The 1,153,433-nt window shown below is 38.4% G+C and overlaps 5 protein-coding genes across 14 annotated transcripts in view; 4 read left to right on the top strand and 1 right to left on the bottom strand.

The window, feature by feature from the left end:
* The window catches only part of LGALS8 (galectin 8), a 20,885-nt gene extending 15,561 nt beyond the window's left edge, over positions 1-5,324 (top strand). For 2 of the 4 annotated variants that reach the window (XM_058542965.1, XM_058542966.1), the window contains exons 7-10: positions 399-524; positions 1,050-1,138; positions 1,924-2,089; positions 5,097-5,324. In XM_058542965.1, coding sequence (XP_058398948.1) covers positions 399-524; positions 1,050-1,138; positions 1,924-2,089; positions 5,097-5,246 — 531 coding nt within the window. In that variant the 3' untranslated portion in view covers positions 5,247-5,324. Of the gene's footprint in view, positions 1-398; positions 525-736; positions 788-1,049; positions 1,139-1,923; positions 2,090-5,096 lie in introns of all 4 variants that reach the window. The other 2 variants (XM_058542967.1, XM_058542968.1) reach the window with 2 other exon arrangements.
* Positions 5,325-7,893: 2,569 nt separating this feature from the next.
* Positions 7,894-56,369, bottom strand: HEATR1 (HEAT repeat containing 1). 3 transcript variants are annotated; one of them, XM_058542962.1, is made up of 45 exons: positions 56,282-56,369; positions 55,816-55,989; positions 55,052-55,268; positions 53,036-53,177; positions 51,425-51,526; positions 50,552-50,692; positions 49,688-49,899; positions 49,401-49,534; positions 48,087-48,189; positions 47,029-47,139; positions 46,499-46,616; positions 44,856-44,963; positions 42,074-42,169; positions 41,539-41,627; positions 40,463-40,674; positions 40,003-40,124; positions 39,238-39,429; positions 37,573-37,756; positions 37,287-37,423; positions 36,327-36,519; positions 32,054-32,223; positions 31,496-31,654; positions 29,630-29,872; positions 29,222-29,353; positions 27,996-28,099; positions 27,686-27,829; positions 26,910-27,028; positions 26,692-26,813; positions 24,961-25,089; positions 22,700-22,930; positions 21,801-21,927; positions 20,414-20,574; positions 17,215-17,261; positions 16,992-17,115; positions 16,239-16,379; positions 15,445-15,734; positions 14,587-14,737; positions 13,452-13,610; positions 13,161-13,295; positions 12,558-12,662; positions 12,310-12,478; positions 11,432-11,586; positions 10,753-10,911; positions 9,206-9,314; positions 7,894-8,186 (listed from the first exon to the last, which is right to left on the bottom strand). In XM_058542962.1, the coding sequence occupies exons 2-45, from the start codon at positions 55,955-55,957 to the stop codon at positions 8,098-8,100; spliced, it is 6,429 nt and encodes a 2,142-aa protein (XP_058398945.1). In that variant the 5' UTR covers positions 55,958-55,989; positions 56,282-56,369; the 3' UTR covers positions 7,894-8,097. The 3 variants fall into 3 exon arrangements, with proteins under 3 accessions (XP_058398945.1, XP_058398946.1, XP_058398947.1); XM_058542963.1 differs by having other exon boundaries at positions 51,425-51,523; XM_058542964.1 differs by lacking the exon at positions 39,238-39,429.
* Positions 56,370-123,914: 67,545 nt separating this feature from the next.
* Positions 123,915-189,994, top strand: ACTN2 (actinin alpha 2). Of its 2 annotated transcripts, none has more exons than XM_058542959.1 (21): positions 123,915-124,132; positions 149,315-149,429; positions 150,365-150,484; positions 151,275-151,361; positions 155,856-155,943; positions 157,695-157,773; positions 160,939-161,020; positions 165,319-165,404; positions 166,818-166,910; positions 168,666-168,896; positions 171,187-171,334; positions 172,915-173,065; positions 175,866-175,974; positions 177,382-177,522; positions 179,259-179,441; positions 181,677-181,811; positions 182,659-182,838; positions 183,471-183,617; positions 186,865-186,930; positions 187,878-188,036; positions 189,484-189,994. In XM_058542959.1, exons 1-21 carry the CDS (start codon positions 124,007-124,009, stop codon positions 189,640-189,642), a joined length of 2,685 nt encoding a protein of 894 aa, XP_058398942.1. In that variant the 5' UTR covers positions 123,915-124,006; the 3' UTR covers positions 189,643-189,994. The 2 variants fall into 2 exon arrangements, with proteins under 2 accessions (XP_058398942.1, XP_058398943.1); XM_058542960.1 differs by lacking the exon at positions 165,319-165,404 and adding an exon at positions 163,864-163,949.
* A 25,744-nt stretch (positions 189,995-215,738) lies between these two features.
* On the top strand, positions 215,739-317,243 carry MTR (5-methyltetrahydrofolate-homocysteine methyltransferase). 4 transcript variants are annotated; one of them, XM_058542956.1, is made up of 33 exons: positions 215,739-215,825; positions 221,467-221,678; positions 225,934-226,023; positions 228,314-228,383; positions 230,169-230,261; positions 232,422-232,528; positions 236,013-236,072; positions 237,118-237,212; positions 243,601-243,701; positions 244,825-244,886; positions 245,980-246,047; positions 247,996-248,075; positions 250,318-250,430; positions 253,285-253,425; positions 255,704-255,889; positions 266,293-266,472; positions 268,529-268,645; positions 268,965-269,105; positions 275,117-275,206; positions 276,293-276,445; positions 278,270-278,377; positions 279,510-279,610; positions 288,766-288,833; positions 289,421-289,541; positions 296,828-296,909; positions 300,738-300,836; positions 301,881-301,956; positions 304,811-304,966; positions 306,365-306,561; positions 309,196-309,396; positions 310,118-310,310; positions 311,529-311,641; positions 312,395-317,243. In XM_058542956.1, exons 1-33 carry the CDS (start codon positions 215,792-215,794, stop codon positions 312,479-312,481), a joined length of 3,795 nt encoding a protein of 1,264 aa, XP_058398939.1. In that variant the 5' UTR covers positions 215,739-215,791; the 3' UTR covers positions 312,482-317,243. The 4 variants fall into 4 exon arrangements, with proteins under 4 accessions (XP_058398939.1, XP_058398938.1, XP_058398940.1 ...); XM_058542955.1 differs by having other exon boundaries at positions 221,464-221,678; XM_058542957.1 differs by lacking the exon at positions 236,013-236,072 and having other exon boundaries at positions 221,464-221,678.
* A 126,092-nt stretch (positions 317,244-443,335) lies between these two features.
* On the top strand, positions 443,336-1,126,908 carry RYR2 (ryanodine receptor 2). The gene is made up of 103 exons (XM_058542954.1): positions 443,336-443,434; positions 628,076-628,195; positions 677,056-677,160; positions 709,286-709,300; positions 716,695-716,769; positions 719,630-719,708; positions 722,615-722,727; positions 730,381-730,480; positions 731,176-731,272; positions 756,143-756,217; positions 761,946-762,102; positions 775,808-775,972; positions 781,283-781,404; positions 789,106-789,289; positions 791,658-791,793; positions 806,235-806,330; positions 826,715-826,833; positions 827,181-827,314; positions 828,792-829,033; positions 832,813-833,005; positions 834,637-834,853; positions 836,643-836,747; positions 841,126-841,229; positions 850,973-851,056; positions 868,258-868,417; positions 871,809-871,956; positions 887,304-887,512; positions 889,351-889,525; positions 909,108-909,316; positions 909,791-910,143; positions 911,992-912,106; positions 913,076-913,236; positions 915,043-915,202; positions 915,581-915,667; positions 918,913-919,139; positions 924,013-924,817; positions 927,383-927,583; positions 932,850-932,955; positions 934,275-934,418; positions 935,075-935,348; positions 939,934-940,048; positions 941,408-941,540; positions 941,751-941,854; positions 944,903-945,038; positions 945,577-945,763; positions 947,990-948,095; positions 950,015-950,135; positions 954,663-954,832; positions 956,048-956,268; positions 957,593-957,683; positions 959,714-959,854; positions 961,540-961,703; positions 964,244-964,322; positions 965,895-965,984; positions 966,792-966,929; positions 973,630-973,707; positions 974,885-974,960; positions 979,501-979,624; positions 980,112-980,227; positions 983,506-983,570; positions 986,006-986,127; positions 992,656-992,705; positions 1,003,278-1,003,338; positions 1,004,773-1,005,011; positions 1,006,787-1,006,868; positions 1,010,971-1,011,101; positions 1,014,236-1,014,556; positions 1,015,831-1,016,071; positions 1,016,461-1,016,548; positions 1,018,795-1,018,887; positions 1,025,358-1,025,528; positions 1,026,886-1,026,945; positions 1,029,581-1,029,715; positions 1,033,404-1,033,516; positions 1,034,717-1,034,813; positions 1,036,712-1,036,815; positions 1,038,378-1,038,429; positions 1,045,634-1,045,687; positions 1,058,002-1,058,101; positions 1,059,358-1,059,437; positions 1,062,510-1,062,586; positions 1,063,383-1,063,456; positions 1,073,238-1,073,318; positions 1,074,135-1,074,223; positions 1,075,652-1,075,780; positions 1,081,091-1,081,195; positions 1,083,774-1,083,855; positions 1,086,019-1,087,316; positions 1,088,623-1,088,690; positions 1,090,293-1,090,440; positions 1,093,482-1,093,568; positions 1,094,171-1,094,389; positions 1,095,887-1,096,017; positions 1,097,240-1,097,282; positions 1,101,068-1,101,201; positions 1,105,141-1,105,201; positions 1,109,323-1,109,469; positions 1,111,707-1,111,841; positions 1,120,009-1,120,165; positions 1,121,566-1,121,630; positions 1,123,618-1,123,718; positions 1,124,659-1,124,710; positions 1,125,457-1,126,908. The coding sequence occupies exons 1-103, from the start codon at positions 443,387-443,389 to the stop codon at positions 1,125,550-1,125,552; spliced, it is 14,847 nt and encodes a 4,948-aa protein (XP_058398937.1). The 5' UTR covers positions 443,336-443,386; the 3' UTR covers positions 1,125,553-1,126,908.
* Positions 1,126,909-1,153,433: the final 26,525 nt, after the last annotated feature.

The following is a 1,153,433-nucleotide window of genomic DNA, read 5'->3' as shown; positions in this document are numbered from 1 at the left end:
TAGTCCTCTGAAAACGATTAACTTATGGTGGAGGACGCAGGATTCAGAGCAGCAGGACTGTTGGACTGAGTAGCGCTTTACTGCTGTATCCCACGCCATCAGAAAGCACTGGCACCTGGATGTCACACCCAGGGCAGGGCAGGCCTAGGTTCTGGCCAGTACAACCAGTGAGATCTGACTGCTCATATTATAAAATGTATTTCTTTCTTTTCACACATTCTCATGTTATCTTTCTCTTGCAATGGGTACAAAAGTCTGGCATGTCACAGTTTGTAAATATTTTTGCCTAGGTTATAACAAGTGGAACATTTTATAAAATTGCCCAGTCAATGAATAGTTGAACCTTGGAAATCAGCTTCATTCATTCCATACCTTATTGCAGAACTGTTTCCCTACAGCTTAGTAATAGAGAAGGAGACAATTCTAAAATCGTACCCAGAACTGTCTACACCAAGAGCAAAGTTTCGACTGCCAATCACACTTTGACTTGCGCCAAAATACTACCTACCAACTGTTTGTCAAAGGTTTGAAAAGCCAAAAATTTTCTTAATTCTGTAAAAACAAATTAAGTTTTAATTAACTGGTATGTGTAACCCTACCCTCAGTAGAAGCCTAAAGCAGCCACTTTGCCTTTATATGCTGGCCCTGGACAGATATCCGTCAACCAGGCATCAAGTCTCTGAGCCATTAGTATGTATTTCCTTAACTCCTTGCATCTTGGCTGTTTCCCCTTCAGGTAGAACATGGAGCACTGCTTCAGAGCCCAAGTACGGGTGCCTTTCTCAGAGTGAGTTTTACTTATACAGAGGATGTCAGGTCCCACTCCACGTCCATTCATTTCAGTGTCTAGAAAGTACTCGATGAGCGCTTGCTGTGAGCCAGGCACAGTGCTGACTGCTGAGGACCCATCTGGGACCAAGGCAGACTTAGTCTGTCCCTTCATGGGCTTTCGAGTCATGACCTTTAAACATTCCCCAGGGTCGTTGGACAGTTTTCCCGTGAGATCCCTTTGTGCAGGCTTCCTAGTGCTGACTATGGTTTCTTTTCAGACTCTGCCATTTGTTGCAAGGTTGAACTCCTCAATGGGCCCTGGACGAACTGTTGTCATTAAAGGAGAAGTGAATACAAATGCCAAAGGGTCAGTATCAGTAAGTTATCAGTAATAGTGTCAGTGCTTTCCCTGTGTGTCTCTTATTGCCTTATACTCCATAACAGTCTTGTGAGATATAAATATAAATAGGGCTAGTGTCATAATCCTCATTTGAAAGATGATTATATTAAAGCAAGAGAAAGTTAGACTGCTAATGCTAGTTGGTGGCAGAACCAGGACTAAATTCCAGTGTTCTGACCTAGGTTTTTTGTGGCCAACAAGAGGGTGGCATTTTTGTCCACGAGGCCCACCCTCACCTTGTAGAACTCCAGGGCAGCCCTGTGAGATCAGGTAACTTTTGTTAGGGCTCCTCTTGTCATGTGACTTATAAAATTCTGCTTTAAGAACCTTCTCCAGAGATGTTCAGATTTCTGAAAAAGCTTGAGATTAGAGCTATTTTCTAGAAAGCAGTATATTTTCAAGAATGCAAAAATGTATAAATGTTACAAGAGAATGTCTGCTTGAAAGGATCCCGTACTCCTGCAGCCTGAAGTCAGTGTCTGGTTTACTTACTCTCACCCTTCAGTTCCTTCCCAGCCAGATCTGTAGTCTCAACATTCATTTTCAAGTTTTTCTGTTTCTATTTTGCAAATAACACACTTACATCAATGGAATGCTAACTCAGAATTTAAAATTTCACCTTCATCTCCGTTTCTATGTCAGTGTGCGTACGTTTTCTATAGTTATAATCAGAGTTCAGTTCTGATTGATAAAATTGCAGAAACTGCACTACTCTCTTGGTTAATTAGGTTTTTTTTTTATTCTCTCAAAAGCTTTAATATTGATCTAAAATCAGGAAAATCAAAGGATATTGCTCTCCACTTGAACCCACGCCTGAATACCAAAGCATTTGTAAGAAATTCTTTTCTTCAGGAGTCCTGGGGAGAAGAAGAGAGAAATATTACCTCTTTCCCATTTAGTCCTGGGATGTACTTTGAGGTGAGATTATCTTTTTTTGAAAATGGGACAGGAAAAAGAATCCTGGGATCAGGGGTAGGATAAATCGTCCATTTAAATCAAGTCCTAACTTAATATGTGTAGGTTGTGTGTGGTTTTTGTTTGTTTATTTGGAGGTTGTATTTTGAAGGCCCCCTTTTATAACACAGTCAGTAAAAATGGCAAAGCCAGTAGAGTACCATGTTATTTGTGTGTCAAATTATTTGATATTTGTTGTCATACTGAAAATTACTGTGTAGCCCCTTATTAGTTAATAGGAATTTTGACAGGAACCTTATCTCAGGACTTGGAGTAACATGTTTAATCCTAAGTGAACCTGAGGACATAGGAACCATAAAGCTGCCTGTATTGTCCGTCGTCTCCCATCTTGCTTATACACAGTTTTAGGTGGCAGTCCTGTCTTCCAAGGAGGTAGTCCTGTTTGTATATATCCAAGGAAAGATATGTTTAGATCATTGGAACTTGAAGGCATGTAGTCCTGAGTCCCCAAATATGTGAATATTATGATACCACCACCTTTCTCACATAACACAATCTGGATGCTGAGCAGAGAATAATCTCCTTGACTTGCAAATGCTGAGTGGTTGACTAGGTTCACTCACTAGCTTAGGTGACTCACTGCTTCACATGGTCATTTAGGGTCATTGATTTAGGTTATACTTCTACAACATTTTAAACTGTCACATGCTCTGGACCATTTGAGTTCTTGAGGACTTATCAGAACTAGTTGTTAAAAGCATGAACATCAAGGCTGAATAGAAGATGGTGATTTGACATTAATATTTATTCACAAGTTTCAGTCTAATGCATATCCTGGTATGTGGAGTAACAGACAGATGTGAGCTAATCATAGGTTCCTTGGAAACTGGATATTGGTTTGAAATTCAGAAGGATATGGGAGGTTGAAAGTAAAGTTGGGTTTTCCAGATTTAGGGGATGATCTGAACAGGTCTTTGGAGGTGAGAAGGGCAGCACAAGGGTTTGGTGACTTGGCAGGAGTCAGGGTATAACGGGTGTCTGGGGGTTCACTGGAGGGAGATAGAGGTGAATGCTCCAGGAGGAAGTTGATCCTTGTGGTTGGTGATAGGAAACCAGTGACATAACTTGTTTTTTGACTTATCTGAGCCCCAAGTTTGGAATTACTGTATTAAAATTAAAAAGGACAATAATAATAATAAATTCCTTTAAATAATCATTTTTCCTTTTGCTGGTTTTCCACTTCAGGAACAGTAATTATCCTCGTGTTGGATCATTGTTGTCTGTTTTCTGTAGTGATAGATTTTTTCCAATTGCTTCAAACTCCTGCCTTTTTAATATGCTTTCATTGAGATTCTCAGATCTTTCCATTATGCCATTACTCTGATTTTAAACAGTATCTTTTGTTCCTTGCTGTTTCAGATTCACTTATTGGTTCCAGCTAGTCTTTTAAAAAATATCTTTCAGTTTTGTAATTTCATCTGTGAACTCTTCTGATCAAATTCATGTTCTTACCAGCTATTCTATAATGTCAGATGGTTGTGAGAGATTTTGTTGTTCCATGTTTTCCTCTAAGTTGGGTGTTTTTTTTTTTTTGCATGTTATGTATTTTTATTCTCTTTTGCAATAGTATGTTCATTGGCTGCATGCCATCTCTTTTCCATTTATTCATAATGCATTGGCTCTGCACTTGCTCTGATACAATATAGGTAACTGATTGACTCTTTTTCCACTGTATCCATCTAATGCCAGCTTGTTCTCCCTTCTGAGCAGGAAGCTGTGTTTTGTGTTCTTTTGAGATTTTGTTACATGTACATTCATTACCAAAGGTCCCTTCCACCTGGTTGAAACTGGGGTTTCCACCAATGTTGTGGGGATATAATCCCAGGTTATGGATATTTTCGCCAATTCTCTATGTAGCCCTAGAGCTTTCTGTCAGCTCTGTTGTCCATGGGATTTCCCCCCCTTCCTAATTTCCCCCAGCAGCCATTTCCACTAGTCCTGTCAAAAGATAGACACTCAGTTTGCTTCTTTGCAGATTCAGATTTTATACCTCAGTCTACCTCTGGGGATGGGGCCAGGTTAGCAGCATGGCTGTGCTGCTCCTCCCTGCTCTTCTGAAGCCTTGATGGAGGCAAGGAGCATAGGGGAGAACACAGTGCAGGTTCACCAGACTGGCCTTTTCCTTGTGGGTGGGAAACAGATGGTAGACTCAGTGGCCAGACTGGCACTGGGAACGTGCTATCAGAAGTATGAGGTTTAGGTGTAGTGACTTAAGAGGATAGTAGTTTCTTTTGTTTTTTACTGCTTTGAGTTTTAGGCAAAGACAACCCTGAAGTGCTAACACCAGTGATGAATCTGAACTGAATCTCTGCCAGAATGCTGATTCCTCCATAGATTCATAGAATATTGAACTTTGAAGAGCTTTTGGGAAACAGACTGAGGCCAAGATGTGCTGAGCTGGGATGGAAATGAGGGTCACCACGCAGCTGGGCAGTCACTAGCAAGTGCTCTAAACTTCTGAAATTTCATAGTCTGATTTGTCCAAGACCCTAGAATTTGAGGCAGAAAAGTCAGGATGCAAGTCCGTTGGTTCCCAGCCTGTTAGTTGGAGTCAGCTCCTCCGTGAATCAGGGTCAGTCAGCAATTTTCCTGCTTCATTCGAGTTCTCAGACATCAGTGGGGAGGGGCAGCTTTCCACTTCCCCAGGAGCGAGGAGCAGGAGAGGGAGCGTGTGAGGAAGGGAGGGTGAGCCAGGCCCTGGGGACAGTGTGAGGTTCCATGCATGTTGAGAGTCACTTCCTCTCAGGACAAGGCAGAAGGTGCCAGTACCTGATACACCTTAGTTAGATTAGGGTCTGAGAAATCACAAGAGGGAAGTTAAAGCAGCAGGCTGGGAAAACTTCTCTATGTATAAAGTAAACCAAATGGTTTACTTTTTGACACTCAGAGTACAAGAAACAAAATTTTAAACCAAGGGGAAACACTAATGTTGTGTGTCCTTTCTTTCCAGATGATAATTTATTGTGATGTTAGAGAATTCAAGGTTGCGGTAAATGGCGTACACAGCCTGGAGTACAAACACAGATTTAAAGAGCTGAGCAATATTGACATGCTGGAAATTGATGGAGATATCCACTTACTGGAAGTAAGGAGCTGGTAGCTGACATGACTGCCACAAAAACTGAAATGCAAAATGGCTTATGTAACACTGGCCTTGTTAAAATGCATCTTACTATCATTTATGTTATGTCGTCTATATATATTGTTAAATTGAGGTAGCATACCAACATTAAGTCCTACTTACTGGGTGTTCTCAGTGCTTGCCATGAAGAATGACTTTGTCTAGCCCAGAATGAGGAAATTTGAGGCAACAACAACTTTTAGCTATTATTAAGGCCTTTCTAAGCTCTCTCTCCTACACTGGCCTCTTCTTTTTTAAACCCACTTCACATTCAAGTATTTAAGTGCCTCTTACAATACAGTAGCTAACAAGCATTGAGCACGTGTTTTTTGCCAGCACTGTGCTAGGAGCTGGGGATATATACACAGTGGTGCACAAAACTACTGTTCCCTGTTCTCTTGAGCTCAGAATCTTCTGTGCTCTACCACTGTGCCACTGTTTTTTCTGCAGGCATTGCATAAACTTACCAGGGACTTAAAAAGAATTAGCCAGTAAATTACCTAAAGACACTAATTTATAGAGACACTACCCCTTCACCAGTGATTGCTTTCTTAACCAGTGTGGTCATATCCTGTAACTGAAAGGATTGATGTTGACTTACATCTGGCAGTTTTCTTCAGCATAATAAATATCTAGCTCTACTAGCTGAAAGCATTACCAGATAATTAACATTATGAAATCTGAACACAGCACGAAGGTTAAGGCAGAAAACAAAGAAAAACAAATGGTGTTGAAATTAACTTGATACCAGTCTCAAGGCCACTGATTTCTGTAGCAGTAAATGCTTATTTTAGAGTATTTGAATTTAGGGTGAGTCAGAGGTCTGCACATAATTCCTACAGAAAGTTTAAGGTAGATGCAAGAGGAATTCAATTGATAAAATGATTATGGGTAACAGGGCAATGTCAAGATTAGACTTACTGTTTATAAAATAGGCACTATGAGAAAGTAAAATGTACGAACTGAGACCAATGAAGAGGCAATGTAAAATCTGTTGCTTGTCCACATGCAAACCAACACTGCCTCTCTGCTCTTCTAAAGATTAGTCCATCATCATTAGCGACTGAGATCAAAACATTGTTCTACTTTAAGTGATTAAAATCAAACCTGTATCAGCAGGTTAAATGGTTGCATTTCTGTAATTTTTTTTCTATTATTCTTTGAAGCGAGTTGGCAGAAGTTCTTTGTAGAATTCTTACAGGTCAGATCTTGTTACGGGAAATATCAAAGGCTTGGGATTGGGGAGGTAAAAAGCTAAATCAGTCAGATCATTTTATCATATTAAATTGCTGGGCTGAATTCTGCCAGGATTTAGGAATATTTTCATAACACACTTTGGTTAGACATTATTTGTATCCATATATTGAAAAGAATACTATTACCAGTCTTATTTTTTAAAAGTAGTGTAGAAACTTCTAGCTCTTCATTCTTTTCTACCTTTTCATGTTAATTAATTTATTATGCTGTCTTGCCAAGCTCAAAAAAACATTGGGGGTAGAGGTGTTTGGGAAAGTTGTAGAAGGCAAGAAGGCTGTAGAATCCCCCAGGTTATTTTTTTCTTCATTAAAGACCATCAGAGGGCATGACTGAGATGTTGGAGACTGTAGGCCACTTAGGAAAAAATAAAAGCCCACTTACATTGTTTCCTCTAAGTCCTCTAAGTCTTAAACAGTTCATTTACATTTTTGTTTTATGTGGCGGTATTACTAAGACCTAAGATTGATTCTTTGATAGAATAAATACAAAATCTTAAGATGTTTTCTGAAAAGCTATTAGCATTAATCTTACCAACACATTTCTTAAAGAGAAATATGCATTCCTAGCACACCTCTCTCAAACTGCAAGTTAGCCTTTTGCTTTGTCATAATTCTGCACTAAATTTCTATATTAAATCAGAGCAAAGGCTTTCAAACTCAATTAGAACATTCTATGGGCCATTCTTAGATGCCTTAAATTTTAAAAAGGCATAAATAAATAAAATGCCTTGGGCAGATTTAATTTTATTTGAGCCCTCATTTTCCAGCTTCACCATGACATAGTATAGCAATTATAGAACTTCAAAGCTTTGAAAAAAATCTGATATTTACTTTCTTTCTCATACAAGTAATTCTTGGTTAACCACCAGTGGAAATGTGATCATTTCTAATCCTAGGGGGGATCCTTCATGCCACCCAGCTTTTCTGGGCCCTTTCTAGTTGTGGGATCAGTCAGGTGTGGGTTGTTTTATAAATAGCCTATTGCCTCCACCCCCTCCTCCCCCATGAAAGACAGAAGGATAAAGAAGACAATCATAGTCCTGAGGGAAAGACGCATTCCAGAACCACTTCCCTCTATGGGTACACACACACACACAGAAAAATGATGGCTGAAGTGTCATCTGCCCAAAGTAAAAGGTAAAAACCCAAATGTGCTGAATAACTGTCATTTTCTTGAAGAGCTACTTTGAGTGAAATCTCTGACATGGATACCATGTACATAAAACATTTCTTTACAGAAGAGGAGTTAAGGCTTTACAGTCTAAATGAGGTCCTTTTAGCTTTGGGTGCTGAAATTAAACATGTCTGTAATATTAATAACATTAATCAGAAAAGACTATAATAAAGGTTTAAACAAACAAACACAGCAGTCTGTATAAAAACACCATGTATCATTTACTCTTTTTGTAATTCCATACAACTGGTGTGGTAGCACAAACCGGGTGGGAATTTTGTAAAGAAGTCCAAGTAGGTGTTAAGGCACCAAAAGTAACATGGTACCAAACAACCAAAAATAAAAATATGAAAAATAAATCTGAACTCTGAACAGAGTATGAAACACCAAAAAAACAGTTTTAGAAGTAGCTCTGGAGTGGCTCTCCCAGTATAGCTTCCAGTTGCTGAACAGTCTTTTGGCATTGACGTTCTACTTCTTCACATTCATCTAGAAAAAAAATCAAAATGAGTGAGTCTTCCTGCCTCAATTATCAGTAGCCTAATTCTTCACGTCTTGCATTCTTTGGCCATCGTTCAATCAAGAGAGAGAAATGAAGCACATTATTAAAGCTGAAAGCATCACGGAATACCTCCTCCGTATTCTTCTTTCTGCCTTCATTCCCTTCTTATACCTTAGACTCAGAAGCTAAGTTAGAACCTCCAAAATAGCAGTACACAGATGACAATTCCAAATTCCTAGTGATGCCACTCTTTAGTAGCTCACACAGCCCCTCTCCAGGATGTAAGAAACAAAAGTGAATGTACTTTGTTTTGGATAAGCAGTGAATCATTACTATGAAAGTATTTGTTTGCTTCCATCACCCCTGCTTAAGAATAAGATGTACTGTTATTTCTTGGGGTGCATGGTGGCGCAGTGCTTACTGTGCCACAGGTCCAGAACTGCACAAACCTGGACTTAAACCCCAGTTCCACCTCTCACACACACTCTGTTAGTTTATTAAATTACTTAATCCTTTTAAAGCCTCTAGTTTCTTCCTTTGTAAAACAGGGATAATGGCACACTGTATACCCTGTCGTGAGGAGTAAATGCGATCATCTATGGAAAGCACTGAGTAAACGCTGGTCATTATTAACAGGCAGATATCCTATTGCATCCTTAATGGCACAAGCCATTTGACACAATAACTCTACATCTGGGGACCAAAATTTCAATCATATAAATGTATGAGGTTAATGAAAAACAATACTGTAGTCTGTACTATCACAAAAAAAACACAGAAGTAAAGATAGTGAAGATTACACTGTAAACAAAATCTCAAATGATCATGAGGCTGTCACTTCCTAACATGCTCCCTCCACCCTACTCAAAGTAGGAACTCGGCCTCCTGGGAGCAGGGCAGATGACTGGAGTCCAGGACTAATCACATTATATCCAAATTTGCATTATCACTGGGCACATTTTCACAGAATTTTACTGTAATTATTTCTTCATAATTTGGGAATTACCTTCCATCAATTCAGCTAAGAAAGGAATGGATTCTGGTAGCAAAACAATATAATTCTCCTTTAGTTTTTCAGCCAGTGCTAACACAGTAATCAGAGCAGCAAATCGAACCTGAAAGGGATAAAATGGTAAAGAATGATAAAAAACAAGTATTGCTATATTTATTATCTTAAGATCTGTCTAACGAGACAATGTTATTTCACGTGAGTTTGTTTGACTTTATGTCCATTCAACCTTCATCTTAGAAAACCAGTTTATTTACCAATTGGGATCTGTTTACGGTATGGCTTTTAAATCAGTGTTTTTCAGACTGTTCCAGTACTGCAGGCCTTTAATGTGAATATCTTTTTATAACATTTTACTTTAAAAAAATAAATTTAACTGCACTAGTGCTCACCAGCTCGCCTGGTGACAGAGATGATGCTGACCTGGCAGTCGGTTGGCCCTGGCCATCTCAGGCAGGACTCCCCTCCCTCAGAATCCTGAGTGTGGTCCCCAATATAGCTGTGTGAGGGGCCAGGGTACCAGCTCTGGTCACACTCTTATCTCAGCCCTGAATAAAAACACACTCACTCTGTCACGATGTCCCAGTTTTGGAACTTAAAAAAAGTTCAGTTGTTTCTCACAAGACTTGTCTATGACAAGGAATGCAAGCAGTTGCTTTGGTACTGTTAGCAATTCACTTTGAAACAAAAGCTGTACTAGTCCTCTTTCTGGTTTGGGTAATTTAAAGAACATTTGGATATAACAAAGTGAGTTGTTTAAAGAAGATTCGTAACTACCTATGTTCAATCAGGATTTTCTTGATAAATTTAACACTGAAACTTTATAAGAACCTACAGTTTAAAATCTGGGGGTTCATCAAAATAGCCTCATTGTTCTCATTATTTCCTAATAAATAAATGTTATGAAATTTCACCTAATAAATCTATTAATAAAATTCTGCTTTGGTCTTTTATCTACTGGGGTTCTAGTATGATAATTAGTTTGAGAAATGGTGATTCATTGCTAGAACAGTTTGAAAACTTTCGACCCTCAGGTATGGAATTTTAACTTCCACTCGTGCCCGTTCCCCCATGTTAATGGGTGTCAACCGCTACCACTTAGCCTACCTTACTTCCACAAACTCCTAAGCATGATGTATACATGGAGATGATACACTGCTCTAACTCAGACGAATGTTCTGTGGACAGACTGAAAGCATTTGTCTCAGGAGCACAATGACATTTAAATGGTGCTTAAAAAACACATGGAAATATTTCAAGTCTTTTCAAGATTTAAAAGTATTTAGAAAATATTTTAGTACTTGTGTCTAACACAACATGGGGTGGGGGAGGACTATTCTTTTTAAATAGCCTAAAGTAGAAAGCAAAAATTTTTCAGGCTCAAACTTCTGCCTAACACAGCCCGACCTCTAGTCCTAGAAGACAAGCAATGGTATTTGTCCCTGCTAGTTTACCACGGTCCTACATCCATGACCACTTCAAGGTGGTTTAGGCTATACAGTGAAAATGTGCAGCGTCAGGGCTTCTCAACCACAGCTCCTAACCCTGGGTGAGGAGTCCCTCGTCTTCAGCAGAATCTGGTAGTTCAGTGGTTTCCAAAGAGAGTCATCTGCCATGGCCACTGAAAACTGTGCGATGCAGGGTATCAGGTGCTTCGTCACCCGTTCCTGGAACTTCTCTTCTCCTCCAAGCCTGTTTTCCAGCTATTGAGAATGAGACAAACACTTGAGCAACAGGTCTCATTTCTGTTTGAAAAAATAGCCCAATGTATAAATAATATTTTACTATCCTTCATGATATTAGTGGGCTCAAAAACCAGGTATTATTCTAATACTCTCTCTAGAGCAAATCTACCACCTTATGGAACTCAAATGGAATCTCACAGCCCTTAGCTTCATCCCTTTCCCTCCAGCAGGACATCTTAGAGGAGTTTTTCCAGAGGGCAGCAATAAACCCAGTTTTAAAAAATTAAAAATGTAACCATTAGACCTTCTATCATGCCTTTCATTTGAAAAAGTAAGAAGTAAACACCACTATGAAGATAAGTTATCTCCATGAAAAATGAGAAATTGGTTCTGAAATAAAAATTTTGTAAAAAAGGAAAAATAAAACACGGAGGAAAAAAAAACCCCAGCAAGCTGTCATTTTGGTAGATATAAAACTTGTAAAAATTTAAGTGATGGCTTCCTCATCTTTTAACAAAAGATGGTTCTTTTTGGTTACCTGATCCACCAGGGGCATCATCAAGGCTTCTGCTCTCTCTTTACTTAGAAAATGCTGGGTGTCAAAAAGGAAGATTTTATATAAACAGTTCAAAATAAACTGTAATAGCAAGCAGCACTTTTCAGGGTCATTTTCAGAGTCAAAAAATGCTTCATCTGTAGATAGGGGAGAATGAAAACAAAAAGAAAAAAACCATATTTTACAATTTGATCTCCAGTGTTTAAATTCAAATTGGTATTAAAAGAATCAAAAAGGTTTTTTAATAATTTTATTTGTTTTTCCCCCAAAGCCCCAGTAGATAGCTGTATGTCATAGCTGCACATCCTTCTAGTTGCTGTATGTGGGACGCGGCCTCAGCATGGCCAGAGAAGCGGTGCGTCGGTGCACGCCCGGGATCCAAACTCGGGCCGCCAGCAGCGGAGCGCGCGCACCCAACCACTAAGCCACGGGACCGGCCTGAGAAAGGTTTTTTAAAATGACCCGGAAATCATAGAATGAAGGTAGAAGACAAATAAAATGGATGGTCTCTCGGATAAATGATTTCTTTTTTTAGAGTTAAGATTCTCAGTTGTTAAGACTGCTTAGTTTCGCCAGGTACCAGTTGTCAAGTGGGTTGATTAACAGCATTAAAGAATAAACCAATCTTAACTTTAATGTTTTAAGTCACTTCCACTAACTTATAGTAATGCCCATTTTACTTTACCCTCCCTTCCAAGTGAGTCAATTAATAATAACGTGTTTTCATTATGCTAAAACAAACACTTCAGTGCTTGACGACTGACTATAAAATTCACCCTCCTTATGCTTATTATTCTAATTGTACCTTGTGTAAGGGACACAGAGCAAGGATGTCAACAGAACTGGAGTCAGCTACCAACCTGTTTTGGAGATGTTCACCTGGTTCAGGGTGTCAGCAAAAGGCTTCACTAAGTGGCCAGCAAATAGAGTAAAAAGTCCTTTCAGTTTCTCAGCAATGCAATCTGCCAAGTTGTAAAACGTCAACAGTCTGTCCTTTGGGGCATCCTCTGTTTTAGCCCAATCAAACAGCTAAAAAGATAAACCAATTATTAGTTTCTTCCACACATCCTACGCAAGCACACAGGAGATGTGGAGGAAGAAAGCGTACCTTGAAGAACAGGGGTCTGAATGTGACTTCAGAAAGTTTCACAACCATGGCTACTAGACAGCCAATGATACAATTTTCTGTTTTTCCAATTTCCTCCAGTTCATTCTGGAAATAGAAGAGCTGATTTATTAGAGTACTGACATCTAGCTCTAAATAATTTTGGCAAGTACAACAGGTTACACAGCTAGATTTTTCTCTGGCTTTTATTTATTTTTTTATTTTATTATTATTTTTTTTATTTTATTATTTTTTGTGTGTGTGAGAAAGATCAGCCCTGAGCTAACATTCATGCTAATCCTCCTCTTTTTTTGCTGAGGAAGACCGGGTCTGAGCTAACATCTATTGCCAATCCTCCTCCTCTTTTTCCCCCAAAGCCCCAGTAGATAGTTGTACGTCACAGTTGCACATCCTTCTAGTTGCTGTATGTGGGACGTGGCCTCAGCATGGCTGGAGAAGCGGTGCGTTGGTGCGCGCCCAGGATCCGAACCTGGGCCGCCAGCAGCGGAGCGCGCGCACTCAACCACTAAGCCACGGGGCTGGCCCCTCTCTGGCTTTTAAATAGGTAGATAACTTTAGGATTTGGGGGAGCGGAAAGACGCTTACCTCAGAGTGCTGTGCTCGGAAGTCCAGGGCCTCCAAGAAAAATACGGTCAGCTGAGACTGATGGGAGGTGAGCTCTTCCTTCTTCATGACCCCAATGTGCTCTTGCAAGATGCTCATAAACGGACCCATGTGATTCTACCAATAACACAGTAAAGAGATGTGCCAATTTTCAATATTTCTAGAGTTCATTAATGCATATATAAAGGAATTAACCATATTCTTCAAGTGAAAATTTAAAAAATTAGTACCATATCTCCCTTCTCCAAAGTCTAATACCCAATAAGATCTAACCTTCCAGTTCTTCTCAATTTGCTTGTACGTTTTGTTGATGGCTGGTAGTAAGACTCGGGGTGAGAGCGTGGTAGCCAAAGTCGTCTTAAGAGATGTGAGATGGATATGAGCCTGTGAGGCAGAGCCCATTTCACTAGTGATTTTTTCCAAATGAATCACCTATAGGAATATAAAAACAGTGATCAAGGCCATTACGGGTGCTCACTGAGAACGTCTACACACCTACAGAAAGTCATAGTGATGATGTGAGAAGTCAATCCAAATGCTAGTGATTAGGAAAAGCTCACTGCATTTTAGCTTCACACAGAATTCCTTTTAAAGCCAACCCTTGAATGTTTGTAGATAAAAATGGACAGATGCTTCCTTCCCAACTGGGAGTCAGGGATGTAGGTAAATGGTGGAAGGCAGAAGGACAGAGAGCACCCGGACTGAAGATTTTCTTAGAGGACGGGAATCCAGGGACCATGAGAAGAGTCAAGTTCTTCCTTGCTAATCTAGAAAGCTCCTCAGATGTAGAGGTCTGTTTCTGTAAGAAGTTTACTTTTAAGCCTTGGGTATAGAGTATGTGAATTGGTTAAATCATTTGCATCGTGGCAGTTAAGGCTCTTAACCCCATAAATGGCAAACGATCAGTACAAAAGAACAGAACGAGGGGTCATTCTCAGGCATTTTCGACTAGAAATGCCACCTGCCCACTGTCTGTTTGCAAGTAACCAATGGTCTGCAATACAGGAATTCTGCTTTGAAAGACATCTTAGGATTAAGAAACCTTTCACATTAGAAACAAATAGGGCACACCAGTTTCTACAAGAAGTAATGAAAGTCAGCTCGACCAGCCCAACTCCAAAGATCTCTCAGGGGGAAAAAAGCAATAAAATACATTCTGCAAAATCAAAAAAGAGAAGAGCCTCAAGAGAAAGTGACACCCATATTACTGTCATGATGAAGCAGACAGGGATGACGGAAGTGGATGAGAAAAAGGAACACATACAGTAAAAACCAGCACATATCTTTTCAGAAATAATCTTCCTGCCAAACAGAAATGAAAACTTAAAGAACAAATAAAATTATTAAATTTATAATCTTTCCCTTTGCCCGCCACCTCAAATAGCATGTTGTGGTCACTGTGGCTCACCTGTGACAGAACACCTTCCAGGTAGGGGCTGATGAAGTGTGGGAGAGTCTCAACAACCTTCTGCAGGGCCGCCAAGGCGCTGAGCAGATAGACCTCGCCCGAGACCAGCTCGCTGCTGTTTTTCATTGTGGTCAGCAATGACGGCATCAGGCTACATGTACAGAACAAGGGTTTTAGAGTGACTTTAAGCAGGAATGGAGAACCGAGCAGAAGTCGTTATGAAAAAATCCAAACAACTGGGCCCGTTCTCTCTCTCTGTGTATGTCACAGCTTACAAAATATCGTCTACACATTTGATGTGACTAAGGAGCAAGAAGTCTCCCAGTGCCGATAGTACTGACACAACAGTCATTAAAAAAAATAACATCTTTCAATTTAACACTTGCTAAGTGTCAGGCACTGTGCAAAAAGGCTTACATGCACTGCCCCGTGGAAATCCCATGAGGTAGGTGCTGTCTCAGTTTTATAGACGGCAAAGCTCTAACAGGCCGAGTAACCTGCCCAAGCCTACACAGCCAGTAGATGCTAGAGCCAAGGAGAGAGCCAGCAGTATCCAACTTCCAAATGCGGGCAGCACGAGGCAGCTTTTGCCCAACTGGATGGGCCCCTCTAAAGGAGCATCACCTATTGCTTCCTAGCAACAGCTGGCCAAAGGGGAGCGAAAACTGGGGGATAATAAACATCATAAAAGTAAACGAGAATGTTCTGTTTGTCAGTTTGAAGAAAACATCAGTTCTTTAACAAATCTAATTTTATGCGGCTTTTACTTAGAGGCAAAAAAGTCACTAAGATATCATTTTTCAATTTGTACCAGAAACCCTGTGTGATGGTACCCGTGGCAGGTCCCAGTCAGCATACCTGGGAAGCTGGGGGATGGCCAGTGCTTCCAGGGTGGAGGCCACCTCTGCTATGCACAGCAGGGCACTTCCCAAGACATTCTTCTCTTCCTTCGTCTCTGGAGCAATCAGTCTCACTGCAGTGTTCAGCACTGGGACAAAAGGCTCTGGATGTTCTCTACCAAAATTCTTGCACAAAAGCTTTAAGGTATACAAAGCTGTCTGTCTGTTTATTGCTTGTTCTTCTACTGCCTTTTTTCTATGCTGCGCAATGGCCAAAAGGACTGGAACAAGTTTTAGGAAACGGTAAACCTGCAGAGGACGGCCAAAATTCCCAAATAATTAAAGCTGCAGAAAAAATGCTAGTTCATGTTTACATTTTTATTGTTTGAAACCACCTAAATGGAAATCAGACCAAGGTCCTAAGCCACAGAATTATTCACAAGCAATTGTTTCTCCATCTGCTTTATTTACCACTAAGCGAATGCATGTACTGTGACCAGTTTTTGATTTATATTAAGCACCCTACTAGTAAAAGAGAATTAGAATTATGCCAAAGCCAAGGCAATGTATGGTCTATATTAAGCAAGAATTCCCTTAAGCGGAAATTCCATTCTAAGAGCTCTTAAAACATATATACACACTCCTCTTAGAATTAATATCATATTTCTAAAATGCATACACACATCACAGCATTATACTCAGATAATGATACACTTATTTAAACTGTACCACTGGAGAAACCTAAGGGAGTTAAATGCAACCTTTGGTAAGGCAAAGAACGGTAAATGGGTCCGATATATAGTCTTCACTCACAATTTTCTTCTTCCAGGACGTATTTCGCTGTAGCTTGTTGTTCAAAAGATCCAACGCTTTCCGGCGAACTGATGGCAATGGGTTACCCAGCAGCCCTCTAATCACAGGAATGAATGTTTCTGTGGGCAGCAAGGCATTGACCTATACGGCAGTTTTACATTTAACAATGACAACAAAAATAATAATAATAAAGGGAAGATCAACTCAGATTAAGACAGACTGCTATTCATTGCATATCTTCTAGGTGTCAGGCATTTTAATACACATTGTCTTATTTAATTCTTACACTAACCTTTCAGGTAGGCATTACTAACTACATTTATTTAAAAAACAAACAATAACAACAACAACAACAACAACAAACTGATGCTAAGTGAATTGCTCAATGCCATATAGTTAAGTAATTTAGCTAGATTTTAAACAGTGATCCTAATGTCCAGGCCAGTGATATTTCTAATATACCACACACTCTACCTAACAGGTATTTTTCTTTTATTCCACGTGAATAAACATTACACAGTATTACATGACTGAACATTTAAGCATCATTAAATATTGAGGCACATGTTCTCGTAATTGGTACAGAAACAACTGTTTTTCAGACAAATTTATTTCTAGTCATCAAGAGATTCTTTTCCAAGAAAAATCTGAGCTGCTAAGTTTATTCTTAAAGTAAAACTTTCTGTTAAATAATTTCACAATGACATAAAAACAGCAACAAAACACAGTAGATGGGGAGAAAGGAAAACCTACCTTATCTAACATGTCATAAGCTTTACTAAGGAGCGCTCGCCAAAACTTCACAGTTAGTTTGTCTACATTTTTCTCCAAGGATTGTGCTACGGCATTAATATAGCCAAGAACTGTTTCTAGCAACCTAAAACACAGGAGACTCAGATGAGAGTTTTGTGTACTATTCTTCCAGCTTTTTGATTAAAAGTTTGAAATAAAAATTTTAAAAAGAAAAGTAACATACCTCTGTTCAAGGCCTTTTAAAACCTGAGGACCACCACTTTCAACTACCTAATTTTTAAAGAAGGCATCATTAGAACAATATGGAAGCTGGTAATACAAAATCATTTGAAGTAGGCTCAATAAAGCTCATCTAAGACTATTCAACTCAAACCTCCCACAGCTACTGTTTTCTGACATTACACTTTAATCAGGTTCAGATCATCCCCATCATACTGTAACACTTCTATTTCTGTTAATTTAATTATTCTATTCATTTATTTTAATTATATTCTACAGATATCTGTAATATCTGTAAAGTACTACAAAGATTCAGAAAAACACGGCAATCAATAGCCGTTTACCTACTAATTTTATGAAATGCTAATCCTTCGTTAGCTCATAACTAATCTTAAGATGTTAAAGATCGATACAGCTGTCTTCCCCTATGCACTGCTCCCTAATCCCATTCTCCCACTACCCTGACCCCACAAAAGTGAACGTACATATCAGTCAGCAACATGCTTTTTGGATAATATTAGATTTTTGAGATCTACCTGTGATGACTTATGTTGTTCTGGTTCATTCATTTTAACTGCAAACAGTATTCCTCTTATACTTTTTATTCATTCACCTCTGTTGGCAGACATTTAGTCTACGTTCATTTTTTCTTTTGGTTAACAATGCAAAAAAGAATATTTTTGTCTCCCTGAGCATCTAGGCAAGCTTTCGTAGAGCACATATACCTGAGAAGCGAGTTGCTAGATCACAGGAGACGAGCAGCTTCAACTTGACTGGAAACCGCCAAGTGCTTTCTAAAGTGGTTGTACCGACTCACGCTACCCGTCACTGTGTAAGAAATGACTGTGTCCTCACAGCCTTGCCACTTCTTGGTATTAAAGCTTTTAAATTTTTGCCATTGTGATGGACATCATATGGCATTTCACTAAGTCTGCATTTTCCTTATTAGGGAGGTTGTTTTGTCACGTATTAACTGGCCATTTGTGATCCTCTTTAGTGAACTCATATTCTTTGCCAGTTGTTCTAATGGAAACTGATGGTATTTGATTTATACACGGTAATAATCTACTCTTAGTCTATGGCTTTCTCTGCATTTTGTTTATGGTGGCTTTTTGTTGAACTGAAGTTGTTAAGAAATTTTCCTCCATCCTCTGGTCATGATGATGCTCCCCTTGATTTTCTCCTCAAAGTTCTAAGTATTCCTTTTCACACTGAAGTTTTTAATCTACCTAAAATTGTCTTTTGCTTAGTGTGAGACCAGTCTTTTTTCCATATATGGAAAACAAATTGTGCTTGGAGAAGTCTCGTTCCCCACTGCTTTGTGACGCCACCTGCCACACGAATTCCCTACATGTGCATGGGTGTGTCAGGGCTCACGCTGTCACACTGATCCATCTGATTGCTCTTCCAGCACCTCTGTCGTCGGGTAGCCTGCTTGACACAGAGCAGTGTCCACGCCGATCCCTATTAAGCAAGCTTGCTAAACTAATTATTACTTCTGTGAACTTACTGATTCTCTTTTTTCTGCTTCTTACACTTCATTGCTTTTGCTGAATGGAAACAATGACAGAGAACACCCTTGTTCCAGACTTCAAGAGGCACACTGCTAACGTCTCATCATGAAGTGTGATGTAACCTATAGGTTTCTTTTTTGTTTTTTGTGAGGAAGATCAGCCCTGAGCTAACATCCATGCTAATCCTCCTCTTTTTGCTGAGGAAGACTGACACTGAGCTAACATCCATTGCCAATCCTCTTCTTTTTTTTTCCCCCCGAAAGCCCCAGTAGATAGTTGTATGTCATAGTTGCACCTCCTTCTAGTTGCTGTATGTGGGACGCGGCCTCAGCATGGCCGGAGAAGCGGTGCATCAGTGTGTGCCCAGGATCCGAACCGGGGCCACCAGTAGCGGAGCACGCACACGTAACCGCTAAGCCATGGGGCCAGCCCCTAACCTACAGGTTTCTGACAGATATTTTTATCAGGCCAAGGAAGCTCCCATCCATCTCGCATTGCCAAGCAGATTTGCTTTCTTAAATCATGAGTAAGTACTGAATTCGTTGAATCTTTTTCCTGTAAATATTTCAATGATCATACGGTTTCTCCTCTTGATCTGTTCATGCACTATAACAGATATATAAGATAGATATTCTGATGTTTAACCATTCTTATATTCCTGGTCATGATCTCGGTCCTTCTTTCTCAATGCTTCTTCATTTTGTTTCTCTATTTCCTCCTTTCTCTCTCATTGTTTGAAGTTAATCACACAAACAGAAAGACGCATAAATCATATGTGAGAGCTCACTATATTCAGGTAGAGAAATAGCATATTAGCACCTCAGATTCCATCCTCTACTTGACCTCCATTACTAGTCTTTTCCTCCTTCCCAAAGATAAACACTATCCTTACTTCTAAAACCATAGATTTGTTTTGACTATTTCTGAACTTTATACAACTGGAATCAAGGATTCATTCTTTTGTGTCTGTCTTCTTTCCTTCAATAATATGTTTATGAGAGTCATCAGATGGCTGTGTATCACTGAGTTCACCTGTGTCCATTTATGAAAACAGACACTTCATCCACTCCAGTGTTGACAGACACTGGGGTTGTTGCCAGTCCTAGGCTACCATGAATCATGCTATTATGAATAATCTTGTAGATGTCTTTTGATGTACATGTTCATACATTTCTGTTGGGTATATACCATTTGAGAATGGAATTACTGAGTCACAGGGTTTATGTATGTACAACCTTAGTAGATCATGCCAAACAGTTTTTCACCATGAATTGTATTACTCTTTTTCTACTATCTACTATCTTTAAAGGCATGTCTCACGCTTTCACGAGATATTTACCAAGCTATTTTTTTTGAGTATTTGTGTGAAGAAGATCAGCCCTGAGCTAATATCCCTTGCCAATTTTCCTCTTTTTTTGCTGAGGAAGATTAGTCTTGAGCTAACAGCCATGCCCATCTTCCTCTATTTTGTATATGGGATGCCACCACAGCACGGCTTGATGAGTGGTGCAAAGGCCTGCACCTGGGATCTGAACCTGCAAACCCCAGGCCGCCAAAGCAGACCACGCAAACTTAACCACTACGCCATCAGGCCGGCCCCTTACCAAGCTATTTTTACTAGTTTAAAATACAGTTCCTTTAGAAAAAACAAAATCATTTTACCACAAACACATTTAAAGAACACATCACCTTTCTGAGAAAATTACTGGAAGCCAGGAGCTGAGACATGAAGGACACGGACAAAAATTTAAAATGCCGCAGCTGCTTGCTCGTGTGAGCGTCTACATCAAAAATCTGTGGCATCTGTTCCTGTGCTTCACTCTTATTAGATACCGCTCTGGGAACGGTTTCTGAAAAAGAGCAACAAAACAAATGACTGCACTCATCTTCACCTCAAGCTGTAGTGTAGACACAGATACAATGAGCATGGTAAAATGGGATACAATTCTCAGAGAGAAATTTGTTAATCTATTACACCCAGTTTTTCCTCTTCTAAATTAGTGAAAGATGTGATTGTACTTACCAAGAAAGCACCCAACAGCCCTGAGAAGAGAGTGTGTATGACAAAAACAAACAAAAAAACAGGGCAACTGAGACAAGCAAATGGAATACAAAGGCATTACAAGAGGAGTCTTTAAATGTCGGCTCCATACCCAACTTCTGAAGCCTCAGAGGCATTTACTTGGTGGCCAACAATTGACTGAAGGAGGATCATCTCTAGCCTTCAATGTTTAATTCTAAATGTTTGAAAATGTGTGTCCTAAAACTTTGTAGAATCCCATATTCCAATGCGTCTATTACAAAAGGGGTTAGGGGTGCAGTGTTTGGGGTCCATGGTGGGCCACTTAAAAATCACTGTCCGAGAAAAATGAAGACTTCTTCCCACGTCACCACATACAGCTCTCTAGCACCTTCTGGTCTGTCCCTGCCAAACCTGAGCAGAATGCAGGATGAGACGGACCACTGCCTGGCCAAGCAGGGAGACAGGGCAAACAGCTTGCCACACAGGTAACAGCCCCCGCGGAGCCCTCAGAACCTCCTTTCTAATGCACTTTGCTGTTCCGCTTTGAAGGGCGGAGAACTAAGAACGTTCAACACATCAACCCTTTCTCAAGCCAGTCTCACTGATGCTGCAATTAGTGGAAATTTCAAGACTGCCATACATGGTAAAATTTTAATATTTAATTACCACTGCTGTGGTACCTACTTTCTTTCTTCTTGTAAATGTCTTCACAGATATTTTAATGGGAAGCTAAGAGACAGCTAATCAGGGCCTGCTAACCGTCACTTTACCATGATTCATCCTTGACCCTCATAATACCCCACAGCTAACACATCAGCTAAAGGCACAGAGGTATAGAAGCCAATGTGTGAGGAAAGGCATGCAGAAACCCTACTTACTGTTTCCCATAAGGATTTGAGAAGATACACAACCATACACTCAAATTAAAAATTATTAACTTACTGAACGAAATCTTCTACAGACATACTATGGGTTCTAAGGGTGACCCGCACTGTCTTCTGCTTCTCCTGGGCTTTCAGGTTAAACAACAACTAACACCTGATTCAGGTTTACCTTCTTTTTCTTCTGGCAGCTTTATTAAGTACCCGAAGATATTCATCAAGCTTTGTATCTGATGCTGGACACTAAATTCACAACAGACTGAAATCCAAAATTCAGTGTCTGCCTCTAAAATAGCATCCTGTACAGAGAAGAGACATAGGTAATAAAACTGTGCCTATTAAATTTACGTTTTAATAAGTACAAAGAAAGGAAACGTTTTAAAAATATTTCTTCACACACAGTCACTATATATTGTTCCTTATGGTCTTATGTATCACCAGAGGAATGAGTTACCGAGCTCCTTACATGAAAACGCCAATTTATGAGAATTATGAGGGCCTAATTCCAGGATAACCTGCATTATGATTTCTGGCAGAACTGAACATACAACTTTACTTAGAGTAGGTCTAGATCTATTCCTAGATCCCATGTCTAAGAAGTCATTTAAAAACAGTCCTGGACTTAAAAGTTCTACTCTCATCCATCTGAACAGGGCTCTCCAAAACAACAACCTGCACCTTGCTGATTCCAATGATACTGACACTCCTCCCTTTCCCCATGCAATGCCCTCAAAACCACTTTCAAGAGACACAGTTTAATTACCTTACAGCAGTACTCTGTTAGGCTTAAAAGAGAACCACCCAGCATGGCACCAGCATCAAACCTATTTCCTAGAAAAGTCAAATCACCCTGAGGAGGTGTTTTGCTGCTACTGAGGATATTCAGAGGGCCACAGGCTGTGACAGCAGTTTTAAAAAATGCCAAAAACATCTTTAAAAGTAGTTCTGAGCAAGCACTGTTAAGTAACGCACATTAAGCATTCATCAGCCCCATGTTTAAACTGGAAAATACCACAAAATCTATGTGAGACATCACCGTTTCCTTTCTTATCACCGCCCCCATATTCTCACCTTTTCTCCATAGGCAGCCGCCAGCACTGTTTTAGTGACATACTGTTCAAAAAGCAAGATGAGGAGAACCCAGAGGAATCTTTCTGCACCCAGTGTATCAACTAGTTGAACAAGGATGGGCAGGCGCCTGTGCTCTGGAACGTGTGGCAGCGCGTCCACAAACACATGAATGATTTTCACCACGATTTCTTCCACATTTCTTGTGACTTCTACAGAGTCTCCACCATCAGACTGCACAAGAGCAAGCAGGGACAGTGAGTAGGAACAAATAACCCTCACAAAACAAGCTTTAAGTGGACATGCAAAGCCCTTCAGATGTGCCCAAAAAAAGTTACCAAAAGAATTTTAATAGGGGCTGGCCCCGTGGCTTAGCGGTTAAGTGCACACGCTCCGCTACCGGCGACCCGGGTTCGGATCCTGGGCGTGCACCAACGCACTGCTTCTCCAGCCATGCTGAGGCCGTGTCCCAAATACAGCAACTAGAAGGATGTGCAACTATGACATACAACTATCTACTGGGGCTTTGGGGAAAAAAAGGAGGAGGACTGGCAATAGATGTTAGCTCAGGGTCGGTCTTCCTCAGCGAAAAGAGGAGGATTGGCACGGATGTTAGCTCAGAGCTGATCTTCCTCACAAAAAAAAAAAAAAGAATAAAACCTTAAAAAAAAAAAAAGAATTTTAATAATCAAAGACCAATCAGTACATATTCAATGAGTACAGATATGTCCCCAGCACTATTTGGCCCTGAAGGGAATACAAAGCGTAGGATGTGAGCGCTATCCTGAAGGCAATTTATCATCCTTACGAAACAAGAAACACATGTGAAAAGATAACAACAGGAAGCACTAAATGGCAGACACCAAATATGCACCATCTGGGAAGCTGCAAAAATCAAGCAGGATCTGTGTTGTGCCTCAAGGAGAATGGGTACAATCTAGATAAGCAGAGCACAGAAAGGCCAACCCCCTGTTGCTTTCAGAATCAAGTTCAAACCCTTTTACCCTGGTACTGGTCCTCCAAACATAGTTGTTGACTGGAAGAATGAATAAATAATAGAATGTACTACTAAACCAATGCCTTCTACTTCTTCTACCTGTCTCAACTGTTTGCTCTTCACCAAATCGATCTACATGACATTCTTCACACACATTGTGCACATTCCTAGACCGTGCCTTTTCACATGCTATTGACAGCTCTGCCATGTCACTGAGCATATCCTATCCTTCTTTCATACCACTTCAAATTGGTTTTTTTTTTTTTTTTTTTGGTGAGGAAGATCAGCCCTGAGCTAACATCTGATGCCAATCCTCCCCTTTTTGTTTAACTGCTGAGGACGGTTGGCCCTGAGCTAACATCCGTGCCCACCTTCCTCCACTTTACATGGGACGCCGCCACAGCATGGCTTGACAAGTGATGCATCGGTGCACGCCCGGGATCTGAACCTGCAAACCCCGGGCCGCCGAAGCAGAGCACGCACACTTAACCGCTTGCGCCAGCGGGCCGGCTCCTCAAATTCTATTTCTTATGAAACTCTGTGGTCACCCCAGCCCATGTGGACTTTCGCCTATTCTGAACTCTTCAGCATATTCATCTATTCCTCTGGCATATATCATGTTAATGCCTATAGCTATTTTTCTTTTTATATATGTGTCCTGTACTGGCTCATCTGTTGGACACAGAGAACCCCAATCTAACACCAAGACTGAAAGGAGAAGGGGCTGAATACGGCTGAACAGAAAACTCAAGCAGATGACCAAGCTCTTTCATCTTCAAGGCTGCTTTTTAGTTCCAGTTTTCATTCCTTATGGCAAAGACCACACCGCACTCAGCTCTTTGAGTACCTAGAGCTTAGAGAACGCTTGAAAAACGTTTGTGGAATTGCATATTAACAAACTTGCCAACGTAGCTCTAGAACTTCCTATTTTTGTTGACCTGCATAAGGGTATTATCGAACTCACACAATGTCCTGAAATACACAGTAAATGTAAATCCACTTTGTTAGAGCAATGTGAAGGCACTTTTATAGTTATACCCATGAAGCACAGCAAAACCTGCTAGGCATGTTTACTCATATTTTTGGGAAAGACATTATTTCCAAGATTACTTCTTAGCATCACCATTCTAAAATTTAAGAGGCATGAATAGTCGAGCATTTCAGAAAGGCTTTTAATGTCACTTATTTACTACTACTTGAACTCCATACTATGCAAAATTTTAAAACTTAAAAAAATAATACTAATGATGGTATAAAGGCAGCTTACCTGAATAAGTGCTGGAATAACCATTTTCACTGTCTTGTTAATAACTTGAAAACTATAAGTATCATCTAAACGCATGACGTTGGCTCCCATAAATGTAAAAATAGACATAATATTGTGTAGAACTTTATCCTGAAAAAAAAACACATCTTTCAACATTTTATATTTTAAACACATCAAATATCAAAGATTCATTATAACTCAACAATAATAAGAGAAATAACTCAATTTAAAAATGGGCAAAGGACTTTCAAGATTTCTCCAAAGATAAACAAACGGTCAATAAGCACATGAAAAGATGCTCAACATCATTAGTCACTGGGAAACACAAAATCCAAACCACAAGACACGACTTCACACCCACTAGGATGACTATAATAAAAAAGATAGTAACAAGTATCAGGGAGGATGTGAAGAAATTAGAACCTTCACACTGCTGCCGGTGGATGCAACATGGTGCAGCTGCTCTGGAAAGTACTCTGGCAGTTTCTCAGAAAGTTAAAATTAGCATATAACCCAGCAATTCCACTCCTAGGTATATTCCAAAGAGAACGGAAAACACGTTTACACAAAACCTGACACACAAATGTCCACAGCAGCACAATTTTATCATAATAGCCAAAAAGAAGAAACACCTTAAATGCCCATCAACTGATGAAGAGATACACAAAATGTGGTATAAATACACAGTGGAATATTATTCAGCCATAAAAAGAAATACTGAGTCAAGCTTCAACACAGATGAACCTTGAAAACATGCTAACTGAAAAAAGTCAGACACAGAAAAGGCCACATATTATATGATCCCATTTATAAGAAATATCCAGAACAGGTAATTCCATCAAGACAGAAAGTAGATTAGTGGTTGCCAGGGGCAGGGCTAGTGGTGGTAGAGAGAATTGGAAGTGACTGCTAACAGGTATGGGGTGTTTTTTGGGGTGATGAAAATGTTCTGGAAATAGATAACGGTGATGGTTATATAACTTTGTCAATATACTAAAACCACTGAATCCACACCTTAAATGGGCTAATTTCATGGCACATGAACTATAGTTCAATAAAAACAAAGGAAAAATATCAATGATTGTTTCTTTATTATCAACCAGTTTGAGAGCAAGTGACTGTTGCAAGAAAAAAAAATCCTATACATATAAAATCTCGCACATGATTTTTTAGTAGATTAAAAGACCCCCTAAAGTTCATGGAGAACCCCAGGTTAAGAACCTCTGGCTTATATCCCCAATATAAAAATAGTTTCAATCTCTTCAAAAATCTTTAAATGATGTATTTCTATAAGGGACAAAGGATTTGCAAAGATTTCTTTGAGGTAGTTCATAATCAAATTAATTTTCTTAAGTCACTGGTTGAAAGCTGTTTGAGGATTATCTGAGGATTCATAGGATAGTAATTTTTTCCAAAAACACTAATACCACCAGTTATTAGATAGTTACATTGTGCCAGGCACTGTGCTAAATGCTAACTGTAAATTATCCAATCCCATGCTCACAATAATCCTATGAAGAAGGTTACTATTATTCCCCATTTTACAAAAAGGGAAACCAAAGCTTACCAAGATCAACCAGCTCACACTGTCTCAGCTATCAAAGAGGCAGGGCTGAGAGTCCTACCGGTGTTTAATATGCCAAATTGAATTCAAACCAGTAAGCACCTATGCATTTTCATGGAAGTAATGACCTGAAATATCTGCTAAAGTCTCAAATCATTAACACTTACAGGAAATATTCCAGCAACAGTACCCAAAAGTAAGAGGGCATGATGATGGGTCTGAGGCATCTCTGAAACACGGATGCACTGAACTATCAATTCCACATTGAACTTCTCCTCATCAAGAATATCTACAGTGGCGAGAAATAAAAAATCTCTCAGCGGTAGGTACACTGACACTCAAAGTAAATAATTCTTCCACACTTTCCTTCCAATAAAGTACCTACCTTTTGGTATTTTGCCGCCATCTGGAGAGAGCTTTTGGCAGATGTTGAGCAAACAACTAAGAATTAATTGTTTGGTGTATTCCACATTTCCCTGCTCTGGTAGCAAAGGTTCTAAACACCTTTGGGACCCCCGGAAGAGGAATGATGGAAAATGAAAGAGTTGTACAATTTCAGTGATACATTCATGACCATTGTTCAGAATACATGTGAAATAAGGAATAAACTAAAATAGTAACATTAAACATAAAGTCTATAAACAAGATGTAAGATTTCTAACTCTAATTTTTTCTCATATAGGCAGGTGCTTATGTCAAATTACCTCTCCTCTCTCCTGCACTTTCCATCAACCTATTTGAAGTCTTCTTAGAGGACAACCTTTAAGAATTCCTTTGCTTTCAGATGAAAGCACAAATCCACAATCCAATGTCATACACTGTAGCTATCTAATGATGTTCACCTACAGAATATAGTAGGTGTCACACTGCGTCTTTAAATACAAGTGATGATGCCCCAGGGACATACTATTGAAAGTTAAAAAGGAAAGCAGGCTGTAGGGTGAGTGGTCATTTACTACATAATACAGGATGAAGGTCAGTTTTGGTACTGGCAACGGGTACCCAAAACCATTCTTTAAATCTTTGAACTACAGTAATTTGCTTTATTTTACAGGTTAGTTAAGCAAGAAGAGAATATTTTGAAAAGAGAATGTTAAATAAAGTAAGATGAGCAATCAGTAGAATCCTATTCTCTCATAGATTGAGGGCAAGTGTCATTACCTTGATAGCAGGTTAAAAAGAGTCGGTATCAATATCTGAGGACTTTTGAGTTTCTTTTTGTGCTGCAGTAATTCTAGGATGAGGGTTACTCTTTGCCAGTAAGAATCTCCAACTTCCTGAACAGATTCCAGATCTTGTGATTTTCTAGAAAACAAATAAGACAAAAATTTGGAAAAGCAAACACCATGCTAAGTAAGAATTATCATACCTGATTATGCCAAATTGATGGGTATCAAAAAACCACAACTGTTTCATAACAGTCCAGGCCTAGGGAGCAACAGCACGCTCTCATTGCATTCACAGCTCTTACTTCTGCTGCATTTTTTGCCTTCTTGTTTGCTGAATTGTGCCTAAGGACTTAGTTTTATCTGGTGGCTCCAGTTCTATTCTGACTTGTTCAGCATTAACAGAAATCTGAAATATGAAGGAAAAACGGTTGATGATACAATTCCATGGGATAAAATTACAGCAGTAAACACTAATTAAGAGATACAATGAAAACGTTTATGTCCACTTTTATGTCTCCCAACGACTTCTAGGGCCCAGCCCAATCCCCAAGGCAAACACCACTGACAATTTCTTATGTATTCTCTTGGAAATTTTCCATATACCAACAGCTGTATAAAGATTAAAAAAAAAGAAAAAAGAATACAAACAGGAGCATATTATATACATTGCTCTGTACCTTAATTTGTTCCACTTAACGTATCTTAGAAATCTAAATAAATATGGTAAAATTCTAAGAACTGCTAAATCTGGATACTAGGACTTCACCATACTATTATTTATTTTGTGAATGTGTTTTCCTAAAAAAACACAACAAAACAAAACACAGAATAACCAGGTAGGAGGCCGGCCCAGTAGCACAGTGGTTAAGTGTGCACACTCCGCTGCGGCAGCCCAGGGTTCACAGGTTCAGATCCCGGGTGTGCACTGACGCACTGCTTGTCAAGTCATGCAGTGGTGGTGTCTCATATAAAGTGAAGGAAGATGGGCACGGATGCTAGCCCAGGGCAAATCTTCCTCAGCACAAAAAGGAGGATTGGCATTGGATGTTAGCTCAGGACTGGTCTTCCTCACAAAAAAAAAAAAAAAAAGGAATAACCAGGTGGCTATTTTGATGTACACCTAGGTTTCAATCTACATATAAAGCAATGAGCAGATTCTCAATTCGATTATGTGTGTCATTAAACAACTATTTAAATTAAGAAGAGTAATCTGTTACCCAGGTGAACATCAAGCCACCACTCATTCCTATTCCTTGCATAAAACAGGGAGATCCCACCCAATACAATTAAGATCAAACTAACACATGCACCCTACCTATTTAAAACTATAATATTTCACACAATAAAAATAATGGTGAAGACTTACAATTATGATTTTGTACTTCTCTCTGACCTACTTTTCCATGATTCTTGTTAATGGTAACATCTCACTTTCTAAAAGCACTATAAAGTGGAGGATGCTTAAACATGGTGTTACTTGGAAGAAAACAAACATGAATACACAAATTACAGAAAGTTTGCAACTTACCCCTTTAAAAACACTGCTAACAGTCTGAGCACAATGTGAATTTTTGCAGTTCACCAATAAATCAAACAACATACGCAAAAGCTTCTGCTGAACTTTTTCATCTGATATAGATGCAAAAAATGGCTTTGTAATCTAGAGGTAGAAAAAAGGCAATTGAGCTCAATGAACAAACTTGAATTCCAAAAATGATCTTTATATTATTCTCTCTTACAACGTAAAATTGTTCCCAATTTTGTCAGTTAAAATGCAACTCTTTTTAATGGTCCATGTACATCATGTAGTTTTGTAAAAGGGTCAAATAGATCATATTCCTTTAAAACAGGTCCAGTCCACTTATCTTCTCCAAATAAAACATTTCCAATCTCTGAAAGCTTGAATATGCTTTAGTTTCTGAAAGAAGTCACTGACCTTTTCGAGGGCTGTAATCTGAATGGTTGGCATTCCTGTGTAAAGTTCCTTTGTTGTGTGCACAGCTTTTATAAATATATCTAGACTCTTTGGGTCCTTATGTAGAAGGGAAGCTGAATATTCACTGTATTTTCCCAGAGTGAGATGCAAAACAATGGCCTCATCTTTCAGGACAGCTGTGGGCTCCTTCTGAATCTTTTCTAACAGTTGTTCAACCATAGGCAATAGCTGAGAAAGCACCATCTAAAATTTGGAACATTTATTAGTAAATAGTCATCTATACTGATAATGTTTTTGCTTGCCTTACAAAGACATCCAAAGATATCATGTTGGAAGACTGGGAGCTTAGCCTAGAGAGTTAACGATGACCTCTTCGACACAGGGATGGCTATTAATCCAACTAAGGCACTCAGGACCCCTCTGATAGCACAGTCTGTAATGGTCAAAAGCTGTAAACACTTCAGAGATGAGAATAGAAATAATCTAAGTGTCCCAAGACTTTCTGAAAACAGGAAATACAAAGTAAACTAAAGTTTTAGACTACAAAAACGAATTTTAGCTTTTCTAAAATACTGCACACTTCCCCAAACAATGTTTCCATTTTGGTATAATTAACATTAATTCAAGTTATGTATGTGAAGTCTTTAATAACAAACCAGGAGCTGGCAAATTATGGCTTGCGGGCCAAATCCAGAGGACCATCTGTTTTTGTAAACTTTGTTTACTGAAACAGCCATGCTCGTTCGTTTACATACTGTCTACGGTTGCTTTCACAATGACAGCAGAGTTGAGCAGTGGCAACAGAGACTGTATAGCCCCCAGAGGCTAACATATTTACTATTTGGTCCTTTACGAAACAAGACCATCAACTCCTAGTTTAAACTATACCAGGTACAACGCAGAGTTGATAAAGGCCATCTGCTTGCTTGCACCAGGAAAATAAAATCAAATGGTTTTTACTCCACTTTACCCCTCTTTTAGTTCAAGTTGCAGTCAGTCCAAGACTGGTGACAGACACAGGCATTTGTGGAAGGCAAAGATGAGGAACTTTTTCTCTGCTCATCAGCACATACCATCATATAAACAAGGGTTTCATAACCTCTTTCTTTTGTATCATAAGCTTCCTTGATAACCTAATGAAAGCTATGGATTTTCCCCAGAAAAATGTACAACCACGTACATTTTAAAAATGAGCAAATAGGGGCCGGCCCAGTGGTACAAGCAGTTAAGTGCGCACGATCCGCTTCGGTGGCCCGGGGTTTGCTGGTTCAGATCCTGGGCATGCACCGACGCACTGCTTGTTAAGCCATGCTGTGGTAGCGGCCCATATAAAGTAGAGGAAGATGGGCACGGATGTTAGCTCAGGGCCAATCTTCCTCAAGAAAAAAGGGGAGGATTGGCATCGGATGTTAGCTCAGGGCTAGTCCCCCTCACAAAAAAATAAAATAAAAATATTAAAAAAAATAAAAATTAAAAATTAAAAATGAGCAAATGATTTAGAATGTTTATAGACTCTTATGTCCAAATATATTACCTTGTGGAGAATTTTTACCTAAAGAATAGACACAAAACAACAGTTCTTTCAGCTGTGCACTTCAGTGTTTTTCCCCACGTGACTTTTAAATTCACTTAAAACCAAGTCAATGATTAGACAGGGATAACACACAATTTTCAAATGGAAAGAAACTCACCAATATTTGCTTTTCGTACCCTGTATCTTTTTCTCCACCCCAACTCTTCCACCTCCCAAATTAATAAGAAAATTTTCACTTCTGAGTACATATATGTAACTCCTGCAAATGTTTTCCTTACAACAATCTTTAGTAACATCACATGAAATGTACAATCCACTCAAATTGCATATACCTCACTGTTGACTTCCTGAAGTACTTTCATCAAATCTTTTGCAATATAAGATGGGCAACTATATACACAATAAAGTAGGTTTTTCAAAGTTTCAGACAACTTCTGATGAGATTTCAGTTTCTTTTCTCTCTGTAGTTCCTCAAATAAAGTAGCCAAATCCTAAGACACCAAAAAGAAAATTGGATAAAAAAGGATTAAGGAACCACAAACATTACATGTACTAATTATGGATGATTCTTTCCCAAACGATGTGACATTGCTTATAATTTTTCATTTCCCCTTGAAAGCTTAATAGGAAAGATTATCAATATCTCTCAGTTAGCTTACTATCAAAAGCCAAAAACTGCTCTTTTAGCCAATGAAAGGATAGCAGAATGGAAATATGGTATTGCTATCTTTTTAAAATGAGGGGAGAAAGATTTGCAGATATTGACATATCAGTTTCTAAATTCAATGACTTAAGATCAAAAATCCCTGCAAAGCAAAACGTCAAGAAAAGAGAAAACTGTTCACGTGTATACACGTACATGCTCAAATCTTCCTTGCTAATGAGTTTACCTGAACAACGTAGGTGGCATCTGAGGTGATTTCCTCTGCTTTAGGAACCAAATGATCTATTATCAGATGAAACTGGGACGCCACGCCACTGAGGGCATGCAGACAGTGAATGGCAGCCCTACGTACTTCTTTTACGGGGCTTCCCAAATTAACGAGTAGAGACGTTACCACTAAAACCAAAGGGAAAAAAATTTAAGTAACAATTTTAAAAACTGAACCATTCAGTACAAAATTTAAAGACTACCAGAGGGTAAAAGATGAAAAGTTTTCCTCCCAACTCAAACTCCCTCTCCAAAGACCATTCACTGTGTAATTATTTGTTTACAATACTAGAAAAATGTTAGACATACACGAGTATATTCTTTTGAAAATACTCAAAAGAGAGCATAGTACATATACCCTGTTCTGCACCAACTGCTATCACATCTCAATGTATCTGGAAGTGTTTTCCATATAAATACATACACATCTAACTTAAATCATCCTTTTAAGATCGTACAGCTCTCCGTTGTATTTTCCATATTTTTAAACCAGTACCTTACTGGTGCAAGTTTAGGTTGTTTCTAGTCTTTGGTATTAAAACTGCTGCAACAAACACACCTATACAGAAGTATGGAGAGGAAATAACCCCTTTGTGCATCATGCTTTACAAGCATTTTGTCCTGAATTGATGTTTGCTTTTACTTTTTGATGCAGAAATTTTATAGTCAAATTTTTCTTCTAGTTTTTTATGTTGCTTAGAAAGGCCCTCCCCACTCTAAGTGAATTTAAAAGTATGTACCTCTATGTTCAGAGAGAGAGCATATGTACTCCATGTTTTCTTCTAATACTAGAGCTAAGTCATTTTTATGTGAAATTGTTTAGTTCACATGAAATTTCTGTCAAGGAATGAGGTTGGAGTCAAACTTTTCTAATGTTTCCAAATCGCTAACGAGATGTTCTATTTAATAATCCACCTAAGAATCTCACAGATCTGGGATGCCAGCTTTGTTATTCACACATTCCATCAGTATTTGAAACTCATCTACTTCTGCCAACTAGTACTTCTAGAACCATTTTCAGTAATAGTGACGAATTTTACAGGAATGCTTTTGTTTCCCCAATTATGCAGTGAAAATACTAGCTTTTGATTTGAGAAGTATTTTCATTACATTACTCTCATTTTGCTGTCAATTACGAATAATTACTGATTTTTATCTAATGCCTTTTCAGATTTTTGCACATGATCATATAGGTTTTCTCCTTCAACACTCATATGGCCAATTATGTTAACAGAGTCCCTTATTTTGAACCAATTTTGTATTGTTGGAATGAACTTTATCTGGGTAAATGTTTGGTTTTTCCAATATGCTGTTGGACTCTATTTGCAAATATTTAGGATTTTTGCATTATTATTCAAAGCCAAGATGGCCAATATTTTTGTTTTTGTCTGCAAGCATTGTCAATATTCAGTGTTATGCTGGTTCTAGACAAAGAATCTGGAAGCTCTCCTTCATTCTATGCACTGCCCAGCTCAACAGCATCAAAACAATCTACTTCAAAGATCTGGCAGAATGCATCTGTGAGATCAACTGAATCACGGTTTTTCTTTTAAAAAAGTCCCTGGGATAAAGAGATATATAAATTCCTTTTATGGTAATTATTTAAGCTTTATTCCATGCTATATTTGGTACAAATTTTGGTGATTTTTATTTTGCTATAAATGATTCATTCCACATATTCCACTTCTGGAATGCTAAGGAAGAACTTGACAAGCTCTCAAACTTTTCTGAGAAGGTCATATGAAAGCTGGAAATCCTTCCTGGTCTCCATAACATTAATTTATAAAATAAAGTCAGAAATGAACAGCTGGAAAGTTGAATTCACACCAAGGCCAGCTTTAGGCCAAGATACCTATTTGCTAAAATTCCCTGTATAGTGGAGCAAAGCTTCCAAGAAAATCTAAATTCAAAAACAAATTCCAAGTACAAACTACCTTGTTCAAGTAAGGTAATGGAACTCAAGACAAGTCAAAGTTACATTGTTTAAGCAATCAGCTTTTAGGGGAATGTTCTTCCATTAAAAAATCTATGTGGGGGTCGGCCCGGTGGCGCCAGCAGTTAACTAACTGCACGCGCTCCGCTGCGGTGGCCCGGGATTCGCCAGTTCAGATCCCGGGCGCACACCAATGCACCGCTTGTCAAGCCACGCTGTGGCGGCGTCCCATATAAAGTGGAGGAAGATGGGCACGGATGTTAGCCCAGGGCCAGTCTTCCTCAGCAAAAAGAGGACTGGCAGATGTTAGCACAAGGCTGATTTCCTCACCAAAAAAAAAAAAAAAAAACTATGTGACTTAATTCTCCCAACTAATTTTATTTAGATTTAAAATAGCATATTTTGCATAAAAAATTGAAAAAAATACTTGAGTTTTGCTTTTAAACATGCAAATAAATTTACTGTATTGATCAGGCATAACAAACCAAAAGCAGCCTCCATCTTACAAATGATGTTAAATGTTTATTCACTTAACAAAAGTTTCCTATATTCAAGACTGAGCTGGAATACATATCTGCACATAAAGTAATAAACGGTGGTTAGAGTCCCAAGCCACTGACAAAACCTCAATTCATATACTGCATTATTATAATATTGCAATACCTTTTTCTTTTGAACAGATAGAATTTTTTGTAAATATATTAAAACAATTACCAACCAACACTTCCTAGACTCCTCAGGGACAAGGTATGGCTACCAGCTCACTGTGGACTTAAAGAGGAGAGCACTGAGGACAGGGGCAATGACCAAGTGGCCTTCTACTTGAGGCCCTCTGGGCCTCTAGTATATGGTCCTTGAGCCTCCAAGTAGAATAAGGTGCATCTCTCCTGTTTTCAGTGGAATACTGTGACATGTCTAAGCAGCACAAATGAAAAAGTACTTTAAAAAGGGGGAGGTGACAGATGACAAGGCAGCAGGAGTTGGCAGGGAGCCTGTCTTGCAACAATACCAGAGGAAAAGTTAGGTCCTTTGGTTCTCCTATTTATAGACAAAGAGACATATATTCCTCAGGGGCCACTATATTTAATGCCAAAGCATAGTAGACATTTCATACCTAATTAGAAAATCAAAATAATTATGATCTCTAAATAAATAAATAAAAACTTTCTGAAAACTCACAAGTTTAACACTAGATAACCACTTTAACAAATTATGCTATCTCCATACAATAGAATGCTTTGCAGACATTTTAAAAAAGATAAATTTCTATATTTATTTATCAAAATGCATATAACACATTAATTGAAAAATTAAAGTTAAAAAACTGTACAAGAAGTTCTCATCCAAAAGAAAAACTGAAAGAAACCTTCTAAAAAGTAAATCCACCTAAAACAGGGACTGTAATTTTACAGGAAGTAGTAGAGAAATACTTACATTTATGGGATTTTATTTTGTAAGTAAAACTTGAAATTAGATATCTACTTTACCTTATATTTTACAAAATTTTGGTTACAATTGTAATTATGTGCTCTTTCAAGGAGGTAATAAAAGATAAACATTGAAAAATTGTTCTGGGAAAAGTGTATGATCATTCACTTTGCAATTCTGGAATTGAAAAAAATGATCAAGAACATCTGCAAATTTCCCAAGGGCCACTCTTATTTTTATGATACTAAAATCATTCCATGATCCTCATCAACTTTCTCATTTTCAATCACTATATGGTCTAATTCTGCCAGATACTCTTATCTGTCAAAAGCTTTGTAAGTCAATCCACTTTTCAATATCACATTCATTGACTTCATGAAATTCTGCATCTCTTGCAAAATTTGCAATTTTACTTTATAAAAAATATAAATTTTATTTTTGACTATTTCATTAGTAAGTGCCCAACCTGAAAATGACTTATACCTGATAAAAAAAGAGATAAATCCAGGAGAGTTGAGTGGAGACCTATTTTGTAAGTAGTCAGTTGCATACTGAATTGTACTATGATGGTTTGGCTTCCCTATATAACCCTGTAACTCTTGAAGCTCAGAAAATGAATAGTTGGATATTAAAAACCCATGACTAATCATCTGCTATTTCTATGATTTGTTTTGGTGAGACTTTGCAAATGACCTTCATAACTTAAAAGCAATACTTAGAAGTAACCAGAAATAACTGAGAGAGCGAGAGAGCGCTATTTCAAAAAAAATTAAAAAAAAAAAATTCTCCAAACTACAACCTTCATATACTACGTATAGAGAAGGCATTAACAGTTGGTCATGACAGAACATAACAATGCCATTTGCAATACCTGGAGAAGATATGGATGCCAGTTTGTGTTTACACTGTGCCTTCTGAGAAGAGAGCATCGCACACCCTATATAAAGAGCTTGAGTCTGCAGCACTGTTCCCACGCTGCAGTTAAGTGGATTTGAAAGGCTAGAACCGTAGGTCCATAAAACAGAAAAGAACTTGAATAACTGAAAAACATCTTCTAGGTGTACCTAAATTGAAAAAAAATACAGTGAAGTTTAATTTTCACTCATATAAAGTGGTTCCAAATCCTCTTTTCACTAGTACGATTACAGAAAACAATTTAATGCAATGTTTTGCTTTGTCTAGTCACTTAAAATTATTCTACATTTGGTATTTTAACCAATTGAGAAGGACGTAAATGAATCCAGAGGACTGATATTCAGAGGACTCGCTATAATACTGCACTTGAACACATTTAACAAAAAAAAATGATGACACTAAGCAGAAAACCAAGACAAGAGTGATGTCGGGGAAGCCTGATTAAGAAAGTACTTCAAAGATGAAGTGAGCAATGTCAACTGTGTTAAATGCTGCTGAGAGAGCAAGTAAGACAAGAACAAAGAACCTGCCACTGGACCTGGCAACATGGAGGTCATTGGTGCTGTGATGAAATTTCTTAACTGAGTGACTTTGCATATGCTAACTCACCTCTCTAAACATCAGTTTCTCATTGGTAATGGCATCAATCAACCAAACAGACTGACTGGGCTGTTGTGATTATTAAATACATTAATATGCCTAACACATTAGTAGGCATGCAGTAACGTTAGCCTCTGTCCAACTTCCTGATTAGTGTCATGATTACAGTACTGCTTTATATGGCCTGTATTTATCATCACATACTCTTCACTATTTAAAAGTCTACTTTTGTTTTCATTAAAAATTGTTATTACAAAAATAATCTGCAATATCTTCTGAAAGGCAAGAGCATGCCTGAAAAACATGAGCTTAGTACCTTTATGAAAAGTTTCATCAGAACTCTGAAATGAACGGCATCAGCACCACTCAGTATCAGCTCAAAGAGCCCAATAAGCAAGTGCAGATAGTCTCTGCTGTCTTCTTTCAGTTGTTCAGGGTTCCACCAAATGTCATCTACGTGGACATGAAGAGAAAGAGAAACGATGCATAAACTTACGTGGACACACTGCTAGGAACTTTTCACTCAAGACAAAAAACAGTCGTGAATTCAATAACTCAGTTTTCCAAAATATCACATTCATGAGATTCAGATCTTGTCCTACCTTTAGGAAAAGATTTAGGAGCCTTCAGTGCATGAATAAAATTCTTCAGTGAAAAGACAAGCAAAACGGAGTCCTCCACAGCAACCCTCTGGGCAGTGTTGAGCTGTTCTACGTAACGTTCCCACAGCTTCACTGGTATCCCTCTGTCCATCATCAGCTCAAAATGCCATTCTGAGGGGATCTCCTGAAACGGTAAAGGAATCAAAAACAGTACAAATTGAAAGGGGTTCTGCACATGGGTTATATAGGTGGACTTCGATGGATGTATGACTGGGTAATATGCAAAATTTTGTCTATATGCGCATTTAGGTGGGGAGAGGATTAATCAGATTTTTAAAGAGGTCTAACCATCACTATTCACAAGAAAAGATGTAAGTTAACCACGGCTTCATTTTATCTACGTTTACTTAAAACATCATCCCTAAAAACAAACATTATTCATATAAATTGTGTTTATTAAATGGCACGTTTCTAAACAGAAAGATAAGGAGTTGCATTTCCAAAAGATCTTCAAAGAGACTTTCCTCATTTCACATTTTTTACTGCTAATCTGAAGAAGGTACATGATAAAAATCTCCAAACTTGCAGATGATTCTAAACAAGTAGCAAAATGTTAAGGTGTTTAGAAATAATACTCCAAATGCCAAAAGGAAGCATGAGAAAAGGTTCAGGAAAATGACAAATGAGACTCCGTACAGGCGAGTAATAACTTGGAAGGAAAATAATCCAAAGCCAGACTTATAATGTCTTTATAGTGAGGGCTTTCACTGGCTCAATACGCTGCTACAGCTGAAAAGATGCTTGTGACTCTCAGAAAGGGTATTCAACACAAAACAATGTTATCTAGGTATATATAAAATACTATCTGTCCACATCGGGAACAAATACATTTCACATGTTATCACACGACAAAAGATAATATAGAATGAAATTAAAAAGACCCTATCTGGGCTACTTTTTAGAATATGAAGATTCACTCTTTTTAAGTTTACATAATTTTAGCTAACAACGGCTATGACCAGAACTTACAAAATAGTGAGGGTATATGTAAATGTGAAAAAGATGTGATTTGTTTATTAGCAAATCCTATAATGAACAGTCCTCTGAAGTTTGGAGGACAAATAAAAACAAAATACTATCCCATATGGCAACTATTAAAAGAAATAACCTTATTACCTTAAGATGTGGTACTAGGTAAAAAAAACAAAACAACTGAAACGTTCCTTAGTAACACTGTCAGAGACAACAGTAGGCTGGCAAAATCCAAATCTAATGTAATATTAAAATAATGCAAAAGATCTATTTTTAGTAGACAGTAGAATAAAGTAATATTTTGTTCAAGCACTAATATATTAGCGAATTCTTCATCACAAGAGGTAGTTAAGTATAACTTGGAAAATTACCCAATAAAGATGATACAGAGGAGAGTCAACCATCAGATACAAAACATTACAACACTGAAATTCTATGATTCAATTACATTTTCTGCAAAAGGAAGAGAGCACCGAATTCACTATCTACTGCTACCCAAGGTTGCTTCACATTACATCTCTAGTATCCAAAGACTCAGCATTTCAGCCTCCAATTTTCAGTTATGCTGTGATTAACAGGCCAGGCTGTCACTTTACTCAATGTTCAACTTTCCAGACACTTTGCACTCCTTACCACTGCAGTAATGACACTTTCGAGCTTCTTTATTTTTTTCTGCAACAAATTGAAGACTCTTATCGCAAATGGAAAGTGAGTTTCTTTCAAAGATGAACAGCAAGAGACAAGCACAGCCATGATCACGTGAAAAGTTACTTTCTGCTTCAGGGTAAAGCACTCCTTTTCTCCAACGCTTATTAAATCCTCCACCTTGAAAAATAAACATACTCCATTACTGGCAGCTCTTGGTTTGCATAAAACAATTTTCTCTACTTTAGGCCTATCTAGGTATTATGTGTTTTACATTTAAAGTGAGATGACAACTATAAAGCCTTAAAAAAGTAGTAAGCACTGATTTCTAACTAATTATGAACATAAATAATTTCAAAAATTATAATGAACATAACTGCACTTGCCAATTGGATAAATGTTTTAAAATTATACACCTAATACCATCACAAAGGTTTATTTACTAAGGCAACAGAAATTTTCTTCTCTTTTAGATTATATTTTGCTATCTGAACAAAAAATGACTTGAAGGTGAAAAAGTACACATTCTTACTCGTCCAATATACAACCACAAGGAAGAAAAATTACATAAAATGTTAAAGATTGCAAACAATCTGCAGAATCTACTAAACAACACTACCCATGTTTAAAATAAAACAAAGTAGTCAAGAATGCAAAAGTTACTTAAAAAAAGAATCTAGCAAAGCAAACACTGAGAATCTACTAAGATTATGAGAAGGAAATCTAGGGGGTGGACTTCAACAGCATACCTACCATCTTTAACATTGAAGAAGGATCTCCAGAATTTATATTTTCAGCCAGCAACTCAATTATCTTTTGATTTGCTACACCAATTAGCTTTCCTGACTTTGTGCTTTTAATCACATTTTCAAGAGCTGTTGGAGAAAAAAAAGAATTGAACATCAGAGGCCCCTTATGTCACCAACATTCACCTAAAGAATCACGTAGAGTCAGGAATTCAGGTAAAAATTTTACAGTTTTCCTATGGTTTGCTTTTTATTTTTCCTTTTATCAAATTCTGAATCTGTCAATGGGTTAGCTTCCTTTTTACTGTATAATTTTTATCTTAGCAAAATATTTTTTAAAATTTTGCTGGCATATAACATGACAAACATGATTTCAAATAACAATTATAGCCAATTTTAAATTGTAGTTATCTTCTTTTTAAAGTGTTACCTGTTCACTTTTTCTAAAAAACAACTGAATTTCTTACCTTCTTTCCAGCCTCTTAATATAGGGTGCAGAGAGCAAATTCCTGATTTTGATAAATATATAGCGATTTTCATCTCAGCAGATTCCATATCATCGTTGTCGATGATCATGAACGGCAGCAGATGCAATACCACCTGATTTGACAACTGCTCGTTTTCACTCAGTATCTCTTCTTTAATTAGTATGTCTGCTACTATCTCAAGTACCCTGTACCTAAAAGATATGTAAGCACATCTGGTTGAGAGACACACTAGAGACGTCAACTGAGCAAAAAATCATCATTATGTTATGTCAGCTCAACTGACATTATCCTGGTCCCCTTACCAAACACGTTATTCAGAGACACCAAAACATTACTTAAAATCCATGCTAATAAAGGAGTTATTTGGGACAGTAATTTTAAACTAACTCTGTCAAATCTTTTTTTCTAAGAAATCATTAGGTTAACTAGAACATAAAACATATATCACACTACATGTCTCAACTCCACTAGAAGTCAGATTCACTCATAAGTTCAAAAAATATTATCTGAACACATAATATGTGCTAAGAACTAAATATGATAGATACAAATTTCTGTAAGACACACTCTCATCCTCTAAGCTTAGTCCATGCAAAAAGCTTAGATGCCAAAAATGAAATAAACAGAACTCATCAAACACTACAAAAGGTATCACGTGCCTCTGAGCTTATTTTTGTTTAATATGTTTGTATTTATTTTTAATTATAAAGTAATATCCTTGTAAAAAAAGTGAAACTAGGATTATATAAAGTAGAAAATTAAAGCTCCTTCCCATTCTATTTTCCAGATGTCAGTATTATATCATACATTATATCATTTTTTCCATTTTATTAAGAAAAATTTCAAACACAGAGAATAGTATAATGAACCCATACAAACCCAAATTAATTTTTTATAGTACAAGAATGTTACATTAAGATCCATTCTACTCCCATGTCCAAAGGGTCACATAACTAAATTGTAAGTTGCAAAAATGCAGAGAAAAAGAAAATCAAAGTGAACTTGATATAAGAATTCATCAATTCAGAATAGTATGAGGAGAAATGAACACATACCATCCCCTATTATTTGAAAGTTCTGCTCTTCGAAAGAGATTCAGAAGATTTGAAACGGTCACTTCTGAACTAAAGTGTTGCTTGAAAATCTAAAGAGGAAGAAAATATCCATGAGAAAATTTTTACTTGCTTCAAATACATATTGTGCTTGTTAAGCGAACTTTTAAAAATAATGAATTATAAAGAATTACTCTTCCAAGAATCCTAGTATAATTTCAAAGTTTTGAGAGCAATTTCTCAAAAGTGGCATTCATGAGCCAATTTTCCACGATCCCAAGGTATTTATTTACTATTAATAAAAATTCAAAAAAGCACTTTTCCTTTTTGAAGAACTTCCATATGCATAAAATTGTGTGGTCTAATTACTCCCACGAGCTTTCCCCACCTAGGCTTAAGTCTGTGCTCTCAAGAGAACAAATTTCCAATGGAAGAATAATTTCCAAATATATTCCTGCTTAAAGCAAAGAATCGTGAGAAAGGAAAGAAAATATTTACAAAAAAAATGTGCCCTTCAAAGAACAACAAATTCACTCACCTGAAAAGCACTTATAGCTGACAAAACAACGTCTATATTATCATCGCCTAATCGGGTTAAAACAGCTTCTTTTATGAAAGACTCATCGATACTCTCCTGAGCAATAGAAAAAAAATATTAATTTAGTTGTTGCTAAAACCTCTTAAGACTTTACACCAGAAAGGAAGCATGGTTTTGTGAAAAGCACTCTAGAATACTCGTCAAGGAACACACGCTCCGCCCTGGATGCAAATTCAAACACTAGGCAAACTTGCATTTAACTAGATAATCTCTAAAGGTCCTTTTTAGATGAATAATTATTTGGTACAAACTTTTCCTAGTTTCCACTAAAAATATAATAAAATATGTAGAATCTAAACATAATTTTTTCATTAAGGAGTTCATCTTGTTAACATAAGAGCCCAGATACTGACAGTGCATAGACTAAAGAACCGCAAAACGTCCAGGTTTAAATCTTAGCTCTAAGCACTTCCTAGCTGACCACGAGCAAGTTACTTAACCTTTCTAGGCCTCACTACAGTCATGCATCACTTAACGACAGGGTTATGTTCTGAGAAACGCTTTTTTAGGCCATTTTGTCGTCGTGTGAACATCATAGAGTGTACTTACACAAACCTAAACGGTATAGTCTACTACACACCTAGACTATATGGTACCAATCTTACGGCACCGCCATTGTATATGTAGTCTGTCATCGACCAAAATGTCATCATGCAGCATGACTGTATTCTCATCTACAAAATAGGGCTAATAACAGCACCTACCTCAAAGGGTTGTTACAGAATTAAATAATACATGTCAATGCTTAGAACAGTGCCTTACACATTGTAAGTGTGTTAAAAGTAACTATTAAAAGTTAGCTGTTATTATCATCGTCAATATTTTTACAAGGATAAGGACATGCACTGAGAAGCCAGTCTGCCAAAAAAGAGATTCTATTTTTTTTAAGTAACAAAACAAATCATATAAACATTCACAATAACAGAAAAATAAGACTGCTAATCAACCTGAATATATATCCCTACCTGTAGGTGATGAAAAAAAAAACTAAATAATCCTACAGAAAAAATATAGGTCACTCTGTTGAGAGACAAAACTAAAATCTCTAGAATTCATAAAACTGAAGGCAAAGTTTCACGTATCAAACACCACCAAAATTTTCTCAAGAGCTAACAAGTAGCCAAACATTCCCATCTGGAATTCTAGAACAGAACCTAAGTCCTGTCACTGATGGAGAAGGGAAAATGAAATCAAAGCATGCAAAGAAAGATGTTAACTGCAATTACAATACTGAAGTCTGTAGGTCGAATATATACAGTGCCCTTCATTGAAAAACTAACCAAATCCAGAGGACGGGGAGGAAAGGATTAAGAGTAAAAGAAAGAAGGATGAGAACAGCTTCAGGACTATTAGGAGATTCCAGGAATTCCCTTTTTATTCAAGGCACTGAAATCTTCCTATTATAACAAAGACCTATACTCAATGAGTTTAATTACCCAACAAATCAGTAATTTTAATTACCCAACAAACCTATCAGCAATCTGTGAAAGAAACATAATTCATGCCAGATTGGAAATGATCAAATAAAGAAGTATTTTTCAAATTTGAGTACTATATCAACCATTTTTTAAAAAACATTCTCAGAGATCCTAATGTTGCTTTTATTATTTATATATCAATCTAAAAACTAAGTATAACTTTTTAAAAATATAGAAAAATAAAACAAAAAATATTAAAAATATAAAACAAAATGTTTATAAGTCAAATATATTTAAAAAACCCTACAAAACCAATAAAATTCAAATTGAGATGAATTTAATGTAGTAATTACAATTAGCTGAAATTAAACTCTACTTGTAATATGACTCTGGTTCTAATTGCCATGACACAAATTCTAGAGTTCAGCATGCTTATATTGCCATGCACTATGGGGAAACTAATTTCTACTACTTCTTTTCTCTATTCCAGAAATTTTCCAAATACGCAAATAGTGGTACATAAAATGATTTTAGATACTATACAGAGGATCATTCCTATTTTAATTATGGTAACTACAGTGAAATGCATGTACAATTAGCACTTCAAACCCATGATTTGAAGGCTATGTAAAAAAACAGTCCACCTAAAACTAGCTAAAGAAAAATTTTAAGAAAATAATATCAGTGGTAAGCTAATATAGCAAAAATTGTGGAAGTCCTGCTTGAATTACAAAAGTTCAGAAAATACTAGTCTATTTGAATCACTGCACAGTCTTTGTAACGTATCATTTTGGTATAAAGGCATTATTTACAAATTAAGTGAGCCTCTGTACTTACTATTTGGAGCCACCAAAATTTTAAACACAAATACAATCGCAGGTACTGAAATCACGGAACAGTGCTCCAAGAGCTATCATTCCGATGTTCTCAAATATGCTCATGTTAAACTTAAGACTACCAAAATCAAACTTCAAAACTAAAAAATTCTCAGATAATTTGTGAACCTCTGTAAATTGATCTATAAATTCCAGTTTGACAAACACTGAACCGAAAAGCTAACTAATAATCTGCAATGTAGAAACATAAGAAAACGGTTGTTGTTAGAGCACATACAGGTTAAAATGGGGGCTACTGGCATGTAAGGTTCTAAATCTTTGTCTAATGTACTCTCATCTGCTTTATTCCACTTATCTCTACAATCACACAATATCGATTCTAGTTGGTAGCTTCAATTTCTTATTCTAGAATTACACTATTCAACTTAAGGACAAAAACTCCACAAATGAAAGCTATTTGACACAAACCTTTGATGTTTTCATGATATTTTTCAGATGATTAACGGCCAGAAGTCTGACAGGAGCAAGCGGATGATTCAGACTGAGCATCAAGGAGGTATCAGAATCTGCTAAAAACTATAGGATTCATCACAATTACCAAATGATTTCACCACTAAATCTGAGCAGCATATGATCAAGAATAAAAACCAGACAAAACTACTCCAAACTGCCCAACATATTCAATAACAACCATCTAATTTCAGAAAGCAAAATGTAAAGCAAAATCTTTGTCTCCAGGGCCAGCCTGGTGGCACAGTGGTTAAGTTTGGCGTGCTCCACTTCTGTGGCCCAGGACTCGCTGGTTCGGATCCCGGGCGCAGACCTACACACCACTCATCAAGCCACGCTATAGGGATTGGCACAGACATTAGCTCAGGGACAATCTTCCTCAAGCAAAAAGAGGAAGACTGGCAACAGATGTTAGCTGAGGGCCAATCTTCCTCATCCCCCCCCAAAAAATAAATAAATCAATCTTTGTCTCGAGAACATATGAGTTACAACAGATGAAAAAATTTGTATTGTTAACGTTGGGATTTTGTGTATACTTGTGTCTATATGTAGGTTTAATTTAGTGAAGTAATTCTATGAAGTAATTTTGTAGTCTTTATGTATATCTGATTCCAAAGTGAAAAGCACCTGAGATAAATCACTATATTAGCATCTAAATGAAAATATAAATGTAAAAAAATTGACCGTTAAAGATACATTGCAAGTCATATAAATGATACAACAGTGACATTCAAAATTAGTGACAATTTACTTCACTTGTGTAATTAGACTAAGAAGGAAGTCTGTCTATCAACCTAAGATTGGGAAATGAAACACCATTAAAGATGAAAGTCTAGGGGCTGGCCCTGTGGCCAAGTGGTTAAAGTTTGGTGCACTCCTCTTCGGCGGCCTGGGTTTGCAGGTTTGGATCCCAGGTGCAGACCTCCTCCACTCACCAAAGCCACGCTGTGGCAGCAACCCATGTACAAAACAGAGGAAGATTGGCACAGATGTTAGCTCAGGGCGAATCTTCCTCAGCAAAAAAAGAAAAAAAAAAAAGATGAAAGTCTAATTATGGAAGAGAAAAACCAAAACAATCATATTTCTCTTCATATTTATTTTCAAGGCTAATTATAAGAACTGCTTAAACATCTAACTTCTAGTATAAAGATTTAGGGTGAATACCAGAAAATTTCTGAAGTTCTAACATGATCATGAAATAAAATCCACCTCCCTTTTCCTAATCAATGATTAAATAGTCACATGTGGCTAGTGGGTATTGCACTGGAAAGTGAAGATACAGGAGAAAGGGAGGGAGCACCAGAAACCTAAGTGAGGCCCCCTTTTGGTGACTGCTAATGAAGATCATACACACAATTTCCAAACAATACTTCTCCTGAAATAAGTATCATATTCAGTTATTTAAATTACTGTACCTTTCTCCAATTATTCAATTCCTGCCTCACAGCCTTACTTAAGGTAACTAGGCAAACTGTTTAAAATCTCATTTCTCCATGAAACTTTCCAAAGAGAGGAATGAAGTAGCCAATTTCCTTCCGGAGCTCTTTCAGTAACCACAAATATACTCCTAATTGTCATAATTCATCTGAAGAAAAACTTACCTGATACTTTCCACCACTTGTAGAAAGAGAGATAAATTGATGAAAAAGCTCTTGTTTTTTTAGATCTGTAATTTCCTTTAGGCGCTCCTCTAATACAACATCTAATGTTCTGGGATATCTGGGAAGAAATTAAAGAGTTAATTTACTATTCTTAATAAAGTTATTAACCACACACACCATACACATAGAAAAGACATAAAATTTTAAAAATTACTGAAATTGAGACTTAAAATTTTAACAAATGGTATACGTAAAACCAAATGATACTGATCAAGTTTGTTACTATGACCATTCCAACAACAAAAGTCTCTCCATAAAAAAATTATACCCTCCACAGTCCCCACACAACTCATATTTCCTCTTATATTTCAAATATATTTAAATCCTATACCTATCCCTTCCTCAAGGGAAAAAAAAAAGGACGGTCTCTTTACAATTCATTCACTATATTAAGACGTGACTTGTGAATCATCTCTTTATAAAACAAGAGGTACACATTAAAGAAGGGCACAAACACACACACAACTTACTTGCTTTCTAAAAGTCTGACAAGTGGAAGAAACTGTTCATTAAGCAAAGATACTTTATCAGGATCAATTTCTTCCTGTGAAGTGTATGAAATATACTCTTCAAAAAGAAGGCTGCAAAACAAAACAAGTATCAGCAGACATGCGAGTTATGATTTATTGAGTACCTATCATGTTCTAGGTGCTTTAGAAATATTATCTCTAACTGTCATACTTCTACAAGATAGAAATTATACTTATTTTACAAATACAAAAACTAGGGACAAGAGGTCTTATAATTTGCCTGAGGTCAAATGAGAACAGCAACAACAGCCAACACCTAGTGAGCCCTACTGTGCCACAAAAAGTAGAGCAAAGTTTTCAACCCTGGTCTAACTGGAGAGCCCAAGCTCTCAACAGTACTTCACGTGTATACTCTCATTTAATTCACAAGCCGACCCTGTGAGCAAGGGGCACGAATGACACACCAGCAGACAGGTACCTGCCCAATGTTACGTAATGGCAAAACCAGATCCAGGCAGTCTGACCTCAGAACTTAACTACTCTACTCTCCTGGAAATGATAAAGGCAGGATTCAAACCTACGTCTGACTGCAATGCCTACAGGCTTTTCACTGTATCAAGTTGCCCGTTAAGTAAGAAAAGAAAATGGGAGACTGACTATCTTTACAGAAAAGGAAGAAATAATCTTTACTTCACACCAACCCTCAATATTAAGTTTCTAATTGATATTTACTGAATATCAACTGTGATATATTGTTTCAGGCATTTTGGTCCGTTTACTCATAGGAAACTCTAAACAGCCACAAATTAGATGTAGCTATAACCCAAATTTAGCTTATGAACTTTCTACAATCATGTATAAGCACTAAAGACAAGCAAGAGAAATTACTTTTTTTCCTGTTGCCACAATTATTGGACAAAGTACTTATAATTAATAAAATGATATGGACAAAGCAAGAAATACATTATAAAGGGATACTGGAAAACTGCCAACCAAACCTGAAAAGTATATGAGCCACAAAAACACAAATTAAAAGCATGTCAAAAATAATAGCTTACCTAGCCAACAAATGGTCTAGATTGTTCTTCAGTGATATATTTCTAAGTATAGCTTCTAAGTGTCTCCTGTAGATCTGACCATCTGTCCCTTCAGTTTCTTCTCCTTAGTATACAACAAATTAAAATTGATTGGGGAAAATTTTTTTGCATGCTTACACTATTAAATTTATTCATAGCAGAAATACTTTCTATAGAAATCACTTTAAAACATATACATCGATATCCAGCTTTTTACCTATTTCAAAAGTGTATTCCACTATATATAGTCTTTTATATTTTTCAAAGCATTTTTGTATATATTACCTACCCTCATTTACCCTTTACCTGAAGTTCTCTATATTTTTAAAAACAAGTATTATCATGCCTACCTCATTAATGAAACACAACCCCCAAAAATACAGCCTTTCCCCAGGTCCCATGACAAGTGGTGAAGCTGGGACTCGAACCTAGAACTCAGTCAACTACCTCTGAAAACAAGCTAAATTTTCACCTCAATACCTCCTTACTGAACCAAGAGCTGTCACCTTCTACTCCACATTTACCATAAATGGATGAATCACATGTTGGCCGTCCCTTCAAAGACTGGGATCACATTACTCATCACCATCAGAATAGAAAAAATATACTTTCATTTATGCTAGTCATGTTTCTGAAATGCATGTTCAAACCAAGATTTGGTTAAGCAAACCTTATTTTGCAATAGATTGACATAATTTTAGAGATGTCTTTTTAGTATGTTTTTCCTAATTCAAGTAGCAAAAGGACCAAGTATTTTTGCCTTGTCTTTCTGTATTTATTGAAGAGTAAAAAACATATAATGCAAACAATCAAATCACTTTCTAATTAATCTTTTGGCTTTTTTTTTAACTTGGATTTTTATGCATGAGATTTTCTTGGTCTTACATTTTCAATGACTCAAGGAATAAAAACTCTTTTTGGCAACTGGATATTTATTGTAAATGAATCACTAAAGTTCATTGAATGTGTAAATGAGAAGGGAAAGTTTTACTTGGTAATATATTTTAATTGTCTTAAAATAATTTCATAGTCTTTTTCAGGTAGAGACTGCTTAAGAACACACATTTTTAAAAAAACAGAATTCTGAGTATATCACTCAATAAGGATCTGCCTTCAACTAACCTGCTCCCCATTCCAAATGTTTTTCACAAAAGAAAAATAGAAAAATTACACCAAAAAAATCAGATAGCAGAAACTTTAAGTACCTTAAAGATATTAACAAAGGTATGGTTCCTATTTTAAGAGAATCAAACCTTAGAAAATAAGTTTCTGGACACAAAATGTAAAACCACATACCTGTAACATGATTAATGATGGAGACAACCAGATGGGGAAGCATGTAACGCAGAAGAGGACTGATGTCATACATTTCAGAAATCCCATGAAGTATTGTAATAAGATCAGGAACATTACACAAGTGAGGAAATGGCCTTTGAAGAAGCAAGAATGCAAGATATTGACTTTACAAGTTAGACAATGAATGGCAATTTTAAAAAATAGTGTAAAATTTATCTTATGGAAAAAATTATTCAAAATAATCTCATTCATCTCTAATTATTATTTCTCAATTCAATTATACGTACTTTTTCCCAAGGCTCTCTGGCTTCTGTCTCTGCAGGAGTACTATCAAGCAACCTAATCCATCCTTGATCAAAGAGGGAATTTTGGTCAATGTTTTGATGATCTGTGAAGCCAATGAATTAACGAAGGTATCTTCCATTGTCACTTTCACAGAAATCTGACATATTATCATGTATGTTGCAGCTCTGTAATCTGGTAAAGGTGATTTCAGTCCCTAAATATTTTTTAAAATATAAGGGAAAATGATAAACTATTATTATTTCATTCTACTTAAAATGTTGCTTTACCATGACAAATTAGAAATATCATAAATTAGAGATTAATACAACCTAATGCACACTGAGAGTCAACCACTCCTGAGAAGTGAAAAATCAAGATGTTGACCCCTTTTCCCTAGTGGATGTGGAGATGAGACAGGCCTCTTGGACAAGAGAAGGGATCTCAGAAGGTCTGCCAACTCAAACATCCACTAGACCTCCTAACAGCACCTCTGTGGGGAATCTGGGAAGGTGGAAGGCAACACGGCACTGGTGAAGAAGAAACATTAGATGCAGAAATCAATGCAAAAAGAATGATAAGAGAGCCTCTGCCTTGAAGAGATTTTCTAATCCATTTTCTTTCCACGACGTCACAAGTCTGTCAAGAAAATAGATCTGGGAGATAGTGGCAGGGTCAAATATCCAACATTTTTTCTTAAGGAGCCCTTAGGACAAAGTAAGTCATATTTTTTAGCTAAAAATTAAATCTCATCAACCGCCTGAAAAAAACTATCAATTTTAAAACATTTATGTCTAAGTGAAATTTTCAAAGGCAAGAAAATTCCTCCAAGTACAAAATAATCTACTTTACACATGAGCAGGGCCAACCTTTTGGATATATGGAAATAGCTTGGCGACTATATTGTCTGATATGTCCTCAGCAGTCACTAGAGCAGACACGATGGTAGAAGCATAAAAAGTTAAGAGCACCCTCAACTGAGCTGAACTCCCAGGATACTCAGCAAAAACCTGAAACAAGAAACACAAACAAAACACATTTAAGAGTGAAAGACCAATCAGATAAAAGTATAGAAATGTTTACAGCTCTCAACTACTTCAGGCTGACATTAAAATTTTTTTTTGACATTAACGTTCTTTCCTTTCCTTTATTTAAATTTTTTTTTTGCAGGAGAAGATTTGCCCTAAGCTAACATCTGTTGCCAATCTTCCTCCTTTTTTTTCTTCTTTTTTCTCCCCCAAAGTCCCAGCACATAGTTGTGTCTAGCTGTGAGTTCTTCTGGTTCTTCTATGAGAGCCGCCCCACAGCATGGCTACTGACAGACAAGTGGTATGGTTCCATGCCCAGGCCTCTGAAGCGGAGAGCGCCCAACTTTAACCACTAAGCCATCAAGGCTGGCTCCTGACATTTTAATTTTTACCATATGCAACATTAAATAAATAACAAATTCAATGGTTCAATTAAATATGACAAGAATAACATTTCTAGATTGTCTTTTTAAACTGTTTAAATAGTCACTATAAATAGAATTTGGTATGGAATAGAATAATTTATTTTTGTAGAAAAACACCTTTGGTGACAAAAGAGTGATCAAACCATTTATGTTCCTAAATAGATCATTTAACAAAAGGAACTTCTTCAAAGTACCATCATTATTAGGGAAGGCCTTAGTAAGTTTTCTTCATTTAGAGCAAGCAACCTTCTAATGGAACTACACATTCACGAAACAATATTCCACTCACCTTTACAGATTTTGTTACCAGACTACAAATAAAATCCATGAATCCAAGATCTTTGTAGCAGTGGGTAACCAAAGTTCCTTTAGCTAAGGGCACTCCAGACTGCTGTTATAGACAGAAAGAATCAGCTATTACTAAGAACATTCATCAAGTGATCATTAGTTTTAAAGTACCTACCATAATAACAGCTTTATACTGCTGCAGTTCATTAATACAAAATATAGCCTCTCCTTATAATTGGTGGTAGAGATGAGACTACCAAATAAAATTGTGCAAACTTTAGAAATTCAAAAGAGAACGTTAGCAATGAGGGTGGAGGTACTCAGTGAAAAATGCTTACTTACATGTATTGCATTTTGATACGTATTTATCTAAATCTGGACTCTCTAGATTCTTAGTAACTCTACTGGTTAGAGTTGGTTTTCGAGCCAAGGTGATAAGGTTTTGTCACTGTTTTACAACAAGGTTAGTAATAGAAATAGACTAGGAACCTGACCAACTTATACTATTCCCCAGGCCTATCATTGTGCATGATATGTATTACATGTTCAATAAATACCAGAAAATCAAGGAATAGAGAATTTGAAGTGACCTTTAATAGATGAGTGGGATTTGGACACCTGAAACAAGCATGTCTAGAGAGCAGCAGGGTCTGTGTGCAAACGAGGGAAACAAATGATCTTGATATTAGCAGATTTGAATACTGAAATGTTTGATAAGAAGTTTTATCACAGGTTGGCCTTCTCTTATTAAACATTCTTTAGTTCAAGTGCTTTACATCCAAACTCCTAAATTTCTAATTAAAAATTCCCATTCCTCTCTTTTTAATAATTCTGATCACTGACCTCACTACTATCATCCATAAGGTTAACTCTTTCCACAGTCCCACAGTCTGTTAACCTACTTTCATCCCCATTTGCCCTCCTCCTAGCCTGAATCGCCAGGCACAACATTCAGTAAAATTCCTACTAACAACATACATCTACTTTCCTCTACATGTGGAAAACAAAGTGATAACAGCAAGTCAGTTGTTTTACTACAAAATCATGCTATCTGATCTTAGCCAGACCCTTCCTGTAAGAAAACCGACCTTTTATTCATCTGTAAATTAATTCCTAGCATCTTCTTTACAACTTCAATAATTTCCTGAAGTCCTTCAAGTTATCCTTATCCTTTTAATTTTTGTATTTTCTGCTTTTCTTCACCTCCAATTATTTTTAAGCTCTTCAGTTCCAAAATTTAAATGCCAGACAGCACGGTACAGTGAAAAGACATAAGCTTTAAAATCAGATCTGGATTCAAATCTCATCTCTATCACTTTATAGTTATGTGAACTTTGGCAAGTAACTTAATTCTGTGAGCCTGTCCTCATCTGCAAAAATGGAGTTTTCTGAGAATCCAAGATAATACAGTGTAAACTGTCTAGCTTGATGTCAGGTACTAAATAAAAGCCAGCTATTATTCATAATAGTTTCAACTGGAAATTAGGAAATAAGAGTGATGGACGTAATACTTGGGCTACCCTCAGGAGCACTAATGACTTATTTTTTCCAAATTACATCTCTTAATCAAGATTTGTAATGATAACAGATATGTGTCATTCAACAATCATACCTTAATTGGCAACAACCAGAACCATTTGTGCTTTGAATTATTAATTTTTAGAAGCTGTATAACTCGCACAAATATTCTTGTCTCGTGGTATGGTAGGACACAAGCAATGAGGCTATCTTGATTATAAAGATGGATATGGAACCTGGGGAAAAAAGCAAACAATTCAAACTGACACAAAACTTACAAGCACTTACTTCCTTATATATCCAAATTGTATTATCAATGAGCTAAAACTACTTACAATGAATATCAGTAAGAATAATCACATAACTATAAGCAACCTACAGGGTACTTAAACGTAAGCCCTCAACTTTGCATTAAAGTACTCCTCAAGAGGGTTCTGCCAATCCTTATACAGTAATATATTTTAATATTCAATATCAAAATTTGTATCCCATTCACTTCCTCCCAACTTTTTAAACTTATTATTACATTAACATAACTGTGGGATCGTTGCAGTCAAAACAACAGAAAAGCAACTGGTCAACTAGGCAGCAATACTCAGCTTCTCTCCATGCTCCCAAGTTCACCTTTCATAGATTCCTCAGCTTACCTAATTATCATAATTCTAAAACCAAAAGACTAATTAAAATAAAAATCACGTTACTTTTTTTGAATAATTAAAAAAATTATCAAATTACAACCCTATATAATTTGTCCATGAACTTCACAAAACTTTGTATTGGTCCCTCCACCTTACTAATAACATAAGACAGATTTATTAATTCTGTCAGATACATTAAATCCTTTCTAGCCTTCAAGACCTAGCCCAAATGCCTTTTACAAGATGCTTTTCCTAATTCTGCCAGCCAAGCAATCCCTCTCACGTCTGTCTAAACTCTCCTATCCTTTTATCTGTACCTTTCTTGGAAGACCATGCCACTCTGCCTTTTATTGGTTATAAATACGGCTTTAGTACTAGCCACGATGTTACCTTCCCCATGAAGCTTTCCTCAACTACTTCAGGCAGAGGTACATGCCCCAAACTTTGCATACACCTTTATTATGGCATTTATTTCAAAACAGTTACCAAAGGTAGCCTACTCATCCTTGTATCTAACTTAACGTTTGCTAAATAAATAAGTTACGTGAATAAGCACATGCAAAACCAAATGCAAAAAGTACTTCTTACATTAATGATCTATTTGGGGGAAATTAAATGCTACAAGACAGAGGGAAATATTACAGACTTGATTCTTTTTTTGTCTGATGAGTCTAACATTCTGATAATCGGAAGATCCAAGTTAAATTTATGTTTTCTCAATGACTCACTTGCTTCCTTTACTGCCATGTCTCCAATTAATGAAGTGGAAATCTTTCTACTTTTAAAACATATATATGGGAAAAAAAGCAAAACTGTGTAAGCTGTGATGTGATACTAATGTGATGTTAACAAGTGAGACAAACTGAGTAAACTTAGAGACAATTTCTAAAGTGGATAGAAGATCAGACCTTGGAAACAAACTTGTGTCTCAGCTTACTAGTTGTGTGACTCAGACAACTTAATCCCCCTACACCTCAGTTTTCTCAACTGTAAAATGGGGACAATACAAGTATGCTGTGAACACTGAAATAATGCATGCAAAGTGCTTACCATAAAGTCTGGTGTATAAACGTTCAACACACATTAGCTATTATTGTTTTTCTTAAGTTATGGTATTTCAGAGGACACTATTACCCTCTTCCCAAACCACTGTTATTATTTTGGCAAGAAAGGAGTTTAATACCCTTTGCCACAAATATGCGGTAACAATTTGTAATGGCAAAGTGACATGAACTCCTTAGAACTAATGAGGTTAGATTATTTACTCAAGATCTTCAGTAGTTCAATTTTTCACAATCAACAAAAATGAGTTTAATAGTAGAAGGGCATGCTTAGCTCACCCAACAGACACTGTGTTAATCACTTAATATACCTAGTTTTTCAGCTTTAAATTGATAAATGTTCTCAATACTTAATTTTTTAAAAGATCAGAGTTGTTAGCCCATAATTATTTCTGTAATTCCATTTGTTACCTGTGAATCAACCACTCCAGACACTTCTGTGCTGGCTTCAGCAGGAAGTAAGGGGACAAGTGAATAAGGAATAATGAAATGTTTTCATCCAGCTGCTTGTTCACTGCTTTGGTCTGAACGCTGCGCTCCAAGGTTTTTGCTAGCTGGCTGAACAATGGTGCTTCAAATTGCTCAAAGGAAGGATCGATTCCAAGCAGCTCTTCCAGGCCAGTGCATCCTAGGAAAAGGCCAGTTTACTTAACAATTCTTTGTAAGCAAACTCATCTCACCCCTCTTTTATGGTTTTACTTACCCCTAAAAATCTCTGAACTCTTTTAGCACATATAATCTCTAATACAGTCCCAAACATAGATTTCTGGCTTTCAACATAGAGAACAAATCACATCTCATCAACTAGGAGAACAGAAAGTACTTCCTGGCAGGGGGACATTCCTTTTTTTTTTTTTTTAAACATTCCCCCCAATAACTAGGCCAGTCCTCTGGGAAAACACCTCCTCCACCCCAGCCACTGACTCCAGTCCCTTAGGCTGTTCCTCCTCTCCATACATTAGTTGACCTCCCTAAGCTTGTTTCTTCATCTGTGAAATTCAGATACCACTACTTATGTACATTTAAGCATCCAGCACGTAGTTGTTATTTTTTACCTTAACAATGTAAGTCAACAAGTTAGACACTGCTAAGGAAGAGGGCGGGCCAGCAGAGAAAACAAGAAAATACAGCAACAAACGCTTCACAGAGCTTTTCTAAGTTACAGGGTAGCTCACCAATAGCAAAGGCAGTGTCCCTGTCGATGGTGGCCGCTTCCTTGGGGTCAAACAACAAAGATGCAACTTCATCTTTAGATAAGAGACTGGGATCACTTTGAGGGAGGGCGAGTCGTTGAAGCTGCTGGGCTAAGGACGTCATCTCTCACGCCAGCGGATTTCTAAAAACACAAGCTAACAAACATAACCACTGTAAGAAGTCTCTACAAAACTATAAGGTGCCTTAACTGCAAGCAGCAAATGCCTCCCGTACAAGCAAGTCTCCTCTGCACTCAGCGCCGTCGCGGACACACAACCGGCTGTCCGCAGACTCGCGGACTCCGGAGAGGCAAACGCTGCAGCAACAGCGTTAAGAACGAATTACAGCCCCCGGGCCGCGCCAAGGCTTTCTCCAGCTCCGACTCGAAAACCCGCGGACACCTTACCCTCCCTTGGGATACCTCCCGGATCTACAGGTCCTACTCACCGGGAGCTCGACTTCGGGCAGGACTACCAAGCCAAGAACTCTTCACAGCAGCTCCCACATGGTACCAGAGTCCTGCTCTCGCCCGGAAACCTAGAACACGCCTCAGGGGAACTTCCGGCTTCAGGCACTACGGCAAGAGAAGAGGGACAAGCTTGCCGGAAATGCGGCAAGGTGACTCCGCCTCCCTGCAGCGAAGCCCCGCCGCTCCGGCCTCCGGGCTCAGGCGGTGGGTTCCGGCTACCTGGCGAGAGTCCCGCCGTCTGCGCTCTGGCGTGTGTCTGCAGGTTTCAGTCTCTGGGTGGGCCTCTGGTGAGCTTTAAGGATCTGTAGCCGGAATCATTCATGCAACATTTACCTAGCCAGCCTTTACTATGTGCCAGCAGCGTCGCGTAGTGGATAAAACTATGAGCTGTGAAGTCTTGTTGCCGCGTTTAATCCCAGCACTAGCGCCCCTGGGCCGTGAGCTCCACCGAAATTATTTCGTCTCGGAGAGTTTGTCACGTCCTCTATAAAGTGAGAACAGGCTGCGAATTTCATGCGATGAGCTACTGATCGCATTGCGAGCCGATCTGTAAGCGCTGGAGACCACCGCCCTGGAACTTGGGGGCGATCTTGTCACTCCGCTGTGTGTTCCTGGAGGACACGTACTGTATTTTTTTTCTTTTAAAACGAACCCTGTCGAGATATAATTTACAAACCACATCACCCACTTCATTTTAACAGTTCGATGAGTTTTAACAAATGAATATATAGGTGTCACTATCTCCCCAGTCAAGATATGGAAAGTTTCTGTCCCTCCCAAAAGTTTCCTCTTGACCCTTTGCGGTGATGCCCACCCCCACTCACGGCCCCAGGCAACCATTGGTCTTCCTGGCGACAGTATAGGTTAGTGCTGCCGAAGAGAGTCCCATATGGATGTACCACAATCTGTTCCCACAGCAGTGTGATATGTGCTACAAATGGTGTGAACTGGCCTCTGCAAGATGCTGCACGGGAAGTGGGAGTGACGCTGGGTATCCTGTCTTGTCCGTATGTATTCATTTCTCTCAAGAGATAGAGCTCTTCAGTGCCAGGGTGTCAGTCTTTCAGTAACCCTCTTTCCTGGAGAATGTTGGAAACACAGTTACCAATGTGGGGGCTCTCTTCTTCTGTACTCCGTGCAGATTTTCTCACTTTTGTTAAAACAATCTTTTGTTGTTTTGCTTTAACAGCATTTAAAACAACCAAAAAAATCTCTGCAGTTGTACATTATTAGTTGTACAGTATTATCTGTACAGATAATAATCTCCTTTTTCATGTGGGTGTTAATTGCTTGCAGAGAATAACATGATTTTTTAAATTCGGGTGGGGTGGTATCTATTTCATCCTTACAAACATCTCTCAAAGGACTTTTTTTGTCCTTCTAATGTGTCACAGGAATTTTACCTTTACAAAAGCAATCAGCTTTGGGAGAAATTAAAGTAGTAGTAAGATATGAAAGTAGTGAGAAATGAAAATCAGGCCTGTTTTATCCACAAGACGTGTTTCCTTTTTCGCTTAAAAAAAATCTTCAATGTGTTTTTAAATCAAAGTGAAAATAAAAAGAAAAGTGCTATAGGTATTTGGTTCGCTCTTTCTATGTCAGTTTCAATGGTATATTGTGCCATACTGAATTTTACTTTGGAAGTAAACTAGGAAAGGAAGAAGAAAACAAGTCAGAGATTCATAAATATAATTAAAAAAAAACAAAAAACTTTGGTTTAAAAAAATATACCATGATCTTGAATTATATCTTTTTCTGCATTTTAAAAGAATCTTTTGGGTATATTTGTTTTATGTTTGTATCTATTTGTATACATATTTGTATATATTTTTTCTGATTATTGCATCAAGGACCAAAGCAAACTTACTCTCAGTTATTATTTGAATTTAAAATATCAGTTATAGATCACATGTAGTTCTGCAATTCTGCTATGTAATAATCCTTTTCATGGCTTTTGCTATTTGACATGCATTAAATCCGTAATTTTAGCTGTAACTGATACATATTTCTTAAAGCAAGGATAAACATTATTTTCAGAGATGGTATTTTAACCCTATATTCATTTATCTTATGGGGGATGTTACGTGTAGAATGAAAAATTCTACTCCTCATTTCAATCACTGTTCATGGCAAGGACTCTACCCAAAAAAAGCAAATTTGTAAGAGTTATTTGAATGAATTAATTGTTTTTTCAAGGATATTCTCCCTCCTTCCCCACCCCCCACTCCTTTTAATCCAAAGTACAGGTACTTTGATTCATTCTGTGTGTACTTTACACCAGGCTAGGCATATGGTGGTGAACAAGGCAGCTGAGATCTCTGCTTTGTGGAACTTAACATTCCACCAGGAAGAGACAGGCAATAGGTAAACAAATAGATAAACCAGAAAACCATCAGGTAATGTGATAAGTGCTCTGATGACAATAAAACAAAGTCCTATGATAGGGATGACACAGGAGAGGAATTGTTGGTTTGAGTGATTGGAGAAGGACTCTCTGAGGAGGGAACATTTAACCTGAGACCTGAATGAGAAGTCTTGAAAAACTGGAGATCATCCCAGGTAAGGTTGATCTTAGCATTTATTCTACTCCAATCACAACAGAGCTTCTTTCTGCCCATCAGGTATACAAAGCTTGTATTTTCTTCGTAGCACTTATCACTATGTGAAATGATCTGATTTGTTTATCTGTTTATTTCTTGTATCCCCTCACTGGAATACTGTTTTCATGTAGGATGACATGAAGCCCACCCCTAAGATTTGTGGAGCCTGGACAAGAGTACAAATGGAGACTCACCTACTGTCAGTCTAAATATTTAAGTTATAACTCAGCTTAACCCACTGTTAGCCAGGATATGTTTATAACCTCCAACTTTGACAAGTAAACATTTATAATGACAAAATAAAAATGTTTTTATATAGCTGAAAGACAACAAAATGTAAGAGATGACAGCACTTTATTATTATTGTATCTGTCTAGGTACAACGTTGATTGATGATTTTGGATGAGTGATAGACATACAAAGCTAACACATTTCCTGTATATTTAGCCCATAAAATTTTGCCTTCATTTCAGCAAAATCATCAATTATGTTCTTTAGTCCAGATTTTCATGAATGGTGTTCTATTGACAAAAATGATCAAAAAGATTTTAAAATTAATTTAATTATATTCAAAGTGTATTTTATGAATATATTTTCATAAATTAAGTACAAATTCAATGTATTTATTTTTCACTTGTTTTCAAAAGAGATATCTTCTCAGAAGACAAAATACAGATTATGTATATTTGTCATTATAATTAATGATAAACATTTTAATAAACTTAAAGCTAATTTTTTATGAATATTACCTTATTAAATATTTTCATAAAAAAGAAATTATTCACAAGTTTATCATTCAGTGTCCATCTAGTTGCCAGTGTAAACAATCTGTATTACCCTTCATTCATGTTACGTCTATATCTGCATATTTTCAAATTTCAGTCATATGAATTATTTAATATTGTTAAATGATCCTCAGCTACCACATCCAATTGTTGAAATACTACACTAATTCGTGAATACCTCTGGAACAATAAATTGGAAAACAAAAGGAAACAAGAACTTACATGTTTGGATCTACTTAGAGATAATACTCATTATGCAAAAATATATTACGTTCATGCAGTCTGAGAGGCAGAGTGCGACAAGTTAATCAATTTGTCTTTTCTCTTACCTAAGCACTTCCACATTCAAATCCTCCCTGTGCTCTGAAGCAGTGTCCAGAAGCAGTACAATCCACAAACCTTCAGAGCATTCAAATTGTCTTTTACCTGAGGACACAGGGCAAGAGACCTGATTCCCTGAAGTTTAAATGCAGAAGTCGGAGACTGGATATTCAGAGTTATAGGTTATGCTACAGCAGTGCTAAATGGAAGACATTGAAGGACGGGCTCCCACATTTGTTAACACATTTATTTTTTATGTATTTATGATATGCAGGGTACAGGCCTTACCCTGGTCCAAGGGTGGTGTTGAAACCAGGGCTTTCTCGTGTCGACTGCTGAATTCCCGCTAGGAAGTAAAGTGTGTGGGTCATGGTTGACAATAAACATTTATTAGCAGAACAAGTGAATGAATGAACGTAAATGTGTGTAAGTTCTGTTATCACTTTCCTGTTCAAGAAATGTATGTCAGAGTGCAAGTGAATGAGAGTAGCATTGTTACAGGAATAACTTACATTATTCTAACTATAATAAAATAAGTTATTCAGAAACTTAAGAATTTTATTAGTAGATTATTTGCATCATATATTGCAACTGATGGGATTCTATCTACTTGACAATATGTCTATTGATGAGAAATGAAATAAGATGTATATAATTAGCAATGTAAATTCAGCATGTGAAATCTACATTTTAGTCAAGTGCCAACAAATACATGACGAGTTCAATGACTGAGAAGTTAGGATTTGTTTCTTCCTATTGTATCCCAAACAAAGTCATTTACATTATTATGAATTCGAGCACTTGTGGTCTTGTCACCAAAAATTACAATTATTTTTCTGGTTATTTTGAAACGCAGTGGTAGCCACCTAGCTGGGAGCTGAAAAAAAATGATTTGGAAATCAACCGGAGCAAGTACCTGGTATATCTTTAGGCACCTGCAGATGGCACCAAAGCATTTTTCCTGAGCCCCAGGGTGCATTCAGCAGAACCTTATGTGGAGCAGCAGTTTTCAAACTTTTTAAATTTGAAAATTATGTGCAATTATATAAAAATTGGTTCATTAAATCTTCCATATATTATAAAAAGGAATAAAAAAATAATGCTTTTAAATGTTATTTAGAGAACCATAGGACTTAAAAATGTTTAGATTTTCTTAGCTAATGGGAATCGTTTGAAGTCATCTGTTTAATACACTAAATTGTAGGTGTGGGTGGCCTGAATCTCTTTCTCTTCACCCCCTTCACCTCATTCTAAGTTAATTTCTATTGAATATCTCCCACTGGGGAGATTTTTGTGTTGATAAGGGTAATGGTGAAGTAAAGAACTGGGAAAGCCAGCAAGGCGAAATTAGTAGAAATATAATGGCAAATAGTTATCAGAAGATCCAAGAAAGTTTGAGTGGTGCTGGAGGGGGAAGGACTTGGCTCTATGTAAGATGGATTTGAAAAATTTAGGGTAGAGAGAAGAGTTTTGGGGATAAAATGAAGAGAAGAGCAGCTACCTGTGTGAGATGATACTAGATAGATAGGGAGTAACTAGAGAGAAAAAATAAAATTTTTGCTTTGTATTACATTTGGATTCTCCCTTTGGTGTTCTTAGAAGACTTCTATGAAGATTTCAATTTATTTTCAATTCTATTTGGGAACCAGACTAATATTTCTTGTAGTATAACTCTATGCAAGTTAATTTACATACTTAGTTCTGTCTTAAGAAAAATCCCAGAACGGTTTTTTAAATTTGACAAAATGTTTCTTAAATGGATATAAAAGAATAAGTATAACAGAATACATTTTAAAAATTGTCAGAGGGACACAACGGAAAAATATAATAGGGAAGATTAGCATTATCAGATATTAAAAATATGTGAGAAAGCAGCTGCAGGTAAAAAAGAGTATAGCTCCAGAGCAAAAATAGACAAATAGATCTCCAGTACCAAAGAGCTAATCCAGAAATAGACCTCATTTAATATAGTACAAGGTAAATATCAAAAACAATCAGGGAAGAAAATATTCACTAATTGATGTCTGGAGTAAATAATTTGAGTGGAGTAAAAAATGTCAGAATAGATATTGACCTCAATCCGTACACAAGAATGGATTCCAGAATACCTAAAGAAATTATAGTTCTGAACAGAATGGAGTAACAGGGACCAAATTTACACTCCCAATTCTCCAAAATTACACTGGAAACAACCAAAACATGGATAAAATATGTGAAACAGTGGTTTTTAAGACACTGTACATCAGGCAACTAAGTTACCAGTGATCCCAGAGAGACATGAGATAAACGAGGTGAGCCCCACAGTTGCCCCAGTTTACTGCCTTTGGAGAGTCTCCTGGCCACAGCCCAAGGAGAGGAAACCCAGGCAGAGCACTATGGACTCTCTGAGTTGAAGAAATGGAGCTAAGAGTCCAGGGAGAACAAGGCAGCTAGAGTTTGCAGGACAGAGTACTGAAGAAGAGAGAACCCCAAAGAGAGAGAGCTCTGGAGATCCGCAGAGGGTCCCCCTTGAGTACTTGTCAGGGCTTGCTTGTGAGGAAACTACTAAAGCAGAGGAAAGAACCATCTGAAAGTATTAGAAGGAACAATACCTACATTCACACAGGGCTGGGAATAGAGCCTATTCCTAGAGTGAGATGAAAACCTGATTGAGTAGAGTTCACAGAAGGGTCTTGCTTCAGAAGTGGGGGATAATTGGCCCTAGATTGAGTTCTTTTCCAGTCCTACCTAACACATCTCAACAGCAGGACATGGAAGATAAAACTGTTTCCAAGTAACCTAACTGCATTCCAGAGCAAAACTCAAGAATGTCTAAAGGGAGTCAGCCCTGATGGCCTAGTGGTTAAAGTTTGGTGTGCTCCACTTCAGCAGCCCTGGTTCCATTCCTGGGCGGGGAACCACACCACTCATCTGTCAGTAGCCATGCTGTGGCGGTGGCTTATATAGAAGGACCTAAAAATAGAATATACAGCTATATATGGGACTTTGGGGAGGAAAAAAAAAAGGAGAGGAAGATTGGCAACAGATGTTAGCTCAGGGCGAATCTTTAAAAAAAAAAAAAAAGAATGTCTAAAGGAATACAAAAATATCCAGCTCCCAACAAGGTAAATTTCATAATGTCTGGCATCCAGTACAAAATTATAAGGTGTGCAAAAAAGGAAGAAAATACAACATGTAATGAGGAGAAACATCAACTGAAACAGACTCAGAACTAACACAGCTGTTCGCATTAGCAGACAAGGACAATAAACAATTGTTATAACTGTATTCCATATGTTCAAAAGGTTAATAGAGACATGGGATATTAACAAAAAAGACCCACATTGAACTACTTGAGAAGAAAACTACAATGTGTCAGATGAAAAATACACTGCATGAGATTAATGGCAAAGTAGATCTCATGGAAGAAAAGACTAGTAAACTTGAAAGCATAGCAATAGAAACTATCCAATGAAACACCTAGAGAAAAGAGAATTTTTTTAAATGAACAAAGCATCAGTAAACTATAGGACAACTTCAACTAGACTAATGTATTTGTAATTGGAGTCCCCAAAGGAAGGGGGCAGACAAAAAAAAATATTTGAAGAGATAATGGCTAGACATTTTCCAAATTTGATGAAAAATGCAGAATCCATAGATCTAGGAAGCTCAATAAACACCCACACAGGAAACAGGAAGAAAACAACACCAAGTCTCATCATGATCAAAATGCTAAAAAATGATATAAAAACTTACATAGTAAAAAAACCAGAAAATAATGGAATTGCATATTTATCAATTTGGGGGACCATGTGAGAGAGGACTTCCTAGAAGTTTCAGAAAACAATCATTGAGGAAAAGATCAGCATATATAACTATATATAAATTACAAATTCAAGTATCTTCTGCTTTTTAAAATAATGCATAAACAAACTAAACAAACTTAAAAGACAAGTAACAGAGTGAAAAAACAACAAATATAGAAGATAAAAGGATATAATCATGTATGTATATATATAACACATATCTCATACTAATTATGAGAAAAACACTACTGTTTATCACAGTCAAAAACATAACCAAATGTCACACACACAAAATCCATCTATTAAATTTATGGGAAAATGTTCAACTCTGTTAGAAAGCAAACAAATGTACATTAGAATAATGTACCTTATATTTACTGAATTAGTAAATTTTTAAAAACGTAATATTGTTTGTTCCTGGATAAAGCAGATTTTAATTCATATTTTCATGCATTACCAATGATACTATCAAGTGGTGTCACCCTTTCAAAATCAATTTGGAAATATGCGACAGGAACTCAAAGTATGTGCATACCCATTAACTTACTAATTCCAATTCTGGAAGTCTATAACAACCCAACATTCCACAGCCATAAACAGACTGTTATCACTTTGTTGTGTGGGATGGTGGATTTTTAAAAATATAGTTATATATAATATATAAATAAGGTTAATATAAGTACATATTTTTAAATATAAACTTTGAAAAACTATAGTTTGATAGTTTTAAACAAAAATAATCAAAGACCTTTTTCTAATTTATCTATGCATACCAACCTTTTTTACATGATGTCATTTTCCATTTTAAATCAGCCTCTAATATTTAAATCTTAATAAATATAGTTAACATTTTTCTCCATAAATAACTCCGTATAGGGCCGGCCCCGTGGCTTAGCGGTTAAGTGTGCACACTCCGCTGCTGGCGGCCCGGGTTCGGATCCCGGGCGCACACCAACACACCGCTTCTCTGGCCATGCTGAGGCCGCGTCCCACATACAGCAACTAGAAGGATGTGCAGCTATGACATACAACTATCTACTGGGGCTTTGGGGGAAAAAAATAAATAAAAATAACTCCATATAGCTTATTAGAGACAATATATTGACAACTATTTAAATACCAATGCACATTTTGGGTTATACTATTTTAAAGGGTTTTTTTAGCCTGGAAACAAAGAACATACTTTGAAGAAGACATTCAGTTCTGGGAGTCAGGTTTCTATAACAGAAGGAATAATGGAATAAATTCTTTCCGTTTAACATAGTTACAAAGACATTGGGGAAATTTTTCATTACGTATCTCAGAGGACCTTTCTACAAAAGTCATTATACTTGTAAAAATTTTAAGCTACAAGTGTAATTGCAGACATTAAAGAATTTAAGGCCTTAGATTAAAGAGAAATGTATTTATATATAAGGCAGTTATTATTTTGGACTGTCAAAAAGGTAAAGGGGGAAACCATTTCATTAAAAGTTCCAAAATTGGTCAGTTCAAAATTATTTGAACATTTTGAAGGTTGGAAGGATGGTAAAATACCTTTATTTTTATTTTATTTTATTTTTTGTGAGGAAGATCAGCCCTGAGCTAACATTTGCCAATCCTCCTCTTTTTGCTGAGGAAGGCTGGCCCTGGGCTAACATCCGTGCCCATCTCCCTCCACTTTATATGGGACACTGCCACAGCATGGCTTGACAAGCAGCGCGATGGTGTGCGCCCGGGATCCGAACCCCAGGCTGCCACAGCAGAGTGCACGCACTTAACCGCTACGCCATTGGGCCAGCCCCGGATGAAATACTTTTAAAAAATTAATTGGATGAACACTAGCAAAGTGAGTCCTATTGTACTTCTGACATGTTGTTAGTCGTGTTTTCATTGAATGTGCTTTCAAACATTTCAAAAGATCACAGGATCTTTAGGGAGCCTTGGCTATTGTACAAGAAGAATGTCAAAGAAGACTATAAAAATGACAATGAAATCTTTCTCATACCTCCTTCTTCCAATAACAAGGAGTTTGGGATCACTGTGCCAGAGACGTGATTCGTTAGCAGTTTGCATAAAATGTAAGTGTAGCTTATTTGACAATGCTTTTTTGGAACTTATGGCAAGATCACCGATAAAATGAGTTTCCAAGTAATGCCAGATTTGCCGTTATGTCATTCAAGTCCATTCAATTAACAGTAGCTATGTCTCTGAGTATGCCTGGCACTTTCATAAATGGGGGAAAGATGACCAATACACAGGGCCTTTATTTAGCCAGCAAGAAGCATTAGCGGAGTCTAGTACAGAAGGCAGCCACTTAAAATAACCTCTGCCATTCTCTTTAACAGGCACGAGACCAGAGATTGAGGGCACAAAGGGGCCAGCTTTCCCTAGGGAGTTCATCTTCCCAGAGAAGGTGACATTTGAGCTGCATCTTGAAAGGTTGAATAGAAACAAACAAGGAGATGACATGCTGAGGACAAGTCATTCCCGGCAGTGGGTCTGCCTGTGAAAAGGCACGGAGATAAGAGGCAGTGTTCAGGAAACCACCAGTCTGATATGATTGGAATGTGAGGTGTGCTAGAAGGAAAAAGGCAAGGAAGGAGGTGGGATTGGGAGATCGAGGTCAGCTAGGGAAGGTATTCTAAGTCAAATCTTCCCCTGTAAGGCAGAGAGGTTGTAGGTGGTAACTCTGGCTGCGGAGTGGAGGTCAGGTCACAGAGGCGAAGGCTGGCAGCGGAGAGACCAGTGGGAGATGACTCCAAGAGTTCAGTACCAGGAGTATGTTAGCATTTTTAATAAATTTCCCTACAGATGCCATCTAGAAATTATTTCCTCCATTCTTATAATATGATTGATTGACATTTTAAAAGCTAGGGGTTTTAAAACTGCACAAGGATTTTATAAAATAAAAAGAACTACCGGAAAGGAAAGTATCACTCAAAAACTAACTGTAATTAAGATGTCAGCCTTTGCCTCCATTGGGAGCTTGAGGGAAGCTCACTAGTGCCTTAAATCTAGGAGATGGCTTCCAAACCACGACTGAAAAGACACGGTAACTCTCCATGGAACAATTGAGTGCCGAAGGCAGAAGGGCACATCCATCAAACCTTCCCCTGGGAAACTTTCCACTGCTCTGTCATAATCTTTTTTTTCCCCTAGGGCTAACTGAAAGTTTCGTTAGCATTAGCGTAATATCTACATATCCAGAATTTAGCCAGAAAGAAGACATTAACTGAGATAGCTTCGTCAGTAGAATTATCATCAATAGTTACGGAGTCCCTGTCGAATGCTAGATTTTAAATACTGAGCTCCTGTCGTTGCTTTATAACATGTAGCACTAGGGAAGTATTGTTTTTAACCTTTTTGTTCCTTTTTTTTTTTTTTGGTACTATGTTTTCTCCCTTTTGGTTAAAATTGCTGAAAATAGAAACATTTGTCTTCCTTTACTTCACATGAAATTGACAGGTCCCCTCTCTCTCACTGGATGTCCCAGCCTCTCTGAAGCTCTCAGCAGAAACTCTCAGGACTGCGAAGTATAGTTTTGCAGATGAGTCAGGAGGGGCCCAGAAAAGTTCATTATGATGCTGGACATTTATATGTTTAGGGAAAGCAATTGTATTTTCCACGTAATTCCACATGTAGCATTTTTGAACCCAAAGTGTCCTTAGAGATCATGCAATCGAACTCTTCATTTTATAGATGAAGAAAGTTTCAGTAAGATTCCATTTTCTCTGATCAGATTGGCAGAATATAAAAAGATATAGGATATTCTGGGCCGGCCCGGTGGCTTAGCGGTCAAGTGTGCGCACTCCGCTACTGGTGGCCCGGGTCGGGATCCCGGGCGCCCACCGACGCACTGCTTCTCTGGCCATGCTGAGGCCGCGTCCCACGTACAGCAACTAGAAGGATGTGCAACTATGACATACAACTATCTACTGGGGTTTTGGGGGAAAAAAGGAGGAGGATTGGCAATCGATGTTAGCTCAGAGCTGGTCTTCCTCAGCTAAAAAAAACAGGAGGATTAGCCTAGATGTTAGCTCAGGGCTGCTCTTCCTCAAAAAAAAAAAAAAAAGATATAGGATATTCAATGTTGGTATAGGTTGCAGGAGGAGCATTCTCATACTCGATTAAGGGGAACATCAACTGATAGGTTTTTGGGAGGCCCGTTTGGCACTATCTATACAAATTTAAACTACGTATACGTTTGGACTCAGCAATTCCATTTTTAGAAAGCTATCCTAAAGAAACCTACTACATAGACATAAGGATATATGTACCAACGTGCTTGTTGCAAGATTTTTAGATGGTGAAAAATTGGGATCAATCTAAATGTCCATTAGTAGTGGGAATTGTTATGAGTATCTCTGCAGTGTGAATTATAAGACTGCAGTTGGACAGAATGTTCATGATAAGTTGTGGAAAAAGCAAGTTATAGGACAACATATAGAGTTTGACCCCATTTTTATAAAAAATATATATATACTTAAATGCTTATAGAGAAATGTATAGAGTGATATACATCAAATTTTTAACAGTGGTTACACCACGGAGTAGACTTGGAAAGTGAGGCAAAGTACATTTTTACTTTATATACTTAAATATTGCTTAAACTTTTTACAATGAGGATGTATTACTTTTGTCATTTTTTTTAGGAAGAAAAATATGAGCCTCTGATAATTGAAATAACTTTTTCAAATCACTCAAATAGTTAGTAAAATTATAGGACCAGAACCCAGGTTTTCTAAACCCAGTCAGGTGCTTTTTCTACTTAAGAAGGCCTCGAAAGATCTTCACCTGAACATCCGGCTTCCTGCGGATCTAGTCAGACCTCATATTTCTTAAGAAAGTAAGTAAAATATATGGTTTCCTGCTTTTATCAAGGCAAATAAATTTCTGAGCCTCCAGGTCAACAATATATCCTTCTCAAGATTTTTTTCTCTGTATACTACTGTAATCATCACAGAAATACTCATTTGTAGTTGCTATACTTTACTCATATGACCAACTCTGACCATTTCCCTAACCACTAATCCACAAAGATAGGATTGAAAATAACTTGGATATTATTCTGTAGTTGAACAGAAGACCCAGACTTTCCAACAAAGCACACACGTCTGTTCACAAACTACAGAGGAATTTGCTATCATATTTCCTCATCTGTTCTGAGAATATCTTCTGCAGTCTTACTCAACTATGGTTGTTATTTTTAGCTGCGTTTTGGTATTCATGATGGATACTGCTCTCCATTAAATAAAATATATGAAATTTTTGTTTATGTTAAAATCTACAGCAATATTAGCTTTTTCCATGTGTTTATTTTTTGTTTAATTTTAGTGGTTAAAAATTCAAAGTGTAGAGTATAATTTTCAAATTTTAGGAGTGGCCATAATTATTGGGTTGATTTTTTTCCCAATTAATAAATGAAAGGAAACATCAGAAAGTAGTTCAAGGGTAGACTTTAAAAATAACATGTTTTCACCGCTCATCAAACTTTGCTGTGGTGGCGTCCCATATACAAAATAGAGGAAGATTGGCATAGATGTTAGCTCAGGCCAATCTTCCTCCAGAAAAAAGAGGAATATTGGCAACAGAAGTTATCTCAGGGCCAATCTTCCTCACCAAAAAACAAACAAAAAACCAATTAAACATGTTTAAAATAATATTTAACTATGTTGGAAAATATCACAACACTATGCTAAATAAAAAGAGATACAAAAAATGTGTATCAAATTATCCCTATTCAGAAAGTATTGCATACTTTCTATGCAATCATATATGCATAGACTAGATCTCGAAAGAAATGTATGCAAATATTAACATTAACTCTGGATGATGAGACTCTGATTTCTGCTTTCTTTATACTTCCTTGTGTTTTCTCATTTTGTCAAAAGAATGTTTACTTTTGACATCAGAAAAAAAATTTTTTTTTTGAAGATCTGGAAGCCACTGTAATCTAAAACAATACTTCCTGAATGTCTTGTTCTGGGAGTAATTGTCAACTTTAGTCACTCCTAGAAGAGAATGAAATAACCTCATATTAATTTGTGCTTACACTTGCTGGTGGAGAAGTCAAAGTGAAGTCTGACCTTTAAAGAAAAAATAGACTTCAGTAAAGAGAGATAAGGAGACTGAAGGGCAAGAACAGAGGAAAGGCAGGTAAGTAGGCTGACTGCTGATTTGTCTGGGTGGAGCTCAGACTTCAGATGTAGGATGTACAAAGCCAGTGGACTTCCAAGCAGGGCTTTGATGGAAGAAGGTAGAGAAAGAAGATGTGCTACAGAATGAAAGGGAAATGAAAACACTCTTCTGGGCACAGGAAAGGAGCAACCGTAACTGGGTTGTCTCCCCTTGGTTTTCCTTTCCTCGCCGCCTCCTTCAGCCAGGACTTAGTGCACTGTCCAGCACATGGCAGGCTCTCCACGTTTTTTCCAGGATGATCAATAAAGGAAAGTGCAGTAGCTGTCTGAACCTAGACAGGATTGAGGGTGAAGCTACAATCATAGGGGAAAACCCAACAAGAGGAAATACACCAGGGAACGCTTGCTGGCATCATGACATTGGTGGATAGCTCTGTTACTTAGCTGAGACTAGAAGAGTCTGTAATTGAAAGCACTCTCTTGGGTCCTGACACATTTGTTGGGCAAAGAGTAGACTAAAGAGGGGAAATTGAGCTAATCATCACAAAATGTTAGAATCATGGAAGGAAAAAGAAAAGACCAACTATCTGATTAGTTATTTGTTGTTTTGTTTTCTTAGGGATCAAGAAATTGGTGAGTAGGAGGTAAAAAGATCTTAGCCACACTGACACAGATAGATTGATCAAAAACATTTATATCTATTATTTATGGGCCACTAGGTTTCCAAATCATCTAGTAAAATTTCTTTAGCCTCTTTCTGTGCTTCAATATTCCCTTCTGTAAAATAGAATTCAAGTTATACTTGCCCATTATCCTTAAAAAGTAATGTAAGCATTAAAGGGCAATGCCAAAATAACAATTTATAAACATATTGTGATATGTTACCATTTAGTATTCTTGGGGAAAAATCTCTTACCCACTTACTCCTGGTGAGTAACAGTTTATTTTGGGTGAAGTAAAACATAGCAAGGAATTATTGATAGTAAATCCCCAGTACTACCAGGGTTATTTATTTGGTCCCTTATTTTTCATCCTTCTCCATCCTAAAGTTCAAAATCAATTGAATGCTCATTACCAACTCCTACAGTGATGGTCCAAAACAGGAAGTGTAATGACAACTCCATCAATTTTCCTTCTTATTAGTACTCATTTGAAAAGTTGAATTAGGGAGGATGGTTGAAACTATAGATTAAAACAAGAAATATTAGATTATCTGTGAATTTCACTTGTCTAAACCATCCTTAACCAGCAGCCATGCCATCTGTATGTAGCCATGCCCCCCTCACCTCCTATAATAGTTGACTGCATTGGAGAAGACAGAGCACAGTTGGTTCCTTAGAAGAAGTAGAGCGCAGGTTTAGGGGATTTTGTTTTTGTTTTGTTTGTAAGAATGTATATAAATTAATATTGTTTGTATATTCCCACAGAATATCTTGATATTAGTTTTAAATCTTCTGAAATTCATATGTTTGTTCAAAAGCATTTATTAAGAGCCTAATATGTCCAAGGGAGTTATGCTCGGGGCTATAAATACAGAGACAATACAGTCCTCGATCTCATGTAGATTACAATCTAAAATAAAAACAAGCAAAAACTGTTAAAACTTGGTCCTTTAACACCAAAGTAATACATTTCATTATATTTTTTGATAGGGCTAAGTTAAAGGAAAAAATATAAAATCACCCATTATCTTTATCACCTAGAGATAACCACTTTTAACATTTATACACACATATATGCATATATTTAAAAGGAATCATGTTTGAAATATCTACTGTTTTTTAAGCTGCTTCCCCCCACCCCTGGAACATTTTTCCATGCTAAAATCTCAGTTAATAGCAACATAATTTGAGGGTACTATAATTCATGGGTATCATAATTTATTTAAGAACTTTCCAAACATTTAGGCTGTGGAAAATGTTCCATGTCATTAAAAATATATACAGGAAGGGATTCTGGGTATGTGCCCCCTCAGTGAGGCTCATTTGTAGCCTTACTTTCCAGGCCTCGTCTGGACCAGACAGCTGCAGGCCCAGCTAGCAGAAGTAGAATCTTTGCTCTGTGTGAGGTTTAGCCATCTCTGGGTGCCAGGGAAGAGCATGGAGGCTAATAACATTGGGAAACTCTTGCATGAAAACCATTTACCAGAGAGGCTCCTGGGTAGAACATGTACTGCTAAAATCTATACACCCTCTTGTGGTAGGTTTACTTTGAATGCATGAGTGTGTCTAGTCTTCCTGGTCTCAAGGAGCCATGAAGAAGCTCGTGGCAGACAGACTCTAGAGTGGTCCCCATAGCCCCTGTCCTGGTATTCATGCCTTTAGCTAATTCCCTCCTTTTGAGTGTGGATGAGACCTGTGACTTGCTTCTAACCAATAGAATATGGCAAAGGTGACAAGATATGTGCGATTGCATTGCATACAATTGTAACATCAGTCTCGCCAGGAGACTCTCTTCCTTGCTGGCTTTGAGGAAATAAGTGACTGTTGGGAAGACCCACAAGGCAAGGAACTGAGGGCAGCCTCCAGCTGACAGCCAGAAAGAAACTGAGGCCCTCAGTCCAACAGCCCACAAAGAAGTAAATGCTGCCAGCACCACATGAGCTTGGATGCAGATCCTTCCCCAGCCAGCCTGAGATGAGCCCGCAGCCCCAGCTGGCACCTTAATTGCAGATCTGTGAGATGCTAAAGCAGATGAGCCAGCCTAGCTGTGCCTGGACTCCTGACCCACAGAAAGTGCGAGATAATAAAGGTGTGTTGTTTTGAATCACCAAGTTTGTGGCAGTATTGTTGTGTAGCAATGATTACTAATACAAAGCTCGACAATGCCCCTGACCCTGAGGCTAGGAAAGTAAGAAGAAACTGAGAATAGAAAAAATTTGTCTGTGATCCTCAATGGAACTGTTCACCCGCCTGCTTCTACGTTGCCAACCCATGGGCATAGAGACAGCTTCAGCTTTCATTACAGGAAGAGTAGCTACCAATTTGGGCAATCCAGTATTAGGCAAGAGGCCCAATGAGCCAAAAAGAGAAATACATCTTATTTAAGGAGAACTACTAGCCAAAAGGAGGAGTATAAGTCAGAACTAACAAAACGCATATCTAGCAAGATAGAGTTACTAAAGACGACAGACAACATCTTGAATTAAAAAAAAAAAATAATGAAAGAAACCTCACTTCTAGTGAGATTTGTGGCATAATAGCTAAGATGGACTAATTTTCTTGCATATAAAAATCAAAAATATTTACACACAAAAAAACCCCAAAACAATAACTTCAGGTACTAGAGAATGACCCAAAGCAAGCAGACACTGGAGAGCAGTTGACCCTTGAGTATTGAGCTGTGCTCCAGTAAGATTGCTCAAAGTGATCTCAGCCCTTTTTCTCACTTATTAATTCTCTACAAAGCCAGCCAGGCGCTGCTGAGCCTCCCACATCCTGGCCTTTCCCTTAATCTTCTCGTCTCTATGGACCCAGTGCTCTCCACCCCCACCAGACAGACCCCTGGTTCAGTGGTATGGCCCCTAGCCCTCCCTTCCCATGGTTGTTCTATCCTTTTCCTTCAGGGCTGCAGCATGCTGTTCTTAACAACTACCAAGTTACAGCCGTCTTCCTTATCTACACATAAGGAGAACTTGGCCTCTGAGCATCACCATCCCAAGTTAGGATAGCCTTATGTCATGCTGTAGGTCAATGACCTCTAACGCCCTACCTTCCTTACATCTCTTTGACTTCTCCTTGCTTTTCTCTCTCAACTCCAGATACACTTGCCTCTTTGCTGCTCGCTGTTTTTCTAACACAAGAGACACACTTCCAGCTCAGGCCCTTTGTACTTGCTGTTTCCTCTGCCTTAAGTGCCCTTCCCCCAGATATCTCTACAGCTCTCTCCCTTTTTCAGGTCTTTGTTCAAATATCTCTCTTTTCTTTTCCTTTTTTCTTTTTTTAGTGAGGAAGATTGGCCCTGAGCTAACATCTGTGGCAATCTTCCTCTATTTTGCTTGTGGGATGCTGCCACAGCAAGGCTTAATGAGCGGTGTGTAGGTCCACTCCCGGGATCTGAACCTATGAACCCTGGGCTGCCGAAGCAGAGCACACGAACTTAACCACTATGCCACCAGGCCGGCCCCCAAATATCCCCTTTTTGATGAGCCCCTACTTGGAAATCCAATCTAAAACTATCAACCCACTACCACTGTCATGACACTTTTACCTCCCTTCCCTTCTTATCCAACATACTAGATGTCTTACTTGTTTACCTTGTTTACTATCTGTCTCTCCATCTAAAACCCAAGTGCCATGTATGCATGGATTGGTGTCTGGTGTGTTTTTTTCATTTGTTACTTCTGTAGTGTTTGGAACAGTGATTGACACATATCAGGCACTCAATAATTATTTGTTGAATTTCTCAATTTCTCAATTTGGCTTACAAGTTTCATTTTCTTGTAGTATGATCTCTCCCATGGATTGGTAGGCTGGTACTAAATTGCAGAGGTGTCTTAGTGATCCACAATCATGGTTTTAGTGTTTCAGTTCCTTCTAGAAGAGTTACTTGATCCCAGAAGGCAGAAGGAAATAGAACATCTAGACCTCCCCCAATGTACAAAGTCATGGGTTCAAAGTTCACGTATAAGTCAATTGTTTGGACATCCTGAACTTATTTTCAGAACACGATTGGGCACAGCTACAGCTAGTTAACTGCAGGGAGGCTGAGAAGACTGGAAGGTGCCAGAACTTGGAACCAGATCTGCCCACTGAGATGGGGCAGGCCCTGGAAGGATAGGAACAGGTGCACTGAACTCTGAGGGCATTCAATGCAACCAGCAGGAGACATTGTCCCAAAGGCAAGGGCACAGGCGGCAGTTAGCATTACAGAGGGCCCAAAGGAAATGAGGTGACTCCATTGGGAAGTAGAGTTTGGAAACTGGCCGTCTAGGAGTAGTGATACTTAAAAAATAGTTTTATTGAAAAACATCGTTAAGACAGTTCAAAGACAAGCCAAAGAATAAAGAAAATATTTGCAATATGTATATCTGACAAGTGACTTGTACCTAGAATATTTAAGGAACTGCTTTAAATCAAAAAGAAAAGATACACAGCCCAATAGAAAAATGGACAAGACTTTAACAGCCACTTCAAAAAAGACAATATCTGAATGTCTAATAAACATATGGGTATGTTGTCAGCATCAATTATAAGCAAATTAAAGCCACAGTAAGATTTTACTATACATCCAACAAAATGGCTAACACTAAAAAGACTGACAATTATATGGTATTGGCATAAAAACAGACACATAGATCAGTGGAACAGAATAGAGAGACCAGAAATAAACTCACACATATATGGCCAATTAATTTATGACAAAGGAGCCAAGGATGGGGAAAGGGACAGTCTCTTCAATAAATGGTGTTGGGAAAACTGGACAGCCACATGCAAAAGAATGAAACTGGACCACTATCTTACACCATACACAAAATTGACTCAAAACGGATTAAGGACTTGAACATAAGACCTGAAAGCAAAAAACTCCTAGAAGAAAATGTAGGTGGTAAGCTCCTTGACGTGGGTCTTGGCAATGATTTTTTGGATATGACACTGAAAACAAAGGCAACAAAAGCAAAAATAAACAAGTGAGACTACATCAAACTAAAAAGCTTCTGCAAAGCAGAGGAAACCATCAACAAAATGAAAAGGCAACCTATGGAATGGGAGAAAATATTTGCAAATCATATATCTGATGAAGGGTTAATATTCAAAATATACAAGGACTCATACAACTCTATAGCAAAAAAACAAACAATCCACTTAAAAAAAGGGCAGAGGATCTGAGTAGACATTTTTCCAAAGAAGATATACACATGGCCAACAGGTACATGAAAAAGTGCTCAACATCACTAATCATCAGGGAAATGCAAACCAAAACCACTATGAGATATCACCGCACATCTGTCATCATGGCTATTATCAAAAAGACAGGAGATAACAAGTGTTGGTGAGGATGTGGAGAAAAGGGAACCTTTGTGCACTGTTGGAAGAATGTAAATCAGTGCTATAGAAAAGAGTGTGGAGGTTCCTCAAAAAATTAAAAATAGAACTACCATATGATCCAGCAATTTCACTTTTGGGTATTTATCCAAAGAAAGCAAAAAAACTCACTCTGCACCCCCATGTTCACTGCAGCATTAGTTACAATAGCCACGATATGGAAACCATCTAAGTGTCCACTGATGGATGAATGGATAAAGAAGATGTGGTATATAGACACACAATGGACTATTATTCATCCATAAGAAAGAAGGAAATCTTGCCATTGGCGACAACATGGATGGATCTTGAGGGCATTATGCTGAGTGAAATAAGTCAGACAGAGAAAGACAAATACTGTATGATCTCGCTTGCATGTGGAATGTGAGGAAAAAAACCCCAAACACATAGATACAGAGAACAGATTGGTGGTTGCCAGAGGCAGGGTGGGGTTGGGGGGAATGAGTGAAATGGGTGAAGGGCATCAAAAGATACAAACTTCCAGTTATAAAATAAACAAGTCTTGAGGATGTAATGTATAGCATTTATAATACTATTATGTGAAAGTTGCTAAGAGAGTAGATCTTAAAAGTTCTCATCACAAGAAAAAAAAATTTGTAACTGTGTGGTGATGAATGTTAACTGGACTTATTGAGATAATTTCCCAATATATACAAACACTGAATCCTTATGTTGTACATCTGAAACTAATATAATGTTATATATCAATTATATCTCAATAAAAAATAAAATAAAAATAAATAAAAAGACTGGTAATACCAGCTGTTGGTAAGGATGTGGAACAATTGAAATTCTCTTACACTGCCGGTGAAGTGAAAATTAGTACAAGTGCTTTGTATAATTGTTGTTTCATAATTGCTAAACCTCTCAGGCATAAATTCAACAGAAATGTATGCATATGTGCACCAAAAGGCATATCCAAGAATGTTCGTAGCAGCATTATTTGTAATAACTTAATCCGGAAATAATCCAGATGTTTATCAACAGACGAATGGATATATATGTTGTGGAATAGTTATACAGTGGGACACAGTTCAGCAATGAGAAGAAACAAAGCATCGCTTCACACAGTAATACGAGGGATTCTCACAGGCATAATGTCAAGCAATAAGAAGCCAGATACAAAAAAATACAAATAACATGATTCTATCTATATAAAGTTCAAAAATAGTCAAAATTAATAATAAAGAAAATAATAGTACTAGTTACCTTTGTGGAGCAAGGATAGCTAGTAACTGGGAAGGGGCATGAGGGTTTCTGGGGTAATGTTCTATTTCTTGATTTGAGTGGTAAGTACATTTTGTAAAAAAAATCATCAAGCTATACAGTATACTTTTCTGTGTGTAGGGTATACTTCAGTAGAATATGTATTTTTTTCTTTTTAAGGAAAGTAGGCACAGGCCAGCACTAGGAAGCATCTCGGCACTTGGCAGGGCCCAAACTCTAGGCAGGGGATGAGGAATTAGAACCTAATCCAGGTAAGGGGACCTGACAGGAGTTATGCATTGCCGCCGCCCAGGAAGAGCAGGGTAGAGCTTGGGAATTATGCAGACAGCTTTTAACGCAGACAACCTGGGCTCCGATTCTTGCTCCGCCATTTATGACCTTGGGCCACCTAACTAACACTTCTGGATCTCAGTTTCCTCATTTGCAAAACAGAGATAATGCAAAACTCTCAAGGTTTGCTTGGTACAGAGAATGGGTTTAATAAATATTAGCTATTAATAATAATAGTTATTTTACCTCAAGAGGAGCAAGAAAGAGACTTAGTCACCATACCTGCAATAGAGTTTAAGCTTTGGGTATTAGGAACAATGTGGAAACCCACTAATGTGAAACAAGGGTCAAAGTCAGAGCTGAACATGCATCAAGAGGGACTTAAGTGAATTCCTGAGTCCTGACTAGAGATGCTCATAATTTTGCAAGGTCTCAGGGGAGGGGACGGAGGGATGCAGAGAGTGGGCTGGATCTGATAGGGGAATTTGTCCTATACATATGACTACTAACAATTTCTCCCATCTGTGAAGGCTCCTCCCATTGGGAGGTGGGGTCTGTTTTTTTTCTCCCTGAATCAGTGTTGGCTCTGGGACTTGCTTTGACCGATAGAGTCAAAAAACAGTGATGTTGTGCCTGGTAGTTTCCGCTTTGCTTTCTTGTGTAGCCATACTGTAAGGCAGTCCAGACCATTCTGCTGGAAACAGAGGCTACATGTGGAGGCCCTGGAGGATGAAAATACCACATGGAGAGAGAGGCCACGTGGAGGAGAACCAAGATGCCCCAGCTGATGGTCAGCCCCAAGGCTTGAGATGTGAGGGAAGTCTTCCTTCAGGAAAGCTAAGCCACCAGCTGAATGCAGCCACATGAGTGAACCTTGGCCAATAACTTGTAGAGCAAAGGAATTGCCCATTCAACCCATAGAATCGTGAGCAATAATAAACAATTATTGTTCAAACCGTTAGAGTTGGGGCTGGTTTTATTATGTATCAATAGATAACTGATACACAGGTGGGTACCTGAAAGTGGGGTGCTGCTGTAACAAAAACCTAATGTGTGCCATTGGCTATGGGGTCAGGCAGGTGGAGGCTAGAGAGGTGATGAGAAGACTAGTGGAGGCTGGGAGAGCAATGCAGTGAGTGCCCCTGGAAGCTGGAGAAAGGATGATGAGTGCTGCAGAGCAGCAGAAGGTACTAAGCTGATACATACCTAATGTACTTGTCAGGCTTACCAAAGAGATTTTCCAGCAAAATGTCGAAAGTGCCAACTGACTTATTTTAACTTTATTTTCTTTAATAAAGAAAAGGAAGAGGGAGATGAGCTAAAGAAGGAAGTATCCATTTTCACGCAAAAGTTAGGGGATATATTTCTGACCTAGGACTTGTGGGGTTGGAAAATAAAACTATTCCTTATTTTCAGCATTCCCAGATGAACAAAAGGTTCTCAAAGTAAGAAAGAGTCTCAGGGCAAAGATCAAATCCAAGGTACTGATGGTTAAACATGACCTTAGGATCAAGATAAAAACAAGAGTCTCTATAAGACCCTTTGCTAAGGTCTCATAAAGTTTTAAGGTGGTGTCTCATAGATTCTTTCTCTTAGGCTTCTGAGAACCTTAAGAACATTGCTCCACAGCACCCTGACTTGTAGCTCCAAGTGGAGAGGGGATTGTCTTGAGAAGAATCATGAATGGGGTTTTTGTCCAATGAAGTAGATTGTAATTTGATAAACAAAAGACCACAAAGAGTTTAAGAGTTGTATCAGTTTAGACTAAAAGTGACAAAGACAATTCAAGAGGACAAGAGACTTCAGGGACCTGACTTTCTTTGGATGGTAAGAAGACTGAGAAAGCAGAACTAGCTAGAAGCGTTGTTCAATCACTATGGAAAAGGGAGATGATGCAGAGGGCAAAGTCAAGAGCTCAGAGGGTGGAGCTAAGAGCAATGGAGAATACTGGATCAGGAAGCCACATGTGGAGAACAGAACTGGGCCCTAAATGAAGAACTTTCTGTGCCCTTCCAGTCCTGCCACTGGAGTCAAGGGATCTCATGATATGTGCTTGGCTGGATTTCATAATTGCCATGGACTGGTATTGGCTATGGATTGGAGAGAGCAACTATCTCTGTCATACCATTAGATATTGATGACAGGAGGTAGATAACATATAATTCATTGGTAGCTAGAGGAAGAGGAGTCATACCTGAAGAGCCTTTCTACATCCAGACCCGATAAAAACCACAAGATCCTGGACTTCAAGCCTTGTGCCACAATTGGATGAGATTTTGAGGAGTATTGGGAGAGAAGTGAACAGTTGTGGCCAGAGGGCAGACTGTGAAGGATAATTTCTGAAATTGCCACCAACAATTTCTCCCATCCGTGTATGCTGCTCCTCCCATCAAGAAGTGAAATCTATTTTCCCTCCCTTTGAATACAGGCATATGTGGCAGAAGTGACATTTTAAGGCTTCCAGTCCCGGGACTGAAGAGGCATTGTAGATTCTGCTTTCACCCTCTTGGGATCCAGGTGCCTCGAAAGGAGTTCAAGCTAGAATACTAAATCGTGAGCAACCACATGGAGAGTGAAAGACTCAGCCAGCCCCCGGCCATCCCAGCTGCCTTGGCTGAGGTTTAAGGTCTCTAACATACCATTAATGAAGCCATCTTTGTTGTTCCAGCCCCAGGGAAGCCTCCAGCTGAACACAGCTCTATATGTGACCTCAGTCAAAACCTGATAGAGTCAAGTTGTCCCCACAGAGCCCTGCCCAAATTGCAAAATCATGAGCAAATAAATGGTGGTGTTTGTTTCAAGACACTAAGTTTGTGGGTGGTTTTTACGCAATAAGAGACAACTGAAATACCCAACACTAGCCAGCACACAGATGGTAATGAAATTTTCATATTCCTTACCCCAATGCACAAGTCCTAAAAGGTCTGGCCCTTTGCCTGCTGTTCTTACTTCATCTGGTATTACTCCCTGTGTTAGCTCCGGCTGCCACAACAAAATACCGTAAACTGGGTGGCTTAAACAACAGAAATTTAATTTCTCACAGTTCTGAAGCCTGGAAAATCCAAGATCAAGGTTCTGGCAGGGGTCAATTTCTGGTGAGGACTCTTCCTGGCTTGCAGATGGCCGCCTTCTTGCTATGTCCTCACATAGCAGAGATAAAGCACGTGAGCTGGCTGAAGTCTCTTCTTATAAGGGCACTAATCCCATCATGAGGGGCCCACTCTCACAAACTCATCTAAACTTAATTACCTCCCAAAGGCCCCGTCTCCAAATATCATCATATTGAGAGTTAGGGCCTCAAGATATGAATTTAGGGAGAACATAATTCAATGCATAGCACTCCATCTCTCACTTTTCTCCAGCAACACTAACTTTCCGGTTTCTCGAACATGACATACTCGTTCATACCTTGGGCTGTGTAATTGTTGTTCCCTGTCTAGAATGTTGTGCTTCCCAGACCTTCACTGTTTCACTCCTATCATTCAGTCTCAGAGCAAATGTTACTAATACTTTCTCAGAATGGCCTTCCTGACCACTCGATGTAAAGTATGCCAAATGGCCACTTGATCACATCACCTTGTACAACCATGTGTTGCTTAACGACAGGGACATATTCTGAGAAATGCGTCGTTAGGTGATTTCATCCTTGTGCGAACGTCATAGAGTGTACTTACACAAACCTAGATGGTATAGCCTACTACAGACCTAGGCTATATGGTACTGAACTTATGGGACCACAGTTGTATATGCAGTCTGCCCTTGACCAAAATGTCATTATGCGATGCATTACTGTAGTCTTTCATTCACAGAATCTAAGACTCTCTGAAATGATTGTATTCATTTATTTGTTTACTTGCTCGTTTGCCCATCCCCCACCATGTGATGTCCATGACTGTAGGTACCTTACCTGTCACTTTTATGGCTATATCTCTAGTGTCTAGAATAGTTCCCAGCATGTGCTAGGTATGAAAATTTATTTGGTGAATAATCTACAATACACCTACGTTGTAGACCTAATAAATGATATATCACATATTTGACTCTGCTCAGCAAACGCACACTATAGTTTACCACACACTAATTTGTTGGAGTTTATGATGGATCAGATATGCTCCTTGACCTTCCAAAAACTTTGCCTGGATGTATCTTGTGCATGGAGGAGGGCAGAACATAAAAAAAAACTTTCCTACAATGTGAAAAACACTCTCATAGATGTATGCACGAGAAAAAGTATGGATTTTCAGGTTAGGGAGCAATAAATTCTGCCTGGAGGGAGAGAAGGAAGCAGTCCATGGAGAGCAACAGAGAGGACATTTTAGTTGCTCCTTGAATGGGTAGCAAATGGGTAAGAAGGTGAAAGGGCAATCATTCCATACAAAAGAAATAGCATGAATGAAAATATAAGTGGTGTAGTGACTTGAACGCAGGGAGGGTGCAGGAACGAGGGACAGCAGCAGATACAGCTGGAGGGAAGAATGGAAGTAGGTTCTCAAAGGCTTGTGTGTTATAATGGACTTTGTACTTTATCCTATAGGCATTGTGGAAGTGAGAGCAAACCCCACTTTGACAGAGTCCTCACTCTGGATGTCAAGACCTTATGTCTCCACTACTATAGTCCTAGAATTGGATTAAGAACCTCCGAGGTCAACGCGGCCAGCAAAGCTCCCATGGCCTAGGGTAGAAGTTGCTGAGCCTTGGAGCCTGGGAAGAAGTGGAGAACAAGGATTCGGGATCCTAAAGAGGAAAGGACTATGGCAGGAGTTGTTGGAGTGGAGAGGGGATGGGAAGAGACAGCAAGGAGGAGGGAGTGGAGGCCCCTTTGGGTGGTGATGGTAATGGTGTGGCCCCGGGGATCAGCAGCAGTGAGGGATAGCACTGGGCCTGACCCTCTTGGGTCAATCCTTTCCCTATATTCCTCTCACCAAGGACACATTGGGAGAGGGAGGTAATGGGGAGGGGAGGAAGGTGCAGTGACAAGACGTAGGTGACAAGATGAGAGTCTTCCCATTCTTTCTTTCTCCTCTCCATATTCAGTACCAGGCACTAGTGTTGGGGGTGAGAGGAATAGAGGGGATGGGGTAGGGATGAGGAGAGGGAAACTCTCTTTTCTTCTCCCCCTCTCTCTCTTTTCCTTTCCTCCACTGAGGGTCTTATTTCCAACATACTCACACTGGAACCAAAAGAGGAGCTTGGGGAGTGTGTCATGTGGTAGATAGAAATGGCTGAATTCAGACACGGTATTATGCAGCGATGATTCTGCAATGGCAAAGGAACAGGGCAAGGAGAGGTAAAGTGTGTGTGTGTGTGTGTGTGTGTGTGTGTGTGTGTGTGTGTGTGTCTACCTCTAGTGTTATGGAGTGAGGGAAAGGGAATCTCTGGACTCACCCTGTTGTGGAGGGACAGGTACAAATGGCCAGCCTAGGTCAATGTACTGCAATCAGGGACAAGCAGTACCTGACAGGAGCCTCCTAGCAGACAGGAAGGCAGATAGCCTGGCGTTGTGGTTCTACCACAGTGACTCCTGAGGTTCAGTGCCAAGGGCTGATGGACTCCCACAGGAGTGACATTGGCCTTAGTGGAAAGAATGGCTCCCATTCTTGGTCCCAGGGCAGGACCAAGAGGGTGTAAATTAGAGAAAAGCATGCTAGTCATTTGCTGGTAAGCTTACCTTTTTTTTTTTTTTTTAATATTAAGAAGCTCAGAGGACATATTTCAAATTTGCTTTTAAGCCTTTTCACCAAACTTCTAGAAAAGTCCAACTTCTAAAACAACACAAAAAAGATTTTGGATTGCACACTTGCCTTCCCCACCAAGACCTCATTCCATTATTGTTAGAAGTAACTGTTTAATTTTTAATGGAGTCAGTTTAATTATTAAAACCTTATAAATGAGCAGCATTTAGATAAAAATAATGCTTGTATATATTTTAAAAGGTTCAAAATATAAAAACTATTTGGGTATGCAACACCAGTATTTTTTCATAGAACTGCGATATTAAAGTACGACCTTGGAGAAACCTTGCACTCAATCATCTTCTCATCATAAGTCACACATCCTTCTCACTTTATTGATAGAGCCAGCAGCAAAGGAAATCCTTCCATGTATCCTTGACTCGATGAATTTTGCATCTTATCCTCCCTCATCAGACCCAAGATGAGTTGGGGGAATGGTGTGGAAGACTAACCATTTAGCTACAGAGAGCCACAAACGGCTAAACAGTGAGCTTACCTTACAAAATCATCTCATAAAGACATCATTCATTCAATTATATAAGGAGCTATAAATAAGCTTATAGGGTTTATTAATTTTTTGAGCATTACATTTCACTGTTAGTTTTATTATACCAGCAACTAATATCTAATAAAAGAAGGTTCTGGACTCTTGCCCTGGCTTCCAGAATTCTGGGGGGAAAAAATTCTAAAAGCATATTCCTGTGCATCTTCCATAAAAATCACCCTGCTCACATGTATATGATTCATTCATTTATATAGAATCTACTTAACAGAAGGTACCATGGCCTCGACTCCGAGACATTCAGCTGTATAAATATATGTTTATATGTGTACGTCTAGAGTAACTCTTTATGTGTATGTCCTCTCCTGCTAGTTAGTGATCCTCTTTAGGGCAGTTTCCATGTCTGCTTTATCTTTGTACATTTGTCTGGTTTTAACACAGTCCCTTGACCATAGTAAGGACTAAATAGGTATTTGTTGGCTGGTGTACAGTCTGTGAAACAAAAATGTTAAAGATGACCACAGAAGAGATGAGTTTGGACAAGTTTTGCTAAAACATACTCACCCTTAAATGCATAAACTCTATTCTCTTCCAGAGCACATTTCCAACATCAAATATTAATGAAGTCTGCAAGCTTTATTTTATTTTCTCCATAACAAGTAGGCACGCTAGACAGGACATTTCAAGCAGGAAATAACATGACTACATAACATTCCCTGTCCACGATGTCGTCATAAGCACTTAGCCCCTGTCCATTCAGCTTATATAGTACTGGCTGCAAACATCAGCTGAGGTGACAATATCGTTCAGGTGCCTGCGTCATCACTTTCCATTCGCTCCAGCTTCTGGAGTCTCATTTTAGCTGTGGGGATCATGCGTCATGGCATGTCTGTAATGTAACTTGTAGAGATACCATGACTGTTTTGCCCCTACTGTCCAGTGCCCCCACCAACACCGTGTCACATACTGTGCGTGTGACTTAGAAGAAGAGAATTTAAGCAGAAGGCTCTGCCTGCTGCAAATGTCTCAAAAAGAAAGTATGAACAAGGCAATTTCTTGGCGTTCAGTGACAAATTCCGCCACAATACCTATGTAGCTGTAACCTATACCACATTTTCCCTAGAGTAAGTAACAATGGAATAAAAAGTTTCCCTGTGAGTAAGAGCCCCAATTATCCTGTGAATCCTCCTGCAATTTCATCCAGATGAAATTTCATCCAGATTGCTGTCCAATCAGTGGTGGCAGAGATTTGAGTAACCCGTTTTTCCACCCAGGAACATCTCTTCAGGACAATCACTTTCATTTTATTGCTATTCAGTTCCAGTCCCATAACGTAAAGAGGGAAATACAGAAATAGAATCAGAGGGACAAAGAAAGAAAGCAGGGGAACAAAATCAGTACATGGACTTTATGGAATGTCCTTTCTAAGTAATGCCCAGGATCATGAAAAACAGGTCCCAGCTGCCCTTTTTGGTCCTGCAGAGTTCTAGGTCTTATACCCCTTCTGACTTGAACACCAAGCTGGGCAGGTGGGCTTGCTCAGGGCAGGTGCACATAAGCTTCATAAACTGAGGTTTGCAGTCCTCCGTCAGCCGGTTGCCAGGTTTCTGGAATGTTAGAGTAGTAAACAGTTGCTTCTCAGAAACAGAGATAGGGTTATCCACAACCTCACAAGCTAAATTTAAATTTAATAAAGCTCTTTCCTAACAACCTAGATCAGTGATTTTCAACCAGGGTGGGGGCAAGAAGAGATCCATCTCCAGGGGGTTAGGGGGAAGGACCCAGCACGTATAGTTTGGAAAAGCTCCCCGGGTGATTCTGCTTCTCATCTGCAAACCCCAACGCCTCTTCAGAAATCCACTGGCACAGATCTGGGATGCTGATGGACGGCCTCGCTAGCTTTTTCCGCAATTTGTCCACAATGCTCCTGACATTTCAAAATTAATCTCAGAATCACTTAGGGAAGACCACATAGGAAGATGTTGTAAGTCCTTTGCCCCCCTCCCCAATGTTGCCCTGTGAACTTTCTCACAGTTATTGGGCCATATAAGCTAAAGAGGCTGAATAATATAATGAGAATGTGGTGGGTATAATTAAATGTTGACAATGGTTGACCAAGAGTCGTAGGTTTGATCCTTGGAGCTACCGAAGATTTAGAGTGTGAATTTGGATGGCATCAACCATCTCTTCCGTAGTCCCTGTAGAACTGGGATGGCTGCATAGATGAACAGCAATGAAGTCTGGAGCAAAGGCTGAAGGTGGATGTAGATGCATCCTTCCTCTGCCCAGGTCTCAGATAATCCTTCCACATCCTATTCTTGTGCTATGAGCTTGGGAGGGAAATTTCCTTCTTGCAGAGACTCCTGGGAAGAGGGGAAGCCCAGACATCACTTGTTTGAGCCATGACTGAGACTAACTTTTGAATTGGCAATTTAGATATGCAAATAAAAGGCAAAGCCCAAAATTGGAAATGGGGACCGAGGCAGACACTCTTTCATGGCTAACTCAGAACTTCCAAACTAATGATCATATCTGTAATGCACTAGTTCTCAAAGTGGTCCAGCGACCCTTTCAGGCGGTCTGAGAGATCAGAGCTATTTTTACAATAATACTAAGACAGTATTTGCCTTTGCTGCTCTCATCCTCTCATGAGTGTACAGTCAAGTTTTCCCGATGCTATATGATATGTGATGATGAAACAGATTGCAGAAGCCGATAGGAGAATGCAGTGGTCTTCTGTTAAGATACATAATAGAGATATGCAAAAATGCAAAACAATGCCACTGCATCCACTAAATTCTTTGGAAAATGGAGTTATGTTTCATACAAATACATTCTTTCTGTGAAATCTATATTTCCATGTAATTGGTTTATTATTGTTGATTTAAAATGAATTAATAAATGTTCTTAAAATTTCTCAGTTTTAATATCTAATATGGTAAATATTGATAGATATAAACCAGATAAATAAAAGCCCTTTATAGTTTCTCAATTTTTAAGAGTATAAAGGGGTCCTAAGACCAGACAGTGTGAGAACTGCTCCTTGTGTGCATGTGAGGCACAGTGAAGTGAACAGGGGATGGGCTTGAGGCCAGAAGCAACCAGCCTGAGCCTCCACCCAGCTGCCCCGAGGGGTCACTATTTCTGCACAGTAACCTGTGCCTTGGTACCCCTGCCGGTAAGCTCTGGGACCCGATAGTCATTCCCAATCCCCTTTCCCCTTGTCTGCCTCCCACTATAGAAATAGGAAAAAACAAACAAACAAACAAACAAGCAAACAGATATTTGCTTTCCTGGCCTACCTTGCAGCCAGTAGCTGCCATGTGTCTCAGTTCTCATCAATGAGACATAAAAAGAAGGGGTGGGAGCTGTGTCTGAGAAAGCTTTTGCTTCTTTACAAAAGTACAGGTGGGAGAGAAGAACGAGCTGACATCATCCCTGCCCCTCCCTCTTGCCTTGAATGGCTGGAGCTGAGGCAGCCATATTGCAACTGTGAGGAACCAAGCAGATGGCCTTTCAGACTGTGGAGTGGGAAAATTGGCTTAGATGGCACCATTGTGCAGCCTCCATATTCTTTTTGTCACATCAGAAAATAAATGCTTTTTGTTTAAGGTCCTGTTTGTACGACTTTCTGTTCTTAGCATCCAAAAGCATCACTAATGGATACAGTTACCTAAGAAGCTCTTAAAGTTGTGTACGTGGCAGGCGAGGTGCAGCTCTGCAGATTTTGGTTGCCTTGAGAAAAATGTTTCATTCATTTTTATCCTTACATATACCTAGAGATTACTCCAGTAGTCTAAAAAAAAAACAAAAAAAAACCACAGCAACAAAGAACAACACACAAAAAGGAAATCTGTACTATAGAAGGAGTGTGGGTTTTCTTTTTTGAGAGTTGCTGACAGATCAGTTGCTGGGCAGAGTTGGAGGAGTTGTCCCCCAGCTCTGGCAAGAGCAGTGGTGTTTGAGGTCCAGAGACAGACTGTGGGGCAGAGCAAGGATAGGGCCTCTTCCCCACACATCAGCCAAACCCCAGCACCTGGGAATGGTGGCCTTCCCAAGCATCGCCACCCACAGAACCCAACCTCTGAGTGCTGGAGGCAGTCACTCCAATCAGCCTCTCCCCGCTTCAGCCTCAGCTGCTTTGGCTGGGACACATGACTCTGGTTCCAAACTCGCAGCTCTTTGTCTCTGATTCCGGCTTCTCTATGTTGGTGTCCATCTCAGTTCTCAACTCCTCTCCGCGTGTGGAATTCAGGGTTCCTTCTAGCTTCACTCTTTCCTCCATCTGCTGCGTCTCTCATCAATTTAGATGAAAACCTCTTGCTCTTGGTCCTGGCTCCTGGAAAACTTACAACTCCCACAGGACCTCCTTGGTGCTTGTCTGGCCAAGCCAGCTCCAGCCCCCTGTAAAGGGGAGGAGCAGGGAACACCGCCACTTCTGATGAACTGAGGCAATCATCCTGAAGAAACGATGTGTGTGAAATAAGGTCTGAAAACAGAGGCACCCAATCATTAGTTATGATTACTATGGTCCAGAATTCTGATCTTCGGCAGGCGTCTTGGGGTAGAACCGGATGTCTGGTAAGTGCCCCTTCACGTTCCTCTCACATTCTTGAGACTGCACACTTCCTTTTATGCCTTATTTTTTCTGAAGATTTTCTTAATGTCTGCTGTTACTTTTTTCATTGGTATAAAATATGTGTGCATGACAGTGTGAAGGAGAAGGCCGGTGTACGTGTAGGGTGGGGTGGGAGATATGATGCACCATCTGACTTTCTCCAGACCCTGTTCTTCAAGTGTGGAGATTCTCCCAATTGTCAGAAATCGCCTCTAGGACTCAGGACAGAAATACCGCATAAGGGGTGGTGAGGGCTAGAGGATGGAAGCATTTCCTCCTTGTGTGACAGAATGTAGGGGATCTTCTGAATTCACACTCGTCCTGTTGCTTCTTTCAAACAGTTTCTAATTACCTGGTTCCTTCTTTCAGATATAACTGGTATAATATGCACTCACTATAATTCCATTTGTTTTCTAAAAAACCTAGTTTCTGGCTTTTATTCTTAGACATATCTGCATATTGAGCAGCAAGGCCCTTTTCAGACCAGGAGAATTTAGACAGTTAGGTTGTGAACACACTGTAATGAAGCGCTCTCTCTCTCTCTCTCTCTCATTGCTTTTTAGGAAGGAACTATTGTGTGCTGCAGGAGCTAACCAAGGAGGGGCAGAGGGTAGACATAGCCATCTACGTAGACAGTCTCAAAGACCTTATCTGGGCAATCCCAAGGAGGCAGTTGAGGGAAGAGAGCTGCCCCTGAGGGCTTTTAGTCTCCCTTTGTCTAATTGGCTGATCCATTTAGGTTTCAGCCTTGGTTCCTCTTCCCTGTGTGTGTACTGGGGAGAAGGTGGGTCCTGATTAAAAGCATGAAAGTTAACGAATCTGACTGGCTTAGTGGGAGTCTAACATAGGCTGCTGGCTTTATTACCTCATGGCCCAACCACTTAAAGAAACTGGTGATGAGAAAAGGATGGCAAAGATCTACTGAATTTCAGAGCACTCCAGTATAGTACCAGCTTTCAAGGCTCTTCAGTGCCTTCCCAAATTCAAACCCGAAATTTACCTAGACACTAGGTAAAACTGTCTTTTATACGTAATTTGGTATTGGCAAAAGGAAATATTATAGAAAGAAAAATATCACTGGACAAAGAAAGAAGGTTAAAGAGTTTCATTTAGGCTAACAATAAAAGAGACAGACTATAAACTAACTTCCAAACCTAAAGGAATATTCTTTTATCTCTAAGGATTACCATAAGTAATGGAAATCATGGAACTTGAATATTTATTTTATTTTGATGAAAGAAAGCAATGAAAAAAAAGAGGAAGGGGAGGAGGAGGAGGAGAAGAAAAAGAAAGAAGAAAAAGAAGGAGAAAAGGGCAGGAGGAAGCAACAGCAGAAGCAGCCATGAAGAATCTAATGTGTAGTAAAATAGTATTTTAAATATAATTAGTAATATATGGTAATATGCTATAAATATACATTCACAATTAATATATAATTATAAATATAATTTACTAGATCATTTGGTATCTATGTTTAATTAGAAAATATTTAATTATCGTATATATACTTACTTGTATAAAGTTAATAATAGAGTTCCTGTATTTATGGAATTAGTAAAAGTGCAGTTATACAGAGGTACCCTTTTAGTGTACTATTGGAGTATATACAAATGTGTGACTAAGCAAAGTGAATATTTTCTTTTTCCAATCCGCTTTCCATTATTTGTTTAAATAGGTGATGTAAGCAGAGCACTTTGCATTGTGTCAGCTCATAGTACTAGCCTCATAAACATTAGCTGTTTACATTCTATTCAGAGAATTAACCAATCAATGTGCATTTCCTGAATGGCTTGAAGTTCAGATTTGGAGGACAAAAAGCCAATTCCTAATCTACCAGGTTATTTACAATCTAGCTTCCGCATGTAGAATTGATCCCTCTGTCTTCAGTGTTATTCTAGCATTTTGCTTATACTTCTAGTGTGGTTTTTCATTCTTTTTTGTATTATATTTTGTTGCATGTATATCTCCTCTATTTGACTCCAAACTCCTTGAAGTCAAGCCTACAGCACCATTACCTGTGATTTGCACATAGAAACTATTCAATAAATGTTCTTTGAACAGAAAAGTTTGGTTTATTGAGTCCAACTTTATAGATGCCTTTTGATACACTGTTTTCATGTCACATGTACAGTATCTTAAAAGAATAGAGTTACCAAATTACACATTTTCCTCTGATATTTATTTATAAAATGAGGATGCACAAGTACAACATTTTCATGTATAGTTGAAAGTGTAAAGGTTGGCAAAAGGGTGAGATCAAGATGGAATTAAATAAAAAAACTTTAGTATACCTATACTATGGAATACTATGCAGCAGTGAAAAAAGAATGAAGAATATTTACATGTTTGGGTCTAAAAAGACCTCTAAGACATATGTTAAGCAACTGTCCCTCTAAACTTCCCTATTTTTAATAGTAGTCCACTCTTATAGTAACACAGGTTCATCCTCCTTACTCTCCTCACATCTAATTAGTTGTGCAGTCCTTTCCACTTCAAGATATACAATCTTAATTCCAGCCTACAGTACAGCACTCCATGTTGAAGTACTACAGTCTATTTTTAGCTTCTTCCTGCTCTGCTGCTGCATGGTACATCTTCCTCAGATGTGACTCTACGTATATCATGTCTGTGGCTCACATTTTTCAGGAGCCTGAATTTACTAGTTTTAGCCTAGCAGTCAGGACTTTTCATAATTTCATCCCTACCTAAGCTGGGTTTTAACATTATCTCCCATTATCTACTTGAGTTGTTTTCTAGCCAAACTCAATTATGTTTTGTTCCCAATACTCCACTCTTGTTCCCAGAATTCTGGGGACCACGTTGCCCTCCTCCACGTTGAGTGCTATCATGGAGGGCACTAGACCCTGAATTGGATCACCTCGCCTCTGTTCTCCATTCTGCCCTTCACTAGCAGTGATGTTGGCTGGCAAGTCCATCTCTTTGGATTCTGCTGCTTCATCTGTGAGGTAGAGAGAGTGTCTGCCTTGCCAGCCTCTCCAGGTTGCTATGAAGAGCAATTGAGCTATGTTTGCAGGAGTTTAAAGAAGTGTAAATAACAATACAATTGTAAGATTTAATAACTATAAAAATGCAGACGAGGTTAGACCTCTCCAACAAAACCTTTCCCATCCCTTAATAATCACCTTCTTATTGTCAATGGACCTGATTTAGCTGCCTCGCGGTGCGTTTCTTTTTTGTAAATATCTTCTCTCCCCAACTAAATTTTAGCCTTTTATTGAAGAAATTACATTTTTGGCCTCTTTGTAACATGTAACCTCTAACATAGTCCCTGTTTATAGGGAGTGCTCAATCAATAGGGTGGTTGTCTCCACCATATCTATTAACAGCCTGCTCTCTCACTTTCAGATGTATCCCAGTTCAGACAATACATTTTCTGGTCACCCTGTTAATAAATGACTGGGCGTGGTGATGATAATAGAGAAACATCCTTCATGCTACATTTTATCTGGCTTCTTCTTTTGCTCTCTTTTCTTTTCTCAATGTTACAGCCGGATTTTTGATGTTTGTTTCTGAAAACAAAACAAAACCATTCGTTACTGGTTATTTCACATAGAAATATAGAATTATAATTTTCGTCTCAAGTCCAGCAGTATGTTAGGATGAGATAATCATCTCCTGAGAAGCTGTCTTGCTTCCTCTGCTTTGGGCTTAGCTGACAGAGACAAGGGCAGAAGCTGGTTGGCACAGAGATGACACAGAACGGACTCAACATTCTTCAGGTAGCCTGAGCTAAGGCTTTGAGTCTGAATCTAAGAGCAGGATAAAATCAGCAGGTCACACAGGAGACAGCAATTTGGTTCTCTGATATTTTAAAACATCATTATAATGAGTTGCATAGGAGGACGTGTTTTCAGATATCAATTATCATTGGTATCAAAGGGATTAAGAAATTTAAATTTTGTTAGTTTCTAAGCAGCCGATTAAGATGTGATCCACCAAACCAATGTGATTTTAGGAGGTAGATTCTTGTTTCAATTCTTTTGAAAATAGCAGATATTGCCTTGTTCTGAATTTAGCATGGCCATTTTGGCAATAGGCACAATTTATGAGAATTCTCCCTGTGGCAATGACGTAGGCCATCTTATCCTCTGCATGCAGAGGGCTGCCTTTAAGTTGGGCACCTCTTTCAGCATAAGAACCTTTAATGTAAGAAACATGCTAAAGTCTGACTTGGAGGAGACAAAACTGTTACAGGACAGGAGGATTCAGAATTGACACTTGGGGCCAGGTTTCCCTCCTGGAGTATGTATATCTTTGGTACAAGTGATGCTCTGTTAGTGTTCAGTATGCTTAGACGCGTTTTGTAAAGCACAAAGTTTCAGAGGGGAGTGGTGTGTTCAATCATCCCTGTGCTGTAGAATAAAAGCCAACTTTTTTAAGTATCTTCTTGTTGGTTTAGATGATAAATCTTACCCCAGGTACAGGCATTCTGATACAAATTTTAATCCTCTTATGACTTAGTTTGATTGAATTTTGATTCTGGCCTCCATTTTTGGTTACCTTCTTCTGGAAAGTGTCTTCTATTCCCCACAAATATCCTGTAGGACTCATCTTCTGAAGCAGCTCTCAATCTATGCTCCTGCAAAACCACTGTTGCTCCGTAGGCTGAACTTAGGTGTTTTACTGCTAAATTCAAAGAATAGTGACTGCTTCTTAACTTTCAGAAAATTACAATTTAATGGATAGAATTTTCTCAGCTTTAAATTATTTTTTCCATAATTTTCTTTAAACTTGAGAACTTGGGTTGGCCAAAGACAAAATGAATAAAAATTTAGCGAATAAATGAAAACAAGAATCTCATGCTTTCATAGGTTTTATGTTTATTTTTATTTTCATTTTCATTTCATTTTTATTTTCATATTGATTGTGTAATTTTATTTTGCATCTATTAAATAGGGTTATCCTTTCTTTTAGTCAAATTGTCTTGGTTTTGATGAGGTAATTGAATATATCAGTAGGTATCAGAGCCTAGCATGGTGCAAGCACTCGATAAATGTATGTTGAATGTCTGATTAACGGATGGTCTTCCCAGAGAGCATGGCATCCTGCAAAAGAGTATCCTGCCTCCTGAAGAAGTTGGCAAAATCGCCAACCAACCAAAGGTGAGACACTGTTCTAGGCCTCCCTGGAAAGACAAAGAAGAGCTAAACAGTTTCCACCCTTCAGCGAATTGATAATCTTTAGCAAAATGTGATTGGTAAAATATGAGAAGAACACAGATTTCTGTACTACCATTTAGAGAAAGATAAGTGTCAAAAGAGAGGTATTTCTCAATGGCAGGATGAACAATTATATCTGATTGGAGGTGATCAGGACAGACTTCATAGTGGTTCTGACTCTTACTCTGGGCCCGGAAGGACAAATGGGATGTTGGTGAGTGTAGGCAAGATGTGTGGAATGAATTGCAGGGGCAAAAGCAAAAAGTGGGAAAGCCTCAGAGCAGATACAGCAAACATTGAATTCTGTTTGGTGTGTGTGAGTTAAAGTGAATGGGGCTCTTCTGTGTGGAAAGTCCTACAGGCCCGGGCAAGCGTTATGGTTAATTAGGTGAGCAACGGAAACCACAGGAAGATTTTGAATGGGGAAAGTGGTGTGACTGGAGCTGCTCTTTGGGAAGGTCAGTCTGTATGGGATGGATTAGTTCCTCACAGGAAGTGAGTAGGATCCTACAATCACCCAGGAAAGAAGTAATCACTAACAGCAGTTCTATGTTCTTTTGAGTCCTTATTCCACAGCCATACCAAGGTCAACATGCAATAAATACTAATTCTTGACAATGATCTGCAGCTGCTGCCCTGAAGGAGCTAGTAGCTAAAAGACAGATCTGTCTAAAATCCCTGTGACATTGAATCCTTAGAGAGGGCCTCTGCTTAAAGGCTGGGTAAGTTGTGCTGGCACAACTCCAAGGAACACCGTTCACTTCAGGGCATCACCAATTTATATGGCGATGATGACACTTTTCTGGCTTATGGTTACAAAGTGTCCTGAGGAGAGGGACGCCTTTTCTAAATTGCACAACATCTCCCTGTATGCAAACAGTGGGGCTCTGAGTCCATGATCCTTCAAAGGAAAAGAGGGTTAAATTTCTTAGTATTTTTAGAGTGGCGTCTCCAAGTTAGATGAAAGCTAACTAGTACCCTTCATTTCTGATCTGCAAACATCTCATCATTCCAGGCACTCTTTACTAAAACCAGTACCTCAAACGCTGGTCAAAGCACTCCTTTCTTAGTGAGCATGTCCTCGTGTGCCCTAGCTAGCACTCTGAGACCAAGAATCTTTCTCAGTCAGTCTGATAAAATCTTAATTTAGGTAATGGCTCTTTCAATCTCCCATTCTTTTGATCCTCTTGGCAAAACTTGTCTAGATTGTCTGTTTCTATAAGTTAAATGCCATTTACCCTAGGGAAGCAAAATAAAAGGATTTTGGCTTTATATTTCCCTACACTGTTGACTTGCACAACCACAGGACTATATAAAACCCTAGAGCTATTATCAGCTGTGACGGAAAGGAAAATAAGTCAAGAGGTATGCCGGTGTAGGAAATCCCATCCTGAAAAAAGAAGTGGACGTCTTCATTTTGCTTCCCTAGCCTTGACTCCTCTCACAGTTGGCTTAGCCATGTACGTGGTTGGTCTCTCCTGGGTGTGCTTTCAGGTTAGGTCCCTAAAGGCTTTCTCCTCTGAGGGGTAAGATCGTGTGGCAGCCCAGTCTGAGAGACAGGCTGGGGAGACAGTACTCTGCATGCTGTGATTCAAAGGGTGAAGTCCTCCACCCTCAAAAAATATGTATATTTACATGATAATATTGCTTTCTCCCTGGAAGTATTTATCTTTTGTAATGTGGACATTCCTGCCAGAGCCCTGAGGAAAACCTGGTCCACCAGGTGTGTAGAGGAGAGGAGGGGGCCAAAGAAGAGGGAGAGGCCCTAAGAGAGGAAGGAAGAAACTGGCCCTCACACTGCCCTATTGTGGCCAAGGGCTTGCCCGCCTCTGCACACCAGCCTCTGATGAGCAGATTAGCAGACTGGCAAAACGCCCGTAACTAAAAGAACAACTTCTAAATAAGCCTGTTTCTTTAAGTGTAGAAGCAGCTGAAAGATTCTTAGTACTTTTTAAGGTGCCTTTCCCAAATAACATTTTTCATTCACCCTAAGTTTATTTGTAAAACCAAAACTATGAACAAGACTGGCTACATAATTTACGGAGCCCAGCGCAAAAAGAAAAGGCAGGCGGGGCTGGCCCAGTGGCGTAGTGGTGAAGTTCCCGAGCTCCACTTCGGCACTCTGGGGTTCCCAGGTTCGGATCCTGGGGGTGGACATACTCGCTGTTCATCAAGCCATGCTGTGGTTGCGTCCCACATGCAAAATAGAGGAAGACTGGCACCGATGTTAGCTCAGGGACAATCTTCCTCAAGCAAAAAGAGGAAAATTAGCAACAGGTGTTAGCTCAGGGCCAATCTTCCTCACCAAAAAAAAAAAAAAAGAATAAAAGAAAATGCAGGGCCTCTTGTTCTAAAATTAAGCATTTCAGGTGGCTGGTGATAGCAGAGCATTAAACCAAGCACGAGACCCTTCTGAGGGGAGGGGGGGAGGCCTGTGGGACTGCACAGGTTGCATGCCCATGAATAAGCTTTATTCACCAACTCTCCTTTGACCAGTTTTCTCAACTGCCACAAGCTAGGGGTTCTCAGAGGTGAGGTCCCTGGAAAGCAGCATCAGCAACATCTGGGAACTTGTTGGAAATGCCAATCTTGGGCCCCAATCTGTGTTTTATTGAGCCCTCCAGATGATTCTGTCTCATGCTCAAGTTTGAGAACCACTGCCATGTGATGGATTGCAGTGAGGAAAATGATGGATTTCAGAATGGAAGCTACCTTAGGGATCATGCAGCCTAACCATCTCATAGGATGAGGAAATTAGGGCAGGTGGAGCAGAGTGAGGCCTCGAGTTCATGTTTAACTCTCTACTCAGCCACTGAATAATTTATAGAGCACCAAATGGTCTTTTTCATTAGTTAATCACTCATAGTCACCTTCCCAGTTAAAGCCAGCTCATATCCCAATTTTAAAGATGAGGAAATCAAAATGCCAAGCGTTCAATGAGTTGACAAGTGGAGCTGGGATTAAAACCCAGAGCTTCTAAATCCCCTATCCCTGGCCCTCTACTTGGCCTTCAGGTAATCTGACACAGCTGACAGGTGAGCTAAGCCACTTTCCACGCGCCAACAGCATCAAAACCAAACACGAACCAGCACAGCCCGATCGCCCCAGGAAATGTGCAGTTCACAGTCGCTCAGTGTGGTGTAATGACAAGGACTGATGGAGGGCTTGGTTGTTTTGAAGAAGCTGGTATTTGTGGGACACACTGTGGATTCGTGGGTCTCAGCACCACCACAGAACTGAGTGTTATAGTTTACTATCCTAGTCCAAGTGGCCAGCATGAGAGTGGGATGTGGCCCAAGGTCTCTGCACTCGCTGGTTTTTTGGGACCTCTGTAAGACACTCTTCTGTATCCTCAGGTCTGCCCCTTGCGTTCCTGTCATTAAGTCACTTTGAAAGCCTTGGCCCTGGCTTATCATTTTTTCCATTCTTAGGCCAAGGCTATTTGTAGTTTCTCCACCTGTCACCATATGTGTTAGGCTGCAAAGGGCGAGTGCAGCTTCATTAATAGCCTAATGTCAGCTCAAGCTCATTTGGAGCACCAGGCTTTCTTTGAATGTTCCTTTTCAGGGACTCTTTATGACTCTTCACAGCTTTTCAGCTGTGCAGTTTCACTTGGGTTGGGTAATACATATTGAGTTAGATACACATTAAGTTAGTTTCTTTTAGGTCCTGAATTATTTCCCATTTGTAAATGAAGAACCTTTGATAACTTACTAACTGCACAATATGCTCATGTTTAAAGAAACTATTGCCTGAGTCCAAACACTACAGATGTTATAAAAGGATTATAATAGAAGAAATACCTATGGAAAGGAAGCAAGAAAATATAGTGGAATAGAAAGTAAGAGAAAAACCTAATTTTCAGAGTACAATTTATAATGCAAAATGGAAAAGAGTCATCAATGCAATAATTAAAATGGGAAATTGTGGAGAGTATTAATCAAAAAAGAAAATAGAATGTATCATAGACCTAAATGTAAAACTCCTAGAAGATAACATAAAGAAAATCTAAGTGACCTTGGGTTTGATGATGACTTTTTAAATACAACAAAAGTACAATCTGTGAAAGAAAAAAATGGTAAGTTGTACTTCACTAAAATTAAAAATACTTCTGTCAAAGATACTGTTAAGAGAATGAAAAGACAAGCCGCAGACTGGAAGAAAATATTTCCAAAAGATGTATTTGATAAAGGATAGTTATCCAAAATTTATAAAGAACTCTTAAAACTCAACAATAAGAAAACAAACAACTCAATTTAAAAGTGAGCAAAAGATCTGAATAGACACCTCAGGAAAGAAGATAAGCAAATGGGAAATAAGCACATGAAAAGGTGTTCACAACATATGTCTTTAGGGAATTGCAAATTAAAATAATAATGAGATACCACTACACACCTGTTAGAATGGCTAAAATCCAAAGCACAGACAACACCAAATGCGGACAAGGATATGGAGCAACAAGACTTCTCATTCATTGCTGGTAAATTTTGGTAAAAACGCAAAATGGTACAGCCACTTTAGAAAATAGTTTGGGAGTTTCTTACAAAACTAAATATACTCTTACTATATGATCCAACAGTAGTGTTTGGTATTTACCCAAATGATTTTAAAACTTACGTCCATATGAAAACCTGCATATGAATGTTTATAGCAGTTTTATTCATAATTGCCAAAACTTGGAAGCAAGCAAGATGTCCCTTGGTAGGTGAATAGATAAACAAATTGTGATTCATTGAGACAATGGAATATTATTCAGTGATATAAAGAAATGAGCTATTGAGCCATGAGAAGACACGGACAGTACATATTGCTAAGCGAAAGAAGCCACTCTGAAAAGACTACATACTGTATGGTTCCGACTATATGACATTCTGGAAAAGGCAAAACTATGGAGGCAGTGAAAAGATCAGTGGTTTATAGGGATTTAGGGGGAGGAAGAGATGACTAGGGGGAGCACAGAGCATTTTTAGGGCAGTGAAACTACTCAGTATGATGCTATAATGGTGGATGTCATTACGCACTTGCCAAAACCCATAGAATGTACAACACCAAGTGTGAGCTCTAATGTAAACAATAGACTTTAATTAATAATAATGTATTAATATCGGTGCATCAATTGTTACAAATGTACCATGCCAATGGAAGATGTTAATAATAGCGGAAACTGTTGCACGGGTAGGTGAAGGAGTACATGGGAACTCTCTACACTGTCAGCTTGATTTTTCTGTAAAGCTAAAACTGCTCAAAGATGTGTATTAATTAAAAAATTATATACACTTATAGTAGAATAAAGGATTAAACAAGCTTGAGCCTCCTACCTTTGGATTTCGTGTTATGTGGGGCTATACATGTTCCCTATTGTTTAAGCGACTCCTGGGTGAATTTTCCATTACTTGTAGCTGAAAGTGTCCTAACATAAAATAAAGTTTTACTATTTGTTTTTGGTGGTGGTGTTGTTTTTTAGAATTATTCCTTTTATATCACTCTGTATCACTTCAACACATGCATTCCCAATGAAGGGTGAAAGAAAATCTTACTCTTTGTATGTATAAAGCACAGATATACACACAGTATATAAACACATATAAAGAGTATCTCTGGTATTTGTTTAATGGGGAGGGGTGAGATTAGGGGAAAAAGGTCTAAAAAAGGCTTCTTGGGGGAGTGATAATGAAAAATGGTTGAGAAACACTGCTTTCACATAAAAGATCTGAAATTTAGATAACAGCATGATGTACTGAAAAGAACATTGATTTGATATCGGAAGACTAGCTACATGACCTTAGTAAGTCATCTAAACCCTTTAGTTACATTTTCTTTGTCTGTAAAATATGGGGATTGATGATCTCTAAATGTGTATTCAAATTCTAACAGTCAATAATTTTGTTTTTTATTTTTACAAATATAAAATTTTCTAGCATTAGAATATAATACTATCAAAAGCAATCACAGTGCCAACAACACCATTTAACCTTACAATGAAGGAAACAATAGAAAAACAAAATATGTCACCCACAATGAAAGTGGTAATCCATGTATAGGGCCATGTACTAGAAAACTTAACTTAATTTATCTTGCTGATGGAGGCAGGGTTCTGAGAGCCAAATGCAACTTGTCCCAAGGGTGATGGATGTGTGACAGGACATTTTTGGCACTTTTGGTTGGCTGTTGCCAGTGTATGTGACAACTCGCGTCTCTCCTACCTCTAAACACACACATGTGTAGACATAGTGACGCACACACCAGTTCACCCCAACTGTTATGCAATTAGATTGTGTTTTGTAACAGAGGTGGAAAGAAGAGGTTATGGTTGGAGCGGGAACATTAAGAAAAAAGAAGAGGGAAAGGAAGCACTGGCTGCATCTTCTTCTTCTTCTTCTTCTTTTTTTTTTTTTTGGTGAGGAAGATTGGCCCTGAGGTAACATCTGTGCCAGTCTTCCTCTTTTTTCTTGGGGATGACTGGCCATGAGCTCACATCTGTCCCAATCCTCTGCTATTTTGTTTATGGGATGCCACCACAGTGTGGTTTAATGAGCGGTGCGTATGTCCACGCCTGGGATCCGAACCTGTTGAACTCTGGGCCACCGAAGCAGAGGCTGCAAACTTAACTACTACACCCCCAGGCCCGCCCCATACACTGACTTCTTTTATAAACTCAGGCATGTGAAGAAGTCTTGAGGTGCTTTGTGTAGGAGAGTGAAGCCTTGAAGCCTAGAAGTTGAAAGAACTTTTCGAGAACAGAGACTCTGGGTTCAAGCAGAGCTATGTGATGTTCCAGATGTGCAAACTGGAAAGGAAGCCCATCACGGTTCTCTGCACAGAATCTGACGGTGCTCTGACATCCCAAGTCCTGAAAGTGTTGGGGCTCAGGTGCCCTACTGATGGGAAATCACTGAAAGTTGCTTTCAGGGACATTCCACCAGACCAGTGGCAGAGGAAGGGCAGGCCTGGCACTTTTGGGTTACAAAGGGAAAGGAAAATTGTGTTCCAGTTACTTTTGTGATTTTTTTGTAAGGTAGGAGTTGCCAAATTTTTTCTTTAAGGGGCTGGATAGTAAATATCTTAGGCTTTGTTGGCTACATATGATCTCTGTTGCAACTACTCAACTTGTACTTAAAATAATATAATTAATGTACTTATAATAATATTCCATTGTATGCATATTCTTGATTTTTTTAACCAACAAGACACTACTATTTTTGTGTCAGAGTTTTTTTTTTTTTTTTTTAAAGATTAACTACACATTTGCCACTTTCTTTGTGTGTGCTTTCTTGCCTCTCACACCTTACTGGGTTCACCTTCCTTTAGTCTGAGTATATTCTTTAGCATTTCCTTTAGCGAGGGCTTACTGATGACAAATTCTCTCAGATTTTGCTTTCTCAGAAAATGTATTTAATTTTTCTGGTTCTTCAAAAACAGCTTTATTGAATAAGATTTAGATTGATGGTAATTTTCCTATAACACTTTAAAGTGTTATAGGTTTAACACTTTAACACACTTTTTTACTATCTTCTGGCTTCCATTGTTGCTGTTGAGAAAGAGTTGTGAATCCTAATTGTTGTTTCTTTGTGGTAATCTATCTGGGATTTCTAACTGACTTCTCTTAAGATCTCTTTCTCTTTGGTGATCTACCATTTAACTATGATGTGTCTAGGTATGGATTTTGTTTCATTTATCCTGCTTAAGATTCAATAAATTTCTAGAATCTGAAGATTAGGATCTTTCATCTGTTGGGACAATCTTATGTACAGTCATGAGCCCCATGGTGATGTTTCTGCCAAGGGCAACCACATATACGACGGTGGCGCCATAAGATTAGTACCATATAGCCTAGGTGTGTGGTAGGCTATACCATCTAGGTTTGTGTCAGTACACTCTGATGTTCACACAATGATGAAATCGTCTAACTATGCATTTCTCAGAACGTATCCCTATCATTAAATGACATATGACTGTAATTATTTCTTTGAATATTGCCTCCTTCCCATTATCTATTTCCTTCTACGACTCCTACTGGTGATATATTAGCCTGCCTCATGCACTCCTCCATATTTTTAAATTTTCATATTTTCTGTCTCTTTCTGTTTATGCTGTATTCTGGGTATTCTTTTCCCCCATGAATCTCTAGGTCATATATTTTCTCTTCAGACTATGTGTATTAGTTTTCTATTGCTGCCACAACAAACTACCAGAAACTTAGCGGCTTCAAAGAACACTAATTTATTATCTCACCAATCAGTATGTCAGAAATCCATTAAGCTTGGCTGGTTTTCTCAGTCCAACTCTCACAAGGCTGAAATCCAGATGTTGGCAGGATTGTGTTTCTTTCTGGAGGCTCTAGGGGAGAATATGTTTTCAGCATTTTCTAGAATTTTATATGAGTGGAATCATGCAGTATGTACTCTTGTCTGGCTTCTTTCATTTGGTATAATGATTTTGAGATTTAGCCATATTATTGTGTACATCGAGTGTTCATTCCTTTTTATTACCAAATAATATTCTCTTGTATTTATATTAGTTTCCTGGGGCTTTTTGTAACAAATTACCACAAACAGAGTGGCATAAAACAATAGAAATTTATTCTCTCACAGTTCTGGAGTCTAAAAGTCTGAAGTTCAGCAAGACCACTCTCCCTCCAGGGGCTCTAAGGGAGAAACTGTTCCTTGTCTTTTCCAGCTGCTAGTGGCTGCCCACATTTCTTTTTTTGTGGCTGCATCACTCTAGTCTCTATCTTTGTGGACACATTGCCTCCTCCTCTTCTGTCCATTTTCTCCTCTGCATGTTCCTCTTACTAGGTCACTTATGATGGTGTTGAGGCCCATCTGGATAATCCAGGATTATGTTTTCACCTCAAAACCCTTAAGCTAGGGGCCGGCCCCATGCATAGCGTTAAGTGCATGCGCTCTGCTGCTGGCAGCCCGGGTTCGGATCCCAGGCGCGCACAGATGCACTGCTTGTCAGGCCATGTGGCGGCGTCCCACATAAAGTGGAAGAAGATCAGCACGGATGTTAGCTCAGGGCCGGTCTTCCTCAGCAAAAAGAGGAGCATTGGCAGATGTTAGCTCAGGGCTGATCTTCCTCACACACACACATACAAAAAACCCTTAAACCCGCATATATGCAAAGACCTTTTTTTCAAATAAGGCAACATTCAGAAATTCCAGGCATTTGACTCAGATGCCTTTGGGAGACAATTTTTCAGCCTATCACAGTATGGATATACCACAATTATTTCATTCATTCACCTGTTGATAGCCGTTTAGCTTATTTTCAGTTTTTGGCTATTACAAATATGGATATTTATGTTTAAGTCTTTGTATGGACATGGGCTTTCATATCTCTTGGGTAGATATCTAGGAGTGGATTGGTTGGAACATATGGCAGGCATATATTTAACTTTTAAGAAACCGTCAAACCACTTTCCATCAGCAGTGTATGAGAGTTCTAGTTCTTCCACTACCTGCCCAATAGTTGGTATATTAACTGTTTTTAATTTTAGCCGTTCTATAGGGTATATAATGTTATCTCATTGTGCTTTTAATGTGCATTTCCCTAATAACTATTGATATTATGCATCTTTTTCCTGTTCTTATTTGCCACTCCTATATTTTCCTTGGTGAAGTGTCTGTTCAAATATTTTGCCCATTTTTAAATTGATTGTTTTCTTATTATTGAGTTGAAACATCATTATACATTGTAAATACAGGTATTTTACCAGATATGATTTGTAAATATTGTCTCTCAGTCTGTAATTTGTCTTTTAATTCTCTTAACAGTACCTTTTGAAAAGTAGAATTTCCTAATTTTGATGAAGACCAATTTATCAATTTTTTCCTTGTGTGGATAATGTCTTTGGTGTCATATCAAAGAAATATTTGTCTAACCAAAGGGCAAACAGACTTTCTCCCAGAAATATTATAGTTTTAGTTATTACATTTAGGTCTACAATCTACTTTGAGTTAATTTTTGTGTATGGTGAGAGATGTGGAATTAAGTTTATTTTTTCCTATGTTGCTTCAATTGTTTTAGCACCACTTGTTGAAAAGACTATCATCTCTCCATTGAATACCTTTGTAACTTTGTCAAAAGTTAGTTGCTCATATATGTGTGGGTCTATTTTTGGACTTTCTACTTTGTCCTGTTGATCTATTTGTCTATCATTATGTCAATACTACATTGCTTTGCTTACTGTAGCTTTACAAAAATTCTTGAAATTAGGTAATGTTAGTTCTCCAACTTTGTTTTTCTTTTTCAGATTTTTTTTGATTAGTGTAGATCCTTTGCATTTCTATGTGACTTTGGAGTTAATTTTTCAATTTTTAAAAAAAGGCTGCTATGATTTTGATTGAGATTGCATTGAATCTATAGATCAATTTGGGGAAAGGTACCTCTTAACAATATTGAGTTTTCTGACCCATGGGCACAGTATATCACTCCTTTTATTTAGGTCTTCCTTAACTTCTCTTAGCAACTTTTGTAGTTTTCAGTGCATAGGTCTTAACATATCTTTTGTCAGATTTATCCCTAAGTAGTTCATATATATATATATTTTTGTGTTTGTGTATGAGGAAGATCAGCCCTGAGCTAACATCCATGCTAATCCTACTCTTTTTGCTGAGGAAGACCAGCTCTGAGCTAACATCTATTGCCAATCATCCACCTTTTTTTTTTCCCCCCAAAGCCCCAGTAGATAGTTGTATGTCATAGTTGTACATCCTTCTAGTTGCTGTATGTGGGACGTGGCCTCAGCATGGCCAGAGAAGTGGTGCGTCGGTGTGCTCCTGGGATCCGAACCTGGGCCACCAGTAGTGGAGCACGCGCACTTAACCGCTAAGCCATGGGGCTGGCCCAGAAGTTCATATTTTTGATGCTATTATAAATGCAATTATTTTAAAATTACATTTTATGATTGTTCATTGATAGTATATAGAAATATAATAAATTTTTATACATCAATCTTGTATCCTACAACCTTATAAAATTTGTTTATTAGTTCTAGTAACTTTTTTGTAAATCCCATCAGATTTTCTACACAATCAAGTTGTTTGTAAATAAGAACACTTCTTTCTTTCAAATCTAGATGACTTTATTTATTTTTCTTGCCTTATCAAAGTGGCTACAACTCTAGTATAATGTTGAATAGGAGTGGTGAGAGTGAAATCCCTGTCTTTTTCCTTACCCTGGTAGGGGAAATATTCACTATGTCAGCATGGAATATAATGTTAGTTGTAGTTTTATCCTTTAGCATGTTGAGGAAGTTCCTTTCTATTCCTAGTTTTCTGAGACTTTTTATTAGGAATGGATTTTGTATTTTGTCAAATTATTTTTCTGTAACTATCAAGATCATTATATGTTTGGTTGTCCCTTATTAATTTTCAATATAATGAGTTACATGACTGATTTTCAAACATCAAACCAGCCTAGTATTCTTGGGGTAAACCCCATTTGGTCATGATGTATTCTCCTTTTTATATACTACTGGATTTAGTTCACCAAAATTTATTTTAGAATTTTTGCATGTAAGTCTATGTGAGATATTTTCTGTAGTTTTCTATTATTGTAATATCTTTGTCTAATCTTGGTATCAGATTAATGCTGGCCTCATAGAATGAGCTGGGAAGTATTCCTTCCTCTACAATTTTCTGGAGAAGATTGTATAGAATTGGTGTCATTGGTATAATTCATCAATTGAGCCATTTGGGTCTGGATTTTCTTTGTGGAAAGTTTTTAACTATGATTTCAATTTCTTGAATCAGGCTATTTAGGACATCTATTTTTTGTTGAGTGAGATTTAGCAATTTATATCTTTCAAGGAATTCATCCATTTTGTCTAAGTTGTTGGTTTTTTTGGCATACAGTTGTTTATAATATTCCTCTATTATTCTTCTAATATTCATTTGAGACTCGGGAAACTGGTGCAAAAATGTTGATACTCTGGCTATTTTATTGATGTGAGCAATAAAATCCTTTGTCTTTGACCCGGTAGTCTCATGTCTTCTGCCAGCATTCATGAAACTGGAGCAGGCTAGATTATTAACTTGCAAATAGTGTAAAAATCTCAGATCCTTTAGTTCTGACAGTCATGCTTTACTTTTAATCTTTTTGTGACTTTATATTTAAAGTGCATTTCTTCCATTAACAAAATGAAAAGGCAACCTACAGAATGGGAGAAAATATTTGCAAATTATATATATGTGATAAGTGATTAATACCCCAAATATATAAAGAACACATACAACTCAATATCAAAAAAAAAAGAAATCCAATTAAAAAATGAGCATGGGAACTGAATAGACATTTTTCCAAAGAAGACATACAAATGGCCAACAGGTACATGAAAAGGTGCTCAAGATCAAGAATCATTACATTAATGAATATTAGTGAGTCATCAGGAAAATGCAAGTCAAAACCACAATGAGATATCACATCACACCCGTTAGAATGATTGTTATCAAAAATTAAGAGATAATTGTTGGTGAAGATGTGGAGAAAAGGAACTGTTTTGCACTATTAGTGGAAATGTAAATTGGTACAGCCACTATGAAAAACAGTATAGAGTTTCCTCAAAAAATTAAAAATAGAACTACCATATGATTCAGCAATTCTGCTTCTGGGTATATATCTGAAGAAACCAAAATCACTATCTCAAAGAGATATCTTCACCCCCATGTTCATTACAGCATTATTTACAGTAGTCAAGACATGGAAACAACCTAAGTGGCCATTGATGCATGAATGGATAAAGAATATGTAATATATATATGTATATATATATGTATACACACACACAATGGAATATTATCCACCCATAAAAAAGAGGAAATCCTGCCATTTGCAGCAACATGGATGGACTTTGAGGGCATTCCACTAAGTGAAATAAGTCAGACAGAGAAAGACAAATACCATATGATCTCACTTATACATGGAATCTAAAAAACCAAACTCGTAGAAACAGAGAACATAAAAACATAGAACAATTGGTGGTTGCCAAAGGCAGAGGGTGGGGGAGATGGGTGAAGGTGGTCAAAAGGTACAAACTTCCAGTTGTAAGATAAGTAAGTTCTGGGAATGTAATGTACAGCATGGTGATTTTAGTTAACAATACTGTATTGTATATTTAAAGTTGCTAAGAGAGTAAATCTTAAAAGTTCTCATCATAAGAAAAAAATTTATAATTAGTGAGGTGACGGATGTTGACTAACCTTATTGTGGTAATCATTTAACAATATATACATATGTCAAATTACTATGTTGTGTACACCTAAAACTATTACAATGTTATATATCAATTATAGCTCAATAAAACTGGAAAAAAAAAAGTTTATTTCTTACAGGTGGTATATAGCTGAGTCTCACTTCTGTATGCAGTCTGATGATCTCTACCTTTTAAGTGGATAGAGACTTACATCTAATTAGTAGATTTATATCTAATGTGATTATTCATATGGTTAGGTTGAAGTCTATTATCTTGCTATTTGTTTTCAATTTATTCCATCCATTCTTTGTTTCCTTTCCTACTTATTTTACCTTCTTTTCTATCTATTGAGTGTTTTTAATGATTCCATTTTATCTCTTTTGTTGGTGCTTTAGCTCTAACTCTTTAGTTTGTTATTTTAGTGGTTGCTTTGGGGCTTGTAGTGTACATCTTTAGCTTATCAGAATCTATATTCGAGTTACATATTACCACATCACAGAGTATACAGATCTTCCTTGACTTACAATGGGATTACATCCAGATAAACTCATTGTAAGTAGACAATATCATAAGTTGAAAATGCATTTAATACATCTAACCTACCGAACATCACAGCTTAGCCCAGCCTACCTTAAACGTGCTCAGAACACTTACATTAGCCTACAGTTGGGCAAAATCATCTAGCACAAAGGCTGTTTTATAATAGTGTTGAATATCTCATGTAATTTATTGAATACCATATTAAAAGTGAAAAACAGAATGGCTGTACAGGTACAGAATGATTGTATCAGTTGTTCACCCTCGTGATCGTGTGGCTGACCGGGAGCTGCAGCTCACTGTCACAGTCCAGCACCACGAGAGAGTATCGTACCATGTATCACCAGCCCAGAAAAAGATCAAAACTCAAAACTTGAAGTATGGTTTCCACTGAATGCATATCACTTTCACACCATCATAAAGTCAAAAAATTGTAAATGGAACCATCATAAGTTGGGGGCTGTCTATATATAGTTTCTCCCTTCCTGACCTTTGTGCTGTTGTCATATGTTTTACTTTTACATATGTTATAAACCCCACACTACATATTATTATTTTTCTAAACTGTTAATCCTCTTTTAAAAAGAGTTAAATTATAATTTTAAAAAAATCTTTGGGGCCGGCCTGGTGGTGCAAGCAGTTAAGTGCACGTGCTCTGCTGTGGCGGCCCAGAGTTCGCCAGTTCGGATCCCAGGCACGAATCAACGCACTGCTTGGCAGGCCATGCTGTGGCGGTGTCCCATATAAAGTGGAGGAAGATGGGCATGGATGTTAGCCCAGGGCCAGTCTTCCTCAGCAAAAAAAAAGAGGAGGATTGGCAGATGTTAGCGCAGGGCTGATCTCCTCACACACACACAAAAAATCTTACAATTGCTAGCATTTTTCATTTCCTTTTGTAGATCCATATTTCCATCTGGTATCATTTGCCTTCTGCTAAAAGGACTTCTTGTAACCTTTCTTGCTGACGATAAATTCTTCAGCTTTTATGAGTCCAAAAAAGTATTTACCTTCATTTTGAAAGATATTTTCACTGGGTATAAAATCCTAAATTTACAATGTTCTTTGAATATTTGAAAATGTTGCTCCATTGTCTTTTAGCTTACATTGCTTTCAATGAGAAATCTGCTGTAGTTAGTCCTTATCTGTTTGAACATGTCTTTTTCTTCCTCTCTATATAACATGTCTTCTTTTCCCTGACTACTATTAAAATTTTTCTTTGTCTTTGATTTTGAGCAATGTGATGTAGTTTTCTTCATGTTTCTTGTGCTTTGGGTTTACTAAGTGTCTTGGATCTATGAGTTTATAGCTTTCACCAAATTTGGGAAAATTTCAGCTGTTATTTCTTCAAACATTTTTTCTGTTCCCTTCTCCACTCCTCTTTTTTCAGAGATTCCAGTTACTTGTATATTATGCTGCTAGATGTCCCACCATTCACAGATATTCTGTTTTTGTTTTTCAATTCTCTTTTCTTTCTGCTTTAAATTTTTTATGATTTCTCTTGCTAAGTCTTCAATTTCACTAATATTTCTGATGAACATTTTAAACTAAACTCTTGGTTTGAGATTTTTAGAAGTGTGATTTTGGGTTGCAAGTCCAAACTAATGTGAGGGCCAGCTTGTATTTAGAAATTCTTAGGGAAGAATTTTTTTCCCTTTCACTCAGCACCAACATTTAAGACACATGATTTTTTGTTGTCCTCTGTCAGTCGTTCTAGTTCCCTCTTCATTGATTGCATGACCTTTTGGAGTTTCAGTTTTTTGAGGAAGAGTCTTGCATTAGGCTTTCTCTGTTCAGTATGCTGAGATTGCCTTAGCCTTTGTCTTCTGTGCTTTGCATCTTCATGCCCAAGAAACTCCACTTTTTTTTTTCTTTTTTCTGGCAAATGCCCTCAGGATGAGATTTGGCTTTAGGTGTTTATAGCACTTCTCATAGCTCCTACTTTCACTTAGCTTTGCCTTCTGGATGTCTTACTTTATTGCCAGCTCATCAATGCGTTTACAGAGGCAGGAATTATTCACATTTTATAGCTGGGGAAGCTGAAGCTTGGATAACAATTTGTTCAGCATCACATAAGTAATAAGTGATTATGCTGGGCCTTGAATCTAAATTCTCAAATCCTGGTAAGGTAACATGTGAATTTGATCCTTATAGGAGGGCCGGCCCCATGGCTTAGCGGTTAAGTGTGTGCTCTCTGCTGCTGGCGGCCCGGGTTCGGATCCCGGGCACACACCAACGCACCGCTTCTCCGGCCATGCTGAGGTCGCATCCCATGTACAGCAACTAGAAGGATGTGCAGCTATGACATACAACTATCTACTGGGGCTTTGGGGAAAAAAAATAAATAAAATTATGATCCTTATAGGAAGTAATTTGTTTATATATGCCTCCAACTTATATTTTTTAGGGTTTAAACACATTAACTGGTTAATATAATTAAAGGGCTTATAATCAATAATGTAGCACAGAGTGTTTAATCACAGTGCATCTCAAACTTCAATGTGCATACAAGCCAGTGGTGGATCCCGGTAAAATGCAGATTCTGATTTGTGGGGTCTAGTCCAGGGTTGGGCCTGAGGCTCTGCTGTATAATAAGTCCCCAGGTGTGACCACAGGTCTGCAGATGGACCGCACTTCGAGTAGCAGGGGTTCAGCAATTTTTGTAAACAAGAACTTATGGTGTAAATGGCAGTAAAATGTGGCTAAACTGTCCTGGACTAGGAACCAGGTAATATTGGCTCTGATCTTAAAAAAACACACTTGGCTGCTCTCTGTGTGCACGCCCCTCTCCCTTCCCCACTGCCCAGTGCGTCCAGCGCCCGGCCCCAGGTGTTGGTGAACAAGTGAGCCAGGCAGAGACTCACACCAAGCCAGGATGATGATGCAGCACTGTGTGTGGAAGTGCAATTAAAATAAATAAATAAATAAACCAAATTAATCAACAAATAAAAAACCACTTGCAGGATGCCAGAACTTGAAATGACAGTAGAAATTTCATAACCCAGGTTTTTCATTTTCTACGTGTATGGAAATCTAGCTCAGAGACGTAGCTAAAGCTGCCTGAGGTCTCATAGCAGGACCAGAACCTGGGTCAACCTGGGTCTGATGCCAGTTCTTTTCTGCTACGGCACACGGCCTCTCCAGACACCAGTGATGATTAAGCTGGGGCAGACCCCTTAATCTCTCAGCCTCAGTGTCCTCACCTGTAAAATGAGAGGGCTTTACGTAATCACTAAGATTCCACTCTCTCTAATACTCTTTATAAGTTGTATCTCCTTTATTTCTTATATTGGAAAAGAGTAGAACGAGAAAAAATGGGTCCCTCTCCTACTATAGAACTTTAGAACTAAGGCAATTAACCCAAGCACCAAGTGTTGTTTAAAATAAAATTTCAAGCGGGAATGTACTCTTTCCACTGTTTGAAGAGAGTCCCCTGATTCTCAGACTCTGTCAAGTGAGAAAATTGTGTTGACTTTTGCCTCACAGCACTTCTTATTTTCAGCTGAGCTACCTTAAGGACTAAATTACAGGGGGACTTGGAACTCAGCTTACTTTCTGTGGCTAAGAGATAACAACGAACACGCATCCTCCTATTCCTTTATCACTGCCCGATTTCCCAGGAGGGAGCTTTAATAGCCCGTCAGTTGTGGTCTTCCTCTACCTCCTCCACTGCCTGACTTTTCGTTTTGTTTAGACTCTCCAGGTCCATTATGAGGGATTGGGAAAGAGACACAGTGCAATTGGTCTTTAAAAGATGTATTTGAAGATTTCTCTTTGATAAAGGAAATAAAAATTCCTAAGGATTTTATAATTTTCCAGAAAGCAAGCATATTTGCATTAACATTCAGAAAAAAGAAAGCGTATTACTCAATATTATGAAATAAAGAAAGAGAAAATGAGAATAGAACTGAAAAATTTCAGGCTGTCTGCCAAAGAAAAACAGCCAGCCTTTCGGTATATTCAGTAGATCCATACGTCCTGATTGAATTCAAACTAACAGTAAACTATTTTGAATCTCCACTAATGAAAGTTTGTCCCACCAATAGGCTTTGTCCTGAGCATAGAACCTCATCTATATAAACATACTTGAACAGCACATTTTCTATGAGCATTCTCATCTATGCCAGAGCTGATGCTTCCTGAATCTCTCCTAACCAGATCTCTCTCCTGTGCTCCCAGATCACAATTTGGGTCTGACTATTGAATGTATCCCCAAACTGAATGCACCATGTTCCCCACCCCCCTCCAGATCCCCATGTCTGTTGCTTTTCCTTTGTTGTCTCAAGGAGTGGTACATCCACCCACTGACCAAGTCAGGAACTAAAAGGAAGCCTAGATTCCTTTCTCTATCTTCCTCTGCCTCCATCTAATCAATTAAAACATCTTCTTCTACTTTCCAAATGTCTCTCATAGCCTCTGCTTCATCCCCATTGTCGCTGTCCTAGCTTCCACCTTATCTTTGCTGCTGGAACGATCTTTCTAACATGGTAATTCAATTATGAGCCCCCAACTAGACTCTCCAGTAGCTCATCTTGACTTACAGAAAAAACCTGCGCTGTCCAGTGTAGTACACGAGGTCCCTACTCAGGGTTTGTACCAGTCCATGTGCCGTGTGTCCAGTCTTAGTTCCTCTATACCCCACACTGCCACCTGATGTTAGACTCTCCTACTCAGGGCTCTAACAGGCCTCCACGCCTTTATATGTGTTGTTTCTTCTTCCTAACACTGACCCTCAGCGTATGTATCTAGAAGACCCCTGCTCATCTTTCACATCTCAGCTGAAACCCCACCTCCCCTGTAAAGTCTGCCTGTCTCGCCTAATCAGACCCGAGTCCTGTCTTCCTGCACACCCGTGCATTTGTACATACTTCCATTACAGCTCTTAAACTATTGTACTGTGGCCTTTCATTTGCATGATTCTGTCCCTTTTAGTCTGTGAGCTCCTTGAACGTGAGAACAATTTGCTTTTATCACCAGCACCTACCACGGTCCTTGGTATTTAGAACATGCTCAAAAAATATTTGCTGAATAAACAACAAATTGTTTGGCTGAGCCAGAGCTAATTCAGAGAAAATTCTAGAAATTCCTCCCTTGTTATATGGGAGTATTCTTAAATTGGAGTGGCCCAGGGAGGTGGGTCATTCAAGAACAAGAGTTGAACCTACTTTCCCCTAAGCATGTATTCGGCAACTACTTTTGCCTTGGGTTTTCTTATACTCTCTTGGGGAGAATCACTAGACTAAATTCAAGAATTGCACCAGAGGATATTTGACTAACCTGGATCACAATCAACCAGCTAAAGTGAGATAGACCAAGATTACTGCCTCTGAGAGAAGCAGTACAACACAGTGGCTAAGAAGTTTGAAATCAGACAGATCTATGTTTGAATCCTGACTGCAGCATTTACTAGTTGTGGGCTGATTTACTCATTGATTTGACAATCATTTTTTTAATGGCCTTCTATGCACCAGGGACTGTTCTAGATTCTGGGGATAATGAGATCTAACATTAGTGATGTACTTAACACATACCTGCAAATCACATGCCCTCAACACATGGTACATATTATTATTAGCAATTCCATATTAGTCTGTCATCCAAAATTCAGGCATTGAAACCCCAAGGAACCATAAATACGCCAATGGAATTAAACAAGTTTTTAAGGAATTATTCCAGCCACCACCCGAGTTCCAGTCAAAGCTACGAAGTATGCAAATGTCTTCGCCTACCTCTCTCACTTCCTCCTTCTCTTCTAGCACTGTGTTCTGTCCTTTATCATCTAACATCCTACATCCCACCCACCCAAGCATTTCCATTTTCCAAAAGTCCAAATTAAATCTTGCCACCTAGAACCTAAATTCAAATTCACCAAGTCCATCTCAGACTTTGTCTGAATAAAATAATTGGCACAAAGGGATGTTTCTGAATGGGCAAACTTAACCGTGTATGTCATCCAACCTCCCAACCCCCACAGGTATACAAGAATGCTCTCCTGGGGCTAATGTGGCTTGGGTGGATCCTAAAAGGCAAGTCTGGCAGGGAAAGAATCTATTCCCTGGAGATTCAAATTGGCCAAAATGGACAATAGGAAAAGTAGAGTCAGATGGAAGGGAGGGAGTCCAAAAGCATTGCCTGAACAAGAGCAAAAGCCTGAAGCAGATACTAAGAGATGGAGTAAAAAGCCAGGGCATGGAGGAGACTAGAACCTGGGTGGACTGAGCCTGTGGAAGGTGACCTCCAGGGATGCTTGCTACAGGGCTGCTGCCACCCAGGTGCTTGCTGGGCTGTGACTCAAATGTAACCTGCAGAAACAACACCTACATTCTAAATGAATTATCTATCAATCTAGGTGGCTCTCCAGTTAGTGGAATATTTGGGACACAATTTTTGAGCAGGTGAACTTCCAATATTCTTTGCCTTCTGAAATTTCAGGAGGATGCACATCCTTCCCCTCTCTACTCCTCCTTTTGGCCCCTTCTCCCTCACCCCTCCCACATACACACAAAGATTGACAGTCAAGAAGTTAAATCAACATTATTGAAACAATGCTGCCTTTAGGAAGAATGATCTGCAAGCAGTGATATAGAAAGATATCCAAGATATAGTGTTACATTAAAAAAAGGAAGTTACATAATAGTTCATATAGTTCAATCCTATTTAAGTTTTTTAAAAATAATACTTATGTATGTGTGAATATGTATACAAAAGTTCTGAAAGGATTCACAAGAATCTATCAACACTAATTGTTTGTAGGGTTAGGGAAAACTATTATATTTATAAATGTACATTCATAAAAACAAACAAATCGAAATACCCCCTAACACTGTTAAACAGCCGTATCTGTGCACCACCCACCTGTTCTTTTTCACTTTCTTAAGGCACTCTGAACCTCGTGGCAACTCAAGAAAACCATAAACCTCATCAATAGGAGAGAGAATGTGGGTTGATGCATGAATGACTGTTGAAAATGCCAAGGACTTCATGTTGTTTTGTCTGTTCTTAACAATAAGTAACAATAATTGGATTGAATTTTCTCTCTTGTTATTTTACCACGCTGCTTTCCAGTTCTGTGTAAAACCTAAGTGCCTTAACTGACGGCAAGTTCAATAGAAGCCAACTGTAGGCGGACAAAAATTGAAATGCAAAGTTAAGCTGGATTAATAGATGTGATGTTCAGTTCTTCATGATGTTTTGTTCTCTGAGCTGGCGAGAACACAGCTGGAGTAATAAAAGCTATCATTTATTATAAATGTAACATGTACTCACTCTAAAAAACAAATAGTACAAAACTGTATGAAATACATTGCTGAAGTTCTCTCATCTTTCCACCCCCTACCCATTCCCCGTGGTTGGCTGATACGAACCGTCTGGATGTTTTCTTCTAAATACAAACATTTTATAGATGTATATAATTTTCTTCCACAAAAGAAATCACTTTCGCAACTTGCTTTTCATTGCTAAATCACAGACATCAAAATTTAGACATGTTCTGTAACTTTAATCAGCCCCCTACACATAGACATTTGTGCATATCTATAGGCTAGATTCATAAAAATGGAATTTCTAGGTCAAAGGGTACATTTACAATTTTTGATAGGTAGTAACAAATCCTTTCCAAAAAAGGTTGCACAGAAAATACATTTTAGAAATGTTTTATATATACATGCAAAAATGTGTCCAGAAAAAAAAATTTTAAAAGGTAATATGACATAGCTGTTGAATGCATGCGTTTTATAACAATCCACTCCATAGTTGAGCTGTGTGACCTTGGAAGTGTTATATCACCTTTTCAATCTCAGTTCCCTCCTTTGTAAAATGGGAATCATAGCCACTCCCTCTAGGGTGACTGTGAAGATTTAATGAGATAATGTATGTAACATGATTACCACAGTGTTAATCACATACAGAGCCCTTAATAGATGCTATTATGGTGAATAATCTGGAAAATAAGTGTCATTAGATAATAGAAAAGAACTTTCTGTGTTCTACTGATTATCTTAAAATGATTGGAAGGCAATCATGTGGAATCAGATTAGATGTTTTCTCTGGAGCTCCCAAAGTTTGATGGGGCTACTAAGGGGTAGAAATTATATCACTTCTTCCAATAACAGGATGAGTTCAGAGCCTTGTAGATTATTCAATTTGGTGGAACTTATTTAAGAAAAATGAATACAAAATTATGAATTCTAAATTTGGTACAGTGTCTTGGGAAGGGCCGTGCAAGCGAGGGTCTCTGAAACTTAAGATTCAGTAAATTTACTCCAGATGAGTCATTTTGGAGGTAGTGAGGCTTCTGGACTGGAAAATTATTTTCAGGGTCATATCAGCCATGCCATAGGTCTAAAAATGATGCAAGTAAGCAAGTTTCTTTTTAATTTTATTTGTTTTTTTATTGTTCTGCAGTTGATTTCATACTGGGTGGGAGTTGGACTAGATAATATCTAATAGCTCTTAAATTCTTCAGTTTCTATGAATCTGAAAGTTATTAATATATACCAAAATGACCAAATACCAAAAATATATGTATTCAGAAAAAGAACGCACAAGTGATTCACAATGTTAGATATCATTCCTTAAACAATTGATAGTTTTTAAAATTTAAGTTTCTTTTGGGAACAAGAATAGTGTGATTACAGTGCAGTGCAATATTGGAAAGAGGACTGGGAGGACCCAAGAAAAGATGATGGGAAAGTTTGAATATTAACACAATGGAAGGAGGAAGCCAGCAGGGAAGCAAGCAACCAAGATTTGAATACCCCTGGGAGGTTATTTGGATTCTCATGCGTGTCAAGGATATTTCGGAGGCGTGAAAAAGATTGCAATTCTTGAGCCATGGAATTTTTCATTAGCTTGAGGTGAGGAAATGGCCGGGTGAGAGTTTAGGCAATTGACCTGAAAGAAAACTTGAAGAGGAGCCAGTGGAAATGGAGACATGACTGGTAACTGTGGCTCTGTCACTAATTAGTTGATCTCAACCGGGCCCCCTAATCGCCTAGCAGTGGTTAACAACAGTCCTGGGTTCAAGCTCTGATTTTACCAACTATTAGTCCTATGATCTTGGGCAAGTTACTTAATCTCTCTAAGCCACAGTTTCCTCATGTGTGAATGGGATGATTATACTTACTTCAGACATAAGGTTCTTGTGAGATTAAATTAGGTAGCATTCAAAACATTCTCCATAGTGCCTGGCACAAAGTAAGTGTTCCATAAATGTTGGCTATATTTATGAGTTTTTTTTTTAATTATGGACACCTACTAGGTACCGTTTTTTTGTATTAGGTGTAATGGGTATTCCAAACTGTACAAGATAAGATCCTCGCCTTACACAAGTGTATAATCCAGTAAGTGAAATGATATATAATTATTATGATTCAAGGAAGTATTTGTTAGTGATATAAGCTTTAGTTACATTCTAAAGGTTATTTAGAATGCAGAGGGGAGTCATTTCTGGCTGAAATTATCAGCTGTTGTTTTAAAGGAGAACGTATTATAGATGGGCCCCCCAAAATGATCAGAATTCTAAAAATTGAAATTTGTGAGATATATTGAAAGAACTACCATCAGTGGATGCTGAGCCAGTCCAGGTTGTAGAGACAACAGAAAAGTACACGGTTAATTTTTTAAACAGCTTTATTGAGATATAATTGGCATAAAATAAACTATGCACATTTAAAGTATGCAATTTGATAAATTTTGATATATGTATATACACCTGTGAAACCATCACTGCAATCGAGGTGAGGAACATACCTATCATTCAGTAACTTTTCTCATGCCCCTTGGTGATGCTTCCTTCCCACTCCCACTCAGATTATCCCATTTCCCAGGCAACCACAAATCTGTGTTCTGTCAGTGTAGATTAGCTTGCATTTCTAGAATTTTATATAAATCAAATCATACAGTATGGACTCTTTTATGTCTGCTTTAATACATTTAGCATAATTATTTTGAGATAGTTCATTACTTTTTATTGCCAAATAGTATATTTATGAATTTACTACAATTGTTTATCCAGTCTCCCACTGATGCACATTTGGGCTATTTCCAGTTTTTGGTTATTGTAAACAAAGCTGCTATGAACATTCATGTACTAGAGTTGGTAGGGACACATGCTTTCTTTCCTCTGGGAGAAACACCTTGTGTGGAATGGCTGAGTCATATGCAGGCATATGTTTAACTTTTTAAGAAATTGTCAAACTGTTTTCCAAAGTGGTTGTACCATTTTATATTCCCACCAACAGCATATGAGAATTCTACTTCCTCCATATCTTTGCCAACATTTGATGTGTTCAGACCTTTTAAGTTTAGATATTCTTATAGATGGGTAGTGGTATCTCATAGTGGTTTTAATTTGCATTTTTCGAATGACTAATGATGTTGAGCATTTTTTCATGTGCTTATTTGCCACGAGTATAGCCTCCTTGGTGAATTATCTGTTCAAGTGTTTTGCCCACCTTTTTATTGAGTTGATTGTTTTCTTAGTGTTGCATGAAGAGAGATTTTTACATATTTTTGGATATAAGTCTTTTGTTGGATATGTGATTTTCAAATGTTTTTATTCTTTTTACACATTACTGAGTTCAATTTGCTAATATTTTGTTGAGGATTTTTGTATCCATGTTCATGAGGGAAATTGGTCTAGTTTTCTTTTTTTGTACTGTCTTTGTCTGGTTTTGGTACCAAGGTAACGCTGGCTTCATAAAGTGAGTTGGAAGTTTTCCTTCCTCTTCTGTTACCTGGAAGAGATTGTGTATGATTGGAGTTACTGTTTCCTTAAATTTTGTTAGAATTTGCCAATGAAGCCATCTGGGCCTGAAGATTTCTCAATTTGATTTTTGTATGTTGATTTTGTATCCTGCAACTTTTATAAATTAACTTATTAGTTCTAGTAACATTTTTGAAGACCCCATTGAATTTTCTACATACATGGTCATTGTCTATGAAGAAAAACAGGTTTACTTTTTTCCAATCTGAATGATTATTTCTTTTTCTTGCCTGATTGCCCTGGCTAGAATCTCTAGTACAGTGCTGAACAGAAGTTGTAAGAGCAGACATAACTGTTTTGTCCCTGGTTTTAGGGGGAAAGCATTCAGTTTTTCAAAACTAAGTATGATGTTGGCTATAGTTTTCTTTTTTATAGATGCCCTTTTTCAGGTTCAGGAAGTTTCCTTCTATTCTAGTTTGCTGAGAGTTTTATCAGTAACAAGTGTTGGATCCTGTCAAATGCTTTTTTATATCTGTTGAGATGATCACATGGTTTTTTAGTCTTTTTTAATCTGCCAATATGGTGAATTAAATGGATTGATTTTTGAATATTGAAACCAACCCTGCATTCCTGGTATAAACCCCACGTGATTGTTATGGATCCAATTTGCTAAAATTTGGTCGAGAATTTTTGTGTCTATTTTCATGAGAGATACTGATCTGTAGTTTTCTTTTCTTGTAATGTCTTTATCTACCTTTGGTATCAGACTAATACTGGTCTTACAGAATGAGTTGGGAAGTATTTCCTTCTCTTCAATTTCTTGGTTGTGAATAATTGCTTAAATGTTCGATAGAATTCACCACTGAAGGCATCCGGGCTGTAAGAGTGTTTGTGTATGTGTGTATGAAAGTTTTAAACTACAAATTGAGTTTCTTTAATTGATATAGGCTATTCAGATTTTTTATTCCTTCTTGAGTGAGCTTTGATACTTTGTGTCATTAATTTGTCCATTTCATCTAAGCTGTTGAATTTATTGGCATAGAATTGTGAATAATATTCACATATTCTTTTAATATCTATAGAGTCTGTAGTGGTGTCACGTCTTTCATTTCTTATCGATAATTTTGTTTTTTTCTAGATCAGTGTGGCTTGAAGTGTATCAATTTGATGGATCTCCTCAAAGAATTAGCTTTAGGTTTATTGATTTTCTCTACTAGGTTTCTGTTTTATATATTTTATTGATTTCTAATTTGATGTTTATTATTTCCTTTCTTTTGCTTACTTTGGGTTTACTCTGCTCTTTTTTCTAGTTTCTTAAGGCATAAGCTGAGGTCACTAATGTAACAGCCTTCTTCTTTTCTAATATAGGCATGTAGGGCTATAAATTTTCCCTTAAGTACTGCTTTAGTGGCGTGTCACAACTTCTGATATATCATATTTTCATTTTCATACTGTTAAAAAAATACTTTCTAATATCCCTTTTGGTTTTTCCTTTGATTCATGGGTTACCTAGAAATGTGTTATTAAATTTGAAAATATCTGGAGTTTTTCTAGAGATCTTTTTGTCACTAATTTCTGATTTAATTCTATTGTGATCTGAGAGCATACTTTTAAGACTTGTATCCTTTTAAACTTACTGTGAGTTGTTTCATGGCCCTGAATGTGATCTATCTGGATGCTCATGATGGCTCCCCACAATCCCCAAGTCCCATTGGGTGATGAAATGGGCCCATTATGGAAGCCTGCACACAGTAGGTTTCAGTATAGGAGAGGAACACTGAGCTTGGGATTCGTGACTTTTATAGCAAGCAGAAGCAAGACTGCTCTTTGTTGGAGGGTAGACATTACCTCATCTGTCAAGGTTGCTTATTGCAAATACAATCCTGAGAAATGGCCTTAGTAGAAGCTGTCAGGGTCCCGCAATTTTGGCATACCTGCGAGAAGGTGCAGGCACACTCAGGACCCATGGTGGATTCCCCTCCAACAAAGTCACTGAAGCTCTTTTCATTCTTTTGGATTATTTTTTTTCTTTCTCCATTTCATTTTGGATAGTTTCTATTTCTATGATTTCAAATTCACTAATATTTTCTTCTGCAATGTCTAATCTGCCCTTAATCCCATCCAGTGTATTCTTCCTCTCAGAGACTGTAGTTTTCACTTCTAGATGTTTCATTTGGGTCTTTTTTTAAAAATATATCTTGTGTTTGTATTTAACTTTTTGAACATATAGAATACAGTTGTAATAATTATTTTAATGTCCCTATCTGCCACTCTAACATCTGTGTCAGCCCTGGGTCAGTTTCGATCAACTGCTATTCTCGTTATTATGGGCTGCGTTTTCCTGCCTCTTTGTATATGTGGAATCGTTGATTGGATATCAGATAATGTGGTTTTTACCTTATCAGGTGCTGGATATTTTTGTATTCCTTTAAATCTTCTTGAGCTTTGTTCTGTGATGTAGTTCAGTTACTTGGAAACAGTTAAATTACTTGGAAACAAGTTACGTACTTGGAAACAGTTGTATCCTTTTGGGTCTTTCTTTTATGACTTTATGATTGTTTTATGATTTGTTAGGTCGATTTAGAGCAGTGCTCATTCTAGGACTAGTCTAGCAATAATTAATTCCATACTACTACTAGTCAAGGAATAATTAATACCACACTACTACTACTCTAGGAATAATTAATTCCATGCTACTGGGGCAAGACCTTCCTAAGTATTCTACCCAATGCTCTGTGAATTATGAGTTTTTGCAGTCCTGCTGGTGGGAGCACGCACCCACGTGGCCCTGTGCAAATGATATGCACTGTTCCCTCTAATCCTTTCAGATGGTTCTTTCCTTGGACTCGAGTAGTTTCCTTACAAGCATGCTTTGATTAGTATTCTGCTGAATACTCAGGTGGGAAACTCTGAAGATCTCCAAGAGCTCTCTCCGTGCATCGCCCTCTCCTTTCTGATACTCTGTCCTGTAAATCCCAGCTGCCTTCTACTCCCTGGACTCTTAGCTTCATCTCCTCAACTCAGGGAATCCTCTGGACTCTACCTCAATGCTCTGGCATACAAGCTCTCTCAAGCCGTAAACCGAGGTAATCACTGGACTCTCATCATTTGTTTCCCATCTCTCACAATTTCTTTCCTTCATTGCCTGAGGTCCAGTGTCTTGAAAACCATTGTTCAATGTTTTGTCCTGTTTTTGTTTTCCAGTTGTTTCAGGCAGAAGGGTGATTCCAGTTCCCATTATTCTGTCTCAGCCAGAAGTAGAAATCTCCTTACTAATTTCTTGACTTTAGCCGTTATTTCTTCAAACATTTTTTCCTGTCCTCCCACTTTAGAGACTCCAGTTACACAAATATTGGGCTGCTTGAAGTTCTCCCACAGTTCACTGATCATCTGCTTATTTTTTTTAAAGTCTTTTTTGTCTCTCTGTGTTCACATTGGATTGTTCCTATTGCTACGTCTTCAAGTTCACTCATCTTTCCTTTTGCAATGTCTATCTTGTAGTTAAACCCATTCAGTGCATTTTTATCTCAGATGTTGTACTTTTCATTTCTAGATAATCAATTTGGGTCTTTTAAAAAAATATCTTTCATGTCTTTACTTAGCACGTTCAATCTTTCCTCTAGCTTCTTGAATATATGGAATGCAGTAGTGATTACTTTTGATGTTCTTTTCTACTAATAACTTTATCATGGGTCAATTTTGGATCAGTTTTGATTGATTATTCTCATATGGATCATAACTTTCCTGCTTCTTTGCATACCTGGTAATATTTGATAGATGCCAGAAATTGCCAACTCTACCTTGCTAAGTGTTGAATGTTTTCTTACGCCTCTAGATATTTTTGAGCTTTGTTCTGGGACATGGTTAAGTGATTTGGAAACAGGTTGATCCTTTCAGGTCTTCCTTTTGAGCTTTTCAGACAGGACCATTACATCATTTAGTTTAGAGCTAATTTCTGCCCCCTTCTGAATGCTCTATTTGACGCTCTGTGAATTATGAGGTTTTCCACTCTGGCTAATAGAAGCAGGAACTATTCCTGGCCCTTTACCAGTTCCAGTGATCTTTCCTTCTAATCCTTTTGGGTGCTTCTTTCCTTGGCCTCAGATATTTTTCCCCCATGCACTCACTGATCAGACTAGAGGGGGATCCTCTGCAAATCTCCAGGCTTCTCTCTCTTTGTGGCTCTCTTCTCTTCTGTAATTGACCTTGCAGACTCTAGCCACCTTGGTCTCTCTGAGCTCCCAGTTTAGGGAGTTGACCGCTGAGCTATGCCTGGGTTCCCCTTTATTGCATTGTATCTTGGAAACTTTCTCCAGGCAATAAGCTGGGACAATCCTAGTGCTCATATTGTTTATTTCCTGCCTCTTAGGGATCATCATCCTTTCTTGCCTGATGACTAACGTCTTGAAAATCTTTGTTTCATATATTTTTTTCCCCCAGATTTTAGTTGTTTCAGGCAGGAATGGTAAATCTGGTGCCTTTTTATCCATCTCATTTGGAACCTGAAGTCCCCACAGTTAACTTCTGAAGACCAAGATTAACAGTTTTTATAATTGTTGATCCAGTTTCTAACAGTTAAAATTTACTGATAGACTTGTTCAGAGAGTATGATTTTAATCCAACATATAAACTTTAAATTTTAAATTTAAATCCAAGCAAATTAGCTCAGTCACTGCTTCCAAGGATATTTATTTCTTCAACAAATATTTGAGCACCTACTATGAGTAGGCACACCTCTGGTTGCTGGGGATCACAGCTGTGAACAAGACAAAATCCCTGCCCTCATGACGTTCACATTCTAGTGAATATGTTTTTAAAAACGTTAATGCAATGTATTTGCTAATTTGTCAAAGTCTTTTTGCAAGAAGCCCAAAACAATAAAACTAAGTGATGTAAAAACTTCTAAGGAAGAATGATAAATCCGGGCATACTTTCAGCTTGAAATATGTCAACAAATTAGTAGCCCTGAACCACAAACAGCTGTGTGACATCTGTGGGCAACTTTTATTCAACTTGGACATAAGCTTCAGGAGGCAAGTGCCCTGTCTATCAGCTTGCCTCTGTATCTCCAGTGCTTAACACAGTGTCTGAATTACAGTGGGTGCTTAATAAATACATGATGAAAATATTTCAACCTACTCGTCCCAGGAGTCCTGGTCTTGGTTCCTTCCGGGGCATAACCAAGAGGGAACAGCTAACCAGCACCATAGGGATGAAAAGGCTTAAATGCAACACATCAGGGCGAGATGGAATCCTGAAGCTGGCTGCTTGTCCTCCATTGTCAGTTCTTTTAAATTTATGACCGGCAGGTGAGAGCTGACACTTCCTGCCTTTGGTTTGGTTCCTGACATTTTAATATGGTTGGTACAAGTCCCTAGCCTTGATTTCCCCAGGTGAGGGCTGGGAGGAGAGGGAGAGGAAAGAGGGGATTCCATAGCATTTAAACTTTACTTTTTAGGGGTGTGTGTGTGGGTGTGTGTGTGTGTGAGGGAGAGAAAGAGAGATCTAACAAATATGTGGAAATATAAGGAAAACGAGAATATGCAAATAATATATGGAAAACTTGGATGTGTTGGGGGTGGTCAGGGATCCAGGCCGTGGTCATCCCTCCCCTTGCCCGCGTACATCCACCCACCTGGGGAACCAACCCAGGCTCCCGCAAGTCAAGACGCGCCTGGAGCCAGAAGGGAGCAGGGAGGATGGGCGGCGTGGGCTGGCGCCGGCGGCCTCAACACACAACACCAAGGAGGTTTAGAGCAGCAGTAGGAGCAGGGACCCCGGAGCCGCCCGGCGCCCCTGCCCGGCGGCACGTGCTCACCGGCGGGGGCGGGCGCGGGCGGAGGCCCGGGCGGCCACGTGACGGGCGGCACGGGTATTAAGCGGCGCGGCAGCTGCTCGCAGCCCGAGCTGGTGCTTCGCCCGCGACCCAGCGTCTAGGTGTGCCGCCCCGAGAGCAGCCGCGCGAAGGTCACCCCGCGCCCGCCCGCGCCTCTGCCGAGCTCCGCGCGCCCCGCCGGCCCCGCCGCGCCTCTGTCCGTCCGTCCGAGCCCCGCGCGCCCCGCCGCAGCCCCGGCCACCTGAGCGCCATGAACCAGATAGAGCCCGGCGTGCAGTACAACTACGTCTACGAAGATGACGAGTACATGATCCAGGAGGAGGAGTGGGACCGCGACCTGCTCCTCGACCCGGCCTGGGAAAAGCAGCAGAGGAAGGTCAGCAGGGGCCCCGTGCGCACCATCTGCGGGCCTGGCCCGCGTGTCTGTGTGTCCCGTTCCCCCGCGGGGCTCCAGCCCGTGGGCGGCGCCGACCGACCGTGTGGACTAGCGGGAGAGGCTTGATGGAGGTGTCGTGTTGTCCGGTGTCATCGTAGCCTGGGTGCCCCATTAGAAAGGAGAACACGTCCAGGGACAGGCAGGAAACTGGGCGTCGTGTGTGTGTGCGCGCGCGCGTGCGCAAGTAACATAAGAGTTACAAAACGAGAAATGTTAATGGAAGAACAGTGCTGTGTAAGTGTGTTTCTGTTTTAACCTGGATTAGACCAGAATTTGAAAGAGTCTCAGGTCTGCTCCTGACCCCTTGAGTCTGTGACCTTGGCCGCAGAGTTTTATCTCCTAGTCCCTGTGCGTCCTTTTTCCCCTAGCCCATCTCTCCCCAAATAAAAGAGATCAAATGAACATCAGCTGTATTCCTGTTTTCATAGGGTTGCCCCAGAGTAATTGAAAATCATTTATTAAATGTGTTGGGTTCCGTAGGGATGCTGTATGAACCCTAGGCGTTCACCGGTAAAGTAATAATCATTTCACACTCTATTTATGGTTCATTGAGGTAAGCACCCGGGGACGAGGGAGTCAGCCAGCTCTAAGAGCTCCCTGCCCGTCTTGGTTGGTGCTCTCTGGGGGCCCAGTGGAACATTCCACCATTTGAAGGTTTCTTCTTGATCCTCTTGGCTAGAACAAGTAGGGGATGCTTACTAGGAGGCTAAATCCTGTCTCCTGTTTGACTGGGCACAGAGCCTGGCTGGGTCAGGCGTGCCAACACAGACCTGCTAACCCAGCCTTATGATGACAGGGTCATGGCAAAAGCAAAGTGCTCTGTGCTTTTCTCCCTCTTTTTCTGGGAGTGGAGTAAAGCGGATTTCCCTTCTAAGGGCCTGCTTTTAAGTGGATAACCTCTGTTGACCATATGTGTGCATGGGAAGTGCTCTGTGCAGCTGCCACTGTGGGTGATTGTGTGATAGTACATGGTGAATAAGTGTGTGACCGTGGAAAACACACACATCCCATGCTTTCCTCCCAACAAATGTGTTGGCTGGAGGAGAGAGGCCCTATATTTGGATAGTTATCAAATAACCATTTATTTTTGTTGTTTATTAAATTACCATGATATTTTTATGTCACGATTTCTCTTTTATCTGCCTTCTCTCTTAAAATACCACTTACTATTATTATTTTAAAGCTGTAATTTAGCTACATTTCATTCTCCACCTTAGTTTTCTAAGACTTCCACCAGCCCTACCTTCTTGGAAACAACAGAATGGGAGTGATACATAGAAGTTGAGTCTATAAAGGAAAACAGAATTTCAAACCTTCTACAATTTTTGAGATGACTCGTGAGGGAAACACTTGGCCTGAGGATTATTAATGTGTCATCTGGACTCGATGCATTGTCCATCAGCAAGAAGTTAAAAAGTGACTTTAATTTTTAGCAGTGAGTGTTTCTTTTTTAAATTTTTCCCACAATTTTGATTACTACATTTTTCATGGATTTAAAAAAACTCCTAAGTCTTTGTTTCCAAGATTGCTTTTTTTTTTCCTTATGAAGAACAGTAAAATAGCTAAGGAATTGGACAGGTACTGTCTGCCCATCGTTTTTGAAAGTAATAGTCTAATCACAGTGGTTTCTGTTGATTTTTTTTTAAGTACAGTACAATAGCAGAATAGAGCTAACGTCAGTTTCCAAAGGCCATATTGATACACGCTTTCTGTCATATTTAATTTTTCTAATGTATTTACAATATGTGTTTATATAATTGCATTGTTGTAATTTTCTCTGAGTTTGGGATTCCTGTGTGAATATATTATTATAACTGTATAGCACTCAAAGTATATTATTTAAAAAACAGACAAACTTCTTGATCCCGGTACAAAATAACGCTAAAAGTTTAAAGTGAGAATTCACTTTTTTTCTCAGATATGTTGAGTGTTGAAGACACTGGGGAAAAGCAAAACGAAACACTACATTAGGACATAGACCCAGCAGATTTAGAAGATACTCTGTTTCTACTTTTGGCATAGACCCTACTCAAGTCAGTAAAATAATATTGAACTGTGAGCTCAGGGCAGCCAGAGCAGAGGCCTCTATTTATGTCCTATGAGACAAACTGTTGGAACAGGTCAAGGATAAAATGCCATTGTTTCTATTGTGGGCTCCCTTCTCTACTCTTGCCATTTCAGTGATATGCTGGGTATGAGATCTGTCAACAGATGCTGGTAACACATGATGACGTCTGTAGTGTTATAATGGATGCGGTGCCTAATTATATCCACAGTTCAGAGAGTCTCATGTGCTGTGGTAATCCTTGCTCTCTGGTGTGGAATTCCTTGCTACAGAAGGACTTAGTAATAAGTGTAGTGCTTTTTTTTGAAGAGAGATTTTTTTTTTTAATTGTCATCAGATACAGATAGCATAAAAATTACCATCTTAACCATTTTTAAGTGTACGATTTAGTAGTGTTAAGTACCTTCACGTTGTTGTGCAACCAATCTCCAGAATTCTTTTTATCTTGCAAAACTAAACTCTATAAACCCATTAAACAATAACTTTCTATACCTCCCTCTCCCTAGTCCCTGTCAACCACCGTTCTAGTTTCTGTCTCTACAAATTTGACTCCTCTAGGTACCTCATATAAGTGGAATTTGTCTTTTTGTGTCTGGCTTACTTCACTGAGCATGTTTTCAAGTTTCATCCATATTACAGAATGTATCAGGATTTCCTTCCTTTTCAAGGCTGTATAATATTCCACTGTACGTATATACAACATTTTGTTTATCCATTCATCCATCAGTGGACACTTTGGTTGCTTCCACCTTTAGTTATTGTGAATAATGCTGCTATAAATGTGGGTGTACGAATATCTCTTCATGACCCTGCTTTCAATTTTTTTGACTATGTACACAGAAATGGAATTTTTGGGTCATGTTGCAATTCTGTTTTCAATTTTGTGAGACAGTGTAGTGCTTTTTCCAAAAGGAGGCAATTTAGAAGATGTTGAATTTAGCGTGAGTATGTACAGGCATTTCAAAGTGCTCCCCTTTTCTTTCAAGGGTGTTTAGTAAATAGGAGTAGGAATATTTCTAGTCACATAAATTAGGCTCTCTTCAGTGGACTTTTGAGACTTCTAGAGCTTTGATGTTTAGAACCAAGCTTCTCCTGGAACCAAGGAACACATTCAGCCTTTAATTCAACTGAAGCCTAATCAGGAGGTGACTTGTCAGAACAGCAATGCTGAATATGTGTGCTATCTCCGCAGCACAGGGCGCTGTCCTTCACCACTCTGCGAGGCTAGAACAGACCTTTTAAGGAGATGACTATGTGTTTCAATACATAAAGGGTCCTTACATCCTTAATCTGTAATCGGCTAGATCATTGATAAACTTTTCTACACTTAGTTATTGAGAGCCTGAGTGAGTCATTCATTTATTCCACATTTAGAGTACTGATTGGTTTTAATCATTCCTAGAGAAATTCAGGTTCTTCTGAATATTCACAGTTTATATGGACCGATTCACCATTCATTTTGGAGCACCTCCTGTCAGTCCTGTCATCCAGGCTAAAATGTTGCCATGTCGGGTCCAGCTTCATGGAAGGACACATGTGCGGGGGCAGCTGCCCACAGGGTCTGGATTAAGTAGAGAGCCTGGGAGCCTGAGAGTGGCCCCTGTCAGTGTTCTGTGAGAGCAGCTGCTGCTGAAGGGTGCGAGGTGAAGGCTCTTTGCCCTTGCACAGAGAAATATGCTCTTGGATGAATTTTTCCGAGGAGAAAAGGCATTAATTGTTCCAATAAGATGAACAGCTAACAAAAAGCTTGTGAAATTTCTCAGATTCATGAGATGCAGACGAATCTCAGCTCTGCCTGGTACTCTCTGACCATAATCAAGTCACTAAACCTTTCGAGTGTCCGTTTCTTCATCTAGAAAATAGAGATAAATGATACCTGTCTGTCTTTTTTTTTTTTTTTTTTTTTTTGCTGAGGAGGATTGGCCATGAGCTAACATCTGTTGTCAATCTTCCTCTTTTTTTTTTTGCTTGAGGAAGATTGGCCCTGAGCTAACATCTGTGCCAACCTTCCTCTATTTTGCGTGTGGGTCACTGCCATAGCATGGCTGACAAGTGGTATAGGTCCACGCCCTGGATCCAAAGCAGAGCACGCTGGACTTAACCACTACACCATGGTACCGGCCCTGATACCCGTCTCTCTTACCTCACAGGGTTTTTCAGGATCAAATGATTAAACTAGTTTATGCTGAAACGGCTTTGTATGTGTCAAGTGATCCGTAAATGTTCAAATAATATTATTATTATCCTCGTGCAGCAGATATTTCTTAATTTTATGAGGTGGTGTAATAGAAATCAGCACTATGCTTGAACTTGTGAGAGATGATGGAGTACAAGATTTGTTCCTTAGTGACTTGATGTACTTTTTTTTTTTTACTGTGGTAGAATATATATAACATAAAATTTATCATTTTAACTATTTTTAGGTCTACAATTCAGTGACATTAATACATTCACATTGTTGTGCAGCCGTCACCACCATCCATCTGCCGAACTTTTCCATCATCCCAAGCTGAAGCTCTGTGCCCATTAAACAATGACTTCCCATTCCCCCTCCCCTGATGGACTTTTAAAGATAGAATTTACACATTTGAACACTTAGAGCATAGGAAATTGTTTTGTATTAGGTTGCAGATGCTTTTATAAAGAGTAAAAATTATAGGTCAAATAAGGAAAATCATTGTGGGTGAGAATAATGAGGAAATAGCTTTATAAGGGAGTGGAAAGTGGGGTAGGCCTTAATTTGAGTAATAACTAAGTATTAGCTGAGTGGAGAGGAGAAAGAGAGCGTTCCTGGCTAGAGAAATAGAGTGAACAGCCTATTTCAGGGTGGTTTTTTTTAAGGGGGGAGTGATAAGTGTGATGTTGTACTAGTAATAAGTGTTTATGTAACCCTTTAGCACTGTGAAAGAACTTCACATCCAGTATTTCACAGGCCCCCCTCACCCACCCTCCGCTAAAGAGGCCAGGGAGCGAGCTCAGAGAGGTGAGAGTACAGGAGGAGAAAGAACCAGGGCGGCCAGACCAGGATTCGCGTCTCCTGACACCTGGCTGTGTATTCTTGGGTGTGTCTGCTGCTCATGATGAGTTTGAGGAAGTGTGAAGAGGAGATAAGCTGAACTGAAGCTAAAGATGTAGATTGAAATTCACAGAGAAAATTGGGTAGGTAAACTGGGGCCAGATGATAGAGGACCTGGCACGCCAGGGTGAGTGCGGGCTTCATCCTCCCAGCAGCGCAGGGCATGGGAGGTTTTTGAGCCAGGAACAGCCATGCTTACCGTAGTATATTGTTTGCAGAATAAATCAGACTGGGTAAGGGCCTGAGGTGGGGGACCCAGGCAAAAGCCGGGTAAGGGATTGTAAGGATAAAGTGGTGAGGATTAGAATGAGGGGGCTAATAGAAGCAGTGGCAAGGAAGGCATCAATTTGAGAGTGATCAGGAGGGATTATAAAAAGTATTAAATAACCCCATGTTGTTCCACACAGGCTGTTGTATAAATCCAATTAAGCAGGCATGATCTCACTGTGAGAGCTCCTGGACTTAAAACTCAAGACAGTGTTATTGACAAGTAACCAACAAACTAATGAGGAGAGTCTGTTTATCCACTAGGAGATTGTGTCTGGATGGAAAACTAAATATTTACAGAATATGTCCTTATTCAGTGCAAGAGAATGAGCTGCAGTGCTGTGGGGTCAGTGGTGTGTCCATGTGGCCATTGCTTGAAGGGAGGGCTGGAGTTTCAGGTAGCCTCTGATGTCCAGTGAAAGTTGATGGGCAGGCATATAAAGGCAGAATCTAGTATGCGCCCTAAGAAACACCAGCCCCCAGAGGGACTGTTGTCCTAAATATGCACTTGGTTTGCTGTGGAGAATCACAGGTGCCTGCGTGGTAAGGCAGAAAATCACTCTTTGTCTTTGCATCCTTTGTTAGGCACTGTGATGTGTCCTGGGCTCTTCCCTACCCCTTCAGCCAAATTCACTAAGGAAGAAACCTGAACCCAAAAGAAGATTTTCTGTGAGTGTGGGAGGAGGAATATGACTCTTAGCTGGGAAACTTAATTAACGCAGCTTCAGAAAACTGTCAGAAAGCACTGCAGTGAGTTGTCGCAGCTGGGAGACACCTACAGAGAAGGCACAGTTCGGGAGTGGGTGGGGGAGCCGCGAGGACGAGCAGAGGAGTTGATACGGAATACGTTGGAGGACAGTCAGAATCGTACCGCTGTTTCCCTGGGAACGGTACTAATTCTTCCAGAAAGAACAGAAAGCAAAGATTAGGGGGAAAGCTTGCTAACCACTGTGCTAGACAAATTTCAGAGGAAGCAAAATCTTGAGGGCAAGAAATTGGTCTTTCTATAGAAGTCTGAGGAACATTTTTTACACAAGGGTGTATCTGTCTGAGCACATGCACACACGCCTGCATGCACATACAACACCCCTCCCCACAGTTTTCTAGATCAGAAACCAGAAGATGTTTTTACCTGCAACCCTACTGAAGAACAGAATATAAACGGAGCACAGCATCACTGTTCATTCTTTCATTCCTTTGGCAGACATTTATTATGGTCCAGGGCCAGAGATAGAGAATTGAGTTAACAGCACCCTCGGCCTTAAGGAGCTTACAGCCTACTTCAAGAGACCAAAAAGGTTCATGAGAAGCACAGAGGAGGGACACCCAATTCAACCAGGCTGGTGAAAGAAAGTACAGAATATTTCCAAAGGGCCCCTCCTGCATGGTCCCCTGTCATGGTGAACGGAAACATCTCTCGATGGCACCCAAGCCGGGAACCTGGGCGTTATCCTTGATGCCTCGCTCTGTCCGATTCCTGTGGAGCCCACCTCCTAAGTCCTCTGGACTCTGCCTCTTCCTCCTGTGATGTGCTTTAAGGCCTTCAGACTCTCTGTGTTTCCTGCCTGGATGGGGGCGGTGGCCTCCTGCTCTGTTACCCTCCCACAGATCATGCTTGTCCTCAGGCTTTTTGCCGTGAGGCTGGCAGAAATGATCTTTATAAAACACAAGCCTGCTCATGGTATTCCCTGCTTAAAGTCTCTCTGTGGTTCTTTAGTGCCTTCAGAGAGAGTTCTGACCTCTTGCAGTGGGTTGTGAGGCCAGGCCTGAGCTAGCCTCTGTCCACTATTCCACTTTCCCCACAGGTTCTTTAAGAGCCAACCCTGCAGAGTGGCCCTCATTGTATTTGACTCCCCTTTGCCTTATACTCAGCCCCTACCTGCTCTGCCCCTCATGGGAGTTCCTCCTCCTTCAGGCCCCTCCTCTGGGAGGCCTGCCCTCTAGAACGTGGGTCACTTGGTGGTGTCTTGGTCTCCCCTATGAGGTCTATGAGCAGACGCTCTTCTCTGGGCCCTGCACTGGGCCTGCTCAGAGTCTGCACTCATATTTGTGGAGTGAAGGAATTATGAGTCATATTTCTGAAAAGAATTTAGTACAATTAAAATTTTTTTGCAATCTTTATAACTCCTTGAGCTATCAATGTATTAACTCCGACTCATGCTTGTTGTTTAATGCTTTTTAAAAATATTTTCTGAGCCAGCCCTGAGGGCCTGTTGGTTAAAGCTCTATGCTCTCCACTTGGGCGGCCCAGGTTCGCTTCCTGGTCTCAGAACCACACTGACCATCTGTCAGTTGCCAGGCTGTGGCAGCAGCTCACATAGACAAACTAGAAGGACTTACAACTAGATATATATCTGTGCTTGGGGTTTGAGGAGAAGAAAAAAAAAAGAGGAAAGATTGGCAACAGATCTTAGCTTAGGGCCAATCCTTTCCATCAAAAAAAAATTTTTTTTCTTAAAGCGTTTTCTCAAGTCCCCGAAATGATGGAGTTCTCTGACTTAATTCTTATTCTAAGACTGAGCCTTCAAAGGTAAGCTGCTTAATTTTTAAAAAAATAATTTTGCATTAAAAAAAATCATATATGGAGATTCAAATTATAATAAAATGTGCCACCATATTAAAGAACAAAGTTCTGGTAACCTAAATTTGATTTGAAATGACTGTTTTTTCCAGATTGAAAATCCACTTAATAAAGAAAATTCCAAATTTATTTATGTAAATTTAAATTTATGGTTTGTATATAAAACATGGTAAAAGAAATTTTTTTGGAAGATGTGCCGTGCTTCACAGTAGTGGAATTGGAAAATAGAAAATAGAGGCAGGTGATTCTGAAGAGTGTGTGTGGTCCTGGAAAAGAATGTGCCTGAGCAGTACTGACACATGCCAAGTCCACGACTAAAAAGTTAGCATGACTTTGAGTTGTTTTGTTTTGTTTGTTTGTTTTTGCTTGGGGGTAAATGTGTCAGTCATAGTCCTTAGAAATTACTATACATTGAAAATAGATTCTTGTTAGTGGCCATTACAACCTTTTCATTGAAAGGAGTGCTATCATGGAAAAAACACTCATTTTTTTAGTGATTTGTGAGGACGAAATGGAGGTCAATAGGTCAAGTAGGTCAATATGAGATTGTTTAGGGGGAATGAGAACAGTATTTAATATGAAGCTATGATTGAGTCTTTCCCCCCCCCCCCCCCCAAGCCCCAGTAGATAGGTGTATGTCATAGTTGCACATCCTTCTAGTTGCTGTATGTGGGACGCGGTCTCAGCATGGCCGGAGAAGCGGTGTGTCGGTGCACGCCCGGGATCCGAACCCGGGCCGCCAGCAGCGGAGCGCCCGCACTTAACTGCTAAGCCACGGTGCCAGCCCTGATTGAGTCTTATACAGACAATTATAATTGATATTGGCAAATCGAGAAATCCTATCTTCTAAAGTTATAAGTCTTTAAGTTACCTCATTATAGTCAAACAAGATGTGAAAATAGTAATTATTTAGAACATAGGTAATCTCATTGCTCTTTATTAGGATTTTGAGATATTTTACATGTATTAGGTTGACCCATATGACATTCTCAATACTGATCATTTTGTCCTCCAAAAATTGCAATTTCTTATGGTTCCATCCAATGAAACCATGGTACCAGTATTGTCCCACTATATTTGAGGTCCTTGACCAATACCACACAACAACCAAGCCACAAAACTGAGTTCTAATCATTTCTAGCCTTATCTCTAATGTCTTTGGTATTCATTTGGGACAGTAACAGGGTTGTTGGATTTTGTAGAAGTTAAAAATGTGAGGTTTGGATTGAGGGCTTAGTATCCAATGGAAATATCAAGAAGAAAGGTCAAAGCTAGAGATTTAGATATAGGAGTTTATAAGTGATGGTTGAAACTATTGGAGGAGAAAATGGAAGAAGATCTTCCTGAAAGGTGCTGAGGTGAGCTAAGACTAGAGGACCACCAGAGGAAGTAGTGACATTACCTGAACGTGGAAGCGTTGCTTCTCTGGATGAAAACATGCACGCGGTAGACGACTTGGGACCACTTGAACTGTCGAGATGTCTTTGATTTTCTTCCTGGAGAAATCTCACCTTGGTATTCCAGTGGAACTTCGCCAGTCAGTCTGAAGCTGGCATTTGAATTGGTTTAGTCGCTGGAACAGAAACCCAGGGATTTGGCACTGTGGAATGGGATATCTTTTAGCTCGTGAGATAAGTTATACTTTCAAAGGAAGTGAAAAGCTGTAAGAAATTATTTGTGGTGTTGTGCTCAAGTCTGTGACATAAAATCCTTCTGCAATTAGAATGGTCAATGATAGGCTTTGTTGAGGAAGTCTTTATTGAAAATTTCTGAGGACTACTGGTAAAAGTAGAATTTGTTTCATCTTTATGTACTAAATGTAGAAATTAAACCCCAAGATAGATTTCCTCCTCCTGTTTTATCATTTATAAAATTAAGGAAATGAAATGAATTAGTGTCCTCATTTAGGTGTTTTGTTTTAAGGTTTTAAAAAAAGATTATTGGTATTTTGGGTGTTGGAGAGTATCAGTCATGAAAATGGTAAAAGACATACTGGGGCCGGCCCCATGGCGTAGTGGTTAAGTTCAGCTTGTTCCTCTTCAGCAGCCCGGGTTCGCGGGTTTGGACCTACACCTGGGCACGGACCTACACCACTCCTCAGCCATGCTGTGGCAGTGACCCATATACAAAATGGAGGAAGATTGGCACAGATGTTAGCACAGGGTGAAACTTCCTCAAGCAAAAAGAGGAAGGTTGGCAACAGATGTAAGCTCAGGGTGAATCTTCCTCACCACCACCACCACCACCACGACCACCACCACCACCACCACCACCAAGACAGCAGTAGTGTGGGAGTTTGAGGGTCTGTCTAAGCATAGCTCATCTCAGTCTAATTAAAACTTCAGCCCAGACCCAGGTCAATCTGACTCTAGAAGGAATCTGAATAATCAGCCCTTCACCCTGTCAGACAGAGAGATAGGGCCTGCATTCTCTGAGAAATAAAATCGAAACATTATTAAAAAACAAAAGACATATACAGAATTGTAATCAATTTAGAGATTACCCGTAGAGGTTAATATTTTTCTATTTTCAAACACGTTTTTGAGGGGAGGCAGGGGTGAAGGTCAGGTTGGGCTGGGATGTGGGGAGAGAGAGATTAGCTGGAAAAATGCAAACCATATGTTCTACATTTTGCAAACTGTTTAATTTTTATTCTGTTATTGCAATTTTATGAAATAGATAATAAAATGCAATATTTTATTGCATACTTTGGTCTTTTATGTTAAATTTTGGGACATAAGGATGTTTTAATTTTTTTTTCAGTGTAACACCAAAAAAAAAGAACTCCAACAAGACAGTAGAAGTGATATTTTAATATACAGATTTTTGCCAGTAGGTTAAGGAAAAGAGGGGGAGGGGATTTGACATTTTGTTCCTTGTATCCCAAACTATTCACTCTATAGGGGAGGGCAACTATTTATTGAGAATTGCCAGGTGCTGTTTTAACCATGGGTATTATTTTCTTCGATCTTCACAACAATCTTGAGAGATGAATATTGTTATCCTCATTTTTTAGCTAGGGAAGTTAAGTAACTTGTCCAAGCGTGGTTGAGGGTGGGGAAGTGGTAGCTGAAAATGCACACAGAATTTTGTCTAAATTATGAAGATTCAGTTCTGTCTCGCAATTGAAATTTTATAAATGTGGAGATGCTAATTATTTTATTGCATAGTATGTTCTACAAATGGCAGAATTGAATTTTGGATACAGGCTGCTTAACTCTAAAGGCTGTGCTTTTAACTGCTAACTTTTTCTGTTTTTGTGGCTTTCTGCTCAGATTTTTAACCGACAACCCAGAGCAGAAGTCTGGGATTCAGTATTCCTAATTTCTCACTTATCAGTAACCTACTGCCTTTGTGGAAGGATGTGTGTGTCTGTGCATTTTTTATTTCTAAATGGGTACAACTCGGAACTTCGGATGAGAATAAGAAAATTAAATTTTGAGGCATGGTAAATATTGTCAAAGGTTTTCTCCAAGTCAGGCTCTAGCTGTTGCTTTGTCCAACAGAAATGCCAAAGTAGGAGGAAGGGACCACAGGAAAAGCCAACCAGACCTCTCCAGTGGGGTTTTGTAGGACGTGCTGTGAAGGGCACATCTTTGGGGTTAACTGCTGGTCTGTCTGACTCAGTTCCGAAAGAAGCCAGAGTTCAGGACGCCTATGTATTTGAGTCAATTCCCTTTGAAGACAACAAGACTGCCAGAGGCAGGAGCCTAGTAGATCGGAGTTCTCCTGCAGGCGCGATGATCTCTTAGGGAACAGAACGCTCTGTATGATTTGGGCTCCACAGAGGTTTAGCCTAACACGTTGTGAAATGGCAGTACCAACCTTTACTTTACATTAAAAAAATCCTGCTTTTATTTATTTAACTGCTTATTATGGAAAATTTCAAAGATACATAAAATCAGAGAGAATAGAGAATACAGTGAATTCCTCTGAACCCCACTGGCCAAGGAAAACCCAAGTTTCATGAATAGAGGATGCCCAATTCTTTTTTTCTCCAGCTTTATTGAGGTATAATTGACAAAGAAAAAATTGTATATATTTAAAGTGTACAACATGTTTTGATATATTGTATACGTTGTGAAATGATTACCGGGGATGTCTGGTTCTAAAAGGAAAAAAAAAAGTTTTTATGTTCAACAAATGTTTTATTCTCTACACAGAGTTTTGAAAGAAATTAGCCTGAAGCAAAACTGCAAAGTAGGCCTATTGTTCCCTTCCCCGTTTTGGAACTCCTCTCTGCCCACCCTAGAATCAGCGCTTTCTGCTACCCCTTCTGGCCGTTGAGGCCTCCTCCCTGCTCTGCGTGTATACCTCCCCTAGCCCCCAGATTCTCCTAATGATTTCTCAGATTCTTAATATTATAAGTTTATTCCTAAAAACTAAGGATTCCCAAGACCTGCCTTTCCAGAGATCACCAGTATTTTAAAGGTGACCTTTCTAAGACAATAACCCTGTTGTCTAATTATGGGAAGGACCCGAGTCGTGAATTTCAGGCCCAGTAGAAGAGGATGGAATTGTGCTAAGAAAGCACTTTTGGCAGAGGTGACGCCTCTTAGCATCCTGTAAACGTGGATGGTTAACCACTATTTGTGCCCATGTGTGAAGTCAGTACTGATGGGATCTATGCTCTGTGGAAGGAGTCTTTCCTCCCGCTGTGAACTGATCTAATAAACTGACCCTATAGCCTCTTCCAGGTTTATTGGTCTTGTCCTCTCTTAGCTCCTATGACCATTGCTTTTACTGCTTTGAGTGGGGAACTTGAATTTGAGACAGGAGGCGGGAACAATGTCTGAGGATGCTGAATTTGATACTTCTGCATCTTTATTTCCTCCACCACCCCCAGAGTACAGCTGGAGGAAGGAGCAGAACAGACATTTGAATGGTTCTTGGGGAAAGGTTATTTTTAGGGGCCGTCTTGCCAAGACTGCTTCTGGGGATTTTATTTAGACACACATCAGGCGCTTGCCCTCTTAGATGTGGGAATTTCCAGGGTAGCCCCGGAAGTGATGGGGGGCTGCGTGCATGCAGCAGTTCCAAACCTCCTCATTCCTTACAGAGATTCATTTTATTTTATTTTTTCCCCAGCTTTATTAAGATATAATTAACATATAACATCGTGTAAGTTTAAGGTACACAATGTGCTGCTCATCTCTCAGGCCTCTATTCTTTATGAAGGAAATGGTGAAGGAGGGTGGAGTAATTTCAGAGGTAGAGTGAACCCACATCTTGGTTCGCCCAGGACAGTCCCAGTGGTGGCTCTTGTCCCAGAGTAATCATCAATAGTGTCTCCCTTGGCTCTCAGAAGTGGTCCAGTTTAGACTGCAAACTCAGTGGTCACCCTGTTCAGAGGAGATAGATGCAGCAACGTCAGGGAAGGTTAAAATAGTATGGAGGCCCCAATAATTTATATAGGATAATATATATATACATATTATAAATATATGTAATTTATATAGGATAATAATGCCTTCTCTCAAAGGACTGGCCTATTTCTGAACTTTAAAAAATATAGATATTTGGGGCCTGCCCCGTGGCTTAGCGGTTAAGTGCGCGCGCTCTGCTACTGGCGGCCCCAGGTTCAGATCCCGGGCGCACACCGACGCACCGCGTCTCCGGCCATGCTGAGGCCGCGTCCCACATACAGCAACTAGAAGGATGTGCAACTATGACATGCAACTGTCTACTGGGGCTTTGGGGAAAAAAAAAAATGGAGGAAGATTGGCAATAGATGTTAGCTCAGAGCCGGTCTTCCTCAGCAAAAAGAAGAGGATTAGCATGGATGTTAGCTCAGGGCTGATCTTCCTCACAAAAAATAAATAAATAAATAAATATTGGTGAAGTGAGATTTCTAATACTTTGACAAATTTAAATACCAGAGTCTAGTAATTTCTGAGTCTTTTAATTCATGCATCCTTTAGAAGACCAAGGCTTGCAGCCAGCTGTGGGAGAGAGGGATAGGGGACCACCGACCCCACTGGAGCCCTCCTGGGGGCCAGGTTCCCCTCTGAAATGCATGTCACCATTAGAGTTTTGGTATTTTATATGCTATATATATGGTTTTATAAATATTACATATGCTCACAATTCAGACAATTTGATATTAATATGTGCTCTGCGTTAAGGATGCTTATTTTGCACACCTGAAAAACTAAGGATTAAACATTATTTAAATATCTGAACCAATTACCAAAGTCAGATCTCTAGGTTTGTTTTTATGACGGTTTAAGTCTTTTCTAAAAAAAAAATGTTTATATGTTCAGACACTTGAAAATCTGGGAGTGTAGTGGTGATCACTGTATTTACTGTGTGGTAAAATCATGTTCAATGTATAATTTTCCCGTAAGCCTATGATGAGACACAGTGGGGCAGTCACCGTTGGGTCCTTTAAGGACTTGGTAGGGAAGCAGGAAAAATCCTGTCAGAAATGCCTGGTGGGTGACAGTGGGTTCTATTGCTGTCACTGGTATCTGGGTAACTGGATATTAAAGACTCCAAAGGATTTCTATTCTGCTGTCCTAGAACTTGGACAGTGTGTACCGTCTACATTAGGATTTTAAAACGTGATGTCGAAATAGGGATTTTAATGTGAAACTTAAAAAAAAATCTTGAAGTAGCACTACATTGAGTGATGAATTTCAGAAATCTAGAGTTGCTGCATTATATCCAATTTAAGTAGTTTTTCAGGAAGAAATATGGATGATGAATGAAGTAAAGCTGGCTAACATAATTACAGATTACTCAGTGACAGCAAAGAATCTAGGCTAACAAATTGTATATATACTTTCCTGAGCTACTTTTTCAAGATACATTTTTAAATAATTGGGTAAATCATATGTGTTCACTGTAGAAAATATAGATAAGAAATTTTAACATCACAATCTAGAGAAAATTCATGTTAACATTTTGCCATGTTACCTACTACATCACTTTGTGCTATAGTATAGAAGCATATACGTATGTGTTTTATACTATTATATATAATTGCCTGAAATGGCTCAGGATACAAAGACTTTATTATATATTTGTATGAATACTTTTCATTCAGCATGAGCCCTAGGGAAGAGCTTCTTGATGGAGGAGATCCCAGCCTGGTTCCTTCCTGTGTGGAGTGGGCAGAAACTGTGGAAATGCCCAGCTTCCCTGTTTTTATTCTGATGTTATCCGGAGCTTTTCGCATATGTAGAGGAAACCTGTAGACGCACCTGACTGGGGACTGTTCCTGACTTAGAGTTGTGCTCTGCTTCAAACACCAATGCAGAGAGTATGGTGTGTTACAGAGAGCTGTTCATTCTAAATGAACACTTTCATCCCTCTGTGTAGGCAACCGTTTATTTGGGTCCCTGAAAGTAGTAACAGTATGGTGAACTTGAATTAAAGAATATTTATTTTGCTGTCTGTGTAGTACAAGCTGCTTCCCCAGTTGCCAGGATGGGCTGAGGAGGGGAAACATCAGTGTACTTTTCTTTAAACTCGAATTCATCCTCAAGAAGAGAAGAATGAAAGTACAATAAACGTTGCTATTGCCAAAAACTGAGCAGCAGTTGGGTCTGCCCTGTCGCCGAGCCCCATCTTGCACATAATTACCCAGGCTCCAAGGGAACAAGTTATTTTGAGAAGCATAGCTCAGGATCAATCATATGTAAGGCTGTTTGTTGGGAGCCTTAAATGCTCGCTTACCAGAAAGTCCCCAAAGGAATTCTTCACGTAGGTTGTGCCAGCTTGGGGGAGGCAGGTGTGACCCCACAGAACTCCCAGCCTGTGGTTAAGTCAGGCTCTTGGCCTCAGGAAATCTTGAAGCTCGGATGCCCAGGCACCAATAGCTTTCATGTAGTTCTTTGAGCTTACCACTTTTTTTTTTCCCACCTTTTAGAACAAAAATGACTTAGACTTTGATTCTGAAGATATTTGATTTGGTTAGTTTAACATATGCTTCCAGCTCTAAAATAGTTTGGGAAGAATCTGCGTATTTCTAATCTTAACTCTTTTTTCCATTTAATGGGGAGTTTCATCAAGATCATTTGTTAACTGTCCTTTAAAAGAGAGAATGCTGTAACATTTTTTTTTATAATTAAAATTTTATTTCAAAAATTTTAAAACACCGTTTGGAAATAAAGGCGGTAGCTTGGACTGAAAACTAAATCATGAGTCAATGGCTCAGAGAAATGTTTGGTGTCCTTGCCATGTTTTATCTCTACCTTGAGGACTGTAGAGATGTGGAGATGAGTAATTGCAGCTGAAAAATAAGAATTAGGAGAATGAGTAATCAGGACTCCTGTAAGTGGTAATAAAATATTTGTTGGAAATTTTCTTGAGCAGGAGGGAAATTAACAGATGGAAATAGTTTAGCTTCTAGATAAATGTAAGATCTTTATGAAACAGAGAAAAGTGCTAAATAATTCGGCCCAAATCCAGTAGTATTTATGGTGATTCGTATAAGAGGGAACGTCGGGACACATATTGGATTTTAAATGGAGAGTTTGACATGGAAAAGGAATGCGGTAAGCCGAGACTTAAGACAGTTGTCATCTTCACAGGACAAGGGAAGCATTTGCAATGTAAGACCAGCAAATGATAGACTTTAGTTAGTTCTGTGTGTCATTTTGGTGTATTAATTACTGTTTGTCTTCATTGAAATCAATAAAATTTAGATCGGAATAGTGAATATTTTAGCATATTTGAATGTTGACCTCTTTTTAGAAGAAATACTCTAACACTATGTATCAAAAGACAATTCTTAAGTAAAGGTAAACTCATGACTCCCAGACAAATAGAAAAATGAAATATAAGCAGGTTAAAGATGTTATTTAATTAATGAGAAAATGGAAGAGGTGTTACAACCAGTTCAAAAGAGAATCTGAAGAATAGGCACATTTATAGATCAGGAATATTGAAATGAATGTCCAAATGGAGGCAGACTCTGCTGTGGGAGAAGGGAGGGTTGTCCCTGTACTGAACAGAATGCATTTCTTGTCTATAGACAAGAATTATTTTGCATTGCTCTCTGTCATCTGTGACTTGCAGAGGTGTAGAATAGCATAGAAGGGGTGCTGTAGACAGTGCACAAGCTTCCCATTGAAGGTTGGATTTTTCCCAATATTAAAGTAACCTTGTTAGCCATTTCACCTTTCCAAATTCCATAACTTTAATCTGTTCCATCCTTTCTGGAGGTTATGGAGGAGATTCCACATATCAGAGAGGTCACTCCTCAAACTGGAATTAGTCTGGGCTGGATTTGGCTTTGTTAAAAAAACCTGAAAAGCATTTTTCTTTTTCCTGTTAGGCAGCCTTAGAGATTTTAGCACCTTTCTTTATGTATTCTGAACAGCGCAGGGACTAAATGGAAGTCCGTCCTCTGAGTCTGACGTTTGAAGCCTAAAATTCACAGTTCAGAATTTCTGATTAAAACCAGACCTGGATAGCACTGTCTTTTCAAGTGCTGGGAGAGCCATCTTTAACCTACCCACTTCGAGTCTTTTCCATTAGCCCGATTCTATTTTTAGATACCCTCAGTAGCGAGGTTGCCTTTTATTTTTTACAAGGTTTTTGTTTTGGCAAGATTACAGAGTCTTTTTTAACATTTAAAGGATTCTGTAGTTAAGTTTGACATGATAAAAATAATTTTTTAAAACCTGGAACTTGAGCACTTACAGATTTTCACCTCCTTGGTTTTTTAATTTTTTCAGTTTAAAAAATCTGATGGCTACCCTCTTTGATCTGTCCCAGGAAGTCTGACAAATAAGATGTTATTCAATAAATAGTTGCTGAGTGCCACTGTCTCCAGGCACTGTCTCAAACACAAACCGAAGATCCTGCTTCTCTGTCTGTCACTTTCATCAGCATTTTTAGAATGTTCAGGTGGTGGTGTCACACACCAGGTATGTCTGACAGTGTTTCTCCTCTTTCCTTAAAAGACTAATTGAGTTGTTTGTGGCTTTCTTACCCTTTAATTTGAGATTGTTAGGTATTCTAACATTGGATAGAAAGAAATCCTAAATCCTGCTTTTAGGCAGAATTTGTTGGAGGCAAATCAACGGGAAAAAGCTGCCTCTCTTATTTTCTCTTACTTTGTCTTTGAGCAATTAAATTTATATTTATGAGTATTCCTGGAACTCAGGTTAAAAGCAGTATTTGGGTACTGTTGAGGTTCCAATTTATTTATGCCTGAAATTGTCACAGTTAAAACTTGAAGTATTGAGAATTTGAATAGATACCAGCTGTGTATGTGTGAACACAGGTGCATGGGCTGGATGCTGGGTTCTTCAGGTGATACAAAGGTGAGTCAGGCAGATAAGAAGCCTCTATGTTCATATTTGGTTCTTTGATTCATAATATGTATGCTTGCAGGCATATAAAAGCCTGGGAAACGAGTTGTGAGCCTTCTGTTTGCAATGGAATGTGATGGAATTTGCCTTTTTACACGAGTTAATTTTAAGGCTCTTCGTACCTGGTGTATTATGAACCAAGTCCTGATGCGAATGTAGCCTGTTATATTAATTGTCGCTGAGCAATAAATTTTTTAAAAAATGCAGGGGCAAAATATTTTTACCCCATACTGGCAAAAACTAATGTTCTGAGCACTTTGTACCTTGAGGAAGTTAAGAAATGCTAATGATGTTCTTTGTTCTCTGAACAGTGGTGTGAATACTTGTGATAAATCGGAAAAGACGAAGACCTGGCATCGTTGTGGATTCTTGGATCACAGACCATCTTGCATCCCTTTTCTGACTGTGTACAGGAACAGTCTATGAAATGTGCTAAGCAACAGCGTGTTTATGCTTAGTTATTGGAGGTGGAATATCTCCTGTGCTCTAGTAGACTTAAATCGTGACTATGGGCTGTCTTTATTTTTCTATGCAATGACTTAATTCCCTTTCAATTTAAACCCCAAAGCATCTCAAGTTTTTTAAAATTGCCATCACTGACTACTGTTCTTTTGTGTTTCTATGGCATTTATATTTGTGAAATATTTTCCAGTCTCTTATAATTCATCATACTTCACAGCCAACTAGTTGAGTGAAGTTAATGTGCATTCCTTCGGGGGAGAAATAAACAACAGGAGAGCTGAGCTGACTTTCCCACACCAGACCCTCAGCTGGTCACAAAGCCAGGCTTCAGATTTTAGGGCTGCTGTTTTTCAGAGATCGCTAAACTGAGCTGTCACTTGCCATGTTATCTAGCAGGATCTTGGAGACTAAGCAGAAATTTGTGGGTGGAAAATAAAAGGGCTGCCCACTGTGTGGTTAGATGCCTGGTTATGCAAGTTATGAGAACATTAGGGCTCCAAATGGACCTTCAAGGCATCTGGTAGTTGGTTGTAGCACATGCAGGATCCTTAGAATTAACGCTCTTCTACTTACGTACTTCTTGCTTGGATTACATTTTTTAAATGTTGTGTGAGTAGTTGAAGGTGTACTTTGGCCCTTGGCAACCTTGAAGGTTTGGAATTTTTTCAAGATCAGATGATTATTCAGTATTCACTACGCTGAATAGTCAGTCACCACTGTGAGTGACTTCTGGATCCAGAGACTTTTTAAATGTTTTTAAAAAATGGTTGAGTGTCCGAATATTTAAATTTAAGATCATGCTGCTGATTTCTGATGTGATTCTGGAGTGTCCCATAGTTTGGGTCTTTGTAGCATTTGCAAGGATCACCCAGTGCAATTCCTCCTGTGATGTGTGGATAAGGGTCTTTCTGTCTGAGGGGGTTGTGAAGATTTGTCATGAACCAGTGCATTCTGCTTCTGCTGGCCATGTGTCTGGCAGCAATTTCTGCCCTCTCAGAGGAGCAGGCTCCCTGCTCTTTATAAAGGCAGTGACTCTTTTCTTAAATGCTGGAGCTGAAATCACAGTTAATTCAGAGAAACAGCTCTGACCCTCCCCTCCTACCTTAACCAGAGATTCCACAAATGTGTGCAGCATTCTAGAGCCCACTTACTTTTCAAATATTCAACAAGAATCAGGAAAGCGATTAGAAGGAATCTTGGCAAATTGAGAATTGGTAAAGTGGAAAAGAAAACATTATTAAAGCGATTATTGTAAATAGGAAAATATATGGAGCATTTTTAGAAAGTCAACTAAGCAGAGTTGTGGTTTTCAGTAGTTTTACATGAGAAGGTTTGCAGAACATTGTGAGAGGTATTGTTGGCCGGCTGGTTTTTACATTTCTTCTCCTCCTGATAACCTTTTGAACTATTTCATAGAGTTGATTATGACAATTATTATTTTTTTTATAGCTGGGAAAGTGTCAGGACATGAAGGACAAATAATTGCATGGTGTCAGACTCAGAAATAGAATCCGAGTTCTGAGCCACAACTGTGGGCTGGACCACACTCTGCCTGTCCTCTTGGCTCCCTCTCGGGGACCACTGCCCCTGCTCACCTGGGGCTCTGTCGTCCCACTCCACAGGATGCACGCCAGGGATCGACACAGTGAGCCTCTTGCTGTCTTTACTCATTGTGGAAAGTAAATGATATGCAAACTCAAAATCATAGAACACTCTGACAGTGCCCCAAGCCGTTTTTGACCTGACAGACATGCCGTTTTGTAATTGGTGGGTTTAAAAGCTAAAAGCTATTCAGACCTGCCTAGCCCCGAGCTTCATGCTGCAGGCTCTGCCTGAATGTCCCAGCCCTCAGTAGATTCTGTTCTGTTTCATTCAGAAAAGCCCCATGGCTGTAATGAGTCTCCATTTCAGAAAATGTGATCTGAAATTAGGTTTTTATGTAGTTATTATTAAAGTAAAAGCTGGCTAAAAAAGAATAAAGGAAATTTATAGATATTGTATTGCCAAATTTTTTATTTGGAGAAAATGGAATGGTAAATTGAACAGATAGTCTTATAGGAACCAGCCCAGGCCTAGAACCTTACTGCTAAAAGAGTTAATAATTAACTGATAGCATGAAATGGACTCATAACTCAGAACCATGTTAGACTCAGGATTGACTTTTTTGTCCTTATCTGCGTATCCAGGTAATAATCTCTTCCAGGTACAGATGTGAACTTATTTTATGTAAATAATCACAGATATTACTCATTTGGATTAAAAAAACCTTTTTTTCCCTTCTCTCAATGGAATAGTCTACAATGTAGGTGCTTATGTCTGTAGGCTTAATTAACTTGAAACCAAATACAAATGCATAGCATTCAGTAACACAAACTTATCTCAACATGTCAATAAGGACATAGGTGCTTTTTTGCCATTAAGTACATTGTGTTGGTTATCATATTATATAATTTAAATTTGAGAAATACAGTAGTCTTACAGTTCCTATGAACTAGGGACTTTGCTAGTAAGTTTTTCATGAAAGAAGGAATGGCTTTGCCCACCACTGAATGGGGCTAACAATTCTTGCTAACCAATATTCCTGGGAAACTCCTCCAACTGATATTTTTCTCAACCACCATGTTTTGGGGGTTGAGGAGCATTTTCTGGGCCTCCAGATTATGTTCAGATATATAACAGAGGAGAGATTGCTGATAATTTGAGTACTCCTCAGACTTTCTGCGTGAAAACATAATACTACAAGTCACAGGAGCATGGCCGTAATCCCCAGGCCCTCTTCCTCTCCGCCCTGTGCGTGGACAGCTTCCTGTCCTGCGACCAGGGAGGGTCCGTAGGGCAGGAAGACCAGTCTGTGCCTACAGGACTGCCCATCCTGTCCAGTGACTTGTGAGTCTCTGTGTTTTGGGAAGAGATGCTAATATTTGCTCCGGTTGTCTAAGGAATAAACATAGTGAGACAGTGACTTCCACTGCCTTTCTGTCTTTTCTTTCTGTGACTTGAACACTCCTTCCCTTAGCTTTGTTGTGAGTTTCTTTGGAAGGTGATACAGACTAGAAACATCAGCCTTTCCTTTCTGGAGATAGATGGTTCTGTGGTTTCCCATCTTGGTTCTCTTTGTGTGGCTCTGAAAGATTTTGATGTGCCTATTTTAGAGATGCAAAAATTTGTATTTATCACTAGGTGTAGAGGAGCAGGGAATGAGTTGTTCTTCAGGAGAGAGGTAGAGGAAAGTTTGAGTTGGAAGCAAGAGAGGAGGTTGGAGGAACCTCAGATGTGACTGGGCAGCTTCTGAGTTGAGCTGTGGGCTGGGAAGACATTGGCCTCTTTCCGTGATGGTCTCTGTGTGGTTCATAGAGCACCATTTTTCTTAAGAAAGGACATCCAGTTTGAACCTAGAAGCCTGCCTCCAAAACCATGTGGATTTACCTTCATTCTGTTTTAGTTCTCCAAGATTTAGTTCTCATGCACCTTAAAAAATGCATGTTGCTATTAAACAGCAAGAAAATCCACCAAGAAGCCACCAGGTAAAATGTATGGGGTTTGTTGCTGCTGTTGCTTTTGTTCCTATCTCCTCAATGATTAGCAGGCTTTTCACAGAAACAGAGGACGATGGGAAATGCATAGGAATAGTCTCTGTAGGGTATGGTAATTAAAACTGTAAATAGAATGAAAATTAAACATTCTAAAAAAGCATAAATTGCTTTTCAGAGTGCACTGGCCTCTTCGCAAGCTGTTATCACAGAGCTATTGGAGTCCTTTTTCCCATTTAAGTTGGTTAGTCACCACCTTTATTGGCTCTTAGGAATACTCATTAAAGGTAGGGAAACTTCATTAGACTTAACTAAATAAATTGACCTTTTAGATTAAATTCACTCTCTGGATTCGTACTACTGAATAATTACCTATGGTAAATTACCTTCATTGTATGTGTACCTATAAAAAGATGGTATCAAACAGACTTTCACAGTGTTCCATAGTGGGAGTCTGGAAGCTTGCATTGATTTCAGGAACAGCTTTGGGGTGATCTCCAGAAGTGCTTCTGATCCTTTTATTATGAAGGGACTTAAATGACATGGTAACAAGGTAAGGTAATTTGCACCAGCAATATTGCCTATTTTCAAGTAGAATGTAAATAAAGACAACTCTATAAATATTTTGTAACATTATATTTTTTCTCTGTCAATTCTGTTTTTAAAAGTCACAACCTGTTATTCTCTCGTGCCTTTCCCAAAAGGTTAGGTATGTGATTAGTCTCAGTAGTGTCAGTTAAAAACAAAAAAAGAAACAAAACACCTTTAAGGTAGATTTGCTTGCCGAAAATGGGGCTTGGGATGATTTTTACTCTAAGAACTTAGTTATCTGGAAACAATCTTAATGTCCATCCATAGGGAGCTAGTTACATCAAGTGTGGTATAGACACTACAGTGGGATACTATGCAGCCATAAAAAGGAATGACCTGCACTGGTATGGAATGATCTCTAGATTATGTTTTTTAAGTGGGTAAAAATAGCCAGGTGCAGAACAATGTATACTATGATTTGTATTAAAGGCACAAAAAAAAGATGTGTGTGTCTGTGTATTTATATATGTGTAGAATATCATTGAAGAGCTACACAAGAAACTGAATCTGTTTGTTCCCTCTGGGGAAGGGAACTGGGTGGCTGGGAACAAAGTGAGAGGGAGGCCTTTTACTATATAACCTTTTGTACCTTTATACCCTTATACCTTTTGTACCACTTGAATTTTGAACCCAGGAAATGTATTGCCTATTCAAAAAGCAAATACATAAAATTAATAAACAAATAAATAATAGACTCTTATAATAATCTTAGCTTCAAAAAACAAAATTTGATTATCTAGAGTGGCACTGTCCAGTAGAACTTTCTCTGATGCTGGAAATGTTCTGTATGTGCACCATCCAGTCCAGTAGCCTCTAGCCACATGTGGCTTTTGAGCACTTGAACGGTGACTTATGCAGCTGAGGAACTAAAGTTTTAATTCCTTTAATTCTGATTAATTTACATTTAAATGGCCATGTGTGGCTAGTGGCTACCACAGTGATTGGGTGCAGATCTAGAATATATGGCTTCGAGTATCTCTTCTGTTTAGACCTGACTAAAGTTTAGATGTGTTTTAGGAGAAATAGTTGTCAATTTAGGCTCTCGGGGTAAAATTCATTATTTGTAAATCCAAAAAAATGCCCACATCTTCTTTTTGCCCTAAATTTAATGCCATCACATATTTCTTAAAATAAGTGACTATTACTTTGATTTGAGATTTGAAAATCCTCTTTATTACCCAGGAAAATTATTTTTTATGGAAACTCTGTCTTTTTGTTGTCTCATTTGGAAGCAGTCAACTTTTGAGAGGTTCATTTTCTCATCTATAGCACAAACCCTGTTTGTGTGTCCCCCCCCAGTGTAATGTGCTGGGCACTTTGTTCTTGAGCCTAGCAGCTGTTGCGAGACAAGGGACAGTTTGCATTCTTAGCCAGCAGCTGCCAGAAGCATTTCTAATCTGGTTTTGGCAGGAAATAGTGCACAAGTGGAAGCCAAGTTAAAAGAAGCTTGAAAAAGAAACAGAATGACTTCGGATGCCACTTAATATATAGTTCATCTTTCCGCTGGAGTTTCCCCTAGTAATTGTCAACATGCCTAGACTGTGAGCCCCTCCAGGGCAGGCTGTATCTAATTGTTTTTGAAATCCAGGGTCTAGCCCAGGGCCTGGAATATGCCAATAGGAGGTCATGATTACTATTATAATTATTATTTTTTAATGATTGACTATACTGTAAATTTGTTTAATTGATTTAGTTACTAACTTAAAACTGTTGTTCATCCAAGATAAACTAGTTGTAGATAATTAGTGGTTATGGGTCCCTCCTCTCTTCTCCTTTCTGCTACACAATACTGCCCACCCTCTGCTCTAAAGTAAGACATTTTGAACATTCTTTAAACATTATTTATTCATCCATTCTGCAAGCAAGCTTATTTTTGTTGTATGCAGGGAATAAGCACATCCTGATTTAGTCTGTCTTTCCTACAAAGTAAGAGGTTTTCAGAAGGCATGGGTGTAAATGTGGTACCTTTTTAAACTGAAGGCAAAAATTCCCCAGGTTGGTATACCAAATAAATGATTTTTTGTCTCCAAAAAGGAAATTTTACTGAAATCTTACCTTTGGCCCTCAAATCATCCTCTGTCAAATTCTGTCTGCTTTCTCTAGAAGGTCCGAGAAGCGCCAGCCTCTTAGACTCGCTAGAATGTGCAAGATGTCAAGTGTTGTCCCCGTGGAGGGGGTCTGACTGCTGATGGGGCTGTGCTAAGGAGTGTTGGTTCTTGTTGCAGACTTTCACTGCCTGGTGTAATTCCCACCTAAGGAAAGCTGGCACCCAGATTGAGAACATCGAGGAAGACTTCAGGAATGGCCTTAAGCTCATGCTGCTTTTGGAAGTCATCTCAGGTTGGTCTTAAACATTTGCCATAGGTGTTATACCCCAGTCCTCTTCTTCTGTGTGTGAGCAGTAGATATGCATCTACTTAAAGATGACTGCCTCAGAAGTTCCTTTTGAACCTGGCTGGGCAAGAACATGGTATTATTGGCAAAGAAAACCTTTTCAGAGAGCAATCTGCCTGGAGTTATTTTTCTGGTCTAAAAAAGGAGTGAACTCTGTTTAAAATTGACTTATTGAAATATTTATACCACCCAGCTCAAAACAAAATGAGAAGAAAAAATGACATTTATATGACTACCCGCCATACTGCCTTCTCTACTCTCAGTCCAGCTACTGTATATTCCAGAAATTGTCTTTCATGCAAAAGCCACCGTATATGTTGGCATAACTCTGAAACTATGAGTTAAAATCTGAGAGGGGTTATGTTTTGTCCTGCATTTCAGTTGCCTGGTTTAGACTTTGGACTAGAAATGGATCACCCTTGAAGAAGTGTGACTGGGAAGGATGATGGCACGGCTGCCCTGATCCATATATTTTTATAATAAGGTGTCTGAGATGAGCCCTGGCAGCCACCACTCTGATTTGAACGAGGCTATCCTGACTTTCTCTGACAGCTAGTCGGCAGCTCCAAATGCTCTAGGGACACCAAACAGCTTCTCTCTTTACTCGTTTGTTAAGTTGGCTCAGAGACCAAACTGGATTCTCCCAGCAGATCTGAAATGCATATGGCCTTAACAATATCTCTCCACTGGTCCATTTGATCTTGAAAGTTTTTTGTTTAGTGTTCCCTCTGTACTGTGATTGGCAGAAGCTGAGGACACATAAGAAACAGTCAGATAATATTTCTATCTAAGGAAAGCACAGACTCTGAATTTTGGCATCTTGATTCTGCATCAAGGGGTTATTTTCTCTCTGTCTACACTATCCTTTTTTCATCTGACAGGGGAAAGGCTGCCCAAACCTGACCGAGGAAAAATGCGATTCCACAAAATTGCTAATGTCAACAAAGCCTTGGATTACATAGCCAGCAAGGGCGTGAAACTGGTGTCCATCGGGGCTGAAGGTAAATGAGGTGTGAGGGGAATACCCCTGACCGCCACACTGACCTCACAGCAGGAGTGTGGGCCTGCTTCTGGAGGAATTCTTCCCTCTCTCCCGCCATTTACTGTACTTGCTTCATGTCAGGCTCTCTACTAGGCTCTGGGTGACAGAGACGAGAACAAACGGTACCACAAATGGGAGACCAGGCCCTAGGATTATTTGCAGAGAATAGAGTCAGATATAATGCCATCATCTTCAATTCGATTATAGGAATGAGAAAGAACTTATATATCCCAAAGACTCTTAATAAGAACTAATGAATAGAAGGAGGTGGCCCCTTATTCTCTGTGGGAGATTGGGAGTCCTGGTGAGTTTGGCAGGAGCCGAGACTGCCCTGCCTCTCATTGTACGCAGCTGAGTCCCCGGAACCTGCCAGCCGGGGAGTGCTAGGGGAAGGATCAGTGTGAAGATGGACCTGTGTTCTCTGTGGTTGATTATTTAGAACCTTAGCTCATCTGGTCTTTAAACTTGGAAACTCCTGGGTTGTGTTCAGTGATTATACATATGCAAGATTGGTGCTTATTATTAACTCAGAATTCATTTAAACTGGAGACAGTTGGTTATGAATACCATATTTATAACTAGACACACAGTGACACTTATAAGAAAAAAACCATAAACTGGTCTTTCCGTACATATATTTCCCAATAGCTCTGAAGTCAAAACTTACAGGAAACTTGTAACTTAGAGGAAAAATTTATATACTGATTATGTTATCTTTATACTAATTTCTTGTTTTCTCTTACCTAAAGAAATTGTTGATGGCAATGTGAAAATGACGCTGGGTATGATCTGGACCATCATCCTTCGCTTTGCGATTCAGGATATTTCAGTTGAAGGTAAAAGAAATGGTTAAAAATCTCACTGTATGAAGATATTTAGAATAATTTGTAAATTGAGCTTTTAAATTAAAATTTGAATAGGGTTTTGTAAAATTGAACAGTCATTTACATGATTGGAGGAGAATTATGTGAGTTGGGTTTTCACAAGTTTTCTATTTGTATGGGAAAAGACCCCAGCAACGCTGCTTCATTCATGGGGGTGGAATCATTTCGGAAAAGATGAGCACATGTTCTGAACAGAAGTTGCTTTTTAAAATGAGCATTTTTTAAGCTTCGTTATTGCTTATCAAACTAGTAGGTTCATAACTGTAGCAGAATTCTTTAGGCTTAGAGCTGAGACACTATTTTTTTTCCGGTGCAAAAAAATAATCAATTGAAATCACAGTTCGTCTGTCCTCCCTCCCTCCTTTCCATTCTTTCCTTATATTCCTTCTTTTCTTCTTTTTCTCTCTCTCTCTCTCTTTTTTTTGTTTTTTTACAAAGTCTCTGTTGTCATTATATCTTTGGAGCTAACAACTGTTCCATTATTGTAATAGAGCCCTAATCCTTGGCACCACCACCAAAGATGAAAATCTTTAGTCTTCTAAACCCACTGCACTCCTATATATTTTGATGAATTCAGGACTGTTGAAAAGTGTCAAATTGACATTCTTAAAATTAGAATTTGCTTATTTAGCCCTCAAATCACAAAATGTATAGCTGAAGAATGTCTTTGAGGGCAGTCTGAATTGTCCAACCACCTCCTTGGTTGGGGGTGTCAGCCTCCCCCTCCTTTGTCACCCAAGAGGTAACCAAGTACCTGAATGGTGAGGGGCAGAGGCGTTGTTTATAATTCTGCTCAGGATGGAGTACCCTCTGACTCTGGTCTTTTTTAGTGATTTTAGTTACTAATCCACAAACAAACATTAAACATCAGCAGTTTGCCTACTGTTGTACCAGGCAACATGAAGCCAGCCATACTTGCCCTTAAGGAGTTTCTAATCCACTTAGACTATTCCCTTCCAGCACTGACGCCCCATTTATGTCACCTAAAAATCAAAGTAAGATATCATCATATTAAAACCTCAATAATTCAGGCTCAGGAATGACAGCCAGCTTGAATTAATAAATAATCTGAATTTGAAACTTTTGTACAATGTGCTTTTACTAAAGTACACTCCTTTCATGCTATGGAAAATAATAAAATGCTTCTTTAAAGTTCCTGCTTTATTAAAAAAGAATAATTTGTAACAATTTTATCAGTTTTGTATACTTCTAAATTTAAATATTTAAACAGTTGAAGCACTTTAAAGAACAAATACTGTTTTTAAAAATCTTCACACTGTTGCATTTGCTGACTGGCAGGTCCTTTTCTGACAAATGTTACAGAGATGAGCTTGACCTCACGTTGTTTTCTGATTGGTTACAAATTTCAGATTTGTGATAATATTAATTTAAAACATAATTCTATTTCAAGTGTAGCTATGAATGGTGTTATCCGTTAGAGATTCCCCCCAAATTATGAATGTGCCCCAAATGAGGTAATCAAGTCACTGTATTTTGTAAAATATCACAATAAAAAGATACATTAATCTACTTTTCAAAAGACTAAGAAATTAAACATTCAAAAGGAGTAATTTCATTAGCAAAGTGCGTAAATCTCTTCAAGCAGTCTTTCAGTGTCCAATACAGTAGATAATGTTAGTTTGTTAACTTATATTTTTATTTGTTTTATTTTATGGAGTCATTTCTTAACAACCTCACTTAATTTCTGTAAGTCTACAGAAAAATCATCTTAATTTGTTTTAGCAATGTATATTATATAGAAAAAGACATTGTTATTACAACTGAATTCTTTGAGGAGCCAGTCTCCTTCAACAGAATGATGGGCCTCTCTCACGAGAGAAAATGGGAGATTAATATATCTGTTGATGAGAGCAGTCCACATGTAAGAAGATGGGGTTCCTTGGTGTGTCATGTGGCTTGTCATGATAGAATGACAAATGACACTACCTACTTTTATACCCGTGATCAGGGTTTTGTGTGTGGATGTGTGTGTGCACCAAATGGCCGTGTTTCAGATTTAACCTACACCTGCAGGGAGTGGGGTGTACTACAGTCACATACATAATTGACACAGGCTTGTTACCCTTTTACTGAAAGCCTAAAAATGGACTTGGGGGTGGGAGAGATCAGCTTTGATTAGAATAGCCAATTGAATGAGGAGAAAACTTTTTCGACATTCATAGCCTAAGAGTCTTCAGATGCATTCAGACAGAAATTAAGTGAAACTCAATCTGTAAACTTGTAAATCTAAACTTCATTAGCAGTTATAGGATTTTATTGATCTGCTGTACCTCTGTTTATTTTCTAACTTAGGTTTCATTTAAACTTTATAAAATACAGTACATTATTTTCTCCTGATGTACTTTTTCTTATTAATAACATTGGCCGGGACCCCAAAGGCAGGCAGTTATGTATATAGCAGAACAAGTAGATATGGAGTTCTAAATTTCAACATCTGTACCAATTAATATTTTAATAAAGTCTTAGAACTTTCAGTCTTTTTCTTTATCAAGAATTTGCTAGAGGGCCAGCCTGGTGGCACAAGCAGTTAAGCGCGTGTGCTTCCCTGCGGCGGCCCGGAGTTCGGCAGTTCTGATCCCGGGCGCACACCAACGCACTGCTTGGCAAGCCATGCTGTGGCGGCGTCCCATATAAAGTGGAGGAAGATGGGCGTGGAGGTTAGCCCAGGGCCAGTATTCCTCAGCAAAAGAAGAGGAGGATTGGCAGATGTTAGCACCGGGCTGATCTTCCTCACAAAAAAAAAAAAAAAGAATTTGCTAGATAAGAGACATGAACGGGAATCATTCAAATATTCTTATAGCACATGAAATTTTGGGAGTGTGTTTATTTCAACTGGGTTATGGGTCAAAGAAAAGTCTGAATGAGAATAGACAATTTAGATAAATAATTATAGAATACTTATTTTGATTTGAAAAAATCAGTGTCAAGCCCTTACTAAAATGGAAGGCCAAGGCCCAATGTTAGTTAAATGTCCACATGTCTATAGGGCTTTCTAAATTGTTGACAGTTAAATACAGGCAGAATCCTAGGTTATGTAGGTGGCTTTGAGGAGCTGTTTGGAGGTGTGTAACTTTGGGTCCTCCAAGAAGCAAGTGCCAAGATGGTATTAGAAGCCTTCTTAGTCTGCTCAGGCTGCCATAACATAATACCACAGACTGGGTGGCTTAAACAACAGAAATTTGTTTCTCACAGTTCTGGAGGCTGGAAGTCCACGATCAGGGTGCCAGCATAATCAGTTTTTGGTGAGGGCCCTCTGGTGAAGGCTTGTAGATGGCCACCTTCTCATTGTGTCCTCACATAGCAGAGGGAGAGACAGACAGACAGAGTATGCAGCACACCAGTGCTCTGTTGGCTTTTTTAAAAGGGCGCTAATCAAGGGCCCCATCCTCATGACCTCATCTAACTCTAATTGCTTCCCTAAGATTCCATCTCTAAATACCATCACATTGGGGGTTCAGGTTCAACATATGAATTGAGGGAGAGGGGCACAAACATTCAGCCCATAACAGAAGTGTGAGAGTTTTGTTGGGGGAAATGCCTGTGGAGGATAAGGGATGGGGAGCAGGAGATGGCTGTGAAAGCCTTCAGGCCAAAGCGACCTGGCCGACATCTCTGCTGAAGAAGGGACAGGGAGGGCTTGGGAAAGAAGAGTCTCATTCTGCAGTGCAGTCCTCAGGGCGGTTCAGCCGGGCTGATGGGGAGTCCTTAAGCCTAAGTTGCTCTCAGAGGAGTCCCACATATAGCAGGAATGGCCCAGCTTTAGTGCCCGCCGCTTGCTCAGTCTTTGGCTGGAGCAGTCCTGAGGAAGTATGGCCTCTGGGGAATGCAAGGCTGGATTCAGAGTGTAGCAGCTGGGACATCAGTTGCTGCCCTGTGCTCCCCGCAGCGGGACATCTGAACAGCTCATCCTCATGGCTACCACAGGGTGGTGTTGTTTTTTTAACTTGGTCAAAACTCAAGTGGCCAAACTTGAAATTTACCAATAAAAGCCTTTATTATAAAAACGACTGGGCAAGGGAATAAATTTGAGACATAGTGGCCTCTGTGATTTCCATTTACCTAAGAATATAAATTATAAGTGAGATGAAAGACAGGGTTAGTTAAGTCTTAAACTATACACATTTTAAAAATTTTCATTAATAAAAGGTTAAGTTACCAACAACCCTGAAGTCTGGTTTTGTATTTATGATGTCATAACTTGCCGTTGCTCCTGCATTGTCCCATTTAAGCCCCTTAGGAAGTCCCATCAGAAGTCAGTCACTGGGAGCAGGGTTCCAGCTCCCAATCTCTTGCCGAGACTTCGAGAAGAGATGATGCGCTTGGCTGTCGGCCCCCTGGCAGGTCTCTTTAGAAGGGGACTAGAAGTTGAGTGAATCACGTGGTGAATTTTTCCTTGTGGACACTTTTTGTTGGCTGTCATTACAGAAACCTCTGCCAAAGAAGGTCTGCTGCTTTGGTGTCAAAGGAAAACCGCTCCTTATAGAAATGTGAACATTCAGAACTTCCACACTAGGTGAGCGCCCAGGGCCCTGGGGGCCTTATATTCTCGTTGGCATCCATGGATGGCAGGGAGAACAGTGTTTATTTACACCAGTGTTTTCCTCCTTCTGTCTGAGTGGCATTTTTTGTATGTAGCAGAATTAAGGCTATAGAATTTTTGATTCTTATAGTCTCTCAGGGGAAAACGTTTTATTAAGGTTTGGGGTGCCGGTAAAACAGCACTGTATTTATAAGTGAATATTATGCAGTGCCTGAATGGGTCTTCAGAACTTGGGGGTATAAGAATGCACCTTACTGGGACCTTCAGCTCATGCTGAGAGAAGGTAGCAGGAGTGGCTTCTCAGTGAGAAGGAGAGACCGTAGCAGAGTCTGTCCATATTCCCATGTACTAGCTACACCCCGATGCCTCCACTCTGTAGTACACGGAAAGGTACTTCATCCATCAGTTTTGTGTGCTGGAATTCAAGAGAAGTAGGAAAATCATGTTTGAAAAAGAACTGGATGAATGAAATCCAAATATAATGGAGAGCGTGACTTTGTCACTTGCTTCGGTCTTCTCTCTCATGCACATGTTTTGTGATTATTACGTATGAGTAGAAGAGTTGTTTATAGTTTCACCCTTCGTATGGTGGGTTACCCATGAATATAAATGGGTCCCCGGCCACCAAGATAATCAGAGAAATGAAAGATAAGGATGAGGCACAAGGAGGAATTGGCAAGGTTCTTCCAGGTAGACAAATATTAGAGTGTCTGCCAAGTGTCAGGAGCTGAGCCCAGTCTTCAGTGTACAAAGGTGAGAGAGAGGCCTGCCTGTCCCTGTCACACGCTGTCTGAAGGATGAGAGGAGCCGGGAAGGGCTGGGACCTCCTGCCAGTGTAAACGTGAGAGCGCCCAGACTTGTTTCCCACTCACCTGCTTGCTTTCTTCCTCGGGCCCAGGATCGGCCCATGCATTTCAACAGTGTTGCTCCTGGGTTTCCTCCTTCCCCTGACCCTTAGAGGAACTGAGCTCCCGGCCCTAGCCTTCAATGAACCCTCTGGTCGCCACTGGCAAGCTCACGGCCAGGGGTTGTCTAAGGGACAGTTAATGCTGGTGTTTCTGGGGAAACAAACTGGAAATCCAAATCCTCCTTGCAAAGACCCTCAGGTACCTATGTGTTTTTGCCTTTAAAAAAAAAAGAATAACCTTATGAAGAAAGACAGCGGAGTACCTGGGAGCTAATAGTGGCTTTTTAAGCGTATTAAGAACTCTTGGAGGAAGATGTCTCCTGGACATTTCAGGGTAGACGTCCTTGGGTATGTTTATTGGGCAGACCCCGTGAAAGGTCCAGAATGGAGACTTGGATGAGAGAGAGAGCAGGAAATCTGATCTGGAGGGCACTGACAGAGGAGGAGAGCAGTGACAGCAGCAGAGAGGCATCTTCCCTTCTGCCACTGCCGAGTCAGCCAGCACAGAACCAGCCTTGGGCAGGGGACAGGGAGAGTCCCAGGCCAGGGGGTCCTGAGCTGTAAATGGAAAGGAGATGAGCAAGGGGGTGGCAGTCCTCAGTGGACCCCAGGAAGAAGACAGGTGTTCCAGGGGCCACAAGAGCACTGGGTGGGATAGGGAGGAAGGCACGTGGGGCCTTTTGTGCATTAAGTCAGATAGAAGGAAGTTAGGGGCCACGCGTCCCAAATTTCAGGCTAGTATCTGACCAAGAGCAGACTGTTGCTGCTGCTTTCTCTCCATTAACACGTCTTCCTGTTCTTCTCGACCATTGTGCAGCTGGAAAGACGGCCTTGGACTCTGTGCGCTCATCCACAGACACCGGCCCGACCTCATTGACTACTCAAAGCTTAACAAGGTCATTCTGGGGGCCCGGCATGCGGTGTCCCGTCTGCCCCTCAGCATGTCGTCCTGAAAATGAGCACATCAGCACCATACAAATGCTGAGGCTGCCGCCACCGTGGCCTGCCAGCTCGCCTGGTACACAGGGAAAGCAGGAAGGGTGGCCAGGAAAACACTTATCTGTTACGTTAGGGCAGGACAAGACCCAGAGCCAAGTCACCCATTTTGCCCAAGTTAAGATATGTTGGTTGCTTTGGCTTGATTTACTATGAAGCCTTTACATATGTTTCTTAGAAGTTTTACATTCCCAGACTGTCAATATGAGAAGTAAAGTGTATATTTTTTTGAGGAAAGGAAGGTTCAAATACTCCAAGCCTTCGTTATTAATTTACTTGACCTTTTCTGAAGGATTTAGTTGCAGACATATTTATTCAGAATTATTAACTTGTTTCTTGCACAAGGAACACTTGATAATTATCTCACTATTGATACAAGATATTAGTTGTAGCCTTAGAAAAGTTTTGGGGATTTATTTTTTTTTTGGTTTCGCTCTTTGCAGAAAATTCAACTTAAGAAACTTTAATTCTCCCTTTAAGCCTTAGTGTACTTAAGTTTCAAATAGTCTTCAAAATCGTTCTCTAAAAATACTTTAAAAATGTAATCTGTGATGGAAAAGAGAAATCCGTGCCCCTTGTGGTGGACGCTCTATGCTGCCCCAGAGACAATGCCGTGTAGAGCTTTAAGACTGCAGGCACTGCCCGCGCCATAAACATTCCTCAGGTGGTGGTTACATACGGTTTCTTCTGGTTGCTGGTGTGCTCAGCCGGCCGCTCACACTGTGTTGCTGTGTCTTGGTGTGGAATCCGCCCTGCTGCATGCTGCCCTCACCCCTGTGGCATGCACGGTCGTTGGAACAGTGTCCTGCCTTTCACCACCTTTTCGGTTGTCGCTTGCTCACCACCTCTCTCCTGGCCTGTCTCCATTGACTACAGGGTCGCACGTGAAGAATTTACTTGCATCCTAGAGATTAATACTACAGTCCTGTAATAGAAGGTTGCCTAAGAGATGGAGCAGCCAGAGTTTCTCAACTTTTCAAAGCGTATATTCTCTTATTCCTGAGTCATTTTGAAATGTTTCAAACAGAGGCAAGGTGTATTTTTTTCAATGAATCTTTATCTCGTTTGCAAAATGAGGGGATTGTACCAGATAGGCCTAGTTTCATTAGCAGTTTATACTGGTCAGTTTTTGTTACAAAAGGTTAATAACCTGTGGTAACTGGCCATCTAAGATGGGTGAAAAAATGATAATTAACAATAGCAGCTGATACTTATATAGTTCTAGATAAGACACTATTTATGTTATAAGTGAATATTTATGTATAGATGTATTAATATGTATTTTATATTTACATATATGTACATTAATAATATATATTCATAAATATGTTTGTATATACATATATGTATATTACACTACACACACGTATTCATTCAGTCTTCATAATGCACAGTAAAATATAATGCACCTATACAGTAGGTACTATTATTATACCAGTTTTACAGATGAGGAAAGTGAGGAATTCAGTAATCTGTCCAAGGTCACATGGCCAGCTGCTGATCCCAGAAAATACTTAGTTGCCACATTTTATCTCTTTAAGTTACAGTCTAAATGAGATAGCTTTCACAAAGTCTCAGAATCATTACTCTGTATTTTTAATGCTGAAAGTTTTCTTACATATTAAAAACAAAAAGAAAGAAACTTTCATTCAGCTGTTTGGCTTTCTAAACATGTGCAAAAAATATCCAGGTAAGACTCACTTTATGATCTGGCTGCCTTCAATGAAATGATTATATGCTTTGTTAAAACAGTATGTGGTTAAAAAAAATTTGCTGGGGGCCCGGCCCGGTGGCGCAAGCCGTTAAGTGCGTGTGCTCTGCTGCAGTGGCCCGGGGTTCGCCGGTTCGGATCCTGGGCGCACACCGACGTACCACTTGTCAAGCCATGCTGTGATGGCGTCTCATATAAAGTAGAGGAGGATGGGCACAGATGTTAGCCCAGGGCCAGTCTTCCTCAGCAAAAAAAAACAGGAGGATTGGCAGATGTTAGCTCAGGGCCGATCTTCCTCACAAAAAAAAAACTTTTTGCTTGAAATAATTATATACTGTGTGAGGCCAGGAAGCTTACTTTGGTTTCTTCGTTGAGCACTGTGAATGCGTTTTTGAAGGCTGCACTTTTTAAATGTTTCACTGTATTCAAATGATTGTGCTCATTGCAATGTTTTGCAGTTTCTAAAGTGTTAAATGGCTTTGATGTTAAAATTCCGTAAAGTCATCCCTGGACTAACACTGCTTTACATTTTGATTTTTCTCTCTTACATACCTCCCCCCAATCCCAGATGCATAATGGTTAATCTCTAATAGATCAAAGAAAGAAATGTTAAATAAGTGTTTTAGTTTTTCAGTATTTCAGTTATATACCTCTGGTTAAACATATTTTGTTTACATTATATGTATTTAACCAATTTTACAGTGGAAGATAAATGTAATCTTAAGAACAAAAATTCCTTCACAATTTTCACTTATAATTTTAAGTTTTTGTAATTTCTCATAGTCGTTAATATCCTAGAAACGTAATCTTTGCTCTTTGTAGCCACCTCGTAACATTCTTTAGTGATCTAGAGGTTTTACCTAGCAACATGTTTACCTCGCCTCTTTACCCCTTGTCTTTCTTTTATTTAAAACAAAGATGTTGGACTAAATATTCTCCATGATCATCTTCAGATCTGGAAAATGTATGTTTCATGATTTCCTTCGGAATCATTTAAATTTTGTTATTAATAGAGTTGAAAATAAGCTCTGACGTATTTAGAGTGTTCTTTCCTGTCCTTGAGAAAATCTGTGACAACTTTCCTCCTATTTGCAAAGCATTTGTTCTCCTAAACCTTTTGCTTACGTTTTTTGAATTGGATTGTGCATGGATTGTGTGGTTTTGTATCATTTTTGATGTTTCTCTAAGTATTTGAAGTGATTGGGAAAAGGTAAGAAGGAAAATTATTTATATTATTATGGTTATGTGTAGATGGGAAGGTCTCTTTCCAAAAGTGAGGTATATAAAAAACATTATTCGTATGTCCTGTTCAAAAAAATATTTTTAAAAACTAGTTATGCTATTTTTCATGCAGGATGACCCAATAGGAAATATTAACCTGGCCATGGAAATTGCAGAGAAGCATCTGGATATTCCCAAAATGTTGGATGCTGAAGGTGAGATGACCTACAGAAAATCTATGGACTACATGTGTTATAGCCATGCATGGGGATTTGTAAAACTTTATAGTCAAGTTGCATCTGCAGTACTTAGGATTCCTCAATGAGTATTAGAGAATTTCATATGTAGCTTTTTCATAAATTATTTTTTAAAATCCTGCTCAAAAACAAGCCAGCAAAACTATGGTAAAAGGGTTTGTAAAAGGTTAAGCTTTGGCAAAGAAACAGAATGCTTTGGTTTGTGATTTTCAAAGAAAAACTTCCTATTTTAATTTTTTTAAGAACATAATATATTTTCCTTACTATGTAGAGACAAGTTTAGCAAATAAATCTTCTTGTGAAGTGCTCCACAAGGAAAAAATCCTTCCTTCCAACCAGAAGTTATAGAATCAAAATGTAGAATATAGAACATTCAGCCATCAGTGTACCTCTTGAAGTTTCACATTTCATTTTTAATAGTCTAAATTAAATTTAGTTTAGTTAGATCTGAAAGAACTTCTAAATATTCTGCAGTTCAGTATCATTTATGCTGGGGACTGATTTCAAATACCTTTTGTGCCCTTTATGTGTGATGAATTGTACGTGTGTACAATTCGTGTGAGTTGTACCTATGGCACACCATTAAAGCACAAATATAGGAGACCATTCATTCATTTCACTTGTTCATGATTGACTTGTCACTCAACAGACATTTATTGAGCGCCTACTATGAACAAGACCCTCTGCAAGATACTATAGGAGATAATGAGATATATATTAGGATCCTGACCTCAAGGAACTTACGTTACTGCATTTGTTGTTAATATTATTCCCTAATGGTCCATTGCTTCCACTAATTAGCATTGTTGGGGAAAAGGAAAGAACTTGATTATAGTCAATAGTCAATCTGTCCCTCCTCATTTTTGATCATTACATTACGGCTGCCATAACAAATTACCACCAGTTGGTTGGCTTAAAACAACAGAAATTTATTGTCTTATAGTTCTGTAAGCTACATCTGAAATCAAGACATTGGCAGGGTCATGCTCCCTCCAAAGCCTCTAGAGGAGGATCCTTCCTTGCTTCTTCCAGCTTCTTGAAGCCCTGGCATTCCATGGCTTGTGGCAGCATCACTCCAATCTCTGACTGTCTTTACGTGGCCATCTTCCATCTGTGTCTCTCTCTTGTCTCTTTCTTTCTTCTTATAAGGACACCGGTCATATTGGATTAAGGGCTCTCCCTCCTCCAGCATGACCTTGTCTTAACCTGAGTATATCTGCAAAGACCCTATTTTCAAATAGGGTCACCTTCACAGGTACTGAGGGGTAGGACTTCAACATATCTTTTGGGGGGACACAATTCAACCTGTAACAGTGATCTTTCAATTTGGATTCTAATGTTGCCCGTTTATTAAATTTAACCATTTTATAAAACACCTGTATTATTGGTATTAACACTTGGATACACTCTTCAGAATTCTACTTACGGTTTCTCCAAAACTCTTTAGAGGGAGAACGTCAGTAAAACAACGAAGTAGCAACATGGAAAATGTCCATTTCCTTTTTGTCCATCTGTCTTCTCTAAGCTAAGTTTACATTTGTGTGGTTTCTCCATTGACCTTTCCATATGGTAAGTAACTACCCAGGATTTTCCCACTTGAATTAAGAGGGAGGATACTAAAGAGAGGAGAAAACTAGTGAAATTTAGTAAGTTCATGTTCCAGGTCATTAATGCCTCCCTAATATATGAAAATTGAGGGTGAGTTCAGGATCACCAGCATCATTACTCTGGCATGCTAACATTCTTCTCCGTTCTTAGGTTTTTCCTTAGTCTCTGAGTCTTGGTCTGGGCAAAGGTTGACGGGATGCATTAGCACTTTGTTCATTTCGTCCTCCCTTGTGACACATTCTAGTCTCTTACTACATTTCTTCATCTTTCCTTTTTAATGGTTCAGAAAAACGCTCACACATTTATATTGTTCTCTTTGTAGGGCAATTTCTCGTAAGAATCTTCTGGCAAAGAGTCATGAACTTGCCTGACTTGGGTGTGGGTGTGCTGTGGTACAACTAGCCAACAGATTCCACCACGCACTACCCTTTGTATCTTTGCTGCCTGCATTTGGTATCATATTAACAGTATCATATTAACATGTTCTTATGTCTGCCGCTCTTTTATTGTAGTGTCATATACTAGACTCCTCCTCTCAGATTGCTAATCCCTTTTGGTGAATCCTTGCCTTCCCACTTGCTACTATTGAACTTACTTTCTGTCATTTGTGTTTGTATCTGAACCCTAAACAGAAATTTTTAAGTGGCTAATTGGGCCACTCATCCAGGAACCATTACCTGTGGTAAAAACTGGTGGAACTCTTCCTTGTATTAACTATCTTCCATGCTTTTGAAAGCTTATGAAAGTCGTTTCCCTGTTTTCTTCAACAAACCTTTTTTGAGGTGAGCATCAGGTTTAGATTTGTGGGTGCATATGTTCTGTGTGGACTTGCAAAAGGGTTCTTTGTGGACCCCTGGGCCCTCCATGTGTACGGTGATAGAAAGTCTTTGGGAATTCTGTGGAATTCTGGAGGTCTAATTCTTGCCATGGATGTGACTTACTTGCTAGTTTAGGGCTCTTCTGAGCTAGCCATGCCCTTCTTTTTGGCAATTCCTTTATTTCTGTTGGCAGTTCTCAAAAGTGCACAGATTAATGACTTTGCAGGTGTGACTTCTTTGATTCGAGCCAAAGTTTTAACAACAGAAGTGTGTGGGGGTAAAGGGGGAAGATTCATTACTTTGACTTCTCTGAGGTAGCACTAAGCCTGCTGGTATTAGAACATCCGAGCAGTTAACCTTCTTTTCTCCACACAGATTTAGTATACACTGCCAGACCCGATGAGAGAGCCATAATGACTTATGTTTCCTGTTACTATCATGCTTTTGCTGGTGCACAGAAGGTGAGGATGTAAAATATGAGTCATTGCTCACCCTTCACCTTCTGTGTCTGAATTTTTTTTTCAATTGTTTTTCTCTTTTTTTCCCCTCTCCTCTGAGTAAGGAGACCCGTCTGGTTCTGGGGAGGTAGTCATTTGTCTTTTTTAATCTAGTTTTCTTTGAAATTTACTTTCTGTCCATGCAGTAGTATGCCGTTCATGTTTGTTTTCCAGAAGATTCCATACTGTTACATAACCCCACATCCTTTCTATTAATATCCTCTGAAAACCCAATGACTAGGTTTCACCTTAGGAAATTACGAGGTATCTTTTTAACTTCATTCTGTCCAGTGACTGAACTGAGTTTCAAGTTAAAAAGCAGTTCAGCAAAAAATGGTGTTTCCAAGGTGGAGGAAGAAAGGATGTGTGTTCACATGGTTCTGTTTTCTCTCTTCCTATTGGTTTATTTCAGCAGCTAATACAAATGGTAGCAAGAGTTGTAATAAGCACAAACCATGTATACCCTTCTCTTTAGATATTTTGTAACTCTTGGTGATTTCTATAAATGGCATGGTAAGTATGTGTAGAAGACATTAAAAGACATGGCCTCCCCAAGGAATTTCATCCTCATCCAATCCAGGGGAGAGGAGAAAGCCAACAATTATGAGGGTGGGGGTGGGGAAGTAGCAGGAGAGATGGAGCAATAGACCTCTGCTAGCATTCCAGCATCTTGCAAAGTGACCTGTGTTGCTCATAGCAAAAGTGGCAGATGACCTGATACGGTCAAAAGACAAGAGGACGTGGGCTTCATGAGTCATTAGAATGCGGTAACAGCTCTGATATGCAGCATACGGGTTCCCATATTAATGCCCTGACAGCACTTTTAAAAGCTCATCAGGGGGGCCGGCCCAGTGGTGTAGCAGTTCAGTTGATGTGCTCCACTTCGGTGGCCTGGGGTTCGCAGGTTTGGATCCTGGGCACGGACTGATGCACTGCTTATCAAGCCATGCTATGGCAGCATCCCATATAAAGTAGAGGAAGATGGGCACGGATGTTAGCCCAGGGCCAATCTTCCTCAGCAAAAAAGAGGAGGATTGGCATCAGATCTTAGCTCAGGGCTAATCTTCCTCAAAAAAAAAAAAAAAGGCTCATCAGGGGGTGGAGGAGGAAAAAAAGCCCTCAGTTTGATTACTAAAAAAGCATCCTGGTTTAAATTATTCTGTTTATGGACCATGTCAGTACTATACAGCCTTCCTGAGATTCAGGATTGTGGGCCCAAGAAACACAGAGCAAATTGACCAGTGTAAACCAATTGTTCTTCCCTTTGTTCACCCTGGTTTCTACTCTTCATGTCTGTGTGTTTGTTTTCTGTGTTGTTTTTCCCTCCCTTCAGACATTGTGAACACTCCCAAACCCGATGAAAGAGCTATCATGACATACGTTTCTTGCTTCTACCATGCTTTTGCGGGAGCGGAGCAGGTATTCAACACTTGTCCATCTGCTTGCTGTGCTGCTCTTCTGCATCGGTTTTAGTTGTGTGTGTGCGTACCTGGATGTATGTTTGTGTGCTTCACATCTTACCTTGGAATCTTTCTAAGTGTTTTGTAATGACCTAATGTGGCAAGTTCCAAACTGTGAATACTTTTTTAACAGCTTTAACTTGAGACAGTTCCTGAAGTGTTTTTATCTCTTTCCTTCTAAGATACTGCTTTTATTTTGTTAGTAAGTTGTGGGAAACATTTGTGCTTTAGGAAAAAACAAGTGCCATGCAAATTGAGCTACATTCATTGAGCAATAAAGGGGAAATATGACAAGGAGAAATGATGCCTTTCCAGTGCCCTCTTTGTCTCCTCTGCCTAGAAATTCCTTTCATTGTTCAGTGATTTGTTGTGATATCTTAGTAAGACTAATCTTATTTTAACTGAAATAGTGAAAGGATAACAGTGTTAGAACCTCAACAAAAAAATCACATTCCTTAAGACAAACAGCCTGAGGGGCATTGTGGGTGAATGTCCTTCAGCTTTCTCCCTGTGCACCTGTTTCTGCCTCTCGCCCCTTCATATATAGGTACTTGGAGAACCCTGGTATACTGGGATGGGCAAAGGATTTCTTTAAGACCAACACCAGCAAATGATGATAAGTGGAAATCGGCCCATATCAGGGCTTTAGCGGGGAGGCTTTGGGACAGGCTGTGGGCCTGGAAGCCAAGCGGGCAAGTTGCTGTTCTTGATTCATCATGTGACCATGGTTCAAGGCACTCTGGCCCTCCTGGCCCAGTTCCCCTCACAAAACAATGATAGAGAATTATTTATGACCTCAATGACTTCTCATGTAGGCGAAACAAAGTTTGAAAGCAGTTCAGCTCTGTGGAAGGATCTCGTCTAGCAAGTTCTACATATTCATTTTAGGACACGAGGGTTTCAGTGAACTCAAGTGCAATGACATATATGTTCAGGACCCAGTCATTTTTGCTTTGATTTCCAGAGGCTAATATTATTCAGAGAGTTCTCACCCCGTAGTTATGAGGTCAGTAGAGTGCTCAGGTGGACATTTCAGGGACCAGAGGTTTTGGTTTCCTTGACCCGTATATTTCTGTTACTAACTTGCTTGATGTTTTACAAAGCTTGTGTTTTAGACTAACAGTATCTCCCCATTATTCCCTACAGTATATTCAGCCTGCCGTGTAAGTCTGTGTGAAAACTGTAAAAAAGGTGTGAAATGATTCATACTATTAAACAGCCATACTCTCAATCTTATTCCACCCTAACCTAGAATCTGCACCATTTACAGCACACCATCTCCCTCATTACCTCTCATGCCTCGCCACGTTCAGTTTTGTGTATGCACATCCCTGTCGACAGAGCTGTCCTGTTTACCTATTGTGTTTTACAGGCCGAGACAGCAGCTAACAGGATATGTAAGGTTCTGGCTGTGAATCAAGAGAATGAGAGGCTGATGGAAGAATATGAGAGGCTAGCAAGTGAGGTAAAGGAAACGGGTGACCTGCAGTCCTGTCCATACCCACCCAGAGGGTGAGGCACAGAGGGGGAACTCGGATTGTCAGTGTTTTTTTCCTTTGCATTTTTCATCTCAGATAGAATAAAAGCAGGAAAATACACGTGACCTCAGAGGTGGTTCATGTTATAGCAACATATTATTGACCCAAAAGTAATCCTGATGGTCTTTGCAACCATCCCAAATCATCGAGGTAGTTTGCATGTTTTGAGAAGTAGAATATGATTCCATCCTCAGCTATGCGTCTCCAGGGTCAGACTCCCTTAGACGACATTGTGTTACTTGTTTCTTCCCTGCTGCATTGGCTACTGACATCACATAGGATGCCCTCCACATTCAGAAGCCCTGCTTCACACAGTGAGCCAGCGTCAAAGGAACTTGCCCTGTTGTGAGATGTAACTCAGCTTTGTGCGTGTATATAAATATCTAGAGGGTAATTGGGGAAGACAGGGCCCTCCGTCCAAGATATTTGAGCACGAGTTTCCATGAGGCCATTCTACAGCTCTTCAGCCAGATTCTTGGTTAGAATAGCACTTTCCATGTTGCTCTTTTTTTTTTGTTCTTATTATAGCATAAATAGAACTAAGCAGTCTTGTCACTGCCACTACAGTGTTCCCCATACAAGATAGGGGCTCAGTGAGCACCACAGCCACATCCTCTCCAGATTGAACTCAATCACAGTGACACATATCAGAGACCAAATGATTTTTGCTCTGACTTAATTTAGCTGATACTTGGTCTGTACTGGGAAAAGTATCAGGACACTTAGAATAGGTCTTCCCAAGTAGTGGTTTATATTAATCCATTCTAATGATATTGAGTTTATATTCTCATACTGCTGCTATGGGGAAATTCAATTTGTTGGCATTGTTTAATGCCAGTGATCCACTTTAGGGTTGAAGCAAGACCAGGACCGAAGGACAGACCATCGTCAGTAATTATATCCCTCCTTTTCTTACTTGGTCCTTCATTTATCCTCCTCAAATCCTTAAACTATGAGGATGACTCCATTTTAACTGATTTTTCTTATCTGCTGCCATTTTCCAAGTGATCATAAGAGTAAATTATTAGTGGCTTTTCAGCAGGTCCTTTCTAAGGACATGGTAGTAATTCAGGAGAAGAAGGTGTACTTCATCCTTAGGAATTCACTCCCATTTTCACTTTTATTGTGTGGATTTCCTTGAAAGTTAGATATTAAATTAAAACTTACTTTTGCATTGAGTGAGTCGCCGATTTACAATACATTTGTTTAGTAAATAAATTCATTAAATTTGGGCTTATTTAAAATATAAATACATTTTAAGTTAAGCCCAAGTCTTTACTGATTTTATTACACTACATTCTACCATGTCAGATTTTTTCTTTTCTGTTTTTTCTTTCCATTTGAAAGCTCCATCTAGCATTTGTCTGCTAATGTCTGGTCTCCGAGTTTCTCCTGTAAATGTCACATTTTTGTAAAACATGGCTTGTTCTGACTTTCAGTTTTTGACCTGTGAATGGTATTGTTGGGGTGATCACTGGTGGCCATGGGTGGACAGTGAAGTTTTCATTCATGCCACAGTGCACAGAGGAGCCTTTCCTCCTTTCAGTCAGCAGTATTATATTCATACTTCTGTAATTTTAGGAACATTAGGTTAATCTATTCCAAATTGTTAGGTGCCTCTGTTTTCTAACCGGGGGCAGTTTGCTGGTGTTTTCAGCAGTATTTTTGTGTGTGGGGAACAGCTTTTGGAATGGATTCGTCGCACAATCCCCTGGCTGGAGAACCGGACTCCTGAGAAGACCATGCAAGCCATGCAGAAAAAGCTGGAGGACTTCCGGGATTACCGCCGGAAGCACAAGCCCCCTAAGGTGCAGGAGAAGTGCCAGCTGGAGATCAACTTCAACACCTTGCAGACCAAGCTGAGGATCAGCAACCGGCCCGCCTTCATGCCCTCTGAGGGCAAGATGGTGTCGGTGAGTAGCCCCAGGGTCGGAAGCCCTCCTGGCCCCATGGGAAGCTCTCTTTTCTTCACGAAGTCTTTTCTCTGATGGGCCACTGAGAAGGAGGTATTGACTTCTTCAGTCTTTACAGTTAATGACTATAATTTTGGCCCTGCATCCACTTCATTCTTGAGGTTTTCCTCCCCACCATCATGCAGTTCTTCACTCCCAACTGCTGTTGGTGTGGTGCCTCACAAGGAGCAGGCCTTTGATAAACACCTGGTGAAAGGCCCTGCCCCTCTCCTCCCTCCTCATGACCTGGCCTCATCTTCCGCCCGGGTCTACCAGCATCTAGATCACGTGCCCTCTATTCCCTGCTGTTATGACCTACCCATTGCACCTTCTCTATAGCTTAGTCCTATGTTTATTTCCCTCTCTTTGCATCATCAGTTTCTGCCTCTCTGCTGAATCATTCGCATCAGCATACAGAAGTACTCTAGAATATGCCAGACAAAAATTAAAACCTTCTATGACTCCACATCTCCCTATAGTGACTCTCTTGTTTCTTGGCTCCCCCTCACAGCAGAACATCTAGAAGTTCTTTGTGGTACCGATTTTCAGTTCCTCATCAGTCCTTTACTTCTTTTACTCTTCAACCCGCAGTAATTTGGCTTCTGTCCCTGCTCCACTGAGACTTTTTTTGTTAAAGTCAAAGGCGTCCATGTTGACAATCCAGTTGTCACTTTTATTTTCGTATTCTCTGTAGCTTTGACCCCATTAATCACTGCCTCCTTGAAACTCCTGCTCTTGAACTTAGGGTTTTCTTCTACCTCACCAATGAGTTCTTCTAAGGGTGCTCGAAGATTTGCCTCCTCTCCCCAGTCAGTAGATGGCTGGCTCCTGGGCTTGGTGCTGACCCTCTTCTCTATCCTTACACCCTCCAGGTCATTTCATCCAGACCTGTAGCTTTAATTACCACCTGTAACACCTCCCAAATTTTACATCCCTGACTCAGACTTCTCCCCGAGTTCCAGGTTCATATGTCTGCTTGCATGTCTCAAAAGCATTTCAAACCTAGCATATCCAAGAGTCCTCCCGCAGTGTTCTCTGTCTTTGGAAATGGCATCAGCATGTCCTAAGTTACTAGAGCTCCAAACCCAGGTGTCATCATTGATACTCCTTTTCTGTCACTTTTTTTTGTCCAGTTCCTCAGCCAGTCCCACTGGCTCTACTTCCAGATTATATCTTAAGTCTGCCCTCTCTCCACCTCCACTACCATCACCCTATGCCAAGCCACCATTCTCTCTCCTTTAGCCCTGCAGGAACCCCTCACTGGCTCTTCTTTTTCTTTTGCCCCTAAAATTCATTTTCCACAGGGCAGCCGCTGTCATCTTTTTAAAATGTAAATCAAGGCACGTCTCCTTCCTTCTCAAAACCCTCCAGTGACTTCCCAAAATATTTAGAATAAGATTCAGATTCATTTTCCTGGCCTATAGTATCCGATGTGATGTAACCCCCCTCCCCACCTTGCTGATGGCCTCTCTTGCCACCCTGCCCCTCACTCACTACGCGGCCACAGCAGCCTGCTGTGGTCCTTCCCACACGCGTGTGGAGCACATCGCGCTTCAGGCCTTTGAGCTTGATCCCTCAACCTGGGATGCTCCTTCCCCACTTCTTCACATAACTGGCTTTTTCTGTCATTGAGGTCTCGCCTCGGATGCCACCTCCTCATGGGTCTTCTCTAAGTACCTGCCTGAAGAAACCACCCCCCCTGGGCTCTCAGCATCGCTTGACCCGTTTTGTTTTTCTTTCACAGCATATCACTGTTGGAAATGAACTTGTTGTTTAAATACTTGTTTATTGTCTTTCTCCCCCGACTATCATGAAAGCTACACAGGGGCAGGGAACTTCATAGGTGTTGTTTACTCTTATATAAAAGTCTCTCCCTTGTGCCTGGCAGTAGTTGACGCTGGCTGGATGCGTGAGCCCAGTCACTAAGAGTCATTTTGATTTGAGTCACTTTGAGGCTTCATCTTCTTCTAGCCGGAAAATTAAAGCCCTGTAAGCCTTTGTCCACACCTGGAGAAGGTTCAAGTATTTACTAGCTGATGAGAACAGCTATATTAGTCTTAAAAGGTCTCCGTGATAATTAGGACATTTAGAAGCCAAAACAGTTGAATGGTTCTTTTGGGGTGGGGGGTGAAAGAAGGAAAAGAAAACAGAAAGGAAACACAGTCAAATGCGTAGTGGAGGGGATTTATAGAAAAGCCCAGGAGGCCGCAGCGTCACGCACGTGCCTTCGCTTGTCCTCGAATGCTCCCAGGATATCGCCGGCGCCTGGCAGCGGCTGGAGCAGGCGGAGAAGGGTTACGAGGAATGGTTGCTCAACGAGATACGGAGGCTGGAACGTGTGGAACACCTGGCGGAGAAGTTTAGGCAAAAGGCTTCAACGCACGAAACGTGGGCTTACGGTAGGTAGCCTAGACTCGGGTGGGGTGTTTGAAAAATTGGAGATGAGCTGTGGACAGAGCCACCACGATGTGCAGTTACTACTAACTCTGTCCCGAATGCCCGTGACCCTGTGGGAAGTCTCCTTGCCTCTCTCTGCTCTGCTGTCCCAGTAGTAAATTTCTTCAAGAGGTGGGTGTGAAGATGTATTTTCTCATCAAGCAGATAACGCATTTTTTCACAAAATGGCACTCTGAGATGCATTCTTCCCACACTTACCTACATCAAGCCTAGCCTCCTTCTGTCTTCCCCCATGTTTTTGTATTTGATTCCACAAGTATCTGTCTATTCCATAACTGTGGGTCAGACAGCCCTGGCCCAGATACTCACTTCTGCCAACAGAATGTCTATTAAATGCCACAAAGCAACATAATGTCCCACTTAGAAAATCTGCCTGGAAAGGAAGAATGCAAGGTATCATTTTCTATAGTCTTAACTGCCTGATTTCACTTAGATTCATCTGCCTCTTTCAGGCCTTGCAAACATACCTGTTTCCATAGCCATGATACTCTGGTCATATTTTTTTGGCTGTGTGGTCTTTGCTGAGGTAGAAGAACACCACGTTCTCCCCATCACGTAATCATCTATTTTGAGAAAGGTCAGGGAGGTTCCCCTCCTCCTTTGGTTCCCTTTTGCTATATTATTGTTTGATTGGTCACATGCGTGGACCTGGAGCTGGATAGTGGGAGTCCCCACTCCGACACTTCCCAGCTGTGTGTCTTGGACAAGTTCTTAACATCTCGGTGCCTCAGCAGTGTCCTCTTCAAAGTGGGAATAACAATGATACCTCCCTCACAGGGGTTTGATAAAGATTTAGTGAGTTCATATTTATAAAGTATTTAAATCAGTATCTGGCACATAGTAAGTGCTGTGTTGTTATCATTAAATATATGAACATTTGCTTTTCATTTCTAGCTTTCTAGAGTCAAGTTCTTAAAGGTCATCAACCAGGGAATAAATCTGGGTCCGGTTATAATCACGGCAGTTGCTTGATTTAAGAAACATTTGTGGGGAAATAGGGGGAGGTTCAGAAAGAAACACCTCTAATATTATCAGGAAAAAAACCCACAGGCTACATTTAACCATCGAAAGTAAAGCTTTCAAACAAAAATAATTGGGGTAAAGATTGAACCCATGGGTAGGCAAACAGAGTACAAGTATCTTATCTGACTATCCCAGGTAACTCTTGTGAGCTAATAATTACTAACTTAACGGAGCATCACACTGGAAAATCAGATACTTGTTACTCAGGATAATGAATAATGCAGATTTATTTTTTAGAGTGTACTCAGCATGCTTCTCCTACCCCTCCCTTTATTTGTAGACATGAGCTTTCAGAACAGAGAGGGACTCGGGCATCATTAGCAGAGTAACAGCCTGAATTCCAAGTGAAATATTGCCTCTGCATCTTCAGTCCCGTCCTTCCTTTTCCTTCCTTCTCTTGGTTCTTGGGAATCTTAACGATTCACTGAGAACTTTGCTGGCTCAGAGAAGCTGATGTGTGACATCAGAGTGTTCACACTCCTTGCTACAACCTTTGTAGGCAAAGAACAGATCTTGCTGCAGAAGGATTACGAGTCGGCATCGCTGACTGAGGTCCGGGCTCTGCTGCGGAAACATGAGGCCTTTGAGAGCGACCTGGCGGCGCACCAGGACCGGGTGGAACAGATCGCCGCCATCGCGCAGGAGCTCAAGTACGTGCTGTTCGCAGGCACAGCTGCTGACATTCAGCCAATGCAGTCCTCCCTGTGAACCCCATGGGCTATGGGTACCACAGGAGGTTTCCATCTAGGGCTTCCCCAGAGCATTCCAGGGAGGGGCAAGGGAGGCCTGCCGTTCCTTTCCTGTGCTAAATTGAGAGAGAACCAAGCTGGAGGACTCTGTGATGCAAATCGTCTTTTTTTTTAAACAGATAAACTGACTTCAGCTTTGGTTCTTTGGTTGTGGTAGAATCCTTTGTCCTCCCACCCAGCAGCACCCCGGGCCCCAGCACAGGCAGCTCCGCTTCCAAAAGGATGAGAAATCAGTATGGAGGACTGGGACACAGCTCAGAAGGGTGGCCCCGTTCAGGCCTCGGTGTAGGAGATGGGACCGCGTTGCCCGTCCAGAAATCAAAACAAAGCAGAAATTGCTGCCTCACCTCGGAAGGAGGAGACACTGTGGCCCCACTTTGCTTTATCATCAAATAAGTGCTGTTTCACTGTTATGCTTTTTATTTTCTGAAAGGAACTAGCGTGAGGTTGAGCCCAGGCCGGGTAAAGCCCAAGTGGGAATCAGTGCAGGGCGCAGCCTCTGGTGTGGCTGCACTCCAGGAGAGGGGCCTCCCCGCAGTGTTTCTAAGCTGTTTTTAAAGACTCTTGCCCCTTTGTGATAAATACAAATTTTAATGCCCCACTGTTTTCCCCCTTACTATAATCACTGATATCTGCAAAATTTTTAGAGTCTGTCACATGATAACTTTTTGAAATAAATAATAAATGTTTATTTTAATATGTTAAAATGTTCCTCACTTTTGACTAGAGCAAACTCCTTCATTAACAGATATGACCTCTTTTAAGAATATCCTATTTTTTAGCCTTGCCCAAAGAAACTCTTAATTATTTGTGGTCTTCATATCCAATCTGTACACTATATTTGTGGCGTTTACATTAGCTTATTTCTCATGCTTCTTAAATATTGGATGTTTGGCTGCTTATTAACAATTACAAATAAAATAAGAAACTCAAGCTGTTAATTACTCATGAGTAATTTGGAATGGTTTTAAGTGTTGCCCATAAAATTTAAGTAATAATTTTACATTATTATTATTCCTGGTATCCCCAATGCCTATTTCTTCACACAGTCAAGACAGGAAGCACATAGAGAATTTAAATCTGTGCTCATCTTAATGTTATTAATGTCTCTGTCCTTTTTACCTTTCCTAAAATAATAAAGTGTTTGTGTAGTTCTCAAAGTGCATAAAAAATAGTATGCACAGTTATGCAAACCCTAACTCCTTGAAAGCAGATATCTGTAGAACTAGTCCATATGAATTAGAGAGAAGAGGGAGCACTGTATACCATAAAGATAACCATGGAGAGATGAGCATCAGTGTCTCCATTATGGATCAACAGAAGGATTGCTAGGTTTTTGTTTTTGAAGTCTTTCTTCTCGTTAATATTTGCATTTCGAAGAGCCATACCTTCAATACAATATTTGTATTGAATACAATATTTGTATTCAAGGCTGTGCAAATTGCTGGTGTGTTTTGGTTGGTTTTGGATTTTTGGTTATAAGAATAAGCACAGAATCTTAGTCCATCTCAGTCTAGTGATGTGCATGTGTATGTAGAAGGCTGCTCTTAAGAACTGGACAGGCTTTAATTAGGTAATAGGGAGCTTCCTCCCCACTGAAAGAACACTCAGATAACCACCACATGCATCTCCTTGATTCCGTAACAGAAACAGTAACATTCAGTAAGGACAAGTTAATATTATGTAAGGGGGAAAAAAAAACAAGTAAGAACAACCGTTGCCTTAACTTAAGGTTGAAAGAAGAAATAAACAAACTTAAGAGTCAGGGAAATGGATTTGTTAGGATAGGAGGGAATTTCCTGAAAGTTCTCTTATCTTGGACTATTTTTAAAGGAGAGGTCTCCTGAAAATGTCTTTAAACCTCTGTGAGTCTCACTTTCATCTTAATTAAAAGAGTGGTTAAATTTTTTACAGGATTCAAACTTTTTTTATGCCTGGAGATACTAGGTTAACCTTTTAGATGAGAATTTGCTTGAATGGTAAGTTCAAATTACTTCACCTCTCAAAGATCCCATTAGTATGTACAGACCGGGCTAGGGAGGAATAGTAATTCTTCAGTAAGAAATCGTTTTGCTTTTGCTTGTCACACTAATGGCATTAGACAAGTCAGAACGTCTTTGTCCAGAAGAGGAAGGACTGTTCTTCCAGGCTTTAGAAGTTCCTCCAGTGCTAGACAAAGTCACAGTGCCCCTTCTGGACATGATGCTCCACCCAGCCATAAGGCACTGTGTCCTTCAAGAGGAGCCAAGGACACAATGAGGGTGCAAGCTGATACCTCCCTCCCCCTTGACTCATTTGATGTTCTAGTCACTGTGGCTTCAGCACAGCCCACAGGACTGTCCTCCAGGTCAGATAGTTGGCTTCATTTACAGGTACATTGCCACTTAGAAATAATGCTCTTTTGGGGCCTGGCCAAGAAAACAACGAAGGGAGAATAAAGTTAGCCTGAGGCACTGAGAAGATAGCATGTGTCTCTGTTTAGAATCTGTTGACCAGCAAGAGTTTTATTAATTTTTCTCATAATCTATCAGAGAATTGCGATCATACTTGCTATGGTGACCATTAATGAAACCCTGAAATACCCCGCCAAATCTCGATCAGATCTTTTATTTAAAAAAAACACTATCTGTTTATTTCGAGCTCATGTCCATTTTTCCTCATATTATCTGGGAAAGTTAATCTCTGTTTTCATTTCTAATAGTGAACTGGACTATCATGATGCTGTGAATGTCAATGATCGGTGCCAGAAAATCTGTGACCAGTGGGACAGATTGGGAACGCTCACTCAGAAGAGGAGAGAGGCTCTGGAGGTAAAGTCTTTAGCCACCTGTTGATGTGAAATCTTTTAATAGAGTCTCTTTAATTAAGTCACTGTTATTAATTTCCTGTTTTTTTTCCTGTGGCATTATGTGTATAAAACAAAACAGATTGTCTCGTCAAAGGAGTCTCTAAAGAGAATATGAAGAGTAGAAGAAAGAGGGAAATGGAAAGTTGGTAGCTTTGTACTATAATTTATCCATACAGCAATGAAGCGTACTTTTGAATTAAAAATCTAGGGGTAATGAGATTATGGTGTAAACCCATTTTGTATCAAGTAGTGATTACAGTGAATTTCCAGAAGCCCTTATATAAGAGTAAATTGAGCTGTGACTGAGTCAGGAAATCAAGAAGGACTTAACTTGAGATGTGCAAAGGGAAAATGGCAACAAATGTCGAAATAAGGAAAAATTGGTATGAAAGAGAATCAGGATGAATTCGGCCTTATCCAAGTAGCAGGCTTGGATAAACAGCAGTAAGTGGCTGGTATTTAACTGTTCCTAATTATCTTTCACCACGGAAGACTCAAACAATGTGAAGGAAAGAATCACTTGATCAGTTTTCTGAGTCTTTTCATCCTGATTCTGATGAGACTTTAAAAATACGTGCTATCAAGCTTCCTAGATGCCAACTGGCTGTTCCATATCTACCTAAAGAAAGAAATATTGAGAGAGAGGAAGGACCAGGCATGTAACAGAGACAGCTCAAATATTTTAGAACAGGAGAAAAAAAAAGAATCTAATTATGGAAGACTTCCAGATACGGCTGCTTTCCCTGTCTGCTCCCCATCATCTCTGCCATATGAAACAAGCATAGTAACCTCTGTGGCTTGAAGCCCTGTGCTTTCACATGCCCAGAAAGGCGAAGAGGATCTCTGTGTTAAATCCTGGACAAGGATTTGAGAACATTCAACTGTAGTTTCTCTGTCTTCACTAGGTGGGTGATTTTTGGGAAGGGCATGCATATGCTCTGCACACTGAGTGACTATAAAATGAGGAGGAAGCCCTGAATTTTCTGTTATCCAGCATGGTTCGGGAATCAGGTCTTCTAGCTTGTAAAGTACTGCTGTAGCGGAAAGCAAGTTACTATATATCGTATGTGGAGTCTCAAATTTTCAAAAAAGTAGCACGTAATAAGAGTACCTAATGTACTATCAGAACAAGGCTACTCTAGATGTTATTAAATTTTCCTTTGATTCAGACGGCACTTAAGAGACCTGCAGGGCTCAGCCTAATCATTTGAACATCGGTTAATCATTTGTATGCACATGCTCATGATGAGAGCATTGCGATTAACAAAATGTCAGATAATAGCTTATTGCTTTGGAATGCATATTTACATTTTCAGATACTTTTTTATTATTTAATTTATGATAATGCTTGCTTCTGTTTAATCTTCAGAGAACTGAGAAATTGCTAGAAACCATTGATCAGCTTCACCTGGAGTTTGCCAAGAGGGCTGCTCCTTTCAACAACTGGATGGAAGGTGCCATGGAGGACCTGCAAGACATGTTTATTGTCCATAGCATTGAGGAAATCCAGGTAATTGAACCCCACCTCTGTACTCTTACTGCATTGGAAATGAATTGTAATGTTAAAAACTTATAGGGTTTTTTGTTGTGTTTCATTTTTTTACTAAGAAAAATGTAGCTAGAAAGCTCAAATTACTCTTTGACCTTTAGGTTAAAAATGTGTATACTGCTCTTTGCTGCAACTAAATTAACATCAATCAGATAATGGTGAATACATTTAAAAGGGTCTGTTCTTTAAAAAAGAATGTGGAATTATTGAGCAAAATAGACATATATGCTCTTGGAGTTGTTCATGGAAAGTTATCAGTTTATTGGCTGCTAAAGTTAACTACTTCGCAAAATGTGTGCATATTACTGTTTATGAAGATCTACAGAGTTTTGCCAGATCATAAAGCGTAATAAACCACAAAATCAGCACCTTCTGCCTCCTACAATCCAAAATGTTCTGCTTCTGATTTCTTCTGGAACTTCAAAGTTGTAAACAAGACTTCTAAGTGGTCATGTTAGGGCGGAGGGTTACCCTCAAATAGCCAGGACCAATTTATTTAGAGACAATTGTACAGTGAATTTGATGTATAATAGAATATAAAGAGAAGATACTTTTTAATTCTTTTTTCAGTAAAAATAGGTCATCAAAAAGAATCAAAATATAAAGGAAATACTGAAGGTTGGGATTAGAATCCACATCTTCCTGCCAAGGAGTGTTCGAGAAGGGTTTGCACTTGGGTGTAAGGGGAAAGAAATTACTTCGTTGAACATTGCATTTGTCTTCTGAAACAGGATTGTGTTTCTTGCATGCACTCTTAAACAGAGGTTAGCAACCTAAAATCGTTTATATTTGGAATAAGTGAGACTTCTGAGTATGCCTTGGAAGCCACACCTGATGCATGAAGTAGTTTGTTTACTGAAAGGTGTGCTGGCAGCTGATCTTTGCAGCACCTACAGTGAATGTTAGCTTCGCACTGGAAGGTGGTCGATGTGGCACAGCTGAACTGAAGGGGCTGCTGTCTTATATGTTAGGGCCAAAGGATAGGTTTGATAAATGGAGGTTTTAGAAAACGTTAGGGAAAGAGTTGGTTTCTGAGGCCTTTTCTTTTTCAGGATTAGGGATGTACCTCCTGGTGGTCTTTAGGTAGAAAGGCAGTAAATGTTAGGTGCTTTTGTTGGACAACAAAGGTGAGACTGGTCATTAGAAAGGGCAGCTAAGTTACGTTGTCTTTGTCAGTAGAGAGGAAGATCTAAATAGGTGGGGATCAAAAATAATGAAAGCAGATACGATTTTTTTAAATAAAACAATTGGGGCCGGCCCCGTGGCCTAGTGGTTAAGTTTGGCATTCTCTGCTTCAGAGGCCTGGGTTCAGTTCCTGGGCGTGGACCACTCGTCAGCAGCCATGCTGTGGCAGCTACCCACATGCAAAATAGAGGAAGATTGGCACAGATGTTAGCCTAGGGCAGATCTTCCTCAGCAAAAAATAAATAAATAAAATAAATGAATAAGTAAAACAGTTTTTTTGAAGACTTTGGATTAATAGCCATCAATTAAATAGTCATCATGATATCTTTTTTCCATTTTCAAGGAACTTGACTTTGTGTGCCAAATAGCTTCTCCAAAACGTCCAGAATTTGTTTTCCTCCAGAGATTCCTGCTGTTGTAAAGGCATTTGCATGTGTGCAGAAGGGAACATCGAAGCCTATAAAATTCACACTAGAGTAAGATCGGGTTTTCTCTCCTTGTCTTTCTGGTAGAGTTTGATCACTGCCCACGAGCAGTTCAAGGCAACGCTGCCAGAGGCGGATGGTGAGCGGCAGTCCATCATGGCCATCCAGAACGAGGTGGAGAAGGTGATTCAGAGCTACAGCATCAGAATCAGCTCGAGCAATCCCTACAGCACTGTTACCATGGACGAACTTCGGACCAAGTGGGACAAGGTGGGTGACTGAGGATTGGGTGTGGGATGAGGGGGGCATTCTTGAAGCCGAGGTGAGGGAAGAGGTAAGAACCTTGGGATATTAGAGTGACTGCCTGATTTTGCATTATGGTCAGGGTTTTCATTCACCTCATATTTTACAGGCGTGTTAAAAGAAACCAAGGGGCACGTTAAAAATTTTGACAGTTTATTTATAAGAGCAAAAATGGATTCGAATCGGGCAGCATCTAACCTAGCAGATAGAAGCTCTGAGGAGCTGTACAAAATGAAAGACTTTTATAGCCAGAAGGGAGCAGGAACAAGGAAGCTATACTAGGCAAAAAAAAATGGGTTGGTTATTGCAAGGTCACTTTCCTTTAGGGGATGGCAGGGGCCTATCAGGCAGGTGACCTCACTAGTGCCAATCAGGTGATTCCTGATTGACTGGTTTAAGATTCCATTTCTGGGAGAGCCAAAACTGTAACTAAGTCTTGGTTTGGTGATGTGGGGCTTGGCATAAGTGACTCCATTTTGGGACTGTTGTTTTGTTTTTAACAGATGAAATATGTTAAACTTTTAAATGCCACTCAGCTTCTGTGATTTGTAAGGAAAGAAAGTAGAAATGATTTTCCTTAAGGAAAATCTTATAAATGTTGGCAAAATCAATACACGTTATGAACCTAATACCATAAGGCAAGCTAATTTTAAAACCCCAGCTGAAAATTTGATGGAATCAGCTTGCCTATAGTACTTGATTAAAGAATTTTTAAAATAGGGGATAGACGTGTCCCAGATGTATGTGGATTTTAAAGGCAAAAAAATTGCTTAGAAAACTATCTGGGGAACTAAAGTACTCCTGTGAACTTGCTGCCCTTTAAATTTTGGGAAGCTGCCCACAGATTTAATTATAGTCAAAATGGGATCATTTGAGCCTTTTTGTATCATTCTTAAAACAATTTATTTTCATGGTTTACATTATAACATAGTCATCTCAGTATGCTAACACATAGTCCTTTACGAATAAGTCCACCATGGGGATTGGAGGTGGCTTGCTATAAAAACACACATGGAACGATTGTTTAGTTATAAACAATGCAAAAGAGGGAAAAAAACGGGTATGAGAAGAAGGAGAGTGTCCATCTGAGGGACAGCAGTTAGTTACTACATTTAGCTCTGGTCTTCTGACGGCCAAAGGGAAAAGGGAAACACATTGAGATAAGTGGTTTTGTTGGGAAAAAATGAGAAATGAGACAAACTTTCCTCCCATCACTGAATTATAACGCAGACTGGCCACGCGGATTTTTGTAAAAGGAACACTGAATAATAACGTCTTTAGCAGCAGTTTTGCAGAAGACACAGAAAAGACTTCTGAAGTAGCTCTTTTGTCTAATCATTCAAAGAGAACTGAGGCATAGTGTTAAAATGGCAATCACAGGGTACAGATGGAACAGAAGACATGTGGGCAGGTGCACTATGTTCCTGTGGGCCAACAGTGCGTGGAGAGATTGAGCTCATGAGCCTCGCAGGGGTTCTTGAGTTCTTTGTGTCTTGGATCTCTTTGGCAGTCTGGCTAAGCCCATGGATCCCTTCTGATAATAATATTTGTAAACTCATAAAAAATACTTAAAGTTACAAAAGAAACAAATTATGTTAAAATACAATTATTAAAATATGTTTTTAAAGTTGGGCTATAGTAATGTATGTGCTTCTTGACTAACACATTTAAAACCAAGATCTAACAGCAGGTCTAATAATTTTGAAGTAGTGATGAGTGTACATGCTATTTTGAGAGGCAGGCAGTAACTAATGTTATATGAGAATGTCTGTGGTTTCTATTGTGAGTCACAGTACTGCTAAATACTACTGTGGATTTGCTGCCCACATTCATAATCGAAGGAAATGCTAACTTTCAATTAGAGATAGTGAAAATAAAGATGTTGTTTTCTCTCATTGAAGTTCACAGATCCTCTGCACTCTGGACCTGGCCCCCATGGGGTTAGTGCTTCAGGCCGAGAGTCCCTGTCTGGAGGAACAGTCAAGAGTCCCTAATGCAGACTGACTTAGTCTTCCAACAGGCACTCAGTGGCACTGGGTGGCAGTCAAGGCTAGAATGAGCTCTCCCTTTGGTCCCTAGAGTAGGGACTCCCACTCCCCTTCCTCCTCTTCCCCTCCCTCTCCTCTCCCACCCTCATCTCTTCGTCACTCCTATTGGGACCAAAGCTGTCCTCTAACTCTTGTTGCCCTTGGGCCCCAACAGGTGAAGCAGCTCGTGCCCATCCGGGATCAGTCCCTGCAGGAGGAGCTGGCGCGTCAGCATGCCAATGAACGCCTGCGGCGCCAGTTTGCTGCACAGGCCAATGCCATCGGGCCCTGGATCCAGAACAAGATGGAGGTAGGTCGGCGCCCTTCAGAGAGCTTTTCACAAGCTTTGAAATTAGACCCTGAGCTGACCCAACAACACGCCTCTTATGCTGTGGCTTCTGGCTGCCCTGCTCCGTGCTGTAAGAGCACCATTCCATGTCACTCTGGGCTGTGCTCCTTGAGGCTCTTCTTGTTGCCATCTTCATTTTGTCATTAACAACGATAATGGGCTCTTCCTCAGTTTTTAGCCTCTGCAGGACCTAGATTTTAAACCATCCATCCCTAAAGAGGACATGTGAAGCGTCACAAAACTTTGAATTTTCAGAGCATTTAAGGAAAAGTGATCTTTGATACCGATTTCTGGGTTCATTTTATCACCAAGAACAGCCAAGAGACATTTATTTATTGGCCCACTTATTTTTCTCCCAACCTTCCTTTTGGTGATAAAATGTTAACTTTTTTCTTAAAGAGGAGAACATCTAAAAATATGAATTCTTTTGACCCCAGTGGTCTTACCTCTGCCTGGCAGCCCCACTTGCGCAGCGCATCCCCAGCCGCCTCCAGGACAGGGCAGCTCCAACCACGAGAGGCTTCCACCTTCACTGGAAAAAGGCTGAATTGACTCATTTCTTACCCCTCTTGCTTTGCTTTTTTGGATCTTGGTTGATTTTTTTTTTTCCATTCTCTAGGTGGACTAGAACCAGAGCTTGTTTCATTCTGTTACTGCCTGTTTCCCACTTAATCTGAGAAAATCAAGTGATGTTGGCTGCTGCCTGACGCCGGCGTAGCATCTCAAGCAGAATTGGGAGGGGTGACTTCCACAGTTACCTTAGGGGCCGACTCACCTTGTTTTCTTGCCCTCTTCTTGCCTCCATCAGGAAATTGCCCGGAGCTCCATCCAGATCACAGGAGCCCTGGAAGACCAGATGAATCAGCTGAAGCAGTATGAACACAACATCATTAACTACAAGAACAACATCGACAAGCTGGAAGGCGATCATCAGCTCATCCAGGAGGCCCTGGTCTTTGACAACAAGCACACTAATTACACCATGGAGGTACAGCGGCCAGACAGGCCTGTGATTCTCCTGTTTCTAATTGTGACCATTTCACCTTCCCAGGGTATTCTCTTCCTGCACTTGTCTCTGTTTGTTCCTTAAGTTCTACAAGTATGAAAGTGAGGGATCTTTAAGCCTTTCCTGTCACTGTATGTGAAAAAGCTTTGGAATTATATCAAGCACTATATTATTGTTAGTTAGCAGCAGCAGCATTATTATCATGACAGGGAATTCATCGCACTGCTTCGGAGAGAGTACCAGAAATTGGACTGTTACATTTCTACCAATGTGGCCCAATGTGATCTCCCTGGGAGCCAGCGAGTATAATCCAGCGCCCATCCTGCTACTTGATATATGGAAAGATACTTCTAGTGACAAATAGACTCTACATTGTATATTTTATTCACAGAGTGCCAGTTGTCACTGTTAAAACCCTGGTCTTACTTCCGAATACTTCCCACTACAGAATCTTGCAAAAACTGGAAAAGTAGGATAAAAAAAGTATAGGGAAGTCTATAGTAAGCCCTACTTATCTCCCTTTGGGTCGACTCTCCTGATAAAAAAAAAAGGAGGAGGCAAGACTGACATGCTGGAAAAACCTAGAGCTGATCATTTCCTTTTCTCCTTGGTAGCACATTCGTGTTGGATGGGAGTTGCTGCTGACAACCATTGCCAGAACCATCAATGAAGTGGAGACCCAGATCCTGACGAGAGATGCAAAGGGCATCACCCAGGAGCAGATGAATGAGTTCAGAGCCTCCTTCAACCACTTTGACAGGGTACCTCACTCCCTCTAGTTATTTGAAAGGCGATACTGGGGACATTAAAAAATGTATCTGAAATAATATTCATGCTATTAGTTTAAGTCTTAATGCCCTATAAAGGTTACAGGGAAACAGGATGATTAATGCAAAAGGAAAACAGCCACCAAAGTGAAGTGTGCTAAGCTCTGATGTTGCTCAAGGTGACATGAAGTCTAGGGTTGTGTGTTGTTTTATTTAGATCACTTAATGAATGCCTTTGTAGTTGATAGCAAAGCTAGGTTTGTTCTAAGTGAAAGTGTTTCCTTAACAAAATGTGGTTGTTTGATTTAGATCATTTTCTAAAGACTTAAATACAAAACTCTGATGTACTTTTCCTAAGTAACTATTTAGGCAAAGCTCCTGATGAAAATTTAACCTACTCTTTTGACATATAAAACCTAATTTTCTTTTTTAATTAATAAAATAGACTCATGAAATGTTCTAAGGAAGATGTACCACTATGAAAATGGTTAGTAAAGGCATATAAAAAGTTAAGTGCTGCTTTTAAAATATTATCTAGTATTTTGATTTGAATAATATTGAGTAAAACCTGTATGAGAAAATTCCCAGTTTGCTTATCATATGGCTAAAAGTGAATTTTTTAAATTTTTATTTATTTATTTTTTCCCCCAAAGCCCCAGCAGATAGTTGTAGGTCATAGCTGCACATCCTTCCAGCTGCCGCACGTGGGACGCGGCCTCAGCATGGCCAGAGAGGCAGGGCGTTCGTGCACGCCCGGGATCGAACCCAGGCCGCCAGCAGCGGAGTGCGTGCACTTAACCGCTAAGCCACGGGGCCAGCCCTAAAAGTGAATTTTAAGGCCACGTTCCATTTGTTAAAGATCCCTAAAAAGGAATATTCCATTATCTTGTACAGGACCCTATTTATGATTTACAGATATCAGTAAATGGTTCTTAAAAAGCCTCTGGGCTAGGCCAGCCAGATTTGGGCCCATTAAAGAATTCAGACAATAGACTTCTGATCAGGGAGCTGAAGCATAAGTAAAGAATTAAATACAGAGATGGATATTGAAGTTAGCATGGTTTCAGCTAACTTATTTGTGCAGAAATGTTGTAATACTGACCTGACTTCATTCATTGAAGTTCAAGTCATTTTTCTCCTGTGGAGGGAAATAATTGATCATTGTCCTGCACAAATCCATCTGGGCTTGTTGGAGGACGTCTCTCACTCATTTGGGCCACCTCTTAGGAAAAAAACACATTTATTTGAAACCAAGACAATGAGACTATCTTTTGCAACAAAAGTCCGAAGGAGGATGACGCAGACCCTGCCAAGTTTAAAAGTTTGTTTAAATTAAATATTAAGGATTATATGTCTTGAGGGGAAATGAAATTTGCTCAGGTAGTAGGGAGAGGTGTCAAGGATATAGATCCACTTTGCTTCATCTTTTTTTAATTTTATTTATTTATTTATTTTTTCCCCCAAAGCCCCAGCAGATAGTTGCATGTCATAGTTGCACATCCTTCTAGTTGCTGTATGTGGGACACGGCCTCAGCATGGCAGGAGAAGCGATACGTTGGTGTGCGCCTGGGATCCGAACCCGGGCCGCCAGCAGCGGAGCGCACGCACTTAACCGCTACGCCACCGGGCCGGCCCTGCTTCATCTTCTCATTAAATAGCAAAGATAGGAACGGCAGGGGGCACAGAGGATGTCACCTGAGGGATTCTTACTGAAGCTGTGAGAGCATAGGTGTAACATGATTGGAGCTTTGCTTCAGAAGAATGTGCCTGGCAGCTGTGAGTACGATGGACTGCAGGGATGGAAGAGAGGAGACAAAGTGAGTGGAGGGTCAGACAGGAGCCTCTTGGAGGTGAGGGAGAGGAACATGAACCTCTGGGCTGAGGGACAGGAGTGGTGGGAGTGAAGAAAAGAGGACAAAGCTGAGATGAATTGAGACAGAGATGTCACAGCCCTCAACAACAGGATTTGGGGGCTAAGGGAGAGGGAAAGATTAAAAATGACGTGGAGATTCCAAGCCTTGAGAACACGAGAGAAGGGGTGCTGTTGAATTGGAGTGAGCCATTGCAGCAGAGAGGTCCGCTGGGCAGGTAGGAATCCAGGTCTAGGGTTTATGACCGAAACCTGTGGGAGTCACCACATAATGATCATTTCCAGCAATAGAGTCTGGAGAGTACGAAGAGAGTGGGGCCCAGATCTTAGGGAATTTACATTTAAATGCGGCAGAAGAGCCAGAGAAGGAACACTAAGAGAAGTCAGTGAAGAAGAAAGAGTGTCTGAAGGAGGGAAGCATCGCTTTAGAGACTGGCTGAGAGGGCAGGGGTGGTGACTGAGGGCTCAGCACACAGGTGTGAATACAGACACACACAGTTTCCGTTCACAGAGAAAAAGAACTTCTGATGTTAACTTTTTGGACTGGCCCTTTCATGGGCGAAGGAAAACACCAGAAAATTAACCTTCTATTTAGTAATTATGTTGGCCAATAATAAAAGTGTTTTCTTACCTTTAAATTTATATTGATGCTTGAACCTTAGCTCTCCTCTCAACACCCTCAAGAAAATCTTCAGCACAGCCGTGCACTTCCCATCACATTCAGGGCTTTGTGTTGGCAGCTCTGTTTCAGTAGAGTTTGGGTCGCTGTTTGTCCTGACCTGGCCTTTCTAAGCTGTGAAAGCTGTCGTCCACTTGGGGCTTCTTGCACACTGCTCTCTGTAGACCCTCACTGGATTTTCAGGGGCGGGTAAGTTTGCTGCACGGAGGGGCCACTCTATTCTGGCCCAAGGGCCTGAGAGTGGTTGTAGGGTGACTTTCCAGTTGTTTGAATTCTAAGAATGCTGTCATCTTTGGGGGAGTTTTACAAATTCGGACTCCCTGGGGCCATGAGAGCATCATAATTTCTCAGAACAGTTACAACATGCTCTGTCATCAGTGGTGGCAGTAGTTAGCTCCTGACTAGGTCATTTTCGATGGTACTAGGTGGTTCCTTCTGCCGCTTTCTTGAATGTGTAGTCTCCTTTCATTTTTGTCTGGTGTTTACCCTTCCTTCCTCCTTTTTCCTTTTTAAGACGTTATTTTGTAACATCCCTGTGTTGGCTCTATCCTTCCTATAAATCAATGGTGACCTTTACAATCTCCTTGGCAGAGCTCAGAGTGGCCCTTCTCTTCTTGGATTTTGTTTACTTGGTCAAGTCAAGTTGCTTATTTTGCCTCTAATTCTCACTTTCTCTGTTCTTTTGTTGGCAGAGGAAGAATGGCCTGATGGATCATGAGGATTTCAGAGCCTGCTTGATTTCCATGGGTTATGATTTGGTAAGACAGAGGTTAAAATTCTACTAAGATTTGATATTTTATTGAGTTTGGATTTATGTTACAGGAGATGATTGGCTTAAAGTATGATAGCCCATTTGGGATTGGGTCATTTTCATTATATAGGATGATATTTTTGAAGGTTTGCCTGCTACTATATAAAAATAATTTCACAGAGCCAGAACATACATTTTTATTCAGTAATTGGTCAGATTTTTTTTCTAGTGAAGGAAGAGAACATAAACTTTCCTGATGATTTTTTAATAGCTCTACTGAGATATAATTCACATACCATACAATTCACTCATTTAAAGTGTACACTCCAATGGCTTTTAGTATCCTGCTGATTTTAAAGTGCTTTTTCCTCTAATATTTTAGAAGATAAAACAGTTTTATTAATAAATCAGCTAAGAAAATGTTACATTTCCCTGTGGGCTGTGAGAGTGCCAGTGTACCCTCCCTTCTGTGTTACCCCTGAATGTGTATTTTGAATACGAGCTGCTTTTATTCCTCTCAGACCTTGAAAATAAAAATCACAAGAGCCATTTTCTGAACTGCCTTCTATTTAGCAATATTACTCTTCTCAGTTGTAGTCTGAGAAGAGGCCCAACTGTCCCTCTTGGAATTCCTCTTCCCTAATTGTGTTAAGGCCTGAAGGCAACAGGGGTCATTGAGGGGAAGGAATTTTGACATTCAGGAGCTTCTGGCTTGATGCTACAGCAGCTTTGTTTTTTAAATTATTTCATTGAGGTCATACTGGTTTATAACATTGGATGGCAGTAAACGTTAAGTCACCCGTAAGGGGAATATGTTCCAAAGATTGAGGGGAAACGCAGGGGATATTTGTTTCCAGACAAAGAGGAACTTGCTTGTCAATAGGTAAAAGCAGAATGGCCGTGCTGAGAGTCGTGTACGGTTGCAGTAAATATTTCTTTGCAACCTCGCCTCAGGGTGAAGCCGAATTTGCCCGCATTATGACCCTGGTGGATCCCAATGGACAGGGCACTGTCACCTTCCAGTCCTTCATCGACTTCATGACTAGAGAGACGGCTGACACCGACACCGCCGAGCAGGTCATTGCCTCCTTCCGAATCCTGGCTTCCGATAAGGTCTGCACTGACAGATTTCCTTCTGCTTTTGCAATAGTCCACCGCATCGTTCTAATAAAAAAAGAAACAGCATTGCAAGTCAAAACCATTTTGATACTGGTGCTTTTTATACCACATCAGCATTGAATTCAGAAAGCGGCCCGTGAACATAACAATGGTGTACCTAGAACAGAGAAAACACAGGCATTCTGTTCCTGGCATTTGTGCTTGGGCCTCACAGTGAGTTTTATAGAAGGAATCAAGAGTGTGTATTTTGTAGAATTTTTTGTGTATTCTACTGGTTCAACTCCATTTTACATTCTGGGTTGGTAGATATGACTCAGAAAGAAGAAACCATGCAATTCAGATATTGTGGAACTTGGAATCTTCTCTTAAAGTTCAATGACCTTGACTTTGCACCCAGCCACTGGAGCAAAGTCAAATATAGCCATTCAGTCATTCCAAAAATTGGCAAGCTTTTCATTACATGTAGCCTAGAAATTAAGTAGGAGTTTAATTGCAACTTCAAAATTTTTGAATCTCAACCCCAAAACAATAAAAACATCTCAGTATTTATAAATTCAATTGAGGATATGATTCTTTTACCCCATGTTCTAGCTGAGAGGGAAAAGGAAGTTAGGATGCTAAAACACACCAGCAGGGCCATGTTTATTACCTTAAAATATCAGACAAGATAAACTATCTTAAAAACAATAATAAGTTTGTTTTAAAATGAATCTTTTATCAGGGGGATGGGGGTGGAGAGGAGAGAGCCCATCTGACGTAGGAGGTAATAAATTATGGCTCATCTAACGCCCCAAAAAAAACCCCACTATAAATTACAATATGATATTTGTTATTTATTTATTTTGTCTCTTATCAGCCAGTCTGTTTTACCAGAATTATCCTATTTCTTGTTGGACATTTAAAAAAAAAAAATAAGATGTTAAACGTCAGTTTATTTTGTTTTAAAAAGAGGTTTTCTCCAGTGGCAACATGTTTCTCGTTTTTTAAAAACTGAGTAGGAAAATGACTCCATTTTCTAAAAGCACATATCACATACATTTAGAAAAAAACAAACACGTTGATTATATTAAGTTAAATATCCCTACGTTCTCATCAGTGTATGATGTAAACCAACTATCCCTTTGTCTTTCTGGTCTGAAATTTTGATCATAGTATTTTTCACTTGCATTATGGCTCAGTTTGAGAAATATTGATGATAGTGTTCCCTTTACCTTTATAAAGCATATGGAATTTTCTGCTGAAAAGACGAATCACCTTATAGATATGCTCTTATGAGCAAAACTCAGCCTGTTGTTGGTTGTCTGCTACTATGCCCATCAGACTCCCTGCCTTTAATCCTTTTTTCAATTAAACAAATGCAAGCAATGTGTAAGTATTAAAACCATTTACATTTCAGTGTTTTCTGTGATTGATTTTGCAAACACTTGTGTATTTTTTCCAGCCATACATCCTGGCAGAGGAGCTGCGTCGAGAGCTGCCCCCAGACCAGGCCCAGTACTGCATCAAGAGGATGCCTGCCTACTCAGGCCCAGGCAGCGTGCCCGGCGCCCTGGATTACACCGCGTTCTCTTCCGCCCTCTACGGGGAGAGTGATCTGTGATGCTGAGGTTCTGTAATTGTTGATCCCATCAGAACACAATAAAAGCAGAAGTCACAGTTTGTTTCTTGGAAACTTTGACAAGCTTTATTAAGAAAGAGAAAAAATTTTTTGTAGCTCAGTAATTGCCAGCAGCGTAACATGGCTGAAACTAAATTTCTACAGTATGAGACACAGTGTGCTTCATAAATAGGTTACTTTATTTCTGAATTCTTAGCTAAATGCAAGGAAGTATCAGGTTTTTTGTTTCTTTGATAAAACAAAGCAAATTACTTGAGTAGTATGAAATTAGGAGGATCTAGGGATAGAAGAAAAGTAAAAAATGGGAAATTCCAAAATGCCCAAGGTTCGACACCAGGGGGAAAAAAATTAAAAATTTGGTAAATGTTTAATATTGTAAAAAATATTCTTCATATCTAATATGCTTATGTGATTATCCCTAGGGGAATATATTTGGGATATAGCGTTTTACTTTCTTGATTGTCCAAAGATTAGCTTTATTTAAGTATAAATGGTACTGTGGTCTCTTTAGTTGAATTGAATAGTGTGAGATGGAACTTCCAGGGAATAGAAACAGACTACCTGAAAGATCTTTAGTACTTAAAATATTAAAATAGAGATTATAGTCAGCTCTTCATTATTTAGGACTACATCGTCCAGTTAGTGGGTTTCAATGCCTTACTTACCCTCCAATGTAGGGACCTCAGGAAACACAGAAGTCAGTGCAATTGCCAGGGAGGAAGATGAAAGCACTTGGTAAAATGAGTTTTTAGGATAATTTATTGATTCTAGGTTTCTGTGCTTTTTCTAGAGCTTGTTAGTACAGGTTCTCAAGAGATGACCATATATAAGAAGTGCTCTGGTTTTAAATAAACAGTTGTCTGTAGTAATAGTTCATAGCAAGTGACAAGTCAGAAACCAGTGCCCTTACGGCTCTCCAGGCAGAACTTCTCCTTTATGCCTTTAGTTTTATGACCTGGTAAGGAGGAGTTGTGTAGGAAGGGACTAATTCTCAACAACAGTAGAGGTAAGTTCTTTCATTGCAGACCCGTTACATATTTTTGGGTGAATTCATTTTGGGTAGTAGGAATTACTAGATGTTTTTGCTAGCATTCAGTGTGTGTTCACTGCTGTGAGAGGACAGTGTATCCTAACAAGTTCTCAGTCTGGCTCTGTCACATCTGAAGCCCCGTCACAGAGGGCACCACATGTGTTCCCAGCATCTTCTTGATCTCGTCAAGATTCATTCATTTTTTTGGCTTGTGCTACCGTACGCTATAACTCCCCTCTCTGTTTTTCCATCTTGTTGACAGCTTGTAGAGAATAAAGCAGGAATTCTTTTTATATCTGAGTCCTTAAGGATCAGGAAATGAATTATAAACAAACAAAAACAGTTGCAAACAGCGATTAAAGTGTTACTAGAAAAGCGGTAATGTGCCTATTACTTAACGGTCTGTTTCCTCAGATTTTTATAGATTTCCACCAACAGCTGGAAACGTGATATTTTCCATTCATAACTGTCTGGTAACTTAATACTTTGACTACATTGGCCCATTTAGAACCTTCAATCTTTATAAATTTTACTTAATTTGCTTCGTTTTATTAAGTAGTTTGTAGTTTGCAAATTCCAGAAGTATCAGAGTCCTTGGGTTTAATGCTGAACACTTTTGCTTTTGGGTTGGTGTTTAGATGAACTCTGACTCATTTTATTTCAAGCAGGTGCTATATTCCAGCCGTAAGCATTAAGGAAAAACTGGGAAGTTGTTCTGCCTTTGAGGCTACTAGGGAGATCTGTGGTGTTTTAGGATGGGTATAGGTAGCTCATCTACCTGAAATTTTAATTTCTTTATAACATTCAGGCAAGAGAATGGATCAGTACTATCTGCTAATAAATGAAGAAAGGAAATAAACTCTGAAAAACACTTAATAAACATGTTTATACTCTCATTTTAGAAGTTATTTTTATTTCTGAAGCTGAATTATCAATTAAACTTAATTTGTAAAAGAAAAAGCATCGCTGTTTTTTATTATTTCAAAGAATAAGTAGTTTCTTTGGTTAACCACAAACTTCCTCACTGAAAATTTCCATCATATTTAAAAACTCTTATTGGGTTAGTATTTGCCTCCCTTAAAGAATTAAAGACTGGCTTGTTGGGTAGAGGGTGAATTTGAGATGAGGAATTCAGGTTGACCCAATTAGAGGTGAGTGATGAATGGATCTGGAAACTAAATAGATCAGGAAGGAAATTTTTACCTAGGAGATCACTTCACAATCCCCAGTAGGTGTTTTAAAAATGTATGCATAACCAGCTCTAAGCCCAGCGTTTCAAGTTGTGAGGGTCTGGGTTAAGACCTGGACATCTGTACTTTTTAAGGGCTCCATGGAAGATTCTGATAACTCTCAGTTCAAAATGACTGGATTAGAGATAAAGGGTCATTAGTAATCAAGAAGTCTAAAACAATTAGAGAAGCTCTTACTGGAAAGGTTAATAGTAGGACAATATGAATGACCAGGCAAACTCCTGCGCCATCTGGTTGGTAACACAGAAATGCTTGGCAACGACTTAGTTATGGATGCGTACATTTGGCTTGGTGTTCTTTCCTGCTGTGTACCTGATTCATGTATGTTCATGAAATAAGCTGAAGATGAGCTCTCCACAGCCCTTAAGTGAAAGGAAACCAATTTAAATGATGATACAAAGTCAGAAACTTGTAAAAGTTGCTAATTGTTACCAAGCTGACTAAAATTCACCTAGTTTCCCTGGATTATTCAACAAGAAGGCATTGCGTGTGCCCAACCATATCCTTGAGCTTTCTCAAATACCCAGGAGCCTACGCAGGGATTATACTGGCCTGTCTGAGGCATTTTTGTATTTCAGATGGAATCACCAGAGACGGAGACAGTTTTTTTCCCTTTTGGATTCATTAATAAATAACTCAATACTTAAGTAACTGACAGACCATCATTCTTTTTAAGGTGGGAGCTGGATGGAGGTGGTTGTGATTTGTCAATGAGAATCCCTAGCCAAGGATTCCCCAGGGCCTTAAAGTCTATCCAAAGTTGTCTCCACAGCAGTGCAGACTTCCCCATTGGTAAACCAGATGGGCAGAAAAAATGCTTGGGAGTCCACCAAGGCACACTTTCACATCCTGTTGCATGGCTTCGGGCTTCCGGGAAACCACAGCAGCAGATATACAGATAAAGTTACGATGTGTCTTTACAAGACAAGCTACCAGAGAGAGAAAAAGATTAGCTATATAAATAGTAGTTTTGCGGGGGGAGAGACCTTTTGAATACTCAGGATGAGCAATGAAATGGTATTATGGTCAGCATTTAATTGTATAATTTCAAAATTACCTAGGTGAGCAATGGCCAAAACCACAAACGGCAGCCCTCATCAAAATCACCTTCCCCTTCGGTTGCATACTTCCTACCCCAGGCCCCATCCCAAGTGCTCAAAGCCATGATGCAGCCCTGAAATTGAAAGGGCCTCTCTTTGTAGCATTGCCAGGAACATTTCCGTCCCCTGACCTGGTTTTCCCCAACATGTTCCACTCCTGTGTCTCAACTCCAGATGCACATTAGAGTCACCAAAGATGCTTTTTATAATTACTGATGCCTGGACCCCACCCCAGACTGCTCAGATCAGAATATTTGGTAGTGGTTGAGATGGAGGTCACAGCCATCTGTAGTAGTCTTCCCCCAGACCAGTCTAATGTACCGTTGAAGCTGAGAACCACTGCTCTTGGCAATCAAGACATAATCCTTCTGTGCCTCAGGACTATGTTCTTTGCTTTGTGACTGTTGCTAATGACATGCAAATAAATACAAGGAAATCAATGGAATAATGTAAATGAGTGCCAGTAGGGAACCAGCCTTCTTTCTGGCCGCTATTCCCACATGCATCTCCTATCCACCCTTCCCTGAGCAGTGTTATTTCCAAAACGTCATCCTTTCTTCCAGTGGTTTCAAATGTTTCAGATATTGGAGAGGTTCTTTGCCCTTCTCCAGCGGGGACAAATCCAGTCATCCGTCCAGGTCTGTTTCCTCCTTTGTGAGTTCTTCCCTAGCCTAGCACAACCTTCACAGGCTTAATCTCCTCTCCTTAGAGCTTATCCCTGCTCCTGCTTTAAGCATCTCACACAGTGCGCTGGGTTTGTGCTGTGCTGAGTGGGCCTCCCCTGCTAGTGCTTAACCAAGCACTTTCTCTTATATAAGCACCCTTCCCACTTTTCAAAAGAGAAGCACACCCCTCACCCATCCTAAATCTTAGTAAGGTGCATTGTCCTAGGGTGTAAAAATCCCCAGGGCTCCAAACAAAGAAGTAATTTGAAATATTATTTTGGGGAATCCCTTATCAGGGTGCTTAATCAAGGCAACATACTCCCATCCTAAAACTTTCTCCCTTTTCCTGTCTTATTCGTTGCTCTGCTCAAGGTGAATTGTGGCATTAGGACTGGGACATTCTGAGATCAGATACATGTATTATAAAGTACTGGGGGGTGGCAGTGATGCCAGTTTTCACTTACTGACCTCACCTTTTCCATTCCTCATTTATTGTCAGAAGAATGAACTGCTCCTGAGGGAGATAGTGACGACAATCAGAGCATCAGTAAGAACTATTAAGGATCTAAATGGCTTTTTTTGGTCATGTATTTAAACATAAGCAATTCTTTTCAACTGCTCTCAAGAATAGTCATTAGAATAAGTTAGCTGATGAGAAAAGCACCACTGAACAACAGAAGCAGTGCAGGCCAGGAACAGGAATGCTTTCCAAGACAACCACAATTTCAGGTTTCATCAGTTAAAACCTGTGGTAATTTTTCACGATTTTTTTAGATTTGATGTGTATTATCCAAGAAGGTATTTAAAACATATTTATCCAAGCATGTAAAATACTCCAGTTACAATCTTGAACTTATTTCATCTTATAAAATATTTAGTATATACTGCTTCATGTTAGCAAAAAAATAAATTTATACTAGATACCAGACCAATTAATTTTTAGCAGTCTATACTTTACTCTTTCATTCAATACTTTGAAAAAGTTTGATCAGTATGTCTAACAAAATTAATGGAATTATTTCTTAATTTTATACATGATTTTTATTTATTCCTAAACACCAGAGTTCAGTACACATATGCACACACAGTTACCAAAGGAATACAATTCCTTTTAGCATCCTCCTTGCTTCATGAATAACTTAAAAATGTAGCTACATATTATATTGCATAAATGAGAAAAACTTACATACTGAAAAATTTAATTATATTAGCATAACAGCATTTTAATGTTGAGTTAAATGGTTTTACAAGACTTGCTGCATTATTTATCTCGTAGTTTTTATACTGTTCCTCAAAATGTGTTAACAGTTTATTTGAATTGAAAAATGAGGTCAGATTTCTCTTTCTTTTTTTTTTTTTGTTGCTGCTGAGGAAGATTAACCCTGAGCTAACATCTGTTGCCAATCTTCCTCTTTTTTTTTGCTTGAGGAAGATTAGCCCTGATCTAACATCTGTGCCAGACTTCCTCCACTTTATATGTGGGTCGCCGCCACAACATGACTGACAAGTGTTGTAGGTCCATGCCCGGGATCCAAACCCGCGATCCCTTGCTGCCGAAGCAGAGTGCACCAAACTTAACCACTACACCAGGATGCCAGCCCCTCTATTTTGCTTTTTTTAACAACAGTGAGTAAGGCTGAGTTAGTTGATCATTTAGCCAGACACTAGTAATTAGGCTACATGGGGGACATTTTCCATTATTTCACTTATCTAAATCTGCAGCTACAATGTTTTGATGAAAATACAATTAAAGCACATGATAATAGAAAAGCATTTTATTTTTAAAAAGATATTGGCAGGGGCTGGCCCGGTGGGGCAAGTGGTTAAGTGCGCGCGCTCCGCTGTGGCGGCCCGGGGCGGGCCGGTTCGGCTCCCGGGCGCACACCAACACACCGCTTGTCAAGCCATGCTGTGGCGGCATCCCATATAAAGTGGAGGAAGATGGGCATGGATGTTAGCCCAGGGCCAGTCTTCCTCAGCAAAAAGAGGAGGATTGGCAGATGTTAACTCAGGGCCAATCTTCCTCACAAAAAAAAAAAAATTAAATAAATAAAAAGATATTGGCAGATGTGTGTTGAAATTAATGATTTCCCCCTTACCCCTCCTGAGTCTATTGGACTAAACAGGGAGTCTTTAAGAGAAAAATAGCAGGTATCACTTGATAAGTCTGAGGGATGGAGCAGCTACAGCTTAGAAGAAATCTGGGTTCATTTGACAGATTTGCCCCAGTGACACAGCCTGCTCACCTCATGCCATGTGGAAAGAGAAACAGACTTATACATGCTTTAAGCCACTGTATTTGGGGTCTCTGCTGCAGCAGCTTAGCTTTACCCTAAATAACATTATTAACCTTGGTGGCTTCTTGACCTGACTGTACAGCTACACTTATGATATTTTAGATTGTACTAAACATTTTCACTTTTTTCCTCTCATCTTTATATGTGTTTTAGTAATGGAAGATAATGACATTTTGTACCAAACTCGACACATTCATACATTCCTTCATTCTTTATTTTACAACCATTGCATATCATTTCATTTTAAACACAATTTTCAGACATTCTTTGTCTTCTCTTCACATGCTTTATTCCTCTTTTCTAGAGAATTTTCCCCTCAATGCCCATCTGACTCTTTCCCATCAGAGTAAATGTGAGCAGTTTGCTGTCACAGGTACTTTTATCTCTGGGGTTAAGTTTCTTTGTCCTTCTCCTTTCCCCACCGATCCACCATCCTCTTTAAAATAATAATTTCTCTTCTCTTTTGAGAACTTTGTGAATATCTGTTTTTTTGTTTCTTTTAACAAAAGAGACTATGTGATATGGATCTTGAAGGATGAGCTGCCAAATGTCTTATCTTCCACTTGGGCCTTCCATTATTACATCCCTTTCCTGTGAGAAGATTTACAGATGGCATCAATGGGAAGGGTCCTGGCCAGCCTTGCCTCATTCCTTGTCATTTTCGTTTTTGATCCCTGATCACCCAGTGTGTTTGAGATGCTGATTCTACTGGCAAGTCACACCACATATACTTCAGCCTGCTACTCCTGCTGCATCTTGCTACTGCACTGCCTCTGAGCCCAAGAAATCAGCCACAAAGCTTAAGGCTACTGCCTGTTCCTTCCTTACAACTGCAGTGGGCCTCAGGGGCATGGGGCCCACACGGCAGTACCAGACTCAGCCCTCTGCCCTGAGATGAGGGGTCTACTTTGGGATTCCTCCAGAAGCTCACATGCTGAATGAGTCTACATGTCTGAATCCCAGTGGGAAGCTGTGTGGGCACCCAGTCGTCGCTATGGAATTAAACTTTTATTGGCTCTTCTTCCTATATCTGGTGGCCTCCAGGTGGTTATTGTAGGGGGAGGAAGACTATCCTCTACCCACTCTGGGTCCTTTCTGGCTGGGCTATAAATTAAATTGCTATGAGATCGAACAGCAGGAGAAAATCAAAGAAAGCTTTATAACATGTATACATGGGCGAGACGCAGGGAAACTGAGTAACTCCACAAAATGGCAGAGGTTCTCATCTTAAATACTATCGTCAGCTAAAGACAAAGGAGGATGTTGGGGGTGGGGAGTCAGTTGTGGGAGACTACCAGAAAAGCACAGTAAACAAGAGTAAGGTTAATATGCAGATTTAAGTCGTTGCCTTTCGCATTGATAAGAGTTTCTAGAGATAAGGTGATCCCCCCTTCTTTCTGGTATAGAGAGGGAAATACCTCTACAAATGGAGATTTCCCTTGTAAATGTAAATGTCTCTTACAAAGGATAACTTCTACTTGTACTTGGTTTTCAGAGCTTTGATAAGAATGGGCTTAGCAAGGACCCTCCCAGTCTATCCATACCCAGAGTTATCTATGGTGATCGCCTGTCCCGGGGACAGGCCTTCTGTCTTAAATTCTTTTAGGCAGTTAGTTGAGGGGGAAGGTCAAAGTTTCTTTCAGAGTCTTTTGAACCTTTATTGTCTTCAGCTCGAAATAATCCCTATACTAGTAGCACATCTTGGGGCAGCCTGCCCTGAACCCCCCCATCATTATCATAAAATTAACCATTCATTGCCCCATTTACTTTGATAATTATGGAAGGCTGTGGGGTAGAGTCTTGACAGGCAGCTGGGGTTTATGAGGCCAAGCAAATCTGATTGCAGGCCTCTGGCATATACCCTGAGCACTGCTGGCCCTATCTTTCCTTAAAAGTCCAGTGTCCAACAAGATTACTGAATTGGAAGTTCTTGATCCCCATTAGACTGCAAGTTCTTTAAAGACAGGGACCATGCCTTATTTATCTTTGGATCCCCACTGCTTATCACAATGCCTGCATACAGAAGGAGCTCAATAAATTTTTGTTGAATGAATGATAACGTCTAAACTTCTTCTGTTTTCTTTGGCAAGGGACACATGGCCTCGGTCAGTGCTTGTACCCGTGTCATGCCAACACCCACCACTAGCCAAAGCTTGTCTGTCTCTTTCTGTTTCTGGGCTTAGGCCCCCAGTGATTTCCCAGAGACCGTGGCTCCTGGATGGGGGTTGTCTCCAGAGCATCTCGTTGATGGAACAGGTAGGATGGATACTCCTTAGCTCACTGCCAACTTTCTCAAGGTTGATCTTGGACAGAAATGAGGAAGGCCGACTGGTGAATGAAGGAGGTGCTTGATGAGAATGGTGGTTAGGGGGACTGGTCAGACAGTGAGCATTGTGCAGATGCAGTGACCAGGAGAGAGCCAGATAAAGACCAACACCACCCACCTTCCACCCCCATACAGTGCTAAGGCAGTTTTAAGACAGAAAATTCTTTCATACATGGTAATAATCATTCCAAGATCCACTGACAGCAAAATGAAGACATACTTTTGAGGAGGCTGTTGCAATAGTCCAAATGTGAGATAAGGACCTGGCCTAAGGCAGAGGCAAGAGAACAGAGAGACCTTGGGGGAATCTTCCAATCCTAATTTGAAACCACCCAGTTTAGTGTCCCTGCCTAGTTTTATCTTCTTTGCCTAACATGAACTGGATTGACAGATCCCTTGCGAAAGTTGATATTAACTAACACTGGATGTCCCCCATATCTACTTAAATTCTCTTCTTATTACCCACCTATGAGTCACCAAAAAACGATTTCTTTTTTAGCCTTTAAAGTTTATGATTAGAATTTTTATACCTCACACCTATCTGCTCTCCAATAAACCTGGTTGCAACCTGTTCCTGTTAAATGAACAATATTCTTCATTCACCATATCTTTTCCTTAAGTATCCTGCTTAGTTGCATAGAGAAACTGGGGTAAACAAAAAGGAGACACGCTGAACTCTGATATTAATCTTGAATGGAACAATTCCTGAGTGCACCTTTCACATTTCCAGTAGGGCCTACTGTTATTTTCTGAGTATCAAGTATTAGGAGACCACTGTTTATCAAAGACAGGCATAGTGAAGGCTGAACCATACCATCTCCTGATTGGAATCCTTCTGAGGTCACTCTGTCCTAAGAAGTGAGAGCATCACCTACCAGATTCTCAATTTTTCTCCCATTCTCTTTGTCTCTGTCTCTCTCTAAATCATTCTTCATATACATGACAGAATGCTAGTTAATGAGAACTCAAGGCCACACTGTCTTAAAGGGTACTCTAGGACTCAGAGAGAGAGCCAGAGCATGCTGAAGACTCCTGATATTACAGAAGGGTAGAGTTATAAAGTTACTCAGTTTCTTTAACATGTAAACTTAATCTAAAATAAATCACATGGTTACATCTAGCATCTAGTGCTACTACAGTATATTTTTCTATGTCTGCTGATCTCAGCTAATTCCAAATAGATCATGCTACCCAGTAGACAAAGACATATCTTATTTTTATTCAAATATATGCTTAATTGTTGTTATATATTTATATTTCTACCACATCTATTTCTAAAAGTATTTGAGACAGCTTTTATACTTTGATGGCCAGTGGGCATTAAGGCTGTCAATATAAAAGTCATTATGATGTTCACAGAGGATCGTAGACTTGCCCCACCAGTACTGGGCTGCTCACCTCTAGACTGTTAGGTGAGACAGAAAATAATTTCTGACTTATCTAGTGTTTTTGGGTCTCTGCTATAACAGCCTGGCGTATATCCAAACTAATACAGTCACAAAGCTAGTAAGAAGCAGAGCTCTGATTTGCACCCACGTAAGCCTATTTCCAAAATGCAAGGTCTTTCAATGCTATGGTGTCTCTCACTAACATTTAAGAAGAATGAACAAAACGGAGCTTGTGAAAGAACACGGCAGTAAAAGAGAAAGAGAAGATAACCCTGATGATTCAGGGGAAGATCACCCATCTGAAAATTATGTACCCTATTTCTATTCTGTGATCAATTTTGTTTTTACATTTCAACATCTCTTTAACCTGGATGCATCTTACACGTGATGGTCTTACAATTGTTAGCCAGGTGCCAGTTATGTCAGTTATGTGAAATCTTCTTTTGAAAGCTTCTGGTAATATTTTAAAAAATAGCACAAAAATCGTCTTAAAATCAATGAAATACAATAATATAGGAACCATAGAAAAAAATACTAGGCTACATACAGAATGGAAGAGGAGCAGAAAGCAATTTGGAGAAATCAGAATCAGTTGAAAAGAATTAAGATACTAAATTTTTTTAAAAAGCTGACATAAAAACAAAGGATAGGTGAGAAAAGGATGAAAGGAAACTAACAACGCAATAGCAGAACTAAAATCTGCATCAGAAATTATTTTGAAAAAATCAGAAATGGAAGATGGAGATGTAACTTAAATTTTTAAAAACGCTAAACATTGTAATTATTCTGGAACAGCTGGAACAGAAGCAGTAATCAAAGATATCATTTAATAAGACTTTCTTGAATAAAAAATTTAAGTGTGCAAGGCAAAAGGGCACATGGTATACCAGGCAAAATGAATTAAAAAAACTAACACCTAAACACATTCTACATTTTTTAGAATTATAAAGATAAAGAAGGAAAAAAACCTATACAAGTAATGAGATAGAAAGACAAGAAAGAGAGAAAAAGATACTGTAAAATAATAAAAATCATTCTGGGCTCAGACTTCTCTCGAATATGAAATACAGGAAGACAACACAGGTGATGCCAGAGAAGATGGCAGAGTAGCAAGGTCCAGATATCTGTCCCTCCACCAAAACAACAATTCAATTGGCAGGAGCTGTATGAAGCAACCATTTTGGAACTCTGGGTCTAGCAGAACACTTGCAGTGCCTAGCAGAGAGCCTGATGAAGCAGCTGGTAAATTTAACCAATTCTCATCAATTTCAGGCAGTAGTAGCTACCATCTTCCATCCCTCAACCCTGCTGCAGGCAGCTGTGGGCACAGAGGCAAGCACTCCTGGTGCAGCCTGCTGGAGCAATGGTGGGCAATAAGAAACTCGTCCTCCAATAATCGGAGTTATGTGTTTTGATCGCTGATTGCTTCTTTTGATCACTGAAGAGCCAATACATAAGTCACTCACTGTTTTACCCCCACAGGTTGAAATCACTTCCCAGTGAGGAGGAGATTTAAAGAGACAGGACCTATTTTTTCCCGCTGTGGGAGCCAGACATTTAAGGAAATCTTTGTAAGGTCAAAGACTACAGATATAACGGAAGAGAAACTTCAGTGACCATACATAACAAGGAATATATATTTTGCAAAGTTAGTTTGAAAAATTCATAAGGCTCCAACCCTCAATAAGCAAAAAAATAGCAATCCCTTTGGAGTGAGAGAATTAGATTTCCAAAATTACCACATTTTACTAACGATGTCCAGTTCTCAACAAAAAAATTACAAAACATACTAAGAAACAGGAAAGTATGGTCCACTCATCAGAAATAAAGAATTTGACAGAAATCATCCCTGAGGAATTCCAGATATTATAATTATTAACCAAAGACATTAAATCAACTGTCTTTTTTTTTTTTGTGAGGAAGATCAGCCCTGTGCTAACATCCATGCTAATCCTCCTCTTTTTGCTGAGGAAGACCGGCCCTGAGCTAACATCTATTGCCAATCCTCCTCCTTTTTTTTCCCCTTTTTCTCCCCAAAGCCCCAGTAGATAGTTGTATGTCATAGTTGCACATCCTTCTAGTTGCTGTATGTGGGATGCCACCTCAGCATGGCCGGACAAGCGGTGCATCAGTGCGCGCCCGGGATCTGAACCCAGGCTGTCAGCAGCAGAGTGCGCGCACTTAACCGCTAAGCCATGGGGCTGGGCCCTCAACTGTCTTAAATATGTTCAATGAGCTAAAGGAAACCATGGACAAAGAACTAAATGAAATCACAAAAATGACATATGAATAAAAGGAGACTATCAATAAAGATATAGAAATGATGAAAAGGAACCAAACAGAAATTCTGGTGCTGAAAAGCACAATAACTGATATGAAAAACTCACTAGAGGGATTTAACAATAGATTTGAGCAGGCAGAGGAAAGGATCAGCAAACTTAAAGACAGGACATTTGAAATTACCCAGTGAGGAGCAGCAAGAAAAAAAGAATGAAGAAAAATGAGCAAAGCCTGAGGGACCTGTGGGACACCATCAAACATAGCAACATACGCATTATAGGAATCCCACAAGGGAAAGAGAGATAGAAAGGGGCAGAAAAAAATACTTGAAGAAAAAATGACCCAAAACTTCCCCAGCTGATGAAAGACATGACTATACACATCCAAGAAGCTCAACAAACTTAGAACAGAATAAACTCAAGGAGGTCCATTATAATCGAATTGTTCAAACCCAAAGACAAAAGAGAATTTTGAAAGCAGTAAGAGAGAAGTGAAGATTCATGAACAAGAGATTCCCAATAAGATTAACAGCGGATTTCTCATAAGAAACCATGAAGGCCAGAAGGCAGTGGGATGACATATTTAAAGTCCCAAAAGAAAAAAACTGTCAACCAGAATTCTATATCTGAAAAAACTATCCTTCAAGAATGAAGGTGATTAACACATTTCCAGAAAAACAAAAGCTAGGGGAGTTCATTACCAGTACACTTGCCCTAGAAGAAATGCTAAAGGGAGTCCTTCAGGCTGAAATGAAAGGTCAATAGACAGTAACTCAAAGATATAAGAAAAAATTAAAGAACACTAGTAAAAGTAGCTTCATACGTAAATATAAAAGCCAGTATCATTATACTTTTTGTTTGGTGTGTAACTTCTCTCTTTTACCTTTATGATTTAAAAGGTAAATGCATAAATCAATAATTATAAATCTATATTAATGGGCATACAAGGTAAACAGATGTATTCTGTGAAAATAACAATATAAAGAAGGAAGGACAGAGATGTATAGCAGCAGAGTATTCTATTCGTATTCAAATTAGATTGTTATTAGTTTAAGATGTTCATTACCAAGGTAACCACTAAGAGAATAGCTAAAAATATACATAAAAGAAGAGAATAAAAATGATACATCACAGAAAGCAACTGTATATTTAAAAAATCACTAACGGAACAACTGAGGAACAAAAAACATGAGACACACAGAAAACAAATAGCTAAATGGCAGACGTAAATCCTTTTTTCCCAGTTTTATTGAGATATAATTGACATACACCATTGTATAAGTTTAAGGTGTACAGCATAATGACTTGACGTATATATATTAAGAAACGATTACCCCAGTAGTTTATTTAACACCGTCACCTCATAGTTACAAAAATTTTTTTTCTTGTGATGAGAACGTTTAGGATTTACTCTCTTAGCAACTTTCAAATATACCATAGAGCAGTGTTAACTATAGTCATTGTATTATACATTATATACCCAGTACTTACTTACCTTATAACTGGAAGTCTATACTTTTTGACTACCTTCACCCAATTCCCCCACCTCCACCCCTACCCTGCCTCTGGCAACCACAAATCTTATCCTTTTTTCTATATAAATCCTTTTTATCAGTAACCACATTAAATGTAAATGGATTAAACTCATCCATCAAAAGACAGAAATTGCCAGATTGGATTAAAAAAAAAAAACCCAACAGGATTCTATGTGCTGTCTGTAAGAGACTCACTTTTTTTTTTTTTTGTGAGGAAGATCAGCCCTGAGCTAACGCCCATGCCAATCCTCTTCTTTTTGCTGAGGAAGACTGGCCCTGAGCTAACATCTATTGCCAATCCTCCTCCTTTTATTCCCTTTTTCTCCCCAAAGCCCCAGTAGATAGTTGTATGTCATAGTTGCACATCCTTCTAGTTGCTCTATGTGGGACACCACCTCAGCATGACTGGACAAGCAGTGTGTCGGTGTGCGCCTGGGATCCCAACCAGGGCTGCCAGTAGCTGAGTGCATGCACTTAATTGCTAAGCCATGGGGCCGGCCCTAAGAGACTCACTTTTGATATAAGGATACAAAGAACTTGAGAGTAAAATGATAGAAAAAGATATTTCATGCAAATAGTAACCAAAAGAGCTGAGGTGGCTATATTATTGTCAGACAAAATAGACTTTAAATCAAAAAAGTTTACAAGAGACAAAGAAGGACACTATATATTGATAAAAGGTCCATACAGCAAGAAGATATAACAAATATAAACCTAACAAAGGAGCCCCAAACTATATGAAGCAAAAAAGAACAGAATTTAAGGGAGAAATAGACAGTTCTACAATAAAAGTTTGAGACTTCAATACTTCACTTTCAACAATTGATAGTACAACCAGACAGAAGATAAGTTAGGAAATGGATAATAAGAACAACACAATGAGCCAACCAGACCTAACAGACATATACGAACGCTCTGCTCAACAACAACAGAACACACATTCTTCTGAAGTGCACATGAGACATTCTCAAACTAATCAACTAACTATATACCTTAAGAGACTAGAAAAAGAACAGCAAATCAAACCCAAAGCTAGTAGAAGGAAGGAAATAATAAATGTTAGAGTGGAAATAAATAAAATAGAGAATAGAAAAACAACAGAGGAAATCAATGAAACCAAAAGTTGATTCTTTGAAAAGATCAACAAATGGACAATACTTTAGCCAGATTGACTAAGAAAAAAAGAGAAAGACTCAAATTACTAAAATCAGAAACAAAAGTGGGGATATTACTGCTGATTTCATAGAAATAAAGAATTAAAAGAGAACACTACAAACAGTTGTAAACCAACAAAATAGATAACCTAGATAAAATGAACAAATTCCTAGAAACACAAAATCTATCAAAACTGACTCAAGAATAAATAGAAATCTGAATAGACCTATAACTAGTAAGGAGAATGAATCAGTAATCAAAATCCTCTCAAAAAAGAAAAGCACAGGACCAGATGGCTTCACAGGTGAATTCTACCAATCATTTAAGGAAGAGTTAACACCAGTTCTTCTCAAACTCTTCCAAAAAGCGAAGAGGAGGGAAGACTTCCTCATTCATTCTATGAGGACAGCATTACTCTGACACCAAAACCAGATAAAAACACTAAAACTACACACTGATATCCCTGATGAGTATAGATGTCAAAATACTTAACAAAATACTAGCAATCTGAATTCTGAAGTATATTAACATTGAGACTAAATGGAATTAGTTCCTGGAATGCAAGGACGGTTCAACACACAAAAATCAATGTAATACACTACATTAACAGAATGAAGTGCAAAAAAAACCATGATCATCTGAATTGATGCAGAAAAAAATATGATAATATTCAACACCCTTGCATGATAATAACAATCAATAAACTAGTAATAGAAGGAAAATTCCTCAATCTGATCAAGGCCACATGAAATGAAAAACTCATAGCTAACATCATACTCAATGGTGAAAGACTGAAAGCTTTTCCTCTAAGAAGAAGAACAAGACAAGGATCCCTGTTTTCACCACTTCTACTCAACATAGTACTGCAAGTTCTAGCCAGAGCAATTAGGCAAGAAAAATAAATAAAAGACATCCAAGTTAGAACAGAAGTAAAATTATCTCTGTCCACAGATGATATGATCTTATATGTAGAAAACCCTAAAGAATCCACAAAAATTGTTAGAGCAAATAAATGAATTCAGCAAAGTTCCAGATACAAAATAAACACTCAAAAATCAGTAGTATTTCTATATACTTGCAATGAACAATCTGAAAATAAACTTATGAAATAATTCCATTTACAATAGCACAAAAAATAATATTTAGGAATAGATTTAACCAAGGCGGTGAAAATCTTGCACACTGAAAAACTATAAAACATTGCTGAAAGACTTAAAAAAGACATAAATAAATGGAAAGACAACCTATGTTCATGAATTAGAATATTGTTAGATGTCAATACTACCCAAAGTGATCTACAGATTCAATGCAACCCATATCAAAATTCAAATGGCATTTTTACAGTAACAGAAAGCCTCACCTTAAAATTCCTATGAAATATCAAGGAATCCCAAATAGCCAAAACTATCTTGAAAAAATCGAACAAGGTTGAAGGACTCATACTTCCTCATTTCAAAACTTACTATAAAGCTAAACAGTGTGGTACTGGCATAAGGAGAGACAGGTAGGCCAGTGGAAAAGAATAGAGAACCAAGGAATAAACCCTCAGGGGCCGGCCTCATGGCTTAGCGGTTAAGTGCGCAAGCTCCGCTGCTGGCGACCCGGGTTCGGATCCTGGGCGCGCACCAAGGCACCGCTTGTCTGGCCATGCTGAGGCTGCGTCCCACATACAGCAACTAGAAGGATGTGCAGCTATGACATACAACTATCTACTGGGGCTTTGGGGGAAAAACATAAAAAATAAAAGAAAAAAAAAGGAATAAACCCTCACATATATAGTCAATTGATTTTTGACAAGGGTGCCAAGACCATTCAATGGGGAAAGGACAGTCTTTGCAACAAATGGTGCCAGGAAAATTTGGATTTCACATGCAAAAGAATAAATTTGGACCCTTATGTTACACCATACACAAAAATTAACTTAAAATGCATCAAAGACCTAAACTTAATAGCTAAAACTATAAGAATCCTAGGAACAAACTGAGGAGAAAATGTTCATGACATTGGATTTAACAATGATTTCTTGGATATGACACCAAAATCATAGGTAGTAAAACAAAAAATAGATAAATTGGACTTCAACAAAGTTAAAATCTTTTGTGTATCAAAGGACACTATCAAGAAAGTGAAAGACAACCCACAGAGTGGGAGAAAATATTCACAAGTCATGTATCTGATTAGGGATTAACATCCAGAATATATAAATAATACCCATAATAAAACAACAACAAAAAATAATAACCCAATTAAAAAATAGGCAAAGGACTTAAGTAGATATTTCTCCAAAGAAGATATACAAATGACCAATAAGCACATGAAAGGTTGTTCAGTGTCACTAATCAGAGAAATGCAAATCAAAACCACAATGAGACACCATTTTACTCCTATGAGGATGGCTATTATCGATAAAATGAAAAATAACAAGTATTAGCAAGGATGCAGAGAATGGGAACCCTTGTACGTTGCTGGTAAGGATGTAAAATGCTGCAGCCCCTATGGAAAACAGTTTGGCAGTTCCTCAAAAAACTGTACGTAGAATTACCATATGATCCAGCAATTCCAACTCCTAGGTATATACACAAAGGAAGTGAAAGCAGGGACTTGAACAGATACTTGTATCTCAATGTTCATTGTGGCATTATTTACAACAGCTAAAAGGTGGAAACAACCCAAATATCCACCAACAAATGAATGGATAAACAATACGTAGTATATTGGTACAATGGAATACTACTCAGCCTTAAAAAGGAATGAAGCTCTGATATATGCTACATGAATGAACCTTGAAAACATTATGCCAAGTGAAATAACAAATAGATGAACTGAATGACATGTGAATTATATCTCAATAAAGCTGTTAAAAAAAAAGACAACACAGCAATCAGTTCTGAGGAGGAAAGGTTGTGATTCAAGGATTTCCTAGGCAGTCAGCCAGTTGTTCATGTATATGAGCAGCAGAAAGACATTCTACATGTGGTAGATCTTAGAACATCTATTATCTATGTGCCCTTCTTCGAAAAATTAATTGCAACCAAAGAACACTCTTTTCTTTCCTATCCATTTGTCTTAGTCTGTTTGGGCTGCTATAACAAAATACCACAGACTGGGTAGCTTATAAACAACAGAAACATATTCCTCACAGTTCTGGAGGCTGGGAAGTCCAAGATCATGGCGCCAGCACCGTCAGGTGAAAGCCCTCTTCCTGGCTGCAGACTTCCGGTTGTGTCCTCACATGGCAGAAGGGACAAGGGAGCTCTCTCAGGCCTCTTTTCTAAGGGCCCTAATCCCATTTATAAAGGCTCCACTCTCAACCTAAGCACCTCCCAAAGGTCCCCCCTCCTAACACCATCACATTGGGCATTAAGATTTCAACACACAAATTTAAGGGGGAAGGGGACACAAACATTCAGCCCATATCACCAATTTTTTACATTGTAGTTCAAACCCATCTCCTTCCATGAATCCCTCTCAGTTCTTCATATTTTGAATGAACTTCTTCCTTTTCTCTAGTCAGTAGATTTTAATTTGTATTTCCCTTATTTCATGTATTATGATCTGCTTTGTCTTATTCATTTATAATCTATCTTGGTCTACATTGCAGGATCTTTGGGGAAGGAATCCTATTTCAAACATTTTTGTATTCCCCAAAGCACCTGATATAGTGCTTATCTACTTAAGGCACTTAATGAGCACTTTAATTGAATTTTCTAAAACTTTGCTGTCAATATCAATTATACATTTTGATAATCTGAACAATGCCATGGGTTTCAATTTCTTTGAAATTAAATTACTTCCTAATGAAAAAAAAATCCAAGATTTAACACACTACAGAACTAACCCTGCAAAGTAAATTAATGGTGTTTGACAAAGAGAATGAATGAATAATTGGTGACTAAATATTTACTTGAAGAAAAACATACATTGTTTAATTTTAATGTTTTCAGGCAATACTTCATTTTTGTGAGACATCCAAATTAATGCTTTTAATAAGAACTTTATATTAAGGTCCTTAGTACCAACTGGCCATCCAAGTGTAAAGGCTACCTTAAATACTATTAGAAGTACATGATACTGATACATGGGTATTCTTAATCATATACCAGGTATACTGTTGTTCCACTTTAAATGGAAAGAGCAATCCCAACACGGTTGTCTGTCACCAGAGAAGGACTAGCTGGCCATCCAGGCAGTAACTGCATGACTTTGAAGACTAGTGTTGTCAAACCATGACAGCCTGAGGTATGGAATCTCCATTATAGATACTGGCTGCACTTTCACCTCAGGAACAAAGTTAAAGATCCCACTAGGAAGGTGGACATTCCTGAGTTCCCTTCTCTGTGCCTCCATTCCTAACCAATACTCAGCCCCACTCCATCCCCCACATTTTGTGAGGGGCATGGCGTTTCTTTACCAGGGTTAATACCTTTCATCAAACTACAGTTAGCTCACCCTGGGGATTATTTTGCTTTATTTAATGTTAACCTAGTGAGATTTATCCTACCATTGGCAAATAAAGGAATCATATTTCCAATTTCAGAGAATGATTATAGCTGTCAAGTTACATCCTGGTTAAACAAAATAAAACAAACCCTCTCTCTCTGCCTTTTATAAAGAGTCTGTGGAAGTTAAGCTAACAGTGTTCATTTGATAATGTCCAAAAAATGGTGACTATCATATTTCTCCAGTAATTTATTCTTGCAAACATTATTTCTTCACTTGCCACTGGGTGCCAGGTACTACATGTTGCTGTAGATATAGCTGGGACCAAGCTAGAAAAAGTTTGTACTTAAACAAGACTTTCCTAAACTGAATGCAAGACTTAAGCACACAAGGCAAAAGGTACACAGTGTAGCAGGCGAGTTACCTGACTGACCACAGGAAGATCTTGTACTAACACTCTGGGGATAATGCTTGGTGATCTTTCTTTAAACATTAAATTTTTATCTGTCCCAAAGAGCCAAGTAGGAATATTTCCCATTGAAAATGTAGCATACTGAAAATGTCAGGGTTTATTAAATGAAGATGGCATTTGTTTAACTATAAGGCAACATTTTATAAACTCATGTTACACTGTAAATGAAGGCCAGGGAATCTGAGTAACAATTAAAATTACAAGCAATTTTGTGTCCATTTTTTCCAGGGAGAGGGCTCTTTCATCAGCTGTTCAAAGGGAGTATTAGCTTGGTGATAAAGCACATGAATACTGAAACCAGTTGTCCCAGGTTAGAGGCCCAGCGGCACCATCTATTAGAAGTGTAACCCTGGGCAAGTTGTTTAACTTCTCTCTTTTTTTCCTTTTTCTTCTAGGTTAGTCAAGTGAAGCAGTGGGAGTGGAGAAGGAACAAAGAAATCTGTAACTGGCTGTGATCAATTACTGGTAAACACCACTGCACTCTGACCTGCCAACTTCTCTTTTTTTTATTTATTTATTTATTTATTTTTTTATTTTTCCCCTAAAGCCCCAGGTGATAGTTGTATGTCATAGTTGCACATTCTTCTAGTTGCTGTATGTGGGACGCGGCCTCAGCATGGCCGGAGAAGCAGTGCGTCTGTGTGCGCCCGGGATCTGAACCCGGGCCGCCTGCATCGGAGCACACGCACTTAACTGCTAAGCCACGGGGCCGGCCCCCAACTTCTCTTTACTTCGGTTTTTTCATCAGTAAAACAAGGAAAACAACAGCACCTAGTTTATAGAGAGCCTCCTCCAGGACACTAATTTGCCTTATAATGATATATTTGATTATCGTCTGTCTTACCCTCTAGGCTGCAGGACTTGGGTCTGTGTGTCTCATTATTTTAGCTCCAGTGACTGGCACATGACAGTGTCGACAAAAATTTGTTAAATAAATAAATACTCCAACAATTCATAGGATTTCAACAATTGGATCTTTAAATGCCAGTATACCAAGAACTCTTTTAACGACTTTGAATTATGTCCCAAATACTACAGAAACTCTAGTTTCAACTTATCTTAATTCCACCTCACCTTCCAGGTAGGGCCAGAAAACAATAATGTCTAGTTCACTTAATTCTTTTAAAGCACCTTGTAAGTGAGTGTAAGCGAGGCCATCTTGTTACACTAAATGGCCCCAGCCCCTCCTCCATGTGACTACTCGCTGCTCTGCACCTACTCTAAAAAATTCACATGCTTTCCTGATTTATGGCCTCTGCTTACACATGTCCTCTCCAATAGCTTGATAAATTAAAACTTTGTTCTATGAGTTTCTCTCCAGGAACAGACTGACCACAGGCAGGAAACACACCTACAAGGGATCCATCACAGCTGACAGAAGAATGGAACAATGTAATGCCTGGAGCCCGTCATGCCTGGAGATGAACCTCCCTGGACCCCCTCCTCACTGCCCATTTTCCCTATATAACTGCCTCAAGATTCTGTAATCTCTGAAGATGGGTTTTTGAGACATTAGTCACCTGTCTTCCCATTTGCCAGCTAATCTAATTAAACTTCGTTTCTCGATCTTTCACTCATTGTCATTAATTGGCTAAGATTGCAGTGAGCAGAGCGAGCCCATTGCTCAGTATCAACTTGTTTTAAAATTTGCCCTTTAAAGGAATACAAAAGCAAAATATTAACTTGGTTTAGATTGCTGAACTTTTTAAGCATTGAACATGAATTAATTTCTTTCTGCAGTTATGAGAAAAGAATTTGTTCTCAATGCACTCTTTTTAATTTAAAAAGTATTCCTGGTTTTCCTCCTTCTTTATGATATAAATTTACAAGATTCAAAGATAAGAATTTAAAAAGTATGTGTAAATCACTTTCCCCTCCTTAAATCTCATTTATCAAAGATGGATTAGCAGTTAGCAGTTATCAAGTTTAGCTCTCAGTTCACCATCTTACGCTGATTAAGTACCACATTCCTGTCTATTAAACAAAAATATTTGCCTGTACTCTTAGGCAAAACCAAAAAAAAAAAAAAAAAAAAAAAACCCTCAAAACCAAAAAATCCAACCAAAGCACAAAAAAAAGCAAAACCCTCCACACTTTATTTGGATTTCCTGAAAAAGTTTTTAAGTAATCCTTGCCATTGAATTCACAAATGTTCTTCTCTCTGTCTTCTGAATATTGGTATTTTCAGCTTTTCAAATTCAGTTTTTGTGTAACCCATAACTGACTGCGTTGGTCTCTGGCATTGGGCTGCCTGGGTCCCCACTCCACCACTCTCTGGTTGTATGAGCACTTGGGTATTTTCTTCTCATTTAATTTCTGCCCCTCTAGGGCCGGTCCCGTGGCTTAGCGGTTAAGTGCGCGCGCTCCGCTGCTGGCGGCCCGGGGTTTGGATCCCGGGCCCGCCGACGCACTGCTTCTCTGGCCATGCTGAGGCCACGTCCCACATACAGCAACTAGAAGGATGTGCAGCTATGACATACAGCTATCTACTGGGGCTTTGGGGGGAAAAAAAATAAATAAATAAAATCTTTAATTTCTGCCCCTCTAAAATAGAGACAGATATATGTCTCTATATGGATCCTATTTTATAGAATGAAGATTAAATAAGAAATTGCACTTAAGACCTTAAGAGTTCAATACATCATAGCTAGTATTGTTATGTAACTAGAAGAAAATCCATTTTTGCATTTCATTTTAGTCAAATGATGTCTACATTCAGGTACTGGAACAATTAGCCAGGTCAAAGATGAACTATCTTTTGATAATTAAGAATGCTTCTGGAGTCAGTGGAGCACATTGCACAAACTGAGCCAACTGATTCTCGCAGGAGTCAAGTCCTACAGAGAGAGTTGGTGATTCTCTCAGTGCAGGAGGAAATGGGGAGCAAGGCATCCCTAGTGCTATTGGTCACAATAAAATAACTGCAGGTTTCCTTTACATTCTTTTTTACTACCTTGTACTTGGCACCAAGGCTATATCCCACAGACTCAGTAAATTCAGCTCATTTAGTACAATCCATGTGGGTAATCACAATGGTTGTTGACCTACGTGACTCTGAGGGTGGGTCTAAATTTTGAGATTGTGAAAGGATCTGAGGGAAGGAGGTAGTGGGTTCCCCTTTGTGACAAAGTCAGGGACCCTCTGGGGAAAGCCAATGGTCACTCGACAGACCCCAGGGGGTAGCAAGACCTTGTTTCAGAACTAGCCCTCAGTTTACATTCTCAGAACCCTTGACAAGCAGGGCACAAAAGCAATCTAATGGGTTTGACACAGAATCAAGCCCACAGAATAATATATAAATCTGGAATGCTGGTTTACTGCTTGGCATACAGGGAAAGTTGGATAATTAGGTTCACCAATCAGTGTTTTCTTCTGTGAAGACAAATCCACAGGGAAAGAAGCCCAAAACAACCAAGGGGTTGTGTGGAGCCTTACCTCCACACAAAGGGTTTGTGTTGGATGAGCTTAATGAGAGTGAGGGTGAGGGTGAGGGTGGGGGATGGGCTAGCAGACTATCACCAAAATAAGATAGTAGGTTCTCTTCTACAAAGATAGAGAAATGAGGCTTTGCCTCAGTGGTCCCACTCCATCCACAGATGTATTTGTATTAGTTTCCTAAGGCTGCTGTAACAAACTACCACGAAATAGGTGGTCTAAAACAACAGAGATGTATTATTGCACAGTTCTGGAAACTAGAAGTCCAAACTAAGGTGTTGGCAGGGCTGCGTTCCCTCTGAAACCTACAGGGGAGAATCCTTCCTTGTCTCTTCTAGCTCCTTATGTTTGCTGGCAATCCTTGGCGTTCCTTGGTTTGTAGATGAATCACACCAATCTCTGCCTTCGCTGTCACATGGCTGTTTTCTTCTTGTGTGTCTCTCTCCTTTTCTTATAAGGACACCAGTCATATTGGACTAAGGGTCCACTCTACTCTTGTATGACCTCATCTCAACTAATTACATCTGTGACAACCCTACTTCCAAATAAGTTCACATTCTGAAGTACTGGGGTTTAGGACTTCAACATATCTTTTTTGGGGGACACAATTCAACCTATAACAGTTTTCTTGGAACTTGTTCTTCAAGTTGTGTGAGTTTTTGTACTAGGAATTCACTGCCCCTTTAGGCACTATGTATTCCTTTAATTTTATTTGTTACCCTTTTATGACTAAGAAAATACTGGATTTGGCAGTTTTAGCTGAGAAAGTAAACTTCTGATGACTTGCTAAAATCAGAGACTGATACAAATTCCTGGAATTTCTGCTAGGATAGGGGCTGGCAAATGACCAGGTGGCTGAAAGATTATTTTTTAAGAGACACATCAACAAACTTTGTGAGATAGGTGATAACTTAAAAACTAGCTCTTACAGGGGCCAGCCTGGTGGCGTAGTGGTTAAGTTCACACACTCTGCTTCGGCGGCCCGAGGTTCAGGGGTTCGGATCCCAGGAGCGGACCTATGCACCACAGCCCCTCAAGCCATGCTGTGGCAACATCTCACATACAAAAAATAGAGGAAGATTGGCACAGATGTTAGTTCAGCGACCTTCCTGAAGCAAAAAAGAGGAAGATTGGCAACAGATGTTAGCTCAGGGCCAATCTTCCTCACCAAAAAACAAAAACAAAAACAAAAACACACACAAAAAAACTCTAGCCCTTACAATCTTAACAAGATCTTCAGCTATTCAGGGCCATCTCATCCCTGCTACCTTCTTTGCTTCATTCTCTCCCCACTCACTCCATTTTCCCCTCTCCAAATATGACCATCTTTGGTAGGGATGCTATACAATTATAACTATCTAGATTTTAAAAATTGAGGTATAATTAAACACAGGAAAATGAGAATGGCATGCAAATTTGTGCTTTTTTTTTTTAAAGCTTAGTAAATTTCATAATTTGGTCTTCATTTTATTTTTCTAGATTCATTTGTTTTTCCTCTCATCTACCACGCTCAGCCTTACAGAGCTGTTCTTTATGTTCATTCTCTCAAGAGCTGTGTTCTACCCAGGGAGTTTCTCCCAAGGCCTTACTCTTCCTTCAAGACCCATCTTGTTCTTTGAAGCTTTACCCCCAACACCCTTGGAGTACTGCAGCTCTTTTGGCACACAGCATGTGGTTCCCCGCCCCCCCCCCCCCCCCCCCCCCCCCGGTTAATTATTAGTCTTAACTAGGATGTGAGTTCCCCTCCTAGACAGAGGTGGGGGTGTGACGTGGCTTGTCTATCTTTGCATTCCAAGTGCGTAACCCAATGCCTGACACACAGTAGGTGCTCAATAAATGTTTACTGTCAATAAGTGACAATTAACGTGCACACGTGTACTTCAGAGTTCACAGTGTTCACACGATCTCATTTAATCCCTATTACAACCTTATAAAATAGTAATTACTACCACGGTATCATTTCCTGTTTTATACAGTTTAGAGTGGACACTAAGAGGTTAAGCATCTTGCCCAGCGTCAGTCAATAGCAAAATGTGCATAGAACCTGCTCTTCTGACTCGTATTTCAGGCTCTTGACACCACACAAGCTGAGGCCAGCGCCAACTTCGCACCACGACTTACACTTCAAGAGGCCATTCGAACAGCACTTAACGGATCCTAGGCGTAGAGATACGCAAAGCCTCCCCGGGAAACCTGGGACCCTGGACTACGTCTCCCAGAGAGCCCTGGGGCGAAATCTCAGGTGATTGGTTGAGATCGATCAGCCAATACAGCCGCGACGAGCTCGTACAGCCCAATCACAGGCCGGAAGGGGCGGGACCTCCCGCGCAGAGGCTAGATTGAGCGCAGAAACTAATAGCATTCTAAGTTGTCCCAAGACCCCAGGGGACTCAGAGCCCTACCTGGCGCCCTGGTAGCCACGTGGTCCTCTTCTTCGGGGCCACTTCCGCGCCCTCCCAGAGACCCGGGCTCTGGCCATGCGTGTCTGGCCGCCAGGCGTGCGCGGAGGACAGGCTGAGGGACCGGGAAGAAAGCACGTGCTTGAGCAGCTGTAGCGGCCACGGATCCGCTGTCATCGCGGGGCCGCGCCCTGTTCCCGAGCGAGGCCCCAGCGACCTGGGCCTCCGGGAGGGGCAAGTGGCCCTCGGCCTGTGTGGCAGGCTCGCCCGGCGCTGGCTGGCTTCGCTCTTGGCCGTGAGCTGTGGAGAGCGTGTCTTCCCCGCCGCGTTCCCGACCCGAGGAGGAGGAGACTCCGCAGCATGTCACCCGCGCTCCAAGAGCAGACGCCATCCGGTAACGCTACGTCCGGGTCTCCGCGGTTCCGTTGTTTGTTGACTCGTGCTGTGGCCTCCTAATCCCTCGGGTGATTCTCCTCCGGGCCTGCAGACGCCCGGCCGGGTTTACCCGGGCGGCACCGCAGAACATGTGGAGTAGCCCTGAGGTCCCACGTTTTTTGGCTGCGTTCCTTCCCCACCTACACCCTTTCCTTCCCAGGCAACAGACCTTCAAAATCCGCAAAGCACCCCCGCCCCCGTGCGCCCGAAACACACTCTTCAAGTCGAAGTAACTGAATTTTGTAGTTTGGTGGAGCATACTCCAACAGGGCCGTATGGAAGTTTTGCATGATATAACGTTGTTGTTCAATAAATATTGAGCACCTGCTCTGCTCAGCCAAAGAAAGTTCAAGTCCTGAGAGAGGAATAAGGAAACCTAGAGAACTATTTAAAACTACGTTGAACTTTTATTTTCCACTTCAGGGTTAGAACAGTTCTACAAACTCCAGTGTACATAGAATCATTGTGTTAACATAGATTAGCAGGTACTCAGTAGGCTGAGAGGTGGAGTGGGAATCTCAAGTGATTTTGATGTTGGTGGATTTTCATTGGAAAAAAAACGAGTTTAGCACAAGAACTGAATATAATTTTAGCTTTATAATGAGCTCTAGGTTTCTAAGGTCAACCCAGGTTATAATTTATGGACAAATACACTCATAAAAACATGTGAGGTGTGAGGTAGGAAGTGGAGAAACGAGAATGAGTAATAAGGATAGAACAGTAGCTATGCTGTAACAGAATGAGGATGTTCAGCTCAAGGAGGAGGGAGAATACTAAATTTATAACTCAGAAGGAAATTTTTCGGAGGTGAGCTAGTGACCCTCTTGATTCTAGGGTTCTGATAATTGGGACTGTTAGAAATGTTCATGAAACTACTGGAACTGTGACTGAAACATTTTCACTGTTGCTATAAAATACGGCCTATCGGGGCCGGCCCGGTGGCGCAAGCGGTTGGGTGCGCGCGCTCCGCTGCGGCGGCCCGGGGTTCGCTGGTTCGGATCCCGGGCGCGCACCGACGCACTGCTTGGCAAGCCATGCTGTGGCGGCGTCCCATATAAAGTGGAGGAAGATGGGCACAGATGTTGGCCCAGGGCCGTCTTCCTCAGCAAAAAAAGAGGAGGATTGGCAGATGTTAGCACAGGGCTGATCTCCTCACAAAAAAAAAAAAAAAAAAAAAAAAAATACGGCCTATCTCTCTCCTAGGGGTATCATATAGTTATTTGAATAATATCTCTTACTCGAGACTTTTGGCCATTTCACTCACGTCTCTCTGATAGCTAATGAGTTTGAGCATCTCTTCATATACTTGTTGATTATTCAGTTTTCCCCTCCGTCAACTAGCCTATTCGTATCTTTTGCCCATTTTTCTATTTGATTTTTTGATTAATTTGTAGGAATTCTTTGTCCATTATAGATGTTAGTCCCTTTCAATTTTAGACATTGCAAAATCTTCCTCCATTCCATAATCTTTCATAACTTTTGTCTATGGTGACTTTCATTTAACAAATCCTTAGATTTTGTGTGATCACATTCATCTTTGTTTTTTTTTATTTAACGTTATAGGTTGGACTTTTTGAGTCTTAAGAAGACTCTCTGTTCTAAGTAATAAAGACATTCTATATTTTATAAAAATTTTCCTTATTTTATGATATGGTTTTGTAGTATATCATGATATTTGGTGGGCCAAGTTTCCTCTTTCTACTTTTTCAAAGTTAATTTAGTGGACTTTTAGTCTTCCACATAAGTTATAGAATGTTTGTCAAGTTTCTCATAAAAAATAAGATGTTGTGTTTAGAGTTTTAAAAAAACTTTTGATCTCTTGTGTGTATGATGACTCTTAACAAGATCTCAGAATGTGTATGTGTAGGAGTGGGGTTGTTTTATGATAAACAGTTAACTGTCTTAAAGACTGGTAACAGTTTATGTTTCTGGATTGAAAAATGGATACAGTAGAGGCCCCATGGAAAAATGCTTAAACCTTTTGTGAAAATGAGAGGAAGAGCAGAGGCATACTCCATTGTCAGATTTATAGTGAGTAGAGAAATGCCAAACCAATACTGATGAGGTAGACCATGGTGGGAGAAGGTATGGCATTTCTTATGTTGTTATGTTAATTTCTCCTTTCTTCTTCCTCTCCCCATTAAACATGTGTGTACTTGCTCACTGGAGGAGATAGGACAGAGACAAGTAAATAATATGATATTGATTGACCATTCTGCTGATGCCAAAGGACATATTTCATTGTTTGTGGAAAAGATTGTATTTTTTTCTAGAAGGTTTGAATACTTTTTAAAATTAAATTTCGAATGCATGACCTACTACCCCGACGTCCACACCCTGTGCTCCCACCTGTCTGGTGATTTGGGCACCCACTTAAGCTCACATGATCTCATTTCAGGGTAGATTGCAGTTACATCCTTTTAAGAGGAAAGGAATTCAGTTGGGCATATAGGTTAAAGTTTTTAATCTTCTCTCTTCCCATTCCCCGTTTGAAACTATCTCCATTTAATTATTTTCACTGAGTGTTGTCTTCTTTGCCAGACTGATGTTCATTTCCAAACCTGCAAACATGCCCTCCCTGCCTCCTGCCCCAACATGAACAGGGATGAGAGCTGCAGGCTTATGTGATGTTTTTTCATGGCCCACTGGACTTTGTAGTATATAGAACACAAACTTTAGAGTTTCAGTCTTACCTCCACTTCTTATTAGCTATGTGATAATAGGGACATAATAGGAATAGTTAATATTTGTGGGGTGTTTATGTTAGTCAAACACATATGTCTCATTTCATGACTTGTGTGATTTGAGAGGCCCAGCTCTTAACATCTGAAATATGCCTTCAAACACTTCGTCTCATTTTATTATCACAGTTCCTCTGATAAAAGCAGGACCGATATTTTCCCGTTTTGCAGAAAACAGGAAGTTTTGTCCAAAACCCTGTAGCAACTTATGAAAGCTGGGACTAAAACCCGGATTTCTTGTCTTTTCTTATCCTATCACCATTAGCTTATTCATTTCAGATTCTGCGGGCTTCCTAGCTGATAGGACAGTCACATCATGGGGTGTCCAAATTAATGCCACGTCTTAATTTGCTTTGTTGACTTTAGCTTAAAATAACTCGACCACTGCCTGACGCCTACCATGTTTCTGTTACGCATGTCTCATTAAGCCCTACCTTTTCTCCACATTTCCCAAGTGATTTTTTTGCCTCTGGTACTTGAAGTACTACTGGTCAGATCATTAGATTTTGACTTTGTTCATTTTGCAGGGAGTGTTTCTCTCACCGGCGAGCTCAATAAACAGATTTAGCCAGTGAGTTGGCTTTGGAAAGGAATAGTACACCCTGAAAGAAACAGAATGCCCTTTGGGAAAGAAACTAGATATTGGCAAATTTGCCTTGCAGGTTACTAAAGCAACCTTCCTGAAGCCTACTTGGAATAATTCAGTCAAAATAACTCTGTAGCCACCATTTAGCCCCTGTTCCTGTATTGTGTACTTCAGAGTGTGGACAGTAAGACAAGGCAGGGTTGTAAATTTGCACCCACTGCCAGCTTACAAATATTCGTAGATTACTGGTTTGGGCTTTAAATGACCCCCTCTTCTTTCTCCTCTTCCCTCACTTTTTTGCCATCTCAGTTAAGGCGATATTTCTTGAATATTGCACACTTAGGTGCCAGGTACTGTCCTTAGCGCTGCTACGGATAGAGGTGAGTTGGTCTAGACACAGTCTTTTCTTCCAAGGAGCTCAGCTGGCTTAGAGCCAGTCCCATTTGACTTGAGCTTTGCTCCCCTCTCAGGGAGCGCAGAAGCCTGTTGACAAGACAGGCTGGTGTCATTGTGATTTGTTTTGAGTAACTTGTGTTGACTTTGGTGAGCAGTATGGAATTTGTGAAGGTTTTGAGCAGGGGAAGCAACTGGTTTAAAATCGTTCTTCAGGAAGATTAATCTGAGAGTGGTGCATAGGATGGATTGGAACACAGGGTGACCAGGTACAGTGGTGAGGTGGTGATCTCTTCTTTTGTAGGACATTTGATTGTTTACAAAACATCCTCACACCTATGATATCATTTAACTCATAAAACAACTCTGGAGGTAGATAGAACAGGTATTGTTATTCTTAGTTTTTATGGATGCAAACTGAAGCTCAGAGAGGATTTGTGATGTCTGGGATGTGTAGTGAGGGCTTGAAGAAAGGATTGGCACTGAGGATGGAAGGTGGGACTAGTGTGCATGGCATTTTGGAGGCCAAATCTGTAGGCCTTGAGATCTGAGTAGATATTGTTTATCAGGGAGAATAAAGAGTCAGACAATACTGTGGTTTTTCTGGTCAGACTTCTGGGAAGGGTGATGCCAGAGCCAGAAATAGGCAGATCAGATGGGGAGTGTAGCAAGTTGTTTGGTTTTGAATATTGGGTTGAAGGGCAGGTGTGTATTCTAGGTGGCAGTATCAGGTGGATGGTTTGAAATCTGGGTCTAAGATTGGAGCCAAGTGTTTTTGATAATTAGAAGGTCATTGGTGACTTTAGAAAACAATTTCAGTGGAGTGGTGAAGGAGGAAGCCGCATCAGGAAGCTAAGTTGAGGTATAACTGCTGGAGGTGGGAAGGGGTATCTGGGAGGAGCGATGGGAGGTGTTGGGATAGTGGTGATCGTGTGCTCTTCCTCAGGTGCAGAGAGAAGGAAAATAGAGTGAGCCAAGCTGCAAGAAGTTTGTTAGGTGAAGGGGGGTGATTTTGAGGAGCGTCCAACAGAAGACTTCTTTGTACAGGATTAGGTAAAATCACCTGTAGAGTAAAAAGGATGAGAAGGATTTGGTGCTAAAAGAGAGCAGAGGTTTGGGACAGCGCATGTGGGAAGTGTTGAGGGTAACCACGAAAAGGTGAACCAAAGAAGAGGCCCAATATTAGGAATTTTCATTGATTCTAATCAGCCTAGTTTGTGGTTTTCTAGTAGTTCTTGAAAACCAAAAAATAAGATTGGAAGGAGTAGGCATTGGGGGCTTTTCAGGGCCGGGAATTAGAAGTCAAGGATATGAGGAGAGTTGAGACGTTCTAGGATATCAGCCAGTTATTTCGTAGATGGAGCAGAGATGAGTAAAACCCTGTGTGTGGGCTATTATTAGTTCTGGCGATAGGTGGGAGAGACTGTCAAAGTTAACGGTTTAAGTGGCGGTTTGGAATTATTGATGGTTTTCAATTATCCATGCTAAATCTCCCTACTGAGGGAGCATGTGCACAAAATTAACAAAGAGAGCCCTGAAGACTCTCTGCAGCCTGTCCTACCCTTGGATCACTTGGCTCCTTGCTGCCTGTTTTCCTTCATCTCTGAAACGGGAATAACTACAGCCTACTTTAACCTTGGTTTGGTGCTTCATCAGTGATTTTGTGCCGTGTACGATCTTTTATTGCATTAGGCATTGTTGTAACTTAATGAAAACATTTTTGGGCAGCATTTTTCTGATGTTGTAGAGTTATGAGTATGTCTTTTATGAGCCCCATTTACTCCTTATTGTGAATTGTTCTAAATTACTCTAAACTTCCTCTCCACCCCTCTTTTTCTGCTTCGTTTTTTAAAGTCAAGTTTTTACTTTCTTTGAAGCAGGTATGAAGAAAACCCTGCAGGATGAGATTGAAGCCATTCTGCGGGAGAGGATTATGGTGCTAGATGGAGGGATGGGGACGATGATCCAGCGGCATAAGCTAAGTGAAGAAGACTTTCGAGGTCAAGAATTTAAAGATCATGCCAGGCCACTGAAAGGCAACAATGACATTTTAAGTATAACTAAACCCAATGTCATTTACCAAATCCATAAGGTAAAGTATCCCCAGGTTCTTATATTTTCATTCTGTCTTTCTGTAAACCATTTTGTACACTGAGGGCAGACCACTGTGCTGAGTGCTCTAGAGGATACTGAAGAAGGAGTGGTTTGTTCAGAAAGCAGGTGGTGGACACCAAATAAAAGTCATGCACTGTGTTGAGCACTCAGGATAAGGAGGTGAGGAAGGTAGGTTTTCTGCCTTTGAGGCATTTATACTCGAGTAAAAGACCGTAAAATCATGGACACATTAGGGTTTTCACATACACATTGTTATTTAAGTCACCACAATGGCCCTGATGAAGTAAAACTGAAAGGGAGTTGTTATTCTCATTTTGTAGGTTTGGAAAATGAGGATCACAGAGGTTAAATAACTTGCCTGATGCTATAGAGGTGTATTGACTGGAAATCCTGTGTTCTTGCATTGCATTTTTCTGTCTCCACTAGAAATGGCTAGCCAACATCAAGAGATCAGAAGCAAGTCACTGAGTAGTGCAAGACTTTAAAATTTAAAAATAAACATAGAACTGGGGCCGGCCCAGTGGCACAGCAGTTAAGTACGCGTGCTCCGCTGTGGTGGCCTGGGGTTCGCAGGTTCGGATTCCGGGCAGGCACCTACGCACTGCTTGTCAGGCCATGCTGTGGCGGCGTCCCATATAAAGTAGAGGAAGGTGGGCACGGATGTCAGCCCAGGGCCAGTCTTCCTCAGGAAAAAGAGGAGGATTGGCATCGGATGTTAGCTCAGGGCTAATCTTCCTCACAAAATAAATAAATAAAGAAAAAAATAAACAAATTGTTTTCTAGGTTATCATAGGAATGTCACAGAATTATGAATAGAAGAGATAATAAGGTGATTTAATCTGTTTTCTTGGTCTAGATTCAATTAGAAGGACAAAGCATAGTTACCAGTAAGTGAGAAAGTTTTATCTTCTGGAGAAGGGCATTGTTATAGGTGTTTCAGACTCTTCTTAAGGAAAAGAAAAATCACCTAAAGAAATTACTCAGTGATTAATTAATTGAGTGTGGAAGCGATCATTCTATTGGGTGGTCAAGACTGTTCTAGGTAAGATGCAGAATAGTTTTCATTTGAAGAAAAACTAAGAATGCCTTTCATTTGGTCATAATGGGAATTGTAGGTACTAGAAGATTTAAAATTGGTCCTTAAACAGGTTTGGTTCTGCAGGAAGAATGTTAACTAAGTTTTTCTGCTAGGCCTTGAGAACATGTAGTCAAATCCCGTTATAAAATCCCAGTGTATTGTAGATTGGGAAGGTCATCATGGGTATGAATTGCTTGGTATGGTTAATGGTTACAAATATCAGTTCTTATAATACAATTGATGAAATCATACGAAATACCATGCTATATGGCTTTGTCATTATTGTTCATGTGGATTATCACTAGAGTATAAGCTTCCTGAGGGCAGGAATTTATGCCTGTTTTTCACTATGAATACCCAATGCCTAGAACAGTATCTTGCACACTAAGAACTCAGTAACTATCACTAAAGGAGTGAATCCTTGTTCTATGCATTAGATAGGCATCCAGATAGAACAACAAGGTTCCCGTGAAGCAAAAATGGCTGTAAATACCATAAGGTATACCTGGCCATCCCATTCCTAGGGGAATATTTACTAGCTGGAGTACGTTGAATGTAGAGACCATGTCGTGTTCATGGACAAAGAAGGGAAAGAGACTGGTTATTTTCACACTTAGTTATTTCTAGTGGAGTTAGTGACTGTAGGTCAGATCCCCTGATGTTTAATTTTAATGGAACGTCCAAGTTATATTTGTAGTGAAAGTGCCTGGACAATAAGCTTTTCCGATTGTAATCCAAGTGCCTGACGTTAAGCTTGTAATTGGGGAGGCATCCATTTCAAAGACATCCATCTCGAATCAACATATCGCCAGTTCTGTGACACAGCTACCAGGTGAACAAGTGAAGAAGGAACCAGGCTGCTGCCTCCCATGAACTTCCCCTTTCAGAAAGCCCTGGGTAACCTAGATAACTGACTGACTGCTTGAGTGACCCTGCTTTTACCTTCTCGCACCCTGATTCCTGCTTTTATGTTTTAAATTTGCCAATAAAGGGTGAACCCTGGGAACCCTAGGCACGCCACCCTTGATCCCCATAAAGGCAGATCCCCATGTTCACACTCGTGCACTCGCCTTCCCCTACCCCCACCTGCCTTGCTGTGTGGCCCCAGGGGCCCCATGTCTGTATGCTCCAGGATTTGTGAGTAATAAAACTTGTTTTTTCAAAAGTTCCCTGATAGTTGTTGCTGAGGTGTGTCTTGCAATCATAAGAAACACAAGGGCCAGTCTAGCCACAGTGCTGGCTTCAGTGGGGCTCCCACAAGTAGTATAGGCCTACGTGAGTGCCTCAGGCATTTCTAGCTGAGATCCTCATTATCGATGGGCTGAGACCCACAGGAAACAATATTTAAAACATCTGTTAGCCTGTAGAAATGCTGTCATTAATGCCCTCCTTTAATTTTGTCAGCTTTCTCCATGAGAAAACTGAGGAGCAGAGAAATTAAGTAGCTTGCTCCAGATGAGGCATTTTTTAAATTGGTGAGAATACGATTAGACTCCAAGGGCGTCATATCCGGAGCCCATGAATGGGATAATGAGCCAGGAAAGAAGGTGGAGAGAGACAGTGCAGAGCTAGAAGAAACACCTTTTAAACTTTATATTATGGAGATTTTCAAATCTATACAAAATTGGGGGAAAAAATAACTGGAATTTAGAAATATTTTTCCACAACCATAAAGACAGTATGTGTTCATTGTTAAAAAAAAAAACAAACAAAAAACCAGGTCTTGCTAGATAATATAGAAAAGCTTAGAGAAAATAAAAACTGCTTATAATATCAATACCAAGACATAACTGCCATTCACACATTTTAATTTATATTTCCGTCTAGTTTTCTATACTTGGATTTTAAAAATTAAATTGGGGTTATATTCATACAGTTTTATAATTTGCACTTTTTACTTATATACAATGAGCATTAAATATTCTGAAATATAGTTTTAATGACTTCATAATAATCTATTCTATGTATATATCATCAATTACTTAACTAATCTCTTTATTCTTAGGCATTAAAGTTATTTTCAATTTTTCTTGCTTTTTTGGTAAAATCAAATTTTAATTAATCTATTCTTATAAAACAAAGCCTATGGATAAGAATAGATTCCCTTTTGACCACTACTCCAAATTTCTATTTTTTTCCCCAGAGATAACCACTTATATTAGTTGGTGTATATCTTTCCAGATCATTTTGTTATGCATTTATATATATGTATACATGTGTATACATATGTATATGTACAAATATATCTGTAGAAAACTCATATTACTGTTTGTGTGTATGTATGTCTTAATGGTGTCATGCTTTACATATCAGTCAATTTTGTTTTTCTACTCAACATACTTTTGGAGATCTTTCCATGTCTTTATATGTAGATGTACACAATATTTTTTAGCTGCCACATAGCATGTAATAAAATGGATATAGTTTATTTAGCTATTTCCCTATTGATGGATATTGAGGGTGTTTGAGACTTATTATAAATGTGTAAATCTTGGTTTTCATTTCCCAGCTTTTCTGCAAACAGTGTTCATCACTTAGGAGGGGTTGGGTTTACTCACTGTTGGAAAATCAAGGGGGTTCAGAGATTCCAGAGTGCTCATCAGATTGGGGTTGAGTTGGTCTCCAAAGAGTGAAAGGAGGAAGAAAGGTTTCAAACAGGGAGAACAGGAAGCTGGCCCCCAGCGTCCTCAAGATTCTAGTAAGGGTGTTGATCTGGTCCAGAGGGACTAGGAGATGTGGACGGGAACTATTGTGGTCAGAATTGAGATTTCAGAGAGAGTGCAGTTTTCAGTGGGGATCAGAAGCAGGGAGAAGGCAAGGGAACAGAACTAACGTTTGTTGAGTGCCATCCTGTGCCAGACACTTGGTGTGTTATCTGTATCGTCAGATAGCCACCCTGTGAAGAAGGCTTATAATACTTTCAAATGAGGGAACTGAAACTCAGAGAGTTGAAGGAACTTGACTCAATTCACACAACTTAGTGTGTGAACTTTGTCTGAATTCAATTCTATTTTCATCTCTAGCCTCTAGTGCGGTGCCTTACTTCACTTAGTAAGCGGTCAGAAGGTGTTTGGTGGTGATGATGAAATACATCTTTATTGTTGGGAGACAGGGATTCTAAAACTCAGTATTGACATACTCTCTCTTGTTTCAGGATTATTTGCTGGCTGGGGCAGATATCATTGAAACAAATACTTTTAGCAGCACTAGTATTGCCCAAGCTGACTATGGTCTTGAACATTTGGTAAGAATTCCATTTTTCTTCATCTCTAAGATGTTCTTGAGCATTTGCCACATTGTTAATTGCTAGTGAAAAAACACCCAGAAGCTGCAGAGTCAAGCTGATGCCTAGTTATCTATTGTTTGTGATCAGACAGGGAAAATGGTTTGAATCTGTACTGCTTATGAACACAGCAGCCCATTCATTTTCCAACTGGCTTCTTCTATGGGCAAGTAATAATCAAAAATGATACTTATTATGCAGTGTCTGTTGATAAAGGCATAATGATTGGCTGTGTACATAGTTTTGTGAGACCTTTTTAAGCATTGGGTGGCAGATTTGGTTTCCTTTTTTTTAAATTGTGGCAATATACATGTAACATAAAATTTACCATCCTAACCATTTTTAAGTGTATATTTCAGTGGCATTAAGTACATTCACATTGTTGTGCTACCATCATCACCATCTATCCACAGAATTCTTTTCATCTTACAAATCTGAAACTCTGTACCCATTAAACAAAACTCTCCCTTCTCCTCTACCAGCCCCTGGCAACCACCATTCTACTTTCTGTCACTATGAATTTGACTCCTTTAGGTACCTCATGTAAGTGGAATCATACAGTGTTTGTTCTTTTGTGACTGGCTTATTTCACTTAGCTTAAAGTCCTCATGGTTCACTCATGTTGTAGCATGTGTCAGAATTTCCGTACTTTTTAAGGCTGAATAATATTCTATTATATGTATATATCACAGTTTGTTTATCCATTCATCCATTAATGGACAGTTGGGTTTATTCCACCTTTTGGGTATTATAAACAATGCTGCTAAGAACATGGGTGTACAGATATCCATTCATATCCCTGCTTTCATTATCTTTGAGAGTATATACCCAGAAGTAGAATTGCTGTATCATATGGTAATTCTATGTTTAATTTTTTGAGAAATCACCATACTTTTTTCCACAGTGGCTTTTATAGTCCACAGAAATACAAAATTCCATTTTATATTTCTACTGACAGTGTACAGAGGTTCCAATTTTTCCACATCTTTTCCAACACTTCTTTTCTTCTGGTTTTTTTTGGATAGTAGTCATCCTGGTGGGCGTGGGGTGGCAGATTTGGTTTCTTTTTAATCAGCAGGATGCTTCCGTATTCAAATTTTGTAAATGTTATTGATGGAAATACATGGTAGATGCTGGGGATCCCATTTCTATGTGGGATTTTTCCAGAAACATACCTCTGTTTCCATGCAGGTAGTCCAGAGTGCTCCGACACTGATTTCTGCCATGATCTTGGGGCTTTGTGGGATTACATGCCTTTTGGCTTATGAAGGAAAATTGAATTTATGTTGCAGTTACTTTTGTGTTATTTTCGGGTAGGATTTGACAAACTTTTTCTGAAAAGGGCCAGATAGTAAATATTTTAGTCTTTCTTGGCTACATACAGTCTCAGTTGCAACTACTCAACTCTATCGTTATAGTGCAAAAGCAGCAAAAGACAATAAGTAAATGAATGGGCTTGACTGTATTCTAATAAAACTTTATTTGTAAAAACAGGCAGCAGGCTAGATTTGTCGTAGGAGCTGTAGTGTGCTAACCCCTATTTTAGGATGTTCTGATTTCTTAATGACTAGATATGAGGATCCAAGTCACATGGAATCTTAGAATTAGAAGGGATCTTGAAGATCACAAGTCCAGGACCTCCCAATCAGGTCTGTGGAAGGGCTTCAGGAGGTCCTCGAGCTTCCTTCAGTCATAGGCAGTACTTCATGTGTTTGTGTACTTGCTTTTTATTTGCTAGTGAGAGTGTTCATGGCCCTTTACCAGATTCTCAAGATGTTAATCATTAATCTACAGAAAGTTCAGAACCACTGATTTCAACTATGGTACAGTGAAGGAGATCAGGGCCTGAAGAAGTTGCTAAGGGAACTGCCCGGGCAGGCAGTAACAGAGCTGGTCCTAGAACTCAGGTCTCCTGTCTCTGAAGCCTGTACTTTTTTCGTTATTACTATACTTTTTTCTAATTCTCAGGATATTTAACTACACAGGTTATTCTCTGACATGCCAGATGTCCAGAGATTGCCCTTTTTCCCAGCTAGCTCATGGTTTAGGGGAAGAACCTAAAAGCAGTTCCCAAAGACTCTTGCCTTTCCTGCTGCCTTTAAGGCCTTCTTGGCTAAGATTTCATTCAGACCTCACATTAATTCCCTCTGTATTTCTTGCTGAGTAAAACTGGGTTTTGTAAGGTCATGAATTGCTCATTTATTGTGTGGAGGAAAAGAAGGACAAGCTAACATTGCGATTGATGTGTTAGGCCTACCAGATGAACAAGTGCTCTGCAGGAGTGGCCAGAAAAGCAGCTGAGGAGATCACTGTCCAGACAGGTAAGGAGCCTTTTCCTCCCCTTTTTACAGAGATAATTCCTTTGACATTCTCAGCTGTGATGTGCTGTCCTTATTGCTCTGTCTCCTTTCCTGACAGTTGGCTACTGGCAACACTGTAGACAGCATATTGTACTTGTTTGTAGGTGACTTCTCTGCAGTTTCATGATCAAGCATTCAATGTCTCTCTGAATTGACACCATCCCTGGGGGCCTTGGGCTCAGGGTTTATGCTCTGTTTACTCTGCTGGGGGTTATGTCCTAACGTTGTAGCTAGCACTGTGGCTTCCTTGTATATTTACAGCTAAAATAATTTTCTCTCCTTGGAAGCATACCATTAGGTTATTAAGGCAACAGCTGACTGTTTTGGTTATTTTGGTTTTCATTAAGGTATTTGATCTTATCCCTTTAAAGTTACCCTCATCCTTGTGATCAGCTTATCTGGGTAAAGAGATACTGTCTTTTGAGCATTTTCCACTTCATACCAGTAATGTCCTTGCAGGCTCTGTGTAGCGCACAGAAGAGTGTGGCATTAGGTTCAGTCTTGCTGGAACTTGAGAAGTGGCTCCTGAAATAACTAGCCTCCTGGCTGGCTGCCATCCTACTTGGGCACCAGCTGGTGGGGAGGCTTTGAGGGAGGGAAAGGAATAGAAGAAATATATGGGGCCCCTTAAGTTTGGAAATGTGAAGTTATTGCCGTCAGGAGAGATGTAAAGCAAAATTGTTAGGAAGTTAGACACAGCATACTAATGAAGACTGAAGTAATTTATAGGAACTCGGTTTCTGAGAGATAAAGTTTAAATCCATGGAAATGCATAGACTATTACCCCAACAGAGTTGCAGGTCATAGGATATATTAAACCAGCTAAAGCAGAGAAAGATAAGAACATTTTTCTTAAGCTGATATTATTGTTCAGCTTTGGGGAAGATAAAGAATATGTGGGCCTGTAAACTGTTCAAAGGCTGGGTTATCAACTAGTCAGTAGTCTTCTTCAGTTAAGTTGTGGAGCATAACCCAAGTTATTGAGTGGTTAAAATCACCAAAGGTAATGGGCACTATGACCCCTGGCTTCTGTTGTGATATGTAAATGAACACAATGTCTTTTTAGAAGCACCTAGACTCTAGCCTAGAGGAAAGGTAATTCAAGAATTATTAAGAGTTATTAACTAATATTTGGTCTGCTTCATACTTTAATTTCAGGCTTTATAATTGGTAATCCTGATCTGATATTTTCCCCCAGTAAAGGGCCTACGGTGCAATACCAGGGAGCGGTTCAAGTTGACTGCTACTAAGAGGAGCTGTTGCAGAACCTGTGTTATGTTCAGCATCTTCAGGGTTTCTTAAGAATAAAGAGAGAGAGAATTTGCCCAAACATAGCTTTGGTGATAGAAAAGGACTACTTACTGAAACGCTTTGAAGCCAGACACGTGAGAACTCAGAGAGTGTTTTGGATTGGCTTGGCAACAGTATGTGCACATCCCCTAAGTTTCGTAATTTCCCCAGTGGGATCTGGGACAGCCCCCATAACCAAACATACTTACAGTAAAATCTATGAATCCTGCCACTAAATGGGATCAAGACTATAAATAGCCTCTTGTTAGTTCAGGAGAGGTCAAGTTTTGTTGAATGAATTGAGAAAGAAATTTGGTCTTTGTTGCTTTTTGGATTTTAGAGTTGTGGACAAATGATTGTAGATCTGTGTTCTGGGGAAAATCTTATAGCCCATTGATTTTCAACAAAAAGGTCAAGCTATTTAGAGGTTTCATGCTTGTTTTTCTTTTCCCAAAGGAATTAAGAGGTTTGTGGCGGGAGCTCTGGGTCCAACTAATAAGACACTCTCTGTGTCCCCGTCTGTGGAAAAACCAGATTATAGGAACATCAGTGAGTATTTTTTTTTTTTAATTTTATTTATTTTTTTCCCCCAAAGCCCCAGTAGATAGTTGTATGTCATAGATGCACATCCTTCTAGTTGCTGTACGTGGGACGCGGCCTCGGCATGGCCGGAGAAGCGGTGCGTTGGTGCGCGCCCGGGGATCTGAACCCGGGCCGCCAGCAGCGGAGCGCGCGCACTTAACCGCTAAGCCACGGGGCCGGCCCTCAGTGAGTATTTATCATGTGTAATCATTGAGCTTGGGCAAGTACTTCTGTGTTTCTGTAATCTGTAAGTCTGCAAAATGGGACCAATAACTGCATCTACCTCAGGGTTACTCTGACTTGATCCACATGAAGGGCTTACGATAAACACCTAAATAAAAAGTTAGCTGTTATTATTATTTTTGAGCTTGCTTTAAAATGTACATGGTGTTGTGTTAGTGCTTCTTTATCAGCTATAGAAATAAAATCAATCAAAATTAAGCTTTAAACTGAGAAGTTGAGAAAATATGGATACCAGGCCTTGCTCTATTATGGAATAACCCACTAGACCACCATTTTACTTATCAGAAAGCAGTCCAAACTATGTAAACATACTAGCATTATAAACACTATAAACCAGCATATATAAACATACTTGCATTGAGATTTTATGAAAAATCTAGAAATCTAGGTCAATTTCTCAAGCATCAAGACTACAAAAAGCAAAAAGAATTAAATTATCAGAGCTGAATAGTAATGATACTATGTATGGAAGTGAATTTTGTGTAGATGACAAGTTCTGGCAAGTACCGTTTGTAGGTTTTGGTCCGAACTTTCCATGTAGTGACCAGGCTCTTTCACCAAGGGTTGCTTCTACTGCGCTTATGTGTGGTTGGTGCTCTCTTTGGTCTGGGCCTGACAATGAGGAGCTGAGGAAGACCAGCTCTGAGCTAACACCTATTGCCAATCCTCCTCCTTCCCCCCCCCCCCAAAAGCCCCAGTAGATAGTTGTATGTCATAGTTGTACATCCTTCTAGTTGCTGTATGTGGGATGCGGCCTTAGCATGGTCAGAGAAGCAGGTGCGTCGGTGTGCGCCCGGGATGCGAACTCGGGCCGCCAGCAGCGGAGCGCATGCACTTAACTGCTAAGCCACGGGGCCAGCCCTTAACTTTTCCTTTCTCTTGTGCTGTATAAGATGAAGTATACTTACACAGCAAGCATAAACATGCTGTTTAGGCTTCTTTATTGAACATCTGAGCATTTTTTCTTTTTTGGTAGGGAGGTAAAGTGGGGAGAAGAATGACTCTCAGATGGAAATAGACAACTCAAGACATTTCTAACAAAAATTTTGCCCAGGAGTGATCGAACACTTGTTTGAGACTGAATTTGCCCGTCAGGCAGGTTCCCTCACTGACAGTATTGGTGTCAGAGGGCAAGAGCAAAATCCACAGGACTGTAGCCTTTTACCACAGAGAGTGTGAGAGAATGTGACTCAACCTGTTGTGTATCCAAATCAGTGTGACATGTTTCTCTAGTTATTCCTCACACTCATCCCTTGATTGATTAAAACCATCCCTGGAGGGGGCTGGGCCCGGTGGTGTTCAAGCGCTCCGCTTCAGTGGCCCATGGTTCGCAGGTTCTAATCCTGGGCACCAACCGACACACTGCTTGTCAAGCCATGCTGTGGTGGCGTCCCATATAAAGTAGAGGAAGATGGGCACAGATGTTAGCCCAGGGCCAATCTTCCTCAGCAAAAAGAGGAGGATTGGCAACAGATGTTAGCTCAGGGCTAATCTTCCTCACAAAAAAAAAACAAAACAACAAAAAAAAAACCCCCAAAACTACTGTCCTTGGAAAGAAGGATCTATTTTAAAGATGTTGAAGGTAAGATACAGCGCCCAAGACATCATACCCCTTCCTACTCGCTCACTCATTCTTGGCTCATCCATGGGAAGTGGAGGCTGTGTGGTAATTGTTTAGGAGCAGCTGTGTTCAATTTACTGGGTTAGCTTCTGTCACTGCCGTATTTCTTTATGCGATTTCTTATGAAAGGTGGTGTTGACCTTACATTATGCATTATAAACCAGCAGTAGTCAGTTCCCAGGTGCCAGGCCTGAGCTCAGCCTGTCCTGGCCGATCAGAGGATATTGATGACTGATGTCTTGGGTGTGATTTATTTTTTGCAGCGTTTGATGAGCTTGTTGAAGCGTACAAAGAGCAGGCCGAAGGGCTTCTCGATGGTGGGGTTGATATCTTACTCGTTGAAACTATTTTTGATACTGCCAATGCCAAGGTGAGTTAAGGGAGAAAAAACAAACAGGGCTGGGCGGGGGCTGTGGTGAATGCCCTAATGTAGTGAGAAGGCAATAATAGCCATTATGAAAGTTAAATAAAATTCCTCAATTTTATTCTTGAATATTTTTAACTGAGGTCTGTAGAATGAGGGAAAACTTTAAAAGGTTATTTTTTAACTTCTTAAAAACGAAGTTTTTTTAATTATACAAGTATATATTTTCATATTTAGGTACTATATGTGCATATATGCGTAGGTAATAAATACATATGTGGTTCTAAAGTTAAAAGATACATAAATGTATGGAGTGAAAAGTAAATGTCCTTCCATCTCCAGTCTCTGGGTATCCAGCTCTCTTCCAGCTACTGTTACCGGTGTGGGGTTCCTGACAGAGATTCTGTGCAGATATAAGCACGCGTAAGCATACGTGTAAGATACTACATACGTGTACCAAGTGAGAAGTAAATATCCTTATACATATGTTTTTGCACAGTATTTCCAGAGGATACATTTCTACAAGTGAAATTGCTAGGTCAAAGGTATGTGCATTGTCGATTTTGATCTTTAGTGTCGACTTAACCTCCTTTGAGATAGTATTCAGTTGTACTCCAGTCAGCAAGCAGTGCACAGTAGTGCTGATTTCACCACACCCTAACAACATGTATTGTTAAACTTTTTGATCTTTTCCAAGCTGATAGTTTAAAAATGTTACCTCATTGTAGTGTTTTTGTGTGTGTGTGTGTGTGTGTGTGTGTGTGTGTGTGTGTGTAGGAGATCAGCCCTGTGCTAACATCTGCCAATCCTCCTCTTTTTTTTTGGCTGAGGAAGACTGGCCCTGTGCTAACATCCGTGTCCATCTTCTTCCACTTTATATGGGACGCTGCCACAGCACGGCTTGCCAAGTGGTGTGCACTCCAGATCCGAACCAGTGAACCCTGGGCCGCCACAGTGGAGCGTGCGCACTTAACCACTTGCGCCACTGGGCCAGCCCCACCTCATTGTAGTTTTAATTAGTATTTTTCTGACTATAAATGAAATTGAGTGTCTTTTTTAGTTTTACAAACATTTATATTTTCTCTTTTGTGATTTGTGTCTTGTGCCTTTTTCCTACTGGATTTTTGGCTTTTTTTATTGAGTCTTTTACTAAGGAAACCAGACCGTTGTCAGGGATGTGTAGCAAATATTGTCCTCCAGTTTGTTGTTTGACTTTTTTTTTTTTTTTTTTTTTTTTTGTGAGGAGATCAGCCCTGAGCTAACATCCGCCAATCCTCCTCTTTTTTTGCTGAGGAAGACGGCCCTGAGCTAACATCGGTGCCTATCTTCCTCCACTTTATATGGGATGCCGCCACAGCATGGCTTACCAAGCAGTGCGTCGGTGCGCGCCCGGGATCCGAACCAGCGAACCCCGGGCCGCCGCAGCGGAGCGCGCGCACTTAACCGCTTGCGCCACCGGGCCGGCCCCTGTTGTTTGACTTTTGACTTTATATGTAGTGGTGTTGGTGCTATTGTTGCGATGTTTTTTGTTTATTTATTTATTTATTTATTTGGTGAGGAAGATCAGCTCTGAGCTAACATCCATGCTAATCCTCCTCTTTTTGCTGAGGAAGACCAGCTCTGAGCTAACATCTATTGCCAATCCTCCTCCTTTTTTTTTTTTTTCCCCCAAAGCCCCAGTAGATAGTTGTATGTCATAGTTGCACATCCTTCTAGTTGCTGTGTGTGGGATGCGGCCTCAGTATGGCTGGACAAGCGGTGCGTCGATGCGCGCCCGGGATCCGAACCCGGGCTGCCAGCAGCAGAGCGCGCGCACTTAACCGCTAAGCCATGGGGCCGGCCCTGTTTTAGTTTTCTAATGGTGCAGGAGAATTTTTATTTTGTATGGTTGAATTTACAGTTTCTGTTTTTTGGGGAGGAAGGGAATTATATTTACAAGGGCACTCCCCTTTCCAAGATAATGAGAAAAGATAGTCTCTTTTTTCCCCTAGTACTTTACAGTTTCGTCAGACCTTTAATTTTTTAAATGTTGTGGAAATAACACCACAAAATCAGAATTTTTGGAACATTTTTAAAAATTTACTAAAATACTTGCAAACACAAAGAATGAGGGCACTGACTACCAGCCAGAAGCTGGATGACTAGCTGTCTCATTCTTAATACATCACTCTTGTGGTTCTCTTATATACTTGTTCAGAAATTTTGTGAATCTTCAGTAAACAAATTATAATTTGAAAAACAACTCAGGTATACATTTTGAAAATAAGAGCAATAACAAACATAATAAGGAATATATCTGAAATGAGATCCAGATATACATTTGAAAAGAGTCACAGTATTGTTTAGATTAGAAATAAGGGAGATATAACAGCAGGGAATAAAGCAGTAAGGACAAATTTTCTTAGTTCAGTTTTTAAGTTTTAGTATGTGTAACATAACATTCTTTTGATTATAGACGGACTGGTTTCCCTCATGATGCATCTGGAATTATTTTGGAGTGAGGAATAGGGTAGGGATCTGGGTAGAGACCTAACTATTTTTCTCTAAGGTTGCGTAGTTTTCTTAATGCCATCTATTAAACATCCTATTATTTCCCAATGATAGGAATCATGTGGAATGTCATATCACCCTAAATTCAGGAGTGCATCTGGGTCTGATCTATTCCAGTAATCTGTCTGCTGTTGTCACACTACTGTCCTGTTATTTACCATAGCATTGTAATTAAAATATGTCTGAGTAACTGGTAGGCTTTTTGTTACCCGCTCCCCTCCCCCCCCGAACTTTCCTGGCTATTCTTAAATGTTTATTTTCCATAAGATCTTTAGGATCAATTTGTCTAGTTCTAAAAGAATAAATTCTGATATTATTGATTTAATAACTTTCCATGGGAAAAAAAACCCACCATCACAATGAAGATACACATTAATTAAAGGTTGCATTCTAATTCCTGAAAATTAATTATGTATGAAAATACGCCCACCTTAGAATCAAGAAATATAATGATAAAAAGAAAGAGAAGATATGTTGCTTGGAACTTAATAAAACATGGACAATACAGAGTAACATGGGAATTATACCCCTACAACCCATTCTAAGCTCACACTCTTTTTTGCAATGACACACACTGTTGGTTCATATACTTACCACGTATATATGAGGATGTGGGAGGCAGAGGCATTCTTATTTATCTGTTTATAATTTTTATTGAGGGAAGGAAGAAAGAGTAGCTCTTCAGCTCCTCCTTGGAGGAAATGTTAGTTTATAGGTGAACTTTCTGTCAGCACTCTTCTTTTGTAGTATGTGCAGTGTTGTACTTGAGAAAGGGGCACTGGGTTGTGCACTATAGGAAGGATGTGTTTCTTCTCGCCAGAGAACAACATGTGTGTCTTACCTGAAGAGTTCTTGGAAAGGGGAACACTCTGATCAGCCAGTTAGACTGACCTTGGACACAGTCTCAGAAGTAAAGATCTTCTTCTTTTTTTCCGTACAGGCAGCCTTGTTTGCACTCCAAAAACTTTTTGAAGAGAGGTATGCTCCTCGGCCTATCTTTGTAAGTTCTACAGTGTTTGCATGATGAATTTTGTTTTTTTATTAATATTGTCATTTTGAGGGTAGGGTTTCTGTTTTCCTTGCTTAGTAGAACTATTGATGGTATCTTTTAGGAACCACCCATTTTAGCGTCCTCTGTTCACCTCCCTCCTACCACTACCTCTAGACAAGTAGCAGTCTTGTCTCTGGAAATGCAAAGAAAATGAATCTAGAGGTGGTTGGGGGAAGGCAAACTATTCCAAAGAAGCCTGGCTGAAATTGGTCTCCTGAAGCCAAAGGCTTAGAGACTCACTCTCCTTAGGCCCAAGGAGGGATGGACTTGACTGCTAATGGTACTGTGAAGTACCCAACACTGAAAACACCAGACTGCCAGTTTATTAACTCAGTAGGCAGACCCACAGATCACTTGGTGAGAACAGAATAGAGTCAAACAAGTTAGAAGACTCAGATGTACTGGTGGCCTGGGTTCGGATCCCGGGCGCGCACCGACGCACCGCTTCTCCGGCCATGCTGAGGCCGCGACCCACATACAGCAACTAGAAGGATGTGCAGCTATGACATACAACTATCTACTGGGGCTTTGGGGGAAAAAAGGAGGAGGATTGGCAATAGATGTTAGCTCAGAGCCGGTCTTCCTCAGCAAAAAGAGGAGGATTAGCATGGATGTTAGCTCAGAGCTGATCTTCCTCACAAAAAACAAATAAAACAAAGAAGACTCAGATGTTCAACAGCAGGAGGCCAGGATACCTGAGGTATCTGTGGGAAAGCCATAGTAGGGCTGGCTGTGTGAATTCTAAAGCTTTTCAGTCATTGCTTTTGCCTCAGTGACTTTCCCTTTTCTTTGTTTCTGTGACTTACTGACTCCTCCCCCCAGTCACTTTGAATTTGTCTATTTTGGCCCTTATAAAAAGTACTCCCTTTGAGTTCCACAGTTCTCTTCCTTGTAAAAGAACAAAGAAAGTCAGCTTGCTCATTGTATTTTGTCTTTGTGACTGTGTTCTTAATGTGAGTCTATATTGTTGACTGAGTTTACTTTGTTAATTCAGATTTCAGGGACTATTGTTGATAAAAGTGGGCGGACTCTTTCTGGACAAACAGGAGAGGCATTTGTCATCAGCGTGTCTCATGCAGACCCACTCTGGTGAGTGATCATTGTTTCCTTGACTCCATGCCTTTTTAGAGGATCTTTTCTGATGGCTACAAAAATGTGACCCAGAAGGGTTTGCTTCTACATATTTCCACTGTACCACTTGCGTGGGACGTTGGCTTTTCTTGAAGTACGTTCAGACTTTTCCTTAAGGGCATCAGAAAATCACTGCCTAAATGTATCAATTTGAAGGACTGCCAAATGGTTGCCTTTTTGTCTGTAAGTGCCACCCTTATGGTTTAAGACTGTGCTTGGTTCAGTAATAATGCTTTAAAACTATTTTCAGCACTTACACTTTTAGGACAATGCTTTCCAAAGTTTTTTCACTCCCCCCTTACGGAGCAACCAGAAGCAATCTAGTTTGGAATAAGATGGGAACTCTAAAGCTCAGATTTTTAGCTTCAAAATTAACATAGCTTTTACATTCTATTTTAAAATATCTCCCTATTTTTCTTATCAAAATGTTTTAAATTATCTACCATGAGTGAAATAGAAGCTCCAAGAGTATATGCTGGTTTTCTCCTGTGCCTTCTCCATAAGCATACTGTTCATTCTGCCGGGTAGCTGTGCCACCCCACCCCCCATCTCTCTCTCCGTGTCTCTGTCTCTGTCTCTGTCTCTGTCTCTCTCTCTCTCTCTCTCTCTCCTTAGCCTTTAAGACTCATCTCTAGAGTCCTCTCCGGGGAACCTTCCCTCTCTCACCAGCCAGGTTGATATTCTTCTCAGAGCACTCTGTTTACATTTTGCCATAAAAATAATAGTAATAGACATTTATTGAGAGTTTACTCTGTGCCAGGATCCGTTCTAAGAGCTTTATGTGAGTTATATCTTTTAATTCTGGTAACAACACCTTGAGGTAGGTACTGCTGTTTACGTTTTAATGAGAAGAGAACTGAGACTTAGAGGTTGTGACTTGCCCAATATCAAGTAAATAGTGGGTCTAGGGATAGGAGCGTGCTCTTAATCACTGTATTTTACCACATTTTATCAACTATGTGATTTTTTTTTCAAAATTTTAATGTTTCTAGTTTCAGGGTGTATCTTACAGTGGATTTAATGTGGTAGTTTGATTTCTTAAAAGCTGCTGTTAATTTAGAGTGGATTGTTATACCGTTGATTGGGCCTGGTAATTAAGAAAATAACTATTGAACTGAGTTGTGATTGGCTCCTTAACAGGTTATGAGCTTTTCAAGAGCAATCTCTTGATCATCTTTATTTCTCTAGTGCTTAATAGAGTCCTTGGCACATAGTAGGGAGGCAGTAAACATTTAACAGAAAAACTAAAGGTAGGAAAGTGTGGGGGTCTCTGAAGACAAACTTTATCTAGTTGTTTTTAAATTTTTTGTCTTTCCTCAAATATTTTGAGCATTCCTTCTTTCATTTTCTTTCTCTCTTCCCCACCTCCTTTTACTAAGTCTTCATTTGTTATCTGGTTGGAACCTCTAGATATTAGTTAAAACTCTACATTGCCCCAATGTCATCTCTAGTTTGCTGACAGTTTTCAAGGGTGCCCTTAGAAGATATCCTCCCTGCCCCTGCCTCACTTGCAGGAATCCAAGGATGAGATTTTATTGAGGTTCAAAAATTTATTTTTCTGTGCCTTAAGCAAACGTGCGGTTAAATCTGACTTTTGATCCACTCGGTGGTTAATTTTTTGTGTTATTATCCTATGATCTTTTCTAGGTCTTCAGCATTCATCTGTAACCCATTCACAGAGAGAATATATTTGGTCTCCATTTTGTTATGAATCTTATGGACTGAAGGGGCAGATAGAAGGCAGCCCAGAAATTGAAGAATTTGATCAGATCTTATTTATATTACTCCAGGTCTAGAAGTCTGAGTGGTGCCTACCTAGTTTTCTTCCTAGTATAGTACTAAGGATTGATCTCAGTATAGAGGAGTCTGGTTAAAAAAAAATGTTAATTAAAAAAATATACGTATAAACAAACAGTATGTAAAAAAGTGAATGTATAAGAAACTATTGCTTACTGATTTGTGATTGTCACAAACTGTATATGTGTTAACAAAGAACAATGGGACAGAACCTTTATATTATTATTATTATTGTTGTTTTTTTAATTCATTAAGCATTTATTGAAATCCTGCTCTGTGCCCTAGAATACAGGCATATATGAAACAGTCCATACTAGGAGAAATACATAAGTAAACGAAAATATAAACTATAAAGTGTTATACAGAAGTATGAACAAAAATCTGACAGTACACAGGATGGAGTAATGGTGTCCCTGTGAGATTCAAGGACAGCTTTGTAGAGAAGGTGACATTTGAGCTAGTTTTTAAAACGTGAGTCAGAGTTTGCTAAGCAAAGGCAGGATGGATGTATCAGAATGAGCAAATAGCAATATAAGAACTGTATAGTTCATGAGACATTTTTATATATCATATTTCATTTAAACTTTGCCATAACCATGAGAGCTGATTGAGCATTATTTTCTTCATTCAGCAAGTGAGGAACTGAAGTCACCTATCTATTAAAGAGATGAGTTAGGATTGGAACTAAGTTTAGAAAAGGTCTAGGATCCTTTCTAATGATAATGTTTTATTTTGTAATGATAATTTACAAAAATTTTAGTTTTTACCGGTATTGAGTCTCGATGACAGTAGCGTAACAGAAAAGAAAAAGTTAGCTTAAGAGAGTGCGTTGCAAGTGCAGCTGGTAAAATGGTGCAACTGAATGGGTCTATTCAAGGGTTGTAAGTTAGCCATGCATAGGACCTAGCAATCTTACCTGAGATGTGGCTCTGTCACGCACCAGAGATCACAGAATTATGTTTGTTTGTTTTAGATCAGCTTCAGGTTTACAGAAAAATTGAGCAGAAAGTACAGAGAATTCCCAAATATTCCCAACCCCCCAGTTTCCTCTATTACTAACATCTTACCTTGGTGTGATACATTTGTTATGATATGAACCAACATCAATATATTATTAACTAAAGTTCATAGTTTACATTAGGGTTTACTCTTTGTGTTGAATGAACATTCTATGTTGTTGTTTTTTTTTATTAGACTTTTTTTTTTTAGAGCAGTTTCAGGTTCACAGGAAAATTGAGTGCCAAGTACAGAGAGTTCCCATATACCCCTGCCCACCCCTCACCAGCTTCCCCCGTTATCAACATCCCCTACCAGAGCAGTGCATTTATTACAGTTAATGAATCTACAGTGACACATCATGATCATCCGAAGTCCACCAAAGGGTTTACTCTTGGTGTTGTACATTCTCTGGGTTTTGACAAATGCATAATGTCATGTATCCACCATTACCGTATTATACACAATAGTCTCACTGCTCTATAAATCCCTGTGTTCCACCTATTCGTTCTTCTCTCTGCCTGCTGGCAACTGATCTTTTCACTCTTATAGTTTTTACCTTTTCTAGAATGTCATATAGTTGGAATCATACAGTGTGCAGCCTTTTCAGATTTGTTTCTTTCACTTGCCTTTAAGGCTTGTCCATGTCTTTTCATGGCTTGATAGCTCATTTCTTTTTATCACTGAATAATATTCCATTGTCTGAATGGACCACAGTTTGTTTATCCATTCCACTGTTGAAGGACATCTTGGTTGCTTCCAAGTTTTGGCAATTATGAATAAAGTTGTAATGAACATTCATGTGTGGGTTTTTGTGTGGACATAAGTTTTCAACTCATCGGGATAAATACTTAGAAGTGTGATTGCTGGATCATATGGTAAAACTATGTTTAGCTTTCTAAAAAACTCCCAAACTGTCTTCCAAAGTGGCTGTACCATTTGATTTCCTAATAGGAATAAATGAGAGTTCTTGTTGCTTCATGTCCTCACCAGCATTTGGTACTGTCAGTGTTTTGGATTTAGCTATTCTAATGGGTGTATGATGGTATCTCATTGTTTTAATTTGCAATTCCCTAATGACGTATGATGTGGAGCATCTTTTCATATACTTATTCACCATCTGTATATCTTCTTTGGTGAATGTCTCTTCAGATCTTTTGCTTGTTTTTTTGGTTGGGTTATTTCTTATTTTTGAGTTTTAAGATTTAAAAAAAAATATTTTTAGATACCAGTCCTTTATCAGATATGTGTTTTGCAAATATTTTCGCCCAGTCTGTGGATTGTCTTCTCATGCTCTTAACAGTGTCTTTTGTTGAGCAGTAGTTTTTACTTTTAGTGAAGTCCAGCTTATCAATTTTTTCTTTCATGGATCCTACTTTTGGTGTTGTATCTAAAAACTCATTGCCAAACCCATGCCACCTAGATTTTCTCCTGTGTTATCTTTATATATATAGTTATATCTTTAATAGTTTTCCAATTTAAATTGAGATATATGATCCATTTTGAGTTAATTTTTATAAAAGGTATAAGGTTTGTGTCTAGATTACTTTTTTCTAGTATGAACATCCGATTGTTCCAGCACCATTTGTTGAAAAGACAATCTTTTCTCCATTGGTTTGCCTCTACTCCTTTGTCAAAGATCAGTTGACTATATTTTTGTGGTTCTATTTCTAGACCCTCTATTCTGTTCCATTGATCTTTTTGTCTCTTTCACCAATACCGTTGATTACTTTAGCTTTTTAGTGAGTCTTGAAGTTGGGTAGTGTCAGTCCTCTGACTTTGTTTTTCTCCTTCAGTGTTGTATTAGCTTTTCTGGGTTGTTTGCCTCTCCATATAAACTTCAGGATCAGTTTGTCGATAGCCACAAAATAACTTGCTGGAATTTTGATTGGGATTGTGTGAATGTATATAAAATTGGGAAGAATTGACAACAATATTGACTCTTCCTATTCATGAGTATGGAATATCTCTCCATTTATTTAGATCTGCTTTGATTTCTTTCATCATAGTTTTGTAGTTTTCCTTATATAGCTCTTGTACATATTTTGTTAGAGTTATACCCAAATATTTCATTTGTTTTGGTGCTAATGTAAATCATGTTGTGTTTTTAATTTCAAATTTCAGTTGCTCATTGCTGGCATGTAGGTAGACAGTTGACTTTTGTACATTAACCTTGTATTTTGCAAGCTTGGTATAACTGCTTATTTGATTCCAGGAGTTTTTTAGTTGATTCTTTGGGATTTTCTGCATATACCATCTTATCATCTGTGAACAAGGACAATATTTCTTTCTTTCCAATCTGTATACCTTTTATTTTCCTTCTTCTCTTATTGCATTAGCTAGGACTTCCAGTATGATGTTGAGTAGGAGATGAAAGAGGAGTTCCTTGCCTTGTTCCTGATCTTAGGGGGAAAGCATCTAGTTTTACATAATTAAGTATGATGTTAACTATAGGTTTTTTGTAGATGTTCTTTATCAAGTTGAAGAAGTTCCCCTCTATTCCTAGTTTGCTGAGAGTTTTTATCGTGAATGGGTGTTGGGTGTATGTTTGTTAAATAAGCTTTTTATTTTGGAATTATTTCAGATTTACAGAAGAGTTGCAAAGATCCTACAGAGAATTCCTATATACTCTTCATCTAGTTTTCCCTAGTGTTAACATCTTATGTAACTATGATACTTTTGTCAAAACTAAGAGTATATTTGCTATTAACTAAACTCCAGACTATATTCAGATTTCAAATTTTTCCACTAACGTCCTTTTTATGTTTTAGGGTCTAATCTAGTATACCGCATTGCACTTAGGAATCATAGTAAAAGAAAAAAGTAAAATACAAAAAAAGAAAAGATCACATAGTCCAGTAGCTTCTTAGTTAATACCTGAATTCCTGAAGGCCTCGGGGCCCCCCACTGAGAGCAGTGTTGGAGGGGTGTCAGGCGTTCCACTCGTGCTTCAGTTAGCGCAGCTCTGCTTTGATCTGTTTTATTTGAGTCCACAGTAAGTTTCATTTGCAAATCAGAGAGCCCCTTGGTTATACAGCTTAATTTATAAAGAAGCCAGCTTAATTTATAAGAGGGCAAATTCTAGGTCTAAGGTCATCTTGCAAGTTAGTTATGGAGCAAGGACTAAGTCTTGATCTTCTAGACTCCCAACATGGTTATGTAACATTAATGTTCCTTCTACTTCCAAGATTTTCCTTTTTCTTTCTCTTAAGTATTGTTTTCAAATCAGATGTTTGTTAGCAGTGATAGTTTGAAGGCATTTCTGTTTTACAGTATACTATTATCTAAACTGTGAACTTGTTTAAGGAGTTGCATTCATGGGCAGGGTCCTTTATTTATAAGATCATCTGAGGTTGGAGATGTGGGTAGAAAGATTTAGTGCTACAGGAGACTTTAGTGAGATGACTTTGACTGTAGCTGAATAAAGATGCTTTGAATCAGGAGATTTATTATCTGCTTGGTTTTAGATGTATTTCTTTATCATAACTTTTTATATTCATAAATATTTTGAATAAAAGGTGGTGCTTCTAATATCTTCTTTTTGTTTTTCTAGCATTGGCTTAAATTGTGCTCTGGGTGCAGCTGAAATGAGACCTTTTATTGAAACAATTGGAAAATGTACAACAGCTTATGTCCTATGTTATCCCAATGCAGGTATGGCTTTCAAGGGAGTTGCACCTGGGGAAATCCAGTACGCAGGACATGGGTAGATAAGGCAACAGGTCTTGATTAAAAGAGTCTGTTTTTCAGGTGTTGGTAATAGGTGACATTCAATAGGAATTTTCTAAGTGAAGCGTATTTGAGTCTAGACAATCATTTCCCTGTAGACTTGAAGGAACAGTTTGGCTCAGCCTGAAAGCTTCAAAATTGGACAAAACTTTAGGGAATGAAGCCTAGTCACGTAACTGACCAGAGCCTAGTGATGACAGTGCTCACCATGTGGACATGGCCAAAGAGATGAGTGCAAAGAGGAGAGGGAACCCTCTTCTCCATTCCACTGTATTAACAAAAGAGCTGATGAACCTTGTGTGTTGTTACCTTTTTCCTTTCTAAAAGTTAGGACTTCTGGTTTACTGTGTGTAAAAATTCCTAAGATATTTGTAGACAGTTCTCAGATATTCAGTTAAATATTGGTAATCCAGTTTGGGTTAACCAGATTTCCTGCTGAATGTTTTTGAGCATGGCTTAGCTACTTAGGACTAAATATTTTCCAGCCTTCTTTCTCCAAATATATACATTTTATCACACAATAAATTTTATTTCCCACGAGGAGTAAGAGAACTGGAAGGGGATAATAAATAAAATAGGAAATTGGATAATTGGATGCTAAAGTCTTACTTAGGAAAATTTATTTGAAAGGAGACTGGTTGTGTTTTGCTTGTTTGTTTTTAATTGCATGTCAGGTACTCGTTAGTTCACAGGATATGTAATACTTCTCCACCCCTCAGCCCCCACCCCCAAGCAGCTAGGTAACAAGAATGAATTTCCCTTATGGGAAGAGGATGGGGGTGGGGGAATTCTGTCCCATATAGTAGTGACTCTTTTCTTTCAAATGGGAAAGAAATAATACATGTTTGTTTTCCCCTGTGATTCTTTTTTGGTGTGGCATCTCTGTATTTACTATGTTTAATATTAAGAATTATTGTTTGTTTTTGCAAGTGATCATCATTTAATTATAAATATAAAATTTTATAGCTTTGAAACCTAAAGCTTTTACAAATACTGTGTCTCTTTGTTAAGGTAGTTTCCAGTAATGGTTGAAATATTACTTTCTTAGGTCTTCCCAATACCTTTGGTGACTATGATGAAACTCCGCACATGATGGCCATGCATCTAAAGGTCAAGAATCCTCTTTCACTTGGTTTTTAAGAAATAGAGAATTGGAATTTTAGATTTAGAATATTCAGAAGCAGAATTTTCCACTAAAGAAATCACAGTGTGTGTATAACAAATTAAAGCTTAGCTCCTCTGAATTAAGATGGTGGAAGCAGATGGAGGGGCTACCTGTCAGCATCCTTCTTCCCAGTTGGCGCTGGTGGCTGTTGAAAAATTCCCTGTGAGGTCCAACCAGAACTAATTGAACTTGGCTGTCCTCTGCAGCCTTCCCAAGTGGTGGTCCCCCCCCCCCCCCCGCAAAACTGCTGGGCAGACTTGATGTCCTCCTTGCTCCCCGTTGTCACCCATACACCGCCTCTCCCATACACCTCCCATCTTTGAATCCCAGGTCATGAGACAACACTACTCACTACCCTTCCTTATTACTAACCTCTGGGTCTCTTTTCCTCATTCCTTAATTTTTAGCTTCTGGCTCACTGACATTTTCTCCTAGACAATTTCTGACTTAATTCTTATGATTTCAGTACCTTATCTAGTAGATGATCTTTCTAATACTCTGACTCCTCGGTTCCTTGACTTCTTCTCTCCGTTATTGTCTTTCACTAACTAGTCTAGGGTTAAACTCTAGACCCACACTGTCCAATATGTAGCCACTACCACACGTGGTTGTTGGAGCACTTGAAATGTGGCTATTGTGACTAAAGAACTGAACTTTTAATTCTTTAAAAATTTTAATTAATTTAAATTTAAAAACTGATACTCACTTCATGCGTTATTTGAAAATGCACTATCCAGCTCACATTCATTCAGCTCAGCATATGGGTAAAAAAGTCTTTATTACGATCAGATAGGCAAATAAGTATCTCATTGCATTTTAAATGGTGTAAAGGATTTCATGGTATTTGAACCATTCTCTGCTTTCAACCTTATATCTAGGGCATGTGAAAGCTTTATATCTAGAGTTAAGTATGTTTAGCTCTCTTTTTTGTTTTAATATTAGTTATTCAGTAAATGTAGATCTTTTTCTGCTGAATTGGTAGTAGTGAGTTTAGAATTCAGATGAACTCTCTGAAACTTTTCTGTTTCCTAAATGCAGGACTTTGCTATGGATGGCTTGGTCAATATAGTTGGTGGATGCTGTGGTACAACACCAGATCATATCAGGTAGTAATCACTTCTAAATATTTTACCTTTTGTTATGGGATGAATTGTGTTCCTGCTCCCCCAATTCGTATGTTGAGGACCTACCACCCTTTTCCTCTGAATGTGACTACATTTGGAGATAGGGCCTTTGAAGAGGTAATTAAGGTAAGATGAGATCATATGAGTGAATCCTAATCCAATATGACTGGTGTTCTCATAAGAGAGGAGGTTAGGACACAGTCACGCACAGAGGAAGGGACCATGTGAGGACACGGAGAAGATGGCCATCCACAAGCCAGAGAGAGGGACCTTAGAGGAGACCAGCCCTGCCAACACCTTGATCTCAGACTTCTAGCCTCCAGAACTTTGAGAAATAAATTTCCACTCAGTCTGTGATATTTCATTATGGCAGCCCTAGCAAACTAAGATGCCTTAAATTATGAAAAATTCTAAAAATAAAAGTAGGAAAATGATAAAATGAACCCTCATGTGCCTATCATATAGTTTCCATAATTTTCAACATTTTACTATTCTTATTTTATCTATTCTCCAACTTTTTTTCACTTAGAATATTATAAAGCAAATCTCAGATATCATAATATTCTACCCTTAAATACGTCACTAATACTCAAATGCTCAAGGAGGGACAGCTCATATTTCTTGTGGGCAAATACACGCGTCCATTAGATTCTCTCACGGAAGGAAAAGCCAATAAGACAACAGCACCTTTAGGTCAAGAGAAGTGTCTTCACCTTGCCTGGCGCACAGTCGTTGCTTAGTCCATGTTGTTGAATGAATATATGAAGGAAAAGAGTGTGACACAAGAGCATAGTGAGTATGTGTTGAAGTCCTAGCAGTTTTGTGGCTTATAAGAGGATTGGAATTCAGTGGAATAGAACATAGTTTAGGACTATTTGTATTTTTTTTTTCTCCCCTAGAGTGACTGATGATCGTGTTTTGAGCCAGTCGTCTCAATGTTCTGTGTCTATTTTCATGTGTGTAATAGGTTCACTGTACTGAATTACCTAATATTTCTCTGCTTTTGTTGACTTTTGTGATAGTCTCTATTAAGAGTCTGTATGATTTTTTAGACATCTTTTAAGTAATATCTGAAAGCTCTAAATAGTTGAATGCAGCTTATCTTTGGCTCTCTGCTTATTTTTAAGATTATTTCCTTTTTAAAAAGAAGAGTTGTTTTAAAAATACCTGTGTATGTATGTGTGTATGTCTGTCTATCTGTCTATATTTGGTGCTTCTACTTTGATGTCTGCATATTAATTTGGGGGGCAGTAGAATGAGCAGTTCATACTGGTCCTGATAAATTTAGTGGAGTAGCCAGATTTCTCAAGGTTGATCAAAGACATAATTCATTTAAGCCGGTAAGGTTAAAAGAGTATGAATAATTAAAACAAATTTTTTAGGACTAATTATTTTAGAGTTTTAGTGATTTATTACTCTATACCCTCCCTACTATGTGGGTGTTATGCTTGGAAGAAACAGACCTAAAGGATTTAATTTCCTCCACTCCTGGCACCTCCTCTCCAGTTTGCTCCTCCTCCTCAAGGATGAAGGCTCTTTTTCTTTTAAACTACTGTGTAAGAAGCAAGGATGTATTTCATGTGTGGATTTGATGGAATAAAGGACGTTTATGGGTTTGGGAAAGGGAGGAGGAGATTTGCTGTTTGCATTTGCACAAACTGTCACGTATCTCTAGGTTCACATCTCAGTGCAGAAACTGGTGCAGTTGGTGCACAGCAGACTGGGCAGATACAGAAAAGTTGAAGTTTATAGACTCATTTTCTGCATTACTGGGAAAACTGAAAGGCATAACTGTTGCTATACCTTTGGAACTAGGTATATAATTATGTGCATAATTATGGTAAATAGACTTAATTTCATAGCTGGAAATCAGTTTAATTAAATTTATTTTATTGCAAATTAATGGATATAGTGTTTTCTCTTAACTCAGGGAAATTGCTGAAGCTGTGAAAAACTATAAGCCTAGAGTTCCACCTGCCACTGTGTTTGAAGGGCATATGTTACTGTCTGGTAAGTCATAAAGACATGGTTTTTAGATTTTTAGAGACCATTTGTAGATTAATTTAGTATATTTATTCCAAGTGATAGTGATGTTTGTGCCAAACAACTTATTTATTAGGTCAAAAAAGAGTACATATTTTTTTGGCACTTAAATGAATTCCAGTGAAGAACCTTGTGTTTTTCTAGGGGTAGAAGCAGGAAGATGTTAACTTCCAGGGAAATGTGAATGAGGCACAGGTGGTTTGCCCAGGCAGTGCCCTTGGTTAGAATTAGAACTCATGTGGTCCCCTCTCTATTGTACACTGCTTTGAAAACATCCTCTTAGTCACAGCCTAACAATTTTAATCATCAGATTTGCTATTAGTTATTAAAAATTCAAAACTGCCAAGGCTCAATGTTTTGTAATGATGGCAGCCTCTTCCTAGAAAATTTTGTTTGCTTCTAAAATATTATTGTTGCTGTCTTACATTTGCCATGTGTTCGGGGTTTTACAAAGAGTTGTGTTTGGTTCTCAACAGTCCCCTGAGGGAGGCAGCCTCCCTTTTTCAGAGAGAGGTGTGGTAGGATAGTTTATTTCATCCTTAGATCTTAAAGCTGTTAATTGACTTCAGCCAAGGACTAACAATTAAAATTATCAACCTTTGCTAAAACTGAAATGAAGAGAACCATTGATATGATTTTTCAAAAGAATTTATATGTAAGAATGAAAGAATCCTTTTTTCCCCATTTAAATTTCATGTGCTATTTCTAATTTGCTTTAACAATCACCTTCAATCAGATTTTAAAAGAATGACATCAAACACTCTTTTAAATTATTCTTTTATAAATTGCAAACTTAGAAAAATGTAGTTTTTATATCAGATACTTCACGTTCATAAAAGATCAGAAGCACTTTGTGTGAAATGCTTTTCAGGCGATGACACAAGATCTCTTCAGCATTTAAATGTTGGCCTCTCTGGTTGCCTGCCCTGTGAACCCCAGGGTCTGACTAAGGATCAGGACACCCTGAGGCTAGCATGGAGGGGGAAGGCCCTGAGGATCATTACCAATGGGAAGGGAAATCATAAGCCAAAACTGGCAAGTGATAGTCTTCCCAGTCAGTGAACCAATAGCCTGGAATAGTGTTATAATTACCATCTTACATTCAGTATCTTCCTCTCCCTCATATCTGTTTCTTACCCAACCAAGGCTTTGGGAAAGGACTCAAAAGCCATTTTCTTTTATTAATAACAACAGCTATGATTGCTGGTGCTAATTTTGTGCTTATCAATGTTATCTAGTCTCATTTTTACAATAACGTGATGAGGCAGATACTTTCACTGTCTCTATTTTATCGGATCAGAGGCTCAGAGAGGAGTTGCCCCAGGTTGTTCCCTGAGATAGCTGGGCAGGCCTTTGAACCGGAGTCGGGGTGTCCCCAGAGCCTGCCTGTAACCATCCAGCAAGACTCCCTCTCCTAATATTTTAGATGTAATGAATAAAAGGAAAACAGTTACAGGCCTTTTCTGTTGTGATACTTTACACTGCATGTTGCTTTTTACCTAAGTGTAATATATCCACATTTATTAGCTAATATTTGCCCCTAAATGGGCCTGTAACAGGGGAGATGTTATTACCCCTTTGCAAATAAAGGAAGAGATGCCAAAAGTCCAAGTGGCTTGACCAGAGTCAACTCAGGAAGGAGCGGTGGACCTGCCCGGTAACTCCTGTCTCCCGGGGCTCAGCCTGGGCCCTTCCTCCTCTCCCCATTTGGCCTTGCTGGTTATGGATTCTTGGCCTCTGGACCAGAGACGTGGCAAAGCTCTAAACACACCATTGCTGGGATTAAGAAAGCTTGTTCCATCTGGCTTCAGGTTGATGTCCGAGTGGACAGCAATCTTTTTGATTCTAACTTCATGGCTTTTGCCCCAGACTCTTGGTTAAGTAAATAGGGATATGATGATAATTTTTCCTTTTTTCTCAGAGTTGATATATGATTCAGGTCTTTAGAGAAATTTACAATTTTAAACCCTGAGATATTTCTTCTTTTGTTGTTCTGGTTGTAAATGTAGCTGCATCACACAGCCTTTGTTGTGTTTAAATATCCCTAGGGAACAAGGATGTGGTCCTCTTTCACATTGAGTCTCCTGTCTAGTCAGATGGGCTGTGGCACAGAAACTTTTTTTCTTTCTCATGAAAACATTTGTTTTCTTTTTGTCTCATGTTACCATATGCATTTTCAGAAATTTTTCAAAATGCTTCTCCTTTTAAGGTCTAGAACCCTTCAGGATTGGACCGTACACCAACTTTGTTAACATTGGAGAACGCTGTAACGTTGCAGGATCCAGGAAGTTTGCTAAACTCATCATGTCAGGAAACTATGAAGTGAGCATCTTAATAAGACCCTTGAGGCATCTGCCATGTTTTTGGCTAGACAGTGTGTAAATAAAATAGCTCTGCTTTTGATAGTGTTATTTGCAGAGCTGCTGGGAAGTGTGAGAAGAACGGTAACGTGTGTTTGCAGTAGGCTCGGCTGGTGGGAGGATGAGGCTTCGAAAAATTGAAGCTGCTGTTGTCAGTATTTGTCAAAAAGTACTGCATTTGGGGTATGAAGTGGGACGAGATGGAAGGGATCTAGGTTCTAGCTATTTCTGTTAATTGTGAAATAAGTTTAAAAATTTGAGAACACTCTTCATTTCGGCTTCTCACAAATCCTTCTAGGGAAAGGGAAAGCCAAGAAAATTCCTATTCAATTCCTCATGACCACATCAAACACTGACTGATGTGGTATTATTGATTCTGTAGCTGTAGATGAAAATAAAGAAGCAAATGCAAAAGAAAGAATAGGCCCCTGCCTTGGAAAGTTTACATAATAGTTTAGCCATAATATTTTTAAGCTCGGTCACTCTGTGGATGAGCAAAATTTAATCCAAATAGAGCCTACTCTAAACATCTGGATAGATTTTCTTGTGCAAATATGAAGTTGAAAATGGAGGAATTTGGTCTGAGCTTTAATGATGATTTATTTTATCATCAAACTTCTTTCACTTTACGATTTTGCAACCTTTAGGGAAATAGATCTTCCAGAAACCAGTATCAAAGCGGACTTAGTTTTAATCACAAAGAAAGGGCCCATTTATCATCCTTTATGGACCTGTTGATGACTACCCCATGGCATCCCTCAGAGGTGGCCCTGTGGGCACATTACTAGGGCCTGGTTACCTGTTCCTGACAGTTTCTGTCAGTCCTCTTCCCTCATTCCTGCTAGTGTTTACTGCTGCCATGTGCTTCTGTCATGGTCCTCCCCAGTTCAGAAGCTTTCACAGGGTGCCTTCTTTTTGCATCTAGGATGAAATCCAAACTCTTTAGGCCATCGTTCAGCCTTCTCCACTTAGGCACCAGACTGCCTCCCCATCCTGATCTGTCACCGGAACATTCCAGGAGGCTTGCCTCTGCCTCTGTGCCTTTGTTCATGTTTGTTCCCTTCTGAAATCCTAATGACCCTTCATAGTTGTACAGTGTTCTTCGGTTGGCAATGTTTCTATTTATGTTTTAATTCTTATGCTTATTCTGTGGTGTCCTTTTAGCTCTCAGATTGATTGTTTGATATTGAGAGTAGAGGGCTTTTTAGGAAGAAGCAAACAAGAGGGAGTAATAATATCTCTCATTTAATAAGGTCTTACTAGATGCTAGTCATTGTGCTAAGTGCTTTGCAGGTTGGGCTAGCTCCTCTCTGCTTCTTCTGGTCCATCCTCCAGGGGCCAGCTGAAGACTCTCCCCTCAGGTAGCTTTCTCCATTTCAGTCCACAGAGACCTCGCCCTTTCCTGGTGTTTCGACATTCATGGCATTGACTCACACATTGTGTGGTAGTGCAGGTAGCTTTTATATATGTCTATGTCATGTGCCCCCAACTAGCCCTTCAAGAACAGTGATTGTGACTTATACTTCTTTTTATTCTTTACAGTATTTAACACACTGCTGATACTGGAAAACGTCTTTTGATTTGCTGCATTTTATTGTGATCCTTTTTCTTTGTGTAACCTTGGGTCATTACAAATTGTCTTTCCTTGTGACAAAGGGTTTCATGCCTATTCTATCACAGTGATTTCTATTATTATTTTATTTTCTAATAAAAATTTCTATTTGTTTTTCTTGGGCTAGGAAAAAATTAGGACAACATCAGAATCTACTGTTGATTTTATCTCTACTTATTTTATTACACTATGAAGTGTACAGTGAAGACTTAAACAGAATAGAATCTCTACTGTATCAATCAGTTAGAAAGCATTATCGAACATGTATATTTTGCCCAGCATTGTTCAAAGGAGAGTGGGAGATACGTAAGACCTTTCTAGATTTCCAAACACTTAAAATCTATTTTGAGAAATAAGCTAATACTCATGAAATCATGAGAAAATGATAATGCAATAAACCATGTGGTGTGATAAAGCTTATAATTGTTATAGAAGTTTAGATGTAGCAGATCACTGTGGAATAAGCAGTGTTTCCTGAAGTGAGTTCTCGGGAACACTGATCCTACAAGATATTCTTTAAATAGTCATAAGTGGGAAATGCTGTGTATTCTATTCTGTTTTTGGAGGTTTACAGTGTCTAATAGCATATTAAAGGATTTGAAAAGCCTTCCAGTATAAAAACCTGCCCACGTTTATTTAACTCACATTTCTTCTCATGTAATTCCTATCAACAGCCTACAATGAATGCTTTGCGTGTTTTGGCAAATTAAAGAATTATGTAAGTTTTGGATTTCTCTAAGGACTTTTCTTGGAGGAGTTAGTTACTTGAGCTGGGTCTTAAACAACAGAGGGGAACGGTATTGTATTCCAAGCAGAGGTGACAACATGATCTGTGATGCAGAGGTGGAAACAGACTTGGCTGGGTGAAGGGTACCAATGTGGGAGGAGTGGGAAGTTCAGTTAGGTAAGAAGATGGAGCCAGGTCACAGACAGCCTTGAACACCAGGCTAAGGAGTTTAGATTCTTTGTGGCAGAAAAAACAGAGCCTTGGTGGATTCTGAGTGGTGAAATGATGCGATGGAAGAGATGTTTAAGAAAGGCTAATCTGTGATGATTGATAGGAGAAGAGCAGGCCCAGAGTCTGGGAGGCTGGCTAGTTAGTATAATTTGAAAGGACTGCTGGGGATGGTAAGGGATTACTTTTGTTAGCCTTCTCTTGAGTCACCTTCTCCTAATGCTACTTCCTCTTGCATTCTTTCTGCAGGAAGCACTGAGTGTTGCCAAAGTGCAGGTGGAAATGGGAGCCCAGGTGTTGGATATCAACATGGATGATGGCATGCTAGACGGTCCAAGTGCTATGACCAGATTTTGCAACTTTATTGCTTCTGAGCCTGACATTGCCAAGGTTGTACAACATTTTTATTCACTAAGGGAATTTATGTCTCACTCTGTCTCTCATTTAACTTTGTCACTTGTCCCATTGATCTGTCATCTCATACGCTGGTTTTCTGTTTTCCTACGTTGAAAGCCCCAGTGGTTTCTGATTGTCAGTTTTCTTGCTTAATGGTAGCCTTTCGATATAAATGAGACTTGAGAGAGAGATGTGACTTCAGCTTGGCTGTTTCCAAGGCTTCTGGAATTGGTCACAAGAGTTTATTGCGTTTCCTCTCATGTCTGAATAGACTAAGAACCCACTTTTCGTGTCTCTGGCGGATATACTTACCCGTTCCTACCAAATCATTAGTTCCATTCCTACCATAGACAAGGGAATTGAGTTAATTCTTTCGTATTGCAGGAAGAAGAGACTTCTTAAGGCTTATCAGAGTAAGACAAAATTACAAAACAAGATTAAATTAAGATATTATGTTAGCTTTTACATTTGTTCTTTAAAAGTTGAAAGTTAATTTTGTGTTAGTCTTTTTAAAAATTTTAGGTGGATTCTAAAAACTTTAAAAATCTCACTTCATTTCTCTACCATTGAATTTTTGATGGAGAGTGTTTTTGAAGTTCCTTTTTTTTAACAAACTTCCTAGTGCTCTAAGAAATAGGGCTGTCAGTTTTTTATTAGGCTTTAGCAAATGCTTAGTTAGAAGTCTTGTGGTAAGCAGTGAATTATGTTAACCCATCCTTCATTTGTGTCTTAAAACTCCTCGCTAAAAAGCCTCATCACTCCTCTGGGAGTCAATATTTTGAGAATTTAAGGTGCAGAGAAGCTAATTGACTTGTTCAAAGTCAATCAGAATGAGAGAGGAAGCAGTTGTTTATGAGCTGAATCATGGGTGGAGGGCTGCGTTGGGAGTCAGAAGACTCGCCTTATGGTTTCAGGCAAGTTGATTAACTGTAGACCCCAGTTTTCTTCCTCATCTCTGAAGTGGGAATAATCATACCTGCTTTGTCTGATTTGTGAATCATAAAGAGAAAAGTGACTTTGTTAACTGTGAAGGACCCCATGTAACTTAAAGACATTATTAGTTAGTGTTTTGATTGCTATAATAATTTCTCTTTCTTATCTTTCCTGGTTTTGACCTCCTACCAAGATTTATTAGAGACTAAATTTTGGACAGTGGGGTAGAGCATAGAAACACTAAGTGCTTTAAATTGTTGGCCTGGTATTGTCATTGCATTTGACCCTTTTCCTAGCAAACCTCTCATGACTAGGATGCTAAGAAGGAGCGAAATCGATGGATTCCTTCTTCTGTTTTGCTCTTCTTTGGAGGTGTGGCTTAAGGAAGAGCCGACTGCCCTGGGAACCTTTCCCTGAACTCTCCCTCCCCACTTGCCCTGTGTCATAGATTGGGTTTGTTACCCCTGAAGTATGCCTTCATGGCAGTCTGTGCTTCTCGTGTGCTCTAGCATTTCTCATACTTTATGTCGTTACTTGTTTAATCATTTATCTTTATAACAGAATGGTGGAGCCAGGGACCTGCCTGCCTAACCATTGCCTTTGAATTTGGCATGGGGCCCAGCCTGGTCATCACTTAATTATTTATTGAACAAATTAATTAAATAATGGGGCCTAGATCAGCTGCCCTATTTCATTTCTTTGCATGAATCTAGTGCTTCCTTGAAGCCCTTACTTTCACCTTTCCTGGAACCGAGGCATGAGTACATACGGAGCATTAAAAATGAACCTATTCTTATCTGTGCATTCCAATTTTGTCCTTTATTTTAGTTATATGCATTTGTTGAATATTACATCTACTTTTCCCTTCTAATAGTAAAACTTACTTTTTTTTTCCATTCTGGAACTTGATTTTCTAAAGGGAAGATTGAATAACTTGGCTGGAGGGCTGTTACCAAGGATGTGAGGCTAAACATTAATCCCAGAGTCAGATCAGGGATGTCTGAATCCTACTTGAGGTGTTTGCCTCAGGGTTTAGGCACTTGAAAGTGTAAACTGGTACTAAAGCCAGTGAACTGACCTCGGTGATTCCATTCTGATGTTTAGCTATGATCTTTGAGTTACACATTCCTGGCCTGTGCATGGGGTCTCTTGTAAGACTGGAATTACTCCAAGTATTTTGGGCTTTAAGAACAAGTGCATTACAATTCTCTCTCTGTCACACTGCTATTATTTATTTATTGTTTCTCTGAAGAAGAAATAGGAAATATTGGGGAGCCCTTGGAAGGGAATTTGTGGTGACTTGTAGACTTTCTGTGATCTTCTTGCCCTCTGATCTCAGGTGCCCTTATGCATCGACTCTTCCAATTTTGCTGTGATTGAAGCTGGGTTAAAGTGCTGCCAAGGGAAGTGCATTGTCAATAGCATTAGTCTGAAGGAGGGAGAGGATGACTTCTTGGAGAAGGCCAGAAAGATTAAGAAGTTTGGAGCTGCTGTCGTGGTCATGGCTTTTGATGAAGAGGGACAGGTGAGTGATTTCTTTTGACCTAGCTCCATTGTGTTACTAGGTTAGACAGAGCAGTGGGAGAGAATTGAGTCCAAAACAGCCATATGTATATACACATATATGGTATATGTGATATATATATATATCACACACACACATACACACATATCTTATATATATGAAAATTTGGTACATAATAAAGTCTTTACATCAGTGGGGAAAGGAATTATTCAGTTAATGCTGTTGGAACAACTGGCTATGCATTTGGAAAAAAATTAAGTTAGAGCCCCATTTCCCACCATATACTAAGATAAAGTCTATGTCAGTTAAAGATCTGAATGCAACCAACAAAATTCTAAAGAATATATGAGAAACTATTCATCTAAACGTGGGAAGCCAGAAAGAAAATTGATAGAGCATCTACATAAAAATGTAAAACTTTGTCTTGCGAAAGACGTGGTACTATTTGCACATGAGTAATAGCAGTGGGTTAATAGCCCTAATATGCAAAGAGTTTCTATAAATCAGAAAGTAAAATGCCCCAATCAACCCACCAGAAGAATGGACAAAGGAAATGAATAAGGAATTTATAGAAAAAGAAATACAAATAGCCAATAAACCTGTGAGAGGATATTACATTTTGTAATGATTAGAGAAATAAAAAATGAAGCAATAACAAGATATTAGTTTCTTTTATCAAATAGAGAAAAAGTGAAAGATTGATAAGTGGCAGCTCTCATAATGTCTCTACCATGGAATCAGGGAGGGGCATTTGGGAAGCTTCAGACATAATGGTCGTTCAACTGGGTGATGGGTGTGTAGTGACTATTGTATTGTTGTTTTATTCTTCACGTGACTTTCATAAATATTTTTGTATCTATTCAATATTTAATTTAGAACAATAAAAAAATCCGTGCCTTATGATTCAGCCCCTCCTGGGAATCTTGTAACAGGTTGAGTATGTAAGGGTATGTGTTCACATTCATTGTAGCATTCTGATAGCAAAAAATTGAGAATGCTCTAATGTCCATTAGTAGGAAAATGCTTAAATCTTGCTACATGCCACATAGAATACTGTGCAGCGCTTGAAAAGAATGAGGGGATGGAACCATGTCTACAATAAATTGAAAAGTGAAAAAAGCAAGTGACATGATTCAATTTTTTTTTATAAAAAGATTTATATGGATATATGTTTGTCTGTATAAGCAGAGAAAAATATCTGGTAGTTGTTAATTGGAGCATAGGGATGGTCTCAGATGGGGACACATTGACTTCTTATTTATGTAATTGCCAAATGGTGGCATTATATGTCCTTTTTCTTTTCTCTGTCTTTTGTATTTTTAAAATAAAACTATTTTTAGCAAAAGTGTTATTGTTTTTGTACAAAAGATGTATTTTCATAATGGGAAAAATTCAAATAATCCAAAAGAGTGCAAAAGAGAGATAATTTTGATAATGAATGTATATTAGACCTTTACTTGTACCAAGCAAGCACAGTGCACACATTAAATCAGTATTTCCTCCCAACATATAAAGGTTGGGTATATATTCTTATTACTTGTGTTGCACGTTAGGAAACCAAAAACACAAAGACGTTGCATGACTCACTGTTGTCACACAGGTATCAAGCAATAGTGCCAGGAGTCCAGCCTAGGCAAGCTGGCGTCATTCATTCATCAGGATCTGTGCTAAATGGTGGGGTAAAAGAAGCCAGGGGAAGGCTGTCGGGGAAGAGTTGGCTGTTATAGAAAAGGTGGTCTCGTAAAGCCCTTCTGAGGAGGAAACGTTTGAAAACCGGAGTAAAATGAGAAAGCCATGTGGCTATTTAGGGAAAAAGCAGAAGAGGTTCCAGCAAATTGAAAATTTTGTGTAAACGAGATTCCATCTGCTGTTCTGTAACTCTTTCCCCCCACTCAACAGAATGTTGGCATCTTCCCATCTTAGTAAATATGCATTATAACTCCATCTTTTTGGTTGCATTATATTCCAGTATATATACGTTTTACTTAGTCTATTATTGAATGAAATTGTGATTGTTTATAATTTTTTAGAAGAATGAACAATGGCCAATGAATATTCTAATTCATGCAGCCGTTTTCCCTTTGTAGAATGATTTTCTTAGAGTTAGTTCGTAGAAGTGGGATTGCAAGGTCAAAAGGTGTGCACCTTTATTATTTTGATACACATTGTTAAATTGTCCTTCTGAAAAGTTGCATCTAGTCATCTTCCACCACTAGTTTAGTGTGGTGGGATCTTTCGATACAAGTTTTATTTTTACCAAAGTTATGTATGCAGATAGATAAAGAGACAAATAGTTCTGTAAGCCTTTTTATGAAAAACAGAAGTCCCCAGATCTCCAGATCCCCAGAGGCAACCAATTTTAACTTTTTTAGCTAATTCTTGTAGCATCTCCCTCCTTATCTTCAAATTCCAGTCTTAGTTATTGTTTATTGCCTTTCTGTATAGTCACAAGCTGCATAACAATGTTTTGGTCAATGACAGACTGCATATACGATGGTGGTCCCATAAGATTAGTACCACATAGCCTAGGTGTGCAGTAGGCTGTATCATCTAGCTTTGTGTAAGTACACTCTATGATGTTCGCACAATGACGAAATCACCTAACGATACATTTCTCAGAACGTATCCCCGTCATTAAGCAACACATGACTGGGGGGGGGTGAAGGATTTGGCTTTTTCACCATCCTCTACCCCCACTCCACACGTCTTTACTTTTATCCCCCCATCCTCCCAATATAGTTAATTTTAGTTATAACTATTTTCTGTGCTTACATTATTAACTGGGGTAAAGCATATACAAAACTGAGCCATGTAATATGCCATGATTCCATGATTCCTTTTCCTGTCCTGCATCCTATTTTCCACGAAGTTAATGCTTATCTTTTTGTTTGCTTTGTTTCTTATGTATTTCACCTTCAAACTCTCTCCTGGTTGTGTAGATTTCCAATAATCCAGTGTACGCAAACACATTAAATAGCCTGTCATTTTAATTTCTTGAAGAATTCTCTCTCCAAGTCTTCTGACAGGATCTGGAAAGGTTGCTCAGTAGGCCGACTGCACAGCGTTCACCGTGAGACATCTCTCACCACCATCCTGGGGATTCCTCTTGCCTCTCTCTTAGGTTTTCAGATCTCATAATTTCCTCATTTTTGGTTTAATCTCTCATTTGTTGGAGTGCATTCTCTGGTAGATTCTTGTGAAAGAAAACATGCCAGTAAATATTTTTGAAAACTTACATGTTTGAAAATGGCTTTATTCTACATTTACACTTAATTAACGATTATATGGATATAGGAGCACAAGCTTGAAATTATTTTCTCTGTCTTAAAGCATTGATCCATTGTTTTCTAATTTCCACTGATTTTGGTAAGAAGTCCAGTGCTCTTCTAACCCTTGATTCTTTTTGTGGCACTTATTATTTTTCCATTCTCTGGGTGCTTCTTGGATCTTCCATGTCCACTGTGTTCTGAAATCGCATGATGATGAGCCATCTATTTGTTGGGCACTTGATAGGCCCTTTCGGTCGGGAAACTTATGGCCATAGTTGTAGGAAGTTTCCTTGAATTGTTTTATCCTCTCTTTTGGCATGTGTATTATTCAGATATTGGATGTTTTGGAATGGTTACCTAATTTTCTTATCTTTTCCCTCTTATTTTCCAACTCTGGTGTTTTGCTCTGCTCTGTGAGATTTCTACGTCTACATGTATATACAGTTCTACATTTCCAAATTCTCCGTTGAGTTTTATTTCTTCTTTTTCCAGGAGCTCTTTTTTGTTATCTAAATCTTCTTTTTAAAATTTATAGAGCAACCTCTTACTATTTAATGGAGGCAAATATCTTCTCAAATATATCTTGAGAACTTAATATGTGCCAGGCCTGGGGAGATAGCAAGCAAATAAAATGTAGTCCTGATCTTGTATGATTTATATTCTTGGGGGCAAAGGAAATGAGAAATAAAATACACACACATACTCTCCAACGTATACGTTGAATGATGTTGAATACAGTGGAGGAAAATTAAGAGGATCAGGGTGATAGGGAGTACCAGGATGAGGGTGGGGGATGCTATTCTGTATAGGATGGTTTGGGAAAACCTTATGGGTAATAGGACATTTTAGCAGAAGCCTGAAGCAGCTGAGGGAGTGAGCCATGTGAAAATGTGGGGGAAGAGTGTTCTGAGTAGAGGGGGCGCCTTGAGACAGATACATGCTTGTCATGTTTGAAAACCATCAGGGAGGCCAGCAGAGCTGGAGCAGAGGGGAGAAGAGGAGAGTGGGAGGATATGAGCTTACAAAGGTGGCAGGTAAAAATCACATAGGGCCTTGTAGACCATTGTTAACACTTGGGCTTTTACTGTGAGTGAGCTTGGAATCCATGTTTGAACAGGGGAGCAAACATGATCTGACTTATGTTTTAAAACCACTCTGGTTCTTTGTGGAGAATGGTCTTTAGGGGCAAAGCAGAACTATTAGAGGTTATTGCTGTAATCCAGATGAGAGACGATGGTGGCTAGGACCAAAGTGGAAGCAAGAGAGGATGTGAAAAGTCATCTGTTTCTAGATATATATTCAGGTAGAGCCAGTGGGATTTGCCTTCACATTGGTTGTGGGTTGTGAAATCAAGAGGAGTCGGATAATGTCAGGGTTTTCTGGTCTAGGCAGTTGAAAGATTGGAGCTACTGAGATAGGGAAGACTGTGAGAGAAGCAGATTTGGGGTGGGGTAAGGAGAAGTTTGGGTTTGGACATACTAGGTTTACGGTGGTACGGTGAGTGTGCAGTTGCGTAGATGAGGCTAGGTTTCATGGGCAAAGTCCAGCTTGAAGATAGGATTCCCTTACTTGGGAATTACTTGTACATAGATGGTATTTAAAGCAGTGAGATGACTGAGCTCACCCAAGGAATGATGTAGAGAGAGGTCCTAGGACCCAGTGAAACTTGGAGCCACAGCGCTTAGTGGTTGGCGAGAAGAGGAGATGCCATCAGAAGGATCTGGGAAGGAGCAACCTGTTTGGTAGGAGAGGAACCAAAAGAGAGTGTTCACTTGGAAACTGAGTGAAGAACAAGCTTCAAGAAGGGCGTGATGAGCTATTTTAAAGAGCTGCCGATAGATCAAGTAGGGTGAGACCAAGAATTTACCATTGGATTTAGAAATGGGGTAGCTTGTAATCTTGCTGTACTGTTTCCAAGGAGATGAAAGCTTAATTGGAGTGGGTTCAAAAGAGAATAGGATTGGAGGCAGCAGGTGTAAACAACTCTTTTGAGAGTTTTCCTGTAAAGGGGAACAGGAAATAGGGTGGAAACTAGAGATGGATATGGGATTCAGAAAGGGCGTCTGTGTCTTTGTGTGTGTGTCTGTGTGAAGATAGCTCATGTGACATGTTTTTGTAAGCTGATGGGAATGATCTGGTAGAGAGAGAGGGAGGAATTGCTGCATGAGAGAAAGGGAGCATTTGCTAGGTCCACGACCCTGTGCGTTGAGGGGGATGACAATCAGTGTGCAAGCAGAGGGGAGACAGTATGCTCTCAGTAAAGGAGAGAAGGCAGAGTGTAAGAGTGCAGACCCGCAGGTGCGCTGGTCCGTGTGCTGGTGGGAGTCTGATTGCTTCTGTTTTTTCAGTGAAGTAGGAAGCAAGGTCAACTCTGAGAATGAGAATGGAACATTGTGTGCTTTGCATATCTGTGACGCTGAACCAGGAGTTTAAAGCAGAAACACTCCCATAGGGAAGGGTAGTCACTGCCAGTGCTTTTAAAAAACATACACACCTCTGGGCTCCACCCCTTGAATTTCTGACTCATTTGGTCTAGGATGAGACCTGGCTTCAGTAATTTTAAAGCCTTAGAGGTGATTCTTATGTATACTCTGGTCGAAAACCACCAGCACAGTTTATCTCATTTAGTCCTCATAGCAACCATCTGGGGTAGCTGTCGTACCATTTTACGGTGAGCCCAAGTCAAATGGCTAGGACATGATGGAGCCAAGTGTGTTTATGTCACAGCCCTGGCTGAGGAACAAGACAAAGAGAACCTTGGAGAATCTAACATATGACCTGATCCTGGCAGAGGCCTGTACACTGACGATCTGTTCATTCTCAGATTCATTTGTTTACTCAACATACAAGAGTTGAGTGTGTGTTACTGTGACAGGTACTATGCTAGGTGCTGTGAGAAGAATTTGACAAGGGCCTCGTCCTTATGGAGCTGATAGTTGATGATTTGGTTCTGGCTCTAGAAAGCAGATCCATCCTTGGCTCTATTCAGGGATTGATACTTGTATTAAGGATTTTCTTCTCTTCTCTTCCTCTCACTCCCCCACAGAACTTGCATTCTTTCCTGGACGATGGCCTTTAAAACAGCCTTGCCTTGTTAAAAAGTTCAGAAGCTTTCGGTGGTGGTGCCTGCAGTTGGTAGATCGCAACTGAGACCCTTTGGTCTCAACTGAGATCCTCCCCAGTGTTACCTATGTGGAGATTGCCTCTCAGTCTCTTTCCCATATCTGAAGTCCTGTCCATTTCCTCCTCAATCCTGAGTTCCTGGCATCCACATTCTGTCTTGAGTATGAATCTGCCAGGGGTGCAGCCCCTGCTCTTTCAGGTGAAAAGTGAACCAGGAGGCATTCCAAGTTGACCTCACATCTCCCACATCCCCACCTCAGTGCTCTGCTCTGTTCTCCCCCTGTGGGCAGGGTCTCAGCTATCTTGATGCCGAGCCTTCACTCCTGCCCTCCTGCTGCTTCTGCCTGGGCTCTAGGCTAACACTTGCCTTCTGCTGCTGTGTCCACATGTTTGTCGCAGTAGAGAATTCACTCAAAAGATTTCTGAACTGGGCCTGTGCCCTCCGTGATTTTTGTGAAGCCAGAGTATCTTTTGCCATGTGTTTTTCCCTTGGAAACTTCCCTTTTTTCAGCTTTTTTCCTTCTGGCTTGTCATTGCCCTTCTGATGGTGGCATAAACGTCCCTTTCCATCACTCCTTTTTTATCCTGCTGTGTCCCTGGCCCATTCTAAGCTAGTTCAGGCGCATTTGAAGCCTTTAACCCACCTCTGAAGTTGGTCCCGTTCCTTCTCTGCTCCTTGTCAGGCTGCATTTTTATGGAATCTAAGTGCCTTCTACCATTTTTCCTGTAGTATCTGCCTTGATGACTAAATCAAAATTGTTTTCAGTTTATCTCATTTCTCCCTAAGTGTGTGATATTCTGGAAAGCCTAAGCAGTGGATTTCTTTTTTTTTTGCAGGAAAAAATTCGCCCTGAGCTGACATCTGTTGCCAATCTTCTCTTTTTTTTTTTTCCCCTTCCCAAAGCCCCAGTGCATAGTTATATACTCTAGTTGTAAGTCCTACTGGTTCTCCTGTGTGAGCCGCCGCCACAGCTTGGCAACTGACAGATGGGTAGTGTGGTTCCCTGACCGGGAAGCGAACCCCGGGCTGCCAAAGTGGTGAGAGTGCTGAATTTTAACCACTAGGCCATCAGGGCTGGCTCAGCAGTGGATTTCTTAACTAAAGCCTCTACCCACTGATCACTGTCTAGTTTTTCTACAGCTTAAGAGTAAACCTGGTTCATAAAATCATAAAAGATACTTCTTTCCTTTTTTCTTGACCTTTAGCCTGTGGTATTGTCACTGAGGTTTTCTTCTACCTCAGCCTAAGAAGGTGCCAAATCACCTATCAGTGGTTCTCATCCTGGCTGTACATTAGAATCACTAAGGGACTCTTTTTTTTTTTATTTATTTTTTGTTTATTGCAGTTTATAACATTGGTTTATAAAGCATTGTATAAATTTCAGGTGTACATCATTATACTTCTATTTCTGCACAGATTACATCATGTTCACCACCCAAATACTAATTACAACCCATCACCACACACATGTGCTGAATTATCTAAGGGACTCTTTAAAAATACTGTTGCTGGGCCGGCCCCGTGGCTTAGCGGTTAAGTGCGCGCGCTCCGATGCTGGAGGCCAGGGTTCGGATCCTGGGCGCGCACTGACGCACCGCTTCTCCAGCCATGCTGAGGCCGTGTCCCACATACAGCAACTAGAAGGATGTGCAACTATGACATACAACTATCTACTGGGGCTTTGGGGGTAATAAATAAATAAAAAATTAAAATAAGTCTCATTTATTAAAAAAAAAAAAAAAAAAAATACTGTTGCTTAGGCCTCATCTCAAGATTTGGATTTAACTGGTCTAGAGTGAGGTTCAGATATTATTGTTAGAAGACAAACAAAAATCCCTCCAGGTTATTATGATGTGCAACTAGAGCCCTTCCTAATAGAGGAAGCCTCCATTCTGTTCTTCTACTGATCCTTTCTTCTGGATCTGTGAAATCCTAAAGCGTGACTAAGGCTTACTAGTGTGTTTATCTCACAGCCCCGGCTGAGGAACAAGGCAAAGAGAACCTTGGAGAATCTGACATGATATGACCTGATCCTGGCAGAGGCCTGTACACTGACACTCTGTTCATTCTCAGATTCATTTGTTTATTCAACAGACAAGAGTTGAGTGTCTGTTAATGTGACAGGTACTATGCTAGGTGCTGCGAGAAAAATTTGACAAGGGCCTCATCCTTATGAAGCTGATAGTTGATGATTCAGTTCTGGCCCTAGAAATGAATTCCTGTTCTGTGAGGACCCTTCTGCTTGTTCCACTTGTAGTGCTGCCTTCTGGTACACAGCTAGATGCCCTCCCCGACTCCCCTGTGCATAACATACTTAGTCTGCCAAACTCAGCCAGATGTCATTCGTGGCTCAGAGAGAAATGACCAGGACCTTGATTTCGTGACCTACCAGCCAAACTAGGTTACTAAGAAATACTAGCAGCACTGGTAGCCCTAAACTCCTGTGCCTTCTTAGTGAGCTTAGCTGGGCCATGAACCTAGAACCTAGAACTCTATTTGGCCCTCTGATGAAGGGTAAACTGAATTCCAAGAATAATAAAGGCAGCTCTGGGTGACCTGCTTCTGACTGTTTTCTTCTGGGCCTACATCTTGGCCTTGACCTTGACTTTATCACTCTAACTAAAGGAAGAAGTAAGAAGTTGTTGCAGAAATGCAGTGAAGGAAGATGAGAGCTGGCCACCTTCTCTAAAGCCTGGAGCAATGGGGGCCGCAGAGCCCACTTCTTGTCTCCCTATCCCTCAGCCCTGTGGTCTGCTAAGTCATGGGGTCACTTTTCCCATGAGCTGCAGGAAGCAGGGAGAGATGAGAAACCAGAGACCAGTTGAAAAAGAATACCAAAGTAGGTAAAGCGATCAAAGCCCACATCTAAGTGTGAGTTCTTTTTATAATTTCCTCACCACTCCTTTCTCTGGTGGATGGAGACTCACTAAGTATCCTTGAGCTGTGGCAGAGTGTCCCCATCCCTCATCTCTGCAGTTGCCTAGAGAGCTCCCTCTAGAGGTCAGGGTGCTGGCCTGGGGATACAGCAAGACTGACTTTCTAGCTCCAATTGACAAATTAATAATAAAACAAGTAGCAAAAAATAATAAACAAGTTGCCAGATAGATACAATTTCTGGAAAAATGCGATGAGGAAGAATGGAGGAGGCAGGGCGGGTGGCGGTGGGGCTGCTTTAGAGAGGCTGATTAAGGAAGGCTACTCTGAAAAAAGGGTATTTGGGCAGAGACCTGAGTGATGAGAATACAAAGCTATGTTGTGGTGTGTTCTGGGCAGTGGCAGCGATAGATAGAAAGGCTCCCAGGTAGGACGAGCTTGATGGGTTTCAAGAACGTCAAAGGAGCAGTGTGGGGAGAGTGGAGTCCATGAGGGGGCAGATGATAGGAAATAAAATTGGAGATGTGGGCTCTGATTCTAAGGATGGTGGGAAGCCTTCCTGGAGTCAGTGTTTTGCTTTCTATGGTCACTATTTTGAAGAGTAATACTAATTTAATTTATGTTTATAACTTAAAGTGTACATGTTAACTAGCCAGTGTTGTGGTGAGTGGTTGTGGAGAATAAATGCATATCCTGAATCTATCCTTGAATATTGTTGCAGGAAGATCCAAGAAACCTATGGCAGTGTTGCCTGGGTGATGGGTTAAGATGCTGCAGGCAGGCCAAGAGAGGAGAAACACTTATTTTTTAATTTGTTCTTCAGTTGTGTTTGAATTTATAATGTGTGTGCATATTTTTGAGAGGCCTGTTTATTAATACACCATATACATGTGCGTAAGATTTGGTTTTTACAGAAGCAGTGTAGCTGTTGTGCTCATGAAAACACAAAGGGATCTGTAGACCAGTTCCTCCTCTGAGATCATTTGATAAGTGTTTAGAGGCTGTTTGGCATTTGGATTTCTATGAAATGCAAACACTGATACTTAAGAGCTTTCGGCAAATGAAATGTGCTTCTGTTTTCGTAGATAACACTTCATTTTTCTATTTCAAATTGCATCTTTTGCTCCTTTCCCCAGGCAACAGAAACAGACACCAAAACCAGAGTGTGCACCCGGGCGTACCATCTACTTGTGAAAAAACTGGGCTTTAATCCAAATGACATCATCTTTGACCCTAATATCCTCACCATTGGCACTGGGATGGAAGAACACAATTTGTATGCTGTTAATTTTATCCATGCAGCAAAAGTCATTAAAGTAAGTATAGATATTTTTTCTCTTCTATCCAAGACATTGCTCAGATTTATCACAGGGCTCCAGTGAATAGTTTGAGCTAACATACATATATTTATTGGCTGGGAATGTTGACATGCTTGTTCTTACACAGTAAATTGGTTTTCTGAAATTTAGGGGCCTTTATTATTTTTCTTTTATATGTTATTTTCAACTGTGAAGTATACCACACACACTGGAGAATATATAAAAAATATGGAGTCTAATAATTAATTATGAAGCATATAATAGCTTTTACCTGGGTCCTGAAATAGACCATAGCTAGTGCTCCTGTGACTGTCCCTTTCTGATTACACCCTCATTCTGAACTTTATGAGGTAACCATCATCCTGAGTTTTATGATGCTACTTTGTTGTTCTGCTTTATAGTTTTATTACTTATATATGTACAGTAAATCCGAATTACCCATGGATTTTGTATTTGTGAATTCACCTACTTGCTAAAGTTTATTTGTGACCCCAAAATCAATACTCATGGTGCTTTTGAGTCATTTGTGGACATACTCATGTGCAGAATAGTGAAAAATTTAAGTGGCCCAACCCACATGTTCTCAGATGAAGTCAACCAGGACATGCTCCGCCTTCTTGTTTCAGCTCTCATTCTGTCAACAAGTGTCTTCTTCATGGTCTAGTTAGTGCCATGTTTTTCACATTTTTGAGCTTTTTCTTGGTGATTTCTCTGTTTAAATGGCCACAAAGTATAGTGCTGAAGTGCTGTCTAGTGTTCCTAAGTACAAGAAGGCTGTGATGTTCCTTATGGAGGAAGTACATTTGTTACATAAGCTTCGTTTAGACATGAGTTATACTGCTGTTGGCTGTGAGCTTAGTGTTAATGAATCAACAATATATATTAGACAAGGTGTATTTAAACAGAAACACACATAAAACAAGGTTATATAATGATCAGTTGATGAGAATTTTGTGAATAGAGGCTAACAGGAGCCTAACACTGTATTTCCCTTAGGAGCAGTGGTTTTCAGTATTTCTTGATTCAGTGTTTGTGGTGACTTTACAGAACGTAATAACTACCATAAATGATGAGAATCGACTCTATAAGCAGTATAGTTTAATTTTGCCTCTTTTGAGCCTAATGTAAACAGAGTCTTAAAACTTTTATGCCTTCTTTCCTTATTCAACTTCGTTTTAAAGATTCATGTGTGCTGTTGCAGCTGTACTTGTTCCTTTTTATTAATGTATAATATTCCGTTGTGTAACTGTACCACAATTAACTGTTCTATTGTTGATAGATATTTGGTTTGTTTCCAGTTTTTGGACATGATGAGCAATGCTACTGTGAACATTCTTATATATGTAACTTGGGCACATGTGCATGAGTTTCTCTATAGCGTATACCTGGAAGTGGAGTGGTTGGGTCATAGTAGTAGATAATGGCAAGATGTCTCCCTAAATGCTTGAGCTAGTTTGTACTTTAACCAACAGTAAGTAAGAGTTCCTCTTGTTTCACGTGCATGCTAATGCTTGACATTGTCATAAAGTGTGGTGGGAATTTCCTTTTGTCCTTTTATAATTGGTCGATTTTATAGTGAACTAGGGAGTTTGTTCATTAGGCTATAGACACCTTCTAGCAGCTTGTGCTTTCAGTGAATGACAGGCTTCTGTCTGTCTCTCTACTTTTTCTCTCTCTGTCTCCCTCTCTGTGTGTTGTCTGTCTGTCTCTGTCTCTTTCCTTCTCTGTCATTTCTGTAGCAGATATTTTACGGTGCACTCACTATGCATTGTGCCCTATCATGGTCACTGCAGAGGTATACAGAGGTAAAGCAGAATTTTTTGTTTTCCCTTAGGGAGATTAGAGTCTAGTAGGAAAAACTGTTTATGAGGCAGTGCCTTTGTGACACCATAATATGGCAAATTTGGGTCTGCGTCTAGCTACCAGAAGCTCTGAATTACTTTGGACTTTATATGTTTTTTACTTTCCACTCTTCTATATAAAGCTTAAGAGATGTGATTGCTGCTTTTAGCAAAATAGGGGGATCTTTTCACTTTTTTTGTTTTTTTGCCAGGAAACATTACCTGGAGCCAAAATAAGTGGAGGTCTTTCCAACCTGTCCTTCTCCTTCCGAGGAATGGAAGCCATTCGAGAAGCAATGCATGGGGTTTTCCTTTACCATGCAATCAAGGTATAGTAGAAGATGTGTTTGCACTGTTGAAATCAGCTTTTACTTAGTGCAGGGGTTTGCAGACTTTGGCCCACAGACACTCTGGCCTGCTGCTGGTTTCTGTGGATGCAGTTGTTTTGGAACACAGCCACACCCACTCACTTACATATTGTCTATGTCTGCTTTCATGCCACAGCAGCAACGTTGAGTAGCTGTGACAGATGATAGGCCATATTTCATGGCCTAAAATATTTTCTGTCTGGCCCTTTACAGGAAAAGATTGCTGACCCCTGATTTAGGGTATCACTGGAAATCCTCATTTTTCTTTTTATTGCCGTAGTTTGGTATGGACATGGGGATAGTGAATGCTGGAAACCTCCCTGTATATGACGATATACATAAGGAACTTCTTCAGCTCTGTGAAGATCTCATCTGGAATAAAGACCCTGAAGCCACTGAGAAGCTCTTACGTTATGCCCAGGTAGAGAGAAAAGTGTTCTAGGGGATGGCTTTTCCTATCTTTGAATTTATCACTCACTCACAGTTATTAGACCTTCATTGTAGAATAGAAGCAAGTATCTAATCGTGTCTTTGGATGATGGAAGATTTCTAAAGAGTTCCCGAGTATGTTTTAATTAGGGTGGGGAAGGAGAAACAGGCCATACATAGGCTGCTTCAGTATTCAGAACCTGTTTCTTTAAGTTTATTTTAAAATGTGAAATTAATTTTTCTCATACCAAACTAACACATATTAATTCTAGAAAATTTACAAAATACAGATAAGCAAAAGAAGAAAATAAAATCACTCCTAATCCTACCACCCGAAGTTAACCACTGTTGAGATTTTGTTATAACCTTTTAGTCATGGTTTTGTGTGTTTTTCAAAATGAATGTGTACTCATAGATGTGTAAACGCACACACGGACACACATTTTTACAAAAATAGAACTATACTCTAGATGCTTTTTTAGTAACCTGTTTGTTTAGCAGTATACTGGAACATCTTTCCATTTTATTAGATATTTGTCTACCTCATCATTTAAAATGGCTATTTTGGATTTTCTGACATGGCTGTGTCATTATTACCTGGTTCCCATTGTTATAAGTTTACATTTGTATACCTGTTTATATTACGGTCTGGTCCATCTGTGGCAAGGTTCTGCAGTTCAAGGCTTGAAGTCTGTACACATTTCATCTATAAAAATGAGAATAATTATTAATCCAAAAATCAGTTCCTTGTTTCCCACTTATTATGTGTTGGCAGTCCTAGATACAGTAAGTATCTATCATGGGTGCTGCTTCCTAGAATTTAGTTTAAGGAAAGATGAGATCTTTACCTCATAAAAACTTACTGTTTGATTGTTTCAGCAAGTGATGGCAAAGGAAGACATTTTTCTCACAAAGCATGTTGGGAAGTGATAGGATGCTTTTATGTGTATTGCCAGCTTCATTAAATGTTTTCCATGTTAAAATCTGAATTTAACTCTGGCAGAACTGCTAACTTTTCCTCTTCTGCCAAAGAGTATTAAAATGTTCTAGAAGAAGGATAGGACAATGTAGGATTAACCACATCCTTGATTGGTCAGCCTTATGGGTGGCAAGATTGAGATTTCTGAAGCTGCTCATGTCAGCCTTCGTTCGGCTCAGCAAAGCTGACTGAAGTTCAAACTCTGTGCCAATGAGCACATGACTCTCCTCTCAGTTCCTTAAAAACATTTCTCATTTCTCATGTGAACCCAGGACAGAATGTCTCAGGTTGCAAATATAACCAAGTTCTGCTTGTTAACTTATTACATAAGAAACAATCCCTAGATTTCTTTTTCTAGTCTTGTGACTGTTTCTGCTCATGTAGAAAAAGTGCTCAGTCCTTTAATATTTTTTGAATATCAAGACATTGGTATGAAACACTATTTGGTTTTCAGTCTTAGCCTATCTTCCACCTAGTGGGGGACCCTTCACTAATAACTGACTAAGGCAGGGTTCTGTTGAAGGTCAAAAGGGTATCATAGCTTATATAATCATGAAGTTCTGCCAGAGAGTTCCTAACCCATAAAAAGATGTGCTACTTCATCTTTTCCTCCACTGTCTTGAGACAGCTCTCTCACTTAGGAAAGATAGGGCTCCTTATTTGTAAGACTATTCTCATTTAACGTTTTGTTGGCTTTGTATTTTATGTCAGTCATTCTTTTCCGTCTGTGTTCACTTTTAGCATTTGTTTACAAGTTGTTTCTGTATATCATGCTGAGCTGACAAGAGGTTTGCCCCCAGGGCACAGCCAAATTGAGGGAAATCTTAATAGCAATTCCACGAGCTTAAACAATCCATCATGTAAGAAATTGCCTCCCTCTTAATGTAACCACAAGGCCTTATTACAAGCAGTTGATCCCTCTGTCAAGTAGGCTAACTATCTACGTCAAGGTGACTTCTGTTACCATTAAAGGAATTAATAACCAAAACAGTATACTTTAATAACTCCCAGGAGTCGCCAGCTCTGGAGCAATTCCTCAGGATACACCAAGTGCAAATGGAGCATGAAAAGCAGGAATATCATAAGGCAAATAAGGGTTGAGGAATTTTTTTTTCTTTATAAGGGAATTATCTCTTTTTGTTATCAAATGATGAAGTCTACACCCAAGTTCCTGCCTGATACATTATTGAGGAAGAGTAGAAAGAATCTGATCTTCCTAAACTGTCTAATCCTTCTTTGGGGGAGTAATGGGCTTTACTGAAAAATAATTCCCCTAATTTGGTGCAGACTGACCTGTGGTGAATAAATTATTTTTGGTAATAAAAAGTTCCAGGTGTCATGGTAACATATAATTCACATGGAGTTTCTTTATTAAGTACTTCTTAGGAGGACCCTAATAGAGGTCATGACCCCTTTAGGCATGAACTGGAAGAATCTGTGCTCTGAATAGGATAGCTCTTGAATGACCTCAGATTGCGAGAATATTCTTGATACTTTTCTGGAAAAAAGGTCATCTGGCCTTGATCCTCTCGTTGCCATTGGAGCTCACATTCTTCTTTGGCTTTCTCTCCAGCAGTTCACTCCTCTTCATGCTGGTCCAGTTTGATTTCAGAAACAAAACGCAGATCACCATGAGGACCCTGTGAAGCAGAAGCTACTCTAGAGTAGTGGATAGGATGCGAGGAGTAGCCAGATGGACGTGACAATTGATTGTTGGGTTTGCTTGGCAGCCTGCGGTTTTGATGAACTTCCACAGCGTGTCTGGTGTCTGGTCTAACTTAGGGTGTGAAACTGTGCAGCAGCTTGTATTTAGATCATCCTATTGAATAACTAGTTGGAGAGCAGGATGGGCTCAGCTTGCCACGTTGTACTTCTGACATAGTTGCTTTTAAATGGCATCATTTCATCTTAAGTATTGATTTTCTGAAGCATGTTCAACAGGTGGGGTAGTTTTCATTCATTGTAGCCCCCAACACTTGAGTGAAGTCTTCACTGGCCTTCACTGTGTCCTGACCTGCCGCTGTTTGTAATCACGTACGTATTGACCCCTCTCCACCCCATACATGCAGCACACTGTGATATTTTTCTGTGAACACACCAGGTCCAAGAGTGTTGGAACACTCTGCCCTGTTTTTACACATCAAACTCCATCCCGCAACAGGAATTGCCTGATTTTGTGGCTAAGAGAACAAAGGGTGTTTACATGTATCAAGAGACGTGAATGCGAGCTTTAGAGGGACTTTCTCTTTCTTTCTTTTTTTTTGCAGTGCCTCATAGCTCTAGTTTTCATGTTTTCCCTTAAATAAAGGTCAGAGTATGTAACCTATGAATTTTGTAATTTTTAGGGTATTTTTAATGGAGATATAATTAACATATTAGTTTCAGGTATACAACATAATGATTCCATATATTGTGAAATGATCACCACAATAAGTCTAGTTAACATCTATCACCACACAGTTTCAAATTTTCTTGTGATGAGATCTTTTAAGATCTACTCTCTTAGCAACTTTCAAATATATAGTACAGTATTGTTAATTATAATCACCATGCTGTACATTATATCTCCAAGACTTTTTTATTTTTTATTTTTTGACCACCTTCACTCATTTTGCCCCCCTACCTCCCTGCCTCTGGCAACCACCAATCTGTTTTCTCTTATCTATGAGTTCAGTTTTTTGTTTGTTTGTTTGTTTTAGATTCCACATATAAGTGAGATCATATGGTATTTATCTTTTTCTGTCTGACTTATTTCACTTACACAATGCCCTCAAGCTCCATCCATGTCATTGCAAATGGCAGGATTTTCTTCTTTATGGCTGAATAATATTCCATTAGGTATTTTCTTTATTCATTTATCCATTGATAGATACTTGGGTTAGTCCTATGTCTTGGATATTTTAAAAAATGCTGCAAACAATTATTTTTAAATTACGTCTTCTTTAGGTTTTTCAATATGTGAGAAAGCCCTTGTGTTGTCATAATTTTAGTTACAGCCCCAGCCCTGAATCTTTGCGTTCCCTCCAAGTCCTTCCTTCTCTTCTTACACATGGTTTGTTACTTAATGCCTTTGTGTTTGTCCTTTCCTTCCCCTCCTGTTACCACCACTAGAGTCTAAGCCTTCATCTTGGACTATTAAAATGTTCTCCCCCTTCTTGGGTTCTCTTTAAAATACTACTTTGTTTCTTTTTTTTTGTGAGGAAGGCTGGCTCTGAGCTAACATCCATTGCCAATCCTCCCCTTTTTACTGAGGAAGATCAGCCCTGAGCTAACATCTGTGCCCATCTTCCTCTATTTTGTATGTGGGTCGCCGACACAGCATGGCTTGATGAGCAATGTGTAGGTCCATGCCCAGGATCCGAACCTGCAAACCCTGGGCCGATGAAGCGGAGTGCATGAACTTAACCACTACACCACCGGGATGGCCCTTAAAATACTACTTTGAATGTTACTCTGCAGCTTCCAAACTTTGAATTGTTCCCCCCATCCTGCAATTTCTTGGAGAGTTAAATCCACACTCCATAGCATAGATTTCTGGTGCTCTGTGACATGGCCTCTACTATCTTTCACAAACATTATGCCAGAAAATTTGTTTTTGTTCATCACTGAAACATTCAGCTAATATTTACCGAATTCTTGTTTTGTGCACTTTACTGAACTTGGAGGATCTAACTAGTAAGAGAACTATGTCCCTACAGAGCCTACAGTTTAGTGAGACGTGCAAAAATGTATGGAAGCGATTGTAATCCAGTGTAGTAAGTGCTATGGTAGGAGAAATACAGGATGCTGTGAGAATGCTTAGGAGGGACACTGAACCCAAAGGTAGAGGTGGTCAGGGAAAGCTTCCCAGAAGTGATGGGTCAGGTGAGCCCTGGAAGCTAAATAGGAGTTTGCCAGGCTAAGATTTGGGGTTAGAGAGCAGTGCTGGTGGTCCCTGCCAGGGGAGGAGTATTTGCGTCTAGCTGGGGCCTGGCGTCGTGGTAGGTGCTGAATAAATGTACGTCAGAGGAGCAAATGTGAAGGCCCAGAGTTGAAAGAGATGATGGAGAGTGTAAGGAACTAAAATATTGAGGATGCCTGAGCTTGTTGGGAATGGTAGAAGATGAGGCTATAGGAGAAAGCCAGATCAGGGCATTGTATGGCATAGAAAGGAGTCAGTACTATATCTCAAGAGCAATAGGCAATTTACAATGAATTTTTTCACATAGGGGCAATTTGATCAGATTTGCATTTTGGAAAGGTCCCTCTGGCTACTGTGTGGAAGGTGCATTGGAGACTAGGGTGATTCTAGGTTGTGGAGACCAGTTAGTTGCTTGGATTATGAAAGTGGAACCAGGTTGGAGAGAAATGTTGAGGAAGTGTAATCATTAGGACTTGGTGATTGATTAATTGTGAGGAATGAATGAAGGTTCAAGAATGATACTTATTTTCTGGTTTGGGTAACTGGTGCCACTGGTTGAGATGGAGAATACAGGTAAGATAATTCAGTTCACCTTATGTACCATAATCTTGTGCTTTTGTTCCTTTGCTGAAGCTGTCAGCTTCTTCCAAGTTTCTCTTCACCACCCCAGTTTGTGATAATCACTCCTTCCTCAGAATTCCTAGTCTAGTTTGTATTATCTACTACTAGTCTGTACCATCTGCTCACTCGATCCTTGGCACAGGCTTTCTCTAGCAGCTTACCTTTCTTTGTATATTTTCCACCTCCCTTATGATATGACCAGGTCTTTGAGGGCATAGTTCGAGTCCTGCACTTCTTAGTGTGCCCACCTCCAGGCTGATGTCTGACCTGGCTTCATTACAGCCTCTGTACATATATTTGTGGGTAGTCATGGTCCTTGCTGAAAGCTTTAAAAACTCATCAAATGTGGGGTATAACTTCAAACATTTATTGAGATCTTAATTCCTGCTGGATACTCTACGAGCGGCTGGAAATATAAAAGAAGAATAAAACATAGTTTTTTGGTGCCAAATAATTCTAAGTGACCTGTAGTACCCATTTCTCTGTCCTAATTTCAATTCAGACTCACGGCAAAGGAGGGAAGAAAGTCATCCAGACCGACGAGTGGAGGAATGGCCCCATTGAACAACGCCTTGAGTATGCCCTTGTGAAGGTGAGCTGTGCGAGCGCTGAGTGAGTATGAACTGGAGGGCAGGTGGCTCCTCGTGGTTGTCTGACGTTGTTGCTGGAAGGGTGGTGCTGACAGCAGCTGGCAAAGGAGGTTCTCTAGACCACCCCTGGGTGATTTTGCACCCCCTATCTGGCACATTTGGCAGTGTCTAGAGACATTTTTGGTTGTCACAACTGGGGGTGGGAGGTGTTACTGGCATCCAGTGGCCAGGGATGCTGCTAAACATCCTACAGTGCACGGGACAGGCCTGCATGACGAAGAATTCTTCAGCTCAAAGTGTCAGTATTGCCAAGGTTGAGAAATGCTCTCCTAGACCGAGTTGCTGTCAGTCGATCAACAGTCAATTCCTGGCTCTTCTGCTGATAATTGGAGTTTTAGCCAACATAATCTCTTAGCTTCGGTTTCCTCATTTTTGAGTCTGGAGAATTTCAGAGGTTTTTTTTTGGCTCTAGAATTTAACTTTTAACTTCCTGGACCTTTTGAGATTCGCATATTTCGGGTTGTGGAACTAATCAGCCACGTCCAAGGAGCCTTGAACTGGGGATGCTGAAGGATTAGGGCTAAGTCAGTGGAGGCTTCATGGAAGTGAACTTCCCCTAAGGGTGCCGCCCATCGTCATTCCTCCCCAAGCCCCGTAACGTTACAGTGAGAAAACATACTGACCTCACAGGAGATATTTATTAATGTATAATCTCATAAAGCACTAGGATAAAAAGTGTATTTTATTATGAATTTGACTTTGCTTGTTAGTACTCCTTCTCTCACTAACAGCTCACTTTTACTGAGTAATTACTTTGTATCAATAAAGCCAGCTAAACGCTTTACATGGGTTCTCTCACTTAATCCTCAAAATAGACATATGAAAGAGTAGGTACTATGTAGTATTTTACTTTATGAAACTGAGGCTTAATTAATTGTCTAAATTAGTGATAGGAGCCAGGATATGAACCCGTGAAGTCTGATTCTAAAACCCCCACTCTTAAGCATTTCCATGATTCATTCTTTGTTGGCTGTTTGGACTTAAAGCAATTTTTAATGTGATCTTTTTTCCCCAATTTCTTTTTGTAGGGCATTGAAAAATATATTGTGGAGGATACTGAGGAAGCCAGGTTAAACCAGGAAAAATATCCCCGACCCCTGAATATAATTGAAGGGCCCCTGATGAATGGCATGAAAGTTGTTGGTGATCTTTTTGGAGCTGGAAAAATGTTTCTACCTCAGGTTGGCAAAAAATGGGGGGAAGTTTTCACAATTGAAAGAAAAACTCTATGTCTTGTAATAAATAGTAAGTTTGGGTATATTTCTCAGGTTTTAATTTTGAGGAGAGCCCAGGGACATTGAGATCTGGTCATTCTTTCTCTAAACGTATTTAGGAGTAACGTCTGATTTAAAAACCCATCTTTAGGGTGATGTGGAGATTAGAGGTCATCTGGAAATTCTTAGCATTCTCATCTTCTGTACCACCTCTTACCCCCAACACCTGTCTATCTCTCCCCTCAAATTAAAATAAAACCCAAGATTAATATAAAGTTATTAATATTAAGATTTGATTTGACCAGCCAATATTCACCTTTAAGGATCCATATTTTGAAAAAATTATTACCATTTTAAACAGTGATATACAGTCAATGATATGTTTCGAGTAAAACCAGAACTCTTATTTTGATTTATAGCAGCTGCTAACCACATCATTTAACACATACTTGTTGAGCCCTTTGGGTTTGGTGCTATGAGGCATACGAAAAACTAAAAGGTCTTGTTCTTTTTTTGTTTTTAATTTACTTATTCTATATTTAATTGTTAATTGCCCATTTTCCTTCATAATGTTCATCCTTTTTTTAAACCGCTTTATTTTATAATTAACATACAATAAACTGCACGTATTTAAAGCATACAGTTTGATAAGTTTAACATGTCTGCACCTGGGAAACCATCACCACACTCAACAGAAGGAACATTTAGTTGTCCTGTCATCTTAGTCTCCTCCAATCTGTGATAGTTCCTCAGTCTTTGTTTTTCACGACGTTGACTTATTATTTTAACTTTTTGAGTTAGCTTTAGACTTACAGACAAATTGCAAATGCAGTTTAAATGTGTCCATATATCTCCCACCCAACTTCTTCCCCCAATGTTAACGTTTTTACATGACCATGCTATGATTATCAGAACTGGGAAATTAACATTGATATGCTGTTGACCAAAGACCTTATTCACATTTCACCAGTTTTTCCACTACTGTTTTCTTTGTTGCAGGATGCCACATTGCTTTTATCCTGCCCCCTATAACAGTTCCTCAGGCTTTCCTTGTGACCTTGACTTTTGAAGAATACAGCACAGTTATTATGTAGACTGTCCCTCAATTTGAATTTGTCTGATTTTTTCTCATTTTTGGCAAGAATAGCATTGAGTAATGCTGTGCCTTTCTCCATGGATCATATCAAGAGGCCCGTCTTGTTATGACTCATTACTGGTGATGTTAACTTTGATCATTTGGTTAATGGTGTCTGGTAGGTTTCTCGACTATAAATTTGCTTGTGGGGAGAAACTTTAAGACTGTGCAAATATCCTGTTTCCCATCATACTTCCGCCAATGAATTTTAGCATACATTGATGAATTTTGTAAAAGGCTCTGTTCTTGCTTAAGCATAAGCCTTCATTATAAGTGAATTGTAATGCTGGGGATTGAGAGGAGAAGGCTGAGAAGGGGCTCATGGTAGAGAAGCTTGAAACTTGAAGGATGCATAGAGAACTTGGAAAAGTGATGGAAGGCCTTCTAGGCAGAGAAAGAATAACATGTAGAAGTTCAGAGGCCAGAAATTGCAACGTTTGATTTCCAGCCTTGTTTTCCTTCTGCTTTACCTCGTTCATTGGCCCTCGCCACAGGAATCTCGTTTGTTATCCTGCCCACTGTCAAAAGTGGACTCCAGTGTGGCTGACCTAAGGTCAAAGCATTCCTTCTTAATTTATGCTAAAATTTCACAAGTGGCCATTAGCAACCATTCAGGTGGTTTTGTAAAGATGCCTTCCTCTGTGTATTTTTCCCAGGTTATAAAGTCAGCTCGGGTTATGAAGAAGGCCGTTGGGCACCTTATTCCCTTCATGGAAAAAGAAAGAGAAGAAGCTAAAGTGCTTACTGGTGCAGTAGAAGAAGAGGCAAGTCATTTTGTCCAGGCCTGTGGGCCGTGGGAGACTCTTACTGGGGTGGGGGTAGGGACCATAGGGCTTGGCTGTGTTTGTCATTGAGGATAAAATAGAGAAGTGATCTACCTCTTTTATCAAGTATCAGAATATCCCAGGATTTTCCTTTGAATGTGGCTTTCTGAAATTTTTAACATGAACATAATTTTTCAAACAAAGCTCATGATTTCAATAAAAAAATAGTTCATTCATTCATCTATTGACCATTTACAAAGCTCCTACTATGTGCCAGGTACAGTGCTAGCCACTGAAGCTACAAATATCAGTCCCTGCCCTTGAGGTATCTGGATAATGAATGTTTGGTGTTGGAAAGCCTCTTAACTGAATCTTCTCTCTGTATCCTGGTAATGTCCTTGGCACTGCTTCTGGATTCAATTTAATTCTTGTTGGCTGCACCAACATAGTAAATTATTGAGCTTTGACCTTGTTTAGCGCCCTGTGAAAATCCGTCTATTTGGGCCCCTAGGATTCTGAATTCTTAAATTGATCTGAGTTTGTGAGTGGTTCAGACAGACATAGTGTTTATAAAAATCCCACTTGCCTTGCATGCCTTTTCCTTTTCTTTTTTCTTTTTTCTTTTTCTTTTTTGGAGGGAGGGGATACTGACAGTGCACACAACACCAGTGCTGAAGAAACAAGATTATCAAATGCCCCTCTGTACCCGGCTGTTGTGGTGGTGGTCCAGTTTCTGAGGGGACATATGCAGTTCATCGGCTCCCCCTCTCCTCCCTCCCTCTCCCTTTACTGCTGACAGTAAACATTTGTCAGACAGTTTTGGGGGTTATGGATATGGTCTTCAGCTATGGGACTGTTTTGTATTTGAACATAAACTGTTCTTTGAGGCGCTAGAACCCATGATCTTAGTTGAAGCTCCCTGAGCTAACCACCTAGGTAGGCCTCCTTTGAACTGCTCGGGCTTATAGCTGTCTACTTGCAGAGCACATGATTTAGGCTCCAGGGCTATCTTTGAGGTTGTCCTGGTTGTATTAAGTTGCTTTCTGTGCCAGCACCTGTCTGGCTCTAGAGAACCAGGTGATCTGCTCTAAAATGACCACAGAAATGCTTAGCTGTTTGGCTTACTCTCCAGGACCCTTACCAAGGCACCATTGTGTTGGCCACAGTTAAAGGCGACGTGCATGACATAGGCAAGAACATAGTTGGAGTCGTCCTGGGCTGCAATAATTTTAGGTAAGTTGAGACCACTTCTTTCAACTCCTTTCTTATTTAAAAATAAAAGATTAACAGGATAATTCCTTATTGGGTTGGAGGGGTAGAATATGGCAGTGGATGTTAGAGGTTATTTTTAATTACTTTTTCCTTACTGTGTTTTCGAGTTTTCTGTTTTGAACGTACCTTTTTAAATGAAATAAGTTAGTAATTGTTTTATCTGTTATATGTTCAATAAGGACAAAAAGAATATTGAAAACTATTCAAGTAGAGTCAGAACAACCAAGAGGCTTCTTGAGAATTGACCTTGGGCCAGAGGCTCCAGTGACTAGAACACTGGGCTCCTACCCGTGGCTGGTGGCATGAAGCATGTTCCCTTTTCCTCTCAATAAACTGCCGTATTTTAGAGCCAAGATGTTATTAGACTTCGGCTAAATGAAGTTTCATAAGAGGGTTTTGACTGTACAATTCTCTCTTTCCTTTGCTTAGAACAGGACCACGCATGCCTCTTGGTAATGATGTAGCTAGATTTTGGAACGTTGTAGACAAGTAAAATCCCTTTTTGATATATCTCATTATAGTGAATAAATATTCAGTACAAAGTTATTTCCATGTGAGAGCTGATGACCTATAGTAAGTATGTATTTTGCTCAGATTTCAATATTCTTCATAATCAAAAGCCTAATATAACTAAGGCCTTCTCTGGTCCATATCCAAGCAACAGTCCTCTTGAGTCATAGACTTCTTTCCAGTGCACTATTTTCTCTGTAGAGAAGAGAGACTTGACGGCAGCTACCTCTGTGCCCCCTTAGAGTTCCCTTCCCCTGCTGTCAGATAACAATTACCCTTCAAGCCCCCTCCCTCCTCTCAACGTGTTTCTCCATCTCTGCCTTAAAGGCTAATTAAATGCAACTAAGAACCACTCAGGAAGGCTGGAGATGGAGGAGCGGTGTCAGGATGGCACCTTTTTCCCTCTGACTGTCTTCACAAGCACTTCTGTGTGCCTGCCTCAGTGTCAAATGACCTAGCATTCTCTTCTAGTCCTGGAAATGATGAATATTGTTCTTGGAATGTCTTTATTATTTCTTTAAAGATAAGTGTATTGGAGACACCGTGGAGGTTGTTATAATGAGATTTCACCTGTAAACTAAGTATTTGGATAAAGTGTTTGCTTCCTAAACATTTCTGCTCTTGTCTCACCTTTTCAAACTCGATGTCGACAGTTTCGATTTGCATTCATCACAGTTAAAGTTCAGTTCAGCTAATAAATGTTTATAGATCATCTGCTACATACCATGTATTGTACTAGAGGCACCAAAATGATTTAGCTGACTTTTCTCTGTTCAAGAAGTTTACTGTTTATCAGGCTAAACACCCAGGTGCATTTTCACCTGTGATAGTGGGACAAGAGCTGTTGAAAAGGCGACTTGTAGGCAGACTTCCTGAAGCAATTCTTGAGATATCGTTGTCATGTGTTTAGCATTTTTTATTTTGAGAAATGGATAAATAGGTGAGAGAATCATAGTAGGAATGTTTTTTCCTCCGGTAAAGACATCTGAAGAGGCCAGAGGGAACTGTGGCTCTTCTCCAGGGTGCTGCTAGAGCTGAATGTCAGCGGTTATGAAAGGCTCCTTATTAAACCGGAGGCTTTCCTCCAGCACATCCAGTTCCTCTCTCTTGTGCATTGCAGGTCTGCTTATCTTTGCTAGTAAGTCTAACTGGAGAAGCATCTTCCGATGAAACTTTATTCTTGTTACAAAAACACAAGTGAATGTGCAAACTTTTTCTATCAAGTCAAACACCCCTTTGGGTCCCGTGTCTCATAACATTGGTGAGTTTATAATTTTATGGTGTCAACTAGTAGACAAGTACCCCGGAGATCTGCCTTCTGTAGTTAGATGTATACTTGGCTAAGCATTAGTGTTCTAGGCTGGATGCCTGGGTGAGTCATCCAGCTAGTGAGTGAGTCTAGCAGACCATCCAGGACCAAATCCTAATGCAACTTTCTTGATCTCAGCTCTTTGTCATTGATGTCATTGATGTATCTCATGAAATGATAAGGATTTTTTTCTTTGTGGGGAAAGAAGATGTAAAGAAGACTAAAAGTGATAGTTGTTTCTAGACAAAAAATACATGTTTTTATGGAGATGATGCATCAGAGTCTATGTTACAATAGAATTTGCAAATCTGAGAATTTGAATAGATCTTGAGATATATCCACCAAGAGGTTACTAATACCTAACATTTGTTTACCACTTCGCAATTTATATAGTGCTTTTATATAACTAATTTTTCTTTTTTTGTCTTCTTTTACTGACTTTTTTTCTTTTACTTTCTTTCATCTTTCCTTTCTTTTAACAGTTTTGATCCTGCTCTTCCTGCCTCAATTATTGTATATCTCATTTTACAGATGGGAAAACTGAGACTTAGAGAAGTCAAGTGATTTCTTCATGGTCACACAGCTAGCAAGTGGCAGGCCAACCTCAGGGCTTCTGATTCCAAAAGTGGGGATTCTGTGCTGTGTCAGTTTACCTTCCGATGTTTATTCCAGTTATAAAGTTAACTTTAACTGTAATGTCTGATATTAATAGTCTAGTTAAATTCCTTTTAAGAAATAATTTAGAATATTTAAAAATATTGTTGATCAGATATTTGATCACATGCAAGTTGATTTTAGATATACTCTTTAATAATACTTATATGAAAAGACAAATATAAATATCTCCCATGTAACAGATAATTTTTGTAAGAAAAGGTGGGATATATCAACAGAAATTTTAAAATTACATATCATACATCTAGTACTTTAAAAAATATGGATCTGGTAAAACAGATAATGAGGCATATTTATATTTTAACCAGTGATTCTTTATATAGCTGTCTTGTATGGGTAAAAAATGAGCAATATATGGCTAAGAATGAGATACTTGGAAACTGTACGTTAGCGTGTTCGGCTGAGTGGGGAAAGTGGCTGTGTCTGGGTCAGGACACACTAGGCCAGTCTCTCCTAAGCACCTCACGTGTTCACTTGATACTTGCCCAGAGGCTTTCAACTTGATATGTGTGTATATGTGTGTGTGTATATGAAATAAATTATAGGTATATTGTTTTCCAGCATTATTGAGATATAATTGATATAGAACACTGTGTAAGTTTACGGTGTACAACGTGTTGATTTGATACAGTTATATACTGCGATAGGATTGTTGCCATGCCAACACATAGCCAACACATAGGAGTGTTGGCTAACACCTCCATCACCTCACATAATTACCATTTCTTTTTTGTGGTGAGAACATTTAAGATCTACTCTCTCAACGTTTTCAAGTGTATAATACGATATTATTAACTGTATTCACAATGCTGTGTATTAGATCCCCAGAACTTATTCATCTTCCAACTAGAAGTTTGTATCCCTTGACCAACATCTCCCCATTTCCCCCACCCCCCAGTCTCTGATAACCACCATTCTACTCTCTCTTTCTATGAGTTTGGCTTCTTTAGATTCCACATATAAGTGAGATCTTGAGGTATTTGTCTTTCTCTGTCTGACTTATCTCACTTAGCATAATGCCCTCAAGGTCCATCCATGTTGTCGCAAAAGGCAGGATTTCCGTCTTCCTTGTGGCTGAGTAATCCTCCATTGTATATGTATATACACCACATCTTTATCCATTTATCTGTTGACAGGCACTTAGGTTGTTTCCATATCTTGGCTGTTGTGAATAATACTGCAATAAACATGGGAGTACAGATATCTCTTCTATATCCTGTTTTCATTTCCTTTCGATATATACCTAGAAGTGGGATTGCTGGATCATATGGTAGTTCTATTTTTAATTTTTTGAGAAACCTCCATATTGTTTTCCATAGTGGCTGTACCGGTTTACATTCCCACCATCAGTGCACAAGGGTTCCCTTTTTTCCACATCCTCACCAACGCTTGTTATTTCTTGTCTTTTTGGTAATAGCCATTCTAACAGGTGTGAGGTGATAGCTCATTGTGAGTTTGATTTGCATTTCCCTGATGATTAGTGATATTAAGCGTCTTTTCATGTATCTGCTGTCCCCTTATATGTCTTCTTTGGAAAAATGTCTATTCAATTCCTCTGCCCAACTTGTATTATTTTGAAGAGGAGACTTTCAAGAATTTTATTTATTTATATATTTTTAAAAAGGAGAAATGGAAAGAGACCCTATTACCTCCACTTAACCCCTGATGGGAAACCTGTGTTGGGGACTGCAGACTGGCAGGGTACCTCCATCTGGTGGTAGCACCTATGAATTGCAGGATCAGAAACAAGCTGCCACCTTAGTTCAGTTCATGTGACAGCAAATATGAGGCGTCTTAAGTGGATGCAGATGCATAGCTAGTTTTATTCTCCTTTTTAAGTTCCTTCTGGAGAGTAAAAGAGACTTTATCTATTACAATATTTATTTTCTAAATTGTATGTATTCTTAAATAGTATTTGATGCCTTTGCTAAAGCATTTAGTGCAGCTTACATTTTTTTCTGAATTAGAAGCCCAAATTAAATGCTTGTTTTTACAACTGTGTTATAAGCACTTTAGAAAGATGGTTATAAAACCAATATTTTTCCATAACATTCATTTTTATTCTCTTTAATCTCTCATGTGGCAAAATACAAGAATGAGTATGAGAAGAGCCCTACAAACATGGGGTGTAGCTCAAAGTGAAGAAGGGAAGCCAAGGGAAAGTCAGGGGAGATGGTGATGTATGTGGGGGAAGGAGGAAGTTGTAGTAAAGGTGAGAGAACATGGACAGGGGTGGTGGGAAGAGTGGCGGCAGCCACAAAAGGCAGGGGTGTGTTTGACCCATGCCCTCGTCTCCAGGCTTCAGATCCCTTTCTTCAGCCAGAGTTCCCCAGGGCCAGCTCGTTCATGATTCTGGACCTTCATAGTGCTAGTCTCTGCCTGGACTGCCCTCTTTTTCCCTGCATCTGGCTAATACCTACTTATTCTTTCAAAATTCAGCTCAGGTGTCACCCTCCTGGGACTCTTCTGATTGTCATCCGGTTTAGAAGGCCTCCCATAACACGCTGGAAACACCTCCATCGCAGCACTCACTACACTATATTCTGATTCAGAACTTGCCAACAGTTTCTCAACTCAGATGTGCTGAGAAACTCATCCCCTTCCTCGAGGGTGGGGCTGGGGGTAGCCTCAGTCCCAGACTGGTTGTCCCTGACAGTGAGCAACCACCTCATGTATCCCAGGGCCATAAATATTATTTTCTATGCATGGAAAAAGTTAGGGAGTGCTCTTCTAATCCATGATATATTTGACTGTTTCCCAACAAGACTTCTTAAGGCAGGCTAATTGGAAATTGAACTTGTCTCCCAGTCCCCTGGCTCACTGTTCTCAGATCCCTTCTTACCTCGCTGACCACTAGTTGTCTCTCTCTTTTGCTGATTTCTGCTTTGTGCAATCTATAAACAGGGGAGTGCTCCAGGGCTCTGGACCTCTTGGACCTCTGTCTGTCCTCACTGCCTAGGTTAGTGCTTCTCAGACTGTAATGTGCCTTCTGATTGCCTGGGAATCTTGTTAAGAGTCAGATCTGATTGAAGTAGGGCTGGACCTGAGGTTCTGCATTTGTAACGAGCTCCCAGGTAGTGTTGGTGCTGCTGATGCAGGGAGCTCACCCACCTAGGGTGACTGTGGGACAGGCTTGTATCGTCTCATCCAGTCTCATGACTGCTTTTTTTCTTGCTCCTCTCTTCCCCCCTGCCCCTCCCCATCTCTTCTCTCTTCTTCCCCCTCCTCCTGCTCCTCCTCTGTCTTCCTCTCTTTCTCTCTCTGCTTTTGGCAATTTATTTCTCTAATTCTTTTACACATGGTCTCATGACATTTTAACACCATCTAATATGCTGACAAGTTCCAAGTTTTATCTCCAGCATGGATCTCTCACCTGAACTCCAGACATATGTATCCAATTAACTACCTGAGAGTTCCATTTGGATATCTAAAGAAGTCTCAAACTTAGTATTTTGAAAATTGAACTAATTGCCACCATTAAGATGCCCTCTCCTCCCTCTCTGACCTCACTGGCTACCACTTTCTCCTTCCTCAATTTCTATCCAGCCACAAAGTCTCCCTACTCTTTCTCAAACAAAGCCAGCATGCAGAAGATGTTCCTGAAAGATCCACTGCTTAAAACAAGGAAAAGGAATGAGAACAAGATGATGCTTGCCATCATACTGACGATTTTTAATTGAGTTTTAAAAATATATATAATGTTGAAAACAGCTTTGAAATGTATGCCTTTTTGTCTCTATTTTAAAAGCAATATGCTATTTTGTTTAGTTTTATATGCAACAGTCTATACTTAGTCATAGTTCAACAAAAGATCCAGTTACCAGACTTTTTTCAATATGCTAAAAAAAAAGGTGGTATCATCTCACTCCTGTTATAACCTGCGGTGTCATATCATTAAAACCTGTAGCTTTTCTTTCTACTGGGTTAGTGCTAACAGCTGAATATAGTTATCATTGATTTGAAATTGTCTGGCTTCTTACTGAGGATTCCATATGTGCTGGTTTATTTAAAAAAATTTTTTTTAAGTAATATGGGAACAAGCTAAAAAATCCAACAGTATAAAAGGGTATATAGTGAGAAACAAGGCTCCTTTCTGCCTCTGACATCCAGGACATTGTGGACATCACTCATTCATAGGGTCAGGAGTCAGAGCCGACTTGATGGCACATAAAACATAGTTCTTAAGCATTGATTTTTTTATTTAAAATTATTTTGCCTGTCTAATTTTAAGAATTGTTGACATTATGAAATAAGTGAAAATGCATGCTGTAATTTTTTAAACGTCTTTTAAACAAATACTCATGATAAAATTAAATTGTAATAATGACTGACATTATAGATCCTCTCTAGATCTAGAATAGAGGAGTAGCACATAGAATATTTTGCAGGGCAGAAATTACTGTTTTCTCTGAGTTCCAGAAAACTGTCTCCTCTGTGAATTGGAATTTCTCTGGTGGTATTCTCTTCCATCAGAGCATCCACCAGGCTTTCTCTGCCCATGCCCACCCTCTTTCTCATGTGGGCCCACCCAGAGCCAGCTTTTCCTTTGAGTCTCACACCATCTCTCCGGGTGAACTGCTCCCTGATTCAGGCTCCCTCTCCCTTGACTTACATAACCAGATTTCTTGATCATCAGCTTTTGGTGTGCAGGAACTGACCTCTTCTTGATTATCCTTCTCATTGGCTTCCGTGTAGTACACTGTTCAATAGATATTTATTGAGTGAACTTCCCCGGCATTTTTATTGGCCTAAATGGCTAAGAGGATGGGTTTTTTGGTGTCAGATCCTGGTGCAAATCCCAACTCTGCTACTAATTAATTGTGTGACTGGGCAAGTTGCTTAACTTCTCTGGGCCCAAGCTCCTCTGGGCCCTTTCTCATTAAAACATAAAAGTCATGTTTTCAAGAATAATAATAATATGGCCGGCCCCGTGGCTTAGCAGTTAAGTGCACATGCTCCGCTACTGGCGGCCCGGGTTCGGATCCTGGGCACGCACTGATGCACCGCTTCTCCAGCCATGCTGAGGCCACGTCCCACGTACAGCAACTAGAAGGATGTGCAACTATTACATACAACTATCTACTGGGGCTTTGGGGGAAAAAAAAAGGAGGAGGATTGGCAATAGATATTAGCTCAGAGCTGGTCTTCCTCAGCAAAAAGAGGAGGATTAGCATGGATGTTAGCTCAGGGCTGATCTTCCTCACAAAAAAAAAAAAGGAATAATAATAATAATAAAAAAAGAGTATTAATTGGTACAGCCTACCTCAAAATCAAGTTTAAAATATGAATCAAACATCATAAAAATATATTTAATGCAATAATCCCATTTATAATTATTCATCCAAATTATATATTTGGAGAAAGGAATAAAGTAAATATATGAAAACAAAACAAAAACGGGGCCTATAGTAGTACTTTATCATCGAGTTGTGGTGAGGGTTAAATGAGATTGCTTATAAAAAAGCTTAGCATAGGGGCCGGCCCAGTGGCTCAAGCGGTTAGGATCCCGGGCGCGCACCGACGCACCGCTTAGGAAGCCATGCTGTGGTGGCGTCCCATATAAAGTGGAGGAAGATGGGCATGGATGTTAGCCCACGGCCAGTCTTCCTCAGCAAAAAAGAGGAGGATTGGCAGATGTTAGCTCAGGGCCAATCTTCCTCACAGAAAAAAAAGAAAAAAAGCTTAGCATAGTGGAAGCAACCCAAGTGTCCATCGACAGATGAGTGAATAAACAGAATGTGGCACATCCATACAATGGAGTATTCAGCCTAAAAAAGGAATGAAGTTCTGACACATGCTACAACATGGGTGAACCTTGAAGACATTATGCTAAGTGAAACAAGACAGTCGCAAAAGGACAAATTATGTATGATTTCACTTATCTAAATGTCTAGAATAGACAAATTTATAGAGACAGAAAGTAGAATAGAAGTTGCCAGGGGCTGGGGGGGATGGGGAATTGTTGCTGAATGGTTACAGGGTTTCTGTTTGGGGTGATGAAAGAGTTTGAAAATAAATAGTGGTGATAGTTGCCCAATATTGTTACCCATTGTAATTAACGCCACTGAATTGTACACTTAAAAATAGTTAAAATGGAAAATTATATATATTTTACCAGAGCTTAAAAAATAATAATATAATATACCAAAAGCTGTTGAATTGTGTACTTGAAATGGGTGAAGTGACTGCTATGTGAATTATGTATCAATGAAGCTGTTTAAAAAAGCTTAGCATAGTCCTTGGCATGTGGTAAGTACTTAATAAATGGCAGTTGTAGTTGGGGTGGTTGTCAAAATTTAGTGAGCATTTCAATTCCAGTTTACATTAGAGCAGTACTTGATGGCTAAATAAAAATGTTAATTTCTGGGGCCGGCCCGGTGGTGTAGTGGTTAAGTTTGCATGCTCTGCTTCGGCAGCCCAGGGTTTGCAGGTTCAGATCCCGGGCGTGGACCTACACACTGCCCATCAAGCCATGCTGTGGCAGCATCCCACATGCAAAATGGAGGAAGACTGGCTCAGGGCCAGTCTTCCTCACCACCCTCCCCCCAAAAAAAATGTTCATTTCAGCTTTGTCTCTAATGGGTTCTCATTAATTTTCTCACATCTCATTTCTGTACCTCAGAGTTATTGATTTAGGAGTCATGACTCCCTGTGATAAGATACTGAAAGCTGCTCTTGACCACAAAGCAGGTACTGTGAAACTGTGCTTCTTGACGTTTCGCTACATGCCGTTCCCCCCAGGTGTCTGTCTGTCAGTGAATAGTGATGCCCCAGCCCCTGTGGGATCGGTGGGACAGTCAGACAGTCAAGTGCCAACTCCTGCGTGGGGGCTACTTTCATTGCCATTTATAATGGGAGTTGAAGAGGGGACTAGGTAACCGTGAAGCTCTGGAGATGGGGAATGGGGCAGGCTTTTTATAAGAGAACAGTGTTGTGTTAGAGTTTTTCTCTGGGTGTAGATGTTTTTATGTTTCTTCAGACACTGTGACACATTCGAGTCTGGGAAATTATATAACAATATATTCTATTTCATGGCTTCCCAAAACTATGGCAAGTACATTATTGCATCTTTAAGTTACAAATCATATTTACTACCAAAAGTAAACAATACATTGAAACCCCTCAGTCAGAGAAGATGTCTTAGAATTAGAAATTGGGAATTCATCTTAGGTCTTGTGGACTTGATTTACAAAGTTTCTAAAATGAGTCTTTATACTTTTCCTCTTTTTCTCCCATCCTCCTTCTCATTGTCCTTTTTTTCTTTTTTTAAATAATAGATATAATTGGCCTGTCAGGACTCATCACTCCTTCCCTGGATGAAATGATTTTCGTTGCCAAGGAAATGGAGAGATTAGCGATAAAGATTCCATTGTTGATCGGAGGAGCAACCACTTCGAGGTAAGTCAAGCTAATGAGCTTTATGCTTCCCTTTAAATTCTCTTAAATGCCTGTGTTTACAATCAGTGATGAAACCTGGGTTCTTTTCTCTTATGCTTAGTACATTGGCTCCATATTATATAAACACATGAACTTTCGGTCTTCACTTGGAGAACAGCCAGAATATTTTGGGAGCATGCTGTAGGAAACTCCTTGGTGATCTCCCTACCATTTGCCTTTTTTTGGATTCCTTTGACTTGCAGTTGTCTGTTCCTTAATCCTCTAACCTCCCATTCAGTTCTTGAGATTTCTAATGAACACTTACTCCTCTTGAAATCAAACTGAGTGGAGAAGCTGTGTATTTTGGCACAAAGACATTGCTTGAACTTCAGCTCACTCTCTATCTTGAAGCAGGTGTCTGACTGAATAATTATAGGTTCCCTTGAAGAGACTCTGACCTTGTAACAGTTGAGACAGAAAGCCAACCTAGCAAGAATGAAGCAAAGGATTGCTTTGGAAAGTTGTTTTTGAAAACTTTGGGTTAAACAATTTAAAAAGGAGAAAGTTCAAATTTGGTCACATAATCATTAGTTTGTCAGATTTTTCCTGGGGTCATGGTCATAATGATATTTGGTGAGAAATATGTTAATTATGGTATTAGACTTTTTATGACGCATTCCTTGTGCCCCATATAGTTCACTTCGGCAGGAAATAATACCCAGGTGGAGCATTGAACTTGATCCCACAAGCATACAGTTTATTTTTCTGATATAAAAATACAATAAGGGTCTGGTCAGGTATATTCCAAAGTTCCTTCATACTGGAAATAACTGTATGTTAAGCCATTTGTATTAGTCAAATTTATCCAGAGAAATGGAATCAATGGAATGTGTGTCTGTATATATACATGGGGGGGGGTTTATTTTAAGGAATTGACTCATGCAATTATGGAGGCTGGTAAGTCTGAAATCTGCAGGGAAGGTCGGCAGCTGGAGACCAGTCAAGAGTTGATGTTGCAGTCTTCAGTCCAAAGGCAGTCTGGAGGCAGAAATCCTTCTTCCTTGGGAGACTTCAGTCTTTTCTCTTAAGGTCTTTAACTGATTGGATGAGGCCCATACACATTATGGAGGGTAATTGGCTTCACTCAAAATCTACTGACTTAAGTGTTAATCACATCTAAAACATACCTTCACAGAAACATCTAGATTGGTATTTGACCAAAAATTGGGTCTCATGGCCTAGCCAAGTTGACACATAAAATTAACCATCATCCCGTTTATCATTTATAATCTGAATGGATCATTTTCATGAGTAGTCACAGTATCATATGTCATTTATCCACTAACTGCTTTTCGTACTTGAAGGACTTAATAGTGTGGCTGTTGTTGCTCACTTTAGAAAACTGGGTTTATTTTTCCACAAAAGACTATCCACTATGATATGTGGCAGATTGTTCTCCAGGGATATGACCAACCATTGATAACTGGGGTGTCAATGAGCATGGTCTTGGGTAATTGATGGTTGTAGTGTGAATATTTGTTAGCTTAGTAAAGAGAATGGTAAGAGAATCTATAGACTATTGTCAGAATGAAATACCTTTTAACATCACAGTTATAAAATAGAATAAATAAATATTTAAATGATCAGACATAATGAAATGCATTATGAGTTATGTAAATGTGATTCTAGTTTCAAAATAAGAACCATTTTATATGGTAGGACACTACACTCAGAAATTCAAAATCAGGAAACCACATATTGCTACTTGTGCAAATTGGAACATTACCAAATAGTCCATTCTGTTATACCTCTTACTGTGTAAGAGCCACCAGATTAAAGAGGGGTTTTTTTTGTGTGTGTGTGAGGAAGATCAGCACTGAGCTAACATCTGATGCTAATCCTCCTCTTTTTGCTGAGGAAGATTGGCCCTGAGCTAACATCCGTGCCCATCTTCCTCTACTCTCTATGGGATGCCACAACAGCATAGCTCTACAAACAGTGCGTCGGTGTGTGCCCAGGATCCGAGCTGGCGAACCCCAGGCCACCGCAGCAGAGCGCGTGCACTTAACCACTTGCGCCACTGGGCGAGCCCCTAAAGAGGTTTTTAAAAAAACATTCAGAAGCAACATGACTAGCGTCCCAAGAAACATCATTGGCAAAATTAGCCATAAATGACTCTATAACCTGGTATATCAAGTTAGAAGTAATCAGATCAGAAATCAGCCACCGTCTTTTCATGCTATTGCAAAATATCTATTCTCATCATCTGGGACGCTGTGAATGTGTGCCTACCCAAAGGCAGAAAGCTGGGTCCCCTGACCTCCCACGGTTTCTTCCAACTCTCCAGTGCTTTGTTTCTCGGTGATCCCTGCCTTTTCTGGTTCTATTCTCTTTCATGCCTGTTAGAGTCTCTGGGAAATTATTTGGAAAATAAAAGCCAGTAGCAGTGCTTCCCGGTAACCATCCCCTTCTCCATTGTGGTGCTAGAGCAGCGCTCGCAAAACAGGTTCTCATACAACCTTCAAGAACTTCAGTGTAAAATTCCCCTGTTCTGACTCCATTCTAAAGCAGTGACAGTGAGTGAGGACTCAGACCTGGAGTCTTGCTTCATCAAGCCCTCTTATTTAAGTAAGCGCTTTTACCGAAGTATAACAGCCATACAGAAAAGGACACAAATCATAGATATACAACTTGATGAATTTTTACAAAAATGAACCCACCCGTGTAACCACCCCCAGATCAAGAAATAGAACAGTAACAGCACTCTGGGAACTTCATGGGCTCCCCTACCTAGTCATCCTTTCCAACAGAAGGAATCTGTGTTCTCGCGTCCGTCACCATAGGTTGGTTTTGCCTGCATTTCAACTTTGTATAAATGGAATCCTATTGTATGTATTCTTCTGTGTCCAGTTTCTTTTGCTCAACATTGTGTCTGTGAGGCCTAAACTTATTGTGACAGTAGTTGGGGTTTTTTTCCATTGTGGTATAATATTCCATTGTATAATATACTATGGCTTATTTATCCATGCTACTGTTGGTGGACATTTGGGTTTTTCCAGTTTGGGGCTATTACACAGAATGCTGCTGTGTATGTATCTCTGCCCTGAAGCAAACTGGCTGGATCATAAGATATGCATATGATCATCTGCATCCGATATTGCTGAGTAGTTTTCCAAAGTGGTTGTGTTAATTTACACTCCCACCGGCAATTACAAGAGTTCCAGTTATGCTATATCCTTTTCGATTTTACCATTTTAGTGTGTATGTAATAATAACTGACGTGGTTTTCATTTCTATTTCTCAGCTCACTAATAGTGTTGAGTACCTTTTCGTATGTATATTGACCATTTGGATATGCTTTTTAACTCTTTTTTTGCTTTTCTAAGTCTTTTTTTTAAATTGAATATTCTGCCTTTTTTCTTATTGATTTGTATGCATTCTCTATATTGGATATGAGGCCTTTATGAGAAATATATATTTTAAGTAGATTCTTCCAATATGGTTTGCTTTTTGCTGTCTTAGTGGTATTTTTGGGTAACAAAAGTTCTTAACTTTTATGAAGTCTGATTTATCAGTCTGTTCCTCTATGGTTGGTGCTCTTTGCATCTGAATGGGAAAGCCATCTACTCCTGGGAGAGTCAGCTTTGCTAGAAAGCATTCAGGGGTTTGAATGTCTCAGAAGCCCTCTGAGAGCCCTTGTTATTACCTCCTCTGACCTATTGAGGGCTCAGCAGTGTTCCAGTTCTTTCCTTTGCTAACTGTGTTTGAGCAGATGGCAGCTCAGGTTGTCATGAAAGCAGGTCTCTGAGGGGATATAACATAACGACATGGCTTTTCCAGACTTCAGTGGCCTGCAGTAGCGTGATAGAATTAGAACTGTACCCCCAGACGCTTGAAATGAAGCTTAAGGCTATCTAGTAGATGGATCCTTGGAGAGGTTGAAAGGGTTATACAGATTTTGGAGTCATTTCTGGGTGGAAATATGCTTGGAATGTCCCTTTTTAACCCGTGGCTATAAGCCAATAGAACACTGAATATTCTCCTGTCTGTAATACAGATGGTTTTGATATCACAAACTAGAAATGCCTTTAATGGAACTCTGGTCCTGTTAGCTATAGAACTTCTCAAGGGCACAAGTCTGGCAGTTAACTCTCAATTTTTCACTGGTTTAAAGCCAATAACTGCAAAATGTCTTTTTCTGTTATTTTTTGTGAATAATGGAGAATTCAATAGGAAATCACATTGCTCAAAGCTAGAGGTAATTTTCTGAGTTTTTAAAAAAGTCCTTAGGAAGTACAGTGCTGAATCACATAACTGATATTATTTTCCTCTTTGAATTGACTTCAGGGAAGCTTAGAGCTCAGGTCTGTTTACAGGATTTCATGGAGTAAATTTTATATGCTGATCTCACTCCTGATTGCGTCTTAATTTTCCCATCTTTATCTTCTCTTTCTCTCATTTTTCTCATCAAATTTAAGTTTTGGTCATGCTGCATTTATGTAAAACACTTTAAATTAATTCTGGGATAGGATAGGATATGAAATAAATGCTTTGAGTACTTGTTCTTTTTCATAGTTTGTAAAAAGATCCTCCAAGGTTAATGCTATCTTGCCCATCTGGCAATTAGGGGAGGTGACTAATTAAATCCTATTTGATGAGTGGCTTAACAGAGATGGATTTGAGATTCAGCCTCAGTGTCTAGCCCTTTGCTCTTGGTATGGAAGACAGGGAGGAGAGATTCCAATGTTTTCCATCTTTTCAGACTTCAGAAAGAAGTCTTCTTCCAGCTGGAGAACCTTGCATAAATGGAAGCTTAGAAGAAAGTGGAATCAGTGTCATAATAACTTTATAAGGAAACAAAAAGCACTCTCAGCGGCTGAGCAAGCTCAAATTTCATGGCTGTGCTCATCTAGCTTTGTAATTTTTATGTTAGAAAGCAGCACTTTGCTTTTATTTATTTGTTTGTTTATTTTAAATAGTGGAATCCATCAGTTCCTTCTCAGTGCCCTTGTCCAGAAGATCATCAAAGAGACAGTGGCCAGAACTGCACTAAGAACCCTTGGATGCTTAATAAGTACTAATTGTGTTGATTTTAAAATTTAAAATTGTACTGGTTCTCTTTAAGAGAAATGTCGTCTAAGTCACATCAAGCTTGAGATAATGTTTCCTGGAGGAATTTCCTGCAGAATATACAGTAGGCATATATTCGTGTACTCAAGAGGCTGACCGTCTGAAGAAGAGGAAGCAAGCAGAGTCTGACTTGTGTTCTATTTTGAAACTAGAAACAGCTTCTTCTCTATAACTTTTCCTACTGTTTGAAAATCTTTCCCCTCATAGAATACCCAAGACATCTTCAAATCTTTGGTCCCCAAGCCCACCGTGGGCACAAAACATGTCGTCAGGAAGCAGTGGAGTGTTTGGCTGCTCCAGGGCCGTGTTCTGGCCCGCCCTGTGCTCTGCACCCTGAACCTCCCAGCCCAGAAGACCTCTCTTGCACTAACTAGCTGAGACCTGAACTTCCATCTCATAGGTCAGTTCTTGTGGCTTATGGCTTTAGTCCTTTGCTTCCTATTCATGTACAGAGGTACACTTAGAAAGGGGACAGGTGAAATGTTAGTGGTCTTGTCTGTCTCATTATGAATGAATTTTTAGAGCCTTCCCTGAGAAGCCTGTTAAAAACACACTGACACGTGTATTGCGTCTTTAATATTCTCTTGGTTTTTAAAAATTACCTCGGTAGTCCACGCTTACTAGAACATGCCAGTTCAGAGGAATGTAAAGCAAAATTTAGTCTCTCCCTTCCCACTTTCAATCCTACCTCCAACCTCCATATACCCAGTACTGACACCTTGATGTGTATCGGTCTGTGTTTTTTCTAAATATACAGAAACTTATATATAAGGTTGGTTTGTTGGGGCAGATTGAGGGTGGTAGTGTGTGTTTTTCAAAAAATAGAATTGTGGGCCGGCCTGGTGCCGTGACGGGTAAGTGCGCGTGCTCCGCTTTGGGCGGCCCGGGGTCATAGGTTCAGATCCCGGCGCGCACCAACACACCGCTTGTCAGGCCGTGCTGTGGCGGCGTCCCATATAAAGTAGAGGACGATGGGCATGGGTGTTGGCCCAGGGCCAGTCTTCCTCAGCAAAAAGAGAATTGGCATTGGATGTTAGCTCAGGGCTGATCTTCCTCACACACACACACAAAAATAGAATTGTCTTAAAAATACTGTTCTTCCACTTTGTTTTTTCCTCATATAATAGCATATTCTGAATGTCTTTCTAAACAAAAGTGCATTTTGGTTGAGGGAAAGAATATGAAAGTATCTGACTTGGGGAAGATTGCTGCTGCTTTAGGGGAGAAGAAAAGGCTGGAAAGCACTGCCCGCCTTGTGGGAACTGCTGTTGCCACCCTTTTACATGAATTGTGGCAAAGTCCACACTTCTCTCCCATCCTCAGGGCCCTGGTGTAACTGCTGTGAGGGAGGGCATATGCATTTTCCCTTCTCACTTTAGCGTTATGTTCTATAATGAAACAGCAGATATGTAGCCTATGCTGTTGCTATAAACATCCACTAATCAGAGGGTAATTTGTTTTGCACTTTAGTTAATTAGGTAATTTTAAGGATTAAAGGGTATTTCTTCCTCAGTACTGACATTTTCAAGTTTGGCAATAAGGATTTGGGGCTGAGCCAATGTTAGTATAAAATATTTTTGTTGCTTTCGCCTTCCTGTGTTATTTTGTATTGAATTTATTGAGGGTCTGAGGTTCCTTCTTACAAGTACAAGGTGGGGTTGAGGCTGGGAGTGGTGGTGTCTCCCAGGAACATGGAGCAGCAGCTAGAGAGTGGTGTCCTGTGTCCCCGGCCTAGTGTCTGTTCCCCAGGGGCCCTGGCTGGTAGCCCAGCTCATTTGGAGGAAGAAATTCAACTTGACCTGTATGCCAGCAAAGTACAATTGCCTGGGCTGGTTAGCTCCCTTAGTTCAGACAGGCTGCTAATGACTGTGAGGTCACAGGCTCGTCCCCCGCTGGCAGAGAGCCAAGGACACAGTCTGTCTCATTTTCTCACAGACTTGTTTGTAGCCTGGGCCAACAAATTCTTGTCTTTTCCCCTTGGCTTCCCCATGTTAGGGTAGGGAGAAAGTCATTCTGGTTTTACAAGAGAAATTTGAAGTTCAACATTTGTAAGTACCTTGAAATCTTTCTCTGCAAAGGACTGTAGAAACACATTATTTCTAATGGTTCCCAACAAGAGTTGTGTAAGAACTGTCAGCACTGATGGACGTGTTTTTCTTCCTGACCCCTTGTTTCAGAACCCACACAGCAGTTAAAATAGCTCCAAGATACAGTGCGCCTGTAATCCATGTCCTGGATGCATCCAAGAGTGTGGTAGTGGTAAGTGTGGGCCTTAACGTTATTTCAGATATGTTGTAAAGAGAGAACAAAGACAGCACGAAGGGTTAAGGGTATCGCCCAAGATCTTCTGTTTATTTTTGTCCCATTCTACTAAAAAAAAGTGAAAGAATAGCATAGGGCTTATGGTAGTGTCATTGCAGTTGTCTGCATCGCTGGAAGGAGGGCCGGGTGAGGGCCAGTGTCCCGTGTTTTCAGACCACTTCCTGAACCAGCAGCGGAAATGCTGGCCTGATAACAGAGGAATGGTACCAAGACGCCTTTGACCTTGACACCAACCCAGAGAAAGAGATTTCAGCCATTTACAAATATTTACAAATATGCATGTACACTTTCTTAGCTCCGTGCCAGAGCTAAAAAGAAGGTAGAATTTTAAAAAATAACCTATTTCCAGATAGAAAAACATTTAACCTGGAATGGGCCGGTTGACCCTACCCAAAGACAGAAAAACCTTCACCAGATGTTAAAAAACCCAAAGCAGTAGATTGTTTTTCTCAGTGAATGTAATAAACAACTTACCTAAGTGTTTTTTCCTCATCAGTGAAGCTTCATATCCTCTCTTGTTACGTGTTTCATTATTTTCCTTGAAAAATAGGATATAATAGCTGGAGGGAACCTGAGTGACTATGTGGTCCAGTGGTTTCCAGGTTTGTTTTAGCCATAGAAACCTTGTTTTCAAGTGACGTCTTACCTGGAAACTCAGTATGGTACAAATAAGAGCAGCCCCTTGCATCCTACATCCAACTCCTAGTTCTCATCAAAAGAGCGCAATTTAAAAACCACTAATCTAGTCCAGCCATCAGAGTTTGCAGGTGAGAAAGGTTACTGAGGGGGCCCGGTGATTTGTGAGACCACTTGGTGATATCATGCAGCCTGAACTAGGGTGACACCACATTTCCTCAGCCATTTTCCAAAGGAATTCTGTCAGATCTGTGAATTTATTTATGTGAAAGTTACACAATAATTGCTGACATTATTAAAAATGTATAGTGTGCCAGGCACTGTACTAAGTGCTTTACATGGATTTTTTATTTCATCCTCATGAGGTAGATACTTGCACTGTCCTCGTTGTAGAGATGAGGAAGCAGGAGCGAAGAGGTTAGTAGCTCTCTGAGGCCACGCATCCGTCAGGTGGCAGGTGCGGGATTTGAAGGCAGGTGGTCTTAATGCTACATTCAACTTGCTCCCATGAATTTAACGATTCTCCTTTATTAAAAAGGATGAAATTAAATCAGGCTGGAATCATAAAATTGCAATTTTTTATTTGCCATTGACATAGACTAATGTGCAAATAAACTACATTTCTACAACTCAATTTTAAAACAACTTTTGTATCTTATATTTGGATTGTGCTTCATAAGGAGCTTATACAGGTCCATGGTTGAGTAAACACTGGGCTTCTTTTTAAGGCTTGTTGCTGTTTTCAAATGCTAATGAATGACTCCCAACGTTGCCCGTTTGGAGACCAGGCAGTTGGACCCATGTAAGGACACAGTGGTAACGTTGCCCCTACAGGCAGGAGAAGGACTTTAGCTGGGAAGGAGTCGGCCTCTTGATCCCATTCTGAGGACGGACTCCTTCACCTTCTTGAAGAGCTACAGCAGCCTGGGCCTGGCTGAAAGCAGAGGATGAGGTGTGGGCATTTGTGCTCTTTACAGCCTGGTCCAGCCAGGCAGCCAGCGAGGGTTAGCTCTGCTCACACACAAAGAAACCACCTCCCTTTGCAATTACTCAAACCTAAGTCTGATGATAAATCATTTGGATAATTGCTAGTGACACTTTTCAGGAGTCGGTGGTACAATTTGTTAGGTCGGCTGTTGGTTCAGAGCCTTTTGGTCCAACTGCAGTGAGAGTGGCACAGGCCCGGGCTCCAGCTAACCAGCTTGTGAATTTGAAAGATTCCAAAATGTGACAACTAAATAATAGCTGGAAATTTAGACCTGAGGATGCCTCTTGCTTTCTTTTCTTTCTTTTTAAATAAAAGACAAGGTGCCAGTATTATTTCTTTTTCAATTATAAAATGTATTTTCAACTTATTCCTTCTCATTGAGCTGTGATTGCACATGAGAAATAGAAAATAAAAGAAGGAAAAGAAAATCTGTACCATGTCTGGGTGGTTGGCATGAAAACACATAATGGACTCTGATTTTGTGGAAGGGTCACATCGATTAGCCCATATAATTGGCCATGAACTTGTTTCCATCAAGCAAGTCTGATTGGGCAAGGAGAGGTTTATCACTGTGGCTCTGGGACCAGGGGGCTCTATAGGGGTGTGAAAGGTGCCAACAAACTGTAGTGGAATGTTCTGTCTATCCAATAGTACCTGTGTCAGGGTATTGTTAAGTTCTTTGGGTGTTAAGGAAATCAGGGTTTTGCTTTCTCAGGGTTTAAAATCTAGCAGAATGTAACAGTATTTTAAAATTAAAATACTGTTTTAATTTATGTAAATGTAAAATAAAGTACATGTAACCAATGTAAAAAAGTACATTGGTTACATGTACTTTGGGGAGCTCAGGAGCAGGCCTCCCCTTCTTGTCTTCATTTAGCTCTACTGGGTTTCTTAAAGGGGGCTCCACTGAGGTAAGGTTAATGTAAGGCTGGGAAATACTTTGTGGTGGTATGAATACCATTTGGGAGCCACTGTTTAGGCTTGCCACAATGGCCCTTCCTGATTATGTTCCTTAACAAAGCAATTTGGTTTTATCCTAACTCATAGGTGATTGGATTGTAATTAGAGATACTTAGTAAATTCAGATAGAATTATAGATATTTAAAGCTGGTAGGCATTTTAGCCATCATCCAGTCTAACTTCCTCAATTTCAGTGATGATACTGAACTTCCCTGCCTTTTTGTGTGTTAGAAAATCCTGCTGGAGGATGCAGAGATGGGGCTGTGGGTTTTGAACTGATGTGATCAGTACAGCCATTTCATATTTCTTTGTAATTTTAGCTTTGGTGGTAGCTATTCTTCTACTAACTTGATAATCATAGTCATAAACAATATTTAGCTGATCCTAGTTTTACAAGTTACTGAGTGGCCTCACATTTCTCAGATGATCTGTTTCCTTTCTTACTTTAGCAGAAGCTCATGGTTGGCTGTGATCAGGCTCATTCCTTCAGCAAACATTTAGTAAGGATGTGCCTGTACGTGCCAGGCACTGAGCTAGAAACCAGGGACGTGAAGGCGGTGTCTTCTAGTCAGAGAAGTAGATGCATAGTAAGTGCGGTGATGGAGAGTGAACAGAGTATCTTTGGAACACTGAAGAGGAGGGGTGTTGTGGGTCCCCAAGACTACCCTCAGTTTCAGTGATTTGCTTGAAGGACTCACAGAGCTCAGAAACGCTTGTTATGCTTACAATCATGGTTTATTACCACAAAAGGATACAGATTAAAATCAGCAAAGGTGAAAGATGCGTGGAGTGGAATCTGGGAGAGACCGGGCATGAGCTTCCAGGTGCCCTCTCCTGGTGGAGTCGCATGGACAGCGCTTGATTCTTTACTAGTGATGTGTGACAACGTGTACAGAGCATTGCCAGCCAGGGAAGCTCACCTGAGCCTTGGTATCCCGGGCTTGTATTGGGAGTCAGTCACGTAGGCGTGGAATACTCATTCTTCAACCCCTCCAGAGGTCAAACAGATACAGCATGAGCGAAGTCCCACCATAAATCACATAGTTAACGTAAACTATCTAGAGTGGCCCAAGGCCCCAGGTAGGCAAAGACACTCGTATCAGACAGAACTGACCGGGACTGCACATGTTTTATCTTCTTTGCTGCTCCGTGATGATTGAATGCTGATCTTGCATTTTCAGTGTTCTCAGCTATTAGATGAGAATCTAAAGGATGAATACTTTGAGGAGATCATGGAAGAATATGAAGATATAAGACAGGACCATTATGAGTCTCTCAAGGTAAGTGGGAAAAACAGGTCCCTGCTTGTTTGGGTATTAAAATGATCCTACAGTTTTTAATAGGACTTTACTGTTTTGAGGAGGTAAGGCTTAGGATCGATCTAGAGAAGTCCTGTTTTCTAGTTCAAATCAGACTTCTTCAGTGTCTAAATTCCCAATAATTTTTGATTATATTAAAATTAATTTTATTTATTCTGCCCAACATTTATTGGGTGCACAGTAGGTGTTAGGTGCTGTGCTAGATAGATAGCAGAGTTATGAGAATGTATAAAACATGAGCTCATCCCCAGCAGGGAAACAGGAACTGAAACAGTGTACTGAAATGACTCCCACAGATCCTGTTCTTGAGGAAATAATGGGAGAAGATGAAGACATTAGACAGGACCATTGTAAGCCTCTCTCTCTGATTGCCCAGCACTGACTGTGCAAAGTAATGTGTCAGGGACTGTCCCTGTCTAGATAAGCTCCAGGGAATCCATGAGAGTGGGCATAATTATTCTTCAGAAGTCTTTGGGATATTTCTTCCTGGTTATCTGCTTGCTGGGCTTTGTCTGGGGTCGGGAGGCTGCATTTTGGAGGTGGGTAGGCAAGTGGAATGAGATAACAAACAGCAAGAAGACAACAGATGTTTCTGAGGTGTTGGCTTTCCCCCTCCCCTTAGGTGTGCCTACAGTTGATAATTTCTTGGTTCTGCCTTCTGGTCCTCAGGGCAGTCGATGGCAGGCCAGTTAACCTGGTCTCAGGTATTCTGAAAGTACAGGCAGGGACCACTCCATGCCATGCTTATCCCACGGTGAAGGCTGCAGGTCAGCCTTATATTTACATATAAATATTCAGTGGATATTTAATGAATCTTTATTGTTCTGGTGCTGATGTGAAGCCATATTGGATGGGATAGGAACAGCTTTTTAGGAAATGAATTTTTATTAATAAAAGCATTTGTTTTCTTGCAAAACTTATGTACTAGCTTTCTTGGACATACTTCTGTGGTAGCAGCTGAAAAGCTAAGATTCTCTGACTAAATAACTTTTCTTTTTTTCATAGGAGAGAAGATACTTAACCTTAAGTCAAGCTAGAAAAAACGGTTTCCATATTGACTGGCTGTCAGAGCCTCACCCAGGTCTGTCTGGCTATCGGTTAGAGAAAGGCTACGTGTGGTAACTGTCAGCTGAAGAGACGTGTGCATTTACTTGGCTAGAGATCAAACAGGCAGCTAGAAACTCTTAATTGTGTCTAATGATGATGAATGACAATGATTGAAAATAAAAGTAAACAGAAACTGTTTATGGAGGACCAAACACTGTCCTGAGATTGACCCACAGCAGGTCCGAGCCCTTGACACAACTCTGTAATGAATGTGCTGTTATCCCCACTTTAATTTGAAGAAACTGGATTTCAGTAATAACTTGACAGGTTACTAGGATTCTATCTCTGATCTGTCTTCTAAACCTATGTGTTTTCCTGTGTGCCGTGCTTGAGTGGACCCCCTTCAGCTTGGAGCAAGTTCTAGAAACCTACCTGGGTGGTACTGTCACTGAGTTGGCCTGGGTCCCAGGCAGGCCCAGGTGCAGATGTGGAATGCCTGAAATTGAAAATGCCTTCATGTTGAACAAACTTTGAAATCATTTCAGCAAAGCCGGGTCTCCTGTTCACTCTCTCATTCTCTCTCTGAATGCTTCCCTCTTTTTATTTATTTTATTTGGTTTCTTCCCTTTCTTATTTCTAGCCACCTTTTTTGCCTTGCACAGGTGTTCACGAGGGAATAAAATGTGTAAGATGTTTTGACAGTCTCAGAGAGGCATGAGATACAAATGCAAAACTAAGACAGGGTGAAGAGGGGTTGTATTAATTGAATCCGTATTTCCAAGGTAATACCTCAAATCAGCTTTCATTGCTCACGACATCTATGTTCTGCACATGCTCAGCAGAGTTTAGAGGATTAAATTGGAAATGTAGGTGAGCTTGGTTGTAATTTCAGTCCTGCTGGGTTCAGTGTGGTTTAGTGGGAAGAATGCAGGTTGGGAGTTGGGAGCCCTGAGTTGTAATCCCAGACTTGGCTCCTGGCTCTGAATCACCGAGTGACCCCGAGCATCTTACTTCTGTGTTTTACAGTTTCTAATGTATAAAAAAGGAGTGAGTTTATGGAAAAGTGAGGATAAAATAATACGTGAAAACCTTTGAAAGATATAAACCACTATATAGTCCCAACTATTATTTTCTCTTTACCATTCACTATGAAATTGGAAAAGATCACAAGGGGGAGTCCGTTTTAACTGAGTCAAACTTCCACAACACATCTTGGTGCAAATAGTCCTCTGAGGCCCACAGCACCAGGCAGCGGGGGTGACACTTTTCGAGTGGCAGTTTTAACCCCCAACGGGGCCTTTGCAAGGCTCTGGACCTGCTGCCTGAGGGACACTGACGCACTGGGGTACGGCCCTCAGAATTGTTTTTGAGAGCAACACAGTCTTAGGGTAGTTGCAGGAAGTCAATAAAGGGAGGAAGAAGGGTTCTTCTCCAAGATCTCCAAAACCTCAAACAAGTCTAACCTCTGGAAGACAAGCTTATTCAGGAACAGCATCCATCAGTGACTCTGCGGCAGTGCATTTCTCCCTGCCTTTCAAGCAAGAGGAAACTTTCATCAGGAGGATGTATGTAGTTTATTTTTTTTCGCTGAGGAAGATTTGCCCTCAGCCAGCATCCGTGCCAGTCTTCCTCTGTCTTCTAGTATGTGGGCCTCCAGCACAGCGTGGCTGCTGACAGCGTTGTAGATCTGTGCCCAGGAACGGAACCCGCGCCACCGAAGTGGAGTGCACTGCACTTAACCACTAGGCCACCAGGCTGGCCCTGTAGTTTCTTTTTAGTTACCAAACAAATCAGCGTAATAGAGTATTCACAAGGAAGGGATTGTCCCACGTGGTAAGCAGATGACCAGGAACAAATGAGAAAGAGTTACTGTGAACATGTATGAAAAGGTAGAGATTTCAAGGCAAAATTAAGAAGCTGCTCATACTTTTCTCTTCCAGTGCTTTCACCTCTCACTTTTAGTATCCGATGAGACAGAAATACTCTTGAGACTTATCCCAGAGCCCCTGAGATTCCCAGTGTAGTATAAGTTCTTTGATCCCTATTTACAGATCAGGAAACTGAGGACACGAGGGCCAGGAAGCTGGCCGCAGAGTCAGCCCCTCAGACTCTGACCTGACCCCAGCGTGGGCGTGGTAAGGTGGGCGCGGTGTTGCTGCTCTTCGTGTCCAGAAAGCCCAGTGGCACCGTCTGTCTCTGAAGTCTTCACCATCATTTATCACGTGGTGTATTTTAGGCTCACGAGGAGCTGTAAAGAACAATGTACTGAACATCCGTGTATGCCCACTAACCACTTAAGAAATGCCCTACTGCCCATTTTAAAAAAGCAAAACAGGAGTGCATAGGTAGTGGAAGTCGCCTGTGTCCCTCCCTCCCTGCACGGTCCTGAGTGTGGTGCCTCGTTGCCATGCACTTCCTTATACTTGGACTAGGTGCATGTGTATCAGTAGGCAGTACAGATTCTTGTTTCATGGGTGTAAACTTTACCTAAGTGGCTTACTATATTTGTCGTTCTACAGTGGTCTTTATTTTAGATTGTCTTCATTTGTACAAGTGAAGATTAACCCAAGTCTTTCTTTTTGCTAGGGCGGGGGGTGGGGGTGGAAGGGTTGAGGGAAGAGTTTCCAAGGGCAGTGTAGTCAGTCAGCTGCATGGGAAGAATGGTTTTATTTAAGATTTGCTGCAGAATTACTCCTTCTCCATGATAATTTAAAGTTCCCCTCTTTGTAAAACAACTCCCACGGGTGACAGGAGGGAAGCAGAGCGTGGGTGCCAACAGAGCAGGAGAGAGCCGGCCAGGAAGGCCTCCAGTAGGCAGCGCTGTGTGTGAGGGGTGCTTGGCCCAGGCCCCTGGTGTTAGTGTTGACAATGGTGCTTCTTTCCCATAGTGAAGCCCACATTTCTTGGGACCCGGGTCTTTGAAGACTATGACCTGCAGAAGCTGGTGGACTACATTGACTGGAAGCCTTTCTTTGATGTCTGGCAGCTCCGGGGCAAGTACCCGAACCGAGGCTTTCCCAAGATATTTAACGACAAAACTGTAGGTTAGTTCATTAAGTCCTTCCTTCCTGCTCTGATACCGAGACATAGTCTGGGACTTTGAAGCTGAGAATAAGTGGTGAGCAGTGGGTGTGGATTATGTAGAATATCGTTTATTATTATAACATAATATATTATAGGATATTGTTTGCCTGCTCAGCTCATCATTGGTTTTTAATTGCTAAGTTGGTCCTTATGTATGAACTACATTTGGCATTTCTGTTTATCCATTATTTTAATAAATATTTATTGACAACAGTTACATGCCGGGCTCTTGCTGGGCACTGGGAATAAACAAAAGGAGGCCATATAACCCCTGCCCTCTGGGACCTGGCTAGCTGGTGCAGCCACAGTGACAGGTGATTCCCATACAGGATGCTAAGCTCCTGCCACGGGGCTGACCCCAGGCTTCTGTGGACACAAGATGAGATAGACCTCAGACTAGGAGTCAGGGCAGGCTTCCTGGAGGAGGTAGTGTTTGAAGTGCTTTTAGAAGATTATGTGGGAAATACTGATGCTGGGACTGGGAATGTGAGATGGCATTGAAGAAAAGGACATTCCAGGCAGAGAAGACAGAGTATGAGAAGGCAAAGACACATGTGCTGATTTGGGGACCTGCAAGGAGTCCATTGTGCCTGGAGCATTGGTGGGGGGAGGGGGACTTGGGGCAATAAGCTAGAGAAGTGGTGAGTCAATAAACTGCTAGCCCCACTTCTCACTTCTAACCCTGCCCCCAAAACCTACCTCAGAGACATGGGATCAAAGTACTAAACCATTCAAAGGATTAGGTAATAGCTAGATTAGAGCAAGGTGGTGAGGTGGACTGGCAGAAGTATGAGATTAGGGCCAGGAAGAGCCTGACATACAGAGTTGGAAGCCAAGAGGAGGGGGTGCGGGAGCTTGGCTCCCACTGTGCAGGTGAGAACTTGCAGGAGCCCCTGAACTGAGGCCATCCGGGTGCAGCACTGAAGCCACTTAAGAGAGGTTGGGGCCGCACTTCACCCTCAACCTGTTCACATCCCCAGAGTCACTGTGAGGTCAGTGGAGTTATATGTGAACGAGGAACGTCGGTGACAGAAGGATTTGGCCTGCTTTGTTTCACTCTCTGTCTGACAGACTGCTTTGGGGAGCCACAGATTTGGCTCTCTGCCTTTTGTTAAATGGAAAAATTGAAGTGGCTTGAGCTGGGGAAACAGGCTGTGGGAGCTGCACTTAGCAGGAACCACTGAACCCTTAGCTGTTCCTTCAGTTGTGCTGATGACAAACACTGATAAAGTATTTGAGGGGAAAAGAGACGAGTGAAGAGAGAAAATGACTGAGGAAGGGTAGTGGTTTTAAAAGAAGCATTCTTTGCTGGTTATTATTGGCATCTTTAAGTGAATTCTTATAATATTTCCTAAAAGGTGAAGAGGCCACAAAAGTCTATGGTGATGCCCAAAATATGCTGAAAGCACTGATTAGTCAAAAGAAACTCCAAGCCAGGGGCGTGATTGGGTTCTGGCCGGCGCAGAGTGTCCAAGACGACATTCACCTGTATGCAGAGGACGCAGTACCCCAGGCTGCAGAGCCCATAGCCACCTTTTACGGGCTGAGGCAACAGGTACGGAGAGCCGTATTGACAGCAAACACTGCTTCTGCTTTTTGGTTTAAGCACTAAAAAAAACGTAAGTAAATCTGAGCTTTGTATAAATGCTAGCTCTGCCCCACCTCACCCCAAATGACCCATCACAGGCCCGAGCCCAAGGCATTTGTGGGGACGATGGAGAGAAGGCGCCACATGGGTTTCGAGCGTGGGCCTCTCAGGCTCCAGCACGGAAGAGGTGTTTAATGTTGTGTTGGACAGGTAGGGGAGAAACGTTGCTGCTGCCTCAGGTGGTCACAAACAGATGAACATTTACTTGTCCAAAAACACTGGTTTGCATACATGCCTATTATTAAAATAGGCTGGTGGCTCCCTTTCTCAAGGGGAAGACAGGCAGGAGCAAACATTGGCTGAATGTCCACCAGGTGCCAGGTGCTTAGTAGGGCGCGTGATGGACCGTCTTGTTTCATTTCCACATTGCCTTTTTGTCAGACAGTTGATGTTTCCATTTTACAGAAGAGAAAATGAAGGCTGCTGGAGATTGTGCTGAGTCCACAGCGTAGAGGGGAGAGCCCAGCCTGTCCGCACCCCGATGGCTCTGCCTTCACTGTGCCAGCTTCCTTGAGTATGATGAGAGCAGGATCTTCTCAACACGGCTCTCTCTCATACGCCCCCACCTTTTAAAATGCAAAGATCATATGCCTGTCCCCTTAGCTGCTGTAAAAAAATAGTTGTCCTAATCAAGAATGGGAACCAGAATTCACCAATCATTAACAAAGGATTGTAGAAAATTATTCTTGCACAATTTCACTACCATTTTCAGTCATTCAAAAGTGATGGTATTGCTTTTAATTTTAACCACAATATAATTCATAGTGACAGATAGTTTAACCATAACAACATCTGAAGTGATTCTGCAATTTGGGACATTAAAGATAACCATAACAAGCTAAACAAGGGCAGCTCCGTCCTTACTGTGTGCACTCAGGCTCAGACACCACAGAGTACCAGGCAGTGGGGTTCCGATGCTAAGATCCAGCCCCTCCTCACTAGGGACTTGGTGACTTCTCTTTTACATGTGTTACTAAGGCCAGAAACTCTGCCCTGACCCAGTTTTTCATCCTTCAAGTCCTGTATCTTCTGATTTCTTTTTATGTCCAGTACCATTCATGTCCAGGCAGTCCGTGACAGACTGTGTTAGGGCATTTAATATAATGACTTCTCAGTGTACATATGTTACCTACTCAGATACATACTTCTAAAGAGGTGCTTTCTTCCAGTACACTCTGGAAAATTCAGGCTGCAGCGACGTACTGCTCTGGGAGTCTTCTGTTCTGTGTGGGTCTGATCGCTGTCTCTTCTAAAGTGCCGTGGGACTCTGTGACCTGTCTCTCTTTGTGGTGCCAGGAAGCTTTGTGTCTGTCTCCCTCTGGCTTTTGTTAGCAAAGAACAGTTGATGGTCAGAGTACAACTGGAAAGCAGCTCCTTGCTGCATAGCTATCCCTGAGCTCTGTGACATTTCTGTGTGCCATTATCAAACACCTTCTTGCCTGCAGCCACTTAACCATTTGCTGTCCAGTGTCCATTAGGCTGTACATGGTTCCAGAGCTGGCAAGCAAATAGCTCTGAAGCTTCTGGCTTGGCCACTCCTTGATTAATTGCTCAGTCCTAAGCAGTGCCAGGGGAATAGTGGTCAAGGGCGTTGGTTGTGGTATCAGACCCCTGGGCCTGCCCCATCTGACCTTAGCTGGTTAATCAAGCTCTCTCTGCCTCAGATTTCGTGTCTGTAAGACGGAGCTTATGGTGTTACTTACTTCATAAGGTTCTTGAGAGGATTAAATTAGTTAATTCATATAAAGCACCAAGAATAGTGCCTGGCATATACTAAGTACTCAATAAATATTAGTTATTAGCTATTTACCTTTCAGCAAATATTTACTGTTTGTGAAATATGTGTGAGACCTTATTTGTCAGGTTAGTAGCAGGGGAGAGTCAGCCATCAGCTGAAAATGAAAAGCAGGCGAGGATGGGCACCTGGCCCTGCGACCCCTCCAGGGGTCGCAGAAGCAGATCATGCTGAACTCTGTCTGGTTTCAGGCCGACCTGGGATGTCCTTAGCTATCTCCTGACCCACCACCTGTGGCAGGCAGCACGTGGCGCCTGTGTTGCTGACCCCGGCAGTTTATTGAACTGCTTCTGTTGATGCAAAGTAGAGGCTTATACATTGAGTGGACCCTTTCAACATAACTTCAGAATTTAATGTTGATCTTGAATTGAAAACACATTTGGGGAAAAGTTTTTTTTTTTAATATGAATTTTAGGGCTCCAGTTCCCAGCACAGTACCTGTAGGCATTCAGAAGATGTTTGGTCAGTGTGTAAAAGAGCAAATTAATTGGTTTCTTGACTGTATATGTTGTGTCATGTCATATATTTTTTAAAATCTCATTTTATTTGCTTATTCAACAAATATTGATTGAATGCTCACTGTGTGTCAGGCACTATTCTAAGTGCTGGGGATGTAACAGTGAGCAAAACAGACAGACATCCCAGTGTGAAGCTTATATTCATTTGAAAATACTAGATTGCTCTCGACTGTGTGTTGGTGCCACGTCTATGCTGATGGTTTCTCCACCCACTCCTTGGATTTTAAGGCTGAGAAAGACTCCGCCAGCACAGATCCATACCACTGCCTGTCGGACTTCATCGCCCCTCTGCATTCGGGCATCCGTGACTACCTGGGCCTGTTCGCCGTTGCCTGCTTTGGGGTGGAGGAGCTGAGCAAGGCCTATGAGGAGGAGTGTGACGACTACAGCAGCATCATGGTCAAGGCGCTGGGGGACCGGCTGGCCGAGGTAGAGCAGCGGTGCACTGTGGACAGAACCCACGACGGGTGCCAAAGGCTAAGCAACACTTAGAATCAGTGTCTTTTTTTTTTCCATTTCAGATGAGGCTGGCTTTAACATCACGCATATTTTAAATCATGCATTCTTCAGTTGCTCTCACACATCATCTTTTGGGCAAAGAAAAACCTTCAACGATACCATAGTTGGTAGTCACCCTTAGAACCTTGACCTCTTTGCCTTAGTTCTGATGTCTCCCTTTGCTTGTTGTGAAGTGACATTTTCCTGAGGAGCCCAAAAAATTGAAAACAGATTTTTATTTCAGAGCTCCTTGTTCTAATGTTAGTATTCTCTGTAGATTCCTCATCTTCCTCTGCGTGGAATAGGGTAACCTGAGCCGTGGGGAGGTCCTCTCCCCTTTCCCTAACACTGGTCCCAGCTTCTCTTTCTGGCCACCGTCAGCTGTAGACTGACCATGAGGGAAGTGTTTAAGTTAAAAGGCCTACAGTCCTCAGATCAGTGAATTTGATACTTCAGAGCCCAGGTTGAGGCCAAAATTGAGCAGCAGAGCAGCTAATGAAACTGCAAATGAGTTGAGAATCCAGCCAGATTTTCCCTGGCTGTGATCCAGGTGAGGGAGGTGCTCTGGATGGCTTTGACTGAGGGGATGGAGGGGGCACTGATGCTGAGGGCTCTTGCCTCTGCCTAAGCATACCTCGTTCTGGGCTCCCAGGCCTTTGCGGAGGAGCTCCATGAAAGGGTCCGCAGAGAACTGTGGGCTTACTGTGGCAGCGAGCAGCTGGACATCACAGACCTGCGAAGGCTGCGCTATGAGGGCATCCGCCCAGCTCCCGGCTACCCCAGCCAGCCTGACCACACCGAGAAGCTCACCATGTGGAGGCTCGCGAACATCGAGCAGTGCACAGGTATGTGCCAGGAGGAGGCAAGTGCCCATCTTTCCTTATTGAATAGATATACTTTTATCAAAGTAATGGTGCATATGGTTAAAAATTTTTAAATATGGAAAGGCATATAATGAAATCATCCCTAATCCCATCCTTTCTCACTTCTAGCTATTTATTCTAATATTTTACCTCCACGTTACTGAATAGTAGTCTTACCATCACCATTTTACCGTTTAAGATTTATCAATTTTAACTATTTTCTCTTAACCTCTAACCGATGGGAATTGAGCTACTCATACTAGCCTGTACGTCTCCTGCCCCATTTTCCTATTACAGGAGTGTTACTGTTTTTAATCTCTCCATTACTGACCTTTGTGACCTTTAGTAACATGTTTCACGTTACTTTCTCCTCCCATTGCTTATAGACAGTATCTCTGGACACTGGTTTTGCAGAACTCCCACCCGTCCCTGCAGCTCTTTTCTTTCTTTACTTTTACACTGTTATTAACACAATTAAGAATTTCAGTGGAATTAATCAAAAGCATGCCATCAACAATGATGAAGTTAGAGGAATCTGGATTTAAGTGAGGAACCACGAGGCTGTGTTGAATCTGGGAGTCATGAGATATAGATTTGAGTCCCGTTTCTGCCGTAGCTAGCTGGGTGATCTTTGGCGAAGCACTTAACCTTTGTGCTCCCCTTTTCCTTGTCCATAAAATGAGTGGCTTAGACTAGATAGCCTTGATGTTCCCTTTGAGTTCTAAACTCCTAAGAAAAAGTATCTTTTCTTTGTAAGTACCATTGTGGGCTCAGTCTTAGTGGAGCCCAACTGTTGGTCATCCCTGGTGTCATTGGCCCCACAGGAGCCCTTGGAGGTTCAGATGGTACTCTCATCTCCAGGGTTGGAGCTCCTTGTCTGAGAAGGCCCAGGCGTAGGAGCAAATGGGAGCCTCTGTAACTGATCGTGGAGGACTGGGGGTAAGACTATAGGGAGTCTTTTCCAGGCCTGTCCCCCTAGGTTAGAGGAGCTCTGCGTGTCCTGAGTTTGTTCATCCCCTTGGCAGGAATTTGCTAGACGGGTCTGGTCACATCTTTCATGCTGTGTCATGTGTCCACCTACAAGGCATGAGTTCACTTTCATTCACTTGTTCAACAAGAGTTTATTGGGTGCTTGCCGACTGCCAGGTCCTGTGCTGGGCACTGCATGAATGAGCGTTTTCCCCATGTTGCTCTCTCTAGGCATCAGGTTAACAGAATCCTTAGCAATGGCACCTGCTTCAGCAGTATCCGGCCTTTACTTCTCCAATTTGAAGTCCAGATATTTTGCTGTGGGGAAAATTTCCAAGGATCAGGTAAGTTAGCTGTTTCATTATATATGACTTCCCTAGATGCCTGTCTTGTTTTATTTATTTATTTATTTTTTGTAAGGGAGATCAGCCCTGAGCTAACATCCATGCTAATCCTCCTCTTTTTGCTGAGGAAGACCGGCTCTGAGCTAACATCTATTGCCAATCCTCCTCCTTTTTTCTTCCCCAAAGCCCCAGTAGATAGTTGTGTGTCATAGTTGCACATCCTTCTAGTTGCTGTATGTGGGACGTGGCCTCAGCATGGCAGGAGAAGCGGTGCGTCGGTGCGCACCCAGGATCCGAACCCGGGCCGCCAGTAGTGGAGTGCGAGCACTTAACCGCTAAGCCACCGGGCTGGCCCGCCTGTCTTGTTTTAAATGGAACTCTAGAACCTATTTTATTTTACACATGAATGAGAATAAAATGAGAGGGAAAGGATGAAGAAATTTACGTCAATGTTGTAATTTGATTTCAACCTATTACTCCGATTCTAGTCCTCCTGTTTACACACAGACCCCCCTTACATACCCCCACCCCCCCGTCCAGCTTCTAAGCATCAGATGTTTACTACATGTAGTGTTTCTGCCCAGAGAATAAGGAGCTTGGTGAATAGATAAGCATCTATCTCTGTGTAACTCAGTAGATTGCTATTAAGACAAGAAGTGGAAGGTACTTAATGTTTTTTGGCAAATCCTGTGGAAACTTCAATTCAAAGAGCCTTATCATTTTAGTTTAATAAGTGCTTTTAATCTTTTGCAGATTGAGGATTATGCTTCGAGGAAGAACATGTCCGTGGCTGAGGTTGAGAAATGGCTTGGACCCATTTTGGGATATGATACAGACTAACTTCTTTTTTTCACCTTGGCTGTACTTGGTGATCTTCAAGGAAATACAGTCCAGAGTGCCTTAAACGACAACTGCAGCAGCAGCATGCCCATCGGCATCTGGCTGACATTTGCCTGCTCCAGGTGTCGGAGGTTTGGTGGAACCTTATAAAGGAACAGGGTCTTCCTATGGCCCTTGGAAAGCAAGTGACAGTTTTCAGGGAACCTTGAATGAAGAGCAGTGAGCAGGATGCTGGTGGTGTCCCTGGTCCCTTTGGGACTGGGACAAGCTGGAGATAGAGGTCTTTTGCATTTCAAAGCAAGTCAACTTGCTTTTTTCATTTTTACCTTGGATCTAGGCCACTTATTCTTTTTTTTTTTTTTTCTTCTCTCTTAGAAAAAAGTCTGAAACTCAGTTGAATAGAGAAATGTATAGAGAAATGTGACCCTGTGGCAAAATGATGCTGTGAGAAATGGGGCATTTTAGTCTTAATGGTTACAACAGTAGACTCTGACAGGGCAGAAAGGATAACTCTGCTCTGTTTCCGGAAGACCTCATTTTCTAAAGGCACGATTGAAGGGGTGCAGAAGTCCCTTTGGCAGAAGGCACACTCTCAGTGCTGGCTTGTCAGGAATACTCAGGCTGTCGGCTCTGTGTGGTCACATACAGTAATGTTCTCCAAGCATTTTTGTCCTCTCATAATTTCATAGCCCCTAGCCCTAAGGAAAACAAGGAGATGGGGAGACAGTGTGACTGTTCAGGGTCATTAACATCTTATAGTTGTTTTCCAGAATTGAGCAGGTTCTCGGCTGAGCCGTGGTGTCCTGTGCAGATTTGGACAGGTGGACAGCATAATTCCACTCAGTTCTTTCTTTTCTGCACTGACCCAAGTCGAGCCTCATACAGTTTAGGAATAGCACATTGACTTGTTCTCAGTTATTTCAGGGGAAATGGTAAGAACATGGGCACTGAAGTCAGACATACCTGGATTCTAATTTCAGCTGTGCCACTTACTTACTGTATGACATAGGCAAATTACTGAAGCTCTCCAACACTATTTTCTCATGTGTAAAATGGGGACAGTAATACTAGTTCCTATCTCATGGGCACGAGGTGTGGGTTGAACGAGATGATGCACATAAGGCAGGTAACAGGGATCTGGCATACAGTAAGTGCTTAGTGAACGGTAGCTTCTATAGAGGTAGCTCATCAAGGTCAGCACATAGTAGGTACTCATGGAAAGGGAATAATAAGATTAATGGAGGTGAAAAGCTATGTGGGAAATGCATATGGTAGTGACTGCATTATGTTAGGTACCCTTCCTGGGATTAGACCCCATTTAACACTGTGACTGGGAAAGAGAAACTGCCTCCTGTGTCACATGTGCCATCAGTACTCATTTTCTGAGTGACTGCCCCCTCCATCACCTCTCGTTATATAAGCTAGCCTTGCCCCCAAAGCAGTTATATCAAATGTACATGCAGGTACATTGGAGGTGAAAGGGAAAAAAGAGTTAGGAAATAACAATCCTACCTGTCTGCAGTATATACATGTTTATTTGCAGAGTAATATACCTTCTCAGGCATCGCTTGTCCTTAACTTGAAGAGAACTCTCTGCTTTCTTTAGATGCATTTAGTTTGTGCTAGATTGAGAATGGGACTCAGTTTCCTGAGACACTTAGTTGGAAGATTTATTTTCTGTGTTCCATAGCAGGTATGTTATTCTAGGTGTTGTTACATTCTTCCATGAGAAAGAATAACCTCCTTTAAATATTTTAATATATTTTATCTGAATTACAGTTGCTAAGAGTCTCCTGATTTCATTAAATATTTACCATCTCTTCTCTCAGCTGTTTGTGTGGTGCAACGGCTTCCTTAAGTGTATTGTTGATCTAATCTCATGATGGATGGATGCCTTTTTCTAAAGACAAAAACAGTTCATACAAATTTGAGTGCCTATATGTTCATTAAAGAATATAAAATATAACTTGGAAACCCCTTCAGGTGACTTCAGAGGCAGGTAGGTGACCATTCTGAACCTGAGGTCTATACTGTCGGTGCCTGTACATCCAGAACCTCTCCTTGTCATCAATATCTGTGGCCCTGACATTAACTCACTCACTCTTAAATTTCCATCAAAGATCCCATATTTATTTTTGCTTCTAAAGAAGTGCTTGTTCGAAACGTTTCCCACTCTGCTGCTTGCTCTGCTCTCTGTACTGAGGATGCCGGTTTGTGAGATGATGGTTGCGATCAGGTTTTATAATACCCTATTTCTCCTTTGAGACATTCTGCCATCGGCTTCCCTCTGTTCACAACCAAACTCATTTAGAGAATAGTCTGCTTTCTCTCTATTTCTCTCAGGCATGCTCTCAACAAATATTTGAGTGTCTGCCATGTGCCAACTACTTTCTCCTCCCTTTCTTTTCTTAACTCAGTGAAGTTAGGGCTTTTTACCCATCTGTTCTATCATTAATGACTTCCTAATTGTTAGATCCAGTGGCCTTTCCAGTGATTTTTCTTCTCAATAGGTTTGACAATTTTGACCACTTCTTCAAAACTCTTCTTTCCCTGGTTCCCCGTTGACATCACTCTTCTGGTTAACCTTCTATGTTTCTGATAGTTTCTCTAACATTTTCATAGTTTTCTCTTCCTCTGCCCATTTAAATCTTGGTGTCCTCAAGGGCCAGTCATCAGTTATCTTCTTAGTCTGGATAGTTTCAGTGGGCAATCTCATCAAGTCAGTATCTCCGGGTATCTCTGTCCAAACTCCTCTGTCCTGAAGAGCATAGCGTACTACATCTAACAGCCTCTTCCAGGAGGACATACAGACACCTCAGACCCAGTGTATCCCAAACTGTTCTCCTCTTATTCTTCTCAAAATCTTGATGTATTCAGTAATGAAGAATGGTGCCACCACTCAAGCTGACAAACCTCAAACTCGTATCATCTTTATCTTGGACTATTACAGTGATCTAAAAAAATTGCGTATAAAAGACACACTTATCCTACTTTAGTTGGGATGGTGTCAAAAGGTTTAGGGAGAGCAATGTTTAGGTTGAGGCCTGATTTGGGACTTGAAGGATGAAGATGAAGAAGCAAAGTAGGAACAAACGAAGAGCTATCTTTGTTCATGAATAGGAATATTAAAGGTTGTAAAGGTATCAGATCTCCCCAAGTTGATCTATAGATTCAATGCCATTTCTAACAAATTCCAAAAGAGGTTTAGTTGAACGTGACAAGCAGATATTTAAATTTATAAGAAATAGTGAAGGACTAAGAATGGCTGAATGCTTCCAAATATGAAGAGGAGGCTGAGGGGGCTTATCTCACGAGATAGTAAGTTTTATTGTAGAACTTGTGTTGTATGTGATGCAAAGATAGGCATTCTGAGTAGTGCAATGAGATAAGGAGCCTGGAAAATAACCCGTGTGTATGTGGACCTTTGAGATATGACAGCGGTGGCATGGTGTATCAGTGGGGATGAGAAGGATGACTCCATAAGTGGTGCTAGAACCATGGTTACCATATGGAAAAAATGAAATTTGGTTTCTGCCTCACACCTTACCTAACAATCAATTCCAAAGATATTATGGTCTTCAATGCAAAAGGCAAATACTTAAATATTTGCATGAAAAAAACCTTAGGGCAGGAAAGCATCTCTTGAAACACAAAGCACTAACCATAAAAGAAAAGATGATTAAATTAACTATATTAAAACTAAGGACTTATGTTAAGCTAATAAACAGTTTAAAGTAGTGAAAAGACAAGCCATGATGTGAGATATTTACAATACAATTAACTGAGAAAGGATTAGTAAGCAGAATGTATAGAGAATTCCTGTTTTTAAAAATATTCAGTAGAAAAATAGAAAAGGCATTTCACACAAGAGGAAATACATGGGGCTTATAAATAGAGAAATGTTCCACAGCACTGGAGGTCGGGGAAATATGAATTAAGACCACAATGAGATTCCATTTTACATCCATTAGATTTGCAAAAATTAAGGAGTCTGATAGTTCTGGATGCTAAAGAGGATCTATGAGAACTTGTACATTGTGTGGTATGTAAACTGGCACCTCAGCTCTAGAAAACAATTATACCTCACTAAGTTGAACATTTGCACACCTTAGGATCTAGTTTAGGATTCCAACTTCCAGTTGTGTATCCAGTAAACTCTTGCACATGTGTATCTGGAAGTATGTACAGGAATATTCATAGTAACATCTTCGTGATAGTTAATAAGTGGAAAAACTGAAATGTCTGTCTATAGGAGAATGAATAAGTAAATTAAGGTATATTCACACTAGGGGATATTATTCAGTAGTGAAAATAAATGAACTACAGCTATACCTGACAATGAGAATGAATCTCAGAAAATGTTAAGAAAAAAAAGTTCCAGGAGACCATATATGGTATGGGTCTATTTTTCTTGAGCCCAGAAACAAGCAAAACCAAACAATATATTGTCTGCATATGTAAATGGTAAAACTATATTGTAAAAAGATAAAAAAGTAACAACAATAAACCAAAATTTAGCCTAGTAATTACCCCTGAGAGGAGGAAGCAGAGGGAGCAGATAGCAGAGAGACCCTCAGATAGATGCAAGTTATTACTAACGTTCTAGTTCTTGGGTTGTATGTTGGTTTATGGTTGTTTATTATATTATGCTTTATAACTAATATTTAACATAGAGTTTTGTATATATTAAATATGTTGTACTTAATACAGGTATCAAATATATTATAAAACTAATAAAGGCAAAATGGAATAATAAGCAAAAATCTGGGATGGTGACTTTGTATATAATGTTTTATATGTGTCAAATATATTTTTAAAGAAAGGAAGGGCATTTTGGCCAGAGTGAACAGCAGTGCAAAGGCAGGGGGCAGAGAGCCGTGCATTTGTGTGCTGTCCAGCAGTGCTGCAGGGCTAGAGCTGTGCATGGCTCCCAGGTATCGGGCTTTGATGAATGAATGGGTGGCGGCTCCGTTTGCTAAGGCGGAGAATGTAGGAGGGGAGAAGAGATGAGTTTTGAACAAATTTGACATGACTGAATATGGGCAGTTGGATACCTGACTTTGGAATTTAGGAGGAATGGCGTTAGAATTGGAAGACTTCCCAGCCTTGGAGATGGAGGTCAGGCCATAGGTGCAGATGGGATCACCTACGGAGAATATGAAGAGAAAGGAATAGAGAGGGAACTTGATTATAGGAATAGGGAATGGGAGGAGTAGGAGCCGTTGGAGGAGCACTGTGTGGGGTAAAGGACACCAGGCGAGAGAGGGCAACATCAGGGAAAGCAAAGGAAGAGAGTTTCAAGGCCTGGCCAGTGGAGCCCAGTGCTGCAGAAAGGTCTGGGAATGGGGCTGCAGAGGGCCTTTCTCCCCGAGGATCCTCGCTAGGGCAGTTTCAGGAGATTGTGGGGACTACTGCAGACTGTGGTAGGTTGAAGATTGAATGGGTGGTGAGGAAGATTTGTTGGTTATTTTAAGAAGATGGGAGGGGAAGGTAGAATTGAGAATGTTTATTTTAAGATAGAAAAAGGCTTTTGTGCTGAGTGGAAAGTATCAGTTAAGAGGGTTGCAGACAGTGCAAATTAAAAAAAAAATCTCTTTTAACCTAACTTCCAGAGCGACTGGACTTCCATCTACCAATCACCAACATTTTAAGCCTGGAAGTTGTCCCTAACTCTCCCGTTTCCTCAAACTTCACATCCAATTAGTTCTCACACCCTGATGATTTTACCCCCTAAATATCTCTTCAGTCCATCTCTACCCCTGCCCTGGTTTAGGTTCTCATCATTTCTCCTCTGGACACAGTCTGCTGGGTGGTTTCCCGGCCTCCTACAGCTGTTAGCATGAGCTCTCTGATCCTTTAGCACCCCCTACCCCCAATCCTTCTGTGCCTAAATCAGTATCTCCCTATTGCCTAGGATACATCCAAAGTCCATAGACGCATGCAAAGCCTTCCATGTCTGACCCTCCTTTGGATGTCCCAGAAGCCCTAAACTGCTGTGGTTTCCTGGCATGCCCTGAAGGAGGTATCAGCTTGCATTGTCCCCTCTGCCTGAAATAACCCCACCCCAACTCCACCTGTGGGCTTCAGGCATGCTTCCCAACCCCCCTCTCCCCCAAGGCTAAGTGAAGTGACCCGTCATCTTGCCTCCATCTTAGCATCATGCATATCTCACGCTGTGTCCCCATTAGACTGTTCTTTAAGGGCAGGTTTGGAAGCTTCTTGTTCTTTGTATTTATCGTATCTAAAATAGCACTTGGTTCATGATAGGTGCTCAGTAAAGGATGGTTTGAGTGAGTTGATGAGCAGATCATCTCAGGGGAACAGTGATTTGTAGGGCGAGCAGACTGGAAAGCTCCATGAGGGCAGGGCCGTGTCGCTCTGACTGGGCTCAGAATCCCCAGAGCCTTGCTCAGCACCTGCCATGTAGTTCCTTCCATAAAGTTTATTAAGTGAGTGGAGAGGAAGCCATGATGATTTTCTCTGCTCAGAAGGAGCCTGGGGCATAAAAGCCCTGACACCCTCCACGCCTGTCATCAGGATTTCGTGTTAGAAGAAATGGCCTTGTTGATGTTCTCTCTACTGCCCCATGAAGACAGCACCTTGGTAGCCCTGCAGAAAAACCACCTCACTTCATAGCTTGCTTGCTATCAATCAGCTGTATGTATTGTCAGATTATAGAGAAGAGAGTATGTTCTGATTCCATATTGTGTGTGTTTTAGGGAAATATATGCCAGTATATGCAGTGAAAATGTCTAGAAGGACACAAAAAATTCTTAAGTGGTTACCTCTGGGGATACGACTGGGGGACCAGGAGTGAGGGAGGCATGGTTTGGGTATTTCTCTTTCTGCACTATTTCAGATTTTTACAACAAGTGTATATTATTGTACTTTTGAAAAGATTAGCTTGGCAACAAATCCAGCTTGAAATAGATACTATTTTGAATAATCTTGAGTGAAAAGTTAGGATTTAAATGAATTAACCCTCACACTTGGTCCTATCTCTTAACACTTGGAATATCTAATTACATTTACATTCCCCCTTCTTCAAATGTAATTTTCAAAGATATCTTTTGCCTCATCCTTTGTTTTAAAGTATTATTGTAGCCTTTTCGAGACTCACAAAAAAAGCAATCTCTGTAATTGTTGCCTAGGAAAGGATCTTGGATTAAGTGATTTTTGAGAACTTTGAGATTAGATATTCCATGAAATGGAAGAAACAAAAACCAGACAGACTCATGAATGATGTTTATCACAGTCTCTGTCTTCTGTTATGCAAATACATATAGCAACCTACAGAGTATGAAGCTTGCAGCAGCTGAGAAAAGAACGTTGAACTTTTTATAATCCTGTTTGTTCTTTCACCCAGAGAGAAACTCAGAATAGAGAAAAGCGACATTTCATTGCAGATTATCTGAAAGAATTTTGATGCATAAATGTCTTTAATCATGAGACATTGTTTATCCTATTATAGAAAAGGAGAGATATTTATTTTGTGCATGTTTTCAATAAAAATATGTGAAATCCAGTTGTCTTTGTGGATAGTGCTAAATATCATTAATTAAAAATATTGTAGGTCTGGGAAGACATGAGGACCAAGTGGCAGCAACTCAGACATCTGAAATCTCACTGCTGAAACTAGGCCTGCAAGACGGATAGTCAATGTGCATTTCCAAGGCTTTTGGCCATGTTTGGGTCTTCTACTCATCTCAATTAATGCAGAATTTATGGATGATGGTGTTGAGATGGAAGACTTTGATGAAAATTCAGAAGAGATTGATGTTACTGAAGGTGAATTCTCAGAGATTAAATATAAGACACTTCAACCTATACAAGAAGTATATTTTACACAAACTTTTGATAGTGGAAAGTTGGCTGGGTGGGTCTTATCAAAAGCAAAGAAAGATGTCACAGATGTGGAGATTGCTATTATGATGGACTCTCTTAGAGTATGATGAAAGAATTTCTTCCTCCTAAATCCAGCCTCGTCAATTGTTATATCCTAGAGCAAGATCAGCTTCTTCTCAAGGAAGATGGGAACTAGAAGAATTGAAAGAAAACTGACTACCTGATGACAGAGGCTTGGTCTCGAAATCTAGAGCAAAGCATCGTGCAAGAGCTGCTATATTAGCAAAACCCTTTATTTATTTATTTATTTTTTTGCAGGGAAAGAGAGTCTCCCTGAGCTAACATCTGTTGCCAATCTTCCTCTTTTTTTTTCTCCCCAAAGACCCAGTACAGGGTTGTATATGCTAGTTGTAAGTCGATCTAGTTCTTCTATGTAAGCCTCTGCCACAGCACAGCAACTAACAGACGGGTGGTGTGCTTCTGTGACCAGTAAGCGAACCTGGGCTGCTGAAGCAGTGAGTGCCAAACTTGAACCACTAGGCCATTAGGGCTGGCTTGCAAAATGCTTTATTTTTGCTGATAAACCTTTGATAGTTCAGTAAGTTTTATTATGTTTTTGAATGCTTTTTCTGAAATTTGTATTAGTTTTGTATAATTTGGCTTCTGAATAGAGGTTGTATTTGGATAATGGGTATAAAAACCCAGATTTGCCTCTTCAGTTTCACTTACTTAAATACACAATGCATGTATACACATAAACACCCTGAGGTTTTGAGTGAAAAGCAGATTAATTTAAAAATTATACAATATATACTGTAATATATAAAATTCTGCCACCATAAACTACTATATAGTACTTCCTAAAATGATCATTTTTATTTTAGCTCTTTTCTAAGTTACTTGCTGTTAAGATATTAACCTCAAGATGTTCAGAATAGCACTGTAAATAGTGCTGCTAAACCAGTGATGAGATCCAAAGGCAGCACATTTGTTTTAAAAAGGAAATGCATATATAGATCAGTATCTTTCAAGCATGGATCCCTTTTAAAGGGCACATGTTCTCACAGACCATCCTCCCCTTCCCTGCAATGTGACATAAAGTAGTTTTATTATGATGTTGCTTGCATGTGTACTGTCACAAAATCAGGTATAAATTTCTCAAGCTTATTTCACCTATGCTAGTATAAAACCAGAATACATCTATACAAATACAATTACAAAACCAATAAAATTCAAAATAAAAACAAAGAAAAGGAGATGTATAAATGTTACTTTCTATCTTTTATTGGAAGATTTGGCTGTCCAAAGTTAATTACAGCATAAGGAATATCATTAACTCTAAACTATATATGTGACTCCCAGAACCTATTCAGTTTTTTTGTTAATGTGTTAAACATGTTCCTATGTGGCATAACTAAAATACCATTTTGTATTTTAGAATTTTTTTAAAAATATGGCATAAGGTGTAATTGGCTTAATTTTTCAGTTTTGATGCTTTGTCTTAGTTGCACTATTTCAATAAATTTAAAATATTAAGTAAAAAAAATATTTTAACCTGATGTGATAGATTGTTGTTTGTTTTTTAATTCTGTTGAAATGAGCACATCAAGAAAATTGGAAGAATTTCAGTGAAAAACATCTTAGTGTCAAAAGTGCTTGGCTATTTTTAAAATAATGCAACTCTTCAGAAAAGGTAGCAATTAGCTCCAATACATATTTTAATGGCTTTTCTTATATCAAGCCTTCTGTCCAGTCATCATCTGATTTCTCCCTACATTACTATAGGCGAGTACTAACATCGTTTTAAAACCATTGAGGAAGCTACAGTACAGGAAATCTGTGCGAGAGCTTGGTCATTGGCAGAGCCAATGCTGGTTCCTGGTCTGCAGAATCCATTTCCCTCCACTGTGCCTTCAAATTAATTAAATTTTGAATAAAGTTAGGGATCAAATATCAATGAGTGGATATTCGGCCTCCCCCCCCAAGAAAAAGAAAATCGAATTGCTGAGTTACATGATGGAAGGAGGTGGAGCACATCTAAATATAAGTTTTTGAGTCCATCTCAGCTTGGTGTAGGGATGAATTCAGGTACAATTCTCTTTTGTAACTAGAAAAATGGTCAATAACTGGAAATAATTTAAAAACCTAACCGTGCTTCACATTTTTGTGCATTTCGACCCAACAGACCAGATGAAGAGAAAGACTCCACTCGCTACAATTGACCATCATGGGAAAACAGACATAAACAAACCTTTACCAGAAAGTTGGAGGCTTTATCAGAAAATAGGAAGGCATGGCACCTATTCTGTTTGATGAGGTACTCAAGGAGGAGATCATACGCAATAGTTAATGCCAGAACCAAAAATTTAGAAATTCTGCCAGGCACCTAGTAGGAACTTAAATATTTGTTGAATGGATGGAATCATATTAGAGGACTGAACACCAAGAAACCAGCTAGGATGTAAGAGAAGTCAGACAGAGAAAGACAAATACTGTTATGATATCCCTCACATGTGGAATCTAAAAAAACTGAACTTGTAAAATCAGAGGGTAAAAAAGTGGTTACCAGGGGCTGAGGGGTGGGAGACTGGGGAGATGTTATTTAAGGGTGCAAACTTCCAGCTAGTAGATAAATAAGTTCTGGAGACCTAATGCACAAAATAGTGGTTATAGTCAACAACACTGTATTATAAATGTCAAAGCTGCTAAGAGACTAAATCTTAACAGTTCTCAACACAAAAAAGAAATGATAAATATGTCACATGGTAAAACATATTAGCTAATGCTTCTGTAGTAATCATATTGCAATATATAAATGTATCAAATGAACATGTCGTACACCTTAAACCTACATGGTGTTATATGTCGATTATATCGCAATTAAAAAAAAATGGCTAAGCCTCCCTAGAGCTTTTCCAGGCATATTCAGAGATTTGCTGCTCCTGTCCAATGCAAGGAAACAACTGAGCAGAAGCAAATCTGATGCATCCCTCAGTGGCCTTTCCAAAACCTAGAATTCAGTCATCACTGATGTTCATAAGGATGAGTCATAAGTATCGCAATATTCCTGCGGTGCCTTCTGAATCATCAAAGATTCATTAAAATTCAGTATAACTTCAGTGTTAAGTACATTTTACCATGTGAATTACTGTGTTTGAAGGTTGGCCACCCAAGGGTGATAAGTGCGATCCCTCTCCTTTAACCGGAATATAAATTAAGAAAAATTCCTCCCTCCCCCATGATGTCAGACAACAGAGCATCTTCTGCCGATATCATATGTGGCAAAAGAGCCAAGTCTGACGTTGTTGAAAGTAGAGAGAGGGATGCTGAAGTGAAGACGGGCCATCAGGGTGAAGGAAAACCTGTAGAAATGCGGTTACAAAATGAGGGAGTGTGTCGTGATGAGGATGTCAGCCCAGACCCTGGAAGCTGAAGGGGCTGGTGCATGGCAGGGTTGAGTCATTTAACGCCGTTGGCATTGAGGGGGAAGGAACATGCTAATTTTGGATGGTTTATATCAGATTTGCAGGAGTATCTGTCTTAAGAATGCAGAGTAATTATTGGGTTTTATTAAGTGAAAAGAGAGAGGTTTGGTTTTGGATGCCACCTTTAAATTTTTACTCGAAAAGTGTGTGATGGGGAAAGTTGAGATTTCTGGATGGTGGGAAGTGAGAATAAATTTTACTAAGGGTTTGGTAATATAAGTAGCAAACATTTGTGGGGGGTCGGGGGTGGGCAGGGGAAAAAGTAGGAAAGAGTAATGGAGTCATGACTGCCCTAAAAATGAGGAGAGAATGGGAAGGACTTTATCCAAATATTTTCCTACCAACAATAGAAAGATAGAGCCTGCCTCTGTAGGGAAAAAGATGTGGGTCTTATTCCGGTGGGATGGGTGTGTAGTTGCCAATCATTTTGGTCTTATGAGTAGAGGCCATTTCTATTACTCCTTTCAGGTAAAAATCTGAAAAACTTTTATTATTTGATTTGATTGGTGTCTTGCTATCAAGGCCCTGCTAAGATTTGCAGCAATGGGGGGCAACCATTTACATCTACCCTTTTAATTTCTCTTCCTGTGAGCTCAAACAATGCTCATGATATTGGAGAGGAAGTGCTGGCTGGGCAAATTACATCTACTTTTGCTTTGGCTGAGATCCCCAAGAGGAGAAATATTTACTGTTAATATGGCATTTGTGCATTCATTTGTTAATAAGACATATGTCATTCATCAAATATTGACGGGGCCAGGTCCTGTTCTAGGGCTGGGTATACAACAATAACACCTGACTGTTATTCCCTGGCCTCCTGGAGAGTAACATTCTCTGCAGAGTCTGTAGCAAACTGACTCCCTCCAGTACCTTGTATAGTTCAACTCAAACTCCTCTTCTACTGCAGATTTAAAAGCAAAGGAGGCATCTCCTGGTCTCAGGTGTATTATTTTGAGGATCATTGCACCACCTATGTATATTTCAGGTCTCTTTCCCAAGGTTTTCCTGCTGCTTCTGAGTGCAACTCCCAGTACTTAGGAAACTTTGACCTTTCTTTCACTCTGCCCCCTCACCACCTCCAGTTTTAGACTTCATCAAGCAAGGGTGGGTTCATTTCTTCCTGCTTAACCCAGGTTGAAACCAGCATGCTGAGTGCCACTGTTGAAGACTCGGGTACAATGTCCTAATGACAGGACTCTTTCGGAACATTAATCTCCTTATTGCTAGGCCAGAATCAGGTAACAGGGGGGTGTGTGTGCGTGTGTGCGCGTGTGTGTGCATGCAAGCACCCTTCAGTATCTTAGGAGGAAAGGCCTGTGATTAGCCATGAGCGTAAAGATGGTTCAGCGGTGCTTCATGAATACAGATCCAAGAGCAGCTGTCAGGCTTCCCGCCTCCTTAGCGCATCGTGGCCTTCGGGGAACAAAAGTGCCCAGACATCTGCCCCTGCAGATTAACAAGCTGCGCTTCTGAAGAGTATTTACCGATAAACATCTGCCTTCCCAACAGAAACCATTTATTTAACCAACTGCTCTTTAGAGATTTGTAGATGCAACTGTCTTCCTGCCATTGCTCTCACTCGTGACTCCTTTCCTTGTCCTCCTCTATTTTTCTTTTCTAAAATTTTGCTTTTTGAGCCTTAGTACACCAAGGAGTCAGTAATTTCACAGTAAGCTAAATATTGAAAAGCCCCTACCTCACTTTAAAGCATCTTTTTTGTTCACTCCCTAAAGGATATTTATGATGAGTAAAATCTATAGAAGAGCGCTGGTTTATCACATTAAGCCACTCTGCCCTCCAATGCTGAGTAAAAGTAAGTGCCTTTAACCACCCAATACCCTTCTATGATGAACCCATCCTATCACCTCTTCTGTTTGTATAATTTGGCTGTTCCTCTGTTACTTGCGTGTTGCATTTTTGGGGGTACATATTGCTTTGTAGCTCAGTTTATGTCATAGGGTATATGTACTGTCTCCCAAATTAGATTGTGGGATCTTTAAAAGGGCAAGAACTATCTCTTCTGCTTTCTTTGTATGTTTTGAAACATTTTTGGGGGGGAGGAAGATTGGCCCTGAGCTAACATCTGTTGCCAATCCTCCTCTTTTTGCTTCAAGAAGATTGTCTCTTAGCTAACACGTGTGCCAATCTTCCTCTGTTTTGTATGTGGGATGCCGCCACAGCACGGCCACTGATAGACGTGTGGTGTACGTCTGTGCCTGGGAACCTAACCTGGGTCACTGAAGTGAAGTGCACTGAACTTAACCAGTAGGCCACCGGGGCTGGCCCTTAAATCATTTTGAAGTGTACAGTTCTGTGGCATTAAGTACATTAACATTGTTGTGCAACCATCATCACCATCCATCTCCAGAACTTTTTCATCTTCCTCGACTGACACTCCATACCCATTAAACACTAACTCCCATTTCTTCTCCCCCCGCTGCTAGCCCCTGGCAACCACCATTCTATTGTCTCTATGAATTTGACTCATCTAGATACTTCATATAATTGGAATCATGCAGTATTTGTTCTTTTGTGACTGGCTTATTTCACTCAGCCCAATGTCTTCAAGGTTCATCCACATTGTAGCATGTTTCAGTATTTCCTTCCTTTTTAAGGCTGAATAATATTCCATTGTATGGATAAACCACATTTTGTTGATCTATTCATTTGTTGATGAACACTTGGTTTGCTTCCACCTTCTGGCTATTGTGAATAATACCGCTATGAACATGGGTGTACAAATAATCTATTTGTGTCCCTGCTTTCATTTCTCTTGGATATATAGCCAGGCGTGGAATTGCTGAATCATATAGGAATTCTATGTTTAATTTTATGAGGAATTGCCATACTGTTTTCCACAGCTGCTGCACCAGTTTCATTCCTACCAGCAGTGCACAAGGGCCCCAATTTCTGTACATCCTCACCAACATTTGTTATTTTCTGTTTTTTTTTTTTTTTTTGATAATAGCAATCCTAATGGGTATGAAGTGATATCTCATTGTGGTTTATACCTGTGTATTTTTATCTTGCTTTTGTCCACTCAGTTTTCTATCAAAGTTTTCAAAGACTTTTTAAAATCCTGTATAATAATTTATTCTAAATATGTACTGTAATTTGTGTAACCATTCCTTTATGGAACAATAGGCTATTTCTAATTTTTCATCATTGTAGATTACAAAAGTGTGAGCATAACTGAATGCTAAACGTTTGTTCACATCTCTGGGAATGTTCTAAGAATGGATTACTCAAAGGAGAATTACAATGAAAACTATTGGTGTGTTTGGTTAAACTTGCTTTCCAAAAGGATGTTCCAATCAGCAGACTACGAGAGTGCTGAGTAGCACATTTTTTAAACATATTTTTTCAGGTGTAGAGTATCTCCAGAATACAGATGAGAATACCTGTGAACTTGAAGAACCACAGTAGCAGAATCCACTTGCTTATTTGGAGGCAAAAGTCTCATTTTTCAATGTTGGAATGTTGATTTTAAAAACAATTAGACCTGATTTTTCTTTAGATTCTCAAGAGAAAGAACTTCCATATGAAAAAAAGGTGGATAACTGGAAGGAAAAAATAATTTGTAAGCAACCCATAAGACCCGAGCTCTGATCTGGCTCAGCCACTAAAAAGCCGTGTGACTTTTCAGCAAGTTATTTAAAACCTCTGGGTTTCAGATGATTCAATTATGTATGAGTGGGTTCAGTCCTCAAATTTTCTCATGCACTATATAATTATGGATTGTGAGCTCATGTTTGGTGGAGTTTTATCTGCTGGAATCCTAGAGGCTTGAGTTAAAGTTGTCTCCCTCTAGACATTTCTTTCTTTCAGGCATACCAGGATATTATCAGCCCAAGATGGCTCTTTATGTGAGTCTTTCAGTGTAGGACTACTGAGACCACAAAGGTAGTACAAATTTGAATTGCAAACACAGGAGAGAGAAGGTCCATGGTTAGAACGCTCAGAGTAGTTTTTTAAAGACAATTAGACTCAGAGCGTAGGACGAGACCAGAAAGCTATCTTGTCACATCTCTTTGCTGGTGGGTGGATGTTATTCTTAATTCACACTTTTACTGAGGTTGTCAGCCTTTGAGGGTCCTGGCTCTAGATAAGAACTTCTGCTCCATCTTCCTTCCATGGGTCCAAGACTTTATTTCCTGTCCTCTCATGACTATTAAAACGATAGCCTCTTGGCTGTCAAGTCCAGCAAAATTCATTAGGGCAGTCTGAACTTCTGCTTTTTCATTTCATTTCTGGCTTTGCTCCTAGGGGTTTCTCTTACTTTCTTACATGCTTAGTTATACATTTAAAAGGATGTTTATTATATTTTGTCCATTACTCCAAGGTGGGAGAGTTCTCAGTTAATCTAATGCTACATTTCCAGAAATGGAAGTCAGCCCTCTTAAGTTCTAGGATTCTATGGGTATTAACCACTTTTCTCCCATCTAGCTAATTTGGATATTTATCTTATTTCATCTTAATGAACTGGGTGTTCTGAGTCCATAATGTGTTGGAACTATCCTGACTCAGTTCTCTTGGAAGTATCCTAGTTAAATAACAGCTTACATGAGTTTAAAAAGCTGAGAGCTAAGAGCTGTAGCTTTGGTGCCTATGTGCAGTGGCTGAACCTAGGTTGGAGAGGTGCAATTGTCCTCTCTCAAACATTTCAGCCTGTGCCACCATATAGACCATCAAGGTCACTTTTATTGCTGTGCTAGGCAAATATGTCTGCTATATTGTGAAGGAACAAACAACAACATCACGAGTCAGTAAAGTCAAGTCAATGGTGAGCTAAGGAGACTCTAGTTCTCTCTATGCCTGGCACTGGGAGAGGTATGACTGCCCTTGGGACTGGGTATACTCTGGGTTTTCTAGACATTGATGGTGGAGACGTCTTAAGAATGTAAAAGATGATCTGCTAGTAGGCCTATGGATTATCAAGCCATTAATTGGAAAAATAAAAGATAATTGATTGTGTTTCTATCTGGAGTGGGTGGAGTAGTTCACACTGGTTAAGCTTTATTTTTCTCTTCCACTGATTTTCTCATTTTTAAGAAAATGTTGAAACTTTCTATAATGGAAAATTTCACAGTTATACACAAGTAGAGTGAATAGTATAACGTACCTGACATCCTCATTGCCCAGTGTTGTGTGCTGAATTGTGTCCCCAAAATTCATTCCCCTAAACCCCAGTACCTCAGAATGTGACTGTACTTGAAGAGAGGGCCTTTAAAGAGGGAATTAAAGTAAAATAAAGGCATACGGGTGAGCCCTAATCCAATATGACTGGTGTCCTTATAAGAAGAGGAGATTAGGACAGAGATGTGTGCGCACAGAGGAAAGACCATGTAAGGACACAGTGAGAAGGCAGCCACCTGCAAGCCAAGGAGAGGGGCCTTAGAAGAAACCAAATCTGTTGACACCTCGATCTTGGACTTCTAGCCTCCAGAACTGGAGGAAATCAATTTCTGTTGTTTAAGCCACTCAGTCTGTGTTATTTTGTTATGGTAGCCTTAGCAAACTAATACACCCAACTTCAACAATTGTGAAAATATGGCAGATCTTTCTTCATCTACATCCACATCAACTCCATGTTGTTTTGTAGTGAACCCTGGACATCCTATTATTTCATCTGTAAATTTTTTCATATGTACCTCTAAAAGGACTTTTTTATTTTTAAAACAAGAACATGACCACAATACCATTATGACACCTAAAATTTAACAATACTTTAATATCCAGTCAGTGTTTACATTTCCCTAATTGCCTCTTGTTATTTATTTTCTGATGGTTTGTTTATTGAATTGGACTACAAATAAGGCCCATATATTGCAATTGACTGATGTCTCTTAAGTCTCTTTAAATCTGTAAATTCTCCCTCCATCTCTTTATTATTGCAATTTTCTTTAAAGAAAATAAATTGTTTGTCCTGTAGATTTTCCTCAGTATAGATTTTGTTAACTGCAGCCCCATAGTGCTATGTAACGTGTTCCTCTGTTCCTTATGTTTCATGTAAATTGGCAGAGCTTGAGGAGATTCAAAATTTTTGTTTGTTCCTTGTGTTTGTTTTGCACAGCTACTGCATAGGTGGTGTTGGGTATGTCCATCAGGAGGGATAGAATATCCTGAGTCTCTCTTTTTGTGAGGTTACAAGCCATTGATGATTATTGCCTAGATCTGTTCATTCATTAGGTGCTGCAAAATGGTGATATTGTTATTCTGTCAGTCCTTCATTTATTAGCTTGAGTACATATGTAAATAGAAACATGCTCTCTTCAATTATTTGATTACCCTGAAGTGCAGACAATATAGAAACAGCAAAAATAAATATTTGATTGGTTTCCTTTATTTATAGTATTTCAAAATAATGTTTCTATTCTCCAAAATTGACCAATGAGGGTTGCTTGTTTGATGACGTTATGAACTAACTTGTAGATATTAACTATTTGAAGTGTTTTACTCCATTTCATTTATTGTTTTATTTTGATGCTCAAATTTTCCTACCTTTGATCAGTGTGGTATTACCTTAGCTCCTGAGTCCCTGTGATACAAATACAGTGATCTTTAATAGCGTCCTTGCTTTTTGGTACGATCCAGGCTTATCTTTTACATTTCCTGCCCTAAACTTAGAATCAGCCATTTCTTAAAATTCCTTGTGCTTTTAATGGGAAATAGTTTGTGGAAAAGATAATCTTGGCTGAGGGAGTGCTGATTGCTACTGGGTTGATCATTGGTTCTTGTTTTATTCAGTGGAAAGAGCAAGGAAATATGATTTTTAAAAATCTTTTCATTGAAATATAACATACACAGAAAAATGCAAAAATATTAAGTGAACAGCTTAAAGAATTTTTACAAATGTATACACCAGTGTAACCATCATTCAAATCAAGACATAGGACGTTACCAACATCCAAGGAGCCTCCCTTTAATTCCTTCCCAGTTACTATCACTCCCAAATGTAGACATTCTAAGTTCTGTCACCGTGGATTGGTTTTTGTACATTACGTAAGTGGAATCCTATCATATGGATTCTTAGGTTTTGCACTTTTTAACATTTTATTTCTGAGATTGAAGCATGTTGTTGTATGTTATAGTAGTTATTCAGTTTTCATTGATGTATTCTATTGTTTGAATACACCACAGTATGTCCTTTCTACTGTTGGTAGACATTAGGGTTGTTTCCAGTTCTTACCGTTATGAATGAAGCTTCTATGAACATTTTTGTGCATGTCTTTTGGTGTACCTATGCACTCATTTCCATTCAGTATATACCTAAGTGTAGTTATAGGATATCTTCAGCTTTAGCAAATGATTCTAAAAACTTTTTTTCAAAGTAGTTATATCAGTTTACACTCCCACCAGTAATGTATAAGTGTTCCAAATGCTCCATTTAATAGTCACCATTGGTTGTAGTGTGTAACTCCTGACTTCCAAATGCCAGTATCTGCATATCTCTTTGTCCGAGGGCTTTCTCTGAAGGCTGGAGCCAGCTCTGCCCATGCAGATGGCAGATTGAAAATACTATAAGGTTACTGCCTACAGGAGTAGCTCTCAACCAATGATTGACAGGAGTTGGGATATAAACCCTTCAGCTCCCTCACTCCTCAGGTAAGATAACTCTGGGGTGAGTGTTCTACAGTGTCTCTCAGAGTTCCCAGTGGGATTAAGCTTCAGTTACTCTTAAGGGTAAGTTGCTTGGTAATGCATACTTTATTATCTGCCTTTTGTTCCCTATCTATCTCCTTTTCTCACTTTTCTACCAGTGTTTCTTGGGACCATATCCCAAATAAGTTACTTGCATTTGAAATCTTGTCTCAGCATCTGCTTTTGGGGGAACTCAAATACTGATGTTCCATAACATCCTTGCCAACATGTGTATTGCTGGCTTTTAAAATTTTAGCCATTTTGTGTATGGTGATAGTATCACACTGTGGTTTCAATTTGCATTTCCCTTATGATCATTGATGTTGAGAACCTTTTCATATTTATTTAATAGTTTTATTTAAGACCATTTCCTCAACATTCATAAGTGAAATTGTTCTTCAGTTTTCTTTTTGGTACAATCTTTATCAGGATTTTGTATTGCTGTTATTCTAGCTTCATAAAACAAATTGGGCTTTCTGTTTCATAATAGTTTAAGTCTAAGTGGGAATACCTGAACTTTGAAGGTTGGTGAAAGTACTCTGAGAAACCATCTAGGCTTGGTTTCTTTGTTTGTTTTCTGTGTTTTTTCTTTGTGTATGTGTGTCTGAATAACCTTTTTTTCCCCTGTGGCAAGTAGTCTGTTAAGACTTTCTGTATCTACTGGGATCAATTTTTTAATATTATATCTTTTAAAATTATTCTTTTCATCTAGTTTTAAAAATTATTTGTAGAGAGTTGTGCAAAGTAGTCTCAGACATTTTTTCCTTCTTTTTCCTATTTGGTAGTTATTTCCTTTTGTTGTAGATACTTTTGTATATTTATATTCTATCACTTTTTGTCTTGATTAGGCTAGCTAGTGGTTTGCCTATTTTGTTGAGTTTTTTAAAAATCAGCTTTTTGATTTGTTATTTTTATTGGTTTTCTGTTTTATAAGTCATTAATTTCTGATTGTAGCTTTATTAAGTCCTGCTTTCTTTGGTCTCCTTTGTGGCCTTTTTCTAGCTTTTTTACTTGGAGCTTTAATTCATTTTATTTTTTAATATTTATTGCTATGACATTTAATGCAGGAACTTTTTCTCTGATAACTATTTTAGTTTTATCCCACAAATTCTGACATATATTGTTTTCATTATAATTTTTTTATTGCAATTTCATTTTATGTTTCCCCTTTGACCCAAATATTAATAGTGTTTTTTGTTTGTGACCTAAACTATGGTCAGTTTTCTTGAATATTCCATGAGCACTTGAAATGGAGGTGTATTCATTATTATCGGGACCCAGAGTTTTATATATATATAAAGATAGATATTTATATATCTATAAGATCTATATTATTGATTGTGTTGTTTGGGTCTTCTATAGCCTTGCTAATTTTTTATCCATTTGATTGGTCGTGGAATGATAGAAGTGTATTAAATTCTCCTACTATTATTATTGCGTTTCTGTCATTTTCTATTTGTATCTCCTTTATGAAAGTTGTTGCTGGATATTTGGTGCATAAGAACTAATAACTATTGTTTCTTACTACTAATCAATGGTTTTTAAGATACTGTGGAACCGCCATAAGGATAAACATATAGATCAATGGAATAGAACTGAGATTTTAGAAATAAATCCTAACACTTATAGTCAGTTGATTTTCAACAAGGGTGCCAAGACAATTCAATGGAGGAAAGAATAGTCTCTTCAACACATGGTGCTGGGACACTTGGATATCCCCATGCAAAAGAATGAAGTTGAAGCTCGACCTCACACATATACAAACATTAAGTCAAAATGGATCCAAAACAGTTTTAAAAAGACCATGTAAAAGTGAAAAGTAGAAATCTCTGTTAGAAGAAAACAGGCATAAATCTTTATGACCTTGGATTAGGCAATGGTTACTTAGATATGACACCACAGGACAAACACGAAAGGAAAAAAAAAACAAGTAAATTGGACATAATGAAAACGTAAAACTTGTGTGCCTTAAAAGGCACCATCAAGAAAGTGAAAAGACAGCCCACAAAATGGGAGAAAATTTTTGCAAATCATAGATCTGATAAAGGACTCGCATGTAAAATATATAAAGACACTTATAGCTCAATAATAAAAAGGTAAATAACCCAATTTAAAAGTGGGCAAACAATTTGAATAGACATTTCTCCAAAGAAGATATACAAATGGACAATAAACACATGAAAAGATGCTCAACATCATTAGCCATCAGAGAAATGCAAATCGAAAGCACAATGAGATGCCACTTCACATCTACTAGGATGAATATAATAAAAAAGATAGATAATATGAGACTGAAATTATAAAATTCCTAGAAGACAACATGGGGGAAAGCCATCTTGACATTGGTCTTGGCAATGATTTCTTGAATATGACACCAAAAGCACAGGCAGCAAAAGTAAAAATAGACAAGTGGCACTCTATCAAACTAAAAAGCTTCTGCACAGCAAAGGAAGTAAACAACAGAATGAAAAGGCAACCTGGAGAATGGGACAAAATATTCGCAAATAATATATCTGATAAAGGGTTGATTTCCAAAATATATAAGAAACTCCTACAACTCAATAGCAAAAAACCAAATCACCCATTTTAAAATCACCCATTTTAAAAATGGGCAAAGGACTTGAATAAACATTTCTCCAAAGAAATTGAAGTATGCTATTGTAAGATTCTTATATTATTTGTGAAGTGATATGATGTCACTTGAAGGTAGACTGTGATAAAATAAGATGTGTACTATAATTCCTAAAATAAAGAGTAAAATAGCACAAGGAGTTACAGCTAGTAAGCCAACAAAGGAAATAAAATTAAATAATTAAGAAACCCTCAATTAATCAAAAAGAAGGCATTAAAAGACTAATGGGGAGGAGGCGGAGTCAAGATGGCGGCGTAAGCAGACTCGGAACTCACCTCCTCCCGCGGACACAGCCAATTTACAACTACTCATGGAAAAATTACCCCTGAGACAGAACTGAAAACTGGATAACAGGAACTCCTGCAACAACGGACAATCCTAACTGAGGTGGAAGAGGCAGAAACTCCCTTCTGGAGAGGAAAAACGCCGCCTTCACAAGCCGCCAGCTTCACAGCCGCCAGGAGCAGCGCACAGGTACGCAGCCTCCCTGGAGGCGCGGGGCCCTGAGCCGGGAGCGCCCCCGCTGTGGGCATTTTGTGGACCCAGCACAATCGAGACCAGCAGCAGAATATCTGACTGTGCCTGCTACTAAAGCATTGGGGAGCACCCCCAGAAAACCCGGTTCACAAAGAAACTAAAACTGGCTCTTAAAGGGCCCGCGCGCAAACTCACCCGTTTCAGAAAGCATCCTAAAATCACCAGAAAGAAAGGTGCACAGTGCTTTGGTGACAAGAGACTCACCTAATAGGCCCTGAGTGCATCTCGGTGAGGGGTGAGACCTCTCCAGGGACTGGGACATTGGCAGTGGCCATTGTTGTGGCCCCATGTGGGCGTGCTGACACAGATGCCATTGGAGTTCTCCCTGAGGCCTGCTAGCCCAGGGTCTGCCCCACCCACTAGAGCACCGATTTAATCCAGCTCAGCCAGGGCAGGCAGCCCACCCTAGAGACTGGCCCCACCCAACAACAAGCCCTCAGGCAACTTGTGGGCCTGCATAGATTGGTGACTGGATTCTCTGCAGCCTGGCAACTAAGCCGACTTTAGCGGGGCAGGGTGTGCACAAGGAGCGGGTGGAGAGTGTGGGGCGGTGGCGGAGTGTGTGGGGCTCCCGCCGTGGAGAGACTGGGTCCGCTTGGGGAGGTCGGGGCGTGCACACCGGGCAGGACTGTGTTGACTGTGTGTATGGACCTGTGGGCGGCAGGGTTTGTCAGCTGCAGAAGACTTGTGCTTCTCAAAGACCCACATACCAAAGCCTGAAACGATTGGGTGCTCCTGTGCCTGAGGCCAGCCCCACCCAGCTGCAATCCTCAGAGAGGTGACAAGAGACCTAATAGGCTAGAGGCTTACAGCAATTGTAAGGCCCTGAGCCTAACAACCTACCACGCTGGGGGCCTACTCACTTAAAAGAAATACTGCAACACAAATGTGGTATTAGAACATGCAGCCAACTGTGCTGGGGCTCCCCACACCTGATAAAGAGACTGAAGGGCCCACAACAACTACAAGCAGCTGAGCATTACAACAGCTGGCCAGGAGCATAACTCGGCCTCCCTGGGCGCCTACAGGGAGAGCAAACAGGCCACAACAGAAGGACACATGTAGCCCACATAGGGGACACCCCTGGAACATTGAGAACTGAGGGAAGCACACTGGAAGCCTCCTAAGGCATCACTTACATAAGGTCACCTATCCAAGAGCAGGAGACGTAGCTGACCTACCTAACACGTAGACACAAGCACAGAGAAAGAGGCAAAATGAGGAGGCAAAAGAATACATTCCAAGTAAGGGAACAGGACAAAACCCCAGAAAAGGAATTAAGTGAAACAGAAATGAGCAACCTACCCAACGGAGAGTTCAAACTAAGAGTGTTAAGGATGCTCACTGATCTGGGGAGAAGAATAGATGAACTCAGTGAGAATGTCAACAAAGAAATGGAAGATATAAAAAAGAACCAATCAGAAATGAAGAATACAATACTGGAAATGAAAAATTCATTAGAGGGACTCAAAAGCAGAGTAGAGGATACAGAAGAACGGATCTGTGAGCTGGACGAAAGACTAGAAGAAATTACCCAAGGTGAACAGGTAAAAGAGAAAAGAATTAAAAAGAGTGAGGACAGTCTAAGGGACCTCTGGGACAACATCAAGTGCACTAACATCCATGTTATAGGTGTCCCGGAAGGAGAAGAGTGAGACAAGGGGGCAGAGAATCTATTTCAAGAAATAATAGATGAAAACTTCCCTAACCTAAGGAAGGAAAGAGACATCCAGGTACAGGAAGCACAGAGAGCCCCAAACAAGATAAACCCAAAGAGGCCCACACCAAGACACATCATAATCAAAATGTCCAGAATTAAAGATAAAGAGAGAATCCTAAAAGCCGAAAGAGAATGTCAAGTTACATACAAAGGAAACCCCATAAGGCTATCAGCTGACTTCTCAGCAGAAACCTTACAGGCTAGAAGAGAATGGCATGATATATTTAAAGTGCTAAAAGGAAAAAACTTACAGCCAAGAATACTCTACCCAGCAAGGTTATCATTCAAAATGGAAGGAGAGATCAAAATTTTCCCAGATAAGCAAAAATTAAAGGAGTTTGTCACCAAGAAACCAGTGCTACAAGAAATGTTAAAGGGACTGATATAAGGGGAAAAGAGAAGACCACAAATAGGAAAAATTATCTATTTCCATGATCAGAACATAATGGATACAAATACACAAACAAGAGGTTAGATATGATATCAAAAACATAAAAGGAGGGAGGAGGGGAGTTAAGAGTACAGCTTTCAGACATAGGTCAAACTAAAGTGACCATCAATTCTGTATAGAAGAAGAAAGGAACAGAGAAGGACTACTAAAACACTGAGAAAAAAAAAAAAGTAAAAAAATGGCAGTAAGTACATACTTATCAATAGCTACTTTAAACGTCAATGGACTAAATGCTCCAATTAAAAGGCATAGGGTGGCTGACTGGATAAAAAAACAAGACCCATATATATGCTGCATACAAGAGACACACTTCAGACCTAAAGACACTCACAGACTGAAAGTGAAGGGATGGAAAAAGATACTCCCTGCAAATGGCAATGAAAAGAAAGCTGGGGTAGCAGTACTCATATCAGACAAAATAGACTTTAAAACAAAAACTGTAAAAAGAGACAAAGAAGGGCATTACATAATGATCAAGGGAACAATCCCTTGTTCCCTTGAACAAGGGGACAAGAGGATATAACACTTGTAAATATCTACGCACCCAATGTAGGTGCACCTAAATATATAAAGCAATTATTAACAGACATAAAAAGAGAAATAGACAGTAACACAATAATAGTAGGGGACTTTAACACTCCACTTACACCAATGGATAGATCATCCAAACAGAAGATCAATAAGGAAACATTGGCCTTAAACGACACACTAGAACAGATGGACCCAGTAGATATATACAGAGCATTCCATCCAAAAACCGAAGAATACATGTTCTTTTCAAATGCACATGGAACATTCTCCAGGATTGATCACATATTAGGCCACAAAACAAGTCTCCATAAATTTAAGAAGATTGAAATAATACCAAGCATCTTTTCTGACCACAACGGTATGAAACTAGAAATCAACTATAGGAAGAAAATCAGAAAAGCCACAAATACGTGGAGATTAAACAAAATGCTACTGAACAACGACTGGGTTAACTAAGAAATCAAAGAAGAAATCAAAAAATACCTGGAGACAAATGAAAATGAAAATACAACATGCCAGAATTTATGGGATACAGCAAAAGCGGTTCTAAGAGGGAAGTTTATAGCGATACAGGCCTGTCTCAACAAACAAGAAAAATCTCCAATAAACAATCTAACAATGCACCTAAAGGAACTGGAAGAAGAAGAACAAACCAAGCCCAAAATCAGTAGAAGAAGGGAAATAATAAAAATCAGAGCAGAAATAAATGAAATAGAGACCAAAAAAAAATAGAAAAAATTAATAAAACCAAGAGTGGTTCTTTGAAAAGATCAACAAAATTGACAAACTTTTAGCTAGACTCACCAAGAAAAAAAGAGAGAAGGCACAAATAAGTAAAATCAGAAATGAAAGAGGAGAGGTTACAACAGACACCTCGGAAATACAAAAGATTATAAGAGAATATTATGAAAAGCTATATGCCAACCAATTCGACAATCTGGAAGAAATGGATAAATTCTTAGAATCATACAACCTTCCAAAACTGGATCAAGAAGAAGTAGAGAGGGCCGGCCCCGTGGCTTAGCGGTTAAGTGCGCGCACTCCGATGCTGGCGGTCCGGGTTCGGATCCCTGGCGCGCACCGATGCACCGCTTCTCCGGCCATGCTGAGGCCGCGTCCCACATGCAGCAACTAGAGGGATGTGCAGCTATGACATGCAACTATCTGCTGGGGCTTTGGGGGGAAAATAAATAAATAAAATTAAAAAAAAAAAAAAGAAGAAGTAGAGAATTTGAATAGACCAATCACCAGTAAGGAGATCGAAACAGTAATCACAAACCTCCCCAAAAATAAAAGTCCAGGACCAGACGGCTTCCCTGGGGAATTCTACCAAACATTCAAAGAAGACTTAATACCTATCCTTCTCAAACTCTTCCAAAAAATTGAGGAGGTGGGGAAGCTCCCTAACTCATTCTACGAAGCTGACATTACCGTGATACCAAAACCAGACAAGGACAACACACACAAAAAAAGAAAATTACAGGCCAATATCACTGATGAACATCGATGCAAAAATCCTCAACAAAATACTAGCAAATCGCATACAACAATATGTTAAAAAGATTATACACCATGATCAAGTGGGATTTATTCCAGGGATGCAGGGATGGTTTAACATTCGCAAATCAATCAACGTAATACACCACATTAATAAAATGAAGAATAAAAATCACATGATCATCTCAATAGATGCAGAGAAAGCATTTGACAAGATACAGCATCCATTTATGATAAAAACTCTGAATAAATTGGGTATAGAAGGAAAGTATCTCAACATAATAAAGACCATATATGAGAAACCCACAGCTAATATCATCCTCAATAGTGAAAAACTGAAAGCCATCCCTCTAAGAACAGGAACCAGACAAGGATGCCCACTGTCACCATTCCTATTTAACATAGTACTGGAAGTCGTAGCCAGAGCAATCAGGCAAGAAAAAGAAATAAAAGGGATCCAAATTGGAAAGGAAGAAGTGAAATTGTCACTATTTGCAGATGACATGATTTTATGTATAGAAAACCCTAAAGAATCCACCAGAAAACTTTTAGAAGTAATAAACGAATATGGTAAAGTTGCAGGATACAAAATCAACATACAAAAATCAGTTGCATTTCTGTACACTAACAACGAAGTAGAAGAAAGAGAAATTAAGAATACCATCCCATTTACAATTGCAACAAAAAGAATAAAATACCTAGGAATAAACTTAACCAAAGAGGTGAAAGATCTGTATACCAAAAACTATAAAACATTTCTGAAAGAAATTGAAGAAGACACAAAGAAATGGAAAGATATTCCGTGCTCTCGGATTGGAAGAATTAACATAGTTAAGATGTCCATACTTCCTAAAGCCATCTATAGATTCAATGCAATCCCTATCAAAGTTCCAACAACATTTTTCACAGAAATAGAAGAAAGAATCCTAAAATTTATATGGAACAACAAAAGACCCCAAATAGCTAAAGGAATCCTGAGAAAAAAGAACAAAGCTAGAGGTATCACACTCCCTGATTTCAAAATATACTACAAAGCTATAGTAACCAAAACAGCATGGTACTGGCACAGAAACAGACACACAGATCAATGGAATAGAATTGAAAGCCCAGAAATAAACCCACACATCTATGGACAGCTAATCTTTGACAAAGGAGCCAAGAACATACAACGGGGAAAAGAAAGTCTCTTCAACAAATGGTGTTGGGAAAACTGGATAGCCATATGCAAAAAAATGAAAGTAGACCCTTACCTTACACCATACACAAAAATTAACTCCAAATGGATTAAAGACTTGAATGTAAGACCTGAAACTGTGAAACTTCTAGAAGAAAACATAGGCAGTACGCTTTTCCACATCGGTCTTAGCAACATCTTTTCAAACACCATGTCTGACCAGGCAAGACAAACAATAGAAAAAATAAACAAATGGGACTACATCAAACTAAAAATCTTCTGCACAGCAAAGGAAACCATCAACAAAACGAAAAGACAACCTAACAATTGGGAGAAGATATTTGCAAACCATACTTCTGATAAGGGCTTAATCTCCAAAATATATAAAGAACTCATGCATCTCAACAACAAAAAAACTACCAACCCAATTAAAAAATGGGCAAAAGACCTGAACAGACATTTCTCCAAAGAAGATATACAGATGGCCAACAGACACATGAAAAGATGTTCAAAATCACTATGAGGGAAATGCAAATCAAAACTACAATGAGATATCACCTCACGCCCGTCAGAATGGCTATAATTAACAAGACAGGAAATGTGTTGGAGAAGATGTGGAGAGAAGGGAACTCTCATACACTGCTGGTGGGAGTGCAAACTGGTACAGCCACTAGGGAAAACAGTATGGAGATTCCTCAAAAAATCAGGATAGAACTACCATATGATCCAGCTATTCCACTGTTGGGTATTTATCCAAAGAACTTGAAAACACCAATTTGTAAAGGTACATGCACCCCTGTGTTCATTGCAGCGTTATTCACAATAGCCAAGACTTGGAAGCAACCTAAGTGCCCATCAAGGGACGAATGGATAAAGAAGCTGTGGTATATATACACAATGGAATACTACTCAGCCATAAGAAACGATGAAATCTAGCCATTTGTGACAACATGGATGGACATTGAGGGTATAATGCAAAGTGAAATAAGTCAGAGGGAGAAGTTCAAATCCCGTATGATTTCCTTCATTAAGTAGTAGATAAAAACAACAGTAAACAAACACATAGGGACAGATTGGATTGGTGGTTACCAGAGGGGAAGGGGGGAGGGAGGAGGGAGGAGGGTGAAAGGGATAATTCGGTACATGTGTGTAGTGATGGGTTGTAATTAGTATTTTGGTGGTGAACATGATGTAATCTATGCAGAAATAGAAGTACAATGATGTACACCTGAAATTTTTACAATGTCATAAACCAATGTTACTGCAATAAACAAAAAATTAAAAAAAAATAAAATAAAAAGGCTTGAATTAAAAAGAAAAAAAACTGGAAAGGTCATTTTTTTTGTGTGTGTGTGAGGAAGATTAGCCCTGAGCTAATATCCAATGCCAATCCTCCTCTTTTTGCTGAGGAATATTGGCCCTGGGCTAACATCCATGCCCATCTTCCTCTACTTTATATGGGATGCCGCCACAGCATGGCTTGACAATGGTGTGTTGGCGTATGCCTGGGATCTGAACTGGCGAGCCCCTGAGCACTGAAGTGGAGCATGTGCACTTAACTGCTACACCACCGGGCTGGCCCCTACAAAGGTCACATTTTTTAAAGAACCATTTGAAAACGTCACAGAATTACTGAGCCAAACAGGACCTGATCAGTCATGATCCCTAGAGAAGAAAACCTCAGAGAGGTAAGCCAACACCACGCAGTCTTTTTTCCTCTCAGAGTGTTTGCCATGTCTTGGTAGTGGGATGCAGGAATTTGAGATTTGGGGTAGAAGGCCTAGGCAGAAAGCTGCTAGTAAGAAGTAGAAATGCCAGCTGAAATTTTGGCAAACTCACAGGACAAGACAGGCAAAAAGTAGAGTTCAGGGCTATTAAGCCTCCAGAATTTGGGGTGGAGGGTAGCTAAGATCCTGATAACAGGGGAGGTATAGAGTAATTGTGCCTGAAAAACTGCTGTTTTCCTCTTTAGACATTTGCTGAGCTCTTAAACTGTTCTTGAAACAAGACAGAAAACTACTGATGGGGAAGGCAGTGTTTTCTTCAACCTCAAAGTGCTGGGGAGGCAAATATTGGAGTTTAGGACCCATGAAGGGAGAGGGGCTTCAGTCAAAACTCCAGAATCTCAGTTGGGAATCCTGGAGGGTTACGTACTAGGTGTGGGGAAAATTAGAGGGAGATGGGTTTTAAAAATAATTACAAATCAGTCCCTGATCAGCTACCACTTTAATTGACTGCAAGAAAATATGATGAGCTCTCTCTGGGAGACAATAATATCATTCAGAGCCTCACAAACAAACAAAAATTACCAAGGATGCAAATAAAGAGGGTCAAAAAAAAAAAAAAAAAGACAACAGAAACAGACATTCAGATGAATATTGGAGTTACCAGAGATGGATATTAAAATCTCTCTTCATATATTCAAGAAAATGAATAACAAAGAGCAGACTTCTACTTGAGAATTGGATTTCCCATTCTATATGGCTTCATTGATGGAGTTTTCCCAGTATGAATAAAGCCACTATAAACATTCTTGTAGAAATCTCTTTGGGAATACATTTTTATTTCTTTAGCTAAATACCTAGCAGTGGAATTGCTGGATCATAGATGTATTTTTACTTTATAAGAAACTGTCAAATAGTTTTCCAAAATGGTTGCACCAGTTTATACTCCTATAAACTTTGTTTATAATAACCAAACCTGAGAAAAAACCAATGTGCCTCAAAAGAAGAAAGTTCTGCCATATGAGATCACATGGATGAACCTTGAGGACGTTATGCTAAGTGAAATAAGCCAGTCACAGAAGGACAAATACTGCATGATTCCACTTAGATGAGGTATCTAAAATAGTCAAACGCATAGAGGCAGAGAGTAGAATGGTGGTTGCCAGAGGATCAGGAGAGAGAGTAAATGGGGAGCTGCTATTCAATGGGGGTAAAGTTGCAGTTATGCAAAAGGAATAAGTTCTAGAGAACCACTGTACAACATTGTGCCTATGGTTAACAATTCTGTATTTTACACTAAAAATTTTGTTAAGAGGGTAAATCTCATGTTAAGTGTACTTACTACAGTTAAGAAACAAAACACTGTCCATCAACAGGAAAATGGGTAAACAAATTGTGGAATATTCATTCAATGGAAAACTATTCAGCAACAAAAAGAAGGAACTACTGATATAGATACAACAACATGAGTAAATGTAAAAGAACACATGGTTTTATGATTCCGTTTATGTGACTGAAGTTCAAGAATAGGCTGAAGTAATCTATGGTGATAGAATTGAGAACAGTGGTACCTAGAGGGACTGGGAATTGACGGGAAGAGGACACAAGGGCAATTTCTGGGATAACGGAAATGTTCCATATATCTTCGTTGGAGTGATGACTCTATGAGGTATAGATTTATCAAACCTCAATGAATTGTACACCTAAGATGTCTGCACTGCACTTTATGCAAATTTTACCTCAGGGGAAAAATAATTTTAACAAATATTGAATTCCAGTTAGTAGGCTTGCTTTTTGCAGTGGTTTGGACTAGCAATTCTAAAATAACTTTAATTTACAGCAAAGAAAATCATCAACAAACTGAAAAAGCAACCTACGGAATGGGAAAAATATTTGCAAACCATATATCTGATAAGGAGTTAATATTCAAAATATACAAGGAACTCATACAACTCAATAGCAAAAACAAAAAAATAATGAACAACAACAACAACAAACAATTAAAAAATAGGCAAAGGACCCGAATAGACATTTTTCCAAGGAAGACATATGAATGGCCAATAGGTACATGAAAATGTGCTCAAAATCACTAATCATGAGGGAAACCCAAATTAAAACCACAGTGAGATATCACCTCACGCCTGTTTGAATGGCTATTATCAAAAAGACAAGAGATATCAAATGCTAGTGAGGATGTAGATAAAAGTAGAATGTAAACTGGTACAGCCACTGTGGAAAACAGTATGGAAGATCCTCAAGAAATTAAAAATAGAACTACCATATAATCCAACAATCTCACTTCTGGATATATATCCAAAGGAAATGAAATCATTATCTCAGAGAGATATCTGAACCCCCATGTTCATTGCAGCATTATTCACAATAGCCAAGGTATGGAAACAATCTAAGTGTCCATTGATGGATGAATGGATAAAGAAAATGTGATATATATATACATACAATGGAGTATTATTCAGCCATAAAAAAGAAGGAAATCCTGCCATTTGTGACAACATGGACAGAACTTGAGGGCATATGCTAAGTGAAACAAGCCAGACAGAGAAAGACAAATACTGCATGGTATCACTTATATGTGGAATATGAAAAAAAAAATTGAACTCAGAGAAACAGAGAGTTGAATGGTGGTTGTCAGGGGCTAGCAGGTAGGGGAATTGGAAAGAGGTTGATAAAAGAGTACAAATTTTCAGTTATAGGAAGAATAAGGTCTGAGGATCTCCTGTATAACATGGTGACTATAGTCAATAACACTGTATTGTGTAATGTAAATTTGCTAAGAGTGTAGAGCTTAAGTGTTCTTACCAAAAATAAAAAGGTAAATATGTGAGGTGATGGATGTGTTAATTAACTTGATTGTGGGAATCCTTTCACGATGTACATGTATATCAAGTCATCTCGCGTACACATTGAATATATTACAGTTTTATTTGTTAATTATAACTCAATAAAACTGATAGAAAACTATTTTTATTAATAAAATTTGTTTCTCACTGCTGGAGAAAGCAGTTATAAATGTGGAAAGGAAGAAAGACCATTGGCAAAGTCAGCACTTTCTGGTATCTCTTTTTTAATCTAAAATTTTAAAAATATTCCAGAATTTGGAAACATTTTGGATGAATGAGAATTCATTATAAAATAAATCAGAAACTTGATAGCTACCTCTTTTGATGCATATTGATTCTCGCTTAGAATTATTCTAAAACTATATCTCAGGTATCTAATACCTGAGATATTGGAGTTTCCAAAGAAAATGCCTTTTAAAAATTCTTTGCTGCAAAAAGAAACAGTGGTTTTCAACATATATGCACAGAACAAGAGAAATTTCCTGTCAAAAGTAGGCATAGTCCTTGGTGAAGCCTGAATTGTCTGGTGTTTCCACTATAAGCCTCTTAGCTACATTTCTGTTTCTGTAGAGCAAGAGCAGATCCCAGAAAAGTAATTTTTCTTCTTTTGTAGAAACTTCTTTATCTGGCAGAAAATGGTAACTCATCAAAGCTGCAGCAGAAGGCAACTTTTCAACTCTCCATCAATGTGATCAACATTAAGCATCCATCAAATGAAGGATTGGGAGCGATAACCTTAAAAAATCCTGCAAGGCAACTAGTTATTGATTCTCTGTTCAGTCTGATGGATGAAGGGGCAAGGGCCACAAGTGATTGCAGAAGGCGCACACCTGGCTGCCTGCCCACTTCTGGCTGTGTTAGGCAAGACTTGTAGCTAAGAAGCACTATCTTTGGTTTTACCAAAAACATGGTTCCCTCATTGTGATCAATCAGAATATGACTGAAGCTGGAGGTCTGCTCTTCCTTGCCTTTCCTTGGGATTTCAGAAAAGTCCAGAGAACAATTTACAATAAAACTTAATTACTTTTAGCCTGGTTAAAAGTTTGTATGATTGGGACTATTTGGGGGATGAAGTTTGTGGTTTATACCAAGAAGGAAAAAACTGATATGTTAATAGCGTGAAAGAGCTTGTAGGAAGGGCTTAATTTACTTTGGAGGTTAAATTCTTTTCAGGGGCTTGAGAAGCGTTGATTCATATTAAAATAATAAATGTGCTAATTACAGTTTAATCGTTTCACCTCATTAAGCCAGTACCACAAGACCTCTCATTAGCCACACCACCTGAGTGGGCAAGAATGATTATGGATGTTGGCGAAGGGCTCCTGGAGTCAGTCGGCTGGCATATGGCTGAGCTACTCTCGAGCAGAATCAGAAAGAAGAGATCTTTCTGGCAGCATCCTTCTCCCACTCCGACAGGTGTTCAATGCCCTTTGGGTTTCTGCCATAACACCTCTGAAAGCTTTCCCTGACCAGACACCATAAGAAGGATCAAGTAAATGAACTGGGCTTTATTATGGCACTTTAATTTGCTGTTATAATGATTTATTTAGGTTTCTCTCCCTACTAGACTGTAATTTCTAGTCAGTAAATTTTTATTGAATAAATTAATGTATGATGGATGTATAATGTATGAATAAATTAATGTATAAATGACTGATACTTTCTTGCCTATTTTAAAATAATTAAAAATTAATGGACTAGATTGTAAGCTCCTGGTAGACAAAGAGTAGATCTTATTTAAGTTGCATCCTAGGGGGCTGGCCTGGTGGCATCGCGGTTGAGTTCGCATGTTCTGCTTCAGCGGACTGGGGTTCGCTGGTTTGGATCCTGGGCACAGACCTACTCACCGCTCATCAAGCCATGCTGAGGTGGCATCCCACATAGAAGAACTAGAAGGACCTACAACTAGGAAATACAACTATGTACTGGGGCTTTGGGGAGAAAAAAGAAAAAAAGAGGAAGATTGGCAACAGATGTTAGCTCAGGGCCAATCTTCCTCAAAAAGAAAAAAGTTGCATTCTGGAGGATAACACAACGTCTGGCACAAAATTATTGCTTAATAAATAATAACGAAAAAAATGGCAACAATCAACCTCAAATGAGCAAGCTCTAATGGGAGCATTCTGACCTTGGATGAAAGCAGACCTGGATGGGCTTCTTTCCAGTTGCCCCTTGGAGTCAGATGCCTCCCACTGGGACCCTCAAAGGGGGAAATGCTTGTGTGACTAACTCCCTTTGACTCAGACCCAGCAGAGCTACAGCAAACAGCTGCCTGACAGTAGTGAGTCGGCTGTCACTGGACATGTCTAATGAGAGTCAGGTTGTGTCCAAGTCGCTGGACCAGAGTTCCTCCATTGAGTGGATTACATGAGCTCTGAGGTTCTGTGGATCATGCACTTATTTACTCCGTCATTCACAGAGTGACAACAGTGAACTGTCATCATCATCTAAGGAGGGCTCAACATTACCAAAGAAGAAACAAGACCATTTTCCAACACAGAGCGAGAAATGCTTGTCACAGCTAGCTGGGATGCTCAAGTACATAAATCAGTTCCCATCCTAATTAGTCAGTGTCTGCTGAACACCTTGAAAATGGAAAGAGCCATATAACGCAAGTTACATAACAAACCTCCAGCTGCAGCCCGTCCCCTGAAAATCCTTCTAGTAAATTTGTTCTGATAATCCATCTTTCCTGTCTCAGAAATTATGAACAAACAGATTAGGGTAAACAACTAACAAGAAAATATTTGAGAACCTCTCCTCCTGCTAGAGGATGTAATTTGGCTGAGTGTTGTATATTTACTTGAGTTGATGGAAAGAGGGAAAAAAAACCTCATCTGGCACCATGCAAATCAGCCAGTGAAGTGTCGAGAGGGTGTGATATTTTTACAAAACAGTCCAGCTGGTTTACACTGTTGGTTTAGGAAAAAAATGTTCTTTCATCTACATTCCTGAGTTAAAGGTTTGTTTTGGAAATGGAAAGAAACATCATGATTCACTCTTGTTCCTGTCTGATATTGACATAGAGATGGTGAATAAAGAGAGAAATGAACAGGTGATGAGGGCAAATCAGAAGACGTGTGTTTTGTGGGTGGGGGGAGTGTAGTCTTCAGTCTTCTCAGCTTTGTAAACTTCATCCATGACAGTGGGGACGAAGTCTTCCTCAAAGCCTCGTTAAGGCGGGATGTATGAACAAGAGACGACTTAGAAACATCTGGAAGATTTGTGGGAGGGGTGTGTGTGCAGAGAATAATAGTGTTAACTCTAAGGATTTTTCAAGCTCTAATATTTTTGTTTCATCAGAGAGGAAATTTGCTTCAGTGATCGTGGAGACACTATAGAAGTCACCCCCCGGGATGGCGGTGGGGCACAGGTGTGTACCTGGGCATACTCCTGCAATAGAGAGAGGGAGAGCTGTGTGCATGAGTAAGAGAGTGAGGAAAAACAAACTAATGACGAATGATGAAGGAAGAGAAATTTGTGGAGAATGGGGAGAAGAAGGGAAGAGAGAGGAGTGGATATAATTCTATCTCTCTTTCACTGCCCCAGCCATTCGGCAACATGACGGCTCCCACAATCATCCAATGTCAGTAAACGCACCTCCGTGCTCAGGCCCCAATCCTTGTCCCCTCTCTTTCTCTCACAGCCACATCCAATCCATCAGTAAATATAGTTGCCTCTCCCAGCAAATACATCCCAAACCCACCTCCTTCTCGCCCCACTCTGCCTCCTGTCTTCCTGAGTCCCACGATGGTCTCCTGACGGACTTGCCGCTGCCGCCGTCGCCCTACAGCCTGCTCTCTGCACGGCGCTCACAACAGGCCTTTTAAAGTGATCATGTCGCTCCTGGCTCAAAACCCTTCCGTGACTTCTCTCATTCAGAGTACAGTCTAAACCCCGTGTGACGTGGCCCCTGGTGCTTGTCTGTCCTCATCTCCCACCATCCTCTCGGCTCCAGCCTCCCTGGTCATGCTCCCTCCTTCTCCATCACAGGGCGTTTGAACACGCTGCTCCCTCTGCTGGAATGCTCTCCTTATGGAGGATCCCGGGGCTCAGTCCCCAACTTGATTCAGGTCTCTGCTCAAATGTCACCGCTTAGAGAGACATTACCAGCCATTTCATAAAAGGGCACTTCCTCTCTTCTCCACGCAGTCCCGGTCTAGCCTCCTAACAGGCTTTTTTCATAACACACAGCACCATCTGATATTATATTCCATGTCAGTTTATTGTCTGTCTCCTCTGCCAGAGAGTGAGCTCCACGAGGACAAGGACTTTGTTTCGTTTACTACTGTACCTTTGATAATCTAATAATGTCCAGTGCATATTCAGCGCCCAATCACTCCTTGTTGAATGAATATATGAATGACTCACTGGACTGCACACGTTTCCTTCTCTTTCCCTCAGCTTTTGTGTCTGAATATCTGTGTGTCACTCTCTTCCCTTCTCGGCCTCCCACACACGGTGCCTAGCACTTGGGGGGATTCAAAGTGTCTGGAAAAAAAAGTACGTCATTTTCTGTGCTTTTCTGTGCACCAGTCACCAAGAGCAGTGCTGTCAACTGTGTTATTAATTAACTCGATAACTACATGGGCAATGACCTTGTCTGTTGCTGCCTTTATGAATACGAAATGGGACTGAGTGATGGGCATACAGCTCTTGGTGCTTTGTAGGAAAAGGTCTTTATTAAGACTTGTGATTCCCAGGGGCTCCAGAGATGGCGACTCATCTTCAGTCATAACTGTTTACTTTGGTTTCACATCTAAAGAACTGTTTTGTTTGTTTATTTAAAATGAACATTTCATAGCCAAGACTCACCTCCTCAACCTGAAAAGCCCTTGGGCTAGGGGACTGTCCTCTCAGTAGGGATTTCCTCATCCCAAAGAGAAAATGTACCAGTCCTGCTGAATGCTGCCAAGATGAAAGGGGCATCCTTCCCCGTCCAGCGCACTCTCGACTCACTCCCAGCTCACCCTTAACTAGTCCTTCACAGCTCTGCCCCCTTCAATTGCTGCTCCGACAGCTTTTCACTTACTATTCAGTCACCAGCCTGAGCATCTAATGTGGTTCACAGACCGGGCCGTGCCTTTGTTTACTGGGGGTGTGGTGGCAGGTTCATGGAGCTGAAATTGACTTTAATGAGCACTCCTCCAGGCTGTGCAACGCCACTACCTGAGGTGAGAGACACCACAACGTTTTGAGAACCTTTGGAATCCACCCAATCCATTCTAGAAACCACAACAAGGGCCACTGTGGCCATCCCTGGGGGTTTCTGAAGTTGTTTTATTGAAATAGTGACCCTGATGTGGAAGGTCCCACTTCTACTTCCCCCATGGTGGAAGGTGAAAATGTGAGATCCTAAAATCCTGTGATAATGAAGCATTTTGTGTATATGCTGTAGAATTTAAACTCATAATACAACTTGATAGTGTGGGAAAAAATTAATTAAACGTCAATCCCAGTTTAAAGTTTAGCCTACCTCCTCTTGACTAAAATGCTCAGTCTCAGATATGTTTTCTCCCCTGCTCCCTCTTTAAGATGGTAGATGGGGTGGGGTGAGGCTTACATACATCTTGTGTGGTGGGGAATTTCGGGGATGCTTAGCAGGGCTCTGGTCTTTGGGGTGACGTCTCTTGTCCATCCGGGAGCTGCTCACCTTGCTAGCATTTGCAGCTGAAGCCCACAGCTGTGTAACTTATAAGCTGATCTCTCTCCATCTGGTTAGGGCCCAGCCTGAACTCGATCCATTTTGAAGCCTGGCTGTGACTCCCACTGCTCTGGGCCTGGGCATCCACCATAGCCCTACGGAGCCCCCTCATCCCTGCTACTGTGACCTCCTGTGGGCAGCAACCCCCCTGCAGACTCTATCAGTCTCTGGGGGTCTCGTCTATACCCCACTTGAACTTAGGAAAGCCCAGTCAGGACATCCCCAAGGTCTGCTCACCTGACCATCCTGTGTGGCCAAGTTTACTTCAATGTGGTTGCATCCCAGGTGGGTACAGGGAAGCCTGTTACTGTGGCCTTCTTCCAGAGTCCCAAATGAGGAGTGGGGAAGAGCACCCCTTTCCTCTTCTTCCCATAGCCCCTCAGAGTAGAAAGGAGGGATTTTCTTTTTATCTTCCTTTTCTCATTATATTAGTCTGCTAGAGCTGCCGTAAAAAGTACTGCAAACTCGGTGGCCTAAACAGCAGAAATTTATTGTCTCCCGGTTCTGGAGGCTGAAAGTCTGAGATCAAGGTGTTGGCGGCATTGGTTCCTTCTGAGGGCTGTCAGGGAAGGATCTGTCCCCAGGCCTCTGTCTTGGGCTTGTAGATGACCATCTTCATGTTCACATGGCATTCTCCCTGTGTAGCTGTCTGTGTCCAAATTTCCCCCTTAATAAAGACACCAGTCATGTTGGATTAGGGTCCACCCTAATGACCTCATTCTAACTTGATGACCTCTGCAAGGATCTTATGTCTAAATAAGGTCACATTCTGAGGTACTGAGAATTAGGACATCAACATATGAATTTTGGGGGGACTCAGTTAAACTCTTAACAGTCATGTTCTGCTTCTACCATAGAGGAACTCAGTTTGCAGAGTTATCCCCACAATGTAGCTGTTATGGGCAAATGGGTTACCTTTTCTCCGTTATGTGGATGGTTCTATGACCGAAATCATCCAGGCTTGATGGTTAATATGCCAATGGAGGGGAGAAAGCTGTTTAGAAAACCCTCTATTTAAGCTGTAGCCTGGTTACAAGACTGTTGCCTTAGTACTTAATCCTACTTTACCTGCCAGAAGCAGAATATTAATTCTTTCTCTTTGCACTTTTTCTGACAATTTTAATCTTCCCCCAAACATTTCCTCCTCCCAGTGTGTGCCTGCCTCCAGGTAAATGGATGCTCTGGACCAACTAGGAAGAAGGTCATGCAATTAAAAAGGTAAAAAATCAAGTATTACTAAGTTTTAAAATTATCCCCATTACAATAAATTGATGGGTGAAGGCAGTAACTTTTGGAAGGAAGAAAACCTTCTTGCTCTCCCATTTGCCAAGCTGATTTTTAATCAAGTATTCATTGAAACCCATAGATCTTGGTTTACAATAATATTAACTGAGGAGAGGATCTGCTGTTCAGATTGGAGAGAGAGAGATATGAAATCAGAAAAAATTTGTAATTCAGGGGAGGAATTGATTCAGAAAGCTAAAGAAGTAAGCACAGCTTAAGACAAAACATTAAAAGCAAATATAGACTGGAGATGAGGTGGCTGGAAGTCTTTACGCACCATTTTCTCCTGTGCCGCCCCCTCCTTCCTCGCTCCCCTCCCTTCTCTCTCTCTAATTTTCCTTCTGCACAGCCTGTCTTCAGGCCCTAGAACTGAGGATGGAATGATTAGTACTTAGATTAACTACATCTGAGTTAAAGGGCTTCTTGGCATTGATGCAGAGAGCTACCTAAAATTTGTGTTGCTTTTTGTTTCCATTTTTATTTTAAAAATAATATAGCACCACCAAAAGAAAATTTTACTCATATTCCTACTACTACAATACAACTCATTTTATTTTTCTATAACACTCTTTTGACATGCTATTATACATAAATATTTTTGTGAAATTGCAAGCTTGGCCACATACCAGATATATCTTCTGACTCCTTCACCTAACGTTATATCACAGATATTTCCTATGTGACATAATTGACATCATAATCATTTTTAATATTTGTATAATGTCACAGCACACTGATTTAATTTATTTAACCATTTTTCTTTATGGCACAATTTGATAGTATCTAGTTCTGCAGTCTGACAATAAGAACAATTATTGACCATCTTGGCTCATTTTTTCCCATTAAATGGGTCACTTAGGCCACATTCCTTGCAGTGGGATTCCAGGGTCAATTATAAACACTTCCATGGCTTTTGATATGTATTTATATCATTGATTTAATTGGAAAATAAATTCCGAGTTTTCCAAACTGCCACACAAATAAAATTGTATCACATTGCTGGTTTTAAAATTTGGGACTGGCTATGCTCTATTAATTCATACTATACAAATTCATACTTCTGAGTACAGATACACCAAATGTATCAGTCTTCTTATGAACAGTGTATCCTTAGCTCTGGGGAGCTACAATCTCATACCTGAGGGCAGGAGTTCTGTGCCCCTTCCAGTTCCCAGGACATTTTCAGCCTGCTGAGAACACTAATCAATGCATCTGGCTGGATTCTGGCTGCAGGAGGTGGAGCATGGGGAGGAGAGGTGGTGTCTCTAGTGTACTAATGTCTTTTTCCAGAATATTCCTGTAGGCGGAAGGAGTAGGAAGTGTTGTCAAGGCCTGAGAAACAGGACCCAGCTGTTTCTCAGAGCTCTGCAAGGAAATGGGAGGTTTCCTTGTGGGTTGCTGTCTTTCCTCCTTCAGGTGAAGCCGCAGTTTATCTCGCTAATGGAGTTCTCTGGAGGAGCACAGGTTTGATTTTCTCACTGGAGCCTACTGCCAACTCTCAAATACTTTTGACAGCTGGCAAGGCTGCCAACAAATGTGTCCAGAGATAAATTTGAAAGAGAAGAAGGATAGAAATGGCTCTTCCTTGGTTGCCGGCCTTCCTTCCTTTCTTTTTTATCTTTCTCTTTCCTTTTTTAAGCATTAAAAAACTCAGAACATTTTCCTTTAACGGAAGAGCCAACTTCACGCTGCACACTTCAGAATAAAACATGTAGCTCTACAAGAAGCAGTGGGAAAGTTCCAGCTTCCAGGCCCCTCCACAAAGCTGTACCCTGGCAGCTCCCCTCTCTCCTAGCCTTTACCAACGAAAATTAACTTAACCTGGAAGCCAGCACAGGAGTTGGTGGGTGATGAAGGCTGGATCTTGGACTCATAGGACAACAGCTGCTTTCTGCTTAGCTGTGGAAGGAGAATACTATTGTTCATCTTGAAGTGGTAGGTGTTGAGGCTGGGCTTGGCTCTATTAAAGAAGCGACAGTGTCTTGCTCTATTAAAGAAGCGACAGTGTCTTGCTCTAGAAGTGGCTCCAGGTCGGATGGGGATGGCTATATCCCCCATGTGTGCTATAAACCATGTTGAAATAGGCTTAGAACAGTGCACATAGGAAGCACTTGATAAAAATGTGGCACAATGGAGGGGCCGGCCCCATGGCCTGGTGGTTAAGTTTGGTGTGCTATGCTTTGGAGGCCTGGGTTTGGTTCCCAGGCATGGACTTACAACACTCATCCATGGCCATGCTGTGCTGGCAACCCACATACAAAATAGAGGAAGAGTGGCACAGATGTTAGCTCAGGGTGAATCTTCCTTAGCAAAAAAAAAAAAAGTGGCACAATGGAATATTATTCAACAATAAAAATAATGGACTACTGATACAGGCTATAACATTATGCTAAGAGAAAAAAGCTAGACACAAAAGATCACATTATATGATACCATTTATATGAAATTTCCAAAAAAAAGGAAAAATATAGAGAAAGAAAGCATATCAATGATTACCTCTGGCTGGAATGGGAAGATTGAATACAAATGGTTATGATAGAAATTTTTCAGGTGATGGAAATATTCTAGAACTGGATAGTGATGATGTTGCACAACTGTATTATTTATTAAAAATAATTGAACTTATATTATCCACTTATAATGGATGTATTTTTATGGAATTTAAATTATACTTCAATAAAGCTATTACAAATAAAAAACAAAAACGAAAAACAAAAAACCAAGGGGCCGGGCTGGTGTCATAGCGGTTGAGTGCACGTGCTCCGCTGTGGTGGCCCGGGGTTCGGATCCTGGGCACGCACCGACGCACTGCTTATCAAGCCATGCTATGGTGGTATCCCATATAAAGTAGAGGAAGATGGGTACAGATGTTAGCGCAGGGCCAATCTTCCTCAGCAAAAAGAGGAGGATTGGTGACAGATGTTAGCTCAGGGCTAATCTTCTTCACCAAAAAAAAAAAAATTTTTTTTCAAAGAAATAAAGGAGGGTGTCATATCCATAAAGTTGGTAATTATGAAATAGGAACATGGATATCTTGAAAACAGAAAATACAATTTTGCAAAAGCAACAAATTCTTCATTGGCAATGCTGGAAGTCAGAACATGAGGGAGGTATATCTTTAAAGTGCCAAGAGAAAAGGTGTGAACTGTAATTCCATGTCTAGTCAAATAATCATTTAAGAGTGGGAGTGAAATAGAGACATTCTAGGGCTGGCCTGGTGGTGTAGTGCTTAAGTTCATGAACCCCGGTGGCCCGGGATTCGCAGGTTCGATCCCAGGCACAGACATATGCACCGCTCATCAAGCCATGCTATGCTGGCATCCCATATACAACACGGAGGAAGACTGGCACAGATGTTAGCTCAGGGCTAATCTTTCTCATGCAAAAAGAGGAAGATTGGCAACAGATATTAGCTCAGGGCTGATCTTCCCCAGCAAAAAAAAAAAAAAGATATTTTAAGTCATGTAAGGTCTTTAAAAGATTATCACTCACAAATTCTGCCTGAAAAAATTACTAGAGGTTGCATTCCAGTTAGAAGATACAAGAATCCAGCAGCAAGAAGTGTCATACAACGTGTAATAGTGAGAAAAAGTGAGTAAAATGTATTCTTGTTTGAAAAACAGCTTTTTATTAGAAATATGGACCTGAATTTGTAGATATCAATGTAGGAGGTAGACATGAAGGAAGTCAGTGTTGGAAAATCTGTATATCTGAAGGAGATGAAAAGTATGTTAAGGATCCTGGTTAATGCTAGGGGAGCCTGTTGAGCCACATGAAATTATCATTTCTTGTAAATAAAAAATGGCCTAATACTGGCAATTTCACATGGTTCAACCAAATCAATAGCTCTATATAATGATTTGCTCTATAAAGGAATCCACCTCGGGAAGAAGAGAAATAGAACAGATGACTTTCAAATTAATAGAAAGAGAAATGGGGTATTTCACAGATAAGGAAACAGGGATGTTGAACAAAGATGTTTCTTTGGGTTAGAACCCTGGCCTAGCTGACTTCCAGGACTCGCGCTCTCGCTGGGAGTTACCCACCCTAGTGGTCCACACTGGATGCTGCATGTTCCTCCCTTGGCAACCAGAAATGTATGAATAGTGCAGACTGAGAAGCTGATCACACACTCTAACCTCCAGGTTGTCTACCCTCTGCTCTCCAAGGGGCAGAAGCTTGAATCTGTGTTAGGGATAAAATGGAATCTTTGGTGACAGCACCCCTGTCCCCCACCCCCATACAAAGAGGTAGAGCTTCTAGTGGGAGGAGTTGAGGGACTATCAGCCTCTGTCCTTATGCTCTCGGGTGGCTCCATCTCAGAGCCAATGCTCTGAGCAGGTAGAGACAGGCTCTGGTTTGAGAGAAGGTGGCCTCCAGCCCCCACCCTGCACCCCAACTCAAAAAGCCCAAATGAAGGTGAGAGTGGGGCCCAGAAAAAAGAGGCCTGGGGATGCCACTGAGGCTTCTATTCCAGAGCGAAAGGTGCTCGAGGGGCTCACTCCATGTGCATTAGTCAGGGCTCTCCGGAGAAGCAGAACCAGAGGGAGACTGACTTTAAGGAATTGGCTCGCATGATTGTGGAGGCTGGCAAGTCCGAAATCTGCAAGTAGGCTGGCAGGCTGGAGACCCAGGGAAGGGTTGATGCTGCAGCTCAAGTCTGAAAGCAGCTTAGGGGCACAATTCCTTCATCTTCTGGGCACCTCAGTCTTTTCTCTTAAGGTGTTCAACTGATTGAATGACCCACCCCCATTACGGAAGGGAATCCACCTAACTCAACACTTATCCTCCACTTACTTATCTGTAAGTCAAGGCTGGGAGAGCTCTCAGGGGCCCAATAGTGGGTATATGAAAATTATTTGGTTGTATCAAAGGAAAATACAACAAATGGAATTGTTAACTCAGGTGATACAAATACTGGTCTTTTGGGATGAATAAAATTTCTTTGGATACATTTTTGCGTGTGGGAGGAAGATTAGCCCTGAGCTAACATCCGTTGCCAATCCTCCTCTTTTTGCTGAGGAGGATTGGCCCTGGGCTAACATCCCTGCCCATCTTCCTCTACGTTATATGGGACGCCGCCACAGCACGGCTTGAGAAGCAGTGTGTAGGTCCACGCTCAGGATCCGAACCTGTGAACCCTGGGCTGCCGAAGTGGAGCGAACGAACTTAACAGCTATGCCACCAGGCTGGCTCCTGGATACTTTCTTTCTGGTGGTCTATCCCTGTTTCTGTGGAAAATGTTTCACTCTGGGATGTGTCTATTAGACAGCAGAAAGACTTTGCCCGGAGATTTCCATGTTTATGGGTGAGATTGGCCTGTAATTGGCAGTGTGGCCTCAGCTAAGCCGTTTCACCTTTCAGGGATACCTGTAAAGAGAGGAGGTTGGGCCATGGACATGAACTTCCTCTCCAGCTGTAATATTCCATGATTCTACATACCAGCATTTGTGTACTAAGATGTACAAGGCATGCCATTTTATAGTTGGCATCAAGCTGTGTTTAGGTGAGAGCTGTAATGTGATGTGACTCAGCAATGGGACTGCACAGTTTACAGCTGGAACGTTAATCATTCCTGAAAGCAGAGGCCTGGGTTTTAATGAATTTTGCCTCTTAGTGCTCTGTTTTCTGTGTGTGTATTGATGCCCCCTCCTCCCTCTACTTCCTTTTAGTCTGTACATAATCAGAGTCTAAGTTCTATTGACACAAGGTATGTATTTTGAATTCGTCAGAAATTTCAGCTTATTTGGAAGTTCTGAATTCTACAACTTTTTTTTTGGATCTTGCAGAATAATCCCCCTCTCCACAAGAAATCCTTTCAGTGCTTCCATTTTGAATTTGAAATCACAAATTTAACATTATGAAGAGGATATTTTCCCCCATAGGGGATACCATGTGCCTAATCTTATTTTGTAAGAGTTTAAAATTCATGAGAATTTGTTTGACATTCTGCTTCTAATGTCTCTGCTTCTAAAATAGCCTAGGACTCAGCCTCACTGTCCTGTGGTTTGGGCAGGTTCCACCTGGCAATTCCAGGTTTGGACAGGTTGTATTGGGGAAGGATGTGCCCATGGTTCGAAGGAGCAACTCCTCTCCCTCTCCCGTGCTGTGTTTCAAAGACACAATCCTCAGGCCACAGAATGATGAGTGTGGGCAGTTAAATCCACAGGTAAATAGGGTGTAGACTCACAACTGGATCTTTATCTTCTCTTCCAAATTCCATTCTCTCTAAAAAACACAGAACTAGTATTTAGAACACCTGACTGCTATTGTGTACCCTGCTTCTAACTAAGTGTGTGGCCTTGAGGATGTCACTCAACTTCTCTGGACATTAGTTTCCTCATGTGCAAATGAGAGCAGTAGACTAAACTGGGAATGGTAAATACACTACCCGCACATTACCAGCTGCCCAACTGGTGCAAGGAGCAGACATCACTAATCAATTGTAGCACTGCCAGCACTTGAGAAAGTCTTTTTTAACTGATTGGAGTCAGCACATAAGAGGGCATCTCTTTGTCATCCTTGCATGAAATGATCTCTAAGATATCCTTTAGTTTGTTTGAAATATCAGAAAGCGGATTAGGTTGCCAGTAGGCCAGATTCTCATCTACCTAGAATTAGGAAAGTCCTACTGGAAGGCAGGGGAATGGGTAAAATGACCTTAAAATTTCCCAACAAAGCTATAATCATGTAGCAATTGAACTCAACTAAGCTGACATTTATTAAACATTTACTATGGTCAAAGCTCTCTGCTAGGTGACACTGAAATGCAAGGATAAATGACAAGAAACTAAAAATCAACTAGAAGAAGCAGATAGAAGAGAGAGGCAGAATGGGCTGAATGTAAATAGCAATACAAGCAATGCATGGGAGCCAAGATACTAGAAATAATTTCTTTCCCTCTTCTAAATGCTTTAAGCACAAAATCTCATTTAGTTTTCTCAACAGCTATGCGTGGAGGTGTTTTCACTATTGCTATTTTTCAGGATAAGGAAACTGAGATCCAGTAAGATTCAGAAAATTTCCCAAAGTCACACAGCTAGTTTGTAGCAAGTCAGGTCTAAGACTTGGGTACTCAGGAAGGGATTCCAAGAGGACTAGGGTCAATGTTACAGAAGGTGGACATCTGACTTGGAAGATGAGAATTATTTTAATAGGCAAGAAAGAGCAGGGCCTTCCAGGCTGAGGGGACAGAGCCGGCATTGGGCAAAGTCGTGGAAAGACATGATAGGCTGCGGGATTGAAGACCACTGGTAGGGCGGATCACAGGCTTGTGTCCTCTTTACCAACCTTCCCGAGCAGGTTCAGAGTCCCTGGCTCTAGCAGAGGCTCAATAAACGTTGGTTCTGTACATGGTTGGTGGGATGAATTATAAGGTGCGTGCAGTGGGTGAGGAGGCTGGAGGTAAATCTGGAGACAGATTTGGCAGGACTCGGGGATTTGATGCTAATGAGTGTCGAGCGAGGCACCACTCCTGTGGGACTCTGAGAAGACCTGTGATGTGACTGACCTTATTTAAGGATGATGATTCAGGCATTAATGCGATGAGCGCAGCTGGGGCAGGAGGCTGGTAGCGTTGTCTGAGTGAGAAGAAAGGAGGCGACCACGAAGATGGGACACGCACACACACACACACATTCGCCCTTCTGGGTCCTGGTCTGATGCTGTTCTCAAATCCTTTAATGGCTAAGTGAACTATGCTTTAAGGCAATGAGATCTGATTCCGCAGTACAGTGGCTCATCAGCATTGCAAAACAGAAAGGAGATCGAGCCAAACATAACCCTCCAGAGTTTGAGTTATTGAAGCAGATACCATGACAGGGTGGGTAGATACATATAGAAACAAAGCTAGAGGTTAACGTGAACTGCGCATTCCTTCTAGAAGGTGAGGACCACTGCCTCTGATTCTAGAGATGTGGATCTCAAGCAGCACATTTCCAAGGGATTCAGGGCAATATTCTGTCCGAACACACAGCCAAGGCCAGGAAGCAGTGACACGGTGCAGAGATAAAGGTAATGAGATAATCGGTCAGAATCAACGGCGGGAGCAGAGAAAACCTCTGAGCCCAGCAGCTCCGAGTCACCATGACAAGGTCTAAGGGTGTGTCATGGAGAGCTACAACTGGGGCCTAGGAAGAGGGTCCTCACTGGGACTGAGTTCCTCTGAACCACATCCTGTGACGTGGGCATCAAGTCCTCACTCCCTCACTTACTAGCCATGTGACTTTGGGGAGTCCTTCGAGTTCACCGTGCCTTGATTTCTTCATCTATAACACAGGGATATTAAGAAACATTCTTCATAGGTTGTTTCGAGGATTAAACGCGATTGGATAATTAGTGCAGTGCCTGGCATATAGTTGACACTCAGTAAACATTAGCCATGGGCATATTTTTATTAGACTCATTTGCAATTTGCATGTGTCTACAGAGATTATGTGCTTGAGATCTCAGACAATTTTCAGATAGAATTTTTCTTTTTTTTGTGAGGAAAATTAGCCCTGAGCTAACATCCATGCTAATCCTCCTCTTTTTGCTGAGGAAGACCGGCTCTGAGCTAACATCTATTGCCAATCCTCCTCCTTTTTTTTTCCCCAAAGCCCCAGTAGATAGTTGTATGTCATAGTTACAAATCCTTCTAGCTGCTGTATGTGGGACGCCGCCTCAGCATGGCCGGAGAAGCAGTGCGTCGGTGCGCGCCTGGGATCCAAACCCAGGCTGCCAGTAGCGGAGCGCGCACTTAACCGCTAAGCCACGGGGCCAGCCCGACAGATAGAATTTTTATCCATCAGATTTTGGTTTATTTATACTAGATTCTGGCAGGAATCTTAGAGGTCATTTAGTCTGACCTCCAGAAAGAATTCAGAATATAATGCGCGTGTTTCCATTTGTATTTCTTACGCAGAGCAAAGCCTCCATGCTAGGAGTGGGTGTATGACGCATATGGAAATGAAACAGTTAAACAGCAAGGCCAGCAAGGCCCAGCGGGGCAGCAGGTGGACACTTTTCAAACCAGCTGCTCACGCCAAGGGGAGTGGTGTGGTTGGCACAGGAGGTCTATGGGCATGGGGAGACTTTCCAGCAGCATTCAGGCTGCTATTCATTACCAACAAGATCTAGGGCAGGGGAGGGAGAGGGAAAGGGGTAAGAGGGCAGTGGGGGGAGAGAGAGAGCTTTTACTCCCCCAGTGGAGAGAAATTTGCAGTACGAATATTGAAGATGAGCCATACCTTCTCAGATTCTAAGATTTTGACAAAAATGTGCTGCTATATACCAGCAAATAAGAGCAGATAGAGCCAGAGCTATGGAGATGCTGTTGATGAAAATTCTAGATTTAGGGTAAAGACCTTCACCTGTTAGCTAGGCTCTATCTCTATTCGCTGGGCTTTCCGCTGCCAGCTGTTATAATGTATCCAATGGAGCAGGTTCAGGCCTTTCCCCACTGATAGCCAGAGGGAGCTAGACCTGGGGATGCTAGGTCCTTGCTCAGCAGATCCCTAGGGGCCACGGGAACAGAGCAGCCACTGCCCTACCCTCTCCCTTCCTCCACATCCATGGGCTAGAACAGGCCAGTGGCCTGAGTTCCCCGCTACCAGTTTCCGTCCCATTTCCCAGCTGAGAGGGGCTCCAGCCCCTAACCCCAGCCTGGCTGGTTGGTCCCTGAACTTCTTGGCCGGTTTTTGCCAGCTCCTGCTCCGCAGGGACTGAGACTCGCTCCCAGCGGTCCTCGAAGCAGATTTGGACAGAATTTCCCAGCTTCTGATCCTTGCCCTCCTGTGACGCTGAGCCTCCGTGCTGCTGCCCGCCATGCCGCCCCCCAAACCCATGTCACAACCCAGGTCCAGTCAGGGCTGAGTGTTGACAGTGACCATGAGTGTGACTTCAGATTGGCCACCGCCCTTGGATTCAGTGACGGCAACTGCTGGCCCTGCTTGACAGGGAGGCACACTGTGTTCAGGTTAGTGCCCCTCACCCAATTTTGTCTGGTTCATCCACCTCCCCCACTGAGAAATCCCTGTCTGCTCTTCTGAATTACAGACCTGGAGCCTGAGAATTCCCTGCAATTACACATTAGCTCTGATACAGAAAAGTGATGAGGCCCTCTCTTAGGACCAGAGGTGTAATTTGTGGGGCCCAGTGCAAAATGAAAATGCCAGGTCCCCTGTTCAAAAATTATTAAAAATTTCAAGATGGAGAAAATAGCATTAAACCAAACTCAGGGCCTTTCTAAAGCTGCATCCCCACGAAGCCAGCCCTGGCCTCACTGAGCTGGGACACAGCCAAGGCCAGGAGCTGATGCAGAACTGGGTGGCTGGGCCTCAGAAGGGGCCCCGGCCCTGTCCTGGAGAGGGAGACAGGATGCAGTTTGCTCCAAAACCACACTATGGTCTTCTGTTCTTTATAGTTGCATGTTGTATGTGTGACTGCACACTTACAATGACTTTATTAAGCAGTATACCGCTCTTTTTATAGTGGAAGTCCTGTCCTCAGTAAATAGCTTCTGTTGTTGTATTGAAGACCCTCTTCAGGTATTGTTACAGTGAAGAGCCTTAACAGGGCGGCTCTGAACAAATTTGTGGGTGTGTTTCCAGTGCAGGTGGGCAGGCTCAGTAAGCAGCCGCCCTAATTCTTGAATGACTCAGGAGGAGGCTGGCCAGGTGGGTAGCAAGGAACCCCTCAGGGATTTGGCCAGGTCATTGATAATCTTCAGGCCGTAGTTTGAAGGATATTTGGAATAAGTTCTTATATGTGTTTTGGATTAATTTAGACTTCACTTTTGCAAGAAATAAAGCAGAGTCATTCTGGTTCAATCAGCAAATACTCTGCTCATCTGGGTAAGGCTCTGTATCAGGTGTTGCAAGGGCTGCAAAGGGGACTAAGACACAGTTCCGGCCCCAAAGGGGGTCTCAGTTGTGGTAGTAGGTTGCAATATAAAACTGTTGCATTAAATGGTGGTTTGGCCTTTTGTTCCTGGGAAAGTCCAGATCACACAGGCTGGGGAAGACTGCATAGCAGAGGAGCAAGCCAGATGCACAGGGTGGGCCGCAGCAAATCTGTGGAGCCAAAGGTGTTTGTCTTCAGTGGGACTCAATGGTATTGGGTTTGAGTCCAGGCTCTGAGGGTGACCTTGGGCAATTCACACGTCTTTTCTGAGACTCTGGTTCCACGTCTATAAAATGGAGACAGTATCTCCCTCAAACACTGCTGTCAGTATAAAATGCTCATGTGAAAGGACTTTGGAACCATATAATCCTCTACAACTATCAGATATTAGTGATATAAAGACCTTCTTCCTCCCCTTTCTCCTTATCTTCCTTCCAATCCAATACATCACTCTTTCCATGTGCTCAGCTCCCTTATAAGTCTTTGGGAATCTTCTCCGGAACTTTCCCTTCTTGGGAAGAACCTATTTCCTGATTCTACTCCAAACCTCAACAAGTTGGCAAAGATCAGAGGATTAGATAAACTAATTTACACTAAGAAGTGTGTTAGTTTGCTAGGGCTGCCATAATAAAATACCAAAGACTGGGCTGCTTAAACAGCAGAAATTTATTTTCTTGCACCTCTGGAGGCTGGAAGTCCAAGATCAGGGTGTCAGCAGGGCTGGTTCCTCTGAGGCCTCTCTCCTTGGCTTGCTGATGGTTGCCCTCTGGCTGCCTTTTCACATGGTCTTTTCTCTGTGCTCTTGCATCCCTGGCACCTCTCTGTATGTTGAAATTTCCTCTTCTTATAAGGACACCAGTCGTTGGATTAGGGCCCATCCATATGACCTCATTTAACCTTAATCATCTCTTTAAAGGCCCATTCTCTAAATACAGTTACATTCTGAGGTTCTGGGGGTTAGAGCTTCAACATTTGAACTTTGAGGGACACAATTCAGCCAATAACTAGAAGTTAATGATTAATGATCTCCTCCTAAAATTCCTTGCCTTTGTAAAGAGGGTGCTCAAGGAGGAAAGGATGGCGAGATGAAGGATGGTAGATTTTAGCATCTCGTGACCAGTTGGATGTGGGGGGGATTTTGGGCTGGGAATCTTGGCACCCTTCACAGACCAACATATAGGCAGCCACCTGCTCTGCCCATGAATGCGGCTGGCACTGGGTAGACAGACTGTGTTTCATTTTTTCCTGGATTCTAAAGAAATGAGCCTGTCTCACCTCCCTGCCTCTAAGGAGCACGAGTATTTTTTAAATAGCTCCTCGAATGGCAGCTGTTTCAGCTCTGCCTTTAGAATCTAGCGGGTGGCCTTGCCAACTGTTGAGTACGACAGGGAGAGGCATTATGTGGCTCCGAGGAAGTAAGAACTCCAAACTGGGCACCAGAGCAGGGCACAGCCCTGAATCCACTGCCACTTCTCACAGTCAAGAAGCCAATACCTGCTCCAGCTGCGGCGAGTTGTAGAGATAAATTACTTGCTGTGTTTTTGTGGGGAAGAAAAAGAGAAAGGGGATTTTTAGCTTTCTGTGAAAAGAACAGGGCTCCTGCTTTGGGTCATTCAGAGACTCAGTGCTAGAATATGAAATACACTGTTGGCAGAAAACAGCAAGCTGAGCCCAGCAGGAATCAGCTCCCTTCAGGGGAGGGTGTCAGGAACTCCACCTGTCCCCTGAAGAGACTGGACTTCTTCAAACGATATCTATGACTCATCCTTCTGTGCCTGGAAAGGACAGAAACCTTTCATTATCCCATGGCTTGTAGAAAATGGGTTTGTGTGCGTGCGTGAACAGATATTTTAACAACTAGAAGCATTGAACTCAGAAATCTGCTGGAGCTTTTAGAGACAAAATACTTGACAAATGCAAAATAATTTTATCTTGCTAATCAGAGGGGATTTCCTCACACCTTGCTAACTGGAGAGGAATGCCCTTTCATATCTATACACACATACGTGCAGCTAATTTTCCGCATTAAAGAAATAGATGAAATATTTTGCTCCAACCTCTGTCCTTGTTCACAGAAATCATTGCTCACCACATATCCAGGCCATTATAATAAGGATTGCTTTCTTCTTAGTATTCTTACAGCTCTTAAGCTACAATCCAAAGCCTGTTGTTTGTTTGTTTACATTTGCAGCGTGCCAGCAGCCTGCTAGGTGATGGCCCAGAATCCATCACTAACTGCAGTCTTTGCCAGTAGGATTCACCGGCTGAATTCCTCCGTCAGACAAGACCTGGGGAAGCTTCTCCATCTGCCTGCAGTGGTAATCAGAACTGTGCTGGTGGAATGGTGTAAGTTCAGGGAAGGCTGGGCTTCAGAAAGTCACATGAGGGAGGCAGATTTTTCCCTAGGACATGATTTTTAGTCTCGTGCCTGAGAAACTTTCATTGCTGTATAAGGCTGCAGCTGCCTGGAACAAAGGAAACAGATAAAAGGTACATTCTTGGGAATCAAGGAGATCACCACCCTCAGCAAAGAGGAATAGGAAATAAGACTAGATATAGAAGAGATCCTGTGGGATCCAAATGACCAAAAGAAAGCAAAGGTCTCCTGGTACCTGGATTGAAATAGGAAGTATTGGTGAAAAGTGGACTGGAAAAGCAGGTAGAACAGACATATGTCTGGATAGGCCATGTTATACTGTGGTAACAAATAACCCCAACGTTTTAGGAGCTTCAAACAGCACAGGTTCATTTCTCACGCATGCTTATTGTTCCTCACAGAGCAGCCAGAAGCTCTGTCTCTTGTGATCATCCAGGAACTGGGCTGATAGAGGCTCTACCTTGACGATGAGGCAAGGAAATAAGAACATAAGTTATATTTATATTGAGCACAAGGTCTTAAAGCTTCCACATAAAATGGATACATGTCATTGCCAAGGCAAGACACTTGCTCACACCTAACTTCCAGAGGAGGAGGAAGTGTAATCCTACCATCCTTAGAAGGAGAACCAGAAATTTTGGTGAGTAGCAGTAATGACAAGCATAGCAAACACAGATTGAGAGAAGGATGGGAGGGAGACATGGGGTGAGAGTGATGACCAGGATCATGCGTATGAGAGAAGTTGGGTGGGCTTTGGATGGGGATACCTGCACACATATCCAGGAGGGGGTATAAATCTGGCAGGGAAGTAATGTTACCCAAGTTTCTACTTCTAAAATCTTGAGGTCAGTCTTGCCTTGCTCATGTAAGGTGTTGCATTGCCACAAGAATTTATACACACACACGTACACAAAGCCATTGATTCTTATCAGTTAAGTAGTATCTCTTCAAGTATTACTTTTTCCCCATTCTCTCTCTCTTTTCCATCTGAGACACCAGTTCAATTTATATATTTTCTATCTTTTTGTCTTTCTTTCATCTAGATTTTTTTTTCTGGCCTAACTTCCAGCTTACAAATTCTCTCCTTTACTATGTCTAATCTGATGTTAAACCCATCCAATGTGGTCTGAATTTCAGTCGCAATATTTTTCCATACTAGAATTTCCATTTAGTTCATCTTTTCAGTTTTTAACCATAATTTCCAGTTATTCATCAAAATTCTGAATCCTGCCTTTTATATTCTTATACATATTTATCATGGTTATTTTAAAGTTTGTGTCTGCTTTATTATCTGGACCTGTTGTGGGTCTGTTTCTATTGCCTATTTTTTTCTTTATTTTTGGTCACGTTTTATCTTCCTGCTTGTCTAATTATGTTTTAATAAGTGCCAGACATTGTGTATGAAAATCTATAGAGATAATTTCAGGATTTTAATGCTGTTATATTCTTCCAGAGAGGGTGCACTTTTGCTTCTGGCAAGCATCTAGGCTTTGAAGGCTCATAATGCCAGATTTCCTTAATTCAATCAAGGATTTAAATTATTTGAAACTGAGCTTCAGACCTGTGAGGGCTGGTCTATTGGTTCACACTTATTTCCAAGGTAACTGATAGCTTAGGATATTTACCTGGGCCCCTCCTCCTCAACAGTCTCTTGAACCCATAGTCTCTTGATTTGTGGAGAACTCTGTTCAGCTTTTCAGGCTCTCCGCTTCTACTTTCAGAATTTGCATATGTCTCTGAGGAAAAGTGGTCCCAGACGCCAGGCTCATCTGTGGGCCTCCTTTCTCTCTTAGACGTGCAATTCCTCATTGGTTTGGTAGCTCTCTGATGCCTCCAAACAGATGTAGTTATATCTTCACCAGCCTTCCTAGCTGTTCTCAGGGGGAGAACCATTTCCGGAACTGGAAATTCGGGAAGTGACATTTGGACTGAGACCTGAGTGAGAAAGAGCTAGCAATGTCAAAATCTGGGGAAGAATGTCCAAGGCAGGGAAAATATCGAGAAAAATACCTTGTAGTGAGTGAAAATGTGGTTATGTTTGAGGAGTAGATAGGCCATTGTGGGTGGAGATTAGCGAGCAAGGAGGAGTATGGTATGACAAGAGGTCAGCAATGTAGCAGGGGCCAGAGCATGTAGGCACTAGAGGCCATGGAAAGGAGTGTGGATCTTTTCTTCAAGAAGATTCAGAGGGAAGTGGACACAGTGCTCAAAATATGTTTATTGAATCAGTCCCTGCCTTCATGGAGGCTTCACTGTAGAGTGGCTCATGGATTGTGTTCAGTTCATAGGAACTTGAAATAAATGATCCAAAGGCCCTACTTGTAGATCTGAAAAGTAACCAAGAGTCCTAAGTTTTTGGTTTATCTATAAACCAGGCAGCTTACTTACCTCAGAGCGTAGTGATATACAGAGAGTCTTCAGCAAATAGGAGCAAACTCAGAAATGCCATTCATTGGCACACAGTAGCTGCTGGGACTCTAGAAAAATGGCCAATTGACTGCTTTCCCACTCTCCTTTTTTCTTCTCCTTCTTTCTCTCCATTGCCTATTGTTTTCAGGCCATCCAAAGTCTCCCATGTCCAGGCCTTTCAGGAAGCCCAAGCCAAGCCTCCTATTCTCTAAGCATCATGACCCCATTTACTTATGGATCTTTGCCCTGGAAGGTAATAAATCCATATTGAATAAATGTGTGACTGAGTGTCTGAGCAAAGTAATTCACAAAAAGGTGTACTGTACTTGATTCTCTCTGGAGAGAATATGCTTACACAAATGAATTTATTATCCCTAGATGATGTATAGGAGCTAATTTTGAGCATGATTTCAAATGATTTTTCTTTTCTCCAGAAACCTTCCAGGGAATAGAATGTCTGTTCTCAGCACAAAACCTTCACAAGTTATCTAAATTCCTCCCTCATCATTTGGAAGTGACTCAACACCTCCAGAAGCCCAGGAAACAGAGGTTAGTGCTTCTGGGGAAAGGCTCTGGTGTGGGAAGGTAGGTACTAAAACATTCAAAACCAGAAATCATGTCTCCTTGAATGCAAAGGGCCTACATATGTTCAGTTCATAGGAACTTGAAATCAATGATCCAAAAGTCCGCCTTATAGATTGAAGGTCTTATCCATGATTCCTGAGTTTTTGGTTTATCCATAAACCAGGCAGCTTACCTACATTGGAACATATTGATATACAGAGCAGTAGATGCCACAGCTGGCAGGCCAAACGTCAAAGAGAGAACCTGTGTCTGGCCTGCTGTCCTGAAGTTCCTGCTGATGTTTATCAGGTGACGCTGAGCAGGGCTGATCTTCTTCTACATGCTTGAGAGTCTTAATTTCATACATCACAGTGATTGGTCTGAATACAGGAAGAAATATTTGCAGGATTATGCCACCAAGAGATACCTCTGAAAGAAAGAGAAAAAAAGGAGAAGGGAAATATCTTTCTTTATATTAACAGTTTCTCAAATGGCATTTTCTAATACTGTATGCTTTAGGCATATCCCACCTGTAGTGGGATTGTAAATGCATCTTGTGCAGAAATGCAATGTTCTGGGCTTGTAAATGCATCTTGTGCAGAAAATGCAATTCATTCCGTCTCAGGGTATGGTGTGCCTTGTTATCCTCAGCTGGGAGTTTCTCACCTCGCCTGTCATGCTGATGACATACCCTTGATACATGTGTGCGATCCACTGCCCTTTCTTGAAGTGCTAACTCATTTGCACCCCAGAGCCCTTCCTAGAAGACATGTCCACTTATTTTGTGACATGTTTGATGAGCCGAGCAGCATCCTGAACTTGTCGTTCCAAATATACTAGGAAAGTGTGTCAATGTTGAGCTCTTTGACAAGAGAATTCAGTGGCAGAAATATTCAAGGGCAAACAGCCCCGGGGTCCAGAAATGCTGCTGTTTTCCTTCCCTGTAGCTCCAACTGAGGCAGTTAGGATCACAGGTGGCAGCAGAACACAGGGCCCTCCTGGGAGCATTCTTAAGTCTGATTCTAGAGTAAATACAGTCATTGCACAGGAAGCGCCTGCAAACAAACACCTCGTGTCCATGAGGGTGAGGCTCTGTTTAGCGCCCAACCTGCTTCGTCAGCACGTGACCCTTCCGAGTAGAGCTAGGTAAGATGCATCTCGTGGGAAAGAAGTGGACAAGGAGAGATGCAAAGTGACTTACGTGAGATCATTTTGCACGTCAGTGCCAGAATTTTCTGAAAGAACCTAACTTCCTATTCCCAAAGCTCATGCTGTGGAGCCTGCTGTCAGCCAGCATGAGGGACCTGAGGAGCCAAATATTGATTCACTGATTCATTCAACAATTTTTGTGGAAAGAGGGGCATCTCTCCTGTTGGGTGCTGAAAATGCAGCTATGAACAAGCTGACACAGTCCCTGCTCTCACAGAACACACATTCTAGAGGGAGAGACAGACAATAAATAAGAAAACAAACAATCAACATTATGTTCAATGCTATGAAGGAACGACACAAGATGAGGAGTTCAAGAGTTTCAGAGAGTGGTGGGGGAGGAGTCTCTGGGGAGGGACACTCAGGATGCTGAGATGGGAGGCAGAGCTGGAGCCAGCCAAGCACAGGCTGGGAGAGAGAGTGCAGGAGTGACAAGTCAGGGAACAGCTGGGCATATTCTAGAAACAATCACAATATCAGAGAGCCTGGAGTGTGGTGAGCAAAGGCCAGAGGGACCAAAGACAAACTGGAGACAAGGGAGTGGCCAGACTGGGCAGGACTCCATATAATAGGTTAGGGACTTCACCTTTGCTCTGAGCACCAAGCGAAGCTAGCGAAGCTTTATAAATAGGAGTGGCCACAATTTGATTAGTACTTTTAAAAGATCATTCTGGATATTATATGTAAAACTTAGACTTTGAGGGCCAGAGTTGCAACAGGAGCTTATTGCATCATTGAGAGATAATGGAGGCATAGACCAGGTGGTGGCTATGGGGCAGCAGGCGTGGGCAGTCTCCTTTTATTTTGGGTGAATTGGAAGGATATACAAATGGTAGGATATTGGAGTGGGCAGGATGAGAAGAGGGAGGAATCAAGGATGTTAGCTAGATTCTTTCCTTCAGCAACTAACCAAGTTAAGAGAGGTAGCTTGCTGCGGTGGGAAACACAAGGGGAGGAACAGGTTCGAAGGACAGGAAATCAAAGAGTTCTGTATTCTATCCAAATGGAGAGGTAAAGAAAGCCATTGGGTATGTACATCTGGCACTTAGAGGAGTGGTCTGGGTTGGAGATAAGAATTGGGGAGTCCTCAAGATATAAATGATATTTAAGGAAATAGGAATAAACTAGAGCACCAGGGAAGAAAGTGTAGCTAGAAGTGTAGCTAGAAAGGAGACATTGGCTCAGCGCTGAGCCCTGCAGCACTTGAGAGTTTAAAGGTCCCCCAGGGGAAGAGAATCCCACGGGGTGACTGTGCAAATATATTCATTTCTACTGCACTGTATCAAGTCACCACAACACGGTGTTTAACATAACACACGGTTATTCTCTTACAGTGCTGGAGGTCAGAAGTCCGAAATCAGTTTCACTGGGGTGAAACCATACTGGTTTCACCGGTCTGGGCTGTGCTCCCTACGGAGGCTCTAGGCGAGAATCCATTTCCTTGCTTTTTCTCGTGGTCCCTTCCTCCATCTTCAGGGTCAGTGGTCAGCATCTTGTTCAGTTGTGACTTTGCCTTATTCTTCTGTAGTCATACCCTCCTCTATCTACCTCTTACAAGGACTCTTGTGATGGCATTTAGGGCCCACTCAGATGATCCAGGATAATCCCTCTTACCTCAAGATTCTTAATCACATCTGCAAAGTCACTTTTGCCATATAAAGTAACATATTCACAGTGTCTGGGGATTAGGACACGGACATCTTTGAGCTATTTTCAGCCCACCACTTGCTGTCACCAACAAAATAAGAACAAAATAAACACTCCAGGAGAACAGAACATCATAGAAGCTGAAAGAAGAGCTTTTCAAGAAGAAGAAAAAGGTCCTCTGAGTTTGGAGTGCTGTGAGGCTAAGTAAGAAGGGATAGGAAAGCGTCCATTGGCTCTGACTTGAAGACACTGTTGGTGATCTTTGGTAAGCTTCTTGATGTTGGTCTTGGCGATGATTTTTTGGACTTGACACCAAAAGCAAAGGCAACAAAAGCAAAAATAAACAAGCGGGACTAACTCAAACTAAAAAGTTTCTGCACAGCAAAGGAAACCATCAACAAAATGAAAAAGCAACTTATGGAATGGGAGAAAATATTTGCAAACCACATAGCTAATAATGGGTTAGTTTTGAGAATATACAAGGACTCATACAACTCAATAGCAAAAAAACCCAAACAATCCATTTAAAAAATGGGCAGAGGAATCGAATAGACATTTTTCAAAAGAAGACATACAAATGGCCAACAGGTACATGAAAAGGCGCGCAACATCACTAATCATCAGGGAAATGGAAATCAAAACCACAATGAGATATCACCTCACACCTCCAAGAATGGGTATCATAAAAAGACAAGAGATAACAAGTGCTGGTGAGGATGTGGAGAAAAGGGGACCCTTGTGTGCTGTTGGTAGGAATATAAATTGGTACATCTGCTATGGAAAGCAGTATGGAGGTTCCTCAAAAAATTAAAAATAGGACTACCATGTGATTCAGCAATCCCACTTCTGGTATATATTCAAAGGAAATGAAAACAAGATATCAAAGAGCTATCTGCACTCCCATGTTTATTGCAGCATTACTCAGAGTAGCCAAGATGTAGAAACAACCCAAGTGTCTGCCAACAGATGAATGGATGAAGAAGATACACACACACACACACACACACACACACACACACACACACACACAGTGTAATATTATTCAGCCACAAGACAGAAGGAAATCCTGCCTTTCAAAACAACATGGATGGCCCTTGAGGGCATTGTGCTAAATGAAATAAGCCAGATAGAGAAGGGCAAATACTGCATGGTATCACTTATATTAGTGGAATCTAAAATAAAGTTAAACTTATGGTGATCTTGATAAATAGCAATTTCAGTGGAGCAGTGGTGATAAGAGTGAGTTGAAGAGTGAATGTAGATCTTTCTGGTCAAGTTGGTGGGATTTCATGTGTTAAACCTCTCTCCTCTGCTCCAACTCACAGTCATAATTAGATAGAAGTGGCAGACAGATTCCCACCCCTTCTTTATAGTATGTGCTTATTGCTGGGAGCCAGCTGCCCAGCCAGAGACTGTACTTCCCAGGCGCCTTGCTTCTAGATGGAGCTATGTGGTTAGTTCTTGCCAGGGGACTTGAATAGGGGAAGCCATGTGCTGAAAATGGAGGAGCCACAAGATGGAAGGTGCTTAAGTCTTCCCTGAATTACTGCTAGGAGATAATTATCACGCTGGTGAGAAATGCATTTCCATTGTATTTAAGCCATTATATATTTTCACATTTGTTTGTTAATAAAGTTAACTAAGACACAAAGCATAAAAGCATATTAAAATGATATGTGTGGCCCCAAATAGGACAAATAAAAAATACCTTTGTGGTCTCTCCACACCCAGATAGATGGGACTAAGGCTGTGGGCTCAAGGATCCAGGTTCTAAGCCCATCACTTGGCAGAGGCAGCCTCGAGTTCAATTCTTCACAGAACCAGAAGCTGTGACTTCTCCCGAGTGACCTGTCCTGCATCAAGCTGCCCTGGGGATAGCAAAGGGACCTGAGACAACCTAGAGTGAGCTCCTGGGCCAAGCCTTCTGCTTATTGGGTCAGCATATCTCCAAAACCAAGAGTTATAGGGGCCGGCCCCCTGGCGTGGTGGTGAAGTTCGCATGTTTCGCTTTGGCGGCCCGGGGTTTGCCACTTTGGATCCTGGGCGAGGACCTACTCACTGCTCATCAAGCCATGCTGAGGTGGCGTCCTACATGGAGAAACTAGAAGGACCTACAACTAGGATATACAACTATGTACTGGGGTTTTGGGAAGAAAAAAAGAAAAGAGAAAGATTGGCAACACATGTTAGCTCAGGGCCAATCTTCCTCAAAAACAATAAATAAAAATAAAAGCAATATGAGAGCTATTAAAAAAAAAGAGTTATAGCCATTCATCTTAGCCTTGCTTTGAACTGGGCAGCCTATTGGATTGGGTAGATGCAATTAAAAATAACCAGACATGAGCATGCGAGAGGAAACACACACACACTCTCTCTCTCTCTCTAGCTGTCTTTTGCTCTTTCTGTCTCTGTCTGTGTCTCAACCCTCCTACTGAAGATGAGTCTATATTAAAATTCCAAAGCACACACAAAAAACTAATATAATGAAAAATAGCCAACAAACTGAACAAATAGGAAAATTAATTCCTGACGCACTTCAAATAGAGAAAACTTCTGAAACTACTTAAATTAAGTATATTTGATTCCTCAAAGAGATAAAGGGAATAATAACAGCCATAAAGCCAGCATAAGAAATTGTGAACCAAAAACCAAGAGTCAAGCAGTGGTCCCAGAATTCTGAATGCTATGCCTGAGAGCCCTCCTGATCCTGGCCCATTTGTCCCAGATTCCTTGCTTCCATGGCCCTCTGCCTCTCCATCAGCAGAAGTGAAGAGAGAAACCCAGAGTTCTGTGTGCTTCTGGCAAGAACCCCACCCCTCTCTCCCATTGCCTCTCTCCAACACTCCCACATTTTCCACCATTGCTGAGGCCCATATTGCCTTTGATCCAGCAAGCTGTACATGCTTAATAAATATTCTTCAATGAATGAATGAGTGAATGAATCACAAACAGATGGAGATTTAAAAAAATAATAATAAAGAACCAATTATAAACTATGGAAAGGAAAAATGGAGTTATTGAAATAATAATTCAAACATCTAATTGGGTAAATGTTAGACTGGATACAACAGAAGAGAGAATTTGTGAATTGGAAGATAGTATCAAGAAAGTGACCCAGAACACAGCTTGTAGATACAAAGATATCAACATTATGATGATAGATTGATAGGCTCCAATATACACCCAAGGAGTCAGAGGAGTCAGAGAAGTAGAGAATGACAGAGTCAATAGTTAGAGAGAATTGCCTTAAATTGCAGAAATACATGAGTCCTCAAATCCTCAGACTGAAAATGCACACCAGGTGTCTAACAAGATAAATACAAATAAATCCATCCCTAGACACATTCCAGTAGAACTGCAGAGTGTCAAGGATAAAGAGAACAATCTAAGAGGCTACTAGGGAAGAAAGACAAGGTTACCGAAGAAAAGAACAGCAGGCTGACAGCTGACTTCTGTGAGTAATAGAAGGTGCCAGAAATCAGTGCTGAGCTAAAATAACTCATCAAAGTGCTGAGGTAAAATAACTGCAATCTAGAAATCTATTCACAACTAAACTATCTTTCAAGAATGGCAGATGTAACTAAGAAATTTTCAGACATACACAGGTTAAGAGTTTATCACCCATAGATCTTTGCTGAAAGAATTGCTAATGAATCTACTTTCCCAAAGAGAAAAGTAAACCCAGAATTAGGAGTGGAGCACAACAAGCATGGTACACAATTTTATCAGTAAAATGTGTTGGGAAAACTAATTAACTCTTGACCACTCATAAGAAGAATAACTAGTATTTTGTGTTAAAACAGGAGTGAAGTGAGGAAGTGGTGACAGCATGTCCAGATAATTCTTTGAAGATTTCTTGCCATGAAAAACATCAGAAATGGGGTCACAGTATGGCTGAATGTGGGTCATTACCACACATTTACACATTTCACATCCCCCATTCTTTCAGAATAATTTTGATTAGATAAATATTCAGTATTACAATATTATGAATATGTATGCTAGTCAACAAGTTCTTTCTGTTGACTTCCAGTTTGGGGGGCTGCCCAGCTGTCATCCTGGGATCTCCATTTACCATCATTCTGAGGATTCCATCTGCCTTCCTCCCCTTGGGTCTCCTGTTTCCTGTATCCCGTACTTGGTTGTCTCTGTCCTCTTTCTTGGGTCACACCCTTGTTTTCCTCTGTATTTCTTTTGCTTAGTTCACTGCTTTGTTTTGATTGAACCTATCCTCCAGGGTGCTCTTCCTGAGAAAGTCTGAAAGGGAGTTTATAGCATTAAATTATAATTACTGTGGTTTTATAATGTAGGGCAAGCCTATCACCCAGCCCAAACTTCCTCTTATTCAAAATTATCATAGCCATTCCTGGCACTTCATTTTTCCATAAGTTTACATTCTTTAATTAATTAGTCAACAAAATTTTATGGAACAACTTTTTTTTTTTTTTGAGGAAGATTGGCCCTGAGCTAACATCTGTTACCAATTTTCCTCTTTTTCTTTTTTCTCCCCAAAGCCCCAGTACATAGTTGTATATCCTAGTTGTAGGTCCTTCTAGTTCTTCTATGTGAGATGCTGCTCCAGCATGGCTTGATGAGTGTTGAGTGGGTCTGTGCCCAGGATCCGAACCGGCGAACCCTGGGCCACCAAAGCAGAGCATGCGAACTTAACCACTACACCGCCGGGCCACCCTCTGGAACACCTATTCCACAGGCACTTTTCTAGGCTCTGGATACTGCAAAGAAGATGATGGACACATTTCCTGCTTTCATGGAGCTTACATTCAAGTGAAGAAGAAAGATAAGGAACAAATAAAAACACATAAAAATATAGCATAATGTAATACAAAAAACAAAGCAGAATCAAGGGATTTAGAATGGTAGGGATGGAGGGGGTGCTCTTTTACTTAGGAAAGCCTCTCTGTGGGGGTGACGTTTGAGCAGAAGCCTGGAGGAAGCAATGGGACAAGCCATGTAAAAATGTGAGTATGCCAGGTGGAGGGAGCCTACACGAGAAAGGCTCTGAGATCTGAGAGACAGTCAGAAGGCCAGTATGGATAGAGGGAGCTAGCAAGAGGGAGAGAATTAGTAGATAAGATTAAAAAGAGAGGTAGGGCCACGTGGGCCATGACAAGGACTTTGTATTTTATCGAGAGTGTCATGTGGATCCAATGGGGGTTTTGAGCTGTGGAAGGACAACTTCTGATTTTTTAATTAAATTTTTTATTTTGAAATAATTTTAGATTTACAGAAAAGTTGTAAAGATAGTAGAGAGAATTTCTGTATCCTCTCTGCTCAGTTTCCAGCACAGCTTTCCTCTTACATTTGGCTAACTAGGAGGACCCAGGAGTTGCTATGTGATTAGGACGCAGTGACCCAAGAGATAGTTCAGTGTTAGAACCTCCACTAAATATAGGTCAGGATCTGCAGGGAGCTCTCAAAACTCTACCTACCTCCTGCTGACTTTTACTTTGCCCAAATTCCCAACAGGAAGGGGCACATCCATCAGCAGTGTCCACTCCTGCCTGCCTTGCTCAAGGACTTGGTTGTCAGAATTCTCTTCCTACAGCCCCAAGATGTCAAGGTTTCAGAAAAGAAAAAGTTCCTCATCACGAACTGTCAGGATTCTCTGGTTGGTGGGACCTTGGAAAAGTATGTTATTTTACTGTGCAGTTTTTCTCTTCTGTGCACAATGCCTCCCTGGGATTTTGGACACCCTCCCTCCTTCTTTCCTCCCTCCCTCCCTCCCTCCCTCCCTTCCTCCCTCCCTTCCTTCCTTCCGTCCTTCCTTCCTTCCTTCCTTCCTTCCTTCCTTCCTTCCTTCCGTCCTTCCTTCCTTCCTCCTTTCCTCCCTCCTTCCCTCCCTCCCTTCCTTCTTTCCTTCCTTCCTCTCTTCCTTCTTTGCATCCTAGGATTCACGTGCTCAGTGGGACTCTCTCTACCATCCATCATTGTGGGTGAGAAGGCAGGAGGGCCCATCAAGTCAGTTGCCAGTCCAGCTGCCTCACCTCGCTGACAAAGCGAGACCCATCAATGGTGCACTGGCAAGGAGAGTTCATGGTGATGATAGGAGGAATTTCATTTTCTAGTATCTTTCCACATCTCACAGCTTAGATCAGTTGAGTTCTTTGCTTTCCTGGTTTTTGTCAATCACAAACATTTAGGGTTCTCTTCTCCCTCATTCAGAGAAAAGACAGGGAGGTGGTAAAAGCTGGGAGGAGGAAACCCTGTGTTCCACAAGGATAAAAACATAAAAAATGCCTCATCAAGATGAAGTGATGAGAAAATATGCAAAACCTGGGGACGGAATTCCGTTTAGCGGAGGAAATATTATTATTATTGGCCTGTGAAAGGATAGCTCTCAAAGTATGGCTTGAGTGAGAGAGAGACAGCTGAACATCTCTGAAGAAGAATTTCAGAGAGCTAGTGGGAGTTATTTAAGAAGGAGACAGAAGGAGGTCTGAAGAGAAAGGAGGGGCCCAGAAATATGGCAAGATGCTGAGCCTGGGTGGAAGAGATCACTAGTGGTGGGATTAGCTGAAGAGCTCTAATATTTGACACTAAATTAACTGCTAAGCTGGATGACAGTGTAAACTCCTGCCCTAACCCCCTGAATCCTCAGCAAAATCCACCATTTTGTGTAAATCCATTTACACAATTATCATGTGTAAATGGTATTTGTTGCAAATCAAGGCAAAGGGGCTGCTTTTGGTCTCTGCTTTCTTTGTAAAGCCCTCCACACGCCCCTTCCTGGTGATGAGGAAGAGAGAGAAAGGGGCCACATTAATTTGTTTCATGCCCCATCCTCTCATCCCTGTATTAATTTTACCCATCTTAATTTTAAGAGCTTTGCACTTACAGAAGGAAAAACATGTCAGTTCAAGTTGCTATTACGTTTTATATCATTTGGTCGGGGAGGAGTTAAAGCTCTCTCAATGAGTATAAAACTAGTAAGTTTTCTGATCTCCTAGTAGGATCTACAGAAGAGCTCCAGAGAGAGAGAAGGGCTTAGACTTAGTGATGATTTTCCCATCAGGAAAAAGCCAGTTAGATAGGAGAAGTGAGGGGGCAGCCAGTTGGTTCAAAGGAATGAAAATGAGAATTGGATTTTGAGCTGAATTTCATAAGGCTGGCCTTAGGTCTACGCTAATTTGGCATTTTAAGAAAAATCTCTGGGAAGAGAATCAGCAGTAGAGTAGGTGTAGGTGGTATTAGATTCAGTGGGGCCCCCAACACTGGGGAGCTCAAAGACACGCTACAAAAGATTAGGATGTTTGGTGGTCATTGGACAGTAAGTAACAAGAAAGGAGGAAGCCATAAAAACTAATCTAATTGTAAATTCTGTGTGGAACGCAATAATGCTTAAAAGATGACTGGGGAGGAGTGTGGGCGGGATGGTGATAAATTAGTAAGTTAGGAAGGTTTTGCACAGACTTTGCATCACAGCACTGAAACTCCTAGAGCTCTCTCCAGACCACGTTGGATTGGAGAGGGAAGTGCTGGTGGGATTATTTTCTTTGAGAATTTGGAAGCAAGATGAGATGGAGATGCCTCCCTGATATGTATGCCTACAGTGGCTCCATAGAAAAGCCTCACCTTTTGCGGGGAGGAGGCGCTAATTCTGACTCCCTGAGACATAGAGTCCTCCGGGAATAGGGGATGCTACCTTAGGATCACAGGGAAGGGCCTCCTATTGCTTCTACTTCCCTTCTCTCTGGAATTTCCAGCAGCCATGGAGGCAGGGACAATGACAGGAGGGGAGGAGAAGCCTGGCGACTGCAACCTGTTTGTAGAACCACTAGATGCAGCAAAAAGGATTCATTGCCCGATAATTAGGTACAGGAAAAGGCACTTAGCTTTATTTTTAAAAATTAGATTTAGATTTAGCTCCAAGTCCTACTTAGCAGGATTTTGAGTAATTCAATCTCAAGCATGTATTTTTGGGGGTAGAGAGGTGGGAGGGAGAGGAAAGGCTGCCACTTCCTAAGATCATTCAAGCGTTCTTAAGGGTTAAGATATATGCTTCCTAGAAAATCTGAAGGAAGACTGTATTAGTTTCTCGTGGCTGCTATAACAAATTAACACAAACTTTGTGGCTTAGGACAAGAGAAATTTATTCTCTCCCAGTTCTTGTAGCCAGAAGTCCTAAAGCAAACTTGTTGGCAGGGCCACATTTCCTCTGAAGGTTCTAGGGGAGAATCCTTCTATGCCTCTTCCTGGTGGCTGTTGGCGTTCCTTGTCTTATAGCTGCATCACTCCAGTCTTTCCCTCTGTCTTTATATCACCTTCTCCTCTGTGTCTTCTCTTTTCTATCTTCTCCTCTTTCTCCTCTTCTCTTTCTATTATAAGGATACTTATAATGTCATTTAGGGCTCACCAAAATAATCTAGGATTGTCTCCTCATTTCAAGATCCTTAACCACATTTGCTAAGATCCTTCTTCCAATTAAGGAAGCATCCACAGATTCCAGGAATTTGACTTGGATATCTTTTCGGGAGCCATTTTTCAGCTTACCACAAGGACCTTCTGGTTTTCAGTTTGCTTTTGCACTACTGAAATGCAACACTGTCCCAGAGTACATGGTCCTTTTCAAAGCTAGAGCACAGAGAACTTTGAAGGAGGCTCCTAAGCTTGGCGTTTAGTATCCTGTTATCCCAGGTCTCTGCTGTTCAAGAAAACTCCACTCCCTCTCCCCTCCTCAGTCTCAAAGAAGATCTTTCTGAGGGGCCTACATATCTTCATTGCAAGCCCAGTCTCCATTATCCACCCAGTTTACTCCTCCAAAGGAACTAGACTCCCAAACAGACTGACTCTTGTCTGGCCACAGAGGCACAACCTAGAGGACTTGTGTGGGTTACTGGGGTCAGCCAAGAAAGATGTGAGCTAAGAAGTGATAGAAAAGGACTGGCCTGTAGAAACATTTGAAAGACATAGCAATCATGTGTTGGCCTATTGATCTTTGAAGGTCCTGGAAAATAAGCCAGCATTGATAGCAATTACTTAGAATGGATTAATGGGAACAATGGCAGGAAGTTAATAATAATAGTAATAATAACAGCATCTACCAGACATTGACTATTAATTATCACTATACGCTATGCTAAGCACTTTATAGACGTATTCTCAGTTCATCATCAAAACTTCCCATTTTTCAAAAGAGAAAACTAAGACTCAGAAAGAATGAGTAATTTAGTTAAGGTCACCCAGTTAATAAGGTAAAAACAGAATTGCCACTAAGATTTGTATAATTCCATAGACTGTAATTCTAGGCTAAGTATAAAGAAAACTACTTTCCTATAAAAGCCATTGTTTTATTTAGAACATACAGCTGATCAATCCAAATATTTTCCTTATTGTCTTGAGAGATTCCAGGAACCTAGAAAGTCCTTTAATGATGTGACATGGACACAACTCATCCAATATTCCCAGTGAAGCTCTGAACGTATTGCTTTTGCCTCCTGAGAGTTGAAGCTCCTCTAGGCAAACAATCCAATTTCCCAAATTATTGAGGAAAGTAGAAGCTCACATCTACAGTGTTTCTAGATGGCACGATTTGCTCTGCATTCATCACTTTTTCTTGTCAGTAAGAAAGTATGAAAGTCCTCTTCTGTAAGGATAAAGTAATGCTGCTAAGACTGATACTAATAAAGAAATACTTTTATTGGGAAATTACTCGCTAGTGTCCTGAGGTTGAGGTTCTGGAATGTAACTTTGTGGTTTTGTTTCTAGCTCTTCCTCTGACCTGCTCATGTAAAAGGTCCTGTGACAGAGCTGAGCCTTGGGCTCCTATTTAGTTTTAGTCGTGAGAAAATGCTTTTATTACAGAGTAAAGGCAGGAGATGAGGCACCTGAGTGGCCTAACGGCTAAACACTGTGAGGCTAGAGAAGCTGCGCTGTTAGATTTTACAGCCTATCAGAATATAGTTTTTAAAAAATCCTTCCTTAATTTCTCATTCTAAAGATAAATGCTTTTTATTTGAGTTCATGATTTAGGGAAAAATGGGAGAGGCCAAATTTGGGTATAGTTTTAAAACCAGATTCTCCTGTCTGAAAATCACAGAGTGGAAGAATCTGAGGACCCAAAGGCACTTTCGAGAGCCCTGGTCCAGCCTCCCATCTGACGACTGAATGCCTCCCTTTCAAGACTAAAGTGGAGAATAATATCAATTGGTTACATCAGTTTCATATTTTAAAGAGATCAATGAGAGTGGAATAATCTCCCAATTCATATTTGTCTTAAAAATCGTAAGAATACTTTTGAGTGGGAAACAAGTAAGTTCAAGCAAAGCTGCAATGGATCAATGACAGAATAAAGATGATGTCAGGTTGCTAAAGACAAAATAAAAGGAAATTATGAAGGAGAGGGTATAGTATGATCCTGATATCATTTTTTAAAATGTGGTCCCATACGTGTGTGTACATTTGCAAAAGCCTGGAAGAACCTACACTGAATATCAATTCTGCTTTACACTTGCTCAGTGGTGGGAAGATGGCTGTTTTTATTTTTCTTCTTCTTTCTCTATTTTCCAAATTTTCTAAAATAAACATGTAAATCTCTGAACACTTCTAAAGTGGACATTTACAATAAGAAACAAAGAAAATAAGTAAGTTGCTGTCTCCTCTGGGGTATTTCCTTTTCCCTCTCAGATGCTATGATCCCCTCTATAAAGGGGCCTATGAAGGTAGAGGTGGCTGGGAAACCCACTACCTGGGCTTAGGCCTTGACTGTGCACAGTGCACAGACCACATGAGTGACTCTGTCAGTTCTCACTGAATCTCCATCTCTCACACTTCATGTCCAATCTATTTGCAAGTCCCATTGTCTCTACCTTCCAAAATATCCCCAACCCTATCTCTTCTCACCTCTCTACCTCTAGTAATTTAGGAATTGGCTTCCCTGGACTACATAGCAGGCTCCTAACTGGGCTGTCGGCTTCTCTTTTGGCCCCCTCATCTCATTGTCCACACATGTAAAGGCAATCAAAATGATCCCTTAAAAATGGAAATCAGATCATTTCACTCTCTTGTTCAAAACCCTCCAGTGGTCCTCACCAAGACCTACAAGGCCCTGCATGGTCTGGTTGGCCCCAGCATCCACTCTGCCTTGATGTCCTCCTCACTGCCTCCCACAGCCTCCACTTCTGGCATCCTTGGTGTTCCTCAGAAACCCCAGGGGTGCTCCTAGCTTTGCACTTTTTTTTACCTAGAAATATTTTCCTTCAGATACCCACATGGCTCCACCTCTTTTATCCTTTAGGTTTACATGGGCTCCAATGTCACTTATAAGAGAAGCGTTCCCTGACTGCTCCATATAAAACAGGACCTTCGATCTCTGTCTCCCTTCTTTGCTCTATTTTTCTTCAGAACACTTCTCTCTTCTGTGCCTAGAACAGTGTCTGGCACATAGTGCACAATACAATTGTGTTGATTAAATAAATGAATAATTAATATATATTCGTTATTAATGCTAAAATGGATCCATGTTGTGCTTTTGTTTTCTTCAGAGAAATACCCGTGTGTAATTATCCTCTACCGTAGAAAACAGAGAAATGAAGTAATTACTGAATCTTTCAGTCCCAGGGACAATTTTTGCCTAAATGACCTAGAAAATTGAGATCAAACTATATTTTGACCCAAATATAACAAGAACTGCTTCAATTTCCTTGCTCATTTTGTCAGCCACGCCCTAGTTTGCTAAGATAAATTAGATTTTAGCCAAATGCAGTCATGGATCGTTGGCCTAACTAATGATAAGTAAATGAAGTTTACATTTTCTCTCTTTTTAAAACGAGACCTTAGAATTACACTCATAGTTCTTCATGTACTTCAGACAACTGTTTATATGCACCAAATTCTTTAAACAGAGAGCTTTTGTTTTAAAGCTTCAATAATCCTATTTATATAGTAAATGCTTTGTCTGAATACCAAAAGGGCTTCCGGTTCTTTGTTTATTCATTGCATATGTGATCTAAGGTCTGCCTCCCTATTTTCCTCAATAGGGAAATACCCTTGAGGGTATTTTCCTCAACTGTATTTGAAAAGAAGGGATTTATATCATGTCCTCACCTGAGTCATTTCTTAGTGACTATTTCTTTCTACCTCATGCTCTATCCTTTAGTCCAAGACAAAAATAAAATAAAAAAAAAATTAACTGGAGAGATATTTCATGTTCATGGATTAGAAGATTCAATATTGTTAAGATGTCAGTTCTTCCAATTTGATCTGTAGATTCCATGCAATCCTAATCAAAATCCCAGCAAGTTATTTTGCAGATATTGACAAATTGATTCTAACGTTTATAGGAAAAGGCAAAAAACTCAGAGTAACTAATGCAATCCTGAAAAAGAAGATGAAGTTGGAAGGCTGACATGACTCAACTTCAAGACTTACTATAAAGCTACAGTAATCAAGACAGTGTGGTATTGGTGAAAGAATATACAGATCAATTGAACAGAATGGAGAGCCCAGAAATAGACTCACACAAAAACAGTCAACTGATCTTTAACCAAGGAGCAAAGGCAACAAAATGGAGAAAAGATCAGCTTTTCAACAAGTGGTGGTGGAAAAAAAAAAAAAAAAAGAACCTAGAGACAGACTGCACAACTTTCACACAAATTAACTCTGAATACATCTTCTTCTTCTTTTTTTTTTTTTTTGTGAGGAAGATCAGCCCTGAGCTAACATCCGTGCTAATCCTCCTTTTTTTGCTGAGGAAGATGGGCTCTGAGCTAACATCTATTGCCAATCCTCCTCCTTTTTTTTCCCCCCAAAGCCCCAGTAGACAGCTGTATGTCATAGTTGCACATCCTTCTAGTTGCTGTATGTGGGACGCGGCCTCAGCATGGCCGGAGCAGTGCGTTGGCGCGCGCCCAGGATCCGAACCTGGGCCGCCAGTAGCAGAGCGCACGCACTTAACTTCTAAGCCACGGGGCCAGCCCACTCTGAATACATCTTAAACCTAAGTACAAAATGCAAAACTAAAAGAGTTCAAGAGGAAAATAGAGGAGAAAAATCTAGTGACCTTGGGTTTGGCGATGAGTTTTTAGATACACCAAAAGCATAATCCACAAAAGAAAAAAATTGGTAAGTTGGACTTTATTAAAATTTACAACTTCTGCTCTGTAAAAGACACTGCTAAGGGCATAAAAAGACCAACTATAGACTGGGAGGAAATATTTGCAAAACACATATCTGATAAATGACTCATATCCAAAATATACAAAGAAATCTTTAAACTCGACAATAAGAAAACAAAAAACCCAACTAAAAAAATGGGCAAAAGATCTGAACAGACACCTCAGCAAAGAAGATACACAGATGGCAAATAAGCGTATAAAAAGATGCTCAACATTATTTGTCATCAAGGAAATGTGATTAAAACAATGAGATACTACTATACACTTATTAAAATGGCCAAAATCCAAAAAACTGACAATACCAAGTGCTGAAGTCTTTCTAAATGTGTATTTATAATATATTGTACATATATTTATATTGCATTTATTGTGTGTCCTCGTGAGAGATGAGAAAGCGGGTATTTGCACCACAAAAATAATCAATAAGTTTACTCAAGAATAATAAAGAATTCCTACATATCAATAGGAAAAACAAAAACAACCCAATATAGAAAAATCAGCAAAAAACATAAAAATGTATTTTGCCTAAGACAAAGCAGAAATGGCCAATAAACACATAAAAACATGTTAAGCCTCAAGAGATTGTACAGCATGTGCACAATTAGACACTATTTTATACTCATGTGATTATAAAATTAAGAAGTCTGACAATGCCAAATTTTAGAGATAAAATGATCATTGGCATGTCCTGTATATAACCAGCGGGAAATTAAAGTAGCATAACCACTTTAGAAAATAATTCGGCATTACCCTGTCCATGTGAACATTTGCTTATTTGCAATTCCACTTCTAGGTAAATACCCAAGAGAAGATTTAGCACTTGTGCACCAAGACACATATACAAGACTGTTCATAGAATTCCTGTTCTATACAGTGAAAAAATGAAAACAACCCAATGTCCCTTGACAAGAGAATAGATAAATAAATTGTAGTATATCCACACAATGAAATATCATACCACAGGGAAAATAGATGATCTCCAGCCACATGTGACAGCTTGGCTGAATCTTAGCTAGGCAATGTTAAATAACAAGTAAAATTAAATATGTTGCTTAGACATACATATATATGGGATAAAACAAAAAAAGTGAAAGGATAAGAATGATAAATACAAAATTCAAGGCATTAACTTCCTGTAGGAGGCAAGCAAGGAAATGGGATAGTGGGTGAGCGCATCTGTAGCTGTATATCTTTGGTAAATTTCTAACTCGAATAAGAGCTGCATTTGAGGAAAGCACCAAGGCATTCGCCCCAACAGAGGGGCAGGCAATAGCATTCCAGATGGAGGCCTTTCTCCTCCTCAGAGTTTCTCCTCGAGCCCCAGGCTCCCCTTAACTCACCCCGTGCCCAGGGCTGTGCCCTTGCAGCCCTGTGTCCGGCTCCATTCTGTCCTAGCTTCCCAGTGTCCACGGGGTAGATCTCCTGGCCCATGGCCTGTCCTCAGTGCCCATGGTTCACCTCTTCACATATTTCTCATATTTTCCTTTTATTTCCAAAATCCTTCTAAATTCATTTATGATTTTAGTTTTGCCTCAGAGGTTTATTAATTATTGTCATTTTAAGAGTGAACCACAATAAGGCAAAGTGGATGGAAGCAAGAGAGCAAGGAATCCAGCCTGCCGGCCAAAATGTGCCCAGTTTGATCACTGCATCTCCCCACGTTTCTCACCTTTGTGCCTTTAGGGAGGAGAATACGTGATGTCTTAGTAGCAAATTGCACATAACAAGGAATCCGGAGATTGGCAGTTCCAAAGGTGGTTAATGCACTGGTTCAACCATGTCAGGGCCCTGGATCAGCATCTCTGTGCTGCTCCTGGCTTTCCCTTTCTGGGTGCCCGAGGGAGGCTGCAGTGCCGAGCCCCGGGTCCTCTCAGGGCAATGCCCAAGCAGAAAGGAGGAGGCGGGCTTTTCCTCACATGGCTTTCTCCTTCCATCAGGGACGAATGTCTTTCCCGGGAGGCCACCATTCCCTGTGGTGCTTTCCCTCAGGTGTGGGCAGTCTGAATTCATCTCATGCCTACCTCAAAGCAACAGAGAAGCGATGGGATTCCACGACTCCTGTAGATGAATCATGATCCATTCCTGGGTGCCAGACATAAGCCACTTGCTCCCTGAACACAGCTGGGGTTCAGGGAGCAAGGAAGGAATATGGAATGGCTGTTGGGAAAGCAAAGAATGGTGTCTGCCACCCAATTGCTCTCTTGTGTACTTCAAAGTTGGCGTCATGATGGTAATAACAATGCTCTATATCTCATAGCACTTCATAGTTTGCAAAGTGTTCATGTACATTATCTCACTTGATTCTCACCACGACCAGGAGAGATATAGGATAGCCATTATTCTCCCTCTTTGACAGAGAGGAAGCCTGAGGATTGTAGGTGGTGGGTGATTCACCCATGGTATTGCAGCTTCTCAGAGGTGGAAATAGAACAAGGGCTTCTTCTTCTTTTTTTTTTTTTTTGTGAGGAAGATCAGCCCTGAGCTAACATCCATGCTAATCCTCCTCTTTTTGCTGAGGAAGACCGGCTCTGAGCTAACATCTATTGCCAATCCTCCTCCTTTTTTTTCCCCCCAAAGCCCCAGTAGATAGTTGTATGTCATAGTTGCACATCCTTCTAGTTGCTGTATGTGGGACGCGGCCTCAGCATGGCAGGACAAGCGGTGCCTCAGTGTGCGCCCGGGATCCGAACACGGGCTGCCAGTAGCGAGCGCGTGCACTTAACCGCTAAGCCACGGGGCTGGCCCAGAACCAGGGCTTCTGACATGAACGTCCAGTGTCTATTCTACTATTCCTTTCAATGGGCATGTAGCAGGGGAACTGGCAATTCATAGATGTAGCTGGACTGTAAGTTCTGTGTGAATTTCCTCCACAAGCCGATGCCCCATGTGCTCCCAACAGATGTAGAGTGATGGGTGCTGTTTGACTGAGCCCAGGCAGCTGCCGAGAAGGTGTGGGTGGTGAAGTAAAATTTTTACACAGACATGTCTTGTGCAAAGTAAGCGATGCCCGAACAGAGGATGATATCCTGCAACAGAGGAGCAGATGGAGGCTGCAGATGTGTGAAGGCTGCATTCGGCCCACGTGGAATCTGAGAGCTCCAAAAGGCGTCTCCGCAGTCCAACTTTCTGTCAGAATCGGCACCTAGATGGGATTCAGCTCCTAGCTTACTCCTAATGATTTAAGGCAAATAGGGTAGAGATGATGGCTTTAAAGAAGCAGTTGGGAACACACAGACAACAAGAAAAGCATTTGATTATTTTCTAAAGCAGAGACTGAAGGCAGCGAGATCTCCCAGGATGTACAGCCTGCAATCCTCTTGTCACCACTTCCCATCTGGTCCCCAGGCCTGGTCTCCTCCCCCAGGAGTCAGCTGGAAAATTGTCTGATAATGCACTCAAACAATGCTAGTGACCATCCATGTTGGAAAATTCTTTTAGAAAAGCAATTTGGAAATACATATCAAGAAGCATAAAAATGTTAAGGCCATTTAAACCATGGGCCTCCCTCTTGAGACTTCGTATTAAGGAAATAACTAAAGCAAAGGCAAAAAGCTTTAGGTATGGTGATGGCTGTTGTTTTGTTATACATATATGAGTGAAGAGTTGGAAGCAACCTAAATATTCAACAGCAGGAAATAACCATATGATCTACTCAATGGAATCTAAGCAGCTGTTAAAAAGTATAATTGTAAAGATTACGATTCATTCAATAAATATTTATTGACTGCCTACAATAAGCCAAGCACTGTTTTAGACACTGAAACAGTGAACAAAACAGACCAAGTCTCTGCTTTTGCTCAGTTTATACTCTAGTTTATGTGGCAAAGGGGAGCTGACACAACAAGAAAAAGGTGATGATTCAGAATTAGTAAAAAATGCAGAAGAGAAAAATTTTAAGTATAACATGGCTCTTTCTATGCAATGTTTCTCATTCTATGAACAGGAATTGGAAGGAAACAAGGAAAAATAGACAGCTGATGGGATGATGTGATGATGAATAATTTCTTTCCTTTATTGTTGTTCCAAGGTTTTTAGTGCAATATTTTTTTCAAAATCTAAATGGGGACAGAAATCATCTGATATTTTTAGCATTCACTCCCGTTTCAAAAGACATGTGTTTATCCAACTTTGTAGAAGTCAAAGAAAAAGCATAATAAAAACATGTTTGAGGAAGGAAAGGAAGAAGAAAGGAAGGAAAAAGTGAGAGAGAGAGGGAGAAGGAGAGGGAGAAAGGAGACTAAATGCAGATTTTGTGTTTATTTCCGGCTTTAATCAGACCTCGTTTTGTTCATACTTGTCTCTCTAGGCCCCAAGCCTATGAGAATGAAGTGAAAGATCTAAAATGTTATTCTGACTTAAGTTCCGGTTTGTCTGGGCAAATAAGAACCTTTATATTGTCACCACCATAATGGACTAATGAAATCCAGTCAAGGCAATTTCTCCAACCACTGTAAAAATGGCAAGCATTAGGTGACTACTTGCAGCCAAATTCGGTCACAACTTTTAAATTGCAAGTCTAACTCTAAATACGGAAAGTGTGTCTGTCTTCATGAATGCTTGTTGTCTAAGACTAGCCCCCCAGCCACCCGAGACAGATGACTCTATGTAGACTTTACTGTTTGTATTAGATAGCAGTGATGTGTATTTCTTTAGAATATCTTTTTCCTTATTTTCAAGATGCCGGCAGCATCTGTTCCAGGTTTCAAGCATTTGGGGTCATGAAAGAATCCAGCACTTTGAGTAGAGATGAGACGATGAAGCCCTCTTTTGCTGCTCAGTTTCTACCACCTGCTCCTTATATTCCGGCTACTTAGAATCCCACCTGCTGCTTCACGTACGATGCATTTGTCTTCAGGTCCTGCCCCGAGCTCGTCCGCGCCATTGCCCTGCACTGCTGAACAGCTGCTATTTCAGAGCAGGCTGCATTTCTGTGAGCTACAAGATGGTCTTTGCAGGTGTCTGGTGCATGAATTTTCAGCTTGCCAAATGCTTGGAGATATGAAGCTAAAAATACACGTGTGCGTGTGTCCATGATTATTCTTTGTGATTATGAGCAGCAAGAAAAAAGTGACAAGGGAATATATGCGGTTGATGGTTGCCACATCATTATCATCATATGGCTGATATTAATGGCTTGCAAGTTCTCATGAGATGAAGACTGGGCTTCTATTTTCTTCCTCTCCTTGTAACCAGCCTTCAACATTACTTTCCCCTTCATCAGCCTCTCGATTTAAGCATTTTGTATTGGTCTCTGTACTGGGACTTGAACAACCAATGTTTTGAAGGAGAAAAGGAATGCTATGGTCAGAGAGGGATGGCTTAACATGCAAAGCACACATCTTCAGCCTTTCTCAAAGAGCAAGAGAGAGCAGGCGCTGAGCCTGTCTAAGGAAGCCCTGAAATGAATATTGTCCTTTCCCATGGGGAGGAGATTAAATACAAGTAGAGAGTTTCTGCCTCAAAAACTGTTCTGGAGACTCCTTCCAATGAAGCCTTATGATGCTTACCAATTTAGATCAATATGGGAAAAGAACTGTGTCCCAGAGAGGCTTGCAAGATCTCACCAACGTGTCCCGGCAGGAGCTTGGTGAGTACATGAGGCAATGTGTTCTGAGAGTGTTTGATCAAGGAGACCTGAACATAAGATTGGATAAAGAAGGACTAGTTGACTTAGGTGGGACTGCAGAGAGTTAAGAAGATGCTTACTAAAACCCAGTGTCGCCGGAGGAAGAAGAAATGGGCACATGGCAAAAATATCACTCGCCTTGTACCATCAGAAGAAATCATCCCAGTAAGAAGTCATACTCCTTGCCAATTCCCAGACCTGACCAAGTCTTGGACCTGAAACGCATTGATTGAAAGAGAATCTGTGTCTTCAAGCTGAAGGACCCTATAACTGCATGACAAATGTACGTGGTACATCCAACCCAAGGAGAAGAACTGAGGAAAGAATACCAAGCATTTTAATAAATAACTATTGGACACAGAGCCCTACCTGACATTTGTTATGCGCTAAATGTTTGTATTCCCCCCAAATTCATATGTTGAAGACCTAACCCCCAATGTGATGGTATTTGGGGCCTTTGGAATGTTACTAGGTTATATGAGGGTGGGGCCCTCGTGATGGGATTAGTGCCCTTATAATAAGAGACACCAGAGTTCTGGCTCTCTCTCTCTGCCACGTGGGGACATAGCTAGAAGGCGGCTGTCCAGGAAGAGGGCTCTTACCAGAACCCAATCATGCTGGTACCCTGATCTTGGATTTCCAGCCTCCAGAACTGAGAAAATAAATTTCTGTTGTTTAAGGCTCCCTGGATGTGTTACTTTGTTATGGCAGCCTGAGCAGACTAAGACAACATTGACATCTGAAGACCTGAAGCATCATCTTTGGCCGCCTATTAGAGTGAGGGCCTATGGAAGTTAGGCAATAATATTATATTAATTTGTAAGAACTCTCTTTTTTATTATGGATATCAACCCTTAGATTATCATATATAACAGGGAGATTTTCCTAGTTTGTTGTTTGTCTCAATTTTTTAAAATTTAATTTACTTGTTTTTGCCTTTCAGTACCGTTTAATTTTTATGTTGTCAAAAGAGGATTTTTTTTTTCTCTTTCTGCTTTTTGCACCAAGATTACAGAGGTTTTCCTACTTGGAGATGACAAAAATATACATCCATATTTTTCTTTAATAGTTTAACTTAGAACTTATTTGATCTTTTGTGGGGTTTTCACTGTGGAGCTTTATATTTTTAATTTATTTTTTATTATTATTTCAGCTTGGAGCTTTATTTTTTCCAAAATGGATAGCCAGTTGTCACCACACTGTTTACGAAAAAAATTCAAAAAGCATACCTTTAAAAAGACATTCTCAGGGCCGGCCTGGTGGCCTAGTGGTTAAGTTCATGTGCTCTGCTTCAGCAGCTCTGGGCACGCAGGTTCGGATCCCAGGCATGGACCTACGCACTACTTATCATGCCACGCTGTGGCAGGTGTCCCACATATAAAATAGAGGAAGATGGGCACGAGTGTTAGCCCAGGGCCAATCTTCCTCAGCAAAAAGAGGAGAATTGGCAACAGATGTTAGCTCAGGGCTAATCTTCCTCACCAAAAAACAAAAAAAAAGGAGGTTCTCCAGCCACTTTGGAAAGCAGTTCTTCAAATGATTAAACATAGAGTTACCATGTGACCCAGCAATTCCACTCCTAGGCATATACCCAAGAGAAATAAAAACATGTCCACAGAAAAGCTTGTGCACAAATAGTTCACAGCAGCATTAATCATAATAACCAAAAGGTGAAAACCACCGAAACGTCCATCAGCAGATAGATGGATAAACAAAATGTGATATATCTATATGATGGAATATTACTTATCCATAAAATGGAAATGAAGTCCTGATACATGCTACAACATGGGTGATCTTTGAAAAATTACACTAAGTGAAATAAGCCAGTCACAAAAGTCCACATATTATATGATTCTATTCATATGAAAGGCCAGAATGGGGAAATCTATAGAGACAGAAAGTAGATTAGTGGTTGCTTAGGGCTAGGGTGGGGTGGACTAGGTGGGATGGAGAATGACAGCTAAAAGGTATAGGGTTTATTTTTGAGGTGATGGAAATATTCTAATATTGACTGTGGTGATGGTTGCACAACTCTGTGAATATACTAAAAACCACTGAATTGTACACTTTAAATGGGCAAATTGGATGGTATGTGCACTCTATATCAATAAAACTATTTAAAAAAAAATAAAGCAAGAAAACCTAGGTATAGAGACCTTAGAGAACTAAAACAGAAAACTAAAAAGAGGCCTTCTGCTGAAAATTGAGGCAAAGATTTGATCTTCAGTGAAATAAGTGGGTGTGGGACAGCAGAACTTACTCCTCCAGGTGGGCAGAGCTATCTAAAGGTGAGCTGACTATTTTTTTGGGTAAATGATGTCGTTCATTGGCATCCCAGTTGACACGTTGCAACAAAAATCCTTGTGAGAAAGAAAGAAAGGAAATATTCTACTAGATTCACCAAACCAATGACAAATGAACAAGTCTCTTCTATCTCAGCTGGAAGACTTCTACAAAACAGGTTGAGCAGATTTTCAACAGGCCATTAGGCTAAGCAGCAGATTTTTCCAGGCATTATGTGTCTCTACTGCTTCCCCCTATCACTTCTTAAAGGGCATTGGAGTTTATTTCACAGAGGTGAGTGATGTTTTCTTAGAAGACGTGGTGATAGTAAAGGAGACAGAGATCCTTAGTTATAGAATTGGCTCTGCCACCAAAAGGCTTCAGATCCTTGAGACAATTAATTTACCCAAATGTAGAAAATTTAAATTTTCCTCATCTAAAAATCGAGAGGGTTGAACTGTGTGGTATCCTAGTCCCTCTTAACAATGGCATTCTATGCCTATTTATGGAATTCCAGAAAGCCTATTGGTCTGATTCTGGCTTTCAGGCTGAAATACTTGTGCGTGGTACCCTACTCTGCAGTGGAATGTCATTGTAAGACTGTGTTGAGCATTATCTCCCAAAAAGTGTTCTTCTGGCTTTGTCCTTATGGGAAGTCAAGAGCAGTGAGTTGTCATATCATGTAGTCCCAGCATTAAGCTTTCATCTCAGACAGGGACTTTCATCCAACTCCTACTCTTCCTAAAGTACTGTTCCTTCAGAATTGCTAAAGATCTCATAATTTTCAATAGGCTTTTAGTGGTTATTATCTTCTCTATGGCCACATATTATACACTCATACTCCTTTTTGTCCAGGAAGCTCTCCCATTCTGTGGCTTGATGATGCTTTTTTTTTCCTATTATCCTACTTATTCTGGGCCACTCCTTTTCTGTCTCCATGGGTCCCTCTGTGTTCTCCTGTCCAGAAGTAGACAACCCTCAGACTTCTGCCCTTGGCCGCCTTCTCTCCTTCCTCCATTGGCTTCCTGAGTGAGATTACTCACTCTTACAACTTCAGCTGTTCTTTTTGTGTATCTCTCTCCCAGAACCTTCTCTACCTCTGACCACTTTCTGGAATTCTAAATTTCTACCTGCTTGCTAAACATCTTCACCCAAATTTCTTGCCAATGCATTAAATTCAACATATTCAAAATAGATCTCATCAACGTCCCCAAAGCAGTTCTGTTTCCTAACCAGTAATCTCCAGGCACTGAGTGTCAAAATTCCAAAGGCATCCATCAATTACCCTTGACACCTCCCTTTCCCTCAGGCCCCATTTCCAATTTGGCCTCTACAGGGTCTTGGCAAACTCTCAACTTCTGGACCTTCTACAAACCTATTCAGCTGTATACCCACAGCTCGCCTTCTTTTCTCACACCCATGGATAGAAAGCCTTATTCTTGCTGTGGCTGGTGTCTTTAATGCTGCCCTAGAGTCTATCCCATCAGCCTCTTCAGGGACCCCTTCTCCATCCCTTCCTCTATCTGAGTCCTTCTCTCTTCTGTCTTCAAACTTTGCTTTTTTATCAGTATTGTAACATCCTTTGAGTCTAGGGAGAAAAAGTTGTCTATTGTCTCTTTATCAATATCTTCCTCCCGTTAATTTCTTTTTAATTGAAATATAATTCACATACCATAAAATTCACCTTTTTATAGTATACAATTCAGTCAGTTTTAGTACATTCACAAGGTTGTGCAACCATCATCCCTATCTAATTCCAAAACATTTTCATCATCCCAAAAAGAAACCCCATACTCTTCAGTCTCTATGGGTTTGTTCATTCTGGACATTTCATATAAATGCAGTGATACAATATGTGGTACTCTGTGACTGGCTTCTTTTACTTAGCATAATGTTGTCAAGGTTCACCCACGTTGTAGGATGTATGAGGAGTTTATTTCTATTTTATGGGTAAATAATATTCCATTGTATGGATATACCACATTTTGTTTAGTCATCTGATAGTCGATGGACTTTTGGGTTGTTTCCATCTTTGGATATTATGAATAATGCTGCTATAAATCTTTGTATACATTTTCTCTGAACACCTGCTTTCAATTGTCTTGGGCATATACCTAGGATAGGGGAATTGCTGGGTCTATGTGCAACTTTTTGAGGAACTTCCAACTGTTTTTCAAAATGACTGTACCATTTTACATTCCTACCATCAGTTTTTCCACATCCTTGCCAACACTTATTATTGTCTTTTTAATTCTAGCCATCCTAGTGGGTATGAAGTGGTATCTTATTGGGGTTTTGATTTGCATTTCTCAAATGACTAATGATGTTGGGAATGTTTTCTGTGCTTATTGGCCATTTTTATGTCTTCTTTGGACAAATGTCTATTCAAATTCTTTGTCCATTTTTTCCATTAACTATTTTTTAAAAGTAAAATCTTTGTTTTAATTTTTTTGTTGGTTGCTACTGTTTTAATTGAGATATAATTGGCATTTAACATTATACTAGCTTCAGGTGTACAATATAATGATTCGATATTTATATATATTATGAAATGATCACTACAATAAGTCTAGTTAACATCCATCACCACACCTAGTTACAATTTTTTTTGTTGCTATGAGAACTTTTAAAATTTACTCTCTTAGAAACTTTCAAATATACAATACAGTATTATTAACTATAGTCACCATGCAGTACATTGCATCCCCAGGACTTATTTATTTTATAAATGGAAATTTGTACCTTTTGACCCCCTTCACCCATTTTGCTTCCCTCCCGTTTCACGTTTTGGCTAATGTAAACAATGCTGTAATGAACATGTGGGTGCATATACCTTTTTGAGTTAGTGTTTTCGTTTCCTTTGGATAGATACCAAGAAGTGGGATTGCTGAATCAAAGAGTAGTTCTATTTTTAATTTTTTGAGGAACCTCCAATACTTTTTTCAAAGTGGCTACACCAATTTACATTTCCACCAACAGTGCACAAGGGTTCCCTTTTCTCCACACCCTCACCAACGCTTGTTTTTTCTTGTCTTTTTGATGATAGCCATTCAAACAGGCGTGAGGTGATATCTCATTGTGGTTTTAATTTGCTTTCCCTGATGATTAGTGATGTTGAGCACCTTTTCATGTACCTGTTGGCCAACTGTATGTCTTCCTTGGAAAAATGTCTATTCAGAGCCTATGCTCATTTTTAAATTGGATTGTTTGTTATTTTGCTATTGAGTTGTATGAGTTCTTTATATATTTTGGATATTAACTCTTTATCATATATATGATTTGCAAATATGAAATGAAATATTACTAATACCTTTAAAACCTTTGTGCACTTCTTGCTGATAGCATCCCCTTCTCTATCCTCTCCCTGGGCTATTTTACTTTGATGTTTAACATGCGCATGAATTTTATCTTTATATTTCTAATTCAGTATCAATATTGCTTTAAACTTTATATAAGTTGTATCATATTGTATATTTTCTTATGCAAGTTGGTATTTTCGTTTAAACTTATGCTTATAAAATTCATCCATGGTCATATGTTTAGCTCTGGTCCATTTATTGCCACTGCCGTGTGTTATTTCGCTATAAGAACATACTGCAACACATTTATCCATTCTTCTGATTTGCCTGCTCCAAACAACCGTCCATACTGCTGCTAGAGAGAGGTTTCTAAAACGTAAATTCAATTAAATCACTTCGCTGCTTAAAATCCTTTTGGGTCTTCTCTTTGCCATCAGGAAAAAAAGAAGTCCAAACTTGTTTGCATGGGGTATAAAACTCCTCATAACCCGGTCCCTCTTTACCTCTTCAGACTCATCTCTTTGTCTAGCTGCTTACAGGAGTTCCCCTTTATCTTTCAGCTGTTTCACTCTGAGGTGTCTAGTGTGTGTTTGTGTGTATGTGTATTTTATTTATCCTGCCTGGGTTCTCTGAGTTTCTTGAATCCATGGTTGTTGTTTTCTCTTTAATTTTGGAAAATTATCATCTGTTATCTCTTTAAATATCTTTTCCACCTCTTTATTTCTATTCTTCTTCCTCTGAGACTCCAATTCCAAGTATGTTAGAGAATTTGATATTGTCCAACTGTTCTCGGATACCTTGTTCTTTTTTTTCCCCCTCACTCTTTTTCTCTTTGTTTTTCGTTTTGGGTCATTTTTTAAAATATAAATTTACACTGACTGATTTTTTTCCTCTCTGCTGTGTCCAATCAAAGAAATTCTTCATATCTGATACTGTGTTTTCCATTTCTAGCATTTCCATTTGACTTTTGAAAAATAGTTTCCATCTCTGCTTAAATTTTCTATCTGTTCACACATTGGCCCATCTTTTCTACTAGATCCTTTAACACTTTTATCACAGCTATTTTAAAGTCCTTAAGAGTTACAAGATCTGTGTTATCTCTGAGTCTGATTCTATTTATTGCTTTGTCTCTTGACCATGGGTTATATTTTCTTTGCTTTTCTGTGTGTCTTGTTATTTGTTATTGAATGATGGGCACCATTTACAGAATAGTAGAGAGTTAGCTAAACAGTATTTACACCTAGAAATAGAAACTCCTCTTCTTCTGTCAGGTTGTTAGTGTGTGTGTGTGTGTGTTTGTGTGTGTAGTGTGGTGGGAATGAGTCAATCATCTAGTCAGCAGTTGAGCAAGATTTGAGTTTTCTTGTTGTTTGTTACCCTTAGTGCACCATGGGCTTCATATTCCTGCAGGGTGGGGCGGCCAGAGGGTTTTTCTTGGTGTTCTTACTCCACTTTTAGCTTTCGCCATCTCTCCACATCTAAGCTGACAGGGGTTCTCTCTCCACACTCTTTTCACTTCTCCAGTGGTAGACTGCTGTTGTTTATTACTCAGTGCTGGGTTCATTGTGGGGGATAGGGAGGATCTCACGGTCCTCCTGGCCCAGCCTCAGTTTTAGGCAAGGCCTGTGTGCCTCAGGTGTAAGCCTTCTTGGAATTCGTATCTTTACCTCTATCACAGACAATAGTAGATGCCAGCTCTGTGTTAGTGCAGGATCCTGGGTCAATGACGTTTTCTTGCCCTTCCTCTAGGGGCAGCTGACTGATGCTTCTAGCCTTCCTCCAGACACAGTATACCTTTGGCTGGTACCTGGGGCAGGATAGAGGGTTTCTACCCCTGCCCTAGAAGCAGACAGGTTTTCTTCTTCCTGTTCTTCAGCAGTCCTAGGGGAAAAAAAGGTTTGCTGCTTCTCCCCCATGGCTTAAGGCTTTTGCTTCACAGGAGAAGAACATCTAGGGAAGCAGGTGGTGTTTTGTGTCTGTCCCCTAGAGGCAGCATTCACCTCCCACACACCTGGGTCAATGAGGGGAGCTCTCTCGGGTCCCCTGCCCTGCCACCTCCAATCTTTCTTGTGAGCACCAAGTGGAGGTTCGTGGAAAAGTCTTGGGATGAGTACAAATTTTCTGGGTATCTGGGGCTTCCATTTCTAAACTGATAGGCTAGCCACGTCTGGCCTTTAGGAATCTGTTCACTTTTTAGCTGATTTCTTCTTACCCATTTCTAGTATAGCCTCTTTTTCCTCCTGTACTCTTCCAATGGTGAAAGACTGACTCATCCTGTCTGTCCTTGGAGGGGCTTGTCACTCTTTGGAATTCACTTCCCTTGGTTGCTTTGAAATCTTAGCTCTCTGTTGGGTTCACGACAAGTTATGATTTTGTAGACTATCCAGCTTTTTATCACTGTTAGAATGCCCCAAGGACATGCTCTTGGGGCTCTTCACAGCATAAGTAGAAGTGGGACTCCCAGACTCATCTCTTTCTTCCTTTTCCTCTTTGCATCCTAAGTCCTATGCAATTAGAACATTCTGTGATGCTGAGGTAATACCAAGCCATTCCCTCTGCTAAGAACATCCTTTTGCTTTTATTTATTTTCATTGTTTTATCAAATTTTTGCACAACATTGTTTAAAAGCAAATATTTTATTTTATTTTATTATTATTATTTTTTAATTTTATGTTTATTGCAGTAACATTGGTTTATAACATTGTAAAAATTTCAGGTGTACATCATTGTACTTCTATTTCTGCATAGATTACATCATGTTCACCACCAAAATACTAATTACAACCCATCACCACACACATGTACCGAATTATCCCTTTCACCCTCCTCCCTCCCCCCTTCCCCTCTGGTAACCACCAATCCAATCTCGGTCCCTATGTGTTTGTTTATTGTTGTTATTATCTACTACTTAATGAAGGAAATCATATGGTATTTGACCTTCTCCCTCTGACTTATTTCACTTTGTATTATACCCTCAATGTCCATCCATGTTGTCACAAATGGCTGGATTTCATCGTTTCTTATGGCTGAGTAGTATTCCATTGTGTATATATACCACATCTTCTTTATCCATTCGTCCCTTGATGGGCACTTAGGTTGCTTCCCACTAACTAACTAACTATCAGGGAAATGCAAATCAAAACTACAATGAGATATCACCTCACGCCCGTCAGAATGGCTATAATTAACAAGACAGGAAACAATGTGTTGGAGAGGATGTGGAGAGAAGGGAACTCTCATACACTGCTGGTGGGAGTGCAAACTGGTGCAGCCACTATGGAAAACAGTATGGAGATTCCTCAAAAAATCAAGGATAGAACTACCATATGATCCAGCTATTCCACTGTTGGGTATTTATCCAAAGAATTTGAAAACACCAATTTGTAAAGGTACATGCACCCCTGTGTTCATTGCAGCGTTATTCACAATAGCCAAGACTTGGAAGCAACCTAAGTGCCCATCAAGGGACGAATGGATAAAGAAGATGTGGTATATATAAAAGCAAATATTTTAAAAGGCTTGTTACTAAAAGTAGAGGTCCCGCTGTTCCCTTGGAGCTCCTTTCCCAGAGGGCAACACTTTGAATTCTTTTAGATGACTTTTTTAGTATATACTTTCATATCTCCAAATAACATTTTTAGATGGCTACTTCTTGATTTTTCGGTTTTAGATAATATCAATTTATATTCCATTATGGAAGATGAGGAATTGTCTCTCTTTCACCCTTTCCTCTACCATAAACATCTACCTATTTGGTCCCCCTACCCCAACTTCCAAAAATATTTGCTTATGTCATAACTTCAGCAAGATCGATATTTAGAGTTTATTTTAATATGACCTTTTGCATACTCTTCAGAGCTGAGCCATGGAGTAAACTGTAATTATTTTAACTTTCCTGAAAAATATTTTGCTTTCCCTGGAGTAAATTGTCTTGTTTGCTTAGTTTCTATTACTAATCCAATACGAATCATTAATTCAACCATAAACTCTGTGTCAACGTCTCAATTTCTTCTGAATACATTTAGATGCAACAGGTATTCTATCAATTTCATCTTCTTTCTGATGTGCTCCAGTGTGGACTGGCTGGCTCTGTTCTACACCTGGTGCCTAGTTGGTCTGGCTTGAGTCTTGCTTCTCTCTCAATCAACCTGCTGAATTCTGTTTCCTGTGCTGATGTGTTTTTTTTGTTGTTTGGTTTACTTCATTGTTTTGATGGAGCATATACTCAAATAGCTTCCTCAGGTAATTGAAGTTCCCAGGGTTCACGCCAGGTAAACTTATAAGGCTTTGTGCATCTAAACGTGTGTTTATTTTACCCTGTTATCTGATTGATCACTTAACTGCATATCGTGTTCTACGTTGGAAATAATATTCCTTTCAAAATTTTAAGATATTTTGACATTGTCTTTAGTTTCTGGTGCAATTTTAATTTCTGGACCATTGTTTGTCCTTGGTATTCTGAAATTTTATGACATTATCCTGGGCACTTCCTAAGCCCTTTCCAATGCAAACTCATGTCCTTTGGTTCTGGGAAATTAAATTATTTTGTTGATAATTTCTTCCCTTTTTCTCTCTTTCTGTGAACTACTATTTGGTGTTAGATCTCCTAAATTGGTGCTTCAAATTTCTTATTCCTTCTCTCCTGTAATCCATCTTTTTCTTTCTTCTTTGCTTTCTGAGAGAATGCCTCAACTTGATCTTTCACTGCTTCTGCTTAATTTCTCATTTTTGCTCTCATATTTTTAATTTCCAAGGGTTCTTTTTTATTCTCTGAATGTTCCTTTTTGAAAGCATCTTGTTTTTGTTTTATGGAAGCAAAATCTTCTCTCTCTGATGATATTAAAGAAAAATTTTGAAGCTTCTTTTTCTTGTGTAGTCTTTGTTTCCTTCAAGTTCTCTCTTACTTTTTTTTTAAATTTTGGTTTCTTGAACTTATTTTAGGGACTTTTCTCAAATGTCTGGTGATTCTTGGTTCTGCTCATGTTTAAGAGTGGAGTACTAAGAAGACTTCTGGAAGCTCTAAGTTTGTTGGTGGGGCTTATGGAATTGTGAGATTCACTGTAGGGAATGCAGCTGGCTGTTGCATTGGGAAAACTCTGTCAGTAGTGTTAAGTCTTTCTTACAGAGCTGGCCAGAGTCCCCAAGGATCTTCTAGTCTCCTGCCTCCCAGCATTCTGAGTTGGGGAAGAGGGCTGGGGATCTCAGCATCTGTATATAAATGTTCACTTAATCCCCTGCTTTCAGTATGGTGCTCTACCCCCCTGCTGGGCCTGTTATCCCCTGTCTAGGGACCCTCTTCAGGGAATAAGCCTCTAGTCTTTCTCTGGGATGAGAAGGCACATCTGTATGGAGGGCGTTGGGGAGTGGATCTCAGGCTCTTCTTTGTAAGCACTTTAGCGCCATTCTGCTTAGACCTCCCTTCACACTCCTGCCACCCCCACACACCCCCACCTTCCAGAGGTAACTAGTGATTCTCTGATGGAAATTGAATTGATTTATGGATTTCTCCATGCTGGTTTAGGATTCAGCTTTCTCAGGTCTTCCAGTTAGTTATCACTCTTCCAACAGCCTTCCAGCTACCTCTCTTCTCCCATCTTCTTTTTTATTGGGAGTTTTTGCCTTCAAAAACTTTTCCCTTTATTATCATTTTAGATGAGAGCAAAAGTAAATGTGTAGGTTCAAACCACTATCTTTACACAGAAGTCTCCAGCCGCCTGTTTTTACTTGGGTAACTTCCACTAGTCCTTCCCTTGAGCCTCCTCTGATTCTTCTCCCCCACCCCTCCTCTGCCATTCCAGGTCATGCGTCTCCATGATGCCTCCTGTGTGCTTCCACGACATCACGGTGCACTCTGCAGAGAGCTCCTTCGTTCATTCAATTCAATAAATATTTATGGAGCACCTATGATGGGCCAAACTCAGTTCTGGCACTAGGGTTCCAGCAATGAATAAGATGCACAGCCTTCATGGAGCTTTCTTTCTAGGGGGTGGAAAAAAACAGCAAACAAATAAACGCACACAAAAAAAGACAACTTGAATCAATAATAAGTGCTGTGAAGAAACTAAAACAGGATACAGAGTAGAGAGACTTGGGGTGGGAGTGAGAGGACCTGTTATAATGGATCTAAGATGTCCTTTCTGAGGCGGTTAATTCAGTCTCCATTTGAGAGAATGGAAAGTAATCAGGGTCCTCAGTCAGAGCAAAGAGGCAAAAGGATAATTCAGAGAGGAGTTTGAAGATATGGGGGAATTTTTGGATGACAGTCTACAGTTTCCCTAGGCCCAATGGGAGGGTTAGGGTGGGGTGAAGAGTGGAGGAGCACATTAGGGAGGTATGAAGCGACGAAGTCATAGGAGTCAGGTGATGCTGAATGAATGGAAGGTTTGAGTTTCTTGTGGTTGGCTGAGGTGAGCAGGGGTGAGGGGCCTGATGGTACAGTCCTGACGGCCTTTTCAGTGGAGGGTGAGGCAGATGTCCAGGCTAGAGCCCAGTGTGTTTGGCCATTATGGGGCCTCTGGCTACAAATCTCTCTTGTAGGAGAATCAAGCTCCCCAGAGCAGACACACAGGTGTTCTGGGATGGAGCCCTCAGTTTGTGCATGTTGCGGGGAAGGGAGATGTCACTGGAGCAAGCACGTGGAGCTGCACCAGCTTCTTCAAGGGGCTCTGCCAAGTGTGTATGTTGGGGCACGGGAGAGGGGGAGGTACCCATTATTCATTATGATTGGTGATAAGGTTTTTGCTAGGCAGAGGTTTGGGGGTAGAATATTACGAAAACTCTAGACAGTGAGAAAGCACCTGTGACCGTTCAACGTCCTCTCCTCCATGATTGTCTTTCTAGCTTGACCAAGTCAGTCACACCAGTTAGATGACCTCGTGCCCAACTTCCTTGAATGGAGATGTAGAGAGCTGTCAGTGTCAGAAGCTCGTGGATGTCACCTTGCTCTGCGTCCTTTGTCACCCCCTCCTGCTGACAGGACTGTGCTCATGAGCTTTGGCAAAGCTGACGAGGAGAGGACAGTTCCTTGTCACTCTGCCGTTGAGGCAGCACTATGTAGGGTGGCCTTCTGTCCCCTCCTTGGCTGTGGCCCTTTTGATATATCAGTGTCCTCATTTCCCCCACAAACCAGAGGATGACTGACATTCCATGTCACTCAGTGACTGCACATGCCACGAGAAGGGGAATGGGGTCTGGCACGCTATATTTTCTCTGACGTTGAGATTGACCTTTCACCATCAGAACACGTTTGTGGGAGGATACAGTTTTCCCCAAACTCGCAGCTGGGGAAGAGAGGAAGAAAATACCACCAGTTAAATAAAAAATCCTCAAAAAGCACTGTAAATACAACACCAGAGTGAACCCTAATGTAAGCTATGCACTCCGGGCGATAAGGATGTGTCAGTGTAGGATCATCAGTTGTAACAAACATACCGCTCCGGCAGGGGCTGTTGATAACAGGGGAGGCTGTGCATCTGGGGGAGGCAGGGGGCATATGGGAAATCTCTGTACCTTCTGCTTAGTTTTGTTGTGAACCTAAAACTACTCTAAAAAATAAAGTCCTTTTTTTAAAAAAAGCACTGTAAATTCCGAAAGCAGGACTCTTAAAAATGGTTTAAATTATAGGACGAAATAAGGCTACCTGACTCCATGCCTAGAAAAACTGACCAGCTCAGAAGAGCTTTGTCATTATTACCTCATTTGCAAGCCAATTAGCCCTGGCAGGTCTTGCTGCCCAGAGCGAACGCTTGGGGACTATTGGTTGAATGCAGGCCGGAGGCACGCTGGCTGTGGTTCTTCCCAGGCTCTGCCCAGCCACCAGACGGACACTGTGCAGGATCCCAGTTCTGGTTGTTTCTCCAAAGGGGTAGAGGAAACTGGTGTGTCCAGGGGGCCAGGCAGGGTCTTGGCAGTGGATGAATTTGGGTAAGCTTTTTCCTCTCCCTCCATCCCCACTTAAGGGTTCTTTCAAGAGAAAGGAAGTTGGGGTTTCTTTGCAGTATGTCACCCTTGACCTGCCTCCCCAATGCTTTATGAGGCCAGTGGGATTCCTGATCCTGACTTGTGTGGTCAAAACCCATTGAGAGAGATAGGTCTGAACTGAGACTCTGCCACTACCTCGCTGTGTTAGCAGCTAACTCCCTGAAACCCTGGGCATCCGTTTCCCTCTCTGTACTACCGGGGGGGGGGGGGGGGGGGGGGACTTGAGGGGCCTAACTGCTCCAAACATTCTGTAGTTCTAACGGATCTCTGGCTGTCCACGGGAAACACACCTTTCTATTTTGCCCTTTATTGGCAGGAGCTGAGACTTTTATTGATTTGGTTTGATCTGAGGAGAAAGGCAGCCCAGGCACTCATAGTCTCCTCATTAATTTTTCATGTTTCACAGCAGCTATTCCTCTGACAACCAGAAGTAGCTGGGCAGTGGCCTCTGTGATGCTTTTTTAGCATCAGATATGAGCAGAGCTCCTCTACCTACTGGTCACTGAGTCCCAGTGGGTGTCTGGGGAGGGGACACAGTTGTCCCTTCTGTCTTCTCAGAGATAGTGTGGCTGAGAGGAATCGAGGAGGGAGATAAGGAGAGAAAGAGAGGAGAGGTGGTGGGGGAGAGGGATGAAAGGAGAGAGACAGACAGGGCGGGGGAATGGCTTGAATAATTGAATTGCAATTGTCCTCCCTGAGATGAGGCCCCACACACCCTCCCTAGGCCCAGAGGATGATGATCATTTCCCAGTAGAGAATTGCTGAAACCCAAGGTGGCCCAATGGCTTCCTCCAAGTGATAAATGGTGCCACTGCAATTCCTATTGGTTTCCATCACTGAAGTAGAGCTGCCTTCTGCCACGAGGGCAAGATTTCACCTTTCCAAATTGTCACTGAAGATAGTAATGTGCATCACTCTTTGCTATCAGAGGACTGTCTTTTCTCTTATCAGGAAGTCCTGTGGGTCTTGTTCCACAAGGCTATGGAGATCTGGTTGGCCTGGGGACACCTGCGATGCTGACCACGGCACCCTCTTTGTTAAAGCACACATCACACTCTTGGGAATTTCTTGTGTTGAATTCCTCCACTGGACTGTGAATGCTCTGAGGAGAGGAAGTCTGTCATATTTGTCTGGTTCCCAATATCTCATCAGAGCCAGGCACACTAGGAGGTGCCCATTAAATAGTTGTCCAACGAGTGGGAAATAGATATGACCCTTGCAGGTATCTTCTCTGGGGTCCTGAGCTCTGGCATTTAGACTGAATTATTACAGTTTATGGAAGTTGATTCTGTAGGACTATGGCACATGAGCACAAGGAAAGGGGGTCTGCCGAGTTAGAGCCCTTCATTGTATTAAGTGCCCTGTGCTTCATTTCCAGGCTTTTTGATGTAGCTGGGAAAATCCACAGTGAATTTCAAAATAATCTCCTTAGAGATCATCTAGTACAATCCCCTCATTTTCTCAAACAAGGAGGCCCAGAGAAAATAAATTAATTTATCAAGTTCCCCATTGGTAAGTGCCCCCACTAGCTGCCTATTAGGAATCCTGCTTTGCAATCCTATACTCTTTTTACCATATTATCCTGACTCCCTGTTTATTTGCTTTTTTTAAGAATAGAAATTGCACAGAATTTAAAGAATAGAAATTGAAAAACTAGTGTAGTAAGTGGGTAGTAAGGAGAACGTTTAAGTGACTTGCTTCAGAATGCAAGAATAGTAGTCTGCCCTTATCCACAGTTTCGCTTTCTATGATTTCAGTTACCCGCGGTCAACCATGGTCCAAAAATATTAAATGGAAAATTCCAGAAATAAACAATTTATAAGTTTTAAATTGTGCACTGTTCTGAGTAGCATGATGAAATCTCACACCATCCCACCCTGTCCTGCCCGGGATGTGAATCATCCCTTTATCCAGCATATCCACACTGTATACTACCCACCCATTAGTCACCTAGTAGCCGTCTTGGTTATCAGATCGACTGTCAAGGTATTGCAGTGCTTGTGTTCAAGTAATCCTTATTTTACTTAATAATGGCCCCAAAGTGCAAGAGTAATGATGCTGGGAATTCAGATATGCCATAGAGAAGCCGTAAAGTGCTTCCTTTGAAAGTGAAAAAGTGAAAGTTTTCGACTTAGTATGGAGAGAAAAAAAATCCTATGCTGACTTTGCTAAGATCTGTGATAACTTTTATTACAGTATATTGTTATAATTGTTCTATTTCATTATTAGCTATTGTTGTTAATCTCTTACTGTGCCTAATTTATAAGTTAAACTTTATCATAGGTGTGTATGTACAGGAAAAACATAGTATGTAGAGGGTTTGGTACTATCTATGGCTTCAGGCATCCACTGGGGGTCTTGGAACGTATCCCCCTCGGGTAAGGGGAGACTACCGTACTTATCTTTGTCTCATCCATTGGCTACCCACGAAGGACGTACAGATGTAATTTTTCTGGATAGGACGAAGGAGATGTAGGTCTATATTCTGGTATCTCCTCATTTCTTTCTCTCATGCTTAAGGTTTCCTGGCGAGATGTTGTTAGTTCGTTTGCTTGATTAAGTTTATGTCCATTTTGAAACATAGAATGTAAACCAATCCTTCTCTCTCTTTTCTCCATTCTTGCTCAGGCTGGGTCTGTGTTCCCCAGGGAGGACTGGCTCTGGAGCTACATTCTTGCCTTCTTCCTCTGACTGTCAGTGAGGACACTGACGAGGAGGTAGAGGAGGAGAGAGAAGATGAGGAGGAGGAGACAGATAAGAAAACCAACCACCATCCACGGTCACCAAATGAGCAGGCCAGGCTGCTATGCTGCACAACTCCAGGGAGTGCCACTGTCACGGTGGTGAATATGGACGGAGCCCTCTGGAGGTGTGCAGGGACAACTGCTTACTAAGCACAGAGGACATTCTTTTTCAATGAAGGACAGTGGGCTACCTTCCACAGATACCCAACAAAGTGCCCTCCTTTTGCTCCTTCTGTGAAGGACTGGTAGAAACTTCCTCGTGGTCCTGCCTCTGGAGACAGCAACCTCAAAGGAGCTGTGGAGCGCCTTTCTGTTCAGGCGTTTGGGATCCACGAGAACTTGACAGACAAGCTCTCAAGGGGTTTGGGGATTTACTCTGCCATGACTATTCAGGCCAAGATTAAAGCTGACGCTTACCAAATGCTTTCCATTACTAACCCTTTAATCCTCACAACAACCCCACTCCACACATGAGGAAACTGAGCGGGCAAATCTGATATGGAGCTCTTCCTATCACAGCAGTTTGCTGGGGCACAGGCCCGGCCCCCACGGTAAGGTGGGTTAGTTCTAGTGGCTGCAGTCCTGTGGACCCCAAACCTCCATTCTCTCCCTCTACTGGCTAGTACCGGCCTGCTCACTGCACCTTCTCATGATTCCCTCCCAAGGCCTTGCTGCTTTTCTCCAGCCAGGTGGTTTCAGCAACTTGGGGATATGGATAGGAGGTTGGATCCGTTTCCTTCAGGAAGGGACCGAGGCTCCTTATACTCCACATACCAACTGTGTTGTGTGTTGGTCTCAGCCTATTGATAATGATGCTCTCAGCTAGGAATGCCTGAGGTACTCACCTGGGCCTGTATTACTCCTAAGGAGCCCCCCACCCTAACATTTCCCTGACTAGAGCCAATGTTGTGGCTGGACCGGCCCTTGTAGTTCTTATTATGACTACAGGACGCACTTCAGCAACAACCATCAGAGAACTTTGAGGAGCAGGATTTATCACTCACAGGTCCTGCAGGGTACAAGGCACACTCGAGGGCCACATGAGGAGGTCATGGGGAGAGAGAGAGAGAGTGGACCTGGGGGTCCGTTTTTATTAGGGTCTGAGTGTGGAGTATCTAGAGGTTCCTAGGTTCACTCTTTATTGGTGAGTTTAAACTGTAAGAGTGGGAATTAAGGTACAGGAGGGAAAAGGGGGGGCACTCAAATAAGTCAGTTTCAGGTCACCCAGGGCTTTCTGAAAGAGGGAACTTCATGGGTGGGGGTGGCCTAACTCCTCATCTGGTTGTTTAGCTAGTAGCTGTGTCATATGGCTGGCAATATGTTTATTTGAGATTGATGTCTTTTTTAAATAATTTTATTTATTTTATTTTTTTCCCCCAAAGACCCAGTAGATAGCTGTATGTCATAGCTGCGCATCCTTCTAGTTGCTGTATGTGGGACGTGGCCTCAGCATGGCCGGAGAAGCGGGGCCGCCAGTAGTGGAGTGTGTGCACTTAACCGCTAAGCCACGGGGCTAAGCCACGGGCCGGCCGAGATCGATGTCTTTTGAAATGGATGCCTCGGCAATCAAAAGCTTGATGTCAGGCACTTAAAGTACAATCAAAGAGCTTAACATCAGGTGCTTATACTACAAGTGTCTTTATCAAAATATTCAAAGTTGTGTTCCACAAGAGACCTGACACACAGGTAATACATAAGGTGTCTTTTTGCCGATGCAGAAAGTGGAAGCATGAGAGTGGCTGCAGAGAGGGAAGTGAGGGGTGTGAGAGCAAGGTCTGTGTGACAGTCGCCTGTCCGTCTTTTCTCTCCCAGGGACGACTGAGCCCCTGAGGGGAAGCCTCTGACTCACCTCCACCCAGAACTGCAAAGAGGAGCATGGAGACAGCCCAGCGAGCTCCCACCCACCCCAGCCACCATGGGCCCCCTTAGTGGAGGATGAAATACGTTTTTTAGCCAAACTGGATGGTTGGTCTTAGTTTCTATTTTTTTATATCAGACAGTGCTCTGCTGCTATTCACAGGGTTTTCATGGCCGATTTTTTTTCAGAAGTGGGTGGCCAAGTCCTTCTTCCTAGTCGTCTTAGTCTGGAATCTCCGCTGAAACCTGTCACCATGGTTGACCCTGCTGGTGTCTGAAATATCTGTGGCATAGCTTTCAGCATCACAGCAACACGCAGCCACCACAGCGTGACAATGGACAGACAGCAGACGGCTGGTGTGGTTCTCTGACAGGGAAATGAACCCAGGTGGCAGTGGCGAGAGCACCAAATCTTAACCACTAGACCACCAGGGCTGGCTATACAATTTTTTAAGGAATGCCAAATTAATCTTGTATACAAAAAAATATTTCTCACCATTTTGGTCTACATAAGCCCTTACATGTAATTTTATGACTATGCTTTCTGACCACATATTAGTGATAATCTGAAGTGAAAAGCATAAAAGAGAATTGTTGCCGTTGAGATGCTGAATATGTATAAACACTTTTAGAATCTAGTAATTTTTTTCCAGGCTTTTGGGAATTCTTGGCTGTTGTTGTTTTTTAATTGCAACATAACTAACTGAAGAATAGATCTGAAGTTATACAAGAATGCCTCAGGTAATGCCCTGTGCTTATTTTATCCTAGTTTTTAAGTCTATTAAAAGGACTTATCACAGAAATTCTAATTTATCTTACAGTTGAGTTTCCATTAACTGAACATACTTAATTTTTAGTCTTTTCTTTAGTTTTTAGTCTTTTCTTTAGTTCAAATCTTTATTTCATGTCGTCTTTATTATAAATACTGGTGCTAGAACGTAAAACACAACACATTCTATTTTGTGTATAGAACGCTTGTTCGTTCAGCTCTGACAAGCATGTAGAATGTGGTCCTGTGCACAGCTCTATCCCAGAGCCTGCTCATCAAAGGGATTCAGTGAGTATTTGTTGAATGACTAAATAAATGAATGAGTGAGTGAATACAATGATGCTGATATATGACATTAGATTAGTCACTTAATTATGATGCTTATTTTTTACTGTATGTCACCCTTCACTAAGAGGAGGCCACAAGTGTTGTCTGATTTATTCACAGGCACCTCACACCTGGCACACAGAAGACACTCAGGAAATATTTCCTGAACAATTAATGAGTCTGAGGCTACAGCCACAGATTACGCTCCTCATCTGAGACAGATGGTTCTTAAAGGTATGTGTTTGGTCACGAAAGGAATTGGGAGCGATATTTTAGATGTGTTAAAGGATCAGAGCAGATTGCTCACTGTTCCTGGTCCCTTTACACAGCTGTAGTCTGCCCACAAGAGCCCTCGCTGGGAATGTGTGACAGGCAGCTGCAGACATCTATATATACATATATATGTGTATATTTAGGAACTCTTCCAGATCACCTCTAATTTGTTTGCTCTACAATTTCTCACTTTTGATTTTTCACTTTTTGATTCCTCAAAACAATCACTTCTAGTGAAAGCAGGCACTCGAACAGATATTTGTACACCCATGTTCACAGCAGCATTATTCACAAGATCCAAAAAGAGAAAGCATCAATGGACAAATGGATAAACAAACGTGATATACATAGGTACGATGGAATATTACTCAGCCTGAAAAAGGAAGGAAATTCTGACACATGCTACAATATGCATGGGCCTTGAAAATATAATGCTAAGTGAAATAAGTCAGTCACAAAAAGACAAATATTGTATGATTCTACTTTTATGAGGTACCCAGAATAGTAAAATTCATAGAGACAGAAAGCAGAATGATGGTTGTTCAGGGGCTGGGAAGAGAAGAAATGGGGAGTTAGTGTTTAATGGGGACATTCCCTAAACTGAAATGTTTCGGAAGATGAAAAAGTTCTAGAGATGGATGGTCATGATGGCTGCACAATAATGTGAATGTACTTTGTGCTACAGAACTGTATACTTAAAAATGGTTAAAATTACAAATTTTATGTTATGTATATTTTACCACAACTGAAAAAAAAAACACTTCTGTACAGTTTGGCTCTGCAGTTCAGCTCATGACCATTACCTTGCCCTTAGTTTGAGGTCCCATTTTTGAATAAATCTCCAGTCATGGATTTCAGGATGCCTAGAGGACTCAGTCTGTGCTCTCTATCCCAGGTTTGAGTGGCATGTTCTCAGAGTCCTGAGCTACCACATAGGAAGTCCAGCAACCCTGAATCTCTCATACAGGAGAGGCTGTGTGTTAGGGGTTTGGTCCGTGGTCCCAGATGAACCCAGCTTTCCAGCCATCCCCACCAAAGCAGTAGACACATGCTGGAAGTCATCTTGGACCTCCCTGATCAGGCCACCCACCACCTGAGCATCACTTAGAGACCTCAGTCAATGCCACATGGAACAGGAGAACTGCCTGACTGGGCCCGGCCTGAATTCCTGACCCACAAGACTAGGAGATACAATAAAATGGTGGTTCTTTTATTAAGCCACCAGGTTTCGAGTAATTTGTTATATTGCGGTAGACAGCAGCTTTTGCCACTCAAAGTAGTTTCACTTTTGGAGATTATCTGCTGTTGTTTCAGCTAATGTGGGTCAATCAACTAGCGAGAGTCTCCTCCTACAAAATTGCTCTAAGTCTTTAAAGATCTCAGCATGGCCAGATTTACTCTAGCAAAGCCAAAGGAGTACCAAGGTAGTTTCCAGAATGATTCAGAAACCCCCACCCTTTCTGCTGCCATTGTCCAGGTATTTGAGATGATCACAGCCTACTGATTCTAGACTGTGCCTTTGCTGGTGGAGACATGAGCAATAAAGTAAATGGAATTGGAAAATAAAATAAATGGAATAAAATTCCTGTGATATCTTTTTTAAAAAATTAAGGACCAGAACTGTTCTTTGTTGTTGTTGTTGTTTTGTTTAATCAGAGTAATGCATCCACATGCTTAAAAGAAATTCAAATGGTACAGGAAGGCATAAAATAAAAAGCCTCTCCATCACCACTGCAGACTCACTCCCCAGGGGCGATCACTGTCGCTATTTCTTGTGTATTTCTTCCAATGTTTACATCCATATCTTTAAATAATATACTCATAGCTACTTTTCTTCCTGTGTTAACATTTGACGGTACCTATTTACTCCTAGCTGTTAAAGATGGAAAATCTTCTCACTTAAACTCTCTCCTACCTCCCCTTCTCCACCCTGTTTACACGTTTGTTATTATTTTGAATTCTTCTACTGGTTACCTTTATGACATTCATCAATACACATAAACCTCTACTTCTTGTTCAACTTTAGACAGTATCTCTACTCTCCTCATTGTGTAATAAGAGCCTGTCTTCCTGGTCCACTGCAAACTTCTGCTAGTTACGTTGTTATCTTTACATTGTTCACTAGTGTATCCCCAGAGCCCCGAAAAGTTCCACACACATGGTAGGTCCGAAAAAATCTATTGAGTGAATGAATAAATTGTCAAGATCTAGAACACTTAGATTTTGTTCCATAAACCATAATTACATCTTTTGTGCTTTTCTTATCATTGATTCTAAAAAAGGAAAGAAACAAACAGCATTAAAAATATGATTATATAGATATTATTTACTGAAGAAACAGTCTAATTGAACCCATAGAGAAGGAAATATATAATGTGTCACTAAACCTGTGCCTCTTAAAGTCGAATGTTTTGAGCTCTCAAGGTCACCTGGAATTTGTTTTCTAACATTCTGATTTAATTTTCTAATAAACTCTAGTTGCTATAAAAAACAGCCCCAAAATTTCAATGGCTTAACACACAAAAAAATTATTTCTTACTGACCAGAATCCAATACAGATGTTCCTGGTTGGGCAACTCTTCAGGGAAGCTCTTCTCCAGCTGGTAACTCAGGGTCTCTGGGTCCTTCCATCGAGTAGCACTACCAATTTCTAAGGGCATCAGAGTCCTTCACTTCTAGTTGCAGAGAGGGAAGAAAGAGTTTAAGAATGGAAGATCATAAAGGATTCTTTATAGACAAGCCTAAAATTGGTACAATCACTTCCTCTGGCCAGAAGTCACCTGGACTGATCTAAATGCAATGCGGGAGGAGTTTGCAGCTAGAAAATGTGGTTTAGTTGTGCAGCCAGGAAGGAGATGGGAACCAGACTTTGGCGGGCACTGACAGTATCTACTACATACTCCAGCATCCTCAGAAGTATGCCACATTTTAGTTTGCTTCATGTACATACACTGCCAATCCTTGCAGTTAGACGTGGCTATGTGACTCACCTTGGCTCACCTTAATGAAATGTGAGCCAGTGCATGCTACATGACACTCTCTCTCTCTGTGACAAAAATTGGCAATGTTTCAATTTTGGCTGCCTGTCAGCCTGAGTCCTAGATTGAGGCCAATGCAGAGTAGAGCTTCCAGCTGACCCTCAGTGGGCATGTAGTGTAAATAAGAAAGAAGACTTTGTGGTAAGACACTGAGATTTTGGCTTTGTTTATTACTGCAGCATAATCTGACTCATCCTGATAGAAACAAATTTCTCCCCTACTTCCTACTCCTGCTCTCCCTTCCCATCTACACTTCCCCCGACAGCTTTATTGAGATATAATTGACATACAACATTGTGTAAGTTTAAGGTGTACAATGTGATGATTTCACACATGTATATATTATAAACTGTTTACCACAATAAAGTTAGTTAACACACCTTCACCTCACATAAAATCTCTTTTGTTGTTCTTGTTATGGTGAGAATGTTAAAGCTCTACTCTCATAGCCAATTTCAAGTATCCAACACAGTATTGTCAACTATAGTCACCATGCTGAATATTAGATTCTTGGGACTTATTCATTGTATAATTGAAACTTTGTACCCTTTGATCAACATCTCTCCATTTCCCCTACCCCTCAGCTCCTGGTAATCATCATTCTACTTTCTGTTTCTATGAGTTTGATGGTTTTAGATTCCACTATAAGTGATATCATACAGTATTTGTCTTTCTCTCTCTGGATCTCACTCAGCAGAAGGCCCACAAGGTCCATCCATGTTGTCACAAATGGCAGATTTCCTTCTTTCTCATGGCTGAATAAGACTCCATTGTGTATACATACCACATCTTCTTTATCCATTCATCCTTTGATGGACACTTAGGTTGTTTCCATGTCTTGGCTATTGTGAATAACACTGAAATGAACTTGGGTGTGCAGATATCCCTTCGAGGTAATGATTTCATCTCCTTCAGGTAGTCACTCAGAGGTGGATTGCTGGATCATATAGTAGTTCCATTTTTAATTTTTTGAGGAACCTCCATACTGTCTTCCACAGTGGATGTACCAGTTTACATTCCCACCAATATACACAAAGGTTTCCTTTTTTCCACGTCCTCACCAGCATTTGTTATCTCTTGTTTGTTTGTTGGGTTTTTGTTTTTAGTTTTTTTTGATAATAGCCATTCCAACAGGTGTGAGGTGATATCTCCTTGTGATTTTAATTTGCATTTCCCTGATTATAAGTGTTGTTGAGCACCTATTCATGTACTTCTTGGCTATTTGTATGTCTTCTTTGGAAAAATGTCTATTCAAGTCCTCCGTCAATTTTTAAATAAGATTGTTTTTTTACTATTGAATTCCTTATATATTTTGGATATTAACCCCTTATCATATTTATAGTTTGCAAATATTTTCTCCCATTCTGTAAGTTGCCTTTTTATTTTATTAATGGTTTCTTTTGCTGTGCAGAAGCTCTTTTGTTTGATGTAGTCCCATTTATTGATTTTGCTTTTGTGGTTTATCCTTTTGGTGTCATATCTAAAAAATCATTGCCGAGACTGATGTCAAGTAGGTTTTTCCCTATGTTTTTTTCTAGGAGTTTTATGGTTTCAGGTCTTAGGTTTAAGTCCTTCATGTATTTTGAGTTAATTTTTGTGAGTGGTATAAGATATGGGTCCAATTTTATTCTTTTGCATGTGGATATCCAGTTTCCCAGCACCATTTGTTGAAGAGACTGTCCTCTCCCCATTGTGTATTCTTGGCTCTTTTGTCAAATATTAGTTGACCAGACACGCACGGGTTTATTTCTGGACTCTTGATTTTGTTCCATTGGTTTATGTGTCTGTTTCTATGCCAGTACCACACTATTTTGATTACTATAGCTTTGTAATATAGTTTGAGATCAGGAAGCATGATGCTTCCAGCTTTGTTTTTTCTCAAGATTGCTTTGGCTATTCAGGGTCTTTTATTGTTCCAGATGAATTTTAGGATTGTTTGTTCTATTTCTGTGAAAAATGCCATTGGAATTTTGATAGGATTTTGTTGAATCTATAGATGGCTTTCAGTAGTATGGACAGTTTAATAATATTAGCTCTTCCAATCTGTGAACACAGGATATCTTTCCATTTATTTTCATCTTCTTCAACTTCTTTCATCAATGTCTTATAATTTTCAGTGTATAGATCTTTCACTTCCTTGGTTTATTTATTCCTAAGTATTTTATGGTTTTTGATGTTATTGTAAATGTATTGTTTTCTTTATTTCTTTGTTTATATAATTTATTGTTAGTGTATAGAAATGCAATTGATTTTTGTATATTGATTTTGTATCCTACAACATTACTGAATTCTTTTATTAGTTCTAACAGGTTCTTTTTTTAATGGGGTCTTTAGGATTTTCTACATACAAGATCATGTCATCAGCAAACAGACAATTTTACTTCTTCCTTTCCAATTTGGATGTTTTTATTTATTTTTTTTGCCTATTTCTCTGGCTAGAACTTCCAGTACTATGTTGAATAGGAGTGGTAAAAGCAGGAATTCCTGATCTTAGAGGAAAAGCTTTCAGCCTTTCGCCATTGAGTATAATGTTAGCTGTGGCCTATATTATGTGAGATATGTTCCTTCTATACCCAATTTGTTGAGAGTTTTTATCATGAAACGATACTGCATTTTGTCAAATGCTTTTTCTGCATTTATTGAGATGATCATGTGATTTTTGTCTTTCATTCTACTAATAGGTGTATCACATTTATTGATTTGCATATGTTGAACCATCCCGGCATCTCAGGGATAAATCCCACTTGATCATGGTGTATGATCCTTTTAATGTGCTGCGGAATTACGTTTGCTAGTATTTTGTTGAGAATTTTTGCATCTATAGTCAGTGGGGATATTGGTTTGTAGTTTTCTTTTCTTAAAGTAACCTTATCTGGCCTTATAAAATAAGTTTGGGAGTGTTCCCTCCTCTTCAATGTTTTGGAACAGTTTGAAAATTGGCATTAATTATTCTTTAAATGTTTGGTAGAAGCCATCTAATTTTGGACTTTTGTTTGTTGGGAGGTTTTTTATTACTGATTCAATCTCCTTACTTGTTATTAGTCTGTTCAGATTTTCTATTTCTTCATGATTCAGACTTGGTAGATTATATGTCTCTGGATATTTATCCATTTGTTCCATGCTATCCAATTTATTGGCATTAATTTTTAGTAGCAGTTTCTTATGATCCTTTATATTTCTGTGGTATCACTTGTAATGTCTTCTCTTTCATTTATAATTTTATTTATTTGAGTCCTCTTCCTTTTCTTCATGGTGAGTCTAGCTAAAGGTTTGTCAATTTTTTTTATCTTTTCAAAAAACCAACTTTTAGTTTCATTGATCTTTTCAATTGTTTTTCTATTCAATTTCAATTATTTCTGCTCTATTTCAATTATTTCAGCCATTTCTGCTCTGATCTTTGTTATCTCCTTCCTTCTGCTAACTTTGTACCTAGTTTGTTCTCGTTTTTCTAGTTCCTTGAGTTATAAAGTTAGGTTGTTTATTTGAGATCTTTCTTTTTCTTAATATAGGCATTTATCACTACATACTTCCTTCTTAGCACTGCTTTTACTTCATCCCATAAGTTTTAATATGTTGTGTTTCTGTTTTTGTTTCAAGATTTTTAAAATTTCATCTTTGACCCATTAGTTGTTCAGGAATGTGTTGTTTAATCTCCACATATCTGTGAATTTTCAAGTTTTCCTCCTGTTACTGATTTCTAGTTTCATACCATGTGGTCAGAAAAGATACTTGGCATGATTTCAATATTTTGAAATCTGGTAAGACTTGCTTTGTGACCTAACGTATGATCTGTCCTAGAGAATGTTCCATGTGCACTTGAGAAGAAATTGTATTCTGCTGCTGTTGAATATAGTGTTCTGTGTATGTCTGTTAGGTCCATTTGGTCTAAAGTATAGTTCAAATCTAATGTTTCTTTTCCATTTGCATGGAATATCTTCTTCCATCCCTTCCTTTTGAGCCAATGTACCTCCTTGAATTTGAAATGTGTTTCTTGTAAGCGGCATATAGTTGGATCTTTTTTTTTTTTTTTTATCCATTCAGCCACTCTGTGCCTTTTGATTGGAGAATTTAATCTATTTACATTTAAAGTAATTATTGATAGGTAAGGACTTAGTATTGCCATTTTGTACACTGTTTTCTGGCTGTTTTGTAGTTCCTTTGTTTCTTTCTTTCTCCCCTGCTGTCTTCCTTTGTGAATTGATGATTTCCTGTAGTGGTATACTGCTCTGGTATCCCTTTTCTTTATCTTGTGTGTATCTACTATAGGTTTTTATTTTGTGGTGACCCTGTGGCTTACTTGAAACATCTTATAGATATTATAAATACAGTCTATTTTAAGCTGATAACAACTTAACTTTTATCACATACAAAAACTTGATACTTTTGCTTTCCACCCTCACACTTAATGCTTTTGATGTCAGAATTTACATCTTGTTATATGCTCATCCATTAACAAATTATTGTAGCTATAGATAATTTTAATACTTTTGTCCTTTAACCTTTGTACTAGAGTTAAGTGGTTAACCCACCACCATATTACAGTGTTACAGTAACCCGAATCTGACTATATACTTACCTTTACCAGTGTGTTGTATATTTTCATATGTTTTCACATTATTAGTTAGCATTCTTTCATTTCTGCTTGAAGAACTCCTTTCAGCATTTCTTGTGAGGCAAGTCTAGTGGTAACGAACTCCTTCGATTTTTGTTTGTTAGGGAAAATCTTTATCTTGCCTTCATTTGTGAAGGGTAACTTTTCTGGGTAAAGTATTCTTGGTTGGCAGATTTTTTCTTTCAGCACTTTGAATATATCATCCCATTCTCTCTTGGTCTGCAAGGTTTTTGCTGAGAAATCTGCTAATAAGCTTACAGGAGTTCCCTTGTATGAGAGAAATTGATTTTCTCTTGCTGCTTTTAAAATCTTTGATTTTAGACAGTTTTATTATAATGTGTCTTGAAGAATATCATTTTGGATTAAAATTTTGGAGTGACTTATTAGCTTTATTCACTTGGATGTCCAAATCCCTCCCCAGATTTGGGAAGTTCTTGGCCATTATTTACTCATATAAGTTTTCTACCCCTTTCTCCCTTTCTTCTCCTTCTGGGACTCCAGTGAAGCAAAGTTCTTTTAATGGTGTCCCATAAGTCCCATAGACTATCTTCTTTCCTTTTCATTCTTTTTTTTTTTTTTTTGCATCTCTGACTGGATAATTTCAAATGATCCATCTTCAAGCACACTGATTCTTTCTTTTGCTTGGCCCAGTCTGTGTTGAAACTCTCTGCTGAATTCTTCAGTTCAGTCATTGTATTCTTCAGCTCCAAAATTTCTCTTTGGTTCTTTTTTATGTTTTCTATCTCTTTGTCAAACTTCTCATTTTGTTCTTGTATTGTTTTCTGATTTCATTAAGTTGTTCATCTCTGTTCTCTTGTAGCTCTCTGAGCATCTTTAAAACAATTATTTTGAATTCTTTGTTGGGCAATTGCTGTATTTCCATTTCTTTGGGGTCAGTTACTGGAAGTTCACTGATTCCTTCAGTGGAGTCACGTTTCCCTGATTCTTCATAATTGCTGTAGCCTTGTGTAGGTGTCTGTGCATTTGAAAAAGCAGTCACCTCTTTTGGACTTTATGGACTGACTTCAGCAAGAAATGATCTTCACTTGTGGGTGGGGGCACACTGGAATGTGCTGTGATCCCATGTCTAGTGGTGCAGGACACCAAGTGTGTGAGTGTGTATTGGCTCCAGGTCTGGGGGTGGATGGGTGTGGTGACTTGTGGCTCAGGCCACTGGGATCCACAGTATTGACAACTGCATGGCCCTTGGTGAGCACTTTGTGTGTGTGTGGGGGGGGTCTGTAGAGGCTACAAACACTGTTGGGGTCCTCAGTGGCTCCTCCAGATCCAGTGGCTAGGGACTAGGACAGGCAGCAGAGGTGGCCAGAGCCAGTGGTATGCACACACTTGGCTGTGGGGGCCAGCTGTGGGTGCTTGTGTAGTGGCAGAGGCTGGTTGCAAACCACATAGTGGTGGGGGGCAGGGCAAGCAGCAAGGGCTGGAGCCAACTGTGGATGCCCTGGCAGCTTCGGGGCCCCTGAAACTTCTGTGGTTGCTGGTTCTCACTATGGGTGCTTGGCAGTGGAGGCTAGTGTCAGGAACCAGGATGGGGCATTGCAGGTGCACAGCTGACAGAGTTAGCTGCAGGTGAGCCCAGTGGTACAGGCCAGTGACAGGACACAGGGCTGTATCTGGGCCCACAAGCAGCTGCAGAGGTCCTGGCTGTCAGTGTGCCCTCCTGTGGCTGTACGATCTCCCCATGGGCATGCAAATGGCAATGGAGGCCAGTGATGGGGGTTAAGCCAGAGGTGTGCAGGTGTGCAGATGATGGGGCTAGTTACAGGTCAGCCGAGTGGTGCAGGCCAGTGACAGGAGATAAGGTCAAATCTTGGCCCACAGCAGGTCTGTGGGCGTTGGCTATCGGTGTGTACTTCTGTGGCTGTAAGATCTGGCCATGAGTGCATACCCAGCAATGGAGGCTGGTGTTGGGTGTCAGGCTGATGGTGTGCAAGTGCACAGATGGGGGAGCTAGCCCTGAGTGCACACACATGGTCTTGAGGGTCTTTTGCAGGGATCTAGGCTGGCATCTTGCACTTTCACAGCCGCAGAGGCCTGAGCTGGCTGCCAGTGCAGGTCCCAGGTGCCAGTGGGGGCTGGGGCAGGAAGGGAGCACGGAGGAATTCAGGCAGCTGGCATCAGTGAGCATGAGTACCTGTGGGTGCAAACTAGGGAAGTCTGCAGGGGGTCCACAGTGGCCGTGCTGGCCATTGGTTTCTTCAGTAGCAAAAGCTGCTGGAGCCTCTGCAGAGCAGGTCGCTGGGAACCTCGGTTGCTTCCGCCATGCAGTTGCTACTGGTAGTCCCTGCTTTTCTTCCTTGTTCCTAGCCGGTCTCTATACATTTCAACTTTCCCAGTCTGGGTGGGGTGAAATCAAAGAGGGACCTTTGTGTTGTGTCCCAAAAGGCTGGGGAAGCTTGTCACTCACCCCGCTCTCCTTTTCCTGGTGAAGGGAACTCTTTCTAGCCGGGGAGTTCCCTCTGGGTGCTGAGCACTGCTGGCTTGGGGGATGGGATGATGCAGGCAAAAGGAAGCTGTTTTCCTTCTCTTCTTGTGTGGTTATTCTCAGGTTTTTTTGTTCCATTGTGTTGCTGAAGTTTCTTAAATGGACTCCAGAGCTCTCCCAGAGACGTTTTTATTTCTGGATGGCTGTCTAATTATTGATCTTTGTCGGGGACAGAGGCTGGGGTCTCCTACTCTGTCATCTGGGTGAAGTCATTCCTCCACCCATTGACTCGAGTTTGGAGCCTCCATGGAGCTCCCTCTCTGGCGTCCCCTTCACTCTTCCCTAATGCAAGGTCTGAACTGTAGCTTCCTACACTCTGTTTTTTTCTATTAAAATATTCCACACATTTTCCATATTCCAGAATTTGTCAAAAATTCTGCTTCATTGATATCTAACTTTTCCCATTTGTTGTACTATGTGGGATTTATTCTATTTGTATGTCTTCCATGTGGCCTCAAAGTGACTGGGATTTGGGGAGGCAAGAGCAGCAGTCTTGTATGTTCCATTTGTTCACCATCTTGGACCTATAGTAAGGAATTCACTTTTGAATGTTGTCTTGGTTTAACTCAGGGGCCAGCACATTAGAACTGTTTTTTCTGGGTTTTGTTTAACCATTCGGCATTATTCAGGTCCCCACTGAAGAGAGGTTGAAAAGTTTCACAGAAACAGAAAACAATTAGGAACTACAGATTGTAATTATGGTACTATTAAGATTGTGTTGCAGATAGAAAGGAAATAAATATTTTAATAGAGTACATGTCTATGTACACATATAACTTTGAGTCTATACATAAAAAGGTGGTTGGTTTGTACATTTGCTTATGTATTATCCTCTAGCACGTAAGTTTATGAAGGTAGGGATTTTTGTCTGTTTTATTCTGTATTCTATCCCCAGTGCCTGTATAAATTAGGTGCTCAGTCAACACTGATTAAGTGAATGAATGAATAAATTTTACACACGTGCGTGCGCGTGCACACAAACACACACACACACACACACACACACAGTGCCATTGCTGCTTCTGGCTTATTGCTAAGAAGTGCTACATGTGGAGAAACTCAAATCTATTAGGACATTTAGCTTTTGACAGGCTTTCCTCCTTCTTGCCAAATCATAATCATGGCCGGTTATAAATGGCATTTCCTCTCATTCTTGGGAAGGTTGTCTTCATTGTAAATCTGTTTTATAGTCCAAGTTAATTCTCCTTTCTATACTGTGTGCAAGTTCATGAGCGGGTTGGAAGATGAATTTTAAAGATTTTAATGATGATGTTTTGAGTACATAAAGGAGAAAAGCACTGAAATTCTCTTTGTACAGTTCTTAATGCTTTAGAATCCTCACGGTAATTTGACAATTATTATTTAAGCAGAATATAAAAAGTTATGTAGATTTTTTGCTGTATTTAAGACATATGTAATGCACTAATTATTGGTGTTAGTAACATCAGTTTGTATGCAGCACTGAATATTTGTTAAGCATTACATAATTAATTTTGTTAGTTCACTTTAGATCATTCCTCTAAGGCATATACGTGACCATGTATTGTTAATCCTCATAACACTCTCGGGAGCTAAATATTGTAGCTTGAAGGTAACAAATGTCTCAAATATTAACAGATTTGCCATAAAAACAATAAAAATTCAGGAAAATGGGAGATTATGGTAGAAGTATTCTGAATGGCTCTGAAAACACTTGAATTTCGGCCCAGTCCATTTTGTCAAGCAACTACGCAGTATCTTTTCTATGATTTTAGCTTTTCTTTCAAGGCAAGGTTGAGCCAGATTTTTTTCCCCTCAGGTAGTGAGCCTCAGCCTCTTTGAGGCCAGGACACCCACACTGGGATTTCAGCTGCACGGAGGCCTGGGGCTTCCTGAACGCCAAGAGAAAAGCGGGAAAGGTGAAAGTGAGTGCAGTCTTTGAACACCTACTTTAACTCCACAACGCCAAAGGGGTTAGATAAATCGCCTTCCAAGGGTTTAAGCAACTGAGCAAAAAAATAAAACTTAATTGGAAATGATATGAAGAGAGCTGAATGAGCAGGAAGGAGTTAGCGGGGTGCCACTGATCTCTCCAGTTTCCCTGAAGCCTCATAGCGTGTTACCTTCACACCTCCTTACTCCCTTTCTCCTTCACCTCCCTCCTTACAGGCTCCGTGTCAGCAACAGGAAAGGGAAGGTGGGCAGAAGAGCTGCTGGGGATTGAGATACCAAAACAGGGGAGACAGAAGGGGAGGGCTTGGTTCTTACTCCAACTATTCAGTTCCTTCTCCTCTCTCTACTCCCTTTACCAGTCCATTGCATTTTCCCACACTGCCAGCTCTTGCAAGGGCAACCACAGAGGCTCTTCAATATAGCATTAAAAATCCAGTTACTGAAAGTCAATTGATCTATGCAAAATAAGTATGCAAGATAAACAGGATGCTCAGTCTCTAACGATCTGAGGACTATAAGCAGGGATGGTGGAAATGCCATAGGGCTGCATTGACACCCCACATCCATCATGTGGCTATCCTTATCTGCTGTTAAGCAGCAAAATTAGACAGAACAAGTTGACCCAGCCAATCAGGGCTAGAGAAGCCCTTGTTGAGATTAGGAACCCACAAGGCAAAGAGATAAAGCTGCAAATAGAAAGGGCTTCACACAGTAACCATGGCCATAGTCCAGAGGATAGTCTTAGCACGTAAGCAGTGCAGCTGTGGCTTCAGTGTTGGCATTTATTATTAATATTTTTTAAAATGGTATGATCTAGAGTCAGAAAACAACTAAGTATATTTCAAATGGAATAATAAAGAAGAGAAGTCACTACGAAAAGACAGTGGCCCCTAACCAGCATACTAAGTAAAACATTTTAATTCTATGTCAAATTTAGATTTTAAATTATTTTAAAGACAATTTCTCATTAATTTCACAACAATCCTATAACACAGGAAGGAAATTATTCACACCCTCGTTTGACCAGTGGATCAGCTAAGGGCCCTGCCCAGGTCACCTGACAAGTGTCTCTATCTTTGGGACCAACGATGACCCGCTCACCCAGGTTGGGAACCTGCTCATTTCTGAATCATTTAAATTTTGTGTCTTCCATTTCCAGGTGGTATCCCCCACTTGTTTCAAAGTTTCACATTTCTCTTCTTCATTCACACCACTTCCTTTACCAGGGCAGGTGCTTGTGGCCTCATTTTTGGCTAATTGTCCAGAGTCCGCTAGCTGAGGTCTCTCACTTTCCATTGGGTTCCTCCAACCCCGCCTCTGTTCAACACCACTTTCATTCCTCCTGTTGTCGATGTCATTTTCTGACATCCCTGCAGTGCCTGGCACACGATAAGGAATGAATAAAGTTTGGTAAAAGGAATCCTTCCACATTGTATCTAAACTCCCCTGTCTGGCTTACCAAGTTCTCCATACGCCTGCTATTTCCAATGGCCTCACGAGCCAGCACAGGTAGTCTTCCCTCCCACACTTTGGCCCACACTTGGGCTCCTCATCTGGAAGGTGCTGTGCCCTCTTCTTTACCTAACAGTCTAACTTCTGCCTCCAGGCCTCATGGGCTCTCCTTTTTCCTCATTCCTTGGAATCATGTATCAGCATAGAACCTCACTGCAAACTTTCTTACTGGGTGCCGCTGTACCTTTGGTTTTAATTTTGTGACACCAACTAGATGCAAAATCACTTGAGGGAAAGGATGAACCATCTCTTTTCCTAGACCCCTAATTTACTTGGAATTGTGCTATAGTGAATGCTCAACACTTTTGATTAAATGACTTGTCTAGAGCAGGACACTAGGACCCAGGTCTCCAATTCTCTCTCCGCAAAGCCATTGTTCTAGAAGTTATAGCACTTATGTCCCAATTCTGTGATATTTTCTATGCTTAGCCAGACAACAACGTGACTTCTATTTGTCAAGGAAAGTCAGAATTATATCTTCTCACTAGAAACTAAATAAAACTAGTTTAGCTTTAGTTGGTCTTATAACCAATTTGACCACATTTACAAAAAGTGGTTACTTATATTCAAAATCACTTCATATACTTAACAGAGATTTGAGTTTGTTTGTTTCTTTCAAGAGACTGACGAATGGAAACATTTTTCTCTGGTTCTGACTGTGATTAAAAAACATTTAAATGTTACTATTATCTACCTTCTAGATATGATCATCTGAAAGTTGAGGTAATCTGATCTGGCTTTACTTTATAATTCACATTTTCATTTCAGTGTGTAGGGAATATTTTTGAATATTCATGGAGTCACACAGTTCCATACTTAGCTCTTTTGTATATAAATAGAACATTATCTTAAAAATAATTGTAATTGGTGACTAATCTAATAGAAGGGTGAAATAGCTTCTCATTCGCCCAAGTTGATTTCGCTGCGTTCCGGAAACAAAGGCCAAGGACGGCAGGGCAGCTTCCTCCCCACACTGTGGCTGGCCACCTCACTTTTCTTTTGCCCATCTTCCCTCAAGGGGCCCTGGGCCATTCTCCTTAAAGCCCAACCCAGCTCTGTCTCCCAACTAACTAACACCGGAAGCAGGAAGGTATGAATGGTTCTGCACCTCCTCTAAGAGGATTCAGAATGAACACTGTGAGGTGGGGTCCTGAGTAACACCAGGACCCCCAGGGGAAACCAGCTGCTTCCACAAGTAGCAACTCTTCCTTGAACTCACCAGTTTTTCTCCCAATGTTGGAAAATTCTGTGGAGTGGGTTTTGGCTGACCCCACCCAGGCCATGTTCTCCGCCCTCTGACGAGGTATCTGGTACAGTACTAGGAACCTAGTAAATCCCAGGCTAAGTGGTTGGAACCAGGCACCCATCACATAGGTCCCAGCTGATGACTGAGTGTTTAGGATGCTCCTGCCCTTGGGAGCCAGATCATTGTGCCTGCTCTGTCCCTAAGGCTCCAGTGTCACTTGGATGCTGTGCCTTGCCAGGAGGGCTGGGCCTTAGAAATTAGCTTCCATAGCCTCTCAGTGCTCCCAGCTCCTGGTTATCCCTGCCAACACCATATTGCTGGCAGCAAGCCACCATGCCTTGTGCCCATGTCCCAAGTTATGACAAGGGTGAATGACCACTGTGAATGATAGCGACAGTGACAATTCCCATATATTGAGTATTAGTGCTTATCATAACTTTTCTCATTTAATTCTCACAACAAGCTCATGAAGGAAGAATTTCCCCCTCCTCTTTGCAATTGAGAAAACAGGATCAGTAAGTACAGGTAACTTGCAAGGATATATAATGAGTAAGTGAAAGTTGGAATGCAAATCCAGGGCCATATGAAGCCAAGCTCATATTGTTAACTATTAAGACATGTTGACTTTCAACAGGATTTTGGATTTTTCTTTCCTTCCCACAACTACCTTTTTTTAAGACTCAGACAGTGGGCTACATAAGCATGAGTTTATTTGTCTCATTTGCATTATATCTTTGGCCAGAGTAGGGTAGGTCTTTTTTTTTTTTAATATTTCCAAAGCTCCTGGCTCAGTGCTGTGCACACAGTCGGTCCACAGTAGATACAGACTGACTAATTAATGGTAAAGCCATGTTTTATAAACACAGAGATAGTAGGGATAGCAGGACCTAGTTCAGACTTTGTCCCAGAATCTGATACCACTGGCAAAATCAAGTTCTTGACAGCACATTAGTCGCTGTAGACTTGGAAATGCGTGTACCTGTTGTCTACAAATAGTGGTTCAACCACTGGCTCCCCTTCATATGCTGACGTCCAGCCCTATATAAACATTTCTTTTTTAGAACTAGTTCTTAGTTCCTACACCCCTTGGTTTATCACTAGTTTCTTGAGAAAATAATCTGTCTGCAGTCTCCAGTCACGGGAAGATGATTCAGGCCAGGGATCTGGGCCATTTTCTGGGCAGTAGCTGGACTTTTGGCCCTGTCCTGGTAGGACTCGTGCCAGCACGCCACAGAGAGCTGCTCCTTCCACCTCCTTGCTACTGACGCCAGCCCTTCTGCTCCTTTCTTCCTGCCCACTCTTGCCTCTGTGGTTGCCAGAGTAACCATAAAAATATTACTCCACATGCTCTAGGAACAAAATGTCAGCGTACTTTACTATTGTTTTAATTTAAAAACTAAAGTGTGAAAATAACTCCAGCCTGGGAGAAATTCTCTTTCTGGCAGACAACTCCCTTTGGAAAGGAGAGATACAAAATTGGTATGAAGAACTCAGGAGTAGCAGCAATATTTAGGCTTATTAAAAGAGTCTAAACTCCTGTGTCTAGCACATGGTGAATGTGCAATAAACACTTGTTCAATGAATGAATGAATGAAAAATGTGACATAAACTTTGCTGAAAAATTTAGGAAGATACATAGATAGATAGATAGATAGATAGATAGATAGATAGATAGATAGATAGATAGATGAATTTTAGAGTAAAACTCTTAATTCCTGGATGTTTATAAATTTCAGGATGCTGGGAACAGTGGGTCAAGAAGCATGACCCCAAAATTCATGTCGACCCAGAACTTCAGAATGTGCCCTTATTTGGAAATAGAATCTTTGCAGATGTAACTAGTCAGGGATCTCACAGGTGAATCATACTGGATTTAGGGTGGGCACTAAATCCAACGACTGGTGTCCTTACAAGAAGAGGAGATGACACAGAGATATACACAGAGAAGAAGGCCACGTTTAGAGCATGTGAAGAGAGGCAGAGATTGGAATTATGCTGCCACAAGCCAAGGAACACAGGGGGCCACTAGGAGCTGGAGAAGGCAAAGATGGATTGTCCCCTAGAGTCTTTGGAGGGAGCAGGGCCCTGCCAACCTCTTAATTTCAGACTTCTGGCCTTCAGAACTGTGAGAGAATCTATTTCTGTTGTTTAAGACCCACTTTGTGCTAATTTACTATGGCAGCCCTTAGAAACGAATATAGTGGGATGTTTAGGATTAATATTGATGTTTCCTTATTTACTTAGTAGTCAAAGGGCATATCATGGACTCAGAAGGTGTGTGAAAAAACGAACTTATTATAACAATGATGGTAAAGAAAGATAATCTCTTTTCAGCCTATTTTGAGGAATTCTTCCCTTCTTCAGCACACCTTTTTTTCTAAATTTACAGCTGCTCAGCAGTGCACATGTAATGGGAAGAAAGACAACTGATGGGCTAAGGAGGAGGGTGGGATTCTTGTTAGGGAGAGGACTCTTTTGGATCATGAAAATGAGGCCTCTGGAGCCTAGTCTGGATAGTAAACGTTCTTTTAAAAAGAAAAGTTAAATTGCTTGGCATGAGAAAGTGAGAAGAACTTGGAGTTCTTTTAATTAGCCCCAAAGAAAGGAAGAGAGGGGATCTTGGAAAAACAGAGAGAAGATGGCATACAGAGATGTTGAGGGAGAGAGAGAGTGGGGAAAAGGGGGAGGGGAGACAGAGAGGAGGTGGGAGAGAGAAAGAGAGAGGGAGGTGAGAGAAGGGGGGAGAGAAACAAGGAGAGAGAGAGAGAGAAGGGGGGAAGAGGAGAGGAGAGACTGGGGAGGAGAGAGAGAGGTGGATGGAGAGAGATGTGTTTTTATCCAATCTGTCCTGTAATTGAAATGTTTAGACTATTTACATTTAACGTAATTAGTGATAAATTTGGGTTTAAATCACCGTTGTTGCTATTTGTTTTGTTTGTCCCATCTGCTCTTCCTTTTCCTTTTTCTGCCTTCTTTTGGATCAGTTGAGTATTTTTATTATTGTATTTTATTTCCTTTTTTTTTTTTTGCTTATTAGCTATACTTCTGTTTTATTTATTTATTTATTTTTTGAGGTTACTCTAGGATCAAAAAGATACTTCTTTAACTTATCACAGTTCAAACCCTCAAATAATGTCATACCACTTCATATATAAGGTAAGAACCTGTAACAGTATACTTCCATTTCCCCCTTCTATTCACTGTTTGATCACTGTCAAACATTTTACATAACATTATAACATATGTATATACATGTACAATGTATATACAACATAACATGATGTATGTTAACACATATTATATTATCTATATTATAATTATATTATATTGTTACCTATAACATAATATATGTATATACAATGTAACATAATATATGTTAACATAATACAATATATAGATAAACTCAATATATATACATTGTTATTAGTTTTGCTTTAAATAGTCAATTATCACTTAAAGAAATTTTAAAATGAGAAAAATAAGACAAGTGTTTCTTATTACACAAAAAATCAGATCATGTTACATTCTTGCTTAAAACTTTTCAACAGTTTCCTGTTGCACTTGGAATTAAATCCAAACTCAACATGTCCCACAACTTAAATCTAGTTAGGAGAAGGGAACAGGTTTTCAGCATCTAGTTCCACGTTCATTTCATGAGAAGTTCTCAAGAAATGGTAGCTAGTTTCATTATTAAGTTAATTCTATCTCAGTGTAATTTACATATCCAGAAGACGAGTCAATTAACCTAAATGATTGCCTAGCAATAAAAACTTCCTTCCTTTTTTCCTTTCTTTCTTCTCCCCCTCCCTCCACCGCCCTCCCACCCCCCGACTTTGCTGCAGTCTCAGAAAAAACACAGCCAGCTGGTCACACAGGATTTGTGTTAGAGAATTTGACCTTTTGGATATGTGATGTACCTCTTACATTTGTCTTGTGTTTTTAACAAGGTGTTTTGAAAATGTAGAGATTTTCTGCGAGTTATTTGCTCTTTTTTTAAAAGACTTCTTTCTTCCTTGTCAGGGCTCTGTCTTCTGGTGGGAGGGATTGGCTTGTTCTGTTCTTCAGAATACTGAATTTAATTGTGATTACTGTTACACAGAGCTACTCAGCACCCGTATCCCTTAACAGTTCGATGAACAGCCCAATATATTCCTTTTCCTTGTGGGCTCGAAAATGACTGGTTCTTATCCAACACCTCATCTACATCTGCTCTTGATGAGGTATTCCGCCAATCTGTGTGTGGGTTACTGAAGTTCTCCATTATTACTATCTGACCTAATTTGACGTTTCCCCAGGGCTGCTAGCTTTTTCTGTTCCATCTCAAGGCTGTGCTGCTGGGCACGGCATTACTCCTCACGGTGCCACTCTGATCCTGTCCCTGTCCTTCTCTCTCTGTCCAGCCCTTCCCACTCACTTGCTGAAGGGAAGAGCATAAACGTGCTTGACACGTATGACCTGCTCCTTTGTCCCTACAGCCCCCTAAACTACCCATTCCTGTAGACTTATTTGCTCACGCAGTTGCTCGTTCATTCCTTCTTTCAATCCATGTCCATTGACTCCCTCCTCCATGTCAGGCACTGGGAACTGGAGTGCCTTGAGAACAATGAAGCAGATCACTCCCAACAACCTGCTGGCCTTTCAGGGGTTATAATTGGTGTTCTAACTTGGTTCTGTCTGTTCTAATTATGAGAATTGGATAAGAGAGTTTGGGCTAGGTCCTCTCCTCTCGTTATACTGATGGTGCTCCATGGTAATGATGCTACTGCTCAATGGTTTTGCAGTTCTCATGTCAGTCTGCCAATCGGTTCTGCTTGGTCTTCTGGGAAGCCTGGTTTTCCCCAGTACTATCTGCCCCCTGGAGCCTACGGCTACTTAATCAGCCATTGTTATTAAACAGCAGACACTCCCTTTTCCCAGAAGCCCAGACAGCTCAAACACAGAGTGGAGAAGACATTCCTCATGCCATCTCAGACTCTCTGCTTAGAGGCTTCGATTCTGTATTATCGTTTGGTAATTTGTCCCTTTTATTTTCTCTATTCTTTTATTTTTTTAACTACTATGAGCTAGATAGGGCCCCTGAGTCTTCATCTTTCTCTCCTACTTTCCATCTCTGTCTTTTTGTTCTACTTCTAGGAAATCTCCTCGATTTTAACTTACAACACTTCTATTGAAATTTTTATTTGCATTAACATTTTGAATTTCTAAAAACTCTTACTTGTTTTCTTACTATTCCTTTTGCATAGGCACCTGTTCTTGTTTTATGGGCATAACATCTTATCAATTCTATGATGATATTCATTGTTGCTGTTGTCATCGTCATTCTTTAGCTTTATTCTACACCCTACATTTTCTCTGTGTCTTGAGGTCCTTTTTCCTGTTTATTCTGGTTTTGCTTTTTCGTGGTAGTGGTTTCCCTAAAATATATGTTTATCCCTAGCTTTATATTCTTATTTAAGATTAAGGTGTGGTGTTTGTTAGGGGCCAAGCTCAAGCTTCTGTAACACAGATGCCCCAAAACCACAATTGCCTAAATAAAATGGAAGTTTGTTTATCTCTGTCATGGGTACACTAGAGGTAAGTGGTCCCGGTTGGTGGGCAGCTCTGCTCTACAAGGTCATTAGAGTCCAGCCAAAGGGGATTGTGGCAATCAGTTAGTGCCAAGGGTTGGGGGAGGTGCGTTGGAAAGAGAAAACAGAGAATGGAGAGAGCCAAGACATAACAAGGAGTTCCAACAGAGGGTAGAGGGGAAAATGAATAGGGTTGGTGGCAACTGGAAACATAGGTAGGGAGACAATGAGCAATATCCAGCTAGCTCGAGGCTCAGGGGCAGAGCTCACATGCCTGGGGTGGAGCCTGACAAAGGCGAGGCATAGTCTCAGTCTAGAAAGAGACAAGGGGTCATAACAGAACTCAGGAGCAGGGCCCAAGGTGCTGAGCCCAGAATGACTTAGAACCTTAGCAACTGGAGGTTTGCTCCAGATTGTGAGGCTTAGCTGCCAAGTGCTTCTTGCCTCGGCTCTGTGATGTACTGAAGGTTTGTGTCCTCTCAAAATTCATATGCTAAAATCTTAACCCCCAATGTGATGGTATTAGGAGGTGGGGCCTTTTGGAGGTGATTAGATCATGAGGGTGCAGCCCTCATGAATGGGATTAGTGCTCTCATAAATGAGACCCCAGAGGGCTCCCCCATCCCTTCCATAATGGGAGGACACAGCAAGAAGATAGCCATCTGCAAACCAGGAAGAAGGTCCTCAGAGGTACCAGATCTGCCAGTGCCTTGACCTTGCACTTCCCAGTCTCCAGAACTGTGAGAAGTAAATGTTTGTTGTTTCAGGCCCCCAGGCTAAGGTGTTTTTGTTATAGCAGCCCCAACAGACTAAGAAAGGCTCAGAGTGATTTAGGGAAGCAGGGAAAGGATCCATCATATGTATAGGGTTAAATGACTCCTGCTGTGGGGCTGTGGTTCCCTGAATAATAAGCTGTTGTTGTTGTTGCTGATTGACTTTCAATGTTTGGAAACAAGGAGGATTGTGTTTTCTATCTAGAGATATCTTATACTGAACAGATTAGGATTGATGAGCAAATAATTAAAACGCATTTTAAGGGTATGCAAATTGAATTAGCAGAAATGGAAAAAGAAATAAAAAATGAAGCCAGAGCAAAGAGACTGGACGTTTTTACATACACTTTATTAAGAAGAAAATAGTAATTTCCATATATGGAAGAAGAGAAATGTAAAATGAAAACTAATTGACTAAGCAAAATAATTTCTAGGACATGGAATATAAATGAGAGTGTTACAGGAATGAAAGTGAGGCGGTTTACTAGGAGAAACATGAAGAAATGCTGAAAGTTAGTAGGTAAAACAAGAAAACTAAAGCAAAGTTCATAAAGGAAAATTGAAAAAGAATAAATGTCTTAGTAATGATATATATAAAGAAAGTATTTCTACTTATTAGGTAGATGTAGAAATCTGATTTTAAATGATACCTAGAGTGTGGAGACATTAAAAGAATGGTTACTTATCCATCTATCTATGTATCTATAGTGGAACAGCACTGTGCGGTTACTTATCCATCCATCCATGTGTCTATAGTGGAACAGCACTGTGTGGTTACTTATCCACCCATCTATGTGTCTATAGTGGAACAGCACTGTGTGGTTACTTATCCATCCATCTATCTATGTATCTATAGTGGAACAGCACTGTGTGGTTACTTATCCACCCATCTATGTATCTATAGTGGAACAGCACTGTGTGGTTACTTATCCACCCATCTATGTATCTATAGTGGAACAGCACTGTGTGGTTACTTATCCACCCATCTATGTATCTATAGTGGAACAGCACTGTGTGGTTACTTATCCACCCATCTATGTATCTATAGTGGAACAGCACTGTGTGGTTACTTATCCACCCATCTATGTATCTATAGTGGAACAGCACTGTGTGCTTTTAATTTGGAGGTATAGCTTGAATCTAAAATAAGGAAAAAAATCAAAGTCATATGTATCCACAAGCTTCGGTTATTTATAGTTCTAAGTGCTGAGCAAGCATTGGTTCCATTTTAGAGGGTTTGTGGAGGAGAAGTTTGGATATTAACAAAAATAATAAGTTACATATTTATAAAAAAAAATTAGATGTCTTCAGACTGATAAACATAAACTCCATATCAGGCACGAAGATGGATGAAAAACTCTTTTACAAATATTCTAATAAGAATAGTAGTAAATGGCATGGCTTTGTAAAGAACTAATCCTGTCAGACTAAAATCATCTCCTCCTATGAAAGAATGACAAGTCTGCTGGGTTGAGGGGGAGGTAACTGATATTAGCTATCATGCCTTCGGCAAGGATTTTTATTTCTGTTTGGGAAGCAAATAAATAAGATAATTTCAGGTAGTGATAACCCTTTAAGAAGGAAATAAAGCAGAATAACGAGGAGGGAAGTGATCTGCGAAGGCTGGTGCCTTAGAAATGGTGGTCACAGGGGCTTCTTGGAGAGGATACTTGAGCTGAGATCCAAACAATGACAAGGAGCCAATCACGTGGCAATCCAAGGGAGACTGCCCTGTGGAGCGAGCAGCTAGTGAGTTACCTCGGCCTGTTTGATGGGTGGAGAGAAGGCCAGTGGAGTGAAGTGCAGTGAACAAAGTTGGCAGGGAGAGTGGATGATGAGAGGCTTAGGAAGGGACAGGGAATGCGGGACCTCAAGGGTGTGTGATAGAGGGTGTGGATTTTATTCAAGGGCAATGGGAAGAGGAACAAGGGTTTTAAGCAGGGGAATGACGTGATCCAATTTACATTATGTAAGAGGCCCCTGGGCTGCTGTGCAGGGTGGACTGGAGTGGGCAAGAGGGGAAGCAGAGAGAGGCTATTGAAGCACAGCAGAGAGTGGAGGCTTGGACGAGGATGCTGGCAGCAGGCATAGTTAGGCGTGCCAGATATGGAGTATATTTAGAGGTAGAACTTGACAATGGATTAGATATGGGGAGTGAGGAAAGAGAGCTGACTGACCCAAGGATGATGCCTGGGATTTTGGCCTGATCAACTGTCCACCATTAACTGAGATGGGAGAAGACTCAAGAAGGAGGGATTTGGGGAAAAACTTTGGGACTTGTCAGCTCTGTCTGGATAGATGGTATTTGACTGCCTGCTCTCCAACCACATGAAGGGGTTGTGTAAATAGTTGGATATAATTCTGGAGCTTAGGTGGAGAGGTTGGTGTTGGAGATAAACCATTTAGAAGTCACAGCATAGAGGTGATATTGGGATGAGCTCATTGGGATCCTCATGATTTCTCTGTGAGGCAGTTATAACACTAGATGGGTGGCAGGTATGTGGTGGTCCAGGTGTGAGCAGGTATGTCTGTAGAACCCAGAGTCCAGGAAGAATAAGAGCTATGAGGAGGACAGGTTCCAGGGCCCATCTCTGTCCCATGAGCATAGCTTTACCAGGTTTAACAGATAAAAATATTGCATGGGGCATACTTATACTAAAAAATTATTTGTTGTTTATCTGAAATTGAAATTTAACTGGATGTTCTATATTTTATCTGGCAATCCTACTTCAACATCTACAAAAATTTGAAGCCATCTTTCTCCATCGTATATGTCCCACAATCATAGCACGTTGGGTTATAATCGCTTTAAATTTCTTTTCCCCATTAGACTTTGTGTACTTCCTGCAGGCAAGTCTGTGTGTTTTGCATCCTTGTATAGCTGTTATGTTCAAAGTCCAGAGTTGAATAGGGACATGAGGAAGGCTACTTTATTCTTTTCTCTCACTGGCCCTTTGAAACCACTTAAAGGCCTGTTTTGTTTTGTTTTGTTTTTTTTGAGGAAGATTGGCCCTGTGCTAACATCTGTTGCCAATCTTCCTCTTCTTTTTCTTTTTTCTCCCCACAGCCCCAGTACATAGTTGTAGAGTTGTAGCTCTTCTATGCGGGACACCGCCTCAGCATGCCTTGATGAGCAGTGAGTAGGTCCGCATCCAGGATCCAAACTGGCGAACCCTGGGCCGCTGAAGCGGAGGGCGAAAACTTAACCAATACCGCCAGGCCAGCCCCCTAAAGGCCTGTTTTTTGCTCTGTTCCATGAATGAAATCTTGCGCCCATAATTTAGAGGACATTCCTGTCACTTTTAGTCACAAGAATAGTCTTGGTTTAATACTAGAATGTTTAGTCCAGCTTTGTAATGCTGACTTTAAACTTCAAGTAAAAAGTTTCTCCTCTCCTGGAGCTTGGGAGCATCTGGTTGAGAAGCCTAAGGCTGGAGGACCAGGAGGTTAGCTTCCCTCTATTCCCCTATTTTGTTCCTCTCCTCCTCTCCCCCTTTTATATTCTCAAGGACTAAGAGCTTCAAAATCGGTTTCCAGCACCTTCTCTGCAATTCCTACATGGGTGTTCTAGAATTACTCTTGGAATGTGGGAGTCTTTGCCACTTATTTTGTTGGTTTTGGCTTTGGTGCCTTAGCTGAAGCTGAGACAAAAGAATACCGTCTTACTATCTTTTGTTAAACAGTCATGCGCCGTACAAGGATGTTTTGGTCAATGACCAACTGTGTGTACGATGGTGATCCCATAAGATAGTACCATGTAGCCTGGGTGTGTAGTAGGCTATACGATCTAGGTTTGTGTAAGTACACTCTATGATGTTCGCACAGTGATGAAATCGCCTGACACATTTCTCAGAACGTATCCCTGTTGTTAAGTGACCCATGACTGCATTTGTATTTTTAGCACCTAGCTCAGTGCCTGGTATATAGTAGACACTCAATAACTTGTTTTTTGTTTTTTCTGTTTTCTTTTTGGTGAGGAAAATTCGCCCTGAGCTAACATCTGTGCCAACCTTCCTCTATTTTTTTGTATGTGGAATGCCGCCATGGCATGGCTGATGAGTGGTGTAGGTCCATGCCTGGGATACAAACCCACAAACCCTGGCCACCAAAGTGGAATACACTGAGCTTAACAACTAGGCCATAGGGCTGGCCCCACAATAACTGTTTTCTGAACAAATTAATTATTAACAAGAAACTACAGTAAGGAACGGAGGTTGGCAATTCCCAATCCAGACAATCCATTAGTCTAGCTCAGGCAAAGTATTTCCCTGGGCCCTGAGATTTCACAATTGAAGTGAGATGAGACTTGAGGGAATTCAGAATGTCTGCTCAATTCCTGGCTCCCCTAACTACAATATGACATCAGTGACGGGCTCTTATGTAATGCCTTGGCCCATCACAGTTGAAGTGGAGATTCTTGGGACGGTGCCTACCATTTCTCAGCTTCTCAGGTTCATCCTTGAGATCTCAGCCTCTGCCTTTGTCCTTCCTATGCTCCTCAATCATGAGGACCACTGCTCTTCCCATGCCCACCCCTCCCTCAAATCAGGATGACACCTCCTTACAATTCAGCTTGTAAGTCACTTCCTCCTTATTGCCCTCATTGGCTTGCCCCCCATTCCCCAATCCTAAGTACCTGTCACAGCACTAATCTTTCTGCACTGTGTACCCCTGTGAGCTCCGGGAAGAGTGGCACTGGCTCATTCACTCTGTGTTCCAAGAAGAGACACAGAGCTAGGCAGTAAGTAATAATGAATGAATGAATAAATGAATGAATGGATTGGCACCAGAGTATTAGTTGTAAAACCCAAACCTAGGTTGGGTCTCAGGGGTAGGTCTATCCTGGGCCTGTGGCCTTCATGTCTCATTAGAGCCCAACGTATATCAAGGAGAGGGTGCTGGTTTGGGGAACCTCATCCTTCATGGCTGGATGAAGCTCCTATTGGTGGCTCAGTGCACCTCCTGCCTGAAGTGTAAGTACAGTCATGTGTCACTTAACAACTGGGATACATTCTGAGAAACATTGTTAGGCAGTTCCATCACTGTGCAAACATCATAGAGTGTACTTACACAAACCTAGATGGTACAGCCTACTACACACCTAGGCCATATGGTACTGATCTTATGGGACCATTGGTGTATATATATGGTTTGTCACCAACTGAAACGTTGTTACGTGGTACATGACTGTATAGAATTTTCCCATATATCACATCACAGAGGTGGATAAATCATTTGGGTCTTGAGGTTTATAGCTCCTTTTCTCAAATTCACATTCTTTAGTTGATCACCTCTGGACACCAATTTCACGTTGATCATGACATTCCAATGACAAATTTAAAAACATAATTCTGTTTGTATCATAATATCATTATTTGGTTTGTATCCAGTTAAGCACTGTAGAAGTCAGTGTTAAAATTCTCCTGGATTTTATACTTTTCCAAAAGTATTATAATGTTGGCTGTGTATGTAACCCACTCTTTTCCCAGCATCACCTCTACTCCAGACAAATGCATCTCTTATAGTCAAATCAAGATGAAGCTAGAATATGGCATGAACTTGTGGTTAAAAAAAAACCCAATATATTATACATAGAAGAAATTCAGTATGTGTGATTGGAAAATCTGATTAAACTGAAAATGAAAACAGAGAGGAGACTATTTTAGTAAATTACATAATTAATTTTTTTTAGGCTTCTGAGGAATACCTAAAGTATTTCCATTTAGGGATTAAACAAATGGGTATCCTGATTGATGACATAAAATATATTTCTTTTCTTAAGGGATTGTAAACATTCTTGAGACGATGCTCTTAACTATAAAATTGTAAAGTCATGTACATATATCATCCAAAAAGACAATTGTAAGGAGGTTGAGGCCAAATTTGCTGATTGCCTACCCAATGTCCACCTTCATTTTCTTTCTCACCAACAGAGCCCTGATTTTGTTGAGGGCTGCAATACAACCAGCTAAAACCTGTATTTTATAGTCTCTCCTATAAAGAGAGGTGACTAAATTCTGGCCAATGAGACAGAAGTGAAAGTTATTGGTGGGAATTCCAGGAAAGCTCCTTAAATGGTGGATTAACTCATATAGCATGAGCCCTTCTGTCCCACTGTACACCTTTCATTTCCATCTGAAACTTGGATCTGATGGCTGGTACTGCAGCAGCCATTTTGCAACAGTGAGGCTTGATTCCATGAAGTACACTACCTTGTCCCATTTCCTGGGAGATGACCAGATGAGCATGGGTCCATTTGTTTTAGCCATTTACCATCAGTAGCAAGGGTGGTGGAATTCAGGGTGCCTTAGTGCAACAGCAAATATATATAATCCATCAAGTTGGACTTAGCAAAATCTGACAGATAAAGAGAATTTATACACAGGTGGAAGATTCCTAGTACCCAGGAATTTGAAATGTACGGAGCACGGAGATACAGGTTAGATGTTAAAATGGGTAGCCAACTGGCCTAGTTTAAACCAGACTGAGCACACTAGACCCTCTTCCTCAAAAAAGTGATGGGTGTTCCCACTCGGAATGGGGCAGGATATGTACATGTTCACTCCCTCCCTGACCTCACTGCCCACCATCCTCCCACTCCCTTGCTCTCCCGCTACACTGCCCTTCTTGCTGTCCTTCGAACATGCCACCTCACCTCAAAGCTTCTGCACATACCAGCCCCTCTGCATGGAATGCTCCTCCTCCACATACCCATGAGGCTCATTCCCTCACTTGATTCAAGTCACTGCTGCAGTGTGACTTCATCAGAGATGCCTTCTCTGACCATTTTATGTAGAAAACTGTCCCTTCTCTTGCTCTCTATCCTCTTATCCTGCTTTATATTTCTTCATAGCACTGAATGCACCTGACGTATATATTTATTTGTTTATGTCTATTTCCTCCCCTAGAATAAGCCCCATGAACATGGGGCCTGTGCTTTATTCACTAGGACAAGACCTGGTACATACTAGGTGCTCAATAAATATTTGCTGAATGAATGAATGAATGAATGAAGTGTTCCAAGAACCTGCTCATGTCTTATTTTATTATGTGAAAACCTGGAAGGCATTAGAGAGATAGTCCTATTCTGGAACAGACTCTATATTCACAAAAGCTTTTAGGTTACTTTCGTGTTGTGAGCACATCAAGGTGGTTGGTACCTTGCAATTAACGAATGACTTCCATGTAGGGGAAGTGATAGAAAGAAGAATGGCATTTCAGAATGGAATTTTCTTAGAAGGAAAATGAAACTGGAAAGTTATATACAAAGCGCTAACAGTGACTAGCAATCTATGACCACGGAGAGAAGAGATTCTTAATTGCCACCCATGAAGAACGAGCATGATGAAAGGCAGATGCCTCCAGGTGGTTGTTAGTGCATTTGGGCGATACTATCCTTAGACGCGTAGTGACAATCCTGGGCAATACAGGATGAAGGGCTGTGATTCACAGGAGGGAGTTACTGTCTCTGGCCAGAGTAATCAAGCCAGAAGTGGGCTTTGAACTACCCTCAGAGGATGGAAGGGATTTTGACAGGATTTTGTGGCCCTAGGTGGCAGAAGAAACAGCAAAAGAAAAGGCATGGGTGATTAATGCACACATTTTGTCTGAGGAACAGTAGCTTGGTTTGGGGCCAAAACAAGGGATATTTGGAAATAAATATTGAAAACGTATGTGGAAGTCTCTATCCTGGAGGGCGCCAAATGCCAGGTGAGGGGTTTGAATGCAATATGGTAGGTGTCTAGGAGCCATTCTTCAATGGCTTCAGTTCTAACTGGCAGTCAGGAAGAGCCATAAGTAAAGAATCATAATAGGACACTGATGTTGGGTGGTGAAGGTGCGGGGGTATCTTAGTCTGCTCAGGTTGCCATAACAAAATCCCATAGACTAGGCAGCTTAAACAACAGAAATTTAATTCTCACAGTTCTGGAGGCTGGGAAGTCCAAGGTCAAGGTGCTCACAAGATAGCTTTCATTCTGAGGCCTCTTCTTTTGGCTTGTAGGCAGCTGCCATCTCGCCGTGCACTGATATGACCTCTTTTTTCTCCCTTCCCCTTCTTATAAGGGCACTAAGCCCATCATGGGGGTCCCACCCTCATGACCTCATCTGAACTTAATTACTTCCCAAAGTTCCCACAGCCAAACACCATCACATTGGGAGTTAGGATCAATGTACAAATCTGGGGGGACACAGACATTCAGTCCATAATAGGGAGGAATCAAAGAGGATGATTAGATTTTGCATCCAACTTGTGGTACTACAGGAATAGGCAAGCCAGGAGGAAGACCTGCCTTAGCTGGTGTGTGACAGCCATAATGACCTACTTGTAAAGCCAATGAGGTCATTTGGGTTGGGGATGTCTCTGGGGAGCCCACACCTCCTCAGGAACACTTTTTTCAGAAGAGAGGGCGCTTAATTAGCAAACTTTCAGTCATGTAGGGTCAACGCTCTCTGTGATGTCAAGGGCTCTGCTGACCCCAAGAGATAGATCATGTTCACTTTTATCATCTATATGCAGTTCAGTCCTGACTCTGGATATCAGAATACTAATTATAGTTTGTGGCTTCACAATTTATGGATCAATTTAGGGAACTGGTAAGGTAGTGATGAATAACTTTCAAGTCTTAAAAAACTGATTTCCCCTAAGAATCCGAACTCCAGAGGAGGGTATAAGTTGGATTTTATTTCTGAGCACATAGTAAGCCCTGTTTCCTTCTCCAGAACTCGTGTGGCCTTCCATGAGCTAGCAGGACCCCTAGGGTTGGCTTGAAACCGGGACTAAATCTCCTGGGGCTGCCAGGGCCTTTTTTAGTTCGTGCTGGTCTAGACTTTTCTTGTGTTTTCCACACTGGGATGGGGGAGGGGCAATAGCATAAAGAGCTCAGGTTTGGAGACCTCAGACCGCTGCCTCACCGCTCAGCAGCTGTGTAATCTTGGTCAAGTTACTTAACTTCTCTCAGCCTTGGTCTCCTTTTCTCTAAAACGCATTGCTCTGAAGATGTAAAGAAACAAAAATAAAGTGCCTGAGCCCAATAAATTCTCAGTAAACAAGCCTTTATCATCGTCATCATCATCATTCTCGATGTTGTGCCTGGTCACCTGGCATTAATGCAGACCCAGAGATTCAGGCTGTGCTGCCTGAAGGACAGCTCCGGGTGAGTACCCGGGATCTACTGGTGTTTGTTTTTAGTTCAGGTCCACATCAGAACTGTAGTGTTTTAGAATCCACGTAACAAAGATGTAAATAAAATGGAAATTTTCTAAAATTTTGGTTTGTTAAGTTCTTAAATGGGATAAGAAGAAATGCTATGAAAACTTTCCTAGAGATATTGAAACTGGATATTTGAGTGACAAGGAATGGGCTGAATCTTGAGATGTTAAGGCCTCTCCAATCCTCATTTTATAATGATCTAGTGACAATTCCAGACGCTTTCACTTCAGCAGTAAGGTCTTCATGTGACCTTAACTGAAAGAAGCTGAATTAAAATGATAACAGAGTATTTTAGCAGACTTTCTGTAGAAACCTTGATGAAGAGCTTAATTTTCTAATGCTCATCTACATCATTGTTGAGCTGAGTAAGTTGGAAGTCAAAATGAAAAATCTTACATCTGTCTTAATTTTTTCTTCTTTAAGAACGTCTAGAGTCCTGCCAAGTGAATAGTGGGTTACACTGGCCCATTCTGAATTAGACGACTATAGAAAAATTCTAATTAAAAAAAAGGGGGCCTGCCCAGTGGCATAGGGTTAAAGTTCACATGCTCCGCTTCCGGGTTCTTGGGTTCAGATCCTGGGCACGGACCCACACACCGCTCATCAAGCCATTCTGTGGCGGTGTCCCACACACAGAAAAATAGAGGAAGATTGGCACAGCTCTTAGCTCAGGGACAATCTTCCTCACCAAAAAAAAGAAGAAATATGACTTTTTCCCTCACCTTCAGGGTATAAAATTGGTCATAAAGAAAAACACTTCCCAAATTTGGACTAAAAAATATGGAAATATCATTCTGTAAACTATTTTATATTATGATTAATAAAGTCCTAAAATGGAGTATTATGGGAAACACGTCTATTGAGTGTAAAGATTCCAACAGCCATATTAAGATGACAAATTTCAGTAGCAAAAAGCAAAATAAACTATTATATGTGCTATGCATTTAGAAAATAAGAAACATTTTTATAAAAATTACAAAACCCATAGATATCAAGTATTGTATGCTTATAAAAATTTTAAATAAAAATATATTTTTTCTATTTTATGAACTATAGTTTTGTGCCTGTGAAAATGTGTAATTGCTAATCTCTTATAGCTTAAGTCTACAATAAGAATTAAAGACATTGAACATAAACTTTAAGTTGTATCCAAATATTTCTTTTTCTCAACTAAAATTATATTTAAAATTGAGATTAGTTCTCATGCTATCATTCTATAATCTTTTCAGCCAAAATCAATTTTGTTTTTTACTACAGTTGTTCATCAGAAGAAGAAAGTGGGAAATCATACATAAACTAAACCAAACAGTCAAAATAAAGAAATACTGTAAATAAGAAATTCCCATAGCTTTTAGAGGCTTTAGTAGTTTTCTTGTAAAAATTATCCCAATTTTTGTAATTATGAAATATATCAAAAATACCAGAGTACCATAAATAATATGACACCCATATACTCACCACCAATATTAAACCACTTGCTATATTTGAGTTCTCCTTTTAAAAATAAATATTTTGTATCATTCTCAAACATGTTTTTATACTTTTAGTATCAATTAGAGATCTATAAACTTCATAGTATTGTATTTTTGTGTTTTACAGTCCATTTAAGTGGTATGTTTTATAAACATCCTCTGCTCTAAGTCTTTTTGCTGTTGAAGACTGTATGTGGTGAATCATAATCATTGAGTACCTAGGCCGTTTAGCATCATAATGATATATCATTATAGGAGATATATCATATATGTCATCAACGATTTATCACAATATCACTTATGTTGAGAGAATTAAGGAAATAATAAATATAAATCTTGTTAGAAAAGTTTGCAGCCTAGTTAAAGTGCCAAAAGGAAAAAACAGAGAGTTTTTATATTTTACCTACCATATGAGTAGAATGGAGTAATTCCCAAACATAGAGTATGTATGTTTATTTTAATTAAGAAACTATGTGTAGTTCTTCATAAAATACTTGAAAAGGTCAATTTGATATGTCATAAGTTTGGAAGATCAAATTATTTACTATTAATTATGAGCCCATTTCAGAAAATAGTCATCCCTCATGGAGGACTTTTATCTTTTGTGAGCTCCCTGATTGCTCATTTGGAGGTTCCTAGGAGTAAAAATTCACATAAATTATGGTGGTTTAAGAATTAGTTAGTTGTCATGGATCAATACACAGGAATATGTCAAGTACTTGGGTAAGCTGACTAGTATTATAAGATAGAGCTGAGCATTACTGTTCTCACCAGGGAGGAAGAGTATTTGCAGACATATTCTTTTTTTTGTGTGTGAGGAAGATCAGCCCTGAGCTAACATCCGTGCTAATCCTCCTCTTTTTGCTGAGGAAGACCGGCTCTGAGCTAACATCTATTACCAATCCTCCTCCTTTTTTTCCCCCAAAGCCCCAGTAGATAGTTGTATGTCATAGCTGCACATCCTTCTAGTTGCTGTTATGTGGGACTCGGCCTCAGCATGGCCAGAGAAGCGGGCCTCCGTGGGCGCCCGGATCCGAACCCAGGCAGCCAGTAGCGGAGCGCGTGCACTTACCCGCTAAGCCACGGGGCCCGCCCAGCAGACATATTCTTTATGGCATTCATTGTACTGGAAATAGGCAAAACTAGCTCGGTAATATAAAGTTAATAAAAGCTAAAAATAAAATGTAAGCTGCATAGAACTTACTGGTAGAGTTTAACAGCTAATTAGATGCTGCAAAATGTGTTATGTAGGTAAACTGATGCAAAAACCTTGATTTTACCGTTTCTGCATCTTTGTAGGATTGACATTTGGAGCCTTTGTGCTGGATTTTTAAGTATCCTAAATAAAAGAGCTGCGGACTAGGAACAAGAGACAAGTGCTAATTCTTGTCCAAATTGTCTGAGACCTTGCTTTTCTTAGTCACAGCCGTTTGTCAAATGGTGATGTGGTGGGCTATTGCACGGAGGATTGCAAGAGCTAGATATTGATATCTGGAGAAACGCTCAAATTCCTTCAGAAATAAATGGCTTTATAGTGAGGATAATGAGTACCATAGTCTGAGCTCATCAGTGATTCTCATTGACAGATATTATCCCATCAATTATTGCAATTTCTTGTTGAATTAAGGTTTGCACTTCTAAAGTATAAACTCCTATCTGTCTTGTACTACAGTCTGGCATAGGCATTCACCATATATTTGTTGAATGAATCTGTTCAACTTCTGTGAACCAAGAACTTTGTATGGTTAATCTGTGAAAAGCATGGTATCCTGAAACTAGATACTACTGAAGAATTCTCATGTGGTAATCCACATGAGAATGGAGGTAATCCGAGTATAAAATACCATGTGTTGGGTAATCTTTACTTGTAGAATACCCACTTGGTGCATCCTTGGGTGAGATCCAAAGTGCAGTGGAAGTTACTGCCATAGCTCCCTCCAGGAGGAAGGAACGCCAGCGCTGGGGCTAAGGGCAGACGGGGCAGGTGCATGAGCGCCGGAGCTCCAGAAGGGCGCTGGAGGAAGGCTGTGCGCTCGTCGGGTGCGCTTTGGCCCCGATACCCAGAGCAGCCAGTAAGCGGCGCTGGGCCTCGGCTTTCGCGGCCCGGAGGAGCGGGCTGCGGATTACCTGCAGCAGAGGGGAGCCGGCGAGCTCCTCCCCGCCCGCCCGCCCCCACTCCCCACCCCCACCCCGGCACTCACCCGGGCTCCGCGGGCTCGGCGCACTCGCTCGGAGGAGCCAGGCCGAGCAGTCTGCCTGCTGCAGGCAGGGAGCGCGAAGCGGGCGCGGCGGGGCTGCGAGGCCACCTCCCCGAGTCCTCCGGGCCGGGTCGCCCTCCTCCCGCACAGTGCTGCGCAGGGAGGCTGCCTCCTCGGCCGCCCCCGCCCGCCCGCGCGCGCCTCCTCCTCCGCTCTGCAGGCGGGGACCGCCTGGCGCTCGGCACCCAGCAGCCGCGGGCCCTCCCGCGCCCGGCTCCGGGCAGCAGCAGCAGGAGGCAGCGCGAGGGGCCGCCGCAGCCGCCGCTGGGCTCCGCGGGGCTCGGGAGCCGGCCCCGGCGAGAAGGCGCGGAGCCATGGCCGATGGGGGCGAGGGCGAGGACGAGATCCAGTTCCTTCGAACTGTAAGCGCCGCGCGTCTCGGGTGCCCCCAGGGGCAGGGGAGCCGGGGCATCCACTAGCGGGGTCTGGGCAGAGTGACAGCGGGCAGTGGGACGCGCAGGCGGGGCGGCGGGTGCCCACCGGGGTTGCGGGAGGAGCCGGGCATCCCCCAGTGTGTGCAGGTGTGCGTGTTGGGGCCAGGGAAGGTGCGTGTCTGTGCGCGCGTGTGTAAAGCCAGGGGACCGAGGCGGCGAGAGCGCGGCGAGCTGGCGGGAGGCGCACAGGCTCGGTCCCGGGGCACTGGGGACGGGCGCCTCGGAGCTCTCGGAGTCGGGGGAGGAGGCGGCGGCCGGTCCGGCCTGACTGATCGGCGGGGCTTGGACCTTCCGGGCAACCCGAGGCAGGGTGCCGACAGGGTGGCCCGTGGGGCGCGGGGGCGCGCGCAGTCGCCGGGAGTTCCGCCGCGACGCGGTTTCTCCGGCTTTCCGCCTGGACCCGCGCGCTGTCACGCAACCCAGGGATTCGCCCGCTTAGCGTAGCGCGCGCCGCGGCCGGCGGGCCGGGGAGGGGGTGCCGGACGCTCGCCGAGCTGTCCCCCAAGTCAAGGCGTTGCGAAGGGGAGGAGGAGTCGCCTGCGTGGTCACCGCGGTTCCCCGGGCCGTGGTGGTGCTGTTATTGCTGGCAGAACGTGGAAGGGATGGGAAGCGAGTGTGTGTGTGTGTGTGTGTCTGTGTGTGTGTCTGTGTGTGTGTGTGTCTGTGCGCGCGCGGGGGCGGGGGGAGGACAGCGCGAACGTGTCGTTCTCTAAATGCTGGCTTATTGAATGCCCAGTGCAGCAAAGTGTGTGTCTGTGTGTGTAAGGGCAGGATGGCTGCCCGGAATTTCCACACTGGGTGGCAGCGGGGAAAGGTTGGCTCCACGCTAATACAATTTTTTTTCCCTTTAAGTACCCCTTGGCACTGCTTCTTCCTCTCGCCGATTTGTTCAAACGCTGCAGATACTTCCCAGGCTGAGGCATTGCTCACCTCAGAGCTGGGACTGGAGAGCCTCTGACTAAAGAATATGCCCTAACTTCGCGTTAAGAATAACCTAGTTAGCCTTTGCAGCATCCTTTCCGCCCTGTCGGTCGTTTTCCTCCACTTCTGTCCGCCTCTCGCAGCGATAGTCCCTTACAGGGTTCCCCTACCCCCGCCCCAGACTGCAGCTTTGCTGTCACTTATTTCCTCAACAGTGGAACAGATATCACTTCCCAGTTACAAGTATCTCCACAACCACAGAAAGTCATAGAAATACTTAAATTTTGAAATAGTAACCAGACAGTAACTTTTAGGTTTAGGTTTTGGGTGCTAAACAAATGAAAAGAGTACATTTGTCCAAGAACATTGTGACTGTGTTTTCCTTTTTGCTCTTCTAATTTTTTTCTTTTTTTGGCACTGACTTTTGCATTGAGGGGGAAAATTCTTTAGAACGGATAAAAACCAGGGTATGCATCAGATGGTGAATGATTTGGCTTAATGGCTGCGTGTTATGCACCATTGCGTATGCTGTTGGCGGTATTGCTGGGGTAGGATCAGCTCTGAGGAGCCTGTTCACTAAAACCTTGCTCATGGGGAATGTTTTAAGCCTACTGGTAATACAGTTTATTTTTTATTTTTTTCGTCAATGTGGAAACTGTCTATAAGGTTTTTAAAAAAATATTAAAAGCCACATGAAAAGATATTTCTTAAAACCACCAGATCTTTTGTTCAGGTGGACAAAATATTTAGTTACTGTGTAATTTTTAGATTCTTTTTTTTTTCAAACTCTGATAGGGTTAAAATTAGCTAGAAAATTTTGGAAGGCTTCGTGCACTCAGTGGCTGTCTGCAGGCTTAAATGTTAAGCTGAGCTCATGGAGGTGGTGTTATCAGAATACTTAATGGGGACCGAGGTAATGTGCTTGCTGATGGGGTTCTGTACATATAAAGTAATGTCAACTCTGTGCCACTTGACAGCTGCCTGTCAGCCAGAGCAACACCTTTGATAAGTGGGTCCTGGGTAGAGATCTGGCAGTCCTAGGCTGGGATTTTTCTTTTAATAAAACATCCGTAGGTTGTTGTGCTGATGATAAATGACCTTGAAGGAGGTAACACAGAGGAGCAGGGGAATTTTTTTGGTGTAGCATTATCTAAAAGGAAAATGTGCCTTTCCTCTAAATTTTGCAGTTTTATTTGGAAATTCTCAAATCTTTTACCAACTCTTCTGTTTACTGCCTTTGCTCCTTTCCATTTTATTCTCTTAACCTGAGAATGTTAATGGTTCAGAAACGGTAATGGAGTTAGTAATGGAGAGAATGTAGTTCTTACAGTAAATTCATCTCTTTTGGGGGGGGGCATTTATTTCTCTGTTGTGTACAGTCTTGTCCATATGAGTTATTTCTTCTTTTTTTTTTCCTGAGGAAGATCAGCCCTGTGCTAACATCTGCCAGTCCTCCTCTTTTTTTTTTTTTTTTTTTTGCTGAGGAAGACTGGCTCTGGGCTAACATCCATGCCCATCTTCCTCCACTTTATATGGGATGCCGCTACAGCATGGCTTGCCAAGCAGTGCGTCAGTGCATGCCCAGGATCTGAACTGGCAAACCCCGGGCCGCGGCAGCAGGGCACGCGCACTGAACCGCTTGCGCCACCGGGCTGGCCCCATTTCTTCTTTTTTTCAATAGCCCAGGGAGTATTAATAATCTGTACATGTAGATGAAATAGTTGTAGATTATGGATGAAGCTGTTGTGCTTAAAAAAGAAAATCAAACAGTCATTAAGAGACCATAACTGTGAAGTGGACTAGACATTTCATATATTCTGATTAGAGCACGTTAAGTATTATCTTGGATTTTTATTCAAGCACTACAGCTCACTGAAGCATCTTTGGCACCTTTCTGTCCACAGAAAGCTTTTTTTCCCCCTTGTTCTTCTTCTAGAAGAGGTCACTGTTAAGGGAAGCAAAGGTGAAATCTTTAATGGCCCGTGTCCATGAGTTATGTCTGCTGCTGTGAATTAATTCTTCATTTGAGAAGGGGAGTTTTCTCACTCTTTAGCCTGTGCCCACACCACTCTGATCTCTTTTCCTTTATGCACTTGTGAGTTTGCTAACATTCCCTTCAAATGGTTACATAGACTAATGATCATCTTCCATTCAGTGGCTCCCCCACCAGTTGGAAGCATGCCTGCTCCGATGTATTTATCTTTGAGAGAAATTAAGAATGCGTCCATGTAAACTCTGGATGTACTGGACACATAGAAGAGTCCTATAATAAAATAAGCCTTCGGCCCCCTAATGCATTTGTTCACTGTCATATCCAAAGATACCCGTGATTTGGAATGTGGTGTTTATTTAAAAAATTTTATTAACTTACCAATATAGCAATGAATTGTAATTTGGTACTTAAAAACATGAATCTTTTTAGTTACACTCCTCTTTTTTTCAAGCAGTCTTTCAGAATTTTATAGAAGGAATTCCTTGACTTTAAGAAATCTTACCATGATGTATAATAACCTAGGTCAAGGGTTGATTCTAAGTGCTTTGTCTTTCTTTCATTTTCTAAGTACAGTGGAGTTACTCTTGGGGTGTAGTGTGTCATGTAGTTTTGTATTGATATAGAGACTGAGACTTCAAACTTAGTCCTGGCTGCAAAAATTAGTGCAATAAGAATGATTTTAGCTTTCCTCTGTCCTTCTTTTGCAGAATGAACTATTTCACTGTAGATTTCTTCTCCATGCTTATGCATCTTGCTCGATAGTGATAGGAAACATCTTAGAAAGTATTCAGCACTTAATAGTAATAATCATAAAGTAGAGATGCCAAAGCACAACACTGTGAAATAGATTGGGCTGAAATATTTAGCCTGAGTTTGTAGGCATACAGGAAGGTTAATTGTATGAAGTCAGAGGCTCAGCCGTGCAGAACCACGACTAAAACTCAGATCTTTGACTAATGTCCTTTCTGGGAGAGAAAGACTGCTTTATCAGCTGCTCAAGTATGTTTTAGGTTTACAGCAAACAGAATATGCAATCAGATTTCTCAGCTGTAGGAATGTCACAGGGTACAAATGAAAAGACTCTGAGTGAGCAGTGGGAATTTGCACCTTTTGCTCCCTTGATAATGAAGGCGTGAGGAGCTTTAGATAGAAATGCACGGTGGTATTTTTTCAAGGAACTGATGGAAAGCCCATCCAGGCTTACTTTTTTTTACTTAGACATTAGTGTGTACACATTGGCAGGAAGGGCAGGGACTAAAACACTTAGGGCACTAATTTATTTGACATTCACTCCTATTTGTACTTTGACTTTAGGTAAGTGTTTTTATCAAGGCTGAATTACCCAAGAAAGGATTACAACTTCTGGGTGACTGCTTCCATAGATAGCCGTTGGGGCAGAGGGAGAGATGATGAAGAACATATTTGTCTCCTGAAACTCTGACATTTTGGGAATTTTATTAATTCAGAAAAATGTTTGTTGAACACCTTCCGTATGCATGGCATGATGTTAGGTGTTAAGGAAGCATTCGAAATAAGGAGAGAAGTGGTTTGCAATTATAATCACAAAGAAAAGACTTAGAGGCTGACATGGAACAATTAGAAGGAAAAAGCACATGTATAAACTCTAGGATACTAGAGTACGAAGAGACCTTTAGAAAACATTACCCAGTCTCCCCCTGCTTCCCCAACCTCTGTCATTTTGCAGATAAGGAAATTGGACTCAGAGAGCTGAAATAATTTGCCCAGTGTCACACTCCAAATTAGTGGCTGTCTTAGTTCAGTTTGCTATAACAGAATACCATAGACTGGGTGGCTTAAACAACAGACATTTCTCTCGCACAGTTCTGGAGATGGGGGAGTCCAAGATCAAGGTGCTGGCAGATCTGGTGTGTAATGAGGGCTCTCTTCCTGGTTTGCAGATGGCCATCTTCTTGTTGTATCCTCATATGGCCGAGAGACAAATCATCTCTCTTGTGTTTCTTCTTCTAAGGACACTAATCCCGTTCATGAGGGTCCCACCCTCATGACCTAATTACCTTTAAAAGCACCACTTCCTAATACCATCCCATTGGGAGTTAGGATTTTAACATATGAATTTGGGGGGACACAAACGTTCAGTCCGTAACAGCTGCATAGAGTAATGCAAAGTGTGTGAAAATCTCTGAAGAATTGCCAAAATGGTAGTTTATCAGACACTGTTCTTTGTAGAGTAGGTTTAAACACACCTGTCTCATTTTAACCTTATCTTCACCTTCACAGGGTTCACTGTCTAAATCTGCCCTCTTGTTCTTCCAGCCACTGAAAAGGAGGTTTCTTTCCTCCTTTCTACAGTTCCAATCTCTCGTGTGTGTGTATGTGTCCTAGATCTCAATACTTACTCACTAGTCCAGGACAGGAATCTTCAGGTATCCTATCCTTGCTTTGCCTCCCTCTCCACTTGTTCCTTCTGGTTGATCTTGAAGCATGCTAATTTCTCCCGTCTTAAAATTTCTTTGTTTGACCCTGGTGCCTGATTCAGCTGCTCAATTCCTCCAAATGTGGTCTCCACTCACTGCTTGTCTCCACCTCTCTGTAATTGTCATCTAGCTTCTCTTCTCTGTTACTGGGTGTTACCAGTGACCTCCTCCATGCCGAATCTAAATGCTCATCTCTGCCCCTGTTCCTTAGACCGCTCAAACTCTACTAACCTTGCCCTCCTTTTTGAAACTCCTCTGTTTGGCTTTGGAGATGTGGCACATTCTGAGTTATTTTTATACATTTCTGATCATGCTTTTTTGAGGTTCTTTTCACTCCTTCTACTCCAAGTCTGTGATTATCCCAAAAGATTCCGTCCTATTTCCTGTTCTGTCTCTTCTGCCTCCATGAGCTTATCTGTGCCACAAAGTCTGGGATCCTTGGAATAATAGAGTTTTAAAAAACTTAACAATGACTTCATTCAGCTCTGAGAGCCAGAGAAATTACAGGAACTTTTCCAAAGCTGTTCCTTCGTGTAGAAGAAACCCGCCACAGATCTGACAGCCTTCAGCCCCTTATTCCCAGCTTCCCGCAGCCTCTGTTTTGACTCCACTCCTATCTCTGGACTCTGGACACACTGTGCTGAGCTCACGTGTGTTTTGTCCCCTGAGTGGCTCTTCCTCCCAGTGGCTGTGTGTCGGCCAGTGGCACTGCCATTTCAGGCTCTGGCTTACAGACACCAGTGTGATCCTAATCTGCAGGAGACCTGGGTCTGAGGCCTGAATCCACCAGTACCTAGCTTATGGATTTGAGAAAATTTTAAAAATTTCCCTTATAAGAAAAAGATAATATTAGGCATCTCAGAGGAATTTTTGAAGATAGTATGATGCAATTTATGTGAAAAACCTATTACAGTGCCTGGCTCATGGTGGGTGCTCAATGCATTAATTTAGTTCTTTTTTCTCCCCTTGTATCTGATTTGTCATCATCTCCTGTCGTGTTTTCCTTGGCAATCTAGCTCACATTGAGATTTCTTTCATAGCCCAGTACTTAGGTTCTAGCCTTCATCATCTCCCTTCCCCCAATCAATTGCAGCCCACCATGATTTCTCTTGCTGTTTTAATCTTCCTAAAACCCTTGTGTTCATGCCACTACACCTCAGTTCCAGATTTCTGTCACATCCAGTCTACCTTCTCTACTTGGCTCATGACTTTCTAATCTAGTCTGATTTTTTTTGTGTGTGTGAGGAAGATCAGCCCTGAGCTAACATCCGATGCCAATCCTCCTCTTTTTTCTTTTTGCTGAGGAAGATTGGCTCTGGGCTAACATCTGTGCCCATCTTCCTCTACTTTATGTGGGACACTGCCACAGCATGGCTTGACAAGTGGTGCATCAGTGCATGCCCGAGATCTGAACCTGGGAACCCCAGGTTGCCAAAGCGGAGCGCACGTACTTAACCGCTGGGCCACCAGGCCGGCCCTTAATCTAGCCTGATTTTTTGACACCTTATTTAAATTCCCCATCCTTCGTGGAGCTTTCTTGGATCACTCCAAGCAATTCTGAATTTATCTTTTTCTGACCATCTCTTGAGCTTCCCAGTTCTACACATCTTATCACTTTTTTGTGATCCTAATTTTGGTCCCCTAATTCTCTGTGGGAGGGTTGTGACCCTGTTGGGGGGCATTAGTTTCCCATGATGCTTAGCACATTGTTAACTACAAGGACAGGCTTGAGAGAAATCTTCAGGCAAATGGAAGGCTGGGACAAGAGAAATTTTCCTCCTTCTTTTCTCCCCCGATTAAATGTGAAGATCACCTGAATGTGTTCAAATGCAGAAAGAAGGAACCTGTTATGAGGGAAGTAGGCAAAGATAGCAGGGGCAGGAGGGTGGAAGTAAGATCCCTTCCAGAGGCAGAAGAGTAGGAGGTCAGTGGGTTAAATTCCGAAGGGAGGGCAGAGGAGGTGTGTGGTGATGGTTGCGGACTTGGAAGGTGGCTGTGGCTCCTGGGCCAGCTTGGGGGGCATCTGGTCTCAGGCTTATGAGGGGAATTTGAGAGAAGGAAGTTCGTTGTAGTTACAGAGGCAAGTGAACTAAGGAGAGGAAGAGAATAAGTGAAGGAGTGAGTCTGAGTGATTGGGGCTGCCCAAGAGAGACACTGGGTTCTAGTCAGAATTCATATTTCAAATGAGAAGCTTCTAGATGGTGAGATGACTTCCAGGGCATCGCAGGGGCATCCAGTGATGCAACTTTATCCACTTACTTTCATCCTTTTTAATCATGGGAAGAAGATCGGGATGGGAACTCTGCTGATAAGTGGTTGTGTGACTTTGGGGTTGGCAGGGTCCTGTAAAAACTCTTGTGAGAAAGATAAAATGGGGAGTTAGTTATCTCCGAGGGGCTCTCTGTGGTTGGTTCATGTTATCTTGTGAAGAGTCCTGTGGTCAGCTGGACTCACCGTTTAGAAGGATGTGTATAATAAAACTTGCCCTTGGACTGGAAACGCATGCTTCTGATGATCCTGGGGTCCCTGGAAATTCTCATTCTGGTGGATCACAGGGTCGTTAACTAAATTCCTAGCAATCTTCCTTGCTAATCCTCTCTACTGTCTTACCTTTGAAGTGCTTCTTTGGATTCCTATTATTGCTTGGGCTAGTGAAGAAGTGACCCATATTTCTGGGCTTTCCTAAAGCATTACAGTTGACCTCAAAGCCCAGATAGGTTTATTTGCTAGTTCCTGTGGCCCAATAAAAGTTCTGTTAGTGATGTTTCAGCAATGAAATGGAAATCTGAAGCTTTCCGTGTTATTAACTTGGGGTGTCCAGAGGACCTGCACATAACTGCCTCTACTCATTATCCAAGCGGAGTAAGGGACAGAGAGAACTAGAGCCACCGACACGTGTGCCCGGGTGAGACCTCCACTAGGTGGCTGTGCTCGGGCACCTGCTGTCACCAAATGATGATCACTGTTTGCCAGTTTACCTGAAGAAAACCTTAAGTTTAGCTGGGGAGCCAAGGCAGATGCAAGGCAGAAAGTGCTTTAGGAGCTCAGAGGGTGATGGGGCCTGCTGGATCTGAGGAGGGTTGAGGCAGGAGTTACAGTGGGTGCTGTGAGTTCACACTTGTTTGCAGGGACACACACTTCTCAGTGTGTGGGGGAAACTTGTATGATTGTTGAGCGACACAGCCTCACACGTGCCCTTCAGCGAGGCAAGAACAACTCCATGTGGTCAGTTTATTTTTTCTACTGTGGCAAGCACTTTTTTTTTTCCTTAAAAAAAGTTTGTGATTTAAAAAACTTTTTGTACATTTTTTCCACTTCTCATGAAATTTTTAACTGTTTTATTTCTCTCTGAATTTAGAATCTGACTCATAATGTTCACGTGAATCCATGAATTTCACTTGTATTTAATACATAACCAAAGATATATATTGAGAGGACAAAAAAAAGAGAAAAGAAAAATGAAAAATTACAAGAAAAATCAAATCCTTAGTGTTGAGTAAATTGAGACATTGTTAAAATAAGTACTAAATGTCACACCGAGTTTACAGCCGTTAAAAGTTGTGCTCACTTATTTTCCACAGTGGGTTTCTGATTATTAAAATAAAAGGAATTATAATTTAACTTCTTGTAGATTTCAATGGAGTTTATATTTATTTCACATTCAAGGAAATTTTCATGAGGAAATTTTGGTCACACACACACACATGAAAGAAAGCTAGTATTCCATATTTCTTTTTACCAAATTTTGACCCTCAAGTGAAATTCTATTAAGTTATTCATGGGTAGCAGTGAAATGTTGGTCTCTGTTACTGCTTCCAGTACTTGGGGTTTTTTGTTTTTGTTTTTTTGAAAGGAGTGGATGACAGGCCCCATGAGTGAGAGATGCCATTTAGATAGTGGCAGGGCTGAAGATAAACCAGCACCGTCTTAGTGCTTAGGGAAAATGGCGTCCACTTGTCTTTTCGAGGTTGTCTGGGGCATTCTTAGGGCACATCTGAACAGCTCCACAGGCTGAGAGAAGTTCCTCCTCTCCTGTGAAGTACGGTGGCAGCCCTGAGGGGTAACCATCTCTCTGGTGTGGTCAGGAGGCCAGAGCTGTTTTATATAGTTGCTTACTTTCTAGTGTTGATGGCTTTATTTCTTGTAGGTTCATTTATGTGTGTCATGCAGAATGTCTGCTTTAAGTTTTTCCATGTATTTTCTCACGAAATCCTTACAGAATCCCTCAGAGGAAGGTACAAATAAGTCTAGTTGCTGGCCCCATGTTTGCAGATGGCAGGCGGTGGGGCTAGTTTCAGACCCAAGCAGGTGGCTCTAGAACCTAAACTCTTAAAGACCATACAGGGTCCCTTTCTGCCAGAGAAGAATGTGTTCGAAAACAGGAGGGAAACTTGGTTCCCTCTGTGGGAGTATGCTTTATATTATCAACTGTGACTTTCTTAAACTACCAGTGCCTCACAGAACGTGTACCATGTAACAGGTCATCATTAAATGTTTGTGGAATTGAGTTGAACTGATGCTGTGAGACAATATTTTAGATAATAAATATAGAATAGAGCAATTGTATGCAAAGTTCACTAGGTTATCTTAATTCAGGATGCACAAATTGGGTACCTAGTTTGTTCACAGCACAATACCAGGTACATAGGAGGTACCCTGGAGGTCCCGTAGAGTTGCAGGGTCGAAACAGTGGAACTTTATACACATCAGCTTGGGAACAGTAAGCTCATGGTCCTGTGAGGATTGTGCTCTGTGTAAAGTCAGAGGGGACGGTGGGTGAAGATGTGATGATTGTGGCTATGGTAGGGGGCTCAAAGCCTCCACCTCTATAAGGTGGATTAAATGGCTGTAAAAGTAGACTAGATTTTATAAAATGTAAAAATAACACGAAAGACAGTATCCAGAATGTAGAACAACATGTAAGGCAGGAATTAAAGCTTCAATAAAATGCCACATGGATCTCTGAAAATGCCCCCAAATTCCACTTGTAGTTTCTGAAAATTTTGATTCATTTTATTTTTGAAACAGTTGAAATTTGAGGGAATAGGCTAAGGGGTCAAAATATATTTCAAAGTGCCTTTTTAAAAGGAAGACTTAATATTTTAAACAACTGTTCTTCAGGGACATATACAGTTCTGAGCCTATAGGGCAGAGCAGAATTTTTTTCCTTCTTTTCAGGGAAGAACAACATATTGAAGGATGATTGGGGCACTTGAAAAATTGAGCAGAAACACACACACTCACACTGGCTGGTTTTCATCCTCGCTGCCCTTTTACCTCTCTCCTTATTATCTTCTACAATATTCCGTCTGTCTCCTTTGGTCTTGGACTCATCTGACATGATTTGTCTTCAAGGACAGTGCCCACGGTTGGGAGCTATGATCAGCTTACAGGTTCTGGCTTGTGGGTTCAGTGAAATGTCAGGAAACATTTCTTCTTGAGTCGCAGACAAACGAAAAGCTGAGATGAATTGTTTCTGATTGATGGCTGTCAAAGGAGCTGAAAGCATCCGTTCTGCTGTGGTCCTCTTTGTGACAGTAAAGGGGGCCATCATCTCCTGAAGGTGGGGCATCGTTATTGAGTATCAAGTCCTACTGCTGCTGCAAAGAAGAGCATCACTCAGGAAAGCCTGCAAAGTTGGCCCAATTTAAGTCCTACTTAGGCAAAAGAGGATACATAAACTGGTAAAGGAGAAGAGAGTTGTGGTTTCACTGCTGCCTGCTCCAATGCCTGTCTTGTCTTTTTTCTTTTTTTCCCATGGGACTGCTTTAGCATGTATGTATGTATTTATTTTATTGCGGTATAATTGACGTATAACATTAGTTTCGTTATGTACAACACAATTTGTATTGTATTGTATATATATATTTGTATATATTTTGTATATTTGTATATATTGTGAAATGATCATCACAATAAATCTAGTTAACATCCATCACCACACAGAATTACAAAATATTTTTTTCTTGTGATGAGAACTTTTAAGATCTACTGTCTTAGCAACTTTCAGATATATAACACAGTATTGTCTGGCAACCACCAATTGGTTCTCTGTATCTATGAGTTCAGTTTTTTTGTTTTGTTTTTGTTTTTAGATTCTGCATATAAGCGAGATCATACTGTATTTGTCTTTGACTTATTTCACTTAGCATAATGCCTTCAAGGTTCATCTTTGTTGTCACAAATGGCAAGATTTCATTCTTTTTTATGGCCGAATAATATTCCATCGCATATATGTACCACATCTTTATCCATTCATCAATTGGTGGACACTTAGGTTGTTTCCATATCTTGGCTATTGTAAATAATGCTGCAGTGAACATGGGAGTGCAGATATCTTTTTGAGTTAGTGTTTTTGTTTCATTCAGATAAATACCCAGAAGTGGGATTCCTAGATCACATGGTAGTTCTATTTTTAATTTGTTTAGAAACCTCCATATGTTTTTTCATAGCAGCTGTACCAATTTACATTCCCACCAACAGTGCACAAGGGTTCCTTTTTCTCCGCACCCTCGCCAACACTTGTTATTTCTTGTCTTTTTGATAATAGCCATTCTGCCAGGTGTGAGGTGATGTCTCATTGTGGTTTTGATCTGTCTTTTCTTTTAGTTCATTTTGAAATATTTCTTGACTACCTGCTGTGTGCCAAGCACCATGCTGGGTGCTGGGACTCACATGTATCTGAGCTTGTTCCTGCCTTCAGGGTGTTTATTATATCTCTGGTGGGTGGGATGGAGAAGAAGGAAAAAGCCAATGTTCTACTACAGAGTGGACATAAGGCAGATAACTGTTATAGGAGAGGATGTTGAGGAGGGGGGGATCCATGTCTGATCATTATGATTGTCCAAGGCTTCATGGAGGAGGCAGCATTTACAGTCACAGAATTTTCTGACTGAAAAGGAACTTCAGGTCTAACTCCATGATTTTGTAGTGAAGGAAAATGAAAGGACCTCAGTATTTTGGCTACCATTTAGCTCGGATAGGATAGCCACAATGCATTTGATTCCTGGAACAATTCATTTAGTCTGTAAAGCAGTTAATTGCTTTTAACACAGATCAGGAAACTGAGTTGCAGAGAGGTGAGGTGAGTTGCTCAAGGGCAATTAATGAGTAAGTGATGTTGTTGGTGTGCCCAAGGTCTTTCTGATGCCAAAGCCCTTTTCTTTCCTTCCTTCCTTCCCTCCCTCCCTCCCTCCCTTCTTCCATCCTTCTTTCTTTCCTTCCAGTGGTCAGGATCTCTAAGTTGTAGAAAACTGATAGTAATGATTCCTGAGTGTTTAATTCTTAACCACAGAAAATGCAAATTTTATCTGGTGGAATGCACTTGTGAATACTGAGCACTTTTGCACCTGGCAAGCAAATTCATTTACGTTTTCCTGATAGGCTTGTATATTTGTATGTTCTTTGGATTCTCCTTTGAACCTGCTGTAACATCGTACTGGTTCTTTCATGTTATTGAATTCATATTGATTATGAATTCAATAAAATCTTAGACACATGTTCATTTTATGTTTGTTTGAGTTATGTTTTTACCTTTTTAAAAAGTGTATCTTTAATATCACTAATATGCCTTTTAAAAATGGGTAGGATTTTGATGAATTGGGATGAGAAGGGTGGGCAGACAGGCTCCCAAGTGAGTAGAGGCAGTGTGTTGGTATTCTCTGTTTTCTCAGCTTTTAGTGCATTTCGCACTCGTCTCTGCCCTGCTCTGTGTCCAGGAGGGTCCTGTTCTCACTGGGCACTGGGAACACTGTTTCTTCCCCTTGTCACCTTGATAGAGGGCTGGTAACAGCTGCCCACTGTTGTAGTCACTAGGTGTCTCTCCCTCTCTGTTGGACCCCATCACCCTCTCTGTCCACTCCTTGACCCTTTCATTAAGTGCCTTTCAGTGAAGCCCTTCGAGAGTGCCATCTCTTTCCTCGGCAGGTCCCTGACTGAAGCCGCTGGGAAACCCAGGGGGCGTGTTTGGGAAAGAGACTCTGTGAGTGTGGCTGTGGTAATCCTGGGGGGGTTGGGAGCCTTGAGACCACCAGGGGCAGGGATTTATACTTAATTCATAAGGTAAGAAGGGCCTTTGAAGTTATTATTTTTTTCTTCTTTTTCTTTTTTTCCCCTCTAGGGAGGGAAATGGGTCAGAGCTGTCTGTTAGGAAGATTAATGTGGCAGCAATTTATAAGATAAATTGGGATATAGAGAGATCAGAGAGAGACTGGAGTGGAGAGGCCTATTAGGAGACAGTCACCATGCAGTGGGTGCAAGATAATTCAGCCCAAATTTGTGTGGTGGTTGTGGGAATGAAGGAGGAGAGAGGTTTAAGAGATGCTGTGGAGGAAGGGTTTCAGGATTGGTAACTGATCAGACATAAGGAGAGGAAAATGACAGAGATGAGCTTAGGAGACTCGAAGAAACGTGGTACAAGTGATGGTTTCAGGGGAAGGCAGTAGAATTAGTTTTGGAAATTTTGATTTTGAGGTATGTTGTGGACTGACTTGTGTCCGCCCCCACCCCCCCCCCGCCAAATAATATGTTGGAATCCTAACCCTCAGTACCTCAGAATGTGATCTTATTTGGAGATAGGGTCTTTACAGAGGTAATCAGGTTAAAATAAGGTTATTACAGTGGGCCCTACTCCAGTATGACTGATGTCCTTATAAAAAAGGGGAAATTTGGATTCAGAAGTGTACAGAAGGAAGATGATGTAAAGACACCCAGGGAGAGCACTGTGTGAAGACAGGATTGGAGCAATGCTTGTGTAAGCCAAGGAACACCTAAGGCTACCAGAAGCCAGGAGGGAGGCCTGGAACATGTTCTCCCTTTCAGCCCTCCGAAGGAGCCAACCCTGCTGACACCTCGATCTCGGACTTCTGGCCTCCAGAGCTGTGACAATAAATTTCTGTTGTTTAAGCCGCCCACTGTATTACTTTGTAATGGCAGCCCTAGGAAACTAATACAAGGTACGGAGCTGGAAACGTGGACTTAGTGTTTTGGAGAGAGAATGGGCCTAAAGAGGCAGATCTGAATGATATCTGAGTGATAGCAAAGCCACAGAAATGGATGAGATGATCTCGGATAAGGAGCATGTAGAGCCCTTGGGAGTGAAGGCCAGGAGGAAGGTGACTGAAAAGACCTTTGAGGGGGTCTCCAAGGGGAAGGTCAAAGTAGATGCCCTACTGCAGGAGACTGCAAAGGGAGAGGGGTCAGGAAACTGAGGTAGGCAACGTACCTCATACACTGAGGAAGGGGAAGACGGAGAAGAGGTGGAAGCTTGAGAGGGAAGCAAGTTTGAAAGAAAGTTATGATTTTTTTCTTTTCGCGTGGGAGAGACTATAATGTAAGTTATGGGGAGGAGGGATAATTCATGGAGCAAGGGCCTCGGTACAGGACAGGATAGAGACCACCCTGCCCTCCCCCTGCTGCCATAATTGGGCACACAAAGAAACTGATGCATCCCCTCTTTTTGCAGATACTTAATTATTTATTGCTTTACCTAATTTGAGAGCACACACTGTTTTCATTTGGTTTTAGGGTAGCTTTGCGTAATTTCATTTTCTGCTGGGGACTTTTTGGTAAGCAATTAAAGTTAGAGCTTCACTGGTTCTAAGCTGGGTGTGTTTTGTTTGGATGTTGTGTGGCATTGGTGATTAAATAATCCAGCGAGGCTTGAAGCAAGCGTATCTCATTAGGACAAGTGGGAGAAGTTCATATTGCTAGTGCTTTTTTTTCTCCCCATAGCTACTGACTCAAAAAGATTGCAGCGTTTATATAGGTATTTACAAATAATTTTTAGCTAGTGGACAGCCTAGGAATATCTTAGAACAATTTTCTGACAGCTCAGATTGGGGAACATGTTGAAATATCTTAGGAAACAAAATGATGCTGCTGATAGCACCTGCCCTTGGCTCTTTTGCTGTGATAAACACCTTATCTGGCTAAACAAATTTCAGTAATTTATCAGAAAATGAAGCAATTTACATTTTCTGAGATACTTTTCCTCACATTTTTATGTAATTGGCACTATACCGCATATACAATTTATAGCTTGTGAAGCTCTGTTTTTAAAAAAATCTAAGCAGGAGATGTATATAGCATTTAAATGTGTCAATCCCAGTTTGTTTCATACTTAACGCCAGTGATTTAAAAGCAAAAGCTTTCAACAAACATCTGCACTTAACAAAGAATCTTAATCTCTTAATCTCTTCGGTGCCCTGAATCACTGCCCACACTTTCTTAAAAGGAGACTGCTTTTGAGATGATGATTATTACAGGATCTGCTCAAAACTAACCGAACCACATGCTTACCATGCATCAAACACATAATTAAGATAAAAGTATGTCACCTCTGCCCCTATCAAAATAGATACAATACATCTAGCCTTCCCTAATGTATATGGATATGTAGTACATATATGTGTGTATGCCAAATGTCAGTAAAATTTATGTCCTCTGTAACTTCTTAAGAACTTTCTTTAGTCAGTAATATGCTAGGTGAAGTGTTCAGACATGTCATCTGTGTCCTCGGTTTTGCCCAGCTATGCTCAGGGCTGCTAGCACTTGCTGGGCATGCAGAAGTTCCCAGTTTGAAGGTTGAAGATTCTACTTTTCTACGTGCCAGAATTAAATTTTAGTATGGGCCCAGAATCAAACTTATATCCAGTTCTCACTCCTTTCTTAGAAAATGAAATTACTCTTGTGCAAATATAAAAGAGGATTTGGGAATCAAATTGGGGGAAGGAAGGGTTGGACAAAATGATTTAGAGGCTTCTTTCTGTCTATCCCTGGGACTCTACCATCTTTTCACTTGGTTACAAACCTTATGGATACTGGCCAGAGAAGAGGAGAGGAGGAGGATGGTAACACTCAAGTACGAATTAGAAGATGGGGAGATAGCTACCCAACATTTTCAGTATAGAGTGATAAGAAACTGCCATATCTACTGTTAGTAAAACATTTTCTAGTTTTGGTCCTGCCAAGGACGTTTTCTGCCAACAAAATTTTGTGAGTTTCACATGATTGGCAGAACAAGAAACATGGCACAAGTTATAACAAACAAAAATATTGCTCTGGAAAGGCCTAAAGCAAGGACCTGAAAGTCAGTAGAGAATAGTACCAATGATTCCATAAATCACACCAGTTTCATGCAGTCACACAGTAGGGGTGGAACAGAGAGATCATTTCCCCATTTCCTTCCACAGATGTGCAGACTGAAGCCCAGAGTTTTTTAAGAAGGGGTATGTATATAGATAACCCAGATGACTAAGGATACAGAAATGGACTTGAAGACCTCAGCATTAACAATGATCATGCTGTTCCCTCTGCTATGAATAATGGAGCAAACTAAAATCTGACCAAAACAGTGTGGTAAATAAATCAAGGAGAAGGACTTGCAAATCGTTACATAAGAGAGAAAATGAGTAATGGCACCCTCTTTTGCTTGTTGTTCAGACTATCAGGAGTCAACATAATTTAGCAGTACAACTTTCAAGAAGGGGCCAATATTGTGGATAAATGGAGTCTATTTTTAAGGTTAGATAAATTCAGCCTATGTTTATGGGCAGAGGAAAATTATTGCTGTAGTGGTTTTGATAAGATTCTTCTATGCCATCAACTTAAATACTGAGAGCATAGCAGTTTTTCATATGAGTGAGGTGGAGAGAAAACAAACCACTATAAATTATAGGAGACCAAGGCTTTACTTTTATTGGGTACTGAATTAGTAAGTTTTTGGGCATTTGTTTTATTTAACTATACGATTGACTTTGTGGTTGCTCCAGTTCATTATGAATGCTATAAATATTGGATTGACCATTTATTAGGCTGCTGTTTTCACTGAATGGTGACATTATGAATGTCCTGGATGGGACCATGATTATCTGTGTACATGTATTCCTGCCTTCAACAAAGATGTATTCACTACCACCTGTGTGTCAGGTGTTTGTAGGGTGCTGTGGGCTTATCCTAAAGCTTCCTTCTTCATTTGTATTTTATTTTATTTTATTTTTTTTTGTGAGGAAGATTAGCTGTGAGTAAACATCTGTTGCCAATCCTCCTCTTTTTGCTGAGGAAGATTGGCCCTGGGCTAACATCGGTGCCCATCTTCCTCTACTTTATATGGGACACTGTCACAGCATGGCTTGATAAGTGGTGTGTCTGTCCGCGCCTGGGATCCAAATGCGCCAACCCCAGGCCGCTGAAGCAGAGCTCGTGAACTTAACCGCTGCGCCACCAGGCCAGCTCCCATTTGTATTTTAAAATAGTTTCCAAAGAGTCGCTAATAAGTCTCCTAAACAGGGAGAGCCTGAGGCTAGAACCCGATGGCCAATCTAAGATTTCCTTCTAGTTGTCAAATCAGTTCTACATTACTTTATAATAATCCAGTCCACACTTTTCCATTTTATCTAAAGAGAAATTAATGAGGATGATCAAAGCGTGGCTGAAAGCCCTCATATTTGTGTCCATAGAAATAGAAATTATATGTAAGTTTATATAATGTTATCATTATGTTCTTAGCATTTCTAATTATCTATTTATATGCAAGACATTCTACTTGACTCCATGGACATAATGAGATATATAAGACATAGTCCTTGCCAACAAGCAACTATTCCTAAGACTTATTTATTTGCCTTCCGTAGATTTTTTTTCCTGTTAAATTTTTCTTAAGTAAATTAAAAAAAAAATTGAAATTGAAATGTAGTATATAACATATGTATAGCAAAGTATATACCTCTTAAGTGTACAGTTTGACTCACCAAGAAAAAAAGAGAGAAGGCTCAAATAAGTAAAATCAGAAATGAAAGAGGAGAAATTACAACGGACACCTCAGAAATACAAAAGATTATAAGAGAATACTATGAAAAGCTATATGCCAACCAATTCGACAATCTGGAAGAAATGGATAAATTCTTAGAATCATACAACCTTCCAAAACTGGATCAAGAAGAACTAGAGAATTTGAATAGACCCATCACCAGTAAGGAGATTGAAACTGTAATCAAAAACCTCCCCAAAAATAAAAGTCCAGGACCAGACGGCTTCCCTGGTGAATTCTACCAAACATTCAAAGAAGACTTAATACCTATCCTTCTCGAACTCTTCCAAAAAATTGAGGAGGAGGGGAAGCTCCCTAACTCATTCTACGAAGCTGACATTACTTTGATACCAAAACCAGGCAAGGACAACACAAAAAAAGAAAATTACAGGCCAATATCACTGATGAACATCGATGCAAAAATCCTCAACAAAATACTAGCAAATCGCATAAAACAATATATTAAAAAGATTATACACCATGATCAGGTGGGATTTATTCCAGGGATGCAGGGATGGTTCAACATTTGCAAATCAATCAATGTGATACACCACATTAATAAAATGAAGAATAAAAATCACATGATCATCTCAATAGATGCAGAGAAAGCATTTGACAAGATAGAGCCATCCATTTATGATAAAAACTCTGAATAAAATGGGTATAGAAGGAAAGTACCTCAACATAATAAAGGCCTTATATGACAAACTCACGGCTAATATCATCCTCAGTGGTGAAAAACTGAAAGCTATCTGTCTAAGAACAGGAACCAGACAAGGATACCCACTCTCACCACTCCTATTTAACATTGTGTTGGAAGTCCTAGCCAGAGCAATCAGGCAAGAAAAAGAAATAAAAGGGATCCAAATTAGAAAGGAAGAAGTGAAACTGTCACTATTTGCAGATGACATGATTTTATATATGGAAAACCCTAAAGAATCCACCAAAAAACTTTTAGAAGTAATAAATGAATACGGTAAAGTTGCAGGATACAAAATCAACATACAAAAATCAGTTGCATTTCTATACACTAATAACAGAGTAGCAGAAAGAGAAATGAAGAATATAATCCCATTTACAATTGCAACAAAAAGAATAAAATACCTAGGAATAAACTTAACCAAAGAGGTGAAAGATCTGTACACTGAAAACTATAAAACATTGCTGAAAGAAATTGAAGAAGACACAAAGAAATGGAAAGATTCTGTGCTCTTGGATGGGAAGAATTAACATAATTAAGATGTCCATACTTCCTAAAGCAATCTATAGATTCAATGCAATCCATATAAAAGTTCCAACAACAATTTTTCACAGAAATGGAACAAAGAATCCTAAAATTTATATGGAACAACAAAAGACCCTGAATAGCTAAAGGAATCCTGAAAAGAACAAAGCTGGAGGTATCACACTCCCTGATTTCAAAATATACTACAAAGCTATAGTAACCAAAACAGCATGGTACTGGTACAAAAACAGACACACAGATCAATAGAATAGAATTGAAAGCCCAGAAATAAACCCACACATCTATGGACAGCTAATCTTCGACAAAGGAGCCAAGAACATACAACGGAGAAAGGAAAGTCTCTTTAACAAATGGTGTTGGGAAAACTGGACAGCCACGTGCAAAAAAATGAAAATAGACCATTACCTTCCACCATACACAAAAATTAACTCCAAATGGATTAAAGACTTGAATGTAAGACCTGAAACAATGAAACTTCTAGAAGAAAACATAGGCAGTACGCTCTTCGACATCGGTCTTAGCAACGTATTTTCAAGCACCGTGTCTGAGCGGGCAAGAGAAACGATAGAAAAAATAAACAAATGGGACTACATCAAACTGAAAAGCTTCTGCACAGCAAAAGAAACCATCAACAAAACGAAAAGACAACCTAACAATTGGGAGAAGATATTTGCAAACCATACATCTGATAAGGGGTTAATCTCAAAAATATATAAATAACTCGTGCATCTGAACAAGAAAAAAACTAACAACCCAACTGAAAAATGAGTAAGAGACCTGAACAGACATTTCTCCAAAGAAGATATACAGATGGCCAACAGACACATGAAAAGATGTTCAGCATCATTAATTATCAGGGAAATGCAAATCAAAACTACAATGAGATATCACCTCACGCCCGTCAGAATGGCTATAATTAACAAGACGGGAAACAACATGTGTTGGAGAGGATGTGGAGAGAAGGGAACTCTCATACGCTGCTGGTGGGAGTGCAAACTGGTGCAGCCACTATGGAAAACAGGATGGAAATTCCTCAGAAAATTGAGGACAGGACTACCATACGATCCAGCTATTCCACTGCTGGGTATTTATCCAAAGAATGTGAAAACACCAATGCGTAAAGATACATGCACCCCTCTGTTCATTGCAGCGTTGTTCACAATAGCCAAGACTTGGAAGCAACCTAAGTGCCCATCAAGGGAAGAATGGATAAAGAAGATGTGGTATTTATACACAACGGAGTACTACTCAGCCATAAGAAACGATGAAATCCAGCCATTTGTGACAACATGGATGGATGTTGAGGGTATTATGCAAAGTGAAATAAGTCAGAGGGAGAAGGTCAAATACCATATGATCTCACTCATTAAGTAGTAGATAATAACAACAAACAAACACATAGAGACAGAGATTGGATTGGTGGTTACCAGAGGGGAAGGGGGGAGGGAGGAGGGTGAAAGGGACAATTAGGCACGTGTGTGTGGTGATGCATTATAATTAGTATTTGGGTGGTGAACATGAGAACATGATGTAATCCATGCAGAAATAGAAGTATAGTGATGTACACCTGAAATTTATACAATGTTATAAACCAGTGTTACCACAATAACCGCCCCCCCCAAAAAAAGTATATAGCTTGATGAACTTTTGCAATGTTAACACACCTGTGTAACTACCATTCAGGTCACTGTTGTGAGCTCCTAGAAGTCTCTCTCATACCCCCTCCCAGTAGTCACCTGCCTCTCCAAAGATAACCACTATTCTGATGTCCACCAAAATAGATTAGTTCTGCCTGTTTTTGCACTTCATGTAAATGGAATAATATAATAAGTGCTCTTTTGTATCTGGTTTCTTTTGCTTAATATTATGTCTGTGAGATGCATACGTGTTGTCGCATCAAATGGTGGCTAATTATTGTCATTGCTCTATGTCACAATTGATTTAGCCATTCTGTTGATAGACATTGGGTTGTTTCCAGTTTTTATTATTATGAATAAAGCTGGCATTGATATTCTCAAATGGTAAGTATTAAAATGAATGCCTGAAATATAGGTATGTGTACATTTCTGTTGTATGTGCATCCATGAGTAGAATTTCTGATTGGAGTATACATATGCTCAGCTTTCTAAACAGTTTTCTAAAGGGGTTGTACCAGTTAATGCTTTCACCAGCAGTACTTAGTAAATGCTGGTTTCTAGAAAAATTAATCATTATGGTGTATTTCATTGTGATTTTAATTTGCATTTCATGATGACTCATAATATTGAATACCTTTTCATATCTTTAATGGCCATTTGGATATACTCTTGTGAGGTGCTTGTTCAAGTGTTAGTCTGTTTTTAAAATAAAGTTATCATTTTCTTATTAATTTGTTGCGAGTTTTTGTATATTCTCCACGAGTCTTTTGTCAGATATGTCTATTGCAAATATCTTCAGCAATACTGTTGCTTTTTAACTCTTTTACTTGTTTTTTGTTGTTGAACAGCAGTTTTTCATTTAATGAATTTCAATTTATCCCTTTTTTCATTCATGGTTTGGCTTTTCGTATCCTGCTTAAGAAATCTTTGCCTACCCAAAAGCCATAAAGACATTCTCCCGTGTTATTTTATGGAGCTTTTATTATTTTAACTTTGAGATTTAGGTCTATGACCCATCTAGAATTGATTTTTTTTGTTTCTGGTTTGAGGTAGCAATCAGTCTCCCCCCTGCTCCCCCATGGATGTCCAGTTGATCCAGCACCAGTTATTAAAAAGACTGCTTTTTCCCCATTGCACTGCAGTGGTACCTTCATAGTAAATCAGGTGACTGTAAGCGTGGATATCTATTTCTGGACTCTATTCTGTTTCATTGCTCTATTTGACTTTTCTTGCTCTGATGTTATCACTTTTAAATTGCTCCAGTTTTATGTGGTCTTGTTTTATGTTGGTGTTAGTCCTCTAACTTTGCTCTAATTCTTCAAAATTTTCTTTGCTATTCTTGGCTCCTTTTGTTTCAGTTTAAATTTTGGAGTTAGCTTGTAAATTTCCATAAAATAAACTGCTGGAATTTTTAATGAGATAGCGTTGAATCTATAGGTCAGTTTGGGAGGAACTGACATCTTCACAATATTAAGTCTCCCAGTCTATGAACGTGACTTATCCTTCCGTTTATATTTAGGTATTCTTAAATTTCTCTCAGTAATTACACTTGGTTTTCTATGAAAGGTTTTGCACATTTTTTGGATCAGATTTATTCCTAGGTACTTGATGTTTATTCATGTTAACGTAACTGATATCATTTAAAAATTGTTTCCTAAAATGTAAAAATATAATTGACTTTACATATTGACCTTGTATCTAGCAACCTTGCTAAATTCACTTACTAATTCTAATACTTTATATGTAGATTCTTTTGGACCTTCTGTGTACCGTGTCATGTCATCTGTGCATAATGACCATTTTATTTTTTGCTTCCCAGCTTTTCTTTTTTGTTCTTGCCTCATTGCACTGGCCAGGACCTCAGTAAATGTGGACTAGAGGACGTGATAGCAGGTCTTTGATCCTTTCCTTCAATTTCAGGGAAAACTTAGAGAATTCCATCAAGTATGATGTTGCTGAGGTTTGCTAAGAGGTTTTATTTTGTTGTTTTAAGCAGCTGAACTCTGCTTGGTATTGTGAGTTTTACCCTGTGCACATGCAGCTTAAAAATGTGTGGGTTGAAATCTATTATCTTACTTTTTGTTCTGTTAGTTCTTTGTACCTTTTTATCTTTTCATTTTTTGCCTTCTTTTAGATTAATCAAGTATTTATTAACATTAATTTGTAAGTTATACATTCCTATGTTTACAGTAGAGATTATAACATATATCCTTAACTTAACCTTAAATGAATACTTTTATATTTTTCTGGATAAAAATAATGTTGCAAGGGCCTTGTAACACTTTATTTACCCACTCCTGCTTTTTTTGTGCTATTGTGGTCATGTATTTTAATTCTATTTTTGTATTTAAACTCCACAGGACATTATTATTGTTTTTTTCACAGTAAACATTTGTTTGGATTTACCTGTATGTTATACTGTCTTGTACCTTCCATTCCTTTCTTGCATTATCATGCTTACTTCTGGGGTCATTTTTCTGCTGTCTGAAGAACTCCCTTAGGATTTTCTTTCAATCATGGGTCTACTTATAATAAATTCTCTTGGTTTTTGTTGAAAACGTCTGTATTTCTTCTTGTCTGAGTATAGAATTGGCAGTTGCTGGTGGTTTTTCTTTTAGCATGTCTGGCTTCCATTGTTTCTATTTGAAAAGTCTCCTGTAAGTCTTACTGTTTTTTAATTTTTAAAGGTGATATTTTCATTCTATTTATCCTGTTCAGGATTTGTAACATATCTTGAATTTGTGCCTTGATATTTTTCAGCTATTTTGGAAAATTCTTGGCCAGTATTTCTTCAAACATTGCTTCTGCCTTATTCTCTATCTTCCCTCTTTTTGGGATTCCAATTATATGTATTTTCTTCCTTTTCACCCCTTTCTCTTTGTACTTCAATCTAGATGTTTTCTTTTGACCTTTCTACCAGTTCACAAATCTCTTTTGCTTTGTTCAGTCAGCTGATGAACCCATCTATTGAATTCTTAAATTTTCAGTTATTTTATTTTTTAGTAATAAGATTTGCATTTGAGTCATTTTCTAGATTCAAATTCTCTTGTGATATTCTTCCTCTTTTCAAAGATATTTATTACAGCAATTTTGTCATAGATAATTCCAGTGTTTTTCTCACATGTAGATTTGTTTCTATTGTCTTGTTTTTCCTCTTGGTTTTCAGACATTTGGTCTCATTTTCTGGTGTGCCTAGTATTTTTTAAATTGCAAGCTGAACACTATGTTAAGAAAAATTGTAGAGGTCTGGATGATGTTATCTTCTTCTACATGTATTATTTCGTGGAATACTCCATATTCTTCCACAGATATATTAATATCCTGCAGGTAGAGTATGGACACATAACATTAATCTAATTGATGCTTATTTGTTTCTAGATTGCCTGTACTGGCATAGCTCTTTCGGAGTCTTACCTGAATGCTTGAAAAATTCTGACGTGCAGAGACTGGGCTACTGGCTGGGGTCTCATTTAACAATGGGCAAAATTTGCGCCTCAGTAAAAATACTAGTTTTATAGGTCATAAACCTTTGACATGGCTTAAGAACAGTTGAAAGTGCTATTGTTACATATATGCAGTTGAAACTTTTATTGTGATAGATAAGATTATGTTGGCTATCTGTCTGTCCCTAGCCAATGTGGCTGTTTGTGTAAATAGATTCTCTGTTTCAGTCTGTAGTTCTTCATTTTCACTGGTGGATGGATGGATGTTCTCTAGTCTTAGGGATTAAAAAAAAAAACTTTCCATTTGTTAATTTAGTGTCATCTACCCTATAGTCTTATTATTACATTTGCCCTGACTTTTGCAAAAATGGGTTTGGGGATGGAAACTTGTTTAAGAAATTCCTTACTCTGTTATGATTAAAGCAAATATTTAAGTGAATTCTTGTTCTTCAAAATCCATTTTTACTTTGAGCTTAAGTGGTTTCACTGACTCTCTTTTCTGGCTTTTGATGTCTGAAATGAACTTCCTGTTACTATTTTTAGAATCTGCCTGTACTGTGGTCTTTGACTGACATTTTCTTCCAACTGCTCTTAGGTGAGCCAGTTGATAAAAAAATACATGCAACAGAGACATTGTTCTGGGGCAAAATCTCTTGTATCTCTTAAAGTTGGACATCATTGTAGCAACTCCAGGAGACCTACCTTTTTCTGAAAAGAGCTTATTAAAGTAGGAAAAGTTTAATGATGGATGGGGGAAAATGGCTCCTCAGGACATGACGATCTCAAGCTGCTAATTTTTTAAAATGGAATTAACATCTGCTCTTTATAGGTTGCCCTGGAGGAGTGTTGGTGAATACGTCCTAGGCCCTAGAAAAATCCATGTGATAAATTGCAGCTTATCCCAGTGTGCATCATTTACTGATAATCTGGCTGTATTTTGTGATAAGAGAAAATGAAGGAAGAATAAAGAAAACCACTCAGACATTTAGCAATAGGATTTAAAGGAGTGATTTTAAAATGGTAATTTTGTTATGTGTATTGATACATAAATTTACTTTTTAAGGGATTTAATAATTTTTAAAATTACTTGTGTCTGGTATAAGTAATTCATTTCAAAACAGGCCCAGCAAGTTGGACATTTATAGCTTGTATGATGGGTACAGAGCAGACTTTTGTACTGGACTTAATTATTAATGTCTGCCATCCAGATGGCTAAAAGTAGTCCAAAAAAATCAGGAATGTTTATATAACATTTACCTTAGAGAAATATTTTCCAAGAAAAATCCTTGATGATGCTTTTCATCAGTCAATGCTATTGCCTTTCACAATTTTTTAAATCTAAGTGAAGTACTGAATTATCAAGAGTGAATAATTTCCTTTAAGATTTTGGCAAAGTCCATTTTTTTTCCTTCTAAATAGTGTCAGGCAAGAGTTTGGACATTTTTTTATGATGTTTTATTTTTGAAGTTATTTACTTCAGGTTATTTTTATTAGGCTGTTTCTCAAGGAATATGTTTTGCTTTACTGTTTTTCACTTTAATATTGGTTTTCGCTAACCATTGTTTTTATTAGGAAGTTTTTCTTAAAAACTTACATTTGAAATTGAAATGCGCATAGAGTATGGCATGACATTAATAAACATTTTCCTTTATTCTCCTCACCCTAAATTTTTAATTATTTTCTATTGCTCATCATATTGTTATAAACTCATCACTCACTAGCAAGAACAACATGTTTGTCCGGTGAAGCCATTGGGGGATGGTTTGACATACGTTTGTGTTTAACTTTTTATTTTTCCATTTTTTTTGTTTTTCTGTTGCACGCTGATTTGAAGCAGAATTGGCTGCACATTCTGTTTATCCTTCAGTCAAAAGCAAACACTCCAGGGAATTAGAAGCAGTGGGAGATATAGTCCCCGCTCTCAAGGATCCTATGATGTAGGAGCAGAGAGAAAGCTGGCTACCTAACAATGTTAAGTGGGTATAATCGATGCCAGAAAGGGAGAATTGTGCAGCTCTTGAGGTCAGGTGGAGTTAAGGAAATTCTACCTTCCACCAGTCAGGCGGGGCTTCCTGGTGTCTTAGATGAACAGATAGGGTGAGGGAGAGCCAGGTTGGGGGAACACTACCAGCAAACGAACAGAGACAAGGAGGCATGAGCTATGACCAGGCGGCACTGCGCAGTCAGGGCTTTTCAGAGTGTTCTTATCAGTGTGCCAACCAGCAAGAGGGGAGAGAATGCTAGTGGGAGTGGTTGGAGGTTTTTTGCAGTGTCAGTTTTAAAGCTGCTGCCGTAGCCACGAAATGTATTTGGAGACTTCTGTTCAATCTTAACAATTGGTAGGGGTTTCAGCCTTCTCTTTCAGTATATATCAGAGCATTTTAATACAAAAATATTTAAAAATACTCACCAGTTATTATAACTGGTACTCCAGGAAGTTGTAGCACATCCACCTTGTGACCCTTTTCTGCCTTCACCCCCTTGCACCCTAAACATTTGGGAGCCTAGAGTAGAGGATTTACGAAGAGGAAGATGAGAGAATTAAAGGCTAAACCTGAATGTCATTTTAAGGAATTTGGATTTCATCCTGGGGTATTTAATTGATTGACTGTTTAATGAACATTTTTGACTGTGTGGTTTGTAGTAGATGTTGAGAATACAAATATGGCTCCTACTTTGGGTGAGCCCCTACTTTGAGCAAGAAAGTTGGACCATGTTAAGTAGATGACTCCAGCTGCAACATGGAACATGGTGAGAGTCGGCAAGGGGCAGAGAAGAACCTCAGTGAGAGAAGGGGGGTGAGTTAGTGCCTTGGTCTGTATTTGAAATAATCATTATTGAGAGTGATTTGTGTCTAATATGGTAGCCACTCGCCACATTGAACACTTGAAACATGGCTAGTGGGAATGGAGTTGTGCTGTGAGTATAAAATACACAGCAGGTTTCAAAGACTTAGTATGGCAAAAAGAATGTAAAATATCTCATTAGTAATTTTGTGATATTCGTTACATATTGAAATGATAATACTTTGGACATATTACATTAAAAATATATGGTTAAAATTCAGCTTTTTCTTTTCACCTTTTATTTAATGTGGCTTTAAGAAAATTTAAAATTATATGTGCGGCTCATGTTATATTTTATCGGACAGCAGCTCCTTAAACTATCGGACAACTGTGGGAACGGGAAAAAAAGAATGGATCCTTGGGGCGGAAGACGTGGCTGTGGTAGGAGACAGAGGCTGCTTTAAACCATAGAGACCTTGAGCAGGATTCACCCTGAGGTTATTAGCATTCATCCAAAGTCACCCGCTTCTGTCTTTTTATGTAACCTATTTCAGATGGTCTGCCCTTGCCGTAACTTCTCCCTGCTCAGACATATGTATGGTGTTATTTTATGACTAGTCACTTGCCATAGGTATAATGTACGTTCAAGTGCAACATCAGTTGATGTTGTTAACCAGGGTTATCAGTTAACATCAGTTGATGTTGTTAACCAGTGTTAACCCAGGGTGACCACCTTCTCTGCCCTGTGTAGAGTCTGGCCCATGCCTGGACACTGAGGGTCGGGGAAGACAGTCCATCAGAGATGGCTCAAGAGGTTTTACATTTGTGTGACTGGAACTATGGTTATACTGTTAATAGATAGAGGGACATCACTGGGGAGAGATGATTTGCAGGTTAGGGTGATGAGTCATTGATTTTTAAGCTGGTGTATGTCTAAGAAAAAATATTGAACATGCAGCTAGAGTTGTGTGGCTGTGCCTTGGAGGAGAGGTCAGGGCTGATACGGCATGTTTGGGAACCATACTCATAGAATGGTGTGTGGGAGTCACCACATTGTTATGAGGATAGAGACCCAAGAATTAAACTCACTCTGATTTAGGTTTCATGCTTGGCTGTCAATGGTCTGATTTTAAAATCTGAGGCTCTAAGAAAAATTTTGTAAAGTCTGTTTCATAATTCTGCCTATTCAGAGTTTTCTACCCTTTCTGCCCTTGTATTTTTTTCTGCCTTCAGAAGAGGGTGAAATGTGGGAAGCAAGTTTGTGGGAAGGAATGTCAGCAAAGGTTCTGAGCCGTAGACATGTTGTATCTACATTTGCTTTGGTCCAGGATGCACCAGGTCTGTGCTCCTTAGTCCCCTTGTGTGGACACCCAAGGTCCACACTTCAGGGAGGGACTGCAGGTTATAAAGGGACAACCTGGACCTATGAGAGATCCCTCCCTTTATACATATACACGTGTATATATATACACATTCATATGCACACATACCTATGCACATACACATATATGTCTGCATATATATGCTTGAAGTTAGTTACTAAATAAAATTCCTCACAACAATTTAGAAATTTCTCAATGAATTTATATGTAATATATATGTTACATATATGTTGCATACATGTTACACACGTCACACACCTCTCTCGTCATGGTAGCCCACCACAGTGACCCATCCGAATTGAAAGATGGCTTAATTGGCTCTTCTCTGGCGACTTGCCCTTCCCACAGGCTTCCCTTGATTATGTCAGAAGGAGAGAGCCATCTAAGGGCTGAAAACACAAAACCTTTACTCCTGAAAAATCGTCCATTTCTTCTCACCCTGCAACTGTTCCTCTCCTGGCTGCGTGACTAAGCTCTTCTTTCATTTAAAGGTGAGCCCCACCAGGCAGTACTTGGGGATAATCCCTGGAAGGCAGGAGTTATCAGGCCCTGCATGAGAGGAAAATTAACAGCCAAGATCACTGTGAATTTTTGATGGGGAGAAAGAAATGGAGGCAAAGACTTCTGTAGAGGTGAAGCTCTCCGTCCTGGTCACACTGTTTGTGTTTGTGAGGTCATCAGCTGGAATCTCTGTTTGCTGTGATTAGGTGCTGATAAGTATTAAAATAGTAGCTAACATTATTGAGCACTTAGTAGGTGTGAGGTCCATTGTGAGCAGTGTTTGTGTATTAACTCATTTTCTCCTCACAAGTCTGTACTATTATTATCTCCATTTTAACTGAGTCACAGGGAGATTAAACTGCACAGCTCATTGTTTTCAGCCAGGACTCAAAACCTGAGCCAGAGCCGGCCTGTTAACTACCACTTGATACTGCTGTAAAACCAAGGTTTTTTGTAGGAGCCATCAGTGAACTGAGATGCTCCATATTTCCGGTGATCTGGAAATGAAGTATTAAAATTGTTATTGTCAGTGCACCTTTGTATTCATTTGTTGGTGCTGCTTTCATGCGCTTCCCCGTTATCTTGTGCAATTAAAGCCGTTGTCTTATGTTCCTTCAATTAGGAAAAAAAATTATCTACGTATTATACCAAAGAGAGAATTGCCTCTTACAGCTGCCTGTCCTGCCATCCTGTCGGGTTTCCAAGTTCTCAGTAGTGTAAGGTGAACCACCAAATGCTTGTCTAAGCAGATGCGTGTGGGCCAAGCGCTCGTTAGCTTCTCTGTGAGTGTCTTCTATATGTAAGGAGTGTCAAATTGGACCCTGCCATTGTTACAGTTCATTATTTGAGGAGTTTAATAGGGAAAGTTTGTTACACAATTTACATGTGAAATAAATGTTTCCATCCACACTTGCAGTGTCAGCTGACATGAATTCTTGCATCTCCTTGCTGTCATTATAAAATACTAGAGAAATCACACAAGCTTGAATAACGTCTAATTGTTGATGAAACGAAGACTGGATGTTTTAACAGTTTTCCAGATGACTTACTTTCTATAACTACTTGCATGTTTTCTTTTTTTGTGGAGATTTGTAATGACTTGTAGCCCATCCAGAATGAGAGGTTGACCCTGCATCAAGTGTGCAGGAGGGGTCCATTTTTGCCATGAATGGAGATTCAGAAGTTACAGATAGCTATCAGCAGTTACACTTTTCAAAACTAACTTATCTGGGGGCCGGAGAATAGGACGACAAAGCAGCCTAAATGTTCTGTGGCATTTAGGTACATGCTTGAAGTGAGCTAGTAATAAAATTTCTCACAAGCATGTAGACATTTCCTGATAAATGTGTGTTCAAGCAATGGCGGTTGGAAAGTGAACAGCCAGATGACAGGTCCTTGGAATCCCAGGATCCAGGATGTGCTAGGTGGTGCCCCTCACAACCAGCAGTCAGCCCTCTGTTGGCGCTTCCAGTCTGTGATCTCATCCAGGAATTAAAACAGAAACCCAGTGTGCAAGGCCCAAGCTCCTTTCTAGATAAATCACAGAATGCCTCCCATTCTACCTCCTTTCCCCTTCTCTGCTTGTGTTGGTGTGTGAACTGTTCCCAGGTGGTACCATGGGGATGAGAATGGAATTTGGGAGGCAGTATGTCCGTGTCTTGCGGGGAAAAGAAAGGGGAGCTGGTGTGCAGTTTACAAACATTCACAGGTCTTCCCTTTCATAAAAAACAAAACAAAATGTCCCTTAACTCTACTTCTCTATTTCCCTGCCAAAAAATGTGTAGATACAGCAATGGTTTGTTTACTCACTGGGGAGTAGTCCAGCTCCCCTCCCTCCACAACGGCTGTCAGATGCTTTCCCTCGGCGTTAGTCCCCTTGAACTCTCCTAGTAGACAGGGGACTTTTGTCCATTTAGGCCTCAAAATCTAGTGTCTATTTTGTACTTACAGCACATCTCAGTGCGGACTGGCCACATTTCAATAGCCACATGTGATGCGCTGTATGGGATAGCGTGGCTCTAAACAGTGATAATTTCACTCTCTACCCTGGTTTCCTTTGGCTTCCCCTGGTTCTCCCACTGCCCAAATCTGAATGGCTCGGGGGTCTGGTCTTGGGTCCTCCCTCATCTACCCACACATTCTCCCCTTTGAAGATCTCATTCACAGCCAGCCACCAGCTCACTGTGGCGAGGATTCGACCCCAGTGCCTTGTCTCCATTTTCACCCGATGCGCCATTGTTCCCTCAGACTCAGCGTGTCCAAAATCAAATTCATCTGTATAAAGCTAGCTTCTCTGTTTTCATCCACGCTTCTTTTATTCTCCTGGCTTCTAATGTGCCCTCTAAGTTTATAAAGCAGTAAGAGAGCAATCAGGCTATATAAGCAAAACACTGTGAATAGTAAGAACCAAGAGCTGAGGGTATTGTGGAAATTGAATGGCACTTATAAGAAAGCCCAGCATATTTAATGATGTGCATAATTCTTATAGGCAGCAAGGTGACAAGGTATGTGGAGCTATTCATGAGCATTAAGGTGGTTATTGCTTTTATTCATGGGCAGAGCTAGCGTTTTGGGTAGCAAATGGGAAAGTGGGAGAGGGAGTTGCTTATGGCCCTCCTTCCCCTCCTTGCTGCTAGGATGCTCTGCTCTCATCATCCCATGCTCCACTTCTGTTCCTCGGAGCTGGTCTTCCCGTGTTGGGTGCCTTCCCTGTTTCCAGTTTCACTGCTCAGGGACTAGTGCTTCTCTTTCAGTCAGGCATTTCCTGACTGTGCTTGTGTCCTTTTTCAGCTCTCAGGAAAGAAAATTAAATTAAGGGCTGATTTGGGGCTCATGAGAAGGTGAAGTTAACTGCTGATTTCACCCGCTGCACCCATGCAGGAAGCATGAAAAGAGCTGCCTGGAGGGGCAGGGCTGGCTCTCTTGTGGACTGTGGCCTCTGAGAACCTGGAATAACTTTGTCACCAAATCCGTGTCCTCCACTTGCTGAATAATGTTAAGAAAGCACGGAACGCACATTACATTTTTATAGTCATTATTCCATGTTTTAAGAGTAGGTATTCCATTGATTTTTCTTTCAGCAAAAACTATTCAAGGGTGTTATTGTCATTTATGTTCATTTTCAGCGTGATTTGTAAAATTTGAAATGAAATTTTAGTTTCTCTACAGGCTTCCATAGTAAAGAGCATCTAATTAACACCAATTTAAAATTGATCTCTAGGGATATTAGGATAGTGTTTACAGTGGCTTTTTCCTCCGAATAGAACTATTTTATAAAACATTAGGCCATCTCAGCTGTGGGAAAGAAACTGTGGCTTGGTGGGAAAAATAAGGGCTTTGGAGTCAGAAATATCTGGATCAATTCCTGGTTCTACTATTGGGAAAGTTACTTTAACCTCTCCAGGTCCCTCCCCTTTTGCCTAAAATAAAATCTACCTTATAAGATAAAATTCTTAACTCATTCAGTAAATGTTAATTTCCTCTCTGCTGTTCCTGGAAGCTGGAAGGGGGAGAAGGGAAGCAATGGAAAGATTAATGGACTGAAGCCATAGGTTGTACAGCTGCTGTATATTGGAATAGTGTAATGTGTGTGTGTGTGTTTAATCAGATTCCTTTCCTAATATCAAGAACCAAGAGCATTTGGAGTGAAATGCTCCATTACTTGATTTCAGTTGGGGGACAGTTTTCAGTTGGGGGACAGTATGAGGGTGATGGGGTCCTGGGGACATGAGGGGAGAGAACACCGGGGGGAGACAGCTCTGTGGAAAGGGATAGGAAGAGGCAACTTCTGACATTGTAATCTAAGGTGTGCTCTGTTCCTTCCTGGATTCGTTTGCTAGGGCTGCCGTAATAATATACCACAGGCTAAGGGGCTTAAACAACAGACATATATTTTCTCACAGTTCTGGATGCTGAAAGTCCGAGATCAAGGTGTTAGGAGGTTTGATTTCCTCTCTCCTTGGCTTGGAGATGGCCGTCTTCTCCCTCCTCTTCACGTGGTCTTTCTTCTGTGTGTGTCTGTGTTCTGATTTTCTCTTCTTAGGAGGACACCAGTCAGATTGGATTAGCGTCTACCCTAATGACCTCCTTTTACATTAATTACCTCTTTAAAGATTCTGTCTTCAAATACAGCCACATTCTAAGGTAGTGGGGGCTAGGGCTTCAACATATAAGTTTTGGAGGGGACACGGTTCAATCCATAACACTTTGCCTCTTAGTGACTAAGATTTTTTTTAACTCTTCTATGGTCTGGATTCATCCTTTCCTCCATCCCCATCTGTTACCTTTAAATTACTAAAGTGTCTTGGTGGGAAAGAAAGGAGAGGTGCTGACCTCAAAAGGGAGCTGAAGCATGTTGGTTGACTCATCCAAGCCAGGGCTTGCTTAGGGGAAATTTATTTCCTGCAACATCACTGGTACCCTGTGCAGGGTGGTGAGTAGCACAGGGTGGCAAGGAGCACTGGGCAGGGCCACTTTGCTTTGCTCTGTGATGCTGGGAGTGTTGGGGCTTTGGGAGGAGAGGAGGAGAGGTCACAGGCAGTGTTATGGTTTGAGTGTGTAAAGTTATGGGCCTTCATTCTCCAGCTGCAGTGGAACCAATTTGGCTAAAAGCAGTAAAAGTTATGCATTTTTTTGGTGAGGAAGATTAGCCCTGAGCTAACATCTGTTGCCAATCCTCCTCCTTTTGCTGAGGAAGACCGGCCCTGGGCTAACATGCATGCCCATCTTCCTCTACTTTACATGTGGGACGCCTGCTTCGGCATGGCTTGATAAGCGGCACGCAGGTCCACGCCCGGGATCCGAACCCGTGAACCCCGGGCTGCCCAACCACTACACCACGGGGCCAGCCCCAAGTTATGCTTTTTTAATTAGATAGAATTGATGACAATGGACAAGTTAATACTAAGCCCAGAGGAGTATGAATTGCCTGTATTTGTGTGTATATATACCCACAACTCTCAAATTATAGAGTTGTGTCTTGTTGTGGCGTGTGAGTTCTTCTCTTTTCAGGCTGCGTGGTGTATTTTCATGGCCACTGGCTGTGAAAAAAACTCTTCTCAACTTGCAATTGTGGAAGACAGGAGGACTGCTTTGCTTAAAGCTTTGATTCCCTACAGGAGGGACTGCTTTAGGGCGAACTTGAAATCGCTGCATTTCTCTTCTTCCCTGACGAGTTGCTGTTGCTTCCCAATGGCACCTGAACCAGCATCTGGGCCAGGAGAATAGTGTACTAACCAGTCTTCATTCACAGGGCTGGGTTTTTATCGAGTGTCTTTGTGGCAGCAACTCTGCCACATACTATTCTGTTTCCAGGTTCAATCCCAGGGTTAAGGTATACTGCTTTTAGCTTTCCTTTGCTGCTGCTGCTGGTTTTTTTTGCTCACCTTGTTACCTGCCTGTGATGAATCGTCTGATTTTATAGCCTAGCAAAGTCAGGATAAAAAATGTAAATGTTTTTGTTTAAAGGGAGATGCAAAATGTGAGAAGTGTAATGAGTAATGATTCACTCTTCAAGTACCATTTGTGGATGTAGATTTATTCCTAATACCAGATGCTCCGGGACACATTTTTTTCTTTTCAGCCCACAGAGATGTCAATAAGCAGAAAATGGTGTTCATGCATCTTGTCAGAAACCAAGCGCACAGAAGTGCAACTTAGTGGATCTCACTACATTCTCAGATTTGAGATGTTGACAGAATTGATGTCCCTCTCTGCAGCTGGGTGGCCATCTTGGGTTTCTCTTCTCACATTCCTCCTACCACACTGGGCTTGGATGTGTTTTTAAAATGAGCGTTAATAAAAACTTGAGATCTCCGTTCAGCTTTATGTGGTTTTCATCTCAGAAATTCTTCTCATTGTTTAGAATAGAGAAAACATTTTAGACCACTTTAAAAAGACAGTATTCACTGCCATTATTTCTCTGTGAATGCTGACTTAAATTAGTGGTATATGTGCCACCCATTTTGTATCTGCTGGCACCAGCTGAGAACTGTGCCCAATAACACCTTCAAATTTAGAAATGGAATGATGGCTACATTTGCTATTTCTGTCTTTTAGAGAATGCTGGAAATTGATGTAAATAGATGGAAGACATGATACTCACTAAATTTACTCCTTCTCAAATTGCTTGGGATTAGCTACCTACAGAGACATGCCTGGCATATGTGCCTGGCATGTATGCATTTATGGATTGGTGGCCTTTGGTATTTGGGCAGAATGCAGATGGTTAGTGAGGTCTTCCTGGCCACAGCCACACCCTTTGTGACCACCATTCATAAGTCCCAGTGCCTGGTCAGGAGAGATGGAAGCAAGTACTAGTCCTGTCCTTTCCTTCTTGTACTTTCCTTGCAGGAGTGGACCCTATTCATAGTTTCCTTCACCAAATGTGTGAATGTATATTGGATGTCTGCTAAATGTTGGGCACTGGAGTAAATGCTTTTCTCCACCTCTCACCCCACACTCCTATGCTGTATGTGACAAAACCAACCAAAGCCAAAGCCAGGGCATTGGTGTTGTACCTGATTTTTCTAAGGTTGCTGATCTATGATTTATCATTCTTCCATGTTTTTGGGTTCCATTACTTGGCAAAAGATTAAACGAGCGACTCACAAATTAGCCTGCATTGGTTTTATGTTGTTGTAGAAAATATTGGAGGGCTAAAGTAAGTTCTCTACCCATCAAGTTAATTCTTTCCAGCCTTGTTTCTGTGGTAGGTAGTATTTTTCCCATAGTACTTAGACATGTTTAGATTAAGCTGTCATGTGAAAGATACAAGATATAGCTCATAATATCTTGCTTTGAAAGAGGTAACAACAGGACAGTATTCTGAGAGAGAGCATTTTATTGAATTTCAGTTAAGAGTTTGTATTATTTATAAAGCCAAAATAACCCTTTCTTGAAAAGTCTTTTTTTGCTTCTAAATGGAAACCAAACCTGTATGTGATTAAGTTAAGGATCTTGAGATGGGAAGATTATCCTGAGTTATTTGGGTGGATTCAATGTAATTACAAGATTCCTTATAAGAAAGATGCAGGAGGGTCAGAGTTAGAGAAGAAGATGTGACCACGGAAGCAAAGGTGAGAGAGAAAGATTGGAAGATGCTACTCTGCTGGCTTTGAAGATGGAGGAAGGGGCCACGAGCCAACAGACTCTCCCTTGGAGTCAGCTCTCTCAACCCATTTGAGATTTCCAACCTCCAGAACTATAAGATAATAACTTTGCATTTTTAAAGTGACTATATTTGTAGTAATTTGTTACAGCAGCAATAGGGCACTAATACAGTTGGGTGTAGAAGTAGAGTATTATGATAGGCACATTTAGTGCAATCAGCTTGAATGGTTTGAGGCTTTGTGTACCCTTGGTTATAGATGGCTGTCCTCTCTGATCTCCAAGTGAAGTGTGGTCTGTGATTTGACTTTTAAATATGAAAAAATTCTCAGCTGCAGAAAGCTCTGAGAATATTTTACTTGGCCAGGTGTTTTAAGAGGAAGGTTCAGTTTTAAGAAGGGAGGTTGTGATGAAACTTACGAGTCAAGACCTGCTGTGTTACAGTTACAACTGATTGACTTGAGAGAATTGCCACATGTGCATTATTAAATTTAAGTTACTGGTTAAACAAAGATTATGTACTTGTGTTTGAGCTTATACATTTAGTTTTGGAAAAATCTTCACATAATATTTGTATGGAGTAAGACTTTTGGTTGGTGAAGGAGTTATTCTTCTGGAGGAAGATATTAACAGATACTGAATTTGAAAGTGTGGCTTGGTGAATGGACTGAATGGAAAGAAATCTGGTATCAACCACCCCTGTTAACTATAGGCGGGCTCTGTGAGCATCTAGAAAAACAGTTGGCAGCTGCTGTAGTGTGAACTTCATCATTGGGCAGGTTGTTTCTGGCTTCTGATTGAGGGATGGAAAGATGCTATTTGTACCCTTATGGTGGACTTAGGCTCCTATAGGAAATAGTTCACCCTAAGAAGGGCACCTTTCCCAAATCCCTAGTGATATGGACTCAAAAATATGGACACAGCAGGGACTGTTCTTCTGAGAACTGTTCCTCAAAGCCTACACCATGGCCAAACCTAGGGCTCCCACTTTTCCTTCCTCTCAGCCCCACCCTTGCTTTTTAAATCGTAGACCTGCGCTGCCTAGTATGGTAGCCATTAGCCAGAGCGTTGCTAAATCAAGGGCACCCTGGAAGCAGAAAGCACAGCTTTTGATGCCAGGGTTCTTGGCTAAGAAGATGGGAATATGGAGAGAGGAGCAGAGAGTCATCAGGGGATGGGTTAAAAATGGAGGTGAGTACGTTTTTGATATCCATATGTTCTTTTTTCCTTTTATTTTGTCCTGTTTTTTCCTAGCCCTCTCTGGTCTTGATTTGACATGAATATAGCTGGAATGACAATTGCCTGATCAGAATGCACTGGAGCACCTTCATAATAGTGATTTCAGAGGAAAGGAATCTTTATAGAAAAGATGCATCATCAGGATTTGTCGTACAGTGGAATGTAGTCTGTCCACATCTGGGTTAATGATGGGTTACTGTTACCTGGTAGCGTTGTACACTGTTGTTAAAGTCAAATGAAGGGATATAAAAATGGGTTGAAATGTCTTTAGACAGAATCTAAATGGCCTTTTGATGACCTTAAAAGCCCCTCAAATTAAAAAATCTTTGTTTTCTTGAGAGAGAACATTTGCTGAGTTCTCAGGCTTTGCTTTTTTTCCTGTGTGTCTTTGCATATGCTATTCTGTCGTATAAAATGTTACCCTATTTGAAATCATGTTATTGAAAATATATGTAAAAATTCCTTGTATATGCAAAATACTATACGGATATAAGACAGTGTTATCATTATTTCAAAACCTATTCAAAACTCACTTCCTTCATGACATTTCTTGTATAAATCCCACTGTAGCCAAATTGGCCTCTCCCCTTTGCATGTAGAACCTTGCTTGACTGTGGCCAGAGCAGCAGTATATGGGTACATATACAGTCAGCCCTCCGTATCCGCAGGTTGTGCATCTGTGGATTCAACTAACCCTGGACTGGAAGACCTACGATGGTTGCATCTGTACTGAAAACGTACAGACTTTTTTATCTTGTTATTATTCCCTGAACAATACAGTCTAACAACTATTTACATGGCATTTACATTGTATTAGGTATCATAAGTAATTTAGAGATGATTTAAAGTATACAGGAGTATGTCCGTAGGTCATATGAAAATACTATGCCATTTTATATTAGGGTCTTGAGCATCCTCGGATTTTGGTGCCCGTGGAGGTCCTGGAACCAATCCCCCATGGATACCGAGGGAGGACTGTCTATCAGTGCTCTGTAGCAGCGTTGTCCTGGAGAGCTCTCTGATGACGGGCATGTTCTGTATTTGCACTATCCAATACTGTAGCCACTAGCCACATGTGGCTATTAAGCCCTTGAAATGTGGCTAGTGCCACTGAGGAACTGAATTTTAAATTTTATTTAATTTTAATTAATTTGAATTTAAATAACCACATGAGGCTGGTGGCTACTGTATTGGACAGCACTTCCCGGAAGCCTGGCATGTTGCTAAACATGTTGGAAATATTACAAACATTTCTCCCTTTGTTAATTTTCCCCTCAAATTCTAGAGGTTGTGAGTTGGAGTTCCCCCTAGGTCTGTCTCACTTCTTAGCCCTTGTTTTTCCTCTCCACTTTGTGGATTCATGGACTGCAGTTTTAGTGAGCCGGCAGTAGAGAAAGGAAGCAAAGTGATGGTCCATCTCTCCTTGGGTTGGAGAGCAGCAGCATAGAGTGGGTTAGGGCCTCACCTCATGGGGGCCAGTTGAAGGCATTAGATAAAGGAAGATTGGGGGGACAGGAGAGACCCCACAGTGAAGCTGGGGTTGAGAGAAGAAACATAGAGGACCAGAAAGAGGACTATCTGTACAAAATCAAGATGGCGAGTTAGCTGGGGTTGCTATTAGACCACGTCCCTCTAGGAAATTACAGTGTTGAAAATAACACCATACAGGTAGCAAGCCTTTTCTCCCTTCGGTATTTTTCTATAAACTTTTAGAGACGATAAAGGGCAGGAGACATGTCAAAGATATCTAAGATAAAGTTTATGTATTCATCATTTGTCTTGCTAAGGGAAGCCTTGGCTTCAACTCTGAAACTTGGAATTGTGTAAGCCAGAGTTGGGCACTGCATATTTCTAGAATTTGGTCTCAACTGAAAACTATAAATACTCTAAATATGTACCACATACTTCCATGGCAACTTCTTTGGGGCCGTGCAGCACCCTTCCAACAAAGATAATCTAGAAGTTATGGGACGACTATCCTTCCGTGCGTGTAGGAAAAGTATAACATGTTACGTTATGACCTTACCTGAAATCACCATGCCTGAAATCAATTTTTGTAGCTGAAAAGTGCTGTACAAAATAAAAGGGTTATTTATCATAATTTTAGCTGACAGTAGGACTGCTGAAACCTTTCTCTCAGCGAAAGGAAATGCCCAGTAGGCAAGCTCCAATGAATCCCCTTAGCCTGGTAACTGGAGATCAAGGAGCTTCCCTGTAGTGTTCAATCTGTGAGGAACGCTTTGCTTCTGTGAGGAACGCTTTGCTTCTGTGAGGAACGCTTTGCCTCTGTGAGGAACGCTTTGCCTCTGTGAGGAACGCTTTGCCTCTGTGAGGAACGCTTTGCTTCTGTGAGGAACGCTTTGCCTCTGTGAGGCTTTGGGAAATGTTAACAAGCAACCATTACCACACAGTGCTCCCAGCTGGCGAGAAGTTATATGTGAAGGAGACCAAACAGAAAACAAGATGGCATATAATAGGCGTGTAATAAGCTACTCATGGCTTGGCTCAACTTGGCTCAGGCAGCAACTCAGACGAGAGGAATCAGCAACAAGAGATAAGGATGTCAGCTGGATATATAGGGAAGTAGACTTGTGGTTGACCTTGAACCCTGGACATTGCAGGCAGGAGGGACAACATGAGCCCTGAGAAAACTAGGTTTCACTTGAATCATTCTACTAGAATAGTTTTCCTTTTTCATGCAGAAGTCTGAGTCTTCAAATAAATTATTGTGAAGAATTAGACATATATATATTTTTTGTTTATTGCAGTAACATTGGTTGAATTGGACTTATAAACTGTCACAAGAAAATGGTGAAGGTCATGGCCTCAGGGATCCTGAAAATTATTTTGTGTTTTCATAGACTTGCACAGTCCTGGATTTATAGGAAGGATGAATAAAAACCAGATTTGACAGTCTCTTCCTTCAACAGAAGGGACATGCCTTTTAGTTATGACATTAAGCAATGCTCTATTTCAAATACTTTCCACTACTGAGGAAAGAGTGCCCTTTGCTGTCCGATTGCCAGTCTGGGAAATCTCTTTCTGGACTTGTTTTGTTTGGGATTAAACCACATGGAACTCTTTTCTCCAGCTCTTGTCATTATACTTGAGACACTCTTGCTGTTTCCCTATCATTTCTAAACTGGGAACTTTTTCTTCTGTTTTTTTTAAAACCAGAAATGAACAGTTCTAGTGTATGGTTCCTATGAGAAGGCTTTCTTCACAGCACCATGTGGAAGATAACAAGACCTGAAACCTAAAGTACTCGGGACCACATTGTTTTCAATTCCAGTTTCTCCGAGCAGCTTTGCCTTTTGGCAAAGGAATATATATTGCTATCTTACTTTTTGAGCCCCAGGAATGGTATTTGGGAGTAGTGTGGACTTTTATGCTAGTCATTCTACCATCTGTAACCTGCTTCAGAAAGAAAAATCCGAAGATACTTAACTAAAAAATTAAGGCTACTCAAGATTGTACCACTTAGACAAAAGATGAAAGTTCCAGAAGGGTACAAACTGAGCTCTGCAGCGTGTTTGGAACTTGTCTTCTATGACCTACCCAGTAGAGGGCAACATCTCATGCCCCTTTAAATCTGTGGGGGTGTGCTCCAGAAAGCCTTTCTCCTAAACTGTTGAATTAGAAGTCTTATACCCTGAAGGAATTGGAGTTGAAGTCCTGTCGCACAGTCTGCTGTGGGAGTAGAGTCCCAAGTGAGAGCTGTTCAGCTGCACTTGTGATTTTAGTCTATTTTAGTCGAGCCTGTTTGTTCAAAACCTTACTAAAATTGGGGTTGACTAATGACATTCTTATAATTGGGTTGATTTTAGCTTGTATATATATTTTCTTTTCTTTCTCAGCTTCAGGGTGGCTCATATTCCAACTAGTATGATTCAAGTATTCCAGGGCAGTAAAGGATCCAAACTATGTCCCTTAGGTAGATAAATAAATAGAGAGTGGAATTCTTCAGAGCTGCCAGACTGACCTTTTCCATCAGCACTAAACTCTGAAAAATGGTACACAGATTCAAGGCCTGGAGTTAAAAGGGGAAGAGACTGAGCTGTTGAGTTAAGGAATCCAGGAGAATCTCTCTGTTTGGTTCTTCCTTCTTGTGTATTAATGTTTAATAAGGAAGTGAACCCCAGATGACAGAACTGATTTTCTTTTATTGGGTGACTTGAAATCTATTTCATTGCTTCAATCAGGTTAAATCAGAAAGAATTCTGTTTTGTAAGTCTGGCCTCTGGGTCTCTGGTATATTTACAAAGATTTCTACTTAATACATAGTTCTGTTTCTCAGGGATCCTGAGGACACTGCCCTCTAGTATAAGAGATCGACAAGGATAAGACAAAAGGAAAATATCTTTTATAAGGCAGTCAAAGGAACTTTAATTTTTTTTGGCAGGGAGTTTATGGGCTTAAGTAAAAGACTTCATTTCATTCCTTCTGGGAATTTATTTTCTTAAACCAAATATGATAATCTTCCATGTATGTCCATTACCAGGGATGTTGGTAATCATCAGTTAGTCTGGAGACCTGGAGAGGGAGAAACCAAGCCTGACATTCTGTGATCTCTTGGCAGGCGAATGCCCCCAGTCCTGTTAGCCTTTGTGTTACAGTGGTTTCATGGGTGCACACTTGTATTTTAGATAAGTATCTTGGGTCGTGATTTGAATTTCCAATTGAATTTCCTTTACCATTTTTCTTTATGAAAACGTATGCATTAAAATTTTTGTACTTGAAGATAAAAATTAAGGTAGATTCTGATGGTCTCTTTTACTCTCTATTTGTTTCCCATTGGAATGGTAAAAATTCAATTATTCATGTAGAAAATGGCATTTAGGACCTTGAAAATGGAGAAAATTTGAAAGGGAAGGTCACTTGTGCCATAAAATTCCTGAACACAGAAGAAGAGCCAGTGACTCAATCTTGACTGAAAGAGAAATCTATGAGACTTAGAGGAGACCCTGCTAATTCTTCAGCCAGGACCTGAGACAGTCTCTCCCTACCACACATCTCAGCCATCTCTGTTCCCGAATCACATATCGTGTGCCCCGTTACATATGATGCAGAAGGAATCTAAAAACTACCCAAGTTCCTTGTCTGCATAGACTCTGAGTCACATTACCCCCCTGATAAATTAATGGTTGGTATAATCATCTTTTAACAATGAGAAAATAATGTGAACATTAAGGGAAAAAACCCCAGAAAATGCAATATCAATATAAATACAATATTTAGGTTAATTCAGCCTAGCTGGTCAGCAGAGGTTGCTCTTCTCTCCATGTTCCGGAACCACAGATGGCCATCCAGCCCTAATGGCTTCTTTTACAGCTCTCTGCCATCGGCTACAAGATGCATGCAAGGACAGGGCATAAATATATGGGGACAAATTATAAATTAAAACTCCTACTCTGTACTATGAAATTATTAATACCACATACCCTATGGTGGATCAATAGAACCTTCTTTTGCTCTAAAAAACATTGCATTTTGAAACAAATGTTTAGGTATTTATTTGGGGGGAAAAAAAGGAAGGAAGAGGTGAGTATTCAGTGCCATTCACTATTTTAAGTACTTATTTAATTTTTCCCAAAATATTGTAAAGTAAGCATTCTTATTTTTTCCATTTTAAAAATACAGAAACTGAGGCAGAGAGAAATTTTGTAACTTTCCCCAAGGTTGGGCAGCCCATTAGAAGCAGAACTGGATATGAACCCAGGCCGATTGGCCTCAGAGCCCGTGCTCTCAAGCTTTGTGGTACAATCTGCCTTAGTTCTGTCCCCTCCTGGCCTCAGTTCCTGGGTTAAGGTAACTGCTACCTCCAGACCTTCCTTCTTGGGCCCTTCCTCCTGCCCTTGCTAACGATTTAGGTTAGAAGTAGGTTAGTTTCCATTTTTCTTGGGTCCCCATTGGGACAAGTTTAGAGCTTTTCAAGGAACGCTTACTAAAAAATAAGGGGCAGGAAGATGGTATGAAATTAGAAAAAAGAAAATGGAAAAGCAGAGAAGGAAGTCGATGAGGTTAAAGAGCATGAATTTCTTTCCCTCATCCTTGCGTTCATTGAGCCTCTCCTGCACACATCTGGGCCTTCAAGGAGTTCCTCATCTAGAGTTTAAATGGGCAGTTGCTGAGTGATCAGAAGCTGGGGCCAGAAAAGCATTATATCCCTGGAATTCTTGGGGTGTTTGACTCAGCCACTGATTCTTATCTTTTGTATGGGTCTCTCGGGGTCCCTTGGAAGTTATCCTGGCCCCTGGTCCCTGAGTACAGAAGATACTTCGTCATGTGGCACCATCCCACGTCTTCCTTCCCTGCTGCACTGACCTCTAGGTCACGCCTTTCATCCCATCTGTCCAGGCCCCAAAGTCTCCCCTTAGCCCAGTCTAATTCTGTCTGTCCCCCTTGGTCTTTCCAGAGGTGACTGTTCGCTTGTGTTTGCCGCCTCACTTCCTAAGCTGACAAAGGGGTCTCATAGGGACTGCTAACCCAGAGCTGCATGACAGTGCTTCCTTTCAGGGTCCAGCAGCTTCCCTTTTGGTGTCTGGCCTATCTCCTAATGGCCTTGTTGTCTGTCTGAGGGACAGTTCTCCATTTCAGCTTGTTGGCAGAGCTGGCGTGACGTACAGGTCCCCAGCTCAATGAATAAGCTAGTTCAGACGCTTGGCTCTGGCCATTCTGTTCTCTTAGGCTCATCCCTTTGATGCCTCCAGGGAAATTACCTGCCAGATTCCAGCCACTACATTTTATAAGTTAAAAAAGAACTCAAGAAACCTCGTGAACAAAACCTTTTTTTTTGTACAGATGTAACAATATGTGATCTCACCATTAAGAAGGGAAGCTATCTCCTTAGAGTAATGGTAGTTTTTTTTATTATACAGAAAACACACCTCATCTGTATTTCTATATTGTTTTTTTGTGAGGAAGATCAGCCCTGAGCTAACATCCGATGCGAAATCTCCTCTTTTTTGCTGAGGAAGATTGGCCCTGAGCTAACATCTGTGCCCGTCTTCTTCTGGTTTATATGGCACTGCATGGCTTGCCAAGCAGTGCCTCGGTGTGCGCCCAGGATCCGAACCTGCAAACCCTGGGCTGCTGAAGCAGAGCGCGTGCACTTAACCTTGTGCCACCGGGCTGGCCTCCTATATTTTGTTCTTTTAGTTAATCATTCAATTAAATATTTATTGAGCACTTACTAGGTTCTATGGAGGTCAAAAGCAAACACACACACAGCAAGAGCAATAATTGCTGCTCGTATAATGTTTTCAATTTTGTTTAAAGTACGTACACACGGAAGAGGCTAATTAACAGTATAAGGCAGTATCAGATAAGTGCCAGAGGGGCCTCCAGACAGGGTTATAAATATCACACAAACCTTTATTCGTACAAAAGCAAAAGCAGGCACCTCAGCGTTAATAGAGCAGTTATTGCCTCACAACCTAGGAAGCTCTTCAAGAATTACACAAAATGCTTTTCACCTGTTTTTTACTATTTCTGTTTTCCACTTTTTTAGTCAATGACCTACTTAATATTTATTGAGGATTTCTTCTAAGCTAAGGTGGACGAAGGTGAGATTTCAGTCTTGTTTAAAGGATGTGTATTCCTAAGAGATGAGTTGGTGAGATAAGGTGGTATCAGATGCGGGCCTTGTGGGCCTCTCGACAGTGAGTGTTATGGGAAGTACAGGCCAGAGAGAAGTCTTCATGGTAGACTGGGGCTGAGATGAGCCCTTAGAGGTAGACAGGATTCAGGTAGGTTGTTGGGGAACGGGACAGACAGGTGGGGAGAATGCCCACAGGGAAGAAGGAGTGGAAGAGGTAGTAGGTCACCCCCCTGGAGTCGAGGGTTTGTTTAGGGAAGAGGTGGTACTGTTTAGCCTGGAGAGGCATCCAGGAAGGTCAAAACTAGATTTCCGTCCTCACCTCCCACCCTGCATGCATGCCCACACACATACACACACACCAACAGACCCTCCGTAGTTAACGCCTCTTCTTTCTAAATACAAACACATCCAGGGAGTTTATACTTACTGCTCATTTCAAGTAGTTAAATATCAGTGAAGCAGGCTGCCCAGGGCATGGGACCTGACCTTAGCACAACCAATCAGAGTCTGGCCTGGGACTTTGAACCTGCAGTAGGTGACGTGAAGAGTTGGATGGGGCCGGGATAGAGCTAATTCCGCTGTTGGTGCTGGGGTATCGTAACTGTTCCTGTATGGGGCCGTGGGCCTTATTCTGGCCACCAGCTTCCTGTGCACTTTCCAAGCCAGGTTCTCCACTCTCCCTGTCAATTCTGTGAACTCCCGTCAGCATTCCAGCTGAGTTGTTTTCTATTGTTTGCAACCAGGAACTCTGACTGGCTCTTTTTGGTCTGGTTGTCCCGCTGTGGTCACCCAGCCCTTTCCTGGTCTACATCATCCCGGTTGAAGTTCCTCAATGGGCTCTTAATCTCTTGTGGCCATAACTGCATCTTCACTGCAAGTGCGTTAGGTCAGCTCCTCATCATTTCTCACCTGGACTAGGACGGGGCTCTCCTCTCTCCAGTCCATCTCCCACCCTTGGTGTTTGTAGTAGGACCTGGAGGGAACAACAATAATCTGTCATCCCTGGAAGGTGCCTGCTTGTGGCTTGGACTTGTTGGATTTGTCCCTCTTGCATTGCAATTGGTGCTCCGAAGCTTCCCTCAGTGGTCAGCAGCTGTCCCAGCTCTTCAGGAGTTTTGCATCATGCTCTGGGCTATTTTCTCCTCTTCCACCAAACTGTGCCTCTTCTCACTTCCCACTGAGTCTTCCTAGGTGATTGGCTAGATAATTCCACCTCATAAATACCTTTAATACATAAATACCTTTGTCTCCTCATTGCTCTTGCCTTAGTTTAAGCCTACCAGGTTTTGCACTGGGACTCCCATGGCAACCTTTTCATTAAGGGCCCTGCCGGTGAGGTCTCTTCCCTGCAGCTCCTCCTCCTGCCTGCCGCAAGGGCTCTCTCCCTGGAAATCTGCGCCATTCGCACAATCTGCCGCCTTCTCCCAGCTCTGACAAAGCCAGTGTCCTAGCTCAGCACTTTCTCCCTCCAGCCTCATCTTCCACTGCTCCTTCCATGTGATATTCCAGCCCAGTGAGTTTATCAACACTGTTGTTTAAGTGTGCCGTGCCTTTTACAGTTTTGTGGCTTTGCAGGCACTGTTCCCTCTTCCTCCTTTCTTTGCCTGGCAAATTCTGGTGGTTTGTCAGCCACCCCTCCTCTCTGATACTTCAGGGCACTGTGCACACCTTTCTTGCAGGTTTGACCTTAACAGTGCTGCAATTGTCCGTGGACGCTCTTCTCTCCCTGCTGAGAGCCCTATGTCCTTGAGGGCAGGGGTGGAGTCTCCTCCTGGTACTGAGTTTCTAAGCACAATTCTTGTGCATGGCAGGCCCTCTCTATATGTTTACTATTGTGGATGGATATTCAAGCAGATTCATTTGTGCCCAGATGATAATGGCTGTGGCGGTCTCACCACATTCTCTCCTCCCTGGAGGCCCCATCCAGAGGTCTGATGGTAATGCTGCGAGTTTCAGGCACTCTGGCAGACTCTCAGGGGGGTAATTTGGTGGAGAAGGGCCTTCTGGAATCTTGCAAATAAGATCTCAAGTAAGGGTTGCTGCTCTCTGCTTGTGAGTCATCCTCCTCCTGACATAAGATCCTCAGTTCTGGCCCACATGGTTTGTGAAGTGGAGCCGAGTGCTGACCCGGCCCAGCTGCTCTCTTCAGTTGTGTTTGGGGAAGGCGCGGATGTTCATTGAGCTCCTACTACGTTCCAGCCACTATTCTAGGTGACTGGGATAGATTGTTGAACAAACACTCTGCCTTCATGGAGCTTAGATTCTAGTGGGGGAGACATAATCAAAAATAAACATATTAAGTGAATTGCATGGTATGCTAGAAGGTACTTTGGGGAAAAATGAGAAGTAGAACAGGATAAGGACGTTGAAAGAGGGAAGAAGTATGATTTTAAATGTGGTCATCAGGATGAGTCTTCTTTAGTTGATGCCGTTTGAGCAGACTTGAAGGAGGTGAGGGTTTAGTCCAGGGGCCTCCAGGCAGAAGGAGCAGCCAGTGTGAAGTCCTGGGTGAGAGTGTGCCTGGAGAGTTCAAGGAAGAGCAGGAAGGTCGGAAAGGGGACCTGGAGGGGCTGGGGCAGGTGGAGCGGGGCCTTGAGGACTGTTGAAAGGACTTGGCTTCTTGGTGTAGTGACCAGGGAATCATTGCGGGGCTTTGAGCACAGGGGTAACTTGTTCCTTTTCATTTTAAAAGGACTCCTCTGGCTGCTGTGTTGAGAATAGATGGTGGCCAGGTAGGAGGGGAGCAGGGAGACCAGCTTCGCTGTGGCAGCTCCTGCTGTGCCTCAGACAGGATCTCATGTGGCTTGTACCAGGGTAGGAGCAGGTGGAAATGGTGCAGAGTGGCAGGACTCTGGATGTGTTTGGAACCTAGAGGTGGCAGGATTTCCTGGTAGTTCCAGTGTGGGCTGCGAGAGAAAAGGAGTCAAGGATCACTGCGAGGTTCTGGCGGATGGATGACGTTGCTGTCAGCTGAGATGGGAGAGCTGCAGGGGGAGCAGGGCTGGCAGGAGTGGGGATTGGGAGGCTGGTTTTGGACACGTGGATGTTTTCCGCATCTGCTGGAGAGTCAAGTGGAGCTGCTGGCAGGCGGTTAGTATGGGGTTCGGGAGAGAGGTCTGACCTGGAGATATAAACTTGTCCTGGGAGGGATGGATTTCTCAGTGGTGTAAATACAGCATCTCTTCCCCAAACATGTGGAGGTTAATTTGGATTAAGAAATCTAAGCCCGCATGGGAAAAATAGGGTTGGAGGACTAAAGTCAGGAGTGAACCAATGAAGTCTCTTACAGACATTATTATGTTTATGAAAATAAAATGGACCACATTATATAATGACATCAAAATGTCATATGCTTTATAATTCTTAGAGGTCATGGGTACTGTACTATGAATCCCATTTATGATTCCTGGCTTATTAGAAAACATTATAGGATCTCACTTCCCTGCAATTTTAGTTTTTCTGAGATGCTTATAAACATACCTTGCCTGGTTCCAAGTAGCAAGAGCCAAGTGCTTCTGATTTCTGGCCCAGAGCTGGTGACTTCCATCTCTGATGTCTTGCCCCTGAGTGCCCTCAGGCTCTGGCATGGTCGCAGAGATGTGGAGAAGTCCTGTACTCAAGGTGGAAGATGCTGTGGGGAATTTCCTTCCAGATACACAGTGTCATGTGGCCTTGGTTCTGCCCAGAAGCACTTCCTGCCAGAGCAGGTGATGGCCACCCCCTTCCCCCACACGCCGACTCTCCCCTCCTTCCTCATGGCCCCTGGACACTCTCAAGGCTGAGTTTTACCTTCCTTAATCTTCCTTTGTTTTCTGGAGTCATCACTGGAAAACCTCTCCTCCTTTGCCAGGGCTAGTTTACCTCCTGGTAAAAAACTTCCAGTCTTAAGCTCATGGTTTCTCTAATTTTCCCCTGTGGGAGTGATTAGAACTAAATTTCTTGATAGTGCTGTAAACCTCTGTGGGAGGTGGTCATATAGACCCCCAAATTTTTGCGTAACAGGAACTCAATACTAGAATATTCTTTTGGACAGTATTTCCCCAATTTTCCCTATAATGACAATCTCCTGGGCTCCTCGTATAAGCATTAGGTGCTAATTAAGACTTACCGAACCAGCACCTCTAGGGGAGGGCCTGGGAATATGCATCATTAGACCATACCTGGGGGCCCAGTGTATACTAGTCCTCTTTCCTGCCCAGGTTCTGAGCAAACTGAGAAGAAAAACAATGACTAGGACAAAAGGGAGGTCAAAATGTCACTCATTCCCTAATAGAGGCTTGGCTGGAGGATGTTGTGTTAAGTCAGCTAGCCTCGTAGGCCTGCTAGCCTCGTAGGCCTGCTAATTGAATTCCTGGAATGAGGCTTATTTGCCTCAGAGTCCAGAGCAGACCTCTCCCTCCGGGCAGAGGCCCTGGTGCAGCACCAGATGCAGCACCAGAGCCTTGCAGCCTGCAGAAGCTCACTTCCAACGGGGGAAGGGGCAGAGCTGAGCTGAGCTGAGCGCCCGTGATTCTTCCAGATCCATCAGTCAGAGAACTTCCTCCTCCCCCCAGGAAGAGAGGGAGGGGAGAGACGGAGAGAGGCCAGGAGAGTGTTGGGGGAGAATCCCTCCTCCTGGCCATCAGGAGTGGGGAACCCCTCTCCCTTCAGCACCACAGGTGATTTGCAAGATCAGGAAAATCCCGGAAGCAGATCTTAGGATTCCTACAATATCATCTCTCACCTGTGAATGCTCCCCTTTTACACTTGCAGCATCTCTGGGCTAACTCAGAGCAGCTGGGGTTTGCACCTGATGGTGGTTAGAGGAGGACCAACCTCACTAGTTTATCCCTGTGGGGGCCACATTGTTTTACACAGACCTGAGCAAGTGGGTTCAGTTCTGAAATCACCAAAAAAATTGTGGCTTGTGACCTCTTGCACATGCGTGTGTGTAACAGAACAGCCAGGGGGAAAACCTAACCGTGTGTATGTGTACGTGTGTGTGTATATATATATATACACACACACATATATAAACTTTTATTTTGGAATAATTATATAGTCACAGGAGGTTGCAAAGGAATGTACAGCAATGTTCCATGTGCCCCTCTAATTTATATTTTTTACAATTGAAAAATATAATTTTTTTTAAGCTGGCAAAGAACATGTAGTTAAGTTCACGCATGGAGTTACTTGGAGAGAAAAATGCCTTGAAAAGGAAGATTTTTTTGCATTGATTTTTGTCTGTGATGTTAGCTGTATGTTTTGGAAAATCTAAAAGTGATATCTGACTATCTGTGCTTCACATCCCTAAAACCACCAACACGCCGAGACTATCGATTCTTCAGAAAGGCCTCTGTGACGGGGCTGGTCAGTGGGAGGCACCTGCTGCCTGTGGTGGGGCGGCGGGCAGCATCTCTGCCCTGCAGTGCCCTGCAGCAGGAGTGCAACTCAATTGATTTGGGAAATTTTAAAAATGTGTGCTAGGGCAGGTGCAAGAAATAGAGAAAGTTAGATGATTGCTGACCTGACTACTGATATTTTCCAGGGAAGATTAGCTTCGTGAGGGCTGTTTCTTTAAATGTCATCCTATGGTGTTCGGCGACGGTTATTGAGCGTGTGACCGGCTCTAAGCTCCGAGAGAATTGCCCAGTATAGCAGGTTCCAGAGTTTGGTCACAAGACACGCACATGGCCAGCTGCACCCCCTTGGCTAAGCTGAGCAAGTCTAATCCCCCTGCTGTGCTTTCCAGCAGTAAAATGTTGTCCATGCTGTATCCTGTATTAATTTTCCTTCTAGAACTATAGAACCACAGAACTAATTGTTCTGTGCTCCTGACTTTCCTCACTACTGGTTCTCAAACTTAAACATGCATCAGAAACCTTTGGAGGGCTTGTTAAAACACAATTGCTGGGCCCCACCCCCAGAGTTTTTGATTAGGTGTGTCTGGGGTGGAGCCTGAGAATGTGCATCTCTAACAAGTTCCAAGGTGATGCTGATGCTGCTGGTCCGGGGACCACACTTTGAGAACTGCTGCTCTAGGCAGTGCTGGCAAATTCAGTTTGTCTCAGGTGCACACCTCCTGCCTTCTCAGGTAAGCTCTGCTCCTTTGTCACCCTGTATCCTCACAGTTTTGTTCCTCTTTCTGGGTGCCAGTGCTCTGGAACTTCCTGTTGTGGAATCCAACTTTCTGTTTGATTAATTTGAACTAAGATGTCAATTCAGCGTTACTAACATATGCATACTTTTGCTGTGCCATCGGCTCTGCTGCAAAGAGCTTTCATTTGTTATTTAATGTTCACCACAACCTCCTGAGGTAACTTTTGTAGTCTCCCTTTATCAGGAGTAGACAGTTAAATGACTTTGTCAAGGTCCAACGTGATGACAGTTCTCAGACTCACAGCCTTTGGTGCTGGACCCGCTGTTCTCTCTAGCTTTGAAGTCCTTCTCAGGAGTATTTGCGTCCTGTATGAGGATGCTTGGAGAATGGAGTGCCGACACTAAATAAATGAATGTCTCTGGTGAAATTTCTGACACTGTTGTGTCAGGCTGCTACAGGAGAGGGAAAAATTTTGGATGGAAGGATATTCACAGTACTATCCTTGTTGAATTAGTTATAGGATTGCCTATTCCAACTTATATTTTTCTCTCTTTGTTTCCCTCTCCAAAGTATCAGAAGATGGAGGAGAGGTTATTATATTTGTTTCTGAAAGGAAATGATTATAGTTCACTCCTTTCCTCTCCTGACTTCCCACAATGCCTTGCGTGTATGATGGAGAGTTGGGTGGGCACAGGGAAGAGCCATTGCTCTGAGGAGGTGGCCTTTCAGGTAGGTCTTGAGGGAAAGTGCAAGTTTGAAGTCCTGAGTATGAAGCGTGCTTCAAGATAGGAAGTGGAACTAGAAATGGAAAAATAGCGAGTGGAAGACACTGCTGTCCTTGGGATTCTCTTTAGTTTTCGCTCATTTTTGCTTGTTGGGGACCGTTCAGGGTAACAGAAAGCTCCTGAATTTGAGTTCAGACAAGTGTCCCTGTTCTACACCCTGATTCCGCATGGGCTCTTGGGTGAGTTGTAGTGTTGCATGTCTCTGAGCCTAAAAAACTGGGATGACAAAATGTAATTCACCTACGGTAAGCTCCACGAAAGCAGGGACTGTGTTTGGTCCCCATGTGGCATCCCTGTGTCCCACCCAGGGACTGTCAGACAGACACCCAGTCGGTGATTCAGTCAGTGGGTAGGGAATGGGATGGCCCACAGGGGATGGTCAGGAGGATTAAATGAGATTATGCGTATATAGAGAGGGGAGTAAGTTGTCACTCAGTTCCTGCCCCCATCTCTACCCTTCTTTTAATTTGTTTACTTTCTCCCTTAAATTTTTTTTTTTTTGCCCCACCTATGCCTTAGGCAGGGAGGAGAACTCCAGCCCACCTCTTCTTTCTAAACTGCAACATTAAAAAAAAATTAGCTAATGGCTCACCCCTTCCAGGCAAATTTCTAGGATTAAATGACTTAATGTTTTCTTCCTCTGATACAAGGCTCACCTTTTCAGGCTACATATAGTAATAATTATAGTTTTACATTTCTGGGGATCCACGTTTATTTATCTCCCTATGAGAATGTAAGCCTCTTAGGAATGGGGACTATGATTCTTTCATGACATGTAGCTGACTTTTAAAATAACAACTGAGTTTCTGGCTCATATTTAGTTTATGCTTCATTGTGTAGTTTGCTGTCATTCTTGTGTGTGGCTGGTTTATCCTTAATCCCGGATCTTGGTTGGCTGCTTTTTTATGCCTAAGTGTCTTACCTCACAGAGCGTCAGCATTATATAAATATTTATGAAATAAGCTTCACAGAATCTTACCAGGGATTGTATTCACATATTCACATATCCCAGCAGTGTGCTCCTTCCCACATGCACTTCCCGTTCTGCATCCTAGACACAGTATTCTATAGGAATCGAGAATAAACTGCTGCTCTTCAGGTGTTAACAGTTTCTGAGGTTCAGTTTTTACAAGGTTGGAAAGGAACTTTTTCCCCTCCTCCCCACCCACCTATAGGACATTGGTAGCCTCCCTCACCCCGCCATTATAGGACTCTGCCCCAGGTCGTTTAAGGATGCGCCCCCTCCCTGGAGGCCGGGAATCATGTTGTACTAAAGCATCTCACAGTATCCTGCACTTCCTAATGCAAGTGCTCGGAGTGAGCACTTCCTAAATGTTCGTGCAGTGGAATTGAAACCACCATGAAATGGGGTAAAGAATCCATCTAGCACATGTGTGAGAAAAGGGAGATGAGAACCAGAATTTTGCAGGGAAAGGAATAGAGAGAGCTAGAAGGTGGAATTCCATGGGCTAACACCTATTGGGTGGTAGAGAGGTAGATTTCAATCACATCTATTTCAGCATCTCTGAGTGCCTTATTTCTGAAGATCACATGAAAATAAATACTTCTTAACACTATAGCGTTGATATGCTGGTTAACTCTTCTTTATTGAAGGGAGGGAAATGAAAAACTCAAGGAGCACCCTAGGCTCAGGCAGAACAGGTGGCCTCGGCATAACACCTGCTCAGTGTCCTTCTTGCTCCAAATATGCACAAAACTTACCTCTTCCTCTCCCAGCTATTTGGCCAACTAATGCACGGTCAACTGGGCATTTGTTTATAAAGGGAGCAGAGACTTTTATTTCACAAGTAGAGAATATTTTAAAAGTACAGATGTCCCTGGGAAAAGTACTAATACAACTGATATAAATTCACATCAAATTGTAGAGAAGCGATTCTTTCTGGTTAGACATTTTCACAGGGGTGTGGAGAGAGGGGAAAAGTCAAAGGGCCAGGGACCTCCAAGCAGATGTGGCGTGGTCAGTCTGACCAGGACTGGCCTCAATGCTAACAATTCTTTTTTCTTTATTTTATTTACATTTTCTTATTTATTGAAAACTCTGTTAAATTAGGTGTATAAAATATCTTTTCTCTTTAAAATTTTAGCCACTACAGATAACATTTTACACAAAAAGTCTTTGATTAACAAGATGTTCTACCACATGAAAGCTTTCAAAAGTGATGGAATTGAAATGATGTCTTCACCTTTAGCAAGTAATACTGAATTATAGAAGTTCCTATTGTAGAATATAAGAGTAAAATATTTGAGTTTGGACACTTTACCTCTGTCAGGAGATTGTAAATATTTAGATTTAAAAGCTGCTACTCTTCTATCTGCATCACTCTTGGAAATCATTTTGAAAATAATATTCTTGTGGAAAGAAGACCGAGGGTGGCTAGAGCGTTACTCCATTGGCAAAATAATTGTGGTGAGGGGCAGTCTAGCCTAGAGGGTAAAAACCCACACTCTGGAATGAGACTGCCTGGCTTCAAAGCCCAGCCCCACCACCTTCTAACTAGCACGTGACCTTGGGCAAGTTGCTCAAGCTCTCTGAGCCTTGGTGACTTCTTACTCTGTAAAATGGGAATAGTAATAGTGTTTGCCTTCTAGGGTTGTTGGGAGGATTACTTGAGTTAATATGGCTAAAGGTACTTTGAAAGCAGAATGTGATGACTGAATCTGCCCTTAATTGTGGGTTCTTTGTCATAAAGATTATCCAGGAAACTAGAGAGAGTGAGGTGGTCACCAAAAGTGATAGGACTTGGGGAATGTTCCTAGACTTTGAGATCCAGATTCAAAGGGGGAGAGAGAAAGGACGAAGGTGAAGTGAGGACGTCATTTCCCTCCCCCAGATTGTCATGGTGGGCACCACTGCTAGCTGCTTAGGAGCAGCCACTGGCCCTGGGCCAGTCGTCAGCCTTCTGTTCTTGGGGTCTGTCTTCTTCTTCCCTGGCACTGTCCATTCTGCAAGATGCAAGGTTCTTTGACAGACTTGGAGGGGAGTCCCTCTTCCCTCTCCAGATTCACAGAGAATGGCAGAGAGCAGCCCCTATACCACAAGCCTAATTTCTGGAAGCCCTTAAGAGCCCCCTGCTAGCCTTGACTGCAACACAAAAGAATACTCAGGTGGTTAAAAAAGAATGGAAGGTGTGTTGTTAAGCCTGTTTTTTTTAGAAAGCGTGATAGAAATTTTTCCTTGTGAGGAAGAAAGTGTTCTCCTTCTTGGAAATGAAGTCAATTTCGTAGTAACTACCACCAAAGACAAAGGTTCATTTTCATACAGAAGATGTAATGAAGCCGCAAACACTAGAACTCAGCTTTGATGTCAAAAAGAGGTGTGAAGGGATCTGTGCCTCTGGGTGAGAACAGACTTGTAGGCCTTAGTGCTTTTGTAGGTGGTTACTCTTCAAAAGCTGCAAAGCTAACTTAATAAATCTTGAAACTTTGCTTCAAAGTTTTTTTTTTAAATCAAGTTTATTCTAGGTAGGCAGATGGAATATGATATGATGTTAACAAATTGCCCTTTTTGGTCTTAGTGGATCATTTACTTCCTTACTTTGAACAACACATTTCTTGTGTTTTCTTGTCTGTGGCTGAAAAATGAAAGAATGTGTGGACCCCTAAGTAAAGAGAAGAAAACTATGAGGAAAACTTAATAGGGTCAAAAGATGATTTCAGTTGATCTTAAAGTCTGAAATTATGATATCATAATTTGATTGTCTTCCATTTAGGAATTAGAATTGTTTCACAGTTATTTTGCAAGCCTTCTTTGTTGATCCTCACAAAAGTCTACAAAGAAAGGAGAGTAGGTGTCATGACTATCCTTGTTTTGCCAAGAATAAGGTGAGCCAGGCTAAGTGACCTGCCCAAACACCTGCCCACCTTGCACGGACTGTTGTCACTGAGGGAGAGAAGAAATGGGGGGAGATTTGTTCCTGTCCTTTCTTCATTAGGGAGCTGCTTCATGTCAGAAACTGTGGCCAGGCCTTGGAGAGAGACAGCTGGCCAAGACACCTTGTCTGCCCTCCAGAACGTTCTGGTCCACTGGAGGAGGCAGACATAACGGGAGGTACTCTGATCTAGTAGAAGTGGGAGCAAATGATCCGAGCTCCCAGACTGTAGAGGAATTCCCTCGATGTGAGAGTGAAGGAAGGCCTGGATCACGGCAGGCTACGTCTTGAAGGGGAAATAGAAGCTTCTCAAATAAAGAAGGTGATGAAGAAGGAAGAGAAAATAGCAAATGTAAAAGTAGAGAGAAAAAATTATGAGAAAATTATAGGGAACAGTGAGAAGTACAGTGCAGTAGAACATGAGGTTCTACTTGGGCAGGATGGGGGCATGGTGGAGTGGTAGGTCAGACTCAGATCACAAAAGCCTTTCTCTGTTACACTAAGGGATTCTGACCTCTTTCTGCAGGCACTGGAGGTTTGTAAATAGAGGAGAAACATCAGATTGTGTTATTAGGGAGATAAATATGGTAGCAATGTAGAGGATGGACAGTTTGGGTGGAGACAATCATTTCTTTTCACTTTGCTTCTCTACCAAGATTGGGTATTTTTCGATTCCTGCAATGAGGTTAGGAGGGCCTCATGCCCTGGGCTGGATGTTGGCCGTCCTTAGGAAGAGTTAGAGCTTGTGATTGGTTGGCTATTGTTTCAATCAGTTTTCAACTTTTATAGTTTTGTAACATACACACAAATACCTGCAAATACCCTTTCTCTCATTTCAAAAGAACTTAGAGGAATATGTACATATGTAGGCGTATTTTAAATGGGAGTTGATTGGAATTTATTTGCTTTTTTTTTTTTTTTTTTTGGGAATTAGATTTTCCCAGATGCATCTGAAACTATGGCTGGGAACTAGCACCATGGAGAATGATAGTCCTTCCTGCTCACTTAATGCAAAGTGTTTTTCCACATCTCATGTGATAACTGTACTCATAATGGAAGCCACAGACATTTTGCTAGATGTAGTAAAGCAAGTGCTATTTTTATCATTCAGTAATCTGCCTCAAGTACATGCTGGATGCTATGCTTGGCCCTGGGGAAACAAAAATAAAATTGTTCATGATCACTACCTTCAACGGGCAGGCTCATTAGCTAGTCAAAAATACTTTTCCAGGGGCCAGCCCGGTGGCATATTGGTTAAGTTCACATGCTCTGCTTCATTGGCCCAGGGTTCGCAGGTTCGGATCCCAGGCGAGGACCTACCCACCACTTATCAAACCATGCTGTGGCTGCATCCATATATACAAAATAGAGGAAGATGGGCTCAGGGCTGATCTTCCTCGCCAAAAAGAAAATACTTTTTCTGTATTCAAATTAATAGGGACAGAAAGTAGAATGGTGGTTGCCAGGAGCTGGGAGAAGGAGAAAATGAGGAGTTGTTGTTTAAAGGGTAGAGTTTCAGTTTTGCAAGATGAAAAAGTTCTGGAGATTGGTTGCACAACAACGTGAATGTACCTAACACGACTGAACGGTACACTTAGAAATGGTTAAGATGGTAAATTTTATATTATGTGGATTTTACCATAGTTAAAAATAAAAAAAATACTTTGTGTGTATGTATATGACTATGTGAAACTTGATTTTTCTCGAGTTATGTTTTGAATACATTGTAAGTACTTCAGAAAGACTATCTTTACTTCATAGATGAGGAAACTGAGGCTCAGAGACTTAGAGAGCCTAGATGAAGAGCATGTGGTCAATCAAAGGAGAAAAGATTAAAATTTTTTTCTCTTTTCTATTTTTTTCTCTTTATTAAAAAAAATGTTTTGAATGCTAACAGAAGCAATAAATGTTCCCTAACCCTCCTGGAGATAAGTTTGGCATGTATCCTATGCCTATGTATGAATATACTTTAAATATTAAAATTAAAAATTGGCATCATTTTGAACATACTATTTCATAACCCACATTTTTTTATGTAGTAGTATTTTGTGAACCTTTTCTAAGTCATATACATTCCTCTACTACATGATTTTTAATGGCTGTATAAGACTCCATAACAATGTATTTAATCAACTCTTTAAATGTTGGACATTTAGGATGTTTCTACAGTTTGCTAATATAAAGCATGATATGATGAACTTCCTTTTATATAAATGTTCAGAGTAAATCTATACAAGTGGAATTGTTGGGTCAAAGAGATTATATATTTTTAAGGATTTTTCCTTTCTGCTTATTATTAACAACATTATTCAAGTAGTTGTGGTTAAATATTTAAAGGAGCCTAAATTTAAAAAAATTTTTTGGACATAATTCACATGAAAAAGAAAAAAAAACTTCTGTAAGAAATGAATTTAGAATGAAATTGTTCTGATTAGTCGTAAAGAAGTTTATTTTTAATGTGAGTGTTATGGGCCAAATTATGTACCCCCCAAATTCATATGTTGAAATTCTAACCCCCAATACCTCAGAATGTGACTGTGTTTGGAGAGAGGGTCTTCTTGAAAGAGGCAGTTAAGTTAAAGCGAGGTCATTAGAGTGGTCCCTACTCCAATCTGACTGTTGTCCTTATAAGAAGAGGAGGTTAAGATGCGGACACAGAGGGAAGACCATGTGAAGACACAGGGTGAAGATGGCCACCAACAAGCCAAGGAGAGAGGCCTCAGAAGAAACCACCTCTGCTGACACCTTTATCTCAGGCTTCTAGCCTCCAAACTTAAATAATTTCTGTTGTTTAAGCCCTAGCAAACTAAGACAGCAGGTAATTATTGAAACTTCATGCATGTGTGCACTCTCATCTTGATGCACCTGAGCGAGCGTCTGAATGCTGGGGCTGGTCATGACAGACTGGACTCCAGGTGTCCAGAGACAGACCTACAGGTGCAGTGTCAGATGGACCATCTAGGCTCCAGTGGGTCCCTCTCTCTAAACACAGTCAGTTTGTTCAGGGGATCTGTACACATTTGAAGAATGGAAGGAAAGGCTAGGTTGGCCCCAGTGGGCATGATGCTCTGCTACTGTGCATGTTTAATTGGATGAAGTCAGGGCTAGAAAAATAGACTGTACTATAGTGAAGGGCCTGCCTTCTGCTTCCTTTCGGTACCAGGGTATGACCTAGAGGGAAGCCCTGTTCACCTGGATCCCTAAGGTCTATCTGTTGGTACCACATCTCCTCACTGGATCTCATCTGTGATCACTATTTTTCATAGTTTTGGGCTTAGTTCACAACATGTATACTATTAAGTGATAAATTAATTATTTCTCCTAACATATTTTACTGAAAGACAGAGCAATAACCTTTCTCTGAGAGTATAAGCAAATGCTTTAGGCTGAATACCCAGGTGCTTGTTCTTAAAAGCAGAGATAGTATAGTGTAATGTTTATTTTTATGGTCTCTGGAGTCAGACCACTTGGTTTTGACTCCTGTCTCCCCACTCTGCTTTACATCCTTTAGCAAATTTATCAGCTTCTTTGACCCTCAGTTTCCTTAACTATAAAATGGTTTAATAGTTTTTTCATCATAGAGGCATTGGGAGGATTAATGAGGTAATTTATTTATGGCTCGTGTCATTGCCTAACACGTAGTAAGAGCCTGATAAATGTTAGCTCCTATTGTGATATTATTTAAACATCCCATCAAAAAGTACCTTAGGAATTACGGTGGCTAGGAAGTGCACTTTGAATTCCAACAACCCTGGCCTATTTAGCGCTACTTAAATTTGTGTCACAAATGTAGTAGATTTGATGTGGCTGACTCATCTTTAAAATGCAAAGTTGCTGTGATTCTGAAAGGAGACAATGCATGCAAAGTGTTTAACACATGCGTGGAATCTTGTGAGTGCTCAGTGAATGGTGGCTGTAAATCTAGAGTCAAGGTGAGTCTGAGCTAGGTTTGTCCAGCCCTTCCACTAAGTAGCTTTGTGACTTGACGTAAGTTTCTTAGCTCTTCAATCTTCCGTTTCCTCATTGGTAAAATGTAAACAATAGTAGAACCTACCCTGTTAGGTTTCTTGTGAGGTTAAAATGTGCTTCATGGAGCTTTGTGCAGCTCTGGATTATTATTGTTGCTGTTGTTGTCATTGTTGTTTTTCCCTGATCTGGCTCTCTAAAATATATGATGGCGAATGGGAGATAAGGGCTTTCCAAAACAGAGTTCTGAGTGGCTGTGAGAAGAATCTGTGTGGTGCATCTGTGGCCCTGCTGATTCCCAGAGATCTGGAGATCTGACGGGCATTCTCTCCACTTGTGCCGTGCACATCCCTCCCGAGGCTGTGGGCTGCGTCCGAGAGATGACCTTCCTAGAAAAGAGGGCAGTTCTGCAGGCAAAAAAGGAGGCGATTCCTTCTTCTGTTAGAACGCACAGCATCCAATTTAAACTGCTCTGTGTGTGTTTGTGTGTGTGTGTGTGTGTGTGTGTGTGTGTGTGTGTGTCTGTGTGTGTGCATATTTATTTAGTAAGACCACTGTTAACACATACAGGTAGTATGTAGAAGGCCTGGTACTTGGTTGTAAGGATGGTGACAGAAAGGGTAAATATCCTAGAGAGGTTCGTTCATACAATTTGCAAAATGCAGACACACCGACAAACACTTTCCTTTTTGGGTTGTATGTAGGTCAAGGAGAAAAATGAAAAGGATTACTGCAGCTCCGTGAAATAGATACAGTAAGAAACCAAATCTTTTTGAGTACCACCTTAGTGCCGAGCACTGTGGCTGGTATTTTACAGAATTTCTCTCATTCAGTTTAAGAGTAACTGAAGACGGAAGGAAAGAACACTCAGCTCCCTTTGGCTTCTGCTTTCTTGGTCAAGGAGAAGGCTGTAAAGTGTACTTGTAAGAGAATTGAAGCCTAGGAAATGGAAATACAAAATAAACTCCAAATGAGCTGGTTTCCTGATCTAGACAAATTACTTCCTAGGATTTTTCCAGAATTTGTAGTGGAGGTTGCTGAACCACTGTCATTAGTCATTGAGGAGCTGTAGAAAAAGGAGAGGTAGCAGGAGATGGAGAACTAAACCCCACACACTGTAGATTGGGGTTTTTGGTATTAGTCTCAGATGAAGTTCTGGCCTGATAATCAAACATAGTTTCTGTGAGAAAGGGAAGCAGTAATCACCGGAGTCCATCATGGGTTCACTCAGACAGGCATGGCGGGTGACCTCATTGGGTTTGTAAATAGCATCACTACACTGGAAATGTTAGCAGAATGTTGTAGCTGTGGGATATATAGATTCAGACATGGTGTACTTGATAACGTCTCTCTTGATGTCCTCGTGGGAAAAAAGGGAGTGACCTATAGGAGAAAGCATAATGGATGATGATTCATTAATGTGGACACAAAACTAGTTCAATGTCTGTTTCCTCACAGTTCTGGGTTGGGTTAGGATCCCAGTGTTGGTGGGTTAGAATCACCCCAGCCTGCCTTAGCCCCTTTGGGTTTAACATTTTCATCAGTGCCTTGAATGAGGCATAGATAATAGGCTTATCAGATCTGAAGAAAATTTAGGGTTCGTTAATGTTAGCTAGAAAAGTGGGGTGGCAGTTGAAGGTCACGGATGCTGATGGAAATGATCCAGTCAAGAGGGAACTAATTCAGAGGTGAGGGTTGTTTTAGCAGTCAAGTCCCTTCACATAAACTGTTTGCTGATTTGAAACGAGAAAGGAGTATCTAAATAAGGAAAGACTTAACATTAACAGAATTATGACCCTTCCTTTCCAAAAGAAGGAAGCTACTGGGGAACATGCACAAAAATGATGGTGTATATAAGATGAATAAAGACTTATTCAGCAAATTGTATGATCCTGATTAAAAGATAGGAGAAGCCATTAGCTAACTTTCTTTTAGGCATGCTGCCTGATTTTTGTTAGGTATTGCAGACATACTAAGTTTTTGTGATTGTAGATGAGTTTATGCTATTTGTAAAGTGCCATTGCTTTCTCAAATAATTTTCGTTGGAAGTTAACGTTTCCTCTTTAAATTTTTAAAAATGAAAACCTTATGTATATAAGGGCTAAAATAAATTTTCCAGAGACTCTGAGATGAAAAGACGTTTATATCTTCCTTGAAGTTACTTAATGAACAAATGTCAATGTTATAGCAGTTGTGTATAATGCAACTCTTTTACATACTGAATTGGTGTTTGTGTAACTTTTGTACTAAACTATGTGTGCCTATCCTTTCTAGTACAGTGGCTTTCAGACCCACTGAAATATATATGTTCAAATGCTATAGTTGTCCCTTGCTTCCAAGGATAAACTGTCTATATTATCATCTCAAATTGCATCCTTACAGTGATGTCAAGTGAAATGCTTCTTGATGGTAGGGGGTTTCTATTTTACAGATGGAGAGCAGTTACAGTGAGTGGTGAGTCATAGTCAGGAAACAAGCTGGAGTCTGGTCATTGGTTTATGGTCCATTTTGGGATGACTTGCCCAAAATCTGTCAGCCATCTCATGTCTGGAAATTAGGAGAAAATATTGGCTTACAGACTCTTAGAGTTGAAAGGAGTTGTAGAGGTCACTTGTTATAACTTCTCACTCAGTGCAGAGGTCACTTCTGTGGTATACTCACAATTGACCATTCAACATCTTGCTTGGTTACCTTCGGAAACAAGGAGCTCACTGCATTAGTTTTCTATGGCTGCTGTAATAAATTACCACAGATTTAGTGGCTTAAAGCAATACAAATTTATTATCTTATAGGTTTGTAGTCCAGAAGTCTGAAATGACTTTCGCTGGGCTAAAATCAAGGTGTTGTCAGGGCTGCATTCTTTTCTGAAGGTTCTAGGAGAGAATTTGTTTTCATGCCTTTTCCAGCTTCTAGAGGCTGCCTGCTTTCCTTGGCCCCATTCCATCTTCATAGCCAGCAATGGTCAGTTGAGTCTTTCTCATATCCCATCACTCTGACTGTCAAATCTTCTGCTTCCCTCTTTCTTTTTTGAAGGACCCTTGTCCTTGGGTCGACATTGAGACCACCCAGATAATACAGGATAATTTCTTTATTTTAAGGTCAGCTGGTTAGCAACCTTAATTCTACCTGCAACCTTAATTCCCCCTTGCCAGGTAAGGTAATGTATTCACAGATTCTGGGGATTAGGACATTGGCATTTTTGGGGGGCTATTGCTGTGCCTACCATTCTCACTATCTTCTGAGATAGCCCATTCCGTTGTCTGATGGTCCTAATTGTGGAAAACACACGTGTTAACTTATGACAATGACTTCTATTCATACAACAGGTGAGTTTTTAAAAGTAGAATAAGAAAACCTGGAGATTTTCAACTTGGAGAAAACCAGCAGTGTTGAATGCTGTGACAGAGAAAACTATGGTGGAAACTAATTCACAGGAAGTAAGGTCTCTCTCTACTGGCTGTGAGTTACCATATCTATTTTATAGAGAGAGATATTTGCTTGGTGTTTGCCAGAAAGAGGAGAAACTATAAATCTTGAATAAAAGGCCTAGAAGAATCTGTAAGATATTGGGCTGGTTAACATCTTAGTTGCTCTGTTTTACTTGGTCGATGTTGGGAAGGTATTTTTAAGGTGGCTGCCACCAGGCCCAGAGGTTTGGTCGGTTGTGAGTGATTATAGGGCATTTTTTGGCAGTTCTGATTATATTAGAGATTCTAATCCTCTGAGCTATGTTACTTTGGTCTGCTGTCTGTGACTCTCAGGCACAGAGGGGAAATAACGAAGCAAAGTGATGATGTAATAAAGGCTGTTTAAAAAACACAACTCTCTGGTCCTGTGATTTACTGCTTTATTCGGTTAACATTGGAATTACAACAGTTTACTTTAAATACTAATACTAATATTTTAAAGTATTCTACTATTATGAGGATGCCTTCATTTTGGAGAGGTGACAACAGGTAAATTAAGGAATGGTGTAAAAGTATTAGCAACACTGTTCCTATACTAAGTTCCCCAAGTGCAATTAGAGCATTATCAAACTGAATGAAAAATCGGTTTAGACACACAGTTTTTTAAATTAAGGTCCTTTGTGAAAGCGAAATAAATATATAATGAAAGGAATTTTCCTATTTCCTTTGGTGCCTATTTTGGTTTTAATTTAACATGGGCAAGAAGAGACCTTTGCTACTTATAAATGAAAATGCCGCTTTTCAAAATGTCACTTTATCTAATGTACAAAATAAAGTAAATGTTGGCAAAAAACATGTGACAGAAATGCAAGTGTGCCACTCAGCTCTCCCTTCCAGAGAATCTGCTGTGAGAGAGTAGTTAGTGACAGCCCAGCTTTGGACCTTCAGATATGCTGCAGAGTTCATGCCAAGCCCACACTCTCCCTGGGCTGCTCCCATCCAGTGACTGAGTCTGGTGGAAGGACTAGACCTGGGCTGTTCCTGCCCTATGTAGGACTCTTCTGATGGACAGTCTTTGCTCTCCCTTCTCCTACCCCGCATCAGCCTTACCAAGGCCTGTTCAGAGCTGCATTCCAGCCTGAGGCTCTTCCTCCCTGATCCTCTTTCCTTCCCTCTCTCTTTCACAAATGTCAGACCTGCATCTGGGTCTGAAAGTTCTCCCTGCCTACCCCTGCTTTGTTTTCCCTTCCTCCTTTATGGGTATTTCACCAGAAAACTGCTTGCATGTCTAAATCTGCCTTGGTGTCAGTTCCTTGGAGGACCCGAACTGGTACAGGTATAAAGAATCATTGAATGAATTTTAAGATCCTTTCAGGAAGTTGTTCAGTTTTCCCTTGCAAAGCTTGTGGTATGGTTGACCAACTTATCCAGGTATGCCTGATACTTTCTGGGTTTTAGTACTGAAAGTCTCATGTCCTGTGAACCCCATCCTAGGCAAAGTGGAACAGTTGTCCACCCCAGTGTGGCACGTGCATATGTATCTACTAATTGACATTTCTGATCTTTTTCCCAAAGGATTTGGAGTAGCTGTCAATCAATGACTTACATAAGTTAATGTTAATAAAATTTAAATATAGAATCAGGATAAGCAAAGGAGGAAGGAAATATGCTAACCCTAAGCACTGATCTATTTTTGGGAAACATTTTTCTTGGCATTAAATTCTTAAAGGAGTTTCTTACATGGGACTTCATATAAGGACAATGAGTAACATAAACAATGTCCTTGGCAGTAGTTCTTCAGTAAATCCAAAAATGTTTTTCATGTGGCATTTTTTTAGTGATCTTTGATAAAAGCCAAGGGGATATTTAGATGTGCCTTGGCAGTATTGATTTTATGAGGGTCTCAGTTAATGTAATACAAGTATATTATAAATATATCATCAGTGTTCTGCTCATCAAGAGTTATTCAAGGAAAAAGCTTTGAGTACCGGGGAGGAGTGGATGCATACATGGTCTTATCCCTTAGAAAAGTAGCTTCCAGAGTTGAAGAAATAGGCTCAAAATTTGCTCCTATTAAAAATATCTAGGGGCCGCCCGGTGGCACAAGCGGTTAAGTGCGTGTGCTCTGCTGTGGCGGCCCGGGGTTCACTGGTTCGGATCCTGGGCGCACACCGATGCACTGCTTGGCAAGCCGTGCTGTGGTGGCATCTCATATAAAGTGGAGGAAGATGGGCACGGATGTTAGCCCAGGGCCTGTCTTCCTCAGCAAAAAAAGAGGAGGATTGGCAGATGTTAGCACAGGGCTGATCTCCTCACAAAAAAATAAATAAATAAATAAAAATAAAAATGTCTAGTTAATGCCATTGAAATTTACTATAAATGACAAATGCAATAGCAGAATGGCTAAAAACAGATAGTATGTGCTCTCTGCTTGGTCACAAGTTCTAAGAGAAGTCATCACACAATGTGATGAAGTCACTCAAGCGATCAAGTAGAGGGGCCCATGTGAAGAGGAATGGTGGTCTTCTACCAACAACCAGCACTATGTGAGTGTGTCATTTTAGAAGCAGGTCCTCCAGCTCCAGGTAATCCTTCAGGTGATTACAGCCCTGGATTGCATATTGATAGCCACCTCCTGTAAGACCCTGAGCCTGAACAATCAGCTAAGGTGTTTTTAAATTCTTGATTCACAGAAACTGTGCTTTAAGCCACTTAGTTTTGGGTTAATTTATTATACTGCAATGAATAACTAATGCACATGCGCTTGTCAACAGACTGGGCACTTCAGAGGACAGAGACAGTGAACTTGAAGACAGGTTGATGAAAGTCAAAGCAGAACAAAAAGAATGAAAAGAATGGAAAAACAAAAGAGAAGAGCACATCTGAGATATGTGGGGCAAATATCAAATATATGCAGTTGGACTCACAGAAGGAAAAGGGAGAGATAAAAGTGCAGGAGAAATATGTTTAAAAATAATGGGTAAGAACTTTCCAAAATTAATGAAAGACAACGAACCATAGATCCAAGAAGTTTAGAGAACCCCATGGAGGGCAGGTATGTAGAAAAACACAACTGGGGACATAGTGGCCAAAAACTGTTGAGAACCAAAGATAAAGAGAAAATCTTAAGAGCATACAAAGAAGATGAAACTATTACAAACAGAGGAATAAAGGTAATAATGACATCTGCCTTCTCATAAACTATCCAAGCCAAATGGAGTGATATCTGTAAAGTACTGAAAGAAAAAAAAACTGTCAACCTAGATGTTTTACTGAGACAAATGATCTTTCAAAAATAAAGATAAAATAAAGGAATTTTCAGACAAATAAAAACTGAGAAAACTCATTATCAGCAGACTAAGAATATAATAAATTTTAAATGAAGTTCATCAGGAAGATGGAAAATGATAACAGATGGAAGTTTGGATCTACACAGAAGAATGAAGAGTGCTGGCAGTGGTAAGAATGTGGACAAATGAAAACAGACATTTCTCTCTAATTTTTGATCGCCTTAAACAATAATTGGCTGTCTAAAGAAAAATAATAACAATGTATTGTGGAGTTTACAAAGGGCAGGAGGTTGCAAATGAAAGTATACTGTACCTTATGTGAAGTAGAATAATATTTGAAGGTTGACAGTGATGTTAACAATGTATATTATAAACTCTGAAGCAATAACAAAAAATAAATGAAGAGGTATAGTTAATAATCAAATAGTAGAGGTAAAATAAAATAATAAAAATTCTTAACAAAAAAAACAGGAAAGGAGAAAAAAGGAAAAAAGAATAGATGGAATAAGTAAAAAACAAATAGCAAGATGGTAGATATGCATTGAGCATATTGATAATTACATTTAATGTAAATAAACACTCTACTTAAAAGGCACAGATTGTTAAAAAGGCAAGAACCAATTATATGCTCTCATTAGGAAACCCACTTTAAATATAAAGATATAGATAAGTATTGAAAAAATATTCCACTCAAACACTCATCAAAAGAAAGCTGAAGTTGCTATAATAATAGCAAAGTAAATTCCAGATAAATATTACAAGAGATAAAGAATGATATTACATTATGATAAAGGCATCAATTCATCAAAAGACATAATTTTAGATGTACATTCATCTAATAACAGAACTTCAGAATACATGAATGAAAAATTGATAGAATTGAAAAGAGAAATAGATAAATGCACAATTATAGTTGGGTATTTCAACACTCCTATCTTAATAATGAATAGAAAAAAATAGAAGATCAGTAAAGATACAGAAGATTTCAGCAGCATTATCAATCAACATCATCTATAGACTACTCACCCACTGCCGCTCACTAGTACTTGTTAGGTGTTCATGGATGTTCATCAAGGTTGACTATATTCTGGGCCATAAAAAAAAACTCAAATTTAAGAAGATTGAAATCACAAAGTATATTCTGTGTTCAAAATGGAATTAAACTAGAAATCAATATAATAAAGGTATCTGAAAAATATCCAAATATTTGCAAATTAAACAACACCGTTCTAAACCCATAGACTAAAGAAGACATGACAAAGGAAATTATAAAATATTTTTAACTGAGTAAAAATGTAAGAATAAAATTGCTAAATCATTTCAAAAGGAGGTAGCAAAAGAGGGAAAAGGAGATGGTAAAAAAGCACATAAATAGATTGTAGATTTAAATCCAAATATATCAGCAATTGCATTAAATGAAAATCTTCTAAAATTACCAATTAAAAGACAAGGATTGTCAGACTTAATAAGTGAATGAAACTTAAAAATACATTGTTTATAAGAGAGACATTTAAAACATAAGAGTACAGAAATGGTATAAGTGAAAGACTAGAGAAAGCTATGCTATGTAAACACTATTCTAAAGAAAGGTAGTATAATATGTTAATACCAAATGAAGTAAACTTTAAGGCACAAAGCATTAATAGAGCTAGAGAGACATTTCATAATGGTAGAAGATTCATTTAATAATTCTAAATTTGTATGCAACTAATAACATAGGCCTAAAATATATGAAGCAAAAATTGGCTGAACTTTGAAGAGAAATTACCAAATCCACAATCCTAGCAGAGTTTAACATATCCCTCTCAGTAACTGAAGAATAAGCAGACAGAAGTCAGGAAAGATAAAGATTTGAGAAATATGATCAGCAAACTTGACTCAAATGGTATCATGAAGAACATTTCCATGGTACCAAGAAGAATATTTCCTGAAATTTTTTGTTAGTACTCTTTATCAGATTGAATATGTTCCTTTTTATTCCCAGCTTTCCAAAACTTTTTATTGTGAACAGATATTGAATTTTGCCAAATATTTTTTCTTTATCTCTTAAATGATGTTACAATTTTTCATCTTTATCCTTTTAATGTGGTAAATAATAATTGATTTTTGAATGTTAAACCAAGCTTGCATTCCTAGAATAAGCCCAACTTATTTGTAATATATTATGGTTTTTATATATTTGGCTTGTTCACATTCTATTTAGGAATTTTGCACGTACATTCATGAATGAGCTGAATCTGTAGCTTTTCTTTCTTGTAATGTCCTTGTTGGGTTTTGGAGGGAGTGTAAATTAGAGAACAATTTGCTTATCTATTAGGATTGAACATGTGGTTGAATTACCCAGCAGTTTCACTCCTTGCTGTATACCCAACAGAAGAACTTGCACATGTCGACAGAGATATGTCCAAAATGTTTATAGCAGCATTCTGTGGGTAAGTAAATTGTGGTTTACCTGTACGGTGGAATACTATATATTGAAGATAATGAGTGAACTACAGCTAGAGACAACAAAATGGAGCAAAATATGTTGAGTGAAAGAAGTGTATTTCAAGAGTACATAGTATATGATTCTATTTTTAAGTTAAAAAATTGGCAAAAATAAACTGTAGTGTTTAGAGATGCATGCTTAGATGGTAAGACTATAAGGAGAAGCAAGAAAAGGAAGTGAGAATAATGCCTACATTTCTAAAGAGAGATGAGGGAAAGTCATTAAGTTGGGTCATGAGGGGATTTCGGGAGTAATGTTTTATTTCTTGACATGGGCTGTGATTTCAAGGGTGTTTCATTGAGGTGTACATATTTTTGTGTGTGTACTTTTCTGTATGTTTGTTATATTTCACGATAAAACCTGTTCAAAAAGTGCAAGTCATTCGTGTTATTCCTCTGCTTGAAACCTGCGCAGGCCTGTACACACCCAGAGAAAAAGTCCTTGCGATGGCCTGTGAAGCCTAACAGAATCTGACCCCCTTGTTATCTCTCGGTACTCATCTCTTCCTGACCACACTGACTCCTTGGTGTCCCTCCACCAGCCCAGGCCTGGGCCGGCCTCAGGGGCTCGCACCAGTGGTGTCCTCCATCTGGACCATCACCCTCACTTTACACAGGGCTCTTCCATTACTTCCTGCAGGGGTCTTGACTCAAACATTACCTTCCCATTGAGACCACCCCTGCTACCCCATCTGTAATTGTAACTCATTCCTTCCCCCACATACACTCCCTGGCCGCCTTCCCTGATTATCTTTCTTCTAAGCATCCTCCTTATCTAATCCATTATATGTTTTATTTATTATTTATTTATTATTGTCTGTCTCCCTCATTAGCCCAATAGCTCCATGAGGGCAGGATTTTTTATTGCTTTGTTCTCTGCTGTACACTCAGTGCCTATGCCTGGCATAAAATACATGCTTAAGAAGTATTGTTGAATGAAAACATAGATGAGGTTAATGAATCTGGAGCTCAGAGGAATAGTCTGGGCTGGAGATATACCTTAGGGCATTAGAGGGGAAAAAAGAGAAGAGGATTAAGGATGGAATCCTGAAGATGAAGAGGATCCAACAGAGGACTGGAGGAAAAGCAGGAGAGTGATATTCTGAAAAAGTACTGAAGAAAATCTTTCTAGGAGAATGTGACTGATAATAGCCATGTTGCAGCCGATTTTCCGAAGCCCTTTCCATATAATAATTTACTTAATCCTGACAACAACTTCTATGAGTTAGATACTATTATTATCACCCCCATTTGCAGGTGAGGAAACCGAGGCACATGGAGATTAACTGATTTATCCAGGGTCACCCGAGAAGGGAGTGGGAAGCAGGCAGGATTTGAACTCAGGAAGTCTGGCTTCAGAGTCTGTGCTCCTAACCACTTTGGCTTGTTACCTCCCAGCTAGGTTAAATGCTGCTGATCAAGTAAAATGGCGATTGAGAATTGGACTTATCACTGTGGACTTATTGATGACTTTGACACAGGGTCATGGGGTGAACTTCTGATTACAGTGGTACAAGAGCAGATGGAAGGAGAAGAATTGAGTGTGGACAACTCTTTAAAAAATCTGGCTCTAAAGGAAAGAGAAATGGGATGATAGCTGGATTGGGAAGCAGGGGCAAGAGAATTTTAGTATGAGAGGAATAAAAGCATATGAGTATGCTAATGTGAAGGATCCGATTGAGAGGGAATATTTGATGATGCAGGAGAGAGAAGAGAGTAATGTCCTTGAATTGGAGAAAGGAAGGGATAGGACTTTGTGTTTCTAGCTAAGGGTTGGCGTTATCCAGGAGCTAAAACAGTCATCCATGTAAACAGGAGAGAAGGCAGAGAATATGGACATAGATGCACTTAGGTGAGTGAATGGGTTGGGAACTTGTGCAATTTTTCTGATTGCTTTTATTCTCTCAGTGAAATAGAAGGCATTTTCTTCCATTGAGAGTAAGGATTGGGAAGATATTGGAGTTTTAAGGAGAGAGGAAAAATTAAATAACCTAGGATGGTGTGAGATTGAACAGAGAAAGCTGAAGGATTCCGTAGGGTCCCACTTAGTTTAGTGTTCAGGTAGAGTTGGGCTGTTACCAGAGGTGGTTTTGTCAGGCAAGTAGAAAGAAGGAAGAGAGGGCAGGGAACTGTGGGTGTATACCCGGGAGTGACGTGATGATGGCTTACAGACTTCAGCTGAGTGGTGAGGGGAGTGGAGACTGGAGGAGTGGGGTTAGGGCTGGGAGACAGTCGGCTGGTGGCAGATCAGGGATTGTAGGGTTCAGGGGGTCAGACAAGTCTTGCAGACAGAGTACTAGCAGGAATGCCAGTGGGATGCTTGAAAGTGAGGTTCTGGAGGCGTTACACTTAGTAAGGTCTGGGGAATGACCCTAGGTATGAGGGAGGGAGATCTGGTGGAGGACAGAGCACTGGAAGAGAAGAAATCAGGAAAGTGACAGGCGACTTGCTTGGATGTGATTTTAAGCCGTTGGTTTAGAATGTGTTTTCCAGACTACTTTTCTTAGTTGAGATTTGATAGGAGTTAGTAAATAATTCGTCTGGTCTGATAAATACCTGAATATTTGCTTGCAACCAGTTGAAACAGGAGGTAGGTTGAACTTTCTTGTGGTTGAGACGTCTAATATTCCCAACCATTCAGAATGCCTTTATTATAATTTAGGCACAAGAAGAAAATGTGTAGAGCATTGTATATTTGAACCTTTTAATACTGTATGTTCAGAGTTGGATTGCCCCTCAAAGGGCAAGTAGACATTCCCTCAGTTGTTTGTAGGGAGTGGGAGGAGGGAGCACCTGTGTAGGTATCTGTCATCCCTTGTTAGGAAGGGTAAGAAAGCATGTGCCCTGTTGGTTGTCCACATTTCTGTTTGCAGTGTTAGAGATGTTTCCTTGGATTTGAAGCACAAAGCTCACTAGGATGACTTCTGTGTGATTCATCCACCGATTTGACTGAGTCAGCATTTGGAACGTCTGAAGGGTATTGGGCTGCTTCTGGGACACCGTCGGGGGGAAGCCTATGAAGTTGCTGGTTCAGAATGCTACTCTGGTAACCATCATTGCTCCCCTGGCTTGGTAGACTCAGCCAGTCCAGCCCTGCTCTTGGCCCCTTGGAAAGAGCAACAACTGATTTTTGGTGTTCAGTTATTTTTTAACCAGTTTGTCTGATGTTCTCTTTAATTATACTATGTGTAAAGATGTGCAGGTTAAACAGAATTGAATACGTCTTTTCAAAGCAGGTGGTCAAAGGTAGTGTCAAAATTTTTGATTCTGTAATGATGATATAAAATAAACAGCTGTAGAAACTGCCAGAGACTGTTGTAAGTACTCTACATTTATTAACTTATATAGTCCTCAGAACACTCTGTGATGATTGTTATTATCATCCTTATTCTACAAATGGGGAAACTGAGTCATAGAGCAAGTAAATGGCAGGGCTGGGATTCAAATCCACATAGTTTGGCTCCACTCTTTGCCCTACTCACTATGCTATATTGTCTCTCACTATGGCAGGAAAAATTGAAATGTTGGAGCAAAACAATGCCAGGAACTTGAAAGTGGAGGTAGAGTCCGGAAAACATAAAACTTAGATCACTTTTAACTTTTGGCTAACAAGTAAACTGTTTGCAACATATTTAGTATGCAAGCTCTCTGTGGTAGATGACTCATGCTTTCAATGCCTTATGTAAGGTTACTCAGTTACGTTTAGTTTATTTTCAGGTATCTTCAAGAAATGTTAGGAACGGCAACCAAAGATGGTGTAGCATCACTTTTCAATTATCTTTGTGATATAATACCATGAGGCAAGTAAAACAAGTTCCTATAATAGAATGGCATGGGAAACAGAGGTGTCTCGTTGCTCTTTTGGCTTACAAATTCTAAAGTCACACTCTCGGGCCTCTCTCAGGTTCTTTTACTGCATACATTTTACATTGAGTTTTGATTTATGGCTTATTGAGTGTCCTTAATTTTGATAGAGTCATCTTTTGTACAGCCTTTGCTTTCATACATTATACTATGTGGATACCTCTAGAGGATCTTTCCTGTGCAGAATGCAGTCTTTTGAGTTGACAACATGAAGCAGAGATAGCAGAGTCTCCACTGTGGAGGTGGGGCGTGCAGGCCTGTTACCACTCCTCCACTTGCTCACAGAGTCCTTGGGGAGCACGGGGAGCTGCCCTGGCATGAGGGGTGGGCAGCAGAAGCCCCACTCAGTTCATGCTGCTGTGTTCCTCACTGGTTCTTGGGAAGGTGAGATGTGTATAATTAACTTACTAACATAACTCGAGTGTCTGTGACAAACTACACTTCTACCCCATCCCAAACAGCAGCTTTGCCAATTGAATTTTATTAATGCTATTTGATGCAGTAATAAAGTAGAAGCAGTACTCTGCTACATGCCTGGAATGCAGTTGCCATGTAAAGAAAGTAATATGGAGTGTGATAGTGCTATAATAGAGAGGTTCTTGGAAACATCTCTAGTGCAGGGCAGAGATGTGTAAGGGGCTAAATAACCTTGGGTTATTCTTACTGTAAAAAACCCGTTACCTCTTCCCTGTAGTCACCTGGGCTGTGTGACAGCATGCATGCTGGTCAGGAGGGCTTCTGCGAGCTCCAGATGATAAGGGGCCAGATCAAACCTTCCCCTCTTTTCCCCCCTCTCTCTTGCTTTTCCCCACCATATGGGTTGTCAGAGTCCCACCAAGTTTATAAAGAACACACCCAGCTTCCTCCCGCAGGTCCTGGGCAGGCTTGGCATCTTGCACAGTGATGGTTATTTAGGATGTGTGCTCAATGCATTGAATCTTCTAGAGCAGGCTGTGTGTGGGAGGGAGAAGTACTGGGCAGAGAGGGTTTGTCTGTTCAAATACACTGCAACTTGAAAGCAGAGTGATGGTTCTTAGTACATCAAAGGTTATAAGTTGGTGGTTAAAAAAGGATGCTGAATAAAATATTCTAGATCCTTCTAGCCAGTGGTCTCAACCTTAATGTTCATGACCTATACTAGGGGCCTTGCAAAATTTTGCTTTGCTTTATAAATCACCAAGTAATATAATTTTGTGTCTGTGTGGCCCCCGTTATAACCATTAATTTCATTTCCCTTAAAGAACGATTCTTTGCCAGTGGTAGGAGACTGAGTCAGTGAGAGTGGGGAGCCTTACCTACTCCTGCCATGGTCTCTGGCACCTCGTGGATTGTGTTTGTTCTGCTGGGCTGACCTCTGGTTCCCAGCTCTAAAATAATTTACTAGAAAGCAGGCGCTGGGCTCCTAAGCAGTGTAAATATTAGGGCTTTTAGTAGCTAATGTGAGATGTTCTGTCAAGAATAATTTCTTGGTGGATGAGGAAGAACAGGTGTGACCCTGGGGTTGTGCTTAGTTTAGAGTTGACAAGAATGTCAAGGATTTTATGATCTTGCAATCCATGTAATTTTTAGTAAGTTGTCAGGAAATGATGTTTATCAACTTAGAAGAATGGGTTATCTTTGACAGCAACGCTTCTGTTTATCTGTACAGAATAAATAAAGATGTGCAACTTGGTCTCCATTTGAATAGGTGTGAAGGATTGAAGGAAGATAATTCTCTCCTTTTAATTGTCAGCTTTGGAAGGATTTTAAGCAATTTCTTTTGTAAAGCAACATCTCCCACTTAATTACCAATAAGTTTGCATGAGCAAAAATTTATTTTTAAACTTTTTAATTGTGAAATATGAAGTCCATATGACATCTATAAACAGTTAAATACTTAAGTGATAATAAATAATAAATATTTAACAAGCAAACATTTGTTTAATCATTCCCTGAAATAGGACGTTGTCAGCACCAGAGAAACTTGGAGTATGCTATGCCCTTCCAGGATAACCTCTTTCTGGACTTTTGTGATAATCATTTATTTGCTTTACTAGTTTTAACACTTTGGGGCTGGGCTTATTATATAAAATGTATTCCTAAGGTGTTTTTATTAATTTTGTTATTGTTTTTGTTTGTCTAATTCTACTAGAAAGAGCCGTAGCATGGGAGACGAGAGACTATTATTATTATTATTATTCCTCCAGTCCAATCTAGTTTTGTCATTTAAAGTCTCTGGGCTTATTTTCTTACATGTGGAAAAAACAAATGAGAGATTTGATTAGATTAGTGGTTTCATATTTTTTTTTTAGGTTATCTATGAAACTTCAATATAAAAACAAAATAAATTAGTATTTATTTTGTAAGTTCAGATTTATAAAATTTACTCATGATAACATCAACAAATGAGAACACAGCACACTGGCAGTCTTTAGTGTGTTAAAATTTGTAATCTGGAGATTTTTTATTTGAATGTAATCCTATTTTAAAGAGGTGTGAAAGTTGAATGTGCAATAGCCAATAAGCACATGAAAAGAGGCTCAACATTGTTGGTTATTAAGAAAATGCAAATCAAAACCACAATGAGATACTACTTCACACCCACTAGGATGACCATAATAAGAAAGACAGGTAAGTGTTGGTGAGGATGTGGAGAAATTGGAACCCTCATACACTGCTGGTGACAATGTAAGATGTTGAAGCTGAAGATGGTCTGGCATTTCTTAAAAGGTTAAACACAGAGTTACCATATGACCTAGCAATTCCACTCTTAGGTATATACCCAAGGGAAAGAAAAACAATGTCCACACAAAAACTTATTAACAAAAGTTAATAGCAGCATTATTCATAATAGCCAAAAGTAGGAACAACCCAAATATCCATCAAATAATGGATGGATAAACAAAATGTGGTATATCCACACAATGGAATATTATTTGGTCATAAAAAGGAATGAAGTACTGATATAGGCTACAACGTGAATGAACCTAGAAAACATTATCTGAATGAAAGAAACCAGACACAAAAGACCATGTTGTATGATTCCCTTTATATGAAATGTCCGGAATAGGCACATCTGTAGAGACAGAAAGTAGATTGGTGGCTGCCAGGGGCTGAGAGGGTGATGGGAATATTGGGGGTGGCAGCGAAGGAGTACAGGGTTTCTTTTTGGGGTGATGAAAATATTCTAAAATGGATTGTGGTGATGGTTGCACAACTCTGTGCATATATACTAAAAAACACTCAATTGTGTACTTTAAAGAGATGAATTGTATGGTAAATGCATTATATCCCAATAAAGGAAGTATAAAAAAGTTGAATGTGCAAAAGTGAGATAATGCTCTTGCATGATACAAAGCATGAGACAGAAAGGCAGGACTCTGTTCCTGAGAGAAAAATACCATAATAAAATTTCTGCAAGCAATATTTGATACGTATCCAGCAGGCTTCTTGCTTTCCATGCTGACCATCGCCGAGGGTCATCTGGTCTGGCACGCCTAATGCCTAATGACTTTCTTTATCTGAATTATCACTAGCAGTTGCATTTTCAAAATATTTCTATTTATATTCATTTTTTATAAATAATAAGAGCAAAGTACACTAACAGTTTCAAATACTTTCACAAATACTGTGATACTTTGTTTTGTAAGTATGGGGACTTTGACAAAATGGAATTGCTGGCTGGCAGGCAGTGCTTGGTGATGTGATAGCTCAAAATGTGTATACAAAGATGCATGCAAGTTCAAACTCAGGGATGAGAAGGCGATGTTTGTATTTTAAAAAAAGGTACACTGTAGGTAGTCTTTTAGGACTCCTTTTTCAATTAGCATTATGTTTCCAAGACTCATCTATTGTTGCATGCAGCTGAGCGTATTCATTTTTGCCAATATCTAATATTCCATTATTTGTATATATAAGTATTTGTCCATTTTCCTGTCTGTGGACAACTATGAACAATGATCACAACTATCTGTGAACTCCTTGTTGTGTCTCCTGGCTCCATATGCAGGAGTTTCTCAGGTTGTGTACCAGGAGGGGGATTGCCAGGCACCCTGTGTCATTTTCCTTATAGCACTTCTGCCTCTGAAAATGTCTTGTTCATCTGTTTGTTTCCTTGCTTATTGTCTGTCTCCTGTCCTCCTGCACACTGTGCGATCTGGTCGAGTGGGTCTTTGTCTCAGTCTCCTTTGTGTACACGTTGGGTCTAGACCTGCTATACACGTGAACACCAGTGACCCAAATCCTGATGACTGGTTTTTCTAAATAGACCCTCCAGGATGGAAACACCAGCTTTCCATTCTGGTGAAGGCAGTGAAGAAAAAAATGAGGAACACTAGGAAACTGATGGTTGCTAGCCTAAAAATAGAAGTTTTAAGGGAGAAATTATATGCCTTGGTTGTATTTTTAAATGTAGGGGTTTCTGACTGTCAAGATCTATTATTAGTTAAGGTTGAAAGAGTTTTCTTTTCTAGCTGCCACTGTGTTTGAGTAAATAAAAATCATGTTTAAGGCTTTGAGGTCTCAGTAAACAGGGTAATGCAATATTAATAAGAATGTTAGAGTAAAATTTGCCAAGAGATAGGTATGCTGATAATAGACAATGACTGATGAAGGATTTAAGATTAGCATCCATTTGGATAACAAATTTGATATGTGGTGTTATCTTTGGTATTATAAAGACATAATTAGTTGTTGAATTTCTCTTAAAAAGCCATCTTTTTAGAAGGAGTGGAAAAAGTTTATCAGATGGCAGGGTTTGGAAATATAGGGAAATGTCCAAGTATGATTTATCTATTCCACTATTTTTAATCTCACATTTTAATTGTGTGGTATCTATAAGTAAGCTATCTGAAGAACACACCAGTATTGGGAAGCAGTACTGCAGAATTTAGTGTATGGTTTGTGTCTTCAAGAAAGTTGTTCAGTTGACATGGAGAGGAATGCATGGGAAAGCAGTTCCAAGAATGACTGACGTGGCTCCCCTGGGAACCCACTTCAAATATGTAGATAAAGTGGCAGTCGGCATTTCTGGAGTAAACAATTCCCACTGTTTATAGGATACGCTTCTTCTTGTAGCACTTTGCTCTATGGCTAGCTATTTTTCCTGACTAGTTCAGTTGTGACAATCCCTTTAAAATTCATTTTTTACCAGTTTTTGTCCACTAGTAAAAATCCTTCTAAACTGCACTGGGAGTTGGGCTTTTTCGAATTGTCATTTTGCCAGTTTTTTCTTTTACTTGCAGAATGTGTTAATCTATTTCCAGAATGCATTTTAAGTATTACCCTCATCTATTCTAGTAGTTTAATTTCTGAATTTTAAACTACAGATTCATCATCCTGTTAAATCTTTGAAAAAAGAGATTACAGTTTGGAGATATGTCTTCTCGGAGTTTTTTTCCACTTAAAATCTAGAATAATCACCCATTTACAATTAGTTTAGCATCAAACGTAATACCTTTTAAAATTTCAATTTGCCCTTAATTTTATATCAGGTTTAAAGTTTGGAGGGCTGTAAATGCCCTTTATTTTGGAGTGGGGGTTGATTAATGCCTAAACACAACTCTTAGTGAGAAGTCTTTGGGGTCAACCAGACAACTTGAAAATAGATTTGAAATCCCAGGAAACTCTTTTTACCTAAAAATATTAAGTGCCAGAAAAGATCAAGGATACTGTGCTGAATTATATATTTATGTAAGCGGGACGAAGAAATCTTTTTTTTTTTGATTGAAAGATAAAAGGACTTTTAGAGCATTTTTAGTTTAGCTTAATAATTAAACAAACAAGTGCACACCTTGTTAGTTTTGCTAATTTTAATAAATTTCCCTATTTCTGTTACTGTAAGAGGGAAGGGGTCTGTAACTGTTCTGGTAACATTAACAAAATCCAATGAAATACAACATTACCAGGGTATGGGGACAGGGATGGGATGTACACACAAATGAGCTGTTGCTTAGAGTATCCTTTCTTCCATCTTTTTGTTTAATCTTTAGCTCCTCACTAATACGTCTTCCTCTTGCTCAAATGGTGACCATCTTAGACCTTCAACGATTTGAATTTGTCTGGGAGCAATCATGCAATTTTGAGATCTCACTGGTGATCACATTTTTAAATTGCATTGTGAGTCACTTGTCACTAAGAGGTTGCTACCTCTTAAATAATACATACTGTAAAATAAGCTCCTTGGAAAGAGGAGCCATTTCTTAACTACTTGTACATTCTCCTCATGGTATATCTGGCACTGAGTCCTTGTGCCATGAATATTTGTTGAACTGAATGTTTTGGAATCCTGGAGCACTGTGGCTATCAGAGAATCACAGTTTTAACTCGATATAACAAAGACCAAACGTGTAGTCAGTTATTGCAAGGACTTCTCACATTGGGATAATAACCAAGCAGGTGATGTTGGCCAATTTCAATGGTGTTTTCTTAAAAAGACTTCCACTGCTCACCTTGAATTAACCGCATTCTTATGAGAACCCTATCTGGTTTTATTCAGGCCAGTTTAACTATAGCTAGCAAGCCTGTGCTTGGGTCCTCTGAAAATTTGATATGACATGATAGTTCTCTCCTGAATTATGCTCCACCACAAGTCGTGTCACACATATCTTGTAGCGGAGATGACATGGGCGTGTAAATGGGCTTTGGCTGAAGCGTCCAGGGTCTAATAAAAAAATCAGACAGTAGGATAAATAGTTAATAAAAAGCAGCTTCTCCTTTCTAATTTCCCTTTTTTGGGAAACTGGTTTTCATTGAAATCTGTATCTGTGGATGACTGTTGGTATGCTTCTTGTAAGCAGAAGTTACTGGAAAAGGCAGCATGGAATAGTGGAAAGAATATGAGTTTTGAAGCCAACTGGGCGTGTCTCTGCATCCTGATTCTGTCTGTGTGGTCTTGGATAAATCACTCTGAGCCTCCATGTCCTCATATAAAAATGGTGATAATTACACCTCCTTTGTAGGATTGTTACAAAGATAAGAGATGATGAATATGAAGTGCCAGGTACACAGTAGGTCTTAAAGGGTAGTAGTTGTTATTTCTACTGTCATTGAAATTGCCCTACCCTTTAAGATCTATATAAAGTTGCCTTTGACTCCCATTTTTCAGAGTGGAAAATCTAGTACCCTACCAAAATGTTATGAATTATTCAAGTTCTTACATTTTTGTGTTCACTTCTGGCCCCAAGCTCTTGCTTCTTCCAGATTGGCTTTCCCTTTAGAGTGAGCAAATCAAGTAGGAGACATCGATCAAAGCATTGATGGAGTGTTCAGAGAGTCAGATGTCTTGGGAGACAGTACCTCAAAAACTTAAGGCGATAGTTGATACCAAACGTGATAGAGGAAACATTTTTAGATCTAGATAGTTTGTTCAAAAGGTGCCACTTACATTATTTTCTTTGCCTGTCTGTATCCTTGAACTATTTGAAAGTTAAAAGAAAATTTTAAAGGAGCTAAAATAGGGATGTGAGAAGTAATTGATATGGTTTGTTAGTTTACAAGGATGTTTTGGTGAGATTTAGCCGTTAGGACCCCAAAACATACTTGCAAATGAAGTGCCATAAGCAAAATAAAATAACGGATTCATTTGTTAAGATTAAGAACAGGCAGCATTCTGACTATGAAGGGAAGAGTGCAAGACAGTGGCGGAATAATATTGTTAGATCTCATTAAGAGTGAGATGAGGGATTTTTTATGCTCCTGTGAAATGTAATGAAGGTCCCCTCCCCCATCTATTATAGACCACCACAATATATTGTATTAATTTAACTTTTAGTTTGACTTCTCCATTAATTTAATTGGAACATGAAGATATGTCATAACTGGCCTTTGGTTAGCATGTTACCTTTTTTCATGTGAAATGAAGCTGTCGACTGAAATAAAGAGTCTGGGTATGGGGCCGGCCCGGTGGCGTAGTGGTTAAGTTCACATGCTCTGCTTCTGCGGCCCAGGGTTTGCAGGTTCGGATCCCAGGTGCAGACCTATGCACCTCTTATCAAGCCATTCTGTGGCAGGCGTCCCACATATAAAGTAGAGGAAGATGGGTGCAGATATTAGCCCAGGGCCGATCTTCCTCAGCAAAACGAGGAGGCCTGGCAACAGATTAGCTCAGGGCCAATCTTCCTCACACACACAAAAAAAGAGTCTAGGTAAAGGTTAATTAAAGGAGTTTATTTGATAATCAAAGTGAGGAATTTGAATCCCTGGAAACAATCCACCAGAGTAGTCTGAGGAATTGCTCCGAGGTCTACAGGTCTGAGCGCAGTTTTTATACCTTTTAACAAAGCAGTGTGCATGCAGGAAAGGGCTTACGTCTCTAATAGTCATCTACTTCAACAGTAACATGAACAAGAGCTTTTTGGTTATTCTTCAAACAAGGCTTGGAGTGTTGGTGTTATCTATGTGTGGAGGGAGGCAGGGACTGGGGTCATCACTTTTTCCCTCAATCTCTAAGAAATGCAGCTGGGAAATGTGGGAGTGAGGTACCCTTTATCTTTTCCTGTCGTGGATCTGCCCTGCTGGCATCTTCAGTCATGAGGTGTGGGGTTGCAAGGTCATTCTAACACAGGCTTATGAGACCTGCATGGCTGCTTCACAGTACAGCATGGATTTTTATTGTATAGATTTTAAGCCTATAGACCAGGGAGAGGGGTCCCAGTTTTGTTCACTAAGTCTGGGCTACTTCAATGATGTTTTGAAATAGTGCCCCTCTGGGAACTTTTAGGCGAGGAAGATAGACACCAGTATTTTCAAATCCAGGAGATATTGCCGTTATGATTCACACGCTGGCCTGTTTTCCAGCCAGGAAAGTTCATTAGTGGGTTTTTGTGTTATGTAAAAGTTTTGAAGGGTTGGCTTACCAAATAACTAAGACCGTTACTCCACTACTACCACGTCAACAAGCAACGTCTACTGAGAACTTATGTGTGTTAGGTGTAATGCTAAGTATTCTCTGTGCATTCTCGCTCATGACAGTCTTGGGGGTAAGTTCTTTCATTACCTCCTTTGTTCCTTTCCTTTCCTAAGGCTTAGAGACATTAAATAAATTTTCCAAGGACATGTAAGTGTAAGTAGCACAGTTGGAACTTGAACAAGATCTGTCTGACTCCAAAGCCTCTGCTCTTGATCATTGCTATGTCTCTACTTCTCTAATAGCTGCTTCTTGAGATGTTGAAATTAAAAAGCAGGCAAAGAAAGGGAGCACTTAATTTCATGTTGGGCCATGACTTGACCCTCAAACTAGCAATGTTATTGATAGAGTGAGGTCAAAGGATGGAAGGGTCTTGGCAAGTAAGCTGGGACCAAGCCTTTCATTTTTGTATCCTCAGTGCTTAACACAATACTAGCATGTGGAAAGCCCCTGAATGTAGGTTAGGCAGGTACTTTTCTTGGGGTAGCAGTTGGAAAGGGTTTTTTTTTAAAAACAACATAGTCTGCATAACCATCTCCTTTATTCTGTGAAAGAAAACACTACAGGTAAAAAATAGGCTAATGGAAATAGTGAACCCATGGTACATTTTTAAGATATTCAAGAATAGATTTGGGGAATTTGAAAATGAAGCTCTTGAATATTTTAACTGAATGATTCTGGAAATCTTCATGGATTTCATGTCTGGAGGAATTAATAGAAAATCCCACAGATTTTGGCTTCAAAGGCTTTAATTTTGCTTTTGATTGTCAGGGGTCTACTTAACTCCATGTGCTGCTTGCTGGAAGAAGCGAATTCTAATTTGCTAACATGAGGGTCAAGGGTTCAACTTAGTGGTCTTAGTTTTCCTTTGATAACCTCACTTCTTTTAGATCTCAGGGTCATGATTTTGAAGGTGAGATTTAACAAATAAACAAGAATCACAGGAGAAAATAAATAGACTTGGTTAATTTTCATCTTGGTTTTTCCTCTGATTAATCTTAGATCTAGGAATAATAATGGTGCTCTCAGGAAAATAGTTTTAGGGGCTATTTAATTTTACATTAGGATTGTACTGTGCCTGATTTTTAATTTTAAGCTAAGTATCAAGAAATTAGTATTCAGATGCAATTCTGCAATTGCCAGAACTGTCCAGAGACCAAAGCACGCTTCTTCTGAAAGACATTGTTATGTATTGAAAACAAAAACTGGGCATATGCCTGCCGCACTGATGGATGTGTCAGAGTGGAATAATTATCCTACCAGAGGCAGCCACCCTGAACTTTTGGTGTTTTGACTCAGAGAAAATGACTTTCAGTAGTGCATAAGGCACTCCTCCAAATGTTCTTTGAATGGTTACTTCTAAGTGTTGTTTAGAAATAGCAAATGAAATGGTGTTTCCTGTTATAACTGCGCTGTAAGCAGGACAATGATATGATTGTAAAGTCAGAAAGACCTGAGTTCAAGTTTTTTTGCTTACAATCTTTCTGTATTTTCTCATTAAACCCCAGTTGTCTCATCTGCTAAGTGAGGATATAAATGCTTTAAAATTTTTTGAGGTGTATGATATTTAGCTCAATGTGTGACAGTTATTGTTATTGCTATTGTTATTGTTGAGTGTAATGATGAAAATGTCAAGATGACTGCTGATGGGGCAGGGCAGTGCTCTTATAATTGATGCCCTTTAGGAAATGGAGGAGAGCTAAGTGTGGAATCAAAGGTTTTTAAGCAGTGGGACATGACATGGCCATTGACCCTGCAGATATTTCCTAAGGACCCTCATAATAGTCATTGTGCTGGGTGCTGGATCACATGTGCATTTTAAAAAGGTGATTCAAGGTGTATGTAGAGAGACTGGAAACAGGGAGAGGTAATGAAGGTCTGGACAAAGAGCTAGACGGATGTGAGGGACTATTTGGAGCAGGAATGGACAGAAGGCAGATGGTGAAGAATTGGATTGGGGAAATGTTGGGGCAGGGAAAGGAGTGAATTGTGAATAAGTTAATGATTTCTTGCATTGGCAATTGGGTAAATGATGACTTTATTAATGGAGATGGACATACAAGAGAAAAGCAACAAGTTGGTAGGGGATGGGAAAGGAGACCATGTCTTTCCTAGGAATTCTTTAATTCAAACCTAAATTGTTCTTTTTTTCTTTTTTTAATAGTGATGGGCCTTCATTGCCCGTCATTATTCTGACAGTTCAAATTAGGTGATAACATTTCTATGAAATGATTCTGGTGCACTGATGCAATACATTTGGAATAATGAATTAAATGTTGAGTCAACTGGCATGGAACAATTATAGATAGTGTGAGGGATGTGTATGCAGAGCATTTTTTTTTTTTTTTGGTAGTTCTTGAGGGTTATAAACCACAACTCCATAAATATCTTTTAGTTTTTCCAATAAGTTTGCAGACAACCTGCAAAACCATTTTTTTAGGGCATGGGTAGAAAATGAATATCACAGATTTAGATGATGCTTCTGTGAGTTGTTACATAGTTTTCATGTAAATCACCCCAAGGCTATGTTTCTATTGGAAGTAAAGAAGTAGTCCTCTATTGTAGAAATACTGTTTTACTACTGGGCAAAGAGTGTTTTTTGCTTCTGAATAAAACAGATTAAAATAATGATATATCTATAAAAATTTTCTGGATTGGTACTTGTTACTTTCAAAATTTTCCATTCTAAAGGACAGTAGATTTAGAGTGGATGACCTTGGGAAGCAGCTTTGTCATAAATTGATGGATGCCATTTAAGAGGAAGATGAGTAGGAATAAAAACTGCAGCCTGGGAGGGGGCATAGGGCTGCACTGCTGTGACAAGATAACATTGCTAACCTCCAGTATAGCCCAAAGGGAAGTAATCACAGGAGTTGTGAATTATGAATTGTGCGGTTTTCCCTGCAAATCTGATTCTGGGCTTCTCCTCAACTTAACTTTACATTTCTGAACACTTCTAGTGGGGCTGGTTTGTTGCTTCGTTACTTCTCTATGACACAAACAAGAAGGTTCACCCGATGATAAGTGAGTGATTCATTGCTTTTCTGAAGACTTGAGAACAAAGTGTTGCTGGCGGGGGAGTCTGAGATCTATTGAGATCTGCAGTGATTCGACAATGAAGTTATCCAGCTATTCCCTGATGAGGTTATCCCCTGCACAAGGTTGAAGATCTGTTGGCTATGGAAAGTTAGTTGCAACTTATTTTGAGTTTTTTTTTTTTTTTGTAGACAAAGATAGACAAGTTTCTTTTCTTTCTTTTTTTTTTTTTGTGAGGAAGATCAGCCCTGAGCTAACATCCATGCTAATTCTCCTCTTTTTGCGGAGGAAGACTGGCTCTTGAGCTAACATCTATTGCCAATCCTCCTCCTTTTTTTTCCCCCAAAGCCCCAGTAGGTAGTTGTATGTCATAGTTGCACATATTTCTAGTTGCTGTATGTGGGACGCAGCCTCAGCGTGGCCAGAGAAGCGGTGTGTCGGTGCGCGCCCGGGATCCGAACCCAGGCCACCAGTAGCAGAGCGCATGCACTTAACCGCTAAGCCATGGGGCCGGCCGACAAGTTTCTTCATTGCAGAAGTTTTCAAAGTGTCTAAAATGTACAGCGTCTGTCTGCAACTGGGAAATATATACCTTTTTATAAAGTTATTTGACTTTTTATTCTTTTTTTTGGATTTTTTAATTTATTTATATTATTTTATTGAGGTATAATTGACATACAACATTATATTAGTTTCAGGTGTACAACATAATGATTCAATATTTGTATGTATTGCAGAATGATCACTACAATGTCTAGATAGCATCTATCACCATGCATAGTTACAGAATTTTTTTTCTTGTGATGAGAACTTTTAAAATTTACTCTCTTAGCAACTTTCAAATATGCAGTCTAGTTTTATTAACTATAGTCGCCATGCTGTACATTACATCCCCATGACTTATTTACTTTATAAATGAAAGTTTGTACCTTTTGACTTCCTTCACCCATTTCACCCACCATCCACCCCTGCCGCCCCAGCAACCACCGTCTGTTCTCTGTGTCTATGAGCTTGGCCTTTTGTTTGTTTTTTTTTTGATTCCACATATAAGTTATTTTCAGTTTTTGATTGGCCAATGAAACATTCCTAAACTGCTTACCCAGCTTTCTGAAAATAATGTAGGATTTAAACTAACGGATTCAGTAATGACCTGTGTGGATTTGGACTTTCTTCCTCTTTCTAGAACGGTTTTATCGACTTCAGTGTATATAGCATTCATGGTTTAAAGTATATTATACTTGTATATGTTTTCCTTTATACTCTCTTCCCATTGGTTTTAAGAATGAAATAGGATTTTTTAAACGTTTATGTAAATCCCTCCATAGCAAACTACCATTTCTTGTCAGTAATAAAGATGAAGAATGCTCTATTACTGAGAATGAAAGGATGAGCACTTTACCACAGTTCACCCTTTTCTGCTGCTTTTACTAAGTCTTAGATCCCACTGGGGGCCAGTTGCATTCCAAGTCTCAAGGGTCTTTAGGTCTTTTGGGATTTACTTTGGTGACTGATGGTTGTCTCTTTGTTTCCTCAAATTAAACTCCCTGATAAAAGAGGGGAAGTGAAATAAAGTAATGCGTGAAACTGACAACTATTATCAGACAGTGGTATATTAAACTAGAGAAAGGAAGATTTGATTCGATTTTGGAATTTTATTTAGGGGAAAGAGTAGATGGCTTGATTTTAAACTGAAGGTGCATGTTTCTAGTTTTGTATTGGAAGACAACTTATTAAATTTTCATTAAATAATGTGAATGGTCACCTGAGTGTTCCTATGGTTTGTTTCTAAGTGACTTAGTAACATATGCATGGCCAACTCTTGAATGATTTTTCATGCAGTTGTAGATCTGATTGGAATGAAGGAGAATGGTTAGTACTGTTGCTTTTTCTTCTCCCTGAGAACAGAAAGTGAATTCGGAGTCTCCAGAAGTTATAAAAGTTTACTATCACCATGGCACGAGGAAAGTAACACAGGCGTAGAGTAACCTTATTGACCAGTCTCCTCGCCATTTAACCAACCATTTTCGTATATGGTGCTACCCTGTCTCTGAGGGCCTGTGAGTCATTTTCATAGCCCTGATGATGCACCCTCTCTCTCCATACTGGGTCTTTACCCTACTGTTCATTCTGTTCAACCTCACAGCTATCGTTTTTTGGCTAACTCTTGACCTCTGTGTGTCTGGTTAGACATTTAGGCCTCTCTCTGTTGGAGAGACCTGCCCTGGTCCTTCAGTAGTGGCTTGGACTCTGTGTTCTCACAGCATCCTATGCTTTCCCTGCCAAAACCCTGACCATCGTGTCACATATTTCTCAAAATGTGTTCTTGGGGACCCCATACTGGTGGTATTCTCCAGAAAAGACATGGTCAGGAAGTTCTGGAATGAATGATGGTGATAGTTGCACAGCATTGTGAAGATACTTAAGGCCACTGAATTGTATGGACACTGGAAAATGGTTAAAATGGTAAATTTTATGTTATGTATATTTTACCACAATAAACAAAAAAAGAAAGTCTGGGAAACACTCATATTACACTCTGCTCCTGGAGATTTTACATTAAAGGATCTGAGAAGTCTTAAAAACCTGTTTAACTTTTCTTGACTCAATGTTCCCAATGCTGAGACTTTAAAAAAAATGCACAATTACCTATTATTGTCCAGCTAATTAATGTTCTCTGGGATAGTAAATTGCAATTACCTGCTTAATTGTGCCTTTCCCCACACTAAATGGTGATCTTCTTGAGGGCATGGACAGGACTACTTTTCTAGTCCTAGAACAGAGGTCAGAATAAGCCTTCAGTAAACACATGTTGAATGAAATACTTAATCAGATAACGTGTAGAACGCTGTGGTGTATTGTGAAAGGAACATGGAGACATAGAGACCAAGGTTCAAATCCGGGCACTATCGCATTTAGGTATTGTGACTTTCGGTGACTATTTGAACTCTGACCTTTGATTTTTTCATCTATTAGATGGAAATAAAAAACATCTTGTGAGGATTAAAAGAGTTAAGGCATTATACGTATCTGGCATTGAAGGTAACAAATAAATGGTAGTTCCTTTCTCTTCCCATAGAAAGTTAAGTGATTATAAAATATTTATAGATGAAGTGATCTGGGTGTTTAGGATGAGATTACTTCCAGCTGTGGAGATCAGGGAAATTTTTGTAGACATATGGGTTAAGGGATTGACAGAATTTGGACATGGGGAGATAAAGGGAAAGGACATTAAAAAGAGAACAAGATTAATAAACATCTAGAGGCAAGAAAGTAGAGGACATCTACTCTTAAGAAAACTATTATATTCACTTCCACATTTTATTCTTCTCATAGGCTATTTCTGCCTGACTTTTGAGGAAGAAATGGTAATGTTTTTCTCTTTAGGCATATATCTATCAAGATCAGACAATTTTGCCTTATTTCCCTCTCTCTCCCATTTTCTTCTCCCACTCCTAAAAATGCCTTGACTTTAGCTTTCTCACCTTCAGCTTTGAGCATTTTGATATGCTGTGTCTTTTGTCCAAAATATTCTTATCCTATTTTGGTTAACACTTGAACTGATAGGCTATGAGCTCTTTTAGGGCAAGAATCACATTCATTTTTGTCCCCTCATTTTAGCATCATGCTCAACACAGAGTGGTTTCGGACTAAATGATTGCTAACTGACTGACTGCCCGAATGAGTGAATAGATGAATGAAGAAAGAATGGATCTAGTTCCCTGTGCCTAAGACTGAGGCTAAGGATTGCTAATGAGGTTATGTGTAGTGCCAGGTGGTAGCCAATATTAGAAAACAAGTCTTTTCCTTCAGGTTTGATGTGATCTGGCAGAGAGCAACATACTCATAATACATAGTATAGTAGACTACGTTATCCATTGGTGTTAGAAGGTCTGAGAAAAAGCAAGAAGGGAAATGGCAACTAATTCATAGATAGTCATGTTCGGTTCAGGACGAAGTGTGGCCTGTGGTGAATGCACCTGGGGAGGAAAAGGTGATCGAGTAGACAGGAGAGTTCTGTTAAATGTGTGAAGATAGAGGCTCCGTATCGTTGCTTTGATGAGAAATACACTTACATTTTCATGACACTTGTGATTCAGTTCATTAAATACTTATTTAAATATCGACTCAGCAAGGGCCTGGGAATCAGAGGGATACAAAGAGCTTATGGTAGATTGATCCTTTGGGAAATTTTAAATCTTATAGAGAAACAAAACATACAAATCTAGTCTATCTTTTAAGGCCCGTATCAACCACCATCTCCTTCATGAAATCATCCCCAATGAAAATAGAATCCTATGAAATTATGAATGTGCAGTTGGAAGCTTAATTTTGTGTCATCTTATATTGTTTACTAATTGCTTCCTATGTGGCTATTAGTTTAATTCTCCCCTCCAGATTGCATATTTGAGGTCACGGATCATGCCTTACTGATGGAATGATATGACATGTTAATAGAATAATCTACGATTCCTGAAGTCTCTAACAATCAGTACTTGATAAACACATGCTATGTAACAGCAGAATCTTTGGAGTAATTGTTTTAACACTGAAGAAGAATACCTTAATACTGGTATAAAGCAGTTCAATTTATAAAACAAGTTTGTATGTATTATTCATATTAACTTCATTAGGATCTGGAGTGTACACATTAATAATATATTTTGGAAACAAAAGATTGTCAGTTTTTAGACCAAATGTTTTTCAAAGGTGTCAATATAGTTCAACAATTTTATTGTGGTCTTCAATCACATTTTCTTCCTTATTTCTTTAATATTGTTTCTAAATTCTACTGGTCAATAATACCAAGTGATGCTCTTTTCTACTATATTATCTAGATTTTGCCATCTTGAAAGATAATGAGATTTAATTTTTTTTTTCCTGATCTCTGAGTCCTTCTTTTGACTTGGAACAAATGTCTGTGATTTTTATTTTATTATTATTATTTTTTAATGGAAGGGATATTTGAGAGTGTAGACCTGAGTGTCTGAATGTATAGTCATCCTGTCGTTAATGGAGTTGTCCCTTTTACTAATGTCTATGGACAGCCTCTGATCTTTATAGTTCTTTTCTGGGAAGGTGAGATTTTACAAGCTCAAGGTGATTGGCTTAAACTTGGATTTTTTTCCCCCCAATAGATGGTAGAGAAAGCAAAATGAGAAACTTAGAATTGATTCTGAAAATTGATGAAAGAAAGAATTGTTCTTTGTAACTTAATTCTAAACCATTATAATTTGTCTTTTATTATTAACTATTTGTACATGTAGAAACATAATTAGGTTCCACAGGGCTTATTCACGTTCCTGGATGTTAGACCTGTGATGGGATTTTGCTGAGTTAGAGTTTTATTGCCCACTGTAGGTTTCTTTACAGGCTTTTAAGAAATCATTTAAGGTAGACTTGCTAAGTTATGCATTGAATGGAGTGCTGTGTTAGGAGATCCTGATATTTACAGATTAGGAATCATTTGTTTGAACTGTGGGCTATGCATGCAAATATTTTGGATAAAAAGAACCATTTAAGCATCTGAAATCGCTTGTGACCAGATGAAGTTGTGGTTCTAATGTGTGTTCGATTAGGACTGGACTTCTTGTTACAAACAAGCTGAATTTGAAGCACTCTTTTCTAATCATAATCCCAAATGATTGCAATTGCTTTTTAGATTTTTGTACCTTTCACACTGTATAAGACATACCTGTCTTCGCTGTCAGTTAAAATTTTTGAAAAAAAAGAAAAGAAACATTGTGTACAAAGTTGATAACGAGTTTAAGTATAACCAAAGGAAGTGCTTTATAATTATATCAACTGGGAATTTTTTTCAGTTTATTGACCAATACAATAGTTTTAATATAAATTCTTGACTCCAAGAATGATGCCTACTTGAATTTGAAGTAAAAATATATAATGTGTTAGATATCTGTTCCATGTAAATATCCACAAGAATATTTCAAATTGAGAAATTACAAATAGATCTCTTCTTTTGCATACCAAAGAACTGGTTGTTGTGGCTGACTTGAAACTTCTTTCATGTCTGTTTCTCCCCTCATTCATAGATACGTGCAAATATACTTGTTAATGAGATTCTTTTTTGAATGTAAACACAGACACTAGGTGCTGGTGGTACAGTGATACCAGGTTTCAAATGAAAGTCTGTTGGTTCCAAAACCCACATTCTTGCCACTATAACAAAGATGACAAATAGGTTTGTTCATTCTGGGACAAACATTTTTTGAGCATCTGTTAGGTGCCAGTATATGGTAGCCCCTAGCTACATATGGGCATTTAAATTTAAATGAATTAGAACTAAATAAAAATTAAAAATCAGTTCCTCAGTGCTACTAGCTCCATTTCAGGTGCTCAATAGCCACACGTGGCTTGTAGCTCCCTAATGGACAACACAGACACAGAGCATTCCCATCATCACAGAGTTCCATTGAGCAGCTCTGTTCTAGATGCTGGAGTCACAACACTATACGGACAGAAATTCTTGCCTCATGGAGCTTATTTCTAGTAGGAGAACACAGACAAACGTATTTAGCATGTTAGATGGTGATACGAGCTAACAAGGGTTAGTTACTCAGGGAAGGGCGATAGGGAGTATTGGCAGGGAAGGGGCTACAGTTTTAAAGAGTGATCAGATGTGTATACGCTTATCAAATCATCATGTTGTATACTTTAAATATCTTACAGTTTTACTTGTCACTTATACCTCAATAAAGTTGAAAAAATTAAATTAAAAAAAAAAGAAGAGTGATCAGAAAAAAGTCTCAGGGAGGGGCACCATTTTCACCCTATGCGGATGGGAGTCTGGGGCGTGCGGGATGGGACCTGGAAGTTCTGGGCTCCCTTTGGCAACTGATGTAAGTAGGGATCTGAGAAATTATTCTTGATTTTGGGAGGGAGTGATGATAGTATTGTGGTTATATTTATAAAGGGGAGTCCTTATCTTTTAGGGATGCACTCTAAAGTATTTAGAGATTAAGTGGTAAATCCTGGATTTCCCTAAAAGGATCTTGCGGGAAGGAGAGGGTAGAGATATAAAGAAAACAAGATTGACTATGGCTGATAGTTGTTCGAGTTGGGTGGTAGATACATATATTATACAGTTCTCTCTGTATGTTAGAAACTTTCTATTAAAAAAAAATAAAGGGCCTAGTGAGATTAGTGCTGATAGCGTTGTATAGTGGCGTTGAGGCTGTGAGTTTGGGTGGAGGGGATGGGATGTCTTGCCAGCAACTCACAAGGCTCCCAGGCCCTCTCTGAGGAGCTGGCTCCTATCTAATGGGTCAACTCCAATCAATTGGTAGGAACTCCTGGAACATTCTTTTAGAGAATGCTTTGGAGAAACGAGTCCAAGATCCAATAGGGATGTTTGCATGGAGGGAGGAGTAGGGGCCCCTCTGCCAAGCCATTTGCCATGCCTGTAGTATATCATGTGTCCTCCAATGACAACTAAAGGGTAATAGGGTTTCTTCAGGTGGAAAAGGGGGAGAATATTGCTGCATTTGCCTCTCCTGCTTCCTGCGACACTGAGGACCACCAGGGCATCTTCTGAGGGAGTGGAGGAGCTTTGGATGTTTTGTTAATCCTCAGTATCATACTGTATTTAGACTGGTATTCTAAACTGGTACACAGCTTCCTCTGGGGAGAGGAGGTTTGGAAGCAGGTTACCCAGCTTAATCTTTTGGTGGATTATTTAGGAGTCAGGCATTTGTAACTTTTTATAGTATGTTAATATAGACTAATCATGCCATCATATAATTACATAATTCATCCCACAAATCTTTATTGGACTTTGGTGTGTCAAGTAATAGGCCCCCCCGAATACATTAACGTCTATCATCAAGGACCTTAAAAAGGCTAAATATAGATAGTTAGGGATGTGACGACCAAAAGCTGCTTTAAATTGAACAAACATAAATAATTTGAACATAACAAATATCTGATGACAAAAAGCATGTTTAAACTTAATGAACATTAGCCAGCAGTTTCTGATTATAAGTTGCTATTGTTTTCCTTTAATAAAATGTTTGGATTGTATGAAAAAAATTTTTGTTGAGTAGTAGAATTTTGATAGGACAGGAAATCACAAGTTGTAGGAAGATGCCAAAAGAACCATTGCCAAACTTTTGAAATGTTCAAGTACCATGATGCACCATCATCTGAGTATTCTAGCCATCTGAGGAATGCATGACGTGGATAATTTAATATTTTTCACACTTAAATCAGTGGTATCATCAGTTGCCTTTATTGCAAAATAAAACATCTTAATTGTAATTGGCCCCAGCCTAAAATTTTTTAGCTGTTTGGTACTTGTATTACATAAGGGTGGTATAAAAGTCACTTTGCCATTTCAAAAACATATAACCTCACAAAGAAAGATATAATTCTTTAAAATGCTTAAGGTTTTTCTTTCTGTTAAAAAGAAGAAAAAAAGGAAGGAAGGGAACTAGCACACTTGGTCTTGAAGATGTATAAATGCTATAGGCTAATTTTCTGGACCCAGAGATGCTAACAAGCAGTAGTTCGCTGAACAGTTGTTCCAGGTCAATGGTTCTCAAACTTTTAAAATTATTTTAAAAGCTAAAAAATTATTGAGAGTTCTTAAGAGCTTTTGTTTATGTGAATTATGTTTAACATTTGCATTAGAAATTAAAATTGAGAATTTTTTCTGTGTGTGAGGAAGATTAGCCCTGAGCTAATATTCATTGCCAGTCCTCCTCTTTTTGCTGAGGAAGATTGGCCCTGGGCTAACATCTGTGCCCGTCTTCCTCTGCTTTATATGGGACACTGCCACAGCATGGCTTGACAAGTGGTGCGTCAATCCATGCCCAGGATCTGAACCCGCGAGCCCCGGGCCACCGAAGGGGAGTGCATGAGCTTAACCGCTACGCCACCGGGCAGCACCAAGGACTTTTTAACATTTATTTATTAATTATTATTTCATTTAAAACATATCACATATTAACATAAGTAACATTTTTTAATGAAAAATTAAAAAATAGGGAGAAAAATGGGATTAGTTTACAGTTTTGCAAATTTCTAATATTTGGCTTCATAGAAGACAGCTGGATTCTCATATCTGCTTTTGTATTCAGTCTGTTGTGGTATGTTGCTTAAGGGACTTATGGAGAAAATATAGCCTCTAATACATATGTGCTTGGAAAATGTGGACTCCTGGGGCCCCCTACGGGTCTTCAGATCACATATTGAGAACTGTGGTTCGAGTCTATAACTTGCTGAGTTTTTAAACTCTAAGGTACTTAATTGGACAAAAAGTTGCCACCCCTAAAGGCTCCAGGCTTGGTATATCAATAGAACATCATGAATTGAGTCCATTTAATATTTAGTAAGTATCCTGGTACATAGGCTAGAATTCTGGAATAGCCTTTTTATTCACTTATCTAGTAAAAAGGGAGTTGTGTGCTTAGTTTAACTCTGGGGCTCTTTTAAATTAGAAAAACAGGGATATTATAAAACAGAAGAGTACTTACCCTGTTATATAGAGGAACGGTATTTCAGTAGGATGGTTATGGTGGTTGGAAAGATAAAGTGTGATGACTATCTCACTGTCTAAGCACTGTCTGTAGGTTGAGTTATAGTTTTCTCTAGATCAATCTGGCAGTTACAAGGATGTGGCTACTAAGTAATCTTAGACTATCCAAGGGAAAGAGGCTTCTTTGGCATCAAAGGTACTTATTTCTACAACTGCTACTTCTGTAGAAATAGGAGTCAGTCAGAAATGCTCTATCTCCTTTATTCAGTGGTAAGTCCAGTGGTTACTCTTTACTCATTACCTGATAGGGACAGAGATTGAACAACAGCCGACTCTGGCCTCAGATAAGTTCCTCTTTTAGCTTTTCTTATCAAATTGAAATACACAAGTACCCATATCAAAGCTCTCCATCGATTGCCAATTTTGGGAATCCACAGTGACCTCTAAAATACCTTTAACCCCATACTTCACTCAGAGTTAACCAGTGGTTCCTTCTTTTTATTCACCTAAGGAATATGCCACACCACATTCCCCTCAAGAGCATTTCCCCTCAAGTTGCAAAAGAGAGGTTGCAGTTTGCAAAAAGCCCGCAAGTGTTTCCCATAATGCACAAGGTGTGCGTGGGCATGCTCCAGGCCTCTTGGGTCTTCCTTGGGAATGACTTATGCAAACACTGCAGGTTTTCTAACTGTGCTTTATGTCCGTGCGCAGGTTGGTGCCTACATTACTTTAGGTTTAAGTAAGTAATTCCCTTGAAGATTATTCCCTTTATCCCTTCTTATAAAGTTTACTTAAGGAAACTCAGTTCTCAAAGTCATGTTAGTTAGTGGTGGTTGGTGAGTTGGTGTTTCCTTTTGAAAACTAGAGAGAGCTGGAATACACACTACATTTTTCTTAGCTCCCAAGTGTGTTAGCTTACTGCGGCGATTTGATTCACGTTTGAGAGATCTAGACTTTGACATGTGCTTCAGCTGCTGGACATAAAGCATAACTGTTTGAACCTATCTATGTGCACACAGACAGACTCGGAGGAGGCGAGCTGAGGGGCAGAGGGGCTGTCTCGGCAAGTTGCCTTCCCCACCACGTCGCTGACAAAGGGAGGTGGAGGTGGAAGTCTACCTCTGCGTCTTGCAGGATCTGAAAAGTAATTTCATTAGTCTCCTGGAGTGAATCAGATTCACTGCCTCAAATTCAGAGAGCTCGCTAAATTGAGGAATAATATTAGAGCGCCGATTTGTTAAATGACACTGAGAAACGTTACCATCAGCTGGGCTGGATTTTTGCAGTTGCCCAGCTGTAGACTTGGTGAGCCACGTTATTCATTTGTTTATCAAGCAATAATGCTGGGCTCTTGGGGTATAGTGTGAACAAGACACACATTCTAGGGTGTGCCGAGAGGGAGGGAGGATGAGAGAGTAGAGACAGGCAACAAATAAATAAAAGAACAGGAAAACTATCAGATAATGATGAGTACTGTGCAGAAGGTGACAGTAGGAAGCTGTGACAGCGAGTGGCTGGATTGCTGGCTGATGTGGGCTGGCCAGTCAAGCCTTTCTGCGAGTTTAGCCTAAGGGTGCTTGGTGAGCTTGGAATTAAGGACCCCTGGGACTTTCTACCTTTTTTAACAGACATAGGCTTTCTATAGTTATGTTTGTAAATACAGTCTAGTTCAGGCTGATGCTCTCCAAGTTGATTTTGCTTATCTTTGTTTACAATTTTGTTTCTGCTACTTTCTATGCTAACTCTTAAAAGGCAATCCCCCTACCACGTTTTTTTTCCAGAACCACTGGGACTCTGTCTAGGTCCTGTCCGTACTTCATGTACCTATTATGATGTGTTTAAAATCATGAAATAATCTGGCCCCGTGTAAGAATGTATTTCAGATAATTATTTGCAATATTAGTGCTTTCAGGTCTTATGTTATTTATTATTCATTCTGTTTTTTATTCTTGGAATGAGAGTACTGATGGGGAAGGTAGAACAGTGAGTTGAAGTGGGGGGTGGTTGAAAATCAGTAACGTTATAGAAATGAAACTTATTTTCAGGAGAAAATCTTCAGTATTATTAACAAATTCGTGTGCAAATTCTTGAGGAACTAACAGAGATAAAAATTCTTAAAATGGATCAAAATCTCTGCTTTTGACTTCATTTGAAAGCACTGTAGAAACAGATTTGTGAATTACAAATTTTTGAAACTGTCGAAAATTGGGCCCTGGCTTTCTTAAGGTTGGGGTAAATTATGGACTGCCTATCCTCAAATGACACAATGTTGTTTAATATATTTTAAATCGTATTTTTTCATTTATTATTAAAGCTTCAAAATGAAAAGCTGCATGAGGAAGGTCTTAATGCCCCACCCACCACAGCAGGGTGAGCATCTTCTATGGGCCACAGTTGGCTCTTCATCCGCATGTGATGCTATTGGGCTGGTCCCATTCGGCCAAACTGAGCCTGGAAACTTAGCTTCTTAAGGACGGGTTCCAGTCATTGGACCTAGAATGCGTGGGTGTGTTGCCAACTCTCCCCTGCTTCTCTGATATTATTTGTGAGCAGTCTTTTGAAAATAATATTAGACAACACCAGCAATAAAACATATACTTTCTGCATGAATGTTTTTGGAGGCAGAAAGATGAGCCAATTAAACATTTTGTTTCCTGCTGCATATCCATGTACACATGGATAGTCTTTTTGAAATTTGTGATTTGCTGCTGTTTACAATGACATTTAGATTGAAGTCTCTCATGGCTGGAACCTAGATTTTACAATTATTTGGAAATTTTTTTTTAGTGTTAAACTGAATAAGTGAAATTAGCCATATATTTTAAAACGAATGAACATAACAGAGTTAACTGTTAAAAAGCAGGTAAAATCTAACCTAATCGAATCTAATAATGTATTTTATTCTTTACACATGTTACATCATCGAGTCATGTAATAAATATTTAAGAAAACAAAATAATTCTCTGGAACACCTAAATTTCATGTTGGCAGTTGGGCATAATAGAGTATTTGCAATTCTAGTTATAAATTGTACTGCACTGCAGAAGATCTCGTTGAGCTTAGAGCATTTGCTGCCTCACTTATCTGTTTGGAGATGAGAAAATAAAACTGTTAGGGTGTACTTGTTAGGTTCTGGGGTTTCAGGTTCAATCTTTATACAGCAGGACTTAACAAGAAAATCAGTAGTCACCAGAGAATATGCTTGGCATTAAATTACACGAGATGAAGCTAAATGTTATTGTTTGGGTTTAGACAAAAATATACTGAAAAATAATGAAGCAACAAATAAACTGACAAACAAAACCAACTTCTTCACTGCAGATTGGCTATTAACATGTAGCATTCTAAGATCGTCCAAAAAAGCTATAACCAGAGCTTTTTTATTTGATTTCCAAAGCCATGCTTTGTTGAATATTTGATGAAACAGACTGCAGATATCTGCAGTGGCGTTTTTGGTGAATCCCTGCTGGCAGCTTTAGGACTCTGTCCGTTTGGAGATTTCCAGGGATTGCCGCTCAATCTGGAGAATAGAGGAGAGGAGCATGACGATTACAATCGAATGAGTAGGCACCAGAATGATATGTGAACACTCAGAACTTCCTACCTTTCAATCAAAATTCCACATGCGGTGATGTCCTCACATCAGACAGAGTAGTGGTCCAGCTTTTCTTAGAGGAACGAAGACTATTCAACTCTTTGTCTCCAGTGAGGGCAGATTTGCTGAGTAACATCCCTGGACATGATGGGGGAGGATATCCTTTTGTTTGCGATAACTTTTCAACTTAAAGAATATGATAGTCTGAGTATTCTTGCCTATAAGGCAGAGAGTAAGCAATGCAGTCTGTCAGTAGTAGTTTTCTCTAAACGAAGGAATCAGTGTAGTTCTGTGATGTCACTTTGCATGTAATGAACCCATAGTTGAAAGCTGTGATTCAAGGTATAGGCTGACTTTCTTTCTCTTAAAACAAAAACCAAACAACAACAACAATTCCTTCTTTTCCTGGATACCCACCCAGCCAAGGGGAAACTGATTTATTGGGATACTGATCTTGTGAGAACAGTAGTCCTGGGAGTTAGGGCAGGCTGGAACCTATGGCTGTCAGAGTGTGTCTTAGAAAAGGCCTAGTTCCTCACTCACTTCACCTATAGATGCTCTCCGTGGATCCCACACTCGATTGTTGGGCCTAGCCAGCTGCCGAGTAGAGGGTGAATGTTAGCCCCACTCTGTGCCAGTAATGTCCTGCTCAGATGCTTCGGCATTGCTCATTAAACGTTTTGTTAGGGAGGAAGCTTTAAGAAAAATGGCTTTGATCTGTGTGCAGAGACAGAGACTGGTTTAGGAACTTCATATCAGCATTTTTTTTTTTTTTGTGAGGAGATCAGCCCTGTGCTAACATCTGCCAATCCTCCTCTTTTTTTTGCTGAGGAAGACTGGCCCTGGGCTAACATCCATGCCCATCTTCCTCCACTTTATATGGGATGCCGCCACAGCATGGCTTGCCAAGCAGTGTGTCGGTGCGCGCCCGGGGTTCCAAACTGGCGAACCCCGGGCCACCGCAGCGGAGCGTGCACACTTAACTTCTTGCGCCACCGGGCTGGCCCCCATATCAGCATTTTTGATGTCATATTTTTCCTTTGGGCCAATTACTTGAGGGTTATGAACTTTGGTGTTATCTGTCTTCTCATACCCCTGCCTGTTAAGGATAGAGTCTGTTATTTCTTAAAAGACTGATTATCAAGTTGATAGATTTCCAAGCCTCTGCTCCTCTACATCATCTCTTCTCCATCCTTTCCCTGAGAGGATCTTCAGTGCCTTCTGAGGAGGGAGGTGAAAAAATGTGTACCGCATAATATTTGAATTATGGTTTTGGGGGAAATTTAAACATGAGGCAATTTAAAATTTTTAGATTTCAGTTATCTGTTTTTGCTAATTTTGTATGTCAGTGTGAAGAACAGCAGAGCTGACTTTGCCCTGTTTTCAGATGTTAAATGCTGTCTAGTGGCCATAGATTTAATTCCACGGTCAAAAGCAGTTTTGCCTTTTGATATTTTAGGATGTTGATTTCAATGTACTAGGAATATTTAAGTCTATCCAATTCTTTCTTCCCCATGGGGTCCATACCTTTGGAAACAATTTGATAATTGATTTTTCTGTTGTTAATTTTTATTGTTTATAGTCAACCAAAAAGAATAGAGTTGATGAAGTGTTTCATTTGAGATATTTTATTCTATGACATTTTTTCTTTCATCTTTGGGTCTTCCACAATAAGAATAGGAAACTGAGTACCTTTGCTATGCCATGGTGATTTCTTTTTTCTTTTGATAGTGATAGAATGAGATGTCTGTGATTGCATAAAATATGAAATTGTTATTAAACTGTAGTTAGTGTGAATGTGCATTCATCATTTTCTAAATGTCATCTAATCAGATGCTAATTTACTTTCCCCCCAAACACCAAAAGATCATTTTGTTTTCGTCTTGGCTCATGATATAAACGGGCTTCTGTGTGTGGTTGCTTTTTTACTAGGTGAAATATGCTTCTAATTTCTTGCTGGGTTTTTAAAATAAGTATGATTGGAATTTTACTTTCACATTTCTAAATGCATAACTTAATTGAAATATTTTAAGCAAAAAATGATAAAGTAAGCAGATCTGCTTGGAGGTCTAGAAATAATTGTGCCATTTGCACCTAAGTAGGTTTTTGCTGTATGGATAATTCATATACTATAGGCGTGATAAGCTATTTAGTGAAAATTCTAGAAATGGGTACCACTTAAACTCCTACCTTTTATGAACTGTTAGACAGCAAATAAAACTTCGTATCTAAAAATTCCTCTAAAATTTGCTGTTTAATATTGATTTAGCTGTAGTTTGGACATTTTTTCCTTTATTCGTTTGTTGAGTGCTTATTGCATAAAGTCATTATTCTAGGTGCTGGAGATTCAATGGTGAACAAAATCGACAAATGCCCTTCTCAAGTGAAGCTTACCTTGGAAGATGGAGGGATTCTGATAATAAACATCATAAGCAAGAAAGAGAATTGCAGACAGGGTTATTGTTTTGAAGAAAAAACAACAGCACAGTAATGGGAAAGAGAGCAACGTGGAGTTTGGGGGTGAGAGGGAGGATATTTTAGGCAGGTTGATCCAATTTTTCTTTTCTATGGATGTACTATTTGGGTTGAGTCATGAATGATGAAAAGGAGCCAGCCCTGGAAAGATCTAGGGGAAGAGCCTTCCATGCAGAGAAGCAGCAAGTGCCAGGCTCTTAGGCAGGAAGAAGCTTGGCAGGTTAGAGGGCGTTGTGGTATAGACTGGAAGTATATCCAGTGTGTAAGGTGGACGGTGGTAGGAGGCAGGGTTCCAATGAGGACTCATCGCATTTAGAGCAGTAACTCTCGTCAGTCTCAACCAGGTGGTCTGGGAGATGCCAATGGCTAACAGAAGACTGGTGGACTAATTATAAAATGTGACTAAATAGAAACAACTTTGTAGTTAATAAAAGCATGCATTTTATTTCATTTCACCCTCTTAACAAGCCTATGTATATTTTTAATTTTCACAATAAATATTTGTTAAAGTGCTTTCTTTGTAAGGATACAAGAAGGAAATTAGGAAACAAAAGAGGTTATTATCCTACGGATATAGAAAATCTTTCAAAACGCAATGAGAAGGAACATATGACTTATGGTGAGAGGTTGAGCTACTGTGTTGTGGAGCTCGATGGAGATACAGCTGATGCAAAACACAAAACCTGCCTGAACTTAAAAGTGATTCTGGAAAACAGAATAGGTAGGTATAGGTGTAAGTGTACGTGTAGGAGTAGGTGTAGGTGTAGATGTGGGAGTAGGTGTCGTTGGGTTTAGGTGTGGGAGTAGATGTAGGAGCGGGTGTAGGATGGAGCAGGAGTCGGTGTACGAGTAGGTGTGGGTGTAGGAGTGGGAGAGTAGGAGTGTGTATGTGTGACACCAGTGATTTTAATCTGTGTTCTAAGTAGTTCTAGGAATTCGTGGGGGTTCCCGAAGGGATATTGGTTATGGTAAAGAGCAGAGTGAGGCCAAGTGGGTGGACTTAGCTTAAAAATAGGTCTTCTGATTAAAAAAAAGTTTTTAAAATACTCTGCTTTAAAATGTAAATCACAATATGAACTTTAGCACACAAATTACCAAATAAGTGAAATAATAATGTTTATGGAGATAGAGAACTTTCTCATTTTAATCCTTTTGGCCACACATTTACAACTCACCGAGCCTGTCCTGTTGATGACCACCTCCAGAGAAAATATAGGAGTGATATTAATATCATAATATGCCTGTGATTTATATTATCTCACTTCCATATACTCATTTCCTTACGAGGTATTAGAAACCTTCGCAGCTCAGTGTCATAGGTAACCTGCCTGTTGATTTATTGGCTATTAGCCACTTGCCCTATCGAAATATTGTCAGATATTATCTAGGGGCAAGCAAAAATCCCTGCGACTCTGCTGGAACTTATTATTCAAAACCTGCTTTCGTCAGAGTTTCTCTAATTATGCAGTGCAGTGGTTTAGAAAAAGGCTGCAATAGATTCATCTGTATTTGCCTCATTTCCTCGGATTTTTGCATTGCACAATGAGTAATGTGCTTTTGCTTCCTGAACAGGTTGAAGATCATAGAGCTCTATGCAAACATAAGTAGTTTCTTAGCTGGAATATCAATGCTTTTTTTCATGGGTTTCTCTGCTTTGCTCCCAAGAGGTTAATAGCACTTTTCATTCTTGTCAACGTAGTGGGTCCTGGACCTGGCTCTATTTGCCTTTACATCAGTGTCTGCTAAGCAGCAAGTTGGCTTGGCTGTGCCCCTAAAAGTATACAGACCTTTGAGAAGACAGTAGCAAGTTCATCAGAGTCTGGCCTAAGTGGTCTCCATTCTCACTACTATTATTTGGGCGTAATTAAATAACTATTTAATTCTTTCTATTAGGGTGATCTTATTCCTCTTTAACTAAGTTCTTAATATATGGTCATAAAAGATGAATTTAATCAGTGGGCTCTTTCACTAGACTTAGCATTTGCTATTGGGTAGGTGAAGTTCATTACACTTCCCAGGTGTCTTGACATGAGTACAGACATGTTTGGCCATCCCATGGACCTACAGCCACCAGCACACAAAGAAATATAAAGCTGCTTTCTGTGTGGTGGGAACTGGCCCTTCTCCCACGGAGATAGTTGCAAATTGTAACATTACAACGCTCTTTGGGTGTTGTAGCTTGGGACGGACTGGCCATCTGTGCTGGGACGATAACCAGGGAGCACAATGCACGTACACAAGTGCCGGGCTGGGACGATAGCCAGGGGGCTCAGTGCCCGTACGCAATTGATAACTATTTGTGCATGGAAACACTAAATGCTTGCTCTGCAAACTCTGTAACTGCTTACTCTGGAGATTACTGATGCTTTATAAACTGCTGGAAACTGAGGCCTGGTGAGAGTCTCACCTGTGGAGGGGACGCCTTGCCCAGGACCTCTGACAATCAGACTCCCGCCCAGCCATGTCAATGGGAGGGACTTTCCCCGGCGCAGGGGCATGGATGTTGTGCGTAACCAATCTGATGTGTTCTCTTTTCGGTCAACCTGGTGATTCTCTTTCCGGTTGATTTGTGTTATTTCCCTTCAGTCAATCTGGTGTTTCCCTTTCCCATCGATCTGATGTTTTTCCCTCTAATTATATGACCTATTTGAATCTGCTGCTATCTCGGTCGATCTGGTGTTTCCCTTTCCAATCGATTTGTGTCATTTCCCTCTGGTTATTTGACCTATTCGTATCTGTTTGCGGACTACCGCCTTTACTCTCCTCTATATAAAATATACATTCAGTCCATTCGTTTGGGTTGGAAAGTTTCTTTTTACGTCTCTGATCGAATCCACCGAACCTCTCAAAACACCAGGAAAGAATCCAGACAGACAGTTTTCTATCATTAACCTAGCTTTTATCAAAGGAACAATGTGCAAACTAGTTACCACCTGTGAGAAGCATTATTTAAGAGATCAGAAGTGAGATCTAGAAAATTGATGTCACCTAGTTCATAGGTGTGCAGAGGAAACAAAAGAGATGATAATTTTAAAAACTGTTATTTTTCATCTTAAGTACCAGTTTTTTTTAAGAGGAAAGCCAGTGCTCCAACATGCTCATAAAGCCAGAGACAAATGCAATACTTTTATTAGGAGGGGTAAAAAGAGATGTGAAAAGCAAGCAAATATTTTCAGAAATTTACCAAATTTTCTTTTGCCCTAGGATGCTTCTGGCAAAACGAGTTTTCTTGACTTATGTTCTATAAGCACTCACTGTGCATAGAATGTTGGAGCAGGAGGGACTGCCAGCCTCATCTAGGTATGACTGTGACTGTGGACCCCCAGGGAGGGTCCAGAGGAACTCAGACTTTCCCGTTTCTGGGACAGTAGTTTGCATTATGCCATCCTGTACACACACAACAATGCCTGGACTTATACCCAGGGTAAGGTTCTTGGCTGTGTTCAAGTACTTGTGGTATCAAATTCCAGAAACCTGCTAGTTTGAGCTGTTGGCTGGTTGTGCATCAGGGTAATCATATCTCCCATTTAATCCTCTTAAAAACTCCAAGGTTGTTATTATTACTACTAAGGTATTATATATTTTTTGTGTGTGTGAGGAAGATCAGCCCTGTGCTAACATCTGCCAATCCTCCTCTTTTGTTTTTTTTTTTGCTGAGGAAGACTGGCCCTGGGCTAACATCATGCTCATCTTCCTCCACTTTATATGGGATGCTGCCACAGCATCGCTTGCCAAGTGGTGCGTCGGTGCGTGCCTGGGATCCGAACTGGCGAACCCCAGGCCGCCGCAGTGGAGCACGTGCACTTAACCGCTTGCGCCACCCAGCCGGCCCCACTACTAAGGTATTATTGACCTGACTTTTCAGATGAGGGAAAAGAAGTAAGATTCATTTGAAACCTGGTGCCTTGCAATAGATGATATAGATTCAATTCACAACTCTTACTCAGTGGCTCAGTGCATCCAGACAGGGTCAGATGCGGCTCTGAGAATTAAAAAAAAAGAAGCACTCGTGCAATTGTTGTGTGTGTTTTGCTTCGTGGCTAACTGCTCCAACTGCGGTTTGGGACTAAAGACAATTGGTTTGAGGCCTGGCACTGCTGCTTATTCGCTTTGTGCCTTGGGCAAATTACTTAATCTCACCAAACCTTAATTTCCTCATTTGTAAAACAAGTTAGTTACGTAATAGAATAGAACCCATCTCGCCAGGTTGTGGTGCGAGTTACAGGAGAATGGGGAAGATGAGTGCTTGCAGTCAGCTCTCTGTGATTGTCAGCTAATAATATTATTATGGTTACTTCTTTTAGAAAACATAGTGACTATGAGCTGAGAAGAGTTGCAGGAGAGGGTAGCTGGGTCATGTGGCAGTCTTTCACCTCAGAAGTGACTGGTCTCTTTCTCTGTGTCTTAAATTTTCCACATAGATGGGCTGGGACATACATATCCACACACTGTGAATACTTGTCTATATTTTTTATGCATGATTCTTAATTGCTGTGTAGGCATTAGAAAATTAGACAGACACGTTAAAAGAGAGTTTGACCTTCGTGATAAAAGATTAGCGTAGTTATTTTTATTTAATTTAAAAGAGATAGTTCCAAGGATACTTGATTATGGTGTTCAGCATTATGAGAATTTAACAAAAATGTTTCATTTTTCTTCAATTTAGTTTAATATTTAAATAGAAGGTATTTAATGAGGTTAGAGAGTGGTATCTTTATAATAAATCAGTGTGGCTCAGAGTTTTCCTCAAGCATTTTGAGTTTTAATCTGTCCTCAGATTAGTGGCAATATTAACAAATTGTAAACAACTGGTATGTTCTTGTTAATATCCATCTGGCTTGTAACACCTTATGTGATCTGGTTTCTTGCCTAGATCTAAGACATCTTTGCCCACTTCCTCCTAAACTAGGCTCTCTTTGAACTGAACTTTGATTTCAAATGCACCTACTCTTTTGATATTGATCTTTCCTACTCCACCTTCCCTTCCCCACCCGCTGCCCCCTGCCCCTAACCTCACTGCCCTATTTGAGGTCCACCTCCCTCCCATGTGCTACCAAGCCTTCCTGTGATAGCACCCAAGAGAGTGAATTGCAGTTCCCTATTGAATTCTTTTTTTCCCCTTAGACCTAATCTGAAATTTACCAATCTCATGTTCTTTCTAATACACCTACTGCTTTTTAAAATAGCAGTCAGCAGAGTGTGGGGATACATTTAATTTGTGCAAAATATTTAGGAGTAATTTCATAATGGGGCTCTTTTGGACTCTGTTGTTAGAAATGCTCTAACAATGACCCAGGATCAGGATTAAGTAGTATTTGTCAAGTATTTCGATGACTCATGAGGGAAAGGTGATCTATGTGATAGCCTCCACATTTAAAAAACCAAGTCACTGATTTATGTAAGTTGATCAATGAAGGTTAAAAAAGATTATGTTAATTAGGGTTTTCTGTTTGCAACATTTCTTAACAAATATTTTTCTCCAGATTTTAAGTATTATCATGAGTCAAGCTTTATGATTGCAAAGCCTTAGTTTTGTTAATAATGTATAACTTCCAAATGAATCATGCGCTTATGCATTGCACTTGAGTATGCAAATTTTATAATACTCATAATCTGAAGACTGATATTTTTCTGTTTATTTAAAAAAGGTTATGTCTCATTTGCATTACATTTTTTAGATATGTTGTGTGCTACATAATCTCTTCACATTGCATTCAATCTAGATAGTGTCCCCTTAGGGCACCTTAATTATATGCTGTAGTTCTTGAGTTCTTTTTGTATTTTTCAGAAATAATTTCTTCTCTTTATTTTCCTTATAGTGGATCTTAAAATAGCAAAAATGATTTCTCTGGAATCTGCTGTTATAGGTGCCAGTCTTCCGGAAGTGTTTCCAGGTTTATTTTCTTTTGTAGCCTTTAGAACATTGAGTGTTACTTAAGAGTCATGCCCATAACCCCATGGATGATTTTTTCTTTCGGTTTGCATCTCTCTATATGTACCTGCATACTTACATACCTGGGCTTGCATATGCATATGTGCATCTGTAATATATTAGAAAATTGATTGTACTTGTGTAGTAGAGATAATTGAACCATTGATGTGCATTCTTTTGGAATATAAATCACCATTCTTAATGCCTGTGGCATATCTTATATATATAATTTTAAATGACTTTGAAGCTAAAAATATCTCTGGTTCCAAGCAGAATGCCCTGCTAACTAAGACAGTCCCAGCCAGGACAGTTGTCTCTGTGGGGTTCCTGGTTCACCCTGGTCTTGTTCCTGCATTCCTCATTTATAGATTACAGAAGGACCTGTAATAGGGCCCTTTCTGATATGGCAGCTGTAATTTGGAAAGCACATAGCAGATCTTCTACTTTTGTTCTACACTGTCAGTGTTGGGCACATTGTAGATATGATAGGTTGGAAAGTTGATTTTAAAATTATAATAATTTCCTGTTAACTTGGACAAATGGCGAATGTTATTTCACTCACACTCACATTGTAAAATTTTTATAGATAGTTCTGTCGAGTTATAATTGGCAATGGTTCCTACTTTACTTTAAAATACACTAGTGTATATAAACATTTATGGTAATCTTCTTATGAAAATCTCAAAAATGGCGAAGAGATTATTTTATTGGGTTCTCTCACTTAGTTGCACTGAGTATTGTTTGAAATGAGTAAACTCTAGGTTTTGAATTGGAAATCTTGCTATTTTTTAAAAAAACAAACTTTAATAACACAGGTTTTGTTATACTAATACATGAACTTGATTATTTCTATTGGCTTTTCTGAATTTGTGATCAAACTGTCAGTACTTTCTGTACCTTGGGAACTATGTGTTTTTTAAAAAAGTAAAAGTTTTTAACACTGCAAGTGTTAGCTTTTTGCTTAGGATCGCAGTGAAAATATTGACATTTTATTTGATAGAGTTGGTGGCAAATCCTTCATTTGCATTTTACTGCTGTGTGTCTGGTGAAGATGTTCTTTAAGTTTGTATGAAAGCGTAGTGGAAGGTTCAAGAACACACAGTATTTCAAGAAAACTGTGTGTCTGAAACAAGTTAATACTGGGAACAGATATGTGTCAGATGTTTAATTATGGAGGAGGAAATAATATCTTGATATTTACTGAGATTACCAGTGCTTTTGCAGATAGACTAACTAGATCTTTTTGTAAATAAAAGAGTAATCTTTAGTCTATGTTATGTTGTCCTTCAAAATAGTACCTCCTGATCAGCCTCATACAGCGTGGAGCCTGGCTTTGGTGACTCTTAGGGTATTTCTCTGCTCTCTTCTGGCAGTCCCTTTGCCCGAGTCATTCTTAATTGGCTAGTACACAGTCAAGTCAGCTGTCTACTTTGGAATCGCTCTATGATTTTAGGACATGATGTGACATAGCAAATTTGATCTTAATTTTTTTTCAAAATTATGAAACTTAGATATTTAAAATAACGTTACAGATATGTAAATTATAAAAGTTAGTAATAAATTGAAAATGTGTGAGCACAGCCCCCAATTTAAGGAGCATTATCAACTTCACTAGTTCCCTGTGAGCATTTTCCTGATTGAAATTCCTATTTCCCAATTGAAATTCCTATCCTGAATTTTTTTCTCCTTCTCCTGCTTCCCTATTTTTTAAAGCCATGTATGAGTATATTAGTTGCTTGTTTCTGAACTTCAAAAATGATTTCACATTCTATAAATGTATTCTATTGCAACTTGCTATTTTCACTTAACATTGTGTTTTTGATTGATCCACACTCATGCTCCTAGCTACAGATCATTTATTTTCACAAGTGTATAGTATTCCATTTTGTAAATATAGTAGTAGCAATTTACTTATACAAACTATTTCTGATGGTCATTAGATTGTTTCTTTTTTTAAAAAAAAACTAATAGCTGCTACAAACAATCTTGTATATGTCTTCTGATGTACATATGCAAGAATTTCTTTAGGATTTATACCTAGAAGGGAACTTATTGGGTGGTAGGGTATGGGCATGTGCATATTCACAAGATAATGCCAAATTGTTTTCCAGAATTTTCAACAAAATGTATATACAAAATGTTTATATATGGAAAAAAATATGTTTTCCAGGGTAACAAACGTGCATTATATTACAAGACAATACCAAATTGTTTTCCAGAGTCTTCTGATGTATACTCTCACCAGTGATATATAAGAATTCTACTTGTTCCACATCTTTGCCATATTTGATATTGTCAGACATTAATTTTTGCCAATATGAGGGATATAAAATAAAATCTCCCTGTGGGTTTAAGTAGCATTTCTCTGATTCCTAATGTGCTCTAATATCTTTTCAAATGGTTATTGCCTATTTATCTTTCTTCTTCTGGTAATTCTTACCCTTTGTCTATTCAGTTGTCATTTTTCTTCTTTTCTTTGTGTACTCCAGATGCCAGTTCTTTGTCAGTGACATGTGCCATGGACATTTATCTTCCTCCAATTATTGACTTGTATTTTCTGCTCTCTCTCTGGAATTCTCTGGTGAACAGGCATTCTTAATTCTTATAGGAGGAGAATTTGTCTATTATTTTTCTTTATAGTTAGGACTTTTCTGCATTTGGTTTAAGAAATCATTCTCTCCTCCAAGGTCATAGAGATTTTTTAAAAATTTACTTCTAAAAATCTCAAAGTTTTACTTTCAACCTTTAAGTTCTTAATAGCCATCAATTTTTATTAATGTATACTGTATGGTATGAGGTAGATATCCAATATTATTTTTCAGACTATATATAAACTATTATCCTAGCACTATTTATTGAAAAGGCGTCTTGCCCATTGCCACCTTTGTCATATGTGTGTTTCTGAGCTTTCTATTCTGTTAAATTTGTCTATCCCTCTGCCAATACTATCCTGACTGAATTACAATGGTCGCTCTAATAAGTTTGATATCTTTTAGGGCAATCCTTGCTCTTCTTCAAAAGTGTCCTGATTAGCAAGTTTTATCTCTGCCATGTGACAGGTCACAGAGAAACAGAAATGGTACCAGGACTTCTACATTGCTTTCACTCATCTTCAGAAAGATTTCGGATAGTTAAGAGACATACTTGTAGAGCTTGTTGGACAAAGAGTCCCTAAAACTATCTGTTGATAAGGTTCATCACATTGTATTTAACTCAGTCTTTCTCGTTATATTTTTTAGAAGCAAGCTTGACGATTTAGCAAGAAATTTAGGAGCTGGTGTTAGATTCTACTTGTGACCCCCTGGAAATTCCTTAAATTCAGGAGACTAGGAATACCTTCAGAAGTCCTTGTGACAGTCCTCCAGAAGCGAGGAAGAGGAGGAAGCATAGGGGAAGAGCTAACATTTATTGGAACCTATGAATTCCAGCTGCTCTATTAAACCCTTTATCTGCATTGTTTCATTTAACTTCCCAACATCTCTGCGATGGGATTACTGTTCTTGTCCTATAGCTGAGAAAACTGACTCAGAGGGCGTGTCACATCACTCACAGGTCTGTCACTAGGGCTCCATATCTATCTGTCTATATCCAGAACCCGCATGCTTCCCGCTCACATCAGCTGCCCCAGCAACAACTGTGTGTTGCTGACTGGGCTATGGGACTAGACATAGTGGGATATATGGAGAGGGAGGGGCAGCCCTTCAAATTCATTCTGAGTCTCATGATTCCCACCATCCTTGCAGAGCTCCACACTGGGACTGAATTCTGCTTGACTGACCAAGAGGAAGCAAAGAGAGTCAAGAGGGTCAGCATGCCCTTTGTGAGCCTGGAGGACAGAGTGAGGTGCCAAAGTGGCACTGGCTTTCTGACCAAATTTCAGGTCTGTGATACCACAAGTGATAAGGCTTTGGCTCTGGGTGTGTTGTTGACAGGAGATCCAACCATATCCTTGTCATCCACAAAGGGCCACAGTTAAGTGTTAAGGGCAGTTCAAGATCCCTAGTGGTGAAGGCTGGTTGGGAGGTAGAGCCTGGGACAATGGCCTGATGGGCGAATGCTGCGTTTCAGTCCCCAGTTCTGGAAAACGAGGCTTCTCTAGAGCTGGGTGGAGCAGGGAAGGGGGTGAGCACAGCACAGCTGATGAATCACAGGGGAGGATTCCAGGCTGCCCGCCCCCAGGCTCTTAGCCCTTGTCTCTTCTCCTCTGCTCTCAAGGGTAGATCCTGGGCTGCTCCGTGTGGCCTGCATTTCACATTTTTCTGTTTTTTGGACCTTGGTTTCTCTCTCGATTGCTCTTTGGTAACTGACCCTCTGGCCTCCTCATTTCTAAAACACAGCTGGCTTTATGACCCACTGAGACTTACTTTCCCAAATCTTGATCTTTTAGTGCAACTCTTTTTTTTCTGCTTTGTCTTTCTGGTCAGCTCATATAATAATAGTAATAATAACAACAACAATAATAATAATAACAAAACAACAATAATAATAATTATTATTGTTAACCCTCACTGAGCAAATTCAGCCACTGCTCTAGGTGCTTTCATGCATTATTTCATCTAATCCTCACAATAGCCCAAGAGAGAGGTTCCGATGATTATTCTCATGTTAAGTCCTTTACTCAAGGTCAAGCTTGTTGGTGAGTGATGGAGCCAAGATCTGAACTCAGGCTGGGAGTTCCAGAGAGCTCTTTAACATCCAGGCATCCCTCAGAGACATAGAGCAGATGTCAGAACTGCCCGGGATGTGTCAGATGCTTTGGTTTAGAGATGAGTCAGAGCTGGGGACTGCTGGGACTCATGTTCACACAGTTGGCTCTGGTATACCTCAACTAGAAATAAGTTGGTACAAAGGATGCAAAACCTGCCCAACTCACCAGCCTCAGTGTCCTAGGGAAAGGACAGCAAGTAGCTGTTCTTTGCTGGCAAAATTCTGACCCTAGTCCTTCTAGATCAACAACCACATAACAAGTCGGCTGTTACAGGAATTGCAGATTTGGAAAAAATTGCAAGTCACCACTGATCCTTCTCTTTTTCAAGAATATATCTTCCCAGTTTCTTACCCCTTGCCACGCAGAACCTACATTGCATTCATTTACCATATTTGTTAGTGGAATCCTAGAGCAAGCCCTAGTTAAGGGTTTGATGGAGGAAGAAGCACCTGTGAAAAGGGACTGGGGAAGAGGAAAAGGACTAGAACCAGAAAGGAGGAGTTGACGGTAAGGCATATGCTCAGTGTGTGAAGAAAGCAATGAGCAGCAGGATCAGATGAAGTCTATTGGGTTGAGAACCACAAATAGTCCTTGGGACTCACCAGTTGGGAGGCCATGGGTGACATTTTGATAGCAGTTTTAGGAAAGATGTCGGGGTGGAAACCACTGAGTACCTAATGAAGGAAAGTGTATTTAAATGTTATTATGACATCTTCAGGTTAGGAGAAAGAGAGAGTTTCCAGATGGTAAAGATAAGGAATATACATAGAAGTGAATCGCGGGGACTCTATTAAGGAAACCTTTGAAAGAAAGTAAAATGTCACAGTTGAGATTTAGTTAGGCTAATGGAGAAACGGGGGGATAGACTAGGTGACCTTTCAGTGTCCTTCCCGAATGCTGACCCAATATTATGTCTCATCATTTGTTCCATTTAGAGACTTCCCTTTGCTAAAATACCAATGACACGGGACAAGGTGGAAGACAAGGGAGGACTTTTATCTGTACACAAGGGCAGCTGATACTAGTCAGATTTCCCATAATCCCTTTGAGTTTATTTAACAACTGAAGAAAGAGCTTCCTATTGCATATCCATTTTCTGGATGAGTCAGTGATTAGAAGTCTGCAACCCCAGCTTCTTAAGGGAAGGAGGTTCCAAGCACTGTAAGGAAGATCTTGCAGTTTAATTGATCAGGATTATTAGAACAATACTTTCCACATAATTTGTTGCTTTGGGAAGCTGCCTGTGTCACTATCCCCTTCTGCGGTACTTGTCCTAGTGTGGGTGTGTAACCCGTGAATGGGGTGTGCTGGGAGTTGGGGTGGCAGACCACCAGGGTTGCTGCAGTGAGCTGGCCTGGAACAGTGCGTGGGGCTTCTGGGGGCACCCTGCCTCCCTCAGAAAAGCCTGTGTTCCAGGACTCAGGGTGGCTGTGCAGAAGGATGTCGGATGCAAAGGAGGAGAGTGGAGGCTGGAGCGAGGAAGCCACTGAAGAGTGATTCATCTCCCCGCAGTCTTGGGAGGGCATGTGGCTCCTGCCCTTTCTCCCAATTATGAGATGGGAAGATGCTGGCTCAGCTTTATCTGCTCTAGGTGATGCAAGTGCAAATTATGGAATAAAATTTACAAGAAAAGAACTACTTTTCAGGAACCATTAGTTAAATCAAGAATATGTTTTTTGGAGGCTTACATAATTTATTTTCTGTTAAATAGTAGGCATAGTTGCATGACTTGTAAGTTCTTGGCAGAATAGATAGTCTTTGACAAAAATAATACTCACGTAGCCTGCTTTTATTTAAAAATTAGAAAATGATTGACTCCAGCTATCACTGAAGTTCCTTGGGTATGATGGTGGTCTATGAATGATCTAGGATGTTCACAGTCTTGCTTTTGTACATTAATGTTTTTCATATGATAATGCGTCTACTTTTTTAGTATGATAAATTTATTTGTAGTTTTTTTATTATTTATATTTTTTTATTTAAAGTGTATAGAATTTCCCACAGTCTCACTGAAAGCAGTGCCAATTTCTTCTTTGGTTGATTTGCAGGATCTTAGTCCCATTTGAAGAAGTCTTTATACAAAAAAGTTCTGAGCATCACTATTGTACAGGTATAGTTAGCATTACATATTTGGATTTTGGCATCTTTTTCCAAGTTTAGTTAGGTTTTGTGCTCTGCTATGGACTGAATGTGTCCCCCTCAAAATTCCTGTGTTGAAACCTTATTCCTAAGGTGATGGTATTATGGAGGTGGGGCCTTTGGGAAGTGATTAGGTCATGAGGGTGGAGCCTCATGAATGGGATTAGTGACCTTGTAAAAGAGACGGTCTGCTCTCTGCAGTCTGCACCCTGGAAGAAGGCTCTCACTGGAACCCAACTATGCTGTCTAAAAACTTCCAGCCTCTAGATCTGTGAGAAATAAAGGTCTGTTGTCGATAAGCCACCCAGTCTATGGTACTTTGTTTTAGCAGCCCGAACCAACTGAGACATGCTCTATATATCTAAAACAAAGCTCTTTATCTGTCCTCAGAACACTCCTTCACTTCACAGATCCCGTATTACCAGCCCCTTCACCCATAGTCTTAGGTTGGCCCCCTTGAATTCAAAAGAAGTGTCTCAGACTCTCAGTCCTCCTGCTGTCAGTCCAACACCAAACAGCAGACCTCCGAGTACTTACTACATGCGGTAGGGATACAACTACGTAGAAGACAAGATTCCCTTCCTCCATGACCTCCTGGTCCAGTCGGGAAAGTAAGTGATGCGGCGTGACTGTGTATGCTCAGGGTAAAGTGAGTGGAAGTGTCCAGGCATTTGTCAGGGTTCGTCTCTCTGGGGCCATTCGACTTGTATAGACAGCATGTGTGTGACTCCAAGGCTACTGAAAGGCGAGGAAGCACAAGCATTGTGCCTCTTCTTTCACTGCTCTGTGCGCCGTGACTGGAATGCAGCACAGCATCCAGCAGCTCTGTCATACAATTTTCCGTTTACCTGAAGTTCCTGCCACTTGGAAAACAATGGTGCCTGCTCTCTTAGGTGCCTGGTGAAAGGGTTTTATTGCCAGGACCGTATTGACACAAATCTATCTCTGGGTCTTAGACCTTTGATTTCTGAGGTTTCAGGAGTCTGAGGGCTGCAGCTCCAGGACCTCATGGGTCTGCAAAGTGGGAGCTGCTTTCCTCTTGAAATCCAAAGCCGTCTTATAGGTAAATGATGCACCCTGATTCATGAGAGATGAGATCTTGTCTTGCAGCACTTTATAGTCGTGAATTAGGAAAACGTTTTTCTCTCTCTGTATACAATTTCTAGACATAATTACTACCTGTGGCAAAGTCTCCCCATTAGTACAAGTAGAACATTTAGAGCTGTTTTAACACAAGTGTTATAATGCTTGGCTCTTTTATAACATACAGTTACATGTGTAAAAACAAATATGTGGTCCTGTGAGATCCTTAGTATAATGATGAGAAATCTGGATTCTACAATCAGACTGTTGCAGTGGCATCTGGTTTCGGTTTAACTGGACTATATCAAACACATAGATCTGAATATTGAAGTTGCTTTGATTTTTTGACTTTTAAGGTGTCAGTGATCCCCAATTTTTGGTTAGATGCTTTGATTTACATTCGTCTCTTTTCAGCTTTGATGACCAAAATTGAAAGATATCTCCTGGATGATTATTCTGGGTGTTCCTTCTAATGGAACAACAGAAACAGAGTAAGACCCACTTGCATAACAGGCCACATCTCTGTGCCTAAAAGTACAAGCTGTCCTTTCCCTTATGTCTCCAGAAATCCCATCGTCTTGATTTACTGTTGGAAACAGAAAGAAAGCCTTTAAAAAATAATTATTCGCTTTTCCCTGTGGTTGTGAGTGTTGCTGAAGCCTGCAGTAAGTTTTCAGTATCAGGATGTATTTGTGTCAAATGGCTGCAGAGCTAATAAGCTGTGGAGGATGGGGCCTCCAGAGAGCCTTGCTGTGAGAGACGCGCCTCTTTCCACTGCAGCATTTTGAGGAGGAGCTCTGTGGCCTGCACCAGCCAAGGTGAAGGGAACCGGTGGAAGGGAGATCAGCTTTCCGCCACTTCCAAAAGCCAGAGGCAGAGTTCGCTGCAGCCTTGCTGTGGCCTGGCTCTTCGCTAAGTTCACAAAGTAAAGCAGTGGAATCCTTAGCGAATTCAGATTAGAGTTGTAATAGAAATATAGTGGCAAGAATGTCATATAGACTTTAATTGTGAAATTACTCTCTTGGCAAAAGGCAGATGGCAGAACTGCACAATCTTCTGTGGACCGAGAGACTTTGGGGATTGTTTTAAGAACTGAAGTCCTCTCCAAACTACCTCTATTAGAGCAGGGATTTCTTGTATTTGGTTTTTTAGTTGCAATTTGCTTTTTAGTTGTTATGTCCATGAAAAATTTTTAGAGCTCTTTGCTGTCTGTCATGTTATGCGTACTTCTAAATGATCTCCTCTTTTTGGACTTTGATTTAACTTCTTCTTCCCTTTGCCCAGATCACTAAAGCCATGCACTCAGCCGGCAGCATTAGCCTGTCTCACAGTCCCCAGGCCTTGAGCAGCTAGTTTGAGATGAGAAAACTGAGATTGATCTGATTTCACTGACTGCTGTTCTTGGTGAAGGAATGTAATAATATATGCCTGCTGTAATTGTGCAAGGTCGGTAAATGAGCACGCATCAGCTGTAAATATATTTCCCCAAAAGTAGTTTTCTAGCATTGATTTATAAATTTAGGCCAAAAAGGAAGGAGAAGAGTGAGGGCCTCCTCGTCTGGGGTAGGTATCCCAGGTTCTCTGTAATAAAAATTGGCAATAGACATGGGGCACCTCTAGTCAGTTGTTTTCTAAAGCTCAACGTTGCTTTTTTGGCTATTCATTTCTGTTTAATTAGGAGAAGATGGCGTCTGTTGTGGGTTTTGTTCTTTGGTCTTGGTACGTGTTTAATCAGAGAGGGTATTAGGTCGTGCACCATGCAGCACAGCACTCAGCAGCAGGGGCTGGGAGTCATGCGGCTTTTATCCGAGTGTGACTTTTCTAAGCCTCAATATTTTGTATAAGATGGAGATAATAATTCTGAGCTAACTGTTGGGATTATTAAGTGAGAAAATACATGTAAAGCTCTTAGCACAGTGCCTGGCATATATGTTCACTAAATGTTAGCATTTATCATTATGTCATTGAAAATGGATTCTTAGATGACTTTATCTGTGGAGTCTAGTGAGGCAGCATTATTTTGTAGATTGCCTTTGGTTTTTTTAACAGCATTTTTGTTTTGTGTTTTGTTTTTTTTTCCCTTTTTTTATTATGATAATAAACACATAAGGTTAAAATTTCCATCTTCATCATTTTTAAATGTATGGTTAGTCCAGAGGTATTCAGTATATTCACATTGTTGTGCAGCAGATCCCCAGAACTTTTTCATCTTGCAAAACTGAAACTCAATACCAATTAAAAAGTACCCTCCTCTCTCCCTTCAGCCTTTGGTAACCACCTTTCTACTTTCTGCCTCTATGATTTTAATGACATTATGTAATTCATATGAATGGAATCGCATAGTTTTTGCCCTTTTGTGACTGGCTTATTTCGCTTAGCATAATGTCCTCTAGGCTCACTTATGTTGTAGCATGTAACAGAGTTCCTTCTATTTTAAGGCTGCATAATTGTCCGTTGTATGTATAAACCACATTTTCTTTATCCATTTATTTGTTCATGGATATTTGGGTTGCTTCCACTACTTGTATTGTGAATAATGCTGCAATAAACGTAGGTGTGCAAATAACTCTTCAAGATCCTGCTTTGAATTCTTTTGTATTAATACCTAGAAGTGGGATTGTTGGATCATATGGTAATTCTATTTTTAATTTTCTGAGGAACTTCCATACTGTTTTTCCAAAATGGCTGCACCATTTTACATTCCCACCAGTAGTGCACAAGGGTTCCAACTTCTCTGCATCCTCGCCAACACTTGTTATTTTCTGTTCTTTTGATAGTGGCCATCCTAATGGGTGTGAGGTGGTTTCATTGTGGTTTTGATTTGCATTTCTCTTATGATTAATGATGTTGTGCATCTTTTCGTATGCTTGTTGACCATCTGTATATCTTCTTTGGAGAATTGTCTATTCAAGTCCTTTGCCCATTTTTAAATTATTTTTTTAATTATATTACTGAGTTGTAGAAGTTCATTATGTATTATATTCTGGATATTAACCCCTTAACAAATACATGATTTGGAAATATTTTATCCCATTAGGTAGATTGCCTTTTCACTTTGTTGATTGTTTGCTTTGATGTGCAGAAGTTTTTAAGTTTGCTGTAGTCCAATTTATATATTTTTTTCTTCTGTTGTCTGTGCTTTCAGTGTCATAGCCAAGAAACCATTGCCAAATCCAATGTCCTGAAGCTTTCCTTCTGTGTTTTCTTCTAGGAGTTTTTGAGTTTTATGTCTTAGGTTTAGGTCTTTAATCCATTTTTTAGTTAATTTTGTATATTGTATAAGGTAAGGGTCCAATTTTGTTCTTTTGCTTGTGGATATCCAGTTTTCTTAACACCATTTGTTGAAGAGACTGTCCTTTTCCCATTGTGTAGTCTTGTTGAAAATCATTTGGTCATATACACAAAGGTTTTTTTGTGGACTCTGTTCTGTTTCATTGGTCTGTATATCTGTCTTTATGCCAGTACACACCATCTCGATTACTGTTGCATTGTAGTATGTTTTGAAATCAGGAAGTGTAAGGCCTCCAACTTTGCTCTTCTTTTTTTCAAGATTTCTTTGGCTATTTGGGGTCCTTTGAGATTCTGCATGAGTTTCAGGATTTTTTTTTCTCTTTCTGCAAAGAATACCATTGGGATTTGGACAGGGATTGCATTGAATCTTGACTACCTTAGATTTTATCGGACAAAACTGTTCACCAGTCTTTTTTTTTTCCCCCCAAAGCCCCAGTAGATAGTTGTATGTCATAGTTGCACATCCTTCTAGTTGCTGTATGTGGGACACGGCCTCATCATGGCCGGAGAAGCAGTGCACTGGTGCGCGCCCGGGATCCGAACCCGGGCCGCCAGCAGCGGAGCGCGCGCACTTAACCGCTAAGCCACTGGGCCGGCCCTGTTCACCAGTCTTAACAAGAAAAGTGAGCTGTTGGCTATAAAACAACATTTCTTCTGCTGCAGGGTGGCCTGTGTTGCCAAATTTGTGTTCTGATTGAGGCCAGATGAAAGAGCAGCACAATCAAACCATGCAGTGCAGTCTGTAGACAAATGATCTCCAGCTCTAAATGATGAAAAGACTGTTTTAACAACTTTTGATTTGATTTAGTGATAGAAACAGTGAGCATTTATTATTCTTGCTGACAAATATCAGTTTTATATGAAAAACTCTCAGTCAACAATTTTAAATATCAAATGACTAATGGAAATTTTTACAGAGGAAGAAGTAGGTGATAGGAGTTTTTTGTTGTTGCTATTGTTATTGTTACTTGCTGAGTAATATTTGCTCCATTTTTGGGTCAGGTCCCTTAAGTGAGAATAAGGGGGGTTTGTGTCTGTAAGTTGTTGGTTAACCACAGCCCTACCTTTTTGAATTTATTCCACAGCCTCATCCAAATACCGCAGTGAAATAGGTTGAATAGGAGTTTCTGGAAAATGTTCAGTGTGAGGAGACTAAGCTTGGAGTTGTGGGGCAACTTGTCCAAGGCCTGTTGGCTCTCTGGCAGAACCAAGATTTGACCGCATGCTCTGTGACACTGTGGCCTATGCTCTCTCCTGAACAAAATCATTTCAGATGGCATTTAATACATTTATTAGTAATTCCAAATTCTGTGAACTCACTTATGTAACAGAAACCGCACATTCAACTACTAGACCAATGACTTAGCCTTTGGGCAGTGCCTTTACATGGGAGTCAAAAGATCATGGGAGTCATTAATCATCTTAAAATTCAAGAAAGGGAGGAAGGCAGAGGGCATTTATTTTCAGCTAGAACAGAGACATGTAACTGTTAAATATAACTTAGTAAAAGCCAATTTTCTTAATTTTTGTTTTACTCCACTTAAATGTGCTTTTTCAAATTAAGAATAACTGAATAGTCATCAATATGTGTTATCTACAATAGTACTCTAGATATTATATGTAGTTAAATTATTTGATGTTGTTTAGAACCCAAACATAATGACATAGATAAAACAGACATTGTTCGGTATTCTCCCAAATCCAAAATCCATGGGTAAGATGACACCTGCGTGAAGTTTCTCTGAAAATTACCTTTCTCTGCGTTTTAAAAATATCTTACATATTTTTGAGTGACTTCTAACTTGTCACAATGATGTTGTTAACCAATTAAAATGATTAATCCTGGGGCTGGCCCCATGGCGTAGTGGTTAAGTTTGGCACACTCTGCTTCAGCGGCCTGGGTTCACGGGTTTGGATCCCAGGCGTGGACCTACACCACTCGTTAGCCATGCTGTGGTGGTGACCCACATACAAAATAGAGGAAGATTGGCACAGGTATTAGCTCAGGGCTAATCTTCCTCAAGCAAAAAAAGAGGAAGAATGGCAACAGATGTTAGCTCAGGGGGAGTGTTCCTCAGAAGAAAAAAAAAAGATTAATCCAGGGGGAATTCACTGCCCTCCACAGATCAGTATCCTTACTCCCTTCAGTGCTAGACACTAAGTGTTGCTTTTTGGGGAAGAGGCTATTGTAAATTGCAGATGTATTTGAATCTTGTTTTTATGTAACTCACATTTCTTATTTTCCAAAAAGTCTTGAGAATTTTGTGGAAATGAGATGCACATTTTCTACTAATGTCAAAACTGACAAGTCCTTATAAAGAGACGTAAATATATTATAAAACACTGTACAACAAAATCATAGACATCAGGACTTTGACCAAATTCAAGAAGAATGTATTTTTTATATCCTGTCACTTTTTTTCTCACTGCATTTCTAGTAGTTTAATAAAAAACTCTAATTAAACTAGAAGAGAAGATTGTCTTTCTCTTGAGTCAAACATTGTCTCATGACTGCCATGCCGTCTTTAACTTCTCTTTTTTCTTGAAAACTTTGAGGAGGCAGAATCCTTTTGATGTCTTTGAGCACTTGCCATTGATTGGAGCACTTGAAAAGAAATTTTGCCTGGAAATGCCTTTCTTCTGCATTCTCAAATATTTCCTTTGCATAGATGCATATAATTTCTTCTTTTCTTGACCTTGATGGAGTTGCTGGCAGCATACAGATAGGATTTTATAGTTCCTTGGTATCCACTTATTTCCTTTTCTTACCTTCGACACTGGCAGGGCTGGCCAGGAGGGACGTGGATGAGAAATCCAGAGAAGAAAAGAGGTTTTGTGGCTATGACAGTTCTGTCAGGCGCAAAATCAAGATCATTAGTGAATTAATTATTCTTAAGCCCTTTATTGAACCCCATGTGTACAATACATGAATGAGACACAGCCCTCAAAGTACTAATAGTCCAGTCCCTGAGATTACTGTGCAGGACAGGTAAGTCTGGAAGCCTTGAGTGCTGATGCCAAGTCTGGGAGAATAAGGGGCGGTTGGCTGAGGTAGAAAGGTACCAGTGGGGCCTTTGGTATTAGGCAGGCAGTTGCTGAGGTCAGAAAGCTAAGGAAACCAATACTGACCACTGCTGTGGACCCCAACTCTGCCCCAGAGGCAGGCCTGCACTCATCTTCTGTACCAAATTAGGGAGAGTGACCAAGGCCCACAGAACTAAGTTATTGGAGAGAAGGATGACAAAGCATCTTGCTCCTCCTTGAGTCTGACAAGGAGAGCCAGGAGTTTGAGGTGGTTTTAGCTGCTAGTTTCCAAACATCATGTTGTCCCCAGTCAAAGCTTTCCTTGATTTAACAGAGAGGCAGCTGAGGAATTGTGAGAGGAGTGCTGGGCCGGAATCCCACTCCCTCTGAGAATTCTCTGAACCCAAGTTGCTTCACATGTAAAGTGGGGATCTTCTCGGCAAGCACATACGATGACATTTGCACATGGACCTCACGTAGTGCCTGGTACTGTCAGGTGATCAGCAAATGTTTATTGAATCTGATCTATGAGTAGGTATTTTAAGATTTCTCCAAACTCTTTTAACTCTTTTAAGCTGTTAACTCTTTTAAGCATATAAACATATTTTTTTGGTTATTTTTCCAGTGTTTACTTTTACTGTAAAAGTTGAATATGGGGGCCGGCCCGGTGGTGTTGCATTTAAGTGTGAGCTCTCCGCTGCGGCAGCCCGGGGTGCGCCAGTTTGGATCCTGGGCGCGCACCCATGTACCGCTTGGCAAGCCATGCTGTGGCGGCGTCCCATATAAAGTGCAGGAAGATAGGCACGGAGGTTAGCCCAGGGCCAGTCTTCCTCAGCAAAAAAAGAGGAAGATTGGCAGATGTTAGCACAGGGCTGATCTTCCTCACACACACAAAAAAATGTTGAATATGATTATTGGATAAATTTTGGAAGAGAGAAAATTAAAAACTTCAATTATTAAAATTAATTTAATTAAAAATTAAATCATCCAACACTCTGGGAGTTAGGAAGAACCAGTATTAGAATTTGGTAAGTCTCCTTCAGTCTTTTCTCTGTGTTAAATGGGGAGTGAACTCTATTCCACCTTTTACACATATGCATTTATATATTGGGGCAGTGTGGACTAGTGGTTAGAAATACTCAATCTGGCGCCAGACAGGACTTATGTTCTGGCCCCAAGTCTACTATTAGTAATTACATAATCTTTGGTTAGCCGTTTGACCACGTTACTCCTGTTTCCTCGCCTGTGAAAGGACATGATATTGCCCACTTCATTGTGTAGATATGAGGACTATATGAGATAATACTGTGAAGGACTTACCATAACATCCAGGAAATAGTGATCACTTGGTGAATGGTGACTGTGCTTCTTCTTATTGAATTGTGAATATTAATGAGGAAACAAAAACAATTCTTTGGGAAAAGTCCTTTATTATTTTAGTCTTCAAATACCTAATTATCTAATAGTACTTCTTGTCTGGCAGGTTGTTTAAAACATTGGATACAGGCTGGCCCGGTGGCGCAAGCGGTTAAGTGCACATGGTCCGCTGCGGTGGCCTGGGGTTTGCCAGTTCGGATCCTGGGCGCGCACCCACGCACCGCTTGTCAAGCCATGCTGTGGCGGCATCCAGTATAAAGTAGAGGAATATGGGCATGGATTTTAGCCCGGGGCCAGTCTTCCTCAGCAAAAAAAAAAAAAAAAAAAGAGGATTGGCAGATGTTAGCTCAGGGCCGATCTTCCTCACAAAAACATTGGGTACCGTAAGGAATCTCTTCATTTCTTTTCCAATGTCAAGACTAAAGGGCACCATAGCAGTGCTTTCCTTTTTCATATGGGAAGGTCAGGATAAGCCAAGAAATCATTAATTACACGTGTCAAATAAATGGCAGCTTAAGAAACAACTGAATATATTCTGGTCTAAGAATACTTAGTGAAATGTACTTTTGGTATGCTTTTCATGTGCTAATAACAAATCATTTTTATTTGCATTTTAACCATATTAAATAAATACGTTAAGACAAAATAAAAAAAAATTTTGAGTTGGATGACCTGGGTAGAATAATAACACATGAAAACAGACTTATCTGGCTTTATAATACTAATAATATTGCCTCCTTATGTTTTTATGATATGGTTTGTGCCTTTTAAAATGTTTTCATATGCATTATCATATTAGATTTTCTACAAAATTCTAATCTACAAAAACCAAAGTCTTCTCTCTAATTCAGTAGTCTTTTAGCAAAACCATTATATGTGGTCATCCATGACAGCATGTTTGTGATTTGGCTACTGGGATTTGTCTACATGGAGAAAAATCTTTTGGCTTTAAAAACAAAGACATTAATATTTCTTGATACACTAGTAATTAGTAAGTCAATAAAGTTTAGTAAAAAACTTTCCAAGTTTAATTTATGAAAATTAATTTAAATTTTAATTTATTAAAATTAATTCTAGACTTTTAAGTGAACTAATGCTTACTTTATAAAATGATTCATTGTTTTACTATCTTATAAGATTTTACCCATATCTAGCTTAGGCTCCATCTTTAGGAACACAGATTAGAACTGGACCAATAATATTTGGACCATGTTAGATACAACGATTCCTTAAATACAGGTTGTAAATTTTTTTCTTACACTTTATTGAGGTATAATTTATATACCATTAAATGCATCCCTTTTTAAGTGTACAGTTCTGTAAGTCTTGACAAATATATACACCAGGATAACTACCACCACAATCGGTTTATAGAACATTTATATCATTCCCACAGAATTGTCTTGTGCCCCTTGAAAAGTTGTAAGAACTTTTAATTTCAATAATATTTTTGCCAATAGTAAAGAGGGAAAATCACAATTGAGTTATATCAAGGCTTCTCAACTTTTGTGCTGTTGACATTTTGGACCAGATAATTCTTCACAGTGTAGGGGTTTATCCTGTGCATGGTAGGATGCTTAACAGCATCCCTGACTTCTACCTAGTAGATGTCAGTAGCTCCTCCCCCCGCCCCTTCCACAGTTGTGACAATCAAAAATGTTTAGACAGTGCCAGACAGCCCTGGGAATGGGGATGGGGCAAAACTGCTTGGTTGGGAATCGCTGGGTTAGAAAAACACTATGGAACACAGAAGGAGCATCCGCAGAACTTAAAAAGTTTGTAGGACTAGGCTAACCCAAGTTCATAAGTAGTATTAAATAAATAAAAATACTATTTATTAGAAAAACATTTTTAGACCTTTTCCATGTGGAGAGTGCTAAAACAAATGAACACTTTGAGAGAAAAATTTCTAGGGATTGCAAAAATTTTAATGAAAGTGTGTGCTACCTTTGTGTATTGTGTAACGGTTTATGAAAACTATATAGGTTCAATAGCTATAATAGCAACAGTAATAACACCCAGTGTACTGTTATTATCCTGGTTTGACAGATGAGGAAATTGAGCCATGGAGAGGTTAAGGGATGACCAAGGTCACCACTGGTTGGTAAGTGGCAGAGCTTCAGAGTTTGTGCTCTTCACTACTCTTTCATTCTTCCTTTCTACTAGGGAAAGGATAGTGATATTTTATAGAATCATAATTTTAGTGTAATAAGGGAATTTAGTAGTTATTTTTGTCCAAACTCCCATAGTTTGAAACTGTGGCTCAAACATCTAAACTTAAGCAGTAAGTTTACAATAAGTCCCTGTAATTTCGTTCCTTCATCTTACTGAAAAAAAATCATTTAGCATTCAGCTAAAGGATAATGAAAAAATACATCTGTTTTTACTAATATTTAATTGTATTTTTAAAAAATTTTATATAGAAATGGATTGAAGAATAGGGGTCCTCAGTGTATATCACATGTTTTTAAAAATATTGCTTGTGGTCACTAAAGACTGAATTTATTCATGTAATTCATCCATTCAGGAAACATATTTAAATTGTGGCAGTCTTTGCAAAGATGTTAGAACATTCTAGAGTGGATCATAGTTGATGTTACAAAGGTAAAACTGTGGCAATGGCAAATACTAGTTGGAAGAGAGAAGAAATCTGTGGGGAAAAAAAAGGAAAACTGGATAATTACATTTTGAAGAACTTAATTTCTGATTGCCTGACAAAGTCACATTGATAATGTTCCATAGGGTAATATCAATCCTCTTTATCATCACTTTACTGTTTAAGCACGCGTCGTTTTTTATAGTAGAGTCAGTCTTAAGGAAACTCGTGAACCAGACTGATTAAAATTCAGTGAGAGATAATTAAACATCCTTTTCACCTGATTCTGCTATCATGGCAGTGTTTTCACTGATTTGAATCTGACTCCATTTTGTATTGTAAAAGATAAATGGTTAGACTTTAGTCCAAGCTGGAGCCTATTTCCCTTCCTCTCAGTTTGGGCAAATTATATCTATTCATTTTTTTTTTTTTAATTTTTATTTATTTATTTATTTTCCCCCAAAGCCCCAGTAGATAGTTGTATGTCATAGCTGCACATCCTTCCGGTTGCTGTATGTGGGACGCGGCCTCAGCATGGCCGGAGAAGCGGTGCGTCAGTGCGCGCCCAGGATCCGAACCTGGGCCGCCAGCAGTGTAGCGTGCGCACTTAACCGCTAAGCCATGGAGCCGGCCCTATCTATTCATTTTTAAGGTCCAGGTGAAGTTTTATTTTTCTTAGTGAAATAATCACTGGTTACTGTAGTCCACACTCATGTCTTCTATGTTCAGATTTCTCTATTTTTAAAAGCTTTTTAAGAATAATGAAATATTGTTGGCATTCAAAAACGTATGAAGAATATTATAACAAACACTCATGTACCCATTACTCATATTAAGAAAAAAATTTAGAGATTATTGAAACTTCCCATGTCTCCTCCCTGTTCTCATTCCCTCCCTGCTTTCCCAGAGGGAATGATTCTCCTAAATTTGCTATTTATCCTTCACATGCATGTTTTCATTATGCATCCATACTTAAGCAGTGTATATTATTCTTTTGCATGTTTTCAAACATGATAAAGTGATATAATACTTTTTGTATTCTTCTCTAACTTGCTTTATTTCTTCAACGTTGTTTGGAAATGTCTCCAGATTGATCCATGTAATCCAGTTCACTGATTTTTGTCATTTTACAGTATTCCATTGTAAGCATACTGCGTATGCCACAATTTATTTATCCATTCTTCTGTTGTTGAGTATTTATATTGTTTTCAAGTGTTTTTATTTTCTTCTTTTCTATTTGAGACAGTGCTCCAGTGAACATTCTTGTTCACGTCTCCTTGGGCACATATACAGAGATTCTCTAGGCCATAAACCTGGTGTAGGAATTGCTAAGTCTGAGGGCTTGTGCAGTTTCAGCTTTTCTAGCTATTGATAAATGCTATCCCAAATGGTTGTGCCAATTTTTCCATCTATAGTGAATAAGAATTCCTGACCCTCCACATCTTTCCCAACTGTTGATATTATCAGACTTTTAATTTGTTTTGCCAATCTGAGGGATGTAATAAAGTTATATCAAAGTCTTAAATTTACATTTTCCTCACTATTAATGAGATTGAACATTTTTTGTATATGTATTGAGCATTTGGGTTCCCTCTTTTGTGAATTTCCTATTTATATTCTTTGTCCATTTACCATTGGGTTGTTTTCCTTGGTTCATCTTATACTACAGATGGAAATATTTTTTTTTCTTCTGTATGGTAAATATTTTCTCCCAGTCGTTGGTTTGCCTTTTAACATTATGACATCTTTTGATACATAGAATTTTAAAACTTTACTAAAGTGAGAATTTTCAGCCTTTTCGTTTTACAGTTTGTGTTCTTTTTCTCTTATTTAAGAAATCCTTTTTATTCTTAGGTGATAAAATTTTTCTCCTATTTCTTCTTTTAAAAGTTTCTAGGGGGGACAGCCTTGTGGCATAGTGATTAAGTTAGCACGCTCCACTTCGCCTGGGGATTGCAGGTTCAGATCCCTGGTGCGGACCTACGCACCACTCATCAAGCCATGCTGTAGCAGCATCCCACATACAAAATAGAGGAAGATTGGCAATGGATATTTAGCTCAGCGCCAATATTGGTCACCAAAAAAAAAGAAAGTTTCTAGGTTTTACTTTTCATAATTACTTACTGAATTCATCTGGAATTGCCTTTGGAAATTTATTTTTTCCATATTAATAATTTATTGTTCATCTTTACTGCAATTATTTGTATGTCAGCTCTGACATATTTCAAGTTTCTATATACTTATGGGTCTCATTTGGTCCTTCCAAGTCTTTTCCAATTCTATGCCTTTATCACATTGTCTTAACTGTGGCTTTATAATAAGTATTGATAATAAGTCCTCTACTTTGCTCTTCATTTTTAACATGTTTTTAGCTATTCTGGGTACTTTGCATTTCGATATAGATTTAAGATTCAGCTTGTGAAGGTGTGAAATACACTTGTTGGTATTTTAATTAGAATGGCATTGAATTTATGGATCAATTTGGGAACAGTTTATATCTTTAGCATATTGAGTTTTCTTATCCATGAATATGGTATGTCTCTCCATTTATTTTGGTACCTTTAAGTATATCTATGCAGTTTTATAATTCTCTTGGTAAAGTCTTATGTATCTTTTGTTACATTTATTGTTAGGTACTTCTTACTTTTTTTCTTGCTGTTGTAAGTGGAATCTTTTAAAAAATTACATGTTCTTTTTGTTCCTGGTGTATATGAAGTAAATTGATTTTTCATTATACTGATCTTATATTAGCCACTTTGCTAAACTCTCATTTGAATAATTTGCCTGAAGATTCTGTAGCCAATTATATTGTCTGTGAATAATATCTTTCAGTTCTCATATCTTTTATTTATTTTTCTTCTTCTATTACAGTAGCTCAGATCTTTAGAACAGGGTTCAGTAGAAGTGGTATAAAGTGGGAATTAACTATGATATTTGCTATAGGATTTTGATCCACTTTCTTAAGTTAAGAAAGTTCCCATTCATCCTGATTTCACTAAGAGTTTTTTTAATTGGTGTAGAATTTTATTGAATGCTTTTCTGCTTTTATTGGTCAACGATACTTTTATGTCTCTTAGTGTCTTAATTATATATTCCTTAATTATATAATCACCTAACAAGATTGAGGCAAAGACTTTCCAGATGAAAAGGACTTGACCATTTTTATCCCGATGAAGACAATGAACAAACATAATAAATCAAGCAAATTTCTGAAAGATGCATTTGTGTAGGTGTGGAGACGTGGATATATCGTGGAACTGATGAGGGGTTGGGAGGTGATGTCGTCTTGTAGAAATGAGAGTGGTAGGGATTGAATAGAGGGCTGGAGAAGTGGTGAACTTTTGCAGTTGTAGCTGGGGGATTAGGAAGTGAAATGAGTAGTGATAGCACACAGCTAAGATTAAAATTACATTTTTAGTAGCATTACTTAGCAGTCTTGTGAGTTTCAGGCAGTAGTGCTCCATAACTGGAGTTTGGGGGCAGAACACAGGAATTGAGGGAGCTGGATTGATCCAACGATGTGAGTATATGTGGTTGTAGCATAATGGCAAGGAAAATAGGGAATTACTGAGGGAATTGGTTTAAAAAAGTAATTGATCTGATCAATCATGGGTGTGTGAGATTGATGCTTGAAGAAAGAAAAGTCAGGAACAGGTCTTATACACCTGGACAAATTTTTGGTAATGAGGCAGTGGGAAAGGTAGAAGGTTTCCAATGGGGAAATTAGACTATGTGATTTGAAAAGAGGATTGTTTTGAGGTGACAAAGTCTAGTTTATGGCCATGCATTTCAGACTTTTTGATAGAATGATTTTCAGAAAGCACTGTAGATGAGTCAGTTCTGGTCAGATTGCTTGCAAACGAAATGACCTACTTGTTCCCATCTGCAACAAATACACTTTTATTACCATAGGACTATTTAGTTTATGTGTTGAGTCTACAAAAGTATCAAGCTGGTTTTTCTGTCATTATACAAATGTATTACCATCTGAACTGTGCCACATCTTCATGAAATGTGGTGTATGCTGTTTAATCCTTGCATTTTAAAGGAATTATATTTTTAATGATCTTTATTAAGTACATTCGAACACAATATTGACTTATTTTTGAGAGTGGGCTCTTTTTCTTAATTCTTTATTTTCTGCTGTTTTGTACCCCTTTAGCATTTATAAATAAGAAGGAGCAAATCTTTTCTTTTCTCAAATAGTGTTCCACTCTGAGAAGTATTTAAAAATGTGAAAAGAATAGGTTTTCCACTTGGAGGATTGATTTATTTGTTCCTGATGTTTTGGAATGGACCAGTGTCCAGAATTTATTTTGTAATCCATAATTTTTAGGACTTTGAAAAACTGGAAAAGGATTCATAAAATGGCTATGGAAGAATGTTCTTTGGAAACATGTTTGCTTTCTTTTTTGAGAAATTGTAGTCCATGTATGACATAAGAAAGGTTTTCAATAGCTTGAAGAATTATAGTCTAACCAAACTGGCCAGGTTTTCTATATTTACACTAAGAATTTAACAAACTTAATTAAATTCAAGGTAAATGCCATAAAAATTATCAGATTAATCCAGTTGTGATTAATCGAGTTAACTTGACATGTGCCAACATCATGCCTAGTAGTTTGCAGGGTCCTGCAGTGTGTATAAAATGAAAGTCTGATGTGACCTTTGTCTTCAAGGAAATTTTACTTTCACAGTAGAAGTCAAGACATTCTTGGATTGAAAACTAACAGTACAGAACAGCATAGGGTTGCATCAATTCTTAGGATTCTTTCAACTCTGTGAATCTGTGAAAAATAATTTTGTGTCTGCAAACATCTCTGATGCATGGGAAAAACTGAATATAAAATAGTTCCCTACTAAAAATTAAATGATATACCAATATTTACATTAATTATGTTAATTAAATTCAAAATTATGCTAATTTGAATTTATTTCAGAAACATTTGTTAATGAACTGATTTTTATTGTAATAAATATTTCTATAGCACTTGCTCTATATCTCTACTAAGTGTTTTACAACTGATAACTTATTTAACTGGTTATAGGAACCCTATGAGATAGGTCTGATCTTATCATCTCTCTTTTAAAGATAAGGAAACCCGAGAGGTAAAGTAATTTGCTGGAAGTCACACAGTTGATATGCGGTAGAGCTAGATTTGAATCCTGGCACTTTAGCTCCAGTATGCCTCTATATTTTTTGTTTTTCTGTTTTATTCTTTACCACCTATTCTCAATGTTATCCTTTAGTGAATGAAGTAGAAATAGATACTCGTCAGAAAATAAATGGAAAGTTTATCTGGGGAGGGTTACTTTTGCAATTCTAGCGCATATATTTAATAGTTGTTCATATGTTGATACTTTGGTACAACCCCACTCTTCCCCCCACAAAAAAAACACAGAAAGAAAGAAACCATAGAAAACAGCAAATACATTTTGTTATGAAATGATAATGTAATTTTGAGTGCTCATTTCTCTGAATTTGGTTCAAAGGAACCTCGATTTTCCCATCAATTGCTAAAGTTATACATATTATGACTATCTCTTTTAGTTTTTACTCCCTGAACTGATTGCTTAGGAGTCTCATCCGGTATGGAATATGGTGATGGGGCCGGGATATCAATCATTCAGGAATCTGGCTCATCAGTGTGTCAGTCATATAAGAATAATCAATGTAGGGTTCCCAAACCCAAATATTTCTGTTCCTTCTGCCAGGCCTTCCCACGTGGATTTTAATGATAGAGGATAACAGTTATAGAAAGATGGTAATTTTAATGATAAGAAACATTGGAGTATCATTTTCTTGAGTCATGTTTTTAAAATAAGCGTCTTGTAGCCAAGAATTGAAAATGACTGGACCAACACATCTTTGACTTTTGTCTGTCATTGCCTCATTCGCTAGTAACTGAAGGAAAGAAATCAACCTGACTTGATGCTGGTTTACTTCTGCAGTCTGTTAGTGTCACTTTGAGGTCCTGACACTGCCCTTGCTGTTATTCAAGGTCTTGTTTTACTAGCAGAACTTGGTCTTGACAGCTGTCTGTTTTTTTCCCTAATAGTTCTGGACAGATATGTTGATTTGTAGCATCAGATGAGATGCATACTTGTCAGTTTGGGATTTGTGATTCTTGCTGTGAAATCTCATTGTTTCTTGCTGTTATAGGGAAATCGCAAGCAGACCTGGGTAGGATGTCTTTTTCCTAAAAGCTTGATGCACTAGAAAGTAAATCAGTTATTAGTCTACAGGTTCAGTGTCTGCAATAATTTAGGCAAGCTCCTTTTCACAAACTGGCATCAGCATCCTTCTCGCGCTCCATCCCCCCGCCCCCATCATCATCACTGAGATTGAAAAGAAGGTCCAGCTTTACATGTGGAATTCTCCTTGGATGATGGGCTCTGGAGGCTGCTCATGTCTCACTCCTCCTTTCACTGCATTAGACTGTAGGGAAGGTTTATGGCAGGCCTATTGTGTTCTAACATTATCTGTCAGGTGATGGACTGAAAGATAGAGTATATTCAGAATTAGGGTGATAAGCACCATTTGGTTCTGAGTTATTTCATCATATCTACTGATTTGTCGCCTTACCTGCTAGATGACTAGAAGATAGGCTATCATGATTTGGCTGGATTTTTCTCAGAGAAGGCAGCTCCGGTGAATGTGAGTGCAAGATATAAAACAGTGTTAATAGAGGAGTTGGAGAAATAAGGCTGGGGTAGACAAAAACCTTGCCTATTATGAGTTTTATTATGCATAAGAAAAGACTTTCATCTTAACATCATCAAAATCCTATATTTACTTATAAACCTTGCCTTAAAGTTTTCCTCAAGATAGATATGTGTGTGTTCTGACGAATGTATTTTTGTGTCTGATGATATTCTGCTGTCATTTCTTTGTCACTCATTTCTGATTGCAAGACTTTCTCCCACCTGGTTTTGATTATGAGTTCTTCAACATTGGGGATAGATTTGATGATCTCTTAGCGTAATCTCTTCCATTTCTTTTACAAATTATACACGGAATTTACTTTAAAAAAAGAATTTTCTTTAAAAAATAACTTGTTAACTGAAAACTTGTTCTGAACAGTATTCATTCAGAAATTTTGAAGATGGCTGTCTACATCTTTTGAGTGTTGCTTCTATTCAGTTTTTTCTCTCCTCTGATCTCTTAGCTCTATGATGGTGGAACGTGGAGAAGGGAGGAGGATGACAAGCGAGGAGGACAATATTGGGAGTGTGAAATCCTTCTAAATGAAATACTATAGGAACAACTTTATAAAGCAATATAATGAAAATTCTCTTAAAAGATAAAGTTTTTCACAATCGTTTCACCCTAATAGATCAACTACTTTTTGCATGTGTGTTTAATTATAGTCCAGGTAGATATAATAATATAGACATATTTTTATATGTTGACTTTTACAGTTAACATCGTGTCCTACTCTTATATTTATCCCATAATTTAAATTATTACCCTATTGTGAACCATTTTGGTCTTGTCTATTCTTTAGCTATTATAGATAATGCACATTAGTTTATTCAGAAAACTCTTGTTTGAACACCTGTCAGTCCACTGCTGGATGCTTTCCTGGGTATTGTATTTTTATGGAAGACGCCTAACATTGGAAAGACCAGTGGTGATGAATTCTGTGGGACTAGGTGTTACAGGAAAAGTAGTTTTTGTGAAATATTTTATGTTAGTTTACCCAGCTCCGTATGTTGATTATCCTTTCTAAATTTTAGGAAAAAGAATTCCATGCATTCACTGGTAGGCTCTCATTACTCTAAAAGATTTCCACTCTTTTCAGCTTTGCGTGTAATCACAAAACTATAGTAGCATATATATATATATATTTTTTTCACCTTGGATAGGATCTTTGAAAATAGTTGAAGAGTATGAGGTTCTATGAAGATATAAGGATTTAGATTTGAGGATTTAGATTTGCTTTAAGTGAGGCCCGTGTGGCCATGGCCAACTGTACTGCCCAGGATGGACTGATGTTGGGTTGACCAGTTAGAGTTATGGGCAAAAGCTCACACATCGCGGCACATTTGCTCTATTGCAGCCAACACCAGTGCACCATATGCATGCATTTTTGGAGTGATTTTTGTCTTGTTGGATTAACATATATGTAGAGTAGCTAATCATTTCAAAGTTATCTCTGGTAACCGTTAAGCCACTGACAAAAACAGGTGCCACCATTAGTTTGCTGACTCCGCACTTGGTTTACAATGGTGACAATTTTGAATGTCCAAGGCAATGCTAACACGAGGAGCTGAGTGATTTCCTTCTGTGTGAGTGTATGTGTGTGTTTTCCTCAACTGGAGCACTCTATAGTCTATTACATAAAATAGGATATTGAGATGCATATGTAATGTGATTTCTTTTGAAAAATGCTTGAATAATACGGTGGTTGAACTAGAAGTGCTGAGTAGCACATGTTCCTTGAGATGATATATATATATATATACAGCATTTTGTTGGATGGACATGATTTTTGGAAATGTCATCATCTTAAATTTTTATTTTATATAATAAATGATGCAAATCTCTAGAAATTATATATTATATATATGTATGTATGTTTACATATATTAAAGCTTTGTTCTGATACTCTAGTTTTGCTATAGTGTAAATTCAGGTTATATATTTTTTCCCTTTGGGAAGTATGAGTCCAAGTGAATTAGAAATGCCAGAGAAGGGAATGTGATACATCTGAAACATCCTTAGGATTTTGGAAAGATTGTACTTCTTTTTCTCTCTCTTAATTCATAATGGTATTTTTTATTAGAAATGTAACGTAGAAAATTTGGAAAATACAAAAATATGTACAGAAGAAAATAAAAACTACTTGTAATCTTGCTACCCAGATATAAACTGCTGTTCATATTTAATATATTTTATTTCATTCTTTTTTCTATATGTCTATGAGTATATTCTTCTTCTTTCCTTTTATTTTTAAAACTAAATTCAGAATCATCTTATTCATATAATACGTCTTGTTTTTTTTACTTTTTATATCATTAGTGTTTCTCTATCAATAAACTCTTTATGACAATGGCTTTTAACATGGCTGCATCATATTTTACTTATAGTACATTTTCCTTCTGAAATATTAGGGATTCTCTATTTCATGTCACAGAGTCTTTTCTTAGGTACCAATTTTCCCTATGTGCCCATCCTCGAATGAAAAAGAGCCCATCTTACATAGTCTCTCTGTTCTTGAGTGCTCCTAAACCTTCCCTCAGATCTGGAGCTCAAACTGATAGTCTAGCCCTGGCTGATTTCTGATGTCTCATTTCTGATGCCTCGCATGCTGGCCCTGGGGTTTCTTGGACTGAGTCAGCATTTTCTCTTGCTCCTCCTGTGAAGCTATGCGCCCTGTTTTTTTCCTGTCTCCACTATTGTATTCTGTGGGCTCTATGTCCTGAGGCAAATTGATTTCCCCAGGCCCTGCTCCCCTGATAGTTCGCATTCCTGGGCACAGTAATCTTGTGAGAGTCTCTGCGCAGAGGTTCTGATGCTGGCCGGGCACTGTGTGGATGGAGGAAACTGCCCCACCACCTCCGAAAGCAGGCTCTGGGGTCAGCAGTCCAGCCCTGATCCCTAAGGGAGGCAGGACTAGGACCACCTGGCCAAAGATGGGGATAATTCCTCAGAGATTGATAACTACTTAATTGATTTTCTTAATTTCCAGTGCTGTTATACCTTTGTAGCATTTATGTGTTGTCATGGATATTTCTGTTGGAAATTGTGGGAGAGCAAATGGAGCTTAGTGAGTTAGCTCTCATCACAACAGAGGAGTCTGCACGCTGCTGAGGAAGTGGGTCTAAATCAGTACCATGTTCAGTCTCAGCCTTGGCCCTGGAAACAGCTGAGGCTATCGGATGGCGTTACTGGAGGAAGACGCAGGTTGGGATGAGTTTGTGCATTTTTTTCTGTTGCAATAGGTCATAGAAACTTGAAACTATCTGTTCCATAGATCACACAATTCTAGGCTCCCCATGGCCCGTTTCAAGGGTGGTACCACCCCATGGCACCGACTCAGGGAGCTTGGGCAATGCCAGCACTCATGTTTCACTATATGTATACAGCTTATCAATTTACTCTGTAACATAGTAGAGAGGCTAAGATTTGTAGGAATTGGTTATGCTCTTTGAATCATTGTTTTTAGCATGATAATTTTGCATCTGTAGCCGGAACAATCCTCTGATATTTTTCAAAGTTAATATTCTTTCAGGTGAGGAACTGAAGCCTATAGATAGGCTTGCTAGAGTTCTCATAGCTAGGAAGTGGTACAATTGGGATGAAACCCTGGTTTTCCCTTTACCAGGTCTAGTACTTTTTCCACCATTGTACCAACTCTTAAACCAAACTACTGAATCCTTTACTTTCTAGAAGGCAATTTCATTGCAATGGATTTATCCTTTGCTTTATCATTTATCCATTTGACGGGTCTCTGAACCATGATTACCCCACTTTTAAGAAATATCAACAATGCCATGCTTGATTTACCTGAATGCCAAAGTGCTTTCAGTGTGTACTGAATAATTACAGTGTGTGTTTAAGGATTGTTCTTAGCCACTCACGCTCCTTAATTTCACTCCAACTAGCATGATTTATTACTCCTGAGGATGGTTGATAAATAGGATACCCACTTGAGGGAAATGACACCTTTTATGTAGGACATACTTAGGATAAAATTGATGACTGAAACAAATGAAGTTAATTAGATGAGGGAAATTAAGTAGATAAATAAGATATTTGAAGTCAGATTTACACAGAGCGACAAAGATTTGCAAATTTTATGATAGTGCCATCTTAAATCTGTTTGGTAGGTAACTAAGCATTAAAAAATTGTCTTGTTGTTGACTGTTTCTTGCAATGTTTTTTGTTTGTTTTGTTGTTTAAAAGAATGTTCTTTGGAAAAAGTTCAAAAGATACTAAAAAACAATACAGAAATAATTAACTTCACACTTAATCCTATAATCTAGAGATAAGTACTCCCAAATTTCTTTTTTGATACTATATATATTAATTTTCTTTTCTAATTTAAAACTATATTGTGGACATGTTTCCTGGACCTTAATAAAATCAGTTATTTGCCAACATTTTTAATGGCTTCTATTGTATTCATCCTTCTATTAATGAACATCTAGGTTGTTCCCAAATTTTTAACATTATAAATAATGTTACAGGGAATATCCTTTTATATGTACTTTTGCGAACTTACTAAATTCTTAAGAAAAATTCCTAAAAATAGCATTGCTGGATCAAGGTATGCACATTTTAAAGTCTTTTGAAACATTTTGACAAAAATTGTAATATTAATGTGTACTCTCAGCCATGTAAAATAATGCTCATTTCCCCATGTGTTAGCCACCACTGGTTATTATTAATCTTTTTCACTTGACAGCTGATAGGTTAAAAAAGAACTTATTGTTTTATTTTTGTAGTTTTGTATTTTAATAGTGAGGTTGGACTTCTACATGGTTGAGTGTCTTGCTTCTTTTGTGAGTTTTCTATGTAATATCCCCATTTTTCTATTGGGGAGCTCCTCTTTTTCTTCTCAATGTATAAGGGCTGTTTATACAATAATAATATTTACCCTTAGTGAATTATGTATGATTGCTTTTCCTAGTTTGAAATTTACCTTTCACTGGGTTTATGGTGCAGAACTTTTTTATTTTTAGGTAGTCATATATGTTTATCTCTTCTTGTCTATGTTTTATTAAAATATTTTATATTTTTCCCTATTTTTAGAACTGAAATCTTTAATCGATTTGAAATTTATCCTGGGAAAGCATGAGGTAGAGCTTTATTTTTTTCCGAATTGTTAGTTAGCCAATTGTCCCAAAAATTTATTATCTCATTGATTTTAGCTGCTTTAATGTATATGTACAAAGTTATAAACTTTTTCATATTTCTTTAATTACTATAACTTTATATTCAATTTTAATATATAGTAGAGCTAACTTCATTCAATATATTTCTTTTTCCAGTATTTGCTTTCTCATTAATTTATTCTTCTGGATGAACTTGAAGAATAAAAATATTCATTGAATATATTTGCAAAATCAGTGTGAGAAATATACTTGGAATTATATTGTGTTCCCATAGGAAAGCACATATTGGAACACATATCTAGGAGTTTGAAATTGACATTAGAAATTTTGCAAGGGTTTGCAGTTCTTGAGCAGGAGAAAACAAATGTGTTCTTCACGTCAGATGAAGGCAGTTTGGAGAAGGTGAGATATATGTGGTGTAAGCTCATTCCGTTCTGTAAACAAGAACTGGCAACTTAGTTTTGGCACCCATTGTACCTTCATTTGGCCCAAAAATTGAGCCAGCAAGCCCAGGGTAAAGCAACTTTGAAAATTTTTTATTTTTCAGAATCATTTGAAAAACTTTCCAGGAGGAAAATCTGTAGCATTGGCAAGATCTAAATGAAAGACTGCTTTCTCCTTGTAAAAGTGCACATGAAAAGGTAGTGTCTCTCTCTCATCAACCATCAGTGTCTGAGATCTGAATGGTTTCCTAGGCACCTATAACTCAGGGCTTAAAAAAGAACATCACTCTCAAAGTATGATATACTAACTAATTAAAATTAAACTAACATCTCTAGGATGTTACCATCTTGTCGGGTCTTCCCACCCTTCCTTTAACCTCGTTTTAGGTCCCACTGTCGAGTCATTATTAATCCTATATTTATAAACCTTTTACTATTCTTTAGTTGCCCTCTCTGAGAGTATTTAGTGCTATTAGTTTTAAAATATCCTCCAGGTTCTTTTTACATTTATTGTGTAAAAATTTAACTAGAAGTTAAAAGAGTAGACAAATAGCATTTCCCATTGACATTCTTTTTCCTTTAGAATTACCATATTTTTGCCATTTTAAATTTTTTTCAAGTGAATAAAATCAAAACCTGATAGAGAAAATATGCTAGATTTTAAATTTGGAAAGTTAAATAGCCAACACTTAACTCACCCCCAACCCCACAATCATTTTTGATAATTCATAAGCCTACCAGTCAGAAGCATATTTGGTACAGAAAAGCAACACATATTTTAGAACCTTGCAGAATGCTATATTTGTGGGTTCTAAACCCCTTAAATATTGATTATTAGCACTGGTATTACTCTCTAGGCTGTTACATCTTCTTTTCAGGGGTGTATGTTTATTATTTCTTACTCTTTTCTAAAACAAATTAAGATGCTATAAATGAGGATTCTTGTTCATTGGTACTCCTGGAATCATATAGAGTATTTTTCTTTATGTATTTATGTCTTCATATTTCTATTTATTATTTCATATTTCTTTCTCTATATTCTCCTTCTAACTGGGTGTTTTGGCTCTATAGTAATCATTGTAAACATATTAAAATACTTTTATTGTGTTCATACACAAATGAAGAGGGAAAACAGACTAAGTTTTGAAGACCAGTAGATATGGGTTTACTAGTTTTGTGACCTCGGGAAATTGCTATATCCTTGTGGAAATTAATAAAAGAAACCTTAACTAAATTGGAGTCAGGAAGGCCTGTAGGAGGGGCTCTCACGCCTATCGCACATCACCAATTACACCAAACAGGAAGCAATGGACTCATGAATCTTCTAGAGGAAGTAAAACCACTTTACTGCTGAAGTCCCCATCTGGCAATAGCCCAACCAATGAGAAATACCATAGCTCAGCCAATGAGAAGCTGTTGCCGCCCTGAACTGTTACTTTCGCCCAAAGGACTTTCCTTTAGAACAGCTCCTCCCTGCTCCCCATTTTTCTCTAAAAAGCAGCTCCCCTCCTTTGTTTTCTGGTTTGCCTGTGGGTTGCCATAGCATGCACATCCGGAATTGCAATTCTTTTGACTATTCCCAAATAAGCTCATTTTGCGAGTAAAATAACAGGCGAATTTGCTTTTAAGTTGACATCCTCATCTTTAAAATGGGGATTATACAGGATGATATATGTGTAAACTATTTAGCTCAGTTCTTGCGATACCACAGATATTTTCCATGATAACTAAAGAGCTTCTCTATTAATTCATAACAACAAATAGTTTGGTGGATTAATACTGTTTACCGCAGTTCCGTGTTGCCAAAGTTTCCTATCTTAATGGATTAACATTTTAGTAGAAGTATGGACTGAACTTTACAGATTGTTTGTTGAAAGTCCTCCAAATATTTTCCATTATATTCTAATAATTATATTATTAAGATTGTGTTAAGTCACAAAGTTTAAGGAATTAAAAATATGGAACTGTCACAATGTCATCTCCTGCCAGTATTATTGGCACTTCAGTTTGTGCCAGTTAATAAGCCAATTTTGCAAGTTTAGATAAGTATAAATTAAAAATATTTAACTAAGGAAAGAAGACGTTATATCATTCTCAATATAAATCCTGTAACAACGTATGGAATGAAAAATATTAGTCCAATAAGATCATATATTAGGGCCTCTTACCTTCAACTTAACTTTAATTCTGATTTTTGAAGATTTTTCTGGGTCATAGATGACATTTAGATGCCATATGACATCTGAATCTCTATATATTCAGTCTTTTCCACTTATATACCTGTTTCAATAGGTACATTGAATTCAGTACTCAGCCTTGAATATTGGGTTTTAAAACAAAAATTTCTCTGCGTTTTTCAAAAAATCAATAAAATATTTCTGGAACCTAAGATAAAACCTAGAAAAATGAAGATTCTAAGCCTTATATTGGGTGTTAAATTGTATCTTTCAAAAACTGTAATGTATTCAATACTTTATACAGATATTGCAGTTTGAAGCATTGAATGTAGGGGCTCATAGTCAATGAATGGTAGCACAGTGCCTTGCACATAGTAGATATTCAGTTAATGTTTGTCAGCTTGAAAGACTGTCCCCAAAATCTCTCCTGCTCCTCCAGGGTACCTGAAATTCCAACTATTGGACATGGTAATATTTAGTCTCTAATAGGAAGTAGGGTTCTCACATAATGGGTGCAAGCTGGTGGGATAAGACCTTTTGGACCTCTGTCCAAGGAGGCTACCTTCTCTGGGGGAGGCTTCCCCAATGGGGACCTTGACTGCCAGGTCACTGAGCATCCTGGGTGGGGAAGTGGCCTCCAAAAGGAAGTGAGTTTGGCTCATCTGGCATGTGGTGTTTACTTGGTTTTCCTTTCAAAGAAATCTTTTATGATCCTTTGCTCTCATTCTCTGCTCTGTGTAGTGCTAGTTCCTGGTGACATTATTATAATAAAACCTGTTACCTCTTGGTGACTCAGGCTTCAGATGACTTGTTGATCTACTTATCTTCTTGATGTTAGAGTCTAAAAGACTTTTTTTTTTTTTTTTTAAGAATGTGGCTGGAAAGTGAGATGTACCTGAAGTGACCATAGGAATATTCGGGAAAATTTAGCTTTGGATATCAACTAGTTGTTACCAAGGGCTTTAGGTAGTGGTTAAAAGTAGGGGTTTTGGTGTCGGTTGGCCTGGATTTGAATCCTGGCTGCACACCACATACTAGCCATGTGACTCTGGGCTTGTTACCTTTCTGTGCCTCTGTTTTCTCCTTTGTCAAATGGGTTAATAGCACCTGGTTCACAGGATTGTAAAGTCCTTAAGCAGTGTCTGGTGCTTTGTAAGAGCCAGCTCAGTGAATACTAGTGGTGGTGATGATGAGAAAGTGTGTGCAAATTCCAAGATACCGTGCAGGCACAGTATGACGTGGTTGTCTCCTGTGATTAAATGAGAGCGATGACTGCTGACTCCTTTTCCCCTGTGCCTACCAGAAGGAACCTCTGATTCTATCTGATGCACCCTGAGTACCCACTGAGAGAGAGCAGAGATCTGTACTTAGGATTGTGGTCTGCATAGAGAGGTTCTGCTGTATTTCTTTTGCTCAAAGGGCTTATTGCTATGGCATTCGGAATGTGAAATAATAGTTAACGGGGACAAGAGGATTAATGGCAAAATTTAAAATCACTTAGTGTTAATAACTTAGTGGCCTATGAAATCTGTATCTTGATATGCAGGGTGGCTATCTTATTAACATTTCTAAGCTATTTAAAAGTCGGTTGGATGCTTTTCGTTGCACATTCATTTTTCATTTTCGCTCTTCCATTCAGGAAACATCAATAGAGTTTAATAATTCCCTGTCATTTCTGGAAAGATAAATAAGATTATAGATTATTAAGGGTTATTTTTCATTTTGATGGTGGATAAACATTAAGAGGAATCCTTGCTGAATGAAAACTGTGACTTATTGATTATGATTACAGGATTAATATGAAACCACTCAAATGTTTCAATGCTCATAGATCCTTTTCTAGTGCTATTGTAGATAGATTCAGGAATACTATTAACTCTGACTGTTTATTGATTATTGGACACCTACTGTCTCACACTGGCTTCTCAGAGTAGGTATTTTACAGTTGAGGAAGTGCAGGCTGGGGGTGGTGGTTGAACAACTGACCCAAGGTGGTGTAGGTTACAACTACTAAGCTTGTTTTCTTTCTGCCATACTTTGCAAATCAAGGCTTTTGATACAATTGACTACTTCTTAAAAAAAAAATGTTTTCAACTTTAATAAAATGTTGCCTTCTGTAGGAGGCAATTCACTATGTTGAATTTGACATTTGAGTCCTAGAGTCAAATGCTGGGTTATGGGGATGAAGTTAATTGTTTATAGCGTGTCTTGAAGGGATCTGTCACACAGTCAGTGCTTTCTCTTTACCCCAGCCTCTGGCTTTGGGTAGGGCTCCCACCATACCTTTCGAGGTCCAGTGGCATGCAGCAATCCAGAGAACAAGCTGGGGCATCAGACAGACCTGAGTCTGAATATGACACTCTCTAACTTCAGGCAGTAGATCACTTGGGATGCTTTTGGCTGCAAGTAAGAGACTCTTATTTCAATGCCTTATGCCAGAGGGAATTTATTAACTTAACTGTAGAGATAGAGCCCATCCAGAGTTGGCTGATCCAGGTGATCCATCTCTCTGCTCTGCTACACTTGGTGTTAGTCCATCTATTAATTCATAGCAAGGTGGCTGCAGTACTCCAGGCATCAGATCCAGACGTGACAGTGTCCAGAGGAAGAAAAAAGACCATTTCTTCTTGTGGCCCTTTCCTAGTAGAGGGGAACAATTTTTCTGAACCTTTTCCCCAAGAGATTTCTCTTATGTCTCATTAACCAGAGTTTGGTCAAATACCCATTCCTGAAATAATTGCTAACAAAGTAAAAATAACCTCTGCATCTTGGAGTGGGGTGGCCCCTTGAGGCACCTGAGGGAGGAATGGATACCTGCACAAAACTGAGATCCTGTTAGAAAGGAAGAAGGGGGAAAGGATGTTGATCTCCTCTCTGAGCCTTAATTTCCTGATGTATAAATGGGTGAGTGTTGCCTCACATGGCTGTCAAATAGGACAGCTACAGCAAAAGATCAGCATCAGAACAAGGGATTGCCATTGATTTGAAGGAGCATGAGACCAGGGCCACCAGGTGTAGCCTCCACTTAGGCTTAATTACTTAAAGCTGTGCCATTTTTTTTTTTTTGATTTTTATTGATATTTTAATGGTTTCTAACATTGTGAAATTTTGGGTTGTACATTTTTGTTTGTCCATCACCCCATATATGACTCCCTTCACCCCTTGTGCCCACCCCCCACCCCCACTTCCCGGGTAACCACAGTCCAGTTTTCTCTGTCCATGTGTTGGTTTATATTCCACATATGAGTGAGATCATACAGTGTTTGTCTTTCTCTTTCTGGCTTATTTCACTTAACATAATACGCTCCAGGCCCATCCATGTTGTTGCAAATGGGACGATTTTGTCTTTTTTTATGGCTGAGTAGTATTCCATTGTATATATATACCACATTTTCTTAATCCAATCGTCAGTCGAGGGACACTTAGGTTGCTTCCACTTCTTGGCTATGGTGAATAATGCTGCAATGAACATAGGGGTGCATAAGCCTCTTTGGATTGTTGATTTCAGGTGCGTTGGATAGATTCCCAGTAGTGGGATGGCTGGATCATAGGGCATCTCTATTTTTAATTCTTTGAGGACTCTCCATACCGTTTTCCATAGAGGCTGCACCAATTTGCATTCCCACCAGCTGTGTATGAGGGTTCCTGTTTCTCCACATCCTCTCCAACATTTGTTGTTTTTTGTCTTGGTGATTATAGCCATTCTAACGGGCGTGAGGTGGTATCTTAGTGTTGTTTTGATTTGCATTTCCCTGATGATTAGTGATGTTGAGCATCTTTTCATGTGCCTATTGGCCATCTGTATATCTTCCTTGGAGAAGTGTCTGTTCATTTCCTCTGCCCATTTTTTGATCGGGTTGTTTGTTTTTTTGTTGTTCAATTGTGTGAGTTCTTTATATATTATGGAGATCAACCCCTTGTCAGATGTATGTTTTGCAAATATTCTCTCCCAGCTGGTTGGTTGTTTGTTCATCTTGATTCTGATTTCATTTGTCTTATAAAAGCTCTTTAGTCTGATAAAGTCCCACTTGTTTATTTTTTCTTTAGTTTCCCTAGTCTGGGTAGGCATGTCATCCGAAAAGATTCCTTTAAACCCAATGTCAAATAGTGTGTTGCCTATATTTTCTTCTATGAGTTTTCTAGTTTCAGGTCTCACCTTCAGGTCTTTGATCCATTTTGAGTTAATTTTTGTGAATGGCGATAGCACATGGTCCACTTTCATTCTTTTGCATGTGGCTGTCCAGTTTTCCCAACACCATTTATTGAAGAGACTTTCCTTTCTCCATTGCATGTCCTTAGCACCTTTGTCGAAAATTAGCTGTCCGTATATGTGTGGTTTTATTTCTGGGCTTTCAATTCTGTTCCATTGATCTGTGTGTCTGTTTTTGTACCAGTACCATGCTGTTTTGATTACTATTGCTTTGTAGTATGTTTTGAAGTCAGGAATTGTGATGCCTCCTGCTTTGTTCTTTTTCTTTAGGATTTCTTTAGCTATTCGGGGTCTTTTGTTGCCCCATATAAATTTTAGTATTCTTTTTTCTATTTCTGTGAAGAATGTCATTGGGATTCTGATTGGGATTGCATTGAATCTGTAGATTGCTTTAGGTAATATAGACATTTTAACTATGTTTATTCTTCCAATCCACGTGCATGGGATATCTTTCCATTTCTTTATGTCGTCGTGGATTTCCCTCAATAATGTCTTGTAGTTCTCATTGTATAGGTCCTTCACCTCCTTGGTAAGATTTATTCCTAGGTATTTTATTCTTTTTGATGCAATTGTAAATGGTATTATCTTTTTGAGCTCTCTTTCTGTTAGTTCATTATTAGCATATAGAAACGCAACTGATTTTTGTAGATTGATTTTGTACCCTGCAACTTTGCTGTAGTTGTTGATTGTTTCTAACAGTTTTCCAACAGATTCTTTAGGGTTTTCTATATATACAATCATGTCATCTGCAAATAGTGAGAGTTTCACTTCTTCGTTACCTATTTGGATTCCTTTTATTCCTTTTTCTTGCCTAATTGCTCTGGCCAAAACCTCCAGTACTATGTTGAACAGGAGTGGTGAGAGTGGGCAGCCCTGCCTCGTTCCTGTTCTCAGAGGAATGGCTTTCAGTCTTTCCCCGTTGAGTATGATGTTAGCTGTGGGTTTGTCATATATGGCCTTTATTATGTTGAGGTACTTTCCTTCTATTCCCATTTTATTGAGAGTTTTTATCATAAATGGATGTTGTATCTTGTCAAATGCCTTCTCTGCGTCTATTGAGATGATCATGTGGTTTTTATTCTTTGTTTTGTTGATGTGATGTATCACGTTGATTGATTTGCGGATGTTGAACCATCCCTGCGTCTCTGGTATAAATCCCACTTGATCATGGTGTATGATCTTTTTAATATATTGTTGTATTCGGTTTGCCAATATTTTGTTGAGGATTTTTGCATCAATGTTCATCAGCGATATTGGCCTGTAATTTTCTTTCTTTGTATTGTCTTTGTCTGGTTTTGGTATCAGGGTGATGTTGGCCTCATAGAATGATTCAGGAAGTGTTCCATCTTCCTCTATTTTTTGGAATAGTTTGAGGAGGATGGGTATTAAATCTTCTTTGAATGTTTGGTAAAATTCACTGGAGAAGCCATCTGGTCCTGGACTTTTATTTTTGGGGAGGTTTTTGATTACTATTTCAATCTCTTTACTTGTGATTGGTCTATTCAGATTCTCCATTTCTTCTTGGTTCAATTTTGGGAGGTTGTATAAGTCTAAGAATTTATCCATTTCTTCTAGATTGTCCAATTTGTTGGCATATAATTTCTCATAGTATTCTCTTATAATCCTCTGTATTTCCATGGTATCCGTTGTAATTTCTCCTCTTTCATTTCTAATTTTATTTACTTGAGGCTTTTCTCTTTTTTTCTTAGTTAGCCTGGCTAAGGGTTTGTCTATTTTGTTTATCTTCTCGAAGAACCAACTCTTTGTTTCATTAATCCTTTCTACTGTTTTTTTGGTCTCAATATCATTTATTTCTGCTCTGATTTTTATTATTTCTCTCCTTCTGCTGGCTTTGGGCTTTGTTTGTTCTTCTTTTTCTAGTTCTGTTAGGTGTAATTTAAGGTTGCCTATTAGGGCTTTTTCTTGTTTGTTAAGGTGGGCTTGTATCGCTATGAGTTTCCCTCTCAGGACCGCTTTTGCTGCGTCCCATATGGTTTGATATGGCATGTTATCATTTTCATTTGTTTCCAGATAGTTTTTGATTTCTCCTTTAATTTCATCAATGATCCATTGGTTGTTCAATAGCATGTTGTTTAATCTCCACATTTTTGTCACTTTCCCAGTTTTTTTTTCCTGGTTCATTTCCAGTTTCATAGCCTTATGGTCTGAAAAGATGCTTGTTATGATTTCAATCTTCTTAAATTTATTGAGGCTTGCTTTGTTTCCCAACATATGGTCTATCCTAGAGAATGTTCCATGCGCGCTTGAGAAGAATGTGTAGTCAGCTGTTTTTGGGTGGAGTGCTCTGTATATGTCTACTAGGTCCATCTCGTCCAGTTTTTCATTTAAGTCTAATATTTCTTTATTAACTTTTTGTCTGGATGATCTATCCATTGCTGTAAGTGGGGTGTTAAGATCCCCTACTATTATTGTGTTGTTGTTGATTTCTCCTTTTAGGTTTGTTAATAGTTGTTTTATGTACATTGGTGCTCCTATGTTGGGTGCATATATATTTATAAGTGATATGTCTTCTTGATGGAGTGTCCCTTTTATCATTATATATTTCCCTCTTTGTCTTTCTTAACCTGTTTTATCTTGAAGTCTACTTTGTCTGATATGAGTATGGCAACACCTGCTTTCTTTTGTTTGCCATTAGCTTGGAGTATTGTCTTCCATCCTTTCACTCTGAGCCTGTGCTTGTCTTTAGTGCTAAGATGTGTTTCCTGAAGGCAGCATATTGTTGGATCTTGCTTTTTAATCCATCCTGCCACTCTGTATCTTTTGATTGGAGAGTTCAATCCATTTACATTTAGGGTAATTATTGAAATATGAGGGTTGAATGTTGCTGTTTTGTCACTTATTTTCTGGTTCTTTTGCATTTCCTTTGTTTCTTGTCCCATTTGTTTTGGACTGCCAATTCAGTTTGGTTGTTCTGTCTTATGATTCTTCTAGTTTTCTCTTTGTTTATCATATGTGGTTTTAATTTGATTATTTGTTTAGTGGTTACCTTGAGGTTTGGGCGAAAAATCTTCTGTATGAGATAGTCCATTATCTGATAGCCTTCTATTTCCTTATACTAAGTCAATTCAGTCACTTTCCTCTTCCCCTTCTAAGTTGCTCTTGTTATACCTTATTCTATCTTGTGTTGTGGCTGTGTGTTTACAGTGATGAGGTTAAATTTATTTTTAGTGAATTTCTTCCTTTGATCTTTGAGTTTAGTATTTAAGTGGTTGCTAACCTATTCCGGTAAAGATCTACTATTTCTCTGATTTTGTCTACCTACTTTTCTCCTTACTCCAAGCTTTGTGTTCCCTTTCTCTTCTTGTTTTCAGGCCTGAGGGCCTTCTTGAGTATTTCTTGTAGTGGCGGTCTCGTGGCCATGAACTCCCTTAGCTTTTGTTTATCTGGGAGAGTTACTATTTCTCCATCATATTTGAAGGATATTTTTGCTGGATAGAGTATTCTTGGCTGAAAGTTTTTGTCTTTTAGTATTTTGAATATATCATTCCAGTCTCTTCTAGCCTGAAAAGTTTCTGTTGAGAAATCCGCTGAGAGCCTGATGGGAGTTCCTTTGTACGTTATTTTTTGTTTTTGTCTAGCTGCCCTTAATATTGTTTCTTTGTCGTTGACCCTGGCTAGCCTTACCACTAGGTGTCGTGGTGAAGGCCTTTGTCTGTTAATATATATAGGAGTCCTGTTGGCTTCGCTTACTGGTATTTCCTGCTCCTTCCCCAGATTTGGGAAATTTTCAGCTATTATTTCCTTGAATAGGCTCTCTGTTCCTCTTTCCCTCTCCTCTCCCTCAGGAATACCTATAATTCTTATGTTACATTTTCTAATAGAGTCCGATATTTCTCGGAGTCTTTCTTCATTTCTTTTTAGTCTTAGTTCTCTCTCTTCTTCCATCTGGAGTATATCTGTATTCCTATCCTCTAAAGTACTAATTCTTTCCTCCATATTGTCAGCTCTGTTCTTTAAAGATTCCAGATTCTCCTTTATCTGCTCCATTGTGTTCTTCATCTCCATCAGCCCTGATAGGTTTTTCTTTATGATTTCAATCTCTTTTGTGAAGAAACTCCTAATCTCATTTAATTGTTTGTCTGTGTTGTCTCGTATTTCGTTGAGTGTTTTTATGATAGCTATTTTGAAATCTCTGTCATTTAGTTTATGGATTTCTGTGTCTTCGGGGTTGATTTCTGGGTGCTTGTCATTTTGTTTCTGGTCTGGTGATTTCATATATTTTTGCATTGTGGTTCCTGTGTTGGTTTTGATTTTCCTCATCCTGGAAGTCTCTGGTTGCAATTTCCACCTGCCGCCACTGTCTGGTGGTAAAGGGCTGTGTAGTCTAAGCCCCCTGCGCTCTGCCCCAGTTTTTCTGCTGCGATCCGCAGTTTTGTTTTGTTTTGTTTTGTTTCTTTTCCCCACTGCGATCCACGGGTCCAGTCCAGTTTATTCAGGTCTGCCTCGGACCGCTAGATCTGGTCGAGCTGCAGACTCCGGGTTGCGGGGAGGGGGGAGCTCTCTCTTTTGCCCTCTGGGTCCCTGACGTGGGAGGCTTCTCGTTTGCCCCTCTTTATCCGCTCTCTGGGTTGCTCAGATGTTGATGGTAGCCCTGTGGCTCCTCTGAGCCCTCTGTGCGGGAGTTTCCCACTGGCTGAGAGAGCCCGAAGAGCTACAGTTTCCCGCTGAGGGCCGCCCCTCCCCCCTCTCTGGGAGCCGCAGGGACCGGATCGCTGATCTGATGGGGAGGGAGCGGAGTTCTCCTTACCTCTCCCCACTTCCTCCGGGGGCCCAGCACGTTCCGCTCTCAGATGTGCGGCAGTGTGGATCCCTCCGCTCCAGCTTTTGACTGTCTGGGATTCCGTTGTTGGTCTGTGGCTGTTACTTTTGTTGTATTTTGTGGGGGAAGAATTCACAGGAAAGCTCACTCCGCCATGATGCTGACGTCACTCCCCTTTGTCAAGCTGTGCCATTTTAAGCACTCTTGGAATCACCTATTTTTTTTTAATTGATGTTTTAATAGTTTATAATATTGTGAAATTTTTGGTTGTACATTTTTGTCCATCACCATATATATGTCTCCCTTCACCCCTTGTGCCCACCCACCACCCCCATGGCCCCTGGTAACCACAATACAGTTTTCTCTGTCCACGTGTTGGTTTATATTCCACATATGAGTGAGATTATACAGTGTTTGTCTTTCTCTTTCTGGCTTATTTCACTTAACATAATACCCTCCAGGTCTGTCCATGTTGTTGCAAATGGGACGATTTTGTCTTTTTTTATGGCTGAGTAGTATTCCATTGTGTATATACACCACATCTTCTTGATCCAATCGTCAGTCGAGGGACACTTGGGTTGCTTCCACTTCTTGGCTATAGTGAATAATGCTGCAATGAACATAGGAGTGCATAAGCCTCTTTGGATTGTTAATTTCAGGTTCGTTGGATAGAGTCCCAGTAGTGGGATAGCTGGATCATAGGGTATTTCTATTTTTAATTTTTTGAGGAATCTCCATACCGTTTTCCATACAGGCTGCATCAGTTTGCATTCCCACCAACTGTGTATGAGGGTTCCTGTTTCTCCACATCCTCTCCAACATTTGTTGTTTTTTGTCTTGGGAATCACCTATCTTTTGAGAGCCAGCCACATGTTAGGCATTGTACTACGAACCAGATGCAGGACTTACCTGCCCCATGTGTATGTATGTACTATTAACTATGATTATGTGTTGCGTTGTATGTATGATTATGTATTGATTATTGAATACCTGCTGTGTCTCACACTCTATTATACACTCCACATGCATTATCTCTGATCCTCACGATAGCTTCTCAGAGCAGGTATTTTACAGTTGAGGAAAGGCATATAGGAATGTCAAGTGAATATTATCATGAAGTGGTGGTTGGGGAAACCACTTCAGAGGTCAGAACTGTTGTCAGTGTTTGAAGGAGGTCAGCAAGTGAAAGTCTGCTCACCTCTTTGATTAGTAAACATCGGAGATGCATCTTCTTGTCTTGGAAATTGGTAGCGGAAGTATCTCACACATTTATATTCTTTAAAATCCATTACTTTTCTGGAAAATATTAATTTATTATTATTTTGATTAATGAAAGACTTGAATGAAAGAAAGCACTGATTTGACGAAACACCAAAACAGCTAAACCTCACGTCTGCTTGTTTAAGACAGTAAGTTTATTTTATGAAATGTACAAGAAGAGGAGTGATTTTCTGAAGAAAGCAGTCAATATTAGAAATAACAATTTGGTTAACTTTGTTTTGGTCACAATCATGACATTTCTAACACAGCATATGTTATAGGTATTAAGATCATAGGGGAAGATTTGATTATAAAAGGGAAGGGCATGACAATCCTTGGAAATTTCAGGACATCTCAGACATCTTGCTAATTGCACCTATATTTGGTTTCGTCACATTTACTACCAATTTTCCAAGAACAAAATTCTTTCAGTATTTGCTTTGTTACATACTTATTCAGAAGTAGAATTAGTAGCTGGTTTCTTACCTATTTCTTGATTTAAAGCACATATAAAGCATCCATGTGATTTAACAAGAAAGGAGATGCTTTTATCTCTTTATCAAGTGGCTGATTGAAGTGACATTTTCGGGTGGTGGTCACCACAGAGATGGGTTTTCTTTTCCGTGTCAGAGGGTTAGTACTGGCCCTTTCAGCCTGGCCCCTGTGGGAATGTTGTGTTGGCATTTTCCATTTTGTAAATGACATCATGGTCTTTCAATCGAATGGTTAGTGACCTTGCTCTTTTTTTTTGTTTTTTGGTAAGACAAATATTTGAAATGTGAGGAACAGCTTCTTCCAGAGCAGACAGCGTGAGAGATTTGCGAATAACCATTGGCAGGTTCTATGGAGAGGAGTAGCTAGCAGGCTGTGGGTGGACCTGTGTGCCTGTTTTATCCTGGACATATTGTATTTGTGTGACATTTTGGATCATCTTTCAGAATTTATCCAAATGGAGGCTTGGAGCCCGTGAACATGTTGGTGCATAATAAATAGGCCAGAGAGAAGCTCTAAATGTTGTGCCTCTTCAAATATACTCTAATGCTCTTCTGTTTGGCCAGCCATAGTCCTACATTTTTGCTGTTACTGCTCTGCCCTCAGACTTTTGACAGTACACTGGAAAGAAATGTCTTTCTTCTTCCTTGAGGTTTTCACTGTATATTTAGGGTTTTGACAATACCTGTGATGTAGGTAGACCCAAGCTGTGCTTTTAGATTTGGGGAAATTTTCCGATTAGTCCAGTAGCAACAGCATTTTCCAACCCCAAACTTATGTTTCTTCTTATGTTAAAACTTATGTTTTAAGGATAAATATGAGAGCAGGCTTGTTCTAAGTTTCTATGGGCCTACTGTGCTTTTCTAAAATGAGGTATCTCTATGCTGCTCACCTCTAAGCTTCCACCTAAGCAGTGGTCCTGGTGCTTGCTGCCAGAGCAAGTTGACCCCTAAAGATAACATGTGCCCTAAAAACTAGAGCCGGTGATTCCTCTGAGCCAGTTCACAGTACTCTGTATGGCCCCGTCAGGCAAAGAGGCACTTGTGTTCCTGAGTAATGCTAAGTTAAGGCATAAAATAAATTTTAGTTACTAATGAGATGAAAGGTTTGTGATGACCTAACTTTATTCCTGGAGTTGGTATTTTAGCTGTAGGCATATTTGGTCAGTTCAAATGTACTCTGGTGAGTCAAATCAAATTTTCTTTTCTACTCCTATATTTTTTTAAGGTACACAATAGAGGGAGAGAAATAACTAGTCCTGGGTCATAAAAAACTCCGAGCAAAGGATGCATGACTTTTCTTCTGTCTTCCAGAAAAAAATCGGCCACGCCACAGGTTTGCCTTCATCAGTCTATTATCAGGCACATTCATGCATATCAAAAATTTGGAGAGCAGGTGATGAGCAATTACTGACATGAAAAACGAAAACAGAAACACACAGCTCTTTTGTGTGTGTGTGCCAAATGGTGTACACTTATGGAATTCCCTCCTGTTGTAAAGTAAAACTAGTTTTCAGGTGACAGTGCTCGTAGTAGACCAACTTGATTCATTTTCCTACAAATTTTCCATTGTAGTTAGTTCATTATTCTTGGTGTCCTGCTGTAGACATGAACTTATACAACGGAATCTAACCTATCATGTACAAGTACTTTTTTCACATCTTATCTTTTGAGGCAAAATAATAATAGTAATAACAATAAGAAAAACTGTAATATTAGTAATAGCTAGAATTTACTTAGCTTATTATGTTCAGGTACTCTTCTAAAGTCTTTACATATATTGATAATCATAAGAGTTACTACTGTTATCCCCATTTTACAGGTAAGGAAAGTGAGGCCCAGGGAAGTTAAGACATTTGCCCACCATTTTATAGTTGGCAGAGAGGGACTCAAACATTGCATTCTAGTTTTAGATTTTTCATTCTTAACCACTATGCTGTGTTTCCAAAGGTTCTAATTATTTCAGAACATTTGTTTGTTCTCTGTTGTGTGACCAGCAGAGCTTAGATTTTGTTTGAGTCTTCTCAGGTGTGGTGGTGTTTTGGTCTCTCTGAGTAGGCCCAGTCAACAGCATCCATTTTCTTGCTTAGGTTCTGAAGAAATTGGGAAAGAAAAGAGTAAAGCAGATGAGAGATTATGACGTCACGTTTATTACCGATAAGGTGACCCGTTCTTGTGGGCAGCATGTTCTCAAGAGGAAGAAAGGGCAGAGCTGAGCCAAGCATGCTACTTTTTCCCAGTTTACCAGTCAGCGAGTTCAGGCCATCTCCTGGGGGTGGAGGGATTGAAGGGACAGAAAGGCCTGGAGTGTGGGTGGTTAGGGAGACTCCTTCCTAGTGGAAACCAGGAATGGTGGAAAAGCCTTCCTTCTAACAGAGTTATGAGTTGCTCAAGTCTGGAATCTAGCAGAAAGTTAACATAACTGTTAGAATTAGGAAATGGGAGGGTTTGCTATGATGTTCAGTAATAGTTTTGTGGTTGGACTGGAAATTTGCATGTTGGTTTAAGTATAGTTGGAATCCCCCTGAGTTTGTATTTAATTGTTGCATATCTCACCTCTCACTGATATCTGGAATTTAAAAGTGTGTCCCTCTGGACCTAGGTACTTCTGTTTCCTTTCATGTCCTTGAAGTGCTTTGTCTTTTCCCTTATGTTTTCAATGGCATTGCTTACATATTTTTTATTACTGACAGTGTGACCAATTACTGTGCTTTAGAAGGCATTATTGCCTTAATGAATGTTATATGATAGGAGTAGTGATTCTGTTTATTTAGAAAAACACCTCAGATCTCAAAGCAATTTAGAGAGCTCAGAAGGCAGTATCTGAATAGACATTTTTGAGGGATAACTTGGTAGATCATTAGCCTCCAACTTCTTCCCTATTGTAATAGCCATTTGAGAGTGTTTAAACTGGATTGCTATTTTGCAGTATAGACAAGGAGTGATTAGTGGTGAAATTTATGGTACTTAAAAGTGACAAGACAGTGTAGGAGGCCAGATTTTAATTTCTAGAGGTGTCATCTAGAATGGAGTGGGGGACACACATATGTCACATAGTATTTAATAGCAATTATGTGTAAATGGTAAGGGCTAGTACTGTTCAAAATTTACATAAAATGTTGTCTACAATGCATTGCCAAATTCTCTTCCTTTTCATGGTTTTTGAATGCTATTTGGTGTCTGGCTTGAACTAGAAGTCTTTGGTGACATGAAGGAAATAGAAAAAAGAATGGTGATAGCTAACATTTATTGCATTTAATAATGTGCCAAGAACTGTGCCAACGACTTTAATCATTGTTTCATTTAATTCCATGGAGTATTTACCGTTCTACAGATGTGGAATCTCAGGCTTTCAGTGGTGAAGTTGCTTTCCCACGGTCACGCAGCTGATTGGTGGTAAAGCTGTAAACCCAACTCGGTTGACATCTTTCCTGGTAAGGGAGAGTTGATGAGTGGTGCTTTATTTAGCTGATTTTAATCTGGTTGAGAGGATAAAGCTGGAAAATCCTTAAATATCCATATATTAATAAATGAAAAATAATATAATACTCCACATGAGAAATGTAGTGCTTTATGGACTTTTATGCCTGTCGGAGGTGGATGATTCGATGTTAGTGCTTTTGTTCTTTTTGAGTTTTACCGTGCTTGCTGCAGATTTGTCTTTTAATGTTACCTGAATAAAGGTGTGTGTGCAAGGGCTGAATGGGAGTAAGCATCCTAGGTCTTGGTCATGGTGTTGATGGAACTTGTTGAGTTCAGCTTCCGTCTTGGTGCCCCAGCAGACGTGGCTGCCTGGGGCAGGGAGGTGACATTTTATGCCAGTTACTGCACTTCGTAGGGTTCATATGCTAAGAGGTTTTTATTCTATCTTGATGCTCAAAACACAATGAAATAAGAACCGGAGGGCTTTGGACTAATGTGCACTGAAGTGCCTTGGTGTACCTCAGTGGATTCTAAACATAAGGCGATCTCCCACAGTCCCTGCATCTGCCAGACTAGAGCAGGTGATGAACTTGTTGGGTTTTGCAGAACATTTGCCCCCAGCACCATGCCTGTTTGCTCATATAAAAGAAGACCAGCCTGGGAAGATATTCTTTTTTTTTTATAGAGCTCTGCCATCTGCCTCCACGATGCAATCTGGATGCTTTCTTTAGTGTCATAATATATGTTGTTAATTTTAAAGGTGAATAAAATGTTGAAATATTACATTATCCAAAGAAAAATAACTAAAATTAATCATAAAAAACAACTATCTTTTATTTATACTGGAAAAAAAACTGAATTAAAAAAAAACAAACTTAAATTGTGGCTAATATAGAGGGGGAAAAATGTAATCTCAGTGATAGTTTCAATACCTTTTAAAAATAAATATTTCCAATATTATTCCTAATGCTATTTTATGTATTTAAAAGAATGTTGAATTACAGCTTTCCTTTATGTATCACAATTATAGTAGTTTTAGATTTGCCATCAAACATTTAATGGCAAATAATTTTAGAAAAAATACAATAAAAGCAACACCCAAAAATGACTTAAAACGAATGTTCAAGTTCCTCAAAATTATACTAATTTTTTTTCCAAATGGAGATATTTTAGGAAATTGTCATCAAAAGTAGAGACATATTCAATTTTTATAAAACAAATTTATCTTTCTACCAAATGTAGGTTTAGTCCTGCCCCTGACAGATGGCTTAATAAAAGTCAATTGTATACTGGGATGTTTTTATTTTTAAAATGATAACTCCTAAAATTACAACTATTTGTAATTTTGACTATACTTGCTTTTCCTTGTATACAAGTTAAATCTGTGGTAATTTTAAGAAGAGTATGATTTTAGCATGATGAGTGAGGATTATGATATTTGTCTATGTAGCTGATTGAACTGTTTTGTGTCTAAACAGCTTTATATCAAAAAAATCAAAGAACCATATATTTTTGTCATTTTTGTATCTGTTTTTCCTTGTTTATTTTTTAAACCAGTTAAATGCCTTGCTAAACAGGGATCGGTATAGTGAATTAGTGCTTTTTAAAACTTTCTCAACAAATTTAGTTCATGTTTATTAGATGTGTATGAATCCATGATGGAGAGCCCAGCGTTGGCATTAGTGGTGGACATGGTTTATTAAAATAAATATCATACCTTTCCCGTATTTTGTTTTACCCATATAAATTCCCCCTGAGGCTGAAACTTTGTTAATCTCTCCATAACATAGCACATGGTTATGAATACAGAAAATGCTTTATCATGTTCCTGGATGAAGGGAGATGTGTGTGGTATTAGAAGACTCCATAGCCGGGCAGTATGGACCTAAGTGGCCCGTACGATGCTTACGTCCAGTAGGTGCCAAATGAGGCGAGGTCTTTTCTCTACTGATTCCGTGTTCTGTAGCTTGTTTCTAACTCCTTAATTTTATGTAGCTGCTTCTGTGTTCTACATGATGCTGTAACAAAATATCACAGATTGAGTGGCTTATAAGCAACAGACATTTATTTCTCACATTTCTGGAGGCTGGAAATCGAGTTCAGGGTGCCAGCATAGTTGGGTGAGGGCCCTCTTCTGGGTCACACACTCCTTGTGTCCTCACATGGTGGAAGGGGCTAGCTCTGAGCTCTGTGGAGTCTCTTTTATAAGGACACTAATCCCATTCATGAAGGTTCCACCCTCATGACCTAATCACCTCCCAAAAGGCCCCAGCTCTTAATACCATCACATTGGGCATTAGGATGCCAACCTGTGAATTTGTAGGGGGGGGCATACACATTCAGACCATAGCACATTAGAAAATGAATAGAGGGGAGAAAATTTTGAATGCTAGAAAGATAGGAAATTATGCTTGAATGTACTTCAACACTGAAGGCATTTTTGTTTACTGCAACATCATAGGATGTTTGGGAAAAGCCATGCCTATTTGATATTTTCATCAGCTTTGCACAGTAGGATAGGATATTGAAGGAGAAAGCTGGGAAGCCTACAAGAAAAGAGAGTGAAGACTGAAGAAACACTACCTTGCAATTAGGCAGGGCACATTTGTTAAGAGGAGATACCCTGAGATAATTCCTCTATTCCCATGAATATTGTAAATTACTGTTTGGTAAGTATCTGTCCTCCAATTCATTTTAATGCCCAAAAGATGTTTAATTATACTATGAGAACACATTACTAAATTGGAACTTAGGCTGTTTTTAGAGATTCATAGATTTCTTATCCATCTTGAAACTCCCCCTTGCGCAAGCTTAACTCTATCAATTGAAGAGAATTTTTTGTTGTTTGGGGGAGAGAAGTTTATGACGTAAATGATCAATTTAGGTATTTAGGTATCTTTTTCTTTTTCTCTTGGTCTTGTCCAGTAATTTTGTATTATTATTGATGGACTCGTTTTAGGTGACTTTCTATACTCTATTTCCATTGGGTGAATTTCTGATTAATGGTTACTGTATTTGTATGCATATTACATAGTTAAAACTTAGCATATATATGCGTCAGTGAAGTGTAATGGCTATTAGTCTTGCCATTCCCAGCTTGGTAGTCTTATACTTATTTTTTTATTTGTATATTCCTTGGAGTGTTCCTTAGGAGTGATATACCCTTTTTAATGTAACTTGTTTAGAAATTCTGCAGATCTAAAGTTCAGTTTAAATGTAGCTCTTTCAACCATTAATAATACCAACTGTAGGGATGTACATTGATAAGCATGTTATCTACCAATCAAAGAGACTTGGATATTCAGCTTTGCCAGAGATATTAGTAGGTCCAGTAGACCTTTGCGTTAACCCTCTAGCTAGATACCTGTGTCATAAATCCTACCGGACGGTTCTGTGTGATATTATTCCACTTAGATAAGTACCAGCAAAGTACCAAAAGATGAGAAACTTCTTGATGTTTCTTTTAGAAGAAGTTCTAGGTAAGCTGTCTGACATTTGTGGGAGTAATAGCCTTCTACTCGCACCCTCAAGGTCCCCAGAACCTTTTCAGCTTCTTGGAGGAAGGTGGGAGGGGAATGGTTGGAGGCCCTGTCAGTATCCTTTGATTATTTACTAAGGTGTGCTATGAAGATCCTGTAGTTCAGAAAAGGAAAATATTAATAATCCTAACCCTTCCCTTGGTCCCCTGGTCTTGACCTCCTTCTGCGCTATGAGGAGCCTTGATGAGGACTGTGGAATCACCAGCCAGACCATCTACACTGGAGTTCCCTTCTTTTGGTCTGTAGCTGCCCGGTAGGTCCAGGTTAATAACAGACCTGTGATTCACCTCAGATCTATAATAGATTTGCTGTTGACTTTTGCAGTTAATGGTTTAACTTTGTTTTAAATTGGATAATGAGATATTCTCTAGCATATTTACTAGCATTTGTAAGTTGATGGTGAAAAACAACAATAGAGGGTACTAAACCAATCAGGATGATTTGGGGGCATCGAGGCAAATGATCTTTCTACCCAGGACAATATCAGCATAATATATTTTTCCCAATCAGACTCTCTTCTTGCCTCCTCTTTTAAGTAGACATATATAAACTTACAAAAATTATAGTGCAAAAGATGGGTGAGCTTTTGCCCTTACGTGGAAATATATATATGCTTGTTATTGTTGTTCCTTTGAAAAATGCTTCTGAACCTCTGCACTTGGGCATGCCTAGCCGTCGATGATCATACAGCACTACGTGTACTTGAACAAGGCTCTTAATTTTTCTTTCTTAGCAATTGCTGCATTATGTAGTATCTATACTAAGAGAGCATCTCAGTTTTATTTCAATTTTATATCAAGAATTTACTCTGCAAGATTGCAAGGACTCTGAGGAATAATTAAGATTTAAATATTCCCAGCAGAGAGGGAGTTTGTGTAAAAGAATATCATTCCTTTTCTCTCTTAGGATTTTATCATGTGAAAAGATCATTTGGCTTGCTCACGAAGACTGCCATTAGTGCTTAAGCACACAAGAAAGTCACAGGCTTTTGCCATAGGTAGTCTGTTATTTTTGCCTGGTATTTGATTCCTTGGTATCATAAAAGAATTTGAATCCTAGATTTTTTCAGAAGTTTGAGTTCTCCTGCTGGTGTGTAGTCACCATTGTCATGTTACTATGAAGTAAGGGATTGAGAAAATATGTCACATGAATTCTTGCAGATGAGCAGTAACCTCATGAAAATCACTTCAGCACAAGGTCCCTTGGAAATTTCCTACTGAAAATTACCTCCTTTCATTGGAAAAGTTTGTTTTTGTGATTTTGAAGTTCAAATGTTGCCAGTGCTATATTGATGTACTCAAGTTACTGGTGGAACTCTTTTTGGATGTATTTGCAGAAATCCAACTCAAACTGGTTTAAGCCAAAATAAAGGAGGAGTGTGTTATTGACTCTTATAATTGGAAGCTCCAGGGTAGGTATAAATTCAAGCATGGCCATTTCCAGGGCTCTGAATGATGCCATTACTACTGGTCCCCTTGTTTCTTGGCTATGCTTTCTTCAGTGTTGGCTTCATATATAGACAAGTTTTCCCCATGAGGTGGCAAGATGGTCACCAGCAGCTCCAGGCCCATATTCTACTGTCTTGGAGACTGGCAGAGAGAGCGTCTCTTTCCTAATAGTTCTGTTGCTGGGATTGAGTCTCATTGCACTAACTTGGGTCATGTCACTAAGAAGATGGAAGGTACTGGTCACATGTGTGCTCCTGCCCCTCAGAGGCATAGAAGGGCGTAGTCAGCTCTATCCAAATCACCTAGACTGAGAGTCTGGGAGGAGAAGTTCCCTCCAAAGAGGAATATCAAATTATCTCACCAGAAGGGGTGGCAACTACTAGGCTAGCCAAACAGCAGATTGCCACTCCCTTCTGCTTAAATGTTACTCTCCATTTGCATTCATGCACAAGGTGATATTTAGAAATTTAGAAAAAAATCATCTTTCCACATTTAGTGCTTCCAGTCTAATCCTACTAGTCCAAGTGGAGGCTCCCTTTTTCAAAGCCATTTATAGCAGAGCTTTTAAAGTATGTTTGTCTCATAAAAACCAAGGAATTCACTGTTTTATTTTAAAAATAATTTTTAATCATTCATTGTTTTTGTCTTTTATCAGTGCTTGTTAAAGATAACCTATATTTGTATTATGATTGGCCTCTTAAGACACCCGTTTGCTTCTATTGCAATGCCTCTCTTTGAACTTTGGAGCTTGGGCAGGGCGTAGCTCGCCACACACTAAGCAACTGAGTGAGACAATTTCTCTAAAGGCTTTGAAAGGCAAGCATGCACCTGTTAATGTGGAAATAAAATTCAGCTCTATTTCTGTATTTGTCAGGGTCCTGGGAACAGTAAGAATGTAGGGTTAACACATGTAGGGAAAAATTCATTTCCATTAAAACATATAAATAGATGGAGGTCATAGCGCTGTCAAAAACAAGCCTACTACAAATTTAGACTCAAGTTTGATGTAAATTGAGGAGTTTTAAATAACATATCAAAGTGGGAGGAAAAACTCAGAGATAATATTGTGAATTGGCAGTGCTGATTAGAGAAGATCTATAGGCTAATTTTGAATTGGGAAATCTCTGTTCTCTATCTTCATAGAATCTGAACAAGTTTGTCAATTGAAGATTGTTGAACATTTGCTTCAATTGTAGAAGCAACTTTAATCAGAAGTTACATTATGCCTGAGTGTTTTAATTAATCTATTTTCTTTCTTTGTCCTATTTTATCACTCTGGTTGACCCCTATCTATGCCAGCAGCTTTATTTAAATTGTCTGGAGTTTGTCAGTGCTATTCATTTTTAGGCAGGTATATTTGAGTTTTGGACATCAGTGTTGCTTATGAAACGTTTGAATCCTCAAGTAACATTGATAACTTCTTACTCATTTTTGAAAGTAATTGAACCTCCTTCTACTTTCATATTTTTTTGGCTTGGTTGTTTGTGGCTTTTATTTTCTTATTATATGTGATTTTATTTTTATGCAGAAATAGGATTACATGTGATGATTTTTACTTTTTAAATACTATTTGTTTTTAATGATTTGATTGCATGATTTAATAACCACTAGCTTAGTTTATGAATTCAGCCAAGCAGTGGAGAATTTAAAACATTTGATTGTCAATTTTAACAGAAGATGAATGAAAAGTTTTGTCCTGTATATTATGTTGCAAGTGATTATTGGTACTAGTTGAAAGATATCTTTTTTTTTGCTGGGAAAGATTCACCCTGAGCTAACATCTGTTGCAAATCTTCCTCTTTTTTTTTTTTTCCCTCCCCAAAGCCCCAGGACATAGTTGTATGTTCTAGTTGTAAGTTTTTCTAATTCTTCTGTGTGAGCCGCTGCCACAGCATGGCTACTGACAGACAGGTGGTGTGGTTCTGTGACCAGGAATTGAACCCGGGCTGCCGAAGCGTTGAGCACTGAACTTTAACCACTAGGCCATCAGGGCTGTCTCAAAAGATATCTTTTTGAAATTTATTTTGTCTAGGACTGGCATTCGTATAAATGTTGGTTTTATCTACTTTTTAATTTGAAAGAAAAGATCTCTAAATGATTCACAGTTTATCATAAACAGTTCTGCAACAATTTTCTTTCCTCATTTTTCTATGAGATTGCTTGAGAAGTGAAAAGGAAAAGCCCTCAAAACTATTAAATAGCCCAGAGAGAGTAAGCATTTGAGCTCCTGAAAAAAATGTATTTCTTTAAAATCAGCCCTTTAGCTACAGCTCCACTTTTCTTGTCATTTCCTTTGGCTGTAGAGTTTTAAATTACACAGACTTTCATATTCAGAGTGCCCACTCTCCCTCTCCTGCCCATTCATTGCAGAAGGGCTCCTGTCAGGGGTAATCTTTAATAAAAGAGGTAGTTACAGTAACTACAGGGTGAAGGAAACATTAGCATGAGCCCACACAGATGTCATGGACTTGCGAGGTGCTGGTGGGCTGGAAGCTTCATTATGTTCAACTGCACAAGAGATGTCCTCTTTCCAGAGTTGATTAGGAAAAGGAGTTCAGTGACAGCTTAATAAACTGCCCCTGGCTGGCCATTGTAGATAAGTCAGGAGTGTGCTGCACCACGGGAAGAACGCACAAAAAAGAAACACTGTAAAACAAAGACCACCCCACGGGTATTTAGGAAACAAGAGAAAGGTGGATAGAACCTTGTGGCAATTGATGGGAGAAGTGATTGTTTAGAGAGGGGAACCTGCTGCTCCGTTGTGCTGAAAGAAAAGATGGAAAATAGAGTCCAGGATATCTTAGGTGGGTCTTAAAGTTAAAAACTTTTACTATAATTGACATATGGAGAGGCTGAGCAAAGAATTCGGAGGTTTCCATAATGTTGAAATCTCAACTATAAATCATGATGCTTATGGGTTTTTGCAGAATCTGATTAGAATAATATAAAGATGATACATAATTTGGAAAAATCCATTTATTTCAAAAGAGAAATACTGCTTTGAGTTGTATTTCAGTCACTATTTGACTAAATCATCTTTTGCCAAGACATCTTCAGCATGAAGTGGGGGGATATTTTCTTGGCTTTTATTTCTCCTCATCAGTAATCTTCCAGAGAATTTCCCAGATGGGAAATTCCTTCTTTTTTAATTCATATGAAATTTAGTTTTTGCTTGTAATGTAGACTTTATACCTTTTGATTGCTAGAAATGGGTGTTTTAATATAACTGTGTATTTGCTCTAAGAGGCATATAAAGCAATGAAGGAATGAACCCAATTTTCATGATAAAGAAACTTAAGAAAATAGAGTTGTGACACTACCTTAACACTGAGAGATTTCTAAAAAATCCAATTTGGATTTTTAAAAGACATACAAAGATGACTAGATATTGAATGTCCTCTCAGACAATTTTTTAATCTAAGGATTAAAAAAGTTTTTGAATTGATCATCCTTGATAAGATATCAAAAACCAGTGGCGTTTAAAGTGCCAGATGAAATTTTTGATGAGCACTTTTGAAAGGTTAGTAATTTATTTGTCCAAACTCAGTATGGTTTTCTTTTACTCGTAGTGAATGCCTTTTTACATTTTCCTTTAGGGTTTGTTTTGCTTAATGCCACTGTCTGTCTTTCATGGATAATATCATGGATAATAAAAAACCCAGTGTAGGGTTCTCATGGGTGATCAGGTCTCGCCCTTAGTTGGTTTCTTATGCTGCTAAAACTGCATATGACCTTGTTCATGACCTCTGTTGCTAGTCCAAGTTATCAGTTATGTGCATGTTAATAATAGTTAACTATTGTAGGGTACTTCACAGTTTACAAAGGACTTCATATGTTTAATTTAATTCTATCTTCATAATAATCAGATGATGTAGGTAAGGGTAGCTTTTTTTTTTTAATGGATGAGATAATTGAGTCTCATTGAAGTGGATTATTCTAAGGTTAACCAGCTAGAAAGTGAGAGACTTGATATTTTAACTCATGTTAGCTAGAGTTTTATTTTTTTATTTGCACCTTTTCATTTGTTCATTAATTCATTCATTCTTTCATCCATCAAGTGTTTATTGAACATCTGTTCTATTACAGGTATGATGCTAGACAGAAGGTGCGGCAAGAATAAGACCTGGTCTTGTCCTTGAAGAGTGCAGTCTAGGAAAAGAGAGGCATAAGGAAGAAGTGTGATGAATGTTGTGAATCATGATCCTGATAAGGAATTCCATCACTATACATCAAGATTTACAGAGTAACTTACACTTTGACTCTGTGAAAGTACATTTTGTTAGGCATCTGTAACAGCCTTTCCTAATATGCCCCCAAGTAGTACTGGGATGAATTAAACTGGACAGCAGATGGGAAAGGACTCTGCAGAAGTCTTATATATATAAAAGGTAGAGAGACAAGGGCACAGCAGCGAGCCATGGCGATACTCCCAGTGGGGCGCATCTGGACTTCTGTATGCTCCTCTAGCATCCTGCTCTTTTTTCTGTCATATTACTGTATCACACATGTGCTCTATTATAATCAATTGTCTACTCCTTCTCTCTCCCCACGGGACTCTAAGTGCTTTGAGGATGCTTGTTGCAAACATTTTCAGAATACTTAACTCATCCAACCTATGCCCACACGAGTGGTGCATTTTATCTTTTCTACTCAGCCTTCACTACTCAGAAGAAAGAAGTTGTCTTTCTTCTTCCATCTTTTATGATAATCCATGTATTTCCATAGCATTTGAGTTTATAGATATTCTCTCATTTAAAAATGTATCATCTAATGTTTAGAACCTATAACTTCAAGTGGGTCCTGACAGTCCTCCTGCATTTCCCTGGGCAGTTCACTGTCCCATATTCCTCAAACCTCCTCTTCCCTTCTCACTCTCAGTGGATGACCTTACTTCTTACTTCACTGAGAAAACAGAAGAAGTTAGAAGAGAACTTCTGCATCCTCCCACCACTAAATCAGCCAGCCTACCAGGAACTCCACCTTTGCTCCTGCCTGAGACCATTACCTCTACCTTCACTCTAGACCCCAGGTGGAGATGCACCTGGCCTGTCTCTCCCTGAATCATAAGCCTTTTATCTTTATTGGGTCTTTTCAGGATTATTCCCATCAGCATATAAACAAATGATAATATATTTCTCAAACATATCAAGAATTCTTTTCTTGAGCCAGCCCTGATGGCCTAGCCTTAAAGTGAGGCATGCTCTGCTTCGGCAGCCGGGGTTCAGTTCCTGGGTGCACAACCACACCACCCGTCTGTCAGTAGTCATGCTGTGGTGATGGCTCACATAGAAGAACTAGAAGGACTTATAACTAGAATATACAACTATGTACTGGGGCTTTGGGGAGGGAAAAAAAAGAAAAAGAGAAGAAGATTGACAGCGGATGTTATCTCAGAGTGAATCTTTCCCAGCCAAAAAAATTCCTTTCTTGGAACCTTCTCCTAGATGTCTTCATGGCTTGCTCTCTCACTTCATTTAGACAAATGTCATCTTATCAGAGAGGTCTTCCCTGTATAGCCATTTAAAATATCAGCTCCCACTGTTTCTTTGTCCTAGCCTGCTTTATTTTATGTCATTTCCCCAACATTATTATATATATATATTTGCTTATTGTCTGTCTCTCCCGTTAGGCCTCCCCATGAGAGCAAGAGTTTTGTCTGTTTTGGTCACCTCTCTTCACAGTGCACAGAAGAATGCCTGAAATATTACAGAAGCCCCCAAATATTTCCTTCCTTAACTCCATGTCCCCCTCCAGCTACTGTGCCGTTTCTCTGCTCCCCTTTACAGCACACCTCAAGAGTGGTCTATACCTGCCACTCCACTTCCTCTCCTCCCATTCTCTCTTAAATCCCCCCCATTCTGGATCTCATTCTCCACTGAAATGACACTTGATGAGGGTCATGAACAACATGTTGTCAAATGTAATGGTAATTTTCAGCCTTCTTCTCACTCAACTTCTGCGTAGCATTCCACACGGTTGACTGTTTTTTCCTTTGTAACTCATTTATCTCACTTGGCTCCTGATTTTCCTCCTCTCTTTCCGTCCATTCACTATAATTCACTATAATTCTCCTTTGTTGAATCCTCTCTTCTCAATCTCCTAATGTTCTCTTCCCATCCTCCTAATATTGGTGTGCACCAGTGTTCAGGGGTCACTTTTAGATTCTCTTGTTTTTATTTGCCCATTCATCCCCTCAGTTAGCTCAACTGGTATCATGGCCTTTAAATACATTCTCACAGTGCTGACTCCTAAGTATTTATCTTTAGCTATGACATTTTTCCTGAATTCTAGACTTATATCTCCACCTGCTTACTTGACATCTCTTTTGGATGAAAGTAATCACAAACCTAATATGTTCAAACTTAAGTTCACATCCCCCTCCCCTGCTGCAAACTGCCTTCTCCCAGTGTTCCTGATTTCCATACATGGTACCACAGTTTACCCAACTCTACTTTTAAATTATATCCAGATTCTGGCCGTTTCCCAACATTTCCCCAGGCAACACCCTAATAGAAACCACCATCATCTCTTGCTTTGGCTACAGTTATAATGTCTCAACTAGTATTTCTGCTCCCAACATGGCAGCCAGACTGATTCTTTTAAAGTGGAAATGAGTCATGTCACTCCTCTGCTCACAACCCTCCATGGTTCCCACCGTACTTGGACTAAACTCCAAAGTCCTTCCCATGGCCTACAAGGCCCCCTGGATCCAGCCCTGCTAAGTCTCTGCCCTCGTTTCTTCCACTCGTCCTCCCACAACCCCCTCTCTCTTCCTGGAGCTCACCAAACCATTTCTCATTGCAAAGTTTTTGTGTTTGCTGTCCTTCCCTGCCTGGAATATTCCATATGCTCACTCCTAGCTTTATTCAGATCTTTGTTCAATGTCTCCTCATCAAGAGAGGCTGATTCTGACCAGCCTGTAATATAACCCCCTTCATTACTCTTGATACTCTCAACCATGTCTTGTATTCTTGGCTCTTATCACTATCTGATGATAAACGTTATAACCATTCATTGGCTCATTATTTATCTTTTCCCCAGGTGTAAGCTCCATGAGTGCAAGAACTTGTTCTGTCTTGTTGATGATAATGTCTTAAAAGAGTGAATTTAATCCTACAAAAATAGGAATGATGAAGTAACAATTTTAAATAATCTTTTATATTCTGGGCACCCTCTCCTGGGCACTTTGTAAATATTATATTTTTGATTAATTCAATCACTTTCAACCACCCTCTAAGGTAGGTGTTATCTTCATTTCATAGATGAAAATACTCATAATCATAGTGACTAATAAAAGGAGAGCTGGAGAGCTGGGATTCAAACTCTGAGTGGGTCTAGTAAAAAAATAATGATTTTTCCACTTAATTCATGTGATTTATTATTACAGATTATTAAATTATTATGGGTAGTGGACAAGTTATTATAAGTTATTATTATATAACATTATTATTTCCAACTAATAGGTGAAAACACTGAGGATAAAGAGATGAGTGAGTTGCCTGGGATCATGCAGTTAGGAAGTGTTGAACTTCCTAGGTTTGGATCCTGGGTTTCCGGTTGGGCTCCAGTGGGCTCTTTTTGCACAACCACAAGATTTCTCTAACAGATATTTTGTGTGTCTCTCTTTATCTGGGAACTTTTATATTTTCCATCCATTATATTTGACCCTTTGTAAACTGGCATTTGTGAGTTCAACGCTAAGCTTTTCAAAATCTAGTCCTAAAACTTGTATCATGATTTTGCTTCATGTACAAGTTAACCTTTTGCTGATCTTTATAATACTTGTGTAAGCTGAGTGAAAACAACAGAAGAGCTAAAATTTGCTGTTTTGCTTGTACTTACTTTCTATATCACAAATGTACCTGACTCCTATCAGGAATGGTTTAATGCTCAGGCATAATTTGCTGGTTCATTGATTCATTCCCAGGTCAGAGAAAAGCCCTCAGCTGAAATATTTACTGATTGCAAGATAAGTGAGGTAATTTACTGAAAGCCTATAAAAACATGGAGGTTTAGGTGCCGGGTACACTGGGTGGTAATCTCCATTTTAATTAAAGAATTACATTTATAATTAGCAAGAACAGAATTGAATAGGTTTGCCAGATACAAAAATAAATTGGAGCCTGAAATTGCAAACTAATATTTCACTGTGTTTTCAAATGCACACCTATGAATCCATAGATAAATGTTATATCCATACATTTGAGCTATGAAACCCTTGTATAAATATGGAAGTGGGGAGATACATATCAAAACATATCCCCGAAACAAAATTAAAATAGTTTCTATTAATAATATTATTCCATGCTCCATGTTTTTGCTGAAAACTCTTTGGTGTTTATTCTCCTATGGGTGGTATACTATATATCTGTCCAGACTGCTTTTATTTTTTTTCGATTAGTTTTGGAAATTTGTCCTTGTGTTGTGCAATACAAGAAAAATATGCTTAGTGGAGGTCTTAGAGTTGTATATGTAACAACTGAGAGAGAGAGAGAGAAAGAGAGAGAGAGAGAGAGAGAGTGTGTGTGTGTGTGTGTGTGTGTGTGTGTGTGTGTGTATGTAATACAAGAAAGCATAGTATCCTCAAGAGTCTAAAATTGCCCTATCTTGAAATAAAGAGTTTTGGATATATAGATTTAGATCTTGAAAATTGCCTCTAAAATTACTTCTCCATTTTTTCTTGTCTTTTCAGTATTTTTCCTTAAAGGATAATCTTTTTGGTATCCTTCCTTAAAACATTGGGATAAATAGTACACAATTGTTTTCTCTTCAGGATCTTAACATGGCTTATAAATCCAAGTCTGGTATGGATATTTGAGATTTCACTTGTTCACTGTGGTCTCTGCCGTTCTTCAGAGAAGTGGAGGACTTTCAACATTCTAAAATATGCATGCAATCTCAAGCCATCTATTATGTATATTGGTTATATATTGGTACTTATATATGAGTCTCATCTGCTCTGCATAGATCCTACATATTTCAGGGTAGTATGAATAAATATATTTAATTCTTCAAATAAGTATCATATCTCATACACAGTTTGTACAATAGGTAATGCTCTGGTGTAATTGCAGAATGAATTCTAAGGGGTCAGCCCATCTGGCACTGTCTTTTGTCTCTTAATACTTAATGCTTGAACATCATCCAGGTGTCAGGGAGACATTACTAGTGCTAAATTACTCTGCTTGTCTCTGTATTTGATTTTAATGCGTTATGTGCAAATAGGAACACTCATTTTCTTTAATAGCAGTTTCTTTGGTCATATTCCACATATGGGTGTGAGAGAGTTGGAATAACATTCTTACACTCAGCAAATACATTAAGATGAATTTTAACATGAATCTTTATACGTGAGGCAATCTTCAATGCCAAGTAGGAAATTCAGATCATTTCAGAGCTGGGAACACAGGCGTAGATTTTATGCATGCTATTTTCTAAGTGGAAAAGAGAAACCGATACATTTCTGTTGACGTTACTGTTGCTGAATGTATCTGTCAACCTTAATCTCTAACTCGCAAGAAACAGACACTGAGTTAGAATGTCTGAAATATGCTGTCTTTCTAGATCTGATTTTTCACTTGCATGTCAATTCTCTTATGATAAAGGTCAAATTAAATGCTTAATTTTAGTAAGCTGCATCTATTGTTATGATTCTACGTATATGACCTCATATATTATCTAAGCCATTTTAGGCTCTTTGATTCCCTTTGTCTTTTTTTTAATTCCAATTTTTGTTTTATCACAGCTGTTAAAACATTTCAGAAATTCACTTATTTTCAAGGATTTATGACATAGGAACAAAGAAATTTCCTTTACTTCATGGTTTCTGGGTAACTCTTTCTTCTTTGCTTACTGCCTATTAAGAAATATAGTTTGTCATCACTAAATCTTAGGTGGTATTCATGAGGGCAGTTTCAATGTTTTTTCACACATTTGAAATAAAATTTCACTAGAGAATAGATGGGATACATCATATCATGTTACCGAAATGGATTTTTCACGTGATCTAATGGTGCATCAGACCTGCCTCAGTTCTTCTGTAGTTGGGATCGGATAGATTACAGGATCATATCTGCATCCATCAATTATTTGTGTGATATTCTAGTTGTGCTGTTTAATATGCCAGCCTAATGTGTGTGTGTGTGCGTGCGCACACGCGCGCACATATATGTATGTATGTGTGTGCGTGCGTGTGTGTGTAGCCTTCCTTTAGTAATTTAACAGTTCTAATATTCAGTGAGTTAACGGGTTCTTCCTCACAGGAATCTGTCATCCTTTTCTGTCTTCTGTGTAGATCTTCAGTGTATTGTTTCCTCCTTCTCTTTATTTTCTCCTAGTCAGATAGTGTGCTTCCCTGTTGGTCATTCAGCATTTGTAATCTAGGTTTAAATTTCCCTTTGATTTCTTTCTTTCTTTTTTTTTTTTGTGAGGAAGATCAGCCCTGAGCTAACATCCATGCCAATCCTCCTCTTTTTGCTGAGGAAGACTGGCCCTGAACTAATATCTATTGCCAATCCTCCACCTTTTTTCCCCTTTTTCTCCCCAAAGCCCCAGTAGATAGTTGTATGTCATAGTTGCACATCCTTCTAGTTGCTGTATGTGGGACACGACCTCAGCATGGCCGAAGAAGTGGTGCGTTGGTGCGCGCCCGGGATCCAAACCTGGGCCGCCGGTAGCAGAGCGTGCACACTTAAGCGCTACGCCACGGGGCCAGCCCCTACCTTTGATTTCTTTTTTTTTTTTAATTTTATTTAGTTATTTATTTCCCCCCCCAAAGCTCCAGTAGATAGTTGTACGTCATAGTTGCACATCCCTCTAGTTGCTGTATGTAGGACGCGGCCTCAGCATGGCCGGAGAAGCGGTGCGTCGGTGCGCGCCCGGGATCTGAACCCGGGCTGATTTCTTGAATCTTCTGAAGACTTCTGTTCTTCCTTTTTTGTGGTTATCTTCTCTCTCTGTGCATTGGCTGTTAGAGTGGTTCTCTTTATCTCTATGTGACAGTCGTTGAAAAAGGGCGTTGTTCAGGATTCTAACCCTACTTTTGTCACCTTTTACCTTTGCTTCTCCCCTGTTCTTAACCATTTTTAGTGTGTCTTCTGTCATCCATCTTGATTTTTCTTTTCTTTTTACTTCAGGCATTGTCTTTTCTCATTCTTCCTTGTTAATACTTCTGGTTTCTGTCTATAGTTCTTCTGGTTCTTGGTCACTTAAGTTTAACAATGCAAATATGATTTTTGTGTGGACTTTAAGTTCATAGGAATGTGGTTTATGTTATTTTGGTGCTGCGATTCTTTTAGTGTTCTGCTTCAGCTTTGCTCTGGTATTTGATATGAAGTTTGTGGTCAGGACCACAATCTGCGTACGCATATATGGAGCAAGAAATGCCTGATGTCCAAGCTGGATTTCAAAAAGGGAGAGGCACAAGAGATCTAATTGCAGTTATTCGCTGCCTACTTGAGTGTTCCAACGAATTTCAGAAGAAGGTTAGTTTGTGTTTTATAGACCTACGCAGTGAAGCCTTTGACTGAGGGGATCATGAAAAGCTGTGGCTGCTCTGAAAGAAATGGGCGTGTCTCAGTACTTGATCATAACCTGTATTGTGGACAAGAAGCCACTGTCAGGACAGAATATGGAGAGACAGGACGGTTTCTTATAGGCAAAGGTGTCACACAGGGGTGCATTTTATCTCCCTACCTGTTTAATCTGTACGCAGATTAATACAAAAGGTTGGGCTAGGCTCAGATGAAGCCGGAGTGAAAATTGGTGGAAGAAATATCAACAATCTAAGATATGCAGGTGACACCATCTTACTGGCAGAAGGCAGCAATGATTTGAAACCACTTCTGATGAAAGTGAAAGAAGAAAGTGCCAAAGCAGGACTTTATTTGAACATAAGAAGAAAAAACCATGACTACAGAAGAAGTATACAACTTTAACATAGACAATGAAGACACTGAAATTGTTGAAGATTCTGTTTACCTTGGTTCAGTCATCAATTTAAATGGAGCAAAAAAATCAAGAGAAGACTGAGACTTGAAAGGGCAGCAATGAAAGAATGAGGAAAGATTGTTAAGTGTAAGGAAACGTCATTAGAGACCGGGGCCAAGATTATCCGCACACTCGTATTCTCAGTTACTAAGTACAGGTGTGAAGGCTGGAGAGTGAAGAAAGCTGACCGGAAAAAAACTGATTCCTGTGAAATATAGTGTTGGAGGAGAGCTCTATGGATACCCTGGACTTCCAGAAAGACAAACAAGTAGTTCCTAGAGCAAATTAAGCCTGAACTATCACTAGAGGCAAAAATGATAAAAGTGAGGCTGTCCTACTTTGGGTACATCATGAGAAGGCAGGATTCTTTGGAAAAGACAATAATGCTGGGAAAAGTAGAAGGCAGCAGGCAAAGAGGAAGACCAAATATGAGATGGCTTGATTCCATAAAGGAAGCATAGCCTGCGTCTACAGGAGCTAGGTAGGGCTTTTGAGGACAGGGCATTGTGGACATCACTCATTCATAGCGTCTCCCGGAGTCAGAGCCTTGGCGGCATGGCAGATAACACACACAATACTTGTGACCTACCATGCGGGAGGAGGGGGTGCGGTGGAGGGAGGAAGCGGTGAGCCAGGTTGGTAGGAGTGTATTCCCTGACAGTGTTTAGAATTCCCTGTGCATGGTGATAATAAAAAGCAGGCCAACTTTTTTTTTTTTTTTTTTTTTTTTTGTGAGGAGATCAGCCCTGTGCTAACATCTGCCAATCCTCCTCTTTTTTTGCTGAGGAAGACTGGCCCTCGGCTAACATCCATGCCCATCTTCCTCTACTTTATATGGGACGCCACCACAGCTTGGCTTGGCAAGCAGTGCTTTGGGGGGTTGGTGCATGCCCGGGATCCGAACCCGCGAACCCCGGGCCGCCGCAGCAGAGTGCGCGCACTTAACTGCTTGTGCCACCAGGCAGGCCCCCAGGCCAACTTTTTGTACATTTCCTTACAGTTTTGAAGCTTCCTACAGAGAGTATCACTTCCTTGCCTGCCCCTGGGGCAGACTGTGCCCATGACCCTGCCCCATCTTGGTTCATAGCTGGTCCTGTTTCCTGGGTTTTAGAGTAACATTGAAACTTGGGAAAGCAGTAATTGAAGAGGAAGATGCTCTGCTGAGTTCTAAGCCAACAATTTTATTTTATCAAGTATTCAAACGGGTTCCAAAGGATATGGCAGTTGTTAATACATTAAATTCTTTCTACAGTAGCCCAGAAAAATAGGTTTAAACTAGTATTCCATCTCTAAAATGGAAGTTAAAACGGTCCCTTTCTCCTCTTCTGTCGTGTTGATCTCTGTCTTCTACTTTATTTTTCTCTCTCCTTTCCTAAAAATCCATTAAGTAGCACTACTTGAGACTGCCCTTTCTCAGTCCAAATTTTAATTGTTGACTAAATTTTAATTACCTATTAGTGATGTAGCCAAGCTTCTCTTTCTCTGTTCACTACTGCCTGGTGCTCCTCCGTTCCAACAAATTTGCTTGTTATTTTCTGTAAGTTTATTTTTCATGTGGTTTTGTTTTTAACAGAATTCAACCTGCATATAGTAACTTTATTCACTTTACCTGTAGCCACATCATGAAAACATATTTGATACAAGGAAATCAGAGGATTGTCTAGGGGTCAGTTTATGGGTGGATTCCTTAATCTCCCTCGCCAGACTCTTAGTGCAGTGATTTTATAGCATTGCAGGAGGCATGGGGTTAGGAGTACAGGTGTTAGAGTCAGGTGGGCCCAGATTTGAGTCCCATTCAACCACTTACCAGCTGGGTAACCGTGGGCAAATGATTTACTCTCAGGATGCCTCTCTTTCTCTCTTATGTGCCAAGTAACCATAATAATAGCACTTAACTCATACTCATCAGCATAATAACAGTACTTAACTCATAGAGCTATTCATTTGTTTATCCACTGTCTGTTTGGTGCCAGATGCTGTGCTCTATGATGGGTAGAAGTCAATAAATAGAACTGACATGGGACTTCTCTTGATGTGTCATTGAGAAAATGCACAGTCCCTGGGACATAGGTGCTTAGAGATTGTTAGCTATCGTTAAGGAGGAGGTAGTTCTAACATAGAGTAAATGGCAGCCCCTTTCCCTTTGAAAGGCATAGAAAGAATTCATTCATTCTTTTATTCTTCAGATGTCCTTTATGGATATTTGATGGGTACTAGGGATGTAGTCTAAACAAGGTAGTCAGGGTCCCTTTCTTCATGGAGTGTACATACTTGGGGGAGAAGACAATGACCAAGAAAACAGCTCAATAAAGAAAGCAATTAGTAAATGTGATCCATGTTATAAAAGAATGAGAGAGATAATGCTGGGCAGGGTGGTAAGGAGAGGGCTGTAAGGTAAGGCCTGAAGAATGGGAAGGAGCAGGCTTTGCACAGGTCCTGAGGAAGAACATTTCTGGCAAAGAGAAAAACAAGCAAAAGGCTTCAGACAGAAGAGGACTTTCCACATTTGAGGAGTAAAAAAGAAGACATAGATGGCTGGATTGTCATAAGCATAGTGGAGAAAGATGTGAGAGACTGTTGTAGAGGTAGGAGGAAATAGATGGTGCAGGGCCTGATGGTCCATGGGAAGGAGTTGACTTACATGAGACCCTGTGTAATGGAAGGACAGGGTAAAAGAAATATAGGCAGTTAGTAGAAAGAAGTAATAGAGATAGCGCCTAGGTGTCTGGTTTTAATTACTTTGATTGGCAGTGCTACTATGGAGATAAGGAACAATGGAGGATGGCAACATTTGGGGGAATTAAAGAAAGATTTACATTTTGGGCATGTTAAATTCAGAGGAGAATATAGACCTATTAAAATGGGATCATTATTTGTGTCTATTCATAAGATAAAAGCTTATCTATATCTTGTTTTCTGTTTCATTTTTTTTCTATGACATTTAAGAAAGTCATTCAAGTCCTCTGTAGAAGTTTCCAGCTTTTATTTTTGCTACGTCTTAGTTGGCAGGAAGCTAAAATTTCAGGTCACTAAAGATTGCCACTGGCCTGTGAGGAGAGGAGCAGAGTCGGACTCTAGAAGTTGGTTGATGAGAGAGTGAAACTGTTCAGAAATGCCATAGGGTTTACTTAGAGCTTATTGGTGCAGAAAATTTACTCCACACTGATGGATTTCCTGATTTAGTATATTAAAGATGAAAAAGGTAAAGTTCCTTTCTGATAAAAGTGTTTATTTCTAGTAATCTGGGAATAGAAGGGCATTGATGAATGTTTATATATTCAGAGGAAACATTCTGCCTTCTGCCTTATGTTTGGATAGCTGCCACTTGGTGACTGTTGGAAATTAAGTGAGAGGTCTGATGTCTTGATCATCTCCGATATTTGGGTGTTTCTGTCCAGCTCTCTTTCAGCTGACATTACCCAGACACGTTGCTAATGCTGTGCTCACAGCCCATAAGCTCTTTCATGTCATTTTGTGTATATACTTTTGCTTAATAGTCATCATGGAGAGCAGCAGATTACTTTTGTAGCTGTATTATTTTATAAGATAAAAAAGGTAGTACTATGATCTCGCATAAAACCACATACACAGCATAAATAGTTAAGGATACTAATGAAATATCCTCTAATGCCCTCTACCAAAGAAACAAAAAAACAGGACTAGAGATAGGCTTATTCAGTAAAAATGTGAAAGGTACACTTAATTTTTCTCTTTGAATTTGTACAGGAGAGAGATTCTCTTCTTCCCTTTTACCTTTTTCCACAGAACCATAAAATGTGACCTTAAGGATGTTTGGTTCATTTGCTGGTGAGGAGCTGAGGACTGGAGAATCTATACTGTAGTCCAAATGGGATCATGTCACTGCGAATAAAAATATTACTGAGAAGAGGAATAGATTTTTCCCAAAGCTTCTCTAGTGTTGATTCGTTGGTCCCTCCCATGCCTCAGTGGGCTTTCAGATGCCCTCTGGTTCTGCGTGTGTGAGAGATTACGAGTCTTTACTTTTTGCCTCAGTGCCTTTAGTCTTATTGCAAAGCATATGTTTTTTGGACAGGAGTCCCTAACTAGTCACTAGTGGGATCTGGCGTACTTCAGTAGAATCTGATGTCATGGTTTGTCTTTTTTGCCAAGACTTATGACCGTTTTTGCTGACGTCCAGCTCTGCTTGGATCCTTGAGGTTGCCACGTCTGCCCCTGCCTCACATCTAGGCCCCTCAGAAGAGAGCTCTTCCGGCACACGTTGACTGTGGCCTCAGTTCTGAAGTGCTTACCTCAACCCATTCCCTGCAAATGAATACGTTTATTACCAGTCTTATTGCTTATTCTATTCTTCTTGCCTCTTCTCTGAATTTGATGGTTAGCACCATTTTCTCAGTCATGATTTTGGTGCCATTATGAACCTTCTTACATATGCTTTCACATACAAATAATGAGATTTTCTCTAGTGAATTTATTTAGAAATGGAACTGCCGGGTTGCAGGGCATGCACATTTTCAACTTCAATGTCAAATTGTTTTCTAAAGTGGTTTTTAACAAATTACTCACCGTTTACCAGAATATAAGAGTTACCATTTTCCCGCATTCTTGCCAACACTTGGTATTGTCAGGCTTTTTTTTTTCCCCAGTCTGGAGAGTATAAAATGAATTTTATTTTGCTTTTAGTCTATATTTCTCTAATTACTAATACCTACATTTCTCTAATTACTTATACTCTAATTAGTAATAACCTCTTTTCATATGGTAATTCACCATTCATATTTCTTATACTGTGAAATGCTGTTTATGTCTTTTGCCTATTTTTCTATCTTTTTCTCAATGATTTTTTATAAATTCTGTATGTATTCATTTGTCTATTATATGAATTTCAAATATCTTCTCATAGTTTTTGGTTTGTCATTTTGCTTTATGGTGGCTCTTATTGAACAGAGGTTCTTAATTTTAAGGAAGTTGACTTTATCAATCTTTTCTTTTGTGTTCTTTGTGTCTTGCTTGAGAAATCCTTTCTTATTATAAGCTCATACTGATATTCACCCTTATTTTCTGCTAAAAGTCTTAGACTTTGCCTTTGACAATTTAAATCTTTAAATCTTGGGATTGATTTTTTGTGTATAATATGATATAGGAATCTAATTTTATTTATTTTTAGTAAATTATGTATTTATTTATCTGTGTTTTCATTCATTCTTGTCATGTATTTACATGTTTGAACACTTGTAGGTAAGGTGCATTATTTTGTATTCTACATTTTTAGTTGCATTCAAAATTATTTTATGATTGATCTAAGTATTTGTAATTATGTTTAGTGCTGCATAAATGACAGAACCCCTCTAACTGATGAATGATGACGGATTATTAAAGGAAAAGAAGGCCTATTTTCACTCAGCATAATGTTTATGGTTCAGTCAAGACAAATAGCAGCATATTAGAGTTTTCAACAACTTTTACTGCATACATATTCACAAGTACAAATTTATTGGGAAGCGTGTATCTAATTGATTATTACTTGTTACCAAATTCTGCACTCAGCATTTCTCAGAACACTACATCTGTATTCTACATCTTTTCAATAATAGATCAGTCAGCAAGAGTCTGAATTGTTTGCAGAATTGGGTGCTAAAGTGTTCTTTATAAGTGTCTTCCCAGCAGGAGTTTGCTGATCTGAGCTCCAGCTGAAGGCTTTTCCACCTCCACATTAGAATCAGTGTCTCCTCAAGTGAGATCTTGAATGTTGACTAAGGAATGAGTGATCATTGAGGATAGCCCTTCATTCCTGACACTGGAATTGTTTTATACAGTGTGAATCCACATGTCTTACAAGTGTTGTTCTAGGAGTAATGGATTTCAGATGTTTACTTCATTGAAATGCTTTTCTAGCAGGAATAATCTGGTATTCTCCAAGAGGGTTCTACCTCCTGGTAAAGACTTTCTTGCCTTAAAGATGATAACCATTCACAGTTTTCTTGTGCACACCATGGCAAGAGCTCACCTGAAGGTATTCCACAGTGATTACAGAGCTTGGCCTGCCCTCTGATGCAAATTCGCTCATGTTTTTGATTTATCAATGAAGACCTTTGCACACTGATTACAGGCATAGAGTTTCTCAACCATATGAATTCTTTAGTGTGAATCAACGTTAGCCTTCTGGCTGAAATCTTCCCCCTAATCATTATATTCATATAGTTTTTCCCCCTTTGTGGATTCTCTGGTATCTACACAGGTGTATGCTCTGGCTGAAGGCTCTTCCATATTTGTTGCATTTATAGAGTTTCTCTCCAGTTCGAAGTCTCTGATTTTGTCTAAGGACAGAGTATACGTTAAAGGCTTTTCCACAGAAATGACATTCTTATGTTATTTTACCAGTGTTAATTTACTGCTGTACTTTAAGGGATGAATGATGACTGAAGGCTCTTCTACAGAGAACACAGTCACAGAGTGTCTCCTCCATGTGAGTTTTTGGGTGGGCGTAAAGATTAAAGCTGTGGTTGAAGGCTCTTCCGAATTCATTCCATTTAGAGGGTTTCTGTCTAGTGTGACTTTTTTTTTCCAGTTGCACAACTGCAATTTATTAAACAGTAGCTTTCTGTTTTCTTCATATAATTTGTCAGCAAATCCTGTCAACTGCTACCTTCAAAATATATTATATTCAGATTGCTGTGTCTTTAGTAGGTTCTTAATAAACATAGGTAGCCTGTGCTTTGCATAGTTCTGATATGCACAATTTCAGTTAGCATAGTTTAGTTAGATAACATAAGTACTCCAACATAATGTTCAGATTTCATTTACTGTGATATATTAACTGAGTAATTGCCTGAAGTACAAACTTCGCTGTTAGCTCTTCAGTCTGTGAATCATTCTCATATACCAGATGCACATCATGATCAACGACCAGTCACATCACTTCTTTCAAAGTCTGTGGTGATTGGTCACTCACATCTGTTCTTCATTTCACACACAGCAAGCATGTAGTTGTGTTACCTATGTCGACGCACATAATCCATAATCAATCTATAAATCAAAATTGGGGTGAGTTTATGAGCCAAATTTGAGGCCCATATAGCCCGGGGCACCAAGAGGTGGGGTGTACAGAGCAGTTATATACCATCAAAGAGCATGTATGACTTATGATTGCAATGTCCCTCTTACAGCAGTCATGAGATTGCCCTGTCAGATTGCCCTGTCAGCATAGTGATTGACGGACACAGCAGGTAGCAGGTCTGCTGTCTCGATGGGCATGGCTGGTGGCAGATCTGTTGTCTCAAGTTGGGTGGTCACAGGATGAGCGCAGCAATCAAATCCTAGCCTATGGAGAAATGCTTATCCTTTAGGAAATGCCAGTGTGGGGGAAGTTGCATCCTTATCTTAAGGGCATTTGTTCTTCTCTTTGGGGCATGTTAATTGCTTAAAGCAGATATACAATGAATGTTCAGAGGCCACAGGCCCCTTTTGGAAAAACAAAGTCAGGCTGAATTAGTTTTACATCAAATGGCTTCCTCATATGCTCCAGTATATCCTATTGCTTGCCATTTATTTATCACCTCCTTGTCTCCCTGTGATCAAAGCACGGGACATTTTACAGAAATGGATAAATGGGCATTGGCTAATAGAGATGAAAGTGCAGTAAAGAAACAAAAAGTGGTAGTACTGGAAATGAAGTTCCTACTGAACATAAATAGAGTCATAGAAGCAATATCTGAGTGTGGGAGTGTGGACACTGCTGCCACTTGAGAAACTGTAGAGGTGCAGCCAGAGGAACTGAGTGAAGCTGAGCTTATTGACATAATTGAGGAAAATGATTGTGACAAAAAGGATGAAGACATCCTAGGGGAAGTGACACTGGCAAAAAATTTTTTTGTGTGTGTGAATTTAATGTGAAATTAAAGGAACTCTCAGAGACATTTCATAACATTGAAAAGGCTGGAAAATGATCCAAATGTAGGAGTATGACAATTCGCCAAGGCATAGCAGAGATGCTCGTTCCACACAGAAAGTTATATAACGAGGAGAAAGCAGGCAAGCCCTGTTGAAACTGCTCTTGATAAGTGTTTTACAAAGAAATAAAATACTTTAATTCTCAATGTTTCTAATGTTTTAAATTATAGCATAATAAACAAATATTAATTTTACTATTTTTTTCATTTCTCTGTACTTTTATAACTGATCCTAAAGAAAGTTTTTAATGTTTGGACAAAATGTTTTAAAGGTCACAGAACAATCATAAATAATTTTCCCAAAGATTGCTTTGCGTGGTCATTTTTATGGTCCTGTGCTAATGTGCAGACCGAGCTCTGACTGTGTTTTTTAAACGAATAAATATAGACTCAGTGCAAGATCAAAAACATGGGCTTCTTTTCTTTGAATTGTCTCGACTCATTTGGTCTGATAACTACATATTCACTGTAAGAAAAATAAATAATATTTATCTATATATTTTATTTGGCCATGTGCCAGAAAAGTTAGAAGTAACAATGGAATAAACGAGGTAAACTTGTGACCACTCATCGCAGTTCCTGGAACATAGTAGGCACTTGATAAATGCAAAGTATATCCAGAATCTGATCACTTCTGTCCACCTCCACTGCTGCCACCCAGGTCTGAGTCACCACCACGTCCCCTGAATGGCTGACTGACCCCCATTAGGTCACCCTGCCTCTTCCTTGCCTCCCTGCAGCCTGCATTTAGTACAGGACACAGTGGCTCCCCATCCCCTCATTAAAAACCAAAGATCTTACACTGGGCTCAAGGCCTTTCGTGACCTGGCCCTATTATCTCCAGCCTCATCTCCCACCATCCTCCCTCTGGCCTACTGCACTCCAGCTTCAATGACATTCTCCCCTTCTCTTGAATCTGCTAAGTGCTCTTCTGCCTTAGGGGCTTTCACTGGCCTGCCCTCTGCCTGGAATGCTCCTCCTGCAGATACTCACCTGGCTTATTCCCCTTCACTGTGTCAACTCTTTGCTCAGAAGTCATCCCTTCAACGAAGCCTGGCAATTCTAATCTTAATTTCAACCTCCCCCAAGCAGCAGCACTCCTGATCCCCCTTCTACTGTTTCATTGTTTTCTGTAGAGATTTTCGCCTTTAACATAATTTATAAATTTATTGTGTTTTTGTTTATTGTCTCTCTTACTCTGCCAGAATGTAAGCCTAATGAGTTCAGGGATCTTTGAATTATTCAGTGGTTTACCTCAAGCACTTATAACGTTTTCTAGCACATATTATGTCCTCAGTAAATATTTAAGTGATAAATGAATATTTGAAAGAAGTTGTTGATGTTGTTTGATAATTATTTTCCATGTTGTACTATTCCAGCAGACTTGGCAGCATTTGTTATAGAAATCATGTCTTATTTACTCGTCACAAAATTACCTGGAATGCAGTCTCCCATTGCCGGCTTTTCCCCCGCGTAAAGAGTAGATCGCTGTTCTAAAGAGTTGTGAGGTCACAGGAAGAGCACAAGAATGTTCAACAAAAGGAATTCAGTCCAACATATATTTATGGGTCATTTACTGTGTGTAATGGATTAAATTGGATGGTGATATGATTGCCTCAGGTTTTAACTAACGCATTTATTTTCACTGGACACCTGGTTTCCAAGGAGTTTAATCTGACCTGCTTGACAGATAGCCAGAGGACACAATACATGTGGTGAACTTTATGAGTTGGAGCTAACTGTGGAGAAATTATCAGGACATAACTGAGGCAGAGGACCAGTTACAGAAAGTCTAAACCCCTGGATAAACATTTTGAAAGACAAGCATAGTAAGAGTCTAAGGAAAGTACCTGGCTTGATGTGAGGGACTTTTTAATGACCAGGGCTTTTAGGGGCATTTCTTGACTTTTCAAGAGTAGAGTTTGTTTGGTTTGCTTAGATTGTATATGGAAAGAGTGGTAATCCAAGTTTTGTTATGTTTTTGTGGAAATAGGGGGAAAGTGAGGGACTGGATTGCTTTTTTTTCAGTGATCGAATTGAGTTTTACGTTGATTCTATGGATACTTATAATACATTAGAATTTGTCATAGATGTAATAGACAGGATTGATTATTTCCTCCAATATTGTCCTATTTCCTGGCTGCATGTAACCGTGAAATCATTTAATGGGATCACACAACACTAGCTTTAATTGGAAATTAAAAAGGATCTTACCTTGGCAATTCTAAAAAGCAACTCCATTTGTCAGCCTGGCAGCACATATTTATGAACACTCGTAAAGTACATTGTGATAAGTAATCGTTTATCGAGTATGTTATATTTGCCAGGCACAGTGTTAGACACTGTAATAGTTACATGAATGAATGCATAATGACAAGGAAGGAAATGGAAGGAAGGAATATAGTGTTTTAGGAGCATAAAACAAAGGAACTGACATAGGCTGGTGGGTCAGGGAAGACTCATCTCTGGAGAGGATGCTTGAGTTGAGACTTAAAAGATGAACAAGTCTTAACTAGGGGAGGGAGTTTAATAGTATGTGCAAAAGTCCTATAAGAGCATAGGAATGAAGGCTGGCACCAGACAGTGCAATGCAGGGCCTTGTAGGCTAAAGGATTTTTTTGGTCTTTTTCCTTAGAACAATGGGAAGCCATTAAAAGATTTTAAACCAGGAAACAGTATAGTCAGGTTGATGGTGTGACCTCAAGGTGAAGCACCAATGGAAGGGGGTTTTTCGGTGTGGAAAACTATTCAGCGGATTTTGAAGATGTCTGAACAAGAGATGGTGGTAGCTAGGGTGGTGAGAAACTGATGGATTTGAAAGGTGTTGATGGAGTAGAATCCGTAGGACTTGATAACTATCAACTGGATATCACTCATACTTAAGCACTGCCATTTATCTAACTGTTCATGAGGTTTCCTCTAAAAGATTTCTTTTTTAGAATTTATTATTTTATTGAGAATTTGCTTAAAGAAAGATTAGATAATTTTGTTTCTTTAAGTTTCTTTTATAACATAGGGAATGGTATAAATTGAAGTGTTTCCTGGAACAGCAAGATGCTGTATCGTAAGATCATAGCAGTTATTCATGGTTAATTAATTAACAGACTTTGAAATTTTTAAAAATGAAATAGCAGAACATAAACAGAATTCACTTTTGTAGTATTTTTGTTATGGAATATGATTTCTTTTGAGTTAAATCAAAATTTGTTGCCCTAAGTACTAGGATATAAGACATAGGAACTCAAAAGCAAAATATAGCAAAAGGTGAATATTTAAGGGTGATTTTTTATGGGCTAAGGCAGGACGAATGATGATCCTTGTGTGCATTCAAGCCCTCAGATACACTAATGGCACATGTGACCAAAATGTGAAGGCGAGAAAGGAGAGTTGGGAGTCTGGACCTCAGCGTCTGGGTAGCAAAGACTAATTCAGAAGAGGCTTTATGGCCCAAGAAGACATCTTTAATTATATTCTTATTGTTCTGTTACCTCAATTGTTAACTGTCGGGATCCCATGAGTATTAGGCAGTGTTTAGTCTTTCTTGAAATAGAAAATAGATTGTGTGTGTGAGTGTGTGTGTATGTGTGTACGTACCTATATCCTTATGCACACATGTATATGTTGAGAATAACCAGATTTACTACACATGGGTTATAATAAATAAAAAATAAAGTGACTTATCAAAACTTCTCAAATACATAGTCAGTAGTCTTGTAAACCACAGTGGTTCTGGAGAAAAATTGTGCTTTGAGGTGAATGATGGGTTGATTAAAGGGAATTGGCAGGTGTTCGTGAATTGGTGTTTGGTCCATCAATGCTCAGTATATTGTACTTTCTGTCAAAAAGGAACCCTTTTCTTGCTGGAATGTAAAATAAAACCAGCTCCCAGATAAACTGAAAAAAGCCTTATAAGTATGTCAGGCCAGGTTCTGTCATTGAAAGTTGAATCATGATTGAAGGTTGTAGTGAAAGCCTCTCTCCTTGGTGGTGTAGCAGAGCTCTCTTGAACTTAACGTTGCTTCATGGCCAGGTACTCCACCACACAATGTTGAGGCACTGGATTGAAGGGAAACTTTGCACAAGTGAGTAAGTTCTGTAAATTTAATAGAGCAGTTCAATATATTATTTGTTTGTTCCTTTCCCTTGCGTGGTTGGTGTATACCACATATTAATGAGCATCTCCACGTGTGCTGTCATTTCTGGTTCTGTCCAAAGTACACAGACTTATTTTAAACTTCAGCTGTTATTGATTGCCTCCAAATTCTTATAAAAGACTACTCACAACTCTCCTGGGATCCATATCCTTTCAGGGACCCATTCGGGATCCGAACTCCTCAGAGCATGGCCCTCATACTTGAGCACTTGTTAAAGATGCAGAATCAGCCCCATCCAAGACCTAGAGAATCAAAATCTGCATTTTAGCAAGACCCACAGGTTATAGGACACGTGTTAAAGACTGAGAAGTACTTTTCTAGATAAAAGTAGTAAAAATCAATTAAGCCTCTAGAAGCAGTATGGGGCTGAGGACTTTTAGATTTGGATAAATTAGGTTTAATGATCAGTTCCTGGAAATATAGATGATCAGCCCTCTGTGAGTAAAAAGTTATTTTGAGCCTCATTTTCCTTCTCTATGTGTGGATAATCTTTATATTACAGAGATATTATAAGCATTAAATAAGTTAATGTCAGGACTGGCATACACTATACTTTTGGTAAATATAGTGTGCCTTCTCTTCTTTTGGGGATTACTGGGTAGCATTGTTTTTCTCATCTGTCCTATACCTTGCTATATTCTCTTATTCTCATTCCCAAACTGTCTTTGATTAGTACATTAAGGCGATTATTTTTTAAATGGTGATTAGATAGCCTCCAGCATTCAAAGGAGCCTGTCTTACCCAAGAGTGACGTTTACATGCTAGAGTTAGTTCCACAGGGTGAGAGACGAGACAGTAAAGGACTGTGGGGATTTATTTAGTAAGGTACTGAGCATGTCAGCACAATTCAGATTTTTGTTATTACACTGCGTATTTGGAAAACACAATGCATCTTTGATCTTACAGATTATATAAGCAACAAAAATGCTTCATTATTTTTTATTATAGCCATGCTTAACGTGAATTAATATTCAGATATACTCATTATATGAAAATAATGCTATTTTTTTAGCAAATGACTTTTTAAATGTAACAATTGAATGTTCACTGGAAATTAATGCCCACCTGGAGGGATAGTTGGAAGTGATTATTAAGAGATTGGACTTGGCCTGTGACTGGTGCTATAAGCCAGCTATTAAGTATTGCTGTTACCATATAGGAAATAAGCAAATACATAGTATTATAGGGTTTTAAATGCAAATTAGTGTTACTCTTTTCCAGTTAATATAGCATATTCTTCGGGTTAATCCAAAAGGCTTATTTTCTGCTTCTGAATATTTATTACATCTTTTCACCTCCACTCTGCCGTTCTACCATGGTGAGGGTCTTCTAGGATATACTTGTATGTTCCTAATTAACAAAGTCAATGAATATATTTGTTCTTTTACTACTCCGTTAAGTGTCCTGTTTCTTTGAGGTTGAAATGTCAAAATATAAATGGTTTGATTCTTTAGGAGTTTGGCACTTAGAACCTGTTAAAGTGAGACACTTTGTTTAAAAATGATAGTATCTTCCATTTATTGTCTATTTAGTGCCTTTTGTATGTCAATCACTGTGTAAGGTGCTTTATCACACAGAGATTCAATACTTTGCCTAAGATCACCGATCCTGTGCATGGCAGGGCTGGGTTGGGAATCTCAGCTGTTGCTCTTTCTAGAGTCCGAGCTTCTTGCAGTACTCATGCTGCCTATACTGAGTCATCGCATTTATCGTCTTTTCCCTTGTATATTTTTTCCTGTAATCTTGCTTAATTAATTGATTGAAAGCTAGTGTTGGATTTCAGAGGGCTAAACTAACAAATTGTCTCTCTGTACATCATTAAGCAATACAGGATTATTTCAAATGTGATCAAGTAGACAATGTGTGGTTGAACTAAGATGATTTTTCTGGTCGATTTGAACCCAGAAGTTCTATCATTGACCTGTTTTACTGTGTTAGTTTGGGAACGATGTGTATGCCTGCTGTTAGAGTTTGTTCCATTCTTGATGGTATTTGATGTCCTAGGAATATATCAGACAATTTCTTGTTAATTTTGATGTTTAAAACAGTGTGTAAGAGCGCTAACATGGAAAGCCTGTATTTTTCTGTTCTCTACGCAAGTTGCCTCTGGGGATCAGTATTGACAGTGAGAAGACTGTCGATTGCCTTGAATGGCAATAACTTCCCCCACCTCCCCCCGCCCAGTTACCTTTTTTGCAAGTAAAAGTGCTCTAGGAATTGATTCTGTGGCTTTTCTTAGACAGCCATTCTTACATTTTTCTCTAACTTTTAAAATGCACTAAAATAATATTCGTCTAGATCTTATTTAGACTGTCTAGTCATGTCAAATCTCACTTCTTTTCCTCTTTTCCTCCCCCTTTGCAGGATGATGAAGTGGTTCTGCAGTGTACCGCCACCATCCACAAAGAACAACAGAAACTATGTTTGGCAGCAGAAGGATTTGGCAACAGACTTTGTTTCTTGGAGTCCACTTCGAATTCCAAGGTGGGATAAAGCCTTTTGAGGCTATTCAAATATTCAGGTTTTACTAGTGGCGTTGAAGTTATTTATGGACACTCTACTGTTTTCTGTGGAACACATAAACTAAAGGGGATGTGAAAAATGTTTTCAGTATTCATTAAGCAAATTTTTAATTGAGCCCCTACTCTTCGCAAATAAGTCAGATACGATTGTTAACAAGAATAGACAAAGTCCTTGCCCCCATGGTATTTATATTCTAGTGGAAAAGTAAACAGTAAATAAATGATATGATTTTGGAACTGATAAGGGCTTTAAAGAAAAGCAGAGCAATAAGATAGTGACAGGCAAGAACGCACCCTTTCACAAAGGGTTATGTTTAGGGAAGGCCTTTTCGAGGCAGTGACACTTGAACAGATTGGAATGAAGTGAGGGAGTGAGCAGTACTGAGTTCTTTAACATTCCAGAAAGAGGAACCAGGTAATGCAAGGACCCCTAGTTAGGCGTGTGCTTGCAGAGTGTTTAAGGAACAGCCAGGAGGCCCCTGCAGCTGTAGTACCAGGAATGAAGGGACTAATGATGGGCAATAAGGTCTTAAAGGGACCACAAGGTCTCAAAGGGACCAGGTCATGGAGGGCCTTCCAGGCCATGGTTGGGAGTTGAGGTTTCCTCTTAGTATGAAGTGAGGCCTTTGGAGCAGGTGAGTGAAGCAATTTGATTTAGATATTTAGAAGATTGTTTTGGCTCTAGTATGGATTAGAGGATGTTGAGAGAGCAAGAGGAGAAGCAGGGAGACGAGTTGGAAGGTACCTGCAGGAGTCTGGATGGGAACTAACGGTTCTTCACACTAGAAGGAGTGGTTGTGGGAAAATACGGGGGAGGATTGGGAATACACTTTGAGGACTTACAGGATGTGCTGATAGATCAAATTGTGTAGGATGAAGGAAAGAGAGGAAATGAAGATATATCTGGGGATAGGAAATCAACTAGGAAACAGTCAACTTAATAGTTTTTTGTGTAGCACTTTTTAGTTTACAGAGTCCCTTGACATGCATGATCTCATTTAATTGTCGCCATAACTACACATAAGACTGTGCGTAGTTATTGCTGTCGTATTCATTTTGCAGATGAGGAAATGGAAAGCTAACAGAGCTCAGGTTACTAGACCTAAAATGCTTCATGTGATTTGAAGCAACAGTGTTAGCAATGGCTTTTCACTTACACCTTGGTCTTTTGGCTTCAAATCTCTGATTCTTTCCTTTATACCACAGTACCTTTTTGGTTATGCTGTGAAGTAATATTGAGCAATGTATGCATATGATTTATTTATTGTAATATAATGTCAAGTAACATAATTAATATTGTAATAGTGGGTGGCAAAACAGTATGCATTTTATAGCCCTGCTTAGATTTATTTTTAATTTGACAAGTGTTTATTAAGCATTCTCTTTGTACAAATTACTGTGATAGGGGTCAGTTGTGAAAAATATTCTTCTTAAAAAGAAAATATTAATCATTTTAATATTTGGCACTTTCCCTGTGGTTTTTGATATTCTGTAGTGGCTAGAACCACGCAGGCCATTTAGTTAGCTGTTTTTTTTGATTTTCCACGTTATATTGAACACTGTACTAGTTGTTGTCTTCTTGATCCCTTAATGTAAGAGCTGGTTTCCAATACTAAAAATGAATGCTCCCAATTCTGTAGTAGGTATATCATGTAGCAATTGAGGCCTTGAAATAGGGCTAGGCATCCATTTAAACTGGTTAATTCTTAGCAGGGATACTAGGTTGACTATCTGGGTGTTACTGATGACCTAGTGAACTGACCATTTTAACCATTTTTGTTGCTGTAATACTCTCTTATTCTTTTCTGGTTTATCTGTAAATTTGCATGTAGGATGAGATATTGAGATTGTTTTTCAAACATAGAATAAAATAGCAATTGAAGTCCAATAAACCAATTGGAACTGTTTATTTTTAAATTCTTACAACATAAATACTATCTTTTCTTTCTCCTACTTAGCTTACTTGAAGATCCCCCGCTATGTCAGTTGTTTTTTTCATTTCTCCATTTGCCTTTGTTCTCCCTGACTTGTACACTCATGCACCATATAATGATGTTTCGGTCAACAACAGATCGCATATGCAATGCTGGTCCCATAAGATTAGTACCATCTAGCCTAGGTGTGTAGTAGCCTATGTCACCTAGATTTGTGTAAGTGCACTCTATGATGTTCACACAAGGACAAAATCACCTAACGATGCATTTCTCAGAACGTATCCCTGTTGTCAAGTGACACGTGACTTTGTATGCTTCCTATACTTTTTTGCCTGCTGAAATGCTGCTTGTTCTTCAGAGCCTATCTCAAACAGTCCCTCTTCTGTGTTGCTTTTTTCCAAATGCTCTGAGTTCTCTCTGTGCTTCTTAAGTGCTTTGTTTATACTTCTGTTATATTGCCAGTTGAGCTTAATTCTGCTTTATATCTCTGCCACCTTCACTTCCTGAATACATACGTGTGTATGGTCTCAGATATATACACCAGCTTCTGAATTCCCTGAGGACCAGAGCACCTCTCATTTATTTTTTTATCTCGTAGTACCAAGCACAGTGCCTTGAACTAGTAAGTGATCCATAAAATTTAGTGGATTATTAAGTTTGAAAGGGAACCACTGGTCTTAGGCTAATTATATTTTTTATGAGATAGACTTTTAATTTTCTATAATAACAAGGAGTCAAAACTCTAGATCTCAGTTCATGTTTAAGTTATATAAGCCTGGGTACAGATGTGTTTCATGCAGATATATCTTGATTTGACTTTCATTGGTAGAAAATGGGAGACGGCCTTTTTTTCCTCAAATTGGTGTCTCCTGCATTTATTATAAAGGTGTGGAGACAAAATTATTGTTGACAGTGAGTAGTCAGTCACTATAAATTATATATGTATTCCTGGAAATGTTCCCAGAAATATATTAAGCTACAGAATCTTTTAATCAAAGGCAGGACTTACTTTTTCACAAGGCTGTTTCATGCTCCTTGGATATCTATTCAGGCTGATCTCTGCCTGAAAGAGAATGGTTCATAATTTTAGCATAGATTTTCCTGCAGAAAATGTAAACATTAAATCTGATGTGTTTTAATTAGTTATTCATAATCATAATTATGGATATTTACTGTGCACTCTTTATATGAATGACTTTTCACTTTTGTTTCTATATTTTAGAATTGAAAAGTTTTTGCTCTTAGGAACTAGTCACTTTCAGACAGACCCACCTTGTTGTTATTAAAAGTTTAAGGAGAAATGAGAAGTTATCAGAGAGGCATACTTTTTAATCTCTTTGAATTTCCCCTTAAATCAGATAGAGCTATGCAGATGGCAAACCTCAGACCCACAGACAATAGAATATCTAAAACAAACTAGGTGACAAGTTGTTGCCACATATGGTATCAGTAAGTGTATATAGGAGGAAGTGGAGGAAAGGCAACACAATTTCTGTTGTCTCTGAAAATCAGTAACAAGTACTCACTGGAAAGCATGGTAGGCCCATGTAAAAACAGCAGCCAAAACAAGGAGGGAGGAAAGGAACCATGGTCAGGATGGATATTCTGGAACCATCTTGGCCTATGGACTTTGGAAACTAACCACGTAAAGCTCCCTTCTAGACAAAGCCCCGCTCTGAGGAGAAATTGTTGGGAATCAAGTTGGATTGAGCAGGGGTGATAGGGGCAAAGTATGGAGAAGAACCGAGTAAAAGTGGGGAAGGGAAATGGAGCCAATAGATCCCATAAAATAAAAGGCTGTTTGCGAACACTACCTGAAAACAGCAGAACAAGTTGCTTTAGAGCCAGGAAGCTACAAAACCACAGTGACTCACCCTCCTTTCCTAAGGGTACAAGAAAGCTCATCTCAGTTTTGATCTGTTTGTCTGGTATGCCTTTATTGCCTGTAGACATAATTCTGCTCCTTATTTGTCTCTCTCTCTCTTTACTATGTACTATATAACAATTATACATACATATATAATTATATATAATCATGTATAATTTATATGTAATCATGTATAACTTATATATAAGATATAAGTGAAATAATCTAATTTATATAATTATTTACAATTGTCCTTTATATATATAACTTATATATGTATATGTCATTTTATATGTCAAAGAGAGAGAGAGAATAAAGAGCAGAATAATATTTATAGGTAATACAGGTCTACCAGAGTTACAACTGTTAGCTATTGTTTCAAAATAAGCTAAAATTCAGGAAATGAGAGATACTGTGACAGAATAGCATAAATTATAAACTCAGAAATAAGGTGAGTAGAGAAGAGAAAGATTTGAAAAGAGCTGAAAGATAACAGGAGAGAATTGTAAATAAAAGAAAGACTAATTTTAGAAATGGAGACTGAACTAGAAAGAACAGGTAATGCCTTCAGAGTAACAGAGGATGGAAAAGTGGAAATTAAAAAAAGAAAGAAAGAAAAGAAATCCAAAGGAAATGAAGGAAGAGATGTAAGGGCGTGAGGGACTTACAGTTTTGCGTCTAGCATGTAAGAAGCTTGGAAGTTGCCACTCCAGTAGAGATTCTGACACGACGAACAGTCATGAGCAAGCAATACACATGTATCCGAGGGACTGAGACTCAAGGATGGTTTTAACGGAGAGAGTATCACATGTTCTATGCTCTGACAATGTAGAGTTGGTAAAACAACCAAAAAATAGGGGAAGAGTGGGGAAAGTTCATGAAAATTATATTAAACTTTCTTATAGCTTTATAGCTATTGTCTGAAAGTAAAAGATAACTTCAGGTTAGATGCTGGGAGAGAAGAAAGATGAAGAAAGATGAAGAAGTTATTAGCTATGTCTAATACTGCTCATAGAGAGAACAAATAGGTAGTAACCAAAAAAAGTGGGACTTAAGGGTATTATTTAAAGATATTAGTATAAGGGTAACCAATACTTCCTAAACAGAAGATAGCTATATCTTTTATGTAGATATTATATAGATATGAGAAAGAGATATTACAATATTATGCAAACAAAATAAACCACATAGTGAAGAGATAGATATATAATACATGAGTGATAACATACACACACACACGCACACACACATTTTAAATAAAAGAAAAAATCCATTATAAATAAAAGTGCAATTATACATTTATATTCCTTTTAAACAAAAATACATATTTAACAATATAAGAGAATTGAGGCCAAAATATATTAATCATATAAATAATTATAAGTGGACTTGACTTACCTATTAAAATAAAAATTTAAGGGGCCGGCCCGGTGGCATAGTGGTTGAATTCACGCAGCCCGGGGTTTGCAGGTTCAGATCCCCGGTGCGGACCGACGCACCACTCATCAAGCCATGCTGTGGAGGCATCCCATATACAAAATGGAGGAAGATGGGCACAGATGTTAGCTCATGGCCAAGCTTCCTCACACAAAAAATAAATAAACAATGAAATAAGAACTTAGATTGACTAACAAAGCCAATAGTTTTAGTGACTAACAAAGCCAGTAGTTTTAGTTACTGTATACCAAAGCAAAGAGATTCAGAAAGGTAAAAATTAAAGAATGGACAAGGGTATACCAAGAAGTGCAAATATAAAGAAAGCAAGTATCTCAATTTCATTATTTGACAAGGTATAATTCAGACCAAAAACTTTAAAAGAGACCAAGAAGGATATTCAATAATGTTAAAGAGTATACTTCACAGTGAAGATAAAGTAGTTATATGCACCCAGTAATGAAACAGCTTTCACAAACCAGAAATCATAGAAGGTGCAAGGAGAAAAACATTAATAATAGGAGACATAACACACTTCAACTGGGAAAAATAAGTAAACTGCTTGGTATAAAAGGTCGATGAAGGTGGACCTTGTAGAGATATGTCAAAATCTGAACCTCAGAAATAGAGAGCATACATTTTTAAAAGATTCACATACAGCATTAAAGTATATAGACCTGGGCCAGCCCGGTGGCTTAGCGGTTAATTGCGTGCGCTCGGCTACTGGAGGCCCGGGTTCGGATCCCGGGCGTGCACCGACGCACCGCTTCTCCAGCCGTGCTGAGGCGGCGTCCCACATACAGCAACTAGAAGGATGTGCAACTATGATATACAACTATCTGCTGGGGCTTTGGGGAAAAAAAAAAGGAGGAGGATTGGCAATAGATGTGAGCTCAGAGCTGGTCTTCCTCAGCAAAAAGAGGAGGATTAGCATGGGTGTTAGCTCAGGGCTGATCTCCCTCACAAAAAAAGAAAAAAAAAAAATATAGACCATATTTTAGGCGATAAAGAAAACCTCAGTAAATTCCAAAGAGTAGCAATAATGCAAACATGACTATAAAGAAATAGAATTAGGAGTTAATTTTCAAAAACAAAAGCCAAAAAACCCACAAAAGTCCATTCTACTTGAATATTAAAAAGCACACTCTTAAATAAATGTTGGGTCAAAGGAGAAATATCAAATAAAATCGAAGAATTTCTTGAACACAGTGATAGTGAATACATGATGTTTTAGAATATGTGGGATGCAGCTAAGGAAGTTACCATAATATAATTTTTAGTATTCAATGCATATATTAATAAAAATGAAAAAAGAAAATAAGGGAATTAAACAACAGATAAAAAACTAGAAAAAGAACAACAAAGTAAATGAAAGAAAGCAATAGGATAGAATTAATAAAGATAAAAAGGAAATTGATGAGTTAATTTAAAAATTGGTTCTTTGAAAAAAATCAGTAGACAGACCACTAATTAGTCAAGAAAAAGAGAGAAAGCACAAATATTCTAATATTAGAAGTTACATAAGGGTAGGAGGGGGATAATGATCAAAACAGGAAATTAAATCATAAGGGACCATTTGCTCAATTATATGCAAGTGGATTTGCAAATCTTCATGAAATGAATCATTTTCTAGAAAAATTAAGTATACCACAGAAAGTCTAAACAGATTAATTATCATAAAATAAATTAAGTAGTAAAAAAATTTCCTGACAAGAAATACACCAGGGTTGGATAACTTCTACTTAATTATGCTACTTAAATTATTCCAAACCATAGCAAAAGAAGGAAAACTCCCAAATTTATTTCATCAAGTAAGTATAACATGGATTCCAAAATCTTAAAAAATTATTTTGGAAAAGCATAGATCAATTTTAATTATGAATATTGAAACAGAAATGTGAAATAAAACATTTGTTAAAAAGAAACCAATGCTGCGTTAAAACATGTATCATGACCAAGTGAGGTTTATTCCACGAATCCAGGAGTGGCTCAACACCAAAAAAATCTGTTAATGTAATTCTTCATATTAGTAGAGCTAAGGAGAAAAATGCTTTTGACATCTCTAAAAGTAGGGAAAATTTACTTGATGAAATTCAAAATCTATTTATGTTTCAAAAAAATAAAATAGGAACTGATGGACAGCTCCTTAATGTTATTTTACGGGTCCAGACACATACACACTCACACACTTCAGTTCAAAAGTCAGCACCTTCGTTACAGGGGCACACTAGTGGTTATATCAGGTGCAAGTTGAAGAAGGATGCTCCCTATCTCTCTGCTGTGCTGTGTGTTTTGGAGGTACAAGCCAGTGTATTAGACATAGTGACTTAAGTTGGGAAATGAAGAGGTAAAACTATCTCTAGTTGCAGACGATTTGATGATGTATCTAAGAATCCCAAAAGACTCAATGGAAAAACTACTTCAAAAAATGGATTTAGGAGAGAATCCGTGAAATAGCTGGTTACAAAATCAATGTATGAGTAGCCTTCACATGGATAGACCAGTTAGAAGGTATACTGAAACATACACATATGGAGTGATACATGGCATGTGCACACACACATATACATATAAATACATACATACAAACAAGTTTACATTAAGTAACAAAGGGGACCAATGATAGTCTTAGGCCAATCATTTGTCAATAGTCATGAAATGGTCCCTCAAAAAAGAAAATTCATTAAAAAAATAAAAGAATTCTGTTTAATAATCTTATTGCTACAAGCATAGTTTTCTAGTGTTATTCTACGTGGACTCAGGACAGAGATAGTAGGGGGATCTTTAAGATTTGCTTCAGCCCAACACTGCAATGATTCTGTATTTCTAAGCCTGATCAATACCCACCGTATGGATGAAACAACATTTTATTTTTATCAGGCTTCCAAAAAGGAAGTTGAGCCTTGTAGATAGAACAATATCAAGAGCTCTTTCTGTTTCCAATTTCTATGGCATCACTTTAATTAAAAGTATTTCTTCCCATAATGGAACATGATAGAGCAATACTTTATCTTCAGTGACTTCTCATTTCAGAATATTATTCACCATCATGAATAATGCATTAGGATATTAATAATGCATAATAGTTGTGATATTCCAGATGAACCGGTCTGCTTATTCAAGTGAGAATTTTTGAAAAATAAAAATGTCAGTATAAGATAAATGCTGGATGATGTAAGAAAGATTCACTTTAAAAATAAAGTTTATGAAACATTTTAAAGAACAGTTATTTTTTTCAATATATTTCCCCTAAAAGTTAATTGAAGTAATAAAACGTAATTATAGGCGAATAAATATTAACATTATTATTGTTTTCTTCTATTTACTTTATTCATTGTGACCTTCACAGAATTTTGTTTGCACAAAAGGGAGGAAAAAGAAAGACCAAGGTGGTTGGGAAAGAACATAAATTATCAGTAGCCATATTTGTTTCTCAAAACCCTTGTGTCTTGGTTGTATAATTGTTTCTCTGCCAATACGTTAAAAGGTAAACGAAGTAGATAGTAGATGTGGCAGACAGGAAATATCCTAACTGATGTATGAATATCCAGTTTATAAAGAATAAATGATTGCATACATAAAGTTCTGGTAGAACAGAAGAGTTATAAAAAAATGTCTAATAATCTTTAGTAGATTATTGTATTGGCCACAATGGAACTGTTTGTTAAATTATAATTCATTTAAGTTGTGTGGAGATAATTCTTCTTAGTGTTTTAAACATACATTGATGCTGCTACCCAGTTAGGAAAGGGTGATGAGACAAAGATGACATAATTGAAATGCCCAAAGTAGAAAGCATTTTATGGCATGCTTGAATAATACAGCATTGATATATTGTCTTATTAGCTAAAGACTCATTCTTGGACTATTTTAAAGAATTAAAAGAATTCTCATTGTAGTGAAAAATGAGCTGCTGATTTCCCATTATGTTTCTTGAAATGAAATGAAAACTTAAGAAAACACTGAAATCTAAGACTGAAAAACAATCTAAAATCTGGGAGAGATCCACTAACTATAAGGCAGATGGAACCAGTTGGAGAAAAACCTACCCGTTCACTTCTGACACACACAGCTTCACCTCAAACACTGCAGAAAGATTGGCAGACCCTTTAATCCACTTAACCCATCTGCCTCTGACCGAAGGGCTGTGCTGACAAGCAAAGTGAATGGCAATTTTCTGTACCCTCCTGCCACTCTATCACATCAGTCAGATTCCCACCAAATGGCATGGGCCTTGGTAGGCAGGAAGCTGGTGATGGCCCACTGCATTCTGGAAGCTTTAGTCCTCACAAATAATGAACTAGGCATATGCAGAGATAGGAACAGGATTGGTGAATGGCATATGCAGAGATAGGAAAAGGATTAAGGGAATGCAGGCAAAAATGGAGCATGGCGTTTGAGCAGGACTCCTTGACAGATGGTTATTAATAAGTTAATGAATGTGTTTGATATTTGAGTGAATGAGAGAATAAATAGTAAAATATAAATATAGATAGAGTGTCATGTGGAAGAAAGCATTTCATAAGGAGGACGAGGACAAGGGAATAGAGAAGAAGCATTTATCTGTGACTGGGAATTCCCAAGTGTTCTGTTGGGGATGGGACAGGGCTTCAAGTGCCGTGTAACCAGCACAACTGTATTTGAAAGATAAAGAGAGCTACTGAAAGCTTTAAAACATTGCATTATGTCATGTTCTACTACTATCAAAAATAAACAAAGCCAGGCACTAAAGTGGTAAGGACAGATTTTAATCAGTAATACACTATTGCAATAGGAAAGAGAGTCCAGCGTAAACTAAACTCAACTTCAATTTGTACAGAGGTGACTGGATGTTTTAAAGGGAGAATGAGGGCATAGGAAGGGGGGCAAACAGGGGTTTAGTAGAGTCAGGGAAATGAAAACTTACCAAAGCTTGGTCGGTATAAATGTTGATTAGGCCAGCTGTGTCTGCTAGCTGGGACAACTATTGAAGTTAAGATTCTGTCCTCCCAGGGAGACTGGGTGACAGCGGCCATATCTTTCCTGATGATTACATTTCAAAGGAATGGCTTTCAGGTGCTTAAGAAAGATACTCTTGAGTTGTAGGAGATACATGTATATCTCAAAGGGACAGAAGAAGGATTCACAGTTCTGAGGCCTTTTTAGTAAATGTTCTAGGAAAGGGTGTTTGGGGCCTTTTGTCAGGTGTAGGCTAGAACAAACTGTGAATTCTCTTGGCAGCCTTGAGCTGTCTCAGGCAGGCTCTTTAAGGAAGGCTGCAGTTGTCCTAGGGATGTGGCCTTGAACTGTTAAAAACTACGTTAATGTTTAAGTCTTTTAATTTTGCGGGAGAGGAGGATGGACAAAATCATTTGTCTTGAGTGTCTGTAGTTTTTATAGACCAAGATTGAGGCCTAGTCGAGAAGAGGGTTCAGAAGCTCCTGGCTAGAGTTTGGTCAGGAGTGAATCTTTGTCACTACTTACTGATTTGTATATTTAGACACACATGAACCTCCCTGGAGCTATAAACAATCCAGCCTGATTGAGTTTACTGAAAGACAACATGCCTTTGAATATGCTCCATTGTCTCTCCTGGAAAACCCTCACACAGTTCTTCACCTGAAGGAAGCCCACTCATCCTTTAGGCAGCTGTCAAATATGCCTTCCTTGGTAAAGCCCTCCTGCATGCCCCTCCTCTCTGCAAAAGTAACTCTCTTTGTCTTTTGCTCTGCCTCACTCTTTCTCACTTTTTCTCCCTCTCTCCCTCCCTCCTTCTTTCCCTCTCCCTGTGAGGCAAAATGAATTCCTTCTTCTACTGCACCTCTTGCTGCTAAATCACATGTCCCTTTACTTTACATTTACCTTTTGAAATTATTATGAAATAATAATCATGAAAGCACCTGCCAGCAGAGACAGCATCTCATTCATCTTGTATCTCAGGTACATAATACGTTTTTGAAGAAAGTTGATCGTCAATAAATGTTGGTTGATTTTAACTGATTTTCCTTGTTTGAACCGATGACTTAATATTGATGTATCTATTTTGACAGTTCACCAGTTCATTAGACTTTTTTTTTATCCTACTGTAACTTCCAAAGAATGCACATATATTGTCTTCTTGCTTTTCAAGGAATTAATTTAATGTCTTCAATGTTACTGGAATACGTATTCATATTTGTGACTATAGTAATGCTTAATCTTATATAGATTGATAATGGACTTGGTACAGTGCATTTTCAGTAATAATTTGCTACTTTGTATAAAGGATAAATCTTTGTTAGCATGTTCATACATAATTCAAAGATTTATATGTTTTACTGAAAAATAATTTAAACATATAAATAATTATTGACAAGGTTGATGCAGAATGAAATGCTAAGATTTTCTTGCATTTCTATCTTGGCATAGAAATATTTTAATTTTACATGTTGTTTTTCAGTAAGTAATAAAGAACTTTAAATTATATTTCTATTTATTTTGTTTAAATTAAATTATGTCAGGCAGAATTACTTATAAAATACTTAACATGCATTTTACTATTAAAATATCTTCTTTCTTGAAAAACTGAAAATCAAGCTCACACTGGAGAGAAAAGGGATGTAAATCAGTCAGAGAACAACACAAGACATTTATTTAATCGAATATACGAGTGGATCAATCAGTTCTCATGGTAGATTCTGTAGTATATCAAAGAAGGGAAAGGCCCCTATGAGTTGGGTCGTCAGAAAAGGTTTCAGAGCTGAGATGTGCTAGAGGTGGGTTCTAAAGTAGTGGTGGAGGTTGGATTGGTGAGGAATGTATTCGTGTCCTGTGCAAAAAGGGAAGAATAGTGGGCTATGATCTGAACTTGAAGATGGCCAAGAAGGGGTTAAAGATGGGAACAAGGAGGGCACCAAGAAGAGGACAGGCTAGGTTAGAGTCAAAAAGGCCAAGAGAGGAGAACATTTTTGGGGAGGGATAAAGTGATGAACAGTATCACCTGCAACAGGGAGTCTGAGGGGGTGAGGAGTGGGAATAGTCAACTGGATGTGTTCAGAATATCTTTGGAAAACTTAGAATTGTTTCAATGTTGTGCTGAGATTGAAAATACGTTAGCGAATGAGGTAAATAAGCACATGAAAAGGTGACCAACGTTGTTAGTCATTAGGGCAATGCATATTAAAACCACAATGAAATACCACTGCACACCCACTAAAATGGCTGGAAGATTCATAATACCAAGTGTTGACAATACCAAAAGCAACGGCAACTCCTGCAATGCTGTTGACAGTGCAAAGTGTTACAGTCACTTGGGAAAGTATTTTGGCAGTTTCTTACAATTAAGCATAAACTTATGATACAATCCACCAATCCACCCTTAGTTATTTATCCAAGAGTTGTTTACCCATGTTTCTGCCCTAAGGCTTGTACTCATATGTTTGCAGCAGTTTTATTCATAACAGCCTGAAACTAAAAACAACCCAAATTTCCATCAACCGATAAAGAGATGCTATTTAGCAATAAAAAGAATGAACTATTCATCTGTGCAACAATATAGATGCAACTCAAAAGCATTAAGTAAAATGACAGAAGCTAGACACTCAAGACTACATACTGAATGATTCCATTCATATGAAATTGTAAAAAGGCAAAGCTACAGTGACAAAAGACAAATCATCAGTTGGCAATGGCTGGGGAAATGAAGTGGGAGTTTACTGAAGAGACATGCAAAGAATTTTATTCCATAAAATAGAAGGAAATGTTCTATTTTATGATTGTAGTGATGGTTATCTGATTGTAGACAAGCGTTACAACTCATTAAGTTGTATACTTATAAGTGGTGAGTTTTATTGCACTAAATTATATATAAAGAAAGCTAATTTTTTAAAAATCCCAAAGAACACAAACCACAGAGGAAAATAAATATGTGTTTGACAACATTAAAATTAAAAATTTCTGGATATCAACAAATACCATTAAAAAAAAAAACAAGCCTTAGGTTGGGAGAAGATATTTTTAACATGTGCATATAAAACTGAAAAAATGTTACTATCCAGAATATATTAAAAAACTCCTATCAATTAATAAGGAAGAAAGAAAGTACAAAAATGTTCAAAAGTTTTGAAGAAGTCCACAGAAAAGAAAATTCAAATGGCTTCCCAATACTTAAAAAGATTCTTAAGATCGTTAGTAATAGGGGATGTGCAAATTAAAGTCATATTCTAATTCCTGTGCATGGAATTGGCAAAAGTTGATAAGTTTCGCAATGTCGAATGATGGCAAAGATATAGACCAGTGGAATTTTCATACATTCCTGTTAGGCGTATAAATCGATGCACCACTTTGGAGAGCAATATCATTATACCTAATAGTGTTTAAGATGGTAATATCTGGGGCCTAGCAAATCCACTCCAAGAAACATACCTGGCCTAGACCAACTCTTGCACATGAGCTCATGAAAATATGTATATTCATGTTCATTTCAACATTTTTTGTAATAGCAAAAACAAACAAAACACCTCTACATGCCTATTAGAGTGGCAAAATTCAAAACCATGACAACACCAAATGTTGACAAGGATGTGAAGCAACAGGAACTCTTATTCATTGTTGGGAATGCAAAATGGAGGAGCCATTTGGGAGGACAGTTTGGCCGTTTCTTGCAAAACTAAACATACTCTTACCATACAATCCAGCAGTTTTGCTCCATGGTATTTACCCAAATGAGTTGAAAATTTATATCCATACAAAAATCTGCACATACATGTTTAAAGCAGCTTTATTGATAATTACCAAAACTTGAAAGCAACTAAGATGTTCTTCCATAGGTGAAAAGATCAATAAACTGTGGTACATCTAGATAATGGAACATTATGCAGCCCTAAACAGAAATGAGGTATCAAGCAATGAAAAGACATGGAGAAACTTTACATGCATATTACTGAGTCAAAGAAGCCAATCTGAAAAGCCTACATACTGTATGATTCCAACTATTAGACATTCTGAAAAAGGCAAAATTATGGAGACAGTGAAAAGATCAGTGGTTACCAGGTGCTCAGGAGAGGGAGGGATGAATAGGCAGAGCATAGAGGATTTTTAGGGCAGTGAAACTATTGTGTGTGATACTATAATGATGAATACATATCATTGTACATTTGTCAAAACCCATAGAATGTACAACACTAAGAGTGAACTCTAATGTAAACATTTGGGTGATAATGAGGTGTCAGTTTAGCTTCACCATTTGTAACAAATGTACTACTCAGGTGTGGGGAGGCTGTCTGTGTGTGGGGTCGGGGAGGGATATATGGGAATTCGCAGTAGTTTCTGCCCCATTTTGCTGCGAACCTAAAACTGCTTGAAAAAACAAAGTCTATTTAAACAACATACAAACAAACAAAAAATCTCAAAATTTTGTCAATAGGCAAATTGATAATTAAATTGTAGTATATTCAAACAATGTTATACTGTACACAGCAAAACTATAACCATACATAGCAACAAGAATAAATCCCAAGAACATAATGTTGAGCAAAGATACAAAATCAAATTGTAGATGGACATATACGGTAATGATACCACTTATATCATGTTACAATATGAAAAACAATTCTGTAATTAATATTAGAATATAGACATATGTAGTAAAATTCTGAAAAAAATGCACATGAATGATAAACACTAAATTCAGCCGAATGGTTCCTACTTCTTCAGGGGAACAAGCAGAATGAAATCAGGGCTGGTACCTAGTTGGCTTCAACTGTATATGTAATAATTTATTTTTTAGCTGGGTGTTGAAACCTGGGTGTTTATTGTAGCACTTTGTACTATTTTGTATTTCTGAAGTTCTCCACTAGAAAATAGCTTCTGGAAAGTAAGATGCTTGATTTGTAGCCAGAACATTTTTAAAATAAGCAGTAAACACTCAAGTAATTAATCTGGTAAGTTTTGATGTTGTGAATAATAATTTTTTTGTCTTGTTAGATTTACATTTTCAAGGTTATGCCTTAAAAGCCTGCACCAGAAATTGCTGTACTGGAAATTTTTTGTAATTAGTATTTACAAAATACTTATTTTGTAATCAGTATTTACAAAATATCTTACCCCAGTTTAGTATTGGGGTAAGATAGTCAACTTGGTGACTAGGAATATAGGAATAGAGAAGAGCTAAGGATGTTTGCACTAGAGAACTACCCTACACCTATGAGTACTACTGGGCTTATTGTTTGAACTTATTGTTCAGGCCACTAATAACTAAAGTTTACCACCAGTCTTTTAATTCATAAACCTCAATTTGCCTAAAACATATGACCTAAGTCAGGGTTCCAGGAGTCATCCAGTCTCCCATACTTACGGAGATGTTGACTGTGTATGGCATTCCTTTCTCATTTTCCCAGACATAGCCTCTCAATATTTTTAAAATACATTGTTCCAGAAAGCTACTACCAATCAGTTGAACCTGAAATGAAACTGACTTGCCATCCTGGGTTAATCAGGATAGGCAAAGGTATGCTTTTATAAGAAAAAAAAAACAAAAAACAAAAAAATGAAGCCCCAAATCTCGATAGCTTTCTATACAGTAAAGGTTTACCCATCATACATGTCCAACACTGCTTGGGGGCTCTGCTCCAGATGGTCACTCAGGAACCCCAGGTAACTCACACTCCATGGCTAGAATGGCTTCAATTACCATGACAGGGGAAGAAAAGAGGATGGAGAACTAACTTCCTTTTTCTGGTGCTTTGGACCCAAGGAGACACATATCATCTCTGCTTACAGCTAATTGCTCAGAACTAATGGTCTGATCTAACGGCTAGGGAGCTGGGAAATTTTAGGGGTCACATGTCTATTCAGTAGGTAGTATGTGCTTCTGCCGCTTGGACCGAAACTATAGATTAGAAGGGCACAATCCAAAGGAACTGCAGTGGGTGCAGGGCAGGACAGAATATAACACGGTGTTCTATGTGCATATAATATAATTTAGAAAATTTAGAATAGCGAAGGTTTTTAAAGATCCCTTGGCTCAATCATTTAGTTTTATAAATGAACAAAGTGAATCCTAGTGACTTGCTCAAAGTCGGGTATTTAGTGGCGGTGTTGGGGCTAGATTGAAAAAGAAACCAAGCTGTCAGTATATATATAGACAATATGGTTGTTCACAGGGAAAATCTAAGAGAGTCTGGAGATTAATTATTAGAACTAATAAGATCATTCAGCAAAGTTGCTGAGTATACGATTAATATACAATAACATTCCTATGTTCTGGCAATAACCAACTAGAAAGTTTAATATAAAATAGTTATTCACAATAACACCAGAAATGATAAGACATATGGAACCAAATGTAAAAAGGATGTATGGGACCTTTGGTGAAAATGTCAGTCTTGTTGACAGTCATGAGGGAAAAAACAGAATAAAAAAGAGTGGATTCTTTGGGCAAACAGGTATATAGTAATGGAAATGGTAACAAAAATTGGTTATACATGAACATATGCAAAGATGTTGGAGATTTGTAGAGAATGATAGTCTCATCCTTGAATGTGTATTGTCAGTGTTAGGCTAATATTTTGAAAAGGGAAACAACATTTTAGGATATGTTAACCTAAATGAAATATTTTAGAACTATGTAGTCCTTTATATATAGTCTCTATTTGCTAGCATTATATCTCTCAGAAAAGAGCAGAGGATATTAAAATAACAAAAAGAATAGAAAATAGATTCTATTAATAGGTCCCATTAAAACAAACAGATTAAAGTTTTGAGTTTGCCTTGTTTTGCAAAGATAATCAATTTAATAGCATTAAAAATACCAAAATGATGTTTATACCCATATTGCGCTTACAAGGTATGTGGCCATGGACCACTATTAGCATAATGCCTGCTTGTCAGTATCTTCAGCTGTAGAATGTGGGATATAATTGCACTTGCCTTATGCTATCATTATAATGATTACATGAGATAAATAAAAGTGTTTTGAACAGTGTCCTTTGTAAGTGTACAGTAAGTGTAACCAGTGGTTTTCACTATTTCTTATTATTTTTTCTATTATTACTAATTAGGATGCTGATCAGTTGTTTTCCATTACTACAGAAAATTAAATGTGAATAGATTCTAAAAATGAGTTTGGATAGATTTACAGAAGAGTTCCTTTCTCTTAAAGTTAATTTAGAGTCAAAATAACCTACAAATAGTGTAGATTTTATATTTTCAGAGGTAACTTAGTTTGTCTTGGATAGTTTGGAGATTTGTTGGTTTTCAGTTAGAAAGAGGGACTTTGTCCTCTCTCTCTTTAAAATTTCATATGTGTTCTGTGAATTTATGAACATCTTGTTAATTAATTAATTCAACAAATGTTCATTGAGCATTTAGTAAGTTTTAGACTCTCTGGATCAAGTGGTGAATAACACATGATCCCTCTGTTATTGAACTTTTCTGCCTGATATGGAGACAGGAAGTAAATGTTTATTTCCATATCATAAGTGCTATCTAGGGTCTAGTACAAGATGATAATCAAACCTATAGGAAGGTCACCTTGCTCAATCTTAGGGTTATGGGTAAAGTGATGCCTAAGTCAAGCCCTAAAGAATAAATGAGGTTATTTTGGGGAAGAACCTAGAAGTTAGCAGACCTTGGCTATAGAAAACCATATTTATTATAGCTACACAGAGAGTAGATCAATCCCTCAGATAGGAATAAAACTTCCATGTAGTTGAGTTATCTTGGAGTGTACTGTTTGAACAAACACAGAAATATGGTAATAGACTCGCATCTCCTAATTACAGAACTTACGTACTGTGCGAGATGCACTGTTAAGGTGTAAGTCAATTTTTGAAGGATGATTGAACACATTCGAAAGTATTTTTGAATGGAATCAACTTTTAAGGTATGGTTTTTAAAATATTAACTTTTTATATCCATTAAAATATTAACTTTTTATATCCAATAATAATTTCATTATTATTTATTCAAAGAGTTGATTGCTTGCATTGACTGTCTCCCATTTTTATTTCTGATGAATAATGTGAAATTGGTAATGAGTTAATAAGCAATAAATTAAATAGTTTAAAATCACTAAGTTAATAAATTTACTACCATGATGGCTCTCCTTATATATCTAAACATAAGAAATGATGAGCTCTGTGTTCTAAAAAATTGTGTTTCAATTCATGTTTAAAATTTTTGTGTTCATTTTTGGGTTAGAAATAGTCTCAAGTAATTTTCCATCACTGCTAATGAGAGTAGTGTTAGCAATTTCCAGACCTTTCAGAGTAAGGTAATAGAAGCTTTTAGTAATATCTTTAATGCTATTTTCTTACTTTCTTAACATGTGACAAGTAAAAAGTGAGTAGAATTAAAATATGAAAATTATTTACCTTAATTGGATCAAAGTAGCCCATTAATGTTTAAAGTGTGTAATGGACTGATAATCAGAAAAACTTACTTTATTAAGGGAGACTTCTAAGGTTGATATTGCTTTGGAGTGGGAGGCACATGGGTTGGCAGCATAGTATTTGTACTGTGAGTTCAATTAATGAAATAAACATAAGAGAACTTCTTAAAATATGGAGCCCCCTTTTAATGTCAAAAAGCTTTTAGGATTTTAACATCATTGTAGTTGTATATTTGGTGTCTACTTATTGAGAAAATGGAGCATGACTAAAAATACTATGAATTCAGAAACACTACTATATATTTAAATAAAATTTTTATTTGATTAATCAAGTACATTTTAAAATAGTATATGCAATTGCAAATATATATGTGTGTATATATACACACATACATACATACACACATATGTATATATATACATACATTTTCAAGAAAAATAAATTATTCATGCTACAGATAATGCTTCTGGAATGTATGGCAGTTCTACGAATTCCAAACAGTGTTTGGAACAAAAATGGAGTGAGGAAAGCCAGAAGAAGGGAAGGAGGATTACTTCTTCCAGTCGTCTTAAGTATAATGTAATGAAAAATCTGATCTGTACTGGTGGAAAAGAAAAGGGTGCAGAAAGTTTGGAGAGAAAGCCACAGCAGGCCTCAGTGATATATTTCACATTGCCAGTAAAATTTTCATAATGTTGAGATTAAATTCCTTAAGCCTGGGGAAACATAAAACATGATGTTTTAGATAACTTAAAGAGATATTGAGGTGCGGGCTATCTGCATTTCTATTAATTATTGAAAATACAGTAATTTACAATGTATAATTAATATCATGTAGGATTTGGAGGTACCATAACTTGTGAAATATTTTAAACATTGTAATGTAATATTTTAGTATTCTTTACTGGCTAAAATTTTCCATGAAAGTTGTCTAAAATGAATAAGTTTGAGATCTTTTAGTATATATGGTAACTTCCTATTAAAAGAAAAAAAAAATCACTGCCATGAAATTTATAGAGTTTGGTTTGTGTTTAAAATAAATTCTTTAATTTCATTCATTCAATAACCCTTTATTGAGTGTCTACTATGTGCTAAGCAGTGTCCAAAGTCATGGGAATAGAGCAGTGATTGAGACAGAGTTCATTATCTCGTGGCTCTTTCATTCTAGTGGACAAAGACAGAAAATAAACAAATAATTTAGTTAACAGTGATACATGATGTGGAGAACATTAAAATAAGTAAGGTGATAGTAAGTGACAGAATGGCTTCGTTAGATTGGTTTGGTCATGGAATGTCTCTCTGATTGCTGACTATCCAGAAGGAACCAGCCATTGGACATGTAGAAGGAGCATTGCAGGCAGATAGAGGAGATACTGCAAAGACTCTAAGGTGAGAATGAGTGTGGACTGTTCGGAGGACAGAAAGAGGCTAGTGTGGTTGGGGTCTAGCAGGTGAAGAGGGTAAGTGATATGAGATGAGGTCAGAGAGATAGCCACGGGCAAATCATCAAGGGCTTTGCAAGCTAGGGTAAGAGATGTGGTTTTTCTTTTAAGTTCAATGGAGAGCTACTAGATGGTTATTAGCAAGGATGTTATACGATTTATAATTCCAAATGATTGCACTGGTTGCTGCATGGAAAGGGGATTGGAGAAGACAAGAAATGACAGTAGCTTGAACTGGGGTGGTAGTAAAGGCAATAGTAGTTGGATTCGGAATCTTTATTGGATTGGATTTGAGAGGTAAGGGAAAAAGATGAATCAGAGATTTTGGATTTGAGTATATGGTTGAGATGAGGAAAACTGGTGGAAGGCATAGACAAAGGAAGACATTAATATTAAGTGTTCTATTTTGACTGTGCTAGGTTTGTGACATCTGAGTAGAGATGTCAAATAAACAGCCTAATGTTAGCTTGGAGTACTAAGGAGAGGTCAGGTCTAGCGATAGATTTGAGAGTCATTGGGTTATATTATGGTATTTCAAACCATGGGTTTGGGTGAGAATCACTTGGGGGAATATGTAGTTATAGAAGAGAAGGGAGCTCAGGTGAAGCACTTCCAACATTTAGAAGTAAATCACAGGAGAATGACTCAGCAAAGGAGATAGTTGTTTTGTCTTCTAAGAATATAAAAATCTTTCTCGAAATCCTTTTTGTCTAAATAAACTAGAAGAGTGGACTATGAGTTTAATAATGCACAAAGCCAAAGGGGACTAAAATGTAAATACTGTATACAGTTGAATTTAGTGGTGACTGTATTTTGTCACTGCAAAAGTTGAAAAGTGCATGATGATCACAAAAATAAAATTCACACTTTGCAAATTATTTAACAGATGAATGTATTTGAAAAAAGTAAGGAATGTAAAAGGAATAAAACAGTTGTCAAAAATACAAGTTATAAAAGCCAAGATGTAATTATAGTCGCGTTTCCTATGTAAGAGAAGAAAGAAAAATGAAACTAATAGAAAACTCCATCGCAGAAATAGAAATACTTGAGAGGGGGAAGATTGATGTGTAAAGAAAATGAGGGAAAAGAATAAAAAAAGATAAAGCCATGAGGCTGATCTATAGATTTAAATAATGAGAGAGAGAGGCTGGAGGTAATCTTTATGCTCTACTCTAACAAACTGCAGTAACAGACAAGGCATCAGTGCTTCAGTGTGTTTCGACACAGAGTAATGACTTCCATAAAAGTGAAAATCACCATCCGCCATTTTTGTAATAGCCTGCCTACACAAAAGTAAGGTAAAGGTGGGTGTTAGACTTAAAGACTTCAGTTCACTTCTAAAACCCAGGAAGAATAACTATTTCAAACAGTTTAAAAACATTTTTAGTAGAATCACATCAGTAGGGAATATCAAGTGATGGCTTGATTCAGAATAAGTTTGAAGCAATGTAGCCACCCTTAAATATCAATAATAACTTCGCTTTTGAAGTTCCTTAGTTTAAAAAAGTATTCTGGAACTCATATTGAGAATTTCACTGTGAAAGCATATTCGTAATATATTGGGAACATTCAAGTATGAGTTCAACAATTGACTTCTTTTAAAAGGCCAAACTTTTTCTTCATATATTTTTTATATATTACAATGATGCTACTGATGCATTCGAATCATTTGTTCCTTCAGGAGCAAGTTGCACAATTCCCTTAACTAATTAAATTATTCTTTGGGGTAATCATTCATTTATCACTTGTCCATGGACACGCATTCTCATTCATCACCTCTGCTACCGTCTGGATGCAGGTATAGTGCTTGGTGCTGGCATAGAAAGATGAAGATGAGGTTCCTGACTTCAGGAGCAAATGGTTGTCTTACAGTGACTCTAAATATCCAAGGATGGCTTGTGAGAACTCACAGTCCTTTGAAGTTGTATCCACAATTATGAATATATGCATTTTTCATCAGATTAACATAAGATCTGTGACTAAAAGAAAAAAAAAGACGAAGAACCATTGGTATAGGCTCTACAAGTATAATGTGTGACTGAAAGACACAGTGTTGTTTTTGTTCTTGTTTTCGAATTCTCCTAATCTTCTTAAGGAATCAAAATCCTTAACCTTGGCTTCATTAGCTTCTTTCTGTTTTCTTTGGGGTTTCCATCAGCCGCAAGCAACCAGTGCCACTGGCACAACATAACATGGTGAATGAAGCTAATTTTTCTATATAGAAGAGAAAAATATTTTTGTAAGATTCACTGTTATCTGTTTTTTTGTCATATGTGTGCCTCTGATTATTAAACTGTTCAACATTTATATAAATGTGCTCAGAGGTGTTTTTCTTGGTCCACATTCTAACCGCTTACAATGCAATTCTTAGAGTTTTGTTTTTCGTTGTGTAGATCTACATAGGTTTTGCTCTCAACTCAGAGTTAGTTTGAGCTTAAATTCTTAAAGTGCTGTGGACTTTTCTGTTTCCTCCTCTTTATTCTGCTGGTGGGTTTAAGAGTTATCATTGATCAGTGTTTTACCCCAACGTGCTCCCAGAAGGTGACCTGCTGCTAGAGAGAGAGGAGCTAGGGATGAAACTTGCCCTATTTGAGTGTAGAAGAAGAAAAGTATAAGATATGAGTCATAGAGTGTTAATAGTAAGAAGGAATGATATAAAATAAGATGGTTAGGTCAGGGTCTTTGAACATGCAACTTCTCTCAGAATTCTGCAACAGAAAATTCTCAGCACGGTAATGACACTTTGGGTGTAGTGGACTGCTGGGCCAGAAGAGGTTTTCTGAGACACCCAAGATACTTTCCCACCTCCATTAGTTCAAAGTCATAAAACAGAACTGACTGGATCTAAGTATAGTATCCCTGAGTGGTGAGTTACACTGTCTGCTAATAAAAAGTTTTATACTTTGACGTGTTCTGCTAAGTTTTTATTGTAGGCTGTGGATGTTTAATGTCCTCCTAGGGGCTTTTAAGAGAATATGTTTTCACAGCATATGTGGTGCCATTATACTGTGAACAGAACTAATGGGTTTTAATTATGGCCAGGGCCGGGGATCCTGGGACTGCTGACACATTCATAATGTGTTTTAAATTGCTAGGATGGAAAGCACAAACCAAAGGTTTAACCTGGAATGATGTGTGGAAAATTAATTTCCTTTCCTGAGATGCCGCCTATCACTTTTATTCCTCAAGTTGAAGAATATGGTTGACTCGTGGCATTCACACCGCATGGTGGAGGAGAGGAAGTGTTGCTCTTGACTTTGGGAGACCCGGATTTTAGGCCAGGTTTTCACTTTGTTTGGATTTGAACAGTCACCTGACAATAGGCACTTCATTTTCCTTGGCTATCACGTAGGGAAGAGCTATGACATAGGGAGGCTTGCTGAGGATGATTGAGAGAGTGCAATAAGATGATATATGGACAGTGAAAATTTGACAGATCTCTTCCCTGCTGTTTTGGTTAAGGGGGCTTAAGTCATAACCAACAGAACCATTAAGAGTTCTCTGCCTGGTTGGGAATCTGGTTACTTTTGTTAATATTGTCTCCTTTTAATTACGTTAAAATCATCTAATTTTCTGCATTTCCTTTGTCCATTAAACATGGCTGTTTGGGGGTGGGGGGATAAACTGTACTTCCTTTGCATCCCAGTTGATGTGTAGGTATATGTTAATCTTGGTTTTTGCCTGATCTCTTAGTTCTAAAAATGAAAGAGGCCCAAACAATACCCTTGTTGCTACAGTCAAGCCCTATTTAGTCAAGCCCTGCTCCACTGTCAACTTTTTAGTGGTCATGTATGTTCGCTGACTGTCATGAGTTGCTGGCAATTCACAAAACAAAGTAAGATCCTCAGTGCTGAGTTAGGCAAAACACTTCTCTCCTGATTTTCCAGATAATGCTTCTACAGTTTGTCATGAGGTAGTTATAATGATGGTAGAGAATTAATTGGTGCCAGCAAGGGTACATATGACTTTTCCACACTTTTGATAAAATAAATACTGTGCGCTTGCTGGAGAGTCCCAGCTTTACTCCCTTAATACTGAGGACATCATGGCATCAAAGAAATCTGTTGAGTTTTTGCCATTCAGTCCCAAGTGTAACCAAGTCTTTGTAACTGTCTTGTAACAATCCAAGTGAATTTAATGGAAGAGTTCCTGGCACCCAGTAAGTATTCACTAAATGTTTGTTGAATTGAATTGATAAGGACTTCTGTTCCCCGAGGGGAAGGAAGTAGGTGTGCTGTAAATGTTACAGGAAATGTGAATGTTGTTTGTGACACATTGCTTTGATTTAAATATATGCTAACTTTATAGTGACCAGTAAACTGCCGTATACTCTTTAAACACTGATAAATTGAATAGAATAATTAATTGATTTTAAAAATTATAATCTCATAATTAAAATTCTACGTGGAGACTGAAAAAATACCTATGCTATTCTCCACCTTATACTCATCTGAGATCTTCCTCAGTTGAATACACACCTCTCATCCCTGTAAAACTCATGGTTGTAACTATTTAGTATTTAAATATGTAATTTCTTGTGTTTTCATGAGAGTGATAAATATTGTTTATAGCATACTATTTGTTAAAGAATTGAAGACAAAAAAGTTGTGATGAGCATATTGCAGGAGTCCATTTAATATAGATAGTAGAAAGAGATTTACCATTCACTGTATGAAAGAATTTGTAATCTTGATAATTCCAGAGCTTTCCAAGTAGTTTATATGTGTTTGAAAAGTTAAGTATCCCTCTCTACTAAAAACAGAGCTTACTGTTACAACTAGAAATTTTCTTATTTAGGATTTTTTTCCTGGTATTATTAAATAGCACCAATTTCATAGTAATGAAGTTGATGAAACATAGGCCCATCTGATGACTTTTGTGTCCTCCCAATGACAAAGGACAGAAGCAATCTAATTATTACTTCAGATAAATAGTTTGTCAAGAGATAAAATACTTGTGATAAAACCAGGAGCCTCACCTATTAAAGTCCATGCCCATACATCTAAAGATATCTTAGCTACAGGATCCTTCTCTAGTTGTTGCTAATATTGTCAGCAAATCCTTTGAGGTTGTTCTTTTTGAACAACAAACTCTGGCTCATACTATTCTAACAAAGGCATAATTTAATTGAAATATGAATGTGGTAGGGGGCCGGCCCCGTGGTGTAGCGGTTAAGTGCTCGCGCTCCGCTGCTGGCTGCCCAGGTTCAGATCCCGGGCACGCACTGACACACCGCTTGTCAGGCCATGCTGTGGCGGCATCCCATATAAAGTGGAGGAAGATGGGCACGGATGTTAGCTCAGGGCCAGTCTTCCTCAGCAAAAGGAGGAGGATTGGCAGGGATGTTAGCTCAGGGCTGATCTTCCTCACACACACACACACACATACACACACACACACTAAATAAATAAATAAATATTAAATATTAAGAAATATGAATGTGGTAAATAAATTATTGTAATATGTTTTTACTTAATTCATGAAATTTTTAGTGATAATTATAGTACGTCTTTAAAAATACCAACCTTCCAGCTTCTACTCAAAAGCTTTTCTGTTGTTTTACCAATTCATAAATTTGCTGTCAAATTAGTAAACACTGAATTTTAAAAATCAGAAACTTTTTATATATGTGACTTCTCTTTACCGCCAACTTAATAGCTTAACATAACTTTCTTACGATAGAAAGTATATCAGCACAACTCCCAGTTATGATAGGAAATCCAAAGGAGTATACCCTTTTAACTAAGAGCTCCAGGAACTGGGCCAAGGTGCATTCATTTTACTAACAGATTCTAGGAGAGGCTTAGAATACAAGTCTCACTGTGTTCACAGTGGTCCACTCCTACTGCCTAGTGTGGGTTCCCAGGGTGGGTTAATCATTTTAGTTAACAAGTGTCCCTGGGTTATGCAGGTTGTTCCCCTTACTACAGAGTGGTCAGCTAGACGTCTCCTTCAGGATGGATCTGCATTGTATGTTGGTTACTATAGTGTTAGGAAATAATAAGAAGACTGTTAGGCTAAGAGAATTGAACCTTAATTTACCAGGGGCACAGACACTGAAGGCAGAAGGCCTTTGGTGAAAATCTCAGCTCTATCCTTTATGTATTTTTTGTTTTCAATTTTTTTTTTTTGCTATTGTAAACAACACTGTAGTGAACATCCACATACAAATATCACTGGGCATTGTTCAGTTATTTCCTTAGAAAAAATTCCTGGAAATGGAATTTCTAAGTTAAAGGCATATACTCTTTAGGGCTTTTGGTATTTACGGCCACATGACCCTCCAGAATAGTTTACAGTCCTATGAGCTGTGTTTCTGAGCATCCATTTTCCCATTCCTTCATGCCTTACGGGCATTTTAATTTAAAATAAGAAGAAGCCTGCTAATCTGAAAGGCAAAAGGTCTCTGTTTTAGAAAAATTGTACTTGGATTACTGATAAGGCTGATCATTTCTCGTGTTTTCTGTGTTTGTGTGAATGCCCTGTTCATATCCTTTGTGCATTTTTCTAGCAAAGTATTTGTCTTTTTTGGTATATAGCTGTCATTTACAAACACAAACACACTATCATATGTATATAAAAATTTCTAGTTTTTTTGTTAACATATTGCTTTGGTTATAGTGTTTTGTTATACAGAAGTTTAAAAAATGTATTAGGTAAAATCTTTGAATGTTGTTTGTTATATTTCTGCCTTTAGAAAGGTTTTTTCCTATTATAAAAGTATCTATTGATGTTTTCTTCTAGTACTTTCATAGTTTTCTTATGTTGTTAATCTTTATGGAATTAATTTTGATATAAGATGTAGGAGTTCTGCATTGTATTTTTTTTTGAATAGGTGATATATTTACCTGGTACAAAATTCAAAAGGTATAATGAGAGTTTCCCTCCTACTCCTGATGAATATGAATATATTATTATATCACTATATTAAAGTTCCGAAGAGTTTAATTCACTAATAATTTAAAATTTTCTTATATGTAGTCATATGAAAATGTCTCTGTGGTTGTCTTTTTAAATTTCATTTTTAAAAGAAAAGCTGTGTTTCTATTACCTGAAAACTTTATGCATTTATGATATTAAGTATACGTATGTACCTACTCCTTACATTTTCCTGCCAATCATATAAATTATGATAGTCTTTTTAATCATATTGAGTATAGAGGTTGTCTCCAGTTTTTAAAACTGCCTTGATGATTCAAATACATTTGGAGTGTGCTCTACTTTATATGGTTATCATATTGCTTCAGAATATAGACTCATGAGGCCAAATCCAAGTGTCTTTTATCCAATTAGATATTCCTAGTTATCAGATAATCCAGTAATTCCCACCACCATAGCCATGTTTTACTTTTGTGTAAATCTTCTGTGAGGCGTAAGAGATCTGTATTGAGGAAAAATCTTGACTTAGGGAATGAGTGGTGTGGCAGGGATACAGATGATTATACTCTAATTCTATCCCAGCACCTGTAATGGACCTCGCTTTACAATGGAATTCTTTCTGAGTGCAATATAATCCTTTTATAAGCAGTAGGTACAAGCTGACTACATGGATGAGTCAGACTTTAAAAAAGTGCCATCTCCCCTGCTTTGGCAGCATTCATTCCTTACCTCGGAAGGCAGTATGATGTTGAGGAAGGCATACCAGACTGGAGGCTGGGGGACTTGGACTTACCTCCAGCTCTTCCCATTTGGGACAAGTCCCTTCATCTTCTTTATTTTCTTGTTCTAAAGTGGCAATAACAACTCCTTTTCCCAATCCATTATAATTGTTTTGAGCATCATATGAAGTAAGTAAAGTACTGAAAATACGGGAAGTGCTACACAAATGTAAGTTGCTGTTAAGGAAAGAGAAAAATCTCCACTCTGATTTTCTGGATCTCTGTATTCAGTGCCCAGATTATGCATATGTGCTCGGTCTATTACACTGTTTCAAAGGCTACTTATTAATAGATGTTTTTTAATGCATCCCCAAGCTTGCTTGGCTATTATCTTATGCCATCTTCCATTTCCAGGTGTGGGGAACTTGGTATCAAGTTTTCAGAATAAAAGTGATGAAGACTTTCTCTTGGTATTTATTTGTATGTGCATTATTCTTATATATAGAATAACCAAAAAGTTACAGAAGAATATATATTTTATGTTTCTAATTATGTAAAGGGCAAACCCCAGCAAATTTAAACAATATATTGTGTAGGTATACAGAAATTTGTGATACTGTTGTAAAGAAAAGCAAGAGAATGTTGCTGGGTAGAGGCACAGAGGGACCTTCAAAATTAGTCATGCTGTTGTATTTGTTAACTTGCTTGATGGATTCATGGGGGTTCATTTTATTTAAAACATGCATTTCTTTACATACATTCTTTTGAGTGTATGATACCTTTTCAATAAAACTGTGAGGGCCTAGAAGATGTTGGTTGGGGCCCAGTCTGCAAGTATTGGCCATAACCTAGAGAAAATGTTAACAATAAATGAAAAACTTTCTCTTAACTACTTTTTTACTAATGCTGTACTAATAAGCAGAAGAGCAAGTATGTGGATAAGGAAACTAATGACTCACAATTAAACTGAGAAGAGAAACTTAAAATATTTACTAAGACTGGACTATCGAATAATAATACAGTAGCTGAGAGGATAGACAGCCACGGTGGTCTAGTGGTTAAAATACCCCCGAGGCCTGGGTTTGTTTTCGGTCAGGGAACCACACCACCCATCTCTTTGTTGTCTCACTGTGGTGGCTCCATGTTGCTGTGTTGCTGAAAGCTGTGTCACCAGTATTTCAGATACCAGCAGGGTCGCCCATGTTGGACAGGTAGAAAGAAGGACCTGGCCACCCACTTCCAAAAAAATTGGCCATGAAAACCCTATAAATTAAAGCAGAGTACTGTCCAATATAGCGCCAGAAGGTGAGAGGATGGTGCAAAAAGGCCAGGCAGGGTTCTGCTCTGCTGTACACAGGGTTGCTAGGAGTTGGCGTCTGTATCGCGGTAACAACAAAGCTGATAGGATTAAATGCCATTTGGATAATTATCTGATCATCTATTTACCATGCTAAAAATTAACCCAATGAAATCTTGTATCTTATCACAAAATTTAAATTTTACTATGCCTGAACCAAAGGTAATCTATGTGCCTCTTAAACGTACAGTTACATAATTGCATGGCTTTTTTAATCCTTAGATTGGTCAATGTCTCAAAAATCAATGATAGGAAAGTAGCATTATTTTAAATTATTGGTGTATGAAGAGTCTATGAACTGTTCCATTGTTTAATCTTTTTATAATACCAAATTTCACTTAATCCAAACATTTTGAGGACATTTAAATATATTTCTTCTGAGTTAATGAAAATGGAGAATAACTATTCAACATTGTTCTCTTGGTTACATTTTATATGATTGACATTAAAAATAATTTATTTGGCCTTTTCTTTTGTGTGATAAACATTTGTCTCCTAACACTTTGACTTTTCTGTGTGAGTTTTTATTTTCAAAGTTTAAATTGGTTTTGTTTCATTAAAAACTGCAGAAACAGATCTCTTAAGGATGTGACCGAGCCAAGCAAGGTGGTCACTATGGATGCTGTTTAGAAAGTGAACTTGAAGGCACTTTAGAAATGATTTTACCCCTTCTGCTTATTTCCTCTTGAGGAAATTGGAGCATTGAGGTTAAGTAACTTATGAAAAGTTGTTCCTTATAATGGTAAAATCAAGAATAAAATTTGGGTCTTCTGAGTTCTAGTACCTCATTTCTTCTGTATGAATTCTTCCTTAATATGATGACTCATACAATAAAATTATACAATTTAATCAGTGGAAAGATAATTTTAACCCTCATGAGATGCATAGTTATACCCCAGTACTTTTGGTAACTTGTACCTAAGAAAATAGCAATACTTTGGTGACTCATCTTCAATTTGTTTTCTCTATTACATGTTCCCTATCATGAGATACCATTTGTCTACTGTACTTGAGTCCAGCCAGTATTTTCTTTTCTACCTTAAAAGCTTTAGAATAATAGCATTATTACCACTTTTTATATGCACATGGTTTATCTGAGATTCGGCTCGGTATTACACATGCATTCTTTCACTTATTCTTTACATCATGAGGAAGAATCTGAAGTTCAGAGAGTTTATGTTGTTTGCCCAAGATCACACACAGCTGAGTAGCAGAGCCGGGATTCTAACCCAATTCTTTCTAACTACAGCATGATAAACTGTCTTTAGCATGAACTAAGCATTTGACTTAGTAGTGAATTTATAGATGTTCTGAAACTGAAAAGCAACAGGGAATGTTGCTCTAGATTTTCGTAGTATAATGGTGAGAAAGTCACATGGAACGGAAGTAGAACTTCTACTAATGTTCCGTTAGGAACGTTACTCAGCATGGGAAATCAACTATAGAATGGCATTGATTCTGTTTCAACAATGAAAATCATGAAGAGTTACTATTTAAAAACATTTTGAGACATTCAAGAGGAGATATAGTCTCAATATTGACCAAGTGTCTTGTAAAAGTAAGGATGTGTTGGGGGTGAGGATGGTGTTCATGAAGGGAAATGGACAAACATAACCACTAATGGAGTGGCTGCTTACTGTAAATAAAATAAGAATCCTGGGGTAAGTTCACAGAATTAGCTCTTTATGTGGAATTCATACTTTCTTTCATAGGCAAACTATTGCAGCAAAGAAGTTGGAACCAGAATGTGAAATCTTAATAGTACTTTATAATGAGATATGCAATGACTATGCCATGGACAGTCTTCTTGTAGTCTTCTGACAAAATAGTTAAGGTGTTTAATTTTATAAAAATTTAAGTGTTCTGACTTGCAGTGATAATCAGTAGCTTTTTATAGCATACTCAGTCAGAGATATTTCCAAGGTGAAGACGACATTTTTACTATGAGAAAGTACCTGTTTTCCAGGTAATCTTACCATGGAGAGAACATTTTAAAAATGCATGTTTGGGTATGTTTTCTCATTACATCAATATATTGCTGAAAATGATTATGTATAAACACTGTGTCATGTATAAAAATTCTGACATAAACAGATTTTAAAACTTGAATGTAGAATTTTCTAATTGTCCAAATAATGAGATAAAGTGAAGTTGGAATCCATTTATTAAAAATATAAAAATGAAATATTGTGTGATTAGTTTGTAAGAACTGATTAACAATAGGGAAAATAGAAAGTTACTAGCTACATTTCAACAAAATCCTTTTATAATTGGTGGATTAGAATGAAAAATAAGAATCCTTTTTCATTTGGATTTATACGTGTTTGTGACATTTATTTTTCAGCTTTGAAAGCCATTAAAACTAATTATTGAGATAAACTGAACTTGAAACCAGCCTATCGTATTGTATCACAAAGTTTCAGTCTAAGATTTTGAAAATAATGAAGCATATTTAGTCACATTACATTCATAATCCGAGCAAAAAATTGTTTCTCCTTTTAAAAATATCATAAAACAAAATTTATAGAAAATATTATTTCATCTTATTAATTTTCATTTTTAACATTTTATAATCTATATATATCAGTACTGGAGTACAGATATATGATTAAAATAACATTTTAATATGCTCTTTTTTGCAAATGTATGTTCAAAATATTTGCTTATGGAGTATGTCGTAGGCTGAATTGCTGCCACAGATATCCAGGTCCTAAGCCCCGTAACCAATGAATGCATTATATAGCAAAAGGGACTTTGCAGATGTGACCAAGTTAAGGATCTTGACATGAGGAGATTGTCTTGGATTATCTGGGTAAATTCTAACTGTAATCACAAGTGTCCTTATAAGAGAGAGGCACAGAGAGATTTGACTCCAAAAGAGGAGAAGGGGATGTGATGACTGAAGTGGAGAGTAGAGTGATGTGCCTGAAGATGGAGGGAGGGGCCACGAGTCAAGGAATCCAGGTGGCTGCTAGGTGTTGAAAAAGACAAGGAACCAGATTCTCCCTTCAGAGCCTCCAGGCGGAACCAACCTTGCTCATATCTTGACTGTAGCCCAGTGAAACTGATTTCAGGCTTCTGACCTCTAGAACTTTAAGAGAATAAATTAGTGTTGCCGCCGAATTTGTGGTGATTTGTTACAGCAGCATTAGGAAAGTAATACAGGGTGTATACAATGAAAGAAATTGGGAGATCATTAATCTCTACTCCAGTTTCCAACTTAATGAAATGCTCCTGTTCAAGGTTACTAAAATTACCCTTAGGTGTTTTTATAGCATCGTGTTTTATTTCATTTTTCTTCTTTCAGTGGCTCTCTACCATCATATTGCTGATTTCCATGAGTTTCTGGACCAGATTGCTATATTCCACTTCAAACAAAATTTTCTGAAGTTATTTGGAAAGATTATATGAATAACTTAATAGGAAAATCAAATATAGAAGTCAAATTTAGAAGTCAAAAAACATATTTTATATTTCAACATGAATTTTCAAAGGCAAAAATACATTTGTACATCTCAGTTAGGCATCCCTGAAAATAAAACTTTACTTAAGAGGTTGAGTTTTTATATTATCCTTTAAGATGTGTTTATAGCTAAAGCTTTCAAGTTGTATAGGTAAAAAGTGGTACTAGCTTTCCCAGTGCTCAGATTGCTAACCTGAATTTGAGCCTACTATGACAAATAAATTGTTAGTTTTATTGAGCATATATCAATTCAATGTGAGCTTTTTAAGTTGGTTAGTGTTACAAGTGTATCATAACCTGAAAAAGTTTGAGTGGTTTAATGCTTAACGATGAGAATATTCCTTTGAACAGAGATGGAGGCTTTCCTGAAGTTCGTGATACATTATGTTGCTTTTCACTTGTCATGGTGGCCTGGTGCTCTGTCATAAAGGAAATGAAATTGGTTTCTGCAGGAAATGAGATCAGTCTAACAAAGATGCATTTCAGCAGGCACCAAAAACTTAACGAGATCATTCATTCTTCAACCACTTATGGGTATAGACATAAATTGCAGTTAATGTGGATGAAATTAATGTAAACTTGGATTAGCTTGTAGGAAATAGATGGATGGTTATTTTAATGGATGATTTTATCATTAAATCTCTTTACTAGGATTAAACTTGGCATCAAACATTCAATTCCGTTATGGTATTTGCCGAATAAAAGATTTAGAACTGTGTAATTTTATCACCAAAGAATTTACTCCTGTAAAGATCCAATCACCCTTTCAGGTTAGTAACCTACATGTGGATGGATTGGATGTGTATGAATCTATTTAATTTCCTGCAATAGAAGGTCCTGAAAAAATGCAATTAAATTCCATGCAGATAATTTTGATTTTTTTAATGTTCGACTCAATGAAGATATTAGTTTTTCAAAATCAGCATAAATTAGAATTTGTAGGCCATCATCAAAATATTAGTTAGTTTTTGCATTATTTTAACATTTACCTTTGACAAATATATCTACATTATTTAAAATTTATCAGTTAATATTTAAAAAATAATTTAATTTAAAAATATTTCTAGGGCTTTTTTACAAATATTTTTTCAGTCATCTATTTGCAATCAGATGTCACAAAAATTGTTTTCCTTTAATGGACTTTGAACATGAAGTACATGCAGCACTATTAAGAATATTCAACAAACTCCCATAACAAGTGAGGAGTTATGGAGAGTAACAGAGTCTCATTAGCTCATAAAGTAGAGTGAAAGATATGTTGCATACAAATGTGTATAATACTTGGCAGTTTGAGTCATCAGGAGATGCTTCATGGGTGAGGTAGCATTTGAGCTGGGAGTTGAAGGATGAGTAGAAATTGGACAAACGACAAAGATGGGAAAAGGAAATATGTTGTGAAAAATAGAGAGTTATCTAATTTAGCCTAATTGTAATAAGCATTAAGTATAGACTGGAAAATTAGGTTGGATCCAGAATGTGGATACCCAGTAGGAAGCTTGGACTTAATTTATTAGGCAATGGGATTTTCAACCCCAGCTTTATTGAGGTTGCAATTGACAAATAAAAATTATATACATTTAAGGTGTAAAATATGATTTTTCAATATAGGTATACATTGTGAAATGATTACTGCAATTAACATATCCATCACCTCCCATGGTTATGATTGTTTTTTATTTGTTGAAAACTTTTAAGATCTACTTTCTTAGCAAATTTCAAGTGTATAATACAGTATTATTAACTGTAGTTACCATGTTGTATATTAGATCTGCAGAATTATTCATTTTGCATAACTGAAAATTTGTACCACTTGACCAACATCTCCCCATTTCTTCCTCTCCCCATCCCCTAGCAACAACCATTCTACTCCTGCTTCTATGAGTTTGACTGTTTTAAATTCCACGTATAAGTGAGATCATGCAGTATTTGTCTTTCTGAGTCCAGCTTACTTCATTTAGCATAATTCCAGGTTTCATCAATGTTGTTGCAAATGTCAGGATTTCCTTCTTTTTTAAGGCTGAATAATATTCCATTATATATACACACACACACATATACATATATATACACACACGTATGTATATATATCACATATATAAATATATATCACATTTTATTTTGAAAATTAGCAGGAAATGATTGGATTTACATTTGCTATTTTAATTGTTTTTTATATGCTGCCTTTTTGGTTGTTGTTCTTCTGTTCCTTCGTTATAGCCTTCTTTTGTGTAAAGTGGTTCGGCTGCCTTTTTGAAACCTCTGTTGATGTTTTTTACCATATATATTTTTTTATCATTATTTTCCAGCAGACATTTCTTTTTTTTGAGGAAGATTGGCCCTAACCTAACATGTTACCAATCTTCCTCCTTTTTTCCTCTTTTCTCCCCAAAGCCCTAGTAGATAGTGGTATGTCATAGTTGTACATCCTTCTATTTACTCTATGTGGGATGCCACCTCAGCATGGCTTGATGAGTGGTGAGTAGGTCTGTGCCCAGGATCTGAACTGGCAAACCCCGGGCCGCTGAAGCAGAGCGAGCGAACCTAACCGCTATGCCACTGGGCCGGCTCCCTATATGTTTTTTGAAGTATGTTCCTTTTTTTTTTTTTTTTGTGAGGAAGATTAGCCCTGAGCTAACATTTATTGCCAATCCTCCTCTTTTTGCTGAGGAAGATTGGCCTTGGGCTAACATCCATGCCCATCTTCCTCTGCTTTATATGGGACGCTACCACAGCATGGCTTGATAAGCAATGCGTTGTACCGCGCCCGGGATCCAAACCCGCGAACCCCAGTCCGCTGAGGCAAAGCATGTGAACTTCTGTGCTACCAGGCTGGCCCCCTTGAAGTATGTTCTTAATAGTTATTCTAGGGATTGCAATATGCATTATTTTAATTTATTTTAACTCATTATTGTAATTTCACAATCTACTTCAGATTAATACTGATTTAATTCCAGTAAAATACAGAAACTTTACTCCATGTAGCTTTATTCTCTTTGTACTATTTTTTATCAGATATATATGATATGACGTATATGGTGTATATATATGTATATCATGCGTGTATATATATAGATGTATATTACACCTATATATGCTGTAAACCCAGTAATAGTGTTATAACTCTTTCTACCGTCTTACATCTTTTTTCCATCTTTATTGAGATATAGTTGATGTATAACATTGTGTAAGTTTAAGGTGTACAACCTGTTGATTTGATGCCCTTATATGTTGCATGAAGATGACCACCAAAGCATTACCTAACACCTCCATCACATCACATAATTACCATTCCTTTTTTGTGGTGAGAATGTTTCAGGTCTACTCTCTTAGCAACTTTCAAACATATAATACAATATTATTAAGTATAATCACTATGCTGTATATTAGATCCTCAGAATTTATTCATCTTAAACTGGAAGTCTGTACTCTGTGACCAACATCTCCCTTCTTCCCCACCTCACAACTCCTGGTAACCACCAGTCTAGTCTATGTCTTTTTCTCTGTGTACTTCTGATTAAATAATTTCTATTGATTGATCTTTAAGTTCACTGATTCTTTCTCCTTTCATCTCAAATCTGCTGTTGAGCCCATCTAGTATATTTATCATTTCAGTTATTATACTAAAATCTAGAATTTCCATTTGGTTCTCTTTGTGTAATTCATTATTATCATATTTTCCTTTAAAAATGGTTTTCTTTAGTTCTTTAAATATATTTCTGTGTTTAAAAGTTGCTTTGAAACCTTTGTCTGCTAACTCTAACATCTGGGGACACTCAGGGATGGTCTCTCTTGACTATATTTTCCCCTCAGTATAGGTTACACTTTCTTGGCTTTTTTTAGTTTTTTGCCTGTGTCTTTTTTTTTTTTTTGTTAAAACTGGACTTTTTAGGTAACATATTGGAGGAGCTCTAAATTCTGATACCCCCCCCTGAAGGTTTTTGGTGCTGATTTTGTTTGTTTATTAACTTACCTGGGCTAAATCTGTGAAATATGTCTCCCCTGTGATGTGTTGCCACTGATATCACTGCTCCAATTTTTTTTTTTTTTTTTTTTTGTGAGGAGATCAGCCCTGAGCTAACATCCGCCAATCCTCCTCCTTTTTTTGCTGAGGAAGACGGCCCTGGGCTAACATCGGTGCCTATCTTCCTCCACTTTATATGGGACGCCGCCACAGCATGGCTTACCAAGCAGTGCGTCGGTGCGCGCCCGGGATCCGAACCAGCGAACCCCGGGCCGCCGCAGCGGAGCGCGCGCACTTAACCGCCTGCGCCACCGGGCCGGCCCCCACTGCTCCAATTTTTTTTATTCCTGTTTTTATTTTAGCCTGGCGTCCTAGAGGTTACCCTGTTTCTGCATTGCTCAGAGTTAAGGGAATGATTGCACAGAGGTTGCACTCAGATACTCCGAGCAGTAAGGCTTCTGTCCTCTGCAAATGGACCTGTGTGTGGGTAGAGAAGTGCATGAGAAGTTCAGGTCATTTGAAATCTGCCCCAGATTTACTTTCTACTGGGTCCTTTTTGTCTCTCTTGGCACATGCTACTTCACGGTTAACCAGAAGTGTGTGAATAGCTTGGGACTACTCTGCACGCTTGCAACTTCTGTCAGGAATATACTGAGTCAGCTTAGAAGACACTGTGAAGTGTCACTTTCATAGCCAATGCAGTGTGCATGACATCTGCTCCAAATTGAATGGGCCCTCTTAATGAGGTGGCACAGCTTTTGGTCCACACAGCCTATCTCACGCCACACTCTGGTAGAACCTCCACATTTGCTGAGCTGAGGGGAGATGGGTGCAGCCTTGGGAAGTAACACCACAGACTCTTACTGTTTTTTCCTAAAGTTCAGAAGTTTTCAAGCGTAAAATTTTGTCATATTTTTTTATGCCTTTGGTTAAGCTCCACAGCTCTGAAAGGTTATTTTTGTCAATTTTATCCAGCTTGCTTTTTGGGAGAAGACTTGCCAACCTCCTGACTTGGCCATAAGGGGAAATCCCTTTATAATTTCTTTAAAAAATGTAGCTCATACCCTTACCCAGACTTACTAAGAAAAAAAGAGAAAAGGCTCAAATAAATAAAATTAGAAATGAAAGAGGAGAAATTACAATGGATACCACGGAAATACAAAGGATTATAAGAGAATATTATGAGAAATTATATGCCAACAAATTGGACAATCTAGAAGAAATGGATAAATTCTTAGACTCATACAACCTCCCAAAACCGAACCAAGAAGAAATGGAGAATCTGAATAGACCAATCACAAGTAAAGAGATTGAAATAGTAATCAAAAACCTCCCACATAATAAAAGTCCAGGACCAGATGGCTTCTCCTGTGAATTTTACCAAACATTCAAAGAAGATTTGGTACCCATCCTTCTCAAACTGTTCCAAAAAATAGAGGAAGATGGAACACTTCCTAACTCATTCTATGAGGCCAACATCACCCTGATACCAAAGCCAGACAAAGACAATACAAAGAAGGAAAATTACAGGTCAATATCGCTGATGAACATAGATGTAAAAATCCTCAACAAAATATTGGCAAACCAAATACAGCAATAGATTAAAAAGATCATACACCATGATCATGTAGAATTTATACCAGGGACACAAGGATGGTTCAACATCCGCAAATCAATCAACGTGATACACCACATCAACAAAACAAAGAATAAAAACCACACGGTCATCTCAATAGATGCAGAGTAGGCATTTGACAAGATACTATCAACATCCGTTTATGATAAAAACTCTCAACAAAATGGGTATAGAAGGAAAGTACCTCAACATAATGAAGGCTGTTTATGACAAACCCACAGCCAGCATCATACTCAATGGGGAAAGACTGAAAGCCATTCCTCTGAGAACAAGAACGAGGCAGGGCTGCCCACTCTCACCACTCCTATTCAACATAGTATTGGAGGTTTTGGCCAGAGCAATTAGGCAAGAAAAAGGAGTAAAAGGAATCCAAATAGGCTACGAAGAAGTGAAACTCTCACTATTTGCAGACGACATGATTTTATATACAGAAAACCCTAAAGAATCCATTGGAAAACTATTAGAAGTAATCAACAACTACAGCAAAATCACAGGGTACAAAATCAATCTACAAAAATCAGTTGCATTTCTATATGCTAATAACGAACTAACAGAAAGAGAGCTCAAAAAGATAATACCATTTATAATTGCATCAAAAAGAATAAAATATCTAGGAATAAATCTTACCAAGGAGGTGAAAGACCTATACAATGAAAACTACAAGACATTATTGAAAGAAATAGATGATGACATAAAGAAATGGAAAGACATCCCATGCACATGGATTGGAAGAATAAACATAGTTAAAATGTGTATATTACCTTAAGCAATCTACAGATTCAATGAAATCCCAATCAGAATCCCAATGACATTCTTCACGGAAATAAAAGAAAGAATACTAAAATTCATATGGGGCAACAAACGACCCCGAATAGCTAAAGCAATTGTAAGAAAAAAGAACAAAGCTGGAGGCATCACAATCCCTGACTTCAAAACATACTACAAAGCAATAGTAATGAAAACAGCATGATGCTGGTACAAAAACAGACACACAGATCAATGGAACAGAATTAAAAGCCCAGAAATAAAACCATGCATAGATGGACAGCTAATTTTTGACAAAGGAGCTAAGAACATACAATGGAGAAAGGAAAGTCTCTTCAATAAATGGTGTTGGGAAAACTGGACAGCCACATGCAAAAGAATGAAAGTGGACCATCTGCTATCACCATTCACAAGGATTGACTCAAAATGGATCAAAGACCTGAAGGTGAGACCTGAAACTAGAAAACTCATAGAAGAAAATATAGGCAACACACTATTTGACATTGGTCATAAAGGAATCTTTTCAGATGACATTCCTACCCAGACTAGGGAAACTAAAAAAAAAATAAGCAAGTGGGACCTTATCAGATTAAAGAGCTTCTACAAGACAAATGAAACCAGAATCAAGATGAACAGACATCCCACCAGCTGGGAGAAAATATTTGCAAAACATATATCTGACAAGGGGTTAATCTCCATAATATATAAAGAGCTCATACAACTGAACAACATGAAAACAACCTGATCAAAAAATGGGCAGAATAAATGAACAGACACTTCTCCAAAGAAGATATACAGATGGCCAATAGACACATGAAAAGATGTTCAACATCACTAATCATCAGGGAAATGCAAATCAAACAACACTAAGATACCACCTCACGCCCGTTAGAGTGGCTATAATCACCAAGACAAAAAACACCAAATGTTGGAGAGGATGTGGAGAAACAGGAACCCTCAAACACAGCTGGTGGGAATGCAAACTGGTGCAGCCTCTATGGAAAACGGTATGGAGATTCCTCAAAAAATTAGAAATAGAAATACCCTGTGATCCAGCTATCCCACTACTGGGAATCTATCCAACGAACCTGAAATCAACAATCCAAAGAGGTTTATGCACCCCTACGTTCATTGCAGCATTATTCGCTATAGCCAAGAAGTGGAAGCAACCTAAATGTCCCTCGACTGATGAGTGGATAAAGAAAATGTGGTATATATATACAATGGAATACTACTCAGCCATAAAAAAAGATAAAATCGTCCCACTTGCAACAACATGGATGGGCCTGGAGGTTATTATGTTAAGTGAAATAAGCCAGAAAGAGAAAGACAAACACTGTATGATCTCACTCATATGTGGAATATAAACCAACACACTGACAGAGAAAACCGTATTGTGGTTACCAGGGGCATTGGGGGTGAGGGGGTGGGCACAAGGGGTGACGGGAGACATATTTATGGTGATGGACAAACAAAAATGTACAACCCAAAATTTCACAATGTTATAAACTATTAAAACATCAATAAAAAAAATAGGCTAATGGAAAAAAAAATGTAGCTCATAAACCTTTTTATCTTTCCTGAATTGATCCTTGAATGTAAAAAACGTGTCACACTGTGGCTCTACTTCATCATGTACCCAGCTGCTAGAGTTATCTTCCTAAAATTATCCTTTGATTTCTTTGTGTTATCTAAAGCCCCCTTTTGAGCCAAATTATATGTTAGGTGAGATGGAATTTTTGTTTACCCAAACTGTATTTGTATTCTGTTATCTTCAGCTATATGTTTATAGTTTATATGGATGAATAGGACTCTGGAGTATGTCCAGATCACCTAACATTATGTCCGAGTTAAGTCTCACAAATACAGCTTCAGTTTCAGTTGTATATAACATACCTGAAGTATCTATCCTGCCTTAGTTTTCTAATTCCAATGTACACCTCTCTCATCAAGATTCTTCAACCAGAAAATATTGTATCTCCCAGTGAAGTGGTGACTCTCACCTTTAGACAACGAGGGAAAGATTTCTGTATCCATATGTACCCACAAGGCATCCATCTAGAAAGGATCACTGTTTTAATGACTTACTACACTTTTGCTCCTGCTAATACATTCTCCGAGTGGCCCATACCAGGCTACGGGCTTCTAAAATGTCCCTCAAGTCACAGTCGTGGAGTTTGGGGTATCCATGACTGTGGGTATTCATGTGAGCTCTTTTAGAGCATGCACACTGTCACATTTAGGCTTAATTTATCAATCCTAACTGCTACCACAAATGGACAGGAAAAGAAAAAGAAAACAAAAAAAAGAACCAGGCTGATATTACCTTGAAGGAGACAATCTGGTATGGGTTTTAGGCTAAGCAGATACGCCTCTTAATATTTCTGGCTTCGATTAAGTCATTTAATTTTCCACTCCCTGTTTACTCATTTCTAAAGTGGGGACAATAATACTTGTCTTTTAGGGTTGTGGTGAGGATTAGGACCTAGCATATAGAGGACACTTAAAAAGTGATATAGCCATTATTATTTACATGTGTCTACATGGTTATTTTTTCCATTCTTGAAACTGTGTAGAAATTCCCTGCTAACAAAAATTTTAGTAAGAATTCCAAGATGTTAAATGTCTCCATCTGAGTCTATTTGGAGTTCCAGTTTTGAGGTTCCAAGTGACGTTGCTGAGTTCATTCCGGCTTGATTTGGTCTGACTGGTACTGAGTAATTAATTTAGCTCTTGCCATTTTAAATTAATTTAGATTAAATTGTCCAGCTCATTTTCACAGAATGAGATACATGCAAAGAGTGAGATGGGTGGTATTCTGTATGGTTATGCTTGAATAAATCTGCACTGTGTTACATAGTTAATTAAATTTGAAGACATCATCTTATTGCCTACATAACTTGATTTAGAAGCCATAATTTCTTGTTTTAACTTTTTCTTCTCCTTTTGACTTTGTTTGGAGCTCTAGGTAAGTCAGAATCTGTTGGTTGCCCTCATCTACAAGTTTGTATGAATTGTTCCCCCCTTTTAAAGCAGATTTTGAGACAAGGGATTATGGCTATTGTGGCAAAGGTCATATGCAGATGATTAGGTTGTCCTGGTTACAGTAAAAATTATTTTTGTCTCAGATACTTTTAGGGAGTGACCTATGATTAGATTGTACCTGCATCTCCTTTTCACAAAACTCCCTGGAGACAACACTGTTGATCATCAGAAATTTTCACTGGAGGATCTACCAAGTTTGATCACTGTCTGGGGTTTACTGGGATCTTGCAGGGAGCAAGGCTGAGATGTCACTGATTCTCATATTCAACAAATACTTGGGCCATACACTATTTTTGCCTTAGTTATCATTGTTTACTTGTTATCATGACAATGCCAGTTGCTTACAACATCCGTAATGAACATGTATGTATTTTGCTAATTCTTAAAAAAATCTTTCTTGTGTAAAACTTTGCTCCAGAGTCATTTGTGGCTACTTGAACTATAGCAGTGATTCCAATATTTCCACTAATTAATTTGTTTTTGTGGGTTTTTTATTCATCCATTTACTCATATATTTACTCAAATAGCTCTAAATTCTTTGAATTTAGTGGTGAGAGTCCATAGTTTTTATAAACAGTAGATTTCTTCACTTGGAGCCCAACTTATATAATTGTTATATACTTATCTGACTAGAAATTGTGTTTTAAATGCAAACTGGGTAAATGCACCATTACCCAGAGTCTGGAGAGTTGGTTTATTAAGCCTTGTATCAAGATTGTGATGTATAGATGGGTTTGACTTAGCAGTGTTTGGAAACAGGAGTGAACTGTTGGATGATTTGATGTGATTTTTAAGGTACCTGCATATTCCCTTGAGGCTTAATTCATAGCAGAAGTCTCTCCTCTAGGGTTTCCCTTTGAGTGTTTTGCTTTCAAAATATCATGTACTTGTGTTCTCACCAACAATAACACTCATTCAAGAGGTATGTGAACAGATTTGACCCGAGACAATATTCCTATTGTGATATTAGAATGAGAGAGGCAATGCGGGATGCAATGTCAAACTGGTGTGTATACTTCTCGATTTGCAATGACACACTTGAGTCATCTGAATGTTAAAATAATTGTAAAAATAAGATAGATTGGCATATCTTCTTAATATTATGTTTAAAAGACACTGTATTACAAAAGATCTATGCTAAGGAGCAAAATGAATACTGAGCAAATCATATGAAACCTTGCCCATTCACTAGGGATTTTCATAATTAACTGCTCAATTGGCAGAGCTGTGGCTCTTTATAGTGGTAATATACTGCTAATTACTACTTGTTTAAACCTGCTGATAGATCCTCTCACCTAGACCAACGTTGTCAAGAATGCCAAGTGGAATGATTTGAGTTTTTCTGAAGAGATTAAAAGGCTCTGGACCTGGGGAAATCAGCCACATCAGTTTCATTTGTTACTATCACATTTAGCCTTGTCTCGCAAAAAGCTGATTTGAAAGAATTAATTGACACAGGGTAAATATTTTCTTCTCTAAGTCAATCTCATGTTAACCTTTGGTGCAAAGTGGGATGAAAGGAAAAAGAATATGACAAGAAAAACTACTCAGAACTATGATTTCCCATGGAGAGGTGTGGAAGTCTGGTAATAACCACAATTCCAGGCTGGAATATGGTGAAATGTTATGATTGGGGTTTTGGAGAAATATAAAGAGGAAAAATTGAACTGAGATTTTCCTTATATCCTGCTTGATATTTCTTTTCCACAGTATTTCGTATAAGTCAATGGGACACAACACCATGATTTTATTGGAATAGGAGAATATATAAACATTTTAAAGGTTATTATTCCCCATTTGGTAGGTGAAATTTTGCTTGGTTCATGTCTACAGTTGGCAACTTACAAAACAACAACAACAACTTTTGGAGAAGATATAGCTTGATATCTCCATAGTTTGTGGACAAGTTGACCCTCAATGGTGATAGTGCCTTGCCAAAGGCCACTCAGCAGATGGGTGGCTGAGCAAAAACAAATCTGCCTCCATTTCAGAACATCTGCTCCATTCTAAAGTACACCATCTTCACAGTTCTCTGCAGTTCTGAGCTTTCAATCTGATTTAGGTTTTTTCTTAAATTAGGGAGATAAAATTATATTTTATTGGCATTTTCCAGTTTGTAATGCATTGATTTTCTTATTTGAACCTCAGAACAAGTCTTTGCAGTACGATGAGTACTTTGCCACTTAACAGATGGGAAGCTCAGACTGATTTACCTGCAGTCCCTGGGCTAGTTATGCACTGAACCTCAATCTCATGTCCTTTGGAGCAGTGACCTGCCCATTTCCTTATGCTGTCAAACTATCAAGATTTAATACCTCATTAATTTTCAAAAGACATTTAGAGATATCTCTGTGTTACCCCCAAGGTTATCTGGAGCACAGTGGAAAGGCGATGTAAAAAGGTAAATTAACTTGTCTTTCCATTAGAAAACTAGGATTACTAAAACAAAAACAAAAGTAATCATTAGGACTGTAACTACCTATGTCCTTATATGCACGTCTGTTTACTTCTCCAGAAATAGATGAAGTCGTAGTCTGAGGTCAATTCAACAGACATTGAGCGCTTTCTTTTGTAATTTACTCTATTAGGCTGGTAGTGGTGGGAGGGTAAGGGTTCAAACTGAATAACAATGTTGCATGGCAGAAAATGTGACCAGCCTTCAGGAGGAATATGGTATATCTAGATTCTCTAGCAGTCGTGAAGAATGAAGTAGATATATATCTACTAACAATGATCTCCAAGATATATTAGTAAATTAAAAAATATAATCTGTACAAAGTGAGCCCATTAGTGGGAAAAGCCCATCTGGATGCTTCTATATGAGAATACATATGCATGTAAATGCATAGAACCAAGATGCACATCCAAAAGCTCATCAAATTCCCATGTGATTATGCCTGGGAGGGAGAATGAGTATAATTAAATTTGGAAAGAAAGAATTTTCAGTTTTTTAGGATTGTTTGAATTTTCGAAAAGGAAAATGCTTTTATATGTGATTTTATTTATGTGTTATTTAAAAAATACAAAATATAGGTAGAGACCTGGATATGGATTTTTCAGGCTGAGGGAGAAAAAAATACGAGCAAAGGCATCAGAATGTTAAAATGGAGGAGTTTGTTAGTATGCAGTTTTAACACAGTGATAATAAGAGAGATGATCAACTGTGGCTTATATAGTCCCAAATTACTTGCTGCAGTTCAGTTAAGGTAATGACATGTTTGAATGGGTTTTTGAGTGAGTTAGGCACATACATCTGTGGAAGCCAAATGGTTTGATGAAGACTTCAGTTGGAAATCTGATTGATTTCACATAGACTCTCCAGTGCCAACAAAGCCAGATGCTGGGTGTGGTTATTCTTGAAAAATTTTTCTCCCTAAGATTAGGTAATGTTTGTTAGGCAGAGGAGAACGGTGACCAGTTTGTATTTTTGAAAAAAGAAAAGGCACACAGCCATACTGCTGGCTTAAGGTTTGATACCTTGGCCAAAGTACACGTATCCTGATAAAACTGTTGTCTCCATATAAAAAGCATTATTTAACCTCCTGCCTGCCTGCTTTGGGTACCATTCTGGGCAGCCTAGATGGCATTTAGACAGGCTGAAACACTTTGTCTTATTTTATTTTGCATGAAAAAGAAATGTTATGAGTAATGTGTAAGAGGCAGACAGTTGTCCACGCTGTGCTGAGGTTCTTAGTTTTATGTTTGAATGTGTTCCATTTTGAAGCACTTATAATGGAAAGCATACTACCTAAGGGTTCCTTTTATGATTTGAGAGCGCACTCATTCTAAGAGCAAGCAAAGTTCTTTCAAACTGAAGTTTTAAAAATTAAGTTTCTCAGTAGTAAGACTTGAGTAAAAAAAATTAAGACTAAGGAAAAGATAATAACTTGCAAGGAGCCCCCACTACAGATGTTTATAGAATGCTATACTTTCTTTGTTGTGCTTGGTGTTCGGAGTCATTTTGGTTTCCATTTTGGGGCTATTTAGTTGGTCTTTGATTAATGAATGAGACCCTTTATTTTCCAGTGGCTCAACTTAATTTTTGGGAAGTGGGAACCAAAGCTTAACATAAATATTACAGTATGGTATAGTTATAAAAATTTCAAGGTTATTTGAAGAAATATACATCTAAATTAAGGAATATTTTTAGCAGTTGGCTTTAAAAGATAACAAGTTATGGTCATGATTCTGTTGCCTAAAATAACCAGACCGTGTTTTTTTTAGAGCAAAACAAACAGATACTATTACAAAGCTCTGATTTGTATCGTTTCAAGTTTTCCAGAAAGGAGTAAGCACCATTTTTTTTTTTTTTTTTTTTTACTGTCTCAGCTCTTCTATTACATTTATGTGTGTTTTGAGGTGTGGAGGGGGGCAAAGAGAGAGAGGATAAAGATAGGTCAAAATAAATGGGTTGAGAGACAACTTGTTTCTCTAAGAGACAGAGAGTGGCCTTAGTGGATTGTCTGTTCATTTATTCCTGCTAACTCCCACTATCTGGAGACAGATCTGTAACAGGCATGTTACTCTGTGGCACAATGAAATTATTTGGCAGGATTAATTCATTTCAAATCCATGTGGTTTTCAAGGATCTTGAAAATAAATGTAATATATTATAGCGATCCATACTTTAACATTTTGATCAAAGGGAAGCATAAAATAATTTAAATACACCCACTATGTAAATGTTTGTAAGTGTTACCAGAAAGTGACATTTTGGATGTTATGAACAGGTGCATAATTATTGACTTGTGTTTTCAAACACTATTTCTCCAAAATAGACTCCATTTAAGAACCAATTTTGAGAAGTGAGTAGTGCTTCATGCATGCCACAAATGGAGAGAAATGACCGTATGCAAAGCTAACTAATGATAGTGGCTCACTGATTCTGAGTTCTTATTATCTTCTTGACACTGTGATAAGCTCTTTACTTATATCATCTTTTTTATTTTTCACCACAAACGTTTGAGGATGGTATAACTTTCATCCCATTTTTCAGGGAAGGAAATGAAAGTAGTAGGTAGTGAGGCCAAGATTCTTGCTTAGGTGATCTGTTTGTAGAATCCAAGCTCTTAACTATTATAATAAACTGATTCTAAAGCAATTATGAATATTGGTCTAAAATCAGCCCAGTGGTGTGCTGGAAATGGCTCTTATAGACTCCTGAGAGCCAATTGTTAGATATGGAGGAATTTCATGAGCAGATTTGTAAACTTCAATACTTTGAAATTAGCAATCATTGGAGTATTTACACCACAGAAATGGGCACACACTACAAATCAAGCCTTTTCTTTTTGAGAATTGGTTCACTAGCACACCATTTAATAACAGTTCCCTGCCAGCACTATTTGTCAGAGTATATCTTCCAACCCCTCACATTTTAAATGGATATGAATGAAATAAATACTTTCATTAGCAGATTTTTTTAGTAGCATTTGTCTTGATCTGAGAAATTGTAATTACTATAGTTAGAACTGAGAAAATTAAATTTAAAAGCATTTATTCCTAAATTTCACAATAGAAGTGAATCTCTTTCCTAGATTCTTAGTCTTTTATCTGAGAATTTTGGAAAGAAAGCCCTTGTTTGACTGACTACACAGTATAAAAGCAGTAGTTATACCCAGATTGGAGAGGTTCCTTTGACTGCTGGCTGAGATAGTCTGAGGAGAAATGGAAAGAAATTGGGCTGGCGGCACAGAAGTCCATGATATGAGGCTAGAGGAATCCAGAGAAGGAAAGTTCATGAAAAAAACAAAGCAAAACAAAACAAAACATGGGTACCAGGAAGGTTTGTGGGGTATGAGTAAGCTTAGTTGCCTGATTATATGCTTCTTTCATCCATAAAATAATTTTAACTTTAATTCTGGAACCCTGGTACTTAATCTTTCCTTGAAACCATAAAGAATTCTTCTCTGCTGATAAGAATCATTCTAATGGTAGTGGTTCAATTTAATAAATACTTAGACATTATAGACTGTAATTTTGATGCATCGCATCAGGTTATCAAATTTATCCTCCTAATGTTCTTTTTATGAAGAAGACATGCTCTCACTTGCATTTTGTGCTTAATGTGTTTATAATGTTCTTCTATTATGAAAATCCTCTTTTGAGCATCTTCCCATACCCAGCTGGATGGCCTACTGGATCATGCTTTTCAAAAGCAAAAGCATACATGGACAATAATGTATTTGTTCCTGATGGAGAGAGTTCTCTCTGACTCACCAATCCTTTCTTATCCTGTGTCCTTCACCTCCTTGGTGGTTACCTTCTGGGATTCTCAGAATTTATTATGTTATTGATTGAAGTGAAATTTTAAGGAAAGGAAAGAGAAGAGGAAAAGAATGAGAAAATAAAGCAATACACATGCGCAGAGCAGAAATGAAATTACCGTATCCCAACTTAGAGGCCAAATACAATACCAACTTGAGTAAAACAAAGTAATTCTTATCTTTGTGGATAAGGAGAAGCTCGTGTGCATATTTTATACCAATTCAAATTTATATTTGCTTAACTTCAATATTAATTTGAGGCAAGTATTTTTCTGTCCTTTTTATTTTTTTATCAACTGACTGCTTGGTAGGTCAAAGATATCTGGCTTTTTAACCCTGGCTTGAAAATTTTAGTGAATGTGACTTTGGAAAAGTGACCTACCTTCTCTGTTTTCTTGTCCACACAATGATAGTAATAATCCTTACCATAGACAACCATAGGAGTTCTTCATAAAGCTCTGAGTGCAGTGCCTATCAGAGTAGGCACTTGATAAATGGTAGCTATTGTTATCCATAAATTGAAAAATAGATTGTGTGAGCAGTATAGACAATGTATTTTGATGGTTTAGGAGCTCATATTATAGAATTGACAAGTACTCTTACTTTTACTATGAAAGTAACTGAAATATAATAGGGTAAATTGGGTCTGGACACTTGATGATGATGATGATAATGACAATGATGGCTTTCCTTTTTTCTTCACAGAATGTCCCCCCAGACCTCTCCATCTGCACCTTTGTGCTGGAACAGTCCCTCTCCGTCCGGGCCCTGCAGGAGATGCTGGCTAACACAGTGGAGAAGTCAGAAGGGGCAAGTACTTAATTTATGTAGGCTTCCAGTATTTTAATGAACTCAGCTACTTTATGAATGATTTAATTCACAGGTATTGGAGATTTTCTTCTTGCTGAAGTAAGTCAATGCCTTTTACTTGTGGTTTCCTTGTTTGACTTTTGCTTTCTCCAGCAGACCTATGATGTCTTAAAAAACTTAAAAAAAAACAAAAAAAACAACCTCAAAGGGATCTGTGTCACTGAACCTCATGCTTATGTCTGCGGTTTAAAACAGTCTTTCTTTGAGCATTTGTGTGTTTTCTTACATTTTCAGAGCTGTTATTGTTTTTTTGATTAATTGCTTTATGCTTGGCTATTTGTCATTAATCTTTATTTCATTTTCAAATGCCTCTAACCATGTGACTATGTTCTAAGCTTCTTTATGGCAAGTAAAATTTCATGGCACTCACATATTTTAAGTAACAAAATTATGGTGATACAGCTTTAGTCAACTGTAATTTTGCAACCAGCTAATCATTTTCCTCTGAAAATTGAAATTCTTAATCTGTCTCCTAATGACATTTTTCTTTGAAAGCTTATTTGGTAATTTAAATTATTTTCCATGCTATTACTTGCTATGACTGATTTCTGGGCCACTACCCATTCTTAGCCAATTCATTAAAGTTTATAATTAAGCAGGAAGATGAATGGTCAAATTTTTGTTTCCTGTTTTTATTTTTTGGTACTATAATTACTGCAGTGTATGGTTTAATAAACTATACTATTTCCAGGAATGAAACTGAAAGTTTTCTTTTGCTGTTGTTGGTCTATCTGTTGCTGTTATTGTTGTTAAACATTGTTCTGGTCTGGATAAGTAACAAGATGAGAAAACGAGTGATCAATTATGACGTAATGTATTTTCATTAGCCTTGTAGTTTTTAAAATTTTAGTATCACACAGCTTAGGAGTTTAACTCATTTGTGCATTAATTCTAAATTAATTTAAAATTTTAATGGTTTACTACTAAGTATGGAGGAGAAACTTAGTAGTGATTTTTATTTGATATAGATTTAAAGCTTTGGATACAAAAGATCCAAATATATTATATTTTTCAAGTTCATTTGTGGTTACAACAAAGTTTGAAATTACTTTATTAAGCTATATAAGGTTTCTTTTAAAATTTGTCTTCTTTTTAGAGTAGGCTTAAATTTAAGAGGACTAAAACATTTTTCAATTCAACTAGTTTTATTTCTACCTGGAATAACCCCTCCTGATTTTTAAACATCACTGATGCATATGAATTTTGAAAGTCAAATCTGTCTTTACAAAGAAAAATCATTTTTCTTTTGTAGGAGCATCTAGGAGAATGTGTATTGTCATTTCCCTTATCTTTGTAGATACCAACCTACTGCCAAATTGTCATAAATTTAATTTTTATATTGCTAAGCTGCTTTTTCTAAATTTAACACTTTGAAAAGATGTTTTATCTCCCAAAAATCATACGGTTGGACTAGAGAAGCTCTAAACTTTCTGTGTATATAAGAAATGTTGGGAAAAAAAAAAAAGCTAAAAAAAAAAAGAAAACAACAACAATAACAAAAGAAATGTTGGAAATACTATTTTAAGATTTATATTCTTAAGGTATTTATTGGTTAGAATTTCTGGACCCTCCAAGTATTTTTATTTAGCTGAATTACATTTTGAGTTGTTCTTTATCTAGAAGTTTCTGTTAAAGATAAAGTGGTAATTTATGTGATGTGTGGGACACCATTTTATAAAGCCCAGCTTAGCTGCCATAAGACGTTAATTAAAAAATATATAAATTGAGAAAAATCTGCTACAGGTAAAGAAGGTATTTCATTAATTTCATGAATCTCACTTTTAGACAAGTTTAGAAAGAAAACATTGTCACATAGCTGAAAGGGATACTATATTTTGGGGAAAGAAAGATTCTCTCTTAGACTGCAGAGAAGTTTTGATTATACCCAGCGGTGATATTCAAAATATTTAACAACTAGTTTGGGACAGGCATCAATTAATCAGAGTGGACCTCAGCCATAATGCTAGAGGCAAGGTCCTGGAAATATTCGGGGGTGTCCTAGAGGAGCCCTGGGGTGGTCAGTGTTGGGGAACACTTGGGACTTGGGGCCATGACTATTTACCAAGAGGGATAGAAGTTTTCCACTTTAACAACCATCTTAATCATAATATTGCAAACTGGCCAAATAGCATGTCTGGATTACTCATGATCAATGGTTGCTGCTGGCACTTGTAGGAATCAAGTCTCTTGGACTCCATAGATATCCATATCCTCTTTCATAGTGCCTCATAGTGTCTCCTTTAAGTTCATTATGGGACTCTATGGCAAATCCTTTTGTCAAGCAAGTTGTCATCTCCAACTTAATAAATTTTATGCAGTAGATTTGCTTAAAGGAAGATCCACTTTTACTAGGATGAAATGTGTCAGCAGGCTAATGCTCATTTTCATGAAATAATTTCTTTCCTTACAAATAAACAGTTTATCCAAAAGAACCTTGTGGATTACCTGATTACCCCACTCTTTCACAATTAACTTTCTTTATGAAGCCTTGATTTTTTAAAAATAATTCTTCCTAAATTTTTTATATAATTCAATAGATTGAATAATACTGATGCTATTTAATGTCCAAAATGCCTTCATATGCACATAGCAATACAAACATACTTGACAATACAAACATAAAGTAAAAAATTTCCATCTAGAGCCATGCCTTTTTTTGTGTGGCTAAGTCCCACTTTGCTTGTATTCTTGGGTCCCACTGACTAAATGCATGTTTTTCATAAAACTGCAGGAAATTTCCACCATCATTTGTACCAAAGCATATCATGAAAACGATTGATGATAAAGTGAGATGTGTAAGATGAAACAGGAAAAAATATTACTAATTTATGAAGTTTCAATTCCATAGAGTTGCTTATTGTGACTGTTAGTAAAATAGGTAATATTTTTGTGGCACAAAAAGCATTCTGAAGGTTTCATCTGAAGGGATGTTTTATGTTGTATTAAAAAAAGGTGTGATAAGACAGAGATCTAGATCGAATATGTATAATTCCATTGAACGTCATTTAGCTTTTATCTTATTCAAAGTGTATCAATATTAAATAGGCTGAGACCTGTTTATCTTTATCTGAGTAGCTGCTCCTGGAGCCTTTAAAATCCTGAGGGTGGTGACAATAGACGTAAAACAAGGAGGAGACAGTGACTGCAGAAGCAGCGCCTGTCCCTTTGGCTGAGTTTGGTCTGGGCTCCGGTATATGCACGCCCTGCTTCTGTTATTCCTTCTGTTCTCCGCCGAGTTTTATGTGGTTCTGGAAAACTTGTCTGCTTCTGAATCCACCTCTGTCTATCTCTTCTCACTCTTCAGGTTTATTTTGCACACTGGTGAGATAGCATGGGGTGAGATAGCATAGGGCTGAAAGCAGGGCTGGGCGGTCTTAGCGGACTATTAGAGTACCAGCTCTAACATGTATTCGCTCTGTGGCTTTAGGGAAGGTGAGTCTTTACCGTCAGGTTTAGTGATTAATAAATGATGGTGTATGTAGACTATTTAGCGTATATGTAACAGTGGCTATTATTGTTGTTTCACTTATTCTTTCTCTCGTACCTATATACTCCCTTGGTTAGATTGTCACTAATTCCTGGCTGCCCTTTCCTTGACGGCCTTGGCAGCATCCTTCTCTTCTGTCTTGGCTGGTCCAGCCCCCCCTTCCCCTCTCCTTCAATATCCCAACCGTTTCTGGCATGTAGTTCTGCCAGTTTAATGATGACACAATTATGGTAAAATTCAGAATCAATGATAGCATTTGCTTATTTCTGTGTGTGTTCTAGTTAGTAAAGTTTAATAATTTAGGTGATCCTGTGCTCTTGGCTATTTATTTTATTACACTTCCTTTAATTCACAAACATTTTTCGTGGACACTTTCTCCATACAATTTTATTTTATTTAGGTTTTTTTTTTTTTTTTTTTTGAGGAAGATTGGCCCTGAACTAGCATCTTCCTCCAACACCTTCCTTGTCAATCTTCCTCCTTTTTTCCTTTTTTCTCCCCAAAGCCCCATTAGATAGTTGTATGTCGTAGTTGTGCATCCTTTTAGTTGCTCTATGTGGGACGCTGCCTCAGCATGGCTTGATGAGTGGTGAGTAGGTCCGTGCCTAGGATCAGAGTTGGCAAACCCCGGGCCGCCGAAGCAGAGCACGTGAACTTAACCACTACACCACTGGGCCGGTCCCACAATTTTATTTTTTTAACGTCTAGTTTAATTTAAGGATTCTGTTTCATAGGAGCACAGATACAAAGTGAGAGGTGCCAGTATAGTGGAAAGAGCTTTGGTTTTGGAATCCATGAAGTTTATTGAAAATTCTTACTTTTTCAAATAATATTTTAAAAAATTATCATTTGTTGAAAAGGCATTGCTTTTGTTTAATGCCATGAGTATATTAAGTGGCTTACTTGTATATTCTGTTTAGGAGAGGATATTTTAAAATTATAACAGTGACTATCCTTTCTGTCTTTCAGTTTAGTTGTTTCTGAGGGAACTGTGAGACTCTGTCTTTTTTGACTTTGGCTCATGGCCACTTGGCTATTGGTCGCTTGTTGGTTAGAGTATTGTAGCTTGAACCAAGAAAAAAAACTAAAATTAAACCAATATTTTCCCCTTACATTCTGCTCTTTGGTGAGGAAGTAGGTTGAAATTTATAATTTAGGTGATTGTGATTAGCATCATTCATTCAATTTATGTCATATATTTCCCTCAATATTATAGGTAGTTGGTAGTTTACTATAATTCAAATTATAATTGACGCTTTAAATAGCTATAAAATTCAGAATGTAATACTATAAATATTACTTATGAATAAAAGCATTCAGTTCTAATCATTCATTTACTTAATACAAACTTTTTGAACATTTATAAGATATATTTTACAAGGCTCTGTGGTTAGAAAGATGAATGATAAGTGATTTTTCTCATCAGTGGGTTCACAGTCTAATGCAGGTATAGACAAACAATTATAATACAATTTGATGTGCATTATCATAGAAGTATATGTAATTATAATGTTAGCACGAGGAAGGAATTGGGTATGTGGAACTTGTCATTCCTTTGAATTTTCTGTGGCCATCTATAATCATTTCTAAGACAAGTAGAAATAGTATTAAAACTATTAATATAAAAATCATTTTTAAGTATTTCTCCAAGGAACAATTTGATCTCATTAGGCTATTCTTTAGAATTCTAATAGAAAATAGTACTTGCTGGGAGGACAATGCATAATATGTCCAGAGATATTCTTAAAATGATTTTTATGTTTCTTCCTAAAATAGTTTATTATTTTATATGAAATCCTAAGAACGTTTAGTATTCTAAATTATACACTGTCTTGTAATTAAAGGTACAAAATACTACTGTGACTTAATTATTAATAGAGCTATTACATCAGACTCAGACATGTCCAGGTTTTATGAAAAATGAAGTTATAGAATGTGGAGTATTATTAAACAGGTGTACCATTCTTCTCATAAAACCGCTGCCTTTTTTTTTGGTGAGGAAGATTGGCTCTGAGCTAAATCTCTTGCCAATCCTCCTCTTTTTGCTGAAGATTAGCCCTGAGCTAACATCTGTGCCCATCTTCCTCTATTTTGTATGTGGGGTGCTGCCACACATGGGTTGATGAGCAGTGCGTAGGTCCATGCCCAGGTTTCGAATCTGCGAATGCTGGGGCTGCCTAAGCGGAGCGCACAAACTTAACCACTATGCCAGTGGGCCAGCCGCCAAAACTGCTGTCTTTTTAAAGCATGTACTCTGAGAGTATTCAACAATATATCAAGAAGCAACTAGCTAAATTTACTGGTAAATGAGTTTTTTAAAAATACATTTTTTAAACATTGAAGCACCATAAATGAGTTTTTAAAAAGTACATTTATCAAACATTGATGCACCAATTTCAGGCAAGTAATTGCATTTAAGATCATTTTATATAAATGCAAGAGCAGAAGGTGAAGTTCAAGATCTGTGCTGTATTCCATAGTGATCTTTAAGTGCACAGATTCTAGAGCAAACTCCTTGACTTCAGTTCATGGTAGTCCTAGGAAAGCTGCTTAACCTTTCTGTGCCTCAGTTTTCTCATTTACAAAGTGGGGTAAATAATAGTATCTCCCTCATAGTGTTGCTCTGAGAATCTAATAAGTTAATATAACTAAAGCGTGTAGAACAATGCTGGCACACAGGAAGCACTGTAGCTATGCTATTATCTTTATTATTATGATTTTTGCTTTAGTATGCGTTAACGAGCTCTTACCAGACCTGACCCGTCCGGAGAAAACAACTATAAACTTTGCACCAAATATTAAAAACAAAACAAACAAACAACAAGAAAACTCCCAATTACCTGAAGGCTCTAGAGAGTTGAACAAAAAAGCAGGCACATTCTGGAGACTTATTTGTTCAAGCTCTTGGGAAGACAGGCCAAGGACCAAAAATTAAAAGAGTTAATGTTGTGTTCACCTTGGCTGAGTTTTATTTCTATACTGATTGTTTTTTTCCATTTGCTTTCTCTTTGTTAAAGTGAATTGGGGTAGTGTGGAGGAAAGAGGAAGGGATGACAAACCTTGCTTGTGGTTCATGTAATATAGATTATGTTCTGTATATTATTAAAAATAAGTTTCTCAGATGGCTGGGCTACTGACTAACTGGAAAAAAGTGAAGTTTACTTAAACACTTGTTATTGTTCATCCATTTTCGAATATGTTACTGCTCTGCACATCCTAAGTCTCCATTCAAATAGAGAATCAAAAATTACGAAGTAAAACTGTGATTACACTCTTAAATACTGTCAGGGCAGTAGATATCTGTCTCTGAGGAGACCAGAGCCAAAGAGTGAACAGGGCTACTTTTTAATAAAGAAAAATAATACCACACTCACAGTTTTTATTTTTGCTTCAGCAAGATGCCTGCCTGGAATATGGTAGGGAATCAATAAATTATATCTGTCTGTCTGTCTATCTATCTATCTATCTATCTATCTATCTATCTATCTTAATTTATTTTGTTTGATTAATGATATTGTTAAAAGTAATTAGTGACACCTAAAGCACAAGCAAGAAAATAAAAAAAAACAAGTGGACTACATTAAACTGAAAAACTTCTGCACAGCAAAAGAAACCATCAGCAAAGTGAAAACGCAACCTATGGAATGGGAAAAAATATTTGCAAACCATATATCTGATAAGGGGTTAATATCCAAAATATATAAACAACTCATGCAACTCAATAGCAAAAAAACAAATAATCCAGTGAAAAAGTGGGCAAAAGACCTGAATAGACATTTTTCCAAAGAAGATATACCAAAGACCAACAGGTACATGAAAAGATGTTCAACATCACTAGTCATTAGAGAAATGGAAATCAAAACCACAATGAGATATCACTTCGCATCTATTAGATGGCTATTATCAAAAAGAGAAGAGATAACAAATGCTGGCCAGGATGTGGAGAAAAGGGAACTTGTGTGCACTGTTGGTAGAAATGTAAACTGGTGCAGCCACTATGGAAAACAGTATGGAGGATTCTCAAAGAGTTAAAAATAGAAATACCATATGATCCAGTAATCCCACTTCTGAGAATATATCCAAAGGGAACAAAAACACTAATTTGAAAAGATATCTGCACCCCCATGTTCATAGCAGCATCATTTACAGTAATAGCCAAGATATGGAAACAACCTAAGTGTCCATCAACAGTTGAATGGATAAAGGAGTTGTAGTATAAATATGTACAACAGAATATTATTTAGCCATAAAAAATGAGGAAATCCTGCCATGGATGGACCTTGAGGGCATTATGCTAAGTTAAAAATCAGACAGAGAAAGACAAATACTGTATGATCTCACTTATATGTAGAATCAAAAACAAAACAAAAAAACCCAAACTAATAGAAAAAGAGATCAGATTTGTGGTTACCAGAGGTTGGGGAACGGAGACTTGAAGGAAGTTGGTCAAAAGGTACAAACTTCCATTTATAAGATAAATAAGTACTAGGGATGTAACATACAGTATGGTGACTATAGTTTACACTGCTCTATGATATATATGAAAGTTGTTAAGAGAGTAATCCTAAGAGTTCTCATCACAGGAAAAAAATTTTTGTCTTGTTTTTGCTTTCTCTTTTTATTGTATCTGTATGAAATGATGGATGTTAACTAAACTTATTGTGGTAATCATTCCACAATAGATGTTAAGTCAAACCATTATACTGTACAACTTAAACTTCTCCAGTGTTGTATGTCAATTATATCTCAATAAAACTGGAAAAAAATTAATTAATGCCTACCATGCATGTGATATAAAAATATACTTAAATTTCAGTTTAAATTTAAATTCCAGAAGCATTTCAATCTTTTATTCTCATAACAGTAATATCTATTGAAGATAACCACAGCTAAAAGATTAGTTTATAACCATCTAGAACATCATGTACATAAACAGGATCATATTATGGATGTTGTATCATCTTTTACAACTTAATCGTATTTGCTTTAAAAAAAAACAAGGACGCAAAAGTCCAAAGAGAATCCAGGTTTAATCTATCAGTGCTCTGGCTCAGATTTTCTATAATTCTCTTTACTCTCTTCTCCTCTCTGTTTGCTTGGTTCTTAGGCTAGTTTCCCTTAGGATTACGGTACAATAATTTCAGGAAATGATATCCAAGTTCAGCATCATCCATAAGCACAAAAAGGAGCTGACTTTCTTTATTTTTCTTTATGAGAGTAAGGAACTTTTCCCAGAAGCCTCCTCGTAGACTTCCCCTTATGCCCATTGTCGCATACTCACGCCTCAGTGATTTACTAGCAAGGGAAAATGTGGCCAACACAGCTGGCTTAGAGTGTGGGGAGGGAGAGAGGAAAGGATACCTCTACAAAATTAGGTTCTCTTTTTTGGAAGAAGGAAGATGGTTATATGTGTAAATGAATGTTGGATAATTTCTAACATTGTTTGCTATAATACGTAGCAGGCACAGAGTTAGCATCTTTATGTCTTAATTGGAAATATTTATTTATGTTTAGGATCCTCCAGGTTCTTGAGCCAAGGTAGGTCTAGCAAGTTTAATCCTTATCCAGGAAAAGAAATCAAAGTCTATGCTCAGTTGTCCCCATCGCTGAGAAATGAAAAACCCATGTCCCTTCTCCACCCAACTAATTCATGCAGCATTCATTCAACAAAAGTATATTGAGTTGCTATTGGGAATTCTGGGCTGGAGATCCAGACATGAATAAGAATGCATCCTTGCTCTTGAAAAATTTAGCAATCTAATAGTGAAGAGAAAAGGTAAATAAATCGTTGTCATGTGGGTGAAACATGCTTTGGTAGTAAGTAGTTCAATGAGAGGGCAGAGGAGGGAGCTCCTAATTCCTTACCCAACTCTCCGTGTACAAAGGCGTACATCACATCATAAATGGCTGAGGTCCTCAACGGGTAAAAACTGAGACAAGCTTAATGCATTAATCTGTTTATATTGTAGACAGTATGATATTACTAGCTATTTATATTGAAACTGCAATTCCCAAATATCTACCATGACTTAACATTTTATTTCAAGAGGCTGGGTTCCATTTACCTTGCTGTTTAGCAACATCCCTGGTAAAGCATAAATACAGCTTTGCGAATGGAGCTATAATGCTAGTAAGTTAACGCATTTACTAACTTGATGTGGTCATCAGCCAGCATCTTGTCTAAAGCCTCTGTACGTAACTATGCATCTGTGAAATTGGTGCAGTGATTTAAAAGGTGAATGTGATTATAATCTCCTAAAGGGCTTATGGCTAAAAATGTTCACTGAGCAACAACTGTTTGTTTATCCACTACTTATGTGAATGTGGATCTTTGTCTGTGGTTGAAATATGCATCTTCTATTTGTGGACATTTTCTGTTTTACTGTCTTTCAGTCTCTGGGATGACTACTTTCTACTCTGAAGCTAAGGACACTGCATATTTCTTTGTATTTGAATGACATGGTTTCCAGAGACTCCAGCATCAAACTCAATAAGGAGGCCAATTTAATCAACATGTAATTTGATCACAGTGGCACAGTTATGCACTGTTTTAGATTATGAATTTTGAATGTATAGATTATTTTATTTGATTAGTGTCATTCAATTTGGACATCTTCCTCATATTTTTTTGTGTTCCAAGTAAAAAATTATTTTTCATGTGTAAATATTTGGTAGTAAATGAATCAGATGGTAAATTTACATAATAAACGATTCCTGAATTTTCCAGTGATTTAAAGATATTATAACCTATTGAGCCAACCTTCCTCTAATTTTTATTCTCTTAAAGTTCTAACTTCATTTTCTTAAAACATTCTGGTCTAATTTGATAGAATACTTCCTTTTTTCACCATTCTTTATCAAGTGGCACTGCCATTACTCCCCCACCCCCAACTAGCACTCCTTCTTATGTTGCTTGAATTTTCTCCAAAGCACTTACATACTATGTATTTCTGTTTTTATTTTTATTTTTTTAATAGACTGCTATCCCCATTAGAGTGTAAACCCCAGGAGGGCAGAGCTTTTGGTCTGTTGTGTTCACTTGCTGGACCACTAACACCTAGGACTATGCATGTTATGAACTGGATATTCAGTAAATATTTGCTGACTTAAGGGAGTGCAAGACAGAATTTATAAACCAAAAATTGAGGGACTGAAAAGTGCCAAAAATTCTGTTTCTGTTACTATAGTAACAGTTTTGAACATAAGGTAGAACTTTTGCTTGTGAAGTATAGCTGTTTTTCACCTTGCCTCTCCATCGTGGGAGAAAAGGAATATTTTCAGAAGGGAAAATGAGAAAGTAACCCTTTGGGGTTAGGGAACCATACATCCTTGTCTGCCTGGCACAGTCCAGGTTAATACCTGTTGTCACAGCTTAATTCCTATTAGTTCCCCCTTTTACTGTCCAAAGTGTTCCAGTTTGGGTGGGAAGTTATATGGCCATCCCCAGTCATGGTACCTTTGTGAATCAGGTAAAATTTATAGAACCTTTCCACTGAAAAAAAATACAGATAATATGCACACATACAAAATCTTTCATATAGCTTCAGATTTGAAGACTTAAGAGAAGTCCAAGCAACTCCTTTGACTTATAGCCACACACTCTCAAAAGCTATACTTTTTTGTAGCTGATCTCGGAGCTATCAGAGAAAGACAAAAAGAGTGGGATCTACATAATTTTGAGGATTTGAGAGACCAGATGGAACATTCTGACAGTTAGCATGTGGCCAGTACTGCCACATGCTACATGTCAGCCAGATTGTGTTCATGTGGCTTCTGAGATAATGGTGAGGCCATTAGTTCTAAGACCACATGGAGCTGTGATACAGTCTTGACTGGAACAGGAAACCTTAGAACTGTCCTTAGGCTGTTGACAGAGTGCAAAGAGCAGCACACCAAGGGCCCACAGAATGGGCTTCATATTGCAGTGCACTGATTTCCATAGTTCTGGAGAAAGTGAGCCTGGTATGAGACTAGAAGAACATATTGAAAGCATTGCTTTATCTGACATGAGAGAGAAGTATCCCAATAAGATTAGACAGTACAAAGAGAGAGATAAATGATAGGTAAATAACAGCAGAGACAACAGAAGAAGCAATAGTAAACCAGCAAAATTTAATACTGTATAAGCTGGTGTTCATTACATTTGTTTGCTCTCCAGATATATCATGAGTGACTATGTTCCAGGCTCTGTGTAGGGTAAATGGTGAGAGAGAGCCTGAGGAACTAGGCAGGTTTCTTCCAAGACAGGGCATAAGTGGAATGTGTGCATTATAAATATAAACACTCAATAAATGTTTTCTTGGGGCGAAGGAATTAAAAACAAGATTCCAGGGTCAAAGATAAAAACTGAGATTGTCTTGACACACCCATGGCCTGGAGATTTTGTTTTGTTTTGTTTCTAATGGTTTACAGAATAGAAGAAGTATTAATGTGTATAACAATTATGAGTTGGGAAATGAATTATTATTTATTCATGGGAAATAGTCTCTATACTTTCAGAATGGATTTGAGGTGGATGCTACACAGATATTTAAATTTAGTAGATTTATAAGTAGTTGCCCCATAAGAAGTTTTTGGTTCCTCTGAGCCAAAGCAGTTCCAGCATTGCTTAGGAAGAAATCTGTGCACCTGGCTGGATTCAACCAATAATTAGATCACTCTTGTGGTGTTTCATCTTTGATTATGTCTTCTTTCTAGGCCTTTAACTTGCCTATAACTGCTGTACAACTGTTCCCTGAGCAGACTATTCCTAATTTAATTGTTACCGTGTGACCTCAGTTTTTATGAGGGCTTTAGTTAGTTCTTTCTACTGTCCATTCGCTATCCAAACTAGACTCACTCCCTGAATATGCTCTATTTTCCTCAGATACGTATTCTCATATTCTTACCACACTAATTCCTCCACTTAGACTTCTGTGCCTTTCAAAAATTTATCCCATCCTTCTATGCATGTGTCCAAGGAGGTGTCTTTCTTGAATATTTTCATAATCTTCCCAGCCAGTAGTAATATTTCTGCTCATGGAGTCCCATATCACTGGGTTTTTAAGTTTTCCTGTATTTCTCTCATATTATGTAATAATTATTTCATGTGTATTGTATACAATTTTTTACATTAAAACATTTTTTTTAACGTCTGAAAACATTTTTATTTCACTTATTTTTTTAGAGCAGTTTTATGTTTACAGAAAATTGTTTGGAAAGTTTCCACAACTTCTCCCTCCTTTTCCCCACAGCACTTCCCCTACTATTAATGTTTTGCATTAGTGTGGTAGATTTGTTATATTTGATGAGCCAGTGCTGGCACATCATCACTCAAAGTCCATAGTTTACATTAGGGTTCACTCTTTGTGCTGTACATTCTAAGTTTTGACAAATGTATGATGTCATGTATCCACCATTACTGGGTCATATAGAATAGTTTCACTGCCCTAAAAGTCCCCTGTGCTTCACATATTCATGCCTCCCTCCCACCCAACCACTGGAAACCACTGATCTTTTTACTGTCTCCATCATTTTTCCTTTTTCAGAATGTTATATAGTTGGAATCTTATAGTATGTAACCTTTTCATACTGGCTTCTTTCACGTAGCAATGTGCATTTAAGGTTCCTCTATGTCTTTCCCTAGCTTGATAGCTCATTTCTTTTTATCATTAAGTAATATTCCATTGTATGGATGTACAGTAGTTTGTTTATCCGTTCACCTATTGAAGAACATCTTGGTTGCTTCCAGGTTTGGGCAATTATGAATAAAGCTGCTATAAATTCATGTGCAGGTTTTCAGGTAGACATAAGCTTTCAACTCTTGGGCGAATACCAGGGAATGTGATTGCTGGATCATATGTTAAGAGTATGTTTATTTTTGTAAGAGACTGACCAACTGTCTTCCGAAGTGGCTATACCGTGTTGCCTTCCAGCTAACAATGGATGAGAGTTCCTGTTGCTCCACATCCTGGTAGCATTTGGTGTTGTCAGTTTTTGGATTTTAGCCATTCGAATAGGTGTGTAGTGGTATCTCATTGTTATTTTAATTTGCAATTCCCTGATGACATGTGATGTTGAACATCTTTTTTGCCATAATAAGATGCTTATTTGCCCTGTGATATCTTCTTTGGTGAAGTGTTTATTGAGATCTGTTGCCAAGTTTTTAATTGGGTTGTTTATTTTCGTATTGTTGAATTTTAAGAGTTCTTTATTATGTTCTAGATACCAGTCCTTTATCATATATGTGTTTTGTAAAGATTTCCTCCCAGTTGTGGTTTGTCTTATCATTTGGCTAACAGTATGTTTCACGGAGCAAAAGGTTTAATTTTAATGAAGCCCAACTTATCAATTTTTCTTTCATGGATGGTGCTTTTGGTGTTGTATCTAGAAAGTCATTGTCAAACTCAAGGTTACACAGATTTTCTCCTGTGTTATCCTCTAGGAATTTTATAGTTTTGTGTGTTACATTTAAGTCTGTGATCCATTTTGAATTAACTTTTGTGAAGGGTTTAAGATCTATGTCTAGATTCATTTTTTTGCATGCAGATGTCCAGTTGTTCCAGCACGATTTGGTGAAAAGACTATCTTTTTTCCACTGAATTACCTTTATACCTGTGTGAAAGGTTGATTGACCATGTTTGTGTGGGTCTGTTTCTGGGTGCTTTATTCTGTTCCATTGTTCTGTTGGTCTGTTCTTTCACCAATACCACACTGTCTTGATTACTGTAGCTTTATAGTAAGTCTTGATTTTGGGTAGTGTCAGTCCTCCAACTTTATTCTTCTCTTTCAATGTTGTGTTGGCTATTCTGGGTCTTTTGCCTTCCCATGTAACCTTTGGAATCAGTTTGTCAGTATTCCCAAAATAGCTTGCTGAGATTTTGATTGGGATTTCATTGAATTGTTTTGTTAAAATCACTGTATCCCTCTTTGCACGCATCATTTTTTTTTACAGTAAATAGATCTGGAATTTATTTAAGGGTTTATTATGTGGAGTTTATTGTTATTCATAGTAGATCCATCTACAGTTTATTTAAGATTAGTATTTAAGTTGATACTTTTCCCAATAGTTTCATCATCATTCATGACTGATGATTCCCTTCCTTATTTATTATGATGCCTTTTTAGTCATACATTATATTCTTACATTCCCAATGTGTTACTCTAAGCTAAATATTCACGTTTGTTTATTGTTGTGCCCAAACAACACTAATTTAATCACTGAGTTTTAGAAATGTCTTAATATTTAATTGGTCTAGTTCTCCCTCATTGTTTTTCCCCTCAGAAATTGTTTATAATTTTCTTGACTATTTTCCCAAGTGAATTTGCTTGTGGTATTTAATTGAATGTAGTAACTCTGATAAGAGCTGACATGGAAGACAGCTTACTTGCTTAGTATCCATCTATTTGAGTTTTGTTAATATTAAAGTCTATATAAGAGCCTCTTTAACATGTTCTGTGCTTAGAGAAAGGAGGTGTTGGTAATTCTGAGTAAGAAAGTGTGTATATATTTCTGAGGATTTGGACAACTTCAGAAAGCAATTTAAATAGTATTATAGGAACCATTTCTATTCTAAAATAGGAATAATTTAGGAAGCAATAGATCTTAGTCCTCTCTTATCTAGTTTAAATTTTAAAAGAAAAATTTTTAACTTCTGAATGAAAATTCTAAACCTTTTCTTTGAATTAACTCGAATGTGTTAGTGTGGGAGATTGTCCAGTTTACTGTACTGTATAAGTCTATTTCATTATTTGACAAATCCAAAAAATGTGAGCGTTTTGCCTGATTAATGCATAAATCAGAATAAAGCCAGGAAAATGGGCTGAAGTATAATTCAGTGAGTTACTGGACTTACTTTTGTGACTTCTTTTGCGTAATTAAATTTATGGTGAGTTTTTTTCTCAAACTGATGGCAGGAAGGACTTGTGGTCTCATGTATTTAAAATACAAATCACATTCAATATTGCAGTGCGGAGAGATGCTTTTTTCCTTATTTATAATTTCCCCAACATTAACCCCACATCTATTTGCCCTAATTTAATACTTTGTATTTTCTATTTTAAAATTACTTGGTTTGCTCCTTGGGAGATTTTGGTAGATACCTCAGTTGAGGTCCAGTGAATCTTTAATTCTGTTATTTGTAAATATTTATAAAAAAGAAAATAGAAATAAGAAAAAAGAAAAAAATCCTTGCTAACTAATGAAACTAATAGTTATAGGAGAGAAAGCAAATATAAAAATACCTAGCACAACATCTATGATAGTAGAGTCTCAATAAATATTAGTTTCTTTCTCTTTGCACTGTCAAGGGATAAACTCATTGCTTGTTAAAATGCAATTGACCATCTAAATGCCAGTGTTTTAATAAAAGTGTATAATGTGGATTTCTCTTAATTCCTTCTTAAATGGCAGTTTGGCCACGTATTTAACAAATAACTAGGTACTAAGGAGTCAAAATATCATATATTTCGGGGGGAAGGAAGGGGAAGGAAAAATCTATGCCAAAAACAAAGTAGTTTTAATTTATTTTGAATCTTTTATTGTTTAGGTCAGACTTTGTTTGGAAAAAATAGAGAAAATTTTCAATAATTCCACTTCCAACTTGCAGCAGACCAATACTTTTGCTGAGGAAAAACAACAGCAGCAACAACAACAAACTAGGAAAGTTTTAAAAGGATTAAATTATAGGGATTTAAATAAAAAGGATTAAATTACAAAAGAAATCTATTTGAAGGCATTAGAAACTCCTGAGGTAGCCAGGACATGAGAAGGCCAGAATCTCAGAGACAAGAGAAGTGCCTTGAGGTGGGCCTAACATTCCATATACCACCTTTCCCTTTGGGCATTTACTGAGCGGTAAACTGGGCAGAGAGTGAGAAAGGGAAGCCTGCAAAGGGTCCCTTATATAATCTCATGGTCCTGGAGTTGTAAACAATTATAGTTGAGCCTGCCAAGATAGTCAGGACTTGAGGATACAAGATCTTGAAGGAAAAGGAGACAGAGAGAAATAAGGCTTATTTTCTGCAAAAGTTTTCCTCCTCAAGGCATTTTATTCTTTGTCACTGTTGGAAACCAGCTGAGAAGATTAGCAGAAAGCAGCTGAAAAGTTTCACATTGCGTTAATACGTGACTAAATACTGATTGTGCAAATCAATACTGATCATGTCTTCTGGGGTTTAATTCTTATGCTGAGAAGGCAAAAGATTGTATTTCAGAAGTTGTTGAGGAGTAGGGACCCTGGTAATCACTCCAGGCCCTCAGGTGGGACCCCTGAAAATTTTATACTATGAGTGGGGGTGGACCAGAAGTAGTCTGAATCTCAGTAAGACTGAAACCCCGCCATCAGTCTACTCAACTCCAGATCGGATTGAAGTGACCTGCTCATCATCTAGCTGCTAGCCTTAGGTAATCCTCTCTGGAGGAAAAAGCATCATCCAGCTTATATTTAAATTTAACACACAATATCTGACACACAATAAAAAATATTATTAGGCATACAAAGAATTAGGACTAAGAGAAAAAGGCTTGATAATAGAAACAGACCTATAGGTGATCCAGATATTGGGATTATCAGTCATAGATCTTAAAATAATTGTGGAATCCACAAAGAAAAATCAAATGGAAATTCTAATACCGAAAAACACAATAAGTAAAATAAGAACTCAACAGATGAACTTAACAGCAGCTGGGACATAGTTGAAGAGAGAATGAATTCATGAACTGGAAAATAGGCCAGTCAAAAATGTACAGACTGACACACAGAAAGAAAAGAACATGGGAAATAGATAAAAAAAAATTATAAGAGACATATTAGATGTGATGATAAAGTCTAACATGTAAGTGACTGGATTCCCAGACTGGGACAGAGACAATATTTGAAGATTTAATAGTGCATAATTTTTCAAAATTAGTGGAATACACATTAATTCACATTTCAAGAAGCACTACAAATCCTCAGTAAGATTAATACATAGAAAACCATACTTTGGTGTATCATAGTAAAACTGCTGAATACCAGAAAAAGAAAAAAAATCCTAAAAGCAGCTAGAGTAAGGGGACGAAAAAGGCAACAATAAGATTATTAACTGACTACACAACAGAAAAATGTAAGCCAGAAGACAAAGGCTTGATAGCTGTAATGTGGGAAAAACAAATAATCACTAACTTAGAATTCTCTGCCAGCTAAAATTTCTTTCAAAAGTGAAGAGAAAATAAAAACATTGCCAGACAAAGAAAAATTGAGATAATTTGGAGATAGGAAGAAGAGTTCTTTAGGCAGAAGAGGAATGATACTACTTGGAAAAAAGTTAATGCAGGAAGAAAAGAAGACCAAGGATAAATATGTTGCCAAATGTAAATTAATACTGACTAAACAAAACAATCATATTAGTGCCTCGTGGGGTTAAAATTATAAGGAGAAATTAACCAATCAACAGTCAGCATACAAGACGACACCGTTCTCAGTAACTATTAGAATAAACAGGCAAATAAATCAGTGATGATATAGAAAATCTAAACAGCATGTTTAATAAACATGCATATTGACGTATATGGAATATTGTACCCAATGGTGACAAAGTATACATTTGTTTCAAGTGCAGATGGGGCACTTACCAAAATTGGTTGTGGAGAAAATATAACCAAATTTCAAAAGTTTGTAATCATTTAAGAGTATGTTCTTTGACAGTAATGGAATTAAGCTAGAATCAGTAACAAAAAGATAAATAGAAAATGGATAAGTCTGTGAAAGACAGAAAGAGTTAATCGCAATGGAAAATTATAAAATATTTTAAAATAGATAATAATGGGAAAAGAGAGACATACCTAAAGTTGTGGATACAGTTAAAATTGCTTAGAGGGAAATTTTTAGCCCTAAATACGTAAGAAGGACCGAATAATTGGCTAAGTATCTCTCAGTAAGACAACAAAAAGAACATGTTAAACCTCAAAAATACAGGAAGAAGAAATAATAAAAAGCAGAAATTAATGAAATAGAAAGAAACATAAATCATCACAGCCAATAGTTAGTTCCTTGAAAAGATTAATAAAATTGATGAACCCTTAGCAAGACTGAACAAGACAAAAAAGAGAATATATTAAATTAACAATATTAGAAATAAAAAAGGGGAAATCACTGTAGAACCTCCAGACAATGAAAAGATAATTAGAGACTATTGTGAATAACTTTCTTCCAATGAATTTGAAATTTCCTAGAAAAATACAGTTTTATAAAAATATAATTTACCAACCCTCACAAAACAAGTGGGAAATGTGAACTGTCATATACTTTTAAAGACATTGAATTGGTAGGTATAAGCAGTATCACAAAGAATTCTGGGTCCAGGTGGCCTCATTGATCAATTCTACCAAACATTTAAGGAAACAATAATACTAATCTTAAACTCTTTCAGAACGCTTCTTAGCTAATTTTATGAGGCCGGTGTAACCCTGATCCTAAACCATGACAAAGACCTTGCAAGAAAAAAAAAGTTATGGACTAATATCCATCATGGACATAGATGCAGAAATCCTCCACAAAATATTAGCAAATCAAATCCATGGATATATAAAAACGATAACATATTACAACCAAGTTGGGATTCAAAACCAGTTAATGTATTCCCAAAGCCAGTTAATGTCTTTCATCATATTAAGAGAAAAAAAGGAAAAAAATTATATATTTTAATAGATATTTAAAAATATTTTTAAAAATAAAACATTCGTTATAAAACTAGTAAATTTGTAATGTAAGGAAACTTCTTTAATTGGATTGAAACTATCTACAAAATGGAAAACCAGTGAACTTTTGATTTCTTTCAGTGCAACGTTCAATAAAAGTGGTGAAAGTGGGCACTATTAGAATTAAAAAGTGAATTTAGCAAAGTTGCTGCTTAATATAAATTTTTAGTTACATTTTATATACTGGGAAACAGCAATTACAAAATAAAAATTTCTAAATGAGTCCACTTATATTAGTATAATAAAACATCACATACATAGCAATAATTCTAATGAAAGATGACAAGCCTTTACATAGAAAATTGAAAAACATTTTGAAAGAAATTAAAGATGACCTAAAAAGAAAAATGGAGGAATATACAATGTTCACATATTTGAAGACTGGATGTTATAAAGATGGCAGTTCTTTCCAGTGATCTGTAGATCAATGCAATCTCAATCAAAATCCCAGCAGGTGCTGTTTTTTGTGTGCATGAAAATTTAAAAGGCAATTCTGAACATTATGGGAAATGAAGAGGGTCAGTATTAGTAAATACAATATTGAAGAAATAAAGTTGGGGCTTCTGGCTACCAGATATCAAAACTTATTTTGATGTTACAGTGATTAAGAAGATTGTATTGTTATTAGCACAGAGATGGAACAATAGGCCAGATAGAATAGAGTTCATAAATAGATCCACACGTTGGTAACTTGATTTATGACGCAAGTGGCAGTGCAGTGCGGCGGGGAAAGGATTTTCTCATTATAAATGGTGCTAGGTCAATTGGATGGCTATATGAGGGGAAAAATGAATCTTGTTTCCCTCCCTACTATCATACACCAAAAAATCAATACCAAACAGGTTGTGGCTCTCAGGTGAAAGGTAAAATACAAATTTTCTAGAAAATAATGTAGGGGAACCTTTTCTTGACAAAAAACACCAGCCATGAAGGAAACGATTGATAAATTGTACTACAATTAAGAACGTCTGTCATCAGGGTTACCATTAAGAGACTGAAAAGATAAGACACAGACTAGGGAGTGGAATACTTGGAAAAATATAAACAATTCTGACAAAGCAGGAAGAAAAAAGATTGACAACCTAATAGAAAAAAAAATGGGTAAAAGACTTGAAGAAATACTTCACAGCAGTGGATATTCAAATATCCAAAAGCATATGAAAAGGTGCTTCATCTCAGTAGGTATCAGAGAAATGCAGATTAAAACTGTGATAAGGTACTACTACACACCCACCCGAAGAGCTAAAATTAAAAAGACTAATAATACCCGGTATTGGTAAGATGGAAAGCAAGTGAAACTCATACCTTGCTGATGAGAGTATAAATTTAAACCACCACTCTGGAAACCTCTTTGGCAGTATCTACTACAGCTAAATATTTATAAATCCACGACTATTTCCAGTCCTGGTTTATACCCAATGGAAATATATTCATGTATTCACCAAAAGATATGTACGAGAATGTTCAACACAGAATTATTTGTAATAACTCCAAACAGGAAACAACCTAAATGTTCAACTGTTGAATGGGTAAATACATTGTGATCTAGTCATACCATGGAATAATAAAAGCAGGGAAAATGAATTAATTACTACTACATGACGAATCTTAGAAACCTAATGTCAGCTAGAGAAGCTAGAAAAAAAGAGAACATAGTCTATATTTCCAAAATCAAAAAAGGCAAAACTAATTAACGGTAACATAATAATGGTTACCTTTGGTAAGGGCATGAAGGCAGCCTCTGGGTCATAGGGACTGTCCTCTTTTTAGCTCTGGGTGCTGATTACATGGATTTGTTTACTTAGTAAAATTTTATCGAGCTGTATACTCATGGTTTATATATTTTTCTGAATTTGTTATTCATTAAAAACGTGGCCCATCCAAGTCATAATTTTACTGAAAAAAAATCTAAATGACTTCATTATATTTTGAATCCTGGAACACAGTGTGCAAATTTTTCAAGTTTTTTCCTCCTAATCTTAATAATAAACAACATGTGCAGTGGAGAATTATTTATAGGGTAGAGTAGTTTTTGGTTTTTATTTTTCTCTAGTTTATTATTTAAAAAAATTTAACAGCAAGGTAATAGATTGTAGGCATATATTACGTATTTTAATTACTTTTCTTGTGTATGCCTTGATATTAAAAAATTTATGTTCACGATGGATGTTTTATTGTTGTGATGTAATTATCTAGAATACATGTATGCGAAAAACCAGGCATGCTGTTTGAACAACTGAAATTAAATAACATCTTTGATGTTATAAGCATCTCGAGGTGCATTTTATATTCTCTTATCTTGATGTTAACACATTCTGTTAGTTGGCACTTACCATAAGAAATAGGCTGTTGAGCAATTCCAAATTAAATGTGGACTAAAAATTTGAAACAAAAGAGAAAAAGGATGATGTATCTTGGATATACATAGAGATGGCTTAGGAGAGTGGGTCTTTGAAATTGGAGACCCAATTTCGAGGTCAAGCTCCATCTTTTAGTGGTTATCGGACATTTTTTTGTTGTTAAAAATTCTTAACACTTTTATATGTCATTTGTTTCCTCATATGTAAAATTCAGACAATAAGATTACATGTAAAGTGTTGAGCTCAAAGCCTGGGACATAGTAACTTCTTAGTATGTGACCTACAGATTTAATAATAATGAAATTCTTCACCTTAAACAGTAAAATGAGGTTAAACATGTTGGAAGAAACAACTAAACTTTTTTTTAAGGTTTTGGAATAGTTCATGTATATGTGCCCTAAATTTATTAATTAAAATAGGAATACAAAAATAGTGATATTATGTGAATGTTTCACCTTTCATATGATGATATGATATAATTTAGAATTAATTACTTTTGTATTGCATTCTTAACTTATGTCCTCTCTGCTAAATCAATTTGGTGTTTAAATGACTATTTTGTTTTCCTTAATGGGAAGTTTGTTTTTATTTGGAAAATGAGGTTGCTCTTCTTTTGGTCTTAATATGATAAAATATTTAATGTAGTTTCCTAAAGATGTTAAAATATTTATTTTCTCTAAATTAATGGAATCAATATATTTTTAAAAAATACCACATACTTGGATAATAAATTATTGCAATAAATATTCATTTGTCTTCTATGCTTTATGGATTTGGTAATTGTTTAAACTATAAAGTTGGTCAGGTTATTGTGAACTTTATAATTCCCTTCCTTGATTAGCTCCATATAAATCATTCTCTTCACTATAGGCATTTAATTAAATGATTCTTTTTAACATTAATAAGAGATGTGTCATGAAATCACTCTGCATTGCTTATGCATAATTACAACTTTATTGCACTTTAGTCAGTTTTTAAATTCTGTGGACCATTTGTCTTGTCTTTCGTGTTTAGTTGATAATTCACCCCCAGGACATGCTGTTGCTAAGCTTTCGTTGGGTATTTGGATAATGAATCTGTTATATTATTGCTACTAATTCTTGCTACTTAAGAAACTGTTTCTCTTTTGTAATATAGATCATTAAAGAGCTGCTATTACTAATACTAGTAACTACAACTTGATTACAAGTTCTCTTTCTTTTAGGAAAATCCCGCAATCCTTTATCTTTGCACTGGTGTGTGTGTGTGTGTGTGTGTATGTGTGTGTGAATATTTAATGTTTAGAAGTAAAAGTGATGGGATAATATGTCTTTGCTAATAATTGAAATCACTAAAAGGATGGTGTATCCTATTTTCCTGATAAATATGAAAAGGAAATCATTTCACGTTTCCTTGAATTATTTTTCTTGGATAAATATAAGAATTTGTCTTTTTGGAGGTAGAAAAGTGAATGATAACTACACTCTACTGGACTTGACTAAATTGCTTCCTTTTACCCCAGGATCTAAAGAAACAGATTCATCACTCAAATATGTTAATGTTTAAAACGAGGACTTGAACTTTATACAACAGCTAAATATCTTAAAAACTTATGGTGAAAACCAAGCCTCTCCATTCAGTAAAGTGTTCTTTCTATAATAACCACTGTGCGTTTTTAAATTCAAATGTTGCGGGTAGGCTTAGAACAGATTTTTCTGAGGACTAAATAAATTAATACAGTGGCCAAAATGCTCTGTTATAAGTAGCCTGTTGAACCTAGTGAATTTCACCAGAGCTTCAAAACAATTCCACCTGTACATTTAGGTTGATATTTTTATCTCACTATATAGCATTTTAACAGTAATAGCTCTGTATGTTTCATTTCATGCACATTTCCTTCTTGAGGCTTGCTTACTAGGGGATGGAGATTTTTAGCTATGGCCCAAGATTTCCACCTAAATAGCATTAGCTTCTTACCTGATTAATGAATTTTCTAAGGAAAAAAAATTACTGAAAAAACTTAAATGTGTGAAGAGTCTGAAGCAACCTCAGTTCTCACAGGAAACCAGTCACATCTGCTATAGAAGGGAGGTGGGATATGGAAACTCACCTTTGAGACTGGGCATGTCCCTCAGTGTTGACATTTTTTCATTCTGATTGATTTGCTAGGAATCTTAGGGCATTGTAGAAGGCAATCTTTGTTGACATATGGCTTTTTTATTTGTTCTGTTTTACACTTTGGATAAAATTATATTCACTTATTTTTTAAAGAGTCACATGATTATGAGACTAACGTACATTCCTTAATAAGTACAATTTTAAAAATAATTTGATTCTGATGTAATTTCAGAATTATTTGGCAAGGCATGCCTTTTGTTATATTGTGGAATTTTATATAATGCTAGAAAGATTGGTATAAGAGAAATTTTACTTTTATTTCATGAGAGATTTATAGTTAGAGGCTGTATTTCTAAATTGACTTGTTTCATTAAACAGATTCTTATAGTTCGAGGAGAATAGTGGTTCCTAAATCAGGAGGCCTATTAGGTTTGAGAATTAGGTAAATGTTCAAGTTTGCTTTTGAATATATTGGATTATTGTTATTTTATGTACCTCGTGCATTTCCAGCCTAATATCTTTTGAAGTTCTGATTACTAAATTAATTGAGATTTTTTGTTACTTTGTTTGAGGAGATTAAATGTTGTTAATTAAGACTTTGAATACTGTTTCTTATCCTTTAGAACTGGGAATAGATGTTGGTGCAGGGACCACATTTCAATTTGTTTAAATGACAATAATTGAAACGTTGCTAGCTATTTATTTGTTTGCTTGTTATTTATTTTGGCTTTTTCTTTCCACAGCAAGTTGATGTGGAAAAATGGGTATGTGTTTCCATGTATTTACAAAGAAATTGTGATCTAAATGAGTGCATGTTTGCTGTTGCCTCTAATCTTTTTGTTTTGCTTCCTAGTGTTGCTTGTACTGTTAGTAGTATTCAAAATAACTGCTATGTTGTAATGAACAAATATTTTACCAGCCTCTAGTTAGAACCTTATAAGTTTCTGGTTTTGCTTCATCTGAAATGGGGTATATTGAAATACTCTCTATCCCTAGAACCATGTAGTTTCTGTATAATTGGCTTTGTAATTATGATATGTTTCTGGTCAACGGGAAAACTTTTTTGATTAATATTGTATATCATTTACCCCAAAATCTTGACTGTTTAATCTTAAAATCCTACTGCCTAGCTCTTATATTTTTCCATGTACTATAGACAAAGGCTATTGTAAGTATTCATTCAATCTTAAAAAATGAAGGTGAATGACAATATCGTGAGGAAAGATATAGTTGCAGGATTCTGGAGGCTAAGTGTGGAGACCACCAGTATGACAAATTGTGTGATGTGGCCAAGTTGTGTTTCTGCTGTTGGTCTCAGTGTCCTCATGTGTTAAGAAAGAGAGAGTGAGAGAGAGAAACAGAGAGAGAAAGAGAGAGAAGATTCTTCCAATTCTGAATACCGCATAATTCTGAAATTCAAGTTGCAACCACACTGATGTCCCCAATCCACTTTTTTCCCCAAGCGTGCAAAACAGTGAGGCTTTCTTTGTTGTAGTTTTTTGTTTTTATTTGCTCTGTGACTTAAAATGATGAATCACTTGAGATTGGCTTACCTGATGGCTTCATTTCACCTTCGTTGTTTTTCCTGATTCTGGGATGCACTTCTCTTGCTGTGGTATTTCGAGAACTTTGCTATCTTTTCAGTAGCCTTTCAGTAGTGTTTCCCACACAACTGGATGTACACCTGGATTTTTGTGATTCTTGGCTCACTTTCAGCCCTTTAAATTTAAAAAAAGTTTCATTTTTTAAATTCACCATTTCCATGATGATGACACTCATATATTGATTTTTGAGAACTGCTATTTCTATGTTATATTTCTGGGAATAATTTCAGTTCATCATCTATTTCTTCATAATTAAGCTATTACTAACTTTGTTCAAGTATTTTTTTTTTTTCAAATTTTATATCTTCTTCTCTGCCTATAGTTAAAATTCTGATCCAGGCTACACATGGCTCTTGTCTTGGAAATGGAAGCCTATTTCTTTCTAAAAACATGTATGTCACCTTTTTGTGTCACCTTCCCTCCCCAATATCAGCCATCCTAAAACAAGTCTCTGTCTCTTTTCTCATCTTTGTAACCCTTCACTTCCATTCCCCTATTTCTGTGCCATATCCAGATCAGTATTTCTTGAATCAACTACTCAAACCACTTTAATTCTTTTGGAAGTAGAATATGGAAACGAATACCCCCCTTTTTACCATTGTCTGTAAGTATGCCCATTTGTGCCTCTGTGCATTTGGTTACTTTTGATTTGCCTCACTATGTGGTTTTTCTCTCATTTTCATAATAATTTCTCATTTTAAAATTTATTCTTAAGTTTATTTGTAAATCTTTACAGTAGAGATTGCTTTTTAGTTCTGAGAAAGTGATAGAAATAACATTGAGCTGAAAATCATGTGGTTTAGCTTTGCAAGTGAGTAGCTTTATCACCTTATGTAGGCTATTTGTGGGCACTGACATCCTGTCTATAGGATTAGAATCTAGACTAGTTCTTTCTTGTTCTAAAATATTACTATTGTAATAATGATAAGACATATTTATGCTGAAATATATATTCATTTAGATATTCTAAAATGAAAATATCTTGCTGGATTTGTTTTAGAAAACTGATAATCATTATATGTATATGTCTCAGTAAATTTTAGATTTGAGCTATTTCTTTATTTGAAGACTCACATAGGTCAAATCTTGTGCATTTGTCATAGGAAGTTTGAAATTCTACTATAACAGGTACCTTGAAGTATAACAGAAAACGTAACCCCCTACCCCTGCTCTGTGGGGTTCGTTCTCCTCTGTCCCTTTGGTCAAATTAGGATGGGTCCCAGGATTTTCTCATATTCAGACAGTGAAACACCCCCCAGTCATTTTAAGTCACACAAGTCTCATTAAAATGGCCAATCCTGTGTAATAGGAGGACGCTGAAGTTAATTCAAGTTCACTTTGTCTCCGACAGCTCAGGCCTGTCCAGGCAGGGGGCCTGGAGGGAAGGTGTGGGAAGCGGCTTCTCACTTTACCTTGCCAGCTTCCTTCCACCCCTGCTCATTGCCTGGAGCTTCTGCCCCTCTCAGGGCGCAGTGGGAATGAGGGAGAAGAGGAAACTGAGCAGGAAAAGTCTTCTTTGATGGTAGTCTCCATCATTGGGCTTGTCAGGAGTTTAAAGCTGACTTTCTCCGTCGGCCCATTGGAGGTTTTTTAGGGGGAGCTTCCGTCACCAGAAATCTCTGACCTGAGGTTCTCTTGCTGCAGCCAAATGCATGTCCTCTAGCTGGTCAGTGGTGATCACGCCCTCATCCTGGTCTCTGGGCAGCACTGAACACAGTCCCAGGCTGGCTCTCTCTAGTGTTGCCCCCATGTGCCTGTCGGCAGTGCAGTCTCTTCCCAGTTGCAGTCCTGGACTCTGCTGTCACAGTCCACTTCAGCCAGTCTCTTGCCTCTCAATCTTTAGGCGTAGTCAGACCTCAGACTGTTGTGTCCCAGCTCCCAGGGACTCAGATATCCCTGAAGCCGCCCTCGCTAGGCTGGAGGTGAGGGCAGGCTTGGGGTGGGTGGGCAGCAGGACTCCAAGCCGACCAGCGCCTCTCTCTGAGAAACCATCTCTGCTCTTCAATCTCTTCTGACAGCTGAAGCTGGGGGTCAGTGAAGGACCGCAAGCGGATTTTCAGCCGCCCCTTTGGTATCCCTGTTGGAGTGGTTTTACAATGTGGTTTGCAATATGGTGGTATTTGCCATCACTTTGTTTTGAGACAGGTGTGCTATTTTGACACCTTGTTATATTTGCTTGTTTACGGAGTGCATTTAACAACCCCAGATTAAGACTTTGAGGAGCCTTATAGAAATTAAATATATAAGGAAATTAAAATGGCTTCTTTATAAATTTCCTGCTGGCATAATTCTGGATAACTTCATCAAAGGTCGATCAGTCAATCTCAATAAATCTCTCTCTCTCCCACTCTTTGCCTGCCCCCCTCCACCTGCTTCCCAGTGTGTCTTTGAGCACCTTTGAGCGTTAGTGTTTAATCGGGAGTCCATTGAGTAATCAAATGCTACTCTTCATTCTTCGAGAGAGAACATTTGTGAGTCCTGGACTAAAAAGTGATTAATTGTTATTTCCATCTACTCTGCCTCCAGCCCTTTAGCACCTCTCACCTGTAGCAGGGTTTCTAACGTGGAGACCTGGGGTTGCGGGTCACGGGTGGAGTTGGGGACAATAAAGGGATGGAAAAAGATTGTGATATTGTTGTATATGAAGCTTTGTCTGTAGACCGAATGATGTCTCGTACCTATACTTACTTTAAAAAAAAAAAATACATTGATGCTGTTGTAATTGTTAAAATACAAAATCCTTTCAAATATTCCTAACTCAATACTAGTTTTAAAAAATAATGCATTTTCATGTGCTCCTACTATTATGTGAGGGTCTGAAATGCTTTCATGTTATCAAGGTTCATTCATGTTTGAAATGGTTTGTAAATAATATATAGAACCTTGTATATCCTGATATAGATGATTTTTTTATATGTAGGTCGTGATCTGAATATAGGGCAGGCTTTACATGCCCTCAGGTCACTATTATCCATATGTCCTCTGTAGAGATCAATTTCTTGTTCTTGATTTAGAGAAATTCTCTCTTGAGACAAGCTGGGAAAAGAGGAAAGCTCTAGATAGCTCTTCTACTTCATATTTTAGGCATTCATGTAGCTCCGTGATTTATAAACATGTGTCAGAGAGATAAAATGTGAGGATTTATATGAGCTTATCAGAATCATTTATTTTCCTTCATCCTTATAAAGAAGAACTAGATAATTATATATACATATATATGTCAAATTCATTACACTCAAAAGAAAAGACAGTCCATTTAAACACTGTCTGTACAGAGTTGTTGATAGGTTGAAAACAAAACCATTGCTACACATCTTCCCAAAAATCATAGTAAATTCTTTTGAAAAATACCAGCATGCACATATAACCAGATGCCAGTGATGGTCATTAATATGAGTCATACAAGAGCACTGCCATGGGCTATATCATTCTATGTATAATTGCTGTTTCAGGGGCTGGAAGCCAAGTCCCTTTGAGATGCTTTCTGGCCTACAGTCGACATGTCTGTCAATCGGTAGTGCAGTCGGTTATTTTCTCGGGGGGAACCCAGAAAGTTAAAGGATTTACGTAGATATTTTCATCATTTTCACAAATATATATCCACATGTGCTATTAGATAGTATATATTGATATATGTTTGAAAGTTGGAATTGTTGATCTTAAATTTCTCTTGTCTCCTAAAATTTGTTGGGAGTGTCATTAATTTAAAATAGCCACCAACAAACCCAAGCCTTTGGTGGTGAAATAACTTGTCCTTTTCTCAACATAATGAAGTTTGCCAGATATATCCTCATTCACAAAGGAAAGGTTACCAGTTGGAGGATTATGAAGAATCCTAGTATCTTGATACATGGAGAGAAAACGTGACAAAAGAGGCTTAAATTCGATGGATATTTTGTGTGTAGAGTAGGACATTTCACCTCCTTAGTGGAAACTTCGTGTTAGAAAGACACTTGAGCCAAAATTTTGCTTTAGTCTCTCGGATTGTCCTATTTGATAATTCTTTGTAATCACAAGCCCCCAAATTTTTATTTTGTTGCTTTTTGCTAACTCCTTATGTGTATAATTTTTAAGAAGATATTTTAGTAAAGGTTCTTTTAACACTTTTAAGACAGGTCCATGTGTAGAAGTATTAATTTTTTTAATCACTTGTCATTTCATGAAACTGAAATAATAGTTAAAAAATAATTCACGGTTGAACTGAAAGGCGTAATTTTGGTAGAGGAACTTTTTTACATCATCTGCATTACTGTTTCTTTGTGCCAGTAGCAGATTGAATATAATTACGCGTTCTCTTGATGTCCAGTGTTTGATTAGAATTTTCAGAATAAAGTATTGCTATTTGATTTGTTTTTCTACTTATAATCATTTGCATATGCTAAGAAAATCCCTTAGGTCTTTCAGATCAAATAGATCAAGTGACATATGCTTATAAACCGAAGACTATTCTGCCTCTGTTTGTCATCCATTAGACTCCAAGGGCCGTCTGTGTTGGAATTAAAACATAAGGATTTGCTATTTCTCTTCCTGGTTTTCATGTTAATGCAGCGTAACAGGGGGATATGCTCACAACTCTTGCTCAGATTTGAAGCTTCATATGACCTGTCAATTCTAAAATAGTTAAACTAAACATGGGGTGTTGAGTTACTGCCATTTGTAGTTTTACCCTAAAGAACTAAAATTCCCTCCTTTGCATTTCTGTATAAATTGATCATCATCCAAAAATTTCTTCTAAGACAGAAAACAGTGTTAGAATCCATGCTGGTGCCTTGGCTCTGATTGTCTTTGTAGACATCTGTTTCTGTGTCTTGTCTAATGAAATTTTAGCTCTTATCTAGTGAAATTTTCATGAAGGAAATAAATGAAATAATTCCTTTATTAAACTTGTTGCAAACATAAAAGTGATATTCTTTACACCTAAATTGAGGCTATTTTCTTCAATATTTATCTTTATGCATGAGTTTCTTGTCATCAACTTTTAAAGGGTTTTTATTGTTATTCTTTTTCTGTTGCTTTTTATCCTACCTTAGCAGTGTTTACATTGAGATTAAAATAATATATTTATCCTTTTTGTTTTAATGTATTTTGCTTTCTTCTTTGACCTTGCATCATCCCTTTTGAATACCTCATCATGTTATAACTTTGGTACTATCTAGCACTTAAGCCAAATTGACCAATCGATGATTTGTACAAAAAGTTAATGTCAATAATGCCACAAATAATCTTTTATGTTCTTGATTATCTTTTGAAAATAATGTGTGTCTGTTACGTCTGCTATTCATTCTCATTCTACAGATGGATGTTTTAGGCTTTGCTAATTTGCAGTATTCATTCTATTTTGTCATTTGTACAGATTACTCTCCTTTGTGACTTATTCTTCCTGCAGTGGTGCGCAACTTAGAAGTTATGAAAAGCAGAGTTCAGAAACTCTACTGACCATTCTTTTTTCTATTTACTACAATTTTAAAGTAGTTCAACCTAGATAGCCACAAAATCAGGCTGAGAATGTTTCTGAAATAAACATCTCCAAAACCTGGATGAATTTTTAAAAAATCTCATGAAGAAAGTATTTGTTATAAACCATGTTCTGTAGCAAAAATTTGAATTTTTGTTTTTCTTTGAATTAAGCCCTGAAATGATTTTTCCTAATTCTTCATTTGGTGATATCTACATCTCTAGTGATCACATGTAGGCACATGATTGATCAGTTTCAACATGGAAAATAAATCTCCTGATGTCATTTACCATGGCTGTCAGTTACAGAAATGTAACTGAACAGCCTTTATTGTCTAAGCCGAGAATGAAATGGCCCTTTACAACTTTTCCTTAAAATTATAATATTAAAAATGAAACAAATCAGTCACAATAGAATTTCAATTTAGTAATATATATTACTATGTATGTATGTTTCAGAGAAACAACTGTGGTATTTACAAATATCTATTTTAGAAAACTTTCCCTTGCCGTTTTCTTTAAAACTAATGTGGATATGTATATCTTTTCTAGGTAGGACTTACATGCTCATGACAGCTAAATTAAGCCCTAAATTTGGAAATGTAATGTCATTTTTCCTTTTTGGCTCTTTTTTATCTGTGTACCTCTCCTAGGAATAGGAAGTCAAAGAAACCTTATGGGTCTAAAGAAAAATGAAGGAATATATGTACATGTTATGTTTTGTAGAAACAAAAAAGCTATTATAAATCATGAGAAGAAGTTGTGTCATTTTAAGAGACAAGAAAGAAAAATTTTTGTGCTTTTTCTTTGAAATTCATATCTCACCATATGTAGTGTCTAGAAAATTGCTTATTGTGATTTTGCATGAAATATGAGCAGCTCATCACAGCATATTAGTTTACAATCTATCTTACCTGTTTCTAATCCACTATTTTCACTATAATTAGTTGTGTTGCTGTTTATATCACTGCATTTTTATGCTAAAGATGAAATGAAAAAATTTTTAAGCATTTTCAGAGTATAATTTTAAGATTATACCTTTGTTTTTTGGGGGGCTTAGATGTGTTATAAGTTGAATCACGCTTTAGACTGGCATGTTTTCACAGAAAAAGGAAGAACTAATGTATAAACATTTTAGAAAAGTTTTGCTTGCTTTGGCTTTTCTCTAGCATGTAGTTGATATTTAGTTTTGTTGTGACAACACAGTGAATGTGTTTTTTTATGTTTATTTTTCACATAACTCCATTTAGAAAAACAGAGTCTTTATAAATAAAATAAATTTTAAAATAAGTCTTTGAAATAATATATATTTAATATTTTCTCTTTTTTCCTTATGCCCCTACAGAAATTCATGATGAAGGTAAGACATTGGATCATCTGCTATGTATGTAATACTATGTACGTTTTAAGTTCAGTTACACATTTATTTAATTTTTGGATTCATGGCACTTTTCTTCACATTTTAACTGTTTTTTTTTTTTTTTTTTGGTGAGGAAGATTGGCCCTGAGCTAACATCTGTGCCAGTCTTCCTCTATTTTGTATATGGGATGCCACCACAGCATGGTTTGATGAGTAGTGTGTAGGTCCACACCTGGGATCCAAACCTGCGAAACCTGGGCTGCTGAAGCGGAGCACACGAACTTAACCGTGATGCCAGTGGGCCAGCCCCACATTTTAAATTTTTTAAAATTTAAATCAAATTTTAGAACTTTTAAGTAAATAAATCACATGTTTAGATTTGACAACTTAACAAACAATGTTTGACATCTTTGGGTCATATTGTAACATACTAAATTTTATTTAGCCGCTTGGGAATTTCTCCCATTAAAACAATTTTTTTAATAACTCTCCATTTAGAATTTCCACTGTGGTGATTATATTGGCTATTTTGTGTTTAAGCACTCTTGAATCAATACAATAGGTAATTCACACACTGGGAAATTAGAAGAGGCACCAAGAAGCTACTATTGAATTGCTTACTCCAGGAGAAGTGAAAACAATTCAACTCCTTTTCATTTCTCAACCAAATTAGAAAAATGGAAAGGTTTTAAAAGAAGACAAACTAAAAGAGATGAGTGAAAATAAATGGTCATGTCATTGAAGGAAATATGTAGGGGAAGTAGAGGAAGAGCAAAATGTCATTATTTTGAGTCATACAGTAGAAAGTTTTTGTTTGTTTTTTTTTTTTTTTGTGAGGAAGACTAGCCCTGAGGTAACATCCGTTGACAATCCTCCTCTTTTTACTGAGGAAGATTGGCCCTGAACTAACATCCGTGCCCATCTTCCTCTACTTTATGTATGGGACGCCGCCACACCATGGCTTGACAAGCAGTTCATGGGTCCACACCTGGGATCCAAACCTGTGAACCCCGGGCCGCCAAAGCAGAGCGTGCGAACTTAACTGCTATGCCACCAGGCAGGCCCCCTGTTTCATTTTTATATACCTACCACATTTCTCGTATTCATAAAATTTAATTTTTATCATAAAAATCAAGAAACTCTGTGTAGAGAAATTTATTGTATTTAGTTAATGGAGGCTTAATATAATTCAAAATTTCAAAGGAATATAATTTCAAAACACATAAACTCTGAAAAGTGTTAAATCGAATTTCTGGATGTAGATTAAAAAGGTTGCTTAGAAGAAAAGGAAGCAAAGTATTCATGTCAGTCCCTGAGTTACTTAGCTAAGTCTATCATTCATATTTTACAAAACTCTGAACCAGGAGCGTTGTGGGTTACCGACAACGGATCTATTCATTAACATTAAGAATTTGACAGTTTGGACAGAATGACAGAGCAGAGCACTTCTTTGAAGTCATCTATCAACAAGGTGACAAAACATTTTCCAAAATTTCATATAACTGCAGCTATTATTTTTTAGTGGAAAATATTATTATTACGTTGGGAAGAGAGGACATTAATTGCTAAATTAGACATATCCTGAAACAAGGGTTTTCATTGGGAAAATGTTAGAAACGGCAGCAAAAAATGAATATTTCCTCTCCTGGAAAATAAATAATTAATAAAATTAGTTTTGAAAAAGTCAGTTTTTCTTGCTAAATCTGCATTTTCTGTACTCATTTTATCATCTCACCTCATCCCAATCCCTTATCCAATGCCATGTCTACTTCTCATTGAGAAGGGTGAATGGAATAGTTGCCTACAACATTTATCTTAAGCTCTTTCATGAGAGCAGATTCATATAAAAATCAATGCAAATAGAAAGATGCTGTAGAAACTGTTTAAACCAGGTGGTACACCTACACTAATTTAATTAGGCTCTGATTTCTTTTAACTGCAAGGCCAGAAACCCAGTGGCTTATTTTGATACCTGCATTGGATGACCTGGAAAGGTTAGAATTTGACTAAGGCATATCCGTGAAATTATAGTAATTTAAGTCACTTAGAAGGAAAAGGATGTTGAATTTTATTCAACTTTCACATTTCAGTCATGATTAGCTTTGGATTTCATACCTGGACAGGCATTGTTTAACTTCCTAGAACCAGACAGATGCTTCCCTGTCACACAAGCCCATTTCTGCTTGTTGGCCCTAAACAGTGATTAGTTAGTACTGTCATCGGCCTGCTCTGTTCCCTCAGAAGACTTTTGGTCAAGACACCATCACAAGTAAGCCACCCAATGCCACGTGGCCGTCTTGACAATGTTCAACTGGCTTTGTCAAACACATATATTTTGCACTGAAGCCAAATTTCTCATCAGTTGTTATAATCATCCTGTGAACCTTTATGTGATTCATTCACTATTAAAGGTGGCAGGGCTGTTTGAATAACTCCTGCTGCCCAGGACCCACGGGTCCAAACCCTAGTACCAAAACGCCAGGCTTAGCAGTTCTGTGCCACTCCTGTCGATCTTGTGCTGTTCACATTTGCATTTTTTAAGTCATTCTCAGATGATGTGAAGGCTTAAGTGTAGAGATATTTTTCTATTTTTCTCCTTGAAACTACTCATTTCCCAAGTATTACTATTAATATTTGAAGGTAAATTTAAAAGCTTCTCTACTTAAATATCGGACACTATGAAAGAAGTTCTCTCATGCAAATTTCTTTTTTGTCGTCTGTTGTTTTTACTTTTGGTGGTGTAGTTTAGTATTACCTGCAGTAATAAACTCATTACAATTTCATTGTTTTACTTCTTAAATGGCATGTTAGGTTATAGCAGTCAAGGGATATAGAAAAGGTCTCCTATAGAGTCTGATTTATTAAAAAAAAAAAAAAACTTCTTGCGTAATAAGGGTTTGGAATTCTGAGAAATGTCCTACGTTGATTAACATAGCATTTTTGTTCAGAAGAAATTATTAGAAAAATAGAAAACCCTAAAATATTTAGATATTATATAGTTAGTAAATTAAAAGGTTTTAAACAGCAATAATGCTAGAGACGTGTTAATAAGCAAATATATAGTACAAACATATCTTTGAAAAACAGAGACAAAAAGAAACCCCATATCACCAGAAACACAGAGCCAGTAATTTTTATGTGTATAAACCTCTTTAGTTGATCTTAGTCATTCCTATTCTGGTTTTATGTGTTATGCTTTTCTGCTGGTATATTTTAAGCTTATGACAGTAATACCTCAAATGTAGCTACAGTGAACCAATTTGTCCCCCTCCCCACGGAGAAGGATAACAGATGAATAAATTATGCCCTATGACTACATAATATTCTGAATAAATGTAAATGTAGATGCCTTTATATCAAAGCTTCTGCTTACAATATGGATCCAATAATTGGATATTTTTGGCAAGATCCTGAAAGCTTGAAGTATAGGAATGCCTAATAATACTAAATTGATATTAAAATAATTTGTTGAAAATGTGAGGTGAGGTTGGTTTAGAATACATACAGTGGTGTTGTTTGACTGTCCTCTGGACTTTTTTATCCACTCACAGATCATGAGTTCATTTTTTTACACTGTTGTGTAACATGAACCCTGTCGGTTATCTCTGGGGTAATGGGACCAAACCCACACACAGAGCTGAAAAATGTTTTTAGCTGATATTTTCAAAAAGTCAAATTTTACCTTTTATTAAATGACGCATGGCTCTCCAACAGCGGAAATATTTAGAGGGAGTAGTTTGAAAATGGTAGTTTCATTGTTTTTTTTTCCCCTAAGAGAGCAACAGCCCCTTAACATAGACCCCTATCGTCTATAGGAGACTATGGTAGTGTAGCAGAAGCTCTTTTCAAGATCCTAGTTCTGCAGCAGGTCCATGAAGGGCTGATGACAGCTCACTATACCACAGGCTCAGCCAATCATGGGGGGGAGCTGGGGTGCAGTGGACTGACAGTCGCATTTTCAGGGATGATAGGGCCTAAGTCACACTTGGAAATGTACTTCAAGGACATGTACATGCAAGTTCCAGGTAATACTTTTACTGAAAGGACCTGATGATCCGTCATATAGTTGGGGAGTTGAGAAATACACAAAGAATTAGTTCATAAACTTCCATTTTCTTTGCTGTTAGTATAACAAGTATATTGAAGGAAATTACATGGGATTCAGTATATAACAGTTGAATGAATGAATAATTAGCGTTTTCAGAGAACACTCTCACTCTCAAGGCAGAGGAAAACAGACTGTGAGCTGATTATGCATAACACCCTTGGCATCAGGTACTGTTCCTCTCAAATGGTAGACACCCAATAAATATTTTTCAAATGAATAGGAAAGAGTGTTTCTTTTGTGGAGTATTTACTTGAGAATTAGCCAGACTAATGTATAGATGGCATTAATGTGAACTGGAGGTTTATTTGTTATGTAAAATTTAATTTCCTAATTCTCCTTTTTATTGGTGCAATTGAGAGCACTGCTTACCTTGCCAGGGTTTTAGATTCTAAGCAACAGTTAACATGTTAACTTCAAAAAACTCTACGATTATTTCTTCCTAAGTGTGATCTTGAAAGGCAGGCCAGCCTTGAGCTTGTGACCCCGTGAGCTTGATTGACTCTTATCTAGTTGGTCCTGGCTGGATTCCCACAGTTTACAATGGTTGTATCACTGTGTGCTTATAGGTTTAGGTTTGGGTGGCTAGAGGGAAGATGGACCCTTGTTCCAGAGTACTGAATTACCACTGCTTCTTACATATCACCCAGCAGTGATGATCTTTTTCTCATTGAAATTGCTCTGGAGGAGTCCCATAGTCCACCTAAGGCAGGATGTTGTAGAATCTTGAAGGAATAACCCTAGAAGTGGCTAGCCAGTATTTGGAATAACCATCCTCATAAAGTACCAGTAGCTCCCTACAGAGGAAGGCCATAATTATTTGTTCACTTAAATTAAAGCAAGAGCCAGGCCAAATTTAATAAGAAAATTGACATGATTGACCAAATTAAAAACAGAAAAGAACAAAGGTACCTCTTTGGTTGCATCCCACATACACAATTCTTTTGATAAATCTTTGTTGAATGAACACGTTATCCAACCTGCTCAAGAGTAGAAATTACACATTTTATTTTTCCTAAATCAGAGCCACTTAGAGTAGTGTCATTTAAAATGACAAACTGGAGGAAAGGTACTGTCACAGACCAACTTTGCATTCACTTTGTGTTAACCGTGCTCTCGTAAGTAACAAAATTAAGTTCGTATGGGTTATTTGCATACTTTTACAAGAGTTCTATTGAAACTAAATCTGTGGCATAAATTAGCATTTAAGTAATAAAGAAATCTATAGTGTTAAATTTATAGTTGAATAATTGTGTAAAATCTATAGTTGAAAGAAAATTTAGACACTGAAATATCTCCTCTTAGCTTAATCAATTTGAATATTTATAGATATATATTCATATGGACATATAAAATGCATAGGCAAAGCTTTATAGTAAAAGGAGAACTTAATACTTTTTGGTTACAGCTAAGGCATTTTCCTTCATTAAAAAAAATATCTTATTTTGATTGGTATGACTGTCAAGTTTTATTAAAGTTCAGCTGGATTTTATAGCATTGGAATGGATATCTGGTATGAAAAGGCAAGCTCCTATCAAAGTCATCCAGTCAGACAGGGTAAATGAAATTGTTCTTGGTGCAATCAATCAAATATATTACAGAAAATAAAAGTACTCTCTAAAGAGGGCCTCATTCTGAGGAGGAATATCATTTTGCAAAGTAGATTTTTCCCTTTTTCTCTCAGTATGTGAAAAAATGATTTTCCCTTTTGTTTTAAAAGCAGTTTTTCTTATAATTTTAATAACTTTTAATATCTATTGTAAGAATGGTTCTGAGGTCTTTCAAGCATAATTTAAATAAAGTTATTTTAAGAAATTATATGGAACAATAGGAAGGGAATATATATTTAGTAAAATAGGTGTAATAGTACTGGGTATTAAAGTATTTTCTTCTGCACTTCTTAAAGTGTGTATAGGTCAGTATCTTCACTCTCATTCTTCAAATCCTTAAGGATGTTCTTTTCCTACAGAAAAGAAGTGCAAACTCCTTGGCATAACATTTTGTACCTTCCGTCATCTTACCCTGATCTAATTTTATAGTTCCTGTTAAGTTTCTCTTTGCAACCCAACGCTACACTCCTGTGGTCCCTTCCCCTTTCTTAAATACCTTGCAGTTGTATACCATGCATGACTTACTCATATTCCTTACTCAGCCTGCATCGGGCTCCCCCACATCCAGTTTTTCATTCAACAGATGTTTATTGAGTGCTTACTATGTCCTGACATTGTGCTAAGAGCTAAGTCCCTGTCCTTGTGGAGTTCACAGTCTGGTCCAGGAGAGAAGGTGCTTGCAGTGGAGAGTGATGAGTGTACCTGTGTAGACCTAGGGCTATAGGTGTACTGAGGGAGACGCTAACTTTGAGGAAACCAGATGAGGCTTCATAGAGGAGGCAAGCTTTAACCTGAGTTTTAAAACACAGTTTATAAGGCAGAAAGGACTACAGAGGGAGAGAACATGACGTTCTAAGACAGACCAGCAGAAAGCAGCATGGTATATTCAGGGCAGGGAAAGTGTGTGTGTTTGGAGCATAACAGGTTTGGGGGAGGAGGTGAGAAAGGGTTGAGACTAAATGTCCTCTATGCTTAAACTACTCCAAGTGTGGTCCCCAGAACAACTGCCCCTACATCACATGGGAAATTTTTGAAATGAAACTTCTCTGTATGTACCCCAAACCTACTGAATCAGGATCTCAGGGATAGGCCCCAGGAATCTGTATTTTAACAAGCTAACACAGTGACTTGTAAGCATGCTAAAATTTGAGAAGCATCCCTCTATTTCATGTAAAGGGATTTAGACTCTTTCCTGTAAACACTTGGAAGGTATGAAAAGTTTTTAAACCTGGAGATGATTTGATCAATTTTGTGTTTTAGGAAGAGTCATTCATCTAATAAATATTTATTAGTCCTTCCCATGTGCCAGGCATTTTGCTGGGTGCCTGGAATACAGTGGTGGCCAAAGTACCATAGTTGCTGCCCAATGCAGACCACAATGTAGTGGGAAATACAGATAATAAATAACTACAAAAAATAATTACAAATTATGATAAGTATTTCTGGGAATCGAGTTCATTCTTCAAGAACTAGATCAACTGCTAGCCCCATAGTAGAGGTTTTCTTGATAGCTTTATTCTAACTTAAGCATTCTTTCCACCGCACTTTGCTTGTCTGTAATAGCTCTTACTTTATCTTTCCTGTTGAACTTTTCCTTGAGCACAAGAGAGCATTTTACTGACTTTGTTAAGTTTACTCTTTTTTTATTTTCTTGTCGACTCTTTCTCTTCGCTATGCAGACTGCTCAGGGTGGTAGTCATCGAACACTCCTCTATGGACATGCCATATTGCTACGCCATTCCTACAGTGGCATGGTGAGTAGACATTTTGATTTCATCTCCCATATGGTCATGCTGGTCCCTTTGGGCATTCAGGGTCAGGAAATGTTGGTAATAGCATTTCAGCGATGGCATTAATGAGCTTGGATGAATGTGTTCTTTAACATCTTTGTACCCTGTTTAGTTTTCTCATTTCTAAGACGAGAATTAGCTTAGATGACCTTTAAGGTCCTTCAGTTCTATCATATGTAGTATTTTACTTTTCATAGACTGGTTTTAGGAGAGAGTTGTAAGAGTCAAGTAAACATTTCTCCTTTGTGATTTTGTTTTAAACAGTTTATTTCTTAGAGAATTAAAGTATCTTTACTGAAAGAAAATGTAAAAATAATCTGTCTGTGAGTTCTACTGTCAATTTGCCACTAACTTCTTGTCCTTTTTAACTAGATGCTCTCTTTCTTTTTCCATATCAGCTCCTCCTTTTACCCAATTATCCCTATTACCCATTGGGCTCCTCTCAGGCACAGTTTTCTCATTCTCTACCATATATATTTTATATATACTTGTATATATTTTTATATCTTATATGTATAAAATATGTAAAATATAATTGTTCCAGAGCAAGAGACTAAGCATAGCCTCAATACCAATACCCAAAAAACACACGAACAATTGTCAGTCTCCATCATGAATATTGATGTGAAAATCTGAATCAAAAGTCTGGTTAATGGACTTCAAAATTATAGGAAGAGAAGTATAGGAAAAGTATAGATATGATTTTAATGATGACAATATAATTTCTCTTAGTTGCGGTACATCACATAAATAGGTTAAATAAGAAAAACTGTGATCATCTTAACAGGTGCTGAAAAAGGTTTTAATAAAACTCAACACCCATTCCTAATCAAAACTAAGCATTTATGATTATTTCCTCAATGATAAAGAAAATATCAGTGTCAGATCAATAGCATACTTAATTGTCAAACATGAAGCCATTCTTGACAAAACTAACTCAAACAAACAAACAAACAAACAAAAACAAGACTGTGCTGTCTGACATTATTCTGGAAATCTTGGCTGATATAGCAAAATATGAAATAACATAAAGGAAAACACTTTAATAAGGTGACTGGATACAAGAGAGATATATAAAAACAACCTGAATGTATATAGTAATCACACATTAAAAGTTCATGGAAAGAATTCCATATTCAGTAGCAATCAAAACACAAAATCTGCATGGAATAATAAATGTGAGAGTCTGTTTTAAGGAAACTCTCTATGCATAATAGATGTGTTAAGAGCCTGGACTTGGTTGATAGATCTGGGTTTAGGCTCACTTTCCCGCAAGCTGTACAGCCTTGGATACCTTGCTGAACCTCTTTAAGCCTGTAATTGCATCTAAACATTTCATCGATTCATTCAATAAACATTATTTAGCACCTATTGTCTGCTAGGCACTGTTCTAGGTGCTGGATATAGTAGTAAATGAGACCAAGTCCTTGCCCTCATGGAACTTAATTAACGTTTAGTGGAATAATTATACCTCGTTATAGGTATAATCTACCTCATAGATGCTGTGAACACTAAAGGAAGAGAGAATGTATGTTAATAGTTACAGTACCGAGTACTGTAATATTATTGAGAAATATTACAGAAAACTTTAATAGGGATTACTTTATGTTTTTGCCTGGGAAGTCAGTATTGTAAAATTGTTACTTTTTCTCAAATAAAGAGAGATATTTAACATAGTTTAGATCTAAAATCTATAAACCTAAGGGACCACCATGGGCTGCCCATCTTGAGGTCAGACTCACACTCCTACACTGGCTAAGAGTATATTTGGGGGCCCTTGAAGCATCTTTTCTATAACCCTGGGGGAGCCAGTGCTTTACAGTCCAGAGAGAGAATCAGAGTCCCCAGGTCAGTTTGATTTTACATCCCCATGGCACCGACTTCCACCTAATGTGCCAGGAGTCTGTTGGTTCATCTCTTGCCTCCTCACACTTGCAGACGCCCACTGAGCTGTATGGATGCTATTCCAGTAGTAGGAATTTTCTAGGCTTTGCGTTACTTGTCCAGTGATTCTGGGAGGTCTGGGCTTGCTCAGTCCCCAGAACTGTCTCTGAGTGCTCTTGCTAGCAGTGGACTTAGTTGGCGTAGATGGTAGTGTATGCTGAGCTCATACCACATTCATCTTTGTGTCCTCATTCTTATAACACTTAACAAGATTTTCGAGGCTGGGGTGGGGGTAGGGGAGTTGGCCTGAAAAATTATCCTAAACTTTATGTCCAAGAACATATAGTTAGGAAAACTTAGGCGGAGGGAAAAGAAGTAAGGGGGTGATGGTGTTGCGCGAGTTTGATTGCTCTTGGGGAAACACACACATATGTACACACATGATAAGACCTCACTTCACTGAGGTGCCGTGCTGCACACCAAAATCAGTTCTGGGTGAATTTGAAAGAGTTAAATTTTTTTAAATGAAAACAAAACTAGAAGATCTAAGTGAATAGTTTTCAAATTTCTGTTTGGGAGAAAGATTTCCAACTGTCAGATCAGGTTGTACCTTTCCTTGTGATCATGAATATCACATGAAGTGAGAGATGTATAAACACATCCCTGGTTCCTTGTCTTCCTTTACAGATGGAACACATTTCTCTAGTTTTTTATAAGGGAAGAAAACACTGCATTTCTTTTAGAACATCACTGCTAATGAATGCTGTGTGAGTGCTGTTCTCCTTCAGAATGAGAAACCTGGGCTTTGCACAGAAGCATCCAGATTTGAAAGAAGGGACTCATAACAGCAGAGATAGACTGATACCAAGTTACATGTGAGAATTAGATTCCCATAGGACTGTAAATATTTAGTGACAACTACTGATTCTGTGTCTTTTAGTATCTGTGCTGCCTGTCCACGTCCCGGTCTTCTACTGATAAATTGGCTTTTGATGCTGGCTTACAAGAGGACACAACAGGTGAGCACCTTGGTCCGGAACAAAACTGTGTTCAGAGAAAGCATGGCAGGGCTTAGATTGGAAGAAGCCATGAGACACGATCCAAGATCTTTAGATGAATGTTCTTACAGAGGGAGTCAGGAAAAAACAGATGACTGCCTAAGGAAAGTTTTTAGTAGAAGGAGGAAGTGTACATTGTTTCCATTGGTCAGTCATTCCCACATAATTAGCTGGATGTTCAAACTAGACTTCAGACCTTATTCTTCTGATGGATTTGGATAGAAAAACAATACTTACTGCATGCTTTACTGGCCGTTAACCATGTTAATGTACCCTGACTAGTTTCTGAAGTATTACTGCATATCTTTTTTTTATCTTTTATCTTTCATCTTAAAAATATTGTTAAGTCTAAAAATGTAATATACTCAGTGTCAACATTCAGACAAAAAGATAGAAAATGAAAGTATGCTTCATTTCTCTGTCCACAGGGCATCATGCTACATATATATCCAAATAGACATGTATCTATGTATTTTTAAAACAAAAAATATATATATTAACACATTGATCTGTTCGGAGAATCAGAATAGGAGAACACAGGCTTTCTTTGCGGTATTGTTCTCAGTACTCTGAGGACTTTACACTTTAAACATCTCTGTACAATTTGACTATTTTATCTTTTACAGTGAGTGTGCATGACTTTTGGGATTAAAATAAATAAAAGACTAAGAAAAAGAATGAAAGGAAATAGACCAACTCTTATTAAGTTGTTCCTTTCAGGGGTGGGATAAAGCAATCCCCTTACACCTCCCCTCCTTTTTTTTTTTTTTTTGGTGAGGAAGATCAGCCCTGAGCTAACATCCGACGCCGATCTTCCCTTTTTTTTTTTTTTTTTGCCGAGGAAGATTGGCCCTGAGCTAACATCTGTGCCCATCTTCCTCTACTTTATATGGGATGCCGCCACAGCATGGCATGGCAAGCAGTGCATCAGTGCACGCCCGGAATCCAAACCTGCGAACACAGGGCCACCAAAGCACGGTACGCGCGCTTAACCATTTGTGCCACCGGGCTGGCCCCTCCCCTCCTTTTAAAAATATTTTTCCATATTCTAAATTCACAGACAATAAACGGATGAAAATAAAGCTGTATTTACCAACCTAATTAATTTTTAATAGACCAACATATCACCTTGTACAAGAAGTTCCAGGAATCCCAGGCACCAAAAAGATAAATGTATTATTCTGATTTTTATTTCATTGTGTAGGCGCGGTCATTCCTCTGTGTTTTTGCTAGTTGTTTTAGTTTTCTCATTGTAATTAACTTACTTCAGCATACAATGACATGAAAAAGAAAGTCTTCAGTTGTCTCTCAAAAGAAGTAAAAGACATGCACGATATATAACTTGTTTTCATACACTGAGATGATTATATAATAGCCAAAACAACCAAACAAGGCCATCCTCCTCCCTACAACCTGAGCTCTGTGTGCTGCTCTGCTTTCCCCGTACCTCTCTACTTCTTCTGAATTACTGACTGACTTATTATATTTATCATTTGTCACGTGCCTGCCTTGATCAGAATTAAATTCACAGGGCAGATAATTTTTTCTTCCTTGTTTATTGATGTACCCCCACATACTAAAGCAATGATGGACACATAGTGGATGCTTTATAAATGTTTGAGTGGATGAATGAAAAACTTGCTACAACTCTAAAAACGTGAATTGAGTGAATGAAGATGAGGAATTCTGCAAGGTGGCATTCAAGGAAAACTGTGGTTTGTGTAAGAAGAGCAGCTTAGGGCACAGATTACATATTGGCTGTAGGCATGCTTAAGAAATATTTTTTGCTTATTCATTTACTCTTCATCCAAAATGAATTTTTATTGAGTGCCTACAAAATTCTGGGAAGATGTGGGGAACCCCCAGTGAACAAAACATACAAGTCCTTGCTGTTATGGAACTTACATTCTGGCATTGGGGAATTAGTAAAAAAGAAAAAAATAAAAGTTATAAGAAAAGAATAAAGCTGGGCAAAGAGGAGAATGATAGTTATTAGATAACAGATATCACTAAAACTATTCTCATTTTTGGATAGAACTTACATTTAGGTTTTAAAAGGAACTGTGAGCGGATTGAAGAATTGTATCCTTAAGTTTATATCTTAGGTAATGGGACTGAAGAATGACGAATGGCTATGTGGTTCATGAGGCTTATGCTTGACTTGTTCTAGAAGAAATTATTTAATTTAATATATACCCAGATATTTTTATAATGTATCCTCCTATAACAGGATTCTCTTATATTTTACCCTTAGATTAATGGAAACGACTGCATCTTAAAATAACAAAACAAGGCACAGGATAGTAAAGTTTAAGTGACACTTGCATCTATTTTGAATCAGCATCCCAAAAAAGTACAGAGTTTTTTAAATTGTTATAATACAACTGTCACATCACAAAACCCCAAATCCTTTTGCAAATCAAGTGGCAAAAAACTAGATGTTAGTACAGAGAGCAGTGTAATAACATGTGATAGTGTAGAGAATGTGGTCAGATCAGCATGACTGGTGAATGTGGCCTTATGTTAGCATAAATAACTATCCTTTTTAAGCAATTCTTAGTGGGAGAAAAAGACACCAAACTTCCCATATTGTCACAACCAGTTCCTATGAGAAGAATCTTTGTATTTCAGTATATCTTCTTCTAAGCTAATTTGGCCAAATTCTTTTGATTTTCATGGTCTAAGAGATTAATTTCCCTTAAATTTAAAGTTTCTGAAAGTGGTATGAATAGGACAGTTTCATTTTAAGGAGACTGATTTCGAAGACTTATTTCATTTCTCTCTTTTATTTTGGAGTCACTGGCAAAGGAAATCCATTTCAAACTAAGAGACACATCTTCATGTTTCCCTTTTCAATCCTCTTGCAGGTGAGGCATGTTGGTGGACCATACATCCTGCCTCCAAGCAGCGATCAGAAGGAGAAAAAGTGCGAGTTGGAGATGACCTCATCTTAGTTAGCGTGTCCTCTGAAAGGTACTTGGTAAGTTCAGAAAGGAGCATCATGTACATGATGATAGAATAAATGACAGGTCTATAAAACTCACTCTTTAAAGTGTAGATTGCAAATTATCTAGGAAAATTGCTTAGAAACAAGCCTGTATCTCTACTTGATGAGTTATAAATAACTCCCTCAGTGGGGGAATCATGTGACGTGTGTGGAATTGTGGCTTACCAGGTTCATTTAGACAGGCATACCTTGTGCCCTTGATGTGTACATTCATGATACTGACATGATTTATGAAAGCAAATTATTCTATGAGAAACACTTACCATGTTAAGAAAGGAGAGAAGTAGACAAAATAAAAAACAGTTTAAGTCTCTCATTGACATCGCATTGTTTTGAAGGGTAGGGGCTGGAAATGAAAGAATAAAGTTTGTCTTTAATCATTGAAGGTATTTCTTATTTTTATGATAAGGCCAATATATATTTAATTTCACTTATTTAGTAAATTGTATTTTTGCTAAAGAATAATCATATATAGAAGTTCACAGAAGATTGAAATCAATAGAAGTGAAGGATGCTAGTGCAAAATATTCTTTTTATTTTAAGGTTGGAAAAGTAATTAAACAAATATACAATGGGGTATTATAAACTTTACATGAATATTCCCATAAAAAAATCCCAGACATCATAGAGGATGATGATTGAAACAAAAATCAGAAATAGAGCATTGTTGCAGTTAAGCACACACTGGTTTATAGAAAGTGTATTCCCACTGCCATACATCAAAATATTATCTGTGTGTAATTGATTTGGGATTAAGTTAGTAGTTGGTACCCCTTTGCTCTATGAACATGGAAAGAGGGTGGGTTTGGAGATATTGCTAGTCAGTTTTTGCTTACCAACATGCTTAGTTCCAATTTTGAAACATTTCTAGGAAGAACGGTTTTGTTTTACTTGCTTTGTGGAAAGAGGTAATGATGGAGACAGTGAGGTGGTGAAACAGTGCCTCGTGTAACTGACAGGAACTGTTAAATTAAATGGAGCATCTCATGTTGCATAGCTGTAGGGAGGCCTGGAGCATTTCTCTCCTTTTTTGTCTCTTAACCAAAGTAGGTAGAAACAGGCACCATGCACATTTCTAGGGCAATACAACTGTGTCAGCTTATAAGCATTTATTAAGCTCTTGCTGTGGGCATATGCTGTGTGTGTTAAAGAGCTGTATTTTGATCAGGAGATAAACATTTTGAGTTGTAGTTTTACTTGGAAACCAATAGCAGCAGTAAAAATAATTCATGCATGCTTTTCAATATATAAATTCTACACATATCTTATTTTGATTTTGGCATAACTATGCGTGTTTTTGATTTTGGCATAACTATGCATGTTTTTGCTGTACAACTTGTACTTTCCACTACATCGCAGAGTTTATTTGACAGGATGGTATCATTATGCACCGAAGGAGCAGAAAATCAGAATCTCACAGAGGACAGCACTTGTGGCATCAATTCTGCCACTAAATGTCTGAGAGGAGTCACTTAATTCCCTGAATTCTGGCCTCCTCACTTGCAAAATGGTGATAATTATACTAAGCACCAAGGTTACTGTGATGAAGCAATGAAATAACAAATTTGAATATGCTTTGAATTAAAAAGTACCATACAAATAATAGCAATAATCATAATGCATGAGGTTCACCTTCTAATGCCTTTGGAAATAAATAAACCTCGTCATTAATGAAATTCACAAATACTTTTTTTTTTGTGAGGAAGATCGGCCCTGAGCTAACATCTGCCAATCCTCCTCTTTTTGCTGAGGAAGATCGGTCCTGGGCTAACATCCATGCTCATCTTCCTCTACTTTATATGGGATGCCGCCACAGCGTGGCTCGACAAGTGGTGCGTCGGTGCGCGCCCAGGATCCAAACTAGCGAACCCTGGGCCTCCACATTGCACCTAACCGCTTGCGCCACCGGACCAGCCCCCACAAATACTTTTGAAGTTTCATTTTAGCTAATTTATTTATGTTCCTTTTCTTGTAAACTTTTATAGAGAACTACAAACACTGACCAACTAGATTGTTGAAATTTCACTTTCATTTAGTAATGAACTCAATGCTTTCAGTGTTCATCTCTTTGGACCTAGCATATAGTAGAAACAAGAAAGACCAAAGACACGTTAGACATTGTTTCTACCCTCAAAGAATTGATGGAAAAAACAAACCAAACACATATGGAACTGTTTGAGAGTATTATAAGACAGTAAATAAGTGTTATAGTTTAGGGTAGAGATGCTGAAGGAAGTTCCTGTGGGTGTGGGGATGGTTAATTTTCTCACATTTGCCCTGTGCTTGATTAGTAGTGAGTATAGAGAGTATTATGTTGATGGATTCAAGGATCTATATGGTGCTCAGTGAGAAGGATCTAGAGAAAGTGAAATGGCAAGAAGTGAGGTAATAAAAGGACTTTGGAATAGACAGCGGCAGCTGGAATAATCCACACACTGAACCCTGAATCAATAAAAACGGGCTGTATATATATTTGTTTATTAGTATAGAGCCTGGTAAGTATGAGCCAGGGCCAATCATGTAAGCTCCTAAACCTCTTAGTTTCTCCATCTGCAGTATGGGATAATAAAGAACCTAGCTCACAGGGATGTTAAGAGGATTAAATGCTTTAATCCAAACAAGGCTCTTAACTGTATGAATGGCACATATAAAAATAGCTTAGTAAGTTGCTATCGTTATTTTCTTGGGAGATTTGTGCCTATTAAGAATGGTTAAGGAAACTGCAGATATTTAACCAGAAGAAGAGAAAGTTGGGGAGGAGTGAAGGGAATATAATTGATTTAAGTAAAGATCCATCATGTGAAAGCAAGGTTCATATTCTGAAAAAACATTGATGTGGTTAAAAATAAATAAGTTAAGAAATTTGGCTGAAAACACATTAGTTAAAACTAACTACTCAAAATAAACATTTCCAGTCATTGATTTTGTATCTTTTCAGTCATTAGTGTCTACTGACCTCTGATCTATTTTTCCTTCACTAACAGTGATGGTTAAGCTAAGGTTAAACTATCTAATTGTGCATTCACTACTGTAACAAAGCTTACAGCTACTGGGATGAAGATTGATTAAAACTGATTTAAAGGACTGATTTTCCCCCATTCTCTGTGGAGGTGCTGCATGGTCGGAAGAGAGCGCTGTTTTGGGCACTGGGAGCCCAGGCTCCACCTAGGTTCGCTCCGCCCTCCTTTGCACAGGATTTCATAGGAATAAAGGGGCTCCTCTCCGGAAACGGTTGTAAACCACTCATCCATAATGTCTTTTCTCATCTTGCTGTTTGATATTCCAATATGAACTGATATCTTAATCCTTTTTTCAGGGATATTTAAGAGGAAAAAAATTCCTTTGCCCCTATTGGAACTACTTATTTATTTTTTTTTAAAGAAGGCAAATATAAGAGAAATAGACAAGTTAAAATAGAGAAAACATGGCCAAATAAGTATTACTATGAATGTATTTCAAACTAAACAAACTAAAGTCAAGCATACAAAACAATTTTTTGTTAAAAAGATGTAAAATCCTCGTTATGCACAGAAGCTTTCAATCTATGGATTGGATTTCTTGCATTGGAAACATTGATTTTTGACTATTTTCTCTTAATTAGGTCACCTATAGAAATGGACAGATTTTTTTAAGATCCATGAAAACTGCCAAACAAACTGCCGAAAGTAATTTAGGAAAAGCAGAACCCCATAATCTGAAGAGTGATGGAAAAATGCTTAAAAGAAAGCTATGCCAGGGTTCATAAAAATTGACCTCTCTCCTACCCACCTCTGAATTTCTGATAAGAAATACAAGGTGTTTTGATTGCATAATAAGTTGCTGAATTGCCTCAAGTTGCATAAAACGTTGATAACTAGAAAGATAGCAATCATAAGTATTTTCAAGCTATTTATTGTCTCAACCAATGTATTTTTTTTTTTTTAAAGATTTTATTTATTTATTTTTCCCCCAAAGCCCCAGTAGATAGTTGTCTGTCATAGCTGCACATCCTTCTAGTTGCTGTATGTGGGATGCAGCCTCAGCATGGCCGGAGAAGCGGTGCATCGGTGCGCGCCCAGGATCCGAACCCAGGCTGCCAGCAGCGGAGCGCCTGCACTTAACCGCTAAGCCACGGGGCCGGCCCTCAACCAATGTATTTTTGATTTATTTACCTTGAGCCTTTGTTTCTCTCTGTGGCTCAGTTGATGGAATCACAGAGTCTTATATTTGGAAATAGCATCTATTCTATGCCTGTCTTTTTTTCTCAGAAGAAAAAAAAAAAGAAGCCTGAGGGTTGCCATGTCTTGTTTACCTGTGTTCCCTGTCACTGGATGATAATTTATCCAGAGTTTGCATCACCAGGGCCTGACACTTAATACGAGAGAAACAAATGAGTGAATAAATGCATCAGACAAGGGTTGCATTCAGATATTCTTAAAAATTTTTAAACCATGGACCCTTTTGGCAGTCGAATAAAGCTTATTGACCTCTTGCCATCATAATGTTTTAAAATGAATAAAATATATACATAGGATTTCAAGGGAAACTAAGAGTTTCAGAGTGGAGTGATTTATAATATCCTCTCTCTGTCTGAGATTTTGTGTGTGTGTCCTATAATGTCCGGTCACTCAAAACACAGTTCTTGGACCAGCGGCCTTGATTGTCCCACCCCACCTCCTGAATTCAAATCCGCTTTTTAGGACAAGATCCTCAGATGATTCGTGTGTGTGATAGAACTTGAGAGTCACTAATTTAAGGATCAAGGGGATATGAGGGAGCAGATAGATGCCTAGTGCCCCTGCACTGCTGCTAGTGGGTTGATATTACCACATAACTGTGAAAATGCTAGAGTGGTTACAGATTTCAGCCTAAGGCCAGCTTTGCTTTCAACCTCTGACAACTTCTGTTTTTCCTTTAAGGACAACTCAACTTAGTTTGAGTAATTGAAACTGTTACTGCATTCTGAATATTTAATACCACAGGCCTGACTTGAAGTTGTTCCTACTCAGATTTCCCTTTGCTGTTTAAGCAGCAAAATTAAATAGAAGCATCCAAAATAGTTATGCCTAGACAATATTTTCTTTAGAAGAGTGGACATAACTTGGTATGGTGTAATATGATCTTGAGGACATTTTCGGGACTTTCTCCAACAGACTGTTTTTCATATTTATTATCTATCGTTAAGCTTAGATATGATTTGAAAATTGCATTTTAACCCTCCTTTTCCCCCTGTTATGTTTTCACTGCAGTTGCTCCTTATTGTCTGAAGTATAAGGTCCTTGATCTGGCGCCTGCCTTGTCTGCAGGCCTCTCTCTCACTCTCTCTCTAAGTATATGCTCTAAGCCCCAAAGATGGACCTCTCTGCTGTCTTTATGTTCCTGTGTCTCTGTCCCTTTGGGTACACTCTTCTCTTTGACATACCATTTTCCTTATCAGAGCCTCTTAGAGGGCCAGGGTGGCCCACCCACTTCCAATTACGAGGTTTCTGGTGTATTAAAAATGAAAATCGCCGAACTTCCAAAAATTTTGGTATGTTTTAAATATTTACATTTAGCACATTAATGTTAATATGCATACCCAAAAGTATTTGCAAACAGCATCTCTAATATATAAATGTGAGACCCAGGCCAAATGATCCTACTGGCTCCTCCAAACCTCTCCTCCCACGTGAAATCCCGTCTCTCCTGTGGCAATGCCCCTTGTCATCAAGGCCCAGTACCATGGACTCTGTTCCAGTTAGACTGGCTAATGTGTTCTCTTTTCTCAATTCCTGTAACACTTTGATTGTGATTCACCTACATTTTTTAAATAGTGATCTGTAGCATTTTGTGTATATATTTTACTTTCCCTTCTAGATTACAAGGAGTGGGGAATTTATACTCTATTAATATTTAGCACAATTGCTTTATACATAGTATATTTAATGAACCATGATGAATTAACAAATAGTGATAATCTATTTATCATAATCTAGCATGAGCTTTCACTTGAATTCAAAAGTAAGAATATAAGCATTGGTATTTTGAATCGTCTTCTCATGGTGTTGTAAAATCCGTATGGTTTTATAGAGTTTTTTGTGTGTATATGCTATTCTTTTGGCTCAGGTCATTGAAATAAGAATATTTATGTCTAACAAAATTTTTTTTAGGTTTATGCTACTTTGATTTTAAAGGTTTGCTTGGCTTCTGCACATATTTATTGAAAACACTGCTAGATGCCAAGGACACAGTTGTGAACCTGTGTCAGATAGCTTGCAAGAGAGAGAAGGAAAAATACACTAAACAATTACATTGTGTGATGATTGTTAGGAAGTAAATATATTTCTCTCATTTGTGGAAGCAGATGGCATATGATTGATTTGTAAACAGTTAAAGAATTTTAACATAGTGGGGAAGAAATTAATCAATAAAGGAATCTCAGCTGGGATTTTGCGCAAGACTGACGGCCTGAGATGAAGACGGGGTTGTAAAGAGGCAGACAGCTGGGTGAGGTGAGGAGAAGAGTACGAGCAAGTTATTGCTAAATCTGAGGCAGCAACTGGTAAACTTTAATCCTATCGGTTGTAAAAATTAATAAGTTAACTACATTTATGTCAAATGTCAAAAATTTCTTTGGTTTTGTTTTTAAGAGACAGATAGTGAAATACCTATTTTTGCCAGTGACTTGAGAATCGTATATTTAGGTAAAAGAGACTTTTAGGGTGTTGAAAGGCCTGTGGAGTACACCAATGTGACTACTTCATGCTGTGATTGTTCTTCATCTAACTAGGTGGGTCAGACTTCTGGGAAAGATCTAGTACAATTAAAGTCTTTAAAAGCTTGGGCTGTCATCAGCATTGGAAAAAATGTTGCAGAAACATTACAGGAACATTGGTGATGTTTATTGAGATGACTCCAAGAAGACAGGTGGTTGTTCTATGTGTGTTTGAAATTCTAGAGGCAGCCAAATAGTGATTAGTAAAATAACCAAGGCATTTAGCTCTACTCATAATTTTACTTTTCTTATCATTTGAGAACTCATATATTATGGCTCTCAAAGATATGAAATATGATATTATTTTAATACATTTCTATTTTTAAGAAGGAAAATCGAAATTTGTAATAGCTGAATTTTGGAGGAAATTTATTGTCCTAGCTTGTGATACCTAATAGGAAATATCGCCATCTAATGGCTATTATGTCAAATTGCAGATAAAAGTTCCTAGAGGACGACATAAAACTTTAAGACATTAAGTCCAGTAGATTTCACCTACTTCATTGTCAAAAACTGTCACTGTGTGATATGTAGAAAACTTAATTATAATTTTAACGGTAAGTGCCCACCATCTGTAAAATTTTGTCCATCGATAAGCCTTAAAACAAAATAGTCTATTTTAACAAATAAATTTATTTTAGTATATTCCTGTGTGCGTTTTCTGATCAGTACGTTAAGTTTGTAACTCTTAGAATGAAGCTGAAAAATACCTCAAGTCAAATAGAAACTCTAATTTTTTTCCTGCTAGTCTCAATTTTTGAGTGACAGGTTTGAAATAGATGTTTTCTGTGGACATTTCCAAATCTGCACTGTTAAGTTTGAGTTGCCAAAGCGCTTATGTATTAAGATTTACCAAGAGTCTGAAGTGATGCTTCCTTTTGCCTCTAATGCAGCACTTGTCCTATGGCAACGGCAACTTACACGTGGATGCTGCCTTCCAGCAGACTCTCTGGAGCGTGGCCCCCATCAGCTCCGGAAGTGAAGCAGCCCAAGGTAAAAACTCCACCTCAATTAAAAGGCCGGTCCTTGATGCAGAGCTGACAGTCGTCTTTGAGATTGTGATAATGAGCTGATTGTGAATTAGAGCTTTTTGTGTCAAAATTTCTATAATGCAGATAAGAATCTCATTTAAATTGCTATGTAAAAGTGAAGTTTGTGTTAAGATTTATCTTTCCTTATTCTTATGCAATTGTCAGCTTTAGTTTGTTTGTGTGTGTTTTATGTGCTAGCTTTCTAGGGTTATTTCCTCTGATGTTTTGGCCTCAGGGTACTGCTTAGTTAGGCTAATGTCGAGATTTCTCGTCTTCCAGGGTGAGTGACTTAGAGCTGGATCACAATAGTGTTTATGCATCAAGGCTTCCTGGGAAATATCTGCATTTGTTCTGATTAATGTCACTTATATAGTTCAAATGTGAGCCTATCCCTGCTTGCGTGTTTAATGGAGAATTTTATGGCTTGAGGTTGTGTTTTCCAATGGGAATGTCACTAACTGTGGGACTTGGGAACCCAGGGCTCAGAGGTGGCAGGCGGGTGGCACCATGCATCTCTGTGATTTTAGTCAGGTACTTAAGCCTCGCTCCTCTTCTGTTTCTCTGTCTATGAAAATAGAAGATTGGACCAGATGCTCTGTCTGGCTATCAACATCTGACCATGGCAGTTCAAATGTGACTGCGTTTCAATCCTTACAGGGTATCTGATTGGTGGTGACGTCCTCAGGTTGCTGCACGGACACATGGACGAATGCCTCACTGTCCCCTCAGGAGAACATGGTGAAGAGCAGCGGAGGTTGGTACCGCAGCCCAGGGCCTACAGCCTTGCCTTTTCTTGCCTTGATATAATTTTTTAAATTAAGGATATGTCTGTTCAGGCCGTTAGCGTAATAGAAAGTGGGCCACTAGCATTCATCTGTCCACTGATGTGATCTGTTTGTTGGCCTCCTTGGAAGTCTTTTCTCGTGTTATGTTTTTATTACCTGTCAAAAGAACTGCTGAAAATTGTCATATAATTAAAACGTAGTAAGAAGCGTTGAATAAAATAAACTGAGTGGGAGAAGTGAACACATTAAACTAAACTACTTAAAACTTCATTAAATGTTCATTAGTTTTGTTTAATTCTCTTTCTGCAATGGATAGTCTCAAATTCAGTTTCAAAGTCAGAGTTCTCAAACTGCACAAAAGTTTAGGACGTTTTTCTATCACCTTTCATTTACTGACATAGATAATAAAATTGACCACTTTCTCTAATATTTTATGTGATTATAATACTTCTCTCATGTTAATATTACTTGGCATTGGGCCAAGATTGAAGTAGTCTGGATCACTGGGAGAAGTGCACAAATAATGCAAAACCATGAAAATATTTAGGATGATCTGAATGCTCTGATTCACCTCATGAATTAATGGATGAATACAGTAAGTTGAATCCATAAATAAGAGATTACTGTGAGAGAAGGCATTGTCTGGATGATTTATTACATGTTTTAAGTGTTTTAATGGACATTTGTGTGATAATATTAATATATACACTTAGGTAACTACTATTTAATAAATATTTCTTTTTATAATTTAAAGAAAGATATAGGGAACATTTAGAAAGTTAATAACCATGTAACTAGCTGTTTAACCTTGGGAAACGTCACTCTGAGACCTGGGTACTAGTCTTACCGCTCTCACCAGGCAGACCTGGCTTATGGGGAAGAGTGAAATGCAGAGCCTGGAAAAATTCCCTCAACTAAAAATGCGGCTTTTAGTAGGTTAGGAAGAAGATGTTGATGGTGTTGATAGGGTTTGTATAAAAGATGGGGGGCAATGCAAAAGGCACAATGGTTTGAGGAATTGATTCCAAACAGAGGAGTAAACATAAGACTCAAAGGATGGCAGTGTGTTCTGGGAATAGCGGTTATTCCAGAGGGACGAGGGGCAGGATGGAAGAAAAGGTGGAAACTAGACAAGAGAGAGTAGTTTGGTCAGCTTTTGAAGGGTCCTTAGTGTCATTCCCATGGGCTGGCTTTCATGCTGAGATAGTTAGGAAGGAGTGTGGCGTGAAATGGACAGATCTCTTTTAAAAGTATAGCTCTGATGGGCAAGAGGAGCTTAGATCAGAGGTGGAGAGAGTCTGAGTCAGGAAAACCAACTAGGAGAAGGCTATTGTAGTCATGCATGTGAGAGAACATGAGAAACTTAGCCTGGAGAGTGTCCATCAGCATGGAGAGGACCGCCTGAAAGACATTTTAGGTCAGATTGGCTGGTTTAGGGGTGAACTGGGTGTGGACTTTGAGAGAATCTATCAAGTTAAGGGTAATCTGATGTTTCTGACTTGAATGAAGAGAGATGGTACTAAGGATTGTGGGAGATGGACATATTTGGTACAAAGGACTGAGTTAAATTTTGAATACTGGGAGTACAGAGGGTCTATGGGACATCAAGCAGGAAATTAGAATTTTTGAGTCTTTAACTTAGACAAAGCTTGGGCTGGATATAAATCACAAGTGTCCGGGGCAAAGTTGAAGGATTGGGTGTCCTAGACAGGGAGCAGCTGTGATCGGGGGATGTGTTTATCCATTTGGGCATTGCTTTAAAGAGGCTGCAAAGCCTTGGAATAGACTAACCAGAGTGGAGGCTGAGGCTGGAATCCGAGAGAACGCTGGTATTTAGGATGTGGACAGGCGAAGAAGTCAGCTAGAGAGTCAGAAAGATAGTTACATGGAGAACCAGGGAAGTTAGTCATGGAAACCAAAGGAGGATTGGGGTGTAGAAGTGTTCAGTGCTGCGATATATTCATATAGACTTAGGAGTGAAAAGAGGCCATGTCATAGTCTTTTGGGTCTTCAGTCTCTGATGTGTTCAATGAAACACTTAGACCAAGTGATTCTTGGAGCCCTTCTGCTCTTTCTACAGACGCTGTAAAGATTTGTAGTTGAGGGAGTGGGCTCTAGAGCTGCACAGACCTGGGTCTGGGCCTCGGCTCTGCCACTTACTAGTTGTGTGACTTGTGCAGGTGACTTAATTTCTTTAAACATTGTTTTTCTTCTCTTTAAAATGCAACTTAAATATTAGCTGCTGTCTCATGGGATTGTTGTGAAGATTCAATAAGAAAATACATGGAACATACTTGATGCATATTAAGAGATAAACAAATTTTTAAGTTATTGTTATTGTTTTTATTATAATCATTATTATTTAGACAGAAGAGCAGCATTTAGTCAGATATGGGAAAACTTGAGGGACCCTGGTCATGTGGATGCAAGTATGGTAGAGCATAGACTTCGGAGGAAGAGAGGCTAAGCTCGATCAAAGAACATCCTCTATTCTTTTGAATTGAGTGGAGTGGTGTGTGGTGAGGAAGGACTCCTCATTTTTGCTAAGGTTTAGAATCCAGGAATGGATGACCACAGGTTTTGTTTTAATAGTTGGACAGTTTCATTTTCAAATGAGAATATTAAGTATCAGATGATCCTAGATTTCCTCGACTAAGCTTACTGGCGATGACTACAGTTTTCCACCTCTCCAGGACATTAGAGAATCTGTGTGTTAAATAGGTGTTTCATTGAACGTGGCACTTATAGAACAGATGTCCTGCTAATTCTTTAGATAGCTGTTTATTATTGCAGAGAAAACTAGGGGAAATTTCAAAGATATTTTAATATTGCTCTGGACCCACTTTCCCATTGCAAGCATGTTGAAGTCTGCCCGCCTCCAGTATTATTCTTGATTTAATGTTGATAATTTCTGTGTCAAATTCATCTCAATATGTATTCAGATCAACATATCGCAGCTCTTTCTGGGTAGTGATGTCAGTAAGAACACACCTTTGTACTGTCTGTGCCCTTTGTACATCATGTTTACATGGGTGAAATTACATTAAAATGGATGTCAGATCATGACTTGAGGGAGAAAGTGAGTCAGAAATAGGCAGCAGGAGCCAAAGGGATGTTGCTTAAGAAAAAGAGTTATATTTGTCTTGATTACACACTGAGATTGAGCAGTTATTTGCATATAGTAATAAAAATAATTCCTTAAATTTTACATTTATAGAGCACTTTATTATTTCAAATTTTGTTAATATTATTGTGTAGAAATTTCTTTATCTCCCTCTGTTCTCACCTTATGTCATGTCAGTGGCTTAGGGAACTAGGGGAAAGCACAGACAGCATTTCTTTAACTGATACGAATCTGTGTTGGGGGAGGAACATGTAAGGATAACCTAAAAAATATATTTGATTCAATTTAAAAAAAAGAAGTAAAAATAATTTGACCTTTGGACAGTGATTTGAAAGCTGGAGAAGTTCCAGGGAAATATGTAAAAATTCCTTGTCCCTCATAGCTGTTTGCTATAATTATGATCTGGCTATGCTCATCAATGGTATCCTGTCACTAAAGTTAAATACCTAAAGTCAAGTCAGGTTTGTTACAAGAAGAAGTGGAAATGGTTGAGGAGATGGACAGAAGAGACATTTACTACTGAGTAATTTAGGAACATTTTGGTCATATGTGTTCCTAAATGGATCTGTCAATCTGCTCATGCCGTGTTTCACTGGCAGTTATTAAATAGATATGACTATAATTTTAGCGATTGAAAATGCAGTTCAACGATGGGTTCTATAATTCTAGATACCAATGGAGTTATCTTTAACTTCCTCTTCAGATTTAGATTTGTATGTGTGCGTGGTTACCTGTGCATTCTCATGGGAGTATTAATAAAACTCTTAGAATATAGAGTATATAGTGTCCCTTTCATTTAAGTGGAATTGAATTGGAGAATGAGGTCTACCAAAATTAAACTAAATATATATTTTTCCCCACGCTTCCTGCTCGTGTTGCTTTTATGGATTGAATTCTGACATGCTCGTGAAAGACAGCATCACATTGTTTTATTCGAAATTTCTTGAGTTTTTTTAGGAAGACATATGGCTCTAAAATTACTGGTATGCAACTGGTCTAAACAACAATAAAAGTTGTAAAAATATAATCTATAGAAGTTGTATGCAGTCGAGTGAAAAGGAGAGATGCATTGAGCATTAACTGTAGCATTGGAATTTCTTAGTTCTTACTCAAACTCTCCAAATAGTGAGAGAGAATAAATTAAGGAGAAATAGGTTCTGGTACTTGGCAAGGGATTTGTCAGATGCAGCACAGTGTTTTAGTTACTGCTTTAAAAAATAAGCTTTCATCGGGAGGCTGGAAATTTGATTACCAATTTTTAATTCAAGCACGAAATATTTTATATGGGGAGTATTTTCTGTTCTAGATTCTGTCTCTGGATTGCATCTTTTTGCTTCCATCCCTTTTTATGTGAATGTAAATAAAACATCAACAAAGACATTTCCTTTATGTGTGTGCACACTTACTTCTGGATTAAATATGCACTATCTGAATTAAGTATGCCATACTTTTAAGTTAATAAATTTTAAAATGGATAAATTAGGAGAATATTATTTGGAATTTTTAGGATCTCTGATTTGGAAACCAGTATTAGGGGAAGGTTTTTGGAAAAGCATTATTTGTGTGTTAAAACAGGTTTTGCCACCTGGCTCAAAAGTACTTTTGTTTATTCAGTAAAAATTTGTGGAATGACCATCATGTTCTGGGTGCGGGGGTTATAATAGTTTATAAAAAGATACAAAGTCTCTTTTCTTAAGGAGTTTACATTCTAGTGGGGATATTTGACAATAAAAGCATAAACGTGCTTATTTATAAATGCACGCACATACCCACCCACGTAGAGATAAAATACACTAGGTGGTGATCAGAAATATGGAGAAAAACAAAGGGAAGAGGGGGATGGAGAGTGTTCATGTTTGCATGTGTGTTTGAGATCGAGAGAAAGATTGGAAGAGAGAGGATGTTCTGTTTCCATCTTATCAGGCATTACTCTTGGCTCTGTCTTCTTACTTTCAAATGCAGGACAATTAAGTCATTGTTTCTGACAATATCTGGAAATAAATGTTACATTTGCTTTGCAGAGTGTGACTCAGCAGGCAAAAATCATGCCGTATATATGCATGACAATATTTTTGCCTCCATGGCCCTTTTAATATTATGATGATTTAATGAGCTTTAGTTGTAAATAATTGATAAGGCATGAGATGGGTTTGATATAATGAATTAAATGTCTCTCAGTCTGGCTTAGAAGGAGATGCATGGTTTATGTCTGTGTACACAATTGGATGACTAATATCCTTGCAGGATTTGTATACCCTCAGTCACTACCTAGGAGGAAGCTTTATAAAGCTGCTCTGTTGTGCTCCAAAGGGTCAAGGATGAAGTTATCACATACGGGCTTTTCTTCCTTCTCTTCTTCATGTCTTGTATATACCTTTTCAGCCTGGGTCTGGGAAAAGGATGGATTTGCTAAACAGTTTTGATGGAAGAGTAAGTAAGTAAAGGAGAGCTGTTTTCTCTTCTTTGCCTCTTTTCCCTTGAGAGAGATTCACTCTTTCCCCCAAACTTCAACTCCCTGCTGATCGCGTAGAGCACAGTGGCCTCGCTTCAGCCTGCGTCATTGAGCAGCCTGACTTGGTCTAGAGCCACACTCTCTAGGAGTGACGGGGCTAGAATGCACTGTTTTCAGAAATGTAGGCTTTGAAGGCAAAGGATTAGAAATATTCACAGGAATCGGAGCCATTGGATTTTGGTAAAAATGAAAAAACAATGGAGGTGTTTGATGCACTTAAAGTGAGTAAATTGAAAAAGTGACAATATATTAAAAATCAACAGTAAGGAAAAAAGAGAAATCTCCCAGTTATTTTCTAGTGAAACTTGAAGACCATTTTTACTTGTTTACACGTTTGGTTTATTAACTTAATCTGGATGTAAGCAGTATCTTTCTGGAAAAAAAAAGAAAAGCTTCCTCTTCTTTTTAATTTCCAAATGCCTTTATGGTTGTATTATATTATGTATGGAGAGAAAAGTAAAAGTAACATATACTTTGTTGTTTTCTGCTCTAGTCCTATTTACATGATTCTTTGAATATTGATTTGGAGTGAAAGGGTATTTTTGTTTTTAATCCACGATGATTCATTTACATTTTATACAGATGTGTCATCTCAAAACATAGGTATTTCCCCTCGTGCAACAACTTGAATGGAAATGTCACAAACTCAGTTCTTGAGTAAACATGTAATGCCTCTTTAAATGCTGCGTAGGCGTGTCCTTCTGACTTCTCTGTCACTGTGAAGAGATCTTGACAGCTTGCTTTAGCACCTGCCTATGGCTCAGCTGCTCAGCCAAACACTCTTATAGGCACTTACATAGAAGACTGTTGTAGAAGCAGAAATTCTACTGTGAAAATGTGTAAACTCAAACACTCATAATTTCACTCTGAAATAACCTTTTAATCCTGAGTCTGCTTTTCAATCACTTCAGCTCAATTCCTTGAATGCTTTTGGAGGGACTTGCATGTTTTAGGCATTTTGGTGTGTGCTGGCTGTAAAAAAATGGAGGGGAGCCAGCCCTGTCTTTAAGGAACTCACAGTGGATTAAAATCTCAGCAACACTATGTTCAGGAAGAAATGAATGTTAATCTGGGAAAGGCCAATCACAGTCTTTTTAAAAATTGGATTGTAGAAAACATATCTTACCCTTTTGCCCTTTGAGGAAGACCAGGCAAAGCAGGAATCTTTGTTGACCTTTGATTTCAAAGTGGTACTTTTGTCAGCCCATAAGAGCTGGTAAAACGAGCTTCTCTTTACACTAGTTTATTGGTTTGAATCTGCTATTTAGTATCTACTCTAAATGGAAATTGTGTGTGACTAATCTTTCTATGACCCTAATTATTTTTCAGAGGAGTCGTAGATGAATCTTCAATATCTAGGGTCTGGTACTGCATTAACACAGCTGAACTTAATTGGATTGCAGCCGTGTTGGTAGTAGGCTGTCTTTTAACCGCCCTATACAAATGGCACTTCCCACATCCCACCATTTATTATCTTCACTGGGGTACGTGTTCATCGGCTCTGTTTGGTTTTCAGCCAGGGCTGTGTCATTCATTCTTGTATATCTTTTACTTAGTGACATGTATATGGTAATCTGCACACAAATGCTCATTATTTTGTATTTGTGAAAGAAATAAATGGAGAAAATAAAAGTCATGCATTTCACTGTAGGTTGTTTAAGGAAAACAATGGGATGCCTGCATTGAGAACCACTCTGGCTAACTCAGAAGGGCTTGAGGTCCCCCATTTGTATTATTTTGGTGACTCCTGAAAGATTATCTGCTTGCAATTTGGGGAGAGGAAGGAAAGCCATCTTGCTAAATCATCATACCAGCCTGAGGGAGTAGGAAACTGTTTTGAGGCCTGTTAGTCCCATATCCTTTGCTAAGAGCCTTGTATATTGGAAGCAGCTGACTTCAAGTCACTCCCTTTAAGTCCCTTCAAGTCCCATTCCCTTCAAGTCGCAGGGAAGCATCTCTATTCCCATAGCAGGAATCTGAACCTTGAAGACAGTGATTTTTTTTAAAAAATTAGGGGTGGGGGTGTGGTTATCTTTGACAATCTGATATATGTTATAGATTTTTCTTAAACAATTCACATACTTGCCAACATACAAAATTTTGCCTGTGGGGTAATTTTTGTGATGTTCATTTATGTTTTCTCCTGGTATTTTCCTTGTTATTCCACCTTCAAGCAGTTAGCAGTCCCTGTGCTTTTTCGCCTCAGGGGAGGTCTAAGACTTGGCAGAAAGCTCAAGGTTTCTACAAGGCACTTCCCTTCTTGACTTTTATTCCCTAAAGACTAAATCCAAGGAGGTTATGCTTAGTGTCTTGGACCGAGAGGAGACAGAGATTGCCTCTGACAGGAAAAGAAGAGAAGGGATTTTCCTCAGACTTAAAAGACATTCACATGGAGCAGATGGATGCCCATAGGCAAAAAAACATGAACCTCGACCTGACCCTCACACTTGATACAAAAACTAATTCAAAATGGATCATGGACATAAATGTAAAACATAAAACTATAAAACTTTTAGGAAAAAATTGGAAAAAAATCTTTGAGATCATAGAGTTTGAAAACTTAACATCAAAAGCATGTCCATAAAAAGAAAACATTCATAAACTGGACCTCATCAAAATGAGAAACTTTTGTTTTGTAAAAGTCCGTGTGAAGAGGATGAAAAGACAAGTTATAGACTGACAGAAAATATGTGCAAATCATATGTCCAACAAAGGACTAGTATCTAAAACTGTATAAAGAACTCTCAAAGCTCAACAGTAAAAAACAATCTAATTAGAAAATGGACAGGGCCGGCCCCGTGGCTTAGCAGTTAAGTGTGTATGCTCCGCTGCTGGCGGCCCGGGTTCGGATCCCGGGCGCGCACTGACGCACCGCTTCTCCGGCCATGCTGAGGCTGCGTCCCACATACAGCAACTAGAAGGATGTGCAGCTATGACATACAACTATCTACTGGGGCTTTGGGGAAAAAATAAATAAATAAAATTATTAAAAAAAAAAGAAAATGGACAAAAGACATGAACAGCTGTTTCACTGAGAGGACCTACAGATTGCAAATAAGCACATGGAAAGATATTCAGCATCATTAGCCATTATGGAAATGTACATTAAGACCACAAGGAGGTGTCACTATACACTTATCAGAATGGCAAAACAAAAAAGATATTGATAACCAAATGCTGGTGAGGATGCAGAGAAACTGGATCACTCATAAACTGCTTGTAAAATGGTACAGCCACTTTGGAAAACATTTTGGCAGTTGCTTTAAAAACTAAACATGCACTACCGTATAACCTAGCAATCGCACTCCTGGGCATTTATTCCAAATAAATGAAAACTCTGGTTACACAAACGCCTGTACACAAATATTTAGTGTAAATCAACTTTATTTTTAATAACCAAAAACTGGAATCAGCACAGATGTCCTTTAATAAGTGAATGGTTAAGCAACCTGTGGTACAACCTTAGCATGGACTATTACTCAGCAATAAAAAGGAATGGCCTATTGATACACACAACAACTTGGATGAATCTCCAGGCAATTATGTTGAGTGAAGAATATAAATCCTGGAAGGTTACATACTGTGTGATTCCATTTTTATAGCATTTTTGAAATGATAAGGTTTTAGAAATGGCGGACAGCTTAGTGGTTGTCCAGGGTTAGGGAAGCAGGAGAGGGGAGTGAGAAGGAGGTAGGTGTGGTTGTAAAAGGGCAACATGAGAGATCCTTGTGGGATAGGACCTTCCCAATGATGGAGATCCAGGAACTTACACAGATGATAAAATAATATAGAATTTAATACACACACATACACACATGAATACAAGCAGAACCAGAGAAATTTAGTAAGATCAAGGGATTGTGTCAAAGTCAATATCTTCATTGAAAAGCTATTATACTATAGTTTTAAAATACTACTATCAGGAGAAACTAGACAAAGTGTTCAAAGGATCTTTCTGTATTATTTCTTACAACTGCATGTGAATCTATAGTTACCTCAGATTCTTTTTAAGGCATTCACAGAGACTGGGGAGGGAGTGGAGGTTTCTGGGTTCCACTTTTAGGATGACCAGCACTCTGCTCCCTGATGGCTTTCTACTCCCTATTTTATCCGGCTTCTGAGGAGATGGCAAGAACTCAGAGGGGGATGGCTGTGGAGACATCTACTTCAGCACAATGTCCTGTGCCTCTCAAGTGAACGGGAGGGAGCATCCTTCAAACTGGAAGGGAGCATGTGGATAGCGACCTTGTGTACAGGAGGTCTAACAAGTGAACTGGCCTTGCCCAGTGTCTGAAATTACTGCACTGCTCTAGTGAGAATAATTAGGGCTTGAATCCCCACTAGCCTGATGGACTCAAAGTTGAAAATAGTTGTATTCTAAAGATAATCTTAAAAAGTGACACTGATGACAATAGTAGATGAGGTTATTTCAACCAACCTGCCTCCCCTGAGAAAAACTACGAAACATAGACCCCCTGCCCCAAAAAAAACCTGTTTGAAGATATTGGAGAGCTAAAAAAAGCAGTGAAAGTGTGTGGGGCCAAGGTCCCAAAATAGAGGAGACCGGAGAGGTGAGTTCAGCACTTGGAGCAGCCTTTTCTCTCTAGGCAATTGCAATGGCTGAGGGGCCGGAAGTGAAGGGGAGCTACTGGAAGAATTGTAGAGGGGAAGTGGATCAAAATTGTGCTACAGGACCCACCAAAGAAGAGGCACTTTAGGAGGAAACTCAAAAACCATACCTTTGAAGCAATGGTGAACCAGAAATAGACCAGCCCTCACACGTATTGAACCTCAGCTTCAAGTAATATTAACTGCCATTTGGATTAAAATGATGTGGGATTGCTGGTGCCCTAGACCAGCTTACTTGCCAGAAGCAAATGTACATCTCTGGGGAGAAAATAACACATAGAACTCAAAAGATCTCTGTAATTTTACACATACAGTGTCTGATAATCAAAATTAAACAGGCAATTCTATTTCAACCCCAACTGGTGCATTGTAGTACAATTCTAGCACTAACCACCCAGAGTTAGCAGCCTGTACCACTTAAGGACATCGTTCTCTACAAAACTACCCTCATCTCAGACACCAGCCACAAGTGGGGTCCTCAGACCACCTCCACTTCTAACCAACTGACTATAAATTTGAGGGTTCCCACAACCCCCTTTGGTTCAGTAACTCACTAGAATGACTCACACAACTCAGGAAAGTGCTGTACTTATGATTCCACTTTCATTATAAGGCCTATAAATCAGGCCAGCCAGATGAACAGATGTGTAGGGTGAGGTCTCGGAGGATTCTGAATACAGATCCTCTGTGCCGTCTACCTGTGGAATTAGGATGCCTTACCTTCCCGGCACATCAATGTGTTCACCATTCTGGAAGCTCAGTTGTGCTTTGGTGTCAGAGTATTTTTATTGGGGTTTTATCATGTATGAATGATTTATTAAATAGTTGGCTACCTGATTGAACTCAGTCTCCAGCACTGCTTTACTCCCCAGAGGTCAGGCTGGATCAAATTCCAACCCTCTAGTTGTGTGATTGGTCTTTCCAGCATGGCCAGCTCCCATGATGAAGCTAACTAGGGGACCACCATGAGTGACCTTATTAGCATAAACTGAGGTGTGACCCAAGGGGCTCATGAATACCAAAGCCACTTCCATCACTTGGGAAATTTCAAGGATTTAGAGTCTCTATCCCAGGAACCAGAGACATAGGTCAGACAAATTCTTTATTATACAACACAGGCATATAAGAAAATAGGACTCGACTGAAGAGCAAGAGCAAACACACACTATAGAAAAAGACACACAGGTCATGGAACACAGATAATAAAGTTATCGGAAGTAGAATTTAAAATATTTATGATTATTATGTCCTAAGAATTAAAAAACAAGATGAAGAAATTTGGTAGAGAACTGGAAGTGATAAAAAGGAATCAAATAGACATTCAAAAACTGAAAATTAAAATAACTGATATTAGAAACTTAACATATAGATTTAATTTCAGCTTAGAAATAGCTGAAAAGAGAATTAGTGAACTGGAAATTAGGTCAGAAGAAATATTCAGTCTGAAACACTGACAGTCAAAAGATTGGGAAATATAGAAAAGAGTGTAAAAAATATATGGTAAGTGATGAATGGTCTATTATACATATGATTGGAGCCCCAAAATAAAAGGACAAAGAAGGAAGGGAGGCAGCAGGGGAAGGAGAGAAGGAGGGAGACAGAGAGAGAACAAGAGCAAGAGAGCTCTCAAGTACACAGGGCACAGGCAATATTTGGTACAAGTGTTTGAGAATTCTCCTCAGTTGATTAAGTACATTAAGCCACAGATTCGAGAAGGCATATGAACCCTAAGTAAGACAAATGACAAGAAAGCCACATTTAGAAACATCACACTAAAACCACTGAAAAGTAAACACAAATGAAATATTTAAAAAAGATAGAAAAAAGGTATAGTACCTTTAAAAGGGAAACAGTAAGATTTACAACTGACTTCAACTAAGAAACAATTGGAGACATTGGATATAAGCTTAAAAGTGCTTAAAGACAGTAACTGCCAACCTAAAATTTCATATCCAGTAAAATGGTGATATTTTTTAAGACAAGTAAAGCTGAGAGAATTCATTACCAGCAGACCTACAGTAAAGAGAATAGTAAAGGGTGTTCTTCAAGGAGAAGAAAACTATCCCAGATATAACTTTAGAGATACAAGAAGGGAAAAAAAAAAAAAAAAAAAAAAAAGAAAGGTAAATATGAAGATAAATTGAAAAGAATGTTGACTAAATAAAATGATGATAATGACAGCAACAAATCTTGGATTTAAAAACTATAGAGAACAAAATTCATTACAATAGCACATGAGTCAGGAGGAGAGTAACTAGAACTGAATGGTGGTTCTTGTGTGGTCTGGGAAGTGGTAAATTACTAATTAGATCATATTTATATTAGCTAAGAACACATGTTGAAATCTTTTGAGTAATCGCTGAAAAGGTAGTAAAAGAATGTAAAATTTAAGGAGAAACCATAATAATAATAATAATAATGATAACAATAATAAAATAATCCAAAACAAAGCAGGAAAGTTGAGAAGGAGTAGGACAAATAGAGAGCAGAAGAACCAATTCTGAGGTGACCCCCAAGTTCCACACCCCCTGCTGTACATGCTCTGTATAATCACCTCCCTTTTTGTGTGGTAGGACTCTGAATATGGTGGACTTCACTCCCATGATTAGGTTACATTATATGACAAAGCTGAAAAGATGCTGCAAATGTAATTAAGAGTCCCAATCAGTTGATTTTGAGTTAATCAAAAGGGAGATTTTCCTGAGTGGGCCTGACCTAATCAGGTGAGCCTTTAATAAAAGGGACTGAGCCCTTCCTGAAGTAAGAGATTCAAGGTGTGAAAGAGATTCTCCTGCCGGCCTTGAAGAAGTAAGCTGCTATGTTGTGAGAGGGTCCATGGAGGGGGCCGTGTGGCAATGTGAGGACAGCCTCTAGTTGCTGAAAGCTATCCCCACCTGACAGCTGGCAAGAAAATGGGGACGTTCGTCCTATAGCTGCAAGGAAATGAATTCTGTCAACCACTAACAAGCTTAGGAGAAGACTCTGAGCTCCAGGCAAGAACATAGCCCCAACCAATGTTTTGATTTCAGCCTTTGGGACCCTGAGCAGAGAACCCAGCTACACCATGCCCACAGTTCCAGCCTGCAGACTGTGGGATAATAAATGGGTGTTGTTTTCAGCCAATAAGTCAGTGGTAAGGTTTTACATGGTAATAGAAAACTAACAAATCCTGGATGATATCACCTCAGGAATGAGTATATATGGGAAAGAAAAAGACTGATCCTATTTTGGAGAGATGAGGAGGATCTAGCAAAGGGTACTGAGAAGCAACAGCCAGTGATGTAGGAGGAAAACTTGGAAAGAGAAGTCTCCTAGAATCACAGTGAAAGAAGATTTTCAGGGGAGGGAGTGATTAGCTATGTCAAATGCAGTTCTCTCCTCAAATTCATCCACAAATGTAAGTGCTCATAAAACTAAATGTCTTCATTATTGTCTTTTCTCTCTCTCTTATGGCTTCAACTATGAACTTCATGAGAATTACTGTCAAGTCTAATGTTTTTGCCGCATTCTCATTCTCCTGAACTCCTGTCATAAATTTTCAAGTCCTTACTGGATAACTCTGCATGAAGTTTCCTTTGGGACTGCAATTCAGATGTATCAACCTTATTTAATTCTTCAGAGATGTTTTCTCCTTCTTATAGTCCACAACTTGGTTATGCATATCAGTCTACTGTGCTTAAAACTTTGCTTTTAGGGGCTGGCCTGGTGTCATAGTGGTCAACTTTGCGCGCTCCACTTCAGCGGCCCGGGGTTCATGGGTTTGGATCCCTGGTGTGGACCTATGCACCACCTATCAGGCTATGTTGTGGTGGGCATCCCACACGTAAAGAAAGTAGAGGAAGTTGGGCACCGATGTTAGCCCAGGGCCAATCTTTCTCAGCAAAAAAAGAGGAGGATTGGCAACAGATGTTAGCTCAGAGCTAGTCTTCCTCACCGAAAACAAACAAACAAAAAAACTTTTACCTTTTTTTTATTTTTCAATAGAACAAAAACTTGGTCTTTAAGTCTCATTGATTTTATAGCTGAAATTTCTTTCCTGTTAGACTTCCTTCATTTACTGATGCCACTTTTACATGTGCAATTTTCCTATATACTGTGATGTGATGACTTCATTGCTTTCAGATTGCTATCCAAATGCCTTACTGTGGTATTTAAGGCTTTGTGTGATTCTCATTCAGGAAAATAGATGAGGAACTTTTCTTCACTTTATCTTTTCCTTTATCTCTTCACCCCTTTGTCAGCTATTCAGGGCTATTCTTGCACTTTAAACAGAAAGTGCTATTTCAAGATTCCACATGCAGAAAGTGTGAGTGAGAAACACTCACACTGCCGTGTTATTGGAAATATCCTTGCTCCTTTCTTTGCTTATTCAATTCCTACTCAGCTTCAAGAGTGAATAATATCCAAGTATTATCTCCCTCATGAAATCCTTCCAGAGCTTTTCTCGATAATTATTCTCTTTACTCTGCACCTGCCTGCTTTCCTTCCTTCCCTCCCTCCTGTCTTCTTCCTTTTTTTTTTCATTCCTTCCTTCCCTCCCTCCCTCCTCCCTTCTTCCTCTGTTCCCCCTCCCTCCCTCCTTTCCTTCCTTCTTTCCTTCCTTCCTTCCTTCCTTCCTTCCTTCCTTCCTTCCTTCCTCTCTCCCTCCCTCCCTCCCTCCCTTTATATAATAGTTTTATCACATTGCCACATAGCCTATATTTTGATCTTTGTGTCTTTCATACCACGTCAAACTGTACATTCTTGGGTGCTGGAAACTTGGTCTCTTCTTCTTCTACTAAAATCTATAACTAAGCACCTTGAGTGTGAAAGATAAGTAATTAGTAGTTTTTTTTTCACTAAATATAATTATACTTCTAATTTACTTTTTTATATAAAGGAATAGAAAGATAATAGTTCTTAATATTATTTACTTTTACAATGTGTACACATACAAATTTCTATCCTTTCATCCTTCTTTTGTAAAGAGAAGCGCCAAAAGTTATTTGAGATACCCTGGTATTATTTTGTGTCATTCTGGAGAAAGAAAAGCATAAAAGGGCTAAATTTTACAACCATTCTCTTCTTTTTCCTCCTAATATTTTCCTAATATATTTCCTCCTAATATATTAATATTTGTTGAGCTTGGGGTTACTTAATGATTTTTTAAAAAAATTAATAGACTTTCTTTTTTAGACAAGTTTTAGGTTTATAAAAATATTGAGAAGAAAGTGCAGATACTTCCCACATTCTCTCCTTCCCCTACAGTTTCCCTGTTATTAACATCTTGCGTTAGTATGGTACTTCCGTTACAATTGATGAGCCAATATGGACACCTTAGTATTAATTAAAAGTCCATAGTTTACTTTAGGTTCACTTTTAGTGTTGCATATTGTATGGGTTTTGATAAATGTCTAATGACATATATCCACCCTTAGAGTATCATAAAGAATAGTTTCACTGCCCTAAAAATCCCCTGCACTCTACCTATTCAAGACTATCCTTTTTCCATTGAATTACCTTTGCTCCTTTGTCAAAGGTTAATTGGCTGTATTTGTCTGAGTCTATTTCTGAGCTCTCTTTTCTGTTCCATGAATCTATTTGTTCTTTCACCAGCACCACACTGTCTTGATTACTGTAGCTTTATAGTAAGTCTGTAGTCGGGTAGTGTCATTCCTCCAACTTTGTTCTCCTTTAATATTGTGTTGGCTATTCTCGGTCTTTTGCCTTTTTGTATAAAGTTTGGAATCAGTTTGTCAATAACTGATTAGCTTCCTGGGATATTGATTGGGATTGAGTTGAATATATGGATCAAGTTGGGAAGAACTGATATCTTGATGGTATTGAGTCTTCCTGTCCATGTATGTGGAATATCTCTTCATTTATTTATTTGATTCTTTGATTTCTTTCATCAGACTTTTGTGATTTTCCTCGTGTAGATCTTGTACATATTTTGTGAGATATATACTTAAGAATTTCTTTTCTTTCTTTTTGATGGTAGTATAAATGGTATTGTGTTTTTAATTCAAATTTCTGTTGTTCATCACTGGTATATAAGAAAGCAGTTGACTTTGTGTATTAGTCTTGTGTCCTGTAACTTATAATTGCTTCTTAGTTTCAGCAGTTTTTTTGCTGTTGTTGATTCTTTGGGATTTTCTACATAGTCAATCATGTCATCTGTGAACAAAGACAGTTTTATTTCTTCCTTCTCAATCTGCATACCTTTTATTTCCTTTTCTTGTCTTATTGTATTAGCTAGGAATTCTAGTACAAGTTGAAAAGGAGTGCCGAGAGGGGTCGTCTTTGCCTTGTTTCCAATCTTAGGGGAAAAACATCTAGTTTCTTCTCTTTAAGTTTGATGTTAACTGTAGATAATCTATATTAAGTTGAGGAAGTTCCCCTCTATTCCTAGTTTACTCAGAGTTTTTATCATGAATGGATGCCAGATTTTGTCTAATGCGTTTTATGTGTATTAATGTGCTCCTGTGGTTTTTCTTCCTTAGCCTGTTGCTGTGATGGATTTTATGAATGTTCAATGATATTTTAAATTAGTAAACTTATGTATACCAAAGGAGAAAAGTAATAATTTTTGCTACATACTTATGTTCAAGGAGTACATTTCTTTCACTATAAAAAATAGTGGTAGTTCATGTGGATACCCATTATAACTTTTATAATGTATTTTATTAAGGTTTAAAAACCATTTTTCAAAAGAGAATTAAATTCTGTGGTCCATCATTTATTCATTGTACATTAAGTTTGGAAAAATGAAGAATTCTGATATTATTTTACTGCCCTGCATTACAGTAACTAAAATACATTGCTATGGCTTTTTTTTTTTTGTCTCTGCTGAGTTCTACATAAACCTGTCATAAGCATTTGAATTGGCAAGGCAATCCTCAGAGACTGGTTGAGTGCTCTTCTCTATTTTTAACTTGTATAATTAATTCATTATCAAAATTTGATGTGACTGATTAAATTTCTTTTTATTTTTGTTGTTCCCTCTTTTGTTGTTCAGCATTTGTTACATATTCTAGCCTCTGGACAAAAATGAAACCAGAATGTGTTCAAAAAGTAGAACTCTAAGAGCAACATCCATTGTCTTCAATGCTTTAAAGTTGTTTGGTAAATGTTAAAAAAAAAAAAAAAGAAAAAGAAAATTCGTTTGGAGAGAAAAAAAGTGGTGTCTCTGGTGCTTCAGTAGTAATTGACTATGTAAGCTATTCAGTGTTAAAATAATATGCTGACTTCTTTAGGGCTTCCTTACATTGAAAAAACAAAAGTAGATTGAAAATGCTCTAATTGTTGTATTTGTAATTCAGGTATATGACAATTCTGTTGCTTGTAATTCACTGATCAAACTGAAGATTTTTGAGATGAGCCAAGTGCTCTCAAACACTCTGAATTTATTTCTAATTACCTTGGGAAGAAAACCAAGGAATCACTCACAATGTGGATATTAATTCCAGATTTAGGAACATGATTCAAGGTAAATAAGATTTTCTCTCAATTATTTATTGTGATATTTAATTTTATGTGTCAACTTGACTGGGCCACAGAGTGCCCAGATATTTGGTCAAACATTATTCTGGGTGTTTCTGAGAAGATGTTTTTGGATGAGTTTCACATTTAAATCGATAGACTGAATAAAGCAGATTGCTCTCCCTAATGAGGGTGTGTCTCATCTAATCAGTTCAAGGCCTGAATAGAACAGAAAGGCTGACTCTTCCGTGAATCAGAGGAAACTCCTCCTGCCTGACTGCCTTTGAGCTGAGCCATCAGTGATTTCTTGCCTTTGGATTAAAACTGAAACTTCAGCTCTTCTTGGGTCTCGAACCTCTCCCTTTTTGGACTAGAACCACACCATTGGCTCTCCTGGTTCTCAGGCCTTTGGACTTGGACTGGAACTTACATCATCAGATCTCCTGGGTCTCTAGCTTGCTAACTGCAGGTCTTGGGAACTGTCAGCCTCCATAACTGCATGAGCCAACTCCTTATAGTAAACTCTTTCTGTATAATTACATATGTATTTTTATATATATAAACATTTATATATGTTCATGTTTATCTATATCCTATTTTATATATATATAAAATATATCCTTTATATATTAGGATTTATATATATCTTATTGGTTCTGTCTCTGAAGAACCCTAATACAGTGATGAGAGACTCCAGACCTTCATTTCATCTAGCTGGCTCTCTCTGAGTTGAAAATTACCAATAATGTGGGCAGGCTCTTTTAGACTGGGGTTGGCAAACTATGGCCTGTAGGTCAACTCCAGCCCAGTGCCTATTCTGCTAAATAAAGTTTTATTAATCAAGACATGCACATTTTTTCACAAGTTGTCTATGGCTGCTTTCCCAGTTCAGTAGTGTGACAGAAACCATATGGCCCATGCAACCTAAAGTGTTTCCTCTCCAGCCCTTTACAGAAAAGTTTGTCAGGCCCTGTTTTAGACCACCCTTCCATGGTGGCAGTGAAAGTCTTGGATGGGCTGTCAGCCCCAACGGTCCTGGAGACACGTGGCAATCCTATACTGAGAGCCAAAAGTAGTGTGACAAAGCAGGTGACTTTAGAAGTAGATTTTTACAAGAGGGAGAAGGTGGTTAGGAAAAGAAGTATCTTTTTAATTTATATAATGTATACACTGTTTTCAGAGCTTGAGTTTTCTGTAGTTTCCTTTTACTCTCATGGTGTTTTGCAGTAGATGCCCAAAAAAGTCATGTGGATTTGTATGTGAATCACTTTATTTGACACATAGAACTACTGGAAGCAAAAGGAGTTATGTAGATGATGGCTGAAAAGGAATGCTAGAATCAGGACACCGTACGGTAGGGAGAGGCTAGCAAGGGGGTGGTCTGGGTTATGGCTTCATTTCCTACTTATGCTGTCCTGAGCAATTTTATAATTTAGGACTCATTATACCTTTGAATATAAACAAGTATATGACACTATTGTTGGTTCAATTCAACAAACAATATTGAGTCCTTAACTCCCTATGTGGAAAGATTGATCATAATCAATCACTGTCATCCACACCCTCAGAGCTACCATTTGCTGTGCAAAGATTCTTCCAAGTGGTCTGCTTGGGTTCTGTTGTCCTTTCCTTCCTCACAGTAATTCAGTGAAAATTAGCTTCCTTTTACATATGAAGAAATGAGGCACAAAGAAGTTAAGTAACTTTGTACAAGTTCATAGAAGGAAGTGACATCTTCAGAAAGTTAATAACAGTCAACTGTGGCAGTGATTTACCAACTTCTCGGTGCAAAAATGTGAACTAATTTCTGTGATGCCATCCGGTGAGGGCGCTCTGTGGCAACACTCACAATGAAAGAAAGTAGTTTCCTTATGGGGCCGAGGGGTCTCTTTACAGCGTTGGATCTTTTATTAATAATGTTTTATGATTCTGCACAAGTGCTTTTGTGTTTTGATATCCATTGACCTTCCCTTGAATCTGGTGTCATTGCTGCCATTTGCATTGAAATCTCCTGTGGAATTGTGTATCCTGTAAAATTTTCTTATAAATACATGCCAATATATGCCAGACTGTCAGGCTGTGAAGAGCTCTTAAGGACTTGTGCTTTTATTAGTATGCAAATGCTAATTTTTTCTGGGCCTCAGATTCTGAAGATGAGCTGTCCTGTCTGTCAAAGTGCCTGCTTTTTACTGAGAAATAAGTGATTTGACAATTGAGATGAAACTTAAATTGTATTTTATAGCCAAAAATACAAAAATAGCTCACTACTTTTATTTCAGTGGACAGTATTATAATACTTTATGAGAAGTGGAATTGATGACATAATAGGAAGAATTTGTACTTATTAAAAGAATAAGCTTAAAGGGTCTCTTCAGGCACTTTTGTGTGATCAGCCTGAAATATGAGTTCCTTAATGAGGCATATTATATTGGGGGATAATGTTTTATGTAGATATGACTTACAGCCTGAAGCCTAGGATTTTTCAAAGTACCGTTCAGCAAGGCACATACTATTAGTTATTAGGTGTGCATATTTTAAAAATTCCTGTTCAGTGAAACTACAGTGACTTGGACTTTTTCTGATTTATGAGGTGGAAGCTTCTTTTATAAAATTCTGTTACAAATAATATCAGTGTCCAGTTATTTTAACAACCTAACTTTGTTTTGGTTCATTGCAAAAATAGTCTGCAGTGAACAGAGGGCTGCACAAGTGCTTTTGTGTTTTGATATCCATTGACCTTCCCTTGAATCTGGTGTCATTGCTGCCATTTGCATTGAAATCTCCTGTGACGATGACCTCGGAAGGTGCTATTGCTATGGGTCTGTTTAACTCCTCAGAGAGTCTTTCTCCCTTCTCAGTCTTGCTATTGGTAAAGGCACTGCTATGAAGATCATTTAGTTGTGTAAGTTTAAATATGGTCTCTAATACCATTTGATAAACTTGTTGGTCTTTAAAACAACTGTTTTCCTGGACTCTGATTTGCTACTTGAGACACATAGCAGGGAAAAGAGACGATCCCTTCGTAGAACAGGTGTATTTCTCCAGGAGGCCAATTTCTAGATAAGTTTGAATGCCCTTCGTGCCATTTGCAATGGACTGAGATCCTCATTATATTTAGTGTCTTGACATTGTGATGTCAATTTTCAGTCTGAAGTAGCCTGTAAAGACTTGATTAGACAACCATTGAGATTCTGCACGTCTTATATTTATATGGGGGAACTCTGTATAGTAGCAAAGATTCCCCAATTGGCAACAAAGCATGGTAAGCAGTCATCAGATTCTCTACACCTGCCAGTGAAGCATTTAAAAAAAAATAAAGAGAAATAATTAAAGGCCGAAGTCCCTTCAGGAGACAAATATTCAAGAAAGTCAACCAGATAAAGCTAAAAATATTTCAGGTAGGAAGAAGGATCCGACTTTGCTTTTGACTTTATATTTGTGTTTTTAAATATGAATTTACCCCTAAATTAAAAATATCATTAGAGTTCTACTTATATAAAGAATAAATGTTCATTGTTAAATCAATCAATAATGGAAACATGATGAAAGAGAGTAAAACATTTGAATGGTAATTCTTCATATCGTTTATTATGTATAATATTTTAAATAGACATTATTTTTGCCATTTGTATCTTAGAGTCCATTTTATTTTATTTTCAAGCTTAATTCCTAAATGCTTTTTCTTATGTAATTAATATTAATAGCTTGGAGTTCATTATTCAGCAACTTTCTCCGTGCTCATACAGATAATATATCTGCATATATACATATATACATGTATATGATAGGTTTATAATGACTTGTTGTACAGAAAATGTATATTATTTTCACTCCTGCATCTTATTTATCTTACTTAACAGTACATCATAAAATCCTTTCCTCTGTTTATTTTCTGTTGGCTTATTTTGTTCTCTATTTAATTTCTTCAGACAACTCTTTAGTTCCTTTGTTTTCATTATTTCTTCTTTAATAATTAAGGGATTGCCGGCTAAATTTTTTCAAAGTTTACCTGTGAATCATAGATTTGTTGTGAATTGTTCTTCTCTTCTATACGCTATCTACATTCTAGGTAGAGTGTAATTTCTATTTCTTCTTTGACCTATGAATTATTTAGGAGAGTTTTTTAATTTTCCAAGTTAATTTTTTTCTCTTTTTTAGTATTTATTTCCAAATTTTATTGGTTATAATCAGAAAATGTGATGAGTAAATAGCTTTACTTTTACAAAAAATCTGATAAAGTTTTCTTTGTGGCCAAGTACAAGATCTTTATTAAAGGTCTGATTGATTTAAAAATCTATATTTGTGTGTATCTATGTATGTATGTATATGTGTATATATATGTATGTATACACACACACATACACATCATATACACAAACATTACATCTGTATTTTGTCATTCATTATTTTTCAAGCGTATACTCAGAGATTCTGGTTTAATTGGTCTGAGAATTGTCTGCGCCTTGGAGTTTTTAAAGCTTTCCAGGTGATTCTAATATACAACCAAGACTAAGAATCACTGCCCTACTGAAATAATGGTTCTAGCCAGTGGTTCCCAGAATGTGGACCAGCTGCATCAACATCACCTGAGAACTTGTTAGAAATACAAATTCTTGGGCCTCACCCAGATCTACTGAATCAAAAACTCTGGGGGTGAGGCCCAGGAATCTGTATTTTAACAAGCCTGCAAGATGATTCTAATACTCAGTAAAGATTGAGAACCACCAATCTATATCAGTGGCTTAACATTGCGGGTGATTTTGTCCCCCAGAAGATATTTGGTAATGTCTGGAAACATATTTGTTTGTCACAACTGGGGCGGGGGGAAGGGGACGGCTACTGTTGACATTTGGTTGGTAGAGGCCAGGGATGCGGTAAGCATCCTTCAATGCACACGACAGCCCCCCACAGCAAAGAATTATCTGGCCCCAAATGTCAGTAGTGCTGCTGCTTAGAAACTGATCTAGACCATGGTTTCCAAACCTTGGCTCCCCATTACAACCAGCTGGAGAACTTTTAAAAATCCTGACTCCAGGGGCCGGCCCGGTGGTGTAGTAGTTAAGTTTGTGCTCCACTTCGGCAGCCTGTGGTTCGCAGGTTTGGATCCCGGGTGCAGACCTACGCACCACTCATCAAGCCATGCTGTGGTGGTGTCCTGCATGCAAAATAGAGGAAGATTGGCACAAATGTTAGCTCAGGGACCATCTTCTTTAAGCAAAAAGAGGAAGATTGGCAACAGATGTTATTTCAGGGCCAATCTTCCTCACACACACACACACACAAAATCCTGGCTCCAAGTTTGGTTTAATTGGTTATTGGTGAAGGCATAGCATCAGGATTTTTAAAAGCTAACCACGTGATTATGTCCACAGCCATGACTGAAAATCACTGCTGTGGACACTGGTCATTGGTGTACCCGAAACTCGTAGGTTGTAATGGATGGATCAGGATGATCTTGAACCTGCTGATCAATTTTAACATAAAAAGATAGACGGTAGTCATTATTACCTCCTGATGTGACGTAATAGGAAGTACAAAACACCAATTTCTGAAATGGTCATGCCAAAAAAATCAAACTTGAACCTGAACAAGCTTGTAGATTAGAGGTACATGTTAAAAAACCCTGTAAGGATGTCATCAGCAAAATCCAGAGTGTAGAAAGTACTCCAGGACGGATTGTTTTCAACAAGTAAATGGCAAGAAGGACAAAAAAGAGAGGAAGAGAGAACTGTTCTAGAATAAGAGAAATTTAAGACACCTAACCAATTTGTGCATTTTATTTGAATCGTGGTTTGAAAACACAACTGAAAAAAAAAAAGACATTTTTGAGACAATTGGGAAAATATGAACATTGGATATTTCATAAAAACAAATTATATATTTATATATATATATTTTTAGAGTTGTACACGGAGGAGTAACTGGTGATGATAGGTAAAGCAAGATTGGCCTTATGTTGATTGTTTTTGAAGCTATGTGCTGGGTTTATGGGGGTTTATTATAATATTCTTTCAACTTTTATGTGTATTTGAAAAGTTTCACAACAAAAATATAATGAGAAGGAATATCTAAGTAGGTAAGAGGAAAAGCAGGTGAGAATGGTGTTAGAAATACTGTCAAGACAGTAGCGGTTTCCACAGTGTTAATAAAATAATAAATCCATTGGATTTGGGAATGTGAAAGTCATTTGATGATCTTCATAAAATCAGTTTCAGTGGAGAGGTGGGTCTGAGCAAGCTTGGAGTCACTGAGAACTGAGAGGAGGTGATAATGAGGCAGAGAAGAGGTGGGAAGGAGAGGAAAATAGGCCAGACATGTTATTATGTTTGAGGCAGGACAGGGATATATGTGTTTGAATGATGAAAGAGATCCAACAGAGGGCAGATAGTGAGTACTTGGGAAAGAAATGGTGTGTGCATAAGCTTTGGTTTCCTTAGAGCAATGTCAAGGAGTGGGCACAGAGACCAATGTATATATATTCCTTAGCCTCACGTCTGGCATAGTAACAAATTGTTATGAGAACTTTGGAATTTAGATATTTGTGACATACATCCATAGAAATTTCTCTTTTTGCATGTGTGACCTTTTTTTGATATTTATATTTTTGGTGACATTCATACTTTTATCATTTTGCAGATTATTATATTAAAACATTAAAATTAATGTGTTCTTACATTTCTTTAAAATGTTTTAAATATCTAGAACAGAATTCAGAACTGCAGATAATTAGATGCATGTGTTGAAATAGTAATATATTAAACTACACCTAAACTCATAGCTGAGTACTTTTATGGACTTAAATGAATAAGGTAAATGTATTCACTGGAGAGAGAGATGGTCAGAGGAGAGGGAGAAAGAGAGGGAATGAATGGGATTAGAGGGAGAAAATGATGAGAGACTGTTTAAATCAAATGTTTATTCAGAGCAAACTTATGTTGATCACTGTTATTGTTATTTTGGTTATTTTTATTTCCAGCTATATTGTCTCCTGCCAAAAAGTATGACTTGAACTGTTTATCCAAAGGCTTTCCGTTGGCTTTTCTCTTTAATTGGCTTGAAAAATTGAGTCCAAGAATGAAACATGTTAAAATTGGGCTTTTATTTTTTTAACAGAACTGTTCATTATGAAGGTGGTGCTGTATCTGTTCATGCACGTTCCCTGTGGAGACTAGAGACACTAAGAGTTGCGTAAGTAGAGCCTCTAAATACAGCCTAATGAGCCAGGGGTACAAAATACTTCTAGTGCTCTTGACTTGCTAACGACTACAGCGAACAAGCAAATGAAACACTGAGGAAGTGGTGGAGAGTTTCTCTCTCCTCTTTCTCTTTCCTCTTTCTCTTTCCACCTACTTTATTTATCTTTCATTAGCCTAAATTCACCAGGTGGTAAGCAATAATTTTATACAATCTGCTTTTGTCTTTGGCCTCATTTGTTTTTGTAGCATCATCTCATCCTAGTCTGTGCATCTCCTGGCAGAAGGTGCTACTGGGACAGAATGATGTAAGGTTTGGAGACAGGACATATTGTTTGCAAGCCAGTCACACATTTCAGGTCTGACAGACTCTGGATTTAATCTTCTAAAGGCGCATATACACAGGGGAAACTTGACCATGAACGAAGGTACAAGAGTCGTTACTGATAGTCACTATCTTTGCTTAGAAAAAGCTTGAAAACCTAGTGAGAAATCTGGATTAACACACCAAGTCACCATGTATTCATTATAGAAATAAGAATTTATATATTTATATATATATATGTATTCTTTTTAATGATTCAAAAAGCTGTGTAGAGACTGACTTAGTTCCCTTAAATAAATGCAATATTGATGATAAAGGTGTCATTTTGAACTATTTTAAATAGAATTAAAATATCAGTCAAATTTTTAAAAAAAATATTACTGGAAGATTCAGTCCTTTGCCTAAGAAGCAATAAGTTTTCAATGTATTTGTTCCCTATTATATTATACTTTAAAGAAATTATTGATTTAGGATTATAGAGTCCATGGGTGGGAGTAGGGAACTATCTTAGTGTAAAACAGCTGTCTTTGTAGATCTAATATTTTGAGATTAATGCTTATCTAATGATGATTAAAATAGTTTAGTGGTCTTCAGTTGTTTTTGCTTACATATCTCATATAATAATTTTGAAAAACTTTGTATATCCTTGAACATTGTAAGGTTTGACATGGAAATTTTTTCATTATCAGTTTAAAGAGATAACAGAGTGTAACAGTGTATTATAAGTAGTGATATTTTAAAATAAAATGGTTACATCACTCTTTTAAAAGTATTCCATTGATTCTAAGTACTGCTGTGATTCAATACCCATCTTTGTTTATTTAAAAATACTTGAATGTGGTCTTCTTTAACAGTAAAATTTGCATATTTTTCCTTTTTCTCATTGAAATCATATTTCTGTTACTCTCCCATGACAGAATTTTGTCCCAATCATATTTTTTTATGAGGGAAAGACTTTTCCTGCTCACTCTATCATACTCCTATGCAACACAAATATGTATGTAAATTAAATTTATTTTTTTATTTCCTATGATAGTAAATCTGTAATTTTAAAAAGTTCTTCTATATTAACCTCATTAAATATTAATTAATTGATAATATTAAATTCCTTCTATATAAATACATGGTTGATTAAATTCACCTAAATATTAAAACTTTTGATAAATATTGTAACTTGTAAGTAAAATTTTATTAGAAATCCATCTCTTTTTTTTTATTTTTTTTTAACAATTTTATTTATTTATTTTTCCCCCAAAGCCCCAGTAGATAGTTGTATGTCGTAGCTGCACATCCTTCTAGTTGCTGTATGTGGGACGCGGCCTCAGCATGGCCGGAGAAGCGGTGCGTCGGTGCGCGCCCGGGATCTGAACCCGGGCCGCCAGTAACGGAGCGCGCGCACTTAACCGCTAAGCCACGGCCGGCCCAGAAATCCATCTCTTAATAAGATAGAAAAAGAAGAGGCAACCTTATAAAGCAAAAGAAGGAAAACATAGCTTTTATGTACTTCATAAATTATTCATAGAATTTAGGGAAAAGGGCTTTAAATATGTACATGTATTTCCTTTACCTTGTGTGTTATTATAAATAGACAGCTTAGTTAGAGAAATGAAATAGCCAATAAAAGTGAAGTTTAGTGAGGTTTTGTTGCCTTTATAACACAGATTCCAGATGTCTTCAAATTTATAGGTATACCTACACTTCATGATTGTGTGCTTAAAGAAATGGATTTTCTTTTTGAGCAAACAAGCCCCTAAATCTGTCTCAATTTATAGATAGAGAAAAAGGGAAGCATGAGAGCTTCTGCAAACCTGAGAGGGCTTCATTTTTATTGTCAACAATATAATAGATGAACTGTAATTACGTAAATCCAGATTGTTCTGCACACCTTGCTATGCACACCTAAGACTATCTTGTCTTGATTCTGTTTCTCTGCTGTTGCCTAATGTTTGAAATTTGAAATAGAAAGTTTGGAGTTTAACTTTAAATTTGGATAACTGATAAATAGAAATGGCCTGGTCTCATGGTCACCAGAGCTGAAAGGGGGCACGTTACTAACGATACTAGTGACTTGTGGTTATGCTGATTGCCTCTCAGACTCCAGATGACACCAAAGGGAACTTGACAGCAAAAGGCAGAGCAGGTAGTATTTCAACCATTTGAAAGATTGAAGAGAGATGTTTTTATTTTAACTCTGTGGCCCTTGATTTATAGCCTTTCAGCATCCCGTCTACAGTAGGAAATCAGGAGGTTCATATGTAATGAATATAATTATTTTATAGTTTTTTTTTTTCTAGATTCTGCTGAATCTTTGAACTACTTTGGCTTCATTGTAAATGTACAAATTATATTGTATTTAAATTACATGTTATATGCAATGGCCATATAATTAGTAATTTTTCTTTATGCTTAGGAAATGATAGTCAAAGAGCCTGCTTATATTTATAACAGAACTTTATTTCCAAAAGTCAGTGTTTCTATTATAATATTTGGGATATTCTATGTTTTTTTTCCTCCAACAAGGCCCCAAACTATGTATTCATTATAATTTATGTAGCCCAGTCATTATATTTTTTATATAGCATACTTAAAAAAAAAAAAATTAATGTTGTCAAAAGTTTTTCAGTGTCATGACCATTTTAATAAAGCAAGTTTTAATTTAGGGAGTTAAGTATAATAGGAAACACATTCCTGTATTTTACCCCAATGAAAAGTTGTAAGAACATTGTAAGTAGGATATATGTTAGTTTCTGTAACGGGAGTTATCATTGCAATTAAAAATATGCATTATGTAAATTTCAAATCCCACTTTCTTCTATGTTACAAATAAACAAAATCAAAGGTTGACATATCATGAAGAGTGAGCAAATACTCCCCATTCCCTTTAAGTTAATTTCAAGTAAACCTAGATAATAGATGGGGAACAGTTTTCTGATATGTTACTGTAGGAAATTGCTGTGTATAACTCCATTACTATTACTACTTTCAGCTTTTACTAAATATTATTGTCTTGCTCCTCGATTCTCCTAGGCTTGTCCTCTTTTCTTCTGGGCCATGAGCATATGAGACCAGCTAATTTGAGTGCCCATAAGCTACAGAAAGTGTGCCTAGACTTCAGAATGCTTTGCTGATAACTGGCCAAATTCCTTCCATTTCTAACAGAATCTCCTTAGTGATTTGAAAGGAGCACTTGTATATATGAGCCCTATTAAATAGATTTGAACATGGTATCCAGAATACTCTCTAGAAATTTTAATAAAAAGTATGTATTTGGTCAAAATGTTGGACTATTTTGAAAATGAAGTTATTTTCTATGATGATTAAGATGAGTCATTAGAAAAAATATTCAAAAGCTTCCTCAAATAATGGAAATGAATATTAAAAATAATTGTGTTTTTTCATAGTATCTGCCAAGAATAAACTTAATTTTATAAGTGGGGAATAAATAAAGCTTGTTTATTACTGGACTAGAAATGCTTTAATATGCTGTTGTTGGTAAACAAACTTTAATTTCATTTTTAAGACAATACTGTGTTATTATCAGGGTTTATTGGTACATGGTTATTAACTTAGTTTGGGAACTTGTCCAAATTAATCATCTTTATAAACAAATCCATTTAAAAAATGAATTTGTTACAATATCATTCTACTGTTAATTCTCCATGCTAATATCTCAAGTCAAAAATCAAGGTTAGGAAAATAGCACCTTAATAGCACTTATAGTTACAGAAAACTTATAGAAAACAGACTTATGGTTTACTAAGATTGGTGAATTTGAAAAAGTACTCTCAATTTGTAGACTACAAAAATTTTTAATGAATTTATATTAAAACAAGTTTATTAATTAATAATAAATATTAATCATATTGAAATCCTCTATATCTTTACTTTTTATCTGTTTGACATTACATAGTGATAAAAGCTTCTACTATAATTGTCTTTTTAAAAAATCATCCTTGGGGTCGGCCCGGTGGCGCAAGCGGTTGGGTGCGCGCGCTCCGCTGCGGCGGCCCGGGGTTCGCTGGTTCGGATCCCGGGCGCGCACCGACGCACTGCTTGGTAAGCCATGCTGTGGCGGCGTCCCATATAAAGTGGAGGAAGATAGGCACCGATGTTAGCCCAGGGCCGTCTTCCTCAGCAAAAAAAGAGGAGGATTGGCGGATGTTAGCTCAGGGCTGATCTCCTCACAAAAAAAAAAAAAAAAAAAAAAAAATCATCCTTGCATTTCTTTCTTTTGTTTCATTTTCTGTTTGTCATTGACGCATGAAGCTTCATGACATCCATTCTTTGTAGAGTAGGTCTTTTCTCTTTAAAAAATACCTGACAGCATCCCCTTTATGCTTTTTGCCTTGAATTCTAATTTGTCTAATAGCAACTTTACCATCACTATTTCTTTTTGATTTTGTATGCACAGCAAATCTTTTCCAATCATTTATTTTTAGTTTTTTTTAAATTATTTGATTTTTAGCATGTTTCTTATCAGTAATAAGAGGCGATCCTCACCTCGCACATTACCACATTAACTGAAAGTCATTCATCTCAGAACCTTGTTTTCACTCTGCACTTAGCGAGTACAAGGTTCCGATACGCACAACTTTCAGTTAACACGGTACTGTGCAAAGTGAGAATGATCTCTATCTTAATTTTTCTTTTCTACCCTATTTGAAAGTCATTATTTATAAAAGCAGATTTTAATGATCATAACTTTGCTTTTTATCTTTTTTCTGTAACCTTAGTTTATATTTTCTGTTTATTGCATTTTATTTTTCTTTCCTTTTTTCCCTTGATCTTTTCAGAGTTCTCATTTTCTTGGTTTGTCTTTTTTGCTCATTGGTTTTTAATGATATCAGCGTTCCACATTATTGAAATTTGAAGCATAGGAATAGATTTCTTTTTTCAGGTAAATATATACTTTAGTTTATATATATGAGTTCCAATTAATCATAATTAGGCATTGAGTATAAAACCACTACTTTTCAAGTCTGTGCAAATCCAACAAAAGTTTTTAACTAGTAAATTTTAAAGTATTATTTAAACTTATAATTTCTGTATCTGTGGCTAATGATTAGAGATTAACTTGGAACACAAGTTCTTAGTCATCTTTGTGTGGAGTAGTGTATGGTATGGATGGATTACATTTAAAGTCAGAAGACATTGAGTTAAATTTCACTTCTACTTACTATTAGCTGCGTAACATTAAATATTACCTAATCGTGCCAAATAACCATTTTGGTATTTGTGAAATGAAATTAATACCAGCAACATCATAAGGTTTTCGAGAACATTCGATAAGACAATATATGCAAAGCACCTTTGTTTGTTGTCTTACACATAGGTGTTAACTGCTATTTCTCCTGAGATTGTGGATGCTGTTGGATCAAGTCTTAACTGTTTTTGTTAGGTGGAGTGGAAGCCACATAAGATGGGGCCAGCCCTTCCGACTACGCCACGTCACAACAGGAAAGTACTTGAGTCTCATGGAAGACAAAAGCCTTCTGCTCATGGACAAAGAAAAAGCTGATGTAAAATCAACAGCATTTACCTTCCGATCTTCCAAGGTAAGACAGGAGATATAATTTTGGATTTCCTGTAAGTGTGTCCCGCCACATTTCCTTTGATGTTAGAAATACAACAAGAAGTGATGTGAGCGTGTTTCGTGTGGATTTCTAAATTCCCACTTTCTCTTCCACGCATTCCTCTCATGCTCTTGTTGCATGGCCACATGATGGTAAAGCATACCAGAACCTTTCTCTCAAAGGCACATTTGCACATCCGCTCTCATACACACACTTTTCTTCTTACGTCCGATGAATCATTTGTAAGGACAAAACCTCTAGGAGAACCCTTAAGATCTTAGATGAGAATCTCTCTGAACCAGATGATGAGTAGAATATGAAAGAATAAATGCATATCCTAGTCAAGTGGGAATGCTGGTGCTCCAGCACAGCTGCCCACTCAGTACCTCGTGAGTGGTTCCTAACTCACCAACCCCATGGTGCAGTGGATTCCTAATCATGCCTCAGCAAAATAACGAATGTTCTGAGTGGTGAAGTGTCTCAGGAATAGTTGAAAATAGCACAGGTTCAACTGAAAAATGCCAGTCATCTATTGTATTCATTTTTATGATAATTGTGTATATTTCTGTCCTTATTTTAATAAAGAATGAGAAATTTGGGCATAATGATAGGAATGGAGTTGAATTACCAGTTAGCTTTTTTCTCGGAAGCTTTATACCCCTGTTATAGATAAAAGTAAGTTTGGGCGAGACCAGGAGTAACTCCGAAAAGACAGTAGCTTGAAGCTACATCCCTAATGTCTTTCTCTCAGGACTCCTGCTTTGGAGTAAACAGAATGGTGGAAGATGCTTCTGATTCAGTGAATTCCCCAGAGATCTCCATCTCCAGGAAAGACAGCCAGTGTAGTCTCTATTCTCTATGGTGAAAATAGACAAAGCTGGTCAACTCCAATGGATAATCTTAGACAGGATCTTCATATATTATATTTGTTGTGTGGACCCGTAGAGGGGCTCTGAATGAGGTACTTCAGTGGACATCAGGTGGGCAGTTTCTCCTTATCTCTGTAGTTGGAAAGCACAGTTGATCTCATTGTGAACAGACTTGGTGCTGATGGACTTCCTCCTCAAGCGTAGCTAAGCAGAGGAGTGGAAATTTGCTAGTTTATCCACTGATAGCATTTCAATCCAAAAAGACAAAAATTCAGTCCACTAAAGAGGAATCAGTTATCTGATGGTGGAAGCTCTTTTCAAGTAGAAAAGATGTTACCTATGAAAATGACATATAGCTTGATGGCAGAAAATTAGAAAAACTAAAAGAAATGCATGGCATCCTAGAAAAATGTAATTTACCGAAATAAAATCCCAAAGAAATAGAAGAACCTGAACAGGCATATCACAATGAAAGACATGGGGAAAGTTTTTTAAGATAGAGCATTTAAAAAGGCAAAATATATCTAATAAAAATTGGAGGATAAGGAGAGAAAGTCAAAGGTACAGTATGTGTTCCAATTGCCTCCTATGAAATAGTTAGAACTTAAATAATATCTCTTTAAAACTTAAAAATTCACATAATAGAAACAAGATATTTGACAGTTAAAACGTAAACACTGAGATATTAAAAAAAAATTTACTAAATAAGGTGACGGAAGAATGGGGAGTTGGTGAGAAAAGGAGAAAAACACTACCCTCATCATCGTACATAATCCAGCCTAGTGAAAGGAGGCCATAGACACGCACACGGCCACAGAGACGCACTGTCAACAAAGAAAATAGACCACATAGTGAATGACTGGGAAAAAGATAAATATAAACACAGAATACCTGAGTATGTCAGAGTGAAGACCCAATCTATTTGCCTTATCAATAGATATAAATGGGCTAAAATCACAATTTAAAATAAAAATTTCATATGGAATCATGAGGTATAAATTATGCTGACATTTAGAGACACACCTAAAACACTTTATTTGGAAAGGTTGCAAATGAAAAGATGGCTAATGGAATACCAGGAAGATATAAACAAAAAGAGAGACGAGAATCTAATCTTAATATCAGATGAGGAGGAATTCAGGCAAAGGAAAGCATTGAGTGAGACAAAGAAGGATACTGTATAGTATTAAAGAGTACAATTCACTGAAGATATAACAGTTACAAAATCTATGTACCAAGTAAAATAACATAGTATTAATATTCATAAAACAAAACCTACTTGTCCAAGTCACTGGGCTGGGAGTGCAGAAGAGCCAGTGAGTGCCAGGTTATCTCTGCCCCAAACCACGTAACCACGGTGGGTTTAAATAACCAGGCCTTAGCTCCAGGCCTGGAATCCTAAGCTGGTTTGTTCACTCATTCACCCCCAGATTGTCAGGGCTGCCACAGGAGCCCCGAGACCTTGCAGGACCTCACACAGCTGAAGCATCGCTCCACCCCTCCGTAGGCTCCCAGGCAGCAGCCTGACTCTCTTGTCGAACTATGGTCTCCAAAAGTCCTCCTGTTGCTATAGAAAGCTGAATACTGGCACAGTTTTTCTCTTCTCGTTCTTTCTGTAACAATCCTAATTCTCCAGGAGGTAAATGGATGCCTCTGTCAAAACAGGGGCTAGTTTATTCAAATAGAAATGCAAATGCAAATGGGAAAAGTATATTAACATATTTCAAAACTTTCTTGCATACATATAGCCATTGATCTAGCAATCTATGTTTTTTTTTAATGAGTGGTGGTGTCTTACAGAAATAAAATAAAATCTGTGCAAGTTAATGTCATCATTCTTTGACATGGCAAAAAACTGGAAAAGACCCAAATATTCACCAAATATATTTGATAGCTAAGTGGTATTACCTACCAGAATATATCGACCAGAAAAGATATCCACGATAATATTGTTGAGTGAAAAAAGAGCAAGTTGTGGGACCAGCCTGGTGGCATAGTGGTTAAGTTCATGTGCTCTGCTTTGGCAGCCCAGGGTTCACGGGTTCAGATCCTGGGTGTGGACCTACATACTGCTCCTCAAGCCATGCTCTGGCAGCATCCCATATACAAAGTAGAGGAAAATGGGCACGGATGTTAGCTCAGGGATAGTGTTCCTCAAGCAAAAAGAGGAAGATTGGCAACAGATCTTAGCTCAGGGCCAATCTTCCACACACACACACACACACACACACACACAAAGCAAATTGTAATGTAATAAAAAAATCTCATTTTTTTAAATTAAAAAAGAAATCCTCGTGTGTCTGTTTATATATCATTATATGATACATATGGAAGGATCTACACTAACCTTTTAATTTTGAGTACTTGAGAAAGATCAAAATGGAAGGTTTATGAGAATATGAATGCAGGGGAAAATTTTTTGTTTAACTAAAAAAACAAATCTTTGCGTTCTGTTTTGCCTATTACAATAGCCTGTTTCTTTTGTAACAACAAAAAAAAATCAGTTAAAAAAACAGCTAATGCACTGATATTCTTGAACATAAATTTTGTGCACATTTTTGATTTATTTTTTGGGATGGATTCCTAGAAATGGAAATATTGACTCAAAAGCTCTGAATATTTTCAAAAGCTCTTGATAAAAATTCTTGCCCAAAGCAATAGCTTTTGAAATATTTTTCTCCCAATATCTCTGCTAATATTCTGTCAATGTTAGAGTGTTGCTTGCTTTTAAAGAATTTTACTGGCCAGATCCTTCTGTGGTCTCTGCTTAGGAATTCTGCTTCTGTGTTTTGGCAATTGTGTGATGTCATGGCTTATACTGATGGCAGAGAGACGGAGGATCCCAACGCTGCTTTTGAATCTGCTACTCAGTTTCTCTAAAGCTCCTCTCCTGCCTGGTACTCATTTTCGGAACCGCTCTGATATAATATAAGGTTGTTAATCCCTTGCTGTCATACAGTCCACTCATGTAATTCACAGTGATTATTACAAAGGATAACATGGTTGAGGGTAGTGAAGGTGGAGATGAAATCCAAGAAAACGTTTTATTTTTAAAATCACCTTCGAATTTTAATTTTATTTTATTTATTTATTTTTTGTGAGGAGCTCAGCCCTGTGCTAACATCTGCCAATCCTCCTCTTTTTTTTTTTTTTTGCTGAGGAAGGCTGGCCCTGGGCTAACATCCGTGCCCATCTTTCTCCACTTTATATGGGACGCCGCCACAGCGTGGCTTGCCAAGCAGCGCGTTGGTGCGCGTCCGGGATCCGAACCAGTGAACCCCGGGCCGCCGCAGCGGAGAGCGAGCACTTAACTGCTTGCGCCACTGGTCCGGACCCCGAATTTTAATTTTAAAATCATTGACAGATTAGGTAATAAAGTTTTTTTTCCATGAGGTAGAGACAGTAACTCTTTCTATTATTTCTTTGTAAAATTAATTTTTTTATTTATTTAATGCATAGTCATATAGAAAACCTTAAAAGGGAATACAAAAATGTGGTAAGGAGAAAATTAAAATTATGTACAATTCATCACTCAGAAACAATTCTATCGTGTGTTTGTGTATTACAGTTTTTAGCAAATATATACATATTTTGATAATAGGGCTAATTATATACTATATTGTATTTAGTTTTTATTTAATATACTACTGTATTCCTTATTTAATAGAATTCTGAGAATATAATTCAACATTCTATTATGTAGATTTATCATAATTTTTTCAGCTACTTCCTTATGTTTGAATATTTAATTTTTAGTTTTGCACCTGTAAATTGAACATTTTGTCTCTGTATATTTCTGTATGTTGCTGACTGCTCCCTTTTTGGAAGTTGAACTATTTGGTTCAATAATATGAAACTTTTAAGTAAGGTTTTTGATTTTGGAAGATCTCAGAGGCTGGAGGACTGTGACTGTTTTATACACCATACAATGGTGCCTGCCACTTAATGGGTCTGGTAATGCTTCAGTGAACAAGCGCTCCTAGCCAAAGGATTCTTCAGAAATTTGTGCCAGTATTCATTCTAAGCAGCAGTGTCTGAAAGTTTACATTTCTGTGCAACCTCATCAACAGATAATTGTTAAAAATTTTTGCTAATTCTGATAAATAAAAATCAATCATATCTTATTTTATATTCTATGGATTTTAAGTTAATCTCTTTTACTGTGAAACTCACATAATTTTAAAGGCGTATTGTAATGTTTGTAGTATGCTAATGAATGACATGTATTCCCCGAAGAAAGCAGTTTTTAGAAATTGCTTCTTTTCATTTCCCTGAACACATGTGGCTTTTACAAGCAAATGAATCTGAACAAAACATTCCTACACTTTGTACTCTGTCTCCTAGAGTAATGGCTTTAGTCTTCTCTTTTGGTGTGTGACTTCCACAGTTTAGTCTCAAATGTATTTCAGATTATTTAAGGTATTTTAAGTATCTTAATATATGTGTCTTATATGTATATTCCTCACATATATTTCAAATGAGCTCCTAATCCTAACTAATATGGACCAAAATAGGAACAATAGCAATAACATGTCCCAGATTGTGGACTTTTGAACTTACCAGTAAAATTTATTATAAAACTGAACATGGATATATTCAGTTGGGAATGGAAAGGAATTCCTTATTTTTCAATGAGTTGGAGTCGTGTAGAGAAACTTGATTCTCCTGACTCTCTTCTCTCAGAAGAAGAAGGGGGAGGGATGGGTTTTTTCTATGCCCTCTACCCCTCTACCAAATTCTTTGAAACTCCCCCATGTCATAACTTGAGCTCTCTCTAATCATGGTTAGCATCTTCTAATTGGCCTAGGGCTGGATATAATGACTTAAGAATTTTAAAAGTGACTTTTGCTCACAACAATGCCTGATTTCCAAGACTAGTCTACAGCTGGTGACTCAGATTCCCATTTGGTTAGTCAAAAGTAGAAGAGTGACTTTTTAAAAAGTTTTTTCTGTAATAATAATAGTAATCTTTACCAAATCAAATTAGCACTTCTGGCTAAATTAGTCTCTTTGGAATGCATAGTACTCTCCTTACTGTATTTTGAATGTTTCAGTTTTTAAGTTCTGATTTTCAGAAGTTTGTAGATAACCAATAACTCTGTAAGGGAAGTAGAACTGTAATTGAAATTAAAACTCTGTGTGTGTGTGTGTGTGTGTAATATCTTACACAGTAGTGTGTGATTCTTGTGTAATATTTTAACTAATTTTGATTTGGTAAAACATCTTTAAAAATAGAAAATGTTTATGATACTAGAAACATAGTTCAAATCTAACGCCACGGTCTTGGAAAAACTGCTGGAATTGACATACCATAATTTGATAGCTTAATTTTATTGAAAATAAGTTACAAAATACCAACTGGTATCCCAGGAAAAAATAAGTGGCACAGAAATACACTCACATATACAGATACGTTGTGAAAAATTAATGAGTTATTAATAGTAGTGATTGTAATGTTTAAAATATAAACTCATTTTAATTGGAAGAAACGTAGCCTGATGAAATTAAAATCTATTCATGATGAAAATTGTTCTCTACAATTACATGATACAGAAGCATTGAACTTAGAACCAACTAAAACAGAATAAAAGTAGAGTCCTTGATTAAAGAGGAAATTATATATTTTTAAAATAAAATATTGTTTTTATATTGTCAACATTTTAGAGAAAATGGTGTAGCTAAACAGTTTCTCTCATCCTTTTGTTAATTATCACATTTGGTCATGGCCTCTGGTCTTTGAAATATATATTGGATTCACTTAAATGTATAGTCAATGCTTTTTTTCCCCCTTAGTGCCATTGATAGGTTGATAATGCTTGCCATACCTTTACATATTTTTGTTATACTATTTCCAATGAAAATAATGAATACTTAAAGTTCTGGAAGGCAAAGACATTTTTTTTAGTGTAACATATTTCTTCGATTCTGGGTATACTAGAATTGTGCAATTAATAAATGACTATTAATTGACATATTTATTGTGTTGCAAATCAAGTTTTCGTTATTGATGAAAAATTAAACTTTTCTAGGTCAGTTGAAAATACCAACTTTTATCTTGGATTTAGAAGTATTGTTTTGGAAATTTTGAACTGAAAATCATCTCTCATGAACCCTTGCATTTCTGTTAGCCTTCCCTTAAATATAACTGTGTGAGACGTCTTTGAAAGTATAAGTATATTTTTGAAATTTTACAAATCATTAAGTTCATTCTTCCTTAAAATTATAAGTGAGAATGGCTTTAAAAACCTATTTTACTAGTTAATATAAGGAATATTTCCCTTGATTGTCATTTAGATGTGTTTGACACTAATATGAACACTCAATAGCCAATCTCAAATTCAGGATTTGACAGAAGACTCAACAATTGTTGATAAGTATATATATTCAGAATAAACAAAATAAAGTAGATAATAGTTTATAATATAACCTATTTTGGTGCTCTCTTTTTTTCCCCAGCTTTATTGATATATAATTGACTTATAATAAGTGTAAGGTGTACAATGTGATGATTTGATATACATGTATATTGCAAAAATGATATGTTGGCCCTCTTTTAAAGAAAACATTTTACATAGTGAAGAATTCACTTTGATTCATGTAAGTTTTCTTTGATCTGTTCTTCACTTTCTCTACTCCTAGAACTTTCCACCATCACTTTCAAGTGTGTTGAAGTGTCAGCTTTAATAATAAGATAGGTCTTTCCAATCACATATGTATTATACTCTCCCCAAGATGTAATTATTTTAGCTTAAAATACCACTAAAATATTCCTCTGTCAGTGATGTCCTCCGGTTTTCCCTCTCCCATGCACCATAAATAGAAATCTTTTGCTGTTGAAATGATGGAATACCAACCTCAAATAAGACTGCCAATGAGATCACAAGGATTATGGAGCAAATAGCAAAATAGAAAGAACTAAACGTTTTTAGGACATGATTTTTATTTTTAGTATGTTATTTTTATTTGGGATTTTTATTCTTGGTTCAAAAAATGTTTAAGATATTTGAAAACACACACACTCATACAATGAAAATAAGAGTAATGGTTAACAATTTCTTATGAGCCAAATAATGTGCTAAGCACCTTACATGCATTATCTCATTTAATCCTAGTTCAACCCTATGAAGCGTAGATACTATTTTTAATCTTCCTTATGCAGATGAGGAAACTGAGGCTTAGATAAGTTATGTGGCAGATTCACACTTTGAACCTAAGTAGTAAAACTAAAGCCTTTTTAAATAATAAAACTAAAGATTTAGTAATAATAATAGCAGATAGAAAAGATATGTTGTTCACCTGTGATCATCTGTTACAGTTGTTCAGTGATTGATTGATATCTAAAAAATAAAAGCAAAATGGAGAACTGGTAGTGTTTTTTCTTATCAAAATATTTATACAAAGTTGTCAATGGAAATGAATTTTGCATATAATCAGGATTAAGTTCAAAATAAATTTTTTGCTGTAACCTTTCTCAAGGGATATTATAGCACGATAGAAAATAATGCCAACTATGGTTTTACAGAAGATATAGAAATTCAGTTATAGTTTTTATGCTGATCCTTTTTAATGGCAGTAAGCATGAGAGTGAGCTCCTTGAATCCTTCCGTCGGTACAATGAGGTTTATTAGTCAGAGTTGAGCCAGAGAAGCTGAACCAGTATGAGATATGTATATATTAACGGATTTATTATGTGGATTTGCTTTATGAGATTGTGAGGCCTGATTGAGGAAGCCGAGAGTCTGTAGTGCAGGTGGTCTGGAAAGGAAGATCATGAGCAGGGTGGAACCCCATGGGCACTAGCTGTTTGTAGTCTCTGAGCTCAGGGAAAGCCTAAGCTCTCTGATTAAGTATCACTCACCCAGGATAATTTCCCATTTGATTTTCTCAAAGTCAATTGATTAGGAATCTTACTTATATCCACAAGATCTCTTCACCTTTGCATATAACGTAACCTAATCACAGGAGTGAAATGCCCTCATATTCATTGGCCCAGCCCACACTCGGGGTAGGGGTTGGGGGGTGGCTTACACAAAATATTGGAGGGCTTCTCCTAAGGCTCTGTGACCTTGTTTCGCTGCTGCTATGGAACCCCCTCAAAGACTCTCGCAGCACAAGAAATGTTTTAAATCCCTTCTCTCCACAAACCTGCTCACCAGTGTCTCCTCATGAGATTTCTGAACACCAGGGATAAAGAAAGCTATATATTTTTTGGCAGCTCTGCCCTGGATGGTCTAAGGTTGGCCTGGCCTGTCAGCCCCAGTAATTTCTCTGACCCTGTAGCATTTTAGATTCATATTTCACAATGACCAACTATTTTATACTGCAGTGTGGCACCATAAAGAGCAAATGAAAAAAAAACACCTCCTTTGGCCTTTCAACTTTCACCATTATTTATCTTAAGGAGAACTGGCTATTACAAAAACAAGCACGCCATCATCTAAGGGTAAAGGCCTTTTTTCCTTCCTCTCAGCTACTTGAAAGAATAATTTGGATAGACTTAAGAATTATTTCAATTAACGCTAGAAGAATCTCTCTGAACTACCTGGTTCCTATAATAAGAACATAATTCAACAGGACTAGGTCAAGTTTCTAATTGAGTCTAGTTGGGTATATCTAATGCCTTTATGTCACTTGATAAGACCACAGTTGTTTAGAAATAGTTTTGGCTTTATAGTGAGCCAGTTTGGTATACCCAATGCCAAAATATCACTTAATATTTTTCAGATGGATCTTTTTTAATTCTAGAACTAATTTAATATTCATTTAAAAATTAGATTTTCCAAGCACTGGTGAGTGGAATTATTTGAATGCTAGGATTGGGAATAGCTTGTAAGCGTATTTTCTATGGGAAATCTGAAAGAGTATGTTATTTCTCTCCAAAAATTCATTCTTTTATTTAACGGATCTTTATTGAGAATCTAGTATTTGCAGGCACTGTTCTGGTCCTGGGGATATGGGCCATGGGGTTGAAGGAACCAGACATATGATTCCTGTCCTCAACAAACTAAGTGATAGTCAAGTGGGAAAGAAGGCAGTTGAGGAGCAATTTCAATAAAGTGCCATCATTTCTCTGATAGTTGAAGTATAGCACGCTATGAGTGTACATGAATCAAAAGAGAAAATATCTATCCAAACAAAATTTTACAGTAAAAATAGATCTTTTCAATACCTCTAGACTGTCAAAAGAGTTTTTCTCTTTGAGTATTTTTATGGTTCTCAAGATCTCAAGATTATTCTTACAGAATGGACAGACTATTAAATTTAAAATTTTGTGGATATTAATGAATGTTAAGATAATAGTGAGGATCTCAACATTTCTTTGATTAAATGCAGGAGATGTGGGAATTAAATTTTATATGGTCTTTTGAGAGAAATTTTCACTTAATGACAAAGTACTTATATCAGACTGTGTTTAATGGCAATCTGATCTTGAGATTGGAAAATTTCTGTCGATCTGCTTTCAACTTCATTGACTCCATAGTCTATAATTCCAATCTGATATTAATCTGATCCAATTAATTTTATATTTCAATTATTTTTTTCAATTTTTATTATATTTCATTTTTTACAATTTATAGTTCTTAACTGAGATTCCCATCTGTTTATTCATTATGTATATATTTTCCTTTATGTCCTTGAATATATTTTATATTTATAATAGTTACTTCAAAGTTCTTGCCTGCTAATTGTAAGGGCCATCTTTGCATCAATTTCTATTGCCTGTTATATATTTTTTTTCTTTAGTATGGGTCACGTTTTGTTTGTTTTAATGTCATGTAGATCACACTTTCTTGTTTCTTCACATCTACTTATTTTTGACAGAATATTGGATGTTAGAAATGACATGTTGAGACTCTCAGTTTTGGTAGATTTTTTTCCTGAAGAGTGATTTTGGTTTTGGCAGGTGGTTAACCTTGCTGGACTAAAACTCTAGTTTCTCTCTCTCTCTCTTTTGCAGTGGGCAGCTGCTTATATTTCTGCTCAGTGATTTCAGCTTCCATCTGCTGCCATTATGCTGAGCCTCCCCTGAGCATGCGTTGTTTAGTGGTCAGCAAGAATTTGAGTGAATTTTATAAGCAGATTTTGTGGCTGCATCTCTGGTCCAGGATTTAGCTCTTGTAATTTTCAGGCTGCTTGTGATCCCTGCGGTGTCCTCTGTTACCTCAAGTCAGTAAGGCAGCAGCTTTCTTCTGCCTGAGCTGTAGGCAAAAGGCAGCTTTTTACAAATCACCTGGGTGCTGTTTGTCTTTAGAGAGAAGTCTACTTTCCAGTTTCTCCCTGCTCTTGGTCCCTCTCAAGTGACTTCAAATAGATTCTGAAAAGTACTTTTTCAAATTTTATTATTATTTATGGGAAGATTAGTCCAACTAAAGTACTCCATCATTTCCCAAAGCCTGAATAATTCAAAAGAGAAATAAAATCTAAAAGGTAATGCTGAAACTAAAGGCCACTAGTTTAGATGTAGTGTAGCTAATACAGAGTTCTAGGAAGATTATTACTTGCCTAATCTGGACATTTTATTTCTAGGAATACAGGCTAATTTTCTGTTAGACGTTTTTACCAACTGTCACATTCTTGACTCATGTTATGCTTATGCTTATGATTGTTCAAAACATCTAGATTATTTTCACCTGAATTTCTCCGAAGCCTGAGCTACAGACAATGACAGGAAATGAAAGAAAGAAAGAATATGACTAGGCTTTGTTTTTCATATAGAAAATAATCACACTTGTTTTTTTTCTAATGTCACTTTAATAGTTCTTACCTAACTCGAGGATCAGAGTAATTACTAAAGCATAATCATCATGAAGTTTCACAATGAGAACTTCCCATCCAGCGAGTGACGTGGACCACTTCAGTAAAAAGCAAACAAAGGTTAACTTTACAATTAGTAATTGTGACTCCTCAAAACACAAATCACAAGGCTATAAATAGACTGCAAACTATTTCCTTGGATAAAAGAAAAACAAAAAGTTAGCATGTTAGAGGCTCACTGTTTTATTCTGAGGAGATAATTGCATGGTTATTTTTTTCCTTAGAATTTAATTTTCCCATTGATAGAGTTGGTATAAGGAGATTAGTAGTTTATCTTATTTGATAGAACGAAATTGGAATGGTTTATTATGTTTTATTGCAGATTCTTAGAATAGTGTTTCAAGTTATTTGCATAATCGTTAAATTAACTTAATTTATAATTATATTCATTTTCTTATATAATCTTGACCTTTTTGTCTTAAGAATTTCAACTCATTTTAATTTTCAATTGTTGATGGCATGTTCATAATCATTTTAGAGTTGTTATTAGTACAGTTGCAAATGACACGAAAAATCTATCAAAATTTTGTTTTACTTGAATTGTTCCTTTTGGCATAACAGACATAAATTTTTACTCCAACCTAATCTTCAAAAACATTTGTGTAACTATTACTGATTTCAAACAACAGTCAAACAACCAGAGACATAGAAGAAACTTAAAGTAAATTTAACAAGGCAATAGACCAAGGAGAACAATAAGAAACCACAAAAGGAGATACTGCAACTAAAAGAGCATTAGATTTTTTTACTGTTGTCTTAAAGACTATAGCTGTCCCTTGGTGTCTGTGGGTAATTGGTTCCAGGACTCCCCAGGGGTACAAAATCCATGGATGCTCAAGTCCCTTATGTAAAAAAGCGTGGTATTTGCATATAACCTATGCACATCCTCCCGTATACTCTAAATCATCACTAGATTACTTATAATACCTAATACAATGTAAATGCTATGTAAATAGTTGTTATACTGTATTGTTTAGGAAATAATGACACTAAAAGGAAGTCTGTATATGTTCAGTACAGATGCAACCATCGTAGGCCTTTCAATTTGTGGTTGGTCGAATCCACGGATGCAGAACCCGAGGTTATGGAGGGCCAACTGTGTACAGAACTTTAGGACAGAGTGAGTTCCTGAAGATTAGAATTAAGCATGGGAGGGAAAATTGAAAGGGATCATGTCGACTGAGGAGGCATTAAAATAAATACAGATTTGAAAGAAACATTTACTTGTTGTTAGAGGATGGATTGTTTCTTCGTAGCATGGGGAGCTTAGCATAGTAGCCCTTTAGGAGTGTATAACTCTGTAGTTCAAGTTGGAAATTGCAGCAGTAGTAACTGAATTATAGCTTTGGCTCAAAAGAAATCGTTGTTATCATTAACATCCTTATTAACATCATCATCATCAACACCATTTTCATGGTCAAAATCATTAAAATTTATTAAAGTGTTTGTTTTATCCCAGGTACTGTGCTGAAAACTTTACATGCATTATCTCATTTTTTCTTGTATTCTGGGGGAGATACTTTTGTTAGCTTGAATTATAGATGAGAAAACTGAGGCTTAAAAGGTTTAATTAACTTGTCATGAGTTCACAGACGTAATAAGTGGCAGAGATTGGACTCAAAACGGGATTTTCTTTCCCCCAAACCTGTGCTCTTAACTACCAATAATGCAAAAAATAATCTGGAAAGAATATGAAGCCTGAGTTACTAATTTTAAGATCTCTGTTTTGGAGTTTACCATTAAGCAATATAAAATTTTGTGTTATGGCCAAAATAATTTTCCACCAGTGTGGATAATTCAAGAATATGTTATTTATTTTTGGAATTTCCACCTTTGATTTTCAGTAGAGTTTGAACTGCTAGAATAGAATATTTGACCATTATTATTTCAGGGGACTTCAGAGGGCTGAATTTTTCAAGGAACGTATTATTAACAAGGCAAAGTTCTTTCAATATAAACTAGTATTTTAAGAAGTTTTCCTTATCTTTTTCCTCTCTCCTTAGGAAAAATTGGACGTAGGGGTGAGAAAAGAAGTCGATGGCATGGGAACATCTGAAATAAAGTATGGAGACTCAGTATGCTACATACAACATGTAAATACAGGCCTGTGGCTAACTTACCAGTCTGTGGATGTGAAATCTGTGAGAATGGGATCCATACAACGTAAGGTAAGGTTATATAAAAACACCGTTTATAGCAGTCATTTTTTATGACTAAAAAACACAAACACAAGACAAAAAGGGATAGCTAACACTTTCAGCCACCTGCTAAAGTTCATCATTTACATGCTAAAGATCAAATCCCACCATAATAAACTCTTTGGTTTTTATAAGATGATCGTTGCTGCATGTTACATCACTGATTTAAGTACTAAATGAAGAAATACACTCTCTTCTATATTCTAGCTGACTCTACCTAATTCACTTTGTCCTCCATGCTGCTGCTGGAATTATGTTTCTAAAATGCAGAAGTGCTTGTACACTCTCAGCTCTGCGTCCATCACTGACACCCCATTGCTTACAAGAGAGTGACCACAATTTTTGATAGTAATGTGATCGCCTTCTTGACCTGCCTCCCGCCTCAGCTCTGCCCCATTCTCGTGTCCTTCAGCCAGTCTCAAAGCATTTTCTTCAGTGTCCCCAGCACGCCACTTATGGCACATTCCTTGATATCCCTCCAAAAAAAACAAGCCATGCTTTTTACACATCTATACATTTGCATATACTGTTTCCACTGTTTGGACTACCCTTTACAACTTTTTTTTCCTCCACCCAATTCCTACCCATCCTCCAGAGGTTAAGTTTAAAGATGATCTTAAAATGTCTTCCTGACTATCTCAGCTTATCCTCTGCAACCTCCTTTGTGTTCTCATAATATTCGTGTATACGTTATTAAATTTAATATATACTCCCAGTGCTATTTTATTTACTAGGCTACATGTCTCTCTCTCCTAATTTGTGAGCTCCTTTAGGGCAAGTACATAGTACTAGATTGTTTGTATTTCATATTTTTACACCAACATGAAACACAGTGCACAGAACCAAATAACGAGAGAAATGTTATTTCTCCAAACAGGAGACCTTGGAAAGGAAGACTGTAGCAGGCAGAAATTTTTATTTTCAGTACATTTATTTATTTATTTATTTTTGTGAGGGAGATCAGCCCTGAGCTAACATCCATGCCAGTCCTCTTTTTGCTGAGGAAGACTGGCCCTGGGCTAACATCTGTGCTCATCTTCCTCCACTTTATATGGGACGCCGCCACAGCATGGCCTGACAAGCAGTGTATCCGTGTGCGCCCGGATCCTACCCTGGGCCGCCAGCAGTGTAGCGCGTGCACTTAACCACTAGGCCACCGGCCGGCCCCTTCAGTAGATGTATTAATCATAACATATACACAGTCCAGTATAGATTGTTCAATGTTATTGTGATCTGTTTAGAGGGACCAGTGCTGATTTTGGTGAATTGGAGGCTGGTTTTGCTTTGATGGGATTGGGCTTAAATGCATCCTTAGACTACTTTCCTCTGAGCTTCGGATGGAGATCCTGGGACAATTTTCCTGCAGACCCATATAATTTTTATAATGAGATGATCACTTGTCTCTGAGGTCTTTGATCTAGGTTCATAAATTTAAATGCATTTGTTTGTATTCAGTATTTGTAAAGCATTCCTTATTTCCTGTGACTGAGCCTGGCTATTTTTAACTTTATTATGGAATATTCAAATAAATACAAAGAAAACAAAATAGTACAATGAACTCTTGTGTATCCATCACTAACCTTCAGTGTTTACAATGCTCTCCTATTCTTGTGATTTACATCTCCACTCCCTTGCCATATTCCACTAAATTATTACTGTTACTTATTTTTAATTTTTAGAGGTAAAATGTATATACACTGGAATGCAAAAAATTAACTGTAGAGTTTGGACAAATGGATAAATTTGTGTCACTCACACACATCACAATATGGAACATTTCCATTTCCCCAGAAAATTGCCCAACATTCGTTTCCAGGTTCTCCCTGCCCCTTTTTCCCCAGGGACAAGTTCTCTTGTCGTCTTTACCTGCCACAGGTTAGTTTTGCCTGATGTAGAACTTCATATAAATGAAATCATGTGGCACGCATGTTTTTGTATATCGCTTCTTACACTTAGCAAAATGTCTCTAACTTTTATCCTTGTTACATGCTTGGATCCAAAGAGTTGAAGCTGCTTTTTGAGGTCTACAGAAGCCAAGGAGCCTAGAGGTTAGACTAAGTTCAGTTCACAGCCTAAGGGGGAGGGACAGAAAGGAAAAGGCACAACAAAGGTGTATAATGGTGATTTACAATCCGTCTCCATAACTAGACTCTCGACACTGGAATCCCATCTTTTATTTCTTATTCTCAATATCTAGCACAGTAGATGCTCAATCAATGTTTCTTGAATGAAAACATGTATTTTCAAGGATATAAGTTACAGTTGAGTTGATGAGATCCCACATGCACTTATTAGCTTGGTCTCCAACTGCATTGGCATTGCCGAATTTTGAGTGCACAGAGTGCTCTGTTAGTGTTTGGAAGGTGAATAGCTAATGTCCAAATTGTAGCAAAAGAATTTGATTGGGCTTCAAAGCAGATTTTTATTTTGATAATGATATTTGGCCATGGCTCTTTTACCAGATTTAGCAGATTTTTTCTTTATCTTTTTTTTAAATGTTTTATTTTGAAAAATTTCAAACATACAAAAAAGTTAGAAGACTAATTCAATGAATATCCATATACCCTCTTATTAGATTCAACAATTATTAATAGCTTGCAACATTTACTTTCCTTCCCTCCAACTCTCCCTTCTTCCTTGTGTCTTTATTATATGCACATCCACACACACATCCACACTACCATTCTTATACCTAATAAATAATAATTCTACTATCTAATATCCTCTTCATAATCATATTTCCTCTGTTGTCCCAAGAGTGTCTTTTAGAGCTCGTTTTAAATCAGGATCCAATTAAGTTTCATGGATTTGTTCATTTTTTTATGCTTCTTTAGTCTCTTTTAATCTAGAACATTCCTTACCTTATTTTTGTCCCATGCTACTGACTTTTTTAAGAATCCAGGCCAGTTATAGAATGTCCCATGTTCTAGATGTATCTAACTTCTTTTTCCCATTGCCTCTGTCCCTTATAATTCCCATAAACTTGATATTAAGTCTGGGGCTGTGCTGGCCAAACCAGTAGCTACTAGCCACATGTGGCTATTTGGTGCTTGAATGTGGCTAGCACTATAGGAACTGATTTTTTAGTTTTGTTAAATTTTAAGTAATTTCAATTTAAAAGCTTGTGCTTGATTAAGTTGTTAGAAAACTTTTATGCATGTTTGGAACAACTTAAGTATGTGAATGTACTTTTCCAGCTATGAATGTCATGAATTCTAAAACAAATCGAGTATTTTCAATAATAATTTGCTGTCAAATCAACATATTCTGTAAGTATAAAATACACACTGGATTTTGAAGACAAAGAATGAAAAAAAGACTGTAAAATATCCCATTAACAAGTTTGTATATTTATTACATGTTGTAATAATAATATTTTGGCTATATTGTGTTAAATCAAATATATTATTAAAATTAATTTTACCTTTAAAAAAATTTTTTTAATATGGGTTCTAGAAAATTTGAAGCTACATATTTTAGGAACACCTTCTGCACCCCACCTCCGTGATTCCTTCCAGTCACTACTAGACTCAAGGGTAAACACTATCGTTGCTTGTGATACCAGATATGAGTTTTGTTGTTAGGCTTTTCATTTTATCAATAGTGATTTTATTGGATTTGCCATATTGCATTCTATGTTCAATATTTACCAGAAAGGTAAAAGTTCAAAACAGATTTCACAAATCAAAAAGAACTGAAAGAATTAAACAAAGGAAAATTCTTAACTCACATATTACTTTCCAAGAACTCTTGTCTAATATCACTTTCCTAATAGCTTTTATTAAAAGTTGAGTATAATATATGGTCATGGGAGAAATGTAAGTTGAAATGGCAACGTGTAGACACACATTTTTGTAAAGATAGAAATAAATTTCTATCAGAAAATCATCAGAAACTCTTCAGGTATGATTTCCCCGTTCTATATATTTAAATGGTAAATGCAAAAAAAAAAAGCCCTTCATTTTTCCAAGTTAACTAGTTTAACTAATTGTCTTCAACCTTTTTTTGTGTACATGTACCCCTTGAATGAATTTTTAAAACTGCATACCTCATGACATACTTTTCATTATAAATTTAAATATTTGCAAATAAGAGGATTTCTGGTCTACACTAAATATGAACATTTTAAACCAAACTCTACATATATACGTCTTTCAAATATGTTGTATGGAAACTAAATACTAAGAGTTTCCACAATTTCTTTGCCTCATTCTGCTGAATTCAATAAAACACCAAGCCCTGACAATTTTATCTTCTGAGTGTACCTCATATCAATTTCCTCTGCTCCATCCTTCCAGATCTAGTTCAGCCTTCATCTTCCCTCCTGTGTGCTGTTTCCATAGCCTCTTAACCAGTCTGTCTGCCTTCAGTCTCAGCTCTTTCCAATTCACTCAGACTTTGTGACTGCCCTGCTTAAAACTCCCCTCCTGGCTGAGCCTTACTTCCTATGCTAATTCTAGTCTCTTTACTATGACAAAACCTGATCACTTATCTCATCACCTCCAGCCCCTCCCTGTCTTCAGTCCACTGCAGTAATGCTAGGGTTCTTAGTCAGTACCCCACTGTCTCATTCCTTAACCATGGATTAAAGTCAGAATGGGATTTATATTCTCCCTCACGGGCTAACATAACAGTTGCCATTCTAGAATAGTTTGACAAGGATGTTAAGAGGCTAAAGAGTCTTAAGATAGTAAAGTAACATGTGAAACAGACTTTATAGGCCATAGAAGAGATAATCTAATTAAAATCTCTACTATAAACTTATTACTACTTCTAGAATCATCTACTATATTAATCATTATGGGGAGATTTCAGTGTGGTCTTGATAAACTGTGACTTCCCTAATCTATATCTCCTAATTTTTATATACTTCTCAGTTAGCTAGTGTCTTCAAATCTTTTGCTTTTTGTTCCAGAAAAGCATGTTAGTGGTATGTTCACCAAATCTTTACGTATTTGACACTGTCTTTCTGTTGTCATTTCATATGAATAAAAACTTGGTTAGTTAAAAAATGTCTGAATCACTATTCGTAGCTTTTATATGTCCCACTTAGTGTGTATATTCATGTTTTGCTGCAGAAATGTAAATGTATTGATTGTGGAGTCATGCGCAGACCACACTGGGGTGTTAAAAATATGTAGTTTATATGTTTCCTGTTTTAAAAAAAATCTGAAAACTAAATTATGAAATGCATCTGTCACCAAGGATTTTTAATCAGCAAAAAACCCCATTTGGAAAAGAAATGTTGGGGGTAATGGCATTATATCTGCTTTCTTATAGGCTATTATGCATCATGAAGGCCACATGGATGATGGTTTAAATTTATCTAGATCTCAGCATGAAGAGTCACGGACAGCACGAGTCATCCGGAGCACAGTCTTTCTTTTTAATAGATTTATAAGGTACATTTTCTTTCATTTTTGTGCTTGTTTGACAGTTTATTTCAGTATTCACATTGGATTTACGAATAAACGGTTCTAAAATATAGTGTCGTGGTAATCTCATACAATTTGGTAGGTCAGCAGAACACATTAGGAAGTGCTAGTTAGATGAGTTTATGCCTTTCTTTTAAATGACCTTTTAAAAAAGGAATGTGCTTTTAGAAATTGTATGTGTAACTTGTAATTGATAGCTATGGGTCAGGATTATTCTATAAGATACCGTTGTGCTGGACCTATTTAATTCCCTTTTACATTGAGGGCATTGAAGCCTAGATACTTTGTGAGTTTTGAACTGTATTAAGAAAATAAAGTGATTCTTATAATAACTAAGTTTTCCCACCTAATAATGGAAACAATTGCATATCTACAAACTAAATCAAGCTTGTGGTCAAAGTGCTTTCTGGCAACATTTTACCAATATTCTCTCTGACCTGTGACGGATATCATATATCTCTTTAAAGTTTGCCAATTTGATGGGAAAAAATGTATAATATGTGTGTATGTGTGTGTGTGTATATATATATTTATAATTATTATTTTAAATTTGCATTTGAGAATTATGAGAAAGGGTATATTTCATATTTGTTAACTAGATTTCTTCACTTTTTGTTATTGTTGTGATTTACCCTATTATTTGTTGATATTTCTATTAGGCTGTTATGAGCTTTTGTTATGTTAGAGATATTAGTTTCCTATCATCGTAAATAAATTGCAAATATTTTCCCAATTTATTGGTTTCAAAAAGAATTTTAAAGTGTTTTTTTCATAGTAGTTTACTCAATAAATCATGTTTTGGTTTTACAGCATAAAAATACCTCCACCACCAAAAATTATATAAATATTCACGTAATAATTATTCTCTGCTTCTTTTATAAACCATCCCACTGTGTGTGTGCGCATTTGTGTACATACTTTTTTTGTGTGCGTGTGAGGAAGATCGGCCCTGAGCTAACATCTGCCGATCTTCCTCTTTTTGCTGAGGAAGACTGACCGTGGGCTAACATCCATGCCCATCTTCCTCCACTTTATATGGGACGCCACCACAGCATGGCTTGCCAAGCAGTGCGTCGGTGCGTGCCCAGGATCTGAACCGGCGAACCCCGGGCCATGGCAGCGGAGCGCACGCACTTAACCGCTCGCTCCACTGGGCCGGCCCCTTGTGTGCATACTTTTCTGTAACTAAAGAGTGTACACAGCATTCAGCTTCATCATATCCTTAGAATTTATCTCATTTCTCTGCCTCATCTAAACCCTAATCCTTATCAGATAGAGTAAGGCTTAGAGATGGGGTAAGCATTAGGTTTTCATATTGTACTTATTACTTGTAAGTATTATTTGTATTTATTGTTGTATCATTTTTATAGTATTTATATCTTGTAATAAATAAAATTTCTTATATTTTTATGCAGTATAAAATTAGTGATAGGAAGTTATAACTTATTTTAGAGTCAATTCAACATAGCTTTTTTCCATCTTGTTCTTTCTACTAGTTCTTCTTTACTACAGTCCAGTCAGTTCTATAAGGATTGAGGAAAATAATCATAAATCTTTAAAATAGTAAATTTTTTATTTAATGATATCCGTCACTACTGACTTCTTCAAATACAAGGGAATTTTTTATTACAGTGTTACTTCTGTAGTGTTTTTAATGAGATTCCATTTGGTAAGCAATAGCTTACTTAATACCAGAGAAAAAACTGATTATTTGTTGTTAAATGCACGTTAAATGTTAAATGTCAGAAATATACCTTATCAGTGTTTAGACTTAATGTAGTGAGGGTGTGGCATAAGTTACATTGTGTGACTGAGATACTATCATTCATCTTGGATGTGATTTGCTTTAGCACATTTGTTCTTTGCTCAAGACTACATTCATTTTTTTTGTTGAAGTAGTGTCTGTGATTTGAAAGATTAATTTTAGAATTTAACAATTGCTTAACTGATTAGATAGTTAGAGGTCCAGACATGAGAAATTTAGATTGTGTGGCGGAAGTACTTACTGAATTATGTATTTGCTGCTTCATATTGAAATTCAAATTTTAGCTGGGTTATTTGAGTGAAATTCCTTCGTTATATGTATCCTGATAAAATAGGATGCCTGTATAACCCACGTTTAACTATAAAAATGTTATCTGATTCCCACTCTGATCTTTAATATTTCTTGCCTTGGGTTTAATTTTTTCTCCTTTTTCTAGTTTCATAAGATGAAGGCTGACATCATTGATTTGAGAGCTTTCTCTTGTATTATAGTCATTTAGTGCTATAAATTTGTCTTTAGCGGCACTGAACACTTTTGATGTGCTGTCTTTCAGTTTCTGTTTTGATTGCTTTTTTGACCAATAGATTATTCAGTTTCTAATTATTTGGGGGATTTTCCACAGATTTTTGTTACTGATTTCTAAGTTAATGCCATGTGGTCAGAGAATATTCTTTGTAAGATTGAATGCTTTTAAATTTATTAAGACTTGTTTTATGGTGCAGAATGTGTTGTTTCTTGGTGAATGTTCCATGTGCACTTGAAAAGAATGTCCATTCTCCTCTTATCCAGTGGAGTGCTAAAAAATGTGCATTTGATCTATTTTGATTAATAGTGTTACTTAGATCTTCTGTTTCCTTGCTGATCTTTAGTCTACTTGTTATATTAATTATTGAGGGAAGGGTATTAAAATCCCTGACTATAATTGGATTTTTCCTTTTGTTCCTTGCAATTCTGTCATTTTTTCTTCATGTATTTTGAAGCTCTGTTATTAAGTGCATACAAATTTAGGATTATGTCTTTTTGATGAATTGACTCTTTTATCATCATTATGAAATTATCCCCTTTTGAATCCCTGGTAATATTATTTGCTATGACATCTAGTTTGTGTGATGTTAATGTAGCGCTCCGGCTCTCTTTTTTCCTTGGTGTTAGCATTGTATATCTTTTAAAAATCTTTTACTTTTAACCTATTTGTGTCTTTATATTTAAAGTGCATTTTTTTAGGCAGTATGTAGTTGGGTCTTGCTTTTTTTTTCCCAATTGGACAGTCACTGCCTGTTAATTGTGAAGTGTAGTCCATTATATTTATATGATTACTGATATAGTACTTTTAAGTCTACCATCTTATACTTGTTTTGTATTTGGCCCATTTAGTCTTTGTCTGTTTTCCTTCGTTTTCTGCCTTTTTTTGCATTAGTTGAGTATTTTATATGATTCCATCTTATCTCCTTTGTTGGCTTATTAGCTATAGCTCTTAAAGTTATTTTAGTGGTTGCTTAAGATCTATAGTGTACATTTTTAACTTATTACAGTCTACCTTCAGGTCATTTTATCACCAGGGATAGTATAAGAACATCTCAGTAGTATAGTTCTCTCCCAGTCTTTGTGCTATTTTTGTCATACATTTTGCTTTTATAGATATTACAAAACTCATACTACATTTTTATTTAAGGTCAATTAGATTTTAAAGAGATTTAAGTAAGAACAAAAATATCTTATATATTTGTGCATATAGTTACCATTTCTGGTGCTCTTTATTCCTTTTTGAGGATCCATATTTCCTTTGAGTATCATATTCTTCTGCCTAAAAGACTTTTTTTTAACATTTCTTATAGGGCAGGTCTGCTGGAGATGGACTCTTGGCATTTGTACATCTGAAAATGTCTTTATTTTGCCTTCATTTTAAGCAATATTTTTGCTGGGTATAACAGTCTAGGTTGACGTTTTTTTTCTTTTGGTTAGTTGATTTTTCTCCTTATTGATGATTGTATTTTATGCTTCTTTACATACCTGGTCATTTTTGTTTAGTTGCCAGACAATGTGAATTTGTTGTGTGCTGGATATTTTTGTTTTCCTGTACATATTCTTGAGGTTTTTTCTGGGATGCACTTAAGTTACTTGGAACAGTTTGATTCTTTTGGATCTTGCTTTTAGGATTTTGGGGCAGGAGCAGAGCCGTGTTTAATCTAGGGCTAATTATTTCCCACTATTGAAGCAAGACCATCTGTCTACTCTACCTGATGCCCCATGAATTATGAGGTTTTCCAATCTGGCTGATGGGAAGAGGAGCTCTTTCAGATCCCATGTGAGGGTCGGCTACTCTTCCCTTTAATCATTTCAGGGAGTCCTGTTCCCTGCCTTGGATAGTTTTCTCACATGCGTTTGCTGATCAGCACTTTGCTGGATATTTGAGGGGGACCCTCTGTAGTTCTCCATAGTCTACTTTTGTGCAGTTCTCTCCTCTCTGGTACAGTGTCCTGTGAACTCGGGCATCCTTTGTTTCCCCAGACTTCCAGCAACATCTCCTCAACTCAGAGAATCTTCCTATGCCTCATCTGGGTTCCCCTTTCTACTCCATGGCCTAGAAATTCCCCCAAGACAGTAAACTGTTACAGTTGCAGGACTCATCTAGTTTGTTTCCTGACTCTCAGGCATTACTATTCTGTATTCCTTGATGTCCAGTGTCTTGAAATGTGTTTTTGCTCCCAGATATTTTTTCTGATTTTTTTTGGGAGGGGGGCGTTGTTTCAGAAGAGAGAGTAAATCCTTTCCCTGTTACTGTATCTTGGCCAAAAGCAACTCAAATTGCAAATGACATATACAATTCTTATTTCAAGATGAGATTCCATGTTTCCCCTGGCAAATGTAGTCTAGGATATTTTTGCTAATACTGTATTGATTTTTTTTTTCTCCTTTGGATTTCTTCCTTGTTACAAACCCATCATCAAATGCCATCTTTTCCTGAGTTATCTAGCATCTACTTTTAACAGTGTCTCTCTCCCATGTGACCACCTAACAAATGCCATGAACGAACATGAGTCTGTTTCCTTCTCTTGCACTTAACTGACCTTAATTGTGTATTAGTTTTTCAACAATTAAATTTAGTTAGGCTTTTGTTTCTTTTCTCTTTTTTTCTTCCTAGAGTATTCGCCCGTTAGTTATATTAGTTAACTCTATCCATTCTGTTTATATGTATTTCTATATATACGGGTTTTACTTATAAGCTCATTAGTATTACTGAACTATTAGAATTCCTGAATTTATGCAATTCTTTAATATATCTCAGAAACTTTGGAAAGTTTTACATAATTACAGAATATTGTAAACGGTATATTATTTTAAGTAAAATACTTTGATCCTTCTGTCATTCATGAATGCACCAAAAGTCTTTAAAATCTCAATATCTTTACAATATTTGCATCCATGTATTTTCAAAGTAAATTATTTTTTAATTGTTCATTTTATTAATGTAGATTTATTTACTATTAAGAGCCTCATTTTAAAAATGTATACTCAGACTTTCCATTTTTACTTCTTAGTGAAATTCAAGATGAATTAGTTTTTGTTCATTTGTGTTTTTCTTATGTAGTTTATTTTCTGTGATCCTTCTGGTCTATCTCTGGTGGTGGGGTGTGTGTGTTTTTGCATTGTGTTGTGTATAGGGGAAGGGATTCTATTCTTATGGACTACAAAAAATATATATAAAACCTTTTTTCCTCTAATATATTAATAAATGTATTTTTGAAGTAAATGAGAGAAAGGAGGAAGCTCTGTTTGTTAGGTAGTAATATGGTTAATCTTCAAATTACAAAATGTAGACATGGAATTCATGGCTTTAATTTTTGCTCTGACATAGTGTGATTCTGCTACGTATGGTTTCCCCCAATTATTTTTTCCTCATTTTTTTTTGTGATAAATTAAGATGATAAATGTCTCTATATCAGATAGAATTTCTAAAATTTAGTATAATTAATAATTTTGGAGTCTTGGTTAGCATTTGTCTGACAAGAAGCTTCTTCTAGAAAGTAACTGAATGGTTATGTTTCTATTTTTTTTCCAGTTTTATTGAGATATAATTGACACACATCACTGTAGAAGTTAAAGGTGTACAGCATAATGGTTTGATTTATATATATTGTGAAATGATTACCACAATAAATTTAGTTAACATCCATTATCTCATATAGATACAATAAAAGGAAAGAGAAAAAGAACAATTTTTTTCTCCTTGTGATGAGAACTCTTAGGATTTACTGTCTTAACAACTTTCCTATATACCATATAGCAGTGTTAACTATAGTCATCATCTTGTACATTACATCCCTAGTACTTATTTATCTTATAAGTGGAAATTTGTACCTTTTGACCACCTTCCTCCAGTTCCCTGCCCTCCACCTGGTTACAATTCTGATAGCAGATATGTTCACCTCAGTAACCTAAAAACTGACATTTACTGTTGTTTCTCTTCATGTTTGAAATGTAGATGTTATACTTGGGTCACTTTTGAATTTCATTCACTTTAGTATGATGAAGGTTGAGTTTGAGTTTGTTATAAATATATTTACGATTCAACTAGAGTTAATGGAATAAAATGTTTAGAACAGAAATATTTCATTGCATATGAATATTTTAAAGGAGAGAAATAATTTTCTTCTGAAAAGTCATTTCTGTTGCTTTTTAGGCGTAGAAAAACTGATATAGATGATAAACTAGGTAATAGATGAATTCTGTTGATGTAATTGATTTGGAATTTCAGGCAAAACCTTTAGAATAGTCATGTAGTTTTACTATTTCTACTGTTAAAAAGCTGAAGTAAAATATTCCAAAATTATTGGTAATCTTTATGGAAATGATATTTTAAATAATATTTTTGAACATCATAAAGTTCAAAGATAAGCTAAATCTCTTTTATAAGGCATTTATTGTTTTTTAAAATATAAATTCCAATACAGTCAGATAATTAGCTAGAAACGTTTCCTCGGAATAAAATTTTGCCGTACAATTGTGCTGATGCAGAGGGCAGAAAAAGAAGTATAATATTTCTATGCATTAAATTTTATCATGACTAATATGACAATATAGTATCAACTATAGTATAGGCTTTCTCCCATTTTTTTATAGTGCCTGTTGTGTATTTTTTAATAAACTTTTTATTTTAGGATAACTTTGATTTACAAACACCACCTGTTAAAGTTCTTTCCAGATACATTCAGTGCAATGAGTTTCGAAACTCAGAATCTCCAAAAGTTCAACAAATTAACATCCTTACATGTCAGTAGTGTTTTTCTTCAAAGGCTGGAAAATGCAATGTGGTGATATTTCTTAATCTGATTTTAAAGTACATTTCTTTCAGATAATAGAAAAGAATTTTAACATATTGTTTCCTGATTAATAAGCAAATTTTCTGAATTAACATCATTAGAATATATTTTTAAACTGGCAGGAATTAAACAGAATGGCAGTCAGTGATAGCATAGCAGTTAACAGTTCCTTCTCTATAAACTAAACAAAACAGAACAAGTATATGTCGGAATTATGAATCTGGGAAGTTGCATCTTAAACCTTAAAGTATGTAGTGCTTTAAAATGAAAATCAGTTGGTTTCTAAATATTTAGACCATTGATTTTATAGGCATGGGTCCTCTAGGCCCTTTGGGTTTTTCTCTAGGTGAGTTTCTCTCGATACTGGTGTTTCTAATACAGCACTATATATACATGACAAAATATAAAATTTCTCATTTAAATATATTAATTATTGCTGTTTAAGGAAAACGAGGACCTTTGTTATATGTTCCTTTTACAGGGGTATAGGGAGAGAGAATAAAGCTTTAAATCATCTATAAACTAAAAAAATAATAAAATTATAAATCATTGATGTAGAGAAATGGTTGCTGTTTATTTTAGGGGCCTTGATGCTCTCAGCAAAAAAGCGAAGCCTTCCACAGTCGACTTACCTATAGAGTCCGTAAGTCTGAGCCTGCAGGACCTGATTGGCTACTTCCACCCACCAGATGAGCATTTAGAGCACGAAGACAAGCAGAACCGATTGCGAGCTCTGAAGAATCGGCAGAATCTCTTCCAGGAAGAGGTGAGTTTCTGCCAACACTCATTTCTTTTCTGTCCTTGTCTTGGGAAAACAACTTCTTGGTTGGGGAAAATTCTCCCTTTGATATCTTTGCATTTTGAGATATAGATGAGCAGGTCTACTACTGTACAAGGGAACCAGGCCCCAGAGGAATCCTGCAATTATTTTTATTTCTTTATCAGTAAGTATTAATTTTAAAAGATGAAACTCTTCGCTCCCCTAGAAAAGGACATTTTATCTTACTGTCTGCTCAGCCTCTATACTCATCATTCGTTGTACTGGAGTTTGCTTCCCGTGTGTTATATAAAAACAGAATCTTTGAGTGTCTAAATGAATACAGACTTTAGAAAGCACAAAGGTTTTCATACTGTTGAGCAGATTCTTCGGGGCTTCCGGGAAGTGCCTCAGGACCCACAGGGAGCTTTGTGTTGGGGAGGGGATCTGCCCAAGAGAGGGTCACCCGAGGAGGCGGAGCTCCAGGCTCCCTGTTTGGACAGAGAAACCCCACTTTTTCCTTGTGTTTATACTAAATTTCTAGGTATGATTCTAATTCACGAAAGTTCCACTGCTAAAAATGGCTCAGGTGCCGTATTTTATAGACAGGATAACAGAAGGACCAAGTGATATGTCCGATGTTCCTATGCTAGTGTCAGAACCAGGACCACGTATTCAAGAGTTTCAGTGGGAGGAGTCAGAGTTGAGGTTGGCAAATCAAGCCAGCTCAGCAAGTGTTCCCACTCTTCTGGATGCTCCCTGTATGTGGAATAATGAATTTTTCTGAGTAAAAATGTCTAAGAAAAAAGGTTAGAGGACATTGCTGAGTTCCCACAATTCCTAAGTCTATGTTTTTCTAGTTTTAAAACTGCTTCCTAATTTTCCATGAAAAGCCCTTTGAAATTGACATTAATTTTTGTGGACTTCTTCATTGTGTATACAAAAGAAAGGACCTATCTGGAGACCCTAAAGGCATGAAAACACAGGAGATGTCAACATAAACCAATAATAACAACACGGAGTATTGGTTGGGACCTTTTCTTTTTGTGTATACCAAATTGTTAGACTGTACTGCATTTGTGTAATGTCTAGAAAAAGTAAAATGAAATATTGGGCTGTGAAAATTGAAAATATTGATTTAGATTAATTTTGTTTTCAGTTTCTCATATAAGACAATCTGGATGGGGACTTAGAAATGCTCTTAGGTCCCTTGTGCCTCTTGAATTCTCTGTGTGAAATAAGATAATTTGATTAGTTCAACTCTTTATAGCTCTTCCTTTCATGTACTTTGCCTCATTTTGACAACTTTGGTCTAGCAATAATCATAAAAGCATAATTTCAAATTTAGACAGCATCTTACAAAGTTCTGTAAGGAATTTTTGATTTGCTTTAAAGACATCTTTTCATGAGCTTTTCTTTATTTAATTTATTAGATCTTCAGTTTGATAATAAAAATAATAATAATGATGATTATCATGATGCCTACTCTAAGGATCTGCTCTTATGCTTATGTAGGGGAGGAAAAAAATCCTTTTTCCTCTACTCATCTTAGGTACATTGGCTGGGGCCCTGCAAATTAGACTGACAAAAGACAGATTTACAAGAGAAAAACAAATAGAAGTTTGCTAATGTGTGCAGTGCATATACACTGGAGTACTCAGTAATGAGTAATTCAAAGGAGTGGTTAGAATTTGGGCTTATAGAGCATCTTAATGAAAGAACAATAAATATGTAGAGAAGTGACAAAATAAAGGAAGGGATTTTGAGCTTCTAGGGTCAGCAAATTGTGGGAAGGTAATATATGGGGGAAACTAATGGAAGATAAGGGCTAGTTAGTAAAGTTTGTGATGTAGATTATCCTGGTGCAGTCTCTGGGCTGGTAAGAGTCAACATTGTCTCCCTTGAGTACGAAACTTCCTGCCCTTCCTGATAGAGGGGAAGGGCAGAGCATTTCTCTTTTGTCTGATTTTACTCAATCGCCTTCAGCTCAAAATAATCCTTATGCCCAAGTGGCATATTTTGGGGTGACATACTCTGAACCCCGTCACTTACTTACAAGAGAATACTGTTATGACTGATTCATTGATCTAGTATTAAACCTTGCAAATATAAATATGAAGTACATATTTTTGTATTGTTCTGCTACTGTTTGAGAATAGTACTCAGGATTTAAAATCTGCTTGAATTATTTCAAGAACATTTTCTTTCAAACACATGCAAGTGTGTTTCTTCCCATCCTTTGAATAAATGATCTCAATTTTCTTTATGATTAACAGACTTACTTTAAGCCAGGCTTTTTTTTTTTTCAAATCAATTTCGCGTATTTTGTTTGTGAGCAGAGTCACAGTTTCTAATGGTGATTTTTTTAATCTCCCAGGGAATGATCAACCTCGTGCTCGAGTGCGTAGACAGGCTGCACGTCTACAGCAGCGCGGCACACTTCGCAGATGTCGCTGGGAGAGAAGCTGGGGAATCCTGGAAATCGATTCTGAATTCTCTGTATGAGTTGCTGGGTAAGAAATGTGACTGGGGTTCCAAAGAAAAATCTGATAATAAATTTTGAATGGGAAGAGGTAAAAAAAAAAAAAAGAAATGTGACTGGGTTTTCAAGGCAACTGATTTATGTCTATTTGAAATGATCACTTAACAGTTATAGCAGTTGTATAAGATGTTTCCTAATTGAGGCTGTTTTTACCTTAGTTGCACTAAAGCCAATGATGTTTAGTATTTAAATCGTCTCTGAGGTCAGGTTGTGGCCAGAGCAGTACATTTGCCTTTGGCTAAAGGAGGAGAGTCATCTGGGGTGTAGTTTTGTAGGTGAGGGGCTTCTGTATGGATATGTATTACATATTTCCTTTTTGATTCTGAAGTTAGTTCCACAAAAGCCCCTCCTACTCCCTCACAGTCCCATCTTGTCAGGGATCTCCTTCAGTCTCTTCAGTCTCCTTCTCTAGTCTTGATACCGAACCAAGTGGGCTAGCCTTCTGGTGAGTTAAATACGACTACACCAGTGGAAGTTGTCTCACAAAGTAAAGTGTATTTGCAGCAAATAGGAGGCCATGGGGAATCATTTCCAAACTCATGGCGTCCCTGAAGAAAGGAAGGCAGGAACTTTTATTTCTGTTGGGGAATGAATATTCGAAAGGGAGTGGTGGGTATTCCCTTGCACAGGCTCAGTTGGAGAACATGCTTCCACATAATAAGGCCTAAGCTCCTCCTGGAGAGATCTTTGTGTTAAAGATAAGGCAAAGGTCATGGGCATAGCTCTGGTGGTGAGGCTTGGTCAGTTTCAGGATGGCTGGTGGTTACATCTCCTTAACACACAAAAGGAAAAGAAACAACTTGGAAAAACAGTTAATTGCTTCCAAACCCACCTTTGAGTTCCTCTGGGCCCCTAGTCGGTGACAGTCTCTTTGAGATCTGCATTTGCAGCTTCTAGGTATGCTTGACATGCTTAAGCAACGCCTGCCTGTTTGATGCTGCATTCCTATTGGCTCTGTGCAAACAAAGGTCCTCATTATTTTTGGCTTGAACTATTCCAGGAGCTTCTGCTTGTCTCTTGTCAAGAACTGTGTGATTTTACCCTACCTGCAAGCTAGTGAGTTAACCTGAAATTAGGATAACAAGGGACGGTTTATTTCTCAAAGCAATGGCTATAGCCAGAAAATCAGCATTTTTGGTGCCAATTCCTTGAGCCCCAGTTCTCACAGGACAATATGAATGGAACAGTTGACAGCTGCACGTGCAGTTGGCTGAGTTACAGGAAAGGAATCTCGAGCTTAGGGAGCCCAAATAGTTACACTGGAAATATGCTGGGCCCGCCCTTTGCTCTGGATGGAGAAACCATCTCTTTACTTTGCCTGCTACAAACATTCTTGAAAGGAAGGTCCGAAACAAAGGCTTTTAGTGGCTTATTCGTAAGATGTGCAAAGACACGAGGCCTCTAGAGAATGGTCTTTTCTCTCATTTTCACTTCCAAAATCCCAGATTCATCTGGTATATTGCAACTGCACATGACTTCCCTGTTTAGGAATTTCTCGTATTTTCCCATCATTCCAGAAGGATAAAGTTCAACTTGCTTCACCGGGTATGTGAGGCCCTGGCTGACCCTTCCAGACTAGTCTTTTCCTCTGTCCTTCTCCTACCCTTTTCTCTGGTCATACTGATTTTCTGAATATCTTGTACATGTGTACACTTCCGTGTCATTTTCTTACTTCACCTTTTCTGAAATTCCTATATATCCTTTAAGGCCCAGTTCACATGTCACTTGTTTTTCAAGTTACTCTTGACATTTCTCCTAACTCTTAGGAGTGATCAAACACTAACCCCCTATTCTCTCTCTGCTTTCTTGCCACTTAGCATTTACTTGTAGATAGTGCTGTTCACATTTCTTCTTCAGTTATATATGTGACTGTGATCTCCAGGGCAAGAATAGCACCTTCCTGATTTTTGTATCTCTGTCATTTAACTTAATGTCTGGCATGTGGTAGGTACTCAATAAATATTTAATAATTAAAAAAGTGTTTACTAATTAAATGACTGATTTCTGATAGAGTAGGAAAGTGTATGCTGAAGTAGAGAAAAGAGATCTCTATGCATTTTTTTATTTGAAGAATGAAAGGTAGTCAAAATATTTGAAAATTCTCTATAATCTAATTGAACTTCATTAAAATTTATAGTCATAATACTCTTTAGCAAATAGAACTCTTGTGCCTGCTAGAATTTTCAATATGCTTCTTTTAGGTGGGCTATTTGATGTGCCATTAAAATTAAACACATGCAGTTGGGTACTTTCACACTAAGGGGTAACATTGGCTAGCATTTCTTTGAACAGGATCCGGGACACATTGAGGCTTTATAGGAATCTGGATTCATTATTTAACCCACATCGATTATCAAGATAAGGATTTTATGACGCCAAAATTCTGAAGACTGCATTTCTTTGCCAGTGCAGAAGTTATGACACTGAATTTTTGAATATAGCGGAGACTGACTACAGTAGTGCTTTTAACACTACAATTTAATGTCTTCACTTGGTATGACACGGGCTTCAGTCCTTTGACAACTAGATACTTTAGGTAAAGAGGTGTATCATTGGCGTGTGTTGAGGGTAGAAAGGGTTATGTGCAGATAGAACACTGTTATTGTAGATAAATCTGGATAATATGCATCTTACTTATATTTTCATATCAACTCTCTCCGTAGTCCATTAGTTATTCCCTTCAACAGGTCCATGTGCTCATGTATTCGTGAGTAATAAGAATGTACAGAGAGAATTATAATGATTTTTCTATAATCATAGAAAAAGTCTATTCTAGCAAAGTCAATACTTTAGTTTTATCCTTCTGGGCTACTTATCCCTCAAGCCTAGTCTCCCTTTAACTTCACAGAGTTCTTTGGGGATTAAATCTGATTTTTTTTAGATCCCACTGAAGTAGCAATAATAAACTTTACACAACACTGGGGACTTGGTGGGTGTGAGCACAGCTCCTCATCGGAACTGGTTTTCTGGTTTGATTTTTCTTGGGAACATGGCTAGAAATGTGATTTTAAAATGATTTTCCTATTCAGAGAAGAAAGAAGCAGTTGTTGTAGGTGGAATGAGGCATCTATTAGGATGTGTTCAGTTGTAAATAACAGTCTCAACTCAAACTGGCTCAGACAACAGAGGACACTTATTGGCTTGCATAACTGGAAGTCTGTCAGTGAATTTGACTCAGTACCTTGATCAGAGCATCCAGAACTAGTTTCTTTATACTGCTCTGCCTTCTGTGGGGTCCACTTCCTCCAATGCTGGCTTCACTGTATGGCCTCAGTTGGCTGCCATCAGTTCCAGTGTGCTGCAGATCTCTCTCTGACATGGGAGAACTGAAAGAGGGCTGCTCCTGGAAACTCTCGTAAGAAACAGCATACTGTTTCCTAAAACTCCCTAACGAACTACTCCTTGCATCTCATTAGCCCAGACTGTGTTTGTGCCCCTTCCTGAGCCACTCATTCCGGCAAGGGGGATGGGACTTTCACCAACACTGGCTTTACTGATCAGAGGCCCACTCCTGAAGCTCAGGCAAGCCGTTGGACTGCCTGATGCCGTTCAGAGGTGAATATTACAGAGAATGCTGGAGAAGAAGCTGGAGTGTCCACTACAAATGTTAGCTCATGTACTTGACGTATCCAAAGGGTTTTATGGGCTGCATTCTAATCAGAATGCTTTTATCCACTGCCTAGCACCATGCTTAGAGTTGGCACTGAATAAATTTTTGTTTAGATTATTTAATAAATACATTAGCGATTCCCATGGAGGTTAGATTTTCTGTAATAGGGTAGATGTGGCCATTGAGTCACTTTATTACACATGAGTGGGCCTGTTACTCCTCTACCATTATGTCCTTTTCTTGAAAAACAGAAACTTAATATTTAGTCCATAGACAACAGCCTCTGAAAAAATGAGCCTTCTGTTTGCCAGTCAGGGTCTCAGAATCCCAGCTCTGCCACTTACGTGACTTCAGACAGATTACTAAGTTTGTGCTCAGTTTCCTCGTCTGCAAAATGGAGGAAATAATAATGCCTAGGGTTATTGTGTAATTCCGTGAGTAAATGTAAGGCACTTAGAAAAATGCCAGGCACGTAGCGAGTGACACCTGTTATTATTATAAATATTATCTGTAAAATACAATAATAATTCCCCTCATAAGTTTGTTTTGGGTGGCTTAAATGTGGTGACATATGTCAGATGCTTAGCATAGCATCTTCTTATCATTGTTCCCATTTCTTTTGGATACTTTTGTTATCATCCTGTCCCTCACTAACACAGTACACCTTTCTTCTCCGACTTCTGTTTTTGTTCTTGTAGTTGTTTTTGCCTTTTAAATATGTCTTAGAAAAGAAACTTCACTTGAAACTGTTGGCTATAACAAGGAAGGTTCTGGACTAGCTGATAGAAGACGTAGCATCATGATTATTGCAGATACACGATGGCTCTTGGTTTCTTCATCAGAAAATGGAGGAAATAAAGTTTTCTTCACAGTTCCCTCCAGCCTGAAAATTTTATATTCTGTTATTCCACCCATTTGCTGAACACAGTATCACACATCTTCTACATCTGTATGCTCCACATCTGGTGCATAGCTGGTGTTCAGTAAATACCTGAGATATGAATGCTTGAGATCACGTTGGTAGTTGGATACTGTAACATTTCTGGTTCATCTTTCTGCGTCCGCTCCTTCTCTCACCAATCTTTATTTCAGACTCCAGCGAGGCCTCACACACTTCCTCATGAAATTTCATTGACTCTGATACTTGGTATGCACCCTTCTTATTCTAGTCTTTGGAATACTCAAGCCCGTGTCTGCTCTGTTCTTTCCTTCTCACCAGTAACCTCACTCATTTTGTTTCTAGTCGCTCAACATTGCCTCCTTCCAGTCCTTTCCTCCAATCCAGTACTATACTTCCAAAAGGTCTAGAATTATTTTATAGCAGAGATTTGGTATACAGTAATATATATTTATATTTAAAAATATATATGTATATATAAAACATATGTGTATATATGTATAGAGTATATATTTCGTTATTTACATCTCATTTGATTAAGAAAGGATTTGAAGGAGCTGTTACTTAAAATTGACATAGTTAGAATCCCCTAAAACTCACATCTTAAAGGAGGATCACAGTATAATAACCATATATGTCACTAAAATAACATACAGTGATTTCAGGCACATGCATATTTTGTGGCTTTTAAACTAGTTTTTTCATCCAACAAAAAACATAAATTCTGAATGTACTTTCCACACACACACACACACACACACACACACACGCATTCTTAACTTGAACTTTTATATTTTCACTTTGTTACTCCTGAGAGGGTTTTTGTTAATCCCCCACACTTGTATCTTTTTTTTTTAATGTCTCTCTTCAGGAAAGCTTCCTTTTCCCTTTTGTCTGTTTTTCCCAAGTGTCTTGCCTCTTAATTCCTTATACAGTCTCCTGAAGGCTGTCCTGTGTAGCAGAGACTATGTCATGTTGGGGGAACATGGGCTTGGAGTCCAGTAGATCTGGATTTGAATAGAAGCTTCATCCATTCATCAAAGATTAATTGAACACCTGCTATGGGAGATGCCCTAATCTGGGCAGTGAGGGACATTGTGACCAGGATATAGTCCCTGCTCTCATGGAGCTTATAGTTGAGTAAGAGAGACAGACCACATAAATAACAAAGCTAGTCATAATGCTGTGCAGTTACTGACTTTACTGCCATGACCATCTCGATACAGGTTATTGTTAAAATAATGTTAGTAAGTGATTAATAAAAGACTGATAAATTTGACTACACAAAAAATTTTATGACTACATAAAAATTAAAACTTTTATGATAAATAATATCATTATAAAATAAAAAAAGCAGATGGGAATTTTGTAAAATATGCAATATGCAAAATATGCAAAAATATGTCTGTATGAAAGACAAATGCCCAGTTTCTATAATATATAGAATTTTCAGAAATCCATAGAGAAAGAAATATCATCTAATAGAAAAACAGCAGATGGAGACAGGTAGTTCATAGAACAATAAATAAAATAATAAAAGTTTTTCAACATGGTAAATAAAGAAATACAAGTTAAAATAATAAATAAGGATCATATTTCACTTATTAGATTGGCACAGATAAAAAAATGTGATAATACCCAGCAGTGGGGACAATGTTGGGTAATATGTTCTTAGTGGGAGTATAAACTGATGAAATTTTAAAAAAACAAACAAACTTTGGTTGATAGTATACATAAAACTTTAAATGTATATATCCTTTTACTCTCAGAATATGTATTCTAGAGATATATTTGTACAAATATGGAAAGGATGTCCTCTGCAAAACTGTTTATAAATAGCATAAAATTGAAAACAATTTTTCTATCAGCAGGGGATTGGTTACATAAGTAATAGACTACCTATGTAGTGTAGTACTGTGTTATCATTGAAAATTGAGATAAATAGATCACTTGGAAAATTGTATGAAACAGGCTAGATTGCTGTACTTTTTAGTATGCCAATGTAGGATATGGTATTAAGTAAAAACAAAAAGCAAGATGTAGGGCCGGCCCCATGGCATAGTGGTTAAATTCGGCGCACTCTGCTTTGGTGGCCAGGGTTCACAGGTTCGGATCCTGGGCGCAGACCCACACCACTTGTCAGCCATGCTGTGGCAGTGACCCACATATAAAGTAGAGGAAGATTGGCACAGATGTTAGCTCAGGGCTAATCTTCCTCAAGCAAAAAAACAGGAAGATTGGCAACAGATGTTATCTCAGGGTGAATCTTCCTCAGGAAAAAAAATAATAAAGCAAGATGCTTACTATATGCATAGTAAGATTCCAACTGCATAAAAGTAAAAATATGTAGAGAAAGATACATTATTGAATGTACATTGGACATTTATGAAAGAATATGCAGAAAACTGTTAGGTGGCTGCTTCTTGGGAGAGAGAGGTTTTACTTTTCTGTGTGCTCTGTTACATATGTATTCTTCATCTATTTGCACATATTACTTTTATAATTGCAAAAGCAGTTAACATAAATGTGTAATGCTAGGTAACTGATGATGAAAGGAAAAGCTAATATATTAATTCCAGTTGAGTGAAAAAATAGAATATTTATATGTCAGTGCATGTAAAGAGAATCTCTCTATGTACATGATAGTTTTAGTGGTGGTTGTTTCAGGTGAATAGAATAATGAAAGAGTTTGTGATTTAAATGTTCCTCTGACTACTCTTGATTTTCTGTTTTTATTGTCGTAAACACTGATTTCATGATCAGAAAAAAAAAAATGAACAAAATATTATGTTGATTTAAGAACCATCTGCTGCCAATAGTTTTTCCTGAAGTCAGTGTGATCATAAAATAGGTAGCCACGTATATGTAAGTATATACTTCAGTTTGGCTGGCAAAGTCTGAGATCTGCAGTGATAATTGGAGTTCAATAAGATATTTATATCTCATCCTTCTTTACCCAGCTATCAAAAAGGTTGGTTGAAGTGTCTTTAACTCCAGATTGATTAAGTTTCCTCCCCATTCTTCCTAATAGGTAGACAGTAGATTGTCTCTTGGGGTTATGTGTGAAATAAGCCGCCGCCGCCTTCTTTTTCTTCAGCAGGTTTATTTAGCATGGAGAGAAAAGGGAGAAGGTGGAAATGATGATCTATAACAATTTTAAAATTTGACATGGATATATTTAATATGTGTATTAGGTAGAGAATGATAAAAGTAGATTTATGAGCCTGCCATCTGGAAGACCTAAGGATCTTCTAGACACCGATATTCCCAGTTTGTGGCGTGCTTTCATACATCTTTTCTGACATCCACACGATTAATCTATAGGAGGCTTGCAAGCAAGGATAATTTTCTAAAAATGTCTGAGAAATGTTTCTTTGGCAAACTCTCTTTAAGAATACTCATTTTATGAAGATTCAAAGTATAAAACAAACAGGATAGAATGCTGTTCTTTTAGAAAGTCAGAAATTACCAGTTTCAGAATCCTTAAAGACAAACAAGTGTATAGCAATTAAGGATTTTTGCACATCCAGAGCCTTTTCCCAGTGTCTTGGGAAGGCAGATCTTCCTAAATGCCACAAAACACTGGGGAAAGGCAGTTAAGAGATGAAAAAGAAGGGCATTGGTTTCAAACACGCCCATGTCAGGTATTATTCTGGCATTTGTGCATATAGATATTTCTTATCTTGTTCTCCAGGAAATCCTGGAAAGACACTTTATAAACGTGACATATTATTTTTTTTCGACTTAGTAATAATCTCATGTCTGTGAAATGACAAGGACAGTCTCTAACATATTTTTAATGGAAATTCATTTTGTAACCAATTTTGTGAGATACCTACTTTCTTAATCTGCTTCTATCCTACCAGAACCCCACCCTTCTTACCTCTTCTAGATAGCGGATTCAAGCAGGAAGAGATTGTGGTGGGGGGCAGCATAGCCTAGGACCTGAGCACAGCCTCTGGAATCAAACCTGCCTGGCTTTCAGTCTTGGCCCCACTGTGAGCTGTAAGTGTGAACACACTGTTGTCTCTACTTACTGTCTCCTCCTCAAGAAAGCTGCTGTTTGCTTCCTGGTCAGGGTGAAGGGGGAGGAGAGAAGATAGCACAGTTCTTCCTTGTTTCTCTGGATGCATGCCCTCTGGCTCTGGCCAGAAAGTTAAAGCTGACGTCCCTGGGGGTCCTGGCAGTGGCTGAGAGCTGACTTTCTCTGGTGGGCATGTTGGAAGTTCTTAGCCAAGTCTCTGTTCTTGTGACAGGGCAACTGCATTTCTATTATGGGTGGCTGTCTGCAGCTCCTTGCTTGGTCCATGTGCAGCTAGTAGTCCACCTCCAGCCTCTTTTTCCTAAAGTCTTCCTACTTTCCAGATGGCCCTAGTGAGTAGACTCGGGATGACTCCACAGAGGCGCTCTCTCCCCAGGACCCATGAGAAACACTCACACGTTCTTGGCCCAACATGGTCATGTAGCCAATCCAACCAACACAGTTAGTCACTCTTTCTCTCACCCTGCCTGGGCAGGATCATCAAACCTGAGGTCACAAGGTCCCCCAGCTGCAGGGACTGCTCCTCAAGCTCTTCAAGAAGTTTCCATGGCACTATGCTCTGAAATTCTTCAACAACATTCTGGGGTTTTTTTGTTTATTTTTGTATTTTAGGGTTTTTAAGACTTAGGAGCATCCACGTGTTAATCTGATAATTTTAAAAATTTTTCTGGATTCTGGTTCTATCAGCTCCTCATCTGTCTGTGCTGTTTAAGGTCAGTTCACTTAGTATTTCCAGACTTTGAATGTAGCTCCAAGAGGGAGCATTGATTTCCTGCTGTATCTCCAGCACCTGGAACAGTGCCTGATGCAAAGCAAATAATCAATATTTGCTGAATAAATTTTAAAAGTGAGAGTTTTCTTGGAAGATCTTTATATCTCAGTCCATCTGTAATTTTCTGATTCTGTGAGAAATTTGGAGTCTTAGAGTTTAAACACACTAAAGCTTGAGGACAAAGGGATGTTACGATACTAAAGAAATGCAGAATATTTTTTTACAATAATAATTTTTCATTGCCAATATTGCTTGCATTTCATATTCTGGTTGGATAAAGTTTAGAGATTTAATCAGTTGTTCAACATTAAAAAAATTGGTTCAGTGAACTAGCACTTCTTTCATAAGAGCTGAGTTCAGAATGTTTTCTACAGTATTTAAGTTGTACTGCACTTAACCACTGATATTGCATGAGACACTGGATGCTATTCATTCATTCATTATGTTAAGAAATACCTTCCAAGCTTCAGGCAACGGGCAAAGGTGTAATAAGACAGAGTGTCAGATCTAAAAGAGCTTAAAATATGCCAGAAGAAGACCTGCAAATCCTGTATTATAGTCACATTTTATTCAAGCTCATATTCATGTGCCAACCATAATGCCTATTGCATTTACATTAATATTTCTTAAATAAATGGGGAAAAATAGTGATATATGGAGGATGAAAGGCCTTAACGGTCTTTAAGGCCAATTAGCCAGCAATCAAGAGAATTTTAAGGTTTAGCATACTTGTCCTGCATTGAGGAAAGGACATTTGTCTTGAGTTTGTTTCTGCACCTTGAAGCACCAGATAGATTCAAGTTGCCATTGTTTTTTGGCCTTGATAGTGGCACTCTGAAACATCTGATAGCAATTGCCACTATAGATATTGATGTTGCTGTTTTCCCTTTTCTTTTTGAAAAGAAAGTAACTTTATTGTATTATTTGGTTTTAAAATTAATACAACTTCATTATAAAAAATTTAGATAAAAGAAAAAGAAGGTGGAAACTACTTTTAAACTTAACCACCCGTTTTAGTTTATAACCTTTTAAAAAACATTTCTTTGAATCATATATAAACATTATACACATATAACACATTTCACAGACTCACATGCACACGTATATGATAGCATTGTGTGTGCATGCCTGTGCAAATCCCTGTACCACTGAGACATCAGCTGTGGCCCTCCTCCACTGAAAGTTTAGTTAACTTGGTCCAGATTCCAATTTCATGAACTTGAGACAGGCTTAAGGCTTCCCTTTGATGTCTGTACATTTTGAGGGTTATTTGGTTACTGTTCCCACTTTCATGCTTTTTCATTATCATCTGTTGTTTCTCTAGGCTTACATAATATCTTGGCTGCAGAACGTCACCTTCTCACAGATTCATACAAACCGCCATTCTTATTGTGCATTTGTCATTTTTTTTTTACAGAATTTATTGTGGCTTCAGAATCCCTGTGAAGGATCGTATCACAGAGCATGACCCTTTTTCCTCCTGGCTCCATGCATCTTCCTTCCTGTTTTAGAACAAGAAAATTTCCCCTTTTGACCCACAGAGAGCAGTCTCACCGTTATCAATATCCTTTCCCAGGCACTTGTCAGGATGTATTTCTCAAAATCTCATTCTCTAAGAAATATTCTAAAAAACACGGTTCCTCCGTGCTATGCATACACTTTTATTGAGTATATACATTTGCTTCACAAAAATGGGATCATACTATCAATATTCTTTTATAGCGTTTGTTTACACCGACTTCTATGTTGTGAGCATCTTTTCTGGGCAGTAACTATAAACCTTCATCAGGTTTTGGTGGCTGTATACTACCCTCCTGAAAGGATGTGTCATCACTTGTTTAGCCTACACTCAGGCTGTTCCAGTATTTTGCTGTGATAAACAGTGTTGTGATGAGCTTCCTTGTAATTTTCTGTATAGTTTTCCATTCCTTCAGAAACTCACTTAACTGATTCCTTCTTAACTTGCTGAATTATAATATTTCATGTGCTTCATTTATCTGTAAAACATTCTGTGCATGTGCACGTGTGCACACACACATTGATAATGTTCAGGAGGTATTCTATTTTACTGAATTTAATTTTTTTCATTAGAAGTATATACATTTTCAGAGTCTGTCGAGTTCATCATATGTTTCATCTTTGACTTACTAATAGATTTCCTGTACATTTCTGTCTCATTGGAGGAATGAACCCCGCTTGAGTTAATGTTGCTAATATATTGCTGAATATGATTTGTAAATACCATCCTTGTGTAAGATTTTAGATTTATGTTCATAGGTAAGAGTTCTCTCTGGTTTTCTTATATGCATACTCTGTTAGGCATTGATATCAAAGTTATACTGTCTTTCTAAAATAAGTAGAGAGGTTTCCTTGGTTTCTTTACTTTGGAGTAGTTTAGTATAGAATTACTTATTTCTTCAATATGTAAGAAAAAGTTTTGGTCTTGACATACTTTTCCATGTTATTCACGGTTTATTATTCTATTTAGGTTTTCTCTTTTAGATTTTTCTCTTTCGGGTCAGTTTTGGTGAAAAAATATATATGTATATATTTGGACGCCATTCTTTTTCCTAGATGTTCAAAAATTCCAGTAGAGTTATATAAAATCGCTGTGTTTATAATTCCTTTTTATTCTTAATTTTGTCTTTTTCTCTTTTTTTCTTGATTACAGTAGTTGGTATTTGGCTTATATTAAAAAAAGTTCTTCACTCTATTAATGAATCCTACTATTTTAATTTATTACCTGGATTACTTCTACTATTTCAATGTATTAATTTCTAACTTATTGCTATTTGTTTCTTTTTCCTATTTTACTTATATTTGATGTTCTTCTCTAGATTTTAAAAAGAATGTTTAGTTAACATTTTTGACCCTGTTGCTTGCAGTTAGTGTTCAGTTAATTTTTCTGAGCACAGTTTTGACCATCTACCATTGGTTAAGTAGCATTCCTATTTTTGATATATACTAGATATTCTATAACTATGGTATTGATTCCCTACTGACTCAAAAATTATTTAGGAGAAAGTTTAAGTTTTTAAGTGCTTGGGTTTTATTTTTGTTTCTGCTTTTCTTACTAATTTCTAGTTTCATTACATTGTTGTCAGAGAATGTGGTCTATACCATTTCTGTTTACAGTAAATTTAATGAAGTTTTCTTTGTGGCTTACTATATGATTTTCTTAAATGTCACATAGTTTATTAAAATGCCCCATGGTTTGTTACTCTTGCATTGTTAGTTTCTTCAAGAATCACCTTCTCTCTAACATTTAACCTCTAGAAAATATTTAATAGCTTTCATTTTAAAAACGAGAAGTAAAATTATAAAGGTGAGTTAAGGGGCCGGCCCAGTGACGCAAGCAGTTGGGTGCGCGTGCTCCACTGCGGCGGCCGGGGGTTCGCTGGTTCAGATCCCGGGTGCGCACTGACGCACTGCTTGTCAAGCCATGCTGTGGCGGCGTCCCATATAAAGTAGAGGAAGATGAGCACAGATGTTAGTGCAGGGCCAGTCTTTCTCAGGAAAAAAAAAAAAGGAGGAGGATTGGCATCAGATGTTAGCTCAGGGCTGATCTTCCTCACACACACACAAAAAAAAGGTGAGTTAAATTTTAAACAAATGAGACTATAAAGATTCAAAAACTTCATGATATCCTCTCCCCCAATGGCTGTTGTTCTATGTCAGGAATAGATATTCTTACAGATTAAAATTTGAAGTCCTGCTGAGCATATAGGACTCCTCATTCCTCTGCTACATCTCATCCTGACACTTATCCCTGGCACTTGTCACTCGTGTGTGTGTAGCTGGTTGCTGGCTCTTGTTGGGGGCTGTTGGTCCCCGAGCTGGATGAGAGTCTAAGCAATTGAGTGCATCGTCTTTTAATCTTTGTGAAGATGTTATGGGAGCTCTGTACACAAAAGTGCTCTCCTCATACAGTTGTAAGAATAGAAACCTTTCTGTTTTTTCTGTCATTGTTTCTTTTCTTACTCTCAGGTCAGGTAACAAATTTTTTTTTTGGAAAGAGGAAATGTGAAGGAAGTCTTTAAGATTAATGGCACTCTGTCACTGTAGGATCTTCTTCATCTTGCTCTTGACAAGGAGTTAAACAAGCAGTATCCTCAAACTTCAGTTCTTCAAACTGCTTCCTAGCACTACCAGATTTAAATAGTGATTTTTCTTATGGCAACATCTTTTTCCCATTAAATATCATATTATGTAAAAATCTCACCAACTGTTTGTCAACATTAACAATGTTTCTGAACAATCCCATGGGTATAATAGTAGAATTTACATGAAATATTTACCAGATTTGCTTTGAAAGAAATGAATGATTTTGAAATATTAAAAGTTTTAAATTGAGTATATAAATTGCCTTGAAAGAGCTCAGAAAGGTCACGTAGGAATTTCATATCAGATAATTTCTTTGGTCAAAGAAGTGTAGAAAACAGTAGGTTAAAAGCAAAGTTAGAACAGGTGAATTTACCGCAGGAGTTCTCAGAGCCTTTAATATGCATTGTGAATCTCTAAATGGGAAGAAGAGATACAGGGGGAAAAGGGTATTTCAAACTTATTAGCCATTGACACTCCCACACTTTTCCAGATAATATTTAATTCTATCTCTATATATGCCTGTTATAGTTACTAGCTACTAGTTATATCTCCTTGTATTTTGTGCTACATTTTCAGGAAAACTGATGTGCTCTTAACTTCTTCATTATATAGGTGAGAACACTGGCTCTAGAGAATTTAAGTAATTTAGTCTCATGGATAATTAAAAGCACTGAGTATTAGAACCCAAGTGAGGAAACTGCCAGGACACTGGTTTTTCCATTATCCTTCATTATTACCTCCCAATATGAAATGTCACTTTCTCAAAATGTATTCCTTCTAATGAGCAGTGTTTTCTTCAGTCCCCATTAATAAATATTAATTCTTTTTTTTAATGTCTCAATTTTGGATATGTGTATTTGTATATGTTTTAGATGTAAAGTAAAGGTATTTTGTTCTTGATCCAACATTTTTGGGCTACTATGAGCTTCCCTTACGTTTTGCACTGAAAAATCATCTGACTGTGAAATCTGCCTTTTCTTTTGCAGCGGCTCTAATTAGAGGAAATCGTAAAAACTGTGCTCAATTTTCTGGCTCCCTTGACTGGTTGATCAGCCGATTGGAAAGACTGGAAGCTTCTTCTGGTATGTTTTCCAGTTATCTCCTTGTTATGATATATTATTCCTGTTTTGTTCTATTTTATGTTTTTTAAGACACAAAAAAACCCTCAGGTTCAGTGCAACATAAATGTATAGGTTAAAAATTTTACTTATTGATAAAACTATTGTATTTTCATTAGTTATTTCTGAAAAGCAATCTAACAGTATCATGTTCATTTACATTTAAAAAAGAATGAAGTTCTGAAAGCCACTAAAGGGCCAGAATTCCCATTTTTTTCCAAATCAATTACTCCTCATGTACTATACAAACAGAAGGATTGGTTTGGAATTCCCATTTTTCACTTGTGTTCAAATGATTATTTGGACAGATTTGGAAAAAAATTAGTTTTCCAAATCATGTAGCATAATATTTTATTTCAAAGGGATTTTAGTAAATACTAATCAACAGTCTGTATCATAGTGAAACAGTTATAGGCAATAAGCCTGATACATCTGTCTCTAACAAGAATGCTATTTTTGTTTATGTTGTGGAGACTTACAAATGATTACCAGGCCTGCCTGAATTCTCCAGCACCATACATCGCCTCAGCAACACCCTAAACTGAATCTATTTCTCCTCCATCTGTTTGCATAGTATTTCATTAGTTGCCCTTCTACAGCACTAATGCCCCTTTATGTTATTTATTTTTCCTCTCTGTCTCCTACACTGGTAATGACCTCCGTGAAGGCAGGGGCATGATTTCGTTCATCTTTGTGTTCTCTGGATCTACCAAACCATCTGGCACCTAGTAGGTGCTTCATAGTATTTGTTAAATGAGTGAATGAATGAATGTTTTTTTTTTAAATTTTTAATTAATTAATTAATTAATTTTTCCCCCAAAGCCCCAGTAGATAGTTGTATGTCATAGTTGCACATCGTTCTAGTTGCTGTATGTAGGACGCGGCCTCAGCATGGCCGGAGAAGCGGTGCGTCGGTGCACGCCCAGGATCCGAACGTGGGCCGCCAGCAGCGGAGCGCGTGCACTTAACCACTAAGCCACGGGGCCGGCCCTGAATGAATGTTTGAATTCACTTAAAAAAATGCCTGTCAATACAGCAATAATTCCATGACTTTTGCATGAGAAAGACCCATTCAGGGACAGGTTTGTTGGAATGGAATCAAAAGAGAGAGAGAAGAACAGATGGTTTTGGTCAAAGAGGGTAATTTTAAGTGACAGAGTGAAATTTCAGAGTTTAAGATTTAGGAGGAAGAGAAATTTGAGTCACAATGAGTTCTAAGACATTGCTGGATTGTTGTGTGGCAGAAATAGAGTAGAGAAGGATATTTTTGAGATAAAGGTTAAAGAATTATAGGATGAGGATTTTCAGGGTATCACAATATGAATGCGATGACTATGAATCGATACAGAATATATTGAAAAAGGAGAAAACTGAATAACTATTGGGAGGAAGTGATCAAATTCATGGTAACAAGATGAGGGCAGACATTGCAAAAAGGGATAAACTCTTGAGTCAAAGTTTCTAGAATTGTTGACAAGCTCAAGTAGATACAAAAAAGTTTGCCAGTCCCTTTTCTTGGCTCCAGAGAGTGTCTGGAAAGAGAGAGGAACAGAGCAACCTTCAGGACAGTGTTAATGCTGGATGAATCAGCTGCTTCACTGAAAAAAAAAAGAAGCCAGAAATCGCAGTATAATGGTGTACACTTGAAACTTATATAATGTTGTAAACCAATGTTACCACAATTAAAAAAAAGCACAGCAAAAATGCTCAAAGGAAAAGAGGAGAGAGAAGGAAAGAACAGAGCCGAGCATCCTTTAAGCTCAGCCAAGAAGAGTCCAGTGTTTACAGAGGCTTCGCTTTAGTCAATTATGGGCACAATTCCACTGGATACAAATTGCTGTTTGCTATTATCTTTTCCCAGTCCAGCTGTTGGTCACAGGCACTTCTACTTAAAATAGATGCCCTGTGCTCAGAGAAAGCATCGTGAAAGTCAATGCTTACCTAACATTCTCACTTTAGAGGGAAGAAAATTGAGGCGTAGAACATATAAATGACTGATTTGAGATGCTAGAATTAATTGTTATTGCCAAGATGGAAACCTAGCTCCCTTAACGTCAGACTTGAAATATGTTCACTATACCTTGTAGCCTCCTAGTTTTTAAGTATCTAAAATATTTTTCACTAAACAGTTTTTTCTACTGTAGTTACATTTACGCTTTTAATGAACTGCTTTTTTCCTGGAGAAAGTAGAATGTTGCTTAGTTTTTAGAGACAGTGACAATAATGATATACACATATATATGTATAAATATATAAATGTATTTCAATCATGCTTTATTGTTTACTGAGTGCTTCTATATGCATCATCTCATTTTCTCTCTGAGATTGCTGAACACACGCTGCCCTCAGCTTTTCAGTCTCCCAGCTGCATTGTTAGTCTCTGTGTGTCTGTATGTGAGTGGCAGAGCAGGGCCAGGGGCTCTGTGAGCTCTAAATTTCCTTCAGTAAAGGGCAATGGAGAAAAATCAAAATAAATTTGTGCCAACTTAAATAGAAATCTGATGAAGACTTGAAAAGTGTCAGCAAAAGGATGTGTTAATGAAACAGCTTACCTTAGTTTGGGTTCCACCAGAAGTAGACCTTGAGACAAGGATTGAAGGGCAAGCTTAATTGGAACATGAGTGGACATGAGCCCAAGTAGAGAAGGGGCCAGAGAGGGTATGTTGACAAGCAAGTTACCGCCATGAGTACCTGGAGCTTTCTTTACTGGGGAGTTCTGGGAAACTAGCACATGTGCCTTAGAGTTATCCCATCTGAGGGGCGAGGGAGTTGGGGTGTTTATAACCAACTTCTCTCTGTCGCTGGGTTGTGCTGCTCCCAGCGGGCATTATTTCTGTGGCTCCTCCAGCTGCCACTATGGTCAGAGCAAATCTTGAAGCAAAGAAATGCAGGAGCTGGCAGCTGAAAGTCAGGTAGCGTTCACTGAATGGAGAGGATGAGGTCTCAGCAGGGCCCCGGCAGGGTCTGCTCCCCAGCCCACTACTGTTTCTCTCATTATATGATAGAGAGGCTCCGAAAGGGCAGCCAGACAGATATTTGTCTTTTCACATTCTGCATCATCTGAAGTTGACCCATATCACTACTGCGTAAAGCGTTATCAGAGAATCTGATCAGTTTATAAGAACGGCCACTATGAATTTCTTCAGGGGAAAAAAGATAAGTTAGACATTGTCCCAGCCTTCATGTGTGACTATGTCTCTGGGCCAAATTTAATTAAGACAATAAAAGATGTGTATGAGCAAGTATAGTTGATTGAGTTGATATATTTCTGAAGTCTGGGTTTTTCTTTATGATGTGCCCAAATAGCATTTCAAGTGATAGCCAACTAACAACCGTCAGCTGGTCAGGAGGCTGCATACTTTTTCTGAGTCTTATTTTCTGTGCAGTCCCTTCCCCAGATAGTTTTGCAGTGAGGAAAGTGGCCTTCTTTGGGATTCCTGCCAATTCTTCCCCACTCTTAATGAGTGCCATGAATGAAGTTGCCTCTGGGTTTAAGTGGAATAAGTAGTCTTTGAGTGGTCTTGACTCGCCAAAGCTTTGTGCTCACATGTGATACAACTTTTGGTACCTGGAAATATGATAGTTTAAAGCTTCCAGAGATGTCACAACTTTTTCTTGCAGGGCATAAGCTCATCATTTTTCAAAGGGAAAATTTTGTAACCTGTGGAGTAATCTGTCACAGAATCTTGTGTCCAAGAAGCTCTTCCTCCTTAATATCTACTTAGGTGCGAGGAATCGAGTTAGAAAGCGTATAAACTCACAGGGTATTATGTGAGATCCACTGTTAGTGATGCAGAAATCATAGCTAACTTTTTTGAGTGATACCAACAATTCAAGCAACGCTAATGGTAACAGAAAGAGATTTCCAGAAGATAGCCTTGGAGAAGGCAACTTTAGCTTTTGACTCAAAGCTTTTGATTTTGCAGAAAGTCAGCTATGGTATACCCGGGGGGTTATGCACCTGAACCCTATGAGAAACACTAAATCAGAATCTTGATGACATTGGACACTTCTAAAGAAAATCTTTTATGATAGCTGTTGGGGTCTGTACCTGTTTGAGCCTATTACCCCGTGCAGAATCATCCATCTGCCTCCAGAGCTTCATCATAGCGCGTTACAATGATTGGTGTGTTTAATAGCGATCCTGGGTCATCAAGATATATAAATTATGTTTAATGCTGATGGATCACTTAAGAAGACAGGGAAACATAGAATACATTTTTCAAAGATGTTCACTCTAAATGATTGAAATAATGTATTATCAATTAAAGGTTACTAATTTAATAATTAGCTAAGACCCTTGTCAAAGATTACTCATTTTCTTTTCTTTTTCTTTCTTTTTTTTTGTGAGGAAGATCGGCCCTGAGCTAACGTCTGCCAATCCTCCTCTTTTTTTTTTGCTGAGGAAGACTGGCCCTGGGCTAATATCCATGCCCATCTTCCTCCACTTTATATGGGACACCACCACAGCATGGCTTGACAAGCTGTGCGTGGGTGCGTGCCCGGGGTCCAAACCAGCGAACCCCAGCCACTGCTGCGGAACACGCCCACTTAACTGCTTGCACCACCGGGCCAGCCCCAAAGATTACTCATTTTCGAATAATGTTAGAAAAGTCAGCATTCAACGATACGCCTCCTTCCTTTCTCAGCAACTAGAAAGAAAAAGAGGATAGACAATGGAGAATCTGGATTTGGAGAGCTTCCTGTATTTTGGTATATTTTACCAGCAATGTGAAAAGTAGGAAAAGAAGTACCCCAAAGTAAAGACCAAAGGAAACAGAACATTCTTTTCAGAATGAAAAAAATGATCAGAGTTGCTGGGTTATCCGAAATCTTTATCGTTTCCTAAAAGCCTTTGTGTGGGATATGTGGCAAAGTGCATTTCTAGAAAATGGTTCTTGAAATGAAAAAAATCTTCAACTATCTCATATTTGAGAAAGAAATTTTAGTATTTTGTGAAATATAGTTGATTGATTTTATATCATTTTTCCATAGTTAGTCATTTAACCACATCACTCATTTCTAGCAGTAGGTGTTAAAGTTTGAAGGAAACCAGAAATGCCTGGGCTAAGAGCATCCTGGCTTTCATAGACAGGTGGGGGTCTGGCTAACCTTGTTCCGGGTGGTGGCTCTCTGGATTGTGCAGTGAATTTGCAAGGCCTGTGGTTCCTTTAATGTGCTTTGTCACTAAATAGGAATTCAAATTCACACATACGTACTTAACTCTTATGTCCATTTGTCATGCTTGTGTTACATTCTTGGTCTGTTTGACAGTTCTGCTGCAATGGTACACATTGTGATTCTTTTAAGGTAGTTGTGCTCACAGATGTCTGCTCATACTGGTCAGTGAACTTGTATCAATATCTCTGATAGGTGCTACTGTGGAAGGGTCCACGCCAGGCCTCAGTCTGTGTCACCCAGGTCTGGTTAAGGAGCAGGGAGGTCGCGAGCGCCGGGTCTGAGAGCCACAAGTGTCGGAGAGCTGACCACTCCGTTTTTGCCAACATGGGAGGGAGTGCTGGCCAGGGCTTTCAGCCTCGGACACGAGTGCCATTTGACAGAGGCAGTCTCCTTAGGCCCTAATTACCCAGCCAGCTAAAGGTTTGGATGAGGAGGGTATGAAAGATTGAGCTCAAGGGCAAGTGGTCAGTTGGCACCTCTTTTGGTCACTTCCCTACCCTTGGGGGGCTCTGCTGCTCCTCTGACATTACTCCACACTGGCCCCAGTGGCCTGGGCTGCTGCTGCCGATTTTGCAGCAAGGGACCAGCAATTGTCTTAAGGCAGTGGGGAGAGAAGTTTACAACTTCAGCTTGCCTCCACCTGTCCTGTGTGTCTGCTCTGCTCTCCCTCTAAGCTGCAGCCACCCACCTCCCACCTCCCACCTCCCACCAATTCAGGAGAGCCTTTGTGTCCCAAGGGTTTTCTTGGGCAGTTTCTAGAATGCAGTTTTTCATCCTACTTCCTTAGTTTTGCTCCTTTTGCTGATTTTATTTCTCCTGGCACATAGCCCTTTAGGGTGGAGTCCACAAAATCTTCGTTAGCTAGAGGAGTGAAAAAGGAAGTCTTGTCTCAGAGAAACTACATTATCCAGGAAGGGCTTACTTGAGAAAAACTGCTTATTAAAAAAAAAATCACAAACAGCGATTTCTACATTTGACCTGGCCCATTTCTAGTCTTTTTTGGGCACTGAACTTAGTTTCCTTGTTCTGAAGCTAAAGTTTCCGCTCCTCTGCACTGCTACTGAGAGATGGCTGTATAATCCCAGTGTCTGGTCTGATTGGGTTTTGCTCATGACATTCTGGTTATTAAATATTTTTACTGTCATCTTTGGTGAAATAATTACACTGTGTAATGTTAGGCTTAAGGTTAAGTGTCTGTGACCTACCTTAGGTACATTATCATGGCTTAAGGCCTCCATCTGGAACTGAATTCATGAAAGTTTCTTTGCAGTATGAGTAGCTTATCTCAGTCTTTTCGAGCCAAATTGCCTCTTGATTGAATTAAGCCTTTTTAGTACCAAGGCTTTTAAAGGGGGTTCTATTTACTTGGACACAGTAGTCAAAAGAAGGAAATCAATCACTACCTATCTGAATCTTCCATCTTCAGTACCAAGGCAGGATGCACCACTGTTCCTGCATCCTCCCTTAGGGTCGATGTGATGCACTAAATGTAATCTGATGGACATTAGCTCAGCTGCTCAATTAGCTCAGTGGCTGTGGTAGGAGAGAGGTAAGTAGGATTAGGTCTCAGGGTGTAGTCAGTGCAGTAAGAAATGATGTCCCAACTGCAGACAGTTGGGTCTGTCCCTTATACCTGGTCCCCTAAAAGGGTTTCCTACCATTTCATAATGAAAAACAGGGTTCAGATCTGCCAAGACTGCCTCATCGGAAATAGCAGCTCCTTTTTTAATCATTTTCCTATTTACTTATTTATTTTTTGGTGAGGAAGATTGGCCCTGAGCTAACATCTGTGCCCATCTTCCTCTATTTTATATGTGGGACACCTGCCACAGCATGGCTTGGTAAGTGGTGCGTAGGTCCATGCCCGGGATCCAAACCTGCGAACCCCAGGCCACTGGAGCAGAGCACGCAAACTTAACCACTATGCCACTGGTCCGGCCCCCCCATTCACTTATTTTTATACTATGTTAAGGAGAATCATTGCTTACAGTTTACAAGTATGGATTCTGAGTTGGACTGGCTAAGTTCCAATTTCAGCTTCATCCTTTATAGCTGCATGACCTTAACCCTTTTGTGCCTTAGATTTTTGCCTGTAAAATGTAATAGTACCTGCCTCAGAGGGTTGTTAGTAAACACTATAGACGTGTTTGTTAAATTAAAGGAGTAAAACCATCACAATAAGAACCTAGCACCTTTTTCTTTTATAATTAGCGGGTGTTCATAACTACTTATCAGATTATTTTGGTTTTCTTAAAACAGTATTTGCAGTAAAGAAGTAAACTTGACATGTATTCTGTTTACTCAAATCAAAATAATGAAAACTGCTGAGAACTCAGATGACGAGTGTGCCTTCAGCACAAGGGTAGGGATAGGGGGAAAAACAATTAGAAATTGGAATGCCGTGTATGTGCCTGAATGTGGAGGTGCAAATTTGCACTATACACACAGTACAAAGACCCTGGACCAAGGACTTAATATAAAAACTTGTGCAAAACAGAATGAAATCTACAGGAATAAAATTATAAAAGATAAGCTGGATCCTATGCTGGATTCTTTGGATCGACAAAGATCTAAAACTGGAAGAGGCTTGCAGGACACCTGCGCCAAACTGCTGTAGGACTAAAGGCAGTGTCTGCGGAGGTGTGGCAGGGCCACTGTGAGCCCGAGTGTCCCCTCCTTCTGAAACGACTCGAGAACATGTTCTGCTCACGAGGCTACTTGTATCTGTGCTCCCAGCCTAACCTGCACCAGAAAGATATTAAACTAAAGATGAGGAAGGGGAAGAAGGGTTGGAAAAAAGCTAATGAAACAAAGCTCCCTGGTAAAACTGGTAAAGCAGCTTGCAAAAATTAGGTTTTTCCATGCTGACACTGCTGAGACTCAGTATGGAGAATTTCAGTTGGAAAAGAATAATAATAGCAATAATAATAGCAATACTTATAAAAGCCTTACTATGTGCCAGACATTGTTCTGAGCCCTTTAAATATGTTAACTCACTTAATCCTCACACTAACTTTATGAGGTGAATACTGTTAGTATCCCTATTTCACAGATGGGAAAGTGGGGCACAGTGAAGTTACTCTTCCAAGGTCATACAGCATGAAAGCAGCCGAGGCAGAACTTGAACCGTGGCATTCTGGCTCTAAATTTCATGCTCTTTCCTTCCTGATACATGCCACTCAGGTACAGGGAAGCAAATGACTGAGTTTGCACTGTTCTGTTCTTCTAATGTCATGAGGAAGAATAATAACTCTTTCAGGTAAATTGGCAAGCTCAATTGACATAGATGCATAGAATTTCTGCTTTAGAAGTCATTTTTAGAGGTATTCTAACCCAGCTAGCTTCTCTTGCACGTTAATACGCCGTGTCCCCTGTCTCTCATTTGCTCTCCTGAACCACATTACACAATGCAGGTTTAGAAGTGAGTGATTTAAAATACTACTCTTCACCACATGACAAAGTATTTTAATGTCTTCTGGTAGTATTTTCTCATATTCTCAGGCCTAAAGCAAGTTGCTTAGTTTCCTAAAAATATATGCACTTTTAAATGCATTTTTAAATTGTACTTTGCTCTACACATATCCAATCTCAGGACCACAGACCATTCTGCACATAATACCCTATCTAAAATTATGGTTTTGTTTTTTTGTTTTTGCTGAGGAAGATTCGCCCTAACATCTGCTGCCAATCTTCCTCTTTTTGTATGTGACCCGCTGCCACAGCGTGGCCACTGATAGACGAGTGGTGTAGGTCTGCGCCTGGGAACTGAACCTGGACTGCTGAACTGGAACACGCCAAACTTAACCACTAGGCCACTGGGGCTGGCCCTAAAATTATGGTTTCGTTAAGCAACGTATTGTGTGACTTTTCTCCCTCCTCTTATTCCATACTTGCCAAGTATCAGAATTAGGTTATTCTATCCATCTTTATTTTTTTCATTTGTGGCTATGGGAAATGATGCTCCTGGCTTGTCCTCATACTGTAAAAGAACTTTTTTCCTCAGTTTTATTGAGATATAATTGACATATATCACTGTATAAGTTTGTGTACAGCATAATGATTTGACTTACATATATTGTGAAATGATTACTGCAATAAGTTTAGTTAGCATCCATCATCCCATGTAGACACAATAAAAAGAAAGAGTAAAAAAAGAAAAAAAAATTTTCCTTGTGATAAGAACTCTTAGGATTTGCTCTCTTAACAACTCTCCTGTATATCAAAGAGCAGTGTTAGCTATAGTCGTTGTGTTGTTCATTACATCCCTAGTACTTATTTATCTTATAACTGGAAGTTAGTACCTTTTGACCATCTTCCTCCAGTTCCCCCTCCCCCATCTCCTGCTCTGATAACCACAAATCTGATTGCTTATTCTATGAGTTTTTTTTTTTTTTTTAAGATTCTACATATAAATGAAATCATACAGTATTTGCCTTTCTCTGTTGGAGTTATATCAATTAGCATAATATTCTCAAGGTCCATCCATGTAGTCTCAAATGGCAGGATTCTTCATATTTTTATGGCTGAATAATATTCCAATGTGTGTGTAAATATATATAGATCTATATATAGAGAGAACAACTTCTTTATCCATTCATCTGTTGATGGACACTTAGGTTGTTTCCATGTCTTGGCTATTGTAAATAATGCTGCAGCCAACATGGGGATGCAGATATCTTTCTGAGTTAGTGTTTTGTTTCCTTTGGATATATTTCCAGAAGTGGAATTGCTGGATCATATGATAGTTCTATTTTTAGTTTTTTGAGGATCCTCCATACTATTTTCCATAGTGGCAGTACCAGGTTATATTCTCACCAACAGTGCACAAGAGTTCTCTTTTTTCCACATCTTCACCAACACTTGTTATCTCTTGTCTTTTGATGATAGCCTTTCTAAACAGGCGTGAGGTGATATCTCATTGTGGTTTTGATTTGCATTTCCCTAATGCCCAGTAATGTTGAACATCTTTTCATGTACCTGTTGGCCTTTCGTGTATCTTCATTGAAGAAATGTCTGTTCAGGTCTTTTGCCCATTTTTAATTGGATTATTTGCTTTTGTTGCTATTACCTTGAATGGTTCTTTATGTATTTTGGATATTAATCCCTTATCCGATATATGGTTACAAATATTTCTTCTCATTCTGTAGATTGTCTTTTCACTTTGTTGATTGCTTCTTTCACTATTCAGAAGCTTTTTGGTTTGATGTAGTCCCAGTTGTTTATTTTTCATTTTGTTGCCTTTGCTTTAAGTGTCATATCCAGGGGGCCGGCCCGGTGGCACAAGCGGTTAAGTGCCTGCGATCTGCTGCGGTGGCCTGGGGTTCGCTGATTTGGATCCTGGGTGTGCACCGATGCACCGCTTGGCAAGCCATGCTCTGGCGGCGTCCCATATAAAGTGGAGGAAGATGGGCACGGATGTTAGCCCAGGGCCAGTCTTCCTCAGCAAAAAAAGAGGAGGATTAGCAGATGTTAGCACAGGGCTGATCTTCCCCCCCCCCCCAAAAAAAAAAACTGTCATATCTGAGAAATCATTGCCAAGACCCATGTCAAGAAGCTTTTTTCCTGTGTTTTCTTCTAGGAGTTCTGTGGTTTCAGGTCTTACATTTGAGTCGTTATTCCATTTCAAATTAATTTTTGTGAGTGGTGTAAAACAGGGGTCCAGTTTCATTCTTTTACACGTGAATATCCAATTTTCCCAGCACCGCTTATTGAACAGACTGTCTTTTCCAAAAGGACTTTTAAAACTAACACAAAGCTGAGGTGGTTGCAATAATCATTTTAGATTTCTGCCCAAAATAATAGTTCTCAGTAAATACTTGCTGCTTTGAAGTAAGTATCTTTTTGAAGAAGTGATTAATCTGTATTTATCTTGCCCTGGAGGATCTATCTTAAAGAAGCTCCAATGTATATATTTTTGAAAAATTTATTTAAAGGGCTTTAGAGCAATTAATTATATCTGCCAACATTTCTGTAGATACTAGTATTTCACAGAGAGAGACACAGTTTTTGGATTTTTTTTAACATTTTAATGATTGCATTGTGTGGCCAAGGAAATCTTAAATGAATTTAGGGCGCTGTGCTGAGAATGTCATATATATTACTTTACTGGATTCCCACAGTACTCGATAAGGTAGATTCCGTTATAATTTCCATTTTACAAATGAAGAATCTGAGGCTAAGAAGCTCAGAGGTAACTTTTTCAAGGTCAAATGAAAGTAATGGAGCTAGGATTGAAATTGTGTGTCTGTAAACTTCACAAGAGCAGGTATTCTATCAATTTTTGTTCCTCCTTATTGTTCATACCCAGGACCTAACACAGCGAATGGCCCATTTTATGTACTCTGTGATAAATGAACAAATAACTAGGGGGAAAAAATAACACCCATGAGTAAATAGGAAGATAAGAATATCTTAAATTATTTATGATTTCTTGTCTGGCACTCAACATTCTGTGGGCTCTGAGACATGGCAACTTAAACAAATAAATATTTGTATAGTATAAAATTTCTAACATTACTATTGAACTGTTGTATCATGAACTGTCTTTAATTGACATTTTCTTTTTTTTTTTAGCTGTCCTTTAACTTCTCTAGTTTGTCTATCTTTTATAAATCACCGCTTCCTAAATTGAAGGCAGCAAACCATCAGAGGCCTAATTAAGGCTGAATAGTACATTATAATTAAATTGCTAATTTTATGCATTTTATTTCAGCTAATTTACCCCAGGAAACTTTTGACTCGTATTCATCTTATCTTCCCATATAATACCCTAGGTCCATCTTTTTTGCCTATCTTGCTAATGCATCCATGATGTTCTACCTTTCTCTATATGAATAACAATGTGATTTACCTTTATCTTCACTAACTTCTATTTTTATTAATTTTTCTCTCACTTGCCTATTTTTGTCAAATTGTGTTATATTTTAGTCTTACCCCTGTCACTTTTTCTCTCCTTCTCAGTTTTGTGTTAGCTCAAGATTTAACGAGATTATTTTCTTCTCTAGCCTCAAAACAATTATGAAAAATTTTAAGTATATGCAATTATGTGTTTTCCCAATTTGGCTTGAGACCACATTTCTTGAGATCATTATTTTTAAGTTTTTATATATTTTAATATTGAAGTCAATTTAGTCTATTTTCTTTCTCTATTTGGGTGAGGTATGGAAACCCTATTTTAAAGGGTAACTTTTATTTATTTCACAAGTTAGCCCTCTGCTTTTGGAAAAAAAGCAAATATACATTGCTTCTTTCTTCTTTTCTCCTCTATTTATTTTAAAAAGCTAAAAAATAAATTTAGCAGTTTATCTCATGCTGAAACTGAAATTGTTCCTTGACTTCAAATTTATACCCATTTTAAACAAACAAAAAATTGTTCCTTTCTCACACAGGGCTTCAGTCTGTGACATGCAAAATTCACTGTAAACATTGAAAAAGATGTGTTGTAATTATGCTGGATATTGATTCGTTATTCAGCTCCTGCTATTTGTTCTGGGTGGGCCCAACCCTCCTTGGTTAGGGAGAGCAACCTAAGCTCCCAACCAGCTCAAACTAGAAGCTTCTGCCATCTCTACTTCCACATTCATGCCCACCCATGAAAGAAGGACAACTTGGATGCGATACATGGTTTATCACTCATTGGCAGTTCAATTAAAATCAGGGGAACGAAACAGCAAATTGTATGCCTTTCTGGAACCCTCCCAAATGGACAGGCCCAGGCACGAATTAACGCATTCATACGTTAACTCAGAATCTTTCTCTCGTGGCCTCACCTTCGTCGTGTAGCTAAAAACCCCCCAAACTCCTCAGATGTTTCATCAGCTTGGAGCTAGCTGGACTTGTCTTCTGCTGTCTCTCACTGCTGCTCACTTCATTTGGGTGTTTTTCTTTTCTCACAGTGTTAATGCCAAGAGAAGGTGTTCCTGTCAACCAGGAGTGCTTTATGCCTTATTTTAGAATTTATTATTTATTTAGTCTACTTGGTTAATCTTTCACTGTCTTTTTGGCTCAACAATCCTGTTGTCTCAAGAATGCACAGTTTTTTTTACTGTTTAGTCTCCTTGTCCTCATTTTGTCTGTGTCTCTGTCTGTCTCTCACCAACTTCTAACAGACCAGTTAAATTTCTCCTGGAGTTACTACCTTAACTAATTTTATTCTAATAACTAACCTTGATGTCATTTGTTCATGTTGATCAATAAATATTTTACCTGAATTTTATTTCTGATCAGTGTTGTCCGTTTAGCTTTTCCCTACCTTTTCCTAATTTTTAATTTTTAATCTCTGATTAAAAAGAAGCATGTTTGTAATGTTTCCCTGTTGATCCTTTTTATTTCATTTTCCTTGTCTTTTATATTATTTTGTTACAACCATAAAATAATAGCAGATGCTTACAGAGCAGTGCTTGGATCCAGGCCCTGTTCTAAATGCTTTATACATATCACTCCTCACAACAATCCCCCAGGGTGGTACCATTATTATCTCCATTTTGGAAGTGGGGACATTGGAGCACAGAGAGGTTAAGTAACAGGACTCAGATCTGGGCACTCTGGCTTGAGTCCATGCTTGTAACCACTACATAATATAATAGAATAATAACAATACCTTTTATTATTATATTTCCTCATTAAGCCTTGTAAATATTGCGTATACCTGTTCCTCTTTTAAAAGGATGACAGTACCTTTTAAATCATCACATACCTCATTACTGCATCCAGGAACAATCTCCTATAACTGCTGTAGAGAGCTTGGCTTTCCACGTTCTTTCTATTTCATGTTTTCTCATTCTTTCCCAGTCATTTCCCAATGTATTTCTCCCAGTCTTTTTGCTTGTTATATCACTTTGTTTAAATTACCCAGGGCTAAAATACAAATTTCCTTATTTCCATTTGCCTTCAGTAAGCCCTGGGGATATTAATAATAAGGTCTGACCAAAAAGTTACAGAGAATTTTAACTCTCAGGTCGAAGGGGGGAAGCAACCTGTGGTGTGAATAATTTGGAATTCCTGGTTTCTTGAATTGTAACTGTCAGTGATCCTGCTGTGGACACCACCATTCTGTGTCTTTACATGTGCCGTGTCCCCTTCACTAGGGGGCAGTCTCATTCATATTAATTAGCACTCAGGTTGAAACCTTTCTGTTTGCTCACCTCTAGTTTAGACTAAGGGGTTTCCATATTGAAATGTTAAGCTAAGGCCATGTGCTCCTTCTGGAGTTGTTCTGGATCATTAACCCCACTCACCGTAGAGATGTAAGAGAGACTTCCCTTCTCTCAAAGCTGAATCACACCCATGAGTTCCTCATGCATTGAGAACTAGGTTCCATCTGAATTCACTTACACCCAGGTGTTCTGGGATTATTTTAATTTTGTTTTATTTTTGCAAAATAGTTGTAACAATAGGTGAGAAAACAATATATCCTGGGGGGTTGGCCTTGTGCTTTCCAAGTCAATTGGTTTTCCTTGTTTTCCTGTGATGGTAATGGGAGCACAAGTATCATGGCTTGTTGTAGCTCCACATTGACCTCCCATGCCTCAATGGCTACCAGTTTGATTCTACTCACTCTTTCTCTCAAATGTACAAGATTCACCAGTAAATTTGTACTTACTTGGTATGGGGTAAAATCTCCCCATACCATGTAATGGTATGGGCAATTTTACATTACAATCTCCAGGCTAGATTCTTCCTGGTAGGTAAAGTCGGAACAAATATATAACCTCTGCTCTGTGGCTTATTTCCAGTTTTTCCATACAGACCCTCAACAAATTTTTTCAACCTTGGACCCAGGCATGATCCATGAATAGAAAATATAGCACAGTCAACTTTGATCCCAGATGAAGCTGCCACAATTTTGGAAGCCAAGTAACAAACATATAAGTCTATCAATAAAAAGCAAACTGGGCCACTGAACTTTGATTACAGAAAACGTGGTGAGGAGCATTCTCTACCATCAAAGCACTTGGATGTTCCCAATACCATTAAGTTATTTCCAGACATTTTGTTACATCCTCAGAGATTTTTATTTCTCATCAGAATATAAATAATTCAGAAAGTTACAGCCATAAAAGTTTTAAGACAAAAATAATACTTGTACCCTCAATTTTGCATTCTGTGCATAACCCCCACAGAAATAGAGTAAAGCACACAAAAATTTGCCTAATTTACCAAGAAAAATTTTTCATCAATGAAATTAAAACATAGATAAGGAAATCCTAGAACTAGGAAATATAAATTCTCATCTATGTTATATCATATATCTTCTCTACCTGTGAAAAGATCAAAAATGTTAATATTAATGTCTCCAGATATAAAGTATCTCAAAGTGGGTATTCTATATACACTTTACAATAATGAATCTTATTATGAGTGAATAAACAAATCAAAGGTTTTTTTTGTTTAAGCTGAAGGTGAGGACTAATAGTCCATTTATATTCATTCACTTACTCATTTGACAAATATGAGATGGGCCTCCCTGGGCCAGAGTGCGCTGGGTGACAAGGAGGCAAAATTAAACCAGTCCCTGCTCGCAAGGGCTCATTCTCTTATGGGAGATTGAAATGAAAGTAAATAATTTTAATAAAATATGACCAATACTACAAAGAAGGAATAATTCATCACAGGATGATGGTAAAAACTCAACAAATGACATGACTTTCCGCCCTTGCAAGATGGTTGAGATTTTGCAGTCTCAGAAGAGGGGGTTGTATTTAAGTCTGAGAATAACAGGTGCAAAGGTTTGAAGGTGGAAAAGATCCTACGTTGCAGGCCATGTTCACTGCTGATCGTCATTGCCTAGAAAAGTGCCTGGTAGGTGCCTTGTAAATATTTATGATTAATATTTAGGTAAAAGTATCTATTAATCATTCTTTGTAGGAGGAAGTGGTGGGAACTGAGGCTGTAAAGGGAGGTTGAACCATCTAGTGAAGGAATGATATACCACACTATGGGAGATGGACTTGTACTTTGGAAAGTCTGGGAAGCCACTGAAGATTTTAAGCAGGGAGCTGACATGGATTAAATGTGTGTTTTAGAATAATAACTACCCATAGTCTGAAGGATGGATTAGGGAGGGAGGAGAGACTAGAGGCGAGGAAGTAATAGGAGGCTATTCAATGAAAAGAGAGGATGAGTTTTGCAGATAAATTACAACACAGAATTAATGAAGTTTAATGACTAGATTTGGGGAAATGAGAAAGTAGAAGGGAATTCAAAAATGACCTGAGGCTTTCAGCCTGAGGATATGGATGGACCGTGGACCAGAGAAGCAATTTTACATGTGTATGTACAAAAAAAAAAGTAATATGTTCAGTTTTGGAAAAGTTGAGTTGGAGGCACTTAGAGACATTCTGGATGAAATGTCCGGAAGGCAATTGGGAAATGGTATTTAAAATCAACCTGGAATAGTCAACCTAAGTTCTTGTTTCCCCTCCTTACTAAAGGCATAGCAGTCATATTAAAAGGCCAGTACCTGGAGAACAACCCTGGTTTACTGCTATGTACTACTCAGCCCTGATATAAAGTCAGTACTATAATTTGTGTGCTGTGTGTGTGGGAAGGGGTAGGTTTTGTTTATGCTTATTCTAAATTCATGGAAGGAAAATAAGTTCATGTAGTTTAGGTGAAGTATGAGAGTAGACTTATATAGAATCATTCCATAGATTACAAGTTAATTATGATTATGTACTGTGTAGAGGACAGGCAGGGAGTGTTATTGCCCATTTGCTGTCAGGCAAAGTAAGGACTGACTAGGTTGTGTGAATTGATTAAGTATTGAGATTTAGTGGCAGAAATAAAATGGAAATAGACATTGCTTCCTATTGTGTTATGGTCCTTTCTAAAAAGGTTTCTTACTATAAAAGTTATGCATGCTCATTTCATAGGATTTATGCAATACTGGAAGAGAAGTATACTAATCCAGCAATAACTAGCACTAACATTCTGATGTATTAGCTTCTGGTGTTTTTTGAAATATATATTTTATACAAATAAATATATTTTACATAGTTGCAGTCATAATGTATATCCAATTTTGTACTTACTCTTGAAAGTTTACATTATACATTTTCTTAAAAATTTTACTAAAATCATTTCTATAAATTTATCAAAACTTGTAAAATCAAATTACTTTGTCTTACTGGTTTGTGTGTATGTGTTTTTTTTTCTTTTCTTTGACAATTTGTAGCACATTCAGAATTCTCTAATTCTGAAAATACTGTTATGATCTACGAAGCTTTAAAAGTTTTCTTTGAGAATCTGGCAATAAGTGTTATGCACTATTGCCATTTCTGGGTCTTATTCAGTGTATTTAGAATTTAATTGTCAAATCATCTTTAGCAAAATATTGCCATTATAATATTTATTAAGCATTGTTTCTCTGTCTCATTTTTTACCCAAGGGTTTGAGGCATATATCAGCATAATTTTCATATATACATAAGACAGTCAGTCTAGCTGGTCTTTATTTTTTTGCAAATGAGTCTTTTGGTGTTACCATTTGTTTTCCTTTAGGAATTTCTTAGTACCAAAAAAAAAAGCAGTTTATTTGCGGTTTATTTCAAGAGGTGAAAACAAAAATAGTTTTCTCTTTTTATTGTCAGAATTAGAGATTGTCAGTCCTTTTCAACTGTTTGTTTGTTTGTTGGATTTGACCTGGCAGCATTGAAAAAAAATGTTTTGAGGTTAAACCTAAACCTTTGAAAGCCCTCTATTAGAGTAGGCTGAATATGAGAAAAATCAAAAATTTATTTTCATATTGCATTTTCTGATATGTGCTGTTCATTTCCAAAATTTAGTCTTAAATCTTTTCTGATATATTCAGGTTTATGAATTCTGTGGGCTTTCATGAGTATTTATTTACAGAGAATTTGTTTTTTTTGGTCTTCTACTTCTTGGTCTTTTTTCTTAATGGTTACACTCTAGAGCAGAGACTGGCAAACATTTTCTGTGAAAGGCCACTTAGTGAATATTTTAGGCTCTGTGGACCGCAGAGCTCTGTTGTAGCAACCACTCAGCTCTGCCTTTTTAATTCAAAAGCAATCACATGGGCTATCTGTGAAGAAATGGGCGTGAATACACAATACAACTTCATTTACAGATATAGGCAGCCATTTGTCCCTTAGTAGTAAGTAATGGGGAGAAAACAAACAAAAACATTGGGATAACATATGACTAATCTATTAAAAATGCTTTTCCTTTTCTATTATTTTAGTTTATTTTAGCTCAGAATGAATGTTTATTTTATTGCCACTTTTTTTTGGTTGTGGTTTTTTTTGGTGAGGATAATTAGCCCTGAGCTAATATCTGTTGCCAATCCTCCTCTTTTTGCTGAGGAAGATTGGCCCTGGGTTAACATCTCTTCCCATCTTCCTCTACTTTGTATGTGGGGCACCTGCCACAGCGTGGCTTGATAAGAGGTATGTAGGTCTGCACCCGGGATCCAAACCTGTGAATCCTGGGCCACTGAAGCAGAGCACATGAACTTAATCACTGTGCCACCAGGCCGGCCCTTATTGCTACATTTTTAATAATAGCAGAAGCATACAGTTTCAGTGCCGTTATATAAACAGCTTCTTTAACTTATCCATCAGCCTGTTGTATTATTTTCTGCAATCTTTGATTTTTGACTGGCACACATTGTTAGAACACAGCAACTGATTTTGAACCACACCAAAAATTAACTCATCTTTTTGGGTATTTTTTAAAATGGAATATACATTCATATTTTAAAAAATTAAGTCATTAGTGAAGAAATTAGTACTAATAGCCCTTGTCTTGTAATGGATTGGGATTTGGATCAAGTATAGATTGTGACAGCCATAGTGAATTACTTCCATATTCTACCATTTGTAAACCTGAGCACTTTATATTTCTTTTCCAAGAAGGTGAACTCTGAGATGTAAAATCTTTTCTGCAGGGTTCCTCTGGGGCCCTTCCCAATATTATGTGGCTCTCAGAGATAGATCACGTTTTCTGAATGTTATGTCTGATTGCTGTAAATGGCCTGCATTCTCGTTATTGACGCGGCAAGCTTGCTCTGAAAAAATGAATACAGATGTACACTTTACTTTTTCAAATTCGCACTAAAAATTCTGAGAATGAAATTTATTTTCTATTCTCTTTTTTAAACTTTATGATAAGAAAGGATATATTCCATTTTATCTTCTCTGATGGCTAATACCTAGAAGTCTCACTATTCTTAATCAGACTTTGTATATTGTGTATTTCTCTTTATTTTTGTATTATTTTATTTTGTCTATTTCTCTTGTTTTGCAAAGTAAGAAACATTTTCTATTATAAATCTCTGGGAGAATGTAATGATCTCCATGGGTTAGGATGCATTGTTGCAGGGTTACACTTGGCCTACACAAGGTATGCCCCCCATTGAGGACTTTACTCAGGCCTGTGCTGCCCTTTCCCATCTGGAGAATGGTCGTGAATGTGTTCTCTAAGGCCTCACTTAAATGTTGCTTTCTTTCACACCTCGCTAGGCAGAATTACCTGCTTACTCAACTGAACACTGAATCTTTGCCTTGTCCTCACTAAACTATTTGACTTTTCCTCAGTAAACTGTGATTTTATCATTTTTGGTTATCAATCCCCTCTCCCAAACACCACCTGTCCCCTCTCACACATGATAAACACATGGGGCACACAATACAGTCTCAAGCTGTATGACAACGTTTCGGTCAATGACGGACCCCACATACAATGGTGGTCCCATAAGATTAGTACCATATGGGCCGGCCCCGTGGCTTAGCGGTTAAGTGCGCATGCTCCGCTGCTGGCAGCCCGGGTTCGGATCCCTGGCGTGCACCGACGCACCGCTTGTCTGGCCATGCTGAGGCTGCGTCCCACATACAGCAACTGGAAGGATGTGCAGCTATGACATACAACTATCTACTGGGGCTTTGGGGCGGGGGGGGGGGAAGATTAGTACCATATAGCCTAGGTGTGTAGTAGGCTGTACACCTACTAGGTTTGTGTAAGTGCACTCTATGATGTTTACACAATGACAAAATTGCCTAACGATGCATTTCTCAGAACATATCTCCGTTGTTCAGTGACATATGACTATAATTATATGTCGAACTGAATGAATACATAGAGAAAAGGGAAGACACTGGTCATTGTAGACTGGTTAATCATATTTTTCTCCTTTCTCTGTTTTATCTTTAGGTATTCTTGAAGTTTTACACTGTGTGTTAGTAGAAAGTCCAGAAGCTCTAAATATTATTAAAGAAGGACATATTAAATCCATTATCTCACTTTTAGACAAGCATGGAAGAAATCACAAAGTAAGCGAACCATTTTATTGCCATGAATGAATTCTGGAATCATTTTAATATACTATTAAAATAAGATAACTTTTAAAAGATGTGTCAAATTTTTCATGACTGTTTTTCATGTCAATTAAAACCAGGTAATATTGTTTAGTGTTTATTCATAGCATCCATGGGAGAATGAGCAGTTCTCAATCTGTATATAAAGGAAAGTTGTAAAATAAGTTTACATGTTGCTGTCATGTTTAAATGACTGGGCGCGAGGGAACTGGAGGGAACGTGTTTGCGTTTGTGGAAGGTGCTGCTGCTACTTGCCTCTGAAAAGGGAATTAGAGTCGGCTGAAAGTGATTTCTCTTTTCAGGTTCTGGACGTCTTATGCTCCCTCTGTGTTTGCCATGGAGTAGCAGTCCGTTCTAACCAGCATCTCATCTGTGACAATCTCCTGCCAGGAAGAGATCTGTTATTGCAGACACGCCTTGTGAACCATGTCAGCAGGTAGATTCAGAGAGACAATGTCACCGCATAGATAGCATAACAAAGGAATTCATGTTCTAGCTCTGCAGCTAAGACATCATATGGACTATTTGTTTTATTAGGATCTTTTATTTATTTCCCCACTGAACAGTATAAGAATTTTTTTCTACCAATCAAGTTACATAATAACAATAGATGAACCAAGCAAAATACTCATTTATCAAACAAATATATAAGAGCTTTCGTTCACATTCCTATGTAGCTGGATTATCACTGACATCTTCAGGAGCAGGCTGACAATTATATAGGGGTATAGTTGTATATAATTATGTTTTATACCTTTTTAGACCATAACTAAAGACACTACCCTTCAATACTTTGAAGTGCCTGTCATGTATAATAAAAAAAGTGAATTAAAATGTCCAAAATATAAAAAATTCCACAAATAACCAAGAAAAATACATTTTCAGTTAGACCTACCTTCCAAGGTCTCAAACATTCATTGACTACTGTGTGCTGGCCACTATGCTATGTGCCTTACACGTATCTACACTGTGTTTGTATGAGGTGCTATTATTATTATTCACATTTGATAGATTAAAATATTGCAACTGGAAATGCAACCTAGGTCTAACTCTAGGGACTGAGCTCTGAATCATCATGCCATGCTTCCTTCCTTATACAAAATAACAGCAATAATAATATTAAATACAGCTTACAATTAAGAAAATATTGTGTGTGATAGTAATAACTTTGATACATTGATCTAGCAGCTATCCAGAAAGTACTCTCTACCTCACCCTGTTTTAAACAAAAATGTAGTGTGTAGTGTGTATTTCTGTATTGTGTTTTTCAAACAGGGTTGGTTTAAGACTTCCTTCATGGTTCTTTATACTGTGTAATAGACCTGCTGCTAATGAGTGGTATTTCCTGAGGCCTTCGCTAATCCCTAGTGTTAACATAGGGTTGTAAGTCCCCTCATAAAATGCAATTAAATACGACTAACTGGAAATTCTGTTCACAACGAGGCACAGAGAACAACAAAGCTGATTCGTCACCTGGGTTCCTTACTAACAGCATGACTTGCTTCATCCTCACACCCTATGTGACACAAAGCTTAGTTTAGGAAAATGTCTACATGTGCTGGATTAATAATAACTCCATTAATTCTAAGGGCCTACTATACCGAGTGTCTCACCTTAAACATGATTACTGATATAAAATATGCTGAAGAGCAATTAAGAATATTAGACCCTTGAGTGACATTGCCAAGTAATCCAAAAAGCAAACCCCATTCACTGGATGTTAACTGGAAGGCTGGCCATCACTGCATACTACCCTCATGGTTGTTTTACTAATTTTGTAATGCTTACGGAAACATATATTTAATATGTTGCATCTTAGAGAAGCAGGAGTAATATTCAAAAGAGTGAGATGTAAATTAAACGATGAAAGGTTTGTTCAGATTTTCTCATGTGCTATTCCTATTTCTTTAAAGCATGAGACCCAATATTTTCCTGGGCGTCAGTGAAGGGTCTGCTCAGTATAAGAAATGGTACTATGAATTGATGGTGGACCACACGGAGCCTTTTGTGACAGCTGAAGCGACTCACCTACGAGTGGGCTGGGCTTCCACGGAAGGGTATTCTCCCTACCCTGGAGGGGGTGAAGAGTGGGGTGGAAATGGTGTTGGAGATGACCTCTTTTCCTATGGATTTGATGGCCTTCATCTCTGGTCGGGTAAGTACTATCCATTTTCTTTCACAACATTTTTGAAGGAAATCTTTTGCCCTTCCTGTACATTTCCTGAAAGCTATTGGTGCTGCTTATATTGGATACATTTATTATTCAGAAATTTAAGATTGAAATGATGAGTGAGAGTGTTAATTAAAATGCAGAATTTCACTAGAGGAAAAAGAAAACTCTTAGAATTTTAGTACATTTCCAAAGGACTGTATTGCTTGTGAATAATATATTTAAAAAGTGGCTTCCGATGCATGAATCAACGGCAAAAAACTTGTTTTTCCTACTTAATTTTAATTAGCATACGCAAAGCTGTAGCCTCCAATATAAAAAGAACCAAAACAAACCCTGGAAAATAATTGAAAGAAGTAACTAAAAGTTCCACCTCCTGGTAGATGGAGTAACATCAGGAATAGGGAATTTGTGTATTGTCAGGAGTCAGTTCATAATCAAATGATACTTTGTTTCAGAAATGTGGAATTGCATAAAAATAAATGTATAGTTCATATTAAGAGCCACCAACTCTCAGCTTTGATGGTTGAGTATATCTTAAAAATTAGTAATATATATTAAAAATAATACTCTTTTATCTGATTTATGAAAGAGTGTGTTTCGGTTGGCTCTGTTTAAAAGTTTAGCTCTTGATTCTGTAGATATTGGAAGTCGTCTGGATTTGCTTGTGTTCTGCAGACATATGCTTGTGTTCATAAAGCTGCATGTAGAATATAGTTCTCATATGACCTTGACATATTTTTTAATGCATTTAGTGTATGCAAAATACAGAAAAGTACCTTACATTATAAAAAGCTGAACTTTGCCTTTTATGGGGTTTGAGTGATATTTGTTTATTAATACTTAATAGGGCTTATAGCTTATGAAAAAAATTTTTAATTAAATTGAATTAAACCTAAGAGTTTATGGTAATGAGTTTATAAACAAAAGCACTGTATGTAGTTGTATCTAACAATAATGCTTACTGAATTTTTCCTTTATTCAGTGCCACTAGCTCAGTAGTCTGGAGGAGATGAAGCTATATTTTGGGTGTTTCATCTAACCCGTGGGGCATGTGGTTGGGATTGCGTTAGTAGTGTGGCGTTGGCGTGTCTTATACACAGGTGTACTGTGCTGGTCAGACTACAGTCACAATGCCTGCTCCCCTAGTAAAATTTTCCTACTGACCAAACAGAGGCAAAGAGCAGTAACTTCAGAAGATCTAACAAACGTAAAATGAGGTGAACGTCTATTTTATAATACATTTTAACTATCACCCTTCAGATATTATCCTCTCTCTTTACCTCCTAGTATCACGCCACACGAAATGGGTACTTCAGGTGAATGAATGAAACATATTAAGATTAGGGGGGAAGAAACATTCCTCATATAAAATAATGCTGAATTGCTTCTAATTATTTTAACTATATAGCACTTCTTCACTATTTTTAATTTTGCATTTAGTTTAAAGCTTTTTCTTATAACACATAGAAAGAACCCAGTGCTTACGGAATTGAACTGTGTGCATTTTGCCTTTCATTACAAAGTATCTGTTAAATACAGCAGTAAGAAGAACAACAATAAAAAATTCAGTGAATGTGAATATATCATAGTAAGGACAGTAGGTTGTGGAATTTCAGGAGAAAATCATCTTGAAACTTTATGTTGAGAAAATATTTGACTATTTTTGTAAATGGCAAGAAAATATGCACCATATGATGCCTATAGTTGAAAGATGTGTTCTCTTAACCCACTGGGATCTATTAAAAGCTTTGCTAATTTTGGATTCATAGTCAACAAAGACAAATCTAAATTAATTGGTTTCTGACTGACTTACCAATGTCAAATTCATAGTAATTCAGATAATCTTCTTAGGGTCACTCTCCTATTCTTTTTCTTTTTAATAGTTGAAGTCAAATTTAAAGTATCAAGTGTCTTTGATTTCTGGGATACAGCACATTCTTTATCACTTAAGTTTTTGTAATTGGAGAGTGGAGATGTTCCTTGGAACCAGAATTTGGCCATCAGCAAAAGTTTTGAGCTGTGTCTTTATTTTTTTTTTTTTTTTGAGCTATGTCTTCATTTATTCTTTCCAATTTAAACTTTGCACAGTGATGCTACATTCCCCCTCTGTGAATGCAGAATGGGATTTGGGGCATCCAAACATCCAAGTGTTTGTAAGTACCAAAAGTGTGAAAAATCTTGGGGCTTTGGAGAATTTAAATATAGAAGGATGGAGGAATGTCATAGAACAGTACAGGAATGATAGGTACAGACTTATAATCCAGGACCTATAAATCAGACTGCTGCTATCTTCTTTTGTGGCTAATGCAGAGAAGAGGAATATAGTTCTTCTATGGATTTGCTATGAGTTCGTACGAAAGCAACCTGAAAATGCTTCTAAGTGGATTCACCAATGTGAGTGCCTTAGGTTATCCTGTAGACCTGTGGGTATTCACTAGTGATCTTATGTATCTTATCTGTTTGTTTCAGGCACTGCAAAAGTGTTCCACTGTGACTTTTAGATAGTCATTAGCATAATAATATCCTTCAGACTGAGCAATACGTTTGGATTATGGCAAATATTTGTGTAATAACATTTTTATTAGCCACAGATCTTGATACAAACAAGGATATAGACCTTTTTCTGTGAGCTACATTGCTTTTATATGATTTTTTTTTAAACTGCCTTTATTATATTCAGAGAACTCTACAAGAACCACTTGACAGTGAATTTTTTGCTTGCAGATTTGAATGTTGGTAAAATAACAAATGTACACATTTTTAAAAAGTAGTTATGCTCTACTATTGGCATTTCAAACACACTGTCGGTAAAAATCTTGGCATGTTAGGAAAAAAAGGTGTTATAAAAAAAAGCAAAGCTTATATCATAGTCTATTTTTGTCTTTGCTCAAATTGAGGAATTCTGTGTGTTTGTGCTTGTGAGCATGTGTGTTTGGGAGAATCTTACCTTCTTGTCTTCCAGTGCACCCGTGGGAATTCTGATATAGTCAAGAAAGGGCTTAGACCATAGGTTGGCCAGGACAAGAAATGACATTTATCAAGTATCATTTTCATGCCTCAGATTGTATCCTGCTGTACTTAAGAAGCCAACCAACCAAGATCTTGTATGAAATACATTGTAAAACAACAACAAACCAATTGGCATATATTTGTCTCCTCTCAATAAACAATGCATGAATGGATGATCACATTTTCTGTTTTCCTTATCCTTATGTATTTTTATTTTATCAAACAAAGAGGACTTAATATTTGAAAAAGGAACTGACATTAAACGCCTGCTGTGTCTGAGACTATGTGTTCTTGTAAACCATTAATTTAACCATCACAACAACTCTACAAGGTGATGGCATTTCGTTTCCAAGAAATCAAGGTTTTGAGAGGTTAAGTAATTTGCTGATGGTCATACAAGTCGTAGGTGGTAAAGTAGCTATTTGAACTTAAATGTTCCCTGGAGATTTTCCTTTGACATCATTATATTATCAGCTCTAAGATGATTCCTGCATCAAATGCCATCCATCTACATGCAGAAATTTCTACATATCAGAAGGTCCATTTTACAACAAAGATAGCATGGCTCTTGAAAAAAGCAACATTTATTTGACAAAGGATTTAACATATAACATTAATATGCATACAAGCTTTATTCTATTCTACCATTGTGCATTGATTTGTCGCTAGCTATTCCAATCTTTGCCTTTGGATCTGAAGATGATTCTCTGAGATAAAAGTACATTACCTTCCTTAATGTTTTTCTCCCATAGGTTGTATTGCTCGTACTGTAAGCTCACCAAACCAACATCTGTTGAGAACTGATGATGTCATCAGTTGCTGTTTAGATCTAAGTGCCCCAAGCATCTCATTCCGAATTAACGGACAACCTGTGCAAGGAATGTTTGAGAATTTCAACATTGATGGCCTCTTCTTTCCAGTTGTTAGTTTCTCTGCAGGAATAAAGTTAGTATTTCTATGTTTTTTTGGTCTGTTTCCCTTCCCACTTCTCCTACTTTCACAGAAGACTCTGCACTGCCATCACTCCTACTTCACTAACATTCTCTCTCACTCTTGGGCATCTGTCCACAGGACATTTGCCTGCTCCTTGTAGGAAAAGGTAAGATTTACCCAAGAGGGGAACCTTGGGAGGCTTGATGCTTTGTCCACATCTTCTACCATTTAGATGTGGGCAGTCTACTAATGCACACTCAGACCAGTGTCTGGAAATTTTTCAAGTCCATTTAAGTTCACTTTTTTATTTAATAGGGGAAAATGAACAACATTGGGTAAAAAGTACCGCTTATTTTCTTATCTTTATTTTCATTATTTTTCCTTTTCTTTTTATCATATTCTCTCGCCCTACTCCAAACCCCCTCATTTCTACAGAAACTAAATTTTTTTTGTTCGTCGGGTCAAGATGGCTCCTCTCCGTGTTACCCTCTACTGTTACACTTGTAGATTATCTGCTTGTGATCAACTGGATCAAGATGGTTTCCTCTAACCCTTTGCTTTTTTGCTACTACCAGATAGAAAAAGAAATTAAAATGCTAATTCTTTGGAGTTCTACAAAGAGAACTTTAATAAACAATGGTCTGTTGTGATAAGGGGCCTTGCTGTCATCTATTAAGATATGTATGTACCTACTTAACGAGAGTGGCTCCCTTGTAACCACTGACCTTCCATTTATTCTGGTTATTCTTTTCATTATAATTCTATTCACACGAATAATTCATAGTTACAAAAGTACCATATTGAAGAAGGGACAGTGTAATCATGAAATATTAGCCTCAAGGACCTTTTATGCTGTATTTATACAAATTATATTTCTTTCTATAAACTTCTAGAATATGTCAAAGTTTTTGTTTTTCCTCACTTTTTGTTCTTTGCTTTTTATTTTATTTATATTTTTTGGCCTGGAATGGAAACACAAATTGGAAAAAGAATTACGAGGAAAATGAAAATCTGAATTTATTTTTGTGAGCTGAGAGCCCCAAGAAATCAGTATCATTTAGCTATATTTCAAAAAGGGTTGTTCAATGGAACTCAGATTAAATTATTTTTTAATTGAGTATGATGTATAAAAGATTTCAGTAAGGTTTTTTTGTTGTTGAATAAGAAATAAAGTTACTTTTTTTCTTCAGCAAATGGATGGATCATTTGACTCCCCTTTAAGGAATTTCACTGGGAAATTGGACACTGGAAAGTGACTGTTTTTTAGTCATACCTTGTCCGGCCCTGTAATTTTAAGTATATAGATATTTAGATCATGTCTGCTCTTTCTCTGTTCATTACTTGGGCACCTTGAGATATTAAATGACCAATTACTACGGACAGATATTTCCCTCAGATAGGAATATGATGCATGTGCTTTTGTTATTTCTCTAGTGAGTGGTAAGTTTTTGCTGATCCATTAATATAATTTAATCGGGTTTTATCTCTTATGGTTAGAGGCTCTTTGACTCTAAGGTGCCAACTTAAGGAAAAAAATATAGCTTCTGATAAAGTTAATTTTGTACTAGTAATTCATTCATTTGTTGATTAGGAAACTTAGGTACATCAGAGATATAACTGACCCTGACATGCATCCTTTTCAGGGTACGCTTTCTGCTTGGGGGGAGACATGGAGAATTTAAATTTCTTCCTCCACCTGGGTATGCTCCTTGTTATGAAGCTGTTCTGCCAAAAGAAAAGTTGAAAGTGGAACACAGCCGAGAGTACAAGCAAGAAAGAACGTATACACGGGACCTCCTGGGCCCCACAGTTTCCCTGACACAAGCCGCCTTCACACCGATCCCTGTGGATACCAGCCAGGTACCCAGACTAGCTCTAATGGCAGCCGTTGGTATTGGAGTAGTGCTGATATGCAGGGGCTTTCAAACTCTTTTGTCTGCAACTCACAGGAATGCATTTTACAATGTATATGTATATAATTGAAACAAGTTTTATAAAATAATGCTCACCTTTACCATGCCCACTCACCTATTTTCTATTCTATTCTATTTTTTTTTTTTAAGGGTGGTCCCAAGCCACTAAATTGATTTTATAATGCACCAATAGGTCACAACCTGAGGTAATGCATACTAATTTTAGAGGGTACTTTTTACGTAAGATAGAAGTGGAGTTTTTAATTTCTTCTCCTATCTAGATACACTTATTATTTTGAAGTAATTTAACTGGCCTTTATCTTGGGTGGAAATTGAGATTGTGGGCTCTAGAGTCAAAATGCCTGGTATCAGATGCCTACTCTGGGACCTTGAGGAAGTTACTCATCTTGTTGATTGGGATGCTAAGAGTCTGTTTGGCATAGTTAGTATATAACGCATTAGCACAATACTTTGCAAATAGACACCCAAGAAGTGGGAGCCATTATTCTTGCTTTTCTGTTTATAGATGTGAAAGTGTCCCAGCATTGACAATTAATTAAATATTGCTTTATTTGGTGGTGAAGTAACTTCAGTAAGGTTGGTCAGATATTCAACGTTTGTTTATTAGTTTTGAAGATCAAAGGCATTGCTTCTAAATTCTGAGGTAGCATTAATACCAGGCCTCAGAAGCTTCAGTTGTTTAGCAACCACTTGTTTAGCTCTTTGAATCATTTTCTTGTCTTTCCTTGCTGGCTTTTTATATTATGTAGTAAAATAAACAAACAAGCTTTTCTCTTGGCCAAAATTCAGTTTTATATTGCCTGTTGCTGGAATGTGGCAGGATATATATATATTGCTACCAAAGTTTAGTAGTAAACAGGATTGGGAGGATTGAAGTGGACTGAAATGGAGAATGCGATTATGCAATGGTAACACATTTAGGATTTCTGGAGACCTAGATAACCTCTGCTGTTTTGGAGAAGGAGGCAGTGATAGCCTGCTCCCTGTGAAAGCTCTGCCTCATCAGTGGAGGTCATGGGTGGTTGCCTGCTCTATATGTTGAGGGACTAGAGGTGGGGTGAGACATAAGTGCATCACCAGGCATAAACAACCAACCCCTCACCTTGAAAACCATTCTGTGCTCTTTATGAAAAGGTCACTAAACTTCCCCTTTTTAGTGGGAACATGTAAAGATCTTTTCCCTTGAGGCTTATATTTGGAAACTACTAGAAGTAACAGGGCAGAGTTGAGGGAAAACATAAGTTGCTGCCATCAGCTATTGATAGGCTCAAAGAGCCGATGGACCATCTTTGGGGCACTGATTGCCTTCATTCTCACCTGTGGATGTTGGTCAGCTTGGTTTAACAACTTTGGGGTGATTTCTCTTTTTAAGTAATGCCTGCTCTGGTGGTTATCCTACATCAAGACATCTTTCTTAATAGTTGTTGTTCCCCTCAACACTCTATTTTCTTTCTTCATAACTTTTATTCATAAATTCACTTAGAAACATAAGCTATCCAAAAAAAAAGGCCCCCAAACTTACGTAAAGATTGTTTAGATACCTAGTCATATTTTTATAAGTAGGTCATACTAGAGGGTTTAGAACCTAGTTATGTTATTGCATTTTAATGGTTCATGAGATAATTTTATTTAGTTCAATTCACAGTGAGGACAATTAGCACGGAGTTTTATTGCATTTGTTTCTAATGTGTGTTTTTTCCTTTTTTAAATTTTAGATCGTGTTGCCTCCTCACCTGGAGAGGATAAGAGAAAAACTGGCAGAGAATATCCATGAACTCTGGGTTATGAATAAAATTGAACTTGGCTGGCAGTATGGTCCGGTACATAACTTTGAAATTTATTTTCAGATTCTGTCAATACATGTTTCTGAAAACATAACTTTTTCTCACTCATCCTGCTATGTGGTGACATGAATCGATTACATTGATTTTTTTCCCCTACACATTAGTTTTTGTGCAGTTCTTTGCCAGAGGGAATGACAGTATTGGCAGGTTCATTGAAGGATAGCTTAGATGCCTGGACAGTGGAAAAGTTATCAATCTTTAGGCTTAAAGTTATATTTTTAAATCAATATTAACATATACAGACAATAGGCATTGATTTCTAAGCCACCTAGAAAAAAATCTCATTGAAATTGAAAGTGAAAACTGAAAATGGAAAGAAAGAGGTGAATTTACTTCCGCCACCCCCAGTGCTTCACTTCTCTTAGTCCCAATTGTACGTAGCAGTACAAGTCTTGTGAGCAAAGGTTCACAGTTGGTCTCACAAGTAGAAGACAGCCTGAGAAATAATAATTGAATATGTTTCCGAAGAATTTTTTTTTTTTTTTTTTTGTGAGGAGATCAGCCCTGTGCTAACATCCGCCAATCCTCCTCTTTTTTTGCTGAGGAAGACGGCCCTGGGCTAACATCTGTGCTCATCTTCCTCCACTTTATATGGGACGCCGCCACAGCATGGCTTGCCAAGCAGTGCGTCGGTGCGCGCCCGGGATCCGAACCAGCGAACCCCGGGCCGGCGCAGAGGAGCGCGCGCACTTAACCGCTTGCGCCACTGGGCCGGCCTCCCGAAGAATTATTTTTTAAAGATGTTACTTTATAGTTTGTCAATAAAATTTAGATTAAAAAAACCCGAAACAACTCCCTATGTAATCCCAGTGTATAGTATACCTGTTTTTAGCAGGACTGTGGCAATACTTTCACTTTCATAATATTATTAGTTAAATATCCCAAAGGTTGTAATACTTTCTTATATTTGACTGACTATAGAAATGAGTGTATTCACCCTGGTCATAGTCTCTTGCACTGAGCTTGGAATAAAGAACATTTATTATTAGTGTCAGCGGTAATACCATTGAGCTCTGTGTGCCTCCAGGGTAGAGATTAAGCACGTGGTCTGTTGCTATAGTGCTAGCATCTGGCACCTTTCCTGGTTCAGGGAATGTACTCAAATATCTGCTGATGGAATGAAACAGTTGTGTTCTCAGGACCCGTTCTGGGCTAGCGGAGCTCCAGGTATCATATCAGAAGGGCAGCAACTGGGGAGAGTCTCAAATGGACCCGTGAAGAGATTTCACATCGCTCGTTCATCTGATAATTGACCTTGTGTCCCACTTCTTTTACAAGGGCTTCCCTAGAACTCCTTTTGTTACCTGGAGGGCTGGCTGGATTTTCCAGGTTCTTGTTCGGCATCTCAAAGGAATTTGTGAGTGAACACAAGCAAGAAAGTTTTTTAGCAGGAGTTGATTAGCAAAGCAAAAGTATACTCCGAGAGAGGGAGCGGGCAGGCTCAAGGTGAGCGACCGCCCTGAGGTTTGAGTAAATTTCAGGGCATATTGGTGGTGCAGGGGTATAGGAGGGGATTGAAGGGGGTCTGTCCAATTGGCTTGTTGCCTCCTTCCTCACATCAGGCGGGGGAGTTTATTTCCTTGGATGGTCCCTATCGGAACTGTCATGGTATCCATCCCCCACAAGGGGGGTCAAAACTGCAATGTAAATTTATTATAATTTTGGTACACGGAGGGTAAGGTCAGGGCAGGGCGTTTGGGGGCTCTTTGTGCACATGTTCTGCCACCAGAGACGTTTAGTTTTCCACGGCTGGGACAGGTGTCAGGATTTGTGGGTTTCTCTGGCTCATAACTAGCCACCTGTCTGGCTACAAAATAAGACGTTGTGGGTGTTAGGTGTTAGGTGACCCTCCGAGGAGACTTCTTTTACTTGAATTGTCGGCTTTTATCCCTTCCCCTGCTCATGTCTGACTTACTACCTACCTACAACACTTTCAGATAAGTAGTGATGATACCTGACTTATGCTCTCTCGCTCTAGACTTGCGTGTCTCTGTTATCAGGTGAAGTCCATAGATTCTTTAACATTTTAAATGAAGTATTCAAATATATTCGGCTTGGGAGTAAACTGCCCAGTATGTTGAATAAGTTGAGTTTTTTGTTTATTTTTGTTTTTTGCAAAGAACTTATAGTTTCTTTGAATGTCTTTTGGATATATTTCACAGGAGCATCATGCAAGAGCTCTATTTTGTGGAATAACATCAGGCAGATCCATTCAGGCATTCACCTGTCCTTTAACATTTAGTATTTGCCTGGCCTTGTACTTGGTACTGGGGTCCCCAAAAGACCTTGAAAAGACCTTGACTTTTAGTCAGTTTGCCTTTTAGGAGCTTCCAGTTTAGCTGATTGATAGACATGCAAACAATTACAAGCTAAGTACTATGACAGAGGTGCTAGCAGAGTGAAGGAGGAATAATTAGGTCTCTCTTGGGAAATCAGGGAAAGCTTCCAGGAGGAGGTAAATATTCGATCTGAGGCCTGAAGGGCAAGTTACAAGTTGACTAGCAATCAGGGAGCAGGAGAGTATTCTAGGCAGGGGACCTGGCATGTGTAAATGCATGGAGGTGGAAGGAGCAGGGCGTTTGCAATGATCTTTCAGTAGCTCAGCATTGTCACAGTTTAAAGAACAAGGTGCTAGTGGTGCAGACGAGTAGAGGTGGGAAGTCTGGCCAGGTGAACAGGAAGCATGTCACAAAGGGCTTTTGGCAGAATATGATTTTATTCTGTACAGGGGTAAAGGGCATTGAAGAATGTTTAGGAGGGAGGTGGCATGCTTCAGTCTGTGCATTGGAACGGAGCTCTACTCTTAGTGTGGATGAGCAGTGAGCCTGGAGGCAGGAAGAAGGTCAGGGAGAAGACGCAGGTGACCCAGGTGAGAGGTGGTGGGTTTCACAACTGTGGGCCTGGCAGTAGGATGGAGAGACGTGAATGCTGGAGATGTTTTGGAATTAAAGTACGGGATGTGGGTAAGAGAGGGAAGGAAATCAGGGAAGATTTCTGGTTTTAGCTCTGACCCCCAAGGAGATGGAGGAGTCAGTTATTCTCTGGCGTAGAGAATAGAGGGGAAGCGGAAATTACATAAATGGAGAGTAGATTTCTTTAGGACTTGGACGTGTTCATTTTTACTTTTATGTTTAGAAGTCAGAGTTAAATTTTGTAACTCTAGATTTCATTTCCAGGGTTGTACATTTAGATAAGTATATATAAATATATGCTTTAGTATAAGTCCTGTTCATTTGTAATGATCATCAGAAAGAAAAGAATAAATATCTTAACTTGGTGACTCCTAAAGACTTAAAAAAATTTTTTTTGCCTGTGTTTGCATACTTTTTATGTGGCATTTATAAAAACCTGGTAATTATTCCCATGGAGTAATTTGTCCCCTGACAGCATATGGCTGTCATCTAGGTGCCACCATGGCAGTAATGCCTATGTAATTTACGTCTCTAAGAAGATAAAAAACCTAATTACTAATGCAAGGATATAGAACATCTTCCTCGTTAATTCATTCCTAAAATCTTGAATTTAGTTTAGTCTGATTGCTAATACACACTTTCAAGGATTAATATGAAAAACGCCTGTATTATGTTAACCCATTTTGTTAAGGTAGAAGAGTGATTTGTGAGAGCAGGAAGTAACTTACAGTGGGTGACATGAATGGCTGGAACCACCTCAAAGAGTTTACGTCAGGCAGTCAAGTTAATCGATGTCTCTAATCCATTTGGCTCTAAACACATGAAAATTACCACACATTGAAACTAAGTCGTTGCTACGCCATTCTTACATAGAATTCATTTCACTTTACAAAACCTGTGTTGAGTTCCTAGCACAGGCCAGGCATATTCTAGGTGCTGGGAAGACATCAAAGAACAAAAGAGACCAAGTCTGTTCCTTTGGTCTTACATTCGAGTGCAGTGAGACAGACAATAACAAAATGAGGCTCTAGTCTATTAGCTAGACTGTTACAGAAAAAAAAAAAAAGAAAAGAATAGTCTGGGTGGGGAGATTGCTGTGCTGGGAACGTAGGCAGGATAAACCTTATTGAGAAAGTAAGATTTAAGCAAATGCTGGAAGTTGCAGAGGGAGCGAGCATGTGAGTTTAGGGTAGAGCAGGCATGGAAGCCAGGGTCAGGAACTGTGCCAAACAGATGAGAACAGAGTCTCAGATAATGCCAACTTTTCCTACTGACCTCAAACCTTAACCATGCCTGGGAGATTACACAGGCAGCTTTGCTGGGGTGATGATCGGGGTTTTCCTTCTTGCTTTTCCCCTTCACTTTCCACGGCACAACTGGATTACCATTGCTGGTGTCTGACACTGGAGACTGTTATATGCTGATTTCCTGTCCTGTTTCAGGTTAGAGATGACAATAAGAGACAACATCCGTGTCTGGTGGAGTTCTCCAAGCTGCCTGAGCAGGAACGCAATTACAACTTACAGATGTCGCTTGAGACCCTGAAGTGAGTTTCTTAACTTTTCCTGTTTTCCCATCTGCCTTTCCTGAAAGAAGCAAAGTACTGATATACTCCGATTCAGCTGTGATTTTAATTCCAGTTAGAACTTTTCATAATGCACAGGAAGATTGAATTAATATTTGTTGGGAATTAGACTTTGACCGTGTTATTTTCTATCTTTATATAAGTGTTTCCCAAGGAGTCTTCTACAGATGTTCATGGGTATTATAGAATACGAGGGTTCTGTGATCCAATACAGTGCTACTCAGTGCGGGCCGTGGGCCATGGACCAGGTCAGTCACAAATTGCTACTAATTTGTGACAAGATAAGATATTAAGAACAAGTGCTTAGAAACTTTTATACCAATTTAAGAGAACAACCTTATGTCTATTGAATCTAAATTTATAAAATGTAGGCTTGTATTTTATATGTCATTTTGAAAATTTAATTTCCTCTAACAATTTTTATTGTATTTTATCAGAGAATCAAAACACCATGGACTGGAAATTAAAAGAAAACTGGTCCTTCACCACAGAGATTTTGAGAAGCACTGATCTAATATATTTAAGAGATGCCGAGTTACAGTAATCAAATAAGTTTTTGTTTTTGTTGATGAACTTTTCAGTACTGTGAATCTCTAAAATGGGATGGAATCCATTTATGATAGTTCCCAAACTTATTTAACCATAGGATCCTTTGTTTCAGAGAGTATCTCGGGACCATTTGTCTGAGGAACACACTTTGAGAAAAGCCACTGTAGAGTATTTGTACGTCATCTTGTAAAGGCAGATTTGCTCTTCAGTGGCTGTGCCAACTGTTCTCATGAAATTTGCCACTTACCATTGCAGGTGAAAGAATGAGGTGGTATAAAGTAAAGTAAGGGAAATAATTTCAAATTTTAATATAGAAAAGTTCATGGGGCCAGCCCTGTTGTGTAGCAGTTGAGTGCGCGCGCTCCACTGCTGGCGACCCGGGTTCAGATCCCGGGCGCGCACCAATGCACCGCTTGTCAGGCCATGCTATGGCAGCGTCCCACATAAAGTGGAGGAAGATCAGCACAGATGTTAGCTCAGGGCCAGTCTTCCTCAGCAAAAAGAGGAGGATTGGCCTGGATGTTAGCTCAGGGCTGATCTTCCTCATAAAAAAAAAAAAAGTTCAGAAAATATTTTTGAAAAGACTGTAACTTTTCTTTTGTTGTTTTTCCATCCTTGATGGCCTATAGAACTGGATTTGTTCAAATAGGTCACTCATCCTAATACATATATTAAGTATGAAACAATACTTTTGCCCTTTTTGTTTCTGTTTTGTTAAGAGTAACGAGTTATGGGGCCGGCCCGGTGGCACAAGCGGTTGGGTGCGTGCGCTCCGCTGCGGCGGCCCGGGGTTCGCTGGTTCGGATCCCGGGCGCGCACCGACGCACTGCTTTGGCAAGCCATGCTGTGGCGGCGTCCCATATAAAGTGGAGGAGGATGGGCACGGATGTTAGCCCAGGGCTGTCTTCCTCGGCAAAAAAAAAAAAGAGGAGGATTGGCGGATGTTAGCACAGGGCTGATCTCCTCCCAAAAAAAAAAAAAAAAAAAAAAAGAGTAACGAGTTATTTCCATTGAAGCTCTTTTACCCAGGACCCAGAATATAAACTTAAACACTGTTTCAAATTCTAGGATTTGGGTTCAGGTCTATTTCGTCAAAGATATGATAGTAATTATCATTAATAATAAATTATTAATAAATAAATAAATAAGAAATAAATAAGTTGGGCATGGAATGAGTTTAGGTTCTACTAGTAACTTAAAAGGAAAAAGAGTATATACAAATCAAGTAAATTGAGACTCTCCTAAAGGTAAAAAATGATAAAGCTTGCCTGGAATAAGGAACGCACACTGCGTCATCGTGAGCTGTGTACCTCGGATCCAGGTTCTCCTGTCTTCCTTTGTGGTCCTGATGTGAGGCTTACACATTGCTAAGAGTTTAGCTTAGCAATTCACAGCAGCTCATCATTTGCCCATCTTTTACAACAAAATATTTTATTGAAGGGTCATGGTCTAAGATAATTTAGTTAAATTTGCAGTACATTCCCCATAATTTTAGAGACTGACAGCTAAGCCAGCTATTGCAAAGAGCAAATCCTGGCAAGCGCTGAAGTGTAGAAATCTCCGTATTTGCTTTCAGTATGTTGAGCCTTTGACTGCTGCGTGTAATCTCCTCTCATTCCCAACGTCTCACTCCTAACAGCGGCTGGCGGCTGGTTTGATTGATCATCAGACGCCTGTCCCATGGTGCTGTTGCCTATGGTGAATGATAACAACCCTTTCCATGTGCTAATTCTTAATATTTTATGGTTTTATGATGTACTGATTGCACGTATTTCTTTAAAATTTAAATTAGGGCAAAAAGAGCCCCTACTTCTCCAAAAGTCGCACTATGCCCAATTCCAGTCGTTTAGAGAAGGCACAGCCCTTTCTTTCTGTATTTCCTTTATTCACTTGTCTAGTTGGCAGACTCCAGGGCAGAGCAGGTGAGCACACAGGCTCTGGAGATGGATGGTCTGGATTCAAGGACTTGCTTCCTCCTCCAAAAGGAATCTTAGATTTTTTAAACCTTAGATTTTCTTCCATCACTAAAATGGGGATCATGGTGCCTCTACTTCATGGAATTGTTGTGGAAACTAAATGATATAATATTGAGAAAGCCTTTAGCACTACATGTCTGAGAGCCGAAGCACTCTATAAAAGTTAAGTTTAAAATATATATATATATATATATATATATCATGTAAGAGATGAACAACTTTAGTCAGTTAAGTCCTGAGGAGTGTCAAATAACAAATAAGCAAAAGATTGTTTCAGAATATCCCTTATTTTGGGTAAAGGGGTGATGTAATGTGAGTGTGAATTTTTGATACTCTTTCTGTGATTTTTTTTGTCATGCAGATTGTTCACAAAGACAACTTACTTTGGATTTGAATGGTCATCTGTATATTGTACAGACTCAAAATTCTGACACCATCTTTCATTACAGCACAGCTTATGACAGCATGCCTGTCAGCTGTCCTCCCAATTTAATCGGTGTTACTAAAGTTTTAGTTTCTGAGTTAGTTTTCAGTCCATACAATATTTTCCCAATTCCAGATCTTAATTTTTGAATAAATGACTCGTGTTTAGGAAATGAATGTTAAAATGATTTTTAATCAACACATAATGTACTTTCATAGAATCTCTCTTTGGAAGTTAACAAAAATATAGTGAGACGACAACAATATTTTTCTTCTGGTCAAGTAGTTTTTTCCTTAAAATTATTTTTAGGAAATGTGATGTGTTTATATACATATGTGGGGGAGGGGTGGGGAGGGATAGGGACACGGGACAGTGAAGAGAGCAATACGGAAGGGAGAAAAATGACTGTTCAGGGGAGAGGCACGATTTTTGTCTGAAAGTGCAGGTTTTCCTCCTGTCTCTGTACCTTCTTTTTTTCGGTCTCTTGCTGGCAACAATTTTCCCAATCTCTAAATGTTGTGATTCCTTATGTTCAATCTTGGGCCCTTTCTTCTCATTGTGCGAACTCTTGGGAGGTATTCTCATCACACTCGTAACTTAAATACCACACAGGTGCTTACAACTCCGCAAACGTACATCATCTCTCCCCTAGACATCTGCTCTGAGCAACGGACATGTGTATCCCATTCCTCAGCTGACATTTTCCCTGGATGCATCTGAGGCACCTTGACCTACAGCGTTACGTCCCCTGTGAATGATACCCTCATTCATCCTGCTGCTCAGGCCAGAAATCTGGGAATCATCCTTGACTCTTCCTTTTGTGTTATCCCTATATCCAGCCCATCACCAAATCCTCCCAAGTATATCTCCAATCTGTCCCCTTCCCCCATTTCCACAGTAGTCATCCTGGTCCAAGCCACCACCATCTGTCACCTTGACTACTTAGTAATCTTGTAACTGGTCCCCCCACTAGCCTTCTTCCAGTTCATTCTGTACACAGCAGCCAGAGTTTATGCACCCACACATACACATTCATACACATGTTGCTTAAAACTGTTCCGTGGCTTCCCATTGCACTTAAATAGAATCTGATATTCTCAAGAGTCTGTGGAAGTCCAGGATGATCTGATGCCTCCCATTTCTCAGCATGTCTTGCACTACTGCTGCCCTTGTTCACTATTTTCCAGCCCCCATGGTCTCTTCCCTTCAGTGGGTTAAACTATTTACTGCCTCACATATGCTGTTCCCTTGCCTGGAAAGTTCTTTGCCTTACTCTTAGATGGGCTCCCCACTATTCATCCCTCAGGTTTCCACTTAAATGTCACTTCCTCAAAGAGACCGTCCCCATCACTTTCTCCCTCTCTCTCATAACACCTTATAACATTTTTATAGCTCTCACTACAATTTTTAATATTACTTTCTGAGGTCATGTAATATTTGCCTTTCTTATTACACAGTAAGCTCCATGAAGGCAGACACCATGATTTTTTTTTTCTAATTCACCATCATATACCTAGTTCTAGCACAGTATCCAGCACATAGTATTTACTCTGATTCCAACTTGCTTGGATGTTGCAAATGTGCCTCATACTTTGTGACTTTTTTATCCCCTCCAATCTCAGGCTTTTTTCAGTGTTCTTTCTCTTATAGTGTCAAGTGCCCCCTATAACACAAACCAGATAGCTCAGAGTCATCCTTGACGCTTCTTTTTCCCTCACCCAGGCCTTTCTAATCATCTTTTAACCCATCTACTCCTTTCCTTTCTTCTATCACAATGATGTTATTACCATACCATCACCTCCAACACTCCAGCGCCCTGTACCACCCTAGCTAAACTACCATTATTCCTACCTGAAGCTATAATACCTCCCAACAGATCCGATTGAAATACACTCTAGCTCCTCCCTTAATCCATTCCGCACTTGGTAGCCAGCTGATCTTTTTCGAATATTTAGGTGACCATGTCATTCTTCCTACTTAAATTCTTTCTTTTTTTTTTTTTTTGTGAGGAAGATCAGCCCTGAGCTAACATCCATGCCAATCCTCCTCTTTTTGCTGAGGAAGACTGGCCCTGGGCTAACATCCGTGCCCATCTTCCTCCACTTTATATGGGACGCTGCCACAGCATGGCCTAACAAGCGGTGCATTGGTGTGGGCCCGGGGATCCGAACCCAGGCCACCAGCAGCGGAGTGCATGCATTTAACCGCTAGGCCACGGGGCCGGCCCTTAAATTCTTTTAATGGCTTTCCAGTGCTCTTAAGATCAAGATAGTGTCTTAATTTGCCTAAAGGTCCTACAAGATCAAGCTTCCACTCTGATCAGCATTATCATGTGGGAGGCTGCTCTTTTTTTCTTGCTTGCTGTCACTCTAGCCTTTGTTTTGCCCTCCTGTTTGCATATTCCTTTCTACCACAGGGCCTTCTATATGTCCTCTTCCTGGAATGCTGCCCTCCATGCCCTGTTCTCATCCTTTACATCTCAGGTTACTTCTTCTTAGGGAAACATTTTCTGAGCTCCTTGACTCAATAGGGCCTCCTTCTGTAGGCACTCATCCCTTCTCTATCTCTCAGCGTAGAAACTTCCAGGTATGTATAATCACATGATGTCCTCTCTACTCCACCAGACCCTAAGTTTCTTGAGGGCAGGCATCTCACTTAATTTTATTCACCATCTTTCAAACTTTACCTTGAGCTCAGTAAACATGTGTGGAATGAATGAAGGAGTGAATAAATGATAAAGCTCGGTCTCTAACCAGGCATTTGCACACCAATGCTTGTCATCTATTGGGTGCCTCATGTTGTCTCTGGGGCGTTGTCCCAGTCTGTCGACTCTTCTTTTCTATGGCCACATACTTTAAGTACTAAAATGCCACCTTAACCAATTCCTGCTGCTTAATCTAGGAGTCACTGTTTACCGAATGCATGTGCAAGTGACTGTGGAAGAGACAAGAATAAGACCGAGAGCCCACCCTCAGCTAATCCTCTTATACTTCCCTATTCTGTTCTTCTCTTCCATGGCTCAGAACATCTAGCCTCTGCACAGGAGTCTCAGTTCATATTTTGTAGTGTGTTCCTCGTTCCCCACCCTTCCGCAGCCTTTTTAAAATTTTAAACGAGTGAGTTCAACAGTGTTAAATCAAATAAAATGATTTTAATAAAGATAATATAGAGAACAAAGAGCTTTTATTCCAAGAGGTTGGTGTGGTTGATAACATTACTAAATAGATTTTTAAAATGATCTATGGCTCTCATTTAAGACCTCCTTAGATTAGGCATAGGGTTCTTAGATATAATACCAAAATCATTATCCATAAAAGAAAACAAAATCAATAAATTGGGCCTCATCAAAAGTAAAGCTTTTTGCACTACAAAAGAAACCATGAAGAAAATGAAGAGACAAGCCACAGACCGGGGGAAAATATTTATGAATTATGTAAGTTTATATCTGTAGGATTTATAGTCAATCAGAATATATAAAAAACTCTTACAGCTCAATAGTAAGAATAGATACAGCGTAATTAAAAAATGGACAAATCACTTGAGCATATATTTTACCAAAGTAGATATATGAATGGCTAATAAACACATTAAAAGATGCTCAACATCATTAGTCGTTAGGAAAATGCAAATTAAACCAAAATGAGATACCACTACACACAGTAGAATGGCTGTAATCAAAAAGATGACATACTAAGTATTGGTGGAGATGTAGAAAAACTGAAACCTACACGTGGTGGGAACGTGAAGTGGTCCTCCCATGTTGGAAAACAGTTTGGCAGTTTCTTAAGGCTAAGCATAAATTTACCATACAACCTAGCAATTCTACTCCTACTTTCTGCCTAAGAGAAATGAAAGCATATGTCCATGCAAATACCTGTGCATGAATGTTCACAGAAGCATTTTCATAGAAGCATGATACATAATAGCCAAAAACTGGAAACTGTGCAAATGTTCATCAACTAATGAATGGATAAACAAAATGTGATATAGCCACACAACGGGATACTATTCAGCAATAAAAGGAAATAAAACGGATACGCACTACAACATGGACAAGCCTAAAACACATAATGATAAGTCAAAGAAGCCTGACACAAAAGACTCCATGTTGTATGATCTATTTATATGAAAAGTCCAGAAAAAGCAAGCCCATAGGGACAGAAAGCAGATTAGCGGTTGCTTGGGGGTAGGAGTGAGGAATGACTGCAAATAGGCATGAGGGACCTGCGGGGGTGATGGAAATATTCTAAAACTAGATTGTAGTGATGGTCATGCAACTCTATAAATTTACTAAAATAATAATAAATAAACCTTTAAAAAACACATTTCCAAGCTGACGACGACTTACGTTATGCCATTCTGAGCATAACCTTCTGACTCCACATAAGTGTGATTCCCTCAGCATGGCATTCAAGGCCCTCACTTAATGTATTATTCAGGGTTCTCTATACATGATAATCAGAAGATTTCTTGGTGGGCATGCACTCAAAGGTTTAATTGCCTGAATTTAAGATAAATCCTAATATCATTGTCACCCTCGAGTTCCCTCAGAGCTGGGTTTGGTATCCTCCTTGATAATTGCATAGCCCTATACATATCTCATTGCACACAAGACACTGTATCATAATTAACTATTATCTGTGGTCCCCACTAGCTTCCAGGCTTACTCCCAGAACTCAGCACAGGGCCTGGCATACATTGGCATTCAACAGATATTTACTGAATGGATAAATGAATGAATGGAGAATGATGGCAAAAACTTCCTGTCCCCTGGACAGTGTTTGAATAAGTATAACCTGGATTTGTTCTGTGAGTCAATTTTCTATTCTTCAATTGCTGACCAATCTCATTTTAATTGGCACATTCTTTATTTAGGTAATTTTATAGCTTCAGTCAGTTCTTGCTCTATCCAGTTTTGCAGTTTAACACTGAAAGGGTAATTTTATGGGGTCATCTTAATTTTGCCATATGTAACCTAAAATTTAACTTGATAGCAGTGTGTGTATGTGTGTATATATATACATACTTGTATGTATATACACACATATAATATATCTCCAGATCTTCATTTTTAAAATTTTGTGGAGGATAAGTACAGATGGATTTTAAATCCTTGCTACACCCCCACTGGAGCTGACCAGACCTTAGAAATTCTGTAGTCCAAAAAGGATATGCTATTAGATCTTATTGTACTGAGATGGGAGAAAGCACTCATTGTCATGGGTACTCAAGGCCAGTTGTTCTGTGTAAGCCTGGAGGACTTGAAAGGGTAAGTTCTAAATGTGAATGGTAAGGATGTTTCTTGGGAAAATCAACAAAAGGTCATTCAGAGGAGGAAGTAATACAGGATGTCTAAAAAATGGGTAAACAGTTCCTGGCAAATTCGGACCCTGATATGTCATGTGAAAATGAGACTTTTCTAGACTAGAAAGTCCAGAAAAGGATTAAAAAAAATATATAGGAAATTTAATATATGATAAAGATGGCATATCAAATCAGTGGTAAAAGATAGATTATTCAGTAAATATTTTGTGGAGAACTGGGTATCCATCTTGAAATGAAATACAAAGTTAAATCCCTACTTTAAGCCATATAGTCTTCCCCGCCCCTAAAAAGCATGGACATTTTCCTTCAAATAACTTTACAAACGGGGAAACTCTTTCTAAGTACCACATAAAACCCAGAAGCCATAAAAAAGATGGAAAAGTTCAGCATTATAAAAACAAATTTAAAACTCTGCATAGAAAGAACACCATAAAGAAAGTAAAAAGACAACAAACTACAGAAAAATATTTGCAACTCATATCTCAGACATTTGAAGAGCTTCTAAAATGCAACAACAAAACCCAAATCTAATAGAAAAGTGAACAAAGAATATTTTCACAGGAAAAAAGTACGTGTATCTCTTCAGCATATGAAAAAGGTGCTCAAATGCACTTATATTAAGAAAAATGCAAATTAAAACTATAATGAGATATCTTTTAACCTGTTAATTGACAAAAGTCAGACAGATAACTTTGTGTTGGAGACGGTATGAGAAGCAGGCAATATCATATGTTGCTGGTGGGAATGTGAATTAATACCAACTCTATAGACATTTGCCAATATTTGTCAAACTCTAAAATGTACGTACCCTGTGACCCAGTAATTCTGTCTAGGAATTTATCCTACAGATGAAGGATATAGTACATGTATTAAATGTATGAGGTTATTCATTGCACCATTGTTTCTAACAACAAAAGACTGAACAGAGAATCGGGTAAAATTTTGACATTCAACTAATGGAACACTTCAGAGTTGTTGAAAATAAACCAGCTTTATATGAAGGACAGTATATCAAAGTTAAAGTCAAGATAGAAAATTGCAGAGAACTGTCTCTTGTATATACCCATTGTGTAAAAGAGAAACAAAACAATACACAGACACACACACACCTGTTTTAAAACATGCATAGACTCTAGCAGGACATTCAAGAATTGGTAGCAATCAGTGCCTTTAGGGAAAGAAAGAGGACTAGAGGGACACTTCCTTTTCAATATATTCCTTTTTTGTGCCATTTCAATTTTCAGTGTCTTACTCATTACTCAAAAGAAAATAATTTATAAATAAATGTTTTCCTTTTGCTTTAAAAACAAAAGGCTTCTGCTCTGCTTTCAAAGTGGACTGTTATACCTCATTCCCAACTGCTATTATGTTGGGTTCTTCTGGACATAGGGAAGGAACTGTTGCAGCTGATCTCTGGTTTTGTTTTCCAGGACTTTGTTGGCCTTAGGATGTCACGTGGGTATATCAGATGAACATGCGGAAGAAAAGGTGAAAAAAATGAAGCTACCCAAGAAGTAAGTTGAGTGTCTAAGCAATATCAAGTAGTCTGTGCATTGATTAGTGCACTCAAATAACTCTTGATGGAGACCTAGATGCCTTGCTTATTACACTTAAGCTATAAAATTCAGATTCAAAATGGAAACTTTCTATATTACACGAGGGGCTACATCAAGTCTGTGGTGCAACAAGAGTTTCTATCACATTGTCCAGAAAGGAAACAAAGCTCAGAAAATCTTTGGGAGTATGCTATAAAAAGTGTGTTATTTTCCCTGTGTATATGTGTGTGTGTGTGTGTGTGAACACACATGTGCCCATATTCCTAACTGATACGTATGGCTTCCCACTTTCCGGCAAAAAAACTTATAATTTTACTTGCTTTTAAGAGAAAATATTTTAGGAGTAATTATGAAGTCGGTATCATTATCCCCATTTTAAAATGAGAAAACTGAGGCAATTAATGCTATAGTGGTGAGTTTGCTTGCTGTGCTACCACCTCTGTCTGTGATCCTGTTTAACTTAAAACCTCCACTTTCTCATGTCTTCACAGGTATTGATAATCTCTGCTTCATAGGGAAGTTTTAGATTTTAAATGAGCAAGTGCTCAAGAAATGATAGCTATTTCATGTTGTTATTTTTTCTTCATTTATTTTAATTTAAGTCTTCAAGCCACTTTTCTGAGGCCCATGCATGATAAATAGCAGACCTGGAAAGGTGTTAAGTAATATCATGGAGATAAAAACAAAATAGCCACCCTGTAATCTCCATCTGTCACCCCAAGCCTCAGGTTACCCCAGATAAACATAAAATCAAAATAGAAATCGTGTGCTTGCTGTCAAAATGCAAATTCAAGGTAGTCTTCTAGTTCAACACACAGTTTTATTCAGGTGCTCCATTAATTTAAATTAAAAAATTAATAAAAAATGGTATTGTCACCCTACACATTTTTAGGTTCTGAATTTTTTTTAAGTTTAAATAGTTCCAAAGGATGCTATTTTATGGCATATTTCACATATTTACATTTTTAAATGATACTTTTATGTCAATTCTTAGTGTATCTAATAAAAGCAGATCCACAATGATTATATGTGTACAATCATCTATTTAAAACCTACATAGAAGTGTTGTTGATAATAGGGAATTTTATATCATTTTGTTTTTCTTTTTGAATTGTATTTCTAATCCATTTTACATATACAATATTACCCTTTTAAAATATATTTTATTGTTCACTCTATTATTCTTTATAAACAAATGTGTAGCTAAATTGAATTTTTTATTTTTTTTTTCTATAATCATAGTGACTAAGTATTAAGATTTTTCTTCGGAGTTATGATAATTACTTTTGGTATAAAAGTGTTCAAAACAACAAATTTTTGGTAAAAATCAATATAAAATATAAAATTTTACTGAAAATAGCTCATAATGAAATGGATTCAGCTATTTTTTCGATTATATTGTATATCTGTGTATAAATATTATTTATTGCTATAAAGAGACAAGTTGCAGGGTCAGTTGCGTATTTTGTTCACATAAATAAATAATTTTATTATTAAAAAAACCATTCAGTTCAGTGAACCAAAACTTCGTAGTTGTTCATCATCAAAAAACGTGTTCAATGATCTATCATGTGACAACTAATCATGTCCTTGTTCAGTTTTTTAAAAGCAAAAAATTGGAAACTACCTTACTTGCAAAAGAATTCATTATCTTCTCATTTAAGTCACTCAGTTTTTTGGAAAGTACATCATAAAGGCATTATTAAGACTAAAAACACCAGCACCAACAAAACTAGTTATATCTGTTACTCTTTCAGTAACAGAGATACCTTACTTAACCTGATGTACACAAGGATAAGGAGATGGAAATGTAATTGCAAATTACCTTTGCTAGCATAGTATGTTTAATAAATTATTTTTGTCATGTGCTATATAAGTGTGTATCTCGTCAAAACCTCAGGGCAAAGTAGTCAGCCTGAAAAAGCTACATACTGTATGATTCCAACTATATGACATTCTGGAAAAGGCAACGCTATGGAGACAGGAAAAATGTCATTGGTTGCCAGGGTTTAGGGGGAAGAGAGGGATGAAAGCGTGGAGAACAGGATTTTTAGAGCAGTGAAAATACTCTGTGTGACACTATAATGGTGGCTACGTGTCACTATACATTTGTCCAAACCCATAGAATGTACAACACCAACACCAAGAGTGAACCCTAATGTAAACTGTGGGCTTTGGATGATAATGATATGTCAATATAGGTTCATCAATTGTAACAAATGTACCACTGTGCTGGGGAATGTTAATAATGGGGGAGGCTGGGTGTGTGGGGTGGGGGGCGGGTGGAGGTCACAGGGTATATGAAATTTCCCTGTACCTTCTTCTTGCTTTTGCTGTGAACCTAAAATTGCTCTAAAAATTAATCTTAAAAACAAAACAAAACAAAAAACTTTAGTCAGAATTTAGCTTATAATTAAATAAGCTAATTTATGGAATTTATCTGCTATAAAACCTAGTTCGTAAAGCCAGTTTTCACTTGTCAAAAAAATCAGTTTAAACAATTATGTTTTGTCAGAAAAAATCTGGCTTTTTATATCTGTTGAAACAAATGGGTTAATATATGTCCTTATGATAACTATCTCAATTCTGATCGCTTAATCTAAGATAGATAGATAGATAGATAGATAGATAGATAGATAGATAGGGCATAGGGTTTGTAATAAGTTAGTCTCATTGAGCAATTAGGGTCTTCTGCCTTCATTATTCTTTTTACTGATGCTTTTTGTTTGTGTTGCTCTCAGTAGCTATGCATTATTTGAGAATAGATGGGGAAATGGAAAAGGTGAGGTCATTAAATGAAAAGTGTACTCACACCTGCTGACAGACTATACTATATCAAAATTTGCCGTGAGATACCATTTTATTCTTACTCTATTGGCAAAAATTAAGGAATTTGATAATAATAAGTATTGATATGGGTGCAGATCATCCCAAGCTTAAAAGGTTGGTGTGTTTTTACAACCATTTTTAAAGTAGTTTGGCATCATTGTGTAAAATTAAACATTTGCACACCTTGTTACTCAGCAGTTTCACTAGAGATATTCCCTAGAGAAAGTCCACACCAAGAAACATGAAAGCTATTGTTCATAGCAATATTATTTGTAATAGCATAAAATAAGGGAGAGATAAGAAAGAGTGGGAGGAATATTATTCAGTAGGAAGAAGGATTAAGTTGGATATAATCACATACTAAAATGAATGAATTATAGTTATAAATGATGACATAGATGAACCTAAAAAATAATGTCAAGGATGGATAAAAACACATCCCACAAGGTTATGTAAAGTATAGCACTATTTTTTGAGGATCAAAAACAAGTAAAACTAGGGGCCGGCCCAGTGGCGCAAGCAGTTAAGTGCTCCTGCTCCACTGCGGCGCCCCAGGGTTCGCCGGTTCGGATCCTGGGTGCGCACCGACGCACCGCTTGGCAAGCCATGCTGGGGCGGCATCCCATATAAAGTGGAGGAAGATGGGCATAGATGTTAGCCCACAGCCAGTCTTCCTCAGCAAAAAAGAGGAGGATTGGCAGATGTTATCTCAGGGCCGATCTTCCTCACAAAAAAAAAAGTAAAACTAAAAAAAAAATAAATATATATATATATACACACACATATAAAAATATATATATATACACATATATATATTTAGTGCTATATGCTTATTTGATAAGACTTTTTTTTTAAAGCAGTAGAATCATAATTCTAGATAGTAACTGTCTTTGGGATGGAGTATAGTCAAGGGTACAGGATGGAGAGGAGCACCCACATAGATACAATGGTGTTAGTAATGTTCTAATTCTTAATGTGCTGGTGGATTAATGGAGTTCATTTTATTATAATGTTTTAAAGCATATTCTTTTGAATTAAAAATAGTTATTTTTAAAAACAAAAAATATCATGATAGATATATATCATTAATCACAACAAATGTAAATGGATTAAATTCTGCAGGTGAGGTACAGAGATTGTCAGATTGGATTAAAAAAGATAATTCATGTTCTACACATGTCACAAAAATAAAACCCAGCTATAGGAGACACATCAAGTAATCCAGAATATAGAAATGTTGAAAAAAATGAGAACATGATATACCAATCAATATTACTCAAAAAGAAACTGGTGCAGATTCCTTTTTATCAGTTGTCCTATGTAAGACAAAATAACTGAAAGCAAAATTAAGAAAAGGTCACTGTATAAGGATCAAGAAAACAAGCATTATGCTATAAATACTCATTTATGCACCAAATAAAACAGCTTCAAAAAGTAAAATATTAATCGATTTTCAAAAATAAGTAGACCAATGTACAATCATAGCGATAATACAACTCTCAGAAACTGATATGTATAACAGACAAATATTAACAAAGATTAATAAACATTTAAGTGCATACAAATTGAAAGCTAGACATATATAGAACACTGCACACATGGAACTTTTATAAAATTTAACATCCTTTAGTACATGAGGACACTGATATCATAAAGCTCATATTCACTGAATCACAAAGAGTAACAGCAGCAGAGCCAAAAAGTCATATAAAGCCATGACATATTTAGAAATTCTATGGGCTGGCCCCGTGGCTTAGTGGTTAAGTGCGTGTGCTCTGCTGCTGGTGGCCCGGGTTCGGATCCCGGGCGCGCACCGATGCACTGCTTCTCCGGCCATGCTGAGGCTGTGTCCCACATACAGCAACTAGAAGGACGTGCAGCTATGACATACAACTATCTACTGGGGCTTTGGGGGAAAAGAAAATAAATAAAATTATAAAAAAAAAAAGAAATTTTAAAACATAGTTCTAAATAGCTTATGGATCAAACATATCATCATGGAAATTTAAAAACACAAGAATGGAAAAGAAAAACACTTCATATCAAAACATATGGATTGCATACATAAAGCAATACTTGGAGAAAGCATGTTTTAAGAGCTTTATCAGCGAGGAAAAAAAAACCTCTGAAAAGATTGATAAAGGACAAAAGAATTATTTCTTTTAGCAATTCTAGGGATATTTTCAGAAGAGATAGCAAAATGTAATAAATTTATGCCAAAATTTTCTAAAGTTAAATGATATGGACAATTATGTAGAATAACATCAAAACTGACCCAAGAGGAAAGAAAAATGTTAATAGAGATATAACTACTAAAGGAATTGAATTAATAGTTTAAAATCTACACACATACACACACACACAGACACACACACACACACACAGACTCTCAGCAAGCAATAATCTCCGAGGAGATTTTTAACCTGACAAAATGCCAACAGCAACCAATAATCTATAAGGTAAAATCCAAAAGTTTTCCCATTAAGATTCTGGAAAGAGGCATTGTAAGCCACTATTACCTAATGTATTCAACATAGCCAATGCAATGAGACATGAAAAAAGTATGAGTATTGAAAAGAAAACAGTCATCAATAGTAGGTAATATTATTACATAGAAAATTCAGGAGAATCTACAGAATTATTTGTTTACAATAAGTTCAGCAATATTACTAGGTCAATATCTTTGAAAATACCATTTAGATAGCATTTATAAATGCAAAGTAAAAAAAAAAAAAAAAAAAGAAATCCCTAATCCCCAAGACAGTTGAGAAACATAGAAATAAATCTAACAAAGGAGGCACAAGACCTCTGTGGACAAAATGTTTAACTCTGGTTTAAAGAATATCTAAATAAATAGAGATAGATCATGTTCATGGATGATAAGACAAATAAATCAGTTCTCCCCCAGTTAAAGTCAATACTATTCTAGTCATTCCACCACCAGAGGTTTTCAAACAGTTTGATAAACTAATTCTAAAATGTATATGGAATTGCAAAGGCCCAAGAATAGGCAGAAGTCTTTTACAAATGAAGATAAACATGCTTTTTCTGATATCAAGACTTATAATAAAGCTGTGATAATTAAGGCAGTGTTATAATGGTATTGGGATAGACAAATTGAGACAGAGAGAGCCCGCAAATATACACATGCATATATGGAAATTTGATGTATGCAAAAGGTCTTATTACATAAGTGGGAAAATGAAAACTATTCAATCAATGGTATTCAAATAATTAGCAAAATAGGAAAAAAAAAAAAAAAACAGATTAAGTCTTTACCTTACACTATACGTCAACATTTGCGGGTTAATTCAAGACCTAATTACTTAAAACAAAATACTTGTTGAAGATGAGTTGAATATCTTCATGACCATGAGGTAGGGAAGTATTTTTTTTTGATCAGAAAAAAACACAAACCGCAAAAGAACTCTCACTTCATTTAAGTCTTTGCTCAAATATAAACTCCTCTGAGAGGTCTTCTCTAAGCATCCTGTCAATCATAGCCTGATCATTTCCTTTACCCAGCTTTATTTTTTTAAATTGCACTTCTACACCTGAGGTTCATTTCTCTGTCTCCTAACTGAAATACGCAATCAACAAGGAGCAGGGACTTTGTTTACTGCAATGCTCCCCATTTCTAAAATACCTGGTTCGGAGTTATGTCAGCAACATGGCCGCAGAAGATGATCCTCCTTTATATCCCCGTTTAAATCAACAAATTAGACATCCATACACCAACAAGAGCACCTCTGTGGGGCTTTCCAGACATTGCACCTTCCCCCAAGGGACCCAAGAGGATTCTCACCCAGGAGTGCAGCCAGTAGCAGATTGACAAACACCATAAGCGCTGTGGACCCAGCAGAGCCAGCTGGAGTTCCTGAACCCCTCTCACGACTGTTGGGAAGAATCTGGGGAGTGCTGAATTGGGCAGGCATTCACCCACGAGAGAGAACTTACAAAGTCCAGCCTTCCCGAAGGGATATGTCAACACACTCTTGGAAGAAAAAATATATGAGTTTGGTTGCAGCGGAGGCTGTAAGAGAAACTTTCTCAGCGCTGCCCCACCCCCAAGAAGGTGCTTATCAGACTGATGTATCTGGCGGAGGCTGGCTCTTCCGTGGGGAATGTGGAGGACATTGAGGGGGGGTCCAGTTACCCTAGGTGGATGGGGTTCAGCTGGAGAAACCTATTACTCTCCACCAGCACCTGGAGTACTCAGGTGGGAGCTCTGCAACTGGAGGGAGGGAGGATATTGGGAAAGAGGCAGATAAGACTTTCAAAGGCCTTGAAGTGATTGCAGAAGTCAATGCATGAGCCTCTGGGAGTGCCACCCCCAGGGATCTCCCTACTGGTCTGTGGGCACCCCCACCTTACCAGGTGCTAAACCCACACCTCGCCCCTCTCCGCTGCCAGCTCCTTATGCACGCTCCGGAGTGCATCTGAGAGAGCAAGCTTTGGTAGACAGGGAGCAGCGGGCACGGAAGACAGAGCAAGGTTGGTGGGCCAGCGAGAAACCACAAACTTGAGCTATAGTGCCACCTTCTGAAAAACAAAAGAGAGGTTTCTAGTAGGCAGCCTGGTGAATTGTAAGAACCAGCGAAGATGTAAAAGCTTAGCTCAGGAGGTGTCTGCTACTTCAAATGTGAAAGCAGAAATGCGTAGCTACAAGCAATATGAAAAATCAAGGAAATATGGCATCATGAAAATGATAATTCTCCAGCAACTGAGCTCAGAAGGCACGGAATATTACTAATAAAGAATTTGAAGAAGCTGTTAGTAAATTCAGTGAGCTACAAGAAACTCAGAAAGACAATTCAATGAAATCAGGAATAAAATTCATGAAAAGGAGTTCTTTACCAGAGATTGAAATTATAAAAAAGAACCAAGCAGAAATACTGGAACTGAAGAATTCAATAAATGAGATGAAGAATACAGTGGAGAGCATCTGTAACAAAAATCTCAAAATCCTTGAGGACTTGAGTAGAATGTGATTTGTTGTAGTTCTCTTTTCCTTTTCTCCGTTCCTCCTCCTCTTCTCTCAAAACAAGCAGGCAGCTGAAAGGTACAACACATTATCGTCTATTCTTAAATTCATAAATCTTCCCACATTTATTGTAAAATTAAACTCTTGACCCACTGCATAGTTTGATGAGCATAGAATCCAATTACTATGGGAATAAAGAAAAATGCAACTGAAAAGGAATCCATTCCCAGAGCTCGTGGTCCCCAATATCTAAGGTGCCTGAGCATTTGAGGGTTTTAAAAAAATCTATAGGTTTAAATGAAAATAAAATCCTAGTCTGACTATCAATGCCATTTATTTAAAGTTTTCTTTGGCACTTATCTGTAACTAAATCAACACTAGACATAGTAGGTCAGAAACCGGTTGCCTGTATGTATCACTGGGAAGTAAGAGGTAGTGTTGAGTTGTGAAAAAGCATATTTGAAGCATCTGAGAGATTTTTAAAACTAGTTCTAAATTCCCTCCTTCCTCCACCACTTCTTAGCCCTAATGCCATGAAGCGGCTGATAGTGATGGTAATGGAGGGGTGAGTGGTAGCTGGGGCAGATGAAAGGCTAAGAATGAAATTCTCCATGCGTATACGTACATATAAATTTGAAATGAATGCTTAGATGGATGCTGAATGTGCAGCCCCATATACATACTGTTTATATGGACACAAGCGCATGTACCCAATTCAGTTTATGTAAATGTTTACCTAAATTGAAAATGGTGCTACAAATACAGTTGGAATTTTTCTGTAATGGTGAGGTGCTGTGATTGTGAAAGAAAAAGTAAAACAAGTTTATACACTCTTTTTATGTGTAGTGAGTAAATTTCACCGACTACAAATTTAAAAATGTGCTAATATGTAATGTTCTTCATTTTCTCTGATCGACTTAATTTTGTATTTAAACCCAATGGCCTTGCCTCCAGAACGCAGCTTGGTAGTGGAAATCTAATCCTAGTCTATTCAGTGCAAACTCAATTAAAATCAGTGGTTTCTGTGTTTATTCTCACAGTTGAGTTTTGATTGAAATATCATCTTCTCAAAGTCGTCCTCCGTAACTTCTTTAGAATTGTGCCCTATTTAAAATTGTGCTTCCCCCATGCCCCCTTTTCTACCATATTTTGCCCCACAGCACTTACATCTTCTAACACATTATTATTTTACATTTATTTTGTTTACTGCCTGATTTCCCATCAGAACATAATTTCCATAATGATATAGCTTATTTGTCCATGTTACAGAGTGATGTATCCCTGAGGTTTTAAAAAAAAAAAAACTAGAACAGGGCCTGAAACATTCTAGCATTGAATGAATATTTGTTGTTTAGTTTGAATTCAAGATTTACCCGCCTCTTGCTCCGAGGGCTACATACAGTTGGGACACTCCCCTGATGAGGAGGGGGCATTGCATCCTTGGTCATTCTTGTGTGAGTTTGCTGTCATGGACTGAATTATATGTCAAAGAAAATCGGAGCTGGACAGAAGTTAAAGCCCTGTAAAGGCAAATTTTATTCAGGAACTATGGTAATCGGGGACTGGGCTCCTTTCTGAATATAACAAGGACGAGTGGGGATTTATAGCCAAGGAGCAGGGTAGGGGTCAGAGGATGGAAATTACTAAGAGGAAACGTCAAGAATAAGTGGGGTCCTGAGAAAACTGACTTGATAGGCTTCTTGCTGAAGGCAGACCAGGGTGATAAGACATCAGGGGTGGGGGATGAGGAATGTGATCAGATTTCAAGGGTGGGAGATTTTTGTTAAACTGATCCAGCAAGATTCTTGCTAAAACTAGACTAAGGAGAGTGAGAACAGAGCCCAAGAACAGAGGCCTAGTCAGAAATGGGACTCAGAGGAGCCTGGCTCAGATTTGGTCAGAGGAGAGAGTCTCTCTCAGTTGTCTTCCTTCTTCTCTGCTGGCGTGTAACGGGATGCATGTTTTCACTACTGGTCTTTGGTTATGGATCCACACATTGGGTCTCTCCTCCTCATCTCTGTGAGTCCTCTGGGTCACTGCTCTTGTTTTAGCTTCATTCGGGCCTCTTTAGTGAGTACTGGAAACCTAAGATGTTCTCTCTGATGGCTTGGAGAACAAAGTCTGTTGGTGGAGGGAGGTAGGAGGCTTGCCTGTCAGCTTAGACTTGGTTTGTTGCCATATCTGTTCTTTTGAAGCTGTGCTGCTCAAGGTTGGATGTGGGAGATTCTGGGACTGGCCATTTTCCTGGGTGCAATCTGGGAAGCAAGACAGAAGTTCACCTCGGCTCTGGGATCGGTCTGCTCTCCACCTGGGCAGGGGTATGGAGCTTGCTGGCTTCCCTCTAACTCTCCTCTCTCTTGCCTCTGGAACATTCAGCCTGACTGGGACTGGAGAGACTAGGCCCTTTATCTGGTCTTCCTTTATGTCCCAAGGCATCAGGGGCCTTGCTTTTTTGGTATTCAAAAGTAGAGCTTTTACTATGAGAAGGCCTTTCTCTATAGACTGTTGTCTCTACAGGGAATTTTCAAAGACTATTTAAAAAATCCAAAAGCCAAGAATGGCTTTTTTTTGTCTCTCTCTTGAAATTACCCTTTATTAGGGCAGTGGCTACTTCATGGTTTTGTTTCAAAGGGACTGTGGGCTAGAGGAAAGCCTTGAAGTAAAAAGGAATTGGTAAAAAGGAATTGGGAGGGAGGGGCACAGAGCACATCATCATATTACACTTTCATGTAAGAACAAAACAAAGATGTGAAGTAGTAGAGGAAATATATCCCTTGTTCTTTTCGCTTCTAATTTCTACATGGAAATTAATTCTTCTGTATTTGTTTTCTGGAGAAGTGTTATGGCACCAGGTCCGTTTTTGCCCGCAGCCCAGAAAGCCAATCACCGAGGCGACAAGATTGCAGACAGCCAGGGTTTAATCACAAGGCAGCCAAGTGAGGAAAACGGGAGAACAGGCCTCAAATCCGCCTCCCCGAAAATAGGGACTCGGGTATTTATGGAGAAGGGGGCAAGGTGGTCTGAAATGATTGGAGGTCAGGAGAGATGAGGTGATTGATGATCTGCACAAGCATAGTCAGGCTTCACGCCTCTTCTAGGACACGTGTTCACAGAATGGCGGCATTAGCACGCCCTGAGGGTGGAGTTCCAACCTCTTGCCATCAAAAGGGTCCAGTTGAGCAGGGCTGGTGGTACAAGCAGTTAAATGCTCGCGCTCTGCTGCGTTGGCCCGGGGTTCGCAGGTTTGGATCCCGGGCATGCACCAACGCACCACTTGGTAAGCCACACTGCGGTGGTGTCTCATATAAAGTAGAGGAAGATGGGCATGGATGTTAGCTCAGGGCCACTCTTCCTCAAGAAAAAAAAGGAGAGGATTGGCATTGGATGTTAGCTCAGGGCTAGTACTCCTCACAAAAAAAAAAAAAAAAAAAGGCCCAGTTGATGGGTTGGTGGTCTCAATCCAGCCTGAAGTGGACAAGGGGTTCAGTTCCTGAAAAAAATAGCTCAAACACCCATTACCATGGTAACCCAGGCTGCAGGGAGATGTCATCTATAGGAACCTAGTGGGAGTCAGAGAGCATATTGCCCAAACAGCACAGTTAATAATGAGTAAGTTTATCATACAGATTTAAGTCCTGGCCTACCATTCTGATAAGTTTCTAGGTAAGGCCACCACCGCCCCCCCCTTCTTCCTGGTGCAGGGAAGAAGATACCTTTACAAATGGAGATTTTCTTTACAAATGTAAATGTCTCTCATAAAGGGTAACTAGAACTAAGAATGAGCTTAACACAACCCACCCAGGCACCCGGAGATATCTATAGTAATGGCCTTTTCTGGGGGCAGGCCTCCCATCCCAAACTCCCCTGGTCAGTCAGTGGGGTTGGGGGTCAAAATGTCATTCAGGCAGAGATGTATTTTGAGGTCGCAAATTCCAATCCCCCATAGTTACTAGCTGCTGAACCATCAATGGCTGTTTGCCGGTTTCAGAAAGGTTTTTGAATATCCTGTCTGTGAAAATGTCAGCCCAGCAGTCATTTTTAGTAGATGTGCTTCCAGCAAATCTTGTTCTTAGTATCTCTGGTGTGCAGTCATCTGAGATTTTCCCATTTGTTCCAAGGTATTTGAAGGGCTGATTTGGTTTTGAAATTTACAGCTAACATCCACTGAACTTGGACATAATCTTTTCATGTTTACCTCACGTCTTTCACAATGTAATGACTTCCAAGCTTCATTTAACCTGATTCGTATTAAACAAGTAAGCTTGAGAGCTGGGAGAGGCTGGAAAAAACGAAAAGGCTTGCTGCTTAGTGTTTTTGGTATTCTGCCACGTTTTTGTTGAACCACTTTAATTGGTCCTTTAGTGATATTGTGCTGAACACTTTTCTCAAAGGTGCATTTAGAGTACCTGCTTAGGAAGAATGTGGGTGGGGGAACGAAACACAAAACTGAATTACTCCTTAATGTGACACCTCATCAGTGGGGCCAGGTGCTATCAATTTTTTGTTTATATCTTTGGTAATTGGATGCAAATGAAACGGGCATTTTGCCAGTTTTGTTTTTCCCAGGCAAAAAGGTATTTAAAAAAGAAATTTTACTATAAAGAAAATGAAGCCCAGTTTATGTAATGTATTAATCTCACTATTTAAAAAACACTTATTGGATTATATACTACGTCAAAATAAAACTAAGGCCTAATAACTACAAAATAATTTTGATACTTTGGAAAGTGAATGTACTGAATGCATTTGTTTAATTCTATATATAGTCCTCATAAGCTAAATTTCCAAGATGATTGATGGCACGCAGACTTTGCATATTAAAGTAAGGGAAGTAAAAACTATACCTACTAAACCAACAGATTGGAGGAGAAAGGGATATATTGACTGATTCTGGCAGGATTTTCCCAGAAAGCGCAAGAAGATAGAATGTAACACGTAGATGTCTCTAACATGAGCTATACCTATTTTGTATTAGTATAATTACTAACAACATTCTTACTGAGCAAGGGCTTGCCATGCAATACGCATAAAAAGCCATTGTTAACGGCAACAGCCTTTGCGAAAAGAAAAGTAGCTTTACTTTTGCGATCAATCTGCAGGGAGACAAGAAGCATATGCTCTCATATCTGTCTCCCTGATCCAGGGCTTGGGGCAAAATTTATGGCTGAAGGGTAGGGTGGTCTGAAGCGTGGAGAGAGATGTTTGGAGGTAAGGAGAAGTGAGGTGATTGATGCTCTGTGCAAGCGTTGTCAAGCTTCATGGCTCTTCACAGGATGTTCACAAATTGGTGGTGTTAGCATGATCTGAGGGTGGAGTTTTCAGCCCTTTGACGTCAAAAAGGTCACTTATGCAGTCTTTTTGCAGGCCCAATTGAAGGGTTGGTGGGCTGAACTGGCCTGAAGTGGACAAGGGGTCTCAGTTCCTGAAAAATCACTCTTTTTAAAATTTTTTTGGTAAGGAAGATTGTCGCTGAGCTGACATCTGTGCCAGTCTTCCTCTATTTTGTATGTGGGATGCCGTCACAGCATGGCTCATGAGTGGTGTGTACGTCTGCGCCCGGGATCCGAACCAGCGAACCCTGGGCCACTGAAGTGGAACACTCAAACTTAACTGCTATGCCACCAGGCCGACCCCAAAACCACGCTTAATACCTGTTAACGCGATGGGGTCAGTTGAACTGGTCCTGCAGGGCCCATGGTTACAATATGACTTTTCTCTGTTATTTGTGTTATGAAATTCTACTTCCCAAGAATTCTTATAGCAATCTTTTCTTTATTTCTTTTAAATTTCTGGATATCAATTTGAAACTTTACTTGAAGCCATTTAGCTTGCAAGATTCATGTCAATCACATTGTATTCAAAAGCTTTGTTTTTTTCCAACCACAAAAAGATAGTGGTGCATATTAGCAGTTGATTGATCTTTATGTACATAATTAAATTGTATCAATAAGATGAAATGGGCATTATTTGCCAAAGTACATTTATATATTTCTTAAAAATCTTATTTCTATATAATGATTTGATTCTTACTTTGTCAACGTGTCCTACAAACAGAAAACTGATTTTATAAATCGTTGTTGATATCACTAATTTGCTTGGTTAAAGCAGTCATGATGTCTGCATTTTTATCAAATACAGTAGGTTGAAGTCTATGGATTTCAAAGATATTTATATTTATTTTCACTCTAGAAGATGATTTGAAGTATAACAGTGTAGAAATACGGTTCAGGTGAAATGGGAGTTGGTAACTTTAATTTGGGTGACATTATTAGCCGTTTAAAAAACCACTTTAAGCTTCAAATCCTTTCTTGCACAAGGTTATGAAGAAAAGCAAGTAAAATAAATTGCAGTTACATCTGAAAATGAGCATGGACTAATTATTGTGCTCTTTCAAATGAGCAGTTGCAAATGCATCTCTGTGGGTTTTCATTGCAATCACAAATTAAAGTAACTCTAGTAGATATTCTGTATAGGAAGAGGAAAATTTAGAAAATAGTGAAAAATGTTTCTGCCAATATTATCCGCTTTACACCTTAGTAGAACTTATCTGAAAGTTTTTTATGTGGAAGGACCTCCTTCCCACCCTCCACCCTTCAAAAATACCTCCTCATTCCATATGAAGTATTGCTGGAAAGTCTGCCATTGGAACTGGTTGCCAGAGGAAGGGTTTTTCTTCTTTTAGAATGCACATATCCCTCATTAAGTTAGCATAGGCTCTAATCAATTATTCATTGATCAATTTCAAAACTTTGTCATATGTGTCTCCTCTATGAGAACTAGGAGGCGTCAGGGCCACTGGAAAATGAGAGAAGAAAGAGAATTGTGCTATTGTGCTACTGTGTGCTGGATGATTGTGGGGAAAGTCAGGAGAAGGGTGAGAAGTAGAGATGGGAAGGTGGGAGAGTACAAAAGACAGTTCTTTATCATTGCTCCTAACTCTGCCTCCAGCAAATAATGTTAAACTTGGAAATTAGGCTGTTCTAGCTTGATCACCTATTGGTGCATTTGAATGCATTGGAAGTGCTTTCTTGAAGAAAATATTTTCGAAATGAGAACTTGTGTATAGGCTGTTTAAACTTCACAGGTTTGTCTATTTGAACATCAGAATGCTATAAAATACAATGATTTGTGTGTTGGTTAAAAAATCCTATGTGGCTTCCTTATTAAAAAAAAAAAAAAAGCAAAGAATGGGGCTGGCCTGGTGGTCAAGTTCGTGCGCTCCACTTTGGCGGCCCGAGGTTTGCAGGTTCGAATCCCGGGTGCGGACCGAGGCAACGCTCCTCAAGCCATGCTGTGGCGGCATCCCACATATAAAATAGAGGAAGATTGGCACAGGTGTTAGCCCAAGACCAATCTTCCTCAGCAAAAGGAGGAGGATTGGCAACAGATGTTAGCTCAGGGCTGATCTTCCTCACCAAAAAAAAAAAAAAAAAAAAAAAAACAGGAAAGAAAAGAAAACCAAAGGAAAAGATATTTTTAATTACTCAGACATGCAGAGATCTGATTTAAAACAGAATGAAATTTCATGTCTATAAACTTAGCTTGTGAATGTAAATTGAATGACAGAAGGCGGTAATTAGCCATAATTATTGAAATTACCAGACCAGTCTATTCTACTTAAACAAAACAAAATATTTCTAAAACTTTTGTCTGTAGATAAATCATTTATAAAATACAAGATGTCTTATAATGAAATAGGAGTAATTAAGGTAAAGTCAACTTTATTGAACCTTAAATAATTATTTGTAGCTGTTATACGTCGGTTCGTTTCACAAATTTTTATTGAATGCTTACCACATTTCGGGCACTAGTCTAGGTTCTGGGGACAGCTAGGAACAAAGCAGGCCCACTCCCTGCTGTCAAGGAGCTTACCTGTAATCATGGTAGCCAGAGCCCAGAATAATTCAAAGAAGAAAGATTACTTATAGTTTTATCATAAAGACCATTTTCTCACGTTCTGAGAATTAATTTTTTTAACAGCATAATTATGTGGTGAATTTTATTTTCTTCATTTGCACAAAAGGAGAATCTTGGAGATGAAGATGCATGTTTCTTTATATTAATTTCGTAAATAAAGTTAAGTCTTTCAAAAACTATAGTTTGAAAGGCTGCTATCTTCCAGCACTGTTTTAAGTATAATTGCAGTTAGAAAAATGGATCAGAAACAGATCCTGGGGCCGGTCCCGTGGCTTAGCGGTTAAGTGCGCGCGCTCCGCTGCTGGCGGCCCGGGTTCGGATCCCGGGTGCGCACCAACATACCGCTTCTCCGGCCATGCTGAGGCCGCGTCCCACATACAGCAACTAGAAGGATGTGCAACTATGACATACAACTATCTACTGGGGCTTTGGGGGAAAAAATAAATAAATAAATAAATAAAATTAAAAAAAAAAAAAAAGAAACAGATCCTGACCTCAAGGCATAGTGGATTATAGGAAATACACCAAGGACAGAAGAATGAAAGAGAAACATCTGGAAAATAGGCTTTGCGCCAGTCTCTGTAGTTAATAGAATGAGACAACTGTGTGTGTGTGTGTGTGTGTGTGTGTGTGTAGAATGAGACAACTGTGTGTGTGTGTGTGTGTCTGTGTGTGTGTGTATAGCAGGGCAGTACTATTCCCCCAATATAAGTGTTGAAAATTTTGTATTTTCAGTTTTATATTTCTCTAAAAGATTAAAACTTGTACTCGTTTTAGTATCTTCTCTCTCCAGCTCAGAGTGTGGAAATAGTCTCTGGTAAGAGTTTCCTAAAATCCATGCCTTACTAATATTTTAGGTGATTATATACCTGGGATTTCCTAGTCTCTTTCTTATCTAGAGGCTTCCTAATTTTTCCTAACAAGAATGATGATAGGGAAATAATTGATAAATGCATTAAAATTTCCCTATAGAATAATGAAAAGCTAGTATCTGAAAGGATACATAGATTTATGAAATAAATATTACATTAATATTACATTTAAAAGTTGAAGAAAAATGAGAACTTAGGAACAGAAACTCATCAAATGTTTTAATCAATTACTGATATTTTGATTTATGCTATACAAAAGCTTCAATTGTTAGGAACACAAACAATGATAAGTCCTCAAATGGGTAAGTTGTCTCATTTCTGTTTTATTGGTGTAAAAATGAAAACATAAAGATCGTGTGGCCTTTCCACCTACTGAGTTATTAGCTTAAGTGAAAAGGGGCCCAGGCTTGCTGACTGGTGCATTACCAGTGGTTACCACTGTGGTTTATGGAACAACTGGAATTAGATAGGGCCGCAAAAAAAACGATTATAGGGAGTTTTAAAGCTTGACTCTTGTGAGAAGGTCAATTGTGTATTTCTTTTGCTTTGCTTTGTAGTTACCAGCTGACAAGTGGATACAAGCCTGCCCCAATGGACCTGAGCTTTATCAAACTCACCCCGTCTCAGGAAGCGATGGTGGACAAGCTGGCGGAAAATGCTCATAATGTGTGGGCCCGGGATCGAATCCGGCAAGGCTGGACTTACGGCATCCAGCAGGTACGTGGGAACTTAGCTCTATGGCACGAGGGCTGAGATTTACGTAAGAGGGAATCAGTATTATTTGTAACAGAAGAGATTAAATAATGACTGTTTTAAAACCTATGTAGAAATTTTAATGTATATATGTGCTAAAGCACCTGTTTCATGCTGGACTTAAGTCAGACGACCCCAACTCTGGGTGTTATCGTGAGGTACGCAGTGAATATTACCAGAACGGTGATTTATAACGTGGTTTTGTGGCATTTCTCTCTCTGAGGTTGTATTTTAGGAGAAACTTTCAAAATGTGAGAAGATTGAGATAAAAGAACAATAAAAGAAGTCCACAATTCCTTATTTAGAACCCCTGGGGCCAGGTGAATTTCAGAATCCAGATATTTTTTGGTTTTCAGAATCCTGATGTGATGATGTATTACATGTTGCATAGCACCCTCAGCAGGGCAGCAGACTATAAATTGCTGTTTGTTCAGTGCGATGTGGGCATGATAATACCAAGAGGGATCAATAAAGACTAGAAACAGCCTTGCATCAGTTCAGATCATATTTTGCCACCAAATGAGTTTTTGTTAAACTTAATAAAAAATGAGTTTTCTGGATTTCAGAATCATGGATCTCTATTAATGGTCGCACTCATGGGAGTAACTAACAGTCACTGAGTGCATATTGAGGCAGCACAGCAGAGGGGTTAAGAGCAAATTTTAGGCTTGCCTGTTAGTGACCTTGGTCAGGCTACTTAAATTAAATTCCCTGTGCCACTGTTTTCCTCATCAGTAAATTATTTAACTTCATTATATAATTTATGTATGCAAAAGGCTTACGACAGTGCCTGGCATCTAACAAATACTGTACAACAGTCTGTTATTGTTATTGGATACTGGTCACTATGCTTAGAGTTTTACATGTATTTTCTTCTTTACCTATCACAACAATTCCATGAAGGATGCACAGTTTTTATTCCCACTGCACATATGGTGAACAGGGAGCCTTAGAGAGAGCCATTTGCCCAATTCTACGCAGAGGGCGGAACCAGGTTGGGATCGAGCCTTCTGACTCCAGAACCATAATTCTTCACTTCTTGATCACAATGCAGTGCCTCTTGCCAGCTCATGGTGGCTTGCCTTTTCTTAAAGATTTTCAGGAATAAGATGGAGTGTTACTTATAGGCTTAGACTATGGTTTGGTATAAAGCCTAAACTTTGGTGTGAAAAATGTATTTCCAAAATCTTTCTAAGCCAGTGACTTTTGTCATTCGGAAGGCTAAAGAAAACTTAACTAGCTTTAATTTACCTGATAAGATGATATTTTTTATATTGAATTAAACTGGTTGTAACTGATGAGAATGTCAACACTAAATCTGCTTTAGCATTTGTGTGTGTGAGTGTGCGTGCGTGTGTGAACCGGAACCTTGAACCACAGGAGGATAAGGAGTACATAATTGCTCTCTGCTGAAGGAGGACTTACTTGCCTTGAAGACCATGTGGTTCTGTCAGACAAACCAGGATTTCCTGGAGGGTGCTCCTGCCTTGTGCATGTGGTTCCTTTCCTCGTAAAAACACAAGGCTCTAGGGGCCGGCCCCGTGGCTTAGCGGTTAAGTGCGTGCGCTCCGCTACTGATGGCCCTGGTAAGGATCTGGGCACGCACCGTTGCACCGCTTGTCTGGCCGTGCTGAGACAGCGTCCCACATACAACAACTAGAAGGATGTGCAGCTATGACATACAACTATCTACTGGGGCTTTGGGGAGAAAAAGGGGAAGAGAAAAAAAGGAGGAGGATTGGAAATAGATGTTAGCTCAGGGCCGGTCTTCCTCAGCAAAAAGAGGAGGATTGGCATGAATGTTAGCTCAGGGCTGATCTTCCTCACAAAAAAAAAAAACACAAGGCTCTCATTTGAACCATTCTCCATCCCCTCTCCCAGCTGCCCCTCCCGTCCCTTCACCACATTCCCCACTGACATAGCACACGTTTGCTGGATTATTTGAATGAGTGTTGTCTTTCATTTTTCATCACCATCTTGTTAACATAATCTAGTTCAGAACTAGATTGTAAACTCCTTGAGAGCAGGGGTTTACTTGAGATACCTCTTCTTTGTCTCTCTAGCTTGATTTCAAACATTAGTGTGCATGGAAATCCCTGGGGAGCTCTTTTTAACAGTCAGATTCCCAGGATACCATTTCCAGAGAGTATGGTTCATTAGAGGCTTCTGAATTTCTATATGGGAAGAGTTGGGGGGCAGCAAGCATGTTGAAAGGGAGCGGCGCAGGCTCGTGTGTCTTGAAGCTGCCCCAGCAGTGCAAGCATTCTGTTTACACTGCTTGTTTATTCTTGCCTGCCAAGCAACCCAGATGATTTTGACTTTGTGACAGTAGGTGTGCATGTATTCAAGATTAGGTATTTAGTACAAATTTGCTAGAGAGAGGGAAGAAGAAAGTAGGAAACAGCTTTTTCCTTGCTCCTAGCCAACCAGAACAGACCCTGTCCACCACAAAGCTTGTTTTTTTGAGAAGGTTTGGGAATGTCCACAGCCTCCTAATTCTTCTTCAAGCTAAGGTAAATTGAGAATTGAGTGTGGGCTTGAAATATGGAGCAGAGTCTCAGTGAGTGAAGGAAAAGAAGCGATGTCTTAAGTAGTAGTGCCCCAAAGATTTGCTGTCGTTGGTGCATCTCCACCTCCCGTGAGAGAAAGTTTTCTACTTTACTCTAAAATTAGAGATCCTTTTGCCAAGATAGCAAGATAGCCTGTTTTCTTGCTTTGTCAACACCATTTTAACCGCATTTTAAACTTGGAGCCTCTTTTACAATAGACATGTTGTGAGTTTTGTAGTTATGTCGGTCCTCCTGGTATTACCTGGTATCACTGGTTGATGGAGTCAACTTAATGCATATTTTTCAAGCTATTTGAGGTCATAGAAGGGCCTTTTGTAACACGCTGGGTTTTTTCTTAAGAAGGGACAGCAGCCTTATGTTGTCCATTGACACAAAATCACTGAGAAGTGACCAGTACTAATTTGACTCCTTTTGTAACAAAAACTTGTCAGTCAACTGTGCCAGGAAATTATATGTTCTCTGAGTTAACCCATTGCCTTGTGACCATGGCAGATGGAAGATGGTTAAAGAGATCCTTCAACTTGGCTTTTGTTATTGCTGTTGTTATTTTTACTTTTTCTTCTCATAGAGGGGGCCTGCTTTAAATTGATGCAGTTATTCATTTGATTAAATCTTTTATATTGATAGTGGTTCAGTAACTTGTGTTGCCTGAGAAGACAAAGGGAACGTGGAAGGGGCAGTGTTTACCCTCAGAGGCTCTACATTTTGATGTATTTGGTGGCTGTCTCATTTCCAAAAGCTGTTGGTATTGCATTGATGACCATGAACATTTTTTCTTCCTGTAGGATGTAAAGAACAGAAGAAACCCTCGCCTTGTTCCCTACGCCCTTCTAGATGACCGAACCAAGAAGTCAAACAAGGACAGCCTCCGTGAGGCCGTGCGCACGCTGCTGGGGTATGGCTACAACCTGGAGGCGCCAGATCAAGACCATGGTATTTTGGTTTTGCTTTGTTCTCCTCTGGTTGCAAAATCCTGTAGTAGTTCTTTAAAGCCTAATAAATGAGTAAAAGGGGGAGTAAAGGCACAGTGCTTTAGTCTAAGTATATAATTTAGGTCAGTAGATTTTTTTTTCCTGAAGGACACTTGAAGATTAGATCCATCTCTGAGTAGAGTGGCTCAGGTCTGCAGTGATTCTGCAGGGGGAAGAAATGGGCTTACCTTCCTGAAGAGTCTGAGGTGAACATTTAACTCTGATTCTGATACTTTTTGGAACTCTCCTTCAGAAGAGCTGGTTTTAGTTTATGGGGGTAAACCTATAGTGGGAACTAGTGTTTTCTAAGCCTTCATTATTTATCCTCATGCATATAGGTCTTTTGCTTTAAAGAAACCACATTAAAACAGGCACCTGAAGGGAACTGGCCCCGTGGCTTGGCAGTTAAGCGCGTAGTGCCACCACTACTGGTGGCCCGGGTTGGGATCCCAGGCGTGCACTGACGCACCGCTTGTCTGGCCATGCTGAGGTGGTGTCCCACATACAGCAACTAGCAGGGTGTGCAACTACGACATACAACTATCTACTGGAGCTTTGGGGAGAAAAAGGGAAAAAAAGGAGAAGGATTGGCAATAGCTGTTAGCTTAGGGCCGGTCTTCCTCAGCAAAAAGAGGATTGGCATGGACGTTAGCTCAGGGCTGATCTTCCTCACAAAAAAAAAAAAAGAAAGAAAGAATAGGCACCTGATAAAGATATGTTGAATAAATGGATTTTTAAAGGTTCTAAAAAGAACACATTTCCCTTAAATAATACCTTTTAAGAATATGTTTAAAATGATTAACTCCTTAATCCTTTGCTCCTGCAGTTTGAGTTGATGTTAATATCCATATTTTAAAGTTTGCAAAAATGAAATGAGGTCTGTGTTTCATTATTATGCTGGTATTTTTTTGATAGGACTTTTTAAAAAATCTATCCCAAATTTCCTGACTAATATTTTCAGTGTAGTATCTGTGCATAGGAATCTGGACCTTAAATAGTAATAATAGCTAATACTTATATGGTACTTATCCTGTGCAGCAAGTGTTTATAAGACCTTTACAATTATCATTTAATCCTCACAGTAACTCTATGAGGAGGGTCCATGTATTATACTCATTTTACAGATAAGGAAACTGAGATTCAGAGACCTCTGTGTCTTCCTGTTTACTAAGTGGTAGATGCAGGATCCCAACCCCAGACTTTCTGACTCCAAATTGCAGTCCTGGAAGTTGAATCAGCATGTAGTTAGCATCTCGACAGCTCTTAGTGCTGAATCCTTATATTTGCTGCAAATAAAATTAGGTATCTACTTGATAACAGTAATATTCATAATCATAATATAACTTCTTGTTTATCTTGAGGTCAGCTTTGTAGCAACAAATATTTGGTAGACTCATTATGAAGCACATGCTGCTAGGTATGCAAGATACTGAAACGATCCCTGTCTTAAGGAGTATGTAGTCCACACGACCACTGGGTTGGAAGTAGACAATAAAAGGCTTCTAACCAAGACATAACAATCAGAAAGAGTTCTACAACTGCCTGGTCTAGAATAAGCCCTCAAAGCTAATTGGATCTTTTTTTATTATATTTTTAATTTAAGGTATAATTTACATATAATAAAATGCAGTGTTCAATTTGGTGAATTTTGACAATTGTATACACGAAAAGAACCACCACCCAAAACAACATGTAGAACATTTTCTTCATCACAGAGACTTTCCTCCTGCCCCCAACAAAGTAACCCCTTTCTAAATTCTGTCATCACAGATTAATTTTGCCTCTTGGACTTTGCATTAATGTAATCACTACAATATATTTTATTTTTGTATCTGGCTTCTTTTGCTCAACATAATGTTTTTGTGATCATACATTTTTTTTTTTTGTATGTATCACAGAATTAATTGCTGAGTAGTGTTCCACTGTACTAATAAACCACAATTTGCCTATCCATTCTCCTATGGTTGAAGGTCTTGGTGATTCCAGTTTCTGTCTATTATGAATAAGGCTGCTATGAATATTTATAGACAAGTCTTTGTGTAGATTTATACTTTCATTTCTCTTAGGGTATATGCTTAGGAGTAAAATCGCTGGGTCATAGGACAGATGTATGCTTCACTTTATAAGAAACTTCCAAATGGTTCTGCAAATTTACCCCCATGACCAATATATGAGGGTGCCAGTTGCTCCCACATCCTGGCCAAGAATTGGTAGTACATCTTTCTGATTTTAGCCATTCTGGTAGATGGGAATTGGTATCTTATTGTAGTTTTAATTTGCATTTTCCTCGTGAATAATAATGTTGACATCTTATCCTATACTTATCGACCATTGGTATATCTTCTTTTATGAGGTGTCTGTTCAAATCTTTTATCCATTTAAAAAACTGGGTTGTTTTGTCATCTTTTCATTGAATTGTAGGTTTTATGTATGTATTCTGGATATAAGAACTATGTCAGATATTAGGAATATCTTCTTCCAGTTTGTGGGGTGCTTTTTCATTTTCTTAACGAGATCTTTCAAAGAACAGACATTCTTAATTTTGATGAGTTCCATTTATTATTTTTTCTCTTTATGGTTGTATGTTTTATGCCCTAAGAAGTCTTTGCCTATGCGAAACCAGAGATTCTCTCTTACATTTTCTTCCAGAACTTTTATTATTTTAACTTTTTTGTTTAGGTCTGTGATCTAGTTTGAGTTAATTTTTGTGTATGATGTGAGGTTAAGTCAAGGTTCATTTTCTGTCCAGATAGACATCCAGCTGTCCCAGCACCATTCGTTGGAACAATTATCCTTTCCCATTAAATTACTTTGGCACCTTTGTCAAATATCTATTGACCATTTTGTTCCATTGATCTATATGTCTATCCTTAAGCCAGTATCACACCATCTTTATTATTATCACCTTATAACAAATCTTAAAATCAGATAGGGTGAGTCTTCTAACTTCTTTCTTCTTTTTTAAGAGTTTCTTCACTCTCCTTTTTCCTTCACATTTCTATATATATTTTAGATTCAACTTGTAAATTTGATTTTGATGGGATTACAGTTGAATTTATAGATCAGTTTGTGGAGAATTGACATTTTAATAATATTTAGTCTATCAATTCATGACCATGGTGCATCCTCCATTATTTTGGTCCTCATTAGTTTATCTCAGCATTGTTTTGTAATTTTCAGAGTAGAGGTTTTGCCCATTATTTGTTAGATTTATCTGATATATATTTTTTTTTTTGCTGAGGAAGACTGGCCCTGAGCTAGTATCTGTTGCCAATCTTCTTTTTTTTTTTGCTTGAGGAAGATTTGCCCTGAGCTAACATCTGTGCCAGTCTTCCTCTATTTTTCATGTGGGTTGCTGCCACAGCATGGCTGATGAGCAGTGCAGGTCCGCGCCCAGGATCCAAACCTGCGAACCCAGGCTGCCAAAGCAGAGCATGCCGAACTTTAACCACTGTGCCACAGGGCTGGCCTCAAGATTCATCTGGTATTTTTGATACTATTGTAAATGAAATTAGTTTTAATTTCATTTCATCTTCCAGTTGTTCATTGTGAATATGGGAAACACAATTGATATTTATATATTGACCTTATATCCTATGATCTGGCTAAATTTGTCAGATTTTTTTTTGTAATGAAGAATTACAATGTTGAATAGAAGTGGTGAGAGAGGTTATCCTACCTTATTCCCAATCTTAAGGGAAAAAGTTTTAATGTTTCACCATTAAGTATGATGTAAACTATAGGCTTTTTATAAATGCCCTTTGTCAGGTTGAAGAAATTCTCTTTTATTCCTAGTTTGTTGGGAACTTATATCATGAATGGAGTGTTGAATTTTGCCATTTATTGAGATTGTATATTTTATCCTTTATTCTGCTCATAATGTGAATAACATTGATTTTTGAGTGTTGAAACAAGTTCGCATTTCTAGTATAACTTTTACTTGAGTCTTCAAGGAAAGAGTTAATTATGGTCAGTATCCAAGAAGGGGAGTACATTTTATGCCGTACAAAGAAATGTGCAGTATATGCCAGAAAAAAAAATAATCACTGATGATTATTTTTTAAAGACATTATCAGTTAATGGCATAAACTGTGTCAGTTACATCTGATATATTCACTTTTAGGGAGAACTTTATTCCAAGATGATGCTGGATAAGATATTATTCTGATGACATATAATGTTTTATACTATTTACAACCATAATATAATTTCATCTTCTGTTAAGGCCCCTGCGAGGCAATTTATTACTACCTTATAGTTACCTACTTTCTTGTGACTTACATGAATTTCAAGAAGAAAGAAAAGGAGCTTATATTTACAAAATCCATGTTTGGGTTACATATTACTTCTATATTTCAAATCATCCTAATTTTAATTTGATTTTAATACATAGTTATTGAACATCTATTGTGCCTAGTTCTGGGGATTCAAAAATGAATAAAACAATTTTTGCCCACAGGTAGCTCTCAGGGCAGGCAGGAAAGATAGACTAAATTGTCAACACTGTTATATGGTGTAAGCATTAGTGCCCAACTGTTACAGCACAGAGTTTAATTCAGCTTGGTGGAGAAATGTTCATAGAGGAGGTATATTAGTTATCTATTGCTGTGTAACAAATTTCACCCCCAAACTTGATGGCTTAAAACACCAAACATTTCTTATCTCAAAGCTTCTGTGGTTATGAATTTGTGAGTGGATTAGTCAGGTGGTTCTGGATCTTGGTCTCTCTTGAGTTTGTTACCAAGTTGACCAGAGCTGCAGTCATCTGAAGATTTCAGTGGGGCTGGAGGATTTGCTTCTAAGACAGTTCACTTGCATGATTATTGGCTAAAGGACTCAGTTTCTCTCTGGCTGTTGGTAAGAAGCCTAAGTTCCTTGTCACATAGACCTCCTCATGGAGATGCTTGAGTGCCCTCACATGGCAGCTGGCTCCCTCTAGAGTGAATAATCTAAGAGATAGTGTGAGGAAGAAGCCTCAGTGCCTGTTATAATTACTTCTACCATATTCTGTTTGTTAGAAGTGAGTCACTAAATGCAGCCCACACTCAAGCCCACATATTTTGAAAGGAGGTGTGACAAAATTTTTGTAGACATGTTTTAAAACCACCAAGGTAGGTAAAGCTAGGGTAAAATTTAGAAGGATAAGTAGGAATCAACTAGGTTCATGTCTTCCAGGCAGAGAGGATGGTATGTGCAAAGGCTTGGAGGCACAAGGGGAGATTGCATATGAAAATTTTAGATAGCTTTGCATGGCCAAATATAGAGTGGAGTTTGAGAAGTGGCAGGAAATGAATTAGAAGAGGCAGATATTGAAAAAGAAATTTTTCTACTTAAAAAAATTACTCTAGTGGCTCTTTGGAGAATGGGCTGAATGTGAACAAAATTGGAGGTGGGGACAGCACTTTGGTGGCTATGAAAGAAGTGTCGATGAGGAGTGTTAAAGGCCTGATCTTAGACAATACTGTGAATAGAGAGAATAGAACGAAATTATTTGACATTTAGAAATAGAATCAGCAGAAGGACAAAAGAGTTGTCTGGGATGGTTTCTGGGTTAATAGATATCAAGTACATCCACATTCACAGGGAACACAGGAATTGAAGCAGAAAGAGATGGGGTATTGGGGAGATTCGGAGTTTGATTTTAAACATTTTGAGTTTGAGTTGCATGTGAGACAACTAGACAGAACTACAGGACTCAATTACATATATAAATACAAAACTGAGACTATTGCTAGAGAGAAAGAGAGGGTTAGAGATTTCATATTTTTAGTGGGAGAAATTTGGACTATTTTATATGCTGAGAGAAGAACCAGTAGAAAGGGAGAGGTTGAAAATAAAGGAGAGGAGCTTGATGAAGTGTGGTCTCTTAAGGGAGTGGTGAGTAGAATGAATTCAGAGCATGGGTGAAGGGATTGGCCTTATATCAGAGGGAGAACACCTGCTCCCCTAAGTTTGGTGGGAAAGAAGTAAGGATTGAAGAGAATGCAGAAACCTCTGTTCATGGAAAATCGGAAGGAAACTGAGGGAGTTCTTGCTGTGCAGTTACTATTTTCTGTTGATGTATAAAATGAGCTTTTTTGCTAAGGGGGAAGACTGGGAGAGGGCTAGACTCTGTTAGAAGCCTTGAAAAGAGCAATAAAGATTTGCTGAATGTAGAATTCTAGGTTGACCTTTTTTCCTTCAGCCCTTTGTATATGTCATCACACTGCCTTCTGGCCTCCATGTTTTCTGATGAAACATTGGCTGTTACTCTTATTAAGGATCCTCATATGTGATGTGCTGCTTCTCTCTTGGTGCTTTCAAGATTCTGTCTTTTTCTTTCCATAGTTTGATTGTGATGTGTCTTATGTGAATTTCTTTGAGTTTGTCCAACTTGGATTTTGTTGCGCTTTTTGGATATGTACATTAATGTTTTTCATCAAATTTGGAAAATGTTTGGTCATTATTTCTTTAAATATTCTTCCTGCCCTTTTCTCTCTCCTCTCCTTCAGAGACTTCCATTATGTGTATGTTTGGACACTTGATTGTATCCTACAGGCCTCTGAAGTTGTGCTTATTTTTCTTCATTCCCGTTTTTCTTTCTGTTTTTCATACTCGATAACCTCAATAGAGCTATCTTCAAATTCATTGATGCCTTTTTCCAGCTCAAACCTGCTATTGAGCCCCTCTAGTGAATTATTTTATTTATTTATTTATTTTTTCCCCCAAAGCCCCAGTAGATAGTTGTATGTCATAGCTGCACATCCTTTTAGTTGCTGTATGTGTGACGCGGCCTCAGCATGGCCAGAGAAGCGGTGCGTCGGTGCGCGCCCGGGATCCGAACCCGGGCCGCCAGCAGCGGAGCGCGTGCACTTAACCACTAAGCCACGGGGCCGGCCCCTCTAGTGAATTTTTAATTTCAGTTATTGTACTTTTCAACTCCAGAATTTCTGTTTGGTTCTTTTTTATAATTTCAGTCTCTTTATTCATATTCTCTATTTGGTGAGACATCATTCTCATACTTTCCCTTAGTTCTTTAGACCTGGTTCCTTTTAGTTCTTTGAACATATTTAAAATAGCTAATTTAAAATTTTTGTCTAATAAGTCCAATATCTAGGCTTACTCACGAACAATTAATATTGACTGCTTTTTTCTCCCTGTATAATGAGACATACTTTCTAGTCTCTTTGCATGTTTCATTATTTTTGTTGAAAACTGGACATTTCAACTGCAGTTGAAAACTGCAACTCTGGATTTTCCCCTCACCCAGGATTTGTTATTGTAGTTGTTGTCATTGTTGTTGTTTGCCTAATTACTTTTGTTTTTTTTGGGGGGGGAGGGGGAAGATTAGCCCTGGGCTAACATCTGTTGCCAGTCCTCCTCTTTTTGCTGAGGAAGATTGGCCCTGGGTTAACATCTGTGCCCATCTTCCTCTACTTTATACATGGGATGCCTGCCACAGCATGGCTTGGTAAGTGGTGTGCAGGTCCATGCCTGGGATCTGAACCTGCAAACCCTAGGCCACCAAAGCGGAGTGCACGAACTTAACCACTACACCACTGGGCCGGCCCCTAATGACTTTTCTTAACTAGTTTTTTAGAGTTTGTTTTGTCTGTCAAGTGAGGCCACTGAAGTCTCTTTTTTATCAGTTTAGTGGTCAGCTAGCAATTAGACAGAGACTTCCTTAAATGCCTGGGACTTAAAAATCTCCTAGTCTTTGTTGAAGGAGGGGCTCTGTGTGCATGTTGGGACATGCCTTTGACACTCAACCAGTCTTCGCCTTAGCCTTCATTTACTGCTTGTGCAGAGCCTCAGGGTCTTCCAGAGGTGAGAACTTAGGGCCCTCTCAGGTTTTTCATGAACACACGCACAACCCTGGGCATGAGCGTGGCTTTCTAGATTGCCACAATTGCATTGGAACTTTTCACAGCATGTTGTGGACATCTCATTCTCCAGCTTTTATTTTTAAATTTTTTGGTCAGCTTGTTGTTTGCCTCAACTGTTATTGCCACCTCAAGCAGCTGCAATGTTAAAACAATTGCCTCTGATTATTTTTAATAAATGTCCCTGTAGGGGAGGAAGATAATTCATCTACCCTCTAGGTCCTTCTGGCTGGTCTAAGAATTAAATTGACATGAGACAGAATAACGGGAGAAAATCAAACAAAGTTTAATAACATGTATACATGGGAGAAACCCAGAAAAACTGAATGACTCACCAGAATGGCTAAGCTGCCACCTTTAATACCATCTTCAGCTCAAGAAACAATTTACATGGAGATGGAAATGCAAATGTTTGTTAAACAAGTGTTTGCTGGGCCACCTGCAGACGATGTGACCTGAGAGACAGAACTTTGATAAAATGGGCTTGCTGGTGCCTTCTATCACACCTACTTTACATTATACTATAGTTATCTTATGGTATTAACCCCTTCCTGGAATAGGCCTTCTATCTTAAATGCTTGCAAGCAGTTAGGGGGAAGGTCAAAGTTTCTTTCAGAGTCTTTTGTTCTTAAAAATAATCAAGCCAAAGAGACACATTTTGGGGTAGCAAATTTTGATCCCCCACATCCCTGAGGCAAAGATTGTTTGCATTAGGCAAGCTCTAAGTAGGGTCAAATAAAGATAAGCCTTGCAAATGGGATTTTCCAAGAACTCCCAGAAAGGTAATATAATGACAGTTATCTGTGTATTGGGCTTTGAGGGAGCTCCATCTCTGCTTTGTCCCCTCCAGAGGCTTCTAGGTTGCTGGTTTTCACTATAATTGAGGCACTTTTGGTTTTCAATACACAGTGTAGCTAGAGAGAAGGGGATGCGACTAAGGCAAGCTAAAACACTACTGAACTTGCTGTGCTTACAGACATTCAGCTGTTTTTATTGAATAAACACTCCCCATATTATTGCCAGCATTTGGTTAATTTATAGAACTCTGAAAAAGTTGATTTTGACAGTTTTTTCAAGTGTTCTCATTGCTTTGATGGAGAAGAGGATTTTTGGAGCTCCTTACTCTGTCGTTTCTGCTGATGTCACTCAGTAATAAAGATTAGAAATAGCTGTTTTGTGGGATGGAACAGAGAGCAGGCTGCAAACAGATAAAAAGATTGCGGAGAAACATCACTGGTCCAATTGAGGTTGGAGACTATGAGCTGGTAGTGGTGTCAGTCTGTTGTGTGCGTGTGTTTTCCAGCAAGCTCAGCAGAGCAGGTGTAGTTGTTGAGGATGAAGACAGTGAAATTAGACAAAGATTGGGGTTAACAGAGCAAGTAAGGAGAAGAGTAATAGGCAAGAAGGTGTGGAAAACTGTACACATAAGGAGGGGAAGCCAGGGAGGGAGTGAGTGAGTTTGAAAAGTGACTGTGTATAAGGAAATGAGAAAACTGGGAGGAAAAAATGGTGATCAGAGGATGGCATTGTGGGGGAAGAGGGAGAATCCCCCTCTGCCCTTTCCCTTAAGGTTTTTCTGGCTGGCCAAATAATTAACAAGACAGGTTAGCAGGAGAAAATAATACCAAGTGTAATAACATGTATACATGGGAGAAACCAGGGACACTGCGTTTCTCAACACAATAGCAGAAATTCTCGTCTTAAATACCATCTTCAGCTAAAGACAAAGGAGGATGTTGGGGGTGGGGGGAGTCAGTTACAGGAGATTACCACTAAAGCACAGTAAACAAGAGTAAGGTTATTATGCAGATTTATGGCCTCACCTTCCACATTGATAAGTTTCTAGAAATGAGGTCATCCCCCCTCTTCCCAATACAGAGAGGGAGATACCTTTACAAATGGAGATTTCCCTTATAAATGTAAATGTTTATCTGGCAACTTCTTGCAGGGCCATCTAGAGAATGTGGCCAGAGAAAGAATTTTTGATAAGATGGACTTGTTGGTGCCTTTCCTATTGTAACATCTATTTTACATTATATTACAGCCATCAGATAGTAACTCCTTCTTGGAACAGATCTTCTATGTCAAATTCTTTAGGCAGTTAGTGGGGGAGGTCAAATGTCCGTTAGAGAAAACAATCAAGGTAAAGAGATATATTTCAAGGTGGCCAAATCTTGATCTCCCACAGCATGGTTTCCGAATTTTAAGAATTTAGAGATAGAACCGTTGAAAGTTGATTGACAAGGTTCAATCTTATAGAAGTTATGTGAGCAATAAACAGTGAGGCTGGTGTGGTACATTCCAGAATGGAAGCCCAGATCCTGTTTCTGATTCACCTGTGTGTCCTAGAATGCAACAGCATGCATACCTTTGGTAGGGATTCAATTGATCTTTCTGGAAAATACCTAAGAAAGATTAATTTTCCAATTGGAGGAATCAATAAGGGGCAAAAAAGGCATCTGAGTTAGATGTTGAAGGGATCAAAATGTCAGCAAGTAGAGATTAGTGTGAGAAAGGCCAGAGGAGGGTGTATCTGATGTAATGAAGTATAGAAAGAGTTGAGGGAAGATTGACAGTCTAGTTAGGCTAAATTATAGGGTACAAGTTGGGGGAGAACAGTAATGGATGAAAATAGAAGAATTAGGACAAAATATGGAATATCTTGAAAACCCAGCTAAGAAATGTGGATAAATTTCTGCAAAGAGTTCCAGCCCCGGGAAGTTTTAAAGCAAAAGCTTGCTGTGTGATCACAGTTTACAACAGCGATATAGCTATAGCAACATTCGGGAAGAACAGATTGCAGGGGGAGACACTTGGAGATGGAGAGATGGGTTGGGAGGCTTGGGAAAAATTGTGATTTTCAGAACAGGGATGATGAAAATGGAAATTAAAAGATAGAGGTGATGGGCCGGCCCCATGGCTTAGCGGTTAAGTGCATGCGATCCACTGCTGGCGGCCCGGGTTCGGATCCCGGGTGCGCACCGACGCAGCGCTTCTCTGGCCATGCTGAGGCTGCGTCCCACATACAGCAACTAGAAGGATGTGCAGCTATGACATACAACTATCTACTGGGGCTTTGGGGGAAAAAATAAATAAAATAAAATTATAAAAGATAGAGGTGAGAGATTTTATGGAATAAAGCAAAATAACTCTGGTAATCACTAAGATAAGATTAAAAACATTAATTTATAATTGGCTATACTCCTCTTGCTGACATTAAAATAAGGTAAGGGTGTAAAAATTTTGATACAATTAAATCTAACCCATTGTAATTAATCAGGGTTATAATTTATTTTCTGTTAGTCGGCAGAATGCTTACAATTCCAGATGGAATATGAATTCAGTATTTGAATTATACTATCTTTGGAGTATTGTTCTAAATAATATTTACAACATTGGAAAAAGTAATTTATTCTTATTCATTATAAGGTTTTATCAAGGTTTGAATTGCTTAAGTAGAAGTGATACCAGGAGAGTAAAAGGATAACTGGTTAATATCAATAATTTTAAAAAAATTATTATATAAATATACCTAAAGGATTCTAGATATGTGTAAAATTTTAGAGACTGCCTGCCTTCCTTTATGGCTTCTTGTATGTAACATAACTTTAATTCATAATTAGATCTTGACTGGCCTCTAGTGGTGTCTTTTCAATGTATGGTTTGGAGTGCTGTGTGTATAGATATTTTAGGCCCCATCTGATCAGTCATTGGTGTGTGCCCTCTCTGTGCCAGGATCTGCAAGGTACTGGGAACATGATATTGTATCAGACCTTGCTTTAACGTTGAGGTTGTTTGCTAAAGGCATAATTCCTGAATTTGTTCTTTGAATACCAGCAGCCCTGATAAAGTATATAAGGAATATGTCTGCTCACTGTTCATTTTTTAATATCAATTATTACTATATTCATTATAACAACATAAAATAATCATTTATATACCATATTTACATGAGCTGGCTTTGCCTACCAAACATATATGATTGTTGAGTGTTTAAAATCAAGCAAAGCATAAGAATTGCATGTTTGGGGGAGAGCTCTGTGCCTTTGACAGTGGTGCTGCCAATTAGCTATATGCCTGGGCTCCTGCGTCCAGGGCTCTGGAGAGTCTTTGTTCCTGGATTCAGTTCAGCCAGTATTTATAGAGCACTTACTTAGTGTTCAGCTGCCAGATGCTACAGGGTATGCAACAGAAATTTTTTTTTTTTTTTGAGCTTTATTTTTTTTATTTATTTTTTTTATTTTTTGTTTATTGCAGTAACATTGGTTTACAACATTGTAAAAATTTAAGGTGTACATCACTACACCTCCACTTCTGCACAGATTACATCATGTTCACCACCAAAACACCAACTACATACAGCCCATCACCACACACATGTACCGAACCATCCCCTTCACCCCCCCCTCCCCCCGGCAACCACCAATCTAATGTCTGTCCCTATGTGTTTGTTTATTGTTGTTATCATCTACTACTTAATGAAGGAAATCATATGGTATTTGACCTTCTCCCTCTGACTTATTTCACTTTGCATTATACCCTCAATGTCCATCCATGTTGTCACAAATGGCTGGATTTCATCGTTTCTTATGGCTGAGTAGTATTCCATTGTGTGTATATACCACATCTTCTTTATCCATTCATCCCTTGATGGGCACTTAGGTTGCTTCCAAGTCTTGGCTATTGTGAATAACGCTGCAATGAACACAAGGGTGCATGCAACAGAAATTTGTTACCGATTCCCTGGGTCTTTTTTTAAACTTTATGGATCCAGATTTTCATTTAATGTTAGTATTTTATCAGATAACAGAATGCTGAACTGTTGCTTCTTTAAACCATAGTTGCAAACTCCCTAAACCAATACAAGAAGTATAGAATGTGAGCTATGAACCATGTAGATGTTTGGAGGAAGAGCCATGGAGGTTACAAATCCCTTGCATGGTGGTGTCTATGAATAGCATGTCCATTTCAAGTTCAGGTTGAGTCTCATCAATGAGTGTAAGAATAGTGCAGCAGCTTCAGGTTAGGAAAAAAGAAAATACCAGGACTAAGACATTCTGCACTGTTACCTTTTATTGCCACTCGTTTTTTGTATAGTCCCTCTTTATTTTTATTACCTATGTTATTGGAGAGGGTTAGTGGTAAATCTTAATACCAAGAGAAATTTGTAATGGACTTTTAAGGAAATTATCTATTATATTTTTATACCAAATTTGCCTCCCAGCATATTTAATTTAAGCCAATATTAAATTTGTTTGCAATCCTTGAGCACACTCTGCATGTTAATGGAATCTGATGTCCTGGAAACATAAAAAGGAAAAATGACCTGTGAGTTTTTCAGTAGTTTAGTATTCTAAAAAACTGTTCCATACTTAGAAATTGGGGAGTTGAATCTATTAGTGCAGACTAGAATATAATGAGTGATTTTATTTGCAAATGTTCACATAATTAAAAGTAAGGATAACTAAATGAGAGCTTTTTTCTTTCCTGAAAAGTAATCTCCAAATATTTGTGTAATTCATAGCTCCTATTCTATATCTCTTAGATTAGTTTTAGGGAAGATTACAATCATGATTTAAGGAAGCAATGGATCACTATGCTGTTTCTTGAGGAAATACTCTGAAAATTTGACTTTTCCTATTTTTTCAGTATTGCAACATTTAGAACTCTCTTCTTAATAACAGTGACATCTTTAAGTATCATAAAATCTGATAATAATTTTTTCCTCAAAAAATATTTTACTATCCTATCTTTCAAAAATCATTCAGCCCTAGGTAAAGACATGAGGATTTTTTGCCCTTTGCCATAGGGTTGTTTTTCTCTCTGCTTCAGGCCCCTTTCTGCCCCTAACTTGAATGTATCAAAAGCAAACTTTTTCTCATCAGAGAATTTTGTACATGCTATATGCTCCACATAGTATAATAAATGTTTTATTTTTAAATTGTGTTATGCATTAATTTTTCAGTAAGATATTTGAATGTATTGCATGATGTGTGTGTGTGTGTGTGTATGTGTACACACGTGAGCACACACACGGAAGGTGGCATTTTGAATTTATGGCCATCACTTCTGGAAACTTCAGAGTTGCTTGGAGCAGACTAGGTTGTTAGGTGTGTACGTGTGTGTAAATGTGAGGAACAGGTGGAAAAACAGTGTTGCTTATCTGGAAACTTACCCCAGCTTTTGACAGATTTGTCAGCAGGTACAGTTCAGCTGTGTGCCCTACAATCAGCAGAAATGTCTCAGTCCATTTTTCTTACTTCAATCTAATCTTAAATTGATATAGACAATCTAGCTGTGTGTTTATTGGCAACCTTAGAGCTTATCTAGATTATTTTTATACTTCTTATTTGATCATATCAAATCAGTGGTTAACTGTTATTAAACTCTTATTATTTGTAAGGTCTTTCCCAACTGTTGAAAGGAGAACAGATGAGAACTAATATTTAACCAGTACCTGCTACCTCTGTGCCAGCTACTGGAGGCAGAGTAGAAAGAACGCAGACTGTAGCATTACGCAGCTCCCAAATTCTGCCACCGTTAGCTCTGTGACTTTGGTCAAGTCACTGAAGTTTCCTCCTCTGTATCTAACTTAGATCGCAGTTGAGCTGACCATATCCTTTGAGACGTCAGTTCAGTGGACTCTGTCCTCACTCCTGTGATTTCACAGGGGCCCTTCTTGTGGTCGTCCTGGCTCCAGGTTCCCTGGTCTGAGGTTTTACACTCCCAACACTCTCAATCTCCTGTGCCTCTCATTTCCTACAGATTTTTTTCCCTTTTGCACCACACTGATCCTGCTGTTGGACTTAACCCTTTTACTTTTTCCCCAGACCTCTTAAACACAGCATTTGTGTGTGTGGCGCATTACAGTGAAGATGTGGCATAGTGGAAGAGTGTTGCCCTTAGCCATCCAGTTTGAGAAATCTGTCCATGGTTGCTGTTCTCTGCTATTTATAGCTTTCTCTTGTTGCTCTCTCTTTTTCTCTCTCCTTCTTCCTGGCTGCTTCTTCCCTCTTCTCTCTCACCCATAAATGTCTATTCCATTCTTAAACAGAGCAGTTTAAATCTCTTCTATTGTCTTTTTTCCATCCATGTCCTCAGGTTCATCTCACTTTCACTTCTAATGGCTGCTGGGTTTTTTCTACAGAAAGACAGTTCCCTCCTGAAAAGGGGCTAAAGGAGGAAGCCTCCCCTACCATCACAGTATTACTGAGGCTTAACAACCAGCCTCTGCAATGAAAGCCCTTGTGCTTTCCACTTCACCACGCTGGTTTCATCTGACAGTAGCGGATCATATACGTGAAAACAGTTCGTAAAGTGTGAACCAAGATAAGAATAGAATGTATCATTATCATCACTATAGATTTAATTACTGAAACTATGTGATATCGTCACTCTTCTTTCAATTTCCCATCCAGTGATCACCAAAATCTTTCTAAATTCACAGCGGCCAGAGCTGACATGTGTAGCGGCACAGGAGAAAGGTTCCGAATCTTCCGTGCTGAGAAAACCTATGCTGTGAAGGCAGGAAGATGGTATTTCGAATTCGAGGCTGTCACTGCTGGAGACATGAGAGTTGGTTGGAGCAGACCAGGTTGTCAACCTGATCAGGAACTTGGCTCAGATGAACGTGCCTTTGCTTTTGATGGCTTCAAGGTGAGTGGACTTTGCTGTGCACCAGACACCGAAGTCTGTAGGCTTCTGGTTTTGTAGGCTGCTGTGCACCAGGCATCTACATGCTGTAGGCTCCTACATGGCCACGGCTGGATCTCCTCTGGTCTTCTTTTTGATAGTACAGTAATATTGGTACTTTTCAGAGCACAAACTTGGGAAAATAGTTCCTAGGAAAACTTTCATCCTTGTAGTTTCAAAACATTTTCCCCCACCCCATGAATACAGTGAAATTCAAAAGGAAAACATTGCTTTTCCATCATTATCAAAAAGATGCATCATCCTTGTCTAAAGTGTTAAAAATACATATACTAATTAACAATGCATATACTTTGACACAGCAATTCTATAGAAGGAATTTATCCTCAAGCAATAATTCATGATAGGTATACACATCTAATAGCCACAAGAATGCTTAAGGCAATGTTGTTTATAATCACAAAAAGTTTTTTTTTCAACATTATTAGTAATTTTTATTTCTTGAGCTGGGTGGAAGCTGGTTAGATGCTTATTTTATTATTTATTTATACATTAGATAAATGTTTTAAGATTATTTTATCTGTATAAAGTATTTTAAAATTAAAAATTTAAAAATGTATATGTGAACATAGCCACAATAGAATAATAGTCATTTTTGTTTGATAAAATTATAGATATTTTATTCTATCTTATTTTTATTCTCTGATTTTCTTCAGTGAATTTGTATTCCTTTTCATATGATGGAAAAAGTTATTTTTAATTAAAAAAAAGAAAATTAGAATAAATAAGCAATCATGAAAAGATCTGACTTTGGGGTACTCAGGTGTGCATGTATGGGAAAGCATTTCTAGGCTAGAAATTAGTATTGTGTCTTCTAGGACAACTGATATACTTTGTTCTGAAACATCCTGTTTCCTGAATCCTGTTGTTTTATTTCAGAAGAAACAATTTAACACCTTCTGACACCTGATGTAGTTAAAGAATTTTTTTAAAAAGTACTACATGGTATCCTTGAGAAGAATCATATCATTGTTTTGCATTGGTGACTATATTCAGTTACATATTGGCTCACAATGAAGGAAAAGTTAAAAGATTGATATGACAAAGTAATTAATGTAACTAATTTTGTACCTATAAATAAGTAGAATATACTTATAGATTCAAAATCACATTTATCAAAACTATGTTTGAAATATATTTATAATATGAGATTTCATCTTTGTATATAAAATAGTGTTGACATCTATATTTAGTTTTTGGCTTATTATTTCAGCAAATATCTTAAGTATATTTTTAAGTTTGATTTGAAGCTTTTTAGGTTTTAGGATATAGTGAAATGTTTCTAGATTTCTGTTTTGTTAAAGTCTGAGTGCCATTGGTTCCAAGGAATGGAATTATATTTTGAAATAAATGAAAATTAGAATGTCATTTTCAATGATAAATTCCCAGCTTGATTCTCTGCTCCAAATTCTTTATATCTGGGGGAGTAGAGAAAAACAACCCATGTCTTGGGAAGCATTCGTTATAGTGAGAAAAATAAATTTCTAAAAACATATCGTTTTTCTTTTAATAGAAAGTATGTAGGGTTAGCTTTTTAAAATAACAGACTCAAAATCATTAAATAGCATTTGGGTTCTTCTCAAGATTCAATAACATACAATATTAATATTAGGGATTGAGAATTCCCAGATGCCTCCATATGGCTCAGGGCATTGCAGTAGACTGATGTGTTGGCCAGAGTTCTTCCTCCTGCTGCGTTAATGGAAGGGGCTGCTGTGAGTCATGCCAGTAGTGGTGGGTGGATGCTTGGCTTTCTCTGAGACAAATGACTCTTCTGTTCCTAGGCTCAACGGTGGCACCAGGGCAATGAGCACTATGGGCGCTCTTGGCAAGCAGGCGATGTTGTGGGGTGTATGGTTGACATGACAGAACATACCATGATGTTCACACTGAATGGCGAAATCCTTCTTGACGATTCGGGTTCAGAACTTGCTTTCAAGGACTTTGATGTTGGTGATGGTAAGTGTACTGCATTTTGTGTTTTTTTTCAGATATGCAGCACAATGAAGCTATTTGTTCTGCTGCTTCATAACCGACATCTTGGTTTGAGAGTGAGCCAGCAAGTTGCAGCTGTAAATTGCAAGGATGCCATATGGCTTATTTGATCAGACACCCCTGAAATTACTTTAGCAGAAACTCTATCTATACTACTTAACTAGGATTTTGATAAGGCAAGAAATGGCTTTTATCACTGTGAATAAGAAAATAAATGGCAGGCACAAGGATAGTTTTCCACAAATGTTAAGTTTTCATTTAGAACTTCCCTGTTTAATCAGCTGCTTATAGCTTCTTTCTGTTCATTCATTTCATAAAAATGTAATGAGAACCTACCATGTATCAGGCCTTATGCTGGATGCGGAGACGACAAAAATGAATAAAACATTGTCCTATCTTTATGTAGATTACATATACTGGGAGAAGTTAACACTTGTATAATTTCTGTTCAGTGGATAATTCTAAAATAAAGAAATGCAGAAAGTTCTGTGGAAGCACAATGCAAGGAGCAAATACCTCTGCCTGTGGGGCTCTGAGATGACATTGAGCAGGGCTGTGACAGAAAGATGAAAGCCCTTTGTCAAGCAAATGAGAAGGCATTTATTTCTCAGCGCTGTACTCCCAGTGAGGTGGCCACTGGCCACATCAGTTCATTTGAATTTACATTAGTTTAAATTAAATGAAGTTAAAAATTACATTTCCTAGTGGCACTTGCTACATTTCAAGTGCTCAATACCCACCTCTGGCTAGTGGCGCCCCTGTTGGACAGCACAGATACAGAACATTTACGTCATCGCAGAAAGCTCTGTTGGATAGTGTTGCTCGAGAGCATGTAAACAAGACAGTATTTAATAAAATATTATATAAATATCTCATTTCAAAATGAGTAACACATTTTTTTCAGAATGGCTTTTGAATGCATCCTGTTATTTGAAAATATATAGTATTGGATTTTAAGATACACCTCAATCAGTACTTTTAATATTCTATAAATATCACTGACGTTCAAAAAGTTAGCCAGCTTATTATTTGCCTTAAGTTCTATATTATTCATTCAACAAGCTTTTGAGTAGGTATGACCATCATTTCCCAAACACAGACTTGCAGAAATAATAGGAATTTTGCATTCTAATAACTTAATTTCTGTTTCATGCACCCATATCTCCGGGTGGCAAAACTGGCAGTCTAACCCTCCATCACCTCTCTTTCTTTCTCTAGTCTTGTGTTTAGAGGATCAACATATCAGGGGGAAGGTGAGAGAGGGCCTTTTTCTGTGTTATGTGCCTCTACTGGCCAATACTGTGGATATGACCTGAGATTTTATTTTTTTCATTGGTTATTTAAAAATGCTTGCATACTATGCTTTCTTTCTTTGGAAGTTAAACATCTTGAAATGCCTGTGCGGGTTCTGTTCATTTAATTTATACCATATAGACTCACAAAATGATGTCAGAATGATATAAACAGTGTGGACTGCCTGTCCGTGCTATGTAAGCACATAACAGTGTGAGTGCTGCAGTGCTGTTCCAGAGACCAGTCGCCGTCGCGGGGATGAGATGGGCTCTGAGGTGAGCCTGAGTGGCACAGTCACATAAACAACTTTGTTTTTTGACTTTACACTTCATATAATTTTTAAAATTCAAAAAATGACTTGATGCTTTACTGATATCTCTAGAGTTAATGCAGCATTCTGATGAATTGTCTGAAAACTTTGTGGGCCATAGTGGGTTTTCGTTGGAGGCATTGGGGAGGTATCCTTTTGGTCTCTAAGGCAGGCTATAAGTTTTATGTAGCCGTGGTTATTAACTATTAGCTTTGTAGAAGTCAGTCATAATTCTAAATTTTCTACCAGAGAGAGGACTTCGGAGTTTATTCATATCTGTGACTTTCAAGTGCTTTTTGGGAATGAAATTTTCCCTTTTGCTTCCAGTTACCTTTACATAGCTTCCTAAAGAATAACCAACTCAGCGGAACTGCTCTGGGTATAACTGTAGTGGGAGGCCCTGGGATGAGCTCCTTAACTTAGCCATCACCGTGGAGAGAGAGCCCTTAAGACATCTACGGCTCAAAGGAACAAGTTTGAAAAACTGCTAATTTAGGTCAACAGATCTTTTAGCACAGGAATATACTATGGTTGCTAAAGTACTAAAAAGGTTTCATAATTGTTCTATTTTCAAATTATTCTTACACTTAGCTTGTCTTTATGTCTGTGCCATGTTTGATTTGGTATTTTTTACCATCTTCGTATGTCTTTCTTATTGCTACAGAGGCAGCCATGTTGCTACAGACTGTCAGCTCAGTCATATATACATTGGCTATTAAAGCAATCAAAAGAACTATGTGGTTAGATGGATGGAAAAATTTCTATATATATAATATGTTCGTATATGTATATATGTATATGTATACACATGCACACCTACACACACATAGTGTAGATCCCTGTCTGGTCAGTTGGTAGACAACATTGCTAAACGTATTTTAACGTCTTTGCCTTTTGTATAGTTTACACAACTAAAACAATGTCTTGACCAATATATGTTGTTTCTAGATAACATCAAAAAGAAAATCACAGAAATCTTTAGAAGACTGATGAGCTCATCTAGTTAAATCCATTGGAGATATAGCCATCCACTTATGGCCTCATCCAGATGAGGATCGGGTTTTTCCATAAAGATGCAGGCAGCACTTTTCTAAAAAGCTACAGATCTCATCCCCAAATGGTGGACAAGAGCATTGGTAGAAGAGCAAGACTCCTTTACTCCCTCAACTCTCCACAAAGGACCAGGCCTTACGTGGTTAAGATCAAGAGCATTATTGATCTATAGTGCCAGAATGGAGCTTTCAGAGTTTAAAAGCTACAGTTATTTTATCTATGTGGCAGATGCTCTTTTAAGATTCTCCCTTCTATTTGGCTTTTTTATCTCTTCAGAGTATCTCTAGGTAAAACAAACAGATTAATTGAATCTTGATTTTTAAAAGATCCCTCTGGCTGCAGTGTCAACAAAGGGATTGTGCTGGGCAAGTGCAGAAACAGTCCCTGGTAAGATTTCCGGTGAATTCTCCCTCATCTCTTCTCACCGTTGGACTGATAAGCATTCTGGATCAGGACTGGGAAGAGCCCAGGAAATGAGGTTGTAATGCCCGCTATTGTGGGCAGAATTCTAAGATGGCCTCTAGGAGTCCCACACCCTTGTGTACACGCCTTGTATAACTCTCTCCTCTTGAGTGTGGGCAGAACCTGTGAATATGATGGGATATAGCTTTCATGAGTAGGTTACTAATCTCTCTCAGTTTATCAAATAGAGATTATCCGTATGGGCCTGACCAGATCAGGTGAGGTCTTTAAAAGGGATGGACCCTTCCTGAAGTTAGAGAAATCCAAAGTTTGAGATAAAATCTTCTACTGGACTTGAAGGAGAAAACTGCTGTGGTGTGGAAAGAGCCACATGGCAGGGATCTGCGGGCAGTTTCTAGGAGCTGAGAACAGCCCCTGGTTGATATCTGGCAATACCTTGATTTCATCTTCATGAGACTCTCAGCAGAGAACCCAGTCATGCTGAACCCTGACTTCTGACCTACAGAACTATAAGATAATACATGGGTGTTACTTTAAACTGCTAGGTTTGTGGTTATTTGTTCCACAGCAATAGAAAACAAATACACTGACAAAGGGACTTTTTTAGGTTCAACTAAGCCTTCCGACTTACAAAACTATCAAAGGCCATCCTTGGTGCCAGTCTACTCAGAGAGCTAGAGAACAGGAACTCAGGCTTGCCAGCAAGGCAGCCTCAGGCATTTCTCTTAATCAGGAATCTTTTTAGATGTATTTGTAATTCTCCCAGTCCACATGCAGTTAACTAATTAGGAGTCGTTTTTATCACAAGCCGTGTTGCCTATAACCTAGTTGACATTCGAACTTTTACTCACAGAGGTCTGGTAGCCATCAAGCCATGATACCTGCCCCATAGCAAGGACCTGAAAGGAGCTCTCCTGAGTCATCCATAGCCTAGTCTGTCTTACCAAAGCCAGAGATTATTCCACATCAAGTTTGGGACTAAAGCTTTTTTTTTCTTTGAAGCAATAATTTTTATATGGAGCATTCCTTGATATACTTCCTCAAGAGCCTAATGGAGATGATTCTTACCTCTTACCATGTTAGGTGGGGGACAAGATCAGTGCTGGTAGAGATCTGAAGTATATATATGTCTTTCCACTCATGTTAGCACATGGTTCTTTTAATTGCTTTAATAGTTAACATATAATGTCTGAGCTGACTGTCTCTGTAGCAGTAAAAAGGAATTGTGAAGATGGTAAAACATGCCAAATCAAGCATGGCACAGATATAAAGGCAGGCTAGATGTAAGAAGAATTTAGATATAGAACACTTATAAAATCTTTTAGTACTTTAGTAACCATAGTATATTCCTGTGTTAAAAAGTCCATTGTCTTAAATTGTTTTTCAAACTTGTAATATGACAAGAAAAGAAATTGGAAATGATAAGAATTGAAATAAAAGGAATAAATCTATTATTATTTTCAGATAATGAATTATTTGCAGTAAAAACTCTAAAGAACCTACAGACATTATCAGGAATAATTGGAATATTTGACAAAGTAACATTTCTATACTAGTTGTAAATCTAGAAGGCTAAGTTAAAGAGAAGATACCATATACAGTAATGTCAGGGATTTTCAGTAACTAGTTATTACTCTAATGGAGGGTGAACAGTACCTTTACAGAGAAAATCATTAAACTTTACTGAAACATTATTAACTTTATTAAGAATTTTATCATAAATAGTCAAGTGATCTTTGACGAAGATACAACAAATATATAATGAGGAAAGAATAGTCTCTTCAATAACTGGTGCTGGGAAAACTGGATATTCACATGCAAAGAATGACATTGGACCCTTATCCAATTTTGGACCATACACAAAATGTTTTAATGATCGAACATAAAATGATTTGGGACCATACACAAAAATCAACTCAAAATGGATTAAAGACTTACCTATAAGACCTGAAACCATAAAGCTTTAGGAAGAAGACATAGGAGAAAAGCTGCTTGACATTGGCCTTGGCAATGATTATTTTGAATATGACACCAAAAGCATAGTCAACGAAAGCAGAAATGGACAAGTGGGACTACATCAAACTAAAAAGCTTCTGCACAACAAAGGAAATAATCAACACAAGGTAAAGGCAACCTACAGAATGGGAGAAAATATTTGCAAACCATATATCTAATAAAGGGTAAAATCTAAAATATATGAGGAACTCCTGCAACTTAATAGCAAAATAACCAAATAACCCGTTTAAAAAATGATCAAAGGAATTGAATAGACATTTCTCCAAAGAAGACATACAAATGGTCAACAGGTATATGAAAAGGTGCTTAATATCCCTCATCACCAGGGAAATGCAAATCAAAACCACAATGAAATATCACCTCATACTTGTTAGGATGGCTATGATCAAAAAAACTACAGTTAACAAATGTTGACTAGGGTGTGGAGAAAAGGAAACCCTTATACACTATTGATGAGAACATAAATTGGGGCAGCCACTATGGAAAACAGTATGGAAGTTCCCCCCAAAATTAAAAAAAGAACTATCACATGAGCCAGAAATCCCACTTCTGGGTGTATATCCAAAGGAGTTGAAATTAGGATCTCGAAAAGATCTCTGTATTCCCACGTTCACTGCGGCATTCACAATAGCCGAGACATGGAAACAACCTAAATGTCTGTGAACAGATGAATGAATAAAGAAAATGTGAAACATGAGTACAATGGCATATTTCTCAGCCTTAAGAAAGAAGCAAATTCTTCCATATGTCACAACAAGGATGAGCCTGGAGGATATTGTATTAGGTGAAATAAGCCAGACACGGAAGGAAAAATACTACATGATACCACTTATATGATGGATCTAAAATAGTCAAACTCATAGAAGCAGAGATTGGAATGGTGGCTGCTAGTGGCTGGGAAGAGGGAGAAATAGGGAGGTATTAGTCAAAGGGTACAAACTTTCAGTTATACAAGATGAGTAAGTCTTAGAGATCTTCTGCTTTTAATTAACTTGAGGTCTATATTATATGCCTAAAAATTTGCTAAGAGGGTAGATCTTATGTTGTGTTCTTATCACTAAAAATAAATAAATAAATAATAAATAAGAAGGCAGGAGGAAACTTTTGGAGATGGTTGATATGTTTATGGCATAGGTTGTGGCAATGAGTTCATGGGTGTATACTTATCGGTAAACTTACCAAGTTGTATACATTAAATATGTAGAGCCTTTTGTATGTCAATCATACGTTAATAAAGTGGTTTAAAAAAGAGATTATTAAATAAATGAGAGGTGTATTATGTTCATGGAGAAGACAATAGCCTTAAGATAGTAATTCTTCCTAAATTGATCTATAGATTCAATCTATAGATTATGCTTTGTCTATCAAAGTCCCAACAAGTTTTTCATGGGGCTTGACATGATGATTCTAAAATATATATGGAAGAATAAAAGGCTAAAATATCTTAGTCACTTCTGATGAAGAAGGGCAAGGATCAGGTATATCTGCTACTAGATTTATTTTGAAGGATGAAATAAACCTGAATTTATTTTGACGCCATAAACATTAAGATAGAGTGGTATTAGTGTAAGGATAGACAAATTGACTAATAGGGTAAAGTAAAGGTTCCAGAAAAACAGCACTATATGTATGGAAATTTAGAATATGACAAGGTGGCATGTCGGAATGCTAGGGAAGGGAGGACTGTGAAAAGTGGTGATCTGTATGGAAAAGATGAAATTGGATCACTTCCTTACACCATGTATGATAGCCAACCCCAAATGGACTGAGATCTTAAATGTCAAAAATAAAACTTTGAAACTGCTGGTAGAAAATCTATGCAAATCTTTTATTTTTTTTTATTTTTTATTTTATTTTATTTTTTTGCCCCTTTTTCTCCCCAAAGCCCCAGTAGACAGTTGCATGTCATGGTTGCACATCCTTCTAGTTGCTGTATGTGGGACGCGGCCTCAGCATGGCCGGAGAAGCGGTGCGTCAGTGCGCGCCCAGGATCCGAACCCAGGCCACCAGTAGCAGAGCGCGTGCACTTAACCGCTAAGCCACGGGGCCGGCCCCAGTGCAAATCTTTTAGACTATGGGATAAGAAACATTTATCTTAAGAGTAAAACAAACAAATATAAACAATGACTATGAAAGACTAGTAAATTTGTCTACACAAATTTAAGGACATTCATTAAAAAAAAACCTTAAAGGAAACGGAAAAACAATTTATCAGTGTATGTAGGGGGAACTTATTTGCAATGTGAACACCTGAAAAAATGTTACTATTAAGAAAATATAAAGAACTTCTGAAATCAATAAGAAAAAGGATGAAGGGCATGACTAGTCATCTCATAGAAGAAATTCAGATAGACAATAAACGTTTGAGGAAATATTTGGTATTATTACTGATCAGGGAAATGCAAATCCATAATTAGATGCTATTTTACATCCTTTCTATTGGTAAAAGTTCTAAAAAGGTCTGACAATACCAAATGTTGGCTCTTCACAGAACCTCTTTTACATTGCTCTTAGTAGCGCAAATCAGTGCCCTCACTTTAAACAAGAGTTTGGCAGTATCTCTGAAAGTTGAATACTCACATACCCATGACCCAAAAATTCGATTCCAATTTCTCAATGACATTTAAGTACCTCTGCAGTAGGAGACATGTTCGAGAATGTTCATAAGAGTACTGCTCACAGTAGCCAAAGCCAGGCAACCACCAAATGCACACCCCCAGGAGAGTGGATGAATAAACTAGGAACTGCAGTGGTAGATGACGACAAGAATATTTAAAAGAAAGAAGTAAGTCTCAAAAGATAACTGTGGTAGGCAAAAATAATGCCCCGAAAAGATGTGCATGTCCTCCTCTCCAAAACCTGTGAATAGATTACCTTATGTGGCAAAAGGGTTTATGCAGGTGTGATTAAGATAAAGATCTTGAGATGGGAAGATTATCCTTGATTATCTGGGTGGGCCCAATGTAATCACAAGGATCCTTTCAAGAGGGAGGCAAGAGTTGGGTGGGGGAGCAGGGAGAGAGAGATTGAGAGAGAGATTTGAAGATGGAATAAAGGGCCAGGAGTCAAGGAAGGCAGGAAACCTCTAGAAGCTAGAAAAGACAGGAAACAGATTCTCCCCAGAGTCTAGAGCCTCCAGAAGAAACACAGGCCGCAGAAACATTTTGATTGTAGCTCAGTAAAATCCATTTTGGACTTCTGGCCTTCAGAAGTGTAAGATAATAAATTGGTTTTGTTTTAAGCCACCAAATTTGTGGTGATTTGTTACAACAGCAACAGGAAATGAATATAAGAATACTATAGCATTTTAGCATTTTACCATTTTTATAAAAGTTATAAACAACCAAAAATTTAAAAATATATTTAAAAAATACTTATAAAGAAAAGCAAGAGGGGGCCGGGCCAGTGGTGTTAGCAGTTAAGTTTGTGTGTTCTGCTTTGGCAGCCTGGGGTTTACAGGTTCGAATCCTGGGTGCACACCGATGCGCTGCTCATCAAGCCATCCTGTGGCGGCATCCCACATACAAACTAGAGGAAGATGAGCACAGATGTTAGCTCAGAGCCAGTCTTCCTCACCAAAAAAAAAAAAAAAAAAAGGAAAGTAAGAGAATGCTGATTTTAGGATTTAGGGTGATGATTTCCTCAGGTGGAGGGAGACAGAGAGATGGGAAGATCAGCATAATATGGTTAGATGTAGGCTGTTGTTAAGGTTCTAGTTTTTCCTTTGGGTGATGGGTTAACAGATGCTTATTACAGTATCAAAAAGAGGACCAACTAAATAAGTAAAATCAGGTCATGATGAGAGTGTGTCATGAACAAAAGGTTATAATGAATCCACCATCCACTTCTGTGTGCTTTAGATTCTTAAAAAGGAAGTAAAAGGTTCATGAGCATGTCAGTAGAGCTTTTAGGAATTATCTAGTAGAGAGGGAGAAATTGGTGATAAAGGTCTGAGAGACCATAATTACTAGGGTGAAGTTCCTGATAAGGTGAAGAGGGGTGTGGTATCGAGCACAAGTAGATGAAATCAGAAGAATTTTTCATTTTACAGGGGAGGAAAAATGGGCATGGATACGAGTAATAGTAATGACCTCTGTCTTATGAGCAGGGTGCCTTGTGCTTATGGGGCAGCCCTCCGAGCAAAACGAATGGCTTTGTATTTCCCACAGTCCCAAATTTCTTTTCTTTGTATCTCTCCATCTTCATCAACTTCCTAATGTTTGGTTGCGTTACATCCTACATGTTACCTTGGTGCCTCCCACTGCCTCTTTCTCTGGAATCCTGTCTCTGAGGGAAGGTCTACCCTCTATGTTCCAACATATGCCTGCACCAGAGAATTCGTCTCAAAAGATTTCTGAACAGGAATTCTTATTGATGCAACACCTCTTTTAGGGGGGATTTGTCTCACTGACATCTCTTCTCCCCTTTTGTAGTTTTGATAAGGGCGTGGGGGTGGGGGTATGTTCTCTCCCTCAGTGTCTCCCCCTGCCTTCCATCCTTAGGGTCAGTCTGAGACCACCTCAGGGAAGGGAAAAGTCCTTCATGAAATACCTTAAGCTGCTCCTGGCCTCAGTGAGAAATGACCTTTTCCTTGGTGAGCTTTCTTGGGTTTATCTCTCCTTTCTCTTTTGTATCATCAGAATGGTAAAATATTAAGAGCTAAAACTGGAATATCAGACTAGAGAAGAGAAGCCAGGAAGCCCAACAAGCCCAACAAGCCCCAGATTTTTCTCTAGGTCTCTGGAAAAACAGAAGGAAATCTTGTGGTTCACACCTGTTGTAGCTCAGCTCACCACTTAAAAAAAAAATCAGAAGTTGAGTCCGACAAATTATAATTTTTATTTGCCCTGTGCCCTCTTCCCTGCCTTATGAAGATAATTTATTCATTAAAGCACACTCATAGGGCAAATTTCCATGGTTCAAAAACTAATTATCACTAATTTCAGTAGGAAAATATGTATGCATTCCTGAGCACCCAAAATAAACCTCATTTATACTAAAACAATACCAAATTCCCTAAAATTATGTCAATGGTTAACATAGGTAGACCCTAACTTAAGGCATCCCCTTCTGTATTTGTTCTTTAATTTGGTTGTTTGCCTGCTCTACTCAGTCTCTTTCTTAACTGTCATATAGTATAACCTTCAGATTCTCTCACAAAATATAAATATTATACCCAATATTTATGTAACTCAATCTTCAATGTGAGAAAAGCAAATCAAAACAGCGACAATAAAGCTAAAAAGAAAACAGTGAAGACAAGGGAACATTGGTGAAAACATGCAGATGATATGACATTTACCTGACATGGTGATGTCACAGGGAAAACGATGCCCAGAATTTTCTCTGATACATCACTTGTACTCCACACTTACTCTGAAAAAAGAACCTATCCAATATGAGCCAATTCTTACTACTGTGAGATGACTGCATGTCTTACTTCTGCTGGGGCTTGGCACCTCCTGAAGTGTGTAGAATCTCAACTATTCTTACTTAAAAAAAAGAAGAAGAAATTCCTTGTGGGAGTATTAGATGAAGTTCCTTATAAGGTGGAGTTCAGATTCTTCTAATCCAGAGGTTCCTTTCGGGTTCATTGGGGCTCAGCAGGTATGGCTTCAGAGGAGATGTATCTGCTGGTGAATACAGCATTCTGAATATGAACCATGTCTTGATCCCACTTGTTATGAACTGAAGTGTGTTCCCCCTAAATTTATGTGTTGAGGCCCAAACCCCCTAGTGTGACTATATTTGAGGCTTTAAAGAGGTAATTAAGGTTAAATGAGGTCATAAGGGCGGGCCCCTAATCCAATATGACTCATGTCATCATAAGAAGAGGAGGAGACTCCAGGGATGCCCATGCACAGAGGAAAGGCCCCTTGAGGACACAGTGAGAAGTGTTACTGCACCAGGTCTGTTTTTGCCCACTGCCCGGAAAGCCAATCACTGAGACGACGAGATTGCAGAGAGAGAGGGTTTAATCACAAGGCAGCCAAGTGAGGAAAATGGGAGAACAAGTCTCAAATCTGCCTCCCCGAAAATAGGGACTCAGGGGTATTTATGGAGAAGGGGGCAAGGTGGTCTGAAATGATTGGAGCTGAAGGGAGATGAGGTAATTGATGATCTGCTCAAGTGTAGTTAGGCTTCATGTCTCTTCATAGGACACATGTTCACAGAATGGCGGCATTAGCATGCCCTGAGAGTGGGGTTCCAACCTCTTGCCGTCAAAAGGGCCCAGTTGGTGGGTTGGTGGTCTCAATCCAGCCTGAAGTGGACAAGGGGTTCAGTTCCTGAAAAAAATAGCTCAAACACCCGTTACCATGGTAACCCAGGCTGCAGGGAGATGTCATCTGTAGGAACCTAATGGGAGTCAGAGAGCATGTTGCCCAAACAGCACAGTTAACAATGAGTAAGTTTATCATGCAGATTTAAGTCCTGGCTTTCCATTCTGATAAGTTTCTAGGTAAGGCCATCTCCCCCTTCTTCCTGATAACAGGGAAGAAGATACCTTTACAAATGGAGATTTTCTTTACAAATGTAAACGTATCCTATAAAGGGTAGCCAGAACTAAGAATGAGCTTAGCATGACCCACCCAGGTACCTGGAGATGTCTACGGTAATGGCCTTTTCCGGGGGCAGACCTCCCAAACTCCTCTGGTCAGTTAGTGGGGGTGGGGGTCAAAATGTCATTCAGGCAGAGACGTATTTTGAGTTTGCAAATTCCAATCCCCCATAGTTACTAGCTGCTTAATCATCAATGGCTGTTTGCCGGTTTCAAAGGCAACCGTCTGCAAGGCAAGGAGGGAGGCCTCAGGAAAAACCAATCCTGCTGACACCTTGATCTTGGACCACCAGTCTCCAAAACTGTGACAATAAATCTTTATTGTTCAAGCCACCTAATCTGTGGTATTTTGTTATGACAACCCAAGCAGACTAATACACTACCAGCTCTGAATTTATATCGCCTACCAATCTAATGCCACTCCCGATTTACTCTTATGGGCAGAGCGTCATGTTACCAATAGTTTGAAGAGCTAATCATATCCTTAATTTAAAGCAAGTAAAAGAGTCATTTAAAATCTTGCCATATGGTGAAAGAATAGTCATTTTGTCTGGAGATTACCTGCGTTTTACAAAGTAGGCTGTGGATACATATCTTGTGTTATGTAAATGCCTCATTACACTGGAGCTTTTTCAAGCTTGCTGGCTCCTCTGTAAGTAAAGATCACCTCGGGGCCCTCAGGTTCTATGCCTGTAACAATAACTTATAATCAAATCCAGAAATGATGCTTTGGATTCTCTGTCTGCCACCTGAAAGGACAGTGAGCAAAACTGAATTCCTGGTGCGGAGACCACATGGAATTCCTTTCCATGGGAGAAAAACAGAGGAATATTTTTGTAATTAAAATAACTACATAGCTTTAGGGAGAAAAGACCTCTAAGGAAAAAGAGAGAGAGGGATAAGTTTCTATTATTGATTTTATCATGATGCCTTTTTGAAAAAAAAGTAAGAAACCAGAATATAGAACTATCAGTGTATACTTATAATATTCTTTTTACCCTAAGTTGAAATATTGCACAAACTATTAGAAGTATGTTTATGGCTCATCCAGAAGAGTGGTTTTCAACATGGTGTGAATTAAGGTTAGAAAGTCTACACCAACCCAAATACCCACCTTTCTGGATCCACCATAACGTCTGTTCTTCCTGTCACTCATGTCACTCTGTACAACCTGCTATTGGTACAGACCTGGGAAAGTAACTTATTATTGGGAATCTCCCTAATTAAAAAGTAGCACTTGTCAGAGAAAGGAAGACGTCAGGACCATGAATCACTTCAGTAGTGTAATCCAAACAACCAAGGAATTGGGTTGGACACTAGATATTTTGAGTGAAGATAAAGGTAGTTATAATGTGATAGACAAATTCTAAAGAGGATGAAGATATTGGAAATCAGCATAATCACTTTCATAGTTTTGTTTAGAATGAGAGAAGAGAGAGCTTTCCTACAAATTCTTTGGACTTTTCCAGGAATAAAACTCTTAAATATGCACTACATTCATGGAACATTGTAACAAATGAGGAGAATTTTTATTTAGAGTTAAACTTCAGATTATTATCTAATTTATATCTTTTGAGCTTACATGTATGTTATCTAAACAACATGTTAGTTGGGGAAATTCTCTTCGAAATGATTGGTGGATTCATTGAAAATCAAACTCTGCTTAGCTTAAACTGACTAGTTAATTGACAGTTAAATTTTATATGTTGATGAGCAAAGGAAATTACTATTTTAGAGACCATTTTAAGAATGAATAAAGCTGGTAGGTGATTAATGAGATAATTTGTATATATACTAGCTTATCTGCAAGTTGGCACTTTTGCATATCGTGAATGTATGTTTGGGGTACTAAAGGAACGATATGAGCATATAACACCACCAGCTCGTTGTCTATGAATACTGTAGAGCCAAACAGCAAATTACTGCCTGGAGGATTTAACGTGGGGTGGTTTAAATTACACTGAAAAGATCAAGGAATCAGTTAGAATAAAGGATATAAGAACTTTGTGTATATTAAACTTTCTTTTTTTGGGATTTGAATTGATGGAGAAAATGTGATGGCTTTAAAACAGTATTCAGGGTCAAAAATAAAAGTCCTGTTGATATTGATTATCTGAGATGAACCAAGAGCCAGGAAGAAAGTATGGGAATGTCCCCATTGTGCCGAAGTTAGTATTACAAAGTCCATGCACTAAAGATGCACTCGCATCATAGAAAATGCCCTAAGACCTCCCTTAGCATATTTGTTAACTGATTTGCTAAGCTAAATGGAATGGAAGCAAGAAATTTCATGTCTGAAAGCCTGGGTTCTAGACCCAATTTTGAAAATAATTCTTCTTGTATGACCTTGGGCAAATAGCCTCTCTGTTTTCATTTCCTTAAAATAAAAGTGCTAATTGGTGATGATCTCTTCATGCCTCTTCTAGTTCCAAAGATCCCAGAAACCTAAGGCAAGTGTCTTTGTTTCTGTTTTTCCCTCCCTCTCTGCATTTTTGATTCAAATTCTCACATCCCATGTAACTAGCTCTATAGGACCTCACACAAATGATTTAACATCTTAGTTATTTCCTCATCTGGAAAAATGGGGTTCATATATAATAATAAGTGGGAAAGTGCTTATATATTACCTGGCACATCGTAGGTCACTAATAAGTGTTACCTTTCCTTTTCTTCTGATCAAATAATTCCAATATACATTTTAGTATAATACTGGCCATTTTTATCTACCTTTGGCCAATCGGTTTGGGTCATAAATGTAGATTCCTATCTGTATTTCAGAAATTTCAAAGTCTGAAACCATATGTTCTTAGGAAAAGCTGGTAGGCTTGTGATCTGCTTTATCTTCTTTTCATTTTAGCCCTCACCACAGATTTCACACCTGCGTCACGCCCCCGCATCCCTGTGACTGCCAGTTCCTTTGCTGGACTCGCATGCTCATCACACACCCCTCGCTCTGGAGCAGGGAGGCTCATCAACGGAGAAAGTTAAAATTTGCTAAAGCCATCTGTCTTTTGTTGGAGGAAGCAGTTGAGCCATAAGTTGTAGCTACTGTTTTAACAGATTTGTAAAGAGTTAGGGAGGGTCTGATATCATCGGGCTTTGTTGTTTGCAGGGTGTCAGTTAAGGTAACTGGAATAGAAGATCAAGAGCACAAAGGACGGGAAGGTAGGACAGAAGTTTTATGTATGCCGGGGTGTATGCATGAATTCATGGGAATCTGTTTTATTGTGTTGGAGTATTTGTGTGTTCATCCTATCTCATACTAATAGAGCATTGAACCTCGATGATCATGTTTTGCTGTGGAACAGTTATTAAGAGTGATATCATTTATCAACCCATTTTGTTTAATTTATGGCACACATTCAGGCAGTCTTGATAACATTTATCATTTCCTGGCATTATATTTTGCATATGGTAACTGTTCATTTATTTACTTATTATCTGTCTTCCCTATACAACGGTAACTGCGAGAAAGTCAGGGACTGTTTTTCATTCTGTTCACAGCTGTATCCTCAGTGCCTAGAACAGTGCTTGGCACATGGTAGGTGTTCATTAAAATGTGCTGAATGGAGGGACTTGATACTGTGTGGAGACGATATTGTAGTAACTTAGAGCAGGAGTTGGCAAACTGAGGCCTGAGGGCCAAATCCAGCCTGCCACCTGTTTTTGTAAACAAAGTTTTATTGGAACGCAGCCACGTTCATTCATTTACATACTGTCTGTGGCCTCTTTTGCCAGATCTCTGCTATCTGGTCATTTACAGCCCTGATTTAAAGTGTGGACCTTGGGATCTGGCAGACTGGGTTTCTTTTCTGGCCACTTATCTGTGATAGCAAGTGATTTAAGCTAAGCCTTTGGTTGCCTTGTCTGGAAAATGATAATGATGATTCCTGTCTCACTGGGTGATGGTTAATGTTCACTGAGATGCAGCATTGGGTAAACACTCAGGGAACATACTGTAAGGGAGCCCTGTGTGGTGGGTGTGTCATCTGTCATCAGTGCCTTTATTTGCAGGGCACTTTGCGAAGTACTGGCAAAATGGAAGTGATTGAGGCCTGGCCCTTTTGCCGTGTGGTGACTGAATAGTACCTGCAGTTTTTCTCCACTCTGTCTTCTCTGACAGCATTGCCATCTAGTCGTTTTTGCTGTGGATATGCTAATTTAAGAAGTATAGTTTTTAGAAATATTGGTTGTTTTATTATCATAGCAGTTATTAAAACTGCATCTTAGAAGTCAGAATATGATTGAATTTTTGTTAAGTTCTACTTCATTTAAATTAGGAAGAGAAAAAGTATACTAATTTCTACTTATGAATATACTTTCATAAATAACTGCTTTGTTATTGTTCGTGCTGTCCAGTCATTCCCACTCCTAGTGACGCTGTGGACAGCAGAGTGGAACCCTTCCGGGTCTTTTTGTGCCATCCTCTCACCTTCTGGTGTTGTATCAGACAGTGCTCCACTGCTATTCACGGGTTTTTCATGGCCAATTTTTCAGAAGTGGGTGGCCGGGTCCTTTTTCCTAGTCTGCCTTAGTCTAGAAGCTCCACTCAAACCTCTCCACCGTGGGTGACCCTGCTGGTATCTAAAATACCAGTGGCATAGCTTTCAGCATCACAGCTACACACAGCTGCCACAGTGTGACAACCGACAGATGGGTGGTGTGGTTCCCTGACAGGGAAATGAGCCCTGGTGGAGGCAAGTGAGAGCATGGAATCTTAACCACTAGACCAGCCTTTAAATGGGATGAAAACAGTAAAGCAATAAGAATACCATCTATAAATGTATAACTGCTATAAACTAATGAAAAATTATATCTATTTATTTATTTATCATAAAAGTAATAAATTCTTATCGAACATTTGGAAAATACAAAGGAGTATATTGAAAATGGTTGAAAATTATATATATTCCCACTACCCAGAGAGAAATTGGACTTCTAATGTATTTTTTCCCATTTAAAGAATTAAGATGTAAAAATAATTTTCTGTTGCCACCTTTTTGAGTCAATATTAAAAATGTGCCAAGGCATAAAAACATTTTAAACATAACTTTTGAGTTTTATTTTTTACTAACTTTATATTTTGAGAAATGTCAGCTCTTCAGAAAAGTGCAAGAATAGTACAGTGAACACCTGTATACCCTTCACCTGGAATCACCAATTGTTTGTATTTTTCCGTATGAGTTTCATCTCTCTCTATGGTTTTATTTTGGTGAGCCCTAAACATGATTTTTAATGACTGCACATATTTAATTTTGTGTAGTATCATGATTAATCATTCTCTTATTGTGGATATTTAGTTTATTTTACCTTGTTTTTTCCATTTTAAATTTAGTTGAGTGAGCATCCATGTTAGGCACAATACAGTGGCTCATCTTTAAAACCATACCCTTTGGGGTAGAGGTTACAGAAGAAAGGATTAAAGCTTAGAGAATTTAAATAACTTTCCAAAGATCAAATTAGCAAGATTTCTGGTATTGAACTCACCAAACATTCCCTAGCATTGAAAACTTGAACTTTAACAACTTGAAGAATGTGTTGTTTGAACCATTTTATATAAACCAGATCACTCTTATACATTTCTATATGAGAATCACGTAGGTATATCCCATTTTATTAAATGAATATTTTATTGTTACAAAGGTTGTCACTTGTTTTCATAATAAAATACATATTCATTGGAGAAAATTTGTTAAATTGAGAGATATAAAAAGAGAGAACTAAAAGAGTTAAAAGTCCCACCACTTTGAAATTTTTTTGATAAAGAACCTTCTGGTGTTTTCCTATCTTTAAAAATAAATAGTGTGTTATATCTTTCTTTCTTGAAATACTAGTTACTGTGAATATTTTTCTATATATTAATGAACCTTTGAAAACCAGATTTTCAAAGGCTAAATAGTATTCCATCTCATGAAAAAAAACACGTATTTATTGTCAAAACAATATTCTGTCATTGTAAACACAGCCATAGTGAACAATTTAGGACATTAATCTTTGTGCATAACACCAGTTACTTGATTTTTTAAATGAAAGTATTTCAAACATACAGAAAAGTTCAGATATGAATATAACAAACACCCAAAGATCTACTATGCAGGTATTTATAGGTATCCAATAACTTCATTTATAGGGTAGAAACTCTTTCTACATATAAAGAGGTTAGAAAGAAAGAAATGTTTACCATCTAAGAAGATATTTCTATCTTGGTATCCTCTAGTTTATATCCAAATCCCTTAGATTTGCCAATTTGTGCAAATGTAGTTCAAGCTGTCTTGAGTCTTTTGTATTTATCCAGTTATTTTCTTTGATTCCTTTGGAAACAGTTATTTAAAACAACTTTCCTTGACTGCTGCTTCAAGAGCTGTGACAGCTGCAGGCACAGCTGTGGTTTTTAGTTTTAACTAGAAACTCATCATTCACACTTCCTTGAACACAGCTGGATGTGTTCTTGCTTCCTGGTTGGTAACACTGTTATGCAACCATTTATTTGAATATATATTGATGAATACAAACTGGGTAAAATCATTGTGAATTATTGGATGTAATTTTTATCGTCTTGTGCTATGTTGAGGGTTATATATTGCTTTTACTGCCACTAATTTCAACAACGGAAAAAGTATGAGTCATAATGGTAGAAAATTGTTAGCTTATTCTTAGGATCCATTGCTTTTTTGAACTGTAAGTTAGATCCTCTAATTTGTAGTCTGCATTCCAATACTGACCTTGTTTATTGTGCTGACTGCTTGAACTTTTGTTTAAAACATTATGGAAAGAAATGAAGAGTATATAAACATTCCCTTCTCCCACCAAAAAATGTTATCTCATCCCTTTGCCAAAGACAGTTGATTCCAAAGAACTAAAAAAAATGACAGAATTGATATAGTTTCCTCTTTTTATTCAATAGTAGAAAGATTTGCTAATCTTGCCACACATAAGACTAGCTTATGAAGTATTTTGTCTTTTTCATCTGTTGTTCATTGCTATTGCTTTTGATATAGATTCTTGTTGACTTTAACTTATTCTTTGATTTCAAATCTTAATATTTAGGTTAGATGTGCATTACCCTGCTTAATCTACAATAGTAGTGACCTGAAAGGAAAAGGGACAGATAGAGGAATTTCAGTAGGATTTCAGTAACTTCTTCCAAATATTTATTTATTTATGTATTTTTTTCCTGCTTAGATCTAGTGTACCCCAGAAAAAAGAGGCAACATTCTCTTCAAAGATCAAAAGCAGCTATCAGTAGAGGAAGATGGGAACGGATGTTAGCCCAGGGCCAGTCTTCCTCAGCAAAAAGAGGAGGATTGGCAGATGTTAGCTTAGGGCGGATCTTCCTCACACACACACAAAAAAGGCAGCTATCAGTGAGTGAAAACTTTTAAAAATGTGCCCTCTGATCCTTTTTTCTCTGAGTTATATGTGAAGACATCTATAGCTCAGATTGTGTTTGGTGTTTGTACATTTCAAGCTCTTTAGCTGGATGGAATGGCAATGCACTTGGCACCTGCTGCTTTCTCACTTTTTCTCTAGAAGAGAGTCCCATGCCGTCCTGAGCTAGGAGGCTGTGGGACGGGGATCACCTTCTATGGTTGGACATCTGAAGATCTCTAGAGGACTACTGGCTACTTAGCAGTTATCTCATTTTACAGAAGAAGTCCAGGGTGAAAGAAGGGGCCACTTTTACTATATTACGTTGCTAAGATCAAATCCCGGTCTTCTGACCCTTAACTTTTAGCGCTTCGTGTCAGTGGTCTCTTTATTGTGCTACTGTGTTCACCTTAAGGTGGAGTCTCTCACAAGGTAAGAGTTCTGGAGCAATACTTGGGTAGTTCCATGCTAACGAGGTTTTATACTAATGATACTGAAGATTTCGTTTTTCTTTTTCTTCACAGGATTCATACCTGTATGTAGCCTTGGTGTGGCTCAAGTAGGCAGGATGAACTTTGGAAAGGATGTCAGCACCTTGAAATATTTCACCATCTGTGGCTTACAAGAGGGCTATGAACCATTTGCTGTTAATACAAACAGGGATATTACCATGTGGCTAAGCAAGAGGCTGCCTCAATTTCTCCAAGTTCCATCAAACCATGAGCACATTGAGGTTTGCTTTTTCTTTAAAAATCAGACCATTGCCGAAACCCAGGAGTGGAATATTTTTACATGTGGGAGCTCCTACTTGGACAATTATTGTCACTTACTGAAAATGGTGGCCCTGGTGTGTTACATAATAGTGGAATCTAAGCATAGGATTACCCTCTGGCTTTATGTGCTTAATGAATAGCTGCTTAGACTGATCCACAATAATTAATTCTCTTTTTATATAGGCAATGTCAGGCTCAATCTGAATATTTACAATTATAACATGAATTTCCCAAATCATCTTCTGAGTTAGAAGCAGAACTATGAGTATATCTATAACACAGTCCTCCCTATGTTTAGTCGTGTCATTTACAAAATTATGCCAAGTGTGGGCTGTGTTTGGGGTTTTAGAGATGTGATGTGCGTTAGTGATCTTTGTAACTGGGAAATCAACAATGATGATTAGAATTTGAACTATTGTTTCTTCATTTGCTAGGTGACCAGGATAGATGGCACCATAGACAGCTCCCCATGTTTGAAGGTCACCCAGAAATCCTTTGGTTCTCAGAACAGCAGCACTGATATCATGTTTTATCGCCTGAGCATGCCAATCGAGTGTGCAGAGGTCTTCTCCAAGACTCCGGCGGGAGGGATCCCCGGTGCCGGCCTCTTCGGTCCCAAGAATGATTTGGAGGATTATGATGCAGATTCTGACTTTGAGGTTCTAATGAAGACAGCTCATGGCCATCTGGTGCCCGATCGTGTTGACAAAGACAAAGAGGCTACAAAACCAGAGTTTAATAACCACAAAGATTATGCTCAGGAAAAGCCCTCTCGTCTGAAACAAAGGTCACTGACGTATGCAAAATGATTTTAACTATGTAATTATTATGTGGGGGGGGTTTCAGTAGAGGGTAATAGAGGGTAAACGATTTCCCAATGTCAATTTGTTCTTTCTCCTTCTATATACAAAGGATTCTACGAGGGGCAATAAAGCAACCTATTTGTCATCTAGTTTGTTACTACTGACATAATCTATCCCAAGAGTTACTTTTATTTATGCATTTTTTTACTTGTGGTAAAAAACACATAAAATTTACCATCTTAGCCATTTTTAGGTGTACAGTTCAGTAGTGCTAAGTATATTTACGTTGTTTTGAAACAGATTTCTCGAACTTTTTCATCCTGCAAAACTGAAACTCTATACCCATTAAACAACTCTCCTTTTCTACCTCTCTGAGCCCCTGGTAATCACCATTCTACTTTTTGTTTCTATAAATTTGACTACTTTAGATACCTCACATAAGTGGAATCATACGTTATTTGTCTTTTTGTGACTGACTTATCTCACTTAGCATAATGTTCTCCAAGTTCATACATGTTGTAGCATGTGTCAGAATTCCCTTCCTTTTCAAGGCTGAATAATATTCTATTTTGTGTATATACTCTACATTTTATTTACCCATTTATCCGCTGATGGACATTTAGGTTGATTTCACCTCTTGGCTATTGTGAATAGTGCTGTTATGAACATGGGTGTGCAAATATCTTTTCAAGACCCTACTTTCAGTTCTTTTGGACATATACCCAGAAGTGGGATCACTGGTAGTTCTCTATTTAAATTTTTGAGGAAACTTCATGTTGTTTTGTATAGCAGTTGCACCATTTTACAGTCCTACCAACACTGCACAAGGGTTCCAATTTCTCCACATGCTTGTCAACTCTTGTTACTTTCTGGTTTTTTGATAGTAGTTATCCTAATGGGTATGAAATGACATCTCATTATTTTGATTTGCATTTCCCTGATGATTAGTGATGTTGAGCATGTTTTGTTTTGTTTTTGTTTTTGTTTTTGTGAGGAAGATCAGCCCTGAGCTAACATCCGTGCTAATCCTCCTCTTTTTGCTGAGGAAGACCGGCTCTGAGCTAACATCTATTGCCAATCCTCCTCCTTTTTTTTTCCCCCCGGAAGCCCCAATAGATAGTTGTATGTCATAGTTGCACATCCTTCTAGTATGGCCAGAGAAGCGGTGCATCGGTGCGTGCCCGGGATCCGAACCAGGGCCGCCAGTAGCGGAGCGCACGCACGCAGCCGCTAAGCCATGGGGCCAGCCCTTGAGCATGTTTTCATATGCTCATTGGTCATTTGTGTATCATCTTTGGAGAAATAAATGTCTAGTCAAGTTCTTTCCTTTTTTGTTGCTGAGTTGTAGGAGTTCTTTATATGTTCTGGATATCAACCCCTTATTAAATATATGATTTATAAGTATTTTCTCCCAAGATTTAGTTTTTTAGATGTCTATATTTACTTTCGTAGTTGAAACTTAGAGTATTCTCTCTAAATAGTATCTTTTTATGGACAAGAAGGCAAATTATTTTAGCATCCTTTCTTGCACTAAATCTGAATTTCTCAGCCTTAGCACTATTGACACTGTGGGTTGGATAATTATTTGTTGTAAGAGTCTGCCTTGTGCATTGAAGGATGTTTAGCAGTATCCCTGGCCTCCACGCATTAGATGCCAGTGCACATCCCCAGCCCTCAATCGTGGCAACCAAAAATATCTGCAGATATTGCCAGATGTCCCTTGGGGAGCAAAATCACCCTAGTTGAGAACCACTCTACTAAATTGATTATATGTTCATGTTTGAGGTAGGCAGAACATTTTAATGTGGCTTATTCCTAGTCTTCTATTTCAGATTTTTGCTTAGAAGAACAAAGCCAGATTATAGCACAAGCCATTCTGCAAGACTCACTGAAGATGTCCTTGCGGATGATCGAGATGACTATGAGTACTTGATGCAAACGTCCACGGTATGACGTTACAGCTTTTGTCATTTATCTCTATTGGTCAATTATTATGCTTTACATTTCAAGTAGTTCACTTTGATTCATCATATTTAGCAGGCTTATTTTTTAAATAATTACTTGCTTATATTTTGGGGACAGAAAAATTGAAAAATATATGTATATTCTGATGTATATTATGCAATAAGAGAGCTATTTTAGGGAAAATGTCCTTAACAGTACCTTTATTATCCTGTTTCTTGGCAAAATTTTAATTTTCCACTTGGTTTTTCCAAGTACATATCATTTCCTTCGTCTTAGTGAAATGTCTAAAAGATCATTTATCATACTTTGGTAGAGGTCAAGTTTTGCTGTCTACCATTCAAAATTTTCAAAACAATTTCTCCTAAAACGCCAAATGGAAAAAAATATATAGTTGTGTTCCTTGTAGAGTGCCCCCATGTTTAAACTTGATTTTCACATATGAGATCTGAACTATTTCAAAGTGATTTTAAGGTGTCAAAATATGACATGTTATCGATAGGAAAGACAAAGCATATTCAAAGAGGTGGGTGACAGGTAAAAAACTCTAGCATGGATTAGTGTACTTGTGTAAGCTTAAAGAATATGAAGCTTACCTGCCTAGTAGAATGATGATTTTATTACATAAATATACTGTATGTGTACCCATACATATGGTATGTATGTTATATGTGTACATACAACAAAGATACTTACATACTTGGGAGTATAAAAAGCCTCAAATCATTTAGCATGTTTTCTCAGAGTCTTTTCTCTTTTTCCCATTATCTCTGATTTAACTCAGGCTCTGTGTTTTAAGACTTTTCTTATTTTGCAGGGTCAGTCCTTTGAGCCTACAACATTTTATTTAAGCCAAATGATTTTAAACAAGGACATATATTAGTCAATTCGAAGACATTGCAAATCAAAGTTTTGTTTCTTCTTTGCCAATACTTGGTGTTGCTATCTTGACAGTACTATTACTCAGTGAGAATCTTTCCTGGACAAGAACCTGCTAACGTCTGGGTGGGCTGGATTACCTCCGATTTCCATCAGTATGATACAGGCTTTGACTTGGACAGAGTTCGTACAGTAACCGTTACTCTAGGAGATGAAAAAGGAAAAGTGCATGAAAGGTTGGTTTTCCTCAATTTTTTACATTAATGACATCTGATAAAAATGTTGATAAACATGGGAATTTTTTTCTTGGATTTCATGCCCAGGATAATATTCTATTTGTAGGAACAATATCATCAAATCATTAATGTCGGTGTCCTTTTGTTACTCATACACAGTCCAGTAAAGAATATGAATATATTAAAAGTGAAAAACATTATAGAGTAAGAGTAGCATCCTTTTGGGATAATAATCAGATATTCCTTCAGTTGACACTGTACCTGACTAACAGCTTGGGTTACCAAAATTTAACCTTTGTTTTAGGGTTTAGAGTTGGGTGAATGTGAGGCATTTAGCATATGGTGTGATGTTTTTCTTGGGAACTGGTTATGTGGTGGGGAGAAAATGTGAAGACAATGTGGGCTAGTAGTTTAGGCCAGGGGGACACATTTAAACTCAGACTGAGGAGTAGTGGGTTCTTTCCTCAGCTTTGCCATTGACTCGCTGTGTGACTTTGGGTAAGTCAGTTACACTTTCTGTGCCATCCTTTTTCATTTGTAAAACAAACCAAACTCAAACCAAACCTTCAAAAAAGTGAAGAAGGCTATCTTCCTTGCAGAGTAAGTCAAGAGAAGATCTGACCATTTGCATCTACCTTTTGTGCCCATGCATCCTCTCTGATCTGCTGTGACAGGTCTCATAGAGAGAGTCCTCCATACGTTGCTTTTCTTTTATACCTGCAGCATCATTTTTGGTGACCGGAAGCTCAGTCTACTGCTTTCAGATTTTAGTACTTGAAACGCAGTGAACTTAGCACTTGAGATGGTGGGCCTAGCAAAAATCTCCAATGAAGTGTGCTTTACATCAGTAGGGGGGCCCAAAACGGCCTGTCTCCAGGAGTGTTCTTGGGGGACATATTTGATTTTCAGAGATGGCAACAATATAAGGAAATAACTCAGTATAAGGATGGGATACCTGATAGATGATTTTGATGTAGGAAATAGAAGCCAGGGAAAGATTGTTGAATCTTATGTAAGCAGTGCAAAGAAACACAGCGACTTTTGATTATTCAGAAACTGACTTATCTCCGCCGTCTTGTTCTTTTCTTTCTACTTGCCTGCCTTTGGCCTTTTTTGCTGGTCTGATTAACATGTTCGCTATATAGTGGCAGAGAAGGGGAAGGAGGCAAAGCTCAAATCACTTAAGTTTATTACCATCTCTGGAAAAGATTTTGGTGAGAGTGAAACTCAGGCAGGGGTTTGTTGTTAATATCACTGATTTTGTGCACATTCTACTAAGTCTGTCTCTCATAACAGATCACCGTCCATAAAGGGGCATAATTTTAGCCAAATTTTAAGTGCATTGAATCACTGATGGCTCGTGTAGAATTTGCCCAAGGACTTTGATAGTGTTTGGAAACAATTACTTCTTATCTCAGAACAAGTAGTTAAGAAAAACCTATGAGAATGAAAATGACAAATTTGGATGATTATTAAATAGTTAAACTTTTTTGAACCTCAGAAAAAGGTCCAGTTTGGTTTGAGTTTTTGGAGGGAAGGTGCAGGTCAGTTCTTACTGGGTTCCAACTTGTTGACCTGTCTCATTAGGTGTGAAATTTAGAGACGTGTAAGACCTGATTCAGAATGTCCACCGAAGTCAGTGGAGTTTTTGCTCAGAATCACAGAACCGGGCCCATTGTGCACCTCTCCCATTACAGCATGAGCTTGTTGCTTGCGCAGCATAATTTAGGTTTAGTTTGCAAGACGTACGTGCTTCCTATTAGACCTGTGGTTGTACAAAGATAAAAATGTTTTTTTGCAATTCAGCATCAAGCGCAGCAACTGCTATATGGTGTGTGCGGGCGAGAGCATGAGCCCCGGGCAAGGCCGCAATAATAACGGACTGGAGATCGGCTGCGTGGTGGACGCCGCCAGCGGGCTGCTCACATTCACTGCCAATGGCAAAGAATTGAGCACATACTACCAGGTACGGCGTCAGTGATGGTATCGTGCTTCTAGGGAGGAAAACCTTTTTTTCTCTTTTAGAGAAAAACACATTTTGTAAGATCAGAAAGTAAACTAGAAATTAGAAGAAAATGAAAACAGAAATGAGTTAATTATATATTGTCACTTCTGTTTGAATAATAGCAGTGCCATAGCTCCTCAGAGTATACAGTACATTCCTCCAAAAATGTTCACATAGTAATGAAATGAAATAATCCAAATAATTATTGAAAGAGGATATCCATATGACAGGAAGGAAAAGTCTCCGTTCCATAAAGTGTTCTTTAGTTGTTGTGAAAAAAATATTTTTCTTTGTGTTCCTTCCTTTATTAACATTATTAAATTCATTCGTTTGTTTAAGGTGGAGCCAAGTACAAAATTATTTCCTGCAGTTTTTGCACAAGCTACAAGTCCCAATGTTTTTCAGTTTGAATTGGGAAGAATAAAGGTAAGAAAGACGTATTCCTGATATTATATTTGGGTTATTTTCTATTAGGGAATAACATTTACTTCTTCTTAAATGAATTCAATATTTTATTAGTACTGATGTTAATCATATATTTATTCTTTAAAATAAAGGTAGCTATGTTTTAGAATTCTGTAATCTCAGGTCACTAGGGTAAGATGATTAATTAGAAAGGGTTTCTCTTTGGTTATCATAAATATATTATTCAATAAAATTAGGCTTATACAGAACAAAAATGCCAAATTACATACAGCTTAGTAATCATTAAACTCACAGGTGAGCTAGTGAATGGGATTAAGGACTTGAAATTATGCTACATTATGGTAAATGCTAGAAAAGTGGCATGTGTAGAGTATTCTGGAAACATAAATGAAAGAAAGGCTAAGTTGGATAGGGTGGATCAGGTAAATCTAAAAGAAGAGGTGACATTTAGGTTGCTTCTTAACTGTTGAATAGAAGATCTCAGAGTACACTTACTAGGAAAGGGCATTCTAGACAGGGTGAGAGAAAGCAAAAATGTGTAAGAGGGAAAGTGCTGAAGGTTCAAGAATTCAGTGTGACTGTAACAAAGGATGCCTTCCAGGATGTGACTGGAGATTAATATGGATAGAAGATAGGCCAAGTCCAAGTTGAAAAGGCCTTGAATGCCATGCTAAAAAGTTGGCACCTATTACATAGACAGTGGTAGTCCATTGGAAATGTGAAGCAGAGTATCGAATATAAGCAAACCTTTTTTGGAAAAATATGTTGGTAGTAATGTGGAAAAATATCTATTCTCACAAGAATGAGAGCAGGCAGTAACAATTAGGTATCAATAATTTTATACTGTCTACATGGGAGAAGATGATGAGAGTTATGACAGTTGTAATGGAGAGTGATAAATGATAAGATCTTTTAGAGGAGAAACTAGTAGAATTTGACAGTGAATTGAATTAATAGGATTTGTTGATGAATTGGATTCAGGTACTCAAAGAGAATGAAGAATCAAGGATTAATTTAAATTTTTTAGTTTGGACAGCTGGGGAATTCTAATACAACAATAAACAGAAGAACTTGTTGAAATTCAGGAAAAGGAATTGAGTTGAATTTTGCAATTGTAAACATTGAGCTGCCAGGCACCCGTCTGGGTGGATATAGTAGACAGTTTTACCAGGCTTGCTCAGTGACCTTAGACATGTTCCTTAAACCAAGTGAGCTCAGTTTCTGCCTTTGTAAAATGAGATTCTCAGCTGCCACAAAAAGGCCAATATAACATGGACTGAAGGAATCCATGACTTTTGTTAAGTAGGAGGGCTTTAGTGACCTTGCCAGAACGAGTTTCAGCAAAATGATGGAAAAAGCCATATTACGGGGAATTCAAGATTGAAAGTGAGAGAAAGGAGACGGCAAGTTTAGATGATTTTTTTAAAAAATAAAATTTGACAAAAAAGTGGTAGTTTCTCAGAACCCTGACTTGTATATTGGCCTATTTGACATTTCCATTTGGGTGTTTTATAAATGTCTCAAATTGACTATGTCCAAAACTGGACTGCTGCCCACCACAACCCCGTCCTCCTAACCTGCGTCATCTACAGTCTTCCCCATGTCAGTTAATAACAAATCTAGTTGCTCAGGCTCAAAACCTTGAAGTCATCCTTGTCTTCTCTTGCTTACCCTCCGCATCCCAGTTCCATCCCCAGCAAATCCTCCGCCTTCTCTCTTCTCTCACCCTCACTCCTGCTGATCACCACACCGTCATTGCTCATCAGGATCCTAATGCAGTTTCTTGAGTTCATCCTTGCCCATCTGTTTATCGTACAACAATCTGAGGGGCTGTCGTTACTTTAAAATATAAATCAGGTCATGTCATTCCACTGCTCAAAACGCTGTTTCCCTGAGAGTAGAAATCAGAGGTCTCATAATGGTTCTCAACTCCTAAATGATGTGACATCCCATACCTCTCTGACTTCATCTCCTACTTCTCTCTCCTCCTTCGCCCCACTCCAGCCACACTGGCCTCCAGCACTTCTTCAAACTTGCCAGGCAAACTTCCTTCTCAGGTTCTTTGCATTGACTGTCCCCTCTGCGTGGAAATTTCTTCCCCTGCATATCCATGTAGTCCTTCTTCTTGTCATCTTCTCAGCCACACCCGTTCTGACCATCCTATTTATTGTTTGTTATTGCTGTCCTACATTCTGGTTCCCCCATCCTGGTTTTTTTCCTTCTCCTCATGATCTCTTTTCTAATATACCATGTAATTTACTTACTGATTTTGTTTATTTTATGTCTCTAATAAAACATATGGAAGTTGTATGAGGATAGGCATTTTGTCTGTTTTGTTCACTGATATGGTCTCAGTGCCTGGGTTTTTTTTTTTCCCCCGTTAGCAGAAGAAAATAGGAAAGTAGCTTGAGGATGAGGCAGTCTCAAGAAGGCAGTTGAGAAGGTGCTGGTGGAGAGGGAGAGACTGAAGATAACGAGAAAGATGAGATAATCATTTTTATATGGTCCAGAAGAGACAGGCGGAGGTGGTATCATGATCTTAAACGAACGAATAAGCTTTGGCAAAGTAGAGACTTCTCTTTCCCTGTTATTGGAATTCAATTAGAAAGGAATTAGGATGGCTGAAGATACATATTGGAGGTGGAAGAAGGTGGAGGATAAATGAAGTGTGTTAGTTAATGCCTGATTAATTCTATTTTCTTGTGTGGGATAGTCAGGTGTATCTGTTGAGCTGTCTCCAGTAGACTCTGGTTACTAAAACCTGATAAACCTGACGATGAGTGAGAGAGTGGTTGAGGGATGAGGTGAGTGACAAAGGACAGGCTATGAGAGAGAGAGAGACAAGGGGATATGGCTTCTCCTTCAGGACATTTGACACCGGAAGCGACTAAAGACGTGCCGGGCCCTCGGACTTCCCTGAGGGCCCAGCTTGGTAAAGAAATATGAAGTCTCTGGGGTGAGACTTGGTTGCACTTGCGTTCTCAGTGTGCCACAGAGTATATGGGAAAGAAACATCCCCAAACCTGTTTGCCTGCCCTGAAGTTTTAGGTATTTTCTCTCATAATATTTTCTCTGCTCTTCATTTTAGGAGCTCTTCAGCCCAATCTCTATTATTTCTCATATTGACTTTGCTCGACTTGTAGTGGGTCTTACTTCCATTGTCTCTTTCCTGTGCAGAATTCTAGTCATTATTAACCCCAAGGTGGGGTATGAATGAATTTGTTTTCTGCTTTCCCATCCCCTAGAATGTGATGCCTCTCTCCGCGGGACTATTCAAGAGCGAGCACAAAAACCCAGTGCCGCAGTGCCCCCCACGTCTCCACGTGCAATTTCTATCACATGTCCTGTGGAGCAGAATGCCCAACCAGTTCTTGAAGGTAGATGTCTCTCGAATAAGTGAACGCCAAGGCTGGCTGGTGCAGTGTTTGGATCCTCTTCAGTTCATGTCTCTTCATATCCCAGAGGAGAACAGGTCAGCCCTGCATATCCCTTACTGTCACATTGGAACCCTTCACGTTAGACCGCTGCCCAGGGGTTCAGGGGGGTTGCTGGGGGAAAAAAATGAGGTTTAAAAAATATGTAATTTCTTGTGGCAATGGAGATATTTTGCATGTTCCAAGTGTAAATCTATTTCTCAACCACTTCATTGCTGAAACAAAATTATTATTCTACAGTTGAAGAGGCGGTATGATAGTGTATTGTTTCTTTTCTCAATCTTGTTTTTCTTATGATGCCAACAGCAACTAAAAATTCAGACAAGTATAACTGCACTCTGACTTAGAACTTAGAGTAATACAGTGGCATAAAATTGTAAGGTATTAGAGACAGAATCATAGAAATCCCTTAGTTCAACCCTTCGTTTGACAGATGTGAAAAACTGAAGACTAAGAGACATTAATGAAAGAAAATTATAGTGAAGATATGCTGAGGGCTTTGGAAAGAAGTTTATATGCATTCTAGATAGTAATACTAATAATATAAATTACAATAAATACTCAAAGGTAGCTTTGTGATTTTCATTTTTTCCATGTTGTAGCCAATTAAATTGCAGAGAATTCATTTTAGCAGGCTCATTATCAATAAGAAGCTAAGTTTCTACATTTGGGACCAAGATTTCCCTCCCAAAATATCATTTAAAAGTTAAGTCATGGGTCGGCCCAGTGGTGTAGTGGTTAAGTTTGCATCCTCTGCTTTGGCAGCCTGGGATTTGCGGATTCAAATCCCAGGCGTGGACCTACATACTGCTTATCAAGCCATGCTGTGGCGTCATCCCACAAGCAAAATAGAGGAAGATTGGCACAGATGTTAGCTCAGGGACAATCTTCCTCACCAAAAAAAAAGAAGTCAAGTCACAAACTAAGTGAAGACATTACATGAAAACAATACAAAGATAAATGTGTTTGTTGTCCTTCTTATATCGTAAGTCTTTAATCTTAAAAGGGTAGTAGAAGCTATGTTCATTTTTGTGTATTTAGACATGCTTGGCATTTTTCTTTTACTGTAATACCTTTATAATTTACCCTGTGCTTTGGGAAATAGTTTATCAGTTCCTCAAAACGTTAAATACAGAGTTACCATACAGCTCATCAGTTCCACTCCTAGGAATATACCCAAGAGAAATGAAAACATGACCACATAAGCACTTGTCCACAAATGTTCATAGCAGCATTATTCATAGTAGCCAAAAAGTGAGAATAATCCAGATGCCCACCAACTGATTCATGGATGAATAAAAAGTGGTATATCCATACTATATTATTCGGCAATAAAAAGGAATGAAGTTCTGATACATGCTACAAAATGGATGAAGCTTAAAAACGTTATACTAAATTTTCAAGTAGTTATTGGACACATATTGTAGGATTCCATTTACATGAAAAGTCCATAATAGGCAAATCTTTAAAGAGAAAAAGCAGATTAGTGGTTACTTAGGGTTGAGGGGGACAATGGGCCAGAGGAGTGACTGCTAATGGGTACTGAATTTCTTTTGGGTGATGAAAATGTCTAAACTTAGCTTATAGTTCTGGTTGCACAACTCCATTAATATACTAAAACCATTGACTTACATTTTAAATAGGTAAATTGTATAGTATGTAAATTATATCTCAATAAAGTTGTTTCAAAACAAAAGAAATCCAAAGAAAAATTAATCTGTCCAGGTGAAGTTTTTCATGCATTAAATATTTATTTACATATTTTTAAGTGAAATAATTCGAAAGATTATCATTTATAATGTACTCTTTAGATGATTAGATTTTATTTTAATTTCATACTTCTTATTTTACGTGAGAAAAGTTTTTTTGGAATTTTACATCTGATGATATTTAAAAAAAAATTGCTCAGCAACCAGAAGAAACATAACATTTGGGAAGGAATTTTTCTTTGTGAGGGAAAATATTGTCTCTCTACTAAGCAGAGAATTTTAAGATTGTATTAATCTTAATATGGTAAGACTTACGTGGTTAAGTCATTTATACCTCACCGTTCTGTGGGGTTGGTAAAGTCAGGTCCCACATTGGTTTCATGCTTCCTAGATGCCAAAGAAAAATCTGATGAGTTTCAAAATTCAAACTCCAAAAGGGAAGTGCCAACTAGTGATTGACTAGACTCTTTTTCTCATACCCCAATAACATGGCGAATAATATTTTAAGATTTGGGATGGTCGTAGATGTATGTCAATCCTCTGTTTTCCTCATGACACATATCACAGTTCCTAATTTAATTTACTTATTTGGGGGGGGTTTCCCTCCTCAACTAGACAGTAACCTCCCTTAGGGCAGGAACTGTGTCTGTATTGTTCACCATCATAACACCAGTGCACAGTGCTTAATACATAATAGATACTTTGTAATATTTGATGAATAAAAGAACTATATTGAATTATGAAAGAAATTTCTTGACTCAGAACTGTTACAGCATATAAGGAGTTCTAATGACTGTTACTGCAATAACAACCCAAAAATCTCAGTGGCTTACAAACATGTATTTCTTGCTCATGTTACATGAGGTGGTGAGTCCACTGCCGCTCTGCTCCAGGCTGGGGATGGGCTGTGGATGTGGCCCATGTGCCTTCTTACCCTGAGATCCAGCCTAATGGGGCAGCCCCAATCTGGGACATATAGTTTCCATGGCCAAGGGTGGATGTACGGGAGGGCTAACAGACAGTTTTAGGCCTCTAAGAGTTTCTTTTTGCTTGTGGCAGATGTTATGTCCACCTACGTTTTATTAGCCAAACCAAGTAATATGGTGAAGCCCAAAGTAAGTAAGGCAGATAAGATTGCTCCAGCTGCAGGGAAGAAGGAAGAAGCAGAATATATACTGATGACAATATAATCTACAGCATGTCCTAAGAAGGTGTTAGATTATATATTTAGCATTGTCCTTATGACAGATAAAATAATGAGTTATTTCTTTTGCTATCCCCCAGTTAAAGCCATAGTTAAAGTATGAATATTGCTGCAAGAGGTTGGTACAGGAAGACAAGCTAAATTAGTTGAGTTTATATTCTTTGGTTTGCCTTGATGTAAGTGTCAAGTTATGAGATATAGACTACAAATCCTTCAGAATTCTCTTATTCATTCATTCTACAAATATGTATTAGTGCCCACTGTGTTCCTGGCACTGGACATAAAATGGTGAACAAAACAGATATGACCCTTACCTTAAAAGACTTTGTTCTAGTAGGGAAGAGAGGTGCTTTAACAGAAAGAACAATGTATCATAAAGTGCATAGTTAGGGGGTATATTGGGAGTGGCAGCAAGAGTGTAGACTGTAGAGTCTTTATATGTTGTTTCTAGAAACTGACATTTTGAGAGTGGTTAGACAGTAGACTAAGTTGTGTTCTTCGATAAGAACCTAGATTGCAGATATTCTGTATTGCTAAAATGAACCGATTTGTATATTTTGACCATCACCCAGGCTGAGGGGTGGGGTAATTGTCTTCTTGGGAGATTGAAGAGCACAGCTAAGACATGGGAATCATTGTCCACTACACTTTGAGGAAGGTGGCTTGCTCAGTTGTACCTTTCCAAGAATTGGTGGCAGCAGCTGGGCCCAGCAGTTGTGTGGTTTCCTGGAAGTCTAGGTGGTACATAGGGTAGGTAATTATTGGCTTTTAGTTTGTAATGTATGAAGCTTCTGATTCTGCAATTTGGGAGGTGGGATCTGGAATAATCCTGCACCATCAAGCTACAGTAGCTTTTGATAGAGTGACTGTGGGTTGGAAAGCACAGATACAGTGGATAGGCACGGACAGGATGATGGTGTACCTAAGGATAGTGACAAAGCTTAACAACAAATAATCACAAATAATTATTTAGCACCTGCTGTGTATTATGCTAGGAGCTAGATGAATATTAATAAACAAAACATATAATAACCTCTGTTCTGATGAGCTCGTATTACAGTCTCACCAAGGACAACTTTCTAGATGAATGAATGATTCCTTTGATTATGAATATATCACATTTCTACTTTTAATGTTACAGCGTCACCCATGAACAATCCATATAATTTAAATAGTTTTAGAAAAATGAGCACATCTAAAGGAATTATGTGCTCCTAAGATTGACTCTATTCTAGAAGGAATGACTTTACTTTAGGCATATTCTGGCCATATTTTTAAGGTTTTTATGCTTTGAAAGGGCATGATATGTGGTAGAAGCAAAATGACCTGAATTAAAAGGCTGGTGTAAACTCAGATTCTGAGTAGAAACTTTCCTAAGTGGAACTGTCCCTAATAGTGTTTGTTTTATGAGCTGCACATACCTGGTGGAAACCAGAGTGGCACTGGTGTATGTTTGGATCTGTGAGGGATGTAGCAGAAGGTAAATTATGTCAGAGCAATTAGCTCTGTTCACCCACTTCTGACAGGTTAGGCTAGTAGCTAATCACAGGTCAGAGACGTGGGCAACATAGCCTAAGGCGAAGTTTTCTGGCTTCTTGAACCTATTTGCCAAGTTGGAAAAGGAGACTCAGGATTTTCCCAAGAGTGCTCAAATTTTGAAAGGAGGGGGTCCCCAAGTTCAGACTGAGACTCAGATATCTAAAAGAGTTGCCCAGAATCTTGGAATGATAGAAGATGAAGGAGGTCCAAGCCCTAGTGGTTGGAAATTTTCAACATAAAATTCTACGTGGAAGAAAACTTGTAAAACATCTAGAACTGATTGGAAAAACCCAAACTATGCTACTATTAAACATGTCATAGAAAACTAAAAAAAAAAGATAATGCCTGTTTCCATAACTTTTTGAAATCTATGAGGTACATAGATTTCTCCTCTAATTCAGAATTGTTTCAACAGTTCCACGCTTAACCTTGCTGCCACTATCCTTCTCTCTCCTACAGGTCTGTCGACATATTAGAATTGACAGAGCAGGAAGAGCTGCTGAAATTCCACTATCACACCCTCCGGCTCTACTCTGCTGTCTGTGCTCTTGGGAACCACCGGGTGGCCCACGCCCTGTGCAGCCACGTGGATGAACCTCAGCTCCTCTATGCCATCGAAAACAAGTACATGCCTGGTTTGCTGCGTGCCGGCTACTATGACCTGCTGATTGACATCCACCTTAGCTCCTATGCCACTGCCAGGCTCATGATGAACAGTGAGTTCATCGTGCCCATGACGGAGGAAACAAAGAGCATCACCCTTTTCCCTGATGAGAACAAAAAGCATGGCCTCCCAGGAATTGGCCTCAGCACCTCCCTCAGGCCACGGATGCAATTTTCTTCCCCCAGTTTTGTAAGCATTAATAATGAATGTTACCAGTACAGTCCCGAGTTCCCGCTGGACATCCTAAAGGCCAAAACCATACAGATGCTGACAGAAGCTGTTAAACAGGGCAGCCTTCATGCCCGGGACCCAGTTGGGGGGACCACTGAATTCCTCTTTGTACCTCTCATCAAGCTTTTCTATACCCTGCTCATCATGGGGATCTTCCACAATGAGGACTTGAAACACATCTTACAGTTGATTGAGCCCAGTGTGTTCAAGGAAGCTGCCTCTCCAGAGGAAGAGAGTGAAGCGCTTGAGAAAGAGCCCTGTGCAGAAGACTCAAAGCTGGAAGGAGCTGGTGAAGAAGAAGCCAAAGGGGGCAAGAGGCCCAAGGAAGGCCTGCTCCAAATGAAGCTGCCTGAGCCAGTTAAATTGCAGGTAATCAGAAAAAAAGATTGTAGTGAATTTCAGAATTGCTAAGTATTAAGGTATTGAAATTTGCCTTTGGGGCCGGCCCCGTGGCTTAGCGGTTAAGTGCATGCGCTCCGCTACTGGCGGCCCGGGTTCGGATCCCGGGCGCGCACCGACGCACAGCTTCTCCGGCCATGCTGAGGCCGTGTCCCACATACAGCAACTAGAAGGATGTGCAGCTATGACATACAGCTATCTACTGGGGCTTTGGGGAAAAAAAAAGAAAAAAAGGAGGAGGATTGGCAATAGATGTTAACTCAGAGCTGGTCTTCCTCAGCAAAAAGAGGAGTATTAGCATGAATGTTAGCTCAGGGCTGATCTTCCTCACCTAAAAAAAAAAAAGAGGGGGGGAGAAATTTACCTTTGTCTCTGTTTCTGTGTGTGTGTGTATTTGTATTTGTTAGTGTTCCTGTATAATGGTAGTTCTTCATAAAACTAACTTCCTGTTGTGTTTTGGGATGTCGCAGTCTAATTCTCTTGCGTTTGGAATGGAATTCATGAATTTTCCAATTGAGTTAATTGACAATAGTTAATAAAGGACAAATTTAGTATCAAGGTGGTTTCCTTGGTCAAACACGTTTGTCTGTCATACACATTTGCAAGTGTGGCACGTCACTCTTTGTTTCCATGTGTGTATATGTATGTGTGTGTGTGTGTATGCATCTGAAGGGAGCAGAGGAGATGGGCTTTTGCCCTACCGGCTCTTCTTCTCCCTCTTATTTAGTAGCAATTTCCTTGTATCTCTCCTCTTGTTTCTGCAGATGAATTTCACCGACATTTTGTTGGAATGCCTGAAATACAAGGCGTTCCATACCCCTTTTCTACCCCCCCCCCGTTCTTGCCAGCCTCAGAACACTTGTTTACCAGTAGGTGCCCCCAATCTGACACAGCAAGATTTTACTTCCTGCATGTATGTTTCTAAGGTATCAAAGACATTGCCTGTCTTCGTGCTCATCAAGGTGTGTTGAGGATCCTTTCTTAACGTTTCTTGGGTTCATTAGAGTCAATTTGATGTTTGCATCATTGACATGCTTTTTTGCCCTCCGTTCCTCAGTCTACATTGCCTGAGGTCTTCCACTGAGCCAGGCACTTGGTACTGGGTGAAAGAAACAGGTGTGGGCCCTGTCTTCCAGAAGCTCATAGTCTCTGGGACAAATATACGCTTATTTTGCATTTCTTTTAAAATTTCTTGTTGCTAATTGCATTAAATGATCTGAAGGAAAAGAATGGATTACTAGAAGAAAGAAATTACACTGGATTTCTGTGAGAAATGTGAGGGAAGGCCTCTCTGAGATAGTGACTTTCAAGGTGAGGCCAGATTTGTGAGCTGGAGTCCAGTAGGTGTGAAGAAGGAGCAGGGAGAGTGTTCCAGGAGCTTTTGGCACAGAATATATAGCATGACAAAGATTTTGAGGCAGGAAAAGGCCAGTGCAGCTGCAGCTTAATGAGCTGGGGAGAGAGAGTGAGAGAGGCAGAAGGCAGTTCATACAGAATCTAGCCTTTTGCTAAAACCAGCCATATGATGGATTTTGAATTTTATTCTAAGTTCAATTAAAACAATTGAAAAATCTTAGCAGGAGAATTTTATTCTAAAAATCTTAAAGTAGATCTCTTTCCTGCTGTGAGGACAATAGATAGGGGGAGGAAAGGGAGAGTGATCCAGAATCCTTAGTCAGGAGGCTGTCACGCTGGTCCAGACCCGAGGGGACCCTGCTTACACTGGGTTGGGCGAAGGAGATGAAGAGAGCGGATGGACCCTGGGCTACTTCAGAGCTGGCACTGACAGAAATGGCTATCCTGTGGATGGTGACATACAGGGTTTTAACACTGCCGTGAATTTATATCACAATTGGTATTAAGTGTATTTAAATGGTTTTCCTAAACTTGGGCAGAGCATTCTCTTGTAGGCATGTTTCTACTGATGTACTATATCAGTTAAAAATCCTTTTGACTTCCAGTAAGAGAATACCTAGCTAACCATTTAATGAATAAGGAGTAAAACCACTTAATTAACTTACATGCAAACTCTGGAGGTGGACAGTTCTAGAATTCCTATGGTAGTTCAATGAGGTCATCAGGAACCCAGATCTTAATATTTTTCTGTGATCCTCTGTCTGTGGTTTTCATCCTGAGGTGTGTTACCTCATTCTTTCTCCAGTGATCATGTCATTATGAGTTACACTCATGTTGTAAAGAGGATGTTCTAGTCTGTTGCTAATGATGGAAAATCTTTCCCAGAAGACCCCTGGTAAACTTCTCCTTATATATCTCATTGGCTGTAGCACCTCTAGCTGCAGAGTAGGCCAGACAGTAAGTGTGCACCAAAAGGACATGTATTTGCCATTTTGGCTTAGACAAATTATGTTTCATCCCTGGGACCGAGCACATCACTGCTGACACAAAATCAGGATTCTGTTCATACAAGAGAGGAGTTGGCAACTAAGCATGTCTGCCTCAGATTTTGGTATGATATACATTATCTATTTAAAGATTCAGAAATTAAATTTGGTGTCTTTTTAATTGTCCTCTTAGATGTGCCTGCTACTTCAATACCTCTGTGACTGCCAGGTCCGACACCGGATAGAAGCCATTGTGGCCTTTTCAGATGACTTTGTAGCTAAGCTCCAAGACAATCAACGCTTCCGATATAATGAAGTTATGCAAGCCTTAAACATGTCGGCAGCACTCACGGCCAGGAAAACAAAGGAATTTAGGTCACCACCTCAAGAACAGGTATAAGAATGAAATGAAAATTCTTCCTTTTAACCTTGGGTTTGGGTTCATTGAGGATCCATACATTGCAAAATTATATCATAAGTTACAAGTGTATTTTTTTCCTGTTCTTTCTAAATTAGCCAAGTTGATTTAGTCAGTGTTCTTAGTTTCACCAGAAGAATCTACTTGGTTAGTTAGAACAAACAAGAGACTCATTAAAAGGTATCACGTGTATCATGGACTCTTTGAGAAGGTCAGTGTGCCAGATTCTGGGGTTCTGCAAATAGGAACAATATCCAATCACAGGTGGGTCTTCTTTTGCTGACACGGTACCACCCCAGCTAATAGGAACCCTTGACTTCTGGGACTCAATGCTAGACACTTTCTATTTGGTTCCTCCCTAGAAGAACCAAATGTCACTGCCACCAGTCTTGCTGGAAGACTGATCACCTGTTTGTGGTTCTACCTCTTTGTTGCTCACCTCAAAACTCTCCTTAGTGTGGAGCAGAACCAAGGGCACATGCCTGAACCAAAGAATGAGCTAGTCTGGGGATGTGAGTTTTCTGGAGTCTACTTCAGGATGGAACTCATAGTGTGGGGAAATTACCAAGATGTAGCTTTGAAGGTCAAAAGGTATAACTGACAGATCTTATCTTCAATATCTTACCATTTCCCTCTATATCCAAGATACCTCTGAGTGAAAGTGTTTAGGGTCTAATTGCAGAATTTATTTTTTCTCACCAGAATGTAATTTCTTTGAGAGAAGGGACAGGGAATTATGTTTCTTGCTATAAACAGCATTTATTGAGCAGAGAACAGGTCCAAGCTCTCCCAGATTAACTCCATTTGTTAAACAACTATTGGGAGACTTCTGCTTCTGGAAGGACAGAGTACATGTGCCTTTCCCCATTCTTCCTTCTAAATACAACTATACTGGACATTAGATAAAAGACATAAGACAACATAAGAAGACTCTGAAAGATAAAGAGAAGGAAGGAGACTGGCCACAGAACTCAGGACCTGAGGAACAATGCAGTGGTGAGTTCCTTGGGTTTTCTTTCTGCCTCATCTATCCCAGACTTGGAGCTAAAGAAGCTGGCAACCCAGAAACACCCTGGGCATAGACAAGAAAAGCCCCAACTAAAGCCTTCTATGTCTAGCCAAAGGACCAGGAAAACTGTCTGTCTTTCTAGCAAGACAGAAAACTTTTAGGGAACAACTGCACTACTCCAGCCAAACACCACAGTCAAAACTGTGCCCCACCCCCCAACCCAACCAGCAAACGCTGAGTGGGGAGCCTAGACTTCCACTCTCCCCAGGCTATGCTGAAGTGCCTCAGCTGGGACTGAGGGAGCTGGGACTTGATCCCCGCTGAGAGGAAACAAGCCCACCCCTTCTAAAGTGTCAGTAGAGGCCAAGAAGGGGGAACTATCAAGGCACTCTTACCCTTTCCAGCCAGGGTTGCATCACTCCAGGTCTAGTGGGGAGCTGCATCTTCCAGCCTTGCCCAGCAGGAACAATGTCTCCTTCCTCCTTCAAGTGTCCAAGGAGGCTGAGTGGGGAAATGGACTTCTACTCCCACCTGGCAGTAATGGGGCACCCCAACCCCTTCTCCTGCTAGAGAGTATCAGAAGAAGCCAGAAGTTCAAATAAGATCCAAAGTCTCATAACATAATACAAAAAATGTCCAGGTTTCAGTTAAAAATCACTCATCATACCAAGAATCAGGAAAAACTTCAATGACAAAAGACAATCAATAGATACCAACTCCAAGATGACAAAGATGTTAAAATTATATGGCAAAGCCTTTAAAGCAGCCATCATAAAACTTCTTCAAAATGGAAAAAAAAAAAAAAGAAAGTCTCAGCAAGAAATAGAAGGTATAAAGAAGAACCAAATGGAAATTTTAGAACTGAAAAATACAATAACTGAAATTGAAAAACCCTCAATGGGTGGACTTAACAACAGAATGGAGGGGACGGAGAAGAGAAGCACTGAACTGAAGAGAGAACAATAGAAATTACCCAGCATGAAAAACAGAGAGAAAATAGACTGGGAAAAAAAAAGCCTCAGAGACCAGTGCAAATATAAAAAAAGATCTAACATTTGTGGCATCGTAGTTCCAGATGGATAGAAGAAAGAGGGTGAACTGAAAAAATACTTGAAAAAATAATGGTTGAAAACTTGTCAAATTTGGCAAAAGATATAAAGAAAGAGATTCAAGAAACTGAGTAAAACCCAGACAGGACACCCAAAGAAGTCTAAACCAAGACATATCATGGTCAAACTTCTGAAAACTAAAGGCAAAGAAAAAATCTTGAAAGCAGTGAGAAAGAAATGACACCTACGGGGGAAAATCAAGTTAGTGATAGCGAATTTCTCTTCAGAAAACATGGAGGCCAGGAGGAAGTGGCACAACATTTTTCAAGTGCTCAGAGAACAGAACTGTCAACCCAGAATTCTATATGCAGTGAAAAGGTCCTTCAGGAATGAAGGGGAAATCAAGATGTTCTCAAACGTAGGAAAACTATGAGAATTTGACTGCAGCAGACCTACCATGGAAAAATGCCTAAAGGAAGTTCTTTAAACGGAAAGAAAATGACAGAAGAAGAAAATTTGGAAAATCAAGAAGGAAAAGAGAACAACACAAAGTGTTAAAATATGAGTAAATACAGTGCATTGTCCTTCTCCTCTTGAGTTTTCTAAATTATTTCTGATGTTCAAAGCAAAAATGATAAAACTGTCTGATGTGTTTCAGTGTAGGTATAGGAAATATTTAAGGCAATGTATTTTAAATGGAGGAGAATAAGGGACATAAAAGGAAATGAAGTATTGATACTTCACTCAAACTGGTAAAATGTTGACACCAGTGGATTGTGATAAATTATGTATATAGAATGTAATATCCAGAGCAAATACTAAAAAAGCTATACAAAGAGATACACTAAAAAATACCGTGGATAATTCAAAATGGGATCTTAAAAATTGTTCAAGGAACCCACAGCAAGTTGGGAAAAATAAATCAGAGAGAAAAAACAGAAAACAAGTAAAATGACTGACTTAAGTTAAAACATATCAATAAATTCATCAATATAAGTAAATATACCAATTAAAAGACAGAGATTGGCAGAGTGGATTTCAAAAACTTGGCCTAATTATATGCTGTCTACAAGAAACTCTCTTCAAATATAATGATGTAGATTGGTTGCAAGTAAAAGGATGAAAAAAGGTATGTCATGAAAAGTTAATTAAAAGAGAGTAAGAGTACCTATATCAGAGCAAAGAAAATTACCAGAGACAGGAACATTACATAATGATAAAAGATCAATCCATCAAGAAGACAAATGTGTATGCACTAAACAACAGAGTTACAAAATATGTGAAGTCAACACAGATAGAACTGAAAGGAGAAATAGACAAACAATTATAGTTGGAGACTTCAACACCCCTCTCTCAGTAATTGATAGAAAAACTAGACAGAAAATCGACAGAAAATCAGCAAGAATATAGGAGAATGTGACATTATCATCAACCATCAGTATGTTTGGATATTTGTAGAACACTCCACCCAAAAACAGAATACACATTTTTTTAAAGTGCCCATGAAACATTTGCAAAGATGGACTATATTCTAGGTTATAAAACAGCCTCAACAAATTTAAAATAATTAAAATTTTTTTCATACTGAATGTTTTTTCTGACCACAATGGAGTCACATTAGAAATTAATAACAGAAAGATAACAGGAAAGTCTCCAAACACTTGGAAACTAAACAACACACTTCTAAATAATCCATGAGATGGAAATCTCAAATGAAATTTAAAAATACATTGAACTGAAAGAAAATGAAAATATCATATATCAAAGTTTGTGGAAACAGCTAACACAGTGCTGAGAGGGAAATTTACAACACTAAATGCTAACATTTAAAATGGGAAAAGCACTCAAATCAATAATGTAAACTGCCATCCCCAGGATTTAGAAAAAGAGCAAAATGAACATAAAACAAGCAGAAGAAAGTCAATGATAGAACAGCAGAAATCAGTGAAACTGAAAACAGAACAACAATTGAAAAAAAATCGATGAATCCAAAAACTGGTTATTTAAAAATATTAATAAAATTGACAAACCTCTAACAAGACTGACAAAGGAAAAGAGAGAAAAGACACAAATGATCAACATCAAAAATGAAATGAGATGTCGCTACAGACCCTGTGGACGTCAAAAGGATCATATGGGAATATATACATGTATACTGTATGATTCCATTTATATAACATTCTTGAAATGACAATTATAGAGAAATGGAGAACAGATTAGTGGTTGACAGGAATTAGGGATGAGCAGGCAGGAGGGAAGTGAGTGGTTATAAAAGGGGAGCAGGAGGGATTCTTGAGGTGATGGAATTGTTTTCTGTTTTGACTGTGTCAGTGTCAATATCCTGGTTGTGATACTGTGCTACTGTTTTTCGAGATGTTACCAGTGGGGGAAACTGGGTAAAGGGTGCGTGGGATCTCTTTGTATTATTTCTTACAATAGCATATGAATCTACAATTATCTCAAATTAATAGTTTAACAAAAAATTCACATAAAAAACTCTGAAAAGAAAACTTACAATTGTTTCCTAAAGGAAAGTTATAGAACAACCACAGACTTTTGTTTTCTTCATTCATAAATTTAATACTATTGTGTCTAAAACTAAAAGAAATGGAAGAAAGTTTCTAGCAGTTGTTTTAATTGAACCATTAATGTTAGCAAAAGCATAGTTATCCATTATGTTACTTTTCAATTATATTTACATTTTTCCTTCTTTTTTTGCTGCTGTATCCTTCTCAAAAAGAATTCTATAAAATAGTCAATAAAGTGTGGAAATTAGCTAGAAAAAAATGGAAATCTAGAAGCATAATAAAATATTTTTAAAAAATAACATTTAGATCTTAGTTGATTTAAGAACTCGAAGGATACATTTATAACAAATATATATTGATAACAAATATAGTTGATTTAAGAACTCAAACTGTAATATATTGTGGAATTGAGAAAAATGAAGCAAATTATATGAGTATTTTGCAGCATTCTCAGCTTTGAATGATTTGATTTATTTTGTGGTATTTGTTGGATTGAGTGAAAGATGATTTTTCATCTGTTGGGCAACAATTTGTGAATACTCAAAAACAGATTTTGAACCTCTTTGGTTTTTATATTCTTCTTGGCTGTGTGTGTCATTCCTCCATTCAATTTTCTATTATTCTCGTTCCTCTTTCTTGATTTTCCATACTTTCAGATCAATATGCTCCTCAATTTTAAGGATGACAAAAGTGAATGTCCATGTCCTGAAGAAATCCGAGACCAACTCTTGGATTTTCATGAAGATTTGATGACACATTGTGGTAAGGTCTTCCTGACTTACAACTCCTATTATATGTGTATTTTTCATAGACATATACTGGTACAAAAGTAAGTATATGTATAAATAGGTTCACAAATATATATGATGCCTGTTGAGAGTTCATATAAGAATATTTATTATGGCAAAATGTTTAACTGACCCCAGGTGGGAAGTCATGAGGCGTAGAGAGATCAGAAAGGCAGTAAGTCTGAGCAGAAGATGATGGAATTTTTTTCTCTCTTTTCCCTCTTTTCCTCAGTGGCAGGGAATGGGAAGGGGGAATGAGAACATGTAACCAGGTGCTTTTGGCAGAAGAGTGAGTGTTAAGTTGATTTATTCTAAAGAAATTTGATCATAAACAGTTGTATTTAAACTGGTTGAGGGGCCACTTTTTGGGACTGGCTTAGGAAATCTGGTATATATCTTTTGAAATTACTTAATGCCTAAGGAAATCTTGCATTATATGTTAGTAGCCCAAATCTACTAAGGGAATTTCCCCTTCTATCATTCTAAGAACTTTAAAAATGGAATTGATTGGATGTCCTGGATGTATGATTCTTTCTCTCTTTGTGCAGTGATGTGGATAAAATCTGTGTTCCAGTGAAAGAAAATGAATTAGCCATTTCTTAAATGATATATAAGCACCAGGGGTATTATTTTTATTTTATTTTAATGAAAAGAATAAAAGCACTGCCTTGTATATTAATTTAGCTTATGAATGAAGAACCACTAAATGACTGCCAGAAAGTAATACTATATATATATACGATAAATAAAGAGATATTCTAAAGTGGTAGCATTATTGCTTCAGACATAAAGCATTTCTTGGTTTAGGATACCTAATTCTGCCTGTTCTCTCTGTCTCTCAATCTATTAAAATACCACTGACATTTTTGGAAGCAAGTGAGGAGGATAAAAGTCCAGGGAGGTTTTCAGGCAGGGCGGAACTGTAGGTCGAGGCAGATGGCGCCTGAACTCAGACATGCCTAAGGGTCAGCCCAAGTAGCAGAATTGATCTTGACTCCAAAGAGAGTCTTGTTGCTCTCTGCTCAGTTTTCTATTTTGTACTGGCTGCTGATGGCCCTGAGCCCACAGGAACAGGGGAGAAGAGAAAGGAGGAAAAGAGGCCGGCAAGTGAATCTCATCTCCGAGTGCCGGTGGGCAGGAGTGCTTAAGTCAGTGTTGTCAAATGTTTTCGACACGGCAGCATTGCTTTAAGCTATGGACGGAAAAAGTTGCAAAACCTGAGAATTATTTCCCCTAAATGTGTTTTTTAATCGGTTTTTCTTTTCTTCTTTCTCTTTGCTTTTTTCATACTAGGAATTGAGCTTGATGAAGATGGGTCTCTGGATGGAAACAGTGATTTAACGATTAGAGGACGCCTGCTGTCCTTGGTAGAAAAGGTGACATACCTGAAGAAGAAACAAGCTGAAAAACCAGTTGAGAGTGACTCCAAGAAGTCCTGTAAGCAGTGTGAAAGGGCACGGGCAAAGTGTTCATGTGCTGACATTTATTCCTCCTTTGAACTAATATCACACTAGATGAGCCGGGGAGAAAATTGAGTTTGCAACTTTATAGGAATATGTGATATCAGATCTTTTGGGAGCAAAATAATAGAACTAAGAGAAAAAAAAAGTAGAAGTAATGGGACAACACATATTGATTGCCCTATGGATTGCCAATAGTAGTTTTGAAAAAGTGGCTGCAATTTTGAAACAGCTTAAATTCATTTATTATAAGAATGTTTTTTGGAGAAAAGTTTGTGCATTTTTATCCTTGCATGTCTATAACTCATCTTTATTGACATATATATATAATATTATATATATTACATTTAAACTTCATTTATTATTAAACATTCATTAATTTATTAAACTTCATTTATTATTAAACATTTGCTTAATATATGTTATATTTAAACTTCATTTAAACATTTTATCATTTTATATATATATATATATAATATATTATATATATTATAAATATTAAGAATATTCCTAGCCTTTGCAATTTTGGTACAAATATAGATACCAGTTTGGGGCTTATGAGATATGCAGTTGAAATGCCCAACTAATTTCTTTATTTTCTTTTTAAAAAAAATATCCATAATGACTTTGCAGCCACTCTTCAACAGTTGATTTCTGAGACCATGGTCCGATGGGCTCAAGAGTCTGTCATTGAAGACCCTGAGTTGGTGAGGGCCATGTTTGTGTTGCTCCATCGACAGTATGATGGCATTGGGGGTCTGGTTCGGGCTCTGCCAAAGACTTATACTATAAATGGTGTTTCCGTGGAGGATACCATCAACCTGCTGGCATCTCTTGGTCAGATTCGTTCTCTGCTGAGTGTGAGAATGGGCAAAGAAGAAGAGAAGCTTATGATTCGTGGATTAGGGTAAATTATTTTACTATTACAACCCTTTGTCTTATAAATTTCCTTTTTTTAATTGTTTATTCCAATCAGTAGGTGCATTAATACAAATACACTGTCTAGATTATATGATCATTAAATTAGATTGTTGTTTTTCTAGAGATTATGTTTTAAAGCTAAACAGAAAGTTGCTGAATAACAAAACATGACCAATTTTACAGCTAGATGCAAAGATGGCTATGATACACAGAAAATATCTTAGAATTTGTATTTTTATTAATTTCTCAGTAATATATCATCATATATAAAAATATGGGTTAATAAAAACTCGTTAAAATCTGTGGGAGCACAAACACTCACCAGCAGGAACTAGTAAGGAAGTTTGTCTGTATCTACTGGGTGTTGAAAAAAGAACAGGGAAAAAAAACAGCTCTTCTGAGAGTTCAGCATCATAGGTTGTGCTTTATGTGGATTTGGGGGTTGATGTTTATACCTCATGCATAGTCTAAGGATCCCCAAGCTGAGAAATTAACATAAAAATTGGCCTGAGGCTTTCTAACTTAAGTCACTGTGAAATCTTGCAGGAAAAACCCAAATACTATCAAAGATTAGCCAACAATCAAAAATTACAAAGCATCTAAGGAAACAATCGACCATAAGTAAGCATCTGCAGATACGATAAATAGATGAGTTAGAACACCTCCTCCGAGAACTTCAGATAATAGAATATGAGAAAGAGAACACAAAATTACTGTATTTAAAATGGTTAAAAATACAAGGGAATAAATAAATCTCCAAAAATAAGACATGCAAAACGTCTGTGAAGATTTGAAAAAGATCCAAATAGAACTTGTAGAAATGAAAAATATAATAATTGACATTAAAAACAGTGAGTTAATCAAGTTACAGATAAGATATAGCTGAAGAGAAAATAAATTGGATCATAGATATGAGGAAATTACTCGGTAATGGAGTTCTGGGAGACAAAGATAATGAAATATAAAAGAGAAGTTAAGAGACCTAGGGGATAGTATAAGAAGGTCCAGCATATGCTGAACACGATTTCTAGAAAAGACAGAATACAGTCATGTGCCACATAATGCTGTTTTGGTCAACGATGGACCACATATATGATAGTGGTCCCGTAAGAGTAGGACCATATAGCCTAGGTGTGTAGTGGGCTATACTATCTAGGTTTATGTAAGTCCTATAGGGGAGGAAGAAATTTTCCTCTACTCTTCTAGGTTGTTCTGGCTGGTCTAAGAATTAAATTGACATGAGACAGATTAACAGGAGAAAAACAAACAAAAGTTTAACAACGTGTATACATGAGAGAAACTGAGGAAAACTGAGTAACTCGCCAAAATGGCTGAAGCTCTCCCCTTAAATACTATCCTCAGCTAAAGACAAAAGAAGTTGTTAGGGATGAGGGGAGTAAGGGGCTTCAAAGCGAAGGAAGGCAATGCACAGGTAGGTGAAAAGGAGCAAATGTTTGGAAAACAAGTGTTTGGCCACACAGAAACAAAGAATAGGGGAGGGCAACAAACAGGCTTTTCTAGGTTCCTCCCCGTCTACCATCTAGTTCATGTTATGCTAAGGTGATAGCTCACTTCCTGAGACAGGAATTTATCTGAATTCTTTTAGACAGTTAAAGGGGAGGTAAGAAGAAAAACTTTCTGAGTCTTTTGTTTCTTAAAAGTAATTAGCCTAAAATAATCTTCACGTTAAAGAGACACATTTTTGGGTGGCAAATTTTGTTCCCCTTCAGTATATTCTATGATGTTTGCACAATGATGAAATTGCCTAATGACATTTTCTCAGAATATATCCCTGTTGTTAAGAGATGCCTGACTGTAGATGAACTACAGAATGGGAATATTTGAAGAGCTGTTGCCTTGAGTTTTTCAGAATTGATAAAAAACGTGAATTCACAGATTCGTAAAGCACAAATAGTTCCACATCCACAGCTGGATATACAGTAGTGAAAGTGCATTAAAAAAATATAGACTATTTGAAAAGCAAGTGGAGATAAAAGCCAGAATACTTGCAAAGAAACAATATTTAGAATTCTCAACAGCAAAACTAGAGATCATATATCTCAATGGAATACTATATTCAAAGTTCTGACAGAAAATAATCATCAATTTAGAATGTTTTACCCAACTGAGAATTCAACACAGTGAGCTCATGCTTCATGTGGATTTGAAGATTAGAGTTTATATCCCATATTCAAAAGTGAGGGCAAAACAAAGATATTTCAGAATATTTACTTATAATCTCTCATTGAAAGACCTTCTAAAGGTGTACACTAGAGAAAAGAAAATGACATTCAGAGAAAAAGAACAGAAAGCAATAAGTTTTAGAGAGTATATTACTGATGCATATATGCATAAATTTAAGCAATCATTAATAACCTTGCATAATTTGAGGACATTAAAATAAGGGAATTAATGTATCAGAGAAAAATGAAAACTTAAATTAAGCTAGGTGATATTTGCAAGAAAATATCTAAACATAAAAATATAGAAATCTGGAATGTAGAATGTTGAAATGGATGTAGAAGACAAATATTCAGCTAAAAAAAGAAAAAAAAAGCTAATCTGGTTATATATATATCAGATAAAAGAGGAGATAATGAAGATAATTACTGACATGGATGAAATAGAATGCAAAGAAACAATAAACGGGATTTAAAAACCTAGAGTTGGTTCTTTGAAAAAAACTAATGAAATAGAATAAGTGTTCTCTCTGAAGGACCTAAAAAATAATCTTCAAGGTAAAAAACAAAGAATCAATATCATTTATGTACATTTTGAATTCAGAATACAATACTATATATTGCCTGTGGGCCCATTTGAAATCATAAAAATAAACTAGAAGGTTATATTCCAAAATTGTTATAATGGTTGCACGCTAAAAATAAGTATACTAATGGGACAAAGAGGGAGAACAAAATAAACCATAATGACAAAAGCAAATTTTATGGTCTTTATTTATAATTGTCTGAGCATGAATGAGTCTTTTTTGGAATACTAATACTTAAATCTGACCTGGAGAGGCCTCTCATAAGAAGTGATATTAATTAACTAAATGAAAAAGGAAGGCTTCCAGGAAATGGAAGGCACTGTCTTGCTCAAATGAACATGTAACAGTATTATGTACTATTAACATATAAATCAGTCAGTAGTGATAAAACTCAAAATGAATGTGAAACAAAATAAAAGGTTACTTTTTTGTGGTCTTAGAAATATTCCACAAAAAGACACACTTAATAAGTTTCAACCCACCTACTGGGTGGTAGAATTATAAATCCATTTAATGTACCTAGAACTAACGGCACATAAGATTTTTCAATTAAATACTTTCCAAAGTTAGGTCATGCAAAAGGATTTAAATTAACGAGAGAACAAATCCTGTGATTGCAACTGTGGTTTGAGAGTTGAAGCTTCTCTTGCCAAATAGACTGCTGTCTAATATGAAGGAAAAGGATGCCTTTCTTTGCCTTATGTGTTCTTGCATGAACTGGATCAGACCTGTATTAGTCATAGGCCCCAAAGTCATTTTTCTGAGTTGTGCTATCTAAAAGCTCTCTTTATTAAAACAAAACTAGATTAAAAGTGAAAAACTAAAACAAAGAATAAAAGAATCTTACAAGAATCATACTCTTCCATGCTCTTGATGTAGCCAGAGTAACTAACAGTTAGCATATGACTAAATGAATAGGTGAGTGACTCAAGGAAATTAGATTCAAAGAGAAAGTCTGTTTTCATGCAGGCTCTGCATTATTTTCTTGTTATAGCTCTGATAGGAAAGTGTTTTATAGAAAAGACTCTTGCATTGATTTGATTTATGTTAAAATAAAAATCAAGAGAACTCTTTATTTACAATGACTACTAGATGTTAAGATCCTTAGAAATACCTTCACATACATATTGTAATAATATGTAATGCAATAATAGCAATATGAAACATTTTAGGTATCATCTGCTGCTGTTTCTTTAAATTGATTGTCCATTTTAATGAGTTGGATTACTTGTACCTGGACCATGTGTACTCAGTTTCTCTGAGTACAAAAGAATATGTATCCTTTAAAGGTGTTTCACCAAAACGATATTGTAAATGTAACAGGAAATAACACTGCTGTAATTATACATATAAATATTGAATATAGTACTAAAAATAGCATATATATGAAAGGCAGAAATACTTATATGTCAAGAATTTATACAGGAATTTTCATATAAACATAGTATAACACTGATTCATATTTCTGTATAATAGAAGGCTGAACATATTTGGATATCCACAAATTTAGGAATGATGTGTCCAAAACTATATTTCATATAAACTGTTTACATATTTAGTACATTTATTGTAATTGAAAAATAATAGACAACTTGTAGAGTATTTTTGGTAGGCTCTCAATATTTTGGGGGAAAAACTCAATTAATTGTGCTATTACCTTTTGTAGCTTATCTATGATTGCTCTTACTTTTTCGTACATGCCAGTAATTATTTCCGAAAGGTTTATCAGTATCTAAAATCAATTTTTATTTCAATTTTGCTCTAACCTCTGAGCTTCGCCCCATACCTGTATTGTCCTTTCTAGGGATATCATGAATAATAAAGTGTTCTACCAGCACCCTAATCTCATGAGGGCACTTGGGATGCATGAGACAGTGATGGAGGTCATGGTGAACGTCCTTGGAGGTGGGGAGTCCAAGGTAAAGGAAAACCTTTGATTTTTGAGATGCCATCTAGTATAACCTCCCAGAGTACAGGCATTGCATATTAATGAGAATTTTTAAAATCTTTTTAGGAGAACTGTTTTTTAAAGAACACCTTTTGAAGAAACCAAACAAAAACTTACATCTTGAGAATATGCTATGAGTTTGGTTGTTTTTTTGATATTGATAACAATTTCTCTCTTATGCTGTGTAATTTTCTGTCTCCTCAATTACTGTTGTTTAGGGGATATTTAGAAACTTTAAAGGTAATACTATACTAATTTAAAAAATCTTGAATTAAATCAATTTCTATCACATTAGAAGTCCATAACACAAACATGTTCTTCACACCCAGCTGTTCCCCTTGATTCAGATGACAGTTGGTTCCACTAAATTCCTGATCCAGAACAAGATTTGAGGATGATGCTCTGGAGTGTATTTGTTGTAAGACTCTAAGGTGAATTTTTAAGTAACGAAAATTTAAAATAAAATTCTTTAAAATCTAATGAGTAGAGTAATATAACAACGTCATGAAAATCAGTATAATTTTATGACTTCTGATGAGCAAAATATGTTTCAATGGTTTTTGAAATTTTATGATGTGTTTTTCAAAATATGGAAACGAGTCCATATTTCTCATGTTCAGTCTACCAGTTAGACAGACGTTTATAAAATATTCTGTTAAATAACGACTCCAGGGATCATCTTGGATATACTAGAACAAGATTTGGCTCTCAAGGGAGATGTGTCTGATGGGGCCTAGCAGGCAGGCCTTCTGTTCAGGGTGCTCATCACAGCAGACAAGTTGTGTGCAAAGCAGGGAAGTTGTGAATCCCTGGAATCTTAATAATAATAATTATAACAACAACACTGATGATAAAAACACCCTGTTCTGTGGCCCCAAGTATTAAACTGAGTATTTTTCACAAACTGTCTCATGAAACTCTCTCTCCTTTACCTAAAGTAAGCATCATTATCCATCTTATTCCAATTTGCAGAACAGAATCAATGAGATGGCATAATTTCCCAAGGAAGCACAGCTAATGGTGGTCGGGAATCACAACTGAGTCTGCCTGGTTCCTAGATCAGGCTCATGCCACCTTTAGGTTTAGGGCTGTAGATTAATTCCCGATCAACCCAGTGCTGGCAGTGGGGTTTCTAAATTAGTGCCAGGCTTGATTTTCAGTGGCTCAAGAGCTCAGTGAGTCAGAGTCTGGACATTTGAAGGTCTTCAGTACCTGAGGCTTGGCAGATGTGGGCACACGTGGATTGACAATGTGATTGAGACCTCAACTTCTGAACTCAGTTTTATAAAGATCATTTGCTTTCACAGCTAACTAAATGCTCTTTATGTAGGAAATCACTTTTCCCAAGATGGTGGCCAACTGTTGCCGGTTTCTCTGCTACTTCTGTCGCATCAGTAGGCAGAATCAAAAAGCTATGTTTGATCATCTCAGTTATTTGTTGGAAAACAGCAGCGTTGGTCTCGGTAAGTAAATGTATGGCTTTTATTTCATCTTTAAGATAAAACAAATATACATAGTACGTTTAAAAATTAGACTTTAACGTAAATTAATTTAGATTAGTGAAATATGTATTGCACTTAGAAATGAAATTTTAAGTGAAAGTGGGTTTTTGTGTGGAATTCATAGTTGCAGCACAATTCAGGTTTTGTTTCATCTTCATTTGAATTCAACAGCCTCGCCAGCTATGAGAGGTTCCACACCGTTGGATGTGGCAGCAGCCTCGGTGATGGATAATAACGAACTGGCCTTAGCTTTGCGTGAGCCAGATCTGGAAAAGGTAAGTACCATTCCTGCCCTGTGTGTTTGGGTGAGTTATGCTTGTTCATAGTTGTTTCTCAAGATTATTTAAATATAACATGGTTATAATTACATTATATTACTGTAATTAGAATATATATTATGTACTGTATGTTACATATATTATATATAATATTATAATTATAAAGAACAAGAAATTTGAGATAAGGTATTTCCTCTGATCACATGCATTTTTCTCTGGGAAGGGCATCAACTTACTCTATATCTGTATTCTTGTCTGTTCTTGTCCTTCATGATATCACTTTTGCTTTAATCATATAGTTTCAATTTCTTAATACATTGTTTTAACATCTCATACACAGGTTTTAGATCATACAGAAGTCTATATATTGCAGTGCAAGGCAACAGTGGTGTACTAAGGCCACGCACTTCAAGCATATTAAGCGACATATATGTTTGCTAGAATGTAGATAAATTTCCTCAGTACTTTAATTGCAAATGCATTCTAAATAGTCTTCCTGATCTCTCATTGCTCCTCTACTTAGCAGCCAGAGTGAGCCTTTTAAAAGGATCATTTTAATCCTCTGCCCAAAACTCTCCAGAGACTTTCTATCTCACTTCCAGCAAAGACTAAAGGCATTGCAATAACTCTTACTCTATCTGATTTCACATATTAGTCTTGTTTCACTTCCTACAACTCTCCTGATCTTTTTTTTTGCTCCAGCCACACTGGACCCCTTGCTGTGACTGGAACTTGCCCGGTGTGCTCCTGCTTCAGAGCCTTTGCACTTGCTGTTCTGGCCATCTGCAATATTCTTCTGGCAATGTCTTCATAGGTCTTTTCCAGACATTCTTCCAGTCATTGAAAAAACATATTTGTATATTATGTACATAAATATACATTTTCATTTTCTTTATATTTATATAAATATGGTTTAAATATTTATAGTTTAAAATTATATTTATATTTTAAAATACATATATTTTACTAAAATCTACATATTTATGTCTTTTTAAAAATCTCTTCCCTACCATAATGTCAGACCAGTGAGTTCAGGGCATTTTTTTCTCTGTTGTTCACTGCTTTGTCCCAGTCTTAGAGAACAGCATTGGCCTTGAGTAGACCCTCGATGCATAGCTGTTGAAGGCATGAAAAAGTGAACTTTTGCCCAAATCCATCTGGCATGCCAGTCAAGGATCATAAAGCTTTGCATCTCTGACTAACCTCAGGAGAATTTTCTCCCATACATAATTTAAGATCTTTTTATCTACACACTGATTAAGATGGCTAATATTTAAAAAGTTGGTAATATCAAACGCTGAGGAGGATGTGGTGCAACTAGAACCCTCATCTACTGCTGTTGGGATGAAAAATGGTAAAGTCAGTTGGAAAGCAGTTTGGTCATTTTTTAACAAGTTAAACATACACCTCTCATAAACATACACCTAGTCTTTCTACTCCTAGGTATTTACTTATAGAAATAAAAATATATGTCCACACAGAGACGTGTATGTGAATGTTGATATCAGCTTTATTTATCTTAGCCCAAAACTGGAGACAACTCAAATGTCCATCAACTGATGAATGGATAAACAAAACTGGGGTATTTCCTTATACAGTGGAATGCTATTATTAGGCTATAAAAAGAAATGAATTACTGACATGTGCTACAATGTGAATGAATCTCAAAATCATTTTTTTTTTTTAACTGGGAAAGATTCACCCTGACATCTGTTGCCAGTCTTCCTCTTTTTTTTTCCCCCTCCCCAAAGCCCCAGTACATAGTTGCATATTCTAGTTGTAAGTCCTTCTAGTTCTTCTATGTGAATGGCCACCACAGCATGGCTACTGACAGACAGTGGTGTGGTTCCGTGCCCAGGAACCGAGCCTGGGCCACTGGAACCGAGTGTGCCGAAGTTTAACCACTAGGCCATCAGGGCTGTCAAAATCATTATTCTGAGTGAAAGAAGCCAGGCACAGAAAGACACATACTGGATGATTACATGCACAAATGTTCTAGAATATGCAAACTAATTTGTAGTGACATAAAGCAGATTGTCAAGGCTTACGCATGTAGGGAGGATGGACTGCAAAAGGCACAGGGACCTGAGGGATAGTGGAAATCTTCTGCATCTTGATTGTGGGTGTTTTTACAGATGTATACATCTCTCAAAGCTCATTGAATTTATACTTTAAGTAGGTGAGTTTGTTGTACACAAATTATACCTCAATAAATTCGATGTAAAATATTTTTAGCTGTATTACTTATTTCTTTTTAATATTGATTTAGCTTGTGATTGAGCGAGATATAACTTAATTTGATAAGTTGCTCCTCTAACAATCTACTGCCATTGGTAATGACTTCTTTTAAAACTGGATGAGTTATGAAATATTGTAGAAGACCAACATTCATATAGAATAGAATATTTTAAAAGGCAAAGCTAAGCAGAAATTTTAATGTGTTAAATTCAACAATTCTGACAGGTAAGTAGCATTATCCCAAGTTTGATAGTCAGTGAAACCATGGCTCAAAATGATCCAGTAAATCTTGACACAGGTCAGATTTCATGCCAAAGATATTTGACTCTAAGCTTAGATTTCTCTATTTCTGTCTTCTCACACCGTCTCTTCCCTATTAAATTGATATAGCATTTTGGAAGTAATTTACTTCTTTAAAATAATGTTGTATCTCAGATGGATCTTTCAATATCTCCCATGGATTCAAGTTTTACGTTGAGCCAAAGGTCATTAGACATTTTTGGAGTTTGTCAAATGTTATGACTTTTGTATGTAAAAGTCTCAAATGATATGTAATTTACAAATTTTTTTCATAGAGTTCTTAAATATTTTTATTATAATAGCACTTTGTTATGATTTATAAATATTTCCTAATTCTAAGGTTTTGCTAAAGGGAGTTCCTGTGGATTGTCATGAGATTAAAAAGAACTTGCAAAAATGCGTTTGTTTTAAGCCATCCTTTGAGGGTATCATTTACCATGTGTAGTATAAGCATCTAATGACATCTCACCCAATGAGTAACGCTTTTGCTTATCATCTTGTTTGTAGGTAGTTCGATATTTGGCTGGTTGTGGACTGCAAAGCTGCCAGATGCTGGTGTCTAAGGGTTATCCCGACATTGGGTGGAATCCAGTTGAAGGAGAGAGATATCTTGACTTTCTCAGATTTGCTGTCTTCTGTAATGGTAGGATTAATTGCTTGGGGTCTTTTTTGGTCATTATTAAAACTACATAAAAATAGATGTATAAAATAACAATGTATCCCAACATTTTCATGAAAGAAGTAAATATTAGTAAAGAAATTAAAAATCAGTAATTTTTTTCACAGTAATAATTTATTTTATAATATATATTTTGATAGTGATGCTATGCTTTCATTATTAAATTAAAATTTTTAGGCACTTACATTCTTACAGTTTTTATAATTGGATTCTAATAATAGCTAGGATTATGACTTTATTTCCTATAACAAATTAACCAAAATGCAGAGTTTATGCCTCCACAATGCTTTTCTTTACTTTAAAAATTTCATGTGCAAGAAAAGAAAGTTACTGTGTCTTGTCTACATAAAACTAGTCATTTGCATTCAATTTTGGCTTTACTACTATGTTCTTTGTTTTTAGTTATTTTTCTTTAAATGTAAATGAATTAGTATAATATTTATTTGCCTAGAAGGTCCATATAATCAATGTTTGTTTACTTATATTCCCTATTTGATTTTAGGGGAGAGTGTGGAAGAGAATGCAAATGTTGTGGTGAGACTGCTCATCCGGAGGCCTGAGTGTTTTGGTCCTGCTTTGAGAGGGGAAGGTGGAAATGGACTTCTTGCAGTCATGGAAGAGGCCATAAAAATAGCCGAAGATCCCTCCCGAGACGGTCCCTCACCAACTAGCGGATCCAGTAAAACCCCGTAGGTCTAATATACACACTCTTAAGAGTAAACTATACTACTATAAATTGACTTGAAATTTTACAAAATATAATCTGCATTCTATTTATTGCAATATAGCTCTCTGGTACACATGATTTCTCCCCTTGAAAAATCAAATGTATTAGACTTGGAAGAATGGATGGGATTTGCTGCTGGAATAAGTTGAATGAACAAGGAGAGACCTGAGGAAGACTGTGGATTTAGTAGCGAGAAATTTAGGTTGTAGGAGGAGATGTGTTTTGTGAATTTTCCCAGAGGACTATGGCAAAGTGAGTTATCACAAATGATGGCAAGTGAGCCTTTGAAATTGGGGTAGACTTTAGTGGGAAGCGAGCTAGAATGAGTTTTCATGATGATAGTAAGAGACAAAGAGACCTTTAGCAAGAGAATGGGGGACTTAACTAAACTGGTGTGGTGGTAAAGTTCAGAAAAGGGAATGTTGTCATTCTGAGGAGTGAAATGCTTGGGTAAGGTATTGGTGACAGATAGGGGAGGCAATAACTATGTTACATATCTCCATAGTCTCTGTTATTAATACTTGATTCCAGCAATGGACATAAGTTAATCTAGGCATGTTGCTTCCTATTTTTTCAATCTTGGAGGGTGAATGTTCTGCTAGGGAGTCATGCACCGACACTGCTAGCACCACTGGTAAAGATATAATATAGGGCTTGTTGGAGGCAAATTTCCAAGCAAAGAAGTAGTCCTGCAAACCCTTGTTCTTCCACATATAGAATCAGGCATAAATGTTCTGTCCACACCAAGGCCAGGGATCCAGACTGGGAGCACTCCAAGAGCACGTTACATATTTATCAGTTAGCTGTAGAGGAACTAGGGATGCCTTAGTTTCTCTAAGCAGGAGAAACTATATCAAGAGATTTCTGGCCCCAGACCACATGAGCTGGTGTATACCCCGAGGGCCCTGGGGACAGCCTTGCCTGCCAGGAACAATGTTGTTAACAGGCCTTGCTGCCACTCTGCAGACTGCTGAGTCCAGCTGAGGCAGCTGTCTGCGAGCTACCAAGGGAGGAATGACATGATCTTCCAGGGCCATCCATCATCTCTCATCAATGATATTTTTCTCACAGAGACAGGGAGGGAGACATGTCAATTACTTGGGAGTGGGTAGGTGGGGTAGAGTAGATGGTAAAGAGATAGGTGAGTACATGAAATCAACTTTATGAAGTACTTACTCTGGGCAAATCACTGTACTGGGTGCCTTAGATATGTTATCTTATAAGACAGATCTTTGTTACCGTTTCTTTAAATGTATGTGCAGGGGAGGAAGAACCATTCCTCTTCCCTCTGGGTTGTTCTGGCTGGTCTAAGAATTAAATTGACATGAGAGAGAATAACAGGAGAAAATAAAACAAAGTTTACTAACATGTATACATGGGAGAAACCCAGGAAAACTGAGTAACTCGCCAAAATGGCAGAAGCCACTACCTTAAATATTATCTTCAGCTAAGGACAAAGGAGGATATTGTGGTAGTGGTTTGAAACTTTAAAGAGGAGGAAGGCAATTCACATGGAGATGGAAAATCAAACATTTGGTGAACAAATGTTGACCATGCCTTGCAGAGACAATGAGAGTGGAGAGGACTTTGACTAAAAGGTCCTTGTTAGGTTCCTCCCTGTCTATCACACCTTATTTATATTATATTATAGTTATCTTATGGTATTAGCTCCTTCCTGGAACAGGCCTTCTATCTTAAATTCTTTTAGGTACTTAGGGGGAAGGTCAAAGTTTCTTTCAGAGTCTTTTGTCCTTAAAAGTAATCAAGCCAAAGAGACACATTTTGGGGTGGCCAATTCTGATCCCCCACATATGCTATTTACAAAAGTAGTCTAAACTTACCAAGTCCTTCCATCAATTATTTTCTTTGTTAATACACTGCCAGTAGAAATGAGCAGAATCCATCAAATTAATAATTCCTCTTTTTCTCTTTTGAAAGAATCTTAACATTAAAGTTCCCACAAATGTGTTCTTCGTGATAGACTCTCAAATCTGGTCTTTAGCCCATTGTTATTTTCTTTTAAAAGTATCAAGCTGTAAATGAAACACAAAAAATGAAAAGTATCAGAAGAGGCAGAATTATGTACCTTAGTGATCCATTTCCTCTCTGAAGTATGTAATAAACCTGAAATGTCACCTTATTATCCTGTTTGCTTTGCTTTCTGTTTCTTTTGAAAAATCCACAAAAGTGATACAGAAGAGGAGGAAGATGACACTATCCACATGGGGAATGCCATCATGACCTTTTATTCAGCCTTGATTGACCTTTTAGGACGCTGTGCTCCTGAAATGCATGTAAGTGCCTTGGGGCTCAAGAGCAACAATCCTGGTTTACTTGTCTGTCTCTAAGTCGTCCATAGCTGGCAAAGATCACAATAGCATCCAGAACCGATAATCTTCATGCTCCATTAAAAATAATAGCTGCATCCTAATTGCTGAACAAGTGTTTATTTAGTTGGAAACGTCTTGTTGGTTGTAAAAATTAGTAATCAGATTTCAGAGCAAGTCACTAATAGAATAGTCAGTTGCTTATATATCTCTAAAACTCATAGAAACCTCCTCATACCTTAAGAAGAAAAGAACATATTTTCCCTATACAATTTTCTCTTCTGTTTTAGTGCATGCAGAAAGCAACCACTCCTATCAAGAGTTCTTTTCTTGTACAATATTTCATCCCTGTGAGGGAGCTGCTATGTGCTTGCCTCTGGTTTAGGGGAAAGTGGGGGTAGCGGGCAGGTTAGGGGGAAGGAAAGAGCTATTCAGATGCTATGGATTAGTGAATAATACTTACTTTTACTCTGTAATCCATTCTGATATTTTCCATTGTATTTTATTGTAATCTGTTCTATTTTATTCTATTATATTCATTTAAAAAATGCTAGTCAGGGCCTATAAAATTAGCTTTATGACCTGTTAATGGGAAACAACACAGAGTTTGAAACATATTGACCAGTTCTGGGGTGGAAGGCAAATACACTTCTAAACTGGTTGGAGCATGAAGCCAGAAGAACCATTGCTTACAGATCACCTCTTTATCCCTACCCTTAGAAGGTATGGTTTTTGGGTTTTTGTTTGTTTTTCTTTTTGTTTTTGTTTTTTGGTCTCTTTGTCTCACATCCATAGGTTAAAACTTTCCTGATATAATCTTTTGTTGTGAACAGAGAGGAATCACAGGATGGAGAAATGTTAGAATGTTAGAAAACCAAGAGTCTGATTTTTGTAACAACTTAACTTGTGGCTAATGAGATTTTCAGCATAGGAAATGGGACTAGATTATCAAAAATTTCTATGCTGGAAGTGATTGCAAACAAAAAACTTTATGCTCACAATATTTCTTCTTTTTCCTATTAAAGTGAAAGATTAAAGGAACCAAGAGAGAAGTTATGCTAATAAATAGAGGTTTTTTCTTCTATTACATTAGGGGGAAAAAAAACTAAGTGACTTAATAAGGGGCTAACTTTGGCACTTCTGAAATTTATTCATCTTCAGCCACGGTTAGTTGAGGATCTCCCAGTGTCAGAAATTGGGCTTGTGTTTCACACCCAGTGGTGGAGGAAACAGATGCCCGCCTGGCTCTGGAAGCCTGCAGTCTATTCTAGAGACTGGCTGAGATTCTTCACTATGTCAGGTCTGCAGTCTTCATAGGTACTTCATTAACCAGTGTCTAAAGGACCCTTAGGATTCATGTTCACCATTCTCCTCCACATTATGAACCCATCCTTGGGAGAATTTATGGTGGAATATAGATGGATATACAATTATATTTTCATCACAAAGCAAGAAAGAGGCTAAATCGATCATAAATATTAGTATACGTTCAGGGCCTAAAAATAATTTTTCTTTTGTATTATTGCTCATGTTATGGATAGGTATTTATATGTAATTTTGAGGGTAAGCATTCATAGACTTATCAGATTCTCAATATAATTTAACACCCCAAAGAGGATAGAAACTGTTGTTCTAATGGGTAAACCATTTGGCCTAAACTGTAGTACATAATTCACTGTATACTGAAATCAGTGAAAACTGTGTGGGCGGGTAAATATCTGTCTGTAAGCCTGAAACAACAATTTCTCAGAGGGGTCTAACTTTATATGTATACCTAACAGAAAATTAATTTAGACTTGGATTTCCATACTTCAAATTTTCTAGATAGAATTATAACATTGATTTCACAAAGTTATTCTAATGTTCCTTTATTTTTCTTCCTGTAGTTGATTCATGCTGGTAAAGGAGAAGCCATCAGAATCAGGTCTATTTTGAGATCCCTAATTCCACTGGGAGATTTGGTGGGAGTAATCAGCATCGCTTTTCAGATGCCAACAATAGCCAAAGGTAAGGCCAACTTCCCTTCTTCGTAATTTAATAGGACTTTGGATGACATGATGTTTCACATATTATCAGGACTCAAAGTTTCTCTCCCTGCAGCATACTTAGACTGCTTAAGTTTCTTTAAAAAAAGAAAAGAATTATAAAGTACATTATTTTATAAAATATTTTCTATTCTCATTGTTTTTAAACAGCTATGTTTCCAATGAGATTTTAATTCTTTTTTTACATGACGTTTCAGTTTCCAGAGAAGAGGAAATACACATCTCCTAGTGTTCTTTGGTCCCCATTCTTCTCTGTCTTTCTTGACCACAATCCCTTAATTCACTCTTTTTCGTAGTTTTCATTGTCACTTTCTGCTAATGCTTTTTTCCCAAAACAACGATCATAGCTTTTGACTTAGAGATGTAAGTGCTCTTTCCAAGGTGAAAGAGAAAATTTTAAAAAGATTTTTTTTTTTTCCATTTTGACCTAACGTTTACTGTCCTTTTGCAACATGTCATTTTTGGTTTTGAAGCTGCTTGTGATTAGTTTTCCAATATTAACTCAAAAGCACGTAAAATAAAATCAACCTGCTCTCTCTATAAATGCCCAGCAACTGTGGTCCCTCACCCTCCTGCCCAGGCTGCGTAAGGAGAAGGGCGGGCTCCAGCAGCACTGGGGTGAAGTGCAGATGCTTCACTGTGGGGAGTGGCAGTAGGGCCTGGGTTCACACCCACACGGATCCCCTGCACTGCCCCAAACTACAACAGCAGTGGCAAATGGCATAGGCTGAGGCCCACTTCCCTGTTGGCAATTCAGTCGCTGTCTCCTGTAAAAAAAAAAGATTTAAGCAGTTATTGAAGGCACCTGAAAGATATGTCAGATCCTAAATTATTTTTCCTTTTTCCAATTTCAATTTTGTTCAGTTTTCAATACTTTATTGGATATTATTACATATTTCATTTCTATATACACTTCTAATTTTAGGACAAAAACATAATCACATGGCAAGTGTGTGTTATAATCCTTTCTTTCATTAATTATGCCCCAGAGCTTAGCTGTTTATGCCTCCTCCAGAATGAAGGGACTACTCGGTAACTGAAGGAGGCTTACCCTACTGGCCAGCCATGTGATCATGAGCAAGTTTCGTGTCTGCTCACCTTACAAACTCAAACCTTCAGGTGACATAAACACCTATAGTAATCGAACACTTATTATATTTAGGGAAAGCTGGAACTTAAAAATTGTCCCATAGCTTTCTGTTTTCCCCACTTTAGGCAGTTTCTTCTTCTTGTGTTTATACAGATTATTTTCATTTATCTTCTTTTTACCTCTCTTCTAACTCGTGTTCATTTACTTAAGTAAAATATCTTTTTTATTTCCTCTGCATTTTGAGCCACAAACTTGACACTCTCCAGAAAAAGATAAGAATAATACCAGTGACACACAGATTAGGAAATAGAGAAATGCTAAATTTTAAGGTTAGAATTAGTAATAACAAAGAACCAAGAACAGGGACTCTAAGAGTGTTCACATGTCCCCTTCAGAATTGCCCCAAAGTCTTCATATACCCTATTTTCCTCCAGTTGATCTGTCTTTAGCAGCCTTCAAAAATTTTCAAGCTGGTTTCTTTCCTGTTCTACTTAGTTGTGCTACAATAATATTATTTTATGATTTTTTTCATAAATATGCAGTATATTGTCTACCTTGGGATTTAAAGGATTTCTTTGTAAACTATCACAATCACACTGAAAATAAATTTTTAAAATGCAATCCATTGGTCATTGTTAAATTTCTACATTTTTCTTTTACCTCTTTCCTTTTACAGAGAATGTAGGCAGAAACCTGTATGTTTTTACTTTCCTATGTTATTCGTTTAAATCAACTTTCAAACTTAAACCATCAATATTTCTTCATATGTTTCAATGACAAGTCAGTTGATGAAGCATCACCCATTATCAGTAATAATTGTTACTATATCTTCTATATTTAGACTAGGAAGTTTGTCTCTAAATATTAGGGTTTTTCCCCCCTCAGTATTAGCTAAGGTCTTTCTCAAACATTTTTATCACACTTATTCTAGAACTGGAGTGTGGCCCAGAATAATAATGAAGGAAGGAGGGGTTCAGAAAACTTGAAGGGCAAGCAGATAATCTCAAAAGTAGATGTTCTGCTCCTGCAGCTCTTGGCCCAGGCAGGTTTGGACAGACTGTCGGAGGCAGTCGTGTCAGGCAGATGAATAATGCAGGTTCCGCAGGCTGCAGCCAGGGCAGCAGGCCCTCCTCATTGCTGTCCCAGGGCCAGAAGCCTGAGAGGAGGCAGTTCATCGGCTTTGTGGTCTTCAGCATGTTTGAGGAGATGGTGGAAATGAAACAGCAACTGTCGCAAATTGATGCATCTTGATCCCCAGGCTGATACAGTTGTAGCATTTCTTAAATGAATGTTTACTTGAATGAGTGTTTGAAAAACAAATCCTTATTTTAAGATCAATGTGTTGATCTAGCATCATTTCCTTAGGCACAGCTATATGTTAAAATAGTAGAATCTTGTAGATATAAATTACCTATAATGTGATTTTTAGGAGAATTGAACTGGAATTTCATATATATTTTTTTAAATGTTATTCTTATTGTCTTTGGCATTTTTTTCTTTTTTTTTTTTTGGTGAGGAAGATTCTCCCTGAGCTAACATCTGTTGCCAATCTTCCTCTTTTTTTGCCTGAGGAACATTAGTCCTGAGCTAATATCTGTGCTAATCTTCTTCTATTTTGTATGCGGGTCACCGCCTCAGCATGGCTGTTGAGTGGCGTAGGTCCATGCCCTGGCTCTGAACCTGCGAACCTGGGCCGCCGAAGCGGAGCCCACCCAACTTAACCACTACGCCATGGGGCTCGCCCTTCATATAGATTTTTAATTGAAAATTATAGCATGCTGATTCAACATGAGGACTAAATTAGCTTTGGTTGGATTTTAAATCCAGTTTTACTTAGTTTAAATCTAACTTTGCCAATTGCTAGGTATACAAATTCAGACAAGTTATTTAACTTCCCTAAAGGTCAGTTTTCATCTTCTGTTGAATAAGGATAATACCAACTTCATAGTGTGCTTGTGAAAATGGTATGAGATTGTGTCTGTAACATTCCTAGCACAGTGCCTGACAACAGCATAAACAACAAGAGCTATTAATCTTATTATTGTGATTATAGGAAGGAAGATATTAGATATATTACGTGTTATTTTAAGGAATGGAAGCTATGTGGTATTAGCCTTTAATCTAATTTTCTTTAAAACATTGTTATTTGTTCATTTATTGATTCAAATATCAAATTCATTCATTGACTACAAATGAAAACAAAAAAAGTTGTGATTTGTTTCTTTCAGAATGATTATGGTCATGTATCATTTTTCCCTGCGTGCTCCTTTTTTCAACATTGCATCATTATTAGAGATTCTGTGATATTATTTGTAGAATCTTGCAGTGTGTAATCAGCAAGTTTGTCATAATTATCATGTGGTCAAACAGGAAACACACCAGTTCTCCAATATTTTAAATTGGTACATAATCCTCTAATTCCTCATATCAATGATCCCCAACCTATGAATCTATGGAATTATAATCAGCTTCACTCATCTATATAGGCATCAAGCATAAACTGTTGATAGAGAAAATAATATGATTCTCAAATATGTTTTAAACGTTGTTAAATGCTATTGTGGTTAATGAAGCGTATTTCATTTGAAAGTCAAACTGGTTCATAGAGTGGTTTCATCATTTTGTAATTGTCTAAGCCATAAATATGTAAATGTACCATGATTATCACAAAGGGGTACATGAGTTTTATTAATGTTTAAAAGCCTCTCTCATTCTTGAAAAAAGTGGAAACCTTACTTAACGTTTTAATTTTTTTTTTTTTTTTGTGAGGAAGATCAACCTTGAGCTAACATCCATGCTAATCCACCTCTTTTTGCTGAGGAAGACTGTCTCTGAGCTAACATCTATTGCCAATCCTCCTCCTTTTTTTTTTTCCCCCCAAAGCCCCCCAGTAGATAGTTGTATGTCATAGTTGCACATCCTTCTAGTTGCTGTATGTGGGATGTGGCCTCAGCATGGCCGGAGAAGCGGTGCGACAGTGCGCGTCCAGGTTCCGAACCCGGGCCCCCAGTAGCGGAGCGCGCGCACTTAACCGCTAAGCCACGGGGCCGGCCCTACATTTTAATTTTTTGTGGCATTTATTCCTAGTTTTACAATGTGGATTTTGGATAGTTTTTTTTTTCCTTCTCAGTATCTAGCATAATGCTGTGTTCTTATATATGCAGTTAAACAAATAGATGTGCAAATAATATTGAAATGACCTTGGATTCAAATTGCAGTGTCATATTTCCTCAGTCAGTTCCCAGCACTTGCTTGTGGATAGTAGAAGAACAGAAAACCATTCAACTGATAACTTTATTTAAAACATGAGAAAGCCACGTTTTACAGAAATAGCCGTTTGTAATCTCTCTCATGAATGGCATGACCATTAACAACAACATGTCACCTTCTCTCTTTTAGATGGGAATGTGGTGGAGCCTGACATGTCTGCGGGGTTTTGCCCAGATCACAAGGCAGCCATGGTTTTGTTCCTTGACAGGGTCTATGGAATTGAGGTTCAAGATTTCCTCCTCCATCTTCTAGAGGTTGGCTTTCTGCCAGATCTCCGGGCTGCTGCTTCTTTAGATACGGTAATGATTTGAACAGTTGGCTTCCTCAACTTTTGACTCTTCAGTCTCTGGCTTATGATATTCTTTTGTAGATAGATTCATTCATTCATTTATTGTCACCAAATGTTTACTGAGTATCTATTATATTTTTAGGCAGGCAATGGGTAAACAGAAAATAAGATAGACTATGTCCCCAAGGAATTCACTGAATAGTGGAGAAAAGGGACGACCTCCAGAGTAAGATAAGAATTCTGATCAGATGCAATGGAAGACAATAAGAAGTTCATATAACCTAATTTTGGAGGTCACAGTGGCTCCTGTTAACCTCTAAGTTGGCCTAAACAATTATGCTTCTCAATTAAAGTATTAAGAATGCTTAATGGACATTGTTGAGTCATGCCAATTACGATACCATCCTGGTGTCTTCATTTGTTAATGTACAGATAGGTTAAAATCTGTCCTGTATATTCAGTGGCCCACCGTGAGAATCTGCCATTATCAGTGTAAATGTTCTGCTGTTTGAAATGTTGTAGAATAAGCTGAAGTTCTAAATGTTATTCTAGTAGTTAATAATACTTCCTTTAATTCTCAACTGAATGGGTCTTTTTGATTTCAGAGGAAATCAGATCTTGAGCTGACAATAGCTCTTTCAGGAAAGCCATGAGAGGAGAATCATAAAAATGAAACTGAAATTTCCTTTTTCTTTGTTGACTGTATTCACATGAAATTCTGAACCTAAAGTGTATAGTTGATAACATAGTAAGACTATCAACCTTTGATTGTTGATGCTGATGAACATAAGCAGAAATATAAATAATATTAATAATTAGAATTCAGAAAGATTTTATGAATATGAGATCTGTTATAAGTTCCATTCTCTTTCCTCCTCTAGTAGAGAAAACTGCTCACAATCTTTGATATCATTAGTGTCTTCATCTTTCATTCTTCCTACAGTAATTAATAATGATATTTTATTATAGAATATGAACCTCTTGGGCCTTTTGAAGAAATAGATATGACTTCATTTTTATCTATTTATGAGCAAATGAAAGTTGATTGTTTTTAGTGGTAAAAAATCATATGAACCACATTAAAGATATAATTGAGGAATGCATTTCCATTTTTCATCTTTTTGTCATTTTCTAGATAGTGAAATTGCATGTCAACATGTTGATCCCTTTAAAAATTGTCTACTGCCAAACACAAATGATTTTCTACTCTCCAATTCCTTTTTAGGCTGCTTTGAGTGCTACAGACATGGCCTTGGCCCTCAATCGGTACCTTTGCACAGCCGTGTTGCCTTTGTTAACGAGATGTGCTCCTCTTTTTGCTGGCACAGAGCACCATGCTTCCCTCATTGACTCGTTACTTCATACTGTGTATAGACTTTCTAAGGGCTGCTCACTTACCAAAGCTCAACGTGATTCCATAGAAGTTTGTTTACTCTCTATTTGTGGGTAAGTAGGCAATTAACTCAATACCAAGTTTCTTCTTCTTGAAGAAGAGAATTTACTCTGTGGCCCTTGGCAAATTGTTATGAATTTTGAAAACAATTTCTGTACCAAAAAATTAATTCATTTTAAATAGCCCCGTGTACTGAGGTACGAGTCTTATCAGAGCACCCTTGCTCCTGGTTAAGTTCAGGACCGTTCCTTCAAGCCCCTCTTGGATATCTAGCTGTTGGGAATAGTTTTGGACCAATTATGCTATTCTGGCTATTTGTGGATGGGGTGATTATGTGAAGAGTCCCTGGCCACTTTAGTGTAAGGTTAGTAGATTCTTCTTTTTTGACTCTGTGTGATGGTTTTCACTCTTCCTCCAGAAGAGAGAAGAAAAAAGAGACTTATTAAATATAAAAAATAATACAGTATAATATTAAAGCATTACTTACGTGTGGCAGTGATGAAGGCTCACTATTTCCTCCAGCCTGGAAAATGACTTCCTATAGGTAGAAGTGTTCAGATGTCTTACTGGGAAACACAGAAACATGTCTCCTCCTTTTGATGTTCTAACAGTGAAAGTGACCATTTCTCAGGCCCCTAGCTGGGGTGATGGCTTCCTTCTAATTGGACAGGAGCTCTTGGAGGTGAAGGCTTGCAGCCTGGTAGTACATTGGCGAAGGAAAGGTTTTCACTCATAGTGCAGTGTATGAGTTTAGAAGACAGATGCAACTGACGGAGGTGAAAAATTAGAATATTAGTTCTATAACTTCCCTGACCCTAAAATTCTATAAAATGGAATCAAAACACTTATCTTGCAGATTTTTTTCTCAATATTAAACAAGGTGAAGCAGTCAGGATGGCCTGATGCAGCAGATGTTCACTATGCATTAGTTGTCTTTCCGTTCTTCCGCTGGCAAAATTTCTGTCTCAGCCTTTTTTCTCCCTCCTACTCCTGCACTCTCTCTTCTTTCTGATTCTAATCTGGTCACTGAAGATCCTTCCCACCCACTAGAATGAGGGAAGAAGCATTTACTAAATTAGTGGAAACAGTGGGGTCTGTAGTTGAGTGATTGGGAAGGGAAGGAGCAGAACAGGAGCATCTCCTGTAGCAAATAGGGATTTGTCTTCAGGTCTGAGGGATGGAGATGAGTTGGAAATGTAACCTTTTATAAAATTATGTAACTATTGGTTAATCTTTGGATTAGAAACACCTAAAATTAACATCATCTGAAGAGAGGTATAGGTACAGGTTCTCGGCGTATATAATTTAGGCTAATGAATTTTCTACTTAGTTTAGACACATTTCCCTTCGTTATTAAAATTAGCTTTGTTCCGCCAGCCAATTGAGACCTTCTATGATGCAGCACTTACTCAGAAGATTAGTATTTGATGTCCCGTTATTAAATGAACACGCGAAGATGCCTCTTAAGGTAAGTATAGAAAATGTTTATAGTTATTTGATTACTGGGTCCTCTGACTTTGTTTCCTGTTACAATATGTATGTCTCTTAGATACATCATGTTTGATCTTTGATGCTGGAGAATTTCCTCCAGTTATTGAAATGGTCATATACGTTATAGATAAATGTGTATCAGCCTAAAATAAACAAGTAATAAAAGATCATAGAAATCCTAAGTTGGTGTCCTGTAAATCAATGGAAATGGAAATCAGTGGGAAAAAATGGGCCACAAGGAAAAAATAAGCCAAGATCTTCTTAGGCAGAAAAACGTGGTAATAGGTTTGGCCTAAAATATTAGCAGCCTCAAGGGATAAAGAGCAGGCTTTAAAAACATTTTCTAAGTTGGTAATCAAATGACAGTTTCCAAATATAATTTCATAGAGTTGAAAGATAACCTTTCTGTATATGTAGTTATAGTTTGTCACAGAGTGTAGAAAAGTCACTGACATTTTCTCTGTCCAGCTTTATTATTCTGTTCATGAATGATCAAGTCTCATACTGTCTTACTGACTTGGGAATATTTTCCTGTCATCTAATATCCCAATCCTGAGTCTGGATTGGGATATTAGATGTATCCAAATATGTCTAAGAGCATAGTCTGTGCATGGAGGTCATGGTCACGTAATGGACTTTTTACAGGTGACCACTCCGCACTGCCATCTAGTAAGCGTCATTTTTCCTCATGGCCACACAGTAAAAGGGCTGTGAAAGAGAGGTTTGAGATATAAATGAGGCTTTTTTTTGAGCTGCTGTTAACACTAAGCATCCCTAGATGTTTAGGAAAAAACAAAGTTTCTCTATGAAAACTGATTTTGATTTAATAAATTTAGATAAACTAATGAATTATGTAAAGTAAATTATATCCTTGCTGAAAATCCCATTTTTGCAGTTTTTATCATCAATGAATTGATAGTCCTTGTCATGCGAATTTTCTTGATACAAATGTACTGAAAAAGATACCTGAAAAAAGATACAGTATCACTTTATGTGATAAAACTCTTTTACATTATAGATATTTTCATGTTAATCTGAGCAAACTAGATGTCAGTATTTCATCCTTTGAGATTCCTAAATTGTGCATGTGTGTTTTGTAACTGAGAGAGAGACCAAGCTAGACGTATTTCTACAGTAAGAGATGTAGTTAGCATTAATAACAATAATCCTTATCAATTTATTTCCCTCCTTGGATATAGAAAAGAGAGTCCAAAACTTTATAGTTGATTCGTAAAGTTCATTTTATTAATTTGGCAAATAGTTGTGAATATTTGTTAGTTTATAGATCAAGAATAAATTATCCTGAGTTACCACATAATTGAAAGAGTCTGTTCTTGTCTTTGAACTTCCAGCTTAGTCCTGAACAAACAAAATATACATAGTTGAGAAGCAACTTAACTTAAGAAGCAACGTAGATGCTCAGTAAGATAATAAATTGCATTCGTAACCACCAAATAAATATAGACAAAGAAATTATTGAAGTGGAGCAGTTTTGGAAATTTACTTACAGACGTTAAGTTCTGGGGCAAATCATAAAGTGTGATGAATACAGATTGTCAGAGAGGAAACAGAAATATTCAGAGGTATAGTTCCCTTAGAATGCACATTTTAGGTGCTTGCTTGTGCCTCTGGGTCACCCTGATGTCAATCCCTTCGTTATATGCATGGATTCCAGGGGATAAGAATTCATATATTTTGAGTAAATGATAGCAATTAAAGTAGAACTCAGGGATTCATAGGTAAGCCAACAACATTATAAAGAATGCTGTTCAAGATAGAGTGATTTGTAAAATTGGGCGTTTGGTCCTCATACTGTGATCAATATGTGTTAAATTTTAAAGAAACATAGTATGCAAGGTAGTATTCTCCAAAAGAATCTATATAGAAGTGAGCAGTTGCGTTTCAGCTGACCTTGTTATATAGCATTAGAATACCATATGGGAGGAAATGGAAAAAATATAAAAGTTGTCTTTAGCTCATTGCTTTTACAATTGTTTTCCCATGTAGCTGCTGACAAATCATTATGAAAGATGCTGGAAATATTACTGCCTGCCTGGAGGATGGGGGAACTTTGGAGCTGCCTCGGAAGAAGAGCTTCATTTATCAAGAAAGTTGTTCTGGGGCATTTTTGACGCCCTTTCTCAAAAGGTAATGTAGTATTTTGTGGGTTTATTTGTGTGATAAAATAATTAAAGAGCCATAGGTTCTTAGGTATTCCTAGTGGAAAACTACCTTTACTTATCAAGACTTACATAGTTTTATTTTTCTGTTTTCTCAACTTATAACAACTGTTGAGAACACAATTTAGATTGACTTTTCATAATCATTAAGGTAGCATGTTCCTTGTAATCATAACACTTTCTGAATTGAAAGTGGCTGAGCATTTCAGGAAATTTTGTACACGGGTTGATCAGTTTCTTGGGCATTTTGACTTATTTGAACTCAGACCTCCCTAGTCACCTCCCCAGTCTTATAAAGCCTGAAGAAATCTTATCAAATATAAAAATAAAAATATTAACTCTCATAAAATTATAATATTCCAGTGGTCTTACTGACTTTTCCCACTTTGCTGCTGTGGGATTTAAGTACCTCTACTCAGTGTCGCTTTCTATATGTGACATTCCCTTATAGTTGCCATATTTATAATGAATAGTTCATATACTTTCAGAAGACTGGAGGGTGGTATTTCAGAGAAAATCAGAACAACATGGTTTGTATGCTTATGCTTAAATTATTAATCAAAATCAGTTTGAATTCCCAGACAGATGTTTTTGATGACTAGAGTCGGATAAGCAGAAGTTTGCTCCACAATAGTGGAAAGTTGCTCTGTGATTACATTTGGTAGCTACATCTGGATGCTTGTTCTTGCTGAATTGCCTTTGGTAAACTGAGAGTCCTTTTAAAATAATATGTACAGGGGCCGGCCCGGTGGTGTAGTGGTTAAGTTCACACACTCCGCCTCTGGCAGCCTGGGGTTTGTAGGTTGGGATCCCACGCGCGGACCTATGCACCGCTCATGCAGCCATGCTGTGGCAGGCATTCCACATAAAGTAGAGGAAGGTGGGCACAGATGTCAGCCCAGGGCCAATCTTCCTCAGCAAAAAAGAGGAGGATTGGCAACAGGTGTTAGCTCAGGGCTAACCTTCCTCACAAAAAAATAAAATAATATGTAGAGGGTATTTTTAGAAGAATTTACATTAATTTAAAATTGAACAATTAAAGTGAGGTAACTTTTAAATATTATTTTTGATTTTTAAAAGACCTATAAATTTAACTAATTATATAATTAATATACAGATACCTCTTCCTAGAAATTTCGATTATGCGTATTCCTGTAGAATTTCTTTCCAAGTTCAGAATTTTATTTTTCATACCTTGGTAATGTAATGTAGATCGGTTAAAATTTTTTACTCTCTGGAATGTTCCTTTATGTATTTTTCATGTATAGTCTTGATAATGTGGTGCAGCAATAATCTGTAACTAACTGTAAGGAATAGAATCATTGACTGAAATTATGTTTATGTTTTAAAGACATGCTATACATTTAGAATATTCACATTTACTTCATTTCGGATATTGGAGAATAAACTTTTAGAGAAGCAAAGATTTTATTCTTCTTATGCTGCAACTACAGTAAATCTATCTTCAGCTTCTCTTATGTTCGTTGGGATTTCAGGCTGTGTGTTCCATTTTCTAGAGAAAGAATCTGCTAGAGAGTTAAGTTGCCCAGGGTGATTGAGATGTTCTCCTGCAACATCAGCCACAAAGACAACTTTTGTGAAATAGTAATATGGTTTCTGGTTTTTTTTTTTTGGTCCTCCATTTCTTCCCAGAAATATGAGCAAGAACTTTTCAAACTGGCACTGCCTTGCCTGAGCGCAGTTGCGGGAGCTTTGCCTCCAGACTACATGGAGTCAAATTATGTCAGTATGATGGAAAAACAGTCATCAATGGATTCTGAAGGGAACTTTAACCCACAACCTGTTGATACCTCAAAGTATGGACTCTTTCTATTGCAGCAGATTTTTATTGTAAATGATGTGTGAAGTCTGAAATTGAATAAGGTACTAAAGTGAACTTTCTCTAACCCATGCCCCCTTTGAATTGGTATCCTTTTAATAGGGGTCCCTTTACTTGATGAAATGATAGTCGTAATAATAATCATGATGTAAATATCAGAAGTAGATAAGATGTACTTTCTAGGATACTCTTAACACAATCAGGATTCTCTCTATGTAACCACATGCTAATATCTATAATAATGAGAATCAAGAAAATATATCAGTTATATATTTAGTTGAAAATTTACCCTAAATGTTTATTAATAATTGCAGCCAACCTCTGTGTAGCATCTTTGACTCGGGATGATCCCAGCATGCTGTGCAAACTGTTTCTGTGAGCTGAGGGGAGTGATTTCACCATCACTGCATGGTGGATGGTTACCAGCTGATATTCAGCATCATAAAGCACAGCATGAGATTGAAGGGAATATCAAATGACAATATTTGTGGAAAATTGAGCCTGCAGTTAGAGTGCAGTGTGACAACCTTAACGACAGATAAAACGTTACTTAACGTGAAACTTCTTATGTGTACTTAGTTGCATCAATTATTCTACAAATAGGATGTTTGGGTACTTCAGGTGTCTGAAGTCTCAGCATTTTTGTCCTTTGTTGTTGTTACTGTCTCTAAGTAGGACCATGGTTTCCATTTTCAAGGAAAGCTGCCTCTTCCTGCCACATTATCTTGTTGATTTCATGGTGACTCAGCAAGATCAGTGTTAGCAAGGGAGTCACTTGATAGTTACCACCAACGCATCTGAATTTGCTTGGGGGTAAACTGTCAGGCTTTTGGGTGGCCCTCCAGCTGTTTTAGCTTCCATAACCAGATCAAAATTATAACCCCAATGGTATGCCATTAGTTTGATAATGCCTTAAATTTGCACGTTTGGTATTTGAGGACAGTCCTGTGAGAAAAGACTCTACCCCCCAGTATTTGGCTTATGTGATTGATCCTTTGTATCTCTTCCAAAGTAAGTACACCAAAATATCACATGTTCACATTCCTACATGGGTAAGTTTGTGGTTTGCTAACATACAATATAATCCAGGATTATAAAATAACATCAGAACAACGTGATGGTTTTGGTTCATTAATCTAATTAATTAATTTATTTAATTAACAAGCGTTGGGAATGTCTATTTATTTACCTAGGCTTGCCCCTTTGGGGACTTCTTAACAGATTGGGTTTACATAGTGAAATCAATAACTTCTGCAACTTTGTTTCTTAAGTATGTATATGTCATACAGTTCAATTACTGACTGATAACATTCCTGGAAAACAGTAGTAAGCCATGTCGTTAATACTAGGTTTTAAATAGAATTCTAGTCTCGAAGTTAATTGTGTTAATAAGTTATATTCATTAATGAATGGAATTATATATATAATTACTTTTCCATTCATAGGTATATTTGATATTCCCAAGTCTTACATTTACCATCAGACTTGGTCATCACTTGCATGCACTCAACATCTGTTCGAGAGATTCAGTATTTATTTAAACATGAAAGGAATCAAGAATAAATGTTATCAAAATCATAAAGCATGATTTGGTTGATTACTTTTCCCTATAGTCCATATTAGTAACATTTAGAATATTATGTATAGATCATTAATATTTAAAATCATTAACACATCACTAGTTGTATGAAATTAATTTAAAATTTTAGTACATTTAAAAAAATTGTAGGGGGCCGGCCCAGTGGCACAAGTAGTTAAGTGCACGCGCTTCACTTTGGTGGCCCGGGATTCATGGGTTCGGATCCCAGGTGCACACTGACGCACTGCTTGTCATGCCATGCTGTGGTGGCATCTCATATAAAGTAGAGGAAGATGGGCACAGATGTTAGGTCAGGGCCAATCCTCCTCGGCAAAAAAAGAGGAGGATCGGCGTAGGATGTTAGCTCAGGGCTGATCTTCCTCACACACACACAAAAAAGTAACAGATCAGATTTCAGCAGTCTTTTACCAATTTATATTTGTGGCAGAAGAGTGAAGTCATAAAGGGAGACTAACTTCAAAGAACAAATATGGGAGAGAAATATGTCTTTAAGCTTGTTGACTCTAACCATATCTTGAGTCAGATTTTTAAACTTTTTTTGGTATAATCTGTTTATATTCTATTTATATACCAATTATTGGTATAATTTGTTTATTTTGGTATTATCTGTTTATAATATATTCATCTTTGAATATATTTTAATTATTTTTGCTTATACTATCTATGATTTTTATTATATATAACATATTAAGACATAATAAAGTATGAATCAGTATAAGATGAGTGGAAAGAACATTATCTGCTTGACTTTTCTTATGTTGTTCCTACAATATGGAAAAGTAATACCTTGTTAAAACAGTTTTTTAACAGTATGCATCAAATGGGATTTAAGCAGTCATAAGCTATGAGTAAATGATTAATATGATTCCTGTAAATCCTGTGAAAATGAAGCTTTTTTTCCTTTATTTTTCTCATAGTATTACAATTCCTGAGAAGTTGGAATACTTCATTAACAAATATGCGGAACATTCCCATGACAGATGGTCAATGGACAAGGTAAAAGTTGGGGTGTCCCATTCTAATTCTGTACTGAACCTGCCTAATGACTGGTCACTGTGCAAATATTTCTGACTGTGACAACTGTCTACTTTAAGTGAGAGCTTTAGATTAGGAAACAACATTTAATTACAATATGCTAATATAATATTTAGCTAGTTCTGCCTTAATGCATGTATGATACATATATGAATAAGAGTATTTGTGTTCATAAAAAGTGCAGTTTTAAGAATTCAAAAAAATCTATTAATTAAATCATAAGTATAGTTTCTAAATGCACATTGTTCATGGGAGTAAAAATAATAATCATCAGGGGCTTCAGGAAGAAATGGTGACTCTGGGTCCAGAAATCTTTTAAGGAAACTTTAGGTTTATGTGTAATTTTATATTGGATAAAATCTTTAAAATTATTAATCAGTATTTAGGGATTGTTTACACCTTCTACTCTTCTGTTGTATTTCTTATTACTAAGTAGATCTGCAGATCACTAAACATAGATTACCTGGCTAGATGACATGTTTTATTTGTATTGTCAAAAAAAACCAACCCAAATGAAATAACTAAAGCAGTGGCAATCTGTGACATGTCTTATGCCTGAGAAGTTACATTTAAGTTGAGCCTCATTTAAACTTGAGAGAAGATGGTTAAAATAGAGAAACTGAGTTGAGATGATGCAGGAATCTAAAATAGGCACGTACTGATTTGGTGAAGTGAGAATCAAACAGCAAAGGTTCCAAAAGACACTTATGTTCTGTAGCATCTCAGTATCATTCTGCTAGACTTCACATGAAGTTTCAGTCCATGCCCTGACCAACCCAGTCCCTTACTCCCTCTAGAAACCATCTTTTTGTTTTGATAAACTTGTGGCTCTGTTCAGTAATTTAATTGATTTACTAGGTAAGTCAATGAGCGTTAAGTGTCTGTTTTATATGAAGACTATTAGGTGCTGAGCTGGCAGGGGTGGTGATGGAGAGGAAGTTTACTGGAAGGCTGTCTTGATTTATTCCAGTCTAGTTACCCAGATTCCATAGGCAGATGTGAAATAATGTAGGGAAACGGTGATATGTACAAAATTATATGGGCAAAATAATTGGAACAAATGTGTTGAGAGAATTGGATGTAGGAGTGGGCACAGCAAGTAACATTCTCCAGGGAAGCTTCCAAAAAAAAGAGCATACTCCAGTTTTACTGTTTAAAAGGAGCGTTTCACATACACATGTCACTGGTGAGGGTCCCAAGTTGTGCTAGAATAAATATCACAGAGGCCTGGTGGCCTGTAGTCTCCTCCCAGGGGAGGGTTTATTGACACAATCACAGGCCTGGGTCTGTGTAAGGAAAACTGGATGTTTTTAATCTCTGGATAAAAAGATTTGTTCCGGGTGATTACTCAAAATAGTATTGATTAAGATGGAAATCTTTATATTGACTTATGCTAGATAAAATCCAAACCTTAATTCTTATTTTGGTTCATTTTACATTTATTTTACCAAATACACGCTTAAACACGTGCACATTTACGCTCTCTAAAACTAATACACATAAAACAATTTTGATGTTTGTTTTCTGTTTTAGTTGGCAAATGGATGGATTTATGGAGAAATATATTCAGACTCATCTAAAGTTCAACCATTAATGAAGCCATATAAACTATTATCTGAAAAGGTGAGGGATTTTTTTTTTAGGTTATGTAGTTTTAATTTCTTTTGAAAATTTTTTCTTTGTTATATAATTTCTTATTAACATGTCTTCTTTATTTTATATATACTATTTTTATCTTTAGTCAAAGTTCTCATTATTTTATCTTTTATCTTTTTCTCTCTATTCCCATTTTCTGTCAGAATTTAATTGGTTATTATCTTCTCTACTCAATATTTTTTGGTTCCTTTTTGGTTTTTATTCCTCTCCTATATTTTTAAGAACTTTCAAAAATATTCTTATCATTCTTAAGAGTTTCTTGATGAGGGATAATGAAATAATATTTTAATATGCTTATTTGTGAGTTTTCTTATATTTTACTTCTTTGGGAGGAAGTCAATAACTTGACAAATGAAATGAGAAGGATTTTCTAGCTTGGTGTTTATGAAGGAAGAGTTACTTCTCTATTTATTCAGATGGTAGAAAAGCCTTCACACACATATCATATAACCTGGCACTTTCTCCTACTTGTGTTTCTCCTTTCTAGGTTCTATCTAAAGTCTCAGGAGCTGGGAAACTAAAGGAAAGTAACATCCATTCTATAATAAGCTAGGATCCCTCTTAGCAGCATTAGTCAAACTAGATCTCAACTCACATTCTGCTTTTCAGAATTTTTACTTTTCTTTTTTGTTTTTAAATAAACAAAGCCAATCAATTTTTTTTAAATGAAGGCAGTCTATTTCAGAACAAAGCATTAAATATTTTTTATTTTCATTTAGGTTCATAATATCCTATTTGTTTGTTTGTTATTTTACTCTTCCTTTTTGTCTCTAGGAAAAAGAAATTTATCGCTGGCCAATCAAAGAATCTTTAAAAACGATGCTGGCTTGGGGTTGGAGAATTGAAAGAACGCGGGAGGGAGACAGCATGGCCCTTTATAACCGGACTCGTCGTATTTCTCAGACAAGCCAGGTAAGAATCGCAGTCATGAATCCACGGTTTATGTGTAATCTTTTAATTGTTGGGTTTTCCAAAACAAATAATTTGAAAATTCTGAAGACTAACATAAAGTTTAGAAGGGGAAAATCCATGTTCCTTTTTCTTTAGTTTTAAGTGAAGCTAAGTCTTGGTTAAAGTACTGGAGTTTATATATCAGGTCGTACTTTTCCTGGCTACTATATAAAGGAGTACCCAATGGTAAGCTCTTCAAGTTTTACTAATGAAGGCTGTAGGATGTGTTCATTACCTACAATTGTCTATAGAGCTTTTGTCTCCTTGCCAGTAAGAACTGAAGGTTGGTTCTTAGGGAGCAGTGAGGTGGTCAGACAGTAGTGATCGAGATCTAGAACCCACATGGATGTTCCAAGTCAGGGAACTTGAGCACCTATCCACTTGCAAAGGGAAGATAAGCAACCAGACAGGCAGAGCAAAAATTCAGAGAGTACATCATTAGCGGGCCATGCCAAGGGAGGCTGTATACTTAGCAAGGTGCTAGCTGTGGGGGTTCAATGCTCAACGTGGCAGAGTAAGGCACAGCCTGGACCTGGAGAACCTGTGGTTCAAGATGGTGACCAAATACCAACTATTGTCTCTGGCTCTTTCATTTCTCCTGGGAGATAAACCTGTCATTTTCCTTTTCTAGACTGCTCAGGCCATTGTATTTGGTTTACACAAAATATTGTGTTTATTATTGCCATTTATACAGATTACACTTTTGAAAAAAGAAAATGAGGGTACTCAAAGCATGTGCTTTACATACTTCGTATTTGAAATATACTTTTAAATAGACTAAGTTCTGTTTTGGGTATATTTTACGTTAAATTCTCTTAAATAAGTATCGTGAGTGGAAGCTGTAAATGCATATTTACCTTTTTATCATGTGTGCACACGTTTCTAACTAGATTACATTTTGCTTTAATCTGTTTCAACAAATACTGAGCATAAACTGTGTAACTAGGCAATAGGAACACAAAGATAATAAGATCTAGTTCTAATCTTAAAGACTCGCAGTTTGGTGTTACAGACAGTCAGGTTAAACCTGCTGCCACATCGTACAGTGAGGATTAGACTAGTGGTATGTACAGGTACTGCAGAGTGCAGAGAATGGAATGGTCTCTTTATTTTCCCTGTAAATTAGATGAGAAATAAGGAAATTACTACAGAAAGGAGGTAACTTGAAGTTTTGCCAGGAAAAATAAGATAGATTCTCCCACTGCCCTTAATAGCAAAAATTATGTGCTCTAATTTAAAATTGTAAATTTTGTATTTATTTCCTCTCTTCCTTACTCCCCCCTTAGCTCCTAATATAGTTCTCAGTGCACGTTAAGCCCTCAATAGATTCTGTCAACTGATATTCATATAGCCATCTCAAGTCTTATTGATTTTCAGAGTGGCATGTGTAATGCATGATATATATTGTTAAATCTCCTATGTGATTTCAGTATGCCAGAGGGGTTGTGTGTAGATTAAGAGGGAAGACTCTGGAGGTAGTCAATCCTGGGGCTTCAATCCTGAGACCATCACTTTCTAGAAATGTGCCACCGGGCGTGTTACTTAATCTGTTTGCCTCAGTAAATGATATCACTTATTATCACTTTTTTAAATATTATTTAAATATTTTTAATGCTAGAGAGCATTTCACTAATGGTAAGTAAAAGAGTGTATTTGCGTTTGTATTACTTTGACCTGTTAGCAGTAAAGAAAGAATATTTCTATCAGTTTCAGAAATGGAGAGCAAAATCCAACCAATGCCACAAATGTATTTATAATCCTTGTCAATCAAATGTTCACTCCAATGTTCTTTAAGCATAAACCAACAGTATTTGAAATGTTGAAATAGATGGTCATTTCTTAATTACTAATCTGACATTATTATCCTCTTTTTCAAATATCATCTTGGAAAACTTCTTTTCTTTTCTCGGTAACTTCTCTCCATTACTGATTTCCCAGGTGATTATAAAGGTATTTTCTATTATGTAATATATACACTCTTTAGAATAAAGTAAGGAACACTTTTATGGCATCAGTTTATAGTAAGCACTATAAGTGGATGAATTGAGATCACTTGTTGACATGATTCTGGAGCCTGATATTCTCAGCTTCCTTCCACTGGGACTCAGCACTCCCTCTGTGAGCCAGAAGTGGCCTGTGTTTAACTCAGCAGGATCTGGCATAACCCGCATGGGTTGAAATCCTGGCCTCACCACTGAGTAGCTAGCTATGTGAACTCAGCAAACTGGTTAACCTCTCTATGCTGGAGAGTTCTCATCTTTAAAATGAAGCAGATAAGAGCATCTACTTTAAAAGATTATTGTGAGGATTAAATGTTATAATGCTTATAAATCACTTAAAAGAGTGACTGGCCTATATTTCCATAAATGTTAGACCTAATTATTAGCATTATTATTTTTATGTGGATCAGTGACATTATTAATGTCTTTGGTTTACCATGAACACCACAGGAAGACATGAATCATGATTTCAGGAAATTTACCACTCAATTAGGATTTTGTAATTTGCTTATTAAGATGGCATAAGGGCATGGACAAAACCAATAGCAACTTGATAGGATATAGGATAGAATATATAAATGCTGACAGAATTAGAAGTAAGGAGATGCTGGCTAATTGGAGAAGGGCTAAATGGGTGGATTTGATTTCTTGGTAGTGATCACTAAAAGTCAGCACAAAAAGAGACATTTCTGACAATCTCAGGAATAGTCCATAGGTTCTCAATAATTACTTATTTACTCACCGCCCCCCCCCACCAATTTCTTATCCTGTATCTGTTTTTCAATATTATGAATGTGGAGTATAAACTATTTACACAAATAAAAAATAAGCTTATAACCTCAATGTCTGTGATAGTCTGTGCTGAAGATGTAATTATTAAGCACAAGAGAATTGCTGATCAAGTTACTTCTGTATTTGGAGTGTGGTAAAATATCAAAATCTGGGGGGGACAAGTAAAATTTCATAGTATCTCAAAAAAAATTAAGCTTGTAACCTGGGAGGAAGAGGGAGATGGGAATGAAACTTTGGAACGTGTTACCCATCTAGAACTAAAATGCAGGCCAGGAGAGAGGAATGATTCAGTCATTCCTTCCATAGATATTTGTTGAGCACCTACCATGTTCCATGCACTATTCTAAGCTGTTGTGATAGATCAACGAACAAAGTGGACAAACATCTCTGCTCTCATGGGGCATACATTCTAATGGGGAAAGTAAGCAATAGATATAAGTAAATTGTAGAATATGTCAAAATATGATAAATATTATAGAAAAAAGAAAACTTAGCATGCAAAGGCAGATTGGGAATGCAGAGGGGAGGGGGTTCGACAGTGTTTGGGGATGAGTTGCAATTTTATATAGGGTTATCAGAGTGGATTTGATCTTCCGAGAGATAAATTGAATAGGGACTTGAAAGAGGTGAGGCAGTTATACAGATTTGGGAGAAGAATGTTCCAAGTAGTGCACACGTGATAAGTTGGGAGTGCGGCCTGGTATGTGTGAGGGTGATCCAGGAAGCCAGTGAGGTTGGAGCTGAGTGAGTAACAAGGAGAGGGGTGGAGAGGTCTCAGGAGCCAAGTCACGAGGACAATGGGGGCCATTTTAAGAAAGTCGATAAGTGCTTTGGAGTCAGACAAAATTACTTTCAGAACTTGATTCTGCTGTTTACCATTTACGTGCTATCATGACTTTTAAAATTATTTAATTCTTTTGGACCTCTTTTTTCTCATTTTAAAATGGTAAAAAGTAATATCTGCTTTTCAGAGTTGTTCTAAAGATTAAATGAGATAATCTGTGTGACTTGCTCATAACTATTCACGTGGTGGTTGTTATTATTATTATTGCTAATAAGACTAGAGTTAATTAAGTTAACGTTAAAGCTCCTAGTTCAGAGATGGTGCATAAGCCAGGTAACTTGAAATTATAGAAGACCTGGCCAGACTTCTGATTCTATGTATGTAAAGGAGAAAAGCAGGTCGTGAAGAACATAAAAAGAATCTGTCTCTGAATAAACAAATATCTACTTATACATTCTTTACACCAGCCTCAATAACTTAATCTAAAGCTAAAAGGATATAAAATTTCAGTTATATAAGGAATGTGGTCTAAAAGGATAATTAAATATGGGGAATTTTACTTTAGAAACAAGTAAAGTTATTGATATCAGCTCGATTTTATTCATTTATTCAACAAAATTTAAAGAGAGTCTAATACTTTTTTTAAATCAGTTCTAAGACACACATTTGCCATATTTCAATATCTGTGAGATTGGGAGTGATTTTATAATCCTAAAGTTGATGAAAGATGGTTTATGCCAGACCCTGGGAGAATACTAACATGAATAAGGCTCAGCCTATGCCTACAGATTTCTATTGTACAGTAGAAAGGCTTATAACTCAAGGAATAATAAAATAAATATTTTGGAAATATAATTCTGACAACAGAATAGAGAATGAATCAGAGAATGGGGAGATTGAAAGTGGAAAGACAAATTCCTTAGGAGGATATTGTAGACATCCCGCAAAACAAAACTAAAACATTAAATATCTGAATTAGAGCAAAAGTGTGGAAATGGAAGGAAGTGAATGTATCCCATAGATATTTTTGAAGTAGAAGAGAAAGAATTCTGTGACTAACTGGTTATATGATAGGGGATGAGGAGGAGTAATCAAAGGCTTTGCCATGGATCTGGACTAGGCTACCAGGTGGGTGGTTATGTTAGGTGAGGTAGGGAACATAGCAGTTCTAGGGTAACACAAGAAGAGAATAACGAATTTGATTTTAGATGTTTTGTTAGGCAGAATTATCGCTCCCAAAGATGATCCCCAATTGCCAGAATCTGTGAAAATGTTAGAGGGATGCAGTGTTGCTGACTTTGAAGATGGAGGAAAGGAGCCATGAGCCAAGAAATGTGGGTGACCTTTAGAAACTGGAAAAGACAGGGAAAAGATTCTTCCATAAAACCTCTAGAAAGGAACACAGCTCTACTGACACCTTGATTTTAGCCCACTGAGACCTGTGTCAGATTTCTAACAACTTTGTGGTGTTTTAAACCACTAAATTTGTGGTGATCTCTTATAATAATATAAAATTAATACAGATATAGAATCTCAAATGGAGATGGTAATGAATCGTTGAAAACTTAAGTCTAGAGCACAGGAGTAATGTTAGGCTAGACTGATTGATTTTTGGTTTATTAAAAAATGGTTGATAAGTTAAATATTTAAAGTAGGTATGGATATGGACACCTAGAGAAAGATTTAGAATAAAGAAAGAAACAACTGAAGAGTGAGCTCGGAAAACCACAAATATTTAAATGTGATTTATGGAAGAGGAGCCAAAGAAGGAATCTGAGGAAAAGAGGTCAGAAAGGTTGAGCAGAGAGCCAGGAGGGTGGTTTCATGGCATTCCTGAAACGAGCAGAATGGTGAGCGGTGGTTAGTAGTGTGAAATCTAGAAGGGCCAGTTTGATGGTAGCTGGAAAGAGGACTTTGAATTTAGCAACTTGGAAACTGATAACATTTGAGAAGACAGTTATAGTAGATTAGTGAGGAAAGAAGTATATTGTAACATGTTGAGGGTATACGAGGTCACATGACAGGGAAAGAGAAGTAGGTCTGTAGTCAGACAGTTGGGCTTGGAATCCTGCCTGCTCAGATTTTTAGCTCTGTGACCTTGGGGAAGTGACTTAAGCTCTCTAAGTCTCAATTTCCTTTCAGGAATATTTAAAGGAGAAAAAAAATGTTATTTTATTACACATTCCACTATTAAATGATACTGAGCAGTGGTGAAGACACAGAAGCCACGGTTCAGTCAAAACTGACCAGTAAATTCAGTATAGCCCATGGCCCATTATTAATGATAGCATATGATAGCCTCTTTTTTGTTTTACAAGCATGGATATAAGGTATATTGTACCTTTTATTTTTTGTTTATCCATTTCTAACAAGAGAATATATACGATTATGAAATATGTCAAGGTATAATTTTAGATTTATAAGCATGAACCAGAGCTCATTTCTATGATACTCTTTGTCATTGGGTAGAATAAGGTAAAAGCTCAGAACAGTAAGTGAGACCATCTTACAGTTGATGAGAAGATAATGTTTCACTTTTAAAATGCCATAATTTAGAAATTAAGGAAGTCTTCTGGTTATTGAGGATATCTTTGTAAATCACTGAATGTTATCTGATGTACTTTTAAAATTAAAAAATAGGTTTTATTTTATCTTAACATTTGGCCCATAAAGACATTTGTAAATATTGACCTTTTTGATTAACTACTGTTTGCATGAGGAAGAGTAAATTTCATTGCAGCCAATTAGAATTTGTGAGAAACTCAAGAATACAATGATTCTTTGACTCAGGTAATATTTCAGAATCTTGGATTCATTGCACAATTGGTTGAATTCTGATTATTAGTTTTTGACAATCTCTAAGATATTGGGATGTATTATTCAATCATAAATAATTGTTGGACACCCAATATAATTTAATTTGCTGGATACATTTGCAAAATCAGTTTGTGTAGATACTTGCCAGTTTTATCTGAGGAAATGTTATGTTTGGAAGTTTGTTTGCGTTATATCTCTAAAGTATCTCTTAAGTCTCTCCCCACTGGGTTTTTTAATAAGACACTATTTTTTCACATAAATTATCTAGGTTTCTATAGATGCTGCCCATGGTTATAGCCCCCGAGCCATTGACATGAGCAATGTCACGCTATCCAGAGACTTGCATGTAAGTACTGTTAACTTTTAAAAATATTCTGCAAATTTCATTTTTAAAAAGCATACTCTAACCCTTTCCTGCATATATTTTGCAGTATGATTTTCTTGAATGTGGTAATCGTATGAAGGGTCCATAGAAATTTATAGATTGTATACCCCAATTTTTTAATGCTATGAAAGTTGATATAACTTTTTCTAGAATGTTTCCTCCAGATAACACATTTTCTTTAAAGATAATATGCATTAAAAAACCCTAATATAATAATTAAATAGCTATGTGTGAGAAGAGAGTAAATCAGTAATTAATAATGCTCTGCTCAAGGATCACCTTAATTACTTATTAAAGAATATATATTTTAAGTTATCTAGGGAAACTGATGACATTTTGCTTGCTCCATCCACAGTTTTATCTGTTCTCCTTTGTCAGTAAGGAACATACTTTGAAATGGCTGATTTGAGTGAAAGATAAAATTTGTTGCCATGGAACATAAGTTAACAGTCAACATAATGATCAAACAATGATATTGGCATTGTTAGTACTATTCCAGGAGAAATAAGTATATAAAGATAAAATCTATGTATTGGTAAATTGTTTGGCTTGCCCTTTGTCGTTGCTCCTGTATGAATGTGTTAAAGTGACATAGTAAACTTGAAAATCAAAAGTGAAAAGAATCTTAGAGGTAATCATGTCAGAATCCAAAAGGCCACAGAAAGGTTAATGTGGCTCGTCCAAGGTGTCTCACCTGGTATGGGACAGGCATTGATCTAGACTATCTGTCTAATGTTCTTTGCGTTCAATGTTCAATAAAGTTTAGATCATCTTTTAAAGCTTTGGAAATTAAAATAAGAACTTGTAAATGCATAATTTTTTTGTTAAAGTTCATAACTAATTTGAAGTTTCATTATTGAATTAATAAAACATGTCTGTAAACATTATGAGTAACAGTGACCATTCCATCGAATCACACTGCTGTTTCCTACTGCATAATTTCACAGATCAATAGAATTCTCTGGGGTTCACGTTCCAAATGAGAAACTTGTGTTTGCTTATCCTTTACATGTATTTTAGCACTAACACACTATGATTTATTAATTTAAAGCATGTTTTGATGTTATGTATTAGAAAGCAACATTGTCCTTTTCTACTCGTATTATAACTCAGTTGCTAAATATTTTATTCATTTAAGGCTATGGCAGAAATGATGGCCGAAAACTACCATAATATATGGGCAAAGAAAAAGAAACTGGAACTGGAGTCCAAAGGTAACATTTTCTAAAAATCCTCATTAAAAAATATCAGAGTGTGACTACGTGAATATGTGATGTGGTAAAGTAGTCTTTTTAGCACAGGATCTCATTCTGTATTTATTTTATTAGAATGGTTCAAATATGCCTGTAACAGTTTTAAGCTGGAAATTCTATAATTTCCTGCACTGCTAGCGTATATTTCCTCATGTGTCAGAATTTCTATGGCTCTCTCTTGCCTATTTTATCATGTAGAGATCTATACTCCTCATCCTAATTTCTGAGGTGTTCTATTAATTACCTAGACCTCCCTCACTGGCTTCCACCCCAACTTAAATATTTCTCATATCGCATCCTATTTTATTTCTTTTCTTAGCCTCTCTGTTTTGTTTAGTCCAGTTATGTTATTGTCCCTTACTTGCTTTTGCTTGCTCTTTTCTGCTGTTTTTTTAAAATACTAAACTGACCTAATATTCTTACTCATTTCTCAAATCATTTCTTTTTTTTTTTTTTTGTGAGGAAGATCAGTCCTGAGCTAACATCCGATGCCAATCCTCCTCTTTTTTGCTGAGGAAGCTTGGCCCTGGGCTAACATCCTTGCCCATCTTCCTCTACTTTATATGGGACACCACCACAGCATGGCTTGACAAGTGGTACATTGGTGCACACCTGGAATCCGAACCTGCAAACCCTGAGCCGCCGAAGCGGACCTCGAGCACTTAACTGCTGTGCCACCGGGCCGGCCCTCAAATCATTTCTTATTTGCATAAATATTTTCTTAACAATTTAATGCATCCTACACTGATGATCTCTTTCATTGTTATTTCTTCAGCATTAGACTGTACACATGTTATTTATAATGTGTGTCTGTGAGTGTGTGTATGTGTATCCTCTCTTTAATTACTGCCTATGTAGGTTTCTTTGCCCCAGTGAGAATATAATTGTCTCAAGTTCAGGGCCACAACTTCTATTACTTTTATAATCCTTGCTGTACAGTTCTGGGCACCAAGAAACTCTCTATTTCTTATTTGTTGTTATAGATAAGAATATAGAGAGAGATAATTTTGAAGTGTAGGGATATTTCATGGTGAAAGGAATAGGTGTGATATTGAAGAATGGTACCAGGCACCAAACACTAGGAAACAGAGCAACACGAATTAGAATTGGTCATAGAAATGAATGGAGAGGATTCTGTATACCAAAATTGCCTATTATAAAATTTGGCTCAGACCTAGGCCTGTTTTTCTAGAAAGATTCGTAAATGTTTGTTAAATGAACGATCAATTGCTTGGCTGGCTGACAGATGGCTGGCTGGCTGGCTGTCTGGCTGTCATAGAACCACAGAGTTTTGCTTAGTGAAATTCTTGGAGGGACATTGTCCACAAGACTGTTAGACAAAATCACTATTTGTTATGTTACACAAGCAGATTACATGAAAATAATCTGTTGCTTTTTTTCAAAGTATGTTTCAGTCACTATGGTTTGGTTAAAATTAGCAGTGATAAGCTACTATCTTGTTACTGCTCTTCTAAATAAGTATGCTAGAAAATCATCATTGTTCTTGAATTTCTGGGCCAGCCATTAGGTGTCTTATAGTCCATGTTTTCTTTAAAGCATGCTGCTCATAAATGAGACATCTGTATCTCTGCATCCAATTCATATTGTGTGGTTGGAAGACAAGCATAGTTGCAGCAGCCTAAAAGGCGAGGTAGTGAACTTAGTCCTCAAAGTCGCCAATCATTCTTCTTATTCCACACATGCTTCTCTTTTTAAAGGAGAAAGTAAGTTGTTAAGGACCAAAACAGCAAACCAGTAGGAAATGTGTTGAAATATACAACACTGGATCTTGGCTTTTAGGTTATTGAGACTAAGGAAACAGAGAAATGAGTTTGGGAAAGAAGATAGGCTAGAGACTGTGGACAATTTTAGGAAAGAAACTACTTGTGTGTTTTCTCAAATTTGTTCTCTCTCCTGGAGATTTCAACAGCCAACTTGTGTCCTGACAACTCTCCTTCCAATTCCGAGAAGTTCTGGATGGGAGTGTGGGCCTGTCGCCCACCCTGTGTCTTGGAGCCTATGGGGGGTGTGTGTGTGTGTACGTGTATGTGTGTGAGAGAGAGAAAGAGAGAGGGAGAGAAACAGCAGGAGAGAAGCACAGGAAGTCAGGAATAAGGAGAAACTTGAAATCGCCATTTGGTCAGTCAGATACCTAGATGCCTAAAAGAGCCAGTGCTGAGGCTGACTTAGTTTCCACCCCATCCTGGGCTCTTTTATCATCCCTGCATCTTTGTGCAGAAGATTAATCTGCTTTAGAAAAGTCTGGAGAAAATGTCCTCTTCTGCTCTCCTAAATCGTCTGTTCCTCGGTGCCCTCTCAACCTGCTTTAAGAATCTAGGAGAATTTTGGGGGGGGAAATCAGCATAAGGAGCCTATCATTGATAGAAATAAAGAAGTAAAAGTCCCAAAAATATTATCAATGCTGCCAAATTAGTGAAAAACATAAAGAACTAGCATTCCTTTTTAGTCTTCTTTTCCCACTACCACTTCAAGTATTTTGGGCTGTGATGATCTGTCACCAAGCCAAAGACAGCTCTGGTATCAAGCAGTTTTGACTCTTTAGCGTGAATGAGTTCGGGAGCTGGTGCTCGATGTTTGAGGCAGTGTCCTAGGAATTACTGCAGTTTCCTTCACCTCTCAAGTGTAGCTACTTGCCTTCCCTCCCTTCCATACATTCATGTTATAAATGGGCAAGATGAGGGTTGGAAGAACAAGGTAGTCACGCTGCTATTAAGCGGCACAGCAAAGGACATAACTTCTAGCCTGCTGGCTGACTTGAAAGTTCAGAAGTATTTGAGAGTCAGAGGGTACTTTGTGCTGTTAGGATTTGAAAGTATAAACTTGATTCTCTCTCTCTCTCCCCACTTTCCCCAGAGTGACAAGTAACCTGTTAGTATCTGACTCCAAAATTGTTGTAGATTTCAAATTAAGTTGCCAAATTAATATAGTTATCTAGGAATAAACGACTAATGCAATGGTGGAGTTCAAAATAGGTGATGATCACAGGATGATTAAATTAGATGTTTGATTTACAATTTTTTTCCATAAAATATCCTACTAAATTGCATCTTTGATTGTGATAGAAGTCAAATTTATTCCCAGTGCACTTAGTAACAAATTCTATGTCCTTGCTTTTCACAAAATGTTTGTTAGTATTGTCTTCTGACAATTGTGTTATACTTGATACTATTAATATCATGCTATAAAATAACCGATGGCTCCTTAATAGGCTTAGTATTTCTTGGCTTGGTAGCTCTTGACCGTCCCTTTGCATTTATGAATGTAGAGTGTCACCTAATGGTCATGAGATTCAGTGCATGATTGCATTTCTGTAGATGGCACTCTCAGTCAAAGCAAGCTCAAGGAAAGCATGGCATTTTTCTCCTTTGCCTTTTTGTTTGCTTATTTCTTGTGTAGGGCAAATTCAGCATTTATGATTGTTTTAGTAGCTCCTGGCTAAACCATATTGGACACTGATTGAATAGACTCTATGTTGTCACCATTATTCAAACAAAATATTTATTTTCAATTATTTTTTTCTGGGATTCCCTTAACAGTTATGTGTCAAGGAATTTGAGCATCCCACACAAAATATATTCCTGTTCCCATACATGTTTTATAAACTTTAAATTTGGGGCATACCGTGCTATTCATTTTGCTGCTACTTTAATAGCATTTTTTATAGTGTCCGATCTTTTACACCTGGAGTTACCAGTGCATTTTTTGAAATTTTTACAAAAGTTTTTACAAAATTTATAATTCTATGAATGTTTTCTCATTATTAGTCTTTTTTTAATTTAAATACCTTCTAAGATTTTTAAATCTAAAGGAATGCTTTTAGTATTTCTTACCAAAATAGGTATACTAGAAACATAGACTCTTGCAAAAATTTTTAATCAGTCAAGTATGTATATACTCTTATTAAGTATTTAGGAGAGATCAACTTTTATCTTAGCAATCTAAGTATGGGTTTTGTGTATTTAGAAATATGTGACTATAAAGTACTCTCTGATCTAAGAGGCATAATAAAAATTCTATATTTAAGACATTTTTTTCTCTTCCCTCTGTGGGGTAGAAAATGAAGCATATCTCTTGAAATTTGCCTTGTAATTTTACTAGATCCAACTTTGCACGTTTTAGTGCATATTTACACTCTGCATGTTCAGAGCTTGTATGAAGGCAGAGGAGAACACAGCTTCTTCTCCTCTCTTGTGTGATGGCACATGTTATCAACTCCTGATATTACAAATGCCTGTGTGTTCATGTTTTAATTGCCTCTTAGAAGGCATATGCACAGGCTTTCTTTAAACAGGTTTCCTAAATTAATTGGAACATTAAAGGTGTTAGAGAGGGAAGGGTCATATATGAGTCCTAAATACTCTGTGTATCATTAGAGGATACCAGAAGTTCTGTAGTGTGGACCTGTTATACATGCCACCGGATCTCATTTCAGATTATTTTCTAATTACTGTGCTGTGTTCTCATCTTGATGTTCTCTTAGGTGGTGGAAACCACCCCCTGCTGGTACCCTATGATACACTGACAGCCAAAGAGAAAGCCAAGGACAGGGAAAAAGCACAGGACATCCTCAAGTTCTTGCAGATCAATGGATATGCTGTATCCAGGTAAAAACACCTATTCCAATTACACATTCTTGTTATAAGACTGAATATTTAAATATCCCCATCAGATTTAATGCTGGAAATGAATACAATGATCTGTGTAAACCTTAGAGCTACTGTTTAGCATGTTCAGAATACACATGTCAGAAGTATTAATGCCCTTATCTGTTTGCACATAACTGAGTTCCTTTCGCTACTTATGTTACATCCCCATCCATCATTTAGGCAAAATCTCTAGGCAAAAATGACTCTTTTTTTTTAAAGGGAACATTTTATTACATAGTAATAGAGTTTTTCACTACAGTTTTATATCAGATGCAAAGTATTCCTTATAAATTAAATCTCAATTTTGCCTTTACCTACAAGAATATTAGATAACCTTCCAAATTTATGTATATGTATTATATATATAAAATTTTGTTAATAAAATTTTGCCTTCTAATAATCTTTGTAGATACTGGTTTCCGTATTTTAATTTTTGCTGTTCTAGAGGATTCAAGGACCTGGAATTGGACACACCTTCTATCGAGAAACGATTTGCCTATAGTTTCCTTCAGCAGCTCATTCGCTATGTGGATGAAGCTCATCAGTATATCCTGGAGTTTGGTAGGTACCATCATCCTATTACTACAGCCCAGTTTTTGTTATTCTTAACATTCTCACCATCAGGGTGTAGAGCAGCATAGACTACTGGGCTGTTTATGGTCTTCCCTGATGGGATAAACACTTTCTATCCATCCTAGTACTAGCTAGAGCCTAACAGTCAATAGCCAAACATGTTCTTAGGGATGGGTAAATTTTGAGAACTTAAAAAAAAATCTAACATATAATTCTTTTCTCCTTATAATGTTTATTGGCGTTGATTTTTCATTTTGAAAGATACATTGGATGCACATCAAAATTTAAGGTACAGTTAAATCATTCATTATGAAATTAATTGCTCTGCTCTTAAAAATATTAAACTCAGTGGATTCTCAAAATTTCTAGACAATGTTAAATGCTTTGAGTTTAGCTTTTGTAGGGACACACGTTTATACTAGAGTATCTGCAATGCAGAATACTTTATTATCTTCTTAGAGTGAAATGAAAGACCTCCTCCCTACCTAGCCCAGTGCCAAGTACAAAAAGAACTTATTTTAAATCTTAGATTCAGAACAGATCATCAAGACAGCCTCCTCTCACTTCTGTTATTTTGTGATCGTCCTCAGCATTGGTGAATTAAAATTGAAGTTGTTAATACTCACCTTTATGTCAGATCACCTTCCAGCCACTGGTTGGTTTTAAGATATAAGGAAGTATGTGGTGTGGTCCCTTTTGAAAAACAGTGTGCTCTTCTGGTGGTTATCTTTTTAATTTTCTTTTTGACTCTTAAGGTTTTGTTTCTCTTTCTGTTTTTGTTTTTTAATCTTCATTCTTTCTGTTTTTGACACCTTTCCTCAGAGCCCATAGTCCTAGATCCCTTAGCAATACATCATCAACAAACCCCTCCTAACCAACGGCTCTTTTTGCTGCTGGTTTTTTAGAATTTATGCTTAGTTTTTGGGACAGCATCAGATTAAAATTTATATGAATTCAGGCTGTGATATTTTCTTGTTCCTGGCTCCTGTATCCCAAATGTGATTAAGGATTTTCCAGTTGAGCGTCGTTCTCTTAAGGAACTTACTCTCTTTCAACCTGCCTCTTTATCTCCGGTCCAAATGCTGTATTTTGCTCTCTTCTTAACCATCTTTTTCACAAAGGTCAATTATGCAAACTAATTTATAGTATGTAATCTCCTTGTAACTCATACAATGGTGGTTTTTAAAAATATGATTTGTGAGTCATCCTGACTAGTAGCCAAATTAATCTGAATTAGTGAAATTTGACCAAAGAACAAAAATGAGGCCATGGAGAATTTTTGAAGCTTTTATGCACAAAGTTAAGTATTGAAATTTCTGATCCGCATTGAAAAGTCTCCGATATGAGTAGCAACTCTGGGATCCAGTCTTCTTTTTAGCAAGTGAGAGAAGAAGAGGGAAGGAAAGAGTAATCATTTGGAGAAGGGAACAAGAAAATTGTGTATGGTTTTGTTTTTTTTTTACCTTTGCATGGATAGCAGAAAAAGAGCTTTGACAGGTAAAATGTGTTTAGGTTTTATTCACATTGTATTCAAGTTTCTGAATAAACCAGCTAGGGCAGTGTTTGTGTATAGGGAGTGGTGAGAATCTTGCTGCAGGGCAAATTCGAAGAGTCCAGGGTCTTATAAACAGATTGCTGGGGAGAAAGTAAGGCAAGATTAATATATAGCCCAACAAAATAAGGTTTTTTACAACTACTGATGTTACATGTACATAATTTGCTGTGACAGGGCAAATTATGTACAAGAACTCTGTTAGAGAAGCAAGAGTTGGGATTGGATTGTGTATGTCATCATTTATTTTAGTTTTCATTTTTCATTGTTACTACAAATAAAACTTCTCTAATGCTTTTTCGTTTTATCCTTCACTGTATTACCTTAAAAACACATCTGTAATATATTCATTCTTAGACATAGGCTAATGGTGACAGTAAGAATATGCATATGCCTTTCTCTAATTTTTGTATTATGTCATAGATCATATTCTCTCCAAATCTTTTTCGCATTTTGCACTTAAGCATTTTTATTAAAATGTATAATGAAAGGAAAGATATTTCCTATTTTAATTCCTCAAAATATTAGCAGATTTAGCTATGTACAAAATTCTGTCTTGACTTAGTTTATATGAGAAAGCCCCTTATATGGATTCTGCCATTTTGCATAATATGCTTGAGAGAGATTTAGTGCAATAGTGATACAAAAAATGAAATATGCAAATGTTAAAAAGCCATCGTTTTCTTTTACTTATTCACAGGAAGAGCATTGTTCTGATATTACAAAATATTACCTAAATTCTCTAAATATTATTCTGAAATTACATCTAAGATTTGGTAATATATATCTCAAATTGTTTTTATTTCTATTTGCAAAAGAACTTTTTCAAGCAAAAGTCAATTGGATTGTTATAAAATATGGAAACTCTGCTTACAAATTTTGCTAAAACCTTATATCCAGTTCTGAAATTTTTAGCTCTCCAATACGTTCTGCGTATCATCATGGTTATTATAGTTCATTATTACCTCTTTTATGTGCGAGAAACCTCCTCTGTGTTCATGAAGGAGGGGAGAAAGGCCACCTTCTAAGCTAAATACATTAGGTCAATCAATGCATCAATCTTCACCTTGAAATCATTTTCTAAACCATGGGGAAAACTCAGTGTTTTTGCTTTGCTCATGGAAATTAACTTTTGACATAGGTGAACTTTATTCTTTAGCAGAATGTTAATTTTCCAAGCTAATATTACAAATTCGATCTTCCCCCCTCATCGTAGGCGCTGGCTTCCTGCAATTTTTTCATTGGTTTATTGATATTGGAATCTTTAACTTTCAGTCCCACCAAGAATCGACTACCTTTGTTAGAGGCCAGGGTTAAAACTTAACCAATTATGTTTACTCAATTTACATTCACTTTCCTCATCCCAGTGAGCTTCTTTCTCAGTGAAAGAAGATGTGAGATTTTTTACTTTCTTCTATTCCAGTTTTCTCCCTACATGTCAATAAGATCTCAAAGCTACCCCAGTGTGTTTGCGCTCATTACCACATGTATGGACTCTCCTCAATGGCTTTTTGTTTGGACTTGGGTGTTTTTTAAAATCCTTGTTTTTTTTTAATTACACTGCCAAAGTTAGCCTTTATATTTTTGGTTGGCTTTTTATGTTCAGTTTAGTGGGATAACACATTTAGCAATGTGTTCTAAACTTTCCGTTTTGGGTGAATATCTTGTAATGTTTGAAATGCAACATGTACCTAAAAACTCTTCCTATCTACAGATGGTGGCAGCAGAAGCAAAGGAGAACATTTCCCTTATGAACAAGAAATCAAGTTCTTTGCTAAAGTACAGTATACAATCCATCTTGTTTTTGCTTCAATATGTTTGTTTACAAAATATACTCTTTAGATTTTTGCCTCCTTTCAGAATGCACTTGTCTACAAATGTGAGTTCTACTACAAGTAAATATTCTGTGGAGTGAAAATAAATGCATGACTCATGTGGGATAAATTTGCTTCCAGCGTACTTGATCGTATTTTAACTCGCTCTGCTCTCCTTACCGTATTTCTCAAGTGACTTCGTTTTATATGAAGTCTGATTCAAAGTTCTCTTTTTTTGGCTTTATCATATGACGTAGGAGGAAAATATCTATTTCCTAACATTTGAATGTTGTTATGATTTAAAAATTTTGAATGGACATTTCTTTTATAAAGAGGAAAAGTATTAGTTAATTTATAAACGGACGCATTGTAAGAACCTTTACTATAGAATCTTTGTTGTGAACCTTGGTCCGACTCATTTTACAGATGAGGAAGCTGAAACTCAGAGGACATAAATTGTTCATATATAGAGTATATCCCATTATTATTATTCATTCCATTTACTAAGAATTTATCAAGAATTTGCTATATGCCTGGAACGTTAATGACTTCCTTTTAGCCAATAAGGGAAGGAGACGAGGAGTTGCAAAGTCTCCATATTGGGTTCGTTCACTTACTCATTGTGGACTCTGTGCCTAGTCTGTGTCAGGCATAAGACTATGTCCTGGGGATACCCTAGCAAGAAGGCAGAATGCCCTTTGGAAGCTCTCCTGTTTACAATATGTTGCAGTTAACCTGAAGACCTAATGATTTCTATTTAATTTCAAATACTTGCATTTGGTTGTTATTATAGATCATTTGCAAGATAGCACTTTATTTCAATTGATTAATATCTGGCTTCTATTATATGTTTTCAGAATTGTGCCTGTTACTACAAGGGAAATTTCTCTTGTCTTTTTTTTCCACTCGATATAGCACTCAAAATCTGTGTCAATTATCTGAAATTTGTCCTGGGCTGCACATTGCTAGATATCTATTCGATTAGGGTGTAATCCCCCTTGATAGCCAATGATCAGAAATGCTATAATTATGGCCTCTAATCATACGTTTAAAATACATTCTTGCATTACATTGCCTACGTACTCAGCGCCCCTAGTAATCTTGTTTGCAGATGCCTAATGTGGATTAACTTCTACTAAGTCTATGATTCATTCATTTACATATTTATTGACTACCACTTAAGTTCCAATCACTAAGTTCAGGCAATGTCACAACTTTCTAGGAAGATCACTAAAAACTTGCATATTCCTAATATATATAAATATGCTATACCACATTGTAGGAAAAAAAATGTGGTTAGACAGACTTGAATGTAAATATTGGTAACGCCAGTTATTATTACTTTTTTCATTGATTTATTCAACAAATATTTATCTAGTGCTTGCTATGGACCCAACAAAGTCCTAAGCGATGTGAGTCCGTGGTCAACAGAACAGAGCAAGTAGTTTTCATAGAGGCCAGGAGAGGGCTCTAATGGGAAACAAAACCAGAAATGTTTCTCTTGCTTTTGTGTACCTCTTAGGTTCTTAGGGAAAGAGATGAATCCAAAATCACACATATAAAATGTAAAATTGCAAATGATGTTATGAGAGCAGAGAATGTGGAAATTTTTTCTAGTTGAGGAGGTCAGCAAAGGCTTATCTGATGTAGTGCCACTGAGCTAGGTCTGCAGGAGGAGTGTAGTGAATAGGTTATAGGGTGTGGGAAGAACATTTCAGACAGAGGGAATGGCATGTGCAAAGCCTTGTGGAGTGAGTAGACAGGTGAGGAGGAGAGATTGGCAGAAGGCCAGCAGGATGAGCACATCATCCGGCACCTCATCCTCAGTGACAGGTGGGCTTTGAGATGGGCCAAGTAAGAACATTGTGGAGATAGCTAAGTGGCAATGTGACTAATAAAGTCACTCACTTTCTGCATCTCAATTTAATACCTATAAAGCAGGGGTGATGACAGCTACCATACAGAGTAGTTACTAGGATAACTGAGATGATGGTATGTCACTTGCAATCCTCACACACAGTAGAGACTCAGTCACTGGTAGTCATTGATTATTTTTGAGCTCGTTGGGTACTGAACTACATTATATGAAAATATTAAGAATATTTCATTTTGAGAAATATTGAAAATAATTTCAAACCATTGAAAATTTGTTGTTTCCCCATAATTACATCCTGCCACACACACACACACACACACACACGCACACACACACACACAGGGACGAGATAGCAGAGTGAGATTTAAGAGAGGCATACTCTGAAGTGGTGCTGACTGCCATGGCTGTGGATGTCGGGGGACCTGTTGCATGTGGACAGAACTCGGGCTGCTCCAGAGCCTCAGCACTCGTTCTCCCCTGAAAGATTCCACTGTGTAGATCTGTTTTCTTTTCCTTTCTTTCAGGTCGTTCTTCCTTTAATTGATCAATATTTCAAAAACCATCGTTTATACTTCTTATCTGCAGCAAGCAGACCTCTCTGTTCTGGAGGACATGCATCAAACAAAGAGAAAGAAATGGTGACTAGGTAAACAGCTATAAAAAAATAAAGACTGTTGTTTAAGTGCATTTGCATTTGAGAAAGAGCATCTCACCACCTTGAAGGGGGAGCACGCAAAGCATGCCCACCCATCTTCCCTGGCCCTGTCCTCTTGGAATCAAACCCTGTGAGGACAATGGTTTCTGCAAATTAATATGCATGTTCTAAATGTTGAGTTTTCTTATATTTAGCCACTAAATATAATGCTGAATAGAAGGAATAAAATATCCAATGAAGAATCCACAAGTAGAGGCTGGAGATGCATCATTGTATTAATATTTTTGATATATGGTGCTTTTAACGTTAGTTTCTTTAAAATTTCTTCAAGTCTAATGTTTTTGCCAGCCTTTATTTTCAGAAGGACAAAATCCCACTTACAGAAATTATAACTTTAAACGTTTGTTTTTTTTAAAAAAATAATGACCAATCTTGGAAGAAAATGAAGTAAAAATATATACTTTGTGAAGATTTCCGCTTACACCCCTCCCGCCGGCATCTTAGCAATGCTTTCTCATTTATGTTTGAACCTAAGCATTCTCATAGATTTATCTGATTCCGCTGGGGATTTTAAGTCTGATTCCCCAAAATTCTGCCAGAACTTAGTATGTGTGAGAATCGATTACTGAGCAATTTTACTTCTCTATTATTACATTGTGCAGGAGTCCACACTATTTTAGATTATATCTGCAAAATATTTCTATAGAATTGAGTAAACTATATACAGCAGAATACAGGCTTTCCTTGGACTTGACTTTAATGATATGCTGAATGGCAGTGCGGTATCAACCTATTGGATAGAATGAGATGAGATTGAATACAGACTGTTTCCAGAGGGTAAAGAAGAGATAAGATTCCTGCATTGTGTAACATTGAGAATGGGGACTTGCATGGAATTTTAAGCTTATCCCTTTACTCAAATTTATTGTCTATTTTACCAACTAGTAAGTAGCCAGTCATGCGATGTTGGATTGCAACAGCATTAAAATGTCCCCAAACTTCATCAAATAATAATCTTCCTGTGAAATTGATAAAACTGATTGTAGTTAAAATAACAAGAGATTCCATCCCAATAACACGCTTTGTTTCCACAAACTGTGTTACCTAAAGAAGGTAATGAAGGGTTACCTTCCAAGAGAGGAATCTCCTCCCTTTCCCCACTTTGGCATGGCCGTCCTTCCGCCTTCCCTGGGAGAGAGAGTGGCCCATCCCTGCTCATTTCACAAGTGCAATCCTCCACTTCATTGGCCCAGTATCCCCCTGTGAACTGAGTGTACACAGTTAGAAAATGCCAAGACACCAAGTTATCATTAAACATCGTGGAACCAAAGTGCTGCAAAGTCTCCTAGTGCTCCCGGGGTCCAATGAACCTTTTATAACAGAAACCTTGTTCCCAGAGGGTGTTGTTAATTTTGATGTCACTAATTACATAAATCAGGAGAAAATACAATTGGAGAATATAGGAAAAAATATAAAGAAATTTATGCAAATTCTACTTTTTCTCCTCTCCAGTATTGTGTTTTGTTATCTCCATTCAATTTTCAGTCTTACTCTAAGAACTATTCACTGACCACAAAAGTAACTCATTTTCCTTTACTGAGTGTAGCCCTCATAGACTAAATGAGGAGAATATCACTAAACTGTGCTAACCTCAGTCGATGTAGTTTTGGGGCCTTAGACTGACCCTTCTCTACAAACATTGCACCAGAATGTTTTTAATGATTTCATCTTCAATTTTTCTTCATCTGAAAAGAGGATTGGTAAATTTTACTTCTCCCATTAGCACTTCTAAAAAAAGAGCATACATCATTTAAAATTCCAACACGTAGGACTGAGACGCATAATAGTAGAAGTAATTTATTTCATCATGGTACTTTAGTGCCAAACATAGGTAGAATGTAGTCTCAGAGAGGAAAATTCAGGGATGAAAAAATGAATAAGGTAATGATAAATAAATTATGTACATACAAAATGCTGTCCAGTCGTTAAAATTATGATGGATACAAATATATAACTTAGGAAAATGATCATTTAAAAAAATAAAATATATGTTCAAATAATATGTATCCAGATTTTCAGAAAAACCTATACTTGTTTGTATAGAAAAATACTGGTAGGGAATAAACTTGATTTTAATAGTTGTTTCCTTTGGGTAGTGAATTGTAGATTTTTTCTTACTATTTTAATGTATTTTCCAAGTTTTTAAAATAAAATCTTTTATAATCATAAAAATGTGTTTTAAAACAACCAACATAATCATTACACTAACAAAAACCAACTAAATAATTTGTTTGATATGTTGAAATGGAATCACTGAAATTTATAAATATCTGATTTCTCACTACTTCAGTTAAATGTAACTTCAGTGAATAAAATAGGTAAAAAACTGGCCCCACTACTATGAATAAACAAGCATCCCTCCATACAGATGATGAACACTGCAATGGTAGTTTTAATTTGTATTTAATAGTTGTGTGTAGAAGTAGTTGTGTGGGTCTAAGTTAACTTCTCCACAATTAAAAACAGGTTGTTTCCATTAGCTGTTTGGATACTTCCTGGCACTGGAAATTATGTATTGAGCATTTTCTGTGTCTAAAGTCAGTACTATCATGTCTAAAAAGAAGAGTATGATGTGGTCTCTGCACTCCAGGGGTGTACCTGGCAGTAGCTAGTGAGTATAAACATAGTTCTGACAGAAGAAAGCCAAGGAATGCTGTGGGATTCAAAGCAAAATAGACCACATTGGATGGGTATGGACAAGCTAGAGATTTATGGAAGTCATGACATTCAAAGTTGATCTTAAAGAATATGTAGATCAGAGATTAAGAAAGGGAAATATTTTCTAGATGTAGATAACAAAAAGTGTAGATGCTGGTAATTTAGGGGAAATGTAGGTTATGTAGATTTGTTATGGAATATTGTAATTGATATTAACTGCCAAAATAAGGTATCTTCTTTCTTTCTTCTTTGTAATTTTTTAGTTAAGATTTTTACTTAATTAATTAGCACTAAGAAGCCATTAAAACTTTTTACATAGGAGAATGATCAGACCGTCCTTTGCAGTCTGGCAGCAAAAATGGGATTGATAAGAGTAAGATGGCTGGGAGGCTATGGCAGCAATGCAGGCTGTTCTAACAGAAGTGCTACCTCAAACAGGCGGTGCTACCCATGGGTTCGTTCAGCAAATATTTCTGAATGCCTGCCATGTACAAGATGCTGTCCTAGGTCTGAGGATAAATACACGCATTCAACAACACAGTTCCTAACTTAATGAACTTAGAAGTACAGCTGAGTAGACACATGCATATAGAGCTAACCATGTAATAAGTTGTGTTGAGTGTAAAGGGAGACATATGTAAAGTGCTGGGAATATTGAGGAGGTGTAAATGTAGGGAGGGGCTGGAAGCCGGGAACATGGAAGAGAGAAAATCAACATGACTTGCTAGTGAGTCATATGGCAAGTAGAAAGAAGGAAGCCAACATGGTGCTGAAGTTTTAGTGCTGAGTGGTTGGAACAATATTGTGTCACTAGCAAAACCAAGAAATTTCAGAAGAACTAGTTTTAAGAAGAGGAGGTTAAATTTGGTTAGGTATTTATTGAAGTATCAGTGCCAGCAGGTCATTCAGCTGGAGATAGCCAGCAGAAAGTTGGAAATACATATTGGGTGTTGGTGGAGAGATCAGGGCAAGAAATGAGATATTTGGAGATTATCTCTACCCATGTAATGTTTGAAGCTCTGAAAGTAGATGAAGCTAAAGGAGAGTGGAGAGAGAAGCAAAAAGGTCTGAATACCAAAACTTGAGAGGTTTTCACAAGTGGGTCTTTGAATAACATAGAGAATGGTTAATTAGAGAGGAAGGGAAAAATATTGGTATAAAATGGAATCCAGAGTTTCACAGATTTAAGTAGTCAGTGATGCCAGGTACCATAGAGAGCTCTCCAGGACAGAGACTGAAAAAGAGGTTATTAGATTTGCTATTTAGTTTCAGTAGAACAGTAGATGGAAAGCAAAATTGCAAGGCAATGAGTCAATGCCAAGGCAGTGTAGCTGCATTATGCATTCTTAAGAGTGTTAGTAATGAAGGGATATAGAGAAAGGGGATAACATTATTATAGAAAATACTTTTAGAGAAACTACAAAGCCTATAATAATCAAACCTTATAGGCTTTACAGAAACTATAGCCTGAAAGTGAATGGCACAGGAGGAGAAAGAGATATAATTTGTGTTTTTTGAGGGCCTACCTTTGTATACTTCTGTATTTCTCTTTGGTGACACATCTGTTACTAACTAGAAACAGCTAAGATTAGGAAGAGCTGCTATTGTAAGAAGTCATTTTTCTCTGACAGAGTCTTAGACATTAAATGTAATCCAACAGAATGGGTTACAGAATAATTGTTTTCCATCAGAGCAAAACATTCCCTGTCTGGATTAATTGGGTTAAAACAGAATCCTAGCATTATAAATTCAAGAACATCTCAGAATGTTTCACCCTGGATACTAGAGAGTATCAGTAAGAGGTAAAAGATATCACTTAAAATTGACTGGAATACAGGGATCCAAAACGTGTACAATGTAACTACTCTCTTTAGATGGAAACAGATCCTTGTTGAGTTGACATGCATAACACTCGGTGGATGAGAGTACCTGGAGAAAGTTGCTCTTGTTTTATTGTCTTTTTTTGTTTAAAGTATAGCACAAAGATAAATAATGCAGCTCAGGGGGCTAATGTCTAATCTTATGTCTAATACTTACTTGAATACATCATTGTTTTAAAAACTTTTAGCATTAAGAGATTTCCCAAGACCTCAAATTTGCTTAGAAATTTGTGGATGAATGTTTTCTTGGAAAAGCTACACAATGCCCTATGTAATTAATTTTCCTCAATAAATTATTCCATATTATACTGAAGTGAGATATGATGGCTAAAACTTACTGTAAAAGAGGTCAACATCACAAATTTGATTCTCTCTGTCTTTCTCCTGTCCTGCCATGGCTGTTGCCTTCATTTTATTCCATGGCATAGTCTGTATCCCCAGTTCTGGCAAGTGTACGTCTGCACACTGCTGGAAATGGGAGAGCTTTGTAAGAGAGGATGGGACAATCTAGATATAGCTGTTATCGTTACAGTCATGCGTCGCTTAACGGCCAGGATTTGTTCTGAGAAATGCGTTTTCAGGCAATTTTATCATTGTGCGAACATCGCACTAAACACGTAGGCTATGTGGTACTAATCTTATGGGACCACTGTCGTATATGTGGACTGTCGTTGACCAAAACATTGTTATGCAGCACATGACTGTAATGGGAAAATCAAGCTGAGTGTGGATGGTGTTATACAAATGGATCTTCAAGTTTGGAGCTTTGGTGTGTTCTAGCTGTGCAGAGCCTATGCTATGCTCTTTGAGAGCTCAGAAGTGTGTCAGTAGATGTGAAAATAATGTCCATTGTAATATGAGAGGTTAAGTGTCATGGTAGAGATTTGCAAATGGCCCCTGGGAGGAGACCTCTTACAGCTTGGGTTGGGAGTGGTAAAGGGTGGGTGTTAGCCATGAAATGGCTTCATGTCCTGAGCTGAATCCTGAGGGATGGGTAGAAGGGAGTATAGCATGGAAGTGAGTGGAGGGTACTGCTGAAAAGAGGGACCTACAAGGAACCCACCAGACTGAGGCCTGGTAACAAGACAGGACAATAGCAGGTATTGCCCAGGTTCTGGAGTCTGATCAAGAGTTAGTGCATACCAATGCTGTCATGCTGAATGCTGAATGAAGGCCACTTATTCGGAATCTCCCCTTGCTGGGCTCCAGGAAGGATACAAAGACCCCAGGACTTGCTCTAGAGGAGTTAAGAAATATGCTCAGTTCATGCATTAGCATTAAGAGCCCTTTAAGTATCACATCTGTAACGTTTCTCGCTGAGTGATTATCAGTTGTTCAAATTCTATCTCTACGTCACTGTTCTCAAATTCACTGGATGCTTTGGTATGTGTGTAAGGGGTGTGGTCAAGGTTGGGAAGCAGGACAGTTCAAATGATAAAACATACTGAAACATAAAGTAACATTTTATGCCCAAAACACCATACGTCTGTTGTTAAATAATGTCTGTAACAAAAAAAAATTCTAGAATTTCTGTGGTACTTTTGGGCAGATAAAATTAATTTTTTTCCTTGTGGTTTTTCAATAGTTATGATCTTGTGGGGTTCATATAGATTGCTTTTATATTAATTAGCTTTGCTTTCAAATTTTTTTTTTTAGTTTCTTTACTTATAATATGTGCTTTTTTAACCATGTTTGTTAAAGATATGCACTCAAAGACTCTTTCTTTAATACCTTTACTCCACATTCTGCTCAGAGAATTGATTCTTTCTGCGTGACATCATGTTGCTTTTTCCGGCTCATATATCAGCTGTTTATTTTTCTTTTTTCTTCTTCCTTTTTTTGTTTTGTTTTATTTTCTCCCTGTCTTTTCTACCTTCCCTTCCCCTTTCCCTTTTCTCTTTTGTTTTTCTTTTGTCTTCAGCCTATTCTGCAAACTTGGAGTTCTTGTCAGGCATAGGATTTCACTATTTGGTAAGGAGACCGTTGAAAAAATACTAGCATGGCCATCACTTGGTTTTCTTTGCCATTTTTGCACCGTGTTGTGTGCTGCTATGTTGCATGAATGCATGTTTGCATGGCTGCATGCATGGTCGTCATAGGCCAAGGTAAGGTCTTCAAGGTTATTTTTAAGTAGTATTATCTATGCTGAAATTGAAGGCTATAACTTTTTTATACTCGCCCAAAGCACATTTGAAAAATCAAAAGGTTATAATTATTAAAGAGCAATTGAATGGAAATGGCAGCTTCTGCCATATTTTATTTCAGAGAGGTAAAGCAAAACTGGGCCCTTAAATTTGTGTTTGGTTATCTCTGATAGATTAAATAATGAGCTGTTATAAATTAAAAAATTTTAACTGCATTTATTTTTTTTTTAGTGCCCTTGACTACAGATTTGCATGTCAACTGCATTCCAGACATTGGGGCTTCATAGTAGAGACAGTGAGGCTAAGGACTTTGCTTGGCAAAAGTGACTTTTCTAGCACCTCTCAGCCCATAGTCAGTTTTTGTTGGTTTCTGAGAATTCACGTAGCTGAATGCACCTGCTTTTCGACAGCCATGCAGGGCAGTCACTCACTTTCCACAGATTATCCTTGCTGTGGGGTGTTAGGACTCTATAGCAGCTGGCAGAATTTGTGTTGTACATTTCCTATATCTGCTTTTATAAACTGCTGAAACAAATTTTAGCCCCATGCTCTATAGGTTTTGAGATACTATTGGGGTAAGTTCAGTAATAAAACATTTAATGTATTGATAGAGATAAGTTCAATTCAATTTACACGAAAAACTAAGGATTAAGTCATTTCTATAAAAGCCGTAGTGAATAAACTGAGGAATAGATGTGTGTGTGTGTGTGTGTGTGTGTGTGCGCGTGTATACACACATACACAAACAACTTTTAAGTTCTTTAAAACACTAAATTTTTATGAGAAATGATAGTTTCTGGATATAATTACTTAATGCTATATTCGGCTTCCAATATTGTTATATTCAATATTTGGTGCTCTTAAATGTAGTTAATACAAGGTGTGTTTCATATAAATTGCCTAAGTTTTTGCATTAATGCTTCAGTTATCCAAAATTTAATGGGGAAATTATCTTAAGAATAATTTCCAGTTGACTGACTTTTGTTTGACTTCTCTTTAACACAGAAAAATTTCTGTGAAAGTTGTTCAGACAGAATTTTCATGGACTTCCTAACCTTCTCATAACAGTGGATTCAAATATTCTCCCTTTGTCTTCAGAGAGTATTATCTAATTATATAGAGCTCTGATGGGGATGCCATTTCTCAGTTGCAGTTTTTGCATTTTTAATAATGAGCATAATAAGACTTTCTGTTGTGCTATTTCTAACTTATTACATATTGTAAATTCCTGGTTTCTTATGTTATATCTAACTATAATTTTAATTCCCTTTTTAAAAAAAATCTGGGGGTATTCCATATATAGAGCAAAGCACACAAATCTTAAGGAGAGCTTGACGATATAGCTTGATGAAATTTTACATGTATATACACCCATTTGCTCAGGTCAAGGTAGAGAACGTTTCCAGGGTCCCAGAAGCCTACCTGGTGCCATTTCCCATTTTATAATCCTCTGTAAAGCAGCTATATGTAGGCTTCCATGACCATGGATTAATTGTGCCTCTTCTTTAACCTCCTTTTTTCCTTTTGACTATATTAAGGGTTCAGTAATTGAAGATGAATGCATAATATAACTCATCACATCTATCAAGGGAGAAGAACTGGACTTAATATTCATTCCATCCCTACGTGATTCTAATATTCCATTTAGGCATTATATTTTAAATCTCTTAGCCTTTAAATACTATTATTTTTTTTAACAGGAATTTATTGCAGAGCTACTATGTGTCTTTACCTCAAAAGTTTATTTGTTGCCTTCTTTATATTATTCTAGTGTCTGTTGTTATTATTCTTTCAAGTTTGCTTTGGCATTTGCCTGTAAATAATACAAACTTCAAGAGGCCTTTATTAATCAAACATACTCTAATACAGACTTGTCAAGTTATTAGAATCTTTAAGCCTTAGACGTGTCAACCTTACACATTACAGTTATAACGTGGCTTTAGACACTAATATGATGTCCTGGAGAGAATAGTAGGCTTTGAATTGGAAAACCTGGATGTAAGTCCTATATTTATAACTAAACTGGCTTAGTGATTTGGACTTTTGTTTTTTCATTTGTAAACTAGGCTAAAATAACTAGTAATCTTAGAGACCTATTGCATGTATGAAATCTAATGTGAGATAATGAATGTTCAAGTACTATGTAAACTGTAACCTCCTAGCTTTTGAATCTAAGGTATTCCTAGTCTTATTTGTACAGCTTTTATTTAGATAAATCAAATTATCTAAAAACTAAACCAGAGGACTTGGCTATTTAAAGTACATGCACAATGAAGCCTTTATAATCTACCCATTTCCAGAACAAAGCAGAAATGGTATAATCCAAAGATTTACTTTTGATGTATCATGTATGCCATTATGGATTTTCCTAAAGAGAGAGACCTAATAGCATATACTCAGCGGTCCTTTGTATATAATCATATTAATCTCTTATTTTTTCCTTTCACCCTTTACATGATATCATTTTTCTGTATTCTGGCAGATAAGAAATTGATGATCAAAATGTTTTTCCTGTTCTGATTTAGTTCCAAAAATTGTTCATGACCTAAACTAAGAATAAATTAAGATAGAATTAAAAGTTGAGGGGTTAACAAAGAAATACTTGGGCTTTGTGTTGATGAGCAGAGGTAAAGATGTAGAAAGATACACATTAACCTTAACCATGTCAGGAAGGTGGGTCTGGAGACAAGAGGGGAGCATTAAAATAAGTCAAGAGACGAAATATTTGTCCTGGTGGTGGTAATTGTGGTGAGTTGGGTTGAATGAGTAATGGACGGTTTATTCCAAGTTGGCTGCCAAATTATAGTTATATCTTCAAACTTCATTTATAGTTGAAAGATTTTTCTGATATATAGAGTGAAGATTCCCACAACTTGAATTTCTATATTTGTGTATATCTTTTATCTACTTTAAAATATTTCCTATACGTTGAAGCACACTATCTAAGAATGAAAGAGATTAATGGTGTTTTTATGCCTCATATATTCTTTTTGAGGCGTTTAAACTATTTCATTTTATATTAGAAAAAGGTAAGGTTTTTAAAAAGAGGGACAAGCCATATTCCCCACAAAACATTAGTTCTGCTATATCCATTAAAATACTTTATGAAAAAAATAATAAGGAAAATAGCATCTTGTTTGTATTTAGGCTTCCTGTTTGAATTCTGAAATGCTTGCTAGTGATTGTAAGTTGGTGCACTCTTGTATTTTGGAAAATCAAATAGGACATGGTTAGGACCCAGGCAGGTTGACAAGTGATAGGATTCCATTTGTCATTTTTAAGGACCTGTTGTCGACTAATGAAATATTGCTTTTAATCCCACCATTTCCCCCCCATTTTTGCTAAGTGAAAATTCTGATTACTAATCTCGAGGCAATTAGAGAATACATAAGCCCTCCAATTATAGCCTATTTAAGCCTTTCAGTGATTTTTAGAGGAAGCAGTATCTGGTAACTAAGACTCCAACAGGAATAGTGATAGTGCCACAGGTGTATGCACAGCAGGACTTCTTAAGGGCTTTATTTTTACACGTGAAAATAAATCTAATGCCTTAATGACATTCATTTTATGCATTCAGTCAAAAAGCATTTATTGTGTACTGCTATGTGGGAGGCATTCTCTCAGGCTGTGAGGGTAGAAAGATGAAAATTTCTTTACCTCTCCACTACTACCACCCGAGGCCAATGTACAGGTGTCTTTCACCTGTACTTCTCCAAGAGCATACTAACCATTCTCTCTGAATCCTCTTTTGCCCTTCTAAATTGTACTCCATAACCATCATATCTTCCCAGAAAACTAGTCTCTCATATTTCTGCATATTCCTGCATATTCATATTCTCCTATATATTCAGTGGCTTCCTATTTCTTTAGAATAAAGATCAAATTCTTAATCTGGCCAAATTTTTGTTTCATAGTTTAGCCTCCACGTACCACTCCCTCCTCATTTCCCAGCAAGTTCTTGCTTGGTCACTATACTTCAGCTTAAGTAGCCTTCCCTCTGCTTCTTGAAAGTATTGTATGCCTTTCTGCCCAGGGTCTTTGCACATGGTATAATTGCTGACTGGAATGAGATCCCCATACTTAAAATTCACCTCTCCAATCCCTCACCCCCATAATGGAGTAAACTGCTCATCCTTCAGATTTCAACCCAAATATTACTCTCTCAGGAGAACCTTCCTTGACATCTTTGATTTTGCTTCCTCCTCCTGCTGTTATAACCTTCTCACAGCTCCGTGTACCGTTCCTTCATCTCCCTGGTGATGTTACTAGATTACCGTCTCTCTCTGACAAAACTCTCAGCTCGCTGAGGGCTTATTATTGTATCCTCAGTGCCCAGCAGGGAGTCTGGCACATAGTAGGTATTTTATAAATATCTGATGACTGTCTGAATGAATCAACTAGGTTCTGCCTTCAAGAAGTCTGTAGTCTAATGGAGAAGATAGATAGGTAAGCAGACCCTTAAAACAATGAGATAAGTGCTATCAATTTGAAATTTTCTTACATTTGCAAATAACCCAAACTTTAGTTTTTTTCCTAAGAGGTTATTGAGAAAAATGTAGTATGCAATTATCCTACAATTTATGAGAATCACTTTTTTTTATTCCTTAAGTGGTCCACGAAAACACTTAGGGCACTTACACTGAAGAGGAAGTAGCGCATAATTAATAACTCTTCAAACAACATGATCATTAAACTCTACCAACAGTGATCCTTTCAGTTTGAGGAACTGTTTGAGAAGGCTGGCAAAAATACTTATCATTTCGAGCTGGCCTGGTGGCATAGTGGTTAAGGTTGCATGCCTTGCTTCAGCGGCCTGAGGTTCACAGGTGCAGATCCTGGGTTTGGACCTATGCACCGCTCATCAAGCCATGCTGTGATGGTGTCCCATATACAAAATAGAGGAGGATGGGCACAGATGTTAGCTCAGGGCCAATCTTCCTCAGCAAAAAGAGGAGGATTTGCCATGGCTGTTAGCTCAGGGCTATTCTTTCTCACCAAAAAAAAAAAAAGTTATCATTTGTAGACCTTTTCTACTTTCTTGTTTTCTGGTGAATTTTTAATATATTTGTGAGATAGTAAATTGTCCAGAGACTCCTGAGAGTTACTGGAGAATTTCCAAATTTTATGACAGAAACACTTCTAGGAAGGCCTAAAATAAAGCGAACATTCTGTTGCATAATGAACATAGTACTCCCATATATCTTCTGGTTTGACCTTAGATGACCCTAGAACTCAACAGGTAACATCATTAATACAACTCCAATATTAGCTGCAGGAATATTGAACAAGATAAGTATTATCATGTGTTTAAAGAAGCAGTAGTTCTTGTTAAAATATTCGATTTTTTTCCCCAGGTGAGTATGGCTGATTTAAACCAGTGTATAAATCTTAATGTTGTGTTTGGAAGAGTTTTAATGGTAAATAAAGTAGTACAGTGAATTCTATCAATTGGTATTTCTCCCTGATTAAAAAATTATTTAAGTTGATGTTGATATTTTTGTTATCCCCTCCCCCAACAAACCCATTCATGTATTTAAATGAGGACTGCTATCTTGTATCAGGAGATATTAGAAAATTAGTATATGTTTGTATTTATCTCTAAAAAGGTCTGGGTTGTGCTTGTGTTTGTTTAACAGGATACATATAACGTAAGGAAAATCTTTTAAAGTACTAAGAATCTCCAAGGATAGTGCATATATGAGAATTGGATGTATCGTTGTGCTGAGAGTTTAATGGTTCAGTCATGCACAATCTGCTACTTCTGCTGATCATTGTTATTGATCACTAGGGGATCGTTAGGTCTTTCTCTAACTTAAAAATTCTTTAGTTTTGTGACACTGTACATGGCAAAGACAAGAATTTCCCGGATTTAACTTGTTATATATGCTATATTAGAAATAACTTACTGCTTATAGAGAGATTGGTTAGGTCAGAAATATCAGAATCAGACACCTATAATGAAAATAATATCAGAAGATAGTATTAGAGTGCTATAGATATTTCTTTCATTTGAACATATCACTATGAGAGAATTTCTTGACTTTGGGACAAATGAATAGATTGTGTAATTATCTAAAATATGTTCTCAGGGGGCTGGCCCGGTAGCGTAGCGGTTAAGCGCACGCGCTCCGCTGTGGCAGCCCGGGTTAGGATCCCGGGCGCACAATGATGCGCCGCTTGTCAGGCCATGCTGTGGCGGCGTCCCATATAAAGTGGAGGAAGATGGGCATGGATGTTAGCTCAGGGCCAGTCTTCCTCCACAAAAAGAGCATCAGCGTCAGATATTAGCTCAGGGCTGATCTTCCTCATAAAAAAATAAACAAATAAAATAAAATATGTTCTTAGTTTGACTGAAACTTCTCACCATGTTAGAGAATTGGTAATTTTATTCTTTTGATATCATGGACTTCAGAAGTAATAAACTCATTGGTTCTCTTCAGTTTCTTTCTAACTCCTCATAATTTTGAGAGAAATTTTTATCTTGTACCATAATTTTATTTCACATTATTAATAAGGATTCTGCCAAGATTAATCATTTTTTCAAAGAAGAGAATATAATGAGATATTGTGTCAAGAGCCATGTTAGAAAAGTGGAGAAGAAACAAAAAATGAGAATGTTACTGCTTTTCCCAGAGGAGAGAAAGTCATTCTGAGAATCCTCAATAACCACATTACAAGACAAAAGTGGTACATGATATGTCAAATTTTATGTAACATTGAAAACTCCTGAGTTATAGAAACCTTATATTAAAAACCACGAAACAAGTTGAGATTAAAATGCAAAAGAATATTTTGACTCTGTCAGCTTTAACTTTGTTATTTTTATTATTTAGAGAGTTGTATTATTTTATGAGTTGTGACCAGTTTTTTAAAAACCAATGCTGGCCGTCTGTGGTTATTAGTTTCAGTTATGAGCTTTGATTTTAATTATGTACCTTTTATGTTTACACACACACACATGCTCATGCAAACACACAATCTTGAAGACAAATAGGCAATCCGTAAGTGTTGCCCTAACTGTTTAAAGGTGATAAGAGGTATGTTTGAAGACAAGGAAATTGGCTTAGACATTGAAAAATCATGAGTTGAAAAGTATCAAACTTTTGGTTTTCATACTACTCAAAGCAATAAAGCAATTATATACAGTTAAGTACATGAAAATACAATCATCACCTTAAAATGTTACCATCTTACTGCATTTTCACTAGCCCTTCCTGTTCTTACTCATAGCATGATTGACATTTCTGATTACGGTCATCTGGATAGCCTTAAGAAGGGCAACATCCAGGTTCTTATTTTATTTAAAAGGCTTACTCACTACGTGCTTTCTCTCTTCAAGACTAACCGTTAGTTTAGGCTTTTACACATGCTAATAGAATTGATGCTTTTGCTTGGTCTATACACTAATATGTCAAAGATTCAACTAATACTTTTTCTGCATTCCTTAGGGTCCTTTTCCCACCACTCTCTACATAGAGGTGTTTCCATTTCAAGTTGTACTGCATGTGATCTGGAGTGTACTGAAATGTGTAGATTGATGGAGCTTACAGTTATTTTAACAATCACAGAAATCTCATATTCACCATCCACATTTTCATTTGATCCACAGAACTTGTCTGGCCACTGGTGCTGTTTCCTACTCTTCACATCCCACAGTCATTCCACAAAGCTGTAATTGAGTGCCTGCTGTATGTCAAAAGCTATTCTAGGTGCTGGGCTACAGCAGGGGAGAGAGCAAACAAAAACCCCACCTGACAAGCTTATATGAATAAAGGTTGAAAATACCCCTGGCCATCCTTTTGGAAAAGGGCATGGGTGAACTCAGTACAAAGTACAAACACTGATAATCTATAGGAAGAGACAGTAGATAAGAAAGGAAAGGGAAAAAGAACTGTGAGTGTCAGGAAGAGAGTGAGGGACCAGCCTGTCTGATTTGGTGCTAAATAATAGTTGCTTGAGACTCATGAGCATTGCCCGTGTCCCTTCTTCCTCCTGGGCCTTCTCTTTCTCATTTTCTGTGCTGCATCCTCCTTATCTTTGTACCTCCAAGCATAAAATCCAAACTCTGGAGGCCCTGGGACCTTTTTACTTCTATATTTATGCTCATGCTGGCTAATTTCATTCAGGTCCATGATTTTAAAAATTATCTATATGCTTACGATGCCCAAATTTATGGCTCCAGCTCAGATCTCTTCTCTGCCCTCCAGATTTTTGTATCAATTGCCTATTCCGCATCTCCACCTGAGATGAATAGGCCCATCACACAACCTGTGGAAAGCAGAGGACACAACCCCCATCCTTCCCCTCCTCCCACTTTCTGCTCCTCCCTTGTACACTCTCCACATCATTCATTCATCCCACCCTTCACCCAACTGCTGGTAAGATTGCTCACCCAAACAGTCTTGGAGTTATCCCTGACTCCTTTTCCTCTCACCTCACATTTAATCCATAAGCAAATCCTTAAAATAGATTCTTAATTTCTCCACTGCTAATATCCTAATCCAAATTCACCATCATCAATCCTCTGTTTCTAGACTACTGCAGTAGCTTCCTAACTAGCTTCCACTCTTGCCCTTCCAGAGTTTTGCACATTGTGAATTAATCCTTTTAAAATATGAATCAGATTTCATTCTGTTCAAAACCTAAGAAGGTCTTCCTGTTGCGCTTAAAAAACTCCCAAGTGTTTGCTCTGGTTGCAAGGCTCTAGAACCTGACTCCCCTTCTCTCCACCTCATATCCTCCTCCTTTCCCCTGAATCTGCACACATCAACCACCCTCACTTCCTTACCTGGAACACCAAGTTCCTTTTCTGCCTCAGAGCCTTTGCACATGCTGTTCCCTGTGCCTGGGCCTTTCCCCCAGGTAAATGCATGGTTTGTTCCTTTACTTCATTTAAATCTCTGCTCAAATGTCACCTTCTTGGGGAGGGCCTCATGACCACTCACCCTATTACCATATCCATTTGCTCTAATTTCTATTCCCCACTGTATATTTTTTTACTGTGGCCTGATATTATGTTATATATTGATTTTTTTTTTTTTTTTTTTTTTTTGCTTAATAGTTAATTATCTGTATTCCCTATTAAAATGCTAGTACCATGAGCTTTCTGTATTACTCATTACTGGAAGTTTGCGAGTGCCTGGTATTTAACATTCATTTATTAGTGAATGAATACTTAAATGAATAACACTTCTAGGGGCTACAGTAGAAGCCCTAGGACTGCTACAATCAATAGACGGGGACATCAGTTTTGCCTTTATGCTGATTCTGTCTTCATTATCACTAGAAATTCTGAGATTTGAAGCACAAGATAAATGGAACATTTTCTTAAAGAACTCAGAGTCTCAGCAATGGATACCTTATTTTTATTTCTTATTTGTATCAAAGCACTAAATTGGCTTGCCTACATTCTAAGGCAATTATTAATTTCCATGTATATTTAATTAATTAATTTTAGGATACCTTTTTGTATAAAAAATATACTCAAATGTTATAAAACTTACATTCAAATAAGAGTTGCTAACCTCAGGACCCAGGAAATGACTGTATATATTATATATTAGAAAGTATGAAATGAGAATGTGATAATGTCAAACTATGTTGTGAGTGGTGAATTTCTTTGTTACTTTGGATTCACCATTTTATTTATTTGCTTTTCTGTATGCTTATCACAAAGTAGAATATATGTAGTAGTTGTGTAATTCATATTTCTGTACTTTCTGATAAAATATGCCAATCAAAATAAGTGAATTTCATCTTACTTTCAAAATGAGTTACCCCCATTTCAAATATCTCATAAGAGTCTAAGATTTTATTTCTTCAGCCTCTGATTTTTTTTATATGATAGTTTGGTGCTTCTTTTTCACCAAAGACCAGCAACATTCAGGCAAAGTAATTCATCTTAATGCAATTGAAATCAGGAAAATTAATTCATCTTAATGCAGTTGAATGCAATCAGAAAGCAGAGACACTCAGGGTAATTAAGGTGGAATTAAATTTATTAGACTTTTAGCCCACCTCATTTCATAAAAGATATGAGCTGACTTAAAAAGTTGGCATACGATATAATTTAAAAATAAGATGAACTAGTATGGGAAGGGGACTCTATTTGAAGAATCCGGTTAAAACTCTTGAGCCTGGTGCAGTGCTTTGAATGCTTCTTGAGTATGTCAGCTATTTGATGAGAAATGCTTTATTGCTTTTCTACTTACATTCGCATAACCACTTTTCAGCAGAAAAACTGCATGATTTTAAACTTGATTATCAAAACATCTTTTTAATTGAGTTATTATTATAGAGTTGTGCCATTGACTAATTTTTGGAACACAAACATTAATAGAAAAGAAGAACACTGAGAAATTCTCAGGGCAATTTATACAGCATTTTGTTTCCTCTTTAGGAAATGATGCAACATCAATTGTCAACTGTCTTCATATTTTGGGTCAGACTTTGGATGCAAGGTAAATGGATACATTTTTATTGAAATCAATAAGTGTAATAATATATAAGAATATTAAGATGGACCTAGTGTCTTGATTTTATTCTTTGAAATTGTGATAAAGACTTTAGTGTAAGTGAAAAGAAACTTACAAATTACTAATACAGTGGCATTTTATTATTTTTATGATCTTATATAGATTCTTATTTAAATTTCAGGTAATTTCTGTAGCAGCTAGGTTTGTAACTGGGGATTGAATTGGGAATGTATCATGTGAAGTAAAAATGGCAAGCTGCAACTCTAGAGGTCTTATTAGCTTCTAGGCATGGTGCTTGTGCTCTGTATTTATAAATAACGTTTAGCTTTATAGGAAGCATGAGGATTTTGTTCTCGTTTTACAGATGACTAAAGTGAAGCTTAAGATTGCATAGTAAGTGTGGAAGTAGACCAATTCCCAAGACTGTGTGCTTTCTACTCTGCCCTACTAGCAACGTGACCAGCACTCCAACATGTTGACTAAATACAAATCAATTCATTTAGCATGATTGATTCAGCCTTTAAGCCATACATTTATTTAATTTATTTATTTTCCAGAGTAATCTAAATAAAAGTTCTTAAATGTGTCCCACAGAAAATATTCTATGATACTCTTCGATTAAACATTTTTGTGTTTAAAATTTTATTTGAGGTGTTTGTATAGTAAATGAAGAAAGAAGATGCCATTATTCACCTTCATTTCCTACTAAAACTAGTGGAATTAGATTGTCACTTCTCTACAAAGTTGAGCCTTCAGAGGCTTATTTAGAAAAGACTTGATTGCTACCATTAAAGCACAAAGTATCTGTGTCATTAGACTTGGTTTAGCCGTCATTTAATGTTTCTTTTACACCATTGCCTCAGGAAACATTCTAGTTGTGTTGGATTTGGAATTAACTAAACTGGCTCAGAAGCTGTGTTTTATTTTGAGGACACTGGTGGAAAACACGAAGCATTAGCACTGCCTTTTTCTCTGAGATCCTAATTAAGTTGACTGTGAAGCCATTTAGGAAAGGTTGTGCATTTACAGAGCAATATTGCTGTAACTTCAGGTGTATTGAAAAAGATTTTTTGAGACTGCATTTAAAGAATTTAGTGTGGAGGCTGGCCCCGTGGCCAAGTGGTTAAAGTTCCACACACTCCACTTCAGTGGCCTGGGTTTGCGAGTTCGGACCCCCGGTGCACATCTACTCCACTCATCAGCCGTGCTGTGAAAACATCCCACATACAAAATCGAGGAAGATTGGCACAGATGTTAGCTCAGGGCTAATATTCCTCATCAAAAAAAAAAAAAAAAAAAAAAATTCGTGGACTGAGTGAATGTTGTAATGGACAAATAAACATAAAATAGAAGCATACTTTATTTGTATTTCACTTGCTCCTCTCACCACGTATAAGTTCTCCCTTATTTACTTCCTAGAACTGTAATGAAGACTGGCCTGGAGAGTGTTAAAAGTGCACTCAGAGCTTTTCTGGACAATGCTGCAGAGGATCTGGAGAAGACGATGGAGAATCTTAAGCAGGGCCAGTTCACCCACACCCGAAACCAACCCAAAGGTGTTACTCAGATTATCAATTATACCACGGTGGCACTGTTACCAATGCTGTCATCATTATTTGAGCATATTGGCCAGCATCAGTTCGGAGAAGATCTAATATGTATGTAAATCTGTTACTTAGAATTTCATTATCTAAACGGTACAATCAGAAGTTGTAAAAGCCCCATCTGGGTTACTCAAACTCTGCTTATACATTGAAATGCTTTTTTTGCAGAACATTATAGGTTGACATTTGGGTTGCAGAAACCATTCTTATAGAGATAGATCACTGAATCATGTGGATTCACAGAAGGGACCAGTAAGGTAGTGGTTATGGACAGTCACTTCCACATTGTTGAAGTACAAGTTCCAAATTTTACATTTTTCTAGGTTGTCTCTTTCCATGGAAATTTTCTAATGCAGTTTGACCATAGGACATGCAACATTAAATGTTTTCAAAGTATTTCTGAGTCGATGCAGATTGTTTCCATAAGCTCTACTACCAAGAAATATGAAAACTACCGAGACAAGGTCTGTCTCTATATAATTGGTCTACTAGGGTGGCTCAAGTATCTTCCATTTGTAAGTTTCAGTCTGTTTTCATGGGGGATTTAATTAGTTGTTTGTGGCTGAAATTCTATAGTTATTAAAAATATCCACAGAATGCCCAAGGTTATGGGGAAAAAAGAATGCACGACTTATCCTAATTCCCTGCCCTCCTGCTGATATGACCATGAGAGAAGATATGAGTCCTTGTCAAGCAGTCAAGTGGGTCTTGACTGCAGACCCACCCACTCAGACTGTCAACACTGTAGGTTCCCCAGGTGAAGTGCAGCTCTGTGTAAAAACCACAGTGTTACTCAGTGGATGATACAACCACTGGTTGAACCAATCGGAGCGTTGCTTGCAGCACAATGTGGACGTGCATACAGGTCTGGAGAACAAGGATGATTTCTCCATTCATGTCCTTATGTATCCTCCAGGAAATGGTAGCAGAGTTGGAATTAGAAATCCTGGTTCTTAGATTTTCTTTCCTCTTAAACATGACTTATTGAATAATAGATCATCTATAAGGTTTTGTTTGATTTTCTAGCTTCAAAAAACTGCTAGAGTGACTTACTTATGCCTTAAATGTTGGGTCTTTTCAGGAATAAGAAACACATTGCATCCTCCAGTATGCTCATTCTTGTTCATTTGAGAGTTTAAATAAAAGCTGCAGTCTTTATATACCTTTGGAACAGGGGTCAAAATCTACCTGTCCTCCCAGATATTCTTGTTCTTAATTTTATTCTTGAAGAAATCTTTTATTCTTATACCTAGAGAAAAATTATAAAAAAAATTATTCCTGATAATGTTCTAAAGAATCACAGCATGATTCTTTAGAACACTTTCAGCTCCTTATAGACTTTTGTTTTGGGGCCGGCCCAGTGGCTTAGCGGTTGAGTGCACGTGCTCTGCTACTGGCGGCCCGGGTTCGGATCCCAGGCTCGCACCGACGCACCACTTCTCCGGCCATGCTGAGGCCGCATCTCACATACAGCAACTAGAAGGATGTGCAACTATGACATACAACTATCTACTGGGGCTTTGGGGAAAAAAAAAGGAGGAGGACTGGCCATAGATGTTAGCTCACAGCTGGTCTTCCTCAGCAAAAAGAGGAGGATTAGCACGGATGTTAGCTCAGGGCTGATCTTCCTCACAAAAAAAAAAAGACTTTTGTTTTAGAAAAAAATTTTATATTTCATTTTACATATCTGTTTGTTCTTATATTGCTTTTTTCAAATATTAAAATATTAGTGTGCCTTTAATGTGGAATTTTGTTTTTAGCCTAAACTTTCTCAGGACGATGTATAAATAACAAGTGTTTTTTTCAAGTGAGATTCTCTTTTTCCTTAGTGGAAGATGTACAGGTGTCATGTTATAGAATTCTGACTAGCTTATATGCTTTGGGAACCAGCAAGAGTATTTATGTGGAAAGGTAAGATTTTAAAAGTTTAACTTTGTAACTTTGTATTAATAGCTTTTTCAAGTGTTATAACTATTTATTTCAAGAGTCCTCACTTTATAATTTTTTCCTTCATTGTAAACTAAACAACCAGATTGCCATATTGAATTCCTTGGGAATAATTAGACAATCTTTAAGCTAAACTTGAATTGATATAATAAAAGACAGTTGAGTTATGAAAAATAAAGGTAAAGCCTTAATGGTAAAGACCATATTTAATATAAAGTTTGAACTTAGAATGTTCATGAGTCTTTGTGAAGGAATCTGCTAGTACAATTTCTCATTATATATCAGAAATACAAAACAAGCACGAATATTGGCAGTTTTTAAAACAGTTTTTTTTTCATGTTTTCAAGTTTAAGAAGGAGAGATTAGCAAGGTCAGATGATGTAGACAGGTCAAGTAAGATAAGGTGTCTCTGTTGAACTTAAAATAAGAGATCACTGGCAACTTCAGTAAAAAATTTCTGTAGAAGAGAGAAGAAAGAGGGCAGTTTTTAAAAAGCCTAGACTAAATAAAAAGACATTCTGATAGAAGACTGATAAATGAAATAAATAAATAGAAGAATACTCTGATGGAAGAATACTGAATACATGCAAATTCTTCCCAAATTAATCTGCTAATTACAATACAATTTCAAATAGAAATTTTCTTTTTATTGAACTTGACATAATAATTCAAAAGTTCATTTGAAAGAATAAACCCATGATATTAGCCAATAATGTTTTGAGAGGAAAAAGAAGAGTAATGAAAGGATACTCATTTGTCCTACCAAATATTAAAACTTATAAAGCAACAATAATTAAAATAGGGTGACAATTACATAGAGATAGGAAAGTATATCAAGAGACAACTGGGTTCATTCTGAATTTTTTTACAGTTTTACCTGCATTTTTAATTAAACTATTTTCATATAATTTTAATGGCTGTAAAATATTTTATCCTAAGGAAATATTATAGTTTATTGAAATGTTGCTTTATTTTTGACACGTAGGCTGTTTTTTTTTCTCTTTTTCACTAACATAAATAATGCTAAATCTACGTTCACAGTTTTCTCTCTTTATTTGTTTTTATTTCCTTTAGCTATATTCTCAGAATTTAGAAACCTAGGTTTAAGAGTATGCATATATTAAAGGATTATGATACATGTTTCACTGTCTTTTCAGAAAATTGATTCAATTTGCACTCTCAAGTTTTACAAGAGAATCCTCATTTCCTCACATTTTTCTCACTTCTGATTATTATTCTTTTTTACTATTTATAAATGTAATAGTTAAAAATGAGATCCTGTTTTTGTTTTCAAATGCGTTTCCCTAATTACCAGTTACTAGCTATTTTTTGTGTGTTTGCTTTGCCATTTGTATGTCTTTATTTTATGTATTGTCTTTTCTCATCTTTTGCCCATTTTTCTGTTAATATGTTGTCTTGCTGATTTGTAATAACCGTTTTACTTATTAAAACTATTAACTTCTTGCCTCTTATTTATCCCACTTTTATGAGCATTTTTTATCATTTGTATACCTTTACAGCGCTTCTATATAAAACGCTAGATGTAGATAGTGTTTTATGACAAGGGAATTTTACATTTTTATATAATCATATCTATCAATTATTTCATATATGTTTCTGCTCCCTAGTTTCATGATTTTAAAAAGTTTATACTACACTATTAATAGCTAGAAATTTAAATATTTACCCTCCTAGGTATTTCATGCTTTCAGTTATTTAGACTTAGTTTTTTAATCCTTTTGCTCATTCAGTAAACATTTATTAAATGCCAGGTTCTGGGATACAGCAATGAACAAGGTAGATCCCTATTCCCATAGAGGTCATATCAAGTAGGGGGAACAAAACAAAACAAGTAAACTGGTAAATGTAATGGTGGCAATTACTGTGTGTGAATCAGCACACAATATAGAGAGTGATGCAGAGTAGTCAGGAATGTGTCTTCTAGCACGTCGTTTTTTAAGCTCAGAACTTTCCTCCATTCAACAGAAAACAGGTGGAAGATAAGTCAGGTGTAAATAGGTTTGTCTAATAGCTTCTGTTTTCTCAGTGAAATCTGTCTTGAGTCCTCAGCCAAATGATGGTTGAAAAAAGAAGTGTGAGAAGCTTGAGGAAAGTAGAGAATGTCTGAAATGATCATCTCTGGGATAAGAAGAGAATTTACTATAAATGCATCTGAATTCTGTGTTTCTCTTTGGTGTTATGTAGAATTCAGTTTTTTAAATTATCAACCACCTGTAAAATAATGATTTATTAAATATCTCTTTCACTTGCTGATTTAAAATAAAACGTTCATCATGTACTAAAGTAATGTATTTACTGTTATATTTCTAGAACTTCTGTTCCATTATTTGATTTTTTAATGATTAGATCAGTACCATATAGCCTGAATTGTTAGCATTTTGTAATATATTTTAATATTTGGTAGTCCAAACTCTCTCATACCTTAACAGTGGCTGTTACTATTGTTGCTATTCTCACGTAGCTGTTTTTCTTGATAAAATCTGGTATCATTTTGTTAGGTTCTCAAAAAAGATACATATTTTTAATTTTTTTGCAATTAACTTTGCAATTATAAAATGAGTTGAGGAGAATATAAAAATAAAAATTTGAAAATGAATAAAAGATATTTGGAAAAAAAAGAAAAAGTGATATTGTACTAAAAAAAGTAGGTATTTTAATACAAGTCATCCAGAAGAAAAAGCTATTTCCAGAAAACTGACACAGAATGATCAGAGTTGGTCTGACCATTATTAATGGAATTTAAATTTTAAAGTAAATTATTAGATAATTTACATGAATTATTAATGAAATAAAAGGACCAGTCCAATCAGGTGTAAGGAAATAAATTACCTATTTTGGGGTCATACATGAAACACTTTAGGCTATTAAATTCTTAAATAAATTATTTCTCATTATTTTAAAACATTTATTGAGCCCATACTATGTGCAAGAAATTTCGCAATTCTGCATTCCTATTTTTAGGTAAGGAAAGAAAAATTTGGAAAGGGTAAGTAATTTTCCTACAGTGACATAAGTGTTTGGACTAAGATTGAGACTTGAGTCTGTCTGAATCAAAGCCTGTACTCTTTGTAATTTCTTGATGTCCTAAATCATTTTTAGTAATGGCATGTTATTAAATGTTTGAATTGTATTTTATTCAATGTCATTCTATGAAGGGATATTTTCTCCTAGTTGACTAGGTATCTAGTCATTTTTAATTAAAATATTAGATAATCAGACATTGTTAATTTTAAGTATTATATTTTTCCAGTGAGAAATTTAAAATAGCCTAGGAGGATTATATAATCTTTTCTTGACCCATTTTATTGACTTTTAAATAAAATACATATATAAAATCATTTATGGAGTTCATAATTTGCTGAAATAACTCTCATTATTCTATAGTATTTAATGTTCCAGTAAAGCCTTGGATATAGGAGATAACTAAGGGAAAGAGAGAATTTGTATCAGTGGCTGGGAGTGCCTTGGTTCATAACCTGCCTGAATCAGTTGATCACAATCCACTTCTTTAAACACCTTCCTTCCTTTGAAAATGATAAATCAATTTTAAGTGTTTTCAATACTTTTTCGTATTTAGTATGTCAGTATTTCATAGCTACCCTGAAATTACTTACATGTGGTAAATTTTCAGAAAATTTTATTAGTGTATTAGTATTAGCACTTCATTTTTTGATTTTTATCTACCTATTTAGTCACAGCCAGAATTCTTCCTCAGGAAGTCATTATCTTAAAAAAAAAAGAAAGAAAAGAAAAGAAAAAGAAATGTCTAAACTTGTGGGAGAGTTGACAAAGTTTTTCTTATCATTTTGGTCTGTGCTATTTTTAACTTCTTTTAACTGACAGATAATTGAGCTTTTTTTAAATGGCTGGGACTTTGCTGTTGAAAGCATATGATATTTTGTAATACAGAAATTGGATTTGGGGGTTAATTTTATTACTAGCACTGTTATTGTTCCTCTTTTAAGTTAAACTTGCCAATTTTAATATAACTTCTTCAGTTACTCACTTGGAAGACTTAAAAAGTATAAGCATTTTCCACTTACAGGCAACGTTCTGCATTAGGAGAGTGTCTGGCTGCCTTTGCTGGTGCCTTTCCTGTAGCATTTTTGGAAACTCATCTCGACAAACATAATATTTACTCTATCTACAACACTAAGTCTTCACGAGAAAGAGCAGGTAACTTGGAAGCATGTGCAGTATTTGAGACGTGAAGCTAAAACTTAAGGACATTTATTGTATTTTCCTCCTGTGATTTTTTAATGGGCCATTTCAGTTTACTATCTCCAATGCTACTTGTTCTTAAGTGTTATTATTTGGATTTTTTTGGAATGCTGTATACTATACCCATAGCGTTTCTGAAAGAAAATTAATTTCTTCTAAGTTAATGAGCCACAGACAAATTAACACTCTTAAGAGTAAGACAAAAGAATCAGCAGATATGGAAAAAAATAGGTCAGTCTGATTTCTGATTCAGTTCTCTTGTACGGAGTCAGCCAGTGTATGGCGTTCGTATTCATTACATTTGTGGATTTGTACCTTTTGTTTTTCTTTGTTCACCTGACATGTCTGGCTTATTGGGACAGTTTTATTCCATGTGACTTTCTTCTAATAATTTGGTGCAGCTTTTATCATTTAAAAATTTTAAAAACAAAATCTAAGGCATAGTTAATCAAAAACTTTAATTTGTGTATCCTAGTATGTGTACCTCTAAGATTTTTATGTCTATATCTACCCTAGATATCTACCCTATATCTACCCTATATATACTCGTGAGTCAGGTTGCTTTCCATTTGGGAAAATCTGATTATTTTCTGGGTAGAAAGATCCATTTTTTTCGCTGTCCCAGTTGAAAAGCTTTTAGAACCATTGCTGATGATTTCAATGATTGGCCTTTAGAACCTATTAGAATTATTTACTAGGATTTGAATTGAGTTGGATAACAAATAGTTAATAAAGCAGAAACTTGTTATTCCTCGAATCAGCCATTTAAAGCAATTGAAGCAGAGTTCTGAAAGCCTGAATGTTACACAAGTGTCCTCTCATTGTTTTTTTTATGTTTATTTCCTCTAAGTCTGATAAAGTATATTGTAATTTGGTTGTTTTCCACTAGCCCTAAAGAGTTCTCCAAACTTGGAAAAGAATTATTTGCTGTTCACAAATGCATACCTCTCTGTTAACAAGATCATTTCTTTGTATAACTCATGTTTTATGGGAGCTGCTGGTTGCACTGATTTTAGAGTGAATTTTGTCAAGGAAAGAATCTTTTAAAAAGTTGAATAATCACTATTTAATTTCCCTATTTTATAATTTTAATTTTATATAACAGAGGAAGTTAAAGAAAAATATATTGAATGTGACTTAGCAGTATTTTTTATATAAATTCCATAATATGTTAGTAAATAGTAACACATGGATGAGGTTGAATTAATTATCTGTGTGAACATGTCATATTAAGTTGTCTTATTAAGGATTTTTGATTGGTTAATATTTTTGCTGTGAATCAAAAATGAAGCAGGTTTGTTATTTCATTACCGATAAGGAAACACACAGAGCAGATAATTTACCTCTTTATGTTTCTATAACACATAATTTGCATCACAAAGTAAAAGAATTGAATTTAATGATTCTCTTTCATTCGTTTTTTAGTCAGTAATTCAACAAATAATTGTTTGTGATGTACACTGCAGTAGATAAAGGAGATAGGATACAAAGATGGATGAGATTTGATTCTCTTCCTCAGGGAGTTTTCAGTTGCAGTAGAGAGAGAGAGATTGATAAATATATGTGATAGAATTGAGAATAAAGAACACTGGAGACACAAAAAAGCAGTTTTAGCTGAGAACACCTAGAAAGACTTCACAGGGTTGGTACAAGATGAATCTTGAAATTAGGAACACGCAAAGTCTGGCACATTGGAAGAAACTTCAAGCACTTGGAGGTGGAGATAGCTGTCAGGAGAAAAAATAGTAAAAGATGAGACAAAAGTGGAAAGACAGAAGAGGCAAGCTAGGCTTTCTATGTCAGGTAAGGAGTGCAGACTGTACCAGTGGCAAAGAGGATCCTTTTACTGGCTTTAAAAAGGGGAGAAACGTGAGTAGATTTGCATTTTAGAATTCCAAATCATGACAGAAATAAGGAAGATGAGTGGGTGTGAGTCACCAAATAGAAGATGATTATGGTAATTCAGAAGTGATAAGATTGAGCAAGGCCCCTTGGATGGAGCATATAGTGAAGTGGTTGTGAGACATCCTAGTGATAGAATCTTATTGTGTGGGAGATGAAGGAGCATCGCAGCCTTGAATTTCCCCAGGTTTCTAGCCTGGGTGACTGATTGTCCTCAATAAGATAGTACCTGCTCAAGAGGTCGGTTGGAGAGGAGAGGTCAAATTTAAATTTAGACCCATTGTGTTTTAGCTGCTTTTGAGACATTCAGTATTAGACACAAAAAGTTTTAAGAAATATGGATTTGAGAGTTATTAGCTTATAGCAGAAGCCCATAGGAAAGGCCAAAATAGCCCAGGCAGACATATAAGCCAAAAAAGAGAAGAGCGTTAGATAGATCCCTAAAGAAAACCAACATTTAAAAGTTCAGCAAGGAGAAAAAGGTTAGTAAAGGAGACTGACAGAATTCAGAAGAGAGTCAAGAAAGACTAAATGCTTTGAAGTTAGGAAAGAGGGGAATTTTGGGAAAAGGGAATTTGGTCACTGATGTGAAATTCCACTGTAACAGTCAGTAAGGTAAGGATTGTAAAAGAATAAATTTGGTAAGTAGTGGAAAGCAGAGGCCCTCATTTCCATGGATAGAAAAATGCCTGGAAAGCTAACAATCTAGGAGAGAGTTGAGCATATGTATAGGCTGCGGGGGAGGAGGTATTAGAGAGGGAGGGGCTGAAAAGACAGGCCTGAGCAAGGCCCCTGCTGTGAGGTAGGCTCGGCATCAGGAACACAGGTGGAAGCCTGACTAGGGACGTCAGAACTCCTTCCTCTGAAATGGGGAACGGACGTGAATGTGGAACCAGAAAGCTTGTAGGCAGAGACATTTGATATTCTTATTTGCTCTGAAGTAGAAGGAAAAGTCACTTGCAGATCCAGGGAGTGGTGGTAGGGTAGGCACTTGGGAAAAAGAGAGAAAGTTAGAAATCGCTGCCGTGAGAAAAGGAAGAAGGAGCCAGTCCAAGGCATGCCAGGTCTTGCTGAGTTTTGAAGCCCAGTAGGAAATGGTTGCTTGTGCCTGTTATAAACAGTGGCAATCTGGCTGTTGTGTCAGTTCTTTCACTGAACACAATTCTTTTTTGTGTGTGCTTCTCTAGCTCTCAGTTTGCCAACTAATGTGGAAGATGTTTGTCCAAATATACCATCTTTGGAGAAACTCATGGAAGAAATCGTGGAGTTAGCCGAGTCTGGTATTCGCTACACGCAAATGCCACATGTCATGGAAGTCATACTGCCCATGCTTTGTAGCTACATGTCTCGTTGGTGGGAGCACGGACCTGAAAACAATCCAGAAAGGGCTGAAATGTGCTGTACAGCTCTGAACTCAGAGCACATGAACACACTTCTGGGGAATATATTGAAAATCATATATAATAACTTGGGAATTGATGAGGGAGCCTGGATGAAGAGATTAGCAGGTAAGGATTGGAAAGGAATGTACCACTTAAATTTGTTTTATTTCCAAAAAGATTTGAGATATAGAAGACTAGAATTTTCCTATCTTTGTCTTTATTAATATTTTCTTCTGTGCTCAAAAAATATTGATTATTTCTGTCATGCTGTTCTTGAAAAAATGTTGACGTAATCAGACTCAGGTAACTTTTCATATAGTTACTACTTTTAAGTAAGTAAGTATTTTCTTAATTTGACAATCTCTATGAGATTAATAAGCACAGCAGTAAAAACTAATGAACAAAAATAAAACTGGATTTTGAAACAACCCACTTTTAGCAATCTGTCTTACTGGACTGAGGGGAGGATAGTCAGAAGATGCAGTCAAATATTACATTTAAGTTTATCTGTCGTTGCACTATTTATACTGAGTAACCAGAAGCAATTTAAATGCCCAACCACTGGAGTATGGTTAAATAGGTTGTATACACCATATACCAGAATATTGTGCCATCTTTAAATGTTCAGGTTTCAACAATGTTTTATGACTTGGAAAATGCTCATACTATCATGGAGAATGAACGGAGAGTTTTTAAAAAATTGAATTCAGAAATACATATATATACGTATATGAAATAATTTATTGATAAAAACCCCGAAGAAATACACCAATGTCTTACTAATTCGGATAGGGTGATTATGGTTGATTTTAACATTTCTTTTTTATATATTTCTCCAATGTATATATGTTACTTTTAGGGAAAAAATTCCTTTTAAAAATGGCCTAATCAAATTTAGAACTATTGCTGACAACTACAGCTATTATTAAATAAAAGAGCAGTGTTATATGTAATCTAACTCTTCACTGGGACAAGGACGAGAACAATTAAAGAGACAACTGTGTGTAGCCTCATATAATTATTCAGTGATGTGCATGTCTTCTAAGGAAATGGTCAGGGGACCTTTTCCATTTGAGGACTTTTCTTTGTGTGAAAATAATTGATTTCCAAAGTGAACGAATGTCTTTTTTTTTTTTTTTTCTATTCTAAACTAGCTGTCAATCCTTTTTTAAAAACAAGAAAGCACATCAGATTCTATTCAGTACATAGTCATTTTTGAGCAGCAACTATGCAATTAGGTTTTGGACTAGAAAAATGACTGCGGCATGGGCTGAATCCTAAAGGAAGCCATGTGCCAGAGGAGAGGGAGGCTTTAATTGTGCTACAATTGTAATTACAATGTATCCTCATTTTAATGAATATTTTTGCAGAGCAGAATATTAATGTCTGTCTTCAAACAGTATTTTCCCAGCCTATTATAAATAAAGTGAAACCTCAGCTCTTGAAAACTCATTTCTTGCCATTAATGGAGAAACTCAAGAAAAAGGCAGCAATGGTGGTATCTGAGGAAGACCATCTGAAAGCCGAGGCCAGGGGGGATATGTCCGAGGCTGAACTACTCATTCTAGATGAGTTCACTACTCTGGCCAGAGATCTCTATGCCTTCTACCCACTCTTGATTAGATTTGTGGACTATAACAGGTATAATGTTCAAAAGTGATTTAATTTCTCTAGTTCCATCATAACCTTGCTGGGTTCATGTGTCCCCTACTTAGCAATGAGCTTGTTTGTGATTATGACATAACCAAATGTTTAGACATAAGTTAATTTTCACTGAGCATCTTAGAACTACAGTTGGAAGTCACATTCTGGAGCAGTCTACTTTGTGCATGTAAAAGTTAGCAGTTTTGACAGTTATGATGTTTTAATTGTTTTAAATGTTACAACTGTACATTGAAGCCCTTTATGAGCTCAGTGGGCAGCATGTTCTTCCTTATTTTACTTGGTTTCAAATTTAAATTTGGGAGGGTAATTTTTTTTAAATTAACTTTGAGTAACTGGGAAGCCGCTTTGTTGATTATTCGATCCAGGGCAAAGTGGCTAAAAGAGCCTAACCCAGAAGCAGAGGACCTTTTCCGCATGGTGGCCGAAGTGTTTATCTACTGGTCAAAATCCCACGTAAGTAGGAAAATATTGACAGTGTTTACTGTTTGGTTTATGTTAAGGGCTTTCAAAATTTTAACCAATTTTCCAGTACCCTTAGTGAATACCTATGGTAATGTTTCTCTAGCTTGTCTCCTGGGTGTCACTAGTTGGTGAGGGGAGAGAACAGGTTCGCCTGGAGAGTTAGAGACAATCTTCTTTGGAGTTTTGTAATTTATCTTCAGAAAACCACGGGGATTTTTAATTGCACTTCATAAACATTTTTTATATTTGCCCCAAATCTTCGAGTAATATAGCCTAGAGACACAGCATTTTTATCCTCCAGCCTTCCTTCTCTATTGCCATTTTGCTATCTAACCCCAGTACTCATGCCTCAGTTTGAGAAATGCTGAGATAGTCTGGTGTTTTTCAATCATAGGACACACCTGTTTTACTTGTAAAGGTACTACTTTAAATTTCTTCTATCATCACACACTTTTGTTTCTATAGGAGTTTATTTTCACTCACCTTAGAATAAAATAAAGCTCCTGCTAGGAATCCTGTTGATAGAATTTATAAAGTACATCCTTAGTGAATTTTAACTCTTTTGTATATTGCAAGTAGAACTATCTATTTTTAAATATGAAAAAGATTTTAATCATAAGAATTTTATAGTATTCTATAATTATTTCCAATTAACTAGCAGAATATGGGTAAGTGAGCATTTTATTATTGTCCCAAATTATTTCAAAAGCTTAGAATTTTTGGATCAACTGTAATTCTATAGTACTTTATAAATGGGAGACTCTGAGAAAGTAAAAATAAAAACCTCAACCTCAGTTTCATTATTTTAGGTATCTTCCCAGTTTATTTCATCAGATTGTTATACAGATCCTATTACTTTGTAATGTAATATTTTTTAAAAATAAAATTTTCCTACTTAATATTTAGGATAATGAATATTATTTGTTGCCTACCTCTGAGGAGTCCATCAAACATCATATCAAAATGTATGTAAAAACATACATTAAAAAATTATAATCACACAAAAATAATATATGAAATAATGGCATTTTTAATGTGAATTTGTATCTTCACATTGACATTCATTTTCTGTGATATCATGGGAAATCTTTTAGATTCTTTATTTTCCTCTAGATAAAAGCAAATGATTTCTTATCCTGTGTAACTCATGTAAATGGGATGCATTAGATCATTCAGGGTACTTCTGAAGAAAATTTTGAAATCCAGAGCCCAGGAGTAAAGCACTTAAGAAAACTAAAAACTGCATATTTTTCCTTGAAGAACTGAGAATCTTCAACTTCCTCAATCACTAAAATACCAAAGAAGCTTCTTTAAATTTATATACAAGACAAAATTTTGGAAGAAGTGTATTTATCATAATCACTAGGTTTTTAGATGAACGTCTGATGATACTTTCAAGGATAGGAAAAAAATCTGAATATGTGCTTTTGAATCTCAGGAATATATTTAAAACAAATTTTTAAATATGTGTCGTATATATTCTTCCTCATATATTTAAAGATGAAACTATATGAGCAGCCATATTATTATTAATAATAAAATTAGAATGTTAATACGAGCTGAATAAAAGTCACAAGTTAGTCTTTTCATTGTCCTTCACATATCTTTTATTAGTCATCAATTATTACATATTTAGACACTTACTATGAAATTATTTTATTTAGGTTTTACTCATCTAAAAAAGATAGTTAACTTCTCTTTCAAAACTCTATGGTTATTTCTACTTTCATTTTGTGTTTGCTTTTTCTACTACCACTGCTCAAACACTTGACTTTGCCAGTGTTTTTATGTTCCTAAATTAAAGTGAATAAAATAATGTTAGAGTATTTGAAAAAGTAGATAAAATATCTGACAGAATGGAAAGTTACATCATATTTGTGCATGCCTTGGGAAGTCTATGTTTATCCCAAGAAGCAGTATATGCTTTTCACCAGCTGAATTGGGGTTTGAGTATTCATTCTACCCCTTGGTAGGTGTGTGACTTTGTTACTCAAATTTTCTGAACCTTAGTTTTCCCATCTTTGAAACATACATATTTATATCTAGTTCCCAGAATTGTTGCCCCTAGCCATGTGCCCTCATGGATATTCAAAAAAATATTTGTCCTCTTTCTTGATAAATCTTATATATCAAATTACTACTACCTTTGTAGAAACTTTTGGGTCCTGTATAACCTCTAATTACATGGACTTATTATCTGTGTGGTTTTAACTGAGATTTCCTTTGCAACTTTTCAGAATTTCAAAAGAGAAGAGCAGAACTTCGTGGTACAGAATGAAATCAACAATATGTCTTTCCTTATTACTGATACCAAATCAAAGATGTCAAAGGTATTGATATAATCTATTTCACTGTTCTAGAAAATGTCTGAATATAACTTTCATTGGTTGATTTTTTCTAGATTTTTGAAGGTTTATAACTGAAATTGGATAGATTTGGTAATGTCGTTTACTGATTAAGCACACACACACAGAGTTTTAAGGGTAGCCAGAATTTGTTTTAATTAGGTATGGTAAGACATGCAGACACAATGACTGTCATGAAGGGAGAAGTTTTTACTCACTGTTTCCTAGAAAGAGAAGGCACAGCATATAATGGGGGCATGGGCAGAAGCATCAGGGTTAGTCATGAGGCAGAGAGAGTGCAGGAAAAATGGGGGCAAGAACCTGGTTTCTGTAGGAAGGAACAGGCAAGACCAGGTAAGCAGGTTTCTCTGACATAGATTGGCTAGTTTGAATAATTTCAGTGGGCTCTGGGATATAAGGGCTGTTCCTAGTTGTCTGGTACCTGGTCTTGGGGTGATTAGGGCAGGTGGGTTGAGGCCCAGATAAAGGAGGTGATTGGGGAATATAGACTTTGGATTGGCTGGTTTGTATATGAAAGGTGTGCTTGCAGGCAAGTAATTTCCCATCTCCAGGAATTTATTAGCCCTAGGAGGGGCAATCAAGGATCAGCAAGGCCCCAAAATGTCAAAGCATCAGAATAAAAAGACATGCTTAATGTACACACACATGTTCACAAAATTGCCAGTCAGTATAATATACATATAACTAATCAATATTATATATTCATCAAGAGTAAATATATGTGTACTATTATATATAGACCTCAAAATAATTAGCTGCATTGTTTAAGAACCACATGCATGAATTCCAGGTTCTCACATATGAGGTGGGAAGTATGCCTCCAGATTTTTTGTTTTCTCTATCACTCATATTCCTTTCAAAACACTTTAAAATTCATGCCTTTATCTTTTGAATTACCACTAAATAAGAAAATGAATGTATTACATGGAGTAACACACACAAAGTATGCTGCCAAATGGCCAAAAATACAAAATAGTGTGGACATCTGGCCAAGGAAATCAGTCTCTACCAACTCAATAAATTATGGGAAGAGAGTTGCTATGGGAGGTACACCTACTCCACTCTACTCCAAGAGTGACTAGTCCATCCGACCTGCTTTGTTGGCAACCACCTGGACAGGAATATAGCATCACTCGATACACTTAGTCTTATTTAGAGTTTTAAATGCCATCTATTTGACACGGTTACACATGAACTAGAAGCTCATGCCAGCTGAAGCTTTGCCTGCCTAGAACATTCATCCAACTTGAGTCGGCTATTACTGCACGTGACCATGCTTTTGAAACACACGCAGAAAATGATGACTTTTCTTTCCTCTGGGATGACAATAAGCCTGAAGAGTGAGGAAATGCTTCTTCAGAAGATGCTATACCAAGGGTACACATTTTACCAGTGTTTTGAACTGAAAACTGTTAGTGAATTTCTCTGCTTAGGCAGCATGTTGTCCATTTAGGCCAGTGTTGATAAAGGCATAGAGAAAGGACGTAAGAGGTGAGTGTTTCCTTTGGAGGATGACAGTGATTCCAGTGTATCATCAAACTCAAGATAAATTAAAGCTCTTTAGAGCAGAGGTCTGTGTATCCTTGCATAGACATTCTCTTCCTTCTTTCCCATCATTCTGGTCCAGTGATTCTCAAAGCACATGTTCAAAGCAGCAGAGCTAACTATAAACAAATGGTAACATTTACACCTATTTTCGGGAAAGAAATTGAAAGTAATGGATTGGAGCATCTCAATTTTTTTGTGTGTGTGAGGAAGATTAGCCCTGAGCTAACATCTGTGCCAGTCTTCCTCTATTGTGTATGTGGGATGCTGACACAGCGTGGCTTGATGAGTGGTACATAGGTCTGTGCCTGGGATCCGAACATGAGAACCTGGGCCGCCGAAGCAGAGCGTGCGAACTTAACCACAACGCCACTAGGCCGGCCCTGGAGCATCTCAGTTTTAATGTTTTCCCCCCAAATTTTCTCAAACCTTTTAGTCTTTTTACCATATGACTGCTAACACTCTGAAACAAGACAGATAGCAAATAATAGTAATATTAATGAAAAATTTAGAAATTACTCATTATGCTTTGCTTTCTTGTTTTTACAAGTTTGTTTTTGTTTTTGCCTGCATACGTGCTTGAAGTTTTATATCTCATAAGTACAATAAACTTCTTTCCTAGAAATAATGTTTCCAGTTCAAACAGTGGAGTCAAAAACACAAATAGGTTACATTTTTTTTACTAAAGGAATCATGATGTCCATGTGTTTCAGCATTTGGGCAGGTTTGAGCATCACTGTGTTGGCCATAGCAGCATTGTAACCGCAGTTTTATCAGTATCCTTGCGGTGCTCTGCTGACCAAGGATGGCATGAAGGACCCAAAAGTGGGATGTAGGCAAGGGATGAGTGACATCTCTCCCAAAAAGCTGTCCTGTTTAGATCTAGTGCCGAGAGTGGATAACAGGAGACGGCCATAGAACTTAGAGCTAAAGCTGAAATGGACCGAGAGATGTTCCCCTTGCAATGCTGAGAGCAGAGCGGTGCAGAAAGCTTCAGGGCTTCCCGTGACAAGACCTCAAACCGTGTGCCTGAGGCATCACGGCAGCAGTTAAATCCACTCCCCCCGCCGAGTCCTGAAGGAAAAAGGAACTTTTGAAGAGGGATTTAGACCAAATTCGAATACAAACCAGAGGACAAACTGTCATGTATCAGTCTTCAGTTAATCACCCAAGCAGGGATCATTGCTATTTATGGAGTGCTGTTTTCCAAATTAGAAGAGAATATGAAATAGATGACTGAGGCCGGCAGACCCATTTGGAATATGGTAATCTGGGATAGGGAACTTCATTTTAATTTAAAGTAAAATGCATGTAGCCTATGAGGTAGAGAGAGGCCAGTGCCTATGGGCCATAATGCTCTTAGGAGGAGAGTAACCACATGTGTGCGATATGGAACCCCTGCTGTGCCCTTGCCTGGGACATTCGAAATGGTGGTAGTGACTACAGCAGGTGGCTATTAGTGTACCAATTAATATGTAGCCGGGTGAGTGCTCTCCCTTCAGTGAAGCCTGCCTCCTCCCGCTCCCTCCTATGTCCTCACTTAGCCCTTGGTTACTCTCAGCAGGGCCCTGGGCCGTTGTGCTGCAGTCCATCTGTGGCTTCTTTTAGACTATACATTCTTCAGGGCAGGGAACATATTTGATTCACTTGGTAACTCTAAAGCGCAATGCATAGCAGCTACTTAATTAATACGGACAAATTAAAACTTGACTTTAACAACCTTTAATCAAGGTTTTTTTGTGTGTTTTATTTTTACTGTTGTTTTCCCTGACTTGCTATTACAGTGGTACAAGATATATAATATTGCATCATTAGATGGCTAGCATTGCTGAAGTTTTTAATTTCATAACTTGTTTTAAAAACATATACAGATAGCATCTATTACAGATTCTCTATGTCAGTTTGTTGATGTGAGAAAAAATAGTGGGATTTGCCTGTTACGTTATAGAATGTTATTCTATTTTTTCTTAAGATTTCAATTCCTGCTGAAATGTAGCAACTGGTATTAGTTGTTTAAAGCTAGGCTCACTATTTTTTCCAGTTTTGCTAAGATATAATTGACATTTAACATTGTGTAAGTTTAAGGTGTACAACCTGTTGATTTATACACTTATGTATTGCAACATGATAAATGCCATAGCCTTGGCTAACACCTGCATTATGTCACATAATTACCATTTATTTTTTGTGATGAAAACATTTAAGATCTATGCTCTTAGCAACTTTCCAGTATATAATACAGTATTATTAGCTATAGTCACTTTATTGTACATTATATTCCCAGAACTTAGTCATCTTATAACTGGAAGTTTGTACCATTTGGCCAACATCTCTCCATTTCCCCCACTCCTCAGCCCCTGGTAACCACCATTCTTCTCTCTGTTTCTATGAGTTTGGCTCTTTTACATTCCACATATAAGTGAGATCATACAGTATTTGTCTTTCTCTGTCTCATTTATTCGCTTAGCATAACGCCCTCATGGTTCATCCATGTTGTTGCAAGTGGCGGGATTTCCGTCTATCTAATGGATGAATAATACTCTGTTGTATATATATGTACACCACATCTTCTTTATCCATTCAACCACTGGTGGACACGCAGGTTGTTTCCATATCTTGGCTATTGTGAATATGCTGCAGTGAACATGGGAGTGCAGATATCTCTTTGAGAGCTTGATTTCATTTCCTTTGGATATGTACCCAGAAGTGAGATTGCTGGATCATATGGTAGTTCTATTTTTAATTTTTTGAGGAACCTCTATACTGTTTTCCATAATGGTTGAACCAATTTACATTCCCACCAAAAGTGCACAAGGGTTCCCTTTCCTCCATATCCTTGCCAAAACTTACCTCTTGTCTTTTTAACAATTAGACTAACTTTTATAATTAGTATATCTAAAATTTTTTTTAAAATCATAAATATCTATGTTTTGGAAGGGATTGGTAGGCTATTTCAGTATAGGAATATTAGAAAATTCTTCTGTTTTTCATGGTCCTCTGTTAAATTTTTGTTTCTCAAAATGGAGCAATTTATAGTTGCCTTTAGTGTTGATTTAAATTATTTTCATTATAAAGTCACTTAAATATTTATAAATATCAAACCAGGTATAAGCTCTTTCTGCTTATATAACCATAAAATAAAAAGAACTTTACAAGTTAAAATCAAAGAAACTCCAACATCAGTAAAATTTAAACTTTAATGCATTGGGTTATATTGTTTTGCTGAAACTAAATTACCAGTACTAGATAAAAATATGTTTGCATAATTTGTATCAATTTGTTTAATTTTTAGGATGGTAGATGGTAGTTCCTCATTTAGATAATTATTTTTATCACTGTGGTTATGTTTCCTTTTGGCAAACAGCTCATTTAAAACCACTGATCCATTATTTTTATGGGTTAATCAATTTAATAGTACAAATAATTATTCACTGTGCTTTTTCTACTAAAATTTTTGAGAATAATCTCTTACAAATTGGTACAGATAAAAATGAGATCCATGTTGGGGCTGGTCTGGTGGCTTATCGGTTAGATTCACGTGCTCCGCTTTGGCGGCCCAGGGTTTGCAAGTTCGGATCCCAGGCATGGACGTACGCACTGCTTATCAAGCTGTGCTGTGCCAGGCGTCCCACATATAAAGTGGAGGAAGATGGGCATGGATGTTAGCCCAGGGCCAGTCTTCCTCAGCAAAAAAAAAAAAAAAAGAGGAGGATTGGCAACAGATGTTAGCTCAGGACTAACTTTCCTCACCAAAAAAAAAAAAGAGAGAGAGAGATCCATGCAATAAGTACATCTTTTTGGAAAGTGAATACAATTCTTATTGCTGTGGTTCAGATATTATAGTTTTGATATAATATATCAATATATACTGTATATGTAATGATATATTATATACATTATATAATATGTATTATATTATTAACATAATATATAAGCTACCATTACTATATGATGACTCAATTGTTTCACTACTTTCACTATGCAAAAACTTCTTTCAACATCACATTGTGATATATTTTGCCTTCTTTTGGGAAAAGCAAATCATTTGTATATGAACTTCTGTTTTTTTTCTCAGTAGCCCAAAACTGTTGCAATATGTCATTATCATGAAAATATCTTCGATGTTTGATTGATTGCTACAAAGAGATTTAACATGCACAAAGAAGTGAATATGGGACAATTATTTTAGTTTTGACGTCAGAACGTGCCCTCTTAATAGAAATGAGAATACTCACTACCCAGTGAAAATTAGCCTCTGTCTTTTGAGGTGACTCTGTGGCATGAGCATAACCTTCAGTAAAATCACAAGAGAAACCTGAAGTAGCATGGCTGTACTTATTTTGTAAACAGGCCATCCAGAGATAATCCTTTGCATACTACCAATTAGTATATTACACCTGTTTCCACCAGATAGGGATTAAGGCCCTGGGGGGACAGGTCTGCAGACGTTATAAAAGGCAAATGTATTTTATAAACCATATATGTTTGTGTGTATGTATTGCAAAGCAAGCATTTGTTAAAAATAAACCATTTATTCTTAATTCTTTTTCCCTCTTAAGTATTGAAAATTATAAAACATACAATGTCTGAAATTACCATAAATTTTTCATATATCCTTCTGCTTCTCTAAAATTTCAATGTGCATTTTCCTTCTAAAATCATATAGATATGCATACTAGTGAATTGTATAATGACCTGGGAATCTGAGGGTAGGACTTAAAATTAGCAAGAGATGCTAAGAAGGACAGAGAAGAATTATTCTCAGTAGAATTTTCAAAAATAAGGACGAACAGAAACTAAGGAAGATGAAACCACAAGTTAGAAAAGGTTCATAGTTCTGAATGTGAGAAAAGCAGTCACAGATTCCAACGCTTAGCTTTGTTCCACAGGCAGCTGTTTCTGATCAGGAAAGGAAGAAAATGAAGCGCAAAGGAGATCGATATTCCATGCAGACCTCTCTTATTGTAGCAGCGCTGAAGCGATTACTGCCCATTGGGTTGAACATTTGTGCCCCTGGGGACCAGGAGCTCATTGCTCTGGCCAAAAATCGATTTAGTATGGTAAGTTTCCTTTTCATAGCAGTGGTAATGACCATTCGACCTCCAGACTGTCAAGTGTCGCACTCCTTTGTCTCACTGCTCGATGTCAATTTCATTTGCATTAAATGTTTTATTAAGCGGTTTTTTGGCAAGGCTCTAAGACTCAGATACGAAGATTATTATTACTTTTTTTTGGAGGCTGACTTTTATTTCTAAATTATGTTAAACACCTCCAGGGCATATTCAGGAACCAAATGTAAACCAAACAAACAAGTCGCTGGTAGTGAAAAAAAAAAAATGGATTTCATATGAACTCCTATATAAAATTCGTGATAAGAAGTGTATTCAAATTTATGAAGGGTGACTTTTCAATGTTAGAAGCATGATGTATTGTGCTGATTGTGCTTAGATGAGGTGTTAACTTTTAAATCAGCAGCTCTTCTCCTTTGCAAGCATCAGGATTTTAGTTCTCAAGATTTCCTTGTTATTCGCCTTCATGGCTACACAGATGAGGATGCAATTTTTCAAAAATAGACATTAGGATTACTAATTTATGTTTATGTAAATTGGAGGACATATTCTTCCTCCGCCTGTTCCCGCACTGAAGCACTCCTCTGTGTATCCAGAGTGTGATATCCTAATGAGCAAATTGAGAGGAGGTTGTGGCAGAGTGAGCTGCAGGATGCAGTTCTGTTGGTGGTTGTCTAATATTTGATTCTCAGGGTTTGCTCTTCGTTATTACTGGATCATGGGGGATGTTGTTAAATGCTAAAATTACTTTGTGGAGATTTTGGAGACTGCTGGAGACGTACTTCTGTTTGAACCCAAGGGAACAGGCTTCTACCCCACTTCTTGTGAACTGGGAATTCAGTTCCGTTGAATCTGTATGCACTTACTGTGGAGTTAAAGTAGGTTGTTGTCTTGTTTCAAGTCACAGCAGTATCAAGAAGTTGTCTGGGGGCCAGCCCGGAGGTGCAAGTGATTAAGTGCTCGCGCTCCGCTTTGGCGGCCCGGGGTTCGCAGGTTCGGATCCCGGGTGCGCACCGACACACCACTTGTCAGGCCATGCTGTGGCGGTGTCCCATATAAAGTAGAGGAAGATGGGCACGGATGTTAGCCCAGGGCCAAGCTTCCTCAAGAAAAAAGAGGAGGATTGGCATCGGATATTAGCTTAGGGCTAGTCCTGCTCACCAAAAAAAAAGAAATTGTCTGAAATTATCTAAAAGAGAACCCCCAAAATTTGTGGCATGTATTTCAATCCTATAATGATATTTGTTCAGACATATACCATTTCCAAAGAAGTTGGAGTTATTTCTATTGACTTGTGACAGGTGATGCATTATAAGACTTCTTTTAGGTAACATATATTTCTTGACAGAAAGACACTGAGGATGAAGTACGAGATATAATCCGCAATAATATTCATTTACAAGGCAAGGTAAGCCAAATTTTATTCTAAGGCACATTTAGTATCCATAAATTAGTTAATCTCTCTTGAGAATAGTACTACAAATAATGTTACTTTAGCAATTAAGATACTGAAAATGTATTGTTTTAATCAGCATTATCTTACTTGCAAATCCTTTTGTGTTAAAGACTCTTATGGTAATAAATGATGTATTTTTAAAGATCATCAGAGATGTCAGACTTTGAAAAAAATATGTCACCAGTTGAAACAAAGGTTGGAAATTTCCTTCATAAGGCTGAGTTTGAAGACCTTTGGGAAATGGAGACAGGTGTCTATAACAATTTGAGATTTTACGTCTAGTGCTAAGTAATTAAATTTGTGTATTTAAGAGTCATTAGTACGTAGGCGATATTGAGAATTGCTGCAGTAGAAATAAATGAATTGACCTAGGAAGGCAAGTGTACCTTTAGAAGAAAAACATGAATGGAAACCAAGATAATATCTGCTTTTTAATGGTGGGTGAAAGAATTACTAGAAGTAGTTTTTGTGGTTTAGTAAGCATTTTCTATTATTTGGAAATTTTTCGTACTAGTGGATGAATTATTCATTTGTTTATAGAATGTGTTACGTAGTGTAAGAAGTCTAACAATTTATTATTTTGACTTAGCCTATTTGCTTCTATTTTGATGTCCCTTCTGAGGAATTTTTTAAATTATAAAAATGTCCAAATGTCAAAAAGTAGTGACTGCAGTATAATGTATGCCTTTCTGGGTATTAAATTGTTTCTTTCCAAAGATTCAAGCCATGTTCGTTTTCTTTTAATACTTTGGAATATAATATGATAAAGGCGAGACATGCCTTTACAATATTCACAATGCACAAATACTTATATAGAGCGAATTTAACATGCACTTTGATGTGTACTCAGTCATACATTTAGTAATAACTTCTCCAGAGTAGAAGATTAATTCCTATTAGTGCATGATCTCTTTTCAGATAGCAAAAAGGTTTTTATCATTTTTTTAAAATGTTCTTAAAGCCTCCAACTGAACCTCAAGTGAAAAGTTGGTGCCACCTACTTGGGTGTTTGAGGAGATTCCGTACCCCCGAAAGAGCCTCAAAGGACTCCAAACCACACTCTGAGAACCATGGTCTAGGACAATCACCACTGAGCAGAGACAGGAAATGTTTAGTACCTCTTAGGAGAGGGTTTATGCCACTCTCAGGAAATGGTCAATTAAAAAAGGTTATGTCTTGGATAAGCAGAAAGAAATTCTTCCGTTATATTCTAGAGGTTACTTGTAGGAATATTTTGGACAATTTATATTGTGTTTTGGGGAGTTGGGAAGAAAGAGGAGAGTGGAAAAGGAAACACATTTATAATCAATATTTCACCTCCAAATGAATGCAACCAGAACATAAAAAGATAATGAATACATATTCTTTTTGACATTTCATTCTATAGATTTTTATGCTGGGAGTTAGGTACATATATTATGGAGATATAAAGACTTGCAAAAAATGAAGTCTTTTGTTGCCAACTCCTTCTTGAACACATTGTCTTGAAATTGTAGAAATGGTAATCCTGGGGCAGGGAGAGTAATTATATATTACAGAGTATAAAGATTGTATTTATTTTGCCAAATATAAGTAAGAATGCATATTAAAATCTAGAAGTAGCAAAAGTAGTCCTCAGATGAAAAAAGTATATGGAGAAAAAGACCTTTGTTTTATCTAAGGGCAAATGGAGTTTATAGGTCATTCAGTGTACAGAGCTCTGTTTCTATGTTTGCCTCTAGAAGAAGGTTATTTTTGACATTTCAAACTGTGCTTTCTCAGACTAGGGGTTGTGAAGATGTAGGTGGTGTCCATTTACTTCTGCTTCATTGCTCTCCATCTCCCGTTTTTAATGGAGATTTTAAAGGGGAGGAAAAGATAAGGGAATTGCTTTACCTTTTTGTTAGTGAATAGTTGTTCTATATTATTTATTTGAAGTAACATACTCTATCCCCTGTAAAGATGCTTATATTTGTCAGTTTCTATGAATTGTAATAATCCTTTTTAAAAACATATGGAATTCAGTTTTATCTTTCAGGAAATTGGACAGTATTGAAAAGAAGAATGTATAGACTCCTTCATTATAAGAATATGATTTTATAGCCCTCTATTTATATTAATTGATATTTTTGTTTTAGTGAGACTAAGCTCTATTGTAGTCCCTATATTTATAGATAAATGTGATCCTATATCATTGTCTATAAAAGAATACATACATCTTTCAGAGTTTGACTGTGGAAGGAGAAGAGAAAGATAAAAGATTGCCTGTTTGCTTTCCCTGGCTGTCTCCCACTCATCCTTAAATCTTAGTTGAAACGTCACTTGTTTAGAGAAATCTTCCCAACCACCAACAGATTAGGTTAAATCTCATGGTACCTTATATTTCTTTTTAGTAGCCCTCATCTTAATTGTAAATGTTTGTTTAATGTCCCTCTTCCCCACTAGATGATAAATTTCTTGAGTACAAGGTCCTTCTCTGTCTTGATCTCTGCCTACTGTTTTGACACTGTGCTATGCTCAATAATTGTACATTGACTCTTCAGAAGTAGGTCTTCCCCTCTTTACATTGTAACCTTGTATTTTGTGAACTTTCTTTTTTCTTCTGCAGTTGGAGGATCCTGCTATTAGATGGCAAATGGCTCTTTACAAAGACTTACCAAACAGGACTGAAGATACTTCAGATCCTGAGAAGACAGTAGAAAGAGTATTGGATATAGCAAATGTGCTTTTTCATCTTGAACAGGTTAGATTTTGTGTTGATTCAGTTATATTTTCCGTGACCCTCTAAAAACATTTTTAAAAGAGAATCGGTGTTAATTTGTTAATTACGGGGCAGAAAATATGTATGTTCAGCATTTTCCTTATAAGGAATGTATGGCTCCGGAGATATTAGTATCTAATGAACACAATTTCCAAACTTCTAATTTTTGCAGCAATATATAGATAATGTATTTGGAGAGATCAAGGCCTTTGTTTTACTGTCTTTTTCAAAATATTTCTAAAAGTATACAGATAATTAGGATTATATACGTAATTTTAACTCATTCTAACAAAAATTTTAGGAGTTACACCTGATTTCAAATGTTTTATGCTTGTATCATTTTTTATTACTGTTCATAACAACATGTTTGAGATACTGTCTTTCACTGGATTAATATTTGAATTTTTCTTGTCAGTTGCTTAAGCTTTCTTTTTATGAGAGATTTTTTTGAGCTAATTTTCTTCAGCATCAGCAATAAATTACTTTTAGGGAAGAGCAATTGATTGATATTAAAACCATTTGAGAAGAGTCTTTTTGTATAATTTTTCAGTTGTGTCCTATTTTAAACTACAAAGCTCACTGTGTGTTTGATTTTTTTATTCATTACCTTTGCTCAAGAATTCCCAAACCAATAATATTTGAAACATTATCAATCATTGGGTTATATTTTTGTATGAGGAATCTTCTGGCTTAGGCAAAATATCTGTAACACAGAGATGTAGTCTCTATTTCTCATGAGGCCCATTCAACAAAGTAGCAGCAGTGAGAGAGCGCATTGTGAGCCCAACAGTGTGATGTCATTGGGCCTCTGTGACAGTACTTGCCTGATGTGGCATATGGTTATTTTACACTGAGCATAAAATAATAAAATGCCCAATGTCTTATGAGGAACTTTGTCACCTAAATGTTCTGCAGAACATATTAGTATAGCAATAATAAACATTTTTCTTTGATTCCTATTTTATAGTACCTGGTGATCTCCCACCCCTGTCGTGCCAGTTAAATAACATAAGGATATCATCTAATGTAGTAGTTTTTAAATTTCCTTCTTGCTTACTCAAATGCCCCCCAAATGCCAATAACTTCTCCAATGCCATGCAATTTATCGCTACATGTGATGGGATTAAACTAAGATACTCTTAACCATATGACTATCAACATGTATTTATATTATGTAACGTATTAATAATATAATATAACACAATTTAGGGAACTTAATATTTTCCCTAAATATTTTCATGAAATATTAAATAAATATAAATTATCATCAATCAGCAAATGACGAAATTTGACGTGATGAAATTTTAAGTGATTTATATAAAGTCATAGAGTTGTGTTTTCAGAATTATATACATATTTAAGAAGATTATTAAATGTTAATTAAGTGGCTGCTGGAGGACCATTTCTGGCAGCCCTTAATCTACCATAACTTTTATTCTTCCTGATTTTCGTACACATCTCTGGATTGGTGTGAATGAATTTTAGATACATTAAATGAAACTTATTGAAATCTGATTATGTTTCATTATATACATGTATTATATATTCATAAATATATGCCATCATGATGATGTCGTTTTTAAAGTAGTGAGATTCATTTTTACTAAGCAGCTGTTCATTCCATGAACGTTTCTTGAGTGCACTACCATATGGCAGCATTATACTCTGCAGGTGCTGGGGGTTGGCTACTGTCCCCCTACTCAAGTAGCTCATGTTCTAGTAGAGAATGTGGTTATATAAATAAATAAATATGTAGTGGCATAGATGTGCTAAGATAAAATGTGCTGAAGAGAATATAAAAGGAGCCCCAGTGTCATCTAGTTGTGAAGTAGGTGATCCCTGTGTAAATCTTAAAGGAGAAGTAGGAATTATCTAGGAAAGGGTAAGGAGCTCAGATTTTAGTTCAGGCCAGATATTCTTCAAAATGTTAAGGATATGACAGAGTTGGTTTATTATGAAAGGAGCATTTTTGAGTAAAAAGAAATTGTCAATTATCAAAGAATAGAAAAAAGTGGAAGATATCTGTGTGTAGAATGCATGCCTTTAATACCTCTATTCTAATGTTAATTTGTGGTTGAGTCATAGAGTAGTTTGCAAAGAATATGTTCACTTGGTAAACTCAGTGCAAAACAGTGGGTGCACAAGAAATACTTGATTTGATTTATCTCAAGTATCAGCGACCTTTGTAAATTTATGTTTTGTATGTACATCTGGTAATTTTTCTCATGAGAATAAGCTGTCTCCTTTGAATTTCCTAACAAAAGATACATCTTGGTGTTCACCTTCGGATTACAGATCTTCCCAATATCTATTTATTTGATTTATAGGAAAACCCACTATTTAAAGTCTTTCCTTTTATAATAAAATGCTCTGCAAAATGGTAAGCTTCACGATGGCAGAGACCTTTTCTACCGTGTTCACTACTGTATCTCCAATGCCTCGGTACTTAATCATATTCGTTGACTGTCACCCATGCTGATCTGAATGCTGTATTCCCATAAAAAGCTACTATTTACAGTTTTGGATCTCAAAATGGAACTTTAGGTTGAAATGCGTTGGGTCTAGTTGAATAACACTACCCTTGATTCTGTGTTCACCTACAATGTTAAGTCTCAACAGTGTTTTGTTTCACTCAGCAATCATCAAGAAGAAATTGAAGTGGACAATTAAGTGTGTATTGATCCTTATGGAGGGAAGAAGGTCACAGAAATAAACGCTTTCAAATTAGACAAGTTTCTTTGTTCAAATTTCTAAACTACTGCAGTCCAAACATTCTTAATGTTTTCTTCAGGCATTAATACATTCATATTTTGACCCTTTACTGCAAAGGATAATAAACTTAGTTTTACTTTTTTAGCTAACATAACATTTTTATTTCTTTCAGAAATCTACATGTATGCGCCGGAGATATTACAATCCGGGAAGTACAGTGTTAAATTGCCTAGAGATTACTAATTAATTTAGAGTTACATGTTGGGGTTTTTTTTTCTCTCTAATACTTGTAATTAATCTCTTTTTCCTCTTGGAGTTCCAAATGCCATTAGCTAAATAAATAGCTTGCTTGCATCATTTACTGCAACTTTTGAATTCTCATTTGTCCCTATCTAACAAAATCGTTATATATTTTAACATTTTTGCAAAATTAAACTCTTACTCACTCCTAGTAATGTGTTCATGAAGCCTTGTCATCTTCTCTCCATCCTATTATATTAAGGAGCAGTAGATTTTCATTTAAATTTTCTTTAACTGCCTTTTCGTGTTTACTGCTGTAACTCTTATGATAAAATTAGTTAAAATGGATACAGTTAGAGTAGGGTAATTTTTTGTGTAGGTGGAAGATATGTTTTAGAACCATGAAGAAACAGATTCTGAGAAGGATGCAAAATGAGTTTATATAGAATGATTTTATATTTCTTTGATTTTAGAGATGACATAGCTTCTACAGTACACACTATTGGGAAAATATTATATTTTTACTAAGGAAAATATGTAGCATTTGAAACTATTTCACATTTAGCATTGGGTAACTTTTAAGATACGGGCTTTTCATAATAATTTTAGGAATTGGAATTCCAAAAATTTTTACTAAAGTGGTGCAGCTGTTTAACACTGTATTTTTGAGGGTAGTTTGAGGTTTAAATATTTATTTCTTTGTGTCATTTTACCTCAGGTGGAACATCCTCAGAGATCTAAAAAGGCTGTATGGCACAAGCTGCTCTCTAAGCAAAGGAAAAGGGCAGTGGTAGCCTGCTTCCGAATGGCTCCTTTGTATAATCTGCCAAGGTCAGAATTCTTTTAATGTTTATAGTAGATTAAAGTTATTTTTGCCCTAATAAATGGTAGGAGTCTAGCATTTACATTAACATGAGTATGATAGTCCAAGAGAAGGATGGAGAAATTTATTGGCTCTTCTGTGTAATACTTGACTTTTTCTTTGTTGGGTATTCTCAGAGAACTGTGTTCTGTAATGTAGTTGTTAAATGACTTTTCAGTACTGAGACAGATCTACTCACATATGTGAGGCAAGATAGAGTAATTAAGAACTCTTTCTTTGGAGTCAGATTGCTTTCACTGATATCCTGACATCTCAGCTTATGGCTATACGACATTGGTCAAGTTTCTTACCTGGCTTTGTTATAGTTTTCTCATCTGCACCATGGTAAGATTTGCCTCAGAGTTCTTCAGATTCTTTAATGAGTTGAGGTATACAGAGTGCTTAGAACCGAACTTGACACAATAGATGTTCTTTGTTGTTTATGTGGAACTAACTTATGGGAATAACATAAAACTAGTATGGAACTAACTTATGGAACTAACTTAAAAGAAAGTCACAATTTTCTTTTATCCTTTCTTATATTTGAATTTTATCCACATCTCTCAACCTCATGATGCATTTGCCGATTCTTATAGTCTTCACTGGTCTTCTTTTATTTCCACTTATCATCAGTATCCCAGGATTTAATCTTTATATGTATACTCCCATAAAGTTCACTTAATGCATTTTGTTTTGTAATCCTCAGGGCCTGTATCTAATGGTAACTCAAAAACTGAATAATTCCTCTATTGACACTTATTACATTGTTTATCCAGAGCTGCTTGATGTCATAATAGCTACCATTTAATGAGCATCTATCCAACGTGCTTTACATTCTTTGTCTCATTTTAAGTCTCACAAAACTTAAGTATAGATGAGGATTATCCTGGTTTTATAATGAGAAAAATGAAAGTTGGCGAAGTTGGATAACTTGACCAATGTTACAAAGCTTGGAAATGGCTGAGCCAGGTTTTAAATCTAAGTCAGTATGTGTTCTGAGAAACCTTGCTCTATCTACTACAGTATATTGCCTCTCCAATCAAGAGTAGGAAGTTTATTTTTATTTTATTCTTTTAGTGCACAATCTAGTGATAAAGCACTACTGAATACCTTTTCAATTTATTAAACAAAAAAAACAACCTTTGTTTGAAATTGTACTTATCTTTTAGGCATCGGGCTGTCAATCTCTTTCTTCAAGGATATGAAAAGTCTTGGATTGAAACGGAAGAACATTACTTTGAAGACAAGTTGATAGAAGATTTAGCAGTATGTTTTTAATGGGGTTATAAGATGAAAGAGGGTTTGAGCTTGAGTGGAATAACATTGGTGTGAATAGTTATAACATTGAAGAGAAAATGTCATTACAGTTTATTGGTCTTGGGCAACTTTTTATTCTATATTCTATTATCTTTTTATACTCTATTCGGTGTTTAAGGGGAAATTCACTCTTCTTATTTTAAAGAGATCTCATCAACATCAAGCAATTCTGAATTTAAGATGAATAATACAAGTTTATTATTAACTAAGCTTTGACTCTGTTAGTCTTTTAAATTCTTCCTTAAAGCACCTTTAAACCCCTCAGAACCAGGATAGAACTATAAAAGCTGAACTGTAAAGAAGCTGAAAGTTGAAATAAGTTGAAAGTTAACAAAATAAGTTGAAAGTTAACAAAATCCAATGAAAAGTAGCGGTTTTTAAAGATACACAGAGCAGAGGATGATAGACTGGACACGAGGAGAGCAAGAAGTCATGGTAGATAGAGTAGGTGGCAAATAGAATTTTTGTTTAGCCGCGCTGATTAGGAGGCTTGTGTTCCTGAGAGTACAGCAGTCTGGGAAGCCGTTATCTCAATCTTTAATAAATTGTGACCTGTTTAAAAATCTGACAAAAGCCATCTTCTCAGGAAAATTTACAAGCATACGGTCCTGCAGAATTTTGCAGACTAGTTAGAGGCTTCATGATTCCCAAGTTAAAGACCTCTTGTCTAAAAGTTATTTTTTTAATTCAAATTATCAGGGAATATAATAGATAAACTAATCTAATTCATAAAAATCTTAACCCTGATTACCCCCGCATATTTGAAACGAATTCAATTTGTCTTTAGAGTCAAAACAACCCGTAGAATATTGGATATCTTATAGAAATTTACCTAGTACCCACAACATTAAACCTTAAATCCAGAGAAGAACATCATTTATATAGAGAAGAAATCAGTCTGAGTGGAAGAGTAAGTCAATAGAGATTTAAAATTTATTAAAGTCAGGATTGATTAATTCTACAGTCAGTAAAAATGCTTAATAATTTTCCTCCTGGTAGAAGTTCTATCCAATAGTGTGAAGTTATTTTTTTAAGTTTTAAAAGTAACTGAAAATTAAAAAAAATGATGTGTAAGTGATTCAAGCATTAACTCATTTAACATTTTTTACCTCTCATTGTTTGTGTAGGTGAAGAAAATGTTTCATTTGATAATCAGTTTACATAACTATGTGAATTAAATTTTTATACTTGGAGTGACTTAGCATTTTATTGCAATTCTTTGTATACTGAGCCCTCCCTAAAGTTGAAATCTATGTAGCAAATACGCTTTTAGTTAGTTATGAATCTGCTTATAAGAATAGCATTCAGAATTGGTTTGTTTTTTTTTTTTTTACGAGGAGGACTAGCCCTGAGCTAACATCGGATGCCAATCTTTCCCTTTTTTCTTGAGGAAGATTGGCCCTAGGCTAACATCTGTGCCCATCTTCCTCTACTTTATATGGGACGCCGCCACAGCATGGCTTAACAAGTGGTGTGTCGGTGTATGCCAGGGATCTGAACCTGTGAACCCCGGGCTGCCGCAGTGGAGCGCGCGCACTTAACCGCTGTGCCACCGGCCTGGCCCCCAGAATTTTTAAATGATGTAAATAATCCTTGCCCATAGTGTTTTTTGGTACAACTATTAAATATATATTTTTTTAAAGCTGCTTAGTTTTGCATTGATAATGTAACACACATGTACACACACATATGTACATATATAATACTTATAAAATACACACACACATACCACAGCAGGAAGAGAAAGGCTTTCCTTTTATTTGTTGTTCTTAGCCCTCATATTGCTCCTGGATTTGAGTGAACATTTCATTTAAATGTGAAATTTTATAAATTTGACTTTTTTATAGAAACCTGGAGCAGAACCTCCAGAAGAAGATGAAGGCACTAAGAGAGTTGATCCTCTACATCAGCTGATCCTTCTGTTTAGTCGAACAGCTTTAACAGAGAAATGGTATGGTTGGGAGGGTTCGTGTGAGACATAGGATGAATAAATAAAGAAACCTGTGTCTGAGTTTCTATGTGTCACATATTCATGTTCCAATTTCATCTTGTTCTTGTTAGGAGAGAGAGTTATTCAAAGATATGACCAGTCTGGCATACACCTGTGGACCAATGTTCATTCAATTTCAGGCTTTAATATCTACCCATGAGCTCTAGTTTTTCTTAACAACTTTGTAATTAGCTGATTTAGTTGCTTCTAAATCTTCTTATAAAATGATTTTTCTCTTTATCACAAGCAGCCTTTATAAATAAAGCAAAAGAGCCCAAAGCAAATTTCAGTACCAAAAGTGTTTGGAAACCAATGATGACCCAGAATTTTCTGGGTAGATTGTGTCTGTATTGTGCAGTGGGTCTTAGGAAACCTTTAGGAGATGGGTAAGCCATCATCTCAATGGGATGTTTCTTTGAGATCTATTTTAAGGGCATTCTCCATTTTTCTTGGCTTCTACAGTCTTGTTCATATGAATTCACTGAAGCCACAAAGGGCAAACCTCTATGGAGTTAAATAAGAAATGCACCTATATGCCTGATAATCAAAATGTGCTCAGCATCTGCTCATTACAGGAGCACTACATAGATTGGCTCTGTAGATGGGACATTTCAGAGGTTGTAAAACCATTATCTTCTTCCCTGCCATGTGAAAGAAAGCCTCCTTTGCCCGAGGCCTCACTCTCATTCTCTGCAGAAGCTGGGAGATAAATTTAATTATCAATCCATGTCCACATGAGTCTTCTCAGAGTCTTGAAGAGTTCATTTGACCTCTGTGCATGCCATAATAATGTACATTTCTCTCTCTTAGCCACTGTGATCCATCCTTCTCTCACTATTTCTCTCTCTCTTATTATTTCCTAACTAACAAATCATCTCATCCCTAAGCATAGAGCAACTCTCTGTCTGGCATTGTCAGGTAATGAGGTATTTCTCATAAGTGAATTTTTATGATGGCTGAACTTTAAAACTGCTAACATAACTTTACAAATATTAGGTATTTTTTGATAGAAACCTTTCATCATAAATTAATGGTTTCCATACTTCTTAAAAAGAGGCTAATAAACATATTTAAACTTTCTTAATTTTCTTAATGGTCATTATTATGACCATTGTATTTTTTAACTATATAGTAGCATAATAATTTGGGGAATCTTTCCATCAAATGTCAAATATCACTTCTACTGTCAAAAGCCCCTATGTCATTTAAATTTACTTATTTCAACTTTTGTAGTTTCAAGAAAATTAAAGTTATTACATTTGTGTGTAAATCAATAGACCATTTATTTTGTGAGACTTGAAGGCCTCTTCTGGAAGGTAAGGTGGGACAGCTATTTAGGAGGTCTGAGATCTTTGCTTTCTGATTCTGTATTTTTGAATGATTACTTTGCCTAAGTTTTGAGTTTATTTCATTTTTAAAAGACATACTTATTGAAAAATAAAGGTTATTGTATACAGTGATGGTAATTTTACATATGGCTAGCCTTCTACTTTAAAACTGATGTTTTTTCTTGTTTTTCATAGCAAACTGGAGGAAGATTTTTTATATATGGCTTATGCAGATATTATGGCAAAGGTAAAAAATAGTCTTGATTTTAGTGTTTAATTTTAATAAAGAGAAATCATTTTCATCTGATAAAGGATAAAAATCTATGTATTTTGGGATTAAAATAAAGTATTGTTAAATCTTAGAAACCTAAGTGGTATTAATCTCAACTTTCCATTTGTTGCATGAGTCTCTGTTCTAACTTCCTTGACAGGTAATCATTCTTTCCTCCTTTAACATTTTATTTATGGGGAGCTCACTCATTTTCCAAACGTTCATTCATTCAATAAATACTCACTGGGCATCAGGGTATTGGAGATGACATGGTGAATAAGAAAAAAACAAACACAACCTGCCTTCTTAGAGTTTATTGACTGTTGGAGAAAACAAAATTTAAACAAATGATTACAAAAAAACTCTGATAAATTTAATCGTAGAGGAACTATTAGGAGTTTTGTGAACATGTTACATAGCATAGTAGTGAGGGCTGCCTAGTCTAAGGTTTAAGGAAGTCCTTGACTGTTGAATGATGAGTTGACCATGCAAAAATAGTAACAGCTAGTATTTGCTGAGTGTATACCTTGCAGCAGGAGGATGAATGAGGGGATGAATATAAAAGAGGATTCAGGGTTTCTCTGAGGCTTCTGGCTTGGGCTGCTGAGTAGACAGGGAGGACCAGAATAATTACAGGCCTGAAGTGAAGGGGAGGGATGACAAATTAAATTTTGGACATGTTAAAGATTCCTGTGAGAAAGCTAAGTGGAGATGTCAAAAATGTGATAAAACATTCATGTCTGACATTTAGTAACTCAGGTAAGGCTTGTTAATACAGATTTGGGATTCATCAGCATTAGGAGGTAATTGAAGCCATAGGAGTAGATGGTCTTGCCCAGGCAGAGAAGGCAGCATGAGAAGAGAAGGAGGCCTAGGGCTGAGCTTCTAAGGACAAGGAATTTTAAGAGATGATTAGAAGAAAAGGAGGCCTTAAAAGAAAATAGGAGAGAATCTTAAATGTGAGCGTGCGTAGGAGCTATAGGAATAAGTGCACGGTATTCTGCTGAGGAGTTGAACAAGGTAAGGATTAAAAATTCTCCAGGATTTATTACATGTATATCATGTGACCATGGTGAGCACAGTTTCAGAGGATTGTGGAGAGGGGCTATTGGTGGTTGCGATCGCTGTGTTGTGAGAAAGTAAGTAGAGATTCACAAGTGAGGAGTTGTGGCATAGACATTTCTTTACTGAGAAGATTGAGAGGGAGGAGAAAGATATACAGTAATGACTGTCTACGTGGAATTATGAGGTTGAAGGAGGATTATTTTTGTCTGTTTGCCATTTATTTGTTTTTTTTTTGAAGAGAGAGATTCAAGCATGCTTCTATTCTGGTGGGAAGGACCCAGTAGAATGGGCAAGGGAATAATTTGTGGAGTGAGGCCTTGAGTCTATGGGAACCAAGGGAGAGGACAGGTTACAGAGAATGAGGGAAAAGTTGTGGCTTTCCAACTTTATTTTAAACCATAATCCACAGTAAGAAATATGTCTACCTAGTATGTTTACAAAAACATAAAAATAGATACCTTGAAAGAAAATTTTCATAAAATTATACCTTTCCTATGAGCAGTATAATCTGATATTTTCTGTTCTATTTAAATTTTAAAAATTATTTTAGGTCATGACTCACTAAATAGATTTCATGCCCAATTAATGGGTTGAAGCCCATAGTTTAAAAAACACTAGGTGAAAAGATAAAAGAGGAAGGATATTCCTTCTGTGGAAATTGGCATGGAATACTGACTAGAAACTAAAATAGAATTCTCAGGCAGTGTAGAAACCTGACTTAGGTTGTTTTCCAGGAATTTGTAGCAGTACCAGTCTTCCTGGTTGTGTGACTTTTCTCTATCAGTTCTCAGAACTAAATGCAAATTCAGAGAAGGTGGAAAGTTAGATTCATCAAGGGTAAAGATTTTTGCCAGACTGTTGTTGAAGGACAGTGCATCACAGAGGTTTTGTATGTTGCTATGAGACTGGCTGCGTCATTGGATCTTGGATTCTAACTAGGATAAATAAGGAAATGAGGAAAGAGAGAGCTGATGAATAAGGAGATTGTAAGGGAGTCCATAGACTGTCATCCTCTGCGGTTGAAGGAGCAATGAGCAAGTGGGCTGAAAAAGTAGAAGCTCCTGGTTTGAGAGCAGGATATTGCTGATGGTTAAAGTTCTTCCTTGTGGCTGGAGCAGATTCTGCCTCCACATTTGTTCTAGTTGTATCCTAAGGCTAAATCTAATCTCTTTTGATAGATGGTCTAATATTTGATGATGCTCTCTTTCTCTCAAGATTTTCCCCTTCATACTTAAGTAATCTTCCTTTTATTGTTAAATGTATCCGAGGAATGCCCAACTTTCATCACTCAGTTCATTCTACACTGCATGTGCTCTCCTTTATCAATGTGTGCCACCCAGAAATGAATTGAACACAGTATGGTAGTTATGACTTCACCTGGGTAGTGCACATTGGGACTGTATCTTTGCTTATTCTGCCTTAAGATCTTATACATTTAAAATAAATTGTAAGAATTCGTTAATTTTTTTGGCGGCCAGTTTGCATTTCTGTCTCCTTTTGAGCTTGCCTGTCAATCTAAATTCCAGGTCATTTATGAGTTCCTATTATCTCACATACCTGTATTTTGACAATTGATGTACTTTTTAATTAAGTAAATGTTGTCATTTCTCTAATTAGAGTCAGACCATTGTCCAAGTCTGAAATATTTTTAAAGGTCAGTTCTATCATTCACTGGTACATATCTCATTCCATTTATGTTAACCACAGACTTGGTAAGTGTGCTTTCCCTGTGTTTATCTAAGTTGTAAATTTTGATGATTGATATCAAACTTCTTTGTAAGTAGTTTCTGGAGACTTCCCTTCTTCATTTTGAAAATCAGCATCCCAGGAGTCTGATATTTTCTCTTGGCCTTCCTGGTTTCTTGGAGTTGACCAACATCATTTTGCATCCGCATATGATTACTTTTGTCTTGAGTCTTGAAACTTGAACTCAGTTCAAGACACTTATGTCTTCATGTCTTCCTTCACCAGGACCTTCCTTCCTTGCAGGGCCTTTTGAAGCATTTATATCTTAATTAGGTTTTTACTTTCAGTTTTAATTGTTTTTTAACTATAGGAGCACAGAATTGGGTTAATCATAGCTCTGGATTCATGACATACTCTCATCGTTGGTCCATGAGTGGCCTACTTCTATTAAATTAGTAACTTAGTCATTTCTAATAATGTGGTAACTACCCATAAACCCACCAATCGCAAGAAAAGCTAAGACCTTGATAATATCTTTCTTACTTGTAGTCGTATGGTCATCCCCATTAACCCATACCCTGCCTCCCCGCACAAGGAAGCCATCATCCTGAATCCTATGTTCAAGACACCCTTGCTTTCCTTTTATATAGTTTTCATTTATTTACATATTTATTAATACATAGAATATACATGTATTACATATATAATTATATATATTTTTAATTTTAGTTATTTTTAACTTTTAAAAGGGCAGTAAGCTATATGTAATCTTTTGGTACTTACTTATTTCACTTCATGTTGTTTTCTAAGATTCATCCATATTTTTGTGTTACTAGAGTTTATTTGATTTGACTCTCATATTATATTTCATTGTGCAATTACACCATAGCTTATCCATTTACTTTTTTGTTGATAGCCTTTTGAGTTGCATCCATGTTTTTGCTGGTATGGAAAGGGCTTGAAATGCCTATTCTTATTCATGTTTTCTATTGTACAAGAATCAGGGGCCACAGGATGTATGAACATTTAACTTGGGGAGAAAATGCCCAACTGTTTTCCAAAGTTATTGCATCGAATTACATTCCTACCAGGAATGTTTCAGAGAGATTCTGATGATCCATATGTTCTCTAATATTTGATATTATATGACTTATTAATTTTTGTCAACTTTATGGGTATAAAATGGTATTTCATTGGGGTCTTAATTTTCATTTCTCTTGGCTAAGTAATTTTTTTGTGTGTGCCTTTTTGTTATTGATGTTTTAATAGTTTATAACATTGTGAAGTTTTTGGTTGTACATTTTTGGTTGTCCATCACCACATACATGTCTCCCTTCACCCCTTGTGCCCACTCCCCACCCCCATTGCCCCTGGTAACCACAATACAGTTTTCTCTGTCCATGTGTTGGTTTATATTCCACATATGAGTGAGATCATACAGTGTTTGTCTTTCTCTTTCTGGCTTATTTCACTTAACATAATACCCTCCAGGTCCATCCGTGTTGTTGCAAATGGGACGATTTTGTCTTTTTTATGGCTGAGTAGTATTCCATTGTATATATATACCACATCTTCTTGATCCAGTCATCAGTTGAGGGACGCTTGGGTTGCTTCCACTTCTTGGCTATAGTGAATAATGCTGCAATGAACATAGGGGTGCATAAGTCTCTTTGGATTGTTGATTTCAGGTTCCTTGGATAGATTCCCTGTAGTGGGATAGCTGGATCATAGGGTATTTCTATTTTTAATTTTTTGAGGAATCTCCATACCGTTTTCCATAGAGGCTGCACCAGTTTGCATTCCCACCAGCTGTGTATGAGGGTTCCTGTTTCTCCACATCCTCTCCAACATTTGTTGTTTTTTGTCTTGGTGATTATATTGGCTAAGTAGTTTTTATATTTAAAAATCACTTCTCTTTGGAGCTGGCCTCGTGGCATAGTGGTTAAGGCCGGTGCATTCCACTTCAGCAGCCTGGGTTCATGGGTTTGAATCCCTGGCGTGGACCTATGCCACTCATCAAGCCATGCTGTGCTAGCAACCCACATACAAAATAGAGGAAGACTGGCACAGATGTTAGCTCAGGGCTAATCTTTCTCAAGCAAAAAAAAAGAGGAAGATTGGCAATAGATGTTAGCTCAGAGCATATCTTCCTCACCAAAAAAAAAAAAAAAAAGGAAATCACTTCTCTGGTGGCTAAGTCTGAAGCAAACAGCTGATGAGAAGTTCTGCACTTGCTCTCTGTTACTTATATTACAGCATCTGCTGTAAATCACATACTTACTGTTCCTTGTTCTTGCTTTGGCTATATCTTGAAAAGTCATTTTAAATCTTTGTATTCTTCAAGCCACACTTTCTTCTAAACATTAGGTTAATATATTTTTTCTTGCCTATCTTTCCAACACCTTACTTCCATCATGGATACTTTCTCTTTTAAAAATCTTATCAGAGAATTTCTAGTGCATCCACTTTAGTTTGCTCTTGTCACCCCCTTTTGTCCTCAACATGGCCACTCATGCTTGATTCTCAGACTGTCTCTTTACTTTCCATCATCCCTCCTGAGCTGTCTGAAACTGTTACGTCCTAATGGAGTAGTTTTACCCATTTAAACAAGATAACCATGTGGAAGTATCTAGAATGACACCATTATAAATTAAACACTCAATAATGTTCCCACTCGTTTGAGTTTCTGGCTAAGAAAACCTTTTCCTCCTCCTTCTCTTACTAACTTGTTGAAATGTTTAAGATACACATTAAGTTATGCCCAGTAGTTCATTCTTCATTGGGTAAAATGATAAAACACCAGAATGACTTTCTTATGAGATTTCTCTCTTCTCTTTCACCCATTAGCTCTTAGTTAGATTTACATCCATCCTAAAAGTTTCTGTTTTTGTTTTCTCCATCTTCTGAGGAGTTCCACAATCAGAAAGGCAACTTAAGAATGTATAAAATATTCTTGGTTAGCAGAATCAAATTTCCTGCACTCTGAATAAATAATTAACATCTTTGGTTTTGTAGTGACACGTGCTATTTAACACCTTTTCCACATAGTGAAATTGTCACAGGTCTGTGTCCCCTTATTTTCTCCTTTGCAGACCATGTTCACATTCTTATTATTCTAAATGGAAAGGATGATACTCAGTATATATTTATTGAATGAATGAAAGAATGTGACAGACCTTTTAGGATTTATCGTTAAGTGGATAGAAAGATCACATTTTGTACCCTCCCTCCCATCACCACTTCATCTCCGTATTCAAAGTACTGTGAATCACCAAATTAAAAGTATTTTTCTGACCTGTACCTTATATTTAACCGCTTGCCTCCATGCACTTCACTGGTACACTGAGTGCTTACCAACCATAAGAAATCATTAGAAGGGTTTGAACCATCTAACTTTGAAGAATTATAGGTCTCTTCCTACCACATGTATTGGTCAATGACCAGCTTCCTTTGGTCAACATGATACTCCTAATTCTAAACCATAATAATAATAGCAGTTGAGATAATTAAAAGCTTAATATTTTTCAGACACTTGTTCCTAAGTGGCAACCAATTTACATATATTAATTCATATGATCCTCTCAGGAACCCGGGTATTCTTTTTCTTATTCCCACCTTAAATATGAGGAAATGGAGACCCAGAGAGGTAAAGGAACGTGCCCTAGGCTAAACAAATAATAATTGGCAGCATCAGGATTCCACCCAGGCATTCTGCGTCCTCAGGCCATGGATCTAACCACCACACCACTCTGCCTCCTTATCAAGCAAAAATTTCAGCTATGGGAATTAGATAAAACTGTATGCATGGATTAGCACAACTTGTTTATAATTTCTGGCAATATAACTCAAAATCATGGAATAGTTAGTTTTATCATTTTTCTATAAAAGAATAATATTAGTAGCAGTTAGAATTTCACTTTCCTCCTTTGGACCAAATACAATAAATAATGAACTTTAAAAAAAAGATTACAAGATTCACTTTAATTAATGGACAATGCTTTCTATTAATTTTAATTCATAGTTATTGCATGTGTCTGTATTAGTGTGTTGTAATGGCAGCATAAAATAAGAGAAAACAATGACGCTTGTCTTGAAGGCTTGCAGTTTGGTTTGAACAAGGCAAATGCATGAATAAGTAGTATTTGCGTTGTATGATGTCGACCTCATAAATATCTCCACGTTATGTATAAAATTGGTAATTTAATATTTTAATTTTGTAAAAGCACAATATAATTTTCTTTTAAGATGAATTTATTGATCATGTCCTCTAAGCGTATCATATCTAATATATTTATATTATATCTAATATATTTAAACAGTGTTGATGATTAATACAAGTGATTTGGTAAATTCTATGTAAATTCTTTTGTAATTGCTGCCTCAACATATTCTAATCCTGTTGACCTTTTTAATTTTTTACATGTATCAGAGTTGTCATGATGAGGAAGATGATGATGGTGAAGAGGAAGTGAAGAGTTTTGAAGTAAGATGGATCTTTCTAGATTTGTCTTTTTCCTACTTGGAAACATTGTTTCATAGCTTATAACTGACATTTATGTTTCTTGCTTCATGGCTTATTGCAGCTTATTGTGTCAAGGAACTGCATGTCAGAAGCTGGATGGACATATCTGAGTCCTAACATTTGCTGAAGTTAAGACCAAGGAACATAGAATAGTTAAATAATCAAATAAAACCCATATGTTCAGAATGAGTGTTCCTGAGAACTTGGAGAGATGAGATTGCTTCAAATTGTTCTCATCTCAATGAATGTTGTGATCTGAAATTTCCAACAGATGTGAGGAAAATGTTTATGGAAGAGCAACACGGCATTGAATTTTTAATTAAATGTTTGGTTTGATATTTTTTTCTGAATTGAAGAAGTCTTAAAGATTTGGCCTCCTTTGACTTCTACCCTATTAGGTCACTCATTCCCTGTACATATGTAGATGGTGGCACATGATGCAGTATGCTTGCATGAGGTAGGAGTGCATATATTCCTAGGGCTATGTTCTATTTTTTATAATTATTTTCTCAAACATTCTCAGCTTTTAAATATCCATATGATTTGAAATACTGCTCGATATTAATTAGCCAGAAGGAAAGTAAATATTATTTTCCTCCTTTGCTTAGACTGCATTTTTGCTTTTTATGAGAAAAACTAGCTGTTTGCTAACTACCACTCTCCTTATTTATTGGTTCTTTGTTTTCTTTTGTTTTGTTTTTTAGAATTTTCAAAAAGAAATTAAATGGAAGGAAATAGATTAGGTTCTTTTTTTTTTCTATTTATTTACATGACTAGACTTTAAGTTAGAAGAGTCTGGAAATATATTAGTAACCAGCAGTAAGTCTTTAATTACAGTGGACCCACAAAAAGGCATAGGTGAGGATGGACGTAGAGTAGTGCCCCTCTCAGAAACAATTTGATGTGAGCATCCCAGCACTGAAGTCAATGTGTAAAACATAAAAAAACAAGAGAATAACCCATGACTATTGCTGGCTGAGAAAAATGCCGTAAGATTAATTTCCTATATGGCACTATAAGCTTTTCTAATGTATGTGTATTCTATTCTGAAATCCATCTTTATTAATTAGAAACTGAGATAAATTAGAATGAGCTGTGGGCAGCAAATAACATTGTTTTTCTGAAGTGCACACCATTTGTGGTCTATCAGTTGTCTTCAGAGCGGTTGTTTATTGCTATTTTGCTTCTTGTCCTCATCCTTCCTTAAGGTCACAGGATCCCAACGCAGCAAGGTAAAACTATATATATGTGTGTATTTGTCTGGGTCTGAGTTTCGGTTTCTTGTGACATTTACCTTTGTTAGACCCAACATCTTGGATTCTTTTGTAATAAAAGGTCTTGTAACCTTTCTACAAGTTTGTAGCCCCAATGCAATTGGTCTCTTCAGTATCCTTTCCTTGTCACAGGTTTATTCTTCTTGCAATTTAAATGACTCATAATTTGAAATTTTATCCTACGTGTTAATTTTGAGCTGCATACTATGCTGGGATGAAAGAGTCCAGCCCTTTAGGTGATTAACTTTTAGCTAGAGATTTTTCACCGTGGCATTCTGGCGTCATCCCTCTTGATGTTATTTTTTTTAATACCAGTCTCTTTACTTGAAAGGAGATGTGATAAATGGCATTGCTGGTGAGATTGGAAAGAAATCTGCTTTCCCATTATGTTAGTAGTAGCTTCGGTTAGTAATTAGAGATTATGTTCCACAATTTTAGTGTTGATTTCAACGTTTCATTGTAGGGAAGAACTTGATGATCATTTCTCTCTCTTAATATTTTGAATAGCTAAGTTCTCGGAAAATTTGCTAAGAGAAAACATTTTGATCTAGAATTACAAAAATTTTACTCTGATATGAACCCTGTTAAGCTTACATTTTATTTTCATGACACTATTTAGTAGGAAAAGCAATCATAAACATTCCAGGAAGAAAATATTCATCATGACTTCAGTTAAAAAAAAAAGATTTTCCATTTTAAATGTAAAGTATTCTTCTTTGCCTTCTGTAAAAAAAAAAAAAGTGAAATATTTGCTGTTAAGATGAATTTAGAATATCATAATAAACTATTTAGAAGAAACTAATTATAATATTTTAACTCACTATTATATTTGGAGGAATATATTGTTCTTACATTATGATCCTCGTAAATTTAAAAACTTGAGTTCGTGCAGATGCTATCAGATATAGCTCCAATTGGAAGGATATAATGGTTAATGGCAATAATGGACATAACACTTAATATTATATTATGGGCTTAAATAGTAGGTAATAATGGGCTTAAATAATAGGTTATACTAATTTGGTAGATTTTTACACTTTTATCACTAATTATCTCAGGTAGAATTCTTGTGAATTGTTAAGGGTCAAAAACATGAAGGGACCTTCTAACATCAACCAACGATTTGATTTTCTGGATAGCACTGATGTTCATGCCCCAAGAGTATGTTGATTTCTGCAGGGTGTGAGTAGATAAGGCAGGCCAGGATGAGAAGGTGTTGCTGGTGAAGAAAATCATTTTACTCTGAAGGAGGAATGCAGTTTCAGGGAAATCTAAAAGCAAGTCCAATTTGGTAAATAGGGTCAAATTTGGTGACATTAGAAATGTTCGCTATTCAGAAAAGAAGTCTGGGAATGGCTAGTCGTGGAGTCTTAGCTTTTTAAGTCTAGTATTCAGATTGGACTGAGGACAAGAAATCAGGTGAGGTATGGAGCCTGGCCTGAGAGAATGGGCTACATGCCTTGGATTTAGAATGATGGGCAGGAAGTTCACACAGTGCTGATACGTGGCAATTAATCCCAAGAAAGAGGATGTAAATCAGCAGGTATGACTGTCCCAGCATGAGACAGGATTTTAAAGCTGCCGGTGATTGATGCCGCATGTTCATAGGCGTAACATAATAGACAAGATTTGGGAATTTTCACTTCTTAATCAGATGTTTTAGTGACTCTCCATGTGATTTGGGACTATAACTTATTATTTATGCCTAATTTGTGTAACAATCTACTATTTGTAAAATATAAACTCTGTGAGTAAGCAATATAAACTCTTTCCAAGTTGAAAAGCAGAGCTGTGTTCAGTCGATCACATATGAAAATACTTTGTCTCATGTTGACCCTGTGATACCAAAAAAAAACCACTGAAAAATTTGACCAGTCCACTGGATTATTACTTTCTCTCTCTAAATTTAGTAATGTACCAGACTTTTTCCATTGAGATGTCTGGTTGTTTAACATCATTTAGATACAGTCTAATAGTGAAATTTTTCATTTAAGTTAAAATGAATCTGAAAGGTTATTTGGCAGTTTCAATAATTCTTAAAACAAATTATGTTAAACAAATTTGGAAATAACATAAAGTGTGTGATAATTGAATTTTATCCATATAAGTGGCTGATTATTAGTTGCTATACTTTCTACTTAAATTCTCTATCTGTATTCAACAAAGACATTGAGAAGAAAAAATAGATATAAAAAAGTGGCATTTTGAGGAAAATTTCCATGAAGAATAAAATAAAACTCAAGAAACATGGAAAACAGGGAGTGGTGACTAAAATGCCAAGTATTTGCTGGCTCTTTTCTTCTTCCATCACGTGTATGTTTTACTGATATGATCCTTTGAAAACTTGCCTGGTTTAACTTGATAATTTAATTCCCTGCTTCATCTATAATATATGTAAATATACTTTTCCTACAACTGCTTATTTAATAATTTTATTGCATATTTACTTAATTATTGCATATAACCTTTTTTAGATTTGAGGCTACTTCAGTGTTAAAACTATAAAAAAGGACAGTTAAATCTTATAAAGAGGCCAATATTAATTGAAAAAGAAGAAATGTTTTAGCAATTACCTGAAATGTTAGTTACTGCAGTTGATTGCTTTATTTAGCTTTGAAGTTTTCATAAGCCAAAGCACATAATAATAGAAACAAATAAATAATAGTGTTTCAAGTCAAGTAACTTCATTTTTCTGAGCATGATGAATTTTCTCACCCTGATCAACAGAGAGCTTTTGTACCAGAATAGAACACATTTTTAAACTAAGATTTTGCGAAATAAACAAACATTATTCAAATGGTTTCTTCCTCTATTGCCATTGTCTAAAGTCTAAAGGTATGACATTGAATGATAATTCAATGAAAGCATTTCTGTGGAATACTAAGGTACTATAATATAGATTTATTACTAACTGAAAAATCTAAATTAATGACAATGGAGCTTAATAAGCTAGAGGAATGGAGCGCTAACTTGCCTTCTAGACTGTCTTTCTCAAATATTAGGCAAATTGCATCATCCTTTGGCAAATGCCCAATTTCTAATTCACAGATGAATTCTCTGATGAGTGAGTCCTTGAGGTCCCATTATTCTGTGCTATTGATTAAAGAGAACTTCTTGTGTCTTACATAGAAAATATGCCAGTGGCAGATTTGACATTCTGTAGTAAAAACTTAACATACTAACTTATATTCTCTCCCAAATGGGCCTCAGGCATAACTAAAATGACATCATACCTGCTGAAGTACTCAGAATGATACCCAGCTCATATTCCAAAGTATGCACTGTTCTTTATGGAAGAATCAATTTAGGTCCCAATTGTCTTAAGGATGATGTTATATAGCTCTACCCAGTGATAAAAGCACTTTTTTTCTGATCCCTCCAATGGTCTAATTTTGAATAGAATTCCAATTTTTTTGGTAGTTCTGCAAGAGTGAATTGGCTATAAGATGTACCCTCTGAAATAGCTAGATAATTTGATTTGATCTTTGAATGAGTTTATATAGTTCTATTCATAAGAACACAACAATTTAAATTAGAAGGGCTTCCTGAATTTTACCAAAGAGAACCCTTAAAAATAAAAAAATTGAAAATATAGCTATGGATATAAAACATTGAAACAGTTATTCCTTTCATCAAGAAAATGTACCATTTGTTAGTTCATACTGCAGAAGCTCTATGGTATCCCAAATATGGACTGAAGAGTTGAGTTGCTTGTTGTACTAGTGAATCATAGAGGGGAAGGGGGAAGGAATTTTTGATGGCCAGAATTCTCCAATACTCATGTCTATTGCTGCAATCTGCCAACTGCATTTTATGTACTGAAATTGTTGATCTCAAGGAATGCCCTCATATCTTAGACCAGGTTCCCTAGAAAACAGAGCAAAGAGATTGTGCTAACACTTTATTGGGGTTGGAGGTGTTACAATCCCAGGGAAGTAAAAGTGAGGGAAAAAGAGAACTGATACAGGGAAGGAGGGAGAGCAAATACAAGGTAGTGCATTCTTGAGCTGACCACAGCTGTTCAACAGCACAGCTATGTGCTCAGTCCTGTTGGATGCCCCTAGAGAGACCATATGCATCATGGAACAGTGCCTCCTGGGGAATAAGGATGAGCACTTTATCTGCTGATTCTGTCCTACCTCCTCTCTCTTATTGGTCAGAGGGAGTTGATTTCTTCATAATTTCTGCTGATATTAACCAGTTCTTCCATGCAGCCCCTGGGGAAGCCAGTGCCAGCTTGGACCCAGCCTGCCGAGTGTCCAGGCAGTGCAGCCTCTCTGTCTCCATCAGCATGGGGTCTCTTAGTGACTGGTAGTGGTGGTGGCAGCCAGCTTTCATAACCACAGTAATGGTGCAAGCCCTTTCTAGGGCCACCTGGCTCGGAAGCAAGGCTACTCGCCAAGGCTTGGAGAGAAGGGGGCTAGGCTGGGGTGGAGTACTGGTCCTGGTATGAAGAAAATTCCCAGAAAGCACAGTCCTCTATATTTTATATATGGTAATTCATATATATATATATATATTCATATATTCACATATATATTCATATATTCACATGCATCTGAGTGTGTGGACCTAAATAGCAAACTGTATAGAACGTATATTTAAACATATAATTGTGCATTTTTGACGTGCACAATAATTTGACTTCATGTGCTGTCATTTTTAAAATAATCCCAGCTGAAGTTTATGCTTGACCGCCTTATCTACAACAAATGGGATACAGCAGAATCATTAAGAGCACAGATATATGAATGAATCACCTGTGTTTGAATCCCAGCTCCACCACCTAGCTGTGTGATCTTAAGCCTCAATTTTCCTTTCTATAAAATGGGGCTAATTAAAGTATCTATTTCACAGGATAGTGATGAGGATTAAATTAGTTAATACCTGTAAGGCACTCAGAACATTGGCTATCACATAATAAGCTCTTTAAGTATTTGTTATTATTATTACATTTAATCAATTTCACTTCCTTACTAAAATCAAGTCAGGGAAGCCCGCAGAGAAACTTTTACCATATGGTGAGCACAGAACTGCACAAGGCAGGAGACCTGGATTCTCATCCAGCTGCTGACTGGGTGACCTTCAGTACATCACAATTAATTACTCTTTGCCTCAGCTTTTTCTTACTTGAACTAAAGGCTTTGAACTAGATGTTCTCAGGGATCATATCTACCTTTAAAATTGTCTGATTTGCTGTTCGTAAATAAATTTTTTTATTTTCAGGGAAATTTCATAATTATTCTAAATGTGTAAATATTGATAGAAACATATACATTTTGATTACTTTTCTTCTGATCTTTTGTGGAGGAGCGAAAAAGGACCCCATGTTTTTTAGAATAGGAATGTCGCGATAAAAATGTTTTATGGAAAATAATGTCTATCTTCTGTACATATATATGTATCTCTACCTTTTCCTATTTTGGTATTTAAAGTATCACACAATTATACATAATGCAGTTAGATAAAGAAGAAAAAAGCATTGAGAGATGAGACGCATTTAGGGACACACAGCACAGCCTTCTAAGAATTTGAGATTAATCCAGAAACCCATGCCATAGAGGCTTGCTCATTTGCTGCAGGTTGTCAGCGCTACTGATTTTCCAAGCTTTCTGGGAGCAAACATAAAATCACATAAATGTAGCAGTTTACTATATCAATAAAATAAAGCCAGTCGTCCTGTTTAGGAGAAACAAAAATTCCTGAAGCATTTTTTTTCCTGAGGGTCTTTGTGAAGAGGACAGCATGTGATGTAATGATAAAGGTCCTCAGGAATTCAGTAAAAGCAATTATTTGAGAATTTATACAGTAAAGTTCAGGTGTCCATGTGCCATCTGAGGATGGCTTAGTGTAGGATGAGTACCAAGTGTCCGAAAGAGTGGAAGAACTACGTATCCTTAAGACACTCTCCAGAAAAATCCTTCTGTCAGCTAAACAGACAACACTTGGCAGGGAATTTGAGACTATCAGGTGCTTAGAGGGCAGCTGTTCCTCAAGAGTTGATCTGGGGTAGGATTAATAATTTGTGAAAATTTAGAATTACAAACACTAGAACTACTAGAATTGGGAGATCTCGAAATCCAAATAATTTGTTATGATCCATTCTAGGATAAAATGTCTCCTACTTCTTTTTCTCACTAATTATTCCAACATTCTGGCACCGTCATGATCTCACCTTACCTTCATGTGATTAGAGGTCGTCAATCACCTTTTTGTTCTTGCTCTCCCTTTTGTTGGGGCTACTAGTAGAGCTGCAGGGCACTTATTTCTTTATTCAAGGCAGTATCCAGTGCATTTAAGGCTTAAACAAACAAGTAGGTAAATGAAGGCTCTTTTAACTCTGTTTTGTTTAAATTCATCCATTTTAAACCACATTCTCTCTAATGATGTCAACCTAAGTTTGCTAATTTGATAACCTCTGATTTTAGAGTTACTCATTCTTTCCTCTCATTTTATACTTTGTTAGTGGGGCTTTTTGTAGAGTAGTATAAATTTTGTCAACAGGACCTGAAATAGAAAACTATTTCAACTCAACTGGGTTGTATTGTTTTAGCATAGCTTTAATTAGTTCTAAACATGCTGAATCCAGGGGAAACAACATTCCAACCAAAATGCAAGTATATTTGGTACAGGAAGAAGTAAGCCATCAAGTCATACTGCACAGCACATCGAAACTTCAGAGCCTGCAACACGTTGACTGAACTACGTTTCTCTTGTTTAGTTTTTTTGTCGTCTTTGATCGTTTATTAGTAAAACTTTGGCATTTAAATAAAGTATGCTTTGGGTAAAAACATATTTTTTATTGTTTTTAAAGAGAGAACATTAGAAACTATGTTCATCCTATTGAGAAGTAGAACTCTGGAAGATTACTATATTATTTGATAGTTCAGCAACAGAGAGAATAGGTAGTAATAGAAGGTACAGACAAAAAATTAAATGAGCTAAAAACCACAATTGGAGAATTATTATTGGTTTATGTGTGTATGTTTCTAGACTTCTTAGACCATGTACTGAAAGTAAACTGAATAAACTTTTCACATTGGACTAGCTTTGTAGCTCTTCAAATGAAAACATTTATAAAATTTCAGATTAATTGAACATACTGCATGATATCACGTTATTTAGTTCTATCATTCATTCACATTTTCTTGAACATCTCTTATGTGTAGGGAGCTGTGTTGGATATACTGTATATATGTACTGGTGTTGTGGATCAAACAAACAAACAAACCAGCTATGGCCCCTTCTGTTATGGAGCTTTACTTCTAGGGACCACCATATAAATTTATTTAGGTTTTTTAAAAATTAAATTTAAAATCTAAAAATTTGGGGAACCATCGATTATTAAATAAGGTTATAATCTTATAAGTATTATCCTAGCACTGCGAGTCATCTCTATATGAATGTGGCTAATCTACAGTTTCAGAAGCTGGAATACAGAACAGAATTAATTGAAGTGGAGAATGTGACTGTTATCCATACTTTTGTTTTTCTGTGGTCTGAGTTGGCCTGTTTGTGTTGTTAACCAAATTATTACTACTGCTTCACTGCCTTTCATCTTTGCTTCATAATTATCCAATTGAATCTTCTATATTTCAATCTTTTTTTCATGTAATGTTGAGATTCAATATCACCTTGTAGGTTATGACTACATTTAAGATGCCAAATAAGAATATTTAATATTGACTTATAACATTACTAAATTAAGGGAAATATTTTTAGAAAGTTCAAGTCCTGGAAATTTCTGTTCACTTATAACTATCGCCACATGCAGTTTGAGAGGAAAAGATTTTGAAAACTTTTTCAGCAGTTGCTAAAGGCTTGAAAATGCAAAGAAAGAAATCAGGCCAATGGGCCTCATTTGGCATGATGCACAGACTATAGAATTGGTAGCCTCAGCCTGTGATGCACAGTGCTGCCCCAAATGTCCATGTGCCTGAGGAAGTTCCTTCACAAACAATGTGAATTTCTTTGCTGTCATCAGGCTGCCCTGGTTTAAAATACATTTTCAACTCCATTATGGGCATAAACTATTTTCTCCATCAAGAAGCAAGGGACAGTGTAATTTATTCTTCTTATTCCAATATTTTTTCTCCTATAAGGCAAATTATTGAAGAACCAAATGGATTTTTTTCTTTTAGGCCTTTCTGCTTTCCCCCCAATAAGTGCTAAAAAGCTGAGTCACTCTTAGAAAAAAATGGAAGAATATTAGCTATTTTATTATAAACTTCAGTTATACTAAAAGCAAAGCATGATGTTGAATACTTCCCTTCAATGCCTGTGATTTGATCATGGTTCTAATTTATGATCACCTTTGACCTTGAACAGACTCATAACAATCTTATTAGAATAAGAGCTGATAATTCTTCATTGCAGCTTGAAGGCGTAACGTTTATTTAAGACCCTTTCGCAGTTTAAGCAGAATCTGGGGTGGGATGGGAAACCCTACTTTTAAAAGGTTGCTTTAAAAAGGTACTTCCAAGGTGCTAGTTCCCTGAGTAAGATACTTTTAAAAGATCTGTCTTCAATTTGCTTAGAAAAGCTAATCTGCCATTAATTTGAAATGAAAGAATTTTTTTCTTTCCACATAATCCATCATTTTATTGTATGAAAACTTTCAGTTTTCGGGTTTAGCTTGTGAGGTTTTATTTTTTTATGTTGTGATAAAATTTTCAATGACAAGATTAAATTACATACCCAGAAGCAGTTCTTAAAGGACAAAGTCCCCAAAAGAAATAATATAAAAGAGCTTCTGAAGAGACAGCTTCCAACTCAATCTAACAAAGACGAAATTCAAGAGAGAGGTCCACCTGATCCCTCTTTATGAAGTATGGGTTTTCCTGCTTCTAGATCAGTATATCTTTTTTAGCTCAATATTTTTTTCAAATGAGTCTCATCATCTCCCCTTCAATAATTTTTTATTATTGAAATTTAGATACTATATAAGAAAAATGAGAGTGATCTTTGCCAAGGGAGTTTATTTTTATAAGAAGGCAGTTTGATCTCCTGTCTATTTCTTTATCCTCCTGGCATCCGTCCGCCATGTGTAATTTCAGTTACCGAAGAGGATACTGGGAACTTAGACTCTATTGTGCAAGTTGTTCTGGCAAATCTTTGAGCTGGTCTACCTGCTTTGGGAGCACGAATGGCAAAGGGTTTTGTTTTGTTTTCGTCAAGAATATATGACATGCTCCCATCTTCCATCTTCTTTGGGTTTCCTGATGACTATCTTTATATGTTCTATTGGGTCAATAAAAGAATTGCTCTTTCTAACTCCCTTGCCTCTTAGTTGTTGAGAATGATAGGGCAGTTCGTTAAGCCAATAATTTCTTATCATTGTCTTACTGAAAAACTCTTTTACAAAAGGAGTTGGTTAAGCTGGGAAGCGAAAGTTCCATCTATAGCTCTGGCAATGGGAGGAAAGTGAAAGATTGTTGGGTCTAAAAGGAAGAATCAAATGTTGCTCACCAATTTTAAACAACACCTAAAGAGCAGACGAAAGGATCTTCTTTCGGTTTTTCTGAAACTGTGTTGTAATGACAATATGGTTTTGTGTGTCTGTGTGGTTTTGTTTTCGTTTTGTTTTTGACTTCACAGGAAGAGGTTTAAACATGAAGGCAAACCTTTTAGATGTTAGCATGGCTACATACAAAGCAAAGCTGCCTTTTTTTTTCTTTTCTCTGCTTCCATTTAGGCCTATCACATAATTTAAGAAAAAATAAAAATTTAACCACAGGAGCTCTAACTATAGTGTGAAAAAAAACCCTGATCAATTTTGTTTTCGCAGCACGATATTATCAAAGATTTAAGAAACAAATTTGCCAGCCTCGGCGAGAACTCTCTGGTAACAGCATAAATGTCTGTGTTGGTTGCTTTTGATTTAAAGGTTTCTTTTTTCATTTGTTTGAGCCCATTTCTTTTTCCCCTCCTTTTAGTTTACTTTCTTTTTCATATTCTGTAACTAGCAAGCCTTCATTTTTTAAACCTCTTCCATCTTCCAGTGTCTATTTTCCGTACTTTGGATGGAAAGTTTATGGCAGCAAAGCTGTCACTCTGGCTACTTCTGCTGCAGCTCTTCCTGCTCTTAGGTCATATATGTTTTGGCCGTTGTGTTTATGGACATGATACTGATTGACTGTTTCATGTCCCGTTGACTAAGCTTCTCTACCACGCCATTTGATGGACTCGCTGTCATAGGGCTCTATGCAACTTTCATTTTGCAACTTATACTGCTTAGTTCCGTCTCAATTCTCCAGCGAACTGGATAGCTCAAGTGAATGATCCTACCAGTCTTGAACTTGCTGTGCCTTTATATTTTATTTTTATTTTCTTCTTTATGTTTTCAGTGGTAGTTTAAGTGGAAAAGAACAAACCCAAGCCATTGCTCTAGCAGCACCATGCGGTATTGTTTGTTACCACCAGAGAATACAAAATATAAAGGCACATTGCTTCTTTTATTCTTGGGGGGTGACTGGGGAGATCTGTATCCTAAGTCCACCACTTAGTTGAAGCCTACCTTTTGATCCATATCAGCTTTCAATTTTGCTTAAACTCCAACACATCTCAGTTAATGTTTTTCTGTCATTCAGTGATAACTTGCAACTCAAGCCATTTGCTGAGCAGTATCAAGTTATGGCCATGACATGGGAGATTATTAAAAATGTGACAAACTTATGCACAAATGTATAATTCAGAAAGTGCAAGTTTCAATGATGAAGTACAGTACTTCAAAACTATGGTACAGGCTTTGGACTAATCAAATAATTACAATTGAGAAAATCTATCCTGATAAACCAGTACCAAAAGTATATCAAGAAAAATATAAAGGGAAAAACCAAGAGTTGGATATGTTAATATCTGTATAATAACATTGTTGGTGTTGAAATGGTCCATAATGTTGTCATAGAGCCCAAACATGAAGAGATGACTAAAAATATGGTTTATAGAAAGCTGCTGTGCTTACTGATGGCCACAACATAAATGGTTGGGATTTGTGTTCAGGAAAAAGAAATGGAAAAGCAAAAGCTTCTATACCAACAAGCCAGGCTCCACGACCGCGGTGCTGCCGAGATGGTGCTGCAGACCATCAGTGCCAGCAAAGGTGAGGTTCATTTCTCGACCTCGGAAGGTTTATTTTTCGGATTTCCACTTTACTTTCTAGGACTTCCCTTATTTCAATTCTACTGATTTACTTTGTCCCTGAATTTCTCGTTCATGACTCGGTCAGGTAACTTAACAAATGCGAGATCTTATTTACCAAGACCAATGTTGCTTTTTCTTTTCAGAGGCTTACTAAAAGATTTATTTCTGTTCATTAAGTTTTGGAAATTATATTGTGACACAACTCTAGCAAACTGATCTTATAAAACAGAGGTGGGCAAATAAATGTCTTTGTGAAAGGCCAGATAGTAAATATTTTTAGCTTTGCAGGTCATGTGGTCTGTTGCAACTAGCATGAAAACAACTAGAGACAATATAGAAACAGTGTGGCAGTGTTCCAGTAAGACTTTATTTACAAAAACAGATGATAAGCTGGAGTTGGCCGTCAGGCTATAGTTTGTAGACCCTTGATATAAATAGTGATACTTTTAAGTGAGTCCTTTTTAATAAAGTATTATTGTATTTCTCAGTAGCCAGCCATTTTAAGGTGATTTTTCTTACATTAGTGATATCTTCTTTGTGAAAACATTAATATAATTTGTAATGGAATGGAAAAGTAATGCTAGTACATTCTGTTATTAAGCGCCCCTCTCCCAAGTATGGGGATTTTTTTTCTATTTCTAAGACAAGCAGAGGTGAATAATGTAAAAATAAAATATAACATACTAAATGATAGTCAATTGGATTTAAAATTTTGTCATTATTATTTGAATAACTTAAAATTGTGACTAGTCATCCTAATAAAGCAAGACTATAAATATATTAAGATAAAAGTGATGAAATAAAAATTGTTTAAACATAATATTGTTGAGGGAGGAGGGAGAGAAATTTTCCTTAAAGAAAATTTTAAGTGGCTCATATTCATTTCAATATTATTTTAATACACATGGTTAGTTTTGAATCTCAATAATTTTAGGTCTCTGTTTCAAAATCGACTGTTTCTTCCTATTCTTTTTTTCTGTGTTCTCATATAGTCAATTCTTGGATATATCACAGAGAATTTAGTAAAAACATTGATGGCAAAATATGCATTATTACTCTTCTAATTTTTTGGTATATAAGTCAGTCTGTTCCACTCCACCATTATACCGATTTGTAGGGGTGTAACAATATTTTTTAAAGTGCGCATTTTGAGACAGAAGAGGTTCATGTAGCAGGTAAAATAATTTAAGGAACACTGCTTTTTATATTTTTAAGGTGAAACTGGACCAATGGTAGCTGCTACTTTGAAGCTTGGAATTGCTATCTTAAATGGTGGGAACTCTACAGTACAGCAGGTAGTATCTTTAAGCCATTCACATAATGTACTTTCAAACAAATGGACTATATAGTCATCTTGTTGAACTATTTTAGTCATCCTAAAAGAACTATTAGTTGTAAAATTTTTCATTTCTTGTGTAAAATATGTCTTTATTTTATGGTCATCTTGTCCCAGTATCCAAATATCTTCTAAGTAGTACACTAAACACCCCATGTGGGGCACTAACTCTCTTTAGAAGTCTGAAGTCATGTCATATAGTCATGTCATTTGTGATACTGCATTTCATGTGAATAAGTCAGCATAAACCAGCTGTTTGTTTTAATAGTGAAAAATAAATATTCTTTCCTAGGGAGCCTAGTTTGGTAACATGTTTTATAGTATTGTACCTTCTATACATTGATTCTAGGGGTTTTCTTGTATATATAGTATGAAGCCTGCTCCTTGGTTAACATGTCAACATAATGCACTGTTAATTTTTTCAGTTGTAGTTCTTTCTAGTCTCCCAAGACTTGAGAAAATCACTTCCCAATCAATTTTTGTAACTGTGTTCTGTTTAAAAGTTAGACATGATCTGGGCTAGGATTTTAATAACTTCAATCAGTTCCGACAAAGAATGCCATCTCTATATCCAACTGAAGGCCGAGGTCTGTGAGTTTATTCAAATAAGAGTATCTGAGTAACTTAAAAAAACTGCCAGAAACAGACTGTCACGGTTTTGCTCTGCACACCTCCGGGGACACCATTCACATGGCCTACAGTGTGGCCCTGAGCTCAGAAAAAAATGTTATGCTAATTGAAAAAGAGCAAAGCAAAACATAATTTAAGCAGCAGATTGTGTTTTTCTAAGACTAAGATCTCTCTCTTATTTTTATATCCTGGCTTCTTTATGAGGAAACATGGTTTATAAACATGGGACTAATAACCATTCTTTCTTGGGTAAGTTTTAGCGAGGCAGGTAAAGGGCTCCCCTGATAGAAGGAAAGGGAGGCTAATGAAAACCTTAGGATGTCCCACTTCAAGTTGCTGTGAACCTCAGAATCACAACAGTGGGACAGAGCCATGAATGTGCTCCTAGAAAACTTTTGAGTCCAAGAAAAGAAAAGCAGAGAAAATTGGAAGGTTGCTTTTAGGTTGGTGAAGTTTTAGATTGGTTAAGTAGCAACCCAGAATTGCTGAAAAATTTCATTTTTACATTTTTCTCTAATTGTGTACTTTTTTCTGTAAATATAATCATTACATTTTAGGACTGGAAGAGAACATAGATATGATCTAAGCCAGGGTTCTTGACTTTTTCTTTTTAATGCCTCTGACAGTTTGGTGAAGCCTCTGGACTCCTCTCTGTATAATGTTTACAAATGCCCAGAGGAAAATTGCACAGGTTTACAAAAGAAACGAAGTATATTGACCTGTGGTTACCAAAATATTATAAAACAGGTTTTTGATAATATAATATGCATTTCTTTATGAACTCATTAAGTAAGAGATCTAGTACTTGTTCTAATAATTATTGAGAAGAAATGATTAGTCTAAATATTTTAAAATGTGATATGAAAATATCTGGAATTTCTGTTGATGACAAAAATCATAGTCACTGCTAATCCTGCTTGTGTGTATCGCTTAGATGAATAGCTGAAAGGAATGCTGAGTTTCAGTTAGAAGTTAGTGAAAATAAAGATGTCTTTTTTCCTCACCCAATTTACAGATATCCTCTTTGGATTTCCATAGTAAATGACTACATGACTTAAAGAAAAAATAAAGAAAACCTACCTAATCTCTCCACAATATTTATCAAAAAATAATTTCCCTTGCCTTATGTTTTACTTCAAGACCTTTATTGTATAGTATATATATTCAGAAATCCTTGGAATTGAAAGGAACCTTGAGATTCATGTAACATATGTACTTGTCATCTATATAGATTTTTTCTTTTCTCTCTCAACCTTCGATATATATTCCACCACCTCCCTTTGACCCTCTAAGCCATATACCTTTTGTTTTAAAGGACCAGTGGTTAACAAATGCTTCATGTTTCATTAGACCGATAAGTTATCACCCCCACCCCAATGGTTATGTTTTTGTGTATCTCTGTGTGTACATATTTGTGTGTATGTGTGTATATAGGCTTGTGAAGGTGTATGTATATGTGCGTATATATATATATATATACATATACATATACTATATTTATGTGTGTGTATGCAACCTTTACATATTTAGTTTTATATTATCTTTGATTTCTGAACAAAGATTACTACCAAAATTTTGACTGCTAAGCTGAGCCCTGTTTAGACAGCACTGATAATTGAAATTATTCTCCTCCTATTCAATATTTGTAAAAGAGCAATATCTTCATTTTCTTAAAACCTTTGCTGTGCCTTCTATCATCTTATCATCTTGTGTGTACTTCTTATTTGAAACCTCCAACACATTTTATCCACATTCGAAATAGCTGTCTCATTAGAGGATGTAACAATCAGTTAACAAAACAGAGCCATGCATTGCTTTAGCATTTTTACATTTATGTTTAACCAAAATTTTGACCGAATCTGGACATCATTCTGAGAACAGAGGAGAAAACTTTAATAGTCAAATGATTCCTGTCATTCCTTGTATGGTAATGGAAACTGAATTTCTGTCTATATCATTAACATATGGTAGTCACAACCCTGGGATTGTAATGCTGTTTAAGGAACTCGCTTTTGTATGGAAATCTGTGAATAGTATCCAGAGGGATCTTTTTCCCAGTAAATTTGAACTAAGTATCTGAATCTCCAAACACTTAAAGAGTGACTAGAAGAGAGTTGAGTATTATTTCTCCCTGATGTTTATGATGCTTATTGTGGTTATGTAAAGCAACTCCCTTGTTCCAAGCCATGTTTATGTACTGCTGGGCATAGAAATGTACAACTATCTTGCTTTGACATGCTTGTCACTATTTCACGGTAAAAATGACAATAGTAATATTTGTATGCACTGAATATTTTTTTTATCTTTATTCCAGAATAGAAAGCATGTTTTTGTTGTTTATTTATTTAACAAAAATCGAAATTTGTGTTCAGTGGCCGTATGATTTATATATTTACTATAGAAAATGCTTGACTACCTCAAGGAGAAAAAGGATGTGGGCTTCTTTCAGAGCCTTGCTGGCCTGATGCAGTCATGTAGGTAAGCACAGGCTTTCCTTGTTGTGGGTCTACTCAATGGTTGTATCTTTCAAAGTGTTTGTTTTACATTACTGACAATAATTATACATAGAAGAATTTTTAATGATTAAACACACTTTAAAGTGGGACAATAGGTAGTGTCTTGTTTTCTGTCTTGTTAGGTGTTAGTAATGTCTTAATTACTAAATTACTCAATATTAATAATGTCTTAAAATAGTCTTCCCTGTGCCTAAATAGGGACCTTGGGGAATTAATGTGTATTCTCCATACTTGAAAATGAGTAGCGTCTGATTTTTAAAAGAGAAAAAAGAAATTATTTAGTTTTATTTGGGAGCTTGTAGACCATTTCTCATTTTCTCTAAATAAATGGTCCTTAACCAACTAATTTGTGATAATCATTTTCTATTTTTTACAATGTTTGAAATCATTCAGACAGCATTTGACCACGGAACCTGACACACACTTAATGTAATAAGCTATTCCAACTGGAAAAAGATGATTATTATTATTATCATCATATTTCAGTGTGTCTGCTAATTTTGTAATGTGCTCCCAAAGTTGAAACCCATTAATGCCTGATGTTTGACCTTCACATGGATCATTTCAGTGTAGGCCCTGGGGAGGGGCTAGTCTGTTACTAGGAGAATATGGTTGGTAGACATTGAATTGGGACATGTTTTCAGTGTGTGTTAACATTGGGTTCACATTTCAAGATATATGATTTTTAGACATTTGCTCTCTTGAAGAAAGAAAAGTTTCCATTAGTCCCCTAATTGTTTTTCTCCTTGTTTTTTTAGCGTCCTTGACCTAAATGCATTTGAGCGACAAAACAAAGCTGAAGGACTTGGAATGGTGACAGAGGAAGGATCAGGTATTAATCACTTCAATTAAAAAGATCACTTGTTTCCCTTTCTTCCCTGAAATGAGTCAGTTATCAATGACCTTTTCAATACAGAGAGGTACAAGGTTATTTTAAAATGGACAAAATGCTTATGGGACTCATTTAAAAGTTCATAATTGCACACTCACACAGGTCACACCATAAATCCAACCTTCCCACGTCAGTCATTAACCCCTTTCTGTCCCAGACCTACTGTCAGTGGCCTTTCCCCTAGTTGGGTAGCAGATAAAGATCCTTTATTAGAGAATTATCTATAAAATTATAAAGCACATGGATGAACCAAATTAGAGAATGTTTGACTTTCTTTGGCTGCTTTAGCAAACCGTCAGGCTGTGAGTTTCTTCTCTCTCTTTAGGATAGTAATCCTTTCACATCCTTCAGTCTACCACTATTCCTACCATCTCCTCTCTTTTAGCGTAGTTATCCTTCTCTCTCACATATCCATATGTCTTTGCAAATCCAAATTGTTTGAAAGAAATTAAAGAGTAATTTTTGTGTTTAAATAACTCTGATCACTTAATTTACTTGTGCACAAAAATAATGACTTACATAATCTTAGAATTTCTCTTTCTATAAATAGATGTGTGTATAAACTAGAAAATTCAGCACACAGTGCATTTAAAGCAGAAATAACTATTGTTGCACATTCGTGTTAGTATTTATTAAGAAATAATTATCTTCAATATTTTTTGTTTTGATTTGTTTTTATTCTTTTGTGTTTGATTTTGAAAGGAATTTAGTTTTAGTAAGGCCCTGTGTGTTTATTTGTTTTTGTTTGTTTGGTCTGATTTGAAGTCGTCATCTTATCAATGTATTAGTTTTGGAACATTGGGGTCTTCCATAAAACTAATCTTGTTGCAAAAAATAAGTTTTCTCCCGTCTGCCATTTGTAGTCTGCTGGCCTTTCTGAAATGTTTTAGAATTAACTGATCTCTCTAATTATCTCTGTATATTTTTGTTCTGACAATAGGAAAAAGAATTAGCTGCATATCTCGCACTGTATTTTAAAGATATCATTTAGACCTATTCTAATGCTACTACTTCTATATGGCTCCTGTGTGTTTTATTTTTTCAGCTTGGTATTTGAAGGTATAGGTTCAATCATTAAATATTAGTCATACGGTTACTTAATTGTGTTAGCTACCTTCCAGAAAAATCACCAGCAGCACTCTACGCTTACTTAGGTTTTCTGAAAATAAATATGAAGCCAAATCTCTTTGTTACTGTTATTTGTGTCATCAGTTGCAACACCTGGCCTGACGGCCCCATCTGGAGAACTCAGAGCCGCTACAAACTTCAGGGCCTGTTACTTGCCTGCCCCTACCGTCTCACTGAAGTCCTGGGCATTTTCCAGCTGTAAAGGGCCTAAAAGCGAATGATTCTCATCCACAGTCTGACTTCTCTGTCTTGGAATTAGAAATCAATTTCATTTTTCTCCATAGTTATTACCTAATGGTCCAGAGGCTCTGAACACAATTCCATTAATCATCCTTAGTTGCTGTTCATATCAGTTCCCACAAAGGAACAGTGGCCACACAGGTTTATTTTACCGAGTCTCCTATCCTTTGTCAGCCAGATATGGATTGGAATAACATTTGTGAGTCCCAGATGAGAAATAACTTTGTAGAGTGACCATTCTAACATTAGAAGTCATTACATCTCTCAATGTGAGATTGGTTTATTTATTCTTTTTTCACACACACATAAAAATAATTGCCCAAACCGATTAACACGTTTTCTTTTTATTTCCTTACAAACAGCAAAACAAAAACCAAATCTCAACTTCTTTCTTTTTCCTCATTTCCTTTTCTTTCGACTACTGTAAATGTACTATCTTCCCTTCCTCAGTCATCACTCATGAGCGTGGTAATTATTAAAAATGAACTGTCTTTTATTTATTTGCTCCTTTATTTGTTGTTAGCTTTGTGTACAGTCTTGATAGTGACAGTTTTTTGTGCATTTTTTCCTTTTATAGACCATTTTAACAAGTAAATTATTTAATTTCCATCATTATGCATCCTATTATTTTAAAAATTTATATACCAAGCTTTCCTTTTTTTTCTTCTTTCTATGAGAATGTACAGTTATTAACATATTAGACATGAAGGGGCAACAAGCATTTAAATTATGTTTTTGGATTTGTTATGTTCCGTTTCTTTCATGTAAAAAAACTTCTGGTGGACTCAGTGTTTGCAATTGTCGTGTAAATGAATGAATCGTAGAATGTATGCAGTAGACTCCCTGTGGCGTTTCTGTCTTGGACATCCTGAGGCTTTATGGCTGCACAGACTGGTGCATGGGAAATCAGTGGTGACCCACCATGGCCTGTGACCGGCTGAGCTGCCTCGTGGCCACTGGGCTCTGCCAGTTCCCTTCCAAGTACTGAGAGATCTATAGAGTTTTTCTCTCTTCTTTTGAAAATATCACTCATTAAAAACCTTCTTAACATAAAAACTAATTTTCATTCTTGAGACTGAATTTAAAAAAACAGTAGCAAATATTTACTCCTCAAACTAATATAATAACAAAAATGGCATTGGTATTTCAAAGAGGTTTCTAAAAGACATTATATACGATGGTAATAAAGAAGGGATGAGATTTTTGAATAGTACCTCGTATGTGTACAAGTCTTTGGAGATTAAATTGTGCTTTCTGAATATGCACTGCTGCTTTAATCAAGAGACCTATTAGGAGAACATGCAGGGGCAATCCATTAGCTCTATTAATATTATACTATTTCCTAGATTAATATTCCCTATACTGACTCTATCCTTTGGCATATTTTAAAAATTTCTGTAATGGGCCATTCTTTTGTTTTAGATTCTACAAAAGTTAAGAAAAGGTTGTATCCTCATAGAAGAGGAAAATCGATCATCCCTCTTGGAATATGTAGAAAAGGCTGAAAAATCTAAATCTGTTAGTGAGTGGTATTGTTGCTTCAAAGCTTGAGGCTTGGACAGTATAGCCTCAACACTGAGAAAATAATCTGATCTAAATCTTCTGGTTCCTAACTAACTGTTTTTATTAGGCTAAATCTCTTCCCAATAATGGTAAAATGACCATAAATTTTATAGCCATAGAAAATGTATAACTTAAATGCATGAACTTTAGATACCCACAACCCTCCAATGAGATACTGTCACCATTTTATAGATAAGGAGACTGAGGAACAGAAAGATTATTTGGCCTGTGCAGGGTCACACAGCAAGGTGACCGGGACAAGACTGAAATGCAGGCATTCTGCCTTCCACCATTTAATTTAGCAGTTCCATGAACCAAGTCCCTTTCCCCCCATCTTTTAGTATTCTTTGGGGCTTATTTTGTGTCCAGCATGTTCACTTAGGTAGTATTTTTTGCCCTTTTACTTTGCTCCCTTCAAAGACACCAATCTGTTGCCAAGTTTTCCATTTATTGTTGAAGTTTTGAAATCACTTTTGAACTTTTTATAGTCACAAATGACATTCCTAATCTGTTACTGAGATACCATTAGGAAATATGTGTTTCTTTAAGGTTCAGATATAAAGATTTCAGGCTAATCATTTATATTCCTTTTTCTACTGCTGTTATTGTCATGTAAGTTTGCCCTGTATCCCTGTTCCTCCTTTACTAAATTTCCTCCATTTCTACAAAAGCCTGGACCTCCCACTTGTTTTTTTTTAAAAAAAGTTTCTTTAGGAAGTGTGTTTGGTAGATTTGTGACGTGCTCAATGTTGTCCTCTGTATATTTTTTAGTCATATGTGTTTTCTTTTAACATACAATGAAGTTCAAAACCAAAAACCTATATGAGTATTTAAAATTTCATTCCATCCTTGGATTTTTAATTTGTTTTTCCTCAGAACCATTTAACCTCATTATGAAATCATTATGAGCTTGAAAGTGCAATTTTTCTTCTTTCAGACTTCTTGGAATGTAGTAGAAGATATTCCATTTTATTTTTTTGACTTTTTTGTGGTGGTCCTAGACTTCATAAGCAAGATAACATTTTGAAGCTTATCTGATTACTCAGAAATTGTTTGATTTTTTTAAATTTTATATAAAACTTTACCAATTAACCTTCCTAAATTTCCATCTGTATCTGATAATATGTTTAATTGAAGTTCTTACTGATGTGTTTATAGCGACCTCATCAAGTTTATGTGACGTTGACGCAAAAAGGATTAATTTGTAATTAATTCATCAAAAGGATCATGGAAGCAATTTTTAAATATTGGCTAGCCTAATTTTTTGTTAGTATCTTTAGGGCTTGATTATTCATTGGCTGCCTCCTACCCCAGATTTTCAAAGTCTTTTCGCAAGCATAGTCCAGTACTAACACCTGCGTTCTGACTACACTGCCATTCCTGTGGGTAAACTTTCTCTTCAAGGAAAGCCTGTGATGTTGGTTCATGGCACTAAATAGATTTTCTTAACATCCTTGCACAGTTTTTAAACTTTGAAGCACTCATTTGAATTTGAGTGGCTATTTGTGCTAGACACTGTCCTAGGCATTGGAGTTCTTTGGGAGCTCAGTATTGTCTACACAGACTTGTAAACAGATGACTTCAAAACAATGCTCTGTGTGTATGAGCCAACTGAATTGAAGTACTTAGCTGCCAGGGGTACGGGGGAAATATCACACAAGAAGTAACATATGGCCTGTGGTAGTTTATCTGGTAGATAAGGAAGGCAACGAAAGACATTACAATGGAAAGGAACAGCATATGCAAAGTTTAAGATACAAAACATGTCAGAGAACAGTTACTAACTTGTTGTGGTTGAAGGGAAAATATGACTAGAGGGTGGAAAGATAGTTTATGGGAGGCACTAAAGGGCCTTCTGTGCCCTGCCAAGGAATTTGTACTTTCTTTCTGAGGCCTTGGAGAGACATTAAATAAGTTAACACTTATATGATATTATGTGTTATGTAATGATCCACTTGGAATTAAATTCCTAACATCTGTTGTTCAAAAAATGCTTCCAGTAGAATCCAGTAGCATTAAAGTGCACGGATTTCTCATTTCTCAGGAATACTAGTGTCCTAAATAGACATTGAGACCTCCAAAGAGAGTGACCAGCGTGATCTCCTTCGTGGCAGTTGGGGAGCTCTGAGGTTATGTTTAATGACAGATGATAGGAAGCTTTTCGGAGTATACTTTTCATAATTACTGTTAAAGACATCAATCTGTTTATCAGGAGAGTGTTATAGTTGGATTGCTTACAACCGTTGTTTTAGGCAACGGTGTGTAGGATGGGTGTCACAGTCTGAAGGCAGGAGATCAGTTAGGATGTTGGTAGATAGAATGGATGAAGGCTTTCAGTTAGGGTAATGGGAGCTGGAAGGCATTAAGGTTATAAGAGAAACCACCTGCACATCAAATTTGAAAGCAAAGGGATTTTTTTCCTCCACAGCTAACATGTACTTTAATTCTGTTATCCATGGGACGTAACTAATTTATTTCACATAGTGGTCATTTTTATTGTCTTGGGATCTGAAATAGGAATGCATTTTATGCACTGGTGTCAGATTGTTACCTTAATTTAAATACATGCACTTAATGGAATTTATAGATTATCATAGCCACAACCCACTGAAATTCTATATTTTAGAAATCTAAAATAAAAAAAAAGAAATCTGGGTCTTTTGAACTTATGACTTCACATCATTGAAACTTCACATTTATTCCTACTGTGCTTTGCATATTTCAAAGCAATTGTACTTGTTTAAACCAATTTGATTCTCCCAACAGCCCTGTGAAGTTAGGAGGTCAGGAGATTGTTAATCCTCATATCAAAATGATGAAACAAAGGCTCAGAGAGGTCAACTGACTTTCCCAAAGCCACGTACTTAGAGAATGGTGTTCTTCAGGTTCCAAAATTGATGAAAGAAGTAGGAGTTCACAACTTAGATAACATATAGTGCATGTAATGATTGTCGGTCAAAGATCTTATTCGTTACTGATGTGAACGTTATGAAGTTTAGAAACTATGGCATACTGGATTCAGAAAGACCACATCATTTGAAATTATCTGTTCATTGCCTGTCTCTTCCAATAGACTATGAATTTCTTGAGATTAGGAATTATGCCCATTAGTCTTTTATCCGCAGCACCTCACAAGGTGCCTAGCATATAGGAAACACTTAATGAATGTTTATTCAAGTTTACTGGATTCAAATCCTTTACCAGTTAATAGCTATAGGACATTAGTCAAGTTACTTAATTTCTCAGTTGTTTCCTGAACCACAAAATGGGATTCATATCACATAATTTATAGGATTATTATAAACTTGAAATGAAATGATGAGAAAATATATCTAGCACAATGCCTAGCACACTGTAGTCACTAACTAAATCTTAGTCGTCATCCATTTAAAAAATTTTTTCTTTGCTACTTGAATTGTAATATAATTTAAGCAGCCACATTTAAGTCATTTAAGCAACAACATGAAAACTACCCACCTGAAATCAAATACCTGATTTTTCACTATTTAAAAAAATATTTTTAGCCTTAATCCTTCAATTTTGCCATATACAAAATAGATATTTAAGTCCTCTAAAGATCAGTAATCAGAGTTATTTCCTCCATGGCAGTGGGGGGCTCTTGAGTTCCATTTAACAATAGATTATAGGGAATTATTTGAAGTGGCCAATCTTATGCTTCATGCCATTCATTGTTTTATCTTTGCATTATTAGAGATATTGACATGACAAGACCCTACAACAATGGGGATCTTGGTCTTCTGGAGTCTATTTATCCTAATTCAATTGTTTATATATATATACACACAGACACACATATATGTATGCATATATACATAATATATATTATATAGTCTTTTTACTTGTTTCCTTAATTTTGTTAACAATTATTAACCATTAAACCAAGCTTTGTCTGGAGATAAGGCTGTGAACTTTGGCCTATGTCCATGGATAGTCTAAGTAACCAATAAGAACAAAATTGCTTTTATTGAACTTCAGCAGACATTTGTGTACTTTTCTATTAACTGGATAAGCCAGTTGTGAGTAGAACAGTAGCCTTATAAAAGTGTGTTAACTTTATTAGATCTCTAAAACAGGAATTACTTTTCAGTGGTAGCTTGAATAAATAAGGTCAGTTACTTTCAATTGACAATTTATATTTTTGAAAATATTTTGGTCCATTAAAATTAAAATGACTTTTTGAAAATATGAACACATTTAATAAATGTATTCAAATAATTATATTCCTCACCTGGGCATGTCGTTCCCATCTTTCTTTAGTGTTATTGCCACTGCTACTAATAATATTAACCTTTCCACAATTGATAAAAATGGTCACATAGATTATGAAAAGCCAGTGAGGTAGAGGGTGGACATTATTCCCATTTTATAGATGAGAAACCTAAGGCTCAAAGGACAAGCTCATCAGCAGCAACAATATTGTACTAACTCTCCCTTTAGTGCAGTGTTAGAAATCATAATCCTCTTATAATTAAAAATGAAACCAAAGGAATGCCCGTCACAATATCTACATTTGGCCATCATGCAGCTGTTACAAATAATATTTTAAGAATGTAAAAGCACTTTCAACTACATTTTACTCCATTTCGTTCTTTGTTATTAATCTTAGTTTCCATCCTACAATGGAATTTCTTTTGCATACATCACAAAATCGACTGTTGATCCTGTACCTTCTGCAGACATAAAGCCATCATCCATCTCTGTTACTGCACCACCTACATGCAGCATGGGCAATGGCAGCATTTTAATCACATAGTAACGTGTTCATTAAGCAATAGCACCCCAGTTTATATCTGGTGTCACGTGATGGTAGATGAAGGCTTGACCCGCCCCCTCCTCTCCCTATTGTTCTGCTGTATGCAGTGTGTCCTTCTGTAAGTGAAATTACTTGTACGTGTCTCAGTATACAGCCAAGAAAATACTGTGCATGCCAACAATAAATAAGACCTTATGTTATAAATCAATGTACATGGTGCAGAGCATTTTTAGGTACACAGGTAGACTATGTGATATTTATTTCAGTGTTAACTTTTCTGAATAGTTTCTATCAAGGGTTACTTATTCCACATTGAATATATGAACATTAAAAGTATGTACATTGTTTATTGATTCCGCTTTCTGAAAACAAACAAAATTTTAGATGGGCCTACAGGGAAAGAGTTAACAAGTCTATGTAACTAACAGATGATATTTTGATTTAAATATCATTTTAAATACTCTTCTGATTAAAATAGCTCATGAAATGATACAAAGTATCATTAGCGAAGAATTTAGTTTATTAGCCTAGATTATACTCCCTTTCTTTCCTATCCTGTCGTGAATGTGAATGTAAACACTGAGGAATGGGCTTATCAGCCATGTATTGAGATTCAAAACGATGTGCATTTAACACTTAAACTTCACAGGACTGATTTGTATACTTTGTATACGTGGTGATTTTAGTTTGGTCACCAAATGTCATATCTTACAGGCTAACAGGGAAACCAGTACAGTGATTTTATGTACTTTTTTTAATGTTTATATTAGTTTTCAAAATGGTTTTGCTTCCTAACCCTCCCATTATATGAAGCCTCTCACTTTGAAAGTCACAGACTGCAGACTGGTAAGTCCATCAGCTCTCTGTCATTATGATCATTCATAATTTTAGTTAAAGTAAACACATGGTCATTGCATAGTTTTCTTTCTTAGCCCAAAGTATTTCCAGTCTGAAAAGTTATTATTTTTTCAAATACATAAGTACATCCATTCACTTGCCAAACAACATTGTTTTGTCATTTTGCTTTCTAAACAAATTTAGATTCCAGAGCATACACTCATAATGTTGAAAATTTTTTTCACTGACACTCTATGCTTTAAAAATCAACTTTCATTCGTGTGGTGCTGTTTTTTTGTTTGTTTCCTTCTTTGTGTTTTTGCTTTCCAAGTAACTTGTGATCAAGATACATTTAAATTGAAATATAGGTAAAATACCTAAGCCCTTTTCTGAGGCTTCATCCTTGCCCCACAATATAGTTTTTAACGATGCAGAGTAGCTTCAATGGCTTTGAGATGTCCTTCTTTTCACCTTTCTTTATTAGGTTTAGCTCTCATGGCATGAGCCACCAAAGTCTTTCTTTTGGTTTGATATTTCGAATTAGGTCTCTGTGCCAGTTCTCTCTCCTCTGGATGTAATGCTCCAACCAATGACATCTCTGTTTTAGACTTCTGAAGTCTTTGCCTTTTTTTAGATCCATAGACAAGCTAATGAGAAAGTTAATTGAAATAAGAAACATTTTTCTAGTCATTGACAATTTTCACAAAAATCCTTTAATTAGTCTTTAATAAACGAAACTCTTGGCCCTGTTTTATATATGCATTGAATGCTTTGCATTGAATCATGTGCTCATATTCTGGGAACAAAGCAGATTTAACCTTAACATTCGTAAGAGCTGCAGAGATCCTTCCTATATACAACTTACTGAAAAAGAAGAAAGAAAAGAAAAGTTTAAATCTTCAGGTTGCTTCTAAAATGTTGCCAAACCCATGCTGCTACTTTTAACAGAGAGAAACCTGAGTTTAAGATTCAAATGTTCTTTTCTGACAAAGAAAAAGTGCATCTATCTGCCAAGCGCATGATCCTATGAGCTTCAGATAGAAAAGTGGCTATGATTTGTGACTGTTTTTGGTTCAGAACGATGCTAGATCAACATGCAAGTTTTATGGAGGTGGGGATAGAAAGGGAGGGACAGACGAGGGTGGTTGATAATGTCTGATCCCTCTGGACTTTCTGCAGGAGAAAAGGTTCTGCAGGATGACGAGTTCACCTGTGACCTCTTCCGCTTCCTGCAGCTGCTTTGTGAGGGACACAACTCAGGTTTGTGAGACCCCAGACCATCTGGTGGTACCAAGGAATAAGTGTATTGAAGCCTGTAATAACAGGAGGCTGTTAGTTCCAATTAGGCTTCATGCCTTGAGTCAGCAGTTCTTGAGCATTCCTCTGTATGCATTGGCACTGTGACATTTTATAGATTGCTTTGCTGCTTTCAAAGTCCTTTGTTAGCCATTTCACTTAATTCTTATCAATTGTCTTTATGTTAGAGAAGAGAGGTGATAGGTGAAGACAGATTTAGATTAGATAGGTACTTACAGAGAAATATATACTTTATTCCTTTTGTACCCCTTCTCTTTAACTGGGGAATCTACTTCATTGAATTACTTAGCATAATGTATTTCTATTCGTTGTCTGTATATCTTCCTCTCTACCAAGCTGTGTGTCCATGAAGGCAGGAACTACATCTTAATTTTATTTTTGTTTCCCCAGCACTGAGTACAGTACTGAGGAACAAGTGATTATTGAATAAATAATTTAATGACTATATCTAAAGGATGGACATCCTTTCAGTCATTCACACGCCCAGAGTTCTAGAGCTAGGAATCAGGAAACTGGTGTTAGCAACCTCTTTGACAAAAATTGAATATTGATATTCTGCAAAGCACCTAGATATATTTTTGGGGTGCTCACCCACTTTTTATGGAAAATATAAATTATTTCATATTAAAACTATAAGAACACTACTCTGAGTCACAATGATTTTGCTGGGGACAGCATTTGCTTTTGGAGTTCCTCGAATAACTCAACTCATTTTAAACTTTTGAATGAGCCTTAATAACATCTTTTGATCTTATGTAGATTTTCAGAATTATCTGAGAACTCAGACTGGCAATAATACTACTGTCAACATAATCATCTCGACTGTAGACTACCTACTGAGGGTGCAGGTACGTTGCCTTACGTATCAGTAACAAAGGGGTCGGTTAGTTGCGAGAATATGGCAGAGCTATTGAAGTGCCGTGTTTTAATGTGTTTTGATTTATGACTAGACAGAATTTTTTTAGATGTTTTGTCTTTGATCACAGCCTGTCACCAAATCTTAGGGTGAAGCTGCCACTGGTGTCTTTGCCTCTGATCCTGGCTCCTACTTTGCCCATTATTTTCTTCCTACAAGTGGGGATTGTTTTTTCTACATTTTTTTAGCTTGATAGCATTTTAAATTCTTTTTCATGTCGTAAAGCGCTTACATGCTCTGATCTCTCTTCTACAGTGGATAGATAAACAGGGGAAAAAGATTTGAAACATTCTTATGAAAAAGAAAGGCTTTCAAAGTACCTACCATATACTTAAATTTAACAGCCTAAGGTTAGTTCTTTTCAGCTAATATTTGAATTAATTTTAAAATTCAGCTTAACACTCCATCACTTAAAAATCTCCCTGATATTGTAGTAATCTTTTACATGTCAATAAAACTGAATCTGAAGGTATAGGCCTCCTAAATAATGAGAACCCTAAACAGCTTTTATTTTCCTTGTTTTATTTATAAGAGAAGCCAGGTATAGTACTTTTAAAAACTGCACAAAAAGGCTTTCAGTTTTTTCCTTAATCTTCAAGTATGTAAAAGCACAACACTTTTTTACTTAGAGCTTAATGGGAAAAAAGTCCATTTTTGAAGCATATACATCAAAAAGTATTGCTGAAAACGTATTTGTGACTTTTTAAATCATGTCTCAAAACCCAAATGTAGTTTACATGCTACGCTAAATTGTATTATTCATTTAGCTAACTGAAATTCCCTCACGATGTAAGTTATTGTTGAAAACATCCTGTTTGGAAAGATTGATCTTATTTAGATATTTGTTTACAGTCGTCGTCACTATTTATATGTAATCCAACCAGTTTCTTCAGGGGCAGTTACAAAGGCAGGAAACATCCTGGAGTTCTCACCCAGGAAATGGTAGTGGCTTTGCTGGAGAAACAAGAGGCCAGATGTCCATAATCAAAAAAATATTGTTCTATAATTTGTCCAGTCTCTGTGCTCTCATAGTAACCATCTAACTTGGCTCAATGGATAAATATGCGTTGATCTTATGAATCCTTATGTTTGTGAAGTTCAAGGTCATCAGAGACAGAAAGTCATTTTTAAAGCTAAGTTTTCTGCTTCTTATCTTCTCTCCAGTTGTTATTTGTATCTCAGGAGGATGTTGCCATATTGTATCTTTAGGAAAATCATTGAGAATAGTATTTACTTCACAGATATTTTTGTTTGCTTCCAAATCTGTTCTTTAAAATGATTTCCTATTATAGAGTCCAAAACTGGACAGGTCAGTGATAGCTTCAGAATGTGCCTTAATCCTATTGTCTCTGTTTTCCAGGAATCAATTAGTGATTTCTATTGGTATTACTCTGGGAAAGATGTTATTGATGAACAAGGACAACGGAATTTCTCCAAAGCAATTCAAGTAGCAAAACAAGTCTTTAACACTCTCACAGAGTATATTCAGGTAAACATTTAAACATTTCTGCTATTTGAAGAAAGAAAGGAAAAAGTCAACTGGTTAGCATTGAATTCTATGGAGAAATACAATGTGCCTAAAGTATTTTCCTGCCATCATCCACATTTCCAGTTGACCCATGGATTCTTACCCAGTGACTACAATTAAAATATTAGGTCGAGATGTGAATTTACATGGAATGAACTTGCTTTACTATTTAGCAGATTGAGTTATTAACTCCTTCGAGGCATATACCGGGATATTGACTCTCTCATAGCTCCAGGGCCTGGTATATATATTAAGTACTCAATAAATATTAAGGAAGCAAGGAAGAAAGTGAGGGAGGGAAGGAGTGAAGGCAGAGCATTAAATGACTCTTTATAGTATTCCAGTAAAAGTGAGGAAGAAGTTTCATAGAAACTTCATAAAAAAGAGAATAGTGTTTAAAACCTCATTTTAGTGTGTATGTGTGTATATATAATTATATAATGTACAATAGGTAAAATTCCAAATATGAAGAATATACCTTTTTTTTTTTACACTAATTTGTTTTATATTCCCCTTAGGCTAACTTCTAGTCTTAACATGCAGATTTTTAAAAGATTTTATAAAATTCTGGTTTTTTCAACCAGCAGAACTTTGCTATTTCCTAGAAATCAGTCCATCCTCTTTCCTTTCTTTCTTCTGTCTACATGGCCAATATTGCTCTGAATCAGTCAGTTACTATGTTTGAAGTGCCATGTGCTAAGAATAAAACAGGAAGAAGAAATTTATAGTTTACTTCATTGGATTAAACATAATCTTGTCGGGGGAAAGGAGTTACATAAAAATAACAGATCATGTCTTCAGAGCCTAGCATAGCTACAGGTGTTTGTAGAATGACTGTTTAAGTGAATGAAGGGTTCATGGCTAAGTGAAGCTGACCAAGGGGAAGTGCTGTAGATGTATAGTGGCTTGTTCCTCACCTCCTCCGGGCTCATTCTCTCCTCTCTGCTCGTACCTTGGAAAGATTTCACTTTTTCTGTTCTCTCCTGGGGCTGGGAAGAGGATCCTTACTGAGCATTTCAAAATGGAAAAGCTACACTTGATAATTTAATAACTTTTCTTTAAATCAAGTAAAAGTGAAATTTTAAATCAGTTCATTCCACTCATGTTCCTATTTTCTTATCTTCCCTGGCTTCCATTATTGCCTTAATATTCTCATCCGTGTCTAGAAACATATTATTCACATTCAATGTGAACTGACCTGATTAAATAAAATTAACTATGACATTAGCAAGCCAATGAATTTTATAGAAACAGCTAGTAAATTGGTTCCTATACAACAAAGGAAACTTAAATGCGTTTTCAGCCGAGTGGGCATTTCTTGGTTCCTAAAATAAGTGTGTTTCCTGAATTTACATAAAATTAGAAGCATCCACTAACCTCTGACTATGTGCAAAATCCTTTATTCTAACCTATTTATATAAGACAGAGCATTCTAGATGAACATTCAAGGGATAACAGGTAAAGTAGCATGGCTTCTTATGGCTTGTTCATTTTTTAACTTCTCCTTAATCTTTATGTATATTACATATTTTTATATACATTAATCATTTCTGAAATATGTATTTTAGTAAAAATTTATTTTGGAATAATTTTAGGTATATAGAAAAGTTGCAAAGACAGTACAGAGAGTTTCCATGGGTGATCACCCTGCTTTCCCTAATGCTGACATTTTATATAACCACGATACATTTGTCAAAACTAAGAAATTAGCATCAACATAATCCTATAAGCTAAATTACAAACTTGATCCTGATTTTACCAATTTTTCCATTCATGTCCTTTTTCTGTTCCAGGAGCCAATCCAGGTCACCACATTGCGTTTAGTAAAACATATTTTGAAGAAGCTTGCCTTAGTGTCATATTTGCTAATTACTGTTGAATCTGTGAATCACAGCTCATCGTTAGCCATGCTTGTTTTGGACTGCCTCTTAGATTACAGCATTGCATATTCCTTTTTGATTCAAATTCTTGCTAACTATAGAGAATTATATAATGGGGGGATCTAAAACCATCAAAATAAAGGTAATCATCTATAAGATTCCAATTCCAATTTTAATAATGAGAGAAGAATTGCTTAAGAAGTCACTGTACTGTCAAAGTTCTCAGAGTAAGGCCACAAGGTGAGAAAAGAGAAAGTTTTATTTGTTGTTGCCACAAGAAAGTCAAAATGAAAGTGCAACCGTCTTGCCTTCTGGCAGGTAGCAGAGGTTTTGTATGTGGCAGGCACTGAAAAGATCGTGAGAAATAGGAAGGTGAGGCGGTAGGCAAGGCAGATGTTCCATCCAGATTAGGTAATGGTTCTCAGAAGAGCATGGCCTAAGGTTGAGCAAGTCCTGGAAAGTACATTCTGCGTGTTTCAGGTTTAGAAGGAAAAATGGGTACAGTAGCCCCCCCTTATCCGCCAGGGGTACATTCCAAGACCCCCAGTGGATGCCTGAAAACAGCAGATAATACCGAACCTTATATATACTATGTTTTTCCTATACATACATACCTATGATAAAGTTTAATTTATAAATTAGACACAGTAAGAGAGTAACAGCAATAACTAATAATAAAATAGAACAACTAATAACAATCAGTGTCATAAAAATTTTATGAATGTGGTCTCTCTCAAAATATCTTATTTTACTGTACTCACCCTTCTTGTGATGATGTGAGATGATACAGTGCCTATGTGGTGAGATGAAGTGAGGTGAATGACGTAGGCATTGTGACGAAACATTAGGCTATTGTAGATCTTCTAACTGTGTGTCAGAAGGAGGATCACGGAGCCGTGACGATGTCGATGATTGGATGTCAGGAGCCGAGGATATCTGTGGCTGACCGCGGGTACCAGAAACCACGGAAAGCGAACCTGCGGATGAGGGGGGACTGCTGTACTTGAGCCTTGGGTTTGCAGCTCTGTCACTTAAGGGTTGCAGAACAACTCTTGGTCACCTAGGGCTTGCAGAAGATAGCCCTTTATAATATTTTAACTTAATTAAAATCTTAAATATCACATGGAGAAAATTTTTCCTGACTTAAAGAAAAATCAAGTTTATTTTCTTTGAAATGGTATTCTGTTTTCACCTAAGGACCTCCTGGGCTTTTTACCCTCCCTGGTGTTTGTACCATGGGCACAATGCCGACGCTGGACTTGAACCACAGTGAAATCCTGAAGGCCCGTTGCTTTGAAACCAGAGTTACTCTGACAGGCAGACAGGACTAAAGTACTCTAAAATTGCTGTAGCCTGGTACATTGAATGGGCTGAATTTATTAACCTGTAAATTAAAATAACCTGATTCCTTGTCACCACTATCCCTTCAAACTTGCTCTGTGGACCATTTCTTTACCATTCTTTGAATGGATCTTGTGCTCTGGCCACTCTCAGATAAATAAAATTCCTTCACTCACTGTGACAAGAGTAGTCTCATTTCAGTAACAGTACAATGGCACAGTCACTTCCCCCTTATGCAATTTAAAACCTCCGCTCACCCTTGGGCCTGATTTTATGCTGGAGGGACCTCAGGGTGGGGGTGGAGGGCCAGGAGTAGGATCTGGTCTTCTCTGCTATCTCCCCACGGGGTTCTTCTCTTTTTCCTTCCTCTCCTAGTCAACCTCCGGCTCCTCAGGGTTGGAACTGTGGGAGGGAGGAAAGGCCTTTCTCCAGGGCACATGTAATTCAGGACTGCCATCTGGGGTGGCCTGTTTTATTCTTTATCTAACAAGGGGGCTTGGTTCTCTTACTGTCTCCAGTGCCTGGAAATGCCTCTTTTCCCACCCAGTTTCAAATTATTCCACAGACTCTGTGTACCTCTTGGCCCCAATCTACCTTGGAATCGCATTACCCTTTCAGACAGTCTTGTCAGGCAAGATTTCAAAGTCTTGTTGGGCAGGGTAGCTCCCTCCTGGGCAGCCCATATAAGAAACACGTATCTTATTTTATCACTCTGTCTTTTGCACTTTCTAAAACCAAACCTTCTGCTACCCAATTTCAGGAGACAGAAGCCAAGCACTCTGATGGTTCTCTTGAAGCCTCCTCTCTCACTTGGTGTAAAGGTGCAGAAGCAGGCCCTCTCCTCTCCCATTGCAGCCGAGGTGGAAGGTGGAGATGCCCAGCACATGGATAGCTCTGTCCAGTCTCTCTCTTTTCAACTTCAACCCCTTTATAGCCTTAGGGTGGAAAGATCTCTTTAGTCTCCCCTTCCGCGGGTACTGAGTCTAGAACTTTGCTTTTGGAATATAGAGGTACCTGGCACTTACTGTCTTTTATTCTCAGCTGTAGGGCCTCAAGAGAAGCTGAGACAGAACAAGTTCCATTGCAACATTGTCACTATCTTCAACGCGGTCGTCTCTTCCAATCACTTGTTTCTAGAGTAAAATCTGAAATGTTCTAATGCTCTCTCCAGTTTAAATTTATTATGAGTCATTTGTCTGAAGGAATGAATGATTTGGAAGTTAAGAACTGTGTTGTATATATTTTTTCTTTTGAGATAAAATCCCTATTATTTATTGTTCTGGTTGATGTGAGTATACGTGCAAAACTTAGTGATTGTGGAATTTTTCCTTGGGAAGTAAAATAGGAATTGTCTCCATCCAAATGCTCTGCCCATTACAACATGCTCTCTAGTATGGGATCTAAAAGATCCCTTCTGAAGTGTAAGCAAAGGGAGCAAATTAGGTTCCAATTGCCTTGGGTTCTGGGTTCATCAAGTTAATGACCAAGTATTAATCTTTTAAAATCTCACCGGTTGTGTGATTGGTAAAACAGTTGTACAGTTAAGAAAGCGTTGAAGAGGATTTTTTTTCCTCTATACGAATGCTTTGTCCAGGTTACTATTTAGCAATAAGAAGTAATTACCTCTCATCTTAAGCATAATCTCAGATTCTTTTCACACAAGGCAGTAACTACTGATTGATTTAACTTAAAAGCAAAAACAGCTGGACTCTGCCCTTTTCCTCTAAATAGAAGAAACCAAATCCAGACAAAAATGAAATAATTCATCATTCTTTTTTGTCAGTGTTTTATTATTCATACAGAAACAGAACATGAGAATCCTTGAGAAACTGTTTTTGGGATTTATTATATTAAACATTTCAAAGAAGAGTATGCTTCTCTCTTTAGGGCACTATACCATTGTCATCGCCGTATATCTTTCCTTTTGGGTTCCTACCTTTTCAGATAACCTGTTGGTGATATGTCAACACTAAGTTAATTTTGTCCCTATTATTGTCAAGCTTGTTTTGGCATATCAGGAATGATTGCTATTTGTCGGTTTCTCCTCCAGGGTCCTTGCACTGGCAATCAGCAGAGTTTGGCCCACAGCAGGCTATGGGATGCAGTGGTGGGTTTTCTTCATGTATTTGCCCACATGCAGATGAAGCTGTCTCAGGTAAATTAACTATCTTCCACCATCCTGAATGACAAACCAGAGACTGTAAGCATTGGCAAATTAAACATGCTTTTTTTTGTTTGAATATTATCTTTCTTAGATTCGTTCTTTAGATATCTTTTACTCTACATTAAAAAACATTTTTTTAAATAAAAGAATTTTATGCCAGCTAAAAATAGATGGGAGCCGTTATTCAAATTTGAGAACAAAAGATATTAAGGAATTGAAGATAATGGAAAAATAAAACAAGTGTCGTCCCCAAACATTGTGCGTTTTACAATCCTTCATAGACCCACTTGTTGACAATTACTCACTGGAGTTTTCCTCCTCCCCACAAATAAGTGAAGAAGGATTTGAAATCTGTCACAAATCCCTTGTTAAAGGGAGACAGTTTTCTTATAGGGTCATAAACAAGCAGTTGTTCTCAATAGATAAAAATTCACCCATTAACAGGAAATTTAACTTTGTGAAAGTCAAGGTGAGAAAGATAGCTATAAGGATAAGCAAATAAAGAATAGACAGATTTTCCACCGTGTTTTAATATTAATTTGGGAGCACATATTGAAAACATCAGCATGTTACTTTCTCACTACTATATCTATTTCATTGGAAGCTAAGAAATACACGAATAGAAAAATTCTTAATATAAATCTTGAGTAAATGTGTCCCTTTGAAGTGGTGAATTCTGAGGGTATGTCCTGAGATCTGACATATCTGTCAGGGCGTGGGTATCTGGCAGGTGTCAGGTAGAGGATTTAATGCTGGATTTAAAGTCAGAAGACCACCTATCCAGCCCCTGCGTTTTCATTCACGTGTCCCAGGAGTCTGGGCCAGTAGCCTCTCTTCCCTGAGTCTCCTTTCCTCCAGGAAAGTGAGGATGCTCACGCCTGCCCCCTGCCCCACAAGCAGGACCATATAGTCAAAGATAAGTAAAGCTGGTTAAAATGGTTAGGACAGATTTTAATCAGTAATAACTATTACAGTAGCGAAAAGAATCCAGCATGAACTGAGCTCTGCTTTGATTTGTACAGAGGCGACTGGGTGTTTTAAAGGGAGAATGAGGGAATAGAAAGGGGGTTCAGTAGAGTCCCCAGTTGACTATGCAGCAGGGGCTCAGTAGAGTCAGGGAAGTGAAAAATTTACCAAAGGTTGGTCAGTATAAATGCTGATTCGGCCACCTGTGTCTGCTTGCAACTGTTAAAGCCAGGATTCTACCCTCCCAGAGAGACCAGGAGACAGGCCCCATCCTCAGATGTTGGCTGGAACAAACAGTAACTTCAACCAAATAAGGTGAAGGTGAATTTGGTGACTTCAACCAAATAAGGAAATATCATGATTCTTTCATCTAATCACTAATGACATTTTAGTAAGTAAAGGAAATCAACATGAAGCAAATTTATACACTCACCAGAGAGTTCTCATTCTGATGTGTTTCCATCATTTTATTGACATCTGGTGCTACCTAGCAGTTGTTCACAGTTTGTAGACCTAGTCAAGGTAACAACTTATTTAGAAAGAAAAAGTCTCACCCTTCCAGCAATGTAGAAATTTAGCTTTATATGTAGCAAAATCCAAATGAATAAAATGATACCTTATATAATTTTTTAAGAAGGAAAAAAAGGCATCATTTAAAATAAAAAGAAAATCTGATGATTTATAAGGATGTAATTTAGATGTAAGTACATTCCATATTTCTAGGCACTGAATCTAAGCACAGTGACTTTGGGACACAACATATCTATGTAAAAGAACTTCTTTTTCATGGTGAAAAATCAAAAACAAAAATAAAAAAACAAAATTTTAACTGGAGAAATATCAGAGAGCTTAATAAAATTGGTAAATAAGATACACTGTGCACTATTAGTGTAGGTAATGCTTGTGTACATTTTTGGTTAGATTTATGTAAGAAAAGTTTATCTCATATCACTGTTATGCCTATTTTTTCCAGAATAAGTTAATTTTTACAAATATATGACATCTTTGTGTAATATGTTATAAAGAAGAAAAAACAAGTACAGTCTTTTCAAGTAAAAGAAAGATGCCCAATGTGCAAAGCCCCTGAGTCTTGCCTGCCTGGCACTGAGAATCTGCCACTGCTTTAGTTCTTTCATACTCTTGTTAGACTTGCTCTTTGTCCTTACAAATACAGTCATGTGCCACATAACGACATTTTGGTCAGCGACAGACCACATGTATGATGGTGATCCCATAAGATTGGTACCATATAGCCCAGGTGTGTAGTAGGCTGTACCATCTGGGTTTGTGTAAGTGCCCTCTGTGATGTTTGCACAGGGGCGGAACTGCCTAATGACACATTTCTCAGAATGTATCCCTGTCGTTAAGTGACACGTGACTGTACTTTAAGAAACATGAATTGGAATCAATAGTAAATACTCTTTAATTATGAAAGGTATATTTCTAATAAGCTACATACTTATATTTGGCCTTCCTTCAGTTCTATAATGCTGTAAAGTATTTACTTTTGGTAGAGCAGTTCTCTTTTTGTGAGAATAAGTGTGATGTTCTTGCTGCATGGTTTTCTCATATTATCTCAAATGCAATATGTTAATATTTTCAGGATTCCAGTCAAATTGAGCTATTAAAAGAATTAATGGATCTTCAGAAGGATATGGTGGTCATGTTGCTGTCCATGTTAGAAGGTAGTTTTGATTTATATTTTCAAGTTCCCCTTATTCTTTTATTTTAAGGATCAATATGTGCTTGCATATGGAGTCAGCAAGCTACAAAGAATAAAATATCAACACTGAGATGTGACAGATACATTGGATTTATTGCTGGCTTTGTTACTCTTTTCTCAAATTAGTTTTCAAAAAAAGAAAAGTCCTGCATTTCTCAGTTTACATATCTACAGAATGTAGATATGTAAAATGTAGATTTGTAGAAACCGGTGTAGTTTGTAGTAATACCCTAAAGAGTACGCTGTCCAGACAGATAGCATATAAAGAAGATTTTATTTATTTGTTAGTTTGTTTATAATCAGTGGGGATTACAGACATTTGGATGGACTCCAACTGTGTAAATTGCTGCTTTTAGCTAACTGCATTGTAACTCCTATGGGTTCTCAAAGTCCTGCAGGAGAGGAACACTGCTGAGAGCACCTAAGCCTGCTGCTGAGGTGCTGAGCTCAGAGACACCTGCTGGTGGCCATCTAGTGCTCTGCACCACATACATCTCTCGGATTTTATTCTCTCTCTTTTCTCTTTCCAACTTATTTTTCTTTGCTATTGCATTTCTCTCCTGTATCAGGCAGTAAACATAGTGGTTAAGAGCTTGGGTTCCGAGATCCACCACCAGCATTTGAATCCCTGCTTTCCCACTTCTAAGCGGTGTGAGCCTTGGACAAGTTTCATCTCCATCTTTCAATTTCCTCCTCTGTGAATGATAGGAGATAATGATAGACTGATGTGAGAATTCAGTGAAATCATGTGAACAGGACCAAATCAACTAAAAATCTTGTGCAACCTTTAAAACTGTTTACCTACCCTTTTTTCTTAAATCCTTCCTAATTTTTTTCTCTTTGTTTCTTTGTCTGCCAGGCATTGCATAACTGCACTTTGATTAACTAAGGTTGTGGTCAGGCCTTGTGTTAGGGCTTCAAAGATGCAACATTTGCTTAAAACACTTAGTTGGCAGCCACTTTATACCCTCTGAGCGCAGGATCCTTTTACTATGACCTCAATTCAAATTTTAGTCTGAATAGTAATAACAACAACCATAGTCACTGCAGCAGCAGCAACCATAGCAATGACAACTTAAAATTCACCTCCTAAAATGTGCCAGCTACTGGTTTAAGTACTTGTTTAATCCTAATACCGGGTTTACGAGTTTGATAGTATCATCATCACTATTTTGCAAATGAGGAAACTGAGGTGCAAAGAGGTGAAGAAATCTGCCCAAGTTGCTCAGCTAGTGGATGGGAGAGCCTGGATTCAAACCCAACAATGTGGTCCCCCAGCCTACGCCCTTAACCATGGTGCTTACTCCCTCACAAATGGACTCAGCAGAACTCTTGCCATGCATCTTTCTTCTGTTGTCTGTCCGTATGTTACATAGCATGGTCTGTTCAAGGAATAAAAGCATTCTATGACTCTGTCATTTAGGATAATATTCTAATTGTCTCAAGCTGATAATCTGCCATTCTCTAAATAAACATTCTGGACCATGAAGATATGTAGGGAGATGCTTTACATTTTTAATCAGAAAGAGCACATAATTTGTTCTCAGAGGATCTGTTTGAAGTCCTGACACTAACCTTTGATAATCATGTCACAATGGGCACATTATTTAGCTTTGCTAAACTTCAATTTCCTCAATACTAAAGTCAGAATTAATCAACAGTACCTGCCTTACAGACATATGAACATTAAATCAGGTCTTATCTATGAGTAGTGATTTTTCAACCCTAAAGAGCTATGCAAATGCTCATTTTTATTAATAATATGAAACTAGAGTTCAATTTCTGGCTTTAGGATATAAATGTTTGCCCTGTTTTCTTTATCCTAAAACATGTTGCTTTTTTGACACATTTGAGGGAAAAAATGTCAGCTTTTGTTCAAATATTGTTTTACGGTGTTAGTCTAATTACTTGGTAAATATGGTTTTGCGTGTGTTCATATAATCACTCTCTAAAACTCGAGTTTAGAAATAATTATCCATCTTTTCCTGAGACTTCATACATAGGAAGATAAACAAGGAGATATCCTTGATTCAGATGTTATATTAGATTTATATTATTATTTTCTGTATAGACACTGGTTTTATCAGGAATGTTCATTTTGAACAAATGCAATTCTTTACTACAGGTAATGTTGTTAATGGAACCATCGGCAAGCAGATGGTTGATATGCTTGTGGAATCCTCCAACAACGTGGAGATGATTCTCAAATTTTTTGACATGTTCTTAAAACTAAAGGATTTGACATCTTCTGATACATTTAAAGAATATGACCCTGATGGCAAAGGAGTCATTTCCAAGAGGGACTTCCATAAAGCAATGGAGAGCCATAAGCACTACACTCAATCAGAAACCGAGTTTCTTCTGTCCTGCGCAGAGACAGATGAAAATGAAACCCTTGACTATGAAGAATTTGTCAAACGGTTCCACGAACCTGCAAAGGACATCGGCTTCAACGTTGCTGTTCTTCTGACCAATCTTTCTGAACACATGCCCAATGATACTCGACTGCAGACTTTCCTGGAATTAGCAGAGAGTGTGCTGAATTACTTCCAGCCCTTCCTGGGCCGCATCGAGATCATGGGCAGTGCCAAACGCATTGAGAGGGTTTATTTTGAAATCAGTGAGTCCAGCCGAACCCAGTGGGAGAAGCCCCAGGTCAAGGAGTCCAAGAGGCAGTTCATATTTGATGTGGTCAACGAAGGGGGAGAGAAAGAGAAAATGGAACTCTTTGTCAACTTCTGTGAGGACACCATATTTGAAATGCAGCTGGCGGCTCAGATCTCAGAGTCAGATTTGAACGAGAGATCAGCGAATAAAGAAGAAAGTGAGAAGGAGAAGCCCGAAGAGCAGGGTCCGAAAATGGGTTTCTTTTCCATTCTGACAGTCAAGTCGGCCCTGTTTGCTCTCAGGTATAATATCTTGACCCTGATGCGCATGCTCAGCCTAAAGAGCCTGAAGAAACAGATGAAGAAAGTGAAGAAGATGACTGTGAAGGACATGGTCACAGCCTTCTTTTCATCCTACTGGAGTATTTTTATGAGCCTCTTGCACTTTGTGGCCAGCGTTTTCAGAGGCTTTTCCCGCATCATCTGTAGCCTGCTGCTGGGAGGAAGCCTGGTAGAAGGCGCGAAGAAGATCAAAGTGGCAGAGCTCTTAGCCAACATGCCAGACCCCACTCAGGACGAGGTGAGAGGAGATGGAGAGGAGGGGGAGAGGAAACCCATGGAAACAGCCCTGGCCTCGGAAGATCTCACAGATTTAAAGGAACTGACAGAGGAAAGTGACCTTCTTTCGGACATATTTGGCTTGGATCTGAAGAGAGAAGGAGGACAGTACAAACTCATTCCTCACAATCCAAATGCCGGCCTCAGTGACCTCATGAGCAACCCAGTCCCCATTCCCGAGGTGCAAGAGAAATTTCAGGTAATTTATCTCTAAGTCACAGTAGCTCTCTGGCCTTCAAGTAGGCACAGTAAGTGAACTTTACATCCATTTCATGCTAGTGCCAGAATGGGGTTCAAGACCTGACTTGAATTTCCAAAGAGAAATGGCTTTTTGATAGGCGAAGCTAGCCTTTTGAAGATTCTTTACAAATTATTGAATTATCTTAAACTGTTATGGTGTAAACTCAAGTACCACCCTAATGACATTAGTCAGTTGAACAATTATTCCATCCACAAATATTTTATGAGTATTTACCATGTGTCTGACACTACTCAGCATCATAGGGAATTAAAAGAAATATAAGATGTGCTGACTGCTTTCGAGTTGCCTTAAAGAGTTTATTAGAAAGATTAAACTAACACTCATGAAAATAATTGAAAATTATGGTGTAAATAGACTAGGCAGTACGTGGTAGAGGTTACATATGTTGAGAAAATAGAAATGTCAGTATTGTTTGGAGTAATTAGATGAGATTTAAGAGGCAGGACTTATGTTGGCCTTGAAGGATGAATAATGTGTGAGTAGGTAAGTGATGTAGAGAAGAGTAATTCTGAAATAAGAAAAGAAGATGGGGGGCCGGCCCCATGGCTTAGCGGTTAAGTGCGTGTGCTCCGATGCTGGTGGCCCGCGTTCGGACCCCGGGCGCGCACCGACGCACTGCTTCTCCGGCCATCCTGGGGCCGCATCCCACATACAGCAACTAGAAGAATGTGCAACTATGACATACAACTATCTACTGGGGCTTTGGGGGAAAAAAAAATAAATAAAAATTATATATAAAAAAAAAAGAACAATAGTATTAAAAAAGAAAAGAAAAGAAGATGGGAAGGACTCAGAAAGTTTGTACCAGGCCGGCCCTGTGGCTTAGTGGTTGGGTGCACGTACTCCGCTTCTGGCGGCCCGGGTTCAGATCCCGGGTGCGCACCGGCGCACCGCTTCTCCGGTCATGCTGAGGCCACGTCCCACATGCAGCAGCTGGAGGGCTGTGCAGCTATGACATAGAACTATCCACTGGGGCTTTGGGGGAAAAAAAATAAATAAATAAATAAATAAATAAATAAAAAGAAAGTTCGTACCTCTTGCTGGCGGGGTAGGTTAAGTGTGGAGAAGAAGGGAGAGGTGTTTACAGCAGTAGAATGAAAGGCACACATGGCACTTTTATCTCAGTATAGGCAAGAGGGTATCTTTTATAGGTTACAATTTGGCACATGGTCACAGGGCTCCCTACACTCATTCAAAGGTGATGTGTAATCCTGCTTTTCCTTTCCCCATTGACTCATTCAAGGAACAGAAGGCAAAAGAAGAAGAAAAGGAAGAAAAAGAAGAAAACAAATCCGAACCTGAAAAAGCTGAGTATGTGTCATTTCTGTATACTCTCCTTTGTTTCAGTAAGTCTCTTTTACTAGTACTCCCTCTTCAGGGGATATAATGGAGAATCTCACGCTACCTGATGACATCTGTCATCTCAATGGAGAGACTCTGATGCAAGGACCCCAGTCCATGGGCAGGGAGAAGTGTAGACGCCCTCCTGGGCTGCCCTGCCAGTCTCTTTCTCCTTGTTCCCTGAGGATTGTGTTTGTGTGTTTCTCTCTCAGCGGAAAAGACTCCAGTGATTCCATGTGATGCTCTCCGCAAGGTGACTGACGGCTGCAGTTCTGTGTTTAAAATCATGCCTGTATTTCTGTCCTTGTAGAGAAGGGAGGAGACAAACATTCTGAATGTCATTGCATAGAGTCCTTGAGGGGTGGTGTTCCTCAAAGCGTAGTCCCAGGGCCACATGCATAAAAATTGCCTGGAGAGTTTGTTAAAAACACAGATTCCTGGGCCTCACCACAGAGATTCTGATTCAGCATTCCCGGTGTGGCGCCCAGGAATCTTCATTCTTACCAACACTCTTGGTGCTATGGAGCATGGTTATAAATGCAGAATAAGAAATAAAAAGCTGCATGTCAAGCAATAAAAATGTATAATTTCCTCATAACCCCGCCTTCCTATCAATAATTGAAACCTACATCTTTCCCCATGTTTAAATAGTTTTATATACACATTTTTAAACATTGGGGAAATCAAATTTTTAAGTGTCTGTAGTGCAACTATTCTCACATAGTATTTTATTTTCCTGCTCTATTCTGTTATTTTCTTTGGCCTGTCTTCATTGTCTGTTCTTTATAGCTATTCCTATTCATTGTCACAGATTTTGCACTGTTGGATCAGTTGTAAAAATGGCCATGTAAATGACTATTATAGTGAAATGTAGTCATATGTAACAAAGCATGACAGTCATTTCAATAGCAATTCTTTAATGTTAAAAATAATGTTAAATATACCTCATATGGGTTAAAGTTAAGTATAGGTTATGTAAATGAGGGTTATGTATATGCATCTACACATAAGTACTTTCATGAAGGATTGGTATTTTTCACCTATATGGGTTTTAAGTGTTAAATTTCAGTGCTTCTAATTCCATTATTGTCTGAAAAATTAATATATTGACAACCTTTGACATGGGAAAAACCAAATACATATGCCTCTGATTTTAAGTCCTGATGGCTAGTCAGTGTTAAAGATTGAACATTAAAATCATAATTTAAAAATAAGGTGTGTTGGAAAGTCAAAACAAAAAACAAAAGGTCTTCATATTTTCTCTCTTTAGTTAAATGTTTTATTGTACAATTGGAAGGGGATGTGCTATGTATAGGTATATAGACACTTCAAGCCTGTAAAATGCCCTTTAGATTTGAACCTCACAGAATCGCCATCTACAGGAGGATCTGATAAGCAAGAAATCCTATCCCTAACTCTAAAATTCTGAATATTATACTTCATTGGAAGAGAAATTGCTTTTCAAAAATGATACTATGATTTAAATATTTGTTCATTTGTATATTTTGGCACAAAGTCTGTCCAGTTCTTTAGTTTCTGGATGGCTTATATTTCATTCATTTGTGTTCATAGGGGAGAAGATGGAGAAAAAGAAGAAAAAAACAAAGAAGACAAGGGTAAACAAAAATTGAGGCAGCTCCACACACATCGATATGGAGAGCCAGAAGTTCCTGAGTCAGCATTCTGGAAGAAAATCATAGCTTATCAACAGAAACTTCTAGTAAGATGTTTTAGAATGAATATTGTTACTGATGTATTGTGAGGCCATAATAATTCAGGCTCAGTAGATATTCACTGACCTTCCCTTGAGTGGCAGTCAGGGAACCAAGTCAGTCCTGCAAGTATGTTTTATTTACCCGTCTTTGTGTGTTTATATTTTATAATGAATGCCTTTGGTCCACTGCTCCCTGTTGTCAAACCCATAACCTCTGCACACATTCACGTTACCAGAAACCATTTGACTTAGTGACCGCCAGCACAGTGCAACCACAAACACTTTAGGGCAAGTCAATAAATATATTATGACACTCCACTCTTTGCGGGACACTGTGTGAAGCTCTGCGATACATTAAAGCAAAACATGCCTTCTAGGGTACAAGTAATTCATACAGATGTTCCAGATTTGGGTTAGTCGGTATTTCTAGAACATCACCCTTTTACTAAAAACCAGTTATAAAAATATTAATACAGTGAGCCAATTTTCCATTGATAATAAGAAAATCTATTCAAAATTATTCTTTCAGTAGAAATGAAAAAAAAGAACGAAGAAAGAGAAGATAGTTCTTTAGGTAGTGTCCTATACATTTTGCAGATATGCTCCCCAAATTAATAAAATACATATTCATATTTGGAAAACAAAGAAAGAAGATGTAGTTCTCTATCTCTATTCATACTCATACAGGATGGAATTCTTAAAAATATTGTTTGAAAGACCTTTTATATATGTGTATGTGTGTACAAATATATAATTTTTTAAGGCAGGAAAAGGTTGGGAGATGAGTGTGCAGAATAAATCTACAAGAGATACTGATCAATAATGTCAGACCTAGAAATTAAGAACAACGCTCCTCATAATAAAGCCACTTGAAAGACAAAATCATATTTAGTGTTTCACAGCCTTTGTGAAATCAAAAATAGCCAATTAAGAAACCCAGTGTACTATAGAACTTCACCTATAAGGGAAATGGATTGTCCTCAGTAATTATGTATTCTGCTTATGGATAAATATATATTACATATTTTTATGTAATTTGTGCAAACATATATTTTAATTAATAGTTTTAACTGTTTTCTTAACCTATCTTGTATTTTCCCTATATTGTTTAGTACAAAGTACACTGAACATAAACATTTTCTAGATAACTCTGGATAATCACTAATTGGATATGTTGTCATAGTTGCCATGGCTGCAGGTGTGGTGTGGATGGCTGCAGGTGTGGTGTGGATGAGGCTGAATGGGCTCCACGATAACTTGCAATAGCCCCAGTGAATTACATTTAACTACAGTTTATGTAGACTATGTTTAACTACAGTTGTGTAAAGCAAGTAATTGAGGTTTTCTTCCATCTCTCTGTCTCAAGGGTCAATATTCTCTTACCTCTGCAGTTCCTATTTTCCTGCTTCTTTTTGCAGTATGACTTTCTCTACTCACCAATTTGCTTGCACAAGACTAATCATGGCCACATCAGACCACCACAGGTCCCTTGGCCCCCAAGTCTTTGTGACCTCCCAGCTCAGTTAACCAGGGTAACTAACTCAGCCTCTATGACCCAGTTCCACCTTCTAAGGAGAACCCATGTGATTGACCCAGTTTGGTGGGGTGGCCAGCCTTGGTCCAATAAGCTGTGGCAGTAAAGGCAGGATCATGTGTGGGGAGATGACACCACCAAAATGGGGTGTGTGTACAGAGAGGATATTGAGATGTGTTGTCATTTTGATATGGCCTTATGATGCTAAAGCCCCTGGCATATCAACCTTATAGACATCTCCCAATTAATATGAAAACAAATACTTGATATCTCCCATAGCCTTTTTCCTTAAATCCACTTTTCCTCTAGGTTGTGTGGGTTTTTTTCCCAGTTCAAGAAATGGCACCAACCATTTACTTAGTTGCTCAGACCCACAAATCCGAAATATATCATCTGAGTCCTCTCTTTCTTTCCCACCTCAAATACAATCCAACAGTAATTCTCTACAGCTCTTTCTTCCAAATATAACCAGTGTCTGCCCATTTCTTACCATCTCCACAGCTACCCCCGGTCCAAGCTACCACCATCAATCCCATCTCTTCCCGCACCCCTGGAATAACTTTCTGACTGGTCCCCTTGCTTCTTCTCTCTTGTCTCCTGTCTGTTTCCACACAGTAGCTGGAATAATCTTTCCAAATCATAATCTGATTGCATCAAGCCCACTTTAGATCCTCCAGTAGCTTGCCATCCCACCTAGAATAAAATAATAATTCTAATCATAATAACAAGATTAATAAGTAACTTTCCCTGGATTAATTTATCTAATCCTCATAGCAAACTTATGAGAAATGTTCTGTTGTTATCCCCACTTTACACATGAAGAACGTAATGCTACAAGAGTGACTGAGTCTCTGGTCCACATCCCACAGCGAGGAGGTGGTGAGGGCAGGCTTCACATCCAGGCACATGGCCCCGGAGGTCATAAACTGAACCACTGCACTGTAAGAGACAACATAAACTTATCAGAGGCCTGCAAAACTCTGTTCCCCGCTCACTTCTCTGACCTCATTACCTCCTCTCTCTCCTCTTCTCCCTGTGCTTCCTTCTTACTGTTCCTCAAACATATCAGCATCACTCTGAACCCAGAACCTTGCCAGCCATGGTCTCTTTCTCTGACAGACCCTCCCCCAGTTGTTTGCTTGACTTGCTCCCCTACGGCATTCAGGCCTCTACTCAAATGTCACCTCCTAAGATAAGCTTTCCCTGACCACCTATCTAAAATAACACCCCCATTCCCTAAGCCCTTAACCTCATGGCTTTTTCTTCACAACATTTAGCATTCCCTGAAATTATGTTTTTGATCTGTGAGTATGCTTCTTTATTATCTGTCTTCTCCGTGGTGGCCCAAATTTTCTTATTCACTATTATGTCTATAGCACCAAGAATGGTACTTGATATATAGTAGGCTCTCAAGAAATAGTTTTGGGTAAATGAATGGATGCTTTATTTAAATTGTCTGCAAATTTCAAGTCTCTTGATTCAGTGACCATTTAATAATCTTTTTCACCTTCAGAACTATTTTGCTCGCAACTTTTACAACATGAGAATGTTGGCCTTATTTGTCGCATTTGCAATCAATTTCATCTTGCTTTTTTATAAGGTACGTACATCTTAGTCTTTTAATAACTATTATGAAACCACAAATAGACTGAATTGAAAGCAAAGATTTCACAGATCCACTACTGAGCACATCTAAAGTTCTTCTAAAATATATTTTGATGAAAGAGAAATCCTAAGGCTTGTGCACACCACAGAGTATTGACTGGGGCAGGGATAGATCTGTTCCTCTGGCCCAAGTGAGAAATGCCTCAGCTGAAGACTGATTTGGCACGGGGATCACCCCCAGTCTTCCTAGCCTAATTTGGCTGAATATCTCACCTGTTACTATATCTGGGTATGGCATCCCTGTATTACATTAAATTCTTTTGATAATTGAGAAGGCAGTTTAGCCATCTCATTTTTTCCTGCATGCATTGGAATCCTCGTAACTCTTGATTAGATTAGAAGGAATTTAAAAAGTGGGTTCATTATTTGCCATTGCTTTTTGAAAAGCTATCTTTTTAGCCTTGGCTTTTAGTCTTTTCATTGTACAGTGGTTTCACGTCAAGCTGTTTGCTGATAAGGCTGAGTTTCCGTTGTTTCTGGTTTACACTGATGTCTTAGAGGAAGTGAACTGACCATACTTTAAATGGTTTGAATCAGGTCTCCACTTCTTCTGTGGTTGAAGGAAAGGAGCTCCCCACTCGCAGTTCAAGTGAAAATGCCAGAGTTAGCAGCCTGGACAGCGGCTCGCCTCGAATCATCGCAGTTCACTATGTTCTGGAGGAGAGCAGCGGCTACATGGAGCCCACGTTGCGTATCTTAGCTATTCTCCACACAGTCATTTCTTTCTTCTGCATCATAGGATACTACTGCTTGAAAGTAAGATAGTAAGGCACCAAGGTACCTGTATGTGTCTGTGTGTGTGCATGTCTGTTGCAGGTTGGACTTCGGGGGAAGCAGATTCTGAAATGGAAATTACAGGGACAAAGCTTATTAGGGAATGTCCCATGAATCAACACCTGTGGGGCAAGGGGAGGAAGCAGGGTGAAACAGAGGGAAAAATGGGGCTACAGTGCAGATGCAATAGGGCACAGTCACAGGCCTCAGTCTCTGAAACTGGGATGCCCTTCAGGGTTGTCCTAGGGCATTGGAGCCCAGCCTTTAGAGCTCTATGTAGACCAGTCATTGGCTACACGCTGCCCTGGGAAGGGGATATGGCCTTGGGCTGTCTTAGGTAGCTTTCTTTCACATATTGGTATTATTAACATAGTGGCCAATTTCCCCTATAACTTGACCCCACAGAGGTGACCCACCCACTAATGCTCCTAGCAATGCTCCAGTGGATTAGGAATTATAGAAATACGTCATATCGAACCTATGAGTCGTCTCGATCGTTATGTTATTAGATATGTATCTATTACCATCTTCGGCAGAAATGCTTCACAGTTTGTCGTACTTCACCCAGAAAATAATGCAGCTCTATCCCCAGAGCCCTACCAAGGGAATAATATAATTTGGTGAATAGAACTCAAGACAGTCTCTCTGAGTGCTCCGAGCTGCCGGGTTACCTTTACAAACCTCTTTATCTTTTCCTAGCAAGATGCCTTTTCACTGTAATGCCTTTATTTCACTCTCCCCGGCCTCTGATTATGAAGCTTCCAGAAGACTTTTGAAAAACTAGGGCCCAGGGTAACATACTAGAATGTAAAGTTTTCTTCAGAGACTCCTCCCCCTCCCTTTTCTTCCCTTGTTTGTGGGAGAGGATATTTTTGGATACTTGCAGAATGTCTGCATCTTTCTTGTATCTGTGCCTTGTATAAAGTCTGTTCATATGAAAAGAGAATTAATATGTTCTGGAGATATTTTGGCAAACTGACAAAGATTTTTGCTGATGTTGAGATTAAAATTTATTTCAAAATAGCATGTGGGCATGCTGAGCATGGAATTATTAAAGAGATTTCTCAAATAAAACTGCATTTTTTTAGAAGCATGCATTTTGGAACATTAGTAACATTGCTATATTTTATTTCATCCATTTGTGTTGCTATATATATATGTATATAATATGCAAAAGAAAAGTAATTTTGCATAATCTTTTTAATACTTAAAAGTGATTTTATTAGTGCAATTATCTATGAACTTCTATGTGTTTAGAAACATATGCGTATATATAATATCTATTCTATCCTGTTTTTCTAAAACCTCTAGATTCTTCTTTCTGTCTAAATATAGCCAATTCATTTTCACTCAATTTTTACCTTCCTGGAAGTTAACATGGGAAATATTTCTTTCCAAAAGCTGTTTTGTAAAGATAGTGACCACAGGAGATGCCAGTAAATCTAAACTAATTTTAACATGTTTATTTTTCAAATGTAGGTCCCATTGGTTATTTTTAAACGAGAAAAAGAAGTAGCTCGAAAATTGGAATTTGATGGGCTTTATATTACAGAACAGCCTTCTGAAGATGATATTAAAGGCCAGTGGGATAGACTGGTAATCAACACACAGTGAGTAAAGAATTATGTGGGACATTTCTGTGCTCAGAAATTTTAAGACAAAAAATACTTTGCTGGAGTTTCTGCAGATTTGTCAAAAGTTTGAGAGGTGAAAAATAGTTATATATTCAGCCAAGAAAATCAAAAGAATAAGCGCCGTCAGCCTCTTAATGGATGCCATCAATTTTTGCCCTCTGTGTTCTGAATTCCTTAATCAGAAATGGCTTTGAGTCCATTCCCACAGCACTGATGGAACTTAACATCCATTACTCAGTGTTCAGGGAAGTGTGTAGCTGGAGGTACATAACCTACAGTGTGGGCTTATCTCAGCCAAAAGCACAGAGGAAGCAAAAATTATTCATTAAGGAAAGAGTTGTGGCATTAAAGGAAAAAATATTGAATTTCACACTTTTAATGTGTCTAACTTGTAAACTTTTAGTTGGTACCATCAAGCAGCCTAGCATAAAACTAGCTAAGCATTATGACATGTGAAATATAAGACAGGAAAACAAATGCTTTTTCTAGACACTAATTATTTAGCCTTGTGAGATCAAGATCCAAACTGCTAGCTGCTGTTTCAAGTATAAATCCATCACAAAAGTATAGTTTGTACTTCTCAAAAGTGAAATATCTTTTTTTCTAATTGTGATTAGTTCTGCTTATTATTAAAAGTTATTATTTCTGATAGGTTCTGAGTTTTCAAATGAGGATGTTTTATTTGTGAATTGTAAATGTTTACTCTAAATGCTTGATGTTTTATTTAGCAACTCTAGCTGTTGATAATAAATCTAATCAAGTCTCTCCCTTTAAGTGAATTCTATATTGATCATGGTAACAGAGTCCTGTTTTTGGTGCCATGCTCAAAGTGTCCTTGAGGATAACTAGTGGGAATGAGATTTTTTTACTTCATAGGAAAAAAAATGACAGATTTTTTTAGATACTTTAATTTTTAAAGACAGTTGACAAAGAAGTGTATGTATTGACACATTATAAATAAATAAAAAAGATAAGGACTGCTTATTAATAAATATTCTCATATTCTTCTCCATAAAAATATTACCCTGTAGTCTTTTTGTGATTTACATGTATATATTTATATATTAAGATTTAAAATAATGTTTAATATACCCATGATTTGCATATTATTTTAAGTATTTTGTATATTCCAAACAGTATGTTATTTTTCATTTTTAAAAATGATAATGTTTTACTTTTATGCTTTCATATCTTTTAGGTCGTTTCCCAACAACTACTGGGACAAATTTGTTAAAAGAAAGGTAATACTTCTAAGAAGGAATAAATTCTGTATTTTTCTTCCCAAAGTGCAGTTCAGATTTGAATTTGATGTGGCTCGTATGTAGCATGAGATACTGACATGTGCTTTATCTGCCTGTTAATGTCATTTCAAAATGGTGGTAGAATTGAAGATGAATTTCAAAAATGGCACATAAGAAATCCATACTCTGCAGCTACAAAATAAATAGGCACTCCTTCCTCCACCCTTTCTCTGACTCAGGTGAATAAACAGTGCTCAGGCCACACATTAACAAGAACTGGTAAGAATCCTCTCTGAGGCTGTTTGGGTAACCTAAATTGGCTGAAGGCCGTTTTCTGCTAAGATTGCTGGTAAGTCATGAGGGCTGGGATCCTCCTTTCCACTAAAGAAGTTGTTGCATGACAACTGTCGGGGGAAGAGGGAGAATCTCCCTCTGCCCTTTCCCTTAAGGTTCTTATGGCTGGCCAAATAATTAACAAGACAGGTTAGCAGGAGAAAATAATACCAAGTTTAATAACATGTATACATGGGAGAAAGCAGGGACACTGCGTTTCTCCACACAATAGCAGAAATTCCCATCTTAAATACCATGTTCAGCCAATGACAAAGGAGGATTTTGGGGGTTGGGGGAGTCAGTTACAGGAGATTACCACTAAAGCACAGTAAACAAAAGTAAGGTTTATTATGCAGCCCCAAGGCCTCACCTTCCACATTGATAAGTCACTAGAAATGAGCTCATCCCCCTCTCTTCTCAAAACAGAGAGGGAGATACCTTTACAAATGGAGATTTCCCTTATAAATGTAAATGATTGTCTGGCACCTCCTCGCAGGGTCATCCAGAGAATGTGGCCAGAGAGACAGAACTTCTGATAAGAGGGGCTTGCTGGTGCCTTTCCTATTGTAAAATTTACCCTACGTTATCTTTACAGCCATCATGATAGATCTGTTCCAGGAAGGAGCCACCATGTCAAATTCTTTAGGCAGTTAGTGGGGGAGGTCAAATGTCCCTAGAGAAAACAACCAAGGTAAAGAGATAGATTTCAGGGTGGCCAAATCTTGGTCTCCCACACAACGAAGGACTGACTTTTATTTATTTATATAACTTTAAAGATCTTTTATTTTTATAAAGTTTTATTCTGATGCAGACTGCATCAGAGGGCGGTAGAAAGAACGCTGAGATGGATTCAGCTATGGACTGTGGCACCTACAAAAGCTCTGAGTATGAGAGTCAAGGATCATCTCTCCTCTTCCTACCACAGGATTTTCATGTAGATCACTTTGTTTTTTTAATGAAAGGTCAACACAAATAACCAATAGCCATAACCATTCTATAGATAAGAGAAATAAGGTGAGTTTTACGGTCAGAGTGAGGATTATAACGGGAAGGCCTTTTCTAGAAAGGAAGAAAGTGTTCGGAGAAGCATGGTTTTCAGTATAGTCTTTTTAGAACAAGAACATACATTAAACACACTCAGGATACATTTTCATCAAAGTTTCAAAGAGATATTTAGTTGCAAATTAGCAGGTCAACAGGACCCTGATGTTGGGAAAGGGACAAATACCCTGTTACCAATAGGGCGTAGGAGGGGAAGTATGCATTCTTATCTTAAGAGAGTGCATTCTTTACTTTAATGGTTAAAGCAGACATACAATGTATGTTTGATAGGCCGTTAAGTCAGACTTCTTTAGTTCAAGCCGAATCAGTTTTGAACCCAAATAGTTACCCCATGTATCTCAATATGTGAAAATCTCTTGTCAGAAATAATGTATGTAACAGTTCCTGTACATTGTAAAATACTATCATCATTATTTTCTAGCTCCTACTTATTCCTTGAACCCCCCTAATTGCCAAACTGACTCAATTCACCGTCTATTCCATAATGAGATCAGCTCCAGTGTAGACAGTCTGGAATGGGCGGCTGAAATATCTGTCAAATGAAAAGTGGTCTTTTCCCTTTGATTCCACCAGCTCAGCGCTGCTCAGAGGATGGTTGGCCACTAGCAGCCACAGATTTTTTGTTACCACTCTGAAGGGAGATATGGAGCTTGCACCAGGAATTTAAATCAATTACATCATGAAGCACATGGACTTTTTTTTTTTAACTAACAAGACTTTTTAGTTGAAAGAAGCAGCATGTTTGTTGATTTTTATTTTGGTGCAAGTGTTTTGTCTCCTATGACTTGGCATTCTGAGTTGTGTTCTACTCTGCATACGAGCACATCCAAATTAGGCAAAAGCTTTGGAAAAATAATTTTTACGTAATTTTAAATAGATAATTTGAATATTTTATTTAACAGAATAAAGAAGAAGCTTCTAAATTTTAAAGCAAGAATTTCTATGAAGGAAACTCTGTATTTAGAGTCAAATAAGTAGATAAATTGTAATTGCAGCTAAGACTCTTCACAGCATTCCTCCTCTCATCCCCAATTTTTTCTCCTGGGAACAGGGTGAGAATACAATCCTTAGAGAACTCCCACTCAGATCAGCCCAGACCATTTTCAGTGCTGTGAGAATAAGGCAAAACAAATTGTTTTAATTAACCTAAATTGTATATGTTCATAGGCTTTTTAACTACCGTTGCTCTTTATGTTTTCTTTTCATTTACCTGATTGTGTATATTCAGAAAATGCCAATTTTTATTTCTGCCAATCCTTTCTTTCTTTCCATTTGTGTGTTTTTCCTTCATTCACTCTAATCTTGTATTTTATCATCCCCCGCCTCCTTTTCCCTCGTTCTCATTTCCTTTGTTTCTTCTGTATTTCTGTTCTTTGCTTTTCTACCCTCTTTTCACCTTTCGCTGCCAGTTCTCTTTCCTCCTGCTTTTCCTTCATTCCTTTTCTCGTTCCCTCCATTGTCATCGTTGTGTGGACTTTTGTGGTGTGTTAACTGTGGGCTGAGAGTCGCTCTATCACAGAGTCGGACATACTGAGCTCAAGGGTGAGCTGGGAGCCCCTGTCTAAGCTCTGATCTGAAAACACGACACGTGGGCAAAGCCAGGCAAATGGGACAGAAGGAGAGGGGACAAGAAAGCCGAAGGGGGTGGCTAAGAAGTAACTTTAGTAATGGACAAGGAAGCTACACTAGATAAGAATTAAACTGAGGACGTGAGGATGGTGACAGGGTGCCAGGTCCAGGTGTTATTGAAGAATTGCTGGAGTCAGGGTACTACAGGGAGAGTTGAACAGTTGCAGTGGAGACTGCGGAGGGGATGCCATCTCTGTGGTGGCCAGCCCAGTAGCCTGCAATGGTCTGTGCAGATCTTTGCTGGGAGTCAGGCACTGCCCAGATGCTTCCTCACCCCTCTCTGGCCAAGCTTGGCAACCTTGGCATGTTATGTTTTCTAAGACACAATTTCCTTTTCTGCGGAATAGAGTACTAATGACACAAAACTTACACATTATGACAGTCTCATGAGGGAAAGCAGGTCAAAGTTCTTAGCGTAATTCCTGGCACAAAGTATGAATTTGGTAGAAGTTACTTTCATTCCATTTCCTCCCACTTCTTTAGCAGTTGGCTTCAGCCCATCCTCTTTCTATCACTTGCTTCCTTCTCTTGCAGAAGAAATCTTGTTCCTCAGATAGATATTACTTAAAATGCTGTAAGTGTGCTTAGGCCTTAGGTAGTGTAATCACAGAAAATGAGCCATAAACTAGATTTTTAAGTGAACTTGAAAATAAGACAAATATATTCTAAGTATAAGAGTAATTAGATGTTTATATGCACATACATAGTTGATATTACTTAGTGGTTGAGGCCAGCACAATACTTTCCTTTCCTGCCTCCAGGTTATGGATAAATACGGGGAGTTCTATGGCCGAGATAGAATCAGCGAGTTACTTGGCATGGACAAAGCTGCTCTGGACTTCAGTGACGCCCGGGAAAAGAAGAAGCCAAAGAAAGACAGCTCCCTATCAGCTGTGTGAGTGTTACTTCTGCTGTCTCCTATAGGTCCAGGTAGAAAGAAGAGAAAACTAATACATTTCTGACTTGCTTATGCATTGCTTTCCTTTGCTTCAGTGTCAAAGGAATAGAGAGATGAGAGAAACAGAATGCATAGAAAGTCTACATTTATACTTCTGAGTATTTGGGGCTCTGGAATGATTAGACTTTTTTCTATTAATTTTTGAAGGTGCCTTTTTTGTTATTTACATTAAAGAAGAAAAAATAAAGAAGACTTATGTTCTTAGTTTAATTTGTCTTTTCTATCCTTGAATGCCACTTAAGTCAAAATAAAACATATGCAAAACTGCAATATATGACTCTGTTTTCTGATGCTTCCCATTTGAAAGGAAGTTTATTTTCTTATGTTTTGGAAAAAGGAAGTATGTATCCCTTTTATTAGAAATGTTCAAAGTTTAAATCCTTTTTTTATAATTATTGTGCTTTCTTTAAATGGCAAAGACTTTGTATGTCAGAAATACTATGCTGGCATACTATTACTTGGAAAGTTTACTTTAAAATGAGGCATTTTTAATGTAGTGCTTGCATGGAATAACATGTTACGATATAACTAGAAAGATGTAAACCAGTTGAATTGAATTCACCTGAGACTGAATTTTACACACACACATGTATATGTATAGTGTGAGTATACATATATATGTATTTTGCAAATTTAATCAACTGTATTTCTGGAATAAATGTAAAGCATACATGCTTTCAAAATGTAATTTCTTATCATAACCACTTAACAATTTTAGCAGAAACATAATGGTGACCTTCCCTTAAAACATTTCAACCTTTCTTATCTATTTATGGTCTCAGTCAATGAGGGATGTGATGATACTTTGAAAACATAAATATTTTAGGTTCTGTAGAGCAGTATTATTTTGTCTTAGATAAATATTTTAGTTAGCATTAAAAAAAGTATTTTGGCTGACCTATCTCATTGGTCATGTATTTTTTATCTGTCTGAAAACTTGTTGAAGCTACTTGGGTTACTTTAGAAATAACGTGAATCCAGTTGAAAAGTAGTTCGATAAGCAAATATATGACAGAAATTGTGAATTTAGATCCAAAATATTTCTTGGATATTTTAAGAAAACAAGTATAGTACTTAAAGACTAATATCATTGTCTATAAGATGAAGTACAGTTGACCATCTTAGGAACAAAGGCCCTGGTGTTAGACTATCATATAAAACAAGGACTGTGGTGTGAATGGTGCTGAGTTTCCTACTAACATTTTTAGATCCCTGATAAGCAATGTAGAATTAAATAATTTTACTGAATTATACATTTTCCACGGTCATATTTGTGACTCTAAAAAATAAATTTGAAAAAATCAAGGGAAAGTTTAGACGGTTTTTTTACTGTGAACAAACAATTTTAAATTAGTGGAATATTACACTGTTTTACATAGTAAACGTTTGCAAGTTTGACCCCCAGCAAAGTACCAGGAAATTAATGTGGCATTTATTAATACCTTTAAATATAAATAATAAAATTAGAAGAATGAAAATCTTTCAGTAAATGATGTACATTACTTGGAAAAATATTTACATGTAGTGTTCCTTTATTAAAGTGTTTAGAAAGATCACATTTTAAAAGATTATCTGGTTTCTATATGAATATTATCTTAACATTTGAATACAAGGAAACTTCATGTCTCCATTTGTTCATGCACTTATTTATCAGTCAAATAATAGGGCTTGGTATGTGCACATTTAAATAGGTGGCCAGAGGCTGGCCCCATGGTGGGATGGTTAAAGTTCCACACGCTCCCCTTTGGGGGCCCGGGTTCACGGGTTTGGACCCAATTGCAGACCTACTCCACTCATCAGCCGTGCTGTGGAGACGTCCCGCATACAGAATAGAGTAAGATTGACACAGATGTTAGCTCAGGGCAAATAAATAAATAAATAAGTAAAAGTAAGTAAGTACTTGGCCAGCTTGCCTCTTGGGGATAGAATGGCTGCCAGTAACCAGAAAGCCTGCGTGCTTCTTCATTTGTGTCTTCATGGAGTAACAGGGGGAGCTGATCTCTCAAAACCGTCTAGCTTAACTCCTCACCTTCTGGCTTATAGTTTACCCCTGAACCAAGCCCTGTGGCCAGGGGAATGCTGTGCTCTGATTGGTCTAGGTCAGCTATGGCCAGTCCCCGGGAGTGGTGGGGTCAGCCCCATCCAGACATCATCACTACCACGATTGGTGAGGAAAGAATATTGTGTACGACAGCAAGGGTATGCTGCTTAGTGATGTTGGTAGCAAACTTGTCACCCTGGTGTATGATAAGGATGGAAAATAATGATAAAAATAATTTTTTAAATAAAGTAAGAAACTACCATGGGGAATTCAGACATCCTGATATAAACCTTGATTTTATTTTCAATTGCTTTCGTGGAAAATAATCATGCTCTCATGCAAATTGCCTCATTGTTTAATTTTTTCCATCTCTTCCTTTTTTATTTAAGAAAAATTATTTTTATGTTGAAACCCATTGTAAATATTCGTGGAACTTTAAAAAAATGTTCTTTAATAAAAATTGATTATAGCTCAAAGACAACTTTATTTCCTTAAAATAAAAAATCCTAGGCTAAGGTAAATTAAACCTTAACCCCTAGGGGGAAAGTCTTCTAAGTCAGCTTTGCTTAGCAACTACTTATCCTAGCACTTATAATTTAAGATTGGCCTAATTAAAAGAAATGATTAAAGAAGTAATTATAAGACTAAAACAGTAAGTGTAAGAAGCCCTTTTGAAAATAATACTAATTTTATATTATATTGTATTATATCATATCCTGTCATATCAATTACCTGGCATATTGGAAAGGCTAACAAAGGTATCATAATTTCTAACCCCTAAATCAGTGGCATGTTCTGAAACAATAAAAATTAAAGAGTCTATTTTACTATGTGTATTTTAATCTGCAAAGATCATGAATATTTATGCTAAGATTCATTCATTCAACATATATTTATTGAGAGATACTCAGTGTGTGAGGTAACGTGGTTGGTGCTGGGGTGTTCACAGACGAATGAGCAAGGCATAAATACACGTCCATATGTACACACCTACAAGCACAAAACAACATAGGAAGTGATCGTAAAGGGAGGTGTCTACAAAGTGCTATGGGAACCGAGGGGAAGGGTCAGATTCCATCTTGCATTGAGAAGGTGAGGTTTCTGAAAACAAAAGGAAACAAAAACAAAATGAAAAAGCCCTTTCATTGGCAAACTCAGTATAGTTGTAAAATAACTGTGGACATTTATGCAGGTTTTCATTAGCTGAACTAAAAATTATTCTGTTGGAATGCAATTAAAAATGTATAATGAAAGTTAGTGAGGAAACCTTTGGTACACACCTTTTGGTTAATTTCATACCATTTCCAGGAATAATTGTCACATATAAAGTGAGTTTATATTTGATGTAGGAAAAGGAAAAGTGAAAAAGAAAGAACTATTAAATAATAGAAGACGATCATGGTGATGTTCTGTTTTGTTTTGTTTTCCAAGATCCCTCTAAAAAAGCATCACAAAACTCTGGAATACGTTGTCCAAGGGGCCTCCCAATGCTTCTCTTGGTACCTAGGATAGAACTAATCTCCTGAGATGCTGACTAGTCTCATCCCATGTAAACCCTAAAAGTTCTCATCACAAGGGAAAAACGTTTTTTTTTTTTGAAACTGTATGGTGGATGTTAAACTCATGATAATCATTTTGCGATATATGTAATGCAATATGTATATGTATGTCAAGCCATTATGCTGTAAACTTGAAACTTATACAGTGCAATATGTTAATTATATCTCAATAAAACTGGGGGGAGAAGAAAAAGAAAGTGAATGCCAGCAGGCTCTTGGAAGCCTATGAGTCTATGCTTAATGTGCATATCTACAAATTCTTTTTTGTCTTTCCAGATTGAACTCTATTGATGTGAAGTATCAGATGTGGAAACTAGGAGTCGTTTTCACTGACAACGTAAGCCGGCTTCATTAGCACAAAGTCAAATGAACTCTGATTAGATGAGTTTGTTGGGCTTCTGCAGATGGAAGGATGGATATTTATGAAAGTTATTCAAATATCAATTCATTTAATACGGACCATATCTCAGAAAGACCCACGGAACTATATGATTAATCAGCTCATCTCGCATTCCATTTCTTTCAATAGCTGAAAGACTAAAATGAAAATATATTTACACAAGAAAAAGTAACTGAGATGTGAATTCATGTGTATTATCACTCAGATTTTAGTTAAGCAATGGCATACTTCAAAGTTTTATAGATGTTAAAAAGAAGTTCTAAATATATTTAAAAAAAATTTTTAGGGGCCGGCCTGGTGGCGTAGTGGTTAAGTTTGTGTGCTCCGCTTCAGCAGTCCGGGGTTCGCAGGTTCGGATCCCAGGCGCAGACCAATGTACCGCTTGTTGAGCCATGCTGTGGCAGTGTCCCATATTAAGCAGAGGAAGATGGGTGTGGATGTTAGGCCAGGGCCAATCTTCCTCAGCAAAAGGAGGAGGATTGGCATTGGATGTTAGCTCAGGGCTAATCTTCCTCACACATGCACAAAAAAATTTAAACATTAACTGTGATCAATTTAAGTTTCCCATAAATTAAGTAAATTAAATTGTTGTGCTCTTTTTTCTTGATTGATTCTTCTTTTATCAAAGAGCCTAAGAGCCTATGAACTAAACATAGGGCCCAAGTATATATTCAAATACAATGAAAAAAATCACCTATTTTTTTTTGTGTATGTGTGAGGTAGATCAGCCCTGAGCTAACATCCATGCCAATCCTCCTCTTTTTTGCTGAGGAAGACTGGCCCTGAGCTAACATCTATTGCCAATCTTCCTCCTTTTTTTCCCTAAAGCCCCAGTAGATAGTTGTGTGTTATAGTTCCACATCCTGCTAGTTGCCGTATGTGGAACGCCGCCTCAGCATGGGCGGGCAAGCAGTGAGTCGGTCGGTGTGTGCCCGGATCTGAACCCAGGCCGCCAGTAGCCGAGCGTGCGCACTTAACCGCTAAGCCCCAGGGCCGGCCCCCAAAAAAATCACCTATTGCTAAAAGCTACAGTTGTCAGGGCAAATAATCACATTTTGCTACCCTAGCTCACTCAATAGCTTGACATTTGTGATTCTTAGAATTTTCAGTTTAAATACTTGTTACTATCGATTATTTTGATGCTCCCATTTGCTGGCTGTGGGAAGTTGCTGGGAGAATCATGAAACTCACTGAATAGGTCAACTACACATTTTTGCTGTAGGATCTCAGCCCATCTTCTCATTGCTGCTTCATAATCCTCTCACCATCCTCACACCCTGCTGCACATAGGAACATATGAACATACCTGAAGGCTTAGCCCTATACCTCTGCTGTTCTTTCTCCCTTGGACATCTCATTTAGTCTCAAAATCTCACTCTGGTTTTAGTACTGACTTTTATAGTGAATGTTAGTTCTATTCTCCTAGAGACCTATGACACCCGCAAAATTCTCCTGCCTCTATCATACCCACCCCTGCCTCACCCAGCCATGGGCCCAGAACTCTGGGTCTCTTACAGAACCTTCCTAAGAGCTCAAAATCGAGTCTTATACGTATTTTGTAGAATCATCAACCGTTAATAAGGTGTCTTGTAGCCACTTTCTCATCTAATAATAGAAGCAACTCCCCTGAATAAAAAGGAGGCCACCTCGACTCCAGCGTTGGTGTTTTCCATTCAAGTAGCCAGGCCATCTTGGCTTCTGCCTGCTAAGGTCAATTCTCTGTGCCACAGGACTTGCGTAGCCCACTTTTGACAGGTGCATCTTGTCTATAATATTCACTTTGCTGTGTAGTTTTCTTGTCCTCCAGAGAATTTGGGCATGGACAGATCCTGGAGGAAGTCTGAAGAACCTTCTTCAGACGTCTTTCGGATATATTATTAGGCGTTCATCTACCTGCAGTTTCCTGGCTTCTGTTTGGCCAATCACCTCTCAACATGTATTCAGTCTTCAGTAGCACAGTTTCTCTCTGAAACACAGCTAGAATTACCAGATGAAATACAGGATTCTCAATTAAATTTAAATTTCAGATAGCTAAATATATATATATAATTTTTAGCATAAGTATTTCCCAAATATTGTATGGGACATACTTAACCTAAAAATTATTTATTCTTTATCTGATACTCAAATTTAACTGTATTTTTATTTGCTAAATCTAGCTACCTAAGCACAGCACCAGGGTACCGTCCACACGTGTATCCCTGACTCAGCTTATCACTTATGTACATCTCGTCTTCTGCCCACAAACTTGTCCTTTTTCCTCAGCCTTTGCATTTCTTATTGGCCTATTATAGATCTCCATCTGAATGTCCCATGGCAAATTTCTCATCTTCTCTCTCCTCCGCTCCTCCCCATCTAATTCAGTCCCCTGTCCACAACTTCCTCTCTCGGTTAGTATTTTTGTTCTTCTTGCTACCCAAGCTCAAATTACTAGGTCAGACTCCTTCTTTTCCTTCTTCCAATATATACATTTAGTTATTTGCCTGATCCTGACCCTATTTCTGTCCTTTGTAATTCTCCCTTCTGCCCTTACTGATTTTGCTGCTAGCTGTGGTTCTCATAACCCCGCCGGTGGGCTTGGCCAGTAGACCTCGAATTTAACGGCTCTGCTACTTAACAACATTTTTTAGAAAGTAGCTTAACTTGAGTGAGCTCACTTTCCTCATTTCTAAATTAGAGCTAAATTGCCTGTTTATCAGGGGTCTTGCAGGAATAAAATGAGAGACTATGTGCAGATATATGGGACACTGACCAGCACTTAGTAGGTGCTCAAGAAATTTCCATAAAATGCCAGTTTTCACATACCATTATTCTGTTCACGATGTTCCAGTGGCTCGTATGTGCCTATGGGATTTGCCCATATCCCTTAACTTGGCCTCGAGGCCTTCCAACCCCACTGTACTTTTGCAGCCTCATTATCTGAAACAGAAACTCACCACCAAACCAAACCATCATTCCCGAGCACACTCTGCATAGTCTTATCTCAGTGTCTGTTTTCTTCTACTTGATCTCTAACTTCAGTCCCACATTGTCCATGAAATCTCTTGTGCCATCTCAGCCCTGTCTACCTTGTTTTTGTTCTCTGTTAAAGATTGGATATATTAGAGTCAAAATGAAGGTTTCCACCCCTTCCCCAAGTAGGTAGCTCGTGTCTCCACTGGCAAAACATGTCTCATGCAGAAGAGACTCTAATCCAAACAGTAAGAGTGATCACAGTATCTTTTATTCTACTTTATTTATTGCCCCCTCTAAAAATATACATATATATTTTCTAGCCTATGTAAACTTAATCCCTTCTACTGATTATAATCAAGAAGATTTCTACAAAGAGTACCAATTTTATTATTAGGTTTGTTACAACCTTCAGTGACATCAGATAGTATTAGAGTTTTCTCCTAAACTTATCTTGGCTCATGTAAAGTGAGATGCTTAATAAAACATCTCATATAATCTCTTGTAACTAGTAGGTTGCAACAAACGCTAAGTTAGTAAGTGAATAAATGAAAGAGGGAAAGAAAGGAAGGAGGAAGAGTTGGTTGGTTCTTTGGTTGACTGTAGAGCAGGGGGTCCCAACTGGGGCAAATTTTGTCTCCTATGTGACATTTGGCAATGTCTGCAGACATCTTTGGTTGTCACAACTCGGGGGGAGTGTTACTGGCATCTAGTGAGTAGAGACCGGGGATGCTGCTGACCATCCTACAATGTACAGGACAGCCCCACGACAAAGAAGTATCTGGTCCAAACTGTCAATAGTGCTGAGGTTGGAAACCCTTGCTGTCAAGTAGTAAGTCAATACATTTTTCTCTATGGGAGGATAAGTAAGAACAGCCACTCTGATATGGAGAAAGGAGAGAATGACATCGAATTTTTCAGAACAAACTAAATAAAAATAAAATATACAAACCAACTGATATAACTAATTAGAATCACATAAATTTATAGTCTAAGAAGATAGAGTAAATGGAGTGCTTGTAATAGAATGAAATCAGAGTAGCTTTTGACAAAAGTCATGCATTCTATCTTCTGATATGCTTTTCCCCCCTGTTTTGTCTTAATAGTCCTTCCTCTACCTCGCCTGGTATATGACTATGTCCATTCTTGGACACTATAACAACTTTTTTTTTGCTGCTCATCTTCTTGACATTGCTATGGGATTCAAGACGTTAAGAACCATCTTGTCATCAGTAACTCACAATGGCAAACAGGTAAAAGTTTATCTTTTTTCCCCCCTGCAAAAGCCAAAAAAGCATCAAACTATACCAACAAAAATAAAACCAAACTTCAAATGACAATGTACAGTTTTAAAAATTTTTGTGAATGGAGGATCTGCACTTTTTCTCTTATAAACCATGAGGAGGAGTAGTTTGAGAGTCCCCTAGACCCACATTCATGTCTTGGCTTGACCAATTAGCTGTGATCTTGGATAAACTATTTAACGTTTTAAAATCTCAACTCCCTTCTTTTGTAAAATGAATACAATAAAAGCACCGACCTTATAGGGTTTTTGTGAAAATTAAATAAAAACATAAATGTGGAGGTCTTAGCTCAGGCCCTGGCACATATTAAGCACTCAGGAAAATAGTTATTGTTTTGTTCCTAATGTGATATTTGCTCCAATTGATACTTTGGGAAACCAAAATGTGTTGCAGCATCCTGATGCACTAGTTGTACAGGTAATGAAACATGAGATGCTGCATTCTTAAGTTAATGTGATATCTTAAGACTGGATATTCATGTGCTCTTCTCTCTACTTGTAAATTGGACAAAAAGAATAATAATGTTTCATAATTGACAAGGTCCTACTTACTTGCAGGAAAACTGGTTTAGTTCCAGATAATCAACTTACGTTCTAATGGAACCCAATTGTAATGTTAAAATTTTCATTATCAATAGACTTCTTATAGAAGCGTGCATTTATTGATTCATTCTCTATCAAGTGTCCATTGGGAGGGAATACATTCTATGTTAGTTATTTAGATTAACAGAGTCCTTCCTTTCCAGAATCTTAAAATCCAGCATATTTTTGAATCAGTGCCCTTTCAAAAAACTCAAACTCTGTCCACAGTTCCATTCACATTATCATGATCTTTAGTTTTCTAAATTTCAGCACGTTGTTCTTATATATGTCACCTTAGTTTCTGAATATGAATATGACATGCATGGCACATTATAGGTCCAGTGACAAAAAGCATACTCTGCTTACTCATCAGTCACTTAGTAAATTGATTTTGAGCTCCCAATATATTTAAAGGACTGGAGATGCTGAATCTATTGTATATTTCCACGGCGAAGGTCTAGCACTTTCAATCAATTTCTGACCTCTTGTAATTATTCCTTTTCTTTTTGAGGTATCAATTTTTCGTTTGCAGAAATACATAGAGCTTAATAGTTTTTATAGGTAAAACGTGCAGAAATTTACAGTGGCTTTGTACTTAATTGATAGAAGTGAATTAAACCCTCTATTAAGATAACATGTTTTCTCCAGATAATTATAAAGTGGCTTTTAAAAGACTTAATATATACCACCACAGTCAAGAACATAGGGATGTGATGTAATCAGAGGAAGTAGATGTAAAAAATAATGCGTTTTAGTGTGTTTAGAATTTCTGGGATATAACTAGAAATATATTTTCACCAACTTGGTGAAAGTCACATTTTTAACTTATACATATTCTACAAAATACACGTATAACGTATAGTTTGGAATTAAAGAAAGATTACGGAGAGCTGGAACTGTGACTTTTAATTATATGTTGAGAAAGTTAGTCTTCAAAATAGCATTGGTTATTAGCTATTAAGGTGTCTTTCACTTTGATCATTGCTTTATGTTAACAAAGCTAGACTTCTCAGTTCTATTTTTTTTGAATATTTATATTACACATTATTAACAGTTGTACATTTCCAGATGTTAGAAGCAATACAAATTCCTGTTTTAGGATGTACTTGAAGGAAAAAATGATTTACAATCCTTCTTACTATCATAACCAAAATGACATAGTTTTTATTAGGAATGTAAATTATCAAAAGGGAATAGACCTTATAAAAAGAGAGAAAGTACTCAATGTAGTATCTACTACAAAATATTTAGATAGTAGAAAAATGAACAATTTAAGCTGCTTATTAATATTATTAATATCATTTTGGGTGTGAAAGTAAATCAGTTTATTCATATTCCAGCTATAATATGCATTCATTAGCCAACTACGTACTCAAGTTTTGCATAAATTACTCTGACAACTTGATAAATAAAGAGAAGATGAAAATAAATTTCCCCCACTGGGGGCTGAGAAAGTATGGTATGAGGTATGGATCCCATCAGCTTCTAGTCAGTAAATCCAGCTAAGTACTTGTAGACTGCCCCCGCCACACACACAGGTGTCAATATGCCAGTCATATATGTCTTGTATTTCTAATAAGTGTTCAATGTCACATTGCCTTCCAGCTTGTGTTAACTGTCGGCTTATTAGCTGTCGTCGTGTACCTATATACTGTTGTAGCGTTCAACTTCTTCCGAAAATTCTACAATAAAAGTGAAGATGGTGATACGCCAGATATGAAATGTGATGACATGCTAACGGTAACTTCATACACTTTGATCTCATACGAGTGGAAAACATTCTCCTGCTTCTTCAATCTAAGTAATTGTGTAGTCATTCTTTAACAGTGAAGAACAGAAAATAGTGTACACAGTAAAAAGTTGTGTAGTTCTTTAAAGAATCAACAATTTTCGTTTTTCATGAAACATAGAGGACCGTTTCTGCCGATTTTGCACAACTACTGCACCAACCTGATAATTAGTAGAATTCCTGAGTAAAGTACTTAGAACTGGAAGGATTAATGTAAACACTTTATTCTATTGTTCATATATTCCAGGGCAGCAGGTAAAATTATTTCCTTGGAGAACATTTGAGCCTTAGTTATTTGTTTGCTTTAATGACTTTAACTGAAGTTACTAAAGTACAAAAATATCTCTCTTAATAGAACTGTTAGTTTTTGCTTTCGCGTTGAATGTCCTGGCTTAAATTACCTTTTAAGTCTTGGCTTTAAAATCAACAGATGTTAAAGCTTACATATTGCTTTAACCCTGTTCTATAACCTGCCTCTGTGATATTGGCAAATCAGAAATTACCATCCATGAGATCTTAGATTGGGAAGGGGAAAATTAGACAAAATACATACTACCAGCTGGAAAGAGATGCATCCTTCAGTGAGCTCCAAATTGAAATAGCTACATAATTGGGGTTGGTGGTGTAAGTAAAAGAGACTGACATGATACTGAAATTACTCTAGAAAAAGTAAATGTTCCAAAAGAGTAATGAGAGAGAACTACTAATATTATAAAGACTAAATAATTAAGACAATTTTTGTACTAGAGAATGACAAATCAGTGGAACAGAATAGAGTCTAGAAATAGATTCAGATACATATGAAAATTAAAAATATGATAAAAGTGTCTTTTGAAATCATAAAATGAAAAATAATTCAATAAATAGTATTGGTACCATGGACACGCTATTTGGGGGAAATTGATAAAAATGGATACCAAACTAGTTATTTAAATGAAAAAAATTCTGAATGGAACAAATATTTCAATGCAAAAAAAAAAAAAAGAAACAATAAAAGAAACAAAATTTGACTTTTGAAATAGCAATAACAATTTTTAAATGGGGAAATGTCTTTCTGAGTATGACATAAAACCTACGATTTATGAAAGCATAAAAAATTACTTTAAAAAGGAACAACTATAAACAAAGTCTTAAAGACAAATGACAAACTGGGAAAAATATATTCAACAATATAACAAAAGGCCAATTTCCTTAATTTACAAAGTCCTTATTACATCAGTAAGAAGAAATAAATAAGCCAATATAAAAATGAGCAAATTATATGACTAGACAATTCACAGTAAAATAAGTTCAGTCAGCTTGTAAATATGGGAAGATGCTGAGCCTCTATCATAATTAAAGAAATGCAAAACAAAACAATCGGTTGCCACTTTTACCTATCAGGTTTGCAAAATATTGAAGTTTGTTAGTACCCAGAGGTGTTAAAGTGATGAAAAAACTGGCACTTCCGTGAACAGTTGTTGGTAATTTAAATTAACACAGCAATTTTAGATAAATTTTGCAATATCTATCAAATTTTTAAATGTACTGTCCTTTGACTTGTCAGTTCCACTACTAGTAATTGACCTAAATGTTTATTCACAAATATGCCTCTGTATGGTCAAATATATTAGCTGCTCTCACAAATTGGACATAATCTAAATTCTCATCAATAGAGTCTTGATTAAATCAATTATGGTAAATCTGCAGAATGGAAAAGTATGTGGCTATTTAAAAATTAGACTGTACATGCTGATATGAAAAGACATACAAATTACATTTAAGTGGGGAATAAAAAAGCAAGATTCTGAACAGCATTATGGTAGGATGCTAATTGTGTAAGATCACACACACACACACGTTAGAATGTAAGTATTAGATATGCTAGGATATGCATACAATTTTTCTGGAAGGACACATAAGAAACTGTTAACAAGGGTTCCTACAGGGAGCAGGACCACAGATCAGGGAGAGAGAAAACTCATGCAGTAAGAACCTGACTGGTCACTAGTAGTCACAGCCACCAGAGTCACTAACATCGGACACTTTGCCACCCCTCCCTGCTTCCCCACATCCCCCAACCTCCCCATTCCAGGCCCAGGGAGGAAGATACTTTAGAGACCCTTCGTCTCCCCTTCTGTGCGCTGCCTTTAGTATCCATCTTGTCTCTCTACCCCATGACCCTGAAGACTTGGGGTGGCGCTGGCTAGAGGCAGGGAGGGGAGCAGAGGGCTGGAGGAGTCAACAAGGTACAAAGGAGGGTCAGTAAGTACTAACAGCAGGCAGTTGTACCTACACTGACTCCAGGGAGATCCATTTGTATTCCAGGAGAAACACTCCAGTAGTTCTGAATCTCAGAATCCACCAGCCTCAAGTCAGAAGGTTGTACTGAGGCGATTCACTCCCAGAGGATATGATGCTCAATGAATTGTTCAAGATTGGTGCAGAGTAGGGATGAGTTCAGATAGTGATATTCAGTGGCGTATGTTAGGTCATGGGAACAATATGCGACTTAACATCCCCCTCTCCTACCACAGTAAGACCCCTGCAAGATCCTGGTGTCTCCTTCTAACATCATGAGTCCTATTTGACCCTGGTCAAGCTGTCCTCATAGTATCCTTAGATGACTACATTTGGACTCTCACTGTCAGTATGAGTTTCCATTGCTTTGTTAATTTTGCCAATGTCCTTATTATGAGAAGAATCCATACATTATTTGAACAAGAGCTGAGTTGGGAAGACAACTGCCTTCACCTGGCTGATGTTACCCAATTATATGGGACGTGTATAGAGAGGGAGAGAAGTTGGCCTCGCTTTAGGAGGAGGAAATAAAGCCTCTGGATGTTTTCCACTGTGGGCTCAGGTCAGAGCTAGAGCCTGGATTATGTTCAATTTGGGGGATTTCTGTCCTTATGAGTGAGACTACCTCTGACCAGGTCTGTTGTAGATATTTATATCTCTACTCATAATAGTAAATGTACTGTCTTGCCTTTGGCTGAGGTCAGGTTGGAGGCATCTTAAGTATGCATCTTAGATGTTTCTTTCTTGCAAGAGAAAACTCAGTTCTGACACAAACTACATCTCGCTCCAAGCCCTTTCACAGCTACATACAGCTGCCAATCAGTTGAACCAGACAGGAGTCTGTGTAGTTTCGCACATGCCCATATCCAGCTGATTGTCCTTAAACATTATCGTATCAGGGGCTGGCCCTGTGGCATTGTGGTTAAGTTCGGCACACTCCGCTTCGACAGCCCGGCTTTGCGGGCTGGGATCCCAGGCGCAGACCTACACCACTCATCAAGCCATGCTGTGGCAGCAACCCACATATAAAATAGAGGAAGATGGGCACGGATGTTAGCTCAGGGCCAGTCTTCCTCAAGCAACAAGAGGAAGATTGGCAATAGATGTTAGCTCAGGGCCAATCTTCCTCGCCAAAAAAAAAAAAAAAACGACAAAAAACCAAACTATTGTGTCAAAGGCCACATTACCTAGATTAACGTTACGAATGCTTGTGCAGTAAGGTTTTGAAAAAGCCAAGAACGGTTAAAATGTAACTGATCACTTAAAGTTGTGCTCATTAAAGTAGAGGCTTAGGAAAACTAAGCAGCCAGCAAGTCAGAGAGGTAGGAAGTAGAGAGTGGTAGGATTTAATTTCTTTAATTTAGTTCTCAAGGTAATCCTTTCTTTGTGCCAGTCTCTTTCGCATTTCTTTTCACAGGGTGAAATCCAGTTTTCTCATTTGAGACAGGTTTTCCTCAATCCTGTCATATTTTATCGGCATCGTCCTGAGTGTCCGTTACGTTTGTTGTTTCTCGGGTCTGAAGGAGCATTTTAGGTTTTCACAGGGACGAAATTCACCCTCCAGTGTTTCATAACGTACAGCAGGTGGCACTGTAGCTGCAGCTTTGCAGACTCAGTGATGATTCACACTTGGATTTCTTTCTTTCTTTACTTATTTACTTATTTATTATTTAGGATCATGGTGTTTTGAGCCTGAGAATCTAATTAAATCAGCAGTATCCTGATAGAATTTGAACCTCTTCTCCAAGAATGTAGGGGGAGAAAGTGAAAAGTGATCTAAAGTTCTAAAGCCCAGGGCAAAAAGACGATTGTAGCTAGATAGCCAGGGAGACAGGCCTGGCGTATATAAGGACGTTCATCTGAAAAGGAGTGTTCTCAGCCTCAGATGCACAGAGGAATCACCAGGCCAGCTCTTTGTAAATCCACAAGTCTTAGGCCAACCCCAAATCGATCCCCTGAATCAGAAACTGCAGGGAAGGTATCCAGACCTGTGTATTTTGGAAAAAACTTCCCAGGTGGTCGAGATAACAAGTACACACCTAGGGAAGTAACCTGCTTAGGTAATTGTTGTAAATCACGATTTTACCCCACCTTCCCAATGAATAATTTGTTTTTTTCTAGTTTGTTCTCTCTCTCTCTTTCCCTGTCTGTGTCTGGCTCTCTCCCTTTTTTGCCTAGATAAAGATCTTATAAAGATCTTCACCAATCCACTAGAAACTGGCCCTCCTCAGTGTTTCTTAACGGCAACATAAACAACAACGATTAACCCCAGAATGTGTCAGTTTAGGAGATGGATGGGTGGAAAGCCATAGAATAGTAAGTCTTGAGAATTAACAACTACCTATTCCCAATTTTTGTGGTACCAGGCACCTTCCTTCCTCATTACTTGGATTGTCTGAACAAAGTGTATCATTTTGTCTCCCAGAATTACTTCTCCAGCTCTTATTATCAGGATTAAGCTGATCCTATGAAAAGGAATGTGGATGAAAGGATTTCCATTTTCAGGAGCAGAGTGATAATTTGATAGCTAAACGCCTGACAGCCCCATGTGGGTGGGTGTTCCCCACACCACCTCCTATTCCACCACACTGGCCGCCTACCTGCTGTTTCTGGGGATAACCAGGTAGCGAAGATAAGGTTGGGAAAAATCAGTATCAAAATACCACTGGAGAACTATGCACTTTATTCTTCTTAAATTTAGTATCTTATTAAGCCTAAATAGTCAAATCCACAAGACTCTTCCTATCTTTTTGGCGTGGCCATAAGTCTGTTATTGAAATATGGTGGAATCTCTTCCTCAGTATTCTTAGGGCTGTCATAGATGAAGGTGAGCCTGGAAAGGCTAGATGGCTGGCAAGAGATCTGAAAAGAAGGAAACATCTACTTTGATAATTTAGCCTCATCCTGTGGACTTGTCTTCAACTTTACATGTCTAGAAACTAAAAGTGAATCATTCTCTTGAGGACAGACTCACATTAACCAGGGTCCTAAGAGTCGAATATATGAGTCAGAATACCAACATCCTACTCATTAAGAGTTCATGCAACCAGTCAACACATTCTCTTCCCTATAGAAAAACTCTACATGGAAAGCCAAATTGTAATCCAAAAGTCTTGGTCAACAGGAAATAGCAAGAGGAATTAGCTGGATGATCTTAGTCACATACCTGTCAAACAAGTAGGGCTTGGAGAGCTGGAACATTCCAAGACCTGCACTGGGAATGCAGTGGTACATGGTTGACCCACTGTGGGAATTGGTGTGGGGAGCCAAAGGGCCAGAATTTGACATGCAGAAGTGCCAGACCACAGGTAGATTGTCCAAATTGACTCCCCAGCCCAAAGAGGGGGATTGCAAACAAAGCTAAGTGTGGTGAAGCCAGCAAAGGATGGCCTATGGTAGTGTGTTAAGTAAGAAGTAGGCAGCTGCAATAATCCTCTGTCTATTTCCTGTGGCCACAATTAAGCGCATATGGAGACAGATTTGGAGAAAAACATATAATCCCAATTTTTTCTTGATAAAAATAAGAAATGGATATGATAAAAATAATATGCAACAGTATGCAAGAGTATTCAGTGAAAATAAAATTTCCTCTTTTTGCAGATCCACTGTTAACAGTTTCAAGCACTGCTTTAGATGAACAGTTCTAAGAAATGAATGCAGAGTCCTGAGGGATTTGCTAAAGTGACTGTCTTCAAATTTTCACTTCCAGAGATTGATTCAGTATGTGGTACCAGGAATCCAGAATTTTTAAGCCTCCAGGAGATCCAGATGCATAGTTAGGTTTAGGCACCATCGGTCTCTTCGGGCTGTCTCTAGAGAAGGACTTTCCTGGCCCCTCTGCAAGAGAGACCTCTTACCTGGGCTTTAGACAGTTCTCCATCGGCAGAACTGCCTTATGATACTCTTTGTTCATTGGGTACCTGACCGACAAAACTCTTTTCAGAGTGACACAGTCTTTACTTAATTCTGTTCATTAAATTTCAGGCATCTGACCCAGGAAAATTTCACATTTTGCATCTATCTATACATTAGCTGTTGAACTGTGAGCATTTTGGTGTCGCCTCGCTGTCTTCTCTGCCTGCACTTTGTGCTTTTTAAAGTGATCTGAGAATTTGAGGTCTGTGGGTTGAGGCAGTGAAGTCTCCATGAGAGCAGCTGGTCAGTCATAGCTTCACTGCTCATTCATCCCAAAAGGGATTTTTAATTACCTATCATGTGCTGGACATTATTTTAGGCACTGATGATAGAATAGTAACTGAAGTAATTCTTCTTATAATGGAGCCAATTCTAATGGAGTGAGATAGATCATAAGACATCAAAAATAAATAAGTAAGATGGAGATACAAGTATGGAATTCAGGACAGAGACCCAAGGTGTAAGTAATTGGCACAGAGATGATACTTAAGGATGAAACTGAGAAAGTTCCTCAAGGGAGTGTCCTAAAAAAGAAAAATCAAAGAACCCAATGCTGGAGCATTAGTTTATGAAGAGATAGGGAGATGAGGAAGAACTGGCCAAGGAGGCTGAGGAGGAATGGCCAGAAATGTAGAAGAAAACCAGAGGAGTGTGGTGTCTCAACAAGTGAAGATGCTGTTTCCAAATCTTTGCCCCCATCATTATGGCAGATGGCAAGTGTGTTGTTTTGCACTGATGGGTGACATCAGTTGGGTAAATAAGAGTGTCTGGAACAGTCTAAGGAGGCCACATGGAAGAAGGATTATTAACTTAGGGTGTAAAGGATGCATAGGAATGGAATGAGAATGGGGAAGGATATTGCAAGATAAGGAGAATGTGCAAGCAGAGATCTAGAATCAAGAATAGTGTATTTGGAGGAGGCATGGGAAGAGTGGCGGGCGGTGCCTGGGAGCAGTGCAAGATCAACTTAGAGAGGTGAAGGGGAACTAAATTTGAGGCCCTGAAATGGAGAGTGTGGACTTCTCCTGAATGAAGATAAAACACTGGATGCTTTAAGCCAGTGGCTCTCAACCAGTCATGATTTTGCTCCCCAGGGATGCTTGGCAATGTCTGCAGACATTTTTCATTGTCTGTGGGGTGGGGTGCTATTGACATCTAGTGCATAGAGGCCGGGGATCCTTCTAAAATATCTTACAATGCACAGGGCAGACCTCACAACAAAGAATTATCTGGTCCCAAGTGTCAATGATGCCAAAGCTGAGAAACCCTCCCCCCGAAGCTCTCTGCTGAACCCCTTCTTTTTCTGCAATGGGCACTTGCAGCTGTACTTATTGTTGGTGCTTTAATATTTCAAGGTTTAAACAATGAGCTGCTATTTCTTTCCTGCCTCTTCCCACTGTCTTTCTTCTTTATTCTAGATATTAAAGTAGAAAAAACTGTCAGCATCATATTCCATGTATGATAGATGAGGGCATGTTGAGTGTTATTAGGTCTGTTTTCTTCCTAGCTTAGTTTCTAAGATTCCATCTTGTTATACATTGGGCTTTTACTTCCCCTTTCCTACGTCTGCTATGCTTAAAAAAAAAAATGGAACAATGCAATTAAATATAGTTTTGTGGACCTTAATGTTTTCTTAATAGGATTACCTTACGCCAGATGCTAGTGAGGTATTTTTCATTTTCTGCAGTGTGACAGAAGGTGCTAAGCAGAGTGTGCAGTAAAGAGTTTTGTTGAAAAGACAGCAGAGTGTAAGAGCCAAGTGTTTGCATCAAATTACAAATATTGAAACAAAAAGTGTAGAATGCAGAGATTCTCATCATTTTCAGAGTGGAGATTAAGAACTAGAGGGAGAAACTTAGGTTTGTCGAGTATAAAAATGAGCAGTGTTCTTCCAGGAAGTGATACCATTTCTCTCTCTTCCAGTGCTATATGTTCCACATGTATGTTGGGGTACGTGCTGGAGGGGGTATCGGTGATGAAATCGAAGACCCAGCAGGTGACGAATATGAGATCTATCGAATCATCTTTGACATCACCTTCTTCTTCTTCGTAATTGTCATTCTCTTGGCCATAATACAAGGTAAGCACCATTCTCACTGAAGCTCAAGTACATACTGTTGAAGCTAACCTTAAAGTTGGTAAGAATGTCAAGTGTTTTTTGGAAAGGCCAAATAGAACTTTTCCTTTCAGTATTTCTTCATATGAAATCTGTAGAGGGGAAAACAAAGGAGCATGGGACCCTGGCATAGGGGATGATGGCTACCGGTTCTTTGGCCTCCTTTCAAATAATGTAACGGAAAGAGCACTTTCCTGGGTTTGATTCCCAGCCCTGCTACTTACTGGCTTTAAAATTTGGGATGGGTGAGCCGTATAACCTCTTTGGGTCTATCAAATGGAAGTTATATAAATCTCTAAGCCATAGGCTTGTTGAAAAGTTTTTTAAAAAAATGATGTACATTCAATGAGTCCTGTGAGAATGGTGGTATTATTCAGATTTGAAGAAACTGAACCATAATAAGTCTAAGTACTTTGGCCAAAAAGCTAAAAAGTGTCACAGCTGGAATCCAAACCCACGGAGTCTAGACCCGGAGCCCCTCGCTTGCAACCACAGTGCCATATTGACCCACGAGTTCTTCCTTTTACTCCAGGGTAACTTGGAGTGTGGTGTTTTCCTTCCTTAGAAAAAAATTACTCATGTTATCTTTTTCTGCTTACACATTTATCCTAGCTTGAATTAAGTGGCTATAAATGTGATAGTATCCTCTATGTTCTACAGGCATAAAATGGTACTTTTTTTTTTTCAGTAAAGTACATGAGCAGGTTTAAAGGATTCATAATCCATCCTTTATGTCTTTACTGAGTGTAACAGTGATGTGTTTTATTAGAGGGCACAGTCAGAGAACATTTGGAAGAAAATGTGCCTCCAGCAAGACCCAGGAGAAAAAAGGAGCTGAAACAAGACAGCGTGATGCAGTTAGTGTCTGATTGTAGCAATTAATAACATTATGGAAAGATTATTTATGAGGAACTTATGGAAAAAAATGATTTGAGGCAAATTTCTCACAGTTAGCATGGTACTGTTTGATTTCCGAATTAGTTTTTGAAAATCTTTTGAGTGGAGTTTTCTGTACTTACTGTGAATCTCAAAAGTTCTGTCTCCGTGTGAAGCAGGTAGGAACATGCTGTCTCTAAGTTAACTGTGCCAAGCCCACTGAAGGTTTTTCCTCCTCTGTCACTTCTTTTTTAAACCCTTTTTCCAGGAGTGTATGCCCAATAACTGCGTGAATTTCTGCCCCTAAAGAGATGATGCCACTGCCCTCATAGGAGTCGTGTGTGTGCTCACACCTTTTACCATGTTCTGAGCGTTTCTCAACATGGCTGTACATTTTCCCTTTCTTGGAAGGATTAGCCAGGGGACTATGAGTTTAATTATTATTCTCTGGTTGGTAAAGATTAAATTGTGTCTTTATCTAACACTAGGTTTAATTATTGACGCTTTTGGAGAACTAAGAGACCAACAGGAGCAAGTCAAAGAAGACATGGAGGTAAGTCTCTCTGTTTCCGACTCAGCTCTTTCGTTGTGGTGGGCACTGACTTTCCTCACCATCTTTATCAGAGAATCATGAATGTGGGAGAAAGGAGTAAAAGACTTCACCAACGTGTGGCTTCCTTGGCCTGTTCTCGATTTAGGCAATAGATATAATTGAGCAGTGTGCTAGGCTGGAACCGTGGTGGGCTCTGAGTAAACGAGATTACAGAGCAGTGTGGTGAGCCCTTTATAGGGGGAGACCGTCTGTGCTGGGGTCTCCGGGGCTGGTGTCTAATTTCTTCTGGGTTGATTAGGGAAGTTCCTAAAAGAACGGATGCCCAAGCTGAGGCCTGAAGATTGCAGAGGTACGAGTTTGAGAGAGAGAGAGAAGGACAGTTTAGGCAACCTTCTGAACCACCCCCACTCCCCGGCCCATGCACATCTCCGGGGTACCATTCTGTGAGAATGTCATCACCCAAGGTTATAGATACCAAGATTCTGATTTTAGGGAATTTGATATGCAAAATTTTCTTTGGAAGCATAAGTGGTTCAAGATGAAGCATTACATTCTGGTGATGGGCTGGAGAGGAAGGCCTGCTAATTAAGAGCCTAATAACTCATTTGTGAAATTTACAGTGTAACTTACAGGCTGTGGGAAATAAAAGGGTTTTAAGCAGAGCAATGAGGTGATCAGATTTACATTTTAAAAAGATAACTACGGTTTAAAATATGGGGAATGAACTAGAAACTGGCAAGACCAGGGGCAGGCTGTCAGCATTTTCTAGGTCGGAGATTAAGAGGCTTTTGCTAAAGAAGTGCCACTAAGGATGCAGGAATCAAATGGACTCAAGTAGTGCTTTGGAGTTGGCGTGAAAAGGAGTTGGTGATTGGCCAAATGCAGAGGATGAAGAGTTTGGAGCAAGCAAGGATGACACCCAGGTTTCCGGCATGAACCACTGGAAGGATGGTGGCTCGATTGCACACAGTAACGGAAAGAGATGACACGGAAAGAGGAAGAGCAGGTTCCTGGATAAATGTGAACCTGTTTAGTTAAGAGACATTGAGTGGTATAAAGACCTCGTGGCTGAATGTGGCCTCTCTGCTCTCAGCAGCTGTTGATCAATAAGGCAGGGAGAATTTTACTAATTATCTTAATCATCTTGATTCAAGGCCCTAGAATCAAGGGCATTATAAACATGCCTCCTACGGTAGTAAACAGCTATAAATTTGCAGGAAAGATGAGCATCTGGAGCCACATGAGGACAATAATTATTGAATTCATTTGAGCTGACACATATGAAATTCTAATAATAAAATGGAAGGCCTGCCTCTCCTTGGGTTTTCTGTGCCAGGCCTGCAGATGGCAGACCTAAGCAGGTGCTGCTCTGTAGGCTGCGTGAAGAGAGCGATGGTTGGGACGAGGAGGAAGCAGAGAGAGCAGGCACCCCATGCCTAGAGTAGAAAGTTATCCCATTGGTTAATCGTGTACCTAGCACAGTGCCTGGCTCATGGCAGACCCTCTCTGAACCGTTGACTGAATGCCTCACAGCTTGGCTCTCCCCAAATGGAAATAACCTGTGCCTTCCCCCTTTGGTCATCAGACTTTGTCCAGGTAGATGCCAAGTTTGCAGTTTCAGTTGAGGACACAGTCAATCCTGCCTTGATAACTTTAGTCAATGTCATGAACAAGGGCAATCACTAAGCCTGGGCATTCTCGCTTAGGCTGGAGAAAATAAGGAAAAAACGTTGCTTTTCAGCCATCATTATCCTGTTCTCTTCTTTCTGCATCTGTTGCTTCTTGCTACTGGTACCTATGTCATTTAAACCTACAGCACGATAGAGTTGTGGCCACAGTTAAATTGATATTCATGTGCCTGGCACAGCCTTCTACGATGATCTTTTACATATATTGAATAAATGAAATAGAAATAGCTGCCCCTAAGTGATGAGTTGTGTTTTCCTTTCTGAACTCTGACATTGTAATGTTTCCCTTTGTCTTCTAGACCAAATGCTTCATCTGTGGGATAGGCAATGATTACTTCGACACAGTGCCACATGGCTTTGAAACCCACACTTTACAGGAACACAACTTGGCCAATTACCTGTGAGTGTGCGCGTCTCATGCTTTTCAGCCTCTCAAGACCCGCCATGCCCCACCTCTGCAAGCCTGAGAAACAGGAGAGGGTTCTGCTGCTTTTGCTTTCTATCTGAGCTCAGACTTCATATACCTCTTTGAGAGAAAGACCCACAGCCAGTGGTTCTCTTTTCCTCAGAAGTAGATTGACTTAAGAAGTGAAGTTGCAGCCCTTCATGTGAATGATTTTTCTAGAATGTGAAGTGAAAAGATGGAAAAGGAAAAGCAGAATACATGCTGAGCCTCTCTCAGAGCCTAGGCAGCGTTTACGACTTGGAATAAGAATACTCCAGCTGCTTCCTAGAGATATGTGAATCTCCATTTTTCTTTTCTGGGGGCCTACAGATCTCTTTAGGCACTATTGGAAACACAGTTAAAAGTTGCATTTTTTTCCCCAATACATAGAAATCTGGCTGTTATTGGGACTAGCCAAAACTGCAGTTTGGTAAAATATTATTCTTAGTTTCTAACCCAGTTTTAATATCAAACAGAAGAGATTCAGAGTAGCATGGTAGCCAAAAAAAATGTGGGCTTTGGAATTCACAGCTGTGTGACATTAGACAAGTTATTTCACCTTTTTAGTCCTTGGTTTTCCAAATGGAGATTGCAATTCCTGCCCCATGAGTGAAGAAATGTGGATACAGTTGCAGGTGGGGTCTGGCACTGAGGCTGGCATATAGAAGTTCCCAAGAAGCATAACTTGATCTGTGTACACACTTTAGCTCCTTAGAAAAAATATTTTAAAAGAAAGTTAAGCTTTTGGTCCCCGTAGCATTTTTTGCCTTGTAGTTTTAACCCATTTCTTTGCTCTGCCAGCAGTGTAAACAGTTAGCCCATAGCAGGACCAGAAGTATCTGTTTATGCTGATATTTCTATGTAATCCATTTCTGATTATTTTCTCTGTCTGTAGGTTTTTTCTGATGTATCTCATAAACAAAGATGAAACAGAACACACAGGACAGGTAAGTAAACAGCAACTGTATACCGTCTTCTGAAAGAAAGGATGGAAAGAGGAACCCTACATGTTGGAACAAAATGTGTGCATTAAACATTAAGAGGTGGAATTACTTTCAAAAAATAAGTCATTGTATCTTAATATAAAATTCCTGTTATCCTGGAGTGTGCAAAGATTGCCTTTGTAGAAAAAGTAAAATTTTAATTTCACATAAAAAAATAAGATTTTATTAGCTGAAAATGCTTAGTTTGGGTTTTGATTATTATAATGTTCTCAATTGCTTAATCAGATAGCAGATGATTTCAAATGAACTTTAACCCACAGTATAAAGATCAGTTAAAAATAATTGCATTCTAAATGTCTGAGGTTCTCCTTAAGCTATTTGAAATTCTCCCTCCACAAATATTCACCTCCAATTGTTAATAGTTTGAATTTGAAGGGTACAATTAATAATAATAATATTTTTAAAAGAACTCTCAAAAACCTATATCACAAATAGGCTTTTTGTCATTATTATATTATGGTTGGGATAAAGATTGATTATTTTTTTATTATCAGAAGTAAATAAGGTCTAGTATAGTTAGGAACTATCTAAATGAATTTGGGCTTCTCCAATTGCATGATTCTGTGTAATTACACAATTATACATATGTGATAGATATATAGCATCAAATTTGAGTTTCTTATATTTTGTGGAAACACACAGATCTGGGGGATAGACATGATGTCAATACATTTCCTTTACGTTTACAGGAATCTTATGTCTGGAAGATGTATCAAGAAAGATGCTGGGAATTTTTCCCAGCAGGAGATTGCTTCCGGAAACAGTATGAAGACCAGCTGAATTAAGCTCCGACCCAGATCACCTCCAAAAACCAAAACATACACACTTTCTCTCTCTCTGTGTCTCTCTGACTCTCTCTCTCTCTCGCTGCTCTCTTGGAAACATCTTGCTGATTTTGTGAATGGCCAGCATTATATGCTTTCTGAGAGCAGTGAAGCTGTTTCTGAAGACCTGACTGTGTTTTCCCCCCTACCTTGTGTATTTTCTTTGAGAATAAAGACTGAAGAATAATCTAAATTCATACCCAGACAAAATAGGAACTCTGGAAAGAAAACCATTCCGGACACTCTCAATCATAACACAGACAGACAGATTTCCTTCTGAGACTCCTGGAAGTCCCCCTGAGCTACGGGACATTCACAGACAAGCCTGGCAGTCACACTCATCCAGCCTCTTTAGTTCACCATCCTGAAAGGAACCCTCTAATGGTCGCAGAGCACTGTAGCACTTAACAGACTGCCGTGGACACCAGTTACGAAAGGAAATAGTGCCTTACTCTACGTGGGTTGAGCTATGCAGAAGATATGTGCATGAAAAATCATCTTCATTTTCTTTGTGTCGACCTTTGTTTTTCTTTGATTGATTTTGTGAGGTTTTTTTCTTTTATTCTTTTCTTTGATGGGGGAGGGTAAGAAAAGCAGTTTGTGTGCACCATTTTAAAAAGACGGGTGGCCTGTCTCAGGACGAGAGGAGGCTCTTCTCATTCAGTTAATTCACATTGACCCTCCCCCTGCGCTCTTGCTGTTATTTTGGTAATGCTCTGATGCAACATTGCGACTTTATGAAATCTTTGTATGAAAACAAAAAGACTGCAAAAAATACACTTTCAAGAGAAATAATTCATCGCATGTTTATTATGCAAGTGTAAACAAACAAAGAAAACCTTCAGAAGCAAGTTGATAAACATGAGAGAACTTTCACGGTAATTATACTCATAGTGATAAAGTGTCGTGGGCTTAATTGTATCTTTGGAGCCAGTGTCATCCACCAACGATACATTGTCAACTTGACAGTAGTTTTGGGTTTTCTCTTTCTTTCGGCCACCTGTGATCGGTTGTGATTAAGGACTTCTTGTCAGGCCATTTTTTAATCTCAGCGCTGAAGCAATATCCATTCAGGGATTTCATGAGTTGCATCAAAAAACAGGGATGATGATATCGGTCGCTCCATCTTGAGTCCTTTTAAATGTAACGCTAATCTTTACAAATAAAAAGACAGATTCAGAATGGAAGCAAGGTCATTTTGCAAACATTGGAGCTCTTTTATTACAAGTCTGCTTGTTAATTTTAGAATTGTAAAACTGCTCTGATTAAACTATTTAACTAACTTTCTCACCCTCTTCTTTCTCCATTCCACTTATAACTGACATGTTATAAAACCTTGAGCTTTTAACTTGAGGGGGTCGAGGGCAATCCAAACACCGCCCTCTGGCCTTTCCCACTGTCAGACTTCCTTGTCGCTAAGCAAGTTTGCCGCGTTTATGATTACAGAACTTCAGAGTTATCGGGCATTTTGAATCACCTCCCCCCACCCCTGTCATTTTGCAGTCTTGGGGTCATCAAGATTTCTTGAAAACCACCAAAGACAGAAAAATCACTATCTCCCAAATCGTTTAATTTTTATACAGCTCTCATTTTAGAAAGCTCTTCCTTGCTCAGGGCAAATTCATTTCCCCATAATAATAGGGATCCATTTTATGTCTTAATGTGAAAGAGAATTGGTACACTAGTAAGTGGTGTATTTAACACTCGAATGCTAATTGATCATTTGCTGTGTGCCAAGGACTGTGCTGGGTATCATCTGTCATTTTTCAGCTTATCAGCACACCAGAGCTATAGTACCTGGATTTTCCATTTGTCTTTTGGTTTCATTTTCTTTTGGGAGAAGGAACCAATCTGGCTGCTCCGTGGGAGTTTCCAAGCCTACTCAGGGAGGTGATCTTATGTTCTGAGGAGTCTGAATAAAATAAATCAGGTCAGCTCTATAAAACATCAAAGAGCACATTCCTCTTTGCCATGAAACACTACAGAGGAAATGTACAGTGGAGAGGAATAAATATTTTTCCAGGACATAAAATCTGATAGATTCAGGTCTTCTATTTTTAGTACCAGAGTCAGAGTTGACATGTAACAACAGTCCAGGTGAGAGATGAGCGAACAAATTCCTAGTTGTCACCTGGAGTTTGCAGACTCACATGGACTCTCCTGACTGTTTGCTCCTGGCTTTCGAGCCCTGGGAGTTGGCAGGCAGAGTGCTCAGGGAGAAAGAGAAAGAGGCTGAATTCAAGACAGGAAGCTTCCCTCCACCCGTGGACTTCGAGCATCAGTGTTGGAAGAAAAGTAAAGGAGCTGAGCTGGTCACTTTAGAAAGCCACCCACTGCCCGACCTCGTCATTGGAGGACAGTTAGAGGGGGACACCTCTTTGTTCCCTTCTCAAGGCCTCACAGGAAGAGGAGGCTTTTCGTTATCAGCATTATTAATTCTCCCGGGAAATGAATCTCAAACGCAATGTGGCTCTCTACTCCTCTGATTAAACTCAGGGCTGCTTGACTCAAACTCCAGAAATGTAATCCCTTTAGAAATTTTGTATTATACAAATATTCAAACATTCACAAAGAATGTTGTAATATAATGTCTCAGTATCTCTGCTTCAACACTTACAGATATTTTTCTGCCATTCTTATTTCATCTATTCCTCTCCTTTTTTATTTTTTCTTGGAAACGTCTTTTGATCTCACTCCGTAAAATAGACTTAGGATCATAGCTGAAGTTGAAGTTTTCCAAATGCGCTAAATGGTACTTACTCCTTGGACTGATGATGATTATTTTTCTTGGGCAGGAAGCAATTTGTTCTGAGCCCCACAAAAACTCACTTATATGTCATATTATAGTGAAAATACTTTCTGCCTGACTGTAAAAGCGTATCTATGAAAATTGTACATTTTTTCACTGTCTTGCTTGACTCGGGAAATGTTCCTATTTCTTAAGCTCAAATTTTTTGGGTAAATACACCCCCACTGCTGGAAAGGTCTTTGGGTGGCCTTCACTGGGGTGAGAGCCTCGTTTACTATGGACAGAGTAAAAGAGAACTTTTAAAAAATGTATTTATTACGTTTACCCAAGCATGGAATTCATGTAAACTTGACCTGGAAAAGGCTTGGACAGTTAGACATTCCCCAAATTATTTCATAAATATCTATTATATTGTGAAGAGGATGACCTCCCTGTCACCTTACTGATGACATTTCTGCCCTACACTCTGAAATATCTGTGACAGAAGCTGGAAAAGGACCATCTCCATCTTGATACAAGTGCATGGATGGCAGCTGGGTTTTTTAGTAGCCATAAATATTAACAGCACACATTTCTCTCTCTCTTTTTTTTTTGTGAGGAAGATCAGCCCTGAGCTAACATCCATGCTAATCCTCCTCTTTTTGCTGAGGAAGACTGGCTCTGAGCTAACATCTATTGCCAATCCTCCTCCTTTTTTTTCCCCAAAGCCCCAGTAGATAGTTGTATGTCATAGTTGCACATCCTTCTAGTTGCTGTATGTGGGACGCGGCCTCAGCATGGCGGGAGAAGCGGTGCATTGGTGCGCCCGGGATCCGAATCCGGGCCGCCAGTAGCAGAGTGCGCGCACTTAACCGCTACGGGGTCGACCCTATAGCACACATTTCTTAATGGGACAAAGTCTAAACCTATCACATCACCTACAATTATAATATTTAATTGTGTGGCTAATGTGAGTATTAAATACCTAAATAAATCCTTTAAGTTCCATGTTCCCAAAATTACAGAGTATTTTTAATGTTACAACTGAGTACAAAAACAATGAGCTGCAGTAGCACTAATTTCCTCACCTCCATATATAACATTCGAGGACTTCTAGAATGGTAGAGTTGGAATAGATTTAAGCAGTCATGTTTTAGGTAAGGCAATCCAGACAGGTTAAATGGCTTGGTTGAAGTCGCAAGGCTGGTTCATGGAGGAGCTGGAGCTTTTCCTAAGAAGTCAGGTTTCTTTTTAATTTTTTTCCTCTTGTGATCAGAATGGTTTGAAAAATAACAGGTTTTTTATGACCTAGCAAAAATGAAACAGGAAAGCAACTAGTTACAAAAGTTTTGGTGAGATAGCATCATTGTTCACCAATATTCTGCTTCTGTGATAAGGGGAATTCTGGAAGTGAGTGTCAAATGAATAACTGGCTTCAAAAGGCACCGTTGGACTCAGCTATTTTCAAATAAATAAACCCAGCATCAATTTTAGTCCGAGACAGTAGAGAACGTTTCATCTTGATACTTTGTTTCAGTATCTGCTTTATTTCTTTATGGAGTTCTATAGAATGGTTCATTGGTTTTCATAACTGTCCATTAGTTACTTTATTGTGGCTAAAAGATCCAGTTCCAGTTGTAATATTCATCATGATTAAAATAATTTGGATTCATATTTTCTTCTTGAAGATTTTGAATATCATCAGTTGAGGAAAAACCCCCCTAAAAAGGGGATCAAAGAATCCTACATGTTAGCACGTCAATGGTGTTTTAATGGCAAAAGAGCATCTGATTTGCTTTTCTCGCCCACCAACTCCCACACACCCATAATGTGTTCTAATTCCTTCCACACATCATAAAAGTTATAGTTATTTTCTTCCAAGAAACCCAGGAACTTGATATATGTGAACTTCATTTGCATTAAGCATTGCTAAATGGGTGTTTAAATTTCTGTTTGTAGAGAAAAGAATTTACTTTAGTTAACACCACTAAGTATTGTGAAGTGTAATACTCCTAACATGAACAATACTATATTAACATATAAGCAGAAACTCGAGTTAATAATTTTTTAAAAGACCACCAAACCTGAAAGTTATTGCTCATTGTAATTTGAATTACTTGCAGTTTTGAACCTAATGCTCAAAAATATATTAAAATTAGGTAGGCTAATATTTTATATGCAAACTCAGAAATATAGGCAGATGTAATGTCAAGAGTAAAAGTAATAGATGGGCTTAAGATGATTGCACTCTTTATTGGCAGGAAGAGAAATTGGAGATATCTATTTAAGCTTTCAATATTATGACCAAGCTAAGGGCCTCCCTCCTACATAAAATAAATAGATGAATGTAGCAGAAGCCTTGGCAAGATATTATATTATGAATTAATAAAAATTCATAGCCAGATGATGATTGTCAGTTTATTCGTCTTTTGTTTATATACATAGGGAAGAAAAACAATTATTTAAGCAGTTTTTTCACCAGTGACGTAAACTGGTAGAAGCATCACTTTTTAACAGAGCATAAATCATGAAATGGCTGCGTATAAAAATGTCATGAAGGCTACATTTAGAATGAGCTGAGGCAAAATGCTGCACACACAAAAGTAAATAATTTATATTCCATACTAGGCATAATAGCAAGAAAGGAACTAGTTCTTGTTTATCCTGGCCAGTGCCCACGTGGTATTGTCTTAGCTTGGGTGTACTAAAAGATAGCCTGAGGCAAGGATTGAAGTGATGATGCTTTACTGGGGCAGCCAAGTGGCAAAAATGAGTCAAGGATAGATGTGCAGCAATGCAAATGAAGGCATGCATGCACTGGGTACGCTGCACCAGGAGTCAGGAAGAGAGGGAGCTGCTTAGCAGGTGTGTCCAGGTGGCATGCTGGGGCTTCACCAGACATTCTATAGAGAGAAATTGTGCCATGGAATAGTCCATGGGAGGGAGATAGGATACGGAATGATTCTGCCACTTTTCTTCCATCTCCTGTTTCCCATTGGTCGAAGTTTGCCTCAAGGCATATCAAGTCCCCCTCAACCTGCTGGATTGAATCATCTGGCCTCAGGAATCCCACTCTTGATGTCGGCTCCATACCCTGTAGTGGGCAGGTGGATCCACGTCTGGGAGTAGGAAAAGGAGCCAGAACCCCCAGTGTGCTGCCAGTTGGCCTGGCTGCACAATTGAGGGCCAATGGGAGGACCCAAGTTGCCAAGGGCAAGAGACTGGCCACCCCAGGTAGCAGAACCATGAGGGCCTGAGAAAAGTTGTCTAGTGTAGGAGGCTGAGTTGGAGCCAGCGGCTTGAGGCCTAGGAAGTGGGTGGCATGGAGGAAATCCAAGGAAGCAAATAAGGTTTGGGTCAGATACAAGTGTCCATCCTATATCTTTTGTTTGCTTTTTATACATTTGAAATATTTAATAATCAAAAATGAACGATAAGGAAAAACTAGCTTCAAAGCTTGGGAAAGCGTGGCATCATGCTAACAGGTCACAGAAAGAGAACAAAATTTTCTTAATATTTACTTTACTTCCACTTTCTCCACCAACGAGAATAGTACAATCAATTACTTCAGTGAAAGCAGAAATGGTCTGCTCATTGAGTTTGAAAAATACAAGTTCCTGAAGATGTCATAGGAAAAAAGAAAACAAAACATTTTCTATTTCATTCCAAGAAGTTAGGATCCTTTTTTAGAAATAATAAAAAGAGGGATTTTGTTCAACTTTCTAATGACCTTTTAATCCTTCTGTTCAACAGTGGGCTAGGCAAGTCTGGGAGGTTAAGTGCTCCCTGTGAGAAGTATGTAAGTAGATACTGTATGGTAATTTTTCAGTATTCCTCGGAAAGATATTCTCAGTATGGGTGTATAACAATCATCTGAGAATTTACAAGTAATTCGGATTTCTCAGCCCTACCTATCCCAAAATATTCTAATTTGGAAGGTCTGATGAGGCCCAAAAATCTGCATTTTAAATCAGAATGGTGCCCATTCTCCACCAATGCACAATATTTTGGTACAAGTGGTTCACAGACTACAGTTTAAGGAAACATTAATGATCTTGAGGCCCGTAAGATGCTGTGACTATCTGATAATGACAGGATGCATTGCCCTTCAGGAGCACAAGCCTGGAAGTCAGAGGACTGGGGTCCAGCCCTAGCTCTAGTACTTAGTACCAATATACACTTGGTAAAAATTTATTTAACCTGCACTGATGAATTCATTTAACCTGGCTAAGATTGGATTACTTTATCTGATACTTAATGGCAGAATTCTGAGGCTCCAAGTTTATGCAAATATTAGGAATTAAAAAACACAATTCAAAGCAAGGGATTTTATATTATTAACTTTCCCAAGTAACAAAATGAGATTTTGCTGGAGATAATCTGCACTCCTGAACCTAAAGATTTTCTAAGACTAAGGAGAAAATTTTATCAGTTCAGTGTATTCATAATTGTAAAACTCAGTGCCTTAACTTCTGAATAATTGCCTCATTAAGCAAATCTAAAATGGTGCATTTCCTCTGTAATTCTGAGAGTTTAATTTGTTTCTCCTTTATTCTCTGTGGTTGTAAAGGAGAATATTTAGATTATGTTTATTTTTCCATGTGAATTTCATGCTTAGTTCTATAGGGTTTCTATTGTTCCTCTGAGAGAGTACCAAAAAGGGTAAGAGGTATTAGCTTCCCAGGACAACTGAGTCCATTTGGGTTCAAGGTTCAAAAAGAAATCAGTCATTGACCACTTGCTTTGAATTTCATCTTTGGCTATAATACTGGAAAGGGGCCATTATGAAGAAAGGAATCAGCAAGGCCGTGGTTAAAGGTCAAAGTTGGAAGGAAGGTGAGGAGATGGGATTGATGACCCCCTTTCTTCTCTACCCTAATATAAAAATCAAAGGCCAAAACCGAGTAGGAACTAGAGATCAGGGACCACGATTATAAGGCCTTTGCCACTCTCTTATATTTGTTATTATTGTTAGCCCTGCTCCTTTTCTGGCCAGTTGAAATAAAAAACTCTTAAAAGGAAAAAGATAATAAATTACAAAATATTTCGAAAAGAATGATAATTAAAATTGAACATATTAAAATTTATGAGATGTAGCTAAAGCAGTACATAGAGGCAAATTTATAGCTTAAAAATGCTTGTATTAGTAAAAAGGAAAAGTTTAAAATCAATTGTGTGGATTTCTATATTTAGAAGTTAGAATGAAAAAGGAAATTAAACCCAAAGTAAGTAGAAGGAAATAAGAAAGATATGAGTTGAAATCAATCAAATAAAAAAAAAAATAGAGAAGATTCACAAAGCCAAAATTGGTTCTTTGAAAGGAATAAAAAGATTGATAAATCCATAGCAATAGTGTTTGAGCATGAAAAAAAGAAAGAGTGAAATCACAACTTAACTAATATCAGGAATTAAAGGGAGGAGATCATTACAGATACTACAGATATTAAAAGGATAATAAGTATTACAAACAACAATATGGCAATAAACTTGACGATTTAGAGTTTTTCTAAAATTAAATGGACAGATTCCTAAAAAACACTATACCACACTGACAAGATGAATTAAAAATGAGTAGCCCTAAATCTGTTGAAGTAATTGAACTTGCTATCAAAAACATTCCTTCAAAGGTTGTTTTTTTGGTGGAGTCTATCAGACTTTGTATCTTCCCTACTATTTCAACTGTCCTTTTATTCTGGTTCCAATTATCCTTGCATAAGAAGAGAATTTTTATATAGTTCAAAGAGGGTCAGAGATGAAGTACCACATGCTTGACTTTGTGATTGTCACAGGGGTAGTAGTTGACTTCAGGTGGTCCATCAGAAGTGAGCTTGGGACATTTATTTGTTGGTATGGGACATGATATGATATATCCCCTTGGATATGAATCCATCTATCCGGTTGGATCTGAATGATAAGCATTGAGCTCTGGTAGTTCTGGCAGTCATTTTGCTACCATGGGAAAACACAGTTTGAGGCTGACACTGACAGAAGGAGTAGGACAGAAGAGAGAACCACACGGAAACAGAGCTGTAATCCTAATGTCATCATGAACTTCCCGATTAAACCGTCACCAGAAGCCTGCCACACATCTCTTCATTTATATAAATAAAAACAATAATATTTTCATTACTGTTTAAGCTAGTTTGAACTAGTTTTCTGTTACTTGCAATCTGTTACTTGAAAACTTGTGTTTGAAAAAATCCTACATTAGGAGCATATTTTAATCACTAAAACTTCAAAATATGTTTTAATATATGATCAAGCAAGCCCTCCATCATCCTTTATTAATCCTCTCTAAACTCTCAATTTGCTAATGCTTTAATTCTTTTCAGATAACACTTTAAATCATTTTCTCAAGTTCCAAAAAATTCCATTGGGATTTTGGTTATATATTTTTTTAATTATCAATTAATTTGTAGGAAATTGACAACTTTATAGTTTGTCAATTTAGAAACATGTTGAATTCCCAGTTTATTCGTATTCTTTTCTGTGACAAAGTACCACAAACTGAGTAACTTAAGCAGAAATTTATTGTCTCAGTTCTAGAGGTTAGAAGTCTGAAATCACACCTCTCTTTGAAGCTGTAAGGGACAATCTGTCCTGTGACTCTCCCAGCTTCTGGTGGTTTGCCAGTGATCTTTGACATTCCTTCACTGTGGCAAGTGCAGCTCTCACCTTCACGTGGCATTCTCCCTGTGTGTGTGTCTCTGTCCATATTTCCCCTTTTTATAAAGACACCAGTCATATTGGATTAGGGCCCACCCTAATGACCTCGTTTTAACTTGATTACCGCTGTAAAGACCCTATCACCAAATAAGACCACATTCTGGTGTACTAAGGGCTAGGATACCAACCTATCTTTTGTTGGAGGAACACAATTCAACCCATAACAGTCCTGAAGTAATGATTTTTGATTTCTTCATATAGCTCAATATTTCTCAAACTGACGTTCAATGATATAATCTTTGGTGTCGGTGAATTCTCCAGAAAAATTTAAATTTTTCGTAATTTATTTCAAAATCATTTAAACTAATGCTGGCTAATTTCTCTTGCAACAACAATACTACCCTAAGTTGATGAGACGTTGCTAAGAATCTGGGGAAGCCAAAGGTGGTTAGTGTTCTGTGCAAAGAGAACCAAAGAGAAGAAAGCTGCAGGGTGTGGGGTGGGCTCCCCTCCAGTCTTCAGCTGAATAATGATCGACAAAAGCATGTGAGGAAACTACCTGAGGCCAGAAAAAGGAGCACGTGAAAGACTTTTCTCAGGCTGGAGGCAGAAATGAGATGAGTCAGAAGAGAATGTTAGAGAGATTGCAAGTGTGACAAGAACTTGAACCACTGGTGCTGGCTTTAAAGATGAAGGAAAGAAGACTGGGGCAGGGAATGCAGGTGGCCTCCAGAAGCTAAGAATGACCCTAGTCAATAGCCAGCAAGGAATCAGGAACTTCTGACCTACAGCCGCATGGAACTAAATTCTGCCAATGACTTGAATGAGCTTGGAAGTGTATTCAGCCCCAGAGCCTCCAGAAAGGAACGCAGCCCTGCCAATACCTCGAGTTCAAACTTGTAAAACACAGAGCATGGAATCAGCTGAGTCACACGGGGCCCAGACCTCTGACCTCCAGAACTGTGAGATAATAAATGAGCATTGTTTTAAGATGCCAAATTTGTGGTAATTTGTTATGATAGCAATAAAAAGCCAATACCAGTAGAGACACGATAATATAACAATACAGTGTCTGAGATGACAAGTACGTGACACGGAGTTAATAGAAGTTTAGACTGCATAAGAAGACTAGTGAACTTGAAAAAATAGCAACAAAAGCTACTCAAAATAAAACAGAGAAAAAAGACTGAAAACAGGGACTTTAAAAAATGAATAAAGCACAAAAAAATACATGATCATATCAATAGATGCAGAAAAAACATTAAACTAAATCCAATATCCTTTCATGATAAAAACACTCAACAAACAAGAAATAGATATGAATTTCCTCAACCTGATAACAGCATCTACAATCCCTCCCCACCCCCCGCCCAACTAATATAATTAACGATGAAAGACAGAATACTTTCCCCATATATCAGGAACAAAATAAAATGTCTGCTCTCTCCATTTCTATTCAACTTTATTCTAGAGGTCCTAGCCAGGGAAATGAGGCAAGAAAAAGAAATAAAAGGCATCCAGATTGAAAGGAAGAAGTGAAACTACCCCTATTTCACAGTGGATAAACCTAGGGAATATATGTATATGTTTTCATACACATACACACATCTATATCTACATTTATTTCTATATCTATCTCTATATATTAAAAACCATGAATTTGCACTGATACCTCCAACTCCAATCTAATCTAACACCACAGAGTTCATTCGCGTTTCCCCCTTCCATATTTGTAACTCCTTTCTCCAACAGTTAGAGACCTGGATCTCTTTATTCTAAATAGATTTACTTATTGGATCAACACTCCCTCTGTATAACCAATCTCACATGGCCACATCGTCCTCCACTTGGTCATTCTCCTCACCTCACTCAGGCTCTGATATCCCCACCAGGCTGCTCTCACCTATGCAGTCACCCCCTGTCCAGTCACTGCTTCCACCAGCCTGGTCACTTTCCTCCAACCTGGACACCTTCCTATTCCCTCAGCAGCCCTCTCTGGGCTGCCCCACCATGTTCACCCTCACTCTCCCGTGAAGTTGCATCTTCACTCCTCTGGGATTCCCACATCCCACACTGAGCTGCTACCACTGCTTCCTCCTCGCCTAGATGCCCCACCTAATGGTAGTCAGGCTGAATTATTAAGGAAGGATGGATAGAAAGAAAGTAGGAAAGAAGAAAGGCAGGCAGGCATGAAGGAAGGACTCTTTGTCCTCCAACTATTCCTTATTTTCTTGCCAATTCATCAAGGGTGTTTAGTCAGTTGATTTTTCTGTGTGTGATATCTAATAAGGTGATTATATGCATACCCTGTGAATCAGAAATTCCACTACTAGGTATATACCCAACTGTAAAAATGTGCACCAAAAATATACATAACAATAGTTTTCATAGAACCATTATCCATAATAGCTAAACACTGCAGGAAAACGTTCTTCAACAATTCAGTGAACAAATTCTATATTGATGTGCCATATCCATACAATGGAATACTGTACACCAATGAAAATGAATGAACTACTGCACATGCAACAATATGGATGAATCGCACAGTTGAGTGAAAAAAGCCGGATCCAAAACCAATAAATATTGTATGATTCCAAACAGGCAAACATAACCTATGGTTTTAAAGTCAATTTGAGGAAGGAGGAGGGGGCTTGTGGTTGAAAAAGGGCACAAGCTGGCTTTTGAAATGCAAGTAGGATTACATCTGTGGTTCTGGGTGGTTGCTATACACATGTGTTCACTTTGTGCCAATTCTACTATGAAATTATTGGCACATTTTTCTGTATGCATGTTGTACTTTAATAAAAATGTAAACCAAAGTTGGTTTTTATATTTTATTTGGTATTTTTATTTGTTTTCCCTGGAAAGGATGATCAGGATAGCTGGCCTACCATACCACCAGAGATGAAGTCCCTCCTCGCTGTACTTTGTATGGATTTTTAAATATCACTTTAGTGAAACATTTTTTTAAAAAACAAATCTCTTGGGGCTGGCCCGGTGGTGTAGTGGTTAAAGTACGCACACTCTGCTTCTGTGGCCCAAGGTTTGCAGGTTCGGATCCCAGGCGTGCGGCGTTGCACGGCTTGTCAAGCCATGCTGTGGCAGTGTCCCATATAAAGTAGAGGAAGATGGGCACGGATGTTAGCCCAGGGCCAGTCTTCCTCAGCAAAAAAGAGGAGGACTGGCATCGGATGTTAGCTCAGGGCTCATCTTCCTCACACACACACACACACAAAACAAATCTCTTTTGTTTGTTTGTTTTTTATTAGATGATGATTTCCTGAAGGGCAGCCTCGCTGTCTTATTCTACTTTCAATGAGCAGTGACTAAAATAATTTTCAATAAGTTGTAGTTGTTTATAAACGTTTTTGCCATTTGAGTTTGTGTTGTGAATGGAATTTCAGGCTCCTCCTCACAAAAATGCTTTTTGGTTGGCTTTGGTCTTCTGGCTTTCTTGAACGGCACCCAGTCAGATGGGCCTTGGTTTAATCTGACTTATGCTGTGGATTTAAGGGCCTTTCATTGTAAGATACAGCTGTACATACTGGGTGAAGACTCCGGTGGAATGCTCCATCATATGGAAATTGTTTCAGCTGTGGTAGTGAAATGTTGCAACCTAATTAACACCACTGGATAAGGCAAGGCATAATCAGAGCCCAGAAAAGGCAACCAAACCCAGCTAAAGATACGCAGCTTCTATTTATTAACACCGAGTTTCAGGCCTGATGTCTCCCTGGGGATCACTAACGAAGGAGCGGAGCAAGGTAAAGCACTCTTGCGAGGCATGTTTGATGCGCCTCTAGTTTGCATCAGCGCAGCGTGTTCTGCTCCTAATGTAATTATCTTGCAATCATGTTGCACCGTGTTGAGACAACTTGACTACTTAATTGAAGGAGGTACATAAATGAATGTGGGACAGGATTTCTCCTTGCTGTGGTGAATATGGAACACATCACCTATGTTGCACAATTCTGATATTTCTTTCTCAATTCATATTTTGAAACTTTTCGAAAGGAAGGGCCTTCATTTTGGTCTCCTGGAAACGCAGTTTCTTTTTCTTTCGCTTTGCCCTTAAAAAAACACCGTGATGACTGCCTGATTGCTGAATACTTGGGAGTTTAACTTATTCATAAGGATGGGTTTTTGCAGCTACTTCATAAATGTACATTTCCTCTAATCATTTTTTTTCAGCCTGTCTTGAATTTAGGGACTAATTTTTGGTTTGGAAAATGAGGGAAGGGCTAAATTGCAAGCTTTATCTTTTCTCTCCAGTGTTTGGATTGTTTTACTAGATATTCCATCAGATTAGCCGTCAAAGTACCGAAGAAAGGATGTGGTTTACTTCTCTTGGTGGCTGCTGAAGGTTGTTAATACTGTGAAACTCTCATTTCAAACTGTGTTTCACAGTCCTATTAGTAATAAGCAATAGAGCAGAGCCCTGAAAGATTTGGCATTAGGCAGTCCAGGATGTGAATCTAGGCATCATCTCTGGGTTGCTTCATTTGTTCGTTCATTCATTCATTCATCATTCATTCAGCAGATAGTTATTAAATGCCTTTATTTGCCAGACACCAGGCTAGGTACTATGAACACAGGGGTGAACAAAACCGAATATGGCACATTTCCTAACCCTTTGAAACCTCAGTTGTCTTGTTTGTAGAATGAGAACAATATCTTACCTTGTTACATTGTCGTGAGAATTAAAAGAGATAAAGCATCCAATGTTACTGTGTGTCTGAGCAATGCTCAGTAGATGTTAGTCTTTATCATATTTGTTAATAGTCTGTATCCATGCTTCAAGTGTGTGGTAAATCAAAGGCATTGAATCCCCCTTGGTGTTTTTAGTTAAATTGTTTTAGCAGTTTAAAATACTGCAAAATCCAATTGTGGTTAGGTGTTCTGATTACATTAGAGCCATCTTCACAATGGGACTGTAATAAATTGGGTATGCCTCGAGATGACACTTTCCTGTGGCACTTGAGAGAAAGTTTACGATCTTTCCCATTCATTTATCATTTTATTGGCTTACTGGAAGCTGATAGCCTCTAAATTTTCTCTTGTGTTCCTTAACTGGAATTTGCCCTCCACGTGATTTGCATTTGCCTTCCACCTAGTGTTCCCAAGTCAATGATAAAGCATTTTATATTTTTTAATTTATTTTTTAAATCCTCTAGACGAGGATTTAAACAAGGAAGTTGATCACATTTGGAAACATGTCAGCAGGCTGGTTTTATGTGGATGCCTTCTGGAGCATCTCTCTGTCTCTAATCTTTGCTTTTTATTGTCAAGCTCAGCCTGAACTTTCTGCTACGGCTTCAATTTCAGAACTGCGAAGGTTAAACTTCTCAGTCATCAATGGAGCAGGAGAGTAAATCATGGCTTCCTTTTCTTATCCTTAATCATTTTTATTGAGTTGCAGCCAAATATATCCATAGCTTGCAGCTAAATCCCTCATTCATACAAATGTGTCTTTAGTGTAACCTTCTTGTCAATGTATTGCTTGCAGCCTCTGAAATAAACTTTCTAAATTGCCTTTGTTTCTTAGCGCCTTGACCTTGTCTATCCCTCCTTCAGTACATTATCTCTGTCTTCGCTTCCATACTGTCCCAAGGTGACTAGTCTTGCAAATGTTCATTTCTAGTTTCTGTCCTATCTCCAACACTGTGTCTTCAACCCATATCCTTCTGCTTCACTGAAATATTTGCTCGGTGGAGACCACCTTCTGCCTTTCTCGAGCCCCGTCGATACTCTACCTTGTCATCTGGAATATTGACTTTACCCCAATTTCTATTGTTTTGGACTAGAAATAGTGTAGACAAATACCATAAGGCCTCTTCTCTAGAAATGGTAGCACACTTGAAAGTTTTTTTTTTAAGGCTTCGGACTGACTCTTTTTGGGCAAATATCCTGACATATTGTCCTAATGCCGTGCTCTCTTCCTGAAAACTCCCTCAGAATGAGAAATCACGGTTGATGACAACTACAACCCCGTGCCTGTAGTTTATATAGTAAGAAGCGCATGTCTCTGTGGGCTAAAGGATTGTTTTACAGATCTCCTCGGGGCAAGGCAGAGTGTTCCTTCATTAACCGAGATGGCAAAGGTCATGTTTGTTCAACAGATCTGACTATAAACCCCCTCCTGTCAGTTACCATGAGTGTGATTTTTAACAAGAGTCTAGTAATTGATTTCTGAAGATACTCTGGCCTTTACATACTCGCCTGTCTTACTTAGTGTAATTTCCTCCTGCTCTTCAAATACATGATTAGCCACAATGTGATAAGTATATAAATCAACTCCCTGCCCTCTAGGACTTGGCACATTTAAATTTAGACTCTAAATTAATTTTGTTACACTGGAAAGATATAAAAATGCTCAATTTGAATCACATTCAAGCCACTTCAGAAGCAGACGAGGGTTTCCTGCATTGCCAGAGGAAATTATTTTCCCAAATACATTCTGTTTTGTAAGGCAGAGTTCATTCCCTCCACCACCTCCATCGTAAGGGTTTGAAGTCACCTAGCTCCCTCTTCTATGGGGTGTTCAGAGTCAGTGGCAGAAGCTTTTCAGGCAGTCACTTGCTTCCATGGGACACGTCAAGACAGGTACTGCACTTTATGCACACTCTCCTAATGCTTTATGAGCAGGGACATCTCATTGCTGCTTGATTTCACGATACGCAGCCCTCCCCAGCTCAGTACTCCTCTTAATTGCGTCCTAGGGTATTTTTAAATGCAGATTCAAATTATTTTGGAGAGTTTTACAATGTTCTTTGAAATAATTGACAACACCCAGAGTATCATTAAATAGTGCTGGGAATCACTTTTAATTTTCCTTTTAACCTTCAGTTGGAAATGAGTAGCATCAGCTGTGGGACTTGAGAAAGGGTTGTACCATTTGTGAAATTAGATTGGAAGAAGAAAATTAAAAGGACTGATGCTATCTATGCCAATTTTATATCTAGTGCGCTACCGCCATCCTCGTACTTCCCCACAGGCTTCTGCCAGCTTCGGGCTGCTGCCACCAACAGGGTCTTGGCTGGTCTATGCCAGTACCTCCTGCTTCCTGCCCTGGGCTACTCTGGGGCTGCAGCATGAGAGGCCTCAGCTTTCCCATCACCCTTCAGGTTATTCATACATCTGCTACCCAAAAGTGCAACCGAGGAGTTAAGTCCTATGAGGCCACCCTTGACTGATAGGGGACCAGAGCCAATGGATAAATGCTGCCCCCTAACTTCCCCTGGGTTGGACAGTTCAAAGCCACATGTCAGAAAGAGTCTCAGAAAGTGCCACAGGCTGCAGCACCTGTCTGTTGAAACAGTGGCTAATTTGGCAACATACCCTGGCATTTTCTCTCCTCCTGGTCCCTCGCTCTCATCCCTGGGTTTACATGCCCTGCCAACAGGCAAACTCCATGTCCAGAAGACTTTGTCTCAGTCTTTGCTTTCAGGGGAACCCAGCCTAAGACACCAATTGTTCAGTCAGTTCAAAAATTGCTCATTTAGACCTACTGTATAGCTTGGACCTCTCTTACTACCAGTTCTCTTCTTTGAAGGGAAAAAAGAAGGACACAGCTGGTATCTAGACACGGAAGAATTCATAGGGCCACCCAGCTACATAGACATGTTAGCAAAACAAAAGATTCACAAACTAATCATACTCTAACGAAGGAAAGCAAATCAGTAATTAGGATAAAATCTCCAGGGAGGGTGGGGGACAAGGGAAATGACTTGAGCAAATGCATATTTAATGACTTAGCAAGATAAGGTAATTAGGCGTAGTCTACTGAACTGTAGGTGGAAGGCGGGGTAGAAAGACAGTCACAACTGAGAGATCAAAGCCCATTTATAACGTAATTAAGTCTCAAGTGCTGTGGTGGCCCAAAGGAATTTAATTTTTAAAAAATTTTGATCTTTGACTCAACTTTTGAAAAGCTGGTTGAGTCTAAGCCTTAGGTAAGTTAGCTGTGGTGGTGCTGGGGCGCATCTGGAAATCCAGCTGGACTTGGAGTGGGTACTTGGCAGCAGGAGCTGAGTCTGAATCCTCAGGCCCTTCCTGCCCTGGCAAATTAGGTGGACAAGGAAGAGAAAGGAACTTGTGGCGGGCTTTCTGCTAGGTGCTTTAAATGCCTTCTCATTTTACCCCACAACAACCCTTAGAAGTCGCTGTTCCTCTCCCCACTGCACAAACAAAAAGATGGGGGGCAGGTGGATTATTTGAGCTCAGATACATTTCACCCTGAGACTTGGGCTCCCAGGGTGCCCAGCACACATTGATGACAACTCAACTTTATTCTTCGCTGAAAGAGGAGGAGGATATAAAGGAAGCACTGATGCTTTCTATATTCCTTATACAAATGGCACAGGTTGTATATAAATTTGGCGAAATGTCTTTAAATTCATAGACTGAGGTGTGATGATGGTATTGACTCTTCTGACAGGGAGAAAACAAACGCACTGGTCAGGGTTTATTCAACCACCCTCCTCCCACTGCCAATCATAGATTTCATGGAAAATCAAAGAGTTACCATTCTAGTTTACTTGCTGGAGCCTTTTGAGTTTATTTTATTTGAGTTTGTGTCAATGCCTGAGAGATGAATCAAGTCAGAAATGAAATTTCTGGATCTATAGTTCGTGGACCTGAAAGTGGCAAATGCCCCCAGTTCTCTCAGCTCTTCCAGGCCTAGTCAGCTGGCCGCCCCTATCATGCCCTCATCCCAGGAGCAGCTCAACCTAGAGTCTCCAAGTCTCACTAAAACAGCTGAGCAATAATGTGAGAAAACCCCTATAATAATAGACATTAAGATTCTGACATAGTTATTATTATTTTAAATTATAAGAAGTCATGTTCAGTCCATATCAACCAACATCATGAGGAATTTATTGATTCAAAAATTATTTAAGTGGCATCTACATGCTGGTTGCTATGGATATAGAGATTAGTGTTAATAATAAAGAATAAGCTAAAATTTATATAGTGTATACTGTGTGCCAGGTATATATATATATGTATATATATATACATATATATATACACATATATATATATACTTAAAGACAAGGGAAACGAGGCAAAAGGAGACTAAGTAACTCAGAAGAGAGTAAGACATCCTGGAAGAGTTCACTGTGGTGAAGAATACAGAGACAAAGAGACTACTCAGTGATGTGATAATGCTATTATAGGAGCATGTAAGGAGTGTGGTAGGAAGAGAGCACGGTGTGATTCATACCGTCTGGGGGAGCTGGGAAGGCTTCATCAGGCAGGTGACATCTGAGTCGCTCTTGGAAAATGAAAAGCAGCTTCCAAAATAGGACAGGCAGGCCATAACAGAAAGAGGTCATACAATCTACAGCAGCTTTATTTGTAATTGGAAGCAACCAAGATGTCCTTCAGAAGATGAATGATCAATAAACTGTGGCACATCCAGACAATGGAATATTATTCAGTGATAAAAAGAAATGAGCTATCAAGCCATGAGAAAACATGGAGGACACTTTAATGGATATTACTAAGTGAAAGAAGCCAATCTGAAAAGACTATACAGTGTGTGATTTCAACCACATGAGGTTCTGGAAAAGGCAAAACTATGGAGACTGTAAGAAGATCAGTGGTTGCCAGGGGTTTGGAGGAAGAGAGGGATGAATACATGGAGCAAAGGGGATTTTTAGGGCAGTGAAACTATTTTGTGTGAATTCTGTGTCATGGTGGATACACAACATTGTGCAATAGTCAAAACCTATAGATGGTACAACATAAAGAGTGAACTGTAATGTAGACTATGGACTTTAGTTAATAATAATGTATTAATATTGGTTCATCAATTATTATAAATGTAGCACACCCATGCCAGATGTTAATAACAGGGGAAATTGTTAGGGAGGGGGGAAGGGAGGATACAGGAACTCTCTGTACTTTCTGCTCAATTTTTCTATAAACCTAAAACGGCTCCAAAAAAACCCCCAAACTCTGTTAATAAAAATGACAGAGAGTGAGGAAAAGGAAAAAGCAAATAATACAAAGTATTACAGGAGAGGGCATCAAATCTTCAGTGCCCTTTCAAAAACCTGAATTAACCTTGGAATGAGCAGATGAGACATTAAGCCGTGAGTAACTAAAACTTAGTATAAATTAAATTATCAGCTTATTTTCTTCCCTGTCATTGGTTGGCTTTAGGATGTGGAGAAAATAACGATTCATTTGGCTACAACTGAAATAAACCTAAATTAGACTCCTTCGAGCAAAAGGAAACGTATTGACTGTTTACAAGGGTGGCACTGCCAACACAGATCAACCCAGGAATACAACTGAAGTCACTTGGCTGCTTCTGTCTTCTCACTTCTTCCTTCTCTCCTCCTCTTCTTCCTCCTCCTCTTTCTTCCTGTCTCCCTTCCCCTCTCTCTCTCCTCCTCCCTCTCTCTCTCTCCCTACTGTCCTCTGAGTTAACGCAATTCTCTGTCAAGTTCCCTCCACTTGGCTGACTTGGCTGTAGTGATGGCCTCTAGCAGGTCTAGGCTAACATGATTCTTAGTGCTTCTGCTCTCTGAAGGCAAAATATCTTCTCTCTGTGTGTACCTGTACCAGTCACAGAAAAGGGATGCTGGCCTTTCTGGAGTCAAATGGTGACCCCAAACCAATCTGTGTCCAGGAGAATGGGATAATTTCTTTTAGCTTAGGTTACATGCCCAACCCAATGGTGGGGCGGGAGGTAGGGCTTTCGTTGGCAGGGGAAGTAATTGAAAGAAAAAAGGGAAGCAATGGAAAGTCTCTTCTGGCAGAAGAAAGGGGAGGGATGACGAATAGGCCCAAACTAAACCAAACCAAACCCAAACAAAAGCAGTTTGCAGAATAGAAACGGAACTGTCTTTTAGCCGTGGCTCTGATTTGCAAACCACAGAGATTGCATCAGCCTGTCTATTTTAAGCAACTCAATTTCCTATCAGGATCTTGGAGGTTGCTGGGGGAGACATGAGGCTGGAGAATAGGGCTGGTAAATAGGCAGGAGCCGAGAAGGGCCCCAAGGGTGAAGAAGCAGGTAACAGACCCAAGGTCACACCACTGGAAGCTGCTAGGTTCTTCCCAGCCCACTGCTGCCTTGTGAGGAAAAGCACCTGCCAGGTGCTTAGTAAATGGTACCTCTGGTTATTTTTCAGCCAGAAAATAAGAATAAAGACAGGCGAGGCAATGGTGCCCTGACCTATTTTACAGTTTTCCTGTTTTGCTAGGACTGAATGCTGTTCTTCTAATGCATGTATCATGCTTCAGGACCACTGTTTGAAGGTCACTCTAATAGAGCAGACAATGGAACCCCTACTTGCACAGGTACCAATCTCACAGCTTAAACTCTGTTTGTGGGGACAAATTTTATTATGGGGACAAATTAATCCAGAAAACCCAGATTCTAATTTTTCCCCTTATGTATGTGTAGATCTTCTCGCTGATCCCAAATCGTTGACCAGGCCACAACCCAGGAAATAGCTTCTGCCTATGTAAGAGAGTGACAGCTGATGGGGTATCCCTTTGGCTGTCTTATTATCCTCAGCAAGTACATGAGGAAAATTGGATGTCCTTTGCTTATTATATTTCTCCAAAGCCTCTCTCTAAGAATCTAAGTTGTAATGTCAAAATAGACAACAAAATGGTAAAAGAATTCTCTGTTCCCATCATCTTTTACATTTAATTACTCTACTAGAGATGTCTATAGTCTAGAAGCCAGTGTTATCCAATAGAACTTTCTGCAATGATGGAAAAATCCTATATCTGTGCAATCCCATGTAGTAGCCACTAGTCTTATGTGGCTACTGAGCACTTGAAATGTGGCTAGTATAAATGAGGAACTGGATGTTTATTTTATTTCAATTAATTTGAATTTAAATTCTGCATGTGGCCAGTCGCTACCATAGCAGACAGCACAGCTTTACACAATCTAACGCTAACCAGTGCTAAGGGAATCTGCCCCACCCTCAGCTAAGCGGCCATGCTTTGCGTCACACGATCTTACCCATTCACCCACAGCTGATTGGACCCGGGTGGTTACGTGCTCTGAGGACAGCAAATCATGGGCTGCTAGCGACCAATAATTTATGAAGCCTGACTCCAAAGATGAACTGTTCCAATCACATTTCTCTCCTGGAGTTTGGAACTGGGAAATAGAAAGGGGATTATCTATGGGAACTGAGCATAAAATTCATGAAGCCGACTCAGGGTTCGGGCAGCCGCTACGAGCCACGTGCAAGCTGAATCTACGGAAGAGCAGGAATCCTGGCGTGGGTTAGCAGGGAAAGCAGGCTGCTGGAAGGAGGGGAGAATGGGTCAGACATGCTCAGAGGGGCAGAAACCATGGGGAGTACTCACAGCCCGTGAGAGAGAGAAGTGGGGAGCACTCCTGACTGGTTAGTCTGGTAGCTCCTGACAGCTTCCTGCTCCGATCTCCTTCCTTGGGGCCTGACTTATGTCAGCTTGTGTTCCTGGCTCCTAATAAGATTCTCTTCCTCGCTCCTTCTTTCCTGACACTAAACCTTCTTAATGTGAGCCAGTGTGAGTGCAGCTGTTCCCTGTTATCCAAACCACTTTTAACAAAATTATGTCAATTCTAATACAAATTAGGAAACCTAGAGATCAACATCTTACGCATCCCAGAAGTCAATATGGTATTCCTGAGCTGGAAGGAAATTTAGGAACCATGAAGTTCAGTCTTGTCATTTTAAAGATGGGAGAAACAAAGCCATGAAATGCTCCTGTCTAAGGTCACACAACTGGTTTCTGAGAAAATTTCATGTGTTAATTTTCTTTCTGGACGTTTATAAAAAATAACAGAACAAAACCAAACAAAAACCCTGTCACTGTTGAATTTTAGTGAGAACAAAAATAAAATAGTAAATGGAGAAATCAGTTTTAAGCCAAATCTAACATTTTCCAGGCCTTGCTAGCTTAATGGGGATACATCAATGTTTATAACCCACATTTTTGAGGGGTTTGCTCCTACACGAATAATGTGGGGCTTCTGTTTTCTGTAAAATAGCATCCTCCCACCCAAGTATTTCTGGGGGGCGGTGGAGTGTCTCCAGATCTAGGCTCTCACTGCTTTCCCTAGGCATTGTCTTCTGCTTCCCAGACACTTGGGGGCGCTGCCTCCTCACTGCCTTGCCTACATACATGCCGGGAGGACGTTGACCTCTGCGCCAAGCCCATTCCCAAAGCAGCATTGGCCTCCATTAGTGCCCAATTAACCAAAGCCACGTGCGAGATGCACGTGTCATCAGGGCATCCCAGAGCCAGGGCCAGGCTGAGCGCTGCCTTCATGGAATTCTTTGTGAAAGCAGCTCCTTCGGCTTCTGCCTCCAGCCCCTGAGCCACAAGGTTCAGACATGAACGATGAACCTAGAGGCTGCATGGAAAATAAATGTCACCCAGACAGCTCATAGAGAGGGCTGCCTGCCAACTCACAAGCCCTGCCCCAGCACGTCTGAATCCCTGTGTTCATGCTGCTTCCCCTCCTCCCAGGCCCTTTGTGTTCTCCAATACATTTGTTAAACACTGTCAGCTTGTTTGCTAGCAAGCGCTACCTCAGGAGGAAAGTGTCATTTATTCACTCGCTCCATTCATTCATTCATTCAGACTGTGTTGTTGTGGGTTGGGCGTCAGTTGCCTGGCCTTCTGTTTCCACGTGAAGCACTTCTTTTGGGGTCATACCCTTAGCCTCTCTTCCCACCCCATGCTGCGGAAAAGGCGAGGGTTGAGAGATTGGTGAGTCTGAGAGGAGGAACAGAATGTGCTGGGCCCAGCTCCTTGCCCTCTCTGTCCAGCCTTCCAGCATGTCTTCACTGAGCTGGGTAGGCCTTTGTGGGGGAAGCCTACAGTTTTCCGTCTCTACCTCGGGTAGTGTGAGTACATTTAACTCTGGGATGAAGGACTAATAAGGTCACCTAATGCCATTGTCTCTTGTCAGCTAGTGTGTGATATAGTGATATTTTGATCTGCATACATTTGAGTCCTGCATCTAATCTCCCTTTTGGTTCCAAACATGGAAAGCTATGAGAGGGGTTATTTACTGAGCCTCCTCAAGTTGAAAGTCACCTACTCTGCACTGTGTTCAGTGTTGGGGATTCAAAGAATGCCAAGGAAACCTTTCAGAAACTCCAGAGGGCTGGCGTGTAGGGAGCAGGAGGGAAGTGAGGGACAGGGAAAAGTAAGGCAGGCGAGAACCAGGCAGGGACCAGACCAGAGAGGCATGTGTGTGTGAGGGTGGGAATGTGTGTGTGTGTGTGTGTGTGGGTGGGAGTGTGTGTGAGGGTGGGCACATGTATGCGAAGGTGGGTGTGTGCATGTGAAGATGGGAGCATATGTTGCTTATTTTGTAGGCAATGGAGTTATTCTGTAGGCAGTGAAGAAACAACGAACATTTTGAAGAGGAGGGTGAAGGGGTCAAATCTGTGTTTCAGGAAAGCCACTCTGGCCCCAGAAGATGGTTATTTAGGTGGGATGGAGGGACTGTGAACTAGGGTGGGAGCAGTGGGACAGGGAGACTAACGGGATGTAGAGGGGGAATTCACAGAGACCTGGGGTCCTGGCCTGGGAAATAGATGCACGTTGGTGCCACCAGCCAAGACTGCAAGCTACCAAAGAAGAGGGGCAACTTCGGTCTAATTGCTTGTGGCGTTTGTGTTTCTCGCTTTTATTTTTATTAACGGACATATGCTTGTCTAAGGTTGTGACTTTATACTGCGTCTTTTTTTCCCAGTAAAGATTGTTGTAATGATAGAATAACATGTACTGATATTTTGTGTTTCCTCACACAGAGCATTGGGACTTCCAGGTGTAAAAATCTACACACTGATGAAAAATTTTTGAATTAAAGTAGGAAAACCTTCACCAATGACTTCACTCTATTGTGTTATGTAAGATTTCCTTCCAGTCTTCTTTTCTCTATGTGCAGGCTGACGTGTCTTTGTCGGATGGCCTTTTGATTTAAACTCAGTTATAATCATTTTGTAGTTTTGTCCCCAGAGTTTGCCACTTCAGTCTATAACATGAGGATATTTTCATGGTATAGCATAGTCTTCATAAACATACCTGATAATGGCTGTAAGATATTCCACTAAGAAAACATATTCTAGTTTATTTAACTATTTCCCTATGTTTACATAGTTCAGCATTTCAGTTCCTGCCACTTTTTGCTGCTATAAAAGGCATAAAGGAAAAAGCATTTGAAATCAGAAATAAATGGCTCTAAATAATCGAACCTTGCTGCTGGTAACCAAATTCCTCAGTCTCTTTGAGTCTCTGTTTTCTGCTTTTAAAATGAACATAATTCCTATTCCATAATAATTCCAAATGTCATTTTGAGCATTAAATAAATATTATACATGAGGCACCAAGTGCAAGGCTTGATGTTTAGTAAATGTTTAACAAAAGTATTTATTTTCTACCTCTCTTTTTTAAGATGTGAATACATAAATAAATTATTTGACTTCTGACAGGCATTAGCTTGCAGACACTTGCAGGTCACTAGGGGAAGACAGGTATTTTGCTTTATTAAAGCACCAGCATTTTATAAAACAAACTATGAAATTTACAACCTTAACCTAAAAGATTTTACAATTCAGAGTTAACCATTTTCCATCTGTACCATAAACCAGTATAAAGTCTAATTTTAAACAGGACTGCACTGGAATGGATTACCTTCATTAGTCAGCCCCAATATGAGCTCCCAAATAGATCAGTTATCCTTTGGATAAAATTACTCCCCCCCCGTGATTGATATAAAGCTTCTGTCTATCTATCTATCCATCTATCTACCTATCTATCTACCTATTTGTGCCTGGATTTGTCAAGTCAGGAGGCTTCTTGAGGCCCCTCCTGGGTTTTGAAGATGATATGGACTGAAAGAGGCTGCTTTCCTTCCTGTTTGCTGAGGGGAGGGAGGATGCTTACAGTTTGTATGAATGCTGAAACACATTATGCACAATTTTGATTAAAAGCTGCCTACAATCCACTGGGAACTCGACCACTAATGATGAGCATTCTCCTTGGGGCCCCCACTCATTCGTCAATGAGCACCTGTTTGAAGCTGCTGTCTTAGGAGCTGTGCCGGGAGACATGAACAGACTGACAGTACCCATTTCTATCAGGTAGCTCATATTCCAGGGGGGAGAAAGACCTGGGATGAATATTTGCTGTGGAGTAAGTGTTGTGATGGAGGCTTATCAAACATTCATCCATTCAGTTATTCACTGTCTGTTGATTACCTAGTACTGGGCAGACAGATGCTAGAAACCAAGGCTATAGAGACAGTAAGAAAATGTTCTGGTTTCTGCCCTTGTCAGTCTGTCCATCTTGTCTTGGAGTCCTTTGGCACTGCCAGTATTCTTCTTTCTCTCCTTTCCTCAGTGGAAACGAATTCAGTGGAGAAGTTGGCTAGCAGTTGCAATTAGGACAATGAGTAAAACAAGCCTTTGCCCTGTGGGAGCTCAGCTGGGGCTGAAGGATTTGCCTCTTATCTCCCAGCACCAGACCCGGCCTGAGCTAACCTGAGACCACCTGCTTTTCAAATCCTGTGGGTTCTATAGTAGCTTGAAGTTTGTTTGTTGTTCCTTTGTTTTAAAGTGGGGAAATATTTATGTAAATTGGCCTCAGTCATGTAAAGGAGATTTAATCGGTCACTTAAGAATCTCATCTTTTTCCTCAATTCAAAAATTGGAACTGGATTGTTCTTGTCTGGATCTAAACTGTTTCTTCCCAGGAGTCCTGACTGAGTGGAGGCTAGTCCCTTTTTTGCTAGGACTCCAGGGAGCAGGTGTCTGGGTCTCTTACTGTGCTCATCCATCCTCGGGGAATTGTGTTGGCCCCTTTACTTGGTAATGGAGAAAGGACTAAGATTTCAGTTTTATTCCTCCCCTTGAGGGCAAAGAGAAGGAAATAATAGGAGTGCAGCCTGAAAGGGAAAGCCATAATTCTAAGCAATTCCACTAATGAGCCATAGGTCTATACACTCCCTCCAGGAGCAGGGAGGGACTGGGGGAGAGGGAACCGGGTTCTAGTGAGACTGGGAAGGAAGCTATCTGGGCCCAAACTTTAGTTTTGGAACTGGTAGTCTGAAAACACTTTGATTCCTTTCACTTTTCACGTTTGGGGCTTTGTTTTGTTTTACTTGCCTTTAATTTTAAAGTACAGTGTCTTTTTCGCGTGTGTGAGATTTGCTCCTGGAGAAACGTGGCCCTTACATGTGAGGTGCTGGGTCACCTCAGCTCAGGACCTACTGACTTGATTTTATTTTTAAATTCAACTACTTAAACTAAAAGAGAATACAGTTTCATGTGAAACCTTCACTCAATTTTCTTTCATAATGTTGATGAAATGGACAATATACATGTCATTTGACCCAGCAATTCCACTTGTAGGAATTTATCCCAAGGAATAAATTAGAAAAGGACACAAAAGTGTATGTATAAAGGTATTCATCTCTAAATTATTTTATACTACTGTAAATACTGTAAATTGTTGTAATACTGTAAAAACTGGCCATGACTTAAATGCTTGATAAATGGATATGTTCAAAAAAGTCTAATATAGCCTTACATTGCAATAACATAGATGTTTGCAATGGTGTCTGTTATCTGCTTTAAAATATTTCACTGTAGACAGTGTGTTAATTTAAGTTACACCCTGGGCATAGCTGTTCACTCCCTCAGGGATTTAAACCCTACAGGGCTGGTCAGCTAACTGTCTAATCAGGAAACCCCCACTCAGTATGACCACTTCCAGTGGGCCCCTCACTCATCTCGTCTCAACCCCAGAGACTGTGCTAACTACCGTGATGATCCTTAGAGATGGGCCCCATTGGTGAGATCAGTGGTATTTAAGATCATGGATTGAATTTGAAATACTCTCTACCTTTGCCTGAAAAGAGTATAAGAATTTAGCAAGCCTGTGGCCTAGACCCTTAGGGATGACACCTGAGGCTTGATCCCAAAGATCCAGTGGCCAGCTTCGATACGGGCTGGTCTTTTTTATTTTATTTTATTTCATTTTAATTTTTTGTTTATTGCAGTAACATTGGTTTATAACATTGTATAAATTTCAGATGTACATCATTATACTTCTATTTCTGCATAGATTACATCATGTTCACCACTCAAATACTAATTACAACCCATCACCACACACATGTGCCGAATTATCCCTTTCGCCCTCCTCCCTCCCCCCTTCCCCTCTGGTAACCACCAATCCAATCTCTGTGTCTATGTGTTTGTTTATTGTTATTATCTACTACTTAATGAAGGAAATCATACGGTATTTGACCTTCTCCCTCTGACTTATTTCACTTTGCATAATACCCTCAATGTCCATCCATGTTGTCACAAATGGCTGGATTTCATCGTTTCTTATGGCTGAGTAGTATTCCATTGTGTATATATACCACATCTTCTTTATCCATTCGTCCCTTGATGGG

The sequence above is a fragment of the Diceros bicornis genome, chromosome 6, assembly GCF_020826845.1.
Source record: "Diceros bicornis minor isolate mBicDic1 chromosome 6, mDicBic1.mat.cur, whole genome shotgun sequence".
NCBI lineage: Eukaryota > Metazoa > Chordata > Mammalia > Perissodactyla > Rhinocerotidae > Diceros > Diceros bicornis.
This window is presented reverse-complemented; position numbering and strand designations above follow the sequence as displayed.

What these genes read in the sequence shown, in the direction of transcription:
- HEATR1 (XM_058542962.1), bottom strand. Translation starts at nt 55,957, where the DNA reads ATGACGTCCTTAGCCCAGCAGCTTCAACGACTCGCCCTCCCTCAAAGT. An exon ending in CTGGAGTGGTTGATTCACAG is followed by an intron (nt 53,178 to 55,051) that starts GTAACAAATGGA and finishes TTTTTTCCCCAG; the next exon opens with GTTCCATATCCATCTTTATA. An exon ending in TATTTCCATATATCCAAAAG is followed by an intron (nt 49,900 to 50,551) that starts GTTGGCCCTGCT and finishes AAAAATATTTAG; the next exon opens with GGACTGAAATCACCTTTACC.
- ACTN2 (XM_058542959.1), top strand. Translation starts at nt 124,007, where the DNA reads ATGAACCAGATAGAGCCCGGCGTGCAGTACAACTACGTCTACGAAGAT. An exon ending in GGGAAAAGCAGCAGAGGAAG is followed by an intron (nt 124,133 to 149,314) that starts GTCAGCAGGGGC and finishes TTCTTGTTGCAG; the next exon opens with ACTTTCACTGCCTGGTGTAA. An exon ending in GCACGAAACGTGGGCTTACG is followed by an intron (nt 171,335 to 172,914) that starts GTAGGTAGCCTA and finishes CAACCTTTGTAG; the next exon opens with GCAAAGAACAGATCTTGCTG.
- MTR (XM_058542955.1), top strand. Translation starts at nt 215,792, where the DNA reads ATGTCACCCGCGCTCCAAGAGCAGACGCCATCCG. An exon ending in TCCTTTACCATGCAATCAAG is followed by an intron (nt 268,646 to 268,964) that starts GTATAGTAGAAG and finishes TTATTGCCGTAG; the next exon opens with TTTGGTATGGACATGGGGAT. An exon ending in CTGGTGCAGTAGAAGAAGAG is followed by an intron (nt 278,378 to 279,509) that starts GCAAGTCATTTT and finishes CTTACTCTCCAG; the next exon opens with GACCCTTACCAAGGCACCAT.
- RYR2 (XM_058542954.1), top strand. Translation starts at nt 443,387, where the DNA reads ATGGCCGATGGGGGCGAGGGCGAGGACGAGATCCAGTTCCTTCGAACT. An exon ending in AATTGAGCACATACTACCAG is followed by an intron (nt 915,203 to 915,580) that starts GTACGGCGTCAG and finishes CGTTTGTTTAAG; the next exon opens with GTGGAGCCAAGTACAAAATT. An exon ending in CTCTCACAGAGTATATTCAG is followed by an intron (nt 1,075,781 to 1,081,090) that starts GTAAACATTTAA and finishes TTTCTCCTCCAG; the next exon opens with GGTCCTTGCACTGGCAATCA.